Source organism: Rousettus aegyptiacus, unplaced genomic scaffold (assembly GCF_014176215.1).
Source record: "Rousettus aegyptiacus isolate mRouAeg1 unplaced genomic scaffold, mRouAeg1.p scaffold_m13_p_1, whole genome shotgun sequence".
Taxonomy (NCBI): Eukaryota; Metazoa; Chordata; class Mammalia; order Chiroptera; family Pteropodidae; genus Rousettus; species Rousettus aegyptiacus.
The window spans coordinates 109,447,282-110,583,885 of record NW_023416284.1 but is presented as its reverse complement, the minus strand read 5'-3'; the positions used below and the strand labels follow the sequence as shown (position 1 = coordinate 110,583,885).

General features: G+C 35.2%; 7 protein-coding genes and 10 pseudogenes across 36 annotated transcripts; 7 read left to right on the top strand and 10 right to left on the bottom strand.

Moving 5' to 3' along the window:
- Positions 1 to 17,195: 17,195 nt before the first annotated feature.
- On the top strand, positions 17,196 to 17,745 carry LOC118601624 (annotated as a pseudogene).
- A 43,345-nt stretch (positions 17,746 to 61,090) lies between these two features.
- Positions 61,091 to 86,293, top strand: RAB23 (RAB23, member RAS oncogene family). Its single transcript, XM_016145677.2, has 7 exons — positions 61,091 to 61,224; positions 67,595 to 67,810; positions 69,778 to 69,863; positions 79,830 to 79,986; positions 81,533 to 81,615; positions 82,422 to 82,514; positions 83,968 to 86,293. The coding sequence occupies exons 2-7, from the start codon at positions 67,656 to 67,658 to the stop codon at positions 84,105 to 84,107; spliced, it is 714 nt and encodes a 237-aa protein (XP_016001163.1). The 5' UTR covers positions 61,091 to 61,224; positions 67,595 to 67,655; the 3' UTR covers positions 84,108 to 86,293.
- Positions 86,294 to 90,221: 3,928 nt separating this feature from the next.
- On the bottom strand, positions 90,222 to 102,486 carry BAG2 (BAG cochaperone 2). Its single transcript, XM_016145680.2, has 3 exons — positions 101,673 to 102,486; positions 93,899 to 94,008; positions 90,222 to 91,640 (listed from the first exon to the last, which is right to left on the bottom strand). The coding sequence occupies exons 1-3, from the start codon at positions 101,783 to 101,785 to the stop codon at positions 91,228 to 91,230; spliced, it is 636 nt and encodes a 211-aa protein (XP_016001166.1). The 5' UTR covers positions 101,786 to 102,486; the 3' UTR covers positions 90,222 to 91,227.
- On the bottom strand, positions 102,487 to 175,253 carry ZNF451 (zinc finger protein 451). Of its 2 annotated transcripts, XM_016145672.2 has the most exons (15): positions 175,130 to 175,253; positions 174,525 to 174,608; positions 168,173 to 168,253; positions 146,957 to 147,082; positions 142,767 to 142,878; positions 138,817 to 138,967; positions 137,475 to 137,601; positions 133,472 to 133,625; positions 132,822 to 132,969; positions 127,984 to 129,581; positions 125,993 to 126,136; positions 124,847 to 124,977; positions 123,797 to 123,983; positions 116,799 to 116,867; positions 102,487 to 102,596 (listed from the first exon to the last, which is right to left on the bottom strand). In XM_016145672.2, exons 1-15 carry the CDS (start codon positions 175,148 to 175,150, stop codon positions 102,487 to 102,489), a joined length of 3,243 nt encoding a protein of 1,080 aa, XP_016001158.1. In that variant the 5' UTR covers positions 175,151 to 175,253. The 2 variants fall into 2 exon arrangements, with proteins under 2 accessions (XP_016001158.1, XP_016001162.2); XM_016145676.2 differs by lacking the exons at positions 102,487 to 102,596; positions 116,799 to 116,867; positions 123,797 to 123,983; ... (7 more) ...; positions 142,767 to 142,878; positions 146,957 to 147,082 and adding an exon at positions 156,678 to 166,793.
- Positions 105,366 to 108,791, top strand: LOC118601618 (annotated as a pseudogene).
- On the top strand, positions 145,022 to 145,140 carry LOC118604636 (annotated as a pseudogene).
- Positions 175,254 to 200,678: 25,425 nt separating the features above from the next.
- On the bottom strand, positions 200,679 to 208,228 carry KIAA1586 (KIAA1586 ortholog). Of its 2 annotated transcripts, none has more exons than XM_016145683.2 (4): positions 207,671 to 208,228; positions 207,444 to 207,527; positions 204,154 to 204,231; positions 200,679 to 203,250 (listed from the first exon to the last, which is right to left on the bottom strand). In XM_016145683.2, exons 2-4 carry the CDS (start codon positions 207,525 to 207,527, stop codon positions 201,070 to 201,072), a joined length of 2,343 nt encoding a protein of 780 aa, XP_016001169.2. In that variant the 5' UTR covers positions 207,671 to 208,228; the 3' UTR covers positions 200,679 to 201,069. The 2 variants fall into 2 exon arrangements, with proteins under 2 accessions (XP_016001169.2, XP_016001168.2); XM_016145682.2 differs by having other exon boundaries at positions 207,990 to 208,228.
- A 12,138-nt stretch (positions 208,229 to 220,366) lies between these two features.
- Positions 220,367 to 267,929, bottom strand: BEND6 (BEN domain containing 6). Its single transcript, XM_016145691.2, has 7 exons — positions 267,652 to 267,929; positions 249,294 to 249,510; positions 243,675 to 243,852; positions 229,411 to 229,631; positions 227,904 to 228,096; positions 226,895 to 227,031; positions 220,367 to 221,600 (listed from the first exon to the last, which is right to left on the bottom strand). The coding sequence occupies exons 2-6, from the start codon at positions 249,411 to 249,413 to the stop codon at positions 226,904 to 226,906; spliced, it is 840 nt and encodes a 279-aa protein (XP_016001177.1). The 5' UTR covers positions 249,414 to 249,510; positions 267,652 to 267,929; the 3' UTR covers positions 220,367 to 221,600; positions 226,895 to 226,903.
- On the bottom strand, positions 248,259 to 248,648 carry LOC118610894 (annotated as a pseudogene).
- A 354-nt stretch (positions 267,930 to 268,283) lies between the features above and the next one.
- DST (dystonin) lies at positions 268,284 to 667,114 on the top strand. 23 transcript variants are annotated; one of them, XM_036230186.1, is made up of 105 exons: positions 268,485 to 268,704; positions 269,302 to 269,363; positions 275,813 to 275,899; positions 313,542 to 313,742; positions 351,965 to 352,172; positions 437,278 to 437,339; positions 462,114 to 462,203; positions 462,751 to 462,849; positions 464,454 to 464,531; positions 466,263 to 466,355; positions 485,921 to 486,087; positions 500,263 to 500,375; positions 500,471 to 500,577; positions 502,737 to 502,856; positions 504,928 to 505,023; positions 505,142 to 505,269; positions 508,371 to 508,464; positions 508,777 to 508,931; positions 509,812 to 510,271; positions 510,355 to 510,483; positions 510,641 to 510,718; positions 510,793 to 510,954; positions 511,044 to 511,148; positions 513,454 to 513,549; positions 514,130 to 514,255; positions 514,882 to 515,034; positions 515,226 to 515,380; positions 515,589 to 515,715; positions 516,206 to 516,389; positions 517,319 to 517,476; positions 517,673 to 517,851; positions 518,366 to 518,504; positions 519,297 to 519,490; positions 520,644 to 520,806; positions 521,513 to 521,596; positions 522,303 to 522,410; positions 522,923 to 523,021; positions 532,772 to 532,900; positions 535,279 to 535,367; positions 536,335 to 536,470; positions 537,546 to 542,963; positions 543,090 to 543,239; positions 543,386 to 543,601; positions 543,781 to 543,930; positions 544,788 to 545,021; positions 546,266 to 546,418; positions 547,826 to 548,059; positions 548,531 to 548,797; positions 550,315 to 550,854; positions 551,917 to 552,093; positions 559,097 to 559,220; positions 562,202 to 562,410; positions 563,033 to 563,350; positions 563,830 to 563,996; positions 565,581 to 565,737; positions 566,642 to 566,768; positions 568,816 to 568,878; positions 569,941 to 570,182; positions 571,064 to 571,193; positions 573,763 to 573,962; positions 575,319 to 575,814; positions 577,226 to 578,697; positions 592,783 to 592,944; positions 594,383 to 594,553; positions 596,963 to 597,129; positions 598,425 to 598,584; positions 598,790 to 599,116; positions 599,635 to 599,719; positions 600,971 to 601,212; positions 602,152 to 602,358; positions 612,124 to 612,243; positions 612,413 to 612,520; positions 614,215 to 614,433; positions 618,086 to 618,289; positions 619,467 to 619,698; positions 620,584 to 620,810; positions 622,364 to 622,486; positions 622,614 to 622,715; positions 624,778 to 624,879; positions 626,895 to 627,068; positions 627,381 to 627,536; positions 630,278 to 630,475; positions 630,825 to 630,953; positions 633,325 to 633,495; positions 634,304 to 634,459; positions 634,664 to 634,870; positions 637,429 to 637,548; positions 639,985 to 640,154; positions 641,513 to 641,672; positions 644,120 to 644,314; positions 644,799 to 644,927; positions 648,176 to 648,319; positions 648,998 to 649,186; positions 650,676 to 650,805; positions 652,484 to 652,647; positions 653,441 to 653,603; positions 654,930 to 655,084; positions 655,251 to 655,325; positions 656,281 to 656,298; positions 659,005 to 659,122; positions 660,452 to 660,523; positions 661,462 to 661,661; positions 662,077 to 662,187; positions 664,846 to 664,969; positions 665,847 to 667,114. In XM_036230186.1, exons 1-105 carry the CDS (start codon positions 268,524 to 268,526, stop codon positions 666,107 to 666,109), a joined length of 23,487 nt encoding a protein of 7,828 aa, XP_036086079.1. In that variant the 5' UTR covers positions 268,485 to 268,523; the 3' UTR covers positions 666,110 to 667,114. The 23 variants fall into 23 exon arrangements, with proteins under 23 accessions (XP_036086350.1, XP_036086079.1, XP_036086082.1 ...); XM_036230189.1 differs by having other exon boundaries at positions 269,302 to 269,336; positions 665,847 to 666,109; XM_036230197.1 differs by lacking the exon at positions 275,813 to 275,899 and having other exon boundaries at positions 665,847 to 666,109.
- Positions 282,412 to 283,353, bottom strand: LOC107511372 (annotated as a pseudogene).
- On the bottom strand, positions 535,104 to 535,223 carry LOC118606554 (annotated as a pseudogene).
- Positions 667,115 to 667,237: 123 nt separating the features above from the next.
- On the top strand, positions 667,238 to 1,010,298 carry COL21A1 (collagen type XXI alpha 1 chain). 6 transcript variants are annotated; one of them, XM_036230969.1, is made up of 31 exons: positions 667,238 to 668,960; positions 850,373 to 850,593; positions 904,952 to 905,077; positions 908,467 to 909,018; positions 918,780 to 918,948; positions 919,042 to 919,258; positions 921,961 to 922,134; positions 923,214 to 923,291; positions 925,025 to 925,063; positions 925,324 to 925,407; positions 931,238 to 931,300; positions 945,099 to 945,152; positions 945,245 to 945,298; positions 953,704 to 953,757; positions 954,240 to 954,293; positions 954,864 to 954,917; positions 955,041 to 955,094; positions 969,551 to 969,604; positions 986,902 to 986,946; positions 988,957 to 989,010; positions 990,690 to 990,743; positions 993,614 to 993,667; positions 995,279 to 995,350; positions 996,986 to 997,021; positions 999,669 to 999,713; positions 1,002,707 to 1,002,739; positions 1,003,204 to 1,003,350; positions 1,003,441 to 1,003,495; positions 1,003,979 to 1,004,179; positions 1,004,966 to 1,005,043; positions 1,006,149 to 1,010,287. In XM_036230969.1, exons 3-31 carry the CDS (start codon positions 904,990 to 904,992, stop codon positions 1,006,334 to 1,006,336), a joined length of 2,904 nt encoding a protein of 967 aa, XP_036086862.1. In that variant the 5' UTR covers positions 667,238 to 668,960; positions 850,373 to 850,593; positions 904,952 to 904,989; the 3' UTR covers positions 1,006,337 to 1,010,287. The 6 variants fall into 6 exon arrangements, with proteins under 6 accessions (XP_036086862.1, XP_016001172.2, XP_016001174.2 ...); XM_016145688.2 differs by lacking the exons at positions 667,238 to 668,960; positions 850,373 to 850,593 and adding exons at positions 854,233 to 855,153; positions 870,184 to 870,316 and having other exon boundaries at positions 925,025 to 925,033; XM_016145686.2 differs by lacking the exon at positions 667,238 to 668,960 and having other exon boundaries at positions 850,251 to 850,593; positions 925,025 to 925,033; positions 1,006,149 to 1,010,286.
- On the bottom strand, positions 700,889 to 701,006 carry LOC118604984 (annotated as a pseudogene).
- On the bottom strand, positions 892,679 to 894,066 carry LOC107511371 (annotated as a pseudogene).
- On the bottom strand, positions 896,939 to 897,057 carry LOC118605523 (annotated as a pseudogene).
- Positions 911,518 to 911,636, top strand: LOC118606547 (annotated as a pseudogene).
- Positions 1,010,299 to 1,136,604: the final 126,306 nt, after the last annotated feature.

Here is a 1,136,604-nt window from a genome sequence, read left to right as displayed (position 1 = left end):
AAATCCAAAGTCGGAAATAAAATATATTCTTTTAAAGCCCAAGCAATGCTGAGTAGACTAAAAGGATTGTGCTTCAGCTCTCATAGTCTCAGTTCTTATACCTCAACAATCTCTGTTTACAAGAGGCTTCATTTTGTGTCTCTCAACTCTTCTGCAACATAGTTAAATGTAATTTCTCTCTCTACACTTTCTATGTCTGGATTTCATTTTTGTTTTCATTTCTAGCCTTTATTCATAACCTTTTAATCACTTTTGGTTCCCTAAACTATTATTGACACAAACAGCATATTCCAGTCTAATTAAAGAAAGATGCTAATAATGAATGCTTTAAACATGTCGACGTAAAAAGCATCCAACCTGTAGAGAACTTCTATACGAGGTTTTTTGAGCAGAATAGACAACATATGCCGGGGAGCAAGATCTCAAATGCTTCAGAGAATAAAAGTTTTGCAGTTTCTTTTATGCAATTGAAGTTAAGGTGGGGAACATAAGGAAGATTACAAGGAGGTAGAAAAATGGAAGGTGGACTTTGGATTACAGGATAGTTAAGATTATGTGCTTTCTTTTTTAAAATTTGTTATTATTTAAGTATATTTGATGTACAATCTTATATTAGTTATATTAGTTCCAAGTGTACAATACAGTGATCTGACATTTTCATACCTTACAATGTGATCACCCCAATAATTTTAATAATCATCTGTCACCATGTAAACATCCATTTCTTGAGGGTGGTTGTGGCTTATTTCAGAGGTGTGTTAGCCTGGATGCACAGAAACAATGAACAGAGCTTGCTTAAGGCAAAGACAAACTTTTTACTCCTAGAACCCTCCCTCCCTTTTTTTTTGTCCATGAACAATTAACAAAACAGTTTTTATTAGTATAAAATCAAAAGCAATTCAAAAACATTTAATGGCCTTTAAAATAAACAAGAATTCAATTTTTTAAAAAAGAAATAAACAGGTCTTAAAGTAAAGGAAGGAAATATTGAGGGTTTAGCATATGACACTTATTTCACAGCATTATGGAATCATTGACTGCAGAAAGCTTGTAAGCCATCTGGTTCTTTACCACGGTACAGAAACCCCTCCTAATTTTCAAGTAGATAACCAACTAATCTCTGCTTGAACACTCCCTGGGAGAGAAAATAATTTAGTCTGAAATGAAGAAAAGAGAATGGTCCCCAGCATCAAATAACTCAATTCCTAATCTTCATGCTTGCAAGTAACTAGTTTTGTGACCCTAGGTGATAATTATAAGCATTTAAATGAGAGAATGTGCTGCCCTTCACAAGCAGTCCATTTTACTTTGAGATAGCTCTGACAGAAATTTTTATTTCCCGCTCCCTGTGTTTATACCTACTGACACTGTTTTTACCAGAATTCCTCTTTCCCAGACAGTTTTCCAAGTATACAAAGACCTAAAGTCTCCAACTTCTGACCACACACCAGTGCTCTGACCACACTGCTTAACTCAAATTTTCCTTTCTCGGAGTTAGGTCTCTACATTTCTCTCAGCCATTCTTGACAGCAATGCTTCCCAAATGTTTCATGTGGTAACACTCATAGAAACTGATAAGATCTGTACAGTGCTGGGCTAAATGGATGAGGTTACCCAAAGCCAACAGGCTTAAGCAGTCTCAGAGGGACCCCAGAGGGACCAAGCCCACCTGTTCACACTATAGTAATGTGCTTATCAAGGTATCTTTAATGGTTTTCTTGTCAGTCTTACTTTCTCATTCCTGATCATGTTTGCGGGGATCGCCTCACAAATAAACTACTTGCATCCAAATTCTTATCACATCATACTAGATAATGAACACAAGAGAGGTAAAAATGGTAATAAAAATAATATCCAAGCAGTGATCCTTTGTGCATCAAGCTTTGCTCCTAAGCATTTATCAACCAATAAGGTAAACAAAGTCTTAACTAATTAATGAGGATAATTGTTAAAATTCTGTACTTCACTTTGCATGTGGAGGCACTGTATTCATTTTAAGAGCATTTTCAGACTTATATCAAGACATTGTTTTTCATAACTAAAAAACTAGGCTACCAAGATTTAATGACTTCCGAGTTCACAACTTTAATAAAAAAAATTAAAGATATTTAAGATTTATTGAGCGTTTACTCTACATGCCACACCCCGTGTTAAGTGCTTTGTACCATTCCACTAATCATTTCAACAATCTTACATGCTTTTAGAGGTGTTATTTTACCCACTCCACAAACACAGAAATTGAGGCTTAAACAGATGTTTTCAAATTGGCACCAATTAAAAATTAAACTGGCAAATGGAGAGAAGCTGCGGCAGGATAAACTATTTTGACCCTGCGAAATATTATTCTAATAAAGTAGATATATACACCCAAAGTGAAGTAGACAGTAGAGGTAGGTAATCAGATAGTCAACAGCAACAAATTATCTCTTTCCTCAGCAATATATGAAGAACATTTTTAGAGTAAATTATCTACATAGTGAATCAAATCTACACTATATATTATATGTTTTACTAACTTTGGACTTTATCTTAAACAAATAGTCACTTTGGTCAGTCCCATAAGCAACTGTCCCTGCAAAAATTATCAGGGCAATTATTTGATTAGGTAAAACAGAAAATTCTGATATGTTTAGAGCTGACATCATTGGCACTTCAGTAAAATTAGTTCTTTATTTATGGCTTTGAAGGCTTTCTGGGTTTGTTTTCTAAAGACAGAGATAGAATTTGCACCAAAACTCTAAATACATAGAAATAGTCTTGAGCATAGTTTTTGTGTTGAGATGCTTAAATACTTGTCTACCCACATGAAACTGCTGTTGTCTTCTATGAAGCCTTGGTTCCTTGGTTTATTTATACTGACTCACATTGTAGCTACTTGATATTTAAAGTGAAATGGAAATTCTGATGCTTTCTACTTAAAACCATGCAAATTGCAGCTTTTCCTTTCATTTCTGGGTGTCTCATTTATTCGTGTCTCATAATAGTCCTGAACCTAGAAATTAGTTAAGTTTCTGCCCTTTCTTTTTTTAATTCTCCTTTTCTTATAATTTAAAAATCAAATTATCTGACTTCATTCTACTTTGTAAGAATGGACAAGAAGCCCATTTCCTGTTAATGGTGAGCTGATCATATGCTGATATCACTTTAAAAAAGAGTTGGATGACATGCTGGCAAGAGAAAGTCAATTGGGGGAAAAAAGTGTACTCGTATTTGGAAAATGAGTCAGTGTCTAGAAACCAACTGTATTCAACACACAAAATTTGCTCCAAATGAGCAAATTGAAAATGCTTCAAGAGAAGCTGCATAATAATATATCTAGAGTCGTTAGGCAAGAAATTCTTTATAAATAATTGTTTAATTGAAATGACATCAATTCCTAGAGGAAATTGATAGATTAAAAAAAAAACTAACTAAAATATATGAATCAAATCACTAAGTGCATTCAGAACTTTTCCCTAGAATTGTCAAAGTCTGCTGCCTAAATGTGTTCTAGTAAGTGGCTGAGTACTTACATAAACTAAAGTACATGCAAAAAAAAAAAAACTGTGAAAAAGCAAAATTATAATATCACATGCCAATATGCAAAACAAGCAACAGATGCATCAGAGAGATTTTATATTAAAGAACTAATTTGAAAACGATATCCCCCCAAAATCAAGATTTTTTCTCTTCTTCAACCTGATAATTAAATATTATCCCTTTCCTCCTGAAAAGAAAAGATGAGAGTAGAATAGAAGAGGTTAACATGCAGACTCTAATGATCTTAAAAATGCTGCAGAATGGCCTGAGCATTTGTCTATGTGGTTTAGTAAAGAAGCCAGCTCAGGTCTTCACAAGAGATTAAGTTCCTTCCCATGGTCACCCAGGTCAAAGGCACCCAGGTCAAAGGCAGAGCCAAGACTGTTAAGATTCTAATTATTGTGATTCACAGTGACATTTGAAAGCATTTATAGCACTATATGGCTCATCAATTGCTTTCATATACATTAATCATGTGGCCTTCATAACAATCCTATCAAGTAGGTGGGACATACATTACTATTACTCTTTCCATTCTATAGAAGCAACCAGAGTCCAAGTATCCGGATAATCCAGGTTTCTCTCTTGTACCCATTACTCATTCTCAATTCTGAAACTGTACATCCTTAAAAGATTTCAAGTGCTTTAACAAGTCTATATCGCTCCCTACCATATCGACATCAGAGGGACTGCATTTGTTAACTGATTTATTCAATGACAAGGAGATGAAGCTAGCCCTGCCATCATATTCTGTGAAATAATGGTTGAGTATTTAAAAAGATGATGAGCACTTCGGAATTAATAAATAAGAAAAAAAACAGTATGATAAATCCTGGAACCAAAATAAACACATATCACTCCTCTGGTGACAACCATTACTAAACCATAAAACAAACAAATGGAACCCATAGCTTGGGCGTCACTGTAGAGCTGCACTAAAAAGGGCTCTAGGCATCATCCCACCCAGCACTGCTAGAAACTCGACAATACCTCCATAGCAACTGTAACTAAAGACATCATCAGGGTGCTAAAAATGAAAAAGAAGAAAAAATAGTCATAAATTGGGGACAAACAAGATTATTTCTCTGGTAGAGTGAAGTCTGTTGTTCAGTTTCAAGAATAGATTCTGCCCTTTGAGTGTTCAGTGTTGTATGGGGAGGTAAAAGATAAATTACTATCCCACATATAAGTGATATCATGTGATTTTCAACTTTTTCTGTCTGGCTTATTTTGCTTAGCATGATTATCTCAAGGTCCATGTATGTTGTCACAAATGGCAGTATTTCATCTCTTTTTATGGCTGAGTAATATTCCATTGTATATATGTACCACAGCTTCTTTAGCCAGTTGGCTATCTTAGGACACTTCAGTTGCTTCCATGTCCTGGCCATTGTGAATAATGCTGCTATGAACATTGGTGTGCAAATATATTTATGGATATGATTTTTTTAAGTCTTTGGGGTAAATACCCAGTAGAGGGATTGCTGAATCATACGGTAGATCAATTCTTAGTTTTTTGAGGAAACTTCTTACTGTTTTCCATAGTGGCTGTACCAATTTGCAGTCTCACCACCTAAAGGCAACAAAGGAACAGGACAAACAAAAAGAGACTCATGGACATGGACTATAGACTAGTGGTTACCACAGAGTAGGGGTAGGGGAGGAGGGAGGAGGTAGATGGGGTATAGGGGGTCAAATATAGGAGGGGGAAGAGGGAGGGTGAAGTGGGTAAAGGGGATCAAATATATGGTAGCTGAAGGAAACTGGACTTTGGGTAGTAAACACACAATAGAATATACAAACGTTAAATTATAATGTACACACCTTAAAATTATATAATTGTATTAACCAATGTTATGCCAATAAACTTATTTTTAAAAAGTTTATAAATATCAAAAAAAGATAAATTACTAAAAAAGAGAACCTGGAATGTGATAGATGTCAAAAGAGAAATAAGATTGTTGCTATTACTAGATGTAGATTATTGGAAGGTATTATGAATTATGTCCCATAAAAAAGACATTTTGAAGTCCTCACCCCTAGTATATCAAAATGTGACTGTATTTGGAAATAGGGTCTTTGTAAGCATAATCAGGTTAAAATTCGGTCATTAGTGTGATCCCTAATCTACTGTTACTGGTGTCCTTATAAAAGAGGAGAACACCACATGAAGATGGAGACAAATGGGGCGAAGACAGCCATGAGACAGCAGAGACACAGATTGGAGCGAGGAAGCTACAAACCAAGGAACACCAAAAACTGCAGAGAACCACGAGAAGCTAGGAAGAGGCAAAGACGCACTCTCCCTTAGAACAGACTGAGAGAAGATAGCTCTGATGACACATTGATTTCTAGCCTCCGAAACTGTAAGAGAATACGTATCTGTTGTTTTAAGCCACCCAGTGTTTGGTACTTTGTAACTGCAGCCCTAGGAAACTAATACGGAGGGAGAGATTACAGCCAGGCTTCTTGTGACCTCTAAATTGAACCTTGAAGAACTTGTAGCATCTGAATGATAGCAAGTGGGATTTCCTATTCCTATGATAATAATAGCATCTACCATTTATCGAGAATACACCATACGCCAAGTATTGTTCCAGGAATCATTTGTATGTTACTGGAGTGGCTCTGACTCATATATAGAGGATACCTAGACCTCACCTCCCTAATTGACCTTCCCCACTCCATCCCACAGTGGGGATGGATATAGAAGCTTCAGTTTATAAAATGGAAGAGGAAGGAGGCTGTGTGGCTTGTGGGACAGTTGTAGAGGGGAGGAAGAGAAAAAATGGAGCAGATGGCAAAGCATCTGTTCCCATTTTAAGCCCTGGCCATGATCTCCCTCTAGAAGAAAGGGTGGAAGCAAATTCCAGAACCTCTGTGAGTTGTTTTGTTTTCCTGCGAAACTCAGTGAGGAACTAGTCAGAATGACTCTGAGAGGCTCTGCATATTTGGGGCCTAGATGGCTTAGAGCCAGGGGAGGCCATTTTCCCCTCCTGTCCACAGAACCAAGCCACATGGAGGCATCTCAAGGATCAGGCTCTTTTGGGAGCATTAAAAGTCAACACCCTTGGCATGGTCTGTTTTCTCATGATGAACAGTGACCCTGGAAAAACTTCAGCCTTGGCAAAGCCTCAGCGCATGGCCTTGCAAGCAGATGCTAGACGTGTAGGAGCTGGACCAGAAAAAAATAACAGGACAGAAGCCCATGGAAACTGCAAAAGAAACAGGTTAGCAAGGGAATTTCTTTGGAAACTTCTAGAAATAACTGGAAATACTTTAAAGGGAGTTAATTTCCTAGAGCGAAGTGTGATGGAAATTCATGCCATAAAAATCGAATTATAAAAAGAATGTGAGACCTTGTTTTATGATATCAGGCTGATGATGAGACCTAGAACACAAGTTAGAAACAAAGTATTTCATTTAATCTAACCAAAATCCATCATTATCCCTACATTACAGGCAAGTAAACTGAGATTCAGGAGGTTAAATAACTTTTCTAGCCTGTTACTCAGTCAGTAAGTGCCTAAATCAGAAATAAAACGGAATTCGTCTACCACAAATGCCAGTGCTTTTTCTGCTATGCCACTCTGTTGATATAGGTAGAGGGGAAAGCATGGTGCTTGCAAGGAGTTTGGGAAAGAGTCTATTAGCCTGGATCCTGGCAGGAAACAGAATGCAACCCAAGCTGTTCAAATGAAGAGACTTCAATAAAGATACTACTGACATAGCTGTGGGCAGAATTAAGAGAATCAAAAGGGATTTTTTTTTTAATTTTATTTTATTAGTTTCAAGTGTACAGTACATTAGTTAGATATTTATATAGGTTATAAAACCATCCCCCTAATAGTTTTTTCTCTCCTCTGGCTCTCCACCTAGCCATTATATTAATGCTAACTGCATTCCCTATGCCGTGTTCCCCATCCCCATAAACATCTATCAACTACTAATTTGTATTTCTATAACCCTTCACTACATTCTCCTAACTCCACAGTCCCCCTCCCCTCTGGCCATCACCTAATTCTCCTTTATATTTGTGAGACCATTTTTGATTAGTTTGTTCTTTTTGTTCCTTAGATTCTGCACATAATTGAAACCATGTGGTATTTTTTTTGTATGACTTATTTCACTCAGCATAATAACCTCTAAGTCCACGCATGTTGTTGCAAATGGTAGGATTTCATTTTTTTAATGGCTGAGTAATATTCCATTGTATATATGAGCCAAACATCTGTTGATGGGCATTTAGGTTGCTTCCATAACTTGGCTACTGTAAATTGTGCTGCCATGAATATTAGGGTACATAAATCTTTACAAATTATTGTTTCAGTTTTCTTTGGATAGATACCCAGAAGTACAATTGCTGGGTTAAAAGGTATATCCATTTTTAATTTTTTGAGCAACCTTCAGACTGTTTTCCATAGTGGCTGCACCAATTTGAAACCCAACCAACAATGTAGGAGAGTTTCCTTTTCTCCACATCCTCAACTACACTTGTTGTTCTTTGATTTATTGATAATAGCCATTCTGACAGGTGTGAAGTGATATCTCATTGTGGTTTTAACTTGCATTTCTCTGATGATTAGTGACCTTGAGCTTCTTTTCATAGGTCTATTGGCCATCTATATTTCCTCTTTGGAGAAATATCTGTTCGAGTCTTCCGCCCATTTTTTTAATTGGATTGTTTGTTTTTGTTGTTGTTGTTGAGTTGTATGAGTTCTTTATAGATTTTGGATATTAACCTCTTATCGGATGTGTCGTAAGTGAATATCTTCTCCCATTTAGTCGTTTGTCTTTTTGTTTTTGATGGTTTCCTTTGCTGCACAAAAACTTGTTAGTTTGATGTAGATTTTAAGGCACCCAGGGATCAGAATAGAGGGAAGCCATTATACTCCTAGTGAGCCCTAGTGAGATCTGAAAGCATGAAGGAGAAGTCACAAGCGGGATCTGTAATCATGGAGGGACACTACCCCTGCCAGAGATGTGGCTCCAATGCAGGGACAGAGTGAGGAAGAACAATCTGATCTTTCCTCTTACCTCTCAGTCTCCTGCCAGTGCTACCTACTAGCTATGCCCAGCTGGAAACCAGCTGTCCAGGGAGGCTGGGAGATCACTAAAAGCCAAGTAAGCAATATTCTATTAGAACACGTGATTTTTTTGCTGACTAATCCTTATGCTGTAGCAGGCCTATCAATACCCATTCTGGAGTAGAGCAAAGTATCTACTTTTGTCTGTTCCTACTTGTTTACTAAAGAAACACCACTTGGTCCAAAATTTCTTCTCCTGGGATGTTCGTCTGCTCTGTTCGTTATTTCCATAGTGCCTGTTTCCAACAAACTTATACCTAGATCTTTGCAGAGTCCCTTGAAACTGCTAAGGTTCATATCAGTTTAAAATTAGTGCAATGGAAATTCACTAAAAACCAGAGCCCCCAAATAAATTTATGATAACATGCTATAATGTTATGGAATTATAAAAAACTGGAATGGTTTATAAAAATAAAATAAACTGCTGATATATAAAACCTGACATAGAAAAATCAATAAGTTATTTAAGTGATTACCCACAAAACAATTCACTTCGTTTTTCACTTTAGAATACCAAACTCCTTCTGCATACTTGGAATTTAATTCATTTTACAAAGTTTCCATTTACCCACAACTCTTCAGGACCATCCACCTTTGCAAACTGAATTCTATCTCAAATATGTTTTAAGGTCCAATATCAATGGTTTAAATACATATTAGGTCATTTCAGAAATTCAGTGTATTTTTCCAATACATGCTTTTTATTCTAAGCTGGAATGCAGTTTAGTCTAGTTATTAAATGCAAAGGTGTAGTAAATTGCATTATTAAGTGTGATTCTTTCCCATACTTGTCCATGCCCTTTGCCATGGTCTTTGGAATTCCTCCTATGTGGAAGGTTAGATATGCAAGTGGTAATTATTGAGGAATGCTCTTAGGAACAGCACTTTTAACAAAGTGAGGGAAGCAAGATTAGGCAGAGAGAAAAATGAGACTAACTTAGCTTCAACTGGGGCTTCAGCCAACCCAGTGGGAAGTCCTGGAGTTGGAACGGGCCTTCAAAGATGTTTTAAATTGGGGCAAGAGGTTGGGTCTTTATATTCTTACACCTGACCAGTTACTACATGTGGTTTGCCCATGGGGGCACTTTTGGGCAAAGCAGCATCCTTCAACCTAGGGCAGTTCCTAGTAGGCAGTGGGGATGGGAATCTGGTTTGAGAGTGGAAATGGGAAGATAAGAGTCAGATGTGGGGTGGAGGGGCCATCTGTGAGCCATCATCAGCAAATAATATTCTCCCAGCAGCTAAGGAAATAAGTGCTTTGGTTCTGAAAGAGATTCCAGAAGTGCAGCACAATAACCACTATATCCCACAGAGGTGAAGTCTATCTCTTTGCTTCTTGACATTGGCTCAGCCTTGTGACTTGTCTTGACCAGTGGAATGAGGCAGAAATGAGTGTCAGTTCCAAGCACAAGCCTTAAGAGACCTTGTGTATTTCCAATTTCCTTCTTAAACATGTTCAGGCTAACCTCCTGGTCTCAGGCAGAAGGTGAGAGGCACGTAGAACAGAGCTACCCCAGTCAGCCACCTAACCAAGCCCTGCTCAGATTAGCCAACCCTCAAGATGACTCATAGACACTATAGAAATAAATGTAGGATTTTGTATGATGTTTCTAGTTAGTCATTGATAGCAAGTTGATAATATAGACTCTGATGCAATGATTAGATTTGTTCCAATGTCCAGGACCTCCAACTTGTGCTGGTTAACTTTATGTGTCAACTTGACTGGTTTTGGGGTACCCAGATTAAACATTATTTCTGGATATGTCTGAGAGGGTGCTTCCAGATGATCAGTTTAAATCAGTGGATTCAGTAAATAGCTCTCTCCAGTGTGAGTGGACATCTTTCAATCCACTGAGATCCTAAATAGAACAAAAGGCAGAGAAGGAAGAAATTCATTCCTTCTTTGTCTTACTATTTGATCTGAGAAAACTCATTTCATCTTCCCCTGCCTCTGGACTGGGATTCACAGTGTCAGCTCCTCTTGTTCGCAGGCCTTTAAACTTAATCTAAATTACACTACTGGCTTTCCTGGGTCTCCAGCTTCCTGATGGCAAATACTATCTTCTTATGGAACTTCTCAGCCTCCATAAATGTGGGACCCAATTTGTCATAATAAATACATACATCTCCTACTGGTTCTGTTTCTCTGGAACACACCGACTAATACAGTGACCTACTTGTGATCTTGAATAATCTACTCAACCTTTTCTTTTAAGCCTCAAGTCCACCCTTGATATAGAAATAATAACGTATGCTTTATAATGTTGTTGTGAGTTTAGCATGGTACATGGCAATTTAGGGGCACTCAGTCACTATAAGTTTTGGTCAATATTCATATGTTTTTATTTCCAGTTACAAAAATGAGCCTAGAAGATATTTATTTCTAGTTGCAAAAAAATCACAAGCTTAGAAAATATTGGTGGTTGAAGGGAAATAGCAAAGGATGGGTCAGTTCTCACTGCTCTCCAATCCCTAGGCTGCTCTCGCCCTGCCCTCTGACCTCCAAATGTTTAGGCTCCGGCAGTGGAGGTAATGGCAGAGTTAGATCCAGCAATGTCAATGGTAAATGGAGTATCTGATTCCAGATACTCCACTGAGTCAAAGAATATCAGATGGAAGAGGCAAGAAAAAACAGGGCACAGGCAACCTCTAGTCCTACACTGGTCTTTTCCTGTGGCTTCCAGGCCCCCCACCTTTTTCACATAAAACAATGTTCCAATGCATCAGGAATAGCCTGTGGGATCCTCACTGTGCAGTCACTTCAAACATTCCTGTAGGTGGAAAAATCTTTGCTCACTCAAATTCCTCTGCCAAGTTTTGGCAGGATGACAGAGTGCCTTACTTTTTTTTTCTCTTCCTTTTAAAGCTGACAAGAAAAAACAAAGTGCAGAGATAATGTTAAACAAAGAGATACTATACTTTTTGTTAAACCTCCTTTGCGACAGAAAATTTATTCCCAAATGAGCCATAACTGAATACAACTACACGTATCCCAAGTCCTACAAGAGAAAGTTTTAATTACAGACTTCATATTTATGACCAGTGGGTCCAAGTTTTGGTTCCATGGGGAGTTGAGAGTTTGAAATTCTTCTCTACCTCTGAAATCCTAACTATAGCACATTAGTCCCAATTATTAGATTATTTCATGAATGAAATAGAGTCATTCCCCTTCACTTTCCAAGTTCCTAAAACAGCTATTCTTTGTTTTTAATGGTGAAGAGAGAGAGAGAAAGAGAGAGAGAGAGAGAGAGAGAGAGAGAGAGAGAGAGAGAGAAGAAAACAGTGCATTCCTGAAACATTACAAAAGACCAACAGAAGAGAGGCATGTGGAGCATATTGGTGAGAATCCTGGGAAAGGCTTCACAACAGAGGAGAACAAAATAATTGCTCCTGGAACATCTGGAAGTATAAATAAAAATGAAAAAAAGATAACATTAATGAGAGCTCACTATGTATCAGCCACAATTCTAACATTAAACATATACTTGCATTTATTTATGGTCATGATAACTCTATGAGGCAGATGATATTACTTCCATTTTATAAATGAAGAGAAACTGGGACACAAAGAGGTTAAGCAACTTGCTCAAGGACACACAGCTAGGAAAGAGTGGAGCAAGGATTCAAAATCTTGCTCCAAAGTCTATGGTTTCAACCTTAAGTTGCCATGAGTGGTTTGCCAGCAGCTCAAAATTTTATTAAAGCTTTACCTTAAAAAATGCAAATGGATAGCTCATTCTATTCCATAATATTTTTACATTTGCTTTAATACAAAAAAAATTTACTTTTTCAAAGCTTTCTATCTACATTTTTTAATATCCTACTTCCCCTTCAAATAAATCTTCAAGTAAAACCGATGCTTGAAGAAGAGAGACCAAACATTTGAGGTGGTATGCTCAGTTTAAGAAGCACTGGCCCAGGGCAGCTAACTTGCCCAAGAAAAATTAAAATACTTTTTTGTTTCAGTCAGAATAAATTTGTCCAATTCACCAAATATTTAAGAAGTAAGATTAGTTTCTTCCCAGTGTTAAGATAATCGATTCTAAAGGATTGAATGGAATTGAACAAAATAGATGAACTGAGTAATATAGCAGGAAAAAGGAGACTAACACATAAGAATTTAGACATGTTCACCATGACTAAACTCAAAATAAGCATAAGGCTTAACACAAGGCAGAGCGTATTATGAGCAGGATATTTTTAGTTTGTACTGAGATGTAAGAACATGTGAGAGCGAGAAGAAGAGACAGAGACAGACAGCAAGAAAGTGTGTGTGTGTGTGTGTGTGTGTGTGTGTGTGTGTGTGTGTGTGTAAAAGGGAAAAAGAAGGAAAATTGGGAGGAGAAAAAAGTCTGTTTTTCTAAGATAAGATAATGCAATTTAATGGGAGAAAAAAGGTACAGGATTTAGAGCCAATTCAATCATGACTGAGAACATTAAATGTACCACTTAATAATGTTAGATAGCTAGTCAGGCATGAGTGAGAGGGGGGACAAAGAATTAGGAGCTCTGCCTAGAGACCACCCAAAGAACACCTCAATAGTAGTAGAATTCTGGGTAAGCACATGGGCACTAGGCAAAGTTATATAGCAGCCAGGTGTCAAGGATAGCAAAGGACAATGAGCATTTTCCCTGGGGTGAAAGAGTGAGGATTTCTATCAGTTGTGCTCACAGTGTGGCTCCCAGACAAGCAGCATTAGCATCACTAAAGAACTTGTTAGAAATGTAATTTTAGGCTCAGTTCCACATCTACTGAATCGGAAACTGAAGGTAGGGCTCAGAAATTGGTGTTTTCAGAAACTCTCCAAGTAATGTCGATGCTTACTAAAGTTTGACAGCCACTTATGCATAAGTTGTGTTAGAAACAACTGAATGACAAGTCAGCACCCACCCATTTACCATCATAATCATTTTTTATTTCCTGTGAGATTTAGATTTCAATTAAAGCCAAGAACTGGAGGAATCATTATGGAGAAAGGCCTGGGGTAGGGGGTAGAAAAGATTGTTTACAATGGAACAAGGGTTCCAGAGACAGCAGTGAATTTTGACTCCCTTCCTATCTTAAGCCTTGTGTGGGCTCAGCCATTCTTGAAAGAAACTAGCAACAGGCATATACAAGGGGACTATCTGGATTGATAACTATAATATCAATATTTTACAATATTATTAAACTATTAATAACTACATATAATTAATATGTATTAATATAGGTTCAATTCTAAAACCAGCAGGAAGACAAACTCCATGGTTGCCCGGTGCTGACGGGTTTGCACAACTACAGTATCAGATGAAACAGTTATGGGCACGTGAACTAATAATTTTTTAGTTTATCCTTAGACTAACCAAATCTGTCCAGTGGCACATTAACAAACCCACAGTACCCAAGATGCACTTAAGTTCAGTTAGTATAAACGTTCTGATTTATACACCACATTTGTACTCATGATCTTCTCAGCTGTGATACAAACCACTCCCAAACCACCACCAACATCACTCTCTAAATGGAGCTAACTATTCCAGAGGTGTCTTCAGCCCTAATTACACAGGTTACTTCGTTCATAACTATTATTTACTTCATTTGCATGTTGTTTCCCTTAGGATATTGAGGCGAGGATCCTGAAACCCAGACAACTGGGAACAGTGCCTTCATAGTTCAGTTATACTTAGACCTTCTCCTCCTGGCTAAACTTCAGCTTTGTTCTTGGCTCTCTTCATTCTTGAGTCACAGAAATGTAAACACTGGGGAACTTGTCTCTTACTTTCAATGTCCTCCTAAATTTACTGACCTAATGTATTCTACTTCTAATAACTAAACCAGACTAAATTGTCTACTAAACCAAATAACTTTTTTCTTTAACAAAACAGATCTGCCTTTATGATCAACACAACTCATAGTGAAGAAGGCGAGAAGGTGGGATGAGGCATCCATAATAAAAAGGGTGAGGACTGAGAAGGTACCAACCTGCAATGGGAATGCCAGTTTAGCCAGTTTATGAATGTATGCCAGTACAAAGTTGTGGTTGAGGCAAGAGTTGGAAACTTAGACAGACTTGGGTTCCAGGATTAGATAAACTCGTTTATTAGTTGTGTGATCTTGGAAATAGTATTAGTAGGCTCATAGGCTTGTTGTGAAGATTAGATGAAAATGCACACAATATTGCATAGCGGTGTCCTAGCAAATGGTGAACCTCAATAAATAATAATTTGGAGTTTCCATTTCTTATTAATAAACTACACCGTCCCTTAGACCAATTAAAACACAAAGCACAATACAGAATCAAGAGATAACTGAGTTTTTATTGCCTTCTACAGACATAAAAATACTCCTGAGGAGGGAGATGTTATTACATCTTTCAATAGATTCAGGAGGGAATTAGTCAGCACTGTTGTGATGAATGAAAAGGGAGAAGAAGACCTGGTCTTCATCCTCAGTGGGGCAAGACAAGGAATAATTTTTAAGACTTTATTTTTTTAGAGGAATTTTAGGTTCCCTAAACAAAATTGAGCGGTAGGTATAGAGATTTCTCATATATTACCTGCTCCCGCATATGCATAGCCTCCTTTGTTTTGAATCACTCACCAGAACTGTCTGGTTTTTTGTTGTTGCTGTTGTCGTTTTACCAAGAATGAATCAATATTGACGTATAATCATTACCCAAAGTCTGTAGTTTACTTTACAATTCACTCTTGGTATTGTATATTCTATGGATTTAACCTAAAGAATAATGACATACATCTATCTCTAAAATATCATACAGAGTATTTTCACTGTCTCCAAAATTCTTTATGCTCTGGCTATTCATCTCTCTCCACTCTAGCCCCTGAAAACCATTAAATTTTTTTATTTTCTCTATAGTTGGAATGATAACATATGCAGCCTTTTCACATTCCAATGTGAAAGTCAATGTAGCCTTTTCACATTGACTTCTTTCACCCAGTACTGTGTATTTAAAGTTCCTTTATGTCTTTTCATGGCTTGATAGCTCATTTCTTTTTAGAGCCAATTAATATTTCCATTGTCTTGATATACCAGTTTATTTACCCATTTACTTGCTGAAGGACACCTAAGTTGCTTCCAAGCATCGGCAATTATAAGTAAAGCTTCTATATACTTGTGCTTGTTTTTGTGTGGACAAAAATTTTCTCCTTTTTGAGGGTAAATACCAAGGAATGCAATTGCTGGATTTATGGCAGGTGTACATTTAGTTTTATAAGATATCATCTAACCAGCTTCTGAAGTGGCTGTACTATTTTGCATTCTCACTAGCAACATATGAGAGTTCTTACTGCTCCACATCTTCACTAGCATTTGGTATCGTCAGTGTTTTGGATCTTGGCCATTCTAATAGATGTATAGTGGTATCTCATTGTTGCTTTAATTTGTATTTTCCGGATGATATATGATATAGAGCATCCGTTTATATGCTTATTTTTCATCTTTATCTCTTCTTTGGTGAGGTGTCCGTTAAAATCATTGGCCCATTTTTTTAATGGAATTATTTTCATATTGTCGAGTTTTAAGTTCTTTGTATATTTTGAAGAACAATCTTTTACCAGATGTGTCTTTTGTAAACATTTTCTCCCAGTCTGTGGCTTGTCTTCTAATTTTCTTGATGTTGTCTTCCACAGAGCAGATTTTTTTTTTTTTTTTAATTTTAATGAAGTTCAGTTTCTGGTTTTGCATCTAAAAAATGCATCACTACATATAAGGTCATCTAAATTTTCTCCAATATTATCATCTAGGAATTGTATAGTTTTGCATTTTACAATGAGATCTGTGGTCCAAACTGAGTTAATTTTTGTGAAGGGTATAAAGCAAGACATGGAATTTTTAAAGTGAAAGATTAATGTGATGCAACCGTGCAAGCAAGATTAAGGGTTGCTTGATTGAGTAGATTAAGCCATGTAAGAATTGAAAATTAGGGAGCGATGAGTAAGGAGTAGAGTTGATTAGGACCTCTTCACAAGTGATTAAAGTTTGAAGGTAGTTTATAATTGAAATTTTTGGAGGGAAGTTGATGAACTAGTATAAATAACCTGAATTGTGCAGGCTCTAGAAAGCAGACAATATTTACTCTAAGAAAAAAAATTAAGCTGGTGGGAAAGAAGAGGATGATTTTGTCCAAATATATAAAGATATATCATATGAAGTAAAAAAGGCTGCCTAAATAACATCTAGTTTGATGGTATCTGTCCAGCTCATTTTTCCTTCTGTGTAAATGGCACCAATCCACAAAAATGACCATTGCATCCATGTTTTAAGTACTTAAATGTCCCCTCCATGGCCTCGGTTGATCGGACAAAGAAAACAAGTTAGTCCAAGTTAGGCACACAGATTCTTTTTTCTGGAAATTTGAGATTGACCCAGCAAGAATTAAAATCTTTATTGTGTTACCCCACTTAGATTTGGGGATTGTCCCCTAAGATTTGGGGGTTGTCTGCAACAGAGATTCACTACCTCGACTAATACAGTAAGTTAGACTATGTCACCTCTAAATATTTCTTCAAATTCCTAGATTTTTAATGAAAATAAAAATTTTTAAATCTAGTCTTCCTCTTTCCATAAGCAGCCTGAGGTGACTTCTGAAAATGATTTGCTACTCACTTGACTTAGAAAACCCCACAAAATCATGCAAATTATGTTTCAAATCTTCATGTTCACTTTAAGAACACTCATGAAACTGCCCAGGACATCAAGAGTATGTATATCCAAAAAGCCACCAAGTATCTGAAGAATGTCACTTTACAGAAGTAATGTGTGCCATTCTATCATTACAATGGTGGAATTGGAAGGTGTGCCCAGGCTAAACAGTGGGGTTGGACAAAGGGTCGTGGCCTACAAAGAGGGCTGAATTTTTGCTGCATATGTTTAAAAATGCGGAGAGTAATGCGGAACTCAAGGGTTTAAATGTAGATTCTCTGGTCATTGAGCATATCCAGGTGAACAAAGCTCCCAAGGTGCAGTACAGAACTCACAAAGCTCATGGGCGGGTTAATCCAATCATGAGCTCTCCCTGCCACACTGAGATGATCCTTACTGAAAAAGAGCAGATTGTTCCTAAACCAGAGAGACAGTTGCTCAGAAGAAAAGATATCCCAAAGGAAACTGAAGAAACAAAAACTTATGGCCTGGGAGTAAATTTAGCATTAAATAAATGCTAATGAAAGTTTTTAAAAATTTTTTAAATCTAAATTATAGATGACTTGTGACATGAATCAAAGGCAAAGAGAAAAATGAAAACAGAGAAATTGATTTAAAAAAACTAACACAAAAATTTATCATCCACTTAATTAGGGGCCTAAGTTTGTGACTAGGACAGAAATAGAAAATAAGATACAACTGAGAGGAAGATTACCAAAAAGAAAGAAAGAAAAAAACTAATTGTAATAATTATGCCTTTTTATTTCCTGTATCTCTGATACTTTGACATTTGAAGTTTTACTGACCCTGGGAAGACTGGTCCTCCCAGGGCTAGCCAATTCCTGCAGATAGCAAAGACTTGCTTCTAGACTTGCTTTTCATGTTTAAACCAACCAATCCAGATCCCACATTCCAACTACCTTCTTTATAGGGTTCTCACAGAGCTCTCACACTCTGACCCATTATCTACTTGCCCTAATCATCAAAGGGCCAGGTACCAAACAACTAGAGAAAGCCCCTGTGCCCCAGAGCCCATTGAAATTATTCAAACTAGCAAATTCTAAGCCTGATCACTTTGTCTCACTTGTTCCTTTCCTTGAAAACCACAGTAAAGGCCCTTTCTCATATTTTCCCCTTGCTCCGTCTGCCTCCTGATCAACCCTGGTGCTCCCCTATATGGCTCTGCTTTGCATAGTACGTCCTGCCTCTTGTAACTGTGCGTAACCATCTGTCTTTTCAACAGCAGTTGTCTCCTGGTCTGTTAGCCTCACCATGCCTGAGTAATAATAAAACCTACATTTAAAAACACTAACTGAGTGTGATGAGCAAGAGTCAAATACTACTTCATCTTGTACCACTCTCCACCTGCCCACTATATTTCAGTTATCTTTCAGTACCTTGAACACACTGAGTTGTTTCCCACCTCAGCGTAATCACACTTGCTCTTCCTCCTGCCTAGAATTTTCTTATCCCTTCTCTTCATGTGGCTAGCTCTCTCCTGTCTATTCTCAGTTCTCTGTTTAAATGTTACTTCCATGAGAGGCTTTCCTTGACTCCTCAATCTAAATTGTTTTCCCCCCTCCTCATTATTATCTTCCATGTACTTTTGAATTTTTTCTTTCATAGTATTTACTACAAATTACTATTTAATTTGTAATTGCATATACATATAGGTATTTATTTAGAGTCAATCTATCCCCCTTGACTGTATCATAAGGATAGTGACCATGTCTCTTTCATTTCACTCTTTTATACCCAATGTCCAACATAGTACCTGATACTAGTAAATACCTAATAAATATTTGATGAATGAATGAACAAATGAGTGAATTCCCAGATTTTTAATATAAAACACAAGAAATGATGCACATTGTCTCAGTCAGTATTTACATATTGGAGAAATAGCAGTATTTGTATAATCAAATAATTAAAGACTTGGTCAGGAAATAAAAATAAATCGGTCAGGAAATATTAATTGTTTGGCACACCAGAGTAGATTAACAAACTTATCTCTTAGGATTTATACCCCAAATATAAACCATCTGCCAAAGTGGAACTTGCAGTAAAACAAAAAAGGTAGACGTTTAGATATTGGTCATCCCAATAACAAGAAAACCAAGAATGACTCCAGGCAGGATGTAATAACTTCAGGTGCAACAGGCCCATAATAGAGCCATATTCCATCTTAGAAATAACCAATATTCCATTTAAAGCCTTCCCATGCATCTAGGTTCTCAAACTCAGAGTGCCAGCTCTAGTCTCTGCCCAGCCTTTTGGCTCTGAGCCTTTAGCCAGCACATTAACCTGAGCATTCCTTATCGTTAGAGAACATACATCTCATCTTAGCAAAACTCTGACTAAGCAGACTTGTGCTATTCTTACTCCCAATCTTAAGATAGCCTAGCTTTTAAAAAGTCATCCAACTAGAAAAGGACTTCTTTCTTCCACAGATGACCTATTTTTCATAATAAAAAATTGCTCAGCAAATATGTGGAAGAAAATACTCTCTTTGCGGAAGCAGAGGAGAAAAAGAAAACTCTAGTTTAGATTTTCCTAGAACATTTCACTTTTTACAAAATATTCACCGAAACAGGCATATCACACCCAGGCTGCAAATGTTTTTAGAGGACAATTTTTTTTTAATTTGCGATATCATATTCTAGCCTTTCAGATTTATGTTTCATAACTGTCTTTTGATCATTGTTCAAAACTGAGTCTGTTTCCTCAGTATATTAATATGGTTTCAAAAAAGTCGGGGAGTGGTGTGGCAGTGATCAGTTCAACAGAGACCAACATGCAGAGCAAATTGACAAAAATGCTATTCAGTGAATTCTGCTATTTTGAAATAACAACTTCAAGATATTGACAGAAATCACTAACTTTCTGTAAAACACCTTTAGAAATACTGTATTTCATCTCAAATGGCTATTAAATGAAAGTTAAAGGAGTACAAGGCTGAACCTCATATTGCTCGCCAAGGGTAATTAGGTAACCTAATAGCTACAATTTATCTCTCTCTGTGGATAGCAAAATGAATTTGAAGATCACTTTGTAATCTGAAGAGTTCAGCTCAACTTCAAACGGCTCCCACCATCTGTTTCCAGCTTTAATTTGCTGAGTGACTGGAGACTACTCTTTCCTAACTAACTCTCTGCAGTTACAATTCAAAGCTGCATGTAAATACACTTGGTTACATTTGTTTATGCCATGTGATATATATATACACACACATACATACATACACATATATAATATACGATTTAGATATGCCACATGAGATGTATGTACAATTGATATAAGCAAGATTTTCTATATATTTCTTAATTTTCCACTTGGTCTCATTCTGACCACGGTCACCTGTAATGGATCCAATTCTTCTTTGATTGAATTCAAAATTCCTAAGCATAGATTGAATTATATGCTATGTTAACTAGTGTTATTGCACAGTGTCTTGCTTTTTCTTTAATGTCACTATTTGCTAAAGATATCAGAAATAATCTCATGTTAGCTTTAAATACCATATTAGACAAGATCAATTTAATAAAACTTTTTAGAACATATCATCCAAAAACCATGGATAGCACATTTTTCACAAGTACACATGGAACATTTTCCAGATAGACCACATATTAGGCCAAAAAAAAAAAAAAAGCCTCAATAAATTCAAGAAGATTGAAATCATATTAAGCAGATTTTCTGGCCACAGTGGCATGAAACTAGAAATCAATTACAGGAAGAAAACTAGGAAAAAAACACAAAAAAGTGGAGATTAAACAACATGCTAATAAACAACCAGTGGATCAGAGAGGAAATCAAACAGGAAATCAAAAACCACCTTGAAACAAATGAAAATAAAAACAAAACTTTATGAAAGTTATAGGATACAGCAAAAGCAGTTCTCAAGGAAAATGTATAGCTATACAAGCTTACCTCAAAAATTAGGAAATATTTCAAATAAACAATCTAACTTTATACTTAAAGGAACTAGAAAAAGAACAAAACCCAAAGTAAGTAGAGGAAAAGAAATAATAAAGATCAAATAAATTAATTAAATTTAGCAGAAATAAATTAAATTTAGACAAAAAAAAACAATGAAAATGATCAATGAAATTAAGAGCTGGTTCTTTGAAAAGATAAATAAAATTTATAAGCCTCCAGCAAGTCTCATCAAGAAAAGGAGTCTAAAATAAATAAAATCAAAAATGAAAGAGGAAAGATTACAACCAACATCATAGAAATACAAAAATAATTAAAGAATACCATTAACAATCATATACTAACAAATTGGACAATCTAGAAAAAAATGGATAAATTTCTAGAAACATACAGCCTTCCAAGACCAAACCGGGAAGAAACAAATAGTCTGAACACCTATTACTAGCAATAAAATTGTAGCAGTCACCAGAAAAACCTAACAAACAAAAGCTCAGGACCAGATGCCTTTACAAATAAATTCTACCAAACATTTAAAGAAGAATGAATACCTACTTTCAAACTATTCCAAAAAATTAAAGAGGAAAGAATTTCCCCAAACTCATTCTACAAGAACAGCATTACCCTGCTAGTAAAATCTAACAAAGACAATACCAAAAAAGAGAAATATAGGACAGTGTCCTTGATAGATGCAAAATTATAGATGCAAAAACTCTCAACAAAATACTAGCAAACCAAATTCAACAATACATTAAAAGGATTATGTGCTATGATTGAGTGGGATTTATACCAGTGATGCAAAAGTGGTCCAATATCTGCAAAACAATTAATGTCATCATCTCATGAACAAAACCAAAGGTAAAAATTATTTAATCATCTCAACAGATGCAGGAAAAGCATTTCACGTAATTCAACATTCATTTATTTAAAAAAAAAAAAAAACCTCTTAACAAAGTGGGTATAGAAGGAACTTACCTTAACATGATAAAAGGTGTATATGACAAGTTTACAGCTAATATAATCAATGGTGAAAAGTTGAAAGCTTTTCCTCTAAGATGAAGAACAAGACAAGGATCCCCACTCTCATAACTATTATTCAATATAGATTGGAAATCCTAGTCATAGCAATCAGACAGATAAAAGAAATAAAAGGCATCCAAATTAGAAAGAAAGGAATAAAACTGTCACTATTTGCAGATGACATGATGCTATATTATTTGCAGATAACATGATACTATATATAGAAAATCCTAAAGCATCCACCAAAATATTAATATTATTAATAAATTAATAAAATTAATAAATGAATTCAGTACACTAGCAAGACCTAAAATTAATATACAGAAATTTATCACATTCCTATACTCTAATAATGAACAATTAGAAGGAGAAGTTAAGAAAACAATCCCATCCAAGTACTAACCAGGATCAACCCTGTTTAGCTTCTGACATCAGACAAGATTGGGCATATACAGAGGGGTATGGCCACAGACATATGAAGAGATGCTCAAGGTCGCTAATCATCAGAGAAATGCAAATTAAAACCACAATGAGATATCATCTCACACCCGTCAGAATGGCTATCATCAATAAATCAAAGAACAACAAGTGTTGGCGAGGATGTGGAGAAAAGGAAACCCTCATACACTGTTGGTAGGATTTCAAATTGGAACAGCCACTATGGAAAAGTCTGGAGGTTTCTTAAAAAATTAAAAATGGATATGCCTTTTGATCCAGTAATTGCACTTCTGGGTATCTATTTAAAGAAAACCAAAACAATAATTCATAAGGATCTATGTACCCCTATGTTCATGGCAGCATGATTTATAATAGCCAAGACATGGAAGCAACTTAAATGCCCACCAACAGAAGTTATGGTCCGCATATACAATGGAGTATTATTCAGCCATTAAAAAAATGAAATCCTACCATTTGCCATGATATGAATAGACCTAGAGGTTATTATACCAAGTGAAATAAGTCAGACAGAGAAAGATAAATACCACATGGTTTCGATTATATGCAGAATCTAAAGGACAGAAAGAATAAACTAATCAAAAACAGTCTCACAAATATAAAAGACAATTAGGTGATGAACAGAAGCAAAGGGTTTGAGAGACTGGGAAAATGGGACGAAGGGTTATAGAAGTACAAATTAGTAGTTGATAAATGGTTAGTCAGGGGGATGGGGAGCACAGCATAGGGAATGCAGTTAGCATTAATGTAATAGTTAGGTGGAGAGTCAGAGGCAAGAAAGAGCAATTAGGGGATCATTTTACAAACCATACAAATGTCTAATCAATGTACTGTATACTTGAAACTAATAATGAAATTTTTTAAAAAAGAAATATTGAGTATGTATTACCTAGAAGACATAGAATCCAGTGGGAAATAAGACATCAGGTATCTTATTTTATGTTACATAGTATAAATCTTAATGAGCGTATATAAATTAAGCTGAGCAACTCAGTCATTAGCAAGAATTGTTTAATTAAGTAGTTCAGCAAAGTATATAATAAAAGTTTCATAAATATCCATCAGTCATACCTTATTTTGATAGTAATGATTAAGATGATAGAACAACAACAACAACAAAATCCCATTTACGATTACATTAAAAAGTATAAAATACCTAGTAATAAATTTAACAAAGGAGAGAAAAGACCTGTGCTCTGAAAACTATAAAATACTGATGAAAGAAATTGAGGAAGATACAAATAAATGGAAGAATATACTGTGTTTATTGATTACAAGGGTTAATATAATCATAATGACCATACTACCCAAAGCAATCTACAGATTCAACATACTTCCTATCAAAATACCAATGGATTTCTTCTCAGAACCAGAAAAAATAATCCTAAAATTTATATGAAATCACAAAAACCATGAATAGCCAAAGTAATCTTGATAAAGAAGAACAAAGTGGAGGTATCACCCTCTCTGATTTCAAACTATACTACAAGGCTGTAATAAGTAAAGCAGTATGGTACTGGCACAAAAACAGACACACAGTCAAGGGAACAGAATCAAGCTCAGAAGTAAACCCTAGCTAATATGGTCAATTAATCTACAACAAAGGAGGCAAGTATACACAATGGAGAAATGACAGTCTCTCTAACAAGTGTTGTTGGGTTGTTGGGAAAACTCGACAGATACATGCAAAAAAAAAAAAAAAAGAAAAAAAAAAAAGAACCTGGACCACTCTTCTATGAACTATACAAAAATAAACTCAAAATAGATTAAAGACTTAAATGTAAGACCCAAAACCATAAAAATCCTAGAAGAAAACATAGGTAGTAAACTATTTGACATTAGTCTTAGTAATATCTTTATGGATATGTCTCCTTGCACAAGAGAAACAAAAGCAAAAATAAATGGAACTTTATCAAACTAAAAAGCCTCTGCACAGCAAAGAAGGAGATCATTGACAAAACAAAAAAGATGACCTATTAAATGGAAAAATATATTTGTAAATGATACATCCAATGAAAGGATGATATCCAAAATATACGATGAACTCGATAATGCAAAAAATAAACAATCTGCTCAAAAACTGAGCAGAGGTCATGAAGAGACATTTCTCCAAAGAAGACATATAGATGGCCAATAAATGTTCAACATCACTAGTTATCAGGGAAATGCAAATCAAAACTACAATGGGATACTACCACACACCCATCGGAATGGCTCTTATCAAAAAGTCAACAAAAAACAAGTGTTGGCAAGAATGTATAAAAAAGGGAACCCTCATGCACTGCTAGTAGGGTTGCAAACCGGTGCAGTCACTATGGAAAACAGTATGCAGTTTCCTCAAAAAACTAAAAATAGATCTACCAAATCTCAATTCTGGGTATTTACCTGAAGAAATTCAAAATACCAATTTAAAAGATATATGCAGCCCAATGTTCATTGTGGCATTATTTATAATAGCCAAGATATGTGTGTGAAGCAACTTAGTTGTCCACTGATAGATGAATGAATAAAGAAGAGACAGTACATACATATAATGGAATATTACTCAATCATAAAAGAATGAAATCTTGCCATTTGCAACAGCATGTATGGATCTAAAGGGGATTATGGTAAGTATAATAAGTCAGACAGAGAAAGACAAATACAATATAGCTTCATTTACATGTGAAATCTAAAAACAAAACAAAACAATGAGCAAACAAAATAAAACAAAAGTAGACTCATAGAAAAGAAGATCAAACTGATGGTTGACAGAGGGGGAAGGGTGTGGAATTTGAGTGGAAAAGGTGAAGGAGATCATAGTCAATAATATTGTGATAAGTTTGCACAATGACAAATGATCGCTAGACTTAGTATGTTCATCTCATTGTAAGGTATATAAATATCAAATCATTATATTTATATTATATACCTGAAACTAATATAATATTGAAAACAAACTATACTTCAATAACAATTAAATAAAATTTTAAAAAGAAATAATCTCATGCTCACTCACTAGCTAGGGCTACAAATATATCCAGAGTGACAGAGTTTACCTTTTAAAAGCTCAAATAGAGACTTCCCTTCTAGGGGAAGTCCTTGGAATCATACAGAAATTAGTTGCCAAAGGTTTCTAGGTCATGTAAAAAGAAAACCACAAAATTCTTTAAACCACTACTTGAAAGTTTTTAGTATTTAAAATGACATCCTAAGATAGAATTTTGATAGTCCTGTGAAACACTTTCTCACGTAGACCATCCACGTAAAGAATATTTTCATTTTGTCTGCAGCAGCTATAAATGTGAATTAATGCTATTTCAGCAGTTTTTGTATTTCTCATTTGTTTCTTTGACATTTATCTGGTGCTCAAAATATACCAAAAATAATTTTATTCTGAATAAGACTCAATTATAACTCTGTCATTTATTTCATAATACTTTTTATCTTCTTTCAAAGCTTACTCATTCGTGAATAATTATTAAGCACTTTTCAAATTCCTAACAATATGCATGGTATGAAACAGAGCCTTGAAATTTGACAAACCCTAAAAACACATTACAATCTATCCAGGCCAGAGAAGTGATGAATAATTTACACAACTCAATCACTGTCACCTCTGAGTGTAATTGCAATGAAGTCTAGCCCAAAAGGGCTAAGGCTAACTTTTCAGCAAAGAGATCATGGGAAAGATGATGGATACCCTAAGTCTAGGCCATCAAGAAATCATGTTCAAGGGTGTCAACTGTACATAAAGTAGCATGTAAAGATTATAAGGGCAGATGCAGAAATGAGCAGGTGAGAGAATCGGCAGGAATGGTCATCTCAGCACACATCTGCCTAGCACTCCTTATAATGGTAAGTTGCCCCTCCCTGTTCGAGCCTGTTGGTTTTGGCAAAGACTAACTCTCCTCTCACCATTCCATTTCTACCTGGGAACAAGTATGGACTTATTAAGCAGACTGAGTAAATCACAGTACCAGTATATTAGGGGTAGCTGTGCTTTTTATTTCCAAGCTGGAGCAGCACTACCTTATCTTTAATTCCTGCTTCTCCCCCATCGCCAAAACAAAGTATCAGATGGATGAGAGAGATTGGAGAGGGGAAATTAGTGGTAAGAGCTGTGCCAGAAGAAACTGAGCTAGTTCTTTTTCTTTTTCAGGTGAAGCATTTCTCCAGCAATATCCAGCAATAGGAAACCCAGAAACCAGCTTAGATAGAACAGCATTATCTCTAGTTTCACAGACATTTTCTATTGACCTCTATTGACTTCCTATTGTTTTTCACTGAAGATGTAAGAATTTATTCAGGAACCAAAAGAGCTGATGCCTTTGAAACACAGACCAAGAAAACTTGTAACATCCTTTCACTCATTAATGGGCTATAGGGCAAATAAACTGTAACACAGTTTAACATTTAAATGAGTTACTAAATGAAATCTTAGAATAAGAGAAAATTAGAATATTATTTATAAAAAATATAAAATTTTTCAGTGTTGAGATATACAATAAATTGATAGATAAAGCTGTGATTCAATGAGTGGGAAACCACTAAAATAATAGGACTCTGACACAAAACCATGACTAGACTTGTATATTTTCTATGACTAGAGTGACATTCTAAATATTTAATCATCTCATTTCTCTCAATAATTTTTTTTATTATGGTGACATTGGTTAATGAAATCTAGTAAGTTTCGAGTGTACAATTCAACAGTAAGGCATATATATATTGCACTGTGCATTCACTGCCCATAATTAGATTTCTTTCTGTCACCGCATAGTTGACCCCTTATACCCTCCTCCCCACCATCCTCTGGTAACCATCAGTCCATAGTCCATGTCCATTAGTCTCTGTTTGTTTGTCCTGTTTGTTTGTTGCTTTTAGCTTTATACCCCACACATAAGTGATATCATGTGGTTTTCAGCTTTTTCTGCCTGGCTTATTTCACTTAGCATGATTATCCTGAGGTCCATCCATGTTGTCCCAAATGACAGTATTTCATCTTTTCTTATGTCTGAGTAATATTCCATTGTATATATGTACCACATCTTTAACCAATAATTTGAAAATTATAATTTTCAATTAAAAATTCAACATTCTGTTCCATTGCATTCTGTATTTTAGGAATATTCATGCCCTACCATTTATAATCAAGTGCTCCAGATGCACTCTCATTCTCCCCACCCCCACCATCTCTACCTCCACTCTCTGGCACCCAGAGCCATTACATCTGCAGGGACTCAGGATCTGATAATTATGTTCTTGCTGAGGTATTATCGTTTGATCCCTCTGAGCTCTGATATCCTAGCAGTTGTGCTGAACCAGGAACCTAGATTGGCCAGTCTCTCAGAGCTAGAGGAAGAGAACCTAGGTTAAAAACCTGCAACACTGAAATGGTGGTGGGAAGAAAGCAAGGCCTACGAGAAAGAAAAATGGAGCCTGTTGTAGTTTCCTGAGCTTACTTGGTTATTTGATTACCAGGGCCAAGGCAAAATCATCCCTGTGAGTTTACTGGCATACCCACAACGGCGAGAGATATAATTATTCTAAAAAGTATAATAAGAGGTAGGGAAGACTGGGCTTCATGGCTGTGTGACTTGGGTCAGTCTTTCAGAAAGAAAGACTTACACTTCAATTGTATCCTGATATTATTAATAATTTTATCTTTGAACTTATTCTGTAAATGAGGTATGATGGGAAAATGGAGCACACTCTCTAACATTAGAGAGGGTGGCACCATGCACCTCGAGGCTCAGGCCCACAAGCGAGGCCTGCAGCACATACCAGTGACCTGGCCATGCACCTGAATGCCTTGGGATAGTCCGGGGCACAGCAGGGCTCAGAAGTGATTCGAGATTGGCTGTAGCAAAGATAGTATCGGAAACAGCAGAGGAGAGAGAAAGGGCTCCAGGCGGGGTGGTGCTGGAGCCCTCAATGGAAAGGCAGCTACCAGTCCATCCCGAGAGCCCATCCATCCCTGGAGCAGATTCCTGGGGTGTCTGCACAAATGTTAACTCTTTGACCTTAGCGCTGGACTAGGAACTGCTGGCACTCAGGTGATAAACTTTGTAAACCTTATAATCATTACAAAATAAAAAAACACATATGGATATTGCAATAAAGCATTTTCAGGGAGTTATTACAGTTTTCAAGGAGTTTAGAATCTTTGGTTTTGAAAACTGTTGCAATGTTGCGGAGCAAATATCCTCAAGCTTAGAAATAATAATTAAGTGCAAAGATTGTCATATTTGATGGAAAAGAAGGCTATTTCATATGAAGCTTTGGATGAAATGATTATTAAAGGAGCCTATCGAATTATATGCCAATCATGAAGCCATTTTCAGGCTTTTGTATGGCCTCTACAAGTAAAAGAAAATGTCAGAAGAAACATTAAAATTCTATCGTATAAATTTCATTGAAATTTAAATTCACACTCAAACTTACACAGAATAGATTTGTATTAAGTTAAATGTTTGTAGAAAATTTGTTCTATGAGAATCATCAACTCATCATACACTAAAATTTATATTACAAAATATTTTCCACCGTCACATTAGGATATTAATGTCGCATTAATATTATTTAAAATAATGTGTAATCTCGCATTTTGCCAAGTGTGACTGACATTATTTTCAATTATATCAGTTGAAAATGAAGTTTCTAAAAATATAAATTTTGATGACCTAATAAATTAATTTGCAGAAATCTGAGCCAGACAATCTTATGATCAATTAAGGTATAACATTAACCAAGTATTATTATTTATTGTATTAAAATTGTAACATCAAAAATATTATTTTTTAATTTGTAATCTATGTTGTTACTCAGGTATCGCTACTATCTTGAATACCTTTCATAAGTAATAAAAGCATTTTTTAAAGAAAAATCTTTCTATTTTATTTCCTTTAATGGCACTTTCCTCTGTTTTTTGAAAAAGGGGCTCCACAGTTTTATTTTCACACTGAGCCTTACCAATTATGTAGCCATCCTAAAGGTAGGATTAAACCAAAGAATTGGACTTTTCATAATGTAATTGTAATTTTCCACATCATCTCAGAACTATGGGAGTAATTTTTCTTTTAAAAAGAGGTAGAGCAGAAAAGCCATCACAGTGTCTCAAAAGTTACATCATAACAGTGACTAGACACCTACTCTACTTATAAATAATTCTATTCCTGGTGACCTTATTCATATCTATAGTTTTAAAAAACAACAAATTAATAGTCAAAATATGGAAGAATAATTAATCAACATAATTATATTGTTTTTTGCCGACATTATCACGTTTAATTATATAATTCAACAAAGTATTTACTCAGTGTCACCACATCAAAGGGAATTGAAATATAAATGAAAAATACTTAAAAGGTCAGAGAGGTCAGGATTCAGCATGTCCTTGGCCTGGATATGAGGAACCAGGGAGCTTCCATTTAAGCTTTTTCCTAACTTTCAAGTACCAGCAAATAAACTAGGTAACAGGACCACCAGAGAAACAATTATTCAGTGTCAATTATTTCTTGCTACTATGAATTCGAATCTCATTATCTACCATAACATCAAAAAAGGGTAGATAATGGTTTTTGTCCTTTCTTATGCTGGATCCTAGATATCCATCACAGTAACCATATTAGTTTGATACATTTACAGCTTTTTCTGTTTTTAATATTTCCATTTTCATTTTAATGTTATTCATCTGTATGTGACATGAAGCTTTGATATATATAAAGGAACTAATTTCTTCATTACCTGATCACAGTGGTTGGATAAGGTTAGCCAAACTAGGCCAATCAAATCTTTATCATGAGTATGAAACCTGAGAAATTTTTAAAAATCTGAAGAGCAGAACTGGAATGAGGTATTGTTCCATGTGGTCATTTACAAAAACAAAGAGGGACGTACCATGTAAAATAATAATGGATTTTATTTACAAAGAATCTCTTTAAAAAAAAAAAGGTCACATGATTCTCTATATAGAAAACCCTAAAGACTCCACCAAAAACCTATTAGAAACAATAAAGAAATGCAGTTAAGTTGCAGGATACAAAATCAATGTACAAAAATCCATAACATTCCTATATACTAACAATGAATTTTCAGGAAAAAAAAAAGTGAAACAGAACGAAACAATTTCTTTTGTAATTACAGCAAAAAGAATAAAATACCTAGGAGTAAATCTAATGAAGAATGTGAGGCACCTATACACTGAAAACTAAAAGACATTATTAAAAGAAATTGAAAAAGACAGAAAGAAATGGAAAGATATTCCATGTTCATGGGATGGAAAAATCAACATAGTTAAAATGATTTTATTACCCAAAGCAATATACAGACTTTAATGCAATATACAGATTTTAAAAATCCCAATGGCTTTTTTTAAAGAAGTAGAACCAAAAATCATCAGATTTGTATGGAAACACAAAAGACCCAGACTAGCCAAAGCAACTAGAGCAAAAAGATCAAGGCTGGAGGTATCATTCTGCTTGACATCAAATTATTCTACAAAGCAACAATAATAGAAACAGCATGGTACTAGTAGAAAAACAGACACACAGACCAATGGAACAAAATTAAGAGTCCAGAAATAAACCCTTCTATATACAGGTAAATAATTTTTGACAAAGGAGCCAAAAACATACAATGGAGTAAGAAAACCTCTTCGATAAATGGTGCTGGGAAAATTGGAAAGCCACATGCAAAAGAATGAAACTAGACTGTTATCTGTCACCATACACCAAAATCAACTCAAAATGGATCAAAGATCTGCATATAAGACCTGAAACAATAAATTGCATAGAAGAAAATGTGAGTACCAAACTCATGGACCTTGAATTTAGAGAGGATTTTATGAATTTGACCTCAAAGGAAAGAGAAGTAAAAGCAAAAATAAATGAATGGGACTCTATCAAACTAAAAAGCTTCTGCACAACAAAAGAAACCATCAACGAGACAAAGAAGCAACCATCTGAATGAAAGGAGATATTTGCAAACAATACCTCCAATAAGGGCTTAATATCCAAAAGATTCAAAGAACTCATACAACTCAATAACAAAACAATATTGGAATTCTTGAGGGATATCTCTTTCAAATGTCTGAGCACTCCTCCATCTAGAAAAAAAACAGTGTATTGCTTGTTGCTTACATTTCTTCCCAAATCAAAAGGAGATTCATAGCACCAAGAGACCCTGTATTCACCCAAATGAAATGCAAAAAAGAATTAATATTCTGAAAAATTCTTTGTATTAACCATGTCTTTTTATTTTCTGTTTTTAAATGATTTATAATATGGGGCCTTGCTGACTCTGGAGGGATTGCTCCTCCTAGAGCTAACCAATTCCTAGAGAAGGTAAACAAGTTGCACGCCAATCAAATGCAAACCAACTGATCCAGAGCCCACACTCCCTACCACAGCCTCCACTGGCTCTCCTGCTCAGGGCAACTACTTCTCTGCCCCAACCACCCCAGGGCCAGCTACCCAACAACTAGGGACAGCCCTGTGCTCCAAAGCCCACTGAAATTATTCAAACTTGGCCAATCCTAAACCAGTTTACTCTGCCTTGTCTGTTTCTTTTTTGCAGAAACCACAATAAAGGCTCTGCAATACATCTGCTCCCTGCTCCCTCTGCCTCCTGACCTACCTGATGTGCCCTTTCCTCTCGCATGATCTTTGAGAATAACTCTTTTTCATGGCAGTCATCTCCATTATTTAGGCCTTTCCATACCTAAATAATAATAAAACCTGTATTTTAAAATATTCTGAAAACTTCAGCTATGACTTTTTCTTTACCTAATAAGAAGATATTAAAGTTGAAAGACATATAAATAATCTAGTTCAACCTATGCCAGCAATAAGTTTAATAATATGCTCCAGGGCCACCATTAGCAATTCGTCAGTCACGACATGCCTTCCTGCTAAATCCAAATGTGACCTCAGGACCCTCTGACTGGAGCACTCCAGACAGCTTTTATCAGTCAGAGAGATCGGACTTAAAGATGAAACCTATTTCCCGCCCAGGGATTAGCCCAGCTAGTAGAAAGTGCCCAGACTGGGTGCAGGTTTTCTGACCCCTTTATGGTGCTGTCAGTGCCATTATCTCCTTCCCCTCTCTCACAGAGAAGAGCGGGTGGTAGGGAAGAAAAAGCCAATGAAGAAAAATAGACTTTAACTGTTATTTCTCTTTAGATTCAATGATATGTGAGATTTAAAATTTTAATACCTAAATACATAATTATTTACAATGAGCATACACTACATTTAAAATTAGAAAAAAAAAACAAATAAAACAAAACAATCTATTTGTTACATAGTGTAAAGACTTAATAATTGCCTGGTCCTGTGTTCTAATTACTAAAAAGTATTAGATATAATACTTGAAAGTTTTTCTCAGTTCAACAGGAATTTATTAAATGTCTACAAAATACAAAGCACTTATACAAGTCTGTTAAGGGTCTTACCTAATACTCTCCAAATTTTATCACTTAGAGGAAATGTAATAGCCAACCAACAGGAATTCAACTTCCAAACATTTATGAAGCTTAGCTAATACAACTTAATTTGTGCTTTTTGTCTTTATTTCTGTATTCTGTACATTTTTTTCAAGACCTTGGCTTACTCTTTTTATTTACATTTTACCTAATCTGGAATTTTAAATTGTTTATATTTTAATCTTCATTTATTTCAGAACTACTTCTAATTCTTTGTGAGATCAGGCAGGAAATGACTAAATAAAAGAATAAAGCATTACAAAATTGAAAAGGAATCTTTATGTAAATTTACATTTCAATTTACATGTGTTACATATTAATTTTCCATTCTATTTCGATGCCCAGAGTATCTATACTACCCAGCCTTCTCAGGATGTTAATTCAAATGTAACTATTATTTCAAATAACTTCAGTGAAAATGCCTCTAGCCTGTAAAAGATTTATAAATTTTTGAAGCACTAACCAACACAAAAACTTTGAGAAACCCTCCTTGCCAGCTAAATGTGTGGGCCATTCATAGTGACAATAATGCTAAAAATATAGATGTTGACAGTTTATTAATTATTTATTAATATTTAATTATTAATATTAATTGGGATACATTCATTCTCTTTTGCTTTATTCTCTTCTTATTATAAATGTGGCCCTTTGGCCAATATATCAGTGGTTGTTGTCTATGAACTAAAACAAAACCAAAAGCTTCATTACCTTTTTAATTAAACAAGAAAAAAATCCATTTAAATAGTGTCATTTTTCCTCAGACTCCAGCCATGCTGTTCAAAGATCATTCCTCAGTACCACCTGCCTGGCTAGAAAAGCCCATTGTTAATTGAATGCTTTGTGTCATTGCAAATAGAATTTGACTTTGTGTTGCAAGATAAGGGGGAAAATATTGCATGAAACAGCATCATTTGCTGTGCTACTGAAAATTGCTCCGATTGATCAAGATGTTTCCCAGACATTCTACAGATGTTGGCCACATATGCTGTTGGCATCTGCAGGGGTACAGATAAGGCAGGGGCCACTGATGCCTTAGCTTTTGCTGCTGACTGAGTGATTCTTTGTTCTATTGGGGCAGTGACCCTATTCTAGGGAATAAATCCAGAGGGCAATTCTCTTTTCACCATACTTTGATAGTCAATCATTTTCTTCCTCTTGAAACTTCCTTTAAGTGGCCCCCAAGGTTCTTGAGATGTGAGTCCAGCACTCAGCAACTATATGCTCCTTCATAGACCTTTGCAATGTCCTTCTTTTGTCCCCAAGAACTGAACTCCATTGGGTTCTCTCCTTGGGTGATCTTGCCTGGTCCTATGAGTTTAGTTTAGCATCTACGCAATGATGACTCTCATATTTCCTACCTCCTTACCTCTCTCCTGAGCTCCAGACAAGCATAGCCAACTATCTGTTCAATAACTTCACTTGAATTTCCAATATGCGTCTCAATACCAACATGTCCACTGTACCTATTCTGCTGAGTTTCCTTCTGTGTTTCAGGAGTCCCCTTCCACCTATAGAGCAGAGGCACTTTCCACTATAGAAGTTAAAAATCCTGCTTTGCCAGTCTACTTTGATACTAGAGAACAAGCATATGACATAGGCTCTGCCCATCAGATCTACTTTTCCCAGACTTTGAATCAGCAGCTAATGATATCCAGAAGTAAGGTCCACATGGAGTTCATTCTAGTAGAAGATGTGGCAGCAGCAGTGGCCACAGCTGGTCACAACTCTAAAGCGAGCAATGGCAGCAGTACCAGAAGCAACAGCCAGTTCTGGGGTATGATAAGATGGGCAGTGGAAGTTGCAATGTCTACCTAGACCAGGAGGTGATATCTTCATTAAACCAATTTCTTAGCATAATTTAGGGTTTTGTTTCTGGCTTTATAGCCTCCAAACCTTGCTTCCTCATCCTCCTAAGAGCTGATTTTAAGAACTACCTAATATTTATTTAATAAATTGTTTTTCTTAAATCAGCCAGAGTAAGTATATGTTGCTTGCAGCTAAAAATTCTAACTTATAAAATGTCTAAAACAGGACTTGGGGAAACTTACCCCCAAATAACAACTTCCTTTCCACTAATATTTGTGAGAAATTTAAAAAAGTTTCAAGAAACAAGTCTAGTGACCAGTTGTAAAGTAATGTAGCATGTACTTAAGTGCTGATTGTCACGCTAATTCTATAATATAAAAAAATCTAAGCTTGGTAGTAAATTAGTATGATTATGATAAACTTTGAACAATGACTTCATTATAGGTTCCTATTAAATAAAAAACTCCTGTTATACTAAAATTATATGATTTAATAACATTTTATTTATAAGCAATTATTCACGAGTATGACTCTAGCCAGGAGCAAGGCACGCCTCTGCAGGTTCTGCAACAACATGGGTGAGAATAGGATCTTGGCTGGTTGTGGTGAGGATTCCAAATTGCCTTGTAGTAAATTCTTCTACAAAGATATTAAGGCATAGGTCAGATGGTCTAGGGCAGGTCGTATTTGCAAAACGCTTATTCCATAATTGCTTTTGTGTTGGCACAACCTTACTTCTCAGGATGTGAGATCTGAACTGAATATGATATTGGGAGCCTGAATTTTTAATAACTTCTATCTCAGAATTATACCGACTATGTCCCCAGTAAGGCAGGGCATTCTGGTGAGTCCTTTGTAGGGTTCCAGGGAGGACCTCCAGCTACAGGATTCCCAGATGAGTGAGGTATGAGGTCCAGCTCCAGTATATCATACCCCCACCCCCACCTCACCCCTATCTCTTGGCATTGAATGTACATCCCTCCAGCTTCTGCTTCAACAGTTTCCTTACTAACAAGCTGCCCTCTGGTGTTGAGGCAGGGGTGGTGCAGGGGGCAGGGTACCAGCAAGGTGGCTCCAGACCAGCCTTCTTCAGCAGCGACCACTTTATTTGTTATAAACCTCCGATCCTACAACACCAAATAATAGGAGTGCAGGCTGCCCCTCGTGTTTTGGGAGAGAGGGTAACAGCACCTCCTCTACCATATAAGAGGTGCTCTCGCACTGTGCACCTCACACTCTCACCAGGCTGCCACGCTGACCCCAAGGCTCTCTTCCTCCTCCCCAACCTCTGCTCATATGGGCTGGAGTGAAGTGTAGTCATTGGTTGTCTTTGTGTCAATGCCTAGGAAGCCCTGGTGGTGTATATATCACTTTCTAGTTTGGGAAACTCTCTTCAGGATATAAAGTAGCTAGCACCTTTCCTCTGTGGCAATGGGCCTAGTCCCATCTCTAGAGTAACAAAAAAGTCCCATTCATCAGCCTGTACACAATTATTTAACTAAAATGCACCACACACAAGTTCACCTCATTTTGCTCTGTGGCAAACATTCCTTTTGGCAAAGGAGTCCAAAGTCATCATGGGTGGTTTTCAGTGGTAGAATTTATTCTTCTCTTTTTTTTTTTTTTTTTTTAATTTTGTCCATGACAGTGACTTCTGTTGGGTTGAGGCAACTTTTCTAATTAAAATGTATTCTTGGTGATTCACTCAATAACTATTTGTGAATAATCTACTATGTGCTAGGCACATTGCCACACTGAGATATAGCTGTGAGCCAAAAAAAGACAACATGCTTCTCCTCAAAAAAGTTATGGTCTAGGAGGTGAGAAAATAAAATAAAAGAAGCACACAAATATAGGTAAAATTCAACTTCAAAAAACAATTGGAAGAAAAGAATATAATTGGAAGGATCAAGGAGGTCAGGAAGGGCCTTCTTAGGCAATTCAAGTATCTGTGTTTCCCCCATGATGTTAGCTAGAGTCGAATCCTATAGAAAGGAATAGATTGTTAGCCTAAACACTAAGTAAAGGATTCATTATGCACACTCAGTGTTAAAACAGAATTGAATCTCTTCGTGCTAATATTCCTACTAGCATACCTTCTTAATCACTATGTTAGGGGACCAGCACCATTCCTTTCCACGACCCTCTCCCCCCTCTCCCATGTGTACACAGCATCCCATTGTATACTTGGGTTCCTGGTAATCACCACCATCGCTTCCATACGCACACTCCTAATTCTTCTCATCTCCCCACTAAAGCTTCACTTTTCATAATTCCAGTAATTAAGGAGAAGATGTTACAAAATGAATGACCATCACCAATTGCATTTTTTCACCATTTGCATTTTAACAGGATATGTAATATTGACACTTAGAAAGTATGAAAATGTGAAATGATGAACTGTACACTGCAGATGAAAGCACACCGAACATTAAGAACCTTCTAAGAATTTCATAATTTACAAGTGGCTGGCTTTGGTAAGTAGCGTTGATAGTTGATACTAAATTAGGGAACATGGGTTTGGGAACAAATAATACCATGTTGTTTGAGAATATCTATGAAATTCACAGAATACATTTAAAACAAAATTTTTTAGGAAGTTCTTCTTTTCCATGCGAACTCATTCCTAAAACACAAAACTCAAGGCAAACATCATTGTGAAATTGTCCATGATTGTTTCAGACACAAATCCAGATAAGATTACATCATTGCTTAATTATATTATAAGAAACATGGGCTTTTCTGGGCTCTAAATAAAGTCTGAGTAGCAACTTGGTAAAACAAAAACAAAACAAAACAAAACAAAAAAAACAGTCACATGATATGTTACTAATCTTCCTCTGAGACTTAAGGACATACACACCCTAAGATGTCATACAGTAAGAACTTTAAAATTGTTTATACCACATTAGGAAAAAAACCTTATGTTATGATTAACTAGCATGTTTTTCCTTTTGATTTGGTAACCATCATATCGATTTGGGGAAACATGAAACAACTTAAATCAAATGAAGTTATTTGATTTCCATGTTTTAGCTACAGAACTATATTTTCTTTCACTCTTAAATTATTGTTCTTAAAAAGACATAATTTACATTATGATAATTCTCTCAAAGAACATTTGCTAGTAGATCAAAAAAATCAAAACATCTCACTTTTTCTATTTATTAACACAATATAGTATTAAATTTCAATGACAGATAAATTAATAATATAGTTTTTATCTGTTACTTTAAAATTTAAAAAGAAATTTTAATGTAATTTTATCCTTATCAATTTACGTATTTGTGGTGTAAAAAATTAATTTCACAAAGTTGATGAAAAACAGTAATCCAATAGCTTCATGCGTTTCCCTCCCAATTTTTATTTCCAAAGGACCAATTTTTAATCTATTTTTCTGTTTCTTTTAGTATTTATAGTCATATTTCTATTTTCATTAATACTGCTATTTTAAAATTGTTTCCAGTTTTATGTATCTATCAACTTCTTATTCTGGAAGGTGAGACTATGGTTCCAGTACACATATACTGGACACCCCCCACACACACTTATACCCTTACCTATCTCCCCTTTTCTCATAATGTATTATTGTCTCATCTTTTGATTAGATCAATAGTTAGTAAATACCTTCTTATGACCATGAAACATTTTTCATTGTTGAGCTGTGTAGTATAGCATGATTATATTTCTTTTCTTGTACAACTTTTGTTTTCCTGGTATTTGTTTCACCATTTGTTTCATTTTCTATGTATCTTATATTAACTTACTCTAAACTGTCTCCTAGAAATGTAAATCTTCTCTCAACATGATTTTCAAAGATGTTACGTATTCTACCAACTATATCTCCTTGGAGACAGCCATTCTGGAGCCTCTCTTTCCTCTACCAATCAGGACTTGCTTTTTCTGTCTCACACAGCTCCTGACTATGCTGGCTTCCCCATTTCTTAGAGCCTGTGTCGTATTCCTCTTTCTTTATTTATTCTTTTGTTTTAATAAAGTATCTTCTCCAGAAGCTTCCTAAGTAAGTGTATATGGAAGATAATTTTTTGAGAACTTGCAAATCTAAAAATGTTTCATTCTGACGCGTCTAGCTAGCTCAGTCAGTAGAGCATGAGACTCTTAAAAATGTTTGATTATACCCTCACATTTATTAGATAGTTCCACTAAGTGAGGAATTCTGGATCAGAAATCATTTATCTTCAGAAGTACGAAGAACCTGCTCCACTGTCGTCTGGCTTCCTGTGTTTCTGTTAAGAAGCCTGAGGCCATTCCCATTCCTGATCCTTTGTATGTGACAGTTTCTTTCTGAAAGCCTTTAAGATCTCTTTGCCTCAAGTGCTTTGAAGTTTCATTATGATACACTTTGATTTAGGTCTTTTCTCATAATTTGTGCTAGGAGCACAGTGGGACCCTCCATCTGTAATGTCAGGCCCTTTCATTCTGAAAATTTTTGAGTTTTTTTCTTTGGTGATTTCATCACCTCTAGTTTCTTACTCCAGTCTTTTTTGAACTCTTGTTTTATGGATGTTGAATTGAACCTCTAATTTTCTTATCTGTTCTCTCTCATTTTATATCTCTTTTCATTTTTATCCTACTTTCTGGGAGATTTCAACCTTTCTATTAAGATTTTTATTTTCTATGATCACATTTTAAGTTTCCAAAGAGTTCATGAAAATTTTTCTTTTTTTATTCATCTATTCTTGTTTCATGGATATATTTTTTTTTCCTATCTCTCTGTAGATTTTAATGAGCTGGGATTTTGCTTCTTTTTTTCTTTTAACTTTTTCTTCTTCTTAGTTTCTGTTTTCTCTAAGTTCTAGCGTATGCTGGGATTTTGTCTCCGTCCTTGATGTTAGAGGGTTTGCTCAAATGCATGGGAATCATGGACTCTTCACTCATATTTAAGAGGGGAACATTCTAACCCAACTCAAAGCTGCGTATGCATGGGCAGGAATTGTCAACTGGCAGGCTTTACTGTAGAGTGATCTGGCTGAGGTTATTCTTGGGGACACCTTCAATCATCAATATCTTTAGGCTTTTCTTTGGAGTGTTTTATATTTCCAAGGGGAAAAAAACACATGTCCAGTGTTCTACATGGAGGCCCTAAGCTTGCTTGCTGCTGATTTTGGAGCCAAGTGGCTATAGTTTCTTCCTTCAATATGTGGACTTGCACTTACTACTCTTATTTTCAGTGTGGTACCCTCACTCCCTCTGGTTCACTTTTATTCAGAAAGTCAACAAAGTCTTCTGCAGTCGTGGGAGAGAAACAATTGACCAAAATAGTGAAAGGTAAGATGGGGGTGAATAACAAAGGAGATATGGAGTATCTAACTGCTTCTTATATACACTTTCAAATAATCCTCCTGTTTTACCCTTATTTTTCAGAAATTCTTGGTGTTTTAAAATTTAAGTTTTATTATTATTCAGATCAGCAGACAACTTGCATGAAAAAAGAATTCGTTATTCACAGTTCCCGAAAGGAGGAGGCCTGCCACACCACACAGAGCTACAAGGAGAAGCACCATGGTGGTCAGAAGCAGAGGGAGCAGGGAGAAGTGTGAGCAAGAGCCTTTATAGTGGTTTCATAAGAAAAATGGGAGAGGCAAGGTAAGTAGCCTGGGGCTGACTATTTTAAATAATTTCAGCAGGCTCTAGGGCACAGGGTCTGTCCCTAAGGGACTGATACCTGGCCCTGGTATAATTAGGGGAGCAGAATATTGGCCCAGAATGTAAGAGCCTGATAGAAGGGGGGCAGGGATGGTGCTCTAGACTGGTTAGTTTGCATAGGAAATGTGCAATGAATGGGGAATCTTCACTATTACTAGGAATTGGCTAGCCCTGAGAGGTGTAGTGTTCCCCCCATCACTAAAGCCTCAGATGCCAAAACATCAGAACAAAAAGGTGTGCTTAATACAGTTGGTACTGCCAATTTCTGGGCCTCTGGGAGGTCTGTGGTGCAAGGTGGCTCACTTCTGGGGTTCCTTTACTGCCTGTTTATGGTTCTGCTTTCTTGGATACAACATGATTGTGACAAGTGAGGATTTATTATCCATTCATCTACTCTCCAGCTTCCAAAATCTTTTTCTGTTGTCCTCATCCTCATTTATTCTCTTTGAATATGAGACATTTATGTCTTTTTAAAAATCCTTTAAGGTCATTTTAGGGGAGTTGGAGAGGTAGCAAAGGTGAATGCTCGTGTTCAATCCACCATCTTTAACAGGTAGTCACAAAGTAAGTATAAATACTATTTCTTCTTACTTTAAGGGAATGGAAATATTTAACCAACCTACTATATCTCACTCCACACCTGCCTAAAACAGGATATACATAGGGCCATACAACCTATCTTAAAATAATTGAAAGGCTATTATATGGAAGAAAGGATAAAATTATCCTGAGCTCCTCCAGAGATCAAAGCTAAGAATAATGAGTAGAAATTTTAGAGAAAGATTTTTCAGCTTAATAAAAGAAAATATATTACAAAAGTCTAAAATTTTAATCTATTGCCTCATGAAATAAAGAGCTTTCCAACACGGACTGCATGTATTCATTCACAAACCCTTATTAAGTGCCCAATAGAACCAATATAGTTTCCTCCCTGATCTCAAGCTGCTCATGGTCTAATTAAATAGACACAAATGTCTGAGCCTAAAATTTCTGATCCCCAGGTCTTCCTATTACACTAACCATAGAATTTATACTTCTTTTTGCAGCACTTAAAATTACTAAATTACTTTCTTAATGTCTATCTTCTCTTCAGTGTCTGAGTACCATAGAGACAAGAACTGTGTCTTTATCGATCACCACTTTACCACTTAAATCTAATAGCATAATGTCTAATACATTGTAGGTGCTCTGAAGCAAACCAAAATTCGCACAGCAGATTAAAAAGTAGTATGATATAAATACAATCATGGCACTAGAAAAGAATTCTAAAAGAAATAGAATTCAGTGAAAACACTTAATTCAGCCTGGGATGATAATGGAGGACTTCCTGTGGGTGGTGACATTTAAATGCATTCCTAATGAACATAAAGGAATTAATAAGGCAAGGAAGGAGGGGGAAAGAATTCTAGGAAAGGAAACAGCATGATTAGAGTCTCAGAGACATAAAATAACATGATACAATCTGGGAACTACAACTTATTCAACATAGCAGGCTAACGGAACACATTGAGGGTTATATAGAGAGAAGACTAGAGGGCAAGACAAGGGCAAGGTCACACTAAAGAGTTTGACAATAATATGGCAATGAAGAGTTAGCAAAGGAGATCTAGAGTAACTGCTGCAAGGCTCTTCAGCAGAAGATCTTAAAATTTAACTTAGAAAGATTATATGGTAGCAACGTGTAGGATGAATGAGAGGTAATGACTATAGGAATGGAGATCAGTTGGGAATATGGAAGGTAGAATAAAACATTAGAACATTAACACAATTCAGCCAAGTTCTTTGCCACTTTATAACAAGGATTGCCTTTCCTCCAGTTTCCGATAATATGTTCCTTATTCCTATCTGAGACCTCGCCTGCACAGCCTGTACTGTACATGTTTCTACCAACATTCTTTGCTGAATTACTTAGATGTTCTTTAAGAAGATGGAGGCTTTCTCTAGAGCCCCCTTAACTTTCTGAGCTCTCACCAGAATCACCTTTAATGATCCATTCATGGCAATGTAGGCTTTTAATAGCATGTACCTCAAAACTCTTCTATACTCTACCTCTTACCCGTTTCCAAAGCCACTTCCCCATTTTTAGACATTTGTTACAGCAACACTCCAGTTCTCAGTGCTAATTTTCTGTCATAACCATTTGGGCTGCTATAACAAAGCACCATAGACTGGGTGGCTTATAAATGACAAAAACTTTATTTCTCACAGTTCTAGAGACTGGGAAGTCCAAGATCAAGGCACCAGCAGATATGACATCTGGTGAGAGCCCACTTCTTGGTTTATGGACGTCATTTTCTCTCAGTGTCCTCACATGACACAAAGAGCAAGTGAGCTCTCTGGGTCTCTTTTATAATCTCATTCAGGAGGGTTCTGCTCTCATGACACAATCACCTACAAAGAACCCACTTTCTATCACATTGGAGGTTAAGATTTTAATACATGAAATTACCAGGGGGACACAATATTCAATCTACAGTACCTGGCATCTATAATTGGTCAAAGACAGAATTCGCCATATCTCTTGTCATGCTGTTTCCAGTTATTATTTACAAAATTATTTTTCATTACAAAACTACAGACTTTTTCACTGTTATTGCCCTGACTTAACCCACCATTTTCTGATACTCTTTATGTCATCATCAACCTGTGCATTATGATCTGGTTCAGGATGATGATTTAGCCCACTTCCTTATGTGTGAACCCATGGCACTAACTTAGCTCATGGGTCAGTAGATGGACTCTGCGGATTACTTTGTCACAGTTTAAAATTCTATATTTTAAAACATTTAGACAAATAAAATATAGTTTTGAACAGAGAAAATAAATTTTCCCAAGATTATAAACATGATTAGTTTAAGAAACATTGTTACTACTTAGTGTTTAGTATATAGAAGGCACTCAATAACTATATGATAAATGAACAGACTTTTCATGTCAGAAAATCACATAAAAGCCCAAGATGGCAAACTGCGGGTATGTTCTAAAAATGGTAATAATCAAAAGACCAGATACATGGAAGCATGTAGTAAGAAGGTGAGCTGGAGTGAAACTTTAGGGAGTTCTGAATGCTAAGCTTAGACATTTGGATTTTATGGAAAGCCATTAAGTTTTGTTTATAATCAGATATTTGCTTAAAAAAGAAAATTCTGAAACTTCCCGTTTCAGGGGGGTGATTTTCATCCTTCCAAATGCCATTGAAATGACCAATGTAATTTAAAATTAGGAATGATTGTGTTTTAGAGATAGAAAAAAAGAAGGTATAGGCAAGAGCAATTTCTTCGAAATAAAGCGCAAAGAGGACGAGATAGGGAAGTGGTGGGGGTGTGATGGGATGAGCAGCCTGCATGCAACTCAATAAATGAAAAAGAAAAAAACCTGCTTGGGATATAATGGTGTTGAGTATAGAACCCAAATCTCCACCCTGTGAATGGATGAGGTAGAGCTGCAGGAGGCTCTGCCAGAAGAATAGCAGCTCATCGAGCCTGCCCTTGGAAAGTGGAACAGAAAGAAAATTGATGCAGGGGATTTCTAGAAAAAGAATTGGTACTTGTTGCTGGGGTGAGTATGGGAAGGTGGGGCTGGGGTGGTGCCAAAGAACAAACCTTGAGAAACAACCAATTACCACATCAGCGAATGTCTCTGAGATGCTTCCTCCCTACCTCAAACAAGATATCAATACTCTAAATCCTGCAACATCACCATAGAAAATATAACTTTTACCTCTCTTTCTTTGGGACCAAAAGATTTGCCCTAGGACCCAGATAATCTCCAATATAACTCATCTCAAATCCCAGTACTAGACTAATATAGATATTCTCTGTTAGGATGAACAAACAAAAAAGTTAACAAATTTCAAAAAGTTTACACGCGCGCGCGCGCGCGCACACACACACACACACACACACACACTTGAGTAAATAAAGTGGTACTACTGTGATGCTCCTTAACAGGAAGACTCAAAATGACAAAGATGACAATTTGCCCCAACATAATCTCTAACGTTTATGCAATCACAACAAAAATCCTAAAGGGATTGTATGAAGAATTTCACCAGAATTTCCTCTACTTGCTTTCCAAAGTCCAGGACCTTTTCCTCAGGAAAGGAGTTATAAGCCAGTCCTACTTATCTTCCTTTGATTGGGTTCCATATATACTATTGGAGAGAAGTTCCTCAAAATTCATGACATGACATTTTTCTTCATATCCCAATATTAATGCAAGTTGTTTTAACAATCAATTGCTATGTAACCAACATACAAGCCCAATATTTCATAATTTAAAATGATAATCATTTATTTGCTTGTGGTTTTGCAATGTGAGCAGCCCTCAATGGGGCAGCTCATCTCTGCTCCACATGACACTAGTGTGGTTTGTTTAACTGTGCCTGGAAAATTTGTTTCCAAGATGGCTCCAGGTTGGTGCTGGCTGTCAGTGTGAACTCAGTGTGGCCTGTTCGCTGGAGGCCTGTAATTTTTACTACATGAGTCTTTCCTTGGGATCCCTTAAGTTTCCTCACAGTGTAGCTAGTGGGTTTCAGAGGGAGGAAGCAAAAGGCTGGGCAGAGAAATCCCAAGAGGTAGCTTCTCTGCATTCAACTGGACAGAGAAGTTACAGGCTCAAATCAGATTCAGGAGGAGACATAAGTTTCCCCCTCCTGATGGAATGAGCTGCATGCATGTATAGGAAGGCGCAGAATTATTTAGGGGCCACCTTTGGAGAGTATTTACTTTTTCAGGTTGTTTCTCAATTTTACATTTCATTGGCCATTTTCGTGGGTTTTAATAAAGGACATATAAATGTCAATGCGAAAGTCATCGCCTGTCTTTCAAGTAGTCTCAAAGACTTGTTAATTATTATAACTCTTAGTATAAAAGTGGTGTTTCCCAGTAAAGAAACACATATTATTTCTCTAATTTTTTGTTGAGGTATAATTTACATACAGTGAAATATGCACATCTTAAGTTTATAATTCAATGATTTTTGACAAATGCACATACCCATCTCAAGACATAGAATAAGTCTTTCACCTAAGAACATCTCTTGTGCCTTTTCCCTGTCAGTAGCTCCCAAAGGCAACCACTGTTCTGACTTTTATCATCTTGAATTAGATTTGCCTACTAAGGAACTTACGTATAAATGAAATTATACAATACCCACTCTTTTGTGTTAGACTTCATTTATTCAGCATAAAGTTTTTGAGATACACTCATAATGTTGTATATTAATAATTTGTTCTTTTTAATTATGAGTAGAATTTCATTTTATGAATATACTACAATTTGTATAACTATTCATCTGCTGGTGAAAATTTTGATCATTTCCAGTTTGGTGTTAGTACAAATAAAGCTGCTATGAACATTCTTATACAACTCTTCTCATACACATAAGATTTTATTTCTCTTGGGTAAATATCTAGAAGTGAATTGCTGGGTCATAGAGATAATACTTCTTTAATTTTACAAAAAAAAAAAAAAAATTGTTTGAGTTTTCCAAAATAGTTGAACAAGAATTTCAGTTGCCTGCATCCATGCAAATATGTGGTGCTGTCAGTCATTAATTTTAGCCATGCTAGAGGTATATGATAGTATCTTATCGTTGTATTAATCTGCATTTCCCTGATGACTGATGTTGAGCATTTTTTCATGTTTATTGCCCATTCATATACATTTTTTTATGAAGTGTCCATTAAAGTATTTTGCCCATTTGGATGATTTGTTTTTTATAAATGAGTTTTAGGTATTCTTTATATATTATAAGTCCTTCGTCAGATGTGATTATTATATTTTTCTCCCAGTCTGTGTCCTATCTATTCATTTCCATAACCATGTCTTTTGATGAGTAGAAGTTTGAAGCTTTTATTATGCCCAATTTCCAATATTTTCTTTTAAATCAGTGCTTTTTGGACCCTAAGAAGTAATTCTTTACCTTAAGGTCATGAAGATATTCTCCTCTGTTTTCTTCTAGAAGCCTTAGAGTTTTAACTTTTGCATTTATATTAATAATCCATCACAGATTACTTTTTGAGTATAGTGTGATGTAAGTTCTGACATTTTTTTTTTATAACTTAGATATCCAGTTATTCTAGTACCTTTTTTCTTTTCTTCATTGAATTATTTTCTCCATTGAATTCTTTTTAAAAAATCAATATACAATATTTGCGTGGGCCTTTTTCTGGATTCTATTCTGTTTCAACGATCTATGTGTCTTGTTTATTTAGCTTTATTGAAAGTATTATAATCAGAGAATCTTGGTTCTTCAACTTTGTTCTTTTTCAAAACTGTTTTGACTATCTTAGATTCTTTGCATAACTTTTAGATCGGCTTGAAATTTTCAACAAAAAATGCCTGCTGAGATTTTGATTAGAATTGCATTGACTCTGTAGATCAATTTGGAGAGAACTGACCATAAAAGAATATTGAGTGTTCCAATCATGTAGCTAATATATCTCTCCATTTCTTTAAATCTTTTTAATGTTTATTAGCATAAAGTATCACAAATTTTCATTTAAAATGTTTGTTTATAATCTACTCTAATCAGTGTAATTTATAATCTGCGTAAGCACCATAACAGAAAATTTCAAAATAGTATGATGTTTTATTTCTCACAATCTAATAGAGGAGAAAAGTAACCTCATTACTCTTTTAGAAGTAGAAAATGTTGAATAACATTTTTTAATTAGAGGAGATGAGATGACATTTAATAATAGCAAAAGATAGAATATGATTAGTTATAGAGGAATTACACACAGTACAATAGAAAAACCAAGAAGAAAGCAAATTCAGCTTTTGGTGCCTCTTAACCAATTAAAAATAATGAAAACATATTTAAGTGAATCTGACATTTAAAAATATAAAAAATTGAATTCTAAGAAATTTAAGAAATTGGGAAAATAAAAAAATTTTATGACAATTTTGCATCCAAGTTGACATTCAGCATGAATAACAATCTAATTTTATTTAATATTTTTATTTACAGAGATTGCTCAATTTACTTCATTAGATGATTTTAGCATTTAATAATCAACATAACCAAGCTAAGTCTTTCAACTTTGATCTACTTTAATTAAAAATGGCTGGTAAGAAGTCTCTTTGAATAAACCTTTTACAATACACTGGAAGGTGGTTAATTTATTTCTTTTTTTTTTTACTAAATACATACCAACTCAAAGCTTTTCTTCAGATCTTTAACTTAATTTTTAAGATGAAATTATAAAACAAGAATACATGGAAAACATTATTGAATCAATAATGTTTGGGAATAATTGGGAATAATAAATCATTCCCAATAATTTTAGATGAGGAATTAGACTTTCAACTGAAAACAATAAATAATTATTCTTTATTATTTTAATTTAATTTTAAAACACATGCACCAAATCTGTAGGAAATCAATGATAATATTATGCTAGAACATTTACACACTGAAAATATTCACAGCAGTAGTAATTCCTCCATAAGATATAACTGCATATGTAAAACAGTATCAAATCCACTAATAAACACTGGATTGTAAAGTGTAATGGAAATTAACAGATCTTATGTCTAAGCTTTATGAACATATTAGCTCTAACAGGTGATAGAAAATGGCTTTACCACTAACTAGTATGTGACTTTGACAAATTTACTTTATCTCTCTAATTTTCATTTTCCTTCTTTATTAAAAAAAAGGAGGGAATAATAATACCTTGAATAAGCTGTAAAAATTAAATTACTATTTGCAAGGTATTTGATATAATTACTATAATTAGTAAGTGGCCACTAACTTTATTCTTACAACAATAATAACAATAGAAAGTCATTATTGTAGAAAACTATTAGTTTCTTATTGTTGCTGTAATAATAACAACAAATTTAATGTTTTAAAATAACCAAAATGTTATCCTACCATTCTGGAGGTCAGTAGTCCAAAATAAATCTCACTGGGCTAAAATCGAGATTTCAGCAGTGCTGGTTCTTTCTAGAGGGCTATACAAGAAGGAAAATATAACTTTACAACCCAATTTTTAAAATTTTTTTACCCTTTTACAAAATTTCAACATCTATCATTAAATTCTGTGAATTTAGATACATTAGAGACCTTACACCAGCCAGCCCCACTCCCCACCCTGGCCTAAGGAACCATTCATTTGCGTTTTAATAAAATTTAGGCTGTCCTTCAAGTTGAAGAGAATACCATTGTATGAGTGTGTATAGTATTTGACAGAGTATTATATACATATAATATATATATATATACACACACACACAAAACCCAGAAGAATACATAACACAGTTAACAGATGTTATCCCTAGGAGTGGGGCAGCAATCAGCAAGGGTGTATAAAGCTGATAGACATTTACTGTTTGTTTTATTCCATTTTGCAAAGAGTTGGAGTTTTTACCAGGTGCATGTTGTAGTATGAAATTACAATTATGGAAACTAGTCTAATGTTCAATATAGTACATAATCAAAATAAAACCCAAAGATTAAATATGTTCAAGTGGGTATAGTTTCTGAATTTATGTTATCTATATTAATGTGAGAATTATAAGGGGAGACTTGAACATAAATTCTGGTCTCAGATCTATCCCTGACTTTGGAAAAAAACAAACAAAACAGAAGATATCAAACTACTATACAGGGGCTGAGCACATGAAAGTCCCATAGAAAACACAGACACAGTAAACATGAGTTCACATTCTTAAATTACAAATCGTTGTAAACACACAATAGAATATACAGATGTCAAATATAATGTACATCTGAAAATTATATGATAATATTAACCAATGTTACCCCCAATAAACTTAATTTTTAAAATGTTTAGAAAAAATTACAAATCACACAAGGACCTATGATGAGAGTCCTAAAATGAAGCAAAGATAGAGAATTAGAAATAATGGAATGGCCAGTCTATGGCCATGCTACCCTGAACAAGCCTGATGTCTCATCTCGGAAGCTAAGCAGGGTTGGGCCTGGTTAGTACTTGGATGGGAGATTGCCTAGGAAGACAAAATGCTGTAGGCGTAAAAATTTAAAAAAATAAGGGATCGTAAACTGACATGGTCCTTGCAGTCTTTGAGGTCAACCAAGGGTTGCTCACCTAAAATAATAATAATGATAATAATGGAACAATCCAAAAGGAACCAAAATAATTCTGTTCAAAATATTATAACAATGCAAGAAAGATTTTAAAAGCATAAAGAATAAAATAATTTGAGTACTGCTTTTAACAAAACAGTAAACATCTGGAGAATTTTTTAAAAGGTAGTCACTGTAATGATAAGCTCAGTGAACAAATTTAAACTGTAGAATAAAAATATTTGGAGAGGAAATCAGTCAACTGGAAGATAAGTCATCATACATAGTGAAGCCATAAATATAAAGATATGAAAAATATAATAGAGGTAAAGGGTCAACTTCTCTTAAAGGAGTTCAGAAGAAGAAAACAGAAAGAACAAGTTAAAGACAATATTTGAAGAGATAATGACTGAGAATTTTTCAGAATTGAAGACAATTGAAGTAGCACACCAAATATGGTAAGTAAAATGAAAACAATCCATACTCAGACACTACAGAAGAGTGAAGATGAAGAAAAACTCTTAAAAACAACTATAGAAAAAAAGATCTATCATTGGCAATGCCACTGGCATTTCTGAAGATGTGTTCATTTTGGAATATTTCTACGCATTCCATTGCCATAGTGGCTTTCAAATACTAATACTACCACTATCCAGGACCCTCCTACACCACACAAAGTATCAGTATAACATTGTCCTGTGTTTCTTATCATAGATTCGATTTGCTGTATATTCCAACAACCCTCTTACCCTAACCCATTTCTTTTGATCCATAGCACATCAATTTTTAAAATGCTTCAAGCATGAAACCCCAATTACAGATTAACATAAAAAGGACTATACTTGAGAGGAAAAAAATTCTGTTGTGAGCATCAAATATTTGATTGTTAACATAAGTAGAACATTTCCTCATCACTGTGTGTGACTTAATAATGGCAAGTCTAGGGAATGGACAACCGAATGAGTTTAGACTCATAACTGGCCATCAAGAGAACTGGATTTTTGTACCTATCAACCTGCAGGGCATGTGACATTTATCTACTTAATTTGCATCTAAAAAATGAAATTAATCATATATTCTCCTACTTATTTTGTGACAGCACTGAGAAGAATTTAAATCAAAGAGTGGATCACAAAATGATGTGAATAAGTTTTTGAAAATGCATTAAGTGCTAGAACTTTGGAGTGATGGATAAACAAGTGTTCTAATAGATGCCCAAATAGTCCAGCCCTTTCAGAGAGATTTCTCAGTACAATACAGCTATTTCAACATAAGTATATGAGAAAGACTTGGGCAGTGAAGGAAAAAAAAAAATAGAATGGTCATTATGCTTTAAGAATTTCTTTATTGATAAATGCCCTTAATCCAGAGTGTATATGATGGTACTGACTAGCCCACGTGAAACGAGAACAATCTGTGACAACCCAAAAAGGAATCTAGAATGAATTGACTATTCCCTGACTTACACTGGCCAGGGGTTAGAATAGGTTTCATAGTGCCTATATCAGCAAAGGTGTGTGAAATTGTAATTTATGTTAAGAAATACATATTTTGTCTTTGTACCCTGTTCCTTTATGAAACAGGGCTCCAAAAATCCTTGGAACTTCCTAAGTGATGAAAGTTGTAATGATGTTTTTGTTATGTTGATGAGGTGACAATGGAAAGCCTCTAAATCACCTAAGGTTAGAAGTTGGTTGCCAAGGAACCAACCATGTAATTAAAGAGTTAGAAATTTCAGTCCTAGCCCCTGAACTGGGGAGAAGAGAAGGGGCTGAAAATTGAGTTCAATCACCAATGATTTAATCAATCATGCCAATGTAATGAAGCCTCCATAAAAACCCAAAAGTACTGGACAGGAGAGCTTCCTGGTTGGTGAACACGTGGAGGTTCTGGGAGAGTGTCCTGCCCTGAGAGGGCAGAGAAGGTCTGAGTCCGCTCCCCTTGCCCTCCCTATGCATCTCTTCCATTTGGTTGTTCCTGAGTTATATTCTTTTACTATAAACTTGTAACCTAGTAAGTAAAATGTTTCTCTGAGTTCTGTGAGCCACTTAGCAAATTAATCAAACCCAAGGATTGGGTCCTGGGAACCTCCCATCTATAGTCAGTGGTCTGTCAGAAACACAGGTGATTGATCATCTGGATTTGCAATTGGCATATGAATTGGAGAGTGAAGTGGGGCAGACCTGTGGGACTGAACCCTTAATCAGTAAACTCTGAGGCTCTTTCCAGGCAGATAGTGTTAGAGTTGAGTTGAATCGTAGGACATCCAGCTGGTGTCTGAAAATTGGTGGTATGAGAGGAAAAAAAAATCCACACATGAGTTTAGATACTAGAATCTCAGCTGCTTGTTCAAGAAGCTTGTGAGTCCTTGACATTCTCTCTTGTTTCTGCTCCATAGCCAAGTCTAATAGATTCTACTCCTGTGACCACCTCAGTTAAGACTTCATCATCTCTCCTAGACCAGCCTTCCACTGGTCTCCCATTTTCCTCTACTCTATACTTTACTTAGACGGCAACCAGAAGGATCTTTCAAGTGGATCTCCTTATCCTCACACTAAAAATCCTTCAAAATCCTTACATGACCTATGAGGTCTTCATAATCTCACCACCACCTCCCTCATTACTTCATTTTAATATCACTTTCCACCTCACTCCTACACACTAGCTCTCTTTCAGTTCTTCAAACCCACTGAATTATTTCCTGCCTCAGGCCATCATTCTTGTTGCTCCTGCTACTTAGAAAATTTCTGCCCATACTCTACCCAGCCAACTCATTTATCCTTCAGGTAACAGATTAAATGTCACTTTGTCAGAAAGACCTCTTTGGCTCTCCAATTTAAATTATACTTCTATTATTATGGTTATTTTAGTTTATATAATTATGAATATGTATACATACACATTTTTATGTACATATATATGTTCCTTACCAGACTATAAGCTTCAAGAGGGCACAAGTAATGTCATTTTTGTCCATCACTAAATATCCAGTGCCTAGGATAGTACTTGGCACATTTTTTTGAGTGACTCTGTAAGGTGGATAACTCCACAATTTACCTGAGAACACTAAGATCAAGGGTGAAACAACTTTGAAGAACTAAAAAAGTATTCTGATGTCTGACTAGAAAGTATTACAAATGTCATTTCATAGGAGAGAAAAAAAGTGGCGTAGATGATAGAGACTCTGTTCATCCTTCAAGGAGCAAACAGCAAGGAGAGTAGCCTGAGATATATAGGAACAGAGGCACTACAACTAGAGAAAGAAGTAATTAATCAACCTGTAACAGTAGAAGATAGAAAGGAGTGAAGATGTAAGGCTGCCTGGTCCAGAGTGGCTGAGTGGGACAGAGGCTGAGGCAATTGCAGACTCCTCTTAAAGGGGCCGTGTACATGAGCAGACTTTCCCGATGACTGACCCGTTCAGTCTGAGCACCAGCGATGAGCTGGCTGCTCTGGGAGCACCAGGGAATTACAGGAAGACACTGAGTTTTCTGAGTGAGAGCCAGAGGCAAGGCTTGCTCTGTATAGAAGTGCCAGAGGTATCCATTGTTCCTCCTCTATTGAGCCCTCCCCACTTTCAGTGTGCAGACTCAGCGCTGTCGTAGCTGAGACATCATCAAACTGGATAACAGAGGTTGCTCTGCCCAGAAGATTCCCTGAAACTCTGCCTCCCTCAGCTCATGGCCCCACCCAAACCACATCCAGGTGTATCCTCAGCGAGTCAGGTGCTCCTTGCTGAGCAGCACCTAGACTCACATGGGAGGCAGCTAGCCTTGGTTTCTGGCATGGCCTTTTGAGGCAACTATAAGCACAGCCTCTGTTGATTGCTTCCTGAACCTTAACAAGTGGCCCTGGAGGGGCACAGGCTGGGGCTAAACTTGGCCTGTAGCTGAACCCCTCTTAGGACTGGACACCTAATTCACAAAGCCGCACTAAGACCGGGAGACTTAAGAGTTTTGCTTAGTATGCAGAAACGGACACACAGAAAGGCAGCCAAAATGGAAAGACAAAGAAGTAGAAACCTTATGAGAGAACAGAACAGATATCTAGGGATAATGGAGTCAAGTAATTTAACAGATGCAGAATTCAAAACACTGGTTACAAAGGTGCTCAATAAACTTTTGGGAAGTAGAGATAAATTCAATGAGAACTTTGAAAAGAGAAAAAAAAAACATAAAAAATGGAAATGGAAATTATAAATGAGAACCAGTCTGAAATGAAGAACACATTATCTGAGATGAGAAGTATATTAAATGGAATAAACAAAGGAATAAACAAAGTGAATAAAGAAGAGAATCAAATGCCCTATGTTGAGGACAGGAAAGTCAAAGACACATAATAAGAATGGCAAGAAAAAAGAAGCCAAGACTATGATAATAATTTAAGGAGCCTATGGGACACTATTAAAGGTAACAATATCCATGTCATAGGGATACCTGAAGGAAAACAAGATGTTGAAGAGCTATTTGAAGAAATAATGATGGAAAAGTTCCCTAACCTGGTTAAGGAAATAGACATACAATCCCAGGAAGCTCAGAGAGTTCCAAGAAAAAGGAACCCAAAGAGGCCCATACCAAGACACGTCGTAATTAAAATGGCAAAAGTTAAATACAAAGAGAGAATCTAAAAAAGCAGCAAGAGAAAAACAATTAGTTACCTAACAAGGGAGCACCCATGAGGCTGGCAGCTGATTTCTCAAAAGAAACTATGCAGGACAGAAGGGCTTGGCACAAAATATTCAATGTGAAGAAAACACAGGAATGGTAATAACTACATGCCTACGAACAAAAACCTCAAATGGAAAGAATTAAGTGCTCCGACCAAAAAATAGAATGGCTGAATGGATTAGAAAACAAGACCCCTACATACACTGCCTACAAGAGACTCACTTCAAATTAAAATTTTTATTTTCCCCCCTGAGTTATCAGAGTTTCAAGTATTTTACTCAATTTCTCACTCCCCCTAGAGCAGCATTATACATTTATATTTTTGACATAGCCTAATAGTGGACAGAGTGTGTTTCTCCACCCTTTGACTATGGCCATGGCCATATGAATTCCTTTGGCCAATGTGAAGTTGTGAAATAAAGCAAGAAAAGGCATGAAATGTGCTTGAGTCCTCTTCTGCCTCTGCTATTTCCTTTAAAAGAATATGGCCTGAGTAGCCCTTTAGTTCAAGAAGGATAACAGACATGTGGATGCAACCTTCAGCTTTGGGTATGTTCAGCCACGCTCAGCCTAGATCAACCCAACTGCAGACACTTCATATATGAGATACATGAGCAAAAAATATGTGCTTATTGTTATATGCTACTGAAATTGTGGTGTTTATTGTGCTGTAATAGCTAACTAATACACGATTTTGAGCACCAATGCTACCAGGTTGGTGATCAATACAAATTTTCTGAATGGAAGAAAGAACTTAATTTATTTGTTATAGTTGTTTTGAAAAATGGATTCATCTGCATTTTTATAAATCATTAAATCCTCACTGAAAAAACAAACCAAGATTCTTGTGCAGAAAGAGTATATTTGGGCCCTTCATAAATGACATTTCATAGTCTATAAAAGGGGAATAAAATTAGCAACTAAAATCAGTTTATTGATCTTAACTTATGACAAATCCTGGCATGGCCACCCAACCTGAAGATAAGTGTACAAATCTGAATGCTGCCCAAACACTGATGATTTGTTTATATAGCAAGACCACTTCCTGAGGTGGGGGCGGGGGGGTGGGGCGAGGAAAACAGCACATTACCTATAAAATACCTAACCAATCAGCAAATCAGTAGTAGCCAGAGACTTTGAATTCCTATTATGTGATGGAGACTCTGGATTTTCAACACTAAAAAGAAAAAACAAAAACAAAACAAGCAAACAAACAAACAAACCAAAAAAATAAACACTTTCCAATTTCCCTTATAGGAGATATATCATTCAATGTGTTCTGAATTGCAATTCTTTGTTGTTCCCAACTAAACCCATTTTACTAGAGACATATCTGGCTGTCTATTTGTTAAAGGTCAGCAATACAGGAAATGGAGCCAGTCTCAGATCTCTACCTCAAAGCTTAAGTCTCATTTGCAAACAGTATGCCTTCTGTACTCTGCTCATTCCCACCTTATGATTCAACTAGAGCTCAGCTTACCACCAGCATGCTCTGCGCAGCTGAAAAGCCATCTTGAAAATCTCTGAAGGTCAGTGGGAAAGTGGTGGCCAGAATAGGCATAACAGTTAGCTATGTATTTGTTTCTATAAAATTCTTCCATGTATGTTTACTTTAGAGTAGCAGGAAGTTAAAGGACTCCTAAATCTACCTCCACTACAAACTATTCCAAGTACTAAGTAATTTTGGGTCCGTTCCAAGGGTCAGTGCCTTAAAGCTTGTTTATCTATCATGTATCTATCTATCTATCTATCTATCTATCTATCTATCTATCTATCTATCATCTATCTATCATCTTCAGAGCCTCCTAAAAACATCAAAGCCGGTCTTTGAAAAATGTATAATATTTCTAAAGCAATTTGTCATTGAAATTTCCACTTCTGTCTGTGGCTTTTTTCCATCCTCTCTCCTCCTCCCCAGGTCCTATTTCTTTGACACTGGTACCTCCCATTTAAGATGGTAATTGATTACCATCTTAAGATTTAAGCTTAAGCTGGCTATTTTTTAAACTGGCTATACAATAGGTTTTTTGCTAAAATGTGCCTTAAAATCCTATTACTTAAGAGCAAATGATTTTTTGAGGGAAACAAAAATACTGCTAGGGCAGAGGACCCAAGTTCATGGTAGTAAGAGTATTTTTTTGGTTAATTACATGTTAATACAGATTACTATCTCAAACAGATGCTGGGGCCACGATCTCTGTGGAGTTTTCACATCTCTCCATGTCTGTGAGGGTTTTCTCTGGGTACTCTGTGTTCTCCTACATCCTCAAAATGTGCACGTGATACGAGCTGGCATGTCTACATTTTCCCAGTCTGAGTGAGTCTGGGTGTGTGAGTGGCCCTGCTATGGAAGGGCATCGTGTCTTGGGTGGGGTCCCACCTGGCACCCTCAGCTGCTGGGATAGGCTCTGGCCACCCTCAACCCTGAACTGGTATAAGCATGTTGGAAAATAATTATTGTACTTGTTTTTACTGATCTTTTTTAAAAGTATATATAGTTCACATTTATTTCAATGTTTAATATTAGAAGTGTTTTGGGTCTTTACTTAAAAGTCTGGTAATGTTTTTGTGCCCAGAAATATACCATAGGAACTTAATTCTTTTGTATATAAATCAGCCTGTGGTGAAACTGGTTTCCTTAAACGTCATTTTTGTTTAAAGTTGCAGTTTCCCAAGAACCTATTGACAACATTAAGTGAGGACTTACTATACATACATGTCTATGATAATGTTTAGTTTATCAATTAGGCACAGTAAGAGATTAGTAACAATAACCAATAATAAAATAGAATAATTATAACAATATACTGTAATGAAAATTATGTGAATGTGATTTCTTTATCAAAATATCTTATTGAACTGTACTCACCTTTTCACTTCAAGGAAACACTTTACAGCTTCTTTTTGGAATGAGTAAACTGCCAGCATCACTTTTTACGCTTTGGGGCCATTATTAAGTAAAGTACGGGTTACTTAAACATCAGCACTGCAATTCCATGACTGTCAATCTGATAACCAAGATGGCCACTAAGTGATTAACAGGTGGACAACATGTAGAGTGTGTACACACTAGACAAAGGGATGATTCTTGTCACAGGTGGACAGAACCAGACAGAGCGAGATTTTGTCTCGCTACTGAGAATGGTTCGGAATTTAACCCATTTTTTCATTTAGAAAACACTCTTTGAGGCTGAAGCAAATCTGACTGATTTTCAATGGGAAAATAAAATATAAAAACCATTCTTGAAGTTATTTCTAAATAGAACTTGTCTCTACTGCTAATGTAACAGAAATGTAAATCAGATTCATCAAATGAATCTTCGGCTAACAATTGTTTGAAAACAATGTTAATATTACACATAGAAATGGTACATTTTCTAGGATTTGACATTTTCAGTGATTGAGAATTACTATATTTTGTAAATGGAAATATCACTACTAAAAATGGAATGCTATAAATAGAATGATATCATCTGTTTCCAAAGACTATCGATATAGTAGAGTGATGCAAAAATAATAATAAAAGCGAGATATTTCATGGCAAACTTTGGGGGCAAGGACTGTAACAGGCAAGTTATCTTGGGGTAAACACTGCAGCCTCAAGCCCCGCAGCCAAGTATTCTCAGGGCAAATGGGAAATGAAGTGTTTATTTCTGAAATTTTCAACTTAATATTTTTGAACCAAAGTTGACTGTAGGTAACTAACTGAAACCGCGGAAAGCAAACTCATAAATAAGGGGTTACTACTGTCATTATGGCTTCTACTAGGCTTTTCCTGATGCCCATGAATTCATCCACATATGTTTGTAGATTTGTAATCTAAGTGGTAAAATTTAAAATATGTTCTCATTTTTCTTTAATGTTTTTAATCATTCCACTCATTTACAATTCATGATCCTTGAAGAGTTCTTAGCTCATTAGAGTCAAATATAGTGAAACAAATAACAAAGGACAATAGATGTGTTTTTTTTTTTTTCTGGTTAGTGAAGGTACTAGATTCAATTATAATTGACTTAAAAATATAATTTTCAGAATGTTTTTCTTAAAATAATTTTGTGAAACTCATTCTAGTCACGAATTGCTTTCAAACCCTTCAGACTAATTCTATTGCCATTTTTGTTACTGGACAACTGCAGGATTTAAAAGGTCAGGGTTCCATGTAGGCTTTTGTTATCTCACTGAAGGGAGCATAAGAATTTCTGCTGTGTCCTTTGGGTACAGCCTTGAGTCAAATAAAAGGTGGACTTAATTGTACTGAGAATGTCCAACAATCCCCTGGAAATGGAAAGGTGGGGAAAGGAAGGATTTTGAGAGGATTCTTCAAGAAGTTTTTCTCAAGTTTGAATCCTCTGGTTTATTCTCTTAAACCTACTAGAATTTTCTATTTATTTCCCATTAAAAAAATTGTGATAAAATATACTTAACCTAAAATTTACCATTTTGACCATTTTTAATATACAGTTCAGGGGCATTAAAAACATTCACATTATTGTGCAACCATCACCATCATCCGTCCCCAGAACTCTGTTCATCTTGCAAGTCTGAAACTATACCCATTATACACTAAGTCTCCATTCTCCCCCGCACCCCCCACCGCTGGCAACCACAATCTACTTTGTGTCTCCATGAATTTAATTACTTTAATAAGTAGAACCATACAGTATTTGTCCTATTGTCACTGGCTTATTTTTCTCAGCATAATATCTTCGAGGTTTATCCATGGTGCAGCACAAGTCAGAATTTCCTTCCTTTAAAGGCATAATAATATTCCATTGAATGTATTTTTTGACATTTATCAGTTCATCTATTGTTGACACTTGGGTTGCTTCCACTTTTTGGATATTGTGAATAATGCTGGCTATGAATGTGGTTGTAAAATATGTTTGAGTCCTTGTTTTCAATTCTTTTGCGTATGTACCCAGAAGTGTAAAAACTGGATCATACGGTAATTCTATTTTTATTTTCTTTTTTTGAGGAACTGTCATACTGCTTCCCATAGTAGCCGCACCAGTTTACATTCTCACTAGCAGTGTTGCAAAGGTTACGGTTTCTCAACATTCTTGTCAACACTTGTTATTTTCTGGGTTTTTTGTTGATGTTGTTTTGTTTTGTTTATTTTATAATAGTCATCATAAGAGGTATAAAGTGATATCTCATTCTGGTTTGATTTGCATTTCCCTAATCATTAGTAGTATTGAGCCTGTTTTCATATACTTATTAACCATTTCTATATCATCTTTAGACAATTATCTATTCACATCGTGCTCATTTCTTTTTTTTTTTCCTTTTAAAGGGGGATCGAAGCATTATTTAAGAGACCTCACCAACCAAATCTGAGAGATAACTCCATTAACTACTTGACATTAAATTTCTTATGAATAAGCACTATGTTTACATCTACAAATTATATTGCAGTTATAGGGAAGTAATTTTTAATTTTTAAATTAAAAACTTTAGAAGATTATTACACGTGAACTGTAATTCGCATACAGAAAAAGGTGCATAATAGTGTAGTTTGGTGAAACTTCATAAATAGACACATGTGTAATCATTGCCAAGATCAACAGAGAATCTTACTAGCATCTTGGAAGCCCCTCTCCCAATTAATATCCCCTCTCTGCCAAGGTAACAATTATCCTAACTTCTAGAAGATTACTTTTCCTGTTTGTTTGTTTTTGCTTTATAGAAGTGAACTCAGTATGCATTTTTGTGTCTAACTTTTTATGCTCAACATCACTTTTCTGCAGTTCATCTATGTTGTTACCTGTAGTTGCGGATTGCTCTCACTGCTGTGTAGTATTCCATCGTATAGACACTGTGAACATTAATTTATTCTATTGTTGATGGTCTTTGGGTTATTTCCACTTGGGAGCTATTAAAACAAACACAGCTGTGAACATTCTGATACCTGTTTGTTAGTGCACCATAAGCACGTATTTCTCCTGGCTGTATGAGCTGATGTGGAACTGCTGGGTCACAGGGTATGCCGTTTAAGTAGACAGTGCCAGATTGTTTTTTTGAGTTGTTCCAGTTTACATTCCAGTAGCAGGGAAGATTTCATTTATTCCATATTCTTGCCAACACTGGTATTTTCTTTTCTTTTTTTCCTAATCTATCTTGGAATATAAAAACAACTGAAGCAAAGTTGAGATTGCCTTCAGAGGGAATCTTTTAATTTTTGGTCTGGTTCTCTGCATTATTAACCATCCAGACTTGTACTTTGTCCAGCCTCAAACGTGTGAACCGTAAGTACGTTTTCCCGTGAGTACATTTTTGACTTTGCTCGACATTTTTGCTAACTCCGCCACTTGGATTCCATCTGGTCAAGAAAATAAGGTGTGTGTCCTAGGCAGGGCAAGTCCTTTGAGTAGTCTGGAAGTCTGAGCAATGTGTAGGCAAAACTTATGCGCACCATCTCGGGACAATTGCTTTTTACTAGACCCCACGATCTAGGAACCTCCTGCTGGACTCCGATCTCCCCACTGCACACCCGGGTTCCCCCGAAGGCACGGGGAACGCAGAGCAATCGCCCTCTCCGCGACCAGCCAGAACAGGGGTGGAGCGGGGCGGGGGACCGGGTTCCCGCGGAGCATGCGCAGACCAGGCCTGGCGCATGCTCCGCAGGGCGGCGGGTCCACAGATGAGGGGAGTCGAGTCTCCCGCGCCCCACCGTCGCAAGCGGAGGTGTCGCTGAACCGCTTGTTCTGAGCCCTGACTGCCAACAAAGTTGGTTAAAAAATCATAGTCATTCTTAAAAGAGAGAAAGAGGGCGCGAGCCAGCCAGGGGGCCCCCAAGGGGAGCTGGCGCTCGGGGAGGAGGAGGTGACGGCGGCGGCGGCCGTTGCGCCGCGACCGAGAGGAGCCGGTCGCGCCGGGCGGCCGGTCCGTGGCCGGCGGGGAACGGTGAGTAGCGGCTCGCGCTCCGGGCCAGCGGCGCGGAACTCACTCGCCCTCTCCAGGCGCAGAGGAGTCCTCTGGCTCCGCTGGGGAAGGACCCGCCGCTCCCAGGGGTCCCGGGATGTGCCTCACTCCCGAGACTGGACAGGGGTGTAGGGGGCAGGGGCCTCCAGGCCCGGGCTCCCGTCCCCGGGTCCTGGCCGCGGAGCGTCCGCTCCCCCGCCCCTGAGCGCGGTGTCCCAAGTTCCTGCTGGAGGAGGTGGGCGGCTCGCTGCCCGGCGCCCCCTCCCCCTCTCCGCTGCCCGCGGCGGGTCTTCCTGGGTGTGGGTCCCGGGAACTGCCCCTTGGGCGGGAAGGCGCGAGGTGGAGCGGGGGCGAGGCTCCGCGCTTCCAGCCTGGCTGAGCGCCGGATGATTTGCCCTGCTCCAGCCCCCCAGGGGGGAAGGGGCGACCCAGGCCGGGAGAGACATAAGCTAGGGGCGTTAAGTGTTCGGGGTAGGTTTGATGGGGAAGAGGGTCCCAAGCTCTACCCTAGGTTTTAGACTCTTCTCCTTGTGGAGGGGCCCCCTCCTTAATCCGCGGCTCCACCCTTCCTTAGTTTCTGGCTCGGAGACTGATAGAATATGAATGAGCCAGACTGCACTATTTCATTGACATTGGCTGCCACAGAATTACTTTACTAGAACCGAGGAGCCATAGGCAGCTCCCAGGCATAGGAACCTGAGGGTGTGTGAAAGTAATAACTTCACTATCAAGTAGCAGTAGACTCTGAAAAGGGTCGGTTACTTCTCTAGGTTTTATATAACTCCTAACATCTAAGTAATTTCATTGGACCTAAGACGTTTTTCAGTATTTTTGTAAATATAATCATACCTGTACTTAAGTACAGGCTGTGATGAAAAAGCAACCCTTCCGATCAGTGAGTTAATTCATCCTTTCCTTTTCTAATTTATTAGATTGTATGGTTGGCAAAATCTTTAAAATTAAAGTTTGGGGAAAGACTATTTACATAAAACATTACTGTCAAGCTTTTTAATTATTGTACTCAGAATTATGCTTATTTCTTAAGAACATAATTGTTTTGATACAGCGCTTTAAGTCTATAATGTAGTAGTGGTTGATAATCACAAGTTACACTGCCTGTATTAACATCTGATTCCACCTTTTTAAAATTTTATTATTTTTTAAATCATATAGTAAAATGGACATTTTTGGAGGTGTACAGTTTTATGAATTTTATATTTATATAACCACCACGAGGATCAGGAACAGTTTTATCACTCACCCCCCAAAAAATGCTGTTCCTGTTTATCCATCCCTAACCCATCAATTATAGATGCTTTTCGACTTAGGGTGGGGTTAGGTCCCCATAAACACATTGTAAATCGAAAATGTCAGAAATCTAAATGCATTTAATACATACTACACTGTAGGGTATCAGTTTACCCTTGTGATTTCATGACTGATTGAGAGCTGCATCTCCCTGCTGCTTTGCCCAGCATCATGAGAAAGTGTCATACCGCCAGCCTGGGAAAAGGTCAAAATTCAAAATATTTAAAGTATGGTGTCTACCAAATTCCTGTTGCTTTCACACCGTTATAAAGTTGAATCATCCTAAGTCTGGGCCAGCCATACTGATCTTTTCTAGATTTATCATGTAAATAGAATCATATAGGTGAACTTTTGATGCTGGCTGCTTTCAACATAATGCCTTTCAGATTCCTCCAAGTTGTTGCATGTATCAACAATTTCTTTTTTATTGCTAAGTAGTATTCTGTTAGAGGGATGTACCAATTTAGATTGTTTCCAGTTTTTGGTGATTATGAATAGAGCTGCTATTATAAACTTTGATGTATAGGGTTTTTTTATGTGTGTGTGAACTTAAGTTTTCATTTCTCTAGGGTGTTACTAGGAAAGAAGATTGCAGGGTTATGTAAAGTATGTTTAACTTTAAAAGAAACTATCACACTGATTTCCAGAGTAGCTTTATCATTTTGCATTTTCACCAGCAATGTGCGAAAGTAGTAGTTGTTCCACGTCCTCCTTAGCACTTGGTATTGTCAGTATTTTTAAATTTAGCCATTCTAATAGGCGTGTAATGGTATCTTGCGGCTTTACCATGTCTTTAACTAATGGCTAAAGATGTTAAATATCTTTTCATGTGCTTATTTGGTGTATATAATCTTTGATGATTATCAGTCCAAGAGTTTTGCCCATTTTTTAAGTAGATTATTTGAAGTTTGAGGGTTCTGTATATGTTCTGAATACAAGTTATTTGTTAGATAGTTGTTTTACAAATATTTTCTCCCAGTCTGTAGTTCTTCTTTTCATTCTTTTAACAGTGTCTTTCACAGAGTGAATGTTTTTAATTTTGATGAAGTGTATCACAATTTTTCCTTCTGTGGATCTTTTGGTATCATGTCTAAGAACTCTGTCTAATCCGAGGTCAAGATTTTCACCTTCTAAAAGTTTTTTTCCTAAAAATTATAATTTTACATTTAGATCTATGATCCATTTTGGGAATTATTTGTACAAAGTATAAGGTTTAAGGGAAGGGTTACTTTTTTTGGATGTGGGTGTCCAATTGTTCCATCACCATTTATTGAAAAGGCTGTCTTTTCTCCATTGAATTGCTTTTGCACCTTTGTCAAAAATCAATTGGCTGTATTTTTGTGAGTCTATTTTTGGGCCCTCTATTCTATTCCATTGATTTAGGTATCTTTCTCTTTGCTAGCATCACACTTTCTTGATTAAGTTGCTTTATAGTGTCTTAAAATTGAGAAGTCTGACGTCCTGCAATTTTATTTTTTTTCAAAATTGTTTTTAGCTATTCTAGTTCCTTTGCCTTTCCATATAAAGTTTAGAGTCAGCTTATCTCTATCTACAAAATAGCCTGCTGGTACTTTGGAATTAAACCATAGTTTGATTTGGGGGAGAACTGCTGTTTTTGCTTGGTTGAAAATGTTGAACATATCTATGAACATGATATGTCTTTCCATTTATTTAGGTCTTTGTGTCATTAGCGTATTGTAGTTTTTAGCTTACAGATCCTGTCACATTTTATTAGATTTAAAACACAGTATTTAACAATTTTGGAACTCTTGTAAATGTCATTATAAGGTTTCGGTTTCAAATTGTACATTGTTAAGATACAGAAATACAGTTGAGTGTTGTGTGCTGCTTTTATATCCAGTGTCCTTACTAAATTTACTATTAGATCCAGGAATTTTTTTTTTTTTTGGGGGGGGGCGGGAATTCCTTGGAGTTTTTTACATAAACAATCATGTCATTTGTTAATAGAGATAGTTTTATTTCTTTTTTCCCTAATCCGTATTTTATTTACTTTTGTTGCCTATTGCACTGGCTGAGATTTTGTGTATGATAAATAGAAGTGAAAGTGGGCATTTCCCCAAAGGGGGAAAACAATCAGTCTTTCAGAATTAATTATGATGTTTAGATGTAGGGTTTTTTAATAGATGTCCTTTATCAGGTTGAGGAAGTCCTCTTCAGTTTCTAGTTTGCTGAGAGTTTTTCTCACAAATGGATGTTGAGTTTTGTCCAGCATTTCCTCTACATTAATTGATATGATACATGGTTTTTCTTCTTTACTCTGTTAATATGGTAGATTGTCTTAATTGATTTTTGAGTATTGGACCAACCTTGCATTCCCAGAATAAAGGCCACTGGTCCTTGTTATTCTTTTTATATATTGTTGGATTTGATTTACTGATATTTTGTTGAGGATTTTTACATCTGTGTTCATGTGTTCATGAGGGGATATTTGTCTAGGTTTTTTTTGTGTGTGTGTGTGTGTGCTTTGTGTGATATTAGTATCAAGATAATGCTGGCTTTATTAAATAAGTTGGGGAGTGTTTCCTCCACTTCTTTATTCTGGAAGAGATTGTGTATTGTTGGCCTTAATTATTGAAAAGTTTGGTAGAATTCTTCAATGAAAACATCTGAGAACGGAGATTTATTTTTGAGTTTTTAAGTTATAAATTCAGTTACCTTAATAGTTACACAGCTATTCAAATTACATATTTCATATTGGGTGAGTTGTGATAGTTGATATTTTTCAGGGAATTGGTCCATTTCATCTAAGTTGTCAAATTTATGTGTATAGAGTTGTTCGTTGTATTATCCTTTTGTAGTGATATCCCTATATCATTCCCGATATTGATAATTTGTATCTTCTATTTTTTCTGTCAACTTTATTGATTTTTTTCAAGAAAGCAGCTTTTATTTTATTATTTTTCTATTTCAATTTCATTGATTTCTGCTCTTTATTATTTCCATCCTTTGTTTACATTGGCTTTGTTTTGCTCTTTTTCTATTTTTTTGAGATGAGAGCTTAGATCATTGATTTGAGACTTCTTTTCCAAGGTAAGCATTCAGTGCTGTAAATTTTTCCTCTCAGCACTATATTGGCTATCTCCCACAAATTTTGACAAGTTGTCTCTCATTTCTTTCAATTCAGTTACTTTTTAAAATTTTCTCTTAGGTTTCTTCTTTGGCCCTTGGATTGTTAGAGGTCTGTGTTTTTAGTTTTCAAATGTTTGGAGATTTTCCTCTTTTCTGTCACTAATTTCTAATTTGGTTCCATTGTTCCATTATTTTAAGTTTGTTAAGGATTGTTTTATGACCTAGAATGCGTTCTATCTTGATATATGTTTGTTTAGTGGGTGTTTGAAAAGATGAATATTCTGCTGTTGCTATGTGGACAATTCCATAAATGTTGATCTGATTTTGAAAGTTTTGTTTTTAGAATTTCATTTTGTTTTATCTGTGGTGTTTTCGAGTATATCTCTTTGTGTAACTTTAGTAGTTACTCTGAGTATTACGTTATATATGTGTAATTTATCACAATCTATTGGTATCAACATTTAGCAGTTCAAGTGAAGTATAGAAACCTTACTTCCCTTAACACCCCTTTTTTCTCTCCCATTTGTGTTAATTGGCTTAAATATTTTCCTTACATATATTGAAAACCACATTGGATAGTGTTAAAATTTTTGTTTCAACTGTCTAACTTAATTTAGAACGCTCAAGAGAAATCTGGTGTATTTACCCATATTTTCGGACCTACCATGTTCTTTCTTTTGTTCTGATATTCTAAGTTTTTTTTTTTTTTTTAATCATTTAATTGTGTCTGAGGTGGAGACCTAGAACCTTTAATAAATGCTCCTAGATGATTCTTCTGATCATATGCTAGGGACAAGTACAGAAACTATTAGGGAAACAAAAAAAGTAATGTTCTTCACATTTCAGACTGTGTAGTGATTGTATAGATGGATTTTCAGTTAAGATAGTGGGAATATAATAGCTAAGTTGACAGGAACTTAACTTGTAATTTTCAGAAGAAATGTGAAGAAATTAACTTTCCGTTTTCTTTCAGTCTAAAATACAAACAGGGTGGCTCCATAGTGTCAGGGTGGCTCCATAGCAAAGTGGCTAGCATGTCTGCTTTACACGCAGAAGAAGGCCCTGGGTTCGCACCGCAGGTGGAGCCATGGACCATACCCTAGGTGCGGGTGTGCCAGGTCCCCTGAGTGCACCGGCGGGGCGGGGGGTAGGGAGATTAAAGAGGGGAAAAAGATAATTAAAAATAAAATGCAAACAGTACACATTCTATTACTTTCATTATATGAGTAACAACAGCTAGTCTGAAACTAAATTCTAAAGAAAGAATGCATAGTATAAGATTATTCCTCGAGGATTTATTGTAACTTGAACACTAAAACATTGTAACTAAGAGCCCAGTGCTGTCACACAGTCATACATTATTATATAAAATCTTTCTTTGGGGGTACTTTTATAGGTTATCAGTTATTACATTGAGGTTGAAAAGCAATTTCCTTAGATTTTGTATTTATTGCCCGGTTGGTGGTAACTGTGGAGGGTTTATTATGTTGTATAAAATTACCATTTTTTGAATGCTTAACTTATACTATATTAGGTGCTTTATAAGTATCTTTGGTCAACAATCCAATGATGTAAATAAATATCCCCCGGAAGCTGAAACTTAAAGAGGTTAAGGAATAACTTCATTAAGAGTACAGAACTAGTAAATAGCAACTTTAAATCAGGCCTCAACTCTAACATCCATAGTCTTAATATCTATCAAAGGTAAAACTGTATAATCTAGGCATTTATTGATACCTGGATGTCATATGTTGTGCTGTTGATAAGAATTCAAAAATGAATGATTTTATTGTCCCTCTTTTCAAAGAATTTATAGTATCGAAACAGAGTGGGGAGGGGGCCTCCATCATGGAAAGAAATTCTTGCAATGTAATGTAATTATTTCTTAAAACAATTATAGCTTATTTTATTTTGTATAATTTTTATGTCACGAAAAAATAATTTTAAACCACAGATTTGAGAAAGATCTGATCAGCTGGAATTAAAGTTGGTACAAAACCTTCTCAACTCCAAAAATGTTGGAGGAAGACATGGAAGTGGCTATCAAGATGGTGGTTGTCGGGAATGGAGCAGTTGGAAAATCAAGCATGATTCAGCGATATTGCAAAGGCATTTTTACAAAAGACTACAAGAAAACCATTGGAGTTGATTTTTTGGAGAGACAAATCCAGTACGTACATGGCCATTTTATCCCCTTGGTTTTGATTTGTGAACTGTGTTCAAGACTTTCATCAGAATAATAATTACAATACAGTCCAAGGGTAGGCATCTAGTAGCAGAGGCTCATGGGATAGTTGGTGGTGGTTTTCAGTTTTTTACTTGGTGTGTATCTTTATCCTTCTATCTTTTCCCCCACTTTCATCTCTTTTCCCTTTCTTCGTCATTTTTTCTTCTTTTTTTCCTTTTTCCCTCTCTGTGCTGTCATTTTTGCCCTGTGTCTGTTTTGTGCTTATTGGTGACACTTTGGGCAACTTCTTAAACACACCCCAGTGCTTGACTCCAATAAGACTTACAGCTGCTATTTTATTTGGAAGAAACGTCTCTCAGAATAGTTTTCATTTCTTCCATCATGGGACCCTTTTGTTTAGAATGCTTCTTCTATTTTTAAAACTGGAGAAGACTATAAGAAGTTTTAGAATTAATCATTTTTTATTTTAAAGAAATAAGAGAAAGTATATTTGGGAGGCTATCTTACTTGAGGAAATCCAATTTCTAAAACATAGCAAAGTAACACCTTGTCATTAGTCCTGGAGACTTTTAAGCATATTTTAAATTATAGGAGACAAAAAATGTATTACAGGAAAAAGTAACATGAAACAAATCTGACTTAACTAGTACAGACATTAACATCAAAGATAATTGTGTTCATTGTTTTAAAAATTGTTGAATTTCTTATTTATATCTGTTACTCTCTTTTTAAAATATTTTTGTGTTTGTTTCTTTCCTTACATATTTTAAGAGGATTCATTTTAAGTCTTGATGATTTGTTTTTTGTACTTGATATCTGAACCAAATTAGTATTTTAAGTATAGAATTGATCCTCATTATTCATAGGTTTCCTATGTATATTTTAAGTATACAGTTGGTGCTCATTATTTGTAGATTCTGCATTTGCAAATTCACCTACTTGCTAAAAATTTATTTATAACCCCAGAATTAGTACTCCCAGTGCTTTGGTAGTCATTCATGGACATGTACAGAGCAGCAAAAAATTTGAGTCACCCTTCACACACATTCCCAACTTTGGTGGAAAAAGGTGACCGATCTTCCTCTTCCTTCTTGTTTCATTTTTCATACTATAAACAAGTGTCCTTTAGTGTTTTTTTTTTTTTTTTTTAGTTTTGGTCTTGTTTTTGTGCCACATTTGTGTGCTTTTTGTTGGTGATTTCGTTGTTTAAAATGGCCCCCAAGCACAGTGCTAAAATACTGTCTGGTGTTCCTAAGTGCCAGAAACCTGCATCGTACAGAAAAAGTATGTGATAGATAAGCTTCATTCAGGCATGATATAGTCATAGGCTGTGAATTCAATATTAATGAATTAACGATAAATATTAAATAAGGTGTCTTTAAACAGAACAACACAAAAAACAAGGTTATATATTGATCAGTTGATAAAAATGTAACCATGGGCTCCGGTTCCGTATTTGCTAATACAGTGTTTCCCGTGACTTTACAGAACATAACTCCCATGAATAAGACATGGGACTATATGACGAAATAGAGTTAAAGGGAAACTAAGCAGGTAAACTGCTTCTTTCCTTTCTTAGTCTATCACTCGTGCAACAGAACCCGTTAGAATGGTGTAGTGAGAGGAGAGAGTAAGCACTGACCTGGGGAATTCCCCTTTCCCAGTACTGCTATGCTAGTCTTAGAGCTACCAATGTCTGTGACTGTTGTCAGAGGAAAAAACATGGCAGGTAAATCCAAATGATATAAGTAAAGTAATAGCTTTAGGGGAATGTCTTTTACCCTTACTTTCACTGTTGGTAGTGGTATCAACGTTTAGAGGTACTTCATCAGAGTGAAACCAACAATGTAGTTTTAGTACTTCTATATATGAATAATAAAAATATACACAAAGCTATATTACTAAAGACATTTCCTTTACATGTGAAATAAATTCATGTCTTGTTCCAGAGTTAATGATGAAGATGTCAGACTAATGTTATGGGATACAGCAGGTCAAGAGGAATTTGATGCAATAACAAAGGCCTACTATCGAGGTAAATTGTGGGTTTTTTTGTTTGTTTGGGTATGTTCTTTTTGGCTAAACAAAGAGCTTTGCTTTTTTTTTGTTTCCCATAGAAGGGTTTCCCTTTAAGAATACGTAAATTAATTTTAAAGTATTTTTTAATACCCAAGATCATCATTCCTCTAAAAATTGTGTTGAGTGGTAAGTAATACTTTGTACTATAGACAGTTTGTCTCTGCCTTTAGAATGACATAACTTATATAAGCTTTCCCAGATCTAATCAGTCAGAAAATGTTAAATGCCTACTTCTGACACCAAGGAAATGACTAGTCAGTTATTGGAAACCAGCATACAAAAAAGTAAAGCCCCTGCAAATGAGATGACATTTTGTTATGACACATGAAATTGCATGGGTAAAGCCTTTTCAATGCTATAGGAATTTAAAGAAGTATGTAAAAAGAAAGAACTAAAACTATAGGATTTAAGATTCTAAAATGTGGAGTTAAATTCCTCAAGAAAAGTTTAGATATCTAAGTTGCCATTAACATTTTCCTATAAGATTTTGTTTTATTCTTTTGGAATTTGGCATTTTTAGTGTATCTCCACCTCATTACCAATGGAGATTATATTGAGAGTAAACCAACTGAAAGCTTGATCTAGTATGTAGCATTATAGGATCTCGATGCTTTTGAATGTGTATCTTGTTTTTTCCACTTTTGAAAAGTGAGATTTATTATAATGGCAACTGGGGTCTAATAAAAACATAATTTCACTAACATGTAAGCAACCAAAGAATTTGCCTTTCTAAATTGATACCAAGGGAACTTGACTTCCACTGCCTACTCTAAGGAAACATTTTGGCTCCTTGAGAAATACCTCTTAGGTATCATCATATTAATGCCACATTCCTTACTGCTCACTCTGTTTACTATGTTCTTAAAGGCTTCCCATCTGCTGTAGCTTTGATTATTGCTCTCTTGCGGATGCCAGTTTGGGTGTTGAGCACCTGTATCATGGTATGAGGTGGAATTATGTTCTTACTACCCAAAGCTCTTCTTAGAATAGATGATATTCTTATCACATTATGAATTTCATGAGCATTGATGCTGTTGATTAACAGGCCTTAAAAGTACAGTTTATTCTTGGGTAAAGGTTGATTGTATTTTTTTTAGTGGAGTTACCACCACAACCCACCACCCCCACCCCACAAACACACACAGCACATAGGGAAAAATAAATATAGAACCTATGTGGAAACACTAAAAAGTGGTAGGATTGCATGAGTCATTGTTTTCTTTTTACCTATTTAGCTTTTTTCCTCTAAATTCTCAGCATGAAATCTATGTTCTATTGTGAGGAAAAAAATAGATTGGGTTATTTCTTTTTAAGTTTTTGACAATTTGATATGGTAATATTATTTTTTTAACAAGTATGGTTATTTTTGGAGAATGTATTTATCATTATGTATCTCTAATTTTAAAATGCAAAACTGAGTCTACAGTTATCCCCAATTAAAGTTTAACTTAAAAGCCAATCTGGTCAAATGTAAAAAAATGACGTGATTTATATATAAATAAAAAGCAGTCAATGTTGGACTCATACAGTTAAGTAGATCATTTGGGTCCACGATTAAAGAAAAAAGACCTGGTAGTTATAAAAATATTTTAATTTCTACTGTTCTTAAAGTATTAATGCTTTCTCTAGTTTTTGCCATGAGATCCTTAAACATTATTATCTTTTAATTTTAAAATTTGGCTCATCCAGTTTGTTCGGTACTTTTTAGGTATCTATAAATCATACCGTCTCTCTTTAATATGTCTACAAAAAATATTCTTTGCCAGATACTAAAAAAGAGAGCCCATGATTATTAGTTTTTACATCTTAATTGACTATGGGTGATGTTTAAATTTCTTTCCACTTTGTTTCATTTGGACTCAATGGTTTTGCATGGCTTTTCCCTGTATTGAACTTTTTTTAAAAAAAATTATTTATTTAAATTCATTTCAAGTATGGAATACATTGGTTAGACATCTATAATGTTCATAAAACGATCTCCCCAATTGCTCCCTCCCTCCCCTGGCCCTCCACCTAGCCATCATATTAGTGGTAACTGCATTCCTTCTGCCAGGCTCCCCATCCCTGTGACCAACTATCAACTACTAATTTGTACTTCTTTAACCCTTCACCCCGTTCTCCCAGCCCTTCTACCCCCCTCCCCTCTGTCACCAAATTGTCCACTATATTTGTGAGTCTGTTTTTGATTAGTTTGTTCTTTTTGCTTAGATTCCACATATAAGTGAAACCATATGGTATTTATCTTTGTCTCACTTATTTCACTCAGTATAATAACCTCTAGGTCCATCCATGTCATTGCAAATGGTAGGATTTCATTTTTTTAATAGCTGAGTAATATTCCATTATATATATAAACCATAATTTCTTTATCCAGTTGTCTGTTGATGGGGCATTTAGGTTGCTTCCATATCTTCACTATTGTAAATTATGCTGCCATAAATATTGGACTGCATAGATCTTTACAAGTTATTGTTTTGGTTTTCTTTGGATAAATACCCAGAAGTGCAATTGCTGGGCCAAAAGATAGATCCATTTTAAATTTTTTGAGAAACCTTCATACTGTTTCCCATAGCGGCTGTACCAATTTGCAATCCCACCAACAATGTATGAGGGTTCCCTTTTTCCCACATCCTCACCAACACTTGTTCTTTGATTTATTGATGATAGCCATTCTGACAGGTGAAGTGATATCTCATTGTGGTTTTAATTTGCATTTCTCTGATGGTTAGTGACCTTGAGGATCTTTTCTGTCTATTAGCCATCTGTTATTTCCTCTTTGGAGAAGTATCTGTTTAGATCTACTCATTTTTTAGTTGGATCATTTGTTTTTTGGTTGTTGAGTTGTATAAGTTCTTTATATATTTTGTATATTAACCCCTTATCAAATGTATCATTAGCGAGTATCTTCTCCCAAACAGTCGGTTGTCTTTGTTTTGTTGATGATTTCCTTTGTTGTACAAAAACTTTGTAGTTTGAGGTAGTCTCATTTGTTTTTTCTTTTGTTTCCCTTGCCTGAGGAGATATATCTGAAGGGAAATCCCCTTTAGTAATATCAGAGAGTTTACTGGCTATATTTTCTTGTAGAAGTTTTATGGTTTCGGGTCTTATATTTAAGTCTTTACTCCATTTTGTGTCTATTCTTGTATATGGTGTAAGAAAGTGGTCCAGCTTGTTTTCTTTTTTTTTTTCCGCATATGTCTGTCCAGTTTCTCAACACCATTTATTGAAGAGACTGTTTTTACCCCATTGTATATTCTTACCTCCTTTGTCATATATTAAGTGAGCATATAGGTATAGATTTATTTCTGGGCTCTCTATTCCATTCCATTGATCAGTGTGTCTGTTTTTATGCCAGTACTGCTTTTAACATTTTAATATAAAGTGATCTTAGGCATATAAATAGATGTCTGTTAAAAGCTTCTCTTGAAATATAACTTTTTTTTAGCCAACTATGTTAAAATAGCAGAAAGGGTCTTAAGTTTCAGCTTCTTGTTCTAAGTTTATCACATCCCGATTTGAATTAAGGAACAAAGAGTGGCAATTAATATGTACATTTGAGAAATAGCATACTGAACGTTCTTTATGCTTTCTTTTGGGGTTCCATCAGGATGCTTTGGTTGCTGCTGACAACAGAAAATCAATTTTGAATTGGCTTAAACTACAAAGTTTATTGACTTGTTTAAGTGAAAAGTAAAAGTAGCAGTTTGTTTTGACTGTAACCCCCTTTGATTCTCCTGGTTTGGCTCCCTCCCAATGTGGGGTTTCTTTTCATGCTGATTTTCCTCTTGGTTGAAAGATTGCTTCCATCAGCAACAGAAGGTACTTTTTATTTACATCCTTGGGGAGAGAGCATTCCCCACAACAATGGATCAAAAGTCCTGAGCTTTTATCTGATTAGACCACCCTTGACCAGATTACAGTAAGTAGTCAGAAGAATGTGATTACCCTAATTGGCTTGGTACCTGTAGGGCCTGCCTCCAGAGCAGAGGGTAGGTTTAGTCAGCCTAAACAGTGAGGCTAATCTACAGTGGGGAAGAGGTGTTCTCAGGAGGGGTGGGGAACTGAATGTCAGGCCACCAGGTAAAATCTGCTTCTAGTATAGATTCAGATAGCGATAAAGTTTAATAGAATTAGAGACTAAGAAGAGAAGGAAAGTGCTGGGATGAATGAGTTTTAAGATATGGTTTTACTGATAGAAATGCTATGTTTTATAAAAGTATGACTTACTGATTTATGTCCTAGAAATGTATTTGTCAAGTACATAAAAATTTTGTGAATTTCTTTTAAAAAATGTATTATAATTCATTTAAAGGACCTGTTATACCGAAGACCAGTGCTTAAAGGTACTATTATGTTCTTGGAATGCTATGCTGGCTTAATTGTGTAGTGAGACATGTTGAAACACTACCTTCTTGTAAATAGGTTAGAACAGAGCACAGATCACATTAGAAAACTCTTTGGGATCCCAAATTATTCCTCTTAAGCTCTTAAGAAAGTCCATATTAGGCAGTAGAAACCATATTTAGTATGGAAAGTTAGATACAACATAAAATATTAGATTTTCTTTATAGTTTTTTTTACTATGATTTGGTTCTACAAAAAGATGCTCTGACCAGCAATATGTGGAAGTGAGGTTATAGAAGTTGAGACTTATCTGAGATTATGCACATATATAGGAAACTTATTTTTTTTTTAAGAAAAAGTACTCTCACAAACATAAACGAGTATCAGTTGTTAGAATTAACTCTGGACACAAGAAGCTAGAATTAAGGAAGAACCAAATTAGTCTATGCAAGTCTCAGATTTATTTTGAAGTTCTAGGAACATGAAATCTGTGATAGATTGGTTCATTGAACAATTTGTGTGCTTTAGATTACAGAGTGTCAAAGAGTATGGGGGACAAGCGTTTTAAATCTAGAGTAATATCTATAAAAGTATATAAAGCCTTGTGTTTCTGTTTGATCTTTGCCGTAGTCAAATTTCATACTGTGTTCTTTAGAGCAGAGTTTAAATTTTAATGTGCAAATGAATACCCCAGGGAGCTTGTTAAAATGCAGACTCTCTAATTCAGTAGATCTGTGGGTGGCTCTGAGATTCCTCATTTCTACAACCTCCCAGGTGACACCGATGCTGCTGGTCCTCAGCTATACTCAGAACAAGTCTAGAGATCATCCTACAAGTAGGGTCTTTCAGTGATTTGAGGACAGAATTACTCTCTACAAATTATGTGTCTTGGGGGATATTTTTTGAATTGCATTCAGAAGTAGTAATATTTTTTGAATGATCTTATTAATTAGGAATAAGTATTTGCTATTGGTGATCTTTTAATTGACACCAAAAACTTATTCCTATCTCTGTATTCCTGATAAGTGGATAAGCGAGTAGCTTGTTAACTATTAGAGACCCTTTTGTGGGTAGTTTACTATTATCTGTGACATAGTACCTTTCCAACAGTGTGATTTTTAGGGTAGGTAGTATAGAAGAATTGAATAGTACAGAAATAAAGTTCTGTGAAATATATGGATAGAAAACACCTGCTGCTTTTAAATATCAAAGGTAAATATGTCCAAGTAACTACAACAGAAGAGTTAAAACCTTAACTGTCCTAAAGATCATGGGTACCAACACTGGACTGGAGGTCAAAGGAAGAAAACGAAAGTATAACAGTATAGGGTCATTTCTGAATTAAGAATATTTATAATAGTTGGTATGTTGAACAGGCACAACTCATGAAGTTACAAAATGCAACTTTTGTCTCTTGCCATCCCTTAGTTTATTTGATTAGGCAGTAGAAGTCCTTTCCTTGACTCTCAGGGAAAACTCCCTTCAGCTCGTGTCTTTTCTGGTCACTCCTAAGTAATTTTTTTCAACTGCCTCATAGTTATTTCTAGGCATGAACATAATCTCAATTTGGTAATTAGAATAACCAGTCCTGTGCATTAATCAAAACTCCAATATAATTTAGCATTAAATCTCTTAACCTTTTGGGGGTTTTAGCAGGCCAGTACCAATGGTCTGGGAAAGGAATGTTGATTGCTTTCCTCCTCCCACTTTCCTCCTGGCTTGCTAAAGAGGTTTCTTTTTTCTCCTGGGTCAGGCCTTGCAGGAAAAGAAATTGGGAGACAAGAACACTGTGGTAGGTGTTCTTGTTGTCTGATGGTGAGACCCTCTGGATGGCAGATGTTTGATGTTCAAAGATGATTCTCTAGGTAATCATCCTGGATTCCTCCAAGGTTCCCATTCTTGGGGATGTTCTTCTAGGCAAATGTATACTCGATTCTGGAAGTTGCTTTGCCCTTTTGTGGGAGTTAGCGTTCTATTTCCATCTTCTTCGTGCTAAGCTCTCATCACCCTATAAGTGACTCCGTTGGACTTGATTTAAAATGAGTCCATGCTGGCATGTCTCTTAGACATGGTTCACCTTTACGTGCACGAAATTCTCTTGCATTCTCTCTTGCTATCAATGGCAATGCAGTTGCTCCCAAATGCAGTTCTCTTTTTGTCTGTTGACCTGTCTTTTCACACTTGCTTTCACCTTTCTCAGGCTTGAAATAAGGCATGATGAGTCCAGAGTATCCCTCAATAGCTGGGAACACGTATCAAGCTCCTTAAGTGTACTTGCTGAAGTCCATTCCTTCTAGGTTGAGATGAAGGAGGTATTGATAGCACACTTTCCCACTCACCTCACTTTCGAGAGAGAAGGGCTGGGGTGGATAGTACTTTCTCTAAAGAAATCTGTTATAAATCTTCTTCCTTTCCCCTTCTTTTCAATTCTTGAAAAAAAAAAAAAATCTTGACATGCTTGAGGGAGTTCCAGAATTGTGTAGGATTTATAGCTATTTCCTTTGTAATTTCTGCAAATAACGATCTTCTCACACATATTTTGAATCTGGTATTGGCCTTCTCTTTTATTGATACCTCAGTAAAAAAGCCCTCTTTTAAATTCTTTTAATATATATTTGAAAGTTTTTTTTGGGGTGGGTGGGGGGGTTGCTTTATAGGATTTTCCTGAACATAAAAGAACCATATGCATCACAATTTGACAGTCTTTTATCTCTATGTATGAATGATAATTTCTCAGGGAAATTAAAACAAGTAGTTGTCCAGCATTTGTCAGAATTATTATGTAACTGCAAAAGTAGTCCAGGTTGTCTATTTTTTGTATTTTTGTTTCTTTCTGGTAATATAGTTAGGTTAAATAGGATGAGGTGGTTGTAGCATCTGATCTGAAGGATCAGGTAAACCATCCTGCTTCAGAGATTGTTATACCACTCTTTCTGGAGATTGTAATTACTCTGGTTATAAATTATTTCTGTCATCTAGTCCAGGTTTTATATGTGTGTGTGTGTACACATACATATATATGTGTGTGTGTGTATATATATATATATATATATATATATATATATATATATGTGTGTGTGTGTGTGTTTTTTTGTGTGTTTTGTTTTTTTTGTTTTTTTTTTTTTTTTTTTTTTTTTTTTGCTATTTTCTTTCCTCTTGTACATTGGGTAGGTCTACTTTTCTCCTGTGGATTAATAAGCACATTTTCTTTCTTTATTCTTATGGTGATTGCCCTTAACTTAAGACACTTGATGTCTTAGTTTGAGCCTCTTCTCCCAAACCCCGCCAAAATATACACAACTGAGTAGGAGTGCTGTATTTGGGAGGTGATCCTAGGAAACAGAAGTGAAAGACCAAGGAAATAGGGAGAAAAACTCATAAAGGATGTAGTGATGAGCAAATTATTTCTGTAGGCAATTGGGGATTAATTCTTCCGAAGAATCATGTAGACAGTTCTCAGGATGGTCCCACCAAGGTGAAGCTGCAGTACTTACCCCATATCCCATAAGTTGAAGTTTCCCCACCTGAGGCATTATTCCCCTTTGAGGACGTGTGATAAACCAAGGGTTCTTTCTGAAACGTCAGTGAAAGCCCTGAGGCAGAAAAGCAGGAGCCAAGTGCAGCATATGCTTGAGGTAGGGTACTAGAAACAGGCAGGAATTGTCCTCCACAGATGTAGTGAAACCAGAGGCTGAGGGGACAAGTGTAGGACCTCAGGTGTCTGCTGCTACACATGTTTATGTTTATTTATCTCCCTTGCTTACTTAAACATATCAATATTATATCTTCTTCCCCTGGGGTTGTTATGGACACTTTCTTTTATCCTTCGATCCTTGATGTTTTTCAAAATTGTGTTTTTATTAGACCATCATTCTTGCTGGCCATATCTCTGGTACTATCTGCATAGTTTGGATTTTTTTTTTTTAAATCCTCATAACCATTATTTTTTTAATATTTCAGTTTTGATGTGGTTTCTTCTTGATATCCTTAGTTGTGGGAGTTCTGTTCAGCTAGTCTTCAGATGGTTGTCTAGGGTAATTGTTCTATAATTAGTTATAATTTTGACATGGTTGTGGGAGGAGGCAAGCACAGCATTTACTTACTCTGCTATCTTGACCAGAGTCGCTTTTAAAATTATATACTTCCTCTAAGGGTTTTTTTGAAAAAAACTTCTTTAAGTGTCTAAGATCTTGTATTCCTGGAAATACCCTATTGGGCCTTTAAATTTAAATGACAATTGATATAAAATTCTAAGTTTAAATTGAACAAATAGTGGTATAATAAAACTTAGTTAAATAAAAGTTAATGATGAAATAATATTTGTAATTTAAGTAAATATTAGAGTAAATTCAAGTAAATATAAATTTATTTACTAATATACTAATATAATCTCATCCATTTTATTCCTCCTTAAATTCTGACAAGGTTTCAGGGTGTGTCTGTCTGTCTCTCTCTTATCCCCCTCCAAATTCTGTATAATTAAGTAAAACCTGTCTAGAGTAGGGAAGATTTTCCCAGATGAATCTTCTACTTTTACAGTAATGGTGAACTGCTAGTTTTCACTTTTCTTTATGCTCTTGTGCTTTCTACAGTATTCCCTCTGATGATAAGCTAAACTTTTTTGGCCTTAGGGTATCGTAGGTAGCCCAGGTATGTATGTCTTAAATCTTAGTCGGAAATTCTTGTATCTAAGGGATCTGGAAGAAAGGGGTAACAGCAGTAGGAAAACATGCCTTGATTCTAGGAAATCGTCTTGACCTTGGTATAATTTTCTCTTGTTGCCTACACACCTGCTTTTGTCAACATGCTGCCTGATTCAGCAGCGAATCATTTATAAAAGAGCTTTTTCCAGAAGGTTGCTTATATTTAATCTTAGATTTTTATCAACCTAATGTGATAATCAATAGATAAAATATTATCAATGAGTGTAGTATGAAAATTAAGCAGTTAAACAGGGTAAAAACTAAATTAAACTTTTTCTCTCTGTATTTTATGTATATGGTGGGTGTGTGTGTGTGTGTGTGTGTGTGTGTGCGTGCATGCGCGCGCGCATTTTCTTACCCCTGCCCCCGGCACTAGTTCTTAAATTATGTTAGCATCATTGGTATTCTGCTACTGAAATAAAATAATGTAGATTTAAAAAAAAAAAAAAATAGAATGAGAAAATTATGATTTTTTTCTCATAGACTTTTCTTAGATCTATGCTAAAAGAAATTAAGAAGCAAATGACATATTAACAGGAAGAACTTGGCAACAGCTTATCATTCATGCTTAGTTGACCATTTTCTCTAGCCCTTACAATGTATTTAAATATATCAGTATTTCATGGTGTTCCGTAAACAATGTATATAGTTTTGAGGTACTTTGATACTTACACAAGTTTGAGAACCACTGCTTTTGGTAAAACTGGTTCTTTGGATTAGGAAATAGTTTATATGTTAAAAAATAAGCAGAGTGCAACAAAGATGAGTTCAACATTTATTTACATAAAAATTGCTTTGATAGGTAAAAGTTGCCCTTACCCTACATAGGATTGTTTCATTAATGTAAATAACATTTTTATTTTATGACCTTACAGGAGCCCAGGCTTGTGTGCTTGTATTTTCTACCACAGACAGGGAATCTTTTGAAGCAATTTCCAGTTGGAGAGAGAAAGTAGTAGCTGAAGTTGGAGATATACCAACTGTACTTGTACAAAACAAGATTGATCTCTTGGATGATTCTTGTATAAAGAAGTAAGATGGCTTCTTTTGAGGGGGTGGTAATAATTCTATAAAGTTAAAACCTATTTTAACTTTTGCATAAACATTAGAAACCTAGGGAAGTTTTTATAAAGACTACCTTATACTTAAAGTTTCTGTGAGCTATTCTGAGTGATTGGTTTGGTTTTAAACATGTTCATACCAAATCAAAGGTAAAGAAAATTAAAGGAATAAATTTTGAATGCCCTTTTAGAATTCTAGTGTTACATCCTTGCACCACAAATCCAATTCTTCATGTTCAGTCAAATCTAAATATAATAAGAATGTTAAGAAAAACATCCCTAGATGTTTTAATGTCTAGAATAAGTAACTATCTTATGTTGCTGAGTTTAAATAGATAAGTGGTTCAGATGCATATTGTTTTGAATATTCAGAACTGTTATGGTCAAATTTGTGAATGAAGTTTAGCATCCAGATAATTTCATTCTATTAGTATTTGCTCTTTACATTATTAACGTCTTGCTAGCTTTGAAAATCTTTGCTTGGCTTTTACCTTATTGTTTTATATGTTCTTTTGTTAGTTATCTATTAATAAATTAGTTCAAAACTTAGTGACTTAAAACAACAAACATTATTTCAGTTTCTGTGGGTCAGGGATTTGGAGTGGCTTGGTGGTGGTTCTGGTTCAGAGTTTTTCATGAGGTTGTAGTCAGTGTGTCAGCGAGGCCTGCAGTCACATACAGGCTGCACCGGGGCTGGAAGATCTACTTCCAGGATGGTTTACTCACTTAGCTGTTGGCAGGGCGCCAGAGTTCCTTGCCCTGTGGACTTCTCCCTAATGCTGCTTGAGTTTCTCACAACATGGCAGCTGGCTTGCCCTAGCAGGTGATTCAAGAGAGAGCAAAGCAGAAGCCACAATGTCTCTTATGACCTAGTCTCAGAAGTCATATACTATCACTTGTGTGTTATTGATCACACGGACCAACCTTGGTTACAGTGTGGGAGGAGATGACACAAGGGTATGAAGACCAGAAGGAAGGGTGGGGGATAGAATCATTGGGAACCATTTTGGAGCATAGCTACTACTACAGTGTTCATAAAATCAGGTGTCCCCAGTCAGAAGTCAAAACTAAAATGAGGAGTCCACTCTTGTAGACACAGTCATTAATGTACTTACTGACATTGCCTTCGGCAGCAAAGTAGTTTCAAAGCCAGTAAGAGTAAAATAAGTAATGTCAGTGTATGCTTTTAGAGTTCAATTCAGATTTTAAAACTAGAAGAGAGGAAATAAAAGTATTATATTAAAAAAGTGATATTTAGCTATTTTAAGGTTAGAGTCGAGTGATTTTATAGAAAAGCGTCTGTTTACAGTTACAGTATAATAGTTGGCGTTTGTCCCCCGACAGTGATGGCAACTAAAAATCCTGTTCAAGCACTCAGAACATAGCTTTAACCAGTCTGGAAGGTCTGACATCCCTCTCCCCCAAGCTGTATTCACTAAATGTAATAAAAGTGATTTTTGAAAACAAGCTATCAGAGAGTACCTTTATAAGCATTTTTTTTTTAAATTGATATATAGTGAGGAAGCTGAAGCACTGGCAAAAAAGCTAAAGCTAAGATTCTACAGAACATCGGTGAAAGAAGATCTAAATGTGAATGAAGGTAAACTGCCTTTTAAAAAATTAACAGGAAGTTTGTTTTATTCTTCTTATGCTTTTTCTATTGTGTTGTTTAGAAAACATTTTTAATAAAAGAATTTTCTTGTTACTTATTAAGTAAAATTTAAAAGTATCTTCTTTGAGTTAGTCTTTATTTACTAATGTCTTAGAACACATTACAGCAAAAAAAAAAACTTGTTTTTTTTTTTCAGTCTTTAAAAATAAAACACTGTGTAACTAAGTATGCTTGTATGTGTTTTCATGCATAACTTAAAATTACCGAATTGTTTTAGAATTTCACAATAGTGGATATTCCATTAGGCAGTTACAATGATCTTAATTTATTTAATAAGACTTCCTAGTTCAATAAAGTGATATTAGAGAAAGATGATTGTTATTTTTTTCGTTCCACAGTTGCTACTTAATTTTATTAAATTCCAGCCTGGTTGTTGTTCAGATGTCTTCTGGATAGTTATTTTCACCTATAGAAAGGAGACATCTTTTTAAGACTGAGTCATTTGTGTTACTGGATATTACTGTTTACTATTACTTAAAACTAAAGAGCCAATGACTACAAATATTATTCATTTCTTTACTAATAAAATGCCACTATGTGCTTATTACCATTGTACTTAGGTATTGCTCAAACACATTTTTAAAGTTGAATTTTTTCAATTAGATCGTATACTTCTAATTCAATTTTAAATTTGTTTAGTAAGTATAAATATAGTTAAGTAATTGAAATAACAGATTTTATATATATAAATCATACTGACCTGGTTAGGGTTTTTGTTTTTGTTTTTATTCTAGTTTTTAAATATTTGGCTGAAAAATATCTTCAGAAACTCAAACAACAAATAGCCGAGGATCCAGAATCGATGCATTCAAGTAGTAACAAAATTGGTAAGTACCCAGGAAATTTTAGACCCATGTTTACCTGGTAAATTGATTTTCTATTCATTATTACCATAGTCACAATTTTTTATACAATATGCTTATTTTTTTAAGAAACGTAATTATAAAGTTTTAGGTCAGAGATTAGTAAATTTAGGAGTATCAGCTCTCTTACTAAAAGATATGTTGATTCTCACTGTAGGATATATTGAATACAGGCTCTCTTCATTACAACATCCAAAGACCCAGTTTGTCCATCTTTCCTCTGTGGCCTTGTGCCTCATTATTATATGTGTATCCCATTTACTGGTTCCACCAGAGTTCTTGCTCTTTCTTGAGCATGCCCAGTGCTATCTGTCTTCTTTACTTTTGCTCATTTTGTTTCTTCCATCAAAAATGACTTCCCTTCCCATCCTCTGCCAAACAACTATTCATTCCTCAGGGACTGTGTGGAAAGTTCTCTCAGCTATATATAGTTGGCCGAAGCTAGAACCTCATGCTTTTCCTCTAAACAAAGAGAGATCTAAGTCTAGAACATTGCCAGGTGTCTAGTTCTACCTTCTTCATGTAGTTCATCTTTTCTTATGAATTAGCTATAATTGGTCCTTCCTTTGAACTATAAGTGGGATCTGGTATGTCTTTTATGGCACCTAACATATAACATCTTAGAGCATTACTTGTTTGTATATACTAACTCACTGCACTTAAGAGAGCATAAACTTCTCATGGGCAGGATTTGGGCTTAGAGTTTTTGTATCATGGATGATAAATAGTTTATTAATTGGATTTTACATTTTAAGACCAGCAGAGTTCAAAATGGAAATTATAATAGTTAAAAGTCTTTGTTTAGTTCATCCCTTTTATCTACTCATAACTTTAATTACCTGTAGATTATTCTGTTATTCTAGCCTAGACAGGAAAATCATGTTACTACATCTGCAGTATTTTTAATTCATATAAAATTTCACAAATACTGTTAACTACAAATAAGGTATCCTTGAGGAAGTTAGATGATGTAAAGTTAATAAGTGAAATTATTAAAATTATTGTAATTACTGATACAGAATTTCAAAAACAGATTGGTAATGAAAAGACACAGAACAATGTGTAGAGTAAGTCATATTTGGGTAGCAAAGGGAGGAAAAGAAGAGTATATATGCATTTTTGTCTACATATATGTAAAATAACTCTGGAAGGATACGTACAGAAACAAACCATGCATGCCTTGTGGGAGGGAAACTGGTGCGAGTGGGTGGCTAAGGATGGAAGGGAGACTTCACTGTGACTCCTTTTGTATCCTTTGACTTTGAACCATCTGTATTGGCTATTAGAAAAGCAAAATTGTATTAAAATTGTAAATACTTGGAAATATTACTGATTTACTAAGAAGCTGGATGCACAGTCTGCTATAACCCTGAGGCATATCAGTGTCAATCTGTGTGTTTTCCCTCAATTTATACAGGTGTCTTTAATACATCTGGTGGAAGTCACTTGGGTCAGAATTCAAGTACCCTTAATGGTGGAGATGTCATCAATCTTAGACCCAACAAACAGAGGACCAAGAAAAACAGAAATCCTTTTAGCAGCTGTAGCATACCTTAAAATGTTTAGGGAAGAAAAAGATTGACTATATTGTGCAATTCAGTAAGACCTATATCCAGCTGTCATGATGTTACAAGTTTTTTAGCAGACTTTGCACCTAATGGCTCTCTGAAAGTTGACAGACTTAAATATTGGTTGCCAGTGCTTTTCAGAATGGAGTGAGATCGTTGGTGGAAAAGTTACTGCCCTGTGGACTTATTTTAATTTTTTACATTAGACGAAGCTTCTCCTGTTTTTGAAGGAATGCTATAAGAAATGTCAAAAACAGGTTTTGCTGAATTTTAAATGCTGGAAAACATAAATGAAATGCCTAAATATATTGGTACAGATTTTATTATTATGAGTAAAGGAAAGATAGCAAGCATTCTTTTTCTGAAATTGGTCATCTAGCTTTTCTAGAAAATAGTATTGAATCCAAATACTTAAAAATAATAATATTGAACGGTAAACCCTAAATCTTGTCAGACTGTATTGGTGTGTATTTTGGCAATGTTACTTGTGCAATATCTGTATAATGTGGAATGTGGAGGTATGCATGCAGATATCTGGTACTGAAGTAAACTGAAGGGTGTGCACAGTGTTTAAGGAAACAGAATCTAATTAATTCATTCATAGAACCATTTACACATTGTATGTAAGTTAAAAGTTTTTATAATCAAGTAAGAAATTCCAGACATATTTTGCAAAGGAGATGGGATTAAAAAGTGCTTTGTGCCAAAAGTACAGCACCGAATTTTTACAGTGCTTTACTATCAGAATTCATATTGTTTATAATATCTTTTAAAAGCAATTTTCCTCTGACAGAGTAGATAGAAGAAGAGTATAAATGGTTTAATGCTAGAGTATCTCTCAGGTGAGGCTTGTTGCAGATCTTTTTCGTATGTCCATCCATAAGCATGGTGAGGTTGTGCTGGCCAAGTCCTTAAGAAGATCCACAGCACATCTGCAGTTATTCCTTAGGACCTGTGAAGTGTGGTAGGGCATCTAACACTTTTGCTGCTGACTGAAGATGCAATTTTGAACTTCTAGGATTACGCTAACAATGTTTTTAAATGCACAGAGATGATCTTTGTCATAATCCACATTATGGATTTTATAATGCCCTACAACTGTAAAGCATCTTTTTGTTTACACATTTTTGTATGGTATTTTAAGATTATCACTTAAAAATTTCTATAACCTTTGGTTTGTATAGCACTTTCTCAAGACCTCTGTCAGGACCAGATACAAAATAATTTTTTTTAATATGTAATCATCATGTGGCAGGGTATAAATTTTGTGACTTGGGACAATAGCTTTCTAACTAAGATAATTGCATGAACTCTGTTAGAACCGATTACCTGGTTTTTACAGGATTTCAAAATATGTAAAAATAACTTTTCTTGGAAAATGTCAAAGTCCTTTTTCATTGTACTAAATGCATCATGTTTTATATATTCTTTTTGAATGTTTTTTTCTTTTTCTTTTTATTTTTTTGAAGTCTTCCGTCTATACCATTCTCATCTTTCTGTCCAGGTTAATGTTGAGAACCTAATAGAACCTAATTTTCTGGGGCATGTCTTTGTTAAGTGGTCAAGAGTAGATGTTTGCTTTTCATAACATTGCAATAATCTGGCATTATCTATTTCAAAGTAATACAAAATGTTTATTTTTGTGTCACCAGTTGTCACCACTCCCATTGTTGGCAGTGGGATAGGTGTTGGGGAAAAACTCAGTTCCTGGCAATGGGTACCTGCTAGTGATTCATCTTTCCTTTTCTCTCTCCTGAAACATAGTCTTTTTAATTTTTGCACAAAATTTATTTTGCGTCAAATAGTCTTTAGTAACAGAAAAATCACATTATGTACTATGGTTTAGTTCTATTTCATATTAATTAAATGTGTGGGTAAAAGTTTGTTACTTTTATATATAAAAAAATGTAATAATCTCTGATGATGGTTGCAATTCCTCTGATATTTGTAATATAATTTTATGTACTTAGTTTTGTCCTTTTTTCCCTTTATAAGAACTGAAGAGAGATCTTTGTTACACATTTAAATTTTTAATTTGTACTTCTGTATTTTAAATTTAACCTTAACATTTAAAATAATTAAGTGGGCTTGAAATCAGCCACAGGTGATATGTTAAATACTTTTACAACTTAATTATAAAACCTTCTAAATTGACATTAAATTTTTTCCCCTTGAGGCCCTTTCTTTTAAGATACTATTAATTTTTAATGAACTGTGGTTGCTAAAGAAAACTTGTCTAAGACTCCAGGATGTTGTGCATTTGTGCTCTAATGTACTTTTTTACCTTATGACTAATTTTTAGCACACAGATGTACAGCTGTGGAATAATTGCAATATTTCAAAGTTCCTAAGGTGTCCCTTTTCTTTCAGTCTGCCTACTGAATTAAATAGCATACAGAAAACCCCATATAAGGCAATATAGTTTAATAAAACCCGGCTAAATGGCTTCCTTTTCATCTGCCCAAAGTTGATAGCACATACATGTTATTTTTTTCAAAATAAAGTAAAACTGACACTAACAAAAAAAGGATGAACACCTTTCCTCATTGAGGAGGGAAGTGAGACTGTTGCTTCAGAAGTTGGCCATGCGGTGCTTAGAAAGAACTCTCAACACACTCCATTGTGCCTGTGCCTTTGAGGAGCTGGGATCTTTTCTGAAGATCCTACAATGGGAAACTGACCTCAAGACCGAATGTTCCAAGTTAAAGTGAACTGCTTTAATGTAAAATATGGTGGTTAATGTCCTTTTCAAAACCTTTGAAACAGTTACTGGTAACTTGCTGAAATGCTCCCCTTACTATATTATGTGGGTATCTGAAAACGAACTGTAAAAATCTGTCCCACACTGTAGTCAATGAACAGATTTATTCAATTTTAACTGTTAGTTATAAATACCATGTGTACATTTCTCTTTAGGTTTACACCCTAAAACATGTAAGCCTATAATACAGGTGAATTTATTTGCTAACAAATATTTAAAACCACAGTGGACTCTGAAATATCCAATCACCTAACTCCCAAGTAACCGGATGGTTTGGCTGTAATAACCTTTATTAAGTAGTGCTCCTTCTCTTTCTTGTATTATCTATAGCACGATGTTGGATTAAAAAGAAACCTGAACCCCTTCTGTATTTTTATTACTATTAAATAATGCTTTTGCAAATTTGAATGGAAAACCAATTGTACATATTACTACTGAGTTACAGTTAAGCCCTTGAGTTTAATTTAAAATATACTATGTAAAAATTTCATGAAGATGAATTCCAGTAACCAAAAACTAAATGCATTTCATAGCTAGAATTTTGTATGATAATGTATCACCAATGTGGAACCAAATAGTAAAAGGTATATAATATGACTTCTTTAAAAATCAAAATACCTTAAAAATATTTCATATTTCAGATACTCTGCCAATATTTAGCATCCTTGTTTTATTGATAGTGGATATTTCATGCAGCTTAGTAGCACTGTGGTTTAAGTATTTTGCCCTGGAAACTAAGTTTCTTTTCTAATTTTGTCAGTATCAGTCTGTTTTTTAAAAAAATTATGTTGTTTTGAGTCCCCCTCCCACCTCCACCTCTCCACCCCCACAAATTAATACATTTACTTTGTCCTGTGGTACAAAATGTAGTTCGGATTTATTTAACAAGTGCTTTCTATGTTAGCCATTATGCTAAGTGTATCTCAATTCACAGGAGCATTATCACCACCATTTTACAGCCGGGGAGGGCAAGGATGTGCCCTGAGCCCTCTGCTGGTAGGAGATGGGGCTGGAAGCTTGTGCCAGGTCTTCCTGCTGCGAAGCCTAACACACTGCCCTGTGTGGGTTGTTTTGTCACAGGCCTTGTATTATCTTTGGCCCTGAGGTCTGATGATTACAGTTGGAGATGAATTTGTAATACTCCCTGGATCCAAATGCTAGGTCAGTTTTCCAGTTCCGAGTTTTTTCGATCTTTTCTGACATACTTTGTCAATTCCTGCACAGTTGTGCCCCCCTTAACCTGTTTTGGTCACCCTTGAAATACGGCATATTAAAGCTGGGCTGTACACTATAATTGGCTCTTACCAAATGTGTGTGACTGCCACAGTGATTCGAATGCCCACTATATGCAAAGGAAGCATATTTGCTACAATATTTACTGGTTTGAGGTGAATGATTAAAAGATTTGTGTGGTCCAGTTCAAGTTGTTTACTCTTAGATCATTACTGAAAACTTAAGAACATGGTTATGTCCCTAAGCAGAAGGTCCATTTCATTTTGCTTGTTTGTTGTATGAGCAGACACAAAAAGTTCAACTTTACTGCTCTTCTTGTTGTCTTGCCTTTTCCAAAAATCTCAGCTTTTACTTAACATTTTTAAATAATTGTAAAACCCAGCTTTCAAAAATATTATGATCACATATATGCACTTCAAAAGTATTAGCTTTATCAAAATGAACGAACATTTGAAAGGGACAAATGCATAGGTGTTTCCTGTGTTACTTTCGCTGGTCAGCTCCTTACTCTGCTACTTTCAGAGGTGGTTCAGTTCTTTCATGCTTTCCAATTTTAAAATGTTGAAGCAAAGTTCTCTAGTTATCACCTCTTTAGGATGAATTCTGAGCATTCGGAATCAGGGTACTAGACAGCTCCAATACAAAAGACCATGCCTGCATTTATTGTATCCCTCTGCAAAATACCTCACTTGGCTAATGTTTTACTAAAGGGTGTACTCCATTCCTGAAGAATACAGTGTGAATGGGGTGCCCCCTAGAGGATGCAGTACTGGTACTGGGAGGGAAGCACAGTGGGAAGCCACCAGTTCCCGTTCATTACTATTCTCCTCATCCCTCCGAAAGCTTTAGGGATTTTTCTTCTTCAATGTCAGGAATTCCTACATTAGAATAACACCAGGAGGGACAACTCTACATTTGTCAAATTTTTAACAAGGCAGTAGTGTCAGTCTGTCCTCAGTTGATGAACATGGAGTGATCTTCTGTTAGCTCTTCTGCAGGTCCAGCTCGCTTTGCACTAGAAGAGCCAGGGTGGGGATGGGAACACTACTGGGTAGCTGTGCTCATGAGACATGGCAAAAGGGTTGCCCTAAAATTTTAACTACATTCTAGAAATGGTATGGAATCAGGATAGGATTGTTAGGGAATATACCAACATAGGCAAAACATACACTCTGAATTCCCTTATAGTCCCACTCTATTCCCCATATAAAAGACAGCTTAAATGAGGGTAAAAATGTGACACTTGGGAGTTCATCATTCTTAGAATCAACACATTGAGGCCGCTGCCCCTTGTATGTGGCCGCAGCTGGAAGTACAGAGGGCTGGAGGCTGGCAGACAGGGAGGGACTGAAGCAGCTTGGAGATTATAGATCACAGCTCTAGAAGTCTGACAGGGAATGGCCTCCAGTAAATTCCAACGAAAACATGGGACGGAAACAATGCAAAAGAATACAAAGGTTGAGGAGACAGAGTCAGAATAGCTTGTGGTAGGAAAAGTCCTGGGTTGATGCAGGGTAAATGGAAGGGGATAATATTTCCCTGAGTGGAAGGGATCTGCAGATACTCCTTGAGAACGTGAGGAAAACTTGGTTGTCTTTAATTTTCAAAAAGATGGCACAAAAAGTCCTTATCTGACAGTGAACCTAATGACAGCAAAGCAGAATCTGTTAACAAATCAAGAGCTTTTGCCACAGTTATGAGAATCAGTGTTTCCCATGAATGACTTGGGGCTGGTAGAGAAGCCATGAATGTCCTTAGATTGTAATTGCTTTTTATGACAGAGCAATTTGGCATTTTGTCCAGAAAACAAAGTTCAATACTGCATTGAGAAACATACATATAAATATATAAACCAACCTGGATCTTAAATTTTTTTTCCAGTGTAAAAGAATACATGCGGTCTAATAAAAATTGAGTTTGATATATTAATTTGCAGTAGTATTTGGAAAAATTGAGGGTTTTGTTTATCAATAACACTAATAATAAAAATATTTTATAGTTGCTTCATTTATCACAGATAAAAGAATCAATACACTAATCAACCTTAATAGTAAACAAAATGCAAACTAAAAGTGTTTCATATCTAATGTTAGAAAAAATAACACTCAATGCTGGAAAGCTTTCAGTGAAATAGCTACATTTTAATTATTGAAGACAACTCATACAAAAAAAATGTAAATATGTCAGGACATAAAAATGTATATACCCTTGACCCAGTAAATTTCACTGCTGGGAATTTATACAAAGAAAATCAAAAAAGAAAGAAAAAGCTCTATGTACATAAATGGTACATATGCAGTAATAGCAACAAATTGGAAACCTAAGTGTCCAGTAGGGGGAATGTGTAGGTAAGTCAGATGTTTTTAAGTTGACAATTAAACACACTTTATAGCAGCATTTAATTTTTTTTTTTAAAGGCATGTTACAACATATTTACATAATGATTAAAATTTTAGAGAAATGATGCATCTGGAAAAAGATGGATTTGAGTTGTTGACAGTGGTAAAATCAGATGTGAATTTTGTCATGTTTTCATGTATATCAAGAAATACAGTATGAGATACATAAATCTTTTAAGTTCAAATAATTTGATACAGATGTCTTAAAAAACTGTTGAATGAGAGGATGTAGAGGAAAGTTCTTATCGTATGATTCCTTTTATTCCTCTAAGCACACTGCTTGGCCAGCACTAGATGTGAAGTGTGTGTTTGCTGCTGCTTAAGGTGAAGAATTTCTGGTCAACCACATGCCCAACATGCCCATGTGTCTCCACACCACACAAAGCCCAGGAAAGAACAGTGATGCTTTTTTTCTCCTAGCTGAGCACTTACTTTCCCCTACATACAAAGTCTTCATCCATAGAATAATAAAAAACATATAGATTAGGTACTAGATCCTAGTACAAGACAAGAATTCAATCTAAAAATCTCTAGAAAGATAAAATATTTCTACTTTTGTTATACACAAAACCGATGACACTGGAATATTTTCATCATCTGAAACAATTTTCAGTATCAAATGAGTGGTTATGCCTACCATAAAGAACCAGTCATCACCTAAAATAGTATTTTATTATTATTATGCCATTATTTCTAAGTGCTCTCAGGTTTGAAAACTAATTAAATCTGCTTTCAGCATTTTGTTGCAGAGTTTTGCAACCAGCTCCTTTAGAATGCTCTAACAGCTTGATGGCCTTGTCAGAATTTTCAATATTTCTAAGCAGAGTCTCTAATCTTCTCTTAATTTTCTTCTGATCTTCCAAAGCACAGCCAATTACTATGGATTGAAACTTCTGATCAACTGGCCCAGGTGGCACCTCAGACGAGCACGCACTGTAGAGCGACATTAGATGACTCCTGGCATTTCCCACATCATCCAGAAACTTACTGACCACCTCATCAATAATCCTGGTGGCATGCTCTAGGGACTCTTGCTGCTGAGGGTTTCTAATAGTTTCTACTGACACTTCAACAGTGAGGGTTCGTCCCATCAAACGGTTTGCAGTTAGATTTAATTCTTCTCTTTCTCCTAAACATAAAAATTGTGACATATCAATCAATGATACATAAACTTATCTATGTTGAAGGGGTTCAGAACAGGCCTCTCCAAGATGTGCCACTTTGGCATGTGAATTATTTTGAGCTGCATGCGATTTAGAACTGTGGGCTCACAAAAACTTTTGTCTCTCCCTTAAAGAATTTAAATTGGGGGTCTTGCTTATAAAAAGAGTGGTTACCAGAGAACCGTTTTAAGACTTATCCATACAGCAGAGCAAACTCCTAATTACTGAACCTTCACTCTTATCCTAGAAATCTCCCTCCTCCCCTCTGAGGCCCTAGGCGCCTTACCTCATTCCTTAGCTCACATTGTCACATATACCTCATTTTCCTTTCTGTTTCTTTCATGTATGTGGGGTTCCCACATGTACTTGTGTAATTAAATTTGGTTATTTTCCTCATTAATCTGTCTCATGTCAATTTAATTATTAGACCAGCCGAAAGAATCTAGAAAGGTAGAGAAAATTTCTTCCTTCCCTAACAGTGTCAAGAACACTAAGGTATTTATTTGTGGCTAAGTCTGTTTTCTGTAATCACCCCTGCTATGAATTTTTTAAGGGTAAAAGTTAAAACTATAGCATATGAAATGAACTGATGAAATGTACCAGATTACAGAGAGGCTATAGAATACCTTTCCCTGAAAGTCTTTACACATGGGAGACCAGATGACTTCCTTAGTTGTAGGTTTGCAAAAGTTTGTGCAGGTATGCATTTATAATTAACACAAAGTGAACAGTGACCATAACCAGAGTTCTGTAGTTCCGTGCTGCTTAGATGTCCTGGATGTCTCATAAGAATGTGCATGTAGGGAGGAAAAATAATTTTCTCTCTATCTGAGTTCTTGTCTGAGAACCCTTGTAATAAGAGACAGATTAACAGGAAAAAAAAAAAACTACATTTATTAACATGTATTTCTCACATATACGTGAGAAACTGAGTAACTCCGAGATGGCTCAAACCACTGCCTTAAATACTATCTTCAGCTAAAGACAAAAGAAAGACGTTGGGGAGAGAGGGAAGCCAGTTACAGGAGGCTGCCAGGAAAAGCACAGTAAACAAGGGTAAGATCAAGTACAGTAGGTGCAGTCTCCATTACGAGTTTCTCGTGATTTACCATCCTCTTCCTGGTATAGAGAGGGAGACATGCAAATGGAACTTTATAAATGTAATACCCTTACAAAAAAGTAACTTCTGCTCTGTTTTCAGAGCTTCTCCTGTGTCTGCAGTTTCTCAAAAATAATCAGCTCAAAACGATCCTTATGCCAGAGAGGGATATTTTGGGGTGGCATATTCTGCATGTTTATCAGACTACAGTGCCCCAATTTTGGTTGAGAAAACATAGTCATGATATTGGAGAAAAACCTGGCCTCGAAAATTAGGCATTGACTTCACTCCCTCCAAACAAATTTAAGATGGCCAGTGCTCTAAGTCTTGACCAGCACTAAGAGGTAATGATGGGAAAAAGGGCTCTGTCCACATTTCATTATTTATTTACATGAACAATTCAGCAATCTATTCTGTTCTGCAACCTCCTTCCTAATTAATTTATATTTGGCCAGGATGGTGAAGAGACAGACTTGATCTTGACCCCATGTAACAGTTTTGGTGTGGAGTTATACTGCACACTTACCACCCCAGCTGCCTGGCCCACTAGTTTGTCCTGTAGTGCACCAAAGCAGCTAAATTAAAAAGTCCACTGCCAATGAAAGAAAATCACATGACCTGTTCCTCCACAGGCAGTCATGCTTTTCGCAGAAAAATGATAGCACATTTTTCCATTAATGGGGTTTTACTGGGTCTATAATTTATTTTCTCCCCTTCATCTAAGTTACACATCAATTCATCTCTTGTCTTTACTTCTCTGCTTCCAATCTCTCACCTTTTCCCTCTGCTTTTACATCTTCTACATTCCAGGAACTTCTAAAGAATGGAAGTTAGAATGTGAACCTGAGGTCAAATGCTTGGTCTTATTGCTTGGGTTCAGCTCTTCTGCCAAAGTAGCTTGAAGGCTTTTTTCTGTCACTTTGAGCCCCGGCCTCAGTATGGAGTACAATCTCCAGGTAAGTGGCTCTTGTAATAACCTGACAGCTGCAGCTTCTGCCTGCTGCTCACATAAATGGCCCAAACTTAGCGTACTCATACCACGAGTCAAGCAAAAATTGCTCCACATTTACAAACTCCTTAAAGGAGCATAAAAGGGAAGCCCCCATCTGCGGAAACAGCTCTCACCGTCGCTGATCTGCCTCATGTCCTGGCTATTTTGGATACTGTGAATCATTTCCAGGAGGATTTCTTTCTCTTGCTCGACAGCAGTTGCTGCTTCTCTCAAAGCTTCCACCCTATATAAATTGGGAAAACACGACAGTTACTATATGGAAAATTAGTGTTCCTCATCTTCCTATCATTCCATCCAACTCAGGTTTAAAGATCATTAGTAAAACTTTTCAAGAAGTCTTCATTCCTTTTTATTTTTTCTTTCATTTTTCTATTCTTTCTAATCTACCTAACCTGCTCCCATTTTCCTCCCTGCTCATAGGGCAATTATTCTATTTAGTGTTTGTCTGTCTGTTCTTACAAAGTATGTATTTGTGTATTCATCTATTTTCAATTTCTTTTATATCTCAATTTTTATATCTCACTTTGTTTCTTTTTTCACTTAGCATTATTTTATTAAGAACCATCCAGGTTCCTATGTGTGCATCTAATCAGTAGCTCCTAATTGGTGCCTAAGACTCGACATGTATACCCGCCTGAGCTGACCTCTACTATTCTCCCAGTGGAGACACTAACCTGGTCCCCCAGCTATTCATCACCACAGATAACACTTCAACGAACACATGTCCCCTTATGGACCTGAATGAGAATCTCCTTAGGATGTACCTCAGGGCAGAAGTACTATGACACAGAGTATGTAGACCCTCAATTTGACTCAGTACTAGGATCTCTCTCTAGAATGGCCACACCAGGCCATACTCCCGGAAGCAAAGCATAGGAGTCCCTGTGTCCCCACATTCCTACCAATACTCAGCATGTTCCAGTTTTCTAACAACTTGTTGCCAGTCTAATGAGTGTACAGTGATATGTCAGTACTTAATTTGCATTTATTTTATTAATTTGAACATCTCTGTATCCTTGTTAGTTTGTTCATAGCTTTTGCCTATGTTGTTTTTTCTTTTTAAACAGGAGTTACTGCCCTTTTGTTGATTTGCATACTCAAGGATACTAATCCCTTGTTGGTTACAGACAATGCAACCATCTTCTCTGGGATACCCTTCACTGAACAGAGATCCTCATTTCGAAGTGATTGAATTCATTCCTTGGTTTAGTTTGCTTTATGGCTTTATGCTTTATGACATTTTGTTTCAGGGTTTTACCCATAGGTCATATCTGCCTACGCGTCCTTCTCTTAACTCTATACTGTTTTGCCTTTCTCATATTTACATCTTAATCCATCTAGAATCCACCCTTGTATGTAGTTAGGTAAGGATTTTATTTTTCTCCAAATAGTGAAAATTTTCCCTAGCATTATCCACCAAAACTCTATCTTTCCCCCAATGATTTGTAGATTGCCTACCTCTGAAACCTCTATTCCTTCCATTTATTTGAATGTTTTTATGCCTTAATATTCAGTAGGAACAGCCCTCTAATCATCTTTAAAAATAACTTAGCTATTTAGACTTTTATTCTTCCATATAAACTCTACAGTAAGTTTTTTGGGTTTTCAAAAAACTGGAGTAAATCTGACATCTTTATAATACTGTCATTCCATGCAAGAGCATGATATGCCTCCATTTAATCAGATCCTCTTCTGTATTCTCTATCAGAGTTTTGAAGTATTCTTAATGGGTAGCCTAGTGCTCTAAATACTTCGTGGATATTGTTGCCATTTTGAACAATATATTTTAATGATATTTTCTAGTTGGATATTACTGGTTAGAGAAATGCTGTTTTTCTAGGTTTATCCTGTAACTAGCAACCATGATTTATACTTAAATGGTTCTGCCTTTTGAATTCTATTGGTTCTTCTAGATTGATGATCATAAACTGATAGTTTTTATCTTTTCTTTTTCAATGCTATTAGCTCCAATTTTTCTTTCTTTATAGGACTGACTGAAGTCCTCTGGTCCTATATCATACAGTAGTGGTAAGAGAGGGCACCTCTGTCTTTTCCCAAATTTAAAGGGAATGCCTCTGGAAGTTTTTGGTATAAAGCCCTGATCAAACTATGGAAGTCATACATTCCCCAACTCCCCCAAATCTACACACTCATGTACTTATTACACATACACATGAACATACCCCGTTACTAAAGAACTAGGCTGTGGAATCCTGAGAGCAGAAGAAAAAAAAAAAATCCTGCATATTTAAAGTGCTCTGTTTCCAAGGCACTCTCTTGCTATACATTACACCACAACTAAATACATTGACAGCTTTTCCAAAATAAATAGTTTTCAGATGGTCTTAGGAACACAACACCACAGAAGATCTAATCCTGATTGCTGCCTTAAGTGGGCACAAAAGGAACAACTTCACCAATGTGTTAGCACGTGTCCATTCCACATAAGGATCCTCCCTCCTCACCCCAACCACACATATATGCCTCTTCTCCAACAGTCACCCACCTGTTATACCCCAAAATAGCACTGATAGGCGGTAAAGTCACAGGGTCTCTTTATTCATCAAGATACTAAATATATGTTGCAACTACTCTGTGTTTATAAGAGCCAGTAAAAGCAAAGAGCTGGTAAGAATCTAACATGACAAATTTCGCTAGAAAACACAAGAAAAAATAATAATCTATATAATAATAATAATACAGTATCACGCCCTTTTCCAGGACCATTCATTATGTACTTAAACATTTTACATTAGGAAACTCTCCAACAGATAAACTAGGGCCCAGTATATACGAAAGAGATCGAGTTGGTACTAATAAGAATATTTATGCTAAAAAAACAAACAATGACTGTAGTATTTAAATGACACAGATGAACCATGTAACTGGTAAATGAGAAGATGCTGAAAGAAGAGATTAATTTTTCAACACTTGAGTTTGTATTCTAATATAAGATGATAAAGAACTGAATGTTATTCTAAAAAGAAAATCTTCCTTTACAACAATAAGTTACAACAGTAAGTTCATGGAGTTAACAACAACAACAACAAAAAAAAGGTTTAAAAGGACACTAGGAAAAATGTAACAGGTCATATGAAGAAGTATTTTGTCATTAAATGAGACCAAATACAGAGGAAACTAGATGAAACTTTTACATTTTTTTTTTCCCATGAGGCTAGAAATTGATAGGGCATTTTCCCTGTGAAAAACAGATTTCATCTTTTACAGAACTTCTTACATATGTTTTTAGTATACCTTTTTCATACCATAGCAAAAGTAAAATGTCATTCCTCAGAACCACAGTTTTGTTTTGTTTTGTTTTTTTGGCATCCTTGACCTTTCATTTGCTATTCCCACTTCTGCAACATTCTTTATCCCTGACTCTTGTCTACTAAGTGATCTTTTTTCAAAACCCAATCCTTCTGGCAGAAACTGTTTCCTTAACAACTTCCCCCTCCTCTCCCTTGAGGCAATCAATGTCTCCCTTGGCACTGTACACATGTCTAGTGTATGGACTACACCATATTTAAAAAAAAAATTTTGTTAAATCTGAACCTAGATCTCTCTTCAGCTTGTTTAAGTAGTGTTAGTACTGTTTACCAGCTATTGGTATTCTTAAATTCAATTCATATATAATCTTTTCATCTATAACCTTTCCATTAATTCTAGAACATTGTTAGCCATTTTATCTTCAAATATTCCCTGTCCTCCATTCCATTATTTTTTTCTGGAACTCTGGTTAGACAAGTATTGGAGCGTCTCACTTTATCCTTCACGTTTTTTAACACAATTTGACAACACTTCCCTTGGCGGAGAGGGGCAGTTCTGTTTTCACTAACAGATCCTGGAAGCAGTTACAAGTCCAAATTGGGAAAGAACTTATCCTCACATCAACGCTGGCCTGGGCTATGCTCCTGGAAAACTCTCTCCATGAAATCACAACCAGACTGGCTTTCACAAAAATAAATTGTAGTCAGAATCTTCGTATGAGGGCAACACTGAAGCACACTCATCCTCAGCAAGCCCTCAGGTCTTTGGCACCTCACAGATCTCTGCAGCCTAGCTCTCAAGAGACTGGGGAGAGACCCAACAGCAATTTCACCAGACTATGGATACTACTGCGTCAGTTAATATAGTGTACAGTGGAAACTGAAATGTCTTTTCAGTCAGGCTGTTCAAACTAGCGCCATCACTCATTAGCTGTATGACCTTAAACAGTTGCTTAAACTCCCCTCGCCTCAATGTTCCTTATCTGTGAAACAGGGATAATGAGATGGTGGCTGTGACTGAATGGAATAAAACGTGTAAAAAATTTAACACAGTGACTGACAACATCTGAAAAAAATTACCTATGCTAATATATGTATTGTGCCCAGAACTGGTACAGGCAAACATTAGCTTCACATATTTATTATGTATATACTATTATGAACTCAGACTTACAGATAACAAGAACCTGTGATTTCATAAAAAGGAGGGGAACTGGCAAATGCTCATATCATGGATTTATTTGAAAGAAATAATTTCTAAAACAGGTTCTTAAAGTCATACTCCTGTCTCTTATTCAGTACTCTTATATCAGAAGACTATAATGATCACCTGTATTTTATTTCAAAGTGTTTTCCTAATCATACCCAAAAGGTTAAATCATATTCACTACTGAGACACATCGATGTAAAAGTAGGCCTGATGTTTAGTTAGTATTGGCAGCTACTTATTAGTAGTATGGCCTTAGGCAAGCCACCTGGTCCCTTAGAACCTCAGTTCCCACATTTCTAAAAGAAATAATACCTGCCTTCCTCCTACCTCAAATGACAATGTTTATGAAAAGTGCTCTTTTAAATTATAGGCTGTTATACTATATTAATTATGACACCATCTTGTTTTATGACGCCTGGGACATTGGCACACCCTAAGAAACTAAGCAACAGGAAACTTTCAGCCAGACAAATGATCCATATCACCCACCTGTCTCAACTCTTCTTTTCCTGGCTGCTACATAAGCCATTGCGAATGGCTGATAAGAGTGGAAGGATCCACAATATGATCAGTTTGGGGAAATCTGTGAACAGTCGATCTCTCATGCTGTCATTTGCCCCTCTGCCATTCTCCACATCCCATATCTCCACAATTCACATTCATTACCATCCAGAGCCTTCTAGGAGCCATTCAATACCTGGCACAGAGCGGGTGTTCAATATTTATTGAATTAAACACCAATTTAAATGGAATTTTCACCTTTCAGTAAAATCATATATATGTCTATATACTAGTTCCACATTTTGAAATATGACACATTTAAGAAAATTCTGTAATAAAGTAGTAAGCTCTATAGCCAACCTTCCTGAGGTCTAGCTATGGGACCCTGAACAAGTCCTTTAACTTTCTAAGCCTCATCATCAGGAAAATGTAAGTAATAATAACTTCCAGAAGGGTATGGGGCTTGGCATATAGGCAGTTCATTAAATGAATAAATGTTAGCATGAATTATTTATAAATTACAATAACTTTAAAAAAAATAATAAGCAAGGTGTCTTAACCCACTGATGAATGCAAAAATCAGACACCATTTAGAATTGGTAATGAAAACCAGACGATAAAGAAATCACCTTTTTAGGAGGAATCAAAAAAAGAAAGGCTGGTGTTACGGTAAAATGTGAGAAACAAACGAATTTCTTGAACAGTTTGCAGAATGCTGTCAAACATCTTAAAGCATTTTAAACATCATGTACACCAGTTCGACCTCCGGGTCATAGAGCATTTAGCATAATACTGTTCTCAGTGTCTCACGGAAAAAGTTTCTTCCACAATTAACAAAATAAGAATTGGTGAGGAAGTGAAAATGCAAGCGTCTAAGTATAAACTCAACCTAATATACTGTTTTGTTAGTCATCCTTAATATGAAATTAAACTATTAGAGCAAAATTACATATGAATGTTTTCTTTTAAAAATTGCTCTTCTAGGCATTATTCTAGTTTTAAACAGTATAGTGCTCTGTGACCTTGGTCATGTGGTTGCAAATAAACTTAAATGGATGAACATCGCATTTTTCTTTACTTACCTTCTGAAACAGTTCCTTAGTTTCCAGTTAATATTACTTTTTTAAAAGAAAGCTTACAAAAGTCTAATATTACAAGAAAAGCCTTTAAAATGAACAATTGGACACTTATTAATCAGTCTTTCCTCCATAGCTCAATGGCTAAATTATAAATTTTATCACTTGTATATAGTAATCATAATTCATTTATATTAATCAATATTAGAATATAATACCCAAAACCAGAGGCTTTTAGTGATCAGTATTTGACTGCTTTTATATCCCCCTCCTCTGTGCCCCGCCTCCACACACAGGCATTAATTCAAGTTTAAGGACAATGACTCAGCTTGAAGATGGGCAACACCCTCATTCCTTTAAGGAAAAAATCCTTAAAATCATTTCTGTATAAGAGAGCGAAACCCCTGAAATGGTTGAGAATGTGCCCTCAAAGTTCTAAAAACATGGGGAGATGTGTGAGTTACTTGTTATGCTGCTATATAAAAAGAAATATTATTCTTCAGAGGGACATTAAATAGCTGAGGCCACTGATCTCTAGGGGTTGATGTAAAAATTTTAATGTTAAAAGTAATGAGGAATCATTACTTTCCTCTCCTTCTGCTTGTCTCATTTTGAACAGAACCCCAGAATGTGGTTTTGGCTCAGGTTTCTCTAACAGTTGCCATCCACGAAATCATTGTGGATGGAGTTCTCATATTCTGACTCGTTTCTTGGGTTAGTAATAATAATAAATGCCTCATTTGCTAAGATACACTGTGGTTATCAATTCACTTCGTTGGAAAAGAGACACTTCTTGTTTTGGTATATTTATTGAGGGAAGTAAAGATATAATGCAATGCTTCTTAAAATTTTTGGTTCACATACTCCTTTGCTCACCCAGAACCTGGTGAAAATTATGGGAAAAAATTCTGTGTAGTGTCAGGGAGTTGAGGGGGTGCCTTATTAAGATTTTTATTTAACTGCACCTGCACACAATTTACACGGTGGCACGAACGTTTACAGGAAGTACACAAAAGTTATCATACTGCTGCTAGAGGAAAAAAATATTTCCAAAATTTAATATAAATTTAGAAATTCTAGACAAGCCTACCACTATATTAATTACTTAATAAAATCGTAATCAGTTAAGATGGAAAAACTGTCACTATTCTTATGCTTTCAGGCCAGTGACTAGCACTTTCAGGGTATCAGCAGTGTCTTCTATAGAAGGAGTTGCACAAATATTGAGACTAAGGGAAGAGCAGAACGCAGGGTCAGGGATAAAATGGAAGCTGCGGTGTCTTTATTACAAAGTACCCATCTACCGCTCATTTGTCCTACTCCTCTCTAGTCCTTGCTCTCAGGATTCTTTGATTTTTACATTTCTTCCTCTGAAGTGTTTTGGAGCAAAGACTCTGTCCCTGAACACCTGGGACCGCTAAACTGCTGCTTCTCTTAAAAGTGCAGAGTAGGAGAAGACCAAGTTAAAAACATTTGGGAAGATCATATAGCCGCACGCGGTAGCTTCTCGAAGTTCTGTTAGACTGGGAGTGTCACAGTCCCTAACCTCAAATGACGTCACTTAACTTTTATTTTCTGATTTTTCTCCGCTCCCAAACGCTCAGGTCTGTTAATGTGCACGTGGCCGCCAAGAGCGCGCTCACAGGTTTTGCTTAAGTCGAATGTGTTTTCTCTCGGGCGAGGAGAGAGAAAACCACCAAACACCAAACTGCACCAGCTCCATCGGAAACAAGTCTCCAGCGAGCAGCTTTCCGTGCTGCAGCCGGTGCAGGGGCTGTGCCCCCGCCGCCCCGCCACGCGCGGCCCCGGCCCCGACCCCGCCACCGCTCACCTGAGCTCCAGCTGGTCCAGGCTCTCCAGCAGGCGGCTGGAGCGGTCGGCCATGGAGGACGACCGGCAGAAGCGCCCTTCGTTGGCTTTCGCATTGATCTTCGCCTGAGCCATCTGAGCCTCTGAGGCGGGGCGGCCAAGAGGTCACCGGCCTCTCCGGCGGTGGGGACTGGAGGGCTCCCGCGGCCGCAGGCGTCGCGGTCACCGCACGGGGCGCCCGCCTCCCTCTGACGCCCGCGGGGGGGGCGGCCCGGGGGGACGGCGGCACCGCTGCTGCCGCGTGGCCAAACAAGGACAGGCGCGCCGCCCGCGGGGCTCTGGGGCTGCGGGGCCCGGTGGGGACAGCTGCCGCGGCTGCAGGAGAGCGCTCGCTGGTCACAGGGGGGTCGAAGATAGGCCCTTACGGCCCGGAGGCCCGAGCGGCAATGTCAGGCGGCGTCTGAGACACCTGGGGGGACGCACGCAGAGCGGGAGGCCCTAACGCGAGCCGCGGATCCTTCCGCTCTGCGGATCCAGGAACCGAGACCCCTGCGGAGACTCACGGGACCCTTCTCCCCCCCCCCGCGAAGCCCCGAGTCTCCGTGCAGCCCCAAAGTAACCAACTCCCCACACGCGAAGAGATCGAAGGGTAGGCTGCGGGTGATGTATTACTACTATACGATGGCTTCGCCTTAGTTTCTCCCAGCCCCCATAATTCGCAGCAAAAACAACAACGTTTAAGTCTATGGATATGTGGAGAAAAGGTCCCTTTGTGAAACAGATGGGATTTAGGTATAGCTCCTAGGCAAAATATACTTACCCGACCAGCCCTGTTGTTACCACTTTCCTGAGATGAGAGTAATGATAACCTGGATAACACCACTGCAAGCTACCCTCTCTCTTTCCAGCTGCAGGAGGAGGAAAGGTGAATTTACTTCATTTCCACCTATTGTAATGAAGGAATTTTTAATGAGTTTTTTCCTATTAAAAAGTGATTCCTGTTGTAATTTCAGTGAAATAATTGGTATTAAGGCCATTTCACACCTAATTTATGTAATTCTGTTAAGAACGAAAAGATGCAGTAGGCCACTAGGTCAGATACTAATAAAGGTCAGTAAAAGTGTGGTAGGGCCGGGAATACAAAGATGTATCTACTTCAAACTTGTGATTTACCCCCATCTCATTATAGCTGTATGCTTCATTTTGCAAGGAAAAGCGTGTACAGGACACATAAAATGATAGAAAGTTTAAAGCTCAATCAACCTTTAATCTGAGATCAAAGCCATTTAAATACTTGAACCGAGAGAGGTAAGGCTCTTAAATCTAGATCCCAATTCCCTCTAAACTCAGTCTAAACACTGATGAACTACTGGTGTAGGGGATTACTGGACCTCATTAAATATATTTTTTCATATCATGACACATACTTGGAATTGAAGACATTTCATGAATGGTTTAAAAGTCTATCAAACAATTTAAAAATCACCCTGGACTTTTTTTCCCCCTTACATACTAGATCCATTCTGTAAGTAAATCCCGTCAGCTCTACCTTCAGAATTTATCCAAATTCGTTTCCCCAATTCGCTGCCACCACTCTGGTCCAAGCCACCATCAATTCTCACGGGGACTACACAACAACACCCTCCTGTCTGTCTCCTGCTTGCCTCTCGTGTATGTATACACTCTCGGAACAGTAACTATAGTAATCCTAAATAGGGCAGATCACACCACTTATTCTCAGAAACCTTCAACGGCTCAATTCAGAGTAAAAACCAAGGACCTTAGGCCTCAGCAGCTTCATGTATGACTCTTCTAGTCATATTAGCCTTTACCACGGATATATCAAGTTTCTAGGCCTTTTCACCCTCCATCTGGCATTCTTCCTCATATACATTTGCATGGCTCCCTGTCATCTTTTTCAGGTCTTTGCTCAAGTTCACTTGGTTAGGGTCTTTCCTGACCACCCTATTAAAAACAGCAAGCCTCCCCAACACTCCTCCCCTACTATTTTTCCCTTCCTTATTTTCCTTCATTACATTTATCACCATTGGATATACTTATTATCTAACACTATCCAACCCTCCTCTACCCCAATGTAAACTCTATAGAGAAGTAATGTGGGTTTTGTTTTGCTCACTGGTATATTTCAAGTGCTTAGAACAGTTGCTGGCACATAATAAGTACTCAATAAATATTTTGTGAGTGAGCTGAATAAATGATGTAATGAAAAGATGTTAGAAATGCTAAAAACATTAACTTTGGTAATTTAGTAATCCATATAACTTTCTGTAATGTCATCCATTGATTATATCTTCCCCCTTTTTATCTAAATTAAATTCAAATGAAGTAATTTAAAAAAATGATTTTTAATTGCTTAACAAGTAGAAATACAATCAGTGACAATTATTAATTAAAACATTAAACAACCCAATTACCTTTTTTAAGGGTCATGATGAAAAGCTTCAGTTCCTCTCTACCATACACACAAAAGCTTCTCAAGAGAGCATCAGTGTACATCACACTTGTATGTGGCACCTCTGGCAAAGGGGTATTGGTTCCTCTTCCCTATATCTGCTTAACCACACTTCTTTCTGGAATGTCCTTTTTGCTCCTCACTACTGAGCAAGCTCCTGCAGCTGTCTTTAAGGTCTGACTCAGTGAATATCTCCAAAAGCCTTGCTTGACCACTTTAACATACAAATTAAAAGCACGATGTGGTCATTTTGGAAAATGACTGGTAAATTCTCAAGCTACAATGTCTACTTAAAAAAAATACAAGCAGGTAGAATAGACCTGACATCGTAAGAAATAAAATGTCTTTCCAATGTGGATTGAAAAAACTATCCTGATTAAAAAAACAGTAATGCTGTACTAAAAAAAAAAAAAAAAAAAAAAAAGCAATGCTGTTTTACACTAAAATATGTAATTGCAGAGAAAGAACAAAATTCAAGTCATGATTCTTTTCTTACAAAATTATAGAATATTTTAAGTTTGGTAAGTAATTATTATTCAGAAATTTTAAGGATGACATTTTTGGTCAAATGACATGAAGCACATTCACAAAGATAGCATAACAAGCCCTTCTTAGTCTTCTAATTATATAATTTTTTATTCACAATGGGGCCTCAACATTTAAAAATTAAATATGTAACACTTCATGTAGGAACCTGATAATTTAATGACTAAAGTGAAGATACTTTCATATGAAATAAAAATTTTTAAAGTTAAAGAAAATTCTTCCTGAGTAGACCTTGAAGATTATTTTTTAAGATTATTTTTACACCAATATATAAAAAATGACTAATATTATTAAAAATAAGTTTAATTCTATGCAAGTATTTTGACACTATTCCCTTTAAACAGTAGGTAATCCAAGTCACATAAAAATCTAAGGAGGTAAAGGAATAGTAAAGGTTTCTTTATAATTACTTCAAAGAAATTAGGGTGTTTTCATTCCAGCAAACTGCTGCTCTAATTAAAGAGGGAAAATCATCTGAGTGAAACCCACAAAAAACATTGCTGGTAAAATTTTTAATGTTTCCATGATTAGTTTCCATTACTCTCTTCTAATAATCACAAACAAATATCTCAAAGGTATTATATATATTACTGCCACATGAGAAGTAGAATCTACAGAAAAACTAAACTATGACAGCTTTATTTATATTTTCACTCCTAAAAAAATTAAACTAGAATCATCTATACAGTACAAATAAAGAACTAATACTATTTGAGAAACATAAACAATAGTCAAGAGCTTTTTTATTTTTTAATTCTAACTATGTGAATTCAAAGTTAACTGGTAAATCGCGATATCTATATCGGAATATATGATTTATATTTACATTAACATGTATTCTATTCCTCTGTACATTTTGCAAAGTAGCACACACACAAAAGCAAATATCAAATTTTGAATATGAAAAAGCAAAAAAAGCATGTTTTCAAATACATCTGTACTAGTAGTTTTCTGGCCTCCTTTAGAAAACAAACTCAAGAATTCATTATCCTGAGTCTCTTCAAGGCTACTTGATGTTGTGTGGTAATATCTTTAATTACATTTCCTCAAGGCTTCTTCTAATAGCTTCTTCTAATTCCACATCTGCATCAAAAAACACAGTATTTTAATATTTAGGGCAGAAAACAAACATGTGCTTTATGTAAGTCTCATCAACTACATCCATCTTTTCAAGAAGAAAAATAAAAATGGAGAAAATTAGGATAACTTGGCAGTTTCTCCATCATAAAATATGAAGATTTTGGATATAAACTCAGACTGAATTATAGTATATATGAACTTAATGTGCTAAGAACTTATAAATTATTTCCATTTAGGGATGCAGACTGAACAAACTTCTAGAATCACTGATAGGTAATCACAAAATTCAACATTAAAAAAAAAAATCTATGCACTTATTTCCAAAAAGACTTAAGGTAATGCATATAAACAAAAAACAAAACAAAACAAAACAAAACAAAAAAACAGAAATAGAAAGAGGCAAAACCATGAAATGGCAAAATCTCAGACTATTAACATTTTAGTTTTAAGCTTTCTAGCATCTAAGGCAAAGTGAAACTCATGGCTATGTAATAATCTTCTGAGAAGCATACATACACATACATACTCATTTAACAAATATTTATTGAATGTCCACTGTGTATCAGGCACAGAAATACAACAGTGAACAAGACAGACTATTTTTGAGTTCACACATCTTTCTCTGTTTCCTCCCTAAGAATGATACAGAAGGAGGGTAGAATTAGGTGTCAATTCTTGGCCTTCACTAGCTTCTTACACCACATTCATTTCATCCCATTCAGTCTGCAGTCTCTCAGAGCCTACTTGGTTTATAGGACCAGTGATTCCTCTAAGATGCAACTGTACCTTCCTATGGACTGGGGCGCTGGTGTTGCCTGTAATTTAAAATAATTCAAGCTAGTACATACTATGTGTTTAAGTTAAAGCTAGATTCTAGGTCCATGATTTGCCCTAAGATGAATTCAAAGAGATGAAGAAATACAAAGAAAAGGCAAGATGCTCTTAGTAAAGAAGAATAAGCTGACAAGATTTGTAAAGATATGAAAACTTATTATAAAGTTACAGAAATTAAGTGTGGCACTAGTGCAAGAATAGATGAACAGATGAAAGGAACAGCATAGATATCTCAGAAACAGACCCATGCATATAAGGAAATCTGATTTTTGCCAAAGGTAGCACTGCAGCATGGGGAAGAAAGATGGTCTTTCTAATTTAACAAATGGTGGTGGGTCACAAACATACAAAAACATTATAGAAAAGGGAATTTGGAATGCATTAAAATTACTTGTATTCATCAAAAGACACCATTAAATGAGCAAAAAGGCAAGCCATGGAGTGGGAGAAAATATTCACAGTACATGGAATCCATACTCAGAACTGAAAGATTTTCAGCCCAGAAAAATCAATAAAAAGATAAATGTAAAAAATCTTGTCAAGAAATTTGAAAAGGCACTGACAAAAGATTGTCAAAATGGTCAATAAATCTCAATCATCAGAAAAATGTAAATTAAAACTACAAAAAAAATACTAGTTCATACTCATCACTAGCTAAAATGAAAAAATTTTTTTCAATGATTAGTAAAGATGTAGATCGATGGGAACTCATATACACTATTGGAATGAAAGAAATTGGAATAACCACTTTAGAAAAACAATTTGGTATTACTTACTAAAGATGAACAGAAGCAACTCCTAAGTATATATTCCCAGAAATGTGGACATATGTCCATCAACAAGAGACAGGAGAATGTTCATATAAAATCAGTTGTAGGAGCCACAAAGTAGAAACCAAATATCTATAAATAAATGGTGATATATACATAAAAATATAATATTATACAAGTATTGGAAATGAACAAATTAAAACCACATGCTAACTAACATCTGGCTGAATCTGTAGAATAAGGTTGCCTGGGCACTCTTTGCCACCGCCATCTTAGTCTACACCGCAACCATGCCACCGTCTACTTCCCTGTTCAAGGGCACTGTGAGGTTATGCGTATGCTGCTAGCTGACCAGGGCCAGAGTTGGAAGGAGGAAGTGGTGACTAAGAAGACTTGGCTGCAGGGCCCTCTCAAGGCCTGCTGTCTATACACGCAGGTCCCCAAGTTCCAGGATGGAGACCTCACCAGTCCAATGCCATCCTGCACACTCGGGCTGTATGGGAAGGACCAGCAAGAAGTAGCCCTGATGGATATGGTGAATGACAGCGTGGAAGACCTCCGCTGTAAATATGTCACCCTCATCTACACCAACTACAAGGCGGGCAAGGAGGACTATTAGAAGGAGCTGCCAGGTCACCTGAATTCTTTTGGGATCCTGCTGTCCCAGACCACGGGGGGGGGGGGGGCAGGCCTTCATCGTGGGCAATCAGATCTCCTTCCCCGACTACAACCTGCTGGACTTGCTGCTGAATCACCAGGTCCTGGCCCCCAGCTGCCTGGACTCTTTCCTTCTGCTCTTGCCTACGTGGCTCACCTCAGTGTCCCACCCAAGCTCAAGGCCTTCCTGATCTCCTCCAAGCACATGAACCTACCCATCCATGGCAGTGGGAAATAGTGAAAGCTTGTGGCACCCTTAGCAGGAGGCACCAACCAACCTTTCCCCAGGACCAATAAAATTCTCCCTCCCTCCCCCCCACTCCCTCTCTTCTTCTCTCAGGCAGGCAACCAGAAACAAAAGAATACCATGCCTGTGCTGTCCAATATCATGGACATTGACTATATGTGGCTATTAATTTAAATAAAATTTAAGATTAAGTTCCTTAGTCAAGCCGCATTTCAACTGCATAATAGCCAATTTAACTATTAGCTGCCATACTGCTACAGATATAGAACATTTTCATCATCACAGAAAATTCTAATGGGCAGTGATGGTTTATTATATTATCCTATTTAGATAAAGTTCAAAATAAATCACTACTAGACTAGTGTTTTAAAACTTAACAGTGGTTACTAACCTTTGGGAAGGAGTGCAGGGGAAGTAACTGTGTAACAAGATGGCAGAACTTCACCCTGAAAGCCAAATTCTACGTGGCTTGAGGAGTCAAAGACAAAATCTGACTCTGTCAGAGAAGCGGGAAAGTGGAGTGGAGTATGTGTATGTGTCAGGGGGGGGGGGGGGTACGGGAAAGAAAGGGATCTCAGCAGAAGTGAGAAAGCAACAGATGGGGAGCTTCCAAATCTATAAATCCTGGGCTGATTTCTGAACTGTACATATACAGGATAAGATCAAAGAATCTCAGTGAAGAGCAACAGTTGAAAAGCTAAAAGAAGTAAGCAATTTTAGCTGTTGCCTGCTAAAATTGAAGACGGCAGTTTGGAGTTTGAGTCTAGCATGTTATGTGCCTCCAAGGAAAAAAAAAAACAACCAACATTCCTCAGATGAAGGTAACAAAATCCAGAGAATCTGTAATATACATCCACAACATACAGTATACATCAAAAATCACTTGACTTGCAAGAAACAAGAAATGTGACCCATAGTCAGAGGAAAAGCAGTCAATAAGAACTAAACCCCAAGATAATCAAGCTGTTAGAATTAGCAGAAAAGGATTTTAGAAAAGTTACATTTTGAAGGACTTAAGAATGAATGGATATGAAACCTCAACAGAGAAATTAATATTATAAAAAAACAACTAAATAGAAATTCTACAACTGAAATACAGTATTTGAAATGGAAAACTCATTGAGTTTAACGATAAAGGTAGCAGAAAAAAGGGTCGATAAACTTGAAGGTTGAACAATAGAAATTATCCAATATGAAAAACAGAGAAAAAAGATCGAAAGAAAATGAACAAACATATGGATAAATTTAAGCTCCCTAAAACAAAAAAAAAAGGAAACAAAAAGTGAGGCAAAAAATTGTGAAGAAATAATGACTGGAAATTTCTAAAACTGGGGGATACAAGGAACTAAGAGAAGCACAAGGAGGATAAATACAAAGATAGCTACATCTAGGGACATTATCAAAACTGCTGAAATCCAAGGACGAAGAGGAAATGTGAAAACAGCATGAGGAAAAAATATGACACATTACACACAGGGGAACAATAATGCAAATTATGGTAACTTATCATGACAATAAAAGCCAGAAGACAATGGAATGACATCTTAAAAGTGCTTAAGGAAAAAATATTAGTCAACCAGAATCCTAAAGCCAGAGAAATTGTCCTTCAAAATTAAAGACAAAATAAAGATTTAAACAAAACAAGGATATTAATCATTAACAAAACTGCACTACATAAAACTGAAGGAAATTCTTTAGGCTGAAGAAAAATGAAACCAGATGGAAACTCTAATCTCTAGGAGAGAATGAAGGTCACTGGAAAAGTAACTATGTGGATATTCTATTAAAGTAGGTATAGCGGTATTCTCATTTTTAAAATGAGGACACTGGCACACAGTGAAGTACCCTGCCCCAAATTATGTAACTTGTAAGCAGGAGAGCTGAGGTTTTTTTGTTTTTCATATATAAACAAAGGACTTGCTGAGGGACTGAATGTGAGAAGTGAGGGAGAAAGAGGAATTAGGATGAGTGCCTCAAGTTTTGCTTGAGCAACTGGATGTAAAATGGTGCCAAATGCTGTTCTAAATAAATGTTCTTCTTTACTGTTTTTCCAGGAAATAATGTGTTACCATACGATGTGGGTTTTAATATAGGAGCTAATCTAAGAAGTTACAGAATCCAAAGACATTCCTTCCTACTTTAGGAAGCACCCTTATGAGTCCTAAAAATCCCTAAATATGCTTTTGTCATTCTTTCAATAGTTTTTAACATCATTTGACTTGACTTTATTTTTCTTTTATTTACTTAAAAGCAAAAGAACTTGTTGATTTAATCTAACAAACCAATATTGTGAAAAAATTAATTGAAGTATCTGTATTCACTGGATATTCAAAGTAGGTAATTTGATAATAATTCTGTAATCTATGAGTTATTATTTTAGACATGGATAGTGATATATAAACAGTTAAACAGACCAACACATTAAAACGACACTTCCCTTCATCACCCCAAACTGTTTTCTTTACCTGTTTGTCTTGTTATAGTGACAATCTGAGTGAACTCCTTAATTCAAAGTTCAGTTCAGCAAATCATTTAAGGGACTTTTAAACTTTATCATATATTCATTAACTGTTTTACTGGGTTACATATTTATAAAGAAATTACATATTGATAGCTCTGTTCTGAAGACTTCAGGAGTAAATCTCCTGCTGAAGTCTAGGGAGCTTATGACTCATTTGTAGGTTGTTTAAAGATATATTACTTACCAAGGAAAAGATTTCTTTCCTACAATTAACTGTTAGAGAAGAATTTGTACCTAAGATTGAAGTCCTGGATATTCAAATATTAGATCATAGCTATTTACTTGTGCAATCGTATGAAAAACAAAAGGAAGAAATAAAGGAAAGAAATGATTTCTAGCTAATAGTCTAGTTATGAATACTAGGTTACAGCACGTAGAAGCTTGCAACTATGAGAATAGATAATTACCCTCCTAGCCCTCCTCCCTTATTCAGAGTCTCACTGTCCCTTGGTTAAGTGCAAACATATATTTGATTTAATGGGTGGTGAACATAGGCAAACAAAGCTAAAAACAAATAAAACTATTCTTAATTCTGGTAAATGTTACTTTCCCTTTCAACAAAAAATATTGAACACTTACTAGTACTACCATTTTGGATCTCAAAGTCCAGGGAAGCTAGATCTTTAAAGTGGCTCTTACCTCCTATCATGATACTTTTGTGCAAGGAGGCCAATGAGTTCTTGTTTCTTATTCTACAAAAATAAACACAACTTCCCAACAGGGCCTGCATCCCTCCTAGACCTCACGCTTTGCTAAGAGGGCAAGGACGTGGCCAAGAAATTCTACAGCTGATCAACAAACAGAAGACCACATGGGAAAAAGGCATAGAATTATTTTTCCTCTCTCTGTGAGTGTCCCAGGAGGCAGAAATAGAGGCTGATTTTTTGTTTTGAGGTGAGACTGTAATGTTTTTCCCAAGTATACAGGAATTTTAATCTGGAGCTATGAATTGTAAAATAAAATCTAATAATTATCAAAGTTTTATAAACCATTTGGGGAGAATAAAGGTAGGTAGTAATACACAAATATTAAAATACCTTAGTCATTCTAAAAATAAAATCACAATATAAAAGTATTCGATTTTCAGAAAAACACAAAAACTGTAGAGAAAGTATTTTCTTTCAATTTTTTTTTTTCTGGCTTACTTCCTTTCTGACTGTGCTTCTTTGAATTAAGAGGCCTCATGGGCTATTACACCTGGGAAAGTCATCTCTTCTAGAGGCTGGCCCATGCTCTGCAGAGTCTAAAATTTCAAGATTCAACTCATATTCATTCAAAAACTAGTTCTGCACTAAAATCTGTCAGGTACTGTTTTACGCACCATTTTGGGCACAGACAGAAGGGAACAAAGCAGATAAGTATCTTTGCTCTTATGGAGTTTATGTGGGTGGCAGAGTACAGAAAACAACACTAAAATATGTAATTCATTAGATAGTGGTAAATGGTAAGGAGGAAATTAAAAGCAGGGGGGAAGAAAAGGAAGAGCAGGGGGCTGCAGTGGTCACAGAGCTATCAGGGAAGTTCTCACTCAGAAGATGCCACCTAAATAAAGACCTGAAGGCGAGAGAGGGTGAGCCACACAGAGACCTGGGCAGAAAGAACAGCTAGTATAGAGCCCTAAGCAGGTGTGGAATTGATGAACTCAAGGACCAGCAAGGTGTCAGGGGAGCTGGAAGGTTAAGGCCAGTAGGAAGAAATATCAGAGGGGTGGTAGAGGCAAATTTAAAAACTTGTTTTCCCTCAGTGAGATGGGAAGGCATGCATACAGAAGTGTCTTAGAACACCAGGTTAAGAATCAAATGAGGACTGGCAAGAGGAAACATCAGGAGAACATTTGGGAAGCTTCTGCTGTAATCTAGGTAAATAATGAGGTAGCTGAGGTGGGTGAAACAGTAGAGGTGGTGAGGAATAATTATACTCTGGATCTCTTTTGAAGAAAGAGCTGGAGGATCTGCTGATTGAATGGATGTAAGGAATGAGCAAAAGAGAGGCCTCAAGGATGACTCTTGAGTTTCAAGCCTGAGATGCTGAAAGGAAGACTAGGAGGGAGTTGGAGGGCGAGCAGGAGCTCAGTTTGGAGTTGGAGGGCGAGCAGGAGCTCAGTTTGGACTTGTAAAATCGAAGATGACCATTAAACAACAAGGCAGAGATGTCAAGTAGGCCACTGAGTATTAAGTCTGGAGTTTAGGGTAGAAAACTGGGCTAGAGAGAGAAATGAGGGAGTTGTCAGCTCACAGATGATACTGACAATCCTGAGACTGGATGAATCACTGAGACAGTGAGTATAGACAGAGAAGAGTTCCAAGACTGGGACCTAGATTGAGGAGAGGAGGAACCAGCAAAAGAGAATGAGAGAGAACAGCCAGTGAGGTAGGAGGAAAACCAGGAGAGTGGGGTGTTCTGGAAGCCAGATGAGGAACGTGTTTGAAGGAGTGTGATCAACTCTGGAACAATATGTATGTATGTTTATGGAAAGATCCAGGAGATAAGGGAAAAAATGACACCGCAAGAGCGAGAAGGGAGAACTGCTGGACTGATTTCCTTAAGTACACAAGATGAGATGGGATACAGAATGTAAGCAGAAGGGATGACCTAACCAGGAGGAGAAGAGTTCATCCACAGTAATAGGAAGAAGGGAGAGAAATGGGCCCCAATACAGGAAGTAAGGAGATGTGGTAGTGGGAGCCTCCCATGCTTTCTTTTCCTCAGTGAAATAGGAAGTGAAGGCGATGGCTGAGAAAAGGGATGGGTTGGGGTATGTTGAAGGTTTAGAGAGAAGATAAGGTGGGAAGAGTGGAAGAGTGAAAGGACTAGGGAAGCAGAATACCATCACCACTAAGGGCCCCTTCAGGTCAGTGTCATGAATTTAAAGTGAGATTCGTCAATATGGTTGTGTTTTGTTTCAGTCACATTTAGTTACATGGGTGCAAGTGTGGAGTAGGAGTTAAATTTAAACAGAATTAATGCTTCCCTCGGAAAGTAGACTTATAATATCCAAACTCATATGAGGTGCCAACATCTACCAGAGTTTGCTAATATAAAATAAGAAATGTAACTATCACTGTTTTTGATCTCTTCTCTCTCTTCCTCTATATCAGCACCACTAGACAGATGTTAATTTTCTAGTTTTTAATTTCTTCATGTGGATATCTACATGTCAACAATAAGTAAGGACAACCAACTTATATTCCAATTTATCTGTCCTCAAGAAACTGGACTTGCTCTCTAGTTGAGTGCTAAATCTGACCCACCAGCCTTGAGTGCAAGATTTGAAGTCATGTCTTTGAAAATTGCATTTGTTGGTGGAAAGTGCAGTTGGTAAATTCATAAACACCAGCATTCTCTCTGCTCTGGTCCATGTTTGTCATTTGCTTTCTTTAACCTGGGTTAAAGAGCTGAGTTTTAACCTAGGCAGTCCAAATCTAAAGTCTATACTCTTTACCACCACACCATGTGGGCTCTACTTCACATCTGGTATACAAAATAGATGATATTAGAACTTTATGATTGGCCTGGGTAGTTAGAGTCTGAGATTGGCCTATAGAGACTAAAGTAGACTTATAAAATCCAAACTCATATGAGGTGCCAACATCTACCAGGTGAGGGGGAGTAGGCAGGGCAGATAAAGGAATCTACCTTTTCCCAAGACAAAATGCCACGTGCAAATTTATCCTGACTTTTACTATTTGTCAGGCATTTACAGTGTCGTGTTGGGAAGGGAAGAGAAGGAAGGAAGAGAGACTTGAGAAGTTATTTCAATTTTTTGAGTTTTGCCATTAGGTCTGGAATAAAACATCACTTTGCTTTCATGGTGCAGGGTCAACAAAATCATCCAATATTCTCCCAGCCAAATGGTTTCTGTTTTAATTTCCCTTATCCAGTTATACAGAGATGAGTCTTGGTAGCTCTAACATGTTTTAAGTTTGTTATTAAAGCTTATTCATTCAATAAACAATTATTTAGTGCCAAACACTGTGCTACGTGCTGTTGAAATAAAGATAAAACATGATCCTTGTCCTTGAGTTGCTCACAGTCCAGTGAAAATGAGAGACATGGACAAATTTCATAATGCTACTTGGTATGATACAGAGGGAGCCTAGAGGCAGTGGTTAGGTCTCTTTTTAAAGATGAAAAATCTAGGAGAGACACTGACCATACAAAATTGCCTACAAGAATGGCAATATATATGATTCAACTAGGAGATGATATTTGAGCTAGATCTTGTTGGGTAAAAGGCGGGGGCGGGGGGTGGGGAGAAAGGGTTTTAAAGGAAGTGCAGAGACCAGATTCCTTAACTTATAAGGAATCCTGTGTGCTTCTCACTCTTATTTTATATCAAGCATCAGGAAATGAAAGAAAACACACACATAATACTCCTTTGATTTTTCTTAGAATTAAGGCATTAATTCTAATGCCTTATCTCATAAGATAACTAGTTAAAAGTCTAAACTCTTGAATCCTTTAACAGTAATCCTTTTTCCAAACTAAAGAATCACAAAAATATAAAACCTCTCCAAATTTCCAAACTATAAAATGTTATATAGATAATAAAATGGTAGGAATTCTGGTATATATTCAGTTATACACATCTCAGATTTCCTGGGTTAGCTAGGGAACCCATAAAATTGTGAAGGCTTCCCAAGTGTGGTTATTTAAAAGTTATAATTTTGTCTGGCATTTTCCATGGGATTAGTCATGGGTGGCAAATAAAGGTTGCAAAGTCTTAACTACTTAGATGCTCAATGTTGTTTATCTTTTGGTGGCCTTGATAGACAACTTAGCTGGCAGTGTTTAAAACTTACAAAAGTTCTTTCATTTGTTTAACTCATCATTATGTAGCTGCTAAGCATTGTGCTAAACCTTGAAAGCCCATGTTGGGGAAAACAAGTTTGTCAAAAAACTTGCTTCCAATTAGGCTGTAGGTTTACTGCCAACTTTGTTTAAACAGTAGATTCTGGCTATAAGAGAGAAAGATTAGAGTTTTCTACTTCTTTGAATAGATGAATCAATTCTACTGCCAGACTGAAATTCCCAAACTCCTAATAGCATAAAGCTCTAGTATGCTCTTGGTCAAACTAATTTCATTATATGAGAGGTCAAACAAATACGCAGAAAACAAATCAGCTTGGCCATTCTGTTTGTTTGTTTAGCCACATTTTTCTCCCCTCTAGTCTCCACATTCCCACTCTCAAATCTCTAACAACAAATACTATATTGGAATATATGTTATGACTCCTACTTTTGTCCTTTATGCCAAAGATGCCAATTTAATGGTTTTAACCTCTTCAGTAAAGCAGAAAGTATTTTCTAAAATCCATTGTTTCATTTTTTTCCCATGGTTATTAAAAAGAATGATCTTTTATGGAAAAACCAAAGGAAAAAAAATGAGCATATGACACAACAATATAGTGGTATAGCCAATTATTTGTTGTGAAGTAATACATAAAGTTCTTTAAAACTTATGGGAGAAGATATGTAATTTTCCTTTTCAAAGAGGGAAAAAATTTTGATTTACAGAAACCACCCATTAATATTTAGATATACGTGCTTGCTTTCATAGTTCCACTGTATAACTTTTAATCTTCTTAATACTCAAAATTAGGATAACAAAATCTTCTAGTCAAGGAGTTAGCTGACTTTTTTGGCAAAAAGTCAGAAAATAATTATTTTAGGCTTGGAGAGGTAGGAGAGTCTATATACTGTTGTGTCACAACTATTCACCCTTCTCTTGCAATGTGAAAGCAACAAGACAGTCAATACTTAAAACTTTATTTACAAAACCAGGTGGTGGACTGGATTTGGTCCAAGGGCCATAACTGGCTAATTTCTGATCTAGCTTCCTAAACTGGTATCATCTCTAAATCATCTTATATGCAAACTGTCCTTTGAAAGAGGATACAATTTTTTTTTTTTTTAAACTCAGGGGTAGGGAGAGTAGAAGGGATGAACAGGTGAGAGGGGAAATTTTTTTTAAATAAAGATATAGTCAAGTAGGGAAAAGATTAATTCCATTAGGTTACCTTCTGTGGATCTGAATTCTTCTTCTATTGGAGTACTTTTTATACCCAGGTTATCATCACTGTCACATTCTGTAAGGCAGAATCAATAAATGCAAATGTATTTCTGAAAAAAGTTATTGTGCCAATATTTTCAATGACTCAATTCTCATACTCAAGCTTACTAATTACAATTCATTAGTAAGTAGTACACCACTTTCCCTTCAGTTTTTTTTTTAAATGATTACCAAATTACTTAATTCGAGAAAAATAAAAACTAATGAAACAGACAATTCGATTTTAACTCTATATTCAAAAACATTATTTGAAAAAGTTATTTTAATATAACATTGAGGAAACAGAAAATTCTAGTATTTAAAAAAATTGAAAAATTTTAAAACCTAGTATGTTTATTTGGATCTAGCAAATAAACTCCAAAGTTTCATTTGCATAAAATCATCTTAAAATTTTAAAAAATGGTGACAGATAAAATTCTCCTGTATTTTGAAAATCATATGCATTAATCTCTATAGAAACCATAGGATTAAATTAACAATGCCTCTGCATGGCACAAACTCACTTACCTGATGTCTTACGTGCTTTCATAATGAGAGACCTAAGGCTTTGTAAAAATGACATGACTGACCAGGTATTACAAAAGTCATTTAAAATTTGAACCATGGTACTATCAGTGTATATATATTTTATATATACACACACACATACACACATACACACAGAGTGACTGAATCAGGATTTAAATAACTGAATATAAGTCAAATAGATATAATAGCATGGGTGAACTTTTATACTCAATCTTTAAGAAGACTTTTAAAATCTGTGTAATTGGTATGATTCTATATATAGATACCAACTATATTTAATGTCTCTCATTCATTCCAAAACAAAGACACAAACCAAAGAGATGCAACAAAGTCCTAGGCCCATAAACCAGACAGTTCAAGGAGAGTGTTCAGATTCAACAAAAATTATCTTGACACACAGTAAAATCTGTTGTCAATTTGGATTCACTAATATATAACAGTAAGTTCATCCTTGCATTACCTAAGAAAAAATATTCTAGGTAAGTTAATGCTTTATATAAAACTGCAAAGAGGATGTTTAATTTACTTAAGAACTATAAATAACTGAATATACAAAACTGTGTCTTTAAAAACAAAATCTTAGGTGGGGAGGGGAGGTAGATCAGGGTAAAGGCAGTCAAATAGATGGTGGTGAAAGGAATTTAACTCTGGGTGGTGAACACAATATACATGTGACGTATTGTTGACTTGTACATTTGAAACTTATGTAATTTTATTAACCAATGTCACCCCAAAACATTTAATAAAATTTTTCAAAATATTAAAGAAAAATGATTTAGCATTAGTACTCATGCTAATGGTATTAAACTATAAAATTTTAATATTTTGTATTTTAGTCACTTAAATCATTTAATAACAAAAGTACACATTTTTGCAATCTAGGATTTCATAAGGAAGAAATATTAATTTGACTCCCATCTATATCTCACCTTACATACTTCTAATATTTCTGAGGAGACATGAAATCATTTTGAACCTATTAAAATTGACATGCAAACAAATAAAAACCCCAAAAAGAAAATCTTATATTAATCGAGTTAATGTTCTTCAACTAAACTACAAGATATGGTCAAGTTCTATCACATAAACAGATCACTAAGAACCCACAGAATTGTTTATATAAGCTACAGCTGTCACCAATTAAGTAGTGGAAAATAGTAACTCAGAAATTCAGTTATCAAGGAATATGGCTAGGTAGATACAATAACCCAACACTCTGGAAAGTAAAAACAAACAAAAAGCCCTTAAAATGTATGGTCACTGTAGTAAAAACAAGAAGCATATTTATTTCCTCTTATGGAGAACGTATTACAAGGAGGATGCAATGTCACACAAGGTAAATGAAAAATGGTGCTTGCATGGTTCCTTTAACTCAGTTTGTGCTCACCATACTGAGACTGTAATTTTACAGTCAGAAAAAAATGGGGCTTGTTTAATTACACAAAAGATCCTAGGGATCTTACAAAGTTAATCACTTTCCTTGGCTATGTTTCACATATGATCAGCCTACTTTTTAAAGTACCATGACCCACAATCAAATCTTTTTATCTTCTGAAAATAAAATAAATCCAAAAAAAAACCAACAACAACCCTATCTTTCTGAATGCTATTTTTTTAAAACTCTCATATTTGGTATCTGTAACATGGATTCTGCAAATGTCATTAGACTGCAGCAGAATGGCTCTCATTATCTTCACTCTTCAAGGATATGATTAGAGACAATAATTCACACTGGATTCTATCTACGTCATAAAATCAGGTGTTTCTGTCAGTGATACTGAAAAAAAATAAAAAACACTTGTGTGGCTACAGGTAGCTTATTTTAACCTTTCTAGACCTCTGCTTCTCATCTATAAAATAGGGTAATGTAACACTTGCTACCTCAGTGTTGCAAAGAGAATTAAATAAAATGTGTAAGTTCTTTAAACATCTTTAAACACTAGGAATATAGAAAACAGCTAGCATGGTTGGCTGACACATAGTGAGACCTCAATAAGTCCTTTCTTTTCTTTAAAATGTTTAAGTAACAAGTTATATGTGCATCTTTGAAACATTAGGCTTGAGTTAGAATGCACATATATTTGTAAATAAAATGTAAAAGGTCTAAGAAAAAGAGTCTCTATCTGGCTTCTCTGATTAGGATTCCTAGAAAGGAACCATGTTTCTTGACAAGTTTTAAAAAGGTGAGGGTGAATACATTATAAAATAGAATTGATGAAAGATAAGGGGGCCAAGGGTGTCAATTAAGGCATTAATATTTTTAAATATCTCTATAAAGATATAAATATTTATATAACTTAGCTGTAATAAAAATGTTTGTGCTGGAACCCTGATGCTTAAGGGGAGAGAGATTTTATAGGGCAAAAACCATGACACATTTAAATCTCAAAATTAGTTTAAAGGCTCACCTCGCTGCAAAGAATAACCGATTTAGCCTAACTAACCAAGTCAGAAATCTAAAAAAGTACCAGTAGTAAAGCTACTTAACTACCTGTCTCCTTTCTACCAACCAAAAAGGTAATACCTATGGCCAAATGACAACACATCTGTATATGAAAACAGCAATTCCAAATACTCTGTTTCTACTGAGACAAGTACCTCCTGAAAAAACTTATAATTAACTGAAAAATCAGTAAAAGATTAAATTCTCAGAGTGTAAAATACCATATGATCATTGATTCCTATGACACTATTCAATAGATTCTTCTTGTTTATATAGGAAGCTCCTGTCCAAAAAAAAAAAAAAAAAAATTTTTTTTAGTCCTAATAATGAGAAATTTCTGAAAAGTCTGAGAAAAATAATAGGTTCAAGCTTGTATCATTTGGCTATATAACAGTGATTTTTAAAACTGGAAAAATCACCAGGTTTCTTTTAAAATAATAAATATGAGAGAACTTCTACTGTATGTTACTTATAGTATGAACTTTTGTACCAAAGAGAGTTTGAGATCACAAATTCCCTGAAACTGTAAGTGATATTGTATATACATGTTCATTTTTAGGGAAAGAGCCATAGAAAGCTTTTGCCAGATTCTTAAAAAGATCCACTGACTCCCTACCAAAAACCACAGTTCCTTAAGAAACTATCTAGTGGTCAAATCTGAAGCTAGGAACACTGAGCTAAGTGAGAGGAAAGGAGCTATCCTGGCATTCTTATGGTAACCAAAATTACCCTAAAGGCCCAATAAGATATAGTATTTATGGACATTGAGAGATTTTCTAAGTCTCAATACACTCCTTAAAAGAAACTATTACTCTACTATTCACAAAGCCATTTGTTAGGAAAGGTAATGGAATAAAGTTAACCGAGAAAGTGATTATTCTTGATTTTCTTACTACAGTAGTCCTACCCTTATCTGCAGTTTCACTTTTTGTGGTTTCAGTTACATGCCATAGTCCAAAAATATTAAATGGAAAATACTAGAAGTAAACAATTCATAAGTTTTAAATTGTGCACTGTTCTGAGTAGCATGATGAAATCTCATGTTGTCCGGTTCCATCCCACCCAGGACATGAATCATTCCTTTGTCCAGTGTATCCACGCTGTACACTTGATCCTTGGGCAACACAGGTTTAAATGGTGTGGGTCCACTTATTTTTTCAACTGAGCCACAGTTCAAACTCATGTTGTTGAAGGGTCTACTCCATGGTTGGGAATCTGTGTATTCAGAGGACCGACTGACTGTAGTAATACATAGATTTTCACCTGTGCGAGAGGTTAGCACTCTTAACCCCAAGTTGTGCAAGAATCAACTGTACATGCCATCTGCCCCTTACTCGAAAGCTGTCTCAGTTATCAGAATGACTATCACAGTAACCTATAATGCCTGTGTTGAAGTAACCCTTATTGTACTTAATAATGTCCCCAAAGCACAAGAGTAGCAATGTTGGCGATTTGGATATGCCAAAGAGAAGCCATAAAGCGCTTTCTTTAAGTGAAAATGTATGTAAAGGAAAAAAACATTATATCTATAGAATTTGATATTATCGCGGTTTCAGACACCTACTGGCAGTCTTAGAATGTATCACCTGCAGATAAGGGTGGACCACTATATAAAGTTTGCTACCAGGCAGTTTAATGTCTTTAAGTCTTCCTACCATGAAGAAAAAAAATTTGCCTTAAATCAGATAACTGAATATGAATATGAGCCAGAAAACTTTTTCTGTATTTTAGAATTGCAAAAGTGTCTTTAAATCTAAATAAAATACCATGATTTAAGAATTCTATATTTCTTTAGCCACTTAATAATTTCCATTATTTTTAAAATGCAATGGGCACAGCACATAAAAAGACGCTCAACATTGCTAATCATTAGGGAAATGCAAATCAATACTGAGATACCTATTAGCATGGCTACTAGAAACCACATATACAACCAGAAAATAACAAATGCTGGCAAGTATGTAGAGAAATTGAGACCCTGATGCACTGTTGGTGGGAGTGTAAGTAAAATGGTGCCATTCCTGTGGAAGTCACCATGGAAGTTTCTCAAAAACTTAAAGATAGAATTACCACATGATTCACAATTCCATTTCTGGGTATGTACTCAAAAGAATTGAAAGCAGGATCTCAAAAGAGATATTTATATACCTATCTTCATAGCAGTATTATTCACAGTAGCTAAAACATGGTTACAAGCCAAGTATCCATGGATGGATATATGGATGAGCAAAATGGGGTATATACACAGAATAGAATATTATTCAGCCTTAAAACTGAAGGAAATTCTTACATGTTATAATATAAATGAAACTTGAGGACATTATGCTAAGTGAAATAAGCCAGTCACAGAAAGACAAATGCTGTATTTCACTTATATGAGGTACTAAGCGTAGTTAAAAACAGAGACAGAAAGTAGAATGGTGGTTGTCAGAGCCTTGGGGGAAGAAGGAATGGGGAGTTATTATTTAATGGGTACCAAGTTTCAGTTTTGCAAGATGAGAATAATTCTGAGGATGGATGATCATGGCTACGCAACAACATAAATGTAGTTAATACCACTGAACTGTACACTTCAGAATAGTTAAGATGGTAAACTTATGTGTATTTTACCACGAAAAAAAAATTGGAAAGTAAAAAAAAAAAAATTACCTAGTGGCTAGGAACCATATTTACATTAGTAATAAAAAAAACAGCTGCTATTTACTGAGCACATACAGTGCTTTATATGCTGTGCTAGATACTTTATACATATTACTAATTCTTACAACCTTAAAGATATGAAAAGTGAGACTCAGAAAAAGTAACTTAACTAAAATTACAGCTAGGAAGCAGCAACGTCAGCATTTGAATCAAAGTCTATGCCCTTCTTTATGCACTGCATGATCTCCGCATTTCATAAAAATTCAGAATAAGGTACACATGTACCCCCAGAGAGCAGTAAGTTCAAAAGAGCACTGATTATGACTGATTTAACAATAACCTAGTCTCTCACCTCCAACCCTGATATACCCATGCAGATCTACTCATATGCAGCTCTCATTCCAAATAAAGTTGAAATAAAGGCAAATTCATACAGGTTTCACATTCTAAATTGCATAAGAAATGTTCCCAAAAGCATCAGCAAAAGAGAAGAAAAAGGGGGCTGGCCTATGGTGGAAAATGAAAAAAGTTAAGTATTTTAAAGAATATTGAATAAAAGTTAAAGACTGGGAAAAGGATGGCAAAAAAGTGAAAGAAAAAGAGATTCTAAAGAAAAAAAAGCCACAGAGAGAAAAAACAAGTGAATGAAAACAAAAATTACAGAATGGAAAGATAAAATTCAATACTAAAATAAATCTTTCTGAATCCCTAGAATGACATTCTTTCTTAAATACTGGTTAGTGAAATTGGGCATCAGTACTGTCTTTCTTTGAACAACCTCAGAAAGGTAGAGCAGGGTGTGTTAAGTCCCAGGAATAAGATAAGAAGTACCTACTCTTTCTAAGGAACTAAAGATTTTTCGAGGCTTCACTTTTGTCATTGTTAACCTCTTAAATGGTCTTATTTTGGGGGGAGGAGGGGTGGAGAGTGTGGTACTGCCATATTAGTATTTATTGCTTTCTGGTTTCACCTGTAAGACTTTCCTTTCTGAAAAATTAAAGATGAATTTGGAATTTCAGAAACAAAGTGAAGATCTGGATTCTGAGGTTTACAAAATTGTACTAACATTATTTCATACCATGAATATATGTTATATACATTAATATCGAGTTTGTCTCTTAGATCAAAAATATTCCAGAAAATTATAAATTCATCCTCTTTTAAAACACTAAAGAATGAAAGTGAGATAAGGAAAAATAAATAAGATAGAAGTATGAGAGCATGATGTTTAGTGAGCAGCCAACAGTACACTAGTGGACAGCAGTTTATTGGTTTCTCTCAGCAGTGAAGTCTCCTCCTCTTGGATGGTCTGCACTGTGACTGCAGCTGCATACCTTTGGTGGTATCAGATATGCTATTTAACAAGGCACACATCATATCTCCCTCTAAGTGGTGAGGGTTTAGTATATGTGCTGGCCTCTGAGTCTTCTTAAATTGATTTTCTAGCTCCAGAAAACCTTGATCTCCTGAGAGGATGGTGAAAGGAATTTGCTTGGGTAGTTGTTCATCTAGACGGCCAGCCTAAGTTGGAATAAACGGCATATGTTGATGAAAATTAGCATTTGAGTTTCAAATCAAGTTACATATATTTCAGAATGAACGCACACCTAGTAAGATATATTTAGCTTGTTCCCCAGCTCCCACCAAAGATCTTCGTAAATGAAATATACCATATTTAATCAAATATAAAATGTTATCAATTATTATAAGCTATCTTATGTGCCACTAAGAAAGAAAGAAAGACCAAAAGAAGTCCAATAGGAGGCCCCCTCATAAAGCTGAAGTTCTTTAAATCAATTATAGAGAAAAGGTAGGCAATGTAATTTGCACACTCAATCTTAGCACTATAGGTAGAAAAAGAAATCTCTTGTGGTTTAAAACATAAGCATCAGTCAACAAGTTTTCAGAGTAAATTCATGCTATAAATGTGATACATAAACCCATTAAGCAGAGACTTTCAACTGTGTCTCAGGTTGGTAACTTCTCTAGGTGACTGGCAGAGACAGAAGCAAATGTAAATCCCATCTAGCCAACAGTGATTGTTCAGGTGCCTCCCAATTTCAGAGACGTTGAAATGTGAAAGTGTCTCAGTATACCTCAAGTACAGTGTCATCTCTTTATCACTTATTCCATAAAAAGCTGAGAGTCTACTATGTGTAGCTTAGATTCTGCTAGGAGTTAGGGATAAAGCAGTAAATAATTATGCTATGGGCTCCTGTCCGCATAGTAGTCATAAGTAGAACATGATGCAGAAGGTTATACAAAAATACACCATTGAAGAATGACCTACACCGTCATTATGACTAAAGCAAAAAAAAAAAAAAAAAAAAAAAAATCCAAACGAGTCCTAGATTCACATTAGTTTGAATAAAACAAGAACTCACATGCATACATATGGCAAAATCAGCAGCATCTTTTCTTTTACTACAGCGCGGATGAAGGAAGAAGCATCCAATTCTATTCAGGTAATTATAGATCTTACAATTGAGTGGAGGCTTCCAATTGGTGTTTCCTCCTGTTATTTTTAGAAAAGGCATGATAATCAAATGGTAGAAAAAGTCACGATAGAAAAAGAAAAGAACACTAGATACAACTGAAAATTCTATCAAGGAAGAACACATACTAGAAAAAAAATTGCTAGAGAAAAAGTACCAGGTGAGAATGCAGAAGAACCCAGTTCTAATGCTGGTTATCATCATTTTGTTAATTTACAATCTTGGGAAAGTAGACCAACCTCCCTGAATGTACCTATTCTTCTGAAAACTCACAGCGATGTTAAGGAGAATCAAAAGTAATGTGTAAAAATTCTTTGAATGGTATCATTCTATATGAATGTAAGCATTAGTGGTTTTTTACAAATAAGTCAAGGCTGTTCAGTGGACAGTCATGAAATAGCAATCAGTAAAGTCAAACTTACTAAAAGCCTGTACTGGCTAATTTAACCAGATCGATATGCTTCTATCTTAAATTCCAATCTTTATGTGCTGTTTCCTATCAAACATAAAGTATATTAGATGCTTATTATACTAAACTATAAATCAAAGAAGTCTCTCTCCATGGTTTGGTCAATGGTTTGTAAAGAGATTTAGATGAAGTTGCACATTTATGAATAGTTAACATACTAACATAATTGCCACAAGGCCTAAGCTCAAAAGCTAACTGCTATTTATTAGTTTTAAACTTAGGAAAAAATAAAAACTTCTAAGCCTACTTCCTTATATAATAAAAGGCAGATAACTATAATAATTAGTAAGCATGTATTAGTACCAAATATAGTACCTGGCACAATGTAGGTATTGAATAAAGGCTTTTTCAATCTGTATCTAAAGATCCACAAAATAGAACTAACATTTACCACAGAGAAATGTAAAGAGAAAAATATTCTAGCAGAGTAACTATAATGCAAAGTGACAACATTCCAATTATGTTCCTGTGTTCTATTCAGGAAGGTTCAAGAGGAGTCCGTTAAAGTGAACCATATTCTAAGGGGAAAACAGAGAAATTGCCTCAAATGTTTTTATTAACCATACCTTGAAAGCCCCAAATAAATGTTCCTTGGTTAAGATGCCCTGGTAGATGACCAAAAAAGTTTGACCAGTTATCAAAATCTACAAAGACTATATGAGTCATGGTTCTCAAGTAATCCAAATCTGGAAGCTCAACAACTTCTTCATCTAAGAAAGAAACATGTACATGAATTTGGTAAGAATTAGCTAGAAACATTTTAATTTCTCAAGTTTAAAAGATACCAGAGAATATGCAAAATATTAATCTTATGTTATTCATTTCTAGCTAAACCTTTTCATAAAGTCCAAACTTGTACATGATGCAGTACATTTAAATCAAGTAAAAAATATTCTGAATATTTCAGAAATTTGATTATATATCCTTTCTAAAACCACAGTCTATTGATCCTAAGAATTTTTTTAGATGTCATTTATAAAAGTAATTAAAAAATATATATAGTGTACTAGAAGAACTAGAAGACAAAGTTTTAGGGCTAAATAACCAAAAAATTACATTATCATCAAAATAAAATTTCAAGGTTACCTGCTATAAACGTTCTCCCTATAAGAATTTCGTTATTTTCCTAACCTAGACTGATTTATTAGTACTCCTCTGCCTCTGTGGTTAAACACCTTATAGAGCAGAAATGAGGTAACCTACAACCCTGTTACCATAAGGTGGTACACAACAGGTACAGTGGCACTTCGGCACCATTCACCACAAACATCTTTCTTGGTTCTCTCAGGTTCTTTCATCTTCCACCATTCTTCAACTTTCATTCTCCTTTATTTTTCCTCCTTTCTACCTTGACAAGACCTTAAAGTTCCTAGTGGCAGCAATGCAAACCTTAAGATATTAAATTATTTTTAAAACAAACAGCTTCTCCTCTTATCCAACGGAGACGCTCTCAAATAGACACTACATCCCCTCCCATTTCCAAGCCACCCATCACCTTGTCTTTTCTTAAAATTCTCAGCCATTCTCAGATTTTGATACTAGAATCATGTTCTATCAAAGATCAACACGAATTCCCAAAAAGTAATCAGAAGAGCAAAAGAAAAGTACAAGAGAACAAAAACGGTATGACCACTATTTCACAGTTTGGAGTAAAGTTAAATGGATCTGTAGTATTTCATTTAATCATTTCTTACATAAAACATGCCATGACTAAAGGTGATGTTGATACATACATGCCCTATGGAGTGAGACTGTAAAAATTCAATGTTTCATAAAAAATATTTTATTAACCAAAATTTTCACATATTCTCATAGTCTCTGCTCTTAACTTACTAAGAGTTAATATTGAAAAGGATATAGACTTAAAATTATTCTAAACAAAATAAATTATACTCTAAACAAAATAAAAACATTGCACTCTTCTAGACCTATCTAACCGTATTATATGGAAGAAGGAAAGTCTAGACTAAGTACAAACAGGGGGATCTCTACCTCATATCTTTCCATAGTTTCTTGCTACCACTTGTAATTCTACTTCTAATTACTGTTTTAACTATAAGTAAAAGTTTTGCTTCCAAGATAATAACAAAAATATACGAATTCTAAAGTGAACTTCAAGATTTCTCACATTTACAGAATAAAGCCAAAATAGAAACAAAAGAATCCACTTGATTTATCATCTTTTGAATGAACCAAAATCTAATAATATGTCCAGGATAACTTTCAAATTCTACTTTCAGAAACACTGTTAATTTCCTTCATCTCTCAAAATTCCCAAGCCTTTTGTAAAAGAAAAGAAAATGTTATCTAAACTTCAAGTTATTTAAAGCTAACATACATTCTTTGTCCCCTTAAGTTTAGAGAATGGCTGGCTAAATGTAGTAGCTACATTCTGGCTAAAAAGCATATGCTATAGTAATTAATATATATCATCCTATTATGTTTCTTGCTTCCAAACTGAATTATTATTAACTTCCAAAAAATGATGGCTACATACATGTATATTTCTATATTAATAAGTGAAATTTGCACAGACATTAGAGTTGTAAAGCCATACCTATATTCTGATAGCTTAGGTCATTCTCGGCTCCTTTCTCCGTGTCTGAATTTTTTGGATAGCTTACTGCCTGTTTCAGTTTTCTCTCTGTACGTGAGGCACTAGCGGCAAACTTGCACGGGCTTGTTTTTTCAGATCCAAAATGAGCCACACTGGGTTTCTGTAAGAAGCAATGTTTTCTATGGAAGTGCTGCTGAGCACTCTCGGGATCATGAAATGCTTTGGTGCAGGTGCCACACTTGATCACATACTGTTGCTCCTCCTCCTCGCTCTTTAATTTGTGCACTTGACGGATATGAGTGTTCATGTCGACAATATTCTGTGCTGTTGCTGAACACAAACTGCAGCGAAACCACAGTTTGCCCTTATCCAGCATGATTTGGAGACATTTACTATAATCTTCCTTTCTGTTGACTTTGCAGATGTAACTCTCACGGCAACCACAGGTTAGCAGGTTACTAGTCTCTATTACTGAATAATCATTCTCAGTCTTAATTGAAGTTTCAGTTTTTTCTGACACAAACACATAATCTATGCCATGGTGCTCCTTGTAATGACTCAAAAATGCTTCTTCCACATTAAAGGTAAGATCACAAAGCCCACAGAAGTATTTAATATTTATTTCATTGTCATGCTCATCTTGGCAATGTCGATAGAGTGTTTCCATCTTGTGAAAAGTCTTTTTGCAATGAGCACAGCTGTATCTATGAAACTGGTGACTTGCTAAAGACATGCAGTGCTGTTTCACACATTCTTGGGAATCAAACATATCTTCACAGATTCGGCATTGCCATTTACCCCTTGGAGGACTGTTTGCTGGGGAATGGTCAATAATAGTAATCGTTGAAGATTTAGCAGCCAAATTACTCTCCAATGTTGTAGAGGATGATGGCAAAGTTTCACTTTCTACCTCATCCATCTCATAGAAATATCTGTGACCATTATGAAATTCAGTCACATGTGCCATAATAGTCTCTTTCCTTGTTAACTCCTTTTTGCATGTCCGACACCAGAAAAGAAAGTTATTTAAATGAGCGCCTCCATGAATCCGGCTCATATGTAAACGAATGACTCCTAAATCTTCACACACCTTTCCACATACCACACACTTATAACACATTGTATTTGCTGAAAAAACGTGCTTTTCTACTAAATCTTCACTTAGGAATCGTTCATGGCATTCACAAAACCAGGTTTTAATAACTGACTTTTCTTTCTGGGCACAAACCATACCTTCACGGTTTTTACCTTCTAAATTCATCTTTTTTTTTGGAATGGTGCTGTAGTCTTGTGAGCTAGATTCTTGAAGAGACATAGTTCTTTTAAGTGATGAAAACTTTGATTGATCTAGCAATAGATTCAAGTCAGAAGGAGGTTTGTTCCCTTCACTGCTGTGGCAATAAAGTAAGACTGATTCTTCCATTGAGTTAATGACTCGGACTTTGTGTCCTAAATTCTGCTTGTGATTTCGGGTACTGGTTTCATCCACAAAGACTTGGTTGCAATTTGGACAATAACCTCTTAATATGAATTTCTCTGCAACCTGGGCAATGCTTTTCTCAGCTACAGCTACAGGACCAGCATTTCGACAACGAACTCTAAAGTGGATAAGAAAAATAAACTCTTTCATAAGTATTTTCTAAATAGAGTATCTCTGCTTTTATTGCAGGAAATACAAAACAAACAATGTACACATAAGCACTAAAAGGTATTTTTTCAATAAAGATAAAATATTCTAGCATCTCAAAATACCTGTGTATTACCTACATTTTGTCTCTTTCTATCTTATACACAAAAGGGTAAAACTAGAGTCAAAATATCCAAAAAATTCAGACAAACTTCAGAGAGCTAAAAACAATATCAAATACACTGATAGAGGACCTATGATAATTACACTGTGTAGAGGAATGCAATGGTAAGATTCTCAATAATCTGATACCTACTCTTTAAGAATGGATTTACTTTATGTCATAAATATGCCATGCCCATAGCTGCTTTTATACTAAAGAATCAGGCTCAATTAAGACCACACACAATTCCAAATATTAACTAAAAATAAGTCAACTTCTCTAGGGGAACTGAAAAATGGAACTGTGCTTCAACTGTCTTCCTTTCACTACTAAACTCCAAATAAACCAGACCTGCTACTATTCCATGTATTTAATATATTTTAAAAGTGGGAAACTATATAAAGTATGGTCTTTAGTTATAGTGGAATTAAATTAGAAACAAAAAATGATAATAAAAATCCCTAAATATTTGGAAATTATATCCCTAACCCTTTAGAAGTTCGGCAACACATTTCTAATAAATCTATGGGGTCAAAGAAAAAAAATCAAAAAAGATAAGATAAAATATTTTTAACTTAACGAAAATGAAAACAACTTATCAAAATCTGAGGGATGCTGGTAAAGCAATGCTTAGAGAAGAATTTATAACTTTAAATGTGTATACAGAAAAAGAAAGTCCAAAGTTAATCTAAACTTCTACCTTAAGAAGCTAGAAAAAGATAAGCAAATTAAACCCCAAGTTTAAAGAACAGAAATTTACAAAGTAAAAAATGGACAAACAACAAAGAATCACCAGTGAAATCAAATGCTGGTTGTTTTAAAGATCAACAAAAATTTATTAAGATATAAACATAAGAGCTAAGAAAAGCTTTTTAAAAAGTTGATTTTTAAAAAAATAATGAAGTAAACAAAATATATTACTGAAGCAAAAAGAAGCAAAGGTTTCTCAGACAGGACAGAGAAAACAGAACCATATCAATTTTTTAAAAAATCAATAAATTACACTTCATGAGATAGCTTCTGCTCATTAAAAGCCACCATTAACAATATGAATATGTAACTAGAATAGGAGAGAATATATTCACAGTACATATATCTGACAAAAGATTTATATCTAAAGTATATAAAGAATCCCAACTCACTAAAGGCAAATAATCCATTTTTTTTTGAAATAGGCAAAAGACTTGCAGACACTCCACGAAGATAAATGAATGGTCCAAAAGTACATGAAAAAGTGTCCAATATCATTGTTCACCAGGGAAATGTAGATTAAAACCATAATGAGACACTCAAAAGAACAGCTAAAATGAAAGTAACTGGTAACATCAAACCATGGCAAGGATGTAAAATAACTAGAACTCTCATACCTTGCTGGTAGAAATGCATACTAGTACAAACACTTTGGAAAAATATTTAGTAGTTTCCTATGAAACAAAATACACAACTACTCTTTGACCCAACAGTTCCACTCCTAGATATTCGTCCAAGAGAAATGAAAATATATATCCATAAAAAGACCTGTACAAAATGTACATAGCAGCTTTATTTACAATGGCTAAAAACGGTAAAAAATCCAAATGTCCATCAACATGAGAAACAAATTGTGCTATTTTATACAATAAATTACTACTCACCAATAAAAAGTAACAACGTACTAATCAATACAGACAGATACTATGACAAACACAAGAGTACACACTATACTGTTCCATTTACATAAAGTTCAAGAAGAGAGAAACCAATGTAAGGTGAAAAAAATATCAGAACACAGATTGCCGGGGATTAGAGAGTGGAAAATGGGACGAGACATAATGGAACTTACCACAGAGAGGGAATATACTATGATAAAAAATATGAGTTAAACGGATGTATCCATTTGTCAAAACTGTGAATTTAAGATTTATACAGTTGAATGAATTTAAATTCTACCTCTAAAACAAACAAAAAAAAACTTTTAAAAGTGGAGTAGGGACCAATCAGATGTATAAAGAAAACAAGAATGGCAGTGTTGATTATTATTGAAGCTGGGTGATGGGTAAATGGAGGTTCAGTAAACTAGTCTACTGACTTCATATAAACATTTCCATAATAAAAAAATTAAGAATAAAAATAAAAGCAGAACCAGGATTTAAACTCATGAAATATAAGTCTGAACCAGGATTGCTAACCTCAGTAATTATACTGAGCATATAGAGAGTAATTATACTCCGCAGCCTTAGTTTTATCGAGACATATAAATACTTCGGTTTGTGAAAACAATTGTTCTATTTAAATAAATGCAATTGTAAATAAACTTTCAATACATTTTAAAGAAATAACAGGAAAAAAACTTCATGCGATAATCAGAGAAATTTTATAATTTGACTAGGTATTTGATATTAAAAAACTTAATTTTTAAGTTGGGATAACAATATTTTTTAGAGTCTTTATCATTTATATATACATATTAAAATAAAATCATGTCATTTTATCTATGACATGATTTGCTTCAAAATAATAAGTTGCAGGAGGTGAAAATATAAATGAAACATCACTGCCATGTGTTAATAACTACTGAAGGTGGATGAAAGGTATATAGGGGTTCATTATATTATTCTCCTTACTTTTGGTATTGCTCGATAATTTCCATCGAAAAAAAAAACATTAAAAAAATCATAATAAAATCTTCTTGATTATTTGATAAATTTGGTCTTTCACTAAAATTTAATCTTTTACATGTATATAATACTTTCCATTCTGGTTGACTTAAAGCCAAGGTTCTATTTTAAGCCTCTCCTCCCTACATACATACTTACAGAACACACAGGAAAATTATTCACAGATTTCAGAAATGTTAGCTTGTTTTACATTCACAGCAATATCAATATATCCACTTTTCTCACACTTCTAATTTCTCTCAATTTGCTAATTTTGTTGATTTCCAGGCAAATGTACATGTTCATTTTAAAAGGAGAGAAACATGGAATAGAAAAGTATTTGTTAAATCTTACTGGTGAAGAGCTCGTTGGGCAGAATTCCCTTACAGCCTAAGACTAGACCTGTACAAACCTGAAATGGGCAGTGAGCTCCATGTGGGAACGCAGTGTCTGGTGGCAGGCCACACATTTAACTTGAAATGGAACATCTTTGCACAGAGAGATCAAAAGTTTCTTTGCAAAAGATGGAAATGATATTGGATGTGCTATTCTCTTGCCATCTGAAAGATAAAATAAACTAATAAATTATAACTTGCAAAGATTTGAGCAGAGAGTGATCCAACCTCCCCGCCCCGTCTTTGTCTTTCTCAACATTAGCTGGAGTAAGTAAAATAAGATACTTTATGGAATAAAAATCTAAAGGAAATAATTTTCTAGCCTTAAGTTTAAAAGATGCTGAACTCATGCTCAAATTAAAATTAGAGTCCTAATACACACACAAAAAACAACTTTCCAGATAATGATGGATATACAAAAATGTTCTGAATAAATGTTCTATTCCTAAGTTTCTCTTCATTCTTCAAAGTAAATAAATCTTGCTCTTGGGTACAGATAAATACTGATAATCTTTTTTTGGAAAAAAAATATTAAAATAAAAATCTTTCACTTTCCTGGTTTTTAAACTAATGTGAGAATAAGTACCCTCAGGAATTATCTCAGAAGTCTGATAAATCAAGTAAAAATTAAATGTTTAATAATTTTCTGAAAAGAGTATGAACATACCACCCAGTTTAAAACGCTGATGGAAATGATTCTTTCCAGACATATGCTTCAAACACTCATCCTTGCTGCTAAAAAGAAGGAAGCAACTTGGACACGCAAAACACTGAATAACCTGAGGAAGAAGGTTGTTTTTATGTCCATCATCTGCAGCTTCCTAAAATATAAGGCAAAGCTGTATTATACATAACTAAAATAAATCGATATTTGGTTTCTTAAAATCATCTTTCAAAATGTTTATTATTTATTTAGAATATTACCTATCAGTTTTTAACATGAAAACTTTTCTGAGTGTGAACTATGAAACTTATAAATGAGGTCCTATATATGAAAATAAAATTTTTTCCTTGAAAACAAATTACAATCATCTTTCTGTGACAATAAATGTACAAGTACATTTGTTTTCTCTATATATGTACTTTTATAAATACACATCCATTTGGAATATTATATAAATGTATAAATGTTTTCAGATCACATATTTTTTTGTTTTGCTTTGTTCAACTCTACTCTGCAATATAACTTATGTTTAAAAATATGTATCCATAAGTCATTCCGTGCTTAATAATTTACAAGATATACATATATAAATAAATATACAAGAAGGATTGCATTGTTTCAGCAAATATTGTCAACTTAGAGACTCTTCTGCCTCTTAGTTTTCTTATTCCACGATATCTAATGGCAATCCCTAAAAATCAACTGGCATAGCTTTAATTCATTCTTCTTAGTGGTGGCAAACTACTTCATGGTTTGGACCTAGTCAAGTATTCATTTTTAGGCCTTTTTTTTTTTTTTTGCCACTATTAACAATGATGTTGTAAACATCCTTGAATATATATCTTTATTTATTGGTGCTTTTCTCTTCTCTGGAGAGGCCCCATTGAGTTAAAAGTTGTATTATTTTAATTGTGTGCTTGCTTTTCAAAATAGCTATACGAATTCACATATCTCCTAGCACTAAATAAGCCTGGCAGTAATAGCTATTATGAAACTTTTTTTCATTTTTGCAGTCTGACAGATGTTGTGATATTCACTGTTACTTTAATTTGCATTTCCTGTCTATTAATGAGTTTAAGCATTTATTTATACAATTCTCCGGATATTCTATATTCTGTGGATTGCTTATTCATATTCTTTAACTACATGTTTATTGGTCTTGTTTTCTCCCCATCTGGTCAACTTGTATCATTCTTCATTATTGAAACTCTATGTCTCATCCTCCATTTTGCAAATATTGTTCAAATATCTGTCAATTAATTTTGGATATGCTCACTTTAAAATTTTGACATAGTCAAACAGGTCTGTCTTTTCTAGGGTCTAAGTTTCCAAACTTGGTTAAGAGCCTCTTTTTTCCAAAACTGGAAGTATTTTTAAGTGTATACTTGTGTATGTTTATATGATATGTATGTGTGTGTGCTTGTGTATTAATATAGTTTAACTTCTTGTTAACGGTCTTTAGAATAATAGCCTTAAAAGGTGTACTGTGTCTTTTTACATTTACTATCTTAAATTTACATTAGGGATATCAAAATAGTTTGTGTAGTCTTATGATATGCAACAGGAGGAGGAATAACAAATTTATATTTATAATGAGTACATTTCATGCACCATATTAGGATTCAAAATGTGCTTTTCCATTTAATCCTTATAAAAACCCCATGAACTACTCTTTTCATTATTTACCAATAAGAAAACTGAAATTTAGGTAAGTCAACAAAATTACCAGTTCCCTCAACCAAGGTGTAACCTTAGAAGAGACAAAGCTACCATTCAAACATAGTTTCATATCTTCGGTTATAAATTCTATGCTCTTTCCACTATTCCCTATTGTGTTTTCATGCGGTGGGTGCCACACAGAAGATAACACCCAGGAAGATATCTTGCATTTCAATTAGAAAATTGAATTGAAAAATGGAACTGTGCTTGCCAAAGACATTTACTAACCACCAATTTATACAAATATTCCCTAATTCTAAACTGAGAAAAAATAATTTTTAGTTCAATTGTGTGTTACAAACAGATTTAATATAAAGCTTATTTAAATTATTTGCTCAAATAGAACAAAAATGTAATTCTACATAAAATTTTATTGGAAAATACCTATTATATATTTGCAAATACCATCTACAAACTGGGGGAGGAATGGGAAATGGAATGTCCAGTAAGTTAAAATACTCAATTTCTTTTTACCATGATAAATCTGGCTACATTAAAATAAAATATACCATAAAAATTTGTGTGTATATATATATATATATAAAGTAGAATAACAATAAGATACTACTTTATACCCACTAAAATGACTATTTTGAAAGACAGACAATAAGTATTGGCAATGATGTGGAAAAACTGGAACCCGTATTCATTGCTGCTGGGAAAGTAAAATAGTATATAGGGTGACAAATTAACAGTTTGGCAGTTATTCAAAAAATTAAGCATAATTACCATACGACCCAATAACTTAACTCATCAGAGAAGTGAAAACATATGTCCACACAAAGATCTGAACACCTGTTTAGAGCAGCATTATTTACAACAGCCAAAATGAGACCAACCCAAGTGCTCATCAACTGGATAAACTGATAAAACAAAATGCAGAATAAAGCCATACAATGAAACATCACTTGGCAACACAAAGCCATGAGGTACTGATACATACTACAACATAAATGAGCCTTGAAAATTATTATGGTGACAGAATATTGTCACAAAAGGCCGCATATTCTATGACTCCATTTATATGAAATGTCCATATAAATGGAGTCCTAGGGCTGGTTCCCTAGGACTGGGGAGGATAGGCCGGCAAGGGGAAAAAAATAACCTTTGATGATAGAATGGCCCTAGAAACAGATGAGAAGCAGTGGTAGTACCTACTGATCCACAAGTAACACTGAGGCACCCTGGAGCTTATAATATGTCTACCACCTCTACCACCTCTACCACCACCACCACCACCACCACCACCACCACCACCACCACTACCATCAAAAAGGGAGCAAAGCTGAGAAGCTATTTAGTGATATATCCATTAGATGACTTTATGTCAAAAAATACTAGACACTTCCTATTCGGTATGATCCAGGATCAGCAGCACTGACATCACCTAGAGGCTTGTTAGAAATGGCCCCATCTCAGATCTATGTCAGAAATCTGCATTTTAACAAGATTCCTCGGTGATTTGTTTGTACATTAAAGTTTGAGAAGCACTAGTCTAGTCAAAACAAATTGGAGATGAAAGGAAAAGAGGAGGCAAGCAAGGCAAACAATGAAAACTGGATAATTTCACTCTTTCCTTGAAGAATGCCATCTTCACAAAACAGAATTCACAGGTATACATACAATCTTCTAGTGACCTCTTCTGGCTGATTCAAGATAGACAATTATAATCTAAAGCATACTACTTTCCTCTAGAGTCCTTGTGACACACTCCAAAGAATAAGCAATAAGGAGAGCTTATCGAGAGCTATATCATATCAAATATGATAAACATTTATTATGGATGTCCATATTACATGATTTGCATATACCATGAATCAACTCATGTCCTTTGAAATATAACACTTAATGAGTTATATAACAGCCTTTTAAATGTTAGATCTATTTCTTAATATTAGCATTAATAAAATAATTGTTATTTACTTCATGGCTCCAATGTTTCAGCAGGCAGCAAAAGACAGTGGACTTAAGAATAAGGTTCTAGTTCTCATCATGTGACTAACTCACAGACCATCTTAAATACAGTAAATTAATTTCACAGAGCAACTCCATAAAAGGAAGGGTTTCTCTAATACTCTTTTGGATTTCTGGCTTTCAGCTATCAAATTTCCTGCCCACGATAATTTCATGTTCCAAATAATTTTATTCTCCATAGACAATCACAATTTTGATTCTGTAGTGTATCACTGGTGAATGCAAACCTTAGAGCAGCAAGAAAGCACCTACATTGAACTCCATGGTTCTCTAGAAAAAGTATACCTACTCTTAACTTAGGACATGCTCTTACCTTATCAAAAAGGTGATCCCTATATTGTTGCTGAGTAACGAAATTTTTATAACATACTACACAAGCAAAGGAATTGATGAAAGATCCATGGAGTGTGATTGTTGGATCACATGGGGAGTGATCGAACCTACTCGGCAAAAGAGAGGTAACATTAGACAAAAGCCCACATTCTAGGGGCAGAACTATTTAGCTTCATTTGTTAAGCTGAAAAAAAAACACACATACACATTCAGAACTTTACAATTCTCTACTGAAATATTAAATAACGTTTTTCATATTTAGGAAATATCAAGTGGCTCCCACATGAGATATAATCCCTTCAGACAGTGACAGTTTGTTCAAGATTTCATAAAAGTACTCAAGATCCAATAAAATGTATTTAGGTGTGTCTTGCCAAACCGGTAAACTTCCAGTTTGAAAATTAGAGACCCATCACCTTTTATTTTTGCCTTATTTACCACAAAAGTCACAATTTTAAATGAACGATTGGAATAATCTCATGTCAAGATTTCTGGCACACTTGTTTCCTAAAACTGGCTTTTAATCCTTTTAATGTTCATCTTAACGATATAAAAAATTTGTCATTGTAAACTCCCTCAAAGACTTTTTAAAATAGTTAAGATGCAGTATGCTACCCAGTTATTTGTTGAATGTTGAAGCTCCTTCTAGAGGCTTCTCTTGGTAAGGTAAAGTATAAGTAGGGTGAGACATCTAGAAAAGATAATGGCGTAAAGCCCCAAACCCTCAATTCCCATCTTTAAACTATTAGAAAGTGATTGTGAAGATAATAATGTTTAATGCCTAAAAAACTGCCTTCCTTGATATTTACTTTCTCAAGCTCTACTATTCCAAATTTAGTAAATTAATATGATGAGTTTCATAAATAGAATATTTATTGTTAATTTTGCAACATTTGGTTTGCCCTTAGCACTTTCATAATGCCATACTAGCTTTCTTTAGGCTAGATGGAATATCTGTAACTGCTTTATGTCTCTTAAAATTTGCATATATGGGCTGGATTTCTCCAAAACTGATGCAACTGCATATCAATGCAAAAAGTCTGTTTGGAATTTTATGAGACATATTAGTAACAAATACATATTTAAAGGCCTTTAAAGAGAGAACATTATTAGAAAAATCTGACTTCAACAAGCCTTCTGGGAAACCTAAGAAATATAAATTAAAAATAATGATATCATAATAGCACAAAACAATCGGAGTTGGAATATAAAGCTATAATCACAATGGCAGAGGTGTATCATATTTTTCTTTCATTTGATGAAATCACTTTGTAACTTATTTGATCTTCAACATCCACTACTCTGAATACCACCACACTTACCTTTTTAAATGTCCTAATAGAAGGTGTCCATTATCAAATTCTTTGTTACAATGCATTATGGGACATGAAATTGGTTTCCCAGACACCTGCATTTGGCCTCCTCTTCGAAATGAACTTTTTGTTCCCGAATTAATTGTGCCTGTTTTGAGTCCTGCATAATTGGAATATAAATTCTTAAGTTCCTATGTCAGATATCTGTCCTTTGGACTTACTAAAACAATGAAAATTATGATACAGCATCAACTAGGCGGTACTAATTGTAATTAAATGTTTATAAGTTTTCTTATAAAAGATATAATAACCTAAAAGTAAATAGTTATTTGGGACAAGGAAAGCAGTTAACATCTCCAAAGTAGCATTCTCATGAAGAAAAAAATGTTTCTAAATTCAACAGCCAAGAAATATCAAAGATCAAATATATAAAAAAATCAGTTGCTCTATAGAAGAACCCTTATAGAAACTTTCTTCCCATTTATGTAAGTTTGCAAAGATCTTTTTTAACTCTTATTTTCTCTTTTAACTATCTTAAACACATTATAAGGGTTCATTATATTATAGAGGATCTGAGTTCTACAAAAATTATGTTAAACAATGTAACAGGGAGAAGTGGAGAGTTAGGGAGGCAAGGAAAGAATAAGAGCAATACTTCTGAGGAATTCAGCCACTGATGAATCAGTTCCAACCCGGATATCAAGTAATGAAGGTATCAGTGATAACAAATTTATAGAACACAAAGCAGAGATTTATTTGTTGTTATCTCTCTCCTTTCTATTTATCCTATTTTGTCCTTTCTTTTTCTCCTTTCAAAGCCAATTAAAAAATTGTGTGTCCATCATTACCTTCTCTTAATTAAAACCCCCTTATACTGATCCATTCTTCATCCCTTTTCTTCCTTTATAATCTTAATTTTACAGTCACACACTCTTGTAATTAATACCCCCTAACCAAATTTTGTTCCCAGGGAACTCCCAATACGTGATATACAACTGAAAATTTAGAATTATGTTGTATAAATAAAGAATTGTCAGACTGCCTGGAGGATTCTAACATACAGATAGTTTGATTATTGTCTCTTATTATTTCTTGTGGACTGTTTTAATCAAATGTTATAACTATTTCATACAACAGAAAACTGGGTATTTATCTTTACGACATATTCTACAAAGTCCTTAAGCATTTACCTAGAGTAGAATATTATTCCTTTAACATCGTCTAGTTTTAAGATCTCTAAGTAATTATATATGCTTAAGGTTTCAACTGCCTTTCTGCTGTTTTAGTCCTTATAGAAAGAATGCCACTATTAAAAGCTGCCAAAATGCTTATACATGTGTTCTTCCAACAAACAATGAAAAGCATAGCATTAATCATATTTTAATATTAGAGGCATTCAATAACAATATGCTTTTTTATATTTCCTTTTTTAATGCAGTCAGAATTATAACAATTTTTATTTATTATCCATACATATTCCAGATGCCACCCATTAAAACCTTTATTTAGCCAAAGAGTGCTAGATAAAAATTAGAGAAAACAATCAAATGAAAGAAAATAAGCTTTACTCATAAAACAACAACATAGAGAGAGATTTAAATCGACTAGAGAATGCAGTTTCTAAGTTATTAAGAATTAAATGTATGCAAATTGGCCTAACTATAAAGGTATATAAAAGATGGATTTCCAAAGTTAGAGTAATTATAAAGGACTTAAACTACTTCTAATCTAAAAACTGAATTACAATAACTAGATACTTTGGAATAGGCTGAATGAGTCCCTTACTGAAAAGTAAGATCTCTCACTTTTTAAAATTAAAGAGTACAATGACTCATCTTTGTTTTTCCCAGCTACATCCTCTTCAAAGACCCCATTTCTCTCTGAAGCCCACTTATGGAAGATAAACACCCATACCAAATACAGACGAATGATAAAACAGCTATTCTAGCAATAGATTTCAAACTTCAGTTTTATAGTGTTGCATAGACCAAGCAAAAGATCAAACAATCACATAAGAATACAACTTTAAAGACCGTAACTACAGGCTCAAGCCTATTAGCCACCGATGAACCAGATGTGACCTAAAGATATATAAAATACCAAGTCTTGCCTAGAATCATAGACACAGCTAAATGACTTATTTGTTCCCACTTGGTCTGCTTGGGTAAATGCACAAACAGATGCTCATGAATTTAATTTATAATGCATTAATTATTCTGACGATCTGGAGGCCAGGAATTAGGACTAAAGAGGCACATTACTAGACCAAATAAATCATACTAGACAGGACTTGAAAGTGTTAAGACTCATATGAGATAAATGATTTTTAGAAGAGATCTTAGAGATGATAAAGTCTTGTAGTTCCAGCCCACTTTCCTATCAAGGTTACCTACAAATCCCCCCAAAACTACAGATAACCTAATTATCTCTGCAGGTGAGACCCAGGCCTGTATTTAAAAGTTCCCAGGCGATTGTGATGTAGCTAAGGTAAAACCAATGAACTAGACCTTAACAACTACTAAGAATTGAATGCATATCAAGAAGGATTTTTAAAAAATAACTATAGCCTTAAATGAACATTCCAAAAGTAAAATTATTTGCCATCATTTCTAAGTATCTTTTGCTAAAGTAGGTCTGGAATGCCAAACAATTCTTTTATTTAGGTGAATGAAGTCACATGTGGATCAGAAAGTTTAGGCTTGTTTTCTGTTTTCATGTACAAACGTTCATTATAACTTTCTTTGGTGTAATAGTCAACCAATATTTATCAAGCATCTCTATGCTGATAAATTCTTTTTAGGCACTGACACTAAATAGGATTGTCTTGGTCTTCATCCTCATAGAGCATGTAGTCTGGCAGAAGAGACAGACATGCAAAAATATTAATTCAACAGAACAGAGTAAAACCTATATTAGAGAAATGAATAAAGCACTGTGAGATCAAAGAAGGCTGAGCTACCAAACTTATGTGAAATAAATAAACCTAGCAAACTAGTGTTATTATCTGTGGAGCTAACCCTACAGGCAAGTTAGAAGAAAAAAGAAGAAAAGGTATTTAAAAGGAAGGATGGGGCCAGATGGGAATTTGTCAGGCACAAACAGCTTAGGAGATAAGAAGGAAATATAGTTTCAGGGAATGGCCAAATGTCAAAATAACTACAAATTACTAGAACTATTTTATAAGTGGCATTTTGACTCTACTCAAGAGAAAAAGAAAACCCTCTGAAAATTTACTTTAGAACAAGATATCTAGGCTCAACACTGAGTACTACATGCATAGATATTTCTAATGACTTTGCAATTAAACCTTATTCTTGATTAACTCCACAGCTAAGGTTTCTGTGGATATCCCAAGCCTTTAAGGGCTCAGTGGGTCTTCTACAAGACAGGCTAGAAGAGTTGCCATGGTGGGACAGTCCTACTAGCTCTTAACAATCCCATCAAATTATCTAGTAGGGGGAAAATGTTCCACAGTGACTCTTCCAGGAATCTCAGGTCTGCAAAGAGTTAATAATGAAGAAACTACCCAATGCTTTAGATGAGCCTCCCATGTGGACACTTACAAAGTATCTACATAGGCTGCACTGAGGAATAAATAAGTAAACACTAATCCTTTACATCTCAGCTTAAACTCCATTTCCTCGGAAAAGCCTTTCCTGACCTCAAATAACCTATTATACACCCACCCAGACACATGTAATATTTCATGTCATCGTAACTACATCATGAGCAAATAAATAGCAATATCTAATGAATAAATGACCTATATAACTTATACTCAAAATATACTTTAGCCAAAGTAGGAAGACAACTGGTAAGGTAGGCCATTATTAAGTATCACTGAAACTAAATTTCAATACTTTACATACTCGTTAGCAATCAAATAAATGGTCATAATATTATAAGGCTTTAGGGAAGGTAGGTAACCTTAGTGTTCCACTGTGATCTCTAAAGAATACCTGGCATTTTTAGCCACTGGTCCACACACAGTCTTGCTGCTTCTGTATCAGAATGTCCTCGAATAAATTCCAATTCTTGTAACCCATGAGCATGCTGAAAATCAATTTTTTCCTAAAGATATTAAGAAAAAAATCAATTAAACTGTGATTTCTAATCTGATTTCCTTGAGAAAAAGATTTTGATACATCAGTGATCAGAAAATACTGACTACCCTTTTGCCCTGGAACTCCACATCTGAAAAATCTATAGCCCCAAGAGATAAGTCAAAACAAAGGTTCATGCTCTGATACGTTGATCCCAGTGATTACCTATTTCGCACAAAGTTCACTACAACCTAGTCTCTAACAATAGGGCACTGTTTTAGTAAATTATGTATGGTAAGTACATTTCATTAAAGTCATTAGATAAACACTAACCAAACTTTTTCAATGAAGTAGGAATATACTTTTGCTATCAAGTAGGTCACCAAGTAGTATCAAACCAATGAGGCCAAATATAAAAAAATATTAACAAGGATTAATTTCAAGTTTATATGTAAGTGTATCTACAGAGGAGGAAAGGCCACAAATAAATATATGAAGTATCAATGGCTATCTCTGGAAGTGGAGATAGGAATGATGATTTTTCATTTTTAAACATTTATGCGTTTTTTATTTTCAAATTTTCCACACATAGTCTGAAGTGTACAGAAGCCTATTAAATATTTGTTGAGTGAATAGTATTAATAAGAGCAGACAATCATTAGTACTTAATATGTGCCAATATAAAGCATTTATTGGCACCTCGATCAAGGGTTGGCAAATGTTTTTCAAAAAGGGTCCGATAGTAAATATTTTAGGCTTTGCAGCCCATGTAGTCTCTACAGCAACTACGTAACTCTGACAATGTAGCATGAAAGCAGCCATAGATAATATGTAAACAAATGGGTGTGGCTATGTTCCAATAAAAATTTATTTATGAAAACAGGCAGCGGGCCGGCACCAACCACTAAATCAGATGCTTTAGACTGTTAAAGTCTCTAAATCTTTCTAGTTATATTATCTATAAATCTGTTTGCATACTCCCTAATCATACTGTATCTAACAATTAACAATATCCACTTACCACGTGACAGGCACTGTTCTAAAATTATTTTAATTTCACAATAACTGTATACAGTAAGTATTATTATTGTTCCCATTTTATGATGGGAGAACTTGAAGTACAGAAGGTTAAATAACAATGCCAGGATTTAAACTCTCGCAATCTGATTCTAGAATCCATGCACTTACACATATGCCATACTACATTTCAAAAAGGTTGTGTTCTTGAAATGAAATCACAAATTCACAAACACTAGATTTGCAAGATATAGGTCAGAATAATGAATGGCCTAGTTAGCAATGTAACAGGATCTCAGGAAAGGTAAATAGGGGGACAGGGAGATTCAAGACTGTAATCTGAAAAAATCTTCTATTCAAGTACGACCATAGAATACTAATTCTTGAATATGTTAATAAGCATTATAAATATTTTTTTAAATCTCCTGTGATCAACTTAAGTACATAAACACTAGTTTTAATACAAAGTTTAAAAGGTTCCTTTAGTGCAGGATTTTTTCAAAGCCTTAAAGTGCTAACGAGTATGTGATTTCCCACAGAATACTCGCAGTATCCCAACTTAATAAATCACAAAATACTTTTTCTTTCAAATTGTATCCTATAGGATCAGTGCTCTGAATAACATGCTATGGGAAACAAAGTTAGTTTATTCAAAGAAGGCAAGCTTCTGGTAGACTATAATGACTTTATTTATAAAATTAAACCATTTATCGAAGTTCCTTACAAAAATATATCACAACAAAAACTCTTAAAATAAATTAACGTATTAAGATTAAATATTACTAAATACCAACTAGTACTCTACTTATTTTAAATAATGGCCAATAATTAAAAATAAACAAGTTTTCTAAAATTTTCTAGCATTCTTCACAATAGAATTTGAACTCTGTGGCCATACATAGTCAATGCCCAAAAAAATATTTGCTGGCTGAAATCATCTCCAAATAAGCCATCCATGTCCTATGTCACAAAGCTACTTCCACAAATTTTAGGGTTATATTACTTCTTACAAGTCATTTTAACCCCTAAAATATCAATAATCAAAGCTGGTAGAGGGTCAACTAGTCAGCACAGCACATTACCTCTGAAAGTAATTTACCCAGCGAAGATTTTAATGAATTTTCTTTTATTATATTTAAAACATCTCCATCATAGTCTACGGCCATGCTACCCTGAACAAGCCCAATCCTGTCTGATCTGGGAAGCTAAGCAGGGTAGGGCCTGGTTAGTACTTGGATAGGAGACCACATAGGAAGGCCAGGTGCTATAGGTGTAAAAAAATAAAAAAAGAAAGAAAGAAAAAGAAAAAAAAGACTGTAAGTTGCAATCTGTGCGGTCAACCAAGGGTTGCCTCACCTAAAAAATAAAAATAAAAATAAAAACATCTCCATCATAAAAAACGAATAATCCACTTTAATAGTGAGACATCAACTATTCACAAAGGCCTAGAACAGTTAAATGACATTTTCTACTATTATCTCTTTTCAGTCAGAGCTACCTATTAGCCACTAAAATTCTTCGAGAATTTTTATTTCAGTTTCATTATCTTCCTTTCTGCATAGTTTGTATTGTTGTTTTCTGCCATCTAATTAAAAAAAAAAAAAACTAATCCATAAAGAAAACCAAATAAAAACAATGAAAAAAATCATGAGTGGATAGCAAGCAATGAGCTAAAGCATCTGTGTGAATCAGCTTCTACCTTAGAAAATAAGGAAATCTTGATAAATTTATTCTTTACAATTGCTTAAACAAGAATTTCAAAATTTAAAAAAACTTTCTTCAATGCTAAAGTAAAGTCAATACAATGTATGAACCTTTACATGGATGGAAGATAAAACTATCCTTGAGAAAAATCTTAGTTGTCATAGAGACTAAAAGATTCTGAACTCATCACAAAAGCTTTATCATTTATGTGGCCATTAACACTGCCTGAGAAAAGAAGCTAGCATCACTCAGGAATTCCACAGGAAGGGAGGACAGCTTGTAAACAGCTCTCCTTTCAAAGAGATTTTTCCCTGACCTGTAAACAATACACTTAACACAGTTTGGGAAAGAATCTTCTTTAAAATTGAATTGTGTTTCTGCCAGAAAAGAAAAAATCCTATTTTTTAAATATTTCTATGCCTTAAGCATTTTAAACATACAATTAGAATACTATGCTCTAACTTAATTGGTATTATACAGTAAAGTCCCCAAACAAATCTAATCTAAACCTAAAGATTAATTTATTCTGTATCAGATTAGGAGATACTAAAATAGGCTACAGAAATATATAAATTCCTTTATAATAACCAATGAATAAATACTCAAGGAATCAAAAACAGATGTTAAAATTATAAAATCATAGTGCTTATCCCAACCTGGGAGATCTTCTCCAATTCTGCTCCTTTACAGACTGAAGCCCAAAGTCACTAAAAAAAGTTAAGTGATCTGCTAAAATCCATTTTTTAAATCCTACTATGGAGATTTTTTTTTTTTAACAACTCGTCAACACTCTACTTCTAGCAGACATTTGTCAATACTGAGGAAGTTCTTTTAAGTAATTTCATTTGGGGCTTTATAGAGCAAGTTTAGGAAAAGACATATCATGTGAGAGTCTAAATTAGGCTTCATTTTTCCACATTGCAGCTCTTCTACAACCCTGATTCAAATTTCTTCCTTTTAGTATCAAATTAATATGAAAGGACAGGCCGAAGTTTGAGAAAGTAGTCTAGCTCTATTTAGTAGAAAACCTTTCAATAGTTTATGTCACAAACCTGATAAACTCTTTTCATTATTGTAAAGTAACCAGAAACCCTTAATAGTTCATTTGCTTTGAGAAAACCAATGATTTTTAATTCCCCAAAAAAAGTCCACTCAAGTAATTCTATTTTTTTCTTTTTTGCCTGCATATACGTATGTGAGGAATCTCACAAACTAAAAACAGAGATGTAAAAAGATACCATGATTTACTACTAAATTGATGAGCTATCTAGAGCCAATGCTTAACATGGATTCGATTATACATTTTTTATTACAAATTTCTCTTTAGAGTTTTATTATAAACAATTCTATAATTTAGTAAAATATCAATTAAAACAGCCACATACCCTGAATGCTCTGTTCTTCTCTTCTTTCTGCTGTTTCTCCACTTCAACATGCCGGGCTAGACGAGCCAGAGTTAATGCAACTTTATCCTTCTGATGGTCAATATGGTCTTTATGCTTAACCTTATCCTAAAATTGAAAAAAGCAATTTTCATTCCTTTTAACAAGCAAAATTAGCTTTGGGATAATATATACTCATTTACCAAAAAGTTATTGTATTAAAGAACCATTTACCTTTATCTTTATCAAATTTCTAAGAACCTGCCTAGCATATTTTACATTTTATGAGGTATTTTGTAGGTCAATCATCTACCAGCATCTTTGTTTTCAAAAAGCTAAACTAGCTGCTACAATATTTATCATCTTGATTTACTTTATAATCATCTGGATGTTGACAAGTTTGGCACTACTTTGCTCTGAGTCTATAAAGTAATGCCAACAAGCCATTAGTCTACCCTCCAAAAACGTCTAACAGAACAAACATTCTTGGCTCTGGTTTTTCAGCAATGCCAGGACAGTATTACTTAGGAAAAACTTTTGACTGAAAAAAATAGATCTAAATTTCAGTTCCTGGTCCAACATGTAAGAAGCTCAGAAGTTGCCGCTCCCTCCTAACAAGTAAAAAGGTGAACAAACGAAAAAGTCAACAACTCTTCTTAGATTCAACAAAGAAGTGAGGTCACAGTGTAAGCTGCTACCCCCAAAATGAGAGAGAAAGCGGGGCAGACACAAAGACTCACAACTCAGTAGAGCAGAAACCCACGAGTAGAAACCTAAGCAGAAACCAGTACTGGGTAGAAAAACCTGAACCGTAATTGATGAATTGCTAAAGGCTCAGTGTAGTAAATCTAAGAGTTAAAAACTCCAGAGAAACCCAGTCATGGGGTCCCTCATACTTTTGTGAGTTCTATAGGTTCTCACTGTGAAGACTGGAGAAAAATCCTTTCATCTTTCCAGCATGGATAGGAAAAGTAAGCATCTAAAAATATGCCAGAGCACTAACAGGGCCTGCCCTCAAGAGAAACTATTTTACTAGAAGCCTAACCCGAGAGAGGTTTATCAGAGCTTATCAGAGGTTTAGCAGACTCCGCAGAAGGGAAATACTCAATCCCAGGCCCCTCTAGCTAGCCTGTCCCACTTGAGTGAAGGAACTAAGAAACACTGCTGACGTCCAGGCACTACTTTGTATCACCAAGAAGAAGACCTAATCACAAGACAATAGAATGTCGCCACTTCTCCCAACATTACCACTACATTACTAAAGGCCTATTTACCAGTTTATTTTACCTAGTATATCATGTCCATCTTTCATCAAAAAATTTCAAGGTATACTAAAAGGCAAAAAACACAGTTTGAAGAGTCAGAACAAGCAAAGAATGGCAGACATGGCAGGGATGTTAGAACGATCAGACCAGGAATTTAAAACAATTATGACTAAGGGCTCTAATGAAAAAACTGGCAACTGAAAGAATAGATGTGTAATGTAAGTGAGATGGAAATCTTAAAAAAGGACCAAAGAGAAATGCTGGAGATCAAAAACGTGATAACAGAAATGAAAAATGCCTTAGGGGCTACTAGTAGACTGTACACTTCTGAGGAAAGAATCTCTGCTTGAGGATATGTCAACAGAAACTTTCAAAACTGAAAAACAAAGAGAAAAAAAAGATTGAAAAAAAAAAAAAACCCAGAATATCCAAGAACTGTTACAAAAGATATAACATATGCATAATAGGAATACCAGAAGAAAGACAGGAATAGAAGAAATATTTGATGCAACAGTGACAGAAATATTTGATGCAACAATGACAGAATTTCCCTAAATTGATGTCAGACACCAAACCACAAATCAAGGAAGAAAACCCTCTTTGTTCACAGACGGCATGATCTTCCTGAAAAAAAAGCAACATGCAAATAAAATAAACAGTAGTTAGGGGTAAAGTAACCTGTGTTAATTATGTATTTACAGCAACTTTATAAATAACTGCCCAAACTTGAAAAGAACCTAGATATCCTCTAGTAAATGAATGGATAAACTGTGGTACATTAGGTGATAAATGTTATTCAATGTTAAAGAGAAATAAAACTATCGAGCCATGAAAAGACATGGAGAAAATTTAAATACATATCACTAAATAAAAGGACCCAATCTGAAAAGGCCACATATGATTCTAACTATATGGAATTCTGGAAAACATCAAACTATGGTGACAGTAAAAGAGTGGTCGTTAGCGGATAGGGGAAGAGGAAAGGATAAATTGGCAGAGCACAAAGGATTTCTTGAGCAGTAAAACTATTCTATATAATGCTATAAAGGTGCTATAAAGGTGAATATTTGTCATTATACCTTTGTCCAAACAAAGGTATAATGACAAATTATAACACCAAGAGTGAACCCTAACGTAAACTATAAATTTGGGTGATAATGTGTCAATGTAGGTTCATTAATTACAGCAAATGACCACTAAGCTAAGGCATGTTGATAATGGGGGAAGCTATGCATGTTTGAGAACAGGCAGTATTTGGGAAATCTACCTTCCTCTGAATTTTGCTGTGAATGTAAAACTTCTCTAAAAAATAAAGTCTACTAAAAATTTTTTCTACTAGAAAGATTGGGTTACTATCTAAAATATTACTCTTTAAGCAAATCAGTCATATATATAATCCAAATTTTATCTAAGGTGGGATAGGAGAATTGTATCAACAAAGTTGAATAGCAGGTGTGATTTTGCAAGTATACAGAAATTACACTGGAGAAAGCATACATAAAAAGGCCAAATTCGTATTTTTAGTATGAGGCTACAACTTTACAATAAGGAATGATCACAAGATCACTCTAGTTGGAAGGAGTCTCAGCTAACTTTCTGATTATTTGGCAAGTCTATGTACCAGGTAGTAGGTGCCATTCTACTAACTTCAAAATGTCCTTTTATAAGTCATAAGATAATGCAGCTTATTAGAAATAACAGTCACAGAAAGTTATCTAAGCTCTGACCCTTTCGTAAAGGCAAATTTATCTCTCTTAAAAGTAATTTACTCCTTGAGAAGACAAAAAAGTATTATTTCTATTTAAAATGTAGGTATTATATCTTTAAAAAAATAATAATTTAAGGAAGTCAATAATGTTTAAACATGGGCATAGAATGTGTTAGTCTTCCTGACAGAGGTAACATTTTTTAGGTTTTTAAACACTAGCAAAAGTCATGCTTGGAAGGCAAAGTAAACCAAGGTCATATTAACACACAAGTGAGGTAGAGAAGGTATAAATTAGTGTTTACTCACAAAAAAATGTTGTGTCACAAGAAGAATATCCTGGGAACAGGAAGGAGGACATGTTTTGGATCAAGGTAACACTAATTTAGGAAGAGCTACCCTCACAGTGTTGGTTCCATTATCATTTTACTTTTCCCCAGGCCACAACAAAGTAACTACTCTGAATTACTTCTGAAGTTATACTAATTTAGGAAGACTTTACACATTTTTTCTTCTTAAAGTTCACTTTAAAGCACAATTAATGATTCTCTGAATCACATTATAAAATATAAATATACTCTGGACACAAAGCAAAATGAAAACTAAAGTCAGAAATACAATGATTATATATATCCAATGGGAAAAATTTTTAGTAATTGTCACAAAATGTATGTTTCTAAAAGTTTAACTCCCTGAGTCCTTCAATGAACGTTTAAACATTTGTTTAAATCTCTTCAGCTTCATTCTAAAATTAATCTCTATCCCTTTTGACGGTTAAATAAGTAAAACCTACTGGCATTATTGTTTTCTTATATTTAGCTGTCAGTAGCCTATGTTCTTTCATTTAACTATATGGTTATGTCAATAAAAAGATTACCTTTGTTATTTCCAACCAATTCTGATGACTTGTTTATTATCTTTCATAACTATGAAGGGCTCAAAAGACCTAACAGCCCTGATGCTGAAAATAAAAGACATTTAGAATTACTGGTGTCCTTCTCCTTCCTCTCTAAGGGAAAATTTTTATTTTCTTCTTTGAAAAACAAGAAAAAAGAAAAATTCTAGCTGCTAACTATATTGAAAGCAGATAAGTAGATTTGGGAGACAATCTGTTCAGGGTAAAGGAAAAGGAATAGTAGTTAGCGATAGGAAGAACTTCAACTTTGAAACCTTCGCCATTTAAAAAAATGAGAAAAATTAAAGTATTTAAAATAAAGATGTTTTCTCTTAAATTAGGGGGAAATTAAGTATAAGAAGCAGGGTATAATATTCATATGATTTTTCCCATCACAAAATTGGGGATGGGAAATCAAGGGCTTGGGGATCAAGGTTGCTGGTTAAAGGCAGGCATGAGCAATGGGTTATCTATGAACACTTACTCTCTCAAGAAAGTCAATTCCCTTAGATTTCAATTATTAGTGATCCAAGATGAAGGGTGGCCCCTAGATCTTACAGAATTACACTCTTCTGTGGTTCTGGGGCGGGTGGGGCAGAGGAGGGAAGCTGGTATTGACAAAACAGATGGATCATTAACCTTAAAATGCAAGTTGGGGATTTTACCCATTAGGTTGTGGAAGGCCTTATTTTGCATACAAGTATAAAACAGATAATTCAAAGAATTGGTACATTCAGAAACATAAATTTTAACTTATCAGAATGCAAGGGGAAAAAAACTTACTACAGGCCACCTTGTTACTGATCCAAATGCAGAATTAAAGCTGTGGTGTTATCTGTCAGGAACACAGCAGAAAGTGAGCTGATTCCAGGCTAGATGAATATATCTTACCAATATATATGTTCCCAATCAGGAAGCACTAAAATATATAAAGCAACTACTAACATAACTTAAGGGGGAAACTTACAAAAACAATTATAGTAGGGGATCTAAATACTCCACTGACAGCTATAGGTAGATCTAAACAGAAAATCGACCTTAGCACCAGATTGTATATTCTTTTCTAGTGCACATGGAACATTCTGAAGGACAGACCATATGCTGGGACACATGACTAGCCTCAACAAATTTAAGAAGACTGAAATCATACCAAGCATATTCTCTGACCACAATGCTTTGAAACTGGAGATCATCTGCAAAAAGCAAGCAGGAAAAACTACAAGTATGTAGGGATTAAACAACATGCTACTAAAGGACTGGGTCAAAGAAATAAAAGGAGAGATTAAAATATACCCAGAAACAAATGAGAATGAAAATACAACAAAATAAAACTTTTGGGATACGGCAACAGTGGTAATAAGAGGAAAGTTCACATCATTACAGGCCTATCTCAAGAAACAGGAAAAATCCTGAATAAACAACCTAACATTATATCGTAAAGAGCTAGAAAAGAACAATGTCTTTTTTTCCCTATCACTTGTTTTTAAGATGATTCTTTTTTTGTAAAAATATATAAGTAAAATCTAGAAAGCTGTAAATCAAAATGTAAATAGTAGTTACTTCTGTCTGGAGTTTTTTCCTTTATTTCTATTTTCTAATAGATCTAAAATTAGCATTTGTAATAAAATTGTCAATAAAATTTCAATTATTAATGAACAAAATGGTATAAAGACAAAAAGTGTTGAGAATCTCTCGTTTAGGAATGTAATGGATTTTTTTTATGTTTTATTTTTTAGTTTTTTATTTTATTTTTTACAGCTACAGCACTTGGTCTTCCTAGGTGGCCTCCCATCCAAGTACTAACCAGGCCCAACCCTGCTTATTAGCTTCCAAGATCAGATGGGATTGGGCTTGTTCAGGCCATAGACAATAATGGATTTGTTTTAATTCACTGACTTACGCCTCATAAAAATAAAAGTTTAACAACTACCCTTCACATAGACAAAAATTTTGTCTCTAGCCATACAATGACTGAATTACATTATTTCCCAAACCTAACAGAGACAGATACTAATCAAGAATTAAGGTATATTACTTTCAGTTCAACAGGTTTAACAGCTACTGGGAAATATTTTCACAGTTTTGATGTCAAACACCATTACCAGTTTAAAGCAAAAAGCATCTAGCTGAAGCATACTTATAAATTTGTATTTTTCTTTAATTATATAAATGCTTTTTTTAAAAATCCAATGCACATGCACTGATTTATATTTTAACGTATATTTAAAATCCTAATAGTACATGTAGTCAAATTAAAATTTGAAACCTAAAAATATTAGTCTATTCAGCTTAGACTTGACTTCCTCTTTTCTCGTTTGAATGTAAATATATAAAGAAAAATTCTTAGCTTTTTCAAACATAAAGGCAATTTCTTAATGTTTAATAGATTTATTCAAAGGAAGCTAATAATATCACAAAAAAATTTTTACTAGAACCTAAATATCTGTTCCTCTGACTAGTCTTGATGAACGTATACTGAAATGACTTCACAAGTGGACTTTAAAAAAATTTTCACCTACAAATGCCTATTACTTGCAACATTCACCCTCAATCCTGAAATGCATTATAGTTTACGTAGCTAACTAAGAGCCACACGCCTGCCAACCTCCACCTTGGTAGTTAAAAACTGATCTTGGTATTGAATGCAAAAAAAAAAAAAAAAGGAAAAAGAAAAAGATTTTAAAAACTGGCTATAAATTGTTTTATAAAACTTTTCTACGGTCTCACGAATAAATTTCATCAAATATTTTTATGCTATTTTTTTGAGGTAAAATTAGTATATAACATTGTATTAGTTTCAGATGTACAACGTAATAATTTGATCTTTGATAATATTACAAAGTAATCACCATAAGTCGTTATCATCTGTCACCATAGAATTGACATCCTTTGCCCATTTTTCCCATCTCCTAATCCCCTTCCCTTCTGATAACCACCAATCTGTTCTATCTATGCTGTTTTTTTTTTTTAGATTTCACATATAAGTAAAATTAAACAGTATTTGTGTCTTATTTCACTTAGCATAATACCCTCAAGATCTAACCATGTTGTTGCAAATAGTAACTTACTTTTTTATGACTTATTTATAGCTGAGTACTAATTCCATTCATCCATCAATAAGTTGATTCCATATATTGGCCACTGTAAATAATGCTGCAATTATCATAGGGGCATACATATCTTTTTTAATTAGTATTTTTGGGGTTTTTTTTTTTTTTTGGATAAACACCCAGAAGTGATAGAGCTGGTAGGTCTACTTTTAATTTTTTTGAGGAACTTCTATACTGTTTTCCATAGTGGCTGTATTACTTTACATTCCTACCAACAGTGTAAGAGGGTTCCCTTTTCTCCACATCTTCTCCAACACTTGTTATTTCCTGTCTTTTTGATTAAGTCATTCTAACAGATGTGAGTGACCTCTCATTGTGTTTAATTTGCATTTCTCTGATAATTACTGATGTTGAACATCTTCTTGTGTGCTCATTGGTCATCTGTCTTCTCTGGAAAAATTGCTACTTATCACCTCTGCCCACTTTTAATCTGATTTATTAAGTTCTTTATATATTTTTTGAATATTAATCCCTTATTGGATATATAACCTGCAAATATTTTCTCCTATTCAGTAGACTGCCTTTTCGTTAATGGTTTACTTTGCTCTGAAGCTTTTTAGTTCGATGTATTCTCACTTGTTTGTTTTTGCTTTTGTTGCCTTTGCTTTTGGAGTCAGATCCAAAGATTCAGTACCAAGACCAATATCAGGGGGTTTACTGCCTATGTTTCCCCTTAGGAGTTTTATGGTTTCAGGTCTTTAATACATTTTAATTTTTTAAGACAGTGGTCACTTTATTATATTAAATGTGGTCATCAGTTTTCCCAACACCATTTATTGAAAACACTGTCTTTTTATAAATGGTCCAAATAATGGCTATTGGGTTCCATTGATGGGTACGTTTTTATGCCAATACCATATTGTTTTACTATAGCTTTGTAATATAGTTTGAAATCAGAGTGTGATTATCTCCAAATTTGTTCTTTCTCAAGTTGAGATACATTATGGCTCTATACAAATTTTAGATTTGTCTAGTTCTGTGAAAAAACAAATCTTCCTTGACTTATGATGGAGTTACGTTCCAATAAACACACCTTAAGTTGATATTATTATAAGTCAAAAATGCATTTAATACACCTAACCTACCAAACATTAAAACTTAGCCTAGTTTCTACTGAATGCATATCACTTTCACCAAAGTCAAAAAATCATTAAGCTGACCTATCCTTAAGGGACCATCTGTAGAGTATCATCATGTCATCTGCAAATAGTGAGTTTTACTTCAATTTGGACGCCTTTTCTTTTTCTGCCCTAATTGTCCTGACTAGGACTTCCAAAACAATGCTTAATAAAAGTAGCGAGTGGAAATCCTTGCATTATTTCTTAGAGGAAAAGATTTCAACTTTTCACCAACAAGCATGTTACCTGTAGGTTTATCATACACGGCCTTTGTTATGTTGAGGCAAATTCCCTCTATATTCGTTTTGGTCAGGATTTTTAACATAAATGGATGCTGAATTTGTCAAATGCTTTTACTGCATCCACTGAGAGCAGCACATGATTCTTATCCTTCATTTTGTTAATGTGGTATACTATGTGAATTGATTTGCAGATGTTAAACTCTTCTTGCATCCCTGGAATCAATTACATTTTATCATGGTGCATGACTCTTTCAATCTGTTGAATTCAGTTTGGTCATGTTTTGAGGATTTCTACATCCAAATTTTCTTGAACATTAAATACTAGCAGATATTTCACTTCACTTTTCACTCATCTGCTCACCCAAAATTTGAGCCTCTAAGTCACTTCTTACTGTTACAACTAGCTAAACCAGTTTTCTAAAAATATTTGTCAAAATCAAGTCAAGGGAAATGTATAAAGTAGCAATTCTGCTTTGTGAAGCAACTTCTAGAAACACAGCCCTGAAAAGCAGAGCTTCACAGAAGAAATGATTTTACAAGTTTGTGCACTGTATCATTTTGCCTTTTTTATGAGCAAATAACTTATATTTTAAAATCATTATTACTAATCTCTAATAAGCGCATTAGTTCTTGGGTAACTAACAAAAATGATCAAATTCAGCATTTTCTACAGAATCACTTTCTTTAATCAACATGTGAATGAATAGTCACTGGACCTCTTTGTGAAACAGTTTCTGCTCAATGTACCACACTGGGTACATCTGTGAGAAAGCACTCTGTAAAAAATAGTTACTATCCAGAAAAGTGGTGATAACTCAGTTGTTGAGTTCTAACTCACTAAAGGCACTTTGTCTATAGAAAAGGTCAGTAATAAAAAAAGATGAACTTCTTGCAGGCAGTGGAGAGGGTGAGAAAAGGGAGAATGTAAATAGAATACAAGGCAGGGATTTATTTATTGGCTCTCTCTCTTTGAATGTCAGTCAGCCAGCATGATTGAAGGGGCACCAACTGGAGAATTATTCCCTCCATCACCTTCATCTTCTATGTAAGGGATCTCAAGTTCAGAGAAGCTCAAAGAAGCAACCATCTGAAAAACTGGAATGAATTAACTCTGCAAATCATATTATCCATCTGACTAGTGCACTTGGTTTGAACAGAATTCCTGCAACAACTGCATTAGTTCATACAAAGTCAAATTTCAAAGCCTGATTATTGTCCATCCTAAAGCTTTTGTCCAGTTTGGTGTGAAGTTTGCATTTTCAGAAGTGCTGTTTACCAGAAGCTTCTTCTGCTCAACTTGTAACTCAAACCACATCCCAAATAACATTTTGAAAAGCAACAGTTTTTCTCAAAAATTTTATATTCAGATACAGATAAGAGTAGAAGAGATGAACACAGCAAAGCAGTACAATGTTTATTTACCATCTCCAGCAGCAAAACTTTGGAACCAGAAAACAACCCTTTTGTACAATCTCCTTCCCACCTCCAACTGGTTATTGTTTACAAAGTACACAGAACATCTGATTTATATGAACAAATTTAAAACATACATACAGATATACCCCATTCTATAAAGTACTTTACTCAGTTAAGAAGGCAAGTACCACCAAACCTGTTAAATCAATCATTAATTCTGTGCTGTCTTTCAGGTAAACTGCCAATGTCTATATTTATAAAAACACCCTCTAGGAAGAATGACTTTGATTTTCCTTCAGTACAAGACAAAAATAAATAAATGTGACCCAAGAAGTTAAAGGAATTTTTAAATATCTCTGAATATAAAGCAAAGCAAAGGGAAGTTACAGCTTTTTAACCTTGTGTGCTACTGCTCTCTACCTCTGGCACAGAAGGAAAAAGGATGAATTATGGAGAGAAAAGGTGAAAGTGGCAACAGTAGCAAGAAAAGAGAAACGCAAACCTAAGAAAACGACAAGCGGAGTTAACAAAATGTGTTTTGGGTGCTGCTGGAGATACCACTGGCACAAAGTTCACGAGTCCTTCTTCAATACAATACCTCCAAACTCCAACAAAACAACATTTTTAGAAATATCTTCATTTTCCCCAAGTGTACCCTCAAGTTATCTCTAAGTCAACATAAAAGGAAATTGCCCATATTTAGCTACACTGAGTACACACTGCCCATAGGCAGTCCTATACACCCATAATGAGATGTCACATTCTACTTTAGTGACATTATCCTGTTCATCTTCAAAGTTGTTCTCTAGCAGTACCTCAGTTCTATTTCAAAGCTTGAACTGTCTTGTCTGTCCCTTCGGGCTAGAGGTGCATTGATTGGCTCAGTTCAGGGAAGAAAAATAATTGCTCTAAATGTCTATAGTGGACTATGGTACAAACCAACCTGTAGACAATTTCTATAACCTTACAAAGTAAAGGCTACAAAAAAAGTACACTTTGAATAGGTAGGAACCAATATATTTTCATAGGTATCCTTTTTTTCAGATTAATCTCCTCCAATTCTGATCTCATAAAGGTATCTGAAACCAGAAACATGATGTTCCTTATGCCCTTGTATGCATGCACTGATTCCTTCACCTGAATGCCTAGCTCTTATTTCTCCAGTAATCCACCTACCTCTTCTCTAATCATGTTCCAAACCTCAGCTCAAGAATTTGGTATGAAAAGCTTCCTTGACCCCTATAGATGGCCTTCTCTTTTGTCCCAACCTCATCACAGACATCCCTCTAAACAGGACAATTACACTCTACTGGTATTTCTTTCTCTTCTTAAGAGAATATACCACCTTTTATTAACTTCCAGTATCCCCAGACCTTCTTCAGTACTTGCCTGTACGTGGCAAGTATTGAAAAAGATGCTTGACAAATGAAGTTTCCAACATTGACACAAATGACAAAATACCATCAAAAATTGTATACACATACCTATTTATCCTAGCTCTTCATTCTATATTTTTTAATTGTTAACTATGAACATTTCTTAGCTTGCACTTGAGAAAAGGCTATTTTACTTTAAATGTCTTTCAATGACTTAGTCCACTGTTGGCTTATAATATAGTTTAATGATTCGGCCTTTAAAAAAACCTGCAAACAAGGGGAACATGATCTGATGACACAAAATGAACTATTACATGCTATTAAATACATCTTTAAAATGTATCTGTATTTATATCTAATATCATCCCACAGTTACAAATCTAGGAATATGGATAGAAACAGCTCAACGACTAAAGAAAGGAAATCTATGTTAGGCTTTTGAGTTTTCAAAGTACTTGTGGGCATTACTTCGTGAGAGTAGAAAAATGAACTCAGAGAATGAGTGACTTGTTAATACGCAGATCAAGGTGTTTGGAAGTCAAATACCATGTGCTTTGTATCATTCCACCTTCCTTTCATTAAGCCAAAACCCTCTAGCTACCAGTAAAAAAACTGAGTGTTTATCTCAAACAAAACAAGTGTAATAAACAAAAAGGTAAAAGGGAAAAAAAGCAACAAAAAAAAAAAACTAAAAATAATCAATGCCAAAAATAAGTAGAATGCAAATAAGCAATATATATAAGAGAAGCCAAAGACAATAATCTTAGTTTATCACAGTGAAACCTCAGTGGGAAAAGTAAGAGGTTAGGTTTTTGATCTAAGAAGGAAATAACCAGGAATTAGTTAATATAAGACACCAAGTACTAATGGATGAAAGTACAGCCATAAACACAAAGTTCAGGGAAGACAAAGATTAGAATGTCAAATTAGCTTATCAGAGAGGTAAGACTTAAGTTGAGCCTTGACAAACCCATGGATGCAGCCTTGTACAATGCTGAATTGAGACTGACAGAACAGAATCTATTTTCAAAGCTCCATTCCACCACCTGAGAAAGTAACTTACTGGTAAATTTTATTTCCTCATCTACAAAATAAGGGTGAATTTATGCCTCAAGAGTGCCTTGCAGCTAGCTCAGAGCCTAGTAAATATAAGCTCCATAAATGAAGGTTTTCATCGCTTCTTGGTCTTTTGGCTAGGATCAAGTGTAGTATAAATGAAGGTTCTCTACTTCCTTCCCAGGCAAGAGGATGACAATTAGATCCAAGGCTACCAAGGTGCTTCTAAGATCTGTCAAAATATATTTTTGCCAAAAGTAAATGAAAATAGGCATTGTTATAAGACATTGAACAAAGAACATCATCCATACAACTCTGCTAAGATTCTAAATGAGACTAATTACAGAATAACTATATTCTACCCAAGACAGAAATGGGCTACACAACAGCAGGAAGCTTAATGAAAATAAATATTTTTTAAAAAAGAAATGAAAATCTGAAACTGCTTAATGACTCGAAAAATGTTTTTCTTCATCATTCACATCATTTTTACCTCATTCATTAAAAGCGGTATAAAGGGGCCACAAACATGATAGTTATTTTAGCACACTACTATATTATATGTAAATCAAGGTAGTAGTGTGAAATAGCCATCACAGATAAAAATAGGAGTTAACAAGAGGTCTAACTATAGCCCTTAAAATTGAATGCTATGATAGATGGGTAATGGAAAAAAACAGGAAGCATATGATAGCTCCTAGGACAAAAACAGCATATAAAAGTTAGTCTTCTAAAGGGACTACAAACAGAACTCATAACACTTAAAGTATTTAAGGTCAAAGGAGAATGTTTAAATTATTACCAGACATAAAGCATTTACTTTCACCTCTACCAAAGAATATACTCAGGAACATTAGAAAATACAATACTAGTTGAGAGATCTTCAAAATTCTAAAAGTAAGTCCAGTAAACCTGAGAATTCTTGTTGAATTCTTAACAAGGCATCAGAAAATCTAATAGACCATTTGGGCATCAGAAAATCTAATAGACCACTTGAGATAGACAGTTACAACAAAACCAGTAAAGCCCTTAAGACTTAAAGGAAAACTGGCTAACATTAAGATACAGTATATGTCAGAGCTGTACTATAAATTCATGGTGAATATGCAATTGACCATAAACTATATGTAACAATACATTTGTGAGAATATATCAAAATGAGAAAATAATACTACCATTAAACAAAAAGGTATTAAAAATCTATGAAAGTTTAATAGCCAGGAAAAGAGTTTGAGAGACTGGACTGGCTACTTAAAAAAAAAAAAAAAAAAAAAGACATTCTAAGAGAAAATTAGAAAATCTCTTACAATAATGCTGAAGGCATTGTATTTAAATATACAAACACAAAGCCACATCAAAATCCCGGCTAGTATATATTGGTAGAATAAAAACTATAATCTACAACAAAGAGATAAAGGGAAGATCAGACATCTTTCTATAAAGAGTTTTTACATAAGGAGGAAGATCAAAACAATAAATGATAATAATAATGCCAAAAAGATACAGTTGGACCGTGACCACTTCCAGATATATCCAACTGGAAGCAAACATAATTTCCAGTAATGAGATACCTCACTGGTATCAAAACTACTATAAAAAAAGTCTTTATTACTATAAAGTCAAGCAAATGAAAAGACAAAGTGGTATAAAAATATCACCCACTAATCAATAAGAGAAAAAACGATTTAATAAAACAGTATTTTCATCATTCACCAAGGAAGGGAAATTCCAATAAAAGGATATTTTAATGGCTTACAAAACTCGTTTAGCTGAAAAAAATAACTAAAGATTTGCATTCAATACAGCGATTATCATAAATTTACCAAAAACATCTGTATATTTTCTTAAGTGAAAAATAAAGAATTGCTTGGTTTGTGTATCCACTAATGAAAAACTATATAGAAAGGATCTGGTCAACACAACATACAGAAGATGCATATATATAACAATTACTGGACTCACTGCTAACATTAAGTAAAGAATGATAAATTTTAAAAGGGAAATTAAATAGTGCAAGGCACAGGTAAAATATGCCTCACATCCAAAAAAATTCAATTATTGCAATCTTTAAAACTTTCTACAAAGATCTAATCCATAATTTCTAACCTTGATCAGAATCCCAGTCAATTATATCCTCAAGAATACTAAATGTGGCATTTAACTGTTCATCCATGTCATTTAACTGTGTATCCATTTTACAGCTAGAAGGGATTCTGGATTATGTCTATTCCAATCTCCTTGCATATAGTACCTGAGAGGTTATCTTAGATGTATTGGGACCTTAAGGACATTATCAATCATGCCACTTAGGCATCATTCAGTATATTAATTAGTATAGTACTAATGTAATATACTAAATAGTATCCAAGTACCCTAAAAGAGTTTATGCTCCTCTCAAAATGTCATTTTGAGGACTAATAATGGAATTATACTGATAAAGACACTGCTACAGAGTTAAAGTTTAAATGCAATTACACTGATAAGGAAACTGTCGCAGTTTTTTAAAAAAAAGATAGTGTCAGCAAATTTGCTAATTTTTACTAATGTCTTTGTTTCTTCTTACCAAGTAAGCACATCCACCTATCAAATATAAGTTGTTACCATCTCTAGAAACAAATGACTCAATCAGAAAGCCTAGAAGCTACAGATAGAAAACAAAGCTGCCTTAATACCCCAAAAACTTAGCTAATCATTAATAACTAAAATGAACTACAATGAAGCATTTAAATAAAAGAGGGACATAGTCTACAACCTTCTGAAATGGATCAACGGTGTTATAAAAACTAACATTTAGGAGAGTCTACATTTAGATAGTGCAATTGTACAAATTATGAATAAACTACAAGATTAAAAATCACTGTACAAAATTCACATATCACCAGCAACATATCCAAGACATCAAAATGTTAAGTTTTAAACAATAGTGTGAAATTTAAAAAGGCACTTCATATAAAAATTAATGGAAAAGGTATTTCTCTATATACAGTAACTACAAAAAATCATATTGTCACCACATACATCTTATGTCTAGTCAGGAAATAACATTTTGAAGAAAAAGGGTCATCAGACACCTCCCTTTTGATAACAGCAAATCATTAAACTTGCAATCATTCCAAGGCTTCCTAAAAAAAACCTAGACGTATTTAAACATAAGAGGTTGGCCTAATGGAGAATTTTGTCACAGGCTCTGCACGTGGCCAGCCCAATATGAAAAATTATCTGACTAATTATGAGTTCCATACACTATTGGGGTTGTCTCTCTAGACCAAGAGTCCCCATTTTCAGTTTTATAACACCATCATCATTCAAGTATGCCAGAGAAAGATTATAAAATAAAAAAGAGATTAAGGGTACTGTTTCTTCTGTAGTTGAGCCTAATCCATAATCCATAGCTAAAAACTGTTCCCACACTACAGCATTCTACCCCTGTTAAATCCCTTCAGAAATTACCTACTTGAATTCAATAATTTCCCAATACCTTCTTACTTTTAGAAAAATTCTCTGGAGACGCTTGGCCATACCAATTAGAAAGTGATAAAGCAATGCTATTCATCTCTATTAGGGAGCAACATAACACAAAAGAGAATAGCAATGCCGTTATCTAAATAAGGAGTAGCTACACAACAATGTAAATATAGTTAACACTACTGAACTGTACACTAAAAAATGGCTAAGATGGTAAATTGTATGTTGTATTTTTTAACAATAAAAAACAAAAATTAAAGAGGAGGAACATTTTAAGCAGAAGTGCCAAAGCAATTTCAGAGAATCATCATCTTCGACCATCATTTATTTGGTTTGGTTTCTGGGAAATGAGAGTACCTCAAAAATCATCAAGTTTGTAACCAGGTTTTAATTCAAGGAAGGAAAAGAGAGAAATGTAAAAGTGGGAACAGTCTGAAGTAGCCTTAGCTAATTGGGAATACCTATGTGCAGCCTACAGAACAGTTCCGAAGTCTCTCTCTCCAATGAGTTCCCCAGTGGCTAGTCCTTTCACAGAACTACAGTGCCATGTCAAGGCCACACGAGACTGCCTGACTGGTGTAGTACATATGAACTATAAAAATCTTTGTACAATTTCTTAGGCCCTTGTTTCTTTACAGGTAGTTAATCAATGCTCCTCTAGAGTTCAATTTGAAACACAGTTCCTAGAGCACTGGCATGGACCTAAAAAAGCAGAAGTAAAATTTTGTGGAAAATATAGAGAAATCAAGGTAAATGTTAACTCTAAATATAACTTGACCAAATATACAAGATGATCTCCTCAATCAAGACTGCAGTTTAGGCCTAGTCTACATATAGGACCAATACAGCACCCTGAAATTATGACAAAAAAAACTTCTTCCAAATAGCAGTATTTGCCTCTTCAACCTCTATAGTACAAATAGGAAAAGTAGATCAAAAGGGTGCTCAATATCGTTATGATGGGAGGATGAGTTTCCAATATATCGTTTAAAAGTGGGGCACCAGGGAAGCTGTCAATTATCACTATGCAAAAACTATGGCCAAAAAAAGAGACCACATAAACCCTTAAACAGTGTTATATTCTAACAGTAGACCCAATTACTTTGCTCAAGCAGATGAAAGAAATGTAGATGTGTACATATTGAAAAACAAGTTACAAAATTATGTCTGTTGATAAAAAAAATTTGTCTGCCAAGCAATAATACTAGGTGAGGTATTCAGACCTCTCAAACTTGACATTTTCTCCATTTCTGAAGTCATGCTGCGAAGACAAAGATCTAAGAGCTGGTATACTGCACAGCCACTGCCTTGAGATTAAAAAGATACTGTAGGACATGTAACTGAGGTATCTGCTGCCAGTTCCAGTATGGTGGAGAACTAGTAATTGAACTAATCAGGAGCAAAAAGGTAGGTTGTCTCTCACGGTAAGAGTCTGACTAGATTAAGGGACCAATAATCCAACAACATGTCACTGACGTCTTGATTTGACTTTCAAAAAATCGTTAATATCATTTGAACATAGATCCAGAAACAGAACTGTGTGAGATGTTCTCTTCACTACATCCACAGTTACACTCTAACTCTTTAGGATTTCTGAGTAACACTGATTGATGGCATCCCTTTTTATTACAATAAGAGGACTAGATTGTCAGGCATGTTTGAAATTCTTGCTCTTTTAAGAGTTCAGATTTGCATGCCTGGATGGTGTAACATCCTTTATTTCCAGGGCACTAATGTACATATCTTTTTTGTATTTAGAGTGTGATGAATTATCCAGCTCAAAAAAGTTAACTGTTTAGAAGGTAGGTTTAAGAAGATCATCTTGGTGAAAGGCCCAGATTTTACTGAGAGAACACCAGTGTTGGATCTCATAGCTTGAGAGCTTAAGAGGTCAAAAACATATGAGTGATGACAACAAAGAATCCTCTCACATGTAACTTTGAGTGATAACCATCAGTCTTGATGAAGACAGTTACTGTGAAAATTTCTACAGAGATGTTACAGGTTAGAAATGTCTTTTTTCCAGCTGGTGTCCACAGTACACCTGTACACAGTACATCTAGCCATCCCACTAGAAGTAAACTGGATTTGGCAAAATTTGATTTGAATTCCGTTCTTGATAAACTGCTTCATTGTTGGTTGTGAAGTCTCATAGAGCTTGAGAGTAGTATGGACTCATCCTGACATAAAAAAATTGTGACAGATTTGTCATTTTGTGAAGATCTGAAAAGCAGTTGCCTGAACAAGGAAGCACTGATTACTTAAAAACAAAGGATTTGCCTCTAGTATTAAACAGAGATCTAGTAGTAGGTTATATCCAGATCCAAAAATCTGCTAGTCCTCAGTTTACCAGCAAGATTTTCCTGAGGAACAAATCTTTGTATTTTTCTTTAATCATAAGAGGATTCAGATTCCTGAGTACCCTCTTCTGGACTTACTTTGGACCAGAAATAATGGGTAAATTTTTGTCCAACTCTACTATGACAGAAGTCTTTACTGCTCACTTGGCCAATAAGCATGATTCTCTTTATTACACACACTTCATTCCAAAAGACGAGAATTCAAATGTAAGCTGTGGCAATTCCAGACATGTGCTGTTTCTGAGGTGACCTCCAACCTGCAGATCCTGTTTACATCAGGAGGAACAAGTAAAATATGTAGGATGTTGGATGGCTATACTGCTGAACAAAATAGGCTATTAATTCTTGTACCCATGGCGTTCTGGAGAGTCTCCTTTTTTTCTGTATCTGTAGGGGTGGTTTCGGGGTTTGTACCAAACCCCTTTGGAGTATCCTCTATTGTGGTAATGTGCTTTCTGATCATGACCATAAAAATATCGATGTTGGTTATAGTATTTGTTGTGGTCTTTATAGTCATTTTCTTTTATACTGTTTTCTTCTGCAACAACAGCATTCACATCTTGTCCAAAGAGGGAAGTACCATCAAAGGGCAAGTGTGAGATCTTCTCCTGGGTTTTTTTAGTGAGAGATGTAAGTCGGAGCCAGGCTTGCCTTCTGTAGTCTACCGCCATTGCCATTACTCTGACTACAGAGTCCATTATGTCCCTAGTAGTACAAAGCTGCCACAGGCCTGCATCCATACCATCAGATATTATACATCTTGCTTTTCCACGATCAAACTCTGGGTCATGGACCAGATCTTCCATGTCTTCCCACAGTTTACGCTGATATTGAGTCATATAGGCCATGTAGCTAGCGGCTCGGGCTGCAATGGAAGCTGCGTGGTAGAATCTACAACCCATGATCTCCATTTCTTTTGAGGTAGAATCTAGAGGAGATGTTGTACTTCCTCTTTTGCTATGCTCTAATGCTTCTACAATGGGGCCCTCAGCTGGTGGATTTGGTTGAAAGGGAGAGGTATCCTTGGCCACAGGATATACCCTATGTCCCATGAAGGAAGAAGGATGGCAATCAGCAGGGTCTTTAAAAACTTCAGTGGTGGCAATTCTCAGAAGAGGATGCAATGGAGGAACCAAACGTTTCTTAGAGTTCACATAATCAGGTTTCCCGTCACATGATTCTGCTTCAGATTGTAATGTTACTCTCTTTATAACACCTCTTTGTTCCATTCTCTTCAAAAGACCTGTGAAACTAGACTGACTGGGATCAGTTGGCTGCCCTTTGTCATCAGTTGAGGGGGATTTGCATTCACCTTCTTCTTCAACTGTGGATAAATTTTCTTCCTTGGAAGTGGAGATGTCCCAAGGAACTGAGTTGTTCTCACCTGACCGAGAATGATGAAATCTGAAGCAGCTCCTGGACTGAAGATCACGTATCACTCGGGACATCTCAGCCACTTGTGTCTGGAGATAGAGGATGGCATCCTGTCCATGCTGTGAAGCTGAAGACTCTGGAAGTAAATCCTCCTTGACCTCTGAGGAGGCCAAAGATTCTTGGGCGACCGCAGGTGGAGATGAAGGCAGAGTCTGACAATTTTGTGATGGTTTAAGTGTCTCTGTCTCAGAGATCTTAGTGTCTGAATTGTTTTGATCATTTTTCTGGTTCTCCAATGGGTTCTCAACAGAAGGAGGTTGAGAAACTATCCTTTGTGGACTGCTGGTGCAACTCCCAGAGGAGGAGCTGCTGTCTCCAATGGGAAGAGGAACACTGCAGCTAGAGCACATTTCTGGGCGATGATTCTCAGAGGATGGCACCTTAGACTCAGGCATTCTCTGGGTTATCCACATGAACAAGAAAACCAAGGAAGAAAAAAAAATGCTTTTAATATGTTAACTTTCAAGTGCAGAGATGCATGTCCAGTAAGTAGAATTCAATTTTTAAAAGACTTATAATTAACAATGAAAGATGCAATCCACTACAGGTCAGCAAGGGGATTACAGAAATTAAATCCACACACTTCACTACCCCAAAGGCCCAAACTATTGACATTAATCTGGTACTCTAAGAAAAAGAGAGAGTAGAAATAAGCCCAGTTCAAGTGGTGCCATCCTAGCCTGTTGCTTGGTCCCATGCTAGGACAAGAAGAGGTGGTGAAACTGTTGGTGATAAAAATTAAAAAATATTTTTTTTTCCCGAAAAGTCCCCCATTGCAGAATCACTTTTAAGCCCCTTTAAAAATTCTGTTTACTCTCCACGAATAACAAAACTTTCCAGTTACTTAGTCCTTACTTTATGGTTTGTAGCTTTCAAGGAGCTTACATATATTTGTTTCCTCATTTCATCCCCACAACAACCCTGTGAGGTAGGTACTATTCTTATTTGTTAAAGAAACTAAGGTTAAACTAAAGTTACAGAACAAAGAGTAAAGCTGAGACTAAAACCTACGTATTTTGATTCCAAGTCTAACTCTCAATCCCCTGTACCACAGAGCCAGAAGCTTTCTGGCCACCTTGAACAAGAGTCAGGAGTTCTCTAATCCATCAAGAAAATGGTCCATTAAATAGCAATTCGGGCTAAGACAAATGAAAGACGAGACTGCTATAAAGCGATCAGCTAGTGTGGTCCTCAAAGTAAGGGAAGTATTAGTTTAATGGTCATACCCGCAACGAAAAAAATCACAAGTACGAAGAAAACTCCAAACATGGGGGACACAGGAGGTTAAAAGGAATGACGACTGAAGTAATTTACCACCTATAACCCTTCCCCACAATCCATTTCCTAAAGGATCTTCACATATCCTTTCTTCTAAGATAAAACAAATATCCTGTGGCCACATGGTTCTGGATGAAAAGGATCCAGTTCTATAGGGCACCTGAAGAGAGAGAGGAAAGGAGTACGGCACAAGGGGCCAAAAAGCTTGCAGTTTTTATTCCATTACCCTTTTATCAGATATCACCTCCAAGGCTTAGAAGTTTTCCTGTGTCATGATATCCTTTCACATCCTCACTGAAAGTAGAGGAACAAAACTGGAGGTAGGAGACATTCTGGGCAAAGGACTCCTTGAAGGACTACCTATTATGACCCATCCTAACAGAAGTGGGCCATTCTCTAAAGCACTAAACACTGCCATTATTGACTTGATAACTCTCTTTAAAGAATGCCTCTTAAACGACAGAAGTAAAGAAATGCAAATCAAACATAATGTACTTACATCACTATGAGAAGTGGTAGGTTCTTCATCATCACTGCTGACCAGATCAATGTATTCAAGAACGGGTCTTAAAGGTCCTTCCTATGAAAGAATTGAGCAAATTAACAAGTCGTGAACAGTTACTCAAACTAAACTAGCATTTAAAACAATCATGTTTTTGGTTAGGATTGAAAAGAATTCTGAAGAGGAAGCTTTACAGCTGGCTGAAAATAATCAGAAAAAACACAAGAGGAAAATACTCAGAGTATGTACGTGAATAAGAAATGATGATGAAACCTAATAGGAAGAGCCTAAACCCCAGTAGGAGTATTAGGACTCTATTAATTCTTTGGAGAAAGGGTTATTAATATAGAAATAGGCTACAAGGACACAGATATTATGATCTAGTTCTTTTCAAACAGGATGGATGTCAACGGTTTGCTAGATATCCGAGCTCAGAATCACGGACAGAGTTCTTTGATTAAAAGTCTCGCTTTATCTTCTACTCCTATAGAGTCAAAGATTACATCTGATTCTTCCCCATCCTTTCTTTCCATCCATACTGACTCCGTCACGGACTAGGCCTTGAATGCTAAGCTTAAAAGTCTGGATATTATTTTACAGGCAAAAGGAAACCAATAAATACTGAGATGGAATAACATTATGAGAGCTGTACTTTAAGATTAATCACATAAACAAGTATGGGCATGGGGAAAGCAGGATAATTAATCTGTCCAGGCACAAAATAATGCAGAGCTAAAATACTGGTGGAAGCAAGAAGAACATTGTTGTGGTGCATATGCAAGAAAACACATGGGTCTGATGGGGAAAGGAAGCAGGGCTGACTGGCTATAAAACAAAACCCTAACAATAACAACAAGTTGAAGTGGTCCCTAAGGTTTCATGCTTGGGGAACTAAAAGGATATTCATTAATACCATTAATATAAATTTGGAATACCAAAACAGCAAGCTGACATTCTTTAATAAGTTGATGTGCTAGTGGTACAGAGGTATTTGGCAGAGAGCTGGAAATGCAGGCCTCTAATCTGGATGTATGACCATAACTGAGAACAGAGATTTGGGAGTGGCTCCTCCAGGAAACTATCAACTCTAGGTTCAAACTGAAATTATGATGTTGCCAAGGAAGAAAGCTAAGAGGAGAAAGAAGAGATTCAAGGAGGCTCTTGAAGAAATGCTGGATTTTTAGGATTCAGGAAGAAGAGCTAAGTAGGTAATCAGAGATTGGAGAAGACCAGGAATGCATAAATTCAAAGAAGCTCAAGATAGAACAAACCTCAATGAAAGTTATCAGTGCTAAATGTGCTCCCACCCCCAAAAAATGCCACTGAATTTGGCAACAAGGAGATTTTAAAATGCCTTCGAGAGAACAACTCAAGAAAGTAGTGGGCATTGAAGCCATTCTCTAAAAAATTAAGTAGAAAATAAGGTAATAAAAGACATAAATAAAGATTATTCTTTAAAATAACCTAATATATTGAGAATGAGAAAAAAGAACACAGGAAAAGATGGCTGAAGGAAAGATTTTTTTTTTAGGATAGGAAAAAACTGACTGTTGGCAAGCCAAAGTAATTCAGTAGAAAAACTAACAGAAAGAGACCGTAGAGTCAGGAGACAGAAGCTAAGATCTAATTAAAGATCTCTTCCTGAAAGAAGCAACCAGTCTCAAAGATAGCTTGTTTCTCCCCCTAGGCTACAACTAGGGGAGAACCCAAGTAGAAAATTGCTATCTTGGCAGGTAGTGATCCAGCCACTGACATAAAACCAGAGAGCATGACTTCTGAGCAAAGATCATGGAATAAAGTAATTGGAATTTTTGTCAGAGGTATAAAAATAGAAATTTTAAAAAAGAGGAAAAGAGAGACAGATAATCCCCAATGTATGGTCAACAGAGATGTATCACCTACTTTAATCGCATAAACAAGTGACTAAAACCTACCACTAGTATTATCAAAATCACACGGTCAATCTAAGAAGGAAGTAGAGGAGATAAAAATAGCTTCTCCTGTTCATATAATTACCTAAGGTTGAGCTGTTCAAGAAATATGCATTAGGAAATGTTATTACATGCCCAAAACAATAGCACATCGAGAGAGTCCCCAGGTTACCAGAAATACACAGATGTAGGGGCACAGCTTCTAAGAACAGACAGTAGGTAAAGAAATCAGGAGAGTGACATAAGGTAACACGCCACAAGGCAAAAAAAATAGAATGAGTAGGAAAAAATGGAATAAGAAAAATGGTTACAAATAGGATTACAACGTAGAAGCAGAAATAGTAGAAGGGGCAGGTGTAAAAATAGTTAAGAGCAGACCATCAGAAATTTACTATAGGAATTAACCGTTAGACTGATATGCAATCACTTTTGAATTAAACAATGACAACTTCATGTTGTTCACACTAAGAATAAAAAGAATCAGGATATAAAATCCAAAAGTAAGAAAAATCGAGTCATTTACTCAACAACTGATTATGAAGTTGTGACAAAATGGCAGACGATGATGACAAGCATGTGAGACAACCGAAAAGGCAGAGGCCGAGTGAAAATAAAGAGAAGTATCACAAAAGAAAAGATTACTTATAAACAAATATTCCACACTTCAGCTAATTTCCACAGTGGTTAAGGAAAAACTTCTACCAAACTTCTAGCAAAACATTTTAGTATCCCATTTATTTTACCGCTAATTAAAAACATTTGTCACTGAGCCCTGCACAGGGATTGTGCTAAACTTTTCATGAACATGATTTCGTTTAATCCCAACAATAACTTTACAAGATGAGATACTGAATTACTACTATTATCGTATTTAACGAACAAGAAAACTAAGTGAAGTACTCCTGGTTCTCTAAACACATAATTGGTTATGTGGTCAATCCAACTCTGAGGTAGTTCAAAATACACATACTATTTTTAAATCAATGCTTACTACCTAAGTTTCGAAGATAATTTTCAATAAGAGAAAAAGACTACCTGCTATTATGCCCAACTCCAAATAATTCATAATACTGACCAAAAAAAACAAGTTAACACCTCAAAAGAAGTAATGTTTATAATACAAAGATCAAGAAGAAATAATTTCTTGTAATATTTACAATGACTGCTTGTAGCCTTAACAAGTATAAATACATGTGGTCCTCTATTTGCAAGGTATTTTGTTTGAATGTGCTCCATCCATCAACTAGAAAACCTCTGAAGCAAGTCTCACCTCCTCTGTACCCGTAACAAAAATCAGAGGATTGTACTTCCAAGGCCACACAATTTAGGGGCAGGAGCACAGGCACAAGCAAAACAGATTAGGAACACAGTTTAATTAATATTCTCATTAAAAAAAATTTTTTTTAATGAAACGAAAAGTTTTCATTCCTGTTACTAGAAAACTGATTCTTATATAAAACCAAAACACCAATTACTTACTAACTGAAAAGTGATGTTAATACACTAAGATATAGTATACCATACCCCACTATCCTCAAAAAAAGTTTACTCTAGCCTAAAACAAAGGATATGGCTTTGGCACAAATGCAAAAATATAATCTAAAACCCTAAATAATTCATGTCCCAACCACCACCACCCACCCCCGTAGAGAAGTTAGGGACATAGTTTACTTCTGCAGTCCTGCCCAGTTCAAAAATTTCAAATGGTTCACAATTGCCTACTTTAAGTTCAAATTCGGTCCACAATTCTAGATCTATACTATCTGGCCCATCCTTTCTCCTTTCACTTAAAAAATTTTTGTTGTCCAGAACTACACAAAATCCTGCTTTCCCAATTTTGATGCCTTTCCTTATTTCTTCTCAAAATGATTTTTTAAACATATACAAATACTAAATGCTACTTAACCAAAGTAATAGGCTGAAAATCTTGTTTTTTTTTTTTTTTGATAGCATCATGTACTTTTATAAAAGAACTTTCTACTAAAGCTATTTACACAGTTTTCATCTCCTATTTCATCTACCGCACTGATACTTATGGGTAGGGTGTATTTCCAATTAATCCACTTAATTCACGACTTGCTGAAAACTAAATCTCATATGCTGTTCTCAAGATTATGATAAATCGCCTCAGCAGTTTTTATACCTTTGTATCCAGAGTAGCACTGTGCAAAATCATGTTGTCAGCTCTTACCCAAAAGTTTTCTGGGAGTAAATTACAATATCTGCAGTTTCAAAGAAAGACATGAAGATGATGGCTGAATAAAGAGTCATGTCATTAAACTTAACAGAAAATGAGAGGAAAAGACCTAAATGAAAAGTTTTTGTTATGGTAACATTTTGTTTATTGATCTGATCATTGTTTACACAGGTGTAGTGGCTTTGCAAAAATCAAACAGTACACTTATGAACTGTTACATTTCAATAAAATTTAAATGAAAGAGGTCATTTTTGCACTTCTACATCTATACTATCCCTTTCCTGCAGCATATGTTTAGCTTCAGATTCTACATTTTGCAAACCAGAGACTGTGCTACCATGTGGATTAAAGATGAGAAAATTAAATTAATAACAGCGAACTAAGAAATTCAAACCAGAGTAAATCAAGAAATGACATCATAATGCTTTTTTTGGTTTCTGAAGAACTATTAACCAGAGAACTATTTATCATTATTGTATAAGTAATATCTGAAGGAGTCAAGTATAAGATTGAGTCAGAAAAGCAGAAAATTCTGTCTCTAAATGTCTTTTAAAATTGAATTAAGGTTATTACCACCATTTAAGTGTTGTCACTAAAAAGGCAGGGGGAAATGTTTTTAATAGATTTCTTCTAGTATTGTAATTGCACTTAATACATATAATTCATTTCCCTATTTGCAACTATCAAAACTTTGAACCTATATCTGGAAACAGGGATAAATATAAGATGTATCAAATTGAATACACAAAACATTGATTGTATATTTTTTTATTTCCGATGCAAAGATATAACATCTCTACATTTAAAATGGAACTTAAAATTATTTTTAAACTTCAATTTAATACAAGCTTACATTAATTAGTCACGAGCTACACTATAATTCTTCATTCCATTAAGTATCAAAAAAAAATGTTTTTCAGTAGTCTGTGACTTTTAAAGCAAGGCCCATAGCTCAGAAAAAAAGTGTGTCATTCTTTTATTGCAGAAAATATCAAAATAAATATTCTCTATTCATGAATATAATATTAAAGAAGAACCTGAAATACCTCTCCTAAAGAGACATGGAATCCTGTTACCATACTTCAGTCCACAGGGAATAAAGTGGCAGGATACAATTCTTCTACCCCTTCCTCCAATCCTTAAGTTTAAAATGAAAAGGACAAAATACTATATGCACTAGCATTGGGGAAAAAGCCATAGAAATGATCTTGTGAAAGACTCCTATTAACAAACTGATTAAAACACAACAATGGATCACCACAAAGGCCCTAATGCTGGAGCACTATTAGATATTGCTTAATAACCAGTTTTACAAAGTTGCTCTCAAATCAACAAGCAAATATACATCAGACACTATATTAAAAAAAATTATACACCCTTAATAGCAAATCTCAACTAACTACAGCATTCAAAATGAATAGTTTAGAGTAGAAATATTCTCTAGCTAAGATACTACTTTAAGCAGAGACTTTGTAATACTTTAACAGTTTTGGGTGAAAATCATCCCAAAATATGTCATACTATCCTTTTCCCTAAACCAATGCTTTGTAAAGTGTGGTTTGGATATTTGTCCGTCCTTGCATTGTTCCAAAATGAAGATTCCTAAGCCCACCTTCAAACTGGTTCAATAGGTCCAGAGTGTGGCCTAGGAACCTATACATACAAATGCTTGAAAACGACTATCTCAAAGGAAATAAAATCAGAAAATACATTAAGTTCCTGGTGATGCAGGGATCTTCATTATGAACATCAATTGTTGTACTATGTTGTAACACCATGACCTCAGAGATAAGTGACATCTTCAAGCTATCTGCCTTCACCTTATGAAGCTACATAATGCTCATGTTCTAAGCTTTTGCAATCCTTGTTTTCTACTTCCTCCTCCCTCACGTGTGTCATCTTTCAGAAGATATTCTTACCCCACTTCAAAACAGTCTTAAAAGACCAGAACTCTGCATAGATTACATATAAAATGGCTCTAAATGAAGACATGAGAAGTAATTAAGTGTACAACATGTACTTTGGCCACAGTCTCTGTGATCGCTACTGTGGTTGCTCAGAGACTTCTTTTGGTAAATTTCCTAATCCTATGCCATGCTCACACTGTCTAGCACCTATCAGACATGCATACATATTTGCTGAACACGTGAGGTAGTCACATAATGGCTTACCACGCACAGTCTCTGACTCTGGGAAAAACCCGAATGTCATTGCTACTTACACTAACAAACTGAATATCATCTTCGTTTTCATCCGCTGTGGACTCAGATGCCTCGGGCCCAGCTGGAGGGACAGATTCTACCATCTATAAAAAATAAGCCAAAACACGGTTATCTATGCAGCCACGTACTCGCAGCAACAGATCTTCTCGAAAGGAACGAAAAAGGAAGAGCTTCAAAAGAAATCTAACTGAGCGTAATTCCACGCAACGCGACTAAAAACACAACTCGATGGAGTCCGGTTATGCCTCTGCATACCTGGGCTGTAGAAACCGGACGACGAAAACAAGGTACCAGCCCCTTCGAATTCCCCAATCTGCTCAAGGAGGAGGGTTGCAAGCTCACTACCAAGAGCAAGCCTGTCTCAAAATGTCGCTCCCACCGGCAGAGCAGCGGCAAGACGGAATTCCGGAGCTGGTGCAGGGGGCCGGGGGCGGCCGGGCGGCCATTGTTGCCGCTGCTTCCTCGCTCAGACTCGCACCGGCTCCAAAAGCTGGGCTCGGCTCGAGACGCTGCGGACATCGCCCCGCGGCTGCTGCCGAGCACCAGGCCCCAGACCTTGGCGGTCCGCCTGGGAGAACCCACGGCCCGACGCGCCACTACTCACCTCGGACCCTGGGTCTCCCATTTCTCCGACGGCCTAACTGATAGCACTACCCTGCCTGCTGTCCCCACGGCCGCCGCCGCCGCCGCTGCTGTCCGTGCCGCAGCCGCCACGACCTCCCTTCCCGCCCAGCACCGCTTCGCGTCGCCGTGACCCGCCCCTACGTGAGCGCCGACGCCGCCGACGCAGCCGGCGGAAAGAGGTGCAAGACCGCTTTGGGAGGAGCAGGCAGCTTTAGCCCGCTAGCCTCCGGGGCCTCTTTTGCACAATCCCGGCTTTCCGTCCCCGCACCGCGCAGGATGCTGGGAACTGCAGTTCTCGGCCCACCCCCAGACCGCCCCGAGCGACGGTGAAAAAGATCGGAAAAGGACCCCAAGGCACAGCGCATGCGTTTCGCCAGGGTGTCGTTTTCTGCTGTTCCGCGGAGTGGTGGGCGTGCTAGGTTCTCTTTTATAGAGAGGGGCGGGGTCGAGGATGTGGAGGAGGGTTTCGAGTTGGATTTTGTATGGTTGTGGAAGCGAAGCGGGTGGTGGAGACTAATTTCTCGTTTTTCCTTTTTTTCCTCTTTTTTGTGGAGGACCAAGAATGTGGAGGTTTAGCTGAATTCTAAGACTGGGAAAGAAATCTAATGTGCCTTTACATTATTCACCCGTTCCACAGTTTCAGTCTTCAGCCGCAGCATGCATTATGAGGAAGAAAATTGAGGACCAGAGCTCCTGTCTCTAGGCTACTCTGGAGAACACTGGCAAAGCTAGAAAGCCCATGGCCCAGTCAGGCAGAAGGCCAAGGCCTACCTAACTTTATCAAACAAACATGTGATAAATATATTAAAATGTACTTTTAAATACTATCTTATTAAATAGAATATTTCCTTAATAAATAGAATCGTTTAACTATTCTCAATGTTCACACTCAAAAAGCAGTCTATAAAATGGTTCCCTCACATTCAACTGTTTTCATTTTTCTCAATACCTTACAAAAAGCCTTTTTTTTTAATGCACTAGCAACTGTCAATAAAGGTTTTGAAAATAATTCAAGTTGGAAAATTCTTTTAAATCTTAATTCCTGATTTTGTCTGTATACAAACCTAACAGCTGAACAAACTTACCTACGACTGTAGTAGCTATTACTTAATATTTGATATTTCCTGCATTTCCTCCAAGTGCCTTTTGACTTCTGTTGCTTTTCGACTTAGTAAGTTTGAGAAATTTAGAGGCAAATTGAGAATGAGAAATGCCTGTGGCGTTCCTCAAAAGCTATATGTAAATATCTCTAAAACTTAAATGTCTAGGCAAAACTTGTACTTAAGTTTCTTCTAATATGCTGGTGGAAGTTCAGTGGAACATTTACATTAACAGGTTTTAGGTAGGAGTGGGTAAAACTCTTAGAAAACAAGCATATGGCTAGAGCCCCAAAACACTCATACCCTTAATCTTCATAACTTAATCTGCAGGAAATGCTTTATACAAAATATTATTATTTATCACAGGTTTGTTTGTAATAGCAAAACTTGGAAAACATCTAAATGTCTAATAATTGGGGAATGGAATGGTTCAACTTTGGCATGCACTCTACCAACATAACACTATAGTGTTTTTACTGTCACTGAAATGTTTAGCAAAAATTTCTGCAAGCATGTTTTTTTAAAACTGTAAGATATATGTAATATGATCAGAATCATGTCAAACCACCAGGCACCATACCTAAAATAGGAAACCTACTTAATAGTAATTTTCTTTGTATCCTGGACTATGTGTTTATAAGAAACTCCTTTGAAACCCACTAACAGATTTATTAGAGACTACCTGTAGTTCCCACAAAGCCCAGTTTATCTAGCTTGGTGTGGCAAAGAAGAAAAAACCATAGGCAAAGCTTAGGAGTCTCTCAATCCTAGGACACTAAGAAGAGATTAGATTTTGTGATTTAAGGCCAGTCTGTGAAGTAGGGAATTATTTAGAATTGGAAAAAGTGGAGTCGTTTGCTGATTGGCTTGAGATTTAAAATGGAGACTTAATTATGGGGAAATTCTTTTTGTGTGACTGAGAGAATTTTATGTTTTACTTGGGCTGCAGATCTATTATTTTGCTTTATGAGTTAAGGTCTTGAAGGGAGCCCATCATCGGTTTTGACAACCACTTGGATTTAGTTCTTAGATTTGTCCTAAGCGACATCATAATAGATTTCCAGAGCTACATCAGTGACATTATGTTGAAATTCTTCCTTCAACTCATTATTTAACAAAGAAGTAAAGACTTCAACATTAGTTTTATTTTCATTGGTTTTTTGTTGATTACTTGCTGTTCTTATTGAATGATTATTTATAGAACGATCTGTCTGAATATTGGCTGCACAGCAGCATTCTGGAGACCTGGTTCTTGACTAAAGGAATGTTACCAAGAGGCGAATTAAATTCATCAATAAGGCTCAAACTCTTGTTAAGAATCTTTACCCAGTAATCATAAATCTCAAAAAAATAAAAAGTAAAAAAGGAAGTCTGGCCAGCATGAGCTTGTATTTATTGAAGGAAAATTCAACTTGGGTGAAAGAGTTCACGTATACACAATACCAAATCTTATTATGCTTTAGTAAAAGCACAAATATTTCCAATGCAATTATTAAGAACTATATTTGCTTTGGATTAAATACTCTTCTTTTAAAATCTTGCAATTGGAATGATCTCTTTAACAATTTCTAATAAAATAAGAAATAGATGTTAAGGCATTTATTCCAAAGCAGAATATTCTTCAGGGAAGAAGATGGCTTTTTTATACTATGGAACCAATTGTCGTCGTCATTTCCTGTGAGTTATGGGATCAGAACAAAGAGCATTTGGTTCTCACAGTGGTCTCCAACCTTTTTGGTACTCCTATGAAGTGGAGCTGAGGCCGTGATGCTAGGTCTTGGGTACAGCAGCAAATACAGATGAAGCTTTGCTTCCTTGCCTGCCACTCACCTCCTGCTCTGTGGCCCAGTTCCTAACAGGACACTAACCAGTACAGCCCGGCGACTAGGTCTGTAGTGCAACTTCTTTGTTCCTTTTAGGTCTGGAATTCTGTGTAAGTGTTGTGAATAAGAAAAATCAGCTTTTTGGAGCACAGGACAAAAGAGGGCGACTCATTTCTGGGGTTGGTTCATAAGTACAAGCCACTTTTCTCATTAGAGCAAGCTGTCTTAATTACTTCTTTGGACTATAGGCACTCTCCCGTTCGAGCAATAATGTATTTGTCCTTAGGAGTAAACTGAAAAGAGTAGTTTTTGGTGCTATTATTACACATTTTGAGTAATTTGCAAAACTACTCCCTTTCTAGAAATATTTGGAAGATCATTGTTCACTATTTGCATCATAGTAATACTAGTCACCCATGTAAGGCTACTGAACAAGACTTCTGATGTTTCAACTTCTAGTGGGTCACAAAGGTTTTGAAAATACCATGGACAACCAAAATATATTAGAAATGGTTTGTATTTATTAAAGGAATTGGTCCTTTGCACAGTGGAAATGTAGAGGTAATTCTTACAATCTTGCTGGCAGGTCATAAATATAAAGATCTATTTAACCTCTTTTATGATAATCTACATGTTAGGATAGGTGTCAAAATATGTTTACTGAAGAGCAACTGTGGAGGAATTTCAGGCAGGTATAACTAATATTTGTTTTTCCCCATAAGCTGAAGGAGGGTAAAAAATCCTAAGCAAATGACACCTCTGTATGATTTTACACTTACAGATAAATTGCAGGAATAACATTTATTATATTTTCTATCTCTACATGCATAGAGACATATATATTTTTCTGAATCATTAGAGATTAGGGTGCATGTATCATCCCTCCTTATCCCTTAATATTCATTGTGTATTTCCTAAGAATCAGGATTTTCTTTGACATAATCACAGTACTTGTTTAGTCTACCTGGACTGCTATAACAATTCATCATAGACTGGGAGCTTAAACAACAATTTATTTCTCACAGTCTGCCAGTCGGAAAGCCCAAAATCAAAGTGCCAGCAGAATCGATTCTTGGCAAGGTACTTGTCCTGGTTTGCAGACAGTCTTCTTGTATCTTTTCATGGAGGACAGCGGAGAAGCAAGCTCTCTTATATCCTTCTCATAAGGATATAATTCCATCATGAGGGCTCTTACCCTCAGGACCTGATTACCTCCCAAAGGTCCCATCTCCAAATACCAACCAAATACCACAGAGGATTAGGGTTTTAACATATGAATAGGAACGGAAGGGGGGAGGGGAAACTTACTTGGGGTCCATAACAGTATTATTATCAAAATCTGGAAATTTAACATTGATATACTTTTTTCCTAATCTATATAGTCCTTATTACATTTTATCATTTGTCCAGTCCAGGATCACATCATGCATGGAGTTGCGTATCTCTTTATTCTTTTTTAATTTGGAGTTTTTAAGTCTTTATCTTTCACAATATTGATGTTTTTGAAGTACCAAGGCCAATTATTTTATAAAATATTCCTCAATTTTGGTATGTCAGATCTTTTCTCATTAGATTCAAGTTATACAATACCAGACAAAATACTGTAAGTGACGTTGAAGCATTTTAGATAGACTATCACATCTAGAGGCATATGATGGCTATCTGGCCTCACTGAGAACATCAATATTAATTGTCAAACCAAGGTGTCGTCCAGTATCATCACTATGTATTTCCCCCCTTACAACTAATAAGCAATCTGTGATGATATACTATCACACCATGCAAACATCATGCTCCTCATGAAATATATTCCTTTATATACAGCATATTCTGATGATTTTTGCCTATAGCAAACTTTATTATAATGGTTACAAAATGGTAATATTCCAACTCTACTGTTCTCTCAACATTTTTTAATAAGCATTTTTTTTTGTAAGAAAGAGTCTTACCTTCTCTTTTTAAAATTTAGTTCCTTTTTTAATTCCTTTTTGAAAAAACCTTTCATTACATGATTTTTTTTTTGATATTTGCACAGAGAACAGATATTTAGAATCAAATCGAGAGCCTTCATTGCATGTTATCTGGTAATTACTTTGTAGATATTAGGGATTCCAAATATAAGAGATAATTGATGAACAATTTTTCCTATGGGTCTACTTTTTCTACCATGAAACTTATAACACTTGTCTTAGATGTGTTAGACATGCTATATATTTATGTTCTGATTAGTTTATTCTTTTGAGATAATTTTACATTCACATGCAGTTTAAAAAAAATAATACAGAGTACTTTTGGTATGGCACTGAAGAACTGTGCTGACCTGTTCTTAAGTAAAACTGATGAAAATTACATTAAAAATACTTAAAGCTGATGGAAGTGGTATTAAGGACAAACAGCAAATGAAGAAATATCTATTCAAGAAAATTATGAAAATTCTGCAACAAAGACAAGAGTCTATGGTATTTGAACCAAGACAATTCACTATCACCCCCTCTCCCACCCAGCTCAGTGAGACAGAGACCACTCCGGATTGCTGCAGAGAAGAACAAAGGGCTTTCTCTCCACTCCTTCACCCCTAAGTTCCAGTCAGAGAGCTCTTTTCCTAGAAGGAGCAACACATCAGCATTTCTCATCTTGTGTCCAGCTACCTGTTCCTAAGAGTAAGCCTTGGGTGAGTGTCGTTGAGAGGTAGAGGTTGTTTTCTGTGCAACTGACACTTAAGGAACAGAAGTTGTAGTTGAACACAGGGCACTGAGAATACTGGGGCCTTTATCACCCTTGTCCTACTTGGTAAGGTGATAGGTTCTGTGCCAGGAGAGACAAGACCAGAGGACATCAGGCTGATGCCCCAACTCCTCTACCAAGTCTTCAGCTAGAATGGGATATCACTAAAAGAGAAGGTTGCCATTGTTTCCACTCCTAGCTTCAGAGTCCTGGTTTAGCGATTTTGCCTGGGAGAGAAAGGCTGTAAAACAGATAGCTCCTAATCTCTTTCATGAAATTGTTGACTTCATTTGCAACAGATAGTGGAGAAGTTGAACCCTATAGATGCTCTCAGGAACAGTGGAAATTGTGGTGTAGGGCAACTGGGAGGACATTCAAGATATAAGATAAACTGTAAGGTACATAGTGTTCGTGAGAACCATGGAATGCGATAGCTAAAAGGCGTCCTCTTGGGGAAAAAAATATCAAACACTGATCTCAGAAACTGTTTCTTCAGAGATAGAATTTGACTGGATTACTTTTAGAGCAATCTATCCGCCACCCCAGCACAGCATTGTTGGAAACAATATAGCAACCAGCAAGAATTAGTGCATTTTAACTTTTGGATATGCTCAAGGAAAGAGCAGGAGAGACCTACCCAAACAAATGTCAACCCCTGGTGACTGTGGGAAGCAACATGAAAGCTTTACACTGGGGGAGAGGTACGAAGTAGACTCACAGAAATAATCTAGCCAGTCACTAAATAAATGAGCAAATAAGAATAATAAGTCCTGAAGGGAGGGGGACACCAGTACACAGAGCTGCTATAGTATGTTATCTAAAATGTCCAGTTTCTAACAAAATAAAAGGCAAGCAAAGAAACAGAAAAATATAACCCATATACAGGGGGAAAAGCAGGAAATAGAAACTGCATGTGAGAATGGGTTTGTAAAAAGGATTTCAAATTAGCCATTATACACACATTCACAGAACTGCAGGAAAACATGATTAAGAAGTAAAAAAGGCATAGTGACAATGTCACATCAAATAGAGAATATTAACAAAGAGATAGAAATTATAGGAAAAAAACATGAACGTTGTGGAGTTTGAAAGTAGAATTAATGTAGGGAGGAGGCATGAGAACTAAATGTTAAATCAAGCTGTATTCAGAGTCTGTAATGTGCTGATCAGCCCTAAAGCCAGACCAGGAGGAAACCTGCAGAACAAAGGAAGATTCCTGCTGGAATTACTAACCCACTATTTACCCACAATGTGAAGGGAAAACAGAGTCTTTAAGTCATCCCCTATACAAAATAAACCCAATCATTCATTCCTGGCCAAATCATAGTGAACCTATAAATCAAAGGTCAGGACTGCTAGGATACTTTTCATGATGCATACTCACACCATCAAAAGAGAATAGGTAAACAAAGTCTTCAAATTGTAATTCATAGAAACTAGGAATGATATATAAACTGAATTCCGGAACACTCATGGTTTCTGTCTCCCTCTCTGTTTCTCTGTCTCTCTGTCCCTCTCTGACTCTCTCAGTCTCATTCAGCTCTCTCATTCTCTGTCTCTGAGAAAAGACCACATTCTATGGAGCATTATTACTACTTCAGTAAAGTTTCCTTTTGACTCTTAACTCTGCGTGCACTTGAATTCTTTTCTGTGCACTGTCAAGAACCCTCAAGGACTTTCAGTGAAGGACTTGAGTCCCCACTTGGGAGGATTTGCCCTGTCTTGCATCTCAATAACTGAAAAATTTAAAAACTCACTAGAAAAGTTAGACTTAATCAAAATTAAAAACTTTTGTGCTTCAAAGGACAAACCACCAAGAAAATGAAAAGACAACCCAAGGAACTGGAGGAAAATGAATCATGTATATGATAAGAGACTTGTATCCAGAATATAAATATATACAAAGATATATAAAGACATACAATGACTAATAAGCACAGGAATCAAGCTTGAAATCATTAGTTATCAGGTAAGCACACATTAAAACCATGAGAAAATACCACTTCATGCCATTTCCACTTGGAAAGTAGTGTAGCAGTTCTTGAATGATTAAACATATTACCATATGACCCAGCAATTCCACTTTTAGATATATACTCAAGAAGCGAAAACATGTCAATACAAAAACTTGTCCAAGAATCTTTATAGCAGCATTATTCGTAATAGCCAAGAGGTAGAAATATCCCAAATATCCATCAACTGATAAATGGGTAAATAAAATGTAGTATATTTATATACACTGGATTGCAGTAGTCCCCTCTTTATCCATGGTTTTGCTTTCCACAGTTTCCGTTACCTGTGATCAACCATGGTCTGAAAATATTAAATGGAAAATTCCAGAAATAAATAATTCATTAGTTTTAAATTGCACATCACTCTGAGTAGCATGTTGAAATCTCAGGCTGTCCTGCTGCTCCATCCTGCCTTGGACGTCAATCACCCATTTATCTACTCCTCCATGCTATATATGCTACCCGCCTGGTAGTCACTTAGTAGCCATCTTGGTTATCAGACTGATTGTCATGGTATCACAGTGCTGGTGTTCAAGTAACCCTTATCTTACTTAAGGGTCCCAAAGTGCAAGAGTATTTATGATGCTGGCAATTTGGATATGTCAAAGAGAAGCTATACAGTGCTACCTTTAAGTGAAAAAGTATATATGTATAGGAAAAATCATAGTACACCTAAAATTCAGTACTATCTGCAGTTATAGGCACCCATTTGGGAGTCTTGGAATGTATCTTCCCACCCCCTCCAGGGAAAGGGGAGAATACTGTTTTATTCGCTTGTAAAAAGAATGAAGTACTGATACATACTACAACATGGATGAACCTTCAAAACATTGTGCTAAGTGAAAGAAAGCAGTCAGAAAATATTACACATTATATTATTTCATTTACATTAAATGTCCTTAACAGTAAAATCTACAGATATATAAAATAGATAAGTGGTTGCTTAAGCCTGGAGAGGGAGATGTATGAATAAAATTTTACAGTCTAAAATTAACTGTAGTGATAATTGTACATATCTATGATTATACGAAAAACCATTAAACTGTACACTTTAAATGGGTAACTTGTTTGACATGTAAATTACATCTCAATAAAGCTGTTTTAAAAGAAGAAAGATGACAGGTACCATGTGCCCTTTTCCCAGTTTCCCCCAATGGCAACATCTTGCAAAACTATATAGTGTCACAACCAGGATACTGACAGTGATACAGTCAAGATACAGACTATGTCTACTACCACAAGGACTCCTCCTGTTGTCCTTTTATAGCTATACCACACTCACTCCCAGACCCATGTACTCCTAAACCCTTGACAACCACTAATCTGTTCTCCATTTCTGTAACTGTCATTTCAAGAATGTTATATAAATGGAATCATATAGTATGTGACCTTCGGGATTGGCTTTATTTTTCACTCACAATAATTTTCTGGAGATTCTTCCAGGTTGTTTCATGTATCAATATTTTGTTGCTTTTTATTGCTAAATAGTATTCCATGTTATGGATTACCACAATTTAACCACTTACATGTTAAAGGACATTTGGATTGTTTCTAGCTTTTGCCTCTCACATTTCCATACAGGTTTTTATGTGAACATAATTTTTTGTTTTTCTGAGATACACGCCCAAGAGCACAATTCCTGAGTCACATGGCTTAGCATATTTACTTTTTAAAAAGAAATTGCCAAACTGTTTTCCAGAGTGTTGCTGTACCACTTACGTTCCCATCAACAATATATGAGGGATCAAGTTTCTTCAGTCTTGCCAGTATTTGGTGGTGTCGCTAATTTTTATTTTAGCCACTCTGATATGTAGCGACATCACACTGTAAGTTTAATTTTATTTTCCTAATGGTAAATGATATTGACCATCTTTTCTTATGCTTGCCATATGTTTGGCCTGTGTGTTGAAACTTCTGTTCATGTCTTTCACCCATTTTCTAACTGAATTTTTTTTTTTTTTACTATTTGAGGGTCTTTATATATTCTAGATACTAGTCACTCACATATTTGGTCTGTAAATATCTCCTAAGTCTGTAGCTTGTCTCTCATCTTCTTAGTGTACAGACCAAAAGTTTTAATTTTGATAGTCCAGTTTATCAATTTTTCCTCTTATGGACCATGCTTTTGGTGTTAACTATTTATGAGCTCTTTGTCTTGACTTAGATTTGAAAAATTTATCCTGTTTTCTAAAATAATTATAATTTCACATTTTTCATTTCTGCTCATAATCCATTTTAAGTTAATTTATTGATAAAGTATGAGTTTAGGTTAAGGTTCATTTTTGGAGAGGATTCTCACTTGGGCCAGTAGTAGTTGTTGAAAAGGCTCTTTCCTCCATTATTTTTTCACCTTAATCAAAATGCAGCTAGAGATACTTGTGTGGGTCTATTTCTGGGTTTTCTATTCTGTTCCATTGATCTGTGTCTGTCCTCCCACCAATACTACACAGTCTTGGTTATTGTAGCTACATAAGAGGTATTGAAAGTTAATAGACTGATTATTCCCACTTTTTCTTCTTTTTCAAAACTGTTTTACTTATTCTAGTTCCTTTGCCTTTCTATATAAATTTTAGATTAATCTTGTCTAGATCAACAAAAGTCTTGCTGGGATTTTGACTAGAATTACATTGTAGCTATATATCAATTTCATGAGAATAAACATTTTTACTATGTCTAATATTTCAATGATGAACACAGCACATTTCTCCATTTATTTAGATCTCCTGTAATTTTTTTCATCAGCATTGTGTAGTTTTCAGCATTTAATCCTGCACATGTTTTGCTAGGTTTATACTTAAGTATATTTTTAGAGTGACAGTAAATAGTACCATATTTTTAACTTTGTTGTCCCTATGATCATTGACAGATATAGATACAGATATAGAGTTGACCTGTCTATATAGATCTCATAGCTTGTGACCGTATCGAACTCACTTATTAGTCATAGCAGGGTTTGTTTATAGATTCCCGAGGTTACCTATGTAGCTAATAATCTGCAAACAGGGACAGTTTTTCTTTCTTCCTGCATGCCTTTTACTTTTCTTACCTAATGTACTGGTGAGAATGTCCAGTGCTGTGTTGAATAATAGAATGAATATCCTCATCTCGTTCCTGATCTTAGTGGGAAAGCATCTAATCTTGTACCATTAAATATGCTAACTATAAGTTTTTGTAGTTTTGTGTTGTTTTTATCACAAATGAGTGCTGAATTTTGTCAAGTGCTTTTTCTGTGTCAACTGATAGCCTAATTGCTATTCACGTGTTCAGTTTAATTCATAATATAATAAAATAATGCCAAATAGATTACTTTCAAAGCCATGAGGCATAGTGTTCATACACTGTTAGTATGATCATAAAATGGAATTGTGTAGGCAGCAAATGCCCCTGGAAGAGCTCCTCTCTTCCCCCTTCCCCTCTTTTTGTGCCTCTGGGTCCCACCACTCTCAATAAAATATAGTCCTTTTTTTTTTTTTTTTTTCTGAGGATATAGCTTATCTACTACAAAGGACTCAGATATTAGAATCCCAAATACTTGTTTTTCTTTAGTGAGTATATGTGTGAGGTGTGTGTGTGTGTGTGTGTGTGTGTGTGTGTGTACTTTCTTAACACAGCAAAATACAAATCATTGAGACACTTGTTAAAGAATGTCATATATCTAACCAAAACAAGTAATCAGGTAGGCACAACAACACTAAAAAGATTCCTATTCAAGTAAGGGTAAAATAAACATGTCTGTAACCACTACTCTTATCTTTGGAAATCATAAGCAATGCAATGAGATAAAAATAGCAAAGTTTCAAAAAGCATGAGAAAGAGGAGGTAAAATGACCATTATTTGAAGAAAATAGTTTTTTTTTCCTGTGCCTAGAAAACCAAATCAAGAGAATAGTGTGGAGACTTATAAGGAATGCATATAAATACCACTATTTTTCTACACCGCTATAATCCATTATAAAAGTAAAAACAAAGTTCCATTTACAGTAGCAACATATTGTTGTGGCGCATTCAAATTTAAGACCCAAGGAGCCAATTGAGATTAATTATGAGCTTTTATTAGCCGGCCGGTGACTGACTCTCCCCACTAGAGAGTCAGCCCCGAGCTTCTAGAGGAGGCAGCTTATAAAGCCTAAAACTACATCAAACAAGCAATCAGGTTTACAGAAGCAGAAGTTAGCCATTAGTACATCTTTGCCCAGGACATCTCCTAGAACTACACCCTAGTTATACATTAGGCAGATTATAGAAGCAGAAGTTGGCTGTTATCATCTGGTGCAAAAATGTTGTTTCTGGGGGACTCTTAAATCTTATAGCAAACAGGGCCTGGTAGACAGTTCTGTTATCTGCATCCTGGCGGTGATATTATTTTTTCTTTCTTAGGAGCTGGCGCTTGAAGATATCACTTCCTGTCCTATCTTTGTGACTAGCTTACTGGAGAATTTTTATACTTTTACAATACAAAATATGAAAATATATAATATATAAGAATTAAATTCATAAGTGTGTAGCACCATTATAAAAAAAAGGAAAAAGTATACTGAGGAAAAGAAAAACTATAATATAAACTGACTTTGTTTCTGAATTGGAAGAATGAATTTTGTAGAGATATGACTTCTTTCCAGATTTGAAAATTACCTAAGTGTAATTCCCATCAACATTTCAAGGGTTATTTTAGGGTAAAGGAGGATTGGGGAAGAACAATCAAAATGATGATAGAATTCATCTAAATTAATAAATGTATGAGTAATCAAAATATTCTTTAAAAAGAAAACTTATAATTATCATTTTATAATTTATAAATTTCTAGTAATTAAGACATTGAAATGGCAGAATTAAAGTGTGAATTTATTTCATTTCTCTCTTTTTTTTCCCCCTGAAACTAATACAAAGAAATTGATAAGTTCACAAAGACAGATTTGAGGTGACACCATTATTAGAGAATTAACATCACTAGGACTATTGGGGATTTTGAGAGGTTACATAAAATAAGTAACTACATTTATAGAATAATTATTACATGCCACATGCTGTTATGCATGTAACATACATACCTTCATTTGATCCATTCTTTATGAGGCATTATCTGGTATTATCTCATTAGACAATTGAGAAAACTTTGGGAGACAGAAAATAGATGGAGTAGTAACTGCTTTCACAGGACAGAGGAAGCAAATCAGTTTGCCTCAGGAAACCCAAGATGGGCAAAGAATTGACAGCAGGTACAACAGATAAAGGTTCTACATAACAAAGAGAGGTGAAAGACTGCACACAGAAACTGTAAATCCCTCCTTTTATACATTTCCGGGTAGCTATTCACAAGATACTCTCTGTACAAAGTTAAAAGGGATATCCAGAGCCCAGGACACCAAGTGTAGGTGTGGGCATGAATGAGAGGTGAAAAAAGAATTCATTGAAAGTCTGTTTTTTGGAATATGGTCACCTTCAGCCCCATATTCCTGTCCTGTGTGCAAACTATTATCAGTCAAGAGAACCAGGGGATCTTCTAAAGAACATAGCACCAACCGAAAGACTCAACATCAGACTGACATGCAGAATACTCACCCCACCAAAAAAAGAAACGGCTTTCTACCCAGTTACTTGCAAATGAAGCTCCCCAGGTAATAGATTAAATATGAAAGAACATTCAAGGATAAAACAGGCCCTGGAGAGGAAAAGAAAATTTAAGATGAGAAAAAGAACCTTGAGTGAAACAAATAATGCCCAGAAAATATTTTTTTTAATTTTTTTCCAGAGGAATAAAGGGCATCCAGAAATAAGCACAGTATTTTAATGAGAAGGAAAACAATCAGAGAACAAGAAACAGGTCATGGAAACTAGAATTTTGACAGTCAAAATTAAAAATTCAATAGATGGCTGGAAGTTATATAGCCAAGGAAATCTCTCAAAAACAGGGGGGGAAAAAAAAAGCCAAGAGGCTTTTTTAAAATGTAGAGACAAGATAGACAACTCAGTGCATGATCATTGAATTCCCAAGATAATTGGAATTCCAGGAGATAAAATGATGAGTGGGGAGGAGAATACTATATTGAAAGTATACAAAAAACAGTAAAATAAAATTTCCCAGAATTGAAGGATACAAGTATCCAGATTGAAAGAGTCCATGAAGTACCCAGCACAATGAATAAAAAAAGATAAACAACAGGCACATTTTTATCCAATTCTAGTATATCAGAGAAAAGATTAAAAGAGCCTCAAGGAGTATGAGGGGACAGGTTCTGAATAAACGAATGAGGATCCGAGTTGCATTAGACTTCTGAATAGCAACATTGGCTGTAACTCTGGTATGAACAAATTGGTTACCTCACTGTCCTTTTCCTTCTCAGAGAAAGCAAAAAGAGCAACAAGGAAAAAGTAGAAACAAGAAAACAAAGATTAAAAAAATATTGCTCCACTTTGTCAGCAAATAGGTGACAGATAAAATCAGTAGAACCCCAAAGAATTAAAATTTAACAGAAAATTTGGAGAACCTCAACAGGGCTCATAAGTGGCAGATCTCAGTACCAGTAAAATTACACCTCCTGAAAAGAAGAAACTCGTCCAGAAATGCAAAATCTATACCTTTAAATCTGACAACTGAGGGGTAAAGTCAGCCGAGCTTCAGCAGAAGACGGGAGATTGGGATGCAGAGACAAAAGGCACAGAGTATCTACCGAGGTCCTAGCAGATCTCAGAAAGGTCCAGCAAAATCATAACCCTTCAAGGTGAAGGGCTCATCTGGAAGTGTAATGGCTTGTTCCTCTGCTTGCTGCTGGTGGTGAAAGACCTAAGGATGCAAGGCTGGTGACAGAAATCCTTCCAGACACAGCTTAGGTCAGAGAAGCAGAAGCAGGGCTACACAAAAAATTTCTGAGGATCCATACGCACCAGAAGAGTGGTCTTTGTTGACAGTCAAGAGAAGGCCTTTGAAAAGTCTGAAGCCTGGAAAGGAACCCTGGCCCCTTCCACCATCCATGAATCCACATGCAAATAGCTGGACCGGGAAAAACCATGTCATTAAAAAATGTGTTCAAGAAAGACTATGGCACGGCATCCATACATTTTATTTTTTAAAAATGTGAAAGAAAGCTGCAAAATAGATGCATGAAAGACATTCACAGAAAAATGCTGTCACAGATGAAAATGAAACCACAGGGTAAAAATTTTAATGAATCTTCCACAGAGGAAGACCACAGAACAAATATTCAGAAACTCATAGTTTTTACTTTGACACTCTTGCTGAACTGCTTTTATATTGAGAATGTCCTTTCCCTTTATAGAATAAAAAGGTATTTATCAATGTTTTTCTTCTATGGCTTCAATTTTAACTCTTTTTTTTTTTTTTTTCTGGAACTTGGTTTGATGTAGGAATTAACTTAAAACTTTTCCATATACTAATTTTATTTTGGGATGGGGAAATGTGTATTTCCAAGCAACATAGTTCATGCTTATTTGGCTGCCAGAATTTCTCTAGTTTGATCCATTGCTTCTTTAGCAAGGTTGTTGCTCCATCAGGAGAGCCAGTGATGTTACAGATGTCTCTGTCACTGCACATCTCTTTGTGCTCACTGCCAGGGAGGCTGTTGATTCTCCAACAAAATCCACTGTTAGATTTAGAACCGAAGGTGCTTTGTTTCAGGTACCTGTAACACCTATAAAAAGCAAATTTTAAAAAATAGGGCAAATTTATGTCATCGTTTTATAATATTTTTAATAGTCGTGTGTTACTTTTGTATCTACAACAATCTTACTTAAAAATACAAATGGTTAATAACCATTATTCATGAAGTTAGTTAGATATTGCATAATTTATTCAGAGGAATTCCAGCACAGAAAACAAAATGTTTTATATTTAATTATTTTTTTTTGTCTCAACTGACTTCAAAAGAAATTTAGTAGAGAAGTTTTAAAATAGAAAGTAAAATGAACCCCCCTACACACATACTTAACAACTTATCTTTAAAAAATTATCAACCATTCTATCATTTTTCAGGTAACACACACTGATTACTTGTGAAATGTCTGGAAATTTCCCAAGCCTGCCATACCCCATTAAAACTCAAAAGAACACAATGAACTAGGTCAGCGTCAGAATATAACACTAATTAAGTTTACTTGTATGGACATCTTCCCAAAAAGGGGCCCTAGAAATATCTTTACATGTTTATATGTTTTTATGAAGTTTGCAAAAATTAGACATTTCAATCATAATCAGTTAAGATCATCCTCTTCTTATATTTCAACAGCCCCTCATTTATAATTTCCCCTCTTATTACAACCATGGGATGCCGGTGAGCATTTCTGAGATTTTGTTAAGGATTGACTAGGATATAATTTTGTGCTTTAAAAATCTCTTCTATGTATAATTACATTATCGCTGGCCATCTCGGTTTGGGATGTGTTCTAGAAATATTTTGAATGTGGTCGATTTGAAGAATATTGAAGAGCAGTCACTCCACAGAAAATGTGAAATGCCCTGAAATCTTATAGCTCAGATATCAAAGAAACTCAATAGGTTTCTTCAAATTTGACAATTATAAAAATTACATTTTATTTCTAATAAAAAGTTGAGAATTTGAAAGAAACCTCTGTAAAGTGTCAAAAAATAAGCAAATTTTCATCAACTATATTAGAAGATACTCTAAATTAGTTTTATCTTTCTTCTATAGAAAAGCATATTACAAAGTTATCAAATGAAGAGAGACACTCAAAAAATGTATGCTTTTATTGGTCTAAATAAATATTTCAAATTGTACCTAACAGTGTATTCATAATTTTGTGGGTTTTTTGTTTTTGTTTTTTTTTTAAATAGAGCTCACCAAATTTAATAAGCAACAGGCCTCACAAAACCTAGAACCATATAGGGGTTATTAATTAACCGTTGAAAGATGAGTAAATCAAAGTTCAAAGAGATCAATTCTCCAAGGTTATATAGATATTAAAAGGTGGAACATGATTTAAAATCACATTTTTGGTCCCTAAAATATTGGACATTAAATACAAAGAACCATATGATAGTGTTGGTTTTCTGTTCATGACAAACTACGTGACCATGGCAATTTATTTAACCTCCTGAAACTTCGGTGCACTGTGTACAAAAAAGAGGGATCCCACTAGATCATCTTTAAGTTGTCCCTTCAAAACTAGGCCAATGGCTGCTTCCTTGAACTCACTACAGGGTGTAGGGCACAGTCTATCACAGGGCAGTAGGACAAGGGTTGCTAGGCTTCTTGGATACATTAAAACTTAAATAAATTTGATGATATGCAGTATACAATGCTTTGCTAATAATGACTCTAGGAAAATCCCCTCACCCCCACAAAAGTATACATAGGGGTGAATATCTGTCATTACATGTAGGCTTCTGTTGTGTTAACCAACTTAGGAGAAGAGAAAAAAATATAGCACTATACTACTTACTGGGGGTAGTGCTGTATCTGACTAACTCATTAATTATGTTAAAATTTAAGTGTTTTAAATTTTTCTTTAAAATAGATTCACATCCATTACACGACATAATACAGAGAGATTCCACGTATCTTTTTCTCAGTTTCCCCTCAGCAAGTCTTGTAAAACTTTAGTACAATATCACAGCCAGAATACTGACAGTGATACGGCCAAGGTACAGAACAGTTCCATTGTGAGAACCCTAATGTTGCCCTTTTAGGGTCATACTCACTTCCCTTCCATCCTCACCACCTCCTTAAACCCTGGCATTCACTAATCTTCCATTTAAACATTTTTGTCATTTCAAGAATATTATACAAATGGAATTATACAATATGTAATTGTTTGAAATTGACTTTTTTCATGCAGGATAATTTCTTAGAGAGTCATCTAAGTTTTTTAAATATCAATAGTTTGTTCCTTTTTATTGCTGAGTAGTATTCTATGCTACAAATATACCACAATGTCTTTGTGCATGTGGATGTTCCGTTGTTCCAGCACCATTTGGTGAAAAGATGATCCTTTTCCATTGAGTTGCTTTTGCTTCTATGTAAAAGATCAGCTGATTGTGTTTGTGGGTCTATTTCTGGGCTCTCTATTTGGTTCCATTAATTTACTTGTTCATTCTTTTGCCAATACCAAACTGCCTTGATTACAGTCACTTTATAGTAAATCTTGCAGTCATGTAGTCATTTTTTTCCCATTCTTTTCTTCAGTTTTGTTTTCTTCATTAGTGTGTTGGCTATTCTGGGCCTTTTCCTTTCCATATGAACCTTAGAATCAGTCTGTTGATATCCACAAAGTAACTTGTTGGGATTTTGAATGGGGTTGCATTGACTCTATAAATCAAGTAAGAAGAACTGACATCTTTAACAATATTGAGTTTTATTATCCATGAAACTGGAATTTATTGAGAACTTTGATTTCTTTCATGAGTTCTCCTCATACAGATTTTGTACATATTTTATTAGTTCTATACCTAAGTATTTCTTATAGACAACATATAGTTGGATCTTGTTTGTATGTATACTTGACAATCTCTTTTAATTGGTATATTTAGACCACTCGCATTTAAAGTGATTATTGATATAGATGGATTTATGCAACATTTATAACCTTACTCTATGTGACCTTGTTCTTTCTTTTGTTTTGTCTTCCTCTCTTCTCCTATTCTGGTTTTAACTGATGTTTTCTATGACAATATTTTATCTCCTCTCAGCATATCAATTATATTTTGAAAAAATATTTTAGTTACTCTAGCATTTGAAACATACACACTACTAATCTAAGTCTACTTTCAAATAAGACTATTCTGTTTCATGTTTACTCTTATTTTTACTTACTGCATTTACTTCCTTCCTTATGTTTCAAGATTCCTCCTTTAATGGTTTGTTTATAGAACTTCCTTCAGCCATTCTTTTAGCATAGGTCTGTTGATGACAGATTTTCTTAGTTTTCTTTCATGTAAGAATGTTTCAATTTCTCCTTCAATCCTGAAGGATATTTTCCCTAGATTCAGTATTTTGTGTTGACAGTTCTTCTAGTACTTGAAAAATGTGCCACTTCTTTCTGGCCTCTTCTGTCATTCAAATTATTTTCCCCTATATGTGAGGTGTCTCTCTCTCTCAATGCTTTCAAGATTTTTCCTTGCCTTAAGTTTTCAGAAGTTCGGCTATGATATATATAGATGTAGATTTCTTTAGATTACTCTGTTTAAAGTTTATTCAGCTTCATAAATTGAGGTTTCTGTCTTTGCTCAGTGTGGGACACTTTCGGAGAATATTTCTTCAAATACTTTTTTAGCTCTGCCCTCTCTCCACTCCTCTGGCTCTAATAACATGAATATTAGATCCTTTTCATATTTCCACAGGTCTCTGTGGCTGAGTCCTCTTGCTATCAAGTTCACTGATTCCTCTGTCCCATCCATCGTTCTGTTAAGCCAATCCATTGAGTTTATTTAGTGAATGATTTAGGTTTATACATTTTTTAGTTCTAAAATTCTCATTTGGTTCTTCTTCATATCTCCTATTTCTTTGCTGTTTGACTATTTCTGTGCTGAGATATTTTATGTTCTCATTTGTTTTGTAAGCATGATCTTAATTGCTTGTTGAAGCATTTAATGACAGCTACTTAAAAATCTTTGTCATAACGCTAACATCTCTGTGAACTCAATGTTGGCATCTTTTTTTTTTTTTAGTCAAGATATTCCTGGTTTTTGGAATGACATGATTTTTAAAAATTGAAACCTAGATATATTTGCTGGAGACCAGCTCCAGCCAATTCCAGGGCTGAAGGATACATGGAGTCAGCAAAGGAAAAATGTCAGTCAGCAAGCCTCGATGCAAGGCTATTTTATTTTTTTCTCTCTCTGAAAATGTAGAGGTGCAGGGTTTTTAAGGCCAAAATCCCATTTTTCATTCTGTCTAAACACAAAGGTCTATTTTTCTTCTATTCACTATTTGTCAACTCACAAGTTAGTTGTGTAAGCAGGGTTACAGAAGCAGAAAGCTTGTCTAGAATGTTATGTTGCTATAATCAAAGGTCTACGTGCCCATGGCAATAGTCAAACATTAATTTCCAGTAAGAATCATTATTTCAGCTACAACGTTCTTCCCCCTGCCACCCTTTGTGGGCCTACTAGGGGCTTTCCACATAAGCACTGACATAATGGCCCACTCAGAAAGTAAATCTTGCTTTCTCCTTTGATCAAGTTGTTGGATTAATTCCTATTACTTATATTTCTTTGTGCCCTATTCTTGGAAAAGTTGCCCTCTCCCTAACACACCCCTCCTCTCCCAAGGACAGAACAGTAATCAAAAGCAATGCATAAATGTTCAATACAGACAATACAGAGGAAAGCAACAGGTACAGATGACTCTAGCATTGCTTGCTTTGCAAGCAACGCTTCCCTCCGGCTGTGACTGTGTCAAACAGCTTGAGGTCTGTGGCCTGCGGCATATATTGGTTGTTATAAGACTCCAGTTCTTAAACTTTCTGCTTTAGTTGGTTTCCTCAGACATCACTTTAGGAGCAGAAAGGGGACTGTTTCTACTCCCAGGTAATGAAGAAGTCCCAGCTCCCTAAATTAGCTTTTGTTAACACCAGAGGTCGGAGGAGGGGATCCTTAATGCTGGGCAAAGGTAAGTCATGACTCTCTATTAGACTCCCTCTGACACCAGCCCACTGCGGTGGGATTCGGGGTCAGGTGTACTTCATTATAAGGTGGCAAAGACGGATGTCTGGGCTCCCTACTTAGTCTTTGCAAGCTTGGGTGAGGGCGAAGCCCCATTTCATTCTGTGGCATTTGCTGAATTTACTATGTAAAATAATGTTTTCTGTCTCACTAGCCTACCCTTTCCTGATCCTTTGACTATAGAGGGCAGGCTTTTTGCAGAGCTTTTTTTTCTGCCTGCATTCATTGTCATTTCTGAGTTGCTAGCTTCTTCAGCTCCAATCCTGAGATATATGAGGCAAATAGAAAATTCAGGGATCTTGTCACTGTCATTCCGAGTTCCAGGGTCCCTAGCTTATTGGCGTTCCCTTCATCTTTCAGTCTTCTTTTTTATATATATATAATGTTCAGGCTTTTAGTTGTGAGGAAGAGGGCAAAGTACATTTCTCTATCCATTTACATTCAAATTGTGATTTTTATATCCAAAATCTATTTCTTGTAGACAGATATAGTTGGGTCTTGCTATTTACTCATTTTGGTAATCTCTGTCTTATTAATTTGTATGTTTAGATCATTAGTATTTAATGTAATTATTGCTATGGCTGTGTTTATAGCTACAATTGTATTGGTTTTGTTTGTCTTCTGTTTTTTTTTTCTTCTATACCTTCTCCGACTTAAAAAATTTAAACACTTAAAAAATTTTCATTTTATTTTTTTGTTATACCTCTTTGCATTCTTTTCAAAATTGTCCTAAAAATTATGACCCATTCTTAACTTTCTACCTAGTTAATGCTGCACCACTTAACCCACAGAAACATTGTAACCATATACTTCTATACTACCACCCCCACTTTTATGCTCTAGTCGTCATGTATCTAGTACAAATGACAAACCATGTTATAATTTTTGCTTTATTTTAAAGAAATTGACAAGAAAAATGGTCTTTTATATTTCTCTATTTACCATATCTCACGCTTTTCAGTCAAATTTGCACTACTTCTCAAAATTAATTGAACTCGAAGATTACCAAAGTGCAGCACTATTTTACCCTTATATGGACTAACACATATTTTTCATATTAAGACTGTTCTGACCTTCCTTATTTAAGTCATGAAAAGTAAATAAATATCATTTGGCACCAATGTGCTTGTAAAAACACAAATTTACACAATGAAACTGCTGACGCTATTGATTATAAAGTAAGTTGGTTATAAGGTGATGTTGGTGTTTTTCGTATTACCAAATACAACTTTAAAAAAACACTAAATATTAAAATTCTTGTTAAAAATTGTCAAAACCATGAAAATCTCTACAGTAAAAAATAAAACGGGAGATGTTTTCAACTCATTTTAAGGGTACCTCAATGTATCTTCAAAGTAAACATGAAATGTTAATTAAGGCATAATGATATACTTGAAATTTAAGAGCATCTTATTTCCCTTAGAAGTCCACTGGGAAGTATAAGTATCTGGAGATGTAAAAATTCATAAAAATGAACTGATATGTAGGAAACTTCGAATACTAAAAAAACATTTATTGAGCCTCTACTATGTGCTAGGAACTTCTAATAACCAGGGTTATAGACTCCTTTCAAGAAACTTGCTATCTACTAGGGGAGAAAGGCAAAAAATTGAACTCTCATTATAAGGGAACCAGAAAGGTTGAACTTCAGTATTTTGAAGGAAGTGGGGAACCAGTGAAGGATTTTCAAGAGGAAAAATATGGTAAACTTCACAGACTGGCTAATCTACCTCCATTCTCTCTCTCTCCTGTCTACCTTTACTATAGAAGTTATGAAAGGTAAAAGCTCCCATTCCAAGCTTCCCTTGCAGTGAGGGACAGCCATTTGGACATAGTTCTAGCTAGCGAAATGTAAATCTACCTGAAATACTTCTGGCAAAGCTTTTGATTTCCTGATGAATATCCAGGGCTTGTTCTATCCTTTAACTTGCCTTAAACCCAGTATGTCTAAAATTATGACAGTCATCTTGTAATGCTAAAGGCAAGACAAAAAGCATCCCAGATAATACAGCAATGACACCATTCAGCAACTCAAGCAAAGCTTGCAGCCATCTCCAGTGATTATAAGTCCATCTCGGTGATTTAAGTTGGGTTTTCTGTTATGAGTCTGAATGTCTTCCTGTCTTCCTAATAAAAGTTATAAGAATAAATATGTATTTTATAATGGCCATTCTGAGCACAGAGGGTGGATAAAGAAGGGCCAAGAATGAAGATAGGGAGACTTGTTAGGAAGTTATGATAGTAATCTAAGCAAGAAAAACAAGGGCCTGAAATAAGATAACCACGATGGGTATGGTGAGGAAAATACAGATTACAGAGATATTTAAAAGGTAGAAGAGACACAGAAGGAGGATCAAGAAATGGTTTCAAATGTCTTCCAAGTTTTTAGTTTGAGCACAAGGCTCAAAGATTGTGTCATTCTCCAAGACAAATATAGTGAGGGATTGATAAGTTCTGCTTTGGCCATGTTCAAGTTTGAGATGCCAGTGGGGCAACAATGTGAAAATTATAATAAGGCAGATGACTATGGATCTTGAAGACAAGAGTGAGGTCTGGATAGAAGAAACCTAGATTTGAGAGTTACCATGATAATGAGTAGTACTGTCCAATAGAACTAGAGTTGACCCTTGAACAAATGCAGGGGTTAGGGGTGCTGATCCCCTAGCACAGTTAAAAATCCACATGTAACTTCTGACCTCCCAGAAAACTTGACTATTAATAGCCTACTGCTGACCAGAAGCCTTACTGATAACAACCACTTAACACATATATTGTATATATATTACATACTGTATTCTCACAATAAAGCTAAAGAAAATCTTAAGGAAGAGAAAATACATTTACAGCATTTACTGAAAAAAATCTGTGCATAAGTGAACCATGCAGTTCAAACCTGTCGTTTAAGGGTCAACTGTATAATGTAAGCCACATATGTAATTCTAAAGTAAAAATAAATTTTATTATTTTATTTAACTCAGTATATCCAAAATATTATTTCAACATAGTATTATTAATAGTATTAATGTGATAACTTACATGCTAAGTCTTTAAAATTTGATGTGTATTTAACACTTAAAGCATCGCTTAATTCATCTGAATGCCTTCTTTACCACAAATACTTGATTTGTATATAAATTTCAAAAATTTACAGTTGAAAAGTAGATTCATATACCCAAATTGTTCCAAATAGTTGTTTTCCAATAACTAAAAGAAAATAATTTTCCTTTATTATTTACATCCACACTGAAAAAAATCCCATTCATAATTTTAAAAAGAATTGATGTGCATTCTGAGCAAAAGCATATCAATTTGAAAACTACATTTGTCCAAGTTAAGTCAATAAATCAGGAGTCAGCTCAGTATAGTTAACACTGAATTCAGTTATTAGTAAATTAAAAAGCAACTCTAAATTTATTAATAAAACATTTTTCAAATTTTCTTGTAGTTTTGTAGTACATTTGCATAACACTGTGAAATATAGTTCGAATCTTATACATACCAATTTATCTTAGAATAATGTGTAAAATTTTTATTTTCAAAAGTTTTGATTTCAAAATAAATTTTAGTGCTTGTCTAGGTAGGGTATAAGTTGGCTTTTTCTTCCTTGGAGCTTCAAATTTAGATCATTCATGTACCATGTGATATTGGGGAGAAAACAAACTACCATTTTCTCTTTGATGATTAAATATTTGGCTAGGATTTCTGCTGCTGCAAATTTTGAACTGGTATTAATAGTACAGGAGGTTTTGTAGAAAGAACCCTTCCACAATTCAACCAACTAATAGAGTATACGAGATCACTAAATTCATTGTCTCCTAATTCTTCAGTAAGCCTAAAAACTGATGTTGATTCATAGCATTGCACTCATATAACGGACACTTTACAACTATAACCATGACATCTGTCAGAAACCATTTCAGAAAACTAAGAACAAATATTCTTTAAACTGTATCATTTGGTGGAACAAAGAAGGGAAACATCAGGCTCATTTAAAAATTCCAATGAAATCTGACTTTTGACCTAACCTAGCTGCAACACCATTTATTGACAGAAAATAATTTATTCTCATCTTGCTCAAACTCTTCTGACAAATGTTAAAGATTAAATAATAGCTACACAAGTTTGATTTTTTAGGCCATGAACCAAAATGGTTTCCTCATAAATTTTTAAGTCCTATGACACAAAATGTACTTTAAGTATTACTTGGGTGGTATCTCTTACATAACTCATCTAAAACTAAAGAAAAATACTTGCAATTTTTTGGATTTTGAATCAATTAATCTATACTATTGTTAGGTCCTGTATTCTACAATATTTGATGACTTAACTAAAGACTTCACACTTTTTTTATATAAAACATGTTTAGGCTTTAACTCAATTTTCTAACAATTTCTGAATAAATTATAACTGAAATAATTTATCCTATTTATCTAAAACTAGTTTTTTTCATAAAAGAATCCAAGCTGTTCTCTATCTGGCCAAACTTATAAGCTTGATCCTTTTAAAAATTAAGTTTCTTTCAGACACTTAATTCTGATTTTAAGTGACTAAATTTCAATTTTTTTTTGACCTATGCATTTGCTAAAACTATCTCAATATTGTCCACTTTGATTTCTAATTTTTTATTAAATAGCAGCTTGTTTTTCTGTCACAGCAAACTGAAATTGTCATTTATCATGAAATCGCAACATACCTTCTTCTAGTCTTTTTGTTTACTGTTCCAGTTGTAGTACTAGTTTCTGCATCTCCAGTTGATTTTTTCAGTATGCCTTCATTTTAAATTTTAAAATTTGTTCATATTCATGTCTAAACTAGAAAAATAATTTAGTTAAAATAAGTACTTCAATTACCGATTACAATTTACATAAATTTCACTAATTCCTGTTGTCTGTATAAAATGTTTAGATAAACATGTTGTTATATTGATTTACGGAAAAAAATAATTTGCATTGAATCCATCTGTCAACACTAACTCAATCAGTAATGTTTTCATGTAACATTAGACATGGTACAGGAGTTTGACAGGCACACTACAACAATCACATTTTAAACAAGGTAACAAAGTTAAACATATTTCTTAAAAAAAAAAGTTGTTAAAATATTTTACACTGCTTTAGTTTTTATATTTAAATAAAAAACTTACTTAGTCCTACTGAACTCATTTCGAGTGCTTAAAAGTCACATGTAGCTAGTGGTTACTATATTAGAACAGATATGGAAATGAGAAAGACAGGAGTCAAAAGGCTTACAGTTTTTATTCCATTTCTTTTGATGTAATTTCCAGGGCTTAGAATTTATCTGGATTATGTTATTCTTTTGCCTCCTTACTAACACAAAGCAAAAGTGGAAATGGTTGGATTTTCTGTACAGGACACCTTGAAATATGTGTTATGGTCAACTCTAGCAGATATTGGCTAATCACTAAAAAATCTATACCTCCTAAAAAAAATCATCAGCTTTGTCTTTGGTGAATGCCTTTTAAATAGCAACAAACTGATAAAATTTTAACAGCTGGCTTTCAAAAAAATTTATATGTATATATATATATGTATACACACACACACACACACATATAAAAGATGTGTTAGCACCAACTTACAAATGATAAAAAGCATACATAATACTCTTTATTTTAAGTTCCATAGAGCCAACTGATTCTCATAAAAGGCTTTTGATGATTTTTGCCTAATTCTTGTATCTGTAGCCAACCTATGGTTGCAATTTGACCAGGATTTTACAAATGGAATTGCATCCCAATCTGCTAACTCTTTTCCCAATAAATTTATTGTCATTAAATCTGATATGTGATCTACTGTTAAACTATTTCTCACCCTTGTACAAATTATGTTCATTAAATTGAAACCTCTTTCAGCTTCAGCACTATTGATTGCAATAGTGCCAACTATCTTTTTAGCTTTTTGTATGGTTGTAGGAATTGAAACATTGTTTGATTTTATGTTATTACTTACAAATTCTCGAAAATCTTTTAAATCAATTTCATATTTTAACAGTTCACATAGATGAAGTAACTTTTTTTCACCAGCTACCCATGGTGAAGTTATTTCTTTATAAGGCCATGTAGAAGGTTCTAGCAAATCAAAATAATTAAAAATACTTTCCTCATACTGTCTGTCAGATAAAAGACGTAAGTTCATGTGTTGAATTATATTTTCTAGTAACAAATTCCTAGGAAGGGCATTAAATTTATTATTTTTATTAAATGGAATATCTTTAAACTTATCTGACTTAATCAGACCTTCGATTTGAGACTCATGTTTTCCAGTACCAATTTTTAAATTTTCCAATGCCTTTATGGTGCATTTGATTAATTTTTGTGCTTTTTGAATGTTAGTTGATCTTGACTGTAATGCAGTAGAAAGTAGTGAAAATTCTTCAAGAATGTCAATCATTAAAGCAAGGTCTTGCAAGAAATTAATGTTAGCTAATCTATTTGCCAAACCAGAATAATAATGAGAAAAATGCACATATAATACAGGATATGCGCACCATACTGCAGTGGCAGCTTGTAAACTACATGCTGCCCATCTTGGTCCCATCACCCGGCCAATTTTAACAATTTCAATTTCAAGATCTTTAGCTACAGGTTCTAAAAGCTTGTTTTTATTTTTATTAGACTGATGATAAATAGAATAAATTTTATCAATAAAGATTTTAAAATGATTAACTTGTTTTATTTCTGATATTGAATCATCAAGTGACAATTGCAATCGATGGTTTAAACAGTTCCAAATAATGATCTCAGGAAAATTTTCTAACATCTTTGTAGCTACTCCAGATTTTCTTCCCAGCATTGTATTAGCACCATCAGAACAAAATGCAATTAAATTTGCTTTTAAATATTCATTAGTAAAACCATAATCATTTAAAGTATTCAATAACGTACTGACAATACACTGTGCTGTAGTTGACACCAATTCTTTTAAAGCAACAAATAACATAACTGGTGCAGGTACTGACTGAACTGTGCACTGGAGATAAATCACTAGGGTGCTTTTCTTTGAAACTGTAGATGCCTCATCAATTAAGACACAGATTTTGGCATTTTCTTCTATAATATTCTTAAATATCTTCATCTTCATTTCTTTTGCAATATGTTCTGCTATTCTCGTTGCACTGTATCTTGTATTTAAACAATTTACCTCTCCATTTTTCTCTTGTAATTCTATTGCCCCCTCAATATCAGATAAAGGTCTATTATGTTTTACTAAACTGTAAACAACATTGAAAACTTTTACAGTAGCATCAATATTTTTATTATATTGTTTATCCCCTATATTGGAAATTGAGTCATTAGCTGATTCCTTTAACAAATCCTGAATTTTACCATGAGCTTTAGAAATATCATGTTCCCTAATTTTTTTTCGCAGAGAAGCTTGTCTAGTAGTTTTATTACTGCCATTAGGGGTTACTAAATATGCGATCCATTCCTTGGACACATGAACATGCTTTTCTGCTTTTGATCCCAAATGTCGAACTGTTGAACAATCCTTACATCCTAATTTACCTTCTTTTATTTCAAGCCATTTGTACTGTTCTGTGAACATAAATGCCTGTTTTTCATTCCAACAGTCTGGAAGCACAAGGTTATCTATTTCTTCCTTTGATGAACATGATGGCTTTTCTTCAATGACTGGTTTTTCAACATATTTGAAATGTGATTCCTTCAACTTAGGCAATCCGCAATGATTTTTGTTCCTATTATTACTTTCTGTGTCTGTTTTCAACTTCTTCACATTTAAAAAACGCAAAAAATCACCCTGTCGTTTTGGCATTTGGGGGAACAGAATCTGAAAAACAATTTTACACGTAAGTAAAATTCATGTTAACACTCTAAAGGCTAATGTAAGAAGTTTTATTAATGATTTCTTTGTATAATTTTTTTTTTTTGAAATTTACAAAAATTCTTACCTTGATTTTTAGTTTACACTTATAACTTAAATACAAATTGCTATTTCTTAAATAATCCACTATGAGTTTTTAAAATTCTATAGTCAATGTTGCAAAATCTGATATGTTTAAAATCCAATTCAACAAGGAAGTTGCTCATATGATTTACAAATGAATACAGTTCCAATGTGAAGAGTGGTTGATATCTTCATTTACATTAATAAATACAATGAAAGTGAAAATAATGACGATGTTTATCAGAATTCCACTCATTTATCAATGATAACATCAACATCTTTGTTGAATCAATGAAAGATTTTTAAATACTGAAAGAGATTTTCCTCAATTTTTTCTGTAGCAGATATCCTAGCAGTTAGAGATGTATCTCATTTTTAGGTTTAATCTGCATCAACATTTTATATTTACTTTTGTAAGTTTAGACAATCAACAATAAATCAAGCCCTGATTTCTAGTTTGCTGATTACCTTGGTATAAAGCCTGCCATCATGGTGAAGGGAGTAATATAGTATTTCTACCATACGGAAACAACAGATGTAAATAACCTCGAATGTATAGATATCAGGACATAATGAGTTTTGAGTATTTATTACCGTAAATGTAACAATAATTTATTTACTTTTAAGTTTATCTACTTCAATTGTTAATAATGGCTATGTTTAATAATCAGCTCATGAACTTTCTGGACATTTAACAACTGGTTCTAGCAAGCCAGTTCAATCCACCTCCAGCATACTATTGCACCTAATCACAGAAATGAGAAAACATAAATATAATATACTTACATCACTATGGTAAGTGCTAGGCTCTTCGTCCCCACAGACCAGATCAATATATTCAAGAACAGGTCTTGATGGTCCTTCCTAAAAAGGAAGAGAGCAAATGTACAAGTCATGAACAATTACTAAAACCAAATTTGCATTTACAATCAGTAGAGTTTTTTGTTGTTAGAATTAGGAAGAATTCTTCTGAGAAGGAAGCCTTACAGTGGCACAGAATAGTCAGAAATAAAAGTAGCATAGGAAAAGATTCAGAGTTGATGAATATGAGTATATAATGAAAACAAAACTCAAAAAGAGTCTAACTCTACAGAGGAATAAAGCCACTTGATTTTTTGGAAATGGAAAATAGTATAAGGATAGTGATAAAAAGACCCAGATATCATGGTACAGTGTTTTTTAACTGGGGTATTTATCAGTAATCTCTTAGATAGCTAAACTAAAAATCATGGAGCTCTTTGGTAGCTCTTTTTCTTCTTCTACACTCTTATACAATCAAACATCAAACTCTAAATTTCTCTATTCTCATACAATCAAACATCAAAACCTGAATCTTCTTGATCCCTTTATTTAAATCAATCCTTTCTTTACATACATACTACCTTCAACATAGACTAGGCCTTAAACAGTCAGAAACCTAGGTTTTATTCTATGGGCAAAAGAATCAATAAATAATGTTGAGATGGGAACATCAGAGCTCTTGCAAGAAGATTAGGAGACTATTAAGTGCAGAAAGACTAGTAACAAGATAATCCAGACAAATGATATATGTAGTACCAAAATAAAGAGCAAGGAGAACAATAAGGAAGTACACTCTTCTATATGCATACTTCAATAAAACTTACACCAAAGATAACTCTTCTCTTGTACTGCCAAATTTTTATTGTTTCTTTCTTTCAGTACATTGTATTTAGTTTGGGGTTAAGTATATGGCAGAATACAAAAAGGATGCTGTGCTATAATACAGATGAAGGCTGGAAAATTAGATTTACACAAAAAGACTGAGGAATCCAAACCAGAACACATTAAGTTGTAACATACTTCTTGACAAAAGATATAAAAAGGATGTAAAATTTTTTCTTTTTGTATATGGAGAACCTTCAGGCAGAAAACTGTCCTGGCAGTACTTTATCTCTATGGAAGATACTATAAAAATACAGAGAAATAGCATATCTTACTGGAGCCCAGCATAAGGTAAGGTTAAAAAGGAAATAAATTATGTCTCTAAATGCATTTCAGAGAAGAATTAAATTACCTTTTTTTAAAAAAAAAATGTGGCAGCATTTAAAGGCAATAGGAATATTTTTACTAGGTTCTTTTTGGTACTGCAATTACACGTAGAGTACTTAATTCACGTCTCCTTATGGAGCTGTCAAATCTTCGCTCCTCTCTCTATTTGCAAACGAAACTAAATACAAGAGGTTCTATCAAGCTGGATGTACAAAACTCCAGATGCATAATAGAAAGAATTCTCTATATTTAAAATAAAATTTAAATTAAGGGTATTAAACCTCAGCTAAACATAAGCTGATATATTAACTCAGTCAGAATGTACAACGTAATTATTTATTCTTCAGAGTAATTACCTATACCTATTTATTATTCCAAACTTAATTTTGTAGATTCCTTCTGTGTTTCTCAAATAAGGCATGCAAATCACAAACATGTGTTACTCCTGATTATGGTTACACAAAGTGCCATCAAGATTACGTTGTCTCATTCATTTCTGTCTTTATATCACGGTCAGGAGAAACCAAAGTAACTTTTCCTATAGACCTGTAGAATCCTCTTCCCAATTGTTCTTCAGTATAAAAGCAGACGCTGTGGCTCTTCAATTTTCACAGCTACATCATTTACTCCTCACCACAGAGGAGGCAGAGTCAGCATACAAACCCTCTTAGTACCCTCAAATATTTAAGTTCCAAGTGTCAAGAAAATGGTACCACATGCAATATTAATGGAAAAGAATGTCAAGGAAATAATCTTAAAAAGAATTTCTAGAGCCCTTACTAGAACAATAAACAATATTAACACCACAATGTTCAGGGAGGAAATAGTTTGATTTAAAATACAAGTGATTTATGAGGTTAAAGGTACAGCAACTAAAAAATATACACACATTAAACACTCATTTAAAAATATACACCTGTAATAGCAAATCTGAACTCCTCAGAAATTAGAGAGTGGTTTCAAGTAGGAGTTGTTCGGTTGCTCATGGGCGCCATTACGCCAGCGGGAAGGTGGCTCAATACCTAAGATGGCTGACGGCTCACGACCCAAGTTACAGCAGAGGCTTCCCCGGCGGCAGGATCGGCCACATAGAGAAGTCCCCGCCCTGTAACATCCTGGGCCAAAACCTTTAAAAACCACGCCTGTACCCCAGACACGTGTGACTTCTCTGGCTCCTTTCCTCGGGACCAGTGAACCTCGCCCGCAGACCCTAATAAAGCTGTTTTATACTTCGCTTTGGCTCAATCTCACCCTCATTCTCGTCTCCAGCCGATCAGGAGTGACTTTAGCTAGCAAAATTACCACTTTAAATAGAACCTTTTTAACAGTTTTGGGTGGAAATTATACCAAATGTATCATAACACCCCCTTTGGTTTTTGAAACCAATGCTTTATAAAGCGTGTTCAGAGATTCATATACACCTACATTTGTACCAAAAATCAGATTTCAAGTACCCACCTTCAAATTCTGATTCAATAAGCTTTGGGTGCAGTCTGGGAACCTGCACATTTACACTTAATATTGCTTGAAAACTACTGTCCCAAAGGGATTTTCATTACGAAAATCAATTGTTGAACTATGCTGTAACATCATGACAGCAGAGGTTCATGAGACCTTCAAGCTATCTGCCTTCATGTTATGAAGCTACAATAATGCTTAGGTTTTGAATTCTTGCAAACCTTGTTTTCTATCTCTTTCCTCATCTTTAGCTGTTCCTCCCATCTCTAAGATGTGTGTCATCTTTTAGAAGATATTCTTACCCCACTTCAAAACAGTCTTAAGAGCTTAGAACTTTGCATAGATTAATTATAAAATGGCTCTAAATGAAGGCATGAGAAGAGTGATTAACTGCACAACATGTACTTTAGGCCACAGTCCCAATGATGGCTAACTGTAATTGCTCAGAGACCCCTTTCGGTAAATTTCCTAATCCTATGCCATGCTCACACTGTCTAGCACCTATCAGACATGCATACATATTTGCTGAACACGTGAGACAGTCACATAATGGCTTACCACGCACAGTCTCTGATTCTGGGAAAAACCCGAATGTCATTGCTACTTACACTAACAAACTGAATATCATCTTCGTTTTCATCCGCTGTGGACTCAGATGCCTCGGGCCCAGCTGGAGGAACAGATTCTGCCATCTATAAAAAATAAGCCAAAACACGGTTATCTATGCAGCCACGTACTCGCAGCAACAGATCTTCTCGAAAGGAACGAAAAAAGAAAAGCTTTAAAGGAAACCTAATTGAGCCTAATTCCACGCAACACGACTAAGAACACATACCTCTGCATACCTGGGCTGTAGGGACCTGACAACGAAAACAAGGTACCGATGCAACTGCTCGAGGAGGAGGGATGCAAGCTACCAGCAAGAGCAAGCCTGTCTCAAAATGTCGCTCCCACCGGCAGAGCAGCGGCAACACGGAATTCCGGAGCTGGTGCAGGGGGCCTGGGGCGGCCGGGCGGGTATTGTCGCCGCTGCACCCTCGTTCTGACCCGCACCGAAAAGCTGGGCTCGGCTCGAGACGCGGTTGCTCCCGAGCACCACGCCTCAGACCTTGGCGGTCCTCCTGGGAGAACCCACGGCCCGACGCGCCACTAACCTCGGACCCTGGGTCTCCCATTTCCTCGACGCCCTGACAGCACCACCGCGCCGGCTGTCCCTGCAGCCGCCGCCACGACCTCCCTTCCCGCCCAGCAGCGCTTCGCGCCGCCGCGACCCGCCTCTAAGTGAGCGCCGACGCCGCCGACGCGGCCGGCAGAAAGGGATGCAAAGCTGCTTAAGGAGGAGCGGCCGGGCTTGGCCCGCTGGCCTCCGGGACCTCTTTGGCACAGTCCCGGCTTTCCGTCCCCGCACCTCTCAGGATGCTGGGAATTGTAGTTGTCGGCGCACCCCAGACCGCTCTGAGCGCATTTGAAGAGTGGAAAGAGACTGTGAGCTTCGGCGTATACGTTTTTACAGGCTGCTATTCCACTGAAAGAGAATAATAGAAGATCCTTCTCAATCTCTCCCTTATTTTTTTTCAGTCAAATGTTGGCCTAGATAATGGATCAATGGCGTTAAAATTCTTTTTTGTGGTTTGCTCAGATGTTGACGTACCAAATAGCGGCCAACTTTATTTGTTTCAGTATTTACACACAAACGATTGTGTGTAAATAAAATCGATGAAACAAAGATTAATTGAGAACAACATTCTTTTAAAGAGTTTCCTACTAGCCCTATCAGCTTTAGATCACCTCTAGTCTGACAAAGCTGTAGTCTCCCCAAATCACCTTTATGATTTTTACCTCTTATCTGTAGTGAGTGAAGTCATACAACAGAGGAGCTGTGAGGCATCTCACTACTCAAAGGAATGAATACTTTTATTGGAAGAGTTTAAGGAAAGTTAAATATAAATGAAATTTAAGTGAAATAGTATTTCGATAGGTTCAAAGCCAATTAGGGCTATATGCAAAGAATTCAAATCATGTCTGGACTGCAATGTCGACTAGGATCCTGTTAGCTTAGAAACTACCAAGTTAACATAGATACTAAATGTTGTCCCAGAAACCCCTTATCTGTGGCCCTGAACTGGGTTTGGAATATGAAGATGACTCTGTGTCGAAATGACTAGTTGAGAGAAAAACATTTCATTATTACTGATACATTTTCAAACAACAAAATGTCTGATATTCAATGATTTTAGAGAACAAATTTTCTCATCAAGCAGTAGTCACCAAAGTCACCTTGACGCGATAAGTGCAGTATTTCTTTGGGAGAAATATTATGTCATGTTAATTTTTCAGCTGACTTTATGTATATTTTTTGAGCCCAACAGATATTCATTTACTCAGAGACCTGTTTTTGCTAGTCTAATGAAAACATGGCATGTGATTATTTATGTTTTTAGCTAGTATGAGATAAATCCTTTATTTTATTTATTTATTTTGCAATTCCACAAAGTGCACTGTAACTGCAGTTGCATTTGTACCAACTAAATTTGGGACTTGTACTTACTGCCTGGAAAACAATCAGTAAGTATGTGTCTAGAGCACAAATATGCTCTTGCCCTCAATTCAGTAATCGTTGCAAGGATAGTCTTTTTCATTTTAGATATCCTAGTAGGTGTACAGTGATACCACATTGTAATTTTAATTCGCATTGCCCTGATGACAAATGTAGGTCTCCTTTAATTTCTCTCAGCAATGCTTTTTTTTCCTTCATCTAAGACAATATAAGAGGTAATGTACATGTTACATTCAGCCATAACTGAGAGCAGAACTAGTCCAGAATGTCACATTAATAGAGCAAAGGATGGTAAGGGACTGTTGTTTTTGTACAAGCAAGGTAGGTCTCTCAAAAGCTGATTGCAGCGATCAGATGGTGATTAATATTCTAGATCCACTGAGAAGTTCTAGCCAGCAGACATGCTGTCCAACAATTTGCACCAGCGTCCCTGGTCTCTGGCTTTCCTTATTTCTGCTGTGGCTTCCACAGGTGCACAAGCTAGTAGTTTACTTTGACCTCTTCTTCATGTTTCTTCTTTTGCACTTCAGCCTGTGCATTCACTTCTTCTTCTGCCTGGCTCTCATGGCATGGAGATTTCTAAGAAAATGACACTAAGGTCAAGAGCACTCTCAACAATGTTTTGTAGTTTTCAGTGTATGGAGGTTTTACATATCTTGTCAGATTAATCGCTAAGTATTTCATACTTTTGAATGCTATTGCAATTGGTATAGTTTTTCAAATTTTAATTTCTGATTGTTCATTGTTATTACAGAAATAAAACTAATTTTTCCCTAGCTTCATTGAGGTATGATTGGCAAATAAAAATTGCATATATTTAGGTGTATGACACTTTTTGATATTACACATTGTGAAACAATTACCACAATCAAGTTAATTAACATATCCATCACCTCACATAGTTACTATTTTGTATCTGTGGTGAGATCACTTAAAATTTACTCTCTTAGCAAATTTCAAGTGTACAGTATTTATCAACTATAGCTACTATGCTATATATTAGATCTCCAGAACTTATTCATATTGTAACTGAAAGTTTATACCATTGGGCCAACATCTTCCCATTTCCCCCACCCCTAAAAACCCCTGATAACAACCATTCTGCTTTCTATTTCTATGAATGCGACTTTTTAAGATTCTGCTTATGAGAACATGCAGTATTTGTTTTACTGTGTCTGGTTTATTTCACTTAGCATAGTGTCCTCTGGGTTCATTCATGTTGCTGTAAATGGCAGAATTTCCTTTTTTAAGGCAGAATGATATTTCACTGTATATATATTTATTGCATTGTCTTTATCCAGTCATCTGTCAATAGACACTTAGGATGTTTTCATGTCTTAATTATTATGAATAATGCTGCAATGAACATGGGAGCACAGATATTTCTTCAAGATACTGATTCATTTCCTTTACATATATATCCAGGAATGGTATTGCTGGATCATATGGTAGTTCTATTTTAATTTTTTGAGGAATTTGCATACTGTTTTTCATTATGGCTGTACCAATTTACATTCCCATATACAGTGTACAAAGGGTCCCTTTTCTACACATTCTGGCCAACATTTGTCCTCTTTTGAATTTTTGATAGTGGTCATCTTAACAGGTGTAAGGTGATATATCATTGTGGTTTTGAGTTGCAGATCTTTGATATTTAATGACATTGAGTAACTTTGCACATAACTATTGGCAATATGTATGTCTTTTTTAGCAAAATGTCTATTCAGGTCTTTTGTTCATTTTAAATTTGAGTTTTATTTTTACTATTGAGTTCTATGTGTTCTTTGTATATTTTAGATATTAACCTCTTATCAGATATGTGGTTTGCAAATATTTTCTCCCATTTTTAGGTTGCCTTTTCATTTTGTTGCTTATTTCCTTTGCTGTGCAGAAGCTTTTTTAGTTTGAAGTGGTCCACATGTTTTATTGTTGCTATTGTTGTCTGTGCTTTTGGTGTCATGTCTAAAAAAAAAAATGACTGCCAAGACCAATATCCAGGAGCTCTTTCCTTATGTTTTCTTTTATTAGTTTACAGTTTCAGTTCTTATAGTTAAGTCTTTAATCTGGTTTAAATTAATTTTTATGTATGGTATAAAATAAAGTTCTGATTTCATCTTTTTGCATGTGAATATCCAGTTTTCCCAACACCAACGATTGAAGAAAGCTCTCCCCATTTTGTGTTTTTGGTGGTTTTATTTCTGGGCTCTCAATTCTGTTTTATTTATCTGTAAGTCTGTTTTTATGCCAGTACTATACTGTTTGGATTACTCTAGCTTTGTAATATAATTTGAAACCAAGAATGTGATGCCTCCAGCTTTGTTCTTCTTTCTCTAGGATAGCTTTGGCTATTCAAGGCTTTGTGTGGTTCCATAAAAATTTTAGGATTGTTTGTTCTCTTTCTGTGAAAATGCCATTGGAATTTCGATAGAGATTGCAATTGAATCTGCAGATCACTTTGGGTAGTACAACATGTTGTGAAATGATTACCACAATCAAATTGTCACTTAATGTACAGGGCTGACTCCAACAGGAAGAGATGTGCCTTGCATCTCCAACAGGAAGTGATACTGTTATTACTTCCGCAGGAGGAGGAAAAGATTCTTCCCTGCCCAGTAATAGCTCAGACAATGGGAGACTGCCATAATTCAGCCAATGAAAATTAACTATACTTTGACCTTTCAGGTTCCTCCAATGGATTCTTCCTTTACAGCAGCCCTTCCTAAGCCCTTTAAAGAATATCCATCTCTTTTGTTCTTTGGACTTCAGTGCTTTGCCATTAGACTGCATGTCTCGAATTGCAATTCTTTATTGTTTCTGAATAAACCCATTTTATTGGAGACATATCTAGCTGTCTATTTGTTAAAGATCAACACTATAGGGAATGGAACCAGTCTTGGATCTCTACATCAGAGCTTAATTCTGATGGGGAAAATTTTCACCTCTAAGTCTCCTCATTTGCAGACAGTATGCCTTCAGTACTTTGCTCATTTCCACTTTATGATTCAACTAGAGCTCAAATTACCACTAGCATGCTCTGCACAGCTGAAAAGCCATCCTGAAAACCTCTAAAGGTCAGTGGGAAAGTGATGGCCAGAACAAGCATAACAGTTAGCTAAGAATTTGTATCTACCTCCACTGCAAACCATTCCAAATACTAAGTAATTTTGAGTCCATTCCAAGGGTCCGTACCCTAAAGCTTATCTATCTATCTATCTATCTATCTATCTATCTATCTATCTATCTACCTACCTACAGAACCTCCTAAAGACATCAAAGCTGGTCCTTGAAAAATGCATAAAATTTCTAAAGCAATTTGTCTATGAAATTTCCACTTCTGTCTGTGGCTTTTTTCCATCCTCTCTCCTCCTCCCCAGGTCTATTTCTTTAACACTGGTAACTCGCATTTAAGATGGTAACTGATTGGGGCTTAAGATTTGAGTCCTACCAAGGGTCTGAGTATTTTAGAAAGAAATTTTTAAAAATCACTGATGTTCCCTAAACTCCCTTCTTCATAGTTCTTACTCAGAAACCTGGGCAGGTTTAATTCTAGATCTCTACCCTATTGAACCTTTACCAATAGGTCTGGTGTGTATGGATTATTGTTATAAACCTAATTCTGTATATATATATATATTTTTTTTTACAGAATACTTCCTTTCTGAATAAGAAAACGAAGAATCATTTTTCTTATGTGATTTTAAGATAGAGACATTTGCCTATCTGGTAAATCACACATTACTTAGGTCTGTATATTATTGTAACCAAGTGGAACTTCCATTTTTAAGCTGGCCATTTAATAGGTTTTTGCTAAAATTTGCCTTTAAAACCTTTTACTTCAAGAGCAAATGATTCTTTGAAGGAAACAAAAAGAGTGCTATAGCACTGGACTCAAGTTTGTGGTAAAGAGCATTTTTGTTTAATTACACGCTAATACAGATTACTATCTCAAAAGGATGCCAGAGAGCTCAACAGGGACCCCAACCCTGGAGCTCCAGTGAACAGTTTCTTGTCTTATGTTGTGAGAAGAAATTCAAGGACATGACAAATAGCAAGAGCCATCTGAATTACGGGTTTTATGTTTTCTTGGGGGTGGTATTGTGGTGCAATCAAATTTAAGACCCACGGAGCCGATTGAGATGAATTGTGAGCCTTTATTAGCCGGCCAGTGACCCACTCTCCCCACTAGAGAATCAGCCCCAAGCTTTCAGAGGAGGTCGCTTATTAAGCCTACAATTACATTAAACAAGCAAGCAGGTTTATAGAAGCTGGAGTTAGCCATTACCATATCTTTGCACAGGATAACTGCACCCTTAACATTAGCATATCTTTGCACAGGATAACTACACCCTTTACATTAGCATATCTTTGCATAGAATATCTCTTAGAACTATACCCTGGTTAAACATTAAACAAGCAAGCAGAAGTCGGCCATTTGAAAATCCACCTCCCCTCCCCCTTCCTTAACAGTGGGAAGTGTACACAGCTATCCAGCCTGCCTCCGGGTCCTGGCTGGTTTCGCATGCCATCCGGAGGGGAGGATGTGGCCCAAGGCCATCTATCTCTTCTCCTGCATTTGGCTTGTTTCTCATGCTGGAGTCTCAAGCTTGAAATCAAAATAGGAAGAGGGCCGAGTAAGGGACTGAGGAAATATTCCAGAGCTGCATCCTGGAGGGTGGGGTGTCTTCCTTAGGCTAACTATCCTGCCTTGAAACCTGTAAGTATGGCAATGACCTCTTAATTAAAGAGAGATGTAAGAGTTTTGCCTAAGTGTTTAGTTTTTCAAGTCTGTGCTATTGGAATGACAAAATCTCTTCAAATCCTTTTTTATTTTATTTTTGGTGATGAGTTAGTTTACTGCAATGTGTGTGGCCTCATTTAGCTCTCAAATCTAATGCTGTAAATACAAAGCCCAAATACATGGCTATAGTGATTGCACTGGAGCATTTTTGCTCATTTTCAAAGGTTGAGAACTTAATCTGCACCTTTCTAGTGCAGGGTAGCCCTTTTTTGCTTTTTGAGTCAATTAGAACTTCTACATAGAGGTGAGGCTCTGTTAGGTATTATGTTTTGTTATTTTCAGTGATGTAGATTAGTGTATATGAATAGGGTGGAGTGTGATTTTGAAGGATAATAAATAAACTAGTTGACATTCATGAACAGTGTTTTTTGAACATAATATATTTTGGACTGTTAAATATAAAATGACTAAAATTACAGCACTGTCGTTACATATGGGTTATATGCTAACTCTGAACATACTCCAGAAAAACAGCTTAACTATCTTGATTGTGAAAGTATGGTATGTATTAAAAAATATATATATATATATATATGATTTTGCCAAATGCTTTTTATGCATCTATTACAGTGATCACATGGTTTTTCTCTTTTAGTCTTCTAGTACGATAAATTATATTGATTTAAAAATTTTTAACCAATCTTGCTTTCCAGAAATAAGCCTCACTTGGTAATTCGGTATTATATTTTTTACATATTGTTAGAGAAGATTTGCTAAAATTTTTTAAAGAATATTCACATCTGTGTTCATAAGAAGTATTGATCTGTAGCTTTGTTTTCTTGTAATATCTTTGGTTATGGTATCAGAGTAATGTTGGTCTCTTCAAATAAGTTTAGAAGTATTCCCTCCAGTTCAATTTTCTTGAAGAGGCTGTGCAAACTTGGTATTACTTTGTCCTTAAGTATTTGAAAGAATTCACTAGAGAGACTATTTTGATGTGAAGTTTTCTGTGTGAGAATTTTTTTTAACTATACTCCCATATCTATTAAAGAAACTGAATTTTCAGTTAACAGAAAACTTAAAAGTTAATTTTTCAGTTAAAAGAAAAGTTAAAAGAAAACTTTTCAGGTTGTCTATTTCTTCTTGAGTGAGCTTTGGTAATTTATACTTTTCAAGAAATGTGTCTATTTCATCTAAGTTGTTGAGTTTGTTGTCATAATACTGTTCATGGTATTCTCTTAATATTTGTAGAATCTGTAGTGATGTCACTTTTCCCATTCTTGATTTTGTTAATTTGTGTCGTCCCTCTTTTATTTCTGATGTGTCTGATTAGAAGTTTATTAACCTCATTTATCTTCTCAAAGAATCACTTTTTGATTTTATAGACTTTATTATTTACCTGTTTGGTATTTCATTGATTTTTGCTCTTATCTATTTTATTTCTTTCTTTTGCTTTTCCTTTTTTACTTTCTTAAGGGAAAGACTGAGATAAGCAGCTCGAGATTTTTTTTTTTCCTAATGTAGCATTTAATATTATACACTTTGCTTGAAGCACTGCTTTAGGTACATCCCACAAATTTTGATATGCTGTGTTTTAATTTTCCATCAGTTAAAAGTACTGTCTAATTTCTCTTTTGAGTTCTTCATCCCGTGAATGAGTAATCTATGTATCTATGTATCTATGTATCTATGTATCTATCTATCTATTTAAAATTTATTGGGGTAACATTATTTAATACAATTACATAATTTTCAGGTATACATTATAATTTGACATCTATATATTCTATTTTGTAATTACCACTCAGAGTCCAGTTTTCTTCAAGTACCATATATTTGATTCCCTTTACGCATTTCACCTTCCCCCTGCCTCCCTATATTTGACCCCATTTACCCTGTCTACCTCTTCCCTCTTCCCGACCCCTTACCCTCCATTGTCCATGTCCCTGAGTCTCTGTTCTGTTGCTTTTAGGTTTATATCTCACATATAAGTGTTGTCATGTAATTTTCACCTTTTTCAGTTTGGCTTATTTCACTTAGCATGGTTATCTTAAGGTCCATCCGGGTTGTTGCAAAGGGCAGTATTTCATCTCCATGAGTTTTTTAGAAGTATAAAATTTAATTTCAAATATTTGAGAACTTTCAGGGTATCTTTGCCATTGATTTCTAATTTAATTAATTAGGCTCTGAGAACATACTTCGTATGACTTGAATCCTTTCAAATTTATTGAGATTCGTTTTATGGTCTAGACTGTAGTCTATTATGGAAAACATTTTTGCATGTACCTAAAAAGTACATGTACTTTAGTGTCACTGTGTGGAATGTTCTATAAATCTCAATTAAGTCAAGTTGGTTGATAGTATTATCCAAGTCTTATATATTCTTTTTGATGTTCTGTCTACTTGATCTATAATTTTTGAGGAAAGGGTTTTGAAATCTCCAATTATAATTGCGGATTTGTCTATTTCTTTTTATCTGTTTCTATCAGTTTTTGCTTCATATATCTTTAAAGCTCTGTTATTTGGTACTTAAATCTTTAGGATTGTACTGTTGATGAATTGATCCTTTCACCATTATGAAAAAGCCCTCTATATATCCCAGGTAATGTTCTTTGCTTTGAAATCTACTTGAGATCTATCCTAAGCCTTAGGGCCCGAGTTCAGTCCCAATAATTTAAGTTGGTTCTAGGTTTCAGAAGGAATACCTGCATGTCCAGAGTACACTACTTTCCACACAGTGCCCTACATTTCACACAGGGTATTTTAAGTGAAAAATGGAAGTTGGGACCATTTGCTGTCTCATAGTCAAGCAAGAATGGCTCAGTAGCCAGTTTAATTTATAGGCCTTGCAGTAAGTTTGGGAGAAGCAGCTCCTGGACACTAACTTCTCCTGGGTTACCTTCCACATCTGTTAAAATGAGGAAATAGACTCCATGGTCCCTTCCAGCTCTTAACAACTCGATATTTTAAGTAAGTTAACAAAGAAAGATGGGAACAGACTATTTATAAGAGAAGTAATACGAATGCCTATTTAATCGTCGATAAGTAGAGAAATGCAAACTAAACTATAATGAGATAGATGCCATTCATCCCCTATTGTACTGACAGAGACCAAGTGAGGGATACAATGAACAAGCCTACTACCACTAATATTATTTAACATTATTTTGGGAATCGTAAGCAATTCAATGACATAAGGATGAGAAAATAGTGTTAAAAAGGAGGGGCAAAACTATCATTATTTGAAGAATTTCTTTTGGCCAGAAAAACAAGGAGAAAAAAAGAATAGAGTAAGGTAGATGCTTAAAAGTACAGTAGATTCAATGCATAAAAAAGAAAGACAAACAATTTTTTTATATAGCAGTGGTCAATTATGTAACAATAATAAAAATAAAGTAACCTATGCATTAAAATACCAAGACATGTGTAGGAACTACATTAAAAAATGAAAATGTTTACTGAGGAATAGAAGAGCTATAATTTAACTCTGACCTTATTCTTAGGAAGAATCAGTTTTTTAAAAATCAATTCTTTTCAGATTAGAAAATTACTTAAGTATAATTCCAAGAAAAATTTCAGCAGTATTTTTTTAGAGTAAAAAATTGACAAAAGGACTTAAAAGCTTATCTAGAAAAATAAATTTGTGACAATTATGCAACAGTCAGGAAATTTGTGAAAAAGAAAGAATATTGAGTGACAATTCATTCTTCCCTGATTCCTTACAGAAAGGAATATAAATTAGTGAATCCTAACAACAACGAAGTAAGGACGAATTTGGGTGGAGTGACATGTGCTATCTCCATCATCATCAATGGCATTGGTATGACCAGGATTGTCTGGGATTCTGAGCGTTTAGGTAATGTTATTTAATGTAATACAAATAACATATATAAAATAATATAATGATATATTCTTTATCACATGTATTTATGTGTATTATAGAAATATATGCTGTATATATATTTCACATATCTCCGAGAATTAAAATATTATAAAATATTATTTATAAAATAAGTACTATATATACATACTTATTCTATATACTTTATATATAATAGGGGTTATATATAAATATATACTTTATATCTACTATAATCATGTATTTTCTAGAATTAATGGCTACAAATATCCAGATTGAAAGGGTTTTATTGTGTACCCAGTACAATGATTGAAAAAGGATACGCGAAAAGGCATATTTTCCTCAAACTCTAGTATATAAGGGAAAGAAAGGATCAAAAGAACCTCAGTGAAGATTAGGAAACATTCTGAATAAAAGAATGAGAATTAGAATTACATTTGGTTCTTCATAAAAAGTGGTTGGCAGATTTAGCAAATAAAAATATAGGATATCCAGTTAAATTTAAACTTGAGATGAATGAGTAATTATTTAGTGTAAGTATATCTCAAAGATTGCAAAAGATAGATTTACACTAAAAAAATTGTTGTTTGATTAAAATTTAACTGGGTATTCTTTATTTCATCCAGCAATCCTACAGTAGCAACACTGGATGTAACTCTCCACTAAGAACATGCAAGTAGTTTTATTTACCTTTCCCATATCTAAGAAATCAAATAAAACAACCAGGAGAAATAAAACAACAATAACAAAACACCTTGCCCTGCTATTTTTAGCAACTATTTTGCTAAATAAAGCAACCAATAAAATCTGCAGAATCCAAAGACTTTTAAAAGTTTCTAAAAAGAAGTTAAATTGAGAAGAAAATGCAAGGAGAATGTCAAGGTGCCTCATGAGTGGCAGATCTCAGGAAGTAACAGCAAAAGTACACCTCCCAAAAAGGAGAAACTCATCTAAAATTGCAAAACCTATACCCTATAAATCTTAACAACCAAGGAGTAAAGCAGGTTGAGCTTCAGCGGAAGAGTGGAGGTTAGGATGCAAAGACGAAAGGCACAGAGAATATCTACAGGGTTCCTAGCAGCAGATCTCAGAAAGATCCAGCAAAATCATACCCCCTTCAAGGTTAAGGTCTCATCCAGAAGTGCAAGGGTTTGTCCCTGTCCTTGCTGCTGCTGGTGAAGGACCTGGGGATGCAGGGCTGGTGATAGAAATCCTTCCAGATTCAGCTTAGGTCAGAGAACCAGAAGAAGCAGGGCTACACAAAAAAATTTCTGAGGATTCATACCCACCAGATGAGTAGTCTCTGTGAAAGAAAAGAGAGGGCTGTTGAAAGGAACCCTGGCCCCTCCCACCATCCATGAATCCACATGCAGATAGCTGGACCAGGATAAACCATGTCATCAAAAAACATGTTCAAGAAAGACTATAGCACAGTAGTGGTAAAAGATTTTATACAAAAAGAAAAATGTCAAAGAACAGATGAAAATGCTGACCATGCATTCTGCCACGGGGTAAAAATGTTATTTAACAAACTATCATCTCTATGTAAGAAGTCCACAGAACATGTTGAAACTCAGACATTAGCAAATTTTTCTTCGGCACTTTGCTGCATGTTTGCAGACTTAGAAAGTCCTCCCCTTCAGAGAATATAAAAATATTCATTTTTAAAAATCTTAGTCCAATTTTTATTTGTTATTAATCTGAAATTATTTATGAAAAATGAGTTGAAGAATATAATGTAATTATTTTCATTCACCAATTGTCTGAGTATTATTTATTATTTATTGAATAAACTTTCCTTTCCCTACTTATTAAAGGTTCTACTTTAATTGTATTCTAAAGTCTTATTATATGTATGAATACATAATATATACATATACACATATATCTTCATTAGTTTTCTTAATTTGAAGCTCATTTAGATCCAATATCTGAAACTGATTTTAAAAAGTATATCTATTCTATAATCTATAAAAATTTCAACATCACAAAATACTTTAAGGAAGGACCATAGACATTCCAGTTGAATAATACGGTCATATTTTACAAAGGAAATTGTATTTACATTTAGTAGGCAAAACTTATATTACAAAGTATTTTTAAAAGGCAATAATATATATCTTAGAAGATTATCCTTTCAATAAAAATATTAAGCACTCTGAACATCATGCGTATTTTCTACATAGAATGGGCATTTACTATGGATGTTGTCTATATAGCCTACACAGCCTGGGTCTTTAGAAGACAAAAAGCTAGAGCCATATAGTCCAATTATAATGGAAACGCCCCAGTGTGTGGGTAAAGAAGCCATCAAACCCAGAAAAGGACTTTTTCCCTGAATTTTATAGATTTATAAGAAACAAGCAAATACTTTTTATGTTTCAATGGGATTTATTTATATTTAAATAAAAGTAGCAAATGTTAACACAAGTTATTTCCTTAAGAATATTTATTTTGTACAACCACACTGTTATCAACTAACATTTATGGAATGTTTCTTGGGTCCACAGTACTGAACTTTCTATTATATGCGTCCTCTTTTCCAAGTTTAAGTATAACCTTGTGCACTGAAGAAGTGTCGCTTGGGAATGCAGAGTTGTCTCATGTGACAAGCTGACATTAAGGAGAAGCCTCTTGATGAAGAATATTTTATCTTTCATTCATTTACAAAATGATATATTTCTTTTGTATGACTATCAACCCCATGTGATTTTTTTCTTATGATAGTATGAAAACAAACCAGTTAAAACTAAGCAGTGTAGCAGTATAACCAACCGAATACATAGGATATTACATCTTATACAGGATGTTTAGAAGATATTGATGTTTTATATTGCATATCTGTATTTATACTTTGGGCAATACAAAGTTAGATGCATGTAAAGAAATAAACATAAGTTTTTTCTGCAAATTGATGCATCATTTTAATAATCACAAAAATTGGAGTTTATTTCCTTTTTCGAGAGTACAGTGGAATAGTTGCATATTAAAATAAAAAGGTCTTGCTGCTCTCATTTTTTTAATTTTTATTTTATACATTTTTACGTAACAATTATCCTGTAATTTAATTGCTAAAACACTATTACTTGGTTAGATATGATTATTGTCAGATTTTAGGCTGACTTTGCTGCTTTTATGTTTGTGAACATTGATTATTTCACTGTACTTTTTCCAAACACGTGCTTATGCTAAAGATCCACAAACTAAAAGGGATATTGTTGATAATAATAAATGTATAGCAATTGATTAGGACAATGACAAATCTCAGGGGTTGAAGCCTTTGTTGTTATAAGAGTTCTGACTATCTTGTTAAGTTAGCTGTACAGAGAAGCATTTGGGGATGGAAAAAGGCATATTTCCAAGAAACCATAATGCATGCTTATTTGACTGCTAGAAATTCTCTAGTTTGATGCATCATGATTATTTAGGGTGGAATGTACATGCAGCTTCTTCAGCAAGCTTGTTGCACCATCAGGAGAGCCAGCGATGTTAAAGATATCTCACAGCCTGTCACTGCATATGTCTCTCTGTGCTCACTGCCAAGGAGGTTGCAGATTCTCCAACAAAATTCCATGTTAGATTTAGAACTGAAGGTGTTTTATTTCAGATACCTATATAAAAGCAAATTTAAAGAACAAAAAGAATTTATTTTAGAATTCTTACAGTATTTTTAACAGTGGTATGAGTTGTTCATTTTGTGTCTACTACAAAGTTTTGCTTAAAAACACAAATTGTTAATAATAACTATTACTATTGAGGTGACTTAGAGTTCTTTTTATGATCTATTCAGAGGAATTCCAGCATAGATAACAGATAAACATTTAATATATATATATATATATATATTTTTAATCTCAAATGACTTAAAAACCTTTTTGTTAGGTAAAATTACAAATACACAAAGTAAAATGAACCATCCTCACATACTCATCAGCCATCTTAAAAAATTATCAACAATTCTGTTTGTCATTCTTCAGTAACATTTATTGATTGCCTAAATATCAGGCAATTTTCCAAATCTGCTTTACCTTTTTCAAAACTCAAGAAAACCAAGTGAGCTAGATCAGTGAGCAGAATTATTATGAAGCTAATAAACCTTACTTGCTTGAGTACCTTCCAAAAAAAAGGGCTCTAGTAATATCTTCACATGTTTATATATTTTTGTTAATTACCAAAGTTAGATGTTTCAACCATAATTATTTAAGACCACCGTGTCTTTCCACTTTGACCAACACTCCATCATATTTTCTCCTCTGATTATAACCATGGAGTGGCAGTGGGCACTTCTGAGATTTTGTTAAGAATTGACTGGGATATAATTTTGTGTTTTGCAATCTCTTCTATGTACAATTGCATTATTACTGGCTATCTCAATTTGGGATGACTTCTAATAATACTTTGAATGTGGTCAATTCAAAGAATATTTAAGAGCACACACTCCATGGAAAATTTGAAATGCCCTGAAATCTGATTGCTCAGATATCAAAGAAACTCAATAGAAGTTTCCTCAAATTTATTAATAATCCTAAAAATTATATATCTAATAAAGAGTTGAGAATTTGAAAGAAACATCTGTAAACTGTCAAAAAGAAAAAAAAAACAATTTTCCATCAACCATGCTAGAGGATAGTCTAAATTATTTTCTATTCTTGCTATAGAAAAGGCTATTACAAAATTATTTAAAGAAGAGGCGACCAAAATGTATGCAACTCTATAAAAAAGTGGATAAAAGTATTATACAGATGTTAATAAAAATATGTAATTTCCTCTACATAATGTGATCTTTGAGAAATTTGTTAACTTTAAACATATAGTTTTTATGATTTATTTATACAAAGTTATAAATACAGAATTGGTTACAACTCTGTATCTTAATTTTGATTCTCTCTTTAAAGACAATTTTCCATTTCTATAAGCTTCAGGTTCCACAAATTCTGGATCCATCCCTGAAGTAGGTAGTATTATTATCTCTGTTTAAATTAAAATTCAGATAGGTCCAGAGAGTTTCCATAGGCTACACATATATTAAGAGGTAGAGCATGCTTCAAAGCCAGACTTTCTGACCCTAAAACACTTAATTTTATGGGTCAATGTGGCTAGGCTATGGTATCCAGTTTGGTCAAAAGTCAGTCTAGATGCAAAGGTATTTTTAAGGTAAGATTAAGATTTAAATCGGTACATTTTCAGTAAAGCAGTTTACCCTCCGTAATATGGGTGAGTCTCACCCAATCAGCTGAAGGCCTTACGAGAAAATACTGAGATCCTCTGAAGAAGGAGGAATTCTGTCTCCAGATTACCTTTGGACTCAAGACTGCAACATCAGCTTTCCCCTGGGTTGCCAGCCTGCTGGCCTGCCCTGCAGATTTTAGACTGTCCAGTTCCCACAACTGTGTGTGCCAATTTCTTAAAGTAAATTTCTTACGCATATATCTTATTAGTTCTGTTTCTGTGGGAAACCATGACTAATGCAATAAGAAATACAAAGAACTATATGCTAATGTGACTCTCTGATAGTTACTAATCATATGACCTTGTCAATTCACTTAACTTCTTTAGCCTTTAGTTTCATTACCTCTAAGGAAATCATTTTAGACCAGAATTTTTCAACTTTGACAGATTTGATATTTTTGGCTGGGTAATTCTTTGTTGTGGGGGGGCTGTCCTATACATTACAGGATGTTGAGCAACACCCCTGGCTTCTCTCCCCTAGTAGTACCACCTAGCTGTGACAACCAAAAATATCTCCAGACATTTTCAAATATTCCCCAGTTGATGGGCAGGGAACAAAATCTTTCCCATCCTATTTGAGCACTGCTGTATTAAATCATCTTTAAGTTATAATATATGCATATGTACTATTATGGTAGAGATTATATATACTGAGGCAGCTTTGGAAATTTTTGGAGAGGGCTGTTTGACCTCTTAGTGGGATATTACAGAGGTGACATTTTAACATTCTGTAATTCTTATAAATAAAATTTTCTTCGGGTCCTATAAGAAAGAAGCAAAAAATGAAGAAAGGCCAGAAAAACTGGCAACATCAAGATCTTAGCAAAGTTCAAGCTGCAGGCAACTTGAGGGCAGTGAAAAATAATATAAACCAAGCCACTTTAAAATGGAGTCAGAGCTGCCATCCCAGAGGATGTGAGTTTGCATGTCTTATCCCTCAAACTGTCAGAATGTTAAAACTGTACAAAATAACCTTCGGACTAGGCCTAAAGCGGCATTGTATTCCAAACAATTGTTTGCAAAAATAACAAGAAAGCAGGTATTATAACTACCAGACTGAAAATTAATAACATTTTTTAGAATTAGCATCACTATGTTAGCTTCTCTGCATGATAGTAATTCCTTCTTTCTATTCAGGTAATTATTCGCCTTCCCTTTCTCATAAATACCCCTTGCCTTTGCTTGTTAATTGGAATACTATTTGGGTTTCTGACTCAGTGCTTCCCAAATAGCTATTCTTTGAGATCTCAAATAAATGCTTGTTGTCTCTCTCTTGGGCTTTTTATTTTTAGATTAACAGAAGTCAAGAAGTGAGAGAAAATAGATGAAAAGGGGGAAGGATTGAATTTAGTATTAATCCTCCAAGAAACGAGTTCTAGCTGATTGTCCCTTCAAATCCAAGCCACCAATGGCAACCCTGAGCTCATTATGGGGCACATGGGTGGGGGTTGCTAGGCTTTTGGATGTGTAGGAAGTCGCATAAGTCTACATGATTTTGTGATACACATTGCCTTGCAAGGGCAAGGGAAGTTATTTTTCCAAAGAATACGTGTGTGTGTGTGTGTGTGTGTGTGTGTGTGTGTGTGTGTGTGTTTGGGGGTGAGGGGGGGCTAAGACGGGGATATGGTTTGCCTAAATAAGTGTAGTCACCTTGAGGTTCCTGTTAGTTAAATGACCAAGAAGAGAAAAAAGTCAGCAGCATTCTACTACATGGTGCTATATCTGACTAATTCGTCAAGCATTTTAAATTTAAGTTTTATGTGACTCTGTCCTTCCCAGTATTTTTTCTCAGTCCTTTTAAAATAATTTTGACTTAGCTATACTTCAAATGAAAGATACCTGTCAATTTAAAAACAAATTTTCGACTCAGAACATGTTTACTTCCAATACCTTGTTACTCTTTACTTCTGATTCAAAATATATGCAAGTCTATTCCAAGCAACTTAGTAACAAAGCAGGGCTGAGGCTCAGACTGCACAAGAACACCTTGTGTTCATAGCAAAGATTTGTTCCTTTTAAAATTTTTAATTAATGCCATAACCAGGTGATTTAATAACACTACTACTGGCACATACAAGCACAACCAATATAAAAGCTTTTGGGCTTTAATTTCTTCAACATATTGTTGACTGATATTATCAAAGATAAGTTTTGTGTTTACCCTTGGCAGTCTGAGATATTAAAAAGGCAGAAGTTGGTATATTAAAATGCTTCACAGAGCTCTGACATACAATAATGTGCTACAAAAGATAGCTTTATGAGTTGAGGGTATGGTTGCATGGCAGTTAGAAAGGGAACTTGGCCATTATACACCAGGATAAGAGGGTAGCTTCATGTCAGAACTCTAGAGAAGTTCTAAGGGCTCATTTAAGCAGTTTACCTCCTAAGTGGAAAGTTGTGAGCTTCACAATCTACTGAACATTTTAATTGCTTAGGAAGAAAAAGGATACAAATAGTCTTGTCTTTTATAAACCTTGAAGTCAGTTTACCAGTATATGTGAGTCAAGGGAAAGGGTCCCTCTGCAATTGGTACAAGTACTCCTGTTTGTTAGTGTGATTGTTCGTTTCTAAGGAAGAGAGACTATTGTTGACCCTCATTGGTAGCCTTACTTGTATAGCAAAATAGTAAGGGACCCTCAAGGAAAATGGGGGTGGTAGTCAGCAATGGGTGGAGGGTGGGTGGAGGGAATTACTGCACTACAGGCAGGTCTATATCCCACTTAAAACACAGAAGGAAAAGACAAGTATTATGGTCTCAGAGGTGGCTAGTTAGGTGGAGAATAGGCAAAGTGGAAGTTAAAGATAGAAGTGAAGAAAATGGATGAAAAACCTGCCCTCGTATGTTTACCATATACCTCTATTTATCAATTAAACTATTAATAACACAATAGTGCATATTTTCATGTATTTTCCATCAGAATAATGGAGAGGAAGGGTGAGCACAAGTGAAGCAGCCAGGATATTGGGTAGCCAAAGCAAACGCAAAATTCCACTTCACAGTTTTGCCAAGGGCAGGGCCTGACTTATAACATGTATTTCCCTCAGAACTCACAGAAAACAAATATTTCTTTTTCTCACTATAACGCGAATATCTTGGTAAAAATCCTTATTAAGTAAACAACCTGTGACAACCGCTTTAAAAACAATTAGAAGCAGAATGGAAGGTGGTGGGGGAGACCCCTCAATGCTTCCAGCCAGTAGCTTGTACATAGGTCAAACCGCTGTTTCACGGTTGTAAGTTCAGTTCCCTCATGCACCTCAAGGATTTCCTGAGGGTCTGAATTTCTCTGTTCTAGAGAAGCACTTCCTAAATTGTCACGTGTTCTTCCTTTGGCTCCTTTCTACCCCTACCCACAACTTAACACATGTTCTGTGAAAAAAAAAAAAGAAATTCTCAGTAAAACACATACTATATCCCCTTCTTAAAGATTTCCGGTGCACTTGGGCATATTAAAGGATACTGAAACATCTGAGAGGTTCTGGGAAAGGAAAGTCTGTGTAACTAAACTCATCATTTCTCAAATTTAAATCTCCTTCCCTGTCGCCACCTTCTCTCCCAGGAATACTGATTAGCATTTCATAGGCCACTAGTATTCTTTAGTAGAGTGTTCAGAAAATGCTATTCCAGGGATGAAAGTATTACATCTTCTCTGTATTACAAATTTAAAAGACTTACCAAAAGGATCTACTTAATATCCTGAGAGTTCATATTTTTGCTTAAATTTGGCTTCTTGGTACAGTTGTTTAGCTTTTGACCTATCATTCTCCTGATTGAAACATCATCTGAGTTGGGAAATAACTGTTTTGTGATTCCTGTAAATAACAACAATAACACACAAAAACACTTTTTTTGTGGCTTTGAATCTTAAAGTATGAACTGAGATAAAACATCAAGCAATCCACATTATAATTTTGTCTCCATTTTGCAAAAGCAGCCCCAACACCCATGAGATATTGAAATAGATGAATATATAGGCAGGTTTTACAAAACAAAGCAAGAGATAATGAAGGTCTGTATTATAAACTGAGAGCAAACTTATTTGTCTTCCTATGGTACCATTCAACTTTAACCTTGCTACTTGCTCTGAACTCTAAGTCTCTTTGCTCTAAAATATTAAGAATATAAATTTATCCATCCCAACATCATTTGAAACAACTAGAGTCTGACTCACCCTTTTCCAAGGAAGAAATTGTACACTATTAAAATATAGAGAGCTGGGATCCAGTGATTCCCTAAATTTATTGGATATTTGTTTAAAAAAAAAGTATTTGATGATTTAAATTACCATATTTAAGCAGATTCTTTAACTTAAAAACCATAAATAGATTAACCTCTAATTTTCTAGAATAAAAGATAAGGAATAGAACCAAGATAAGAGAAAATAAGATATAAACTGTTACTGAAATTTTATTTGAAAGGATTTTGAAAATTTACTTTTATAATGTTATGATTTTTATGAATCTGAACTTTTCAGTGATATAAAATTTAACTTTAGTTTAATAACCACTTTTAATGTAAAGTTTTTCTAGTAAATTTCCTGTATTTAATGAGGTTTAGACTATTTTGAGATTTTTCTTTAACAAAAAAATAAATTTGAAAAAGAAAGACCATGAATGAATAATTTAACCTTGAATGGTAAAATATTTCAAATTCATGTGACAATAAAATAAAATCCTCTTATTACCTATAATTTCTTGAACTTCATTCTGATTCATAGCTGGCTTTACAGCTTTGTCCCTCGAAGTAGAGGATTTTGCACCTGTCAGGCTGTGTGTAGCCATGTATTCATTTGTGTAAAGTACTTGCATTAAATCATTAATAAACTTCTGAGGCTTGCTCTTGTTACAACGGGCAATCTGCCATTTTTCAATTTTGAACTAAAAAATAAAAATAACAAATGAAATTAAATAAATAAGAAAGTAACATCTGGAGAAATATGTTATTAATTAAGACATACCAGAAAACAATGCCAAGAGTCTTTAAGGTAATGTATTATGCTTTTAATATATGTTTTACATTTCAGGAGTTAGAATTAAATGTTATCTTTGAGATAATTCCTAATATTTATGAGGTATTTGTTCCAGAGTATATATAAATTCTTGTCATGGAATTTGAATTTAGTGCTTTAAGGATTAGGTCCCTCCTCAACACCTCCTACTGAGTGTGGTAGGCTGACTAATGTCCCACTTAAGGTATTCACATTCTACTCCATGGGACCTGTGAATGTGTTACCTTATGCGGCAAAAACAACTTTATAGGTGCAATAAGAGTTAAGTGTCTTGAGATGGAGTATTCTAGATTATCTGGGTGAGCGCAGTCTAATCACAGGGGCCCTTAAATGCAGAAGTGGGGGCCAGAAGAATGGGTCGGAAAACGGACACAGACAAAGGAGGAGAGATTAGAAGAGTGAGAGAGACTACGCTTGTGTGGCCGGCTTGGAGGATGGTGGATCTGATAAATGTGGTTGTCTCAAGAAGCAGGAATGGCCTTCAGTTTACAGTCAGTAAGAAAATGGGGACCTTGGTTCTACAAGAAACTGGATTCTATAAACAACCCAAATAAGCAGGAAACATATTCTTCTGTAAGAGCCTCCAGGAAGAAGTATGCTTGCCAACAGTTTGATGTTACTACACTTATGACCTACAGAACTCTGAGATAATAAATTTGTATTATTATAAATCATTGATTTTGTGGTATAGCAAAAGGAAACTGATACATTAAGATTCAAATATTCTGAATATTAGGTTTTTAGTATTTAATTATTGCTCTTGAAGGCGTACTTAATTCCAGCAAAACTCCTGTCTTTTTAGCTTCTGTTTCTTGATTAATAGAAATTGGGAAATTAGAAAAAGAATAGTGTCCAGACGACATGCAGGAACTGAAGTTTATCTTCTTTCAATGATATAATTTTATAACACTTAATGCATAGTCATCCACCTGTCACTGATTTAAGAATTCTCTAACTTAATAAACTTCGTCATTGTCCACAATTTGACCTGAGTTTTCTAAACTAGATATTTGTTTCACAAATATCAGATTTATTGTGAAAAATTGTTTTATGCGGAATGTTATGGCTGTGACCTAAAGTTACCTGAAGTTACGTGATAAAACAATCGTCATTTTGTACCCTTATTTTAATGTTTGTTTTTAACTGTACCCCCAGGAAAGATAGGGCAGGTATTCCAACTGACCTGCTTCTCATCAGTATGATGCTCTTCTTCAGCTTTCAAGGAAACTGGTGAACTGGAATTAGAATTAGAATTGCTGCACATTGAGGCGAATGAATCTGGTGAGGAGTTGTTTGTTGCTCTCCAGAGAGTGGATGCAGATGTAGACATGGTTCCTCCACCCTTAAGCACGGCCTCTGCCATACCAACCAATTCTTCAAATTGGGTAACTGCCTGCGGTAACACTAAAATGACAAGAAAAAGTAACACATTACAAATACTTTCAATAGCAGGAACATATATATGTATTTTTTTATTGTGTGTATATGCATAGAAGTGTGTGGAAACAATTGTTAACATTTACTGACTTTGGAAAATAAACATGGTAGGAGGAGTGTTTGGAACATATTTTCTTTTTATTGTTAAATAATTTAATAACAGCTTAATAATAAAAAATCAACTTGATAACATTTGGTGATTGTATTTAAGTGTATATGCATTACATCATAACTAAAATGAATGTTTTAAAAAGGTGATTCTTTTCTCTAATTGCTAATATTAGAAATTAGGCCACATTAGGCCAACGTAAGTGAGAAGATAAAATAAACTGTTTCTCCCAGATTAAAATAAATCTTCTATGATCTGTGAGTATGGTTTGCTGGGGAGTCAAATTCTGACAAATTAATAAAAATTAATTGCCACAATTCAAACCTATATTTTCACATGTTAAAAGTGAATTTTGGTAATCAACTGAAAATTCTCTTTCTTCCTTTTTTTTAAGTGGAAACTTACACATTCAAAGGTTTCATGCCTCCATGTAAAATGGTCTTCTCTGTTGTTATATTTAGTTTGTTTCCTAAGGACAAATAACATTTTGTTGGAGTTGGAAGTCACCTTGAACCCTATCTCATTCAACTCCTTACTCTGTGTTGAGGGTACTTACTGCCTGCTGGAGAGGCAAAAAGACTCTGAAACTTTTTTTGTACTTTTTAAAAGCATATTATTGAGCTATAGCCTTTAGAATAATGCCTGATTTGAGAGCTAAAAGTCAGGCATATTGATGACATGTCCAAATCAACACATCTGGTATTATATTAATAGAAAAATAAGAACATCTACTAAAGAAGAAAATCTTATTTTATTTTTTTCAATTAATGTTTACTAAGAACCTCACGTGCCAGACACTTATTCAATCAGCAATTATTTATTGAGCATTTAATAATATTAAACATTTATCTAGCTTTGCTTCGTGCCAGGTATTATTTTGGGAACTTTACTTATGTTCATTCATTTAATCCTCATTGCAACTCTCTGAGACAGGCATTTTCATTATCCACAATTTATAGATAAAGACAATTAGGCAGTGAGAGGTTAAATAACCCATTCCGGCTCAACTCAATTAATGAAAATAAGCCAAGATTCAAATGCAGACACTGCCAATTTTATGCTATAAACTGCAGTTGACCCTTGAGCAACACTATTTTGAACTACATGAGTCTACTTATACGTGGATTTTTTTTTCAACAAATCTACTGGGAAATTTTTTAGAGGCTTGTGATGATTTGAAAAAACTTGCAGATGAACTGCATAGCCTAGAAAAAAATTTAAAAGGTCATGAATGCCTGCATTTAATACATGTAACATACAAAATATGTGTTAATCAACTATGTTATTGATAAGGCTTCCAATCAACAGTAGGCTATTAGTAATTAAGTTTTGGGGTAGTCAAAAGTTATATATCGATTTTTGACTGCAAACGGTGGCTGATCAGCACCCCCTCCCCAACACCTGCATTGTTCAAGGGTCACTGTACTATATTATGCAGACTCTCAACATTTGCCAACCACTATGTTAGGTACTTGGGAAGAAACTGAGAGAAAAACCAGAGGTGATTCTAACTTTTTGGAGCTGAGAGAAGGTGGAGAGCACTATTTACATAAGCATGCTGTGTAGTAAGAATTTGGCCTGCTCAAAGAGAGGTCTTCCCACATCCCAAGTTTCTGGGAAGTCATCTCCAGCCCTTGGAACTTCCCAAGGATGGAAGAGTGTCTTCCTTAGTCCCTCGGACCACACCCTATAGTTTATGTCAAGGAGTTTCTCAGGGTGGAAATAATCACACCCAACAGTTTTAAAGTAGAAGCCATGGCCAGAAAGCCAGAAAGATTTGGAGACTGAGTTCAGGTATATAGGCAATCAAATCAGTCATGTCTACTGTGGTGCCTGAAAAACGACTGCTAGAAATTTATTACTTGCACGAAATTACTGCTTAGCTATCGCCCATGGGAACATAGGCTATCTCCATAGGAACATAACATTCTAACAATAGCTTTCTGCTTCTATATCCCCGCTTGCACACCTGACCTGTGGGTCGACAGGTAATAAATAGAAGAATGGGATTTGGGGCTTAAAACCCCTATACCTTTACATTTTGGGGCTGCTTAATTTGGGGTCTGCGTACCCCTGGCAGACCCAGGTGGCTGAATAAAGAGTGTGTTTCCTATAACTCACTGAGTTCTGGTGGTCCATGTGTCTTTTGGGGGCTGGCGAAACACTACATGATAAATCCTCAAAAAAAATTTGGACACCAGAACTTAGATGGGCTGGCTCCTGGATGGACAATAATTTGTGCATTTTGTAACAAAAAAGGCTATGAGGATAATGAATCCTGAAGACAACAGAAGTTTCATATTTGGAACTGCCCAGACTCTTCCATGTGTATTTCACCTTTGGCTGATTCTAATTTGTAGTCTTTCCCTTTAATAAATGAAACCATGAGTATAATAGGTTTCAGTGAGTTGTGAGTCTCTAGCAAATTATTGAACCTGAAGGTAGTTTTGGAAAAACCTGAACTTGCAGTTGGCATCAAGTCTTAGGCCGTCTAGAGGACAGTGTCCTTAACCTTGCAGTTTAGTAACTCAAGGTACATGCAAAAAAAATGAAAAATTACAATTGTTAAGTATATTGCAAAATAATATAAATGGAGCCACTTTCAAAAGGAGCCGGAGCTGCCATTCCAGAGTAACTAACTGCCTTTGTCAGGTCTCTTATTCCTCATACCTTTGGAATGTTAAAACTAGACAAAATAACCTTTGGATTGGGCCTAAAGCAACATTGTATCTCAAACAACTATTTGCAAAGATAACAAGAAAGTAGGTATTATGACTTACCAGACTGAAACATTCTTTAGAATTAGCATCACTATGTTAGTTTATCTGCATTTACTGAAATTCCTTCTATTAGTGTAATTGTTCCCATTCCCTTTCTCATGAATCTCCCTTGTCTTTGCCTCCTAATTGAAACAGCATTTGGGTTTCTGCCTGAGTCAGTGCTTCCTGAAAAGTTATGCTTTTGGATCTCAAATAAATGATCATTGCCCGTCACATAGGCTTTTTCTTTTTCAGTTAACAAGTACCACGAAGGAGAGCATAATGGGTTTGACTTGCCCTGGGGAGGGGAAGGGAATAGAAGGCTTCTTTAGGTAGGTCAAGACTGATCTGAGAGCTGAGAGCTGAGCAGGAATTAAACAGCTGGAGAGAATGAGGTGATCAGCGGCACAGGAAACAAAAGTTCTGTGTCCGAGGAACTGCAAGAAGGTCAGAGCTAAAATTTAAAGATTTTAAAAAGGTAATTGGTATAAAGTGAAGTTTCAAGAATATTTACTGTGTTTTCTACTAATGAAATTTGTACCTGTTCATTGGAATATATCCTTCTTGCCATTTTTGTGTATGTCTCTCTATATTCATATATTCTTTTTAATACAATTGAGACTGTGGTGTATTCACAGCATTGTATTATGGTTCTGTTTTCCAATTAAGACAGTAAGGTGAATATTTTTCCTATTTTATAAAATCTCCCTGGAATTTACGATTTTTGAGGTCTAATATATATAGTTAAAGGCAAGATCTTAACATGAAGTCTGAGTAGAAATTAAGTAGATGAAGGGAGATGAATTTGATAAGAGGATATACCTGATTAATGCACGCCCACCAAAATATGGAACATTTCCATCCTCTCAGAAAGTTGCCTCATGTCCCTTTTAAGTCAATCTCTGGACTTGCCTGAGAGGCAACCACTGATTTGACATCTTTAGCCATAAATAACTTTTACCTGTTCTAGAATTCCATATAAATGAATTCAAACAGTATAAATTTCCTCTTGTCTGATTTTTTTTTTCTCTGCATAGTGCTTTGAGATTCAGTCACGCTGTTCAGTTTTTCATTTTGTTGTTGTTTCCAACTAATACTCAATTATATAGCTACTCCACAATTAATGTATCCATTGACCCGTTAATGGGTTATTTTCCACTTGAAAACAACTTTAATTGTTTTCTAATATTCCAAGGTATTGATATTCTATATTTTATTCAAATGATTCTTTTTTATCTTTTCGGAATTTCATTTGCTTCTAGATTTTTTTTTTTATTATTATTACAAACAGAGCTCTGAAGAACTGTTTAGCACATGTATCTTCATATGCATCTCTAATCATGACAATGCTATACATTCCTGAAAGTTAATAATAGGGTCAAAAGTGTAAATGTTTTCAAGACTCACTATTGCTGAACTGCTCTTCAGAAAGATTCTTCCAACTTAATGCTTCCACCAGCAATGTAAGAAGTTGGCCATTTCACTGCACCATCAACAACAGGTATCAATCACTAAAAACAATCTTAACTATTTTAAAATCTTAGTGCGATTTGACTGCAATTACGATTATTGCAAAGTTAAATACATATATTTATTTGTTTATGATTATTTGAACTTCTATGAATTATTTATCAGGCCATGAAATATTAGTACTTTTTCTATTTTATAAGAATTTAAAAGGTTTTTTCCAAAGTACCTAGTGCATTATAGGTACAATATGTCAACTGTTATTATTATCCCTTATATATTAAGCGTTTTAACCTTTTGTAAGTTGCAAGTATTTTTCTTGGTGTATTTGTCTCTTAACTTTAAGATTTTTTTGAAGCATGCCCACATGGATATTTAGTTTTTATTTTAATTAATTTAGCAGTTTTTTCTTTAATATATTATCCATTTATTTTATGTTTAAAAAGGTATTCATCATTCAGATCAGTGAAATATTTACTCACATAGTTTGTTTAGTTTAAACATCTTTTTACAAGTAAGCTTCTCCCTTCACCCAGATAAATTTTGAAAATTTGTAATGAAGAAATGTAAATACAAAAATAGTAAAGTCATATACCCATCCCGCACTTTCAATTCACGTCAACCTTGTTCCATCTATACTCCCACACACTTTCTCTCCAGCCTCGAGATTACCTGAAGCAAAGCACAGGCATTACCTCATTTTATCTATAAACATTTCTACATGTACTTCCAAAAGGCAAGAAAATTTAAAAGAATAACTATGACATCACTAGCAGAGCTGGAAATATTTAACAATAGCTCTTTAATATCATTTAAAAAACCTAGTAAATATTCAAATTTCTGATTGTCTTATTTTTTGTTTGTTTGTTTAAATCAGGACTCAAATTGTACATTACAATTGGTTGTTCTCTGTTTCATCTAAACTGTAAGTTTCCTCTCCCTCTCCTAGTTTTATCTTGCGATTTATTACTTGAAGAAACTAGGTTATTTATCTGGCAGAGTTTCCCATAGTCTAGGATTATACCTCTAATGTGGTTTAACATATTCTTCTGTTCCCTGTATTAGTTGTAAATTAGTAGTTAGGTCTAAGGCTTGATCAGATTTAGGTAGTGTTTTAACCTCCATCAAGTGGACTTTAATGTATGGTTAGCTTTTTTTGTGATATTAGCAGTCACCAATGATCACTACTTAGATTCATTATGCCATAAGGGGTTGCAAAATGGTGATATTCTCATTATTTTCTTCTTCATTTATTAGCTGGAATTCTACAAAAATAAATTTCCTCTTTTAAACTATTTGGTTACCTGGAGGTTTATTTCATATAGTAATCGCAGGATAAATGTCTAAATTTTTTTGGTTTTTATTTGCTAGTTTTCAAAATAATGAGTTGGTTCTTTCAGATGACAATTAAGTTTTTTCTTTTTTGCATACCAGTATGAATCATGCATTTAAACATATATGACATGTTTCTACCTATTGCAGTTATCATTCTTATTGGTGCTCAAATTTTCCCATCTTTGCCCAGAAGGAACCTCTTCTAGTTGACAAGTCCACATAGTCTTTCTAACTTCCTTGCTTTCTGGTATGACTAGATGTTCATGTAGAGTACTTTCTGTGCAAGCCTCCTGACAAGGCTCATTGTGTACATTTCCTGTGCAAGACCTGGAATCAGCCATTTCTGTAAAGAACCTTAGCTCCTTTTATTTTCCTATTCTTTACTCCAGTGCTACAGTGCTTCTAGGAGAGTTTGTCACACATAAGGTTCTGTTTGAGGGATATGCATTCTGTTCCATTAATCTGCTGACTTTTGGACTAGCAACTTGCTTCTAAATATTGGAACTTTATATGCTTTTATGTTGACAATTTATGCCCTCATATTCTTTTTTGGAATATTCTTAATTGATTTGGCCTATTTATTTTTTCAGGTTAACTTTAGAATAATTATTGTTAGATTACAAAAAAAAACAAAGAAAATAATCATTGGTATTTTGATTGGAATTTCATTCAAACTGTTAGTTATTTTGGGATGAACTGACATCTTCTTTTCTCATTTACAAATGTGACATGTCTCTCCAGTTACTTAGGTTTGCATACTTCTCCACTGAATTTTTAAACTTTCTTTATAATAATTATAAAAATTATCTTATTACAATAATTAGTAGATATTGTATAGTTGTTTGTAATTAATATGAGTAGATTCTTTTTTCTTTCTTAAAGAACATACTGGCAACTGGCAGTTGTTGATCTACATATAAGGCAATTATTGATATATTTTAATGGCAGCTACTAGATTTGGGTACCTATTATGTGCCAGACATTGATTATTTTTTAAATAAAATAAGGCTTACGATGAAAATCATCAGTCTTCTGTCCTATCACTAACCCCCTGAATACTGCTCCTAGAAGTCATCACTTCCAATCCATTTAACTGTTTCTTCTGATAGTTACCTTCATAGTCTTAAATAATAATATACACATACAACTATACATTGAATTTTTCAGATTCATATAATTGTTGACTTTCAACTATATAATACAACTATGTAGTTCCTTTCAACTCCTCCCCCAGCCACATAGAAATACATGCATATATTACTCACATGAAAACATATGTACGATCTCTTTTTCCATCATCTCGGTATAGTGGTAACACAATTGTTAGTTTAATAAATATTCCACTTACATTATTTTAGCAATGTAAATATTATTCGCAATTCCTTTCCTTTACAATATGATTCTACCGCACACCTGAGTTAGTTTGTTTAGTTTGCTTATATATATTTTTAACTGTTTCTCTCACTTAAAATCTCTAAACATCTTACTGGAGGTATAAAATCTCCTTTCAGTACTTTTGAATACATTATGCCATCTATTGATTTCATATTTTCTTGGAGATAGCTCTCTGGGAACCTTCACACCCTTCCACAATCTGGGCTAGCTTCTTCTCACCATCCTGGAGCTTCCCTTCACTATTATTCTATGGTTCCTCCTGTCTCCCTCCGGGATTGGACCACCTATTTTCTGCACTTGGTCTTAGCCAAAAGGCCAAGAAACAATCCCACTCGTTTTCTGGATACCATGTCTTTCTCTTTCTAGATTTACTCTCATTTTGGAGGAGCACATCCTCCAACAGCTTTTGAAAAAGACAGCATGGGAAGTACATTATTGAGATGTGTCAATTGTGAAAATATTATTATTCTACTCTCACATTTGGTTTATAATTTCACTGGGTATAGTAGTCAAGGTTTAAATCACTTCTCTTCAGAATTTTGAAGGCATTCATTATCTTGGAGCTTCCAGTGTTGCTGATGAAAAGTCCAACTCCATTCTAGCTTCCAGTTCTTAGCACGTGACATGCTTGTCCTCTCTGAAAGCTTTTCAATTCTCCCTTTACTTCTGGTATTCTAAAATTTCACAATGCTATGCCTTGGACAAATCTTTCTGCTTTTCATGGTGTCTTTTACTTTAGAAATTTGTGTCCTTCAGTTCTAGAAATGTATTGCATTATTATTTTTTTAAACTTACTTCTCCCTCTTCCCCTTTCTCTCTTTTAGGACCTCTTGTCTTTGTATGTTCCACCTCCTGGACTAATTCTCTATTTTTCCTAACCTTTTCTATTTTCCTTTTCTCTGCCTTCTTATTCTAATATCTACAAGATTTTCTTTACTTTAACTTCTAGACATTTGATTGAATTTCTATTTTCTCCTCATCCCTTTATTCTTTGAATATTCCTTTTTAACACTACCCTGTCCTTGTTTCATGGAGCTTATTTTTCTCTTTGTTCGTTTTGAACTCCACGTTTCATATTAGAGAATTTCCTCAAATAATCACTCCTCTTTCCTCAGTTGTGCTCGGTATTCTTGAGTTCTTAGCTCTGGTTCAAACTCTTCTGAGAAAAAAATCTCTGTCTTCTGCTATGGTGAGAGTGGGTAACTACAGGCTACATGGGAAGAAAGTGTGACTTTGTGGTCCAAAAAAGTCTTTATGTAGGTTTTTCAGTGACTCCTCCAGTTTTCACAATACCAGCACTACCATAATCCCTTTCACAGCTATGATTCCTAAATCTTTCTTGTTGTGTGATTTGGTTTGTTTGTGTTTTCTTTTTTTTTTTTCTTCCAGGTTTTAAAACTTTGTATTTGCTTATTTAAAAAATTGTGCATTCCAATGATTAAAATCATTTGAACGACAACAACAACAAAATGGCACTCTAATTAAACTGCATTTTACAGCCTGTAGAATACCTTGGACCAGCTTGGTTTTTACTCTAGATTACACTGTCATCCCACCCAGCTTCTGCCCTCAACAACATGCAAGTTTTTTCCCTTCCCTGCCAACCAGACAGGCAGGTCGGAGAGGCAGGTGCCCTCTTCATTGTCAGTAGTTCGTGGATGTGAAAAGGGGGGGGGGCAGCACAATCATTTAAACTCGATCCAACTTCTTTGCATCTTACAAAGTTAATGGCTAAAAGAAGTAAAATAAGAAGGCAGTGCTCATGGAATGCTACAGTGAATATTGGCAGAGTGTGCCTCATTACGATTCGCCTGCTTGCTTCTCCTGTTTAATCATTTCTTTTGATGGCAGTGGGTTTTTTTCTTGCATTCTGTCTTCTTCAATTTCAACTTATTGAATTTCTCAATCTCAGCTGTATCAGGTTTGTCAGACATGGTTGCAGAGGAAGCAAAGCCAGGCGGGGAGAACAAGTGAGTGTGATCTGCTCAGTGGTGGTCACAGAGTGCCCTGGCTTGTTTCTTTTTAATTTGTCTCCCTCTATCTTGTACCCGCCCCCATCACAGACACTGAGCTTTTAGATTTCTCTAGATTTAGTCAGTCACCATTCATCCATCTGCTTTTCATCTTCTAAAATTTTATTGGCATCTTTGATCTGCTGTGATCTTCTCTTGGTCCTTGGTGAGGTTTCAAAAAAGGAGGGAGGTTCACACATATTTAACTTAGGCTTTCTGAATGTTTTATTTTTGGTGAGGTTTCAAGAAAGGAGGGAGGTTCACACATATTTAACTTAGGCTTTCTGCATATTTAAATGACTTGAGCAAAATGTAATTGATTTTTGATTCTTTACTAAAATCTCATTAGTTACAAAAGTTAAGTTTTTAGTTGATGCTTTGTTTTCCCTAGATATACATTCATTCTCTATATAAATAATGACAATTAAATATTTTTCTATACAATAGATATATCACTATTTTCCTTTTACATCTTATTGTGCCAGTCAGTTGTGGGTCACAAAAAAATGTTTCAAATGCTTAACACATACATATATAGCACACACATATTTGTTATTCTGAATGTCTCAAATGGCATATATATTCTGCTATTTTTCTTAGCTAAGTAGGCTTTATAAACAGACAGCTCTAATCTTCAGTTCAAAGAGTTATTAGGAACATTACTGAGCAAAAGATAAATAACTACACCACACTCTTCTCTCAGACCCTTTTCTTATTTGGATTATCCATTAAATTTCAGCTTTCTCGTATCTTTCAAGTTCCCAACAAGGAAGCCTACTATGACTATGTTATTTAAAATTACAAAACACCCCTTCTCCCTCAAATCTCAATATTCCTTAATCTGCCTTATTATAGCATTTATCACCAGCTAACATGTTATATAATTTACTTAATTATTATTGTTCAGGTTTTTTGACTGTCTCACCCCACTAGAATGTTATCTCCATGAGAGCGAGGATCTTTGTTGTGTTCACTGGATTTTCCTAGGTACTTAGAACAGTTCCTGACATATATTAGGACTTTATAAATATTTACTGAACGAACAAACGTATGCATGAATACTGCAGTGGCAGTTTCCGACTTTTCCTGTTGCTGAAGTCCAGCTAATAGACACTTTTATTATTTGGTTTCTAGGGGTACATTTTAATGTGTGAGCATGGGGGTGGGGGCGGACAATATTAAATACTTAATAGATTACATACGGTTGTAAGTGCCAACTTACAACTAAGGGGAGGGGAGTAAAAAAAAAAAACATTGAAAGGAGAGAGTTTGAAATTTTATAAAGGGAGGAGGTCAGGAAAAGGATGAATTTAGAGTGAAGACCTGAAGTAAGTGAGGGTGTAAACCACGTTATCTGGGGGAAGAACATTCCAGGCTGAAGGAATGGCCAGTACAAAGACACTGAAGTAAGATCATGTCTGATGTCTTCGAAGATAAGCAAGTGGCCCAGTGTGGCTGGATCACAGAAAAGAAGGGAGAGAGTACTAGAACATAAGGCCAGAGAAGTAAGTGGCAGAGAGGTGGTCGGATCATGTAAGGACTCAAAGATCATAAAAATAACATTAGTTTTACCCTCAGTGAGGTGGAAATACACTGAAGGGAAGAGGGCCATGAACTGACTCATGTCTAACTGGACCACTTTTGCTGCTGTGTTGAGAACAGATTGCAGAGGAGCATGAGCAGAAGTAGTGACACCAGTTAAGAAGTCGTCATAACAATCTAGACAAGAGGTTATGGTAGCTTAGACCAGAGGGGCAGTAGTCAGTATGGTAAAAGAGATTGTATTCCAGAACCGTTTTGAACATAAAGTCAGTAGGACTTGCCAATAGACTTAGAATATAAAAGAAACGTAAAAATACAAAATAGTGTCATGGCTTTTGGCTTGAGAAACTGGAACAATATAGTTAGCATTAACCAAGATGAAAAATAATGAGAGAAACAGGTTGAAGGAAAAGGTCAGGAATGTGGTTTGGGACATGGTATTTTGAGATGCCTGTGAGCCATGTAAAGTACATAGTTGGACAATGAGTCTGGAGTCAAAGAGAGAAGTCCAGGTCAGAGATTTAAACCTCAGAATCATAGTTTATTGATGGATATTTTATTGATGGAAAGGATCAATGGTGGACTGAGCCTGGGGCATCATCAAATATTTGGAGTGTAAGATGATGAAATGAATCAGCTAAATAGACTGAGATGGAAAGATTAACAGTATAGGAAGAAAACTGGTGAATGTAGTGTCCTAGAAGACAAATAAAGAAACTTTTTCAAGGAAGGGTAGATGGTCAAATGTATCAAATGCTAGTAACAGGGCAGTAGGGATAACCATTGAGAAATGACTTTTGGGGTTGAACTGTGTCCCCCAAAAGGATATGTTGGAGTCCTAACCCCCAGGACCTCAGAATGGGACCTTTTTTGGAGATGGGGTCCTTACAGATATAATCAAGTTAAAATGAGGTCATTAAAGTAGGTCCTAATCCAATATGACTGGAGTCCTTATAAAAATGAGGAAATCTGGACACATAGAGAGACAAGCACACAGGAAAACACCATGCAAAGATTGGCCTTATGTTGCCTCAAGCCACAGAACAACCAAAAGCTGGGAGAGAGGCCTGAATAGATTCTTCCCTCACACCCTCAGAGGCAACACGGTCCCGCTGACACCTTGATTTTGGATCCTAGCTTCTAGAACTGTGAGACAATATATTTCTGTTTAAGCTACCCAGTTTGTGGTACTTTGTCACTGCAGCCCTAACAAACTAATACACGGAGGTATTGGTGATCACGAGAAGTACGATGAAATGATAAAGACCTAATCGAAGTGAGACCCAGAGAGAATAAAAGGGGGAAAAATGAATACAGTGTATGGAATCAACTAATTTGAGTTTTCTTATAAAAGGAAAGAGAGGGATAGAGTGGAAGGTGGAGAAGCAAATGGCCTGAAAGACTTTTTTTTTTTTTTTAAACAGGAGAAAGAATATATGTCTGATGCTAAAGGAAATGATTCATTAGAGAAAGAAAACTTGATCGTGCAGGAGAGAAGGGAGAGCATCCCTGGAGCTATGTCCTTGATTAGGTGAAAAAAGATGGGATCCGAGGCAGAGAGGGAGATTCTCTCCTCTCTTGTCCTTTGACTGGACAAAAGAATAGGTCATTTGTGAGTGACAGGGGAGAAAGTGGAACATACAAACACAGGTGCAGGGAGATGACTGCTTCTTCATATCTTCCAATTTCTCTGAAGTAGGAAGCAAAGTCATCACGGGAAAGTGAGGATAAGGGAGGAGGTGTGGGGAGCTGGCAGAAGAAGAGAAAATGAAAAGGCAATCTAAGAGTGTGAGAGAGGAGAAACTGGTCATCGCAAGTGATTCTTTTTACATACTACGGAAACTGATTTGCTGCTCTTTCATTTAGAATTTTCTCATCTATATTTATAACAAAAATTAGTCTATAACTTTGTGGTAGGCATATATATGTCAAGTTCTGGTGTCAATTAAAACAGAGACAGTAAAAATAACTACCATTACTGAGGACCTGTCATGTACCAGGCACTGGTAATATCTTCCAATTATCTCATTTAATCCTCATAACAACAAGGAAATGGTATATTGCTTTCATTTTATAAGTGAAAAAACTGAAGCTGGGGCTAAGGGCGTAATAAAGTGACATGGTCAAAGTTGTACAGCTAGTTAGCAGAGTTGGGATTTGAAGCAAGGTCTGTAACTCCAAAACCAATTCTTTTAACCAGCAATTTATGCTAACTTTATAAACCAGTTTTCATTTTACTCTAAGTTCTGGAACAGATTATGTAAAAATGAGAATATCTAGTTTTTTTCTTAAAAAAAAAAAAACCCACAAAAATCTCACCAGAGAAAGCCATCACTGATAAAAATGCAATATTTAAAGTTGAAAGAATAAAGAGATAATGATTTGTAATAAAAATCTTATTTCCCTTCCCATGTGGGGCCATTTCTACTTAAAACAATGAAGGCTTCAATTTAATAAATATTTTGAGATAAACATGTGAGCCAATACTCTGTCACCTTGCTCATCACCATGTTCTATGATTTCTGCCTCCAAAAATGTCGTAGAACTATTATGTTTATTTTCACTGCCATTGCCCTAGGCGAGGCTGCCATCATGTTAGTCTGGATGACTGCAGTACCTTTCACATTCTTCTCCATTTTCCTTCTCGTGTCACATGTCCGGAGAATTTATTTCAAATGTTTTGTGTATTTACTGCTTACGACATGATGCTGACCAACATAGGACATAATTGCCAAATATACAGCTCTATAAAATAGTGCATGGTGTTTAACTGCAAATGGAAAACATTATTTTGGAAAAATAAACACTTAAATACAATATAGGATCCTACAAAAAAAGGCATTCTGCCAAGTGGTTTTTAATTAGCTTAGGCCGACCTTCCTCCTTTCTAAATCCTCAGTAAAATGATTATTATCCCAAACCGTGCCTCTCAACCCCAAAACTAAAATTTAATATATGGACTCTTTAATTCTAGTGGTTCTATAATGGATTAGAACAGGACCCATTTTTCTAGAGCTTTTCATAGCAGAGGGTATTGAGATAAGTATATCAGGAATATCTTATTTGTTTACTAATTTTTTTCTCTCCAGAGCCTACCAGTGAATGATCTATATTAAATGCTCAATAAATGTCTGTTGAACATTATTAAATGGACACAATATTCAGTATTTTGTAGAAATAATCTAAAATTTTCTAAGCAATAAACTAGAAGCTTCAATAGATTGCTTCCATATTAAATTGTATAATCACAGATTTTCTTAAAATGTGATTTTTGATTTTTTCTCTAAGGTTCTGATTTACTTTTTCATTCTTAACAGCCTATTTGTAATACTTTTCACTCATCATGTATTTTCTCTTTCATCTAAAAAATGTCAATTTTCTCAAAGTTTACCTTGAAGCATGACCAAGGACTGTCGAAGTCGGCTGTTCTCTTTCCGGGTGTTTGTTAATTTTTGTTTCAGGCTTTTTATTTTTGTGCACAATTGCTCCTTCGACAATTCTTCTAAAGGCTCTTCATCCTCACTGGAGCTCTCACCAGGCAAAAAGGCATTCCCCGAATATGGGTCCCTCTAAAACACAAGGCAGGCACAACAAAAGAAGGTTCAAAGAGATTTTAATGGTTTATCCCATGTTCTGTACACTGAAGGGACATAAGCAGACCTACAAAATTTCTGTTTATCCAGGCAATTCCTGTCCAGGAGAGGAGTGGGGCCCTAACTAATGATCTAGCTTTTTCTTCCACTATTCAGGGGAACTCGAAATAAGGGAGAAACATCAAAGTTTCACACACATGTCTTTCGAAAAGCAGAAATCAAGATTCTGACCTTCTGCCAAACTTCATTGAGAAATACAAAGTAGAAAAACAGTAAAACAGAGTAGAATCAACAGGACCACCATTCACATCTTTGTAACTCATCCTCAACCACCATTTCTCCCCTATTCCTCATTCACAGCCTCTCTGTTGAGACTATGCCATAAGGCCAGTTTGGGGGTTTATTGCATTCGAGAAAGAAGAGATGATTCATGTAGAACAAAGCATTCGCATTTATCTTTTAGTTTCAAAAATAATTTTTTAGGTCAATAGCAAGACAATAGTTTGAAAACACATGCATTTGAGCTGTAAAACACACATTTTTTTTTAAAGAAAACAATTTTCTTAAATTACCAAGCTGACCTTCAGGGGTGTGTGTGTGTGTGTGTGTGTGTGTGTGTGTGTGTGTGTGTGCGTGTGTGTGTGTAAAATCTTCATCCATGGAAAGCAGAAGTACAGAGTGGAATGTATAAAGATTCAAACCCCAAAACCTTAGAATATAAAGTTTTGAACATAAGTTTTAGAGTGGAAGAGATAAGACATAAAGAAAGTTTCTGCAGCACAGGAAGGGAACAGACAGACTGATGCCGGGAGGAGAAGCCTGAGGGATCAAGAACTAGAATGGCAGGAAGCCAGATTCAAGTGCTTTTGATCTTCCTGCCCTCTCTCCTTGGGGGAAATGGAGAAGGATCACAGGGGTAGGTATGATAGAAACATCCAGATAAATAAGGGGCAATATCAGAGCAGTGCGCCTGGCTCCTTGCTTCTCAGTCCATCAAAAAGTCCCTAAAAAGGTCCATGTCTAGCATAACATCAGGGCAACATGGAGCCTCTCTGGGCCATAGATTAGAAATGACCAACAGTGGTGTCTGGACAAGTGAACCAGAGACAATGTTCAGTCTTCCCAGAGCTCATGCACAGCAGCTAGAGGTTTCAAACGGTCTCTGTGTCCTGGTCAGGAAATACAAAAGTGCTAGGGGAACTGGTAAAACAGAAATAGTTTAGTATCTTGACAGAGAGGCCACAGGGTTCCAGAACCTCATAGACGATGGCAATGGTTGCCAAGATGTCAAACTTCAGCAGCTGGTGCCAACAGAGCCTCCAAAGGGCCTGGCCATACCTCAACAGTAATACTCCTAGACACCCAGGAGCCAGGCAGGGAGGAAGACTAGCTATCTCTGCCCAGATGCTAGGATGAGATGGAAGACTCCTAAAGACTTGGATCACATCCCAGGAAAAAAAGTAGAATGTGGGGGAAGATAAGAATCTAGGCTCTGTTGAGGCTTAAGTCTTGAAGTGACTAAACTTATACTAATAGCTCAAAGGGATTTTTAAAAGCTAGAACATTCTATTATCCATTCTGAATGGGCAAGTTTAGGCTTTTTTTTTCTTCTTCTTATCAAGTAGGGATAGAGAATTGAAAGTCAGATGAGATCAGTTATAGGAAATACAATTACATTTTTGTATGACTTGTATTATATACATTTAATCTCACTCCTTATTTTATAAGTACATAAATATATGTATCTATGTATATATTCATTATTATATATATTTGTGTAGGTGAAATATATGTGTATAATGGTAATAAAACTTACTATTATCATATGTGCGTCAGTAGCTAATGTACTGACACTAGATATATAAATCCTAAAAAAAGAATAATGGATTTGATTAAATATAAATGAAGGATTAAAAAAAAAAAACTGAAGGATGCCTGTTGAGACCACAGTTCTTTGTAGAGTACAGTAAATCCTCACTTTGTCAATGGATTCTGCATCTTTAAGTGAAACAACATACATAATGAAACCAATTTTACCATAGGCTAATGGATAGAAATGAGTTAAGTTTTATGGCATCTCATCAATGTTATAGTGAAATGATGCTGAACAAAATGACATTGTTCAAGGCCCTGTTGTAATTTAAAAAAATTAGAATGTATAATCTAGTTTTTACCATTTTTAGCAAGTTCCTATAAGAAAGAAATGAAATCAGGCAAAAGCTAATCCATTGGTAGGCTTCAGTGGAAACCATAAAGTTAATAGACAGATCACAGATCGGAAGAAGACATTGTAAAGTCTAAAACCATAAGAGACTAATTTCTACAATGAGTAAGGTATTTGTGCAAATCAATAAGAATAGAACACGAAACCCACTGGAATAGACTTAAAAATCTAACAGAAAAGATAAGAACCAAATAGAAAAATGAACCATGGCAGAGACTGCTAGCTACGTCCAGGTATTTGTTCTCCCATTTTTCTACAGTATTAGATTTTTAGCTGAACAGGTAGCTGTCAGTTAAAGATTACACTTCCCAGACACCCGGGCAGCTCACTGCAGCTATGTGTCTAGTTTCCACAATGAAATATGACTAGAAGCAATGCGTAGGCCACTGCTTTGTGACCTTAAAAGGAATGTGCATGCCTTCCCCTGTCTGTATTCTCCTTTTTCTTTCTCTTGGTAGAGAGGAAGGCATAGTGCTGAGAGCTGGAGTAGTCACCTTAGACCCAGAGATAGAGGCCATGTGTTGAAGAAGGTAATCAACAAGATTAGAGGGGTCCTTAACATTTTGGCGCTGCCATAACAATCCTGGATCGCTCTTGCTTTTATGTGAAAGGGAATAAACTTCCATCTCCTTTGTGTCACTGTAACATTTGGGTCTTTGTAATAGCCTTTGCAACAACTGATCCAGATTTTCATACCTAGAAGCAGGACATGCCAAATCTTACTTATGTTAGAATTACTTAGAGGTCAGGTTGTGGGCAAAAAAAGCACAGGGATAACATGCTGGAAAGCTATTAACTCTTATTAAGACCTCAGTGACATATCTGGTAAAACTGTCACCTGGAATACCTTGGAAGGCAGACGATGTGCTTACTAAGTCAGGAAAAAGAAAGAATGTTGGTGTTTTCAATGAGTTCTTGCCGATGCTGGTGATGCTGGTCGGTTTGCAGAGATAGAAGGCTTCCTCCTTCCATTTGCACTTAAGAATGCAGCCTGCCAATTCCTTCTACATCTAAATAGCTGGAGGTAACACTGTGACCTCAAGGGTTTTTCAAGAGCTTCTCTTTAAGTGTTCTCTGATAGACATTGAAATCCACCCCAATGGGAAGCATCAGATTGAGGGTGCTTCCTGCAAGCTTTTTGTTTGGCCTTTAGGTAATTGCCGTTAAGTTGGAGAGAAAAGAGGCTGAGCACAGATGTCATGAAAAAAAAAAAAAGAGAGAACATTCTGAAGCTTGTTTTTGACCAAATAAGATCGATTGCCAGAAATATGAAATGTGGTTATAAATGCTAAGTATTGGTAGAGAAGTACAAGTATAGGAACCCCTCAGGCAGTGCTGCTGGGCGTTAAAGACTGATATGGGCATTTTGAAAAGTAATTTTATCGTATCTAGTCAAATGAACTAGAAATAAACATACAACTTAAGAAGCCATAAATCACCCTCTGATGTGTTTATTCCAGAGAAATTCTCAACTTGTTTCTTAATAGAACATGTATGAGTACATTTACTTTGTCATTGTTCATAGAAGTAAGATGCTGGAGGCAATCTAAGTGTTTATTATTGTAGGAAAGAACAAATAAAATATGATGCTATATAGTAGTTAGACACAGTGGGTCAGATTTTTAGTAGCAATACAGATAGATGTTAAAAACAGCGCTGATTGAAAAATGAGAAACAGATTGAGGTATATTTTGTAATACCAATGTAATCCTAAATGATGTGTCCATAAGGTTGTACAGTGCAGCATGATTTGTAGAAAGAAGATCAGAAACAAGCCATATCCATCATAGGGGACTGGTCAGATAAAGAATGGTACATACACACAGTGAAATAATACAGAGCAGTAAAAAACAAAAAGTTCTTTATATACTAGAGGAAAGATCTTCAAAATATTTTAAGTAAAAAAGCGAAGTACAAAGCAGCATGTCTGGTAAGTTACTTTTTGTACAAAAGACGGGGTAACAATATCTATATTCATAATTGCTTTATTCAAACAAAGAAACATCAGAAGGATAACAAGAAAACAATAAATGTGATTACCTGTAGTAGAGGGATAGGAGGTGGGAACAGGGTGGATGGGTGACAAGGACATGAGGGAGACTTTCCACTGTTTATCTTCACTACACACACACACACACACACACACACACACACACTTAATAAATATATCTTTTTTATTACTCAAAAAGCTTCATTTTTTTAGCTTTCTGATTCTGTGCTTTTGCCTTCAACATTTTCACAGTGATTTTCTGTTTCTCAATGAAAAAAGCACACTCGATCCTGTCATGGACACATTTTGCACACATAGAAGCACCATGGGCACTGCTGACATACTTTTTAATTTTAGACAATCTTATGAGAACTTTAGGTTTCACAATATTAATTCCATATAGTTGGCTTGGGCACATTTCACATGTGGATTTTGGTGCTTCTCAACCTTCTCGGTGTAAAGGTAAATAATTCCATTACCGGGGTTTCAGGACAGCTTAGTTTCATTAGAGGTTGTATTATAGGATAGCCTACAACGGTATGTCAAATGTTGGACCATTCTGAATTCCTATAGATACCATCCCTGAGGACTAAAACTACTTTAAATCATGAGAATGTATAGTATATATTTTAAAAATTAAAAAAGCAAACACACATGTAAAACACTGTATGTATCACAGAGACATACACAGATACATGTATTACAAAGACACAGAAATAAAAAGATATAGAATAAACACATTGATAGGTTATCCAAGGCATAGGAGAATGGAAGTGGGAAATTCATATCAAAAAGGAACCAATGAATAAATAAAAGTAGGAAAGAAACCCTGACGAAACCAGCGATGAAGATGGGTTGCAAAATGGAATTAAAAAAAAGGAAACAGTAAATGTTAAATGTTAAAGAAGAGGTATTTCAATTTCTCTAGTGTTTTTTGAGAAGAAAACATTTTCTGACAGTTGCTGATCTTCCCAAAATCTCAAAGAAAGTTTGAACAATGACATAATTGGCCATTCTTAAATAGAAGTGGGTAAAATGTCATTTGAGTATATTCTAATTCAACTTGTTCAGCATTAAAAAGAGAACATGCAATTTTATTCCCTTGGTTGAATGAAGAATTAAAGGGAAGAATAAATAGAACAGGAGAAAATACTAATAAATTATGGAGGCATTATTAAATTATCAGGGTAACAGAACACCAACCTGTCCTTTATCCATATCGTTATTTGCATTCTCTGAGTCCATTGTCTCCGTCCTTTTCCTCTTTCCTTTTCTAAGAGCTTCGGTATTGGTAACTTCATCTGTTTGCAAGATCGTCTGCATTTTATCGATTAATTACCAAAGGTTTTCTGAAATTGTAGGAGGGAATGCCCATATAGATGATGCTATTCTGGATGTAGCCCAGAAGTTAATGTTTCTCCTTAAAAAACAAAACAAACAAAAGGATACATAATATATTTACAATTATATGTTTCTTAATTGCACTAGCCACTCAGATAAACTACTTTTACTAATTACTTCTTATCATTCTTTCTTCCAGCAGCCAATTTAGTACACATTTTCATTTGATTCAAAAGTCTTTCAATTTCATCATCATCATCATCATCATGTCATGTTTCCATGATATGATATGCAGTGAGTTGTCAATTAAAAATTCAAATCAAGTAAAACTTTTCTATATTTACAAGTTTTTTTCTTGTCAATCAGTTATGGAGTCTAAAACCAAACTAGAAACATTATAAATTTATGCAAACCGTATTTCAGAGGACTGAAGTCATTTATATATATCTTTAGAAAAAGACATTAATCATAGCAGCTCTCATCAAGACCAAAATATTCCAAGGGAGATTAATAAGACTTACTCAGAAGTTTTGTTTTGTTTTGTTTTAATGAAAATTCTCAGGTTTTGAGATGGAGGTTTTCCTTCATATAAACTTAAGCATTGTACCATAAACAATGGGAGAAAATATCTCAAAGATAAAAATACATTTCATAAAAATTTTAAGGGATAATCATTTTTCAAAACCTGGTAAAGCAGATGATAGTTCTTAGGTCAAATAGGGTCGAAATGATCAAATTTAACTTTTGCTACAGATGAAGTACAGATGATGCAGCACATTTGGTGTTAGCATCCTTAGTACTTGCATATATTGGTTTGTTTTCATGAAAAGATATTTAATTATAAATAATAAAATGTAAACTACAGAAGGAAATAAGCTTAAAGGGACTTCAAGAAATATGTGAACTGTTGAGCAGAAGGTCACATATGCTTCTAACCAAATTACACCAAGTATTTCTTTTGGGAAATGTGCTTCTTTTACTTATTTTAAGAGAAATTCATTATTCTGTACTCCAAGCATAAAATAATATGAAATGATTTTGCCAAAATTGTTTGTTTTCATCTCTTTGAAAACTTACTTTAGGTTTTCAAATACATGAATAGTATCTGAGCTAATATATGGGACTGGACTGTCATTTCTCACTCACAAATATCATATATCTTATCTAGTACTGAACTTTATTAATAATTTCAAAGATACAGGTCATGAAGAGGTACAGGCAGAGTAGGGAGAGTTCTAGGATATCCTATTGGTTTTGTAGATCCTACCCTTCTCACAGCACATTGGTACTCTGTGATCTAGAATAATAGATGAGGCCTCTCTATGAGGTTTGAGAGTCACCTCACACAGTGGGGAGAGTTTAAGTTGTGACACATTTCCATTTTATACCTCAGAGTTGTATAGCTTGCATGATCTTCTCTAGGAACTTATAAATCCATAGATTTTAGATGTTTTCCATAAGCAATCCAAAATCAGGTATATAGTCATTAAGAGCATTCTATAAATAAAAACTTCACTTTTAGTAAATATCATTAGTCTATTTACCCAGAGCAAGGTCAACACACATTTTCTGTTACAAGTCAGATAGTAAATATTTTAGGCTTTGCAGGCCAAGAGGCAAAATCAAGAATATGATGTAGGTACTTATATAGCAAGAAAGAAAATAAATATTTTATCCATAAAGCTGAAAATATACTACTAATAATTGAGTATATTTTTGTAAGAGAGGTATACTAATGGGAATGTAATTTTAAAAATAACATTTTGTTTATTGGGGGTTCAAAGTATTTCCTACCATTAATAGCAAATGCTCATATGTTAATGCTGACTTGTAATGAGACTTTACATATTTCATCTTTGAAAATGTCTTTCACACTGATAGGTATTAATCCATGAGCTTATAATCTTATTGAGATAAAATTCACATAATTTAAAGTCACCAATTTAGCTATTTTAAGTGTATGTTCAGTGTTTTGTTGTTGTTGTTGTTTTTAGTATACCCACAATATTGTACAACCATCACCAGGAAAGTCTGTACTTCCCAGTACAAGCTTATAATTTTAATTGATCACATTCATCTCAGTAGGCTTTTATAGAATTCTATTAAATTCTTTCGACATTTTTTATTTAGTGTACCATTACATTACAGAACTTCCAATTAAAGGTTAGGTGGAAGTTCTTCAATTGCACAGTTAAATGCACAAGCATACCTCAACGATATTATGGGCTGAGTTCCAAACCACCTCAACATAGTGAATATAACAGTAAAGTGAGTCACACACATTTTTGGGTTTCCCTATACCATACTGTAATAGACTAGTGTAATAGACTATACTATATTATAGTCTTTAAGTGTAAGATAGCATTATATATAAAAAACAATGTACATACCTTGATTAAAAAATACTTTATTGCTGAAAAATGCTAACTAACCATCATCTCAGCCTTCAGGGAATTGTAATCTTTTTATTTGTGGAGGGTCTTGCCTCAATGTTGATGGCTGCTGACTGGTCAGGGCGGTGGTTGCTGAAGGCTGGGGTGGCTGTGGCAATTTCTTAAAATAAGACACCAAGGAATTTTGCCACATTGACTCTTCCTTTTACAAAAATTTCTCTGTAGCATGTGATGCAGTTTGATAACATTTTACCAACAGTAGAACTCGATGCAGGGTTGCCATAAACTTTCAATTTGTGAAAAACACAATATCTGTGAAGTGCAATAAAATGAGGTATGCTTGTATTTTGAAATATGAAAATTTCCTTTGAAGTCTAATAGACAATGCTGGAACTGTAATTTGAACTTGAAAAATATACCCAGTGCAAATCTGAGTGGGGATAAACTTCTTTCTTGTTTCAACTTCTGACAGAAGGAGTAGTGTATAAAGCAGCTTAACATTACTTATGAGTCACATATAACTTGGTATTGAAATCTTTATCTCAGTGTAAATTTTGCATGTCAGTATTTGCTTTGTCTTGTAATTTTGTCTTGTAATTTGTTAACGAATTCATTAAGATACATTATCAAGTCTGCAGCAAAAGCAAATTTCCAAAGCTATTCAACATTCTATAAGAGTAGTCGAGGGCAATTTTCATTCACAAAAACTTCAGTTTTGACCCCGAGATGAAACTTTTGCAGTAAAATTTCACCACTGCGAAGCTATAGAAATGCTGTGTAGAAAGGAGAGTTAGAATATTCTACTTCTATTTCTGGAAAAATTTCATGGAACTGATAATGGTCAAGTCCACAAAAATGAAATTCACAGTTGACACTACTGACTTAACAATACGCGACATTTTCAGAAGTTGCCAAGGTGATCTTAAAATTAATATGGAAATGCAAGAGATTTAGAATGGCCAAAACGATCTTTTTTTTTTTTTTTTTTTAAATAAGAGTTTATTTGCGCCAAACGCTCCTGGACAAAACAATCTTAAAAAAAGAAGAAACTTGGAGGACTCACACTTCTCAATTTCAAACCTTTTTACAAAGTTATAGTAATCAAAATAGTCTGAGACCGGCATAAGGATAGGTATAAAAATCATTGGAATAGAACCGAGAGTCCAGAAATAAGCCTTTATATCCATGATCAGTTGATTTTTGACCAGGAAGCCAAGACAACTAAAGGACGAAAGAAGAGTCTTAATAACAAATAGTGCTGGAACAACTTAAAAATTCAGTCATTTGCTTTGTTTTTAAAATTTATTATTATACTTTTCCCAATGTCCTCAATTCTTTGAGCAATTATTTTTGCTGAAAGGCCAATCGTCTTGAGTTTATTTTTTGGGGGGAGAGCATATGTCTTTAGCTACTGCAATCAAGCATGATTTAATTAACACACTATTTGTAGATAGTGTTCTTTGCTTGGCTAACAAACGAATCACTCAGAAAATTGGGTTGCAGACTCATTTTCATTTTTTATTTTTGTGAAGAAATTTTGCTGTGATAGGATATTTCATTTTAAATTTTCTAATTTTTCTGACCGTTGCTGTCCTGTAAGTTGGAAATATTATAATGAATGCTTAGTTTGGTAATGTTGACATACATCATGTTTTTGTTGTTGTTGTTGTTGTTTTAGCACAACTATAGTGTCATTGTATAATAAACACGATGCTTTGCCATCTAATTTGGTAACAAAATAATCCATACTTCACTCAGCTTCAAAGTCCTAAGTCCAATTTTCTCTTTTATCTTGTTTTGACATGATTGCCATGCACTGGTAATAAAAACATAAAATAAAATGCCGTGTTATGACAATATGTAAGACACTAAAACACTGCCAAGTTATTTTAACTGCATCATTATGGTTTGTGGTACACTGGGTAGCAGTGCATAGTGATGAGACTGTCCCATAGGGTCTCTGTCACAACTACTCAAATCTGCCCTCACAGCATGCAACAGCCATAGGAAATATATAAACACTTATGTATGAATGTGTTCCAATAAATCTTTATTTATGGACACAGAAACTTGAATTTTGTGTAATTTTCACATACCATGATATGGATTCTTATATCGATTTTTTCAACTATTTACAACTGTAGAAAACATTATTAGTTTACAGGCTATACAAAAACAGGTGGCAGGAAGATAACCAGTAGCTTGCTGAACCCTGACCTAAGAACTCAGTTATATTTAAAAGGAGTTTAAACTGTATCACTTGCTTTCTTTTCTTTCATTGTCATTTCTTCTCCTGGAGAGCAGGTCAGTTGCTTTAACTTTTTCCATCCCAGCACATTTTTACTAACAGATTAAGAACAATGCTTGAAAGACAAAATATATAGCCTGTAAGATCCTAAAGTAAATTATTTTTATTTGCTAAAACTGAATTTTGCCTGATTTAACTGATAGGGATCTGTTAGATATTATTTAGAGATGGTGACAGATGCCAGAGTCCTGATTCACTGGGGTCAAGGATAACCCCAGGGTCTGGGGCGAGGGAATGCGGAGTTATTGCCTAATGGGTACAGAGCTTCAGTTTTGCAAGAAGAGAAGATCTACCGTGGTGATTGCACAAAAATGTGACTGTATTTTATGTCTCTGGACTGTACACTTAAAAATGGTTAAGATGGTGCATTTTATGTTATGTGTTTTTACCACAATAAAAAAATTGGAAAAAATTGTCCATAATGTACAAAATTTTCTCCTGCTCATTTGATTTACTTAAAGGGCAAATCCTCAAGTTTCTTCACAAACACACAATTTGTTCAAGACCAGATAGAATGGACATATTAGACCTCTTTCAGAATGAATACTTCTGAGTAGATTTCAGGCCACTATTCTGTTGTAATACCCACAAACAGGTGATTTGATATTTTTATTACATGTCCATTAGCAAATTCAAAAAGGATGTTATGAATATGGTCATATATTAAAAACTACTAGTTCTTGATAGTAAAAAAATTCACCAGGTAGTAATCTGCCCCTATTTATTTATTTATTTATTGCCAATAAAAAACATTTCTAATTCCTTAGACAGTTATAGGGGTGAGATTAAACATAACCACAGCCATGAGAACGTCCAAGATATGTGGTTGGATGAATAACATAAGCCAATGGCTTTTAACCTTTTTTTTTGATTGCAGCTCATAGTAAAAAATACAGTTTACATTTTGATCCAATACACACACACATACATGCACACACAAAAACTTAAAACAAAATTTCATGAAACATACTTACTCTAAGTACATGTGATACACTCTCTCAGTTCCTATTCTAGCTACTGTGCTTTATTTCACTTTTAAAAGTGCTGGTCACAGCACATTAAATTGATTTCACAAGTCACTAATGGCTTATAACCCATAATTTGAAAACGATGCAATGAGCAACATCTAAATTATAAAAATCATAATAGCTAAGAAATATGACAGAGAAAGGGGAAGTTAGTAACTAAGGAAAGCAAATGAAGTTAATAAAAGTATAAATTCTTAACGCATGTAGATTGAATACATCTATGATACTCTTAAACAGGAACTCAAAAATGCAAAAGGCACCTCTCAAATTCTAAGAAACGAAAGTCACCAAACTTAAGGAAACCAAATGAATATCAAAATATAACCCAGGTGTCTTATCTGCCTTTGGACTTAAACATAAATTCTCTAGTATGAATTAAATAAAAATTGTGAAAGGCAAGTATGGTACTATAATAAAACTTAAATATCCTTTCATAATTTTTGAAAGTTTTAGTTTGCTTTCTATACATACTAGTTTTGGAATGTGTAGAAATGCAAGTTTTTTGCAGTATCTATGTCAGAATATGAACTGAGGACTCCCTTCTAAATAAGTTCCAAAATGCCAGGAAAATAATGTTAATGTAATTCTAAATATTCAGTGGCTGTTTTAATGTTTGTGAAATGGACTACTAGTTTCAGCCCTACTCTAGCAAGGTGGGACACGGGGGAGAAATGTATCCATATTATTTTTTTTTAAATGCACATATACTAGAGGAAGAGAAAGGTTAGAATGGTCCTGAGTGGTTGGGCGCCTCGTCCCGCAGTGCCCGCAGCACTCTCCTGAGCTTAGATAACTTTCTCATCAAAGTAATCTTGACTTCTGGATAGAAATTACTAGCTTTTACTAATGTCCATTAGGGAACATTTCAATTCACTCTTTTTTTACTCTCTCCATTCCAAATGTTCAATTTCCAAGTTGTTCCAGCAGGATTCTGATCGAAAAGACTATCAATATACTTCGGGATAGTTCAACAATGCTGCCAAACTATGATTGCATCACTCAGACTGGATCGGAGACGACGCATGAGCCTAAGAAATGTTAAGTATGTTTGAAGAAACATAAACATGAATTGTTTTCAATTTTCCATGACGGGAACAGAAAGAAAAACATTCTTATCTGGCAAGAGTTTGTAGATGGAATTTTTCTGGAGCTAATTTAACTAATAAGCAGTAGTATCATGCATTGTCATGTGTGTAACCATTATCTAGGAAAGAAATTCATTTAGTTCCCTACACTGCTCTATGTGACATCCTCAGGTTTTTCGAATCCTGTCCTCTTCACTTAATAAGAATAAAAATATAGTTAACGTCTACTGAGTGCTTACTATATATGAGGCACTGTTCTAAGCATTTAACCTGTACTAACTCATTTAACTCTCGCAGTTGCTCTCTGGGGCAGGTGCAATTATTATTCATATTTTACAGGTGAGGAAACTGGGGTCCCTAGTGGACCCTGGCAACCACTCCCAGTTGCTAATCCGTAAGCAGGCTAAAGGGCTCTGGAGCCGGAACTCAGAAACTAGTCATCAAGTCAACTTTCCAACAGATTCCGTCAATTCTAGTACATAGGTTTTTGCTTTCTTGACTAAGTCCCTTTCAGGACTCTCCCTGACTGTTTCTGCCTCATAGTCCCTTTCCCCCAGAGACTGCAGTCCTGACTTGCTCACCAATGGCTTCTTAGGACTGTTGTCCTGCTCAGACATGAGTTTGGGAGATCCTTTCTTTGGCCCTTCAGATCCCTTCCCCAGTCATTTCTATTTTGCCCCCTGAGCCTTCATAATGATCTTTTTGGGTTCCTTTGCCCTTTTTCCAGCTGGGTTCAGCCAGTGGAGTATCTAGGTAGGAGATCAGATGGAGGGAGGAGAGTGAGTTAGGATAATTTATTTTCCCGGTTCCTTTTTCCTTTTTCCTTTTTCCTTTGGGTCTAGGGCTTGTAACACTTCTACTATGACTAGCCCTGAAGTACGGCACTATTCCTATGGTTTCCCTATATCCAGCTACTGTGGTCTGAATGTGTTCCCCCATACCCTGATTCATATGTTGAAATCCTAATCCTAAAACATGATAGTATTTAGGTGATACGGTCTTTGGGAGGTGATTAGGTCATGGTGGGGGAGCCCTGATGAACAGAATTAGTACTCTCATAAAAAAGGCCACAAAGAGATCCTTAGCTGCTTCTATCACATGAGGATATGGCGGGAAGTTGGCAGTCTGCAGCCTAGAAGAGAACCTTCACCAGAACCTGACACTTTGATCTTGGATTTCCAAACTCCAAAACAGTGAGAAATAAATTTCTGTTGTTTATAAGTTATCCAGTCTCTGGTATTTTGTTACAGTTCCCTGAATAGACTAAGACACCAGCCACATGTGTTTGCTTCACCATCTGTACCAGGGTCTCTCTGTTGCTCCGGACCTGGCAAAAGTGTCAAGTACTAAATGACCTAGCCTCTGTCTTATCTGTAACTAGTGTGACTGGCTTACATTCAGTTTGATGTATTCAGGAAAAAGGCTTCTATGGCAGAGAGATGACAGCACAGAAATCAGAGGCTGGGAACAGTGGATGACAATCTTCACCTTCTCCACAAAGCCATCTATCCCCCTCGACTGTCTACGAAAAGCCTGCAGCCACATGTGGAACCACCTGAAAGTCTGCACACAAAAGTATATGCAAAACTAAAAGGGACTCCGGACACATATTCCTAAGATTTTAGAGCTTCCAAATTTTTTTCCAAGAAAGACCGGTTTTTGTGAATACAATCTCCTTGGCTATTCTTCTGTTACTACCTGTCCCCGCACCCCCTGATATCCACATGTCTTTTCCCCATTTATCAGACACACAGATGCAGAGTTATGCCTGAAGAAGAGTAAGAGTCAATTAAAAGTTTTATTTTAGGATAACTATAAGTCGTGTAAACCATTTTTCACTTCACACTTTTTGGGTTCATGTAGAACATTCTATTCACCCTGAAAGCTGAGAGCAAGATGAGATCATTATGCTTTTTGCTTTAAGTAATCATATCTAAAACATTAATGTTTTAGACCAATTTTCGAAATTCAGAAAATATAATAATTTTGATGCAAGAATCAATCCCTATGCATAAAAATTAGGATTGATTCAACTTTCAACTTTCAAGCTTTAATTTTTCTTACAATTATAACATAAAAGGACAAGCTAATTTCTCTTTGAAATATTTACTCCATTATACCTTATATTAATACCATATATTAATGAAATAATTGATTACCATTTACTGATGTCTCTATTAATTTTATACTTTCATAGTCTCAGAAGTTTAGGTCTAAACATAATTAATGTGCTGAGTTACATACTGTAGATAATTTACTCAATAAATCATCTTATGTGGTTCCCCCCTCACCTACTACCAATAATTTTTCTCTTGCTCTAATATTCTTTCATACCATGTTGAAGTGACATTAAAAAACAACAACAACAACAATTAGCTACATGTTACATTTTTATCATTTCTCTACCTCCTAGGTATGTCATTAGGAAAATACATTAGTATGTATTTATGAGTGACAGTGTTTTCTATCAATAAATTCACAGAATAATAAAATGGAAGGGAATATAAGAAGTCATCTTTTCTCTGTTACCCGTATTGCCAAACCTGGGTGTGGGTAGCTGTAGGGCAAGTAAGAACTAGGAAGGTAGTTAGGGTGGAGAATGCAAGTATTGATCAAAAAAGGAAGCCTAAGGAGATGGAATGGATCTATTTAATCCAGCTGGGACCCAAGAAGTTGTCATATGAAAGCAAGGCAGGATACTTTGAACTCACTGAATGGAAGCCAACCTCAAGATTCAGGAATGTTAAAGACTGAGAGGAACAGAGGATTCAGCAGTCGTGGCATTTTGGGATAATGTTGTGAGCCAGTGGTTCTATAGTTGAAAAGTTGCTCAAATGTCTAGGGGAAACAGAACCTCAGGCAAATGTACATCTTGTTCATAGGAAGAGAAGGCTAAACTTGGCCTTTCACCAAAGGATAGAAAGCTTAGTGAAATTCTCTCTCTCTCTCTCTCTTTCTCTCTCTCTCTCTCTTTTTGTAGAGGTAAAGTCTTGCTATACAGATAGTTTGAGACAGTCTTCCAGTCTGAATTTCTTCCAAATATGTTAGATGATGAATCAGGGTCATATAAATGATTACGAACAGGCTCTAGAATCAAACTGTCTGGATCCATAACCCTATAACCCAAACTTACTACCTATGGAACATTTCTGTGCCTGTTTCCCCATTTCTGAAATGGTGATCATAACAGCACCCTTTTATGAGTTAATGTTAGGTATGTTAATAGCATATTACCTTAGTAGTAGTATTTTATTATTAACTGAAAAAGACCTGATCCATATAAACATGCAAGGGTGGGAGGGGCGGTATCAAGAAACAGTTAATTAACCTGGGTGCCTATGATGTTAAACTAGGTGAACCTCTAGATTACTTAAAAATATAAAGAAAAAAAATATTAGAGCTATCCCTTTCATGAAAGACACCAGGTCATCTCAAAAGTGGGAATGTGCCTGGCTTCCCAAGCTTGTTTAGCTTCCTGGAGGTGCTGGGTCAAATTTACCCAAGTGATAGTGATGGGGATACGACGATGAAATGGTAAGACTCCTTTCAATAAAAGGAGCCTTGTTAGACTGAAGCATTAGAGGAGGTGGTCTAGGCAAATACCTCACAGGCTAGAGAAGAGGACAAGAGCTCATGTGCCAGGAGACAGCTAATATATTGCTGGAGAGTCAGGATGGCCCTCATTCAGCCTCATAAAGACAGCCTAAGGACAGTCAGAGTGGAGGAAGGGTAGTTGCCCAGGAAACTCCAACTGAGAAGAATTCCTTTAGGGGAGGAACTTCGGTGGGAGGGGAGGCAGTACAAGTGAAAATGTGCGACAGAAATTGCATAGGTTTTTGACTATGTGATCTTAAGGGAATCCCTTACATCTCGAAGCCCCAGGGTCTTTATTTATAAATTAGGGATAAAAGTAGTACCTACCCACAGTTGCTGTGAGGATTAAATGTGTAAGTGTCTATAAAGCATTTAGCACAAGCTTAGCCGAGAGCGGATGCTCAATAAGTGTTAGCTACTACTAAAAACAACTTGTCCACACAAAGGTAGCCATTCGGTAATGAGGATACCCAGGACGTGTTGTCCCACATCCTTTGAGCATGAGGAAGATGTGAATAATGATCGTACTAACCAATTCCCAAGGTGTTGCTGGTTCCCCCTAATGAAGGCACTAAGTCCAGGCTTCAACAGCTCCCCAGATAGCAGAGGGTGTGATACACTTTCAAGGTGAATTCCTGCCTCACTACAAACGACCACAAAATGAAATTGTGCAAAGAATAGCGTCTGATAGATCCAGAGGGGTCCGAATCACTTAGGAATTGGCGTTGGTTCAAAGTCTGTCTCTATGTGGAATGCATGAACATTGTGTCACTAAACCCTTAACAGCCTAGAAGGCCAGAACAGAACTTGATAAAAATGAAACAAGCCAGACTGAGAGATCAGGACACTCCTGGAAACTGGACCTGCCCCCTGGAGTGAGAAATTAACATGATGAAATAATCAGCCCCATGATGTGACAGAATGTAATCACAGAGATGGGACATTGAGATCTAGTGTCCTGAGAACACAGTAGTGGTGGGAGAGTCACTCACTGTTCACAAGAATGGCAAGCGTGGGAAGCCAGAGATAATGGGTATATGGAACTGAGCACTCAATATGAACAGGCGGCCTTCTATGCCAACTGCTGGATTACTTTGGCTGGAATAAGGGTCCCAGTTACCAGGTCTATGCAAAAGGCTGAACTCTGATAAGCCTATAGCTTGGGGCAAGATTTAGGGAAGGTAGGTGCTACGTCACCAGGTTGTCTAGGAGCAGTTTCTAGGAGCCAATACAAAGTCCTTCTACCTCTTGTAAGCCTTAAGACTATGGAGAGCCTTACAGACTCTGAGCTCAATACTAAATTTTAGGACCAGCATTTTTGCCTCAGAATGCACTTATCCATTAAAAATATAGATAAAAATTGGGATATAGATAAAAATTGCCCTGAAGGCAGCTTGGGAACCAAGTTAGCCTTTCCTCCTGTGACAAAAGTCTGTGGAAGTGGTCCTGGATAGCTAGCACAGTCTTCCCTTCTCAGCATTAGAATCAACATCCCAAAAAAAGTTACCTTAGGTAACTAACTCACTTGTCTCTCTCCCAATCTGTTTAAAGTTGCAAGGACAAGCTCACAGTACATGGTCTCTACTTAGTCTTAGGATGGGCAGCATTTGCCTGCATTTGGAAGAGGTACCTGAACTTTTACAGGTTAAGAGTTCAGTTTCCTCTGCTCATCCTAGAGTGATGATGATCAAGACATTTCTCTCTGTATCAGGGAAGGTATCTAGGTGATGCTAATATTGATGGGTTGAGAGAATGATTTGAAACTGCAGAAGCCTTGGTATCTGTGTGGATTTGCATGGTTCTGTCTCTGTCTCTCATAATATCTCCTTAAGAACCTGATGAAAACTACAGATTATTACCCTAAAAGAGACCCATGTATAAAATTTCAGGTCTCTAGAAGCCTGTCAATGAATTCCAGGTTAAGAACTCCCACAGTACAGATAGGACCAGCAAGAACAGGTTTTAGGTTTTTGGCTTTCTTCTTTACTACATTTAATATAGTGTGTTTGCTGATCGTTTCCCTGATTTACTTCAAAAAATATTTTGGAGCTATAAAGACTTTAAGATGTACTTTCTTTCTGTTTCAAGATCCACGGGATGTCATTACATTTGGATAATTTCAATAACCTCCGGAATTGTGTGTTATCGAAACACATTTTACTAAGCATCAGTTACTTGTCACAATTCTCTGCTCTCCTCGGTACACTTGCTATCTCTGCTCTCTTAGTGACATGATTCTTTCAGGCTATCAGCATACTGATGCATTAGCATACAAATCTAGTAGCACAGAATATTTAAAACCAAAGTCCTACAAAACTTATAAGAAATGGAGGAAATTTAGCTATTAAATGTTGCTGTCATTTTATTAAGACAATCTAGAATTTAATTCATAAAAGTCAAGATTTTTTTTCATCTCATAAAATAATTACTATGCCACTTCAACCCAGTACTTTACTTTTTTTCATTTTTTCACTTAAGTATGTAGAAACATTAGTAACTTATATGGCAACTTTTATTTTGGATCTAGAAGGCAATATCTTCAGGTTTCAAATTTGCTTTGTAACTTGCTCATTCTTAGAAATGGTGGAAATATTTTACACTATCTGAATAATAATGAACAATGCTGCTCAGTGATTTATAACTCTAAGAGCTTTATAATTTGATTTATGAACGGCTCTCAAATTTTCCATTGGCAGCTCATACAACTATGAGTAAATTTTCTGGCTAAATGACTCAGTGTTTTGCTGCATGACCAATCCCGCACTCAATGTGGAAACTATATAAATGAATTCTATTTGCTGGTAGATAATAAATGACTACTTTCTAAAAACTGTCTGCAAAGCATTATAGAGTATATGAATTCAATTATATTGATATTTTAAATTCTTAAACTCAGACGTTTTTGAGAAGTAAGTAATGCTCACAAAACCCCCCACCAAAAGACCACATAACATTCCCCCACACCATTATTATAGATTCTACAACTCATAGGACAAAAAATCCTAAACTAGGCTCTAAAATTTCTAAAAGGTTAAAAGAACAATTTGGAATGATTCCACTTAAAATATTTTCTTATAAAATATTTCTTATAGAAATAAAATATTTGTATTATGGAAAAATGAATATGAACTCCTTTCCCAGGGAATATTTGCTGAAAATAATATTTGATATTACTGCAAATAACAACTGTTTTTCCTTCAAAAAAATAAAAATTTAAAAACACAATAGTGATCCATCCACATGATGGCTCTCTTGATTCTGGTGGCTGGAAATTGCCTCCAAGATTACATTAGATGACACAGGTTCTTCTGTAGTTCCTTTACCTTTCAATGTCAGAACATGTATATTATTGACACAGGTCCTGGTCTCAAACTGTCATAGAAAACCACTTGGGAATCAACAGGCCATAGAACACATTTTCTCAGATTCTTCTTAATTCCTTTCATGCTATTTAATTCTGAGAATAAAAAAATGTTACCTACGAATAACTAGGTTACCAGTCCAAAATCAGTATGACTTATTTCTAATAATTTATTGCTAGAGCCATTTGTACCTAAACTTTCTGTTTGCATGGGTACCCTTGCAATTACATATTTCAATGTAATGTCTTTGCATGATTACCAGTTGGGTAATTTTCTCACTTCCATATAGGCTTGTAATAAAAGCTTATAGACAACCTGGGATATACTTCAAAATTTCCTTACCTTTTCCCCCAAATCATTCTTCTAATCTGAATATTAGTAACCAGGGCAAGTGGGGAGGAGACCATGGGCAGGGAGTCATCATAACTAGTCTGGGTCAATTTTAACTCTGAAAAGTCAAAAGCAGCCTGAGAGCAGAAAGCACCAGTCTGGGGGATGTTAAGATGAGTTAAAACAAATAGCTAAACCACAAATGCCCAGGAGAATGTGCTCTTCTCCCCTTTCTTCATGTCTTAATTTCTCTCCCACTGCTGGTTCCCTCTACCAAGTTCCACGGAACTTATTTGAATACTCCTATTCTGACAAAAGGACCTTTATTGGCCTCTATTCAGGCTTTAAATTGCATTTCTCCTCATCCCTTTTAAACTCCAAAGATTGTGGACAGCGGCTCTCCTCTTTTTCATCTACTTTACCCTCTTCAAACCATTAGTCTGGCTTTAGCTTCTTCCACTATAACAAATCAATTCTCTGGAATCTTTCCAAAGGTCTCCTAGTCGCCAGTATGCAGTCCTCACTCTCTTTAACCTCCTGTTTGTGCATTTGTTGTAGTAAGCCACTAAAGTGGAACACTGCTCACTAGGCTTCCATGGTCTTGCCTTCTGTTTTCCTTTTGGAAACTGTCTCCAAACTTATGATTCTAATTCTTTTTTAGTTTCTCTTCCTTAGTCATTTCATCCATTCCTATGACTTCAACTATAATTTATGTTGATGACTCCTGTCTCTGGTTCCGACCTCTCCACCCATATTTCCATGGGCTTGCTGGATAATTTCACATGGATGACCTGACACTTCCACCTCAGTGGGTCTAAAACTGTCATCTTCCCCTTCAAAACTGTTCCTCCTAGTTCAAAACTCAAGTCATCTGCAATCTCTCCCTTTCTTTCAATAGGTCATTACACAGCTTAGGGTGGAGCCTTTTCTTCTTTCTGATCCATAAATTAGGTATTTGTGCCACAACTTCCAACCTACCTCAAGGGAAGTCCTACAGATATTTTTCCATTTTATTAAAGCCCGTTACTCTTATCTTTGGGAGGTGGAATGACTTCATGATGAGGTAAACTGGGGAGAGCCCACCGGCCACTAATGGGCTGAAATATAAAAGGTCTCCTCTTAAACGTGGTCCTACCTCTTGCTCACTCATGCAGAATGCCTTGTGGATTGGACAATGTCAGGCTCTTAGCCTCTGGTCTCCAGGTAAGAGGGAAATAAGAAATGCAGGGTTCCTTCTTGCTCTGTCTGAGAAAGACTATAGAGTTGACCCTTAAACAACACAAGACTTCGGGCATCAACTCCCCAAACAGTTAAAAATCCACATATAACTTTTGAATCCCGCAAAACTTAAGCACTAATAGCCTACTATTATTAACTGGAAGCATTACTGATAACAAACAGTTGATTAACTCAAATTATGTATGTTAGATGTATTATATATTATATTCTTACTGTAAAGTAAGATAGAGTATTTAAAAATCATAAAATATATTCACAGCATTAAAAAAAAAAATCTGTGTGTAAGTGGACCCATGCAGTTCAAACCCATGTTTTTAAAAGGTCAACTGTAGTTCTTCAGCTATGACTGGACATGCTGAGTCAGGGGAAAAGGAATAAGATGCCCCATTTTGGCCTTGGGTCTAAGCCGTATTTTGCAATCTGACTTTACCTGAGTAAAGTTACTATTTTTAATTTCCTTTTGGTTCTTTGTGTGTGTTCTCAATTTAGTTGAGAATCCAAAGGAAAGAAGGGCTGCATGATGGATCATCTCCCTACATACCCGATACAAAACTCTCTTAACTATTCTGAACTCATTTGGGTTCTATTGGGTAACAGTGCTAACTCACTATGATAGAAAGTCAAAAAATTATATATACATTTCCATTCTGATTTTTCATTTCTTAGTGTGAAGAAATGCCTACCTCCTCCACTCCTAACCCCAAACTTAAAATTTTTGTGACTTTGATACAATGTCAATTATTCTTTTTAAATGAAAATCTACCAGGAAAATGATGTATGAATTCTACTAAATTAACTTCCAAAAGGATTGATTGGCTAATTTAATATTTATTGAATTCCACAATGCATTAGGCATCACAGAAATACACAGAAAGAAGCAATTAATAACATGCCATTATTTGGAAAAGGAAATGATAAATTATCAACAAACAAATTAGAAAATAATAATGGATCCTAAATACTAAATTCATTCAATGATCAGGTTTGCTTATTATTCATATCCTTGAGATAACCGATGCAAAGAACAGAAATGAATGCATCTAAATATAAATATCTATAATCCTGCTGCATGGCAGTTAAGCATTTGCTGGCCAAGAGAGATAAATGATGTTCTTGTGTGCACTTGAAACTTATAAATGGCTGCAGTAAGTAAGACTCAGGATGATAACAATTGTGCTAAAGTAATAGCTCAGAAACCCATAATTGCTATTTTGTTGCTTTTTGTTGTTAAAAATGCAGAGTTTGGGGTAAATCGGTTACTATGCTGTGTTTGTGGTCTTAGACATGTTTCAAGGATATTTAGACCATTTTGGCTCACTCACAAAGTTTAGTCAGTGAAAAATATAAAGTAAAGATGACCTTCCTAAATTCTGTTAGTTATTTCTCCCAATGTTTGGAGAAGGTTAATTCAGTGTTGTTCTTTTAAATTACTTCACTAGGCCACTGTGAGTAGATGCGGTAAAGAATTCTTCCTTTCCTGCTGTGCCACACATTGCAGGCTCTCAGGATTCTCACCAATAACCCCTGCACAGTAGACAGGAATACAGTCTCTCACTGCAGGGCCCTGTGGTATTGGGAAACCTTTAAGCAATGGGCAAATGATAAAGTGCTACTCACCAGTCCCTGAGAGCCAGAAACCTGTGAAGCCTCTCCTGACTTGCAGTGCAGCCTACACTCTGATATTCAACATTCCTACCTTATACAGCATCTGTAAGCAAGATCCTTCCATCTTCAACTCACAACTGAATGAGATGCAACATGTCAACAACTTGAATGTTTGCTTTGTTTTAGGAAACAAGCTGTATATTAGAAAACTTAATCCATTGTTTCCCATGTTTATGAACTTGGCATTTAAGAAATGCATTAGGCAATGCTTCTTGAGTTTCCTTTAATGCTTGCACATGGTAATATGTTAAAGGTTGTTAAGACCATCAGTGGTTAAGCTTTTATGCAGAGCTGTGCAGTTGATTTTGTATCGTTAAAAAACACCACTAATTTGAAGATCCTTCAAGTAAATAACAAAACTTAAGTAATGTCATGGATTCTTTGTTTTTCAGAATTTTACAAGTGACGTTTTCATGACACCATTTCTTCAGTCTCTTAAATATTTCAGAGTCTACCTTGATAGCTATTAGAAACTCCACAAATGCAGTAATGTGCTACCTTGCCATTATAATTCGTTTCCTTATGCCAGTGAATAAAACAAAACGAACAAAAACAGCCCCAGACAGCATTGCTTTGGGAACAGCATAACACAGTACCGCACCTGGCCCACGGGCCAAGGCCGCAAGATGCTGCAGACTGCTGCAGCAGCGGCTTCTTTGCCAGGTGGCAGTGGCCGTCCACAGAAAGGCGCACTGCAGCGCTCCCGCCATACCTTCTGCGTTGGCATTGCACCAGCGACCACTGTAAAATCTCCCGACCATCAACTACAATACACTTTTTGCTGATTATGAAGAAATGGGAGGGGGCAAGAGGGAGAGATGAGGGAGTGTGTGCATTTTAAGTGTGACAGATCATTATTTCCTCACACCCCCCAAAACATTTTCTCCTCAAAATATTTACCAGTCAATTCATTTGCCAGTTCTCTAAATCTGAAATTGCCTCTCCCTTTAAATGCGCTAATTGAGTAAGCTTTTACGGTAAACGCATGGATATAAGAGGACCTAAAGAGCCCATTTCTCGGCTGCGAAATAGCACCAAGTTTGGGGGTGGAACAGTTCACGTTTGCAGATCTGAGCGTTCTATTGGAGAGCGCTCCAGTTTAGAGGCGCTTGGATGAGTGGGCCTCCCATTCCTGGAGGACCCCCATTCCCAGGAAGGCCCTGCCCGGTGTTCACGCTTAAGCGTGCGAGGAACCCCCCTGCAAGCAATAGCTCACCCGGCTGCATCTTCCAAAGCCCCAACCTCGGGGCGGAGCGCGGGGAGGTGGGAGGTTGGGGGTAGCACCGCCTGGAGGCTCCCTCAGCGCCTTACGGTTTTCCCCCTGGCTCCTTGGCGCCCCCTGATGCCGGGCTCCCCAGAAATTCGGCCAAGGGAGGCTGGATAGGTGGAAGCACCAAGCGGCGGGGAGCTGAGAGGCACACGGTCCGTGCACCCGCGGAATGCACGGACTGGAGGACGGCCCCGCGGGAGGGCGCTGGGCGCTCAGGCCCGAGCGCAGCCCGCGGCCGCCGCCGCCGCAGCCGCCGCAGCCATGTCCGCGCGCCCGCGCTGCCGCAGCCCGGCCGTGATGTCATCAGCCGAGCCCCCGCCGCGGCGCCCCATTCCCGCCCCCCGTGGGCCGCCGCGGCTGCAGCCCCGGCGCCGAGTCCCCGCCCCGACCCACGTGCGCCCGTCTTCGGGATGCCGAGGTCAGCGGCGGCCGCAAGACGATGCACAGGGCCCGGGTGGCCGCGACGGCCGCGCTGCTCCTCCCCGCCCGCCGCGTCCCCGGCGGGACTGCGCCCGGGGGCTGCGCACGGACGGGGGCGGGGGTGCCAGGGGAGGGAAGGGAGAGGCTCCCTGCCGCCAAGTCCCAGCCTTGTCGCCGTCTGCTGAGTCATGGCAAGCGCTCCCCGCGCCCTGGATCACTCGCATAGAGCGGCTGGCGCGGGGTGCGCAGCCATTGGGCTGGGCGCAGGGCCGCGTGCGCCGGGCATGACGCGCTGAGCCGCGCTCGCCCGTGCCCGCCACTCCGGCGTGCGCCCCGCGCGGTGTCTGTGCCGCCGCCCTCCAGCCCCGCCGCGGAGCTGCCCCCGCCTCGCCCGCACCATGATCGCCGCGGCTTTTCTGGTCTTGCTGAGACCCTATAGCATCCAATGTGCCCTCTTCCTCTTGTTGCTTCTGCTGGGCACCATCGCCACCATCGTCTTCTTCTGTTGCTGGCATCGCAAGCTCCAGAAAGGGAGGCATCCGATGAAATCGGTCTTTTCGGGTCGTTCAAGGAGCCGAGGTAAGGCACGCTGCGACGTGTGTCTTCGGGCTAGGAGGGACATTTAAGCCGATTTGGAGAGTGAAGCGCCGCTCGCCCCCTTCTGCGCTACTGACACTATCTCCATCGTTGCCCACTCCCCAAGCCGAGTACGTTTATGTATTTAACGTCCCTCGCCTCTTTTGCGCTCACTCCCTTCCTCCAGTCTCCCGGGTTGAGATAAACACAGCGATGCAGAGAGCTGGGAGGAGAGGAGCGGACGCAAATTCTTAGAGTCAGTTTCCTAAGCCCTTGAGGGTAATTGGAGCAGAGTCCGGGGCTGCGACAGCCTTCCTTCACCCATCCACCGTTGGAGCTTAGGGGTAAGAAAGTAAGGCATGTAGAGTTCGGGGCTCCCCAACTCTCCCAGAACTTCCCCTGAAACTTCTCATGGAGAAATTACTTACAGACTGATGGCCTAGTAACCTCCTGCTCTATAGGATGTCCCCCACTGAATTCAAGGCATCTGGAATGTGCCTTCCCGACCTTTGCCCCGAACCCCTAGGTTAAGTCATCAGTAACTCTGCAGATGAAGAACGGGGAGTTAAATGAAGTCTCGGTTTTCTTTTCTCTCTCCAGATGCTGTTATGAGATCACACCACTTTCGTTCTGAGGTAATTTATTTAGCGCGCACGCTCAAGGTCAGAAGATGTTCTCTTAACTGAGTACCAATATTAATCATACGAGTGTTAAGAAAACAGTGGGGCATTGAATGGCGAGCATACTACCCACAACCGAACAACAGTTTTAGCAAATTTCTTGTGCTATAGAGCCGCTGTACAAGAGGGGGAAAGACAGCCTGTAAAGACACCATGGACCTTAGAAAACTTAGCCCCGGGGTGGATCTCAGCTTCATTTGCGGCTGGAAGCTTTCTGGGTACTGAATGGAGTTGTTCACTTGGATATCCAACGGCAGAGAAGAGCTTTTAGGAAGCTGATGTAAAGCAATTTGATTTATGTGCATTTTGTTTTAGACTTTCAAGTTTATATTTCTATTCACTCATGAAGCTCTGTATTTTATTGGAGCCATCTGATGATTTTTGCAAAGTGATGGTGGTGGTGATTCGGCTTTATTTGATTCTGTGTGCTAGCTTCTGTGCTCAAAATGTGGACCATCCTTCCATGAGCTGGTGAGGTGGTGCAGAGATTATGTGGAACTGCTGTAGGACTGGCCCCACTGAACATAGAATAAACCAAAACAAAAACATAACCTCTCCCTGACCCAGCATTTTTTCATGAGTTTCCAGGCCAACCCTACTTAGTGTGAGATAATTTTCCAACTTTTTGAGAGAGTTTCACACAGCCAGGCTTGGAGGTTACTGGTACCAATGTTTGTTGTGGTTTACCTATCTTAGCAGACTTCACAGTTAGACACCATCCATGTACTTGCCATTTACCTAAGAAGTTATTGCGCATTTCATTTCACTGATTAATCAGATGTTTTATTGCACTCTAAATGTTTTATTGGACTCTAGTTACTTGAAAGCTTTAACTGCATTATTATAACATCATTATAATGATGCACAATGAGTAATTCTGCATGTAGCCCTGGACGGTGAGAATTCTGGGCTTAATTTAAGATACGTAAGAGAATAAATTAACTAGTCAGTAGGAGATTCTTTAACTTCTCAGTACCTCAGTTTCCCCATCTGTGAAATAAGACCAATAGTACCTGTCAAGGCTGTGTGCGTGGGGGGGGGGGGAGGGGTTGATTTTGGGTTTATAAGTACATATGTAAAAAAAACCCACTTAATTCATAGTGGGTGTTCAGTACTAGGTACCTATCATTACATTTTGTAAAATTGAATTTAAAAATGTGTAAAAATAAAACATCTCTTTGCAAATTTTACTCTTATTAAATCAATTCAAATTTATGGGAAATGATATAAACCATGCCTGTTATGAAGCAACACTTTTTGAAAATCTAATAAATTTAATGGAATAAACCATATAGATGTGACAAAAAATAAATAATGGTGAGGGTGCAAATGTCAATATTTAGGATTTTGATTTTAAAAAGGGATTATTAGTTTCATACATATAAGTAATCGAATCAGAATAATAATCCTGTTATGTATTCTTTTATTTGCCATCAGGTGTTTTAGCTAAAGGATAAACAGGAAAAAAATGAGTGAGAGCTATGTCTTGTTTAGTTATCTCTCAGTTAAGAATTTGTCTTGAGTTTGCATTTGCTTAGGAAAGCTGGGAGCTGTTGTTTAATACCTTAACTTATTTCACAAAATTTCTGGTACGGTTTGGCATCCTGTTTGTACTTCACATTGCCTCACCTGCTAGACTGTGAGCTCCTTGAGGGCACGGACCACATTTCTCTTGTTTAGGGGGTGCATCCCACTGTGGTATGGTGGGTTCTTGAATGAATGAAAAATTCTTCGATGAGGGCCAGTCCCCGTAATTGGGTAAATAGGACTCAGAGTTGGGCAGAAAAGAAAAATGGACATTTTCAGAACATGGCTCATGATTCAACATTTTCTGAATCTTAACTCTTATCTTTCTAGGCTTTTAAAATTGCCTTGGGATTTGTATTAAAAATGTAAGTCACTGATTGTAACAAAATGGATTTGGTTAGATTTTTTTTTTTCCTCAGAAAATCAAATGCAAAATTAGCTTAATTTATTGATAGGCTACCCATGTTCCTTTTTGTAGCAAGTTCCTTTGATAAACCACTCAAAAGATGTTATTTCATAAGTGAAAATCCTGAGACTGTGTTGCATGAGAATGTCATATTTTATTACTGTTTTATGTTTACCACAAATAGAACATTTTCCTCTTAAGGATAACATAGGGGATGTTTTTCTTCTCCTTTTCTGTCAAAATGTTATTTCCTTCAGGACTTTCTCCTTGAGAAATACCTCTGAATTTTATGGATTCCAGCATATTTTAAAAATTAGAATTTGAGTAGTATAATGGATATTCTTGTTGCTGTTTTTTAGCAGTAGCTGCTGCAGAATAATTAATTATAAAAGGAAAGGTTTTTATTTTCTGACAAGTCCTAATCATACTGAACTAAGAAGTTTGTGTTTTCTCATACCTCATTTCAATCTCAGTAAGTAGATAATTCACCCTCAGCATTTCCATAGTGGTCAAATGAGGAAAATGAGTTTAGGATCTGCTGACTCATTTTGAAATGTGAAAGAGCTTTGGGAAAGCCCTTGAACACATGAAGAAGTTTGGTTAGCACTTTGCTGCTTTACTTGGCAGAGGGTATTGCTTCTGCTACCCACACGCCCAGCAAGGAGTCTAGTTGGACAGGAAATTTCAGGATGTTCATTCCCAGGTAGAGAAATACTTTTTGAGGGAGGAAAACCATGCCATTCCCAGTTTGCTTTGGGAAAGTTCTGCAGCAGGGAAGAAAGCCGCATTACTGTCATCCGAGGAACTCCAGCTTTTTTCTCCTCGCTATGGATATAATCGGCTCATTTATCCAACTCGGTTTCTTCTTGAAGCTAGAAATAAATAATATAGATGTTTATAAGATGTTTTGGAAATATAACCACCAACAACTCTTTTTATTTTCACTTATTTGTAAACTTGTCTCTACTAGCTTTTTAATAGTTCTCTAAGTTTTAATAATTAGCATATGAGAATGTGAATTATTAATTCATCCGTTAACAGTTGAACAGTATAACCCCAATTCGCTGACAGAGAAAAAGGCCCAATTAGATAAATAGAAATATGTGTCTTCTGTATGGAGATAAAGAACTGGGATGGTTTTTGTTTGTTTATTTTTTGGTTCTAAACAGCTAATGAAGAGAAATGATTTCATACTCTTGTAGGAAACAGTTTAGAAACCAAGTCTTCATTCTGAGTGTCTAAGAAGCGCACTTTTTTTGAGGATTTATATTTTGTTTTATGCTGTGATTTTATACAGTGGTTAACTGTTACCCTAGATTCTTGTGGTGAAAATCGGGCAGTGACAATCTTGATTTTAAGGAAATTTCAGAAAGTGATATGGGTAATTGAGGTACCATTAGATTACAAGAAAGTGTCCTGGGAGTACTTCAGGAGACTGCAGACAATTAGAATGCCCTTTGAGAATACCCGGAGTGAACAGTGGTAAGTGATCCCTATTCATCAGCTCAGTGGAATAAGGGAAACCTTGTTTGATAAAAGGAGGGGGAAGAGTATGTTTTATGTGTATCAGGATTTGAGTAAATACCTTCACTTCCCATTTCAGGTAAAGGAACTAAAAGAGTTAACTCAAGTTAAACAGTTCCTGAAGAGTCACATAGCAAGATAAAGACTGAGTAAGACAAGAACTCCCTAGCTACATTTTGTCTGCTCTGTGGTGTTCAAGTGTGTCACTCACAGCTCAGAGAATAATATGCCCCAAATTTTCAATGAAAGAGAGAAGCTAAGTTGGATGAATTTTTAGTAGATATTCCTTATAAGGCTGAGTAGGCAAATCCTTTAGGTTCTTACAGTGATTATCTAAGTTATCGTAGATGAGGATGGTCCCCATAAACCCTCTTGGCCTCGTTACTTTTCCAGTGTTACTGTACCAAACCATGGAAGAATGGTCAGTAAAATAACTGTATGTCACAGCTTGTCTTTAAATTTGCATCTTTCATTAAGAATTACTCAATTTAATGGATTAGAGAAAATCATAATTTATTATTTAGCTTTCTTTTTATAATTAAGTTATCTTTATAAATAAATTCTTTGCCTAGGGTTAAATTCCAGGTCTAAATTAATTTGTACTAATTAAATCAGTCTTAATTTGAACTCTACACATGATATAGTGTTCATTTAGTGTCACCCAATTATTTTCAAAATAAACACTTTCATTTTTAATTATGTATGAAGTACAATGTTAAATACTAGGGCTAGCAAAGGGTCTGAGGTATAGCCCCTGCCCTTGGTGATTAGTTCTAGGTCACTCCCAATATCAGTGCTGAAATTTTATAGGTACTGGTTTCTTCTGTTACAGTAACTGAACTGCTGTGCGGTTTCCAACTATGAGTCACAAATATGATGAGAGCATCAGAGGCCGAGGTGTACAAGTACAGCCAATATATTTGTAAAAAAATCACCCTAGTTACAGAGTCACCACTACCATATAATTTACCCTTACTTTAGCTACATGGCAACAAAATAAAATGCTGAAAGGAAAAAAAAGAAGGAAGGGAAAAAACTCACTTTTTTTTCATGCATCCAAGCTAATTAAATGCAATCTAGATGAAAATTGAAACAAAAGCTTTTCCAGAGAAGTTTGAATCTTTGGCTCACTGTTAGATTCAAGAATGACTCTTTTTGAGATTTGGATTACAAAATAGAACCAGGCTAACAACAGAGCATTGGTTTAATGAAAGGAATATGGGAATAAAAGTTTAAAATCCTTATTTTGGGTTCCAGCTCTGCTATTAGCTAACTGTGATTTTGGTCAAGTCTCTTAGTGTCTCTGAGACTTGCAGTTGGTGTGCTCACTGGTAACATGAAGATATTTGAAGCTCCTTCCAGAAGCAACAGGCCACATTTCTGCTATGTGCAAGCATTGTACTAAAAAGGCAATTTGGAAAACACAATTCCTGCTTTCTAGGAGCTTAAGGCAGGCAAAGATAAAAATATAATTAGCACAAATACCATGTAACAAATTATGTATAGAAAAGGAATGGTTGGAATAGTTCCAATGAAATGATTGTTTCTAGCTGGGGTAATCAAAGAAGACTTCCAAGAGGAGGTGATACTTATGCTGAAGCATGCAGTAGGTAGTACCTGGCTAGACAGAGAGTGAATGAGAGCAAACCCCCAGGCCAGTGGAATAGCATGAAAATAGGGAAAGATTTAGTAATGTATGTGCCTTTTTTCAGAGCTCAGAATACACCAATATGATTAGAATGAGGGGTTCTTGAGACCGCATAAAAGAATATGGAACTGGAAATATGACTGGGTACCAGCTACAATAAAAATAATTTTTGTATACTACTTCACAGTTGACACAAGCCTTTGACATAACGTTATTTTATTTGAACACCTTAGGAGGGCACCTGCTGTGAGTACTGTCAAGAGAAGCAAAAAATTGCTTTTCATTTCTTTTCTAGCAACTACAGCAAAACGGCCTGATCACTCTTCCCACCCCCGCCACCCCCACTCTGAAGGACAATGAAAAGTTGTGGCCTCTGCTCTAGAGGGCTTGGGAAAATGACTCACTGTGGGCCTTTCCAGTCACCCTGAAACTGCACTTTTTGCAGAGTGCCATGTTTTTGAGGTCCAATGCACAAACACCACTGAGTTACATTTTCATTGCGGACACCATATGTTCAGGGATTTGTGAGAACCTGTTCATCTGTTTGTGTGGTCATAACAAATCCTCATGTAAAGTATAATAAATTTGAAGGTATTTAATTATGTGCAAGGCCCTTTTTATCAGTTGCAAAATATATTACAGGTTTTTAAAGTATTTGGACTGTGCGTATGTGCATTTAAGCTTATTCCTTGAAAATTTCTCTTCCACCGTAATTACTCTAAATGTTTATGTCCTCCTAAAATCCCCACGATTACTCTTTCACCCTCAGCCAGTGACCTTAGTCTCTTAACTGACAGAGAACATCAGTGCCATGAAGTAATAGCACATTAAACTTCTTGCCCTTACAACTAAACAGCATCTTAAACTTCCCTCACAGTCCAATGGAAAATTCATCTGTCCTCCATACTAATATTTTATGCTTATGTTGTGAATTCCTTTTTTCCCCTTCTCTTGGGGGATGTTGTTCTATTAGTCTTCCCTTCTTTTATCTTCTATTGCATGCTCTCTGCTGGCTCCTCTCCCTTATATATAAATATCACATGTGCTTCCTTTTGAAATCAACAATACAAACCTCTCTATACCACCAGCTCTTTTTGGCAAGAGGAATTACCTGAAAAGTTTATTTGTCATTTCCTATTCCTCACCTCTCATTTATTCTTCAACTTACTATAATCTGGCTTTTGCTGCTACTACTTAAAATCACACACTAAGTGCACTAGTGATTTCCAGATTACTAAATTAGATACTTTAGTCTTTCACTTAATTGACCTTTCTTATATTTGACACTGTTGGCCACTGATTGCTTCTTGAAACTCTTTCTTCCAGGTTTTTGGACAACACCCCTTTTCTGGCCGTGAGTCCCTCTGTTCCGGCACTGGATCATCTTCCTATTTATATGTTGATATTCCCAAGGTACTGCCTTGGGCTTAATTTTTTTAACAGTTTGATTGAGATATAATTCACATACTATACAGTTTATCCATTTAAAGTGTACAATTTAGTGATTTCTAGTATATTCTCAAGGTTGTGCAACCATCACACAATTTAATTTTAGAACATTTAAATTAGCTCCAAAAGAAACCCCAGACTTGTTATCATTTGCTCCTCATTCTACTCCTTCTCCAAACCCTAGGCAACCACCAATCTTCTTTTTGTTTTAATAAATTTTCTGAGTCTTATTTTTGTTCACACTATTCAAACTTAATTGTAGGATCACATCATACTTCCCGTTTTAGGTTATCCCCATATAAGGGTTACTCTGAAATCTGTAGCTCAAATCCAGACTTCATCTTGACTTCTAAATACAGAGAGTCAACTGCTTTTTCATTATTTTCTCATTATGTACCATAGGTACCTCAAAATCAGTGCTGAACTCAATAATCACTCACTATATCTGCACCTGTTTTGGAGAAAGACTACCCTGTACTCCCTGCAGTTGCTCAAACTAGAAACCTAAAAGATATGACAGACAACTTTATACATCCTGACATTTTTTCTTTCTTAAATATCTCTGGGGTCTGCCTTCCTTAATATCCCCATTGCGGTTATCTTGGTTCAGGCCCCATAATAAAACTCCAGACAAGTCTCCTTGCTTCCCCATCCCCAATCCAGACATACTAATTTAATAAGGATCATTCTAAAATACAAATTAATTATTAAAACTTTTCTCCATCATAGAGACATTCAGATTCGAGTAATCTCAGCAAAAAGTCTAGAGATGCTACAGGCTTTGCTTGACTAGCTCTACTGTGTCATTGCCAGTGTATTAGATAATCCTGGCCTTTCTTTCAGTGATTGCAGGATGGCTGGCACAGCTCCAGAGAGCATGCCCAAGTTCAAGGAGGGAAGAAGGGCAAGGAGCAGAGCCAGCCAAAGACGGATATTCACTAGGAAATTGAAATCTTTGCTAGAAGCATTCCCAGTTAGAGTTCCTTTTACACCTGACAGGTCAAAACTGTGTCATAGGCCATCTCTTACACCAAGGGAAGTTTGGGATATGGGCTAATTTTTCCTAGCATTCTTTGGCCATTCACCCCAACCAAAACAATAAACAAAACTCCAAAAACCCAAAGCTTGGGCACAAAAGGCTAACTCCTGCTCATCCTTCAAAACCCAGTTCATAGGTCATCTTCTCCAGCAAACTATCTTAGTTCTCTCCTCGTAATCATAATTGAGTTTTTTGTTTGTCTTTCTTACTAGACTGTATCTTGAAAGTCATCCAAATCTCTAGTTTTTGCTTAGTGTATGGCATAGAGTGAAGCTCAGTAAATATTTGCTGAATGACTGAATGTTTGACATTTTCTATAAGTTAGTTTAATTCTCAATTCTCATGGATTCTGTAACTTTCCAGATATTCCCGTATCCTTTTCTTAAAGGGAAATAGATGGATGCTTTTCACTTTTTATTTCCAACATACTCACAGTTATGCCTTAATTAATATCCTGTGTTTACTTTGAAAATACACACTTTTAGAAATGAGTTGAAAATATTCTCTGACATTTTTATTCATTATTGAAGAGATATTTATACTTTGATGTGGGAGTTTTGAACAAAAGTTTTAATATTTAATGTTTTCATTTCAATTTATAATCTGAAAAAAATCAGTGTTAAGTATATTCTGAATTATCTTTTAACCAATTTACCTTATCGCTAGTATTGTGATCCAGTTCCAGTGCCTGGATTTCTGTTTTGTTTATAATCAGACTAGTGCTAAGTGATGTTGCTTTAACTGTCATGATCTTAAAAGAAAAAATTAAGGGCAATTTTAATGTGTAATCTATGTGTTCATGTCTGAGAGCCAAATGATGTGCTTTGGTAATCTTTGTTCAACTAGTTTTGAGAAATGTGTTGGTGAATTTGAATAAAGAGCCTCAGAAATGCCAAATATCAAGGTAAATATAGAATACTATTTTATTCTTCTTAATTTTTTTTCAAAAATATATAATTGTTTAAAGCACAAATTATAACATCGTCTTGTAGGGGTTATAAAACAGGTAGCTATTTGACAGCTATAGTGTACAGAAGTACAGGAGAATAAATGAACTTCCTATATGATTGCAAGGTTTCTCTATTTTACATGAAGTGGTGTATTAACTCTAAGTATAACGAAAAGTTAAGGATGCATATTTTAATTCCCAGAGAAACCAATGCAAAATAATACATAATAGATAAATCCAAATTAAATTCTAAAAAATATCCAAATGATTCAAAGAAGGAAGGAACAAGGGACCAAAAGAACAATGACAACAACAACAACAACAACAACAACAAGAGGCAGACTGAAAATAAATAAGATGGTAGACTTAAATCTAACCACATCAATAACTACATTAAATATATATGTATATATTTTATATATTCGCTTTGTAACAATTACACAATCAGAATGGCATCCAGAAAAAAAAAAAAAGCAATAAACATTTTCTTTCTCACTCCCTTGTAGGTCTCTGGCTGATCTAGGCTGAGCAAGGCTAAGATAGGCTTTGAATTGTTTGAAACAAGGTTTTCCTTACATTTTCTTTATCCTCTTTAAAGCAACTATTACATCAAGCCTTTTTTTCTCACCATGGAAGTCAGGATCCAAGACTATCCATTTCCAACAAGCACATTTCATGCCTTTGCCTGAATTAATAGAGATGATAAGTAAACGGGGTTATTCTTTGGTGAAAAAATTTGAATAAATATGAAAAGTTAGAAAACATTAGGAACAATGTTACATCTATGAAATATTAGTGTATTTTAAATAACATAAAATCTGAGAAAAAGTTTAATTTCATTTACTGTTTGGTGTTCGTGAAGTTTTTTTCATAAAATTATTTTCTGATGTATAATTACAAAGTAATAAGACTTTATTGGTATGCATGTCACCTTGCTCATGCCTGGTCACTTTCTTGTTGTGAACAATTTTATAGGGTAAAGATTCTAGAATTGCCACTATTCCAATATTATCTTCAAAGTCTTAAATATTAAAGTCTTTAAAACTAAGATGTATGTAAATGTCCTATATTCTAAGCATTTTACATATTAGTAGAGGGAACTATTATACTGTAGGTAAAATTCCTTTACTTAGCAGTCAGGAATTTTACATGGGATTTAGTTAGTTATTGACTGATTTTTTAAATATATTTTATGGAGCAACTACTTATTATATAAAATATACATGCTGCAGGGTATTAGTACTGAATAATACATACTAAGATTATAGACCGATTGAAAGCATTATCCTCTTAAATTCAAGTTTTATTTTTTATTTATGTTTACACTACATTAAAAAATAATAGACTAAACACTCCAGTTAATAGAGATTATCAGAATGAATAAATAGCAAGACCTGACTAGATATAAGAGATGCACTTAAAGACCCAGTTAGATTGAAAGTGAATGGGTGGAAAAACAAATGATGCAAACAATAAGCATAAGAAGATTGGTATGGCTATATTCATATCAGATAAAATAGATAGCAAGGTAAATAGTATCAACAGAGATAAAGAGGGATGTTGAATAATGGTTAAAGGGCTAATTGTTCAGGAAGACAATCGTTAATGTGTATGTACTTAAGTAATGGAGCTTCAAAATGCGTGGAATAAACATGGTCAAAATTGAAGGAGAAATAGACAGTTCTGTAATCACAGTTGATGATTTTAACATTCTTCTTGCAGCAATTGGTAGACTGTCCACACACAAAATCAGTAAAGATGTAGGTGATCTTAATAACCCTCAACTATCCTGATATCTGTAGAATATTATCATTACGTGATGCATTCACAGAGACAGACTATACTCTGGGCCATAAAAAAAGTCACAATAATTTTAAATTTAAGAGGATCGAAATATAGAATATATTCTTGATTATAACAGAATCAAATTAGGAATCAATATCTTTAGGAAAATCTAACTTATTTGGAAATTAAATAACATGATTCTAAATTATTCACGCATCAAAAAGAAGTCATAGAAAAATTAGAAATATTTTGAACCAAATGATAATAAAAGCACAATATCTCAAAATTGTATGATGCAGCCAAAGCAGTGCATAGAGGAAAACAGCTTTAACTGCTTATATTTGGGAAGAAGAAAGGTCAAAAAACTAATAAATTTTCAACTTTAAGAAGTTAGGGATAAAACGAGTAAAGCTAATAAAGATAAGAACAGATATTGATGACATGGAGAAAAGACATACTATAAAGAAAATTAACAAAGCCAAAGTTGGTTCTTTGGAAAGATCAACAAAGTTTATAAACATTAGGCTAGATTGATAAAGAAAAAAACCACAAATCACTGCTATGACACATAGAAGAGAGGCTATAACTATAGAACCCACAGACGTTAAAAGGATAAGAAAATATTCTGTACAACTTCATCAGAAAAATTTCGACAGCTTAGATGAAATGGACAAATATTGATCTATAGCTCTCCAATTATTCATTCATTCATCCATCCAACCTGTGCTTATTTCATCATATCTTAGAACTGCTCTAAGTCATAGATCTTGAATTCTAAAATAGCTCTCTTTGACCACATGCTTGCCTATCTGCACCTCCTCATGAACTTTTCGTGAGTTTCATCCTTACCTCATCAGGACTTCCAGTCCTAAATCTTCCTTAGGTTTCGGCCTGTCGACACTTTGACTTACCTTCACTTGCCTTTCTGTTCATTATGGACCCAAAACAACTATATAGAGAAATTTTCACTGTTATTCTCACTTTGCAGTTAGTTCCCCTGCACAATGACTTTGACAATTCCCAGACCTGAGTCAAAACTCGTTGACTGCTTTTTCATTCTCATGCCTAGGAAGCTTATTCTTAAAACTCAGATTTTTAGTATGTTGTGTTATCCATCAGTCATATTTATGTCTTTTCAGTGTATTGATCAGCTGAAGCTTTGTAACAAACCATTTAACTGTTTAGCTCACAATTCTGGGAATTGGCAGTTTGAGCTGTGCCCAGATGAGGGTTGTTCTGATCTGAGCCAGGCAGGCTTGGCTCATCATAGCTGGAACTACCTCATGTGTCTTTAGTCAGCTTCTGACTGACTCATTGTTTTCCTCTACTTGGTCTCTCCTCTTCCAGTAAGCCAACCCTGGTTGGTTCATATGTGGTTAGATTCAGATTCCAAAAGCAGTAAGAGTGGAGGAGCATGAAGCCTCTGGAAGTTTAGGCTCTGAACTCTTAGAGTACCTCTGCTCAAACATTGTTTTGGCCAAAGCAAGTCTCGGGGAGTGAGGGAAATAGATTCGTGATGGGAGGAGTTGCATAGTATTGTGGCCATTTTTGCAGTCCATTATAGACAATTTTTGTCTCTTGTTTGTTGCTGTCTACTGTCCCCAAAGAACTCACTTTAAGCTTTTTTCTACTTTTTTCCCTGGATGATCTTGGCCAATATCTTGGTTTTCATGTACATGGAAATTACTTCCACCTGAAATTTCTAGATCTAATTTAATTTTTCAACATTTTTTTGAGGTGTAATTTCCAGTTTTAGAATATTTTCCATTATCCCAGACAAATTTCTCATTCTTGTTTGCAGTCAATCCTGTTCCCACCCCTTACCCCTCAAAACCACTGATCTACTTTTAGTATCTATAGATTTGCCATTTCTGGACATCGCATGTAAGTGGAATCATATAATGTGTTGTCTTTTGCATCTGGCTTCTGTCATGTAGGTTAAGTTTTAAGTTTCGTCCATGGTGTAACATATATCATGCTGTAGCATATATCAGTATTTTGTTCATTTTTATTGCTGAATAGTGTTCCATTCTATGAGTATACCACTTTGTTTATCCATTCATTGATGGACGTTGGATTTCCTCCACAATTTTTAGCTGTTATAAATAATGCTAGTAGAATTACTAGCTTGTATTGTAAGTTTATATTTAATGTTTAAAGATATTGTCAAATTGTTTTCCAAAGTGACTGTACAATTACAACATTCTCACCAGCAATGTAGGAAGGTTCCAGTTTCTCCTTGTCCTTGGAAATACTTGTTATCTTTTGTGTTTTTTATTATAGCTATTCTATAATAGCTATTGTCTGAAGTGGTATTTCTATAGTTTTAAGTTGCATCTCCCTGACGACTAATGATTTTGAGCATTTTTCATGTGCTTTTTAGCAGTTCATAGATCTCGTTTGGTGAAATGTTCAAATCTTTGCCCATATTTAACTTAATTTTATATTTTTACTTTATTAAAATATTGAGTTCATTTTACATGCATGTATTTGTCTCCCCATCATTTTCATTTGTCTGATCACCATTGCTACTATGTCCTATTATAACATTCCTTACATATTTGAAACCAAGCAAAGGTTGGAGTCCCATCTTTAAAAGCTCAGCAGACATTTTAGACAATGGCGATGTAACCTAGATAACATTGATCAGATGCAGTAAGAAAAGTTCTCTGCATTATAAAAAGGACAGCCAAATATCAACTGTTATAGAAATGAAATAAGATGGAAAAATTTAAGTTTAAATTATTTTCTTGAAGAGACTTCCTCCACTACTGGAAATCTAGAGTTGCCTCCTGGTCAGTCACGTGGAGCTATTTTTCACATAATTAGTGACCTTAGCTTCCACTTTGGGGAAGCCACTTTTTCTATACTTGTTTGCATTTTTGCTTTAATGTCTTTTACTGAACTAGGTCCTTTCTGTGTTTTTCTGCCCTATTTCTGATATTGCTGTGTTTTTCTGTTTTTGAAAGATTCTTGACCTATCGATCTTAGTGTTGATGGTTTTGAGTTTTATTATTATTATTATTATTCTAGTTTGATTTTTTTTTTTTTTGGTGTAGTTTCGGCTGTAGTGTGTCGTGGAGATTTCTTTATTGGACCTTTCTCTTTAGTTTTCTCATCATCAGAGTCATCATTTTCTTCATCTTCATCATCTTCTTTACTAGCAGCAAGTTTCGCTTTTTCCTTTGGAAACTTGCTACGGTTTCCAGGGGCAGATCACTTTCCAGATATACTTAGGAGTTTCACATCCTCCTCCTCTTCATCTTCTGACTATGCATCTTTTTTCCATAGCTGCTAAGTGCTGTCCATTAATATGCACAGGCCCTGAACCACACACAACCATAAGATCATAGATGTTATTTCAAAGCCTGCAAGGGAAACCAAACTGTTGGCTTTACAGACATTTTCAGAATTGCCAGTGTTACTTTAATTGGGCTGCTTTCATAATTCATTGCCTCTGCTTCAACAATGTGCAATCTGTCCTTTGCGCCAACCCCTAAACGGACTATTCTTAAAGATAACTGATGCTCATTTTCATCTTTACCCCACCTCAAAGTGATCATTTTTGGCAGCCTTTAGTTCATAACCGACAAGATTGTTCTGGGGTTTCAGGAAACTCATGTCCATGTCCATTGACTCTTTCATGGGTGTTGGCACACTCTGAAGTGAGGGAGAAGGTGGACGGAGATAAACAAGTACTGTTCCAGAGAACAGCTGCACAGCAGAATCACACCAGGACTAATCTTTGCTCATTTGTAAATTGGGTACTCTGTCTTCTTACTGAGTTGCAAGTTTCTTTTATATATTCTGCATACTGTCCTTTACCAGATGAATGATTTACAAAGGTTTTCTTATAATCTGTGGTTTGTCTTTTCATTTACTTAATAGTATTTTATAACTGCAAAAGTTTTAAATTTTTATTAAGTCCAGTTTATCAATTATTTTCTTTTATAGATTGTGTTTTTTCATGTCATATCTAAGAAACCATTGCCTCACTCAAGGTTATGAATATTTTCTGCTATGTTTTTCTAGAAATTTTTCAGTTCTGGTTCTTATATTTAGTCTATGACCCATTTTGAGTTTTTTCTATTCTGTGGATTTGTGAATTATTGGTATTCTATTAAACATTTGATAGAATTCATCAGTGAAGTCATTTGAGGCTGTGCTTTCTTTATGGGACTATTTTAAGTTATCAACTTAAAGTTTAGTATTCAGTTTCTTTCTCGTTACATGCCTATTCAGATTTTCTATCTCTTCTTGAATCAGTTTGGTAATTAGTGTCTTTCTAGGAATTTGTTCGTTTCATCTAAATTGTCTAATTTGTTGGTTTAATAGTATTCCCATTTACTCCTTTTAATTTCTATGTGGTTGTTGGTACTTTATTCCTTTTTGTTTGACTAGCTAGAAAGTTGGGGGCTTTGTTATCCTGTTCTGCCACACACGTCTCTGACTATGGTTGCATTCAGGGCCAAGTGGTAGGAAGAGAGAGAGGTAAAGTGATGGGAATTTGCCCTATTCTCTTGGGATGAGAGAGGATGGTTTCTTTTCTAAGAACTTTGGTTCCCCTTCTGTTGGGAATTCTAATGTCATTGCCCGTGTTATTGCTTGAAGGCTAGAACTTAAGAGAACTCAGAGAAGAAAAAAATGGGGGATTTCTGTACTCTGCATCTTTAAGAATTCCTTTTTCTCTCTCCTCAAGACAGAGTAAGGGGGCTTCTCTTGGAACTTTTTCTGTCTGAGCCTCAGTACCGAGTTCTAGGTTTCGTGTTGTGCTACCATGTTACATTCAGTCTGGGGGATACTGGAGGTAAAAATGACAAACTCACCACTTGTTTGGTAGAACTTCAAATTCTGGCCTTTTGAAAACTTCAAGTCTATTGCTACTATTTACTTTTCAGAATCTTCTGTTCCTTGTATAGTTGTGTCCAGTGGGAGACATTTTACTTAATTGTAACTTCATTGTAACTAGAACCATGATCTGTTTTTAATTAGTCTATACCCCCTCTACCTTAAGCTCACTGCTTTTTTCTTGTTACTTATTTACTTTTCAGAAAATCTTGTAGCATTTTGCAATCTATGCTGATATACATGTGTGTTGTTGGTATACGTGTGTAATGCTACACATAACTCATGCAATACTGAAGAGTCCATTTATTTCATTATAATACAGAATTTTTAGAAATCTAACCTCAATACATTTTCATTTGTAAAACTTTTTTCTTTTTTTTGTCCAATCTCATTATTCTTCAGATTTTCTGGATTTCCCACCAATTTCTGAAAACCATATAGATTGATTATAGAACTACCTACGAGCTTTACAGAAAACAATGTATATTTAATCATATTTACTATGTTATTTACAGAGAGTAGAACCCTCACATTAATAAGTAGCCCATGAAATTTAAATAACTGACCAACTCTGGATAATCATTAACAAATCAAATGAGTAAATTCCTGCCACTACACTCTGCAGTGAGCTGCATGAAGGAGGCAGCAGGCATTTTCAAAAATTTTAGACAGATCTAGGAGGTAACTGCCTCTTGTTTTGAAGGCGCTGTAGTCATCCTAAAGGAACTGCAAATATATTTGGGAAGATTTGGTGAAATTGTCAAGCTTTTAAAAAGTAATGCCGTGTAATAGAAACTTGCAGTACAAATAAAAACTTAGTATCTTAAAAATTAAATAACAATGAGGCCTAATTTTTACTATTCTGAAATCTTTTTGCAAGATCTTAACTTTTGGGAGGCATTTTGAGAATCTGATGAAAGCTATAGTGTATATATTTCTAGAAAAATTAAGACATACCTAGGACATTCTTTTGCATGTACTTCCAGGTGCCTGCAGAGGCCCGCAGTGCTATCTGTGGATTCCTAGGATAGAGATAGACCCCTGTTAAGAACTCCTGCAGTAAGATGACCAGATATCCTATCTTGTTAGGACTGGCATCATTTTTGAAAATCTCTTCCAGATGGAAATTTGCCTTGGGTAATGTTTTTGGCATGGCAGGTGTTGTAGATGACGTTCTGTAAATTACCTGTGATAATTAGAGAAATATTCACAAAGTTGTCTCCAGTCCAGTCTACAACTTGAAATTCCAGCTCAAATTTTTTTCCTGCTGCATAGTGGTAGGAGGTATCCTTCAAGCTAATGTGCTCCAATTTCATTTGTTTAACAGTGAAGAAGTGCATATTCAGAAATATGTGTGTGTGTGGGGGGGGGGGCTATAGACACTCCCTGGGGAGATTCTTCTCAGCCTCCCTTCGCCATGTTGCAGTGATTGGGCCTTGTGAGAAGCCTGATGATATAGAGGATGGGATCCTGACCAAGTGGAATGGTATGGTAGACAGAATCCTGACTTACATGTTAAAGACCTAGAGGCCAGCCCTGTTCCTTAGCTTACCTTGGGTAAGAAACTTAATATTCCCAAGGTTCACTTTCTTTTTGGGCAAAGTAAAAATAGCAATACCTGTTATATCTTTTTATAGGTCATTGTGAGAATCAGTGAAAACAATATATATAATCTTTAAAAATATGTAAGCCTATTAAATTGAAAGATAAAGCGACACATAGCGTAATAGCTATGACAGAATGGAACCTTCATTCATTCAGCATGCATTTATTCTTTAGTAAATACCTATAGTCTAACATGCACAGGGCATCTTTAATCCCATGCTTGTAGCTGGAAATGTGGCCCTTCATTTCTCAAATGCTTTTTAGAATCTCTTCATCTTGTACAGAAAAGAGAATAAAAGGAAGTTTAGTGATACAGAATGAGAAAGTCAAATGATTTGTTTAATAGTTAAGTTGGAAAAATCAGTATAACTGAGTAGTTTATATTAGCTCTTATAAAATGATAGTCAAAGGAAGCAGGATGATTTTGGGTTCTTCTGAAACTAGTGAGATCTCATCCTGCCCCACATCTTGTCCTGGAGATGACCTAATTATGGAGAAATGATAATAGCTGCCATTTCTGAGAGCTTTCCTGTCTTTACATATGTCCTATCTCATTTAATCATCATTCGCCCCAAGGTCACATGGCTCCAGAGCTGAAATTTCAACCTTGGTCCTTTTACCTGCGCCGTCCATTCTCATAGCTGTGGAGAAGCAGGAAAGTGGGGCTGAATTACAACCAGCTGAACTGGCATTTACCTTTTCTAAAGTTCATAAGGATCAGTGTTAATTTACATTCATTAACCTTGAAAATGCAGAATAACCTTTGGGCTTGCTTTTTAGGACTTAGTGGTAATTGTCATCTGAAAGCGGGGTAGGGACTCACATGGGATCAAGTGTTAGCTTTAAGAAATAAGGTTTTCTGAACTCCACTTCTTAATCTTTGAAATCCTTAAAGAAATGAATTTCCAGTATTTAATCTATTTTCTAAGAGTTCCTTTTTCAAGCATATTGGAATGTACATTTCTGATTTATCAGAAAATATGAAACAATGTGATTATTGTAACATGTAAATACAGTGCATTTTCTGTATTATTAGAAAGGAAAATGCGCTGGTGTTTTCCATAGATGCAGTGTGTTTGTAAGGCTGAATTTCTTCTCGGTCTCCTGTCTTTTCTTAAGCTAGAGACTGCTGGTTACAATACCTACTGATGTGGCAGAACAGAAGAAACCAAAGGCTAAATTTTAAATAACATTCCTAGTTGTTTAGACTTTCTTAAAATATTTAGAATACTCAGCTACATGTCTTAATCATATGCTGTACTGGGTGGGAGGTAAAATTGGGAAATTTTGGCTGGCTACTACTCTGTGTAATCTCTCTAGAAATCTCAAGAAAATAATGGACTCAAGCATGCCTGGAGCTATTCTTTAAGAAACTATGGCAACGGGCCTTTTAATTAAAGCTGAAGTAGTGCGTGTAGCTTAGAAAAACAGATACTGCCAACTGATAGGGAGAGTGTATGGGAATAATCCAGAAAACTAGAAAAAAAAGAGACTTTTTTAGATGTATTTGGTAACTTTATTATCTATATCATTCAAAGAAATAGGAAACTCTCTTAATGGATATCAATATTTATCTTTGGAATATAATTTTTTTAAAAAAAGACAATATAGTTTCCTATATAGCATAGGGTATATAGTCAATATTATTGTAATGGTTGTGTATAGTGCCAGATAGGTGCTAGGGTAATCGGGGGGATTACTTTATGGATTGTATAAATGTTTAACTTTTTAAATTTTAAAATAAAGATAAAAATAAAACCAAAATACAATACAATAAGAAGAGTGCTTAATAAAAAAAAATCATTTCCTAATTAAGTTTTTTAAGGTTAATATTCAATTTAACTTATGTTTCCTGAGTACACACTACCTGACAATTGGGAAGGCCAGTAAAACTATCCTCGACGGCAGAGGACAGCCAACTTAAGATAGTCACAAAATGGATGATCTTTCCATTTTGATAATGGAGACTGTGTAAAATGCAGTGGTAGGCTGATAATCAACAAATAGTGAACTGTTCCCCTCTCGAGCTGAAATATTGATAGCCAACATGCTAAAATAAATGGAAAAGCAAGAGTTGCCATTTTTCATGGATCGAAATAAGTGTTATGCTAAACAACCCCAATGATGAAGAGATTTTTTTACCTCCTTTACCAGAGAGAATTTGAGTTTATGGCTATTGCTTTAGCATCCTGTTGGATTAGTGCCCTCATTCACTCTTAAAAATGTACCTGTTTGGAGGATAAATGGTAGGAGCAATAGCTGGAAAGATGAATGGAAACTAGTGAAATAAAATGTGATAGTTACAGATATAAAGCTCGTAAGTCAGAAACTGGCTCTTACAGTAGTCTCTTATCTGGTCTCCTTGGCTCTGGCTTCCAGTTCCCCTTTATTGTACTGTTGGCAGAGTTAGCTGTGTATAATCAGATCTGATCTTCCACTCCTTTTGCTTAATGGCTTCTGTTGCTTCCAGGATTAGTATACCCTTTCTCAGGCTCAGCTCCAACCTACCTTTTATGCATACATTACTCAAATAAGGCCAAGCTGTCTGTTCACTCTCCCGTCTGTGTTTTCATGTTATTGCCGGTGGTGGAATTCCTCTACCCAGTGTGTTTGTGTGTGTGTGTGTGTGTGTGTGTGAGAGAGAGAGAGAGAGAGAGAGGGAGAGAGAGAGAGAGAGAGAGAGAGAGAAATTCCTACCCATATTTCAAAATGAGGATCAAACATCACCTCTTTCTTCTCTTTATCTCACAATTCTCCCTTATTCCTCCCAAACATTCTCCACTCTGAGACTGGGCGAGGGCAACAGATAGGATTTATACATCTCTCTTTGGAAGGCAGGTACTACGTATTTTTTTATCTTGTCTCCATAGCCTTGTGTGGTATCCAGCATAGAAAGAATACTTACTCACTATTTGTTGAATATTTGATGTTTGGTAAATATTTGATGAATAGATGAATGGGATTAAGTGGGTAAGAGAATTGGAGTCACTAGGGCATACCTGAGAAAACACGAAGTAGTTGAAATTTGGTTCTGCTCTTTTCCTCCTCCCCCTTTCTCACTCTTCTGCTCTGCTGGGTACCTACTGCTCTCATGCCTGACTTTTGGTTTCCCAGAGCACCTTCTTCAGGGTCTTGCTTAGGCTTGCTCTACCCCTATGTGCCCCGCAGCTTCAAAAGTGCTGTTTGCCTGTCTTCCCCCAAACTTCTGCCTTCAACTCCAATCAGAATGCCATTTCCATATCGAAGATACAATTAGAGGATGATCACTTCAACCTAATTAATTCCAGATTATAAAAGACTCACAGGGAGGTAACAGGAAGTGTCTGAAATTTGAATTTCACAATATAAGGGGTTGCTTGTTGGTTCAAATTTCTGACTGTGTATATAACCTTCCCTTTCATATAGTATATTGATGTCACCTCTAAAAAGGTTTTTATGCCAGGATTTTGGATTATGTCATTCTATCATGACAAAGGAATACTTTGAGAGATGCTTTCCTGTAATCACTTTCAGCAAAATTACTGTTGTTGTTCAGCAGCATTTGTGCAATTATTTGAATATTTTATTGCTTTTTTGTATCTTTTTGATATATATGGATGAACATTGGAAAAATGACTATTAATTCTGATGATGAGGAAATAGCATCTCATACAGTTAATGCACTATAGACAGAGACAAAAAAAATCACCAGGTGAGGCAAGAGAGTCTGCTTTTAGCTTGAAACAGATACTCCATGAATTTAAGCCCATCTATAATGTTTTTATTATGTAGGGCAAAAAAAAAAAAAAAAAAAAAAGCAAAGAACATGTATGAAATTCTGGAACACTGTTCTTGAAGACTGTATACACAAAAGGACCTGTAACAGGATTTTTTTAATCTTATATTTTAATTTTTAGGCCTGACACCTAAATCTCTCATATGACTTCTGCACATTTTATTTCTTTTATGTTTTCACAAAAACATTTGATATGTGTGGGGAGTGCACCTATATAAAAGGTAAAGAGGATATACCTGGGTTTCCTTCAAGCTACCTTCCTCTTCAAAGTTATTAACTCTTGTTTTAAATTGTTCTAGCATCTGGAACCTACCTAATAATTCTGCTGCAACTATTTTTATAGATCCCAAGATTAGGGCCCTGAAAAACCAGGATAGGATAATGACCCTTAGGCTGTGTGCTGAGACCTACAAGATGATGCCAGAGGCTCTGCAAACCATTACCATTTTCTTTACCTGTTTTCCTTATCCATCCAGAGACCACTAGGGCCTGGAGGGCAACTTACGCTGGGCCATGAGTTCTGAAGGGCTCAGTCTCACCAAGAGTGAATCCATCTAATTGAGAGATGCTGTTTAGTCAGAAGCTGAAAAAGAATAAAGTCTAAATAGTCCTTTTTTCTCTTTTTATTTTATTATTTATTTATTTAAAATTTCATTTTATTATTAGTTGTAAGTATATAATACATTGGTTAGACATTTATATAGTTTATAAAATGATCCTCCTAATTGCTCTTTCTCTCTTCTGGCTCTCCACCTAGCCATTCTTGAAGTAAATTGTACTTTGTCATAGTAAAAACCAATAATAATAATAAAAAAATAAAGTCAAGTTGAATAAGACCATTGAAGAACTCTCTTTTTCTTTCTTTTAACTCACAGTGATATATGATTATAGAAAAAATTTGTCAGTCATTGAAGTTAATGAGAGTATTTCCTTTCTTCTCTTCTTTGTCTCTAAATGCATTTCCCTGAGAGCCTCTCTGTCTTGATTTTCTTCAAAGGGTAAATTGGGTTTGTTATTATTTGTTTGTTTGTTTTCTGGCTCTTTACCTAAGATTTCAGTAATGGGATTAGAGGAGTGGAGAAAGGTAACTGGAAAAACTTTTTGTGTGTTGGTATTTTTTTTTGCTATAGGGATTTAAGATGTAGTTTGGCAGCATTTTATGTTATTGCTTACTTGTTTTAATTTTAATTTAACTTTTACATAGGCAAAACATTCACACAATTAAAACATTATAAAAATATATCAGTGAGAATCTTTTATCTTGCTTGTTTCTGTTCCTCAGTTTTAAGGAAATCTAGATAATCACTTTTCTCAGTTTCTTGTGAATCCTTTCATTAATTATTTTTCTATGTACAAGGAAAGCAAAATATTTAATTTTTCTCCTTTTTTATATGGACGGTAACATACCATATAAACTTTTGCATCTTGTTTTATTTGTTTGATGTTTCTTGGAGAACTTACCATAGAGTATGTGCTACTTTTTAGAACTGCATAGTATTCCATTGGATATATGAATATAATTTAGTTAACCATCTCCCTATTAATGACATTTGTAAATTTTCTAATCTTTTATTGTTATTAGCAATGTTTAAGTGTAAAACCATAGTCATTTCACATGTGTGCAAATGTAATCTTTAGGATGAACTCCCAGAAGGAGAAGTATGGGGTCCAAAGTTTATATGTTTTAGTTTTGATAAATATTCTCGTATTGCTCTCCATAACAGTCCATTTGGATTATGTTGTAGCCCCCTCTTATTGATATGCTCTTTTGCTTGGCTGTTTTTTTCTTTCATATGAATATTGGAATTAAGGTCTCTAAGAAAAAATAGTATTTTTATTGAGACCACATTAAATGTGAAATTGAATATTTATGATTTTGAGTTCTAGGTAATAATTGGTATGCTTTTCTTAGTTCAACTCTTCTCTTGTGGAAGTTTTTTTCTAGTAGTTCTACCATGTTTCTTGTTAAGATTATTTCTAGTATTTTATCTTTTTGGTTGTGATTAAAAGTGATTCTTCCCCCCCCCCACTATGCCTTCTTTTAGTTTGTAGTTTTTATACATGAAAACTATTGATTTTATTATCTTAATTTTGTAATCTGCTAATTTACTTAATTATTTTACTGTTTCTAGTACTTTACTAATTCAGTGGAATCTCTTTGGTTTTTCAATTGAATATCATCTTCAAGAAGTGATTATTGTGTATCCTCCTTTCCAAATTTTGCATTTCTTATTTATTTTACTTGTATGTTTGTATTGACTAGGACATCTGGCAAAAAGTTAAATAGTACTAATAAGAGTAGATATTCTTTTTCCTGTTTCTGACTTAACTGGAATGTTTTTGGTGTTTCTCACTTAAGCAGAAGCTGGTTTTGCTTTGAAATAAATACATTTTACTATGTTTCGGAAGTATCCAGTTGTGCTGGTCATTTACTCTCAGTCTCTCAGCTTCACCTCGCCCTTCTGCTTACCCCTTTTGTGGTTAGAATACGTCCAATAAAGGAGTGTGAAAACTCTGTCCTGCTCTCATCTGGTGTTGGGGCTAGAACTCTGCAGACTACACTTTGCAGATGGCTTCGGCAGCCAGTTCATGTTGGGATCTGTCAGTAGGGGGCGCAAGAGGGAGCATGGGAGGTGAGAGGAGGGAGAAACACTTCCCGCCTCTTGCTGTTCCCGTCAGAGGTGCCCCACTGAAGTATCTCTCCTCAGCCTCCAGCCCCTTCGCTGGCATACCAGCAACAACCAACCAGTGCCCCGCCTCAGAGATATGAGCCCCCATTCAGAGGCATTTCCTTCCTCCCAGGTCCTGGTGACCTAACAGTACCTGAGCAGAGTGACCTTCTCACAGGTCTGACCCACAACTTGTGGGGCCTCTCCTTTCAGCTCCCACATTCTTGCAACCTAATATCTTCCCTTTTGTCACCCCAGTTCTGTGGGTGGTAGCTGCTTTCTGCATTTATTATCTCTAGGTTACCTCAGGGTCCTCTTTTTGCTGTTCCAGTCCTCCAGTACTTGTTTCACCAATTCTCTTTATTAAATCCCCTCTGTACAAAATACCCAATGATCTTTCTGCTTTCCTCAAAGGACTCAGACTGATGACTCATGTATTATTATTTTGTTGAACGTTTTCATCAAGGTTGTTTTCTGATTTTTTTCCTCCCAATGCTTTTCTCTGTGCCAGGGTTGATGATTGTGTGGTTTTTCTCTTTAGACTCATGTAATTTAATAATGGATTTTCTAATCCTGGACCCTTCTTGAATTTCTGTAATAAATCCCTGTTCATCATGTTGTATTCTTTTAATGGGCTGCTGATTCTACTTGCTGATATTTTCATTAGGATTTTGCATTAAATTTATACATGAGATTGGTCTGAAGTTTTCTCTTTTGGGGTAATCTATGTCAGGTTTTTATTTCAATGCTGTATTTACTATATATAAATGTTGTGTTTCCTCTGTTTTTTTTTTTTTTTTTTTCTAAGCTCTGGAATAGTTCAAACAGCATTTATTATTAATCTTTTCAGATTTCTGCTATTGTTTTATCTTCTTTTTGTTTCTTAAGTTTTGGTGGCATTCCTTTATGAGAGTCTCTGGGAGTGGTGCTGGTTTGGTATCATATAATGGGAGACCTGTTTCATTAAATGAATCCAGAATAGCTAACTCAGAAAATGGTGTTTGATGCTACATTAGCTGGGCTTGTCGAGAAAACCTTTTGTGGGTCCCAGGGCTGGTCCAAAATCATTTTGTGTGTGTGTGTGTGTGTGTGTGCAATAGGCAGTATGTCTCAGGTGCCCTTTTCATCTCGTAATTATTTTACTATGTTTCTAAGTAATTTTCCCTGTTGCTTGTTCCTCTTTTCTGTCCTATTCTGAAGCCAGTCCCTGCTGAGGTTACCTTATTATACTAGCGGATACAGTTTTTGAAATATGACCTTGCATGGAAATATTTACATTTTAATAGCAGAATCATGCATATATTCATAGCAGAATCTTGGGTCCTGGTACTTTATGTTTTGTGTCTCTGTCTTCTTTTTTAAGTTCTTTCAGTATACTTATGCCTGAGGCGAGACATAAGAGTACTACGGTGAGAAGAGTGTATCTTCCTCATTGATTCAGTTAAACAGATTTAATAAGCTTTCCACTCAGGAATCTTAGGGAGTCTCTAGTCTTCTTAAAAAAAAAAAAAACAAACAAAACATCAGGGTCACCACCTAACTACCTTGGAATGAGTAGAGGAAAAGACGAAATAGTACCTTGCTCAAGTGTCTAATCTCTCTAGTCTCCAAGCTCATCATTTATTTTCAGTGCCTTTCCTTGCTCTTGACCCTGTTAAATCCTCACTTGGTTTTGAAGCCGCGGCCCTCGCTTCTCTCACACAGTGATACTCCTGCTATCCTCCCTCATCCCATGAGCTGACCACCTCCTCAATTGCTTAGCAATATCTCCCGAGCATACTGCTTTGTGTTATCCTTATTGCATTACTCGCTTTTTAGCCTATGTTCCCCTCTGGACTGGTTGCTCCTGAGGGTATGTTCTGTATGTATTCATTTTCGTTTTCCATTCTTGGTACAGTGCTGTGCATATAGGAAGCCTCAAAAATATTAGTTGAATTATTGAATAAATGAAACCCAAGTAAAAGTGGAGAAAAGATGAATGGCAAATGGGTAAATGGACTCTGAAGGGACTTCAATACCATGCATCAGGTGCTAAAAGGTTGGTTTTAACAATCCACTTGCACTGTAGGAAAGTAAACAATGTTTTTATTCAGAATGAATTTAATTTCTATTTGATTTATATTTATATTGCTGAGGCTTTTCTGGCAACACTTTCTAAATCTGCTTACCCAGAAGATGTATATCGGAATAAGTTAGAAAGGCAGTTTCCAAGGCTGTGAAAGTCTAAAATCCTTTATAATAATTCACCTTTGTATCAGGAAATTTGTGTTTATCTTTCCTGTGTCAGGAAATTTTGTCCTGCTTCAGGAAATGATGATAGTAGAGATAAGGGAATCAAAGAGAGTAATAAAAGACGCTAAAAATAGATCCGTTGGGAGATGAGATGACCTGAAAGTAGAGGATTAAATTGAGGGGTTTGAGGGAAATAAAAGCTGTTCCCATGATGCCTCCACCTGGAAAGTATAAATATAAATGGAGCATGGGATTATGTTTAGCTTGAATTTTTTCCCATCTTGAGCTGCTGGAAAAATTTTAATTGGCAATCTGCGTTTGGATGATGAAGGGAGGATTTAAATTTCTTTGGATCCACTTTAGCCACTGAAATTATTCAGGAACATGTAAACATTGCTGTCCTTATTTTACTGCTCCACTGATGTTACCTGCCCGAAGTACATCTTAATGTACACTTTATTTTGTGCTCTCTTAGGTAGATATTTTGTGTGCTACTTTTCTCATCGATGTGTTAAAACTATTTTTAGTCATGCTGAATTGCATAGGGGAAGTTTTGGAAATTTACATACACGTCTATGCTTATTAATTTTAACTATGCTTAATAGTTAAAATTAATCTGTTTAAAGAGTTAAGTATTACCCCCAAATGAGGAAAAATTATTTGACAGTGACAGTATAAATTTGTTGATCTTATAACTTTACTTCAAGAATGTTATTCCTTTTGATAAGACTGTTTAGTTTTATCAATTGTGATATACGAAGGCTTTTACCTGTAAATCAACGTGAGTGCCTTCATTGCTATCCCGCAGAGCTCGTCTCTGTCTTCCTTTAGGGAGTGCGGAACGTGGATACAGGATAGAAACCAGGAGGAATTGATCTTTTTGTCTCTCCGGCTGGCATGTCCTTCCCAGGGAGATGCTCCTTTTCTCAGAAGGGTAAACAGTGTGGAGACCACTGCTGCCTCCTTTCCTTGAAATAAATGCACACTGGATTCCAGTAAGAGTTCTAGCAGCACAGGGTTTAGCTCAACGCTTCAAAACTCTGGGGGTGGCGAAGAAGGAGGGGCCAAGGCCCTGCCAAGGCCCAGGTCATAACCCAGGCCTTTATATCTCCCTTATTCTTTAACTCTTCTGTGCGCGTGTTTTTTTTTTTTCTTCTTGGCGTTTTCTCCTTTTCTTCCTCTGTCCTAAACTCTGTACCCTCTGGTCTTCCCATCTCCCATCATCAGGCACTGTGCGAAGGTCGTGCCTTTCTCCTTTTCTCATCTTCTGCCATCTATGAGAAGACGAGGGTGAATTCTGACTCGTGACTGCTGGCTTTACCAATCTCTGCAGAGTTTAATGGGAAAGTAACACTCTTTCTATTTCATGCTATTTTGACTATATATATATTTTTGTGACCTATTGGTCCAGCAGTACTATACTAAGAAAGCTTTTGAAATTAGCCAACTCTTAAGGTGCCCAAGTCAATTATTCTTAATTCCTGTGAAAAAAGCAGACATAAATAGAATGTAAACCAATTCAACCAAAGTTTGGCATGAAATAATATTAAATTATAGTTTTTTTTGTCGTTGTTAAAGGAAGCATTTGTACTTTAGATTTTTCTTTAAACTCTAATGGCTATATATAGAAATGATAGCCCCTTTGCATGTTTCATACAATGCTCATGGGAATGTAGTTTTCACACTCCTTTGTCATAAGTGTTCTAACCACACAAGGGGTAAGCAGAATCAAGTCCATTTCCATCCCACAATAACACAGCCTCTCATTTTAGCCTACCTTAAATTTTTTCTTTTTACTGTGAATAAGAAGTAATTTAGGAAATTTTGGGGTTAATAACATATGGTGAAATGAGAGACCATCCTGTACTGTGGATGTAGCCCATACTTCCGATGATCGAATTAAAATAAGCAACATATGTGTTTGAAAATGAGAAAATAGGACCTTGTACATTTTCAGTGCTGAAAAGTCTAGCTCTCTAGATAAGTTTAATTTATAGCCTTCATCAGATTTCTTCTACTACAAAAGAATATTAATAGAAACCTAAGATGACCAAAACTGAGAAGAAACAATATTGTGTCAACAAGACACTATCCTCTCAGATTTTGTTGTTTAAGCATGTTAAGAATGTCCTCATGCTATCCTTGAACACAGAAAAAAAAAATTGTGTGTGTATGTGTATACATTTATGTAAACATATAAACATAAATATAAAAAGTACAAAATCAATCTCCATCCAGTGACGATCTGGAACTGGCTCCCATCAGCTGGGGAGAGCCAGATAGCTGTATGCATCTCTTTCCAATTCTGTGCTTTGTGACATTATGGCCATGATGGAACTATTTATACCATGGAAGCTAACTGGCAAATGCTATGTCACAGCTTCCTCTCTCCATTTCCCCCATGGGCCTGTTTACCAGTGGCCCAGTGCCTCCATCTGATCTAGGAGAAAAAAATCAAAGATTCCTGAAAAAGCAGCTACTATTTACAAGACTGGTTATTGGAAAAGAGAACTGTAATAATAAGCCAGTTGTTAATATTTCAGTCAAGTGTATATATCAAGTGTGTATGTATAGATGAGTTTTGTATGTGTATTTGTATCTTTTTCTTACCAAATTCAGTTATTTCTGACAGTATTTTAATTGATTGCTTAGATTTTCTAGATACTCAGTCACATTCGTAAATGATAACTTTGACTTTTTCCCTAAATACTACTTATCTTTTCTGTCCCAGTCTATGTGTTATAACCTAGACTTTTAAAAATCATTGTGATAGTACCCTTGTCTTGAATTCACTTTATGGTAAAGCTTTTAATATTTTGCATTTATTATAATGTTTACTGTTAATTCCTGATAGGTAATCTTTTTAACATTTAGGAAATTTTCCTTCTATTTTTATTTTACTCAGTTTTTAAATCAACAATCATTCTTGCATTGAAATTTAACAACGTCTCCATGATTACTTTGGAATTACCACTTTGTATTTCTTAATCCCTTCACCTTTTTCACCTGGACCCACAACCGCCCCCTCTCCCTTCTCTGGCAACCATCAGTTGTTTCTCTGTTATCTACGAATCTGTTTCTGTTTTATTCATTTATTTTGTTCTTTAGAGCCAACATAGAATAAGTGAGCTCATATGTAGTATTTGTCTTTCTCAGTCTGACTTATTTCATTTAGCATAATCCTTTCTAGAGCCACTCATGTTGTCGCAAATGGTGAGATTTTGTTCTTTTTTATGGCCAAACAATATTCCATTGTATATATGCTCCACGTCATTTTTATCTCGTTGTTTATCCTTTTCCACCGAGGTTGCTTTTATGTCTTGGCTATTATAGATAGTGCTTCAGTGAACGTAAGGGTGCATGTATCTTTTTGCATTAGTGTTTTGGATGTATTTAGATAAATACCTAGAAGTAGAATTGCCAGGTCATAAGATAGTTCTATTTTCAATTGTTTAATGAACCTCTGAACTATTTTCCACGTGGCCGTAGCAATTTACATTTCCAGCAACTGTGCATGAGGGTTCCCTTTTCTCTGCATCCTAGCCAACACTTGTTGTTTGTTGATTTATAGATGATGGCCATTCTGACAGGTGTGAGATGATATCTCATTGTGCTTTTAATTTGCATTTGTCTCATTGGTGACCTTGAGCATCTTGTCATATGTCTGTCGGGCCATCTGTATGTCCTCTATGGAGAAATGTCTGTTCAGGTCCTCTTCCCCTTTCTAAACTTGTTTGTCTCTCTGCTGTTAAATGGTATGTGTTCTTTAAATATTTTAGGTATTAAGCCCTTATTAGATGTGTAATTTGTGACTATCTTCTCCCAGTCGGCAGGTTGTCTTTCATTTTGTTGATGGTTTCTTCACTGTGTAGAGCTTTGTAGTTTGATGGAGTCCCATTTGTTTCTTTTGTTTCTCTTGTTGCCTTTGCTCATAGAGACATATCCAGAAAGATGTTGCTAAGACTAATGCTAAAGAGTTTACGGCCTGTGTTTTATTCCAGGAGTTTTGTGGTTTTAGGTCTTAAACTTAAGTCTTTAATCCACTTCGAATTTATTTTTTGTATATACTGTAAGAAGTTGGTTTAATTTTGCTTTATTTTTTGCATGTGTCTGTAACATTTTCCCAGCATCTCTTATCAAAGAGGCTGTCTTTACCATCTGTTTACAATATACATTGTATATTCTTGTTTCCTTTGTCAGATTGATGGACCATATAGGTGTGGGTTTATTTCTGGGCTATTTTATCACATTGAGATATTCTGAACTACGTAGATATCTCAATGTGATAAAATAGCCCAAAAATGTATATATATCTGATTTTATGCCATTACCGTACTATTTTGATGATCATAGTTTTGTCATGTAGTTTGAAATTAGGAGTGTGATACCTCATTCTTTCTTTCTTGAGGTTTGCTTGGCTATTCAGGGCATTTCGTAGTTCCATATAAATTTTAGGAGTAGTCATTCTCGTTCTGAGAAGAAGCCTATTGCCCTTTTGTAGGAACTGTACTGAATCTGTATATTGCTTTGGGTGGTAAGGACTTTTTAACAATATTAATCCTTCCAATTGATTAGCATGGTATATACTTCCATTTATTTGTATGTCTTCAGTGTCTTACAATTTTCAGGGTTCAGGTCTTTCACTGGTTTAAATTTATTCCTAAGTATTTTAGGAATTTAGAAATTTTGGTGTACCTATTGATATTATTTTTTCTTAGCTTTTCTTAATTGTAATTTATAATTTATTTAACTTATAACTATAACTTTTCCCTATTGTTGATTCAGCTTCTAATTATTGGAACAGAATAGAGTGTTCAGATATATATACAAGTATATGTAGAGGTTTAGTAAATAATAAAAATAACATTTTAAAATAACATTTTGAATCCATAGAGATGGAATGATAGTTGTTGAAGCTAGGTGATGAGTACTTAGAGTTCTTTATACTCTTCTACTTTCTTTTTATATTTTGAAATTTTCTATAATAAAAAATAGACCTATTTAAAAAATAAAAAATGGATAAAATAAACTCTTTGGAGAAAGAAAGGATAATTCAATGGATGATGTTACCCACTTGGGAGAAGATAAAATTAGTCTATACCTCACACTGTAGTCTAAAATTAATTTCAGACAGATTAAAAATATACATGTAATTAATTCCAGATTATAAATGTACAATTAAAGGACTTAAGGAAAAGAAGAAGATATCGGAGAACATTTTATAATCTTGCATTTGGGAGAAACTCTAGAAAAAAGCAAAATTTATATAAATTATAAAGAAAAAGATTGGCAGTTTTGAATAAAAGAATTATAAACTTCTGTACAATAAGATTAAGTGAAAGTTTGCAACCTAGGCAAATATACTTACTGCATATATAGCAAATAATTGTATTTATATTACATAAAAAGCTTCCAAAAAATCAGTTTGACAAATACATTTAACTTATGGCAAAATGAGCAAAAGATGTGAACAGACAGTTCAAAGAGAAAAACAACAAAAAAAATGGCTTATAAAAATATGAAAAGATTTCCAACTTTGCTAATAAATATGCAAATTAAGATTAGTTTTTCACTCATCAGACTGGTAACAAATAAGATTGATACTATTCAGTGTTGATTGGGAATAGGATTAAACAGACACTTTCATAGTGTTGCTGGAAATGTAATTTGGTTCAGTATTTTTAGAGACAAATTTTGTAGTGTCTTTGCAGTATGATTTCTCTGTGGCCTGGCAACTCCATTTCTAAGTAAAGGTTTATATATAAATATCTATATGTCTTGTTTATTGCACTATTTATAATAGAAAAAATTGAAATATCCCAAATCATAATTGGGAGAATAGTTAAAGTATGGCATACCCATATACTAGAAAATTATTCACTCGTGAAAAAGAATGCGCCTCTGAAATGCTATTTATATTATTATTAAATAAAAAAGAAAAATTTAAAACAATATGTAAAATCTCATTTCTGTTAAAAACTTTTATTTATATATCTATAAATATCTGTATAAAGATAGGGAAAAAATCAGGATGATCATTTACTAATTTTACAGTTATTGCTATGGAGGAATGTATTTGGAGGTATAAAACAAAGGCACTCATTCATATAGTCTGATAAAAGTAAGTGTGGTATATACTCTTTTTGGTGGATTTGAGTTTCTGATTGTTTTTTTCTGAAATTTTTAGGCAAATAGATATTTAGAAAAGAAAAATCAAAACAAATGTAATGAGACTCTGCTTCGTAAAATATATTAATAGCAACAATGATGGCTAGGTGTAGAGCCAGAGAAGAGAAAGAACTATCAGGGGGATCGCTTATAAACCATATCAATGTCTAACTGATATGTTGTTATAATTGAAACTAATAATAAAATAAAAATTTAAAAATAGGAACAACGAAGGATACCAAGGATAAAGGAGCATGTCTCTGCCCGCATATCCACGAAAAAAATGTTAGATAAGCCAAATTGCGATAAATGCTGTAAAAAAAAAAAAAAAAAGCCACATTGTAATAAACACCACTTAAATCCATCTACTGGAAAAAGTCAACAGGATCATATGAGCTAGGTTAAAAAGTCCATAGCTCTCGCCCAAATAACTGCAAGAGACGGTAACAAAATCTTTAAAGCTTTTAGCTACTATTCGATAACATCTTAGGAACAGGAATGGACACAAGGTGACTTCAAACGCAGAGGTTTTGCTGAGGTCCATGTGATGTATGTGGAAGAGCAAAAATAAACAATTGAAAAATGTCAATGTGTACTAGCCACAACGTTTCACGCAAATCTCTGACTTAAACTGTGTTTGGCCCCTGGTCCTCTTAATTTTCTCTACTCCTTTTTCTCTCTCTCGGTTTAAATTATCAAAAGATTTTAGGTAGCGAAAACTTTATTTTTCTTCTTGCTGATGAGTATGTCTTCAGAGTAAGCAAATTTTGAGAGGGAGTGTGCAGCCAGGAAAAGCATTTAAGACTTGAACACAGACCAAATATATATTCAGTCAGTCTCTCTAGGGGCAAAGGTTCAGCCTCCAGGCTGTGGGCAGGAATGACCAGTCCTTCCTGCTCCGTGTGTCCTCAGTAGGGATCGTCGATGTTTCTGAGACATTTCTGATTAGAGCAGTGTGTGCTGGAAGCCTCTGTCCAGTGGTATGTTTAGACTTGCTTCATAGCCGTTGTGCCTGGGGCTTGATGGTGAGTTTGGCAAGCATTGGTCCCCACAATCCTGGCCTGGGGGCTCAATAAATGACTACCTTGCTTTCCTGTTTTAGGATTGTTGCCTACCTTTGCAACTTGAAATCCTGACCTGAACTTTATCTTAAAAGTCTGAGTAGCTTTAGTTTGCTGTAAACATTAGCAGGGATGATGTTCAAAATATTTAACAATCAGAACAGATGCCAAATGGAGGGCATATGCCTTTTCATTGCTCGATCCAGGGGGAGGTTCAGGAGTAGGGGAAAGATGAGCAATAGGGAGGGCACTCATGGGTCTTGGGACATCTACCCCATATGGGGCCGCCCAGGTCTTGTTCAGCCTGAATTAGTCATTTAGTGCACTAATGTTCCTCTGTCTGGCTTTGAGTAATTGATGCCTGGAGCCTCTGATGGCTCGCTGACTCATTTGCTCTTCCCTATGCTTACTCAAGACCCTTAGCAGCCCTGGCTTGCTACTTGCTCCCATTACCCGTCTGCCACCTGAAATAATGAGGCCCCATCTACCTTGCTTGAGTCATGGTAGTGTTGGACTCAGTTTAGGAATTTTTCATAGAAACTATATCTTACTGGGATTAAGTTGGACCTGAAGAGTAAGCTATTACTTGAGAAGAGCTTGTTGGAATGCCATTGAGATAGCCGTAGCTGTAAGGTTCCTTTAACCACCCATTCTTCCTTTATGTACAGGGTTAGCAGGTCAGTTTGCAAATGCATTCGACTTCTTGGTCTTAGTCCATTGTCCTCTTCTGTGTCTTAAGTTGTTTCTGATGTATCGTGTGATAAATTGACTATAGTCAAAGACTCTGATTTTATAATGGATATTGAAAGGCACTTAAGGATGTCCTTGAAAAAGACTTAGTGTCCACTTGTTATGACTTTGCTATGACTTGTTGCAAATTAGCATGCTATTGTTTTTAACCTTTCTTATTTACTTGTTTTCTATCCTTTTTTTCTTTTTCATCTCGCCCCCATCCCCGTATTTTCTGCTGCACAGTAGATCACACAGCCCTATCCATCTCCCTTGCCTTTCCTCCCTGTGCGCTTTCCGTGGCCCCTTTTCTCTCATCACCACCTCCTCTCCCCACCACGGTGCCTTCCTTCTTATGACTGGTCTCTGTGGCCTTTACTTAATGTGACCATTTACCACTTCAGAAATAGTGCTGTTCGGGTGCTATTGGCGCTCAGTGTTTGCAATTGGCAAGTTGTAAACACCTATAAAACATGTTTCCTTATTTTCTATTTTTTAGATTTCTTATCTCGGAAAAGATATCATCTCTGACATATTTATATTATAAACTGTGACTTTTTATCTGTAGACATGGTTGCAACTGATATTGCCTGTAAGTTTGGGTAGCTTGGTAGCATGCAAATAGATTGTGCTCACATATACACAATCATCCATAAGACCCCTCAGCCTGTAATTATGAAGGCTGGGTTATGATTTGCTCGTTGCTCTGCTATTTATAGAGCCTGTCGTTGCGCATGACTGTCTGTATCCCAGGCTGGGGCTGCGTTGCTGAGAGGCACTGAGCTCTGGCTGCTTGCTGTTCCTGTTTCCCAGGCAGCCTTCTTTACTCTCGCCCCTTAGCTTTGAGTGGAGCTTCGGCTTTCCTCTAGAACTGTCTACTCCCAACTTCTCCAGATGGCTGCTGCTTCTGTATCCTGTTGCTACCTGTTTTTGATGTCTATCCTGCCCAATTTTTTGCTGTACTGACATTGTGTGTTTGGCTTGTAAGTTATCGATGGCACTGTTCAGGAAATCAGACATCATGTTTGTTGCAGGTCACCTTCCAAAGGAAATAGACTTTGACATGAAGATTCTGTGCAGGATATTGATTGAGGAGTGCCTTCAGAATAAGACTTAAAGGGAGTGGAGGGATGCAGGATTGGGCAGAGGGAGAAGTTGAATTGTGATGCTTATACAGCAGAGGCCTCAAGCTGATCCCACAGGAAGTTCTGGAGCTGAGAAGCTCTGAAGAGTTGCTTCTAATAGAGGAAAACATTCCTTTTCTCATTGACCAGGATTGGCCCTAGGGGAGTGGCTGTGACCCTGGGCCAGGCAACTAGCTAGCTCTCAGGCTGAGGGTAATTCCCATGTAGGGATTCAGCTAAAAGCCAGGAGCTGCGACCAGTCCTAGCAGATGGAGAAATGAGCACTGGCCTCATGAAGCTGAGATTTGAGTGGTGCTCCACAGCATTCATTAAAATGTTTTCGGTATAGTTTTGTGTACAGTAGATCTCTATGCTACTTTAAACTTGATTTTAATATGAATGCAGTGGGGGTTCCATACTCTGAGAGTCTCTTAAAAGCCAAGCACATTTATTTTCTTTTTATGGTTCATTTAGATAAAAAACATGATGTCGATGAATTTCATCTAACACAAAATAGGTCAGTTTTAACAGATTAAGCCTTTATTGGACAGCCACTGCCCATAAAATTCACTGTCACTCTGTGCAGATGGCTTTATCTCTAAAAACAAAAACAAAGGTAGGTAGGGTGAAGGTGTGAACCTTGTTGTACTAAAAGTGGTAGAGCTGGTAAACTTGTGCAAATCTTTTGCGTGGTAACGACAGTCCGAATATAAAATATCATCAGGGAATAGGCATACTCATTTTTAGAAAAATAGTTCAAGGGCATCCTTTGGTAGTATCATCTATGTGTTTGACAAAACAACATAACAGATGTTGTTTAATCTGCCTGTGAAACCACAGACAGATGGAGTAGACACAGCTGCTAGAGCGAAATTAGGCTGACCTTATATTTCACAAACCAGGTTGTCGATAGAGAGTATAGATTAACAGACCAAAACGTCGAGTCAAAATTACTTTTCAGTCTGTGATAGAAGCAGAGTGCTCAAGGCCCTATGGGTTCCTGTAAAGCAGGGTTTGGCAAAGTTTTTCTGTAAAAGGCCAACAAAAATAGTGGGTTAGAGTTGGTCTGAAGGCCATAGATTGCTGACCCCTGATGGAGAGCATAAGTCAGGTTGCCTGAGTTTCCATCCTAGGGCAGACACTTAGTTAAGTCTTAGGCAAACTTCTAAGTGTCTATTTTTTAAATCTGTAAAATAGGCAGTTAAAATAGTATTTACCTCCTAGAAATATTACAAGATATAATGAGGCGATGCATACATACGCAGTGTTTGGCACATGGGGAGTGCTTGATAACTAAAAAATATTTATGCAAGTATAAAGAGTTAGAGTTGGTTGTAGTTAACCAGCTAACTAGTTAAACAGTGTTGAAAAGTGTTAGATAAATGGGGCTTAAATTATGTTTGGCTGTGTAAGAAGATGTGTAAATGGAACTCTTTTCCTGAAGCCCCAAGTACTGTAGTTGGTAAGGGTCTCATTGTCCGAGGGAAGAGTTAGACCCTTGTGTAGGACTCGCTGAGGAGATGGTTATAAAATTGGTTTTGCCTCTAACTCTGTGGCAGAGTGTGCTGTTGCTCACCAATATCTGTGTTCTTTTCTTCTGGGCACATGACCTCAACTACGTTTTTTTAGCTTCTCTTACAGTTAGGTGGTGGATGTGTGACTGAGCTCTACTTAATGAAATGTAAGAAGTGATATGTGCTGTTTGCAAGCCTGGTCCACTGAAACCATCCACATACAGTCCTGGCTCTTTTTGCATAAATCAGCAGAGTGGAGAGGACACTGAGGACCTAACCAGCCATAAGATGGAAGGTGCCTAGTGTCCTAACTGGCTGTTGGGGACAGAGTACCTGTTCTACTTGCTGCCCCATGTGCAACTATGCCATGAGTGAGACAAACTCTTATTGCATAGAGGTCCTGAGATTTTGTTACTGCTTGCTACAACAGGTAGCCTACACTGACATTTATAGCCATCCATCAACAATTTTAGACTATATGGATACAGGCTGAGGATTCAGTTAGGAGAAGTTAGAGCAATGCTGTTCAATAGAACTTTCTGTGATAATGGAAATGTTTCATTTGCATTGTTCAGTACGGTAACCACTAGTCATGTGTGACATTGAGCCCTTGGAATGTGGCAATAGGACTGAAGAACTGAGCTATCGAATAGCTCATGAGTTAGAGACTAGAAAATTTCTTAGCAATTTACTGTCTCACCCCAAGCCCTCTTAAGCTTAGTGAGAGCAACTTTTAGGAAACCACTAGGAAAACTTGACTTGTGTCCTCAGAATCTGTGTGCCAAGGCTGGGACCAGACCATGTGCGCGAATTCCAAAGGACCAGAGACAGTGTCTAGCTAGCTGTTCTAATGGTGGAGTGAGCAGAGGTGGCCGCATTGGGCAAAGGATGTATAGGGGCAAAGGACACACGAGTATTTCCTAGGGATCTCTTGGGAGAAAACCCTGGAGTCTCTTTAAACTCTGTCTAAGAGGATTCTAGGAGGAGTGATATGACCTCATTGGAATGGCACTGTTTTTGTGACTAGAAGTAGCTAGAGGAATTTTTAATTATCCGAAAATGACCAGAAGAAGTATAGACTCTTCCCAAGATTTTATGTAGGCGTGGGAGAAAACTAACCCCTTATCGTGGGTTTGAAGGACAGCCAGGAGAGAAAATATAGTTTTCTGAGTGTACCCTGTGATCCTTGCTTAGGTTAATCTAAGTCGTAATTAAAAAGCACTTCAAGCTCCTTAAAGGAAAAGATGCTATTTCTTACATGGTTTCAACCTCAAAGTTTCCATTTATTCTTTCTCTTATTCCTGCCGTGGAGGCCATATTTTGTGTCTTAGGCTCATTTGGGTGTTGAATCAGAGACCTACTGCATTTTAAGGCATGTTGTAAAGATATACGTGTAATTTAATGGGCTTTAAGAAAAAGACCTGTTATAGGGTCTGGCTTCGCAGAGATAAGAGTTGAGATTTGATTGTGGCTATAAGGTCTCCTCGCTGCAGTGCAATGCTAGAGATATGACTCAGATTTACTCCACTAGCTGCTGCTTTTTCTTTTGCTATCAACGAGTTTTCTCTCTCGACCATGGGTTCTAACTGTTACTCTCAATCTATATAAAGGCCAAACAGTTTCTATTAGGCCTTCTGCATCCTTGTTACCCAAAGTTTGCTCTGCAGACCAACGACCTTGGGATCCCCTGGGAGCTTGTTAGAAATTCAGACTCTGCATTTTAATAAGAATCCTAGGCTATGCATACACATATTAAGTCTGAGAAGCACTGGCTTTCCTGGGAGGTGGGGTTCTGGTGTAAAATAGATATGCCCACAGGCAGCAGGGACTGTGGGTGGAGGTACATATGTCCAAAAAGGGAATGATTGACATCAATAAGAGATCGAACAAGGTTTCTATTTACAAAACTGCATTTAAGTTGTAATTCATTTGCAATTTGAAAAAACATCAATGCTTATTGCCAGTCAGAGCTTCTGATCAACAAGAACTGATAACCAGTTGATATTATGTCAGTCAGTATAAAAGAAACACTTCATTACTAACCTGGAAAACCTTATCTAAAATAAATTATATAATTCCTTAGTCTTTGCAAAGATTAAAAATGGATTTTTTGCTGTCATCATTCCTCCAGAAACCAGTGATCTATACTAAAGAATGATTAATTTTTGGAAAACGAGACTTTAAAAAGGTAATATTTTGCTCCATTATTCTGTATTTGTCAGGGAATATGTTCTCTCTGAAAAGAGAAAGGTTGCTCTGGATACATTATTCTCTTATCCAGCTGATGTTGGTTTCAATGGCCATTTTTTAAATGTAGAATTATTAAAACCACAAAGGGCAAAGTTGCTTTAATCTTGAGGGTCTCATTGCACACAGCACAATGGAGAACAGTGTCATAATGACCAATGATTACTCACTAACCACAGAGTAGGGGGCAGGAGATGGCATGAGTTGGAGGGGGGATTCTCATATTGTAGTCATGGTGTAGCAGCATTAGCAGCACATGAGGACTCCTTAGAAACAAAAATTCTAAGCCTCAGCCCAGATTTACTCGGTTGAAAGTTCTGAGGGTGGGGCTAAGCAATATGTTTTAATTATACTTGCTTGTGGCTCTGATGCTTGATAATGTTTGAGAACCATTGGTGAGGGTAAAGCAGACTCCTCTAGCAGATATACACTTCCATGTTTAACAAAATGGAAATATACTTGTTGCTCATTTAAAAGTGCGGGACTGAGTCACATGACTCCATGTAGCTGCAAGGGAGGCTGAGAAATGTAGTCAAGCCTGTGCCCAAGAAAAAGAGTCAAATGTAGATTTTGGTGAGCAGCTAGCAGTTTTTGTCATAAACTCTTTATGGAAATTTATGAGATTTTCTCTATTCTGGACCTATTTTATGTCATAAACCCTTTTGACAATCTGGTGAAACCCACAGTCTTAGAATGTTTTTAAATGCATAAGTGTAGAATTACAAAGGAGGCCAATTATACTGAAATATAAGTATAAATTATTAAAAACTTTTTTGACAGCAGTATATGTACTTCTTTATTAATGCATTAAATAACAAGATATAGTGGCAGATTTATTAACTGCTGTGATTTTGAAGTAACCAAGTAATAAATGGTATTTCAAAATATCGCAGCCACTATAACTTAATATTTAAATATCTGTGATTTCTTCTAGTGGCAAAAATCATGGGTACTGATAATAATGCCAGATTTATGATCTATGTCCGTAATTCTTAATGCTAAATTAGAGGTTAGTGAAAATAAAGACATAATTTTTCCCCATCTAAGTTCCTCGAGTGCCCTCCTCATCTGCCTTGGCTTTTATTCATAGATCCAAGAACTTCTTCTATATAGTTGATTTCTAGCTCTGGATGAGGAGAATCATAGAGTTTTTACAGGGTATTGTGTGCTTTAGAAACTTCAGCTTATTAAACTCCATAATAGTTGTATATGATCATTTGTATCTTATATACTCTTAAGCCTTAGTTTTTCAGGTATGACAATAACAAAAAAGCAATTCTATATAAATGCTCAATGATTCAATACGTTGTTTTCTATTTGTTCAGATGCTTCGTCAGTAAACTGGATAGTAGTTTGATCTTATAAAACAATAGTTTTTACCTGAAAATATTAACTTTTTCAATTTCTGCCTCATTTATTTTTGTTTATAGACATTTTCTTGTTTTAGTCAGTCAGCATATATATTCCTGATCACCTCCTTAGTGCCCATATAGACTATATATAGAATATTAGCTCTGAATCCATTACTACTGCTTTCTAGCCTCTCTGTATAAGAGCAGAATGGTAAGGGCTCTGGCTTGGAGTTAGAAAGACCTGGGTTCCAATTAGGGCTTTTCTAATCGCAAGTTTTTGCCTTAGGTAGATTATTTAACTCTGATAAGCCTCCATTTGCTTGTCTATGAAATGGATATAATAGGCTTAGCATCTAGCTGGTGCTTAGTCCATGATTACTATTAACATTGCCTCCCTTTTTATACCAGTCTGCACAGCCTGGTTAAATCTGAGTACTCAGCCTTAGAGGAATACAGCTAACCATCTGGAAGCATAACAGCAGGAGTGTGCATCAGGGTTTTTTGTTTGTAGAGAACAGAACCTGACTTTGTCTGACTTAATCCAAAAGAGAATTTATTGCATATATACGGTAGAACTCACAATCAAGACTAAATATCTGTTTAGAACATACAAAACTAAAGCAACTTTAAAAGGTCTTTGGTACAACCACTAGAACTAATGAATTCCTTCTGATTTTTTTCAGTCTTTCTATCCCTCCTGTAATATTCAGTGTACAAGCAGAGAGACTTTGACTGGTTGAGCCTTGGCCATGTGCCTACCCATGAATTGTACCAGGTTAGTAAGAGGCAAGATCTAGAGTGGGCTGTGGAGCACTCTGGCTTAGCCATGTATTAAGACTGCACATCTTGAGAAGTTATTACCTAAAGATGCTGATAAAATAAGGCAGACTAAAAATAGCAGAAGTCTACTACTGAGAGACTTCCAAGCGTCCATCACCTATTGGTTAAAGAGTATCTAGGCAAGATCAAATAAATATAGAAAGAAATGGACTTTTACACTTGCACCATCAAATCTGGTGGCCTGTAAGAGCTTGTAGCACCACCTACTGTTTTAAAATAAAATTTCCTTTTGTAAAAGTTGTGGCTTATTTTTAACAGTATATAGGATAAGCAAGTGTAATAAACCAAGGACCTATTATTATTCTGTGCAGTGATTTAGGGAAATAAAAAGGGAGACTGCTGACTTCACTGATGACTTCATGTTTATAGCGTTTGCAAGCGTAGCTCTGAACTTCTGTATGTGAATTGCTGCCGCAACATCTAGGAAGTAAGTGAAGAAGTCGTAATAAGGGTGAAAATTTATGGACTACTTAATGTAGTCTATATACTGTTCTAAGTACCTATATGTGGATTATCTCATTCAAACACCATTATAACTCTGTGTGAGAGATGTTATTATCTGTATTTGACAGATGAAGAAACGGAGGCACAGAGAAATAACTTGGCCAATATCTTTGTACACCTAGTAAGTGACAGAGCCGGCATTCGAGCCCAGATTGTTTGACTCACTGGAGCATATATGTCAGGGACTCTCTGGAGCAAAGAACTCTCTCTCAAAGATCAGGGTTGGTTGGTACCTTGGCAGTACCTCACATGTGTCCGTGTCAGCAAGGCACCCCTACAGTGATTCATTTTCCTTTTTACAACTGATTAACAGACACTTCTGTCTTTAAGAATATCTTTTATTCACACAAGTAATATACATAATAATTATAGACGACACTTAGATATCATTATGTGCCAGATGCTCTTCTTAGTACTTTATATACATTAATTTATTCATTCTTCTCAACTTGAGGAAATGGTTAAGTAACCATCTAAGATCACACAGCAAGGAAGTGACAGAGGTGGTATTTGAACTCAGATCGTCGTGCTGCAGTCTGTGTACTTATTATAGTACCTAAAAAAGTTATTTAAAGATAGTACAAGTGTATTTGGATATAAGAGAAATTATAGAGGCTTACATGGTGGTGCTCAGATGTTGAAAAAAATGTGAAGGTGGAATGAAAATGACTGAAGTTTTGGGAAGAATAATTTAAACTTTCTAATTTTTATTATAACTAATGTTTGAATTTCTTCTTGGATGTACTTGGTGGATTTTCTGAAGAGTAAAGACGAGGATGTGGATTTACTGTGTTATTGCTCTACAGAATGATGGTACCAACATGTTTTAATTTTTTTTTAAGTTTATAGGAGTTTTATGTAGTTTTTTTCCTGTGTTTCTAGAAGTTACAGGCCTCAGTACTATCAGTAATAAGTTAAGCAAAATTTGGTTGCTTGTTACTCATAAGAGCATGAAAGAAGGAGAATCTGTATTCTTATCAAAGACAGTAGCTAGTATATTATCAAATACTTTAATTCTACCAGAGCACACAGTTCTGGACTAGAAAGAGTACAATGGCCGTGGAAGTTAGTGCCACCTAGTGGTTAGACTAATCCTAGAGGTTCTCGGTCTTCAAAGAGATAAAAATTACCAGAGGATTTTGTTCAAAAATCAAATTCTTGACCTCACTCTTACTGAGTCTGATTCAGAAGGACGGCAAGAGAAGAAAAGGAAAGAGGGGCAGAGAGAGAGAGATAGAGAGAGATAGAAAGAGAGAGAGAGAGACAGAGACAGAGACAGAGAGACAGAGAGTGTGTGTATGTGTGTGTGTGGTAGAGGGGGTGGAGTGTCCAGGAACCAGCATATTTGAAAAGCAGCCCTTGTGGTTGTTGGTTATGACACATTTGGTCCTAACTCTCCTGTGGAACACAGTTTAACTATCGGCCCACCCTCTCTTCTCTTTAATCTTCACTGGCAGCCACTGTAATAGTTCGTGGATTATGTGGGCGCTCTGGGGATCTTATGGGACTATTTTGGGTTGAAGAGCATCCAGTTGAACATGCACACAGAGGAAGGGTGTAAACAGGCTACGTGTTTGGGGATGAGAAGAAAGCGCCCAAACTGCGACTTAAGTTTTGCCAAATCAATTTGCATTTCCTCCTTATTTATTTCTGTTGACTTTGGTGCTGCTTTTGACTCTGTAGATCACCCCCTCATTTTGTCTCTTTCATCTGCTCAGCCTGGTATTCTGAGTCTTCATATTTGGACTCTAGACCTTCTCCCATGGTCCTTAGTGAGAATCCTTCGTATACATTAATGCTTCAGTATCCCACAGAATCACGCTCTGGCCTTTTTCCTCAGACTTCTTCTCCTCCTACAGTGCTTCCTCCATTCTTTGTGGCTTTACTGCAGTCTTAAAGTTTTTATACATCTTTTAAAATTCAGAAGACCTATGACCTCAGAGAAGCCTTCCTTGGAGCATTAACACCTAATCCCCTCTACCTTCTCACCATACTTCATCCATAGCTTGTACTCTCATTCTGACTCATCATCAAATAATGTTTCATACTGCTACCTACATATTCTCTTCATCCATCTATCTATCATTTTACTTATTCATTCATTGCTTATGTTGTTTTCCAGGTCTGGAATATAAATTCTATTTGTTTTTCAAATGCCACCCCTTCAACCAAGCCAAATGTAGACTATTCTCAGCTTCATTTATTGATTCCTTTTCCAAGATCTGCTAGCACCAAGAGCCTTCAACTGCCCACTTTAACCCTTAATTGCACATTCTAGTATGTTCATGAACTCTGTGTTAGACTTTTTCTGCTCTCTAGTAAATTATGGCTGCCCAGGACAGCTAAATATAATGCATGTCTGTATTTTATGTAATTCTTCGATATTTTCCAAAATTGTTTGCACATTCCCAAATGCATACTGTAGCTCACTTGAACTTGTTTCCATGATCTAGCAAGTTGTCCTTATACTCATCTTACTCTAAAAGGAAAATTAACATTTTATTGAGCACCTGCTATTTGCCAGATACTGTGCTTAGAATTTTATGTGTATTACCTTCTCTAAAACTTAAAACCCTGTGAGCAGAATGTTACCCACTTCTTAGATTAGACATGTTAGACTCATAAATGTTTACTAAATGTGTGGCTATAATTAACAGGTATTTGACCCTAAAACCCATACTCTATACTCTATCACCTCCATTAGTTTTAGAGCTTCACTTTATGGTATTTTATAGTGATGCTTTGCATTCCTGCTTTCCTTCCTTTTAAGAATCTGATCTCAGGAATGTAGAGTGGCACTTTACCTGGGATTAATATTCAGTCCTACTCCCTGTACCCTGCTTCATGCCTGAGTGTATTCTGATTTCTATATACGTAAGTAAAGCAATGTGCCCACCTACCCTTTCTTTTGGACTGACTTTATGAGATCAGAAACATTTTTTAATGTAGACTAACACTGGGCCTTGAACAGTGAGGTGCTTTTGAGAACATTGGTGCATAAATCTTGCTCTCATGTTGACACACCTTCTGTGTGCTCACTTTGAAAATGTAAGTGATCTCACTGAGCTTGGTGACTTTTGGAACTGTCTGTAAAACTAGCCCCAGAGAATTTTTAAACTAACTTAATACAAGTCTGGATTTGTTGACTTGTGTTTTCTGCCACAGGGATTCAGAGCAAGCCCCCGGCATATTAGAAGACGAGCTGCAGCGGCTGCGGCTGCCCGTCTGGAAGAAGCCAAGCCTCTGGTGGAAGTTCACCATCAGAGCGAGCAAGAAAGTTCAGCAAGAAAACGAAGAATCAAGAAGAATAGCCGAGTCCAGCCAGAATTTTATCACTCTGTTCAAGGTGCTTCGACCAGAAGGCCTGTAAGTAAAGAATGGTCTTTTATAAGCATATCAAATATGCTGTCAAATGATGTTGTCATTCTTTTAGTTTTTAAAAAAATCATTGGATTTTTAACTTTAAGTACTTAGGTTTTCCTGTTGTTAACCCCAACGAGTGGCAGTGTACTCATGTGAGTTCCAGCAAGGAATGTGGTTTCACAGGTTTCATGGAAAGCACTGGTGCAGAGAGTTGTCAAAGAGGCATTGATTTAAAAACTGGTGAATTCCGAGCCCTATCAGAGCCAGGGTCTAGGCTGAAGATAGAGGCCAACAAGCTGAGGTACGGAATGATGAAATCAGAGTTGGTGAGGGGGGGTTGACAACAAAGCCAGTATTAGGATGAGAGAGGCATGGAAGGAAAGGTGGCTTGGGCTTTTGGGCCAGTAAGGCCTGCACTGCCCTCTGCAGCCAGCCAGAGTGACTCTGCAAAGGTGCTGGGCCTCTAGGGTGTGGCCCTTATACTGACCTAAGGCCGTAGCCTTGTCCTTTTCTAACCAAGTACCATTTGTCAGTGCTGCCTTAGCTGAGAAATTTGAGGCTCAATCACGAGCTGGTCTCCACCTCTTGCTCATCTTTTGAGCACATTGTTCTTTGTGTTCTGATTATTTTTCTTGGTTGGGAGTTCTACACGTGAACTTTTTACCAAGGCCGTGACGGTTAAGGATGTGGGCTTAGGAAATGCCACTTTAAAGCTTTTAGGAAAGTATTTCATGACTGCAATAATTTTGCATTGCTTTAGCATTAAAAAAAAGGTTGCCAGTGGTTCGTTCTTGTACTGTAGGGAGCCTATTTTTGTTGTTCCTCATGACTTGATAATAACCCTTTGCAAATTATTAAAACAGAACTGCCCTTCTGTGGGAGTAAATGTGTGGCAGGCACATGTGAAGATTGCTAGAAAGCCAGGAGAATATCACATTCAGTGACTGGGCCAACAACAATGGCAAGAAGCTAAATTCCTTTATAGAAAAGGTCTTGTTTATCTTTAACTAATTGTAAAATAAGTACATATTTAGAGATGAGAGACTTTATGATTTAATAAAAGAAAGGCTAAGTAGAATTTGGTACCTATGTGGAGCAATATGAAATAGTAGGAAAATTTATTCATTCAATAAACATAAGCTTTTTAATATAGGAAATAAGAGATACACACATATATCTTAATAAGTAATAGTTATTCAGGGCTTACTGTATACAGGAGGTGTTCTATGTGACTCACTTAACGACCCTATGAGGTAGATGTTATTGTGTCCATTTAATTGATGATGAAACTGAGACCCAGAGAGGGTAAATAACTTGCTTAGGTTTACCTAGTTGTTTGGGTTCAGAGCCCAAGCGCTTACTTCTACATTCTGCTCCCTTCCTATAGTACCTGGTCTCAAGGAGCTCATAGTTGGATCAGTGGAAAGACATGTAAACAAGTAAATATAAAGCATGTCTGTGCTGTGAAATGCTGTTGTAGAATTATGTACAAGGGACTATGGAAGCATGTTGGAGGGCCAGAAATATTTACGGAGAAGCAGACACCTGCGATGAGTCCTGAAGACAAGGAGTTTATCAGGTGGAAAGTAGGGGTGTAGTTATCACTGATTAGAAGAACATGTACAGAAGCACAGAGGCATGAAAGGTTATGGCATACTCAAGGAACAGCTTGAGGTGGTGCTGGTAGATGAGACTGGATGGGTCAAGCAGGACAGGTCACTAATGGATTGTATATTATGCTGAATAGTTGGGTTTATCTTCTGTGATGGGGATCTGCTGAAGGTACGGAGTAGGTGCATTGGTTCTGGTGCTTAGGATCTAGCTAATTCTTCTAATCTTTCTGTGTGGATCAGGATGAAGAAGTGAGCGATTATCATCAAGGTTTAGTAACTCTTACCCACCGCTAGTCTCTCATGAGCACTGTACGTAACCACCTTAGGTAATAAGATGTATACTTTATGCCTATGTGACTTTGAACTTGCTGTCCACTTTGTCTTTGAATGCCTATCCTCACTGTTTGCATGTTGATTTTCAGTTTACCTCTTAAATGACTGTTCAGAAAACTATTTTCTGATCCTTTCTATCAGAGCGAGGTGCTTTTCTTTGTTGATCCTCAGGACTTTGTGCAGATCTCCAATACAGCAGCAGTTACTCTAGTGAAAAATGCAGACTCTGTAGAAAGATGGCCATGGGTTCGAATTCTTCTTTGCATATCTGGCAGGAAACAGTTGGCACATTAAGAGAGTTTAATAAAAAGGCTTTTTACAGAGGTGTGGGCAGGGCTAAGGTGCTTCACTAGCCTCCAAGGAGAACCTGCCTGCCTACCACACCTAACCCGCAGGGACAGCAGAAGGCAGTGGTCTTACTAGATCCTGGTAAGAACAGCAGGAGCCATGGAAGAACCCTTCCCTAGCAGTTGTGGCTGTGAAGTGCTTTTCATTCACCCAAACTAACTGGAAGCCAGAGAGCCAAGGAGCTCAGGTGATGCAGATTATTGAGATCAGCATCACAAAGACAGAGCAAGGCAGAGATGGGCAGAGAGTCCAAGAAAGTACAGGGACAGTGGAGAATAATAATAATAATGAAAAAACAGTCTTTGCCAAGTTGTTCAACAATTTGAGACCCAGCTTTCTTATTATAAAGTGGTAACAATAGCGACATCATTGAATTGTGAGGATGAACTGACACACGGAAATGGAAGGCACGGTGACCTGCTTAGAATAAGCGCTCAATAAATGGTAATTCCTTCCTTTCCTTCCCTCCCCTAGACTTTGACATCTTTGGGGTCCTTATCATCTGGTCTAGAGTATCTCCTGGCACATAGCATCTGGATGCATTTTATTAAGTAAACGAATGAATGATATTTATACATGACATATGTTTATGCACTATAAGAATTCAGAGAATGGAAGGTTTTGTTTTTTTTTTAAACCTCCCCAAATGGTATGGTCAGGGGATAACTACTTCACAGAAGCTGTGATTGAGTTGGGTTTTAAAATATAGGTAGGGATTGGATAGGTAGCAGATGTTAGGTCTGGGAAGTGAGGTTAGCAAGAGTACTGAGGACCGCTTGACTGAATGTGAAGATTTATATGAGAGAAGTACAAGACAGAGCTGGAAAAAGAGATTGGGGCCAGGATACATTCTAGACAATCACTGCATTTAACCTTCGTTTCCTGTGCTTCATGGAGACACTAGAAGAGGCGAGTAGCATGATCAAAGCACTATCTTAGGATGACTGAACGTGAACAGGGTGAGTCGGAGGGGAACAGGACGGGGGCCAGGTAGGTAGCTGCTGCAAGAATCTAAGTATGAGGTGATTAGGACCTGAACTTGGAACTAGCCTGTGACACTCTGCTGACATCTGGCGATCACTGCTGATGGGGAACCTGAGGATGGCCTTTGCCTTCTCTTCTATAGAAGGATCAAGTGGAAGAGAGAGAGACTAGAGGGCAGGAAATAGCAGGAGGGCTATTCTGTTGCTTGGGAACAGTAAAAACACTCTGGAGAGTGTTTCTGAGGGCAGGTAAAACTCACATCATCCAGTTATCTCCATCTTCTAGGGGTTGTCTTGGAGACTGGAAATTGTCAGAGTTGGTAGGCAGTGAGGAGGAGGCTGTTGGCTCTTTGTCTCATGTTGTTTCTGTTTAGCTTTCTAGAACTTTATGACCTCCACTGTCTTTCCTCTATTTTTATATGGACTTGAGCTGAGGTCTTGTGTCCTCTTCTGGATTTGGTTAGGCATAGTCAGTAGTGCTCACTAGAGTAACCCAATTAAACATGTGCTCGAACCCTGGGTCTTTTCTAGCATACATGTTTGGAAGAAATCATTGTTACCATTCGTTGCCATGCAGGCAACTCTGGCTGTGGCTTGTAGTGAAAATAAATTAGCCATGATGACTCAGGATTGTTCGAATGACTTTATATGAAGAACTCCAGGTATTTCTAGTGGCAATCTGAATAAGAAACAGGCCCATGAATGAGAAAGACTGAAACAGGATGTAGCTGTGAAGGAGATGAATCAGAAAATGTGACAGGGCAGTTTCAGTTGTTTTCAGTAAGACCGTCCTTTTGATGAAGTGAGCTGCATGCCATGTGGAGTGCATTATAGTTTAGCATCTTTGCTGCTCTAACCAATTTATCCTTTCTGAATTTATAATTTATACTCAAATGTGCCTATAAGAATTTGAAATGGAGGTTGCTAATATAAACTTAATAATATATATGTTTTTTATTTCACTCCTTTGGAATGTTTCTAAGGATGAGTTAGCTAAAAATTTATCCTGATTTTTTTCTTTGTAAATATGTCTTGGGACTTACACTATATATGAAGACACTGGATCACTTAAGAATTTTCTGCTACCTTAGAGCAGAAAAGTGAATTTGACCCAGATCTCCATTAGTTCTTCAGTATTTTGACATTATGAAGCTTTTTTTTTTTTTTTTGATGTCTAATTCTAGAGGTTTTTAAACATCATCAGTATCATTATATTAAGAGCGCTCACATTTACTGCATGCTTATTACATTGACAACCCATGGGCATTGTTCTCTGTGTGCTTGTTTTTTTGTTTTTTTGTTTTTTTCTTTTTCTCATTTAATCTTCCCAGTGATTCTCTAGGGTAGGTGCTCACTTTCCATAGGAGGAAACTTGTCAAGGTAATACAGCTAGTAGATGATGGAACTAAGATTTAAACTCAAGCATTCTGACTGGAGCAGTTTGAGAATGGAGAAATCCAAACCATAATTTCTGTGCTACATGTTTATTATAATCAACCCTTCTAAAGAATTTCAATCACTTTGAGTCTCCATTTTCCTGCCTGCATGGATGGTAGATATAGATGAGATCTGAGATTTTTTTTTTCAACTATTACATCAATCAAAACCTATTTTTAAATGGTATTGAAAATGATAGATAAACCCAAACCTTTTGCCATGCATTTTATTGATCCTCTTTTTTTGTAGCAGAGCAATTAGGAAGGAGCAAGTCTTTCTACCCTATTGCCCACTCATGCAAACCTGTTACTGTATAACAACTCTCAAGCCCAAGAAGTATTTCTGTGTTTGGTGTTGGGGCTAAGGGGAAATAAGAATTTTAGAGTACTTGAAAAATATTAGGCACACTGACTCTATTCCTGTTACATTTTACTGATTCCAATTTTTTTTTTTTTGCGCACTACAACAGCATTGTGTACATTTTCTCATGACTTAGACCCTCAGACTTTCTCAAGGAGATGAAAGAATATCTGATTGAAAATTGCTAGCATCTCCCTCCAACCCCCGCATTGCCTCCCAAATCATTGCCCAAGCTGTAGCTTGCTACCTCTGCTGGCAAAACTTTGGCCCATGAGCGTCTGTCTTCTCTCTCACTCTGGAGCTCCCACTGCAAGTAAGTGAATTGTTGAGCCTGATCATTTTGACACAGGAGTTGGAGGATGGACAGGCTTAGCACAGATGTTTGGTGGTCCTGCTCTCTGAAATGGTGAATGCTGAGGAAGAAGCAGGTTTGGGGGGTGGAAATCAATTTTCCAATTGGGATATGTTAAGTTTGAAATATCTTTTAGGTATTCTGGTGTCTGGATTTCATGGAAAGCATGAGCCTGGATTGGGAGTCATTAGTACATAGATATCAAATCCATGACACTAGATGGAATGACTTGAGGAGTAAATATTGATAGAGTAGAGAACAGAGTTGAGAACCGAGCCTGAGATACTCAGTGTCGAGAGGCTGGGGAGAGGAGTGAGCTTCTCTTACAAGTTCCAACTCTTCCCTCAGAAGTACAGATGCCTTAAGCAAAGATGGGCCCAGAGCTCTTGACCTTCATTTAAGGATATTCATCTTGGGCCAAGAAAAGGTAGCTCATGTAGAAACTAGAGAAAGTATCAGAAAAGGATTTCCCAGCCTACTAATTATTCCCTCCTTTTCCTGATCTTTCTCCTACTAAACCACTTTCTTGACCTCACCCTTCTTTTCCTTCTCCTTTTAGATTTTGTTTTCAAGTTTTTGGGGAAATTTTCTGTTTTTGCAATAGTAGCTTAGGTCTTGTAAGGCTGCAAAATATTTTGGAATATTGCATAGTTTTTATTTTTTTAAATTAATATTAACAGGACTTCAGGTCATCTTTGTAGTTGGCAGCTCACTTCTGCGTAGAAAAGACTATACATCCTGAATCTTGTTGAAAATATAGTAGGATGTTTCTCTTTTCCTTTCCTGCTTAGATTATTAAAAGGTTTTCCCTTTCCTTTTTCAAATATGTAGGACCAGGCAGCTTTATTTGCATAACTTGGGACACTTCCCTTTATGTATAAGGCTTAACTATACAGATCAGTACCTTGCTTTGGCTTAATTAATGGGCAAATACAAAGCTCCTAAAGAAAATGTTTGTTTCATTTTCTTCTTTGAAGTTCTAGAGAATGAATCGAATTAATAAAGTCAACTTACTTTTGCTAACTGCCTCAAAAGGATTTTATTGAATTATGTCCATTCAACTTACTGAATCTTTGCTACACATTTATATACCTCCCTTCCGGAATCATAAAATATTTCATTTATTATAAATTTGCTATCAATAAGTGTAAGAATAATTGGTGCGCAGGAGCATGCAAGGGAGATGGACTATGTTAAATTGAACAGAGCTAATACAGAGTTTAGTTTCTCAAACAGTTCATGAAACCACGATAACTCAGTGAAGAGATTCTTGCGCTCTGCTTAGATAAATATAAATACATCTTTCTAAATCCTGATCCTTTTCAAAAATGAACATTTTGACTTCTCGCCATTCATTTTGTCTTTCTTGTACTTAGGGGTCACCCATTGTCTTAAAAATCTTGAATTCTTTAAGCTTCCAGCAAAGAGAACTTAAGAAAACTTTTAGATAGCCATGTATACTTCATTGACAACTGTGGATCAAAGGATGGGGAAAAAAAGCTCCTTCAAAGACCATGTAGTTTATTACTTTACTTCTAACGAGAATAATCTTTAAATCATTCCAGGAAGGTGAGTATAAATTCTTTTATTTTAAAAGACACAATCATAGTTTCTCTTGGAATTCTGGTTGACATTTAACAACTGTTTTTGCCTCAGATGACTCACTGATCTTTGCCCTAAATCTCATGGGTTACAATTTAAGACCATTTTCTGTTGTACCATCAGTGAAGGTGTGAAGTTTAGCCTACCTGCTACTAAACTGTTACTGTCAGTCCTTATGAAATAAAAATGTTAAAGTTTGAGGGGATCTTAGAGTTTATCTGATTCAACATTCTCCTAATGCTAGACTCCCTTTTGCTCCAGTATTTTTAGTGATAAGATCTCCCATTGTTAGATAACTCTAATCAGTAGCAAGTTAATAATACCTGAGAATCAAAATGCTGCTCCTTTTCTAAGCTCAAGGTTCCACTATTTATGTTTAATTCTCACTTTTTCCAAATAACACCTTCATTGCATTCCTGTAAACCACCTCCTAGTGAGTGGCGAGGATCTATCTGATTTCTCTCAATAGTGCCTTGTTGTTGTTGTTGTTGTTGTGAGATGATGAGTGTTATTCAAGAAAATTGAACTATGGAAATTGAATGTGTCCAAACAGAGTTTAGTTTGTGCCTTGGGAGAGGAGAGGTCAGTTCTGGAATTGACAGTAATGTTTCAGGAAAATTACTTGTTCGAAGTAGCACTTTGTAGTTAAGTAGTACTTTACATTTTTTAAAAGCATGCTCATATTAATTGTCTCATTTAATATGCACAACCAACATATATTTTGGGTAGGGCATATATTATTAATCCAATTTGACAAAACTGAATTTTAGAGAGTAAGGGATTGACCCACGGTCTTAAGTCTAGATGGAGGCAGACATCCATCACCCTTGCAATCTGTTTGGGAGAGCTCTAACTCAGATAACACTTGGGAAATTAGGCAAGAAATTTCAGGGATGAGAATTTAGATTCCAGGAGGCTGGAGAAATTGTTTATTTTCTCAGCCTGATTCAATTTCAGCAAGTAGTTATAACATTTTTGAGAGCCTGTTCACAGTCTGCATTATCTATACTGGCCATCTAGAGTACCAAGGTATTGGCGAGCCCACTTTGGTCTGATACTACCATGTCCATGCTGCAGTCTCCATACATCCTACTCAAGTATCACGTGTAAAGTAGGTTATCAACTTGGATGCTGGGGAATGTCACTGACTTATCAGCATTAACCCTAACTACATGCAGATCAACATCAATAAGATGGATGAAGTTCTGATACCTAATTTAATCTGGAGTTAAAATTAGTTTTAAATACTCCTGTGCACTGTTGCTGGGAGTGTAAAATTATGCACTCCCAAACAGTATGGCAGTTCCTCAAAAAAATTAAAAATAGAACTACTGTAAGATCCAGCAGTCCCACTTCTGAATGTATATCCAAAACAATTGAAAGCAGGGTCTCGAAAAGATATTTGTGTGACCATGTTCATAGTAGCATTATTCACATTAACCAAAAGATAGAAGCAACCCAGTGTCCATTGACAGATGAAGAAACAAACAAAATGTGATATATACATACAATGGAATATTATTCAGTCTTGAAAAAGAAGGAAATTCTGAAGTATGCTATAACATAGATGAACCTTGAAGACATTATACTAAGTGAAATAAGCTGGTTACCTAGAGTAGCAAAGTCATAGAGACATAAAATAAAATGGTGATTGCTAGTACCTGATGGGAAGAGGAAATGGAGAGTTATTTAATGAGTATAGAATTTTAGTTATGCAAGGTGAAAAGAATTCTGGTTGCACAATGATGTGAATGTACTTAATACTACTGAACTACACACTTAAAAAGGTTAAGGAGGTAAATTTTTAGTAAGTTTAATGCATTTCACTACAATTAAAAATAAATTGAGTTTAAACTGCAAGCTAGGAGGCAGAAGAATAACAATTAATGTTCAAAAAATAAGGGTCCAAATGATAAGAACATCAGAGAAGATATACATTTAGCTTATTTTAAATAAAACTATCATAAAGTATGAGAGGCACAAGGTAAACAAGAGGAAATTAATTACAAGAAAAGCACAATTAATAATTGGAGAACATGTCCTTATATGCGGAGTGCGGGCATGATGGTAGATTGAATATCAGATGGCAAGACATGTGGTTTCATATAAATGAAATGACTGTTGGTATCATTATTCTTATAAAAGAGAAACTACTAAGAATGTAAACTCTTAGTTGAGGTTGTAAGGGCTATTGTATAGGTATATTGTATATTGCATTTGCATATGAGTTAAAACTTACTCTGGGATAAACGATATTGATCTAAAACAATGTAAACTTGCATATTAATTCAGAAGATTCTATTATTTCATGGTCAATTTATATTCTTGTGTCAAAAACTTCAGAAACTTTACTTAGCAAATAGATGGATATGTTGATATTGTTAGGAGCCAGGATTTTCAGCAGGAGATTTTATAGTAGGTATCAAAGCAGAAAAGTTAAGTAAATTCCTATAATCCTAAAATTAAATTGGAAATACCAGTTTGAACTCATGATGAATTTTTTCATTATATATTATTTCATTATATATTATCAAAATAATCTACCGGGGTAGAGGAGAAGTGTGAGTAGGAATATGGTCCAAACAACACTGACTGGGATTTGGTAAATTTTGAGGCTCGGTGATGTGTGACTGTTGGTAATGTAGGTTTAATGTTCTTTATACTTTTCTATTGTTGTGTAAGCTTGAAATTGTCCATAATGAAAGGTTTAAGACATGAAAAAAAAAATCTTTATTTGAAATTTACATTATCAATACTTTGCTTCAAGTCTCTCTTCTGGCTTCTGTTTTTCAAAGATTGAGCCTTATTTTTTGTTAATAATATTTCCAGATTTCAGATATTTACTATTAGAAGGTTTTTAGAATGGCAGAAGGGGGCAGTATTCCCATGGGTATCTTTTGATGCTTTTTATTTCTTTCGTCAACATTTTACTTAGAACATTTTATAATACCATGTTTGTGAATGGTGTAGAAACGTACTTATTATTTAAATTTTAACAAATAATGTAAAACACAAGGAATTATATAGACACAGTCTTCCATTTTAATATCTAAAATATGTTTTTTCTTTGAGATTGCTGTTTTTTGTTCTTTGTAGATTTATCGATATGAAAATATAATTATTATTGAAATAAAACTGACCTAGAAGGCATCATGCTATCATATTGCTTGATATTGTCTTGCTGAAACTCAATTGATACCTGATCTTATAGGTTTTTTTTTTTGTATTAAGTAGAATTCTTCTATTCCTATATTACTTTATTATAGCAAATTACACTTATGTCATCTCACAGAGCTCATGAAATTTTGATGATGGCTGAAATGCAAGCTGTTGAATAATTGCCTTAATCGATTTGAGTTAATCTTTAATATTGACGTCACATTCCATTATGTGACTCTATTCAGGAGATGGGTTTCCAGAGGTTGATTATTTGCTTTATTTTGTTGCTTATACTTCAACTTTTCTGTTGCTAAAATGGGAGGTAAGCTCTCTAGCTCTATTTAAATCTTAAGAAACCCTGAAATCATCATTATTTAGGATACTTTAAAATTATCTGTGAATTTTATTTATATATTAGTCCTCTTAGAAATGGGTCTTGATAATGGAGAATGAATTATAATTTTTTAAAATAATTTAAAAAATTTTAAATTATAGTTGGCATACAATATTATATTAGTTTCAGATGTATAGCATAGTGATTAGACATTTATATAACTTACAAAGTGATCACTCTGATAAATCTAGTACCCACCTTACACTATATATACATAGTTATTATAATAGTTACAGAATAGTCATGAGGATGTAAAGTATAGCATAAGGAGAATGAATAATAACTTTTAGCTGCTTTGCCAAATGTGAAAATAATTACTCCGTTTACCTTCACGAAAATTGGATAGCTAGGCATGGATCTTTAAGAAGCAATGGGGTCCTCACAGGACATGTGCTTTGATTTCATGCTATTAATTTTTTACAACTTGCAGCTACAGAAAAATAATTATTTTTAAATAGCCAACATAAGTGTTGAAAATGAGATCCTTTTTCTTAGCTGTCAGAGTAACCATTTCCTTTGAACTGTGATTATAATCAGTTGTGACATATCACTTTGAGCCTTTCTTCTCCTGCATTCCAAGAAGGTTAAACATTACTGAGCATAAGCCTCCTTCCAAGGAGTTTAGAACAGCAAAAATTATACATTCTACCTGAGCATACACTTTAAAGTGGAGTTCCATGTACTCATTCAGCTCTCTGGAGTTTTGAAGACATGTCAGAAAAGTCATTAGTCAGGATTCTTGGCACATTCTTCCATCCTTTTGTTTGTTGTTTCGTTGTTTTGTTTTGTTTTTGTTTTCGTGAAACAGAAGATTGGCCTCCCATTTAATAAAGTGTGAACTAGAGTTAGACTTGATTTCTTCCACTGATGACAAATTATAGAAATTTTTGATTTTCAACAATAAAGAAAAACCACTTGGATTAAATAGCTGATTATTGATCTGCTTTTGTATTGTTATTGTCTATTTTCAATAGTAAAAGTCTGAGTATGGTGGAAAGTTTTAGAATTCTGTGGCTTTCTCCTAAGAACTGGAATGGTTCTTTTTTAATATAAAAACAAACCGTTGGTCTGACGGTGGGAGGCGAAGTGGGAGGATGAGTCAGTGGATATCAGGCATTGTCTGCATCTTTTAGCAATTCCACTAGTCCTGTTTATTTTCCTAGGTATATATAACTGGGTAAGAGAGTATTTTATATTGCTAACCACTGTAGAAGTATTTTAGAGTTGTTATTTAAAAATATCTCTTTTATCGTGGGGCGGATAAGTTGAAAAACAAAAACGGCACCACTTTCTCAGAAGTACATGAAAACTGTTTTCCAACATCATTTCTTCAGTGCATTTCCATCTCTTGTTCTGACTTTAATGAGAGGAATTATGTCACCTTGGAAGAAAGAAAGAGACTACTTTATGCTCTAAACCTTAACCCTAGGGAATTGTGGGATTTCAATAAATTTTTAATAATGACTCTCTGGTCTGCTCCCCACCACCCCTTAAATTGTTATTGCTTAGCTGTCATGGAGTAAGAAAAAGTTGTATGGTGAGAAATCAGAGGAGAATCAGATGCTCAGTTATTGTGGCAAATTGACAAATTAGATTGTAATTTATATCTAGAAGTACTTTTCTTGATATTCTTTTGAAAGTTATCTATTCATCATGAGAACAGAAAGGAAAAGTTTTCTATTTCATAGGCTACAAGATCACCTAGATAATTAATGGACTCGGCCCAGTTTAATTTTGCTTGTGTTAGGATTTAAACCTTTCAGCAAACATAAACATTATAATGGGGTGGCTAAGATTTATATTCCAGAACCACCCAGCCTATACGAATATAAATTCAGTCTTTGGCATTTATGAGCTCAGTGCCTTTGGGTGCTGTGAGTTATTCAGCTTCATTGTGTCTCAGATCCCTCCATTAAAGAATGGGGGTTAATTTCATAATGTTATTGTGAAGACTCATTTTTTTACAGTGCTCAAAACAGTACATGTTGAGTGCTATATCTGTTTACTGTTATTACTTACCAACAACCTAGGTGTGGGATAGGGTCCTAGGTGTACTGGAGGTACAGAGCTGAGTAACGTAAGGTCTGGGATCTCAGGGATCTTATAGTCTTGAGGAAGTGGACAAACAGGTGGTTACAATGTAGTATGATAGAGGGTGGTGTTCTCAAAGGATATTAGAGAGTCACTTATCTCAAAATAGGAAGTTCAGAGAGGCTTCCTAGAGGAAGTGGTTGCTGAGCTGGGGAGCAGAATCTCCTAAAGGAACGACGTGAGAGAGAGCTCTGTTCTTTCTGAGGAACTAGAAAGAGTTCCTAATGAAGCTGGTATAGTGTATGAGGCTAGCGATTGCTAAGGTCACAAAGGGCCCTGTTTGCCATGTTTGGACTTTTATCTTTTGGCATTGGGCACCCCTGAAGGCCAGTCAGTAAAGGGAGGGTTGGGATGAGAATTCCAGTTTAGAAAGTGCCAACGTAGCCATTGGATTGGAAAGATACAAAGTTAGAGACAGGGAGACTAATGCTTTGGTCCAAGTAAGAAATTATTAGGGCCCGAATTAAGATATTAACAATGCAAGTGAAAAGAGAGGAATTAATTTGAGAGCTATAAAGGATTAGAATAAATATAACTTGGTACCAAACAATATGTAGGGTGAGGAGGAAGGAGAAATCATCTACATATTTTTAAAATTCATTTTCAATTTATTTTGTTTTTGGGGTTCTAGTCTAGCTAATGGGCAGATTCTAGAATCTTTCACTAACATGAGAATAAAGCAAGATAAGAACAAGGCGAGGTATAGGGGAGGGGGAAAATATGTTGGATTTTGTACATACAAAATGTACAAAATGATTTTGAAGTGCCTGTGAGACATCCAAGAAGTGATGTCTAGAAAGCAGTTGGATATTAGAATACAGAATTCGAAGGAAAAGACAAAGCTGGAAAGATAGATTTGGTGGTCATTAGCACATAGAACGTTGTTAAATCTATGAGAGTGAATGAAGTTCAACAAAAGAGCCTGAAGAGTGAGAAAGATGAGATCCCAGATAATATGCTGAGATTCCAGATGGTAATATCTGAAGGTTTAGTGATAGAAGAGAAAGCCATCAGGACAAAACAAACAGAAGAAGCGAGAGGAAACCAGGGGAGATTGGGGTCACAGAAGCAAGAGAAGAGTGAATTCCAAGAAAGGAGTGGTAAATATATCGCCAAGAAGTCAAGAAGGGTGAAGACTGAATTTGTGCTCTGAATTTTAAGCAACAAAGAGGACATTAATGTTTTGGGAAGAGGAAAGTTTAGGTGTATAATTTTGGGTGGAAAACAGGTTTTAGTGGGTTAAAGAGTACACAGGATTTTTGATTTCAAGATGGCAAGGAAAAACCTTTCGACTTCTGACTCTTCTTACAAAGTCACTCCAAAACTACAAGGAGAGCAAGAAACTGAAACGTGAAGTCAGTCTTTGATGAAACTGAGAGAATTTATAATCTCAAACCAAATATATGAAGATGAAAGCAAATGGAGATAGGTAAATGACTTAGCTAAGAAGAGGAATGTTTATAGAGAATCTAACCATTGCCGCCTTCCCAGCACCCCAGACATAGTCAAGACTAGGAATCACCACCAGGTTTTGTTGCAGGCAGAAATGAGGTGAGGACTGCAGATAGGAATTGTTTAAAAGTTTCCATAGGAGCAGGCACCTTCATCACTCAGTCAGACACCTTTGTCCTCATTGCCGCAGGGGACAAAAAGTTTAATTTCTGAAGAACTTGAATCAGAGAGACTGTGGACTTAGGAACAACAGGCATTGAGGAAGGCAGAAGTGAGGTATGGGACTGGTAAATCGGATAAGTCTTTTGCCTCTGTATACCCCCACCCTATTCCCACACCCCTGGTTCCAGAATGATAGCAGCCAGGCTTCCTCAGCAAGGAACTGACTCTTCTCAGAAGAAATCGAACCACCCCGAGGAAGATACAGATATTAATGGGCACACTAAAAAAAAGCCAGTTGCCACATAATCACCTGGTAGTGAATCTTACTAGTTGACAAAGTTGAAAAACATCATTCACTCATGCTTTGGTAAAGACCACTAGTTAGACAAGCCTGAATCATATTTCTAGTGAACTTTTTAGTATCTTAATCCTGAATGTGAATGGATGGCTAACCATCACCAGATATTGAAGAAAGCCGCCAACATAAAGGAGAGAACAAAAACCCCAGATTTACAAAGAGAAAAAGCAGTAGTGACCAAATATGGAGTTGAAGAAAATTCTTACTGCCCTCAAAAGGGTAAGAGAAGATACTGCATCTGTTAAAATGTAGATTTCAAAATAAAAAAAAAAAATTAAAAACTTGACCCTTAGGTAAATAGAAAATGAGCATGTGTTAAAGATTTTATTCAACTCATTAATTAATGGGAGACCCTGTCCGATAATAAGATCAATTTAAAGGAGAAACTAACTGAAGGACATATATATTTGGCTAGGAATGCAGAAATGAGTTTGCTAATAGATATAAAATGGTTAATATCCTATAGGGGAATAATATGCAACATTGAAGTTGTCAGTTTTGCTGGGTGGAAATTAAATCAGTTGGGTCACTGGGCAGAGTTCATTTGCATTGCTATAGACAAGAATCATTTGCTTCATTGCAAGTTAACTTTACCCTTGCAGTGTTGTAAAGTAGCCAAATCTTGTGGTCCTCAAGGTGTGTTTCCTAGTCCAGCAGAATCAGAATTGCCTGGGAACCTGTGCTTTGTTCTGATCTACTGAATCAGAAATCCTGGGCGTGGAGTCCAGCAATGTGTTTTTAGCAAGCCCTCTAGGTGATACTGATTGATATACATGATAAAGGGGATTGACCACTGATTTAGTAGAAAGTCAAAAGTGCTCATCCTGTAGAATTAGATAACTGCTAGAGAGTTTATTTACTAGACAGTACAGTACTCAACACTGGATTGAAAGAATACCTAATAGTCTCTCTTGCCCATTTCCAAGTCTTGGGCAGTTTTTCATGACACATCAGTGAAGCAAAAATAATATGGAATTTAAAAACAATTAGGAACAAAGAAAAAAAGAGAACTCTTGGAAATTAAAAATGATAGCAACCCTCTCCCTGACCCCAAAGTTTATGGTTGAGGAAATTTTTCAGAAAGTACAAAAAGAGAGAAAATTGGAGAGAAAAGATAAGAACATAAGACTGAGAGAGAGAGAGAGAGAGAGAGAGAGAGAGAGAGAGAGAGAAAGGAAAGTGGAGCAAAGGAAGGAGAAAGGGAAGAGGACAATAAAGATAAAGAATGACTTAAAATGGGCATTTTTATTTTATGTAAACGATCACTCAGTAGAGTTGATTTAGACAAAGATGCAAAAGAGAAAAAAGTCATTAGACTCTTAAGAACAATACTGGAAGTCTTAAAAAAAATGGAGCATTGCCTTTGAAATTCTGAGGGAAAATGATTTCTAACCCTGAAGAGCTAAGCTGTCAGTGAAGTATGAGGATAAATGCATCTTCATATTTGCAGGGATTCACAAAATTTATGTTAGGTGAACTCTTTATCACTTGATTAATAGATGATATGTTCTCTCAAATGATATAATAAAACAAGAAATAGAAAGACATGGGATCCAAGAAACTGTAGTTCTAATACAGGAAAAAGATGAAGAGAATCAAAAGATGGCCCCAACATCATGTGCAGCAGACCTAGGGAGCAGCCAGCTGAGATGGGAGCAGGAGGGTGGAGGGCTCCAGAAGAGATTGCTCCGAGAATAAAAATGGAACAGATTTGACCAAGTGGAAAATTCGCATTGGGTTTCACCAAGCTCTTGGTAGGTGTCAGAGAAAAAAAATAAAGAAAATAGAAAGTAATGAGGCAATTATTAACTCCCTAAGAAAAACAAAAAGTGTGAATAATCAAAAGTTGTAATTATGCTCCTTAATTAAGCAGTGAATCATATTAACATGGATTTAATCATAAAATTACTAAGTATGAAGTAAAGCAAAAATTATGCAAGAAAGGCATAATCTTTGTCTACCCTAATAGGAACTCAATCGATAGTATTTAAAATTAATGGATCTAGAGATACCGCTATGTGCACAGTATATAGAACTATGAAGACCGATGCTGTAAGAACCAATGAGTTGAAAGTGGTTGCATCTGGGAAGAGGGGGCTGAGAGATCGCTATTTCTGTGTATAATCTGTTTATTGATTAGGGTACAAAGAGAAATGCAATTTATTCTTACTCTCCAATCTCCATTTAAGTCACTTTCTCCTCCTATGGAAAAGTTCAGGACAGATTTCACAACTTTTCTGGTCACTCTTAGATAGTGGAAAGTCCTTGGGTCACTTTCAAGCATTAAAGATTTTAGCCCAGTCTAAAGATAACATAACTCCAGTCTGGTCTTGTGTATTTTCAAAACCACATATTCAAAGTTAATATTTCCTTTCTTCCCTCAGCTTGAGTCAGTTTCAGGCTAAAGTGCCAAAGGACATGGTTGGCTTCTCCTTTTCTTGCTCATTTTCTCCTTTACCCTCTAGTTGGTGCTTCTGACTGCTCTGTAATTGGCCCAAGGAGAAGAGGGTATTAAGGGACAAGGGCTTGGCTTTGCACAGCCCAGACAGTTGTGATGGCATGGTGCCCTCTGCATGTGTTACAGTTTCTTTCAGGTGGAGAAATTATTTCCTTTGTTTGTGTATTTCTGCCTTGCCCTCGAACTTCTGATGTTTCACCCCCTCTATTTATTCCCTTCTTCCATCCACAGGATCCCTTTGAAAAAGAAGTCTAAGTTAGCTTTCTCTCTCCTGAGGCTCCCTCTCTCAGGTCCCCCAAAAACCACGTGCCTTTGCCTTCCAGGGAAGGGCATCTCAATTCTGGTCAGCCCTTTTACTCCAGCCATAGTCTTCACCTTCAGACTATTTTAGTGAGAGTTATATTCCAGTCATACATTCCCTAACCTTAGGGGAGACATGTTTTGTCCTTTAAGAGGTCTCCTGAAACCCTATTTCTTAGTTTAAGGTACAGAGTAAGCACCCCAAACCCTCCTTTAAGAGGAAATGCTCAAGGCATCAGTAGCTTTCTTCAAAGCAATCTTTTTCTTGGTTTCTGGCTTCATCTACCTCTCTTAGAGTGGGCAGCGGTCTCTTGTCGCTCTAGTTGGTGTTATAGTCATTTAACATGGCTTTCAGGGATGCTCTCGCACAGTTCCTCTTGCACATATATGGGGAGGTTAAGATCTACACATGTTTCTTTATTGCATGACTGGTCTTCAGCTGACGTCGAGGGTGTCTCACTCACATGAGTTCAACAAGCACCTGAGATGGTCTGCTTTAGCAAGGCAAGTCTACTGACTGATTGTATTTTCAGGCCAATGTCAAATTATTCTAAAAGTTTCTAAGTACTCTTGATTTCTGTATTTATTTTGTAGCAAACTAGTAAAAACAGTTCTCAGACTGGCACCAGCCCATGGGTATATTTTGAATTGTACTGTTCTAGCACTTTCCTCCAGGATGAGAGGATAGTGGCACTTACTGTATTGTTCATGGCCTTTGGGGCATCAGCTAAAATAGACCAAAAAAGTTCTAGTTTAATATCCTATTATAATTATAATAGCTCTTCATTAACTCACATATATTTATTACATGTCTGCTCTGTCACACAGATCTTGTAAAAATAGAGCTCCCATTCAAAAAAGGGGGTAGAGATAATAAACAAATAACTTAATGTATGTTATGTTTAGAAATGATAAGTAATGTGAAGAAAAATGCTTGAGGTAAGGGAGAAGGGAAAGTTGGAAGTGGGATGATAGTCAGTAATTTTATTCTTCATGGTTGGGGAACATTCTTTGATAAGGTGACATTGGATCAGAGACCTGTATCAGTGATAGAACCATGTATTTGAGTGAGAGCCTTTTAGGCCAATAGCTTTTTAGCATTATTTGTTTCTTAACTTTATGGGCATGTCTTATTTTAATTAAAAAAAAAAAAAAGAAAAGTCAATTTAAAAATGAATGTGAAAGGACATGGAGAACATTTGTAGATTACTCTTTAAAGAAGTTTGTCTAAGAAAGGAATGAGAAATTTAGACAGTAAGCTAGGGAGGATGTAGGATTCAGAAAGATCTTTCTTAAGATAGGAGACATTTGAGATGTTTTGGTGAGAAGAAAGGGGGATCTTCTCTGGGCCTGGGGTGAATGAAGGTGAGAGTAAGAGCAGAAATAGACACATTTTGGGATCGATAGAAGTTACATAAGAGCAACGCTGAGTGCCCAGTTTGATATTAGCTACTTCTATATTGTTGAAGGATCAAATTGTATGGCTGAAGGATGTTTTCGAAGCAGGTTTCAGCAACTTAGGATCAGGAGTTAAGGTGAATGTTTTGGCTGATCCGAGATGCAGGGTGGAATTGATAGATCTAGAGAAGATGGCCTGGATATTGATGTCAAGAGAATTTTTGAAATGTTACATCATGGAACTGGGTGAGGAAGAACAGGAAATCACAGGGCAGTCCTGGCTTCAACCAGGAGCAAAGAGGATTGGAGGGCTGATTAGCTTGAAAAAGAGTTAGAGAATTGGAGAGCCAGAAATTTAAAGTTATATTGTTGGGTTAGCATGAGAGGTCTGAGTTGGTATTCAGTTCCAGGTGATGTCATTGTCCTAAGAGGAGCCCTGGGTCAGAAGAGGAGAGAAAGTGAAGATTATTTGAGTTCAGGGGGTGAAGAACCTTTCTGGCTGAAGTGTTAGATGCCTCATCCAACTTATGTGAAAATCTTCCCAGGTAACCATGACACACAAGGTGGAGAAAAAACAGTGAGTCAAACGCCGAAGTCCTCCGTGAATGAGGGGGAATGGCCAGAGGTCACACAGTTCGCAGAGGGGAAGGGAGTAAGTAGTGTTGGGTGATGACTCTGGACTTTAGAGAGGGCCAGGCTTTTGATGGGATACATGGGAGAACGAGCAGCCTCTGCTTGAGGAATACAGGGGTGCAGAGAACAAGCACTTAATAAATGATTAAGGTAAGACAAACAGTGAAGATGACATTTCGTACAGCTTGTTGACAGCGAAATGAAGGTTCCAAAGAACACGTAGGAGAAGTTGGCTAGGAGGGTGGTGGTGGAGGAGACGCTAATAGCAGGAGAGTGACAGTCTGAGAGGAGAGCTGTGGGGCTTGAATTTGGGGCAGTAGCCGAGTCTGGGAGGGATGAGCCATGTGGTGGGTGAATTCACCTGCACTGAGATCCCAGCAGCTCTAGGGATGAACCTCAGGGGAGCCAGAGGCAGTCCTCTGCCATCTGCACTGATAGTCTATAGTCTTTGATTCTGGCCAGGTTGTGTGTCAAATAGACACTCTACTCTGTGCTTAGAATATGAGCTCTTCAAAGGCCTTGGAATGACTGAGACCTAAATATATTATTGATTCCAAAGTAAGAACTTTGGGACTTGAACCTTAAAAATGAACTTTAATTAAATGACTATAAAATATATTATTATTTAAACTGGGCAGTTGCAGTTCAGCTTTTACTTAATTATGCGTAAATGAAATTTAAAATCATAAAAAATATTTTAACCAAATTTATTGAAGTAATAAAGCCCTTTAAAACATTTCATGGAAAAAATGTGTTACATATGTCCAGTCATATATGTGATGATATGGATAGAGCCTGTACAAGAGCGCCTAGGACCCTGTGAACATCTCAGAACATCTCTGGCCTGGGTTTCAAATAGAACCTCTGTGAGGAGTTGTTCAGAAGGTGTCTGTGTGCAATTGGAAATGCTGTGAGTAAAGATAACCAGGCCTCCACTATGACTCTCTTCAGGTGGTTGGGAAGGGAATCCACTAGTACTCTGAGAAATCTCCTCTCTCAAGGGCATCAGTTTTGACATTTGCATTTGGAGAGATGGAGGAATAATTTTGTAATTTCTTTGCAGTCTCTTAAATTGCACATGATTTGAAGTAGGTAGTGGGAAAGATTAGAAAAAATAGGTATTTTTCAGGATCACTAGGAAAGAATATAGAACTTGGAGTTTTAAGACTTAGATTTAACTGGAACAATCATAGTTTTCTTTGATATAGAATAAGATTAATAGCGATATATACTTCATAGGGATTACATAAGATATTTTGAGCTATAAAATTCTCCGCAAATGTAGTTTTATAATTGACAGGGGTTTTAGGTGATATGATGGTGATAAAGACAGGTGATTCATGGCACATTCTCATTGGCGGCTCTTGCAGGCCTGGTGTTATTAACTAATGAATTAATCTGATAAGCACCCACAACCCCCAATTCAAAACAAAAGCTAGGACTTTACCAGTATGCTCTTCCAGCCACTTGACTCTCCCTAATCTAGGTAACCATCATTCTGAAACATCTTTATCATTCTAGATTTCCTTTTCACAGTTTATTACATCTCTGTGTATTCCTATGAAGTTTATATTTTAAATTTTTAGTTTTAAATAAGACAGATTATCATGCTTTATGTAATTATTTGGAACTCATTTTTATCACTTACTATTACATTGCTAGTATTTAACCATAGTGTTGCATATCACTATAGTGTATTCATTTTGATGTTTGTGTGAATGTACTGTAGTTTGTTCATTCACTCTCTTGTAAATATGTGTTTGGTTCCAGGCTTTGCAAATCATTTGAGTGCTCCTCCAAGTTTTTTTGTACATGCCTCTTATTCTGCATGTGCAAATTTTTCTTGGGTATCTGCTTACTGGAAATATACGTGTATACATTTATATGTATACATGGAAGTATACAAATATACATTTCATAGGGTATATATGAAAGTTAAACTTTTGGAAACAATGGCAAACTTTTTCAAAGTTCTTGAATCACTTATACTTCTACCAGCTATGCATAAGCAAGCATTAAGAGCCATGTTCTTTTAGGCCCTTAGAAATATTAGATTTTAATTTTTTTTTTACCAGTTGAATACATGTAGTATGTTATCTCACTGTAGGTTTTACTCTGATTTCTAATGATGCCAAATATCTTTTCATATATTTATTAACCATACGTGTTTCTATTCCTACAAAATGTCTGTCCATTTCATTCACCCTTTTCCTCATTTGGTTGTGTGTGTCTTATTGATTTATAAGAGTTTTTATATATTTCTGTTCACTACATTTTAATTTAAATTATGATATTTTTCATTGATTGGCTATTTTTGATAATCTCTTATCCCTAACTCATACTTTTGATGCCCCTTTCCCTTTCTTTAAACATATAAAATATATTTATTTTATGTTTAATATCTGATAATTAATATACCTAAAATTTTCGTCTATGGGTTTGTGTATGTCTGTTGTTTCTGTAGCCCCATCTGTGTGGCCTTGTTTTGTTAGATGTTTTGCAACTTTAAAAAATGAGGTGTAATTAACATACAACATTATGTTAGCTTCAGGTATACAATATGATTTGATATTTATATATATTGCAAAATGATCACCACAATAAGTCTAGTTAACATTGTCACCATACATAGTTATAGAATTTTCTTGTGATGAGAACTTTTAAGATTTTCTCTTAGCAAATTTCAAATATGCAATAAAGTATTATCAACTATAGTCTCCATATTGTGTATTACGTTTCCATGACTTATTTATTTTATAACTGGACATTTATACCTTTTGACTCTCTTCACCCATTCACTAACCCTTTACCCTTGTTTTGCAATTTTTTATCATAATCTTTTGCTTGCTGGAACTTTGTGGTGAATTTTGAGGCGTGAGTTAAAGGTACAATTCTCCAGAAAGGGTCTTCTTTTATTTCTGCCAGGCTTTATTAACCATGGGGGAAAAAAACCCCCCAAAACTGTGAGTGTCAAAGCTTTTCATATGGCACAGATAGTATAATTGTGGCTGCAATTATACTTGTGGTTATGAAAATGTTTTTCTCACTCCATCCAGCTTCAGGCTTGAGACAAGCAAGCTGCTTTCTCAGGGTATTTTGTTTTGTTTTCCTAGTTCATACTTTTCCTGGATTTATTTGCAAATGTTCCCATCAGATTTGTCTGTGTCTTCTGTCTCTGCACAAATGCTTGGCCTTCAAGAGGGAAGTTTTAGATTATAGGGATCCATGTATGATCTGTATATTTGTGTTTTTGCTTTTTCATCTTTCTTGGTTTTTGAGGATCTTATTTATTTTCCTGCCAACTCGCTGATGTATGTATGTATGTATGTATATATTTAGCCAGCATTTTTAGGTATTGTGTGGTAGGAAACCTTGTTAGGATGTCAAGTCTGCAATATATCTGAGAAACCCTTGCTTGTTTTTGTACGATTAAAGAGGTTCCCCTAACTGGGTCCTCTTAGATCAGATCTATATGTACCACCAAGTTTTAGCTTGCATCCCTAGAACCACTGAGCATTAAAAAATCTGGATGTCATTGTCAAAGTATACTCCTGCCCTCCCCCACCCAGGAAACAAACACATGACTTTGAGTTCTTCTTTTTTTACAAGTGTAATTTCATTTGTACTTAAGGCTTTGCAGTACTTTGAGCCAATTGCTTCTCGTCTCTTAGTATTAAAGCAGATGATACAGCTCCTTCATTTCCCGTAGATAGTAGAATTCATGATTACACAGGGTGTTGAGAAATACTCTGGTGACTCACTTATTTTCAAGTCTCAAATTTTAGTACATATTTATTTTTCAGTTATGCCAAATCAACGTTGTAGTTGCACAATGTTTTGTTGTAACTTGGAGTTGAACATAAAATCTCAAATGGAGAAAATGTTAATGCAATATTTTCATGACAAAAAATCCTGATAAACTATAAAATAACAGTTATGGTTGTCAAGTTATTTCATTTATTAATTTTATTTATTGCCTTGGTAATCAACAACTTTCTAAAAAAAAATGCGTAGTCCAAAACAGACCTCCCTCTTTTATTTAGAGGGGAGGATGAGTTAGGGCATTATGAGAGGATATTTTCTATTTTCTTTCTTACGTGTGATACTCAGTATATTATATCTCTAATTTATTAGTTTTAAACTTAGTTTGGGATAAATATATTGTATAAACAGGCTTTGCATAAGATGTCAGTAAACATTAAAGATATTGGAATTTCAGCATCGGAAGAACTTTAGAGATGATGGACTCCTGGACAATTTAGGAATCTCAAAAGTCATCCAATCTGGTTCGTCACTTTGAGGAAACAAAGTGACCCAGAAAAGTGACCTGAGATGCCAAATGTCATATATCCTTTTACTTTCAGAGTCACAACTGGAAACTGGGCCTCCTAGTTGAGCACACTCTTTTCTGTGCCGTATTGTTTCCCTCTTTATATGCCATGTTTAGCAAAGCATTTAAAGATTATTTTTAGATCTATAAATTTAAAAAAGTGTATTTATTTATTTTGTTAAATTGACCGACCCTATGTTTAAAATTAATTTAGGAAACCCAGACATTTTATATATATATTTTAAAAGGTATATAATAATCTTTAGAATTTATGGGGGTATTAAGCAGACAACACAGATATCTTAGGTTTATTTCAATAATATGTGTAATAACTATGACTCTAGGCAAACTCATTTGTTTATCAGAACAAAAGAATCAGGAAGTCTGAGATCTAGACGTTTTGGGATTCTAGGGAAGTGAAAAACAGCTTCTTCTGAAACAAAAATGCTGCTTTTTATAAACAAATGACTATCATTATTTCCTGTTTTTTAATCCTATTAAACACTATTTTGAAATATCATCAGCCCTTGTAGCTCCAGATATAATCATAATTAAGTAAAACTGTACAAGAAAAGAAGTTAGGAAGCCATACAGATATTTCACATCAAAGGCATTTTTATTGTTGCTAACTAATGATAATAATGGCAATGTGGCATTTCTTAAGCACTCTGGTGAGCCGGGCACAGTGCTAGGCAATGGACATTAGTTAATTTAATCCTGACAGCAACCCTAGGAAATAGAGTTTCTTTATATATGAGAAAACCGAAGCTCAGAAAGGTTAAGTAGCTTGTCCACAATCAAGTAGCTAATGAGTAGTGAAGCTGGGCCAGGAAGCACCTAATCTGCCAGACTCCAGGGCCATGTCTAACCTCTAACCTCAGTTCTCTGTTATCTTGCCGATGAGCTTGTTGAGAACTGTTTCATTTCTGACAGTTAGGGAGTTTTTACTGTGGGTTATGAGACTATGTTATGCTTTAAACCTCTTTTTACAAGATAGGCTTCAGAGCGAGTGTAACAGACAATGATCGTGGGGAGAAGGAGAATAAGTAAGAAGAAATTATTACTTAATGAAATAAATTGATATTTACGTAGTACCTAATGTATGTTCGGCAGTATAGATGTTTTTGCAAAAATTCACTCACTATTCATGCATCTGTTCCACACATATTTACTGAGGGCCTCTTGTGTGTTTGTCACTAGTTGTGCTAGGAACTGGGGATACAACCGTGAACAAAACAAAGTTCCTGTACCCCCGGAGCTTATTATCCAGTGGGGACACAGACAACATGTTACATTTAACACGTAAATATATAACATGCCAGGTGGTGATAAGTGCTATGGGGAAACCGAAGCAGGTGAAGGGGTATAGAATAAGGGGGGTGGGGAGGGAGAACAATATTATATAAAGTTGCTCAGGAAGAACTTTCTCAAAAGATGACATTTGAGCAGAACTCTAAAGGCAGATCATGATGCTTTGTAGGCCATGGTACAGGCCTTGGATTTCACCCAGAGTGAAGGGAGAGGCTACTGGAGGGTTTTGAGCACAGGCATGATATACTTTGACTTGTACTTTTAAAGATTCCATCTAGCTTGTGTGGAGAAAAGACTGTTGAGGGATAAGGAGAGAATGTGACTTAGAATCAGAAGTCATTGTCATTTATTTAATGCATAGTGAGTACTGTATGTACATCACTTCTAATTATTTAAGTAATCCAATCGACCTAAGTTAGCCTGTGCAGCAGATGGTAGGACTAAAATGCTCTTAGTAGCTTAGAGATTTGACGAATGCCACACGGCTATGACTGTAGGAACTCTCTATCAAACTGACAATTTTGGTACAACTCTTTAAAATGACAGCTGTCATTTAGGGTGTCCTATGTATGCTAGATTTGGTCCTAAGTGCCTTGAATATGTTATCTCTGAGTAGTAGGTCTTATTCTCATTTGTAGCTGAGGAATTCGAGATTCACAGAAATTGTGACTTAATGACTTACAACAAGGCCTTAATAGCTTTTAAGTGGCAGAAATGAGAACCGAAGCCCTGATCTGTAGACCTCTTAACCATGGTAAGACAAAGAATTTACAAAATTGTGAACAATTTTACTCTACTTTTCTGTCTTTTCCCCCTTGGTTTTGACTGCTTTCAGGTGATCCACATCATCCTTTTTGGAGGAAATTGTCTGATAAGTTACTCATAGCTCAGGATGCCTTTGTATATTTTATTATCTTTCTTAGAAGTATGTGCATTTTTTAGGGAGAGGAACATTGAAGAGTGAATCTCTAATGGGAGAATTTCAGACCTTGTGGTACCAGTTTTTGGTAAGATTTTCTGACTCCATCAGATCACGTGAAAGATTGTGTTGTCCCAGGAGAATCAGGAAGGCAGGTGAAAAGATTAGGACATCTGTCTCCATGACTCAACAGAGGCGATGATGAGCCTGTCATCTGAACTAGAGAAGCGAGGAGTTGATGGTCACATTTAAATTCAAAGCATGTACCTTAGGCAGTATTTCTCTTGAATAGTATCATGAATTAGGGCCAAGCTGTGTTTCTGTTGGTACAGAGATTCATGTTACTGTGGGGCTGGCAAATCTAAAAGTTGTAGGACAGGTCACAGGCTAGAAATTCAAATAAGAGTTGATATTGCCCTCTTTAGTCTGAATTCCATGTGGCATTAGGCCGGAAACTCAGGTAGGATTTCTGTGTTGCAATCTTGAGGAAAATTCCTCTGTCTTCGAGAAACCTTAGTCTTTGTTTTAAGACCTTTAACTGCTTGGGTGAAGCCACCCACACTGTGAGGGTATTTCGCTTTATTTGAAATCACATCTAAAAAGAAAAAAAAAATACCTCTACAGCAACATCTAGTGTTTTTGCCAAAAACTGGGTGCCATGGCTTTGCCAAGTTGACACATAAAATTTATCATTGTACCAATAAACAATGATTTCATTGAATAGATTTTTGAAGGTCTCTGGGTTCTTCACCTGCTGACTTTCCAGCTGGTTCCTGTGCTGTGGATACAGATGTAGGACCAGTTCGGGAGGAAACGAAGCTGGGCACAAGGAAATTCATTCATCCTGTGGTGTTTCTGATAGAATTCATCATATTGTTTTGTGGACATGGATCCATATCTTTAAAATTCTTGGTTTTATGTTATTGTTGGAGGAAGCTATCAGACTGGCTGTGAAAGCACCAGTTGAGAAAGGGAGGAAAAAAAAAAAAAGCAATATTTCAGGGTCAAGAGTGCAACTGGGAAGGGGAGGAAGGTCGGGGGATTGAAATTCACACAAATAAGTGTACAATAGGACCAAGGAGGAGTAGGGTGGAGCTGCAGAGATGGAGCACAGGATTATAACTGATAAGAGATCCCTTTCATGGGCGCTGCGAAAGAATGAATGAATTTGCTTTATAAGCCCATTGGAGTTACCTGTTTTCTTCCTATAGACAATTAGAAGTCAAAAAAATATGAGTATTGCTATTTTTTTTGTTGTTTTTAAGGCTCATAAAATGTTACAGGAAACATGTGAATGACATGTCTGTTATATTTTCTGGTACGACTCCTCTGTGAAAGGAGATGATGAACAAGATGGCTTATGCACTCTTGTTCCCTGTGTGTATAAGACTTCTTGCTTTCTCTTTTTCTAGTCTCTAAATATTTCTCAGATCCAGAGATGATGAACAAGATGGCTTATGCACTCTTGTTCCCTGTGTGTATAAGGCTTCTTGCTTTCTCTTTTTCTAGTCTCTAAATATTTCTCGGATCCATCTTCTTCTTTCCATTCCTAATATCAGTGATTGAGTTTAGGCTGTCATCATTTGCCGAACTGTTATAATAACTGCCAACTAATCTCGTCTGAGGTTGACCTCTCTCTAGTCCATTCTCTCCGTGGTTGTCAGGGCAAACTACTTCTAACCCTTCAGCAAAAATTTGGCTCCTACAAGATCAAGTCTAAGCTCTAGCATTGCATGTAGGCCCTCTGTGATCTCTATCTACTGCCTGCTTCTCCAGCCTCATCTGGTATCACTTCTACCTCATGCTTTCTAAGCACCTTATGATTTTCCCACATCTCATTCTGGGGTTAGATAACTCATAGGTCATCAACATCCTTCTCCCCCTCCCTTCTATCTTCTTATTAGTTACCTTAATACCCATTTTGGAATAAGGTGGCAATAAATGAGCAAGCAAACAAATGCATTCCCTTCTTCTGGTTTTAGAGTAGTTCGAAGTAGCCTGAAAATGAAAAATGATGTTAAGGGAAGGAGGATGTGGAGGAGAAGGTATCTGCTGCTGTGGTGAGTGTGTGTGTGTGTGTGTGTGTGTGTGTGTGCGCGCGTGCGCGTGTGTGTTAAAGAGAGAGAAAATGGGGGGAGGAGAAAGACAGACAGGGAGAGAGAGACAGAGAAAGAGACAGACTCACGGACGGACAGATTCTACATTTTTAGCCCTATTTGGCAGAGCTTCCTCTCAGTCTACTTATATGGGATCCAGCCACTGAAGCCAAGCTGCCAAGCCAGTAGATTCATTCAACAGACAATCATTGGGGTTCACTCCCAAGAACTGGGATTCTAAGGTTGATGAACGGTCACACAGCAAGTTTGAAACTTAGTCTATAAACTCTGATGTAAAACATATCACTTTTTTTTTTGGTCATCTCAGCTTAGGTTCTGACTTCCGGTCTCCTGTTTTGCCAGGCCTGGTGCTTCTCACTTCATCTGCCTCAGAGTTGTGTAGGACTCTGGGGTCTGATAGGATGACAAAGTTTTAGCAAAAAGGAGAGAACTTCTATCCTTCCAGATTATGTTGACATACCCCATGCGACTGCTCCACAGGGCCCTTCGGGCTGCTTCTGGGTTACTGCCAGGACACAGTGATCTTTTGAAAGGTTAGCCATGTTGTCTACTGCCTTAGACACACCATGCACCCATCTCTCTCTGGGACTTCTTCTGAGATTCAAGAAGTCCTCTGCTCCTGGATCCACAGATACTTCCTCTATCTTAAGAGTGCCTCCTTTTATGCTGTGGGAAGTCTTTTTTCCAGAGCCCTCTGCCCTTTTCTACAATCATAGCCTCAACAGTTTTAGGTTTGTGGAAAATAAAAACTAGATGTGTTTGTAGGTTGTTCCTGTTTCCTTCTCTGACACAGATCTTCCCCTAGGGATAAAGCAAGGAAGGGAAAGGCCTAGATTACCTTCCGAAAGAGAAATCTATTATAAAGACAAAATGAAACCTGAGGTAGCCTTTAGTGTAGATACAGATCGAGGCTTTGGACCACATAGTTGTTCTGGATGATCTCAAGAACTCTTAAGACTGCGATGTATAGCAGATCTTAGGGAAAACCCAAATATTAGTTAAGTGCATTTGTTAATATACTTAGCATTTATTCTGCAGAGGGGAGGCTGCGATTGGACCGGGTTACCACCATCCAGTAGGAAGCATCCCAACTGGGTAGAATTTTCCCACAAGGTGACTCAGAGGCAGTGAATCTCCTTGTGTCCAGGAACTGCTTCCTGGCCCTAATCAGGGTGATTTACACACGTGGAACAAGCCCTATTTTACTCAGAAGGGGGCAGTGGAAGTACCAGGCACTTAAAGTTTCATGAAGTTAGCTTCAGTGCAATAATGAAAGCTTTAAAAAAAAAAAAAAAATGAAAAAGTAACTCTTCCAATTGATTGAAGTAGTAACTGAAGTGAGAAAATAAGTATGTAAAAGCTATTATCAAAAGCAGTTTTCTGAAGTCTCATTAACGAAGACAGATAATGAAAATGAAGGTATAAAGACACAACCCTGCTTATGTTTCAACAGGGAAGAATTAAATGTAATTGCTTTGTAAAGATAATATGTTTGTCTAGGTTTTGTTATTGTCTTCAACAATGGAGACAATGAATTTAAAAGTAAAAAACAATTGAGTTTAAAAGAAAATAAAGAGAAAGGTATGGAAAAGATGCAAAGTGTCCTGAAGAATTGAAGGTTCAATTAGTGAGCTTAGGGAGGATAGATATGGGGACCACACTGGCCTTATCTCCTGAGAGCCTCTGTTAGTATGACCTAGTTCCAGTAACTTCTAGTTTCCATGTCTCAGTTTGTTGTTTCAAATTTCCTAGAGGGACAACCATATAGGCTCAACTGGAGTTTGTCATCTACCACTGGATCACTCAAGTGTGAATAGGTAATGTCACTTAATGCTAAAATTTACTTATGCTCTCTACATATTGGTCATTGCTTGTAGTACTTTTCAAGGATTATTTATTCTACCACAATGTCCCTATGTATTAAGTAGTTATGCTTCCCATTACTCAGATGAGTTACTGAAGCCCAGACAGACCAAGCAGTTTTCCAAGGTTGTATAGCTTTGACCCAACATTCAATTTTTTGGCATGACCCACACATATTTTTAACTTTATAACTAGGCAGGATAGATGCTAGTTGGGGTTCGGTCTTATCCTGTTGTTATATGTTAGGTCACCACATGAGTGCTCATAGCTCCCATCTTCTTTCCAGCAGAAGTTAGAATCATATCCTGGCTGTCTGAGGTCCTTGGCATCAAAGCCTCCTCCATGACTTAGAAAACAGTAGGAGAAATGTGTGGGGAGCCGAGTTGACCATGGGTAAAGGCAGGAGCCAAAAAACGTGGGAATCAGAAGCAGTAGTGATGGGCGGATGGTCCAATTAGATACATGAAGATCATGAGCCAGCATTTATTGATTCATACAAATCGACTCCATTTCTTGGACATTTGAAATGTTAACCAGGGTTCTTGGGATAGGACAGAATGAGATCAGCACTTGGTCGTCTCTAGAAACATGGCGTCACCTATTTCTGTTTGACACTAATTGAACTGAGATCCTTGGGTAGCCCTCTTCTTTTTGTTTGTTTTGTTCTCTCTCCTCAAGTTTTCTTCTCCTTATTTTTCAAACTGTCATCTCTTTTTATTGATTACCATTACTCCTACTTCTCTCCCCTCTGTTGTTCCTTTACTCTCCTAATGCAGCAATGCCACTCATCCCTTACTTTATGCCAGAGGTCCCAAACTCATATGCCTACAGGGTCCAGCTATCATAAGTGAATAAAGTGGGCCAGCTAAGGATTGTGTCAGACTGGAAAGCGGCTAGCCCCAATGCTCAACATCTGAATTTTAATGTATAATTCCCAATTTTTAAATGCTTATCATTAATTAGATTTTCAAAATGGGAAGGTCATTCACAAAGCATTTATAGCAAGGGTCCCAAACCCCCCAGGTCACAGATCCAAACTGGTCCATGGCCTGTTAGGGACCGGGCTGCACAGCAGGAGGTGAGCAGCAAGTGAGTAGCAAAGCATCATCTGTATTTGCAGCTGTTCTCCAGCGCTAGCATCACCACCTCAGCTCCACCACAGATCATCAGGCATTAGACTCCCATAGGAGCACCTGTCACTGGTACCAAATATGTTGGAGACTGCTGATCTGTAGGATGACTCTCTCAGTAGGCAATAGTTTTGGAAGAGTGAAGAAGGTGGGGAACACCTGCATCTCCATCCTGGCTTCTGAGGGGACTATAGATGTTCCAGTCTATTTCTCCCTCACAACTGACTTTATACATATTTTTATGTATATTTATATTATTTCACTGGAAGACATTTTACAGCCTATGTAAAGATGATAATGTTTAATTATATGTTGACTATTTATCACCTTTGCTTAGATTTTAAGCTCCTCCAAGGCAAAAGCCTGTGAGTGCTTAAGATATATTTTTAAGTGATTGACATAATAAACATCCCTTTAAAATATAAGATTAAGTGTTCTCTAGTCAAAGGGATATTTTCAGTATTTGAGTTTGTCTTTCTAATGTGTTTCTGTTTTGTGAGGCTATTTTCAGAGTTATGTTTACTTTTCTTTTAGGCAAATTATTTAAAATTTATTTCTCAGTTTGGAAAGACCGTTTGCAGATGTTCAAATGCAAAATAGTTCTTGTTGTCTCTATTTGTATAATTTTAATGTTATTGAATTAGGATGAACTGCAAAAAAATAGATGTCTATGCTATTTTGAAAGATTTTTACGATTTTAGAAAAATTTAGTATTTTGATACTTGACATAGTTTTTCTTTTATTTGTAATCTATTTGAGGAGAGGATTCATGGAGATGTAGGAGCACATGGAACCAAAGAATTTTAGAGTTGGAAGAGACCAGGGAGCAAATTCAATATTCCCCTCAGTGAAGGCTTGGTTCCTTGGAGTAGGAAGGCGCTCACTATTACGCAGTGCAGTCCTTTCCACTTTTGAGGACTTGTGTATTTTTGGATGGTTTTTCTTGATTGTGAACTGACACCTCTCTGGTCATTTCCACATTTCTGTGCTTTAGGCCTAGTTCTGAGAATAGAACAAATCTGATCCTTTGGGGCTCCCCAAAAGCACGGTAAGATCTTTGAGGGCTATGATTACGTTGTATGTTCCTCCCAGTGCCTGGGACCACATTTTAGGGCACTTAATAACATGTGGTTGAGAGCACAGGCTTCGGAGTCAAAAAGACGCAGATGGAAATCTTTATTCCACCTTGTACTGACAGGATAACTGTGAACAAATTACCTAACCTCTACGAGCATGTGTTTCCTTTTTGGGTTATACCAAGTATTAAGTAAGATAGTGAAAATACTTAGTATAGTCCACAACTATAGTCACTCAATAAATGATGCATACAGTTAGAACATGCTGGTTAAATTGAAAGGAGGGAAGTCTTGCAGAATGTCTTAGTGCTAATCCAAGACTGCCTAGAATCTGAAGCCATGCTCCTCATGGAAATGACTCTTTGATACTTACCTTGTAGAGCTTCTTACATAGCTAGAGGAAAACGATGTTGAAATTTCCTCCCTCTGTGGCCCATCAGGGAGCTCAGTTTCTCCAGAAATATAATACCACTGAACACTCTAACCAATGTACGATCTTTACAGCCCAGAAGGAGTTCGTGTCCTGAATTCCAGTGATCTTTTTTCATTGGTAGATGCACTGGGCCTCTCCACCTAGGAAGGAACCTTTGACTTCTTTAACTCTTCGCCCAAAGCTTCCTCCCTTGAGTCAGATCCAAGAACCTTCCAGCTTCCTTTCTCTTTAACCTCCCTTTCCTCTCTAGCTCCACCCAGGTTCCTCTTCCTCTCTGAACTAAAGCCTCCCACAACTCTCCCCTAAAAGGAGACAGTGAGAGCCAGCCAAGGCCTCACCAACCCAGAGGCCCCTCTCCTTCCTATTATTTAAAGGTGGTTTCCAATTGGGAAGCTAATTTAGAGCTATTTATTTGATGAGAGAGTTTTTGAGTTATTCCACTAGTTTTGAAAAAATTTTAAACTAAAACAAATACTCGGTCCCCAAAGTTTACTATCACGCCTCTTGTCTTCTAGGGATTAAACATACTTTCCTACATTTTCCTCAACTGTTTTCTTTTATATTTATTTGTGATAGAGATTGTTTTCCTTGAGATCTCTAAGATCAGATAATATACCCTTTTTTGACTTATTTCCAAATAAAAAACCTACCATATAAGGATAGTCTTGAGCCATGCCATGCATTTTTATACTATATGTAAGGAGTTAGTGTTTGTATTTATTTAATCAAGGGAATTATAAACAAAATTGAATTCTCTTTTTTATAAATTTTGATGTCTTTTTTTGTTTATATAAAATATAAAAATCATATATTATTTAACCAATTGTATGTTCGCCAAATTGTATGTTAAGTGAATAACAGAGAAGCTTCTTTTATATCCCTTCCATCTAAACCTGCATTTAGGACTGAGGCAAGCAGATCTCCTCTTCCTGGTGTCTTGTTGACTTAAACTGCTGCTTTAGTGCTTCTCTAAGTGTATATGAAGAAATACTACAAGAAATTACTTAGATGGACACTATCGCTGTGTACTGGCAACCTCGGGATATTGATTTTATGAGAATGGGCCTAAACTAAGCACACTTAAAACAAAACAAAACAAAATAAAACAAAACAAAACAAAACAAAACAAAACAGCCTTCCTATGTGTTTCCTCTCAACTCTACATTTTGAAAATATTCAAATTTACAGCGCAGTTGAAAGAATAGTATAGTGAATCCTTATTGTTAACTCATTGCCATATTTACCGATCCTATTTTTTTGTTGAAACAATGGAAAGTAAGTGCAGACATCATGAGTTTCTTCAGCCTGCATCTTTTATGTTAAAAACATTTTTCTATGTAACCTCAATACCATTATCACATTTTAGAAAGTTAGCAGTAATTTCCCAACATTTATAGTAAATAATCCATGATCCATGTTTAGATTTTCCAAATTGTCCTTAACATGTCCTGTTAGCTTAAGAAACAAAACAAAACAACAACAAAATGGACCAGAATCCAATCAAGGTTCATGAATTTGTCGTTATGCTTCTTTTGCCTTTTTAAATTTAGAATAGTTCCTGCTCTTTGGGTATGTATGTTTTATGACATTGACCCTTTAGAAGAGTACAGGACAGTTAATTTGTAGAATTCCTCATAATCTGAATTTGCCTGATTATTTCCTCATGCGCTTCTTGTTTTTTAATTTTTGAAGGTAACTTTTTGGAAATATACTTACAGAAATGTACATAAGTCATAAGTATGCGGGTTTGTGAAAGTTAACCTTCCAGCCTCTGGGATTCTAAAAGTCTGGCTATTTTACAAACCCTTATCTCTGTACTTGTTTCTCTGTTGCATTTAGAGAATGCCTAGTGCAGAGACAATTTCCTGGCACTTCCCTACTGATCTGGGTGCTAAGGCTGGGCAACTTCCAATTTAGGCAGTTCCATGTACTTATCTCAGATCCCCCACAGGGGTTTCAATTAGAGAAGTTATTGTTTAGTTCCCCTTCTAAAAATGTTGCATTATGTAATTATCCTGGCTTAGGAGATTTGGCTTGTTTTTATACTATGTGAATGAATTGGCTATTAGGAAAGTCATTTTAAAGCTTTTGGTGATGTAATTCAATTGTTAAAATTGCTTTAATAACTAGGTCGTAATAAGACACAATACAGGCTCTTATTTTTTTTGGTTGTAGAGATCCAACATCATCAATCTAGAGGTGGCTCCTAGTCTTTTATTTAAAAAAAGACCAAATGTTAAAAATATTATAACCTGGGCCAACTTTGTCTTTACCATCTTAATTACCTTTTCCCTCTTTCCACAAACTTGGTTTTATGTCTCTCGTTCTCAACGCGCATGCCAAATGGTGATGACAGATGATAGTGTAAATTGAGGTCTTAACCTTGGGTCAGTGGGTTAATAGACTCCTTAAAATTACATGCAAAGTTTGTGTGCATTTGTTTATGTGCTTTGTTTTGGAGAGAGGTTTCCATAGATTTCATGAACTTTTCAAGGGTTTCTATGCACTGGCTTAGTTACTTCTTACAAGGGCCTTTGATATTTGCTCTGACCCTTGACCCTCTTTTTCTTTTTAGTAATCTTTTTGTGTATTTCTTTTAGATTGAGAAATTATAAGGAATAAAATAAAATCCATTCATAATGTTAGTCATCACCTGGAAAGGACCACTGTTTATACATTGATATATAGTTATCTGCCTACTAATTAATCTATCAATCATCTCTGACTACCCCCCCCACACGCATACATGCACAGTTCTTCCTACTCTGCTAGAAGTAGATTAATAATATTTTTGTTTAATGGCTGCAGAGTAGTCCATTGTATGAATATACTATAATTTATTTAACCAATCCCTTCTTGATGGACACGGACACAGATATTTTTATTTTAACGGTAATCAAACTTTAGACAACAAGAGTAGAAGAGATAGGAATTTGGGGCTTTTGCTGGTCACAAGAGCTGTCTTCCTTTGTCTTATCCTTCCAAGCCCCACATCAAAGATTCCGGACTTTGGGTTAGAGAATGTTTACTTTTTCCAAAAGAAAAGGGAACTGTACTCTTATATTCATCCCTCTAATTCCCAAGATAGTGACATGAATTGGCAAGTCATTTCAAATCAATAAAGAGTATAATAGTTTTAGAGGATCAATCGACTTCAAAACAGCTTTATTTAAAGCTATCCTCAATTTTAAGGGTTCATATGGGGCTAAATTTATATAGTTTACCTTGTATTTTTAAAAGTGTTTATGAAAATTATTGCAGAAAAAATCTAATATTTTAATTGTTAAAATGCTTGAATCATGTAGCCTAGGAGAGACTTCACCATATATAGATATATATGATTTCTCTCAGTTTCTACATATGTCTATGTTTTTCTGTGATATATTGCTGAAAGAGGTGTGGTCGATAGCCTTTTCTTTCTTTTCTTTCTTATCTGTTTACCAATGACACTACCAGATTAGAGACTGCACCAGTCAACACCCTTGGGTCCAGGGGTAGTAACTGTTCCCATCTGGCTACGTGTGATTAATGGTGTTTATGTCATAGCATAAATAACATTTTGCTCTTCAATCAGCTGAGACTCTGGCCATTAAAAAAATTTACTCTACAAAAATCAATGACCAGTGGTTTTTGGAAAGGAGCAGTTCTTTAATAGTCATTCCATAAGTCTGTTTGTAAAGATAAACAATCAAATTATTATGCTCATTGAAAATAGTGCAGGCAACAAGAAGAAATATAATCTCACAGATAAAGGATGACCTTAAGTAAGGACAGGTAGAAAGCCATTTTAAGGAAGACAGAAGGCAACCAAAGAAACCCAATATCCTTTTGAAAGTCTTTAAGAATGTCACCCTTTTTCACAGATCCAGCCAACAAACAGATCCAGCCAACATCACAACATCAGAGAGCTCAAGATGAATTTCCAGAAAAGCACGGAAAATAGATTAGGTTGATGATAGTATTTATTCTGTGACTGACTTAATGCCACTTGCAACTCTCTATGGACTCTTGCTGTAACACAGAAAATCAATTTTATTTATTTATTTGCCTCATCTGTGACTATTATATTATTACTACTAGGAAAACATACAAAATCTAAATAAATACATTATTAAATTAGCCAAGGTGTGAAATTTCATGGAAAATAAAATGAAAGACTATTTTTTTTGGGGAAAGAATACTGCTGAAAATAGACCTTAGATGCTTTACATTGCAGGAAGTATTATGTATACTTTTAAAATGATGGTGTTGGCCATGTGTACTAACATGCCTGAATAGACTGAAGTAAGGTCAGTAGTCCTGATTTACTTATAGTTTATTTCACATGCCTTGGACGAATACTTAGAGGTGTTGTTTTTGCTGTAGTTGCCGCTGCTTTTGTGAGAGCTCAGTGTTTTTGCTCAAATTGGAGCATACCTCACTGATTTCTTGCATGTTAGGAATCTGTGGCTGCAAGTTACATTTCAGGAATTTGAGTTATACCAGTTTTGTATCTCCACCATGAGACTCTCAGCAAAGTGGAATTCTGAATGGGAAAGTGGAGATTTCTCTTCAGTACTTTCATTTATAACCTTGTTCACAGCACAGATAGTTGGCATCCTTGTTTCTATTGTAAGCGAGTGGCTCGCTAAATAATCACAAACTTAAACCAATAAAGAAAGAAGAAATAGCATAGTGTGCCAGTTCTCTGACTGGAAGACCTAACCCTTTTATGCAAGGTATGACCTTGCAGATTTGCTCCTTCTCGATGAAGAGATGACTAACCTTCAGGCAAAGTGCTTTGAAAAAAGCATCATGTTTCTCATTTCACTGTGTAATGACCAGGAGCTGAGAAGAGCTGTTTCTTGTCACTGCACTGTATCATTCTCATTTACATTATTGGCAGCTGTTATACTTTGCTAGAAGTTTAAATTATCTCAAGAACTCTAAACTGAGTTCAGAAGTTTGTTTATTGGCTCTGCCTTAGGTTTCTGAAAACAGTCTTTTGTGTTCTCCCAGTCTTAAGAAAAGGCTCTTCTCACAATCGGCCCTTCCTCCCTCCTTGCTCTTTTCTGGGAATCTGCTTCACTCTTATGAAGAAAATTAAATAAGGAGGACAAGGGGCTCAAAACTGGTCAGAAAGAAGACTCCAGTGGTGAGGCGACTTGAAACGGAAAGGAATTGGGACTCAACATCCTGCATTTGTGCTTTGTTTTTCAAACTTCCAGTTAGTTGCATTAATGAATTAACCAGCAGTCTGTAACCAGCAGTAATGGAAAGTGTTTCTCCTGTCCTGGTGGGGGAGCCAAATACTATAGATTTGTAACAGGAAGGCTGTTGATTCTGCCTTCATTGTTGGGCCAGTCATTTGTGAGCTGGTGGCCGGACCGCAGGCCACACACTTCTGTGCAAATCTTCCATGTCCTGGAACTGCCCGGGTATTGTTTCTACTGTCGGAGACGTAACCAAGAAAAGATGGTGAGCCCTGGGTTTCATTTCTCGTTTGTGTGTGCCCTCAGCGCCGAGGACGGTGCAGGATGCCCGATTCAGTTTGGAGCAGGTAGGGGGGCTGTTGAAATCGATGAACGTGTTTGTTTTGCCGTTAATGCTTTTTTTCTGTGTCATCCTCTGTAGAGTTCCGGGAACGCGTCCTATCGCTGCTCTATGTCTTCCTCTGCGGATTTTTCCGATGAGGATGATTTCAGCCAGAAATCTGGCTCGGCATCTCCAGCTCCTGGAGACACCTTACCCTGGAATTTGCCTAAACATGAGAGATCGAAAAGGAAGATTCACGGGGGCTCGGTGCTGGACCCTGCTGAGAGGGCAGTGCTTAGGATAGCAGGTAAGAGCATCCGGGGAAGGGATGGAGCCCGGACGAGAGTTGCGGAAATTCACCCATCTGCTCAGCTGAGGGCGGGGGCAGGAATGGGGTGCATATCTGGGAGCCAATGCACTGGGCGCAGATTTGTGCTTAAGGTAGGGGAGGAAGATGACCATGTTTACTTTATGCCCCAATTTATCGATAGAACGATTTGCCCTGCCTGCTGGTGACTAAGCTGTTTGGCCCTGTCTTCTGCTCTGATGAATTGATACCTTTGAAATGCAAGGAGGTATTTACAGACCTCTGCATTCAACTTTCCTGTTTACGTGCAGTAAACACTGTGACAATCTGGAAGTACATTGTTAACTCCAGCGATTCCTGGTATATTTGCCAGAAACCGTGAGAGCCTTCATTTTCATCTTTGCCCAGGAGCACAGAGCTACGCAGATTTAACTGGGGTAGATTCCTTGTTTTCCGTACCCAAGATTGTGGAGGGTATTCCAGCAACTCGGATGCCATTTCTGATTTTTTAAATTTATTTTGCGTGCGTATGTGTGTGTAACATCTCTGTCAGGATTGTGTGCCTGTAGCCGCTTTCTGTCCTTAGCGCTTTTGAGGGTTTAGCCATCATGCATTCCTGATTAATTAATATATGGGAGGTGCCAATGTTTCTGTTCTGTTACCTGGTGTTCCCTTGCATTGGCTATAACATTCGAACCAGAAGTGATGGCTTGTTTTACCCAACTGAAAGTTAAGAACACCTTGGAAATCAATCCTCCAACCCCGCAGTGCCTGCGTGGTTCATGTGTATGTGTTCTGTGCTGAGAGTTGCCTCTTGGGGTAGTTGTGCCTCCATTCCTTCAATAATTTTTTTACCTTCGAAATAGTAATAGAGTAGGATGAAGTATATCTTTGGGGATCTCATGCAAAGGCCAAAGGCCAGGTCGGTTTCTGCAGACTCCTTTTCTCCCTCCTTCCCCTCTCTCAACTTTGGGGCCTGTCGTCCTTCAGTTTCTTTTGCCTTTGGCTATAATGCATAATTGATACTTTATCTTCCTCTGAGGGGGCTGTAGGGGACTAGCCCAGATCCCAGACACTGTGGCAGCTTGAGAGTCCCCCTAGAGTCCCCCCAATGGGATTTTCTGATTACGGGAAAAACAAACAGCGCCCAGCCAGCCATTCTCTGGTCTGGGTTTCTGGGGCAACAGCCTTGAGCTTCTTCAGGCTTCTGTTGTGAGATGCTGGCTAGTCTCACCCAGGCCTTTGAAGAGGCGGGGTAGAGCGGGGAAAGGGGAGAAGGAGGGGGGAGGGAGGAGGGAAGATGGAGGATGGAGAAACTGTCTGTGAGCCAAATGAGAGTGAGCAGTGTGGCTTGGGAGACCTGAGGCGGACTTGGCTCTTACCTGCACACCTGTACCAAAAAGTGTTTAGTCACTGAGCCTTGACTACTTGCCCTATTGAGAATCACCACCCCTCACCCCACCCCAGCAGGTCAGAGTTGCTGGGAGGGAGGAGACAAGGTTGGTATCAGATATTTGACTCAGCAGAAAGGAAAGATAGGAGGAAGGGAGGGTATGTGAGGGGAGTTGATGGGCCTTTGTGGAAAGCTTGGGGCATCAGGATAGGATGTCTGTATTATGTGCATTTTTATGGAAGGTAGAGGTGCTTCTTAGCTTGAGAGTTTTGGTAGTGGTCGCAAAGGTGGATATTTCCAGTAGGGAAGGAAGGGACAGATATTCATCAGGAGAAATGAGATTATATAAACTGAGGAAAACTACTAGGCAGAACGTCATGAGAAATTGGTGGAAAGAACCTTAAATGTACACCCAGGGTGGAAGAACTGGTAGACCTGGGTGCTAATAGGATGCAGTGGACAAGTAGATGCTGATATTAGTAGACTGTAGCCTCCATAAAGGCAGGGGCCATGTCTTATTATTTATTAAATGCTTGTTGAGTGATTTGTGGAGATAGCTACCACATTAGTGGTAGTCAATGCACTCGAGACCTCAAAGTTACATACTTCTAAGATTATGCTAATCAAAAACAGAACAAAATAAAATTAAACAACAAACAAAATAAGGAGCCCTAGTTTGGAAGTATACTGTTGTTTTAAAATAAATATTGGTAAATTGGCTGCTTGCTACACAAATCATAATCAATAATCAGACATGGAGCATAGACTTGGGGGACCAGTCCACAAATATCTCTTTAATTGTAATATAGCTAAAATATAAAATTCAGATATAGTATGTGTTAAATTTGCCACTGATCACCCAGTGTGAGGATAAGAGAATAGGGAATCTGAGTGAATTTGGTGCTGTGGATAGTTTGAAAGCATACTATTAAGATTTTGACTTCTCATTTTATTAGACATTTTTACACTCTGCCTAAAATTCATCCTATCTCTGAAATCCATCCCTAGTGAGAGATGGGGTGAGATTCAGAAATGGTATGAGAATGTCCACAGTGTTCATTACTTTGTAATAAAAGAATTGAAAGTTCAATATATATTTTTTTAAGATCACAAAAATAGAATCGAATATTAAAATTTTCTATAGCCAAAAAGACCATCTGGTCTACAGAATATCTTAATTCACTCACATTTAATAAGTATTTATAGAGCCCCTGAAATGAAAGGAAGTTCTGCTTTTAAAGAAGTCAGTCTAATATGATAAATAGATGTGTTATTATATAATTACAACATGGTGTGAGAGACTAGTTAGTTGTAAAGGCTGTAAGACATAATATTACAAGAACCCAGAGGAGAGTCTAATTAACTTGGACAGAGAGAGAGGAGGCATGGGGTGGGGGGTCCTGAAAGATTTCTGAGGGAAAGTGCCACTTGAGGTGAGATTTAAAGAGCTTGATGGAATTAGGGCAAAAGGGAAAGCCATTTCAGAGGCCAGGAAACTATAAGAACAAAGGTAGGGAGATGGGTTTAAGTGGAAACTTCAAGTAGAATGTGTAGCTAATGCATGGGATTTAGTAGGGAATAGCAGAAACTGTAAAGGTGTTTATGTGCAAGGAGATTAGACTATGCTGTAGGTGGTGGGGAAGAGCTGAAAGATTTTTAAACTGTGCAGTGACATAATCGGGTTTACATTTAAGAAAGTCATATTGGCGATGATGTCACATGTCTGATTCTTTATATTTTTAAAAGTGCTTTTGCATTTATTATGGTTTCTGCATTGTAAAATCTCAGACCATAATATACACAGTTCCTATATTTCAGAGGGGTCGGTGTGAGGATAACAGAATGTAAGGAAAGGGCCTTTGTAATACCCATTGTATAAATGCCTTTTCTATAAGAACAATACAGATCTGCTGTTCGTTAGCTACAGGATATTGTAAGTTGGGTTTTTCAGTCCTGAAGTGCCTGTAAAGGTACATGGTTTATTAGTGACAATGCTATATTAAAATATGGATTTTTTTACCATGTGAGTTCTTTGAAGTTGGAATTGAAGGATCTAAGTAGAGTAGGACTTTGGACTCAGGAAAACTTGAGTGTGCACTGATTATATTCATTAAAGTGGATCCTGCTGGGTGTCAGTCTCTGATGAAGACTCAGACTCAATAACCTTAGTCATTGTGAGGGAGACAAGACAGTTTTGAGAATCTATGTTTATTCATGTGTGGTCTGTAAATGGAATGACTCTTATGAATCTAATTGCTAACCCTTTGATTTTAAGAAGGTATCACATATGATATCTGTTACTTCATCAACTAATGTTTACATAAATACCTACCAAGTTGCAGGAAAACTAGCAATCCTAAAGGCGTAGTGGGATGTGGAATCAGAATAAGGTTAGAAGCCAGTGGACAGAATAGAAGAGAGAGATATGTGGTTTTGCTTTGTTTGGAATAGGCCAATTACTGAAAAGTAAAGCTTTCCAATTAAAACTTAAATTTTTTGAAGAGTAGACCAGTTTTTCAAGAGTACTCATCCCCACATAAGAGTTAAAGGAAGGAAAAGGGTCTAGATTCACAACACTGAAAAAGAAAAAAATGTATATCAAGGACAAAAAGGTCAATACACATGAAAGAAAGAAGTAGGGACGATGTGAGCAAGAGGTGAAGTCAAATGGTTAACAATGAGCCGATTTAGTTAATAATAATAGCTAACACTTATAAAGCTATTTACTATCCCAACTTTGTGAGGAAGGCACTGTTATCCCCATTTTACAGATGGAGAGAGGCTCAGAGAAGGTAACTTGCCTCCACCAGACAGCAGGGAGCCAGGATTTCATCTAAGGCAGCCTGACTTCAGTCAGTACTCTTAAACACATCCATTTACATGCCTGGGTGCCATCTGATTCCTCCAGTGGACCCTTAAATGAACCACATTAGGATATGATATGCCAAAGTTAAGGGAAATGTACCTATTTTACTCAAGTGCATTGGATACCAGTACTGTGGGGAATGAATGATGGTCGAGAGGAGGGAGGTGACAAAGTAAGCTGGGAGAGTTGTGAAGGGACTGGGCCTGTGGCCATCGCGCAGCTCAGTGGCAGATTCGCAGGCCGGCTCTGGGGGGCGAAAGGGAGGGACCGCGGGCAGGTCCTCCGGCCACCGCGGGGCGGCGGGGCGCGCAGGCGCACACGCGCCCGGGCTGTCAGGCCCTGATGCGCCGGGCCACCTGCAGAGGCCGCCCGCCCCGCCCGGGAGATGTGTCCTGGGCGCAGACCCCCGTGCCCTTTGCGTTCCGCATTGCCACAGGGTCGCCAGAGTCTTGTGCCATAAGCTGGGTCGAAAAATGTATTCCCACTCTCCTCCCCGCCACCCCTTCCACGGGGAGAGCCGCCGGCCCCTCCGCAGGGGGCCGCGCACGTCGGCGGCCGCGATGTGCGGCTTTGTTTCCCAGGCACCTGTTGTGGGTCCCAAATAGAAACCTCGTCCTTGGGGATCCGGGGCCAGCCGGCCAGTGTCCGGGGGTGGGCGTGCTTGGCGGTGCGGTCGACTGGGGTGGGCGGGCCGGGGAGGGGACCCGGGGCGCCGCGGCTCTGCTTAGAAGGGAGGGCCGTGCGGCGCCGGGGTCGGAGCGGAGCCAGCCGGGGTGCTGACCGCTGCGCTCGCCCCCTCCCTTCCGTCCTCCTCCCTCCTCCCTCCCTCCCTCCGGGGGCGCGGGCGAGTGTCTGCGGCGCGGCGGCCAGGAAATGCCGCAGATGCGCCGCGCAGCATCCCGGGCGGAGGCAGCGCGCGGGTCCTCCCGCACGGCCGCCGCGGTCTCGGCCTGGCCGGGAGCAGGCGCCTCGTGAAGGGCCAGGGAGGCGGCCTCATTGGCCTCCGAGGGTCCCGGCGCCTGCTGCCCCCCGCCCGTCCACGCCGTGCTCCTGGCTCCTCCGCCCGGCGTGGCGCTGCTGGTCGCCGACCCCGGGCTCGCCGAGATTTGCTGCTGCTGAAACCCGAGAGGGACTCTGGCTCCCCAGGAGCCTGGCGGCCCTGCACCCGCGGCCAGACAGGGGGCCTGGGCGTTTCCTCTGCTGGCTCAGGCGCCCGCCGCCCCCTCGCGCCCCGGCTCGGCGTCTCCGGCTTCTGCGCTCTCCCCCAGGCTGCCGCTCCTTCCGCTTTTCCGGTTATCGAGGCTGCGTCTTGCTGACTAGATACTGTCCAGGGTTCCCAGGGAGAGAGGGGAATTGGCCAGTCATCGCTTAGATAAACTTCGGCATGGCGGGGTACCTCTCCCCAGCCGCTTACCTGTACGTGGAGGAGCAGGAGTACCTCCAGGCCTACGAGGATGTCCTGGAGAGGTACAAAGGTATGTGGTCCCTGGCGTTCGGGGCTGCGGGGCTTGGCACGGACCAGCGGGGGAACTGTTATCTTTGCTTAACCAGAGCCACCACCGCCTGGGGCACAAGTAAACAGGTGTCTGGACCAGTCTTGGAATGAACCAGGTCTTTTGGGGTGGGATTCAGGACCTGCAATGCTGGGAGGGGAGCGGGGTGGGTAATGATCCGGAGACGCCCTTGGATGGATGGTAGAGTTGGGGGAAGGGGTTTGATTTCCAAGAAGCACATTGCTTTTTCTCTCCCTTGTAAAAGCTCTTAAGCACTACGCATAATCATAATTCTTCCTGGGAGGATGGATACCTATGAATTCTCCATGGGATTACAAAGGCATTGCTGCTCTTGCTTGACTTGGGGTGTTGGTTCACCCTCTTAAGAAGGTTCTTGGGTTCTTAAAATGTTGGACTGTTTCACCACTGAGAGCATCGCCAAATCGTTTTTCTTAAAATAATCTTATTTGGGAAATATTTATGAATTGGGACTAACAGTTCTTATGTATCATAAACATTATTTGCTAGTGTGATAGGTGTAAGACTTTAGTCAGTGAGTCTGTTGTAAATTTAAATTTATATTTTGGGATGATTTTCTGCCTGTCCTTTGTGTTGTAAGAAATCTATGCCAAAATGATAAATATTGCTGTTTTACTTTAGCTTTATGGTTAAATATAGTATTAGACAAAGTGTACCTTCTCATCTTAAAGGGTCTTTTTATCTCTGGAAATTATTTTTCAGTGTGTACACGTGATCTCCTTCTTGTGGCTCCTAAAACACTTCGTACCCAAGGTAGCTCACAGAGCCTTAATTTATTAATAGTGAATAGTGACCTATTTCATAGGTCAGATTCAAATGGTTTTGCACCTTGAATATTTGCTTTGGGTTTAAGAAATTCAGTTTCTGTAAATTTAATGGGGATTATATGATTAAAATGCATATGTTAATAGTTTTCTATTATTAGAAAGTAGAGATATAAAATCCTGAACCGAATAATTAAATCCCAAATCTCCAAAAAGCTCGGAATTCACTCACAAATGTTTTCTCTTTCTAGAAAATATTTTATTACTGATATGCTTTTAATTCATATAGAATTTTGTAAACAGCACAATCAGAATTTTTCTGTGCCAACACCCTTTTGTGTATAATACTGCCACTGAGCAAGTGCAGTGTTATTTTAGGCTAACACACGTTTGTAGCATTTGTGTGAATGTGTGCGTGCACGTGTAATATACTCATGTTTACATTATCTTTTCATTTTAAAATAAGGTTCTTAGTCAGCTGTTTCCAGAACTTTTCAAATGAGAAATACCAATTTGGACTTGTAAACCATGTTGAAGACATATGCCTGAGCTTTTTAAAGTCAGAAAGAAGAGTAAAAGTACTAAAGTGTATATATATATATATATATATATATATATATATTTCTAAAAATTATTGCTATATAAATTCATGTCCCATCATAAATTTACTTCAGTGACAGATGGGTGATTTTAGGTGACTTAGCAAACAAATAACTAGTGCTGATTTGACTTGTCTTGAGGAAGCAGACATTACTTAAACGCTTTTCTTTATTGGTTTTTGGAAATAAAAGGAAATTAAAGATGTGCAGGCTATTGCAGTTCTTAATACACTTCATTTTAATTATAGCCTATTGATCAATATAGCACTCAAACATATACTTTTTCAAAATATATAGTCCAAAATTTTGCTGAAAAAGTGAGGGTTCTTTCCTTCATTTTCTTTGTGGTTATAAAATGCTTAGGTCATCAGTTTGTACTCGGCTTTATAGATGTTCTATGTTTCATTTAGTCTTGGAAAGGGAAGCAAGAATATTGGCCGGTGTATTGACATGAAAAGCTGGAGACCTGGAAAACTCATTGTTTCCTGATGTGTTTTGAAGCCAGTTATGATTTCCCATCAGTATCCAATACGATGACTTCACTAGAGTGCTTATTATCCTGATGACTTGCTGTGGGGGCTGATCTAATCAGAAAAGAATTGTAGGCTTTGAATAGGGAGTGTCAGTTCTCTAAACTTTCAAAGTACAGTTGCTCATTTTCTGAAATCATGCATTGTTCAAAACATTTTACATTCTCATTTTAACTCAAGATAGATTATTTTGATTTTTATTTCTGACAAAGTTTCTTGGTTACAGAATGAGTTTGCATTCAGCTACAGTATTATCAGGTTGCCAAGTTATCATATGCCCCAGCTGTTGAATAGTGTAAGTGGTAGAGTCAGCTGGAACAAATTCAAAATCTGTCTGTCTTCAGAGTGTAGAATTGTAATAATCTATAATGTTAGCATTTAGGAATATTAGATTCAGAAGTTGAGAGTTTTGTTAGACTTAGTCCTCAGACAGCCTTGGAGGGACTTCAAACCTAACCCTCTGAAGAAAAACAAGAATAGTGGCAAGTGAGGCTTAATTATTTATGGTGTGGTCTATTCTTGTGTCTTGCTTTGGTCCTTTACTTCTGAGTGAAAATAGGCAACTGTTTGCTGAATTAGAATAACACAGCAAAGAGCTCTTTGCTACAGAAATGGATACACTGTTTTGCTTCATATTCTAGTTCTCTTATAAAATACCTTAGTAACAAAACTATTCAGGGAATCTGATTTAAAAACCATATTACTTCTGCTGATACCACAGTCAGGGTGAATGTAAGCATTTATTTATGAATTAAACATACTTATTATTGTTTATGCTAGAAATATCTAGGTTTAGTGGCTTTCTTTTATATCTATAGTAAATTACCCAATGTATTTTTCATGGAATACAAAACATTTTGTAGATCAGCATGAAAGATACAGAATGGCCACTCTTGTTTTTCTTGTCAGTATAAGGAAACTAACCTATATACTGTTATTATAATGAATTATTAGGTATTATATTATTAAAAATAATTAGCTGTCACAATGAAATTCTGCTATTTGAGTCATTAGAAAATTTTATATTCTCAGCACATTATTACTTTTTAAAATATGATGTTAAGTATCAAAATGAGATAATGTGAACTCAATCAATTTTATTCTGTATTATTAGACTTAATTTTAAAAAACGTCAAATTATTTTGGTCCAACAAATGGACATTTTTCCATTGACCTGGAAGTTGGTTGTCCCCAGACAACTGTAAAAAGTGTTTTATTATACTCTGTGAAAGTTAAATGGCAGATTTTATTACTTGTCTGTGATACCACTAAAAAACCCCCTTCGATTATTTAGAAAAAAAGTCCAAATTTTCTGTTTTTCATGAAAAGTTTTAGTAATCCTTTTAGTTCCTCCTCTCAGTAGGGCTATATAATTTTTGCTTACATGCATGGTGACAAAAGGAACTGAGAACTACTCCAACTGTGGTTTTCATTTTCAGTTTAGTTTTATGGCCTACTTAGATTTGTGATTGGTAAAAATCCTGTGTTTTTATGTGTAAACCAACTCTGGTGCCAGTTAAATTGAAAGTTGGAGTACAGTGGTCTCTCCTTATTCATGGGAGATATGTTCCAAGACTCCCAGTGGATGCCTAAAATCATTGATGGCACTGAACCCCTATACACACACACACGCATGCGCGCGCGCACACACACACACTATGGTTTTTCATATATATATACACTTTACGGCTTTTCTTTGGCATATCCAAATTGCCAGCATCACTACTCTTCTGCTTTGGGTCCATTAGTAAGTAAAATATGGGTTACTTGAACACAAGCACTGTGATACTTCGATAGACAATTTGATAACCAAGATAGCTACCAAGTGACAAACAGGCGGGTAGCAAATACAGCATGGACATGATGGAAAATGAGAATTCACATCTCAGGAAGGTCAGAGTAGGATGGGAGAGATTTCATCATACTACTTAGAATGGCATGCAATTTAAAAGTTATGAATTGTTTATTTCTAGAATTTTCCATTTAATATTTTCAGAAAATAGTTAATCGTAGGTGACTGAAACTGTGGAAAGAGAAACCATGGATAATGGGAGAATGCTGTATAAAGATCTCCAGGAATCACCCCCTGCCACACACACACACTTTGGTCATATGGTATATAGCCTTCGATGATCTTGCTCAGTGGTTTTCATTTGGTTTCCAGGATTCTGCAAAAACTTGATTTCAAATTTTACTTGCTCATGCTCCACTCATAGCTTTAACTGTGTTGCGTCATGACAATGTTATTTTGTAGCTAGTTAGTGAGTCTGGGCTTTTTCTTTAAAAAATGAAATACACTTATTAAGTAACGAGTGTTAAGATTGTGTTTGGTTGTAACAGAAAACATAATAGTACTTATCAAATTGATACTTTCTTTTTTCTCAGGTACTGAAAGGCACAAGGTAGACAAGCTAGGGCTGTGGGGTACCTCTATCTGCCAATACGACCCAGACTCCTATATTCTGCTTAGCTACTTGTAGTGTAGCATGTGATGGTTTTGTCATCACAAGATGGCTCTCCTCTTCCAGCCCTTTTATCTTAATTCCAGATGGGAAGAAAGGGAAGTGCAAGGACAAAGGACAAAGGATGCAAATTAGTTGATTCAGCCTCTTTTAAGGAGCTTTCTAGGACCCCATTTAGCAACTTTCAGTTGATCTCATTGTCTAGAACTGTTCCAGCGGACACTGCTATTCGTAAGGCAGACTAGGAGTATATGGGTTATTAAGCTGGTCCCATTTAGAACCCTGAACAAAATTGAAGTCTTTTTGTAAAGGATAAGGAAAAAAATGGATATCTGATTTGCAACCCGCAGTGTCTGGCAAAAGAGAGTAAAGTGTCAGTGTTGAAATTGGAAACTTAAAGTTTGTACACATTAACATCTATAACACAATGTATTCATTTTCCCTAAAGTTTGAGAGACTAAGAAGTCCATTGAAATTTCTGAGAAGTTTCAAAATGGCACAATGTTTTATAATGTTACAACGTGGATTTGAAAAGTAACTTTTGCTCAAAAACTAGGATTTAAATTGGCCAAAGAATGGTGTTTCACAATGTAAGAAACATATATTAGTTCAAGGAATGTAACCAGTTATTAGGTATTGTTAGTGAATTTAACTTTGAACCCAAAATATCATCCTGATGCTCCTTTAGTTTCTTTTGTTCCAACTTAGCCTTATACAGTTATCTCAATGTTTATTTAGTCATGGACTTTTAAAAAAGCTTTCTGCTTTTTAAAACTTTTTTGAGCAATTTGGAGAAACTTATTTTCTAGCTCAGTGATGATTTTAGGTGATAAATGACATATAAGAAGAGGTGGTGAGAACCAATTTCTTGTCCTACTGTTATTTTGTAGCCAGGCAAAGAAGCATTTGTGTTTCTGCCTTTGGGTCCTGTGTGCCCAGGAGCCTGGCTCTTTGGGGAGCTAGAATGTTTGTAAAAACATCTGAAGCTACAGAGGTGCCAAAAGAAAAAAAATGGAGTATCTAGGCCGACATGTTCCTTTCTGTTTTCGTTTCCCAACTGAGTATAAACGTGTAAAATGCACTAAGATGATCTGACCCTGTATGCCTAATGAATAAGTTGAGAAGATTTGTAGTTAAGAATGTTTAATATTTCATAGCAATTAAAAAGAAACTCAGTTGTTTCAGCTCCATGGAACTCTTTTCTCTATAATGTCTTTTGAAGAAAGACTTCTGTGTCCATTTCTCAGCTCTTAGTAATTTAGGGATCACATTCTACCCACTTTCAAAGAGGAATTTCAGGCAGCTGTCATTATTTCTATCAAATAAGGCTTTTACTTATTTGTTTTTGGTCTGTCCCTTTAATGCAAATTTATTTATTGTCGTTTTCTACCTACTTTCATCTCTCTTAGAAAAGATGAGTCTGGTGTTGAGGAAAGCTTTGTACTTAGGGTCAAATGACATTTTACCTTGTAGGAAGGTGAAAATACCAGTGAATTAAACTTCAAGAGGAGAGAGAGACTGGCATACTAGCATGATTCTTCCATTTCATTAGCATAACCACAGAATCCATTTTGAATGCTAGGATCAAGTGCATAGTAGGTTTTAGGGGTGGGGTTAGATAGGGGTTATTGGAAAATGGAAATGGGCAATATAGAGGGTTATGTTGGACCAGATTGAAAAGGGCCCGAATGCTAGGCCCGAGACCAAGTTTGGGCTTTATTCTGTAGGCAGGAAAAGGAAACTTGATGATTTCCAGCAGAATGTTACCAGTGAGATAGGTTTTAGAGAGATAACTCCAGTAATAGTGTGGAGGATTGAGTGGAAGACTCAGAAAACAGGGAGACAAGTATGTAAGATTCTAGTGTTTGGAATGGAAGGCTGGATTCAAAAGAGATTTCGGTAATTGACAGCATGGCTGACTGGTTGGTTGGAGTATTTTTTGTATAAAAAGTTCATTAGAAAGTATATTTTTGAAACAAATTTTTAATATTACTCAATTTTAGATCTTCTTTGGTTAAAATAGAGTGAATGCATTTTATTTGACCTTGGAAATACAGCAGATAGTGTGACCGAACAAAACTGAAATTTTCTGTTGAATGTGGCTATCCATAAGTAACACCTTATCAGTCTTGCTGGGAATCCTCTGAGTATGATTTACAGTGTATTACAGCAATGAATCTGTTTTCCATAAGCAAATTAAATTATTGGTTTCAGATCCATTTTAGAAGTAACTGTTAATGATTAAAACAAATTTTGTAATATATTTCAACAATTTCTTTTCATTTCTTAATATTTTTTTTCTACATAAACTTAACCAGATTTGTAGTCAGTTTTGCTTTGTTTGTAAGAGGTTCAATGGCCATATAATTTAGTATTAAGTTCTAAGCCATTTTTGAATTTTATCTGGTAAACCCTTAATTTGTAGCTTAAAATAGTAAAAAGAATAGCTACCATTTATCTGCATACCTACTTATGTGCTAAGCACAGTGCTGAGTATTGCAAATGAATTTTGTATGTAATTTTTAATTCTTGTATATCTTGGGTACAACTATGGCCATTTTATTAATATGGAAATCGAAGCTTAGAGAAGCTAATTTTCCTGAAATCATACAGCTCTAAGTGATAGCAGTGGCATTTGAACATCAGATGTATACTTGACATAAGCTATATATTTTGAATTTCATTACATTGACTGGAAAATTTTGCAGGAATAGTTTTTATGAGAATTTTTTATTAGGATTATGATCCTGATTAATACTAGAACTTTCTGAGATATGTTACATTGATGCATGAAATCAAAATTAATAGTTTAAAAATTCATAGAGATTTATATCAATTCAAATATTAAGTAGACTTGGGAGCTTGAACTGGTGTATCTTAGCTGGATTATAAATTCTAAAAATCAGCTACCCATGAAAGAAAGATAAAATTTTAATATGAGCATTTCCAGTGTGTATTTACGTTGAAGAGATTTTGAAAGGAATTAAGTTTTATAAATGTCACTAGTGAATGTGGCTGCTTTGATACATGCCTGAAATGTTTCCTGGAAAGAATCGTCAAAGGGAGTTGACAAAGTCTCGATTTTTCTCTAGTGGGTGAAAATATTTCCCAGTGAATCCTGGTATTAAAGACATTATACAAAGATTCTATTGTCTCAGTGAATTGAAAAATGCCCCTATATTCAGTGTTACCGTTCTCCATGATGGTCACACCAGTGTGACAATTTGTATTCTTGATTTTTGGCATGAAATAATACTGCTCGGTGGCTCCTTTTATCCTATCTTTTTTAAAGGCAGTTAGATGTGACAGGTCTGCTGCCTCACTAGGTACCTCACTGGGTTAAGATAAAAGGTAAGATAAAATAGGGCATGTGCAGTATTCTGAGCAGTAGGAATCACATAGACAGTCAGTGAATGGGATAGACCTAAGAACTCAAGTCCTCTGGCTCCTCCTAGGCCAGGAGCCTTAAAAAAAAAAACAACAAATATACTACTTTTTAGAACAGTTCTAGGTTTACAGAAAAATTGGACAGGAAGTACAGAGTTCCCATATAACTCCCTCCCTTCCGTCTCCTCCTTGTTTCCCTTTTTGATATCTTGCATTGAAATGATACATTTGTTATGATTTATGAATGAATATTGATAGATTATTGTTAACTGAGACTCATTGTTTGCATTAGGGTTCACTGTGTTGCATAGTTCTATGGGATTCAGTAAATGTATATCATGTGTTTACTATTACAGTATCATACACAGTAGTTTCAATGCCCCCTCATATCCTCTACCTATTCATTCCACCCCACCCCCTCAACCTCTGGCAAGCACTGATCTTTTTATTGTATCCATAGTTTTGCCTTTTCCAGAATGTCATAGTTGGAATCATAGCAGTAGCCTTTTCATACTGGCTTCTTTCACTTAGTAATATGCATTCAAGTTTTCCTCTATGTCTTTTCATGGCTTGATAGCTTATCTCTCTCTCTCTCTCTCTCTCTCTCTCTCTCTCTCTCTCTCTCTCTCTCTCTCTCTCTCTCTCTCTCTCTCTCTCTCTTTTTGCTGAATAATAATTTTATTGTCCGGATGAACCTCAGTTTGTTTATCCACTCATCTATTGAAGGGGATGTCTTGGTGCTTTCAGATTTTGTCAACTATGAATAAAGCTGCTCTAAATATTTGTGTGTAGGCTTTTGTGTAGACATGTTCTCACCTCTTTTGGGTAAATACCTAGGAGAATGACTGCTGGATCATATGGTAAGCTTGTGTTTACTTTGTAATTAACTGCTAAACTGTCTTCCAAGGAGGCTGTACCATTTTTCATTCCCACCAGGAACAAATGAGGGTTCCTATTGCTCCACATCCTTACTAGAATTTGGATTTAGCCATTCCAATAGGCATATAGTGATATTGAATTAATTTACAATTTCCTAATGGAGTATCTTTTCATGTGCTTATTTGTCATCTGTATATCTCCTTTGGTGAATTATCTGTTTAGATATTTTGCCTACTTCTTAATTGAGTTGTTTTCTAATTGTTGAGTTTTAAGATTTTTCGTATATTTTAGAGAACAGTACTTTATCAGATAAGTGTTCTATCCATGGTTAGTAGCCTTTACCACTACCTCCTTTTGACACTTTTAAACCATTACATATTGTAGATATTATTTAAATAAATAAGGGCCTGATTATTTCCTTTCATATGGTCATATTGTTCTTGAGTATTGCTTTGCTTTGGGTACACACATTGTGTATTATACCTACTTCATTGACACCAATTGCATGTGGTGTCTCAGTTCAGCAATCTGACAGTTAGTTTGCTTTAGTACATCTACATATGCTGCTGTAATCAAGTATCCAGTTGGTTGGCAGCTATGATGCTTTGTAATACAAGTCTAAAATTAGTTGAACTGTTCTATTTTAAGGATAGACTGAAATTAGTAGTCCATGTCCTGCAAAACATATGAAAGTTATACTCTCGGGATATTGAGTTACTACTTTTAAAATGTAATCAGAAGTAGGGTTAGGTAGAAAGTAGTTCGTTTCAATTTTTGGAAAGTTTTCGTTACGGGGATTTGATTATAGCCTGAGTGTAACGCTGCATATATGTAATACCTAAGGACACAAAGTTTTACTCTTGTCCCTTAGAGTTAAGATACTGCTTTTACATAAATGATCTTGTTTGAGCTTTAAAACCATATGCGTTTAGAGGTAGAGCAAAATTACCTGAATTTTCTTTTAGAACATTTTAGAAGAGTCACAGCTGCCTTTGCTAGGAAAAAAATTTTTTTGAATGATTAAAGGAGTATTTAGTTGTTCATTTTTGTGATTTTTGTCATAACTTTATCTACATAACAGAAACTAGAGAATATTGAAAATATTTAGTAGACAAAAAGGTGAGTGACTGAAATTCAAAGTTGAATTTTGCATGTAGTGTGAATTTTATAATCTCTTTAAGTGAGAGCTTATGGCTATGAAGGCATTTGTAGTGTTATTGAATGTGTCCTTCAAGCAATCTCAGAAGTTATAACAATTTAGCTACTACTAATTTGTGGTTTTTATACTTTTTCTTTGAAAAATTTTGGAGAGTCTATAGAAGGATTGAAGAATTCTAAGTTACAGAAAGCAAAATAACCAGGATAGTTTACTTTTATTGTGGAGAAACAGATCTACTTAATCTCCATGCTTTTGCATTTAGAAAACTATGTAGAAATTTAAATTTCTGCTTCAATAGAATTAAAGTGGTAAACAGAATGAAATACTTTTGTAATTAGCATTTCTTTGAAACATTCCAGCAGCATTGTTCTTCACTTCATATTTCTCATATTTTTAATCAGAAATTAATTGATTACATGCTTCAAGTGAACAAAGTTACCATGTAATATACACTCTTCCCAAGCTTCTATCACATTTTGTACTTAGTATTTCCCTAGAAAAACAAGGAAGAGATGAAACACTAGGGGCCAGGAGAAGTTGATCCTCACCAAATTGGAATATATGATTTAATTCTAAATAGTTATTGATCCTGTACTTTAAAAATATTCAGAGGAACTAAAGTCTAGGGAAGGAAGAAGAACACAAGGCTACAGGATGGTAGCCTCCTAAAGAGTATAGTTTGAGAAGGGTGGACCAGTTTCACTTATTGTAAGTGAGTGCCACAAAAGAGTAATCTGAACGTCGAAGAGTTTCATAAGCAGGGTTGGCATTTGAAGGAACACAGAATTTCAGTGGAGGGGAGGAAGGCTTTGAGTTGTGGGGGGTGGGTGGTGTGGGCAGAGGGTTTTCTTGACCTTACCATTTCATCTGGGCAATCTGACCTTGCATTTCACTTTTTGCTTGTAGGAAGAGTATTATCATAATGACTTAATCAATACTTTAATATAAATCAGATAAATTTTGTTTATAGGTAATCAGTGTTCATTTAAAAACTATTCCCCCTAGATAAATATGTTATCAAATCTCAAGATTTAGTAGTGAAAAATAACTATTAGGAATGGCTCAGCAAATGTAAAGTTTAAATGAGATTTAAGATAGTGTAGGAAACTCTGAATTAGATTGATAATAATGAGTAGCACCATACATACTTACATTTTTATGTATGTGATGTAATTTGATTTTTATGCCAACTCTGAGGCAAGTAACATAAGAGCCAGTGCTCTTATTTTATAGCTAAGGGAACAAGACTCTCGTGATGGCATTGACTCGGTAGCTGACTGGAAACTAGTATAGAGAATTGTGGCCCTTCTTCATATGCATGCAAAGTTATTATTAATAGTATAGCTTAATTAATGTATTTGGTAAGAGGTGAGTGATCTCAGTTTAAGTAAACAGCCTTTCAATATGTTCTGGACTGGTAGCAGTCTATATTTAGGAAGGAGAGAAGTATGGTTTACTATTTGTTTAATGTGGTTTTGGTCTATCCATAATCTACAAACTTCAGGGTAAATTATGTTGCTGGCTGTTGAGGATTTAGTTGCTTGAGGAAAACACCCCATTATCTTTTATCTCTGTTGTTAATTGAAACAGCTCTTGAAATTATTGGGTTTTACATTTAGGCAGGAAAATGATCTCATTGACTAACAATGTAATTTCTATATTACTTAGTGGAAAAGGAGGAACTAGCTAAGTACTTGGTGGAACGTGGGAAGAAAAATCTGTGACATAAACTTGCTACCATTTTTGGAAAATAAAGACATGTACAAAATATGAATTTCCCCATCTCCCCACCCCCTCTCAGTCATTAACAGAACTATAGTTCTGCATCTAACCCTGATCTAACCCTGATTCTGCTCTTCTACCTGCCCATCTTGGAGAATTGCCATTGCTTGTGGTTGATACAGGAAGGAGATAGAAACATTGAGTGTGCTAATTTTTCATTCTTGCATTTTATACTTGAGAAAACTGAAATCTGTTTAAATGAAGATTAGATAAACCCTGGAGAAGTGGGATCAGCGAAGGTAAAAATAAGATCTAAACTGAAGTCTCCTGATTTCTGGTTTTCTACATGCTCAGTCTACTTTTACTTGCTGGTAGATAGAAGAGATGCTTTCATTGTCTATATTTTAAGTCATTTAATAAGAGAGCCATGGTTTACTAAAGAATTAGTGAGGGAAATAAAATAGAAGAAATGAGTGGAAAAACCGAAGCAATAGAAGCTACAGTAGTGATGACAGTACTTTTCTAGACATGTGAGGAATGCTGAATTTTCAATGTTGCATTTGATGTTTATGGATTTTGTCAGTGATGATAAATTGCATGCAGCAAGCTCATCAGTGTTCTGAGGCTTTAAGGAATAGATTAGGCTTAATATAAACTAGAGTTATAACATGCATTAAAATATTCCTCCACCTTGAAAGGTTCAGTGACCATTCAACTGCAGCTTTTGGGTCAGCGTGTGGCTTTCTGGCTGTTTCCTAGTTAACTATAACATGGAGGCTCTAGGAGGTGGATCCTGGCTACTGACCATACTTTACCCCTTCCTTATGGCCTGGCCTCTGAGGATTTGTTGAAATCTGGAGCCTTCTCTTCTCCTGTGGATTGGTAATGAATAGAGGTTATGATGCTTTGTGTCCTCAATTCTAATACACTTAGAGAGTGGAAGTAACAGTGGAAGGGATGGAAAATTTGAATTTGCTCACACTTCAGATGGGCGTAAGGTATGTGTGTGTGATTGGGGGTGGGAAAGAGGAGAGAGAGTTTATATTCTGGTATTTCTGGGAAGTTGGGAGCTGGAGGTGAATGGTGGCCCAACTCCATTCCTTATCTTTTGGATCTCCATATAAACATTTTACCTCCCCTCACCTCCTTTCTTTCTTAGTTGTGTTTCTTTTGGCTGGCCCATCTTCTCAGTTCTCTCTTTGATAGTAGCAGGTAGGAATTGGTTGGGAAAGGTGTGATTTGGAAAGTGTTTTTCAAATAGGAACATGCCTGTTGTATGTATCTGTTTATGTATCTGTTAAGCTGTTTTTAAAATAGATTCGAAGTTCTATATTTTAATTATTATTCTAGATTGACTACAAAATGTTAGAGTATATTGTACATCAGTAATGTTGTTTTTACCATTTTTAAAACTAAAATATAGCCTTGCATTAGCCTAAATTATCTAACCTTTATTTAAACAGTATTTTAAAGAGAAAATGTGTTAGAAGTTTATTGTTTGGAACTTAACAAGTAAATTTCTATACCATGGCCCATGGATGAATTGAAGATAACTGGCAAATTTTTGATAGTGGGAAAATCTATAGAGAAATTTACAAGATTTTAGACATAGTATCCTTTAAATTTATTAATTACTTTTATTCTTATCATCTTCCAGAAGCATATTGTATAACATTTAGTACAGACAAGAATGTGGAGAAACAGCACTTCATGCATTGCTTGTGATATGTGGTTGGTTACCATCTTTGGGGAAAGGAGGTTGCTGCTGAAGGCGTATTTACTCTTTGACCCACCAGAATTTCAGACCCTTTCCTACAGGTAGAATTCAGGAATTTATTGTGACATTGTTTATAATTGCAAAACACCAGAAAACAACCTGAATGGTTATCAATAGGGGATAGTTGAATATATTTTGATACTTTTATACTGTGGAATGTTAAGCAATTAATAAAAAAAATGTGAGTTAAATCTCTAAGTATTGACCTGATTTATTTATTTATTTATTTATTTATTTATTTATTTATTTATTTATTATTATGTCCATATTGTTAAGGAAAATTAAAAGACAGAGGACTAATGTGTATCGCATTTATATATATATCAAAACACAGGGAGAGAATTGAAAGATAGACACCAAACTGTTAATAGTGGTTAACTCCAGGGGATGAGAATTATTTTTTTCAATTTCAGTATTTGACATTTTATAAAAGTATCTATTACTTTTGTAATGCATATAAATACTACCACGAATAGTTTAAAGGAAGAAAATTATTAAATATTTGAATGCACATGATGAAACAGTGCTGGTTTTGAGAAACTTCCTCCACGTGATTCTGATGGGTATAATTTATAAGCAAAATTGTGGGTATTAAGTGACATTAATTTAATAGAACACCTGGCACTTTCATAAACAATATACAGACTTATGATTGTGTGTTCGTTTATGGCTGAAGTGGTTCATTATGACCTCAGCTGTCATTTTCAGCATCTGATTTGATCATACGCTCACAGGTTGTCTTCTTAGGCAAGATACAGTGCGGCGAGAAGACAGTGCCTTGAATAGGGTCAGACAAATAAATGTAATTATGGTCTCTAAGGAGTGCTGTCCCTAGCCACAGTTTCCCTTTGTTTTGTTTCTTATCTGACTTCATTTTTTTCTTCATTTATTTAACATATTATGTAAAAATTTATTAGATGCCAGTGACATACACAAAGATGAAAAAGATGGTGTTACTAGGAGATCTCAGTCTGTTGGGGGAAGATCATCGAGATGAGTTAGTTATAGAACAATTAAGGTGGACATGCAGTATGATTAAAATATTCTGGGGAAAACGTTCTTACACCCTTTATGAGGTGAGGCTAGTGTTTCCTTTATTCCTTAGCTTGTTTCATAAAGTTTTATTTCTCTGACAAGTAGGAATAAAGAAATTAGAGCCCTATTAGAGTCCAACTTTATTTTTCGTGAATTGAAATATAATGTAACCTGCAGATATATAAATATAGTAGAGAGTCTGAGAAAAACAAATTGCATATCTGTTTATAGGATCATCAAATAAGGGGATATTGAATACTTTTGAAGTTTGCAAAACCAAGTTGAGAAACTATAGAAAATATCTTTTATTTAAGTCTTTAAAATATTTCCAGTACCTGTCACAGTACTTGGCATATCGTAGATGCTCGATAATGATTTTGTTTTTAAAATAATTAAATGAATGACTTTTTGCTGAGGGTTCAGGCTTTAAGATATTCTGAATTTATTTCCTTAACCAAGTTAAGTAGTTATTCTAAGGTTCACTAATAGATTTTATGCAGTATCTGATCTGCTGTTAATCCCATCTGGTATATTTTTCATCTCTAGAAGTTCAGTTTGGGTCCTTTTAAATTTCTTCTTTGTCTTCTCTGTTGCTCCTTAACATACTCATGCGTTCCTCTATCTTTTTGAACATATGGAGTGTATCAATAATAACTTTTAATATGCTAGTGTACTGCTTATATTATCTGTATCATTTCTAAGTCTGTTCCTTTGATTACTTTTGCTCCTTATAGGTCATATTTTTCAACTTTATTTTGCATGCCTGGTAATTTTTTATGTAGATGCCAGACATTGTTAATTTTATTTAGTTGGGTGTGGAATTTTTAAAATGTATTCTTTTAATTGTTTTTGAGTTTTGTTTTGCAATACAGTTAAATACTTAGAATAGATTGATCCTTTCAAGATTTGCTTTTTAAGTTTCTGTTGGCAGGACTAGATCAGGCTTTATTTAGCCTAGGGCTAATTTCCCTTACTACTGAGGTAATATTCTTTTGTGTTCTGCCTGCTCCTTTCTGATGGTTCTTTACTTGGCTTCTGGTAGTTTCCTTGCACATGTGTACAGAGTACTCAGATAAAGATGCAACCCCTGGCAGATCGCTAGAGTTTGGTTTTTGTTCAGCTCTTTTTGGTTCTCTGCCCTGTGCGTTCTAATTGTCTAGACCTCTTCAGATTAACTCTTGCTCCTCAACTGAGGGAGACTGCTGCTTCCTTCACCCCAACTCCTTGTCCTCAGTCCCCCCACCCCCACATTGTAGCCTGGAAACTCACTCTAGGCAGTAAACTGGAGTGATAATAAGGCTCTCTTGAAGTGTTTTCTTTTCACAGAGATCATTGGCATCTGTTCTGTCCATTGTCTAATGTCCAAAAACTGTGGTTTCATAAATTTTGCCTTTCTTTTACGGAAAAAAAAAAAAAAATTATTGTGTAAAGCTGAAGAGTAAATACAGTCCTTGTTACTCCATCATGCCCAGAGGTGGAAGGTCCTTCTTTTTAAATAAGGCTCATGTACATATAAATTTTGCATTAATTTTTTTGTTATAATTAGATAGACTATTAAAATGCAAGAGACTTAAAATCCTCAAATTCATTAATGTAAAGTTTATCCATATGTTTATTAAAGTTTTTCTGTTTGATAGACGCTCTGGACTCAGCTTGGTGAAAGTACGGAAAGGAAGTAATTATAGCCTTTATTCATATGTTTGCCATTGTGTTAGTGTAACTGTAAAAATGTAGAAGTTGTTGTGTAGCCAGAGAATTAAGACATGATATGTAATACTTTTGTATTTTTCACATTTATATGATATATGATGTTTAAAGTTGAGTTAGTTCAATAAAAAATGTTATTTTATGTAGTAGGGCAGGCAGAGAAGAAAGATTCTTTTAATAGTGACAACACATCTATTCTGAAAAATAGAATTATAGAGCTGGGATTGTGTAATTTAGCTCCTGCATTTTTATACAGTTACCTAATTCTGAGAAAGATTAGTTCAGAGACATTAAGCTCATAGAACTAGTCAGAATCAGAGCTGGAACTGGGGCCCAGATATTCGAATTCTAGTCTAATGCTTTTTCTGCATAATCATGGTGACCAACGAAAGTCCTTGTACGCCTTCAGCACCCAAATGCATGTCCCGTACTTCCTCTTCCTCCTGTTCCTGACCAAGTAGAGTAAGTCTTGAGGGCCCAGTCTCCTGTTTTATGGCAAGCTTCATTCTGTGCTGTGTAAACACTGCCACACTTTTGACATGCATTGAAACATTTCATTGGTCTCTTTGAACACATTATTTAGGTATGTATTGCATTAGTTCTTAACATAAGATATACAATGAGAAATTGGAAGGCTGTTGAGTACCTGACCATTATTTTGAAAGTTAATATTTGTGTTTCAGTTAGAGTGACTTTGGGCCTGTTTGATATTGACTTGCTAAGTAATGTCAGAGGGTCAGAACAATTTTAAGAGATGTGTGGACTGTATCTGATGACAGTTTGGCACTTAGCTTTTATCTCCTTGAGGTGGCCTCCGTATTGAACCATAGCAGATTAGCCTTGTTATTTTTAAAGAATACTGAATCTGTCTGCCTTTGGCAGTACAGAAAAGGCAAGGCCGCTGTCTATCATAGTTATAGACAAAGGTATCTGGTCCTTTAGGTACACAAGTTTTGAAAAGGAACCTGAGCTTGGCAGTCAGTTTTGTATGTACAGTACCACGTAAGGACAAGAAATAGACTAGAGGTAACTAACAGTTTGAATTGCTACCTTTAATTTTTTTCCTGTGAAAAGGAAAGAAATTAAGGGTAATTTATTATAATAATCGCTGTAATAACAGGCAGTGGTATGCTGATAAATATTTTACAACCAATTCTTCCAGGATAAAAGTCTCGATGTATATAGCGTTTGCTCTTTTCTGTGGTGTGAATACTCTCACCATGATGGGTTTCAAGATTCCAAACTGACATTGCTGAAAACAGAGTTGGAAAGAGATGCACAGCAGCACAGCATTCTTTGGTACTTACACCATATAGACTCAGTAGATGTAAATAAACTCAGGAGCATAGATAATAATAGTAAAATGTAGTAGCATAATTAATAAGTGATGAGTTTTGAATATTTATTATCATTGTTATGCAATATAATTATAACTTTATGTTTATAATATATGTTTATGAAATTAATATAATTTAGTTTTTAACGATGGCTGTATTTAACAACCAGCTAACAACATTCTGAAATTTCGACAATCAGCTCACTTAAGCTGTTCTGAGCATACCACTGAAACTAGATAACACTTACTGAGTACCTACTATCTGCCAGGCATAGTCTAAGTGTTTTGCATGAATTATATAATTCTCAAAGCAGTCCTATGAAGTAGGTGTTTCAATTAGCTCCATTTTGCATTGATAAGTTGAGGCATATAATGGTTAAATATCTTGCCCCGGGCACAGTTTGGAAGTGTCTGAGCTGGGGTTCAAAACCAGGCCGCCTGTCTGTGGAGCCTTGGTTTTTCACCACTAGCCCTTGAGCTTAAAGATATTCTCGAATGTGAGGCAGTAGTAACTATGATAAATTATAAGTAAATACTCATGCTTCAGAATTATTTTATGACCTGTTTCAGTAATTGTCTAGATTTTAATTTATTTGAATTTTTATCTATGACAAAGTGTAACTGTCCTTAATACATGAGATATTTATCTGAATCAGCAAGAAAAGTGGTATTCTCTTCAGTGGAAAAACAGTCCAGAGACTTCAATAAGCAGTTCATAAAAACTAACAATGGCCTATAAACATTGAAGACAATGTCTGTTTTGTTAATTATAATATTAAGCCAGCCCTTACAGAGTACCTAACACATAGTAGGGCTCCATAAATATTTTAGTACCTGTTAATTTTCTACATGTTAAGTGAAGCATATATAAAGATTTCTAGAACTTTTGCTTATTAAAACTATATTCTAAGGTTGCTTTAATTAAAGAATTGAAATTTTTCCAAAAGTGTTTCTGATTGTAGTGTTAGAGACATTTTATTATTAAAAAACCCTGAGTTCAAATAAAGATGAAGAGGCCTAATAAATTATTTTTAATTTTAATAATCAGTATGAGCTATTTTTTTATTATTTGGTGTGTAAAATTGATATTACTAAATTTAAAAGACCTAATACAATTATTAGAAGTTGCTGTGTAATTTCTAGAACCTTTAAGTTACCAGTAGTGATGTTTTAATGCATTGAGCTATTTACCTACAGTTCTTTTTGAGGGATGTGCAGTGTACTGTGGACCTTTTTAGAGACTGATGCTTCACTTGGAGTCGTTTCCTGGTTTTCCATTTCTTCCTTCTTTCTGGTAGATACTCTTTTAGCTACCTCAGAGCTCACATATAATTCTGAAGGATGTTATGAATTACTTTGAGAAATGATGATATATATCAGAATGTTTTTGATGTTGACACTGAATTTTGGAGATTAGGACTTAGAGATGTTTAAATTGGTTTGGAAACAGAGTTTTGGTTATGTTAAAAAAACTTGTTATTCCTTGGTATGGGTAGTCAGGAAGACTTGTAGTATTTCTTTCAGATGAATAAAGGCTATAAGGGAAGGGGAGAAGGGAAAAAGGGACAAACACTGATTGAACGATGATGACCTAGGGTCAGATCCAGTGCTAAGCATGTGCACGCCTTATGACTAAGGTGAAAGCTTTCCTATTCAGCAACTGGGGAAAAGAAGTTGGGGGAGGTGATAGGGAACTGGGGGTTCCTTTAGAAAATAAGCAATTCACTAACAGGTAATGGTAATGGCAGAACCAGTGCTACCCCTATCCTGTTTCTAATAAGACAGTGAGTTGCTTTTCAGAGAATAAAGACCGAATCCACAAGTCATACAGCCAAAGCATGTGCAGAGACAACTTTGACTTCCAGCTGTACCCCAACCAAAGTCTTGCCACCTCCCCTGCCCCCCGCCCCGCATGGAACCAAAGGACCGAGATGTGACCGGAACTTGAATGCCAGAACTTTTTCAGAAGCAAAGGTTCTATTGTCCAGGAAGATCTGGCACTGAAGCCCCTTACCATAAATGGCTAAGTTCCAAGGTCCTCCAGTTAAATCTTGCCCGCCAGTGCTTCCATATACCCGTTTCCTCTAACCCTTAACTCTCAATTTTTGCCTCTAAAATCTCTTGATTAAAAGCCATTGGGGAGTTAGGGTTTTAAGCAGTAGCTTCCCATTCTCCATGCGTGTCACCCTGCAAATAAATGACTTTAATTTCTCCATTGCCAACTTCGATATCAGTATTTGGCTTTGCCTAGTAAAATACTGGATAGCACAACATTTTCTGTATTAGTTGATCACAATGGAGATCAGAGATGGTGTCCACTAACCTTTAGAAAAATTGTCCTGATTTTCTTTAATGTATCACTGTGATTGAATAAAAAATAAAATATGACACGTTTGGCTAATTTGTATTATGCCATGTTGGGGATGGGGAAACTTTCCTTTAGTTCTTCTGGCTGGTAGAATTATTAAAATCACATGACAGAATAACAGGTGAAAATCAAGTTTTTATACATGTGCATGGGGAATTCACATAAGCATGAAAATCCTAAAGGCAGTAAGGCAAAATGTGATATATATGTCATTCTGGACTAAGAAGGGGAATGTAGGGGTTGGGCTTCAAGAGAAAGTAAAGCAAATGTACAAGGCCGTGAAAAGAGGTAATGTTTTGTAAACAAATGTTTCCTGGGCCATCTTGAAACTAAGGGCACAAGGAAGAATTTGGTCACATGGGCTTTGCTGGGTTTCTTTCTATCTAAACTATAGTTATCTGTGATGATATCACCCTTCCTGGAGCAAGTCCTCTATCTTAAATTCTTTTAGACAGTAAAGGGAGAGGCATATTATTTCGAGCTGATTGTTTTCAGCTCGAAATAACACACATGCTGGAGTGGCATATCTTGGGGCAACTCGTTCTGAACCCCTAAAGTTATTTTGAATCAAGATGGGGGAAAAATTCAAAGGAAATATGACTTAATAGTTTGCCATAGGAATTTTGTGGTAAAATACTAAGGCTATTGGGAAAAAAATAAAACATCCCATAATATCCTATCAAGTCTTATTTTCACAAATTGCTTTTCAAAGATTTGATCTGTTTATATAAAGAACATCTTTTGTGTTCATCTGAAAAAGAAGATAAAATGGTCCTTAGAGTCTCTTGGAAAGCCAATGCTATTTTCTCAGTTGGGTGTAAATTGTGAACTTTCCTTTAGAAATATTTAAATTCTTATTTATCAAAGAAAATGATTAGATCAGTCAGATTACCTGAAGAGAGTCTATCTTTAGAAAGGGAGATACCAGAGTGAAAAGTGGTAGTCCTCATGGCAGTTTTTTTGTAAGTGTTTTTTGGCCTCTCTCTTTTTTTCCTCATTTTTCCCCATATCTATTTAATTCCTTATACTTATTTTGTAAAAGTCTTAAAACAGCACTCATTTATTATCCTACAATTTCCATGGGTCAGGTGCTTGGACATTACTTGTTCGGTGAGTCTCTGCCCAGGATCTCACAAGGCTGCGTTTGTACTTGGTTTTTCGAACAGTGAGAAATTAAAATTGAGCACAAACTATATAGAATTAAGCACATATTATATTTTAAAAGGAAATGTGAACATTATTTAACAAGTTATACTTTATAAACTTTATATAGACCTGAAAAGTATGTAAAAAAATTGTCTATTTAAAACAGTTTCTTCTACTTAGAATATATTTCTGGATACATGAAATTTGAAATTAAGGGAGATAGTTTAATCAGTCTGGGAAAGAACTATGCGGCTTGATTGTTTCATGCTAACTACTGACACCTACTTGAGACTTGCATGTGAATATGGGATTCTTTTGGTACTATTTATTTCATAGATAAGGCCTGTTAGTAAACCAGAATGAGCGACCAAAGTGATTACAATGGACTGCTATTGTTATGTAGTCGAACCATAATATTACTTTTGGGACAACAATAAGTGTTCTTACACATGTCGTAGCTCTCAAGTGCTCCGCTAACCTCTCTACTTACTCGAATCTATTCAGTGGTTGCAGCCTCCTTTTCATGCAAAGCAGGATATATTTAAGGAGCTGTGGAAACAAGTCTCACAGTACTCCTGAAGGAGTATCGAGCAACTTTTGCATTAGTTTCGTGTTATGGGAAGCTAAAAAATATCAGGTAGGAAGTTTCCCAAGGTTCATAAATTTTCATAAGTTCATTAACACCTCCCTCCCTGTGACTTTGGGTTCACCACATGTTATGGAACTGAATTCATTAAATGGGGTATGAAACTGGAAATAAGTCAGCAGGCAGTTTCAGGGAGATTGGAGTGGGACTCTGACTCCAATAAAGAGTACTCCTCTAGAGGCATTTATTTTTCTACCCCAAGTAGTCCCTTTGATCAAAACCCAGGAATGCTCTGAATAGATATTTTATTTGTAGTACTGTAAGTTTTCATGGAAAGCAGAAGAAGAAAGAAATGCAAAATAAATTTCTCAATTCTATTTTTGATCAAAGTTGAGGCTTGAGGACATAAACTTTCATCATTTTATTATCGAATACCTAATCATATGGAATAATGCTTGTGTTCTAAGTGTCTTTCTATTTAGATACTAATATTTGTTAATAGATTAAAATACGTTTTATATTACTTCACGGTGCTTTTTATTTAAATACAATTCATAATATTGTTTGAGTCATCATTGGCTAAAATTTTTAAATTAGAAAGAATGGGAAATCAGATGTTTATCATAATTTACTTTAAGGGTTAGCTATTCCAGTTTAACCTCATTTGCACTTCTGCTGTCCTCTGAAATGGCCTCAAGCCCTAAATTTAGGAGAGGCAGAGGTGCTGAGATTTGGGCTTCAGAGGTATCTTCCATTTCCCTTTTGTGGGGATCATCTTTAAAGGGCATGTGCCCAGACCTTTCACCCAGTTCTAAAAGTGGAGCACTTCTACAGTGCTGTAAAATTGGCCTGAATCGGTCATACTCCTTTTTGGAAGGATGTGGCAAAGTTCATGTCAGCTAAATACAGTGCTTAATTAATTTGGCTAGTGTAGGCATCATACACTAAAGCTGTCTTGTCTTGTAAAAATAGAATGGGTATAAGCACCCAAAATTTAAAATTTGAATTTTTGATATGATGGGTAACAGATAAAATAAAAGCAAGTCATATATATATATATATATATATATATATATATATATATATATATATATATATATAAAATCTCACATTGTAGAGGGCTGTGTTCAATGGCTTTTTTTGTGGATCCCTTTTCTATTCCCATCCTATTCTCTTCCCCACCTTTCCCTCCTTGGCTAACATTCTATAAAATTTATTACTTGCCAGGCACTGTTTTAAATGCTTTACATATGTTAAGTTTACATATGTTAACAGCCCCTTGAGGTAAATGCCATCGTCCCATTTCACAGATGAGGAAATTGGTGCCGAAAGAGGATAAGTGACTTGCTTAAGATCACCTAAGTTCACACGGGTGTTGTAGTGAGTGGTAGAGCTGTGATTCCAGTGAAGGGTGTTGGGCCCTGCGGCCTGTGCTCCCTCATCTCCCACCTACACTGTGCTGTTTCTACCACAGTCCCACTTCTAATTTATAGTTATCTTGCTGTCGTTTTGTAAGTAACTTCAGATCATTTTTGGACATAATGATAGTACAATAAACAAATAGATGAAATTTGTCAGCAAACATTTTGCCTCTATTTTTGTTCAATAATATTTTGATTGAGCAATTCAACTTCAAAGATACCATGAGAAACCTCTGGAATCACCTTTGGAGTCCTCTCATATTCTGGCAAATGGCTTAAGAGTAAAGAATATGTTTTCCATTTTTCAGGGTTTGCTTTTGCTAATTCTGCTGTGTGGTGCAATTAAATTTTCTTTCCCTGAAAGCACAGTCGTAACTGTTGCTGTGACAAATGCTGTTGGAGGAAACCTCTGCATTGTGAGCAGGGGTGATATGCTTCAATTAAGTGTTTTCTTTGCTCAGTCGTAGACTTCATAGGAGGTTAAATCCTGCTCTGAAGGACTCTTCCTGGCAGGTGCTATTTCTGTTACCAGGATGGTCTCTGCTAACTTTTAATACAGTGACATTCCCAAATAAAAGCATTCTGTCATTCTTTCAGTCTTTTCATTGTGGAAGGATTTTGATCAAAGAGTCCTTATTTATTTGAGACATAGCATAATATTTCATAAGGAAATACTTGTGTAATGGTGAAAATTTAACCAAGTAGAAAAGCTCATTTTCTTTGCTCATTTTTCATATAAGTGAATTTTTACTTTAAAAATGAGTTATATGGAAGCACATCTTCCCTAAATAAACCTGTTTGTATAATAAATGTAATAATAGATAATAATGAGTAATTTAGTTTGTATGTTGGTACTATCACAATTATTATAGTCATATTCTTATTTTCTTTTTGGGAAGCAACTTATTTTGAGTTAATGATAAAAAAGCATATTTAGGCTCAGTAATTTCAAAAAAGGGATAATGAAAGATACTGATTTCGTTTATTTTTTTTGTAATCTATTAAACAGTGGCTGTTGGGAGATAAAGAGCTGGAGTATTTTTAGTATTTGTAGTTAATTTAGGCAAATATGTATTAAGTAGCATAAAATAGAAATATATTAAAATTGAATTAAAAAAATATTTGCCTCCTAAGTGAACAGCTCAAATGAAATGAGCATAGAGGCATCCGGGGTTGTTTAAATATATGTTATTCTGAGATTTGAAGATGCTCAAACGTGTTTGACTGTTCAAATCCAATATTTTATAGCAGAATTTGAGGTTTTTAATAATCATGTCGTACCTGTAAAACATTAGTCCATTTTATTTAGCATAAATATTTTAGAAGATTAAAACTTACTTTTTTTTTTTTTTTGGCAAATAGATGTTAGTTAAGATCTACCCTTTAAAAAATTTTGATCCTCATATCACTTACCTCAGGATATCATTTGCTTGTGGAATATAATTTATGTTTCAGGTTTACATTTTCTTCTATTTTTAGACTTTCTGAAAACATTTATTTTAGACTTATTAGTAAATTCTCATTTTAGTTAGAATTTGTTGTGATCTACTTTTTTTAAGCAGGAAGAAAAACCTTAGAGTTTCCTTCCATCACCATATATTTGACCCTCTCTACCCCTGGGCGGTGAACACAATACAGTATACATATGACGTATTGTTAGGTAGTCAGGCATGAGTGATGGGAACCAAGGAACGGAGGGAGACCCAGCCCAGAGACTGCCTAAAGAACACCCCATTGGTAGAACTCTGGGTAAGCACATGAGCACTAAACAAGGAGTTATATTAGCAGCCAAGTGTCAATCAAAATGACCTCACATGCCAGTCAACCTAGGAATGCCTTTTTAATCACCTGTCATGGTCCAAATATAAACAGACCTTCCTAATTCTGCATTGTTACAGCCCCCTTCACTGAGAACCTGCTCCTCCCTTGGAGTCTATCTACTCTTTTATCTTTTCACCTCCCAAATTATATTTTAGAAGGAGCTGGGCCACGCTACAGCCTTCCTTAGCATGGCCCAGCTCCTTCTAAAATATACTTTTAATAAATCTTACTTTTTCTAAATTTCGCTGACCTGTAATTCTTTGCTGCATCAGCAAGGAAGAACAGAGGAGAAATGCTAATTGTACTTCTGTGTTGTTACTCTACTCCCTCCCCACACCCCACCCATGCTGCTGGGGCGATGCTGGAGTTCAAATCGCCTCCAAATGATAACAGTATTATTAAATTGTACACTTGAAACCTATATGATTTTATTAAGCAATGTCACTCCAATAAAAAATGAAAAATGAAAAAAAAATTTGAGTTTATTTTTAAAAAAGTAATTTTAGTTTCAAACATGCATTAAAAAGAAAAGCCTAATTTAAAGTTAAGTAAATTTTTTAAAACAGGGATCCCCAGCCCCCAGGTTGCGCACTGGTGTGGGTCCGTGGTCTGGTAGGAACTGGGTCACACAGCAGGAGGTTGTGAGTCTGGCAGGTGAGCGAAGCTTCAAGCTTCCTTTGTATCTGCAGCTGCTCCCCAGCGCTAGCATCACCACCTCAGCGCCACCTCAGATCGTCAGGCATTAGATTCTCATAGGAGCACCAGTCCCTGGTACCAAAAGTATTGAGGATCGCTGGTTTTAATATCTCCCACATGGCATATCTGCTGAGAATTTTTATTAGACATATCAGTTACCATAATTATTAAGAAGTGTAGCATATTTGTTGTTTTCTTACCAAGGAATTCGTGTTCCTAATCATGTTATGTGTTACTAGAGAGTGTAGTCTCTTGTTTTCAACACAGCCTTGACATTGATGTATCAGATTCTAGCTTGCTGAAAATGAGGAAAACCTTTGACAGGTCACTGTATTTACCTTCCAAATGGGAAAATGATGTTGACATAGTTTCTTTAACAGCTTGCAGATCACATTCCCTCTTCCTGCCCCACATTTTAAAAGAACAGTCAGTATCTGATTACCAAATGGATTTGTTTAATAGATTTTTTTTTTTTTTTTAAATAGGCTTTCTGGACCTCATAGCTCTTTATTTTTATTTTTATTTTTTTAAATGTGTTTTGTTAGGAAGCCAAGGCTTCATATTGATGGTGCTACAACTTCCTGAGGTATCAATGGGAAAAGTATATCCCTTAGTTCCATTCAGAAATTCAAACACCTGGATGCATGACCCTTCTTTCACCTCAGCCCAGCTAACCCATTTCCTTCTGGTAGCCTGGGGAGAAGAGCTGGCTTTTCTCTGAATCCCTCCTTGTTGTCAACTGAGGCTCTTTTGGCTTCCTTTATACTCCCTCAGGGGCCCAGTGCTTCCTGATACCTCTCTCAGGTTGGGGCTGGGAATATGTAGTGATTACATTTCAGAACGGGGTTTACAGATGATTAGATTCATAAAAATAGGGAAAGCACTATATAACTATATATATATATTTAAATTATTATTTATTTATTTTTTTACATAGAACACAAAATTTTTCCCATGGTTGAACAAGAAACTTCTTAGAATTAAAATATTTAGAGGTGAATGTATTATTGATAACTGACATTATAATCTCAGTGTCTTACTAATGAAATGCCCCAACTAATGTTGGGGCTGATACCATGTTGTACAGAAATATATTAATATTACACCTAAAATATGCTCGTTAGCTGTTTACTGAAAGTACAGATTGTCATTCTTTTATCTTCTGTAACGTAACACATTCTTACTAATATAGGGAGGAAGCAAGAAAATTAAATGTTAAATCAAGCTATATTCAGAGACTTGCAATATGCTGATCAGCCCTGCAGACAGACCACGAGGAAACCTGCAGAACAAAGGAAGATTTTTGCTGGGATTGCTAACAAACCATTTCCTCACACCCTGAAGGGAAAACAGGAAAACAGAGTCCTTAAATGTGACCTACACAAAATAAAATCACTTATTTCCTACAGTTGAAACCATGGGAAACCTGTGGCTCAAAGGCCGGGAACTGCCAGCAGGCCTATTTCGCTACCTAGTCTTACCTTTTCTTGCTACATATTCTTATCTTTTCACACTGTAAGCCCATACCATCAAAGGAAAATGGGTAAACAAAATCTTTAAACTGTAATTCCTAGAAACGGAGAAATGATACATAAACTGAATTCCCCAACACCTGGGGTCTCTTAGTGTCTTTTTCCTGTCTCTGTCTTTCTGTCTGTCCCTTTGAGTCTCTCTCAGACTCTCCGGCTCTGTGCCTCTGTGATGAGACCGTGCTGTGTCTATGGAGTGTTACCTCTTCTCTAATAAACTTTCTTTTTGACTCTAGTTCTGGCGTGTGTTTGAATTCTTTGTTCTTTGCTAAGAACTCTCACCTTCGGTGCAGGGCTTGAACTCTCCTCACTGGGGAATTTGCCCTGTCCTGCATCACTACTGGGAGAAAAACATACAAGAAAGTGAAGTAAAACTGATAAAAATGCCATAATTAAAATTTCTAGAAGCTTACAAAATTGAAATGGTTCATGGAATTTTTTTTTTTTTTTTTATGTGAAGGTGAAGCAGAAAAAAGATTGAAAAAAGTTATACTCTTTGATTGAAAAATCTATCCAAAATATATTAGTCTCTCTTCTGGTCTTGGTGGTAGATGAATGGAAGTGTCAAGTATGTCACCACAGAGTGAGTCATCACTGGGAGCATTTACTATGATTTTACCAGCTGTTCCTGTGGAAAATAGGAGGTCAAGCTACGTGTGTGCTGACACCAACCAATAACCAAATTATGTTACTTTCTTTTTTTCTTTTAAGTAGAGCTATGAGGGATTGTATATTGGAGGCCCTATTTTGTTGGGTTTCTAATGTTTTACTTCATAATACATTAATTATAGGGTGGCAGTATTTTCAAACTTAATTTATGCTATTATCCAAATGCCTAGGTTGTGAAGTGAGGTTATTTAATATAGTATTGAAAGGTTTGTATACCACTTTTCAGATAGCACCCTGACACCCCAATGGGAAAAAATTCTAGGAGCCATTCAGAAGTTATGCCTCACTCAGGGAGGGACAGTTGAGGTTTGTCTCTGAGGCCAGCCCCATTCTTTGAATTCTTGTGACTGATAAAGCTGACTTGGAGCCGGGTGAGATTGAAGGAATTTGGGGTGGAGTGGTATAGACTTAAAGAAAAGCATAAAGGAGCAAATCATGAGGCAAACAGGGATTAGTGCCTTTTAAGACAGGGTGGGGAGACTTGGCAGGAGTGAGCCAGTAGCATAGGTAGTCCTCACACATCCTGCCTCCCAGCTGTTCTCTTCACCATCAGATGCTGAGTGACTTGACATTGCAGGCCGCAGAGGAGGGCGGAGGGGGCTGGGGAAAGCTATGTAGCACCATGGGATCCACATCACACTGTCTGGTACCTGCCATCATGTTAGGCCTCATGCAACAAGTTTGCCAACTAACCATTACTCACAAATTACTGAAATTCTTATCACTAACTAATAAACACAGACGGCCAGCAGGTGATAGAAAGTGTTCAGTTTCTATTATTAGATTGTACTCCATCTGCTAATTACAAAAATGTCAGTGGTTTATTTTTTTAACCTCTTAATTGAAGCTTACTAAGGCAAACATATCATGGAATATTTCTTACTGGTTATGCGCGATCGGTTTAATTTGAATAACAGGTAGTAAATAGAATGGTATTTCACGCTGATTTTAAGTAGCCATGTCCATAATTTTCCTTATTTACAATATGTTGGTTAGACTTAAATGTGCTTTAATCCATTATTTTAATTTAGAAAATGATCACAAGATATTAGGTAAATAGTAGATCATTTTTTTTTCTTTTTTGTCCATTATTTTTTCCTTTGTAATAAGGGAAAACATACATTTTAAGATTTCTTTTCCTCCACTGTATCAGATTTTGTTAATTCATGACTGTGGTTTCCTTTGTTTTCATTTTACAATCATTCTTTTTTTCTTTTTTTGCTCTTTTTGTTTTCAGACTTGCTGGAGCATTTAGTAGAAAATGTTAACTATTCCAATAGATTAAAGCAGTCTTTTTCTATCTTTGGAGAAAAAAATCAATGTCGGAAATTTCAATTGATCTTAAACAGATTATTGGTTTTCAAAAGTACTGTTTGGTAGAGTTAAAAAATAGGTAGAGGGAGAGAGATTTTACTAGTTTGAGTGGGTGGTCTAAGAGTCATTAGAGTGTTACCTTGGATGAAGTCATGATAGCCCAGAGTCTTTCTTTTAATTTTGTTGGTGTAGAAAGAGGCTCCTGTTAAGGCACCCCACTTACGAAGACTGACCTGTTCTAGGTAAATGAACTCTCAGGACACTGATATATAAACCAGAATGTCAGTTTATTAAAATACAGTGAAAAAATGCAGCTTCGCAGTGGATTGGACATTTGTGCTGGTTGAAAGACTAGTGCATTCTCCTCATTGGAAAAGCTATAGGAGAAGCCATGGTGTGTGTGGAAGTGGGAATTACACAGATCATTTTGAAGAAAAAGTTTTATTTTGATGAAGTTCGGTTTATCAGGTTTTTTTTTTTTGTGGTTCATGCTTTTGATGTCATATTTAAGAAGTTGCTTCACCCAAGATAATAAAGATTTTCACCTATATTTTCTTCTATAAGTTTTATAATTTTGTCACTTACATTTAGGACTATGGCCCAATTTGAATTAATTTTTGTATATATTGCTAGGTACATATGCTAGTTGCATCTGAATGTCTAGTTGTTCCAGCATCATTTGTTGAAAAGAATATCGTTTCCCCCATTGAATTACCGCAGCACCTTTGTTAAGATCATATTGACCATGTATTGCTGGATCTGTCTGGGCCCAATTCTGTTCCATTGATCCATGTGTCTTATCACACCACTACCATACCATCTTGATTATAGGTTTATGTGCTGAAATTAGGTAGTGCGAGTGCTACAATTTTGTTCTTGTACAAAATAGTTTTGGCTTTTCTGTTCCTTTCTATTTCCGTGTGAATTATTTGATGAGGTTATTCCTATAAAAATGTTTTTCTGTGATTTTGATTGTATTGAAACTATAGACCAGCTGGGGAAAATTGAATGTTAGCAATATTGAGTTTTCCAATCCATGAGCACTGTATTTATTTAGATCTCCTTTAATTTCTCTCAGCAATCTTTATAGGTAGATTATTGTAGTGATTAGTAGAACATAGACTGTGGACTCACATCTGGGTTCATGTCATGGTTCTGCCAATTACTGTGTAAGTGAACTTAGGCAAGTACTAAACTTCTGTGAGCCTCAGTTTCCTCATCTTTAAAATAGAGATAATGCCTCATTTGGTTTTGTGTAATGGTTAAATGAACCATTTAACCATTTTTGTGTAATGGTTAAATGAAGTGATGTATGTAAAGGACGTAACATTACGACTGGCAAAAAGTTAAGTGCACAATAAAAGCTAGGTGTTGTCATTATTATTTTCATTGTTGTGTTTGCTATCAAGCAGTGATTGCCTGGTACCGCCATCTCTGCCAAAGAGTTATTCTTGCCCAGCAACCAGAAGCTTTGTAGCAGCTGCTCAGGGCTCCCTTTTTTTGTCAGCCTGGCTAATGAACACTGCTAAGCTCTTGCTCTCTGAGCTTCTCTTTTTCCTATGCCACGCTGACACTCTCCATCTGTGGCTGTTACATATTCTTTCTTTGAATTATGTTAATATCATTAATTAGACCACAGCTTTCCTTTACATTTAGTCCAGTTTTTTTCTGATTTTCCAATCTCCCATTCTGCTTTTGCTTGGAAAATTTTGTCCTAAGTGTTCTTCAGTCCTAAGTGTGCTATTGAACTCTCCTATTATGTGTTCATTTAATGAGTTTATAACTTTTAGAGTTTAGGGGCTGCCTTACTCATAGACACTCCAGTTATTTTTTGAGTATTTTGTAGATTGTGCAGTAACTTAAGTTTATTAGGATAGCATATTTTAAATATTTACACAGGATCTGTGTTTGTAAATTTTGCCTCATTTTATGGGAAGTGGGGAAGAAGGTTGAGAACTTTATTTTTATTTTAAAATGTTTTAAAGATGTGCACTTTGTAGTAGAAAATAACTTGATATTGTTTAAATCAGTTTGTAGTTGTAATATTACTCCCAGTCTTATGAATTCAGAAGGCCCATTGTTTGGAAATCAAAACTGTGACTCTTAACCCTGTCCCCCTGAGATTTGCTGGTCAGCATGCTCCCTCCTAGGGATCATCGGGGAAATGGAAGCAGATTCTCAAAGGGGAGATTTGGGCTTTCTATTCTCTGTCTACATGGTGTCTACATTTTTGTACAGTCATGATATAGCTTTCGAAAGCGTATTTTATATTTGGCCCTAACTATTCTACTCTTTTCTGAATCATCAAGTATTATTATGTTTTATTCGTTATTTGTTTTAGAACAAAATATACTACTTCCTAACCATATATATATAACTCTGGGCCAGGAGTGTATTCTATTTGTATATTAGCTTCCTTCTCTTTAAAATGGGAATAAAATGAGAAATAGTACCTACCTAGTTTGAGGATTAAACTCTCAGAACGGTGTGAAACATGGTAGGTACTCAATAAATGTTAACAGCCTGTTTTATTCTAGCTCTTTGAAGAATGGCATCTTATGCTTAATTACTTTGTTCAATAAAAATCATTTAGCTAAACTGATGGTTTAACCATTTGTTTCATTCTTTAATTATCTTGCTTAAATAGATGGGCTTTTGACTCCACAGTGATATTATTTCAAATAATAGGTACATCGAGTTCAGTTTTACTTTTTTAAATAACATGGAAATTTTGTCTTCAAATATTGAATCTGATTTTCCACAGATCCCGTGTTTTACCTTGTTTCTATATAAACTGACTGAGTCAAAAGGAAAGAATTTGATTTGCTAATAGTCACATAGGAAATCAAACTCTTGACTCCTAGTTTGTTTCCCTAGTCCCAGATGATTCAGTTTCCTTAGAAACTGTATGATACACATGATTTATGAATTATATATCAACTTAGCTTAAAAGCTCTCTCAATTGCTTGAAATTTGTTTTAAATGCTTAAAAAATAATCTAATTTTAATGAATAAATGCTCACTGATGAATAAGTGCATATTTATTTAAAGATTTAAAATTAAAATTTAAAAATATGGAAATTACATAACAAAATCCTCCAAATTTTGTACCCCAAAGGATATTTGATGAAAAAGAATTCAAAGAGATCCATATCATTTTTACGCCATTATATAGTGAATTCAAAATCAGTCAACCAGTTTCATCCTGAAATGATAGTTTTGGCTTAACTTAAAGGTCTTAGAACAACCCCAAGAATGTTGGTTAGACATGTTGATAAGATGTTCATCAGGACTACAGCACTTAAAAAAATGTTAACAACAGAAAATAGTACTGGGAAATAGTACAAAGAAAAAGAGAAAAAGGAATATGGGGCAACTTAAGGCAGAAACCAAAATTCAGTTTTTACATGTAAAAAACTAACAAAAGTTGTTGATTTTACTTTTCTTGAGTCAGTCATGGGGAAAAAGTATTCTTATTTGTAAGGGATTACTGATAATAATTATCACCAGATGAAAAGGCTTGCTCTAACAAGATCTGTGAAGGATCAGAGTTTGTGCTCACCTCCTCTGTGAAAATGTATTTCATGGAGTTGCTTCAGTGTGGCCACTGGGAGGGACATTGTCTCTTTTTGTGTTATGGTCCTTGAGAAATGTATTGTTGCAACAGAATTTCAGGAATACCTGCATTTTACCTTTTCAAATTTTATTTGTCAAAAGAGACTGATATATATTTAAAAACTTTACAATATTAGGAATATTTTGGAGTAAGCAACATAATATTTTGCATTTCTTCCTTTTCTTTAAATTAGAATATTAATGAAAGATTTAAGTGGAGCCAAAACATTTACCTCTGTGTAACTAGGACTGTAATTACATTAAAGCTACCTTAAAGTTTTTTTTTTTAACATTTATTTTTATCTTATTTAATGACACCTTTTCCCAGAACTGATTTTCAAAGTAGCTGTAATAACCTGGTGTTCAGAATTTGGAAATTGTCTAAAACCTTCAGATAAATTGTCTAAATCCTTCAGATAGCAGAGTCATAGATGATCTGTCTGATTGCCATCCATTCAATCTTAAAGGTAAAAAGTAATTGTAGTTAGAGCCTTTGGCATATTTGCTACTTAATTATTCCATGTATACACATCAGTGTAGCGTGTATCTTGATAGCTTGATTTCATGAATGAAATCTATGATTTAATGATATGTTCAGGTTCATCCAGTAAAGAAAACAGCTACAATGTAATTTGGAACACTGAATTTGGTCACTATCTGGTATTTAAGACTAGGCCGGTCAGTGAAATGGGATCAATGCCCTTCACCTCTGTCCTTATTGCATTTGTGTGGTAGAATAATTGCCTTTGTTTTTAGCACCACGATTTCCACTTTAGGAGAGTGGGTCACAAAGAAATTGTATCTGTGATGTCCAGATTCACCATGATCCATACCAGTTCCTTTGGCACCGCATCTTAGAGAGTTGGTCTTAAAGCTTTAACGAGAAGACCCTGCCATCTTGGAATATACTAAAGGTCTGGGTCACCACACTGTTAAACAGTATTTGAGCCCTTGCTCTGTTAGGATGGGTGTTGATTTGCTGGCCAGTTTGGTCTGCTCGAAAGATTCATATTAGGGGCTGTGGGAGATAGAACAGCATATTCTTATAGCTTTCTCATGAAAGGGAGTTTTGCCTCTGGCCATCAGGAAAATGGTTGGTGAATGTTTGATAATTATATCAAAAGAAAAAGGCAATGGTGAATTTAAATAAAAGATGCTTGTGCTCAGATTGTTCAGTCCAAGGTTATGCTATACATAGTTTATTATTTTACAGTCTCCTGAATGCTTAAGAGACTGAAGTTGTTTTTAAGCAGTAGTGTCACTACTATAGAGATTGAATAAGGGGGAGGGGAAAGCCTCCCCTAGAAAACAAAGTATCAAATAAGATTGTAGCATAAATTTTAAAAATGATTTCTAAAGGAATAGGCTATTTCCAAATATTTAGTTAGTGTCGTTGTCCAAGTTCTAGAGTTCTTGGTGGATGTACCATAGTATTTTAAGAGTACAAAGAGGTGTATAGTCTTGGCTCTTCCAATTTACCTCTCTCAGTTTCACTTTCCTCACCACCAAAATAAGGATAATATCCACTGACAGGATTTTTGCGAGAATGAAATGGATGATATATGTAAAGCATTCAGTGCTTAGCACATAATACACACCCCAAAATGGCAGTTACCATTGCATAGATTTTCATGTCCCTTACAGTAGAATATTTTTTGATCATTTGTCAGTATTATACTATGTGATATTCTTTCTATGTACTGGGCCTTCTTAAGTACAATGAGTTTCCTCTTTTCCAATTGAATTGTGACCTTTCAAAAGTCTGGAATTCACTGAAGACAAGGAATTATCGTAACACTTCATGAATGGTGATGTTTATATTCGATTGGCTGGGAGCCAGATGGCAAACAGCATTCAAAAGCAGACATAAATTTTTCCCTTTACAAGAGACTCCTTTCCTGCATCAGGCTCCCATGGATATCAATGGGTGTTATGTGTATAGAGCAAGGGAAAGGTCTTGCTACTAAAAAGTAGGGCAATGTGCTATATGAGATCAATTAGTATGTTCCCATGAGCTCATGTTTGTCCTAAAAGATGTCTTTGTCTTGAGGCTCTGTTAGATTCTAGCTAGCAATAAAGGGTCAATATTTCGACTAATTCTCAGGGGTTGAATGCTTCTAGGATGTTCTGAGTTTGTCAGAAAACAATTGTATAAAGCTTAAACAAAAATATTTATTAAAATCTTACATTCTATACTTCGTTTAAAGTGATGTTTGCTAAGAAGTTTATTCTTGTTAACAAATATAAAAGATAGACTTAAATCTTTTACCCAAGATTTTTAAGATAAGTGGTACTTGAATCCATAAAGTTAAGAAGATTTTTGCTCATTGTCCATAGAGATCTGAAAATGTAATTCTAGTTATTTATAGAATTACATTATAACATTTAAGTATAGTTCTCATCATCTCATTCATAATTTATTCTACTCATAATATGCAACTTTCAAGCCTTTTTTTCTGATTATTTGATAAAAAGATTAATGAAAAACCAAATAATCAAGAGTAGATATGGGAGTAGATATATATAAATTATAAATCAGCTTTTTTTCTCCCTTAATATTTATTATGTGATACGTATCAGTAAAGTTAAAACATTTAGTAAGTTTTAAATTATCATTTCTTTGGATTTATTACTATGTTTTTTTCCCCTAGAGTTTCTCAAAAACTTTATTATATACAAGTCTTGTACATGTCAAGAACATGTCAAGAGTCTTTGGTTACTCCATTTAATTATAAAGATGAAGTTGTATATTCTGGATGAGGAGGATTTTAATTCTCTTCTGGACGTTTTATGAGAAGACAATTTTGATCCTTATCTAGACTGTGAATAATATATATTAAGCAAATACATACTCCCAGTATGGAAAACAAAGTTTATAGGGTTATTTCCTATCAATGTATTATTAGATATTTTCAAATAATGGCATTTTCTCATTTTACAGCAAAGGCACCTGAGATTCAGAGAGGTTAAAATGATTTGCTTAACTTTAACAATTGAGATTGCTTAAATAAGTTTTTCTTAAGTAAAAGTAAAAACCAGTTCTTGAGATTGGGGAGATGTGAAAACTAAATAAATGCATTGCTGTACACTGGATGAGATCAAGGAACAAAAAGAGGACATTAATATTAAAAAAAGGGTGAAATCCAAATAAAATCTACAGTTTAGTTTTTAAAAAATGTGTAAGAAGTTAAGCATTATTTGGGAAACATATGACAAAAAGTTTGAAAACAAATGAATATATGAAACCTTGTACATGTGTGAATGAGTTTTTTTTTTTTATCATACTGTTACTTTTAATAGAGAAATTTTGGAAATAATCCAAAATGACTATCAGTAGTATAATGGATAAATAAATAATTGTTTAATTGGACAGTAAGTCCTCACTTAACATTGCTGATAAGTTCTGCAACTTTAAGTGAAATAATGTCTAACAAAACCATTTTTACTATAGGCTAATTGATATAAATAAGAATTAAGTTCCTACAGCATCTTATCAGTGTTGTAATGAAACATTATTCAAGGACTTACTGTACTACATCAGTTAAAAAAATGAACTAGAATTATATCAAGAATTAACTTTAAAAATAAAGCAAATTATCGAAAAAAGTACATAGAAAACTAAGCAGAGAAGCAAGATAACTAAAAGACTTCTATGAATAATTTTATAAAATAAAAGCGCATGAATAACTTTTAAATAATTTAAAAATTATACCATATACACGTAGTTACAAACGTAAAACAGTGCAGGAGAATTTATAATGGTAAGTAGTAGTTTCAGCTCAACTTCTTCCTTTTTCCAACTATCCTTAAAAAGCTATTTGGAATCATGTTTTAGTTTTCTGGTGATTACTTCCATGTCTGCAAGTAAAATGTTTATATTGCTTTAAAAAAATATATACTAACTATAGACATTTTCTGTTAATTCCTGTTAGGATAGATGAAGATTTACCCCGCTAATAGAATGCTTTTTTTTTTTTTTTTTTGCAATTCACATTTTTATCAAAAGTGTTCATGGGCATAGTTTAAGTGTGAAATACTTCTACAAAGCTGAATACAAAAATCAGCAGTTCCTTCTATAACTACTCATCCCTCCCACCCACAACCATTGTTTGCACCCAGAGACAAGTACTTCAGACTTTTTGGTGTATTTTTTTGTTTGTTTATTTAATTGAGAAATAATTGACATACATTACTATATAAGTTTAAGGTGTACACCATGATGATCTGAGTTACATATGTTGTGAAACGATTACCACAATAGGTGTAGTTCACATCCAGCATCTCGTATAGATAATAGTAAATAATAAAATAAGATGAAAAAATTTCTTGTCATGAGAACTCTTAGATTCTACTCTCTTAACTTTTTAATATACCATACAGCAGTGTTACCTATAGTCATCATGATGTACATTACATCCCTAGTACTTTTTTTTGTACATTACATCCCCATGCCTTATTTATCTTGTAACCTCTTGATCCCCTTCACACATTTCGCTTACTCCCACCTTCCCCTTTGTCACCCACCAATCTGTCTCTATATCCGTGAGTTAGGTTTTATTTTGTCTGTTGTTTGCTTTGCTTTTTAAATTCCACATATAAGTGAAATCATATGGTATTTGTCTTTCTCTATTTGACTTACTGCATTTAGCGATACCCTTAAAGTTCATTCCATGTTGTCTCATGTGGCAGATTTTATTCTTTTTTTGTGGCTGAGTCATATTTAGTGTGTGTGTGTGTGTGTGTGTGTACACACTACATCTTTATCCATTCATTTTTCTATGGGCACTTAAGTCGTTTCCATATTTTTTCCAGAATTTAAATTGTAGCATTAAATGACAGTTTTAGGTTTACTTATTGATTTTCCGTTTTACGCATTGTCTATTGGATTCTTTCTCTGGAAGGCGAGGATTTTAGTCTACCCACCCCACTTCTACCATCAGACATATCACATTCCCCATCCGTTGTCCTCCCAGTGCAATTATGTCATTCATTGTCTAGATCAGTATTCTGTGTTCTCATTATTATGATTTAGAAAATGCTATTCACAGTTTACACATGGAATAAAATGTGATGACTTTTCCTTTCTTATATAGCTTTTTATGTTCTCTGGAGTTAGTAATCGTCTTATTTCTTTGCTTAGTTTTCTGTATGCTTATCATACTTCCATGCCCAGATTGTCCCCCAGTGAAAATTTTCTCTCAATATATGCAAACACATCAGGTATTTTATCTTTTCAGAGACTATTCCCATGGAACCTTTCAAGCTGTTCCATTCTGGATCGGTTGCCATCTGTCCCTGAGGCACCTTAGCTGTCCCTGTCTTTGTGTCAGATCCCTGTTTGCCGAATCCCATGCCTGCCTCTTCATTGGTGCTACCTCGTTTTGGTCGACTATCTTCTCAGGTAGTACCTTGAAGAAAGGTGCAGGGGAGATACATTTTGTGAGATCTCAGATAAATTTTCTGGAAATATTTTTTTTATTATGCATACTTAATGGATAATATCTAGGTTGAAAATAAGTTCCCCCCCCCCCAAAAAATTTTAAAAGTGATGATATGTTGTCTTTTGGACATTCATTATTGCTGTTAAGAAATCTCAAAGTCATTCTCTTTTCTCTCTCCCTCCCTCCCTCCCTTCCTCCCTCCCCTTCTCTCCCTTTTTCTCTCTCTCCCTCCCTCCTTTCCTCCCTTCCTCCTTCCCTCTTTTTCGATACTTTTAGTACAATATTTATAACACTTTAGAATCCTCTGGGGACTTCGCCCAAATCCTAGTACTAAAGACTTTGAAATAATTGATTTTGAGTGGAGCCCAAACATAGGTATTTCTGAACAGCTCCATAGGTAATTCTAATATACTTATTTCCCTCTTCTCCAGTTTCTGGTGACTACCACTCTACTTTCCGTTTGCATAAATTCAGGTTATTTTTAGATTTCACATATAAGTGGTACCGTACAGCATTGTCTTTCTGTGTCTGACTTATTTCACTTGGCATAATGCCCTCGAGGTTCATCCATGTTGTTACAGATGGCAGGATTTCCTTCTTTCTCATCGCTTAATAATATTTCACTGTATAAATACACAACACATTGTCTTTATATAGTCATCTATCCACAGACACCAAAGTTGGTTCCATGTCTTGGATTACTGTGATTAATGTTGCAGCGAACATTGGAGTGTAGATTTCTCTTAAAGGTACTGATTTCATTTCTTTCAGATATATAATCAGAAGTAGAATTGTTAGATCACATAGTAGTTCTATTTTTAATTTAAAAATTTTAAAATTATAAGTTAGAAACTTAAAAAATATTTTTTTCCCATAATGGCTGTACTAATTCACATTCTCTCCAGTAATGCACAAGGGTTATTTTTTTCCATAGCCCTGCTAACACTTACCTCTTTTCTTTTTGATAATAGCCATCCTGACAGGTGTGAGGTAATATCTCATTTTGGTTTTGGTCTGCATTTCCCTGATAGTTAATGACGTTGAGCACCTTTTCACGTACTTCTTGGCAGAGCCTCAAAAATAAATATTCTTTATTTTATGGATACATTATCTTCCCTCATCTCTAAGGATATGAATAATTTTTTGTTAAGTTTTTATCTCATTTCCCAGCTCTGATTCTTCTAAATTACTTTTAAAAAAAATCTATCTTTTGTTTAGTGTCTTCTTTTCATATTAGAAGCTTTCCTCAGAAATCTTCCTTGGCTGCCTACTTATTAATGTTTCGAAAAGCTGATGGTGGAAACTCTGTGTGATGGGCTTGTTAACTTTAGCCTTTACTGTGGGGCGATCTGACTGGGCCACTGCAGTAGGGGAACCCTTGCTATTGGTGCCTTTAGGTCTTTTCTCTTGGACTAGTCGGATTCCTGAGAGAATTCTGTACTCAGCTCCAGCTGAGAGGGCTGAGCAGGCAGAAGACGGTGGGAAAAGGTTCAGTTTTACTGTATGAATGAATGTACACCTAATAACCTTTCTCATCTGTGTAGCTTGTTTTGCAAATTAGAGACGCTGTCTCTGTTTCACTCTCTGGGGGATTTACCTTAAGCCTTTCCAGGGTTAGGCACTCATTTGAGGGAGACAGATCTTTGTTATTCTGTTTTAAGACCCAGCCCCACCCCAACTTCCAGAGCTACCTGGTACCATCAATTTCTGGTGGAGATTTTGGGGATTTCAGGGTGTGAATCAAGTTGATTTTCTCAACTTTTCTCACTGCTGGTTTAGGATTCAGCTCTGTCTGTTAGGTCAGGTACCACTTGTTCTTTTGATTCTCACCCGAAATGTTCCTAAGAACTCCTCCTTCATTCTCCCGTTTGTAAGGGAGCATCCTAAAAACACATCCCATTTCTGTCAATAAAATGTGTTTTGAGGAGAGAGCAGAGATAAGTTGTGATTTCAATCTGCTCTATTTAGTCAGATCCAAACAATATAATTGATATGTGAAATATAAAAAGAGATGGGAAAGTTCTCAGATTGTCATGATTCAATTTTGCACGTCAATCCCGAATTTTAGTCAAAGCACTTGGTCTGTATGGTGTCTGCAGATACTTGGCAATAGCTCATGCTCGGTATTCTTTGGTAATGGATCATGCTGCAATTAGTTGAACTGAAAGTTAAATTTGGAAAAGTTATTTAGATTCTTCTACTGCAATGCAGGTTGACAGCCGGTATTAAAATAAAATGTTTACTCTAGAAATCCTAAAAACTGACTGTGTCGATTTCAACCAAAAGACCTTGAATTTTTTCCTTAAATTCACCACTGACTGTATTAGCATTTAAAACTTTCTGTTTTCTCAATACCATGTATACCTCAACCAGATATCACAAAGAAAATTTAGAAATTGTCATTTCTATTTTTATTATATTTTAAAAATATAAATTCTATAATGTAATCTTTCATTTTAAGACCTTTTTCTTTATTTAGGGAATTAATAACCTAGAATCTTAAGGGACTCTTAATAAAAATGCTATTTTTTTGATAAGTTGATTGTTATTTCTTATATATCAGGGATCATATGTACATCCTTCACTGCATATGCACTTAAATTTAGAAAGCCAGTCTGAAATTAGGATACATTTGCTAAACTATGAGAAAGCCAGGTTTTTAATGTTTACACTAACCAGGAACTACCTGTTTTTTTTTTTTTGCTAAGTGTCTCCTTTTTAAAAACAGTGTTCTTGTCCATCTCAGAACCTCAGTGTTGTTAGAATTCTCTGTGGGTAGTTTGCTTTCTTCCATTGTTTAATTTTGAAAACATTGAAGTCTGTAGGAAAGTCGAAAGACTAGTTAAATAAACACTGAATACCCTTCACCAGGTTCACTGATTATTAACATTTTATGCTACATCTCTATATTTTAAATTTTTACTGAACCATTAAAAATTAAGTTTATACACCATAATACTATGTCCCCAAATCATTAAGTATGTATGTCTTCAGAATAAGAACATTCTCTTACATAATCATGTTATTACCATTTTCATCCCTAAGAAACAGTTCTGTAATATCATCTAATATGTAATACGTATTCTTTCCTGATTTTCCCCAGCTTTAGGCCCCTGCTCTCCAGCACTCCCTAGGACTCCAAGGTCCAAATAAAGATCATCATAGGTTGTGTTTGGGTGGTGTATATATTTAGTCTCATTTATTCCAGAAAAGCCCCCTCCTCACCAGTTGTCTTACAGGCTGTTCCACAATCTGGATTTTTAAAATTATTTTCTCATGATTGGATTTAGGTTAAACCATTTTTAGGCAAAAATGTTGCCGAGGTGATTTCCTATTGCATCACGTCAGGAGGCACATGTCAATGTATCCCATTAATGGTGTGTTAACTCTGATCACTTAAGGTGGTATCTGCTAGATCTCTCCTTTGTAAAAGTACGTTTTCAGGTACTTTTTCTTTTGTAGTTAATGTGTTCTCTGTGAGTAGTTTGCATATCCTGTTCCCCTATAGCCTTTTACCCATTGATCATTATTCCTTCATCTTTGCTTGATTCAATTACTTAATTGTATAAATGGTGATCATTTCTTTCTCATTTATTAGTGAGCATTCTTCTGCATAGAATAACTTTCCTTCATCACTCCCTTATTCTTTTTTAAGATATCACCTTTGGCTCATAGATTCTTTTTTTATCAGTATGTTAGAATCCATTTTCATAGTTATTTTTTTTGATTGTTTACATGTCCCAAGTTTCGCTAGTGGGAGCCACCTAAAGCTGGCTTCCATGTCTTTTTGCCATGTGCTTATTAATCTTTAAGCATTTCTTTGCCTTCTGGCACAACAGGATGTTTCAAGCTCACTTTGCACTTTTCCTGCCCCAGATCTGGAATCAGTTATTTCTCTAAGGAGTCCTCATTTATTTCATCGGGGATTCATATTCAGATCAAGATCTGGGCCTAGATGTGCTTATAGCTACTTGGTAATTAATCACTGCTTCTAGGCCCTTTTAATTGAAGTAGCTGGGAAATAGATATGGATTTTGTAAATCCTAAGTTTATTACTGATATTCCCTATTCAAATCTGATATCATGGGATTCTTCTTTATCTTCTCTTGTTCTATCTCTCCAAAACATTCATATATTTATCCAATTGTTCTTTCATTCAATAGATACAAAATAGTTTCTCAGTTACTACACTCATTTCCATACCAGTCTTATTTGGTTTCAAGGTTCACAGGTTCACGTAGGCTACTGAAGAAAGGTAAAAGAATAAAGGATTTAGAGTAAGGTTGTACAGAGGCCTGGACCTAAGGCACCTTTTGACATTGGCTATTTCTGTCCATCTGGTCTCTCTGGCCTTGATTGGCATGGTTTTCACTCCAGTGTTTCAATTCTCTCACCTTCAGCCTTCCCAAGTGTGGAGGAATTTATTAGGTTAAATATTTCCTTCTAATAAGCAGCATTCTTCTTGGGCAGCTCCTGATCAAAGTACCTTTGATACCGTTGGCCAAGGGCAGGGCAATGGGGACTTTTTTTTTGTTGAATGCATCTGGCTGCTTTCTTTTCTTTGATCACTGCTATCATTAGGGCACTTTTAGGTTTCATGGACTAGTACAACCTGGTTTTATTTATTTATTTTGGTATATTGTAGATTCCTCTACCCAGAAGTGTGGTTATGGTGTGTTTTAAGCTCATGAGTAATTTAGAAAATAAGGTCATAAAACGTGTTTAGTTTCTAGCTTGCCAACTAGGAAACTAGAGTCTCTTTTTGGACACGTGAAAGTCAATACACAGGGAAGGTGTATTTAGTTATTGATGACATTCTTAGAGTGAGCCCCAAAGGAGGAAAAAGATGTGTCTTCTTTATAGATTTTTGAGCAAGAAGGGAAAGTACAAGTGCCCAAAGTATGTTGACTTGATGTTCTGAGAATAGTGGTTTTTATCTTCTATAGGTGTTAGTGACTTAAAATTAATAAGAGAACTTGCAAAATGTAGTATAAAAGCGAAGAGAACATAATCTTTAAATCTTACAGTGAACTTAAGTTCTAAATTTGGCTTGGATCATTCAAACTGTGACATTGAGTAAATTACTAATGTTGCCCGAGCTTCAGTTTTCTGTTTTGTAAAATGGGCATCATAACACCTACTCTCTCTTATAGTAGTTAATAACTATAAATGAGAAATCTTAGAGAATTGGACAAAAAAATTTTTTTCTAACTTTTTTTCCTAACTAATAATGCTGGAATATTACTGAACCTTAATGGGAAGAAAATTCTGACACATGCTGCAACATGGATGGACCTTGAAGACCTTATGCTAAGTGAAATAAAGCAGTCAGAAAAAGACAAATACTGTATGATTCCACTTATATGTGGTATCTAGAGCAGTCAAATTTATAGAAACAAGAAGTGTAATGATGATTGCCAGGGAAAGGGTATGGGGGGTGGGCAGGAGAAGGAAGTGGGGGACAGGAAAGGAGAAGGAGTTTTTTAATGGTATAGAGTTTTAATTTTGCAGGTTTTAATTTTGCAAAGTTCTGGAAATTGGTTTCACAACCATATGAAGATACTTAATGCCAATGAACTGTATATATTTAAAAATAGTTAAGATGGTAAATTTTATGTTATATGTTTTTACCATATTAAAAACATTTTAAAAATAAGCACAGTATTTTAAAAGATACTGTTTGCATAATAGTGTGCATATGGTTATAAAATACAAATATTTACAAATTAGTATAGACACGTATTTCCTATTGTGCTATTTTTGCTGACCGAAAATGATACAGTGTTTCTGCAGGACAAATTATACATTCATGTTGACTGTGAAGTTTCACTTTTAAGAGTTTATTACAAAGAAAAGATACTATGCACAAAGGTTTAACAAGGGTATTGGTTACAGTACTATTTATAATAATAGTGAAAAGTTGGAAGCAATATTATTTCTCAGTGTTTGGGAATTTGTTGAATAAATTATGGTGCATCCACCATTTCATTGGAATTGAGTGTTGCAGAAATATATCTTGACATTAAAAAATACCTTGACTGGTAATGCTTGAAAAAATATAGGTTCCGAGTATAAATGACAAAACTCAACTTTCTTAACTGTACATATTATACTATAGCCACTGTAACAGGGTTTCTCTTGATTGTGCAAATTATCCTCGTCCAATTTTCAGAAGCAATATCGTACACAATTAAGTATAATAGAAGTTTAGTTTGTACAATTAAGTATTTCATAGGCTTTTGCTCCCTCAAATATTCAATAAGGAAGAACTTAATGGACCATTTTTTTTTTTATAATAGTCTTAACTAAATTTAAATACTTTTCAGAGTCTGATTTTTAAGAGAGTATATAGTTTATGAAAATTATATCCCAGTATTCATTTTATCAAGTTAACATTGCAGTACTCACTTTGACATACAAAATTATTAAATTATTCCACGTTAGAAGTTCTTAATAGCCATGTTTCTTTTTAAACACTACTTGGCATTTATTTGGTCATTAGGAATCCCCAAATGTGATGTTCAAGAAATATCTATGAGTAATTAGTGTGCTTCTCTATAAGATTTGATTTTAATTCTGAAGTGATGAAAACCCAGATGTTGTCTCTTGTAATGTATGTTGCAGTGTTTCATATTTTCCTTGCCCTGGTGAGAATTGGGGTCAGTCTTAGATAATAAAGTACTTCAGCTCATATCAGCTATTTTGTAACATTTTGTACAGTGTCTAGGAATGCAAAACATTTAGTCTAGTTTGTTTTAGAGATTCTGAACTTCCACATCAAGTCTCAGTTTAAATGGCCATGATTAAATCATTTTATCCCTCTCAGCATCAGTTTACTTATCTCAAAAAAAGCAGAGATGATAATAAGCAGATACTTAATTTTTGCGAATAGAATATTATTTAGGCTCATGTGCCTTAGTCAGTTTTCACTATTACATGCCCAGATGCGGAGTCTATTCTACCATTTCATGCTCTGATAGTTTGAACATCCTTATGCCTGAGAATAAATTTTCAACATTGAAGTTATGCAGCCAAGGAATATGCATATTTAAATTGATAGACTTTCTTTTATATTTAGGAATATTCTTTATAAAACCTATATTAAGCAACGAAATAAATGGTGGTTGTTTCGCTGCACCATTATGGGGGAAATGCTTCTTCCTTATCCCCAGTGTTCTGCTTCCCGTGGTGGGGATTCCATTAGTGTAGCACATACGCCTTCCCATCCCCTTTCAGGGGAGTAGAGGTCTTAATCTGATTCATGAGTATGAAATGAGAAAGTGGGCATATGTGGCCCACCACTTTTTCCTGTGTCTCCTACGAACAAGCTACCCGTAGCTTAGCCTCTTCTACCATGCTGTGAGTTCTACAGGGACAGGCCATCCCACCCCCAGGGCACCATATTGCCTGTGACTGAGAGGGTAAGTGTTCAATTATGGAAATCACTTCCTTGTCTGTAGTAAGTAATGTTTTCCAGTGTAGGTTTCTTTGGTAGTAAACATGACAGTTTGGGTTTCTGTTTGCCTTCTTATTTCTCTTCTATCTAAATTATTTCTCTTAACTTATCTCTCGTTTATTTCATCTCATTTCTCAATTGGGTCTGAGTTTGAGCAGGAAACAGGGCTTCCTAGTTGTTGGCTCTCCTTAAGACATAAATGCCTTGCACTTCTTTATGCCTTATATTTCTGAGTTCAATTACATGCCATTTATTATTTATGTAGAGAAACCAGGGTTAATTCAAGTAAAGTATTAGGAGCCATTGCCAAGTAAAGAACAATCAGCAATAAAGACAAACGTTTTCATCTTTAAATGAAAGTGAGCAGTATTCATTCTTAATTTCTAGTAAATTAATTTGTAAAGCATTATGGGCCCTGTCAGAGCACCCAAACAGTATCTCTATTTGTACTCCACTATGTTAAATGTTAAAATTTCAAATTAAGCTGTCACATGTCTGTCTCCTCAAAATTCACTTTTTCCCTAGTATGTAGAAGACTTTCAAGTTTTGATTTGACTGTTGTTTTTAAACAATTTGGTTTTGTAATGCTATTGAAAATAAAAACTCTAGATGTGATAAAGGCGGTTTAATGAGCAAGAATTTTTTTAAATATTTTAAAAATAAAAATGAGCAATTTAGGCATAGCATTTGTCTTTTTAAAAAAATTAAAAAAATATTTTTAGTATACAGCTTAAGTCTGGAGTTTTCTTTTTTACTCAGAAAATGTTTCAAAATATATAACCCCTTTGAAATTTTTAAAAAATTTAAATGAACTTTTTAATTTTTAGGATAGTTTTGAATTTGCAGAAAAGTTGCAGATAGTGCAGATAGTTCTTGAATATCCTATGACCAGTGTTCTCTATTGTTAATACTTTACATTAGTACGTACATTTGTCACAATTAATGGACCAACTTTGGTACAGTACCTTTAATTAAACTCCATATTTGACTTGGATTTTATTACTTTTTCCTTAACATCCATTTTCTATTTCACGATCTTATCTAGGATGCTACATTACATTTAGTTGTGATATGTCTTAAGTCTCCTCTGGACTATGACATTTTCTTAAAGTTTCCTTGTTTTCAATGACCTTGACAGTTTTGAGAAGTACTGGTTGGGTATTTTGTAGAATGTCTTTCAATTTGGGCTTGTCTGATTTTTTTTTTTATGGTTAGATTAGGATTCTTACTGGAGTATTAACAGTTTATGTGTAAGTCGCTATGCAAAAAGTATCTTACAGGTCAGAGCACAAGTTTAGTGATAAAATCTTGCAGTAGGTTTTTTTCCCCCCCAGGTTAGAAGTTTGTAAGCTGAGGTTAAAGATCATGTAGGTACTCCCTAAATTTGTAGGTAAAAGTTTGCATTCATGTACTATAAAATTGTACATGTACTATATACATTTTGAAGAAATCCGTCTGATTCTTGATAAGACCTATGATTCAAAAACTGCAGTGTTTGGTGCAATTTTGTAGCTGTGATTCACTTTGCTCTTCTGTATGTGCAGTTTGTGTTCATGGCAAACAGTGTTTTTTTGGATAGGAAAATGGAGTCTCAACATTTTGCCCATAAATACTTAGAAACAAAACATACACCTAAATACTTTGACCCAAGGTTTGTGCACTTATTTGATTTCTATTTATACATTTAGAATTGTTATAAGTGCTAATTTTATAGTTTAATGTTTTATAAACATTCGAATACTCTGCATTCAACACAGGAAATTATTATGTCTCCTTAAATGACACCACATTCTTTAACTATTACATTACAGACAGAGCCAGAACGTCAGTTGGACAACTGCTCTTTGCAGACAATTTTAGTCACATACCAGTGTGAGGATTAGCATTAGCCTAAGTCAGGGGCCCTATGTAAAAGAATTTATGAACTTCTAAAGTAATACCCAGTTTCCTTAGGTGATGTTTATCATTTTACATCCTTTTGAAGAGACTCCATTATCTAGCAGGAATGTAATTAAGATATCTCCTGATAATTTTATGGTCAGAGTTATTTTCAAGATAAGTTATTCTGGGATCTGGTAGTTCTAAGAATGTGTATATATTGTCCAGAAGAGATACTTTTATAAATATAGTTTTCCCTTTCTCTAACTCCTGCCTTACCCTTGATAATTTAGGTACCTGGTTGGTTTTTTCTTTGTTTACATTTTTAAAGACAGCAGATTTTACTGAGAGAGTCACATTTTAAGGGTATAGCACAGACTAATTTGGGAAAAATTCTAATTCATCTTTGGAAATGCTGTTACTTTGCAGGACCTGAAAAATCGAGCGTGGCACAGTTATGTTCTCTGAGTAGTGGACCAGAGCTCCCAGCTCTGAGCAGATGTATGGAATAAGATAGAGCATCTCACACTCTGGATTTTAATTTATTTACAGTGTTTAAAGTTAGGAGCAAGTATGACCTTTTTTGCTTAAGTTGATTTCCAGCCTAACCATGAAGTCATGTTTATTGAATCACTACCTTTGACAGCTTGCAGATAACATACAGTACAAAAAATAATATCATATTTTATGGTGTAACACCAAGACTGGGAGGCCTTGGAGTCAGACGGACTGGATGTTGAAATCCTGGCTATGTTATTTTTAAGGGGAGACATTTTGTTATTTAACTTCTCTGTACCTCAGTTCCCTTACCAATTTAAGGTTTCCTGGTTACTATTGTATCATTAAACTCCTTTATCTGCTTTTAAGGATTCTAATGTGTGGGACGCATATATCGATGACATTATCACACACATACCTGTAAAATTATAATTGGACTAGCTGCTATGAAGAGCAAGTTCATGGAGCAATGTGAGAATACACAGTCGTCTCTCCATATCTCCTGGGCACAGGTTCCAGGACCTATCTCTGATATTAAAATCCAAAGATGCTCAAATCCCTTTTCCAGTCCCTATTTGCACATAACCTATATACATCTCCCATATACTTTAAATAATATCTAGATTACTTAAAATACCTAATACAATCTAATTGCTATATAATAGTTGTTGTACTGTATGGTTTAGGGAATAATGGCAAGAAAAGTTTGTAAGTGTTCAGTATAGGCGTAACCATTGTAGGCTTAAAACTATATAACAGTTTTTTTTCTAAGTATTTTCCATTAGCTATGGAACCTGCAGATAAGGGCCTACTGTAATGAGACTAGACAGGAAGTCAGCAAAAGAACGTTGAAAATTAACTCTTTTAAGCTTACATTTTTGCTGTGGTTGTATCACTTTCTTTACACATAGTTTTTGATATGTTATTTCTACTTTTACTACTTTTTTTTTTCCTACATGTCATCTTAACTCCATTTTGGAGGAAGGTAAGATATGAGTGAAAAAGTAATACATGTATAACCGTTTTGAAGACAGGAATAATTTTTTTTTTCATTAAAAGACTTTTAGAGAAGTTTAAGATTTACAGCAAAATCGGGCAGAAAGTGAAGAATTCCCATATACCCCCAATTCCCTCACAGTTTTTCTTATTAACATTGTGGGTTAATATAGTACATTGAATATAATTGACAAACCAATATAGGCATTTTCTTAATAACTAAAATTCATAGTTTACATTAAGGTGTTATAGTTCTATGGTATGTAGAGTTCTTAGGGTATAATAGTTCTTTGACAAATGTATGTCTTATATCTACCATTACTGTATAATACAGATGAATTTTACTCTCCTAAAAATCCTCTGTGTTTTACCTGTTTATTTCTCTCATCTTCCCTCACCCCAAATCCAGGAAACCACTGATCTTTTGCTGTCTCTCTGGTTTTGCCTTTTCTAGGATGTCCTATAGTTGAATCATACCACACAGTATATAACTTTTTCAGAATGGCTTCTTTCACTTAGCAGTATACTATTAAAGTTCTTCTGTATCTTCTTGTGGCTTGATAGCTCATTTATTCTCATTGGTGAATTTCATAGTATGGATGTACCACAGTTTATCCATTCACCTATTGAAGGACTTCTTGGTTGCTTTCAATTTTTGTCAATTTGAATAAAGCTGCTATAAACATTCATGCCCAGATTGTCTTGACATAAGTTTGCAGTTCATTTGAGTAAATACCTGAGTGTGATTATTGAATTTTTGGGTAAGATTACATTTAGTTTTGTAAGAATGTTGTCAAGTGTTTTAGATTTTAGCCATTCGAATGGTGTATTTTATTGCTGTAGTGGTAGTTCATTGTTATTTTAATTTGCAATTTCCTAATTACATATGATGTGGAATGTCTTTTCATATGCTTATTTTCTATTTGTGTATCTCTTTTGGTGAAGTATCTGTTCAGATCTTTTGCCCACTTTTTTAATTGGGTTGTTTGTTTCCTTGTTCTGTTTTAAGAGTTCTTTCTATAGTTTTGACAATAGTCCTTTTTCAGATGTGTTTTGCAAATATTTTCTCTCAATCTGTGGCTTGCTTTTTTGTTCTCTTAAGAGTGGCTTTTGCAGAGCAGAAGTTTTTAATTTTAATGAAGTCCAGCTTATTACTTTTCTCTTTCATAGATTGTGTTTTGGTATTATATTTAAAAAATCATCATCAAATCCAGGGTCAACTTGAATTTCTCCTTTGTTATCTTACAGAAGTTTCATAGTTTTGGATTTTACATTTAGGTCTGTGATCCATTTTGAGTTAATTTTTTGTGTAAGATCTGTGCCTGGTTTTTTTTTTTTTTTTTTTTTTTTCATGTGAATGTCCAGTTGTTCTAGCACCATTTATTGAAAAGATTACCCTTTCTCTGTTGAATTGCTTTTGCTTTTTTTTTTTTTTTTGCCAAAGATCAGTTGTTTGTATTTGTGTCAGTCTATTTCTGGGCTCTCTGTTCTGTTCCACTGATCTATTTTTCTGTTCTTTCACCAATGCCACACTGTCTAGATTACTTAATTACTTGGTAATAAGCCTTGAAGTCAGGCAGTGTCAGTTATCTAACTTTGCTATTTTTCGGTATTGTGTTGGCTTTTTGGGGGTTGGATTAATTTTTCATACCTCAGGAATAAGCACTTGGTAATTATTTGTTTCGAATCTTTTTTCCAGTACAGCAGCCATAGTGATTATTTTAAAATGTAAGTCAGAGCTGTTATTTTTCTGTCCCAAATCATTTTGATGGCTTCCCATTTCAGTGAGATTCAAATTGAAGGTTTTTGAAATTTTTTGTGTTTCTTCAGTACCCAACTCTTCTCTTACTTCTCTAATCTCATCTCTTAATACTCTCTTCCTCAGTCTCTTCTACTCACAATGGCCTCCTTAATCTTGCTCGAACACACCAGGCATACCCTGTCTTAGGGCCTTAGCAATGGCTTTGCCTCGGCCTTGAATGTCTTTCTCCCAGATTTGTGCATGGTTAACTCCATTTCTTTCAAGTCTATTCAAATGCTACCTTCCCAATGAAGAGGACTCTCTAATCATTTTATTTGAAATTCCAGCTTGCCTCCCTCTTCCCTCTCAGCCTGCACACTCTTATTTTCTTATCATACTCTACATTTTTCATAGCCATCATCACTTAAAATCCTATATACTTATTTGTGTTTATTGTTCTTGTTTATCATCTTTCTCTTTCTGCTAGAATTTTAATTCCAAAACACAGGACTCTTTGTTTTGTTGACCAATGTGTCTTAAGCTTATAAAAAATAGTAGGTTTTCAGTAAATCTTAATTTTCAAAAGTGAATGAATGAATGAATGATTTGGTGACTTGATAAGGCATTAGTTGTATGAAAGGGTTCTGGGTGCCTATTCATTTGATCTTACCTGATCCGAAATTCAGAACCTTATAAGACGAAGTCAAAATTTAAACCTAACCAAGATTATGTTTTAGAAAACTCATTGATTTCTGACAATTGGTTGACATTCATTCTCTTTGTTGCTAGTTCTAGTTCCTACCTGACTTCTTCCTGCAGTGACTTCTTTCCATAGTTTTAGAATGGTGATTCGAAGATAACACCCATAAGTTCTAAGTTATTGCATTTCAGTGTCCCTCTCTATTGTGAAACAAAATGTATTTTGGAACATAAAATTAGGGGGAAAATGACATCTGCAGAGATGTAAAACAGTAAAGGAGGCGAGGTTTTGTTTTTGAAAATCTCACTGAAAATCGGTGTTTTCTGTTGGGACCTTTCCAAGCATGGTGAGTGTTTGTATAAGACAGTAAGATATTAGAATGTACAGGTTACGGAGTCTCAGAGGTCATGGACGGTAGTCCAGTAATTTTTCAGATGACAGAACTGGGCCCAAGGACTTAAGTGTCCTTGCTCATGTAGCTAGCTAGTGGCAGGCAGTCATAGACAAATTCGCTGAGTCTGAATTTAGTGTCTTTTGCTTCTGCCTACTGCCTTTCTAACATCCTTCCATCCTAATGCCCTTTCTAAATCCCTTTTCCTTTCATAATTTTCTTCCTTCTTTACACAAATTTTTTTGAAAAATGTCTCTTTTTTTTTTTCCTGCTAGGCAGTGTGCTTTTTGCTGAGAATGCAGAGATAAATGAAATAAGGTCATTGTGCTCAAATTGTATCACAAGTAATGAGAGAGCTGGGCTTGTAAACAGAGACTAGGCCCTGCAGTTAAGGCCAGTAGTGCAGAGGGAACGTAGAAGGCCACAAAACATGTGATGGGGCGCCACTAGTTATAGAATATTGACAATGACCAAAGGAGGTAAAGAAGATGCTGCTGGCCAAGCAGAGTAGCAAACATTATTTGCTTTTAAACAAATAACAGATCCGACTTGCATTTTTTAGGTTAGCCACTGGGAGGCGCAGGAAAGCTGAGCAGTGACGTTCACAGAGGCTACTGTCTAGGTAGAAGTGGTCAGACTAGGTCTGATGTTTCTTTTTAAGGGATCTGGGACTGTGTGTGTGTGTGTGTGTGTGTGTGTGTGTGTGTGTGTGGTTTTCTGGGACAAGGTTTTGATTTGAGGAAGGGTACTAGGACTTTGGCTAGAGAGGCTTCTTATTGGACTTTAACTACTGTTAATTTACATTATTATTTTAATCTGTATTTATAGTGATCAGTTACATTCGTGGGGAACTTCTGTACTAGATAACAGAAATATTTCCAAACTTTAGATAATTGTGTAGTTACTCTAAATACATCCTGAAATTGCAGAAAATGTAGGTGATACAGCACTAGAGTTCCCTGTGACATTGGACTAGTATTTATTGAGGTAAATGGTAGTTTACTAGGTGAAGCCTTTAGTTTTCTCTCTCTCCCCTAATTAATTCATCATTGCTAAAAGCTAGCATATGTTGACTTGATTCAGGCAGAGAGAAGAAGCACTTTAACATATTAGGTAAGTGATCAGGAAGATGTGGCATAAATTAATGCTTACATGGATATGTCCGAAATATGTAAGGAGAAAATTAGAATACGTGGCCACAGATGCCAAATCCCTAAGGACAAACAAGAAGGAACTAGTTTCTGTAAAGGTGTTATTCTCATAAATATGTTTTATTCATGGTTCAGCACATACTAAGTGTTGGTATAAGTACTTGCTGAATCAATACAATAAACTAATCAAGGAAAAAATAATCACTGGTTGTTTTTTTTTTTTGTTTATTTGTTTGTTTCTACCTGAAAATATTTATAGAGGTAAAAAAGTGGTAAGGGGAAATTCGCCGTGCAACTATTTTACAGTGTTTTGTTATGTAGACATTTATTGGGTGACTCTTAAATGAAATTGTGAATGACACTGAAAGAAGGAGAATACGAAGGACTTGGGCAGGATTCCTGTCGTTAAAGAAGTATAATCAAGAGAGGGAGACAGAAGTCAAATAGTATTAAGCAAGCTATGCAGTACTAATTGTGAGTGGAGGCACAATTCAAGCTTTGCTGACAGCAGCTCTGCTGCGGGAGTCTGGGGGAGCTGCTTTTAAAGCCCACCTCTGCTGTGTCAGTCTTTGCTGGGGTTCGGGGAAGGCAAGCAGGGCACATAAGATGGTTTCTGAAGCCCTTCGTGCTTTCAAGTTATGTGAGTCTTTTCAAATTTCCTCACTATTGCTTAAGGTTGATATCTGTGCCATAACTAGGCGGAAGACTAATTAATTAATAGAAATTGCTTTTGGGGTTTAGATGCTCAGCTGTGAAGGTGCATTAAATAATACTTAGTGAGTGTTGAAAGCAAAAGCTGTATTCAAGTTCTTCATAAGTCAAGTTTTTGATTTGAAGTGTCAGTGAGTAAAAGCCTGATTAATCATTTTCTGAGTGGTCAGAGGAAGTTTAAGCACAGTTATGAGAGTTCAACCTTATTTTTTTCACAGGTTTTTAATCTGGGGTTAAGTTGCCAGGACCCTACTCCAGGCCTATATGAATCTTCGAGGGTGAAGCCTATCATCTATATTTTTAAAAAGTTGTACAAATGATTTTTCTAGCTTTATTGAGATATAATTGACATTAAGTATAAGTTTAACGTATATAGTATGCTGATTTGATACACTTATATTTCGCATGCTTTGAGGCATTTGATGCCAGGGTGGTTATGAAAACAAGCAAGTATTATGTTTGCCTGCAGTCTGTAAGGCAGCAGTGAGATTTAATTCCCTAGGCTGCAGTACTCACTTCCAAGTTATCTGCTGATCAGTGTCTGATGCTATATTAGATCTACATGTGCATTTGGATTTCCCATTTAGTAATTAGCCAGAGAGAAGCCATAAAAAGAGTATATTACCATTAAAGACCATGTCAACTTATTAATCTCCCCCTGCCTCCAAGAAAGGTTGTGATTTATGGAAATGGAGTGTTTATTCTATTTAAAAAATTTTTTTTTTTGGCTTTTTTTTTTTTTTTGTCATTTTAGGTAAGAGGAGTGAGTTGCTAATATTATAGTGGAGAAAGATCTTAACATTTAGAGAATGTGGATGAAGGGGGTATATGGGAATTCTTTGCATTATTTTTGCGACTTTTTTTATAAGTCAAATTATTTTTAAAAAAAATTAAAAACAAAAATAGTAAATGAATTTATGAGTAGCTTTGTAATATACAGTGATTGTGCATTTTCATAAATTATGATGGATTTTACTTGAATTTAGGGAATGTTACTCTCCCTTGTATTTTAAAAATTAGTCTGTCACTTTTTCTATATAAGAAATTAAAACAGAGTTGGCTTTTCTATATGTGCTAACCTCATCAATTAAGTTCTTTTTTTGAAGCCTTATTTGGAAGTGTCATTTATCTATAGTTGAAATCTCATTTTATGCATTAATTATTCTACATCAATTTTTGTAAGGAACGTGTTTATAGAGAACTAACTACCTCCGGTTCTTATGTGTTTATTTATTTTTTGGTCATAGTTTTTTCAGATATGATTCGCATACCATACAATTCACCCATTTGAAGTGTATGAGTTTGTGGTTTTTAGAATATTCACAGAATTGTGAAATTATCCCTGTAATCAGATTTAGAATATTTTTATCACCCTTAAAAAGAAGTCCCATGCCCTTTAGCAGTCACTGGCTGTCCTCTCCTTCTGCCCCAGCCCTAGGCAACGGCTAATCTTTCTGTCTGTATAGATTTGCTTATTCTGGACATTTCTTGTAAATAAAATTCTATATTATGTGGCCGTGTGTAACTGACTTGTATCTTCATTTTTTTCTATTTTTATTTTCTATGCAAAAGGGCAGGTTGGTCCTCAGGCCCTTACTGTTATCTCTGTAGCTTCCAGAAGGATTGGTCCTTCTGGGCTGTTGCTATTATGAAAAGATCTGGATGCAGGAAGGGTGTAATTTACAGATAGCATCTGAGATAGTGCTTCCTTTAGGCAAGAGAACCATCGTTTGATTTCATTGGTCATCTTGGAATCATTACAATTATTTGATTCTTTTTTTCCTTAGAAAGATAGTTATAGTTTGTACTATCCTGACATTTATTTACCTGGTAGGAAGATGTCAGATAAATCTATATCTTAATTCTATTTCTGCAGGCTGTGTTTGCATTTAAAGTGTTCATTTGGTTCATTTTAATTTTAAATTTTCCTGATAAAGGTTCAGAATTAATATTCACTTTTTTTTTTTCTGTTAGAGTAAGGTTCCTTTTGAATTCATTCTCTCATAACTGAAAGGAATATCTCAAGGCTGCAGCCTTTAGCCATTTTCCACCTCTGGATACTGAGCCATGAGTGTGGCTAGGGGCTAATAAGTTCTCTCTTGTATCATGGCTTTTGGCTTCCTTTTGTCTTTTCCTTAACCTTCTCTAACTCCTTCAGTGATTCAAAGCTATTATGGAAGGAAATGAAGGTAGAGCAAGAGGAGGAAGGAAAACTTATACATTGATAAAGACTAAAAGGATATGTCAGTGAGCTATACTATATTAAACTCATTGGGATCCTGAATCAAACAAAGACAATGTAAAAAGAAATTAACAAATTATTGGGAAAATTTGAATACTTTATTTCATGATATTAAGGAAGTTTGTATTGTTTAAAAACATGGGCTGAAATATTCATGGATAAAATGACATGCTGAGATTTTCTTAAATAGTTCATGGTAGGAAAGAGTGAGTGGGGATATAGATGGAATAGGTTGTAAGTTGATAATTGTTGAAGCTGAATGATGGATATTTGGCAGTTCATTATACTCTTGTTAGAAATTTTCCATAATAATAAGTTCTTTAAAAAAAGTAACCTTCAGACTTTTCTTAGGGAGCTAAATATTTAGAATTCCATCTCACAGGCAAGGTCTCCTTTAAATTAGGTGATAAATTTATGTTTCCCAAAACACAAACACAACTTTCTCCCCCTGTTTATTGAGATATAATTGACATATAACATTGTATAAGTTTAATGTGTACAACATAATGATTTGATATATGTATATATTGTGAAGTGATTACCACAATAATTCTAGTTAACATCCTTTACCCCACAGTTATAATTTTTTCCCTTATATGAGAGCTTTTAAGAACTACTCTCTTAGCAACTTTTAAATATACAAAACAGCATTGTTAACTATAGTCATGTTGTGTATTACATCCCCAGAACTTACTTATCTTATAACTGGAAGTTCGTATTCACCCAGTCACAAACACAACTCTTAATCTCAGTTGCTAAATATAGGTGGAAACCTGTGAGAAAGATGAACCCCGAAGTCCTGTTGGAAAAAGCAGTGCTGGCATTACCTGACCACCATACTGTCATCGGTCAGCTTCAGAGAGGAAGCCCTGGCGTGGACCTTTCACGGATCATGCCAGCCTGCAGATGAAACAGCATTCCATTGGTACCGACTGTGATTGACGAAGACAGTGAAGAGAATAAAAATCTGTTAGCTTTGTCTTAGGGATATATTCTATGTGTCATCCAGCAGCAGCTCGTGAAATGGTCTAGTTATAAGCCAGTCTATCAAAGAGAATCTGTGGTTTTTTGGTTTATGTAAATATTGTCTATATTCTCTGTTTGTTACAACCCCAGCATGATTTTTTTGTACCTTTTGGATTTTTTGTGAACTGGAAAGAAAACTGTGAAGAGATTAAGTGGTATGCACAGTCTTTTAGTGAGTTAGTAGCCCCTGAATTGAAGAGGAACTAATGTACACTGAATATCTGCCCTGTGCCAGGTAGTGTATTTAATCCTTATGGCACTTCTTGGCAGTTGGTTCCATTTTATAGACTTGTGCTAATGAAGGCTCAGGGAGAGTAAGTGACTTCCCGCAGGTTATTAGGTTGGTAAGTTGTAGAACTCAAATTTTAACTCTAATTTGTTTCAAAAGCCCTTATTTTTCTGAAATCTAGATTTATAGATTTTACTATTAAAATATTCTCCTCTGGATACATATTTCGAGGTAAAATATATGATTTTAAATGTATTTTGACATGTTCAGACTTTCACAGTTTTCTATTAAAATAGTACGCTCTCAAAGTGTGTTTTCTATTTTGAGGGGACATGGAGAAACCAATGATTCTTTTACATGCTTCATTTTGAGTGTGTAAGAGGAGGTAGAAATCCCACTGTCCATTAATTTAAAAAATAAACAGATAATGATATATCCGGGACATTTCAATGATTAGACTATGAAATGGTCCTGAGAAACTAATAGATTCTTCAAGGATTCATTTTGCTTAGTTATAAATAGATGACAAGAAGGGCAGGTGGAATGAGAGTTTTACTTGGCCTAGAGTCGAGCCTTTGGGGGAGCAGCCATGATCTGAGCAGCTTTAGGGCTCAAGCACATGCACACAGTGCATCTGGAGCTGTTTGTTTTTCAAGCTGCACTTTCTTGACTGTGTCAGTAGCTTTATTGTCTGGGCTCAGGAACCTTTTAGTACACTAAACCAGGAAGGGAAATTGACAGCGTGCAAATGACAAAATGATTGAACTGTGTTAGGGGTTTCCAATATTCTGATATGAAATTCTGGTAATTTTGAATGAAGGCAATATGTCATCAGCTAATAATATAAAATAAATTATAACTACAAGGTTATTATAGTAGTTATAAAATTAGTTTCTTGAGATAGTCATTATTGCTACTTGTGTTTTTATTATTTAAAAGATATTGGAGTGCTTAAGTATTAAAAAAATTTTCTACAGAGACTCACCATAACAGTGGCTTAAAATGATCACTTTCATTTCCTCTCAGGTAGCAGTCCAGAGGTGGAGAGTCCAAGATGCATCTCAGTTGCATGAGTTTAGTCAGGGCTGGTATGATGCTCAGGGTCCCAGACTGTGGTGGTTTTAAAACATGTTGTGTAGTTTCTTTGCTGTTTTTCCAATTGAAAAGTCAGTCTTTGTTTTCTCCCCTTGAATCTGGTTGGGTTCCTGGCTTACTTGTAACCAGAAGCATATGTGGTTAGTAATGCTATGTGACTTCCAACATTAGGTTAGGAAAAATGATGCAGCTTCTGCCATGTTCACCGGGACCTTGCTTTTGGAACCCCAGATTGCTGCAGAAGAAGTTTGACTATCCTCAAATCACCATTCTGTCAGGCCACATGTAAAGGTCACCCGTGAGTGATCTGGCTGACTCTCCCAAACGAGGTCTCAGATAATAGCTAGCGTTAGTCACCAGGCATATGAGTGAAAGTGCCTTTAGATGATTCCAGCCTCCAGCTGTCAAGCCAAATGAGGCCCAGATGTCTTGGAATAAGCTGTCCCTTCCTTGTACTCAGTTTGAATTTCTGACCTGCAGAATTTATGAGCATAATAAAACGATGGTTTTACACAGTTAAGTTTTGGGGTGGGTTGTAGCACAGTAACTAGAACAAGGATGGAGGTTTCTTTTTGCCATATCACTTTGCCATTGTAGGTTGTTACCCTCACATGGTTCTTAGATGTTTGCCCCTTACCTCTGCATTCCAGCCATGTGGACTCGGGAAGTACAGAAAAAGGCACCGCCTTTCTCTTTAAGGACACTCCCCAGAAGTAGCACAGTCACTTCTGTTTGCATATCATTGGCTAGAACTTAGCCAGACCATGGCCATGTCTAGCTCAAGGAAGACTGCAAAATGAATATTTATTCCTGGTGACAATGCACATAGTTAAAAATTAAGAAATCTGTTTCTTTGAGAGAGAAGGATATGCAGATATGGGGAAAAGTCATAATTTCTGCTATAGTTGTATTGGCTTGATTATACTAAATTCTTTACTTCGTAGTTTGTAAATGGTATCTTTCTTTCCTAGGAAATTTTTCGTGTCAAAGAGCTCTATCAGGTTTGGTGGAAAAAACTGTATTATGGTTAGGATTTGAATCAATTAATAATAATCCTGTTCTGCAAATTAAAACAACAGTGACTTCAAGAGAATGAAGTTTACTTCTCTCTCATATAAAAGAAGTCCAGCAGGAGGCAGTCCCCGGCTGGCTAAGGCTGTACAAATACTGACTAACAGCATCATCAGCAGCAACCCAGGCTCTTTTTGTCTGGTTTCTGCAGCCTTAAGGTGCTGTCTTGTGGTCCAAGATGGCTTTATCCATCAGTTGAGCTTCCCAGCTAGTAGAAAAGGAAGAAAGAGGGAAGAAAGGATGAGAGCTGTTTTTCATAGAAAATTCCTAGAGGTTGCCATGTGACACTTCTGCCTTGGCTTCATTGACCAGAACTTTGTCATTTGGCCATACTTGCTGAAAGTAAGGCCAAGGAAGTGTGGGGTTAATTCCAGGCAACCATGTGACCCCATCAAGATCATGGTTTGTGTCACTAAGGAATATGGTGTGCATCATCATCGGGCTCTACTGTACACTGTCAAATTGAAAAGAACTATTTGGTTTGCTAGAACGTGGTCCGCATCATGTATTGTAATAGATGTAAAAATGGTTAGAAAATGCATAGTAAGTTTAGGAATGTTTTGATTTACATTTGTGTTCACGTAAGACTTTCAGCCGTTCCTTCCCCATTATTGTAAACACTTGAATTTGTAGGGACAGCTGATGTTTACTGGCAGACTACACATGGCCGTGCACAGGCTGTTACTGTTTTAGCCTCAGCTCTCAAAGCCTTTCCTGAAAAAGAACAATCCTATTTCTAGTATATACATAATAGGGCCATCTGTCATTGTTTCTCAGTAGTTCAAAGTTGCATTGTTTGAAGTTTTGCTTTTCTAAAAGTATACTATTTTTTTCTTCTTTGCTCCCTGGAATGATTTTTTCCCCCTCTTTGTTTTAGAATTGAAACAGTCTAAATGACTATTTAAGCCATTTCTGGTGCAACACTGAAGTAGTCGTGTGGCATTGATTCATCCCTGTACCACATACAGTTGCTATAGAGCTTTTGTCTTGTTCACACCTCTCTTGAGAAAATACTATGACTCTTTGTTGTGTTCCATATAAAGCAACTATTCTGCCCTATGTAGTAGAGTTGAAAGATTTAATTCAGGAAAATGTTTTCTTTCATTTTATAGCTTCCTTGGTTGTCTTCATGAATCCCACCTTCTAATAAGTAGAGAAAATGTGTTAAATCTGATGTGATAATTTGAACACTTTGTTGTTCTGACTCTCCTGGATAAAAGGGCTTGCTTCTGGTAGGTAACCTTCCACCCTCTGGGCATCTAAGGGAGAGATGTGCCTTCTGTGACCTTGCCTTTCTGGGGAAGCAAGGTGCTCCCACCTTCCAGTGTCTATTCTTCTTTTCAGTACCTTTGTCTCCTGGGCGATGCCCCTTTTCTGCTTGATGCCTGGTACTCTGTTGACCACTGAGTCCCAAGTCAGCAACCAGTGAACGTGGGGCCCATTCTTATGGTTCAGGCCATGACCTTTATTTTATTTGACTTCACCTTGCATCCTGCTGGTGCTACAAGCCCATGAGGTCTGGATGTGATTCTCGGTTGTCCCTGGCATACCTGCTCTGCTCCGCAGCCCTTGCTATAGAACCATTTCTTTCTGCCAGATGACCCCCTTGGTCAGTGCCAGCCTGAGTCACAGGTACTTCTGTGTCTAGCACATCACAAGTAGAACCAAAGATGGCGTCCTTCCCAGGGTCTTAAATAGGGAGTAGGGCCAAGAGCCCCCTTCTGCCTTCCATATCACTCCTCACTCACTGAATTCATCTCTCAGGACTAAAGTGTGAACAGGGGAAGTTGGTCTGGCCTCCCGACAATCTGTTTCCTCCTGCAATCTATCTGTTTCATATCCCACACATCTCTATATCATATGTTCCTTTTAGCTTGCCCTGTGACTCTGCTGTCATAGCTGGAAGAGGTGTCTTTACTACACTGGAGGAGAAATAATGAGCTACATTAGATCCCTGGATAAAAGGTGGTGGTGGGGGGAAGGAATAAAACAATTTGTAAAATTCTCTTTATACAATAGGACGACCAGCAAAGTTATAGTCTTATTGAATGATCTAGTTTTGTAAGTCAGAAGTGATTTTCCAACTTTTTTGTAGCATTTCTATAATCTCTTTTTTTTTAAGGCTGATGAACACTTTTTTGCTAAAAGGCAAGAGAGAACAAATGAGTAATTTTCAAAATATTATCTTGCTTTTAAGGTGTACAAAAATTTTAGTCTTCTTAAACTTTACATCATCTGAGTTAGTCTCTTTGCTGGTAGGGTTTAGCAAGAATATAGGACTCTGTAATCCAAGGACCTGTGTTCAAGTCCTGGTTACCAGCTAGGTGATGTTGGATAAATCGCTCTCATTTATTAATGCCTCAGTTGTTTTCATCTTCAAATGTGAATAAGGATCTATCTCGCAGAGTTATTTGTGACCAGGAAGTAGGACGATTATGTGAAAGCACTCTGCCAGCTCTGGAGTTCAGGGCCATTTTATTAATACAAGTTTCCTCACCTCGCATGCTCTTTGACATTTGTGTGCTTTTGCTGTTGTTCCTTCTGCCTAGAGCACACCACTGCTCCTGCCTGCCCACCAACTTGTCGTGAGTGCTCAGGGTTACACTGGCCGTGCTGCTCTCAGTTCCTCTTCTACATGTGGTCAATGGGCTTTCCATTTTGTGTCCGATATCTTATTTTTGGTTTTATATCCTTTGTTATATTTGAAATACTTTGATGGCAGAGGCTCTATTTTATGTGCCTATATCATATACCACAATATCCTTATATCATATACTCCTTTTAGCTAGTCCCCTTCATTTTTCATATATTTCACGCTTTTTGGGGTATTTTCTATAGTCCTGGGGCATACTTTAGAACGGAAAAAATGGGCATTAGTTAGTATTACTATAAGCCAGTGGAATAGAAAGGGTAATTGAATTATATTTACTTTATAATCCTATTTCTTATCTGATCCCTTTCTGATTCTGTAAAGTACCTAATCTCCAAATAACTTGTAAGTAGCTAAAATTATTCAGGACTTATGAGATAAAGAACATATGTTTCAATTTAATACTTTATACATATATAGTTTTGACTGTTAGAAAATACTTTCACGTTTTAGAAAATTTCTCAGAGCTATGAAGTCATTTCTTCCATTGCATTAAAATATTCATGGCTCAAAGGTATTTTTTATAGTTGGCTTGTTTGAATCCAGATCTAATTAAATATATGTGAGATTATGGCCATGTTTACAGATATAGCTCTTGGATCTTCTCTAGGGTTGTATCTTAAGTTATTGTAATTAAGCCATCTCAGATTTTGCATATATTTAGCTACCATATATTCATGATGCTTGCCAAGAGAGCAAAGCAAAACTAGTGATAAAGGAGATGGTCTATATTTAGAATCAATTGAGCACATTTACTTTGAAGGCTCTGTTGTAAATGACAATGCTAAAGTAAATTAAATTAAGTCTGGTTCTGTCAGTTAAGAGCACAGAATCTAAAAAGAATGAGCCATGCAGACCACATCTGCAAAAATAGAATTAAAAAAAAAACAAAAACAAAGTCAGATGAAAAATCTACCTTCATTTCGAATGTCAGTATATTTTGCTTATACTTTTTAAAACTTCAGCTGTATTTCTTCTGTTGAATTAGCTACAATTCCTTTAAAAAGTTTCACTTTTTTATAAAGTTATTGTGCTTCCACCAAAAGTCACTTGGAGTGGCATATGTCACTGTATAATACTTTAGTTTCTTTCTCATTCCTATTGTTAAAATAAAGAAAGTCTTCTTTCTTTTATAATTGAAAATTTCATTGAATAGTATTTAAATGGATTTCTGAAACGGTTCATGTAAAGAAAAAGTTCTGTTTTAAGAAAACATTTTTTTCCCCAATGCTGCATTTTGGAGCTGTAGACATGTAACTGGCTATGCTATTGCACTGTTACTGTAACTGGATAGTCAGACTTGTTTATTTAGGGTAGCAGTAACCTATAAGCAAGGATCTAGTTGAATGTGTAGCTATGATAAATGTCCTGTTGCTACTTCCAAACCTCATCTTGTTAACTTGTCCTTACTCTTTCCATATCTTCCTAAGAATCTTTTCCGAAGAAAGTTGGTCAAAAAATAGATCACTAGAGGTCCCACTGATAAATCCTGTTATGAAAGTAGTGTGAGAATAGCAGAAGCCATCAAGGATGCTCACCTAGATTCCAGGAAATGTTTTAGGTGGTGTTATTGAAGCCATCAAACAGCATTCAGAGGAGCTACCACTTTATGGTAAACATTCTCTTAGATGGGTAATAAGTCATGATTTCTTTTCAGTCTTTCTATGAATCTTTGAAATGGGTGGTATTTTCTCCATTTTACATATGAAGAAAATAAATCTTAAGGTGTTTCACTAACTTACTCCAGCCCACAGTGTTAGCAGCAGAGTGGGGATTTGAGGCCAGGTCGTTCTGCTTTCCAAGTTGGTATGTTCCAAACTGCTCCCTGAGGCTGTAAGGAAATTGCTTCTGTACAACTATTTGTAAGTTCTGTGTAGTGTTCTCTGTCACCTTTCTAATAGAGTCCCAATCCTTAGCATGACATATCCTTGTAGGCCTTTTATTCTGGCCTAACCATGCATGATTCATCTACGTGCATCACATACTTTATCCATGCCTAATCACCTTTAATTCTCTCATAATTTTGCACATTATGCTTAGAGAAAGAAGCTAGACTCAAATAGATCCTATTGATGTGAAATTTTAGAACAAGCAAAACTAACAGTGATAGAAATCAGATTGCTTATGGGAGGGGTGTGGGAGTGGACTACAAAGAGACGCAAGGGAGATGGAAATATTTTATATCTGGTTTCGAGTGCTGGATATAGGATGCAGTTGACAAAACCCTTTGAACTGAACACTCAGTATTTTATTTTATTTTATTAGGTAAACATTGATTAAAAAAAAAAAACAGGCAAAGCTCCTTTTGCTTAGTTCTGTCATAGCACATATCATATAGTTTTGCAAATTCTGGTTTCCAAGGCTTTTTCCTGCTGGATTGAGACAGGCTGTGTGATTCGTTCCTTTTTATATCTCCAGTGCTTAACACTCACCTGGCACTTAGTGGGTTCTCAAGAGATGCTTGTTAAATGAATGGAATGCTACCTTCCGAAAAGCCTGGCCCATTAAAAAAAGGGTTTGAAAATAGTGGGGGCCTCAGTAAAATGTTTAATATGATTTTTTAGGGCCATGTGAATCTAAACTTCATAGGAGGTCCAATTCAAGCCATTATTAATTTGATTAGTTATAGAGATTTGTATACAGAAGCATGGAGACTGAGTTTGTATATTTTTAGTGTTTTATTAGTGGTTTTTTAGTCACTAAGTGTCAGACGATGCCTGAAGTTTAACAACATTTCTCTCACCATCTCCTCACTTTTTCTTTTGGAATAGGTTTGGGCAGGAGCAGATCCTGAGTCATACCTCTGGACTTAGGGGCCTTGAAAGTACTTCACTATTGAAATAAATTTTAGTTTACAAATTTCATTTCAGTAGCAAGGCAGAGGTTTTTGGATACCCAGTTGATTTATAGCTAATGGACCACTTGGTGGTGCCCTGTTCTCTGAGGGAACCCAGTAGCTTGTCTCTTAGGAAAATTTCTCAGCGTTTTAAATGTCTGCCTGAGTCTGGTATTTCAGTGTTAGCTTTACATGTTCAAGGGGACACCAGTAGCAGCCAGTAAGGTAAGATCTAAGACATTTAAAAATATATATATTATATAAATTGAGAGGTTCTCAAAAGAAAAATCTTACTAGAATGCCTACTGTGTAGGCTTCCCTTCCAGTGGAAAAAATAATATATATTCCTTGACAAAAAACTGGAAGAAAATATTGATGTTATAATAGGCATTTTCCATGTCACTGAAACTTATCGGCATTTATTTAACGTGTGCATAATCATTTTTATGGCTATGCCATAACTGACTTGATCATTTTTCTATCCTTGGATATTTAGATTATTTCACATTTTTTCTATTTATAAGTAATTAATAATACCTTTATAAAAACTGAATATTATCAGACAAGAATTGTATTTAAGGTTAAAATGAATTTTAACATTTTCTTACATTAATCATAGTCTAACTTTTGGGTTTCCTTTAGACTCTGTTCCAGAGGCAATATAACATATGGGGTTAAGAGTATGGATTTTGGGTTTAACTGCCTTGGTTTGAATCCCAGATTCTCTGAGGGAACCCAGAAAAATTATTTGACTTCTCAATGTCTTAGTTTCTTCATCTATAAATTAAGAGTAATAACAGACTTCCACTGCGAAGATATAAAATGCTTAAGATAGGGCCTGGCACACAGTATATGCTGTATAAATGTCAAGCATTGTACTTACTATGTCAGAACACATAAATGTTATCAACATTTAAAACACTTTTTTATCAGTAACCGAATTCCCAAAAGGTTATACTGGTGGAGTTTCCCATCAGCACTACCTCAGGGTGCCTGTTTTTGCCACACAGAAGTAGCTATTAGCAAAACTTCCTCATATACGTCTGTTGTTATTGGCATATCATCATTTGTTTTCTCTTTGCTCTATGAGTGCTGATTTTTGTTATATAATTTATCTACTCATTAATAAAAGCATGGAAACAATAACAAAAATGCATTGACTGTTTTTTCTTTTATATACACATACATTTTTTTAGGGGCTGGAATATGACATGTTACTTCCTCATAAAGATAGGTAGTAGGAGGGGTCATGGAATTTGAAAGTTCGAGACCAGTATTCTAATAGTAGACAATAAAGATGCATAGAGTATTTTAAAAATGCCCGGAAGAATACCTGAGAAGATCCGCTTCTTCAAAATTTGCCTTTGGCTTTCAAGAACAAAAAGCCAAGTGGACAAGGCAAGGAGTTCCATAGAAAGTTGAGGTGAGGAAATGACCAACCCAAGGTATTTTCTAGCAGGTAGCCTAGAGAGAAGCTCTTTTCTCCTTTGACTCCAGTCAGAGCTATTTTATCTCCATGTGTTTTACCTACCATGTTCTGGGTAAGCTTTGGTTAGGAGAATGCATTCCTGGCTAAAACAAGTTTGAAGATCTTTTTTCCTCAAGATGAATTAAGCCTCAAGATGCGGTCCCCTGGCACCTGAGACACTTACTAGGATGTTTGCCTTTCCTTTTGCTCGGCAGTGCTCATGGGCACAGCTTTGGGGAGCGGTTGCAGTGGTAGTGTTGGTGGTGGCAGAGTCTTTCTGGGATGGGTTTGGGTCACCTGATGTGTGACTTCTGAAGTCCACTGGGACATGCATGGTGTTCCTCTAACTGAAGCGAGTTGCCCCATAAACTGTAAACTATATTTAAATTAAAAACCTTTCGGATGGGAGGTAATCTCATTATGAAATGAGCTCACATTGAATTTTTTTTCCAGCGATTCAGAGGAGTCGTGTTTGGTGTTCCCCACCCTTTTATCCCTGCTGCTGACTCACTCTGTGACTGGCCTCATTGTATTATAGGAGTGAAAAGTGTTGTGCTTGTGAATCACCCTATAATTTCCATTGACTTGAGAAGTAAAGCCTTAGAACCTGAAAAAATACTCTTAAACTCTTGGTCAAAATAAAACAGACCACAACTGTATGAAAGGAGTTACTGAAGATTCTAGATACCTCAATTAAAAAAAGAAAAAATAGGTCGCTTTGTTTCATGAAAATCAAATTTGTTAGATGAATGTTTGACTATGTATAGAGATATACTTGGCTTTTTTCCTTGAGCCACCATGACAAATTCGTGGTATCAGTCAATACTTATCAAGAAAGACTCTGATTATTTTCAAGGTAGAAGGAATAAGGACATCACATTGTAAAATAACCTACAGCGTCTAGTATCAGACAGAGACAGGAACTCCAGGTTCTTATTGTTTGTCCTTGTGTTGATTTACACTGTCACCTTGGCAGAATGAAGAATTTCTCTATACCTTTTTAAAATTTACAATGTAGAAGAATTTTATGCAGTTTATATAGCAAAGAGATTGTTTGTTTCCTCAATGACTGGGGACAATTTATTTTGGTTTTTCTTTTTCTGGAATTGAGAGGGTAAGAAATTAAAGCACCTATTTATTTTATGTCCCTTCCTAGGTTTCTTGATTTTAGAGAGTATGTCGGTTTAATTCACCCTTGTGTCTTGTTCCTGTGTAGTAAAAAGAACTTTAGGAAATCTGGATCAAACTGTAGCTTCACATCTTCCTTGCTTAGAGAAACCTTGGGCTAGATTAAATTCTTTGAAATTTATATATTTATCTTTAATCAGTAAAAAAAGGATGATATGTAAACACAGTTGTAGGATTTTGTTGTGAGATGCTGCGAAATTTGATAGTGCATAGCAACTTTGATGTGGCTTTGACCTTTGTTGTACATGCTTAGTACATATTTGCTAATCAAATTAAAGTGAATAGGAAGCCAAGAGTATTTACTGACGGCCTACTATAGCATATTTATACTATATTATCTTATTCAATGCTTATATGTGACAGTAATTTCTCTGAAGAGGGTAACTGTTTTACAGATGGCGATGCTTGATTTTCATGGAGTTGAAGTCATTTTCCCAGGCTGAAATTGGTAGCAAGTGTTGATGTCACGATTTGGACTCATATGTGCATAGGTTCCTAGTCCTGCTGATGACTCCTGGGCCTCTGCTGTATCCCTGTCACAGCTACCTCCCATACCCCACCAAACTGAGCACTTAGTGAACTATCTAGAAGGGGAATTCCTTTTATGTTTTAAGGTCTAGTGATACCTAATTGCTTAAAGAACTTATGTGGGCATGTATTATCTAAGTAGGGTGTTGGTTGGGACAGGAAATAACATTAAAGTGAGAAGAAATGTTTCAGAAACCAACAAGTTATACTATTTCAAAGAAATCTGAGAAATTATATACATTTTCTAGAATTTGTTTATATTTTCATCTACCCTACTAGAGGTGTTACTTTGATAATTTTTGAGAGAATCTCAGATTAATTTGAATTTTACAGTGAATGGTTCTGTTTTCCTTACATATAGTAGTGATCATTTTAAAAGAGTTCAAAACCAGTTTAAAACCCTGAATTATCTAAGGTATTCATAAGCATATTATAATTATCTCATGTATAAATAAAGTGGAAATGATATTTATTCAATTCGATTTTATCAATTTTATATGTGTCTGTATACTTTAGGATATATTCTTAACCAGATTTCTGAATCTGGAAAGAAAGGCTAATATTGAAAACTTTAAAAGAACTCTAATTTCTTTAAGTTGGTGTAAACCATAAAATAATTGTCAAAACTTTTTGTCCATAACAATGACTCAGAACATCAGGCAATTAGATCATATACAATACTTAAATATTCTAGCAGTATAACTATAATTGGAAGGTTCTTTATGTCTGTGTGTTATTAGATGCTCCAGTAGGAGAAAGTAGATTAGAAGCAGACTCTAGGAGTTTTATATTCAATTCTTGGCCAATTGTGAAAACAGATACCAGTAAATTCCTCTGCAGAGCAGAACCCAATACCTCTTTGTTCCCAGCCACCAATAGTGTTGACCCGATACTGGGTATCCACAGCCACTGCACTGACAGTAATGCACGGGATCTGATAATTGATTGGGGGTGGGGGTTGGTGGGGGTGGAGGGGGTGGCAGTAGGGGAGCAGATAGACAAAAAGGATTTCTGGGGAGAGATTTATGCTGTCTATTGTTCTACACCATTTATGCCTCAGCTTACTTAGCACATTCTGTCCTTGTCCTGTTTCTGAATTCCTGACAGATGAGGGTAAACCATACTCCATTTTGTTCCGTGGCAATTAAATCTCAGACAAAGATACCCTCCAAGCAGGGTGATTTCTGAATATATTCTGTTATCGATTCTGCTTTCGGAGATTTTCTACAGCCACTTCATTTTGTATCTCAGCCTGGGCAACCATCCTCTGAAGAGGAGTCACCAAGTTGCGCCTCTACCACTGCTCCCAACCTCTAGCTCCTCCTCTTTCTCCTCTTCTCTTCCTTCTCCTCCCCCTTCCCTCTCCCTACCCTTCTGTAGTTAGGTTTACTAAAAGTAAACTTAATCATACCTGAAGTTTTTAGTTTAATCTTCAGATCTGAGTGGGAGTACTCTGGCTTATGTTTTAGATTTTTTTTTTTTTAAATGTCATCTATACTGTACCAGGGTATTGAATACATAAAAGGACATAAAACCCTCTTATTCTTACAGTTGTTAGTAATAGTAATAACTCTGCAGGGGAGGAAGAAACTTTACTCTTCTAGGTTTTCCAGTTTGTCTAATAATCAAATAGATACAAGACAGATTAACAAGAGAAAATTACCAAATTAATTACATATATACATATAGGAATCCCACCTACATGAGAGGGTCAGAGACAAAAAGGGAGAATGAGATATATAGTCCATGCAGAGCTAAGGATGACTTTGGGTTTCAGAGGAGAGAACACCATTCTCAGGATGATAAGAGCAGCTGTTCAGTAATTAGAAGTTTTTTCTGCCCTATAGATAGGTCATAAAAAGTTATTTCTGAGAATAACTCTTATTATGGCAGGGCCTCTAATTTAAATCCTTTAAGGGAGAGAATTTAAATGGTGAGCCTGCAGAGCCTTGATTGCCTTCATCTCAAAATAATTCACATGCCCAACTGACACATCTTGAAGAGGCCTGCTCTGAACCCCTTCAACACAAATGCATCTTCTTTTTAAAACAGTCAAACAGTCTAAAAATATGCAGAATGAAATATAAGATATCACACTAATCTCTCCTTTTAGCTTCTAGTCTTTTCTGATTACAATGTTCTTTCTCAATATGATGTGCATCCTTTATATATATTTATGATTTTGCATTTTTTCACTTAATTATGTATCTTGGAATCTTTTTCATGTCACTTTGGGCAGGTTTTCTCTTACTAATATATTATGGGATAAGTGAACTAAAAATCATCCATCTAGTGTCTGACTGACTGACTGACATTTCAATAGTTTTAAATATTTTGCTACAGTAACCATCCTTGTATGCTAATCATATATCTGCAGGTTATTTCCTACAAATGGAATTGTTGGCTCAGAAAATATATGCCTTTTCTTTGTAATGGTACTGCCAAATTGCCTTCAGAAAAGCTTTTGTTGTTTTACACATCCGCCAGTATAGTTTAGGACTATTTGTTTCTTTGCATTAGTTGTTATCATTTGTATAAATTTATGCCACTATGTAATCATTTGCTTTGCTTGCAATTCCCGATTATAAGAGTGCTTGAGCATTTCCCCATATATTTAATTGCCATTTGCATTCCTTTTGAGAATTGTATGCTCACATTGTTTGTAATTGAGTGTGTGTGTGAGTGTAGGTGGGGGGCTGTCTTTTTTTCTTACTGATTAATAGGAGCTAGTCATCTATTTTCGATATTCTTGGTGTGTATTATATATGTAGCAGATATTTTCTTTCGGTCATTTTTTTAAACTTCACTTGTAGTATCTCCTGTTATATCAGTACTTCATCAAATTTGTCAGCCTTTATGTGTTCAGTTTCTTTTGGGTTTTGTGACTTGTTTTAAAACAGTCTTCCCAACTCTTTTAATACGTAGCTTTCTATTTTTCCTTCTAATGCTTTTATTTGTTTCTAAACATTTCTTTCTTATTTATAATATTGTATACTTCCCTCATGTGCTGCCGGGTAGTATACATCTGAAGATTTTATTGTAACTATATGTCTGAGATGCATTGTTAGTTCCATGCTTATCTTGAAATATCTCCTTTTTAAGTTACCTTCCTTTCATTAACAGAATGATTAAGAGGTTTTGAAATTGTAAAGAGTTTCTTTATGAAGATTATAATTCAGATGTGCCAATAACTCTTTTTTATATGAGGGGTTTAACCATATTTAGTATCTAGTACAGAAGCTGTAGATTGATTATGTTCTGGTCAAGGAGCGATTACAAAATAAATCAATGTAAATTTAATTTAGATTCAAATCACAACAAGTAATAGTTATACAAAAACAAAAGCTAAGAAAATCCTTGGGAATTTAGGTTGATAAAGCCAGTAAGAAGAACAGGACAACCCTAGAACCTTTTTGTGCTGTCAATTCTTATAGAAGCAGAATTCTGTTTAAGTCATAAGGAATTGATCCTTGAAAATGAAAAAAGAAAGCCTCTCTCAACCAAAGTTTTAAAGTATGTCTTTGCATTATTCAATAGCATGAGAATCTGCTGTTGCCAAAAGTAATTACAGCAGAGGCAAAACAATACTCACTGGGAGATCAGCTATTGGCTTTGCAGCAATGACTGAGCTAACTAACTACTGGACTATAATATTGGTATACTTTCACCCATGGAGTGCTAAAATGTTTTGCAAGCCTTTTTTTTTTTATGATGGATAATTTCATGGGATACTTTGGTGTAATTTTCCACATACACACACACACACACACACACACACACACACACACACACACAAGGGGAGAGGTCATGGTTAAGGCTCAGACATTGAGTACTTTTTTCTAGGTGTGTAGTCCTACAGAGGTGGGTCACACAGACCAAAGGGGGAAGTTGGATTAACTGGAAATGAACATCAGTTGTAGCTCTGAAATATACTTATAGAAATAAACCATAATGCTGTTTCTATGGAAATATCTGATAATAGTTTTTGTCCTCTCTTACCCATTTCGCCTACAACCTGTAGCCACAAATGATGTTGGCTGAGGCTCCTGTGGGTGAGGCTCATTTCAAGAGAGTGAGAGAGTTGTTACTAGGACGAGGGATAGAGCCCACAGGGGATGATTGGGTGAGGGCTGAGGTGGGATTGGGCAGAGAGGGACGGTGATGTGCAGCAGGTCTGATCCATTCTTACCTGGCTCCCTGGACACCTGCTGTGCATTGTCCATCAGTTTTAGGAACTGGTCTTTTATTAATCCCACCTGTTTCATCCAGCCAGTTTTCTTTATTTTACAATGACGGAAATCTTACAGTTTTTTTTTTTTTTTTTTTGACTATTTTTACCGTATTATACTATAGCGCTATTTCTGGGCAGTGGTGGAGAAAATGTGACTAGATTCTCTCCCTTTCTTCCCCCTCTCTTTTTTCCACACAACTCCAACACTTCATATTTTCTGTCTTTTTATTAAGATAGAGCCTTTTGCAAAGTAAAATTTATATCTTATACTTATTAATAATAACACAGAAATCTTATCTTTCCCCTAAATTCTGATGTGACCTCTTAGTAAAGGACTGTGGTTACTTTCTCTACTATTTCGATCTGTAGGAGGTAAATCCCATCATTTGTGTATCCTCATCACTGAAGGTGTGGCCAAGCTTCACTTTTTACATTTCGTTTTCTAACGTATTTTTAAAAAGTTAGCATTTTGTTTTCCAAGTGTGAAACTATAATGTTGAACATGCTTTTGCAAATTATGTACATCCTCTTTCTACTTTCTGACCTTGGTAGCTATGTGGGCAAGTTATTGAACCTCTAAGTGCCCCAGTTTTCTTTCGTAAATGGGCATAATCTCAGAGGGTTGTTGTGAGGATAGTATGAAGTATATGTATGTTACATGTATGTAACTGAGGATAATACCTGGCACATAGTAAGTGCTCCCTAAGTGAAATAGGTAGGTTAGGGGTTTTCTGTAGTGGAGGCAGGGGCTCTACAACAAATAAAGACAATTGGAAAGGAAGAGGAAGGAAGTGAAGGGGTACTCACTAAGCAGATACATACTTTAAACTTCTCAGCAGAAATTGTTAACAATTTTTCATTTATAGTGTATTTATTTACGATAGAGTTAGAAGTCATATATGAATACTTCAAAACATTTGCGATTATTGTGTAATTTCCTCACATACTGCTAGATAGTATAAATGTGAAGATTTTATTGTAAGTATATGTCTGAGATGCATTGTTAGTTCCATGCTTATCTTGAAATATCTCCTTTTTAAGCTACTTCTTTTCCTTGGCGGAAAAATTAAGCGGTTTTGAAATTGTAAAGAGTTTCTTTATGAAGATTATAATTTAGATATGCTAATAACTCCTTTTTATGTGTGGGGTTTAACCACACTTAGTATCAGTGACTTTTGCCTTGGCATGATCAAATTTGCTGGTTCCTTATTGCTGAGAATAAGTAATGATCATTTTTGTTTGTTGTTTGTTATTTTGGAGTTACTGTTTATACAGTCTCTGTTCATGTAGGTCTATTTTTATGATGATTTAGACAAACATAGAAGTGTTGAAGAGATGGTGTGTTGCTTCTTTAGAATAAGAGTTCTCATTTCTTAACATTTTTTCATTTCTTCATGCTCAAAAGTGAAGTTGTTATAAATGAGAGACTCCTTGTTTTTCCTGAATTATTTGATAGGGGTTCTATCTGATGACAGAGAAAAGAAGATGATTTCAGAATTAGATTTAAGATCCCACTTCAACTGTGGAATCTTAGGCTAGTTTCTTACTCTTTTGAAACCTTGTTTTTTACATCTTTAAGATTAAAGCGTGACATCCAACTGAGAATTGTTGCGATATTCTAGTGAAAATGTATTTGAAGTATATATAAAGGAATACTAGATAGTGATATTCCTCCTGAAGGATATGTGTTTAGCTTATAAAATCGAGTTTTCCAATCCACCTTCCTAGCAGGCATATTAGGATGAGTTAGACAAGTTAGACTGGGTGTTGTTTTCTCTTCCAGGGGATTTCTGCCTGGGGTGTTAGAGAGAATGCGATGAGCTAGTTCAGCAGTGAAATCAAACATCCTGTTGGTTTGCTTCATTGCCAAAAAAAATTAGAGAATCAAAATTCTCTTTTTAAGGGCTTTCCTGTGAACGGCATTAAGATTAAAAAGAGAAATAGATAATTTAGTTTCTTTTTAGTAATATCTGTATGTGTCCCCTACAAAGTAATGGAGGAGGCTGGTTTTGCTAATGTTCGTTTAAAAGGGGGAGTTGACAAGTTTTCAGCCTGCAAGTGGGAGTGTCTAGTCAGTGTTTTCCTTTCTACATAGAAAGTTAACAGTATTCTGACACATCGGAGTTTGTACGGAAAGAGTTTAGGGAACTGTTGGACAAATCTCCCACAGAATGATGGGGCAGCTCAGGAAAAGTGATCAAGACTGGAACGCAAAGCTGGTGGGGCTGATGTGTTGTATGGGTTAGTAGTATCACCTGTAATACTACCACTTTCATGCTTTCAGAACTGAGAAAAGAAAGTTAGTTGCACTATCAATGTCAGTTTGCGCAGCGGAGATTAGCAGACGGTGGGGCACCTTTCAGAAATCTAGGCAGGCTTGCATAATAATTGCGGAGGCTCTCTGGGGAGAAACTTCTGTCCTGTTGTGCAGAAGATATATGTTTAAACAATTTTAATATTTATTATGTGTGTGATGTGAGACTAAGTGGGTTTAGCTTTGACTGGATTTTACGAAAAACCAGTCTGTGTAGGTTATAATAATAATCAATACTCTTTTTACACATTTGTTTTTTCCAAATTCTGTTATTCTTTGCATTCTGTGTCATTACATATTTTTAGCCACATCGTACTAAATAAGGTGATCATTATTGTATATTTACATTTAAAATTTACTCCACAAATGAAATAATTATTTAATAGAGGAATGTTTTAAAACTTTGCTCAGAAAAATAACTGGATAGTTTATAAAGCCAATAGAATCGGTGTGAATCTCAGGAATGATTTTCCCTTTTGGTTGTCATAGCAGCATTCCCTAAATATAAATCTTAGTGTTAGACATCCCTCACTGAAGTGAAATAAAGAACCATTATGAGACAAGTCATTGGAAAATTAGATGATGCAATCTGGAATACTCCCTTTTGAAATTATGCATGTGGAAAGTGGTAAATCACAGTCTCCCCTTGATTGTAAGTTGCTTTTCTGAAGGAAGTTGAGTCCCTTTAAGTTCATGCTAACTCTTCTCATTGTTGTTGCATTGTGGGGAGCCTCATAGTGTTAAAGGATTTTCCTTGGCATACTTGAATGGGACTCATCAACGTTCATCGTGGTTTAAAAGAAAAGATTTGGATTATTATTGTTAGAAAACAGTATCAGAAGATATGAATTATGTGTGTTACTTAGTTAGCTTTAGTCTTTGTACCTTACTCATGTATTTAGTTGTAGATCATAATTCCCAGATATTACCTGACGAATATTTAGCACCCGCCTTACATTTTTAGCCATGCTTTTGAGCTTCTAGCAATAACCACCACAAACAAAACCTCAAGGATCAAAATAACCTTTTTATAGTTGTATTATTTAAGTGAATGTCTCATTGGTACTTGGAGGTAAATTTTTGATTAAATCGGCTTTCTTGACAATACCACGTGGGTAAGAAATTAACCAATAACTGATCGGCCTTTAGAACATGTTCTTCTTCATGTTCCTTAAAATATAGGACCAGTTTGTGTTAATTTAGAAAATAAGAAATAGATTTTATTAACTGCTATGTAGAAAGAGAGGATTTTATATAATACACTTAATATGTTAAATTTAATGGGAGAGTAAACTTGTTAGAGTTCATATTATTTTGTGATGATCTCGATACAGAAGCTGTCTATTCTTGAATTATTTCAAGGATTTAAAATAATAATACATTTTAATGTTTTTTTCTTGACAATTTTACATTAGGGTCCTAGGTTATTAAATAGATGGGACGATATGGTTATTGTCTAGGAAGTAATCATTTTTTTCCAATTCTGTTTTCTTTTTGCTGGAGACTTAGAAGAGCACTGCCGAAAATGTGAATGAGAAGTAGACTTTGACACACAAGTTCGATTGTTTGCATTTACTTGTCCAAAGTTCACATAGCACAGCAGAGCCACATTCCCAGCACTCTGTATGTGATTGAGATGTGTTCAGCACTTCCACTTGGAAGATGATAGTATTTTGGGGTAGTAGAAGCAACTCTGGAAGGAATCACGATGCTTGGGTTCTAACTATGGCACTTTCAATCTGAAATTATTAAATCAAGTTTTCTCTTTGATGGCGAAGGCTGCACATCGTCAGCTTCTGTCTCGCTCCTCTGCTTCTTTTCCTTTAAGCCCCACTCGATTGCCCTGGGCAGGGTGGGTCTTTCTCTCCTTTGCATTTGCTCACATGGTGAGTTGCACATCCTTAGTTCAGTCGACATGCTTATCCCACTGCCTTCTTGTCAGATGCCCTTTCTGGCTGATGAGCTCCAGAGAGGAAGGGCCGCTACTCTTTCTGTCCAGCCTGTTGGTCCCAGTACCACTGTGGCACTAGGCTCATCAAAGCACCTGGTAGATGCTGGAATGAATGAGTGAGTAAAATGAAAGAAATAAAGAATCTGCATTTTATCAGTAAGGAGGACTAGTAGATTGCTTCTCTTTCTTTGTTCTTGCCTTATGTACTAATTAGTAATTTAGGTTCATTCTGAACTCTTTTTGACTAGCAATGGTGAAAGACATGTAAGACACCATATATTACTTTAAGAGATAGAGTGGTTATATCCATGGTATGTAAGTATATAAATACTTATACATTGTTATTCGGAGTTGAATTATTCTTTTGGAAACAATTCACATCATGACATTTATTCGCTGAGTGCATGAAAGCATTATGGTGTCTACTATGGGGTCTACAAAGATGATTGAGGTATAGATGATTCCCCAAAGGGATCAACAGAGGAATTAAAAAATATTTTGTGGATGACAATTTTATCAATGATATTAATAACAACTATTAATATCATTTATGGCAGAATAGTTATAAGCAAGGTGTCTGGGGACTTTCCATTGGGAATCAGGCAAATTTAACCATTTTAGCACAAATTCTGAACATTTATTTATAATAATAAGCGAAGTGTCTGGGGACTTTACCTTGGGAATCAGGCAAATTTAACCATTTTAGCATTAAATTCTGAGATTCAGCAAGCCTCTATCTTCTTATCTTCTGTGTCTGCTTTCTGCAACCTCTTCTCCAGTTTTTTGATGCCCAATGTTAAGTCAAGAAGTAGACTAGAAGTTTGAGACACTAAAAAGAAATTTGTTATGGACAGACCAAATGATAGGCAATGTTTAGGTTTTGTTTGTTTGTTTGGTTCTCTCTGATGATGGTAGGAAATGGAAAGAGTTTCAAGAAAGTACTTTGGAGAAGAAATGCTTATGAAATACAAACTAGGTTATATGGTCCCTGCCCTGTGATGTTGACTTTAAAATCTAGGAGAGCTCGAAGTAATATGCCATCACTGAGTAGCTTCACAAAGAATTGAATCTGAAAAACTCATTGGATTGCTTTACTAAAATCTTTTTAACCATTTTCTTACCACTGAACACTTTTTTTTTTTTGCAAAACTTTTATTTTGCTATTGGAAACAGTGTAATTTATATTCTTATAGATATATTTTGTACACAACCATGATTTTAGCTTTAGAATAAGTTTTAGAAGTAGACTTGATGGGAAAGAGTGTATGTATTTTTAATATTGATATTTATTGATTGATATTTAATAAATATTTGCTATTTATTGGCAAATTGTTCTAGAGCAGTGCTGTCCAATAGAAATTTTGTGATGATGAGAACATTCTGTGTCTATACTGTCCAATATCTTAGCTATTAGCTACATTTCACTAGTGAACACTTGGATTATGACTAGTCTAATCAAGGAGATGAATTGTTGATTTTACTTAGTTTTGATTAATTTTAATTTAAACTTAAATAGCCATATGTCATTAGTGGCTACAGTATTAAATAGTACTGGTCTAGAGGATTTAAACCAAGTTACATTTCCACTAGTGATATATATGAGTGTTCTCTTTGTCCTTGTCAACATCAGCATTTTTTTTTTCATAAAATCTTGGCAATTTGATAGGTTAAAAAGGCTTGTTTTGTGTCATTTTATATTGGTATGATTTACTAGTGAGGTTGAGTAACTGTGGGCATTAATTTTTTTCGATGGTTCGACTGCATATATTAAGAATTTCATCTTTTTCTTAGTTCTTTTTTTTTGGTATTAATATTAGTACTCTGCTTCATTGATATTGTTCCCAACTGATTGTTTTAATATTTTTGTTTGTATTTAAATTATTGTAAAGTGCATAAGTACTTTTAATAAATAAGACAAGGATTTTCAAATAAATTTTAGTTCCATTAAAATAGTTTAAGAAGGTTCAGGGATAAAGAATGAGAAAGAAAAGAGAAGAGAGAAAGCCATGTCTTGCCTCCAAGAAAAGGACAGAAAATGTCTGAACTGTGCTGAGAGAGGATAAAAGATCACCAATGAAAAAGAAAGAGGTCTCCCCAGATGCAGAGAGGAAGAAGGAAGGAAGCCAGAAAGTAGGGAATCGCTGCCCAGAAGCAGGGAAGACAAAGGTAGTGTAGCTCTGAATGTTAGCTCTAGATGTTGGAAGATTATGATTCTCTTTTAAAATGACAACTTGATGAACGTTTCTATACTATTTCTCCTTAAACCATACGAAGCCTTCCCTTACCCTTCTCTGCACTGTGTCTGTAGTGACTACAGAGCAGTACCACTCTCAGTTGTAAGGATCTAGTGAGGCCGTTTCTTTTTTACCAGACAATTCAAAACAGGGAATCTAGGAGAGCAGCGGCACAATTAGTTATTAAGCCAGAGTTCACTTCAAACCAAAGCACCGGAATATGAGTCCTGCCTGTTATCACAACTTTAAATTATTTGTTAAGAAAAAAAAAGGAAAAATAAAACTTAAACTATTTACTGAATAATCGCTAACAAGTTTTTTAACCACTCTAAGTCTTGGTTTCCTTTTCTGTAAAATGATAGTGAAACTACCTATATCCCTTTCATGGCTGTGAAGGCCAAATGGGATGTAATATGTGGTGAAGTGCTTTGGGAAGTTGAGTTCAAGGGCTCACCCGAAGCTATAAAGTTTAGGTTAGGCATCTTCATGGTGGTAGCGGTGGTGATGGGGGTTATGCGACAGAATACACAAAGGACATTTGTTTAATGGAATAATCTTGGCAAATACAACAGTGGGAAGAGACCAGTCTAGACAGCTCTTTACCACTTTTTACAAATAACCTAAAGTTGCCAGAATTTAACAAGAAAATTCAAATGCACTAAACAGTATTCTTTGAATACTGTATTTACATTTATATGCATAATCACGATTAAAGTTTATTTATAGATTTTACCAACCTTTTTTATATCTTTTTTCTTCTTTCTAGATGAACGGGACAAAGTTCAAAAGAAAACATTTACAAAATGGATAAATCAGCATCTCATGAAGGTCAGTTTATATTTCTTTCACATGTTGGAATTGTTTTGCATACTTTAATTTAGTGTGCAGTAATTGATTATATAGCTCTTAAGCACCACTTTTCAATATCAACTTGAAGTTTAAATTCTAGAGCATTTCACTTGCATTTTGGCATGTATAATTGTTTGGCGTGTGGCCTATGGGTAAGGATAGAGATGTGAAGATAAGTACCCAGTGATTATAGTGCGTTCTGTGACAATAGTAAAATCTATTATTATCGGACTCTAAAAAATATCAACTGTTTAAGAAATATGTAACTATTTAGGGTATGGAAAAACTGCAATTCTCAGTAAGCTTTTTTTCTTTCAAAATTCAAGCCAAGTTCTGGAATCAAATTTATGGGGACGGAAGAGGGTTAGATAAGAATACAGATTATAGAGACAGAAATCTAGACTCATTTCACTTTTTGTACTTAGTATGACCCAGAAATTGGTACATATATACATTTTTTTTTGTGAAGCAGTTAATAGCTGTGGTTCTTAAAATAATATTTATTTGTGTGTCATGGGTCACTTTGAGAATCTGATGTAAGCTGTCCAGAAAAATACACATGTATATAAAATTTGCATACAGTTTCTTGGAGTTATTAGAACTCACTGAAGCCCTTCTGTGAATTTCAGCTAATTAATATGATGGCCTAGTGGAGGGCCAGGGGAGGGAGGGAGCAATTGAGGGGATCGTTTTATGAACTATATAGATGTCTAACCAATGTACTGTGTACTTGAAACCAATTTAAATAAATAAATTTTAAAAAAAGAACCTGTAGGACTTCACAATTAACAATTTTAGTCACTTCACTTTTTTTCTCCTTTTATGGACAGTTATAAATTAGTGATGTTTTAAGACTGATATTTGGGATTTGACAAAAGTTTTCTAACATAGAAACATTATTTAAAATGTGGTTATATTCTTAAGCTACCCTACAATTCCTATTTAAACCATCATGTAGCATTGGTCTGGTACCAGTAAGGTAGTAGCATCTAATAACTTTCTATAGAAGTGATTCTTATTTCAGGGGGCATATCAGAATTACCTGAAAGGCATTTCAGTTCCCTCTCTCTTACTACCCGTTAACAAAATCCTTTTCCCAAATTCTGATATGTCCTTCAGGGAGGCCATGTCACCCCATCCCTAAATGAAAACCACTTCTGTAGGGAGCTTCTGTTTACTATTGCAAGTTAAATCCTCTGGCATGTTGGCAAGAGATAAAAAGGTTGAAATCCTCCTCTGCTTTATGATCTCGTGAGGAAATATTTTGTGAATTCTAATGAAAGATACCAGCAGTTTACCTACTCTCTTCCAAGCTTTTGTCTCATCCTACATGTACCATGTACATAGGGTGAGTGGGACTCTTTGACACACTAGGGCAGAGATAGGCTGATGTGAGTATTGGGGTATGGACCTTTGGAGCCAAAGTCCTTGACAGAATTTTTATGTTAGTTAAATCCAAGGGAAGCAAGGTTTTTGATGAAGAGGTGTCCCTGTGGTGACAGAGTATCTGGGGGTGGGCCTATGGGGGAGCACAGAGAATTGCCCCATGTCTTCTGGAATTACTGTTGTGGTTCCAAGTAGGTAATTAAGTCACAACTGCTGGCAGTGGACACCGGAGAGAAGTAGAAGCAAAAAAGAGGGTGACCCCCATGAGAACCGTAGCACTGGCACTAGACATATTTATCGGGTGCCTGCTATGTGCCAGGCCTGTTGGACTAGGCCATTCATCCTATGAGTAGTTCATATATCGGATAACTGAGTATATGGAGACTGCCTTTACCAAAAATGTCAGAACACTAGTTGAGCTGTTTGAGGACAGAGCTGTATCGCTCACGGCTAAGGCCTTCACATTGCCTGGCACGAGTAGTCTTACTGTGTGTGATACACATTGCAAATATTTAGTCATTTCAACAACCCTTATGGTGGTTTAATTTAGTGGTCACATACACATAGCCTTCAGAGTCAGATAGCAAGGGTTGAAATCCTGATCTACCTGGAATGTGTAATCTTTTTATTTGATAAAATGACAGATCTCAGAGGTTTAAGTCAATAATGTTGCAGAAGAGTAAGAATTGGGAAAATAAATATTTTAGGCACAGCAGTCAATAGATAGATGTCAGTCTGACTGATTAGGGTTACAGTCCAATTAGCTTATTTGTTTCTTGAAGTCAGAATTTAAAATTAGCTCTTATTAAATGAAGAGCTGCTTTAGGGAGGGGGAAAGTTAAACAGTATAGTCTTGGCTAACTCCTACTGTTAGCTGCTTACATCCTTGTTGTATTTTGTTCTAGAATCAGCTCTAAGTAGCCTTTCCTTATGATCTTAAGAATTATGCCCTGAAATTAATGACACAAAAATCAAATTTGTAGGAACATAGTTTTTAAATCTTTCATTCTTTTTTTTGTGTAGTAGTTATAGCGTTAAATATCCCAAAACATTTTGAGGCATGAGGCTGTTAAAGTTTATGTTATTATTAGTTAATGAGACTACGTTCAGCCTTTATGTGATCATTTCCATGTTTCAGCTAAATGATGATAAAAGGAATGTTATACTATGTAGTCCAGCTCACTTTGTCTCAGTAAAATGAGTGTTGGACACTTTTGTTGTAGGTGGCTCTTTGGTCATAATCTAGTTGGTGGGAAATATAAAATAAGTATATGAGTTTTGGATAAAATAATCAATATTAGGAATATTTGTTCTATATTGATTTTTTAAATATTCTTGAAATATTAGACATTTCAGGAAGAAACAAGAACAGGAGAGAAGTGGGTTCAATATCTTTTGCTTTACCATATTCCTTTTTAATTATGAAAAGTATATTATTTGAAGTTTTTAATAAAGTGATATTCCCTGTTTTATCAGTTTTATTGTAGTCACGAGTAGTCCTTAAACCATGGAGAAGGGAGGGCGAAAAAGGAAGGTTAGAGGAGGAAAAAGAAAAGGGGTGAGAGAGGAGGTCGAAGGGGGACAAAGGGAGGAATGGCTGCCACGTGCGCCAGGCACCTCCCTCGCAGCCCCACAGTTGTGCATTGGGGTGGCCTGAAGGGGCCACGGTCTGGAGACTCTGCCCTTGGCTTAGCTGCCTGGGAATGCTAATTCAGGCTAGGGATGTGTATTCCCTGTCTTTTGAAATAATTCTTAAAAATGCTGCCCTTTCTAAATTATTATTTTAAAATTTATTTTAAGCATATGTCATTGTTTCTTTTCTTTTTGCTCTAATTAAGGCTCTAAGGGAAACTGTTCTAAGAAGTCTGCTTCTTTGGCCATGAGGTGGTTGAGAGGTTGGTCCCAGAAGAGACTTGCCTTTATTGGACTTTTATTTTATAATTGCGTATTCTGCAAACTTAGAGCAAATCGTCTTTAAAAGAAGACTGTCTCCAACAGGGTTATCAGACTGTGATATGTAAGCCAAAGATGGGAGGCAGCAAGAGGTCAGATAGGGAGTTGTGTCCAGGTTTTGCAATTTATCATGTGTGTGACCTTAACCTTCTTAGACCCTCTGTGAAATGGTGGTAATGATAGGTTACTATGAGGTTTGAAAAAAGATAATCTAAGCATAAAGCATGGCATTTTGTGTATGGTAAACACTCAGTAAATGAGAATTTATGGTAGACAGAGTGGATTGGCTTGGATGGCATCAGACAAAACAGTAAAGTGGGTGTAAGTTGCCTTTGGTGCACTTCTGCATCCCTTATCTAAATCCCTTTTCTACTTCAAATATTAATCCTTTTTAGTTCATGCATTTCAGAAACAGCTAGGATTTTGGGTTCAGAATCTATTGAGGAGGTCAACTGTCCTGTCGCAGTCTTGCCTTGGAGTCCTGCTGAGACACTGAAGAATTACTTGAGGTAGTCTTATTAGCGTACCCTTCCTACTCCCTGCACACACCTGCCTCGTCATTTATGGGTTGATCTCGGAGCCTCAAAGCCTTTTTTACTCTTCTTCCACACACTCTCCTCATGGGAAGGGAATCAGTGAAGACTCTGAGGATTCTGAAGGTTCTGAAAGGTTGGCAGCTTTTGGTCCTTAGTTGCAGTTTCATTTAGTTCCACAACCAGAGGACATCTTCCAAACCCTCTGGTTGGCTTCCCCCATTAATAGAAAGGGAAACTTGCCACAGCTACTCACTGGTAGAGCTGTGCAGGAAGTCATGAAACAAGGATATGAATTAGAATGACGGACTGTGTAGTGTTTCATTTCTCTGTGCACTGTGGTATGTTGCAGGTCTGCCAGCAGGTTCTTGCTGGCTTGAGATTGTGTTTACTTTTCTCTACCTCATAATTTCAACTATTTGCTAATTAATCCCCATGATTTCAGAAGTTATGAATTATGCAGCTGTAAAATAGTATATACCCAGTGCCTAGGGGATGATTCAGGCATGGTCAATTTTTAAAAGTTTATATGACTGAGAAAAGTAAATATTTTGGAATGATTTCTTAAGTTACTATGATGTTCATATGTGTAAACATTGGGTTCTTAAAATATTTGGTTAGGATTTTGTAATATAATTTTTTTCCAGAAAAAATTGATATAGCCTTATTTTATATTTGTCAGAGCTAAAATTACATTTGTTTAACACGAACAGATTGCTTAATTAAAACTTATATTCATCGGTGAGCAGATGTCTCTGGCTTTTCTCCAAATGTTTTTAAATCTAAGTGTTCTGGTATTTCAGTTATTTGACTAATCCTTTCCTTAAACTGATTTTTCTGGCAAGAATGTTTTCCCTTTGATTCATCATTCTTCAGAATATTTTTAAGAATAGTGTCCGGTTAACATATTCAAGTCTCCTGCCTCTACAAGTCTCTTCACGCACTGAGTAGATCAGTTGTTTACCTTGCAAATTGTGGTCGCTAGGTAAACCATTGGTGCCAATAACATTTATGTATTATTCTTCATAATTTTAATTATTGTATTAAAACGTGAGCTGCTTGTTTTTGGAAATGCCTGTGACTTCAGTCAGTTAAATTTTCCCTAGAGAATTGTTCTGAAATATAAAATTGATAACTTTATCATTTACAGTATTTATTTATGCTCTTCTACCTCATGCACTTTATAAACTAGAGGATCTTATATCATTCTTTATTTTTTGTCTTTACTGGTCCCATGCACTTCTGTTTTGCTGTCCAGAAATTTATAAGATAGTAGTATAAGAGATGACACCTAAGATTTAAGTCCTATGACTTAGTTTTTGTCTTGTTCTGAAGCACTTTAAAGATCAGAAGATTCCTTTTAAATTGTTTACTTAGACCCAGAATTAGAACATGAGCTATGACCTAGAGGATGTATTCAAAAAGAATAATTTAAGGTGATAAATGATTTTTATGAGTCTTAAGAAGTCTATACAATAATAATGTGCTTTCCTTGCCTTGCATCTGTCTAACTGGTAATTTATAGTGAAATTATATTCTTCAGCCCTGGTCAGCTATACTGTAAATTTATTCATTAACATTGTATAATAGGACATTTGGATTAAATTTTAACATAGTGATACATAAATGCATTTGGAGAGGAAGAGGCCCTGGATTCCAATATTGAACCACACCCTGGTTGTTAGTAACCTACTTGGTTACCACATAGGAGACACCTAATTGACTATCACATTTTTATCTGTGTTCCATCATGTCTTTGGAAAGCTTGATTTACTCATGGCAGAGATATCCTTTACCCACATTATAAAGTCAACAACTTCATGGCTCCACTGAATCAATCACACTATTCTTTATTTTCTGATTTGGTAACTGGAAGGAAATGTAAATCTCCAAGGTAAGAGCACAATGATAACTTTTGGCCAATAGAATAAAAGCTCTGTTTGCTCTGTATTCTTGACCATTGCATTCTTATTGATAGTTTTACACCTGTGGGCACAGATGAAATAAAAGAATTTTTGAAGCATTGTCTTTATTAAGGGCTAATGAATAATACCTCTTGTGAAAGTATAATGCAGTGTTTTGGTTCTTAAAATCTGCAAATAAGATATTTTTTTTAAGACCTTAGACTTAGACAGTAGCTCTTAAACTTCAGATTCACTTGGAGGGCTTTTTAAAATAGACTGCTGGGCTCCACCCTAAGAGCTTCTGATTCACTAGATCTGAGGTGGGGCCTGAAAATTTCCATTTCTAACAAGTTCCAAGAAATTGTGTTTCTAACAAAGTGCTGATGCTGCTAAGTTGGGGCCACATTTTGAGAACCCCTGTCATAGATAAATGGATAAATGTTACAATTAACCACCAATTCCAACAAATATTCTAATATGGTTTAGAAAAAAATAGCAGCTATCTTTTGTTAAATTGCCAATGTATGCTAGGCACTTTAGACCATTAATACCAATATTAATAATAATAAGAACTGCTAATATTATTTAACAGGTAACCATGTACCAAGATTTGTAACTTTTATGTCTCAAAGTACTTAATTCTCACAACAACCTTTATAGACAGGTCCTAACTAGTATAATTATCCCTATGTTACAGATGATGAAGCTAATGCACAGAGTGGTTCCATAATTTCCCAAGGTCATACAGCTAGTAATTCTCAGGACTTGTGTGGAAAATAAGGCTAAGAGAGATTACATAATTTTTTGTAGGTTGGACAACATTCTAAGGAGGAAGTGAAAACTACACCCTTATCTGCCTGACTCTAGATCTTTGGCTCTCTCTACAATACTAATTTCTTAAGAATGAATTTCAAGTTGAGTGATTAAAACTAAAGGAGGGGAACAGAGCTTTACTTTTGGACATTGGTCTGATTTCTTTACAACTTGACATTTAAGTTATTTCTTTCCTGTTATAAGAGATAACAGTGTATATAGTAGAGGAAGAGTTAAAAGCTTTTTGGGGGAAATGTCTTATCAGAGACCTAAAATGTAGAATTTAGAAGCAAATCTTGCAAATCACATTTTTATAAATGTGAAAAAATAGCTTCTTTGGTAATCTTGACAACTTTAAGATAGTATGAGATATATGGAAGAGTGTGAAGTTGTTCTATACATAAATAGTAGCTTGAGAATGAAAAATTCTGAATGTCTTCTCATCATGAAAAATAATGATTTCTTGGTGATTAATCTTCATTTAAAAAAATGTCCAGAATAACACTGTGCTTACTTTCAACAGGACTGCACTGAACTTCTAGTAAAATTGGGACTGTATTTGAAATACGGTTTAAGAAGTACTGTTTTCATGCAGCTTGCTCTTTTGTTAGAGATATTAAAAATACAAATGTGTAGAAATATTAAACAGTTATGCAGGGTAGCATAGGATAGTGTGCCAGAATGAATGGCAAATAATAAGGGTTTTAAGAGATTGAGGAGATTTGTGCCAGGCCAGGAAAATTGACCTTAGCTGGGTGCAGAGTTGACGATGAGGCAGTAAGTGGGTGGTGTGCACGGGAGTGTGATGTCCTGGACTACTAGGGTTTGCCAGAAGGAGATCAGGTTGGATAGAAAATGGCGAACCCAGGTAAGAAACATATGTGATTGGTTAGCCAAAGATATGGTTGGAAGTTTTGGAGGGCAACATACAACTGGCATTTTAGGAGGAAGCTTAAATTTTATACTTAGGCATTAAGAAACTAAATGTAACTATATTGTGCATTCTCTGACATGACTGACTGTGCGTCTTCATGTAATAGCTCTACGTTTACTAAATGAGTGAAACTACAGAGAGGTGACTACTGGTTTACCCCAGGGAACTCTCTTAATTTTTTCCGTTTCTTTGTAGTATGTACTTGGATGAAGTTGAAGAAGGCACGCTGATCTGTATCTGTAGAATACAGAAGGTCTGGTACAGCGCTAATATATGCGACGAGGACCCCAGGGGTGGGGGTTGGGGTTGTTGACTTCAGATTTACAACAGTGGTGCACCTGAATGCAGTCTCAGGTCATCTTAATAAAGCCGAGTCCATATCTCTTTGATACTGTTCACTAGGTAGACCACATCCAGAGTATCTTGTTTAGTTTAGACAAAGCATTTTAAGTGAAAGTGTCCAGAAGGAGGCAACCGTGATGGTGAGGGTCTGGAAACCATCTCTCAGATGAGGAATGGTGGGAACAAGTGGGGATATTGGTTTTAAGAAGAGAAGATTAAGGAGAAACATGATGGGTGTTTTCAGATATAGATAGGGCGGTCACATAAGAAAGAGTGCAATTTTGGACTTATTTGATCCAAAGAGAAGATTGCTGGATAATTTTCAGATTTGAGGATTTAAGCTCAGTATAAAAAATATCTCTAAACATCCTCAATGCCAATAGACAATAGTTTTAGTGTTTGCTGATAAAACAGAAAATACATTTTAAACTTAGAACACCAAAATTTTACTTGGTAATTTTATCAAATAGCTGTAGTTCCATCTTGTGGTCAGTTATAACTTTTCTCCTTTTTGACTTCTTTATTTATTATTATCATTATTGCTTCCTTCGCCATTGCTACCATTTATTGACTGCTTACTACGTACTAGATCCTGAACTAGATGTATAACATATGTGATCTGATTTAATCTTCTTTCTACCAGTGAGGAGATAGAGGTTCAGGGAGGATGAGTTAATCTGTCCAGCAGGAAGTAGCTAAAGTGCGGCAGGGCTTGATTCTGTAGTATGGTTCTCAGTCTTTGGTCCTTCTGGTTCTACAGAAAAACTATGTCTTACTACCTATCAGCTTATGCTACAATAGAAATACCAGAGTTAAGGAATGATCAAATAGAAACAAAGAGAAGTAGGAGGAAGCAAAGAATATGCCAAGATATATTGTCGCTTTACTCGACTTGGATTTATCTCAGCATTTTTCTACATACTTTAAGTATTTGCTGTTATGGCTCAGCCTCATTATATGGCCATAAATTTTTATTTGTATTCTTCTCTAATCAATATACTTTACAAGGATTTAGAGATGTAGATAAAGGTATATGAAGAAGCCAAGCACCATTCGCACCATTCGCGAAGGTCATTGTTTTAGCTAGAGAAAGGTACTGACTAAAGGCATTTTCAAAAAAGAAAAAAACTACAATTTGATCAGTGGTGCTGACATTCTAAACTATGTTATCTAGGCCTTCACATCAGAAGTGTCAAGAATTGTTTGTTATTTAATCCTAGACTCTAAGCTGCATGGGGATGGGGCTGTGTCTGTCTTTTTAAACAGTACTTCCCCAACACCTAGCATAATGTTTGATATGTTGCTGTCTTCCTCAGACTATACTAAGGAATCGTTGCTTAATGAATGACTGAATCCAAATGAAACTTTCTCTCCTAGTTTATGATCTAGAACTATAACCACTACAATGGGGAACTGAAAGGGTTGCTTTGGTAGGAGTTAGATAAAAGTCTGAAGGAAAAATCAGTTCATGTCGATTACTTTTAAAGCTGAACAGACCTATTTTATAATAGTGTAGACACTGAGGCCCCAAGTCAAACAGATCATGATCTGCAAGGGCAAATTTAGGATCCATTCCTCTGACCCCTTTCCATGTTTTTTTTTTTTTTTTTCATTGCATAATTCAATTTCTCCATTTGTAGTTAGGTAGTAGAAAGTTTGCTCATATTCATAGGTGAGATTAATTTATTTATCTAAGGCTACTAATTAGCTTTGCTATACTTATTCACGATTATTTTAATCAGTTCAGAAATTAGAAGAATATTGGCTACAGCTAGATTCTTCTCACTTGGAAATTCTCTAATAACATATTGATAAAATTAGTAGATTCTCTGCAGTCTTATTGCAGGTAGGGGATGGAAAAAATATTTTTCTTCTACACTTCTAAGTTCTTGGCTAATTCTGTAACATAAGACAGATTAGTAAGATAATAACATGTAAATGTATTTAATAAAATTTTTATGTGATGCAGGAACCTTGATAAGGAAATGAAGACTAAAAGAAATGATTAAACCTGAGTGTTTAAACTCTAAATTTGATGAAGAGTGGAAGCCATGGAAAAATGTGATAGGACAAAATGGAATGATCCAAGGGTAGTGAACTGGGGGAGACTCAGCAAGGCCTGTTTGTTCAGATTCTTTTCAACATCTGTTCACCTTCAGAGGAAAGGGTGCACCTTTCCTCCAGGTACAGGAGGAAAACCCTCATGAGGGTCTTACAACCTGCTTTAGGGAAGAAAGAGATAGGAGGTCAAAGAGTTTTTCGTACACTTCCTGTTTCTCAAATTCCTTCAGCTTATGATATTTAAGGTACCATATTTTGGGGTAGCGTGTCCTGAACCCTGTCATGAGGATGTAGTTAGGTTTCTTCGAAGATACTTTCTAAGATATTTTTTTTTTTTCCATAGAAGCAAATAGAAAACCCTGTTTCCAGGCCTTAGTCAGAGTTTGCTCTATTGTAAATCTGAGGGAAAATTCAGAAACGAATTTTAAAGGGGGCTGACAGAGGAAGATAAGTAGCAAAGAACGTTCAAGCCAGTAACTAGAGGGAAGAAAGACCATGCTCTCCGGGGAGAGAATTTGATAATGAAAGTGGCCAGGGAGTCAAAGGTAGCAGTGAGTGAAGTTAGACTCCCCTAGGAGTTTGGAAGCTGTTGCCCATATTAATAGTCATTTGATCGTAATATAATAGAGACGAAATTTCTTTGTTGTGAGTAAGAGAAAGGGGGTGACTCCAAAGAGAAGCTGTTGAAGCTGGGAAAACTTGCTGCATACTTCTACAAATACTGAGATAAATGGCTGATGGCACCGTATGATTTACATTGCTAACATATTCTGACACTGATGTTTGCCTGAAGAATTTCTTATGAAAATTGTTCAAGTACTCTTGTTTGTGATTTTTTTAAAGCTCTCATGGAAATATACTACCATTTTTTCAAATAAAATTTAAAGATTTCTTGGCATTATGTATAAGGTTGTTTTTTTGCTTTTACGTATGTACAGAGTCCTTAACATATATGAATGAAGACTTTTGTAAGTTGTTTTTAGAGGCCTGCATTTCCCTCTCCAGTTGAAATATGTTATAGTGCTGGTCTTGTTCTCAGTCTAGCCCACTACGTCTTATTTAATGCATATCCTATTTTACAGGTTTTAAGTCCTGAGATCAAGGAGCCATAATACCCTAGAGGAGAAAGAATGGTCCCTCTCCCCATCCCTAAGTAGGTTTTAAGTTTCAAACCTCATTCCATTTCTTTGTTCATTCCTAGACTCACCCTCTTTCCCCGCCCCAGGAGCCAGGGTATGTGTGTGTCCTCCTAAGACACGTTCTTTCCCGGAGCGTTCATATTCTATTTTGGACTCTCAGGGTGCTGGTCTCAAGTAGGGTCAGGAGGAAAGCTTATTGGGAAGCTTGGTTCTCTGCAGTCGGCTGCAAATGATAGAGCACTCTAGCCATCCTGTTGGAAAATAAATCTCTGGTGGAATTTTGGACAGATTTAATAAGTCGGTTTGTGGATAGAAAGGCCAGCAAGGAAGTAAGCTAATCATGCCTGGAGTCTGTCCTAGTGACTAGATTTTCTAAGCTGTTTCTACTTTTTGGAGCATCTTCCCTCATGGTACTTTGGAACCCAGTGCAGGTTAGGTATAGCATGGTGTCGAAGAACATAGGCTATGAACTCACATTTCCCCATGACTGTTTTCTAGGCATGTGACTTTGAATCTTTCTAGGCCTTTGTTTTCTCATCTGTAAAACAGTGGTAAGAATAATGCCCTCCTTATATCTATACATCTTTAAGATCATCCAAAAGCTTCAGAGTTGTCCTTTTATTTTCCGTAAGGGTGGCAGTTGTGGTCCCAGTATTTGCATTTTTATGAGTCATAATATTCGAGGCATAAATTGCCTATATAATGAAGAGACTGCCCATAATGCATAGCTAGAATGGTTTTATAACAACATTACAGTAACGGATGCCAGTTAAATAGTGAGCTCTAACTAAGAAACGTGTTTTTCGTAACCTGGCCTAGACCCCAACTAACGCCATAGTTTTTACTCCCATGGGTATGACAGTTTGAGGTGAGATTCTGTGAACATTTGGCAGCCAGCTGTTTGGATTATTTGTGAGCTATTGTATCACTGGGTGAATTTAGCCTGGATAAAATAATTCACAGAGCACATGCCCAGTGGAGCCACAACCATGACATAGCATTTCAACCTCCTACCTGAGGAGAGAATCTGACATGTTTCTATAATAACATCCTTCCAATATTTTTTTAAAAAATAAAAACAAAAAACCCAGATACTTTTAAGATCTCAAAAAAAAAAAAAATTAAAACCCCAATACTACTTACTGAATTTTTTGAAGAACGGTAAAAATTCCATTTCTTAGGTTTATGTATGGTTTATAGTGTAGATATCCTGACAAGCAGTAAAAGTAGAAAATTTTCCTGTGGATTTATTGTCCGAGTTAATGGGTTTTAATGTTATCCACAATTTGTTATTGTTCCCAAATGCTTTAAACATCTGGCTTTTATTTTACATAAACTTAAAAAATGTAAGAAACCGTATTTGCAGACACCTTGATTCTACTGCGCATTGTATGTAATAAAAAGCCATTTTAGTGTTTCTTCTGGGTTGTTAAGTTCTGAAGTTGTTTCTGGTAATTTTAATTTCTGATTAATAACTTCTTGCTGAATTTTAAAATTAATTTTTATAGTTGACAAGATCAAATAAAACCTTTTTTCTTCCTCCCTTTTTTTCTTTTTTCCCTCTTTCTTTTCTTTCCTTTCTTTCTTCTTCTTTTTCTTTTTGGTGAGAGGAGCAGCAGTTTTCAAATCAGGTTCCCAGGAACACCAGTGTTGTGAGATGCCCTTGAAAAAAAAAGGTTTCAATTGCCAAAAAAGTTTGGAAAGCAGCATTCTCTGGTTCAAGAGATTTACGGTACACATTAGCATGTCAAAGATTGAGAACCCTGTTTAATCCAGTGTTCCACAAATTCACTTAGTCATGCATTCCTTTATCAAAGAGTATCTACTAAAGTCTTTTTTGGGAAATCCTGCAGGAGAGTTTTAATGGGACTGCTTTTAAGCAAATTTAATTTATTTTGTGTTAATTTGAATTATAGATTTGGACAGAATCTAGTTAATTTGGTTGTCATTGCAGGACTGTGTTCTCACAGCCTTTTTTATGGGTCACTGATTTTCTTTTTATGGGCAACTTAATAATTTTGGTCTACTTAAATTGTAACTGAGCTATTTTTTTTTTTTAATGATCTAGAATTTGCTTATCATAACTCCCACCTACTTATCTTGGGACAGTCCACCAGAACAATATGACAAAAATAGCAGCTCTTAAATATCTGAAGAAACCATTTTGTCCCTTTCTTTAAACTTTTCTTGTCATTCAAATACTTCCCTTTCCTTCATTTCCATGTGATAGGATTTTTATATCATGCATTTGTTTTTCTAGCATGTTTTCTTTCAGTTTTGAAATTTGAAGTTTTTAAAATTATTGAGTTGAAGGTAGAAAATGAATTGAAAGAAAGTCTATCAGGTAATCAGAGGTATACAACAAGAGCATGGACAGTAGTTATCAATACTATGATCTCAACTCCGTTTTTAAAATTCACCTACCTTTCACCTCCTTACATTGGCATGTTTGTGCTATTTGCCTATTAACTGATCTTTTCAGTGGTTTTCTTTTTCCTGCGTTGTAAGATATTTCCTTTCATTTGAACTATTTTCCAGTTTTCCTACAGAGAACATGTATTATTTTTATTATCAGGAAAAATAAGATAATGCCATTTTGTAAAAACTTAAGTCTTTTCTAGTCTTAATTTGCTATAGCTAGGGAAAGCAGTTGGGGAATTTATCTCCTTTTTTGGAGAGAAGAACTGATATGACTCAACTGTTGCTATTCCTAAAGGTATTTGTATTTTGACCAAGAACTCTTGGGTGTTGGGGTGAGGGGTCTGCAACCCATCTATAGCTCGAGGGCCAAATCTTGCCACAGCCTGTCTTTCTGTACTTAAGCCCATGAGCTAAGATTAGTTTTTATATTTTTAAAGCATTAAATCAAAAGAAGAGTAATATTTTGAGACACATGAAAATTATATGAAATTCAAAATTCATTATCCATAAAGAAAATTTTATTGAGCCTAGCCAGTACCTTTCACTTATCAATTGTCCCACCATATGACCCCTAATGCCAAAAATGTTTATTATCTGGCTCTTTACAGTAGAAGTTTGCCTACCTTTGTCTCAGGGGAAGGTTTTGTATGTATTTAGGGTAAAGTTTAACGTATATTCACTTTACTGATGGGCAATGGCCTTTTGTGTTTCCCTGAATCCATTTTTGAAGTTGGCTTTCCTTTTCTGTGTGTAAGACCACATCTATAGTTCTAGGAATATAATTTTATACCATAGCTACTTTTCTGAATGAGCTTCCCTCTTCGATTTATTTAACAAAATATTTGAAAAGGCCAGTTCAGTATATTGCTTTATTACTTATGCAAAGTTTTATTTCTGTGATAATCCTCAAGTCAAGATGTGGTATGAAAGAGATACCCATTGTAAATGCGGCTTCAAGAGAGTTCATTAAGTAATTTTGATGTAAGGCTGAGGAAATATTTCTTCAGTCACATTAGATCTGTTTCTTAACCAGATCCTTTGGTAACCCTGTTAATATGACTATTCCATTTGCTTTTCATCCTCTTAATGTACCTCCATTTTGGTCTAGATTAAAAGTTTTATAGTGGTTAGCATTACCAGATTTTCCAGCTGTATTAGTATTATGATCAGTCCTTTTGTTCATTTTTTATGGTTTATTTTATTATTTATTGATTACCTTGAAACCATTTTTTAATAAATACAAGTCACACATCCTTTAAAATGTATTTCAGTTGCGTGTACTGACCCACATTAGAACAGTTTAACCTCCCATCCTATATTCTGGGTGCTATTATTAATTCTTGTTTAATTGTGGTGAGTATAAACATTTCCCATGTGCAAACATTGCTGCCACTCAATAGCTCAAGGGGAGTGTGATTAAAATATTGTTAAGAATAGCTTTATTGAGATAGGATTTTAACACTGTAAAATTCACTTGTTTTAAGTGTATAACTGAACAATTTTTAGTACATTTACAGAGTTGTGCAATCGTCATCATAGTCTAATTTTAGAATACGTCTGTCACTCCCAAAAGAACTCTTGTGCCAATTTGCTGTCTCTCCCACTCCCCCCAGCCCTAGGCAACCAGTGATACACTTTCTACCTCATTAGATTCGGCTTTTCTGGATATTTCATACAGAGTTATATAATGTGTTCTTTTGTGCCCGACTTCTTCTACTTAGCCTAGAGTTTTTGAGGTTCCTCCATGTGTAGCATGTATCTTCATTCCTTTTTATTGTCAAGTATATTTCATTCTATGGATATATCATATTTTGTTCATCCAGTTAATAGTTGATTGGCATTTGGGTTGTTTCCACATTTTTGCTGTTATGAATAATACTGCTAATAAACACAGTCTTTGTATGAACATATGCTTTCATTTTTTTGGATATTAATCTAGGAATAGAATTGCAGATCATATGATATATCCAGTTTAATATTTTAGGAAACTACCAAACTGTTTTTCAAAGTGGTTACAGCCTATTATATTTCCACTGCAATGTGTGAGGGTTGCAATTTCTTTAAATCCTTGCTGATACTTGTTATTGTCTGTCTTTTTAATTTAGCCAACCTAGTGGATATGAAATGATATCTTATTGTGATTTTGCTTTGTTTTTATCAAATGAGTAGTGAATTTTAGCCTCTTTTTATGTGCTTATTGGCCATTTGTGTATCTTCTTTGGTGAAATGTCTTATATCTTTGCCTTTTTAAAAATTGGGTTATATGCCCTTTTATTATTGGGTTTTCTTTGATCACTTAAGCTTTTGATGTCATGTGTAGAAATATTTGCCTAACCCAAGGTCACAGTTGTATACATCTAACAGTTGTATACTTTTAGCTGTTACATTAGGCATCTGATCCGTTTTGAGGATAAGATTCATATGAATCTTTATATGAATATTCAGTTTTTGAGGGAGTCCATTTGTTGAAAGGACTACCTTTTCTAACCACTTTCCTGTCAGTCATTTATCAAGTTAGTTTAGATGGATAAGGGGAAACATTTAGAGGGTTTGGCATGTGGAAATGGACATATAACCTATATGTGTTATAGTCATTCAGCAGCATTTTTTAAACTCCATCTCTGTCATAGGCACATTATGCTGGGTACTCATTCTCATAGATGCCATGATGAGCCCTTGGGGGCAAAGACAAACTCCTTGCTTGGAAGTGGCTCCATGGAATTCATGAATCTATTTCCTGAATTCCTCTTTTTCACCCCATAACTGGGCAGGCACTCAAGGACTCACAGCTGAGGGCCTGGCTAAGGTTACAGGCAAAGTGCAGATGCTAATCTTTTATTTATTGAACAAACCTTCTTTGAATATCTACTGTGTGAAAGCTACTTTGCAAAGCATGAAGCATGTACAATGAAAACTTAAGACAGGGCCCTGTCCTTTAAGGGGCTTATTATTTTTATTATGGACATGTAGGGGAGGGAAAATAATTTCCTCCTATGTTTTTAAGTTCTTCTGGCTGGATTAATAATCAAATTAACATGAGATAGGTTAATAGGAGAAAATGACCAAGTTTATTATGTATGTACATATAGGGGTTCTCTAAGAATATGAGACTGGAGGACCAATGAGCATTTAAGGCTTATATGCCATGTTGAGCTAAGGAGAAGGAGCAGAGAGGGTTGTGGTTTGAGACTTCAAAGGGCAAGAAGTCAATTCACATGGAGTTGGAAAAACTCATGTTTAGTAAATAAATGTTTGCTGAGCCGTCTTTAACAATGGGACACAGAGAGGACTTAGATCAAAGGGCCTTGCTAGGTTCTTCCCTGTCTGTCACACTTAGTTCATTCATATAGCTACAGTTATTTATGATAACAGCTGCCTTCCTGGAGCAGGTCCTCTGTCTAAATTCTTTTAGGCAGTTAGAAGGTCACAGGTTTTTCCTGAGTCTTTCGTATCTTAAAATTATCTAGCTTAAAAATAATAAGTAAGAAAAGGGATATTTTGGGGTGGCAAACTCTGCTTCCCCTAAGACATAAAACTATTCTGTAAGGAAAATGATGATTGATGCCCTGGTATAAACCAGGGAATATGGGAGTGCAGAAGAGAGAAGCCTTCATAGCCTGAGTGACCTTTGAGCCTGACCTTAAAAGTAAAGTAAGATTTCCATAGCTAGAAGAAGAGTTGAAACAGAATAGTTTTTCAGGTAGAAGAAATACTGTGAATGCAAGCAGAGAATATGACAGTGGTGTATGAGAATGTGTCCTCATCTGTTCAGTGACGTTCTTTTGAAATTCTTGGGCTTTGGGATTGGAAGTGAACTATACTGTTAAGATGCTGGGACCTACGTATCTTACAGTATAGGCACAGCTGTATCCTGTGGTTCACCTTTGGAAATGTGGCCTTTAATTTGCTAGTTGTTATCCTCACACCTACTTTTGGTGAAATGTCAATTTAAAAGGGAGGATGTTCAGAACAGGGCTGGAGACAAAATAACTTCTGCTTAGATTTTAGGCTTTAGGTTGAGATATAAATGTGACATCTTTGTGACTGATCATTTATAACTGGGAGGACTAGCTGTTGAGCACTGTGGTCCACAAATCTCTGTTGAGATGATTGGAATCTGGAACTTTGACATAATTGTAATGTCATTTAGAAGTTATCACTTTGAAAAGACTGACAGCGTCTTTGAAAATTTTAATCTTCCTGCAGAAGGTATAATTCTGTTGCAGAGATTTATTTTAACATGTCAACATTTTTTTATTAAATAATTAAATGGAATAAACCTTTATTTATAATTTTATCCAAATGTATCAGTTTTCCAGGTGGTTTATTTTGGAAAATGTAAACATGGTACTGGTGACTTAGAGTTTCATCTGAATTTAAGGAAACAAAAAATGTTAAAAAATAGCAGGGAAGAGGTGTTAAGCTCTAGCATGAATTCTAGCAGAGGCAGTAGAATATCATCATCTGGGGGTGTTTTTAAAAATAGTTTCAGTGTTCATTTCCCTGTGACAGTTGTTTTGATCGTAATCCTGGGTTATTGCAAAGGTTTAATGAAGAGGAGACAACCAGTTGTTTTCAGTTGTTTATTTGTGAGGACTTGAAGAAATGGGCTTATGTTTAAAGAAGAGTGAATTAGCTTGCATATCAAATATTAGAATATTGTAAAGGCCTTCAAACTATAAAGCATATAATTAAGAGACTCCATAGATTTTCCCTCATCCTTAGGACTTAAAAAGAGCTGAAGCAACTACTTGTGTCATCTCTACCCTTGGTAGTGTCTTTCTCTGGCAAATAATGTTCTGAAAGTGATACCAGGAAGTGCCCATGTTGGTGTGACCAGAAGATATCTGTATTGGCCAGCTCCACCTCGCCTGGCACCTTATCCACCGGTGGTTTTTATTACTTGCTTAGCACTCTCCCGCCTCTTTACGAGAACCTTGCTTCCTCCTCAGCCTAGAGCCTGACTCATTATAACCACCGCAGCTAGCGGCTCACTGTTCCGTTGAGGACTAGCAGAGCTGTGCCAGCCATTGTCCCTGAAGAAGATGAAGTTACTTTTAGAGGGCTCAGTTGGTTCTTTCGTTTTTTTGTCTGCATTGAGAATGTAGCAATTTCCTTTTTTCTATCAACAGCTGTGTTATAAAAGGTAGTTTAAATAATGCCAGAGGGAGAGAGGATAATTTTTATTTGGGGCAGGTATCCACTTAATTGTTGAATCACTGTGTAACAGGTCAGGCATTGACAACCCAAAGATGATTCAGCTCAGAGGTATTCAGTAAGCAGTTGCCATAGCCAGCACTTTAGTCAGAATTGCAAAGTAGCTGAAATTTTTATCACTTCCCTGTATCCCTTTCCTGGACTCTTCTTGCCCCGCTGCCCGTTGTCCTCCTCAGTGTCATGAGCTCTTACTCTGGAATCCCACCATGCTCTTACACTGCAGTGGCTCGTCAACGACCCTCCACCCCAAGTTATTCCATCTTATTGCCAACTATGATTATAAGGTTTCTTTGAAATTGGTAATAGGTAGGTGTTAAGAAAATTAGTCTGATATAGTGACCTGGCATTAAGGGGCAAATGACTGATAGGTTGCTCTTTCCCAGGAGCTGTCTTTATTTTCATATAGAAATTGAATGTACTTACCTGGATGCATCTTCAGTTTGTAATAATTAATCTGAACCTGACTTATGATGTTGGTATGGGTATGACCTAACTGGAGAGTCACTTGTGGGGATTTACTGAGGAAATAATATATATATATTTTTTACCTAGTTGTGAATTTTGGTCATGACTGTAAGTTAACATCAATTAAACGTTCTTTAATTTTATATGATTTTTATTGAAAAATAAAATGCACAATTCTGTTTTAAAACTTTTTTTTAAAAACTACAACTTGGAAATACAGTGGAATCTGTTTAAAATATTGATGATAACGACAGGACTTTGCTGTAGATATAGATTACCTGTGTCGAACAGACTTATTTTATGTTTAGTTGTATTTTTCAGGACTTGGCACAAATGAATTCATATATTTAAGCATGTAATACTTAACTATTATATTTAGTTGTCATTTATCTTGTTATATTGCTATAGTCACATATTTACATCTATATCAAAACACAAAATTTAGTTTCATTGATTAGATTATTAATTATTCCTTGGGAGTGTTAAGTGATTATAATCCCAGTTTTCCCAGCTTTTTCTATTGCCCAAATAGTGAGAAGGTGAGAGGAACGGGAAAGAGGTGAACATAAAAATGCTAGTTATTGGTTCCTTCTCTTTTCATTGTGCTATTATTGAAAACTGCTCTTGATAGAGTTGCACCGCGATCTTCTGAAGTGATGGATAGTTTAAAGATTTATATAAGTAATGAGCTAGGAGGGTGTTTGAAGAACTTTTAAAAGATGAGACCTATATCTTCCTGACAGTTGTTACTGGGTTTTACCCTCAGTGATAGAATACTGACAGAAGCATCCTTTAGTTTCACCTAAAATCTTTCTCACTCCCTAATTTTTAGAGACTACGTGGAATGGATAATGCTGATGCTGTCATAAACCAGTGGTCATTTGGTCGCTATTGTAGTAGGGAGGTTGTTCAGAACACATCTTTAACAGAAATTAACTTCAAAAAATCAGTGGGCAGATGAAGAAAAATAATATGCAAAGTAATTATTTTCTGAATTTATTTTTCTCTTTCAGTTACATTATTTATAAGTGCTCAGCACCCAGATCTATACAGCTCTGTAAGAGATAAAAGCTCTGCAAAAATAGATTTTTGTCTGTCTTCTTGTTGACAAAAGGGAAGAGCTGGAAGGAAAGGTATAAAACTCAAACTCAAACCAAAGCAGACCCAATCACTCCAAACCCCAGACAAATTATTACAGAAAAGAGTAACATGGTTAAAATTTTTTTTTTAAATTGAAATAGCCTTTTGAAAAGGTTCCTATGACAATGGTGATAGAAGAGAATATAAAAAACAACTAGGTGAAACAGTGACTAAAATGCCCCCCAAATAAAAAATAAAGTTTTATTAATATAAGTGCTTTTATTTTATTTAACTAGCTATAGTTCCACATTGTGGTAAAGACTAGAAAATACCTTTTTTTTTTTTTTTTTTTTTTTTTTTTAAATTGATTGTAGATTGTCAACCTGAAAATTTAAAAGGGCTGTCTTCTTTGCAAAAGAACTAACTGGGTCCATATGAAGTAGACAAATTATTTGTACTGCCTGGGGCTAACATTGATTTGTTTCAAGCTCTTTGTTATTTTATTCATTAATACCTTAAGATGTTAGGACGCATATATTTATAATTTAAAAAGCAGTAAAGGAAATGAATTATATATGGTTTTAGTGATGACATAATGTCTTGCCTAAGAAAAAGCATGACCACCTTTTCATTACACCCCGTAATTATGTTTCCTCATACTTACCTGCACCAGTATAGACTTTATGGTAATTTAGGTAGAATCTGAACTGTAGTTTTCTTCTTTCACAACTCTTAAAGAAATAGTCCTGAAATAAGTTTGTAATAAAATTGTTTGGATAAGGCAACTACCTAAGAGAATACATTGTTTTAAACCATTGATGTATATTTTAAAATCATCCATTTATTTATCAATAATTGACATGGTAATATATCGATAGATTATTTTTATTTCTTTTTTGAAGTAGAGCTTTTAAGGAGCATTTGCAGGAGAATTTGGTAGCTTATATTTTAATAAATATATTTGTTTGAAGTAAAAAAAATTGCATTGAAAATCATTTGAATTCATAGTTTTCACTGAAGCTGACTGTCCCTCTTCTTTACCCAATTTGTCTAAGGCTGTGAGTGAGGTGATCTCATTTGGGACAGGCCTTCTTTTATTATTTATGTTCCTTTCTAAAGATAGTCAGTTGTTTTCCAGAACACTGTATCTTTTAGATGTAGGACGTCTTTAAGAGAGGACTGTGAATCCTTCCTGATATTTTGCTCCTTGCCGCTGTGTTGGGATTGTGCATTATGTACAAGGTTCACTGATTGAGTTTTCTCTAGTTTGCTTTTTCTTGAGGAATCTTGGCTCCATTATTGCATACAGATTGGGCCATTAGTGACTTTATTGTTATGTGGGTTTGCTCAAGATAATAGTTTACAAAGAAGCTTTTATATTGGCCAGAGATGCCGTGTCCTCATTCTGCTTATAAAAGCCTTCAGTGGTTCTCTGCTTAGGAAAAATGCCTAAGCTTTTAAAGTGGTATGTAAAGCCGCCTTGTCTTCTGGCTCACCTTTCCTACTTCAACCTCCCACCTCCTATTTCACTGATTTCACAGACTGCTTTCCTTTTTAGGAACTCACCGTTCAGTTGAATGCATCCTTATCTTTTCTCTTTGTTCTTGCTTTTCCCTTCACCTGGAAAATTCCCATATCTCAGCTGGGAGGACTTAGACTCCAGATTTGGTTAAAGCACCTCAGTTTCCTGAGCATGTTTTCAGTATATTCACTTGATACTGAAATTTCCTCTCTAAATTTCTGCCACCTCAGACTGCAGGCCTTAAGAGGTGGCACTCTCTTATTGTTCATCTTTGTACCCTTAGAAATTAAATGATGCCCTGGCGTTTAGTGGATGCTCAATAAATATTTAATGACCTGAATTGAACTGCAGCTACGTGGTAGCAATGTGTTTAAATGTGGAAAGTAAAATTTTGTGGAATTTGTCTAGATTAATAACATCAATTACTGCAAAGTCAAATTTTTGAAAAAGGCAGTTTTAAACATTAAATATATAGGTAGATAATGATCTTTGAAGGGAAATTTGGTTTAGCCCACATAAAAACAGTTATGTTAACATAATACAATTTTATAGTAGTATTTTTCATCACATAAGCCATTTAGGTGCTATGGACCTGACATAATCTACTCAATTCTCTCTCAGAAAAAAATTTGAAATATCTGTTACTTAAGTCATCATTGCCAGCATCTTGTTTAGACTTTCTCTCCCCCCACGCCCCTACCATTGATTTATATTTAACTTTATTTTCCTTCTTTCAGATACTCTTTTTAAGCAGAAGATTAGTGCCCTCTAGGGGTAAACTGCAGGTACAATGCAGTACACACATTTTTAAAAGCACTGCAAAATTCTGGGAGAATTGTCTGAAATATAGAAAATGATGCTTCACCTTATTATGTAATTCATGTTATATAATTGAACCCCAGAGTATTTCAAAGTGCTTTTACTTTGCTCATCACTTCTTCTAGCACTATTTATTCAGACAGTTTTTTGTTCCACAGGGGAGAAACACCCAAAATGAGAAGAAAGACTGTTTTATTAAAAATTGAAAACGGAAGATTACGAGTATTGGCAGTTGCCATAGTCATTTGTGAAGGAAAGTTACCAGGCCAGATGTCCATGACTCAGACTAAGGACAACATAAAAAGCTCTTCTATGTTAGCTTAACTATTTAATTCCTTCTTTTCTTTTCCCCTAAATTGATCACTTAGTCAGATATTTCTCCAGAATCCCATTTTTTCCTTCAGTTCATCCACTACCATTCTTTCCCAAAAATGTTGATTTGTAATTTTTAGTTAACATTCTCTTTTATCTCATTCTTTTGTGGTGAGGAGAATGAGCCAAGATTTATAAAGGTCTTAGCACAGGATATTAACTTATAATTATTAGTTTATACTTATAAGTATTAACTTATCGTGTGTATATTTTTGTTTATTATTGTTGTTAATGGTGACATTTGTTTTTCCTAGAATGATAAAGGCAATAATATATTTAGGTAGCCTTTTTCATATACAGATTTTTTTTATGGACCCTCATAATAATCACCTGAGAGGAAAAATAGGCAGTATTTCATGACGACCAGTGCCTCGAGATTTTTTTCCTAGCATTATAGAAGTTAAATTAGTCTATTTATGCATTTTCTAAAGTTCTTAAGAAATTAGGCCACAAGACTTGAGAGCAGCTTTCCACTTTATATATTCTCTTTTAAGTTGACATATTAATTTTTTAAAAGATAACTCTATTTTCAGATTATGGAATCGGTGTTCTCTAGTTTTAACAGAGGCCTACTGTTTTCAAAATTTTTTATTTCTCAGATGAGAAAGCGAGGCCTAAAGAGAATAGGCAGCTGGTGCCAGTTTATGGGACCCGTGGCAGAAGCAAGACTAAAATGCAGTTCTAACTGTTTTATTTTTAACATAACGTGTTTTCTCTTTTTCCAGATTCACTTTGATGGCATAATATTATTATTTTCCTTTTATAAACACGCTTAATTTAATGTTTCTTTATTGTTGCATAAACACGGAGGAAAATGGCACCTGGTTTAGAAAGTTTCCCTGATGTAGTAGTTTTAGTTCAGTTTGGCAAAGCAAGTTATAAAATTGTCTTCCTATAAAATAAGTGCTCAGGATCACACCCCATCTTTAACTGTCCCGGAGTGAGAAAGACATGGGCAGTGAAATAAGGAGTAAAATGTGGCTCTGGCAGGACGTGGGTGTGTGTAGTGTGGGTACAGTAGGCCAGGCATTTACAGGAGATGCCCCTACTTGGCAGACTGAACAGAGGTTTTGGGAAATCTTTGGTTGTTTTGCCTCTAAAATCACAAGCTTAAATCAGGCCCATGGAATGGAGGAAGAAGCTATGATAGGTTGTGGGTTAACTTAGTGCTAGTGAAAACGTGGTCATAAAAACCCTCCACCACAAGAAGATTTATGTTGTGCAGAGGTTTGAACAGAGAAGTATTCTAACTTCACATAAGTGAATTTTTAGAAAACTTTTTATTTTGAAATAATAGATTTATAGAGATTAAACAAAAATAGTATGTAGAGTCTCATGTACCCTTTACTCAGCTTACATATGTGGGTTTTTAAAGTGTGGGGTATATGCTTCTGGCATCCTCGGTTTTCTGGCCCAGAGAGTGTGAAGATCAACTGGGGGTAAAAAAGTCACCCCTTTTGCTAAGGTGACTCTGGTTGCTGTATCAGGAATTGTGAAGAAGATCAGGGCATTGCTTGTATTTTAAAAATTGTAACTCCATGTAGTTGTCGGGCTTGTATTTACATAGTGTGTTAAAAATGTAATAATTCTACTTTATAAGTTATTAATCTGAAATTTACATTTTTAGGGGTTTTATATTTAAATTTAGTTTTTAAGTAGTGAGAGAATAAAGATTTCCAAAATCGCTATATGAATGAATGCTATATAAGGAATGTTTGCCCCCTTTCTTGTTCGAGTATTAAAGATAATCCCGCTTCTAGAACCAAAAGTTAAATTGCTTTTCTCTATGCAGGTTCGAAAACATGTGAATGATCTTTATGAAGACTTAAGGGATGGACACAACTTGATCTCTCTTTTAGAGGTTCTTTCAGGAGACACCTTGGTAAGTTTTAAATTTCTTAATTTATTTTCAAGAACATGTAATCCTCTCTGCATATGACTAGTATGTTTTCAGCACGGATTGTTTAGCTCTTTACAACATTCATGTGTGAGCTGCAAATTTTGCTTGGGGGGCAGAAAAATTTCTGGTTAGATTCCTGAGCATTTTCAGACTTCCAGTTATGTGAATTTGGGAGATTGAAGCGTTTTGCTTATGTAATTAGTTCCATAATTAAAATACTATTTTTGTTCTTGCTTCTTTTTCACCTTTGGGTTTTTATTTTTTGTTCGTTTGTTTGTTTTTTGCTTAGCACAAGTTGGATGCATACTGTAACCATATATTAAAAAACTCACAAATACCAAGGAAATAAACATTGCTTTCTGAAAAACGGTCTAACCCCCCTCCACAGGTGTCATTTCGTTTTTTTGTGAACATCACTTCCCCTTCTTGGTTACCTGTTCCCCTCCATTATGTTCTGTTCATGCTCTTCTTTTTATTTCTGCTGTCTTGTGTCTTTGCTGTCCTATCTTCTGTCTGTTATATTCATTAGCCAAGGGAGCGAGATTTTTTGAAGACCTTACGATTGGTGAGTGCAACAGAAGCATGCGAATATGAACAGCATGAGGATGTGGAGGATGAGGATAAGGGGGTAGGTGTCGGCCCCCATAACTCGACTAACTTAGCCGTTATAGTGCAGTGAGCGCTAACACGATAGAAAAGTAACCCAAGGGTTCGGGCTCCTTTTTAGAGAACTATATAGAAAGGACCAAAACCCATAGTGAGGTGGATGTGTGTGTACCAAGAAATTGGACAAAGGAAATATTTTCTCTTTAAATTTATTTATAGATTACTGTGCACTGTATGGTAATTGAACATAAGCACTTAAATGATGAGATGGCAATTTAGATAAAGAATTTTATATATATTTTATACATTTACAGACAGCTTGACAACTAGCCCACCAACTTTGATGCACATTCATTCTACTTCTGGAATTTATATTTCAAATTTGGCAACTATTTATTGCTTTATTTGAAAGAACTATGGAAATTTATTTAATATTTAAGTTTATGCCTATTGGCAATAGATATTTGGTGGACATTTTTGTACCTATCTTCTATGTCTCATTTTATTTACAAAGGGGAAAGGTTTTAAAGTCTAGAGTCCTGGCAGAACTCACAGGAATCATTTTATCTTCGTGACTCTTAGTTGGCGTCAGCCCACTTTTGCAAAGCAGATGTGCTTCTTTTGTCATCTACATCCCTGGTGCCCCCCGTTTCATTGGAAATGGTGCTTTTTTTTGGATTTAGGGGTGAATTCATCAACTTCATTTCTACCTGTTGTATAGAACCTATTTTTTCCATTCTGTAGTCTGCTGTCTGTTTTATTATGGTGCCTTTGGCTTCAGCAATTTATTCATATTGGGAAGCTAAGCCGTCACATATTCTCTCCCCCCACTTTTGAAAAGATTTTTATGTGGTAAATTTCTGCTCCATTCTTTGTATTTCAGTTAAGCATATTCTCAGCTGTTTCCTTGTGCTAACTTATAACTTTTCTAAAAGGAAACAGTATCAAAGAAAGTAATTATGATTTGTCAGTTTTCTTGAGACGGTAAATAATCATGTCCATCCCCAAACAGTGTAAAACTATTATAGAGTCCTACTGATGTTGTGCAAAAACTAAGATAAAATAAAGAGGAAATATATGGCTTTAATTGCTTTTCTCTCTTCCTCTATCATGGCTAAGTAAAACTCCATTGTCTTTCTCCTTCTTGGTGATTTTTATACTAACTGCATGATACCTTACCTCATTTTTATTTACATGCCACACATATATAATTATAAAACCCTCTTGATAGTAGTTAGAGTTTATTAAGAGGGAAAATGGAGAACGCTATTTAATTTTTTTTTGTGCTTCTATAGCTTAATAATTGTAGGCTAGAATTGTTGTAGTATAGTGAATATAAAAAGTCTATATGTTCTATGGTTATTTTCTCTTTTTCTTTGTTTAAATAAAACATTTGTAATAAATTGTGTTTAAATAAAACATATTCAGAAAAATCCATAGTAGTTTAAGTTCAATCCCAGACAATACAAAAAAATTATAACTACCTTTAAAAAATTTATTGAATTTACCCAAACAGTAAATACTATTTTGACATATTAAGATGAACATAAAGTATAGTATACTTAGCATGGTCAGTGATATCAGAAACTATAGTGTTTTTTATACTGTGCATTTTTCTATTCTTAGCCCAGAGAGAAAGGTCGGATGCGTTTTCACAGACTACAGAATGTACAAATTGCACTTGACTATTTGAAAAGACGCCAGGTATGATGTTTTTCAAAGACTATAATCCTATAATCATATGTGACTGAGTAAATCTACACAGAAACATGGCAGGGAATGAAAAGCTTAAATTCAGCTATGAGTTATAATCATTATACTTGTACTTTTGTGAGACAAATATTTTAAAATGTTTTTAAACATTCTCTCCAAAGAAAAGAAAGTTAATAGTAGGTAGGTGTAAGCTTAGAGGAATTATAAGTAGCTACATTTCCATCAGAATAAGAGCTACCGGTTTTCCTTCCTTCAGAAAAGGAATGGTTTTGCCTAGGAAGTTAATGACAGAATGTTAAGAATATCTATGAACAGTTCTTAGTAGTAGGGAGGTAATTATTTATTATGCTTGGTTTATAAACTTATTTTATAAAAATAGTTTATATAATACTTTAAAAAACAGTATAGGTATAAACTTAATATAAGTATTTTTGGTATTAGTAGTTAGTAATTTATAAGTGGTTAAAAAAAACCATTTCTGACTATAGTCTTCAATTTGCTTGAGGTTTTAGAAAAAATCATGGAAGAGAACACATACCATATTGGATATGATCTTGATTTTGGTAGCATTGTGTATTATAGTGATATAAACCAAATAATAATTTTTCAGTTGGTGAAAGAAAGAAGAAAAAGAAATTTAGGAGAATTTAAAGTTACTGAAAACAATGGGAACTCAGATGGGAACAATTTTGCTTTTTAATGGAGTTGGTAAAAAGGAAAGGAAGGAAAGGGGGAGAGGGAAATACTTTTTTATTAGTCCTTCATTTAGTTTATTATGAATATTAAAATGCTTTTAGTTTTTAAATTCTAGTAAATACCTGCTAAATTTTTTAAATGTTATTGGTATTTGTCATTATTTTTAATTATAGTGAAAATTTCCAGAAGGATTAATGGTTAGTTATACCTCTTGTTTGAAATGTTTTTGACAGTGTTTTGTACAGGGAATAAAATTCTAGATATTATTGTATTTAATTTTTGATATTTAATTTGTAATATTTAATTCTTTTGTCCATCTAAGAAGTAAACATTAAACATTATCATTACATTTATTTACCTGAATGTATAATATGACAAGTGATAAGCTTTAAGTCTGATTATATATATATATATTATATATATATTATATATATATAATATGACAAGTGATAAGCTTTAAGTCTGATTATATATATATATATTATATATATATTATATATATATAATATGACAAGTGATAAGCTTTAAGTCTGACAGTCTTGGAAATGTCCAGTGAATCATGTATTTACTTATCTTGGTAACAATTTATGATAAACAAATTGGAAGATAATACTAGGTTGTTTTTTTTTTATTGTTTGTGAAGGAAGTGTGAGAAAGTTGTTAAAATTATTTATGGTTCAGAACAGTTTTCTGCTTACTTGTAAAATAAAGCTTATTTTCAAAAGACAAACTTCAAGTATGTAGGACTTTATTCTTGAGTTGTATTTTTTGTTTTGACAAATGAGTTTTTTTATTACTTGATCTGGAATGCAATACTAAAATAATACCTGTTTTTTCTTTGTGGTTACTTTTTAATTTGCAATCTGAAAGGATTGAAGATAGGAGGTAAAACAGTGGAGGATTACTGGTGTTTAAATCATTCAGTTTTTTTCTTTGTATAATATAGAATCACTTTTATGTAGGTAAAGATAACTCATGTGATGGTTTGAAAAATAGTGTTTTATCTCTTCTTCATGTATGAAACAGGTGAAATTAGTGAATATTAGAAATGATGACATAACAGATGGAAATCCCAAATTGACTTTGGGATTAATATGGACAATAATTTTGCACTTTCAGGTAAGCTCAATTTTTCTTAATTGTCATTTCTTTTATCCTCTCATTGCTAGTTTTCAAGTGGTTGATATGAAGTGTGAATTGTACATTCATATTCCGTGGAAGAAAATAAATTTTAGGCATCTCAAACAATGTATTTGTATTATTCCTTACACATAACACGCTGCTTGTGAATCTGGTACCTCATTTCCTGTTTATTTTAGGACAAAGCTTGTAATCTCAGAGTTGGAAGATAAAGATATTTTTAAATTGAATGTAGAAACATTTTTTTTTTGTTTTTTGACACTATTACCTGATTTAAATACATGAAAATTTTAGAATGGTTCTTATTATTATAGTTCTCAATTATGCAAACTATTTTCTCCCATTGATAGACACTAGATGGCAGTATAATTCTCGTAAAGACATCTGAGTCAGTATTATGTTTTATGTAGAGCTGTACTTTTTCAAACTGCTTTTGAGGAGAGTAAATGCAAATTTATTAACTATGAATTATTATTTAATAAACCTATGCTAACTGAGGGCTGATTTTGGTTTTGATTTTATAAAATGATGCATTTTGAAAATTATCTTCATTTGATTGAAGGTGAGTCCTAATTTTGGAATTTGCTTTAGTTTATTAATTCGTTGCCTACCCACACAGTGTTCTGTGTGGCACAGAGCCTGACCTATAGTAGGCACACAGCGCATCTTGCTGATTGACTACTGTGCAGTTGGACCTTGAAGGAGGAAGAGATAACTTGCCAGCTTCAGAAAGAAGCTGGGAGTTTGAATCAGCTTTTGAGAGTAGTAAGATTTATTTTTTAAATATTTGGGCTGTAGGGTTTGTTGGAAAATGGTAGAAAATATTGTACTTGGGGCTCATTAAGGATCAGGATAAATCTGACAGGTTGGAGAGCTATAGGAACTGGGGTCAAAGAGGGTTCCAGGACCTGAACAGGCAGGTCAAGCCAAGTTCCAGCAGCTGGAAATCAGTTGAGCAGGCACAGGCACCAGGAGACCCAGGTACCAGGTGTCAGCCAGCTACACTGCAGGTCAGCTAATATAGGTGAATGTCTACTCAGCTGGGCATTGGTGTCAGGGAGATCTAGTAACAGAAACTGGAGGCAAGACTCTGAAGACCTGTGGGTTTCTATTTCTAGAAAACACCATATTCAGGGGATCCAGAGTACTGACACTAAACCAAGACTGGGATTTGGACACGGAGCCAGACCTTGGTACTGGGACTGGGTAGAGACTAAGCAGAACTGGCCAGACGCTGGTTTCACGTGGGGAGTTCCTCAGCAGCTTTCTTAGGGATCCTTTCATTAGCCCTAAGTGGATCAAGTACCAGAACTTTTAGTAGGGTTAAAGCTGCAGGAACCCCACAATGGGAAGGTCAGAGGCCTATTGGGCTGAGATGTCAATTACGTTATTACCAACAGAGCTGGTGAGACAGGCCGTTTCTGGGTTTTGAATGTCAAAGTAAGATTCACTGTGGGGCAGTGAGAAAATATTCTTTTTGGAAGGGAGACAGAGCTAAGTTTCATTGCTGGCTCTTTTATTTATGGCTGTGATGGCACTGAATATATCACTCAACCACTCTGAACCTGAAAAATAGTGTTTTAGGAAACTTAATTTATTGAGTCTATATACAATAAATTGAAACGAACAGAGTCCATAGTCAGGGAAGTAAGTTAAGAAGCTGAGGTGGTGACCTCTGAGAGGAATGATAAAGGCCAGGTCTCAGATGGGGATGAAAAATTGAATCCAAGAGATGACATTTTGAAGAAGAAAGAAAGGGACTTGGTGATAGTGAATAGAAAATGAAGGGGAGGGAATAAAGATGACTGTAAACTTTTAGCCTGGGAGATAAAAACCAACCAACCACCAACCAACCAACTAACCAACCAACTCACAAACAAACAAAACAGACTACTGAGAGAAATGGAGATGATGGTAAGGGGAAAACTAAGGACCTTCAGGGCAGGTTCAGTGGCATGGTGGGATATCCTGTACATCTGTCTGCTGAGCAATTGGAGATATGGTAGCAGAGCAGAGCGGAGAAGTCAAAGGTGCAGATAATAAACTTGGGATTTACCGGTATACATCTCCTTGAATCTATCAGAAAGTAGGGATCTTCAGAAAATCCAAGAGGAGCATTATGTGAAGAAGAGCCTAGAGCAAAGGACAGAAATCTGGGGAAGGCCCGTGCGTAGGAGTACAGAAGGACAAAGATCCACCTGGGGAAACAGAAAGGGAACATTCGATAAGACGGACGAGGCCACAAGAAAATGTAGTATTGATGAAATCATGGAAAGAGAATTTCAAGTGAAAAGGAATAGTGAGCAGTATGAAATGACACTAGAGAGCATGTGAAAATTAAAACTGTGTATAGGTTAATAGTTTTGTATAGAGGGAAGATATTGGAGATCTTGGAAAAAATACTCCCAAGCTATGGGAGCAGAAATCAGAAAATAACCAAACTGTGAGTAAATGATTGTGAATTAGGATCAATATGTTTAGACTCCAAATTTGAGGAAATTTAAGTGAAAGGTCATTCAAAAAAGAATTATATATTAAGAAAGCTCTTTGGGGCTCAGGTGTCTCTGGAGGAGAGAAGAGGACCAGCCGCGGAAGTACCAAAACTGATTTTGCTTCTAATATGTTCCTGTGGCCTATATAATGGAATCTAGTATATTTTAGGACCGAATTACAAGATAATGACTGTTAAAATATCATCAATATTTAAAAACTAGACCAAGATGTATTTAAAATGAAACATGTGACTATTTTGGTAAAACAAATGTTTCTTTATTTAGATGAAATGACTTTTTTTAGTACTATGGTAATTTAAGATTAGAATGATTTTACTGGTTATGCCAAGATATAAGGCTATTTATAGCAGTGGTAATCATCCTCACTCTAAGTGACTGGGCTTTTTTTGGTTTTCTCTCTATACTTTCCATAAATAAGGGAAGTAATTTCAGAAGACCAATTTATTTATTTTTTAAACTAATTGTTATGAGCATCACAAAGTGAATCTTTTCTAATCAGGCTGTTCTAAGGTAAGCATTATCAGCACAGTAATCCTATATCATTAGTTACTATATGCTGAATCCGGAGATACTAAGGTAATGAAGTAAGCCGTTCTGCCTATTGGGAGAATGCTCATAAAACTGACTATAATCGAGGGTGATGAATCTATTACAATATAAACAATAATAGGAATGTAGGATCAGAAAGGTGTTAGAGAATAAGGGAAATTTTCACTGATGTTAGATATAGGCTTTGCAAGATGGTTGCCAGCTCCCAGGGAGAGACTAGAGTCAGGTCATTTCTGGGAAAGGGAGTGCTGTGCAATGGCCTGAAGATGGGCAGTTGCTCAGTTTGGCAGGGTAAGAGGACAGGCAGGTGGTGTACAAAGCACTGTCGCGCCTCTATTGTGTCAGTACAGATACCAGCTATTATACTTTAAAATTCTCATGAGTAATGTAATGTTTTATTGCCATTGAAGACACTGAAAATCAAATTAACAAACAAACAAATCTGTGGCTTTCTTTTTGCCAGCTTGTGCTCTAAGATATTAAGTTTTTGCTGCTAGAAATTGTTTAGTTTTTTTCTTTAAATGATTAAGGAATATCTCACCATGTAGGCCTGTTATTGACAATTATCAGCAACGTTGCTAACTTGACCATTTAATTGAATATTCTTATTTAGAAAAATATAATGAGTTCCAGCTTTGGATCAATCTAAAGGTTACCTGGAAAAAGGCTATTATCAATTTATTTTTATTGGTCAGATGATTTGTACTTACGTATAAGTCCAGTCATGCCGTACTAATTTCCTTTTTACCATATCTGTGACTCAGTGTTAGAAATATGCATACCTTAGATAATCAGGTTCCATACTGATTATTATTTTTACAGCAAAGTCCTAGTAAAACTGCATAATGTTTAACTAGGGTACAATTATAAAAGTTATATATAAAGTTTAACCACCCTAATTCATGTAAAAGACATGCAGGTGGTTCTTTTGGCTAAACATTTCACTCTTTAAATCACAGAATTTATCAATTTTTATATGAAAATTCTAATGAGCATATAACAGAAATGGCTTGAAAATTTATGTCATAGGAAAAATATTTAAACAATTTTAAAAGATTGATTTTAGAAACAATTTTAATAGAATAGTTTAGGTATAGCATTTATTGTCTCTCTTTCAGCTATTGAATCATTCTTTTTTTGTTGTTGTTTTAAATAAGCCTTAATGTAGTTTACAGAGAATTTTGAGCCTTTTTTTTTCAAGTATCAAAATTAATTGGTGTTTCTTAAAAATAATTATATGGTAGAGACTCTCTGAAACTAAATTCGAAAGGCACTTTGAAACTAAGTTTGAAAGGCACTTTGCTCAATGTCTTCTGGCTGGTATTTGCTTTCTCTTTGCTCTCAGATTTGTTGAACCACCAATAGTTTCAAAGGTTAATGCAAACTTTGGTAGTATAACTGTATTTCAGAAAACTGAAAGTTAAAGTGAGGGTCAGAATCTTCTCGAATAATAAAGCTAAGGGTTCGCTTTGAAAGCTCATCAGCGTTGTAATTTGACAGTGAGCAGTAATGTTTGTCTAAGAGGATTGGTGTCCAGAAATAAGCCACACTGTCTAATGAGACACAGGGACCCAACTGGGCAAGATGCCATGGCATTTCTTGCGTGTGCCTTTCTCATAAGCAAAATGGCCTCATGCTGAAGAGGATGGTCACAAAGTCTGAGGAATTTGAGGTCGGAGTGGGATTTTTGGACTTAATGACACGATCTAAGTAAGCCCTGGATTTTGAAATGAGTGAATCTGTGGAACTGTGATTTTCTGCAAATCAAATGGGGAATGTCTGTGGATGTGTAAGAGCTGAGAAAGAAGAACAATATTTAGATCCTGCCAAAACTCCTTTGAGGCCCGAAAAATATTCTCCTAGAAGGAAATATTTCAGAAGAAAACCGATCAAGAAAATTATAGATGATACAGAGTCAGTGGAGCCAAACAATGAAAACGAAGGATGGAAGAGGAGCAGCAGCATTCAGCTCTCCACAGAACAGCCAGCTCTTTTATCCAGGGGACTGATACGGGAAAAGTCTGTTACCCCAAACCTCACCGGGGAAGATGGTATTCAGCAAGAGAAGACAGAAGTTGTAGTTGACCGTGTTAAACAGAAACTTCTGCCGAGTGCTGCAGGCAGTTGGTCTTATCATGTGAACGTTTCTCTTGCTGAAGACAGTGAAACAGGAGTAAGAGTTGGTGAACTGGATGAAAGGATTACAGAAAAAGACAACTCTCCATATTGTGCAAAGAGGAAGAAACATTTAGATGATGTCAACACAAGAGAAATAACATTCCAGAGAAAAACTGATGTTTTTTCTTTCCGAAAGGCAGCCAGCTTAAGTTCCATTCACTGTGGTACAGAGAGATCACTTGAAAAAAGTAGTTTTTCTGAAGACCCATCAAAAAATTATAGCAGTGGTCAAGAAAAGCAAAACACTGAGAGATTTTGCCCTCAGGCAGTACACCATTTTCAGTTTGAAAAAAAGAGATGTCATTCCCTCTGTACTAATGTGTTCTCTACTTCCAAGGCCACAAATGGAAATGAGGTAAGTGAAACGTGGAGCCTGAGTTTAAGGTGTAAATAAATATTCCAGGTGCTCACACCTGATTGAGGTTCTGTTAATTTGTCTTTTTTAAAAGTGTTTTCATATTAGTTTATGTGAAAGCTGTAGAGTTCTTTGTGTATTTTATTTGTAGCCTTAGGTTTGACTTTTACAATTTCATTTTATTTTAATCACACTTTAATTTCAAACCCCTATGCATTCTTATTTTTGTTGGACTGCCGCTTTAAGAGAATGCACACCTTATGAATTTCTGTAGTTCATGTTTCTGGACTTTTCCTGTGGAGTAGTCTTTGGAAACATAGCTATAGTGTAGATAAACGTTAAATCAGAAAGCAGTCATGACAAGACAATAGCTTCATGACAAACGTAGGGAGGATACAATTACCAGTTAATACATACTTGCTGATCAATAATTTTGAAAAGTCAAATTCTAGTTCTCTATCAGTTTTTATATACAGAAACATTCACATAATTGCTCTCAAGTCTGTGTGTGTGTTGGTGGCAAAGGGCATAGATGAAATTGCCCTAATCTATTCTGTATCTCTGTTGTGAGAATTTTTCCCCTGCCCCAGTCTAAAATCAGAATCATTTGGGCAGCATGTCATAGAAATTTAAATATGACACAGACTGTCAGGAAATTGAGATCTTTATTCCTAACCCTGATACTTAGCTTTAGAAAAGTTACTTCTCTGGGGTTTTTACTTTTCTTTAAAATTTAAGTGAGTATTTATTTACTTGCCTGAGAAGTAACATTACCCAAGCAACCTCCTCTAAATGTTCCTTGTTGGGGCTTGATGGCTTTTTCTTTAACCTATTCCTAACTTTGTCTTTGAATAAAAAACCTGGACATAAGTGGTGTACATTATGTTAAACATTCTTGGCAAGGTCATTATATCATGAGACAGAGATCATTTGCACCATGATAAAATGAGGTTTTATTAGGGTTAGTGTGCACGATCGTTACTGGCCTTAGCTGCTGGTTCTCCTGAGGTGTTCCTGTTTATATACACTACCACACCTTGCCAATGTTATGTCACTGATTCTATTTACATTTTCTAGTGGTTGCGTTTTCAAAAGAAAGAGTCCAGCCTATGTCATTATCTATGTAGGTCTAGCTTAAAGGTAACAGTGCAGAAGGAAATGGCTTGGCTGCCACATGTTTATGAATGGAACTACTTGCTTTGCTCACATATGTTTTCCAACTGTTTTTTTTTTTTTTTTTTTGCATAATTTGGCTTCAAGTAAGCCTTACATGTTTTCATTACTGGAAACTCTTAAAATCTGTTTCCCAATTGGTGCATAAGCCCTTTCCCCCCTTGTATTATCCTCATGCCAAAGTTTTTACCCTTTTTTTCTAAGTGTGTATCTAATGATTTTTAAGACTTCAGTGGAAAATTGTATGAAAACAAGTCATAAACCTGCCAATCAGATTTGTTGAGTAATTGTGATATGGAGGTCCCCTCCTTAACAAAGACTCTTTATCTTCTGAGTAAAAGCTGAATGGGATAGTCTTGATTTTATCTGAGGAGTTTGATGTCTTATTCCCTGTGGTCCAGATAAAGACTTTTGGGTGGCATACAGAGTCAGAACCAACTGCTTAGGTACTGCTCTTAGGACATTCTTCCTGTTACCTTGGAGGTGTGTGACTCTGTTTGCTTTGTTATCTTTGTTTAGAACTGGGCACAGAACTCTTTACCTTGCATTGGAGTTAACATGTTTCATTGGAGAATTAGATGCAAATGAGAGCTTTCAACCCTTCGATTAGTATTATATCCCAGAAATGGCCTGTAGCCAGGGTTCTTTTTATTTGTTCCTTCAGCACCTTTTCCTTAACCTCTTTATTTGATCCATTCTTACTCTGAGACATTTGTATGCAGGGTTGGGCTTGATAACTTTTGAGTTAACCTCCAAGTAGAGCAGTGTGCAATTCTTTGAACTTTTCTTAACCTTAGACTTAATTCAAGCCTCTGACTGTCCTGTGAAATTTATCATTCTTAGTATAGGTGACCAGCCTACCTGCTCTTTAAATCCTTACAATCATATGCCTACTTGGAGCAGCTCTCCTGGCTCGGGGAAGTGGCTTAGTCAGCTCCTCCTTGAGTGCCTACTGACTAGAAACATCACAGCATGTTATATCTTTACTAAGATAAGGAGGTATAATTTTATTTAAAGGAATATTGATTCGTACATTACTTTGAAATTGTAAAAATGCTTTCAGACACATGGTGTCTTTGGATCATCCCAATAACTGTATGAAAAAGGCTAAATAGTTCCTATTTCATACAATGAAGAAACAGAAACTCAGAGAGGTTAAATAATGTCCTTAAGGCAACACTGTAAATGGGAGGAGCTGAGTTAAATTGTGGCACTGTATCCGACTTTGATTAATTGTCATAGTTCTGAAAGAGATTGCTGTGAGGTCAGAGCAGGGGTTGACGTTCCTGTATGAAGGATAGATGTTATAGACAGGTGGCAAAGGCAGGCCATGTTTGGCCACAGGGAATAATAAGGTCGCTGTCTGTACCTTCTCCAGGTATTCCTTATTTGTCTAAGACTCACATGCTTCCTGTACCTTGTGACATGGGTTGGTCTCCTACCTTTGCCCTTGAGCTTTTCCTACGAAGCATTCTTTTTGCTTTAGTTTTACAAATCTCGCATCATCCTAGTTTTGTTACATTGATCTCAGCAAAGACTTTTTTTTTTCTCTATTTATAGGCTATTGGTTTTGTAATTGACCACATGTGTATCACCTGAGGAACATTAAAAAATATAGGTGCCTGGATATCACTCCAGTGATTATAATGTAATAGAGCAGATGGGACTCCCCAGGTGATTCTAATTGTCATGACTGTGGCTAGAGAGCTTGTTATACTTCTTATGCTACAGTGGGGCGTCTCAAAGTGTGACCCTAGGGCTCTTGCCATAGAATTTTGCCAGCTTGTTGAAAACAAATCTTATCCAAGATTTAACCTGACCAGTATCTTCTGCGGGGCATGAGAGAATATTGCATATGTTTTAGACACCCTCTCACATGTTTCTTAAAAATATACTAAATTTTGAGAACCAGCATCACCCTAGCTTAGCATTTGCCATGTTATTCTCTTCTCAACATAGGGTTTTGATAAGTAGTATGGATTATGAGTCTGGAAGGCAGGAAGCATGAGGTCTAGTCAAGTGTTGCTGCCAGAGAGCTGTGTGACTTGGACAGTCTTTTTCATTTCTCTAGGGCTCTGGTTTATTTTCTAGAAAAAGAGGATATTGGACCAGACCATGATACTACTCTTAATAATAATGGTATTTCCTACTATATGTCAGATGCTCTATCATTGTTATTTAATCTTCAGACCAGGCCAAGGAAGTGGTTCTGTTAGCAGCTTTATTTTACAGGGGAGGAAATAGAGCCTCAGGAAACTTTAACTTGTTCAAGTCACTCAGCCAGTAAGTGGAAGAGGTTAGATTTTACCCAAAATTATCTACCAAGCTGAACTCTTAACTATTGCCATGTTCTTACACACTCGTTTTCAGTTTTAAATTTCTGTGATGCCATGTATTTGTATTTATATGTCTACCTTTTAGTTTGTTCAGTGTTTTCACTTCCGTCTCTATCCCTCCCTTCTTTTATTTCTCTACCAAATATTTATTATTCATAAGTTATATATTAAACCAAAAATAGGCACTGCGAGAGAATAAAATATAGCCTTTTTCTGCATGCATTATAACCCATTGTTTGTTTGTTTGTTTTTTGTTATAACAAATGACAGGGACCATGACTGTAAATTTAGTCACCTGGAAGTTAGGCTTCTGAGATGATGATTATGAATAATTTTTACTTTCTACTATACTATGTAGCTGTATTAACTAATGAAAACAACTATTTTTATGCTACTTTTCATCTTTTGGTGAATTGCCAATGAATAGTGCAGTGACCCAATTAGGAAAGAAGCCAAGGAATGAAGGATGAGAAGAAGTGTGGATATTGTACAAATTATATTATCAGTATCTGAATAACAAAGAGTTTAATATTTTTATTAATTGACTTTTATATTATAAAAACTTAAAAAAATTAAGAACCATCTCAAAATGTTAGAATAAATGAATATTCAAGATCATTGAAATATAATATTTATTCTATATTTTTTTAACCAAGTCATTTATGAATCTTAGGTTACAGAATATTATAATTCAAGGACTAGGAAAAAAATCTAAATATTTCTCCTTTCATATGGTTGTTTTGCTCTACAAATCTTGAAAACAAAGGTCATTTGGTTTACAATTGACTAACTCATTTCTTTTTGAATCATTTCATCTTTTTAAATGAAAATGCATTTGTTGATCTTTTTTTTTACTATTTCTAGTTGTTATTTAGATTTCATAACCAGTTTGCAAAAATTTAGTTATAAATAGTCACTTAGATTTTGAGTCTCAATCTGCATTATAATGCCTCTATCTTTTAAGTTCAATGAAGGACATGCGAAAGTTTAAAATTCTTTGCTGTACAAAAAATATAGTTATATCTATGTTAGTTTTTCCTATATATGAATGAGAAATAACAAGTATTTGTTAAAGGTCACTATCAATAAGCACTTGAACCTTATCAAATTTTTGCTTTTATCCTCTATTTCACTCTTACTTTTAGAGAGGCAGCATTTAACCTGTTAGAATTTTCAAATATTTGTGGCATATTCACGGTTAAAAATATTTTGTGGAGCATTTTCACACATTTTTGAAATTTGGAAACACACACTAAAAATGTGTTGATTACATTTCTTCCTGCCAAAATAGTAAAACGTCTTTGAAGGGATTGTCTTGGCTTGAAAATTTTGCCTGTGTTTGCAGACTCAGTACGGAACTTGGTTTTGCCTGACTACAGGGTTAAGTAGTGTGAATAAGAGTTTAAGCAGTAATATTCACCCATGTACACAGGTACCGCCGCTCACTAGGTAGGGGGCAGGCACAGTTCTGAACCCTGTGGGCATGTCATCTTTACTTTCAATATTTTTAAGGAGATACTTTACATTAGAGGAAACTGAGGTCCAGAGAAGTCACAGGGTTAGTAAATGGTGGAGTCACGAATTGATTAAAGTCACCACCCTCCACAGTTCTGTGCCAGTCTCCTACTGTTAAAATTTTACTCCTGGAACAATTATGTTAAGAGTCTGGTGAGGTAGAAGAATCTTGAGCTTCATCTTTTCCAACCTGCTACTTTCATTCTCATTAATGCTTGAACTCTCTCAAATAGAGTATAAATTCTCTTTTTATTTTAATGAAAATAGATGAAGGAATTGAATTTTCTTTGATAATGTTCTTGTGTCTGACCCTCTGAACCAGTAGGGATTTTGTGTTCTGCAGGGTAGAACACTTGACTAGCTATAATTTCTGTATCCACTGTGTGTGCCCCTTAAATCAGTTTTTGCTTCCATAAAATGAGATGGTTCATCAATGGATAAAGCTCTGTCTGGAATGGTGTAGGGAGTCACAATAGATTTAGAATAGCAGAGAAGAGAACTTATGTGATGTTGAGTCAGAAAACTTAAAATTAACACAGGTCTTACTTTCAACATCTGTAAAAATAGGGTGGTTTTTTCCTTTTGAAAATTAAATGAGGTAATATATGTGACGAAAACTTAGAAGACTGTAAGCACTTTATAACTTATTATTATTATCTTCTGCTCCTGTGGAAGAGAAAACATTTTGTAACCATCCTCTGAGTAGAAGATCACTATAGGTTTTCAAAATTTTTGACCGAGCACTTTTTTCTCTCCTCTGGACAAAAAGCATTCTACATAAGCAAGTAGGCTGCCACCTTTCGTCCCTCCAACTCTAGTCATTCTGTCACTACTACTACAGCACATATTTGCAGAATACCTATTATGTGTCAGACAGTGTATTTCACTAATTTCATAATTAGCTTAAAATTTTGTCATCCTGTTGGAAAAGAAATAGCCCCTGGGAGGAACCCATTCTTAAAGCTAACCTTGGTTATTTATACCTTAGTACAGATATATTTAAAAGACATTATTGATAGTAGCTCTGGTATGAGAGAAGAGACCATAATTCCAAAGGTGAATCTGCTCTTCTCCTGGGGGAAAGGTGGTCAGTTAAGGCAGAGTCATTAGTCTAATGAGGCAAGTTACTATGAACCCTGACATTCAGTTCATATGAGAGATCCAAGGGTATGTAGTGTCCTGTGCATCAACTGCTTTGCCAATATAGAGCCTGAGAAGCTGAAGTGAAGAGTCCTGACTTTAGGGATTGAGGCAAAGCGAGGCAGAAAAAAAAAGAAAGCCCTTTCATGATCTATCTGTGTGCAGCCATTTTCCCAGCAGTGGGGGCATTGAAAGGAAGCACCCACTGTGGCTCCTGACACGGGGAAAAGTTAGTCTGAGTTGTAAGGATAGATCTCTCTTCTAAATATGAAGGAGAAATTTCACTCTTTTTGCAGATTCTGAAGTGGAATTTAGGAGGCCACAGTCCATACCCTAGGCCTCCTACTAGTGTGCTGGCTGTGAGACCCTAGGCACCTCACATCACCTCTTGTAGCCTAAACTTGTTCACCAGTGAAAAGAGGGAGTTCACCAAATGGTTTTGCATTCTTTTGGTTCCTTAAACCTTCACTATATTCATAGCCAGTTTTAAAGTAAATATTTTATTTCTCTTAACTTCAGAGATAGTGCCTTTCTTTTCCAATGCCGCACATAAATCATTTATTTATTTATTTATTTATTTATTTATATTTGTTTGTTTGTTTATTTGTTTATTAATTAAATTTATTGGGGGGATAACATTGGTTGATAAGTTTAAGGTGTACAAGTATAAGTTTCAGGTGTACAAGTCTATAACACATCATGTATAACAATACGTATATTGCATTGTATGCTTACCACGGAAAGTCTAATTTCCTTTCATCACTGTATATTTGACCCTCTTTATCCTCTTCATCCTCTCCCCAAAGCCCTTCCCTTCTGGAAATCACCTTCCTTTTGTTTATGTCTATGAGTTTGTTTGGGTTTTTTTGGTCATTTGTTGCTTTTTGTTTTGTATTCTACACATAGGTGAAATCATATGGCTCTTGTCCTTTTCTGTCTGACTTATTTCACTTAGTATGATATTCTATTAATAAATTTGATTAAACTTTTTTATCTTTCAATACATTATAATTTTTTTTTAAATTAAAAAAAAGTTTTATTATTTGCCTTAGAAAGAATAATGAAATACAGACAATTTTTTTTTAAAAAATGTTAATTATCTCTTAGGGAGTATCTGACTCAACTTTGGAAGTTGGCTGTTCTTGTGTACTCAGTGCATGCCAGAACCATGACAACATCTGTAAAAATAGGGTGTTTCTGTCGCCCAGTTGTCTGGTGGCATTGACTTTGCTCGGAGGACTTTCACATTTACAGCCTCAGCTGACCAACACAGTGAGGCTGTTAAATTCATTTGGCAGTAAGTGGGTCATCTAGCCAGTAAGCTGTGAATGAAATCATAGTGTGCTGTGAGATGGGATATGTCGGCTGGTTTTCTTTTATTGAAAAGACATTTTGAGGTTATATACTGTGTCAGATTTATGAAATTGCTTTGGAAAAATGATTCAGATGGAACTTAGATTCCCCGCTTAACACTGATTCTCATTAGTAGTCTCTGGGCTTGTGCTTGCTACTGGGCACCTTTGTGAAGGTAGTGGTCAGGGTATCTGTTATTATCGGAAAGTGAGGTTAATTGGAATTACTTTTCTAAGATGATAAGGTTTAGATGACAGGTTCAAACTCATTTATCCAAATGAAAACATGTTTATAGTGTTTTTATTTTCCCTCCCTCCCTTCCTCTTTCTCTATCTCCCGCCCTCCCTGTCTGTCCCTCCTCTCTGATTTAGCCGATAGTTATTGAGTACATAATCCATGCCATTGCATATAAGGAGAATGTTATGAACGGAAAAGTAGCTTGAACAGAGGACCCTAGGAGAGAGGGAGCATGTGTTTCACATGGTTTGATGTTCGTATGGTTTGACCATAAAATAGCAAGAAAAAGACTTGAATCTGGAGAAATTAGCCAACACTGAACTCCATTACTGTGACTGTGGAGTAAAGAACAACCTGAACTGAGAAGTAGGACAAGACTCAGTACAATGAGATTAGTGAGGAGACTATTACTAATCGAGACGTTGAGACTTAGTTCCAAAAGAAGGTGAAAGCTCTCTTGAGCCCAGTATCATTCTGGGCCTGTCATGACTGTGTCTTAAAAGATGTCCTTGATATTGACATCAGAGACTAGAGGTAATGGGCCAGACCAAAGATAATAGTTATTTTAACTCAATAGATGGTAGTCGGAAAAGAGAGGAAATGGAAATATAAGACCTTCTTCTGTCTTAAAAACAATCTGGGAAAAGTAATATATTTATTTTTTTAGGTGTTTGTATCTTTCTTAGGGATGTGGGAAACTAGCAAATAAGTGAGTCTTTGACAGATGAATCAACACACATGAGGAGGTTTCGGAAGAGTTGGAGTTACTCATCCTTTTACGTTTTGAGACTTCTAGCACTGGTTTCTTTGGCAGAACAGTCTGATTGTTGTGGGATATTTATTGTGTCCTTTAGCTCTTTGTCGAGACTTTGGTTCACATTTCCTTACCATGTTCTGAGTGCGAGGCACTTGGTAATACCTGCACAATGAAACAAAACTCAACCCTGACTAACCATGAGCAGGCATATGTATGGTTATGCCACAGTTAGAACTATGTAAACTGGGGTCAAGTTTTATTTCTTACATTTGAATTCTTGTATTCATTCCCCTCTACCCTGACCCAGAGCCCCTCCCATAGTTCCCTGTACCTTCTTTTGGTTCCAATTATTTGAGTTTCAGTTATAAGACATCGTTTCAGCTCTGCCAAGAGGGAAAAGGGAAAATATGTAGTAAAATCTCAGTGTTGTGAGTAAGAGTAAAGGCTATATGAGAAAAAGACAGATGAATATAGGAAAGAGTATGAGGGTTTTTTGTTGTTGGTAGCACTTTTTTTTAGGGCGATGTTAGCTTTCAGGTTTTTCTTTTTTTCCTCCCCTCTCAGTTTTGGTTCTTGCTTATATGGAGTGAAAAGATAAAATAATAATGGTGATTTTTTTTACTCTCAAGGCCCAGAATCCTGAACTATAAAAATGACTTCATATATTAGATATCTGAATCCATTTTTATCTTCTAGAGGGCTGAAAATAATTTTGCTAAAAATATAGCAACCAGCAAAATTTCCAGTTTAATGGTTTTGAGGGCCTCCTATCCAAATGGTTAAGTTTTCTGAGCATTCGTTTTGTTACTAGTAGGAACAATACTCATAAAACTCCCATTTGGAGAACCTGCTTTCTAACGTGACCAGACAGTTTTTGAGAATGCCTAATGCTGAGTAGTTTTATATCCCAGGGCTGTTCTCTGTAAACCAGCTTTTGTCAGGGCTCTGGAATACATTTGCACTTGACATAAAAATCTTGCAGAGTCTTTTCTCTAATTTAGCTTTGGACTCTCTCGGAAGAGGAATACACATAAGAAAAGGCAGATTACGTTTTCTTGCTGTAGCCATGTAGGGGCACCACCTCCTTCTGGGTTCTATCATGTGGGGAGGAAATAACATTTCCCCTGTAATTCAAGTGAGGTAAAGACTTGGCCTATTCATTTATGTATATACAGCAAAAAGTGTATGAAGACTGGGTGTTTTTATCTTATTTTGCTTTAACTAATTCATTACCCTTTTCATGTGGGACTTGAACTTATCGTATCTGATAATAAAAGTAGATTTAAGCAGAATCTATGATAAACTACTGAAATTTTGCATTTAAAGCAGATAAGCTAGCAAAAAGATCAGTGAACTTGCTTATTTAGTAGAAAAGTTAAATAAAATAAAGTAAAAGAATTATTTTGATTATAAGTAAAATAGAAGGCTCCTGAAACACAGACCAAGACATTGTAATTCATGTGAACCTTAGATTTCCAACAGTGAGACTCAGTTTTAGAAAGAGGTGGAAGCTTCCCTCTTCGTAAGCCTAGTATCATTTTAGACCTATCATAATTGTGTCTTAAAAGATACTATTGAGATTAACATTGGAGTTCATTTGGACTTCTGACATAAATACATAATTTTAAGCAGTTCACTTGGTAATATGGTTTTCTATAGTAGATTATTATAGCTTAACGCTTAAGGCAAGAGTAGAGAAAACATACAGCTGACTTGATCAGGTTTGAGATTTGGCTGGGTGGGTAGTTACAGGGTAAGGAGAGAAGTGTGAGGGAGTTGTGGATATCGATTGCAGTGAGATGTTAGCGAAGCCAGAAAATGGGTTTAGCTAGAGTTAGGGAAGGAAAGTGCTAGAAGAATGGGAAATTGCTCTCAGAAGTTAAATATTTGAAGTGGGCTTGTTCTGGTTCAAAGTGATGAGATCCAGGATGTAGCAGTGGGTACGTGAACAGCTAAAAGTGGGGAGAAGACAAAGGACTGTGAGGATAGGGGGTGGGGCGGCTAGGTGGAGAAAATATTCAGCTGGGTGCCAAATCTTTGGGGGAGGTGCAGATCATTTTTGAGGAGAGGAAAGAGGTAGTAGTGCAAGAGTGGTGGCCTACCATGTAAAACATAAAATGAGGTCTTAATACCTACAGCTAATGGTGTTAAAATTATTGGCTTTGCATCGTTGGGAGAGTTAGAATATATGCACCTTGCCTGTGGGCACAGTGGTGTCTGGGACTTGACTTAATACAGTGGGGGAGAACTAGAGTTCATTAAAAAGGTAGAAGCAGTGTTAAGGGTTGAAGGTGTAAGAGACTTTGTTTACCATGAAATAGATATTTCTGGGAAGTTTAGGAATGGTGGCAAGCTGGGTCAGGAGGGATGAAGCAGAGGTATAATATGGGCATGAGAGGCTCAGTGACAGGAAGAACTTGAATTTGGGTGGCAGTCAACAATGACCTGGATGTGAGGCATGAGGGCTTCAAGTTTCCAAAGGGAACTCTGGTATAAAGTATTTTGTTTGTTTTCGATGCTAGCTGACAGATTGTTGGTGAGAAACTTTAATCAGCAAATACTACTAATAGAATTGTAATGGGAGAAGCTAACATTTACAACTTTTTGCCAGGCACAGTGCTGAGCCTTTGATGTGGATTATTCCACCTAATCTTTAGAACCATTCAAGGAGCTAGAAATTGTGATACCATCATTTGAGTTTTTTAAGTGAGAAAATGTAAAATCCAGAGAGATTATATGAATGGCTCTGGGTTATAATCCTATTAATTAACTCTTGGAGTTGAGGTTTGAATACAGGAGCATGAATTGAAACCCTCTCTGACCGTCACTGTATTGCCTCCAGGACTTGAAGGGAGGAAGCTGGATTACTTCCTAGAATCCAGTCTGGCCTGTCATTGCTAGAGGATTGAGGCTGTCTTGTTGATTTTAAATCATGAATGACAACTGCAGATGTGTTAATAGTCTTTGATATGTTAAAAGTTTGGTTCATTACATGTTTAAATATGCATTTTAAAATTATAGCTTTTTAAATAGTGTATGCATGCATTAGAGTCTGAAATATTGTGTGCGTGTGTATAACAATCTGAAATTCATCTATGAGAGACTTACTTAATAAGAATATATGATTTTCTCTTGGTCGATATTTAGACCATTTTCAGACTTATAAATTCCTTTCCCTTTAATAGCTTTCCTTGGATAAAATGCTATTTAGCACTTGAACCTATTAAGCTAGTACCTTATAGTTGAAGTTTACTGACTTCCCTTGTTACTAGGTAATTACTTTTGTGACCTGGACTGGCATGGGATATCCTCGACTCAGGGGAAAATAGAACCTACCTCTACCCGCGGCTGTCTTCTTTTTTATATATATAGCTACAAATACCACCCACGTAGGACCTGCATTGTGAGAGTTCCCCAAAGCAGTTTATTTTATAATTTGTAAAGGCTAAAAGGGACCTATTGAGAAATTTTACCTAGTAGAGGTTAAGCTTTTTCATATACAGAGTTTCCTAGGTCAGTTTCTCTGAACTCTTGTTTTTATAGCTTTTGATTAGTTTGAGGCAGCAAATATAAAAGCTTTAACTTTTGCTTCTCTTTACAAGAAGAGACTTGGGAAAATAATAAACAAGTCTGTGCTTCTCCCTTTGTCAAGAAGGAAAATAGTAACAACAATAAAATAGTTGATGTATTGAGAGGCCACTTACTCCGTGCCAGGCATTATGCTGTGCTCACAATGTTTAATTCTCACAACACGGTATTATAATTATTACCGTCATTATTTTACAAATGAGGGAACAGTCTTAAAACAGTTAAGTCACTTGAACATATAAGTGGTGGAGATGGGATTTAAACTCACAGAATGTACCAGAAAGGCTCTGTAGCGTAATTTTGAACCAGATTATCAGTTGGGAGTTGGTGATTTTTCAGTTCTTTTTGTTTACATTAAAAAAGAGAGAGAAATCCCTTCTCTATATATACTATAGAATGTGTTCATGAACATATTTCTTTTCCATGCTGTGGATTTCTGGGAAAGATGATTAAATTTAGACATCGCGCTGCACTTTCAAATCCTGGCCATTTGCTGAGGAGCATGTGTGGGATTGTGGCTGAGAGTGGAGCCCCACAGGGCATAGCTGCCTCAGCTGAGTACTGGAGAAAGGGTGTGTGTGTGACCATCATCTCCAAATGGTGTTAAGGCCTGCCAGGCCTGGCGTGGCCTTTAACTGCTGCAGCGTTCCTGCCTCAGGTCCCTGGGTTGGCTCTGCCTCTGGCTCTTGTGGCAGCTGGGAGAAATAAAGGGTTTCCTGTTTGAGCTTGGCATTGCAACAGTGACTAGAGGCTTTCTTTTTCTTGCCTTTTTTTTTTTTTTTCTACTTACAGTTGCTTGTCGCTGCCCATTGTGACCTCTGACTTCTGTATTGTATTTAGAATCTCGAATAAGAATTTAGTTGAAAAGAGTTTTAAACATTATGTGCTTCTACCTCCTAGCTCCTCACTTTATAGATGAGGAAGTTGACTCACTGGCATGAAATGAATTATACAAAGCCATAGGACTAGTGGCCAGTACTAGAAGCCAGTCTCATGACTAGCGACTTTTTTCTCCTGTTACAAAATGACTTGTATCTCTCTGTGTCTTGCTTCCAGTCTCTTGTTTGCTCATCCTGATCCTGACTTATCACCTGTCTTCTTTATCCCTTGGCTTTGCATCCTGCACTGATCGAGGGAACAGTTGTTTGTTGGTGTTAATCCCATCTTTGGGATTACTGTATGACCCCTGGTAAAGTCATTTTGCGCCTTATATCATTATCAGCAGATTAGGGAGGACTTTATCAAAGAAGTTCTCGAGGAAATGAAAATCATGTGAACCGGTGACCTGTTTTATTATTACTTTTAGAAAATATAATGAAAACAAAGAATATAGAAAAAAAAGTCAGGTGATAAAGATGTCATGCTGAGTAGGCTTGAACAAGGACTCTTGAGGAAACCGAAGAGATGTAATGTAGTTAATTGGAAAGGGTACTATTGTCCTTTGTTCTTTATACCGAATACCTGTTGTATTGGATTCCGTTCTGTAGGTGGCAATGTAGATTAATTTGAAAGTTTTGCTTTTGATCCATTGGAACTTGTAAAAACATTTGCTTAACTTGTTTTAACAGACCTGATTAGTAAACAGGAATGTAGATTTTTAATGCTGTGACATTTGAGTGTAATAAAAAAAAAGATGCTTCGGTTTAATTTGACTTTTTCAGTCTTTTAAACTCTTGGAAGCTCAGTTTCCCTAGATGTAAAATGGGGAAAATATATTTAGTTTAAAAGTTAGAGTTATGTGGACTAAGTAAAATAGCACTTGTAAAGTGCTTGGTGCATAGTAGGTTCTTAAGCTAATCTGATTTAGCTTCCTTCCTTCCTAATGATTTAACATTTTCCATTATGTTTAGATATCAGATATCCATGTTACTGGAGAGTCAGAGGACATGTCTGCGAAAGAGAGATTGCTGCTGTGGACACAGCAGGCAACAGAGGGTTATGCTGGAATACGGTGTGAAAATTTCACTACCTGCTGGAGAGATGGAAAACTATTTAATGCCATCATTCATAAATACAGGTATGGAATTTGCGGGTTTCTTTCCTTAGACAAATATGAGAAGTGTTTCATTCCCAAATTTTAAAATAACTTTTATTATTGGAGAAGCAATACTCATGCATGGCAGAAAATTAGAAAATATTGACAAGTAAAATCATCACATTTCCATCATACAGAGATCCTCACTCTCATCTCGGTGCACCAAGGCAGGCTCACACACAGCTGCAATATGTCTTTGGCTGGTGTCAGTAATTTAGCAGATAGTAAGCTCTGATATTTAGACTCTTCTGGTAGGTAACCAAGTTTGTATAGATAGAGAACTGATGAGCAGTAAGTATATAGGTTTAGTTCAGACTTTGAGCTCACAAGTTTTGGAATCATAGTCTCCTAGTCTAGATACTCTGGTGAGTAGCAGGGTTTAACAGTGGCCAATTTCGGGTGGTAAAGTTTCCTGTGAAAATTATTAACAACTAAATCAAAGTTAAAACTTACGTAACACTAAGTGCCAGGCACTATCCCAAGCAGTTTGCATATATCAATTCATTTAATCCTCACCACATTCCTAAGGGAGCATCATCACTCCTAGTTAATAGACAGAAAATTGAGACACAGAGTAAGTATGTGCTTAAAGCCACAGAACCAGTAAGTGGCCTTGGGATTCAAACCCAGGCACTCTGGCTCTTGAGTCCGTGCTCTTACTGCCTTATAAGAAACTAACTCTCCAGAAAATATTTGTTGAAAGCTATATATTTCTTGATCTCAGTTATTTTTCTTCGTTTTTCAAAGATTGTATCATATCGTTGAAGAACTGAATAGCTTCTTAAATAGGGTAAACCTAAACTATAACTCATGAAACTGTCAAATGTATTTGATTAGAATAAAAATAATAATTACATAGAATAGTTAATATCTTGATAACTGTTGATATGTGAGGCATTCTTAAGTTATCTCATTCATATTTCCCAATAGTCCCATAAAGCAGGAACTGTTATTATCCCACTTTTGCAGATGAAAAACCTCAAGTTTAACAAGGTCACACTGCTAATAAGTTATAGAGCTATGATTCTAACCTTGATCTATTGGACTTGAAGCCCTATTCTCCCACTCCCCTCTCTTTTCCCTTTCTTCCATTCCTTTCGTTCCCCTACTCTCTCCCCTTCTTCTCTTTCCCCCTTTTGTTTTGGAAATTTTAACATCTGTAAAACTGTAACGACTCTCCTATGTATCCACACCCAAGAGCCCCTTTTAAAAACTGTAATAATCTGCTTCCTGTATGAAACAACATGTCAGTAGAGGTAGGTGTAGGTTGCTGAATTAAAAAGAAAAAACAGGATCAACTTGCCTGCACTTGTCCAAAATAAAGAACCAGATTTCCCTGAGTAACACAGTGTCAAGAGGGTTTAGTGGTTATAGACATTGTGATTATTACACTGTACTTCTCATATGACTTAAAAAATAAGGCAGCCAGAAGGCTGTGTAGCTGGGCACCTTCTGTACCCAGGATGATAAGATCTTCTGGGTCTTTGAATAAAAATATTTGGATTGTTATACTTAAAGGATTTATGTCATGATTCATCTTTGAGAGTGTGCTGTTTGAAGTTTTTTAGGTAGAAGCAAAAGCATTTGGAAGTCAGATGTTCTTCTAAAATAAAGGGCTTATGAAAACAATGGTCTCTAGGTATTGTCTCTATCACTTATGAAAGATTATAAGTACGAATAGGTATATATATGCCATGCATTTTTCTCCTAAGTACTTAAATAAATCGATGTGTATGTCAAAGATCCTAAAATTTCCTAGGGAAGTTTAATGTTATAGAACTTACATTGCTTTAGGAGAGAATTTGGATCTTTTAAATGTTATTTGTTTCGAACATTTATTTTGGCAGAGTGATCATTTTAGAAAATTATTTAGTTTTTAGTACTGCACTTTGATTTCCTAGTTTGTTTTGTTTTCCTTTGTTAGAATTCATGGTGAAAATACTGAATATTGGGTTTAAGTGCTTACGGGACTTCTTTGTTGCTTAAGTTTTAAGATATGTTGTGCCTCTTAAAATATTAGGTTTTTTTTTCCACTAGAAGAAATTTTTCACTTGTAGAACTGTCTTTTTAGTTAAAATCCTTAGGCCTTCCTTTTTATTTAAAAAACAATTGAGTACTTTTCTTCTAGCATGTATAAGAATTAAATGGATGAGATTGAACTACATACAAATAGTTTTCACTGTTGAATGCTTTGATTTACTCTAAAGACAAAAGAGAAAATTATAGACAATGGAAAAATCACTATTACAAGATTTTTCAACATTGGACAGTAGTATTCACATTTAAAGAGTATAACAGTTGTTTTTGTTTATAATTATTTTCATAACTTTTGTGATATATTTGAATTTGCTGTGAAAACATATCCACCTAATCAAACTGTTTTGGTATTTTTTTAGATAAAAAATTTTATTAATACAACTTTTATTTGACTTCTGGCACATGGGTTTGGTTTCTAGTCAATTACCAGGTCAGACCATATGGAATACTTTGTTGCGAAGATCTTAAGAGGGAGTGAGGGCTTAGCAGGAAAGAGCCTCGTGATTTCTGCAGTGAATACGAAGAGGGATATGATGCCCCCATCCCGCAAGTTTGCGTGCCCCAGATGGAATATGAAAGATTTCTCTGGAGATTAGAAAGAAAATAGATAATATTTGTCATTTAAAAGTAAACCAGCATTATTTGTAAAAAGTGATTTAGCATGATTTCTGTGTACGTAATATGTTCTAAAGATCTAGAAACGTTGATTAAAATGGAAACAGAATAGCATCTTCAGTTTTGTATTAACTAAATATTGTCAAAAGTTATTAATCAAGTACATTAATTTGTATTTCCTAGCATATTTTTATCGTTCCCACATAGAGAGTAAAAGTAGAATGTTAACCACAGTAAGTACTTTACTAATAATTAAGTTATTCTAAAATATTCCACAGAAAACTTAATTTTCTAATATATTTGTTTCTTGAAAGAACTATTATATGAAATAAAAATGAAGAGAAATTTATATTATAAGACTAATTTGTGGATGTTATGCAATAAAAATGATCCATGAAGGTAAAAAGAAAGTAACTGTCATGTAGTAGGCACCCAAGGGATATATAGAAAATGTTGACCATCTATCAGTTTCTGACTAGCTGGTTTTTATATTTCATCTGACTGGTAGCTTTTAAAATGATCACAGTCCTTTGAAATAGATGGCACTATTTTTATTTAACAACTTAACAAATAGCAAATTATTAAATTAATAAGCCAAGCCTCAAAAGGTAACTAACATGCTAAACATCACATACCTTTTAAACAGTGGAGGTGATTGCTTTGGATTCTCAAGTCCTTGTATACTTCTGTGTTAACACATAATTTCCTGTAGGCAAACTAGATATTAAAAAATGGAACTGTTTGCCAGAACAACTGTGAGAGTACAACCTGGAAGACCAATGACATTCAGCAAAGATATATTAAAATTCTTGATGAATTTAAGAAATGACTAAATCGATAGTACCATATATAACTGCCAGCTAAGGTCTTTGTCCCTTGTGAGATATTAATGAGGGACAACATTGATGGTTTAACTTGAGGTAGCCATCTATGAAAGTAACAGCAACAACTCATAATGTAGTGAGGAAAATTGTACATAAGAGAATATGAAAACCCTTAGCATAAGTAAGCAACATCACAAATGAACTATTCTATAGTTTTAGTATGTCATATTATCCTAAAGAGGATGAAGAGCCTGGATTATGAAGCAGGTAATAAGAATGATAAAGTAATATGATTTAGTGGAGGAGAGATTACAGGGGATAGTTTTATAGGTTCTATTTAAATGGGTCACTGATACATTATGTTGTTCTATTAATTCGGTTTTAGGAAATTCTATTCTGAATTCTTTCTAGGAATGCCTATTTGCTATGTTCAGTTTTTAATGTAAAGTGTTCGAATAATATAAATACCATATGTCTGTACTAATTTCTGCTTGTTTAATTTGTATAGTTTAAATTTTCATTAAAGCACATTAAAATCTTTTCACTGAAAACCACAACTGGTAAGAGATCTTAGGTAAATAAGCCTCACTGTTGCCCCTAGCCTTAACTTTTATTCAAAAGAATGACATGGAAGACTGGCTTTGATGGACTTAGATCAAAAGACAGTCACAAAAGCATTCGATGAGTAAGTAGCTTAAAAGCAAGAGGATGAAGTAGAATTTAACTGAGAACCAATAGCCAAGGGATTCTAGGAATATCTCCTAAACAGTAGTAGATTAATAGATCACCAGGAGTTAAGGTATAGCGATAGAGGAGTAAAATTCCTCAATAGTATGTGTTCTTCAGTGGTAGGTGTTACAAGTAGAGGGTTCGACTGATACATCTGTGTTCTTATTTAAGTGTGCTCTGGCATCACAGTAAAATTGACCTTTTTATTTCTGAGAGAAATAAAGCTCTGCTATCTAGCTTGAAGTTCAATTCCTGACTTGTCTTACTTTATCAATCTCTCTAAGTGGGTTTCTGCCATGGAACACGGATGAAAGCCAAGTTCCAAAACAGCAGCACCCAGCATCACTCAGTGTGAAAACATTTCTGCCCGAGCAGGCAGGAACGTGAATGTGGCCTACAGGCCAGAAAGAATAGTACAAAATATGCAGTAGGGCCAGATGAACCTAAGGTGGCGATATGGAAAGATACTAGGTATGTCAGGACTAAAATGCTAGGGGGTGTGTGTGTTTTGAAGAGAGATTATTTCTGCTTACTAGTTACTGCTTGTCCTATTCGTGTTTTTAATTTACCCCATTCATTTAATTAATTCTCCTTTTAAGGCCCCTGGCATTCTTTTCGTAAGCATGTTTTAAATATATTACCCAAGTAAGACTCCGTATTTTTGAAATAGGTTGTATCCAAGAGCATGCCATTTAAATATTTTCTAATTAGGCAGCCAGGAATTCTTCATTTGTCTGAATGTATAGTTGGGGAAGGTAGTAATTATTTTGTTCATTGTTTGCCTTTTGAATTAGAATTTAATGACACCATCATGTTTCATTATATTAAATGTTTAAAGATGCTGTAATTGGGAAGGTTAGCCTGTAAGGCTGTGGTCAGAGTCATCTTGTTTAATAATCTGACCTGCAGGCTTGTGATTCAGCCACATGCTGGGGTTCAGTCACACCTACAAGCTAAACTGGATTCGACTGGTTTAATATAGGGAGGAGGCCCTTGAGGGTTTGAAATGTTCCCATAGAAAGCTGGATTTGTGTAGACCAGGCAATTCTTTTCCCTCAGAACCTATTAGGCCCTCAGGCTGCAGAATCCGGAGGTACAGGGATGTGTATGTGTGTGTGCACACACATGAGTATGGGCTCTGGTTTGTGTGGCTAGGCACAGACAGAGCCCTGAAGGTGATGCATTTTTTTAAAAAGTCACATAATTTCAGTGTATGATCCAAAATCAAATTGTTTATGTGCCTTACCAAATAAACTCAAAACGGTTGAACTCAGCGTAAATAGTTGACTTATAACCGTTACCACAATTAAAAATTCTTAGAAAGCTCACATGCAATGCTTGTAAGGCCTCTGCATCCAGGTGAGTTCATGTCCACATCTAGTGAGCGTTTTTAGTGTATCTGTATATTTTTACATGCAGCTTTGGGGATATAATTTGTCATGTAAATATTTAGAGAAATATCTGCTTATATTATTACTTTCTTTCTATGTTTCTGGCTCTCCTGCCCACTTTAATGTATAGAAATTCTTTATAATACTATTCTACCATTATTGTATGAAGTAGTTCCTTTTATATATTAAGTAAGGCATAGTTGAAATTCTCTAGTTCTACTTTTTTAAATCAGAAAACTGAAATCATAGGAAGATGGCTCACCTGGCTGTTCTCACTTGGAAAACCTGGTGAATTCTGTAGCAGTTTCTATAGTAACCAACTGAAAATGCAATTCTTTAACATAATAAAGACTCAAATAGAATAAAAGGGTATATATATTGAAATATGATTTCTTTCCTCTTATTCCTGAAGCAATTGCTGTCAATTTTTTTTCAGATTCTTCCAGAAATTTTCTATGCATATATAAATATCAATTTTTTTCTTTTTCTGGGGAAAGGGTCAGTTTTACTGAGGTATAATTTACATAAGTATCTAATCTTAAACACATATATATTCTTTTCTAAAACAAAAATGCAAAAGCAGTATGTATACTATTTTGCATTATGATTATTTTTTCCCCTTTATTTTAGACATCTTTCTATATCAGCATAAATAAATTTCCTTTATTCTTTTAAGTGCTGCATAGTATTCTATTATATGGAGTGACATAGTTTAGTAGTACATTATTGCTGGACATTATGTTATTTGCTGTAAAAATGTTGCATCATATTTGGTATGTGTCTTTGTGCAGATGTATGAATGTGTTTGTAGGATAAGGTCCTAGAAGTAGAATTGGTAGAAGGATATTACATTTAAAATTTGAAGACATAAGTCTGAATTGTTTGCCAGAAGAGTTGTACTGATATATACCCCTTATGCACTGTTTACCCTCCATGATGTCTTTTAAGAAAGAAACAGTCACTTACTTTACTTATTAATTGCATTCTAGCAATTTTAATTTGCCCTTTTATTTATAAAATTATTTTCTTCAGCTTTTCAAGTATATGCCAGCGATGAAATTGCAGACAGTGTGGTATATAAACTATTAGTCTAAACTTGTATGGGTTAAGAGTTTGCGGGGGAGGGGATGACCAAAAAAATGGGCAAATCTGAGTGATCTAATCATTTAAAAAGGCTTTCAGCAGTGGGGGCTGTCTTGGGATACCATATGAGTGTGCCTGTCACAATGCCAGAGATTTAGGAAGTGTGTAATGAAGGTCAGTGGCCCTCCCTCCCTAGGGACACTCCTACTGCAGCTCCACTAATAATAGGGCACATGGCTGTGTACAGCTCAAGTGAAGATGGGCTTTGATTATAGACTTTCCTTAATTTGAAACCTGACATATCCTTTCTTCATATGTTTCCCATCAGCATTCTCTTACCTTTCAGTTACATTAAGATTTCTCTTACATTGCAGGAGCAGCCGGCACGTGAGCTTTCAATCTGCTTTCTTTGATAGGTGCATCTGTCTTGTTACAACACTTTTTTATTTTGACCCATTTCTAGATTCATACTCTTACATGTTCTGTGATATGAAGTAGTTAAAATATTTTTTTCTACCTGAGTTAAAAATAAGCTGAGCCATATCCTTTTTTTTGGCAGGTGGGTAGGAGAAGGTGGTATTTATCCCCTAGTCACTAAAGATTATTTATAACTTACTCATAAGTTCACTAAAATATAGGTACTGATGGAGTTACTTCTTTGTCAAAATCAATATTGTTTTCTGTATTAATGTCTAAGAGGTTGTCATGACATTGATTGATTGGAAAGTGAGAGTCATAGTTTATGATGTATTTTTTAATTTCTGAGATTGTTAGATTCCAATCTTGAAATACTAATAACGCTTGCTGTAAATTACAGTGTTTCTCATTCTTTGCTTGTACCCTTGTTAGTAGAGATGCGCTTTGTAGAGAAAAAAAAAAACAATTGGAAGAATATTTGAAATAATCTCAGGCATCTAGTTTTGAGAAAAGAGACTACTTTCAGAGCTTGTTGCCACCTTGGAGTTCTTTGCTGTGTTTCTTTTAACAATACGTGTCCAAATATGAGCATAAAGGGATGTCTACACCTAGTTACGCAACCGTGGGTGGCTCCCCTGCATGTTCATATTTATGCGCAGCGGGGGAAGAGGGGGGTCCATATTACAAGTCTTTTTTTTTTCTGGGGGTGGGGTCGGGGAGGGATACTTTTTTGCACCAATCAGAACAGTAAGAATATGCTAAGCCTGAACATGATTTAATACAAATATTCATCTTTAGAAATTTGTTATGGCAACTACTCTGCCATCATAGAATAAGTGAGGCATATTTAATGCTTATTCTTCTTGTGTGATTTATTGAAGAGCAGATATAAAGCAACATATGTGGCTTCATATATCTGTGTGTGAGTCGGTGAGTTGTGTTCTGGAGTACAGAGGTGGTTCTAAGACTGATCTCTAGGTAAAAGGAGTAGGTTTCTTTTTTCTTAAAAAAAAAAAAGGAAAAACTTCCACGGAATCCCTTTTCAGTTCCTTGCAAGCTGCTGAGCACTTACAAATTTCCCGGCAAAGCCTGGCCCCATTTGAGCCCAGCCATCTGCTTTTTCTGTGCGTGTACCCAAGCAGTGAAGCACACTGGAGAAGTCACCTCAGGGTAGATGAATTTCACTGCAACTTCACGATTACCAGCATTAGATGGTTCTGACCAGCAATCTTTTTCTATTTCTAATCTTTTTCTAATCTTTCTTTCCCTCACACCACCTTTCCTTTCCTCACTGTTAACTGATGATCTTAATTCATATCCTCAGAGAAAGTTGAAGCTAGCAAGTGGAAAGTCTTTTTTTTTTTTTTTTTTTTAACCAAAGTTACAAATCTCCCTTTATTTGTATCCATCCTAGCCATATTTGCTCCTGTCAACAGGAATTCTCTCTCTGCCTATCCAAGACCTGTGCCCCTCCTTCTGTGTCTGGATCCCATCTCAGTCATTGCCTTCTTTCTCATTTTATTAGACTTTTCTCTCTCAACAGATCTTTCTCATTGGATTTTAAACTCGCCGAATCCTCTTTGTTACTAAAACAAGAAACAGTAAAAAACCCCTCTCCCTTTGCCCCATGCCTTTTCCCATCCACTGTCGTATATCATTCCTTTCCTTAAACACCGCTCTTATAAAAAGAGTTGCCTGTACCCTCCATTATTACTTCTTTGCTTCATGCTCATTCCTCAACCCACTCTAAACTGGTTTCTGGCCCCACAGTCCACGAAAACACTTCTTCTAGGGTCATGAGTGCCCTGTGTGGCTAAATTCCATGGACACTTTTCAGGCCTCATTTCCTCAGTATTTGGTTCTCTTAACCATTCTTTGCTGCTTTGAAATAATCTTTTTTCCTTTGGCTTAATGGTACTGCACCTCTCTAGGTTTTCCTCCTGTTTCCTGGGCTGCTTCTCCTCGGTTCCTTTTGTACTCTTTGCCTCTTTCATAAGGTCAGTATGGAGTTTTTCAAGGTTGCCTGTTCAGCTTTCTCTTTTCTCTCTGTGTCGACGGTCATCCATGCCTACACCCCTCATTGCTATAACCGGTGTTGTAAACCTAAGTCCTGTGGCTTTGACCTTCTAAATATCGCCGGGCCTGCCCACCTCTCACCACTGCTACCACATTCTTTTGCCAGTCAACATGGTCTCCTACCTGGATTCTCGGGGAATGCTGAGTTCCGTCTGACCTCAGATCTGATCATTTAATCTCTTATGATCCTCCTCAATGCATTTTAATGGTTTTCTGTAGTTCTCGTAAAAGTGTTCAAAGTCCCTTAAGAAGTTCACGGTCCCGCATCATCTTGGCCCCTGGTGTCCACGTAGCCTCATCGTGGCTCCCCGTGCTGACTCCTCACTCGTGCACTGTTCTTGTACTCACACCCTCTCCAAGCACAAAGCATGTGCATGCCTTTTCACTCTACCTGGGTTTTCTACCACCAGGTTTTCTTCTTTATTCCTGAGCTCCCTTTGAAGTTCTGAGCTCTCTATGTATGCAGTGCCTGTATTCTAAGCACCTCATGGCCAGATACATGGTAGATGCTTATTCAATATTAAGTAAATGAATGAAGTTGCTAGTTTGTTGTCTGGGAAGAATTATTTATAATGAGCATACCAAAGCACCAAGTTATGCCTTCTCGGATCACATTTTCATTACACTGCTTCTATGCCAATAGATACTTCTTAAAAAACAATGTACATTGTTCTTTATACTTAGTTTCACAAGCACTTTCACATGAATCCTCTCTTGAGACCTGGGGCAAATCAGTTATGTTCTTCAAACCTTATGGCAGTAGCAGCCCAAAATGCCCTCCCCAACCCCAACACACATTTCCAGATTGCTCCCCTATGGGTAACTGGAATTCTAGGTGATTCTTGAAATTCCTGATTTTCTGTAATTCCATTTTCATTTTTTTTTTGTACAAGGGAACTGAGACAGGTTTCTGGATGACTGTTCCAAGATAAACAGAGATCAAGTTAGGACTTAATCACAGGACAGTTGAGTCACATCCTTGTAACTTTTTCTTTGTAACTTTTTCATTGTAGTCTTTTCTCTCCAATAAGTAAAAATTGTCTTAAAATTTTTTAATTGTGGTAAAATACACATAACAACATTTATTATCTTAACCATTTTTAAGTATAAAGGACATTAAGTACATTCACATTGTTGTGCAACTATCATCACCATTCATCTCCAGAACCCTTTTATCTTGCAAAACTGAGACCATAAATCCATTAAACAATAACTCTCCATTTCCACCCCCCTCCTCAGCCCCTAGCAACCACTATTCTACTTTCCATTTTGTCTTTTTTTTTTTAATTGAGGGAGAGAATTGTTGCCAGTGTCCTTTTGGATGATCAGATATCTCAAATCACAGTTTAAGTGCTTTTGATGTTGATGTTTAAAAAAATGTCACCAAATGCTTTCTTTTCCAGACTTCATTATTTTGCAGTGTATTCCTGAGTTGGGCCAATGGGAAATGTTCCCCACCCCACCCTAAATGTGTTCTTTCCCTCTAGATTTAAACAATAAAGCCAACACTAGAAAAGGGTTAAATGGGTCTCTGTCTCTTCCTGAGGGCATAAGACAGTAGGCAGATTTGTTTGTGTGTGCTCTGTGTTTTTTTTTATAACATAATTATCTGATATTTTCCTGTGATGAGAACTTTTAAGATCTGTCTTAGAAATTTTCAAATATGCAATACAGTATTATTCACTACAGTCATATTTTTTTTTCTCAGAACTGTATCTAATTCTCATATGAGCTAATATAGTCATAAAAAGTGTTTGAGGACTGGAAAGTTATTTTAGAGTATCTATACCAAAAAAAATTTCTTATGCAATTTTATGTTCTGTTGGTTTGGTTATCTGTCAGTGTGGGTGGTGATAGCTTTATATTACATATACACGTATCCACATACAAGTATATATCTACATAAACACATATATGGAAACGTGTGTATATACGTGTGTGTGCGTGCGCGCGCACGTGTTTGTACACGTCTGGGCATATATATCTATTTTGTTTAGGAAGAATACTTATTTAAGTTGTATGAAAGGTAAGTAACACTTTTATCCAAAATTATTTTGTATTATGGAACAGTGATTTTGTTTTTGTGCCTTTTTGTCATATTTTTGGAACAAATTAGAGGCACTAAGCATACATATAAGTGGTTTGTACTTTTTCGCCTCACTTTAAAATTCAGCTTATGACCTTACTTTGGTTTTATACTTCTAATTTAAAAATTATGTTATCTTTTTATATTTTCATTTTTTTGTAAGCTATTTTCAGTCATTTCTAGAAAAAGGGTGACATATAAATATGTGTTTTAAAAAATTGCTATCTATGATGATTGAGTCATACAGAAAAGATAACATTATTATAGAATAATAACACTAGTAAGATTTTGAATTTCCATAAAAAGACTAGTATATATTATTTAACGTGGCAGAGGATTATATTATATGATTTTGAAAGATTTCCAGAAATTAGGTAAATTAGAGAAGTTAATGCACAGCTCTGTAAACTAGAATGCAGGATCATGGTTGCTGCTTCTACATGCTTACAGTCTAGTGTAGTCTTTGGTTAGTCAGACCTCAGATGGGAATGAAACTTCCTGTTGATGTTACACAGAAAGGAAACATTACAGTGAAATGAGACCCTTAGAATGAAAATAAAGATCTTCTTTATGTGGAAAATAGCTGAAGTTTTTGAAGGTTCTATTTTCCCAGCAAGACTATGAAGTAAGAAGGAAGGTAAACAGGTCACAGCACATGCCTCTTCGGGATGCTCCAGACAAAAGGAAAAGCATAAAATTACTGAAAATGACCAAACAGTTTGGAGAGAGAGAATTTTGAAAACTTTCAGGCTATATTACTTTTTCATAGTGGTTTTATAATTTTTTTCTTTTTCACTTTTTGCTTAATTTTCTTTGTCTATTGCAACCTTTTAATGGAGGAAAACCATTTCAGTTTTCGTTTAATTAAAGTGTTAAATATCATGATAAAGAGTTGATGTATCTAAACTCATGCATTATACAGCTACTTTTGTGTTGAAATGACTATGTCATTCAGAAGGAAGTATTATGTTTTATTTTCTTACTCAAAAACTTTGTTCTTCAATGACTTTATTCATTCTGTCTGGATTACTCAACGTTCACTTTCTTTGCTAATACAAGAGTTCGAATAACAACATGCCCTTTCTTGTTGGGAAATTTGGCAAACTCAGAAAGACTGGTATTTAGTTCATCAAAACGTGTGAACTTTATGGAAGCAAAATAATATTTTGAACTTTAGATATTTGTTTTTGTCTAGACTATTATACACAACTATTTAGTAGTATTGAAGTTGGCAGGTTCTTCAAAATGTTTCTGTGGGAATAAAAAAATGTCATTTTTAGAGGTATGTTATTTACCTTTATTGTCAGTAGATTTATTGTTCATTTAATAAATGTAAGATCACTTTTCAGTGATCAAACTGGTGACATGTGAAAAACATGACAGAATTTCCTAATAATTTTCTGGGAAATAAATAGGTAGGTAACGAACACTTTAAAGAACTGTAAAACTATAAGTAGATTTCTTTGGAGATCTGCTTTCTTATCAGATAAATACAGGAGTATGAATTGCTGTTTACTTTCCTATGATTAATGTTATATTTTTTAGAATTTCATGTAAACAGCCTTCCAAGTAATATTCACAATAATTTACATTTCATTTCTCCCACACTGCCTATGAGCCCTCCCACTTTTTTCAGCAGTTCTGAGCAAAGCAGAATGCCTATGGAGGATGTAGAGCCTTCCCTTAGAAGTTGATAAACAGATTTTTATGGTGATTTTGGGAGTGGGTGCCATTTTTTTGAAGGTTTTACTGTTTTCACTTTTGTTTCTGAATTCTTTTACGGCTTTATTTTTGAAATGAAAATTTCTTGATTGGCTTCTGGACTTGAGTCAAGTTTATAGCTGCCATATTTTGCCACTTTCTATTTAAGGAGTATTTTAGAAATCTTTTCTTGTTTCAGATAGAGCTAGCCTCAAATTATCGATGTGATTTAGAGTATCTTGAAAGTCTCACAAATTAGAAAGAAATGAAGTCTGGGGTATGAGTGAGTGATTGAGTGAAAGAGAGCGAAGTAGGAGGGAAGGAAGGGAAGAGAGAGAGAAGAGAGAGAGAAAGAGAGAGAGAGAGAGAGAGAGAGAGAGAGAGAGAGAGAGAGAGATTGTGTGTATGTACATGTTTGTGAAGATATAAACTAGTGTTTAGTTATTTATAATTCAGATTACTAACTAAGCAACCTATTTACCTGTAGGTATTTATCTCAGCAGAAGGATAAAATGCAAATGTGTATTAATACATGGTTCTTGCTGTCTTAACGTTGACCAGTGGGAGAAACAAGATGAGTGAATTAATAGGGCAAGGAAGTATATGATTATTCTAAGTGCCAAACTGACTGGCACAGGACCAGGGAGTATAAGGAGTTCAGGGAACAGAGACAGAAAAATGCAAGCTGAGAAGATTAGTGAGGGCTTCACAGAAGAGATGGGGCCTGATCTCTGCTTGCAAGGATGAATAGGAAATTCGAAGATGATAGTGACAGGAAAGGGCATCCTGCGTGGGGGTGCCGTGGTCATGGCATTGAACTGAGTGTAAGCTTTTGTGTTTGGGGAGAAACACTGAGAGGATGCTAGTTGGTTTGGAAGCATGCTGTTGGAGTAGGGAGCTTAAATAGGTTGAATGGGACAGATATTCATATAGATTCTGATTATGAATCAGATTTGTAGACTTTGCTGAAAGTTATATATTTCAAATTTTAATATTTTCCTTGCTATGCTTGCCTTTGCCTCACAAAAGTTTCTGAGAGAAGTAAGCAGTGTTAAATGTTTGATGAAAATCTCTGTATTTCAACAAAGGCTGAGTATTAATATTTGCAAAAGTTGCTATATAAATAAATACACATGTAAATATAATGTTGAACTGGCACGTGAGAAAACATAATTAATACAATGAATTTTTTTCCTAGGCCGGACCTGATAGACATGAATACTGTTGCTGTTCAAAGCAACCTTGCAAATTTAGAGCACGCATTTTATGTAGCAGAAAAAATCGGTGTTATAAGACTTCTGGATCCTGAAGGTGAGTCGTTGTCTTGACCAGGTATACACTGGCATGAAAGTCTAATCAAGAGTAATCTATCAGCATTTTGAAATAATTTATATTGCCGCTTTTAGATGTTGATGTCTCCTCTCCTGATGAAAAATCAGTAATAACTTATGTGTCATCTCTCTATGATGCATTCCCCAAAGTCCCTGAAGGTGGTGAAGGCATCGGTGCAAATGTGAGTATTGATTTTGCCATACTAGAAACTACTGATTCAGTAATGCCCAGCTGACTGAATTCTTTAATAGTGCTTTTTATAGTTCTTAAATATCAAATATTTTTATAGAATTTGGGTGAATATGCTATTTAACAAACTGATATTGTATGCATTTTAATGGCATCATTCCACTGTTAAAATATAACTCGAAAAATTTGTTCTGTATCATAAAGTAAGCTATTCAGAGTTACATATTCTGTAAATATTAGCTATAAACCACTGAATTTTGGAGATTTTCATTTTTAATTTGCCCCTGTTTTACAACTGCTCTATTTGATGTATGTGTATAGAATATCTCACTTTTGAAGTCACTTTCAAGTTTATTAACTCATATGATCCCATGAGATAAGTTGGTTCAGTATTGTTTTTTTGATTTAACACTGAGACCCAGAGGAAGTCATTTATTTTGCCAGATCGACAGAGCTACTTTGTAAGCAGGGCAAGATCTCTGACACATAGCTTCGAACTCTTCATTAGTCCACTGTTTGCCAAAGTCTCATGTAATTCAGTTCAGTCACGCATTTCATAGTGATCATGCTAACACGTGCTCATGCATTTCTGGAAGAGACAGGAAACCCTTCCCATTTTGTGTTTGGGGATGATCCCCTCACCCTGGGCTTTTCCTCTCCTCCTTGCAGATATAGTTTTTAAAAAATTTACTCTGAAGATTTAGGCACTCATCTTGGTGAACTTTCTTTTCTCGCCTCTTCCTTCACCTCTGTATGCTGCCGTTTCTAGGCTTACTTCCATTCCCTCCCTCTTGTTCTCTCCTGCAAAGGTCCCGTCTACCCTTCTGATCCCTAAGGAGCCTGCTCCCACGCTCGTCCTCTCCCTCTGACTCAGTGCCATTCTCCAGTGACTCAGTGTTGAATGTCACTTGAGAATGTTTCCTGCGGCCATTCTTTCCTATCTCGTCTCACTACCTCCACCCCATTCCTGATTCCTCCCTTCACACTAGAAGCAGGATGATAGCTTTCTTACAGTTTTCCATCTCCCATTGTTTTTCTCTTCCCATCAACTCTGCACACCGTTGCTAAATCCGCTTGAAAACTTTTAGTGGTTACATATAACTTTGCAAGATTAAATCCAGTCTAAATATTCTGACATTCTAAATTCTGCACATGTTAATTCTGTGTGCCTCCATTTTCTGCTATGGCATCTCAGCAAGAACTGTTTGCTGGTAGCCAGGGCATTTCTGTTTCAGAGTCCTGACTCACTTGGGACTCCCCTGTCTTTTATCCACTCCTCTCTGCCTCTTATCAACAAATACTCACAGAGCTGCTCTGGGACCACTGGTCCCAAAAGCCTTTAGTGACTGTTTTAGGCACATTGATGCTTACCTGATTTTTATCTCAATTCCTAGCATGTGCCACCTGTTTAAGTTATTTCAACATTTAATTAAATACTGCTTTTCATTTTGCTCAACTGTTTATATTACGAATCTCTCTTCCCTCCCCATCTAGACAGTAACTCTTTGATAATAGGTATTATGTCTTCAAGCATTATATTTTTATTATAACACTTAGCACCGTGCTTTGAACATAATATGCACTCATCAAATACTTAATTGAATATAGCAGTTGACAACCTTCCATTTTGCTCCATTTTAAGAAAGTTTGCTAAATGGGTACTTGAATAATCACACCATATACATTTCCTGTAGTTTTTTTTCTTATCTAGTTTATTTTGTATTGTATAGCTCTTTTGAGTTTTATCATGAAGTGGATAATGAAGTTGGCAGAGTGGCAACTAACTTGGCTTATGCAAGCTATTATTGCCCTTTCTTGAGCACCTGGCAAGTTCATTGTGGAAGTTTTTCCTGCTGTATTTGGATGCTGCCTCAGAACCCTTTTCAACACAGTACTGCAGGCAGCTGCTGTCACTGGATCAGAATTGGCATTCATTAGGCTAGGCTTAGTGGTCAAATGTTGATAGCATACTTTTAAAGCTGTTTATGCGGAAAGGATTGGAACAGAGTGGAAAGTAAGATGACATTTAGCTGGTTTTCTGGGTCAGGCTTAAAAACATGCAAATTCACAGAATGACTTCTAACTAAATTGTGTTAGATATGAATATTGTTATTTACAGACATGGAACTCTCTTTCATTTTATTGTTCTAGGATGTTGAAGTCAAATGGATTGAATACCAGAATATGGTGAACTACCTCATCCAGTGGATTAGACACCATGTGACCACAATGTCTGAGAGAACATTTCCTAATAATCCTGTAGAACTAAAGGTCAGTGTCATTACAGAAGTAGGACTGACTTGATTAATAGACTTTTAAATAATGCTGTAATAGTTCCATTATTTTAGAAGTTGAAGAAAAATTACCCTCAGCAAACCACTAATATGTAGACATTTTAAAAAATGGACTCATTTCCTTATTATACAGAGAAAATAGAAGTAAACATCAGTAATTAAAACGTAATAGCAATAATATCTTAAAGAAATGTATAGTCCCTTAGCTTTGAATTGACTTTTAAGGTTTGACAGAGTTTCTGGAAGTGACCTTGTTTTTGGTGCGTGGGAAACGCTTGGAGCCCACCAGATGGCTGGGGTAGAAAGGACTCTGGGAAGCTTGCGCAAGTATGACAGTGGTTGGGAGTGTGCTGTGGTCGAATCCTGTTAAAAACTGCTCAGAGCCTTCTTTTGTATAGCAATAGGTACATTCCGTAGTTCAATATGAACTTGAAAATCCATACCTGACTTCTAGTATTAATGAATTCATGGCTTAGTAAAACATTTGCTACTACCTAGAAACAGATCTAACTCTTTGCAAGATTAGGCAAAGACGTTATAGGATTATATTTATTTTATATAAGACATAGATATATAAACTTAATTGATGAATAAGTTGTCTTATTTTGTATATTACTATTTATAATAGCAAAATAGGCCACTTTTTTTTTTTTCAAGATACTGATAATGTGATTATTAACAACAAAGTCTAATTCCTTGAATTATACACTTTGTTTCCATGATCAAACTGCAGTCACAAAAACTGGATAACCCGGGAGGGCCATGTTTTAGTTACTCATTGTGTTCATGAATCTGTACAGAACATCTTTGGAATCGCTCTTGATTCACATACCACAAGGAGTTTGTCCTTGGCACGAAGTTGCTTGACATGTGTTGATATGATGCTTTCTAAGTGTTCTATAGTTGTTTCTATGAAGTCTTTCTATGTGAACGTAAACCTTTACAGGGCAAGAAAGGACCCCCTTCTGTCACCATAGCTACCGCAACATTATTTAGCACATACTGGCGTTCTGTGCTTATTTACTGATGGACATTCAAAAAAACATTGTTTTGTGTTCAAAACAGTTTTCAGATTTCAAGTTCAAATTATTTTCAAATGGATTCAGAAAGTTAAATTTCTACTGGCTTTTGATTAATGCAAAATCTTAAAGTTTTGGAAGAAGGTTGAGTGAGACACCAGATTACTTGCTGGTGTCTACGTTAGGATTTAATATAGGAAAGAAAATATATGTAGGGAAATGCAAATAATTTTATTAGCCAACAAAACATTGAATTCTGAATCCTTCAGAAATGTGTCTGTCTGAAGATTTAAAGGAACTTAAAAAAAAGAAATCCAGAATGAATCAGAATGAAATAATTAGTAAACACTTATTAAATGTAGAGATGTTTTATCTATGTAATTTTTATGAAGGTCTTTTTAAATAAATATAAATAAATTATATGTAAGACATTTCAAATTAGTATCTGCAAACTAGATAATAATTTAATTATGTGGTTTAAACATCTATGATAATAGCAGCAACCAATAGCATCTATCTTTGTTTACTAAGATCTATTTAACTTGGCCAGTGGGACATTGAAACCAAATTTTAGCCCTATCTGATAAAAATACTATTTTCAAAGCTAGAGCCATGATATAGATAAGAACGGGGTCCCCCCACCCCCTTTAATGGGACTTGCATCAGATTATTTTTCCAAAAGCTAATTTGCCACAGTTGGAAAGTACATCTTTTAAAGGATATGTTTTCTTGTTTGTTTAATGAGAGATTTTTAATCAAACTGTAGTAAACACTACCATGCTTTATTATTATCCAATGTGGCACATGTTGAATCATGGCTAATATCAATAGTTACATCCTCATCAAATCTTATATAACCAGGTCACCAATTAAGCTGGTAATTGGTATAGTCCTTTACTGTCAGTTTTGTAAAGGAATTCCGCTGAATGCATATGACATAGTAAATAGCTTTCGAAGTAGCAACATTATGACAAAATGAAAACAGCTCTTTGAAGTTTGAGTCTTCATTTATTTTTTCTTTTATTTTAGGCACTTTATAATCAGTATTTACAGTTTAAAGAAACAGAAATTCCACCAAAGGAGACAGAAAAATCAAAAATTAAACGCCTATATAAATTATTAGAGGTAAGCAGAAATTTCCTTTGTATTGTCAAGTATAATCTTTGTTATTTATTTATTTATGTATTTATTTGTCTGTCTGTTTTTACATCTTTGCTTCACATTACATTTTTTCCCCCTCAAGATTTGGATAGAGTTTGGACGCATCAAACTCCTTCAGGGTTATCATCCAAATGACATAGAAAAAGAGTGGGGGAAACTCATTATTGCCATGCTTGAGAGAGAAAAGGCACTTCGTCCAGAAGTAGAAAGGTAAGCTGGACTTATTTCTGCCATTGGTATCAGGTGAGGAGGGGTGGTCTCTTTGTTTTCATGGAAAGAACTTAAATTTTAGACCTCGTATCAACATTTACCTTTTCTTTTGCCTTGGCTGCGTGACCTTGGATAAGTCACTTAGTCTTTGGATCCTCCGTTTTCTAATCTAAAAACTCTTCCAAGAGATCTGAGGAGTAAATCAGTGTAGGAATGTTTAAAAGGACCTGATAGGCCGAGATGGTGTATAAAGTCTCATCTCATAAGGTAGTTACAGTTTTAAAGCCTATCAAAATTACCCATGAGAATTTCTCAGATTGGCTTTTAAAGCACCAGAGCTTGAATCTGGAAGCTCATAGGTCAATAATTAACATACTTTGTTTTTTATATTTCGGTTATGGCTGTCTTTCCATAGGGCAATGGAAACAAGTGTCCTCACTGCTTCCATTTAAAGGGCAGTGAAGTGGCTTCTAGAAAACAGTACACGTCGGTTCAAATTCCCTTTTCGGGAATTTCTACAAATGCATTTATTCCATGAAATCATCATTGATTTTTTATCATCCTCTCTCTTCCACTACACCTGGTTGCCTGGGAAGGTGCCTCAGGAGACATTTGTTGGACGGATTTGTCTTCATTATAGTCCTTACCTCACAGCCTTAACCTGTGGTACATGGGAATTGTAATCTCTGTTCCTCATTAGCTCTGAGCTGCATACGGGCTGGGCCTTACAGTGTAAGGCCTTTCTGGTCAGGCATACCTCTCGGGCCTGTCTCACACTCTACCCTCCTTGCTATCTGTAGTGCAGTCACATTCTGTCTCTCAGGAGCTCTCATGTGCCAAGGTCCCACCCTCCACATTCGGGATCTTGGCAGCTATCTGTTCCTTTGGCAGGGAAGTCTGTTTTCTCCTCCCCGTCTCTCTTTACTCCTAATCATTCCAGAACTGGGCTCCAGTGTTACCTTCTTGAGAAATGTTCCCTGGTCTCCCAGGCTAGTTCAGATGTCTTGGTCAGAACTCTCCTATTTACGTGTATTGCGCCTTCATAACACTTATCTCGGTTGTAATTTTGTGTTTATTTCTGTAATCGTTTGATTGAGGGTTACCTGTTCCACAGTTATGAGCGCCAAGAATGTGGAGACACTCTTGTTTATGCCGTCCCTCGTGTTGTCAGTGCTTATAACACAGTGCCCAGCACACAAAGAGGCACTCAGTATGCTCATGTTCTCTGTACCCCAAATGTGACTTCAACACTGTCAAAATAGGAAATCATATATATGTTGATGAAATGAGAGTAAGTCTAACTTGTCAATCCTTTATTAAATTACTGATTATACTCTTGTTAAAGAATATTATATCCACATAACTGGATCATTGCAACCAAAATAAAGTTGAAGTACTTGGGATGGATCTTTAATGGGAGAAGCAATTTTAGGTGATTAAAATGAGATGCTAAACTAATTATCTGAAGTCATGGAAAAGTATGCTAGAGAAAGGATATGGAGTAGATTTTTAGACATTAGAATAGTAGCTGAATTTTAATATATGTTAATAAAAGGATGTAGTGTTAAGAGTTCAAGAGTCAGTCAATCCTGGATTAAATTATTAGCTCAGCTTGCTAATAAGTTTATTAGCAAGTTTATTAACCTCTTTAAGCCTCATTTTCTTCATTTGTAGAGAGGAGGTAATAGTATCTACCACATTTGGTGGTTATGAGTATGAAATGAGATAATATATATAAAACGATTAATTAATTTACTGGCACATAATTACTTAATAAATGTTAGGTGCTGCTGTTATTATTTTGAAATTTTCTGTTTGCTAACTGTGATTTGGCACTCTCAAGTGTCTCCTTTCCTGCCTTCTGAAAAGAAAATATCCACCTTCAAAGTGGAGAAGCAGCAGTTGGGCCTTGTAGTGTTAGGGGTAGGAAAATATTTAGGAGCTTGTTTGGATAAACGCCTTCAGTTTTCTTGATGTAACAAGTATTTTGTCACTAACTATTTATCACAAGCAATAGCTATGTGCATGAGAGTGTGTAAAAGACAAACGAGAAGTTCTTATGTCAGGTAATAACATAGAAAAAGCAAGCACAGGTAAATTTGCAAACATCGCATCGATCTTCTATTAAGCACATTGGCTTTTAAAAATGTAAAGTGGCTATATAGTAAGATTGGAAGTAGCATTCCTGAGAGCCATCCTATTAAGAAGAGTAAGTGGATTATTTTCTAATTAATTTAACCTAATAAACTAATAACATGGCAGTTAAAATGAGAGTATACTTTGTTTCTCATCAAACTCATTTGCTTATATGTGCTTATAAGTGCCAGCTTTTGGCCTTGTGTTAATCAGTGCAGACCTGGCCCTTTACAAAAGTCAGGCTATGGTTGACTATTTGTGTTTTTAGCTGATGACTGCTCCTGCAGAACAACTTTTACTAATTGTACTTGGGCTTCAGTGAGGCGTCTGAGTTGTTTTTTAAGTGGTTGCAATTGGATGACTCTTGGCGAAAATATTTGGGCAGTCTTTTTCAGTGACGCCCTGATCAGCTTGCCTTGTCTATACTTGTAGAATTTTAATGCAAGCTACAGAAGGCAAACCTCAGCCAGCAAACCCATGGCTTTAGGCAAGATTCTTTTGAATAGTTATCAGCATGTTATTTGCTGTGTTGAATATGCATGTTGAAACATATTTAAGGAGCCATTAAAGCTGTAACATTCAGCTGCCACTTTTCACCGTTAGAAGTACAGGTCTTTGCAGACTTTCTACTTTTTAGTCTACTTCTAATGGCCAAGAAAGAACAACTTTTCAGGAATAAAAATGCACAGTAGTAGTTATAGTTACCATAGCAGTGATTCTGTGTTTAGTAATACTACTAGCACTCGAACCAGTCTTGATTCAAACGAAAATTTTCTCTCTGTTAACTGTGGCCCAACACTGATCAACTCCTGCATTAGCTTCGGCAATGAATCCTTTGATGGATACAGGTATTGAATCATTGGTGTGGGATTTTGTTTTACTTTTGGTGGGCAGCATTTTTCAGTGATTGTGAACTCTGTGACTTCTGAGGAAGAGGCTTCATTTTATTTTGTTCCTTCTTTTAGGCTGGAAATGTTGCAGCAAATTGCCAGCCGAGTCCAGAGGGACAGTGTCATCTGTGAAGACAAACTGATACTTGCCCGAAATGCTCTTCAGTCTGTAAGTTAATTTTAGGAGCCATTGCAATTGTGGTAGAGGGCTCTGTGCTTTTGGGTGAACTAAAACTTTTGCATAACATTTGGTTAATTCTGGGTATTTTTGTCAACTGAAACTTAAAGTTTGTTGACAATTATGAGCACTATTTGCTCCGTTGAGGGACAGTGAGCAAAAGCAAAGCATGTTTTTGAACCACGAGGGAAAACAGAGAAAACCTAAGTAGCCTTCTGTTACAAAAATTGGAGTTTTACATTTGAGACTAGTTTTGAAATGTGGTTTCACAGAATTGATATTGACTTTTTTGTTTAAATACAGGATTCTAAAAGATTAGAATCAGGGGTTCAGTTTCAGAATGAAGCAGAAATTGCCGGGTATATACTTGAATGTGAGAACCTTTTACGCCAGCATGTAATTGATGTACAGATTCTTATTGATGGAAAATATTACCAGGCAGATCAGTTGGTACAGAGGTAAGAGTGCTATTTATTCATACTTTGTTCTTGCGTATAACTGTTTCGTGGGCATTCACAATAGGAATGTAGAATATGGCAATTTTAGGAATGTATAAGAAAAATATTTTTTCAATTTTCTCATCCTATTATGAAAATGTTTTATAACAAAATGTTGGAAAAAATATATGTGGATAAAAATATATCTTTGGGAAGTAGGTTTGGGGGTAGAGACAGAACCTTTTAGCTTGTATGCTATATATATATATATATATATATACATACACATACATATATATATATATGTACACATACATACATACATACATACATACATACATATGTGTGTGTGCGTGTGAAGCAAAAATGGTAAATGATGTCCTGATCCAGTTATTCCACCTTTAAGAAATCTATAGTGATTCTAAAAATAAAAAATATATAAGTAAATGTAGATGAAAAGGCTCTTTGTTCACATGTGAAATATTTTATAACAAAAATTTTGAAATACTCTAAATGTCAAATAATAGGAGAATGATCACAATATAGTGTAGTAATTATGTTTTTTATAAATGGTAGTTATAAAGTCTGTGATAATCAAAGTGCTTGTAGTATAGGTCAGTGAAAAAAAAAAGGGTGCAAACTTTATCAATGACTTTTTTAAAAATAGACTTTACTTAGTAGTTTAGGTTTAGCAGGAAATTGAGTGGAAAGTACAGAGAGTTCCCATATGCCCTCTTAATCTTCTTCCCCTATTAACATCTTGCATTCGTGTGATGCATTTGTTATAATTGACGAGCCAATACTGAAACATTATTGTTAACTAAAACCCATGGTTTACATTAGGGCTCACTCTTTATGAAAAACATCTGTTATAGTTTATCCCTCTTGATTTTCTTTTCAGAGTTGCAAAACTGCGCGATGAAATTATGGCCTTAAGGAATGAATGTTCCTCAGTGTACAGCAAAGGACGCATGCTGACGACAGAACAGACAAAGCTCATGATATCAGGAATTACTCAAAGTTTAAACTCAGGATTTGCACAGACCTTAAACCCCAGTCTGAACTCAGGGCTGACCCAGAGTTTAACGCCTTCCCTGACCCCTTCTAGTGTGACATCAGGCCTGTCATCAGGTCTGACTTCCCGCCTGACTCCATCTCTCACACCAGCCTATACACCTGGTTTCCCAGGACTAGTTCCAAATTTTAGTTCAGAAGTAGAGGCAAATTCGTTGCAAACCCTGAAATTGATGCAGATCCGAAAGCCCCTTCTAAAGTCATCTTTGTTGGATCAGAATTTAACAGAAGAGGAAATCAACATGAAATTTGTTCAGGATCTTTTGAATTGGGTTGATGAAATGCAGGTAAAAAGGGTTTACTTTACCTGAAAATTTCCGTCTTTATTGCTCTTGTTTTTAGTTTTAAACCTAGTATTTTCTGTTTAAAGGTGCAGCTGGACCGCACTGAATGGGGATCAGATTTACCAAGTGTTGAAAGCCATTTAGAAAATCATAAAAATGTTCACCGAGCTATTGAAGAATTTGAACCTAGTCTTAAAGAAGCTAAAATCAGTGAGGTATATTAATTTAAAATTTTATATATATATTTCATTTGAGTTTCCTGTTATTTTGCTCTTTATCTAAAGACCCTGTGACAAGATAATAGCTACACTGAGTATGAGTCATAATTATCTAAGATTCCTAAACTTGATGTCTTTTTATGCCATATTATAGATCCAAATGACGGCACCTCTTAAATTGACTTACACAGAAAAGTTGCACAGATTAGAGAGTCAGTATGCAAAACTCTTGGTAAGTTGTTTAAATTGTTTCTCTTATGTCTATTTGGCAAAGACAGGATTCTTATAGTGATTTTTCTTATAAAGAATACATCCAGGAATCAGGAACGGCACCTTGATACACTCCATAATTTTGTAACTCGTGCAACTAATGAACTTATTTGGTTGAATGAAAAAGAAGAAGAAGAAGTTGCTTATGACTGGAGTGAAAGAAATACCAACATAGCTCGGAAAAAAGATTACCATGCTGTAAGTACAACTTGTGTAATTGAATATGAAAGTTGTATTTCAGATTTAGATCTTTTTCTAAGACATTTCTGAATTCTTTCTTAAATTAGGAATTAATGAGAGAACTTGAGCAAAAGGAAGAAAATATTAAATCAGTTCAGGAGATAGCGGAGCAGCTACTTCTGGAAAATCACCCAGCCCGATTAACTATTGAGGTAAATCAGGAAGTATAATAGTCATGATTGAAAACTGACATTTGGTTATTTCCCTTCAGATTCTTTCATTGCTGATAAATTGAAAAATGCAAATTATCAAGTTTTTATTACAACTTGGCTCAAAAATAATGTTCCAGACAAATCATACTGATTTGTCTTCAGTTCTCTTGCTCTAAATGTGTTACCCACCCATCACTTAAAATAAATGTACCTTCGTCAACCCCTGTGACCAGAGATATATTGCAGTAAATATGAAAGACTTTGACTTTACAAGCTTCTGTGTTTTATTTTCTCCGTCATGATTGTGTGATATTGCACAAGTGACGTATCCTTGCCAAACCTCATTCACCTACCTAAAAAGGGGGAAATTGCTTCTAACCCATAGAGTATGGTGAGAATGAGAACAATAATGTACTCTTACTACCTAGTATAGGCCTTCGCACATAGTATGTACCAAGAAGTGTTAGTCACTATTCTTTCATTTAATAATTTTATCTATGATCTGGTTTTGTGAGGTGTATTAAACTTCCATGCTGGCAAGGAGTCATGGTATTGAGTGCACTTTTCAAATCCAGAAATGGAAAATTGATGTGGGATTTATCAGGTTGTCCATGCAGTGGAGGCGGCAACATTGTATTTAATTTTTAGGCCTGATATATGCTAATTAGAGTTAGTGACTTTCTAAATGTGAAGGTGAGGGGGAGGTGTTAAGTGAGGAGCATCGGATAGGGAAAGATGTGGTATATTGACAAAGGGAAAAAAAGTGAAGCTGTGCTTAAAATGTGATGTGCCTCACACTGTGACAGTTGAGGAAATGAATCTGATAGCCTGTTCACTGAAATCATCATGACACAAAAGATTAGGTCTCACTGGGAAGTTTTGGGAATGTTACATTTGACCTTCTTTTATATGAAAATAAGGTTTTGCATCCTCATGAAATGCCATAATTTTGTAGGAGTAGGAGGAGCAATAGAGAAAGGAAATTAGAATAAGGGAGAGTCTGAATATATTGATGTACAATAATAAACTAAAAATAGAATATTCCTTAAAGAGATGAAAGCAGTTAGGATTATGATTATATTATATGTTAGGATTATATGATTACAGGTTAAGAATTTTGATGGGAATAGAAAATGTAGATGAGAACCTGATTACTTTTATGTAAAAATGTTAATCTGATTAAAAGTTTCTTGAGGGATAACATTAAGCCTTAGTCATTTTTAGGGTATCATTGGCTTATTCAGTGTCTTGTGGGTGCGTAGATAATAGTATTTCATATTTATATGTAAAATAAACTAATCTAACAATTTATGGCATGTCTTTGTATAGCCAGTTTACTCAAAGTAGCTTGCTTTGAGGGAGCAGATAATAGGATCATGGTGTGTTGCCAGATTTCCAGTGCTGGCCCGTCAGAAAGCCTGCCTGAGCATAGCTCACTAGGAATGAATTTTTTCAAGATGAAGAATGACAGGGTTACTTATGATAATCATTAAAGTTTCTAGAGCTCCCTCTTCTGGAAGTCAGTGAATCGCACCTTAAATATAAAAGTGTTTCATGTTTCCCTAATGAAGTAGATGTCTTCTACAATATTTTTGCCCTCGTGAAAGATGCACTTTAATAAAGTCTTAAGTAAAAATTCAGGGAAAAAATACTTTAAATAAAAAGTCCTAGTATTATAATGATTATAATCCCAGAATTACATTGATATAGGTTTGCATTATCTCTTCTGCACCCTCCCCAAATATTTTCCTGGTAAAAACAAATAAATACCCCCTCTCCCCAAAGAGCTTCTGGCCTGGTTTTAGGAGCAAAAACAAAGAGAAAACTACAGAACCATATATTTTGTGCCAATGGTGTATTTTGTGATCCAATAATATAAAAATCCAGAGAAAAGAAAGATGAAGGGAAAGTATCATAAAGGAAAGCATATTTGAAGATTCCGTGAAGTTAGAGAAAGGGTTGGTGGGAAAGGTGTAAAAGGTTGGTTTGTATCCATTTCGAATGTTAAATGTTTTTTTTTAATGTTAAAATAGCCAGAGTTAGCATTTCCCATATATTTTAAGAAAAAAATCAAAAATTTAAAATTTAAAAGAAATGGACTGGACTAATTTAAAAATTTATATTTAAATTTTTAGGACAGGCTTTGGGCAAGTGATAACTCTTAGATTAGAGGGACATTTCACCACCCTGATTTTCAATAATCTCACCATCTATTTAAATAGAGTCTTTTAACCTTTAAAAGCACTGTTGTAGATGTATGTCATTACTGTCCAGGCAGTGACGATAGCTGTGTTTTATCTTTAAGGCCTACCGAGCGGCAATGCAGACGCAGTGGAGCTGGATCTTACAGCTCTGCCAGTGTGTGGAGCAGCACATAAAGGAGAACACTGCATATTTTGAGGTATGTGAATGGACTCACAACTTCAACAGATGGCATTGTGATTTTGGCTGACTTACAAAAATGTCCTTGCAATTTATTGTTGCGATACATGTATGTAACATGTAGGGGAAATAAACCGAAATATTGTTTGTAAGATATAAGGGATTTATGTCCTATAGGATACATTGGAACATTCTATCAAGGCGGAAATCTTTTAAAAGAACCCTTTAAGTGTGAGAAAATCTTTATTTTACAAATGTGTCTCTTATAAAGGAAATATTTTCATTACAGAGAGTCATGACAGAGAGTTCTTTTTTTTTCCCTATTCTTCAGAAGTTTTAAATTATTCTTCGGATTTCACCCCTGAAGAATTGTTTAGAATGTAATAAACTTTGGACACTTAGTATTCATTCACAGTTATCCAAACTCAAGAGCCGTTGTTTGGTTAAAAGGGGGAGATGGCTATAAAATTTTGTTGTTTTGATTTTATTTTGTTTTCACTTATGAGGAGTACACACAGGGCCCTGGTAATTGAGCTTCATAACTCTGTGCTTTACTGGCATTTAATATACTTTAATTACCAGTTTTTGTCTTCCCCTAGTTTTTCAATGATGCCAAAGAAGCTACTGATTATTTAAGGAATCTGAAAGATGCCATTCAGCGGAAGTATAGCTGTGATAGATCAAGCAGCATTCACAAGCTGGAAGACCTTGTACAGGAATCAATGGTACTTGTAGGAAACCCTATGAATCTCATTAGTAATGTAAAGTGGGGACTAGATTGGTTTTTATTAAATTTTTATAGGTGCAGAACTTTATATTTTATTGGTACTGTTGATCATTCTACCTCATTCAATCAAGCATTTAAACATTCAGTTTTACTATTTCATGGTAACAAATACAAAAAAAAGTATTTTTTATGTGATAGCCTTGATATTTCCAAATACTTTAACAATGTTCTGTCTGTGCACGTGTGTGCGTGTGTGTGTAGTCATTCATTCACAAATACTTGTTAAGTACTGTCTATATCCTAGGCACAGTTTTAGGTGCTAGAGATAGAATAGTGACCAAAACAGACAAGAATCTCTATTTGTGGTAGAGAGGGGAGTAGACATAAACATGATAAATAAGTAACATATATGTGTATGTTAGATAGTAGTAAAGGCTAAAGAGGAAAAAAACAATAAAAGAAAAACAATGGAAGAGAGATTCAAGGCAGGGTGGGGAGGGATTTGAAGTTTAGACAGTGTGGTCCAGGAATACTTTTTTGATGAAGTTTTATTTATGTAAAGCCCTACAACAACAGAGAATACAAATCTTTTACCATTTAAAACCCATCTTATTTACTACTTAGGAAGAGAAAGAAGAACTTTTGCAGTATAAAAGCACAGTGGCAAGCCTGATGGGGAGAGCAAAAACAATAATTCAGCTGAAGCCAAGGAATCCTGACTGTGTACTCAAAACTTCTATTCCAATCAAAGCCATCTGTGACTACAGACAAATTGAGGTACTTGTAATTCCCAGAAACAGACCAGATTCTGGCATTTTTTATATATTTTTAAAATGAGGTCATATTACTTACTAGTAAAGTTTTTCACCTCAAAAAAACAAAACCAAAAAAATCCTAGGGTTGGATATGTAAAAAAGATTAGTCAACAGTGGCCTCATTTGATTTTTCTGTTCTTCATTTAAAACCAGATAACCATTTACAAAGAGGATGAATGTGTTTTGGCAAACAATTCTCATCGTGCTAAATGGAAGGTCATTAGCCCTACTGGAAATGAGGCGATGGTCCCCTCTGTGTGCTTTACTGTTCCTCCACCAAACAAAGAAGCAGTTGACTTTGCAAACAGGTTTGTACACAATAGCCAAAAAACAGAGAGCTGGTTTTGGAAGCCCTCTGTAGGTTAAAGAAATAATTAATACTTTGTCAAGGCCCACAGGATCAGAAGGATTTCAAGCTAGTAAACATGGGATAGTTCACAAACAAAAAGAAAAATCATAACATATTTTCAGAGGGAGTGAAAAGGCTTAATCTATGTTTTCTTACATATATTTCAGAATTGAGCAACAGTATCAGAATGTCCTAACTCTTTGGCATGAGACTCACATAAACATGAAGAGTGTCGTATCCTGGCATTATCTCATCAATGAAATTGATAGAATTCGAGCAAGCAATGTGGCTTCAGTAAGTATAAATCTATATATCAACCTAATCTCTCCAAAAATGTGGGGCACCTTGTCATGAGGGGTGGAGTTTCTCTTTGCTATAGAATAGGATAGAGCCTTGAAGATCCATGCTAATAGGCACTCCTTCAATGACTATGCGTTATATACCTGCTGTATACCAGGTGCTTTCTAAGAATTGAGGAATCTGGAGATCACATATTTTATTCATTTCTTACATTTTGATAGGGAGATAAAATATAGTGTTTGGACTTCTATTGATGGGTACAGTTTAATTTCACTTATTAAATTTTACAGCCTTGTTTTTCTTTGTTTTTTTTTAAAACCTTAAATTGTTAATGAAGAAGAATTTAATTCCAAATGGTTCTCTATTAATGATTGTTAATGTGAAATGACAAAAACCTTAAGACCCTAGCTTTAGGCCTGTCCCATTTACATTTAACTCTTAGTGTGATAATCACTTGATTATGTGGATCATTGGTTTTCTTTAGATAAAGACAATGTTACCTGGTGAACATCAGCAAGTTCTGAGTAATCTACAGTCTCGTTTTGAAGATTTTCTGGAAGATAGCCAGGAATCCCAAATATTTTCAGGCTCAGATATAACACAACTGGAAAAGGAGGTTAATGTGTGTAAGCAGTATTATCAAGAACTTCTTAAATCTGCAGAAAGAGGTAAAGCATGGGAATCCTTGTCTCCCTATCCCATAATTGTTTAGTCCAGGCTACTTTCTGCTCTTAATGGGAATTTTAGCCTTAGGTATGTTATGTCATTCACCCTGTTACAGGTAGACAGAATTGCTGGAACGTTAAAGACATTTTAAGGTAGGAAGATGCAAGAAGGGATTCATTTATTTCTAAATGATAAATTTACAAAAAGATGCCAGCCAAATAGTATGATGAATGATGAATTCTTAATGCATCTACTTGTTAACATTTTCACTATTTTGCAATAATGTTCAGAATCTTTTAGTTTCAGAAAAGATTCTGTTATTTTTTCATGTACCAAACTTGAATTTTTTAAAAACGATCTTATTTTTCAGAGCAGTTTTAGAGTCACAGCAAAACTGAGAGGAAGGTGCAGAGATTTTCCAGAACCAAACTTGGATATTATACAAGGGTTAAAGGGAAAGAATTTGTCTAGTTAACTTTGATTAAATATAAATTTTATTCCAAACTTTTTAGATATTACTTAGACAAAAACTATTTTAGTAATATTCTGTTTACATTTTTTTTAAACATTGACACATTTTTATCTACCTTTCATTTTAAAGGATTTTAATTTATATTTTATAACTGATCTGCAACTAATATAATTTATTTTTGTGAACATAAAAGATCAATATATTACTTTCCTGAACACGATAAATTAGAAATTGGTATTTCAAATAGCATTAGGGAAATTTTATTAACTTTTTGTAAATTGTAAGGTCATTATTTTAAGATTTATAACCTTAGGGTTGGTTTGTGACGATGATAACTGGTATCATGAGTCTGACTTGCTATGTCCTAGTAGTAGTAAAACTGCCATATGAAAACATGAACAAGAGCATCCAAAAGATGGACAACAAGTTATTGTCTAAACATTGTATTTACTTTCACAGAGGAGCAAGAGGAATCAGTTTATAATCTCTACATCTCTGAAGTTAGAAACATTAGACTCCGATTAGAGAGCTGTGAAGATCGGTTGATTAGACAGATCCGAACTCCCCTGGAAAGAGACGATTTGCATGAAAGCGTGTTCAGAATCACAGAGCAGGAGGTGAGATTTATAAATGTGATGGGGCAAAAATTAACTTAGGATAAATTACTGTCTTAATGACTGTCAACTCCAGTGGCCACTTTGTGAGGTCTGGTCAGTGATCATAATGGTAAAATGCATGTTTTAAAACTGTTTTAAGAAAGATGCCCCATCTGAAGTAAAAACCTAATACCTATGTTTGTTCTCTGTTTTATAGAAACTAAAGAAAGAGCTGGAGCGTCTTAAAGATGACTTGGGAACGATCACAAATAAATGCGAAGAATTTTTTAGTCAAGCAGCAATCTCTCCGTCAGTTCCGACTTTGCGATCTGAGCTCAGTGTGATCATTCAGAACATGAACCAAGTCTATTCTATGTCTTCCACTTACATAGATAAGTATGTGACCACTGTCTTAATATGAATTTGCTTCATACAACTGCCATATTTTTGTATATATGCTGTTAATTTAAAATACTTATTTTTATGAATATGTTTTTTCTTAATAACAAATATACTAAAACATTTCTGTGGATTTATGATGCATCTTCATGTTAAAAGGGAATGTGCCTCAGAGATTAGAGCATAATGCATGATCATCCCACATTTGCCTATAGTTTTGGTAGCTCTGCTGTAAGGTTTTTCTTTTAAGCCCAGTGTAAACAAGATTTGAAAGAAGACCCTCTTTATCTTGGAATATCTTGCTAAAATATCACTTGCTGGTCAGGGAATGTGTTGGAGCACATGCTGGCTATTAAAATGTGAGTCAGCTGAATATTAACCTTACAGTAAATGTGTCAGTGTTCCATGACAAAGAACATGCTGCGTCATGCACTGTCATGGTGCTTCAGGACTGCATTATGGGAAAAAGACGTTTACCAATAGAAGGCTATTGTTTAATTCTCTTTATTAGGTTGAAAACTGTTAATTTGGTGTTAAAAAACACTCAAGCTGCAGAAGCCCTTGTAAAATTCTATGAAACTAAATTGTGTGAAGAAGAAGCAGTTATAGCAGACAAGAATAATATTGAGAATCTAATAAGTACTTTAAAGGTATGAATTTCGCTTTTGGCTACTTTTCAAGATCATACTCTAAAAGTATTTCTCTAGCATTTAGATCTTCAAACATCAACGATTAAATATCTTAATTTTATTATGTTTATATTCATTCCATTTCGTATCTCTGTCATACCATAGCTTACTGCAAATAAGTATGTTCAGGCATTTTTAGTTTGAGGCGAGTGCCTCTCTTTGAATCTTCTTAACAGTAGCTTTTTATAATCAATTCATGTTGGCAGCCAGAAGAGTTGAAGTTAAAGCTTAAATTATTTCTAATATATCCTCTTGCTGAAAGAGACAGTTATTTTAAGAAATCAAGGAGATAAGTAGAGGAATTAATCTAAGAAAGGAAAAAGAACTGGTAGTTGTACTCATCTGTGTCTGTATTTCTATATATAAAGCACTGAAAGCACTAAGTAAAACTATTGCAAAACAATCATGAAAAGTTATCTCCATAATCTTTAATGCATACACTCATTTTTAAACAATGAAATTAGTAGATATTTAAAAATAAGCAATGAGAAAGACTTACTTATAGAATATATTTTGTTTTATTGATATGCAAATTATATTAGGCTGAACTTTATAAAACTGTCAAGTTTTTTTGGATCAAAGTACAATCAAATATTGTCAGTTTCATAAGGTTCAGCCTAATATCTTATTTTTGGATATGAAAGATATTCTTTTCTTTATCTGATTTTATCAGTCATTTGTGACTAAATTGTAAAATTAGGTAAATAATGTGTTTTTCTATTTTTATAACTTTCACCAATTAATGCATTTTAGCAATGGAGATCTGAAGTAGATGAAAAGAGAGAGGTATTCCATGCATTGGAGGATGAGTTGCAGAAAGCTAAAGCCATCAGTGATGAAATGTTTAAAACATATAAAGAACGGGATCTTGATTTTGACTGGCACAAAGAAAAAGCAGATCAGTTAGTTGAAAGGTGGCAAAATGTTCATGTTCAGATTGACAACAGGTTAGTATCATTTTTTGGTTCAGTTTTAGCACAGATTTAATGTCTGTTCTTGTGTTTTAAGTAAAATATAAACTTAGGCATTTAAAAAAAACATTCATATATATTGTTCATTTCCACATGTAGTTAATTGTGCTAAATGCAAGAGCTCTGCCTATTTCTATTTCTTTCTTATATGTTGGATTTATGTAAGATATTTAGCTTCAAAATGAATATTTTCAATTCTTTGTTGTTAATACTATTGATACACTGGTATAGTTAATCTACTTGTTAATACTATTGATACTCTGACACTGGTATAGTTAATCTACTTACTTTTTTCTGAAGAGAAAAACAATATAGTTTTCTACTTATTATCAACTTAAAATATTCAAACATAATATTCAAATAGTTGAAAATTATTACCAACTAACAAGACTTAGTAAGAACGTGGATCATGCATTTGATAGGCTGTATGTAGCCATCTATACTAGACCTAAGAGGTGTAAAGAAAGCATAATGATCTGATGTTCATTTTTATTGAAGATACAAGAACTTTGAAATCATTCATCCAGTGAGTAAAATAAAAAAGTAAGAGAAAATGGGATGTTTTTAGGGCTCATCTTTAAAAAAAAAAATGAAGTAGTATATTTTCTCATTCATTTTCATGTTTATATTAATGCAAATATATATATATCTCACCTCAAACATAGATCTCATCTCTATAAAACATGTGATATATAGGCTTAATTTACTGATTATAAAATCATAGAAACTGAAGTGTTTAATCACAGCTCTCTGAGTCCATGTTTTTTTGAATTACCTTGTCATTTCAAAAGTGAATTGTTATTTGATACAAGCTTTGAGTATTCAAGACATGCTGATTAATAATTATTATGGTTAAGTTTTTAGTTTTCCTGTTCTTTAGCTTTAGTCTCTTGGACTTTTTCCTGGGATAATCAGTTATACGACCCCAGGAACAAAATATTTAGATTCAGCCTAAGCCAGTGTGGAATGTCCTTGGAGATGTACCTCAGGGTACTATAGCTTCGAATTTTTTACACATACCTTTATTATTGTGCTTAATTCATTGTAGTACGGTTATTCTTCACTACAGCTTTTACCTTCCTAATGGAGACTATTGGAAACCATGACTATTCCGTTATGATTTTCTTAGGTTACGGGACTTAGAAGGCATTGGCAAATCCCTGAAGTGCTATAGAGATACCTCGCATGCTTTAGATGATTGGATCCAACAAGTTGAAATTACTCAGAGAAAGATTCAGGAAAATCAGCCTGAAAATAGTAAAACCCTAGCCACACAGTTGAATCAACAGAAGGTATGTAAACATAATTCCTTGTACTAAGGTCATGTCTGCATTTGGTCAGTGATGACCCTTATCTTTCTTTCTCCATTCAAAGAAAAAGCCAGCAGCTATTTGGAAGGAGGTAGCGAGTTAATCATAAATATTAAAATCCTGTAGTCCAAATGTACATATATCACTTACTTTGATTTCTTGGAAGTCAGTTTTGAAAACATCAGGAATAAGATGTTGGGGCAGTTTTCAAATTCCTAGTGATAATTTAATCATAGTTATGGAAATGTCTTTGGTACTCTGCTCGTCACAATAGTTTTTGGGATCCTAAATAAATAAAAATGGTTCGTGGTAGAAAATTGAACAGCTACATTTGACAAAAAGTTCAGTGCTTTGAGATTTTTGTTCTGTCTTGGGGGCCAGTAATTTCCAGCTCTGTTTTGATCAGGAATGAATGGAGGCCAAGGGTTTTGAGTCTACTTCTGCATAATTTCTGTAGAGTTCAGTAATTTCTGCTTTGAAAGCCCCACTTATAAGTGGGCCACTTTATGGCTTAATCCGGAAGTTTGTGATTTACCCATAAGGCAAATTATATACTATGTGCTAAGGGCTAGGAGTTGTATTATTAAAACGTGTGGATATTTCTTAATTTCTGAGCATCTTAACTAGTTGAATAGCATAGATTAAAGTTCTTTGTCATTTTTTTTTTCTAAACTGTGTGTATTTATAGATGCTGGTGTCCGAAATAGAAATGAAACAGTGCAAAATGGATGAATGTCAAAAACATGCAGAACAGTACTCAGCTATAGTGAAGGTAAGATTCAGTTACTTACATTAGGTTTAATATTCAAGTATGTGGTTCTCCATTGTACCTTTTTAAAACCTTGGAAAGTCATTTCACTCCTTGTTAAAAAGTGGAAACAGAGAATCTTCATTTGAAACTTTTTATAGTTACCTATAATTTTTTGTGATATCTGAGTCACATGACAACCCCTGGTTCATTCATTTTCTTCATGTTACACAGCATATGGTCACATACCCCGCCCCCATACACACAAGAGATACAGAACTCTGAACTTCATTTCTTAAATCACTTTGTCTTCCCTCCCTCCCTGCCTTAAACAATGGTAGAGTATTTTGTGGAATAACTTCTTATCTTTCTGAGAACTCCTAGTTTTTGAAGTCATCGACAGTATCTCACCTTTAGCCATCTGGATCCACAGTTCCATTGCCTAGCTAGAGGAAAGGGAGACTGACTGTCAGTAGCATATTGTACTAATTGTTTCCATGAGTTTCTAAAGAGACTTAGGAACTTTCCTGAGCACCCCAAATGTTTCTGATTTTATTACCACCTTGGAAACATCCCAGGAATGGATAGATTCCTGAAAATGTTGTTTTGCAATATTTTCTTTAAAGTTATTCAGTGAAACTAAGTTCCATTTCTCTGTGTAGAATCCCTATGGAATGAAGCGTTAGTACTTTGCTTTAATTAATTCAATTTTGTTGATTCCTTTATCCAGGACTACGAATTACAAACAATGACCTACCGGGCCATGGTAGATTCACAACAAAAATCTCCAGTGAAACGAAGAAGAATGCAGAGCTCTGCAGATCTCATTATTCAAGAGGTAAGAAAAGTACAATAGAGAAAGGAGAGGGTGTAAAAGAGAGAAACAAGACTTTAAAAAATTTATTTGTATGGTAGAATATACATAATGGAAAGTTTGCCATTTTAACCATATTTAAGTGTACAATTCAGTGGCATTTAGAACATTTACAATGTCGTGACCACTGTTTGTTTCCAGAACTTTTTCATCATCCCTAAAAGAAACTCTTTACCTGTAATGTTACATTTTATTAAGGGTTTTTTAAAATAAGAAACCATTGAAAAATCTTTATAATTAATTATTAATTACAGAGAATAATAAATGTGCTTCCTGATTAAATTTAGAAGAGAGTTGTCACTTAGTATGGTTTCCACAACAGTAATAAGCTCATTCCTACCTAGTTACCATTATTGAGGAATTGTGTACTTTGCTGTCACAAAGCCTACTTAACATTGTAATCACTATTTAACATTTACCCAGCTCATTTAGGGCAACTGGAGGTTATGTTCTTGTTATTTTTCCCTTCCTTGCAGTTCATGGACCTACGGACTCGTTATACTGCTCTGGTCACCCTCATGACACAATATGTTAAATTTGCTGGCGATTCATTGAAGAGGCTGGAAGAGGAAGAGGTAATCATTAACTATGCACAGCTAAGTAAAAAGAAGTATGTTGTTGTCTGGGAAGACAAAAAAGGTTTCATGATAAATTTACATAGTCGATAGCTGATATGTAAGTACTAAGTTAATTATAAAATTATGCTGACAAAGTAGAGGCCTAGGATTTTTTGACTTGTTTTAAAGATTTTCTTAAATAGAAAAAACATTTTTTTCTTTTCACTTGAGGACTCTAATATGATAGTGTTAATGCCTTTTAAAAATGGTTGCATTTAAATTATGAAACGCTGACACTTTGGTAGAATTTCAGTTTCCCAGTTGAAGAATGTACTTCTTTGAAGTATAGTGACCACTGTTATGATGTCTGTAGAAATACTACATAAACACATTTCTTTTATGTATTTTAAATTAATTGATATCTTCAAGGATTTAAAACATAAAAGCCATTAATTTAGAAGTAGGAGGTATTTGTACAAAATGATAGTACTTTTTAAGAATTATGGAGTTTTTTTGTTTGTTTTCGTTTTTTTGCCAAAAGGATATGGTATATAGTATAAAGAATGTTTAAGTATCATTCTCATTTGGAGGACTTCTGTGGCTTGGATTCTGCATTTAAAAATATACTCTGAAGTAGAAAGAGTAAGGACTTATTTATGAAAATATATTGTCATAAAATGCTATTGTATATAATTTTGAAGGGATTATGCTGTATTCTATTATCTTGATATACTTTCTATTCCTGATCTCAGAACAGACAAAAATAGTAGACTGAATGATAAAATTAGTAAATTGTGGGGCATTAGCCATTTTAAATTATAGTTATTGAAATTCTGAAGATGATTATACTTAGTATAACTATTCATATAATGAGAGAACCAAAACAGTAGTAAATGTCTAATAGATGTTACTTTCAATTTCTAAAAATGTGACTGCTTTTGTAAACTATTTTAGTCTGTTCAGTGTTAACAGTTTTCTGCAACTAAATCACTAACATAGCTAATTGCAAGTCTTTATAACTAGCTTTGTGCTTAGAAAGGAGAAGCAGAATATTTGTTACCATCAAAATAATAGGCATACATCTCTCATCTATGAAAGAACGTCCATAATTTTAAAAATGTTTTTACTTTTTAAGAGATACAATTCCATGTTAAATGGTATGCAAGCCTTTTAAATTGTATATCTAATAGTTAAATGTAAAATAAAATAAGTCCTTTTCCTTTCTTGTATATCTGATTACATATATATGAGCCACTTTGCTCAGTTTATCTGATGAGGCAGAATACTAAAGTTGATAGAACCAAATGATAATTCACAAAGCCTGAATATATACAAATTATGTTAATCATCCTTTGAAATATAAAAGAATTATAGTTAATTGAAAGTCAAAACAATATGGTTTATGGAAGACTCTTGCAAAGACTATAATTTAAAATAGATTTTTAAAAATGCCTGAATAAAAATTTACCACTTAAGAATCATATTAATAGAATGTCTTGTAAAAGATACATAGCTCAGTTTCTAGACTCCAAAGAGTAGTGTTTCTGGAACCAAGTCTTTGAAGACCCACATGAAAAACCGTGGTCTGAGAGTGGCATTTTCCATAACAAACATAAAACCAAAGTGAAATGCAACTTAATTTCAGAAGATAATACCAAATTAGAAAAGTAAGTGGAATATCTGTAATGGATATTAAATGGATTAGATATTTCCTAGCTTATACTGAGAGCAAAATATATTAAATATTAATTGCTGAGATTAAAAGACAGTTTGTCTCCTTGAAGGAGTTGTTTTTGTATGAATAAGTTTGAGATCTACAAGAAAGCAAAGTTGCAATAGGACTGAATTCTTTCTGGTAATTTTTTTAGTATTTGCTAAAAAAAATCCAGTTATGTAGACAAAATGAGATTATTAACAGTCAGTAAAATGGCTTTACTTAAGATACTGAAAGTTCATCAACAGACTTTTTTTTTCTGAGAGAATTTTCAGGTTTTTAAACCTCAGAACATGCCTAAGGAAAAAAAGGCTCAAAACTTCTCAGCAACAACTGTTTTAAATGAGATTTAATAGAGAACTGAGAAAGACCCTGTTAGAAATCAACTACTAAAACATTTTTTAAAATTTAATGTTTAAGCCGATAAAATGCTTCCTTGTCACTAAGAGTTGACCCTGATAACAAAATAAAGAAAATAGAGCACTAAGTATTGCAGCTTGTGATGAGATTTGTTTTATATTAATTTTTATGATAAACCATATTTAGTTCAGCAAAAGAAACAACTGAAATTTTTGTCACAATTATTGGAGAAAGAAATGAGAGGAAGCAAAATAAGATATATAGTCTATAGGTAAATTTAATTATTGAAATTCACCCCAAGAAAAGTCTGTCTAGAATAATATCTCTACTCCTGTTTAAATTGTTTCTAATGGTGATGATTTTGAGTTGATGATATGAAGCTAACAACCTTATGGTATTAACAAAGAGAAATTAAATTGTAATTAAAAGCCAGCCCTGATCATATAGTTCTGTAATCAATGCAAAGTGTGCTCCTCCCAGCTGAGATTGATTCTATCATTAACAGAGTAAAACATCTTTTTAAATATTTTATTCTATACATCGGAGCTAAATCCCTAAGTATATTTTAAAAATATTTATATTTAACAAATATCTTTATATTTATGGAGTAGCTAAAGGTACTCGTCAAGGTGGATTCGTATGAGGCATATCATTAACAACAGCAACAAAAATCTGTGAGTATATGAAGCACATCTTTTTTAAAGCCAGCAGAGACAATAGCTGCCTTTGCATTAGCAATTCTGGTTATAATTGTCGTAATCTGGCAAGTATAAACAAGTAAGAAATTTGACTTTAGAAATAAGAAGTTTTTGTATAATTTTCTTCCTTCCCTGTGTTAAGTATTATTTCCTGATTTAGCTATCTGTTCCAAAGTTCTGAATTTTTTTTTAACCATACAACAGAGGAATGTAAACATTTTTTTTTTAAATTTTCATTGAGCTGGATGTTGAAAACTAAATTCTTTATTGTAATTTGATTGTTGTATGTTTGTTGTATGTTCTTCTAAGCTTGTAGGACTAAGTTTTGTGTGAGAGCAGAAAGAGCACTGTTGTGAAAGTTTTAGTTCCCACTTCATCATTTTTAACCTCTCTGTACCTCAGTTTCCTCATCTGTAAAAGGTTGGGATCATGCTATATGTCATCAGGTCCCTTCTTGATTTAGAATCCTGAGCTTGCTAATTTTTGAAACAAAATTAGTCTTGAGAGAAAAAAAAAAAAAAAAGAATCTTCAGTTTAGAAAACTTAGTTTTTGTCTTCTCCTATTGCTGACTTTCTGAAGCTGCCTCTATGAAGAAGCTGGTGATGGTGATGGTGGTGATGGTGGCGATGGTGGCGATGGTGGTGGTAGGTAGTAGCAGTAGCACTTATTCTGCATTTGGGTTCACTTGTTCTTGCAAGTTCTTTTATGAGCCTTGCTTCATATTTTTAGAGAAAAATTTGAATAGAACAGATTTGACACTTTAAATATCTCTTATAGATTAAAAGGTGTAAGGAGACTTCTGAACATGGGGCATATTCAGATCTGCTTCAGCGTCAGAAGGCAACAATGATTGAGAATAGCAAACTTACAGGAAAGATAGGTGAATTGGAGAGAATGGTAGCTGAACTAAAGAAACAAAAGTCCCAAGTAGAGGAAGAACTTCCAAAGGTCAAGGAGGCTGCAGAAAATGAATTGAGAAAGCAGCAGCGAAACGTAGAAGACATCGCTCTGCAGAAAATCAGGGCTGAAAGCGAGGCCAAGCAGTACCGCAGGGAACTTGAGACCATCGTGAGAGAGAAGGAAGCTGCGGAGCGGGAGTTGGAACGGGTGAGGCGGCTTACGGCAGACGCCGAGGCCAAAAGAGCGGCAGTGGAAGAAAACCTCCTGAATTTCCGGAATCAGTTAGAAGAAAACACCTTTACAAGGAGAACACTGGAAGATCATCTGAAAAGAAAAGATTCAAGTCTCAGTGACATGGAGCAACAAAAAAATAAGTTAATGGAAGAATTAAGAAGAAAGAGAGACAATGAGGAAGAACTCTTGAAGCTGATAAAGCAAATGGAAAAAGATCTAGCATCTCAAAAACAGATAGCAGAGAAGCAGTTGAAAGAAAAGCAGAAAATTGAATCGGAAGCAAGGAGAAAAATAACTGAAATTCAGTATTCATGTAGAGAAAATATGTTGCCAGCTTGTGCCATCACGTACAAGGAGCACGACAAACAGAAAGCAGAAGAACTCAAACAGCAGGTAGATGAGCTAATAGTCGCCAATAGGAAGGCTGAAAAAGACATGAGAGAGCTGAAGTATGAACTCAATACCCTCCAGCTTGAAAAAACTTCATCTGAGGAAAAGGCTCGCTTGCTAAAAGAAAAACTAGATGAAACCAATAATTCACTAAAGTGCCTTAAGTTAGAGTTGGAAAGGAAGGACCAGGTAGAGGAAGGGTATTCTCAGCAGCTCAGAGAACTGAGTCGGCAGTTGAACCAAACCACAGATAAAGCTGAAGAAGTCATGCAAGAAGCTAATGATCTTAAAAAAATAAAGCATAATTATGAAGTAGAATTAGAATCTCTTCAACAGGAAAAAGGGAAACTGCAAAGAGAAGTAGACAGGATCACTAGGGCACATGCTATAACTGAGAAGAGTATTCAGCATTTAAATTCACAAGTTAATTCTTTTCAGGGTGAGAAGGAATTCTCTAATGAAAGAATGCAGTTCTGTCAGAGAAAATCAGATCATCTAAGAGAACAATTTGAGAAAAGCCATGCACAGTTGCTTCAAAATATTAAAGCTGAAAAAGAAAATAATGATAAAATCCAAAAGCTTAATGAAGAATTGGAGAAAAGTAATAAGTGCGCAGAAATGCTAAAACAAAAAGTAGACGAGCTTACTAGGCAGAATAATGAAACCAAAGTAGTGATGCAGAGAATTCAAGCGCAATCGGCAAATGTGGTTTTAGAGAAACAAGCTATCCAGCAAAGATGCGAAGCGCTGAAAATTCAGGCAGATGGTTTTAAAGATCAGCTACGCAACACGAATGAGCACTTGCATAAACAGACGAAAACAGAACAGGATTTCCATAAAAAAATTAAGTGTCTAGAAGAAGACCTGGCCAAAAGTCAAAACTTAGTAAGTGAATTTAAGCAGAAGTGTGACAAGCAGAACATTATCATCCAGAATACTGAGAAAGAGGTTAGAAATCTGAATGCTGAGCTGAGTGCTTCCAAAGAGGAAAAACGACTGGGGGAGCAGAAAGCACAGCTACAGCAAGCTCAGGTGCAAGAGTTAAATAACAGGTTGAAAAAGGTACAAGATGAACTTCACTTAAAGACCATAGAGGAACAGATGACCCACAGAAAGATGGTTCTTTTTCAGGAAGAATCTGAAAAATTTAAACGTTCAGCAGAGGAGTTTCGGAAAAAGATGGAAAAATTGATGGACTCTAAAGTTATCACTGAAAATGATATTTCAGGCATCAAGCTTGACTTTGTATCTCTTCAGCGAGAAAACTGCAGAGCTCAAGAGAATGCTAAGCTCTATGAAACAAATATTAGAGAACTTGAAAGACAGCTTCAACAATATCGTGAGCAAATCCAACAAGGGCAGAATGTGGAAGTGAATCATTACCAGAAATGTCAGAAGCTTGAAAAGGAGCTGGTGGCCCAGAAACATGAAGTGGAAAACCTGAAGCAAAAAATGGATCAACAGATAAAGGAACATGAACATCAGTTAGTTTTGCTCCAGTGTGAAATCCAAAAAAAGAGCCCAGCCAAAGACTGTACCTTCAAACCAGATTTTGAGGTGGCAGTGAAGGAGTGTCAACACTCCGGAGACTTCTCTTCTAGGAGTACAGGACAGCTTCAGCCAACGGCCAGATCGCCTCTGCTGAGATGGGCCCAAGAACCAAAGCAGTCGGAAGAAAAATGGCAACATCGGGTTGAACCGATACCCAATGACGTCCAGCGCTGGCCATCAGGGCCTGCAATGGAGAGAGAGAAAAGCCAGCAGTGTTACTCTGAGTATTTTTCTCAAACAAGCACCGAATTACAGATAACTTTTGATGAGAAAAACCCTGTTTCAAGACTATCGGAAATAGAGAAGATAAGAGATCAAGCTCTGTACAATTCCAGACCACTTGTTAGATGTCAAGAAGACAAATGTGAAACGGACCTGGTGAAGCTTTTGGCACCCTTAGAGGTATAATCTGGATTCTGAGTCTTTATCAGCTACCTAATGTCAAGTGTCCTTTCATTTCCTTTCTCTGCTAGACCAAATTTTTTAACAATGTTAAGTGTGATTGTTGGCTCTTTGTTGTTCTGACAGAAAATAATGCTATAATTTTCTAGAGATTTATCTGAATCTTTACTAAAAATCATCAATCTTTAATTTTTAAATAATTCCAGTTAAACAGACAGATATAACAATTTTATTGTTATAACTATGGGATTATATTCTGAAAAATATGACCATAAAAAAAGCTAGAAAAACCAGGCAGTTATCTTTAATTTCTAACATGTTCTCTGTGCAAATTTTATTTCAGTCATTTTAAAACATACTGTTTTAATACCTTAATTGTCATCTGAAGTTACCATTAGACTCTCAGAATAGTATTGTTTGTTTCTGAACCTTCTTTGGTTTGAAAACTTTATCTTCTTTACTTGTCTCATCTTTGTCATTCTAGAAATTATATTTGGATTAAGAATGGGTGAAGTGATTTAATGTTCTTTAGGTGACTTTTAACATCTTATAAATTCCTGTTACAGATAGCTAAGAACAAGCAATATGATATGCATACAGAAGTCACAACATTAAAACAAGAAAAGAACTCAGTTTCCAGTGCTGAAGAATGGATGCTTGAAGGGTACAGAGCATCTGGTGGACTCAAGAGAGATTTTCTTAAGAAAGGCTTAGAACCAGAGACCTTCCAGAACTTCAGTGGTGATCACGCATGCTCGGTTAGGGATGATGAATTTAAATTCCAAGGACTCCGGCACACTGTGACTGCCAGACAGTTGGTTGAAGCTAAGCTTCTGGATATGAAAACAATTGAGCAGCTGCGACTTGGTCTTAAGACTGTCGAAGAAGTTCAGAAAACTCTTAGCAAGTTTTTGACAAAAGCCACCTCAATCGCAGGGCTTTATCTGGAATCCACGAAAGAAAAGATTTCATTTGCCTCAGCAGCCAAGGAAATCATCATAGACAAAATGATGGCTTTAGCCTTTTTAGAAGCTCAGGCTGCAACAGGTTTTATAATTGATCCCATCTCAGGTCAGACATATTCTGTTGAAGATGCCATCCTTAAAGGAATTGTTGACCCTGATTTTAAAATTAGGCTCCTTGAGGCAGAGAAGGCAGCCCTGGGATATTCTTGTTCTTCTAAGACATTGTCAGTGTTTCAAGCTATGGAAAATAGAATGCTTGACAGACAAAAAGGCAAACACATCCTGGAGGCCCAGATTGCCAGCGGGGGAATCATTGACCCTGTGAGAGGCATTCGTGTTCCTCCAGAAATTGCTCTGCAGCAAGGGTTGCTAAATAATGCCATCCTACAATTTTTGCATGAGCCATCAAGCAACACAAGAGTTTTTCCTAATCCCAATAACAAGCAAGCTCTGTATTACTCAGAATTACTACAAATGTGTGTATTCGACGTAGATTGCCAGTGCTTTCTGTTTCCTTTTGGGGAGAGGAACATTTCTAATCTCAATGTAGCGAAAACTCATAGAATTTCTGTAGTAGATATTAAGACAGGAGCAGAACTGACTGCATACGAGGCTTTCCAGAGAAACTTGATTGAAAAAAGTACGTATCTTGAACTCTCAGGGCAGCAGTATCAGTGGAGGGAAGCCACGTTTTTTGAATCCTATGGGCATCCTTCTCGTATGCTGACTGATACTAAAACAGGATTACAGTTCAATATCAATGAGGCCGTAGAGCAGGGAACAGTTGACAAAGCGTTGGTCCAAAAGTATCAGGAAGGCCTCATCACACTTACAGAACTTGCCGATTCCTTGCTGAGTCGATTAGTTCCCAAGAAGGATTTGCATAGTCCTATTGCAGGGTATTGGCTGACTACTAGTGGAGAAAGGATCTCTGTCCTAAAGGCCTCCCGCAGAAATTTGATCGATAGAGTTACTGCCCTCAGATGCCTGGAAGCCCAAGTCAGCACAGGGGGGATAATTGATCCTCTTACAGGCAAAAAGTACCGGGTGGCCGAAGCTTTGCACAGAGGCCTTGTTGATGAGGGGTTTGCCCAGCAGCTGCGACAGTGTGAATTAGTGATGACAGGGATCGCCCATCCCGTCACTAGCAAAGTGATGTCAGTGGTGGAAGCTGTGAATGCAAATATCATAAGTAAGGAAATGGGGATCAGATGTTTGGAATTTCAGTACTTGACAGGGGGGTTGATAGAGCCACAGGTTCACTCCAGGTTGTCAATAGAAGAGGCTCTCCAAGTAGGTATTATAGATGTCTTCCTTGCTACAAAACTCAAAGATCAGAAGTCATATGTCAGAAATATAATATGTCCCCAAACAAAAAGAAAGTTGACGTATAAAGAAGCCTTAGAAAAAGCAGATTTTGATTTTCGCACAGGGCTTAAGCTCTTAGAAGTATCTGAACCCTTGATGACAGGAATTTCTAGCCTCTACTATTCTTCATAATAGGATACGTTGAAATAATTTTGCACAGGGGTGATGCTCTCTCATTGGTGTGATCTGTCCAGAGCATGAAATCAGTTGAATACACAGTCTAGTAATTGTGTCACATACTCAAAGTGCTGTTTATTTCTGGAGGGATGAGAATAGTTGACTGTTCACAAGAAAGAATAATTTTGAAGTTGAAATTAAGAAAAGATTTACTGCTCTTAAAATGGTTCCATTTAGCTTTGAGATTCATAGTTTTTATCTTGCCCACACTAAAATAAAAGTACATTACCTCAGATATGGGGTAAGCCTGAACTCCAACAGAACTCTCCATCACTAGATAGATCCAGCCTAATGTTAGGATTCCCATTTATTAAATGATCCCTTACACTCACTGAAAAAGCACTTCAAAAAGCACTATGGACTCAAAGAGAGAGATATAAATTCTTTCCCACATCCTTCAGGGTAGAGTGTCTCAGATTGCCTTGAAAAATGAAAAAGTTTTTTATTTTCCTATGTATAATAACCTTTTTTACATATTAAATGTTAACCTTTACATATTAAATGTTTACCACAATCTCTAATTTCTAGTTAGACTTCACACTTAAAAGCAGCATTATGAGTGTATCGTGTATTGGAAGAGGAGGAGTTTTCTTCATTCCATGTATTTTTCACATATGTGTATATATTCTCTATTTCAGCTTTCCATTGTCTTATACTTTTCTGTTAAGACAATTGTGACTGTAATGCTAATGCAAAGGCAGCAATTCAAGGTTTGATCTTCTAGTGCTTCGTCAATAAAATTGAAGTATTTTATTTGTCGTCTTGATTTACCAGCTGGGAGGTTAGACAGCTCATTAAGGAATAATCATAACTTCCTTTGATACCATAAACATTTTGGAAGTACATCTGCTATGTGACATAATAAACATGGTTAAATGAATGAATAAAAGATCTCAGTAACCCGTGTGCGATGAAAACACATTTTTACATTCTTGTTTTCTGTGGAGAGGTCAATTTAATAGCGTGGTCATTGACTGGAATATGTTTTTTACTACTCACACCTGTCAGAAGTCACTGGAAGAAGAAAAGAAAGAGCATGTTGAAAAAGCCAAAGAATTACAGAAATGGGTATCAAATATCAGCAAGACATTGAGAGATGGAGAGAAGGCTGGAAAGTCTCCCTTCTCTAAGCAAAAGGTATTCACTGAGGTCCTGGTTAATAATAGTAGTGGGCGGAATTTACTGAGATGATACAGTCCACCTAAATGTTGAATTCTTTACCTTGTTCCTCCCCATTTTTCTAGGCAATTATAAATGAAGATCAAAGAGATTAAGTAACTTGCCCAACAAATCACAATATAGTCCAAAGCCTGAACTATATATACTGGTCTTGTTATTAGTAAACTAATACATCGTGCTGCTTTTCCTCATAGTTAGATCTGCTCCTTGATTACTATGATAATTGCCGAAGAGTAGAGTTATCCTGTTTTGTGCCCACAGTATATCCACACACTACATCATACATGTAAGCAGTCTTATTCTTATTAATGTAAACAAAAACTTTCAAGAATTACAAAAACACAAACCTAAGATGTTAACATTTTTGAAGACTGATCTTAGTTGTGCCTTTCTGGACCTAATTTATAAAAAAGTGTATTCCAGTCATTCACTGGAAATTCTAGATTTTTGCCCTTTCCTATATGCATTTTTTAGTTCTGTGGGCTATCTTCTGCCCCAACTATTTGGCGTTAGCTGGATAGCTCTGACTCCTGAAATGTCAGTGCTCCATGGTGTCTATTGGACTGCCTCTACTTGAAGCTCTAAGGGCATTGATTGTTAAGGTATAAATTTCAGTGTTACTGCTGCTGCTGCTACTAGTGATAGCGCATGAATTGCTGCTTTATTTTTTAAATTTTCTATTAAGAAGTTAAGCAGCATTTCTCTCAAAAACTTTTTCTGCACTGCCCTCCTTCCCCTGCCTGACCTTTGGAAATGATAGAGGTTATTATTAACTATCATTAGTTTCCCCTCCTAGCTCAGCATCAGTACTCACTTGTCATCATTTGACGGACATTATTGACATAATCAAATAGGGGAAAACTTCATTGTCTTGTCTAATTTTCCCTATGATATGAGGTACTTTATCTGGAGCTCCCCCTTGAAGAAGTTTTCAGTCCTGAGTATATACCCGAATTATTCAATTGAAATAAAGCCATATTAGCTCACAGTCCTGTGTGCTATATTTCACGTAGTAAGAAAGAAATGCGAAGTTGGAAAGCAATTACATTTGATGTTTTAAATGAAATCCTTCAATTATTCTATGTAAATATTTAGTTTAAAATATCCCCACCTGCCTTGTCAAATAGGAAAAGAACTAAAATAGGGATGTAAACATTAGCAAGGATTTCTTAGAACAAGTTTCTTTTGAGAACAGTGGATTATAAACCCTTGATATTTTTTCATTGTGTACTTTTTGTCTCCAAAATTTTACTAGATTTGTTTTAGACCTAGTAGATTTACAATTAGATACTTTTAAAATGCAGATTATGACCTAAATTATAAAAATCTCTAACACTTGATCTCTCAAAGGAATTGGAGACAATTTGATATGAATAATAAATGTTTTTCAAAATATTAATATGAATTTATTATTACCTATAGTCATGAAAAGTAGACTTTAAATTGACTCTAAAATACATCAGGGGAAACAGATACCTTTTCATTGGCCTATCATTTTCTCTCATTTCTGCTTCTTTAAAAGAATGACAATTTACTTCTGGTATTAGGCATTCAGAAATGATATACTAAGGAATTAGAAGAAAGTGTTAACAGCTTTCTTTAAAACAGTTTGGTTTTATTCCTCTGACCATCACAGGCAATTTTCACTAGTGACAGTCTTAGCAGTAAAAATAATAAATAATGGGTTATTTAGTCTTTGTCTGCAGACCTACAGATTAATACTGTCATCATAATTTTTTCAAAAGAAGCATTGTATCTGGAGCTTGGAGGAAGATACTCATTAGGAGTAGTGTTCCTCATTCACGAATATTTTTGTGTACCACGATGTACAAGGATGACATTAGGCCAGTGCTTAGCCTCTGGCCACCTGGGGTGTTAAGGCAACCTCCATTTATGGTTTGGTTGGGACAAATACAAAGACCATATAATGCTTTATTACTTCCTCATGAAAATGATGATATTATGGTTAGAGAGAAAGAGAGAGGTTTTCCTTAATCATGCATTCTAAATATAAAGTATTCTTATTACTCAGGCCTATAGGCTGATAATAAATAATGGGTTATTGAGTTGGGTCACCTAGAAAATAGACCTCATTTAGGTCTTAATGAGAACTTGATTAATTTTTTAAAGTTATTGTTGTCTAGTCTTTATTTATTTTTAATGCCTACAGTACCTGGTATTCCAAGGTGGTCTCCCATCCAAGTACTAACCAGGCCCTGACCCTGCTTAGCTTTTGAAATCAGATGAGATCAGGCATGTTCAGGGTGGCATGGCCATAAACTCATTGCCTAGTCTTTACGAGGGGAGAGTTTAAATGTGTTTTCCTTACCTTGCAGATTTCCAGTGAAGAAATACTAACCAAAAAGGAACAATTATCTGAGGCACTTCAAACCATGCAGCTGTTTTTGGCTAAACATGGAGACAAGTAAGTTAGTTTTCATTAGCTCTTTTATTTGAGGTAGGGAAGTGGTCTTAAAAATGTTCAGCAAAATGGAAGAGGGCAAGTTTTAGTTGAGATTTTTAAAATGGAACTCAATCACAAACTTACCAAGTGAAGTAATAACATAAGATTATAAAGTTAGCAATTTTATTGTCACTTTTAGTCACTTGTAGTCTTTACCAAAAGTCTGAAATGTACTATTATCCCCACATATTACTGATAAGAAAACAGGCTTAGAGAGGTTTAGGATCAGTAGCTGGTGAGTTGTGAGGACTCCAAACCAAGTCTCAATAGTAGGTGGTACTCTCTGAGATGTACCTATTAGAAAATGTGTGTGAATATGTTCTTTATTTTCTTAGCTGAGACCTGTGGCAACCTGATTTTCTCATATTTTGTTCCTACTTTATGTGATATGGCACTTTCTATATTTTAGCTAATAGCTCAGGCCTGGAAGGAATCTCTCCTTTTCTTGAAACTTTTTCGGCTGTCCTCCTTAGGATTATTCCGTAATGACTTTGTATTGTACCTTAGAGAATCAGGTTAATTTCCTTGTAAATTTTCTCTTTATTCATCCTTCGGCTTAAACAAGTTCCATCTTGAGTAATGGTACCTCACTATGCCTTTTTCATGTTGGGCTAACAACGGAAGCGTTCTCTTTTGTTAATTTAGAAACTCGTATAAGCTAGGGAGGTGCTATTATATTAGTTTACACCCTATCCTTCAGTCTCTTTTTTTGGCAAGAAAGGATTCCTAGATGTATTCAGGGCCATCTTTAATTTTCGTGTACTACCATTCTAAGACCTAAGCAATCTGTTTCTGAGGTTTTATTTTAGTCTACGACTGTATACTTATTTAGAAGAGTATTCTAGGTTATAAAATCATTGAGTCTAATATGTCATTTTGAGCACTTGAAGATTTGCATTCCTCTTTTCATTCTTTCTGGTTATTTTAGAATGACAGATGAAGAAAGAAATGAATTGGAAAGACAAGTGAAAACTCTTCAAGAAAGTTATAATTTATTCTTTAGTGATTCTCTGAAACAACTACAAGAATCACAAACCATAGAAGATATAAAGGTAGAGGAGAAGGTAATATTTTTTATTTAAAACATGAAGCTGTTTCAAGATTCTCAGTTTTATTGCATGATTGTAGGATTATATATCAGTAGTAAAGAAATGGCTTTGAATTGTGTCCATGGAAAAAACATGGATGGTTTATTTAAGTATTTGGAGATTTTAATGTTTATTAAACGCGATCTTACACTTGCTGTCATCTGTTTCTGTGACATCTTAATCTCTGCCTTGCATGGTAAAAGAAAAGAATCATTCATTTTTCTAACTCTCCTCTTTAAAAGCCATTCTTCTGCTGCTACATTAGGTGATTTGCAGATGTTGTAAAATAGCTGGAGTCATCTCTAAAGGTGACATTGGAGTGTTACGGGATTTGTTTGATTGTCAGAGATATCCATGAAATTTATTTGAGTAATACTGGGCCGTGTGTTATAGTGAGGATGCCCTAATATCTTGTTAAAGTATAACAGAATTCACTTAAAATTCGGCCTGTCCTTAAACTTTTATAACTTGATAGATAATACACATTCACAGTATTCAACACAGTTTTCAGTATTTAAAAAATTATCTCTATATCCATTTCCCTTACTCCTGGAATACTTTATACATTATTTGTCCTATTTTGGGGGTATGCAACAATTTTTCTGGTTCATTAGTTTTCAACTGTCTGAGGAAGTCTGTATGCTGTAAACATCAATAGCATGGGGTCTGATAATCTTTTTCATGTTAGTAGACTAATCTCATCCAATTGCAGAAAGCATGATGGCCTTCTAGGTATGTGTTCTGTTTTCTCACTATCATTTACTCTGTTGTGTCCTCACTAACCTTGTTAATGTACACAATATTAAGTTTTCAATTCACAGATGCATGTTGTTTTCAAAGCTTTTATCACATCCTGTGCTGTTGAATAGATCACTGACATAGATCACTTGTGCATTTGAGCTGCCTAACATTCACAGCATTGCCGCGCCTTGGTAAGTAGAGGATTTTTATGTTGAAGAGCATTTATTTTACAAAATGCAAACTAAGTTTCAAGAAACTCTGCCCACTCTTGAATCACAGACTGACCTGAGAATTTTGTATTTCTTTTCAGCTGGATAAAGTGATTGCAGGCACCATTGACCAGACAACTGGAGAAGTCCTTTCAGTCTTTCAGGCAGTTTTAAGAGGCCTCATTGACTATGACACAGGGATCAGGTTGCTTGAGACACAGCTAATGATTTCTGGCCTAATTTCACCAGAATTAAGAAAGTGCTTTGACCTCAAAGGTGCTGAAAGTCATGGCCTCATTGATGAACAAGTTCTGTGCCAACTCACAGAACTGAATCAAGCAAAGGAGGTTATTTCTGCTGTATCACCTAACACAATTCCAGTGCTGGATGCTCTGACTCAAGGTGTGATATCAGAATCCATGGCCATCAGAGTTCTTGAGATACTGCTTTGTACAGGCTTTCTAGTTATTCCAGCAACAGGAGAACAGTTGACCCTACAGCAAGCTTTCCAGCAGAACTTGATTTCCTCAGCATTATTTTCTAAAGTCCTGGAAAGGCAAAATATGTGCAGAGATCTTATTGATCCTTGTACCTCTGAGAGGGTGTCTTTAATAGATATCATACAAAGAAGTATTTTACAGGAAAACACTGGGATGCGGCTTCTACCTGTCAGATCACAAGAAGGGGGAAGAATAACATTAAAATGTGGAAGAAACATCAGCATTCTGAGAGCGGCTCATGAAGGTCTCATAGACCGTGAAACCATGTTTAGGTTATTAGGTGCACAGCTTCTTTCCGGAGGTCTGATCAATTGCAACTCTGGTCAAAGAATGACTGTTGAAGAAGCTATGGCGGAAGGGGTGATTGACAGAGACACTGCTAACAGTATTCTCACATATCAGGTTCAGACAGGTGGAATCATCCATTCAAACCCTGCTAAACGTTTAACTGTAGATGAAGCAGTCCAGTGTGATTTAATAACTTCGAGCAGTGCTCTTTTGGTACTAGAGACTCAGCGAAGCTATGTTGGACTCATTTGGCCTCACTCTGGTGAAATATTTCCCACGTCTTCTTCCTTGCAGCAAAAATTGATTACAAATGAATTAGCATACAAAATCTTGGATGGTAGGCAGAAAATAGCTGCTCTTTATATTCCAGAAACTTCTCAGGTCATTGGTTTGGATGTTGCTCAGCAACTAGGAATTATAGATAATGACACGGCATCGATCTTAAAAAACATAATACTTCCTGATAAAATGCCAGACTTGGGAGATTTAGAAGCTTGTAAAAATGCCAGAAGGTGGCTCTCTTTTTGTAAATTCCAACCATCTACAGTCCATGATTACAGGCAAGAAGAGGATGATTTTGATGGAGAAGAGCCAGTGGCAACGCAGAGCTCAGAACAAACTAAAAAATTATTCCTGTCTTATTTGATGATTAATAGCTATATGGATGCAAACACCGGGCAAAGACTTTTGCTGTATGATGGAGATTTGAATGAGGCTGTTGGTATGCTATTGGAAGGCTGTAGTGCAGAATTTGATGAGGACACACCCAGAAAAGAATGTATTGATGTCTTAAGACTGCCTGGTATATTTCTGAATAATACCCCAAGTAAAGAAAAGGATGAACGTATAACTTCACCAAGCAGTTTTGATAAATGTCATTGCAGAGAACCTAAACATAAAGAAATCCCTGAAAATACCTTAGATGAAGAGTTTAATGAAATGGAAAATAATGTTTTCAGTAGTGAATTTTATCAGTCAGAAAAGCTGGCAAATACAATAGCAACAGATCGTCCACAGCCTGGACTTGCAGACGTTAGCATGTTTAGACAAGACTCTGAAAACATACCTAGAAATGGTAAAAATCAAAGTCAAGTTGAAACAAAGGAACATGAACCTGTAGATGAATGTAGTCATTCTAAAAACATTCAAAATTTTGCAAGTGATTTGATAACAGATTCTATTGTGAAATCAAAAGGTAGTAGAAGCTGTGATTTTAATGAAACAGAGATTGAAGATAACATAAACAGGGATTCAAGTATCTTTGACTACTCCCCCAGGCTGAGTGCCCTGTTAAGTCAAGATAAATTAAGGAATGATCAGGGAAGTTTTAAAGATGTACACACCACAGAGAGCAATGGAAATAAATGTGAAGTCTCTACATTGCCATCCGATGACCAAACCATGTTATGGGGTCAAAGAATGGGAGAAAAATTTCATGACCAGTTTCTGGGAATTGCACCCATAAACATCAGTTTACAGGTAGAACAGAAATCTGGACAGAAATCTTTAAATATTGGTTATAGTGATCTTGAGGTACAATATCACAATGATAAATATGTTTCAGATACTTATGGTGAAGATGAAAAAATGCATGTTGCTTCTCAGCAGAAACCTGAAGACAAGCAAAATGAGTCCAAAGAGAACTCCTGTGCCACAGCTTCAAGGGGCGATATTGATAATGCCAGTGCATCTCAGGTGTGCACCACATCATTGCTTGAAGAAACTGTCAGTGCTGGTGACTATGAAACATCACTACTGGATGAGCACCAGAGTGGCACAGAGACAGACACTGATAGCGATGATGATTTTTATGATACTCCCTTGTTTGAAGATGATGACCATGATTCTCTACTTCTTAAAGATGATGATTGTGATTGTCTGCAACCTGAGGACTATGATATGCTGCAGAAGGAAAATGATGGGGCTGCTTCTCCTGGTGATGTTTTTTATGATGTTTCCAAAGAGAATGAAAATTCTGCGGTGATTCAGGGGCAACTAGTTGATAGCTTAAGTGTGAGGGGAAAAGCACAGTCTCTTCAGGATTTTGTCATAGGTACTGAGAAAGCTGAATTAGATCCTGGTGAAAGAATACATTCAAATTCAGTTGGCTCATACAAGGTCAATGAACAGTTGCCGGAAATCATATCAGAAAGGGAAAGTGCAAATAACCTTGTGGGTGCTGAGTCTGGCTCACTGACTGATTATGAAATTGTAAGAAGAAAAGAGAGCATCAGTGCTTCATTAAATTTTGACGACACTTGCTGTTGGAGAGGGAGAAAAGAGTATGTAACTGGACAAGAATTTACATCTGATACTAATCATTTAGATTCTATGCAAAATGAAGAAAGTTATGAGGATTATGTATATGACAGTAATCAAGATGATGAATATGATGATGATGATGATGATAAAGAAGAAGGAGTAGGAGATGAGAATGAAAAGCCCACATGCCGAGATGAGGCCCAAGGTATGGATATCCAGTTGTGTTCTACCATCACGAATGAGAAGGAGACCAGCCATCAATATCAAAGTGTTGATAAAATGGCTTTCATGGATAAAAAGGACGATTACAGTTCTTTAGAAAAACAGCAAAGTGTAGATGTTTTACAACTAGAATCAAGTAGTAAAAGTAGCTTAGTTACCGAAAGAAGCAATCTTCCAGAATATACAACTGATTTTATTAGTAAAAGCAAAGAAACTCTGTTGAATCATGAAATGGCCCTTAAGGATATATTGCTGCCTATCATTAAAGACACTGAATCAGAACACACCCTTGGCCCTGTAGGTATTTTACATAATAATATCACTTCAACTTCCGAATTAGGTGATGATGTAGTGAACAAAAAGGTTAAGTTGATTCAAGGGCCAGAATCTGCTGATTCTATGAAAGATAATCAATATTTTGAGAATGTGATGCATCAAGTTGACTCATCTTTTGATAAAATCATTTGTTCTGAGCCAGATTTAATAAGAAAACCTGCTGAGGAAAGCCATTCGTCATCCTCTGCCTCTGTACCTGTTAAAGATCGTCAAGGGAATGGAAGAGAGCTAATTAAAAAGGGAGATGACAAAAACAATACATTAATAGAAGATGAAACATCAATTCATAAAATTTGCTCAGGTAAAGGAGAAGGGCTTACAGAAGGCCTAGTAGATGATAACAAAAATCTCAAACTTTTGCCTAATGAAAGTACAAGTGAGTGTCATGATTTAGTTAATAGTCAGTTTCCATTTCTGCAAAGCACAGACAATGAAGAACATAATCAAAATGGAAGCCTTAAAAAAGCAACTGTAACTCTCAAAGATGAACCAAAAAGTCTACAAACAATGGTTAGTAAAAGTCCTGTCCAATTTGAGAATCTTGAAGAAATATTTGACTCATCGGTTTCCAAAATGATCAGTGACATTACTTCAGACATTATATTGTCTCAAGGGAATACAAGTACTGAGAAAGATTTATTAACTGACAAACCTGAGAAAGAGCCTGATCTCTTTACTTATTTAAAACATTGTGCAAAACATGTAAAAGCAAAAGACATACTGAAACCAAATGAAGATACCCCAAGCTATACTCTAATAGCTTCCCCTCCCATGAAAAAACACTTACAATTAGGAGTTGATAATGCAAAAGAGAAGGCCACCCTTACCCAAGAAGATTCACCTCTAAATGAGACGGTTCAACGGAATGATCTCTGTACTAAAGAAGGTCTCTCAGAAGGAGGGATGGATATTCCTCAGTTCACACCAGAAAGGAATGAAAGCACATTTTCAACTTTACCTCTTAGAAATGTGGAAGACCTTGGGGAAAATACTGACTTTGTATCATCGGGACTATGTGCAAATGAAATAAGTAATACTTTAAGCACTGACTACTCATTCTTAGAAATTAACAAAAAGACAGAAATAATTGATCAACAGCCACAAAAAGAAGAAGACTTCTCTCCGGGATTCCCAGAAAAGGAGGTTCGGGTTCCTGAATTATCTCAGGTGTTTGTTGAGGATGTAAAGAACATCTTAAAAAGTAGATTAAAAGAAGGTCATGTGAATCCTCAAGAGGTTGGAGAACATTCAGTCTGTGCAGACACTAAAATTTTAATTCAAAGCTTAATTAAAAGGTTTAGCGCATCACAGTTGGTGAGTGAAGCATCTAGTGTGCCCAGCGACTGTAAGATCAGTGACTCCGCTGGAATTTCTTCCACGAATAATTCACCAGAACCAAGAGCAGAGAGTAGAGACGACCCATTGTGTGTTGCAAATCTTAAGTCTGAGCTTCTCCTTGATATACTTAAGCAAAATCAGAATAGCCAGAACATTACAGGAGTGTTTGAATTGATGAAAGATTTAACTCAGATGGAGTATGATCTAGAGAAAAGAGGTGTTTCATCTAAAGTACTTCCACTGCAACTTGAAAATATTTTCTACAAACTGCTTGCTGATGGATATTCAGAGAAAGCAGAACGAATTGGAGACCTGAATCAAAAATCATCTACTACTTCTGAGATGGTGAATGAAAAGCAACAGATTCTTGATGAGCTTGAAAGCAAAGAAGGAAACCACGGTTCCCTTAATTTACAAAATATGAAAGAAATTGGACCAGAAAACTCTACTGTGTGTGCAGCAGTCTTGCCAAGAGATGGGAAGCTGGAGGAACAATTCAGTGATTTCCCAAACCGTTTGGAATGTATTTCAGGGTCAAAAGAAATGACTTCTGGAGATAGCTTAATTGAACAAGTAAGTTGACTTTACATTCTATATGGAAGTAGCTGCATGAAACATTTTGGGATAATCCTGTAATTTTATTTGCTTTAAAAACCTTCATAAAGACTAATGAAATAAAATATCCAAATTTGTGTTTAGTTTTCCAATGAGTTACATCAGTGTTTACAGCACACATCAAAAATGCACGAGTATCTGGCGTTGCTTCAAGATATGAAGCCTCCCTTAGACAACCAAGAATCTCTGGATAACAATCTAGAAGCTTTGAAGAACCAACTTAAACAGTTAGAGGTAAGAATTGTCTAATGCCTATTATGGATGGTAGTCAGCTGATGTTAATTTGGAAAAATAAGCATAGCATTTTACTATTATGTTTCAAATATTGGTTCCATTAGCGTTTCTCACTAAATAGTTGTGGAATATGTATTTTTTTGCAGACATTTGAATTGGGATTGGCACCAATTGCTGTTATTTTAAGAAAAGACATGAAGTCAGCAGAAGAATTTTTAAAGGCTCTTCCCAGTGGCTTCCCCAGAGGACACTTTGAAGAATTGAGGATAAGCCACCAAAGTTTACAGAATGCCTTTTCTTCCCTCAGCAATGTGTCTTCAGAAAGAATGAAACACATCATGCTCGCAATTGACTGTGAAATGGTAGGCAACAGAATGCTTCACATTGATCAAATTTGAGATTTGAAGAAAATTTGATTATTTAAAAATTTAGTCATAAGATGAAATACTTTATTTTTGGTGTTAACCCCTTAAAACAGAATCATCATTTGTAGGAATTTGAAATTTGTGGGCAGAAATAAATGAGCAATTTTGTTTTCTAGTCAAAACTAGCAGTTTCCCATGAAGAATTTCTGTGCAAACTTAAGTCATTCTCACATTGGATATCAGAGAAGAGCAAATCTGTGAAGGATATGGACACTGTGAATATTCGAGATACTGAACATGTAAAGAAAAGTTTGGAGTTTCTCAAGGCAAGTATCAAAATAAATAAGAAAAGGCACATTTAAAAAGCTCCGGATTTAATATAATAAATGTTTAGAAAAAAATCTGACTTGCTAAAGCTCTAAAGTATTATTATTATTATTATTTTTTTGGTCACTCGAGATATTTGTTCATAGTTGAGACAACTATAAAATAATCACAACTTTATGGATGTCATTCTGATGCTGTCCCAACTGCCTTATCAAACTCTTACTGCCACCGACATGTTGATATTTGTATTTATGCATTTATTTTTACATTAGTTAAATTCATAATAGTATAAATTATCCATATAAATACATCACAGTATAAGTGGTATTTATGTATTAGTCATTTTTATCAGGGCCCCTTTTTTTCCCAAGTTCTTAATTTGAACAGCATGCCTCACGAATGACAGGCTTCTGGCTTCTGAGTCAGAAAACTGAAATTGTGGCCCATTTAATTTATGTTTCAGATTCCCCGTGGTCTCGTTTATGTGCTACCACAATTTACATGGATACTATAAATACTAGCAAGCGATATTTTAATGTTGATGTTTTCCTTCATTGTGTTAATATTGGATCTTTACCTTTTGTCAGAGTTACATTTTAAGCGTGATGTGGCAAGCAAGGCTAAAATATTCTCAGAGGGTTTATCTTATATATTAATTACCACAGTATTTAAATAGTTTCATCATTACCATTTTTATTAGATGATGAATAGATTTTTGACTAAATGAAAAATGTAAGAATATCAGTAAAACCTTGAGTCCCTAATGTAAGAAGCATTTTAAAAATAAATATTATTAATGTAAACTGTATATTATGGCTTAACTCTCTGTTGGTAACTTGTACTGCTTTCTTCACAGAATGTGTTAAAAGACCTTGGACATACCAAAATGCAGCTGGAGACTACTGCCTTTGATGTGCAGTTCTTCATTTCTGAATATGCACAAGATCTGTCTCCCAACCAGAGCAAACAACTGCTTAGGCTCTTAAATACAACTCAGAAGTGTTTTCTTGATGTACAGGAATCAGTAACTACCCAGGTGGAACATTTAGAGACTCAATTACAGCTAGAACAAGATCTTGATGATCAGAAGGTTTGCTTTTCTTTGTGAAGTTGGAATTCTTTGTTTTTAGTTCTTCAGAGTGAAACCTATAATGCAGATATCCAGGGATTATGGCATGATAGGAAAGATTTTTCTGGAGAAGCAGTTAATGGACAGGGCATAGTATAGAGATTCTTCAATATGTAATAATATTGGTTTCCATATAATGCTATAAAATATTGATTTTAATTTTCATGACTCCCTGAAACTACTGTTTTCAGGTGAGAGTCTTCACTTTTTTTTTTCTAGGAGTAGGATATATGGATGTACTCAAATTTCAAGGGATAGATCAATGAACATATGAATAAAGAAGGTTATGGGTATAGTATTTGTCTGGGTGTTGGTATGGCACAGCAGTTCAGAACGTGGGCTCTGGAGCCAGACTGTTTGAGTTTACATCCCAGCTGCACCATTCACTCATTATGTAAATTTGGGCAAGTCACTTAACCATAGTTTTCTTATTAGTAAACTGGAAATGGTAGCAGCATTTACATGGTAGTATTGTGAGCATTGACTAAAAAAAATAAACATAAAACACTCAGTACCTTGCCCAGCATGTGTTAGGCTCCTAGTAAGCATGATCTCTGGATGTAAGGTTAATAACTAGTGTGTGTATATATTTAATAGGAAAATGAAAGACACAACAAATTTGACTTGTTAAATAAATCTATTAGATTTATTTAATCTCTTAGAATATATCACTCTAATTATATTCAATACAATCGGTAATGAAAAAAGAGGAGGGAATGGAATTAGACATAGTGATTAAGTAAAAATATTGCATGAAATATTCTTTTTATTATCTCTAGAAGCACCCAGGCATTGTCCCTAGCATGATAACCTATATACACATTCGAATATATTAACAGACAAATCACGACTAACTTCTGTTTTGATATCCTTTTACAGAATTAATTGTGTGTGTCGCAGGTTTCAAGAGCTTAAGAAAATGGAATGTTTCTTCCTGTCGGTCAGAAGTTCCATCTCTTACATATGTGCATGGCCAGTATTCTGTTGAGCAATTTCATCCAAACATGATCTCTTTCTATGTATATGAGACATGCTCTTACTTTCTGTGTCACCTTGCTCAATTTGTACCCCACTGCTATCATGTTTACAGCATACTTAGAAAAGCTTATTTAGAGGAATCTTGCAAAATGTGTTCTAATAAGGAACTTTCACAATATTGTGTTTATGACCATCACTTAAGGTGCTTTGGTTTTGTTCCGCCTTAGATTGTGGCAGAGCGTCAGCAGGAGTACAAAGAAAAACTTCAAGGGATATGTGATCTCCTTACCCAAACTGAAAATCGCTTGATTGGCCACCAAGAAGCCTTTGTGATTGGAGACGGCACAGTTGAATTAAAGAAGTACCAGTCCAAGCAAGAGGTAGAATTTGGTTTTGCATCAGTGGGTCTATGTTGATATTAATTTTGATTGCTATTATTTGGAAAGAAGTTAGAATTATTGAAAAGTAGCAATCATTTTAGTTTTTTCTGAGGCCAGGCATACTTAGATACCCCCTGGGCCTCCTGAGCTATAAACTTTATATAAGAGTTACATTTCCAACTTTACGGAAGCCAAGTCATTTTTCTTGACTGGTTTTTGGTGAGATGTTGAGTGCAGAAGATATAAAGGAGGTTTGACCGGAAAAATACCTTGGGTAATGAGTTAAAACTTGTATCCATTTAAGGCCCATCCACTCACTTGCAAATCAGGTGAAACAGGCAACACTTTGGGTTCTTTGTCTTTTTTTTTTTTTTTTTTAGCTCTTTCTTATTCCCTCATCTTACTCTGTAATTTGTTTCTTTTCATTGAAAGAACAAACAATAAGGACAGATGAAGATGCTTTATTTTGGTGTCAAAAGAAAGAACATTCTCATTGTAACTAGATAGCTCTTGGCCAAATTCCACACTCTATACATTGTTAGCTTTATAACTTAATATTTTTAGCCTCAGTTTCTTCATTGGTCATAATTTCATGGCTATGTTATTGTAAGAGTTAAGTAAATATGGTGTGTTAGTGACTAGCACAATTAATGTTACATAGTAGTGGTTCAATAAGTAGTATCTTTTTTAACTTAAATGCTTCTCAGAAAAATTCAGGGAAGCTTAAAATAAAGATATGGAAAATAATATGAAAGCTCAAACAGTACAATATAGAGAATGAAAATGCAAAGTAAAGGAGAAAGAGAAGAGGAAAAATTGCATAGACATATTTAGACAGAGGAAAGCTGTAACTGCTGAGGAGACTTCTTAATTTTGAGCTTCCTAGCAGCCAAGGCAAAGAAGCAAACATTACATATTATAGAGCTCTGGTGTTTAAAAGAAATTATCTTAGTATAGAAATTATTTTAGGAATGACATGGCTCTTAACTTAGAGAACTATTTGTTTTTTTCTTGAGAAATATATAATAAAAAATAAATGTTTAGAAACAGAATGAATAATATGACTACGTGTTTAAAAGCTTTTATAAATGCGCTCATATAATGTAAAAAATTGTGGCATGTGCCAATATGTATAGCCTATATACTAAATACTTTATTGTTTGCAATATTTTATAAACCACATCTCTTTGTTAAACATGAAAATCTCATACTTTAATGCTATTTGAGACTTCAATTTATACTAAATATTGTGATTTAAATAAACCACCTCAAATTAACATATTGAATATGCCTTTTCAGTCTATACATGCTACAATCTCCTTTTCTGCTCAGTGCCTCTTTTAGAATTACAACTCTGAAAAAATTAAATAAGTAGTAACAATAGATTTTTTCCTTTTGTGTTACAAGGAATTACAGAAAGATATGCAAGGAAGTGCACAGGCATTGGCAGAAATAGTGAAGAACACAGAGAACTTCTTAAAAGAGAATGGTGAAAAGCTGTCACAAGAAGATAAATCTTTGATTGAACAGAAACTTAATGAAGCTAAGATAAAGTGTGAACAGCTTAATTTAAAGGCGGAGCAGTCGAAAAAGGAGCTGGATAAAGTCGTGACAACAGCAATCAAGGAAGAAACTGAAAAGGTCCTTATTCAGATATGCGGTACACTGTTGCTTTGTTGAAAATGATTAGTGCCACAGCATCTTGATTTATTAAGTGATATTAGACAGTGGTAAGCAATAATTAACACCAGGGTCTGGAATTCTAGGTTTCCAGGTTTATAATTGATCAAATACTACAAAACGTTTGAAGAATCGGCTCTGCTTATCTTTTAAAAAAATTTTAAGTGGGATTGTGAAATGGTGAAATGTACAGGGACTCATTAATTATTGTTATGGTTGAAATTTTGGAAATGTACTTCTAGGAACAGTAGAAATTTCAAAATAACTTCCTATTCCTCTAAGGCTTAATTTCAGTGTATTCAGTTTTCAGTTTGTGTCAGTTTTTAGTACCCCCACTCTAATTTTAAATGATCTAAATATTTACTTCTAGGGTGTCTCAAACTAATGCCGCGGCTCGTATTCAGAATGCCCACTGTGAACTTTCTCCCCTAGGTTGCAGCCGTGAAGCAGCTGGAAGAGAGCAAAACCAAAATAGAAAACCTTTTGGACTGGTTGTCAGATGTTGACAAAGACTCAGGAAGGATGGGGATAAAACAGAAACAGGTAATTGAACAGAATGGGACTCATTTTCAAGAAGGTGATGGCAAGTCAGCGATTGGAGAAGAGGATGAAGTCAACGGTAACCTGTTGGAAACCGATGTTGATGGGCAGGTCGGAACCACTGAGGAAAATCTGAACCAGCAATACCAGAAAGTTAAGGTTTGTTATCTTAAACATAATGCTATTGTAAAATTCTATTTTCATAGCATATAGTTTTTATTATTTAGCCCCTGTGTGCCAACACTGTTCTAGGTACTTGGGGTTCCCCAGTGAGTGAAATATATTCCTTGCCCTGGTGCTTGCATACTAGAGTTTGAGGAAGATAGAACAGGCAATGAATAACTAAATTCCGTGGCATGTTAAAAGGTAACTTTTTGCTAAGAGAAAACTATTGAGTTGGATAGGGGTGGTTGAATGTGGGGTCGGGACCAATTTTTAGTTAAATAGGGTCATCAGAGTAGGCCACAATGAGAGGATGAGACCTGTGCAAAGCCTTAAAGGAGATGTGGGTCACCAAGCAGATATCTGGGGAAGAGCTGTTACCAGGCAAGAGAACAACTGGAGAAAAAGTTTCTAAAGTGCCTAATCGAAGTGAGGGTAAGGTAGGGTAGGAGAGGCCAGAGTGCTTGGAGTGGAATGGGAGAGGATTAGGCTATATAGAAAGAGCTCTGAGGTAATGGGATTAAGTCCTTTGGCTTCAAGTAAGCCAGTATAAGAAGTGTGGAAAATTGCCCATGAGGGTAATTATCTTTCTTTTTGGTCATATTCGCATAGCATATTGGGGTTAATGGAAAAAGCTTCTTATGGCTGGAGAGAAAGGGACTGTGGCCTCCCAAGTCCTTACCCACCTTTCCCCTCCATCCTCAGAGCTTCCCTAAAGGCCTAAGTAACCCCTAGCTATGTATACCTGTGACCTGCTTGCAGCATACCTGCCAGAAACTCTACTCTCTGCTTTCGGGTTGGATTTTAATCTCTGGCACGTGTCAGGCTCTTTGGGAAGTGTCAACATATGTGATTTCATGTACTCCTTTCAGCAAACCTGTGACATGTAGGGGTTATTGTCTTCGTTTTTCACGTGCAGGAAACGGGCTCAATGAATCTAGCGGCTGCAATGTTCTCTTTTATTGTATGTGTTCCTCTAACTTCAATGGGCTTCTCTGGATATATGATGTTTCTTGCTTAATTATTGTCATAGTGTTTCTATAGCTTTAAAATGACAGATTCTTTATTTTCTATTTAAATGTGTTTTCAGGGTATTCATAAAAAATATCACACCCATTTGCTCAATAATTAGGTAAATAGCAGTCTCTTTAGGGTGGTTGAGAGGAAGCAGTAAAATGAGATCTGATTGTAGCTGCTTGTTTGAGAAATCGAAGAGAAATTTGTTACATTTCTTCTAAACTTCTTAAAAACAGTGCTTGTCCTATGTGATTATTTATTCTAGAGAAGATTGGAAGTCTCTTTAAGATTAGACTGCTCAAAATGTAGCTTTCGCTATTCCGAAATTCACCAATGAAGAGAGGAAATACTGTGCATCTTGAAAAGGTTAACAGGAAGCCAATTGTCTGCTTATAGATCATTTAAGTCTCTGGGTTCTGAGGCAACAGAGAGCTCCCTACAGCTTCAGTGTGACCCCGTCAGTGCTTTAAAGTTGCCATCTATTTGTTTTCACGTAGGCCCAACATGAGAAGATCATCTCTCAGCACCAAGCTGTCCTCATGGCCACTCAGTCTGCACAAGCCTTGCTTGAGAAACAGGGTCACTATCTATCTCCTGAGGAAAAAGAGAAACTGCAAAAGAACATGAAGGAGCTGAAAGCGCATTATGAAACTGCACTGGCGGAGTCAGAAAAGAGAATGAAGTTAACACATTCCCTGCAGGAAGAGTTAGAGAAGTTCGATGCTGATTATAGTGAGTTTGAACACTGGCTGCAGCAGTCCGAACAAGAACTTGAAAACCTGGAGGCAGGTGCAGATGATTTCAATGGTTTAATGACCAAATTGAAGAGGCAGAAGAGTTTCTCGGAAGATGTTATTTCTCACAAAGGTGACTTGAGGTACATCACAATTTCTGGAAACAGAGTGCTAGAAGCAGCCAAATCTTGCAGCAAAAGAGATGGCAGTGGCAAGGATAATATCGACACTTCTTCAACTCACAGAGAGGTCCAGAGCAAACTGGATCATGCTACCAATCGGTTCAGGTCTCTTTACTCTAAGGTAATTTTATTTTTATGTTTTAAAGGGAAGATCAATCTTTGATTATAGTTTTCATTCTAGTCTCTTAACTTTTGTTTTGGGATTAGAAGCAAGAAACTTAAAATTTAAAGCAGAGAAAATAAGGTAGTTTCATCTTATTTCCTTCAGTATTATTTATCTCTTTTACTTCTGAAAAATATGTTTAAAGATTAAGACCCTAAAGTTATTCTTTTTTTCCTAAAGTTATTTTTTTTAGTTAGCTTTGAGTGTATTCTAGGCAGCCCTTAATTTTGAAACTCTCTAATACCCGTTTGACCACCAGGTGGCGTTTACGTTTTGTCTCCAAGCAAACAGTGACTTGATACTTTTTGGAGCCTCTCAAGCTTGAGAATTAAAGTTTCATCTCAGATCAATTCCCTTCACAAATACTGCAAGTTTTGCTTTACAGATATATTTTATCAGTGCATTATTTTAATACTTAATGGCTAGCTTTAGATTTTAAGTTTCAGTTTCCTCTTACTCCCATGGACAAGTAAAAGAGTTAAAACAAACAAACAAACAAAAAAACTCAAAACATTTCCCTGTTCACTCTACACTGAATAGACTGACCAAGTTGCACAAATGATTTAAAGAGAATCATTGATTCTTGGCCTTTGTTTCATTCTGACTAGATTATTTGCCCTCCTTATGTCAATCAGTCTTGTGCCACGTACAGAAATGATTTATTAAGCACCTTGAAAACCTTTTCATCAAATATGTATTTAGGCACAAATAAAACTTATTTGCGATGTGCCCTGATAGAGCAGGCTCCTTTGATGATTAATATCTAAATCCTTCATTCTGGATTAAGACTCAGCTCTTATAAAGGTGTTTTCAAATTGGCATAAATTTAGGACTAATCTCCTCAATTTTATGGTTCTTTTTTGATTTGTTAGAGGATGCTTCTTCATATAAAAGAGAAAATTCATTTTGGGTGAAGTCTGGTGTTTTCTAAATTATTTAACTTATAGGCCCCAAGATTCTTTAACACATATAAACAGTAGATTTTAATTCTCCACCCTTTTTCTCTTTTGATTTTTTTAGTGCAGTGTCCTTGGGAATAATCTTAAAGATCTGGTGGATAAGTACCAGCACTATGAAGATGCTTCGTGTGGACTTCTTTCTGAGCTGCAAGCCTGCGAGGTCACAGCGAGCAAACACTTATCTGAACCCATTGCTGTGGACCCTAAAAATCTACAGAGGCAATTAGAAGAGACCAAGGTAAAAAGAAACAGAGACAGAGAGAAAAGAAAAGAGATCCAACCCTTCAGTAGTCTTACTGAAAATCTTTCACTTTACCATACATTGCAATCATTTCACCAGGGAAGGGGACCAAAGGATAGGAAAAGGGTACTTCTTTCTCTAGGGGGAGTTTTGACTCATTCTTCACAGTCTATAAATGAGATTGTTTTTTACACTGTTGTTTAACTGGCTTGACATTGCTGTTATGGCTTGTTACTCACATCCCATTGCTCTCTCCTCCCCAAACAAAAACCAATGTTATCTGGGCCACTTGTTTATTTGTATACTTATTTATTTTGTTTATTGTCTTTCTGTGCCATTAGAATTAAGCTCAATGAGGGCAGATGTTTTTTATTTTATTCATTGCTGTATACCCAGCATCTAGAACAGTACCTAGTCCATAGTCAGTACTCAGTAAATATTCATTTAAGGATGGATGGGTAGAAGGGAAGAAGGGACGTCACTGTCACATTTGGGATCCGAGAGTCAGGACTGGTGTTCCTGTTGAGTATTCTCATGATTCACAGAGATACGAACTTCAGTTAATTACTTAGCACAGTTCTCAAAAAGTCTACCTGCTCTTTCAAAACTGCAGACTTGATGTGAGAATTGCATAATCGTGGAGGTCTCAGCCATACCCACAGTGGCAAAGAGAATCTGTATTTCTTAAATTTAAAGCATATTTTAACATCCTAATGTAAGGGGAGATAATTTTTGAAATGTCTTATTCTTATTCCACGTGACCAATAATTTGAATTTGAGAGTTTAATTGCATGAGTCTCTCCTCTGGTTCCTTTTAGTGGGTGAGTGCCAATAGCTTACTGCTGCTGTCGCTAGAAAGTAAATGCTGTATTGCAATTAAACAACTGCCTTTCATAATTTAGTTGCATCAGTTAATTATAGAATCAAAACTCATTGTTATGATGTTAACAAGGAAAACAGGTGTCCTACTGAGTGATCCTAACATTAGATATTGCCTGAGATTGGTGATTTCTGGCTGGAAGAACGCTAAGTCGTACGCTGGGGTGAAACATGGCCAGTTAGGACCAAGGCAGAGAGAAGGGGATGGAAGCTTGTGATGGAAGTTTAGGGTGAGAGGAGGGAGGAAGCAGGCGGGGAAGTGGAGATGGAAGCACTACTTCTTTCCTGGGCTGGAGAGTTTACCCACCCCAGCATTAAGCACCAGGGAGATTTCTTGGGCAGGTCAGCTTCCCTACATTGCTACAGCCTCCCAGGGGTTGCCTCTTCCTTTGGATGTGCATTTTTAGTACTGGGTTGTTTTGTTTTGTTTTGTTTTTCTCTCTTTCCCACAAGCACAAGAACATCTCTGACTTAATTAAGTTTCCGGTTCTTCTTTGATTACTTGTCCAAGGACAGTAGATGTGGGAGGGTCAGAGGAGATGCTGCTACATAAAAGCTTTTATTTTGGTAGGAAATGCTGGTAACTTAAGATAATTATTAAGATTGCCTATATTACATTTAATTATGTATCTAGGTATTTTTAGCGTACAAAAGTATATCAAATAGAAATAATATATTTTAAGTTAGAGCTATATTAGGAAACAAATTATATCCAGTATGAAAATAATTTTTATGTAACTAGAGCGAAAAAAAAAAAAAAAGAAATAGAAGGAAAGAAAACCCAAAAGGATGCTATGGCTTTTAAATTAAGTAGAAACATGAATTAATTGTAAAACAGAGGAAAACTTCCTTGATATGTGCTCCAGAAGAAGCCTTATCTTGTTTTAAGACAGCAAAAGAAATGTAAAAAGAAGGATGAATTCTTATTGAGCCACAGCATAATTTTAAAAATTAAATGTGCAATTAAAGTTGTTTCTGGCATATGTTCATATGTTCCTTACAGATGATCTTGACATGCAGAGAGGATAAATTTTTATGAGGATTAGGCAGTCTCCATTTCTTTCATTTTTATTAACATTTAAAAATTCTTTTTCTTGAACAGTGATATGAACACATGAGACTACTACACAAAAAATCAACCTTTTCTACATGTACAATACCAAGTTCTACTTAAATTTTGTTGTATAATAAATGTAATTTTGGAGGCACCCAGTTGTTTCATTTGAAGTATTTCTGTCTAATAGCATGTTGCTATTTGCAAAATTATTCAAAGAGCTATTGGCTGTGTTGTCAGCAATCTGATACCATGGGCTATAATGACACTCCTTTGGATCTACTTCCAGTGGAATCATTGGACAATACAAATTTTTTGCCCCATACAAGGCAAAAAAGGATTCTGGGACCAGTCTAGAAGCCTGGGTCTGGGACCAGGCATGGAGCTGGGTCATATTGATTGACAATGTCAACTTCTCAATCTTGCGCTGATCTTTGGGATGGCCATAAGTCAGGACACTTTTATGAGCTGGACAATTGCCCACAGGTTTATAAATCTCACCCTTTTCTAGTCCAGGTTGGAGACCAAAGTCATAATCTTGTGATATTCTCTGTTTTAATTTCACTGAAATCCATCAAAAAACAATATATGGTACCCATTTGAATACTTCATTTTGTAATATTTTTTTTCTAAAGTGTACTATAAACCACTAGCATAGCAAAATTATAACTTGATAACATGTTAGGAATTAAAAACTATTAACTCTCTTGAACATACTTATGGAAAGGAAAGGCACAGAATATTGTGAAGAGAAAAGGTGAAGGAGGAATGCTTCTTTCATAATCTAATTCTAGGCAGAACCATCTTTGGTATTGGATGTTTTTTATAGGACCATGATAACTTTTACATATATTTATTTGGGAGATATTTATGTACTAGGCCCTTTGTTAAGTTTTGTGAAGACACAAAATTGTTAAAACCCTACCTCTGCCCTGGGGGACTCGCATTCTAAAAAAGTTTATTGTTGGAGGTGCCCTTAACCTTTTTTCATGTTCTTAATAACCGTGCAATGAGAATAAGCTGTCCCTGCAGCGTAGACGTCAGTCTGGTTATAGGTAAAGTTCCTTGAGGAATTTCTCATGTAATACTTTTTGATAACTAAATCTCTAGAAGAATTTCCCAAACAGATCCACTCTGATACAGATCCTTTGGCCTCTTGAACAGCTGTAGGATCTGGTATTCTGATCTTACGTTGGTCACAGTTTGGTGGGCCTTCTGCTATATACACAGCTGCCTGTATATTATCACAATTTCTTGGAAAGGAAAATTACTTGAGGAAGTTTTTGCCATTGGCTTTATGCATTTATTTTTGTTGTTGTTTTAAAAGTTGAAATAGAAGAGGGTCTTTTAAATCTTATACCTTATATCTTTGTTTATTTACTTATTCATTTGCTCATTTATTCTAGAAACTTTAAAAAATAATCTTTATTATTTCTTTAAAAACTTTAAAAATTTTTAATTTCAGTTGATGTACAATATTATATTAGTTTTATGTGTACAACATAGTCATTAGACATTGATATAACTTATGAAGTGATCACCCCGATAAGTCTAGTACCACCTGACACCATACACAGTTATTACAATATTACTGACTATATTCCCTATGCTGTGCTTTACATTCCCATGACTGTTTTATATCTGTCAATTTATGCATCTTAATCCCTTCCCCTTTTTCGCGCATCCTCCACCCCCTTCCATCTGGCAACCATCAGCTTATTCTCCATATCTATGAATTTATTTCCATTTTGCTTGTTTATCTATCTATCTATCTATCTATCTATCTATCTATCTATCTATCTATCTATCTATTTTATATTCCACATATAAGTGAAATCAAATGGTATTTATCTTTCCCTGACTTATTTCACTTAGCATAATACCCTCCAGGTCCATCCATGTTGTCACAAATGGCAAGATTTCATTCTTTTTTTTATGGCTGAGTAATATTTTATTGTATATATGTACCACATCTTCATCTGTTTATTATTGAGGGACACTTAGGTTTCTTCCATATCTTGGCTATTGTAAATAATGCCTCGATGAACATTGGGGTGCATATCTTTTCATATTAGTGTTTTGGATTTCTTCGTATTCCAGAAACTTTTATCACGGCCTACTATGTGCCAAGCACAGCTAGGTAGTGATAATAGAAACCTGAATAAGATTTCTAGTTCTTGAGGAGGTTACAGTTCGAAAGAAGACACAAATCAATCCAGTGATATTCATAGGGTATTTATGGGAGCTCCTGGGGGGAGCACTTACAACTAGGGATAAAGAACATTAGGGAAGTCCTCCCTTTTGAATTTTCAAGGGTGAATAAGAGCCAAACTCAGGATGATGGGAGGTAGGTCACAGAGAGGCTAGGGCATTGGCTGTAGCATGAGCAAATAACTAAGAAATAGCCGTGTTGTCGGGCATTTCTGGAACAGGTAGTGGAGAAAGATGAGATTGAAGATATAGTAAAGGAATAGATTTCATAGACCTTTTATAGCATGTTCAAGTCTTCGCTTTTATTATGAAAGCAATAGGAAGTTACTGAAAAATTTTAAAGAGGGGAGTGATATCTGTAGTCAGATATGAGGGGGGGCTATAGAAGGGAAGACACTGGAGGCAAGAGCACAGTTAGGGTGCATTTTCCAATTTAGAGAGAGATTATTCTGCAGTGATCCTGAAATGCGTAGCAGAGGTCTAATTTCAAAAAAATATTAAGCAAGTAAAATCATTAGGGTACGATGGTTGATTTGCATGTGGAAAGGAGGGTTGAGAGTTTAGGAGGAGCCTCAGGTTTACTACCTGGGTAGAGATACAACCCCAGGATGAAGCATAGGTGTAGGGAATGAGATGATGGGTTCACATGTAGCTTTTTGAATTTGAGGTGACTGTTTACACCCAGATGGGAACATTCAAGAGGCAGTTGGAAACCTGGGCCCATGGCCAAGGATGAGTTCATCGACAGTCGGACATATGGTAATTTGAATTTGAAATCCAAATGTGAGATGAGGAGAGGAGCTTGAGTACCTCAAGTGAAAGTAAAACCAAACATAAGGCTCATGTGGCCAGGCAGCCCATTTGGTCAGAGCTGTTAGGAACGTAGGGCCAAACTTGCACAGGACTTATGTATGGTTCTCGCCTCTACCTCTTTCTCCTCATTCTTACTGTTGACATGCATCTGCTCACTCAGAGAACTCAAGGGACCTCTAATCAGCAAATTAAAGTTTACATTATCCTTTCAGAAGCAGTTGACAGATTACCTTTTCCACTTTCTCTCTTCTTTTAAACTTTGGGGACAGAATCATTCTGGGCTCATTTCTATCTCTCTGATCACAATTGTTCTCTCTCTCTTTCCTCTCCTCGTCTCTTAAGTATAAGTACTCTCCGTGATTCTTTATGGCCTCCTTCTCTGGTATTTCTGTGCTTTTTCCTTTAGCAGTCTCATCGTGGACCTTGACTCCTAGTGCTTTATGCCTAGTTATAGTCTTTGTTCAGAGTCCCCTCCATTTCTAGCTTTGCTGTTTCTTTCTGTATGAGTGTCCTGAAAGCACTTTTCAAAGTCTCAAATTCCCAAACAGACTCTCCTTTGCTCCTAAAGTTGATCCTACTTTTGCCTGTGAATTCCATTAATTACCGAGGCTTAAAGACTTTGGGTACTTCTCTCTTCAGGTCTCTTGTTCTTTGTTCCTGCCCTCTCAAGCAGTGATGTCCAGGAGAACATTCTGTGATAATGGAAGTTCTCTGTGATCTGCTCTGTTCAACATGGTAGCAACTACCAGTCACATCTGGGAACTTAGCACTTAAAGTGTGACTTGTACAACTGAGGAATTGAAATTTTAATTTTTTAAAATTTTAATCAATTTAAACTTAAAAGCCACATGTAGTCAATAGCTACCACATTGGACAGGACAGCTTTAGATAGTTAGTCTTCAAGCTTTGTGGACTCTTCCCAACTCCATAACCCATTCTATTTGCCCGTCCCAGAGAGGCCCTCGCTACTTTATACTGCAGAAATTGCCCCTAACTCGTGTTTCTGCTTCATTTTCCCCAATTTAATTTATCTCACACGGAGTTACAGATTTAGCCTTCCATAACACAGCTCTGAGCACATCAACCTTTTACTCAGAACTTTTGAATGACTCGCAATTGCTGCAAGATAAAATGTTAATCCCTTACCTTAGCCTGGAGTTTGGAGGCCTTCCAGTGCTGTTACTGTTTACTCCCCTAAACACATTCTCAAACTGGATGGGACCCTCCTTTCCCCCCTCTGATGTTTCTACCCTGACCTTTGTTCCTTTTGTTCATTCTGCAGGGAAATGTTCTCCTCCTCCACTTCTACATGCCCAAATCCACATTTTCTTCAGGACCCCACCTCATGGCCACTACCATCGGGGTGACCCTCATTTTCCTTCCCAGTTATCCCTCCTCTCGACTTCCCATAGTAGTTTTGTTTGTTTGTTTGTTTGTTTGTTTTGCTCAGCATTGTTACCTGTCACTTCTTGCCTTAGACTTAGGAGATCCCTATGAGTAAGGACTGTGTTTGATTTTTGTGTTTTCACAAAACATAGTAAGATTTTTTTGGATTTGTTAGATGTTAAATAAATTTTATTGAATTAAAGAAATATGTCAGTTTTGAGTCAAGATCTACTGGAATGGAAGGCCTTAATTATCTTTTTACCTGGAGTAGGAATGGTCCTGAAGGTTTTCTGTTGTTTATTTTTATTTGTTTTGTTTTCTGGTGGTCGCGGGGTGCTGTATAAAGCCGAGCAGTGGAGATTAAAGGTGAACTCAGGGTAAGGGCAGAGGGATACAAGATCAGGACCCAGGCCAGTTATTATGAGCATATGCTTGAGGGTTTATTTCAAGACGGAATTTATATTATCCTGACTGGCTGATGATTTTGCTAATGCCACTTTATAACTGACTTTATTCCAGAATCCCGGAGTAAGTTTATAATGATGAAAAGTTTACTCTGTCCAATTTAACTTTGTCTTACTGTAAGTCATTATTTTTTCATATTGGAGACCTATTATTTAGTTTTAATGAGTATAACTGAAGCCTTCAATCCTCCAGGCTCTGCAAGGACAGATATCAAGTCAGCAGGTTGCTGTAGAAAAACTGAAAAAGACGGCTGAAGTACTTTTAGATGCCAGGGGATCTTTACTTCCAGCCAAGAATGATATCCAGAAAACACTGGGTAAGTGTTTCCTCTCTCTCAGATAAATTCTAAATAAAGGTATTCTAATAGGCATGGAGAAAAGGTTTATTAGTATGTATTGTGTTACTTGTGTCTTTTTCCTGTAAAATGTTGCTTCTCAATCTGGGAGAAGCCATGCCTCTTTGGCAGAGACACATTAGAATCTTGGGAGTGAGGGCTGTGTGGTTTTAAAAGAGTATATTTAATGTTTAATTGTATCTTTAGACAATGTAATGGAAACTCTTTATGTAATATTCACTGCAGAAAGTAGAACTTACCAAGATACTCTTGGATGGTGGGGTTGGACAGAGCTAGACTCTCAGCCTGTGTGTGACAGGCCAAAATAGACTCTTGATGGGCTCTGTCTCTACCAAAAGCGGGAGTATGGGTTTCAAAGCTTGAGAGATGTGCTTTGAACAGTGTTCCCACTTCTTCATTTTTCAGAAGTCTCTGAGTGGTCTCACAGAGTTCCAGCTACCCTAGGTATCCTTTCAGTGACACTAGAAACTCATACCGAATTACAGTGTTTTTGTGTTCTCTCACATTTCTTGAGAGAAAAGATATTGCGTGTGATTCTTTGTATCTACTCACATTTTTGGTTTATACTAAACACACAGTGTATTATCAGTAAACGTCGTTTACTGTCTTATTATATTTTTTGTTTTGACTTTGCTGCTTTTCATAATATTTAACATGTGGTTTGAGGTTATTATATATTTCTATGTATGAAATAAAAACTACACAACAGATGATTGGGCATGTGTTTCACTCCAAAAGGAACATAAATTAAAATCTGAGTAGAAATTTTAGATAAAGAGAGGAATGAAACTCTGCTGTTCTAAAACCACTCTGTAGAAGAGAAACCTTTTTTTTCCTTTCTTACAGATATCCAAACACTTTTGATCATGTACCCTCATATAGGCACATGTTTATAAATTACATACACATATTATCTATCGTGTTATGTGTCTTATAATTATAAAACACAAAAATAAAAAATTTAAAGTATAAAATAAAAATATGAATGGAATCCTGACATTTTTTCCTGTATCCCAATGCACGGTCTTAATATCTCACATTGGCAACCCTGCTGTAAGGACTTGGGCATAGGGATTTGGAGGAGAAAGAAAGACTATGTTATATGTATTTCTGTTATTTTGAAGAAGTTTTTTCCCATTGTTAATCATGCACAATTTCACTTTTATTTGTTTACAATCCATGTATTACATTATTTTAAGACTTTAACACTTCTCTTTGGCATAATTTTCTAGGAATAAATGTAAGTATATTTAAGATACAGAGGAGTTTCTCTGAGATCTACCTGACTTCTAAAACAATCAGCTGCCTCCAAATAACATTCTTAATACATTTTGTTTTGTACTTTTTTCTAAAATAATTTTTAATTACTAAAATCAAGAATTTACTTGAGTGACAATATTTTGTCACCGAGAAGTTCAGCAAGACCAGTAACATTCAAAATGTGTTCATTTTATTAAAATAGCTTAGAACATCACTTGCCATGGTTAAACAGATAGTTAATGTGACTCTTGATGCACAGGTTGCCCATTTGAGAAGCAGCTCACTTGTCAATGGCGACCTGCAATTCGGAGCATCTGCTCTTGTGACTTTCAAATTATGGTTCACATTTGAACTGACTGCTTAATTTTTCTGCCGATAGCATCATGGTGTTTGTTAAATGCCATCCCCCTCTCCTATCAGCGTTGTCAGGGGATTCATTGAGTTTTAATGACAGAAGTATAATTGTCTCTTTCAGTCATCTGAACTGTAACATCTCACTTCAGTGAAAACTTGTCAAACTCTTTTCTCATGATACAGTATTAGAACAATCAAAAAGGAATATTGTTTGTTTATATAAATTATGTTCCCCGGGCCATAGACAAGCATGCAATATTTCATTTTTATAGAGATGTTTCAGGTCCAGACTTTCTTCTAGTGAAGCAGTATATTAGACTAAAACATTCAGAAATAATTATAATACTTTTCGAATTCTTGGAAAACAAGTGATAAATTAAAATTAAAAACCATTAAAAACAGATTTTGTGTGTGTGTGTGTGTGTGTGTGTGTGTGTGTGTATGAGAGAGAGAGAGTGAGGGAGGAGAGAGAGAGATATGTTAAAAGTCAGTTTTCTTGGAACTTCTCATTAGTCTGCAATACTGAATGTAGGATGTTAAAATATAGAGCTTTACAATCCAACTCGTTTAGCATCTTACGGGTTTAGAATCCAGAGTAGTTGATTTCGTGTGAGATAGGTTAACCTGTTAACCCTGTCTATTTTTCCCTTTCCTCTGCTATTAAACATAGATTCTGTTTGTGTGTTTTAAAACTATAATCTCAGCCTTTGTTATTTTAAGTGGATTTTCATTGTTGTATATTTTCTCAACACAGATGCATTTGTGTATTTTTGTGCATTTGAGTACTTTGTTTAGGATGTGAAGGATGACAAAAAGCTTAATTTATACCAGAGAGATAAAGAGAGAATTTTTATATGTAAGGATTAACTCTTGACAATTCTTTATGACTATGTTTTGTTTCCTAAGAATATCTGTGCATGACTGTCAACCTGTCCCCTTGCCCCCATACCATTGTCGATAAGTATGGCTAATTTAAAATGTCAGACTGGGAACTGGGATTTACTCCAAGGATTTGCTGTTTGAACTGCTTTCATCTCTCTTGGATAATTCAAATGTTTATGTATCCAAAAATCTGCTTTTAAATGCAGATGATATACGTATTAACTATTTTTAAACAAATATATATATTTTTCATTTTCCATTGTGGTCTTTTCTTTCTTTTTTAAGGGTTTAGATGATACTCTGAATATGCATTATGAATTTATCATTTACACTTTTTTCTTTTTCCAATTTTGGTGTAGAAATTCTAGGATTCACCTTAGTATGTGTTTGAAAAGTAATAGGGTAAAGATAACTTTGCTTAACATTTTCTGATGTTTTTGAACTAGATGATATTGTTGGGAGATACGATGATCTATCCAAGTCTGTTAATGAAAGAAATGAAAAACTCCAGATAACCCTGACCCGCTCACTGAGTGTGCAGGATGGCCTGGATGAAATGCTGGACTGGATGGGAAGTGTGGAAAGTTCTCTGAAAGAACAAGGTCAAGTGCCCTTAAACTCTGCTGCTCTTCAGGATATCATCAGTAAAAACATTGTAAGTGGCATATTAAATAGAAAAATAATCTCACTTCTAGATTTAAAAGGAAGAGTTTAATAAGCTCCAAGGATAGGTAGATTTAAAATAAATTTAAGAATATAGCAAAAGACGTTTTCTGAATACAACTGGAAAGTAGTGCTTGCACAAAGGCAAATGTATAAAAACAGTTTTTCTCTGATGAAGTATGGAAAGAGCTCTGTATATTTTTTCATGAATAGTATTCACTACAGAGGACTTACACATACATTAGTCCTATCTTGTTTATCCTTGCTTCAGCCAGCTGCACGAGGTTAATCTGATCAATCTTGTTGTTGTCTAGCCTTTTAAAAATTAGGACCATGGATAATCCCCAGGCTCCATTAGATCCCAGGAGTTGCTGGGTAGCAGCCACCTCCTGCTTCGCTCAGGCAACCGGCCAGCTGTTCTTCACTCTCCCTCGAAGAGATTTGGGATGGGATTCCTCAAGGGACAGATCAAACTTGTCAGTCAGTCTCAGCCATTAAGTTTCCTTAGTCACAGGTTGTTCAAGCTTGTTGTTATAAATAGTGATTCTTTAAAACTCTGGGGCATTATTTGTAAACATCATTATAAAACATTTGCAATATTTGGTTCATTTCAGATGTTGGAACAGGATATTGCAAGTCGTCAGAGCAGTATAAATGCCATGAATGAAAAAGTGAAGAAATTTATGGAAACAACAGACCCATCCACTGCATCCTCACTGCAAGCCAAAATGAAGGACTTGTCCATTCGGTTTTCAGAAGCAAGTCATAAACACAAACAAAAACTTGCCAAAATGGAGGAGCTAAAAACCAAAGTAGAACTGTTTGAGAACCTTTCAGAAAAGCTTCAGACATTTTTAGAGACAAAAACTCAGGCTCTTACTGAGGCAGATGTGCCAGGAAAAGATGTTACTGAATTGTCTCAGTATATGCAGGTATGTCTTCCTTAATAGTCACAAGTCTGATCAAGCGTATTATCAGTTAAGACGAACTCATACATTTACTGCCAACATTATAATTAGCTGTCATCATTTTAATTGCTGATGGATTAGTAAAGGTCTACACTTTCTTTTCTTCCTTTGAAAATTGCAAACCTCAACTTCTTGAAGCCTTTGCTCATTGATCAGAAATGGACACATCTCATATATATACTTTCAAAGACCACGGGCGATATAAGTATCTTAGGTACCAGAACCCCCAAAGAAACAGAATGTGAAGTGTGCATTTTTAAATTAAATGAAGTTTACTGTGTTCTTTCAAATAGCCTGCCTGCATGTTTATTTATATTTGGAGTAATGACCATAGGCAGGATTATTCTTATGTGAGATTCTGGCCACATACCTACCTCTTGATAAAATGCCATTTGAAAATCTAGCAACATCTTATATTGATTAAATATCTAAATGCTTTGTAGGAATCAACTTCTGAATTATTAGAACACAAGAAAGATCTTGAAGTTTTGCAGAGTCTCTTGAAGGAGATATCCAACCATGGCCTGCCAGGTGATAAGGCTCTGGTTTTTGAAAAAACAAATAATTTGTCAAAGAAATTCAAGGAAATGGAGGATACCATCAAAGAAAAGTAAGTACCACTTAAGAAATTGGATTTTATTCTACTTGCTACTAATTAGAATGAATAATGTTTATTTACATATGTAGATACCTAAAACAATTTTGAAAACTTGAGAATAAGCATAGGGTTACTTTATAAGTGCTTTTATATTGACACATTTTTTTTGTTACTAAAATTAAGTGTATTTTTGTTAAAATATTTAGGAGGGAACTTCAAGACTTCTTACATAAAAATAGAAAGCATAACGTCAAAAAAGTGGTGGTGGTAGTAGTCCATTACTGAAAATAACCTAAACTTAATATTGTGTCTGAAGCCTTTGGCAGATACGGCATTTTTATTTGCAAAGGCTGAAATAACTTTGAAAGATAGCTGTGGTTCATTGCTTTCTGGGCTTAATCAGAAGCTTTTTTTTTCTTCTTTGTAAAATAGTTATACTTTTTAAAATGTTATAGATAAGACATGACTCCATGAGTAAACAAGATAAGAAACGAGAGAATGAACCTATGTCGAGCTAAAAAGCTATACAGGGATAATAAGCCTTGTAACTGAACTTTTATATTTCTGATCTCATATTAGTTTAGAATATATAGTACATCTGGTTTTGCTAAAGTTTATATGGAAGACCCCCAAAAGATAGAAAATAGTTGCTTCTCTTTCAGCTGTTCTTTACTTCTTCATAATTTTCTACCTAAAACTTTTCTATACTATTCACAGAGCTATATTTTCCATCTTGTCATATAATATTTAATTTAAATATTGCACAGAAGCAATAGTCTTGATTTTCCTAGGTAAACTCTAGGTTTTTCTTCTTTTGAATGGATTCAATTTTAAAACCACATAGTCATCAGTAATTAATCCAGTGGACTCTTATGTGCCAGTATTCCACACACTCGCACATGTGCACATGTCATCCACATGTCATCCCGGTTCCAAATATAACTGTCTTCATAGCTGTTCATGTTCTGGGCATGTACCCTCCCTCCATGGTGCTGAGGTACAGAAAGATTCATATAGTTAACTGTAGAGCTTCCTGAGTATCTATATGGGAGGCACCCGTTAACCTTTTCGGTTACTAGGTCTCACCTCGTTTTTTGGGGACTGAAATCTGTTCTTTAAAACTCCTGGCATTATCCATCCAGCAGTGACTGTAGTACAGCATGGCTACCACGAGGTGGCGTAGTTTTCATGTCGATGATGTGCGACTTTCCCTTCTGGTTCTGTGCCTGCTGGCAATAAGCACCACATAAAGTGGACAGATCAAAGCTCACTGAATCTAAATAATGTTAAAACTGTTTATATAGGCTTAGAGTTGATGTAGTTTTATAGAGTGCCTTTACATATGGAATACAGATTTCTTTACTTCTTTCTTTATCTGCAGACCTTGCCTCTGGGGAATAAGTAAATAGTTTTTTAGCTGTTTTCACTTACCACCTATGAAACCTTTTCTCCTGTATCAAAGAGCTAGAATGTACATGGGGGAAATTTTTTTCCCTTAATATTAAGCCCGGTATGGGAATAATTATTTATTAGTAATTAGTCCTTTGGAGCATCTCCTTTCTGTGCCTTAAATCTGTCACTGATTTTATTATCTAGAAAAGAAGCTGTATCTTCTTGTCAAGAACAGATGGATGCTTTCCAAGTCCTTGTTAAATCATTAAAGTCATGGATAAATGAAACAATGGAAAGAGTTCCCATTGTGCAGCCTTCTTTTGGTGCAGAAGATTTAGGAAAATCCTTGGAAGAAACTAAGGTGAATCATTGTACCTGATTCTAATTTCTCCTTTGCCTGCATCAGTAATGAGAGGTTAAAAGTTTCCTTTTATTTAATATCACATAAGTTAGATCCTTATGTGTGTACAATATATTTTGGTGATATTTGAAAATCAGGATGTAGAATTAACTGATCCTTTTGAAGAAGGACACAAACTTTCAGTTAATTTTCTTTTTAAAAAAGAAATGTGTTAGTGAGCTGCTGGCTGTTCTAATACTCAAATTTCCTTTCCCACCTACTCTCTGCTTAAGTTATTTTTCTACCATTTTTCATAATATTAAGTAGACGATCCATCTCTTCAACTCAATGTTTTACTGTAGTTTTGATATATCACTATAACCAGTATTTGAAGATAGAAGTTAATGGAACATCTTCTACAAATAGTGTGTATGTCTTTTTGTCATCTGACATATGACCAGTTATGCCAGTTTTTCCACTCCAAATTTGTAGAGGTGTGTGTTTTTAAAAATTCATTGAAATTTTGATGTTTAAAACTCACTATTAAATGGAATTCTGAATTCCCATTTTTAAATTGTTTCTAGTACCTTTCTTCTTGTCACTTGACTGTCACCTAGTGCAGTTTTCCAGACTTACAGTTGACAGTTGCTTTGGAACCTATGGCAGCTGGGAATAGCCTGACTTCCACTGTGGCTAGGGGCAGAATACAGGATGGACCATACTTCACTTCTCACTGCTAACAGTGTTAACAGTCACCTGGGCTGTTGGAACAAATAGGAATGGTGCTGTTTTCTTTCACCCGCTACCCTACAAATCAGGACCCACAATCATCATTGTTTTGAGATATGTTTAAGAAATTGGACTATAATGTGTAACTTTGAAAATATGACAAAGGCTGATCAATAATGTGTTTTTGTACCTCAAGAAATTACAAGAAGAGTGGAGTTTAAAAACACCAGAGATTCAGAAAGTAAACAACAGTGGCATCTCACTATGTAACCTAATAAGTGCTGTGACTACCCCTGCAAAGGCAATAGCAGCAGTTAAATCAGGTATGTGCTTTATTTATGCTCATGGCACAAAGACCATAAGAATTGGGCCGTTGATGTTAATTTTATTTGTGAATGTTATTTTTTAAATTTTAAATTAATGCATTAAATAATCTCAGAAATACAAAGGGAAAGTGACAAGAAAGATGGCGTCTGTAAACACACTAAGAGTTGCCATGGAAACATATCGGTACTAGTCAAATTTCTAATCTCTCTTATGTTTTATTAAAGACTGCAATTAAAATGTAGCCAAATTGCTACGTAAGAATAAGGAGCATTATACTGAGGAGAGAGAAAGATCAGATTCTAATTTTTTTTTTTTACTTTAATTAATGGAGATGTTGAAATTGCATTTGAAATATTTGATAAAGAAATGGGTCTGGCCTCTGAGAAAGAAGTGAGGGTTGGAAATAGGTTATTTTCTGTAGAGTGGCCTCTCATTTTATTCCCATCTACTTTTATAACTTACACTATTCCCAAAGGAAACAATTATATAATATGTTAACCAGTATATCTAAATCACTATCCTAATCATGGTTGAACCACTTTTCTCAATAGAAAGGGAGAGTCACGTATAAAAAATGATTCTAAAATTAATTTAAATTGTGGGTATAGTTTTAAGTTTAAAACATATTTATATTGTCAATGTGAGGTGTTTTGTTTGTTTTGTTTTGTTTCAAGGATACACAGAAGGCAGATCTCATCTCTTTATTCTGAGAGTTTCTGAATATCCTCTGTAGTTTATCTGCTCTCCACAGCCCCGCCAGCCCCTTTTCCCCCAGCTGTCCCTATTGTGAGACTGATGTTCCAGCTGGGCCTCTCTCAACCCTTTATTCTGCTCTATTAATCCCATTTCAGGGAATACTCATATTATATGTGGTGTGATGACCTTTCCTTTCTCTCCTTTTTTAAGAAAAGGAATTCTGTTGTTTTTAATTCTTCATGTCCACTTTATATTTACAATAAGTAAAAATTATTTTTTTCTGTTCTTGAGAACTTCTAAACATGGTAGGAATTAATCTTGAGCATCTATAAGATATTTTTGTTTCTATCTGAAATGCCATTGTGTATGATTTTTGAAAAAGAGATGAAACTTAGATTAAGATATTTAAATGTTTTTATTTGTTTAGGCTTGTTTCCATGTGGTTAGTTTTGGGAAGTAACTTGGTGTTTTAGATAGGTAGCCAATGCGTACTCAAATAAGAAAATCTAATTATTAGTTTGATATTCTGTTTATGAAAAAGATACCAATGCTAGATGTTTATATAATTATAGAGAAATAAGAATTACTGCTCACTAAACAGTTCCTATTTTCTAGGCAATAGATGAACTGTTTTTAATTCCTACAATGGTCTCACAAGAAGGTATTATTCCCATCACTTTAGTCAAGTGGTAATTAATTTGCTCAATCACACAGCTAGTAATTAGGCTGGGATTTAAATTCAGGTGAGTCAGATGACAGAGCTTAGGCACTCCGAACCACTGTGCTTTCTTCTTTGTGTTCATATAATGCGAGTTTAGTAATAGGTTTTGTTTTTTTTTTTAATTTTTAACTTCTTTCATGTATTTTTAATCATTCTGTCTCCATTAAATCCATTATAACACTGTGTACCTATACCAGATGATTTTCATTTCCTTAAGTAAGGTAGAAATTTTTTTTATCTGTCAGTCATTTATGCTTAATGCAACACATATGAGTAACTTCTGAGCTTCAGAGACTTTATCACTAAAATAATTTTACCAATAAAGAAACTTTATCACAAAATAATTTAATAAATTTGTATTTAATGAGTAATGTATATACTCTAAATTTACTGAAACTTCTTTAACGAGATCGTGTTACTACTTTAAGAATAAATTTTATAAAGAAGAGAGGAGATAGCTTTATTTTTAAATTTTGGACCTTTGAAATTTAATTAATATTTTACATTTTCAAATTAATAATGTGTTTAAATGATTACTGCTTACAGGGGTTTAATTTAATGTCATCTACTAATGTATAGAAATACTGTGGAAATCTAAGATTACTTCGGTGTTAATATTTTTGCAGGTGGAGTAATATTAAATGGTGAAGGAACAGCCACAGATACTCAGGAAATTTTGGCAAATAAAGGTGATTATTAACTTTAAGTCTTTAATGATTACAATAATTTGGTATTCCTTTTTGAGAGAAAAAAATCTTATTTTTTTTTACTTTAAAGTTTATATATGTTTTTTAAAATTTAACAATGCATAACATTTATTCATATATTTTCCATTTCTATTGTAATCTCACTGTTGAGTAAAAAAAAAAAAAAAAAGACATATATCTGCCCTCATGGAACTTACAGTCTACTAGGAAAAGAGACAGTAATGATTTTCACTTATCTATAAGCCCAGAGACTAACATCTCAGCCACTGGTTCCAGTTTTCCTTCATAAATTATTAGAGGATGCACTTGTCTCTGCCAATTGCATTAAATAAGAAAGCTTCCTTAACTTTTTTTTTTGGTACTTTAAACTTTATTTTTTTATTTTAATTTTTTTCAATTACAGTTGATATTCAGTATTATTTTGTATTAGTTTCAGGTGTGCAGCACAGTGGTTAGATATTTATATAATTTATGAAGTGATCTCCCTGATAAATCTAATACCCACCGGCACCATACAATTGAAAGAGAAAATCTTTTTAGAGCTGAATAGTAGTTATAAGGAAATTTCAAACTAGAAATAAAGTGGTATTAACATAATAGTCTCATTCTCCATAGATATCATATTTATGTAACATTTCACGTAATTTTTTTCATCCGAAATTAGTGAAATCTTCAGGTTGTCATTTGCTTATGTTTCCTTCTTTTTGGCTAATTTGAGATATTTTGTCACTTGAGATATTATTTGAGCTATTTTCTTGAGTTTGATGCTTGAGGAATTAAGAAATATTTCATGATTTTGGTTTTTTGATCTAGTTAAAATATCTATTTTATTTTGCTTGTATTATGCAAAGTTCCTAAATTATTTGTCATTAAATAGCATTATAAGATGCTCTAACCTTTTATTTCTAAAAATCTTATGACTTAATCATAGTAGGCTCATATTGACAAAATAAAAGGAAATGTCATGTAAAACACTTCTATCTCTAGAGGACTACTCTAGACATCTTGAAAATGTGTCAGTATAATCATTTTCCTTACTCTTAGGATTAACATCTATTAAAAAGGATATGACCGACATAAGCCATGGTTATGAAGATCTTGGCCTGTTACTTAAGGACAAAATAGCTGAACTGAATACTAAACTCACCAAATTGCAAAAGGCTCAGGAGGAATCGAGTGCAATGATGCAGTGGTTACAGAAGATGAACAAAACTGCAGCAAAATGGCATCAAGCTCCTACACCTACAGACACTGAAGCTGTGAAGACTCAAGTTGAGCAGAATAAGGTATATTCTGTGGGTAGATTTACTGAAGACATGGAAGAGAACTGATTAGTGTTTAGAACTGAGTTCTGGTGGTCAGGAGACCTGTTCTGATTTCTTGCCCTATAATCTTCAGCAAATAATTTGCCAGTTTTGTTTAGTGTGCCTTTCGGTAGAGATTGGTGATAGTAGTCACTTGTTTTTGCACACAGACATTATGAAGATGAGTGAACTGTTGGGTATAAGCAGCTTTGCCACTTTTAAATCAATTTAAGTCTGGGATTTTAACCAGTCAACTATTGGAAATGATTTAGGAGCTAAGTGTATTAGGGATCTGTTCTGTCAAGTATAAAATATGGGAGCTCATGCTTTTCCTTTCTTTGATAGACAATATTTCTTTCTACAACTGTCAAAGTTGGGAAGATGGTTTTACATTGTGGCAATGATGACAAAAATGCCTGAAAATTGCTAACCTATAGTTGAACTCTATATTGTATCATCCAGAAAAGTCCTTATTCACTAGTTGATTCTCAAATCTGGCAGCCTTTATCAAGACTGATTTTCTTAGTAATTTCAATCTTACTGATGTCATCTTCCAATTTTCCAAAGGGATTTGTTTGAGAATAATATGAAACTCTTCCCAGGTAATAGGGATAAGAGTCATTATCTCCACAGCTATAGTGTTTCCCTTTTCAATTCCTTTATTAGATAGTCGAAGACTGCTAAGAAGAAGAAAAGAAAATAATTAACTGCTGATTCCAGGTCCTCACCCACTTCAGCATTTAACAGTGGATTTTCCCCTCTTTTGGTTATACTGGAGAAAAAAATTCTCTATCATAATTGTGTTTTTGTCTTATGATATTGACATACTTTAGTGTACTTACTCTATTTTTTTTCTTTGCTAGTCATTTGAGGCAGAACTGAAGCAAAATGTAAACAAAGTGCAGGAGTTGAAAGACAAATTGACGGAGCTGTTGGAGGAGAACCCGGATACTCCTGAGGCCCCCAAATGGAAACGGATGTTGACAGAAATAGGTATGTTATGTTACTTAAACCAGACACCATGAACAGAAGCTCATTTTTTTTTATCATCATCTTTATATAAAAAAATTTATCCAACAGCCTCACTTATTTTGGAATTTCTTTAATGTTTCAGAATTTTTGCATATCTAAAAGTGCCATTTCAAATTATATTGTACTGACTTGGTATATTTTGTGGGATTTTATTTATTTTTTTGCCAAACACAGTAACTAAATTCATTTTTATGAAGAAGTTAAGTACTAGTTAATAAAATACTGTACATTGAGTAATGTTTTCATTATTATTTATCCTGTATATTATTAAACATCCTTTTAATTTATTTGTCTGGTAAAAGTCAGCTCCCTTCTCCTTCATGAGATTCCATCTGCGAGTCCTCCAGCCCTTACTTTACGCTTTTCTCTTCCCCAATCAGCATTACAAGGTAGTTCCCCACAGAAGTCTGGTGGTATTGATTCTTTATCCAGAGTTATCCTCCCATATCGATTCTATCCCTATATAAATTATTCCTCATAGGTACAGAACTTTCTTCATGAGCCTTATTATCTTATCACCCCTTTTTCATTATCATAAGGAAAATGAGTGTAAGACAATGATACTAATTTTCTCTACTTCTTAGTTTTGTTTGGAGAAGTCAATGATTTAGTGTGTGTGTCCACTCAGATAAATAGTACCTGGCATGTAGTAAGGGTTATGTGTTTGATATGATGATAGTAAGAATTATTTTACTTTAAGTCATTTCATTGGATTTAGCTAAAGATTATCTTTCCTTTAGAGTCACATATACTGTGATAAATTTAGAAATCTATAAATATATTTTAGTTTCAAAAAGGTTATCCTACAGGATCTTAATATTCAAAGGTCTATTTAATCCAACTATAGGGACTCCTGTCACATTAGAATGAATTTGTCCCTACTTCAGTGGCTCTTACCTGGGATGTCAGAATTAATTAGGGAAGTATTATCAAGACATTTTAGAATAGGGGTGGGAGTGAGGAATGTGTATTTCGAAAAAGTTTCCTGATAAGATTTTGATATTTCTCACTCTCAGTGTGTTGTTTTAGTAGCATTATTTTGTCAGATTGTGTTTGACTAGAATGTGCCATATAGAATGATGCCATTAGATAAATTTTCATGGTTGGATTCTATTAAAATCAAACCATTAGCGTATTATGCTAGGTGAAAAAAATCCATCAGATCCACTAATTACACCTGTCAGTGAATGTTTATTGAGTGACTACTGTGTTCAAGTACTAGTTGGCTTTAGGAGCAGGCCATCTTAAGGGTAGGGAGAACAGGAAATGCTTCCTAGCAGAGGATAAAATCCAGAGGAATTGTGAAGGAAGGGTAGAGATAGGGTACATGGAGAGTAGATAGAGCATGTCAGGTGTGGCTCCTGTGTGAACAGAAGCTTGTTCGAGTGATAGTGGTAAGATCAACAGGGCTAGGTTAGAGGATTCATCTCTAAAGTGCAAACCCTTTAGGATTAGTAGACTAGGGCTAGTTTGTGGGAAGCTCTAAACAAGCAGAAGTCTGCAGATTTTATCATGTAGGTGGTGAGAGTTATTTATTGAAGGATTTAAGCATAGAAGTGACATGTTTAAAAGGATTTGTTTTTCTAAAGGAAAATTAGTTTAAAACTAAATGATTTGAAGCTAAAAAACACTAACAGCAAGGAAACCAGTTAGAAGACTGACAGTTTAGGTCTGTAGTTCTCACACATGCTCCTGGAAGCAGCAGCAGCAACAGCAGCATCTGGAAACTTGTTAGGAATGCAAAATCTCAAGCCCCACTTCAGACCTACTGAATCAGAAACTCAGGGGTGGGGTCTGGCAACCTGTGTCAACAATTCCTCCAGGCGATTAATGCAGCTCAAGTTTGAGAATCACTGGTCTGGGAAAACCAGGAGGGGGCCAAAATGGACTGAGGGCATTGGAAATGTAAGGATAGGTTTAGAATTTAGGAGAGTCATGAAAGAACATTCTGAATGATTGCATCTCAGTGACATGGCAGCAAGGATAACCTTTGAAAGAAATCTAAAAGTCAAAAAAATCCACCAGTTTTGATAGGAATATAATGTTGTTTTATGTTGAGTTTAAAGGGTTGGTGAGATTTTCTAGTGTAACTTTAAGGATGATTGGGCAAAGATATAAAAATTTGAGAGTCACTGGCCTTGAACTGATCATTGAAGATTTGATATTAAAGAAAATGATTAATGTTCATCATTCTGGCAGGTCAGTTATAGTTGAATTAACAGAGTCTATAGGGCTTCTAGAAGGATTGAGGGTGCTCAGGATCCTGTTTGCTTTAAGGAATATTTCATCCTCTACATTACCTTCTAAAATTAAATTCAAATTTACTTTTCTTTTACTTCAGTTGGCACACAACCATCAGAATCATAAAATCTGTATCAATAAATACAATTACTTATCTTAGGTTAGACTTTAACCAACTATGAAAGATGAGTGAAGACAGAGTGATAGCCACTACATATTATTTTGAGTCACATCCTACAGTCTTCATAGGTAACAAAGACCAGTTTTATCCTTTATCTTTTTCTTTCAGATTCCAAGTGGCAAGAACTCAATCAATTAACAGTTGACAGACAACAAAAACTCGAAGAATCCTCTAATAATCTAACTCAATTCCAGACCTTAGAGGCTCAGTTAAAACAGTGGCTTGTGGAAAAAGAACTGATGGTCAGTGTGCTTGGGCCCTTGTCAATTGACCCAAATATGCTAAATACACAAAGGCAGCAGGTGCAGGTGAGTATCACTCGACTTAACAAAAAAATATTTTCATTGTAAATATATTAGCTTTGGGCAGTATGTGCTTTAACTGCCTTGGAGTGTATTTGTAACGTTTCAGATGCTCATAAGATGCAGGTCCTGAGGTTAGTGGGAAACCTCAGAGAACCAAAGCTGTGAGGCATCCCATTGTAGTCTACTCAGCCCTTGGCCATTTCAGTCATTCTGTGGCTTGTGTAGACCTTGTTATAAAGGGCCTTCTTAGAAGTATTAATGTGATTGTATAAGTAATAACATTTTTATGAGAAGCTGGTATATGCTTTTTATTGTTTAGAAATTAGTCCTTTGAGGTTTTATTTATTTTGATTGTGATAGTAGGTAATGAAACTTATAAAACTCATGCAATATAGACCTGATGGGGGGTAAGGTGGGGGGAGAAACTAGATAAGAAGAGGAGCAAGAATCAGGGAAGCAGAAATGGAACCTTGAACCCTAGAGGGTTAGTGAGACTACTCTAATTATAATTGCATAAATCCACAAGGGGGAAAAAAATCCATAAAACTTAAGTCAGTCATAATACGAGAAGCATGGTTGTTTCTGTAAGATTTCTTTATATCTGAGTAGTGGTATTAGAGCAATGAGGCTGATTCTGCACTCATAAAATACAAAGGAGAAATAATTGCACCTAGTTCGGGTAGTCTCTCAGAGATAGATAAAATGTTGTATTACAAAAAGGAAATATTTGGATCATTCATTTCATAATGAGAGCCAATGCCGAGCCTGGACATTCTGAGCAGCATGATCTGTTGGCTAAAACCATTACACAATGAGGACTCTAAATGTCAATAACTCTTATGTTAAAAAAAATCTTTTGTAGATCAATATACCATGAACGAATATATTCTAACACTGTTATCACTATGCATTTCCTTTGGTGTAAAATGCTGTAGAATGTTTTTAAAAACCTACAAAGAGAAAAGTACAAGCAGGAAAAAAAATAAATTTGTTGTTAGTGTGATATGGACATGAACTTGTCCAATACCAGTATTTCCCTTTGTATATGAAAATTCGTACATAAATTTTTGTTCCTTTTTTCCAAACTACTGAAGATATTTGCTCCCTTCATTTTTCCCTTCGGGGGATATGATTTTAGGCAAAGTGTGATCTCTGTGGAGCACCATAGCTCTTTGATGTACTTTAGGATAATTGCACTGCCCTCAAAATAAAAACTAGGAAAGCGGTAACTAAAAATCAAAAATGAAAACTAGATAAATAAGTAGCATTTCTGTCTCTTTAAAAACTTAAAGCTATGTTTTCTCTAATTAATTATCTGATAATTTGTGTGTGTTTACCCTCATTACTTCTTTACCTTAGATTCTGCTGCAAGAATTTGACACTCGGAAACCTCAGTATGAGCAGCTCACAGCAGCTGGTCAGGGGATTCTGAGCCGACCTGGTGAACACCCTTCTTTCCATGGGATTGTGAAAGAGCAACTGGCAGCTGTGACCCAAAAATGGGATAGCCTAACGGGACAGTTGAGTGACAGATGTGACTGGATTGACCAAGCCATCGTTAAAAGCACACAGTATCAAAGCCTGCTGAGAAGGCTTTCCGATAAACTGAGTGATTTGGATAATAAACTCAGCAGCAGTGTGGCTTTGAGCACACACCCCGATGCTATGAACCAGCAGTTGGAAACAGCCCAAAAAATGAAGCAGGAAGTAGAGCAGGAAACGAAGCAGATACAAGTGGCCCAGGCCCTCTGTGAGGATTTGTCAGCACTGGTTAAAGAGGAGTACTTGAAAGCAGAACTCAGTAGGCAACTAGAAATCATCTTAAAATCATTTAAGGATCTTAAACAAAAAGCAGGTTTGTCTATCTTCTTTTAACACACGTATGTCCTGGAAACAGAGATCAGGCATTGCCTATTTCCAAGCCGTTGCCTGTGATCTGGGCCCCTGAAGAGAGTTTGCCCTCATTGAGAGCATAAGTGAAGAGGAGCTCACTCACACGAGCACAGAGAGCTGTTGTGTTCATACGCTCGCAGTGTTAGAGTAATTAATTCTACACAGATAATGGAGGGGCGCTGATGGGAAAATCCACTTAATTAAGACCATTAAAATTTCGGGCATTCCAGATTGGTTTTTAAAAGATATAAATATTTTTGCTGTGTGACAGTCGTCTTTCACCAGGAAAAAAAAAGCAACAGATGAATACAGTTATTAAAAGGATTGCATCATTTTTTTCATCTGCAGTTATGTTGTCTAACTCTGTCATGGCAAGCATTTCTAGAGGAATGTGTGAAAGAGAAGCGTTTGGCACTATTTTTCTCTCTCACCTACTGTGGCCACAATTCTGTGACAGATGCGCTAGTATTTGTCAGAGGCAGCAGTAGCGAGTTATTAAACTTCTGAAGAGCCCACCAAAGAAAAGCACATTTGACTGCTGCATTCGTTCTGTTTGAAAGTTAACACTAGGTGCCTTGTACCTAGTCCATGCGCAGTTTATGTTTTTTAATTGATTGAATTTGTTTATTGATCAAAGCAACCATTTAAGCTTACTCCCTTATTTTGAAATGATATTAATCATAAATATTAGCTATTAAGATTATGGTTATTATTACTGTTTTGGATAGTTTTATGTGACAGGTGTTAAGCTAAGAACTTTACACGCATATGTCTTGTCACTGAATGGCCACAGCGGCTTCTGTTGTTGCCAATTTACATTTGGGGAAGTGAGGCTTAGAGGTTTAATCATTGGTTCAGGGTCTTCCAGCTCCTGAGAGGTTGAGGTGGGATCCACAGCATGGGATCCATGCTATCCGTAAGTGCTCCATTATATTGCCTTCATGATTTATAAAATTATAAAATTGAAGCAGTCATATTTCATAAGAGGTGGACTACTTAGCAGCACACTTAGAACTTTGAACAGTTGCCACCTCCACATACCGGAATGGAGATGACCGTGGGCAGTGGGCAGTGTGTGTGACTGTCCTCTACCACCCTGCACCTTGGTGCAGTTTTACTTATCCCCATAGTCTGTTTTGGATCTCTCCTCTCCTCTTTGCCTCGATTGTCTCTCTTCCTGTCAGTGTGCCTGCCTCTTCTTACTCCTTTGCCCCCTTTTGTCAGCAACTTCAGCTTACTTGTAGTTCTTAGAGTCAGTGCTTACAGCCCTTGTTTTTAGACAGTCATGTACACTGGTGGTTTTACTTCTGGCTTCTCATAGGTTAAATCTGCATTGCGATATAAAGTAAACATGTCTGTAATTTCATTTTTAGAGAATCATGTTCAGCACCTCCAGTCAGCCTGTGCCAGCTCTCATCAATTTCAGCAAATGTCTAGAGACTTTCAGGCTTGGCTGGATACAAAGAAAGAAGAGCTGAACAAGGCTCACCCTATATCAGCCAAACTTGACGTGTTGGAGTCATTAATTAAATATCAGAAAGACTTTAGTAAAACCTTGATTGCTCAGTCTAGTATTTATGAAAAAACCATCGTGGAAGGTGAAAATCTGTTATTAAAAACACAAGGGTCTGAGAAGGCAGCCTTACAGTTACAACTTAATACAATTAAAACCAACTGGGATGAATTTAATAAGCTGGTAAAAGAGAGAGAAGACAAGGTCAAAGATTCATTGGAAAAAGCCCTCAAATATAAAGAACATGTAGAGACTCTTCGGCCATGGATTGACAAGTGTCAAAATAACCTGGAAGAAATAAAATTTTGCTTGGATCCTACTGAAACAGAGAATTCTATTGCCAAGTTAAAGTCTCTGCAGAAGGAAATGGACCAGCGCTTTGGGATGGTAGAATTGCTAAACAACGCAGCCAATAGCTTGCTCAGTGTCTGTGAGATAGATAAAGAGGTTGTTACAGATGAGAATAAATCACTGAACCAGAAGGTAGACATGGTCACTGAACAACTTCACAGTAAGAAATTCTCTCTGGAGAGCATGGCCCAGAAGTTTAAAGAATTTCAAGAAGTGTCCAAAGAAGCTAAAAGGCAGCTTCAGTGTGCAAAGGAACAGCTAGATGTTTATGATTCCCTAGGACCCCAGGCTTACAGTAATAAACACCTGACCATGTTGCAGACTCAGCAGAAATCACTTCAGACCTTGAAGCACCAGGTAGATTTGGCCAAAGGACTTGCGCAGGACCTTGTGGCAGAAGCCTCAGACTCAAAGGGAACCTCTGATGTTTTATTACAAGCAGAAACCTTAGCCCAAGAGCATAGTGCACTAAGTCAGCAGGTCGATGAAAAGTGTTCATTTCTAGAAACCAAGCTTCAAGGCATTGGGCATTTCCAGAATACCATCCGAGAAATGTTTTCTCAATTTGCAGAGTTTGATGATGAACTAGATAGCATGGCCCCAGTGGGGAGAGATGTAGAAACATTGCAACAGCAAAAGAAGGCTATTATAGCCTTTCTGCAGAAACTAGAAGCCCTCATAGCTAGCAACGACAATGCCAATAAAACCTGCAAGATGATGCTGGCCACAGAAGAAACCTCTCCTGATCTTGTTGGAATCAAAAGGGACTTGGAGGCTTTAAGCAAACAGTGCAACAAGTTGCTGGACCGTGCACAAGCCAGAGAAGAGCAGGTCGAAGGGACAATTGAGCGTCTTGGAGAATTCTATAGCAAACTGAAGGAATTTTCTACTCTACTTCAGAAGGCCGAAGAGCGTGAGGAGTCTCAAGGCCCCGTAGCAATGGAAACGGAGACAATCAACCAACAGCTTAATGCATTTAAGGTAGGGAACTCTTCATTTTTACTGAGCATTTTTATTACTAAAGGAAATTTCTTACTGGTGTAGAAAGGAGGTTGTCTGTTTCGTCAAACCTTCTAATAGGATCGTCACACAATGTTTGAGCTTAAATGAGCGTATATGGAGGTAATATCCAGGCACATGGGGCAGTTCCAAATGTATTGGGGATTTGGGAAGTGTACTTGAAAAGTGCCAGCACTTTTCCATGAAGCCTAAGACTGACATCATAGAGTTCGTTTCTGATATCACTCACGGCTGACATCTGGAGGGACCAGAGCCCTATTTTGAACTCTGTTGCAGGGGCCATTCCCTAACATGAAATACTTGTTCTCTTCATGTGTGTCTCCCAGCATTTTCTTTAATGGTGAATTGTAGTCTTTTCCTGCTCTTTCCTTTTTTATGGCTTTCTCATCCTTAATTGAATTTCTTTTGTAAACTTTTTTCTTCCCAAAGTTCATATTTTTAAAGGCAGAGTGGAGTTCCATGTTGTAATCCTGGTTTTACAAAACTCTTGGGCTCATGTCCCAGAGGACTAAGAGTAAATTATTTTTGATTGGACTACAAGCTCCCGAATGACAAGGAATGTCTGCCACTTGATAGCTAGCTCTCAGTGATGCTTAATGAGTGGAACATTAGGTAAAAACGGTGGCTCAGGTTTAGTGTTACTGGGGTTGGCCTAATTTATGATAGTAAGAGCAGAGGTTGTATCTCGGCAGCCAACAAAGATAGCTTCATGCCTGCACAGAGAGGGTCCTAAATATCAAGCATTTGCCACACGGGGCTGATATGAACCTTTGGAGTTAGCATAGATCCTCTTCTATTTATGAGGTGTGTTTTACTTTGCAATAAAGACCAGTGTGGTGATAAGTCCTATCATATATCCCTAAAGGATAAAATAAGAGCAAATAAAAGCAGAATTTATAAAACTACAAATTGATTCCCATGAGAAATTAATATAAATAAAATGGACTTCCAAATTCTGTGCTGTTATATTTGGCATGCTGTTTCCTTTGCTTATCGTTAATAACAGTATTTTGAAAAACAACTTCAAAATCACTTCATTTTTTTCTTCTTTTTCTTGCTATTGTGATATTTGTTGTTTGTAAAGTACCTTGGAAGCCTGGTACCTCCAGCACTTAAAAATCTGTGGTTCTGTATTTAGGTCTTGATTCTTGAAGGTAAAGGAAAAGAAACTACCAACTGTTGACTTTACTTCCTTCATTACTCTGTCAAACTTTCATATTTCTGGTTCGCGAAATAAAGATTTCATGTGTGAGAATTCTATGTTAGAAAAACAAAGTTCTGTGGGAGTTTCTGCTTCCAAGACTGGGGCAGAGATTGAGGAGTGAGTCTTTAAACAGAAAACGTTGGAATTTTCTGTAGAACTCTGATAAAAAAAAGAAAAATGGCAGTAACCACGTAGTCTTTTTACTTATGAAATTTAATCATGTTCATTGCTTTTGTGAAAAATTATTATTTCTCTAGGTTTTCTGTAAATTCGTATAGAGAAAAAGAGTCTCTTTATTTCTCTTCACTGCTTCAACTACTCATAAGAAAATGGGCAAAAGTAACGGTGCTACTGTCTGAATACAGTGAAAATTGTGGCTCTCTATGCAGAAAAATCTTTCGAAAGTAAGAGAAAATGAGATAGGAGGAGCCCTGTTGCACTGAAAGTGTTTTACAAACTGAAAAGTTCTAAATAAATATCATTACTATGAATGGTTACAGAGCTTGTTTTATTTGATTGATGAGAAAAATAAACGGGATGCTGCGTTTGTCTGTTTTCTGATTACTTTGGAGGGAGTTGATTGATTTTAATAACATTCAGTAATAAAGAATATCAATGCATAACATCAGTATCTTGAAACCCAGGGACTAAAATAATAGTTTCCAAGTGGACAGTTCATCTGTATTTAAGATATTCCAGTGCATAGGTAAAAAAGAACAAGAATATTATTTTGGTAAATAAGCATGGTAACTTTTACATGATCCCTAATTCCATTTATTTGTACGTGTGCATGTGTGCTCTGAAAAAGTAGCCATTACAACAATTGACATATACTGTAGGCTTCTTATGTGTCTAGCATTGTTCTAAACTCTCTGTTTTTAATTATGTTAACAGTCATGAGAGGTTGATGCTATTATTACTCCCATTTTACTGTAAGGAAACTGAGACCCAGGGAGGGTAAGTGACTTGCCCAAGGTCACACAGGTAGTAAGTGTCAAGACCAGAATGTTTTGGTGGAAATTAATGCAGCGTTTTGTGTCATCATGTTGCATGGCTGATATTTTCTCTGGGAAATTTTCAAATCATCTTTGCTGTAGCCTAATTTAAATGGCCTGAGTAACCAACCACTGTTCACTTTAATCCCAAACCCCAGTAACACTCACCTAGGGAAAGTATTCTATTAAACTGGCTGCTAGGAGAAACAGGAGATTAATTTGTGTGAAATTGTCTTAAAAGCGGATATGTGGATGCTGGTGATGATTACCACCACCACTCGCCACTGAGAAGAAGCCAAACACTTCACCGTCTTAGTGATTATATCTTAAGTGGTCAATTAGTTTACAGCTCAGATCTTAATTTAGTTTTTGTTGGGCATTAGGCTTTTGTAGAACATTAGTTTTAACATAATATTTTAGAAAGATTTTTTAAGTGGAATTATTTGTATTGAGTGAAAAACTAATAGTTTGTTAAAAATAACAAACTGCTAGTTATTCTAATTTCTAAAAATATAAAGAAAAGCAAAGAAGTCTTGGACTCCAAACATCTATTTTTATTATAAACTTTGAAATATAATCCAGCTTGATATTACTTTTCCCAGGAGATTTAAATTAACCTAATGTCACAGATAAAAATCATAGTTTTTCATAATACAGCCTTTAGAGTAGGATTAACACTCAACAATAGCTGTTACCCAGTTACTTGGTAGGAGGTTCCTGGTATTCTCTGGGACCCGAATGGATTATTTAAACTAGGTAAGACGAACTTCTCAGCTTCCATTTTTCCCCCAAAAAACTTAACCTAAGACATGAATTAATATCATTGACAGGACAAAATTCATGTTTAAGACACCGCCCCAAATAGAATGATTAAAAACAAATGTTCTTCTGAACCAAATGTCCTAATTCACTGTCAGTGAAAACTATTCCAAGTTTTTGAAAATAGAGTGGTATTACCTTTCGTGTTAAAGTTTTTAAATATTTTGATTGTGTAAGTTCTGCTTACCATACATTTTCTTACTTCTAAATGTTTGTTATTGGACTAAAATATCTGAAGAGTGAGGTGTTTTTTATTACTATTGATAACTCAAAGTACTATTTTTCTACTTATACTCCTCTATTATTACATTAAATTCTATGCATACTGTCATAAATTCCTAAATTCCTTGAGACTCCTAGCTCAAGATTATCTTTAAATCTGGACTGCATTATTAAGTAATATTAACGTTTCCACATTTTTATTTATCAAAGACACATGTAACCAACAATATACATGGAACCTGTCCTGGCAGTTCCTGCAATGTCATCAATATCCAGTCACATTTTCTGATCATCACGAAATTTGATTTCATCTTAATGAAGATCAAAGAAATTTGATGTTTTAATGAACATATACACCTACATTCTGGCTAAATACACACTCCTTCCTCACCTCTATCTAGACCATGGTGAAAAGTCTTAGAACCTGCTTATTGTTTGTTTCTGGCCACTCTGTTGCTGCCCTGATTGTAATTCATACGCTCCCCAACAAATGAGCACATCACTGGTACAAGTCTCTTTGAAACGAAGATATATATATTTTTTTATTTTCAAAAAGAAAAGATCACTATATAGAGCAGAGAATTTTCAGGCCAAGTTGAAACCACAGATAAAGACCAGACACATGCCTAATTTACACTGTAATAAATTTTCTCTGGTCCAGGTGAAGACATTGTTTAACCTCGGCACCATCATTTGAATTTTGAGTAAACCGAAGTGCCCAGTATCTGGAGAGAAGAGAAGCCAGGCAGTCTGAGCACTATTTGTAAATAGCATTGCTGAAATAAATTACTTTGCAAATATCTTATTAAGGTATTTATCAAATGATCCTAAAACAAACTCTGTGATGTCACCATTTTTAAAAAGACAAAATTAAACTGTCCAAAGAATGCTTTAATAGTGGTTTTTCAATGTGCCCATGTTGTTTTGCAGAGGTCAATGATGAATTGTTCTTCATTTTTGTTGAGACCAGGGCAAAATTAAACAAAGCCATTGCAGAAGAGGGCGAAATTCTTATTTGACTGGATTATTTTTAATGAGAGCATATTAGCAAGGATATTGTGTGATACTTTCCTCTGGTATTTTTAAAGGTGAAAATATTTTCACTGCAGAAGTTATAATTTGATGTATGGGCTTTATAGGAAGGTCACATTATTTAATCAGTCACATCAAAGTGGCATTTAAGATTTTTGGAAGAAAGAATGTCACATGATGGTCAAGAGAGAAGCCCCACAGAAGTAGAGACCATGCCAAGCTCCTAAGATTTGGAGTTGATATGCTGTGTAGTATTAGTAATACCTCCTCACCCATTTGTCACCTGTACAGATGAGGTATAACAGATGGGTGCCCTCTTTCCTACATGACATGGGCAATATACATACCATGCTGTTCTGAAAGGGCTGTCAAAAGGAAACTTGACAATGTGGGTTTTCTTTCTACTTTTGCTGCTAGCTAATAATGTTGTGACTTTGTTACATAGCCTCTGTTAACTTTTATTGCTTCATTTAAGATTGGGGAATGAAAATAGATTGGTCTGAGGGCAGTTCCAGCTTAAACTGAGCTTTTTATTATTTGTTTTGTTAATAGGATAATACTGTATTATCTTTTGAAAGCGATCCTCCAAAAAACACCAAACTGTAGCACCCGCTGTCATTATCATAGGCCTCTCTTAGATGAAAGGATAACTACATAATTTATTTAATGCAGAAAGTTGCTTGAAGGTGTGTATGTGTCTGTATGTAAGAGAGACAAGGAGAATTTGCTTTGTTGTTATGAAATTATACATGGGTTTTCTGATAAGAAAATTTGACTGGTAAGTTTTTTCAAATGTTTATCTAGATCTCTGCTCATTCATTAAATAATAGCCAAGAATAGGTAAAAGCTGTGATTGTAAATTAAGTGAAAAGCTTTTGGAGATGTTCGAGAACCAACCTACCCCTAGAACATGTCTGTGATTGCATCTTGTTCCTCTTGTATCTTTGTCTTAATTTCAAGATTACTTTATTTCTTTTGTCAGTGTTGTAATATGAGGCATGTTTTCAGGTTTTGCTTGGTTTTGGTTTTTGTTTCTCTGAAGGAAATTCAATGGCGTCGTTAACATGAGTATTTGTTTTACTTGCTGAATAGCTTTCTTTTTTAAAAAGTCAACTTTTAGAAGTTATGGATATATGTATAGATACACATGTGCATATATTTCAATTAATGTTTATGTATAGAATAATTTTCTATTACATAGAATATTTTTTACCCACTGTCACCTGAATACCGTATCAAAGATGGGGGGAAAACGTAGTTTTAGTATAGTAACACTTCACCACAAGAATAGCAAGTGCTTATTAAAGATATTTTCTATCAAGATCAGACAATGAATTTATCAAGTGTTTTGGTTTGTATGCTCTCGTGATGGGGTCTGAATAGCCTACTTTCTATTAAATATAAACTATTTTCCGCTGAAATAAGTAGCTATTGTATATTCATCTGATGAATATCCTCAAAAACCCTTTTGCCATTTATGTGAGAAGTTTATTGGTTTGAAAACTAAAAATATAGTGTGTTTTCAGTTTTCATTAGCTAGCAGCCTGTTTTAGAAAGAATAATAGAAATTTTTGCTTCTAAGGCCTATTTTTGTACTCACAGGAAAAAAAAAAAGCCAAACAACAACAACAACAAAAAAAAACAACAACAAAAAAACATATCTCTTGTTTGGTTTCTAATAAAGTATCCAAAAGGATATTTTTGTCAGTTTTCATGGATAATGTTCCATTTATTCACAGAGACATTTTCTACTTATTACATATTGAATTTCTTAACGTCTCCTATCTTTCAGCTCTAAAAACTACATGTTTCAGTTAATAAAATTAGACTTTTAACTTTTTGGTGAAGTGGATTGTTGCACTTAGTGATAAGATTTTTCAAGAATGTCCCTTTTTAAAGATTTAAAAATATAAAATGAGAAAGTGGAACTATTTTGCTTATAATTCAATTAGTATTTGTGCACTTTTGCAAAATCATCTGCCTTTGGAAGATACTTTAGCTGTCTTCTAGTTAAATGTTTTGAGAACATTTAACATTGTATGAAATAATAGTGTTGACAATTTTTCAGAAAAACTTTGCTCATTTTATTTTTTGTATATTTCTTTCATGAAAATGTGACAGATCTAGCTATCATGATTAATATTAACACAATTTAATATATCTTGATTTTATTAGCATTAGACACCATAACAATTAGAATAGCTGTATAAACCAAATTTGGGAGGAAAAGACAAATCAGTCAGTTCTGCTCCAAATATGAGTTCTTTTATGTTATTTTGATATACCTTTGGACCGTGAATTCAGGTGACAAGATATATGTATATATAAATTATTGTCATAAATAGCAATATAAATAGTACAAATTTTAACTTGAATCAGAATATATCATTTATAAATTAGCTGAAATCAGTTTAATAAAATAGGAATTTTATCAAATTCCTATTGGCAGACAGTGAGCACTATTTGATGAACAGTCAAATTTATGAATGAATTATCTTTGTAGTTTTAAAAATGTACCAACCATCTGAAATGTGAGGTTGCATGTTGCTCTTCTTGGCTTTAAATAAGGTTAGAATAATATCGTGCTAAAGATTCAAAGTTAGAGGTTATGGTGGACTGAATTAGGGCCATTCCTATGAAGAGTTCTATGAAGATCTCAATGTTTAGAGAAAGGCATCCACGTTTCATGGGAACTTTAATATTGCCATGAATAAGTAGCTTTCCAGGCTTACAAGTCAAGATAGTGGCAGTTGGAAGTAAAATCTTCAGTCTCCACTGATTCCTGGTCCAATCCACTTTTCAGCCATGGTAACTTGTGTACATGTTTTTCCTTCTCTTATTATTAGCATGGCCTGCGTGCTTGACCATCACAGGATCAAGTGCTTGCTGAAATATTTCACTTCTTGTCTGTGGACAATGGTCATTGATATTGTGTTGTTGCTGGGTGTGTGTGTGTGTGTGTGTGTGTGTGTGTGTACATATATATGTATTTTTTTTCTTTATAGATGCCTATGTATATATTTTTTCCAACTTCATGACCACATACTGAGTTCTAACTAATAATTGTTGAATAGATATATTACTTACAGAGTTCTGGTTATGGATAGATTTTTTGAATTTTTAGGTTTATAAAAATCATATTGGAATAATGTCTTCTTATTAAAAGTACAAAAGTTCTCTCCCACATCTTTTCTGTAAAAGTGCCAGAGAACATATAAAGTTGTTTTTACTAGAGGTGCCTTCTTCACTTTGGGTCAGTGCAGTTTTATCTATGTTCAAATGATTATTTTGCGAGATTGAGAAAAAATAATCTGCCCTCACTTGTAAATCTATCTGTTATTCTGGCAGTGTTGCTTATTTTATAAAATAAAGGATGGATAGACTTTCATTTATTTAAATAAAGTTATTAATTTTTTCCAAAAAGATTAAGGCTTGGCTGCCGGATTTATTTTCAAATAGTATTTTCAAAGAGTGTTCAATAGTTAAAAATCTGTGCATATGATTTCGTTTAGGAAATATCTGGAGTCACTTACTGCCCTTGATCTTTGTCTGGGCCTTGCCTTAACCTCAAGAGGACTGCATGGTTATTAGTAACTACTAATATTCATGTCAGCGGTGCTCAGGGCTCCCTGCCATAGGAATAATTTACTCTGGAAAACAGACTTGAACTTGGGCTTTGAAAAGGAATGACACAACACTACTTCAAAGCGATCCGCACTTCGCAGGGCAGATACTACTTAAACAGAGTCTGCAACTGCAGTGTAAGAGACTGTGGTTTCAACCGAAGGATAGGGACCTGTGTATCGCTTGTCCTCTCCATTTAGTATTCAAATGAGCGCGATCACTAGACGTTCACAGAATGATTTCTTCGCAGAGTTCCTGGTGTCAGATTCTGCCTCTGCAAGCCCTTCCTATCCCTTCCTATTTTGAACTAGGTGGTGAGCTTTCGGCGATCTCTGAACCCGAGCTGCCCCTCTCCCTAGTGTGTCTGATTTGCGCTGATGTCACCACCAAGCTGTTGCGCTGCAGCCTCTCGGCCTCTAGGTACCTCCCCCTGAAACAGCTCGCCGGCTCTGAGAAGAGGCAAGGAGTCAAAGAAAAGATGACTGCGAAGTTAAGTCACGGGAGGGCGTAGCAGCGAAGTGATAGAGAGCTGCGCGCCCGGAGCGCTCCGCGGGCGAAGGGACGGAGCAGATGTTGCCTAAAGAGAGAGGGCATTGCTGGAAGCGCCCTGGCTTGGGAGGATGCCTGCCCTGCTTGGGACTACTGCCTTGAGGAGCTGGGGACAGCGCAGGAGGTCCCTGCTGGAGTTCCTTTTCTGCCTCCTCTGCCGCCACCTCTGCGCCTGTCTCCAGCTGTAGCTAAAATGAAAACCCAACTGCGGCCACTGTTGGTCAATTTCAAAGGATAGAGTAGTCTCGGTTTTCAGCGGAATGTGAATGACGCTGCCTGTGCCTTAAAGGAAACCTGGAGCTCTTCTTTGCTGCAATTGCCTCAGGTGGAATAAGCCTTCTTAAGGAGGATCAGATAAGACTTTGGAAACGGCTTTTCTTTTCTTTTCTTTTTTTTTTTTTTTTGAAAGGAGAGTTTATAGAACACCATGCTTTCTATTTACTTTAAACAGTTGCTGGATTGTACTGGCCTGGCTGTCCAAAAGTCAAATTTTTTTTTCCTTTGGGTACTTCTGACTAGCCTCAAAGAAGCTTAATATGGGAAGAAAAACTGCCTTTTGAATCAAGATTATTTATAGCTACTCCCCAGAAAAGTAGAAGAAAATTTTAACTTTCTTACAGCATTACACTCATTTTTCTCTGAAGATTTGTTTTGTGCCTAGATCTGAACAATATATGGTCCAGGTGTTTGTCTTTTAAGTTTCTAAAGCATGGTTTATTTATAAAGGAGATGAAGTTTTGCAAGCCATCTTTAAGTGGATTACAGTTAACCAGAGCTCTGCCTAAATTAACATTGAGCCTGTTAAAATGCTTGCTCATTTGGAAATTTTAATCTGGAAATCTCAGATGCAAAATTAGACTAAAAAGGGAAATGGACTGACAATGGAATGTTCTGAGTGTTTGAGCCACTGTTAAGTGTGTGTTTGTTTTTTTCTCTGTTTTGGAGTATGTGAAAGGGAACTTTCGGGGCTGGGGAAGGGGGAGGAAGGAGATTTCTGTTCTGTGTTCTTGATGCACTTTATTTTTTAGAATCATTCTGAAAACTACCAGATAAAAGGATAGTTGCATTTAGGCTTATGCACTGATGATGACCTTAAAGACCTCATATATTACAGCGTACATTATTTGAGCTTGTGTCTTTATGCTAAAGACACTTTATAGTTCTGTTCAGAAGTATACTTTTTTGAAAGATGCTTTATCTTATTTCTTATTTTCTGTGTCAAGAGCTGCGATATTTGCTTTAACTGTCTACAAAATGGGGAAGCCCCTCAGCAGACCAGACTGTTTACGTCAGAATCCCCCATGTGTAGGGAAGGGTGAAGAAGAGGAGGACCTAAATATTGAAGACTGTTATGTCCCACAGCGGTCAATCTACGATACTGTTAGACTGAATGAACAGATAGACTCTGGTTCAAAAGGTAGCCTGTCTTCCAGGCATTTTACAGATCGGACTTTACCCTACAGTCACAGAACACTGGATGTTAGTTCTTTATGCTCCAACGGTGCCCTTGCTTCTTCCAGTGTATTTGAGCTAAGAGGTCGTGAAGCTAACAAACTAGATGAAAAAATGATCTTTGATGCGCTCAAACTAAATAGCGATATCATTCGAACCACAGCATTACCCAAAGCCAAATCTCATGCAGAAAAGAAAGAGCATAGACGGTCCTGGCGAATGTTTGTCCCAGCCAATTTTATGGATTATGCAAACAAAAGTGAAAGCTCTTTTGTTGAACCTACTGATATGTCAGATGCTGTTACCAAGGCCAGCAAGTGCAGATGGGGGACTAATTCTCTCACATCAGAGGAGGATGACTCTGGTTTATGTAGCCCTCCAGCAGAGAGGGAAGAAAAACAGGGCATTTTAACTGGAGACCAGTCACGAATTAGAAGCTTGTCTCCTACTGAAGATATTCATATAGCAGAACAATATAGACCATTTTTTTCTGTCAATTCCATTAGTGAACAGAAAATCCCATTGCTTTCGTGTAGAAGTGCCCACCCTGATGAAAACGTCAAAATGATTTTACATGATGTTTCTCCACTAGAAGAAATAAAACGTGTAAATGGTCCAAGGGAAATCCATGGTGAAAACTGCAGCCCACAGAATGATTTGAAAGAGAGCGCTGTTAAGTATGATCCATTAATTATGCCAAGAGATGGAGAAAATGAGTGTATTTCTAACCCTGAAGAAGAAGGGAAACCATATGGACCGGGAGAATTCCAAATCACAGCACAAAGTAGGGAATTTATGGAAGAGTCTCCTGAGGGTCTAGGTCTCTCGCATTCAGATCCAAGGGGAAACGATGTACATTGTGGTAGAACAAGTTTAGTAGAAAATGTGACATTGTTGACACAGTGCGATTCGGAAGAATCCAGCATAGCATCTAAAGAGGAGGTGGAGGCTCCCCTTTCTGCCCAGGAGATGGAGGTGATCCATATGAAGTGCTCCCCGAAATTCATACCAATAAGAAAGAAAGCATCTCCCAGAAAAACAAGGGTCCAGGCAGGAATATCGGACACAGTCTGTAATGGCTTTCAGTCAGTTCAGGTAACTATTGGAAATGTGAAACTCTATAATGCTGAAAGTTTGTGCTTCTGTTCAAAAGTGGTCACTAGTGTTTCTAGTGATGATCAAGGGCAGTCTTTTATTTTGACTAGTACTCTACAAGATGCCAAATATATTGATAAGTTGATCATTTTCATGAATTAATTAGGGACCGTTTTTGAGAATGATTATTCCCAGCTGTTTGGAGTCCTGTTATTGATTGTGCAGATGGAGACTGTTTCCCTTCATTTAGAATGCCTCCACTGTGAATTTATGTTAACGTTCGGCTTTTACACACATTGTGGTTTAAGACACTGCCATTTAAGGGCAGTTATAGTGGATTTATTAAGCTTGAGCAGGCTTAGTCATGAAGGTACTAACATAATATTATATTGTTGTGGTCTGTGAGGTACTCTACTCAAATTAAGGACGTTTTAAGATGTGCTGAAAATTTTCTCTCAGTAGCTCTGCATGTGGAAGTAGAGAAGTTATTGTGCTGTATTTTGCAGTCATGGTAGTTCCTAACTTTTTGTGAGTGGTGAATGAGGTAAGAAAGTAAAGGGTACAGCCTTGTAATAAGTAGAGGTTGTTTGTCAAGCCTGTAATTCTTTTCTTCCCGCTTAGATTGAAGTTCAGCTATTTTAGTACTTTCACTAAGCTCTTCTGGTAAACTTTGCCTTAGAGATAATTTTATTTTATTTTAAGCATTTCTGTGTTTGTGTGCTTATGGATTAAATTGAGGGAAAGTCTCTTTTGATAGGTATTTTGGTACCGCTGAGAGATAAGAAATTTGGATAATATCAGAAAAGTTCCCCTTTTCAGTCTATGCAATAATTGCTCTGATCAGCAATATACTTTCCTTGAGTGTGCATTAAATGGCATGTTAGTTTAAAAGCTTGGCAAAGTATGTTTCTTAGTGTAAAGGATTTTGCAGTTTATTTGTAAGAAGCAATTAACTTAAGCCTATATAGATTCTTTAGTAGTTATCTTTTTTACCCCTTAGTAATTTTTCTGTAGCACTTTAGAAAATTACCACAGACTCACCTAGACCTACTCTGATATTCAACTCTAAAATTAACTTCTTTAAAATTCAAGATCAGAAGTTAAGGCAATTTACTAGGACATTAGATTTGTGTGTGTGTGTCCGGCCGTGTGTCCTGAAAATTATCTGAGAGGGAGAATAGAACTTTTCCATGAATCCTTATATACCAGACAAGTTCTTGGAATTAAGAATGTAGCAGTTCCTCTCCCCTCAACACAGTCCTTTTTCTGTTAGTGAAACATATTCACAGCTGTTAGCTCCTGCAAGTAGTAACTTACAAAGTGGTATAGAAAAGAAATAGAACTATAATACAGCATCGAATTCTATTTTCACCCCCTTGCTGCAAATATATGTTGCCTTATTAAGTAAATTAATGCCTTTTTAAAAATCATGAAAACTTATGTTTTTCTTCCCTCAGTGATTTGGGGAATTCTTATAATTTCTTTGGTTGATGTGTGGTTGACTTTTTATATTTAGCATTGTTATATAGAAACAATTAGCCAGTGTGGAAGTTGTCTATATAGATTTTCTATAGAAGGGATTTAGACTTTTAGTTAGGAGGAGACTTTGAGAAGAAATGGTCATTTATTTGTTTGCTCTTCCTTAATTTACTCATTTATACAGTGACACAGGAGTATGCTGTTTGCTAGGCCTTAGGCCAAAATCTGGAGAGTTTGTCTCTTACAGCATCTGCATTTTCCAGAAATATTTTCCATCCTGTGCCTATAATTTTTTCTTAAGTTCTGTTTTGATATTTGTCTTTATTATGTTTTTATATATTCTGTTTAACTGTTTATTCACTTGGACTATTGATATATTTATGTAGTGCTCTATAGTACAAAGGCTCAGAACCTCAAACCTTGTCTTACCTTAACATCTAGCTGAAATTTTCCTTTCTCAGTTAAATTAATTTATTTTCTTTATGGCTTCCTTCAATTCCTACATTAAAAAACAAACAAACAAACATTTGTATCATCTGTGGCAGAGTCGATCAACCCCCATTATCTGTAGTGGGATTGATGTCATCTACCCCAAGATATAAATATGATTTTTCTATACTGATATTTATTTGGCAAATAATTATCAGGTACGTAAGACATGTTTGGTATTATGGTAGGCCTAGGGAATGGAACTACTATAAGGAAAACAGAAACTTCTGCTCTTATGGAACTTGCATTTTACTCTAATACATTAGATCCTTTGACAGTTACAGGTGATCGGGGACCATAAATTGGACGGGATGGAGAGTCAAGGAGGAAGTGCTGGAAAACTGCTGCCAGTGCAGGCAGTGACCAGAGAGTAACCAGAATTGCTGTGCTGGTGGCATGTATGATCATATTCAGTGGGTGAGGTCTCCATGCCTCTTGCAAGTCCATTGGCATCTTGATATTTAGGGGGCTACATATGTAGGGATCCAAACTATTACAGCGCGTGCCTATATAATTTTTCTTTTCTTTTTCTATTGCTGCATTTTGGCCCCTCTGGCAAGCCATAGATTGGCCTCTTGGCTAACCTCATCATCTTGTCAATGATTCTCATTTCCAGCTTGAGGCTCAAACTTCGATTGCTGGCTAATGGCAGCTATCCTTAGAAGAGCGTATAAGAATCCATGCCTAGTCGCAAGGCTCATCTTGGGTCCATCTTATCATTTTGTTCCTTGGCATTTTCCATACATTTTTTTTTTTTTTACTAGAGTTAAATCGAAAGGATAGGAAATTTCTAGTGCACAAGAAAAGAAGGAACACATGTACTGTTTTCTTGGTTTTATAGGTAATCTGATTAAATGTACTTAGAAAATCATTCTTTAATATTACTGAATGTTTTTGATAATAAATGTTACATATTTATGTTTAGTTTAATTTCTTACTATTATTAATAAGGCAGCTATGGCATATGAATAGGTGACAAAAATTATCTTCATCTCTAATAATAGATACTTGATAATTGAACAGATGTTTGTTTTTGGTGGTTGTTAGGTAATATAATTCATATTATTATTGACCTTCCAACTGCAGGTATTCCAAAAAGAGGAGATCGAACCCTTGCAGGTTAAACAGCAAGATGTAAACTGGTTAGGTCAAAGCCTTATACAGAGTGCTGCTAAAAGCACCAGCACCCAGGGTTTGGAGCATGACCTGGACGATGTCAACACAAGGTGGAAGACTCTTAATAAGAAGGTAATTTTCTCATCCCCTTCATTGTTATTTCTCTTCTTTATTATTTACTAGCATTTATGTGACCACTAATCATATTTACAGTAGCCAAACTTCCCTAAACATGCCTACTTTTCTATATTGCTGTAAACTGGATAGCCCAAACTTGGACACCCACAGAGCTCAGTAGGGAGCATAAATGAAAGAAACAAGCTGGGTGAAACATCACCTCTCCCTGTCATTATCTCCATTTTGATGGAAACACAATAGTGCAGGTGTGTTGGCAGGTGGCCCATGACATTGACCTGATTAAGACAGCACACACACCTCTAAAAAGGTACCATAGCTGCTTAGCTCCAACGAATCATTGCCATGTAGGGGGTCTAGGCTTACTATTGTCAAAAAGAATACTTGCCATAAAAAAATGGAAATCATACTTGTTATGTGGAATCTTTTAAATGTCAGCAACTAATTTCACACTGTATAATAAATAGGTCACATTGTGCAAGTGAAAGCAATCGTGTTTCTCTGACAGCCCTGGACTAACGGTTTGCCACCCTTATTATAAACCATTAACTCCAAATATATTACTTATAAGATGTAGATCTCACCTTTTAAAAAATATCCACGAGGGAAAACACTGGAAAATAATGCTCTGATAGCTTAAAGAGATAATGTTGACACACAATGGCAGATCTTCACGTGATGTAAATTATCAGAAAATTAGTATTGGATGGCTGTGCTTATCTGGTGGTGGTGGTGATCATTCTTGTACAAATTTCCATTGCATTGAAATCTTAAACATTTCCAGGTCTCAGACCTGCATTTATCATTCTTTAAAGTCTGATTCATGTTGTAGTGCTCTTCAAACACAATTAGAATGCAGGGTCAGGTGAAAGTATGTTCCATAGTGCTCAAAATGTCTTGCCAACTACTTTTTTAGTCTAAAAGGAAAAGATCTATGAGACGGGCAATAGGATATGTCTTTGTAGGACACAGAGACTCCATTTACTAGAAGACAAAGACTCTAGTCTGTTAAAAAAGGACTCAAAGCTTGGAGCTAGCATAATTTAATTGGATACTTTATAGGCATTTTACCTAGTGAAACATAACTCTGATTCTCTCTGTTATAATAGTTTTTTAAAATCTTAGTCTTTTTTTCTTTTATCATTATCCTTGATATTCATCATTAGGAAATAAAAATGAATTCCAGGGATAATGATAAAATGACTAATGTGTTGTTTCTTTTGATAACCTTATTATAAATGTATCAGATATTTCCAAAATCTCAAAGATTTTTGTCTTTTATATTGACTGTTTGGCTTACTTTAGCTAAAGTATGACTCTTTTCTACCCCTATCAAAGCTTTGGGAAATTTTTAAATGAAATGAAAATCGGTGACTAAATGGGAAGGTAAACGTGAAAAGCAAGTAAATAAGTTGGAACAACTGGAACTTTACAGGTGGCTCAGCGAGCAGCCCAGCTGCAGGAGGCCCTGCTGCATTGTGGGAGGTTCCAGGATGCTTTGGAATCCCTGCTCAGCTGGATGGTGGACACTGAGGAGCTCGTGGCCAATCAGAAACCACCGTCAGCTGAGTTCAAAGTGGTGAAGGCCCAGATACAAGAGCAAAAGGTGAGTTAGTGATGCTTTTGTATTGTGTTTGACGTTTAGTCTTAATAATGAGAATAAAAATTTACCTTATGACTCTCTTTATTTGTATCAATAGGAAATCCTAGTTAACTGGTTATTGATGCACTAGACATTATTTTGTTGTTCCTTCAACAAATATTTATGGAACATCTGCCAAAGATCAGGCATTGTTCCAGGTGCTGGAGATACATCACTGAATAAGAGATAAAAGTTCCTCACTGAGTTTAAGGTCTAGTGGGAAAGGAGGGATGGGGAGAGAGAAACAATAAACAAAGTAAATAAGTAAACTGTGATAAGTTAGCAAGTGATAAATAAAGCAGAGATGGGAGGTAGAAATTAGAAATTGATAGCAAGAATGGAGGGTGTGTGTGTGGGTGTGTGTGCGCGTGCAATTTTATATAGAGTAGTCAAGGAAGACCTCACTGTCTGAAAAGGTGACTTTGGACAGAAATATCATTGTCACCTTTTATATTAGGTTGATCCATTTGAAAGTGCCTTTTTCATAGATTAAATATGGGAAGTTTCTTAAGGTTCAACCTATACGCAAGAGGCAAATATATTTGATTCTCATGTGCTAAGGAATGTGATGGTGCGTCTTTTGACACTGTTAATACAGGACCAAGTTGAAAAGGCATACTCATTAGAGGGATGATAACTACTTGGGGCCACACATACAGTTTTGTACTCCTGGTGGTAGTGGTCAGTTAGGAAGCATTAAGTGATGTTTTCAGTACTAATATATCGGCCATGACTTGAAAAGAACTGTGGGAGAGGTCTGAGACCTTCCTAATATGCTGTGGGAACACAACATATTAGGAAGGTTTTTCTTGTGTGAAACTTTAAAAAGAAGAGAACGGATTAAGAGGGTTAATAAGTTAATTTTGATGTTCAGTACTATCTAAAAATTCTTTGAAGACTTCAGTATATTGGGAAATTAACCTATTAGAAATGGATTTAGAAGGAAGAATTAAAGAGACATCACAAGAAACACATTGCATTTGTGTGATTTTTGAAGAATATATATTACATACATTACATATGTGATATAATATATAACATATAGACTCTAATAATATTAAAGTGTTACATATTATTCATAGTACCGTATTATTATATATAATAATATAACTGCTGCCATTCACGATTTAATTTAAACCTTTGTAATTCTCCTGGAGTTAATGTTTATGCTTAGCAACAAAACCTATTTGCCGATTTTGCTTTCTTAATTGCTAGAAGTTTATTAAACATTATCAAAAGTAATCCACTTAATTAGTTTCCTTTACGACCTAAACCACTTGTTAGGCTTTGATTTCATAATGACTCTAACCTGTGTCAAGACAGTATGTGTTTCTTCTCCTTTTTGAACATGTTCCTCTGCCTCCTGCTTTGGTGGTCTTAATCTCAAAATGAAAGTAACATAAACACTCTTCTAGCTCGTTACTTCGGGTAACTGCCCATTTCTTTAATCCTTAATCTATCAGCCAGTATCAGACTGAGGAAACAGTGAAATAGTGTTTCATACACTTTGCCTTCCTCATTGCCATTAATGCAGTACCTGTGTGTAGCACTTGCTCATGAAATACTTTTTGTGATTATGTAAGGGCAAGGCAATCCTGACTTCTGGCTACTTCTATCAAACATTCCATTCCAGGCTTCTCGAAATGTTTACTTAGAATTAAGTAAATTTTTTTTCCTGCTGCTTAATCCTCAAATATTAGTCTCATTTAGCTAGCTTTGGAGATTTCCGATGTGTTCCACCCTCTATTCCTTTTGGAAATGATAATTAACGGTTCTCTTTTAGTTTTCATCCTCATGAAGGATTTTAGTAACTAGTCTCACCAGTAAAAAGAGCCAAGAGCCTCTAATTTTAGTCTTAGTAGTTTTTGAACTTGGTTTGAGTTTCACCTTTCCTTTCTACATTAGATCACTTAACATCAGAAATGGTTTTGAAAACAGTTATGATTTTTAGTAATCATTTTTGTCTTAGGGAACAGATCATTGCTGAATATTTGGGACATTCCTGTTTCATTACAATAATGGGGATTTGGCACTTTTGGTGTAGTAGAGTTATTTTGTATTTTAGTTACTATAAGCAGCACTTTCTAGCTCATTATTTTATATTAAAAATTAATAATGGTTTTAGTGGTCTTATCAATACTCGTTTTTCCTACTATTAAAAGCCCCTACCACAGTGCCCGATGCAACAACAGTAAGGAATCATTAAGCAAAATGCATTATTTTTAAAGTCCTATTTTTCAGATCCTTTTGTATGTGAATCCATATAAATATGTATTTTAGTCACATATCAGAAGTACTTAGAATATATTTTCCTTAGTATTGACACAATTATTCCTTTGAATTTTTTTTTTTTTTTTATCGTTTTGCCTCAAGCTTCTCCAAAGATTGTTGGATGACCGCAAATCCACTGTGGAGGTAATCAAACGGGAAGGAGAAAAAATTGCTGCCACAGCAGAACCGGCAGATAAAGTGAAGATTTTGAAACAACTAAGTCTGTTGGATAGTAGATGGGAGGCTTTGCTTAGTAAAGCTGAAACAAGGTAACTTAAATACTACTTCCAATCTTTTGAAAGAGTAGCAATGGCTGTAATACTGATATTTTGTATTTAGCAATACTTTTCTTGTTTTTTCCTATACTTATCATGTGTGTGAACATAGATAGCAAGAGCCGTGGTGCCTCTCTCCTTATTTTTCTAAGGGTAGTGTCTTGTAGTCACCAGATACACCCCAACTCTTTGTTTTGAGAAAAGAAAAAAAAAACATTTTTCTCGGGGGTAATTTATTTATTTGTTTATTACATAGTTATTGCCTGCCTACTGTGCATCAGGCATAGAACTAGGCTTTGAGTTACAGCTGAACAGATCATCAGTGTCCTCAAATAGAGTACCATCTAGTAGAGTTTTATAGCAATTGAAAAGTAATGACAAATGTGATATTTCAAAGCAAAAATACAGGGTTCTGTGGAAGCATTTCATAGGAAGGACCTAGTCAAGGGGCAGAATAGTGACAGCTAAGCTATGTTTTAAAGGAGAAGTAGGAGTTAGCTAGGAAACAAGGCAAGTGGAAAGTGCTATAACATACCTGAAGGCTAGGAAGCTGAGAGCTTGGCTCCACTGGACTTTTGCTCTCAACATTTCTCTCTTACATTTCCGCATTCTCTCCATTGGCACCATATTGACCAGTCTTGAGTAGCAGCTACATCGAAGTATAGCCACATAAACTTGTTTGATTGGAAATAGATGAACCACTGAACAGAGTATTTCCATAAATCCCTACCTCCTTTGGAGCTAAAATGGTAAAAAGAAGGATTTGACTAATCTTAAATGATAGAGTAGAATTAATTATAGTTCTAGGACCATAGAATAAGGTACTCCTAGGATGCTAAAAGTTTCATGTTAACCTTCAGTATGTGTCAGCAGATTATTCCTTCTCTGTGATGCCCCCAGGACATTGTGCCCTGCCTGCATGAGAGATACTCTCCACTTTTTAAAATATTTAAAATGTGTTGAATAAATATTACCTATTATTATCATTATTATCACTGCTATTATTATTACTATTGTTGTTTTTATTGTTATTGTTGTATTATAAGCAAGTTACTTAAGACTTTCATAAGATTGAGGCACCTGAGTTTGGTCTGTTGTTCAACTTTAGTTTTATTTAATAGGAGAACTATTTTAATGTGTCCTTTAAATGTGAGAGATTTAAATTTTAACCTCAGATGTTTTCTACAAAAGTTATTTAGAATAGAATGCAGGAGCATGAGTGAAGATTTTTGTTGAGTATTTCACACATTCTTCATCCCTAAATGACCTTTATCTTGGCACATTTTTAGGAATCGTCAGTTGGAAGGTATCTCGGTGGTAGCACAGCAATTTCATGAAACCTTAGAACCACTGAATGAGTGGCTTACAACCATAGAAAAGAGGCTGGCGAACTGTGAGCCCATAGGAACCCAAGCGTCTAAACTTGAGGAACAAATTGCACAGCACAAAGTAAGATACCTATCACATATTAGTAAGATTCGGTTTTCCATTTCCTTTGAGGTTTTATGACCTACATTTGAGTAATATATTATCGTTGCATTATGTGTTCATTGCAAATTAAATTCATTTCAAATGTCATCCTTTTGTTCTATTTATGTTTTCATTTTTATTTATCCATTCTGTTTGTTTCTCTTTTTTTTTAAACTTTATTTAGGCCTTAGAAGATGACATCATAAATCACAATAAACATTTGCACCAGGCTGTTAGCATTGGCCAGTCCTTAAAGGTTTTGAGTTCCAGGGAGGATAAAGATACTGTGCAGAATAAATTAGACTCCTCTCAAGTGTGGTACATTGAGATTCAAGAGAAAAGTCACAGCAGGTCTGAGCTGCTCCAGCAGGCCTTATGTAATGCTAAGATTTTTGGGGAAGATGAAGTTGAGCTGATGAATTGGCTGAATGAAGTACATGGCAAACTGAGCAAGCTCTCAGTCCAGGATTACAGCACTGAGGGGCTATGGGAGCAGCAATCTGAACTTCGGGTATTTTGATTTATTTTATTTATTTTTTATTTTGATTGTCGTTATTTTCTGAGTCTTCCTTGTTTCCATATTATCATTTTATGTTTGTTATGATTTAGGTGAGTCTCTATATACTGAAGAAAGACTACCTGTATGTACAGATAGATAACTTTTAATGAAGTTACTTTAAAAAAGAGATTGAATTTATCCAATAGCTGGATTTTTCACTTTTTATTTGTTATTTTGTCATTGTGTACAAAGACTCACAATTAACCAGTACTCCAGTATCTCCACATGGGGCTCTTAGTATTTTCTGAAAAGGAGAGTGTGCTGTGAGTTATGGTAGACAAACCTGGGACATGGGCCACAGTGGTGGAAAGAGGAGGGGAAACATGGGAACAGTAATGAATATGTGACAACGTGAGCTGTTTACTCAGATCTATCTCTATAAAAATCCAATGATGGTCCTCTAATATTGACTAATGCTAATGCTTATTCAATTTTTCTTCCCCACAAAAAAAATGCTACCTGCATTTTAGGTTCTGCAAGAAGACATACTGCTCAGAAAACAAAATGTAGATCAGGCATTACTAAATGGTTTAGAACTACTTAAACAGACAACAGGTGAGATATCTTTTAAAGTAAATAATCATGGAGTTAGCATTTTGCATTGCTTTTAAAATATTTTTGGATGGGAGAGAAACAAAAACTTTTATAATTTTGGGGCCACTCCAAGACTTCATTCTGGAGAATGCTTTGAAGACTGATCAAGGGGGGTGGGAATATGATCTCACTTTTTTTCTCATGATCTCACTTGGGTTCTTAGTGAAGTTGCCTGCATTACTCATAACACAAAGCACTGTGGCACAGGAGATGGTCAGAGAAGCTCACGGTGGAGTTTCATTAGTTTTCCACTTGTGGAAGGTAGTTGTTCTAGATGAGCACATAGGTTGTAGATGGTTCTCTCTCTCTTTTTTTTTTAATTTGAAAATAGATGGCATTCAGCGACATATACTGTGGCTATACCCAGGCTTTATGTCTTCATGCTCAAACTTACCAAGAAAACAGACACAAACTCACTTGGGTTTAGTATTCCCTTGGCCACAGGAAAGTTTCATTGAACTCTATCCAGTTCAGCATATGTGTGTGATGGAGGCAAGTACCATTCATTATGAGTTGGAGGAATTTAATGTAGTACTTAGAGCCGTGAACTAGAAGTGTGAAGCCTGGGACACAGTTTCTTTGCGTGTCTGAAAATGAGGTGAAGGAATAGTGCGGATGAATGTATTGATTTTAACGTTAATACATGTGTATGCGTGCATACACACATATATGCATGCTTCCACACATGCCAGGCGCTATTCTCAACACTTTGTAAATATAAACTCATTGAATTTTTATCACAACCTTATGAAGTAGGTTCTGTTCTTACTCTCATGTAATGATGAGTATACAGGGGCACAGAGAGGTTAAGTAACTTGTGTATGATGATAACAGGCCACAGAGTCAATATTTTTAGACCACGAAGTCAGTATTTGAACCCAGACAGTTTTTAACTTCTCTGCTTGAGAGCTAAAATCATCATGCAAGATAGATACAAAGGTGATACTTTCCACATAAGTGAAGGCACTATACTCCTTTCTGGTTTTTATATTTGCATTTTCAGACACGTTTAGATTGGCCAGTAACCCTGGGAAAGATTAAAACCTAGAAAAGGGCTCCTCTTGAGTCAGGACTTCTTTAAAATATGTGTCCTGTGCTCCCCTCCCCCACAGAAAATCTCATCAGTGTACAATAATACCTGAAGAAACCCTTCCCCCTCCCACACCCCTTTTCCCTCCTTTCATGAGATATAACATGCCTTTGAAATTTTAGGTGATGAGGTTTTAATAATTCAAGATAAGTTGGACGCCATTAAAGCAAGGTACAAAGACATTACTAGGCTGAGCACGGATGTCGCCAAGACGCTGGATCAGGCGCTGCAGCTTGCAAGGCGGCTGCACTCTACACACGACGAGCTCTGCACCTGGCTGGACAAAGTGGAGGTGGAGCTGCTTTCATATGAAACTCAGGTTCTGAAGGGAGAAGCCGCAAGCCAAGCACAAGCGCGACAAAAAGTATGCTACGATTTATAGATTTTGGATCAGCTTGTTATCTTTTAGGGAGTCTTAGTCACAAAGAATGAGATGATAGTTTTCTCGTGTCATTGCTAATATGCTGAAGGACGCCCTGGTGGGTGGGGACCTGTGAGAAATTGGCAGCAGATCAGCTGATTAAACTTTTAGAAACCTGGAGATGAAAACACAGTATTATGATTTGTTTTCGGTCTTATAATTGGGAGTACAATTTATTACACAAGAGACAGAATGATGAAAAAGTAAAATAAAGGAAAAGGGTCATTGTTTCCAGAGATACACATAATTTGGTTAGAATAAAAATACTCTTATACGACAGATGAGTAACATGAGGTGACCTTTTTAATTATATTGTAAATGTGGCATTCTATTTGCTAATTGTTTTTCTTTTCAGAGGTATCAGCCTGTTTTTATCACCCCGGAAATATGATCGTATGTGGGTGAGAGGGAGTTGGTGAAGTCAGGCTTGCTGAGCCTGTAATGATTCAACTGGGATAATTTAAAGCCAGTGTGTCCTCATTTTGAGGGTCACTTGATTCTGGCTTGGACTTTCCTCTTTTTTTCCCCCACTTTTCTGGTACCTGGTTACTTAGAGGTTACCAGAAAACACATAGCGATACATGTTAACTTGCTTGGCTTTGTACCCCAACTTTCAAACATTTATATTAAAGTTCAAAGATAAAATCTTGCCGTGTTGACAAATGAATTGTTGTTAGAAACTTTTCGGGAAACACTTTCCTTTTTGCACAATAGTTTTAAATAGCAAAGGTTGATAGAACTTAGCTGAAAGTAAGGGGGCCAGTGCATCACGTTGTTGACCTGTAAAGGACTTTAGCCCCAGAATACAGTTAGAGGAAAAAGCCTGTTCAAACACATAAGCGTTACCCACAGATTTATGTGTTTTCTTAATTCTGTTTTCAGGAGCTAAAAAAGGAAGCTAAGAATAGCAAAGCTTTATTGGATTCCCTTAATGAAGTGAGCAGTGCTTTACTGGAACTGGTGCCGTGGAGGGCGAGGGAAGGACTTGAAAAAATGGTGGCCGAAGACAACGAGCGCTACCGATTAGTGAGCGACACTATCACCCAGAAGGTGGAGGAGATCGATGCTGCCATTCTGAGATCACAGCAGGTAGGGGCCAGTGGTTTGTCGTCCAGGCAGTAAATTTTCTCCAGTCATTTCCAGAGCCTTTACCTGGACAGAGAATTCTATTAGCAGTGTTTCCATTTGTTTGTTGTGTTCAGAAATGAAAGGAAGGGTTTGAAAGGAATGCAAGTTACTTTGACATCTGAGTGCCATGGCAAGGCGTACCCGTACCCGTACGTTGTTAACAGCCATCTGCCTCACTGTTTCCCAGACTTGGCCTTATCAGGTCATTCACTGAGAAGGTCAACCCTGCTTTCCAAACAGAATGCTTTTTGTCTACGTACATGTGTATTGCTAATGTTAGTTTAATGTGTTGGCAATGTCTAATCTGTACGTGAGGAAGTATTTTGAATTATCATGTAAGTCAGTATTAATTGTTCATGTATACGCAGCTTTGGCAAAGAGAGGCTGTATTCGTTCTAAAAAGGAAACAATCATGTTGGTAGAGTTCTTTCCTGAAGATGATTGAAAAGAGAAAAATGACGGTTTCTGACCTGAAACTCATACAGAGTTATAGTTGCAAAGAGTTTTGTAGGCACCTAACCCTTTGCCACAGCTCCCTCAGAAAACTGTAGGATCCTGGAAAAAGAATTTTATAATACATGTTTTGATTAACTTTTATTGAAATCTCTGAATATTTACATAAAGTCATCAGACTCTAATTGCAAACTTTCTGTGACGGGATTAGTGAGGTGTTGCAGTGTACTTTAGAGCAGAGCTTGAGAAGGTATATGACTAAGCTTTTGTCAATACAAGCCAAAAGCAAGAAACACAAATCAAGCAGATTGCGTGGGAGCATCCAAAATTAATTTTCAAGGTTGCCATAAAAACGTAATTTATGTAGTTCTAAAGCATGGTGCTTCACTCCTCATTTCAGTATCGTGCTCTCGAATCACAAAAGCTGATGAAGCACAATGATAGCAAAAGTCCTGCCTAAGAAATTTTTGTGAGGGAGGGCATTCATGCCTGAGGAATGTATTTTCAATGCTGTTTTCAAAGTTTGGAGCAATTTGTATGCCTCATTATTATAAGAAAATAAATGTGTTTATTTGTGAAGTCTATTCAAACATTTGAAAATACCGAATTTTTTTCACCAAAATTTATTCCAGCATTTTAGAATTGGCACTGGAGACTTCTCTGAACAGCAAGACAAATATTCTGTACTCCTGGGAGCAAGATTTTCTCGAGAAACTGGTTGATTAGTTCAGTGAAGCAAGACAGTAATAAAGGCAAGGCGACAGGCTGAGCTTATATTGGTTAGTAAGCTCTGATACATGCCAAGGTCTTTAATTGTGTAGCCCAGTTCTATTCAAGGCTTTACAAATGTTTTCCAAAGTTAAAAAAAAAAAAAACATATTAACCAGGTCAGTATGTGTCTTCTAGAACCCAAAACATATATCTGTTAGGAAAATAACATTTTTTTCCTGCATTAAAAAAACTCGTTCCTTATAGAAAAATTTAAGATTCTCTGAAAGAAAAACTCATGGAAGAAAGAATTTATAAACAATATGGTCTCTATCCTTCCAGCCTTTTTTTTTTTTTTTTTTTGGTGAGAGAGTGAGTAAATAAAAGAATGGTGTAGTAAAAGTATCTAACTACCAGTAGGTCATACAGCTAATTTTAGTGCCATTAATAGCTTTTGGTTGTTCCTGGGCATTTATTCTGTATTTATATGTGCATTCCTTTGAAATGTCTGCCATTCTGTCCAATGAAGTACTTCCCATAATAAAGAAAACCAATAAAATGCACTTAAATCATCAAAAAAAAAAAAAAAAAGGAAAGAAAAGAAAGAAAGAAAACAAAGAAAAGGAAAGAAAAGAAAAAGAAAAAAGAAATACCTCTGGTAAGGCTAAACAGACACATGATTTAGAGCTAGGAAGAACATATTCGGTGTGTGAAGTGACTTCTGTGTTCTCACAGCTAGGATGTGCTGAAGTTGCGACCAGAACTTAATCCAGATCTCATTCTACTACAGTGGAGTGCCTCCTTATAAATTACTTAGAGAGGAAAAATCCTGAGGATGATTCATTTTTTTTCTAATCTTCTTTATGAATCTGAAGGAAGGCGCCATTATTACAGCAAAATGGAAGTATGTATTAGGATATTTCCAGTTTATAAGGACTCCGAGGCATGAGACTACCACACTGAAAGGATTACGAAATATCAATCATATTCTAGGCAAGTTTAAGAACAAATTGGTACCTGTCTTTTTTACTTGACAGAGACTTAGTTTTGCATTCAGAAGAATCATTTCTAAACTCATAATTTTCAGGTTTATAAAGGATCTAATATGTCACTGAAATAGTTTTATAACCTTGCCCACTGATAGATGTTTGGAATTAGGACCAGAGCACAGTTTGACACTAAAATATTTGTTTTCTGTTTACCCAAAGATAATACATCATAAAATATAATAGGAATGATGTAAAAAAAAAGCTCTTTTAGACCTCATGTTAGCCCCATATTTTGTACACTGTTTTTTTGTTGTATAAACAAATCATCTACCAGTCTGTCTCTTCTCTGTCAGAAACATGGATGTGATCTAACCACAGTGTATCTTTTTTTTAGACATCCCTTTAGATCCACATACTTTGTTTTATTAACACTACTCTGTCCCAGACCCCTGCCTCAACAGTGACAGGGTGAGGACGTGCGCCTTGAATATGAGTTGCTAATTTTTACATTTGTGGATTTAGTGCTTTGTCCCTGAATAACCTGGCTAAATCAAACTAGATTTTAAATAACTGAATGTTCTGTTTTCCAAGCAAATTTCTTTTAAGATGTGTCATCTTTTGCCCATACTAAGGTTGTTTATACTGTTATAACCTGCTTTTTGGAATTCAGCAAATACACAGGGACTTTGTGAACTGTCAGGCTACTGTCACAGAGTAGATTGGCAATTGCTAAATGTCAACATAAAAGATGTTCAGGAAAACAAGGAAAAGAACTAAAGTTTGAAGAGAGAAGGGAAGGGAGCATACAACTATATCCTGATTAGCATGTATTTTGTAACTGGCCTGTATAAGTTTAGTTTCTTCGAAAGTTCTGATTTGACATGGTTAGATTTTTTTCATGTTAACCCTACATCACAAGAACAGTTTTGAAAAGACATGCCATTAAATTTGAGTGGTTAGTTATTTGGGAAATAAATGAACAGTGTCAGTTATGAGCAAATGAGTGATGACTGTATGGATTTGGTGCTACGAGCCCCCATATCTTACACTACAGATTTGCAGGCATTGATATTCTGAAGAGGATATTCTTTTTAAAGAAGAACGGGGCTTATTCATTATTTTTAGGAAGAATAGACGTGGAACAAGGCAGCTTAGTAAATAGTGATGGTGAGCTTTATTAAAACAGCAACAACAACAAAATGGCTGCCTCCTCACAATGAATGCCATTGAGTTAAAAACTGTACATATTTTTGGATGTTATCAATATGAAGTAACATATCTTTGTTGCTTTTTTTCTCTAATTGCAAATTGAACCAAACAAGCCAAGTAGAAATGGGGAAAGGCACTTTTGTTTAAAAGATGTACAGACTTATAGCCTGAATTCTGACCACTGTGATTGTTTAAACCTCAGGTCAGTTCATTGTCCTTTACCTTTTGTAAATGTGCAATTGTCAGAGGTCGCTCAAATGTGTCCATTTCCCTGGGTCTGAAAATTCCAGGCACTCCGGCAGTTCTTATTGCCTGGTTTATTTTAGTGGGCCATCATAACCCCAATATAAAGGCACATGGGTTGATGATTTGGGTGCAAATAAGATAAACAGTTAATTGGGTCTTTAGGAGTCAGCCATGGAGAAACAATAACACCTATTTATTTCTTTTTAAGACCTATAAGGAAACCTCCCCCACGGAAGTGAGATTTGTTTAGACCCTCCAGGTGTTGGGGATGGGAAAATATGGGCTGTGTTATGAATAACATGAAGCAAAATGGAAGGAAGTGCTAATCAAAAGAAAGTGATAAGATCCTTACCAGGGGAAGGGAGTGAAAGGATGTCCTTGGTTAAGGTGCCTGATCTTACTCTGTGTTTCACAAACCCCTCTTTCCACTCGAGAGAAACTTTCTAGATGAGCATGAAAGCCCTTTGTCAGAGATCAGAGAAGTGTTTAAATAGTTATAACCTACCACTTATTAATTGTTGTGATATCTGATCCATTTTTGATGAAATCACATAAATATTTTGAGTTCATGAAGCCCAAACTGTATACAAGCACAAGAGTTAAAACATGGCAATTAAGACTCCAATATCTGGAATTCTGATCAGACCACCTTGATTCAAATCTCAGATCCAACATTTACTAGCTGGGTAATCTCTGGTAAATTAGTTAACTACTCTCTGCCTTGCTTTTCTCCGTTGTAGATGGAGTTAATGGTAACACCCACATTATACAGTTGTCAGGATCAAAGGAGATCTAGCATGTGAAGCACTTAGTGTATCCAGTAGAATGCTGACTCTTATTGTTTTGGAGAGAGTTTTCCAGGAATATTTAGAGATAACCAATTAAAATGTCTTTCCTTAGCTTGTAGGAAATTTCTGAAGTGCTAGTCAAGTAGAATAGGAGTTACAGTAGCTAACTAAGGCTGATGGTTAGATTTCACTGATGATACCATTAAAATATTTCCCAGAAAGCAGCTATAGATGCTTAGATTATCTATAATTTATTCGAAGTCAATTTTTCCTACTTATATGAGCAGTAAACAAATTTATTAAAATTTGTCTAGTAACCTTGTTTTCTATGTTGCTCACATGTGAAATAAGTAGTTTTTATGGTCCATTAGAAATATACACATCAAGTAGTCATTTGAAAGAATCATAGACCTAAATAAGATGCCTTGTTCTACTGTAAATTGCTTAATGTAGACCCTGTGGCTATTCTGTTGTTGCTAAACAATAAATATTTACCAGTTCAATAAATTTTTTTTCCCAAAGGACAAAAGAGAAATTTCTACTTGAAGTCTTGTTTTCTTTCAGCAGAGCAAATATTTGCCTTGGTTAAAGAACCAGTGTTTGAGTTTCAGCTTTGTATTTTGACAGCTTAGATGGTATAATCATACTGTTTTTCATTGGATACTTTAAAAAACAGAGAGAGAGACATAGTATTAAACTAGTATTAACACTAACAGCCTTACTTTATTAGGACTGTCATATAAATACTAAAAATAGGCTGAGCATAAACAAGAGAGGTAGTGCGGGGGTAATGTGTCCCTTTATTTTTTCAGGGACCAGCAGAAGAAAAAAATGGTTCCTGTTAAACTGTATTCAGATATCTTACAGCATTTGTACTCAGATAGAAAAGCCTGGACTGTTTTCCTCAGTTGTGTACTCCTTAAGAGAATCACATCATGAAGTGATACCTTGAAGTTTCATTGTATGTGGCTTAAAAGCGAATAATCCGTGTACAGAAGCACTTCCACTTTTTTTTATTAAGATTACTTTTTCCACATCTGAAGCTGCCGAATTAGTTGATGAGATTTTTTTTTTCTTTATCACTCTGAACTAATGAGTAGTTCCTTTTGAAACTAAGTAACGTCATACAAATTATTGAACCAGATTAAGATAATTTTTCAAATGGTTTATCAAGATTCTTTCTGGAGCCCACATTGTTCTGATTTGCCCCAGTAGCAGAAAAAGTAATGAATCAGTGAGTGCTGATTCACTCACTGTGTGCTAACCAGGTGTCTCTTTAGTAAGTTTTTTGGAAAAGGTGGCTTCACTAAAAATAATATATAATGCTATGAGAAATGTAGGAAAAATAAATATACATTAGAAGTTTTGCCCTTATATGAGAGCTCACCCATTCTGATGACCAGTTCTCTGAATTTCTGTCTGAAACAACTCTTTAGCTTGTTAGTGATCCTCTTAACCATGCGACACTCAAAGGAGAGCCCAGAGTGAGAAATGTGTTCTAATCGGCATATACAATAGTGTGACTGCTGCCCAGACACTATGGTAGCCTTGGAGCAGCTTGACTTTTGCACTATTTTTTGGTGTATATTGGTTTGAATTCAAATTTTGTTTGGGTGACGCTTCTAGAGATTTTTAGGTAAAGGCCTGTTAAGTCACATCTTCCCTTATCCTTATGCAGTTGAGTTTTTAAAGGTAAATGTAGGATTATTATTTTTATTCCTCTTATATTTCTGTTTTGGGCCCATTATTTTAGATGACTATCTAAATTTTTTTCTATCTCAACCGTTGATAAAAAGGCCTGCAAATAGCTTTCTATTTATTTACTCATTCATTATTTAGTAAGAGGTGAAAGCAAGTGCATGATTTATAAAAATGTTTTAATAATAACTTAATAATATGTATTTTCACTTCTATAACTTATTTTTCATTTGTGAGATTGAAACCATAACAATATTCTTAATCAGTGCTGTTAATGTTCGTGCCGGATGATATCCTTACAATTAAGGAAAGTCCGCCAATAAACTTTACAATGGTGTACGGCAAAACTCCACTTGTGGGAATGTAAATTAGTACGCCTTATCAGAAAGACAATTTGGCAGTGTATACTTAAAAGACAAAATGCAAACAGGAACTTACAGATGAGAGGTTACCCACACAGAGGTTTTGGTGTTATTTTTTAACTTGTTTTAAGATAATTGTAGATTCACATGCAATTGTAAGAAATAGTACAGAGAGATCTTATGGGACCCTTTATCCAGTTTTCCCCCAATGATAACATCTTACAAAATTATAGTACAATATCTCAAGCAGGATACTGACACTGATATAGTCAAGATACAGAACATTTCCATCACAAAAATAATCCCTTGTGTTGCCCTTTTATAGCTGTACCAATTCCCTTCCATCTCTACCCACCTCTTAACTTCTGGCAACCACAAATCTGGTCTCTGTGTCTATAGTTTTATAATTTTAAAAGTATTTGAGTACTTTTTCAGCCAGAACCTCTTTCTTCTCTCCTTCTGGGGATTCCAGTGACGTGAATATTAGATCTTTTATTATAATTCCGCAGGTCTTTGAGGCTCAGTCGATTTTTTTTTTCAGCCTGTTTTCTATTCAGATTAGGTACTTCTCTGTCTCCTACTTCCCTGATTCTTCTCTCTGTCCACTTCATTAATGTTATCCCTTGAGCTTTTTATTTGTTGTTATATTTTTAAGTTCTAAATTTTTCCTTTGGTTCTTCATATGTGCTGTTTCTTGGGTGAGACTTCCTGTTTTGTTGCTGAGGCCTTCTGATTTTTCATTCATTTCAACCATGTTTGAAATTATCCATTGAAGCATTTCGATCATGGCTGCTTTAAAATCTTTGTCAGATGCTTCTAACACCTCTCTCGTCTAGATATTGGCATCTATCGATTATCTTCTTTGGTTCAGTTTGAGGTTTTCTTGGTTCTTGATGTTATGTTCTGAGTCTTGGGTCTTAACCAAACATTCTGTTTTAACTAGATTTCTCTGACACCACGCTGGCAGAACAAGTGGGGAGTGTGTTATCAGGTACAAGTAGAGGTCCAGATTCCTCACTCAACCTCTCATGACTCCTGAGTAGGTGGGGGGGGGGGGAGTACTCCTCATTTCTGCTGGGTGGGGATGAGAATTCCAGTTCTCTGAGGGATATATACTGATAACCACAGTGAAGATGGCCATGGAACCACTGGGCAGTGGTGAAAATCCTGACTCTGCTGTACTTTCTCTGACACCATCCTGGAAGAGAGGAGTGGGGCAGCTCTTTATTTCTTGGTAGGGGTGGAAGTCCAGGTTCCCCACAGGGTCTCCACTGATATTGTGGCCAAGGGCCTTCTTACTGGCCATTAGGAATAAAAGTTCCAGCTCTCGACTTGGCTTTCTCTGATGTCACCCAGGCAGGGATGTTAGCACTTTGTTATAGGCTCATGAAAGTGGAAATGTAGGCCTCCCATTTGGTCTTTCTTGGTATGAATGTGGGTGGGACCACAGCATTTTTTTTTTTTTTTGGTCATATTTGGTTAGAATAGAGTGCTTATTGTCTTGCTAGGCTGCCCCTTTCCTGGTCCTTTGGCTAGAGAGAGCAGGTTTTTCTTGGGATTTTGTCTGTGCCTGTTGGTGTTTCTGGGTTTTCAGTTCTCTATTATCCAGTCTAGGGTTGTGAGGCATGAAGGAGACCCAGAAAACACACCACTGTGGTGTTCTGTGGGTTCCAAGGTCCATAGCAATTCTACTCTCTTCTCTCTACTTTCAGAGTCATCTTACAGATATTTTATATATGACACCCTGAGTTTTTAGATGTACTTATGAGGAACCGGGAAAAGTACACGAGGCTGTGTAATGTTGTATCATGTTTTAAAAGTGTGAATTATTTTCCAATCCAGCTTCTTATCTCTGCCCTTCTCACCTATCACGTGGTTACCACGCCCCCCCCCACCCCCACCCCAAATCACCCTAACCCCATCTGGATTTCCAGGTTCTCTTGAAAAATTAGAAGTTCTGGTAGTACTGGACTTGAATACTCACAATGTTCATTCCCTATTAAATCTTCCAACCAAAGCCATTGTTAGTTACCATTTGTGATTGGTGCTTGGGGTGTCCCTTGCCCACTTTACTCATTTATGATTACCACTTGGTCCTGGACAGTTTATCTGATGCAAGGTATTGAAAATGCTCATGTTCTTTCACTTGGTAGTCAACGTCTAGGAATCTACCCTAAGGAACTAATTAGAGATACCAATGGAGATTTATATACAAGGCTATTCATTACAGGGTTGTTTATATAATAGCAAAAAAATGCAGAGAGCCTAAATGAAAATATCCAGGTATGCTAGAATACAATGGTGTTATTTAAAAATCACACTTAAAAGAATATGACATGGAAAATGTTCTTAATAAAAGAAAAAGCAGGATATGAAACTGTTTATACAGTATTATGCCAGACCTTTATAAATCTTTTTCAACTCCTGGAAGAAATTTCAGTAAAATACCAACAGTATTAATTCCAGTTTTTAATTTTCTTTTGTATATTTTTCTTTACTTTATGAATTTCTACCATGAGTTACTGTTATGATCATGAAAATTAAATATCTTGAAATATTTAAGAATGCTCTTGAAAATGTTTTCTGATATTAATATTTTCCGAAATGTAAAAAATTATATGTGAGTCATTTGGGGATATACTCTGCATACACAGAGACATATTTTACACATACAGTTATACACACTTCATTCTTTTTGCTAGGAATCAAAGAAAATAAGAAAATAAAACTTTATTCTTTTTGCTAGGAATTGTGTACTTTGACAGCAGAATGCTACCTGCATATCATATGGGTTAAAGTGACAGAGGAAATGATTGAAAGGTGGTAACCAGCTATTGACTTTTAGAGTTTATAGCTGTTCAGTTTGGATAGTACTCCTAAGGAGAAAATTCTTAGGACTACCAAAAAGAAGGCAACAGTGTAAGCGGTCCTAAAATCGTTGATGCTGTGTTACGGATCCAACATGTTTTAAGAGCTTGTCTTTAATTACTACTCTTCGGAAAGTTCTCCTTTCTTTATAACTTTAGTCATTATAATGAATTATTTCAGGATGCTGTGAAGAGATAAGCTCAGATTTTCCACTTGCGTAAGAAGGATATTTAGAAGAAATATGGATAGGTGTTTTTTTGGCACCAGTTTCAGGAACTTGCTGACCTAATTATTTATCTTTTGTTTAGTTTAGTTTAATAAGGATATTTAGAAGAAATATAGATAGGTGTTTTTCTGGCACCAGTTTCAGGAACTTGCTGACCTAATTATTTATCTTTTGTTTAGTTTGACCAAGCGGCTGATGCTGAGTTATCTTGGATTACTGAAACAGAAAAGAAATTGATGTCTCTGGGTGACATCAGGCTTGAGCAAGACCAGACCTCTGCTCAGCTGCAGGTTCAAAAGGTGAATAAGTACATTTCCAATTGGCATCTAAATTATTTGCTAGTCTAAAAAATGTGCTTACACAATTTACTTTGCAAGATCCCACTAGTGCGACTTTCAACTACTTTACCTGATTTTCATTTTACTCATACATTCTCTGTTTTATAATCTTTATTTCTGTAAATCACAGACATTCACCATGGAGATTTTGAGACACAAGGATATTATTGATGAACTAGTTAAATCTGGACATAAAATCATGGCCACATGCAATGAAGAGGAAAAGCAGTCAATGAAGGTATGATCTTGCCTGTGTGACTGGTAGTGACAGTCTTGAATAAACGGCACAAATTGAGCTTTCAGTCCTAGAAAACACTTCTCCTCTATCCACAGCTGCCACATAAACAGCTAAATCATTAGTTTCAAAGGAGGCATTTTTCAAGCTTACAGAATAACAGTGAAAGGAATATTCCTTAAGGGAATCACCCTGGGGACAATCTTTTTTAATATACAGAAAAGCTATTAAGGTTTGAGTCCTTGAATAACTGGCGCACATTAAGCATTCAATTAATGTTAGCTGCATTATTGCCATTATTATCAGTATAAATTGTTATTATATATGTCAACTCTCGTTCACATGCCTCAGAAACATTTGGGCCTCGTTAGCTGAAACAAAAACCCAAACATGTAGTTCTCTCTAATCTGATATCCATTCTGTATAAAGTTACAGCAAGCTGTATAGGGAAGAAATTAGCTGAATGATTAAGGAAGCAACCAGTTCATGTAGTTTTAATGATTCTTTAGATTGATGGAAAACCAGCCTCAGTAAAAATGTTTAGTTCATTTCATATTCAGACATCTGAACAGCCTAAAGAAAAAATGCTTCTAGTAGGAAAATATCCCATGGCAAAAGCAAGATGATACCAATGCCTATGCCTAAGATTATATTTTAAACAGTATGCATTGCTTTTAAGGTATAACATAGACAAAGTAATTTAATGTACACTATGTGATGATACTTGATCTTATGTTTATACTCTACAATGGCAATTTACTCATCAATAATTTAATGTTTCCTTTATTTTTGTAAAGATTCTGACATGAAAACTATAGATCATGAAATAATTTCTATGTAATTCTGTGGTTTATTAGATTACTATCTTCTGCTATTAGTTTATGATGCAAATTTATACCATAATCTAGATCACTGTGAACAATCCCTAAAGTCAGTGGCTAGCATAATGTTCTACTTTGATTCTAATATACGTAATTAATTTTGCCGACTGGCAGGTCCCCTTACAATTTCATGGGTGAAAGGTAGTCCATATTTTTTTTTTGAGAAGGTGGTATAATCGTTACTAGACTCATGAGACTTGTTTTCTAACCTAGAAGACGTAAGAATGGCTGGAAATTTCTGCTTATTGTGTTTGGAGAGTTTAGTGTCTTACTCATAAAATCTTGAGGACTTGCTTATTTATTATTTATCATTTATTATTTATTTATTTATTTATATTCGTCACTTAATATTTTTTGAGATGTTTTCTGTCATTAAATTCCATGGTTTTTGATGGTTGAATAGAATTCTATTGTATGAATATATCACACTAAATCAGCTTGATCTCCAGTGATTGTACTCTTAAGATGTTCCACATTTTTGCTATTTTTACATATGTATATATACATTTTTTTATATTGTGGTAAGAACACTTAACATTAGCATACAGAGGAATATTATTCTGCCTTAAAAAAGAAGGAAATCTTGCTATATACAACAACATAGATAAACCTGGTAGGCCTTTCTTTAATTTAAAATGAACTGTTTTATACATAGAAACAGTTAAAACCTAAATAGCTTTTATTGATTTATTCATTTAACATACATTTATTGTCTACTCTGTACCAGGAGTATAGTACTGGACAAAGCAATCTTCAGTACATGTTCCACTTGGCCTGCTTGATCAGTTAAACACATTTTATCATCTTAATTTCTAGAAAAAACTGGACAAGGTATTGAAAAACTATGACACCATCTGCCAAATAAACTCCGAGAGGTATCTACAGCTAGAACGAGCTCAGTCCCTGGTTAACCAGTTCTGGGAAACCTATGAAGAACTTTGGCCATGGCTGACAGAAACACAAAGAATCATCTCTCAGCTTCCTGCCCCAGCCCTTGAGTATGAAACTCTAAGACAGCAACAAGAAGAACATCGGGTAAGCTTGGTGTCAAAAAGAACGTACTGTTCACCACTAAAAGAGAATCATGATTTTTATGGTGTTTTTAAAAATGCGGTTACACACCTTACATGACTAGGATGTTTTAGCAGTATTGTGTTCTTCTTGTCTGTATAGTTTGTTTATCTCATAGTTACTAACGTGTTACCCAGGTTTACAGTGAGAAGACATGTGGGTAAACCACACCGTGTATGCCATTATATCACAGCTTTTATAGACTAGTATGCAATATAAACTGTCTGGGTACAAAATCAAAATTTCCATTTATTATGTCAGAGAAATCAGCTTTTGAAGTACTTTTAATTTATGAATGTGAATTGCTTTCAATTTACACATGTTGACTAAGGTTTATAGTATATGTATAGTGGTGGGAGCACTTTAGAATGTAAGCAAAAAGTAGAAATGTGTGGAAGTGACATCACACAAACAAGGCCATGTATTGGAGAAAATGTACAATGTAACAAATATGTCAAGATAACAATATCATGAAAGCTAACTCTATGAAAAGGAAAAATGCTGTAGTGTGAAGACAGATTGTTTCCCTTTTTTTTCACCTTATGTACATGGAACTCTTTTGCGATTCTCCATTCCAATAAGCATGCATGAGTAAACTAGAGAGTATATTCATGGACAAACCTATCATGTGTTTTAAATATATGCATGTGTGTGTGTGTGTGTGTGTGTGTGTGTGTGTGTGTGTATATGTGTGTGTGTATAAAATGGCATTATAAAGCCCCCATTCTAGCAGTCATTTAAGTATTAGCATAACTTAAAATTTTGCAAGGGTTTGAGTGAGAGAGGATTCAAAACTGTCGGAAAAAGTCTGGAGTGCTTGCTGTTTATGGACTTGTGAACCTAGCTGCTCTCCCAGATCTGTACAAGATATACTCTGAGACTAATCATTATGTGTGTGTGCACACACACTTGCGTGTGTGTAAAGTTTAACTCAGAGTATATTACATCATTGTTTGAAGTATGTGACATAACCTATTAATCTTGTTTGCTTACTTTTTTAATGCATTGGCATTGAAGAATATCTCCAACTGAAGTATTTATTTAGAGGGGAGCTTTAGAGAACACTTTATTTAATACAAAATGGAAATTTTACGGAGTTATGTCTAAATCATTCAGCAGGAGAAAGGCTTACAAACTGTGTAAGCTTTACATAAGCTTACAAACTATGTAGAATTGAATTGAATTTTGGTATAAAGGTTTATTTGTGGCAGAAATCCTGATGCCTACGCACTGAATAATTTTTAATATAAAACGTTTCATAGATTTTTCTTCTGAGGTAAGATTTGAGTAGCTATGTTTCTAGCATAATATCAAATATTATTATCGAACTGAAAATTTCAGAATTGAGCTAATTTTTTTGCATAATTTTCCAGCTTTCAAAACAAATTTATGATTTTATATATAAAGGCAACCACAAAACTTAGTAGCCAAGTCTTCAAATTGTTCAGAATATTTGGCACCTCCTAGAATAGCCGTTCTTCTGAGCTTTACAATATCCTCTTCAGCTATTTTTGGAATATCTTCTAGCACATTCTAGCCAGAAGTAAAAAAAAAAAAATGGCTCCAAAAGCCATGTTAGCAAGTGGTAGATATCTTGAGGTTACACTAGGTATGTCCAGCATCACTGGACTTGTATGACAGTATGTTGCCAAGAATCATTTTGTTACATATGAGTCAACAGACTTCTTCTAAGGGGCCCTTTCTCCATGCACTCACATACACCCAGGTAAGCATCTAGTAGGTGTTCTCTTGTCTGTCACAAAATGGTCTTACAAAGGCTCAGCTGCTACTTTTCAGGCAAAGATGTCTCATAGTGGTGCAACACAGATGAGGTCTACTTAGACTCTAGGCAAGTCAGGAAATCCTAAACCTCTCATTTTATTTGGAATTCTCTTGATAACTTAAAGTGTGAGCTTATTTTACAAACATGCCTTATAGAATAACACATTCCTTTTCCATGAGCTTGTGTATTAGCTGACATTACCATCATCACCTCCATTCTGTAAAGCGGCACAAAGATATGATCTAATAATATGAAACAAAAATAATATCTCAGCCTGGACTACCCAGAAGCTAGATTGTAGACGTGACCCTCTCGCATTCTATGTGCAGCACATTAGATTAGACCCCTCTCCTTTTTAAAAAATTGACTTTGTATTTATTCACCTCTTTTCCAAAAAAGTTACGAGACCACCTTCAGAAAAATTTGAAAGATAGCGTATTACATTGGAAATTATTAATGGCGTAATGAACCAGTTTCCTCAATAATTTTCAAAATAAATTATATGATTTATTTCAGTGGCACTTTCAATAAAAATCCAGGTAGATGGCCATCCTGGCGATTCCTCTTGATGAATGATAGAAATTAAAATATTTGCAGGAAAAGTTTAGTAGCTTTTCTCTGGAATGTCTTTCCCAAATATAATTTTTCGCGGAGAAGCTTTTATTAGGGGCTAGATAGCAAACAGTTTGTAGAATATCTTCCAGTGAGGTTGAGGAACTGCTGCTAAGGGAACAAAATGAATAATGTATAAATGAGAGACTTCTCAGTGCTGCGTGGAGGCCAGCCTTGGAGAAACCTGCAGGCAAAGACAGATCTTCCCCGAGAGTGGTTTAGGACTTGGCCCTTGAAAAACTGCTCAGGTGGAGGGCCCGGGTTCCATGAAGTGCAGATATTCCAGATACATGTGGCTCTCTAGAAGGAATGGGGCTCCATTTGGATTTCACACCCACTCATTAGTATAAATGTCATTGTATCTCTTGAGTAGATGATAATATACAAAATATTCATGTCACATGTTTTTCCTTAAATATGCTTAATAATGTTCAGTATATAGCTAGGTATTGGATAGATTGAATACCCTAGCAGTCGTAAACATTTAAAAATAAATACAAATAGATTCATTCTTATGTATATGTGATGAATATGTATGTACATAGAACAATACATACATATATAATGTAATGCACATGTACATATTTTATACTGCTTTACATATGATTACAGTGTGTTGTGGGCTTACATCTCCCTTTATCTTTAGTTAGTTTTTTTTTTTTCCTTTAAGCATCGTGTCTGCCTTCTACTGAGGTTTCTTCCACTTCCTTCCTTTGTCTCTTCTTTTCTTCTTTCTGTCCGTCCTACCTTTCTTCCTTCCTTCTTCTTTCCTTCCTTTTTTCCTTCCTTCTTTCTTTTAAAGAATTTTTGTACATATCATGATTGTGTATAAGGGGACACCAAGGATTATGGCTTGGTCTCTGTAGGTTGGGGACATAGAGTAAGTTCAGAATCCTTTTATGCTGTATGACCCTTGGCTAATACTGTTGTCAAAATGTCTTATGGTATGAAATGCATAATGAACTGGGATTCATTATTTCACTCAACCAACATGTTCGTGTGTGCTTTTAAAGGGATTTTGACATGACCAGACTTGTTTAATTTTTGTGTCAGGAGCATTTTTTTCTGACATTGAGTTGTGTGAGCCATCATGTGTTAAATGCCTTGTGATGGGAGGGTGTTGTTTAGAGTTTCTTGCCAGCTGGATGCATCGGGGATGTAGACAGCTGTAATATGGAGGTGTGACCCTGAGATACTGAGAAGCTGTTTGGTTTGTTATAGCAACTGCGAGAGTTGATAGCTGAACACAAGCCTCATATAGATAAGATGAACAAAACAGGGCCGCAGTTATTGGAATTGAGCCCGGAGGAAGGCTTTTCCATCCAAGAGAAGTATGTGGCAGCTGACACCCTTTACAGCCAAATTAAAGAAGATGTCAAAAAGCGAGCAGTGGCCCTGGATGAAGCCATTTCTCAGTCTACTCAGGTACTCATTTACACCGGAAATATGACTGGGTTCTTCCAAACAGCAAACACTGGAGCACGTAAAGACATTTTCTGGGCTATCCTGATTAAATTTCAACTGAAGTGATTTCACTATGTTATCTCTGAGTACGGATGTCTTGGCCTCTCAGAGGGGACACTTGCTTGAGTCCAGTCCTTATATTTCTTGCCTGCTTATAAATACAGTAAGAAAATGTTTCAGTGATTTTAGAAACACGCAGTTGTCATTGTTGTCCAAATGTTTAAGTAAGTGTCCATCCAGAGTAGTATGCAATATTTGCCAAGATAAAAGAAAGCATATAATCATTATTAATAAAATACTTCCAGGAAGGCAATAAGAAGAATGAATGATAGACTGAATAAGAAAAAATATATATAAAGTCAGAAAAGGATTTTTTTTCTTTTTTGAAGATACCTTTTTTTTTTTTTTTTTTTTTTAGGAATTTGAATTTGTAATTACCTACAGATTTTCTATTTTCAAGGGTTGGTTTTTATTATTCAATATCTGACATGAGAGTGGTTCGTTTCCTATAATCCCGAGTGATGATTCTTTTAATGTTGAGGCTAGTGTAGAATCTGTGAGTGAACAAGTTTTTGTAACTTTGCTTCATTGTCTATGATAGCTTTGCAAACAAAAGTTGAAAATTCTTTCATGAATTTGATTATGTGTTTGACCATGAATTAAATACAAACTTCTATTACATCGTAGGAAAATATTTTGTTTCATTTAAATTTTTACATTTTTCAGTCTAGGAAACTCATAACTTAAGAAATCCCTTTTATCTAACCAAAACTGCCAATGAATTTTACATTTATTAGCATAACTTTTTTAGGATTGCAAAGTAATCAGTAAAAGTGAATAAAACAGTCTGACAGGCAAATATCTAGATTATTAACTGGATTTTTAAAATTAATTTGAATTAAGATAAAAGATAAAGCAGTCTACATTAAGTTGTGTGGTGCAGAGGGGTGCATATAAATCGTGATTTTGGGATGTCTTGCTACATCAGCCGGATATAGCCCTTTGGATAGGTCTGTTAACAAAAGGACTAAGATTTAGTTCTTGATGATGACATTAAATGGATTTTTTTTTTTAATTTAAATTTCACATTCGGTGTCACATCTTTTCCGTATAAATGATTCATTTGTTTTACCACCAGTTTCATGACAAGATCGACCAGATCCTGGAGAGCCTCGATCGTGTCGTGGAGCGCTTGAGGCAGCCGCCCTCCATCTCTGCTGAGGTGGAGAAGATTAAGGAGCAGATCAGTGAAAACAAGAACGTGTCAGTAGACATGGAGAAGCTACAGCCATTGTATGAAACTCTTAAACAGAGGGGAGAGGAAATGATTGCTCGATCTGGGGGCACCGATAAAGACATATCTGCCAAAGGTAATCATTTCAGGATAAGGAAACAATTGATCTTTACTTTTAAAACAATTCTGAATGTTCATACTGTTTACTGGCAATCCAGTTGCATATCAAGATGCCAGATTTTAGAAAAGGTATTACAAATATGACGTGTTTGGGGTGGAAAGACTGTATACGTAAATCTCTTGTGAATGTCTTCCTGTGTTTGTGAAATCAGTCAGTTAAATACAAAGTGTGCCATTATACAAAAACCATGCATTCTCTGGACCTTTTAAGCCAGTTGGTCAAAGCATAATGCTACTAAGACCAAACCTAGGGATTTTTTTTTTTTTTCTCATTAATGACTACACCGCCTTACATAATGGCTACTCTATCCCATAGTCACAGAAATGGCAACCATCTTAAAGATGAGAGCTGGGGGTTGAAAGGAAGAGCATGTGCATAAATCAGTGGAAATTCATGTTGAAGGTACTCTGGAAACAAGCCCAAAATACATATTTTATGTTGTTATATTCCTGGGACTGAACGGATGCCTTCGTTCTCAATTCAGAGAGCATAAAGGATACACTTAGATGGTCATTTCATTTTCTTTGGGAAGAAGGCCAACCTTGGTGAACTTGGAATACAGTGAACTTAGGTCTACTCTGAGCTCACCTGCCTTGGAACATCCACTTTTGTCAAGAAGAACCTTGGTTCAGGAGGTACAGGACACCCTCAGATCTTGCATTTGTCTGGAACAGGCTGTTGAGCCCAGTGATGCCCACTAGACAGGGTTTATCCAGAATTTGTTCCAATTTTAGATACTTATTAAATTGAATCACTGTTCCTGCATGAACCCAAACATTGTGTTTCATGGCTTAAATGAGGCCTACATACTGCCTTTTTGATATTGTTTTTGCTCCTTAGCTGTTCAGGATAAGCTCGACCAAATGGTTTTCATTTGGGAGAACATACACACACTGGTGGAAGAAAGGGAAGCCAAACTACTGGATGTAATGGAATTAGCAGAAAAGTTCTGGTGTGATCACATGTCATTGGTAGTTACCACTAAAGATACTCAAGATTTCATCCGGGATCTGGAGGATCCTGGAATCGATCCCTCAGTAGTGAAACAACAGCAAGAAGCAGCAGAGGTAAGCAGAATATTTCATTTAAAGTTAAGAAATAAGTTGTAGTACAATGTATACTGAATTCCTTTGGTAAATATTCAGAATTACTCTATTAAGATTTATATTTAGTTCTGAAAGTGGAATGCATAGTGATACAGTAGGAGATAGAATACACCCACAAATTTCACTTAGAATATATTTTAAAAGATTTTCTCAATTCTCACTGCTTCTGCCTTGTTTTGGGGCCTTATTTCTCTCTTTCTCTCTCTGTCCCTGTCTCTGTCTCTGTCTCTCTCTTCCCTCTCCCTCCATTCCTCCCCCTCTCCCCCTTCCCTCCTTCACTATCTCTCTCCCTCTCATTCTCCCCACCCCCTGTTTTGGGGGGAGGTTTCTAAAGTAGTCCAAAGTGATATCCTTGCCTGCAGAGTCTGTTTCCTTGCCAGCCCTCTAACCTTGCTTCCAGTCATCTCTAGATCTGTTCATACCCTATTGCTGCTTAAAACCCCTCAGAGGCATCATTGTCTACTCCCTAAAGTCTGAACTCCCTAGTATAGGTTATCGGTCATCTACATCCTAGCCTATCCTGTGCCTGTATTTCCAAAGCCATTTTTTTTTTCTACTGCTTCTTTACCATGCTTATTCTTTTCTGATACACGAAGTGGCTTTTGCCCAAACTCCCGGCTCTTTCTAACATCTGTTATCTTTGCAAATTTTATTTCTTCATTCTAGAATGCACCTCTTGTCACTCTTCTGGCAAATCCCACTTAAACTTAAGGTTCAGCTGGATTGTTACCATTCACGTAAAATATTTTCTCGTGTACTTAGCAGTGTTAGTCTGTGTTCCTGTAACACTTTCCTCATGCAAAAGGCACGTACTAATGACTTAGCATTGATTATACCTTGTCTTTCCTAATAGACCCAGAGCCCCTTGAGTGGAATAGTTATATATCTGTTTTTTTTTTCTTTGTATTCTTAATGCCTAGTTTATTGCTTATTTCATTCTTGGTAAAGGCTTCTTGAATTAAGAAATGTATTGAACCAAGAAGATGAAAGTAAAGGTAGAATACTGCTTTTCTGACACAGTTTTTTTTTTCTTTTTGGCAGCTTATATGTCCTAGGGTAAAAATACAAATCCAGAGCTAGATTATCCAAAATCTACTAAAGAAATATATTATTTTGTGTGAGGTCTTTGAACTTATGTTTTACAAAAATCTATTTTAAACGTGTATTGTCAAACTAGTCGGTTTGAAAAGCAAAATGTCTTTCTCTGCTTGTCAGTATTGTTGACATTTTTTTTTAAAACTCTGTTCCGATATTTTTTATGTAGAATTATTTTCTAAATATCGTCTGCATAATAAACATTTAATATTCATCACTCAAAGGGTACTGTTTTCTTTAACATATTCTTCTGTTTTCTTTTTGAAAAGATTTGTTGCAGAAACTTAGAAAACAGAAAGAAAATAAAAATTGACCATAATCTAAACCCCTAGAAATAACTATCATTAATATCTGTGTGCATCTTTTTAGTTTCAGTGCGGTTTTGCTTAAAACTCTAAGGTTGCTCTTTCTTATTCTAGTCCATAAGGGAAGAAATCGATGGGCTGCAGGAAGAGCTGGACATGGTTATTAACCTGGGTTCTGAGCTCATCTCTGCGTGTGGGGAACCCGATAAACCTATTGTCAAGAAGAGTATAGATGAGGTACGACTAGCATATTGTCTACTTTTATCAGAATTTTTTTTTGAAGATTTTATTAGCTAAGCATATTTGATAGAAGTAGTTGAAAATGAATGACAGTAAAAGAGTTCCTCTAATATTTATATTGTAGTTAAATTCAGCATGGGATTCTCTAAATAAAGCTTGGAAAGACAGAGTGGACAGACTTGAGGAGGCGATGCAAGCTGCTGTTCAGTATCAGGATGGACTGCAGGTAAGAGAATCGTAGTGAGTCTTCTGGAAGAAAGAATCATGCTAATTAATGTATACAAATTTATACATTGGCATCACCCCATTGGCTGCAATTGTGTGTAATTTCCTCGTCTACTTCAATTCATGTTTTGCCTTTTAGAAGGTATTTCTGACACTTGAAAAATGTATAGATTTATGTACACATCTAAACACATTTTTATATACACATTCAGTGACATTTACTTTGAAAAGAAGTATTTTAATTTTTTAAAGGGAAAGTAAATGTTCCCACATAGTATTTTTCACAAATGGCTCAGCACCAGACAGTGAAATGGAACTGAATCTGATTCTGTTCTAAAGTTGAGTGGAATAAGGTAAAAGGAGTAAACACTAGCTAAAAATATCACCAAGTTTAACTAAAGTCAGAAGGAAATTCGACTCAAAGCCACTGTTGCCCCATGAACCAAAATAGATTTCTATTTTATTAGGTCATAATCTGTGGTGTAAAAAGTGTTTTCCTCTTTTTTGTATATATAATTTCTTTTAATAGTTATTTTTCACATCCCTTCAAGGTTCTCATTCAGTTCGCTAACTATTACTTTCTAAGTTTTAATTTAAAAATTATCTCATCAGTTGAGGTCAATTCAGAGATATTTCATTTCCTACCTTCCTTAACCTTATTCCATTTCCCGACTTTAAGGCTGGCAAGAATTTGACCTTTCATCCCTCCTACCATATGGAAAAAAAAGCCTTTCTGAGTATTTCCATAGCACCAAGTGAATATTATTTTTAAAGCTCAGATGAGAACATCTTTTCCTTTTTATTATGCCACTTTATTTCTATATTTGCAAAAATAAATATCATAAGCCAGGCTCTTTGCCAGCTAAAAAGTGTTTCGAATTTTGGAAATAGATGAAAAATTCACTACAAATAAGACCTTGTTGTAACTTTACCCCATCCGTCCCTCCCTTTTCTTAACCAAAGTGATAACCTAGCGATCGGGTATCGGTGGCCAGTAACTTAATCAAGCTCCAGCCCTAGGTCTGTGAGGCCAAGTCATGATTTTCATACTTTGGTAAGTCGTTGATTTGTGCCCTCCTTCATGGCTAGAGATGGCACTGTCACCACTTGCAGTCATTTGACCGCAGGAGCCATTAACCACAGGAGGCCACAGGCTAGACACCGTGACTTATCACTGCTGAGAAAACAAGGCCTATCACAGCTAGAAGCATCACCTGTGGGCATGAAGGGCAACTTGCCTTATTAAATAGCTGTGGCTAGCTGTAGCTAGAGGTTAAAAGCTCCAGAAGTCCTAGAGGTTTCAAGGTTAATCGTAATATAAAATAAATTTTGTTTTCCACGTTTGCTTAAGTTCTTAGGGTTTATGAATGATAGCTTTAAAATTCTAGATATTTTCCTAGGATTTTTTTCCCCCTGAAATATGGTCTGACACCTTCATTAAAGTGCAAACTAATTTTGTGTATTGAGTACCTGAAAAAATGTCAGTTGAGCCTTTTTAGAATGTTTATATTACCTAAAAAGGGCAAGAGAAACAGATTTTGAAGTCTGTCTTGCAATTCAGAATAATGGTCTTAATCATTATATGTGCAGGATTTTAGTGCTAATCTAAATAATATGTAAGGGTTTAGTTGAGCCATATATTTTCCTCAAGTGCCAAACAGTAAACTACTTGATCGTTTGAATAAGCAGTTGGTTCGAATCTTTTTCTTTCGATATACTTACACGGTTTGGTTTTAGACAGACACGAGAGAGCATAGAGAATTTTATTTTATGTGACTGAATTTATAAAACTTTTTTAAAATGGGATTTTTAAAAAAGTTAAGATTCTAAGATTCTATTCAAGATAGAATTTTCTTTGCAAACTCGGATGCCGAATTGGAGGCTGCATCTATTGAGTATTTTGGACAACTGTTTCAGTATATTGTTGCTTTTACTTATTTAGATGGGCCAGATTATTTGTAAAATATGCTCATTGTGTAATATCTTCACAGATTTATGATTATACTTTAACACGAATTTCAAATGTACTGTTATAATAACAGGTGGACTAATGTGTTTTACAGGCAATATTTGACTGGGTGGATATTGCAGGTGGTAAATTAGCTTCAATGTCTCCAATTGGAACAGATCTTGAAACTGTAAAGCAGCAGATTGAAGAGCTAAAGGTATGGGTAGGGGCTAACTAAAAGATTTTGCATATTTAACTTTTTTGTTCACAGGATTCTGTACACAAATTTATTTTATGTAATTGAAGTATTACGTTTTGATCATGAAACTGGTTTAGTATAATGCCTGCCTGTACCTAATGAGCAGTATATAGGGAGCTCCTTAAATAAAGGATATAAAATATTAGTAGTATTCTTTTTATTAAATCAATACCCATTTATTATAGAAAAATCAGAAAATATAAAGAATCAAAAAGATGGCTTTTTAAAAATCACCCAAAATGTATGTACCCACAAGCAACCACTCTTAAGATATAACTTATATATAGCCTTTCAGATATTCTCATGCTGGGGCAGGATGAGGTATGGGGAGAGTGTGTGTGTGTGTGTGTGTGTGTGTGTGTGTGTGTGTGTGTGTGTATGTATTTTATACATATGTAGATTATACTTTAAGGATTTTTATAACTTTATTATTCAGTAGTATATTATTGTCATCAATATACATACAGCAACATTTTTATTTTCTTCACTGTATTCAGAAGTAATTCTTCATTTCTCACAGGCTAACGAAGCGTCCATAGGATAGTCGTGTTTCTCAAAATATTCGTTTTGTAAATGTTTGTTGTTTTCCATCTGCTTTTCTCTGTAATTTTTCCTTTCGTGGTTCTTGATCTCCAGCTGTGAAAATGGCTGGGCTGTTTCCTCTTTGAATTCTTCTACGGAATATTTATAAAAGAGTCAGCTATTTCCTTCCTAAGCATCCTTCCACAAGCATTATACCATTTTCCATGGACTCTACTAGATTTTTATATAAAATTATTATTTGGCTTGAGAATGGTAGCATTTTCAACTCCAAGTGTGATAGAAACTAGTTCATTTGGAAAAAGATGTAGGTTTTTTTTTTTTTTTTGGAGAATTTTACTTTTACCATCATTAGATTGAGATTTTTTTAAAAAAACTTTATCTGATTGTGTAGTAACACAAAATAGACTTTATATACACCTTCAGGTGTGGAGGAGAATTTATTTTGGATATTTGCATATATCGGTGGTTTTCTTAGAGCAGGCGGGTTAGGCGTGCTCGCTCTAAAATCAGGTTGTCTGAGATTACATCCCAGTTCGTCCACTTACTAACTAAATGACCTTGGGAAAGTTATCTAACTGCCCTGACCTCTGCGTCCTTAACTTAAATTGAGGATAAAAGTATTTTCTTTATATATTTGTTGAGAATAGGTAGAACATAGAAAGTATTCACTATGCCTTAGTTATTATCTTTTAATTATTATTTTCATATGTTTGAAAATATTAAGGTGCTGCTTAATCATTAATTACTTACTATTCCATTATTTACTATTATACGTTAACCTAAATATTTAATGAAAGAACAGTTTCCTATTACAAGCACTCATTTGTTAACCTGTGTTGGTTGGCAAAGCCAAGATGATTAAATATGTGTCAGTAAGCACCAGGAGAGTGAAGGATGTTGTTCTGTGGCAGCAGTGGGCGAGGCATAGGAATAACTAAATATTAATGAACCCAGCACAGCTACGGAAAACATCAGCTGTTCCGTGGATGCAAGATGTGGTATGTTTTTTGAGGAAGAAATACTAATTTGAGTTTCTTAGAGGTAATTATTTCTGGGTTTCATATATGTAGATATTTTTATTTTCTTCCCTATAATTTCAAAACTCATTTATTAAATATATGTACTTAGATATTGGAGTGAGTTCTCCTTGAAATTTGTTAATTTCTTGTAGACCACAAAAGTGAAATGTCAAAATTATAAAGAGAAACATCTTTCCATCAGAAAACATTGAATAAAGAGAAAAGATTTCCTTTATCTTTTTTTTTAATCTATAATCTTTTATTGGTAACCATGTGTTACATTTGTATCCCTTTTAACCCCCACCCCCATAAGAAGTATGAATTAGGATAGAGATCTAACCCATAGAATTTTTTTTGTTTAAAGTTACTGATTTGTATCAAATCTTCCCTGTATATCTCTTTAAAAAACAGCAATTTAAGTCAGAGGCCTATCAACAACAGATAGAAATGGAAAGACTGAACCATCAAGCAGAGCTTTTGCTGAAAAAAGTAACAGAAGAAAGTGACAAACACACTGTGCAAGACCCATTAATGGAACTGAAATTGATATGGGATAGTTTGGATGAAAGAATTATCAACAGACAGGTAAATACGAAGACTTTTGTTAATGTAAAATAATTATTACAAAGTAAAATTATATATTTAATTTTATGTACATAAACTTTTGAAGCCCCTTAATTCTCTTATTTTATTAGAATTCTTTCTGCTTCTCTCATGCTATTTTTTTTTTTCAACCATAAAGTGTTTCAAACCCTAAAATGTAGAAGTTTGTGATGATTGGGCTTCATTGTATATGCTGACAGATATAAGCAGCATGAAACAATTGTTTTATAAACGTTTATTACTCATAATGTCAGATTCATAAATGGATTTTTTTCCTCTCCATTTTTTCTGTAGCATAAGCTGGAGGGTGCTCTGTTAGCACTGGGGCAGTTCCAGCATGCTCTGGATGAGCTGTTGGCATGGCTGACACACACTGAGGGCTTGCTGAGTGAACAGAAACCTATTGGAGGAGACCCTAAGGCCATTGAAATTGAACTTGCCAAGCATCATGTGAGTAGCTGTTGCTGCATATTGTTTTTTCCCTATGCATTTCTACTGTCGTCACATTTTTTTTATGTTTCTTCTTTGTGGATTTTTCAAGTTTATAATTTGAACGCAAGTTCATATTTGACATTCATAACTAAAGGTTGAACTATTTCAAACATACTTCTTAAAAGATTATAATCAAAATATTTTTCTCATTGTTCAAGGCAGTTAATGTTAAAAACAGCAAGGATGGGAAATTTCTGGCTGAATTTTATTAGGGCTGCATGACAAACACTGCAGATTTAAATCTCTGATTATACCTGTCATTGGATTGATGTGGCATGATTTTAAATTAGGGCATACCCTAATAAGGTATAAATTCAAAATGTTCTACTGCAAGTCATGTGTATGTTTTTCTCCTGGTCATTCTTATCCTTGTGGGTCTTTCACTTGCTGCTTATTTGGCATGTCTAACATATTTCTATCTGTCTGTACATCTCTCATTATGTTGAGGTTTGTCTTCTGTTTCTTTGTCTCTTACTTTTCAGTGGCTTTTATGTTTTCATCCTTTTCTTTCTGAATATGTTTTTTTTTTAAAAATATATTATGTTCAAAAGGTTTAAAGGAGTTTTTATGTGCCCTGCCCTTGTTAATTGAAAAATTTTGTCTTGAGATATATGCAACACAATTTTATATTATTGTCATCTTTGTGACACTGGTTGATAATTCTTAGTAGAAAATTCCCTATCTCTTAAGTCATTGGGCTTAATGAATAAAACATTATGCTCAGTGGAGTTTATTCTGATAGTCAGCAGTTTTTAATAGAACTTCAACATTCACATTAACAGTAGTAGCTTTTTTAAGGTTAGGTCCTAGATCCTAACCTGATATAAGTTTTCTTTGATTATCAGATAGAAGTTTGAATTATTTTACATATTGAATATGAGCATTTTAAAGTGAAAGGTAGGTTTTTAATGCTTCAAGATCATGATATACAGATTTTGACTATTCTTGCTTTAGTTCTTCTTCTTTTGTACTTTTTCCCATAGTAATTGTTCCCTAATTTAATTTTTTTCTTCTCTTTTACTTCATTCTGTCTATATTTATAGTTACTCCCAAAACATATTTGATTAAGCAATTAGAACTTATTATACATCATTAATATTTTTGTTATTTAATACCTATGTTGTACCTTTGCTAGAAGCAATAATGACTAGTCAGATCGACTCTGCATATAAGCAGATATGTTTATTTTTATAGTGTGAATTTATAGCATTTACATTTTATAAACTTAGCAATTGTCCTTAAAGTCACATACATCAGTGACAGGAACTTTGTAGAATATAGATGAGGTGGGAATATGAGGCACCTTAATCCAGCTGTTTTGGTGGGGAATGAGTTAGGGACCTTTTATTTCTGTTTATCTATCTTTCTCCTTTCATTTCTCAAAGGTCAGTGTTAAAGGACTTACTTAGAGTTGCCAGCACAATTGCCGGAGGAAGGGAGGAGATATTTCCATCCCTCCCCTGCCTTTTTCTCTGGCTCCTGGGCTGCGGCTTGTATAATGGGACATGGGTCATTTAGAAGAATGAATTGTATAGAATTATTTTTTATATTTTGACCAGCAGAAAAATTTAAATCTTGCCTTTTAAAAGCGATTCCTACTTTTAACGTATCAAAAGGCAGTCAGAGAAACTGAGTGTAGGTGGCTAGTGCCACACCCTCGGCTGAGAATCCTCCTTGGGCTGGATCTCCCTCCAGACATGAGATGTCTTACCTAGGACAGGAGATGATGTTTCTTTTCTTTCCTGTTGATAACCCTGAGTGGGCGAGTGCAGGGAAGGATCATCATCGACTTTTACTAACATTATCTTCTGGTTTCTAAAAACATACCCACTGTCCTCTTGAAAGGAATCTATTACTAAGCTATAGTTGTTCTTTAAAGTGTAATTCTTTTCAGTATAAGAAATTGACCTTTTTAGCCTTGCAGTTGCTTTCTGTGCTTACCACTCTTGCCCCACCTTAGTGCATGTAAGTGTTATTAATATGTTCTTATATTTCTACTGTATAATAGAATAGAAAGGCATTATTTACTGGGATCCGTAGTTAGCATTTCATGTGCAGATTTTCTAGTAAAAGAACAGCTAACCTCTGGAATGCCGGGCTTGAGTATCCCTGATATATAGTGAAATAAACCTTTCTCCCATTAGTGTTAGTTAGGGCCTCCCAACTGTCAACTTAGCAGTTAATTCTAGCACCATTCCAATGAGAGAAGATAAAAGAATGTCCTATGATATTTTTTTTTTCCTTTTAGAGTGCTAATTGTAAAAATATGGCGCTGTGTATTTTAGAAATGTAATAATTTTATGTTTGCAAATGAATACATAGAAATAAATATTTTTTAAATTGCTTACTTAAGACATAAAAATTAAGTTCAATTAAAATGAACTTGAATCAGGTGAATACTTTTAGAGCGTCTTAATTATAATTTCTAGACACGTAATGTCATCAATTGCAAAGGTATTGTAATGCGAAGAACGTGCAGTGGTCTCGCGTAATCATTTTAGGGTATGTTGGTAGACAGGAAAGTTGTAAAGTTAAAGGAAAAAATGTCCATCATTTAAAAACTTCATTAGTGTTAAAATTCTGTGTATGTGATATTTTTGTTTCTGAATGTTTCATAACCAGGAAATAAAACAGTTGCATTAAAAATGATGTTAATGTGTTACAAACTAGCAACCATAGTGTTATCTTAATATTTTCAGGTACTCCAAAATGATGTATTAGCCCACCAGTCCACAGTGGAAGCTGTTAATAAAGCAGGAAATGATCTAATTGAATCAAGTGCAGGGGAAGAAGCAAGCAGCCTTCAGAACAAGCTAGAGGTTTTAAATCAACGCTGGCAAAATGTTTTGGAAAAAACAGAACAAAGGAAGCAGCAGCTGGATAGTGCCTTACGCCAGGTGAATAAGAGAATAAGTTCTGAAACTTTCTGTAGCCTTCAGGACCAAAATAGCATGGAATTCTTTCATTGGTTAACGTACCCTTGTTTCATTTCTATACCTCAAGGAGAAGAGTAAAAATAAGTGGGATAAAGAAGAGTGCTGATGAGAACGCAGCTCTCTAGTTCTTAGTGTAATAGTCTTATCTGCTAGCGCTCTCCTGAAGAAGAAAGGCAAGGCCAATCTAGTGGCACCTGGCCGTTTTTAAGAATGCCCAGAGAGGCTTAGCAGGCTGGATCGTTTCAACCTTGTTTTCTGCTTGAAAGTGACAATGTTTGTGGCCCAAGCTGAAAACTCTCTATCATTCTAGGCCAAAGGGTTCCATGGCGAAATTGAGGATTTGCAGCAGTGGCTGACTGACACGGAGCGCCATCTGTTAGCATCTAAACCTTTGGGAGGTTTACCAGAAACAGCCAGGGAGCAGCTTAATGCCCACATGGTAAGTATATTATTTCCTACAGCTCTAGCCTCAGATTAAGAAACTGACCATTTTGTGTGGACCCTGGTGATAAATAAATTGTGGGAGAAAGTTTAAAGGATATATAGTATTACAGCAGAAATCTCCATGTACAAGTGCTAGAAACATTATTTATTGATTAAATTTTTCAAGTGAGAACCTATTCTTTATTTCAAAGGTTAGTACGTCAGTATATGAAAAGAGGTTTTAGAAATCTAGACATTTTTAGAAATATACCTTCCTCCATAAAATCATAAACTTGTACACATAGTAATAAACATTGTGTAAATTAGAAATTGTTGTACCTTGAGTGAAAAGAAAAATCCCGTAAGTAATCAGAATTGACTTAAAAATTATTGCCGTAAGCATGGTATTCCCATCTTGTTTCATGGAAATCTAGAAAGTATGTTTTTGTTCTATTAAAGTTACTTGTTTGTTTCTTTTAATGGTGATGGGGCTGAATCTTCAATTTCACATCTATACAAGATATGGACAAAAGGAGGCTTCTGCTGAATTATCTGATATGGAGCATTGTGCCTGTGGGCTCTTCCCACTCAGATTCTGTGGCACTGCCAACTCTTAAGGATAAGGAGGAAAAACTAATGAAACTTGAGACTCTGGCTTTCTTTCATGAAAGTATGGACTGACAAATTTAATTTAGACTGCCTTTGATTTATTCACATTTCCTATTCATTTCCCATTATAATTCAGCTCTGAAAGTTTTTAAAGAAACAGTCTGTTTCAAATTTTGAAAACTAATCCTCTAATTTTTGCACTTTTGAATTTGCATCCAAAATAATATTTTTAAATATTTAAATGCCAATAATTAGTATCTTATGAAATAAAAGTAGAGCTACTGAAGGCTGTGACAAAGGAAATGGGCCATTGCACATTGAAGTCTGTATTCTTTAACAGATGTCTAAGGTTGTCCTAGGAGCTCGTTAAAACTCCACTTATTAGGCAATAAGTACCTGCAAAGCTGTTACAGTGTCCATAAAGTATAAGTTTAATGAATTCTTGAACAGACATGCCTGGGATTAATCTCTAATGACGAATATTTTTAAATGTTAATGTAGAAAGATATAAGTAAAAATATCGAAAAGCAGAGAGGTTATTCTTAGAATATTTTATCTTTAAAAGACTATCAGCTTATTTTTCTGGGAGGTATTTAAAATGAATTTGTTATAACCTTATATAATTTACCAGATTATAGAAATTCCATGATTTAAAGACTATAAAGAGATCGATATTTGTAATACACTTTTAGTATTGTTCTTTTGCTTTGGTTGTGTTAGATATGAAGGAAACCTGAAAACTGGAGTATCACAGTTTTGTGAGATTTAGCTATATTTAAAAACTTTGCTTTAGGATTAAAAGTTTTTAGTAGGTGATATCGTAAATATGTTTAGAAAGGGTTTTTTTTTTAAGGCTTTACAGATTATAAACTTTTGAGGCAATAAAATGTTCTAGAATTAGTAGTAATGGTTGCACATTCTTGTGAATATACTAATGAAACACTGAATTCTATACTCTAAAATGGGTGACTTTAATGAATTATATTTTAATTTTAAAAATTATAAAGTTGAAAATGTTAGACATAGGATATGTAATTTTTCAGTGAGAGCTGTGGTTTGAACCATATTATAATTGAGTCAATGGGCTAGAATGTAACTGTTGTTTCATTGATTTTAAATTCTGAATTTGTTTAAGCAGTGTTTTTTTTTAATTTTATTTTCTCTATAGAAGATACACACTGCATTTTAGTTGGAAGCTTTAAAAACGTTATAAATGAGAATAATATTCTCATAGTATCACAAGTTTGGCTTTTGTGATTCCAAAGTCTGAATAATCCACTTAAATGTCTCACTGTACTGGGTCTTAACTTTCTATTCACTGGATGTCTTCTGAGCCCAAAATTAAATTTTACAAAAAAGTATTACAGTCATTGTAATATTACAGTCCAAGGAGAGACTTAGAGAACTCACTTTATAGAGGAGGAAATTGAGGCTCAGGTAGGTTAACTTACTTGCCAAAGTCACAGAGCTAATTGATCACTCACTGTATAGTGAAGCCTTTCTTGAGTATCATTTAAAATAATGCTTCAAAAGCCTTATCATGTCAGGACGGATTGTTGATGACAGCAGCATTTCTGAGATTTCTTGGTAGACAGGGTATGGCTATAGGTTTAGGTGTTATCTCAATATAGTGAAAAGTTTGAATGTATTAGAGTTATTCTGTATGCTGGATAGAGATGAATATATGATAAGGGGCTTGGGATTGATGACTTGGGATAAGAACTCTTAGATTTTATTATCTTAAAAATGAGTTAACTTGGGGGGATATCTCAATTTAGGAAATCTGTGCTGCCTTTGATGTTAAAGAAAAAACTTATAAGAGTCTGATGCAGAAAGGCCAACAGATGCTTGCAAGATGCCCCAAATCTGCAGAGACAAATATTGACCAAGACATAAATAACTTGAAAGAAAAATGGGAATCAGTGGAAACCAAACTCAATGAAAGGAAAGTATGTGCCTTGATTAATATAATTCACTGTTTTAGTTATTTTTCTTTGTGAGTTTTTACTTTATCTCTCAGTAGCACGATCAGTGGAATTTTTAATGATCCTCGTTTACATTTTTTTTATATACATTAGGCGGTTTCATGGGTCAGTTGAAAATAGTATTCTCTCTTAACTCAGAAGAACTGAGTTAAAGGAATCTATTGAAACAGATAAAAGTATATCATGGATCAGTGTTACTAGGTATATTTTTAAATTTATGAACCACTCGAATTCTATCCAGTTAAATAATTCTATTTTAATCACACTGCATAAGAAAAAGACTGTGTATAGCGAGAGGGAGGGAGAAAAATCAAGAGAATGAGATAATTGTGTATATATAATAAGCACTTACATAACAAAAATCTATGGGAAGCATCTCACTGATAGAGTATAACTATATTTCATAGTATTTGGATCCCAGAAATTAATTGTATGAATGTCAAATTTTGTTTTGTTTTTGTTTTTGTTTTTGGCAGATTGTTTAGTGATCGTGTTCTATGGTTAATTGCCCCTAAACCAAAATTTTAGTGTATATTAAATTTTTTTAACTGCAGTGAGATGATTCTTACTATATTTTAAGAGGTTTGGTTTGCCAGTATTTTAATGGAGGCCCATTACATTTATAAACTATTTAAGTAGTATAGATTATGTATAAATAAAGAATAGGTGGGAAGGAAACCTGCCAGAGAGTGGTTAAACTGGAGCCGCGGCAGGGGTGGGGGCAAGGGGGAGAGGCTTATATCATCAAATACTAAATAATCTGTCCTCGCAGACTAAACTGGAAGAGGCCCTTAACTTGGCAATGGAGTTCCACAATTCTCTCCAAGACTTCATCAACTGGCTTACCCAGGCTGAACAGACTCTAAATGTAGCTTCTCGGCCAAGTCTTATCTTGGACACAGTCTTGTTTCAAATCGATGAACACAAGGTATGCTATAACTCAAATGGATGGCATTCTGATTTCAGACCTTTTTAGACAGCAGGCTGTTTTAGTAACAAAAGCATGAATTTGGTAGTTTGAAAACTTTCTTTTGTCCTTTGAAATAGCTTCAGCTTATGACACCAGAAGCATTTTCAAAATAAGTCAGTTTTTCATTTGTTTCTATTTATACCCCCTTTTTGGGGGGGATAGGTCTTTGCCAATGAAGTAAATTCTCACCGTGAGCAGATAATAGAGCTGGATAAAACTGGAACCCACCTGAAATATTTCAGTCAGAAACAAGATGTTGTCCTCATTAAGAATCTACTTATCAGTGTACAGAGTCGATGGGAAAAAGTAGTTCAACGGTTAGTGGAAAGAGGAAGATCTTTGGATGATGCAAGGAAGAGGGCGAAGCAGGTAAACCTTTATAAAAATGCTCTGAATTGGCAATAAATCGGTTCTAGCTGTTGAAATGGATGTTATTAATGTACTTCTGTTGCAGGCTATATTAGGGGTAACAATCATGGCATAGATCCAAGGTATTTATTTCCTAAAAGGGCTGCGGTCCAAGTTTGGATCATGGCATCACTTTGAAGTTGACCTATCAGCGACTTCAGTGCCTGGGGACTAATCTTGAAAAGACTGATTATAGCTTGACTTCAGAGATGGACCAGTTAAAAATCATCATTAACGCTAAAAAGGGGCTCAAAATTTTTGTTATTGCATTTGTTTGTTTTTTCTTTGTCCTTTCAACCTCCACTCCCATACTCAGAGTAAGACATCATACTTAATTATATTGCTACCTTTTGTTTCAGTTCCAAAGCCAAACTTTCTTCACAAACTATGAGAGCTGAGCCAGACCTTTATCCCTCTAGACAGCTTTCTGAGAGGGCGTATTCTGTGTCTGTGTTGGTTGGTGCTCCTCACGTCTCTGAGTCTGTACACTTGTTGGCAAGCCTTCATTTCTTTTCTCATATTTTGATACAGCTCCATCCCATTTTTAAATTGTCTGAAGCTTTTGGGGCTGCATTTTTTTTTTTAATCTAGAGACTCTCACAAGAAACTTACCTTACTTCTTTTACCTGTTATTAATATTCTGTTCTAGACTTAACACAGAGAAGAAGTAAGTTTATGTATCTCTGTCCTTCAGAGAAGAGAGAGATGCACCCTCCTTGCTTGGCATATATCTTTGTTTTTTACTAGTAAGCGGAAAGTGTAATATCGAGGCTAAATTTTATAATGACTCTTTTTGCCCCATTCTGTTGGATCTGTTCATCATTGGTCCTGTACTCCAATGCTTTGGGGAGCTAGGCTCAGTTGGGTGATATAAAAAATGTCATGGGTATGAAGTGTTTTAGTGTTTAAAGCTATCAATGTAAGTTTTTAAAGACTTTAGAAATGACAAGTTGCACTGTTACAGGATTACATGCCATGTGTCCCTTTTTGAGTGGGAGGTATGATGTGATCAATGCTAAAAGTGGGTCTCTGGAATGGAACCAGTCTCTAATGTTTTTTTTAAGACAGTATTAATGCTGAGACTGGTATTTTTATCTTCACATATGTAGCAGTGTCATCTGAATTATAAACATTTTTTTGAGTTATGAACACCTAATGTCTAAGAGTCTCTTGGATGCCAGGACCTAGTTGCCCACCCTCTTCTTCTCTTCCCCATTGAATCAATTTTATTTTCTCAATTTGTGTAACTAACCATAAAAGGGTTTTCTACTGTTTTCAGTGCAGAAGTAGAGTATATAGCATTTCTTTTATATTTATAACTTAAAAATAGTTTTGAAAGTGAGCCCAGCCTTAGGACCTATGTGTCTATAACATTAAACTTACCATCCAACTGTTGTAGCCTATGTTATTTGTTGTAAGACTACCTAACATAACGATTAACTGTATCTTTAATTTGTTTCTTATCATTTTAATAACTCAGTTTTTTTTTTCTCAAATGTTGATCATAGTTCTCTGACTTTAACAATGTATGTGCCTATTATGGCCTCCATGTTTTCATGTTTAATTTGATTACTGCTGTGGGAGGGATGTGTAGGGAGAGCAGGTTTGTGATGAGATGCTCTCCAGTGGGCCCCAGGAGCTGTGTGATTCCGTGCTCTTATTGTAAGAAGTGTCTTTTTGTTATTTCATTATTAATGTGCTTTGGCGTAAAGCACACTTTATGTTGATTAAGTTTTTGTTATGTATCTGTTATGAGAAATAATTTATAACCAGTTTCACAATTTGGAATCTAAAGATAGTACCCACTAGTTCTCAATGATAAACAGAAAACAGAATGTGGCTGAAATTAAATATAGATAGCATCAGACTATTTCAAGGTCATAGATGCCAGAGAAAGTTATATTTTGTTAGAACTCATGTATTGTAGGTGCTCTTGCATATTAAACCAATATGTGGTGTACAGGCATTAATTGGAGAGGTTTGATAGCAACAATAAAGATGTTAAACTACCTTTATATTAAATAGAAATGAAATTACCTCTCTTTGTTCTTGTTTCTTTTTAAAACCCATTTGCAAATTTTATCCTTTTCTTTCTCCCTTTTTGTTCCTTTTTCTTAGCATAGGAAATTAAATACCTTAGAAGTAAACCCAGATCTGTCAGGTGACAGCAGGGAGCAAATAAAATTCTCTGAGAGTCTATGTTAATTATTAAGCAAAAGAAATGGCAGTACATTCTGCCTGGTGCTCCCTAACATTTCTATTTTTGTTAAAGTTGATGTGTTTGAATGAATTATAACAAAGTGAGCATGGAACAGGACCACAGAAACAAAGTGTTAGTTAACAAGACAATTTATAATCTGCCAATGAAATTATTACTTTTTGCTTCTTCTGGGAGCATATTGATTTAATAATTTTCAACATTTCCATTAATATTAATTTCTATTTTAACTACCTATTAGATTTCAAATTTATTGAATATACCAGAAAATTTACTGGACAAAATGTGAATTTCTTTACAGTTCCACGAAGCTTGGAGTAAACTTATGGAGTGGCTAGAAGAGTCCGAAAGGTCTTTGGATTCTGAACTGGAAATTGCCAATGACCCAGACAAAATAAAAACACAACTTGCGCAGCATAAGGTGGGTGGGTCTACAATTAAGAAAAGCATATCATGTCACTATATATTGCAAGATCACTTTTAAATTCTTACTTGATTGCGTGTTTATTCATCACTGGAGAGAAAAAAAAAAAGTTGTCCAATGTGACCTGTGTTGAATTTAAAACCAATTGCCCTTCACATCGATCAAGTGGTGGTAGTGGTATCTTTACTCCCCAGTGACCATTCATTCCATTATGACCCTGGGTAAATTGATAAAAGAAAACATACAGAAGTAAAGCATTAAAAAGATTTGTAGGCATTCAAACATTGGCATTTTAATTTTTCACAAATGTCTTATCTTGTCTTTTCTTTCATAGACTATATAGCAAAAAGTAATATAGATTTTGTCCTATAGATTCTTTTAAACAGTACAGTAGGGAAAATTGCTATCTCCTACCTAAATTGGCATTTAATTGTATATGTGTGGGGTATATGAAATTCCATTCTTACCCTCAAAGACACATAGTCCATGGCTTCCTTGTGTAGACTAGAAGTTGTAGAAACATTGTGTTTTACATATTTTACCTTTTCTATTTGTACTACATGGCATTCAAAGACCATTTCTCCCATCCTCTTCAAATCTTTTGAACTTGGGTTTTGCTGTCATTTCGTTTGTAGAGTGATCAGCAGCCCTCAGGATGAGGATGTGGGTAAAAGGAGAGTGGTTCCTGAGAACAGTTTTACAATTTTAGGTATTGACATATAAATTATTGCTTGAAACATGATAATTTTTAAAAAGCCAGAGAAAATTGGGGCCATGTAAGTTCATCATCAGAAAATTCTAGCCATTGTCTTTACACAGGTTGATTACTTTGGTTGGTGATTCTGACTAACCCCAGGGGCTCATGCTCCTAGGGTAATGGAAGGAAACATTGCACCGTTGCACGTCTGTTCTTTGGCTTATGAATGGCTTGTTCTGCTGGCACCCTGTGCCCATGAGCTGCTGCATCTAGTACTGGCCACATGATGACAGTGGGCAGGACCTTCTTTCCTTCCCCTCTGATGGAAAAATGAGCACCCTCTTCTCAATATAGAATACCTTATTTGAACTTGAACATAGATGTTGTGCCATATAGTCTTATGCAAGTATATTGCATATTCAAGTTAGAGAATCCTAGAAATAAAAATATGCAAAGAACTCGTGTAGATTCTGTTTCCCCTTGTGGGACCTATTGTCAAAGTCACCATTTCTCTGAAATGAAGATACAAGGTATATTAAGCCAATTTTAAAAGAAATCTTTTCTATTCATTATTTGGATACTTTTTGCCTTTAAAAAAGTTTTAAGCTATCTTGTATTCAGCTATAACATTTATTATGTGTCTGTTGTGTGAAGAAAATCTCTCAATACCATGATTCTAAAGCTAATATTCTGTTTAGAATAATATATAGAAATAATATTTACAGAAAACAAACTGCAAAAACACAGTGATATTGCAATGGTGTTTATTGCTACGAAATTCCCAGATGTCGTTGCTTTCTAGTACAAGACAAAATAAATACCTTAGTCATATTAAGACACTTAAAAGTGTCTCACTTTTAAATGCTATCAAAACTTATTAGGTAATCGAATAGGTTATTTTGGAAAATTATACATTTGCATAGCATTTTATTATCTGGGACGATGCTAACATGCTGCCAGGATTAAGAATTACTACATTAGTGTTTCCGTGATATTTAATGAGTTTGTAAGCTGCCTATTAAGTTGATCTTTCTTTCTTCTCATCCCCGCAATTATGTATTCAATTGTAGTTGTCTCTCTCTTTCTATTACATAATCGTAAACACACATAGAATAAAACCTGATAATAACAGGCCTACAAAAACAATATCCCTGCTTGAGAAAAGCTTATAATTGAGTTGTGTAGAAAGAATGGAATTCACCCCTCCCACACATACACACAGACATATATAAACTTGAAGATTAGCAATATCCAAAATGTGTGACAATAAATCTGTTTGACCAAAAAAAAAAAAAAAAAAAAAGAATTGTAGTAAATTTATACACTGAGTCATTCTGTGTCCTTGCCAGACCTATAGTTCCTCATAGAGTGTTAACTACATTTTCCTTTTTAAACTATGGGATTTTCAATAGTTTATTAGCAATTCCATTTTATCATAACTAGCACACTGTTTGTGGTTTATAGCTACAAAAGATTCGGGATTTGTTTTGTTTTGAAATGATTTTCTTGATAATAGTAGATACTCTTGGAGACTCCTGGCTTCTGAGAAAAATCATTCTTTCAGTTAGAAAAGGTAGAGATTGTTTTCTACCTTGGTGTGTTCCTGACTTGATTATTTGCTGATGTCTTTCAGTGGTTAGACTCCACTTATGAGACATGCCTCTTTCAGTGTCTCTGTCCTGTTTGTTCATTGGCCCTAAGCAGAAATGCACTTCATTTTCTCATGAAATATATAGGAGTTTCAGAAATCACTTGGAGCCAAGCATTCTGTCTACGATACCACCAACAGAACTGGACGTTCTCTAAAAGAAAAAACCTCCCTGGCTGATGACAATCTAAAACTGGATGACATGTTGAGTGAGCTCAGAGACAAATGGGATACTATCTGTGGAAAATCCGTGGAAAGGTAATGTTCTTTAAGGCAGTGGTTACTTTGTAGACCCCTTTCAAACACACAATAGTGGTGCTTTGTGGGGAATTTTAGGAACCTTAAATGCCCCCTTTGCCTGGAGAACTGCTGGTTCTTAGTACCCCACAGTACTTGCACTGGGAAGTCTTTGCTGTTGGTTATCATTTATCTCTGAGTACTCAAGCCACTTGAAAGTGATAACATTCTCTAGGCTTCTGTCATCTCACGCCTGACCGCAGCAATTGCCTTCTGACTGTCTTATCAGGTCTGCTGTTGTCCTCCTTAATCCAATTTCTACATAACTACTAACTAGTCTTTTAAAAATGTAATTGGGATCTTGTCATCCCCCTGCTTCATACCCTTTAGGGGCTTATTATTGGGTGTGAATTAAAACATAGGCTTCTTAATGAGGTGTGCAGATTTCTACGACCTAACCCCTCCTATGTGCCCTTCCGATTTCTATCCACCCCTTTCTGATTTTCCTCTTCCTCATTACACTTCAATCACAAAGGCCCAAAACTTATTTCAAATTTTTTAAAGTATTTAATACCATACAGTACTACTAGAAGAGTTAGAATATCTTAGGGATGTTTTTAAATTTTTCATTCCTCCGTAGTCTAATTACTTTTGTTAGTATCAGGATTAAATCGAATATTATATTCAGTTCTAGGGAACTTTGCAAAAAGTTTGTGTGTGTGTGTGTGTGTGTGTGTGTGTGTGTGTGTGTTTTAAATTCCTTAAAATCATCTCCAGTCTCAAAAGGTTATGCGCTTTTTACGATGTCAAATAGTCATATAAATGATTTTATTTATATGACATTCTTGAAAAGGTAAAAAAATTAGTGATGGCAGACAGATCTGTAAATGCCAGGGGTTAGAGATGAAGGCACGCTGTGACATTAAAGAGACTTCATGAGGGAGATTTTTGGGATGATGGTACTGTTCTGTATCTTGATTATGATGGTAGTTCCATGAATCCATAAATATGTTAAAATTCACAGAGCTGTATACCCCAAAAAGTCAAGTTTACCGTACGATAATTTAAAACATTAATTTAATTTTTTTTGTTGTTTAAAAGGCATTTTTTTAATGAAGAAACTGAAGGGTTCAGTTTTTTCTAGAGGTAATGATGAGGGAATTTTCCTGGAATGGATGCCATGTATTTAAGGAATCGAAGAGAACATTTGAGAAAAGTGTTCTTATTTTCTAAAGACAGCCAAAAAACAGCAATAAATGCCAATATGTTGTTTTTCCTCAAGTACTGCTCAAGCTTCATAAAGGAATTTTAACTGTTTGAATGTATAGGGCAGCTTTTTTGTTGCTCAGATTGATTTTTCTACCTTTTTTTTCCCCCAGACAAAACAAATTGGAGGAAGCCCTGTTGTTTTCTGGACAATTCACAGACGCCCTCCAGGCCCTCATTGACTGGTTATATAGAGTTGAACCCCAGCTGGCAGAAGACCAGCCCGTCCATGGAGACATTGATTTAGTGATGAATCTGATCGATAATCACAAGGTATTATTATCTGGAACATTTTATTGACCTCATTAGATTATTCCGAGAATAGAGAAAACTAACCACTTAGCCTTTTAAAATCTAAAAAGTATATATCATATCATACTATGTAACAGTCTTTAATATTGAAATGTGTGTACGTTTGACCAGAATCAGGAAGTCAACTTTAAAAGTGATGTAGGAAAATTACTTTAGGATCAATGACATAATACTGTTTTTAATTTCCAGATCTAAAACCTTTTTAGAACTTTGAAAGCGATTTTATTCTCTGGTGCTTTAAAACATGTTTCAAGAATGTTTTACAATCTTTTTTTTATTCATTTAAATCATTCTGTAATATAACTTAAAATCATTTATTCAGTGACCTGGAACTTGGTCATTGCATAAGTTGAATAGATTTGTGACATGATCTGTGGAGGTCATGATCAATTTTCTGTTTTTAAAAACCATTTTAACCTTGCTGCTTGAACTACAGCAGTTTATGAGACAACAGAAAATGTTATGAGGGTTTTAATTATTACTGCAAGAAAACTGGTTTCCTTGGAACTTTCGGACACGTATGTTAAACTACTGGGCAAATCAAAGGTCATTTTCGAGATGTTCAGCTGATACTGAGTATAAGATTCTAGATTATGATCAAATGCTGTATTATAACTTAAAGAGCCTTGAAAACGACGTGAGGTACAATACCAGTATAGAATGGTTGTATCGGAGTTGATTTTATATATAGATACCTTGCAGCACTGTACTTGAATTTGTGTTATATTTCCCCTCTATAGTTTTTTAGTTCAAGAAAACTATTTCACTTTAAAATGTTCTCTTTATACTTCTCTGGTTATGCTATTTTGATATTACCCTTTTTTTTTTTTTTTAAGTGTTGGTCCTTTTGCATATTTATTTCCCCTTTCTGGTTCTATTATTTCATGCCCATAAAAAAGAGTTTGCTATTTTGAATATTAGAAAATAGAAGAGTAAATGAAGAACATTGATCAGACATGCAAAAATTAAAATTTTTAAAAATTACATTGCTTTGTCTATATTAAAACAAATGTTTTGTGCATGATTAATACAAACTTTTCCATTCCCTGGCATTTGTTCAATGAGTAATGAATAGTGTAATGTTACTTTTTACATAAATGCCATTTTTCTAAGCTCACTGTCTAAATATTTACTCCCCTAGGCACTTGCCAGTTTTTTTAATATATTAAAGGTCATCAAGAATGAATTAATCATTCAGCATTAGTAATACAATTGGAAGGCTCAAGAAGAGGTTTCAGTATAAGAAGTACATTAGAAAGTCTACTCAGAAATATTGGAATAGTCAGATCACGGATAGAATGTTTAGACACTACCTTCCATGCATGGGTTTATGCATTTGTGTGTGTGTCTATCCGCAAGAATATCTCATTATTTAACACTAATAGAGTGAAATCAGCAAAGAATTCATCAAAGTATTTTTTTATTGTTTTTGATGGGCTCTCTTTTGTGAGTGCTCTGAATATCAAAATAGAAACTCATGGATAGAGGCAAAGTTAAAAATGTGCTTGGTAGTAGTTATTTGTGATGATTTTTTAGATAAACAAGTTAATTCTATTCTATACATAAAGTTAGTTATTTGAAAGATGTAATTGTTGCATACAGGCTCTTGGATCAGAAATGAAGAACCTTGAGCTCATTTCTTAGATAAAGGCTATGGCCAAAAGAAACCAGTTTAACTGCTTTCATATCAAAGTTTGTCGAAATTAGATAGGAGAAAAATAAAACAAAGTTTTTGCTCCAAGATGACAAATAAGGATTCAGGCTTTTAAAATCTGATGTTATGAGTTAGTACTCAGGCTGCTGCCAAAGATGAAAGCATGTTATAGAGAAAAAAGGACTACATGCCAACTCTGTATGAGATTCCCTGCGTTTATCTCTAAGCACTGCTGTGAAGAACCCCAGGATTGCTTTGTTAGGCTTTGTTAGTCCCTTAGATATGCTTACTAATTGAGAGTAGTGTGGTGGGCAACACTTGCTTGGCACTTACTCCTTCTTTGAGAGGAATTGGGACACCATACTAAGGAATCTTAGAAAAAAAAGGAAATTTGATGCATTTGTGTGTGTGTGTGTGTGTGTGTGTGTGTGTGTGTGTGTGTGTGTAAGTGAAATGAAGAAGGGTGGCCACTATTATTTAGATCCAGTGTTATTTAGAAAATAAGGTGGTTCACTCAGGAGAACATGAGAAGATTGAGCAAATTTATACAAGACTGGCTGTAACTGCTCTGATTAGGAGCCGTGTGTCGGGTCTGATCTGAAGATGCTGTGAAAAATAGGGGTCATTCAACTGTAGGTCTTAGAGATCTATACATCTGTACCTGATATTATGTACACATATACATTTCAAGCAGTACGTTTGTAATTAAAAATTTTTGTAATTAAAAATTTTCATAAAAACATGGTTTTCGTAGGCCTTCCAAAAGGAATTGGGGAAGAGGACCAGCAGCGTGCAGGCCCTGAAGCGCTCAGCCCGAGAGCTCATAGAAGGCAGCCGAGACGACTCCTCCTGGGTCCAGGTCCAGATGCAGGAGTTAAGCACACGCTGGGAGACCGTGTGTGCACTTTCTGTATCAAAGCAATCGCGATTAGAAGCAGCTCTGCGTCAGGTAAAAATCATGTAAATTCCAGCTGGGCACAGTGAGAAGGTATTGAAGTCTCAACAAGAAATATACTCATGAAGAACTGTGAAGCTCCTCATTTCTTCACCAGGACAGTCATGGAAAAGAAAATTCTTATAGCATCATTGCCTTGATCCTTTCCCCGAATTCCTCTCCCAAGAATTTCAGTTACTACAGAGGGAGATTTTCTAATCTTCACATGAAAATGCTGCTTGAGTAATTTTTCAGCATAATGTATAATGGGCTGCCAGTCATCTAAAATCAGATTGTTAAAATGGTGAATTATTCTTCATTTAAGCCCTTCTGATATATTAAATGTTTCCTTACATTTGTAAAATGCAGCACCATATATCTTTATCTTTTTATGGGAATAATGAATTAATTTTATTTTCATTAAGAGGAAAAATCTACTACACTAACAAGCGTGTTTGGGAATCTTGTTTTGGGTGGGTGTGTCTCTGTGCACTATCAGGCGGAGGAATTTCACTCGGTGGTACATGCCCTCTTGGAGTGGCTGGCTGAGGCAGAGCAAACCCTTCGTTTCCATGGCATTCTCCCAGATGATGACGATGCTCTTCGGACTCTCATTGATCAGCATAAAGTGAGTTATTTAAACGCCAAGTAAAACTAAATGAGAATATCAAACAAAGTAGAGAAAATAGACTCATGATTGCAAATGTCAACTGCGTGAATATCTACCTTCCTGAGAGATAATTAAAGATCTGGTACATTTGAGAATTTACACATGTGCTCCTTGCTTACATAGGTATGTTTCTGTGCTCCTAGATACATAAGTATATATAGCTGTCTTTTCATGTTTACATATATAGAGATATATTTTTACATATATATATATATCTATATATATAGAAAATGATTATTCCTATCTTTAGGAAGCACATTGATTTTTCTAGGGGGTTATTTGCCTTCTGACCGAAATTGGTCAATTTTGTTACACTTTCATGTGCATTTTAGGGATGAAATTTCCTTAAATGAGCAGTTTGGAAGAATTATACCATTAGAATTGTAAATTAATCATTTTGACTTTTATAAGCAAAAAAGGAGATAATTTAATAACTGGTATTCAAATTGTATTTTTAAGCCTCTGCTAATTCCATTTTTTCATTAGGAGTCGCCTTAAATTCTTTTGAAAACTCTAATATAAATTATAAGTTAAAAAATCAATTATACAAGTAGATATGCTGTTGAATAAATTAAGTAAAAATCTGGCCATTGAGTTTCAGATCCACTTCTTTCCTGTGATAATGCATAAAACTAGCAAAACCCCTAAGAGAGCTCTTGACATGTTTTTTAACCTTTGACTCTAAAAATCAGGAATTTGCAATACTACCACTCAAAATGTATTGATGTTAGCATTTCCTATTAATTTCAAAGAATCCGTTTCACCACAGAGTAACCTTGTCCTTCAAGGTCAAGTTGGAAATTCTTCATTAATTCTAGTATAGCATGGATTACATCATCTACAGTGTCTTCTTATTTTAACTGCTAAGCTCTCCGAGTGATAGGTTGCGTAACCTATAGCAATGAAATATTGCCTCATCATTAATCAAAGTGATGTGAGCTTCTGTGACATTATCTGGAAGAATGAAATGCTACATACACCATTTAATGTTGAAGCTAGGATGTAAGTGTGGGAAAATTATATCAAATTTATTACAAATTTTAATTCAGTTCAATATCTTTGAAAGTCTGGTTTATATTATATTACGTAGGCTAGTCATCAGCCAGCATCGAGTTCCTCTAACATACTTAGTCTTGGGTCTCAGAGTAGTCCCTTGAAGCCCAGGGTTCATATCTAACATCCTACATAAAGGATCCCACTTGTGGTCTCACCACCCTCACAGCAGCACCAGGAAACCCCTAGAAACATCAGGAGGCAGATATCTGGAGCAGAGGTAGAGGTTTTTTCAAATACAGTAGATCTTCCAATAATGTCGTTTCATTATAACATTGATGAGGTGCTGTAGGAACTTAACTCTTGTTTATACTGATTAGCCTATGGTAAAAATGGTTTTGTTAAGTCGTTTCACTTGAAGTTGCAGTGTTAACCCATCGACAGTGTTAAGTGAGGACTTACTATATAATTGTCTTTACATATTTTTAAAATAGCACAAACCACTTAAATAACATGTAATGTTATAAAGGGCTTCTTAGTAATGGTATTTTGCAGTAATGTTACTCATACTTTTTCATTTCCTCTGCTTCCCTTCACGCATTCACCAATAGGAGAAAAACAGAATATTTAATTTAATTTCTCAGCCCTGGGATTGAGACATCTCAGCATAATTCAGTTTCTGAAAATAGCAAGCTTTCTCACGTGAGCACACACCAGTAAGGTAGCACTCAGATGAGATTGGAAGAGCACAGACAACTAGCAGAGAGGTGACATTCCAGGCAGGAAGGATTAGGCTCTTCTAGGTGTAGGAGTGTTTAAAAGTACATGGTCAGATCAGCTGCCCTCTGGGAAAAAGGACAGCTGTTATTAACCTCTGGATTTCTCTTCCTAGTAAAGTTTTTTACTTTTTCTTTTAAGAAAAAGAAAATTAAAATATTTTTAGAAGTAGGCCATGATGTTTAAAAAGTAGGTCATTTTAGTTAAGTGTATTGTTCATTGAACCTTGACTCCACAGCAGAAAAAAAATGTGTAAATAGAAGGTTAAAAAGCATTTATTTAATTACAGAGACACAAAATTGAATAAGACAGTCTTGATTTTGTGGAACTTAAGATCTAATAGATACGTATGTAAACAAATTATTTTAGTACAGCAAAATGCCCAAGTAGGAAGTATATGACAGAGCTGCCTCACAGAGATTAAAAACAAAAGGTCACTAGACTTTGTAGTAAACACCCATATTTTCAGATGATCACCCCAGTCACATGGCCTGAGTAGCATGAATGTCAGCTATGTTTGCAGCCTCTGGTACCCTTGTCACTGTGATCAAGGAACCCTTCTTAGCGTCGGGGTCCAGATAGATTAGAGTGTCTGTGGATCCTTTTAATTCTGTGTGAGGTTTTGGAAGCATGTCACCCATTTTAGGGCAAAGGTCCTCATTTTTTAACCACGCTTGCAGAGTTCTGTGATCCATGCATGTATCTGTGGATATAGTTTTGATGGTAGAAAGTAACAGTTATGTATGTGAGACATTTATTTAAAAAGTTCATTCAAAAGCCTTTCCTTGGACTTGTTGAGGCTTGCTTATCCTGCTGGGGCAGCTCTTACTGGTCTTTGAGGACAGTTCACACGCATGCTGGCCCACTGTCAGGCTCACTCACTCCGGTCTCCCCGTCACTCCTTCCTGCCTGGACGCTTGCGCCCTCTCTCCAACACTTCCAATCATTTATAACTTCTTGCCCAGCCTTCTCTCTTCCTTAGCACTTCTTTTTTTATTTTTTATTTTGGCCCATATTTATATCTTTCCTGACACAGTTAATACTATTTTAAATACCAACCTCCTTGTCTTATTTGTTAGGAGGTTTTTGTTTTCTTTTGTTTTGATCGCAATCGATATTAATTTTATTTCTGGTATTACTGTCTCTCCCAATCCTACTTTCCATTAGTAATGTAATTATAATATATACAAAATTAGGAAAGAGTTTTTATAATGTATTTTGTAAAGCATGAGGTATTACCCTATATTTAAAAATATGTATTAGAAAGTAATTTATTTCCTATTTTTGTCCCTTCTCCTTCCTTAATTCCCAATTATTGGAATATTTCCAGCTGTGAATATACCAGTTGATGTTCTCGTTTATTTGTTTAACTCTTGATAGTCAAATTGTTTTCAACCAGTGCCAACAGATAATTGAAGTCTTTGTTTCTGCTGTAGGAATTCATGAAGAAACTGGAAGAAAAGCGAGCTGCACTCAATAAAGCTACCAGTATGGGAGATGCTATTTTGGCCATCTGCCACCCGGACTCCATCACCACCATTAAGCACTGGATAACAATCATCCGGGCCAGGTTTGAGGAGGTCAGTGTGTCTCAGATCATCTTTAGAGCAGCAATAACTTTGAGAGTCGGGATATGGAAACCTCAACAGTTAAGGTGCACTAATGGCCATGGGAATATGAGGCTTCTGGAGAGAAAAAATGTTCTTTTAAAATAATCTTCCTGTGTGCATTTCCTGTGTCTGCAGTCCACTTTTCTTGAAAAAGTTAAAGGAATTTTGCATCCATGTCCCTGAAACATGAAAAGGCAAATGCTTGGTATATGTATAAATTTTGTCCCACTTCCACATTGCATCTATTAAATAACCAATCAAGCAGTTGAATAGTATTTCAGGGTAGTATATCTTGTGGAACGAATGGCATACACAGAGTAAATTAATTCTATATTTAAGATTTTAGCTATTTTTCTTTCCACTCTGTGCTACATGGAGTAAGCATACTTGATCCTTCAGAGAATGTGTATTTGAACTTTAGAGAGCAAAGGAAGCCTGGGTGATTGACATACATCTCTATACCTCTGAAGGGGATGAGCATCATAGAGGGCTCTCATGTCCTCTGCAGGCTGGGTCTAGAAAGACTAGAAGTGTTATGGGTCTAGCCCAGTACGATCCTAATTTACATTGAAATTTTGTATATTTTACATGAATTAAATTATTCATTAAGGTGGAAGAAATTCAGAGAAATTTCTATTTCTCCAATAGGTGCTGGCCTGGGCGAAGCAACATCAGCAGAGATTAGCAAGTGCTCTGGCTGGGCTCATCGCTAAACAGGAATTGTTGGAAGCTTTGCTGGCTTGGTTGCAGTGGGCTGAAACTACGCTTAGTGATAAGGATAAAGAAGTCATCCCCCAGGAAATTGAAGAGGTGAAAGCCCTCATTGCAGAACACCAGGTAAAATAAATGTCATCCCAAACCCTGCCTTCTCAGATGTTTTCTTTCTTTCACTGCTGTAATTCTCCTAAGATTGCTTTGTGCTTATTACCTTCACTTCTTCAAAAATACTCACCTCCTTCCAAATGGGTTTCAAATTCTACCTCTGCCTTAAAACTATTCTCTTCACAGTTATTGAATTTTGATGGTCTATCCTCTCATTCTGGTACCTTCCCAGCACTCTTTCCTTCTTGGCCTCTGTGAAAAGTTACATTCTCATGACACTGTCTCAGATTGGCTCCCACCCTTTTTCCTGCTTTCTAAATAGCAGCAATCCTTATGTCTGTCCTCAGCTCTCCACTCCTTTCATTCTGCTCTCTTTGGTAGTCTCGCCCTCCCTTGTTTTATTGCTCCACGTTTGCATTTTCTACTGTCTGCTGCTAAACATCTCCTAAGATGACTGTAAGTACTTCAAGTACATATCTATATTGTCTTGCTCAAAAAAAAAAAAAAAATTACTTCTCCTATTTATCCTACTTGTTTTAAACTCTGAAATGATGGGTATCACACTAATTCTGATTTATTTGTTTGCTTTTTAGTTTACTATGCATTTACAAGGGGAAACATTGTGTCAACATAGTTGGTTAAGCAGTTAGCATTGATATTATATTTTAATAAAAGTGTAAGATATTGATGTCCGTAATGGCCCTGCAGTGTCTCAGGCCATGCTGTCTGTGATCAGAGGTATTAAGGTGATCAGAGTTCTCCAGTGTGACTAATGTTCCGGAAATGCGTTACTTCACTTTTCACTTTTATTTGCCTCCTCCTTTCCTCATCACTTTCACCAGTCTCTGCTTTTGCCACATATTCCAGATATAGGGATACCCAGTCAACAATAATAAGCCTCAGGAGATGAGATTAAAAAAGGAAAGAGAGCCAAGTCTTTTAAATATAAACTTTAACATGAATTACTTTTACCTTCCTTGGCTTAGCATATTCATTGACAGAAATATTTAAGATATATCCACATTTAATGTCTATGTTCTTTGTCACTGTATATCAAAGCCACCTTAAATATTTCAAATACGTAGGTAAAATGTGTCACAGAAAAGTCCTAGGGACCACTCCAGTTAACTAGTCCCTTTGTAGACAAATGCTCATTTCAAGATCCTTCTGGAAGAGCTTGGACGCTCGATCCTGGTTGGTGCACAGAAAGGTTTTGTTGTTCAGACAGCTGCTCCCATGTGTACTCTTCAAAGTAAAACAAATTACTTTGGTGATGCTGTAATTACTTACCAGCTATAAAATTTTGTATTCTTTAGAAATGAGTAAACACTATGTTATGATATTTAGACATTTTTCCCTCTTAAAAATAAAACACAATGGTTTATTCTTTTTTAGAAACAATAGCATGGTCCTTTTATCCTTTGTTTTTAGTTCGTTTCTTATGGTGGTTTTCTCCGGTATACTTGTTTACTTGATTTAATTGATATCATTTCTTTCATTTTAGACCTTCATGGAGGAAATGACCAGGAAGCAACCTGATGTGGATAAAGTTACCAAGACCTATAAGAGGAGAACGGCTGATCCTTCCTCACTACAGTCCCATATTCCGGTCTTGGATAAAGGGCGAGCAGGAAGTAAGCAGTGGCCAGTTTCTTTAAAACAAAGATAGTTAAGCAAGGAAGTTTGTTTTTGTTTTTGTTTTTGTTTCTGCTTTTGTTTTTTTTATTTGTCATTTGAAATTTCAGAGCAATTGGTAATTCTACGTGAACTCTCCATCATAAAAGGTTTTCTCAAAAGAATACATGGGCTCAAGTTTTCTAGCAACTTATTTAAAAATAAAGAAAAGATACATCCAGTTCTCTGTATGGAACTTTATTGGCTTGAACTATATCTTTCAGATTTGCTGGAAGGAATTAAAAAATGTGCCACAAGAACAGAATTCATCACACACACACACACTCATATTTATTTGCTATATAAATAACCTTAAAGTGGAATGCAACAGAAATGATCATGACCTGGGTAAAGTTCTTGACCTAGCTGTTCATTAGTGACCAGTAATCTGATAGATTTTGCTCATGTTCTATTTACCTCTTCAGCGACCTTGATTCAGTGAAGTGATAATTAAAAACAATGATAGCTAGCTTGGAGAAGATGCAAAAGCAGCACAATTTATATCATACATTTTATATATTTCTGCATGATATCTTAAAAAAAAATGGTTTCAGACCTGTTGTAGTTAATACGCTGCACAATGAGCCAAGGTAACAAAGCGGTTAAGAACTCTGGAGGCAGACCCCTTGGCTGTCTCCATCACTTCCCAACTTGGAAATGACACCTTGGACAGGTTACTTAAACTCTCTCTCTCTCTCTGAGCCTCAGTTTCCACATCCATAAAAGGGGATAACTATAACCTCATTGGGCCGTGGCAAGGATTAAGTGAGCTAATGTGTATGACGTGCTTAGCATATTTGCTGGCATCTAGTTAAATTCCTAATAAATATTAGCTATTGATATTTTTATATATGTAAAGTCCTATGGGAGTTAGGAATTCTGGGTAAATCCTAGTTTGAACATCAACTTTACATAAGACCTTAGGCCAGTGATTTTTCTAGGCCACATTTAGCTAGTTTGGTGAGGAGAATGTGTTGAGATAATTGTTCTGTAAAATTATAGAAACTCTTGAAAAATAGAAAGAAGGATAAAACTTTAATAAGGCAGTAATTTGGGATATGAGTATGCACAGGAAGCACACAACCTCAGTGGAAAGTGGTCTTGGATGAAAGCTGGGATCCTGTACACATACCATATTTGGTTGGGATTATAAAGTATCCTGCTCTGACTCTAATGAATGCTCAGTGCCTCTTGCCCTCACCTGCCCTGCTTTCGGCCATATTTTCTAAGAAGGGCAGCTAGGTTTATGTAACAGATTCTAAGTCACATCTCACTGCCCTGGGAGATTTCTTTTATCATGCCTTAACAAAGAGGAGGAGCACATTGTACTTCATTGTCATGGATGTGGCATGGATTTTGAGCTAGAAACTGATTTAAGCGTAAATTTGTTGAGAGAGGTTTCCAGTATGTAAATGCCTGTCAAGATATATTTCTTCAATTTATATAGAGAGTATGTGACCCTTAATAAGTGAAACAGATTCATACCTTGACATTTTGCATCATCTAAATAGGATCCTTCTATTTGTAATACCTAGTAATTAAGTTGATTCAGTCTTAGCTAGGAACAGAAAGGGTCAAGCCTTACATTATTTCAGAACCATGGAAACTACTACCCTAACTAAAGTTATATTTTGACAGGAAAACGCTTTCCAGCATCAAGCTTATATCCTTCTGGATCACAGACACAAATCGAAACCAAGAATCCCAGGGTCAACTTATTAGTGAGCAAATGGCAGCAAGTCTGGCTCCTGGCATTGGAAAGAAGGAGGAAGCTTAATGACGCCTTGGACAGACTAGAAGAGGTTAGAAAATTCATATATTATGTGTATTTAACACCAAATTATCATTCACCATAACACATAAAAATCTTGATTTTTTTTTTCAACAAGAGTTAGATAAGCCAACTCTTGCTATTTGAGTGCATATTTACTTCTAAAATCAATACCACAAGTATGTACATTTTTATGGGAGGGAAAACCCTGATATATAGGACTTGAATTTAGGGGATCAATGAAGTAGAAAACTAATATGTTTTAACATAATTGGAAACCAACTTAAGAAAAGATGTAGCTTGACATATGTTTTGCTTGGTGGCATTAACTGGCAAATAGAACCATTTAGAATTCAGATGTTTCCATTATGTATATTCTATGATTCGAGATTTAGAGTTTCAGATTCTGAATTTGGGAAGTTTTTAGAAGTCTAAGGGAGTTAGAGTGGAAAATAGCAGAGAGAGCGAAGGGTTACGTAAGTACTGTTGAGCTGGGCCTGCTACCCTGTGGGAGAAGAACTTACCAGGGGTGCTACCTTGGGGCACACACACCACCTTTGTGACTTTGGCACTATCAGAAGTTTTCTGTTTGACATTTTGAGGAGTTTTATTTGTTTCCTCTGTTTGTAAAGAAAAGCAGTGACAGTAATGAAATGAACTTTCCAGTGAAAAGTCCCCTTTGCAAGACTGTACCTTTCTTTCCTTGAAGTGGGAAAGATATGTGTATTATCTAGAGGCTTGTTAAAAATAACACTATTCATATAGTATAAGATATAATTTGAGTGCAACATTAACTCAGCCAAAATGACTTTTGCCCTTTTCAGCTGAGGGAATTTGCTAATTTCGATTTTGATATCTGGCGCAAAAAATACATGCGATGGATGAATCACAAGAAATCTCGGGTGATGGACTTCTTCAGGAGAATCGATAAAGATCAGGATGGGAAAATAACCCGACAAGAATTTATTGATGGAATTCTTTCCTCAAGTAAGTCCCAAGAGAAGTGACTGAAACTGACGTATTTTTTTTTTTTTTTTTTAAAGCACAGTTTAAAATTGTGGGGCCAGTAAACTTGTGTGACCAATAAAACATGGCCTTTAAACTCGACTGTGAAGTCACCAGAAAAAAGTGCCTGTGGTAAAACTTATGGATTTGGAGTCAGGCACACTTAACTAATTGTGTAACCACAGATAGATTCCTTCACATTATTGAAGCTGTGCCCTCGTTAGTACAATAAAGTTAATAACACTTGATTCTTAGATTGTCTGTGTCACCTAGCATATAATGGGAAATAATAAATGCAAGTCAGTCTCTTTCTTATTCATTCTAATTCACATTCTGCTCTAATATTGTCATTAGTAGGTAATTGGAACTCTATAATATAAACTTCCGAAGGTATGTGCCATCTTATTTGATGGTTCAGTCATGTGTATGTGATATCTCTGGCACATGTTATTGGAAGTGATTCTTAAAATAAATCTTATATAAATTTTTTATGTAAAGTGATAGTTGAATCACATGAAATTTACTAATATTTAACAGTTTTCAACCTAGGAAAACAGCCATTTCAAATGATTAATCCCAGTAATAATGAAAGATAACTTTAGGTCATATATAGAGTGGTTTAATTTGTTTTGATGTAAATCAGTTTTTTAAAAAGGATTTTAATATATTTGATGACCTTGATAATTCAACCAGCCACATTAAGATTAAAATGAACAATAGAGAGATAATGTCTTGAGGCAGAATTAACAAGTTAGGATACTTTCCTTTTTTTAAAGACAAACCTTTTTGTAAAATTTTATCGTAAGTAGCAGGTCTTATTAACTTTCATTGGGAATATTTTATGGCTTATTCTGAGAATGTCTTAATTACCACATTTATGTGGAATCTAAAAAGTCATACTCACAGAAACAGAGTATAAAAGTGGTTACCAAGTCTGGGAGTGGGGGAAAAGGGGTTGGTAAAAGGGGTACAAACTTTCACCTTTATGATGAATTAGGTCAGAGGATCTAATGTGTAACTTTAGACTATAGCTGAATACACTCTATTGTATAATTGAAATGTGCTAAGAGAGTGGAACTTAAGTGTTCTTACCAAATACCAAATATATATGTGTGTGTGTGTGTGTGTGTATATATATATGTATGTATATTAGTATGTGAGGTGATTGATGTGTTAACTAGATAGGACGAATCTTTCCCCAGTATATGCATATATCAAATCTTTACAATGTGTACTATAAATATGTTACAATTTTATTTGTCAATTATGCCTCAGTAATGCTTCTTACTATTGTTTTGAAAATTTTAGAGTTTCCAACCAGTCGCCTGGAGATGAGCGCTGTTGCAGACATCTTTGACAGAGATGGTGATGGGTATATTGACTACTATGAATTTGTAGCCGCTCTTCACCCAAATAAAGATGCATATAAACCTATCACTGATGCTGACAAAATCGAAGATGAGGTACTCACTACCTTTCCATTGCTTACAACAGTAATAGTGTAATGTGTTCTGCACCATTCATGCAGCCATTTTATTTATTTCCATGTTCAGTAGTTGTGTCAAGATTTTAAGGATTCACTATGTAATGCTAATATTAAAGTGGATACTTCACCATTGTTTTTGGCAGGTGACAAGACAGGTAGCTAAGTGTAAATGTGCAAAACGATTTCAAGTTGAACAGATTGGAGATAACAAATACAGGGTAAGTTTTCAAAATAACCTTATAGTTCTTTTAAAGGATAAAAATTGAAATTTCTATATAACTTGATCTGCATCATATTCCAGGAATTATTTACTTTTACTTTATATCAAAATTTAATGGTATATAAATTTCTAATTCTTGTCATTTTAAGTTATATAGAAATAGCCTATATTTTGTATATAAGGACATATCTTTGTCATGTACAACATGTATATGACTTTTAAGGAAAAAATCATTCACAGAAAAATACCTCTCACATATGTAAATTTCTTCATATTGCTTTGGGCTATATTTTATTATGATTTAGAGGTAAGTTTTCATATTTTCAATAACAATGCTCTTCCAAGCCAGAACCATGAAGTTAAAAATGTTGACTCATTTTTATAAATATGAAAAAGAGGCCATGTTTTCCACTCGTGCAGTGATTTTTTTTTTCTCTTATTCAGAATCTTAATAACTCGGTTCACCTTCTTGAAAACAATTACTTGAAGACCAATGTGACTTTGTCACTCTTCCTCTTTTTTTTTTTTTTTCAGAAAATCTCTTATATGTAGTAGCTAGATAGGAAATGTGCTGAGTTTCCCTAATATACTATATTACTTACAAATGAAACAGTATTTATTCTTACTTTTTATACTTCAGTGCTGAAAAATATTTATCTAAGTATTTGAATTTTTAACTTAAATTTGAAACTCAAAGATTTTCAGAAAATTTGTATGGAAAATTTTGTGACTCTTAGATATGAGGTTGGGACAATTGGATACCTGCACATCTCTAAACTAGATACTATATCTGGGAGCCTGGAGTGAGAGAGAGAGAGAGAGAGAGAGAGAGAGAGAGAGAGAGAGAGAGAGAGAGAGAGAGAGAGAGTGTGTGTGTGTGTTCTAGAGCCATATGGAAAGTTTCCTGTTGAACTAATTATATCTTTCTTCCATTTTTTATTTTTTTTTATCAGTTCTTCCTGGGAAATCAGGTATAAATCAGTGGAATGTATTCTAAAGTTCCCGATGATTTTTTTTTAACTTTAATTCATAGTCATTAAAGCTTGCCATGGCCAATCTTTCCCATGCTGCCCCCCTAGCTACTATATTGTTGGTTGGCGTGGTGTTTCTGTAAACGCTATAAGGGTCCTTGGTCTAGGATTCCTTTTTGCCTTGTGTCTCAAATGAGGAGATTACTTTTAAGCAAACCAGATAATGAATTTTAGCTTGGCTGGTTACCATGTTACAAATGCAATTTTCAGTTCTCATTTTTGATAACACAAATTAGAATATATTTTATGAAAGTACTCATTGGAACCCACATTTCTACAAAGCCTCAAAAGAGTTTAACCATTGAGGATGTGTGGGATACGGTAGCTAGGGAAGGATCAGTATCAGGCAGTGACACAGAAAGGCAGGGTAGTCAGAGGTCTCAATGGCACTCAGCCGCAGTAGTGTGTTCTCTGCAAAGCAGCTATTGTCTGTCTGTTCTAAGTCATTGACTTAGGGCATGCATCCTCTCAATAGAAATTTTAACCCTGGTGGTTTTGAATGATTATTCCTTTTGATGAAATGTATCTCTTGTAACTTACACCTTGACATCACACTCTTCCGTTTTGACCTCACTTTTAAGTCAGTATAAACTCTTCAGTGGCACTGCACTATGATCAAACTTTTATACCAACAAGAGAAATCATATTTTGATTTAAACAAGAAGTTTTTTTTTTTTGCTATATACATTTGAAAAGAACTGTGCTATTTATAGTACCTGACCATATCATATTAGCTATTACTCTGCCACTCAGTTTTTAAGCCTGTATTACATGTTAAGCTTCAAATTATCTATGATCCTCATTTATTGCAAGTGATTTTTTTCAAATAGAAATTTCAATTACTTTGAATAGTTGTTCAAACTCTTTCATCAGTTATGATCCATAAAAATTTACTTTTCCATCCTTATTATTTTCTGAGTCAGCAATTGAGAAGGCATCTTTAATTTGTAGAGAGGATATAATACTCACTTCAGAAGGCCTTCTTCACTGCAAACAAAGAACAACATCAGTCTATTTTATTCTTGTCTCACAATTTGGCTCTTGGGAAAATTAGGGAAATTCTGAAGACAGCATTAGTTGTCTAGAGAATACCTTCTCAAAATAAAATTTTAAATCATTTTTGTTTATTAGAATTGAAATTTCATCTCTAGAAAGTAGTTAGTTTCTTAAAACTTTTGTTTTGAATGTAATCTTGGACAAAAAGTGTCTGTTCTAATTATCTGGTTCCTTAAGGGTAATTTTCTTTAAATCCCCCCTTTTCCCTTTGCTTATTAGCAGCACCAAATTTTTTCTAACAAAATAAAGATATATTTCGATTTTTACATTTTGATTACATTTCAGGAGCAGGTTCAGTTATAGGAAAGTTGAAGTCTCAAAGCCTAAAAAGGGACTTAGAAACAACAATGTAAAAATGTTTGATGTAAAATGCATGAGTTCCTGCTGGTGCACTTTACATGCTTTATAGGTCCTTCTGAATTTCAGGGTCTTGAATGGTTGTCTTTGTTTTAGGGTTTGTTTCCTGAAACTCAGTGGTAAAGCTTACTGAAAAGTAGCAGTTTTAAAGTTTTCTATTTATCTGCCATGAGCCCAGACAAATAGTCAAAGTCACAATTGTATTTTACCTGCCTTAAAAAAGAAGCCAGTTATGTTTAATTGACTGTTTATTTTGCTATGGTATCTGTTAGGTTGACAACCGTGAAATTCAGTATGGTGTTTTTTATAAGTTGGACATGAGCCTATTAGAAATGATTTAAAAGTATAAAATTGTTTCTCATGGGCTTTCAAAACAAATAAACCTTATCATCAGAAACTACCTGTAGTCTAGACATTTTTTTCAGGACCTGCAGAATTTATAGCATATCCAAGTGATTGGAGAGCCATTGAAAGGGCAAAAATAAGACAATTGCTTATTAGTGCCAGCAGTTATGGTACAAACAGCTTGAAGAGAAAGCCTTTTAGATTTGAAAGCTGCATCATTAATAATGTCAGTGAATGTTCTAATATTACAGTAATCTAAAATGGCACATTAATCCAGTCTTGAACTAGTTGGTTTACCAGATCATTAGTGATGCAAAAATTTTATTTGTGAAATTTTTATTGGTCATGTTTATTTATTACTTTATATTCCCTAAGTCGAAACTGCACTCAGAGAAAACAGAATGAGTTTATGAAGATTTCTCTCACAGATTCAGTGGCAAACAGTTTTAGCAGAAGAGGAATTTTTAATGAAGAAGAATCAGACTTTATTACATTTTCTTTAGAGTCATCATCTTATTTTGTATAAATCCTGGGCTAGTGGACCAGTGCTTATTTTCATGGCTGTGTTTAATTTCTAGAAACATTTTTTAATCACTACCTTACTAATGTTGTATCTGTCAAAAGAAGGAAAATCATCTTTAGAAAATATCTTTAATATTATACTCGATAACCTTTGTTATCCTTTTTCAAACTATTTCCTTTGGGCTCAATCAGCATGCAGCAGTCTAACGCAGATCATTACAAACCCCTTTTCCTGAGATTTTACTAATCGCTGTGAACTAAGCAAAAAGTCAAAGTCGGTTGCTTAAGCTACTACAGATTACACGTCATCCTTTAGTTTAGAATTATCATTGACAATTAGAGGTTCTTCTTTCTTCACCTTCACAGTTTGGAGACTCCCAGCAACTGCGACTTGTTCGAATCCTGCGAAGTACTGTGATGGTTCGCGTTGGAGGTGGATGGATGGCGCTCGACGAGTTCTTAGTGAAAAACGATCCTTGCAGGGGTAAGGAGGCACATATGTCAAGATAATAACACCATGAAAGTGTATCAATTTCACGTTATTTTCCAGCACCAAAAACATTCTTGGGTATGATTTTGGTCATTTATTATAGCAGTGAATGTTTCACATTGGTCTGTCAGCCTAAAGTTCCCAAAGAACTCGTGGCAGTCATGTAAACCATGCTATTCTCGTCATTTTTTTACTTCTTCTGGATAAACATGAGACCGGTGGGCAGGGAATACTGGAATAGATTTTCTTTTGAGATGCTCCTGTTTGCAGTTTTCACAATGAGCAATTACACCAACTGGGGAAAGGATTTCATCTGTCATTAAATAGCAAAGTAAAAGGAATGAAAATTGAGGTGTTAAAGACTGAGGATATACCGAATAGTAAAAGTTTAAAAGTGAAAGTTTTTTTAAAATTAGGGGGAGATGAGGAAAGCAATACTTCAAAATTTTTTTAAAAAGGATAACTGCTAACTTGGCTCTTGTTTTGAATTAGCAAATTAGAGCTTTAAAAACATAAATATATAATACTATGGCTCTCGACATATCTACCAGCTTAAGAGCCTCTAGGTTAGCTTTTAATTTTCTTTATTTTTTTCAGATCCTCTTGTCAATTTTTAAATTAATTGATTTACCTTACCAGTGGTCATTTGATTACAATTTCTAGCTAGCTCCCATTTACTCAGTAGACCCACTTTTCTTCAAAAACAAACAAACAAACAAATAAAAAACCAATAAGATTTGATTTTTATGATTTCCTCAGTCTTTTTAAACAAACAACCACAAATGCTTGTGCCAGCACTGTTAGACTACCAAGTGGGAGGTCGGGGTTCCTCCAGTGAGCCTCTTTGATGCAGAGCTGGCACCTGAACACATAGGTGTGTCTGACAGTTCCTATGCAATCAGTAGGCCTCTCTCTTGCTAAGGCCACCATGGTTGTTACATGACATGACTCAGGAGCTCCGCTCTTGGCAAGTCACAGATATTACTAAAACAGGAATAAAATAACGAAAGCTCTCTTTTTGTTTTATGTTTTGAAAATAATGCAGCTTAAGGTAATGTAGCTCTGTTATTGAAACAAAGAAGTTAGAACATGTAGTGTTCGTTGGGTCGCTTAGAAAAGTTAGCATGACTGTGGCAGTCTTCCAAATACATTTTTCTTATTGAGCCAAACCTATGAGTGTTTTTCCTGATGTAACTTTTCTTCTAAATTGTGTGCTAAAGGCCAGATCTGAGCACCCTTTGCATATTCAACTACTGTACTTTGTTTCTTCTCCTGCTAACAGTATTCTTTAATGTGATTGGTATCCTGTGTCATTTTTTCTAGTTCATCATCATGGGAGTAAAATGTTACGTTCGGAATCAAACTCTTCAATTACTACTACTCAGCCTACTATAGGTTGGCAACCCCTCTCTTTGCCTCTCCTCTCTTACCTTCTCTCTTTCCTACTTTTACATTCTTGCTTTAACTATTTGTTTTAAAATAACATGCTTCATCCATTGCGTATGGCTTAACTCATATCCAACTGAGCTGGTGCTTCCAAATTTAAAGTCTGAAAATTTCACACACTTGCGGTGTGTCATAAACATAGGTGTTATGGAAGTGATCAAACACATGCTAACACGTTGCCCATCGGGGTCCTGTGGAGTGTTCTCCGTGTGCACATGTGTTTGTATGAGTGTTGCATCACTGATTACCTCATGGATCCTTGGGTCTGGTGTTTGTTATTGCATGTTGGTAAAATAATTTTTCAAGGCATAAAATAAAAAAAATACTACCTGCCTCACTGACGTGAAAAACCTGAAAGTTTGTATGTTGTCATGATGATTAATAAGGTCATCTCTCGTTCCGTGTAATTGTATTGTTTAATTAATCCCAATGTTAAAATACTGGCATTCTCCCTACCTCAGTAGTAGTACATGCAAAAGACACAGTCCCTGCTTTACTGGCTTGTCTTCTCAATGTGGGAAAAGGGTACTGAACCCTTGTGGACATCAGTAGCTGGTGGATTAACAATATTTTAGCATGAGCTTTCCATTTTCATGCTGACTCTTTCTTTAATAGTGGTTATTCTGGCTGGTGTCTAGTGTTAGAATGAACACACTTTTTTTTCCTTTCCCGAACTTACTTGTATCCAAAAGGAATGCATTGTAAAGGAATGCATTTATTTACCTTTTTGTTATGCTGAGTTGGAGTTGGCATGGCAAAAAGATGTTCTTGAAATCCTCAGCGTAATCTGTGGTGCCAGGTGGTTATTCTTCACATAAATGATTGAGCACCCCTTTTTTTTCCTTCCTCTTTTGTTTGTGTGCATTGTTGTGTGTTATGCAATCCAGCTAAAGGAAGGACCAACATGGAACTTCGGGAGAAGTTCATTTTAGCAGATGGTGCCAGTCAGGGTATGGCTGCTTTCCGACCCCGGGGCCGAAGATCGCGGCCTTCGTCTCGAGGAGCTTCACCCAACCGATCAACTTCCTTGTCCAGTCAGGCCGGCCAGGCGGCCTCCCCACAGGTCCCTGTCACCAGCACACCCAAGGTAGGATGCGGGCATGAAACATTTTTGTGTTTCTATACAATCGGTGTCTTGAGAATACTTTGGAATGTTTTAGGACCCTAGCATTTGTAGGACCAGATTTCTCCGTTTATGTCCCTTCTTACAATAAGGCAAATGAAGGATTTTTTTTTTTTTTTTTTTTTCGGTATGTGCTTTTGCCTATGGCCCACATAGAGAATATTTATTTAGGTGCTCTGGTTACCTTACAGATTGGTTTTTCTTTTTAAAACTTCATTGTTGTTGGTGTGTACGATAGGCCATCAAATCTTCTCACTTATTTTTAATTGTTATCATTCTTACTGTGAAATGTGACTCTTTGCTATGAATATCTCTTTCTGTGGCTTTGTTTTTTTTTATCTGCTATCCTTTACATTTGATTTGCCATTGTTTCATACAGATTCTCCATCCTTTAACACGCAATTATGGTAAACCATGGTTGACAAACAGCAAAATGTCAACTCCTTGTAAACCAGCAGAGTGCTCAGACTTTTCCGTGCCATCTGCAGAGGTATCGTAAGGTCCAAGATTCTAGTCTAACAGTCTTCTTTAATTGAAACTATCACCTACTAACATTGCTTTACTTCTTCCTTAACATATTTTTTGATAACACTGTGTCTTTTTTATGGACTTCTGTAAAATAAGTTATCAACCCAGCAGTTCTTAGAAGACATAAGAGTAAGGGGTTCACCAGAAAAGGCAGTTTTAGTTTTAGCTTCTTGAACCAGTGTCGGCTTAACATAGTAATACCTGTAGGCGCTGTATCTACTTTGTTTTTGTTTTCTTTTTTTTGTTCCTCTCCTTGTACTTAATTTTACTTTTCTCTCTTGGGAGAGTGAAATGCAGAAGATTATATTCAGTCTTAAGTAAAGTTTCTTTTATAGCTGATTTATAGCTGACCTAAGGTCATGCTTAATTTAGGCAAGAAATGCAACCAATCTCCTTTAGATGAGAATGAGAGACAGTATCATTTGCAAGAGAATCACTTAACTAAAAGAATGTTTATTGGGTGTTCACTATAAAGGTCCTTCTGAATGTCTGTTACATTTATTTCTGCCCGAGAACACTGGAAGGGTGAGAATCAAGCCTTTTAGCCATCATCAGAGCAGAGTGTTGGGGGCTTAAGTATGCAAAAAGTTATCAGTCATTTTCGAAATTATTAGTCTTTAATGACTATTATTAGTCAAGCAAGCTCCAGCTTTTTAATATGAAATGGTATTTGGGAATAAGATATTTAAGGGATATAAAATTTGCCAAGATTAACACGTATATTGGATCATTTACATTCATTTAAAGTCAACCCCATAATTTTTAAAGGAACTTTTCTATAAAGTTCAACAAATAATAGGCAACAAATAATCACATATTTGATTAGAAAGAATCACAATAATTGGGGGAGAGGGGAGTGGGATTCCCAAATAACTTCTTTTGAATTGAAGGAGATATTTCATGTTAGAAGCCAGGATCCAAATATAAAAGTCATATAGTGCCTTTAGAAAGCCCTTTATGCTTTTCAAAAACACTTATCTATTATTTAATCCTCACATCAACAATAAGAGGTAAACAGAGAAAATTGTCTAAGATGGAAATGATGGAAATAACATTGATGATAGGCGTAGAATTGGGGCAGAAACAACTCACTCTTCAACTCTTCCTCATTCCCCCAGCCTCTCATTTCCACCCCTTCCCTCAGGTGGGAAATGCTAATATTATTTATATACTACACCTAGAGATATCTGTCACTTATGGTAGATCTGTTATAGCAAAAACTGAGATCCGTTTAAGGAACCTCAAACAACATGTTTGTTTTAAATGTTTAGGGCCATGCTACTATGTTAGTTCAGATTTTTTTAAAAAGTAGAGTGTCTCCAAAATTAAAGTCTAAGTATGCCATTTTGACTAATAGAAAGCTATGTTTCATTTCAAATAGCCTCATCAGACATAAACCAGCCAACCAAACACAGCAACAATATGCCTTTATAGAAGGTTCTTTAAGACTGTTAGGTAGGGTTCGTGACAATAAAATCAAAATAACCCAGGTGGTCTGAGAAGAACGATTTGGGTTTTTCATGGTAATGCATTCTGCCACCTTGAGTGATATATTTCATAATTGTGGGTTCTCACTCTCTCATGGATTGTTGAGATTCTTAGTTAGGAATTTGACTAGATCAGAGTTATCAGATCTTGGGCAAATAAATCTCTTCCCTCCCCAGCCCTCATTTTTCACATTTGTGAAAAAGTTGTGATTAGATAAGTGGGAGGATGGGACGATTAATTGCAGTTATATATGTGAAAGTAATTTGAAAACTTAAGTATTAACATGTATACAAATCATATGTGAATTTTATACTTAAATATATGATAGAATACATATGTAAATGAATTAGGAATATTAGGAATATTATTAAAATTTTGCAACCCTGATATATCAAAAGGTCTTATATATGCTTTATTAAACATTTAAAACTATTTAATAAAGGGACAATTAGTTTTTTAAATGTCTCTGTTCACTCCCGTAAGAATTTTAGAAGAATTATCCCAAAATATAGCCTAGGTATCTTGTATGTAAGGACCATAGAAGGTGATAGAGCCAAGAAATGAAGTGGTATTATACCAAGTTATAAAACATGACTTTTTTTTTTTTTTGCAGTTGTTTGTTTAAATGATGGCTGTCTAGGCTTCGCTTATTTATTTATTGTTCTGTTTCTGTTTATTTTTGTTTAGTTTCCTAAAAATATTGGCAGCAGAATATCCAAGCACAATTTTTCAGAGCCCTATCTTCTCTCTGTACCATGCAGACACCATCTTTATACCCTTATTCTCTTAACTCTGTGATATTCACTGACAGTCTGAAAGATACTAAAGTACTCACAGCTTAATTTGTCTTTTTTTGTTCTTGCCATTGTTTGGGGATATCCATTTCTGTGTTTTCTCATCAACGTGAATTAATTTTCTTTAAATGGTTCCCTTTGAATTCAAGGGGAGAATAGGAAATTAGTGGAGATAAACAAGTGAGAACCCCAGGCCTCATTTCATTGAAAAGTTTCTCCTCCCCCACCTTCTAGATAGGTTCTAGTAATAGGTTTCCGCCGATCTATAAAGTGGTGTCAGAGAAATATCTTGGGACAGGAGCAATATCTTAAAATGTCCTTTCACTGATTAAATACAGGGAACACCAATACAAGGAAGCAAGCTTCGACTTCCGGGATATTTATCAGGGAAGGGCTTCCACTCTGGGGAAGACAGCGGCTTGATAACAACTGCGGCCGCCAGAGTCCGAACACAGTTTGCTGGTGAGTGTGGTGCGTTTCTTTCTTTAATGGCGTTTGTAGCATGCTCTGAAGATTAAAGTCCCCTTTCTTCCTAATTGGGGAAGAAATTATGAATTGATGATACTGTATTCTTTCAGAATGACATGCGGCCCCAGTCCCCTAACAAACGTAGGGGATAAATGAGCCTAGAGTGTAAGTGACCAGAGAATCTCTTCTGGAAAGTACCAGGGAAAGTTGAGAGAATGAAGTAGAACAGAAGAAAAACTGCAACAGTATCTTACCCCTTCTACCTGGAAAGTCTGGATTCTTTCGTCTACTTGGAAATTATACTGGGCTCTATTTGGGGTGGTTGGAGAAACCCAGCCATTCTGGGCTTTATACTGGTGCTTCTCAGGTGTCTTCACAGAATAGTGAGCTAATCCCTGGGTTTCTTGGCTCAGCAAGCATGAAAATTCTTTACAGTTCTAAGCCTTTTAAATTCCTGTGTGCTTTGAATTATTATTTATCCTCGGGCCAAACTGGCACCTGAGAGTTTGCTCCATGTTTGCACTCTGTGCATCTGGGTATACATACTAAACTTTGGAAATCATAGTCTCAAATTATAAGTATATTTTGTGTATCTGTTTGTAGTAAATGGAATCCTGTTTTGATGTTGGGTAAGCCAAAACCTACCTTCTGTTTGCCAATCTAGCTTTTCGTATGTCGTATCTACTTAGAGTGAGGGTGCCTACGCTTGTGGAATGGAGAAAGGCCATGAATCCACAGTATTTTCTGAGTGTCAAAACACCTACTAGGTGTCAAGGAAAGTCATTGAGATTAAAGGCAGCATTAGGTTTCAAGGGTCTGTTGCAGATGGATCCAGTAACAAAGGTGAACCATCTCTGCCCTTTCTCCTTAGATCCCAAGAAGACTCCCAGCCGACCAGGAAGCCGAGCCGGAAGCAAGGCTGGCAGCAGGGCCAGCAGCCGCCGAGGCAGTGATGCATCAGACTTTGACATTTCAGAAATCCAGTCTGTGTGCTCAGACGTGGAGACTGTCCCTCAAACACACAGACCTACGCCCCGAGCAGGTTCTCGGCCATCCACAGCCAAGCCTTCCAAAATCCCCACACCCCAGAGGAAATCTCCTGCCAGCAAATTGGACAAATCCTCAAAGAGATAGTGCAATTGGTTCCAACAAGGCCCTTCCTTGAGCATTTATTATTTAAGTTTGAAAGATGTAAAATATGTAGAAATTATTGTGAAATATTGCAAGAAGTGAGTTTAAAATTCTGCAGATGGCCTTATTTGTGTATTTGTCTTTTTATTTTATCTGTATAATTTTTTGTCAGATATTCTGGGGTCGAAGTCACATCATATGTGAGGGAGAAGATAGACTTTAACATGCACTAACATTTCTGCACTGTAATGTGTGGAGCACACACTAAAATCAATTCCTGTATCTACAGGTAAGTCACATCCTCTCTGACAGCCACAGCACTACATCAGTAGCTAACGTTAAGGATACCTCATGACATTTTCTTGCTTTTGTGGAAACTCTGAAATGCCTATAGACATACACAAGGATATATAGTTCAAGATGATTTTAATGTAAACCGAAAGATGATGAAGGGCAGAAAGGCAAACACATCCACACATAGTTCTTTAAGCAGTATCAGACAGAGAACTCACAGGAAGTTACTTTAAGCACTTGCTAGTGCTACGATATTCAAAAACCTTGCAGCATTTCTGTGCCATTGCTTCACATGAGGCCAGAGATGTCCTGGACATTAGACCTATTATACTGTAAGAATATAATTATAAAGTGCATTCATATAAATGTGAGGCTTTCTTTTGCTTGAGTGGGCAGTAGCACCTGTATCATTGAACTCATTTTGTATCAAAGCAGTTTTGCTTGCAGAAAGCTATGAAATAAAACATGTCCCTTAACTACATTGCTATGGAATTAATTTTTTTCCCCAGGGAAAATCAGTGTATTTTTTTATGAGCAATATCAATTTGGAGTGACCAAAAGATACTTAAAAATGGGTTTATTTTGATTTCTCATCTGAAATAATCATGTTCTGGTATTATATCTATATTTAATAAATATATACATTTTAACTTATTATGTATACTCACTATAGAAAGATATTAGTATGCATTTAATAAAACATATTCACTTGAACATATGGAATACCTGATTATTTAAAGTGAACTTTTTCCGTTGTCGTCTGTTTAAAATAAAGGTTATATGTATGATGTATTTTTACTAATAGTGTAACAGGCTAAGTTTGGAGGACATCAAACAGGGATATAATATTATTATAAATATATAATAAAAACTACATAAATACTCTTTCTACAAATATTTTTAATTGCCAACCACATGCCAGCCAGTTGGTGTCCCTGAGACCACAGGGTCCCTGCCTTTCTCTATTCAAAGAAAAAACAGTTAATAAATCACTAAAAAACAGGAACTGAAACCAGGGGATGTGTGACAGACAGGGTGACCAATTTTATTATGATAATATAATGATATTCTTCTGGCCTGTGTACCTTTAAAAATCCAATGATAGAATATTCCTAAATATAAAAATGGCATCAAATAAAATTAGAAGGATGGTAGATTGTTGCTTTGGGCATGGCAGGCCACGACTTTCCCCATAACTTTGTAAATTTACTTCAGCACGCTTTAGTGGTGGTATTCAAGTTCAAGAGGATAGTATTATGTCTTCCCCGCTTGGCCTTGTTCACGGGGGTCAACACGGAAGAGCCTGGAATTTCCACTGACAGAAATTAGGTGCCACTTTTAAGTGATAGTGATTTTTTCTTTCTCAAAACATGATGGAAAGGGTAATCCTAACCTAAGAGATCACATTATAGTTCACGCCTTTGATTATACGCCTGTCATCTGAGAAGGAAATTGAAATGGTTGTTAGTCCTTTGGTGCTTTGCATATGATCACATTTCCACTTCAAAGGTAAACTTAACGGAATGATTTTATCTCGGCCTGTTTGAAAGCTACCCCTGTTAAAGAGCTTTTTTAGTAATAAGCGTTTGGAGAAAGATAAGTGGTTTAAAATATTTCAGAGGAGTCTTAAGGAACTGCTCCTAGTTAACAATTGCCTTGGAGGGCAGTGGGAGGGTGCTTTCCAAACTTTGATGCTTGACATTAGTTTCCTTTTGAACTAATCCTAGCGCCTCAGGCTGACTTCCGAAGAGTCCTGTAAGTTACAGTGAATGCAGCAGACACACCTCTCCCATACACATTCCTCCTCTTTTCATTTTCTTCTTTCTCCTTTCTTTCCTTCCTCCGTCCTGACTTTTTGTTTGTTTTTTAAAACAGTGGAATGAATGAATGAATGAATCTCAACTCAGTATCCTATTGTAAAGATTGGTTTTGTTAAACTGAGACGTTAAAATTTTTAAAGAGTTTATTTGAGTTAAAATTGATTGAAATCGGGCACCTCCCAACCAGTAGTGATTAGGAGTGTTCTACCAATAGGAGCTCAAAGAATAGACTTTTATAGACAAAGGGCAAAATAAAGCAAGGAAATAATAGGCTGGCTAGAGCTAAAAGCCTAATTGGTTGTTTGTGTTTGGTGTCCTTAGCATTTTGATTTTGTAACCTGGAGGAATTTATAGGCTTCAATTTTGGTTTGCTGTTGTGGATGGCTGTGGCTACCTCTATCTAATGGCCTCCTCGTTTAATTAACAATTCTAGGTCAAAAGTTCTTCACTGTAGCCTCTGTAATCAAGATTATCTTTGGTAAGGTTAACCTTGTTCAGGTTTAAAACAATTTTATTCACCTGAGATTTCACACTGGCCCCAGACCGGTTTCTAAGTCGGACTGGGTACAGGGACGGACCCAGTCCGACTACAGCTGGTTTCCGGACCCGGACCGGAAAAAGAAATGCTCAGATTAATTCTGAAAACACAGAACGCAAAAGCTGCGTACCTAGGATCTGAGAGGGACTTAATCACCTCCTCCAGAGGCAGTGAGAAAGCGGGAGCCCCAGCTGCTCAGCAAGTAAGTTTGTCTGGTTGCTTGTCGTTCTTGGGGGGCAGTCAAGGGTCTCCTTTGGTTCCCTTTCTGACACCAGAACTGTCAAAAGATAAACCTAAATATATTAAAAATTTTAAGAGTTTATATGAGCAAAATTCGATTTGAATTGGGTAGCGCCAAATCGGAAGTGGTTAGGAGCGTTCCACCAATGGGAGCTAGGCAAAGGTTTTTCCAAAGGAGGCTGAAGCCAAGGAAGGAAATAATCGATTGATTATAGCTTAAAGCCTAGTTGGCTGCTTGTGCTTGATTGTTCTTAACCTTTTAGATTTTATAACATTCTGGCATGTACAGGCTTAGATTTTGGTATGCTTTCCCAGACTGCCACAGCATTAGGGCCACCTCCGTCTAATGTCTCCTTGTTTGAATAATTTAACAGTTTTTAATCATTAGGGAAGCTGAATCTGGAGTAGACGTTTTTGTCTCACAAATCAAAACTACTCATGTACTGCTACCTCCTTTTGAAGCAATAGAGTATCCTCTTTTGATATCAGTGCAGAAGTAGATAGGCCCGGCTAGATCTCAGATCTGGTTCCTTTTTATGGCGAATATGGGCGGAAGGGCTCAGAAAGTGCCCTGTTGACCGCAGGAGATTGACCTGTAAAAATGAGAAGGAAGAGAGTCTGGGAAAGGGAGGTGATGGGGTCATTTTAAAACTTGGTATAAGTATTTGCAACAAGGGATGGAAGATATGATGAGGTGTAGTTATTTACTCCTCTTTGCCAAGATGCTTTGAAAAGCATGTGCTGGATTGTCAAATGAGAAGTCTGGTACCACACTTAACAGTACATTTGCAAGGGCCCAAACTATTGTGTGTGTCTGATGACATTGCTGCCTGGCTGTTGACTTTGGAGTCCCACAGAGGAGGCAAGGACACTTTAATTTTGTCTTTTAGTACTATAGTTACTAAATTCCCTTGAGTCATGTCAGAGATTGACTTGATGGTTATCAAAATCTATTTGAAAGTGAATAGAGTCATGAGTGAGATGTTTGTGCAAGAAATAGTTCACTTTTTTTTTCTTTTTACAATATTTTACAATATCTGTCTTAACCTACCAAATTGTACAACTTAGGTTGATTTTATAAAATTGTGGTGTCTGGGGAGATGATGATATCTCGTGAGGATGAAGAGCAACAAAAAATGAAATTTTTTTTTTCCTCGCTCTGCTTCCAGTGAGCTAAATTAAGAATATATGCAAAGCAAAATGTGTTCAAAGGAATTTATATTAGTTTACCCACACTTTTATTGTACTCTATTATTAGAAATTAAAGAGTATAGGAGATGAAAATTTAATAGAAATTAAGAATTTTTCAAAAGTTGTCCTGATAAACAAGACATTTTTTTAGAATGTTACTAATTCTAAGAGCAGCTACTTTTACTCCAGGGCAAAGACTAGGAAATTTAATTCTCACAGCCTTAGAATCTGCCTTCAATGCCAGTGATCTCCGGACATTTTTGGTGGCATATTTTCATCACAAAGTTTTTTGAGCAAACACTATCATTGAATGTATATTAATTTCTCTTGAGATATTATTTGTATGTATTTTGTCATTAGCTAATTTCTAAAAGTCAATACATTAGAGTGAGATGTATCTTTAACAACATTTAATGTTGGTGTACCTACATATTGCAAATAGTCTTGACAAGTGTTTTGGCCAAATTCTAGTCCGGTCTGCTGAGACCTGGTTTAAATCCCTGATCTACACTATTTTCTTCTTTCTACCTCTTCTTAACCATCTTTTCCGACAGGGTAGAAGTTTGCTATAAAGTTCCTTTCCTCTCTACACCTAGTTACTCAAGGATGTACACCTGTACTAGTGGTTCTACATGATTACAGGTGCACCTCATTGTATTGTGCTTCGCTTGATTGTGCTTCACAGGTGTTGCATTTTTTACAAACTGAAGGCAAGACCTTCCACCAGCAAAAAGGTTATGACTTGTTTTATTGTGATGTTCGCAATAAAACAAATGGTCTGGAACTGAACCCACAGTATCTCTGAGGTATGCTTGTACAGTCCTGGTTAGCTATTCTCCAAAAATTTGGGGTTATGGGGGTGATGGAACATATCAATATTCCCAAAGCCACAGTTTAGATCTGGCCCTTGTTACCTCTGTCTTGTGCTACTGTATCTCCTTACTTCCAAAAGTCTTCTCTTCCAGACATCAGGTTGGAGAAATTAACCTCAAGGGAAGGGATGTTCCTTTTGATGTGAAGGACTTGAAGAAAGGGTGATTAATATGGGACAAGAGAGGTTGAGGGAGTTACGCTGCACTGACTTACTCTGTCAGCACACTGGAAGATGTGTTCTGCTTGGAGTTAAGGAAACGGTTATAGGTTAAGGTATTTGAGTTGAACTGAGGAGGTTTGAAATAGCTGAGACCATGGGTTTTTAGCTACCCTGACCTACAGGGGATAGTCTGGTGTATGAACAGAGATAGGAAGTTCATTGATCTAAAGCTGGGGTTTTTCCAGTCAGGCTCTAAAGAGAGAGCAAAGGATTAGAGCAAGGGAAGATAGCAGAGGACGAAGGATAGGTTTTTACCTCAGAATCAGGTTTTAGGTGCCCAGAAGAAAGGATTTGAGATGAAGACACACTGTGGATTGGAATTTGGATCAAGCTTGTAGAAGGCTAAAGCAGCCTGGATGAGCACACAGAAGCAGATGTATGACCAAGAGTGACTTATGTTTGGGGCATTGTCTAAGCATTGCAAGAATGTGAATTTTGGTGGCCTCAGCAGTTCATTAAAAATTAGTCTCAGCTGTTCCAAGTCTTCATTGATTTTTGTTGTACTTCTAACAGAATCTGCATGGAGAAAGCAATAGTCACCTCCTAGAGTGGGGGAGAGGGTGGAACAGTCTGCCTTTCAGCTGGGATTGGTTATGCTTCAAAGCCTCAAATAGGCAGACATGTGCATATGTGTATGTATAGCTCTGGCTTTTCAAGAAGGCAGAAGTGTCAGGCTTCAGGAATATGATATGTTGATATATACTTGTTAGATCTGGCTGTGAGTGTGAGTTAAAAATGGATTATCACAAAGACTACATTTCTGAAAGGAGGACCAATCTGGTAGAAAAACATACATGGTGATGTTTTTCATTATTAGTGTAGGAAATTTGTTTCAAAAATGGCCAGTCAGTGGACATATATTCTAGTCAACAATTTAGTCACAATATACCTTCTTAAGAATTGACCAGTGAAATTAAGGGAGTAGAACAGATTTGAAGCAATATCTTCAGGTGTAAACCATAGACTTTACAATGCCATATCTGATCATGGATTATGTCGAGTTGTTACTCATGGGAAACCTTTGCTACTTTAGGTACTTAATTATGCCCATATTGATTTTTGTCTTACATTTGTGTAACAATTTTGGTGTATAAAGCTCTTAACACAAATATATATCTTATATGAGGTTCCCAGCCAGTCATTTAAATAGCAGATAAGTATTCTTAGAATTTTTTTAATAATTTAAAAAGAAGCTCTCAAGGTTGTTATTAGTTGAGGCTCACACAGCTTGAAAATGAATAAGTAGATAATCTTTTCACACTGAGACCAATAATCATTCTATTACACATCACCATTTTGCTAGAACCTATGCATTATTTTCTAAAGATGGTAACTTTATAAAGAAGACAAGATCATGAACTCGCTCAGGAAACCACATTACGTCTGGATTTTCCAGAGCAGCAAACTTCATTTTAAAATAGTTTTAGTCTCTTCTTTGGAGTGTTAGACCTGTCTGTGTTCCATAACTAGATTAATTTTCCATTGTTTCACATCTCATCAAATTATCTGGCTCTACAAAAGTAGTGACCTTTTAAAAATGATTTGCTGAGTAAGACAGTCTGATTCTAGACAGCTAATATTTAACATCTCCTTTCCTTCCAACCTTTAAAAGATACACAGTGAGTTCCTCTGTTAAGTTGCTTTCTCTCATAACTACTCGAGTCCTAATTCCTTACTCAAGTGAGACTTTTGAATATTCTATCTTAAGTTCATTGACAATGTATGTGGGTAAATGTTGAAACTCTTCGCTGCCTATGTATTTTTAAATCAAGTGGTTTTCAAAAATTTATTTCAGGTATAGACACACATGTGTATGTGATCTTATCAAAAGATCTAATACATATAGGAATGATGTGCACTCTAATTTTCCTGCCTTTTTTTTTTGTCAGTTTAATTACAATGCTTTATAAGGTGTTCCTAGGCATTTGTCTTGATTCTATCATTCAAATATATTTCAAATTAGGTAGTAGTTTCATGCATGTGTTCTTTTGCCCATTCTTAGTCTCACACATTTCTAAAATGTATCTTTTAAATATCAGTTTAATATATCAGTGTCAGACTCATTTCCTTTGTCAAATCATGTTTCAAAGGTAGTTAATTCAGCAAAGAACTTTTGTTTATGATATTGCTTTGATTTATATTGACTGCATTTTTGGAGTGGGATATTTTATACATTCAGTAATACATTTTCTTTTCAATTTCTGATTATAAAATTACACTGTTGATTTTAGAAAATTTAGTTAATACATAAAAGTACAAAGAGAAAAATAAAATCACTCATCACTCTATGACTCAGAATAAATCACTGATAAATTTTGGATGGTAATTGTTAATCTGCTTTACATTTTTGATGTCATACTGTACTTTCATTTGGTATTCCCAAATTGCGTCTTTAAACTAGAAAAGGACAAAGACACTGTAAGTTATTTATTCATAGTTATTTTAGTCTTTAAAACTGGAAATAGGATGATACTTGCATTACTTTCCATATTTATAACAATTGCCCTAAAATTGGTGATTTTAAACAACTTATCTCACAGTTTTTGTGACCAGGAATCGGGGCAAGCCATAGTTAACTTTGCTTTAGGGTCTCTTATGAGGCTGCAATCAAGGTGCCAGCTAGGGCCATAGTCTTCTGTGTCATAGTCCATTTGGGGCAGGATCTATTTTTAAGTTCACTTGTTGGTTGGGTAGTTGTCAAAATTCCATTCCTTCTGGGCCGTTGGACTAAGGGCCTCAGTTCCTTGCTAGCTATTGGGTGGAGACCACCCTTGCCACATGGCCCTTCCAACATGGCAGGTTGCTTTATCAAATTGTACAAGCCAAGAAAGACGAAAGAGTCCAACAAGACTAAGTCATAGTCTTCATAACCTAAACACAGAAATACGTCCTTTAACTTTTGTTATATTCTATTAGAAGCAAATTACTAGGTACAGCCCACACTCAAGGGCAGGCGATTACACGAGAACATAACTACCAAGAGGCAGAGATCTCTGAGGGCCAACTGTTCCATGGCTGCCTACCACAATACTTAATCAGAAAAACTTTTTTCTAATCCCTTCTTTACCTAATGAAGAGACTGATTTTAAAAAATCTCTTTATAAATCTCAAATTCCTTTTTGTCATACATGAAAAATATGACATTTAAAAATTCAATTACTGGTTCAACACAATCTAGATTGAAAGAGGAATGTATCTTCAAAATTTTACTTTACTAAAAAAGTTTTTTATGATATTGAAAAATGAGCAATACAAACATTTAAGCAAAGATTGTGTAGCTCAAGACACAAAAGAACTGTTGTCTGACATTTGAAATGAAAAAGAAAAAACAGGTTAGAGTGCAAATAGGCATCAGTAACTTCCTAATAGGGATGATGCAGAGGGCACAGGAAAGTGAGAGGAGAGAGGTTTGATGGGGTAAAGACTCTAGGCTGGGAACTCACCAGAACCTACTCACTCCATCCTGGTTAAATGTTACCTTGCCTCATTCTACTTCTCTTAACTGCCCTCCCTTTGTAACCTCGGAGACTCTAGGTTGCTGTTATATGGGGACAATTTTTTTAGATTCTCTCCACCAGGAAACACTTAATTCTCATGGCTGGTAATACGTGCTTGTTTTCATTGGCACCTGAGTGCTTCTCTGCTGCCTGGGAGCTCCAGGAATTAGCTAGCTGGTCAGGGTTAATATCTCATTCAAATTTTCTTCCAAGGGATCCCATGTTTGCAGCACATGCATTTTAAAAGACCCATACTCTTTTGTGAAGCAGGAGAAATAAGTTTGGCAACAGATAAAACATACTCCTATAGGCCCTTCCTCTATGTTTGCACATGCCAGTGTGGTTTTACATTTGGTTTGTGCCAGTGAAATCACTTTCATATTCCAAGGAACTGCTTCATAGTGTTCTCAAGAAAACTGAAGGGCACAAAATACCTCATGAGCAGCCACTGCTCTGTGGACTTTGAAATAAAGTTTATCTAAGAAATTTTATGTGTGATGAAGCTACACTATGTAGAGTTTTTTTTTGCAGCAGCCATGAGCCAGCTTGGCTATGAATTATTGTTAAACTATTTGTAAACAACTGAGATACTGCTTTTCATACCATATACATACAACACCTTTCAGGGAACAAAGCTGTCTTCCAGTTTTTATTCCTTCAAGAGAAAAGCCAAAAGAATGCTAGAGCCATTTTGGAATCGGGTCTCTTACAGGCCTCTCTGTGCTAGGAACCATGTTTTCTTAATTCTTATCCAAGCCTTTGAGATAGCAGTTATCCCAAATTGCTGGTAAGGAATTTGATAAAACTGAGGCTCTGAGAATTATATGCTCATGGTTGCCCAGTTAAGAAGTAGAGGAATTCATATTTACTAGCCCAGTTTTGGCTGAACCCAAAACCCATAATCTTTTTACTGCACCATGCTACTTGTGTTAGCATGTTATTTTCTTAGATTTATTTCTGGTGTCCTGGCCCACATCTAATTGCTCAGTTTCTTGCTTTATTTTTTCCTAATCTGAGTGCTTTAGCAACTTGCAAAACCTAAAAATTATATTTTTCTCATCTTGCTTCTCCCACCAACAAAAAAGGTGAAATAAAGCACATATTTTAAAAAATAGAATTCTCCTTGTTTATGCAAACATTACTTACCCGAGAGCTAAATGTGGGGAGAGATTAGAAAGAGAAAAGCGGAAGGTTTTAAAATGCTAATTGGGAAACAACAAGAAATGTGAGTCTTTGACATTATGGTATATATTCAAAATGCACAATTGATTTGGGCTCAACTGTGCAGGGAAATCCTGTTTAGGATTAGGCTGAACTGGGCTCTAACTGGGTGGAGGAGTTCATCTCCTGTGCCAAGAATCAGAGATCTCGGCTTATAGTTGCCTCATATCTCTTTGATATGTGGTGCTTAGGTCTCTTAAGATCAAGGATGGCCTTTAGAGTGAAGTGTCTTCTTCCTCACTGCCAGATAGAAAGGTGTTCCAAACCTATATATATATATATAGACTACAAATGTCAGAAGTACATTATGTGATGTACACTTACTCGTATGATTGTGGGAAGATATTAGGAAAGAATAAAACCTGATTCTAGTACACATTCTAGAACACATATTTGAAAATGCAAAATAAAGTTTATTGATTTTTCTGCTGAGCTTACTGCAAAGACCTGCCGTCATCTTTGTCAATTATCTTCCCTCCGTAACATCTTTGTGAAGTAGATACAATAGAGTGGTCATCCATCTGGACACTTATGGTGACTGTTAATTGACCTGAATGATGGTTACCAAGCACTTGCTGGTAAGAAAGTACTCCGCATTCTGCTATGATATGACACAGAGAGGGGTCTCTTTTAGTTTTAAAGCTAAACTTTCTCAGTTATCTTTCCTCAAAGTTTGAGTTTCTAAGTCAAGAAGTTTTTAAAAAACAAATAGGTAGTAGATGAAGATTTTGAAGAGTACAAAAATCTGGACATGCTATATTGACCACCTACAACTAAAAGCTAAAATTTAGCAAGTTTATAAATTTGGGAATGAGGAAACCAAATGCAGGATATAAGAAATCTATTGCATGTATAAGAAAAAAAAAAGTCGTAGTCGACAGCTCAATGGAAGTTGTTTGGAATGTGTTAAATAATCTTGAGCTGCATTAAAACCCAGAGCAAGGGAGGAGAAAGTTTTGTTCCAATTTGGCACCTCATTATAAGAGTGGACAATAGTCAGCTTCCATAGGCGAAAGACCAGGATGCAGCTCAGAACCATAATGGAAATGGATATTATAATGTGGAAAAATAAGATTTTGTATTATTTGTTAATATAAATACCTGTTTGCAAATTATTCCAAAGAAATCTACTTTTGCAAGAGAATCTTCACAGTTTATATACTGTACTGATTACTTTAATTATAACAGATCAATGAAATCACAGTTAACAGGTTACTTATTACAACTTTGATGAAAAAATTCACGCATCCCAGCGACTGGAGGTTGTCTCTTATGAGGGCCTTCCTGACACCATCTCTGTTGGGTCTTCACAGTAGCTGAGACTTAGGGAAGGGCTCAGGGCCATCGAGTTACTTACCCACAGCTACCAGACTGTGCAGGGCAGAGATTCAAATCCTGAGGAAATGCCTCTAAACCCAGCCCTGGCTAGCTCACCCAGACCTGTGGTGAGCTAAAAGGAGCTAGGAAGACAAGCTAGAAATGTCCATAAAGGGGAGGCTGAGAAGAGGGGAGGGGAGGAGAGAGCCTCCTACAAGACTGGATAAACGAAAACCCCTTCCTCTCAGGGTCCTGTTGGACATTCTTCCCCCTGAGGGTATGGGGACCCAGTCATATTCGATTTGTAGGAATGGAGCATGTGGGTGCCCAGAATTTCAGATGCCTCATGATAGCCCCAAATTCAGTTACCAAAAGAACCAAGCCCATAAAATCTTGAAGGGAAGGCCTGCTCCACCTTTGCCCAACCATCTGAGAGACGGTGGAAGAGGGAGCTCCATCTCTTTTAGAGGAAAGCCAAGAGCTGAGCCCAGTCTTGAGGATAGGAAGCAACAAATTGCATGGGCTATGGAAATCACCTTTGTCTTTTGGGAGTAAATCATTTAGACAAAGAAGCCAGATTATCCAGGTCTAAATGTTGCTTTAACACCTAAATTATTAAAGAAACTAGAAAGAAGGGGAAAGTGGAAGGAAGGAAGGAAGGAAGGAAGGAAGGAAGGAAGGAAGGAAGGAAGGAAGGAAGGAAGGAAAGAAAAAGAAAATATTCACTTTCAATAATAATTTTCAACAGCTAACATCTATTCTCTATAACAAACAAACATAGTCTCAAAGTTACCATTACTCTAGTTGAGAAATAACCATTACAGGCTCTGAATATTACAGGAATGCCATTTGGGCTTTTTAGACAACAACTTCATGATGACTAGGTACAGAATATGTTTAATCAGTGGGTAAACATTCTATAACCATTTCTCTGATATGCCTCCCAACCCCCAAGAAGGAGGGACCAGCAATCTTAGTAATTTTACCCTTGTACAAAACAGTCTTTTCTAGATTTCCAATAACGTTATTCAGAATTAGGCTGATTTGAACTACTACTTTAGGCTGAATCACATTATTTGGGGTTTATAAGTACTATAGTAATAATGATTTCTCTGTAAGGCAGGTAAAAATATCTTATTTTAGAGATGAGAAAATAGGTTAAATAAATTGCCCAAGGTCACAGAGTAACAGTACTGAACCCAAGTCTGTCTAACTTTAATGCTTCTCTAGCTTTCTTTAGAAACCTGAAGGACCACCAATGGGTAGAAGACAGATTTTATTTCATCATGAGAAAGAACTTTTTATTCATTACAGCTGTCCTAAGGTGACTGGCTGCCTTGGAAGTGGAGTTGCCAGATAAAATACAAGACACCAGCTAAATTTGAATTTCAGATAATGCAAGATTTTTTTAATATAAATAAGTCTCAAACATTGCATAGAACATTCTTATATTAAATATTGTTAATTGCTTATCTGAAATTCAATTTTAACAGAGCACCCTGTATTCTTATTTGCTTAATCTGGCTACCCTATTTGGGAAAGATTGTGTTTTCAGGTGTGGGAAATTAAAAACACTGATGATCACATGGAAATACAGTATCGAAGATCTGAAAGTCAAGAGTGCAATTGGAGTTGTATGGAGAGTGGGATCTGATTTCATCATCTTCCTAGGTGTCTCTGTTGAGACCTGAGCTGGCCTAGGTGTTGGAAAGGAATCAAATGATTCTATGGTCCATGGCTTTGAGGAACAGTGGCTTTGTAGGGTCTTTCTATTTTCTTCATTTCTTCTTCCTTTGGCAGCATCACCTCACTGCTCTCCAGCCCCAGTAGGTGCAGGGGACAGTGAAGAGTGCAAAAGAAAACAACATTTTGCTCCTTATTAATATTTCTTAAACTGTGTTGGAAATCCTTGGAAACACATCTATGTGAAGGATTATGTTCCTACCAGGAATTCTGGAATTGTCACCACCAAGACGCAGTATGTCCAGTATATTTTCTGCATTGTTCCCAAAAGAATAGGTATTAGAAGTGATGGGGATTAGGATAAATAACTTCTAGCAGACCCTCCAAATCCCATAAAATGATGTGTTAAAAATTGGCCTTATTTTGAAGTTGATGAAACCATTCTTGTGGAAGGGCTTCTTAACTTTTCTGATTAAAACACTTTAGAAGAATTCTTCCTTAATGTATGTCTTATAGCCCATGGAATTAATGACCTGTCACGTGAAATCCTTAAGTAGCTGCATGCTGATAATTGACAGATAATGAAAGTTCAACTGAGGCCCCTTTCAAAGTTGGTTCTCCCACGCAGTGTGATCTGTTTACTGGAGACTGTTGTTAAGACTATAAAAAACAAACCCTCTCTGGATGCCAGAGAAGAATGCAGGGCTGCCCAAGGCATGAAAAATCAGTCCTGCCTATGCTTGGTGGTAGCAACGTTTCTATAGATAGATTTTTAGGTTACGATGATGGGAAAATGCCCTCAGAGAACCATCATGTTTTGGGAACCAATATATAAGAAAAATACCCAGTTTTATGAAATGTTTTTATTATTTTAACTGGTTGGATACCTGCTTGTCATCAAAATAAGATTCTGTTGATATTCCTTACCCAGATCGAAACTGAAAAAGTTTGACAATACAAAAGAGAAAATTTCAAAATATAATTTTAGAATGCCTTTCTAAGCAAGGCACAAAATACAGGAACCACCAAAAAATTCCAGAGTCAAAAGACAAACTGGGGGAAATATTATGGTGGCAAAGAATAAAATTTTCTTAATAAATATATTCTTCTACTATGAAAACACAATTCATAGTAGAAGAATATAAATGGCTAATCTTCTCAAATTTAAGGGTTATGAGATCACATTCTCCCCTAGTAGTCTGGCAAATATAGAAAAGTCTGATTGTGCACAGTGTTGGTGAGAATATAGTGGAGACGCCCTATTAATGCACCATTATTGAGAGCAGAAATTAAAGTAGCCTCTATAGGAGATAACTTGGCAATGCCTACCAGGGCTTTATGTGCACATACCCTTTGATTTAGCAGTACTAGTTCTGGAAATGCATCCAACAAGAAAGTGTACTACCCTAGAATAATTTTCCAGGAAAAATAATATTCTCCTCACCAGACCCAGGTTGCTTTGCCAGCCAAAGTCCCCAGCGGTGAATTAGCATTGCCTGGTGGAAGAAGGAGAGGGAAACAGAGAGAGAGACCATATCCTTGGTTTTAGTCCTGCCGGAATGGTGGTTAAGCTAAGCTGCAGTCCAGAGTTAGTGTACAGTTTGTAAAGTGAGTCTCCATAGAGAGAACCGGTTCATCAAGGAGGTAGTTGAGGACCTTACATTTCCATATGGGGAGAGAGAACACCTAGGTTCATTAACTCTTCTTGCAAAGAGTGACCTATGAGGCACTCTGGTATTCTTCCTCTTTAAAGCTGATTTTTAAAGTTGTTTTCCTCTTTTCCTTGTGAGCCTTATATTCCCTGATCCTCCAGTGTGACATGGTCTTTACTCCCTACTGGGACCATGGTTCCCTTCATATATAACATGCACTTCTCCAAGTATATTTTTATTCCCTCAATCTTCTATATTCTTCCATCCTCAGCAAATACTGGGCTTCGTATAGTCCTGTGCAGGGTGGCACTCCACTGTCTCCTGCTCTGGAATTCTTAGGCCTTTGCAGCCTGTCTCCTAGGAGTGTTTCTCTTTAATCACACATTTGTCTCAGCCAAAGACAAATGGACACGGCAGACACTTGGAATGACGCCACCGTTCATGTGTCTGTGAAACTCTAGGCCCCCACAGGCCCAGGAGGAATCAACCCTTGCTCTACTACCTCTTCTCTGTCCTCGGTTTTGCCTATCCTTAGCTATTTTTTAAAAGATTTGAATTTTATTTTTAATAAGTGATACATTTCCTTGATTTAAAAATCAAAACTAAAAAAGACATATGCAAAAAGTCTCAGTCTCACTGCCCTCCATCTCATTTTATTAGTTTCCTATTCTTCTAATGATTCTTGATGTAAATGTGTGTATGTCTATGTGTGTATAAAAATACATACGTGCATACATAACTACACACACACACACAAATCAAGCAAAAGAGATGTTAACTGTTTTCTCCCTTTCTTAGCCCAAAATATTTGCATATGACAGAAATTGTACTATACTTTGCTTTTTGATCTGAAAGTATCTGTGTGTGTTTATACATTTTTATTTTTAATTGTGACAAAGTATAAACAACATAAAATTTACGATTTTAACCATTTTAAGTTTATAGTTCAGTAGTATTAAGTATATTCACATTATTGGTCACTCTATCTCTAGAACTCTTTTCATCTTACAAAATTGAAATTCTGTACTCATTAAGGAACAACTGCCCACTTCCCCCTCCCCCAACCTCTGTTAACCACCATTCTACTTTCCGCTTCTCTGAGTCTGACTACTCTATATATTTCGTATAAGTGGAAGCATACAATATTTGCCTTTTTGTGACTAGCTTATTTCACTTAGTTTAATGTTCTTAAGCCTCATCCATATTGTAGCTTGTGTCAGAATTTCCTTCCTTTTTATGGAATAATATTCTGCTGTATGTATATACCACATTTTGTTTATCCATTGATCAATGGTCATTTGGATTGCTTATACTTTTTGGTTACTGTGAATAATGCTGCTATGTACATGGGTATACAAATCTCTCTCCAAGACCCTGTTTTCAACTGTTTTGAGTATATATATCCAGAAGTGGAATTGCTAGATCTTATAGTGGTTTTACTTTTAATTTTTTTAGGAACCGCCATACTGTTTCTCATAGTGGCTGCAACTTTTACATTCCCGCCTGCAGCTCACAAGGGTTACAATTTCTCCATTCTCACCAACTTTCATTATTTTCTGGTTTTGATAGTAGCCATCCTAATGGATATGAGGTGATATCTTATTATGTTTTGATTTGTATTTCCCTAATGATTAGTGATCTTGAGCATCTTTTCATGTGCTTGTTGGCCATTTTGAATGAATACTTGAATATTCAGGCCTTGAATAATTTACTGGCTTCAGTGGCAACAAAAACCATCAGGTCGTTTCTTAGAGCCACATATTTCTTTGTGGTATTGGGATATCCCATAATGTTTCATTTCCCTGCTCTGTTCAACTGAACATTTAAAAGCCTTCATCTGATTCTAAGGTTAATTCTTCCTTTTCTCTACCAGCTGTAAAGACACTATTGAATCATGATGTTTTCATTACTTTTACACTTTACGTTATGTCTGACACATTCCTTCAGATTCTGCAGGATGCAGGCAGCACAGTGAGGAAGAGATGAAGTCAATAAGTTCTGGATCTGCTGAAAACTTCCATTTTTTAAACAAACCCTGTGAACTAAAGAGATTTCCGCATCTCATGCTGAGATGTATTGTTATCCTGGTGCTCCCTGTCTACCAGGTCTTACCTGTCCCTTGTAGGTGATTAATACTTCTACCCTCCCCAACTCTTGCACTCTGAAGCTCATCTCCTAATGCCTGAAATAACACGTGCTGATATTCTCAACCTTTCTTTCTCAAATATGCCTAAATTAGAGGTCCTCAATTTGGGCTGCACATTGGAACCAGCTAGGGAGGGTTTCTAAACTGTCTGGGTTCCACACCTAGAGGCTTTTCTTTAACTGGTCCAATTGCAGCCTGGCCTTAGGATTCCAATGTGCAGTCAGGATTGAGAACTACTGGCCTAAATATTATGAATAATGAATTAATCTTATTAATAAATGTTACTAATAACTAATTAATTTTCTGTCTCTCATTGGTATCCTAGAGTGGCTCTTCCTGGGGGAGTTACCATAGTTAGCTTTCTTAGGTTTTTTCCTTAGTTAATATATCCCAAGATATCTCTATGAACTAAGCACAAGTTCTCTTTCATAATTCTAATTGTAAAAGAAATGTGCCTCTTTTTATCTTTTATATTTCTCTAGTCTGTCAGGAACAGAGTAGAAGAAAATGTCTTCTCTATCCTACCCTCAAACTTTTTTTATAGGCAGGAATACACAGTAGCAAATATTATATTCAAGGCTTGTTGGAAAACCTTTGGAGCCTGATTTCTTTGATTCTGTAATTCTGCTAAAAGCTACCTCTTTCTAAGTACAGTCAGCTGGCATCTGCCATGTTAAAGACACATATGTAGTTGGAAAGGCAAGAAACTTCTAAGTCTTGTAGAAAAAAATGAGGAGAAATAATAAGGGAGGAAGACTGGCAATTCGAACACTTTGAAACTAAATCAATCTATCTCTCTTGGGAAATTTCAAAATATTTCGGTCCTTGATCAGGTCACATGATCACTCTCAGATGCACCACCTCTAGAATCTGTGATTAGTGGAACTCTCATTTCTTAAACCTGAGATGTTATTGAAAGTCATCTAATTCTACTATGAAGAGGTAAGCATATTACACATTTTGTCCTTGAATTAGGGTACCTGTTAATGATACTGATAAGAGCCAGGGGGAAGATCTTTTCTCCAATGGTTCCTTTTCTGCAGTCATAGGAGCTGCTTTGTGGAAATGGTTCTTGCTTTAGGTTCTAACAGCAGCACTGGCTCATGCTGTTTGAGCCATACAAAGACAGATGGTGTCATGATAGATAAGCCTATAGGTACGAAGTCCTTGGGCCAGACCTCTCCCAGGAGTCAGAGGTCAACATGGTTCAGCAAAAACCTGAAATTAATCAAGATGCAATTAATTTCTAATTAGAGCCCTTCAACTGCCTTCTCTTGGAAGGAGTAAAGGATTGTTTAGTTGACAGTCTCTACCATACCTTTGTGAGGCCCTTATTTAGTCTGCTTGGGCTGCTATGAAACATTACCATAGAATGTGTGGCGTAAACAACAGACACCTATTTCTCACAACTCAAAAGGCTGAGAAGTTCAAGATCAAGGTGCTGGCTGATTTATTGCTTGATGAGGTCCCATTTTCTGGTTTATAGACAGTCGTCTTCTCTTTATATCCTCCCAAAGCAGAGAGCAGAAAAGCAAGCTGTCCTGTATCTTATAAGGGCACTAATCACATTATGAGGGCTCTACTCTCAAGAACTAATTACCTACCAAAGATCCTATCTCCTGATACTATCACATTGGGAATTAGAGTTTGAACATATGATTTTGGGGAGGACAAAAATATGCAGTCTATAGTAGCCCTTCTCAGTACCCTAACCACTTCAGTGTTTGGGAATTTTATTGATATGTGTATCCACTGCTGTCCATCTTTTAGCCTTCTTGACTAATGGACACTCCCAACAATATAGGTTAAATATACTCAGCTGCTCACTATGTGCCCCAGACATCGAGTTTCTGCCTCTAGCTGAGCTTCTTCCCAGGTTACACTGTTGTTTATGGTTCCTTAGTACCCCCCTTATTTTAGCAAGCCAGTTTAGGCTCAGGTTCCAGCCTTATTCTGGCTTCATCCTGCTATAGATGCAGATACCTGTCCTTCATGGAGATGGAAAGTATCAATATAGGGCTAGGCTGTAGGATTCAAGTTCAAATTATGCTTAGCCATCTGTTATCTGTGAGCTCTTCTCAAACCTTATTTCCTCAGGTATAAAAATTGAGAAAGAATAGTAATTACTTCATTGGATTGTTATGAGGTTTAGATTAGACAAGCCCCAGAAAGCCTATGGTACATTATGAGTGCTCAATAAAATGCAATAAATGTTATTTGCATTGTTCAGTTGCATGAAACATAAACGACTCAATCTACCTCTAGAAACAATGGAGTTTGTTGAAAGGCTACAGAAGAATTTCATAGAATCTACTTTCTATTGCAGTAGGAACAGACGGGTGTCTGGGAACTGCAAAGTCACAGACAACCACTGATGGGCTGATTCTGTTTCTGTCTCCCTCTGTGTGTCATTTCTGCTTTTTGCTACATGCTGATTCCTTTCTAATTATTCTCTTTGAGAACTACCTTTCTCAACTTAAAGCCTGTTTCAGAGACTGTTAATTGTTTTCTAGTTTCCATTTGCCCCTTTTCCTTTTAACAACAGAGTTCTAGTATTTAGCTGAATACATGGCCTCCCAGCTAACGATGATATTTTCCGGACACTCTTGAAGCTAGTTGTGGCCACCTGATCAATTTCTGGTTTGATGTGAAAGTACTTTGTGCAACTCTATGATCATAGGGTAGAGGCATACTCCTTTCTCCATCCTCCTGTCCAGAACATGGATATGGTAGGTAGCTATTATGGACCATGCAGCCCTAAGGATGAATAGGCCACAAGATCAAAGGTGTCTGGGTCCCTAGCCATGAAAAATTGCTATATCAAGTATGGATGATTTCTGTTCAGATTATTAGCTGTGAGAGCAAATATCTGTTACCTGGAAGACAAAAACTAGATCTTTTGTCATGTTTAAACTAATTTATTTTTGTCTTTATTACAAATGGTTGAATCTGTGTCCCAATAATTGAATCATTTGCTCTCATTGGCTTGTGCACTGTGGCTTCCCTTGCCTCAAAATTACCTTTAAGTGCAGGCACTCGCCATTGTCCAACTGACTCAGATTTTTAGTTTACATTTCCAAATTCTGATAAGAAGGAATCTAATTGGCTAATCTTGGATCAGTTATCTAGACTTGTCCAATCACCTGTGGCTGTGGTTTTAGGGGAGCGGAGGGGAGTTGTGTGGTATAGAGAGTTGTCCTATCCAAAGACTGTCAGTGTTGCAAGTTCATTAATAACAGAATATGGATGTTGAGATAATTATTGGCATGCTGAAGCCCTAAGATGCAATGCCTATATCCAGAAAATAAGCTTTTGGTATTTAAAAAAAAAGCTTCTAAAATGTGTTAAAAATCAGGAAAGATTCTACTTGTGTAGGATGGTATAATAATCACTGAACAAAATAAATACTCTACACAAATAAAGAACACAGATCATCAAAACTTTCTTCAATTATGTTTATATATGGAATTGACAAAGCCTAAAAAGATACCTTTAGATTTTATAAATATTTTTAGCTGAAATTAATCTGAATTAACCAAAAAAAATCAATATAATCCGGTTCATACTTGGGTTACTCAAAGTTTTTCTATCTGCAAAGTTTTTTAGTTGTGACATTGGCAAAATGGTTTTTATAATAATGTCATTAAAGTGGGTACAATAGATATGTTTAGCTTTTATAATTTTGTATTTAACTGTCACACTTAGCCTGCAGGTCATCATCAAAGGACAATGTGAGATTACTTGGATCGGAATCCATAGATACTGACCATTTGGACCCATAGATATTCCAGGAAAAGAGGAGTTTCATTGTAAAATAAATCTAAAAAATATACTGCAAATTATAGTTCCGTCTTAGAGATTCATTTTATGCATAACTAATGCTCCATCACATCCTACTGAAATTAAATGTATGACATCTGTTGAACATCATTCAATGTCATGTTTCTCCAAAATTTCATATCATGGAAAAGGTATATATGTGTGTGTATTGGGATTGGGAAGGACAAGTGCAATAATGATGCCATGGATAGAATTGTAAGAAACAAAGGTCAAAGTAGCTTAATCAGAGATGACATTGCCTAAGAAAGACAAAATTTTCATGTTTTTAATCTGAGAAGGGCTATAGACATATTTAAATGCAAGCATACTTTGTTTTATTGCATTTCGTTTTATTCTTTGCAGATAATACATTTTTTACAAATAGAAAGTAAGCAAAATATTACATCAGATATTACAACTTGCTGAAGGTTCAGATGATGCTTAGCATTTTTTAGCAATAAAGTATTTTTTAATTAGAGTATGAAGAATTTTAAAAACAATGCTTTGGCACACTCAATAGATTACAGTATAGCATAAACATAACTTTTATATGCACTGGGTAACCAAAAAATTCGTGACTCTCTTTATTGCAATAGTCAGTCACTTTATTGCAGTGATCTGGAACTTCACCAGAGTATCTCTGAGGTACGCCTGTAGAGCAAAAGGTCTGAAGAGACACGTATATTAATTGTTACCACCAGAGTTATACTTATGCCTAAAAACATAGCCATTGGTATGCTTTTATCATTTACAAGGCAATTATATATGTATATAAACTTTTACTTAATTCTCGTATTAACCTCATAACATGAAGTATTATTCTACTTTGAAAATGAGAAAGCTGAATGTTAGAATGGATAGTTATTGGGCCTGAAACATGAGAACATATTTCAAGGAAAAGGTGAAGGTGAGATACTATGTGAAAACAAACAAATGATTTTAAAAGGTTATCTTTAAAAGGTTGTTGTGGAGAGGCACAATACACAATAGACCATTGAATGTTCTAAGAATAAAAAAAGCTCATTTACTTTAGAGTTCACCAGACGTTTGCTAAACATATTTGCCTGTAAGATATTTTTTTTGTTTGTTATTTTTTCCACATTAATTTTCCATCAACTTTCTGTGGAATATACTTTAAGAATGGCTGCTATTCTCATGAACATTGGTTTCTTTCTAGCCAAAACAAGAACCATCATGGTCACAGCCCTCACATAAATCATGGCTTGTCGGGCTATATTATGTAGAAGTATACAAGAATTTCTGGAACTGGATTAAAGTTTACATTTGTGGTTTACATAAAGAATGCCCTTGTTAAGTAATTAGTGTCAAATTGATTCCCTTTCCCACTGCAATTTCCCCAAATTATTTGAGTGTGACTTAGCTCATAAAGGTTTTTCTGTTGTAAGTCCTTTTCAAGAATTTAGCCAGGTTGATGTCTGCTACAGGTTGCTTAAAGTATTTGGAATCTTATGTATCTTCTGAAAAATAAATGAGAAGCATGGGCCAAGCTTTAAAAATAAATATTCCAGATGAAAACAAACTGATAACCACACACAGATGTTAATTCAGCGAATGCATCTTATGTGATGCCATTCGTAATGGCAAAGTCCAAGTTTTTGGGGAGCTAAAGTGGAGAAGATTTAAAGTCACTCTGTCTCCAGTTAAAAGCTACACACCCTTTGTTGGGGATGTCCTGCTTCTTTTTGTTGCCATAATTAGACCAGTCTTCAGATAGTTTATGAAAAGTTGTTATAAATACATTGAAGGATAATTCCAGGGAAGGTACCTACCAGCATAATGTGAAATCGCAAAGACAAAAAGGCATATATTTAAGCCACAAACTTTACCCTGAAAGCAATTTTGGGGGGTGGAGGGAGTTAATGCCATGTAATTTTTTCTCAATTTATTTAAAAGAATTAAACTTTTCAATAATTCATATTCATTCTAAGTGACTGACTGAACCGAAGAGCTATAATTTTGAAGGAATGTTTACATGTCCAATCTTTTAAATGTTTTTTTTCCGGGTTTATTGAGATACAGTTGACATATAACATTGTGTAAGTTTAAGGTGTACATGTTGATTTAGTACACTTAAATATTGTGAAATGATTAAGAAAGTAGAATTAGTTAACACTTCCATCACCTCACAAAATTACTATTTCTTTTTTGTGTTGAGAATATACTCTCTTAGCAACTTTCAATTTATAGTACAGTAATGTTAATGATGATCACCATGCTTTATATTAAGTCCTAAAAACTTATTCATTAACATATAGAATTGAGTAAATTTAAGGTTTACAATGTGATTATTTGATAGGTGTGTATATTGTAAAATGTTTTCCACAATAAGTTAACACATTCATCACCTCCCATAATTACCATTTTGTTGTCATTATGGTGAGGACATTAAAGCTCTACAATCATAGCAACTTTCAAGTACACAATTCAGTATTGTTAACTATAGTGACCATGCTGTACCTTAGAAACCTAGAACTTATACATCTTATAACTGAAAATGTAAACCCTTTGATCCACATTTTTGCATTCCTCCAAACTCTCAGCCCCTAGCAACCATGGTTTTACTCTTTTTCTATATGTTCAGTGTTTTTAGATTTCACATATAAAGGTGATTATATGGTATTTGTCTTTCTCTATATGACTTATTTCAGGATAACGTTCTCAAGGTTCATTCACGTTATCACAGATGGCAGGATTCCCTTCTTTCTCATGGCTAAGTACCATGCAATTTTATGTATATATATATACACCACATCTTTATCTATTCATCTGTTGATATGGTTGTTTCCATATCTTGGTTTTGTGAATAATGTGGCAATAAACATGGGAATGCACATTTCTCTTCGAGATAATATTTCATTTTTTTTTTTTTTTTTTTTTTGGACACACAGTTTATCTGCCCTTCTCCACTTGGGATAGGTTCCAAATCTCTCAGTTGATGTTTGAAACCACAAATAGTACCAAACCCTATATATACTGTATTTTTTCCTATACATACATACCTTTTCACTTGAAGCACTTTACAGCTTCTCTTTGGCATATGCAAATTGCCAGCATCACTACTCTTGATTTTTAGGGGCCATCATTAAATAAAATAAGGGTTACTTAAACACAGAACTGCAATGCCATGGCAGTAGGTGGATCTGATAACCTAGATGGCTACTAAGTGACTAATGGGCATATACACCATGGATATATTGGACTAAGGCATCATTCATGTCCTGAGGGAAATGAAACAAGATGGTGCAAGATTTCATCATGCTACTCATACCAGCATGCAAATTAAAATTTATGAATTGTTTATTTCTGGAATTTTCCATTTAGTATTTTCAGACCTTGGTCGACTGAGGGTAACTGACTCTATGGAAAATAAAACTGAAAAAAAGGGAGACTACCATATACCTAGAAGTAGGATTGCTAGATCATATGGTAGTTCTATTTTTAATTGTTCGAGGATCCTCCTTACTGTTTTCCATAGCGGCTGTACAAATTTACATTCCTACCAACAGTGCACCAGGGTTCCCTTTTCTCCAGACCCTCACCAACATTTATTATTTATTTATTTTTCACAGTAGCCATCTAACAGATGTGAGGTGATATCTGTCTCACTTACCATCCATTACATTGGAGGATATGTTCATAGAAAATTCTGATATCTCCATGCTCTAGTTACTAGAAATTCACTTGCTTCATTATGAATGCTCCTGAATTCCTCAACTGTCACCCACTTCCTCCATCTCCAACCTACCATCTCTGCGCCATCATCATCTGGCCAACTTCTGTGTATCTCACTTTTGCCAGCTTTACATCCTCTTCTTTTCTGATCATGGCACTTTCATGCTCTGCTGGCTCTGTCACCCTTCCCCTCAGGCTTTCTCACTAAATGCAAGCTACTTGACCATCATGATTTTGACTATCTCATTCACCATTCTGTCACAAACACCCAAGCACGAAATAAGCATACAACAAATATGTGTTGAATAAACAAGTAATTTATTCATTGCTACTCTTGATTTTTATAAAGTTTGACCCCAGACGAATGTTTCAAAATACAAAAATAGTCAGATCTCAGCTCTTCCCATTATTACAGAAGTTCCTGGGTGTGGGTTATCCAAAGATCTTGTATTGACTCAGAGATTAATGGTCACTTTTCCCGTTTCCCCACTCTTTTCTACTGGATATGGCAGAGCAATGGTTTGCTCCAGTGACAGCCTATCCATTTTATCCTTTCATTAAAGAACCAGAAGTTAGATAAAGCATTGAGCTTCAAAGCCTTGCCTCCAGTGTTGTAAAGTGATATAGAGGAAATCTAGACATCATTAAGTAATCACTTAGGTGAAGCATTTGTTGATTTTGTACATTTGTTAATAGACAAGAGGACTGAATGTGCTTTATTACAAAAAGTAGCTGAGCGTAAACTGTAAGACCAGTTTGTTTTAAAACACAATGTCTTCCTTTACTTTGTCAAGAAGAAATTTTACCTGTTTGTAAGTCTGGCTTTGCTGGTTGTTAAGGCAGGCTTTGAGAATGGGCGTCACCCTTATTTGCTTAAAATCACCTGTAAGCTCTTTTAATTTCTGTGTCTAATCAATCTCTATTCTTTAGAAATTGTATTATGAAGGCAGTTTATTTGAAAGCTAATTCCACAACGCATTCTGGCTTGGCTCATGTTTAATATTATAAATAACCTAAAAAGGATCTTACCTCTACTAATGTCTTATTTTCAGATGTTATTATTTGAACATATAATATGCAAGTAAAGTTTATCAAAACTACTAACGTGGTTAAGAAAATGTTTATGCAGTGGTAAAATTTAATTTAAGGTAGAGATCTGTGCAACAGTCTAAGTGGCACTGTGAACTTAGGAATAAGAATATGGTTCTTGCCAAGGAACAATGATCTCATTCCTTCACTCTTTGTTAAGTATCTACTTTGTGTTAGGCATTGCATTATACTCATAGTATTCAATTGATTCATTTATAAATTATTTCAGAAATTATGCATTGAATATATAGGTGCCAGGTGCAATTCTAGATGCTGTGAATGAACAAGTCGCATGTGGTTTCTGCTATCAAGAAGCTTATATGTGATGAAGGGAGATGTGATGGAGGGAGATGGAAAATATAGACACGTAAGAAGCATATATGCTTCAGATTAGATCTTCAAAGATCGACAGTAAGACAAACAGTTAACTTTTCAACAAAAATTATGGAAGTATAAGTTGATGAAATGATATTTTTAAAGTGCTGAAAGAAAATAAACCCTGCCAATGTAGAATCCTCTGTCCTAATGAATTTTTTTTTCTTCAAAAATTATGGCAAACTAAAGACATTTTCAGACAATTAAAACTTGAGTGAAGTTGTAACTAGCAGACCTTTAATACAAGAAATCCTGAAGGAAGTCCTTCAGGGTGAAAGAAATCTATCCCAATAAACTGCAGGAAGAAAAGATGGTCCCCAGAAAGGGTAAATGTGAAAAAATATTTGTGACTTAAAGCAACAACAATAGTAATGTCTTATAAGGTTTATAACATTTGTGAAAGTGAAATATTTAAAAGTAATAGGACAAAGGCAGGACAAGGGTAAATGGAGTTAGCTGTTTGCATTATCCAAGAAGTGGTGAAAGTACTAATTTAAGGTATAGATTGTGCTTAGTGAAGAATAAAATGCATATTATAATATTTAGAGTAACTACTAAAAGAATAATATAAAAATACTTAACTAAAGGCTAACAGAAAATATAAAATGGAATACTGAAAAATATTTGATTAATTAAACAGAGATTTAGAAAGCAAGAATAAAAGAACAACGACAACAAAAAAAACACAGTTAGATAGAAACAAAAAGCAATTAGACTTATACCCTAATATTACTATACCCTAATAGTAATTACATTAAACATTAGTGGACTAAATACTATGTTTGAGAGACCAACATTGCCAGACTAGATTTTAAGTATCCCAAATATTTCCTGTTTGTAATTTACACATTAAATATAAGAACACAGATAAAGTGAAAGTAAATGAATGATAAAGATATGCTATACTACTGCTAATCAAAAGAAAGCTGGCATAGCTACAGATATCAGACAATGTACACTTTAAGAGAAGACATAGGAACATAAAGAGGAACATTTCATAATGATACAAGGGTCAATTCAATAGGAAAACATAATTCTAAATATGTATGTATCTAATAACATATGCATAAAGTACATACAATAAAAATATTTTGTTAAGAGTTGCAAATGTGGAGCTATCCTTGCATCCCCGGAATAAATTCTGCTTGATCTTGGTATATGCTTTTAATGTATTGTATTGGATTTGCTAGTATTTTGTTGAGGATTGTTGCATCTATGTTCAGTAGATATATTGGCCTATAAGTTTCTTTTTTTTTTTTTCTCTCGTCTTCACTTGGTTTTGGTATCAGGGTAATGCTGGCCTTGTAAAATGAGTAAAACTTTTTGGAAGAGTTTGAGAAGAATGGGTGCTACATCTTGACCGTTTGGTAGAATTCACCAGTGAAGCCATCTGGTCCTGGACTTTTGCTTTGGGGGAGGTCTTTTTACTGTTTCAATTTCCTTACTAGTGATCCATTTATTCAGGTTTTCTAGTTCTTCATGTCTAGGAAGGTTATCTGGTTCTAAAATTTTGTCCATTTCTTTTAGGTTGCCCAAGGTGACATGTAACCTTTCATAATCATCTTGTATAATCCTTTGTGTTTCTATGGTATCTGTTGTGACTTCTCTTTCATTTCTGATTTTATTTGAGCCTTCTATTTTCCTTAGTGAGTCTAGCTAGGCCTTTTTCCATTTTGTTTATCTTTTCAAAGAACCAGCTCTTCATTTCAGTAATTTTGACTACTGCCTTTTTATATTCTGCTTCACTTATTTCCACTCTGAATTTTATTATTTCCTTCCTTCTAGTGACTTCAGGCTTTATTTGTTCATCTCTTCTAGTTCCTTAAGGTGTGGTGTTAGATCGTTTGTTTGAAATTTTTCTTTTCTTTTTTGTTAGGCCTGTATTGCTATAAACTTTCCTCAGCACTGCTTTTGCTGCATCCCTCAAATTTAGGTATGTGGTATTTTCATTTTAATTTGTCTCTGTGTATCTTTTGGTTTCTTCTTTTATTTCTTCTCTGACCAAATAGTTCTTCAGTGTCATGTAAAAGAATTATACAAATTAACAATTATAGATGTAGCTTGAAAAGCACTTCTCTCAGCAACTGGCAAAACAAGAAGGCAAAGAGTTTGTATTCCAAAACCATAGGATACATATTCTTTTAAAATACATATGGTGTAACAGTCACTGAAGTAGACCATATGCTGGAACAAAAAATAAGTTTTAACCAACTTCAGAGGATTGAAATAATATATAGTATGTTCTCTGACATGAGGGGAATTAAACAAGAAGCAAAAACAGAAAGATAATTTGAAAACATCTAACTGGTAATTAAGCAATGCATATCAGATTAACTCATGAGTCAGAAAAAAAAAAACACAATAAAAATTAGACTTTATTTTGAAGGGAATGATAATGAAAATATTACATATGCAGCTAAAACAGTACTTAAAGGAAAAATTATAGCTTTGAATATGTTAGGAAAGAAGAAATTTGAAAATTAAATATCTAACCTTCCATATCAAAATTTTTTTATATAGAATAGAAAACGAAACCCAAAGAAAGAACAAAATGAAAGACAAAAGTAGTATTAGTAAAATAGAAAGCAGTCGTAAACAGAGAAAATCAATATAATTAAAAGTTCTCTGAAAAGATGAATAAAATTTATAAAACCCTGATGCCTGACCAAGCAAGGAAAAAAGTGTAAAAGAGAAAGAAAACACAACTTACTAAAACTGCCTAACAAGAAATAGCCAATCTGAATAATCCTACATATATTAACATAACTGAATCTATAATTTAAAATATTCCCACAAAGAAAACTCTAGGCCTAGACAGCTTTGCTAATGAACTCTTCAAAATATTTAAAGAAGAAATAATATCAATCGTAAGAATAGTCTTTTAGAAAGCAGAAGAAGAGGGAACATTTCCCAACTTACTTTATGAGGATATTGTAACAATGATACCCAAAGTTGACAAAGGAAATAAAAGAAAGTTATAGACCACTATAAGTCAGAAACATAGAGAAAATATCCTAAACAGAATATTAGCAAATGGGACCTATGGTAATGCATCATGACCAAGTGGTGTTTATTTTAGAACAGAGAGGCTATTTTACTAATCAAAAATATGAATCAATGTAGTTAATTAGTGAACATTTGTTCCTCTCCCAAATATCTGTGGAGACATTTGGTGAATGCTAAAACATTCTTGAAATATCCATAAGCATAATTGATCCACGCCAAATTGTCTTTAATATTTGGTCCTGTCAAAAATGTCCACACTTTGAAAATGACCTTGGATTCAAGGGATATAATGAAAGAAAAGAAAATATATAAAAATAGAAAATAAAGAAGTAAAATTTACATTATTCACATATGACATGAATATTTACATAGAAAATTCAAAAGAATCTACATATTTAGATTTAATCAATAAATTTCATTTTATTGTATATAAAGCCAACGTACAAAAAACTGACTGCATTTCTATATAGTAAAAGCAAACTATTGGAAAATAAATTTTAAATAAAATATTTTTAACAATAGCAACAAAAAACATTAAATACTTAGGAATGAGCCTAATAAAAGATGTGCAAGATCTTTACACCAAAGACTAACATTGCTGAGAAAAATTTAAAAGTCTTATATAAATGGAGAGATATACCATGCTCAGACACTAAAGACTAAATATGGTTATTATGTCAGTTCTTTCCAACTGATATATAGATTCAACATAATCCTAATAAAAATCCTGACAGAAGTATTTTGTTTTAGAAATATACAAGTTAAATTTAAAAAGACCTAGAATCCGAAGACAATCTGAAAAACAGAATTGGTGGACTTGTGTACTACCAAATTTCAAAACTTATAACTATAAAATTACCAAAATTAATTCAATGTAATACTGACAAAGAATAACCAAGTTTACCAGGGAATAGATTAGACAGTATAGAAACAGACTCTCATGTAGAGGGTTAGCTGGTTTATAACAAAGGTAGCTCTGTAACTCAGTAGGGAAATGATAATCTTTTCCATAAACAGTAATGAAACAATTGAATATATTTATAGACCTGTATTAGCTTACTCAACACACAAAATGTATGTGAAACAAATCATAGATTTAATTATGAGAAGTGAAACAAACTCCTAGGAAAAAAATAGAAAAATATCTTTATTTTTATGTGGTTCAAGAACTTACAAAACTAATAGTAGCGGTAGAAGTTGGAGAGTGGTTACTTTATGGAGAATGTGGATTAGGAAGGGGCAGAGGTGCTAGAATTGTTTGTTCCGGATCATGGTCTGGTGGTTATAAGCATTTATGTATATATACAACTCAGGCTAATGAAGTAGATTATCACCCCTCATTTTATAGATGAGGCACTGAGAAGTAATTTATCCAAAATCACACAGCTAACAAATGATAGAACTGGGATTTGAACACAGCATGCTGGTACTGTATACTTACTTAGATTAGGGTACTTGATGCAATAGAAAAGTGGACATAGAAGTTCACAAATGCATCAAAAAAAAATATCAATGGAAATGAGAAAATATTTTGATGTTTATCCTCTTCCCACCTCCCATTTCCACACCCAACCTTTGTCCATTCCTTTTCTCCATACTGACTAAAACACTTTTGTAAAGCATTTAAATTGCTAAATCTAAATTTTTTTGAGAATTCTCCTTGATTTTAACTGTAAATAAACTTGAAGAAGTTACCAGATAATCTATCAAATTGGCAAAAACTCAAAATTATATCAACATTGATGCGAGAGCTTCTGAATGAAATATTGACAAACTGAAGCAAAATCGCTTGGGAATTTAATCACTGTAACACACTGTGGGAGTAACACAGACACTGTGCTAAGCCCAAAGAAGTCCATAAAACGAGAGACAGACTCTTCCTTCAATGAGCTCACACTCTGATAATAATAACAAAGCTTTATATAGCACTTCTTGTGTGCAAGGACTTATTTCTGAGCGCTTTACTTGTGTTAATTTATTTCATTCTCCCAAGAAATGAATGAGGTAGATTATCATTTTCTTTTTTACAGGTGACAAAACTGAGATACTGAGAAGTTAAATAATTTATCCAGGATCACACAGCTAACAAATGGTAGATTTGAACATAGCATTCTGGTGCTATGCCACGTTTTTTAGTCCTCTATGAGAGTGAGCACTTCTCCTTTAGGGTTGGATAGGAGTATTTGGTGAAAGTATTCTTCGGAGCTCCTTAAAAGCCCAAGAGCAGCCCATGCTGGGAGCCCTGTGCATCAGGAAAGAGGTTGCTATCTCACCCCCTCTCTGGAGGCCTGGTTTTTCAGGAAGTTGTCTCTAGAGGTCCATATTTAACCGTTAAAATAAAATGGGCATTCCTGGGCCAGACTTCCTGACCACCTCAGGTTTAGAAGTCATGTTTTGTCTCAGATGAAGCAGTTTCTCATTGTAGAATCTCAGTCCTTTAGCACACAGGATAGCTAACCGATTTTCCTCAGAGAATTTCTTGGGGAGGTTAGAAATTGAATCTTCCTTCTTCTAGCACACCAGCACCACTGACTATTTGCAAATTCTCAATAATTAGATAAATTTGCCAATGCTGTAGATTCAAGGAGTATTTTAAACTTGATTTTATTTTGCCGGTTATGCTTTATTTCTTTAGCAGTGCTATGGTTTAATTTATTTTTCTCAATTTTACACAGGCTTTTCCCCCAAGCAGTCTGAGAGGTACTCTCTAAATGAGGGTTTTTTGTTCATCTTTGATTTTAAAAAACTGAGTTATATATGACATACAACATTATATAAGTTTAAAGTGTACAACATATTGACTTGATACATTTATACTGCAACATTGCAGCAATGTGATTGCTATTATAGTATTATCTAACACCTCTATTATTCCACATAATTATTATTTCTTAGTGTTGGTAACAATTAAAATCTAATCTCTTAGCAAATCAATTTAGAATGTACCCTTGTTGTCTATAATCATTGTACTATATATCACATTCCAGGACTTATTTATCTGCTAGTTGCATCTTTGATTTTTGATATAGTTTTTTTCTTTATATTTTTGAAACAAAGTTTTTCAGCTTCAGCACAATTGATATTTTGTCACAGGGGTGTTCTGCCCTATGCACAACAGCAGCACCCCTGCATTCAACCGACCTGATGCCAGTACCACCCATACCCAAGTTGTGATATCAAAAATGTTTCCAGAATGTGACAGATGGGGAAGAATGAATCACCTTAGAATGAATCACCTTAGACTGAAGCACTGCTTTAGTTCATGGTTCACAAAAGGAAGAAAGCCAACTATAGTTAGTTATAAAATACTAGATATTAGCATTTCTACACAACCAACTCCAGTACAAATGGTAAGCACCTGCCCCTCTCACTGAATCGTTGTGAGTTAGCTCTCAAGAGCACACATTCATGTAGATTCTAGCCCTGGGCCTGACACATAGTCTGAAGAAAATTTTTGTTAGGCGAATAAAAAGTGTAAATAATGAAAAATAATCAATCTAATGTCATGAATTTGAGGTAACTGTATGTCAAATAAACCAAATACTGTGACTGGCTTGGTTAATTTTATACTGAATTGGTTGCCTTGCATAAATTCAGTTGTGTATTCATTCACTCTTTGGCTCAGCAACACTTATGAGATCTTGCTGTGTCATGTGTAGGCAGCCTGGCCCAACGTTTCAGGGCCTGGGCACTGCTGCTGGATTGTCTAGGTCAAATTCTGACTCACCTACTTGTTAGTTTTGTGACCCCAGGCAAGTTTACTGAGCTCTCTGTGCCATAGTATGTAGTATAAGGAGTTATTATACAGATTCAGTTACTTAAGATATGTCAATTGATTAGAGTAGTCCCTGACACTTCGTAAGTGCTATATGTGTTTGCTATTGTTATGCCTTTTGGGGAAGGTAAAGAATAAAGTAAAACATGTACATCAGAATTGTTCTAATTCGAGGCAGAATATAATGTGTGTTAAAGAGCTCAAACCAAATGTGAGAGAGAAGTAAGATCACATTCAGGTGAAAAGTGGAGAAAGCAAGATGGCCTTATGACAGAGGAGACATTTGGGTGGGCCTTCAATGAAGAGTGGGTAGAACAACAGTGTGTCTGTCATGTGAGAGAGAGCTTCAGGAGGAGGGGGTCCTGTTGAGCTGTAGTTTGGGGAGGTGGTGAAAATAAGTATGATAGCAGGGTAGAGCCTGACAGAAGGGCTTTGAATAAGATTCAGTTTCTCTTTCATGGCACGTCGATGAAAAGTCTGAAACTCAAGTAGGCCTGGGTTTTAGGTCCCACTTTCATTACTTATTAGCTATGTCCTAACCTCTCCAAGCCTCAGATTTTGTATGTTTAAATGGGAAGAATAATGCCTACCTCACAGAAGTGTTGTGAGAATTAGTATAAATATTGAATATAAAGAACTTTATATTCATTATTTGAATATACTGCCTGTAAGCAGCATTAATTTTTGTTATTCTAAAAGAGAACCTGAAGAAAAGAGAAAAACAGCCAAGGTGTTTGTTAGGAGGAGACAATGCTGATTGACTTACAATGGCTCCCTTATAACGCTTTGTCAGTGACCAACCTGGGTAATGATGGCTAGAAGAAGAGGCCAGGTAACATTTACTTGATAAAACAGAGTGTGCTGAATGACTGACTTATCCTAGACATGACTGTGTACAGGGATAAGATAAGTGGGTCCAGCCCTCAGAGCATCCATATTTCCGTAGGGGAGACAGACCCAGCAACTAAAAAATAACAGCAGTCTGATATTGCAGGTCATCCTGTCTCTTCCTCTCTGAGTTTCATAGTGGATATAAACACAAGAAGGCAGGGGCAAGGTTAGGAGAGGGGCTAGGGTGGGTGCAAAAATTAGGCATTCTTGAGCCAGCTTTTCAATGTAAATTGTATAATGCTCAGCTGTCATATCCAGCAGTCATGGGGGCAGAGTAGACATTTTTTTTTTTAAAGGATCAGCAACAATAATAAATAGTTAAAAGAAATTGAAATCTTTCCTACCATCTCTCCCAAAAAGACCAAGTTGTTATGGTTTCTGTTTTAAGAAGGTGAGTAGGAGAGAGAGGGTTGAGGGTGTGTGGTACTTGAATAAACACAAAATAACTTCTTTTTCCTCATCTTACATCCAAGTTCTCTACTACTGCAACTCTTCAAAGGCTTCACTTCCATGCTCCGAACTTATTTCCAAAATTGGCCTCTATGAATCCAATTGATGCAGACTCTCTTTTTCCTGCCTCTGTCTACCCCAGCTCAACTCTTTATTGTGTAAGTTGATTTCACCTTCCATGAGTCTTTCCTTTGTTATTGGTTCTCCCACTCCCTAGATTTTGTACAATCAGTGGCCCAGAGCTGATCAAGCTAGTCAGTACCTTTCCTACTTGGGAACATGGGCAGAGAGAGAAGAAGACTGGCCTGGAATTCTTCTTAGAGGTAGAGACAGGGAAAGAGGCTACATGCATTTAATGTAGGGAGGAGGCAAGAGAACTAAATGTTAAATCAAGCTATATTCAGAGACTGCAATATACTGATTGATTAGCCCTATGGCAAGACCATGAGGAAACCTATAGAACAAAGAAAGATTGTTAACAAACCATTTACCCAGCCTTCGATCCATAGGGAAAACAGGAAAACAGAGTCTTTAAATTACACCCTCCACAAAATAAACATGATCATTCTTTCTATAGTTAAAACCGAGGGGAACCTATGGATCAGAGGCTGTGAATTGCTAACAGGCTTTCTTGCCACACACCCCTTTCTTTCTTGCTACATATCCTCACTTTCACACTGTATACCCATACCATCAAAGGTAAATAGGTAGGTAAAGTCTTACAACTGTAATTCATAGAAACTAAGACTAATATATAAACTGAATTCCCTGATCACTTGGGGGTCCCTATCATTGTTCCTCCCTCCCTGCCCCCCCCCCCCACTTTCAGTGCAGGGCTTGATCTCCCCTCAACTCAGGGGAATTTGCCCTGTCCTGAATCACATTGACTAATTTTTTTGTTTGTTTTTTAGGCTAGGCAACCCTTGGTTGACCTCACAAATTACAAGGACCTTGTCAGCTTACAATCCCTTATTTGTAAATTTTATTTTTTACACCTATAGCACCTGGTTTTCCTAGGTGGTATCCCATCCAAGTATAACCAGGCCCGACTCTGCTTAGCTTCCGAGATCAGACGAGATCGGACTTGTTCAGGGTAGCATGGCCATAGACTGATGAATGATTTTTGATCATGTTTTAAAGAATGATTAGGAGTGAACCTTAAAAGAAATTTGACTGAATTTCCCACATTAACTGGTAATATGTGTGTACACAGCCTGCCTTAGTTTGAACTGTAAGATTGTACTAGTACTTTAGTCTATTATTACATTGACAATGCCCTCCGGTGACATACAACTAGGAATCCACCTGTAGTGGAAGAAAGTTTAGGTTTATCAATAAATTCCAGTGAGGGCAACTTGACTGAATGGGGAATTGTGGGGTGTCTCAGCAAGGCAATGTTAGAAAGGACTTATTAAAGGATTTGAGTTTATCCTTGATGATTTTGGAGAGGGTTCAAGAAGCAGGGTTTTATTGCAGATTCCATGCTGTCAGGAAGCAAAAGTAATTCTATGATTGGGTGTAATTCTCTAGAAGGCACAGAAACATACCCACACAGTGCCTTAGTCACGTACCCAGCAAGCCCCTTGCTGCCCAAAGCCATAGTTTAAAAATATCAAGGAAAAGAGTCTCTTTACTAATTTTTTTTTGGAAGTCTTTTTAGATAATCCTCATTTCACCTCTTTTCCTATAAATATAAAGTTAAATTGTGCTTTTTTCTTAGTCCAATGAGACTCGTCACACAATGCAGTATCTAGTCTTTCACTGAGTGTCTTTCTATTTTTAATTTTTGAAAGCCATTCCAAAAAGTAATGAATTGACTTCATGGGCCTGGATATAGTTTGTCTCCAGACACAATTTGATGGCTTATTGGTAAGTTTGTGGTCAGCTGGAAAGTAAATGAATTACTTGACCAGGGCCTCATCTTTCAGGGCTTGTCCATTTAAGACAGCTGTGTGACTTTTTTGTCACCTTGAAGACTTCGACACAACTAATGCTACATATAGTTCATTTTTATCTGTCATTTCAGCATCTCTCCACTTGAGTCAAATATTTGTTTGTGAAATTTTCCTTTTGCGCTTACTTTATTTGGTTATGATCTGGATCCTTTAAACACCAGACTGCCAACTTAATTCTCCTCGGCATATGGTTGTCCTTTAACGAAAATACACATTACGCTTTCCACAAATAGACTGTAATTGGGTGGTGTGCACTGTACAAATCTTGACCTCCTCCTGAACTCAACGGCCAGCATGACTTGCATGTCTTTGCCAAGGTTGCCTCACACAGTTCTGTTATTCTGTGACTTCTGGCTATTGGGGAAAACTGGTTCTTGAGGAGGTTTCAGTACATCTGTCACCTCATATCCCCAGAGGATTATTAGCTAGACACAGTCCTCTCAAGAGTTCAAAGCTTCCCTAGGCTCGTCGGTAGACTTAGAGAGAGGTCAACAGTCTCTTAAATTTTTGTATATGCTTTTGCCATTTAATAGATGCTAAGTACTTTGGCATCTTTTAAATAACAGACTAAGAAGATTTCATAATTCTCTTATCGTTAGCCTTTTTACCAATAAATCTATCCCCATGTGACACTAGATGATTCTTTCTGGACTCTTAGTGAGATTCCTTTCTAAAACTGTAAGGATATCATTTGCAACCAGGTCCTTGATAAATACTGGAGGCCAGAACTGCTTGGCACACATACTTGGCTTCCTTGAATCCTTTGGGTTTTGTAACTAAAACCAGAGTTTATCTAGCTTACAGCCTTCAGCGGAAATCAAAAAGAACCTACAGGCATCAGTCTTAGGACGGGCTAAAGCTTCTGAAATCTGAGGGTTCTAACTGCTCCTCCAGTGTGAAGATAAAATATTGAATATACCAAGGGACAGTGGTCAGACCACATATAAAGATAGATTGTTGACCCACAATCTGTAGTGACTATTCCAGAAAGACAGATGATGGCTCTAACAGGTCTTCCAGTGTGAAGAGATTTTCACACCCCCCAAGGAGGCAGCAGGACTCTGCTCAGTTTACTGTCATTTCTACCCGTAAACCCTAGGGCCAGCTATGGACAAGGAAGGATATTCTCTTATAGGTATTCTGGAGGGAATGGTTGTAACACAGAGGGCTTCTGCAGTGTAGACATGCTTTGTTCTTGGAGCATACCATGAGAATCCTGCTGCTGAGACTTGAAAGGGATGCCCTTAAACTAAAATCCATCCCCCCCCAAAAAAACAAAAAAAACCCTCCCCTATATTACCTAGCAGGATCAGTCTAATGAAGTAATGATGTTAACTAACCATGAATCTGTTAACTCTGGATAAATGTTTTAGTAATTAAAATGCACCTGGGAGAATGGAATTTGTACAGGATCAGCAATTTGTAAGAAAAAGTTTTGCATTCTGGAGACATATGAGGGATAAAAGGAGTGCTATAGTAAATATTTTTAGATTACTAATTTGTGTTGACCTAGATAAGGAGAGTTTTTTCTCTTGAAGAGAAGACTCTCATTTCTTTTCCTTTTTCCCTCTGCTTCAACTGTGCCCCCTTATCACAGACCTTTCCCCATACAGGTTTCACATACTTGTTGCACAAAGAGGGGACAGGTCCATCAGTAGTTATGTTGCTGCAGGTTTTCTCCTTGTTCTTGTCTCATACCCAGGAAATATGTCTGATAGGTTAAAGAAATGTGAAACTCTCAGGAAAATTACAAAACAAGCATGTTTGTCTTTAGTGATTCCCAGCCTCTGGTAAGCCTAGCCTTGCCCTGGCTCTCCAGGGGGAAAACTTTACCCTACCTACTCCTGTCTGTTGCTGTGACCATATCCCTTCCTCCATAAAAGGAGCATCCTATGCCCATTGTTTTCAGAACCCTACATTTCCATTTCTAAAATAACAAGTGGCTAGACTTATGACTAGTGGGTGCTAGATTACCCATTGAATTTTTGTTACCCAAGTTTAGTGTGTTTTAACATGATATGGAGAGAGCACTCCAGGGGCGGCTGTCTAATTTCATGATGTGCAGGATGAACTGGACATGACAAACTGCTAGAGGTGATCAGGCATGGGTCAGTCTGAAGAGGGAGATAATCACCAACCAAATAATTATACTAATATCTAAGAGTTAATGTAAGTATTCAAGTGAAAACAAATGTAATATGCCTTGCATGTAATAAATCTCTGTGTGATGAACGGGTATAGGAAGTACTGTCATGTTCATTGTTCTTCACTGGATTCATGATGAATGGAAAACCCACTCTCTTACTTGAGAAATACTTCAAAAGACCCTGATTTTTTTACTTCACAAATTGATAAACTTTCTCCATACTGTTAAACAGTAATCTATCTCGATTTATTAGTTTTTGGGTTTTGCTCCTTCAAATAATTGTATAGACCTCCTTCCACACTGCAGCACAGAAAAACTAAGCTATTTGCTTATTTGGACCATACCTAGATGGAAATATGTAAAACAGTTATACTGTGTTTATGGGGATGTGAGCACTCTGAGGACTGAAATTTTGTCCATTTCTTTTTCCCACAGCTGTATTCCCAGAGTTTAGAACAGCATCTGGCATGTAGCAGGCAATGAATTTTTACTGAATGAATGAATGAATGGGACCATAGACACAAATGAACACCCTTGTCTTTGTAGAATTACTCTAAGTAGAGCTGTAAGAAGCTTGTTAAGTTTGCTGTTCTTGATTAAGTGAGTTAATGCAAGTGAATGATTGAATGTTCTTTACCAAGTGAATGCCCATTAAAGAATTTTGAAAACTGTAAAGCACTACAGAAATAGAGGGTGTAACTTTTATTTCCTTTTGGGTAAGTGGTTGGAAAAAAAAAGTTCTATAGGAAACAATATCAGGCTTTTTAAGTTTGTTCTGAGTTTATTTAAAGAAAATTCATGTAAGCAATAACTAGAGCACTGTATTCTATTTGAAAATTGAATAGTTTCCAAGAAGTAAAATGTGAGGAAAATCTGACTTCTCTGATAGTTTGCTGAGTGTGTGGCAGATGTGTTTGTAATTCAGCATAATTGTTTTTCCACCAAAAGCCAAAACTAATCTTTTAACAGCTTCTTACCACATTAGCCTCAGTCTTTCACTATCAATTCCATCTGAAGAGTTAGTTCTGTCTGTTTAAGGAAAGCAGAATGACATTCACCTAGGTGTTCCAGGGAGATGCAGGCAGCTAGTTAGATCACTGTCCTCTATTCTTAACTTGATGCATTGAGTGTTATCCTAGCAACCAGCTAAAGTCCACAACAGCTTGAAACCACCTCTGACTGTTGAGCCTCTACTCCACATGTAGTTCGTTTTTAAAACCTTGTTATCGGTGTAAATTGAGGTCTTGCTTTCTGTAGATATCCCCACAATGTTCAGTAGCCTACTTGGAGAAGAAGGAATTGTACATTGTAATACTGATAATATACAATTGGTGATGGAGTTATTTATTGTGCTTATCCATCACTAATTATAAAATATGATTTATTTAGAAGTGAAACCTTTTAAGCAAACTATATTAAGTTCTCTCGTTTGGAGAGAACTATATCTTTGTGCTACATTTAAAAAAAAATATTATACCTTCCTTCTTTATCTTTATTTCTATGGCTTCTGGTTTTTTTTGTTGTTGTTGTTTATTTGTTTTTAGAACTAAGTATAACTTTTTCTTTAAACCCCTAACTGAATAAAAATAATTACTCAAATGGTTATTGACCACAAGCTTCCTTTGTAGGAATATGATTCTATATCATTAGTAATTATTAGAACTTAGTTTCCAAGCTTTTCCCAAAGATATATCTTGAGATTTTTTTCAGGGAATCTGACCTATTTCTGATGACATTAAGAGAAATTTAATGAATGTTCTAGCCTAGGAATGTTTTCCCCTTCGGATCATTTAACCACTTATTACACTTGGAGAGTGAGAATTGTGAGAATATTAGCAAAAAACAGAGTAGAGACCAAAGAAGATCTCCTGGACAAAGATCCTCCAGGTTTACCCTGTGAATATGTTAGGCTGCTGTCTGGTAAAAGGATAAGAGAAAACCTGGACCCATTGCCTTGAACAATAAGGAGGTTACATTCCAGGCATAATGTTTGGGCTCTGTCTTTGCTTCTCTCTGACCTCTTTGCTCTACCATCCATGAGGGTTAGCTTTATTCTTGGGCTGGTAATGACAGGCTGCAACAATCACCTCCAGACATGACTGTTCCCAGTGTGGGGCTCTTTTTTTAAGGGTGTGATCATCCCATGAAACCCCTTGTAAGCTGTCTTGGTGAGTGAGTAGCCAAAATTGCATAATAAGTCTACTCCCAAATCAGTCAATGGCAAGGAGGATGGAATTGCCATGGAAGGTTGATGAAGCCTTTGGCTTTTTGGAAGACACAGGTTATCCAAATAAAATCGGGGTTTAGTGTAGATGAATAAGAACTTTAGCTATGCCCTTGGGGTAATGTCAAGGGCAGTCTTTTGAAAGACGAGAACTATAAATCGGGTTCTTGACTTGTTCCAGGTGTATGTGTCCAAAAGACACAAAACAGTCTCTTAAATATTTATAGTAAAGGGGTATTGGGCAAGACACTGAAACATGGGGATTATAGAGATGAAGTAAATTTATAGTTTTGGTCATGCCATCCAGAAGAGAATTCTAATTCTGAAAAGTTTAACAGCTCCATCTGTCTTCCAGTTAGCAAACCAGTAAATAAGACAAGTAAAGGAAAAGCTCTTTGGTGGTTAGGGGTGTTAATCAAATTAGCGCCAATAGAGCTTCTGAGTTAGTGTAAAGTTTCATCTAATTTTCCAATCACCATCCCCCACTATTTGTTTAAAAAGTGTTGTTAAATACTTACCTGCAAATGATTCTGTTCTAAGTAATGAAGTAGATCAATTAAATGATAATTTAATTGAAAAAAAAATCCACTTCTAGTTTGCCTCCAATGAAGGGTAAAGTGGGCTGTTGAGGTGGGCTGGAGAGATGGCATGTCTGGGTACTGATTTGTAATTTTGCAAGTCATAAAGATTGCAAGTTACAGAGCTGCTTGAAGTCCTCTCCTCAAACTGCTGTTAGAGAAATCACCTCTTCAGTGGTAAACTACTCGATGTCTTTTATTGTATCCTTATGATTTGTTGCATGCAATTAATATATTATTTTTTCAGGTTTTATTCTTAATTTTTATTTTTAAATTCTATTGGGATTCTTTATTTTTATTTTGTGAGAAAACATATGAGGGAAGTGTTTTAACTGATAGTGAAAATTAATTTTATTAAATATTTCTGCTCATGAGAACCTTTTTTGGAAAAATGAAAGAAATTGAAAGGGCTTTTGGTGAAATTCAATTGAATACAGGTCCCCAGATAGAAAATTAGTACTTTCTGAGGTATCTTTTTATAATTTTTGAAAGAAAGGGACCGGGATGAGTGGGAGGGAAGAGCGTAGCTTTGCAATTGACCAGTTCTAAAAAGGCTGAAAAAGAAATGTTTTTCTTTCGTGTGAGTATCTGGCAAAATCTTACTTAATACCTTTCAGGTATAGAGAACTGTCAGCATGAAAAAAAAAAGAGTAACTTAAATTTTCTTCTTCATTTTGTAACTAATATAATATAGCTTCCTTTTAATTTGGCAGCAGGCTATATATAGATTATAGATTAGTGAAGAAAATGATTGGCGCAAAGTCTTACTCAACAGATAGTCATTGTACATCTGTGAAAACTCTGGTTCAAAGCCATTCCAAACTGGTATTTTTCCTAATGCTTCTTAATTTAGTTTTTATTTTCTTTCAGTGTATGTCTTCTATAAAATGTCTCAAAAACCCTAAAATGGACCCCTACAAATGACTCAAAATCTGGAAAATATGCTTTCCTGGCCAATTCTGGTTCGCCTCACTAGTGTTTTGAAGACTTTCTATGTTAAGTGTAAACATTCATATACCAAATTCCATGGGGCCTTCATCATTTTTAATGTGAAAAGAATCTGGTTTTGGTTTCTTTAGTCCTTTGTGGCCAAATTGGGTCCAGAAGATGAAACTGTGGACCTTCACTTTCTAACTAAACAAAGCATTGCAAATGGAGAGGAAATGTGTGGAGATCCTGTGCAATCAAATCTCCAAGGTATGCTTTCTTTGCAACAAAGAGATCTATTTAATACACGAGAGAAACACTGCCCTCTCATCTTAAAACACCAAGAGCAGGAAGTAATTTCAGAGGCTCAAAGTCTGGTTTTATTTGAGATCTGCTTAGAACAGTAGACCTGTATGAAAAGATGTAATGGCTCACCCCTTGCCGTGTGACTGTAATCACAGCCGGTTTTGTGAAAGCCACTCAGGTGAGTAAAAAAACCATTTTCATGTAGCCCATTTCAAGGCTTTGACATTATATCTGCATATTTATTACTTTTTCCAAGATAAGGGTTCTTAAATTGTGATATGTGGCTATCCAGAGTATCTATGAATGAGTTCAGGAAGCCCGTGGAACTCTCTGGAATTTTGAGTTCATTTTTCTCTGTAGGGAGATCTTAATTTGCACCAGATTCTGGAAAGAGTCAGTGATCATCCTCAAAAGTTAATTACCATTTCTTAAAGACTTAAATTCAAGACATTTTGAGCCTCTGTTTTAAGGTTTCTCTTTTTTTTTTTTAATAGAGTTGAGTACTGAATAATAGCTAGCATTAAGTGAATTCTGAATACACACACACACACACACACACACGTACATATAATATTTTTCTCCTAAAAAATTACATTTTAATTAAAGTTGTACATATTTTCATGGTCAGAGTTCTACAATGTTTGTTATAAATATACAATCTTTTCCTACCTTATTTCTTTTTTGCATAGGCAACCACTTTCAACTTTCTTAGCTCCTTCTTTTGGAATCTATCTCCATATTTCTAAGTAACGTGATTATAATTGAGAGTCTTAGTTTTTGTAGTATTAGCTATTGCCTATTGACTTTCCATTTACAGAAGAGGCTATAGCTCTCATAGCTCCCTTCTAAATAGGCCTAGGGTATTGCAGGTGTTTACACATGCAAGTATTCACACACACGCATCTACCCTTCCTATATTCTAATATATTTATATATTAATATTTCGTTCAATATTCATTGCTTATATTATTATTCTCACATAAATTTTATTCATAGCTAGATCACATAGTATACTATGATTATAGTTCTTATTTTATATAACTTTTTGTTTATTAATTTTTTAGTGTTCTAGAAAAATACCTCCAAAATAATTTTTTTTCTCATTTATTCCTAAACTCTCCTCTGGAGACATAGATATTTTTAAAATGTCCTTACCTATGAAGCTACCCATCACTATCATCATTTCTTGGAGAATAGCTCCTGGAGTCTTCTGTCATTGTCCTCCGGATCTGTTGCCCTTGGATTAGCTTTCATCATTAACTTGGACTCCTTTCATCTCTCTTCTGATTTCTTCACCTACTTGATGGATTTTTGGTTTCTTCTATCTTGGTTGGCTCCCTCATTTTATTAGAACATATTCTTTGATAACTTCCTAAGAAAAGTTGTGTGGATAAGAAGTTTTGAGAACTTAAATGTTTAAAAATGTTTTAATACTACCCTCACAATTGATTGCTAATTTGGCTTGTAGTGGAATTCCAGGTTGGAAAGCATTTTCCCTTAAAAGTTTTGGAAATATCTAAACATAGTATTTTATTGATAAAAAGTTAGTTTGGTGGATAGAAGATTATTGTGTAAAACAATGTTTCCCAAATACATTTTTTATAGATGGATATTAGTAACCTCTTGGTAAAATAACATATAAAATATCATTAGCAAAAGCATTTTTTGAATCTAGGCAGCAAAATAAAGTGATATGAAAAGTTTAGGTTCTTTCACTCCCATAAACATTAGTAAATATTAACTTCCACTGAGTAACAGTTTTGCTTAAACATCACAGGCTTGATTTATAGTGGTAATTGACAAATAGATGTTTTAAAAGTTTTCTCTAGTATAATTAACAAATGTCAAAGTAATTAAAATAACTGTCCTTCTATGTAATGTACTGAAATCATTTAATACTTTCTCTTGGTAAGAATGTGCATAATAACTCAAATGTAACATTATTAAAGTTCCTAAAGGTAAATGATAAAAACTTTTCTTAAAAACAAACCATATTACATTTGACCATTCATAATTATTTAATGGTAAAGTCATAGTATTGGTGAAAAACTGGAATATTTTTTTAAAGTAGTATCCCTTCAAAACTAGAATTTTTAACATTTGGGGGGGATCTGACCAAATATAAAGTAAAAACCACACCTCATCCTTAAATTAAACTTCCTTTCAATCTCTATATATCCCATTGATGAAAATGAAAATTAAAATAAACTAACATCCCCTGCTGTCTTTATTCCCATTAGTTCCCTTTGATATATCAATATTGGGGGACTAACTTCAAAGCATCAGTAGAAAGTTTGAAAAAAAAGCAAGCACTTTGAACATCAACTTCCATATTAATGTACTACAGTAAGATACATTAAAAAAAAGTGAAGATAAAGGCCACATTTTGCACACAGCGGGTGAAAATAAATAGCTTTGATCGTCAGCTTCAGCTGGCATTGATTTCAAATACATTTTATTCTTGTACAACACATGGAGAAATTTGTATTACTTAAAATGAAGGGAATGACAATGGGTAAGATGATGTAAACACAATAGAGCTATCATTGGTAATCACATTCCATCAGAAAATTATCCAAAAAGGGAATTGTGCAAGGTGAAAAGACCTGGTAGGTATTAGGGTTTCATTTGGCCAAAGCTACAAGGGAATCTCCGGTCTGGGATCTCGAAGACTTCATCCTCAAATGAACCTAATATCTGTTGCTAGGGCTGACCCTTCAAATAGTTTTTGAACAGGTTTATTAAGGCCTTTAAAACTGTCTTTAAAAAGAGAGAATATTATTTTCAAATTTAGTTAGCAAAAATAATCTTATGCTTTCACGTTATGGATAAGAATCTTAAAATCTTAAAATCCAATAATCTAATAACTGGAGCTTATAGGTTATTTTGATTATTCTCTGTACCACAGTATAATCAATATCAACTTTCTATGAATAAACATTTTAGGAGAAGACAATAAACTACAAATGGCTTGTAATGAGTTTGCTGTAATTGTGGTTTTAAAGTTATTTGGCGTCGGAATCCAGAGGACTTTAAAAAGATTTTTTTTTTTTTTAACAAACTACTTAACCATGACCATATATATCTCATTGTATGGGTTTCCACCGTTTTATTTGGTAAGAAGATAAATGCATAGTTGAATTATTTGTATTAAGTGGTAGCAGAGCAGTGTTAAGTGTTGTGCTCAAAGATATGCACCAAGAGCAAGGAAGTAGACTAAAAGTGGGTCTACATGCTAAGAAATAGCTTCATCATTGGCCCCAGCAGCTAGTTTTTCTGTATCAATAGGTAGATGTCCTACCACTCAATAGCATCTTAGATGAAAATAAATTTTTTCTTTGATATAAATCAATTGTCTTATTATTAGTAATTAGCTTGTTAGGGTGGTTGACTTCAAAGAAATTCATTGTTTAATGATATATGCTGAGCAGTCATTGAAAACCAATTCCAACATTTGTGGTTAAACAGGAAGGAAAATGAAAATAAATTTATAACATAAATAAAAACCATAGCAATGATAAATAATGTTAAAGTACTTTTTAGAAAAAGTTACAACACATCTAATGATAAAACCAAAATTAAATTCCACCAAAATTGTTAAAGGATTGGCATTCTTCCAACCATCCCATGAAAACCACAGCTAGATTCATTCCTGCTTTGGTATGTTTTCTTACACAGGTACTCTTGAACACGGCTATCGCCATCTCTGCCTTGAATTTGCATTTGCATCTATGCTTGCATTTGTGTGAATGTCTCTTGCATGTGACAAGCTTTTCCAGCAAGGTTTGGTTTTTATTCACATCTTCACTTTTCACTTTTCTGTTGTTTCCCTTAAACCGTTCAGAGTGAGACTTTTCAGAGTGAAAGTCCTGGGTAGTTACCCACTCAAGATCTGGAGATGGGCACTGAGTGCTCTCCTCAGTGTCTTCACTGGCATTGGAGAGAGATGACTTCTCACCTCCTGCCACTCATTCTATTGATCAGTTGGATTCTATCACAAAAATTGTAATACTATACTTGAAAGGGCCCAATCTGATCTTTAAATTCTTCACCTTCATCTCATTCTTCTTCAGGTAAGTGATAAACTTTGATTTTATGTTTCTCAATGTTATCAAGAATCTTCTACCTCTGTCATTTCTTCAGAGTGAAATTTGTCAGTTTCGCAATTACAGGTATAATAATACAGCTTAATGTATATTATCTTCATAAACTTATCTTCTAAGGATTTAAGTTCATGCTCAAAAGGTGAAATTGAGTAAAAGCAACAATGCATTGTGTTATCTGTGAAATGACCACTTGTTCAAACCATTTTTATCCTAGTAACCACAAATCATCTTTATGTTTACATGAATTGGCCTATTCTGGACATATGTATATGTCCATAATATGTACTTTGTGATTGGCTTTTTTTCACTTAGTATAATGTTTCCAAGCTTCATACATGTCATAATATTAGTATTTCTTCTAATGGCTAAATAATATTCCATTGCATGGATATAATAATGTTTATCCATTTATCAGTTAATTAATATTTAGATTGTTTCCTCTTTTTTGGTCTTATGAATAATGCTGCTATGAATAGTCAAACACACATTTTTTACCCGGAAATATGTTTTCCATTCTCTTGGGTATACACCTAAGAGGAGAATTGTGAGTTATACAGTAACTCTATGTTCAACAGTTTGAAACTCTCAAAGGGGCTGTATCATTTTACAATCCCACCAGTATGGTGAGATTGAAGATTTCACTTTCTTTATAGCTTTCTAAACACTTGTTATTGTCTTTTGTACTGTTACCATCCCAGTGGATGTGAAATGGTATCTTAGTGTTATTTTGATTTGTATCGCCTAATTACCAGGGATATAGGGCATCTTTTCATGTGATCATTGGCAATTTGTATATCTTCTTTACAGATATGTCTATTTAGATTCTTTGCTGATATTTTAATTGGGTCTTTTGTCTATTTATTGTTGAATTGTAGAAATTCTTTTTACATTTCGGATAGTCTCATCAGTTATATAATATTTTCAAGTAAGATAACTTTCAAATATTTTTTTTCCCATTATGTGGGGTATTCCCTCAGAATTTTGAAGGAGCTTTTTTATAGTCTTCTGGGGTCAAGTTTGCTATTGATGACTCCAGTGCCATTGTAATTTCTACTCCTTTTTAGGAGACCTATTCTCTCTCTGTCTGTCTGTCTGTCTGTCTGTCTCGCTCAGCTTTTAGGACTATCATTATCTCAGACATATACTAATTTTGGGATAATGTACATTAATGATGGTAATAAAAAATCCATTGTGTTTGGAAGTGCATTTTTTATGCAATTTTCAAATATATATAAAATTGAATAGAATAATGACATGAACACCTAGATGAAACAGTTATAAACATTTTTTTCCAACCTTGTTTCATCTATTCCTTTCTTTAAATTTTTTTTTCTGGAATATTTTAAATGTAATACAAGACATCTATTATTTCACCCCTAAGTCCTTCAACATGCATGTCTAAAAGATGAGTTTTCTCTTAGTATATTTATGATGTCATTATTACCTCTATAAAAATAAATAGTAGTGCCTTAATATTATCTAATTTTCCATTTATAGTCACATTTCTTCTATCACTCAAAATTTTATTTACAACTGGATAACATAGTTTATTCAATCATTCCCTATTGATAGACATCTGGATTGTTTTCAGTATTTTATTATTACAAGTAACTCTATAATAAATATCCATGTGCATATGTCATTTGGCATATTTGCAAGTATCTCTTTTGGATAGAATCTTAGAGTGTGATTGCTTGGTCTAATGGTAAATGCATGTATATTTTGTTAGATGTAGGCCAATAACCTTACATGAGTATTGAATAATTTTGTATCTCCTTGGCATGTACATTAATCTGGAAACATAGTCTTTACTTGCGGGAAATTTATTGAATTCTTTCTTTGATAATTTTTTCTCTTTCACCTCTCTTATCTCACTGTCTGGAATTCCTAGTATTTCATTATTTATTCTTCTATCTTGATCTTTTAATTTCGTCATCTTTTCTTTCCTATTTTCCATCTCTTTGCCTTTCCCTCTTATTTTCTGGGAGAATTTTTCTCCACTTTGTCTTCAAACCTGTCTATTAGATTTAATTCCAGCTGTCATATTTTTATTTTCAAGCACATTTGTTTTCTAAATGTTATTTTATAGCCTCCTGTTCTTAATTTTGGGACTCACTTTAATTTCAATCTATCATTCATTCAACCAATTATTAATTGAGCACCAATAATTATATCGCAGACATTATTCTAGACTCTGCAGAATTGGCAGTGAATAAACAGATAAAATCTTTTGTCTTCAAGGATCTCACAATAAAATGGCAGGGGGACATAAATATTCAGTATGTCAGTTAGGTAACGATAAGTCTATGAAGAAAAATAGCAGAGTAAAGGAAGGCTAGAGTGACTGAGAGAGGGGCTGCTGTGTTACTTGGGGGAGTCAGGAAAGGCTTCACTGACAAGATGATATTTGCAAACAGACTAGAAAAAAGTGGGGGAGTAAGAAGAGATATGAGGGGAGACCTTCTCGGGCGAAGAGCACTGAAAATACGAAAGCCATGAGGTAGGAATATGAGAACATTAAGAAAAATCAAGGAGTCCGATGTGGCTGGAAAAGAGTGAGCAAGGGAGAGAATGATCAGAGATAAAGTCAGAGAAGAAACAGGGGTGTGAGATCATGGAGAATTGTGAACAGAGGGAAGGCATATTATCTGACTTACACTTTTAAACTATCACTTTGGCGGCTCTCTGAATATAGGCAGTAGGAATGCAGTGGTATAAACAGAAGGAATAGTTGAGAGGTTGTTGCGATGGTACAGGTGAGAGGTAATGGTGACTCAGACCTGAGTAAGACAGTAAAAAGTAGCCAGATTCTGAATATATTTTAAAAGAAGAGCAGATAAGAGTTGTTCAAGAAATTGAGGGCTCAAGAATAAATTCTGAGCACAGGATGGGCATTGTCGCCATTTACTGTGACAAGGACAATATAGGAAGAACGAGTTTGGGAGGAGAATAAATGAAATTCAGTTTTAAACATGTTAAATTTGAGATAGGTATTAGACATCCAAGTTAATTTAACAAGAAAGCAGTAGGATATATAAATCTGGACTTTAAAGGAAAGATCTTGGCTAGAGGTATAAATTAGGAGTATCAATATTCCATGCCATTTAAAGAGAAGGAATGAAAGGGCTCTAAGGACAAAGTCCTGGGACACTCCAACATTCAGAGAGTAGAAAGATGAGGAGGAACCAGCAAAGGAGACTGATGAGGAGTGGTTGGCAAGATAGAAAGAAAACAGAGGAGAGTGTTATCTTTGAACCAAGAGAATAAAGATGTTTCTTGTGAGAGGGATATTAACTGTGTCAAATGCTGCTACTAGATTGAATAAAATGCATAGCTATTGCATTGACAACAGAAAAACTGTTTTAATTGAGTGACAAGGGCCAAAGTGTGACTGGAGTGGTTTCAAGTGGGGTGGGGGAAAGAGAGGAATTGGATATAGCCTGTATAGGTGTTTTTGTGTGTGTGTGGATTTTGCTGAAAGGGTGACAGAATGATGCAGCAATAGCTGGAGATGGATATGAGTTCAAGTGTATTGTTGCTCCTTCCTCCTTTTGTTTTTCTACCTCCTTCTCCTCCTTAATGGAAGTGCCAGTGAGAATGATTCACTTCAGAAAGACAATCAGTGGTGCAGTATAAGGAGTGGGTAACTGCAGCACATCTGTTCTTGAGTAAGCAGAGGTGGTGGTGAAATCCAGTAAATAATGAAAGAGCTGAATTTGTAGTGAAGCTAGGACTGGTCTTCCATTTTTGATGGGGGTACACACAGATTATAAGGGTACAGATGTAGGTAGACAAGGAGATTTTGTAATAGTAGCATGTGGGGACTCTTTTCTTACTATTTCTATTTACTTGATGAGATAAGAAGCAAGAACATAAACTGAGGGTAAGGATGAGAATGGAGTTGTTGCAGGTATGAGAAAAAGGAGAAAGTATGAAATATTAATCTACAAAAGTAGGAGTAGAAAAGAAAGAAGGGTTTTCATGCTGCACATCAGCATTAAAGGATCACATGGCGTTATTAATCACAAATTTAAAGTAAGGCCAGTTGGCATGATTGTCTGAATTTTTTTCCAGCTATGTTCAATTGCATAGGTACGTGTGTGAAGTGGTTGGACCTGGGATTTGGCTAAGAAAGTATGGCAAAATGAGAGAGCTGATCATGTATGCAAAATAGTAATAAACGACTCCAGGGGCAGGTGAACTGAGAAAAGGATCCTTGGAGAAGGACAGTTCAAGGAACAGAGTAGCCAGGTTATTAGATAGTTCATCTACATCTTGGCATTGCCAAATATTATAAATGGAATAGTCTTGGAGAATGTGACCACAAGCCAGACGCTAAAATCTTCATAGAATGAGGGGAAGTGACTCAAGGATGTACAGAAGTCTAGTAAACATGGTGGATAATAGAATGTGCATACTTGAACTTCAGAGGAACTGAGGGGTTTTAGGGAGGAAAGACAGATAATACTGCAAGTGATGATGAGGAGCAGAGGGCTGATCCTCCTTCCCTCCAGTTCTCTCCAGGCTCTCTGGTGTGTGAGGTGGGAAATAAAACAGTCACCATTTGCAAAGGGCATGTGGGAAGCTATAGCTTCAGGAGAAGGCTTGTCTCTCTGAGGACCAGGAAGTGAAGAGGACTTTTAGAAAAGAAGGTGAGGGTGTAAGAGTTGCTGGTGATTGAAGTTATATCTGTATTATATTCCAGAGTTTGCAATGAAGATTTAGTGCTAGGGAACAGAGTGCGGTTGGGCCAGTTTAAGGATATACAGAGCCATTGGGTTGAGATTCTGTTCTTATTCTTCTCAAAGGACACAGGCTCAGGCCTAAAAGTAGAGCAGTGTTAGGGAGGCAGTTTCTGCCATGAGCACACAGAGCCACGTGGGAACTTTCTCTAGTCCCACGTATGGTGGTATGGAAGCTGGTGTCAAATGGGAGCATGTGGAATTTTTTGAGACAAAGTTCTTACAGGGAGCACAAGTATTTCTGAGAGCCCTCTTTATATGAACTAATGGTGCTATGTCAGCAGGGGAGGGGCAAAGTCACTGGGAGGAGATGGAGCTCCTTTAGACTTCTTGGCAGTATCTCCTCCTATCTTTACGTAAGTGTGGCTTTTTGTAGTTGTTGTTTGTTTTTCTTTATACTCTACTCCTCAAGGTTTTTTTTTTTTTCCTGTTTGTTTTAAACTATTTGTAGGACCCAAGGCAAGAGTATAAATGGAGGCTCACATACTATATCTCTATAAACATAAAAATTATAAACGGAGCCAACAAATTATTAATAAAATGTGTTTTACTCTTCTACCTTGCCAACTATACTTTTATAATAACTTGGAAATCCAGGCTCAAATTTATCGTGATAATCATTGCATTATATAATGTAGCAAATCAACACATTGTATACTTTAAACTTACACAATGCCGTATGTCATTTATATCTCAATTTAAAAAATTAAAATTAGAATTCTTGGAAGGAAAGGACTGGGGACTCACCTTTCAGTATAGCCCTCTACTGAAGCCACGTGTTTTCAGAATTATATTCCTACACTCAGCCATGTGTGGTGTTCCCATATTCCTTCCATTTCTCCAGAGACAACTCCAGCAGTCTTCTACCTGAGTGCTGTAAGGCCACTCCCCAAGTTACTTTGAATTGGGAGGCAGATCTAGAAGTCTGTCTACTTCTCCACCTAACTTTTATCTGCTTCTTCTGCTTCCAGCCCCACTCAAACTCTGCTCAATGATCCTAAACTTCTCATTCATCCTGCTTTGATTTGATTTGCTTCTGGGTCCCACACTCTTTTTTTGTCTTTTGCAAGTCTCGTTCCAGCTTCCAAAATCTTTTTGCTGTCATCTCTTCTATGATTCTCTTTGTACTATGAAGATTGCGCTTAAATTTTTTTTTAACTGTTATTTCAGTGAACTTTTGGAAGATAGTTAAAATAAATATGTTACTTTAACTTTAACTGGAATTATTAACCCTTCTCTTTCATTGGTGCTTACCTTCTTACTGTGATGACTACAGCAAACTCGTGCATTGGTATGTATGATGACAATAGGCTATTTAAAAAGAGAAATATTTGGAGTCTTTATATTTCAATACAGTGCACGTTTTCAAGTGTTTTTCACTGACCTGATTTGCTGACTGGATCATTTGGTTTATTTCAACTCAGTAGTCATGTAAGAAGGCTAATAGTCAAATATGGTTTGGAGGGATACTGTTTCTCCAAATTTTCTAGGGAATGTAGTGGCTTTTTATTTGTGTATCTGCTCATAATGTGCCACCATTTTCTGGCAATTGGTTTTATTTTTCCACTGGGAACTACCCCTCTTCCAAACTCTGTCCAAGTGTTTAAATGGGCCTGAATCTGGGCGATACACATGATTCAGCTTGTTTAATGAGTAGGTCTTACCCATTGACCACAGTGGTGGGTTCAGGATGCGCACCTGATTCAAACTTGTCCAGTGTAACACAGCCTAGAACTTTTGTTGGACCTTTTCAGGAAGAAATAATATTTCTCACTGTGGTTACTAATGTAGGGGGATGTAAAGTCAAAGATGCTGGTGACCATCCTCTCCCCATGTAGGCAAATGCCTGTGCAAGAATGAAGGAAAGAACAGAGAGAGATTGGGATCGATGTATGATGTTGCATGTTGCTAGCACCTCTAGATCTGTCAATGCCTAAAAATCTGTCCTTGGACTTTCTGATTACATGAACCAATAAATTTTCACTTATTGAAACAAGTTTGTGTAGGGTTTCTGCTTTGTGCAACCAGAGGAATCATAACCCTTCTGGTAGAATATATACAGGTTTGTGTGTGTGTGTGTGTGTGTGTGTGTGTGTGTGTGTGAGAGAGAGAGAGAGAGAGAGAGAGAGAGAGAGAGAGAACGAGAGAGAGAGAGAGAGAATGAATTCCAAAGAAATCATTGATTCTTCTCACTTTCTTAAGTATAAATATGCCATTGTGCTTGTAGAATTAAGTAAAGCTAAATTGTACATGTGAATATGGACATTTTATGTGTGAATAAAATAAGAAAGCATGATGCTAGAGATATAACTCTTTGATAAAGTTCTTTTCATAGCCTTTGAGAATGATTTCATCTAATGCTAACAGCTCACAGGGGAATTTCAGAGGGTAAGAAAAAGTGAACATTACATGATTCCACCAGATGTGGGATAAGGGAATAATTTTAGAATTTAAATAACTAAAAAGTGCCTCTGGTGTGCTTCTAATGTTTTAGTATATGCAAATTAGATTTTATATAGTGCATCTCATAATACGGCCAACAATGGAGTGAAATTGAACTTTAATTGAAAGCAGAGCTAAAGGAAAGCTGGGATTGGGAAGCACAATTTCCAGTTCCAACAAAAGCTGTTTACACTGCATATTAAGAATAGGCCATAATTTTAAACAAAATCAGAAATAGATCAGTAAAAAGGAATTCATTCCAAAGAATGGAAGCAGATTGAGAGACACAGGATAAAATCCCATATACTTGGTATTTGCTCAAATGTAAGTAATAGTAATTATTATGCATAATTTAAAATTGTTCATAGCAAAGTATTTAATAGGGCAAGGAATAAAATAATGCTAGATCGAGAAGCACAATTGATAAGAAATACTATCGGAACTGCATTTTGACATGAATATATGCTCCTACATTATTTAAATAATATTTTCTGCAGTTTTTCTCATTAATATCAGCTTGGAATCATAATCCAAGCAAACAACACTGAGACCTAATTATAGGACTATAGAACATTTCCCCCAGATCTCACAACTATAGTAGTAAAGGCCTATTTACCACATCTCTATTTACCCAGTACATTGTACTAGGATATCAAGAAAAAAAATTACAAGACATACCAAAAGTCAAAAAAATGCAGTTTGAAGAGACAGAACAAATATCAGAACCAGACTTGGACATGGCAGAAGATGTTGGAATGGTCGCATTGGGAATTTAAAACAATTATGATTGATATAGTAAGAACTCTAATAGATGAAGTAGACAGCATGTAAGAACAGAAGGGCAAAGTAAGCAAAGAGATGGAAATTCTAAGAAAAAAGCAAAAAGAAATGATAGAGATTTAAAAAGCCCACCATAGCAGGAATGAAGAATGACTTAATTGGAATTATTAGCAAACTAGACACAGCTGAGGATAGAATCTCAGAAGTTGAGGATATATCAATAGTATGCTCTAAAACCAAAAAGCAAAGACTTAAAAGAACAATACCCAAGAACTGTGGAAAAACCACAGAAATTATTTATAATATGCATAACGGCTATACCAGAGGGAGAAGAGAGGTAAAAACATTAAGAAGAAATAATAAGAAGAAATATTTTAAACAATAATGACTAAAAATTTCTCCAAATGAACGTCAGACACCAAACCACAGATCCAAGAGGCTCAGAGAACACCAAACTGGAAAAACGGAAAACACAAACAAACAAACAAACAACAATAACAACAACAGCAAAGCTAGAACTAGGCATATAATTTTCAAAGAAAATCAAAAATTAAGAAAAAATTCTGAAAAAAACCACTTTACCTGTGTAACAACAAAGATAAGAATTATATCTCACTTCTCATCAGAAATTATACAACCATGAAAAGACTACAGTGAAATATTTAAATTATTGAGAGAAAAAATTTCCATCAACATAAAATTCTGTAAAATTTTACTTCAGAAGTGAAGGAGGAAATAAAGACTTTCTCAGACAAACAAAAATGGAGAAAATTTATTTCCAGTAGATTTGCTTTACAAGAAATTTTAAAAGTTCTTTATGGAGAGAGAAAATGATATATGTCAGGAACTTGGATCTACATAAAGTAAGGAAGAGAACAGCAGCAAAGAGGGAATAAGTGAAAGTAAACTAAAAACATATTATTTTTAAATAATTAAACAGGTAACAGGATTTTTTTCCCCCAAATAATAATGAAACCAAAAGCTGGTTCTTTGAAAAGGTCATTAAAATTGATAAGCCTCTAGCCCAGCTAACTAAGAAAAAAATCCACAAATTACTAATATTAGAAATGAAAGAGAAAACATTACTACAGGTCCTATGGACACTAAAAGGATAATAGAGAAATACTATGAATAGCTAGCTCTATGCTAACAATTTTCATGACCTAAATGGACCAATTCCTTGAATAACACAATCTGCCAAAACTCATACAAGATATAGACCAGCCAAGTAGGTCTATATCTATTAAAGAAATTGAATCAATAAGTATCTTCTAAAACAGAAAGCACCAGTTTCAGATGGATTAACTAGTGAATTCTACCAAACACTTAAGGAAAAAAATTATCTCAATTTTCTATAGTCTCTTTCAGAAGATAGAAGCAGAGGGCATACTTCTTCACTCACTCTATGAGGGCAACATTACTCTCATATCAAAATCACAAAAAAACATTACAATAAAAGAAAACTACAGACCAATATCTCTCATGAACATAGACGCAAATATTCTCAATAAAATATTGACAAATCAAATTCAACAATATATACAAAGAATTATATAACAAAAACTAAGTGAGATTTATCCCAGGTATTCAAGGCTGGTTCAAAATTAAAAAATCAATTAATATAATTCATCACATCAACAGGCTAAAGAAGAAAAGCCACACCATCATATCAATAGATTTAGAGAAAAATGACAAAATTTAACATACGTTCATCATAAAAACTCTCAGTAAACTAGGAGTAGAGGAGAACTTCCTCAACCTGGTAGAGAATATCTATAAAAAGCCTATAGCTAATGTTAGACTTAAAGGTGAAAATTCATAACTTTCTCACTCAAATCAGGAATAAGGCAAGGATGTTCTCTCTTACCACTGCTTTTCAACATCACACTGTAAGTGTTAGCTAATGCAGTAAGACCAGAAAAGGAAATAAAATGTATACAGATTATAAAGGAAGAAATGAAATTCTGTGTTTTCAGAAGATGTAATTATCTATAAAGAAAATCTGAAAGAATCAACAACAGCAACAAAAAATCTCCTGGAACTAATAAGTGATTTTGGCAAGTTTGTAGGATACAAGGTTAATAAACAAAAGTCAATTGCTTTCCTATATTCCAGCAACAAAGCAAGTTGAATTTGAAATTAAAAATAATATCTACATTAATGCCCCAAAATATAAAATGCTTAGTTATAAAGCTGAAAAAAAATATGTGCAAGATTTATATGAGGATAACTACAAAACTTTAATGAAAGAAATCAGAAGAACTAAATAAATGGAGATATATTCCATGTTCATAGGAAAACAATATTGTCAAGGTGTCAGCTCTTTTACAACTTGATTTGTAGAGTCAATGCATTCTCAATTAAAATACCATCAAATTATTATGTAGAGACCAATAAATTGATTCTAAAGTTTATATGAACAAGCAAAAGACAAAGACTCAGAATAGCTAATACAATATGAAGAGAAAAGAACAAAGTTGGAGGACTGACACCATCTGACTTCAAACTTAGTATAAAGCTATAGTAATTTAGAGTGTAGTATTGGTGAAAGAATAAAGAGGTCAATGAATAGAATAGAATGACCAGAAATAGACCCGCTTGAATATAGTCAACTGATCTTTGGCAAAGGAGCAGTACGATGAAGAAAAAATTCTCTGCAGCAAATGGAGCTGGAACAACTGGACATCACATGAATCTAGACACAGATCCACCCTTCAAATAAGTTATCTAAAAATGGATCATAGACCTAAATGTAAAATGCAAAACTATAAAACTTTTAGAAGATAACATAGAAAATCTGGATGACCTTGGGTTTGACAAAGACATTTTAGATACAACGCCAAAGTATGATCCATGAAAGAAATGATCAATAAGTTGGATTTTATTAAAATTAAAAATTTCTCCTTTATAACAGGCACTGTCAAGAGAATGAAAAGACAAGCCATAGACTGGGAGAAAATACTTGTAAAAGACATCTGATGAAGGACTATTACCCTAAATATACCAAAACAAACAAACAAACAAAACACACACACACGTGCACACACACACACACACACTCACTCACACTTAAAACTCAACAATAAAAAACAATGTGATTAAAAATGGTCCAAAGACCCCACCAAAGAAGATACACAGATGACATATAAGCATATGAAAAGATGTTTCACATCATATATCATCAGAGAAATGCAGATAAAACCAACAGAGATACCATAAGGCATCTATTAGAATGGCCAAAATCCATAACACTGACAACACCAAATGCTGGTGAGGATGTGGAGTAACAGGGACTCTATTCATTGCTGGTAGAAATGCAAAATGATACAGCCACTTCGGAAGACAGTTTTGTGGTTTCTTACAAAGCTAAACATAGGCTTATCATATGATCCAGCTATCAGGCTCCTTGGTGTCTAGCCAAGGAGAATTTATGTTCACACAAAAACCTGCACACAGATTTTTATAGTAGCTTTTTTCATAATTGCCAAAACTTGGAAGCAACTAAGATGTACTTCAGCAGGTGAATGGATAAATAAACTGTGGTACATCCAGTTAATGGAACATTATTCAGTGCTAAAAAGAAATGAGTTATGCCATGCAAAGACATGGAGGAAACTTTAATACATATTACTAAATGAAAGAAGACAACCTGAAAAGGCTACGTACTGTTTGATTCCAACTGACATTCTGGAAAAGGCAAACCTATGGAGACAGTGAAAATGTCAGTGGTTGCCATGATTTAGGGGGAAGGAAAGGGGAATAGGTGGAGAACAGGATTTTTAGGGCAGTGAAACTATTCTTTATGATACTTGAGTGAGTATATGTTATTCTACGTCATTATAATAGTATAATAATGATGGATATATGTCATACATTTGTCCAAACTCATAGAATGTAGAACACCAATAGTGAACCCTAATATAAACTATAGACTGATGTATCAATGTAGGTGCATCAATTGTAACAAATGTACCACTCTTTTTGGGGATGTTGATAGTGGAGAAGGCTATCAATGTGTGAGGACTGGAGGAATATGGGAGATCTCTCTATCTTGTGCTCAATTTTGTTGTGAACCTAAAACTTTTAAAATAAAAAAGATAATTTTTTCAATAACCATTCAAAATCTTAAAAATACATATTTCTTTCCCCCTGAAATTTCACGTTTATATATTTAACAAAAGAAAATAGAGACTTGTGTTCTAGGATGTTAATCATAGAGTTATCTATATGACAAAGTAAATAGTCTAAACATCTAATGAGTAAAGAAATTGGTTAAATTATGATATATCCACAATGATCCCCTTAAAATTGTGGTGTAAAAATATTTATTTACATGGGAAAATATTCATGAGTTGCTAAATTCATCCAGCCAACAAATGTTTATTGCCACAGAAGGTATGCATTTAACAGTTATGTTTCAAGCATGAGATGGGCTATAATGTCACACAATAGAAACAGATGATTAGTGTTAAAAGATTTTCACGACCTTTCTTGGAAGTGATTCATCCTTCCTTATTTATCTGTTCAACTATTCAGTTAGTTCCTAAGTTACCTGGGGTTTTAAAACATGTTCAGAAACTCTTTGACACTCCCTCCAAGGTGAATTTCAGTTTAACCTCTCAAGGAATGTGGGCTGGCTCTAATGACTCATTTCTCATGAATAGAATGTGGTGCAAATTATGTCGTATATGTCCAAGGATAAGTCATAAAAGATGTTACAGTATGCCTCTACTCCCAGCAGTATAAATGCCTTGGGAAACCTAAGGTGACATATAAGAAATCTAGCCCACCTGAAACTACCATGCTGGAGACACCATTAGGACAGAGCTTAGAGAAAACAAGAGATGCCTGAGGACACCTAGTTTTCCAGCCCCAGCTCTTAGTCTTCCAGCCTAAGCAACCAGGCAGGCAAGTGGAGGAGTCTTCAGATGCCAGCCCCAGCCTTTGAGCTTCCTGGTTGACACCGAGTGGAGCAAAGAGAAGCTGTCCCCATCTAACCCTGGCCAAATAGGAGATTTGGGAGCAAAATACATGGTGCTGTTTTTAAAGCTACTAAGTTTGAAGGTGATTTGTTATTCAGACTTAGATAACTGGAACAAACTTTTAACTAACAGGTAGGTTGCAATCATATGTACAAATCAAAGGTATGATCTCTCTCTCTCTCTCTCTCTCTCTCTCTCTCTCTCTCTCTCTCTCTCCCAAAAAGACATAAAACAAAATACATGAATACATAAAATACAGAAAGACATAAAACATGTTGGTAGGATTGTATTTGGGTGGTGGAATTATATAGCATTTTGGTCTATTCCTTTGTACTTTTTTTTGTGATATACAGATTATCTGCTATTGGTGATATATTAATTGCTTCTATCATTAGAGAGTAAATCAAATTAGTAGCTGAATAAACAGAGGAGGATGAATCACCTCTGAAAAGGCCATGATAATCTACACTAATCACCTGTTTATAGGGTGACATATCATAACCTATCTCATTTGTGAAATATACTTATCAAAGTGCACATCTTCTTTGACAGTCACAGTGCCCTGAGCTGTCTGGTTTCATAGATGCTACATTCTCAAAGTAGGAGAGACCTGGAAGGAGAGAGGCACAACTCCAGGTGCCTGTCTAGTAACTTGTATCTGTAGTGGCTGAAAAAATGACTCTTACTGGAAATTAATGTTTGACTATTGCTATGGGAACATAGGCCTTTGATTATAGGAACATAACATTCTAAATAAGCTTTCTACTTCTGTACCCCCGCTTGCACACCCAACCTGTGGGTCGACAGGTAATAAATAGAAGAAAAATAGACCTTTGTGTTTAGACAGAATGAAGAATGGGATTTTGGGCTTAAAAACCCTGTACCTCTACATTTCAGGGCTGCTTAATTTGGGGTTCTGTGTACCCCTGGCAGACCCAGCTGGCTGAATAAAGAGTGTGTTTCCTATAACTCACTGAATTCTGGTGGTCCATGTGTCTTTTGGGGGCTGGCGGCTACAACATGTCCACTAGAACTTCCATCAAAACATTTTCATCAATATTCATGTGTTTTGAAAAAAATAGCTGATGTCTCTGATTTCTGGGTATTTATCATCATGTTCTTTATCCTTCATATAATGAATCTTGGAAAAGTGAAGTTCACAAAGCTCAGATGGATGTCTACAGTGCTTTCCCCAATGTACAAATGCCAGGAGAAGATTGCTGGGAAGATAATTATTAGTCTGCTCTATATGCATTTCAGATGCTCCTTGCATAGAGGGGAAAATATGAAAATAGCCGTAGCTTCTTGGCTGTTGGGCTGTGATTGTGTAGAGTGTTTGGTTGGTGATGACATTTGCTTTCTTTTTCCACATCAAATAAGGCAGTCAAACATGTTGGGGAAGCTGCTTTTAGTGAAGAATAATTAACATTTTCATCCCCAGGGAAAGATGTCATGGACACAATAGGCCTGGATTTGGTCTAGAAACATCAGGCTGTTCTTGTAGTAACCTGTGAAAGTGTGTTGCATATTATTACTGTGTCAGGATGAGGGCCAAAAGAAGGCAAACAAGAGTATAAAATTTATCTTCGCTCTCAGAACCCTGGAATATGTCCATTTTAATAATGTTTGAGGTAAGGGAGAACTGGTTTCTCAGCCCAGCTATAAATAGCTTGTTTTTTTAATCCAAGTTCAAGCTGCAAAGGTCTTTGGGCATCCTGTGACCAGCTGTGCCCACCCTCCTAACAGCAGCAGGTTTTTTCCCCCCTTTCATTTCCTTATATTGTGAAAATGTTGGCTGTAGTGTGATATCAAATGCCCTGGGGAATGACGGTATTCAATTTCACTTATTTAGTGATTACTATGTGCTGACACTAAGTGTTTTGCACATATTAAATCCTTATTTAATTTTTCCTGACAGCCCTGTGAAGTAGAAAGCACTCTTATCCCCATTTTACAGATGAGAATACTAAAGCAATGAGAATACCCTGCTTAAGATCACCCAGCCAGATAGAAGTAATAAATGTGTTATCATATTTTCAGCACATATTTTATAGTAGGCTCTGTGCTAAAGACTTTATGTATATTAAAAAAATTATTCAAAGCTTGGAAATAAGGCAAAATGATGACTACATGTCTTTTTATATTGAAGCATTGTCTAACAGCACCACCAAAGCATTATCCAATTCTCTGGGAATGCATCTTTGTTTGACTCTCTACATGCTATTGATTCAGGCCCAGATGGAATTAGATGCGAATTTGTAGCAAACTGATAGATTTCAAATACTTTTTGGATGGTAGAGATGCAAATAATTTCTATAGAAAAGATAACTCCATATGTTAAATTTTATTACTTGATAGGATAGTAACCAGTATTATAAGCAATTTAATGATCTTATGCCAGCATTTTCTTTTATTTATTGTGTGTACCAGTCTTCTCTATACTTTCTTTTTTTTTAAAAAAAATTAAATGTATTGGGGTGACATTGGTTAATAAAATTATATAGGTTTCAAGTGTACAATTCAATAACACATCATATACATTGCATTACGTGTTCACCACCCAAAGTCAAACCTCCTGCCATCACCATATATTTTCCATACTGCTTTAAATTAGCTTTGTCATTCTACTGGTTATCTCATTAATGAGTTAAGTAATTCTTGTCTCATGTTCACTATAGGTCTGGAGAAACTAGTCTTTAACATCTTGAGAATTAACTATTTAACTCCCACAAAATCCGGTGAAGTAGAGTGTTATTTTCTCTGCTATACAAAGAACCTGAGTATTAAAGAGGTCAAATAACCAGTCTAAGTTTTCACATTAATAAAGAAAAGAGCTGAGACACAGACCTAGGGCTGCCTAATTCCACCGACCATGTTTGAATTAATGTGCTTAACTTCTGTTTGCTGAGTCATTGAGAGCAGGGCCTTGTTCTATTTATTTATATAAAAGAGCCTGCTTTAATAGACACTTGTTAAATTTTTATACCAAAATAAATTTTAGAAATAATCATAAACTTTATTGGAATAAGATGAAGTATAAAATTTTAAAAATAATAATAATAATTAGGAAAATTGTACAACTTCAGATGTGTTCTAAAGAGATAGCTTTGAAACTCTCTGCTAAAGGCTTAAAATGCTCTAAATGTCAGATTTTTCTTTAAAATTATTTGGAGTTGGGAAAGCTAATCACGTTCAGTATAATGTTCTAACTAAGGCAATGTTCTTACTTAGTTCTTACTAAGGATAAGAACTATCTGGCCACTGAGTCCTAGCCTGGAGTCCTTGCTCTTGACTCCAGACTGGTACCCAGATTCTTGTTAGAAAGTGAGGATGTTTTCTCTTCTTCTTTTCTCCATGTTTGGATTTGTCTGGCTAAGCTGTTGTTCTCTCCCAAGTGCTCTTAAACCAGTAACTGGTTGCCTATTTTATTACTGTTCTCAGATTTTTGATACTAGAATTATTTGAAGTGCAGTTAATAATTCAAATTCTTGGTTTGTCGCAGTTGATTTGAATTAGAATGACTAGAGCCAGGAATCTGAAGTTTTAAAAAATCCTGGGTGATGCTTTTACATACTCAGTTACTGGTTAGGTTAAAATTCTGAAGTCTTGGATTCCAGTCTTTCATTTGGTTGGATAAATTACTGCTCAATTCTAGGTTTAAAATGTCTCATTTATTTAAAACAGGAATGATAACATTTTCCTTATGAATAGTGTATGCAAAGATGCTCATCAAACTTCCGTGAAAGTTGGTAGAGACAAGGTCCAGAAATCTCTCAGGAGAAAGTAATTGGGGTCAGGCTTGGGTCGCCTCTGGAAAGTTGGAAATGAATTGCTGGGTTTAGAAAAGGGAATTAGCAGGAAGTGATGCCAAGAACTATTCTTATAGAAAGCCACATAATATTTTTGCTAGTAGGAGAAAAAAATCAGCAGACTTGAATCTAAATCAATAGAAATTATGCTATCTAAAGATACAACTAGGTTAAGAATGAAATGAAAGGGTGATGTGCATTTTTTTTTTTGACACCAAATACTGTCACTTTTCCACATCAATTATCTCAAACCAACTTAATATCCAATAATTCAATTCTGTGCTGACACTATCTAACTGGAGTTAGCATCATATACCATAAGTTAATGGGCTTATTTCCACAAGACTGCTTCTACTTCAAACACCAGCTGCAAGTGAGGTTCCCATGTAACCCACAGTTTGGCCCAGCTGACAATAAATTTGGGGATTCCAATGACCGTTTACCATCACCCCTGGTTTGATAATTCTCAAGAACAACTCACAGAACTCAAGAAGTGCTCTACTTACTATTACAGTTAATTATAAAGGATACAAATGAACTCTTAGATGAATAGGTACATAGATTGGGGTCTGGAAGGGTCCCAAGCATAAGAGCCTGTGTCCCCACGAAGTCCATGTGCACCACTCTCCTGGCACATGGATGTATTCGCCACTCAGAAGCTCTCTACACCATAAATTAGGGATTTTTATTGTATCATGTATTATTATTGATTAAATCATTGGCCATAGATGATTAAACTTAATCTCCAGCTCGTCTTCCCTCCCCAGAGGTGGGGGTTAGGGCTGAAAGTTCCAGCTCTCTAATCGTATGGTTGGTTTTTCTGGCAACCAGCTTTCATCCTGAAGCTATTTGCCCCACCCTTCCCCTAAACCTGAATCATCTCAACATACAAAAGACAGTAAATTACAAGAGTTTTAGGAGCTCTATCCCAGAGACCAGAGACAAAGACCAAATATTTATTTTTTATTATGCACAGATAGAAAAAGATATTCCATGCAAACAGCAACCATAAGAGAGACAGAGTGTTTGTACTAAGATGAGACAAAATGGACTTTAAGACAAAAAATATTGCTGAAGACAAAGAGGAACATTTTAAAATTCCTTAATATCCTATAAAGAGAAATTGGTGGGGGTTGGGGAGAGAAAGGGAAGATCAGAAGTTATGCTGCTTGCTTACCCCCATAGAATTGGTTCAGGAATTGTGGCAGGCCTTAATATGAGCAGGTAAAAAATGAAGGTAAAAATATTCCAGGTGTATGAGCTGGGGAGATATCAGAGGACAAGACCTTTCCTCTAATTCTTTTCCTTACAACCCTCACAGTTTATCATGGCCTCCCTATGAACCCTTGATCTCATGATCAGGTTGGGTCCTAGAAAAACGTGCATGTTATATCTTATTAGGAATGAGATTGAGAGGATATAAATTACTTGGGAGGATGGCAATTCAATTTAATGGTTTAATGGAATGTGTGCCTTGAAGACGACTAAGCTAAGCAAAGGAAATGATGAATAATTGTGAACAAATGAAAGAAAAGTACCTGAGAAAATGAAAGATGTTTTAATAAAGCTTATGAAGGGCAAAATCTTTGAATTCTTTTGATATCTTAATGACCTAGTGATAATAAAACCAAAGGATTCATCAGTCTTTCAAAAAGACAGTTTTATAGTGATTGGGCGGGTTTTAGTGTATAATCTCATGTGTCCACCATAGCAATACCAAATTATATTTATTTAGCATTAATGCACATAATAGAATTATCACTTTTAGCAGAATTGTTTAATACACAACCTGTCATTGACTCATTTGGAACTTTGAATAAGTATTCTTACTGAAACTGTTTTGTCTGTAATCAAGTAATGTAAATTTTGAAGAGTGCCATCTTTGTCATTTTTTTGTAAGAATGGAGAAATGAGAACCAAAATCAAGGAAATTGCACATTATAAAATCTGTTAATCTTAATGCAAACTTGGTCCTTCTTATTGGGAAATTATGTTATTTTTGAAATAAAATTTTTATGCCTTTAATTATTAGTATTGACTTATTTTCTTTGTGCAGACTTGAAAAAATGATTCCCATTAGAATTCATATTCTCGTTTTGATAGGACAATAGGCTTAATTAGGGTGACAGATCCATGACATATGACTTGTGAAATGGTATGTAGTACACATGATTGATATTTAGAGTCTATACTGGTTTAAATTAATTACTTAAATTAATTAACCACTAATTTTTAAGTAACTAAATCCAATCATTTCCATTTATTTATTTATTTATTTATTTTTGGTTTCAGTTGTTCCTGCAATGATAAGGGCTTATTCTTAGAAGCAGTTAAAGTTTGCGTGCAACATCAGTTTTAAGGAGGCCTGAGTAAATTTCACCACATAAATCTCTCTGATATTTGCAAGATAAGGTCACTCTGAGAAAGAGTGTTAGCTCTAGGAAGCATTCTGGGTCATCTGGTCCAACCCTTTTACTTTATAGATGAGGAGGGTGGGGGTGCTTTGACATCTCCCATTCCTTTAACTCTCCCATCAACTGGTCCCCAAATTCTGACAATTTTACTTTCTAAACATTTCTCTAATTTGTTTCTTTTTTTCTTTCCCTACTCCCATTGTATATTCATGGCTTCATCAGGTTTAATGTGGAAAACTGGTTTTCCCATCTTCTTTTCATTCTCTTTAAAATTCAAGTTTCACACAATCTCCAAAATCAGTTATTTAAAACGCAAATCTTAAGAAGTTATTCAGTATTATTAGTAATTAAGTAATTTCAAATAAAAAACCACAGGATACTATCTTATACCCACTATGCTACCTATAATACACACGCATGCACACACATATATATACCAACAAAAAAAGAAAATAACAAGTGTTGGCAAGGGTATGAAGAGGCTAGAATCCTCATACATTGTTGATGGAAATGTAAAATGGTGAAGCTGCTGGTGAAATGGTAAAACAGGTTGGTGATTTCTTAAGTTAAATGTAGAATTATCATATGACCCAGCAATTCTGCTCTTAAGTATATACTGAAAAGAGATGAAAACAGGCACTCAGAGCAAACATTTGTATGCAAATGTTCATAGCAACACTATTCACATTAGCTAAAAGTGGAAACAACTGTTCATCACAGGATAAATGGATAGACAAAAAGTGGAATATTCAGCCATAAAAATGTGAAGTACTGATAGAGGCTATAGCATGGATGAACCAGGGAAATAGCATGGTAAGTGAAAGAAGCCAAATACCAAAGGTCGAATATTTTATGATTCTATTTATATGAAATTTCTGGAATAGGTCAACTTATAGAGACAGAAAGTAGATGGTGGTTGTCAGGAACTAGGGCAAAGGCCAGTTAGAGACCGCTTGTTGGATACAGGGTTTTCTTGTAAGGTAATTAAATGTTTTGGAGCTCAATATAGATGGTGTTGTACAATATTACAAATGTACTAAATACCACTGGATTGTACCCTTTAAAACAATAATTTTTATGTTATATATTATATATATGTTACATATTTTTATGTTATATAAATTTCACCTCAATTGAAAAAAACCTTTAAAAAACTTAGATGAGGGAGGCAGAAAAGGAGGCCCTAGCGATGCATTCTGAGGACTCACCTTACCTTTGCCAGCTTGGCCAGTTTCTAGAGCTTGGAAAGACAAGGAAATGAATTCTCCTCTAGAGTTTCCAGAAAAAACCTCAGCCCTACCAACACCTTGGTTTTAGATCACTGTGACCTGTGTCAGATTTCTGACCTATAGAACTCTAAGATAACCTTGTGTTAAGCTACTGAAAAGAAAGAGAGAGAGAGAGAGAGAGAGAGAGAGAGAGAGAGAGAGAGAGAGAGAGAGAAGGAAGGAAGGAAGGAAGGAAGGAAGGAAGGAAGGAAGGAAGGAAGGAAGGAAGGAAGGAAGGAAGGAAGGAAGGAAGGAAGGGAAAGAAAGAAAAAGAGAAAGAAAGATGGAAATCTTAGCATATAACCCCTTCTCCCAAAGCAACTCCAAGATACTTTATTGCTATTAGGAGACAATAGAATCTCTTAACCATGGAAGGCAAGCACCACTGGGATTTGATTCCTACCAGCCTTTCCAGGAGCCTCGTGTATCACTCCTATTGCTGGTGCTGCCCCCTCAGTGCTGCCCTTCCAGTGCCCTTGGCCAGGGTATCATCTATTTCTATAAGACTCACCTAGGACTGCTCCCCTCCAAGCCATGTTAAGTTCCCTTCCTTGGTGTTCCCATAGCATCTTGGATGTGTTTCTATCCTTGTAATTGCATCCATTGACTTGCGTGCTGTTTCTGTGCAACTTGATGTCAAGGCATAGTTGTAAGCCCCAAACATATAGTACATGCTTCCCTAAATTCGTGCAGAGAATAGTGCTTATAAAAGTTTGTTGAATGCATAAACAGACAAAGCTTAGACCAGGGAGGTAAAGTGGCTTGTAGGGAATTGTAACAGAGCTGAGAGTGAGGCTTCTTCCCAGGCTGGTGCTATTATGAGCTGCCTAATAATATTCAGCAAAGAGAACTTGCCTGTAATTGTATCAGATATTTTATTTCAGTATCTGTTGTTTGGGGACCAGGATAATTTAGAAAAATGTTATTTTTTCTCTCTATTTTCCCTTTCCTATTTCCACAAGTGTAACCAAGACCACTGATGCTCTTTTGGCTTAGAGGAAGTTTTTGTTATTGGGCCGGAAGCAGAAGTTTTCAGTGAGATATTTCCCTTCCTGGCTTTTGTTTTTCTAAAGCCCCAACTTTGACAAGTTTATGCTAAGCTCTTTTAAGGACAATCAGAGGAGGAGAGATTTATTTCCTTAGATCAAATAAAAAGGTCAAAGAAGAAATGCGGGTGTGATAGTTGTACCTTAGGCATTGTACCCAGTCACTGTGCAGAAGCAAAGAGAGGCCTGTTCAGTGAAGCATGGTGGGCTCACCAGTGAGGATCTCAGGGGCACCAGAGAGAATCTGACCACTAAGGGCATCTTTCCTCCAATTTTCATGCACTCACTACCTTGCCTTTTGGGCTCTGGTGTGCCTGCATGCTGAGAAGAGGCTTTGGAGGGATGGATGCCCCTGAAATTAGCAGGAAAGGGGCTAGGAGTTATATTTTCTCTAAGATATCTTAAGATGGCTATTCTCGACTTTGAATTTGTGGACTAAGATTCATAGTCACTTAAATATGGATAAATAGAAAATAGCATCAAGTGATGGGGAGGTGGTCTAAAAGATCCTCTTTCCCTCTACTATCTCTTCTGACAACTTGCTTCCATGTCTGAAATTATCTCATCTTAGCTTTTTGAAAATTATTGTCATAAAGTCACTGAAGGAGGTAACTGGAAGGACGATTAAACAGGAAGCCAGAGAAGTGGTCCATTTCCCAAGAACATGTGGTCAGATCATGAAGGAGGTGGTTTGCCTTGGATGTTACCCGTAGGATGGTGCTTCTTAGACTCACTTCCTCTGCCCAGTCCCAGAATAAGCTCAGGGTTGTCAGGCTTGTTCTGCCCTTATCAAAATCTGTGGGAGGAACCTGGACAAGTTTCAGGAGACCCATTCTGCCTTTTGGTACCTGGGTTAGGAGAGGAGGGAGAAATGAATATGACATCAAGTCATTACCAGACGTTGACACTGTAGCATGGAGTAGTTTATCAGATTATCCAGTTACCTTAGAGAACAGGGATTCAAGGCAACAGTAGTCAGAAGGGAGAGGTTTGGACTAATTGAGAGGAAGAGGAAGTTGCTGCAAAGGTTAGAACTGTGGGTACTGTTGAGACAGGGCTGTAGGACAGTGTGGGGAAATGTGTGGGTGAATATAGGCTGTTCAAAACCAACACGGAAGCACCAGGACCCTTGAGTCAAGGAGAGGTAATGTCTTAGCTTGGGTTACCATAACAAAATAATACAGATTGGGTGACTTAAACAACGGACATTTATAGTCTCACAGTTCTAGAGGCTGGAAGTCTGAGATGAGTGCACCAGCAGGGTAAAGTTTTGGTGAGAGCACTACTCTCAGCCAGCAGATGGCCACCATCTTGATATATGATCACATGGCTTTTTCTTAGTGCATGCATGTGGAGAGAGAACAGGAGGGCAAGAGTGTGTGTGGGAGAGTGAGAGCAAGCCAGGTCTTTCTCTTATAAGTTAATGAGTCCTTTTGGAGTAGGGGCCCACATTTATGACAGTATTTAACTTGAATTACCTCCTAAAAGCTTTATTTTCACATTCAGTCCCATTGGGGGTTAGGGCTTCAATATATGAATTTGGGAGGGGGGTACACAATTCATTCTATTGCAGACAGAGGGAGAAAGATGGTGGTGGGGAGCAGAGAGCCTATTTCCCAACTTCACCTTTGGCAATACCTGCTTCTTCATAATGTTGTCTTCTTTAAGAATAACAGCCAAAAAATCCACTTGATTTTCCTATTGAATTGCGGGAATGGGGAGACTACTTTTGTTTCATATGAAAGATGAATATTTTGGAATAACCAATGATGAATTAGAAAGGAGTACTTGAGTATTTCAAATGCAATTTTAGGGTACTAAAATTTACAAATATGGGATTAATCACTAACATACTGAAAATTCAATGGAACTTTTGTGCACATCATAGATAATAAAGCTCACCAGCTCTGATAGATGCAGTCTGCTTACCACCCTAATGGTGGTAAACTTGACTGCTTGCCAAATCAGATGCCGTCGTTAGTGTCCTTTTTACAGTTCCATATCCATGGCATCAGGAATAATTTACATGTAGGTCACAGATTCATATCTGTCAAATTCCTGGCTCAGAGAACTATGGGAAAGGGAAACTTTCGCATGGTGTCATTGTAAAGGTGTTGCTATCAGAGTCTGAAAACCAGCCATCACCTGAGATTTGACAAGGCAAAGTGCTGGAAATGTGAGTTCCAATTTGGAGTCAGTTTGTCACTTTCAGCTTTCTTAAAATACAACTTGTGAACTCTCTTAGCTGACAATTGACAAAATACTCTTTACTTTGCTGGAAGGTAGTTCTTCATTTTTTTCAGGTTGATCTCAGTCAAAATTGATTAAAGGGAAAGTTTTATTATGATTGCCAAAGCAACTTCTGTAACATGTTGGGTGAAGGTTAATGTGACACCAAAAATATTACTATATTCCTACTGCAAATTTTGTAAAAATAGAAGTGAAAGTTTTCATGAATCTCTTTGTCACTGAGGCCATGGGCTGATGCTATCCCCAAATAAATATTTCAGTGATAAAGTGAAATAGTACTTCTGGCAATCTAATTGCTTTGTTTCGAAGTAATAGTCATATAATCTCTTTTTTTCTCTATTGTGTGGGCTTTAGTTGAGTAAATAGATAGATAGCTTGTTTCTTCTTGGGCAAAGGTCCACAAACTAGATAGCAGGTAATACATGGGTTCAAGTGTTTATTCCACTTGTTCAACTTTTCCCCTTTCTAACTAAATTACAATAGCTGGAGGTATACAGTAAATATAACTTCATAAACTTGATCGCATAAAAATGACAACCATATGTATTCTCACCAAAAATATAAGTGAAATTAAAAGACAAATGACAAGCTAGACACAATAATTGCAACTTATATTCCAAACAAAAGCTAATTTCCCAAATAATTGTTTTTATTTGCAGTAGTTAATGTTCTATGAAGTCACTACAAATCCCAAATTAGCAAATACTGAACCTTCGCTCCTAGGGAAAAGACAAGGTAGTTTCTTGCAAGACTTTAATCACAACATTTTTGTTGACCAGTTAATATGTAATCTCATCTTATGTGTGTTTCTGTTGAAAGACATCTTATCTGATATACTCACAGCCAGCAGTACCATCACTCATATCTTAACAAAGCTTAAATACACATATTTTCTCCATAAGGCACATCGCAGACTCCTTGTTTTTTGAAACACTAGATAGCACTTCAACGCTACACTTCAGGAGCCATTTTAAATAGTCAAATCATCAATGAAAAGCACAAGTGTGAAAATGCGGCACTAAGTAGACCATAAAAAGAACTCTTATTTACAGTGTAGGAGCTGAAACAAGAAGCAGAGCCTGGCCTTGTTTGATATCTTAGCTGGGAAAGTGTGTGTTGAGTGACTAACTTTTTTTCCTCTCTGTGCATATCTGTAAGGGACATGAAATCACTGTGAGTATTTATATAAGGATTACAGATACATTTTAGCAGGTAGAATTCATGAATTTAGCAAACATAGAATTCATGAATAAAGAGCATCTAATGTATACATAAAAGTTTATAACAATCAGTAAGATAAAGACCAACTGTCCAGTAGAAAAAAAAATAGGCAAAGGCAATGAATAGACAGATTTCAGAATAGGAAACACAAATGACTCCTAAATATATAAAAGATGTCCAATTTCCCTCATATTAAGACAAATGTAAATTAAATTAAAATTACTTTAAGATGTCATTTAAAAACCTATAAGTTTAGTGAAGATAGAAGATTTTATTAAAATGCCATTTTGGAGAGGTCATGAAGAAATAGGCACTCTTGTATTTTGCCTCTAGGACTATAAAATTAAATTCTAAATCACATGCCCTTTCACCTAGCTATTTCATTTTCAGAATTCATTCTATAGCTATATTTGCATCCATGCAAAATGACATACTTATGTTATTCACTGCAGCATCATTAATAAAGGCAAAAATCTTTATAACAATATAAATGTCTACAATAGTTAAAGGAATGATAATACGTCAAGAGTATAAAATATTCAGCTTTATAAAAAAATAAGAAAGCTTTCTGAGGCATATTTAATTTACCACTGTGCACGTTTATGGTCTAAATGGCATACAAAATTTAGCATTCTCCCAGCTTCCAGTTTATTCTAGTCAAGGTCATATACATGATCACATCTGTGTACTTGAGGGTACTGGAGCACTCTTTTACCTATTCCCTCCTCCTCTAAACTTGCAGTTTTAACTTTTATGAATATAAATTTCTAGGTAGAAGAGCAGTGAGAGGAGAAGGTGAGAGACTGATGAGTACACTTTATTTTGCCTTAGCCTACTTATTTATACATTATCTATATTCATCTATACCTTATTTATATTTAATTCCTTCTTTCTGCTAGCGAACACCATATACTCTTCCAATGGATTTTTAATTATAAAAAATTCAGGTCGTGCATCATCACCCTTGCAGACCAGTCTTAGAGTATTTCCAGATTCCCCTTCTTTTTTTCTTCTGTAACTATTCAAAATTTCTTAAGGCCCTTAACCTATTTCAATGCCTCACATCAAATGTTCATGCTTCTTAATTTATTGAGAAAATTGAGGTGATAAGATATAAATGTTTCTACGTGATATCCCTCTCTAAAAGATTTATCTGCATATCTACTCATCCTAACCTCTTCCCCTTGCACATGAGGGATGAGATCCTTTCTATTCAGTGCAACTTTCTGGAGCCCACCTCTCTTTGGCTTCTTACAGGTTGAAACTCTCCCTCTCTACTGATTTATTCCCTTCTGTATATAAAGATTCTCTCATTTCTCTAATTGAAAATATTCTCTCCACTTACCCTTCCCCCTTCTGCTTACTATCATATTTTGCCCTGCTTTCCATTCTCATCTAAGATGCAAGTTTCTACATCCTGCCTTCCACCTCCTCCCTTTCCTCTTCACTGTGGGGTACCCAGGCAGCTGGGGGCCACAGTCACACTCTTTGGAAATGCACTGACAAAGGTTATAAATGTCTCCTCAATTGTTACAGCCAATGGATGTTTCAATCATTATCTTAAGAGATCTCTTCTTAGATTTATAGTATTAACCAGTCAGTTCTTTCCTCTTAAAAACCCTACCCCCACTGCTTGGATGACATCACTCTGTTGGTTTTATTCCCTCTTTTGACTGCTCCGTGTAAGTCATCATTCTTCCTTCTACCCATTAAACACTCGTGTTCTGGTGAAAATGACAGCTGCCCACAGCAATTCTCGTGCTGTTTCCTTTTAAATCATCTTTGTTGATATATAAGTTGTGTATAATGAGTAGTATCCTCTTAAAGTGTACAATTCGAAGAATTTTGACAAATATGTATATTCACGAATCCACCACTATAGCCCAGATGCAGAATAATTCCATCATACCCAAAGTTTTCATTTCTATTTCTCCATCTGATCTCTGACTGCAGTAACAAATGAAATATGTGTTTCATCACTATAGATTAGTTTGCAATTTCTAAGATTTTATATAAATAGAATCATACACTATAGACTCTTGTTTCTGGCTACTTTCACTCATCATAATGTTTTGATTCACAATGTTGTTGAGTACATCAGTAGTTGATTTCTTTTTATTGTAGACTACTACATGGTATGGTTATATCACATTTTGTTTATCCATTCAGCTCTTGATGAATGTTTATGTTTTCTAAACATTATTTTGATGTTTTTTCACCAAATCTTGTTCTTAGTACCACCTGCTAATTGTTTCATGTCCTTTAACCTAAATTTGTCATTTACTATGTTACTTGGATATATTGCTTTTCGATACACTATAAGGAAACAAACAAACAAAAAGATTAAAAGTATACAAAGGACATTATAATTTATGTGGGATTACTCAGAAATTTTTTAAAATTTGACTTCTTAATTATTTCTCTCCCAAAGGAAATTGCTTCTAATTAAGAATGTATAATCTTTTCCTCCAGAGGTCAGTTTTATCTCTGGGCCATTTTGTCACCTCAGCAGCAATGATAAAGATTTATGTAGAAATGCATGCTGACATATACGTAGATCAGAAGTCTTCTGACAAAGCACTTCCTTGATTCAAAGAAACAGTGCATACCATTTATAGGTATTTCAGTTATAAAGTTGATAAATGAAATGAAGGGTTTTCTATGTTACCCATTTGAAAAACTTCAGTTCTTTGAGACTTTCAAAGTGACAATCATCTCTTCTCATCCTGTCGTTTCATGAACAGCCTCATAATTTTCCTAGTTTTATTAACTACATACATGTGAATAATTCTTAAGCCTTCATCTCCAAAAGTGACTCTTCCACCCCCATGCACATATTTGACATCTCTACTTGGATGCAATATAGAAACACATCTGAACTGAATGCCACACATCTACTCTCCTCATTCCCATTCTCCTTGCTTTCTTTCTGCCTTTGAATTTTTCCATTTGCTGCTCTTACCCACCCACCCCAAGCCACGTGATCAGTTGTTAAATCTTTCAAAGAATGTTTTGATTTTGTATCAGTCATGGTTTCGGTAGGAAACTGATGGCATGCTCAAATGATGTGACTTAGGGATGTAAAAATCACTGTATAAAGGGACTATTTACAAAGTGTCAGCATAGTTTAGGGAGCCAACAAGGGACGGAGCAGCACTGGGGCTAGACTAGCAGAGAGAACTCTCCACTCTAGTCCTGAAAGGGTACCAGGCAGGGGTCCTGAGCAGAACGTGAAGAGAATGGCTGTATGGAGAAGAATGTCTGATTGGAGCTGTGATCTTGTGGGGAGGGAAGCAAGAAGTAAAATCCCAGACCTCACTTTCCTCCTATTCTTTTGACTTCCACTGGTGCTTCCTACTGGCTGAACCCAACTGGAGACAAGGAGACAGACAGCCGATTCATGCAGTCCATACAGCTCAGACTTCTTGGTCAGTGAGCAAAATGGAGAAGCATGGAGAACAGATCTGGAGAGCTAAACCAAAGATATCCAGCAATGCTCCTTCTGCGGGGACTCAGCATACAGCTATTACTATTTATATTAGGGTTTTGCTGACCTTGATGTAATTTGTACATGTTCTCTTTCTCATTCTCTAACATTCTTTCTATCCTATTCCCGTTTGGCTCTAGGTATATCCCACTTTTCTCTGAACTGGCTTTTTGCCTCTGGTGAGCCATTACTTCCCAAGAGTTCTGGCAACATGTAAGATTTGGTGGGGTCCTGCTCTCTGGGGCACGGTGACACTATGTAATGGTTGAAGCTCTTTATTTCCCTCAGCAAAGATTAGTTTTTTGACAAACTTCCCTCAAGAGGAATCATCTTCCCACAAGACTGAGGAATCTCACAGTGTTCTAGGTGACCAGAAATGGGTAGATAATTAGAAGAGGGTGGGGCGGGTATTTTGCTTAGAAGCAGTGGTTTTTGAATAATGTCTAGACATTACTGAAAATGTTTTCTACAAACTTTCCAAAGTTTGGAGGCAAGAAAACATAATATTTCTTATTTTGAGAAATTCCACATACAAGATCCCTTCTTATCATATTTTTTGGTTTCTTCCATTTAAGCTATCATATCCTATTTTGTCCTGAGGAGGTAGAACTAGCAAACAAGATTTATTCTTTCAATTCTTTGCAGTTTGATATTGGTGAGTTTTAAATGACCAGTGAATAATTAGGGGAAATTCTGTTTAAAAGAAAATGTTTATCACAGACAGCTCTTTCCTTTGGAAATGTCTCCTCCTCAATTCTATGAAATTGTCTTTCATACGCTGTACTGTTCTTGGCCATAGAGATGAACATTTCACAAAGGTTGAGCCAATCATAAAGTCTCATGCCTCTAGCAACATGACTGGGTAGGAGTTGGCATATAACCACTCCCTCCACCCCCCATCCCCCCCCCACAAAGTTCAATAAGAATTTTTGCCAGGATTGACATATACTCTTAGAAGAGAAAAGTTCCTTTTTATCCGGGGTTGTTAAGCTGGGACACTATGACGTGGGAGCAGCTGTTTGCAGTCAATTTCTTATTTGCAAGTAATAGAAAATCATTCTGGCTGATTTAAGCAGAAAAGAAATTATGAAAAGTTTACTGGGTAGCAGAAGGAATCCCTGGGGTGGCCAGAGAATCAGGTACTATATTTAACAACTGGGAATATGGCCCCAAATTATGCCCCAGGACAGGGCCAGGAAGGACACCATTTCCACTATGGCTAGGCATGAAGCCCTCCAAGCGACAGAGCTGACACTGTGAGAACAAGAACCTGGACACCACCACAGTACTGCTGCTGTCAGCCCTAGCACAGGAACGTGAGCCTGTCATGGAGAGGGCCTCGACATTCCTGCCTTTTTTTCTCTTTTCTCTTTCTTTGCTTTATCTGTGTCTAGCTCCAAATTTAGGACGGCTGTGTTTGGTTGGTGTTGTCTGGGTTACATGCCTGAGCCCCAGCTGCATAGGAGTTTGGGAAATCGAGCATCTGACATTTCCCTCTTCTGCAATGGGACGGCACGTGCCCCACCAAGACTTATGAGGTGGGAAATTCCCAAACGGAGAGAGGAGTTCCAGATGGTATGGAACAAAAGAATGGCCAACACTGTTACAACAGCTACTTTCCCTAGTCGTGGGAGAACTGGTCTGCAGAATTAAGCCAAGGTAGAGAAGGAAGAAAAGCCAAGAAATGGAGAGACAGACAAAACCCAGATGATATTATTGAAGCCTCTGAATCTAGATGTGCCTGAGCCTTTTTTGAAAACTCTGGCCTCTTTATTTAAGCTGATAAATTCCCCTGTTGGCTTAAGTTACTGACTCCTTTTTGAGTTGAGCATCTGTCACTTGTAAACAAGAGACTCCTGCCTTATATGGTGCTACTTTCATTATTAGTGTTGAAATTATATTCTTGCTTCTTTATTGGGACATTTTTACTGAGTTTCCTCTGCCAGTACTTTCTGAATATTCTTGATGTGTTGGCAAGGACAAGCCTGAGTGAGGAGGGAGAGAACCACCATGCCTGTCAGCCAGCCTTATAGGCTGGGCCTTATCCTGTATACATGCTCCCTCAGATAAGATTCTCTAGCTTTTCTCTAATTTTTCTTGTCTCCTGTATTTTAAAGAATATTTTTCTCAGCTGAAGAGACTGTTAGAGCCAGCTTTATGTCCAATTGCAGGGTCAAGATGTCCTCTTTGCCTCTAAATTTGTAGATTTGTACAGGGATCTATTTGTAAGCACAGGATCAGGGCTTGACTCCTTCCCCTTCGGGAATTGGCATGTCTGGGGTCCCATGGATTTAGTTTTCTGGTGTGGGACACATCCTGAGGATTCATTCTACGGAGAAATCGATATCTTGGAGTTGTCCCCTCAATCCCCCAGGGCACAATACTTGTTGTCTTGTCCCCTTCACTCTCTGGCCTCCCTATTTCATGAGTTTACCCTGTTCACAAGTGAACTCACCCCAGCTCCACCAAGTAGGGAACTAGGGATGGGTGCTGAACACTCCTTCCTGTTGGTCTGATGTCTTCCCTTCTCTTATGACCCAGAGGACTGGGGCCTTCGGGGCTTTAGCCCAGGAGGATAAAGTAAGAGGTCAGGAATTTAAAGACTGAAGATGAGAATCTGTAATGTGTTCTTGGCATCCAAAAAGTTACTCATTTCTCCTGAATGGCTGAGACACTCCTGTGGGGTGTGTGGTTCTCTCACTTGATCTTACTGGGAGGCTGGACTGTAGATTCTGCACGCCTCTGGCACTTTTTGGGTTTGTGAGAAGTGCCCCAGGGACTATTCTTTCTTAGGAAATCGTGATAAATTCCAGACCGCAAAGAACTGGTAAACGGGGGATGAGGACAGGATAATCAGGGTGGGTGGGTAAACCTAGGTTGGAGCTGACTTCTCTTCACCTGGTAAACCCCAATGTGAGTGAGGCCCCTGACCCCTGGCCTGCCTGTGAACTGCATGAGCAGCATGCAGCAGATGGACTGTAATGCTTTGTCATTCAGCCGAGCTGAAGCCAAACAACCCTTAAGGCATCCCGTATCTTTCCCCATCTCAATGTACACATTTAGACTCTAAATCCTTTTTCTGCATTAGAATTTGCAATAAAGCTACTGAGTAAATAGCAGTTGTTAAAGGACTGAGTGGTGATATATTTTTAACTTTTCAAACACGGGTGGTATTTAACTTCTCTTCAAGATTCCAGACTCTGGAATATGTCACACCCGTTGGCTAGATTTCCTTTGAACCTGAAGGTTTTCAGCAGACATGAGTAACTGGTGAGCAGAGGTTGTGGTCAGCATGTGATGTAGATACTAGAAGAAGTGAAAGCAGGTTTTTAAAATGACCCTTCAATTCTTTAAGGCATTTCCTCTTCCCATAAAAAATTACATATTAAGCTGATTAGGAATATGTAAATAAGCCGCCTCCTTCCTCTTATTTTCATCTCTTGCTCTGTGAAATCTGTTCTTTCTCTGGAAATGGAAGGAACTGATGTAATTGTTCTGTGGGGAAGACAATGAAGAACTATGGGATCCTTGCCAATTGCATTTCCTGCCAGGGCTGCTCCTTCACTCAGTTTAATTATGAGCGATTGTTTGGGCTGTGATGTGAAGAAATATTAGAGAATGGAAAAAAAAAAAAAAAAAGAGGAACAGAGCTCAGAATATTCTGCTGCAACTGATTCATGTTTTGGCAAGAACTCTTAACTAGATTTTATGCTTTAGCCTTGTGATGGTATCATAGGGAGCAACCTTGCCATATAAGCACATAAAGCCCAATTCCACAGTTTATTTTGAAAAGGGCCAAGTGGAAGCATTTGAAAAATGCAGGAATAACATCAGCCATCGGGTACAGTTCTGTGTTAATCATGTGCAATGCCCTCATCAAGGGACTGAAGTTATTTTGAATTGGATGTTAGCACCCCCTATATTTAGCTGGTGTGTCAAATTTTACTGCTAGTTTTCATATATTGGACAAATCTCACATTTTACTGAAAGGCTCTGATCACTTTTTACTGTATGTGCTCAGGGAGGGACATAAAGGCAGAAGAAGTTGAACCCTGTGAGGAGGGCTGGGAACAGAGACTTTTTAAAAAGACTTGGGTCTGAATCAGGCAACCCTGGAGCAGAAGTGGCCTCAAGTGGCTGCTGCTGGGAGAGTGAATGGAGGCAAGAACGTCTGATAATCAGACTCTGCGAGGGGCATTTGTTTGTTTGTTTGTTTGTTTGTTTGTTTTCATAAGGTATAAGACAAATACAGAAAAACATAAAAAAATTTAAAATAGCCTTGTATCCCACCACCTGGAGATAACTTCTGTAAGCCTTCAAGTCTTCTTCTATGTATAAACTTACATATGAACACATATTTTTGAATAATTACAAATATCAACATAAACTGTGTTGTACTATTCTTTTTCAATTAAAATATATCACAAGCATTTCCCTTGCTTTTAATTAGGAGGAAACAAGTTTTAATGGCTGTGATTACATTGTGGTTGTTTTAATTTGTATTTATTTGAATATTATTGAGGTTGAATGAATTTTTTTTAATATTTATGGCCATTTATAAAATTCTTTGTTGGTGAATTGCCTATTCCTGTCCTTCGACTATACTTCTACTGGGTAGGGAACATTACATTCATCCTAATTGATTTAAAAGTTCTCTTTCTATTAAACTTATTGACTCCTTTTATTATTCATTGCAAAAAGATTTTACAGTTGTTTGCTTTCTATTTTGTTCAAGATTTTTTTTAATAGGAAGAGTTACATTTTTATAGAGTCATATACATTAGGTTTTTTTCTTTTGCTGTTTTATGCCGAGAAAAGTCTCTGGGCTCCAAGATCAGATACTTTTCACTCATGTTTTTTTTTTTTTCAGGTCTTTCATGGACACAATTTTACATTTAACTTCCTCTTACATCTGGCATTCCTTTTGCTGTGTGATTTGCAGGATGGTTTTTGATTGTCCATGGTTTTTTCAACTATTCTTTTCTGTTCTGAATTGATTTATGTCTATTCTCATACCATTACCACAGTGATTGAATTATTATAACTTTATAATATGCCTTCATATCTGAGAGTAAGACTCTCTCTCTTTTTTACTATTGCTGCAGAATTTGCTCAGCTATTTGTGCCAGTTTAGTTTTTTCATAAATTTTAGAATCATTTTGTCACATTGCCTGTGGGAAATTTTTCCCTTCAGGAACATGTTTCTCCATTTATGTAAATAGTCTTTTATATTCTTCCTTGATATTTTGTACTTTTACTCACATGAGACTTAACACCGATAGTCTGGGGAAAAAAGCTTAATTAAGTGTTTAAAAGAATGAGCACTTTGGATGAAAATTTTTTAAAAATTCTATCTTGCTGGGCACTATGCACTACTGAGATATTCTGAGCACTTATAGACTAGAGAAGAATTCTTTCTAATAGCTGAATAATACCAACAGGAATTTTAAAAGATTTTTCTTTTTATGAAATGTAGCAAACAAGATTAGATATTTAAAGCTCTCTATAATTTAATATATGTTCACCAGAAAGCTTCAATAAGCTTTCTTTCACCTTACAATTTTGCATATCCAATCAGAAAGTGAAAACAATTATTACATTAACACATTATTTCTTCTTTTAAGCTATCAATGATTAAAATTATTTTTTTACTTAATTGAATGTTTTAAGGAAAAGGTCTTTTGTCTTTAGTTAATAAAGATGGCGAAAACAATACTTTCTTGATATTCAGCTGATAGTAGATATTCTGGATTTAAGTCTTGTACTTATTTGCATTGACTTCTAAGCAATGTGTACTCAACCTAGTTCATTTCCAAAGGTGGAAGAAAATATTGTACTGCCCATTTTATAGAGTCCATCTCAGAAATTATGTTGACTTTTTGCCCACTAAAATAATCACAGTTAAATGAAGTGAATGATATACTAGGTCATATTTGAAGACTATAATAGAAGATTAAAAATTAGAGACCATTGGGAATTTCTCCTCCTCAGCACTATTGAGAATATGAACAGGAAATGCCCCAAGTGACACTCACTGACAGCGAATTAATGGTAGGAAGTGACCTTGAAGCTAGGCTCCCAAGAAATATAAACAAACTTTCCCTAGCAGCTGAAGGCAGATAATTCTGAAACAAAGGAAAGTAAGTGTAAATGAATTTTAATGGGAGTGAGAAAAAGATAATGTGAAGGGAAGACCTGGCTCCAACTTTGACCAAATGGAATTTTAATCAACTAACAAAGTCGTTACTGCCCTGCGTGTCTATTTCTTCACTTGACCAAGATTTCCCTTCATCTGCAGAAAAATAAACCATTTCATATTTAGTTTTTTCTACTTCAATAAGTCAAGTTGTTTATTTTATCATCCACCTAAAACTACTATAAAAAAGGCCATTTATGTCTTCTTGATTAATTCACATACCTAAAGAATGTAAGTTTAAAGTCTATAGATGCAGAGAGTTAAAATTTTATTTTTGTCTAGTTCATGAATCATAACTTATATAAATCAATAGGTGATGGAATAACTTAAAAGGGTAAGGTTCTTCTAGAATTATTTATCTTAATTTTTAGCATCATTTATAAAATATGAAATTATAAATACACTGCAAATACCACCCCAGCCCCACTTTGTTCAGTCAAAGGGGGAGATTATTGAGCAATTCATGATTAGAATGTTGAGATTAACACAAATTCAGAATACTTAATTTCATTGCATGTTTTTTTTTTTTTAACTAAAGCAATTGTACTCAAATGCTTATGGGTATTTATGATGTACCTTTAAGAATTATTTCACTTCCAAATAGAAGACTCGGGGTGAATAGGGTTAAATAATGAGAGTATTTATCGTTTCATATAACAAGTGGTAGATGCTCCAGAGCAGGCTAATTCATTGGCTTAATCATCTGGATTCTTTTTCTCTGCTCTGCCATTTTTAGGGTATTATAAACGATTGGTCATCTCCCCTCATTGTCTCAAAGCATTATTTCTAGACGCGAAATTATCCTGTAGAAGAATGTGACTGTTTCATTTATTCCTGTCTTTTTAGAGAGAGGATATTTTTTTCTAGAAAACCCCAGAAATCTTCCCCTCACATTTCATTGGCCAGATCTGAGTCATGTGCCCACTCCTAGATTAATCACTGGCACAGGAAATAAAATGACCACTGTGGGGTTAGACTAATCAGGCTCCATGATTCACATGGATAGTTATCATAAGCGAACAAAATTGGGATACTAGCAGCAAAAAAGAAAAAGTTTGTTGAATAGACGAACAGCATTAGAGGATAATTTCCCACACATCATATATGTAGAATAATCAATGAATAAGGACATTTTAATCAGTTCCAAATTTTTAAATATTGATTTTGAGTAAAAGAGAAAAGTTACTAAATTGATATGTTTCTGAAATGCCATTATTTGCATTTATTTGTAAGATCACGGACACTTTATAAATTTTTGAAATTTTAGACCTCTAGTCTAAATGTAACTTTGAAGAGATTACAGTTTTTGTTAAGTAAATTAAGGTAAAGTGTATACAGGTGTATTTTTAATAGTATAAAGAACATCCTAAAACTTTTTAAGTTACCATTAGTCTTTCATGGTTGACCAGTTCTCTCTCTAAACACAAATTAACCCAGTGGGAATAAACCCTCTTACAGTTATTGCTTCATCGGTTACTAAAATCACTGTGCTCTTTTTCTTGCCATGAAACAATTTTCCACTTGTGGTACTGTGGGAACACTCATCTGGAAGAAACCTGCATTTGTCCTTCTGAGAGATGTTGGCGTAGAGTTCAAACCAAGTCCCATCAACCTAATTTCTCCTGCCACATGGTCTCAGGAGTGAAGAATTCTCCCTTTGTTTGCAACCTGACAGAGGGCAGAGCTCCTCAAGATATATTGCTTGCAAGAGAGAAATATGACTTTACATGAAATCCTCCTCTTGGTTAGTTGCTTTCTTGGCACTGCTTGGTTATACATTTGGATGTTGCTGCATTTTTTTTGAAAAAACATATGTCTTTTCAAATGGGAACAGCCCATTCTCACTTCTGATACTTGGCTTCTGAGAATTGACATGTTCTCAGCCAGACACTCATCAGATTTTCCTGCTGTAAGAACTGACTGTCCAAGCTAAAAGCTTGCCCTCGTACGTGTCCAGTGGTCTCCACAATTTGCAGGGGGATGTGTCCTGGGAGGAATGCGAGCACTGCATGGGCTCGGCCTTTGCAAGGCTGTGCCGTAATTAAGGTTTTGTCTGTTAAGCCAGACTGTCTCACCTGTTAGTCCCTTTTGCACTCCCATGTTCCCTCCGGTTGCAGCTGTCTGCATCCTTTTTAAATCTCTTCTATCGAAATGTGATCTCAGAAAAGGAATCCAATAACCTCAGTAACATATAAGGGTAAATGCTATAAGGTTAGAGACCTTTCATTAATCCTTCGCTTGAGTTAATTTTCAGGTGAGACAAATCTTTAAGTCAAAGGCTACATTTCTAATTGTGATAATTTTAGTCTTCAGTAAAAAATAGTATGAAATGTTTTCTTTTCCTGTGTTCTTTATTAGGGGTTGGAATTCTTCGAGGGACTTTAAAATCCTCCCATACATTGCAGTGGCTTCCTACTATAAGTGTGGAGGCTGTGCTGAAATGAAAACAGACTTGGAGAAAAATGATTTGTTACAGATGATGTAAAGGTTCAGAGTCAAATCCATCAGATCAATGAAACTGCTCAACAACAAACCAGCTCCCCACCCTGCCCCTTTGTGAGGCTTTGACGAATGAGAGTTGTGAGAGCATTTTACCATCACATTGGAACTCATGGTCTTATAACCTTGAGTGGTCTTCTGGCCTTAGTGAACTAGACTATTGGGAGTAAATTTGACTAAAGTAGTTATTTGAATAAACTACACTGTTAGGAATATCTTAGAAAGTTCTAAACACCATATTTTTGTCCTATCTATAGCCAAAGAGGGAGGCATCTCCCGTTTAATATATTAAAACATTCCGGGCAATAAAATAACAAAATCATTAAACCACGAAGGGGAGGGGGAAACAGATTCGAGAACCAAGAAGTTAAAGGGTAAGAGTAGTTTTATACCAGAAAATCATTTATATGAAACTATTCTTTGAAGCTTAAAACTTAGCACTGCCCTTAGAATCAAAGGACAGTTGAGATCTTATTATCTTCTTTGTCCATCCATTTGGAGAGGAAAAAAAAAAACCCTAGCCCTCAACTCAGGAATGAATGTATTATGTAGCCGCTTACATGGGGGAACATTGACCAACACAGAAAATAAGATGATTTATTACTGGGAAGTTATTTTGGTCAAGTGAAGATAACTATTTAAAATTATTGGAGATTTGAGAATGTTGGGAAGAGGTTAGTGGTGAGCTGTAACTGGTTTTTCCTGATAAGTTTGACTCAACCATTTAGGAGATTAAACAATCTTAGATTTAATCCTGAGATTAAAAGAGGTAACTGAATCTATTTTAGGAACCTCAACAAGTATGTTTTCTGGAATCATTACCTATGATGCAAGGTTCTGGAGAGATAACATGAGCATCCCACATCCCCTCTTGTGGAAAGGATTTTACACAACTCCACAGGACTTTCAGAGCATTCAATGCACCAATGACTCAGAAACAAAAATGGCATCGAAATACTTTCTTGAAACCCTTGCAGTCCCTCTTGTACAAACCTGAAAAGGTGCCCAATAAATAATAGCTAGGGTAAACTATTGTGCCCTCTGCATGAGTGCAGATGACTTGAATTTCTGACCCTACCCCCCCCCCCCTTTAGAGAGAGAGATAACATCTAGCAAATTGGGGAGAATAAGATCAGAGCTACTTTTGCTGTGTAATCTTTACTCAGGGAAAAGCAAATTGTATCCCTAAAGCCATCCAAGAGAAAATGAAAGAAGCCGAATTCAGCTGTCTGAGAACCAGGCAAGGCTTTTGATGGGGAAAGCAGCACAGCACAAAGCCCCTTTTCACCAGCTGCTCCTGTGATTCAAATGGTTTGCTATGGATGGAGATAAGTTGAATTTATGGGAGCAGTCTCCCCAAAGGGTCTAGCACACAATCCCTCTCCTAGTCAAACAGGAAAGCTCATTCATCTGTTAACAACATCCAGGAGAAAATGGCCCTTGAAGACAGTATCTGTGAAAAAGCATTGTGTGCTGGTAAAAGAACCTACTTGTTTCCATGGAGGTGGAGGAGTCACTGAGGCTTCTAATTCTCGTCTGCCTCTTTTCTGAAAGGTCGCTGCCTAGATTTTCTCATTTACAGCACCTGACACTGCTACTTCTGCCAGGATCCATTAGCACTGTCTCAATAGCTCCCTTTGCCAATTAGAAAGAATTTTAACATTAATGAGGGTCTGGGACACTAAAAAGCTCATCATCACCAACTGAGGGACAACAGAGAGACACATGCTCCGTCAAAGAAGTAGATATTTGTTTTTTTTTTTTCCATTCTAATGACATTATGCAACACTCATTATGCTTGTAATGCATTTATCTTGGCAGCCAACCTATTGAATGCTTGTTGATTACATCAACCATCAAATCTGATGTCCGGTGCAAACTACGAGTTAGTCCAGGTCAGTCCAGTTCAAATTAACTGCCCTCTCCAGTAATTATCTTCCTATTGGTGTAATTATTACTGTGAGTTGTCAGCTATTAGCAATATAGGCACTGCTTTTAAATCAGAGGTTCTCAGATTCCTGCAATAGTTCTTGTCCTGGGAAGGCATAGAAGCCCCGGGGATGTCTGAAATGTGTGGGGGCATTTTGGATGCTCCCAATCAGAAGTTAGTAGGCAGGAATCGGGGATGCTAAATACTCAGAAACATACAGGACAGATCCTTCCCATGGAAGATTTCTCTACTCAAAATGTCCAAAATGAGTACAAACTGAGAAATATTGCCCAATATCTACCTCTCAGATGCAGGTTGGTTCCTTGTTAGGAATTCCACTTATCTCTGTCTGAAGCAAACCTCCTGAAACACACACCTAACTCATAATTCTGCAAGTGTTCAGCCTCAAAAAGGCTCCCAAAGTGAGCTGTGGTACAACAGAGACCACCTAGTATGCCAAAAGTCCTGTACTTAAGTCTCCCTCTAACATTTGCCATTGGTCTGACTTATGCTGACCATCTTAACTTCTGTAAGCCTCAGTTTTCATACCAGTAAAATGAAGGTATAAAAACTACCTCACGGCTATGAACATTGACATAGATGATGAATGTGTGATAACTTTGCAAATAAGGTCTATACCCATGATACCTATTATGTTTTGGCCTGACGCTTCTGCTCTCTGTGATACTTACTTAGGAAAGAAAGGCCTAAACCTGCTCCCCAGAAGTTCAAGGAAGTGAGTCTTTGGTCTTCCAAAGCACGTATTCATTTATTAGTTTAGGGATGACAATTTGTTTCTCCATTCAGGGTTGCATGTAATAGGTGTCAGCCATTCATATTTCATGAAAGGAAGAGCCCCAAAAGTTATAGAGCCAGTGCTAGTCTCCTCTGGCCTTTGGTCATGCCCGGCCCTGATAGAGATTCAGGGCTGAGAATCAAGAGTTGGGTGGGAAGCATGGCTGTGATAAGCCCTAAGGATGCTGGAGGCAATGTAGGGCAGGGACAGTTTCAAAGCTGTTCTGCCACATGGAAAATTATAAAGCCTCCCAATAGGCACTGGTCTGGGATCTTTGTCCAAACATCCAAAAGCCTAGGGACTTGCACAGCGATGAGGGAAGGCCGTTGTGTTCCTTCATGGAAGGGCTGGGAAGCTGGGGGCTTAGGGGGTGGGAGTGCAGAGGATGATCCTTGCTGACTGATTGTGTATAAAAGTCAGGAGGAAAGGGTTGGGGCTGGGGTGAGGGGTGGATGAGAAGGGTGAGGGGATCAAAAGATATAAATTTCCAGTTATAAGTCAGTCATGGGAATGTAATATATAGCATGGTGACTATAGTTAATGATATTGTTATAATTTGCATATTGGAAAGTTCCTAAGAGAATAGATCTTAAAAGTTCTAATCACAAGAAAAAAAATTGTAACTATATGTGGAGATGGATATAACTAGACTTATCATGGTGATCGTTTTGTTACTGGAGGGTGGGGTCCTCTCCCTGCACATTGTCCAGGTTCTTTATGTCTTGAACAAAGAATTGAGCAAGACACTGAGATATAGTAGAAAAGTTTTGTTAGAAGGGAAAGTACACTTCCAGATGTGGAAGCAGGCCTCAGCAAGAGAAGCGTGGCTCAAAAGGGCCTGGTAACAAAGACTTCAGGGTTTTAATCCCTTTTTTGCTGTGGGTAGTTACTTTTCTTAGAGGAGTGGGCTTCCTTGGTTGACAACTAAGATTGACAGGACTCAGTGATTCATCATTTTGCTTTCTGTGCATGTTTGTTCCCAGAATTCAGTCTATTATGATGATATTAATGAACTTCTGGGTATATGCATCATATTATAATGATGCTATAATGAAACTCAGGTGAGTTGAAGGTCATTGGGGTCTTCACTGCGCAGGTGTGAGTGACTGGTTTAAACTGTACCTAAATCTCTGCCTACTGGTTTCTCTGTGTGAGTTAAAAAAAAAAAAAAATGCCTTTTGGCTTGCTCCTGGGCTGATTAGGGTGGACCCCTTTTAAGACAGGATGACCTCAGTGTCTTTGCAGGCAGACCCGAAACCCCCTAACTAACTTTCCTGCCTACTTCTTTTCTAAGAGCCATGAACCCCCTTATTATTGGTATGGATGTTGAGGGACGGGAGGTCTATTCCTCTGTATCTGCTTCCTGCTGAGAATGGCCATAGTCCCTGCCTACAGGGGTTTCATGGAGCTCTTTCCCTTCCTGCCTCAGTCAGGATGGGGTGTTGGGTTTCCAGCTGAAGTGCCACATTCGTCCCTAGACAAGGAAAAGAAAATACGAACTCTTTATTTAAATCATAATCTATTAATTTCTACTATTGATTTGCCTGTTAAGTGAGTAAAGGGAAACAAGCTTGGTTAATGTTTCCTAAAGAGAAAAAAGAAAGACCTTTGGCTTAAAGTCCCCCTTCCCCCACTCAGACCCTAAGGGCCCTGCCTAGTTTAACACCATTTCTACTTAATAATGGGCTGATGACCCTTATCAATAGCCAGAGGATCTGAGTCACTAGGGCGATTACCAGAATTTGAGGGAGAGGGCTTTTTTCCAAAGAAAGGAGGGAAGAAAACTTAACTAGGTTTACTAAAAAGATTAACTCTGCAAGAGATGTCCCATTTCAGTTCCTGCTAAAAGATTAAGAATTTTACAAGTGATGTAGGTCTCAGTTTCACAATTTATACAAATATGGAATCACTATGTTGTATACCTGAAACTAATGTTACATGCCAATCATATCTCAATTTAAAAATATCAGCAGGAATGAGAGGGGCTGTGTCCCAAATGAAAAGTAGAGAAAAGTGTCTTGGTAAGAAGAGGAAAAATTAAGTTTCTTTAAGGAAAGGCCCCACATAGGATGCCAGTAGGGTGAAAGTCAAACCTGGTTGCCTTTAAAGCAAGAGTCACTTCTACTTTGAATAAATTTAATAAAAATCCCCGTAATTTTTGAACCATTACATCCTTTAGAGATCTGTTATCTATGTTGGCCTATTTATAAATATGGGATCTCAAATTAGTAGCTTACTTAAATTGACAAAAAAAGTAATTCATTTAAAAATTACAAAACAGTATTTATTATAGAAAATTATAAAACGGATAAGCAAAAATATGAAAATTTAAGGCACTTATAGTTCCACCACATAATGCTAATCATGATTAATACTTGGGTGAATTTCCTTCATGTGTTATTACTGTTATAAGCTTTTTAAATAAAATAACCGAGAAAAATCTTTATTTTCTTTTTTCTTTTTTTCATTTACTGTACTGGTCCTTTCTAGTTTGCCTGAATTTGCCACTTGTCAGTGTTTCATCATCTGGTAGAATTAGAGGGGGCCTCTGTGTGGTGTGTGAGGTCACACAAGGGTTTCCAGGGGCAAGTTCTCATTGTGTTCCATTAGCCTGGAGACCTGATTCATATCCTCTCAGTGACCAGGAAAGTGGTTGTTCTTGATGGGAGGCCAATTGGCCAGTGAGCCAAAGGAAAAGGTTACGTCTGCTTGAAAACAATGCTCAATATTCTTGTGGGTGAACCATGGCACTCTGAGCTTTGCTTCCTTGCTTGGGCTTCAGTAGAATTGGAGTCTTCAACAAGATAGCAGTTGTCTTTCTCCTGTTTGTTATAGAAAAGCACATCCACACACAAAAAAGACATAAAATCACAATCCCACAAATCGAAAACTGCTATTAAATTTTTGATTTTTGTTTTTTCACCTTTTGTTTTTCACTTAAAATGATCCTACCACTAGAGATGAATATCATTTAATATTTAGGTATCTTTTTTCTTTTTTTAAAAAAAACAAAAATGTGATCCTTTTTGCAGCTTCTTTTTTTCCCTGTAGCAAACTGGCATGAACATGTCCCCCAAGTCACAGGGTGATCTTGTACATCATTTCGAATGGATAGCTGGCAGTTTCTTGAATGAATTATAGTAATAAAAATTAATATCCTATCATCAAACATTTAGCTTATTTCCAACTTTAAACTTGTTTTCAAATAATGTTTATCAGATTAAAAATAAAGTTAGGTAAATGTGCAACCTACAAACAAAATCATGATTAATGAATGTCCTGGTTATTCATGTATGAGACTAAAGCATGGATTAGAAAAATCTTGGCAAATGGACATCCGGCTCCGCTTTTGAAGGATATAGTTTATTTAGTCTAACCCTCTTATTTTACACTATAGGAAATTGAGAGTCAGCAAAGCTCAGCTACCTGTCCAAATCACATTACAAACAAATAATAAAACCTATAGGCTTCTGACTTCCTGTCTTGTATCCTTTATCTGGTTAACATTTAAATTCAATATTCTTGATTTTAAATTAAATAAGTAAGAAAAAAAACGCGGAGGTTTCCTGCTAATAATTCCAGCTTTCTATCTACCTGAGGCTTATAGAAATGTCTTTGTTATTCAAATATATTTGTATTTATTTCTGAGGAATGATGCCCTAATAAGGTACCATGGGTATTTTCTTTCTTCGACTCAAACCATTTCTATTTTGAACCTTTTTAATGTCTTTTATATTTATGCCGCCAACTTTCTGCCCAGATGTTTTTACCTGTTGCTGTTGCATCGTCCCATCTCCTGCTGTTTTAGTTTCCATTTCTGTAAACTCTTCAGCCACATCAGCTCTATTACTTCTCAGGTTCAAAACACTTATTGCGGCAGGGATTTTTTATTCTCATTTTTGTATTTAATAAAAGGCCTTTTCATGCCTTTCATCAGGTTTGCAATAATCTCATGCACATCTCTGAGTCTACAGCATCAGTTCTCCTTGACGTTGCAATTTTGAATTCCACTATTGTACCCTTCAAATTGGTCCACGTCACCACGCCAGTGTGAAGGCAAAACAGATGCCATGGCACAATGCAACCGGCTTTATTCCCTCTTTGTGCATGTAACTGCATACCCTCGTATCTCTTCCTTGTTGCTTTTGTCTCTGCTGTCTGTTTTCTCATCACCATTGTGTCTATAAGGATTTCCAGTTCCAGGAGAATGATTTAAAATCCTATGAAAAAGAATCAATGCTACAATACCACTGTCTGTCATTCTTTTTGGGATAATCAATAGACGTTCTATTATTTACGTGATTATTTATTTATGGTCCAAATAAAATTATTATCGAGTGGTGTTCTGAGCACATTATATCTCTCTAGTGTATTGTTCCTCAGTTTGCAACGAATTTATACTGAAAGAGAATCACAAAGTAGTTTAAGGAATACATTTTATTTCCTTTGATGTAGGACTCAGATGGGACTTCACAGGCGCCGGCAATTCTCCTTTGTCTTGCTTTTCAGACTCACATAATAGAACATCAATCTTGCGAAGGATCCTGCTGCCAAAATCATCCAGTTTAATTTAATAGGCGACTTGGTTAGAACTGGAAGTCTTTATCTTCCATTCTACATTAATATGTCAATCCTAAGTGCCACCAAAAAAAAAAAATGGGAACATTACTCATAAAGAGAAATTTGGGGATGTGGTCAGACATATCTATTAGAAAAAAAATCAATGTCCTAATACCTCATATTTTCAGGTTTTAAAAATGTTGCTTTATTAATGAATATAATAAAACATTTACAAGACATAAACAGAAAAACACATCCTAATTCCATGATCCGACTTGGGGAACTACAACTGAAGTAAAGGTATTTTGAGGTGCTTTGCTGCCCTCTGGCGGTCATTCATCTTAACAACATGGATGTGACCTGGCTCGTTTTGTAGGGGCCTTCTTTATAGGAAAGAAAACCAGCACGTTGGGTCCTGTGACTGGAATAGACTGCAGGGAACCATAATCATGCAGTGGTATAATTTAAAGCAATTTCATTAGAATTACTGGATCTTTTTAAAGTTATACATATGTAAAAACATCCAGTAATCTTAAAAGATACATGTACACACACATATACATACATACATATAATGTATATGCATGTATACACACACACACAGCAGATCCTTGAATAATGCTGTTTTGTTCAATGTTGTTTTGTTACAACATTGATAAGATGTTAGAGGAACTTAACTCTCGTTTATATTAATTAGCTTCTGGTAAAATTGGTCTTGTAACACATTGTTTTGCTTTAAGTCACAGAACCTATCGATGATGTTAATTGAGGACTTACTATATATATATATATATTCATATTCATATATTTGAACTAGTTTTCAGAAAATAACTATTATCAAGAAAATTCTTCCACAGAGTAATTTTGATAGGGAATGAGCTGATATTCTGACTTTTTTTTTAATTTTTAATTTTTTCTTTTTTAAAAGATTTTTTATAAAATATAGTTAATATATAATATCATATTTGTTTTAGGTGTATGCCATAGTTATTCAATGTTTATATTTATGATTTATATTTATTATATTTACTATTAAAGAAGTGATCACCATAAGTCCAGAGCATCTGTCACCGTACAACACTATCACAATATTATTGACTCTTTTCCCCATGCTGTACTTTGCATCCTCATGACTATTTCATAACTACCAATTTGTACTTATTCCTTCATCTTTTTAACCCTGACTCCCAACCTTTCTGCAACTGGGAAACCATCAACGTGTCCCTGCATCTATGAGTCTGTGTCTGTTTTGTTTGTTTATTTTATTCTTTAGATTCCTTTCATAAGTGAGATCATATGGTATTTGACTTTCTCTGTCTGACTTATTTCACTTAGCGTAATACCTTCCAGGTTCATTCATGTTGTCTCAAATGGTAAGATTTTATTCTTTCTTATGGTCAACTAATATTCATTTGTATATGTGTATCATCTCTTCTTTATCTAGTTGTCTATTGATGTGGCACTTAGGTTGCTTCCATATCTTGCCTTTTGGAAATAATGATGCAATAAACATAGGAGTGCATATATCTTTTTGAATTAGTGTTTTGGATTTCTTCAGACAGATACCCAGAAGTATGTTGCTGGGTAATAAGGTAGTTCTATTTTTAATTATTTGAGGAAACTCCATACTGTTTTTCATTGTGGCTGCACCAATTTGCAATCCTGTAGACAGTGCAGGATTCCCTTTTCTCTACATCCTCGCCAACATTCGTTTGTTGATTTATTGATCATAGCCATTCTGATAGGTGTGAGGTGATATCTCTTTGTGGTTTTAATTTGCATTTCTCTGATGATTAGTGACATTGAACATCTTTTTATCTGTCGACCATCTACATATCCTCTTTGCAGAAATGTCTGTTCAGGTCCTCTGCCCATTTTTAAATTAGATTGTTAATTATTTTGGTGTTGAGTTGCATAAATTCTTTATAAATTTTGGCTATTAACCCCTAATTGGATATGTCATTGGTGAATATCTTCTCCAGTTCAGTGCGGTTTTTTGTTTGTTTGTTTCATTGATGGTTTCCTTTGCTGTGCAAAAACTTTTTAGTTTGATGTAGTCTCATTAATTTTTTTCTTTTGTTTCCCTTGCTTGAGGCAACATGCCAGAAAAAAGTATTACTAAGAGCAATGTCAGAGAGTTTACTCTGACAGAGAATTTACTGCCTATGTTTTCTTCTAGAAATTTTTTGGTTTGGGGTCATATATTTAAGACTTTAATCCATTTTGAGTTTATTCTTATATATGATGTAAGAAGGTGGTCTAATTTGATTTTTTTGCATGTATCTGTTCAGCTTTCCCAATAGATTGTTTTTGCCCCCATTATATATTCTTACCTCCTTTTTCATAGATTAATTGACTGTATTGGCACGGGTTTATTTCTGGACTCTATTCCATTTCATTGATTTATGTGTCTATTTTTATGCTAGTACTATGCTGTTCTGATTACTATTGCCTTGTAGTATAGTTTTATATCTGGTAAGGTGATACCTCCAAACTTGTTCTTATTTCTCAAGATTGCCGTTGCTATTTGGGGATCTTTTATTGTTTCATATAAATTTTAGGATTATTTGAGTTCTGCAAAAATGCCGTTGAAATTCTGATAGAGATTGCATTGAATCCACAGGTTGTTTTGGGTAGTATGGACATTTTAACAAAATTAATTTTTCCTATCCATGAGCATGGTATATGCTTCTATTTTTTGTATCTTCTTTAATTTTTTTATTCATTTTCTTATAATTTTCTAAATACAAGTCTTTTACTTCTTTGGATAAATTTATTCCTAGGTATTCTACTGTTTTTGATGCAATTGTAAATGGGACTGTTTTCTTAATTTTTCTATTATTCATTACTCATGTATAGAAATGAAACCAATCTGAATATTAATTTTGTATTCTGCTACTTTATTGAATTATATGTTTGCTCTATCCCCACTTTGCTCAGAGTTTTTTTTTTTTATCACAAATGGATGTTGAATTTTGTCAAATGCTTTATCTGCATCTATTGATATAATCATATGATTTTTATCCTACATTTTGTTTATGTGGTGTATCATGTTGATTTGCGGATTTTGATTCAACTTTGCATCCCAAGAATAAATCCCACTTGATCATGGTGTATGGTCTTTTTAATATATTGCTGAATTTGACTTGCTAATATTTTGTTGAGGATTTTTGTATCTATGTTCATCAAGGATATAGGCCTATAATTTTCTTTTTCTGTAATGTCTTTGTCTGGCTTTGGAACCAGGCTAGTGGTGGCCTTGTAAAATGAGATTGGGAGTCTTCCATCATTTTGAATTTTTTGGAATAGCTTGGGGAAGATAGGTATTAATTCTTCTTTGAATGTTGGAAAAATTTCCTGTGAATCCGTCTGGTCCAGGACTTTTGTTTTTTGGGAGTTTTTTGATTACTGATTCGATTTTGTTAGTAGTAATTGGTCTTTCATATTTTCTAATTCTTCTTGATTCAATCTTGGAAGATTGTATATTTCTAGGAATTTATCATTTATTCCAGGTTGTCCAGTTGTTGGCATATGATTTTTCATAGTGTTTTCTAATGATCTTTTGTAATTCTGTGATATCAGTTGTCACTTCTTTTTCACTTTTGATTTTCTTTATTTAGGTCCTCTCTCTTTTTTGCTTGATGAGTCTGGTTAAAGTTTTGTTGATTTTGTTAACCTTTTTAAAGAACCATCTCTTAGTTTCATTGATTTTTTTTTTCTACTGTGCTTTTAGACTATTTTATTTTTCCTCTGATCTTATTATTTCCTTTATTCTACTCACTTTGGGCTTTGTTTGCTGTTCTTTTTCTATCCCTTTAGGTGTTGGTTAGATTATTTATTTGAGATTTTTAAAATCTTGAGTTAGGCCTGTATTGATATGAATTTTTCCCTTAAGACTGTTTTTGCTATGTCACATAGATTTTGGGTCATTGTATTTTCATTTTGATTTGTCTATGACAACTTTCGACAGAAAGTAATGTTCTGGCATTGAACTAATAATCAAATAAAAATTCTTATTTAATTCTGTAAAATTTCTAAGACAATTTTTCAGTATGTTTTAGCTAGATCACTTAATATTGAAAGAATATAAAATGTGCTTTGTTTTAAGTAAACATCTGTCAAGTGGAAATTTTTTGCCATTCAGAAGGGAAATTACTCCACATTTTACTGTTTGTGTAAAACAAAGGTTCCACACACATTCCTATACCTCTGTTTATCCATTTGGTCGTAATAGGTATTTTCATGCAATTTAAAATATTCTTAATAAACATGACTTATTTTTTTTACAGAATACTTAGAGATTTTTAGATCTTTTCATCTTTAATTTATATTCTTTGAGTATATTCCTGACTTGGAGCCATGTTGGGAGAATTCCATACTCAGATGTAATTTTTTTCTTCCAAATTCCTTGAAATTCCAGTTAGATTTAATCAAAAGTACTGGAAGCTTAGCAACACACAGGATTGAGTTATGGGCATGTCAGCTAGTGGGTCAGAGTTGTTTTAATGTCTATTTTTATTGCTCTGCCTGCCTCGTTATGCTTTTGGACTCTCTATTACATCAACAAGGTAGCTGGAGAAAGAGGATAGGAAAGATATAATTCAAATTACACTTCACAATCATTATTTGTGTTTCATTTTACAAATGAAATCAGTAGCTTAGAGGAGACATTGATGTTCATAACATAGTTATAACATAGCATCATCTGGCTCATGCTCAAATTAGGGGATTTTACTTAATAAATTTTCAGATTATCCTCGAATATTGCCTCTTGATTCAACCAGATTTTGATGCAGGACGGGGCAAATTCCCCTGAGCGAGGGTAGACCGAACATTGCACTGAGAGAAGAAGGTCTTTGGCGGAGAGTGTAGAAAGAATTCAACAGACACACCAAAGTTAGAATCAAAAGAATAGTTATTGGAGAAGGGGTAACACTTCATAGACAGAGTGTGGTCTCCTCTCAGAGAGAGCCTGAGAGAGCCTAAGAGAGACTCAGAGGGACAGAGACCACAGAGATGAAGACAGTGAGAGAGACAGTAAAGGTATTAAGAGGGACAGAGAAAGGCACTAAGAGGGACAGAGAAAGACACTGAGAGGACCCTGAGTGTTCATGGAATTCAGTTTATATATCATTCTTTAGTTCCTGTGAAGTATAGTTTAAAGACTGTGTTTACCCATTTCCTTTGATATGGACATGCAGCGAGGAAAGGGAAGGGCAAGGGTATGTAACATAAAAGGCCTGCTGGCAGTTTTGAGCCTTTAATCCATAGGTTCCCTATAGTTTTTTGCCATAGGGAATGAATGATTTTATTTTGTGTAAGGCACCACTTAAGGACTCTGTTTTTCCTGTTTCTCCTTTGTAGGTATGGGAAATGAGCTGTTAGCAATTGCAGCAGAAATCTTCCTTTGTTGGCTGCAGAGCTAATCAGTATATTGCAGTTTCTAAATGTAGCTTAATTAAACACTTTAATTCTCTTGCCCCCTGCCTACATTAATTTGACAATTATAAAATCCTGACAACAACATCTATAGTTTGTTGAGAACTGACTAGGTGTGAGCCACTGTATTGGCCTTCTCTGTACTGTAGTCCCTCAAATCTAAAACAAATGTGAGATGCATCATCATTTTATGTATCACTAAGGAAGAAAACAATGTGTAATGAAAGTATTACTAAATGCATTATTATTGCATAGAATTTTTGTTGTATACATGTTGAAAAAGCTGTTTTAGACTTAGCTAAATGTTGAACTTTTGAAATCACATATTACTCTTGTGCATATATAGGAAGGAAAATGGAAGCACATTCAATTGGTTAAGAAATTCCTAAAAGAATTTTTTGTTTGTTTGTTTTCCTTTCTGTTTTTGTTTTTCTTGCATTCAGAGTCTATCTTTATTGAATCACTTTCAGACCAGAGTTGTCAAGGTTCTTGTTTCTCTACCCATTGTCTTCTGCACCTTCAAGAATGTAGGTGACACAGCATTTCTTAGAAGATGCTCCTTTATGACTATTGGGATTTCTTTTCACACTATTCTGCAAGTGCCTTCCTGAGGTATCAGCAGAAGGTTTTCAGACAACAACCAGAACCCACGGGACTTCCTCGAATGATTCCATTGACTGAAAGTCAGGACTTTCCAGTCATGCCCCCAGGTTTAACAAGTTTGTTCATTGTCAGGCAATGACAGCCAGATTGTGACTGTCCCTTGCTGATGGGGAATTAAGATGTCGTAGAGTATAAGATACATTCCCATTCTGGAGATGCTGGGTGGGATATGGGGGAATGCTTTTTCAAATCAGTGAAGTATGGCATGTTATTCTTTAATGTAATCTTTATTATAACCCTATGAGGTAGTTATTTTTTCTTTAACTTACAGATCATTCAGTGAAACCACAGAATAGAGAAAATAGACTTTACAAGAGGGATGGTTGCCTTCAATTAGTGCTTTCATAAGTAACTAGACGAAATGAAAAATAATTATACCCATTCACATTACCTGACATCAGATACCCTATTTACAAAGAATAAGTTTATTATGTATGGTATATTCAGAGGACCCAGACAAAATTTCACAGGGTGCTGCAGAATTTGCAAAAGCTCTGTTAACATGTAAGTGGCTTTGGTTGTGATTTCTGAAAAATAAAGAGGCATTCCATATTTTTCTGTACTGTATTCCAAACCAAAATCATCGAAGCTGCCATGATTGCTTCAGGATCATGAAGAATGGGCCGTTGGTGTTATTTTTGTAAATGGGCAGCAGGACTCCTTCATGGAGAAATTTTAATTATCTTCTGTAAAGACATAAAAGCCTTTTCAGAAGGAAGTGGTTCACAGCAGGAGTTGGTGGCGAAGGGATTCATCCTATTGAAACAAGAATGTGTCAACAAATTTCCCAAGGCATGCTCCAAGGCAATGCTTGAGGAATTTAAGTTGCTAGCAAGCCGTCAGCATCTGGCCACAAAAGCTACCTTTTATGAGGAAATCGCATTGTTGTTCCATAAAGCAGTCATTACTTTATGTTGGTCATGTTTTATGCAGCATATCCCTCTATTGTTTTCCGAAGAGAGAGTAGAAGTAATATCTTTGTGCCTGCCCCCTGGGAAAAATTGGCAGTGTCTGTGGACATTTTTGATTTGCAAGACTGATGATAATGCTGGTGGTGCTATGGGCATCTAGTGGGTAGAGGTCAGGGATGCTGCTAAATATCCTACAAGTCACAGGATAGCCCCCACAACAAAAAAATTAACTGGCCCCAAATGTCAATAGTGCTAAAGTTCAGATTCCCTGGTCTAGTCTCTAATAGGTTATTCAGCTTCCATAAATAGCATCTCTTCTGGAAAGCCTTTCTGGGATGCATAGCGAGCACCCTGTGTTCACTCCCTTCACTGAGCTTATCATTCTGTTCTGAAATTAACTAAATTTTCTTATCTATCTTCACATTATACTTTAAGCTCCTGAGGACAGAGTGCTTGGCGTGGTCACTATTATGTCCTCAGACATCGGCATTGTGCCCAAGTGCATTAAATTGTTCCAAATAAATGACAGAAATCCAATTAGAACTAACTTAGGCAAAATAAAGAATCCCAGAAAATGATGAACTACGCTAGACTAAGGATGTAGCTGGAGTTCAGGAACAACAGGAACAACGGCAGTTGGCAAATGTCTCTCCTTGTCTTTTGTCTCTGCTTCTCTCTATGTGTGACCTTTTGTCCTCTGCATGGTGGCATATGGCCGTGGGTGGTTCCTGAGTTTCTAGTCTTTTGGCTGACTCGCCTGAAGAGAATTAGGCCCATATTTTGGGGTCTTTAGTTCAAAAATTATGAGGAAAGGATAGGTTTTCCTCATTGGCTATCTTGGCTCAGTTGTCTACCCTGAACTAGTCACTTGTGGATAAAGGTAAAGGCAGGGGCAGTTTCTAGAAAAAGAGGAGTACCAGGCAGGCAAAACATAGGTGCCTACTGCAGTGGACCATGATAGACACTCCCTAATTGTCTGTTTAGTAACTGAATATTGGTAAGCCAAGAGGAACATAACATATGCTGAGCTACTTAAAATCACCTCCAGGGACCTCTAATTATGATGCCAAATGAAATTTCTGATAAAAGGTATGGTTCCTGGGGAAGCCCTTGTTTGACGGAAGGCTTCTATTAGTTGAGGCTTTTAGGCAAAAAATCACTAAAAACTCTACTTATATTAGCTTAACTAGACCAGGAACTTTTTGACTAATACAACTTTCAAGTCTGAGAATAGAACAAGCTGCAGGCATGATTAGATTAAGAATCTCAAACAATCTGTACTCTGTCTTTGCTTGACTTAATTCTATTTGTAGACTCTCCATATATTATGAAGGATGGCCACAGGAAGCCCTAGACTCGCATGTTCCCAGGTTAGTCATGAAAAAGAACTGTCTCATATGACAATATTTGAAGACTCTAATTGACTTTTCTTGGGTCTTTGACCCAACGTTGATCAATTGCTGTGGTTAGGAGTATAGGGACTTCTGACAGGTACATCTGCAGCCAATGACCATGCTTGTGCTATAGACTGAGTTTATACATATGACAGCTTACCAGTAGCTACATGGAGTTGAGGAGGAGTTCCTTGAAGGAACTAGAAGAAGGGAGATGAGAAAGAATGATAGAAAAATGAAAATATTATTCACTGCATTTCTCTACAGCTTATTACCCATGTGACTTTGCAGAAAGAAACTTAATAACTTTGAGACTATTATTTAGTAAGATAAAAAATAATGACCACTTATTAAATATAAACAGTAAACCTGTAGACTTTTTAGTGAGTAATGCTTAGTCTTACACACTTAATTGCCAACTAGCTTTGGATTTGACATAATTTTCTTTGAGAGTAATGCCTGTTGCTGACAAATCAGGAGAGAAGGGAGCCTGATGGTCTTGCAGAGCCCTCTGCACCCTCTCTCCCTCAGCTTCTGCACCATTATTCTTCCACTCTTTTGGGAGCTCAATTTGATGCCAAAGCCTCTGCTGATGGCTTGTAGGAGCTTCATCAGAGTTTTTTCCTCGATAACTGTAATACTTGAGATGAGAAAAGGCCTTCATATTATAATAGAAAATTACAACCAAGAATAGAGAGAGTGGCGTAATCGCCTCTTTGGACCCATCACGCTGTTCAACAACCATCAACTCTTGGCAGTCACTGCATCATTCACATCACCATCCTCTTTGCTCATCTTTACCAGTCTCCCTGAAGCAAATTTTATCTTAGTTTGTGTGTATCTCTGAAATATAAAGATACCTCAAAAAAATCTCAATGTCATTATCTTACCTAGAGAAATGAGCAATAATTCCTTAATAACTTCAAATAGGTTTTAATTTCTCTGATTGCCTCATTTGTTCATTTATTTATTTGTATTATTTGTTTGTTTGTTTATCTTTTATAATTTTTTTTTGGAGTTAGATTTCAAATAAGGACCATATACTACAATTGGGTGATATGTCTCTTGAGTCTCTTTTAATCTATAGGCTCCTACTTCATTTCTTTCTCTTTTTTTTTTTTTCACTTAATTTTTAAATTGAAAAACCAGTTTTATGTCCTTTAGAGTTTCCCACAGTTGGATCACATCCCTGTGGTGGTGTTTAATGAACTTTTCTGTCCCTTATGTTTCTGGAAATTGGCACTTACATTTAGAGGTTTGATCAGATTTGAGTTCAGTCCCCTCCGCAGAACTATTCCATAGCTGGTGGTGAGTGCTTCCATCATGAGGCACGGAACGACTGCTTGTCTCTCTTTTGGTGACCTAATAACCAATGATCCATTAATTTATTAGGATTGTAAAGTGATGGTATTTTGATTTTATCATTATTTCTTAATTTATTAGCTGGAGCATCATGCAAAGGGAAATCTCATCAACTCTTGAGTTCCTCTTATGTTTAATTTGTACAGGAATGGAAGAATAAAGGCCCGATTCTTCTTTCCCTTTATTTAAAATTATGAATTGGTTTCCCTACCATTGTCTTGGTGGCAAATGAGAACCGCTTTTTATTATCATGGACTGAAGTATATTGGATATGTTTTAGTTTATCATATTTATTATTCTTATTATCCTTAGTGTTCAAGTTAAGTCGTCCTATCTGTGGCTAGTTGGAATCTATTCAAGTTAGTTCCTAAATATTTAAAAAATATATTAGACAGCTATTTGATTTCACTTCTAAAATGGACACTATTATCATTCGTATTTACCTTGCAATATAAATGCATGGATTCATTTTCTCCCTTAATATTTTAAATACACTTTTTATTGAAGTATAACATATAGACAGAAAAATGTGCAATTTATGAATGTACAACTTAAATATTAATTTTAAGGTGAATATGCATGTGTTCGTAGTGCTCATATAAAGAAGTGGAAAATTATCAGTATGTCTTGACCCTTCCTGGTCACTACCACTTAAAAGATGACCACCACCTAAATTCTAGTCCCATAGATTAATTTAGCCTGTTTTTTAATTTATATAAATGAAATCATACAGTGTGTTCTCTTCTATGTCTGGTTTCTTTTATGTAAGCATTTGTTTGTGAATTTCATCCTTGTTCTTGTATGTAGCAGTAGTTTATTCATTCTCTATTATCAGATGTTGGACTTCTTGGATCAATTCTCTACCTCTTAAATTCTTTTTCTTTCATGTCTAAACATTTTTTGTTCTATTGTTTGTTAGATTTTTCTCAACTTTTTTTTTTTTTTTTTACTTTCCTGCATTGTCTCTGCTTAATTTCCTTTTTATCCTGATTGCTTTACTTAATAACTTTCTTGAGATGATTTGTATTCTGGTAATTTATATTTAAAAATAAGGACTAAAGAGCCATTTGGAAGCAGCTATTAGACGACTGGATAAAAATCCACATATTCATTTGGGAGAACTTCATATGTCAGGGTTCTGATTATCTGATTACCTTATAACAAACCACTCCAAACGTAATGGCATAAAACAGTAACACTCACTTATTATTATTGTCTCTCATGATTATGGGGATTGAATAGACTCAAATAGGTGGTTTTCATTCAGGGTCTTTCATGCACTTGCTGTTAGAGTGTGTAAGGCTTGGTCATCTGGAAGTTCTGTACTCATAGATCTGGCTCTTTGGCTAACAACATTCAGGAGGCTTTCCATCTCAATTAAGTTTCTTCAACATTGCATTTCAGAGTAGTCGGACATTTTACATGATGTCTGAGGGTTCCAAAGTTGTGTGTCTCCAGGTAGAGAGAGCGAGATGGAAGCTATAAAAAAAGTCTCTCCTAAACTAACCTGGGAAATCATTCAGCATCACTTTTAGAGCACTGTAGTCACTAAGAGTGAGCCACTAAGACCGGCCCATATTCAAAGGGAGGGAGTTGGACTGATCTTCTTGATGGGACCAGGGTGCAGAAAGAAAAGAGATTTTAGTTTGCCTATGGGAATGTACACGATTCAGGAGACAGATTTTTATTTAATCCCCGCTTCATCAACTGTATTTGTTTTTCCTGAGCTTTGTTCTCTGAATTCAAATTCCCTGGGAGCTCTAGTATCCTGCTGGGTCTAATTGCATTTTCAGATGTCTATCTTTTTGGTACTTGGTGCCTGCAAGTCTTGAGTCATTCTGTGTGTCTTGGGTATCTTTCATTTGCCTCTCTGGATTTACTTTCCATTTCTCTCTACCCTGCTCAGGGACCTGAGAGCCTGGTTATATGGATTACGTGTAGGGCTCCCTTACGTTCTGCTCCAGCATCAGCAACAGTGCTGTGCTGAGCCATATTAAAGCCTGAGAAAAGGAAAAAACAATACTGATCCTATATTTACTTAAAATTTTGATATTTTGTTCATCGCGGAATTTTTTGCATCATTTTTGACTTTTTATAATACCGTGTTAACAACCAAATTGGAGAAGATATTTGCAAACGATACTTCCAATAAGGGGTTAATATCCAAAATATATAAAGAACTTATATAAGATAACAGCAAGAAAACAATCCAATTAAAAAATTAGAAAAGGATCTGAATAGATATTTTTTTTTAAGGAAGACATACACATGGTCAACAGACATGAAAAGATGTTCAATATCACTAGTTATTAGGGAAATACAAATCAAAACACATGAGATATATCATCCCACACCTATTAGAATGGGTATTACCAAGAAGACAAGAAACAACAAGTGTTGGAGAAGGTGCAAAAAAAAAAAAGGGAACCTTCGTACACTGTTGGTGGGAATGTAAATTGGTTTAGCCACAAAGGAAAACAGTATGGAGATCTCTTTAAAAATTAAGAATAGAACTACCAAATGATGCAGCAATTCCCCTTCTGGCTATTTACTTGAAAAATATGAAGACTCTAATTAGAAAAAATATATGCACCCCTATGTTTATTGTGGTATTTTTTGCAATAGCCAAGACATGAATACAACTTAAGTGTTCACTGATAGATGAATGGATAAAAAAGGTGTAATGTATATAGTTTTTAGCAACATGGATGGATTTTGAGGGTATTATACTAAGTGAAATAAGTCAAATGGAAAAGGAAGAAAACCATATGTTTTCACTCATATGTAGAATATAAAAGAATAACAGCAAAAAACAAAGTAAGAAAACAAGCAAAAAACAAACTCATAGGTATAGACAACAGAATGGAGGTTACTGGAGGAGAGGGATCTGGGGGAGGGTGAAGTGTGTAAGGGGAGTCCATTATATGCTAACAGAGGAAATCCAGCCTTTGGGAGGTGAACATGCTATAGACTATGCAGATATTGAATTATAATGTTGTACACCTGAAATTTATATAATGTTATTAACCAATATTGCCTCCATAAATTTAAATAAAAATGATATTATGTTAAAATATTGTTTATCTTGATTACTAAGTTTTTTAAGTCCCCCCTTATTTAAATTTTTCATACAAAGTGAGTATTTAATTTACCTGTACTAGTCCTAGCCCTGACATTTCGAATATTATGTTGCAAGACTCCATATCCTGTGAAAAATCACCAGGAGAAAACTACTTTTTTTGCTTGTTTGTTTTATTTTATCAGGTAATCAGCTCAGTGAGGTCCAGTTTGCAAGCTCTGTCCTGTCTTCTCTCAGTAGTACTTCCAATGGCAGTGCAGACTTCAAGGGCTTTGTCATGCTTTGAGGTCTGCCCTGGTCACCCGGGGTTAGTCAATGACTAGGTGATGGTTTATGTCATAGTTCAGTTCTCAAGGTCTGTGCTTTGCTTCTTTGGGTGCATGAAATGCATGTGCAGCTTGAAGGTGATCCCAGGACTTGTGGTGGTTCATACACAGAACCCTTGCTGAGATTTTAGCTATACTCTCCAGCTTCCATATCCCTCCTTACTGGTTCCTCTATCCAGAAAGATGAAGTTTTCTCGAGTTTTGTCCTTTTGTGGGTTGTGATGTTACAAGCGACTAGGCCTGCCCTCAGGAAAGGCTGGAAGAGAGAAGAGAAAGGAAAAACTAATATGAATTCCACCCATTTGCTTTTCACATTAAGGACTGCTTTTTCTGTATTTTTCTTAACATCGGTCACTGCACTACAAAAATATTTATGTATATAGTTGTTTTTCTTTTCTTTCTCTTCCTTCCTTCCTTCCTTCCTTCCTTCCTTCCTTCCTTCCTTCCTTCCTTCCTTCCTTCCTCTCTCTTCTCTCCTCTCCTCTCCTCTCCTCTCCTCTCCTCTCCTCTCCTCTCCTCTCCTTTCCCCTCCCTTCCTCTCTCCCCTCCTCTCCCTTCCCCTCCTCTCCCCTCCGTTCCCCTCCCTCTCTCCTCTCCTCTCCTCTCCTCTCCTCTCCTCTCCTCTCCTCGCCTCGCCTCGCCTCTCCTCTCCTCTCCTCTCCTCTTTCTTTTCTTTTCTTTTCTTTTTTTTTTTTTCCTGCAGTGGTCTTCAGGGAATATAATAATGAATCCAAAGAGAATTTAGCAGAGCCGCCAAAGTGATATAGAGCACAGGCTCTTTACATTAAATTAGACATCTATTTATTTGTGTAGACTCTATAGTAACTGCTAGGTTGTAAGCTCCATGCCTGTGCTGTCAGGGCTATATCTCTAACACATGGAACACAGCTGGAAACAGAGGGAATATAAAGAAATATTTGTTAAATGTTCTAGTGACAGACTTCAGCACCATAACCATTTAAAGTCTGACTAAAAATATTATATTTCCAAAGTTTTAAAATTCATTAATGAGCTAATATTACATTTGGCAAATATCTCTGTTGTCAAAGACAGAAACTGGGAGCTCTGGTGGCTGAGTGACACAGGAGTGGGCTAACTGGAGGTGTGTCCTTGGGTATGAGGACTTAACAATAACACCTTTACCTGGCTTTGTGCTGTCCCTTTCCAGTCCAAAGCCTCAGGTAACTAACTTGTAGAAAGTAGACTCAACTAGTAGAAAGTCTTGGAATAGGATTATGGTACATGCCCAGCAATTTTATAGCCTCTTCCTCTAGATTACTACTTAAGTCATCTGGAGGAGAGCTGTTAGAACTTAAAGTCCTTTGATGTAGGTCCAGAAAACAAAACTAAGCTGAAAAATCACTAATATTCTTGTTGGATAATATTTCCTTGAAATATATTTTTTAACTTGCCTTTTGTTTATTTATTCAGTACATAATGCTTAATGCTTTTTTTGTGAGAGGCAACATATAATACCCTCTGAGGGATAAAAAGAAGTACTTGTTTGAAAAGCTATGGTCATTGCTTTACTCTCTCTTCTCATAGCAAGTGAGTATTCTTCTGGAGATCAAGACATCTAAGCCCTGGTTATATTGCAAGTGCTCTGAGAGTTACCAGTCCATCATCTTTTCCTTGCTCTTCACAATGCTCTTTCCACTTGCCCATGCTGTCATCTCAGGTAGTCTTATTCCTGCTGAGTTGCAGGCCATGTGACCACAGCACACCTTCCTCCACTGCCCAATTTGGAGTGGACTGGATATGCATACTTGATCCTAGTTGGCCAATTAGAGTCCTTCTTGTGATAATTTTGACTAGGCTTACATGCTGACATGGACTCACATGGAAAACTGCCATTTTGAACAGGTCTTTAGGGCAGAAATAAAGGGAGAAGAAAATGTAGAGAGAATCTGAGCAAGAGTCCATGTCGGCTCCCAAGAGAGATGGAAAGAGAATCTTATTTGGTTCCTAATGGTGTCCCTGGACCCCACCAGGCTGGTTATACTTCTTGCTTTTGATTCCAGAAGATGACCCGATTCCTTAAGATAAAAATTTCTTTTAATAGCAACTTAATGAATTTCTGGGTTGTTTGTTTTCTTTTAACAACAGAATGCTTCTTGATTAAAATGACAAAATAAAATAAAATACAAGCTAAATAGAAGTATAGGCAGTAATGTAAAAGAAGACAGCAAATACATCTTTTCTAAATTATTCCTATGCTCCTTCTTCTGACATTTCTAAGAATAAAAATTAAAAATTTGTGTTCTGAAATTTTAAATTATTTTATTTCTGATTGATGATTTTTAAACATTTAATCATGGGATATCCATCACCACTTTGGTGATAGCCCTTAACATCTCCAATTTCTTTGGTCAAAAACCACTTGCTGGCAAGAATGCAACTTGAGATGATTATGGCTTTTCATGCTGAGTTTGTTTTCTAAAGGTTATTTTGATTTATGATGACTCAACTCCACCATCTATGCGGTTAACTTGTTTTTGGGTGGGTCGTGGAGTGGTCTTCATGGATTACCACGCTGTCTTCAAGAAGCATGAAATTAAAGCAACTATAGTTCTCTTTCTTACTCTAATTCATTTTAGTCTTCCTGGGGTGTTTAGTATTAAGGTACCCAACAAGAAAGTGCTTTCTCACTAAATTGATAATTATCATGTAGTAAATTTTTCTCACGACCTGTTTTCTTACTGCTCTAGCCAAGGATTACAAGGAAAATTTTCTTAATTTCTCTTCTTCAGAATCTATTCTTTGTTCTTTTCTCTGCCTTGGGACATTTTATTTTCCCCTGAAGGAACATATTGTAAAGGGACAGCCTGTTTCTCCTTCCTCGCTCAGTGACTCTCTCTCTCTCTCTCTCTCTCTCTCTCTCTCTCACACACACACACACACACACACACACACAGCATCTTTATCTTCTGACTTAATCAGTTTAAAACTTTCAAGTTGAATTTTTATCCTCTCCTTTTCTTTATCTTCTGCAAATTAAATAAAAACACTGATCTCTTTTGCCTTTCTGAAGTTCATAGTTACACAATGTGAGAATTCTTATGGTAAGTTTTGGTTGAAATGAGAGTAGTCCACAAAAGAAGAAATTATAGGTTTTAAAAGACCACCCCCCATCTTCCCAAAGGAGGGAAATTTCTCTGTTATCTAATCCCAAAGTGTCCTCAGGGAGGCTGGCCCACCCTGGATTGTAAAGGAGACCACATTTGTTTTCTCCTTCCCTCACCTTTCTGCTTGTGATTTTTGGTTGTCCGTGATCACGATCAGCTCTCTCTGGCCTCCCAGTGAATTGCCTTTTCCCACCAGCCTATCCTGGAGCTACACTCTGCTAACCTCCCCATGCTACAAAATGATCTCTTCCGCTTTCTGCTCATTCTACCTAAATTCTTATGTTGGCTGGAAAAATTTCAGATGACTGAGGCAATGGCTTCCACACAGTAATTATGTGGAAAAGGCTCTAGGGGCAAGAGTGGGGGTATTGGGGAAAGTGAAATGAAGAGGAGGGAGAGGCAATGTGGAGTATGCGTCTGAGCTTGTCACCAATCTCATCTTAGAACTCTCACTGGGAATCCTTCCTCAACTCTGGCAGCTACCGTGATGGCCTTAGGTCCCTAGTTAAATATAATCTCTTTCCCCTCTAGGGTCTAATCTAAACTTCCTAAGGGAAGAGAGCAGGTTTCTCCACTCTGCCTTTTCTATGTGCTAAAGCTTATGACCCCAAGTAAGCAGTCAGCAAAAATTTGTTCAATAAATGAATAAATGAAGAGGACTTTCTCATTGCTCCAATCATAATAAGCAAGTGACTGATAATTGCTCCTCAATATAGTGTGGGTCCCAACCATTCTTTTATGGAATGATGCAGGCCATAGTAAATTAAAAAACAAAATTTAAAAAAAGAATGGAATAAGGAGGTGATATTTTGAAAATATTAAGGTGATATAAATTTTTTTTTAAATTCCTGTGACCTCTGATACTCCTCTCCTCCCAACACATGGGTTTTGTTATTTCAATGAAATAATAGATTCTTCTAGTCTAGAGCAGAGAAGTCATTTTTTGGTTTTGATTCTCAGAGCTGACATTCTTGAGTCTTTAGTAATATAATGTCTTATTATCAGAAAGAGATTTTATAAATCCCCAAAGTTTTCCTTTACCCATTAAAAGTCAAGCCTGGCTGACTCAAAATCAAAGAGTGATATTATAACCAGTGGGTTCTGACCCTTTTGCATATCAGAATCACTTGGGGAGCCTTAAAAAAGTACTAATGCTTAGGTCCTATTTCTAGATATTTCGATTCAATTATTTGGTTTAAGACCAAATTCGAGTACTACCATTAAAAAAAAAAAGTTTCCCAGATGATTCTAATATGAGAACACTTCCATAAATTGTTCTATAATAGTTGAAGACCAGACGATATGACTTATATAGCAAGATCCCATCACACAGGAGGGAGAAAAAGTAGGAGAGCAGGGCAAAGAGGTCAGACAGGAATGATGTGATTCTCTTCTGAGGATGGAACCTTGGCATGGGGGTGGCTAAGGAGCAAGAGCAACAACCAGAAAAGTTGGGGGATGCCTGGGGTGGGACTTAGTCATAGTTTCTCAGGTGTTTCAGGGAAGAATCTCAAGCCACATAGGGAGGTCTTGTACTCAACATGATGCTGAGCGTGGGGCTGCCCAGATGATGTTGTGGGAGTGTCCGAGGAATGTGACTAAGTAGGTAGGCAGGTAGGAAGCCCACAGAGGCCATCACCCTTCAGTTTGGTACAGACAAGGCTGCTGAGAGTTCCTGGGATGTAAGGGGAATGAAGAAGTAGCAACAGAACAGGTTGACTAGATAGACCTGAGGTTGAAATGGGGAGAGTTGTAATTACTATTCACTCCAAATCAATTTAGACCAATATACACTGTTTTAAGCCAGAATATATTGAGTTATTTTTAATTGTAATATCTACATTTTTATTATGTTACCAGTTACAGATAATAAAGTTATGTTTCTTATATGCCTGAGTTTTGGTATGTATAATTTTGAGATGACACAAATAATGTAAAGAATGAACTCAGATATTTAGATAACAAGTAGATTTAAATAATTTCTTAGTACTCTTTTATATAAAGTAGCTTTTACCACAGTGAAATAGTACTCAGTAATAAAAAACAAACTGTTGATACATGCAGCAACATGAATGAAATGAAAAAACAATGAACAAAAAAAATAAAAAGAAGCCAGACTCAGAAGAGTGCATGCTGTGTTACTCCATTAATATAAATTTGAGGAAAAGTCAAAATAATCAATGGTGAAAAAGTCAGAATAGTGGTAATTGCCAGGGTGGGGGTGGTTTTATTAACTGGAAAGACATTAATTCTGGGGGATGGGCATGTTCTATATTTTGATCTGGGTGTAGAACAAATAGTTGTAAAATGTCATTGTGTTGCCCACTTAAAAGTTGTGTATTTTATTGTATATAAATTATAATTCAGAAAGTACTAAAAATGGTAGATAGTAGAAGAGGAAAAAAGTCCTACTAATTTTTCACCTTGACTTGGGCTAAATTGTCAGAACATAAAGCCAAATGTTGAAAAGCAAATGATGCCAGATAAAAATATACGTGGTGTTTAAATGTGCCAGGGGTTGACTCAGTCAGCATCCTGGAATAGTAGAGAGAGAAGACAGAAGGTTTAGACATGAGCAATGAGGAAAATGTGTTTTCATCAAAAAGCCCCTAGGCCTCCTCTGACAACTTCTTTTTCTCTCTTGGAAATTTTTAGATGCCATTATGTTACCACAGTATTTTTCCAAAACTCCCCTCCTGGAATTGATTTGTCTAAAGACACACTGGCTCCTTTAAACTCAAAACTAAGCTGTCAACACATCCTAATGACATTTTTTTTGAGGGAATGTTGGTGACATAAGTGGCCCTGGAAGACCCAGGGATCGTGCATGTGTATATTCTGAGACCTTGGGAAAGTTACTTCTTTTCATTTTGGCGTAGTAGGAAGAATATTAGTTTTGACATCAGAAAGATGTAAGTTCAAAACCTGACTTTACCATTTCCTGTCTGGGTGATCTTGGGAAAGCTACTCGATTTCTCAGATATTTGTTTCTTCATCTATAAAAAAGGAAACAACTTTTACAGATGTTGCTATGAAGATTAAATTGATCATATATAAGAGCTTGGCATATGATAGACTCAACAAATGAATATTTGTTATTTTTATTATTATAGGCTCGCAAAAGGCTACTTGCCCCAAATCACCATCAGTCATGGACTTTGGTTCACACAGTGATATTATTTTGGAATTTGCTTCCTTTTTCTACTCCCAACTCAAATGCTATCTGCTTCAAATTATGTATTGCCCTTTGTTTCCCTTGTTACTTTTTATATACTATTAATATATTTGCAATGTTTTATACAAGTAGTCTCTATGAGTTTATCATATCAACTGCTTATTAACTACCAGAGAGCACTTCCTGACATTGGGAAGAACATATTCCAACAGATACTTTATGGGAGAATATGGTAATGCTTAGGGACTGATAAGATTTTGGCTGATACTAATCCTCCATATTAGTTATCTATTGCTGTGTAAAAATCTTCCTAAAACTCAGTGGCTTAACATAACAATAAATTATTTATTGTCTCTTACAAACAATGAGAGTCAAGAATTTGAGAGTGGTTCTGACTTGCAGTTCCTCATGAAATTATAGTTAGGTGTCAGATGGGGCTTCAGTCATCTGAAAGCTTGACTAAGGCTGGAGTTTCCACTTTCAAGGTGCTCACGGCTAGGGCTGGAGGTTCCACTTTCAAGGTGCTCACGGCTGTCAAGTTAGTCCTGGCTGTTGGTGGGAGACCTCAGTTCTGCATGTGGGGCCTCTCTACAGTGCTACTTGCCGTCCTCACAGCGTGGTGACTAACTTCCCACAGTGAGCAATCCAAGGAACCAGGCAGAAGCTACAAAGCTTTTATGACCTAGCCTTGGAAATCATGCAACATGACTTCTGCCACATTCTATTGGTCACATAAACCTGTCCTGATTCAGTGTGAAAGCAGATTACTCACAGGAATGAATATCATGAAGTGGGGAATCACTGGAGCCATTCTGAAGGAGAGTACCATATTCTGGTGCATATATTCTAGATGCTTTCTGCCTGATGATGGGATATACTACATTTGAGTTTACTTGCAGGACTGCTGGGTTGCACAACTGCAGAGGCTTTGTTGGCATCCAAGTATCTGTGCCCTCCTGAGTTGCGCAACAAAGCCGCGCACTGAAGGGCCCTTGAATGATCCACTTTGGAGGGATGTCCGAACTGAAATAAGGGGACTAGAAATTTAAAAAGCAAAGGACAATGTTAGAAAATACCCTCCTATGGAATATACATTCTGAGAGGATTTTTTTCTGTTTATTCACAGCTGTATCTCCAGAGTCAGAACAGTGCCTGGCATATGATAAATGCTTGAAAAATATATATAGGATAAAAGGATAAATATTGGATGAGTTTGAAATCTGCTTAATAATTGATCTTTAGTATAACTTATAAACAAACTATAGGAACCTTAGTCTAGTACCTAAATATACATATGACAACACATTGTTATTTATTAATGTTCAAAAAAGGCTGTTTTATAGTTAGATGAGTGTTACTTAAATTTTTACTTAACTATCTGAAAAATTTAGTCTTAGTTTTGGCATTTTCTTGTGTAATGTCTTTTTTTCTTAGGTGTATAGCATAGTCATGAAAGGAAAAAGGACAATTGTAATTCTATTGGAAACTAATTCTAGAAATAGTTCTTGGTATTTTGATCATAATAGTAAGTTTTAAGAGATTATTACTATTAAATGATGGCAGGCACAATGTAGGAAAATGTCCTTGGTGAAACACACAAGAAAGATAATAAATTCAGTTACTCCATGTTATTGATTATAGGAAAAATAATTTTTCTTTGATCTCTATGATATTGAATGATATATTTTATTTAAATAAATTTAGCCACAAAAATAGAATGCAGGAAAATTAAAGGCAAATTTGAAAAGAGTTGGTCTTCACAATGACAACTGGCTGATATTGACAGTCAAATACGATTATCTGCCACTCTCTCACCATTGGTTTATAATCAATTTTTATCGTGAAGGTGGCTTTGCTTTTAAAGCAGAGGGAGGCATCAGATACAGGCTTAAGTAGCCTCTACCTCTGTCCCAGCAAATGTGTAAAGAGCCGTGAACAAAGCAGATAAACAAGGCTCCCTCAAAACTGAAAAAAACCAACAACATGTGGTCAAAATAGAATTGTTTTAACATTTAAAGTGGGATGGGAGTTGACAGTTTATTGATTCCATATGTAAGAAAAATGCAAATTTTTAAAGCTTGGCATTAATTATTCTTGGGAGTTTTAGAGGCTATTATAGCGACAGGCAGGAAGGCAGGGGGATAACTTCTCAGGCAATAACTTCTAAGACTAGAGTGGCAAGTCTTAACTTGTACTGGTGAACTGCTACTCTAGGGCAGAAAGCTAATTATAATTTACAGAATTGCGGATGTTTTTAAAGACCAGATATGGACATCAAAATGATTAAGAAAAGACCTGCCTTGTCTTTCTGGGTGACCTGGATGGTGGTTGCTTTGAAAGAAAATTCTTTCTTGCAACTTTGGGGAAGTTCCACAGGGATGTTTATAGGAATGCAAACCTTGCTTGGGCTCTCCTGAGAAACAAACCGGGGTTCTGTCCTGTATAGGCAAGGGAGTCCCTCCTTTAGCAATCTCTACCTTAAAATTTATTCAGCAGTGGGTTCCACAATACTGAGCTTCAGGAAGGTGTCTTCCTGCTGAGAAACTGAGGTCCCAGGAAAGTTCTAATTGGAAATGTTTTGCAGGATTCCTGCCCACAAGTACTGAAAACTGAGAACTAGATGGGACTTTTTAATTTTAATACCTGCAAATGACCCCAAATCAATAGGATATCACCAAAACAAAGTTAAAGTTTGATGTACCAAACTATGAAAACAGCACATTGAGAAAAAGAAAAACATTTTATGTTTGTATTCAATTGAGTTTCGATACTATAAATACACTGGTTATGTACGCATTATCCCATTTTATCCTCACTGCAACTCTGTGATATTATCTCCATTTCACAGACATTAAAACTTAGGAGCCAAGAAAGGCCAGTAATTAATGTCAGGGTGTGGGAAGTGTGATTCCAGAGCTGGGGCTCTAACCAGAAACTCAAGTTGGTGGTTGAGAACAAGAATTAAGAATCACAAAGATCTTTGTGATTCTTAATTCTGGGCAGTGGTAGGTTCTAGAGTACTGAGCTTTTGCTACTGAGCATTTTGATACTCATAATTCTTAGTGTGGTATAACACTTTCACATAAGGTGAAAGGCTGTTTATAAGCAGGACATCTTGAAGAAATCATTTATTTTCTGAGGAATATATTGTATCCTCCAGCCTTGCAGAGTAGAAATTAGGGCTGGAAGATCTTAGAACATCTCAGGCCTTCAACAGTGGTAGTAGCTGTTGTTATTGTTTTTACTTTTATTAAGTAGTGGAGCTCTTGAGAAACCTATTCTAAATAACAAAGAGGTTCGTTGCCCAGGAAATTTTTAACACCAGGGATATCTAATATTGTTGTATCCATTCAGTGGTTGTTATATTGGTGAGTCAAGAAAAATATCCAGAAAAGTCAATTTGTAGAGCATGTTTGAAAGAGAAAAAGAAATGAGACACATCTTTTGAAAGAATAAGCTAAGGTCTGAGCTAAAAACAGTTCCATGTAAAGATTAAGGGTGGCAGAGGAGGATTCATAGAGATTTAAATATGGAGAAAGGGGTAGAAAGTACTTACTGAGTCAAAACAAAGCAACTGAGGCCATACTGGTTTTTCCAAAATAACTAAATGAAAAATGATACACCCATTGTTTTGGACTAGACAGTACCAAATAACTGGTTTGACTGATTTTTTTCTGCCCCTGCATTGACCAAAATTTTGGCATTGAGTAGACAACCTAAATCACAGGGCAGGGAGAGCTACTAAGAAGGATCATTTTACAGTTACTTTAATTGGTTCTTAGCTGACAATAATGGCAGTAACTTCAATTTGTGTAACTCCTTGAAAAGTATTTTCACACAGGTGAGGTCATTTGGTTGAGACTGACCTCAATTTGTGTTTTTCAATAATTCACTGTTACATAGCATTGAGGAAAAAATGGTTACTTACTCGGAAGAATAGTTAATCTTGAAAATTTATACAATCTCTAAGGCTGGCTTTCCTCAGGAGTTTTGGGGGGAAATCTTTAATATCAGAATTTTTTTTCTTATGTTTCTTTTTTTGCAACTTTCATTACTTAAAATCTCACAAGGTGAATGGTGTCCACATAGACTAATTTAATAAAGAAAATTGGAAACTTCATATCTTTTCTCATAACTAGAGAGGCAGTATAGAGAATCGGACTGCCCGGGTTTGAACCTAGCCTTTACAACTTTCTAAATGTGTGAATTTGGACAAGTTACCTAGCAGCCCTGTGCCTCATTGTTCTTATTTTTAAATGATATGGATCAAAGTGAATTCATAGGGTATTCCAGCAATTTTCAAACTTGCCTCAGAATCACCTGGAGGTTGAGTCCGTAGGTGGGGAGGAGTCAGAGAATTTGCATTCCTAACAAGCCCTCAGGTGAGGCTGATGTACTTTAAGAACTCTGGAGGTATTCAGTGAGTTAATTATGTAACTAAAGTGCTTATCAGAGAACCTGTTAGGGTGTGTATTTGGCTTTCTCTGGGTGGTCCCAAGTTGGAAGCTGTCAGTTCATAATCAAGTCCTGGCCTTTAGGTCTGATTCTTACAGAGGTTATTGTTTAGCTTTCTGGATTGTCATTAGAGATAGTAATCTGCCTTCCTGCAAGTCTGACTTATAGCAGGCTGGTTTCCTGAGTTGTTCATTGTAGATAAGGGATTAGTTTCCTGGGAAGATTGTATGGGTTGTGGGTCAAAGTTCAGTTTTTATATATGGTCTGGCTGTTATCCATTTTTATATTGAGTTTCTCAAGGTGCAGAGACAATCCATAGGGAGAGGAATTTCTGATGTTATTGACTAGTGACCATGTGGCACTTAAATCTTTATTACAACTCACTTTGGCTCACTTTTGCGTCAGTTACTTGTGAGCCTAATTAAAGTTAGCCTGTCTCAGGAAATGACCCACTCTTGGTGCACAGGTAAATTAAGACCAAGCCTACCAAAACCAAGGAACAGATTCTACAGGTTACTAAATTGTAAGCTAATGTCAAGCAACAAGTTTCTTACTGGCCATGAAGCCCTTCTTTCATGGACAATAACTCACCTTCATTGGATCTAGAAGTAATAATGACAATTATAACATTGTGTTTTTCTTGTTTACTAGGCTAACGTGTACAAATGCTTTCCATGTGTCATTTCACTTAATCTCTGCAGCAATGCTATAAGGTGATAAATAATCTGATCACACACTTTTAATGCATGTGTGTAGGTTCCCCACACCAACCTACTGGTGTCCCTAGAATATAACTCAATTCTGTCACTATCTTCCCAGAGACAGCATCATATCCCACAGGTTAAGGTGTCAGTCCTACAAGAATGCTTCCTCCTGTTCATTTCAGACACTAGTCACAAGCCCAGGTTGTTTCTTGTGCTTCTGACTAACTTGGCTATAAATCGGAAGTTTCCATGACCCCCTTTTTGGGTTCTACTAATTGTTAGAGCAGCTCACAAAACTCAGAGAAAAATTTGCTTACTAAATTACTTTATTATAAAAGGATGTAATTTAGGAACAGCAGGATAGAAGAGATATGTAGGGCAAAGTGTGAGGAAAGGGTGCAGAGCTTCCTTGCCCTCTCGAGGTGCACCATACTCCCAGCACCTTCATGTGCTGTTCATCAGCCTGGAAGCTCTCCAACCCTTGTCCTTTTGAGTTTTGATAGAGGCTACATTACATATGCATGACTGGTTAAATTATTGGCCATTGATGATTGATTCAACCTTCAGTTCATCTCCCTTCCCCGGAGGTCAGGTGGGTGAAACTGAACATTTCAACCCTCTAATCACATTGTTGGTTCTCCTGGTAACCAGTACCATCCTTAGATGCTTTCCAAAAGCCACCTCATTAATATAACAAAAGACATCTTTATCACTCTCAATACTTAAAAAATTCTAAAAATTTTAGGAGCTCTATGCTAAAAGTGGGCATGAAGACCAAATATATATTTCTTATTAGAAATCACAGTGTTGAAGGTAGGTAGAATCATCATCATACTAATGAGTTTCTGACTCAGCAGTTCTGGTTTGGGGTAGTCCAAGACCTAGTTTTCTAAGTTCGTAGATGATGCTGATGCTGCTGGTTTGGGGGGCCCACTTTGTTCTAGAAGAGCAAATGGACAAGTATGCATGTAATTAGCCATTGTGATAAATTCTGGAAACAACACCAAAATAGATTTGGCAGTCAGGAGAATGCTCCTCTGAATAAGAGACTTTCTATCTACTCCCTTTTTCTATAGTCCTTTGAGATCTGATAATTCTTTTCTGAAACTAGGTTCTCAAAATATAATGATGACTCCCTGGCACTTTTAAACACACTTATAAAAGGCTAACATGGGAATCATAACACAGGAATTTAGAACTGGATTCTACATTCTAATGTTTTCAAGACCCATACATCAAAGTTGTTTTTCTTTTCCAGTGTTGCCTTTACTTCCATCCTTTTAAACCTCTCTATAGTATTTGGCACTGTTGACCAACCAACCATCCTTCCTGTAACTCTCTCTACCCTTGGATTTCATGATGTTGCAGTAACTGTCTTTGACTTCTTTTATTTTTCCTATTACCTACCTAATAGTTGGTACCCACTAGGGTTTGCTCTAAATTCCCGATTCCATGTTACATTAACTGAACTATGTTTCCATTTGCATAATTTTAAATAAAGTCTTTCACCTCCATTTACAAATCTACATTTTACATCCCATCCATCTCACATTTCCAGATACAGGGTGTCTCTCCATCATTTTACATTTATCACATGGAATCCAAAAGGAGGGAAGAGGTTAAAGACCTAGGAGCCACAACACACAATTGGTAGAAGAAGATCCTTGAAATGAAAAGAGTTGAGATTTAAAAGGCAAGTGTAGAAATTATCATTGGACAGGAGGAAGTTGAACTTATTACCTAGATGAGGATGGAGGAAAGAAAGGCCAACGATAGTTGAAAATACGTTTGTCAGTGTTGTGAGGGGTTGAAGCTGCAAGATCTCATACCTGAAACCTACATTTTTTCAGTGAATTATAAATCAAAGTCTTCTGATACTAAGGAGGAAGATGGCAAGAAACAAAGCTTGAAAAAAGAGGGAGAATTAGAGAGTAATTGACAGGCAAAGTCTAGAAAATTTTCTGAGCCCAAAGTAGTTACCTACTTATTGATTTATTTATTCCATGACAATATATTTTTTACGGTAATCTTTTCAATTAATTTTTTTTAGGTTTTAAAACTACTTTATATTTCATTAAATTATATTTACATTATGAGCAGAAAAATAAGATACTTAGGGATAAAAACAACCTCTACAAAAGTTTTGCCAAATAATAAAACAACAATACAAGTAATAAAAAACCAATACATGAATTGCATATTTTCTTTGATTAAGTACACAATATATTCATCATTATTTCTTCATCTTATTTGGAACTCTGAGCTTCCTGGGCTTGTATGTTTATTTTCTTCACTAAGTTAAGGAAGTTTTCTATCATTATGTCTTCAAATAGGTTTTCAATTCCTTGCACTCTCTCTTCTTCTGGTACACCTATGATATGAATGTTGATATGCTTGATGTTCTCCCAGAGACCCCTTAAACTATTTTTATTTCTTTGGATTCTTTTTTCTTGTTGCTGTTCTGATTGGGTGTTTTCTGCTACTTTATCTTCTAAATCACTAATTTGAACTTCTGCTTCATCTAATATGTTGATTTCTCCTAATGAATTCTTAACTTTAGTTATTGTATTCTTTTTTTCTGACTGGTTCTTTTTTATGTGGGTTTTTTTTTTTTTATGTTTTATGTTAAAGTTCTCACTGAGTTCATTTACTCTTCTCCTAAGTTCATTTGAACTCTGCATCTGGTACATTGCTTGTCTCCATTTTGTTTAGTTTTTTTTCTAGAGCTTTGTTCTGTTCTTTTATTTTGGACATGTTTCTTTATCTCCCCATTTTGACTGCCTCCTTGCATTTGTTTCTATGTATCAGGTAGGGTAGCTATGTCTCCTGATCTTAGTAGAGTGGCTTATGTAGTAGGTATCCTCTGGGGCCCAGTGGAGCAGTCTCCCTGATCTCCTGAGCCAGACACCCAAGTGTGTCCCTTTTATGGGTTGTGTGTGTCCTCCTATTGTAGTTGAATCTTGATTACTGTTTGCATGTCAATGGGAGAGAGGACCCTTGGGTGATTGGTCGTGAGAACTGGTCATGACTAAAGAGGAGGACCTGTTGTTCAGGGGCTGACACTATGGTATAGGTTTTATTTTAGCAGGATTCTGTTGCCTGTCCAGTCTGCCCTTTGTGTGTATCATCCTCAAATGTGGACCTGGTGATGCTCCAGCTCAGACCGAAGCCAGTCACTGGCTATGCAGGCCTGGGTCTCCTGAGAGGTGTCCTGCCACAGGCTAAGTTCATTTGCAGCCTGTGCCCTATGTGGGGCCACTTGGCATGACAACCAAGCAATCCGCAAATGGCTGCCACCCATGCTGGGCCTGGATGTGCTTTGAGAGACCAAGTTGCAAATTGAGGCCAGCTGCTGCTAGTTACAGGCTTAGGAATGCTCAGCAAGAGGTATGGGGCACACTGAGGCCATATGCTTCTTGTTTAGGTTTTATGACCCTTTAAGAGATTTTAGGAAAATCTTGCAGCACTAGCCAAGACAGGCTATTTGTATGAAAAAGCCACTAGAAGTGGCTCGGGTAGGCCTGCAGGTTGGGGAGGGGTCTCAGGGAATCACCAAGGTGGGGAAAACTGTATTAGGCAGGTTGATAGAGACTAAGATATGGTGGCTGCCTGTGTCTGCATGCCAAGAGAGGAGAGAGCTCAACAAAGGAATGATGGCTTCTGCCACCACTTCTGTTTGGGAGAAAGTTGCCTCTCCAGCCCTTGTCCTAAGCCAGACAACTCAATACCTCCTCACAAATCCCTGGCACTTTTTGAGCTGCTGCCCTAGTGCTGGAGCTCAAATAGAGTGAATCCATCAGTGAGTAAGTCAGGATACAGGCCCCTAAAGAGACACCCCTTCATCTCACTCAGCCAAAATTGCCACTAGTTATCACAGCCAGAAGTTGTGAGGACTTCTCTTCCTGGCACTGGAACCCCAGGCTGGGGTGCCTGATGTGGGGCTGGGTCCCCTCACTCCTATGGGGGGATTTCCTCCTAATCCTCAACTGCCATGCACAGATGTGGGACCAGTTCGTTTCGTGTCTCTGCCCCTTCTACCAATCTCAAGGTGGCCTCTTCTGTGTGTCTCCAGTTATAGGACTTCTTTTTAGCTGGATTTCAGGTGATTCTCAATTATGGTTGTTTTGTAGGTTAGTTGTAATTTAGATGTGTTTGTGAGAGGAGGCAAACACACATTTACTTACTCCACCATCTTGACCAGAAGCCTCCTCATTGAAATTTAAGAGTTCAGATTAATGTTTCACTTATCACCCAAAGTTGCTCTAGAGAATAGTATTTGATTTAATGTTAGTAAGTTTTGTTTTTAAAAAGATTCCCTTTTGATTACAGGATACTGTTCAAGGTCTTTTATATGTTTATCTCAATTTATCTCTCTAACATTATTTTTAACTACTCCTCAGTTTGAGTCTTTTCTTTAGCAACTGGCTTATTCTTTTCTCTCCAAAGTGCCTTTTTGTCTACATATTTTTTCCCAGCATTTTCCTGGGTGGAATTTATTAATTCATGAGTTAATTTATTTACAAATTTCACTCATTCAGAAAACTGCAATTTAGTATCTTCTATTTACGAAACATTTGACAGATGAGAAGGCTGGAATTTATAATAGATGACCTCTGTCTCTGGGGAGTTCACTTCTTGGGGAGATGGCAATGAAACAAATAAGTAGCATTTAACAATAAATAAGCCAAAGCACAGTAAGGGAGAGAGTGAGATTTTATCTGTGCCTTAAAGAATGAGTAGGATGGGTTCACTAAGGAATTCTATAAAACTTTAAAGAAATAGTACTAATTTTACACAATCTCTTTATGAAAACAGAAGAGGAGTTAGTATATTCCAATTCGTCCATTCACCCAATTCATTCAGAATACCATGAAACCAAAACCAGTTGAAGATATTACAAGTAAACTACAAATTAATATTTGTCATAGACATAGATGTAAACAGTCTATACAAAATTTTAGAAAATTAAATCCAACTTATAAAAAAGATAATGCATCTTGACTAAGTAGTTTAACATTAGACAACCAATCAATGTAATTTTCCAAATTGATAAACTAAAAAAGAGAAAACATATTCTCATTCCAATAGATGCAGAAAAGGTGTTTGACAAAATTCAACATCCATTCCTGATAAAAATTCTCAAAAAAAAGAAAAAAGAAAAAAAGGAATGAAATGGAATTTCCTAAATCCAATCAAGTGCATTTATGGAATACATAGTTAACACACTATTAAGTAAAGGCTGAATGATTTACCCCTAAGATAAATAATAAATGAAAGATGTCCACTTTCATGACTTTACTCAAAATTGTATTGTTCTAGCTAGTGCAACAATGCTAGAAAAAAGAAACAAAATCTAGATTACAGCGTAAGAAGTAAAACTCTCATTATTTGCAAATAACATGATTGTTTATGTAGAAAGTTCAATGGAATATACAGAAAAGTTTGCTAGGAATAATAAGGGAGTTTAGTGAGATGTAGGATATAAGAACAATGTATAAAATTAATTATATTTTTGTATAGTAGCAATAAAATATCAGAAATTGAATTTGAATAAATAATACTATTTAAAATGGCATGAAAACATGAAATACTTAGGAATAAATTTGACAAAATATGTGAAAATTTTGCATACAACACATTGATGAAATTAAAGAAGACCAAAATACATGGAAGATATATTATGTACGTTCATAGATTAGAAGATTCAATATTAAGGTGTCAATTCCTCCCTTAATGATTCAAAGGTTCAGAGACAAATTCAGTGGAGAAACAATGTCTTTTCAACAAATGGTGCTAGAACAATTGGAAATCCATATGCAAAATACAAAAACAAAAACGAAGCCAAGGAATTTCTATACACTTTTTGCCCCGTGCATGAAAAACTAACTCAAAATGGAATATACTCTTAAAAGTGCAGCCTAAAACTACAAAACTTCTGGAAGAAAAATAGGAGAAAGTCTTTGTGACCTTAGGCAAGTATTTTTAGGTACAACGCTGAAAAAAGTACAACTCATCAAAGGACAAATTAATAAATAAAAAAATTTTATCTCTTCAAAAGACCTTGCTAAGAGAATAAAAAAATAAGCCACACACTGTTATATAATACTTGCAAAGCATATAAATCTATTTGATAAAAGATGTGTAAACAGAATACATAGAGAATTCTCAAAAAACAATAAAAAATTGGTAAAACTTTTGAATAAACTTGGCAACAAAGAAATTATACAAATGGAAAATAAGCACATGAAGAGATACTCAGCATCATTAGCCATCAGAGAAATGCAAATTAAATCCACAGTAAGATCCTACCATATACACATATCACAATGGCTTAAAGACTAACAATACCAAGTGATGGCAAGGATATGGAGGAAATGTAGCTCTTACACGCTGCTGGTGGGAAAGTAAAAAGTTACCACCACTTTGGAAAATAGGTTGATAGTTTCTTAAGAGATTAAATATACATAATCCAGCCATTCCATTTCTATGTATATTTTCGAGAGTAAAAAACCATACATCTATATAAATAGTTATATGTGAATGTTCATAGCAGCTGTATAGGTAATTACCCCAAACTAGAACAACCCAAATGTCCATTGACAGTGGATAAATGCATTGTGGTATATTCATATATCAGAATATGACTCAAAAAATAATAAGCAGTAAATGAACTATTGATATACACTACAATATGGATGACAAAATAATTATGCTGAATGAAAAAAGCCAGTTAAGAGTATATATTGTATGATTTCAATGTATAAACTTCTTATAAAATGCAAAATAATCTATCTTGACAGAAAGCAGATCAGCAGACACATCAAATAAATATGGGGGCAAAGAAGATTGAAAATGAAGGATTGGAAGGGGCACAACAAAACTTTTGGGGGTAATAGATATGTTCAATTATCTTGATATGGTTATGGTGTCACAGATGTTTAAATTTGTCAAAATTTATCAAATTGCATACTTTGAACATGTCTAGTTTATTGTATGTCAGTTATACCTCAATAAAATTGTTTCAACAAATTAAAAAATAAAACCATAAACAAATTGGGGAAAATATGGAAATTTCTGATTTCAGAGTGAGAAGAACTTGAGCATAAGTGTAAAAAAGTACCGTGAAAGAACGATAAGTTTAAATGACTTAACTTCATGAAAATTTAAACTTATTAAAGAAAAAACATTATAAATAATGTTAAAGGGCAAATGACAAACTGGTAAAATATTGACCAATATGTCCAGACATATGTCCTTAAATTTTTTAGAGTGTAAAGAATTTTTACAATATAATTAGTTAGATAACTGAGAACATACCAGTTGATTAATGAGTAAAGGCCATGAAAAGACAATTTGTAAAAGGAAAAATACAGATAGTTAAGAAACATATAGAAATTTTCTACTAATCAAATAAATGTAAATTAAAACCGAGCAGGGAGATGTCACTACATAGTAAATTAACATGGACTTTAACCCAATGTTGAAAACGGAGGTAGAACAATAGAAACCCTCCTATACTGCTCTGCTAATGGGAGAACAAACATACAACCCTTTTGGAGAGCAATTTGGTAGCATGTATTGAAACTCTAATCCTTTGAGCTAGAAATCCCACACCAGTAATGTATTCTAAGAAAATAAGTCCAATATAGGAAAAAATATTTTACCCAATTTATAACTAAGTTCAACCATACCTAAATGATTTTTCGAACATTCTTCTGAATATTCCACTGCATTAGTGATCCTCTGAGATAGTCCTTCTCAGCTAAGAATTTGTATTCTAAAGGAGCAATTACTATCCAAATATTATTTTATTGATGATTTACATAGTTAAAAAATATATGTACTACTAATGGACTGTTTTTAGTGTTTTAGAAATGTTATCACTGTATTCTCTCTGTGTCTGCTTGCAAATAGTTTTATTTCCATTTTTTTCCCCTAATGCAGCAGTTAATTTGGTTCATACTAAAAATCCAGTTTAATAAATTCCAAATTTATTTGGAATAATTTCAAAAAATTTAAAACTATTTCCAAATAATTTAAAATTTTAATATTTAAAATTTAAATTTAAATCAATGAATTATATTTTCTTAAACATGAATGATATATTTTGAAATCAGTACATGTATGTATTCAAAGAGAATTGGCTTGCTTTTTGCAATGCAGCAAACCAAATATCCTTCTAGACTTCCAATGATTTTAAGATATAATAGAAGGTTATATTGAATAAAAACTTTAAAAAAGACAAGTAGTAACTTTTGTTTTTTATGAGATTATTTTTGCTGTTTGGTGTTTGATGACCCAATGATCAACAGAGAAGCTTCATCAGTAAGATTCTTAAAAGGTTCTGTTCTTGGGGAAAATGAAATTTGTGGTTAAGATTACATTCTCTATGTGTCTATGCCATATCTTCTCCATGCAGACATTACAGTGGTTTAGACTATCCTAAGAATCACAGGCCAATATACGAAACCTTTATTAAACAGTTCAGAAATCTGGGAAAAGCTACATCAATGTTAGGAACAGAAGGAAACTATCTGAGTCTCTTCAGAGTTTTGTGCATTCTGAGTTTGTGACAGCATGACCTAAACCTGTGACTTAAGTTTGTGAAACTAGATAGGCATATTGCTACATAAACAGCTGTTGTTGGGTGTATGTTCTCAGCTGAATAAAAAGATCTTATTTCCTGACAAACAACTCTTTTCATTTCCTCTCACATCTGAACTTAAGTGTTGTATAGGAAGAAAAAAAAATTCAGCTGCCTTATATTATTCAGGCAGTAGTATTAAAATCAGGATAGGAAATGGTCCAATGTGTTTATACAGATTTGGCATTTCACTAGTTACTAATGTGAACTATAATTCCTGACTTCCTCCACCTCTGACTTCCTCCATCCCTCTTTATCCTCCCCGACAGGGCTGCAACTGGGACAAAGCTTAAAGAATCAGGGAACTGGTGAGGGCAGTGCTCAAAATTATCAAATGAGAGAAGGAGACAGAGAAAGAGAGAGAGAGAAAGAGAGAGGGAGAAGGAGGGAAGGAGAGAGGGAGAGAGGGAGAATGAATGAATATATGCACACACAAAATGTTTAATAAGGTAGTCCTTAAAGAACATTTAAACTTGAAATGGCAGTAGATATATGTCATATAATAATGGTAGTAATGACAGCTATCATTTTTGAGCCTGTGCTATGTGCCTCATGGTGTTATAAGCAACTTGTAAATAGATATTGCTTTTCTCATTTTAAAGATGAGAAATGTGATTGGAAATATGTCTTACAACTAATGGCAAATGAAGAGACAATTACACACTGACTTTGGTAGTGCAAAAGCAATTTTGTATTGCACATAGAGTTCACTGTGTATATTATCATATCAAATTGGAATTGGAATAGATTTAAATATCATTAAGAGTTATTAATTGAAAAGAATCTATAAAAATGTTGACCTTAAAAGTATTTGCAGCTATCACTGTGAAGACAAGTTTGTATACTTTGTTTATATAATGTTATGTTTATTTTGACTTATCTAATTAAAGATCCAAGAAATAATTCAAGAATTCTGGGGGTTAAATCATGAACTTCTTAAAATACAAATATTTAAAATGTTTATTCCTAAAGGCAAAAAGTGCGCAACACTTTTCTGCAGAACACTAAGTGTCTACAGCTATTCAATTAACTATTTTTCATATTTGATATTGAAAGTTGCTGGATAAGAGAGAAAAGGGGAGTTTCACATGTAGAAGATTAGAAAGATTACTTTGTAAAGTTTGATACAGCTGAGCCTAATCTATGTTGAGAAAGGCATGAAATTATCTCTCTAGATAAAACATTATTAAACTATAGCTCATGCTAAGGAGTTTGCAGAGAATTAAGGATCTGATGAGAAAATGTTTAGGTCTTTGATGGAGGAAGGCATTGTGACATTTGGAAAGCAATGAGACTACTTAATTTGACAAAGCAGGATTTAAAGAAATAATTTAAAGTTAGGGCTTTTAGAAAAGATGACTCATATTAATTCTTCAGTCACTTTCTAGAAACCATGTGATTATGTGTCATAATACGTGACTGATCAGATTGATGATGTGAGTAGAACCAGAAAGTACTGGTTGTATACTGTTAACAACCTCTAGGTTGAGTTTTAAGTCACTTTTGCTGCTTCTTGCTTCTGGGGAATATGTACATTTTATTTTCACATAGGTAGCAAATGAGCCCACTCCCAACTGTACGATAGATAGCCTAACCCCAGATTTCTGGGTTTGTGCTCTTTCTCATTTATATTCCACATGATAGCACTCTGGTTTCTGATTACCAACTTACCTCTTTTCAACGTGTCTAGTCAGCTCCAGCTGCTAGGTTAGTCCCAGTTTGAGATGGTCACATAGCCAGGCCTTATGCTAAGTGCATTATATGAATGATTATCTCGTCATTCCTCAGAACAATCCTAGGAAAGAAGTACTGTGAGCATCTCCATTTACATTTTGAAGAAAATGAAACTCTTAGGAGAGTAACTTGCCCAAGAGTAGCTAGTTATAAACTGGTAGGCCCAAGATTTGAGGTCAGGCCTGTTTGATCCTCTGAGTTTATATTCTCAACCACTATTCCTGCATGGGTACAAATTCTCTGAAGTTTTCTAAATGCCTCATTGACTTTAGGCCACCTCTGCCTTGGACTCCTCCACCTGGGACCTTCTAGCTGCTGAACTGTTACCTGATAATTTTTCTTATGTTTCATTTCCCCCTTCACATGTACTTCTGGAAAAATGCCCATTTCCTTGTTTCTAGATCCTTTGTTTTAGTCTCTTCTATTTCTTAGGCTGAACCATTTTATTTTATTATCTAAATTCACTATAAACCATGTGGCATGAAGCTCATGTTTTTATTTACTTTAATTTAATGGAACGAGATAATAATTGTTTATTTCTGCTCATATGTAAATCTAGAGCTTATCTAAAACCAAGTTGTTAGATTTTAAAAATATTTAAAAATCTTAGAGCATTTGAAGACAATGCATAATATTAAGAGAGGTTCACAAAAAAGATTAAATCAAAGTGAGGAAGCTTATATCTACTGCAGATTAGAATGTTAACTCATTCATATTGCTTTATACAAAAAAGGAAAAAATTTCATTCTAAAGATTCATATGTCTCCACAAACCATTTCCTAAATGTATAATTGGAATGAAAGGATTTCCCCTTTAAAGATTTCCCTCTTGCGGAGTCCTAGTGCCCAGTACAAGTAACTTTTGGAGACAGATGTAGGTGTCTATGTCTAGTCTCAATTAAAACTAAATTATTTCTGTGTTGCATACCATTTTCCTGATGGAGTTAATTTCTAAATGAATATGTGTTTTTAATTGAATAGATGAAATGAATTAATAGTTATTAAGATGCTTTCGGAATTTCTTTTCCAACTTAATAAAAATAGTTACATTGCTAGCAATAATGTTTTTTAAAAAGCCTAAGAATTGTTTTAACTAATCACCATGTAAAATTGTCAACCAGTAAGAAAAACAGGGATGCCTTTTTAATTTGTGATGCTGTTACATCATTGTGATAAAATGTCACTAAATTATAATTAGATTAGTTTTTAGAGTCTTCTGGCAAGATTTGCCTAATGAAATTAGGAAAAAGGTGGTTTTATGTGAGGAAAAATCATTGGTATGCTAGGGCCCATGTTGTAGCTACTTGCTGAAATGGGAAATTGTCATTATCCTGTTGCTTCTAACTCAATACATTTTTATAATTTCCTATGTTGTTTGAATTAATATATGTGAATTATAAACTATATTTTCAGCTTTTTGAAAATTAAATTTTATTGAAATGACATTGGTTAATGAAGTTATGTAGGTTTCCAGTGTACAATTCTATAATATATCATCTGTATATTGCATTGTGTGTTCAATACCCAAAGTCAAATCTCCTTCTGTCTCTCTATTTTTGATGCCCTTTTTAAAAAATCTACTTCGCCTCTCCCCTCTTTCCCTCAGGTAACTATAAATTATATTTTAATATTAAAAAATTAAGCTGACTAAAGAACCCAATTACTCAAAATTATTGCCATGCTTTACTTTTTAAAAAAATTAAGTTTCAAAACTTAATCTTTTCATTTTGTATATATGCAGTTAGTTAAAATGTGTGAACTTTGATAATAAAAGACAATGTATCTAATCAAATATAATAAAATAGAGCCATGTATTTTCCTGGATTGCTCCTGCTTTACATTAAAATTTTTAATCAGTTATCACAACTAATATGATTAAATATCTGTTGGAAGAAGGCCAATCATATAGAGTGTCTAAATTCCTATATTAATGTTATAGAAGTGGGTGAAGTGCAGTTCCATGCCTGTCCAGCTATGATGGGACATCTGTTTCTGTCACATTTTCTTCTAAATACTATGGGGTTGGGTCTTTCTTCCAGATACCTTCCTGTCCAGGTATCTAGAGGCCTCTTTTACCTCATGTCCAGGGTCAGTGAATAGAGAAGTTGCTCTCTAAGGTGATACTAAGCAATGTATTATCCTCAATCAGCTCCATTATAGGGACTGGTTTAAAGGAGAAAACCATAAGTTCATGATCATTTAATTTCTGAGCGTTTTCTCCTTTAACCAAAATAGTCAGTATTTAGTCCCCACTGCATTGAGGAAAGTGTGAGGCCGAAAAAAACAAACAAACAAACAAAACATGGCAACTTCTTGTAAGCATAATATGGTGGAAGGATTCAGATACAAACTTGTATAGGCAAGCTCTTTCTGCCCCTAGACTAGGTAAAAGAGATGACAGACTAGTAGGGTATATAAGGGAAGCTACCTAGAATGGACAAGAGATCTCCAGCTACCACAATCAGAAGTACCAAATCAATGTCCAGTTATCATTGTGACTGTAGTCCAGTGAGCTGTCTGTATGTTGCCTTGGATTGTCCAGCAAGAATGACACATAGTGTGCCTTAACACATTGCTTAAGATTTTCCTGGTGTCTTGGGTTAAATATAAACATAGGCAAAGGATGAAACTTTTCATCTATAGCCAACAATACAGATTATACAGAAAATCAAACAAGGGATAACTAAATGGAATATCTTTGGTAAATTTAGGGTTCTAAGAATCGGGCATATAAACTGCTAGAATTTACTTAGTACACTTAGGAACAGTAGCATAGTATGTGTCAAGAAATATTAAGAGTCTGAGATCTTATCTATTTGCAAGCTCACAAGTTAGCCTGCCACAATTTCGATGATGGTAGAAGACATGGCTCCTGGGTCAGAGACAAAGGACTTTATTACTCACGACATAATAAACAGCATGTTTGTGTTAGTTCCCTTTGCCAAAAGTTCCATGGGGGCAATGTGTTGAGTTTAGTTTGGTGTCTATACATGCGATAGATTCCCTTACAGAAGAGAAATCAATTTCTATTAGTTCTGTACTCCTAGTGGATAAGCCTATAAAACTTGGAGTCCTCATCTGTAAAATTTACTATTCTTTCAACTAATATATGTTGAATGCTCCATGTTTTCAGGCACTTTTCTAGGCACTTAGAATAAAGCAGACAAAATTTCCCACTCCTACAGAGTTAACATTTTATTGGGTGTGTATTGATAATTTAAAAAATTCAGAGGTATATAGTGTGTCAAAGATGTTAATGATCTATAAAAAAATAAGACAAAGCAAGGAAGAAGGAGAGAGTTCTAAGTGGAATGTTGGGGGAGAGTGGATTGCTATTTTAGGAAAGTTTGTTAGGCTTTTCTGATAAGATGACAATTGAATATAAGTCTGAAAGAGGTGAAGGTATAATCTATATAGTTATAAAAGGGAAGAGATTTTTAAGCAAATGAAAGAACAAAGGTGAGACCCTGAGACAGGTCCTAATTAGTGAGTCAGATAAATAGCAAGAGGGTCATATAGCTGATATGGAGGGATTGTGGGGAAGAGAAGTAGAAGATAAGATGAGAGAAGTGTGTGTGTGCATGTGCACATGTGTGTGTGTTAGTTTGACTTTGGGGATTATCATTGTAACTTTTATATTTACTCTGGGTGAGATAGGAAGTCATTGGAGGGTTTCGAGCTAAGAAATGCCATGATCTTATTTTAAAATAAGATCATGGGTTGAAAATACCCTGGTAAAATGCAAGAGAAGCAGGGAGCCCATTTAGGGAGCTATTTCACTACTTTAGGAGAGAGTTGATGGTGATTTGAAAGAAGGTAAAGAGAAGTGACTAATTTTCTGATACATTTTGAAGGTGGAATGAACAGGATTTGCTGAAAAATTATATAATGAAGTATGGGGGGAAGAAAAGAATCAAGAATAATCTTAGGGTTTGGGATTGTATTCTTGGAAGGAGGGAGTATCCATTTATTGCGATATGGAAGACTATGGGAAAAATAATTTTAGGAGGAAGGAAAGTTACCAGCTTTGAATATATCTTACTTTGAGAGGCTTATTAAATATTCAAGTGGATGTGTCAAGTTAGACATAGGAACCTGGAGTTGTAAATATCTGGATGGTATTTAAAACTATGAGGCTAGAGGAAGCCACTAGTGACTAGATAAAAAGGAGAAGAAATATAATAATTGATCCTGAGATACTCCAAAGTTTAAAGATAGGGACAAATTCAAGTGAGGAAACAATGTGAACCTGGTCTAATTAAGGTAGAATTGTTAAGGAACCCAACAGATATTATGTGAGACAACTTGTCAGGTATGCTCCATGACTAAACTCCCAAGATTTTTTTTTGAGAATCCACAAATAACTGAAGTTGGCTTTTAATCAGCTTATCCAAGGCTGGTCTCTTTACTAGCTGCCAGATAATCAGTTTACCCAAAACTGTGCGAAAATATCTACTGTTCCATACTGCCTACATTGCTTCAAATTCTTCTCTCTTCTCTTGACTCTGCCTACCAAACAGGTATGAAAACTTCTGCATTCAAAATAACTAAATAGAGTGTCAAATAACTATCTAAATGTGTATGAGTAATTCCTTGACAATAGAGAGATGAGAGTCACCCAAACTGTGGATGACAGTGTCCCAGAAATCAAGTAAAGAAGGAATTTTGAGAGGGAGGGTAGGATTAATCACGTGAAGAGCTACTGAAAAATCAAGGGAGATGATGACTGAGGATTGACTATTTGATTAAACATTGTAGCTAGTGGTGACTGACAAGAGCAGCTTTAAAAAGGGGGCAAAAGCTTTGGAGGCAAAAGCTTTAGTGAAGTGGGTTCAAAAGAGAATGTGTGAGCGTGGGTGGCAGTGGGGTGAGAAGAAGAGATTTAGACAACAGGTACAATAATTTCAAGGAGTTTTATTAAAAAATAGATCCCGAGATCTTTGAAAACATGGCAAATGAGAGACATCTCCAGATCTCTCCCCTTGAAATGACAATGAGCCGAACATCTAAAACTCAACAAAAAACACCCAAACTGCACACTAACATGTCTGAACATGGGATCTGCATATAAGAGCTACTACAGGTTAAAACATTGGGTGGTGGACCTGGGGAAATAAAGAAGCTGCCTCTCGCAGCATGCAGAGCTCCTTGCAGGAGGAGGAGAAGGGGAGAAGGAGTGGTGAGTTCCCTGAACAGCCCTGCCTGAGAAAGTTGTGAGCTCCCCTTGACCAGGTGGCTGCAGGGCAGAAAGCAGAGAAGCTACCAGCAGACAACAGTTAATTTTTACCCACTGCAGTTGCAAAACCAAGGCTGAGGTGCAGCCTCCAACCCCTAACTCTGTTGGCCTCTCCCCCCATACCCTCCGAGATGGAACACCATGGAGCTCCAGGAGAATCTGAACCAATGCTACCAAAACTGTTACTAACACTGACAGGGACTGAAACTGTGGGTAGCGAGCATGATTAAATGTCTATCAGAAAATAAAAAGGCATTTTTAAAGCTTTATATAAAGCAGGGATCCAAAAGGCTTAGATGCCACCTACTGGAAACCAAAAGAAAAGCATCTTCTTTGCAATAGGCTAAAGAGAGATCTTTATATAATAAATCTTCTTTTGGAAAACAAGCAGAATACATTTTCATTAATGTCCATGCAGAGAAATAGTCCATTAAACACCATGAACAACCAAGGTGACAAGGCATCTCAGAAAGAGAAAAATCTCCAGAAAATAAGCTCACAGACATAGAAATATGCAACTTAAATGACAGAGAATTCAGGATGGTATTTTTGAAAAAAACTCAGTAAGTTCTGAAATGAGTCATAGCAACAATTTCAGGAATTGAAAAAAACAACTAGATGAGCAGAGCAAGGAGACAGAAACACTCAAAAAGAACAGAATAGATCTTCTGGAGATTAAAAAAAAAAAAAAACATGCTGCAACAGTTGAAAAATGAAATAGCAAGTTTGGGAAATAGAGTCGACCAAATAGAGGAAAGGATCAGTGATAGTGAAGACAGAAATCTAGAAATGCATCAGAAGGAAGAAGAGAAAAACCAAAGAATGAAAAATAGTGAAAGAGAAAAACAAGAACTAGCTGATACCATCAGGAGAGGAAACATAAGAATAATGGGCATTATTGAAGGCTAGGAAATAGAGCAAGGACTAGAAAGCATTTTCAGACAAATATTGGATGAGAATTTCTCAAATCGAAGAAATGAGTTGGAGCATGGAATTCAAGAAGTCAACAGAACACTCAATCATCTCAACCCAAAAAGGCCAAGACACATTTTATTAAAATTATCAAAAATCAATGACAAAGACAGAATTCTCAAGGCAGCCAGGGAGAAAAAATAGTAACTTTAAGAGGTAAACCCATTAGATTACCCTTGGACTTCTCAGCGCAAACCTTACAAGTCAGAAAGGAATGGGATCATATATTTAAACTATTAAGTGAAAGAACCTACCAACCTAGAATAATATATCCAGCTAAGCTCTCCTTTAGATATGAAGGAGGAATTATTAAGACCTCTTCAGACATACAAAAATTGAGGGAATTCTCCACTATGAGGCCTGCACTACAGGAAATACTGAAAGGAATCAGTTCACCTAAAACAAAATGACAAGAAAACAAAACATAATTAGGAGTAAAGTGACTATCAGGCAAATAGAAGGAGAGGAGTGCAACCCTTACTAAGAACATGGCATTATTAGCTTAAATAGTAAAAAGAGAATTGTTATAATAAGATAGTAATGAACGTTCAGAATACATAGGGACAAATTGAAATAACAATGACTGAAAAGAGAGGGTTCAAAGATCCAAATTTGGAAAGGGGAATGGAGATAAGGCATGTGCAGAAGAAAATGGACGACCGTATATATATATAACTATTGTTTACATATTCATAATAGTAACCACACGCCAAAGATTCAGAACTGACATATATAACATAAAACAAGAAGGACCAGAGAGAAAACCCACAAAAGCCAACCAAAAAAAAAAAAAAAAACAACAACAGAAACACAAGGACAAAGAAGTAATGGAAACACTGAGCTACCAGGAAGCAAAAGATGTAATGGCTATAAGAAGATCTCATATTTCAATAATCATCCTAAATGTAAATGGACTGAACTCACCTATAAAAAGGCATAGAGTTGCAGAATGGATCAAAAAACAAAACCAAGCCTCCAGGAGACACAGCTGAGCTCCAAAGACAAATATAGACTCAAAGTGAAAGGGTGGAAAATGATATTTCAAGCAAATGGCATTCAGAAAAAAGCGGGAGTAGTGGTACTAATATCAGACGAAATAGACTTCAAAATAAAAAAGGTACAGAAAGCTACTGAGGTACAATGGTAAAGGGAATCATACACCAAGAAGACATAACACTTATTAATATCTAAGCTCCCAATTGGGGAGCCCCTAAATATGTAAAGCAATTACTAACAGAATTAAAGGGAGAAACAGACCAAAACACTATCGTAGTAGAGGACCTAAATACCCCACTGTTGGATCTGGACAGATCATTCAAACAGAAAATGAATAAAGAAATAACATCCTCACATTAGACCAACTGGACATAATTGACATTTACAGAGCCTTCCATCCCAAAACAGCTGCTTGTACATTCTTCTCTAGTGCATATGGAACATTCTCAAGAATCGACCACATACTAGGACACAGAGATAGCCTCAACAAATATAAGAGGGTTGAAATCATAGCAACCATATTTTCTGATCATAATGCTTTGAAACTAGAGATCAACTGCAAAACGAAAGCAAGAAGAACCACAAATACATGGAGATTAAACAACATGCTACTGAAGAATAACTGAATCAGAGAAGAAATAAAAAGAGAGATCAAGAGATACCTAGAAATGAATGAAAATGGTAGTACAACATCTCAAAACTTTTAGGACATAGCAAAAGTGGTCATAAGAGGAAAGTTCATATCATTATAGACTTATCTTCAAAAACAAGAACGATCCCAAATAAACAATTTCATGCTTCATCTTAAACTAGAAAAGAAAGAAAAAATGAAACCTAAAGTCAGCAGAAGGAAAGAAATCATCAAAATTAGAGTAGAAATAAATGAAATTGAAAACGAACAACCACAAAAATAATAGAAAAAATAAATACAACAAAGAGCTGGTTCTTTGAGGAGGTTAATAAAATTTACAAATCCCTGGCTAGACTCCTAAAGAAAAAAGAGAAAGGACATAAATAAACAAAATCAGGGATGAAAGAGGGGGAAATTATAACTGACATTGCAGATATACAAAGGATCATACAAGAATATGATGAAAAAGTATATAACACCAAATATAATAACCTAGAAGAAATGAACTAGTACTTAGAAAAATGCAATGTTCCTAGATTGAAACAAGAACCGGAAAATCTAAATAGACCGATCAGCAGTTTGGAAATTGAAATTATGATCAAAAACCTACCGAAAAGTAAAAGTCCAGGACCAGGTGGTTTCACCAGTGAATTCTACCAAGCATTCAAAGAAGATTTAATACCTATTCTCTTCAAACTCTTTCAAAAAATCGAAGAGGAGGCAATACTTCCCAAAACATTTTATGAGGCCATTATTACTCTGATACCAAAACCTGGTAAAGATAACACAATAAAAGAAAACTACAGACCAATATCTCTCTTGAACACAGATGCAAAAATCCTAAATAAGATACTAGTGAACCAAATACAGCAACATATCAAAAAGATTATACACCATGATCAAGTGCACCTCAACCCAGAGGCACAGGGATGGTTCAACATACTCAAATCAATTAACGTGATACATCTCATAAATAAATTGAAAAATAGGAATCATATGATCATATCAACAGATGCAGAAAAAGCCTTTGACAAGATATAGCATCCATTTATGATCAAAACACTTCACAAAATCGGTATAGAAGGAAAGTAACATAATAAAGGCCATATATGACAAACCCTCAGCCAACATTATACATAAGGGTGAAAAACTAAAAACCTTTCCTCTAAGACCAGGGACAAGACAAAGCTGTCCACTATCACCATTGTTATTCAATATAACATTAGAGGTCCTAGTGAGTGCAGTCAGACAAGAGAAAGATACAAAAGACATCCAAATAGGAAACAAAGAAGTCCAACAGTCACTATTTGTGATTGACATGATTCTCTATAAAAACCCTAAAGACTCCACAAGAACACTACTAGAAACAATAAGCAAATACAGTAAAATCTCTGGATACAAAGTCAATGTTCAGAAATCCATAGCATTTCTATAATAATGAAGCAACAGAAAAAAAAGTGGAAAAAATAATTCATTTTGCAATAGCAACAAAAAGAATAAAATACCTAAAATATATTTAATGAAACACATGAAGGACCTATATAATGAAAACTATAAGGCCCTATTAAAAGAAATCAAAGAAGATACAAAGAAATGGAAAGATATTCCATGTTCTTGAATTGGAAGAATCAACATAGTTAAAATGACCATATTACTTAAAGCATTATACAGATTTAATGCAATCCCCATCAAAATCTCATCAGCATTTTATAAAGAAACAGAACAAAAAATCATCAGATTTGTATGGAAGCACAAAAAACCCCGAATTGCCAAACCCATCCTGAGAAAAAAGAAGGAGGCTAGAGGCATCACTCTGCCCAACTTCAAATTATACTACAAAGTGACAGTAATCAAAATGACATGGTATTGGCAGCAAAACAGACACACTGACTAGTGAAACAGAATCGAGAGTCCAGAAATAAACCCTTATTTACACAGGTAAATCATTTTTGACAAAAAGCCAAAAACATACAGTGGAGAAAGGAAAGCCTCTTCAATAAATGGTGCTGGGAAAACTGGATAGCCTCCTGCAAAAGAATGAAACTAGACTGTTGTCTATCACCACACACCAAAATTAACTCAAAATGGATTAAAGACCTAAATATAAGACCTGAAACAATAAAATACATAGAAGAAAACATAGGAATGAAACTCAAGGACCTTAGAATTAAAGAGGATTTTATGAATTTGACCTTGAAAGCAAGAGAAGTAAAAGCTAAAATAAATGAATGGGACTACATCAAATTAAAAAGCTTCTGCTCAGCAAAGGAAATCGTCAACAGGGTAAAGAGACAGCCATCCGAATGGGAAAATATATTTGCAAGCAACACTTCTGATAAGGGCCTAACATCCAAAATATACAAAGAATTAATACTACTCAATAACAACAAAAAACCAAATGATTCAATCAAAAAATGAGCAGAGGACCTGGACAGACACTTCTCCCTAGAGGACATACAAATGACCAACAAATATATGAAAAGATGTTCAATATTGCTAGCTATTAGAGAAATGCAAATCAAAACCACAGTGAGCTACCATGTCATACCTGTTAGAATAACTGTAATCCACAGGACAAGTAATAACAAATGTTGGAGAGGATGCAGAGAAAAAGATACCCTCATACATTGCTGGTGGGACCACAAATTGGTACAGCCACTATGAAAAACTGTATGTAGGTTCCTCAAAAAACTAAGAATTTATCTACCATATTATTCAGCAATCCCACTACTGAGTATTTACCCCAAAGACTTGAAAACCTATATCCGAAAAGATATTTTCACACCAATGTTCATAGCAGCATTATTCACAGTGTCCAGGATATGGAAGCAACTGAAGTGTCCTATGATAGATGATTGGCTAAAGAAGCTGTGGTACATATATACAATGGAATATCACTCAGCCATAAGAAGAGATGAAATACTGCCATTTGCAGCAACATGGATGGACCTCGAGATAATCATGCTAAGTGAAATAAGCCATACAAAAAAAGCTGAAAATCACATGATATCACTTATATGTGGGATATAAACCTAAAAGCTACAAATGAGCAGGACAAACAGAGACCCATGGACATGGACTATAGACTAGTGGTTACTAGTAGGGCGGGGAAGGAGGGGGAGGTAGGCGGAGTAAAGGGGATCAAATATTGCAGGATAGGGGTAGGCTGCAGTGGGTTAAGGGGATCAAATATATGGTAGCTGAAGGAAACTGGATTTTGGGTGGTAAACACAAAATAGGATATACAGATGTCAAATGATAATGTACACCTGACAATTATATAATTGTATTAACCAATGTTACTCCAATAAACTTAATTCAAACAAAAAATAAAATAAAAATTGATCCAAGAAATGAAATAGTAGCTTGTGGGGTCAATACTAGATATATACATTTTTAAGATGGGAGAATTTATGGCATGTCTATATGTTAAAACTAATTTATTAGAGAAGGAAAAATCAGTGTCAGGAGAGATTTGGTTGAGAAGGTAAGAGGGAAGGATCCAGTGCACACATGGGAAAGTTGCCCTCAGTTAGATACAAGATTGATTGTAATAGGATAATGGCAGAGAATATGAGCACAGATGCAGGATAAATTGAGTAGAAGTAATTGTGAGAAAACATGGAAATTTTCTCTTGATAGTTTCTTTATTCACTGAAGTGGAAATTAGAAGTATGGCCATCAACTGAGGGTAAGGAGGTGGGTGAGGGTGTCGAAGGTTTGATGACAGAAAATTTATGAGGAAGAATTTAGGGGAATGGGAACTAGGAAGTATAGTTGGATTTCTAAGCATTAGTAGGGTTAGTAGACACATATTTAACTTCAGACCAGGCAGCATGGTTGAATATTTTTCTTTAGTTATGTTTAGCTTCATAGGTACATATTAGGATTAGGTAGAGTTGGATTTAACCAGAGTGGGAGTTATAGTAGGGTAAAATGAAAAAGGCAAGAGATGTGAGGCTGTATGCAAGGGCATAATTATAATGGACCATGGACATGGAAGGAAGGTGTGTGATGAAGATGGGAAGGGAGAGTGAAAAGTAGAATTAATGGATTGTCCATCTATTGTCATTGACATATTTTGGGGTCAGAAGAACTAGAGGGATTAAGCTAGGAAGATAGGAGATGGCCAGAAAGTGCAATGTTTGAAATTGGGATTATGGAGAGATTTACATTTGTAATTACAAATACGCCATTCATATGACCATGGGAGTAGAAAGCCAAGATAGTATGAAGAACATGGTCAACTGAGGAGAAAAGGAAGTCACCTACATGGATTTTGAAATTTCTAAAAGTTATGACAGTAGTAACTCGAATGAAGGAGCTGAAATCTTCACACGATAAATCAGAATCACCTAGGGCCTGTAACTGAGGCATCGTGGTGGTGTAGGGGGTTGCAGTGGAGAGCCATAATGTTATTGGAAAAATTAAAGACATGGAAGCTTCTACATGGTGCTAGGTACATAGTAAAGCTCAAGAAATTATTTTACATATAGTTTTAGTTTCAACATGTAAAGAGCTTAGAAGTCATCATTCCCATCCCTACAATAAGAAAAAGCTGAACAAACTGAAAACCAGTGACTTTTCTTGACCCATCAGAGAAGTGAAGTTATAGGGCCAACTGCTACCCTGAGATCTGGAGAAAGGTGAGTTCAGACAGGCACAGATGAATTCATACAGTCAAGGCTGAGATCCACTTAACTGGAGCAGGAGCCACTGGAACCACGGACTGGTAGCAATACTTAAATGATAATTTTGATGAATTGCTGGAGGTTAAGTGTAGACTAGCATGAAAATGGAAACTCCTGGGGGTTGCAGTCTTCAATCCTAAATGACACTTCTAGAGAAGTAATGTTTCACAGTTTGGATTTGAAATTGGACATAGATAACCCACTCTGCTGCTCAGAATTTTCAATGTCAAATCTCTGATTAATTTTATAAAACTATAATTCTTTTTTTAAAAAAATAAGAAAAATCTGCTTGAAAATACATTTTTTAATTGTAGTTTCATAATTTATATAAATTTATAATTTAACTTTATTGCAGTTCATGGATATGCTCATGCGATTGCAATATATGTAACATATTAAATACTGTGCAAAAAGAAAATTGGTTAGCAATGACATAGCAATTGCCATTGGAGTGCTTGGAAGCTCCTTTTTTTCTGGGAGAAGGAAAGAGTATTCAATTAGCTTAACTCAGGGGAAGATCCATGTGCAAGAATAGAGGTGGGGTCGGAGAGAGGGAAAGGTAGGAGGGATGAAGGAAGGGACAGAGGGAAGGAGAGAGAAATCTCAAAGGAAGCTATATGCACAGCCTTTAGAGAAGAAAAGGAACTGTAGTTTGGAAATGGAAGATTCAAGATTCAACCCAGATCTAAACATACACTTTTTTAATGGTCCTTCAGGAAATTCCTTCTCATATATATTTCTGCAGTCAACTGTCTGATTATCTCTATAATTCTCAATTTAAATTTCAGAATGAGAGAATCTTATTGGTGCAACCAGTCATCCTTGGGCACATTTGTCTCAAGCTTTAATATCAAGCCAACTTATGGTTGATTGGCCAGTCTATGGGTTGGTTATCTGTCCTCTAGCCAAGAGGCAAGAGGGTGGCCTAAGGAGAGGGGAGCGCTGTTGCAGGTGGAGGACACAGACAGCCTGCTCAGGGAGTAGCTTGGGGCCCGTTCCTGAGGCAATATCCCTTAAAAAGGATAGAATGTAGCTGTCCTATGTTGTGTAATCAGACATCTGGATAGAAAGTCAGTTATTTGAATTTACATTCATGCATTTACCTCATTTATAGGCAGTCAAAATGTCTACAACATTTATCATTCTGGCATTAAATAATTCCCAGTTGCATTTTTTTTCCAGTTATTTAGTCTGTGTTTGTTGTAACACCCCATAATACTGCCAGTGCTCAGAGATTCCAAAAATTACATCACGTCTACAGCTGATCCACCACTGTATGATGAAATATCAAGGTATTGTACTGCCCTCTTGTGATTTACTCTCAGGTTTACAGTTACTGTTCTGCCATATGTGGAAAACAACATTTTGGACTACTTCAAAGTTATAAGGGAAACTCTTTGTTTCTGTTCCATTTAGAGAATGGAATAACATCATAGTATCTAATTAATATGACTGAGTAATATCACTGTACTTATTTATTTATTACTATGAGAAATGACAAACAAGGCCCGTCAAATGCAAATAAAAACTCCTGAGTTGGAGACCGTGGAAGTTGAATGTTTGAACCGTAGAAGCTTTTCAGTGTTGTTAGAATTATATAACATTAGGAATGGAACGAAGTTTAAGACCATTGAATCCAACTCAGTCGTTTTATAGTTGATAAAAAAAACCTCCAAGATTTAAGTATCTTGGCCAAGTTTCTGCATATAATTTTCCATAGAACGGAGCCTAGAATTCAAGTTTCCTGCCTCCTAGGCAGGGAATCTTTCTCTCATACCACCCACATATTACAGTTACACTTATTCAATGGGAATAGGGCCCTAGGTTATAAAAAAAAAGGTGTGACATCTTAAAAAGGAAAATTAATCTATTAGTTGTTTCTCTTTCAGGAAAATAATACAATTAAAAATATTATTTTATTTAATGATTCTGGAGCATTATTTCTGGGCAAAGCAGGAGAGAAGGCAGAGGCAAGTGGGGGAGGGTCAATAGGAATGCCTCTATCCATGCTTCTAACCTCAGGTGCTCTTTCTTACCCAAAAAATAGGTGTAAGGAGGGTGATTTGGCTGGGGCAGTCTTTCTTTTTCTATGAAGGATCAGAATGGCTATGCTATAGACTAAATTGTGTACCTCCCCATTCATGTGTTAAAGCCCTAACCCTTAATATGACTCTATTTGAAGACAGAGCATATAAGTAGGTAATTAAGGTTAAATGAGGTCATAAGATAAGGGTGAGGTCCAAATATAATAAGAGAAAGAGCGAGAGATCTCTATTTCTTGACCATGTGAAAATAAAATGAGAAGGTGCCATCTGTAATCACAGAAGAATTCTCATCAGAACAGGACCATGATGGCACCTTGACTTTGGACTTCATGCCTCTAGAACTGTGAGAATATAAATTTCTGTTCTTTAAGCCACCCAGTCTGTGCTATTTTGTTATGGCAGCCTAAGCTGAATAACAGGCTATGTAGTGGTTATCTTCTTTAACTGTTCCAGCCTTATCCTTTCCAGGATATCACTTTCAACTGCCTCTGAGATGCATCCTCTTGCCTAGTCCCACCCTGATCGATCCTAAGAAATCAATGAAGATTTATCAAGCATGGTTTAGTAGTCATAATAGTTAAAGATATGTGTCATGTGTCTAATCTTTCTAGTATGAGAGACCATGAATTTCACTTTCTTACTGACTTCTCTGATAGTTTTGCCTTTGTGGACCATCTCCTTCTTGTAAAGCTCTCTTCCTTTGGTTTCTGTGATACCAATTTCCATTGGCTGTCTTTGTTTCTATCTAACTCTTCCTTCCTGGTCTCCTCATATGCGCCTCAGTAGCATTGATGTTCCCCAAACAGTTTCTGTCTCTTATTCTCACTCTAACTGCTTTTTCTTTGGGCAACCTCATGTCCTTGTATTATCATTATCATCATCATCATCATCATCATCATCATCATCATCATCATTTATTTATTTATTTGTTTATTTATTTATTTATTTTTAAAACAATACCCACATTCTTAGGCCTTCCAAGTAGCTTTCTCTTTCTTTTCTGTTCTGAAGTTTCTCCTGAGCTTCAGATTCATGTATCAAGTATATGCTAAATATTTCTCTCTGAATCTCTGACAGATATTTTTAAACAAATTATACATTTGAACTTAGAAGTTTTCATTCATTGAATGTTCTTACTCAAACTCATCATTCCCTAACCCAGAAATCTCAACAGCTTCCAGTTACGCAAGCAAGAAAGCTGGGAGTTAGTCTTAACTTTTAGTTCTATCAATTCTCTCTTATCCAAGCAATCATCATTTTCTATCTATTTTATCACCTAAATAATCACAGACTTCATCCTTTTTCTTTTTCCTATTACCATTACTCTGGCTCGCAATCTCTTCATTGTTTACATTCATTAACCTTCTAACTCATCCCTTTGCTTTCATTATTGATCCACTTAAATCTTTCATACTACAGCTAGATTGAGTACTCTAAAATGCAAACTTGACTCATTGCAAAGGAGAAACTTCATTCTCTAAAACAAGGTACATACAGCCCTCATTATCTAGTTGCTACCACCTTTTCTTCTAGCCTCATCTCTAGTCATCTTTATAGTATACATAATATTCCAGGTTAATTTTAGTCCAGTTCAATTTTTATAGTTCCTTGTTCACATAATTTTTTTGTCAGTTCATTATGTTCTTTCCTCTGTCCATAATTCACTGCTCCACCAAACTTTTAGCCCTCACTCTCACTCAGCAAGAATGATGTCTATAACTTATCATTTTTTTTAAAACACAGTTGAGGTCTCATACCCTTCAAGAAGCCTTCCTTATATTGCATTAGGCTAGGTGTTCATTCTTTTGCTAACATAGAATCCTAAGCATTCCTCTACCATTGAACCTACCACCTTGTAGTTATTCATCTGTCTTCCTTTGCTTCTCAAAGGCAGTGGACTCAGCCCCATGCTTAATGGGTCCTAACAAGTGTTTGTTAAACCAAAAGTTTTTTAAGAGCAGGATTGTACACATTAAAGCCTCCTATTTCAATATCTTGTGGGCAACTATTAATTTTTCAGATAAATATTATATGAATTATAAGTAAACTATATAGTTATATTAATATATGTACATATACACATATAATATGCATGTGTATTGTATGTATTTACACAGCTATAAGCACATTAAGTAACTGTTGTCTTCAAAAGTACAGTAAAACTCTGTTATAGATATCTAGAGCTATGCTACAGATCCATTTGAAGGAACATTGCTTTGTCTAGGTCCAACCCTCTCACAAATATATGGATTGTAATTTTTCTTTACCTCCTATTATAAAAGATTCCAACAGTATTTTTATTTTTCTTTCTCCTTTTGTTGTTTATCTGATAAGGAACTAGAGAAGGCATTAAAATAAGCAGGGTGGCCCTGCAGGGCCTAAGCAACTCCCTGCCAAGGGTCTCTGATCTGGACGGCTTTCATCATTATATCTATAACACATGTTTTCAAACAAATGTTCTAATGTAGCGACTCATATCCTGGAACTAGTTTCTGCTCTCTAATCCAAGACTTATATTCTCCGGTTTATTCTTTTTACTCACAATCTTTTGTGTATTCATCTTGGCCAGGAAAAGAGTCATTGTATTCTGTAGAACTAGCGTGTGATGGGCTGGCATTAGGAGTTTTGGAAGTTTTCTCCTTTATGAAAAAGGTGTTTTTAAAATGCATTGGCATTTTCTTGCTAAACCCATGTCATCTTTTTGAAACTGATAGCTCTTTATTATTCCTGGCTTTTGTGAATTAAGTCTCTCTTAATTTGCTACATCTGTGCCAAGGATTAAAACCCATGTTTTAAATGTCTACTCCTAAAAAATGCTTATGGGTCAGCCAAACAGTCAAATGGATTTCTGGTAAAAGGAAAAACATATTAGTGTATATACTAATATTAATATGTTGACATAGTATATTTTAAATATTATATAACTATTATAAATATTTGTAACATTAAACACATAAATATATTACCAAATACATATTTATTTATTTGTTCTATACATACCCCTTTGCATTGGATGGTAAGGCTTTTGCCATTAAGACTTACTTAACTAGTTAGACAAGTTATTCTGGCTATAATTTATGTATTTGCAAATGGCTTCCAAGTAACTTTTCTAAAAATAAAAAGAAAAATCTTTCCAATATTAGAACATATACATTTAAATAAAATTATTGGTCATTAATAATTATGGGGTGCAGTTTCAGCAGTAGTGAATTTATTGCTATTTTGAGATGCTCTCTACTTGTCAAGCATTCGTATGCCTTTAAGACAGTGGTTCTCAGTCTTGGATGGTTATGTCATCCAAGGAGTGTTAAAAATTCTGATTCATACTCAAACTCTTCTCCTAGAGATTCTAATTCAATTTATTTGCATGGGGGTTTGGGCATTAGTATTCGTACATATATACGATGGAATATTACTCAGCCATAAGAAAAGATAAAATGCTGCTATTCGTGATAACATGAATGAATCTTGAGATAATCATGCTTAGTGAAGGAAGTCAGTAAAAGTTGAGAACCATATAATTTCACTCATACATGGTATATAAAACTGAAAGCAACAATTGAACAAGACAAACAAATAACTCATAGAAACAAACAACAGTTTAGTAGTTGGGCCCTGGTCTGTTCATTTTAGCTAAATATATGTCTTGGCCTAATGCAAGCAATGAAGGCCAAAGCTTGTTTGCATGCTTCTCTAGGAATTAAGTCAAGAATAAAAAAAGTGGAATGACAACATCATTCCACAACATCACCAGAACATTTTAAGATTACACATTATTTGATGATAAAAGTATATGAAAATCTATATGATTACTTTATTAAGCATTTATGTCTAATGAGTGAATAATTTACTCTGGTGTTTTAAAAACATTTCATATGTCCAGTTTTATTATGTATAAATTAAGCATTTAATAACATCCTATTCTACAAAATTTAAACATATACAAAAATAGAAAGGATCATAAAACAGACCCCTTGTACCTATCACCCAGCTTCAACAACTATCATCCCAAGACCTGTCTTATTACAATCTGTACTCCATTCCCTACTTCTTAGCCCCATCTCTGCCCCAACCCGGATTATTACCAAGCAAATTCCAGAATTATATTATTTTGCCTATAAACTTAATCATTTATAAACACATTTGGGTAGATTTAATGATTTTCCTCATATTCATGTAGGCTTCCTGTACATTTTGCCAGCTTCATAATCTTTCTGACATTTACTGACTTTTTTTTTTTGCCTTATGTGGAATTTTGTACTAAAGGACAAAATGTAACAACTAAATATAGAAAATACTAAGCTGGCCAGCCTTGTTTAATTTTCCTATTACTTCAATTCAAATTTAGAAAGTAGCTTACAGAGTGGAAATATATGAGATCGTGAGTTAAAACAATATTTGCATTTTTATTTAGGGAGAGAGAGGGGAGCTCTTAACTACAGGGGAAATATGAGTGAAAAATCCAAGCTCTGTTTTCTCTTATTTTAGAAACATATTTAAAAAAGTTAAGGTAAAACATATATAATTCAGTTTAAGAAGGGACATAGAAGACTTCTAATATTGGCAAACATTCTGAAGGAAAATTTCTCATGGAAATAGTTAGGTGAAGTCAAAACTAGAACCAAGAAAGAAGATATTGATGAAGACGAAAGTCTGATCAGAAGATATGAAGCCATATAAAATATAGTTTTATAAAATACGAAATGTTTCTTTTGAGTACTACAATAATATCTTCTCATATATATCTGTATACAGTGATTGTAAATGACCTTCAATATATTAAATATGTATTACCAAAAGTATACATTATCAAGGGTGGCTAGGCTGAAGGATAATGACAATTTTACTATTGTAAATCATAATATCATTTACAATTGCTTCTGTCTTTCTGCCTTATCTGTCTTGTCTTCTTGTGTTCAACAATCAAGAACCAGAGCTAATTTATCCATTCAATGGACCTCAGTCATGGTACTTTATTCATAAAATACAAATTAAATATTTGGAGTAAGAAATAAAATCAATTTCTGATTTTTTAAATCCCAATTTAGGATTCTAAAATTCATCAAGGTAAAATTTTCTGTTATGTCACCATTCCAAAGCAGAAAGGTTTTAAATACCTGTTTTATTCATAGACTTATAAAAATTCTTAAATCATTCAATAGAATACATTAAAATGATCTAGTTCAGCTCCAAGTCTGGGCTCTGAGGTCTCTGGATTAAATGAATTGTTGAAAGTTATACAGTCAAAAAGTGCCAGTTCAGGGTCAAGAAATGAAATATTACAAAAGATGAGGTTTTTATTTCAAGTGACAAATGAAGTGAATTATTTCATTTTTTTAAATGATGGTATAGAAATCTGTACTTTAATAATATAATTTTATATACAAGTTGTTTCAAGGGATTACAGGTTTCCCCACTTCCTGAAAGTAAAAGCATTCCTATGAAACCTTTTATAAACTAAAATGGCATAAAGCAATTACCATTATTTAAATGGAAAAATTTTTGAATGTTTTCAGATTGTTAAAATAATTTATAAAATCATACCAAATAACACATAAAATCTAAAATAACTCCAACTAACATAAAGTAAAAGCAGAAATGACAGGATAAATACACAGACTGTATGTATAAAGTAGAAATAATGTATGTAGTATAGTTTCAGTTACCAGATTCTGGAAGACAGTGAGCACAGTGGAAGGCTGAGAGGCAGTGATGATGGTATATTAGGATGAGTCATGGAAGGTAGGAGTGGCGGAGGTACAGGAGGCTGGGTAGTAGGAGAGAGGAAGAGGATCATCTGTTAACACATCATCATCTGAATTCATCAAGGCAGGCAGGGCACTAACATCTACAGGTCCTGTGTCTGCTGCCTCGATGTTGAAGGTTAAGAGTTGTCATCTGCTGTGGCCGTGTGGGTGATATAGAAGGCTTGAAATACAATAGTCTGCTTGACTGCTTAGCCTCACTCATTTTTCTATTACACATTTTTTTGTTTGCACTCAAAACATCCTGCAAACCTGCCCGAAACCTACATGTCTTCCCAAAACTGAAAAGAAAAGAAAAGAAAAGAAAAAAAGCCATGCTTTTCTGCAATCATTGTAGCACTGTCCGTCACACTGAAAATCTCATGCAAGTGCTTCACATTCAGTTCCTGGATGACTTCACTTTGGGGCCATTTGCTATGGCGTTTGGTTTCCATTCGTATCTTTTGCTCTTGCAATTGCACCAGCTCTTCATCTGTCAGTTTTTGGTCATAAGATGCTAAAACCTCTTCAACATCATTTTCATCAATTTTCTCAGCCCCAGCCTCCTTAGTCAAAGTCACTTGCTTATATGAATAATCACCTTCTATAATTACATTCTTCAGTTCTTCTGGGAACTTTTCAGCAGTTTCAGAATCAGCAGAAGCACTCTCTTCAGTAACCCTTAAGTTATGAAGTTGTCCTTACCTCAATAACTGATCAAATCACCTAAGACTACCTTTAATTCCACTTTTGCAAAACTTTTATTGTTATAGTAGAGTGCTTTCTGTTTCGGTTTATTAAAAAGACTGATTTTTCCTTAAGTATAAGATTACTTAACAGAACGCCACACTGTATACACTCATCAATCCACTCAAACAATAGACTTCCCATTTTATCCATTACTGGATGGCAACCAAAAGAGACTGCTCTGTTATTAGCAGAACAAATCGCAACTTTGGCAGACTTCAAGATTCTTTCTCTCTGCACATAAACAATGTGAGTTGTGGACTCAGGCATGTTCAAGGCATACACAATGTCTTTATTTAATTCAATATGATAGAAACAGCTTAATTACATTCAATTTTACGCTAAGCATAATACTCTTACAAGCTCTCTTAGGCTTTTCTAATACCTTAGGACACATCTTGCTAAGGATGCGCAAAATAAATAGAGATAAAGCACGGATGCTCCCAGACACAGTTCAGATCTCTGGCAGCTTGGGGCTGAGATGCTGAGTGTAGTTTCTGGGGAAGGAGCTTGACAGGGTCACTCTCCTTCTTAAACAAAGTGTGTGCTTGCAAGAAGACAAACCTGAATGGTGTTTTCATTTCTTGCCTTTTTTCACAGTAGCAAAAATCTCCTCTTTGTATTTCTTTCAGTTAGCAAAAATAGATACTGATGTAGGTCTTGAAAAAGTAAAATGGCAATACAAACTTTTGAAAAGTCAGGGAATACTTATACATAACTTTTAAAGTCCCTTCAAGCTCTAAGATGATACATTTATAAGATGAGATCCTGGTTTTAATTTTTTAAAATTGAATACTTTGTTTTTGTAAAACCTAATGTAATAAAACTATGCCAAATCTTTCCAAAATATCAAATATAAATGGAAAAAAAGAGAGTTAGGAGTCTGCTTCTGGTCTCTGCCCTTGTTGACATAAGCGAAAGCGATGAGATATTTATAGTAGTGCTGAGCAAAAGAGCTCTAATAATAGAAATCTCCCTAAACTCTTAACTTTTTCCCTGAAGACTTCCTTCACCTCCTTGTCTTAATTAAAACTTTCTTCTACCTTGAATAAACCACTCATCCATCAATCCCCTAAACTCAGGGCTAAGAGAGTGGGGTGGTATTGTTCTCACTCTCCATTATTATTGTTTTCAGATCATTTCTCCTCCTTTCTCAGACTGGACACCCAGCTTCCAATTGCACATGCAGGTTTCGTACAGGCACAGCAAACTTAATTGCTTCTAACTCCCATCCCTCCACTATCCCACTGTCAAATCTCTCCATGTCCTGTGCTCACTGTCCCATGAAAAGACACCCTGAGTTTGCAATTGTTCGATACTGAAACCTGGGAATGATACTTGGCCCTTCCCTACCTGACCTGATTCAGTCAAAGCAAATTCTGTTGATTCTACCAGTTATATACATCTCCAATCTGTCTCCTTCTCTCCAACCCTGTTTACTTACATTAGTTCTAGTCACTAGTCTCTTTCATGAACTGTGGCCACAGCCTCCCTCACCATTAGACTTGGTCTCCAATCTATTTATCTACTTGGTTGCAACCACATACAAGGTGCTTTTTCTTATAGGATCCGTATCACTTTTTACAATGGAAATGAAACCTCAAGAAAACCAAAAGTTTCGCTCACACTAACACAACTCATGCATTAGAACCAGATATTCTGATTCATTACTGAGGTTTCAATAACTTCCAGATGTCTTCTGAAAGATAGTACAGAATTGAGGCCTAATCACAGGATAAAATTATAAAAGGCTCTCAACTTTTAAACCCAACTGTAAAAATGTTCAGCTGTTTGAAGGACAAATTCTGAGTCATAATAATGGCATTTAGATGCCATCAGTCTACAGTGTTGGGACCTTTTGAGAACTATAACTTCACTGTGTACAACTTGTTTCTACTTTTCAATGTCTCATTTTGTTATTGTTATAAATCATACTTGTTTTTAAAGACTTTAATTTTCGGATTGCTGTAAAACTAAGTTCCTCTTTGGTCAGAGTTAAAACAATCAGTTACCCATGAAACAAAACAAAAACAAACAAACAAACAAAAAAATTACAATCTATGAACGAACATAGTAAAAATCTTAACTATTCTTGACTACCCTTTTCTCAGCTTGGAATTATTTCACAATGTGACAGAACATTAAGCAAAATAAATATATTTGTTGGCTCATGTACAGGAACTTGCCTATCTTTATGTGGGCAGATGGCTACTGATCAAATTTTAAGGTCAGGGAAAAGTAATCTCAAGTTTCACTTGATTTAAGCTGAAGAGAATAAACAAAACAATGAACTAAGTAGAGGGAAATTCTGAGATATGCAGGTTTTGCGGGCAGGGAGGGGAGTTTACTGAGATGACTTTCAAGGGCAGAGAATAACATGAAATAGTTTTTACTTGTCCAAGGTTTTATCCTTTATGCATAATGCAAGCATTGTAACCTGTTCTGTTTTTAGTCATTTTTCTTTCAAAGTATGCTGTTATTTTAGCCCCCTTTCTTTAAAAATTAGAAAATATCAGGAGTCCATGTTGGATCTCTATTAAAGATTAATAGTTTAACACGGGAGTGGACAATATTAAAAAACTATAGCAAGAGTTCTGATAACTGAAAATCGAAGAAGTGAGTACATAGTCAAAGGGGCCTCAGATGTCTCATGGATGGTAATAGCCTAGGTTGAGCCTTCCTCAAGTTATGAGACATGTCAGTGACCAAGAGCCTATGAATAGTAAATCATTTCAGAAACCCATCCTTACTTTATAAAATGTGACGTATTTTTACATTTAGTGCCTGAGGTCAAGCACTTTTCAAGTATTCTGTGGATACTTGTAAATTCTTTTCTGAGGATCAAATGTAAAGGTAGTATTTTTTTTGTTTGTTTCAGAGAAACTCTTCTTGATAGTTTGTAATATGGGAAATTTGCACAAAATTTTCCAGTCTGACCATCCATGTGTTAATATATTCCTTTCTGGATGTTGGTTTACCATAATAAAGACAGAGGCTAAATATTGTCTCAAGGCCAAGCTTAGCATAATATACAGTCAACAATCTGTCAACAATCCAGAACCAATAAAACACATTACAAAATTGCCTTTGGATGTTTATTACACATGACACCCATGTATGTTTCAAGAGAAAACTATAATAGTTTTAAAATATCATTATATGTGTTGAAGTAATTGGAGAAATAGCTAAGTGTAATGGATAAAAAATTAAAATAGTACGTAAACACAATAGTTTAAAGAAGTAGTGATTTTGTCCAAGATGATCAAGGGTAGTTTCGCTTAAATATAGTTTTTGTTAAAGATTGAAAAATGCCATTGCTACTTAACTATACCATTGAAAATCATTTGGGTTGATCATTTCTTATGTTCATTTCAAAATATCATGTGTGTTTGATACTGTTACTTTAGAAGTTTTAGGTTAGACAAGAAAAGATGACATATTACCCACTGTGTTTTAAGGCAGATTTTATTTAGTTTAATGCTGAAACATACTAATATTTCCATTAAAATAAATTAAGATCTCAGCAAACTAGGGATAGAAGGGAATTTCTTTAATCTAATACAGAACATCTACAAAAAATCTATAGCTAACATACTTAATAGTGAGATTTTAGGTGCTTTCCCATTATGATTAGGAACAAGATAAGACTATATTTCTCACTACTTCTATTCAACATTGAACTGTATGGCTTAGCTAATCCAATGAGACAAGACAAGGAAATCAAAGGTATACTGATTAGGAAGGAAGAATAAAACTGGGTTTGTTCATAGATGACAAGATCGTCTATGTGGAAAATCAACAAAAGATTTTTTGGAACTAACAAGCAATTATAGCAAGATTGCAAGATACAAGTTAATACACAAATGGCAATTTGATTTCTTGTATACCAGCATGAACACTTGGAATTTGAAATTGAAAACATGATGCCATTTATATTAGCACCAAAAAAAAAAAAAAAAAGATATAAATCTAGCATAACCTGTCCAAGATCTATATGTGGAAAACAACAAAACTGTGATGAACAAAATCAAAGATTTAAATAAATGGAGAGATAATCCATGTACATGGATATTAAGACTCAATATTGTTAAGATGTCTGTTCTTCTTATGTTGATCTGTAGATTCAATACAACTCCAATAAAAATCCCAGCAAGTTATTTTATAGGTATCGACAAACTGATTCTAAAGTTTGTATAAAAAGACAAAAGGCCCTGAATTGTCAATAAGATGTCGAAGGAGAACAAAGAAGACTGACATAACTAAACTTTAAGATGCCCTATAAAGTTATAGTAATCAAGACAGTGGAGTCCTGATAAAAGAATAGATAAATAGGTAAGTGGAACAGAATAGGGAGCCCAGAAATTGATCCGCACAAGTATAATCAACTGATCTTGACAAAGGGAGAAAGGCAATTTAATGAAGAAAGGATAGTCTTTTCAACAAATGGTGCTGAAATAACTGGACATCCACATCCAAAAATTAAAAAAAAAAAAAGATTCTAGACACAGACTAATAAAAACTAAACTAAAATGGATCATAGAGGTAAATATAAAATGGAAAACTATAAAACCCCCAGAAGATAACGTAAGAGAAAATTTGGGCAACTATGGCTTTGACAGTGACTTTTTATATAAAATATCAAGGCATGATTTATGAAAGAAAAACATTGAGAAACTAGACTTAAGTAAAATTAAAATCTGCTTTGTGAAAGACATTTTCAAGAGAATAAAAACACAAGCCACTGACTAGGAGAATATCTTTGTAAAACATGTATTCAATAAAAGGCCGGTATCCAAAATACATAAAGAACACTTAAAAGTGAACAATAGGAAAACAAACAATCCAATTAAAATTTGAGTAAAAGATCTGTACAGATACCTCACCAAAGATTCTAAACAAATGAGATTCTCACCACCACTTATCATTTAGTAAATTAAAACAACAAGGAAGTACCACTATATACCGATCACAGTGGCCAAAATCCAAAGCACTGACAACACCAAATGTTGGCGACGATATGGAACAACAGGATCTCAAGTTCATTGGTGGTGGGAACGCAAAATAGTACAGCCACTTCGGAAGACAATTTGTTCGTTTTTTACGACACGAAATAGACTCTTACTATAGGCGTCAGCAATCATGCTCCTTGGTATTTATCCAAAAGAGATAAAAACTTCTGTTCATTCAAAAATCTGCACATAGACATTTATAGCAGCGTTATTCAAAATTGCCATAGCTTGGAAGCAAGCAATGTCTTTCAGTAGGTGAATAAATAAACAAATCGTGTACATCTGACAATAGAATATTATTCAGTGATTAAAAAATGAGCTATCAAGCCACAAAAGGACATAGAGGGACCTTAAACGCATATCGCTGAGTGAAAAAGTCAGTTTGAAAAGGCTATATACTGTATTATTTCAACTATATGTCATTCTGGAAAAGAAAAAAACTGTGATGACAGTAAAAGGATCAGTAATTTCTAGGGACTTAAGGGGAGGGAAGGAGGGAGGGATAAATAGATGGAGTACAGAGGATTTTTAGGGTGGTAAAATTCAATAGTGCATCTGTTGTAACAAATGAAACACACTAATGCAAGATGTTAACAATAGAGAAAACTGTATATGGTGGGGGTGAGTTGGTCGGTGGAAACTACTTTCTGCTCAATTTTCTGTAAACCTAAAAAGCAAGAGTGTGAAATTACTTTCTGTTTGAAGATGCATTATATAATTTCTGAGTGTTATGTATTGTATCTTAAAAAAAACAACTTTATTGATATGTAATGATATACAAAGAACTAGACATATTTAAAGTATACAATTTTATGAGTTTAGACACATGGAGACACAATGATATGATCATCACCATAGAGATCATTGACATATCCAACACCTCCCAGAGTTTCCTGTGTCCCTTCTCCCCCTTTTTTGGCAAGAAAATTTGTTATGAGATCTACCCTTTGAAACTTTAAGGGCGCATACTCTATCGTTAACTATTAGAGGCACTTTTTATACTGCAGGTCTCTAGAACTTACTCATCTAGCATAACTGAAACTTTATACCCATTGAACAAATTTAATATAAAAAAATATAGGAAATTCCTATAACTCCATAGCAATCATAATAATAATAACAACAACAACAACAACCACCTTCAAAGGCAACCAACCTAGGAATGGGAGAAAATATTTGCATACCATATATTTGATATGGATTGTTTCTTAAACCTTTAAAAGTTTGTGCTCTGTGGAATTAATTTGTTCATTTTTAATTTTAATTTTGACTGAAAATTATGCCCTCACACATTGCAGTAAACTCCCAAAGATAGCAGAGACTTGCTACTTAATCCAATCTTGCCTTCCTGGTTGATTTGATTCAACAGATAATAATGATGATAGCCTTATTTAGTTTAGCAAAGTAGAGATAGGGGTTTGAAATATTTATGATCGGTAGGGTAACAAACCAATTTGGGTCCAGTTCTGGTTCAACTAAATTGCCATTTCAAATCAGTTTTCTGGTTTTATTTTAATTGAGTTTGACTCACCACATGCAGTTTTCACCATATGTACTTTGCAATGAACCAGGATAAATTCCAAGAGGAGCCAGTACAGCTCAGCTGTTATAGTTCAAGTTCAGTTGAAACATAACACAACAAAAATTTTCCCCCCTTTCATAAAAGTTTCTCATGCTTCAATGCGTTTTGCATAATTAGCCAACTGTTTTGAAATTGTCATATAGTTTTCCTTTATTTAGATGAAGTTTAAAAATCCAAATAATCAACTTTTATGTCTTCTCTATCTTCTTGAATTTTTCTTAATCACTCAGATTTCTATGATAGTTTTATTTTTTAAATCAAGAGTAGAATTTCTATAATATATTTGTTATCTAGGTTAGAGCTGCCTAAGATAATGAAACTTTCAAGAGTTTTATCTGAATCTTATGTTTTATTTCATTAAGTATCAAAAATTAATAATAAATTTATAACATGGCTTAACTGAATTTTTTTCTTTTAATATAGGAGACCTAGTCTTCTAGTCTCTGCATCATAATTGTATGATTATTGTAAGTTACACTTTTTTATTGTTCTCTGAAGAACATCGTATAATCTTTTTTATCAGCATACTTACTCATCAACTTAAATGTCTACACTCAAATAAAAGTATCCCTAAATGTTATATGTCATGAATAATTTTAAAGACCTTGAAAATCTCAGAATTCATGACTGATAAAACTTGTAAGGACAATCACCCCATACACAAGCAAATCAATCTTATAAAAATCAAATTGTTTTGGCTAGCCTGTAACACAAAGTGAACCTTTGATTCAAAATCATTGACACTTTTTATATTATTTAATTTTTTTATTTCATGTAAAATTTCAAAGAGAATTTATAATGTTTAGAACTAAAAAGCAAACCTGTACACTCACATATATGGAACTGTGATTCTCTCAGTGTATCCTTAAACTATGAAGAATCTCCCCACATTTGAAAAGAGGTCATTTTTTTATTCACACTTTCATATGAATTGTGTTCTTATCATAAAAGCACTCTATACATTTCCATTCTTATAAAATTGAATATGGATACACTTATAGTATATATTAACCCACATGTGTGAATATGTTCCATTTTAAATGATTTTTTAATACATTTAATAAAAGGATCAGCAGTTTTCAGGAACAATTATACTTAAACTTTGAATAATTCAGAATGCTAGACTTTTTTACTAAAATCTAAGCTCAAGAGTTAGGGACATCCACTGGGTGGCAGAAGTGTATCAGAGAAGTTCACAAATATGCCCTGTCCTGGGAATGTGCTGGTTATGCCAAGGTGATGCTACCAAGGAGGACATTTGCTGACCAGTTTTTTTTTTTTTTTTCTCTCTTCAGCTGTGTCCATGTGTGGGCACTGAGCCTGAAATCCCTTGTGGCTAGCAAGTCACATTTGCCAGATGCCTGGTAGAGTGAAACACTCCAGTCCCTGTCTGGCTAACAGGGCTTTCTCTCAGAGAAGCTGAGATGTCTGTGGGAAAGAAATACTGAGTTCTCAGACTTACTAGTCCCCTGGTGAGTTAAAAGACCCAGAGTCTCCTTGAGGCAGTCAGTGTTTGGTTAGTATGAACTGTGTAGTTGGTGTTTTTAATTTTACTCAGCCCTTTAAGGAAGGACAAAGGAACAAACGACTGACAATTTGCTTTTGTTTGTAATACTTTAAAATAGAAGAGGAAGAGACACAAGGAAATATTTAGCTTTTATGAGAACACAGAGACTGAATTCATTTCTTTTCCCCATTGAAAACACTCTTTACATGTAAGATGATAAACCACAGTAAAGTAGTGGTTTGTATCCTTGGCATTACGGAATGATTTGTGATTATTTTAAAGTAGGAGTTGCTGCCAAGCTACTGACTAACGTGAGGTAACTTGTTTACAAGTCAGCATAGAGAGAAGTGATAGCCTCTAAAGCAGGATTTCTTACATTTTAACATGCGTGGGAATCCCCTGGGGTCTTGCTGAAATGAAGATTCTGAATCACTAGCTATTATCTCCCTACTCTAAACCTGCCCTTCCAAGCTTTGGGTTGCTGGGGCTGGACTCTGCAACCGTTGGTGCTTTGCCAGCTAACTTTATGCTAGGCTTTTCCGTTAGGGGGCGCTAGAGGGAGCCAGCAAAGCCAGAGGAGAGAGAAGGGACCCATCTACTTGTTACTGTTGTGAGCGTCACCCAGGCCTTGCTTTTCATTCAGCCTGGCAGCTGCAGTACCTTTCTGTTGCAGCAACTTCCAGTTTGCAAATTTCAACATTCTCAGGATGAACTTCGTTATGCCCTTCAGAGATCCAAGCACTGGCCAATTACCTGTCTGTCAGGGATTCTAACCTCTTTTTTTTTTTTATCCCCTCTGAGTAGTAGCTACTTCCTGCAGTTGCTATCGCCCTAATATATTAGAACTTTAATTTGACTCTTGCAATTACCAAGTTAATAACTTTATACCTAGTTAACAATTCTATATATGAAATTCTCACCATTCAAATAATTGGCGTGGTTTCTGTCTCCTGCCTGGACTCTGACTCAGTAGTTCTGGGATGGGGCCTGAAATTCTGCATTTCGGACAACCTTCAAGATGATGCCAATTGCAGGCCCATGGACTACAGTTTTAATAGCAAGTAACTAGAGAACTGATTTTCAGCTTTTGGTTATATAGTCAAGTCACCTGGGAGCTTAGGAAAATACCAGCGACTAGATGCCACCCCAAGTGAGTCGGATTTAGTTGGTTGAGGTGTGGCCTAAGCATTGTTTTTTAAAAAAGTCTTTTTAAGTAATTCAGATATGAAGCCAGAGTTCAGGACCTCTGTTCTACACCAGTAGTTCTCAAGCAATGGGCAATTTTACCTTCCTCCCCCTTCAGGGACATTCGGCAATGCCTGGAGACATTTTTGATTATCACAATTTAAGGGGCCGCTATTGGCATCTAGTGAGGGGAGACCAGGGATGCTATTAAGTATCGTATAATGCACAGAAAGTCCCATACAACAGAGGACTATTTCACCCAAAATATCAATAGTGTTGAGGTTAAGAAACTCTTACCTAGCAGATGTGGCAAGGTTAATCCAGTTTATCTCTTTGTTGCCTTGTTCATTTATTCATTCAAATATGTTTATTGGACATCGACTATGGGGTTTTTTAGATGTTGAAAACTACAGAAATATTTGAGAGCTAGGTATCATCAGCAACCTTAGAGGAGAGAAGGTAGTCCCACGATGTACTCGTTGGGTAAAAATGCATGCTTTGTCACTTATTCTAAGTCTTAGAAGTTAACTGCAGTGTAAAGTTTGATGATGTATGTATGAGCTTCCAGAATTCTTCTAGAACTTTGTACATACTATGGACTTTGTCCCATTGCATATCATTGGTGGGAACTGTGGTGTTACTATCAAAAATGACAGTCCAAAAGTGGAGAGAAAGCTGACATATTTCTCTGAGCCTCCATTTAACTGCCAGCATGGTAATCGATGCATATCCTCAAGAATTAAGTGATTGGTTAACTTCAGTAACAATGAATAGTGAACCCACTAATGAATAATAATTTCCACTGACTGGGTCTGTACTATGCGCCAGGTGCTTTGTTAGGCACTTTACGTTTATCGTTTGAGGGGAATTTGTTAACTACATTATAAAGTCACGGAACCAAAACTCAGAGTATAACTTGCCGCTTTGACATAGCTTACAAGGATCAGAGTTTGTATCACTTCAAAAATTGATACCCCTAGATACACTCTATTAAGAATACTAAGGATTTTTATCCCAACAATGAATTTGTGTAATTTTTGATGGTGATATAAATGTCAGAGCTATAAAATGATTGCCAAAGAGGACTGATAATGCTCTTTCACCCTTGTACTGCATCATTATCTCCAGATTATTAGTACAGAGTTCTATGTTTCAGGGTCTGAGAGGCCTGGATGGTGGCTCATCATTAAGATACTAGCTGGTTCCCAGATAGCTTGTCCCCAGGCTTACTTAGCCCTGGACTTATACATTACAATGAACCTCAAAACAGAGAATGAGTGACTGTGATGGCCATCTGCCTCTTCAGCTGTTCTCTTGGCTGTTTCATTGGCTCTTGTCTTTTGCTGGCTCTTGGCAAGCAAATATGGTGTGCAAACAGGTAGTGTGTCTTCAAAGGCAGTGAACACTGTCATTTTAAAATTTATGTGTCTCTCGAGCATGGTTGCAACAACCATTCTGAAGATTTCACTAAGATCATAACTGATTTCCTCTTTTAGCAGAGCAATCCTTACCTATAGACCCCTATGACATTGTTTTCCAAACCAGGGTTCTGTGAAACCTGTTAGTGAACCATGCGGTCAGGCGCCTAGCATTTCTTTTTGTTTGTTTGTTTTAATGAATAAAATTAAATAATGAAAATCATAAGAGAGCATTTCATGCAGTGTTATTTCATGTAACTTTTGCTTTATAAATATGTTCACATGTGGGGCTTGTATTAATTTCCTATTGCTGCTAAAGCAAATTGCCAAAAAATTCATGGTTTAAAACACACATTTATTACCTTTCGGTTCTGTAGGTTAGAACTCCAACATAGATCTCACTGGACTAAAATCAAGGCATCTTCCAACTGTGTTATTTTTGAGGCCCCAGAAGAGAATCCATGTCTCTGACATCTAATTTCTAGAGGCTGACCTCATTCCTTGGCTTGTTGCCCCTTACTCCATCTTCAAAGCAGCAATGGTCAGTTGACTGCTTCTCAAAGAACATCACTCCGACCTCTTCTTCTGTCTCCCTCTTCTACTATTTAGGACATTGTGAATCCATTGGGCCCACAAGGATAATCCAGGATAGTCTCCCTCTCTCAAGTCAGCTGATTAGAACCTTATTTCCCCTTTGACATTTCCTTTTTGACACTTAACCTAACATGTTTAAGGTTCTGAATAATAGGATGTAGTAGGCATTTTATGTGTGTGTCGTGTGTGTGTGTGTGTGTCGGGGGGGGGGTCACTTTTCTTCCCAGCATGGGGCTGTAATGTAAAAGAGTTTGAAAAATACAGCTTTATACTAAAGTATTCTGCTAAAAATATATCACACAGCCTTGGACTGCTTATATGTAGTGGTAGGCCAGGTTCGAGTCATGTTCCACGTGCTTTGAGCCTCAATTTGAGGATTGTTTTTAGTTTCCCTTAACACGGAGGTTCATTCACAGACCTAACTGCCAGCAGGTATCCTGTCACTTTCTATTTATTCTTTCCCTAAGAACAGTTAGTATGAGAATGTAGCATGGAACATTAAAGTCAATTCATCATTATCTTTAAACAAGATAAAAGCTGAGGAGGAAACAAAATAAGGCTACTTTTTATAGAAAAAAAAATCCAAACTCTTTGCTCCTGAGACCCTTCCAACTCTCCCTGTAAACATTCTTCCATCACTAGCCTTGTTTCATATAGAATGTTATGGGATTACAGATTCTTCTCATACCTGCGTACCCCTTTGCAGTGCATGTGCTCAAGGATCATCAGTTTTGAGCATCGCTGTAACTATCAGAGATGAGTAAGGGTTATAATCGATAGTTTTTACTTGAGAAAAACAAAATATTAAGTTATTTAAATATAGTCGAATGGTTATTAAATGTAGACACATACCAATGTTGAGAACTGTACAAATATTGAGTTAACTCGTATTTGTTGGGCTTGTATTTGTTATGTAATATGGGCTCAGTCCAGTCCTAGGTGCTATAGGAAGATACAAGTAGATGATATGGTACCAGCCTATGGAAATTAGAATTATTTGGGAGGTAAGATGTGAGTGTGTGTACATGTACGTGTGTGCGAATGTGTACATGGGCATGTGGGAATGTATGTATATATTTATGTGTGTGTGGATGGATGTGCATGTTGTATGTATTTGCAAGTATGTTTAAGTATGTGTGGGAGTGTGTATACACAGGTGTGTGCAGTTATGTGTATGTGTGCCTCCATGTGAGGGACAGAGGTATGTATATGTGCATGTGTATGTGTATGTGCATGTTAGTGTGTGTTCTGCATATGCACAACTGAACGTCAGAGGTAGCAGAATACTCAAGTGCATAAAGTTTTGAGTCTCACTGACCTTAATTCATATTTTATGGATGTCCACTTCTCTAACTTGCTTCGAATATGCCATTTAAACTTTGCATAAAATCATACCACAGCCTAGTCAGTAGGCTCAACACTAGGATAATTTCTGATTGGTCAGTTAATTAAAACTTATCAAGGAAAACTTTAAGTCCTTTGTTCTTTTTGACTTCTCTGTTTCCTGAAACAGAATGAGCTCATGAAATCCACATTTAATTAATTGCTAGTATAAAGGCCTTAGGGAAAGGCAAAAAAACAATCAGCAGTAATGTTCCCTTTCATGGGAGAGTCAAAGGGAATAATGTGTACTGGCAGGAAGAAAAGAGTAAGCAAACTGTGTTTGGGAGATTAAGAAGCTTTATTGCAGAGTGGCTTCAAGATAGAGAAAAGATGGTCTGAGGAGAGAGGGTGAAGTGGGGAGAGAATGACTGTAGAGGGCGGGTTTAAAGGGTGGGAAGAACACTTGTAATTTGCTCCATAGAGAACTGGGGGCCGCAGGAGGGTAGCATCTGAGAACATTTTCATTTAAATACTATTACATCACATGAGTACTTGAGAAAGTGTTACACTAATTTAAATGATGTCGCTTTTTAGCCATATGTTTCCTTCTTGTTGTTCTAACCAAAAAGAAATGAGAAGACTTCACTTCCCCTTTAAATATATATATATATTAAAAAAAATACATATATATATATATACACACATATTTATTCTTCTGTGAAGGAAGTTTTGTACTTAACATCTATGAAGATTAAAACCACTTGGAAACTAAATATTTTAAAATTTGTGAATTCTTTGTGTTATATAAGGTAGACTCTTAAGAGTAAACTCTACTGTCAGAGTTCTACCCTAAGGACAATTGGATTTTAAGATTTGTTCCAGATTTAAAATATACAAAGTAAGTATAATTAAAAGAAGCAAAACTCTGATGCTTTTTAAGAAGCTATTTAAGACTATGATTAAACGCTGGAAACCACTAGTCATGATTTCAGCAAAACTGAATATACTTTTATCGAGTTCTTATTCTGTGCTAGGCTTTATGCTAGGCACTGGGTGGATAGGAAGAAGGAGAAGAGGGAGATCAGATATGAAGATGAATAATGCCTGACCCATAATAAATACGCCTTGGATGAATGAATGAGTGAATGAATGAATGAACAAGTCCCTGCTATTGATTGATTCAGTTTGTTGGGAGGGAGAGAGGGAGTGCTCGGGAGGCAGACACAAAAAGAAATAGAGATGAATAGAGACTGGATTAGTAGTTCTCAGCATTTGGCTGCATATTGGAATCACCTAGGATATTAAAAAATATTAATGATAGATGCCACCCTAAGTAAGTCTGACTTAGTTGGTTTGAAGGCAAAGAAAAGGCAGAAGGAAAAACTGTGCCAATGGACCCAGGAAGTTAGAAAAGCAAGGCATATATGGAGAGGGATAAGTGATTTGTAATAGGTAAGGTGTTGGGTGAACTGATCCAGATGCTGGAACTTCTGAACAGATGGTGGACAGGATGGTGGAGTTCAGCTCCTGAAAGGCCTGGTTGCCACAGTAATGAGATGGATTTTATTCTGTAGCCATTCAAGAGCCAAGGAAGAATTGTAAGAAAAGGGCATAATAAGATTTTTACTTTGGAATGATGATTTTGGAATGAGTGGGGCTCATTAATGGGGAGGTATAAACACCATTGCTACGAGGCTATTGCACTAGTCCAGGTGAATGAAGTCATTGGCATGGGATGGAGATGAAAAACCATATTCACAGAAATTTTTGGGATGGACTTACACAGTCTTGCTAACTAGTTGGCTGAAAGTGATGAGAAAGAAGAAATTCCGAGATAATGCTAAATTTTCTAGATTATGCTTTCAAGTGTAAAGATCATTTTTAAACATCAACTAAAAACCTACAGATATCTACATACTAATATTTACAGTTTTAGCATCTGTTGATTGAGAAAATCAAAATAATTGACAAGCTCGCTTCCTGTAAGCCACTTTTGTTCTGTTTACTATTTGATCTCTCCCTCTCTTTTCACCTTGGGAGAGGTGTGTGATTGTGTGTGTGTGAGAGAGAGAGAAAGAGAGAGAGAGAGAGAGAGAGAGAGAGAGAGAGAGAGAGAGAGAGAGAGAATGTGTGTGTGTGTGTGTGTGTGTGTGTTTGTATGGTCCCTGCTCCGCTTTCTGGAGATTGAATCTTTTTTATTGAAATGTTTGAGTTATGGTATACTTTTTAACAAGGTTTATTTAAAACATTGGCTTCTCCCATGGATAGTTATTCACATTTGTGTGTGGTTTTCATTAATTTCTTGGAGAGCAGCCTTATTTCATTGTTTGTGGGCCTCTCACTTATTACCAACCATCACGCCTATTTTTTTTCTGTCACTAGGCACCATCGACAGAAATGATTTGCCACAAAAATAAAGTACATGTTTATTATATATACTTATAAAATGTAGGAAAGTTGAAGAAGAAAATAAGAATTATTCATAATAGAGCTCTCTCACAATGTTCGCATCTTGGTATATTTCAAGGATGCCTTTGGTTTATGCCTATACTTATTTGTGAAGTTAGGAGATAGCTTTCCAATAAACTTTTGTTCTCCCTCTTTATTTTTTCTCCTAATTTTAGATTATGAGAATTTCTCCACCTGATTAAATATTTGTTAAAAATTTAACATTTAATGACATTATATTATTCCAATAGATGAATTCATAGTAATTTTTTTACTATGCTCCTTTGTCGAACTTTGTTTTTTCACTTTCATAAATAATGCTATGCTGAGAACTTTACACATAAATCTTTGTGCCAGTTCTGATTCCCTTAGGGTAGGTGCTTAAAAGGGGATTACTAGGTTACGGTGTATTTATCTTTGAAGATCATTTAAACAGATTGCTGAATTACTTTCAAAAATGTTGAGCACATTTACCGAATGTTAGAATGATTACCTTGAACATGTGCCATAATTGTAATAGAAGTTTTTCTGATCTATGCTGAGCATCATTTAAATGAGAAGGATTAGTTCAAAAAACTACATTAACGCTGTGAAAGCCATGGGAAGAAAGTTAACATGAATAGACTATTATATAGCTAGGTAAGTAGATGCAGTATATTCTTATTTTTCATAATAATGAAGGGGATTGTTGATACAAATAATTTTTAAGAACAAAGTTTATTAGCTCAGTGGTCCTACAATAGATTGGCAACCTGGTTTTCAGTGGCAAGGAATCTTACTAAGGAATGATCATTTTATTTAGAAGAACATTATCTACCATCCAGATAACTTGTGCACAGATAATATCCTTCTTTGCAAGATAATAAAAATAAACCTGTATATTTCTTGGAAAATCTTTCCATATTCAAAATTGTGTATGGCTAACAAGGGTCTGGATCTGGTTTATTTAATCCAACACACAAGCAATGCATCTGGAAGAAGTCTTCACACTGTAAAATGTTCTGCATGCTGGTTTGACCACAGAGGCGTTTTCCCATCATAAGCTTGTGCTGAACAAACTTTGAACCATTTATATCATGTATCTGGCCTCCAGAGCTCTTCTCCTTGATTGCACATGTTTCGTAATAATAGAACAATAGAAATATTGCTCTAGTCTTTGTACCTTTGTTTGTAATTTTTTTCTCCAGGAATATTTGCTCCAAAATTATTTTCTCTTTTATGGTAAGATCATGTATATAAAAGAAGAGGACATTTTATTTTTAAATAAAATTTACCACTATCCCCCAACAGAAACAAATATCTTGTTTACCCTTTTCAGCTTAAAATTTTCCAATTTTTTTTTTCCAGCCTTCAGGGTTCCATGAACATCCTCACTGATACCTATAATTGTAATACAGTTTTGATATTAACCAGTACTAAGGCTTTCTGAGGTGTTTGGTGAATCTGGGAACACAGACTTTTTGTGTGTGACCCCAATCAACAGTTGCTTATTTGGCATTCCTAGAACTGTAATTTGAAGGCACCAGAGCTTTTAGAATTCCTCCAAAAATACTTACAATGGAAATTTACCACTTAGAAAACAGCAATCCTAAAAACCCACGCTTGACACGTCATCTCCCAAAACAACAGCGAAGTTACTCAGTATTGAAAGACATTTTCTAAGAGTTTCTAGAATTCAATATTTCTTATTTTTGAACTCTCAGACTATTTGTTACCTTATCTTTCTTACGACACTTAACTATTTCTTTGGGTATTACAGTTATTTAATTATAGGCCTTATCTCCAGAATCTAGGCATTATTTGATTCATACCTGTGCTCAGCCTCCCATGTAGCATAAACTCAGTTGATACAAGAATTGAACACCTATATTATTTCTTAAATTTTCTATTTGAGATCTGGAGGCAACCATTCAACTCACAGGTTCTGGAGGTGCCACTCCAGATTAGCAGCATGGGATAAAGAAGGAAATGGATAAATTAATACAGCAATAGTAAAATAATCACTCAGTTCATAATAAAGAAAGATAGCAGAATTGGAGACTTTATTTTTATAAAGTTCTGAAAGTATTCTTGAATCCTAGATCTCACATAACATGAATGCTTGTTAGGGTTGACGATGATGTCATTGGTGGTAGTTAGGGATGAAATTTCTTCCTTGCTTTTTCTCATTACCATACTATTTACAAAAATATAAAATCTTTCTTAGCGCCCTCCCATAGTCTTTATCATGTGTGCATTAAATGTGAAACTTTTTCATAAACTATAACTTGATAATTGTTTTTTGATATTATCATCATTCATGAAAAGATAACTATCTTCAAAGACATGTACAAGCTCCCACTTTATTTCCTTTTGTCAGGCCTAACAGTCTAGGCTATTGTCCTATTTCTAAGTCTTCTGAACTGGGAACACTTGGATACAAAAGTGGCAGGAAATACAGAGGGCAGGGGTATTGAGTTATGAGGACTGAAGGAGAGAAAATCTGGTGCAGTGGAAAGAAAATTTCCCCTGGAGTCAGACAGACTTTGGTAAGTTATTTCCTACACCTCCCCCACCCAAGCCTCAATTTCCTCATCTGTAGAATGGTGATAATAAAATCTCTTTCATATACAAGATCAGGAGTGTGAAGTTGCTGGCCTGGTCACAGAATGTACAAATGCAGGTGTTTCCATCCTTCTGTCTTACATGCCCCTAGCCTTTGATGGAGCTTCCCTGATAGCATTTCGCTTAGTTTATTATCACCACCTCCTAGACTGCTGAGTCCTTCAAGGTCAGGGATTATCTCCTGTTCACTTTTCATCTTTAGTAACCAGTTCAGTTCCTGGTAAATACTGGAGTCTCCATGAGTGGCAGTTATACTGAGCTGCATTCAGTAGTGCAAAAGAATTCACAGTGATATCAGAAATTTGGAGAAGAGTTGAGAAACTTGGAAAGAAACAGAATAGAGCAATAAAAGATTGGTCCTGTGCTACCTCTTCACTTATCTTGTAATAGTTCAGGGCTTAGTCAATACCTGTTGAATGGTTGATATTGATAAGAACATTTTTATATGATCACCACAGGAAAGGTATGTGGAATCAAGATTAATTGACCTAGCTGAGCACTTGGTATTTACAGGACACTGAATAAACATTCACCGAATCAATGAAAAAGTAAGTAAGTAAATAGAAGATACAGTAAACTCATACATAGTAGTTGGGCAAAACATTATTTGGAAGGTAATATATGTGATGGAAGGTGGTAACCATTTGTCACCTATGTTGTGTGTGTATGTGATTGTGTGTGTGTGTGTGTGTGTGTGTGTGAGAGAGAGAGAGAGAGAGAGAGAGAGAGAGAGAGAGAGAGAGAGAGAGAGAGAGAGAGAGAAAGGAGAGAGAGAGAGGAAGGGGAGGGGAGAAAAAGGTAGGGAAGGGAAAGGAATGAGTGTTCAAATGAACCACTGAGGGAACTGAGTAATTTATCAGGCTTAGTGTCCTGTCATTGCTATTAAAAATTAATTTAGATTACTGAGGAAGGTTGGTGATCTTAGAGGCAAAGGGAAAACTCTGAGATAACTAACTCATGTAGCTGAGATATAAAGCTGTCTGATCCTGCAGGACAGAGGAAGAGGTAGCACCTGTTATTGCTAATACCTTTTGCTAGTTCACTTGCTCACAGACAATATTGTTCACCAGGATAAACCAAGACTCATTAAAGAAACTTCATTTGACATTTCAAGCAATTAAATGAACACAGCTTTTGTTTTCCACCTGAGGTTTGTGAGTCACCCTTCAGTATTTCCAGTACTTTTCCTGTACAACACTGGAATTATCAAATCTGGCAATAGGAGCTGAATGGTTCTCATGAGGATTGCATAAAAAAGGAGTAGCCGCGAGGAGAAAAAAAAAAGTGATGTAGATGACAGAGGCTCTGTTTATCCCTCTGGCGACCAAATCAAAGTTATGACGGAAACAAGGAGCAGCAGCAAACAAAAATTGCCGGGGATCTAGATGGATGAGCCATACAACAAGAGAGAAATACAAGAAAGCACTTGGGCGAGGATGCTGGGGGACCCCGTCCAGAGTGGCTGAGTGAGACGGAGGCTGTGGCAGCGGCAGTGGCAGTGGCAGTGGCAGATGCCTCTTAAAGGGGCCGTATCCATGAGTGGATTCTCGCTGTGACGGACCTGCTCGCTCTGAGCACCAGTGCTCTTTGGGCTGCGCGCAGGGGGCACGAAGGACTTACAGGGAAATATTGTTGGTGTGAGGGTCTAGGGGAGACTTGCTCAGTACAGAAGTACCGGTGAAATCCACTGTTCCCTATTGAGTCCTCCCCCTCACCCCCCACAGTGTTTGGGCACAGTGCCGCCATAGCTGTGAAACCATCAAACTGGATAACAGAGGTCACTCTGCCCAGAGGATTCCCTGAAACCCTGCCTACCCCAATCCAGGCCCCACCCAAGCCACATCCATGTATATCCTCAGCGACTCAGATGCGCCTTGCTGAGCAGCACCTAGACTCACACTGGAGGCAGCTGGCCTCAGTTTCTGGTGTGGCTTTTTGAGGCAGCTGTAAGCACACCATCTGTGGGTTGCTTGCTGAATCTTGACATGTGGCCCCGGAGGGTTAGAGGCTCTGACTAAATTTGGCCTGCAGCTGAACCCCTCTCAGGACTGTGCCACTGGCCATCTACTTCACAAATCTACACTAATAAGACCGAGAGACTTAGGAGCTTTGCTTAGTACATAGAAACAGACATGGAAAGGCAGCCAAAATGGGAAGACAAAGGAATAGAAACCATATGACAGAACAGAACAGAGATCCAGACATAATGGAGTCAAGTAATCTAACAAGTGCAGAGTTCAAAACGCTGGTTATAAAGATGCTCAGTGAACTTTTGAGAAATGTAGAGAACTCCAACAAAGAGATAAAAATGGAGAGGGAGTTTGAAATGGAGAATACATTATCTGAGATGAGAAGTGTATTAAATGGAATAAACAAAGGAATAAATGAAATGAATAAAGAAGAAGATCAAATACCCTATCTAGAGGACAGAAAAGCTAGTCAGGACACTCAATCAGAATGGTAAGAAAAAAGAGGCCAAGATTGTAAGATGATTTAAGTAGGACATGGGACACTATGAAGGCTACAAATATATGTCTGATCTGCATAAGTGAAGAAAATAAAGATGTCGAATAGCTGTTTAAAGAAATAATGATGGAAAACTTCCCTAACCTGGTGATGGAAATGGACATAAAACCCCAGGAAGCTCAGAGGATTCTAAAAATCAGGGATCCAAAGAGGCCCACACCAAAACACATCATAATTAAAATGTCAAAGATTAAATACAAAGAAAAAAATTTTAAAGCAGCAAGAGAAAAACAAATAATTACATATAAGGGAACACCCATTAGACTGGCAGCTGATTTCTCAAGAGAGACTATGCAGGACAGAAGGGCTTGGTAAAAAATATTTGAAAGAATGAAGACCCAAGATATAAAACCAAGGACAATTTGTCCACCAAAGCTATCATTTAGAGTTGAAGGACAGATAAAGAAATTCCCAGACAAAAATAAACTAAAGGAATATATCACTACCAAGCCAGAATTACCTGAAATGTTGGAGGGACTTCTTTAAGAAGAAAAACTATGTATCAAAAACAGGAATAAAGAATGGTAACAACTACATTCCTATCGATAAGTACCTCAAGTGGAAAAGAATTAAGTGCTCCAACCAAGGGATGAAGTGGCTGAAAGGATAAGAAAACAAGACCCCTCCATGTGAAAAGGAAAGGAATGGAAAAGATATTGCTTTGATGGACCTAGAAGGTATTTAAGTCAGACAGAGAAAGATAAGACTAAATGATTTTACTTATATGTGGAATTTAAGGAATAAAAAGAACAAACTAAAAAAAAAAAAAAAGGAGTAGCCACTGCTTCCTTGTCAGGAGGAAGACACTCCTGGCCCCTGCTGTTGCTATCAGTGAATCTGGGAACTGTGGTGACCTAGGCAAAGATGTCAGCAGCTAACACTGCTAGAAAAAAGCCATTGAAACCACTTCAGCCTCATTCTACCACTGGCTAATTCCTAGCCCAGTGCTAAGCAACATCATTCTCATACATGAACATAATTTAGCTGAGGTCTAGGAGATGAGAATATTTTATTACTATTTTAAGAGCAAAGGCATTTAGGGAGGTCAGTGGAGGTTCTAGCACAGGTTTGCCAGGTATTGGTGTGATGTGGGGGAGTCACTGCCATTCCTGAGCCTCAGTTTCTTCATTTGTATTGTTGCCATTCTTCTTTTCAGCCACAGGCTGTTCTTGAGGTCAGTGAGAACAGATGTTCATGGGCTTTGTAAAATGTACCACACTGCATGTATGTACAGATATGTTTATTTAGTATTGTGCATATCCAGAGGGAGAGGAAAAAATGGAATGGGGAGAGGGAAGCTTCTCTGGTTATTATCAGGAATTTAGTTCATTAGTGGGAAGAGTGGAGGTTCCATGTTTATAGACTTCCCTATAAGCAACCTAAAATAAGTGAGAGGACAAAGAAGGATGTACTTGTAAGGATGAGCTTCTTTTTTTCTCCCTCTTCAACCTCCTGCTGTCAAACCTCCTGCTCTCTTTTGGCTTCCACACAGGGATGTGTCAGCTAGAATGACTTTTGAGATCATTAAATGTTAACTCCAGGCAATTATTTCATAGTTTTTAAAATATCGCACGATTTATGTTAGTCTATTCACATAAACTGAATAAGGGAGACCTAATGCTCAAGGGAGAAGATACTGGTGGTAGGAATTCTTATGAGAAGAGAAAAATGAAAGTGGCACAAAATATTTAAAATTGTTTGATAATTAAGTCCAGATTCGAAAGACATAATTTGCTACTTCGAACAATATTATTATTTTATGCTCCAACAAAACATGCTCTAGAGGTCTTTAATTTTGACCAGAATTATATAAAAACTAATGGGCATTAACAAATAACAAGTTAGGTAGAATTTCTGTTGCCTTTGTATAATTAGTGCAGATATCATTCCCTTATCAGAAGATAATTATCAGTCTTGCCTTATTATCCACCTTTGCATCTTATCAGAATTCACAAATCATTGTTGGCATTGTTATGTTTATGTGCTTATCTTCAACTTATTTAGTATTTTTAATATTCTCTAGTTTTAACAAAGATATTTAATATCTGAAATGACTTACCCAAAAGGTGATAAAAAAAAATAGAATGTGGATTTCTAAGCTCAAGGAGTTTCAGAACATTTTAAAACTCTTGTATATAGTTGTAAAATATCTATATGAGTTGGCGTATTCTCATAAATTACCATGCTGATCCTAATAGAAATGACTAGGATATATGGCAAACATTACATATGCATAGGAGTCACAATAAAAATACCTCCTGAATAAATGACAATACCTGTTAGAGTTGTGCTAGCTGTGGTAACAAACAAGTCTCCAAAGGTATAATGGGTCAAGTATTATAGAAGTCAATTTCTCACTCATACAAAGTCTCAAATAGGGAATCTTAACAGAGGGGGCTCTCCTTCAAACTGTGATTGGGGACTCCGGTTTCCTCCATTTTGGGGGGTTCTCCCCTATTCAACAGTGGTTTCCCAGGAATCTGGGCTCATCTCTATCAAATCATTGAACAGGAAAAGAAGATGAAGGATCACATACAAGAGGTATTTATGGGCCAGGAACAATTCACTGGCTAGAACTCAGGCTGTGTCTCTAGGGAAAGGAGGAAGCAGGTTTGATGAAGAGCTGGACAGTCTCTGTCCCACTGTTAACTCTTGCACGTTGTTAACTCTCAGTGAACACTGGTAATTATTATCGTTGTTATGATAGTGAATATCAACTTACACCTTTGTGTTTTAGGTGATATGAAGAATAAAACAGGTTTTTGCAAGTTTGTGTCATATTGAGAACCAAGATTAGTAGTCTAGATCCCAGTTTGGGAGAGGAGGTGAAGAAGATGCTCATAATCTGTTCCTTAGACTGAAGGTCAAGCTTAAGGTACCTAGATTTTATAGTAACTATTTTAAATTCAGACCTGAACTGTATGTAGTGGAAAAAATATATAGACATGACTGAGTCACTATGAGCTATTATTAGTAAACTGCACAAAGGAGAAGAATGGCGAAATTATTTCCTTTTCTTGAATGTAGTGTGATATAATCTTCATCAAATACATTCTTTAAAGAATGAAAATGATTCTTAAAATGAGGCTAGTAAAGCACATGTAAAGTCCTTTTTTTATTTCCTTTAGATTCTCTGAATGAAAATGTTAAATTATTACCTGTGTGTAGAACTGTTGCCATTTTAGTGTGAAAGCAGTTGTGGACTATAGGTAAACAAGCCAGTGGGGCTGTGTTGAATAAAACATTTACAAACACTGGCAGCAGCCCGGATTTGGTCCATGAGCTGTAGTTTACTGACTCCTGGTCTAGAATGTTCAGTACTTTCTAAAAAGTTTACATTTTCTAATTTTACATTAGATGTTTATGACATTTATGAAGCTGATTTCTCTATACAAAGTTTGGAATTTTACTTTCTCCTTGATTTTTGGTGGGAAGACCTAAGATAACATTGACTAATTCACCATGTCTTTTCTCAACAGCATTATGAAGCTACAAATCATAGTTGTGTTGGCATGTTTTATTTGATCACAGGCCTCTAAAGGCTGTTGGTGACCCAGAGTAGAACTTCCTCATTAAAAGCACTGGGAGAAAGTCTTTAGAGACTGCTACGGTAGGGTTTGTAAGCCTTTTTTAAATTAAATTTAGTCTTTAATGAAACTTTAATTTGTGTGTATTTGCTTTGTATTTGACTACCATCTCATAGGTAGATGGAATTTAATTTTCTGCTTCAAAAGATTTGCACTGCAAGACTCCAGGTAGCATCAATCATTCTATTTAATGTTTTCAAACTGTCAAGGGGGAGATTGTTTTCTAAAATGTTGCCATCAGCAAGTAGAGTGAAAAAATGAAAAACAACCCTCCGCACCTGGCAGAAGTACATAAAGAGACCTAATTAAATGATACAGATGGAACAGGCCTACTCTCCACCGAATTAAGATTACATCACACAGGTAAACCATAGACATAGAGTCTTCTTTAAGTAAAGTGATTTAGAATTATGATACCTCCAGCATTTGTTTATTATCAATGTTTTTGAACTAGACTTTGGGCTTATCTTGCAATGAGGGTGTGGAGTGTCTTTGTCTTCCTTTTGATTAGGCCCCTCTAGTAGGCAGTTGAGAGGAAGGAAGGGAAAGGAAAGTGTCTTCTCCTTAGCTGGCTCTGTTGTAGTCCTTGAGATTCTGGTTACTGCTTTCCTTTGAACTAACACTGACTAACCTCTGGTGACTCATGTGTGAAAAGCCTCTTAACTTCTAACTCCCCACTTAGCATCTGCTCTGCACAGTCTGCTCCTGAGCCTCTTGTGCCTGTGGTCCCTATCAAGAGTCTTAGGACATCCATTTGATCCATGCAAAACTCACATGTTCTTGATTTTTTTCAAGTAGCTTTTAGACTGTTTCATTGTTAGCCCTGTCTTAGCTCTGCTGCTTCATTCCACATGTCTTCTCCTCTTGCTCAAACAAGCACAGTGGGCAAATCCACAGACCTCTGTGTAAGCAGACATCCACTGTGGAATGAGATGCCAGTCTCCCGTTCATTTAGGCATCTCCAGTCTCTCAGTGATTATTTTACAGTCTCTCCCTCACTGGATTGTGAGAGGTGCCTTTTCTTTCCTGTGGGTAGAGAAGGGAAAAAGCTTTATCAAAAAATATTGATGACTCCTGGGCAAGAAGAAAGTCTCACTCAACATTCTGTTTCAGTATCTCAGGATAGATTAATGGTGGTGATAAAAGATATAAGTGGATGGATTAGAAATATTTAGGAGATAATATTTATAGGAGTTGGTGAGTACATTATTAGGTTAGATTAGGTATAAGGAATAAAGAAAAAAAGGCTGAGAGAGAAGAACACCAGAGTAGAATCAGTTTACATGTTATCGTATCACTGATTCAGTTTTTGATATGCTGAGTTCTACAAGACGGTGCAGGCATTGAGATGGAAATGTCACGTGGGAAATTAGTTATGTGTACATTAGAGGTCAGATTAAAGCAGATTAAAATTTGTGAGCCATATGAATAAAATCTTCTAGGGAGACAGTATAGGATGAAAACAAGAGGGTATCTAGGATTGATCTTTGAGGAATTCTAACATTCAATGGTCGAGAGGATAGGAATAAGCATTCCAAAGGAAAATGAGAAGCAGCAGCCATAGAGGTAAAAGGAAAACCAGGAGGTGGTTTCCAGAGTGGACAAGATGCTTAAGTCAGAAAAAAGTGGTGGGATAAGAAGTAAGTGGCAGAAGGGTGACTTGTGGTTATCTATTTATATTATTCCTATTGCTGCATGAGGGTAATAACTAAATGTAAATGTAAATGTAAATGGAAGCATTATGAAACTCTCGTGAATTTATTTGAAATTTTCATGTTAAATAGAAATTAATTTCAGCAATTTGCTTCCCATATGTGTTATAATCAGTTCCAGAGAGATTTCATTTATCATAAAGACAATGCTTTACATATCACAAGGAAAACATAAACCAAAGAATTATCCCATAAAGGAATATAATTTCATTCTTTATAGATTAAAAAAAAAATCTGTGTGTGTGTGTGTGTGTGTGTGTGTGTGTGATTTTCTATCTAAAGCCAATAATAGCATATGTTCTTTTAAGATTTCTTATATATCACTTATGCTTTGTGCTGGGTTAATGATCAAATATCAGGAAAATATTTAAATAACGGCCTAAATTGTATGAAGCTTATTATAAAAAGAATGATCGGCAGCTGTTTTCTATTTCGTCTAATAAAAATAACATAGCTTCATCTTAAGCCATAGAAACTTGGTAATGACAAAATAGAACTGTTTTCTAGAACAGAATGAACAATAGTGGGTTCCTGGATTACAGAATAAATCATGGCTTAAATGAACTGTGATTTGGGGATATTCTGGAGCATATTCTTGGCTTCCCTAGCTGTGGACATTGGTATAAATGAGTTTTTTTCGAATGCACACAGTTCTTATTTTTTCTCTGACTTAAGTAAGCATCTTGTCTACCTTGAAGATGGGAAAGCATCTACAATTTCATACCAATGTGTTTTTTAGGGCTTATTTCCCATCTCTCCCTCATTGCAACTTTCTATTTTAGTAAAACTGCAATCTCCAAATATGGCCTTTGTGCCACTGGGTCAGACTTTTCTCTGAATCTTTGGAAGATCCGGTTCAGATGTCACTTCTGCCATGGAACATTCCAGGACACCCCAATTAAATCTAATCTCTTTTTCTTATTTCTTTAGCCTTTTTTGAAATAACACTATTTAAAACTTATTCATTTATTCAATAAATATTTATTGAATATCTACTGTGTCGGACTTTAGGTGTTTGGGACAAGGTAGTTCTTGATTTATGAAATTTGTATTTTTGTGGCAGTGTAGTGGTCAAGACCACACGTTTTGGGACCAGTTTTCCTTGGTTTTCATCATGGCTATGTTACTTCCTGGCTGGGTCACTTTGTACAAATTTTTATGATTCTGTGCATTAATGTCTTCTTCCAAAAACTGGGAAGAAATCATAACTACCCACAAGAAATGACCTTGGTTTCAGTGTTTGCCATCCCAGATCCATGTCTTTACCTTACTTTTTAGCTGGGGCAGTAGCTAGAACAGCTTGTCCTCTTCCTGTAAGCATGGAGCCAAGCTGCTGCCACTGCTACAGACCCCGGGCCTACAAAGTGGCTACTTCTGGTCTAATTAAAGATGGGATGACTTCTCAGAGACATGGTGCTTAGTACTGTTTTGTGTGTGTGCGCCTCGGAATCTCTCTTGATTTCCCCTGAGCACCCAGCTTGTTGCAAAACTATGGCCAAATCTGTATTTCAGTCCTTTGTATATGTTCTCCTTCTTCCCTGCCCCCTTGCCCTCTTCTCACCCTCCTGCTTCCCTGGGATCGCCCACCTAATATAAAACTAGCATATACGTTTTTGGTTCAGACTCTGTTTTCTAGGGAGCTTAGATTAAGACACCACTTCATTGACTTATTGTGAAGATTCAGTGGAAAGTTCTCAGAACATTACGTGACACAGAGTAGGTAATAAGTGCTAGCAGTTATTGTGGGAAGAGTAAATAAGAGCACAGAGGAGGGTCTAGGTTGAGCAAAGGAGGGTTATTTAAGGATTCACAGAAGAAATGCTGCTTAAGCCAAGACTTGAAGGTTGAGTAGCCAAGTGTAGAATTTGAGAGTGTGGTGCATTTGTGAATACCCTGAACAGAAGGAACATTACATTTGAATGTGTGGAGATAAGAAAAAGCCTAGGATTGAGGAATTGGATGTATTATTAATAATTAAAATTTGTATATATTACATTCAGCCGTAGTTATATGCATTTAGCTGAGACAGTAAATTTTATCAAATATTTCACTTTCTTTCCTATATTTCCCAGTCCTCTTGCAGTTCTGGATAATGAAATGTAAAGGAAGTGACACGTGTCACTTCTGGGCTGAGGCATGGTAAAATCTATGTTCTTCCTCTACTACAATAATCAGAGACCATATGTTCCAGGTGGATGGGATACGACATGGTAAAGCTGCCATCATCCAATCTCCTAAGTAACTAGGTAGAGTAGAGGCTCCACATAACCCACCTGTAGTGAGTGCAAGAATTAATCCTTTGTTAAGTTAAGCCCAGCAGAATGTTGGAATTGGTTTGTTATTGCAGTATAACCTAGCTCATTCTTACTAATACAATGATTGATCTTCCTGACTACAGGGCCATGCTTAGGGTTAGGCAAGCCGCTGGGGAGCTAGGGGGCAGAATTGAAGGAGGTACTCACTTTTAGGTTTGTGCAAGTGAGTGATACGACCAATGCAGAGTGAGTGGGAAAAAGAGTGGTGGGAGATGGTATCTAAGAGGTTGGGGCTTCAAAGACAATTGAAAGGTATTTAGATTTATAATAGAATTATATTAACTCCTTATTTTCTATAAAAAGTGAAGGCGAGGAAATTTCAAGAAAACCAAAAGCCAGAAGAATTCAGTTAGACATTGAAAACTTGCTTTTATTACTTAAAGCAAAATTATACTTCTAAAAGGGTCTTCTTGGAAGAAAAAATTGTCTTCCACTTTCACTTTCTCAAAAATCCTCACTGGAGGTTTCTTGTTGTCTGTAATAATATAATAACGGTACCTCACAACTTTCATTGAATTATTTCCACCTATGGCCTTCTTGTGAGTTAAGTCCATGGTTACAGAAGAACCACTCAGTCTGGGTTAGAGTAATTTCTTGAGGGAGGATAAAAAATAATTTAGCTTAAGCCTAGATTTCTGAATAATATTCTTTTGTTAATGCAGACTTGTTACTTGGTTCCCACTCTCTTTTTCACTGTTGTTGAATTTGAAACATGCTGTATGTGTGTGGTGGGGTGGTAGTGGATCATGCCTATAATCTGGGTTTGAATCCAAATGTTAATTAAGGTGAGAAAGTGTGTCATGGTTTTGCTCCATTATAAAGACAGTTATCTGAAAATGCCCAGAACAAATCCAGGATGTACTGTGGCTTGGAAACTGACAGATGCTGAACTGGCCATGTGTTTCTTTAAACTCTAGTTATGAAGGGCACATATTTGCAGTCTGAAGTAATTGGTTTTGTGAAAGCTATCTTAAGCAGCAACAATATTCTATTCTATGTCATTTGTAACCTGTCTAGAAATTAGCTTTCGGGAAACGCACATGTTTTTCTAAGAAGCTATTAATTGAATTAAAGGTTAATGCCTAACTGTCCCAGGTGGTTGGATAGTTGAAAGATATTGATTGCCAAAATAGAAACAATGAGATGCATTCAGGGAAGAGTATATATTGGATGTGTTCAGTTCTTAGAAAAATAAATGTGGGACCATGAAATCTTACCACAGTTGGATACATATGTTTTTAGAGATACGATGTAATTTTAAAAAAATCTCAGCTGTGTGTGTTCCATAAATAATGAAAACATGTTAATTTTTGGCAGCAATCAAGGGAAACTATGGTGCTTTTAATGTAAATTTAAATACACAGCTGGTGAACGAACATTCAACAATGATGGGAATGTACTAGAGTGATAACGTACGTGGCATAGAGTCAGAGAGATGGATACAAGGAAAAGCAGCAAATGGACAAGAAGGCAGTTGAAAGCACTCAATTTTCTAAGTAGAAATGCAAGTAGAACAGTGATGAAGCAGCTGGAAAAATGTAGTGGAGCCCAGGCCAGCATAGGCCTGATCCCGAGTCTGAGACCATGAGAGTGCCATGCAGAATGATTTGAGGGATGCTAGAGCATATTATTCCACCCATCCCTTTACAAATCAGCTCTTTTATTGGCCAGGTCAAGGTATTCCCTACAAATATTCCTCGGGAACACTGCATCTGCTAGAAGTTAAAGTATTCCTATAAAGCAAATCAGGGCAGGGCGGAGGGAGGGAGGGTGGGTTAAGAAGGAAAGGGAGGCTGAAAGTAACTTTGGAATACAATGAATTGAACAAAATTAAATGGGTATCTTACTTTCGGACTTTGCACAGCCTTTATATTCTAATATGAATTGTGAGTCTCAAACATATTATATGTATTTTTGTCTATGGGTATATTATACAATATTGTATGCAGTGTCTCTCAAAATATGAACACAGATCATTTTTTTTTTTTCCTTATAATATCTCATGGGACAAGTGTTTGTGAAATATGCTTGGGAAATGCTAGCTTGGATGGTTTGGATGCCTGAAATTTACCCATCAGTTAATTTTTCAATGGAGTTAAGATATTAAGATTCCAAACCTCCCGTTAAAATAAACATAAAGACATTTCTGGAAGTTTTACCGAGTTATCTGTTATCACCACAGCACTGACACAGCTAGTGACAGGTTGCTTGTTAACTGACTGGGAGCCAATATCAGGGGAGCTAGAGATGAGGGAATAAGGCTTCGAATGGCCAGCTGAGGTTAGAGGGTGCATCTGAGACGCTCAGTTGGATGGAAGTAAGGCAAGATAGTTACCATGCCGGCTTGGGGGAGCTGGCGCAGCCCTTATGTGCCAAGTAGCTAGGGAGACACGAAGGGTGCACACAGCTGGGAGCGAAATGAAAAAGTAAGGGAGACAGACTGATTTGGGGGCTAAGATTTAAGTTTTTAATTAAACAATATGCATGCCCCCGAAAGAAAGTGAATTGTCTTATGTTTTTAAAAAATGCTGTTGTTTAAAAGTTATTGCTAAAAATCAGTGTGGGCTTTGTCAAGAATGTCAAAAAGTCCAGAGTTTCTGAGTAATGTCTAAAGAATGAGAAAGAAATGAATCTTTTTAGCCAAAAAAGTTCTCAAAGTATCATTTTAGTCATAAAATAAAATACACTTATTGTGGAAAAATCCAAAAATATAAAAAAATAAATAATAAAAAATCCATATCATCCATAGTTTCTCAACCTAAAAATAACTACTATAAATCTTTTGGCATCTTATCTTCCAATATCCCCTCCTCTTCCCTCTCCTTCCTTCCTTTCTCCTTTGTACCCCTCCCTCCAACCTCTCAAGTCATGTAATGTAGACTCAAATAATGAACGTAAAATTTTAATAATGATATTTGAATTTAATCCAAGATTGTTAAACATGGCCTGCTACCTGTTTTTGTAAAACCCATGAGCTAAGAATGGTTTTTATATTTTTAATTGTTTTAAAGAATCAAGAGAATAATATTTTACAGTATTTGAAAATTATATGGGTTCAGATTTCAGTATCCGTTCATAAAGTATTTTTGGAAACCAGCCACGCTCACTTATGTGCTATTGTCTCTGCTGCTTTCACACCACAACAACAGAGTAGTAGTTGTGACAGAGGCGGCATGGACTGCAAAGTCTAAAATATTAGTTGTTTGAGGCTTTACAGAAAATGTTTGCTGACTCAATCAACCAATCTATAATTTTGGGGCTTCTTTTGTTTTTATTATTTTGACCAATTCATAAATGATGTATAATTATCATCTTTGCACAGAAAAGTTGGCTTACTTTTCTGATTATTCTATTTGGATGTTTTCCTAAAAACAGAATTACTATGTCAAAGAATATGAATATTTTAAGGCTGCTGATGCATGAGGCCAAATTTCTTTTCAGAAAGTTTGAACTAAGTTCTATTCCCATCAGAAGCATATGGGAACTATAAAGATTTTTTTTTTTTTTTGGTGGGTGGCAATATAATCTCGATACTACCCTACATCAAACTAGTTTAAGTTTAATCATAAAAGTGTTAATCAAGTCTAATCTTGCTAGTGACGAGAATTTGCTAGAGTAAATTTCACAGGCTTTATAATTTTTCTCTCTCATTTCAATACAGCCCTGAATCTATGCAGCTTCTGCTCTTCACATTCTGTCGTTAGACCCCATAGAATGTGCTTAACCCTGTCATTATAATTTAATGGAGAAATATCTTTCTATATTGTGGGAATAGAAGACTCATCAGAGTCTGCACCTGAATCTGTGTAAATCTGAGATTAGGGATCCTTTGGCTGTCTACATGAATTTCGAATGATTGATGCTAGACTCAGCATTACAACTTTAAACTGAACCTGCCCACCTTCATTTCTCCTTCGATGTATGAATATATTTGCCTTCTGAACAGTGAGGTATTGTTAGTTTCGCTTCCACATGGGACTTAAAAGGATATGGCTGTGCCTGGGAGAAGGACATAGTAACCCTTATTTTAATGTTATTTGGTTGGAAGTGTGGGAGGATAGATATTTAGGCTTTAAAATATTAAGTCTTGATTTTATTCCTCCTTAATAGGAAACTAATTTATATTATAGAGGATAGAATTTTGAATTTCTTCCTGTTTGAAGCTTTACTTTTGACATAACAAAAGTTATGCCTTGGTCCCGATTCTGAATGTTTACTTGTCAGGTTTTCAAAGATCTAATTTTATACTAAATTAAACATTTTCGTTTTTTTCCATTTGTAAGAAAAATATTTTTTAAGTGAGAAACTTTTATTTTTTTGACATAAAACAGATTTTTACCTAGAATGAAAATGAAGGAATACTTTCTATTAAGATTTGAAGGGAAAATACAATGTTTATGAGATGAGGACTTCCCACCTCTGTCTATATCCCTCTATCCACCAGAAGAAGCTGGATCTGAAGCCATATTAGATCTTCCTCAGATTAAATTTTCTAGACAACTAAAGAAGAGCAGGGTCAGAGTAACTGGGGCTGAAAAGTATTATGAGATCAGTGAATTGCCTTTAGTTTTGACCTGGTCTTAAGCTAGGTGTCATCTAGAGAACCTCATTCCTTTTATTTAGCTACTATTTAATGGGTTAAAGTCTCTGTTAAAACTATTCCAGAGCTCCTTAACTTTTCTTTAGGGGACCCCCACCCCCACCCCAGAAATATTCGTAGAGAGACTGCAAAAGTATCCTTTTACATCCATCTTTCATAGGTTTAATCACTGCACAGAACCTTGGGTGAGAAACTTTCCCTCAGATGAGCCAAACAGACCTCCAAGAATTGTCTCAGTTCACACTTGGAGGAAACCTAGAGCTGTCCTCCTGTGCAGTCCATTCCTCTCAGAGACCAGTTGTGGTGAGAGGTTTGGCTAGGACTCTTTTTAAACCTTTTTTTTTTTTTTTTAAATCAGGCACCTTGTGGTTTTCTTGATTTCAAGCTTGAAAGCTTTATCAAAGTCAAGCTTTTGGAAAGGCTGAGGGGGAAGCCACATCTCTCTTATACACGGATTCTAGCAGATGACTCTGGGAGAGCAGAGGGACTGCTCTGTTTGAATAACTTGGCAACTATGGAGTCTGCATGCAGTCAGCCAAGGCGTTCATCCTCGCCCGCCTGTCGCTGCTCCAGGAGGCTTTCCAAGTATGTTTTTAAACAAGAAAAAACCCTGGCAGAGTGGGAGGGAGAGATTTTTCTCGCTGTTCCTTACAGTAGGACCTCATGCCGGCAGGTGGCCAAATTTATGAAGGCAAGTTCTAGAGATAGCATCTGATAAAAGACACATATATCATTAAGAAAAGATTAGCTTCACAGGGCTCTGTGCAGATAGATTAGGGCAAAATACTTACAAATTCACACTCCCTTTAAAGAACAATGATAAATCTGAGAGAAAAGAAAAATTTTATACTCAAAATTGAAAAAGAAAGTGATGGATCTAGAATACAATTTATTCAATTAAGTACAATTTATGGAACATGAGAACTAAAAAAGAAACAGGCGAGTTATAATATATGATAATAACTATGACTTGATTGACCTCACAGAGCTGGAAAGGAACCATAGACATTTCATCCATCATCTTAATTTTTCATATGACATGTAATGAAATATCTCTTAAATCTGGTCAAAGTGACCTTTATTAAAAAAGTGTTTTGAATTAAACTGAATTAAAATGTAAGAGAATGAGTGTTGAATGATTTGCTTGAGGGGAAATGCAGGATAGATCATAAATGACCTATTATGATGGAAAAAATCTATTGATTGTTATCATGAATTGTGAAGCCAAAGAGTGTAAGATTTTTTTTTTTTTTTTTTTTTTAGGAAAGTAGCATTTTGTGTAATGTCTTCTTTAAGTAGTCATTACTGATAATTTCCTGTGTGACTTATTATTCAGTCAGGGACCTATGCAGCACTTGAAGAAATCTCAGAAGAGTGCTAAGAAAATGATTGGAGGAATGAAAACATGACTTTTATGGCACATTAAAAGAACTAGGATTGTTACAGTTTTAGAAAAAGTAACTTCAATATCTTCAAATACTTCTCATTTCACACACATACACACCCCTATTGGAACTTGAAACAATTAATTTGTTCTATATTAATATTTTAACTTCAAAGTTAATGGATTGGGCGCGCGCTCTCTCTCTCTCTCTCTCTCTCTCTCTCTCTCTCTCTCTCTCTTTATCTATTCTGGCCTGGTTTTAATCATTTCTATAAAGAATTCAGGCTCTTCTAGAGTCCTTGTTGATAGGACACTATTTCCAACTTTTAACTGTAAATCAAAGAAAAACCAAACCAGTACTGAATATGTGCTTTCACTTTAGATATAGCATTTCAATCATAAATGAATTAGCCAACAAAGAATATATTTTCCTTCTACTTTTAAAGATAGCTGTATATAAATGACTTTGACACAGAGGCCTATCACCTCTTGCCTTCCCTCTTCACTGGACTAACCATAATGTAGCATCTCTTGAACAGTTCCTATAGGAAGAGGACTAACAAGAAATTATTGCTACAGCTAGTTAGAAATAGGGCAATTTCTCATTTTTATGTTATAGTTTAACTGTAAGGAAAATCGAATTTACCTAAAATAAAAATATAAGAAATATGACCCACATCCTGGGGAATATTAATTCAGTGTTCTATCGGCCATAAGAACTTGGGACTCTGAAATTGAAGAAAGAGGCTATTAAATGGAAGATTTACTTCCAAACTCTTTGAATGCACTTTTGGGTGTATTTGTAAATTTTTTTTCATCTTTGCCTGTCAATTTGGGGTTCTTACATTTGGACTTAGGAATATTCCCTCAGAAATAAAACCTAAAGATCACTCAACCATATTAGAATATGAGGCAAATTATCTTGGGCTTTGGACTTTTAAAGGGACTTATGAAAATATTCATTACTTACCAACCTCTGGTATTAAGTATCAATATTTACCATTTAAAGCTATAAATTTAAGAAGAATTTAAGACACAAAAGGATTTTATGTTGACATTCTGTTTTCATAAGAGTTTTTCAGCTTTGGAATTGCTTTTGGGTATTCAGTTTGGGTGCTCAATTTATTCACTGAGAGCAACAGAAACCCAATTGAAATCAGCTTAAACAACAAAAAGATATATTGACTCACATAAGAGAAAAATCCAGAAATAGGCTTAGTTTCAGTAATAACTGGATGTAGATACTCAACAAATATCAGTAGATTATTCTTTTTCTGTAGTTTTGCTTTTACTGTAGTGGCTAAATTGTCAGTCAGGCTGTCTCCTAGGAAGATTTGAGCTTACACAGCCTTTGGAGTTCAAAATCTAACAAAAAACATACAAACAGACAAGACAACAAAAAAACCTCTTTCTCTCCCTTCTAAAATCCTACAGAGACCTCTAACTGGCTCAGTTTGGGTCCTGTGTCATCCCTAAACCAGTCCATGCAGACAATGCCATCTGCAGTTTGAGAGGTCCAATGATATCATTATGGGGAACCAAAACCAAGGATCACTAGACTCACTCCTGAAAAATCATGGGCCTTTGGGCTGTGGTATTTCTAAACACATCAGCTCAAGGTCTATCACTCAGCAGTGAGCATCTGAGTATTTCCCAATTATTGTCAGAGATGGGCTATTATATGCCCTATCTTCTTAGATTACAATTCTTGTACACCGGGCCTTTTGCATTTATCTATAAAACTGGAGGTCTCTGTACAATCCAAGGATGTAGAAGTTGGAAGGAGCTGAAGGTGGCCCCTATAGTTTGTTCTAAAAACATTCTAAAGAAATAGTACTCTCCTCTCTCTGAAATGACTGTTTTACTTTGCTCACCCAGCACACATTCCTTCTTTTTATAGTACCAGCATCCTGATTTCCTTTGAGGATTTCTTCCCACTGTGAGCAGTTTTGGCATGCTGGTACAATTCGATGCCTTATTCTCTCCCAATCTAAGGGATTCATAGGTGAACCAAGCTAGGCCAATGAAACTCACTATTCTTATAAATTGAGTAGATTAATGTATGGATAGGAAAAAATGTAGCTTATTTCTACAATTTGTGGTATTCTTTTAAGAATGCTAAGTAATTCTTGCTCCCTTTGCAGCTTTACCCGGTTCTTCTTTTCTTAAATGTGGTTTTCTAGCCCTTTTGTGAGCTACTCAGAGGATTCATTTTCTGTGTAAATTAGAAACAGTTTCAGTGCTTGCAAACAAGGAGCCCTCCTTGATATAGAAATGAGTGCCAGAAGTAGGATACTACATGTCACAGAGCCTAACATGCAAATCTAGGCGAGAATGGCTGGAGGGCAGAAAATAAGCATCTATCCAGGGCTGGGAAGCTGACCATCATTATTATGCAATAAGGGAAAAGCTTGTTAAGATGTAGCTTGTAGTAACTTGGGACTCAGACCATTTGAATCCTTCAGAGACACAGAAAAAAAAAGTGAAGGTATCAATATTTTTTTGCTACATCTTGCAGTCTTAGTAGGTCCCTGGAAGTTGGTATACTTAAGTACTTAAGATGAAGCTCATTTTGGAAACAGGTAAAGTTAAAAGAAAAAAAAAAAAGGCCTTTCTAGAGACACTGCTGCCTACTAGCCTGGTACTAAGGAGTTTTGAGCCTTGATAGTTGGAAAAGCCTAGCGATAGTTAGTGAAAATTAGTGTGATCAAAAGTAGGAAGGTGGGAACTGAAGAAGGAAATAAGATTGCCTTTGGGAGAAGCCAAAGCCCCAGTACCTTTGTATGCAGCTCTTGTTTTGCAGCATCTGATTATCAAAAGAGATAATAGCAGTTACTGCAAAGATGCAGTTGGGCTATAGTTTGGAATCAAAGGTCAGACTGGACAAGACTCTCCACCCCATACCCCTGCTCATAATTGCTCTAGGCAGAGGCTAGGGATATGGGCAGAACACTGAAACTGCTGCCAGAAAACCAGAATTCTTAAGACGTCTAGATTCTGGAATTAACCAGAAGCCTCCTAAAGAGTAAAGGTCTTCTCAGATAGACATCAACCTTGGCAAAAAAAAAAAAAAAAGTCCTGTGATCAGTGGTCAAATGATGTCCTCCTGGAGTACAGAATTAGGGGTTACCCATGAGCTGACGAGGATACTCACTTCTCTTTCAGAGGATAGTGTTGGCTATTTCTGTTTAGTAGGACAATGGTGGTGGGATTGTGTGCATTTTTCTCCACTTGTTCAAACAGGTGGGTCTTTCTTGTAGTTACTTGTTCTTTCTCTAGTATTGATATTAGTTAGTTTGATCATTTAGCCATGGGTTGCTGGACCATCTAAACCTGACTAAGAAAAAAGGACGTCTTGGATTTGGAGCTGTGTGTAGTAATCTGATGAGGTTTGGGCTGTCTTTATTTGGGAAAAAATTATAGTTGGAAGCTGGACAGCAAAAGGTATAGACTGTGGTGAACATTTTTTGCTTTTTTATATTTCCATATCTTAGGTCTGTTTCCTTTTTTTTTTTTTTTTTTTTTAACAGAGCCCTGATTCTATCTGAAAAACCACTGTCTCCCTCTTCCATACAGTCTGGGTGCGCTCAGCGTAGGGCACCACTTGTAGCTCTAAGGATGGAGCATGTGACCCAAGCCTCTTCAATCAGCCTTCTGCATATTCCTCTTGTGGGAACATCAAGGTTGGCCACCTAGTTGAGCAATTTCCTCACTACTTGGGAACTACTTAAGTCTGCTTTGTATTTGAAGTAGTGCTCTTGGGCAGGGCTGATTTTATGGTCAGGTTGGTCAAATAATACCTAGTTTCAGATTGTCACCTGGTATCCTATGGACAGACATTTCCCAGCCACCAACTTTGAGACTATCACACCTGTCCTCCCCTACCTAGGGCAGTGGGCATGTAATTAAGGCTAACTGGACATTTTCTTTGGACTTTGAACTTCAGGTGGAGTGCTGCAATGGAAAAAACAAACAAGCAAACAAACAAATAAAACCCCAGACTGTTGAGCAGTATCTACTGCAAAGACTCTGGTCCAGCCCAGTCTGGACCAGACCTGGTTCTCCAGCCTTCCTATGGATCTGTGGCCACTATCATTCCAATACATTCCTTCACTGCTGAACTCATCAAGAGTTGGTTTCTGTGGTTTGCAGCTTCAAGACTACAAGGTAATTTGCTCATTCCCTTTCCGGGTAACTTCTCACTCCCTTCACATATGCTCTTGATTTAAGTTTTAGTTATATTTCATATATGTAGCATTACTGGAGGAAGGGGTGAGAGCATAATGAAATTTGCTTAGGATGACCCCACCCTCAATTTTAGAGAGGGCATTTGAGAACAACCTGCCTTTGTGAATGGTACATTATTTTAGGGTTATCTTAGCTATTTATGAGGGAGGGCAGGGGCTTGTTTTGTTCAGAGCTGTGTCCCAAAAGTCTAGCCCTGGTGCCTGGAATAACATCAGTACATTCAGTATATATACATTGATGTTATTCTCCCTTGGCCTTGTCACAGTAGATTTATTCATTCATTTAATAAAGGTTTGTTTATTGTTCTCATGGGAATGTAATGTGAGCAATACACATATGGCACTTGCTGTCAATGGAACTGACTCTTGGTTATAGTCGTGCAGCTCAGTTGTGGTTTATTGATTAAATATATTTAGTTGTTGAGAATTTGAGACTTAAAATGCAATAAAATTGGAACAATATAAAATTGCTCTTCTGGAGAAGAGGAAAAATTATTACCCTAAATAGAACAAGTGAGCCCTGAAAAGCCAGAGCAGAAGGCATTTCTAATGGAGCAATGTATTGATTACAGGCAATCGTTTTGTAACAGCTTCTTCTGTATCAGTAGAGTAGGTTTGAATGGTGCTGAGATGAAACAAAGAAGACCGCAAAGGAAATGAAGGATTCTTTTGATCTCTTTTGTTCTTATTTTAGGGTCTATCATTTAGATCTCTTATTGAGGAGGAAGAGGCAATGTTGTCGATTTGGATACAATTATGTTCTAAAACAAAAATTGAGAAATTTTACTTGCCAAACATATCCACCCTTAATTTTAAATTTTAAATGTTTACATGCAAGTCTTACTTAAATAAATATAATATTTAATATACATTAAATTTACAAAGTAATTAAATAATTAATAATCAAAGAAAATTGAATAATAAAATATTTACTGAGGTGTATAATTAAATATTAATTGCATATTAAAAAGATATTACATTTATTAAAATGAATAGCTCAAGAGATTTAGACCTTGCTAGAACTGGGCTTATGGTCACTCTATTTTCTACTGTTGTGTAACAAAGGACACACATTTTGCAGCTTTATCACAGTTTCTAGAGGTTGGAAATCCGGGCATGGAGGGTCTGAGGAGCAGAAGCTTGTTATAGATGGTGTTTAGAGGGTAAGGGAGTGAGGAGGTAGGGAGAAAGTGGCAAGTCCTGAGGGTGGAGAGGTAAGCAAGATCAATCGTGGTGACTGACATGTTGAAGAGTTCAGAGATTATTGTAAGAGCATTAGAAAATCATGCTAGTGTTTTAATCTGGAGAGGGTCAGACTTTAGAGTGGAGACTGTGGCAAAGTCCTATCTTGAGCAATTGGTTGAATAGTAATGCCTTTGGGAAAGACAGGGACCACAGAGAGGAAGAGAAGGTTGTTTTGAAGAGGGACGGAAAGATAATAACTCTAGTTCAACCATATTTTATTTGAAGTGACTATCATTCATACAAGTGAAGATGTCCAGTGGACAGTTGGGCTACTGGTCGAAAGCTGGGGAAAGAGACTTGGGTTGGAGATGTCGACATGGGAGTAGATTAAGGGCTCTTAATGCTTTTGTGGGTGGAATAGGGGTTAGAGGGCATGCTTTGATAATCTAAAAGAATCTTTAAAAAACGTCTCCAGAAAAATTAACATATGTACCTGTCAGGAGCCATTAAGAGACACTGAAGAAGTCACATAGCTGATAGCCATGAAGCAGCTGCTGAGACTGCTTAACAATGGTTCAAGGAAGCGAGATGTTAACTTAAACATTACTGACCCTGGTGGGGAGACTTGCATCATAAAGAAACCCTTTTAAGACAGTGGAATGTTTTACAGCCCAGAAAAGGATGGTGTACCCTGAGGGAAGGATGTATAGGAACTTATGTAAATGTCAGCATTCCTATGGTAATGTACTTTGTGCTTTGCCATTGTACTCTGTACCTTACTATTGTTCCCTGTACTTTACTATATTGTACCCTGTGCTTTGCTGTTAGATCCAAAAACTTATATAAAGGCTGTGCTAAATAAACTCGGGGCTGCAGCAGTGACTATATGCTCACCCAAAGTGCTTTCCTATCTTGTTTTTTCTTAGCCTTCACTCCCCTCTTTTAGGTGCTGTTCGATCTCTGCTGGCGGGCTCTGGCATGTGCCAGAATGGAAATTCTAGGGATTAGCAGATTTCCTGAGGGCTAAACATGGATCCCAGGTTAAGAACCCCAATTATCAATGAAGCTATAGAAATGGATAACATGGCTTAAGGAGAATTCACTGGGAGAAGAGAAGGTTTAGGAATGGGCACCTATAATTAGAAGAAGAGGCGCCTATAGCAAAGACATAAGTAGGTGAAAAGTTAATGAGGACCGTGGAAGAAAGTATTTGAAGGGTAGGATAGGGGCCAACTAGAGCAAAAAATACTGAGAGATTAAGAAAGGAAAGAACTGATGGGTAGCCTTTTCAACAGTTCTTAACAAAAAGTGTGTACTGTAATAATGTAGGGGGTTATTCAGTACCTGTCGGTATTTGCTACAGGCCCTTCTTCCTCTGAGTATCTCTAGGTACACATCGTAAGCCTTCTTTTTGGCAAACTGCAGATTGCTAGTCCCCATCACCAGCATCCTGAACCAGAATCTGATAAAGTACCCAAATCCACTGAATATTGGAGATTGTTAGTACACTTGGCTGGAGCAGTTTCACTAAGTAGTAAGAACACCGAAATGTAATGAGTTGGGATTGGAGAGCCTAGAGTCAGTTCAAATAAGCTTCATAAGAGGAAGAGACTAAAGTACAAGAGGAGATGGAACCATCATTGGGGTGGTACCTAAGAAGAAAGAAAGAGGTAGAACACAGAGGATAAGTGGGGAGCCCCCCTTTTCTATTTTAACAGATACAAAGCAAAACAAGTGGGTGTAGACTTGGTTTGGGCAGGCATCAATTTCCTCTGCAAATTAGAAGAAGCCATTTTCAGAGAGTTTGTAATGTATTCTCTTTGTTAATAAAAATATTATTAAGAAATTGTTATCCATGTCTTCATATCGAAAAATTATTATATTTTCATTGATTGGAACCATGAAGAAACATATGCATAACCCTGGATTATAATATAAATGTATGAATGACTAAAGAAATGTAGAAAATGATGACCATCCCAATGTGTTTGTATCTGACCCTGAATTCAGTAGGACTGAGTTACTGAAAGAAGGCACTTCTTTGTCAGGTTTCTCCCCTGGGAAGATATTAATTCACATGTACATTCAGTGGATATTTATTGAGCACCTACTAGGTTCCAGGTATTGCTGCAGGTGTAGAGGACAAAGCTGGGAACCAGATCAATTCTCTGTCCTCATAGGCCTTGCCTTGAATGGAAGCAAAACAAAAGAACAACAAACAATAAATTCGAAATAGTGATGTTAGCTATTGAAAAATAAAGTGGGGTTAAGGGATGGGAATGGTTTTGGGGAGTTCCATTTGGATGGGACGTGCAGGAAGGACTCTCTGGAAGTGATGTTTGAGACTTGAATGCGGAAAGCAGGCAGGTAGGATAAGGTCTGGAACAGAGCTTTGGAGGTAGAAGAAATAGCAAGTGAAAGAACACACTGGTGTATGTAAGAAAGGGCGGCTGAACAGGCCCTATTGAGGGGAATGCAGAGTAAGAAGTGGGGAGAGCGACAGGTGAGAGCCAGCTGGGGGACCAGAGCATGTTTGTGTTCTAAGCACATGAATGTTAAAGAACTTTCTTGCTGCTCTATGAAGAATAGACTAAAAGGGCAGAACGCAGAGTATCCCTTTACCGTCATAAGGCAGTCGCCTTATTCCGCATCTCCTAAATCCTCAAAGTTAATTGCCTATCTGACAGAAAATGAACTCCCCTCAGGTTTTCCAGCAGCGAATACTTGGTGAAGTTGGGCGGATCAGGATGACTGACCCTGACGCCCTGAGGGGCTGATCTCACAGGCCGAGGGAGGAAGGCCCCCTTTCATCAGTGCAGGCCACGCTCCCCCAGGTCCTTGCCTCCCTTCATGCTTGCCCTTTCATCCTCTGAATTGCCTTTATCTCTCTTGCTTGCGCGCGTAGTCCCTCATTCCGCCTTCCCCCAGGGATGCATGTTCTGATCCCAGGAGGATTTGAACTGAGCATGTTTCTGCCAGGGTTACCCTTGGCAGTTCGCACTTCGAGATCCAGATCCAAAACCCACCCTCTGGCCTTCGCCCCGGAAAGGGGGCGGGTGGGGAGCGCGAACCTTATCTCCCAGGCTCCGCCTCCAGGGGGCTGAGAGTGTTTCTGATCCGCGGCGCTCTGCGCTGGACGCTGCAGGGAGACGGGACTCCGGGCGGAGGGCAGCAAACCCTCCTCGGTTCAGTTTTCGTCCAGGTTGGGGCTGGTCACCTCCTGGGACGCCCCTATACCCCTGGGGAAGTAAGCAGCTGGCTGCGACTGCATCCCCGACCCTGGACGCCGCGCCAGGTAAGGTAACATCGCTTTCTCCCCTCTCCCTGCCAGGATTGCCAAATAGGGGGCTTCAAGGCTTAAGAGTTTTCGCTGGGGGCTGATTCTTGACTTGGAGTGAGTGTTTGGCCTCCGAGAATGAATAACATGGGAGGGGGGATTTACTTCCCTAAGCTCATCCTCCTCTGCCTCTATCTATCTCCTTGGAAAGGGCTGCATGTCTACACGTGGCGCGCCCAGGAGTCGAACGAGGGGGAGCACAGGGCTGTGTAGGGTGGACCAGAGATTCTGTACGCATGCTGCACAGTAGGCTTACTCTTGGAGCTTTACAAAAAAATCTAGTGCTTGAATAGCACTTTATACCAATGAAATCTGTATCTCTGGGAGGGGTACTTCAGGCATCGACATTAAAAACAAAAAACTTTTGAGATCATTCCCACGTAGAGTAGTTTGGGAACCAGTGAATTAGAGCAGTAGTTCTCAAAGTGTGGTCTTTAGTCTGCAGCATCAGCACCTGGGAACTTTTAGAACTACAAAATTGAGGTGTGTGGGGGGGTGGGGGGACTCTGAGAGCAGGGCCCAGCTGTCAGTGTTTTAATGAGCCCACCAGGTGATGCTAGTGCATGCTCACTTTTGGGAGCTTGGATTGGATCTCAGTTAAGGCAAGGGCAAACACCTGCAAATGCTCCTCCACAGAGGCAAGAGGAAACAGACCACTTTTCAGAAAATCTAAGGTATTCATCAATAAAGTTTTACCCATATTGAAAATATATATACTGTGGACTTTGAAGGATTCTATAAAAGACAGAGGCTTAGCTATCAGCTTGAGCCATTTTTGCGTGGTAGAATTTGCATATTTGCTTTAGGAGAGATTAGGAATGTTGTTTTTTTTTTTTTTTCAGGGTTGAAATGAAGTCAAAGAAGAAATATACATAAGGGTTTTCTAGCTGTAGTAATATGGATCTTTGGCCCCTGATGACATGATCCCAGGTCATCCCTGTCATCAGTGCTCATTACAGGACTTATATGCAGTATTTTTTTTTTTTTTTAAAGCAATTGGAGGTTTAAGGAATTCATGCTGATTCTCCAGCGTGAGTGAAAATTCAGCATTCAGCAACCCAGAGGACTTGTCTGGAGTGGCTCTTTTTTTCCTTTTAATAGAGATCTGAGATTTCAAATTTTTGGCTAAAACAATTCCAGCTGTTTCAAAGTCATTAGTACAGAAATAGAATGACTTTGCAAATAGGCTTAAATGGATTAGAGAATCTAACATTGGATAAGAAACTAGGATAGGCATGACTCCACTACCAGCAGACGTGTGCTGTGGTGAACACAGTGCTAACTGTACCAAGACTTTCTGTACAGAAATGTTTATTTTCCAAGTTGCTCTTTCCTGTGCCAATTTGTGATTGAGATATAAACTTGTTAAGGGACAGGTACTAAACTTGTGTTTAGAGAAATGAGGGAAATATGGATCGTGGTTAGGAACAAGAGCCATGGTCTGAGGCTCAAGCCTCAGGTTCAAGACCTGCTCTTCTGCTTCTCCATGCTTCACATCTCACTTTCCCCATCTGTAAAATGGGGACCATAGTAGTACAATACATACTTCATATTTGTTAGATTAAAATGTGCACATACCACACACAAACTGAACACAAAACGAAAACCTAATTCCCAAACACCTTGAAATGAAAAATTACAATGTATTGATAACGTGGTCAGATTTTGTATCTTCATGCCAACCTCACCCTTAGAATTTACAGTTTTTGCTTTTTATCTGAATGTGAACATAGAGACATCATCAAATTGTCTTGATAATTTTATTGCATGTTTTATATGGAACATTCTAGAAATCTTTTTAAGTGGTGTTTATAATCTATTACAATTCACATTTAAATAGCCTTAAAATCTAGCTCTCCAGGATATAATTCCTTATAAAATAAAATTCATGTGTTAAGAGGGGATCTAAAAGTGACATGCTGTACCCTACAAGAGAACTAGTTGAGAAGCACTATCCAGTGTTTCGTAGGTTCCTGAGAGAGAATAAAATGAAACTTTAATCAGTTACATCAAGATTTGTTCAAGACAATATAAGAGGTTATATCCTGCTTTTTACCAATCTTATGTAACTTCTAGAAGGCTAAACATAATCCAAGTTCCAGCATATAAGCATTTTAGTAACTCCTCCATTCAGAAAATCAGGTCTTTATTAGGATACTTTTGAAATTACAATTTAATGTTATTAAGTTAAATGTCATTACAATTTAATGTAAGGGTTTCTATGTGGCTCAGTATGTATGAGATTTGTAGCTGTGGGGATGAAAAGGAAAGATCAGAGGCATATTTCTTGATGGAAGAAATGAAGGCACATAGAAGCAAATTCAGACTCGGTAATCAAATTATGTGTTCTGGATAATTTAGCTGATGAGCTAAGAGGGCCTGTGATGTTGCAGTTCCAATTAGGAATGATCAATATTGCAATGCCCTACAGTAATTTTATAATTCTCCACTTATAGACATAAGGCCTGCAGCAGAGATGATCATAAAGAAGTTAGCCTAATTGCACTTGATTTGCTTACCTGTCTCAGAGTGGTTTTGATGAGAGTTACCTGGCATTCATTTAGATTCATTTTGAGGGCCCTATTTGTTTCAAAGTGGATGGTTTACTATTAAAGCCTATCTTGAAAGTCTTACGCTTAAAACACATTTCAGAAAATGGATATGTTTTTATTTTTTTTGTATTTATTATCTTTGGATTATACTACTTAGCATGCAATAGTAATTTTTTTAGCTTGATTCATTTTCATTCTTGTGAAAATAAAGTTGAAATGCTTACTTCGGGCGGATGGTCCAAGTCTCACTCAAAGAGAATTAGCAGTGGAGACTGAGTTCCTCAACTTTCTCTACCTCTAGGTTAAGGACACACACTCTTCAGTCAGATTGCCTAGCATTGAATCCTGACTCTGTGACTTACATGGTCGTTTGAACTTGGACAAGCTACATAACCTTTTTTTGCTCTGTTTCCTAATTAGTAAAAATGGGGTCATAGTACCTACTTCAATGAGATTGGTGTGAGTAAATGAATTGATGTGTATAAAGTTCTTTTAACACTGCTTGCCTCATAGTAAATGCTTAATAAGAATTGCTGTTTGTTTGTTTGTTTAACTTTGGGCATCAATTAAGTGTTTAAGCTGAAGCTCTCTTCTGTTTTCACCTCTGAAAATTAGATCCTAAAAAAGAAGTAGTAATTTAAGTTATTTTCGTTTGATGTTTTTTCTGTTTTACCTAGTGGGGGAATTTGTTTCAGAATATGTAGTGTACTTTGAGTTCCTCAGAAAAAAATACAAAATTTTGAACATTTTAAAAATTTCCCAGATACTGCTGCTGGCCAGAGACCACACTTTGAGAATCACTGCTTTAACCTACTGGTTCCCAAACATGACTGCACATTGAAATTGTCTGAGAATATATTTTTTAGAATATTGATGCCCAACATTAATCAATTTGGTTAATTTATTGTGAAAAGGAATAAAAAGTAATTATTATTATTATGTATAGATGCCCATTAACTATATCCATGAGATTCCTTGGTACTTACAGAATTTTTAGAACCGTTAGGGATATTAGAATTTGTCTAATATAAATGAGGAAACAGGCTTGGAGACATCATTCTAGGCTATGGGCTCATGAAAAGTTAGTGGTGGTACTGAATAACAACTAAGGTTTCCTGTGTTCTACTGTACATTTTTCATTCATCTGCCTTGACTTCTGAAAAAGCAAATAAAATGACAGAGGCACATAATTCAAGATAACGTTTTTGGAATACTATAGATCTTTCTGTCCCACTTAACCCAGTTTGATTTCAGGATTATTTATTCAAAAAATTTCCTTAATGAAAAACTAATGAAAACAATCAATCTGGAATGCCAAGAAAATTAATCTGTAGGAATCAGTTGTGAAAAGGATAATCTTTTCTACTAGGTTTGTCTTTTCTAAGGATTTAATTTAGTTCTTTTTTCTCCTTATTGTTTCTTTGACATTTCAGTTTTCACTAACGAAAAACTCAGAAGATATCTTTGAAAATTTCAGGAAACATTGACAGTTTGCTCAAGTCCAAGTTTGGTGGTGACCTTCTGGGAGTCCTGCCAGTTGCTTGTGTTTGATTCATTGTTTAGTTTTGTTTTACTTGTCTTGTTTTGATCCAGGTCAATTTAGCCATGATTGCAGCATTATGTTACCTCTTAACTATTTGTTTTTATAGTTATTGGTGTCAAGAAGAAAAGATTAAGGATCAAGAAAATTTTCTCTTTAAAGTAAAAGGACATTCTAGGGAAGTTTGAACTTTGCAGAAAGTTTGTTCTTCTAAAAATATTCTTTGGGAATTTAGTTATAATTTTTTTATTATTATTATTATGTAACGGGTAAATAGAAACAAACTAAGAACATATATATTATATTTTTATGGTAACTTTCAAATCCACAGGTGATTCAGTGATTAAGACAATTTACTGAAATACGTGTGTGTGTGTGTGTGTATGTATGTGTGTGTGTGTATACTTTAAAAAATTCTAAACCTTGTACATAAATTTTGCTGCTTTATTAGGAAGAGAGTATGGCACACCTCATGGGGTGTGTGTAGGTGTGTATTTTCCAGTAGTACCCAGAATTAGATAAAGTATTAAAGATAAGATAGGAAGGAACATTCTTTGTAAGTGTTCAGCCGTTCATCTGTGATTACGTGAGTACCAAATGCTTGGCTGTCACCTAGAAGATTCAGAGAAGTTGTGAATTCAGTTTAGTAAGTCTATTAATAGCCAATTGGCAGTTTTCCTTTTTTATATGGAGAACTTCCTTCAATTTATTATATAAAAATAACATTTTATAAATATCTTTAAGTAAAAAAAAAAGGATAAGGCAAATATAGTTCTGATTTAAATTTGACATTACACCATTTAGCAATCTCTAGAAGGGTCTTAATGTGATTTGAAGGTATATCTTGGCAAGAAGTAGAGTTGTTATCCCAGAGAGGATAACTGGAGATGGTTAACTTCTAAGGTCCTGAGAATGTAGGCAACTCCACTACTTTCTTGCAGAAACTCACCATTCCCCTTCTGCATTCTGCCTTTTCATCATTTTACAGTGCCCTTACTTTTCCCTTCCTGATTAAATCACTTGTTACCTGGCACCCCTGAACTAAGGTTTGAAATGAGAGAGAAATAAAAACTGTGGAGAGTGAGGGTACATGGTAACCGTCTTAACTAGCTGGAATCAGTAGTTTTTACTTAGGTACCTTTGGAATGAGGAGGGAGCAGGGATGAAGAGAATTGGTGACATTTTAGAGCTCTTGATGGCAAGTAGAGACACATGGAACCTAATCTGAACTGTATATTTTTAGTGAAAGCAAGCATGTCAATATGTAATGTGAGTAAGTAGGTACTTATAGCCTCTTACATGTCATTTCTATACTACCGCTTAAATAACAGTAATAATAATATTTATATGTCTAGTGCTAAATAAATAGATGCTCTCATTATTTCTAAGAAGGCTCTGGACCAGGAAATGGGAAACTTGATTTCCTATCCCAGCCTGCCACCAACTTACTGAAAAGTTGGTAGGTTAAAAAATCCTGCAGTTAGCTAGAGCTGGGCAGGTGTGATTGTAAAGTCTTTTTTCATTTTGTTTGCATATTTTTCTTTTTCTTGGTTAAAAGCACCATTTGAAGCCATCATGAAACATGTAAAAAAATGCAGCTTTGAGCATCTGTACGTAGAGTTTAAGTCATTGTGGAATAGCATCCTTTGTGAAATTAGTCTGCTGAGGAATGTAGAACGCACTTCTAAAATTCCTATTAATATGCTTCTTGAATGTTCACTGAAGAGAGATATTACTGTGAATGAGGAATAATGAAATAACAGACCTTTTTAATTCAAAAAGATTTAAAATCCCTTTTTATAATGCCTAAACAATTTTTTTCTTGGCCTCCAAGTGGGAATTTTATAAATAATATTCATTAGTTTTTTCAACAGTTGAAAAAAATTTTTTTTTCTGATTTTGAATTATGGGTTTTGTGAGGGAAATCATGTTTATATGAGTAATCAAATTATATTTTTAAGTTCTAAATTACATGTTTCTCCAAATGTTAACAGTTGTGTTTGGGTGGCAGAATGATAGATATTTTCTTTCCTGCTTTTCTTTATGTTTTTAATATACATGTATTGCTTTTATAATGAAAAATGAATGCATAACTATATGCTTTGTAGATAGGAGCATTTGAAATTATAATTTTGAATTCCCATACAAATGAGATAATTATGTTAAGTGTGATTAATTTATTTTCCTATAATTCACAAAGTACATGTTATGCCAGATGTATTTTAAATATTAGACACACTGAGTACAGATAGTAAAATCTGGCTAGAATGACACAATAACTTTTTTTTTAAGTAGAAAGATCAGTTCATTGCTCCTTATGAATGCCAAAAGAATAATATGTACTTTAATACATTGAGTTCATATAAGATAATAGCTAAAATCATGGGTGTTATGTAGTCATGACACTTAGCACCTATGAGACCCTGTGCAAGGTATTTAACCTTTTAAAGCTATCTTTGGGATCTTAGGACCTACTTCATAGTGTAGTCAGGAAAGTTAATTGGGATAATGCAAATGAACACTTTAGTATAGTGCCTGGCAGATAAAAAGTACTCAAATTAGCTCAAAATTTGTTATAAATATAATTTTCTATTTCTGAGCTTTTCACTATTATGATTCGGCTATCTTTTGAAAAGCATGTTACTTTTTTGGATGAGAGTATCCTCCATGTAACCTGGGTCATGGAGATGAAATGAAGCAAATTCAGATTTTTGCCATTATCCACACTGTGCTGGGGGAAAACAAAGTGCTGATGCAGGGGAGGGTTGTCTCCTGAAGCTGGCAAGGCTCTAGCAGCAGTAGCAGAGGCTTTTGAGAACAACTCCTTGTGACCATAAATGTTGATTCTGGAGTCTGAGAGAGAGGCTGTCATCCTTCGCCATACCAGTTCACCGTGGATGTTGGGTGGGTTTAGGGTATCCTCAAGTCTTGTTTGCAGCTGGAGGTGGCTTGTCATGAACTCCTGGATTTAGCAATGGCAGAGATCTCTCTGGTCACGGCTATAGATAGCTTGTATCTTGACTGAAAATTAGAAGATAACTTTTTCTCAGAGCAGATACAGCCCTGGGTTTCAGTATCCATTTCCCAGGTGGCTTTGTGCTGCTGCAGCCTGGACCTTGGTGCATCTATATAGCATATGCATTAATTTATCCACTCAGCAAATATTTTTCAGCTCTTTCTATAGGTTAAACAAGTTCCTAAGGATACAGCAATAAATAGATGTGATCCCTGTCCTCGAGGACTAATGATCCCTTAGCAAATTCCCCCATGGATGCTCCGGATGTCAGGGTTAGTTGTCATACCACAAAATTCCTAACTCTATTCCATTGCTTCTTAGGGTAGAACATCTACCCTAAGTCATTGTGGTTGTTCATGTCAATTGCCCCACACCCACTAGTCTGAAGATTTTTTAGAAGCTGTAGTTGGATCTATATTCTCCTCAAAACTGTGATGAGTTCTGTATATATAATGCACATCTGTAAGTTTCTATAAAGTATTTAGACTACACATGTCATCTATTAAGTCAAAAACTAAACCAAACACAAAACCATGATGAAATCAATTGAATTATGAAGACTGACAGAAGGAAGTTATGGAGGCTTTGGGAAAATCAGAATCAATTATTTTTAGACTACACATATGACAACCCTGGAAAAAAGTGTTAATAATTTTGATCTCTCACTCATTCTAAATGAGTTAATTAAATAAATGTCTGGATAGTTACTGATAGAGGATAGTTAAAGCCATTTGTGCATCTGTGTTTTCTTAACTGTTGCTCTAAATATTCTTAATTTTTAGATGGATAGTGTAATTTCAGGTTGGACATTTTTTGGCCAGACCTGTTATTAAATGCTAAGCTTAAGTAATGCAGTGAGTTTGCGCATTTGAAATGTTTCTTCATCATCTTGGATATGGCTGCCAAGTTGAATTCCAAATTTCCCTTCTAGTAACCTGCCCTGTTTTTGAGCTTTGGGCCTAAAGGAGCCTACGTAAGTTTAGAGAAGCAATTATAATTTCACTTTTTCAAACTTGATTTGAATACTGATGATTTAAATTTAAAAATAAATGTGTGTTTGCATTCCACTTTATCCCCTCTTCCATTTTATTCCCAAAGATAAGCAGTTATAAAGTTAGTTGCAGAAGAAATTTTTCCCTTTTCCTTTCTTTCATCCTTTCAGTATTGCCAATCCTCAGGCAAGGGCAATCTGTGTAACTCAAGACTGTCCTCAAGGAATCCACTTACACGGAGCTGTGACCCTTCCAAACTGCAGAGAAGAGGAGATGTAGCCTCACTTCCTTAGAGTGCAAGAGTTTGCTACAATTTATTATCCTAAACTCCAGACAGTTTCACATTTTGACTTTTAGTCCTTCAAATGTTATTCTTCTCCTTCAAAAGTCCTTTTCCTGGAATTTGTTTTCTCAAGGCTGTCTACTGATATGTTTTAAGGTAAAAGGGGAAAGGAAGAAGGCATATTTTATTATCTGCAAAAGTTATAAGAATGGGTTTCAGTTTCTGCAACTATTATTCTTGTTAGGTAGAAAGATACAGGAATTTTGATATATCAGGGGGAGTAAGGGAGACATAGGAACTTCCAAGGAAGCCATTACAATGTGTTACATCACTTTGACAGCAAAGAGATATTGGGAATTGTAAAAACATTGAATATGTACTATATGAAAACAAAAAACAAGAGAAATGATGAGCCACCATGTTTAATTTCAGTGGCTACCAGGGTGCCTAGTAGTTTGAGATTGGCCGTGATACAATTTGATATTGGCTTATGATACAATTGGGAGATGGGCTATTTCTAATATAATTTTTAGGAAGCAAAATAAACTCTGTAATTGAGCTCTAAATGATCTAATACTGGAGGTAGACACTGTGGAAGATTTGGTATGTTTTTGTCATGATTTGCTTCCTAGAGGATGTGGCCTCGAACCTGCTTCTTGAAGCACAGTTCAGTTTGGACATATGGTTCAGTTTAGACACATACTCTAGTCAGCATAAATCATAGGCCTGGAAATTATCTCATAAATAATTGTTGTTTACAGTACAAATATGTTTACACCAACAACATTTGATGCCCCTCTCTTTAGCACACATAATGCACAAACTGTTCAATGCCAGACACCTCCAATGATGGGCTACTTTCAGTCTTAGGGTCATCTCCATTTATTAAAAACATTTTCCTTAAACTGAAAACTTCCTCCCTGGAATTTCCAGGCATTGGTCTTAATTCTGTACACTGGGAGTGACAGGGATAAGTTGATTTCTTTCACATGGCAGTTTCATCAGTATTTGAAGACAAGTGAAACATTATATTCTAAAACTGCTTTTCTTTTGCAATAATTTAGAGTTACGTCTCCAGTCTGGTCAGCTTTCCCTGGACACAATGAGTTTTGATTCTGACCATTGGTTGCTAAATAGAAAGAGTGTATGGTTCTGTTTTTTTTCTCCCTTGTAGACCAAGAGAAAACTAATTGTTGGCAACCAATTAACACTAATGAGTGTAGTTTACCATTAGCTAAAATCTCTCAGTCTACTCAGACCTCCCACTCTTACTTCATTGCTTCCTACTGAGTGTTCTACAATTCAGATTTTAGATCTCAAGATATTCTTATGTTTCTTTTAAATTTTGTCTTGTTGCAGTGGGTCCATTACTTATCCAGGTAAAATCTTTTTCAATCCAAAGTCTTTTTCAATCAGTTAGAAATCTTTCTTTGCTTTGTCTCGAAATTTGATTTGCAGGTATTATTGCCTTCACCATAATTACAAATAACTAACTAACTAACTGGACAGGACAAATGGCATCAAGTGTTACTCTCTCTTGCAGAGCCATTTAGTTTTATATTAAGCTTACATTCATCTGTTTTCATTTTCGATGTATAGCATGAACACGGTATGCTGATGTCAGCCTAGTACTCCCGTTGAAGAGTACATGTCAGTTTGATGTTATTTATTCTTGGCACTTAACAAGTGTTTTAGGTGGGTTTCTTGTTCTAAGTAGAATACAGCTGGACTTAAAAAACACACACACACAATCTGAAGATTCTGAATTCTAAATAGCAAGTTGTACCTATTAAACTTTATTACGATTGCTAATATACTTGGACTCTTTTTCTTCTGCATTTGATTTTCTATTTTTTCATGTTTTTTTTTTATTTTTCATTATAATTATTACTGTTAGGTTTTCTGTTTTTAGAATTAAGTTTACTTCATTTTCTTCTACTACTTATCTCTAGAAATTACATTTCTATTTACATAGCAATGGTTACCATTATATTTCTATGTATTGAAGTTTATATTTTCCTAATAACTAGTTGATAACCATCCATCCACCTCTGAAATAATTTACTTATTCTATTTACATGATTTGCATCACTTATACGGTCTTCCATTCCCAACTCCCCACCCAGCTCTCAATTTGAGGGCTTGTATTTTATTTCTAGAATGTTATTAACTTTTTTCCAGTAATACTTTTAGATAGAAGTTTATTTTGGATAAATGGTTAGAAGAGGGTGGAAAATTTTGTTCATATAAAGTTTTCTATCCCACAAATAGCTTAGTTTTGTTTTCTAGTCATTTTAGGGGTGAGAGTAGATAGTAAACATTTGAATTCTTTAATGTTCAAATGATCAAAATGTTCATAAATGAATGTTTCTTTGGTTAGGTTCATATTTTCCTACAGAATTTTGAAGATTTTGATCCATTGTTTTTTAGGTTCACTTCTGTGATAATCTCTACACAATCTGAATTGTATTCCTTTTTGAGTATTCTCTCTATCCCCACTCCCTCCTTATCCCCACAGAAACTCTTAGGATTTTTTTTTTTTTTTTTTTACCCTTTGAATTATGCATTTTCACCAACACATGTCTAAAAGAGATCTCTCCCCCCCCCCACATTTAAGCAATTTGGTACTTGTGAGACCCATTCAATCTGACGATTCAAATTTTTATTTAGCTCTGAAAGCTTTTCATTATTTTTTCATGTCTCTTTTTATTAATTTTCCTTCTGAACATTTTTTAAAAAATATTTTGTAAAATCTGTGTCCTTTGCATTGTAATCTGGTAGAATTCTTCAATTTGATTTTCTATCTAGCTACTTCCCTCTTCAACTATTCTCACATATATCTCTGAATATGTTAATTAAATTTAAGTTAGTTGTCTTTTTACTGTTATTAACTCTATTTCTATGGGTGTTAGTTACTATATTTGCTGATTTGTGGACTTCCTCTATGATGCTGGTTTTTACTGAATATTTGTCCAATTCTTTTTGTTTGCAATTTCATGTCTACTACTATGTGGACTTTTTTTTCTGTTTGCTACAACTTTCTCCTAATGATTCTGTTTACTACAGCTTGCTCCTAATGTAAAGTTGGGCAATGTGCTAGTTAGTGTGCTGTCTTCTGGACATAGATGCTTTCCATTCCTCTTGGGTTTTGCTAGTGGGAAACCTATCTGAGCTCTGCATTGTCAGTCCAGTCTAAGAGCCCAAACTCATATCTTCCCATGAATACAAATAGGAAAGAGTTGCATAAGGCCCAAGAGGCAGCTGTTCACACAAACCACTCCTGCTCGACCTGAGAGGCACCTACTTCTGTCAGGATACTTTTCCTCCTCCTCTTCTGAGAATCCTTTTTCTTTCATCTTGGAGTGATATTGTTCCTCTGACCTTCCTAGCAATGTAGGCCATGGAGTTGTGAATGGATCACATTCAGTGTTAATGTGACAATATTCTAAAGCACCTGAAATTGTAGAAAGGAACGATAGTCATTTTAGTACCTGCTTTATTCCTTCTATGAAGTGAACATTTAGACCAAGTATTACATAGACAGTCTTAGCTGCTTCTTTAGGCTGTTGGGTGATAATGGCTTTAAGGATCTTGTTTGCAATTTCTTCTGAACAACATTTTGATGATGTAGAAAAATAAGAGCATCTCCTTTTGAATAAAGTTTGGCGGACTGTAATTCTGAGAGACTCTTGGCACTTGCTAGAGAAAGGTCAGTTTTCTAGCATGAACAAAATCCAGTGCAGCTGTTTCTGCTTTAGACCATTAAATTTGAAAATCAATGTAGGAGAATGTAACCAACTTTGGATTGAGCAATGAGGCATGAGAGTTTTTCACCTCACGAGTTTCTTACATTGTAGATGTATTTAATACTAACAATACTATCTTGAGTTTGTGTATCTTGATCCATTTTAGATATCTTTTCTGCAAGAATTCCTGTAAATATTTAATAATAATGTCACTTTCTTATAATTCAGTCTCTTTATCACATTAGTCTCACGGGATTTAAAAATACGTTTTGAAACATTGAACACTGTTTTCATTTACCAAGGTGTGAACTAAAATATTTGCAGACTAAAATGCTTTTTAGTTCTCTTGGGTTGTACAGCATTATCAATCTTCAGAATGCCAGGCATAGTTTTATTTAAATGTAAGAATAAAACACATTCCGATGCCCAATTATACATCCCGCCCCTCTCTACCATTTCAGGATATTTGTGCTAGTTTGCTCTTGCCATCTCAGTTGACAGGTAATCAAACTTTGACTGTGGTATATATTTTCTTTCTCTCTCTCCCCCTCTCTCCCCGCCCCCCTCCCCTGTGTGTGTGTGTGTGTGTGTGTTGGAAAGAACAATGTAAAGAGCTTAAGAAATCCCACATGTTAGGATTCAAAACCATACTGCAAGCATTCAGTTGGATTTGTGTCGTGCTTGTCATTTGTTTAAAAGGAGAAGTATTTTCAAGGAATTATTTTTTTGTCCGATAGCTTAGCAAAAAAAAAAAAAAAAAAACTATATTGAAAAGAGAACAATCAGAATGGAACTGTGCATGTCTTTGGAGCTCTTTGAATGTAATAGAAATGTTATACGCACAATCATTTTGGTTACAAAATATTAATTTAGGGAAAATTTATAATATGTTAGATCTAGTAGATCCAGTTCGGAATAATAGAAAGAAATGACCACTTTGGAGGTTTAAAGGGGCTTATTATTCACCCTGTATTTAATGGAATAATTAGGTAAATTATTTAAGAGACTAGAACTTCAGCTAATTTGAAATGGAAGAGCTCCTCCAACTCACTCATCTCCTCACCCCCTGGTTTTATAGAAGAGATGCAGAAGTCCAGCCAGGCTTGTCTTTTTGCCCAGATTCCTGCAGTGTTCTAGTGGCCTTGCTGGGTCTGGAACAGAGATAGTCCAGCTTCTGGTACAATCCTCTTTGCCCCACACCTAGGTGAATAAGGCCAGGAGAATATTTATTCTGTATCAAAGAATTAGATACAATAGGTATTTTGCAGTTTTGAAATATGCATTCTTCCTTTAAACAGGAAGGATCTAAATATCGTGACTCATCACTTTTAAACAAGTTACTGTTGCTGCACTGAATATAGTGCTTCCTTAATTAACAAATGCAGGATGTTCATTTTTCCATACCAGAGCTTCCTTTAGGATGGTAAAAACTTGCACATTCGTTTATTTTTGAGGATGGTCTTTTTATTTTCCATTCTTTTAAACACAATCATGTTTTATTTGGTTCTCTTGAATGTCAGGATGGTAGATTGTTTTAGTTCACACTGACTCTTCTTTTCCTCAGGAAACCTCCCTGGCATACCTAGTATATGGCAGTGGAGCCATCTGGGAAATAAAAAGATTGTACCATATGAAACATTTTGTTTTTCTTGGATGTTTAGCAAGCATTTTCCCTGTAGCGATAAAAGGCTGGTTTTTGAATGGACAGTGCTCTGAACGGTAGGTAGGAAAGAACATGGCAATGTATTTGGGAGAAAAGTAGAACACATTAAAATTGGTTGAAACTCTTACATTTAACTATGCATTTATAAACATTTTACATGTATGATAGAAAGTAAGGATGAATTTGTTTTGGAAATTTGGAACTAAATTGATAAATATTACACTTTTTCCATAAACAACCATAGAATGTGCATATTTCAAATTTGTGTTTTCTTGGTTGAAGATAAGAATGAGAAAATTAGAAACTGAGAATATTCTGTATCAAAGAATTACATAAAATAGGTATTTTGCAGTTTTGAAATATGCATTTTTTCTTTAAACATCAAAGCATAAGTAAGCAAGATAATCATCCATGACTGTTTTATAAGTTAACAGCAATATAAAGTAAAAAAATTACTATTATTTATCTTGGTCAAGGATGCTATTTAAATTAATATAACAATTGTATATATTCCTATCAAACCAATTAAATGAGGCTCTGTAGAATTAGGGAAAAGCTTTTGAAACTTAAATTTTTTTATTTTAGGAGAAATAAAAAAGGGATTTCAAAACTTGGAAGGTGTTGAAATATGAGTCACTTCATGATATTTCTTAATTTATTATTAAGAGAGTATTACAGAAAGACTAAAATTGGACTAATTCCTTTGAGATTGATCTAATGGAGGAAGACCATATTTTCCCCAATCTTTCATAGTAGTCATAGAACATTGGATTAGAAGAGCTAGTATAGGAATTATGCTTCTATGTATGTGGCTTAGTTGGGGCTCTCATAGAACAATGACTTTCAATTTTTTTTTTTTTTTACAGGAACCACAGGAAGATATTTCACATTGTGACACATCTGTCTTTACTTGATAGATGTATATCATGATATTGTTTCATGAGAAATATCTACCTTTCCTGTATTATGCTCTGACATTTTCCCTTCCGTTTCATTCTTTTAAAAAGTACTTGTTATTGAACAAAAAAAAGCCACTTGTCATGATCTACCAAACTGATTTTGTAATCATGATGGGCCATGATTTGCTGTTTGAATAGTAATACCGTGAAAGTCCCTCCACAATTCTTTTTGGGGGGGGCGATGAATTTGTAGTCATTTGTGATCATTATTAGCTTTGTTTGCCGAATGCATTTCAGTTACATATTGGGTTTACATCTCCTGATCCACATTGATTCTGGCCATTGAGTTCAGTGGAAATTGACATATGTTTCTGGACTGAAGCATTTGGTTTCCGGTTTGAGACCCTCCAGAGCGCTTTTCCTCTGCATGGTAAGTGGCCATGCTTCTCAGAATGGGTCCCAAATAGAGGAATGTGGAGCAGAGCCCTTAGCCAGTCCATAGTGAACATATAGTATAAGTAAAAAATAAAACTTTGTTCTTATAAGACACTACAATTTTTTGGTGTATTTGCTACTCAGCATAGCCTAATTTCTCTTGACTGGTGGAGGGTAATTCAATTATGTGCTCGGCTGGTGGTGGGAGAGAGCCTTCTTTTGAAAAATTGTTTGCCTCGAAACATATAAAAGTTTTAAAATAAGGTTATTATTTCTGACTATAAAACCAGATGTGTTTTTATAGGAAAATTTGGAAAACATGGGAAAGCAAAATGAAAAAATTGTATATTCTTAATACTATCTGGAGGTAATTTTTGACATGTCTATGAAAAAATATTTTTCTCAGTTTACTATATAGTTTTGTGTTTTACTTTTTTCTTACTGTTTTTAATGTTATTAAATATTCTTGAAACACATGAATTCCATGCTTCTGTGGTGCTCCATCATATAGATGAACCAGCATTCTTTAGTTTTTCTTGTATTGTTAGACATTTAAGTTTTGTTTAACACAAGGACTTTTAATGGTCTAAAATCTCAGCTCTTGGCACTTACTAGCAAAAAATAAGCCAGGGTAACATCCACATCCACTCTGCTCGCTCTGCTCAGCATCTGTTGCATCTATCTCCCCATTAGCCCATTTCTGGCACAGAGTGGGTCCATATATTCTGCTGCTGAGTAAACGGTTCCATATGTCCTTATTCCTCATTTAGGCTTATATTCAATTTTCTAAAATCTGTAACAATTTTTATTTTCTCTCCTCCATCCCCCAGCAAACACATTTGGTTTTCCTTCTGAGTTCTTGCTGTTAGGAAAGGACATTACCACCTACTAGGTGTTTAAGCCAGAGACTGAGGTCATTCTCAGTTTTCCCCTCCACATAAATATAATCAATCAAACTTGGCTTGTTTTAACTCCTGGGTCTCTCAACTCTATTCCCACTCCCTCTGTCCTACCTCAGGCCCTCACTGCCTCTTAGTGGCTTTTCTGTTTTCCTGTGCATGGTTCTCCCTTTTGCTGCTATAGTGAGCTTTCTAAAATAAGAACCAGAATGTCATTCCTTGCTTAAAATTCCTATGAGGAGTCTAGAGTGAGCTTTAAAGACAAAGTTCATTCCTCCTCACTCGATTTAATAGGCCCTTCATGATTTGCTTCCTAAATACTCTCCCTGTCATTGTCATTCATTTCCCTCACTGCCTGCTGTGGACTGAATTGTGTCTCCTCCAGATTCATATGTTAAAGCCCTAACTTGTATTTGGAGCAAGGTCTATGAGGAGATATTGAAGGTTAAATAAGGTCATAAGGAGAATGGGGCTCTGATAACATAGGGTGATAGGATTTGTGTTCTTATGAGACACCAGGGAGTTCTCACTTCAGCCCCCAACTCATGCACCTGTCCACACACATGTGAGGCCTAGTGAGGACACAGCCAGCAAGATGGTGGCCAGTCTACAGAGAGGTCTTACCAGAACATACCATGCTGGCACTTTGATCTTGGACTTCCAGCCTCCAGAACTGTGAGGAAATAAATGTTCACATTGTTTAAGCCGCTCAGTCTATGGTATATTGTTAGGGTAGCCCAAGCTAAGACACTGCGCCCTACTCCCCACGGATACTTCACTCTAGAAATTGTTACTTCAGAAATGCTGTTTCACTGAGAACATTTTGCTCTTTAGTGTTTCCAGGCATAATTAGGCACTATCTTCCTATCCTCGGGTTACCTACAAATCCCTGGTTTTCCTTCAAGTCACAAGTTAAACTTTACCTATGCTTGGAAAACTTTTCCCATCTCCTCTCTGCCAGGCAGATTTTGGTATTCATTTATCTGAATCCTCTTGTGCCGTGGACACATCTTCATTAACATCTATACTCTTCTATGGTAACTTCGTATTTGGTGGCTTTCCACTGAACCCTACATTTCTTGAGGCCATTAACTATGCTTTTTCATCTCGTATCTCCAATATTTAGCACCCTGAAAAATAATAGGTGGTCATAAATATTGTTGAATGAATAGACAAATAATAGTGGTAGTTATTCATGTGTTAACTTTTATCTCTTGAAGATTTTTTCCACTCTTTTACAATCCAAACACCCAAGCTTCATATATTCTTCTTATGAAATCCAGCTGTTAATACAGGATTTGAAATTCATTTACACTGATGTATAAATAGCTGATAACCATTTATATCTCCCAAGGGCATTTCGGTTTTAACAGGGATAGAATTCTTTATCTAAAGAAAGAACTCTTTCTTGGTATCATTTCAGGCCTAACAAGCGTATGGGATTGGTTTTAATCGAGGGTAGTGGTAGGGCTTACGAAGTTTTCTTTGCTCCAGATTCGTACTCCATAAGCTCCACCTAAACACGAGACCAGGCCTATTACCTGCTGGTTCATTCACAGAATGAACTGGCATGTCAGATTACACAGCACATTTATTTTTGTTTCTATTACACTGCATAGATCATATGAACTTCACATCTGGTAAACATTTATACATAAAATGTGCATCTGCCAAGAATTGCGGTTTTCTGTGACATCCCAGTAACTCTGAGTCAAGGTTACAAAACTAGCATTGCAGAGATTTGGTAATTTGGAACTTCATTCTGCTTCTAGTTATTGAGAAAGTTGCTCTCTTAGTTCCTTTGAGGACCTTGTAAGTCACCATTATAGGCTTGGAAAAGCCCATTGAACTGTTTGTGGGCTCCTTCTGCAGAAGTCATCTCGTAGAGATCAGAATCTTGTCATTCAAAAAAAAAATTCCCACAGAAAGTATTTCTCAACTTTTCTTAATGACCCATTTTCATGTCTGATAGTCTCATCAAGTTTCATTTTCATATTAACTTAAATTCTGCCTAATTTGGTTTTGTCACTTAGTACTGTTTTCCATAGACGTGAAGAATAGCATATTTTTATATAAACTGCAGTACTAAAGATACCAAGCAGCGCATTGTCTCATAAGAGGAAAGCAAACCAAATAACAACATCACAAATACAATTCAAGTTAAGTTAGCAAAATGAGGTTTTCTCAATACAATGTGACTCAAAGCTGACCTGCTAGTTAGACTGGAGGTTTGAAATTTGGTGTGTCGCTTATAGTCTCAATATCTCCAGTGAATTCTGTCCTGAAAAGCCTGAAAACATTAATATAATTGAGGAACTTGTTGATTTTACATTAATTCAGAAAGCAGTTCAAACATTTTATGGTAATTATCTTTTCCTTTCAGGAAGGAGAGGGACAAATACTTAATGTCTTGAAAAGTGGAATTATGTAGAAGATGAATCTATGTAAACTAAATGATAGAGAAACATGTGGTGAAAAGGTACCTTTCTCTAGTTTCTAGAAAGGAATAATACAATATTCCTACCATTGTATGGGAGGAAATGAAGGTGACTTATCTTGGTATACACTTGACTGTAAAAGTTGGGGATTCAGCTGTGCTTGATAGTTTCAGTATTTTTCTACTGGCAAATGAGTTAACCATTGGTAACATTTCTAATGTTGGATTTAAAAAGTAAATTTCGAGACATACAGATTCTTTGAACAATTCTTTAGTGTTTGTGGATTCTTCAAAAGAGTATTTGAAATAAAGCAAAACAAGATCACAAAAAAGCAGACATAATACTGATTGTAACTTCTATAAATATCTGCAGCTTAAAAAAGATAAGATGCTCTGTTAAATGATTAACATATTTAAAAATTAAAGGTCATGAATATATTTTAAAATTTCAGAATTTTGCCCGAGTTCATATTAATGATTCGTCTTTGCCATTTTTGAAGTTCTTTTCTTTTAAATGAGATTTTTGTGCCCAAACCCTCCAGATTCTTTTATGATATTGATTATTTTCCTTTCATTGAACACTTGAAAATAGCAACCTCTTTGGCCAGGAACAAGCTGAAAATTCACCTAAGTGGCAACCTTTAGGTAGCCAGATGCTGGGTCTCTGCTGTCAGAATAGGTTTTGGTTGCCATCCTTCTATCGGGTACTTAGCTACTTAAAGCTTTTGGATACCCTTACTGATGAGGCAGTAGAGACCACTAAAAGTGAAATTCTGTGAAGTGTTTCAGAAATTTTGAGTCATTGACTAACTCAGCAGCAGGTGTTCTGAATCAATGATGATTAGTTGATCTAGTCATTAGAGTTTGTTGGTAGGGTCTCAAAATGGTTTAATGAAAAGGACATTTAGTATAGAGGAAGTTGTTTGCTTTAAAAGGAGCCTTATTATAACTTGTAAATGTTAAAGGAAAATGGAATGCTTTAAGGGTTTTGTGGGAGGAAAATTTAACTTGTGGCTTTGAAGGAGTCAGTGGTGTTTAAACTAAATTAGTGGTTAGAGTGATCATTTTCAGAATTTTGAGAAAAGGGAAATCACTTTCTGATTTTTTTTTCCTGGAGGTTTAGGATTTTTTCTTTTTTTCTCTATTTGTTGACTTACATACTTGTTTGTTACAATTTACATTTCATGGTGTTGTATTCAAGAGTCTAGCCATTCTCCATTATCATCAGTTTCAAGTGACTTAGAAAAAGTGGTTGGTGTGATTTGGTTCACAAATTACGATATTTAAAACAGTACTTTTTGTTAAAAAATTTAAATAATAGAGTTACATAGAATGGGATACTGTCCAACTCTAATATTTCAGCATAGTTGTCCAAATCAAATCAATATGTCACTATGTTCATCAAGTGGCTCATATTGATGTGTTTTTTCCAATAGGGGACTTGGTAAAATTGAGCAGTGTGAGGGAAACAACAGCCCATAATGTCACTGTTTTTATGTTTTGATTCAGTCAAATATGCTGATTCTTTGATACACATCTTTTTTTTTTTTTTTTTTGGCATTGCATATATATATATATATATATATATATATTGGTTTATGTCTATCATGTTCTGAAGAGATTGAGACTTATTAAGTAGCAGTCACATTGGAATAAGGCAGGAAGATATCAGAATGGAAAATATGAAAATAATATTTTTGTTTTAATTACGTCTAACACAAACTACAGACTGTAAATTATACGTTTGCCAAAGACGATTATAAATCTACATAATAGGTAATGGAGTTCATTATACATAGTGTCTTGGTGTCTTCATTTTAACATACTGAAATTATTGTGTATTTACTATGTTTATGTCAAGAACTGTGAAGGGTCTGCAGTTTTACCCTACTTGGAATCTAATAAGTTAGTCTGCCACAGTTTTAGGCTAGCAGAAAGGAGACTCTTGGGTTGGAGAAAAAAGGACTTTCTTACTCACAACACAGCACTCAGTATCAGATTCCTATTTTCATTGATTCCTTTTGTCCCCCAAGTCCCATGAGGTTGATGTGGAGCGACCCAGGTTGATGCTGCATACAAAGTGGTTTATGTCACAGCTGAGGAACTCTGAGCTTAAGAAATCCTTTTTTTATAAAAAGGATACTAGCAAACTTGTCCAATTTTGTACCGGAGGAAGAAATCATCTCTATTATACTAGGCAGGAAACAAATCTGCCCTCATCTCAGGAGTGAGAAACTATCTGTCTCCTATGATTGTTAGGGATATCTCCCAGCATCCTTGGAACAAAGCTGATTCAAGGGGCACAGAAACATGATGCAGAATTGTCTGCCAACACCTTATAGTTGAAAAATCAATAAAAATGCAGAATTTTAATATATACTGCATATCATTTAATTTTTATCAGGTGGAAACGTTTTTGGCAATTGTCAGGAAGAACCATGGTGTATTTTGTTACTCTGGAAATAGCTAATAATGCATTCCTGAGCATTTTTGATTTAAAGGTAGTTTACCATGAATGCATTATGCAAATATAGTTTTACACCTATTAAATTTTTATAGTTTTTGAAATTAGAATTATTCCTTCACCTGTGAAAAACTAATCTAATAACTATACTTATTATCAAAAATCATTTATTGATGGCTCCAGAAAATTTTAATGCACGGCTTGCCAGCATATATAGAAAATGACATAAACTTAGTACTTAGAAAAATTTCATGTATTTTTTATTTTTTTAATGTAATGATAGTTAATTGGAAAAGCAAGTAAATTGATATTTCTGCAAGGCATGCTATATAATGAAGAATATTATTATGTCTTCCAAATGAAACAGAAATAAAAATATGAAATAAGAAAAATACTGGTCTTTTTCTTCATATTATCTTCTCGGAGGATACTTTTACTCTTCCATGGAAAGGGAAAGATAAAATCCAGACAATAATTAAAGAAGCAAAGAATATAGGAAAATACATTACTGTTCTCCCTTCTACTGATATTACTGTCAGTCACTATCAGCCTCTCTTCAAATGAACACAACTAATACATAGACTGGTTTTCATGGAAAGTAATATTGGTAGAACTACTGTTTATCCCAGGAGTCACAGGACCAATCATAATTTAGCCGGGGATTGCAAAAGTTTCTTGTTTTGCTTTTTTTTCTGAACAGACCAAGGATACCTCTTACCTCAATATGCACGTTCTGAAAAACATTTAATAAAAATAAATATATGAGCTACTTACATGAGATCTCTTTGGCGTGAGAGCAAAAATGTAAAGGATGGGGAAAGTAATTGACATAGGATTAGTCCACTTACCTACCATTGCCAAAGTCATTGTGTAGGCTTAATTTTTTGGAATCTGGGAGTTCAAATCTGTGTGATTCACCTTGAAATTCTCTAACACCTCCTTGGAAATCCCTTTTGTTTTGAAGAATAAGAGCTTAAACTAAATAAAAATATTCCTGATTGACAATCACATGAAAATTTTCTAGGGTGAGAGCCAAAGAATCTTTTTGTATGTTATTTTTTTCTGAACCTTAAATAGACCCAGATGAATTTTCTTTTAGTACTTTTCAAATAATTTAAATGAATGATTTGTCTTCTAATAGGAAGTCTGCATTTTATCATAGAGGTGGATTATATGCCTTAAACTTTACACCCTAAAGAAGCAGTATCTCTTTTCTATTATATCCATTGGATATACTAACAACTTAGTTCATTATAGGCATGAGATCTTAGAGCTTTGCAGATCTCTGGATTGAGAGACTTGACAAATCCAACCACACTATCATTTGAGGTAGTGGAGTATAATAAAAATTCTCATAGACAACATTATTATGTTTTACCATTAGTTGTCTGTGAAACTAGAATAAAATGGAATGAAAACATTTTCAATTTAGGAAGGACTCTGTTGTTCATGGCCAAAGAATAAAAAGCAAATACAAGCCGTCACGAAATTGAGTGTGGTAGGTTTCTTCCTTTGCTTTTAAATTATTTTTTGTAACGACTTGATCTACTATTTCAAGAATATTTGGTTATGAAATAGAAGCACAATCTTAGAAATATTGATAATAAAAAAGTACAGTTTATGTCAAGTCTGAAACAGAAAGGCTAACAAGTTCACGTCTTTTTAAGAGTTTAAACAAACTAATGCATTTTACCTTATTGCATTCTTTTTTGAACAAAAAACTATGAACGTGGTGGTGGATTTCTAGTATGAAATCTAAGACTCACAAAGTTCAAATACAGTTTCATTTGTTAAAATCTCTTAATTGCCAATCCTTGAGGTAAACCTCTATTGATTAAATCGGTAATTTTCAGCGGGGTTGATTTGGTCCCCTGTCTATGTTAAAGAACATTTTTGGTTGTCACAACTGGAAAAGAGTACTACTGGCATCTAGTGGGTAGAGACCAGGGGTGCCACAAACTGTAAAGTGCACAGGACAGACTCCACGATAAAAACTTATCTGGTCCCAAATGTCAATAGTTAAGAAAACTTGGGCTAAATATACAGTAGTGCATTTAATCCATAAAGAACTACAGAATATCAGCAAGAAACAGATTTTTGCTTCAAGAGAAGCATTGAATTATATAGTAGAAAGCAAGAGTCATAGGACCTCAAAGGGCCTTAGCTAAAGTTGTTGCCTCTGCCTTAGTGTGACCAACTTCTTTTAAATGTCTCTGAGTCTCATTGAGTATTGTACAATAGAACTGATAGTATAGCTCTTACTTCGAGGGCTTGCAAGACTAAATGAAATAAGGTATGTAATTGTTTAACCCATTACCTGGTTCACATAGGATCTCAATAATAGCTATTATTTGGGGGTAATATCAGAAAGTAGCAATTAAAATTGTCTAAAGATTGATGGTGTTTTAAGGAGACATTAAGTTTTCTGTTCTTGGATAAGTTCAAGCAGAGTGTGGACAACAGTTTGTATTCCTTCCAAATCTATGTGTTCGAATGGTGTTCCCTCTTTTGTAGTTAAACAAAACCATTCTTAAATAAAACATCATATAGCTGATAGTTTTCCTTGAGTCTTTAGTAACTAAGAAATTTTAGGTAAGGTTGACATCAAGGAAGCATAGATAGTAATATTGTTCAGTAAGATTAAACTTGCTTTGTATTTTGACACTAAGACATTGACTCTAACTTTTTTGCAAACATCTTCCCTTAGTTCCTATGCTAACCTGTGTTATTTGCTTGGATTTCCCCTAGACTATCTTCTGTGTGTCTGCAGCATCAGATTTCTTTGTATATTCATTGCCTAATCAAGTCATGGCTGGCTAGCTATTTACTCTCCATCTAACATGACATTTATTGAGCACCCCCTGTATGCCAGATGTCATGCAATGTGTTGTACAAGTATTATGTCGTTTGGCAGGCAGACAGTAAATGTTCCTTGAATGAATAAATGAACAAATATATCAACCATAAAGCAATGTTAATTGGATTTCTGCTACGTGTCATGGAGTAATACTGTTATTATTAAAAATAAAAAAAATATATAAAATACATCTTCACATTATTCCCCTAAAAGCTCTTAGTTTTGTTGGAGAAACAGAATATGTTTATAATAAACTTTCTCTACTTAGTTAAGTACTTTAATTAAAATGGATTATCCATCTTTATAATACCTTATTGCTTGTCAGGTACTCAATAAATATAAGGTATTCAGCAATCACACATTCAGTAAATGTTCAAAAAATATTGAACAAAATACTATTCAGTGAATAGATTATCAAAATTTTATTGCAACAAAAGTCAACTGCTTGACAAAATGCTATCTTAACTGTGCAATAAAATGGAATTTATGCCAATGATATCACAAAGGATAGATATGCTTCATTAAAGTAATAGATGTTTTATTGCAAGTTTTACTAATTCAATTTTTGTAAATTAAATCAGTGTTTTTTAAACTTTAAAATTATTTTACTTTGTAACAGCTTGTACTGCTTTGGCTTTGCATTACGCTGCCCAAGTTGGTCTTTTAATACAAAATTATAAGGGTTGGGGGAAACTCCTTTCTCTAGAATAAATTTTTTTTTCAATAATAAAATGCCAGTTTTATGAGCCTGGTACTAACGTAATCATGGATTTAGCCAGTCACTTGGAATAATTACATACAAACTTAAAGTAGTTTAATTTTTTTCTTCTTGCTTTATGTGAACAGATAGAAATATTAAAATATGTTTGAGATAGATAGCACAGGGAGGGAAATACCTTTAGTTTTCCTTCTGAAAATAATACAATTCCACAATTTAAAAATAAATGTGATATAGTAAATTCCATTTCAAAAACCTCAAACAGATGTGTTCAATATTTTAGAATATATTCAACATTAAGAGGAGAAACATAATACTCCAAGAATTAAAAGACATTTTAAGAAGTTATGTAACAACTCTCATTTCACAAGAGGGAAATAGAAATTATTTAAAAATTGTACTCATGTGATAGGAACTATAGAGTATTATATGTTGGGTGTTTTCTCTGTGATCGACATGAATGAGAGATGCATTTTATTTACATGTAAGAATGAACAGTTGCCTTGCGGATCTGTAGCAATGACAACACATGTGATTTTATTGTAAAGTTAAGGAAAAGTTTTTTATTTTAAGAAGTGTTGGGAAATGTGCTAAAAACAAAATAATAATATGATTAACAACTTTCATGAAGTTATTCTGATGTTTTTCTCATAATTTCTTTTTTACAAAGTGAACTACTTTTATGCCTGGAAATAATGTTACCAAACAGTTAGGAGTATAAGACTACTGAATATTCATCAAGTACGTTTTCTCTATATTTTAAAAGCAGGGTACCTCAGAAACGTTTGGGTACCTTCCTAATATTTTGTACCAAACTAGTGTTCTTTAAATATTTTTAATGCATTTCTGTTTTTAAAAAAGTCCTAAATTGTATTCAGATAGTTTTATAGTACAGATCAAGGGATGAGTGTCTTCTCATTTGAGGATACAGGATTTTTCATATTTTGTATAGCATGTCACAGTATATGAAACTCTTGAGCTGTCATTATCACATTTGGTACTCATGACAGTGAAATGGAGTAGAATTAGCCTCTCATCTCTGTATACATATTTGGCCTCCAGCTCTGAAAGAGGCCCAGTGACTGGGGTGGGAGGGATCACATATCTGATGCTTTATAGAGCTGAGACTAGGGTGGTATTGTTCTGCTCAGTGTTGAGTAGGTGGAATTTTTTTGAAGTTCTTACAATACTGCATGTGAATAGAAACCTTCTTGTGTAAGCCATAGGCTGACTCCTACAGGTCACTGACATCAAACCTTTTCCCAATTAAGAGAGACATTACAGATTGGGAAGAACACTATTTGGGGGGAACCATTGGACCTAGGTTTTGATATTGGCTCTGTTGCTGTATTTAACATTGGTTAGAATATTCAACCTCATTGAGCCCCAGCTTCTAATGTTAAACAATGAAATTGGATGGGAAGGACTTTGTGATAACTTTCAGTCATTTGATTCATTTTTCCTAGGGAGCACCTTTGCTCCTCTCTTCATAGGGAGTTTCTTGTTTGTTAAATGTATTTAATGCCTTCTCTTATGAGTCACTGAGAAAAGTTAGTCCTTGGTTATCACTGCTGTGGAGCCCACAGTTGAATTGGATTTTCGTTCTAACCTGGTGTTGAGTTAACTGAGCTAATGTCTTGACTTAATAAATTATTTGATTTCAAATGACCCAATAATGGGATCCCACTAAATGGAATTATCTTCATACACTGGCCCAATTGTCCAGAAAGAGGACATCATTCCATGAAACTCATATAGTGTTCATTCATAGAAATCTTATTTTAATGAATGCTAACATACTTCCATCACATATGACAGTATTACTCTCCAACAGTATTTCTTATTTTGAAATATAACATATTTTATAATTGGGACTCAAACTCTACCTTAAAATGTTTCTTAAAAATATGTACTGGCCATATTTTTATAAGAACTCATATATTTGAAGTTTATATATACCACTAAATATGAATTCTTTCCTTAATAAAGGAAATACTTGTAAGTTGCTTTGGAGTATGTAATTAAGACCCACCTTCTAAATATATAAAATAATTTTCTCATATACTTAATTTTCAAAAAGAAATATTTTGAAAATATGTTCAGGCAAAATATCTCATAAATTTTTTCATTGTTTAAAAACAGAAACAGGTGTGGAAAAATCCAGCTTAGCCCTCATGTGTTAAGATTTTTGGCCTGCGTAAGAAGACACATGCCAAAAAAATGTAGCTCAAGACTCTACAGATGGTTAAGGATGAGAATTGGGATAGAATCTTCTTGTAGTCAGAGACAGTGAATTATGCTGACTTAGCAATGGCTCCATACAGCTATCAAGACTCACATCTGTGTGAGGTTGACTCTAATCAGGGGGCTGTGTTTGACAATTCCAATGGGAATTATTTGGCTAACAGAGAACAGTGTAGAAGAAGAGAGAATGGGATTCTCAGTACATCTTTTAGACATCTTAGTGTGGACTGAACTTTAAAAGACATCCTTGGCCAAAAAGGAAATGTATATGTGTATGAGCGGGGTATAGATATCTTTTTGCTGGTTTTATATTTGGTTGTACCACCTTTTGGCACATAATTTCCAAGCTAAAATATGATATTTCTAAAAATAAACTCTTCTCCAAAAATAATAGTGTTGGTCTCCTATGTGGAGTTGGATGGTATCTGGGCTGGCTTGGCCACTAGTGCAGCAATAGGTCTCATGTGCCAGTTGACTTTACAGCATTCCACAACCGCATTCTGTACACTTTGTCCTAGCCAATCATTTCGCTGATGTGTAACCCCAAAAGAAGTCATCTTAGAAAGTGCAGATGGATTAGCATAAATCTGTCACCACTGTGAAAAAATAAAGCTAAACATTTTACCAATGGTAAGTGTGCCATCAAAATATTTAACCGATTGCCTATAACAGGTAAAGCATAGTGTGCTGTATGGAATTAATGGTTTTAAACCCTGCCTCTAGGAACTCACAACTAGTCAGGTAAGTAGGAGATACACAGATACACATGAAGGTATATTACCTTACAGGGAAGTGATAGATGTCTGCTTTGTTCAAATTCACAAATAATGCACTATGGGTATTTAGGAAAGGATGATTCTTTCCAACTATATCAATCAGTTGTTTTTCCACTCATAATTTTGCAAATCCTAGTGTTAAGGAGAAGGGAAGAAAAGTATTTATTGAATCCTTACAATGAATGAGAGACTTTATAAGGTGCTTTTATGTCATTTCATTTAGCATTCGCAACAATCTTTTATAGTAGATAGGGTAGATTTATTCCTGATTTAGAGAGGAGGAAAGTAAGATTCAGAGAGATTAAGAAACTTGTTTTAAGTCACACAGTACGTGGTAGATTAAGAATTTAAATCTCTTTAAATCTTTTAACTGAAAGCTTATTCTCTTTCAGCTATATTGTGGTTTCTGGGATTATGTGGAGGAATATACAAAAGTGCCTAGATTTGGGCAAATCCAAAAATATTTTCATTTTGGTCTATAGGTAATTGCACTACTAGGAGAATCCGGTGGACCCTTCTGCAGATAGAGGGTGTGGATAGGGAGTTGGGAGCTCGAAGAGGGTACAGGTACAGTGTAAGTTGTAACATCAGTCTTTGAAAACTAGAAACTGGGATACATGAACATGTAGAGAGATAGAGGCCACCAAAGCACTCAGAGTACCCCAGGGTTGAATATATGTCTATACCCAAGAATTTACCAGTAAGGAACCTCTCTCCAAGAACTTAAAGCTGATGAGAAACAAGACTGACATTCAGCAATAGATATCTGTGTATATATCCATCCATCTCCCATTTATTGAATTTCTCATATATGAAAGCTCTAAGAAGCACACAACGAGTGAGAGAAAATTCAGATTCTATCCCTGTCCTCAAGAAACTCACATTTCGGTGGGGGAAGATGGACATATATACAAGTAATTACATCAGAGGTCCTCCAAAGTTTCAGTGTGAGACAATCCTAATTCTTGCTCAGAGTGAGAAAGATGTCACCATGGAAAGTACAAGGATCATGATGTCTAGCAGGAGTGGACACTGATGATTTTTAAATGGAAAGTGGGGACTACATCATGAAAGGGCTTATCTGAGAAGCTAGAACTGTGTCTTGAAGGCTATAGAAAGCCATTAAAGGACTTAAATAAAAAAAATTAATTGCAGAATATTGTAAACACATAGAAAAACAACACAAAACATCAATGAACCCATCATTCACATTTAATTGCTTCAGATAGTTCTGTCTTTTTAAAAGTAATAAAGTTGCAGATAAACAGCTAAAGATCTACCCTCATGCCTTTTTCCATTTCTTCAAACCCAGAAATCATCACCATCTGAAGGTTGCTGTATATTATTCCAATGTATACATTTGTACTTTTATTATATATGTATGTATCCCCAAACAACATGTTGTTATTTTATCACTTTTAAAATTTATAACCATGGCATCATACTGTTTATTTCTTTTTGGAACTACTATTTTCCTTAACATTATATTGGTGTACACAGCTTTAGAACATCTTTTTTTTTTTGTCTTGAAATAGCCAGGATTCATTAGGGAAACAATTAGCTGTTACTTTTTTTTCCAGTTAGACATAGTGCTGCAGTGATACATATATCTCCTTGTGTACACAGATATGTTTTTCAGAGTATTCCACTTGAAATAGAATCAAGAAATTATGGCATGTGCTTTTTTCAACTTTACTAAGCATTATAAATTTCTCTTCAAAGTGGCTATACCAGTGTAGTTGCTTTCAGATCACGAATTACTATTTTCCTATATTCTCTTTAACTTTTGTTGTTAACATATTTTTGAGAGTGTGAATAGTATTTTGCTTTAGTTTGTATTTTCCTGTTGTCAAGATTGCTAACATTCTCATATTAGATGTCCAGGATTCCTCTTATTTGAATTTCTTCATAATCTTTACCCTCTGTCCTATAGGATTATTTATATTTTTCTTATTGAATTTAGGCTTTCTTTCTATATCCAAGGCACTAAACTTTAGTTAGAAATGTATGTAGCAAATATTTTATTCTAGGTTAGTTTTGTCTTCTAACTTTATGATGTTCTTTGTTAGAAAAATATAAATTTCTTTTTTTCCCAACATTAAAAACGATATTCTATATTTTTATAAGAGTTTTAAATTTTTACTTTACATATTTGAGTCTTTAATCCATTTTTTTTGTATATGATGTGAATAAGGGTACAATTATATCTGTATTTCTCCTCCTTGATATGATTACCAATTATTACAGCACATTTATTCAATAGTCCATCTCTTTGCTACTCATTTATAATGCCTCTTTGCTCTTATAACAATTTCCCATAATAGGTGGGTTTTGTTTGTAGGATCTTGATTCAGATCCAGTATTTGTTTATAGAATCTTGATTCAGGTCTGGTGTTCTAGTCTAAACTCTTGTCAATACTAAATCTTAAAATTACTATAGTTTTTAAATAAAATATGATATCTGGTAGTATAAATCTATTTTTCTTAATTTTTCTTCTTCAAAATTGTCTCGACTAATTTTAGCCTGTTTTTCTTCCATTTGAATATTTTAATCAGCTTATCAATTTCTGCACCTACACTGAAACAGAAAACACCTGAATTTTAATAAGAATTGTATTGAGTGTATAGATTAATTTGAGGGGAAGTCTTTCACTTTTATGATATTGTCTTGCCATATTAACACATTTATTTTTCATTTATTTAGAACTTTTTTGTACTCCAATTGTTTTAGTCACCCTAGACGTGACATTATTTTGATTGCCATTGGGGATATCCTCAAAAATACATTTTTAAATTTCTTGCTGCTAAAATAAGGGAATGACTTTTTATTTTTAAAAGCTTAGTTTTGTATTCAACTTTGCTGAATATGTTATTTTTTATGTAGAATTTAAAATTTAGATAATTGCCCCTAATAATTGATAATTTTATTCCTTTCTTAGTCTTATACCTTATTTTTGTCTTATTTTCTTACAGTGCCCATTACAGTAGTAAATAGAACTGGTGATTGCAGGCATCATTGTATTATTTATGGCTTTATTGAAAGAGAATTCTAACATTTCACCACAATTTATATTTTCTAGAGGTTTTTGGTTTTTATTATTAAAGAAACTTTTTATTTTGAAATAATAAATGAATGTTGCATATTTCAAAATAATGAATGAGTGTTTAAATTTTCAACTGTTTCCTCTTCATCTATTTCAGTAGTATGTGTAGGTATGAGATAATAAAGACCCAGCCTATGACAGTGGCATTGGATATAGAGCAAATAGAGTCTTGAGGATTTTGTTTTTAGTTATGAGAGAGGATGAATAGAAAATAGCTTTTGAAAGACATGGTTCTGATTTAGGATGACTGTGTGAATTATTTAATTAGAGAATAGAAAGAGAATAGTGATATTTTAGGGATAGATTTTGAGCTCATTTTAATATTTGTCGAAACTGATTATTGGTTGGCTATTGAAAATTGATCAGCAGACTTTTGGATATAATTATTTAAAAATGGACTCTTGAAATTAAAGAGTTAAGCATGACTTGGAGATAAAAAAAAAAATTGTGATTTGGTAACATCAAAATGGTAGATAAAGCTGCAGGGGAGGAGAAAATTTCCTAGTGAGGGTTTGCAGAATGAGAAAAGTGGAGGCTATTACTAAATCCGAGAAACTTAAATACATAAAGGACAGTAGGAAGGACTCTCAGAGGAGCCTGAAAATAAGTTACTCCCAGGGAGAGGGGTATCAAGGAATACTTAGGGAGAAAGTTTCAACAATAATAGTAAAAAAAAAAGCCATCGATATGAGTCAAATGCAGGGAAGTTAAGGAAGATGGCCAGAAAGAGTTGACTTACTTCAGGAATTAGGAAATCGCTGGTGCCTTGGAGCAGCAGTTTCAGCAGAGTGCGTAAGTTGGACATTCGATTGTAGTGGGATGAAATTTTAGCAGGAGGTGAGGAGATGGAGAAAAACAAATGAAGACCTGCCTTTCATAAAGAGAAGGAGAGAAAGGTACCTGCAAGTATAAGTCAAGGGAAGAATGATCATTTAAGAATTTATTGTTAAGTTTCCCAGTTTGAGAACTGTCATAGTGACAGGAAGTTAAACTTCAGTTAAATGTGATTGTGAGATAGTCGGTTACTGGATGTGGTGAAAAGATGATCAAGGTATGACTGGATAGTTTTAATTCAGAGTTGATTGCTCAGCTATATGTTTGCTTGCCCCTTGGTTCTTCTTGTGTCTAAAATCACGAAGCCACACAAAAGGATTTTATATAAAGCAAATCAGAGGCTAGAGTCAATCCCTGTATAACAATGAAGTCCTTAAATAAAGGTAAAATCTTTGAAAAATGTAAAACATAGGACAAAAATATTTTTTATATCGTAGTAATAAGTCATAAACATTTTTGTGTCTTATTTGTGGCCTAACAACCATATGCAAATGATCAAATGAATCTCTAATATGGGGAAAAAAAAATTCTAAATGTTGAAAAAAAAAGTAGCCTTGCCTAATTTGGGATAGAATGGTGAGTCTATTTTAGTTATTGTGATACAGTAAAGCTATTAAACCCACAGACTCTGCTAGTCTGTAACAGAGAAAGTCCTGTCCCTGTTCTTGCTTCAGCATTAGAATCAGAGGACAACCATATTCTAGATTCTATTTATTCTGGCACAGCTTAGTTCATTGGATTTGTTTCCAATTTAAATGATATCTTTGCCAGGTGAAGTTAGTAATGATTAAATAAATTTAAAAATATGTCTTTACTTCAGTAAGATATTTTCCATGTATTTAGATATCATTTGAAAATTACATTCATGATAGAATGGGTGAATTTTTTAAGTTGCAAAATTTATTTTTATAGTTGAATTAGCCAAAATTTGCCAACTTAAGTTGGGCTGCAACAAGCTAGCTCACGGTTTCCATGGAAACATGATTTCATCCTGTCTTTGAAAACCCATTTTGTTTTTTCTCCTTTATCATGGAACTTGAATCTCTGCAATGTTTTTCCTGTGATTTTTGTTCCAAGAAAAAGAAAACAGGTTTCCAATTAGAGTAATACATTATGCCCATTAAACTTTAACTTCATGTGATATTTTCATTTAGGGAGATAAACAGTTCCCATATTCTAAAATCTTTCCTATTTAGGTACTAATCTGCATTTTTGTTATTTTTGCCTTGTATTTTTAAATACTTTTGGCCAACCTTCAGTCACAATTATTCCAAGTATGTTAAAATTACTTCATACTTCTAATATCCTTATCATATGCTGTCTAGCTGATTTAGAAATCTTTCATGAAAGAGCTGTCACAGTCATCTTCATTTTTATTTCCTTCTCATACTTCCCAAGCCAGACACAGTTCATTCTCAATAAATGTTTATTGAGTGAATGATGCAATAAATATTTCAGTACCTACTGTACGCTTAGCATGATTAAGGATTCTGTGGAATGCAAAAGATCTCTATAATATACTTTCCTATTTATGGATCTGGGGAGGGTAAAGAATGAAATGTAAATGCTTGCCATTATTTTACCTAACATAAACCAGAGCTTTACTATCTCATTTACTCTTTATAACAGTCCTGGGAGAACTGTGGTATTATACTGATTTTTCAGATCAAGAACTCGTGGCTAAGTAAGGTTTGAGAACCTGCCCAGGTTAGTGAACTTGCCCAGGCTAGTGATTTGTGGACCAGAGTTTGAAAACCAGTCTTTCACTGACAACAAGTATACTTATTAGCTGGAGAGACAATTCTTTTATACAGAAAACAAGTAGTAAAGTGGTAAATGTTATTGGTTGTGAGGAATTCAGACAAGGGAAAGGTTATATGCATAGGAGTAATCATGGGTAATATAAATAAAAGCACTATTTAGTACATCATGAACTCTGTATAGTATATCTAATCAGCCCTATATATTTGCATTTCATCCACTGGAATAAAATATCTTGCCCCTTACGCTAGTTTCTTAAATGTCTACATTTTTTTTTTTTTTAAAAAGCAGGCTGCACAATGGTATAATTGTACTTTCATGTAAAAAAAAAAAAAAAGGAAAACGTCAATTGATTTTGCTGATTATCATAGATTCACAGAATGTCAGACTGGTCAATTCTTCTATTTTTATAGAAAGGAAAGCTGAGTGTCAGAGAGCAGTCCCAGATGGGTAACCCCTCCCACCCCCCACCTTTCCTCTCTTGCTTAAATTCATCTGATAGCAGAATCAGACTAAATACAGTCTTCCAATACCCAGTCTAATATTCTTTAAGCCACATATGTTTTCACTCATTGATTTATAGCAGGTAGGGACACCTCATTAATGGATAAAAATAATTCTAATAACTTTTGAGTATATATAATTTGTTTTCTCATGCTTCAATAAGCTATTATAGAAATATCTTATAAATATCTTACTGTAGGAGACACATTTTATATCCTTGTATAAAATATTTTTAGAGATCACTGAAAACTTTAAGTACATTATTAAATTAAGTGATAATAAAGCTTTGCATTTATGCTTTGCCTATTTTTTTTGTGTCTTTTCCTTGGTGATATTTTGTTTCTTTGTCAATGGCTTCAATTTTTATTTGTCCCCTAGGTCTTGTCTTGGGTTCCATGTAAGTGCAATACATTTTCATTTCCTGTGATTGGTTGTTTTCCTTGAGAGGGAAAGGTGATAATTTTAGAAAGATAATTACAATCATTATTCTAGTTAAATGCCAAATCTTTGTCATTAGTCTAACAAATCTAGAATTTCTCTTGTGAATTAGAATACCATAGAATATAAACTATTGTATTTGTAGCAAAGCTATAAAATTATCACTTATTAAGTGGTTTATAGTCACTGTAGGAATATTATTATTTTGGGAGGGGCTCTGTTCCTGACTAGCAATTAACATTAAATAATATATCAATGGTTATCTCTCAACAGCAGTCAAAAAACCATGATAATTCAAAATAGAAAATGATCAAAACCTTTAAAAATAAACTTTAGTACACAGAACATATCAATTACACAAGGCCCCAAGGTACCATAAAGCATTTCCAGGAAACCTCTCTAGAGTATCATAGCTGCAGTTTGAATATAAGAAATGTTAATGAAATGCTTAGCACTAATTTTATTGGTCCTCTTAGAATTAAGAATGATTTAGGAGTAAGTTACTCAGGATAAACCAAGTTTATTAAGCTCTTTAGGAAATTTAAATTGGTGCTATCTTTTCCTCCATTGCCCACTTGACAATTCACAGTCTTTGAAATTCATCAAACTTGCTTAGAAAAATCAGAAAAATAGCTACTCACATAACATCATGATTAGTTAGAATTGCTGATGTTTACTGAGTTTTGATTTAAGTCATATAGATTGTGGTATTTTATCTATTAGACACCTTTAAATTAATTTGAAAGTAGAAACTGTTAGAGGGAGACAATTTAATGAACACAAGAAGTTTTAAGAGAATGGCCCAGTGAAATGATATGTTTTTTAAAAAAAAAAAAGTGGGGAGGAGTATGTCACACATACATGTAAGCTACATTTGATTCATTAGTCTAGACTAGAAATACTGAAAATCCTATGAGCTTTTTTTTAATGGAGGTAAATAATTTCATGTAGTGCTTTCTTCCTTGTAATGGCTATGTGTTTATATTACCATCGTGCATGCTCTGTGAGTGTATTGTTGCTATGAGCCACCCCTAGTGATTTTATTTGTGACATACTTTTTAGAAAATCCTAATTTAAAGTAAGAAAAAGATAAACAAAATAAACTGAATTTAATATTCATCTTAGAAAAACATTAGAATAAAAAACTTGTGTTCTGGATACAAATTCTTTGTTGATTATATGTGTTACAAATATTTCTCCCACTATGTGGCTTATACTTTTATTATTTTTATATATTTTTTCTTTGAATACTGAAGAAGCTAAAGTAAACACAACCACCATACCACTATCGCACCCAATGAATTTTTAAAAATAGTGAATAACATCTAATGTCAGTCTATGTTCAGTTTTTTCTGATTGCCTAAAAAATATCTATGTACAGTTTTGTTTAATTAGGGATCCCAACAAAATTCATAACTGTATTTAATTGATATATCGAGTCCCCTTTTGTTTTCAAGTCACTTATTTATTGTATAGTTTTTCACTTTCTAGATTTTGCTGATATTATCCTCTTGGTGTCATTTAATATATTTCTGAATTTCTTATAATTGAGTAGGTATAGAAACTCGAATAGAAACTGGTTTTACCTTTATTGGCCAAAAATAATTCACAGGTGGAAATGTGCTCCTTTATTATGTCAGGAGAAACATGTCTTATTCTACTTTAATGAAGTTAAGGTAGATAACTGGGTTCAGGTATAGTTAAGCATAATGCATGTGTCCTAATTTTCTCTCTAACCTTTCACTTAATAATATTAACAGCACTGGTGATCCTGGCCCAGATCCATTACTTCAGGGGTTGCAAAAAATGATTTTCTAATTCTATTATTCTTCTGGCACTTACCAACTATTGCCTCATCAACTATTTTATTATCCTGAAATATCATCCATGTAGAAAAAGTAGGATAAATGCTTAATCTCTTTCTTGTCACTCTAGCAACCCCCGAAGGTGACACATGGTGTTTTTTATATTTATCATTCTGAACTCACAGATTTAATAAATTGTTATAGTTGAATCCATTGCAGTTATTATTTTTTATGATCAGACAGTTTCATCTTTAGCCAATAGGAGTCCCTCAACTTAGCTCTTTGGTCCTTTTGATCTAGTCTCAGGAGGAGCTTTTGAGACTTTCATTGTTTTCAGAATGAGAAGATTTCTGTCTCATACATCAAGTACCCCAGATCTGAAATCTTTTTTTTTGGAAAAGCTATTTTCCCCAAAAGCCCTGGTTTCTTTTAATGGGAAATGGTATTTAGAAACCACAGTTGGGGTACTAGAGTTGCTTATTGATGATTTTATTCATAACACTTGAGCATAAATTGCTCATTTCCACCCTTTTTTTCACCCTACCTCCTCTTTTATCTATGCCATTTATGTTTTTTATATTATCTTATATTGCTATTTAGCTTTGCATATGGCTACATTTTATTTTCTAAGTAGGCAAACAAGGCACAATTAGGACTAGAATTAATATCTCATGACCAGTTATTCAGTGTATTATGGGTGAATTGGAAGATTAGGTGATTAAAGAAAATTTGGCCTTAGATGTTTAAAATTTTATTAGCTTCCCCTTTGGGAATTGATGTCTTTACTTTTCCGATAATTTATCTTCAAAATTAGAGCTGAGTTGAGAAAAACTAGGCTAATACATATTAATATTGGAGGCATTTAAGGATTAGAAAAAGGACTTCCTTCCTTCCTTCCTTCCTTCCTTCCTTCCTTCCTTCCTTCCTTCCTTCCTTCCTTCCTTCCTTCCTTCCTAATTCTTTAATGTCCCCACATATTTAGCCCCTTTTACCCCATCTTCCTCCGCCTCCCCGCCCCCCCTCTGGTAACCAATAGTCTATTGTCCATGTCTATGAGTCTCTGTTCTGTTTATTAGTTGAAAAGGGCTCCTTTTTAAACATAGCTTAAAACTACAAACAGAGTCCCATGGCCTGATTTCAGTGGATTTGCTGCCACAGGCAAATAAAATACACTGTGCTCCATGTTCCTTGGCTATCTTTTTTTTTTTTTTTTTTCCTTTTTTTTCCTCATTAAACTTTGTTTTAATGGAATCCCAAAATGTTGTGACAGATTTTTGGTAAAGTTGTTTCCATTAAAAAGTACTGATTTTAAAAACTAATAACTTAAAAACTGCCACACACAAAAAACCAAATGGTCCACAAAGAATTCACCTTTTCTTCTGAAGGTTTTACGATACATTGTGATCATCAACCAGTCTTTTACTATTAAACTTAAATGGCTAATTGAGACACATAGTTCTGAGACAGTTCTTCCACCACTGATTAAGACTGGGGTGGCAGGTATTGGAGATAATATTCATTTAGTCTTCTGAGGTTCCTGGGCAGACTTGGTGACCTTCCCAGCTCCAACTACCTTCTTATCCACTGCTTTGATGACACCCACAGCAACTGTCTATCTCATGTCACGAACGGCAAACTGCCCTAGACGAGGATAGTCAGAGAAGCTCTCAACACACATGGGCTTACCAGGAACCATATCAACAATGGCAGTGTTACCAGGTTTCAAGAACTTTGAGTCATCTTCTAGCTTTTTCCCAGAATTATGATCAATCTCCTTCAGCTCAGCAAATTTGCAAGCTATGTGAGCTGGGTGACAATCCAGCACAGGTGCATATCCAGCACTGATTTAGTCTGGGTGGTTCAGGATAATCTCCTGAGCCATGAAGCCAGCTGCTTCCATTGATAGGTCATTTTTGCTGTTGCCAGCCACATTGCCACAATGAACGTCTTTGACAGATACATCCTTGACATTGAAGCCCACATTGTCCCCAGGAAGAGCTTTACTCAAAGCTTCATGGTGCATTTCAACAGACTTTACTTCAGTTGTTACATTGACTGGAGTAAAGATGACCACCATGCCATATTTGAGAACACCAGACTCCATTTTGCCTACAGGGACAGTTCCAACACCACCAGTTTTGTAGACCTCCTGGAGTAGCAGGCGCAAAGGCTTGTCAGATGGATGAATTGTTGGAAGGATACAATTCAGAGCTTAAAGCAGAGTGGTTCCACTTGCACTGCCATCTTTACAGGGACTTTCCATCCCTTGAACCAAGGCATATTAGTATTTGGCTCCAGCATGTTGTCACCATTCCAACCAGAAATTGGCACAAATGCTACTATGTCAGGGTTGTAGCCAATTTTCTTAATGTAGGTGCTGACTTCCTTAACGATTTCCTCGTATCTCTTCTGGCTGTAGGGCGGCTCAGTGGAATCCATCTTGTTAACTAACACCAACTATTAGTTGTTTCACACCCAGTGTGTAAGCCAGAAGGGCATGCTCATGGGTTTGCCCATTCTTGGAGATAGCTGCTTCAAATTCACCAACACCAGTAGCAACAATCAGCACAGCACAGTCAACCATGATGTGCCTGTAATCATGTTTTTGATAAAGTCTCTGTGTCCTCAGGCATCAATGATGGTCACATAATACTTGCTGATCTCGAATTTCCACAGGGAGATATCAATGGTGATACTACGCTCATGTTCAGCTTTTAATTTATCCAATACCTAGACATACTTGAAAGAGCTCTTCCCCATCTCAGCAGCCTCCTTTTCAAATTGTTAGATGATTCTTTTGTCAATCCCACCATACTTATAAATCAGATGACCAGTTGTGGTAGACTTGCCAGAATCTATGTGTCCAATGACAATGATGTTGATGTGAGTCTTTTCCTTTCCCATTTGGCTTAGATATAGCGTTGGTTTTCATGACACTTGTGTCCTGGCAGCAAACCTGTTGCAAAAAGCCTTGGCTATCAGGTGTCTTATTTTGCTGCTTGAATATTAAGAAGCTGCTGTGCCTGGATGGGATTTTAAATTACTCCACCAAACTACAGACAACCAAGTTACTTCAGTCACTTTGTGTTGCGTACCTTTAATGACAGCTAGGTAATGTACTCTACAAAGGAATCAAGAAAGCAGTCAGTCACTCTGCAATATAAAAACAAACTCTGCAATGTGTAAAATAATAGCTTCTTTGACTCTGTTAGCTTATCTGTAAAATGGGGATTTATAATTACTGGTCTGTCCACCTTACTAGAGTATGTTTAGAGAAATATGATAACAAATGTCAATTGTTTAGTTAACTATCAGTTGTCATAAAACAAGGTGATATTGATTAATTACATGTTTGGGGAGGCATGATTTTACCTATGAAATTCCAAAAGCTACAATTATAGTTGTGTTATTTTAATGACTCAAACCAAACTCACATACATATATACATGAATTAATTTTTAATTTGTTTACCAGTTTGCCGGTATTTTGCCCTTCTAAATTCTACCTGGCCCAACTGGTGCTTCTTTCTACTACCTTAATATCAGAAATAGAAAACACAATAGGCGTGTGTATGTGTGTGTGTGAATGTGAGAGAGTGTGTTCATGTGCGCGTGTGCGCTTAAAAGGGAAGATCAGAATTTCAGTTTCCCACCCTTTTCCTGTTTTACAATTTAGTTGAAAGATGCAGCCTATAAAAAAGTTAGTGTTTCATGAGGGGACTATTTTTAGTCTTTAATTTTATTCGAAGGTTTTACAGCCAAGTACAGCAATCAGATTTCGAAATAGCATCTTTCCTGAGTCCCTTGTTTTGAAAGCTTTTATTACATTCCTGGTGGCTCCTCATGCTAATTCCCATGAGGACCCACTGAAGAATACATTAATTGGAAGGAGATAAGGAATTTACTTTTATTTGTATCCATTGTATCCACTATTCTCAGAAATTACTCATGAGTACTTATTTTGATTTTTAAAAATATTAGAAATAATGACAGTAGAATATGATAAACACCTAAGGTATGGAGATAGATGAAAGAGATATGAAAATAAAAGAGAATAACAGTCCGTCAATTTATCTCCTGCTTTCTCTGAGAATCAAATAATTCTCAGAGCTCTTTGATTTTGAAAGTGGGATGATCCACTTGAGGTAAAAACTTAACCACGATGCACCATGCTGAAAACCTTCCAAAGAATTCACTTTGTAATTAGGGAAAACAATTCTAAATTTAACATGGTAAATGTGGTCCTTGCGGTACTTTAGCTCCTGCTATTCTTGTTTTTGATCCCATACTATACTTCACTGACCTTCCTTCTGTTCCTTGAATAAGCCAGACTTACTCCATCTGCAGAAGGGAAAGTTTGTCTTCAGTTCTGGACAAGGATGGCTCCTTCGTGTTACTCAGTTGTCAGTTCAAATGGCACCTTTTCAAAAATCTTGTCTAAACCTCTGGCCCCAAGTTTTCATTTCCTCATACCACTTACCACTATCTGAAATTATCTCATTCAATTATTTAGTCTCTGGAACATAAACTATGTGAAAGCAGATTCCTTATCTAGTTTGGTCACTTCTCCCAGCACCTAAAAGAGTGTCTGTCACATAATAGGCACTTGGTAAATATTTATTGTTAAATGAATATAGTGGAGAGAGTTCCAGAGGGAAAGAAACTGAATTTGTTTTGAGTCTGTTGCTGGTTAGAGGGCATGTGACGGGCAAGCAGTACTACCTAAATAAGTCTTATTTTCCTCAATATTTCCCAAGATTAAAAGAAAGAAATTTATAAATTTTCATTATCTCAGTAATCCAGCGAGGTCAGGGAATATGGATCATTATTTCTGTGGTTGAAGGAAGATTACAGATGACTAATTTCATCTCCTTTTCTTTTTTGAACATTAGAGCACTATAAGAAAGATATTAAGTTATAGTTAGTAGCAGCATTAAATCTATAACCTGGATTGTCTGGACTGTATTTAGCTTAGCATGGATTCCACATTAACAAGTGAGCTCAGTTTAAATTTCTACATTCTACATTCTGTTAAAAGTAATTTCATCTTTTCCATTATCTATTAAGAACTATTTATATAGTATTAAAAGGTCAATTTTTTTCTAAACATAATTTTCCATATTTAAAAGTAGCATATAAAATTCTATATCCCTTAGAGGCCCCTTCACTAGAAGTGGGGCAAGTGGCTGTTGACTTTATGCTGCGTTAATACCACCTGGAAGCTTGATAGAAATGAAAAATCTTAGGCTGTAAACCAAACCTACTGAATCAGAATCTGCAGCTTAACAAAATGTCTAAATGATTGGTATGCAAGTTAACATTTGAGAAATGGGGATACTGAAGGTCCCTGAGCACTCTGAGTAGCAAATCTTTAGGAATGTTTGCTTGTAGAGATTCTCTGAGTTGTGGTTTCCTGTTTTGGGGTTGTTAACTTCTCTACCAGGGGAATAAAAAGTATAGGCTTTTTGTTTTTCTTATTTATTATTTTTAGATTTCCTTATACAGGAATTTCTAGAACTTAGGTGTACATAAGCATACAGGAAACTTTCTTTTCTTTTTTTTTAAAGCTTTGGTCCCTTGTTCTGAAGCTGTTCAGTGGGGCTAGGGCATCCATAAGTTTAGAAAGCTCTTCAGATGATTAAAATAAAATGTTAAAACTTGATGTACTTCATTTTATTTATTTTCATTTTATTTTTTTAGGCGAGGCAACCCTTGGTTGACCTCACAAATTACAAGGACCTTGTCATCTTATAATTCCTTATTTTTTTTATATTTTACACCTACGGCATCTGGTCTTCCTGGGTGGTCTCCCATCCAAGTACTAACCAGGCCTGACCCTGCTTAGCTTCTGAGATCAGACAGGATGGGGCTTGTTCAGGGTAACATGGCCCTAAACAATGTGCTTCATTTTATATGCATTGTACATAAGTATACATTTAATGAAATAGCTATAAAACATAACTGTGAAACATATCAGTTATGTTTTAATGGGTAAATAATATGAGAGTGCATGTATTTAATGCCCTTATCATTTAATGTCCATATCCTTACTTTAATGCTTGTTAATCTAGAATCTAATAAAATTAGAGAATTGAGTTTAGCCCAAGGATTTTGAAGGAACTAGATACTACATAGAAATAATGAGGATGTTTTCAGTATAGGAGCAGAATAAATTAATTTTTGAGGCCTTTGAGGAAAAATTTAGTCAATATTTATTAGTGCACATCGTTGCCATAAAACAATACATCTTGTCTTGACTCACCCAAAATACCTCTCACTGACATTTTTTGACCTTTAGAGCTTTGACCAGAGGGGCTAGTCTAATTTGAAAGATGACAGTGATGATATTGGACTGTTTTTCATTAAAGTATAATTTATATACAACAAATTATACAGTTCTCAAGCCTCAGTTTAATGGCTTTAGACAAATTTATATACCCAAATATTATTACTGAAAATGTAGGATATTTTTATCAACCAGCAAGTTAATTTGTGCCTTTCAAGTTGACTTCTCCCATCAAAGACAAATGTTTCCTGATTTCTAATATCATAAATTAGTTTTATGTTTTGGGTCTTCATATAACTGCAGTCATGCTCTAAGTGTTCTTTTGTGTTTGGCTTCTTTCATTAACAAGAATATATTTTAAATTTATTCATGTTGTCGACTGTAACAGTAGTTCATTTTTCTCTTACTAGATATTATTCCTTTATGAGTATATACCACACATAACTTGTTTACCCATTCTACTGATGATAGCATTCGAGTTATTTATAGTTTGGGACTATTATGAATAGAGCCACAATAAATATCATTAAAATCTTTTTCTGGGCACATGTTTTTATTTTTCTAGATTATATACCTAGCAGAAAAATTAATAGTCAGAAACTGAACCTAATAGTTCTCTAAAGTAGTTACATCATTTTTCACTTTTACCAATAATGTATGAGTTCCAATTTCTTCATATAGCCTCATAAACATTTAATATTGTAAGTCTTAATTTTAGCCATGTTAGTGGGTGTGAAATGATATCATATTATGGTTTTAATATACATTTTTCTGATGACTAATGATGAGTACCATTTAATATGTTCTGTGGTCTGGTCAGGATTTATGAATTTAAAAAAATAGGATGGTTTTCTTTTTTATTAATTTGTAGAAGTTTTTAAAAATATCTATATATTTGAATCTTTTTTTTTGTAAGTATTTTATTCTAAATATTGGTTTGTACTCCTAATGTTTTTTTTTTTTTTAATGAGGAACAGGAATGTTTAATTTTGGTGAAATTTAAGAATGTATCCATTTAAAAATTATTTTAATTAGTTTCAAGTATACAGTACATTGGTTAGACATTTTTATAGTTTATAAAATAATCCCCTTAATTGTTCCTTCTCTCTGGTTTTCTACCAGCCAATATTAATGCTAACTACATTCCCTTTAGTTATATTCATCTACTAATTTGTACTTCTTTAACCCTTCACCCCATTCTCCCAGACCCTCAAACCCTCTCCCCTCTGTCTGTCACCAAATTGTCCGCTATATTTGTGAGTCCATTTTTGATAAGTTTGTTCTTTTTGTTCCTTAGATTCTGCATATAAGTGAAATCATATGGTATTTATCTTTCTCTGTCTGACTTATTTCACTCAGCATAATAACCTCTAGGTCCATCCATGTTGTTGCAATTGGTAGAATTTCATTTTTTTTAATGGCTGAGTAATATTCCATTGTATATATGAACCATAACATCTGTTGATGGGCATTTATGTTGCTTCCATTATCTTGGCTATTATAAATTGTGCTGCCATGAATATTGGGGTGCATAGATCTTTATGAATTGTTTTGTTTTTCTTTGGATACTTAGGAGTGAAATTTCTGGGTCAAAAGGTATAACCATTTTTAATTTTTTGAGAAACCTCCATACTGTTTTCCATAGCAGCTATACCAATTTGTAATCCCACCAACAATGTATCAGGGTTCCCTTTTCTCCACATCCTCACCAACACTTGTTCTTTGATTTATTGATGATAGCCATTCTGACGTGTCAGATGATATCTCATTTTGGTTTTAATTTGCATTTCCCTGATAATTGAGCATCTTTTCATATGTCTATTGTCCATCTGTATTTCCTCTTTGAAGAAGTATCTGTTCAGGTCTTCTGACCATTTTTTAATTGGAGTGTTTGTTTTTTGTTGTTGTTGAATTGAATGCGTTCCTTATATATTTTGGATAGTAACCTCTTATCAGATGCATCATTAGGGAATATCTTCTAATCAGTTGGTTGTCTTTTTGTTTTGTTGATGGTAAAAGTATCCATTTTTAAAGTTGCTAGAGATTTTTGTGTCCTAAAACATTGCCTAACCACAAGGTTGCAAAGATATTCTCTTATGTTGTCTTTTAGAAGTTTTATAGTTTTAACTTTTACATTTAGATCTGAGCTTCAACCAAATTTTGTATATGGAATGAGATGGGGTCAAGGTTCATTTTATTCTATTTATCCAGTTAATCCAGCACCAATTATTAAAGACTTTCCTATTCAATTACCTGGAAACTTTTATTGAAAATTAATTAACCGCATGAGTAAGTGTGGGTTTATTTCTGTACTCTATTATGTTCCGTTTAATATGTTTATCCTTACACCAATAGCACACTTTCTTGATTACTGTAGGTTGATAGTAAGTCGAAATCAATATAAATTATCTAATCTAGTTTTTTGTTTTTTATTTATGCTACTCGCTTCTAGGTGGGCCATAGATTTAATCCATAATAAAGAGGCCTGGAATTTCTTTTTATTGCATTGTATGAGATAGTGTGAAAATTTTTACATAGTAAGAGAGTAGTTCTCAACTTAGTTCTTAATCAAGATGGTTTTTCATTGAAGGTTGTTCTTAATTTAAGATTATTCTAATTCAAAATCATTTGCATTTTACATAAATTTTAGAATAAGTTTTTCAATTTCTTTTAAATCTGGGAATTTTTTTGTGATTACGTTAAATCTGTACATCAGTTTGAGGAGGGCGGACATGTAACCAATACTGAGTCTTTTAATCCATGAATATAGATTCTTCATTTTTTTTGTTTTCTTTAATGTCAGCAGTGTGTTATATATTATAGAATAGAGGTCTTTCACATTTTCATTAGCTTTATTGCTAGGCTATGATGCTTTCAGTACTACTGAATATGATAATTTAAGTTTCCCCCAATTTTGTTGCTAGTGTATAGATACACTTAAAAAACAACAACAGCAACAACAACCTGGTGTCTTGCCACCTTGCTAAATTCACTTATTAAGTCTACTAGTGTTTTGGTAGATTTCAAAGATTTTTCTATGTAGATAGTTGTAAGTAATTAGTTTTCCTTCCTTCCTTTATTTTTTTAAATTTTCATTTTGTATATGGCACTGGCTGGGCTTCCTGCACATTTTAAATAGTGATATGAGAGTATACCCTTAATTTCTTACTGGTTTGGGAGTGAAAGCATTTACTTTTTCATCATTCAATATGATGTTACCTGTAGATTTTTCATAGATGGCATTCATCAAGTCGAAGAAGTTTCCTTTTATTTCATAGTTTTATGAGAATTTTATCATGAATAGGTGTTAAATTTTGTTAAATGGCTTTGCTGCATAAATTGAGATGTTCATATTTTCTTTTTTGGTTCCTTATTATAATAAGTTATCTCAATTGAGTTTTAAATGTTAAATCAATCTTGTATTTCTGGGAAAACCTCTCTTGGTCATGATCTTTTTATATATTTCTAGATTTGATTTGCTAATATTTTATTATGCATTTTTACATCCTGACTCATGAAAAATAATGGATAATAGTTTTATCTTGTGAAATTTTTGTCTAGTTTTCTATTAAGGTTATTTTTGCCTCATACTAAAAGTTGGGGAGTTCACTCCTCTATTTTCATTAATTTTATTTCATGAAAGAATTTTATTAGTATTCTTTTTTCTTAAATGTTTGGTAGAAATTACTGGGGAAACTCTGTGTCTCTGGAGTTTCCTTTATGAGAAAAGTTTTGGTTAAAAATTGAATTTCTTTAATAGAAAACTTCAATTTAGAACTGTGTCAATAAGTAGAGTATTCTACTTTTTATCAGCTGTATTATTTGCAAATATTTTCTCCCATTCAATAGGTTGTTCTTTTGTTTTAATGATGGTTTCCTTTGCTGTGCAAAAGCTTTTTAGTTTCATGTAGTCCCATTTGTTTAGTTTTGTTTTTGTTGCCTTTGCCCAGGGAAACATATCCAGAAAAATATTGCTTAGGTGTAGACATATAGCTCAGGGGTAGAGCATTTGACTGCAGAAAAATATTGCTAAGAACAATGTCAAAGAGTTTGCTTCCTATGGTTTTTTTTTTCCCCCTCAGTTTTATGGGTTTCGACCTACATTTAAGTCTTTAATCTATTTTGAACATATTTTTGTATGTGGTGTAAAAACATGGTCTAGATTCATTTTGGTTTTCTCCACACCATTTATTAAAAAAGAGACTGTCATTTCTTCATTGTATGTTCTTGTATCTATTATTGTAGATTACTTGACCATATAAGCAAGGGTTTATTTCTCTATTCTGTTCTACTTATCTATGTGTTTGTTTTTGTGCCAGTGACATACTGTTTCGAATTCAGTAAAATTGCACAATACAAATTTAATATATAAAAATCTGTTGCATTTCTGTACACTAATAACAGAAATTGAGAAAATTCCATTTATAATTGCATCCAAAAGGATAAAATACCAAGGAGGTGAAAGACCTGTATTCTACAAATTTTAAGACATCGATGAAAAAAATTGGAGACAACGCAAATAAACAGAAGGACATACCTTATCATGGATCGTTAGGACTAATATCCTTAAAATGTCCATGGTATCCAAAGCAATCTACAGATTCAATGCAATCCCTAGCAAAATACCAATGGCGTTCTTTTCATAGAACTAGAACTAATAATGCTAAAATTGGTATGGAACCATAAAAGACATCAAATATCCAAAGCAATAGTGAAAAAAATCAAAGCTGGAGGTATCATGCTCCCTGATTTCAAACTATACTACAAAGCTACAGTAATTTCTCTCTCTCTCTCTTTTTTTTTAAATTTTTTAAACTCATGGATTATTTAGAAGTATATTACCAAATTTTGAAGTATTTTGGGATTTTATTTTCTAACTTAATACTGTTTGGATCAAAGAACATCATCTATGTAATCTCATTCTTTGGAATTTGAGGCTCGTTTTTTTCTCCAGCATACAATCTATTTTGGTGACTATTTTATATGCATTACAAAAGAATGTATATTCTCCTGTTAGTGCTCCATAAATGTCAACTAGGTGAAGTTAGTTGATAATGTTTTTTAAACCTTCTGTACCATTACTAATTTTTCATCTAATTCAATAATTACTGGAAAGTGATGTTAAAATCTCAATTATGACTTGAATTTGTCTCTTTTTAGCTTTTAACAAATTTTTTGCTTCATGTATTATGAAGCTTTATTATTAGATGTTTATATATATATGTGATTTTTAATATCTTTCTGATGTGTTGCCCATTTTATTACTATGAAATTTCCATCTAAAATTTTTTATTGTTGTCCTATATTTAATGTGTCTTTTTTTTCTGGCTAATTTTAAGAACTTTTTCTTTGATTTTCAACTGATTATGATGTACCTACGTGTAACTTTATATCTTGTTGGGATTTGTTGAACTTCTTTAATCTGATTGTTTATAACTTTTGTCAGTTTGGAAAATTCTTCGCCATTGTGGTTTCAAATATCTCTTCATTCACTTTATCCTTTCCATCTGAAAAGCTAATTACTTGCATGCTAAATCAAGATTATTCGATATTTTCCCATAGAGTTCAGATGCTCTGTTCCTTTTATCACTGTCCCTCCCTCTGGGTTTCATTTAGGATAATTTCTATTGACTTATCTTCAAGTTTACTGATTTTTTCCTTTGATATATGCAGGTAAGCCCATTGTATGAATTCTTTTTTGATACATTTTTCATAACCAGAATTTCCGTTTGTATCTTTTTTTTATAGTTTCCATCTATATTCTGAAAATTTTCATATTTTTTTCACATTGTTATCTGTCATTTTCATTAAATCTTTTAACACACTTATCCAAGTCTTTTTATAAACCCTTATTTTATATTTCTGGAATTTAGATCATCTCTAGATCTAGTTATAATGAATGTTTTTGATCTGATCAGAAATGAAATTTTCTTGTTTCTTCTCATATCTTGGGAGAACTTTTGGAGATTTCTTTCATTTTTTTTGGTACAGTTTATAGCTTTTCATATTTCTGGGTTCTATTATTCACTGCCCTTCCTTTGGCTTTCTACTTTTTGAGATATCTTTCTCCACTGTAGTGAAGAACTAGAGCTCCTTGGAGGGACTTCTCTCAATTCTGTTGCTTTTCTCCCAGCCTTCATTCAGCATGCTAAGGATTTGTATTTGAGGTTTTCCCTGGGTACCTGAACAGGAAGTGGCTCTCTCTAGGCTGTTCAGACTGTTCTCATCTTTCTCTGTATTACTTGTCTACTCCGTGCACTCAATTAAATCTCACGGAGAGGAATTGCAGGGTGGAGGCATATTTGTTCTGTTGTTGTGGCCACCAGCCCCTGAAAGACACACAGACCACCAGAACTTAGTGAGTTATAGGAAACACTCTTTATTCAGCCAGCTGGGTCTGCCAGGGGTACACAGACCCCAAATTAAGCAGCCTCGAAATGTAGAGGTACAGGGTTTTTAAGCCCCAAATCCCATTCTTTATTCTGTCTAAACACAAAGGTCTATCCTTCTTCTATTCATTACCTGTCAACTCACAGGTCAGGTGCATAAGTGGGGTTACAGAAGCAGAAAGCTTGTTTAGAATGTTATGTTCCTATAATCAAAGGCCTATGTTCCCATAGTGATAGTCAAACAGTAATTTCCATTCCAGTAAGAGTCAATTTTTCAGCCACCACACTGTGAGTGGAGCCACTCAAGATTCTAATGTCATACTAGCCTTGACTGGTTTCTTTCATGTTGTGGCAAATTCCTTTTCTTGAGGAGGACTCCCTTTCTTCTAGGAACAAAAGCAGCCCTGAATCTCTTCTATCTTATAAAGAATTAATAACTTTTGAAATTTTGTTCATTTAGGTTTCTTTAAATGCCATCTTTGTTGCTACATTTAAAATACTATGGTTTTATAATTAAACTAATGTGTTCTCATTGCTGGGGGTGAAAGTCTCTTCTAACTTTTTATATTCTACTCAGAAGTGAAGTCCTTGAACTAACTTAGAAGCTATATTAAAGTCATATAACTGAGTGTTTATAAATCAAATAAAACAGATCTTAAGGTATAGAATTACACCCCATTTAAAAAAAATTATATTGCTCAGCATTATATAAATATTTTATCAGATATCCTTTGAGCACTTCTTAAATACAAATTCATATTTAAAAGAATAATTGCTACCATTGAGCTAATAAAAGGAATGTGATAAGATTCTACATGATATTCTAAAAGGTTGTCTAGAAAATATCTTGAGCAAAGCCCAAAGTTTTAGAAAAATTTGCGCTTTTCCAGGATAATTATGAATTAAAAGACTTATCATGATCTTTCTCAGCTCCTTCTCATTGTTCTCTTGTATAATATATTAAAATGTGACCATTTTAGACACAAATTAATTCTAAGGATAGTAAGATTTAACTACTCCAACTGGGTATTGCAATTTAAAAATTAAACTTATAATGGCTATGTATTTGTCTTTATTTTTATAATATATTTAACTTTTCTTTTTTTTCTTTTTAGGAATCTTAAAACCAAAATATTAGAACAAAAACAGGAACATGGCACACCATGTTTTAATTCTTTGGATAGTTCCCGTCCTGCTTCTTCAGAATTCTGTATTAGCTGAAGATGAGGAAATAAGATCAAGTAAGAACTATCAGCATTGTTTTTGTTATCAACAAATTGATTGCAGAAATCAAATAAGAGAAGTCAAGTAATGGTTTTAAGGACCTTATTGTCTTTGATGCTATAATTTCCTAAAATGATCAAATTGCTATGTTACACATTGACAGAGGGAAAGCTTTATCAGGGGTAATTTTGAGAAAATCTATCCTAATTGTTTATTCCATTAACTCATCAGGCTTTGGAATAAATACTATGGTATTGAGTTCCTGTTCATCCCTTTAGGAGCATCCTAATATGGAGATAAAAGAAAATACCTACTTCATAAAATGGTTATCAGGACCATCCATGAGGTTATCTCATAAATATAATGAGATAATCTATGTAAATGAGATGATGCATATAAAAGGTTAAGCACAGTGACATCTTGGTAATGATGACTATTATTCTGATTCCCTGTAGTAAAGCTTACATTAGAGAAGGAGGGCTATATTAATGTAGTTCCCCAGCCACCATTTACAGATAACATATTTCTTTTTGAAAACTTATTTTTGTATTATAAAACTTATAAACTACTATGAATTAATTATGATTTCTATAACAGTTAAATCAGATGGTTTGAGAACTTGATGCAACTTGACTAAAAATTGATTAAAACAATAATATTTAATGTTTGTATAACACTTTCATAGTTTAATTGACCCAAACTCTCTACAAGGTAGACAGTTTTTTGTTTTTTGTTTGTTTGTTTGTTTGTTTTTTGAGTGGGAAAAGAGGTTCACAAAATTTAAGAGGCTTACCTAGTGTCATACAGCTTGTTAGAACTGTGACTAGTATTTGAACTATGCTTTTGATCTTTAGTCCATTCCTTTTCTATGACACCAATGACTTATCTCTCTGGAGAAGAGGTTTCTTGGAGTGGTATTTTGTCTGGAGTTTATAAATGGCAATATTTGCTTTGTACCCATGCTCTTGGCTAACCTCGCAGGTATGAAATACCTGCTTCATGACTCTGGAAGGGATAGGAAGGGCCAAGAATAACCCTGTAAGAGTTTAAGATCACTGAATCAAGTGACACACAAACCCTAACAAGTCCAGACAATAATAAATCTCATAGTATTTATGAAGGGCAACATTGAAAAGCTTTGCAAACACAGCTTTCCTGTCCTTTTTGTCTCTCCCACAAAACCTCAATAAAAGCACAACCCCAGACCAGTTTCCAGCAATAACAGAGGAACTGCATTCCCTTGGGTTAGAAAATCTTCCTCTGGGCCAAAGTTCATTTTACTTTCCCTGCCCTGAACTCTAGCAGGGGTCACCATGGCAGAGGTTGTTGGAATACTGTCCCTTGTATCCTACCGTACTTTACTACCACCTGCCACAGAGCACGTTAGGAGTAATATCATGATCATACTTATATTTTTTAGACAAATCCATGTTTTAGCAAATTTTTTTTGGTAACTTCTCGACTGTTATACATGTTTACCTGAGAGTACTGTTTATTTTTGCTGGTTATGGTAATGGGTGAGTTGCGGTAACTGTAAAATCAAGGCCTCTTCATGTGAGCCTAGTCATCATCCCAGATATATAAGTAGACAAAGGTAAGTAAAAGAATGGAAATGAAAGGAGAGAAATGGAGGAAGTGAGGACGGGAAAGAGAGGGAGAGATCGATTGATTTATATGTTGATTTACTCCTAAGGAGATACAAAAATACTAATTGTCGCTAAACAATTTTTCCAGTACCATGCTTTGCAATTATGATATCATATTTACAATAAAAATAAATCACCCTTTTTATAACTTTAAATTGGGCATCTGATCACAACTTACTATTAAGGGAGACCATCAATATGAGTAAAAGCACAATACTTACAATGGACTATCATCTTTCCTTGGCTCATTTTATTCTATTTCAACTCCTCAAATCCAGGGACATATGATTCTTATCAGATGAGCCATAAAGAATATATTTTTGCTGCTTTGAGGGCAGAAGTTATAGAAAGAGAAGACAAGCACAGCAGTTCATTCCTGTGCACTCTGTTGACTATTTTAAATACTGGAATTACTCAAACCAGTTTGTGCTTTAGGCTCTGCATGTCTCTCAGCTCTAGACCTTTGCATTTGTTCTTTCCTCTATGAGAATGTCTTCCTCTACACCTGGCTAAAGCTCTTCTTTCAGATTTCAACTTACCTGTAGGCTTTTCCATGCAACCTTCCTTGACTTTTCACATATAGGTTTCTACCTTCTTCTAAATGCTCTCATAATACTTTGTATTTTACCCAACGAGCCAATTCTCTGTCTTACTAGACTACAAGCTTTTTGAAATAGCTTCTGTATCTTATAAGCCAGTCCATAGCATGATGTCAGGCACAGAGTAGGTATTTCAATATACATATACCAAAATAATAATATAGGGTTAGAGGCATGTCATGTACTATGGAAAAGAGAGATAAGATTTTTGTTTTGTTTTTCTGCAGTGTTTAGAAGTTGTTTAGGTGTACTTTGCACCAGAGTTAGTCTTTTTTTCCCAGTTGATCCATAAAATGTATTGATCACACATGTTTCCTGGTGTCTTAAAACAAGGATCTTTATCTATATGGAGAAATATTCTTGAATATAGATTCACTTAGCACAAGCTAATGTTTTGACTACTATTAGCTGAGGATGAGAGATCACACCTTTAAAAACTTGTCTTGCATGTAGGGCAAGAGAGACTGCTTTGTGACCTTGGTTCATTTAACTTTCATCAATAAAATTAAAAAATAAGGATCTTTAGTAGCTAGTCGAGTCCTGAAGGTGGCAGAAAAATTTTTAAAATTTCTTTCCACCTATTTATTGGTTTACATTTATATTTTTAAATATTTCAGATAATATTAAATAAAACATATTTCAGTGATAAAACAATGATGTTGGTATATAGCTGAAAATCATTTTTTGATTTATTTATGTTTCAATTTATTCAGTGGGGAAATAGAATAAAATGCTGCTTTATGGTAATACCTGCCGTTACAAAGAGATATTTAAATATACTCATAATACAGCATGCATTTTCTGCTACTTTTGACGGTGAATTATTCATTTAAAAAATAAGAGAATTAAAAAATATCAACAAAAATAATAGCCCTCATTTAGAAACAATTTTCATGAATTAGGCAGTTTATCTGATTTAATCTTCACAAAGCTCCTATAACTTACTATTGTCTTTTTTCTTTTTAAAAATATTAGCTTTATTGGGGTATAATTGACAGTAAAATTGTAAGCTATTTAAAGTATACATTGTGATTTGATATATATATATATACATTGTGAAAGGATTCTATCCATCTAGTTACTTAAAAAATCATGCATTCAAACCTTTCCACTTTTTGCTTTTTATACAAGTATGCTCTGATGATTTTCTTTTTCACTTAGGTTGTCGTACTGCTCCAACAGATTTGGTGTTCATCTTAGATGGTTCTTACAGTGTTGGTCCAGAAAACTTTGAAATAGTGAAAAAGTGGCTTGTTAATATCACAAAAAACTTTGACATAGGACCGAAGTTTATTCAGGTTGGCGTGGTCCAGTATAGTGACTACCCTGTCCTGGAAATTCCCCTTGGAAGCCATGATTCAGGAGAGAATTTGATGGCAGCAATGGAATCTATACATTACTTAGGAGGAAACACAAGGACTGGAAAGGCCATTCAGTTTGCACTTGATTACCTTTTTGCCAAATCCTCACGTTTTTTGACTAAGATAGCAGTGGTACTTACGGATGGTAAATCCCAAGATGAAGTCAAAGATGCAGCAGAAGCAGCAAGAGACAGTAAAATAACATTATTTGCCATTGGCGTTGGTTCAGAAACAGAAGATGCAGAACTTAGAGCTATTGCCAACAAGCCTTCATCTACTTATGTGTTTTATGTGGAAGACTATATTGCAATATCCAAAATAAGGGAAGTGATGAAGCAGAAACTCTGTGAAGGTAAGTCTTCATATAATTTGGAAACAATTAATAATTGTACTTTCTTCTATTTTGATACAACTTGTTCATTAATGCTGGTTTAGATAATTATAGTTAATGTTCAATAATTTATTATCTTAGAATTGAGGTGAACACAAATTTTCATTTTGTATTTATTCTGGATAAATTTTGTTTTTAGCAATGATTACTTATAAAATCTATTGTTGGAAAATATAATATTTTGTTACATTAGCTGTTTTTTTCTTTCAATTAAATATATCTATTGTGGAGATAATAGAAAATAAAGATAGATATAGAATAAAAATTTATGTAAACTACACACGATCCTATGACTCTTGTTAATGAGTTTTACTGCCTTTTTTTTATTTCAGCCTTTTTCTTTATTTCTGAGCGTTTATGCATGTGCCTAAATAAGGATATTGTATCTATATAATTTAATATTAAATTTTTATATTGTGTAATCTATTATTGTGTGTATAGTTTTCAAACTCTAAATGAGATAGTAGACAATCTCTTATTAAGATTATTTAAGAATTTCTCTATTTTTGTGTGTTTAGTTCATTTCTGTTTTTCTGTTATAAAAACAGTTAATATTCATTAACAATTCTGAATGAGAATTTCTCATTATTTCTTTAGAAAACAAAGATCAAATTACTACCATTTTGAAGCTCTGGAAAAATGTTAGAAATTGTACTTGAGTGAGACTTGAACTCCCACTAGCAGTGAGAAAACGTTTGAAAATATACGTACTTATTAATCTATTAATTATGTTTGTCATTACACAAAATCTAACTTCATGTTTTTGATAACTCCAAGGTATGGGAAAATTCCAATTTTTGCTAAACATTAATCCTGTTAAGGTATAGACATACTTATGTTCAGATTGTTTGGGGAAGAGTAATTTGTTCAAATCCTTTCTTTTTAATATTATGGGCATTTAATATGCCATGTACCTAAAAAGTAGTATTCATGTAAAATGGAAAAGCTTTTCCCTCAACTTACCAGCATAAAATCCAAAAATAGATTGATTCACATTTGATAGGAATATTTCTAAATCATTGTGGCTTAGACAAAAATTAATTCCTCTTTTGTTTTCATATTTATTTGAGAGCTATGGTAGATAAAAACATTAATTTTTAGATTATTTAAGAAATTAAGCCTTTTCTTTAATCAAACTTTACAAAAGTACTAGAACAAGTACAAATAGTCATCACAGTTATTTTTTTTATAAGTCCCTAACAGTGAGATTGTGTTGACTTTTGTCATCTTGTACAGGCCAAAGGGGTTGAAATTTTTAATATGTTGTCAAAACAATTAGAATATTTGGTTTCGAAGTTAGATATGTTTCATTATTAAAGTAGACTTTTCATGGTGAAATTTTACTTATTCATTTTTATCTTAAAATATAAATTCAGTTACATATATTTGCATCAGAGATGTTTTTGTAGATATGTAATTTGGTAAATGCATTCTATTTTAAAAATTCTAATTACACATCAAAGAGTAGTGATTCTTAAAAGGGGTTAAAAAAAACCTTAGCTAAAATGTACAATCTGTAAAAAAAAAAAAAAAATCAAATTTGAGATCTTACCAAATATTTCTTTATCCATACTCAAAAAAGAATGTAAATAGTGTCCGTGTCTATTTGGTTTACATAGATACTATACAATAGCCATTGTTTAAATATGGGTTTTGAAAACATACTTAAGGAATATATGGACTTTTTTGTACCCGACTTTATACTTCCTTAGATTATGATTAATGGACTAAACAAATACATTGCTATATTGCAATAGCCTCAAATTGTTTAATTTATATTTGAATCATTTGACAATTTCACTTTATTTTGACAGTTAACTTCTACTTCGAGGTTCTCAGCATATAGAATTACCAATTTCCTAACACTGTTTGCTTTTATACTCTGCTGTAGTCTATCTGCAATCAACAAAAAAATATTATTTATATTATTGTTTCCACAGAGATTATTTCATCTTCATGGACCTACCATTTATTTCCCTGGCAGTGTATTCTGCACTATATTCCTTATTTCAAGTTTACTTTTTTGTTGATGACCAATGGTTTCTTTAATCTGTCTGAGAGCCTAATTTTTCTTTTGTTTTCTATTTTCTTATTGTGGTAAAAAACACATGTGAGATCTACCCTCTTGATAAATTTTAAGTATGTAAGACAGTATTATTAACTATATGTACAGTGTTATAGCTAGAACTTTTTTATGTTGCATGACTGAAACTCTGCACCCACTGGACAGCAACTCCCCCAATTCCCTCTTCCCCCTAACCTACAACCACCATTCTAGTTTCCGTTTCTATGAGTTGGACTACTTGAGATAGTTCATAAGGATGGAATTGTGCAGCACTCGTCTTTCTGTGACTGGCCATTGGGATTTTGGTAGGGATTACATTGAATCTGTAGATCATTTTGTGTGATATGGACATTTTACAATATTGTTTTTCAATCCATGAATATAAGATGTCTTTCCACTATGGCCATGTCACTCTGAACATGCCTGATCCCATCTGATCTCAGAAGCTAAGCAGGGTCGGGCCTGGTTGGTCCTTAGATGGGAGACCACCTAGGAAGACCAGGTGCTGTAGGTGTAAAAACAATCAAACAAAGATGTCTTTCCATTTGTTTTTAACTTCTTTCAGCAATATTTTGTTGTTTTCAACATGAAGTCTTTTGCCTCCTTGGTTAATTATATTTCTTAGTATTTTATTCTTTTTGATGCTCTGGCTAGTATTTCTAATACTATATTGAAATAGAGGAAAAGCTTTCAGTTTCTCACCATTGAGTATGATGTTAGTTGTGGCTTTTCTTATATGGCCTTTATTATGCTGAGGTAAATTTTTCTATGCTTATTTTGGTGAGGTTTTTTTTTTTAACATCATGCAAAGATGTTGAATTTTGTCAAATGGTTTTTTTCTGCATCTGTCGAGGTAATCATGTGATTTTCGTGCTTTATTCTGTTAGTGTGATGTATCACATTAATTGATTTTGTAGCTTGAATCATCTTTGCATCCCAAGCGTAAGTCCTACTTGGTCATGGTGTATGATACTTTTTGATCCTTTTGATATGCTGTTAAATTTAATTTGCTATTATTTTGTGGAAGATTTTTGCATTCCTATTAATCAGGAATATTGGCCTGTAGTATTTTTTTTTTTTTTGTGGTGTCTTTTTCTGCTTTCGTATCTGGGTGATGTTGGCCTCATAAAAAGTGTTTGGGAATATTCCTTCCTCTTAAGATTTTTGGAAAAGTTTGAGAGGATTGGCATTAATTCTCCTTTAAATGTTTGGTAGAATTGCCCAGTAAAAACATCTGGTCCTGGGCTTTGTGGGAAGGTTTTTGATTACCGATTTCATCTCCCCACTAGTTACAAGTCTGTTCAGATTTTCTATTTTTTATTATTTAGTTTTGGTAGGTTGTATATTTTAGGAATTTATCCATTTCTTCTAGCTTATCAAATTCGTTGGTATATAATTATTTTAGTCTCTTATGATCCTTTGTGTTTCTGTGATATGAGTTGTAATCTCTTTCATTTCTCCTTTTATTTATTTATCTCTTCTCTTTCTCTTAGTTAATCTAGCTAAAGGTTTGTCAGTTTTTTTGACCTTTTCCAAAAACAAATTCTTAATTTGTTGAGTTTTCTATAATTTTACTATTCTCTATATTATTTCTGATCTAATTTTAATTATTTTCATACCCCTGGTAATTTTGGGTTTAGTTTGTTCCTTTTCTAGTTTCTTGATGTGTAAAGTATTTTATAATGTACATTTTTTTATAGCTGTAAACTTTCTCTTAGTACTGCTTTTGCTGTATCCCATAAACTTTAATGTGTAGTGTTTTAGTTTTTGTTTGGCTCAAGACATTTTCTAATTTCTCTTTTGACTTCTTTTTTGACTCAGTGGTTGTTCAAGAGTGTGTTAATTTCCACATGTGTGTATTTTCCAGTTTTCCTCCTGTCGTTAATTTCTAGTTTTGTTTCACCGTGGTTGAAAAATATACCTGGTATGATTTTAATCTTCTTAAATTTCTTGACTTGTTTTGTGACCTAACATGTTTATCTTGGAGAATGTTTTTATTTTTTTGTGCTTGAAAAGAATGTACATTCTGCTGCTGTGTGGTTGAATGTTATGTACATGTCTGTTAGATTTTATGGTCTATACTGTTGTTCAAATTATTTTTTTTCCTCTTTGATCTTCTGTCTGGATGTTCTAGCCATTACTGAAAGTAGAATATTGAAATCCCTTACTATTATTGTGTACTATTATTTCTCTCTTCAGTTCTGTAGGTGTTTGCTTCATATATTTGAGTGCTATTATGTTGTGTGCATATTTATATATAATTATTATGTCTTGCTGGTGAGTTGACCCCTTTATTATTATATAATGAATTTTTTTTTTGTCTTTTTTGGCAGTTTTTGGCTTAAAGTCTATTTTGTCTGTTATAAATATTACCACCATTGCTCTCTTTTGGTTACTGTAGTTATGTAGTACCTTTTTCATCCCTTTACTTTTAGCACATATGTGTCCTTAAAATTCAAAGGTCCATCTCTTATGGACAGTATATAGATGGATTTTTTTAAATCCATGTATTCGCTTTATGTCTTATCATTGGAAAGTTTAGCCCATTTACATCTGAGGTAATTACTGATAGGGAAAGATTTAATATTGCCATTTTATTGTTTTCTGTCTTATAGCTTTTTTTTTTTTTGTCTTTTTCTCTCATGTTCTTCTTCCTTTGTGTTCCATTGATTTTTTTTTTTTTTTTGCACTGACATGCTTTGATTCCTTTCTTATTTTCTTTGTGTATCTTCTATAGATATTTTGTTTGTGGTTGCCATGAAGGTTATATAAAACATATAGTTATGAAAATCTATTTTCAGCTGATAACCATTTAATTTCAAATACATACGGATATTCTACATTTTTGCTTCTCCATGCCCCACTCACACTTTGTAATGTTTTTTTATTTTTAAATTACAGTTGATATTTAATTAATTTCAGGTATACAGCCTAGTGGTTAGACATTTATATAATTTATGAAGTGATCCTTCTGATTATACTTTGTTATTGATGTCACAAACTACATCATGTATTGTATATTTAACATATCTTTACAGTTATAGTTATCATTTATATTTTTGTCTTTTAACTTCTGTATCAGAGTTAGAAGTTATTTATATACCACTACTATAGTATTTTGGTATTCTGAATTTGTTTGCATATTTTCTTTTACCAGAGGCTTTTATACTTTCCAAATATTTCATGTTGCTGTTAAACATCCTTTCATTTCACCTTGAATGAATTCCTCAGTATTTCTTGTAAGGCAGTGGTGATGAATTCCCTCAGCTTTTTTTTTTTTTTTCCAACTTGGCAAAGTGTTTATTTCTTACTCATTTTTGAAAGACACTTTTTCCAGATATGGTATTTTTGGTGGGCAGTTTATTTTAATTTTTTTTATTTTAGCACTTTGAATATATTATCCTATTCCCTTGTAGCTTGCGTTTCTACCAAAAAATCCACTGAAAGTCTTTTGAGATACCCTTGTACATAATGAGTTACTTTTGCTGCTTTCAAAATTCTCTGTCTATGGATATCTATTTCTTATTCTAGACTTAAATAGTTTTTTTGAATAAGCTCTGCCTCTTTCTCTCTTTTTCTGGAACTCTCCTGTGTATTTTTGTCTACTTGATTGTGTCTCGTAAAGTAATTTAGGCTTCTTTCGATCTTTCTCATTCTTTTAAATTTTTGTTCTTCTACCTGGATCATTTCAAATGATCTGTCTTTAAGTTTGCTGATTTTTCTTCTGCGTGATCAAGTTTGATTTCAAACGCTGGTAGTTAATTTTTTAATATAGTTATTGTATTCTTCAGCTCTAGAATGTTCATTTGGTTCTTCTTTAATATTTTCTGTCTCTTTGTTGATATTTTCCTTTTGTTCATACAATATTTTTTTTACTTGTAGAGCATCTTTAAGATGCTTATTTTGAATCCCTTGTTAGATAATATACCTCCTTTACTTTAGGGTTGATAAGTGAAGAGTTATTTTGTTCCTTCAGGTAATGTTTCTCTGTTTCTTCATGTATCTCACACATTTGTTTTTGGAACCATACATTTGAAAAATTAGTCATCTCTCTCAGTCTTTACCAGTTGGCTTTGTACAGGGGAGTCCCTCACCAATCTGTCTGGTTTAGATTCCAGGGGCCTCTGAAAACTTTTATGCAAGGGATGAGACTTCTCTGGGTCTGTATAATCTCTTCATTAGAGAGGCTTGCTTATTTCCTTTTAGGCACTCATAATATTTTACCTCCTTTGGTGTCTGTCTGCAATACTTCAAATTCCTTAGTTCTGTAGCCACAAAATTTCCCACTTTCCATTGTTGTCTGTGAACACCAGGCAGCCAAAATTCTTCCTGAGGGAGAAGACTCAATTTGAACGTCTTCTCCTGATCATGCTGAGCCATGCCAACTACAACAAGCCACCTTCAGTGCTTTCTATCATGGTACACTTTAGCTTGGAATAATGTTTAAGACTTTTCCCAAATTTTTTTTCCTCTCATCAAAAGTTACTCATACTTCGTACTGCTCTTTGCTTGGAAATTGCTGGATAATTTGATTATCTAATTTAAGCCCTTTAATACTTTGTAATAATGGCCTAGTATATTACCATACCCTTGCATTTAAATGGAAATCACAAAGGGTAAGGGTGTACACATTAGGAGCCATGGCCAAGACAAGATGTTTTAGGAGGTGGCCAGTGTTAAGTGTTTTAGCTTCCATGATTTCATAACATATAGTTGGTTAATTTCTATGCCCTCACATGAAACGGATTTTCTTCCATTCTGCCTCTCCACCGTTGTTATACATATGTATGAATTTTCAACCACGAAGTGGGGTGGGGAGAAATGAAAGACGAGTTTGGCGGATGAGATAGGATTAAGCATAATATTTTTTAAAACTTCATTAAATGTTTAGGAGAATTGCTTTATTTTCCATCTGTCGATTAAAAGGATTTGAAACTGATATGAATTAAAGGCAACTTACATCATCAGGAGCTTGTAGTATATCCAAAAACATGAATTTTTCCATTCAATTAATTAGAAAGGCTAGAGCTATATTTCAAAAACAGAAACACAATAAGTTTATATTTTATGTGAAAAGCAGTGTTTGGGTATTTGAAACCATGGAATGACTATGGCATGATTCATAAAATATACAAATTATAGCATATATAGACCTTGCTGTCAGTGTTTATGATTGGAATTCAAAACAGCTATATAAGTTAATTATTTTTAGGAAAGGACTAAACAATAAAACATTTAGAATAATTTTCATTAGGAATGTTTAAATGTTCTTTGACTAGCCCATTCTTCACTCTCTTTTCTCTAAAATATTATATATAATATCACCTAATTATATATATATTCTCATCACACCTACATCCTTTGTGAGTGGCAATAGGCATACTAGTAGGAGTAAAAACTGGTACAATGACTTTGGGAAAGTTTTTGGCATTATCCACTAAGGCAAAGCATATACCTACCCTATGACGCAGAAATTCAACTAATAGTATTTAACTGAGAAATAAGTTCATATGTTCACCAAAATACGTATTCTCGAATATTCATAGCCATTTTATAAAAGGGTCAAAAACTGGAAAAACTCAAATGATTGCCCACAGGAAAATGGATATTAAAGTAACATCTTCTATATGGAAACATTTCGTTTTCTGTTTCTTATTGATAGATATATATAAATATAAAAACTGTACTTGAGCAATTTAACTACATTTTTCTTTTCCATTCCCATGTATAAGGATATTTTATTATTCTCCTTATAAGTGAAAAAAATGGAAAGAAAATTATATTTTCAAGAATATTAATTATTGAAATACATTTTCCCTAATCAGATGTGCCAAGTAGTTATGAAAACATAGGTATATTATGACTATTAATTTACATTTCTGATTTCACAAACTGTGTCAGAGTGTCTCCTATAAAATTTGGAGGATTGGAATAAAGTGTAAAGGATTTTATTATAAAAATAAGATGAAACGATGCTTGATTGATACCTATACTTGCATGTGATTTTGGACATATAAAGCACTTCCACATACATCATCATATTTGATCCTCAGAAAGACTCTGTGAAGATTATTCTCACTTCACAGATGAGAATCCAGATGTATGAGAGAGGCTTGGGCCTAAACCTAAAGTTCTTGTTTTAAGTCTGAGCTCTTATTCAGCATCTTATAACTTCTCTTTTGCAAAGCAAATTAAAAGAGCAGTTGAAATATGAATATTCTTATGATGTAATGTTTAACACATTTTCTTTTCAGCTAAACATTCTTTTGCAGTTTTAAATCAAATGCATTTGAAATGAGGCTTCAAATTAGATTGTCCTGTATACCCTCTACACACTCCATCCCCCCAAAATACTGTCTCATAATGACAGGAAAGATTTAACTTTATTCATTGATTTATGAATTAAACTGTAATGGAAAAATTTATACCGCTTTTCATATTTTCATAACAGAGGAAGAAAGGTGTAGTTAATTGGGTTCCTTCAAAACGCAACATCTGAAGATCTGAAAATAAGAATACCTCTCCCTTCCCAGAATACATATAATTTTATTTATATCAAACCTTTATTTTATTTCCAATATTCTATGGTACAAGTTATGATTGTACCTGTTGGACTAATAAAATTCATTTCAGTACTTTTTATTGTATTATAAATATACCTTTTCCTTTTCTTAATATTATGTAAGAGAGTGATTATCTTAAAGTATGTTTAGTGGAGTTTGTTCTTGTCTTGTTCTGTTAGCTGCCATAAAAAATATAAGCAGTCATGCTCAATGTGTATATTATATGAGAGCTTTCAAGGATCTAAAAATATTGCAACATTTCTACAGTATAACAGCTTAATAGCATTTGAACCATATAAAAATTTCCACATAATTTCAGGCACAAGTTTCCCAGAGAAGTAAAAGTTGTAGCATATTTTTATAATTTTTATAGATGATTGTATAATGCAAACCTTAATTATTATTAAGGAAATAGTCTTATTTATAAATATGATTAATATAATATGTAGTGTAATTAATCATAGATGAGATGATAGGCCCATTTTTAGAGTTTCCATGAACAGAAAACACCCACAGTTAACTTTTTTCCAGAGTAATAGAACCAATGATATTTGAACTGTAGAATTATAAACTGCTAGAATTGGAAAGAACATCAAAACAACACATTTTTTTTTTAACCCTCAAATGCTAGAAATGAAAGAAAGGAATCTTAGGATTCATCTAGATCCAAGAAATTTAAGAGAGTTAACTTAGGTCATGTGACAAATTAATAGCTCCTCCTAGAAGAGAATCATGAATCCTGTTCTGATATTCTCCTACCCCTCCTCCCCAGGTTGCCTCATATTCAAAATGCATAGTGAATTGTAACCTGCAACATAGTATTACCCTTAAAACAATCCATTAACAAATATTTTTCTATATTTCTGTTCTATGTTTATCCCCTTTTAGGGAGAGAAAAACAATTGAGACTACTCTTAAATGCCCCAAGAAACTCCTGCATGTTTTCTCAGAAAATATATTTACATACATTCATATGTATTTGTGTGCATATATAAATTTTATAATTCTTATATTCTCTAATATCCCTACCTTAATTTTCTTTTCTCATTGGATTAACTCACAATTAATCAACTTTCACTGATTTTGCTTTATAGAATCTGTCTGTCCAACACGAATTCCAGTGGCAGCTCGAGATGAGAAGGGGTTTGATATTCTTTTAGGCTTGGGTGTAAAGAAAAAGGTTAAGAAAAGAATCCAGCTTTCACCAACAAAGATAAAAGGATATGAAGTAACATCAAAAGTTGATTTATCAGAATTCACAAGGTAAATGTTATGTATTGATAGATACATTTTTTTCAATATGTCTGTATGTGTGTTGAGAATTCTTTAAGCTTACTTATGTTCTTCTTTTTCCAGCAATGTTTTCCCAGAAGGTCTTCCTCCATCATATGTATTTGTCTCCACTCAGAGATTTAAGATCAAGAAAATGTGGGATTTATGGAGAATTTTAACCATTGATGGAAGGCCACAAATAGCAGTTACTTTAAATGGTGTGGATAAAACATTACTGTTTACAACGACCAGTATGATTAATGGCTCACAAGTGGTCACCTTTGCTGGCCCTCAGGTTAAGGTAAAGAAGCCAGAGTGTGATTATGGTACTCATGAGGAGACACCATTGGGTTTCTGTGTTGGGGGAAGAGAGTTATAATTTTAACGTGATTTGAAAGATACTGTCTTCATGTTTTAATGTTTCTTTACTGAAAGAAAGAAAGAAACAAAGAAGGAAAATTGTTTCTCGATACATTTGGAATTAAGGAATGGGGAAAACTAACATTTTTTGAATGCCTACTATGGGTGCCAGGTAATTTTAATTATAATAACCACACAGTGAAAAAACCATTGCTCTCATTTTACAGATGGAGCTCTCATTTTACAGATGGAGAAACAATGATTGGGAGATATTAAGTTCCTACTCAAAGTAATACAGTAAATGGTAACATCAGAAATGGAATTTAGGTCTGATCAATTTCAAAGTCCACATTAGTCTGTTCTGCACTGCCGTGTCCTATGGAATATTGCAATAAAGAAATTTGGTAGAACATCAAATATAGACAGATAATGGATGCAGAATTTACATTAATTAGGAAGACATTTTATTTTCCATAAAGGGATATATATTTAATAAAATTAATAAACTAAAAAAGTGTGCTTTCAGCATCATGTGTTCTAAATACAGATGCAATAATAAAAGCAATTAAGTTTTAATTAATCTAATTATCACAGTCTAATGATATATAATTTAGGAAATGTACAAGGTTGTATATGAATTTGTACATTTATATAATTTCTTCATTTGGTAAACAGATTAAATTTTTTAAAAATTGTCTTTCATTTTAAGTAAAAGCAATGTGCTAAGTTTTATAAGAAGTGATAAATGAAAAAGACATGTTTTTTACCTTCATGGAGCTTATTTATAATGGGAGATTCAAGGCTTCTGATATCTAATAGAAGTATACTGTATTAGTGGAGTGTGGAGGGACAAGTGGATACTAATACAAAATATTAGGAAGTCTACATAAAAGAGATGGTTTTGGACTGATCTTAAAGGATGTAAAACATTTTGATGGAGAGATATAAGGACATATCAAGTCAGTTGAATAGTTATGTGTAGTAAAATTCAGGGTTTTATTTAGCAAATGAAAACTTGTATCCCCTGTGTTTTTAGTATAAGGTACATGAAAGAAAAAGCTAGCAAAGATGAGCTCAAGGATGGGGACCTATAAAGCCACACTAAAGGGTGTAGACTTCATTTGTGGATGATAGGATTTCATCAAAAGGTCTTGATCATAGGTGTGTTGTAGTTAAAGCACCTTTCTTCTCTCTTTTTTCTTTTTATTTCATAAACAGTATTTTCAATACTATCTTGGTATATGTTAGGTCCTGGGAATACAGAAATTAAGATGAGGAGTATTCTCTGACAAAACTATAGTGAGATATTGAGATTATCATGCAAAGCAAAATAAATCAGAAAGAAAAAGTTGAGACCCATATGATTTTAGTCATATGAAGAATATAAAATTGAAAGCAAAAACAAGTTGCTTTCAAGACAAAAAAAATCAAAAACTCACAGACACAGACAACAGTTTTAGTGGTTACCCAAAGGAAGTCAGGGAGGTAGATAGGTAAAGGGAGTGAAATATATGGCGATGGAAGGAAATTTAACTTTGAGTGGTGAACATACAATGCTATATGTATAGAACATATTATTGAATTGTACACTTGAAAACTATATAATTTTATTAATGTTATTCCAATAAATAAATGAGTAAATAAGTAAAAAACAAAAATGAAACATGAACAACAAAACTCTAGTGAGAAAGATTAGTGGTGGTATGAAGGGCAGCTTGATGAAGGAAGGATTAAAGATAGAGCTATGTTTGAAAACTATTCAAATAAAGCAGGATACTCATGAACCTAAATTATGACGGTGAGATTTGACATGGAAAAGTGAATTTCAGTCATGTTTTGGAGACATGTTTGGTAGAACTTTACATCTCGTTGTTGCCTCTCAGGGAAAGGAAGGAGGTAAAGAAACTTGTTTTGGTGTAGAATCTGAGGATACTATTATCCAAGAAAAATAGAGGAAGAAATTTTGGGGGATAGTTCAAGTTTTTTTTTTACCTGCTGTGTCAGGCTGATTGTGAGATGTCCTGGCAACATTATTCCAGCCAGTATTAGAATTATAGGTATCACATGTAAGAGAGAGGTCCAGGCTGCTGATGTAGATATGGGAATTATTCCATTGAAATAATAACTGACCTATAGGAATGGATGAGATAATCAAAGGGGAGAATGAAAAAGGTCAAGGACAGACCTCTGGGGAATGCCTCATTAAAGGTCAGGTTGAGGAAGAGGATTCTTCAAAGAGATGGAATATGAGCGATGGGAGAAGAAATGAAGATGATCAAAATGGTTTGAACCATAGAAGTTGAATGAGAATTTCAAAGAGGAGGGGCTAGTTATGGAGTACGAAGTTGAAATGAAGTAAAAAGAATGAGAAATGAGAGAAATCATTTGTATTAGGAGATTAGGAACTCATTTGTTACCTTGAGGGAGTTGTTTGACATAACTTCTCTGGGATATGTAATAGAAAGTCAACTAGGGATTAATAAAATAATTGGTGGATGGCATTTAAGGCCCAGCTTGGGTGAGTTTGTACTTAATACAGGTGATTTGTGTGGTGGGGATTTATGGATGGTACAAAGGAATGAGGACAAAGAAAAAGATTGTTAGGAATTTTACTTATTAATCTTCCGTACTTTCTTCCTATAGACATTATTTGATGAAGACTGGCATCAGATTCGTCTCTTAGTAACAGAACAAGATGTAACTCTATATATTGATGATCAACAAATTGAAAGCAAGCCCTTACATCCAGTTTTAGGGATCTTCATCAGTGGGCAGACCCAAATTGGAAAATACTCTGGGAAAGAAGAAAATGTTCAGGTGGATAAATAATGATTTGATTTTTGCTTTGTATAAAATGCAGCTTCTTTTACTGTCCTTTATGATAGTATTTATCACATTTAACTTTGCCACGGAATTGTGAATTCCTTTAAGGTATTTGATCAAACTATGGTCAGTTCTTAGTGAAACCATGTGTTCTTATTAAGTATGAAAATGCAAAATTAGACTTTATTTTGTAGGAATACTTAGAAAAATGTTTCCCTGTTCAGGCTAGAATGTTCAGGATAGAATTCTACATTCTTATGAAACATTAATTTCATATTTCCCAGGAGAGGCATAGATTAATAATGAATTAGGAAAAGGGAATATGGTTAGAGTTATAAGTGATACAATTAGATACAATTAGAGTTATAAGCAATACAATGCATGTCAGGGTTCTTCAGGAACAAAACTATAACTTTTCTGATATCACTTTAAACTGGGATGTCTATGTGTGGGTCAGGATGCATGTATATAAAAGCCATTTCTTGGGAATTTCTTTATTTGAAAGATATCTCTTTCCCACTGTGTTATCATTAAGAGAAAATTCTGACATTCACATGTATAATTACACACATGGTCTCTATATATTAACATTACATGTCAAATTGTAGTAAGTATTTAAACAGTAACAGCTGCTAGGCCTACTCGTCACACAACATTCCATGCCACCACTTAAATCTCTGAAACTAAAGATGGATTCTTGAGCCACCCTGTGCAATCAAGAATGTTGTAGAGATTTAGGATAAACACCGTAGCCTGGGAAAGCTTTTTGAGTGTCCTAGGATGTGCTCTTTATAGTAGTTTTTAATTCAGGGATACTAAAAAGCTCCATTGAATTCCTGAAGAAAAATAGATTTGTTTTTGGAGCTAGAGTTTTCCTTAGGAGTTATGTTGCATTACATCTTTAATATGTATGTTAGGTATTCAAATTTTGTATTAATATTGTTTTAGATAAGTGCTGTGGTTTAAACCTTACATGACTGCCGACTACAATGGCTGTTTCTGTGTATCTGAGTTGCTCTTATAAAACTGTTATCTCATCCTCAACTTTGACTTGATTGAGTTTATATTTCTAGTTTGATGTCCAAAAGTTAAGAATCTACTGTGATCCAGAACAGAACAATCGGGAGACAGCATGTGAAATTCCTGGATTTGTAAGTAGGGCGGATTATTTTTCCCCAAGTGTTGCTTCAGTATTTTCAAAGCAGTAAATAAAAAGCAGATAATATATGAGCCTTAATTTAATATATAGAGTTAATTTGATTTTTTGAATTATCAGTACAGATAAAGTTATGTTGATTAAAACCTTGGAGTCATAATTGAAATAAAATTATTCTGTTTCACTGTGCGGTGCGAATGAATGAAACACCACAAGAAACTTTTTCCCACATTATTTTTGGATGTGATTGTTCTAGTAGTCAAGTGAAACAGTACTGGACTTACTCTAGAAAAATGTAACATTCTTTGTCCGAATATCTGATGTGTAAAATACATTTCTATAATTAATTAAATATATAATTAACTATATTACACAGCCCAATTCCGAAGAATAGGAAATGATGTATTTTCTTTTTCACTAGCATGTTTTTTCAAACTGCAATGAATGTAGTTTTTTGTTGTTGTTATTATCTAAGTAAGATTTTCTTGTATTTCTAGGATATGAGGAACATTTCTATGAGGAACATTAGCTATTTTCATTAATGTGTTAAGAAGGAGAAGATTATAAGCTAAAATGTTACAGAGTCTGATTAAATATGTGTGTGCACATGTATACAATTTCTTTTCTGCAGACACAAAATGATATACATACAGTATTGTGGGTAATGCAATTAAGGTAGACTATTTTAAACTTTTTGACAGTGTGAATTCCCAGAGATATTTGGGCCTTACAGGGTTCTTTTAGTTTGTATAGTCATGCCGTCATAATCTCCTTTTTTCCTATCAAACTGAATAACTTATGAATGTACATGTTCCAAATAGACTTGAGGACATAGAGCAACACATTTAAAGGCTCTATGATAAACTCAGAGATGGAAATTCTTAAAATGATTCATTTTGGGTATTCTGGTAGGTAATTGTTTAAACAGTATACATCTTATTTTAGATATTTATACCTTGGAATATAAATCTCTTGAAAGTATTAATAAGTTATTACATTTTAAGAATCCATTGTACATATTTTATTTATTGATATTTGCCTTGGCATTATAATTATTAACAATACCTTTTCATATAGGAAAGGCAAAGCATTACATGGCAGATTTTGAATTCTCACATCTGCTTTTTTGTTTGTGTCTTATTCCTTACTGTCATCTGTGACTACGTGTGGCTTGTTTGCCTTTTGTACCTTCATTCCCACCTCTCATTTTCTGATCTCATTTATTGTTTGGAAAAATAATTAACTTATCTAAAATTGTGTGTTATTCAGTAAGAAATAGATGGTTTAGGAAGAAGCTCTTCTTAAGTACATGATATTTAGTGTATGTATTTTATGACTTGGTTAGATATATTTTGGCATTTTTCTTTGCTTATTAAATGATTTCCAGAAAGTTCAAGAGAGCATATAAATCCCACCTTGAGGTATTTTTTTTTTTTCTACAAGGCCAGTATATCAGCAGCTTTGGTGTTTAAATTTTCTTCTTCTACTCTTCTTCAATGTTAATTTTCTTCCTTTATCCTACTATAAATGTAGTAATGATATGTTATTTATACGTAAGTTTTTCAGCTAGTTGCAAGCAAATGTTTTATCTCTTGCTGGTTTTGGTACTTCAGGTATCTCTAACGTGGACAATGAAATATCTGTAACTTAGATAATTTAGACATTTAATTAAAAATATGTTTTAAGACACATTTTTTTGTTTGTTTGTTTTTTGTTTTTTTCTTGCAGAATGGTGAGGTAGGCCTGGATACTCTTATTTCCCTTAAGGTAATGCTTGCATTGTGGAACTCTTTAGCTTCCTTCCATCTACTGTAAGTATATTAGTTGAATATAACCCATTTTTACATAGTTTGAGTCTATGTAGTATATATGGCTTTTTGTGATGAGAATTAGGCTAAATAAAATTGAAAAATAAATATGAATTATCTTTATCATATCACACAGCCAAAAAGACATGTACATAAGTACACATATGTATATATACATCTTTGCATGTTTGTTATTTATTTCCATTTTTGTTTTTTTAGTGCCTCAATGGTCCCAGCGATATAGGTGCAACTCCAGCTCCCTGTGTTTGTCCTCCAGGAAAACCGGGACTACAAGGCCCCAAAGTAAGTGATACCTAACATGCTACCTTTGTTAAAACACACAAATAAGAGCTGAGCAAACACACCAAATTTCTAATCATATTTGACCCTGTTTTGAAATTTCTATCTAATACCTTAGAACAGTTTAAAATTTGAGTGTTGACAAAAAATCAATCAATCAATCAATCAACCAACCAACCAACTGTATTCTAATCTGTATTTCCCTTAAACCTAAAACTGATACCCCTAGCCCACAGTTAGGTGAGGGAGCATTATTAGTTTTTTTTGTTTGTCTGTCTGTTTTCCACCTCAAACACTGGTGTTGGATCCCAAGAATGATCCTTATAGCTGGGTTAAAAATGAAGAAAGGGTACTTATAAGATATGTTTTAATTCTTAAATGTCTAAATCAATTTATCAAAACAATTTTCAGATAGAAAAATGAAGTAAAATTTTAAAAATTAATTTTAATGTGTTGGATATCTAATTCTAAAAATAGAGATATATTTATTTACTTCATTTAATTATGCAATAATTACTTTGGGGGACTGATTGGAGCCATGATGTGGATACTATTTTATAACCAGTTTTTTTAATAACAATATTTCAAATATGTTCCTATGCTATTAAATATAAATAAGTTTTTAAGTAAGTTGATACTTATTGTGGAATCACTATTGAAAAGTTAGTTTGTTCACTCTAGATAAAACTTATTCATTTAATATTATTTTTAAAATCATCTAATAAAAATCATGTCTAACCTGAAAGCAAGTATGACTCCTGAGCCAAAAAAAAAGTGTTTTGCATATTGATGATCTATTACTTGATGTTATCATAATAATTTTTGTTAAATCTGAATTATAATTTTTATTTAATTGTAATTTTCTTGGTGTTTCAATCACCATGATTGAAAAATTTTAGCTTTTGAACTGCAAATCTAATTTAATTCTTCCTATCTTTTGTACATGTGTTTCCTATCCAATTTCATGTAATAGTTCATGACATCCTTCAAACCTAGCTGTTAAAATATAGAAAGAAATGAAATTTAAGTAATAAAAGCATACATTCATTATTTCATTCAAAGTAAGTCTATTTGGCTTGGAATTTGACTTCATTACATTATAATTAATTTACTGTTTGTTGTAAACTGTTTTTAGATTGCATTTAGGAATGTTAATCTAAGTGTTCTTTAATTAAAGTAACTGCATGTTATTTAGGGTACCTCGACATAAATGAGAAATACCTATAAGATAGATGCTCCAGGGAAAATATACCTTATAAAACAGCTTTGTGTGACCTATCAGCAGATTTCTTTTTCTAAAGCATATTTATATAGCTTATAATATTGGAACATTATACATAAAAATGATTTGATCTGAAAGAGATGTAATGTGGAAATCAGAGTTCCTTGATGCTTGACTCCTCAAAGTCAAGTGCTTTTCTGTCAATGAGGTTCAGGCCACCCCCAGGGTTTCTAACGGCCTGTCTAGTTTTGAGGAAGCATCAGATGCTTCTGATGTTTTCTGATTCTTCATTAGTGGTCTATTAGGCATATTGCAGTGGTACCAATTTTTATTCACATGTTTCCACAACAAATTTTTCAGCACATGCTTTATCTTATCTGATTTCCAATATTTCCAAGTTTCATGTGTTCTTCATTTTCATTCTCTTTTCTTAGTCATAATGTAACCCCATTGCCACCCACTACTTTAAATGAAAATGCAGTTTTCCACCAATCTTCAACTTGGCGTGCCTTCTTGATCTGCTTTCCATTTTCTTCAGAAAATCTGGCAGGAGGAAAAGAACACACACACTCTTCCATCCTCTTAGGGCTCTTTCCCCTGGAGGTGGTGCCTTACCCACATCAGGGACCTGTATGTGGAAAACAGAATCCCTAGCAACATTCCGAGTTGCACTTCCTTGGCTTGGAAAGTTGATGGGGTTTTAATTATGTCAGCAGAACTGGAACTATAGCAGATGAAGCAATTTTACTATAGATCCAAGTGAGACTTATTGGCCATTTTGTTAGATGCTCTCTGGGAAGTTTTACAGATGTCCATCAAACAGATTGACTTGTGCAAACAAATCTATCCTTTTTATTAGCAAGAAATAGAGTTCTAGGAGTTGAGAGTCGAGTCATGAAACTGAAACAGTGGAGAATTTCTTGTATAGATAGGTAGGTAAGTGCTTAGTCTAACATAAACTCACCTATTAAAAGTTCTCTAACTATGACAACCCCGAATACAACAACCTTATTGAAAAACTGGGTCAAATTAACGATAGTGTCACACACTTAGACTTATCACAGCATTATACTCTTCAATAAGCAAAGAAAAACATACATTGCTGGATTGTGAGCGCTTTGAAGAATAGATTATTCATTTTGTATCCCTAAAGCCCAACATAGGAAGTGACTAAATGAATCAGTCTACTGGAATACTTTTTATATGCAGGCACTTTACAATGAAGGTTAATACAAACTAAATTCTTTTTGGAATTCTAGTGTCCAGCACAGTGATTAATGGCAATAATTGTCTTTTTTTTTTAACGAATTATGAAATCATTATGAAATCCCCCTCCCTATTAACCTATAAGAATGCCTTTGTTCTATATGAAAGATGCAAGCAATCTCCAATTTATAAGCAACTTTCTTTTTAAATTAAATTGATTGAGGTGGCATTGGTTAATAAAATTATATAGGTTTCAAGTATACTATGGCATAATACATCATCTATATATTATATTATGTGTTCACCACTCAAAGTCAAATTTTCTTTTGTCACCATGTATTTGACCCTCTTTTCCTTACCTACTTCTCTGCCTCCCCCACTTTCCCTTTGGTAAACACTAAACTTGTCTGTGTCTGTGAGTCTCTGTCTTGTTCATTTGTTGCTTGCAGTTTTATAAAGACATACAAATGAGAGCTTCTTCCCCCACTTTAGTAGCCACAGGAACATTTGTGGGGGGAAATTCCCGATATTTGATTTAAATTTAAATGTTAGATCTATTACTTCAGAAGTAAAAAGAAAGCATTTCTTTTATTTTTAGGAAGGAACAACTCCTTACTAAATTCTGTGCTCTGAAATACCATTCTCTCTACAGTTATTTCCCTGTTGATGCCCTTTGTTTCACCCTAATAATCTACCACTTAGAGATTCATTTGGACTCTCAAAGTCTCCCCCATCTAAATTACAAAAAGCCTTTGGAAAAATTTGGGGGCTACTCGGCATTTACATTTTTATGTTAATTTCACCAGACCAAGTAGGTTCTTTCTAGACTAAAAGAGTGGCTGTTTGAGTTTTGAGGGAGGAAAGAGGTTACTTTTGGGGACTACAATAAGTCAGATACTCCTGTGGAGGCCTTGAGTAGCATGAAGGCACAAGGATTTTGAGGAGAGGGCTTGATAAAATGGTATTTAGTCTTGCATGAAGAGTTCCAAACACACTTTTATAGTCAACCAACTTTAAATATTAGATTGCTTTTGCAAGCACAGCTGTATTTTACATTAATTATTCATATTTACACTACTTGAGAAGCCATATTCAGAGATATTTTAACTTAGTCCATGACATTTCCATTCCTGTCAACAGCTCAAAAATCCTGTGGCACAAATTCAATTCAACATAAGTTAAGTATTGCTTTTCAGCTGAATAGATATTTTTTAAAATTTAAAATGTACAAATATTTCAACTAAATTAGAAGAAAGTGGATTGGGAATTTAGTCACAGCTGTACAATAATAAGTGGTATGTCTAATTTAATGTATTTGGAATTTTTTTCCATGTTAAATATGCTAGCAGGCCCCAGGTCTGGTTCTGATTAGTGTATGCATTTTAATGAGCAGGGGTAACAGTGTTTAGGAACATGGACTCTGGAGCTGAACTGGCTGAGTACTAGTCCCGTCTTCACTACTGCTGTGCAACCTTGAGCAAGTTACCTAACCTTCATGGGGCTTATTTTTTCTACATATATAATGAGACTAATAAAATTACCTGCTTTGTGGGATTATTACGAAGATTAAATAATATGTCATATGTAAATCCCCTAAAGCGGTGTCTAGCATATAATAAACAAGAAAAGTTGAGTCAGCTTTTATTACAGTAATAAAATTGAATTTTTATCCTAATTGGCCTACTCTCCAAATCAGTTAGGGTTTTACTCTGTTATTACAATTTTATGGAAACAATACCAAACCTACCTTAGTTTTGAAAACAAATCAGTAGTGTAGTAGTCAAAATAACCACTAAAATGTACCAGCAATAGTAAAACCCACAAAAAAGTTAATTTTCCCTCATGGGGCTGTTGACCAGTGTTGTGGTCCTCATGAAGTCACCTTGGATTTATCTTGTGGGTGACTTTTTTTTCCCCTTGGATCTTGATTTTGATTAATTTAAAATGTTATTGTTAATTATGTTTTGTATGTTTATACAACATAAAAACACAAATCCTGTTTCTTGTGCTGAAGTTTTATTTTGGCTTTATCATACTAGAGGTTATACCCTCTCAGATCCTTTTGATGTCCTAGATTTTGCTTATAATTAATATTCTGCAGGTGAAGGGGTCGTTAACAGGAGATTTCATTGATTTGAAATACGTCAATCAGCAAATAGTTATTGAATCTCATCGATATACAGCATTGTTAAAGAAGTAGAAAATATACACCATGTTTTCGAATGACAAGTGAAGACTCATCAAGGGAAAACTTGAAGAAAACTCTAGTTTTGATTAAGTGATCAGTGATATAGGAGTTGCCATAGCATTTCAATAGAAAAAGACATCAAGAGAAGATGGAGTAATGAGGGAGGTGCAGTGATATAAAATTTTGTCATATGGCTCTTACATGGAAAAGGAAGAAAATCTTCCCAGAAGAAAAAGAAAGGTGAAATTTGTTTAAAAGCAATCTGAACATGGAAAAGGAAGGATGGCAAGGAGGCTAGAGATTAAGATGGATTCTCTATTAAGGAGCCAATGAATTATAAATTATCTCTCTTTGTTAAATGTTTCAGTGTTATTTTTCTTCCTTTTCTCAGCTCTTCCTTATGTTAAGCCTCTTGGGCATCTCCTAAGTGAAAAGCCTCTCCTTTCTTCATTGGCTCCTTAATAGAGTTCACCTAGTTCTTTCCATTTTTCCTGGTAAGTTTCAGGAACAAATCTTCCTAGTCAGTAGCTCAAAGAATATTTCGGACCAGAAAATTTGACTCTGTGAAAGTAACCTTAGCATTGGTATTTAGGTAACATATAAATGACTGGAGTTCTCTGCGAATGATTTCTTGACGAAAATAGTGAAGAATTTCTGAGTTGAGATTGGTTGCCATACGATGGGAATAATGTTTAGAGTAAAAAACAAAAAAATGTGATGTAAGCCACCCGAGTAATATGGAGACAGATGTGTCTGCTTTTCTCCTAAGAATTTGATTTATGTATATTCAAGCACAAAATTGAGAAGCAAAAAGGAAAAAAAAAAGGTTGACTAGAATTAAGTCTGTAGACTTATGAGTGAAATATTGCTATCATTGAAACTTTAGTTACTATGACACTTCACGGTTTTTCCAGAACTCTAAAAATGTATCCTGCTATAATCTTGACATTTTACATCAGCAAAATGGACTTTACCTATTATACATAGCGTGCTCACAGAAATAAATCATTGAAAATTTTACATAATAAAATGACATTATTTTTTAAAGTGGACATTTAAAGTATGGCATCATTTTTCTAACCCTACTTTAGGACTTCTGTTTGTTTGTTTTTTAATATAAAAAAGCTGCAAATAATGCAATTGGTTTTGAACCTTGATGGGTTCTGACTACACCAATGTGGTTGGTTTTGTACTGAAAAGTGGTTTTTTCTCTCTAGGGTGACCCTGGACAGCCTGGGAACCCAGGCTACCCTGGACAGCCTGGTCAAGATGGTAAGCCTGTGAGTACTGAAAGCTTAGTCATCTCCAGTACTGGGACTATAGTGTCAAAGTTAAAATCACACTGGGAAAAGTTAAACAGGCAAGGAAGACTTTATTCAAGACTATTGCAATAGGGGAGAGAGACTGAATTTTACTCAGCTGAAACAAAGGGAGGAAGGTTTTTAAGTGCTGGCCTGAGCTAGTGGGAAAGTACTGGAGGACTTTAGGAGGGAGGTTGATCAACGGGATGGAGCAAATTGAATTATTCTGAGTCTGGCAAATGTTTTCCTCTGTGATTAGGCCATTTGTGTTTTTGATTGACACCCATCAAAGTTAGGGTACTACCCTACCATGGAGACTGGGAGATCTGTGTGCTTAACTTCCTTGATCACCACATTTCAAAAGGATGGTTTCCAGGTCCTTGAGAAAGACATGCCTTCCTAGTTGTAAAGTTAGAAGCTTTTTTTTTTTTTTTTTTTTTTTTAAGTTTACAACTCAAAAGGGCAGAGAAAGAATTTACAAATTTTCTAAAGTAAAGGATCTAAGGAAAGGGAGGTCAGGGTCCTATAGTCAGGAAGAAGCCTGTCTAAAGTTTAGTCAAGCTGAGAGGAACATTAAGCATGCCTTTGTCAATAGAGTCAGCATCCTAGTCACCTTTTAGGTATTTTACTTCAAAATTGCATACATCTTTGCTACATTTAAAAACTTGTCTAATGAATTCTTAGTATCAATGAAGAGCTATTTTAGATATCCTTTTATATTTTTCCCTTCACACCTGTGGAAGTTTTCAGGTGTTGACCTAACAAAGAGATAAACTTTGTCAAGCTTAAAACTGTCAAAAAGATGAGTTTATTTGGGAATAGCAGAGAAATTGCATTTCAGAACATGCAAAATGTACCAAGTTATAGATGAGCCCATTGAGGGTTTAGTGTCAGTTGTATTTGTAGAGAAGGAATGTAGAGAGGAGAAAGTTCAGTTGGAGTCTGTTTTTTTGTTTTTGTTTTTTTTTTCCCGAGGGTGACAGTTTTGAGTCAGCTTTGAGAATTCCCCAGAGCAGACAACACCAGTCTAGTTATACAAACAAAGCTCAGTTCAGTCCATTTCTTGTTCATGTCTCTGGAAACCATAAGCAAAACTTACCAAGGTTGATGTGAGGCAACCCCCGACCAATTTCTTATCATTTCAGAAAGTTCCACCATTATCAGTTTTCTGTCAATTAGTTGTTTATGGGAACTTAGTTTCTCAATCCTTTAAGTTTTTTTTTTTTTCTTTTCTGAGAGCATGTGCATGAGATTTTCCATTTTATATCCTTTGGTTCCATTTAGATTAAAATTCTTTCACACAACTTAAAAACCTTTTGAAAGAGATATTATTTTTCCTAAGAATATATGCACTGTTGTACTTATAATCTTCCAAAAATATCCTCTAAGATTCAAGAGAACTTTAAGAACATTTATGTATTAAAGAAATGTAAAGCAAATCTACTTTAAAGTATTTTAGGCAAATATTTATAGGTAAGTTACTCTCAGAATGTTTAGTATAGTAAATAAACATTAGGAATTAGCTATTGAACATTAAATAGTTGTCACTACTAAAAGTATCTCCTAAGAGAGTTTCTTTATCATGAGACAGTAACTCTTGCTATAAAGGATAGGAAGATTTGTATTATGAGCCAATAATGTTTAAGCAATTAAAGAACTACAGGTCTAATGTTAAACCATCAATACCCCATTAGGATAGAAGAGGAGCTTATTGTGTCCCTAAGAGAGGTTTGCTGACAAATTTAATACAAAAAGAAAAAGCCAATTTTTGAAGAGTAGTGATGTTATGGGGTTATTTATACCAGTTGTGGTTAGGAAGGAGATTAATTATATGGGTGATGCTCTCTAGAGAGAGATTTTTAAGGGATTCCGAAGAGGTAACAAAATGGTGGCCAACAGGGCTGCAGAGAGCTAGGGAGCTGCTAGGTGACTGGGGCAGTGATGCTCAAATGACCTAGCGGGATTCATTCTAAATGTGATGGCAATCTCCTTGGAAATTTTGAAAAGGAAAGTGACTGGATCTGCCTTACTTTTTAGAAAGATAATTATGAGTATTATGTGGAGAGTAGATTATATGGGATGAAAGTGGAATCTGGAGACCAAATAGTAGGTTATTTCAAGATTCTAAGTGAGAAGTAAGAATGGCTTGGACTAGAGCGATGTGATAGAAGGGAAGAGAAGTGATCAGATTCTGGATTATTTTTTAATGTAAAGCTGACCAGTACTTCTGTTAAATTCGATGTGAGGCATGAAAAAAAGAGTCCAGGAAGACTTAGAGGATCTTAGTTTGAACAACTGGGTGAATTGTGGTGCTGTTCACTAAGCTGGGTGACCCTGGGGGAGATGTTGGATTTATGGAGGAAATTGAGAATGCATTTTTGGATATGCCGAAGGTGTCTCCTAGAATATTAGAGAAAAGAATCTTGAGTTCAGGGATATGTTTAAGAATGAAAATATACAGTTGGGACTCTTTAGCATGTATATGTATCTAAAACCACCAAGAAGGTTAATTATGTGGGTGACACTCTTTATTAATTATATGAGATCTTTTAGGGAGTAAGTACAAATGGCTGGAGAAGAGAAAGTGGCAGTGCACTGAACTTAAGCCTCTCTTACAGAGAAGAAAGGGAAAGATACAGCTGAGGAAACTCAGAAAGAATTGGTGAAGTAGGAGGAAAACCAGGAAAGTGTGGCATCCCAGAAGCCAAGTGCCAAAGCATTTTAAGAAGCATGATCAGTTGTGTCATTATTGCTAAGAGGTTGAGAAAAATGAGATCTGTGCCTAGACCAATGGATTTACTATGTGGAAGTAATTGAGCACCTTGATAAATAGGGTTTCAGGAAAGTTGGGTACAAAAGCTAGATTGAAATGGGTTCAAGAGAAGAGTAGAAGTTAAAATGGTGACAGTGAATATAAATGCTTCTAAGGGATATAATAAGGAGCAGAAAAATGGAGTGATAGAGAAAGATGAGGCCTAAAAGGGTTTTAAAAAGATGGGAGATGTTATAGCATTTTCTATAATGTTATAATGGATAAGTATAGGATAATTAGGATAATTAATTAATGTCCTAATCTTAAAAGACCTGAATGTATTTTACCTTACATGGCAAAAGTAACTTTGATTAAATTAAGGATTTCGAGATGCAGGAATTATCCTGGCTTGTGCGATTAGCCCAGTGTAATCACAAGAATCCTGATGAATAAAATAAGACAGAAAGGGTAAAATTGATTATTTGGAAATTTGGGGATATTTGCAGGAAGAATATTCTTAAGTAGGTGGGAGACCATTGGTTCCACAAGCAAGAGGAGCATTTAGCCTGGATAAGAGTATGGGCAGTTAAACCTTTATATGGGATAGAGGGCCAAACCTTTAAGTATAGAAATAGCTGGTAGTGTATTTACAGTAAATAGGATGAGAACTTTACCATCAGACTGCTTCTATTTGAATTGAATGAAATGAATAGATTCCAAACCTAACATCTCCTTTTTTGTCTTTGTCTTTAACTCCTGTCACCTGCCAAGATTTGCTTTTTAGTTTCTCTTATAACTTATCTCTTTCTTACTTAAAGTGTCATGTGAACTTGTCGCATTCCCCCTCTGCAACTCCTAATCCCACCTAAGATACTGCCTCAGGTCCGGTGCGAGTTGTGAGCTGATCACAACTGGGTAAGATGAGTTTTATAAATGTGAGCCCCTTTTGCCTGGGGACCTCTTCCCTGGGACGTATTCTTTCTGTTATTCTCAGCTGCGCTGCTGTCTCAACTCCAAAGCAGATACACTTCACAAGCTGAAGTTCATCTGCTGGCACCTCATGATAACACAGAACCCCCCTAACAACACTGCTAAATGATGCAGGCTTTTGTTTCTTTCAGTGGCAAAACTGAGCAATTTGGAGGTTATCAGCTCTAGTTTGCTTCATTTTTTCCCTTTCTTAATATCTTGCCATGAATAGAAACTTGTTGCAATTAGCCTGATACAATAATCTTATTTAAGCTATAATAGACTTATTGTTTCATCTCATTCAGTACATGTAAATATGTGTTTTTGTGTATGTGCAAATGATTTTATATGTAGATAGAGCCATGTAGCATTTGATACTAAATGTTAGATAATAGATGTTAGTTGATATTAGATGATGTCTGATGTTAAAGAACAAACCAACTGTAGCAGACAGGATAATGTTAACATCCTAATCTTAAAAGACCTGAGTATATGTTACCTTACATGGTGAAAGGGACTTTGCACATATGATTAAATTAAGGATCTTGAGATGCAGGAATTATCCTGGCTTATGTGAGTGGCCCAGTGTAATCACAAGGGTTCTTATAAGTGGGAAGTAGGAGTATCAGAAAAGGAGATGTGGTAATGGAAGCAGCAATCAGCATGAGGTAGCTTCTAGAAGCTGGAAAAGGGAAGGAACGGATTCTCTCCTAGAATCTCTAGAAGGAATGCAGCCCCCCAGGCCTCTGCCCTGCCCTCCCCCCGCCTGCCCCGGCACCATGAGTTTAGCTCCCTAAGATGCATTTTGGATTTCTGTCCTACAGAAATGTAAGTCTGTGTTGTTTAAAGCTACTGTTTTGGGGGTAATTTGGTACAATAGCAATAGAAAACTGATACTTAATCCAAATTCTATTTATTCAAAGGTATGACTTTTTTCTTAAAAACCTTTCCTACTGTTTCTTTCTCTCTGCAGGAGATATGAGATTGGGTGGCCAGGCAGGAAGAGAAAGTGAGCCTGGGAGCCAGAACAGCTGAGGGTCATTAAAGTGTGTCCAGGGCCAGCATACAGCAGGGGTGGGAAGGTGTGGGTGGAGCCTCTGGCTGGCGATTGAAGCCATCTGGACCAAGGAAACTTGGATGGAACAATTTGAAGGGAATCCTGCTTTGTTTGGATTTAGTTCTGTTTAACACCCCCTCCCCCCCATAAGCAATTTGAGCCTCTTTCTCATTATAACCAGGCCAAGTCAACCGAAGCTTTAAATAGGAAATTATTCTACTCCGGAGAAATACTAATTTTCATAAGGAAAATGCCTTCAACCAAAATTAGAGAGCTATTTTCAGATCCTTCCACTGCTTTCTCATTTCTCCATCAGTTAAATAACTTCTATCAGAACAGTGTCTGAGCATTTTACTATTTTATCATTATAAAAAGAGAGGCAGGGAAAATATTTATATGTCTGGCTAGGTAATTCAGAGTAGTAAACTATTAAAGCCATTGTACCGATATGAAATTGACTTTTAAAAGAAGGTCATATGTGAGAACATACTAGAACTATTTTATGATTTTGTGGAAGTTTAGATTTTTATAGTACTCATCTCTGTCCATTTTCTATTGTTATTAATTACTATTCATAAAGTAAGGTACTTACCGAAACCCAAGCTTTAGATAGGTTATTGGACAAATCTGGGGCTGTTTCGCCTTCTGCTTTTCTCTTAAAAGTTTCTTTGCTTCCAAGGCCCTTAGTTTCTTAATCTGGAAAATGAGAAAATGATGCCAGATGAGGCCCAAGTTCTCTCCAATACTGATTTTCTAAGATTCCATGAAGGCCATCAGCTTTTATGCAAAACAGAGCTAGACTAAGCTATAGAATTCCGGAGATGATTTTTCATATCATTGCCCTTAAGCAGTGACTCAGGAAGATTGACAGCATTCAACTACTGTCAGACTTAAAAGTGTATTGATCAGAGAGTCCCACTAAGGGATGCAGCGCCTTCCTTTGTCTCCACCCCCTGCAGCGTATCTTGGAATGGTCTGGAAATTTCAGATAGGAGCCAGCCCACTATGGAGGATTAAACCTTAAAGAACTGGTAGTCAGCATAGATGGAGAATTTCAGAGTTGCATGAGTTTATCAAACCACAAATAAAGAAAGGAGTAGGAGCAAATTAGTAGGAGATGCACTGGTTTAGGTAGGAGAGAAAAAGGAGAAGAGATGAAGTCGAGTTCTTTAGGCCATTTTGATGGTTTTGGCTTTTAGTTGGAATAAATTCAGGAGCCACTAGAGGGTCTGATGTGATGTAAGTTATTTTTTAAAAAAAATAACTCTGACTTCTGTGTTGAGAATAGATTTTAAGGTGAGGCAAGATCGTGGCGACTAGCATCAAGATGGCAGTAGTGAGGTGATATGTTGAAGTTAAAGCTGACAGGATTTGCTGATGTATTGGATGTAAACTTAAGGGAGAGAAGCCAAAGATGACTCCAATGAGATGTAGAAGGACGGGATAGAGAAAATTGGGCAAGGAAAATCAGGAGTTTGATTTTGGATATATTAACTTTTTGTGTTAGACATTCTAATAGAAATTTTAAGTGGGTAGTTGAATATAGAAGTTTGACATACAGGGTGATTTCTTGTGTGAAGTGTCCTTTCTTGTCCTTTACTCATTTTCTGTAGTGGTGATGGCATGTTGCATGTCAATTAATAAGAGTTTCTGATACACAAAGAGAATTCATTCTCTGAGATACATATTATAGATATTTTATTTATTTGGTTTATAATTTTATTTTTAATTTTCATAAAAATAAATTTTCCCATGATTAAGTATTTCCTCTTGTTATTTCTTCTAGTGGGGTTTTTTTTTTTTTTGAGCATTAGATACTTTATATATATTTACTTTATTATAATTTTTGAGAACTTACAATTTTTTATATTATTTTTGGAATTTATTTTGGTGTTTGGGGTGACATGAAAATCCTCAAAGATTTGAGAAACTTGGAAAATGGCTATTCTTACATAGTAAAATTTAACTGGAATGAACATATGACTCATATGTCTGGGAGATGTTATTTAAATTTAACTTTGGTGAAAAGGGATCAACATATGTGATGAAGCTGTGCAAAAGGCTGTTGCAATTTTTGGCATTGTTAGTAAATAAATAATGTCTATATTAAGAAAGATGACAGTCCTGGTTTTGGATTTGGTAGAGTATACTACACTATAGGAATATATAGGATCTGGATTTCACTTAGAAGAGAGTAACTGGGAGAGCAAGAACTCCAAAGACAGCCTGGGCGGGGGGGTGGGGGGAAGGATTTACTGAACTTCAGGTTTACTCCAAACAAAAGATACTGTTTTAAAATACTCAAGCATGATGGTAGACAATAAGAGGAAAGAGAATGGGGGAAACTAGCACTGAGGCTTGCAGAGTAAACTTTGCAGGGGATAAATAATCAGTAGTAGAACAATAGGACCTGTGCATGACACAGGCTTTTTTTTAATGCTTTCCTCTTTTCAGACTTTTAGTTGAATATGGTGCCAACTGTGTACTTAACAGTGTAAGAGCTGTGAGAAATTTAGAGCTGAGTGCCATGAAGATTACAGACTTTAAAAATGGAATATATTAGAATAAAAGCCAAAGAAATAACTATTCTTTGGCTTGGAAAAGAGAATTAAAGGGGGCAGCTTAATTATGAAGTGGATAAAACATCCTTCTAGAGAGAATATTTTCTACCTGAACCCTCACTTCACCTCAGTTTGAGTTTCTTCACAAAAGGATTTATTGTCTCACTGTCTCCCACTTCCAAAACATACACACACCCTCATGAGAGTCTCACTGATAAACTAAAACATGAACCATTTGCCTCAAGTGAACTATTTATTTTACTTTTCTATAATAAATTATTATTTAAAAATTATCTGTTCCATAAAGCGTCCTAGACAAAGCTAAGTTGATTAGCTAAATCATTTTTCTCTAACACGTCTGTCATGTAAATCTCATATATGAATCTTTCCAAGTTTATCTCATGTCTCTTAAATAGATTACTTATACTTTATGTATTATAGATAGTATATACAATAGCGATGTGTATAGACATATATATGCTAATGTTATTTGTATATTTATTAAATTCTTCAAGGAATTGTTCGGTTTCACATCTAGCATTTGGGATTTTTAAAATAAACTTATGCTTATATTGTATTTTCGTTCAAGTGTAATCTCTGTGAATACAGAGCCATTTCTACGATTATTTCTAGAGCCCTCCATGATACCGACTGGTTGGTCTCAATAACTATTTATATGTTTGTTCGTTTATTTATTCATTCTTTCATTCATCCACTCATGTACTCAATATTGGTTGGGTGTTTACTGTTTTCCTGGCATTCTTCTAGGCTAAGGATATATAGCTAAGAACAAAATAGAGGAAAACTGCTATTTTTAAGCTCACATTCCACTGGGGAGAAACGTATAATCAATCCATAGTAATAATTTAAAAATAAGTAAATAATATCAGATAATAGTAAGTAGTATGGAAAGAATATTTCAGGACAGCAAGAGAGGAAACGGGGTTTGCTATTAGTCATTTCCCTTTGAATATAAAGCAAAATTACTAGAGATTTCTGCTGGGAAATAAGAATTATTAAAATGGTATGTTACCTTAAAAAGTTGTTTATTCTCCTTTGGAACTAAGCTTAGTATAACTTTAAGTGTCACCTTACTTGGGGAATGAAGCAATTTACTTAAGTTTAATTAAATTCTGTGAACCAAGCTATATTTGCAGAGATTATTTGTCAAAGATAGGCAATGTTTTTCTTTCACATATTTAGCTCAAGGCAAATTATTGTAGGAAAACAGATGATGTTGCTTTGTATACATCACTCATCTACCTTTACCTAACAGAGGGAGAATTAGAGTTAGATCAAATTTTATTTATAGTAAATGTAGTTTGATTTAATTTGAAGAAGCAATTCTGTTTTTTTTTCCCCAAAAGAAGCCTATAGCTTCTCGTCAAATATAAATCGTTTATCTTACTCCATTAAACTATTGAAAAAATTTTGTGCTACTTTACATTTTGCTTTCAAATGAACCATATTTTCCTCCAGAGTCCCTCCCTCAGTCAGTGATATCATCAGCCATCCTTTTGTACAAGCCAGCATCTTGGGCATCATTCCACAACTCCAAATTCCTCCCCTTCTGTAACCCATCGTCAGGTTAGACTAACTATACCTTGAATGGACTCAGGTTCTACCTACCATTATCTCTTCCCTGCAGAAACCTCTCACCTGATCTTCATGCTTTTCCTTTCTCCCTTCAATCTATTCTCTACACTGTTGCAAGTGAACTCTTCAAAGCTCAAGACTGCTTGTGTGACCTCCTGGTTTAGGAGTTCACTGGTTTAGTGGCTTGGATAAAGATAAAAGTCTTTTATAAAACCCACAAACTGTTCACAGAGCATGCAGTCTACCATTTTACTCTTGAATACATACATACATCTCTTCTATCATCTCCAGAGATATGACTTATCCTATAATGATGCATGGCACAATGAATGGGATTCTTTTATGCACTGTGCTTTTTTAAGTGTTCCTTTGAGCTTATGTGCTAGGGGAAAGACTTCTCTCACTGCCTACTCTTCATCTCTCATAGCATTACACTTATTTCTCAGAACTTAGCTTAGGTGTAATGTTACATTAATGTGATCTGTTAGTCAAGTAATTTGATCAGTTGAAGCTTATAAACTACTTGACTTATAGTTGGGTTACGTGGAAAACAAAATACTTCCAATATTAATTATGTACATGGAAAGATAGAGATTCATGAATATTCTTGGAATTTAGTTGTATAGAGCTATGAAGTCTGCCAATGACTGGAAGAATTCACAGTGGACATACATTTGATTTTGGTTGCCTAGTTACCTTGGCTATATCACACTAAGCATCTGTTGGGATTTTGGAAACTTTGAAGGCAATTATGTAGCAGAATAAACTTTATATCACATTCTTGCATTAAAAATAAGAGTGATATCCCAAATAATTTCTCTGGATCTTATTCTCATTCAGTTTAGAGCATTTAAAGGAAACTAATTACTTTCCCCTCCTCATTTTTTTTTTTAAAACATGTATTTAGATTGGCAGACAATTTTATGGTATGATTAGAATTTGGCTCAGAAGAGATTGTGACCCTCACACATTTGATGATTTTATTTCCAATTTCCATTTCAAAGCTATACATCTTTCCTGGAGCATTGTAACTATGAATCATGGAAGAAAAGTAAATTGATTCTGTGTACTTCAACCCTACAATTTGGCAGCAAGAATATTTTTTTCCTATAAAATGACTCATTTACAAAGAAACTTTTTCTGAACATGGAAAAGACTTAAGTACTGTCAGAAATCTTGCAGATGGGGGTGGTGTGGATATTTGGACCTGCTAATAATAGCAAAATGGTAAAATTAATGGTGAATAATATTAAGCAGTAAAAGATGGTGTGTAAGTCACACAGAAATATATATTTATAAAAATAAAAACTCAGTAATGTATATGAAAAGCTTATCATTTTTCCTATTTCAGGGCATTTTTCTTGTTTTAGTGTGCCCTGCTATGAGTCAACCAATGTTTTATTTCTTGCTCCTCTTGGAAATTGTTCTCTGCTGTAATATTCCTCCCTGTTAACCTTTATTTTCCTGATTTTTAGTCCAAAATTTGTTTTTCTGAATTTTATCCAATTTCTCCTGGTGATTTGCCCTGATAGCCCCCAGATTGGATGTAGTGTTGGTTTTGTTTTATTTTGTTACTAATCATGCTTCCTCTCAATTCTATAATAATTTTTAATTTTTTTATACAACTAAGATTTCAAGACTGCATCTCATTGTAAGTTAAGAAAAAAAGACCAACAATAGCTTGTTTCTCGTATTGTGGGAAGCATTTATTCTTCCTACACTGTAGTCCTTTCAAAAACAAAACCAAAAGAAGAGCCATATGAAATATGCTGAGTCCTTGTTCACATGTTCCGGATTACGTTGGTATGAATGTTGAAAAAGGGTAAAATCATAGTGATAATGACTGGACCTGCCATTTCTTCTACACTAACAGTGGCTGTTAAGGCTACGGAGTAATGTTCTGCAGAAGTGTTCTCATGGTTTTGTGTAACAGGCACTCAGTCTAAAGAAAAGAAAAGAAACTTGCATTTATTGAGTTCCTAATGTCTGCCAGACACTTTCACCTGTGACACTATTCGTTTCTTTTCATAAGTGAAGCAGGCATTATCCTGTTTCATGGTAAACAAACAAACAAACAAACAAATAAACAAACCCTGAGGCTTAACTAGGCATAGTGACTTAGCCAAAATCCCATAGAAAGGAAGGAGCAAAAATTAGGCCCAAAGTCTTTTCCAATTTCAAAATTCCTTGTCTTTCCACTTCACTGTGTTGCCTCCTAGGATTTGGGGATTTGATGACTCTGCCTGAGGTCACATTATGAGTCAGAGGTGAGCTGGGAACACAGTCTGGGACATCTCCGCATTGCTTAAATCCCCTAAAATGTGATGTATCTTTCTTTAAAAATTCATTACATTAACTTCTTTGAAGGAGACAGACAGCATGGCAACTTTTGATCTTCTATAAGAGATTAACTTTCTGAAAAAAGTAATAAAGCAGATATGGCATTTGGCTTAACTTTTGAAAAAATGTGAAAGAAAAATAATTCGTTAAATGTGAACTTTGCAGATGACCAATCATTCTGATAAATAGCTAATCCCCATGGTAACTTTCTTTTGAGGGATTTTATGAAAATTCCCTTCCTCTGAGTACCTAGAACCTTAAACAATTTAAAAGTAATCTGGTGTAATGGGCTTCATTGCATAATTATTAATCATTCTAGAATCATAAGATCTGATCTTCCATGAAGCATTTTCTGATAGATGGTATCACAACTGGTTCTATCAACTTATTATCTATGTAACTTTGTAGAAGCAACTTAACTTTCTATGCCTTGGTTTCCTCATTTTAAAATGAGGATAACATAGAGCCTACATTTAAGACTGGTTGTGAGAATTAAATGAAGTATTTAGTCTGGAACATGACAAAGAGTATATAAATCATTGCTATTATTATTTTTCCCAATTACAACAACCTGTTATAAATCATGTCAGACTATCCAGAGAGTGCATAGAAGGTTCGAAGAATCTGAAGGACATCCCAAGTAGTGACATTCATAAGTAACTTAGCTCTGTTCGGGCATGTGCTAGCAGTGCTGGAGTTGAAATTCAGTTCCATGCCTATTGATTCTGAAGATGTTGATGAAGAGATTCAGTGAAAACTACAGTGGTACAGATATAAGGCTGAGCAAACTCTATAGACTAACTTCTTTCATCTGACCAATCTTGAGAACATGAACCACATGGTATTACTAAAAGTTTCAATATGCTGGTTCCTTGGGGAAAGATTTTTTTCATACTTGTATGGAGTATGGCAGTAACTTCCTTGTTTGTTTAAATAACAAAAAATTTGCCAAACAATCTGTTCAATGCTGAAAATATAGAAATGAATTAGACCTGGTTGCTCATCTCAAAGGGGCACATCATTCAGCGATAGAGAGACAGTGCTAGCCCAGACAGCATACGGTAGGGTTGAAAAATTGAAGGTTGTTTTGTATGGAGTATAGAAAAGGATGATTATGAAACTTGTTCACTGGTGAAGTAAAATGTTCAAGGATTGGGCAAAGTGACTCAAGAGAGAAATTTGAGTTTGAGAAATCCTGGAGAAAGCATAATGATACACTCTGTGAAGAATTGAATGGGGTATCAAGGAAAGGGTGATAGTTGGTGATAGAAATTATAAAGTTATCACTCTAGGAGTAACAGAGCATTTTACAAAATAAGAAATACAAGTGCTTGTAAAAGGAGAAAAACGATAACACTGATCTTTTGAAACAACCACTATTATTGTTGTTGTCGTTGTTGTTGTTGTTGTTGTTAGAGCTAGCAAAGAATAGTAAAAAGAATATTTAAAAATGTAACTGGAAAAGCAGGGACTTATTATGTCTCTAAACTTGCAGCTAAAAATATACTGACGATTGAGTGAATAAAAGATCAGTACAGATACCCATGAGTACCCACATGAAAATGAAGCTTTTACATTTAAGGATGAAGATGTAATTGGAAACATTAATGGGATCTGTGTTAATACTTTTGACAATGGAAAAATGTACACAAACAGTGAGATCTGAGAAAGATGGACAGGAACAGAGAATGGGAAAAAGACGGGATCTGAATAAGAGTGGTAAATGTGTTCACAGGTACTGGGTGGTCCAAGTCTACCTGACACTGACTCTGGGAAGCCTAGATAAATGTTCAGAGCCTGCAAGTTTGTTTTGGACTTTTGTTGCCATGTGCTGAGTGAAGAATGAATAATTTTCCCCTGTCTAAAAAAGTACTATTTTACCAAGTGTCCAGTTTCTGAAGGGATGTATAAGGAACAATAGAGATGAAAGTGCTCATCTCAGCAGACAGCTCAGCCCTGGGAGGTGGGGGTTGGAGGGACATGTCACAGCCACATTCTTGGGGTTAACATCAGAGGCTTTTTAAAATGAACAATCCAAAGGCTGTTGTTATAAGGCTTGCTCTGAAGAATAACATTCAAGGTTTAATTTATTTTAGGGATTAACTCAGATGGCCATTAATCAGGTAGTTTAAAAATGTATTCCATTTGTTTAATCCTCCAATCTTAAATGTTTTTCTCCAAAATATGTTAAATACATCATGTGCAGAACACTTCTTTAAGACCTGCGAACACTGGCTTTATATTTCCATCAAAGAAGCCTCTTTTAATCAAAGCATTTCTAGTTTTTTAAAAAAATTAACCTAGAGATATTTAAGACCTTTTTTATAAAGACCAAAAAATATGAATTCCTTATTAAACATTGGGTACTTTGTTATTTTGGTTTCTTAAGCTAAATGAAGTCTCAGGTGTAAGAAACTCGAGACAGGCATGAGTCCTGAAATGGTGGGCTGCTCTTTGTGAATATGATGAAATGTTAATATTTTTTGCTTTTTTTTCTTTTAGGGATATCAGGGAATTGCAGGATCACCGGGTGTTCCAGGATCCCCAGGGATACAAGTACGTGATCTATTTATACACAGTTTAGAGATCCCATTTCTAGTGAATCAGAAAAACATAATTAACAGAATTTTATTTTGTGGTTAATTTAGGGAGCACGAGGACTACCAGGTTACAAAGGAGAAACAGGCAGAGATGGTGAAAAGGTAAACACACACACAAAAACGTTTAGTCACTCAAAGAAGACAAAAATGTGTCCAGTTTATTTAGTCACTTGAAGAAGAGAAAGTTACCTATGATGACTCCCATTCACCAGTGTTCACCTTGGTAAATTCCAAGATTTATGGGCTCAAAAATTTGTCAGTGGCCATTGACTAATAAAGGTTTTATCACTAGTTTGAAGTAGTTATCATCAATGACCACTGTCAGATGAAACCAGTACTGACATTGTCTTGATGCCATGTTCTCTCCTTGTGGTTAAGGTCTAGGGGGAGCTATCTTCTGAGAGGAGAGAGAATTATATAGATGGAATGTGTCCCCTATTAGCCACAGATAACCCAATACCCACATATCTACCATCTGGCAGGTGGCCTGTTGACCTAGCCTTACTGGACTTCTCACTTAGAACTTCAGTGGGTACAAACAACATTTGAACTACTGACTTTCCTTTTTTACTGCTTTAGGATTTGCCAATCTTTCTATTAAAGTACATGTTCTTTAAACATGCTCAATATATTAATACCTGCCCATCTATTCAGTCAGGGCCCACTGTCCCTGATAGCTGGTCCACATCCAAAATGACCATTTGTATTTGCTCAGCTCTCCGTGTTGATTTGTTAGCTAAATTTGTAAAGCAAATCTTCTAAGTTTTTTGAAGGCATTTTACCATTTGCTTTTGATAAAAACCTGTACCAATTTTCTAACTACAATCCTTACAAAATTATTACCTTTTTAAAATGTGTACAGCATTCATATGTGAGAAACACTGATGTAAACCATATTCATTTTGTGTTTTTATGGTCGTTCATGGTGGCTGCAGAAATTATAGCTGCTGAAGTATGTTTGGATGGCTCTCTGGCAGATCTCATTATGGATCTGCCACTTTCAAGTATTGGATCTTGGGCATGTTACTTAATGTCTTTGAATTTTATTTTCTTTATTGAGACAATAGAGATTTATTTATAGGATTTTGTGAGGATTAAATGAGATAACGCAAGAGAAATATTTAGCATGGTTCCTGGTACAGTGTTTTTCTTAACTAAATGATTGTTCTTTTTTCTTGTTCTCCTTTATTCATCAAGTAGTGTAGTTGCTATTGGGTTGCAGCATAGGGCGGGCTGGAATGTGTCATGAGCAGGGCATGGCAAACAGGAGGGTTAGTGCTTGGAAAAGAAACAGAAATGATAATATAGATTGAGGCAGCTTTATAATGTGGGGAGACTTAAAGGAAGTGGAGCAATAGCAGTAGGTGACATTATTCCCGAAGAAATAGTATAAAATCCTCTCATCTACAGAGTAGTCCTGGGCCTTTACGAATGTTTTTAGTCACTTAGTAATCTTTGCCTATTTTAAATGATGGAGGTGCATCTTAAGAGATGAAAGCGAGCAGGCCAGGCCCACAGGAATGGGAGATGCCTTATATAATTTCACATTCTGGGGATATCCTGAGAAACAACTTAACCTCCTTCCCCTGGGTGAATGGGGAATTCCACTAGGAAGCTGAAGAGGAGACCTATTTTGAGGAGATCTACATTCTAGTCTACAGGATCACCGCTGGTTTTTTTTTGTTTGTTCATTTATTTATTTTTTTTGACATTCTTAAAAAATAACCTGATTTTGGCATTGGGGGATACATAAACATATGCATATATGAGAGATTGCATCTATGAATAGATAAATTAATAAATTTATTTTTCCATTTACTGAGGTTTTAGAGACAAGGTATGAAAGGATATTTTTATACATCTTAAAAGAATTGGAGTGAGTTTCCTTGGGACTAGATATGCCTTTTTTAAAAATAAAGGAATGACATAAATTCTATTAGTCATATCTCAAGCCAACTGCTCTATTGTTTTGGGGTATTATGCTGTCTTTAATGTTGATTATGATTTTTTAAATTACCTATGATTTTTACCTTTATCAAAATAGATAAATAAGATGTATGTTTATGCAAAAATGTCTGTTTTTAGCCCAGTAATGATTTCACTTAAAATTGATTTTTTTAGGAAATTTATTGTTTGGGCATAAATCTGATTTGACACAGTCATTGGGGGCCTAAAATTACCACATGCTATCATCTAAGTTCCACCTAACATTCTCCGTGGCTTCAGAGCTTTTTATCTAGAGTTGAAGTAATTTAATAAGTTAGTTAAAGACTTTTCCTTGGTTGTTCCTCTATAACCTGGTTCTTTGATTTTCAGAAAAGGAAATGTTAAAAAGTATACCCCTGAGATGGCCTTGACTGTGGCAGTGCAGGGTATTTTTTCCAGGCATCACAAAGTGGCATTTAGGAGATTGTTCCACACAATACTGTTCTCTATTAGGATATTTTTCCAGAACAATTTCTATTTTGTGGATCTCCTCCAAAAACTTCCATAGTAGGAATTTCCACTTAAGATAATTAAAATTAGATACACTTCCTTGCTTACTTTAACATTTGTTCACATAGCGGACAAATCAAATGTGCATAGATTTTGCAGGATTTTTTTCTCTGAATTTAAAATCGAAAGGAACGGCTATCTACCAAGAAGTCTTCAGTTGGTAACCAACTTTATAACATGCTTTAAAGCTATTCTTTGGAATCTACAAAATACTTTAAGTACTTCAAAATACTTTTTTAATATTAAGAAAACCTAATGTACTTAAATCACATGGAGAAATATATTTTGTTAAAACATTTGGTTATATTGGTTAACCGATATGCATTTATGGGTTTTGAATAGTGTATGAAACTTTTTCATGACAAATTCAATTCTGGAGGCACAAAGTGTTAAAAATTTGTTTTTTAACCTATCCAGACTTTGTAGAAACTCATGACCTTTTTTCTGGGTTTTAGAAATAAAATGTACTAATTATATCTAAGCTATCATTATAGAACAAATTATACACTTCATTTTATTTCTTTGTTACAGAACTTGACATTTAAATGGTTCCTTCAAGATCTCATTTTCCCATTGTCCTCACCATCCATACCAGAATATTTTGTGAAGAATAACACTTTCCTGCTTAACTAAGTCCTTTACTTTCATTATCTGAGCTTTCAAAGTCCAAAGATTACATGGTGTTAGTTATTTCTATTATAAAGTCAATCGTAATTAAATAATTCAAATAAATATATACACATATACATATTTATGTATATGCACACACACATGTTGAGAGCAGTGACAAAAGACCAAGCTAAAAGAGTTGTTAGGGAATAATAAGTTAAAACTTAGTGCATTAGTGGTTTTACTTCTTCCAGTGTTCCTGAAGCCTCCCCACAACCCCCCAAAAAATAGTTTAAAAAATTAAACCAAAGTCACTAGTGACATAGGAGGAAGAAAGAGTTGCCTTTTTTTCCTGCTTTCTCAAAAAGAGAATAATCTACCTGTGTAGCTTTCTGAAAGCACTGTAGCCCAGACACTGGTGCGTGCGTGTGTGCATGCATGTGTGTGGGGTAGGAATGGGGCGTGAGAGGGCAGAGAGGCCTATGAGAGTGCCAAATCCTAACCACTAGACCACCAAGTAAGGTGAGAGAGGCTTCAAATAGTTACAGGCTGGGCTACTCCCGTAGTGCCCCTCCCCAATCCCATCCCCCAGTCATGCTCCTTAATCTCTTTAAACCTGGTTTTCGAAATCTGGAAAGTGGGTGCCATGGTGTTACTTCATAGCCTTGTTTTGAAGATTAAGCATTATAAATTAGTGATGAAAATGATGATGGTGATGATTTGTTCATTGGGACCACCATTCTGCAGTTTACCTAAGGTAAAAGTTTTGGAAATACCTTTTTTAACATTTCTTTAAATGTTGAAGTGCTCCATGTGATGCAATCACACAGGAATTCCCTAAACTTACGCCCACTACATCTACCCTCTTACCTGTGTATATACCTACATTCTGCCTTCTATACTGTTAATATGGATGAAATATTCACATAATACCCAATCTTCCCCTTGTGCTCAGGATCCCATCCTTCTTCATTACCTTGTATTTTAATTAGCTCTTCTCACCTGTGTCATTAGTTTTTTCTTAGCTAAAATTTCACAAGAGCGCAAAAGATGACCCATCTGAAATCAACCACATAGCTTCTTTGAGCTAACACCACATTTCTTTGTTTCGCATCACAGTATAAGTATGCCTTTACTCACTCTGCAGTTTCTCACTTCCTCTCCTCCTTTAACAGAGTCTATTATTGTAACATTATTAAATATAAACTCACGGGAATATAAATTTGTGTAGCAAATATATAAATATACATATTGTTGGTAAGTATAGTAATGATTAACATATTGATATAATTTTTTTTGTAATTAACATAATAAATAATAAAATATTAAATAAACACATATACACACACTATTTTCTAATAAAATAATTTGCTTCATTTGATCCAGAGAATCTGTGGAATTATCGTAACCTGGGATTTTGAGAAAAGCTTTCTCTCCCTTTTATGGAAGGCTGGTACCACAGTTTTCTTCTTATGTATGTTCTTTTCTCAGAGGCTCTGCTTCCAAAACAGCACTAGCTATGCCCTTTCTAAATATTCTTCGAAGTCAGGTTGTGTTGAGTCTCCCTCCTATATATATGGTGCTTGCTGACCTGTGGGTGCTCAGGTTTTCACTACTTCTCTGGATACTTTTGCAAAGCCTTGATTGTTTCCTGATCTTTTGACCTCTTTTCTTTTAACTATCTATAAAGGATTTAGCATCTCAGTTTATTATGAAGAACCATTCATTCCATATCCTACCTCATGTGTTGGCTGCTATGCCTCTTTCTGTCCTCTTTTTTCTCTATTGGCATCACTGGGAAACTTTTATTAAATTTTTACAGAGTGTGTCATATTTGCTTGGTTCTAAACTCTTTCTCATCTTCACTTAGGATGTACTCTGTTCTATGATTAGTGATAAGCTATGGCAGTGACTCCATAATAGGAATTTAGGAATCAGCTTCTTTTCTAGGCCTGAGTAGTCCAATGACGCACTCTGTACAAAACCGTGTTAAATACAGCCAATACCAATCAATTCATGATACCAACACTCAGTTTTCTCATTTCTTTACCTCTAGCTGTAAGTTCATTTAATGCGTTATTTGCCTTTGCAAGTTTTTACAAGAAAAGTTTTTATCAAATATTCACCACTGTATTACATGTATCATCATTTTTCTAACCTTCAGTAATTATTTTAACTGCTCACTAGCCCCAAAGCCAGTGCCGTATATATTTTTCACTATTGTTTTGGCAGCCCCCTCTTTCTAGTATACCAATTTTTATATTATTTGTTAGGCTAAGGTATACTGCAGTAACAGATGATCCAATGGCTTAGTGGCCAACACAAAAGCATTTATTTGTTTGTCACATTATATGTCCATTGTGGATAAACTTTGGGTTAACTTTACCACTTCTTTGCTACCAATTTCTTTTAAACCCTGACCATAACTTGGCTAAGTATAATGTGTTTAAGTCACACTTTCTTGTGTTCTGTATTTTGTAGATACTGTCTCAATATTCCCCAACCATTTTGCTCGCTAAGTGTCTCTGCTCCCAGCTTCTCTGCAGAGTCCCTTTTAACTGCTGTATGTTAACATGGACCATGCCTTTTTTCGTTAAAAGTCTTGCTTATGCACATGAGGGTAGCTCTGCCCAGATTTTTTATGTTTTTTTTTTTTTTTGTCTGAGTATGGGTGAATGTGCTCCTGGTTTTCTCACTTCGTCTGAGATTTGTTTGTCATCTCCTGTAAATTACAGTTTGAAAGTTATATTGTTAAGGGTGTGGTTCTAGGCAAAGATATCCTAAAGGCCAACTTCTGCTTCTGTAATCTGCTTGCTTGTCTGATGTTAACCAGGGTGTGGTTAATCTGCTTGCTTGTTTGATGTTAACCAGAGTGTGGTTCTAGGCTTTATAAACCACCTCTTTTGGGGCCTCAGGGCTGATTCTCTGACCCTGCGTGGTGGAGAGTCAGTCTCAGGCTGGCTAATAAAGGCTCATAATTCATCTCAATTGGCTCCATGGGTCTTAGATTTGAATGCACCACAACAATGTCTTCTACAACTCTTAGCCAGAGAATGGAAACTGGGGCCTTGTTTAACTTTATAAGCCTGGTTTGCCCCTTTCTTCTGTAGTTTTATCAAGTATTGTTGCCCAGCTAAATTCCATCTTATCAAGAGTGTATCTTCTAGCTGGCTTTCAACTGGTTATCTCATTTCAGTCTTCTAAAGAGTTAGCTCAGATTGTTCTCTTTAATCTCTTTTCTTTCTCTAAGTACTTTGTTACTAGTCTTCTGCTCTAGCAAAAGGGAAAAAAATATATTCAAAAGGAGGCTTTGGTTCTTCTATTAGTAGTCTACATGGTAGGGGAAAGAAAATCATTCAGTTTTTTTTATGTATCTTGGTCTCCCCCTAAATCCTATTTAATTTTTTCTTTTATCCTTTGCTTGGCTAAATTGTCGAGTTTGGGGGATGTAAGTTTGTGAATGAAAAAGGGCCTCTGTAATAAATATGCCTGAAAGTAATCTCACAGGGTGTTCTGATCATAAATTCTTAATTGGCAGGAATGGTGGGTAGTCATGCCTCAGGCATATAACTTTTTTAGTGCAGGGTTTATCTTTGCCTTAAACAAGCCCTATCCATTGTTCTTATACATCTAGATTAACACATCTTTGAAATGTCAGAGTAATCCTCTTTTATAGATTCCTCAGAAGTATAACCATCTTCAAAGTAGCACATAATCTTGTTATTTATCCTGTACTTCTCCCATCTTCCTGTAATATTTGTTGCTATCTGCTCTTAATTCCAAATGTATAAAAGAAACATCAAAACTGTCATCCACTGGTGCATTTGAGATCGCGCTTCCTGGCATATCATCAATTCAGAATGTTTCCTGAGTCAACAAGTTTGAGAATGCATGAGCTCTTAGTGGAGGTGTGTCTGTCTGTCTGTCTGTCTCTCTGTCTCTCTGTCTCTCTCTGTCTCTCTCTGTCCCTCTCTCTCTCTGTCTCTCTCTACACACACACACACACACACACGGACAATGAAAGTAGTAAAAGGTAAGCTGTTACTCTTGAAGGACATCCATTACAAGCTATAAAAATACTACCTATGTTTAGACTAAAAACAAATTGATCTCGAAATGCAGTGGTGAATGAGAAAGGTGTTTATTTTTCTCATGTAATCTAAGAACTCATTCATGGACTCAGAGTATTCTTCTCTACATAGCGAAGGCTGTATCACTCACTAGTCACTGTCTTATCTGCATTCCATTAAGATGGGAAGAATGAAAGAGAAGTCATAACAATAACTTTTAATCAGTGATGTAGAAGTTGTACACCTTAGTCTTATATACAATTTGCTAGTAAGAACTTAATCACATAGCCATGCCTAACTGCAAAGGAAACTGGGAAATAGTCTTTAGTTGGGCAGCTATGTGTCCAGATAAAAATCTTTTTTTTTTTTTTGTGGCGGTGGTAAAAGGCAAATAATTTTGGGTATAATACAGATAGATGTAAAATATGGTTCACTTTTTGTTTCTATGAAATTGTTGTGAGTTTTCTTCATCTCCCCTCTTTTGGAGATAACTTAAAACCTTTCATTTTCATAGACATATCTGAGTAGATAACTACTATGAACAATTAGTAAGATCAGCAATTAAAAAAAAATTCCACAGAGTCCTAACGTGTTTTGAAACTTTCAGTTCAGGGTCTTTTTTGAACTAGTTGTGTGGTGGCTGAAAAATTGACTCCTACTTGAAATTACTGTTTGACTATCGCTATGGACACGTAGGCCTTTGAGTATAGGAACATAACATTCTAAACAAAGTTTCTGCTTCTGTAACCCGGCTTACCACCTGACCTCTGAGTTGACAGGTAGTGAATAGAAGATAGCCCTTTGTGTTCAGACAGAATGAAGAATGGAGTTTTGGGCTTAAAAACCCTGCACCTCTACATTTCGAGGCTGCTTAATTTGGGGTCTGCATACCCCTGGAAGATCGAGCTGGCTGAACAAAGAGTGTGTTTCCTGTAACTCACTGAGTCCTGGTGGTCCATGTGTCTTTCAGGGGCTGGCAGCTATAACAGTTGGGACCTCAGAAGATGATTCCACAGTGTTAGAACTAAATCATTTCAATTAACTCATATGTCTTGAGTTAAATATTTTTGGAATAGGTGGTTGCTCTCTAAGGGTGTGGTCAGGATTGTTGATGAGATTCCCCTGGGTTCCCAGGTACTTAGCTTCTCTGAACATAAACCCTGATAAATGAGGATTAATTTTTCATATAAATGTGGTTTTAATGTAAATGTGCATTCAACTGTTTGCAGATTTCTTTTCAATGGATTTTGGCAAGGGTAAGGTTGAAGGCTATATGATGATTATTTCTTAAGGTGAAATGTTTTCTTTAATTAATTTCAGTTTTATTTTCAGGGTGACCGTGGACTTCCAGGTTTTCCTGGGCTTCATGGAATGCCAGGATCAAAGGTTGAAGAAATTTTGTCTTTCAAAATTCTGCAATGCCATATTTTACTTCAAATCAAAAGTGTTCTATGTGACAAATATGTTATAAACATGTTATAAATAAATGCTCACATATAAATTAAATTGTATTAAAGTAAATGATTAAGTTAAGATTAATATCATAATTCACATAAAGCTTTTCCAAATTCCCTTTAAAATTTCCAGTTGTAAATCTTAAAATATTTAAAAATTTACTATTTACTATTTGTAAATTTTCTTATCATGCGCCCTATATTATAGACTCTGTTATAATATCAACTGTCCTTATTTTTCCATGTTTTTATTTATAAAGCCTGGAAAATAGGACTTTTGTATATAAAATTTATTTTGTTTCTGTTTTATTTTGATGTTGGAATTCTAAACTGTTGTTTATAATTGGTATTGTTTTTTTTTTAATATAGGGGAAATATTCATAGCTCTCTAAATTCAATATTTATGTTTTTTAGGGTGAAATGGGCCCCAGAGGAGATAAAGGATTACCTGGATTTTATGGCAAAAAGGGAAGTATGGATCACAAAACTAAGTGTCTATATTGGTCTTTCAATATAATGGGAATAGATCATTTGAATTTCAGTCCTATGCCCCATTATAGCAATTCGTTTTATTCATCCTTCTCAGGGATTTATTCAGAACAATGAAAGAATGGAAAAATAGCTGGTGACTGTTCTGCCTGGTGGTCTATAAGAATACATTATGTTACTGATCATTCCGAACTTTTAACAGCATATCCGTTGAGAATTGATGCTATGGCCCTTTCTATTTCTTCACATTGAAGGAAGATTATATTATTCTCTGTGTATTTAAAATGTGCTTTGCCTTTTAATTTTTCCAGGATGTGGTTTCTGTGTTTAGATGCTTATAATAATTCCACATTCAGTAATATTTTCAATGTTTTAGGTTTTGTCCACTGCCCTGCTAAAATAATGCTCTGCCAGTAGTTGCAGGGCTAGTAAAAGCTATAGTTCCATGAATTCTGTTCCTACATAATAAAGTTAACTTTCCTTTAAGTATGAGTTGGAATTTTAAAACATTGTAGAGGTTGTTTTTTTAACTGTTCTTTTTTAATACAGGGCGCGAAAGGTGAAAAGGGGAATGATGGTTTTCCTGGCCTTCCTGGACGTGCTGTGAGTTTGATTAAAAAATAGTTCTTGCATGTTTTACTTTAAATAAAAATATCTTATAGCATTTTTCTTTAAAAAGAAAAATTAATGCAAAAATATATTAAAATACAGGTATTTATTTTTTAGGGAGAACCAGGAAGACATGGAAAGGATGGATTAATGGGTAGTCCTGGTTACAAGGTATTTACAAAAAGAACAGAAACAATTTCTGTAATTTATGAGTGAACATTAGAAAAAGTACCAATATTTAACTTCTTTACATATGACATTGATATAAAATTAATGAGCTAAAAGTTGTTTTACTGCAATTTAAAAATGATACTAGAAAAGAAAATAAATAAATAAAAATGATACTAAATTTCTTTTGAGCCTTTGTGAATTTGTATGTGTTAGAAATAAAATCCCAGGATATTATAAGGTTGAACTTCATTGAAAATCCATTCGGATCAGTTTATTTGGTGGGTTAGAGGCACACATTTTTAGCTTCATCTCCTAAGGGGAATTGTGTAGGGAAATTGCACCCTTAACTGTGGCAACTTGGTTTATCAGTTAAGTGTCATAAGTATAGGAGAATTAGACCAAGAATAACTGCAAAGTGGCAATCATTCACCACCTCCAAAAAATACTCCAAAGCACATGCTCTTATTATGGTGTGTTAGCACCATCATATTTTTACGTAACTTTTTTGGGGGGTCAATTATCAAATAAAAATTGGCTCTCTGTGGTGTGACTCATTAAATGGACATTAGACACATATCTGTATATTCGAGTCAGTGCATCTGGAATGTGTAAATAGTCCACATCATTGTCCTATTTTAAGCTATTTTGGATACCTAGGGAGAGGATTTGTGTAACGCATCAGCCAATGAGGCTGCTTGGTCAAGCATTAGGTTTAGGGATATCACCATGATTCCTAATGGTCAGTACTTTGAAGCCCAAACTTTCTCAGAAATTCAGTTTAAATTTTTCTTGGTCTGTAGTTGTCTCTTCCTTTGGGAAAATTGTCCATTTCTCCTTGATTCCTCAAAAATTATAGACAGTGCTTCCTGAATGTAAAATAGTAGAGCCCATTTTCAAGAGTTTAGGAATATGTTCTTAATTATGTCACTGGTTATGCATTCTATTTCTCATTTGTTTATTAAATACTTATTAAGTGCTAAACATACAGAGGAGAACAAAACCATAGACATACAGAAGAGAACAAAATCACGACCCCCTACTCTAACAGTTTATAATCTAGTCTCTGTAACAGAGAAAACAATCTAATTTTAAGACATCTTCATTACCTATAAAAGAAACCCTATAACCACTAGCAGTCACTCCCTATTTCCACCCAAGCCATTATTCTCTCACTTCTAACCCTATGCAGACTCTAAGATACCTTCTGTATCTATGCATTTGCCTATTCTGGACATTACTATAAATGGAATCATACAATACGTGGTCTTTTGTGCCTAATCTCTTTCACTTACCATAATGTTTTCCAGGTTGATTTACCTTTTGGCTTGTCTCAGTACTTTATTTTTATTGCTGATAATGTTTCATTGTAAGAATCTGTCATATTTTATTTATTCATTCATCAATTGATGAACATTGGGCTATTCGGCTTTTATACATAGTGCTTTTATGAATATTTGTGTGCAAGTTTTTGTGAGGATGTGTGTTTTCATTTCTGTTGGGTTAACTCCTAGTAGTGGAATTGCTAGAGCACATACTATGTTTAACATTTTGAGGTCACTTTACTCTTGATATTTGCTTTCCTGATAGGTTCATGCCACTCTTCATATTTAACCTTGGTGTATCTTCAATCTTCTAACTAGTATAGATCTCCTAAAAACAATAAAGCTGATTTTTTTCTTATCTGTGTGTAATTTTTACTGGAATTATTTTTGATTTTTTTTTAAAAAGGGTGTTTACTTAATGTTTATTTTTTAGAGTAGTATCCAAATTATCTCCCTCCACCCCACCTCGCTGCAGCTTCCCCCGTTATCAACTTCTCACCTTCTCACACCAGGGTGTAATATTTATTACTCTGATATATTATTATCGCTCAAAATCCATATTTCCATTAAGGGTTCACTTTGGGTGTTCTATAATATCATATATAATAGATTCACTGTCATGAAAATCTTTTGTGCTCTGATTATTCATCCTTCCCTCCCTTCAACTCTTGGCAATCCCTGATCTATTTACTATCTCTATACCTTTTCCAGAATGTCATATAGTTGGAATTATATAGTGTGTAGCCTTTTTAGATTGGCTTCTTTCACTTAGTAATATGCATTTAAGCTTCTTCCATGTCTTCTCATAGCTTGATAGCTCATTTCATTTATCACTGAGTAATAAAATTTTGTCTGACTATTCTACAGTTTATATTTCTTTTTTGAAATCTTTGAATAGTAGTATCTAATTTTTCTCTGACCTTTTAAAAACCTATTTCCTCCATCATTCCCCCTCACCATTATTATTATTATTATTATTATTTTGGAAAATTTCCTACAGAAAATTGAACTACACAAATATATGAATATTTCTATAATATATTTTTTACCACTGAGATGTAAATTATAGTTACTGTGCATTTCTCTCCTAAATACTTAAGCCTGTATCTCTCAAGAATTCTTTAATTTTCATTCTGACACCCAAATGATTTAACATCAATACAATAATATTTTCTGACGTTGAGCCTATATTTGAATTTTTCTAGTTATCCCCCAACCGTCCTAAATAACTATTTTCTTTTTACCTGGATACAATCAAGATCCATAAATATCTATTAGGGTCTTTTAGAGAAATGAACCAATGGGGTCTGCGTGTGTGTGTCCATCTATGGAGGGAGAGAGGGGAGAGGGAAACAGAGAGACAGACCTTGAGGTCGATTGATTCATTTTAAGAAAGTGGCTCACACAAGTTGTGGGGGCCGGCAGGTCTAAAATACGCAGGGAAGACTGGCAGACTGGAACCCAGGGAAGAATTAGTTACAACTCAAGTTTAAAGGCAGGCTAGAGACAGAATTCTTTCATCCTCGGGGGGCTTCAGTCATTTTCTCCTAAGGCCTTCATGGAGTTGGAGAAGCCCCATCCACATTAGGATGATAATCTATTTTACTCAAAGTCTACTGTTTTAAATGTTAATTATATCTTAAAAAACACTGTCAAAGCACTATCTAGACTGGGATTTGACCAAATATCTGTGACTAAATGTCTCCTTTTTTCTCCCTTCTGGTCTTTCATGACATGATATAATATTTTCCTGTAGGTCACATAATTTCGATTATTAATTAATATTATTGTATCAGTATTAAAAAAATTTTCTGATTGTTTCTTTATGCTTGCATTCAGGATAAACATTTTGGCAAGAATACAATATACCCGATGTTTTATGCTTTCTATTACATACCACAAGGCACATAATATCTGTCCTATTATTGGTAATACTAAATTTGATCATAGTTATATATGTTTTTGTGTGTGTTTATTTTTTTGTGGTATGTCTCTCATTTAGGTCCTCTTTAAATGTTTATCAAAAAAGTTTACTAATTTTCTTCATAAAAGTGCAGTATATCTTTTGTTAGTTTTTTTCCCCAAGCATTTAATAGTTTCATTTTTACAGCTTTATTGAAGTACAATTTATATATAATAACACTTACACATTTTGTGCAACTACTACCAAATTCAAGTTTTACAATTTTTGTAACCCCAAAGAGTTCTCTTGTTCTCTTTAGCGGTTAATTCTTAATCCTACCCTTTGACACTAGGCAACTACTGCTTTACTTTCTGTCACTATTTATATCTCTCTTTTAATTTTAATTAAATGTAATAATGCAGTATTTAGCCATATGGATATATGACAGCTGTCATTTTCATTCATCAGTTGAACATTTGACTTGTTTCTTATATTTGACATTCATGAAGAATGTCGATATGAATATTCTTATAGCTATCTTAGTTGGATATGTTGTAATTTCTCTTGAGTTGATACCTAGTAGAATTGCTGAGTTGTATGATGGATGTACATTTTACTTCTTAAGAAACTCTCAAACTGTTTTCCTAAGTGGTTGCATACTTTTCTCTTTCCAATTCTAGTTTTACCAAATTCTGCCAACATTTAGTATTATAACCCTTTTAATGTTTTAGCTACTTTAGTTGGTATCAAATGATATCTCATTGTGGTTTTATTTTGCATTTTCCTGATGACCGATAGTGTTGGCATCTTTTTATGAGCTTGTTGGCCATTGCTATATCTTCTTTTGTGAAATGTCTATTCAAACATTTGATGACTTAAATTTGGGGATGGGGAGGGTTGTTCATCTTATTAATGCGTTGTAAGAGTTCTTTATATATTTTGGATATAAGTTCTTTATCAGATATATGTTTGCAAATTAATTCTCCCGATCTTTGGATTGCCTTTTCATTTTCTAGATGTTACCTTTTGGTGGGAAAAAGTTTTTTATCTGCATGAATTTCAATATCTTAGATTTTTAAAATTATTTATGCCTTTTGAGTACTATTTAAGAATCTTTACCTAACTTAAGATCACAAAATTTTTTCCTATCTTCTTTCTAAAAGAAAAAAATGTTTCTAGACACATATCTAGAACATCATATTTTCTGAATATTTTATAAATTATTATTATCTTAGGTTTAGGTCCATGATCCCCTTAGAATTAATTTCTATGTATGTATGATGTGAGGTAAAAGTAAAGGTTAATTTTTTTTCCATTTGAAGATCCAATTATTCCTGCACCATTTATTGAAAAGACTGTCATTTTCCATTGAATTACTTGAGCATTTTTTCCAAATATCAATTCATCAATGTCGGTGTGGAACTACTTTTGGACTCTTCAGTCTGTTTTAATAATCTATACCTCAATCTTCTTCAATAACACACTGTCTCAATTACCATAGCTAAAAATTAGTCTTGAAATTAGGTAGTATAAGTACTCTGTTTTAGATTTTAGATTTGTGTAAATACGTATAAGCTATAGTATCAGCTTGAAGGTTTTTACAAAAAAAAATCTTCTGAGGTTTGTTAAACTTTTTAGTTTGGAATAATTTTAGATTTACAGAAAAGTTGCAGATATAGTACAGAGAGTTTCCTTGAATGGTTTACCCAGCACTTCCTGATGCTAACATCTTATATTACTATGGCACGTTTGTCAAGACTAGAAATCAGTATTGGCAAATATCTGTAAATCGAACTCAATATTTTATAAGAATTTCATTAGTTTTTCACCACTGTTCTTTGTTCCAGGTTTCAATTCAGGGTACGCCACATTGGATTTATTTGTCATGCCTTCTTAGTTTCCTCTGATCTGTGATAATGTATCAGTCTTTTCTTTTTTTTCATGACTTTGATAACTTTGAAGGGCTCTGATTGGGTATTTTGTAGACTGTCAAAACAATTTGAGTTTGTCTGATGTTTTTCTCATGATTAGATTAGGATTATGGTTTTTTGGGAGGAAGGATAACATTGAGGTGAGTGCCCTTCTTATCATATCAGAGAATATAAGCTTTCTATATGAGTAATCATTGGTTTTATTAACTTTGATCACTTGATATGGTAGTATCTGTAAGGTTTTGTACCAAAAAGTCACTTTTTTCTTTCCATATTCTCTTTGAAAGTGAGTCACCAAGTCCAGCCCCTACTAAAGAAGGGGGTGGGAGTGAAATTAAGCTCCAACTCTTTGAGAGTAGAGTATCTATATATCTTTACATTTATTTGGGGGGAGTTGCTGTGGTAATGATATTGAGGCTGCTACCTTAGAACATGGTATACTGTTCCATTTGTGTAAGTTTTCTTTAATTTATCTTAGCAATGTTTTATAGTTTTCAGTGTGCAGATGTTATATGTCTTTTGTTAATCATACCCAACTATTTTATTTTTTCATACTTTTGAATAGATTTTTAATAAATTTATTTTTTTTGCTAGTTTATGAAAATATACTACAATTAATTTTGGTACATAGATTATATATTATATATCCTGAAGTATTGCTGGGCTTAATTGGTTCTCGTAACTTTGCAAATACCTTAGGATTTTCTTCATAGGTGATCATATTGCTTGCAAATAAAGACAATTTTCTACACTAATTTGTGTGACTTTTATTTACTTTAATAGTTTTATTTCACTGATAAGGCCCTCTCACATAATATTGAATAAAACTGGTGACAGCAAACATTCTTGCCTTGTTTCTGAGCTTGTATAAGGCCTTCAGTTTTTCACTAGTTAAGAGTAGTTATTGGCTTCATCGGGTTGAGGAAATTTTTTGTTGTTGTTGTTCCTAGTTTTTTCAGAGGTTTTTCTTTTTAATTATAATTAGATGTTGAATTTAGTCAGATTTTTTTTTCCTGCATTTATTGAGTTATATGGTTATCCTCCCTTATTTAAAATGATTTACAACATTGATTTTTTGTGTTATTGGGATAAACCCCAATTGGTTATATTATGTTCTTATATATTTCTGGATTTAACTTGAAAATATTTTAAGGACTTTTATATAAACTGTGGTTATGAGGGATATTGGTTCCTGTGATATTTTTGAATAGCGTTGGTATTCAGGTAATGCTAGGTTCTGAAAGCATTTTATAGGGTTGGTATCATTTCTTCCTTGTTAGTTTGGTAGAATTCACTAGTGAAGCCATGTGAACCTGGTCTTTGTAGATGTGAGGAAGAGTTTAGTTACTAATTAAATTCCTTTGCTAAATATAGGACTATTTAGCTTTTTTCTTTCTTCTTGACTATGTTTTGGTAATTTATGATTCAGGGAATTAGTCCATTGCATTTAACTTTCAAATTTATTGGCATATTTTGTTTATAATGTTACATTATTCTTGTTTTTAATGTAGAATTCATAATGACATTTCATATTTTATTTCTGAAATTACATTTTTTAATAATGTTTTTTTATTGATTTTTTGCAATTGAAATCAATTACCTGAGTGTTTTTCCTTCTGCCATTTGTTCCTGAAGCTTTTTATATTGAGTAATTCTTATATAATTTTCTCTTCTTATGTGAAAATTGTTCTTCAGCATTCTATCCTCAAAGGGTGGATAATAGTAAACTTCATTTTCTTAGGAAATTAGCCATTTCAGATAGATTTTTCAAGTGATTTATATAATGTGCAAATTGCTGTCATAATTTTTAAGAAGGTATCTATGTTCAATGATTGTTTTCCCTTTGTCATTATTTACTCTGAATGTGGTTTTATTTTTACTTTTTTTCTTGATCGTATGAACTTCTATATTCTCTGTTATGCTGCCTATTATTCAAAGATCCTTTTTTTTTTCTTTTATACTACTTCTTTCTTTTTTCCCCTACATTTTTTTTTCTGGCTTTTACAGTTGAGATTTGACTTTATTTCTTTTTTTCTTTTTTTTTTCTTTTGTTACTATGTTTTTGCTCTAGGTAAATTATAAATGTTTTTCTGATTATTGTTTCAGTTACATTTCCTTTATTTTAATGTACAATTACTTCATTAAAGTTATTTCTGGAAATTCTGCACTTTTGATTTTATTTTCCTTTTTTAAGGGTTGTTTAAAAGTTTAACAACTTTTTTTTTAGGTTGAAAGATCTTTAATTTTGATTCTATTTTTAAATTTTTGTTTTATTGCACTGTATCAGAGAATGTTATTTGTATAATTTCTATATGGGATTTATTGAATTTTTTTCTTTGACTTATTATATGTTCAATTTTCAGGAATGTTCCCTGTGCATATGAGAAGGTAAATCTCTATTTTGAGAATGTGAAACTCAATATACATTTGTAAGATTTATTTTCTCAAATATCTTTTTTAGATCTTCTATATACTTAATTTTGGTTTCTTTGACCTATCTTGGACAGAGTGGTGTGTTACTATTAGTGACGTATTAGTGCATTTCATCTGTTTCTTCTCCTACCTTCTGTTTCATGAAGGTGGTTTTTATGTTATTTGTTGTATAAATATTTATAACTGTTACATCTTCATTTTTAATTGTGGCTTTAGCATTACAAAATGCCATTTTTTGTCTTCCTTTGATAATTGTTAGCTTGAATTCTACATTGTCTTATATCAGGATTACATTCCTTTCTGATTATTTGCTTGCTAAACCTTTGCCTATTCTTCTATTGATTAGCTTTAGCTTTTGAATCACTTTGTTTAACTGTTTCTCCTATATCAGGCATTGAGTTGGCTTTGCTTTTTAAAGCAATTTGAATTTTTTTTCTTTTAAGGGATTGAGTATTTTTATACATGAACTGATAAGTTTGAACTTTGTCATGATACTTACGTTATAGTTTTATTATATTTACTATACGCGTTATACTATATTTGCTATGCTTCTTTCTCCATCTGGTCTGTTATTTTCTGTTTTACTTTTGTTTTATTTGGAATTTAGGAAGACGTATATTTCTTACTATTTGTCTTTTTTCCAGTTCGACTGAGATAAGTGACATAAACATGTGTAAGCTTAAGGTATATAGCATAATGATTTGACTTACATATACTGTAAAATGATTATCATAGTAAGTTTAGTTAACATCCATCATTTCACAGATACAAGATAAAAAAAAATTATTGTCTTGTGATAAAAACTCTTAGGATTGATTGTCTTAAGTTTCAAATATACCATATAGCAGTTAACGACTGAAGGTCTTTACACTAATACCTTTAATAGTCTATAAATAAATATTTCAGAATTCACTTAGTCCTCCTTTGCCTCCTTAGGCATATAATCTTCTTTTTTTTTTTTTTTTATTAACTTTAAATGGTACCCTATTATCTGTGTCAAAATTAATGAATTAATTCTATTTTTCTTTTTATTTTCCTTTTTATTTAATCTTATTACTTCTCTTTTAGATTATACAATATTTATAAACAATTTTTTTTTACTCTGCACCTTTACTTCAGATCTGCAACTAAATATATTCAAGTGTTCATCATCAGCCCTCTGACCAATATTCCATTGTCATAATTATGGTTAATGAAGCTTCTACCCTAGTATATTCCTTAGGTAGGGCTTATGAATAGAGTATTCCCTGAATTTTTATATTTTAACATATTTTTCTATCTTCTTGTTGCTTGAATGGCAACTTGACTATAAAACCCTTACCTCACTGTTTTCACTCTTTTTCTCTGAATTTCTTTGATATGTTGCTCCATTGCCATCATGTATATCATCAACCTAATTGTCTTTCCTTTGTGAGTGACTTTGTCTTTTCCTGTGGAAGCCCAGAGGTTTGATTGTTTGTTTGTTTGTTTTGTTTAACTTTATGTTTAAAGTTTAATAGCATAATTTATGTCTCAGAATTAAGAATATTAGTTACCTCCAAATCCTTTCAGTAAATAGATTCAGAGCTTCTTTTAATTCTGGAATGTTTTCTTGCATTTTAGTTTTAAATAAAATTTGGTTTACATTGTTTTGGTTTATATCTAAGGACTCCAGTTAAGGATATGTTCAGACTTTTTTGACTATCTTCTACCTCTGTCATTTTCTGATTTTTTTTTTTATCTCTTCTACAATTTTTGTTGGCTTTATTTAGTTTCTTCCTCGACGTCTTTTTAAATTTTAAATCTATTCCCTTGTTTCTAGTAATGTAATTATAATTGAACATGATTCTGTCTTTTCAATTTATTTCTTGAATTAATTTAATTCTTATATATTTCTTTTTTACATCTGAAAATACTTGTAAAATGTTAATCCAGGTGACATGATTTTGTTGCAGTTCTCTTATGCTTTGTGTTTATTTTTGTGTGAGAGAAATTTGCTGAAATGTTTTGATTCTCATTTTCTATTTTTTCTTTTAATTATGTTTGGATAGTGTCTGCCAATTCTTTTTCAGTTTGAAATGTCTTACATATATTTTTAGACTTGCAATAATAGGCAGGAGTGACTTACTAGGCTTCTTAGAGTGTCTCCTCATTTAATTATAGTGAAGGCAGAAGTTTCTTTAATCAATGGAATTAGTTTTGGGGAAAGGTTTAATATGTCTTCTGTGAAGAGGTCGAGAAATGAGAAGTATAATATGTTCATTTAAGATTCTCATGGCACATATAAGAGTAGATGTCCAACAAGTAGTTAGATCTATATAAGGAGCTCCAGCTCATTTGGAAAGGGGAATGAAAAGACTTGGTAATGATTTTTTCAGATTGTATGAGGAACAGCTATTTCACTGTAAATAAAAAGGAGGAATGAATATATATAAATGCAGGTAAGTTTTAGTTTGGTGATAGGGTGTTTGGCTTTTGTTTTCTCTAAGGATGTGAGAATTGTCACCTGTTGAGAGAGGAGACAAAAAGCAATTATTTTTTGACTGGATAAATTTTATATAGCTGTGGGGAAAATATGGCAAAGAGGAGATTAAGGATATATAGAAGCTGCACTGAAGTCTAGTTAAACTGGAAATTATAATTTGTGTGACTACCATACTTTTTTTTCCCTCCCATAGCTATACTTAGAAGCCCAAGTCTGAAGAGGCTTTCAGTTTGATTTATTAATATTAGGATTTGCATAAGCAAGTGAAGCAGATAAATAGTGAGGTAATGGAATAAGAATTTTAGTTAGAGAACAATTGAAATACTGAAACATAGTGTTTAAACTGGATATGAAAAGAAGGGAACACAGAAGAGGACAGATGATGACAAAAAAAACAGAATTTATTGGATATTTACTGCACACATGGGTCTTTCTCCAGCACTTCATATGCATTTTTCCATTGCGACTATAAATCATTATGAGTTATAAGTGAAAAAAAATTTTCTTTTACAGATGAGGAAACTAAGGAATGAAGAGACAAAATAATTTGTCCAAGATTATATAGCCATAATTAAATAACCAATGAAAATTTCTCTCACTAAATTGTTGAAAAACCATGTTATACCCAAATAATCTTTTCCAAATATAGAAAATGATGATTAAACTTTTGACTCTACTGTTTTATGACATTTTCACTAGATTAACATATTCACCTTATTTTTTTAAAAAAAACTCATTTTGTCTAAATTATATTGCCAAACCACAGCAGTGCAAATATAAAAAATAATATTTAAATGCTAAAACAAATCATAAAGGTAAACGATTGTTAAAATTGCAACTTTTTTTGGTGGCAGTGGAGTAACTACCTTTTATGGATGTTCTCTTTTGTGCTTAGAGCAATGCAAGGCACTTTCACAAAAGCTCTTATTTTTTTTATTTAAAAAAGACTTGTGACATTGGACATTAAGAACAGATTAAGAGAGGTCAAAGAATTTACTCAAGTAAAAGTGCAGTCACTTACATGGCAGAGCTGGAATTCCAAGCCTAGTTTGTGTGATCCTGTCTATATACACGATGCCTTCCAAACTTTATGTCTGTTTATTTGGTCAGCCAGGGGAAGCTTCCCAGCCTTACATCTTCAGTATAACCCCTGGCATGCTAGAGATTTGTTTACATACTAAATAAACCATTCAGTAAGATTAAAGTAAAAATAAAATGTTTGGTAACAAAGTAAGTTTCTTCCTCAAAATTAAATTATATTGAAATGGTCACACATCTCCCACCTGATTTTGAGGGTTGCTATGGCTGCAAACTATTTTCCATCCTTTTATTTTTTTGTGGGTAAGTACCAAAGACCACAGCATGAAAGGAGATGCACATGCAATGCAACTTTCATATGTCTGTTTTTGGTTAAGTTTCCTCTTTAAAAATAACTGGTTTGTTGCGGAATAAATCATCTTTGACATTAACTGTAGAAATTTGATTGAAGAATAATGTTTAACATGACATTTTTTCAACTACTTTTTAAGTCAAGAAAGAAATTAACATTAAAATAGCAAAATGATAAATTGGAGGCATGCTACATGCCATTTTCCACCAGCCAAACAAATTGAAATGGACTAGGTTCTCTAGGTCGTGAAAGCAATCAAGTGATCGGGTTAAGTTCTAGTTACATTACTGAGGCTCACAGGTTAGTTGTATACTGCATTTGATTATGTTCTGGAAAATGGCCGAGCTGAAATTATCCTTTCATCTCCCAGTGAAACTTTAAAAGAATAAAGAGAACACTGCTAGGTAAAGATTATTGGCCATTATCTTATAACAACTAGTCTGCATAATCTACCAAGAGCAAGTGCTGTAGCCCTATCTACAAATGTTTTTTTTTTTTTTCCATTTTCTTTATCCCCTTGGAATTGACCATTTAAGAATAAATAGCCCACTTCCACTTCCTTGTTATGCTTCAATATTTGTAAAGAAGGGGACATATAGCCTTAGATATAGTCTTGAATTCTGTTCAGCACTATTCTAATGTTCTAGGTGATTAAAAAAAAAAAAACTCATGCAAGATATGTTTTTTTCCTTTAAAGAATGTGCAAGTCAGGAAAACAACTACATAAATGAGATGCTTGCTGAACAACCTGGCCATTGTAAAATTCAGTGCCAAGTATAAAGCTGCTATACAATATTATACTTCACAGAGAGAGATTGGTAAGAGCAGAAGGGGTGTATGAGTTTATGTCTTGAGGTGTGGGTTAGAGCAATGTTTCTCAAAGTGCAGTTCCAAGGCCAGCAGTAATAATATCTCCTGGGAACTTGTTGGAATTACAAATTTTGGGAATCTACCCCAGACCTATAAAATCAGTAACTCTAGGGTAAGGTCCACAGTCTGCAGTCTGACAAACCCTCTAGGTGAATTTGATGCAACTAAAGTTTGAGAATCATTGCTGTAGATTATAAAGAATAGGTGATACTTTGTATATTCTTCATCATTCATTCTGATTATCTATTCTAACAAGAAATAGGGAAAATAAGGATAAACTAAATTGTCAAATAATTGCGGGATTTTATATTGATAAACTTTGCTGATAGTTTTTTTAAAAAATAATAAGATTAGGGCAATGGTCAGAGAAGTAAAAAGAGAGAATTTTTACCAACAAAGTAGTTACGTAATCCAAAATTACTTGTTTCTACTATTTAGCAATTGCTCTCACCCCTTTACTTTGTAAACAGAAATATCCAAGCTACACATTTGCTTACACAAGTCATATACCTGGAAGTAGGGGAAGTTAAGTGGCCTAATGACTTGAGCTGTGCCATGGTTCCCAAATCATTGGAAAGAGCTGAGGATCTGTTAAAACAGATTTCTGGGCTCCACCATTCAGAGCTTCTGATTCAGTAGGTCTGCAGTACGGCTTGAAATTTTTGCAGTTTGGAAAAGTTGTCACATGAAGTGAAAGTGATGTGGCTGGTGTGGGGCCATATTTGAGAACCACTGACTTGGATGAATCTTCCTGATGAATAAACATGTGTCGAGTTCACGTATAGTTACCGCTTTATTTCCCTATTTTAGGACCTGACGTATCCCTTTAATTTTGGGGGCTTTAACTCTGTAGCTTTTAATTAGGTAAATCCAACATATACATTTGTTTCTTTTTGATATTTTCATAAGCTTTTCTGTAGAATCACTGGATTAGCAGGAACTCCTCTCCTTTTCCCTCCCTCACATAATTTGCTTAATTTAGAGGCAAATATTCTTTACTTTATTCTCAACTATCAGCTCATGTTTATAAATAAAATTGGAACAGACGAAATATTTGGCTTAACTGGTATTTCACTGTGTTCATGAAATGCAAGAATTTTTAAAAGTGGGAGAATCAGTGTTCAGGTAATGTGATATGGTTGAATTTCTTTTCAAAGTACTGATTATATTAGCTAGGTTTTATTGAATCTTCTCTGTGGTTCATTTTCTACAATTTGGGGAAATTCATTAGAATGTGAAACTATGGAAAACGGCGTTGGCATATGTTTCATTATACGTATTCTGAGACTCTTCTCCCTTAAACGTATTTCAACTCAGGCATTTGAGGTATTTACCAAAAAAAAAAAAAAAAAAAAAAGATGCCTTTGTTTTACTTTTTCTCTTGCTCTCATATCGGATGAAATGTTCTTTCTGGTATGAAGCAAATGTGTTATATAATTTTTTTGTAGAGAACTTCACTTGTTATGACATAACACTTCACTGAATAGAAAAAAATCAGGCTCTTAATGACTATTAGTTTTCAAAAAAGCCTAAATTTGGGGAAAACTTTTAGGATACTAAAAGGTAGATATAAAATAAGATTCTTAAGTAATTTGATCATAGGAATTTAAAGGAATTTCAAAATTATAATTTTGAAAGCTACCTAAAAATATTCATGTCAATGTTTATTTTAAAAAGTAGATACCAAAATGCCAAAAATTTTATACAATAGTCTATAAATAACTCCATTTTTAATGAAAGCTTTATTTTTGCTTTAAAATGCAACTCTTGGTAGGCATAGTCAAGTTAGGTTGAATAGGATGACAAAGTTCAAAGTAAAAGTAAAAAAAAAGTGTTAACAGGATTGATATAATCTTTGGTAACATTTACTCTTAAGGTAACAATAATATCCTATTCTCATGAGTATGCAGTACCACAGTTATTTTATAACTTAACTGTCTGTTGTCATGCATAGTGATATTTACATAGTCACTATAAATTTCAGAATAAGTTATTTGATGTCAGGAAAAGTTAATATCAATAATCTAGAAGTAATTTTTTTAGTTCGTATCTAATATACATTGATATGTAACATTAAAATATATATGTTATCTAATAAGCCTCCCTGAAAATGGAATTCTCTGTTTATTTTCATCCTTAAAAGGGAGAAGCGGGACCTCCAGGTGCTCCAGGGCAGGACGGATCACGGGGAGAGCCTGTGAGTACTTTCTCAGTTCAGTTCTAAAGAAGGAAGCTCTTTTTCTGTCATGAAATCTTTTGACTATTCGAATTCTCCTCCCAGGTACCCTATTCTCATTTAGCGACTTCTAGATTTGAAAGTTCTAAAAGCTCTTTTTGGAGCACTTTACAAGTATAGAAATACTTAATTTTCGTTTACAAACTAGGAAGAATTTTGCTACCAGAAAATGTATGCGCAGTATGAATCTCCAGCACTCATTCCTACACAAATGAGTGTTTAACAGAACAACATGATCTATTGCTGAGCCATAGTTAATGTCACTATGTCACTTACTCATCGTTCTGTAGTTATGTTCTCTGGGATCATGTGTTTAATAAGAATTGAGGTAAGGAAACACATCATTGAGAAGGTACTGAATCTGAATCCTGTATGTATGTGTGCCAGATGACTAAACTTCAGATGAGTTTGGCAATGTAGTTATTTTTACAACTCATGGCCAACATTTAAATACCAGCAGATCTCATTTCATTTTTCAAAGTTGCCTGTCTTCAGGGAATTTGCAGTTTGTTTTGGGGGGAACTAGGTTAAGAAATTGATAATAGCCATGATATACTGCAGTTGATCACAAAGTGTTCATTTGAGTCTAAATATTAGAGTCTCAATATCTAAATATTCTTCATAATAGGGAGAGAGGAATCACAGAGGCTTCTTAAATGTGATGGAGTGATTATTTTAGAATCATTCATCCAAATATTCACTGAATTCTCATTTTGCATGTTTTAATGTACTGGGGCAAGTTCTCATAGCTACTGCCTTCATGGAGCTCATAATCTAGTTTGGAAGACAGAACAAAAATAATTCAAATAACTACCAGCCTGGGACAGTCTCTAGTAAATGCCAAATATGGAGTTAATATGGAGTCAGAAAGCCAGGGTTTGAAGATATTCTCTGCCACATTCCAGCTGTGTGAGCTTGGACAAGTCACTTCACATCTCTAAAAACCTTACTTCTCATTTAAAAAGTATACCTATGTATAATGCCTACTTCATAGGGTTGTTGTGAGGCTTACATAGCAAAGGCTTACATGTGAAAAAAATTTTGAAAACATTGCACAAATGCATGCAGTTATTCCAAAAGCTGGAGTCTAGGCAGAGAATCTTATATCATGAGGTAATTGAGACATTTTTACTAAGAATTTGGGGCTAGATTTGGTCATGAAACGACTGGGAATGAAAGGAAGATGTGAGGGATAACTAATGTGAGTTAAGATGTACAAGCGGAATGGTTAAGAGTGTGCTTATGAAATAATGAAATGGTTCTAATGAGGTCCTGTGAATGGTCCTTGTTGGGTGGGTAGAGAATTAAGTTGGGGAAGTGGTTAGGATCATGATATGGGGATCCTTGACTATGAATTTGGAAAGCAAACGTTCTTCACTTGCCTCGGGAATTTTGTGAGAAATAAAGAATGCTGTGATGGAAAGCAGTGCTGTAGAGGATGTAATGAGCTACTTCTCCTTTGATATATATGTAAAATGTATCAAAGGAAAGAGACTGGAATCAGGATACTAATTAGTGGGCTCTTTTGACAGACCATGACATAAGTGAATAAGTCCTCAACTAGGATGTTAATGAAATGGGGAGAATTAAATAGGGATAGTGTGAGCTCAATATATCTGACCCATAGTCATTATTAAGGAATAATTCTAGGACTTAGTAACTGCATATAAAACTAAATATGTTTATATTTTTGTTTTAGAAAAATATAGAGTATGAGTTTGTATGTGTGTTCACGCTTGTGTGTGTGAATAACAGAAACAAAATCATGGCTCTTAATGAATGACTAGTAGGTTTCAAAAAAGCCTAAATTTGGAAGAACTCTCAGGATGTTAAAAGATGGATATAAAATAAGATATATGTATAATGATAGGGGGAGAGAAGACAGACAGATGAAAGAGAATTGGAAAATGAGAGCCAATGGCCATGAGAGCCAGGTTATAAATTTGAGTCAATTGTTTACTAAATGTTTCTGTCAGTTATTTGTAAGCATTTGTAAAGTGACTCCTTTACCCACAGAAGCAGTGTAATAAAGGGCAGACTGACCAGCAGGTCTATGTTAACCATAGTGCAATGTGAACACCATGTATTTACTCTGAAAATAATACTATTGTGATCTTGTTAATAAAACCAAACAGAAAATGTTATGCACATCTTCTACAACTTCTGCCCTCTCTGCTCCTATTTTATTCAAGACAGCCCTGTCTAGAGCTTTTGCACTTGCATAGATTTCCATCCCAGGCAGTATGATCCTTCAGATTTCAATTGAACATTTAATGCATTCACAGAAAGCGTTAGTGAGGAGAGAGACACAGGGACTGTCTCGTGGAAGCTTACAACCTCTTTGTGGAGATAGACAGTAAAAGGGTAAAGAAACAAAAACTAAAGTACAAAGTTCTAAAAGAAGACAAGTAAGGAGTTAATGGCGGTGGGATAGTGGAGGTTATTTAGATGTAATCTCTTGTCCTACACCAACCAGAAAAAAAAAAAAAAAACTGGGAGTTGTCAAGTGAGGCTCTTCAGTTCCTCTCCCACCCCACCAGATAAGAGAAGACAAGGAAGGATCCTTTATCTCTTGTCTCCCACTCTCCTCTCTTTCCTGCTACATGGTAGAGAGGAAGTCAGGTCAGAGTATGCCAGGAGACCTACTCTGTTAGGAAAACAATTAATAGATTAAGACTAAAATTTGTCCATATTATCTGAATATAATTCTTCTGGTCTCTATTCTCTTCCAGTTAAGAACACACAACATTACAAACTATTCTGTTATTCTGATAAATAAAAACATGGTTGTTGGAAGTATTATCCTGTGAAGATTAATCTCTACCATTTGTGGAGAAGCTTTGAAATAGGGAAAAAAGTGCAAATTTATATATTTGGTGATGCCAAGGAATGAGGACTCTTCCGTTGCATGTGGATGCTGGTTTTGAGTATTTATAAAGAATGATTTGGCCCCACTAAAAAGGATCTGTTCATTTTATTTTTCTATAATGTGGTATCCAAGAAAATTAATGGAACTTAAGTTGGACGGACAGAAGCTCTTAGAAAAAATGCTTTAAAACTAATTAAACACAGCTTATAGCAGCCCCGTGATGATTCATACATGTAAGCAGATTGAGAAATATGAATACTAACTCCTGGAATTCAACTTAAGGACAATGGCTGTATTTCATTGGGAAATGATTATACCGCTTTAAAGTAAAATTACATTCCCATGCCTAACCTTTGAATTTTAAAGGCTAGTATTGGTTAGTCCTGATAGTAATTCAGTCCTAATGGTAACTTACTTTCTAAGGGGCAAATTACACCCACTTAACTTTAATCTAGTTGACTGTAAATTCAGTTCTAACACTTGCTGGATTTATTATAGTTAGTTCAACCAAGTATCACTGTGTTTAAGGATTACAATATTTCAGTTATGCATCCAGTAAGCATTTATGGAATGTCTACTTTGTGCCAGATATCATACTAGTCGAGGACAATATGAAGATTAATTTGTCATGCCCCTTACCTCAAGCAGTCAGATGAGCCAATAGGTCACAACATAGTATAAATGCTATAGCACAGGAGATCTTGCAAAGTTTAGATGTTCATAGCATTTTATGAATTTGGGTACATTACTGAAAGGGATCCTTTTTTTTTTTTTTTTTTTAATAACATTGTTGTGATATAGCTCACATACTACACAGTTCACTTACTTAAATAGGGATACATTCTTAAACAAAATACTCTCTTAGCCAAATTCTGGAAGATAAACAGGAGTTGGCTAGTTCTTTGGCCTGGCAAGGCAAGAATCTACAGTATATTCCAAAACATAGAAATGAAAAAAAAAAACCAAGATACTTTGGAAAAAATTGTCAGTAGTTTAGGCTGCTAAGGATCCATAGATGAGATAGGATAGAAATACAAGATGAGGTGGTAGGGGCAGGTAGAGACCAACCCAAGAAGGGCCTTATGTATCTGCGCTATTTAGGCTTAATCTGAGAGTAGTGGGAGCCATTCAAAGATTTTAAGTAGGGAAGTGAGTTCATTGGATTTAGAAAGTTTTAGAAAGATCACTCAGACAGCAGAATCCAGAATGTATACATGCTGTTGAGGTAGAGGACGAATCTTGGAATAAAGGATCTTTGCAGATGTGATTAAAGATCTTATGATGGAAAAATAATCCTGAATTATCTGGGTGGGCCTGATCCAATCAATTGAAAGGACTTAAAAGCAGAACCAAAGTTTCTCAGAGAATGTAAAGAGAGCATGATGGCTGAGTTTGGAGCGATGAAGCCACAAGTCAAGAAATGCTGGTAGCTACCAAAGAAGGAAGATTCAAGGAATGGATTCTCCTCTAGAACCCCTGAGGGGAGTAAAACCCCATCTAGACTTTGACTTCAGACTTCTGGCCTCTGGAATTGCTAGAGAATAAAATTCTGTTGTTTTATGCTACTGTTTGTGAAAATATAGCAGCCAAAGGAAACCAATACACTGGGCTCTTTAGCTAGTCTAATTCTTAACAATTATTAATCTAATGAACCTATTTAAAAAGGCATGTAAGTACATGCTGATACATATCACAGAATCTTGGTAGCACATGCATTCATTAAAAACATTTGTACTTAAAGCAAGTAGATAAACAGGTTTAAATGGCAATTTGGTTAAAAGTGGGACTCCTCAGTCACCAGTATTTTCTGTGTCATCAATTTTAATAAAGTCTTATGTGTTTTTAAAAATATTTCTATCACTTCTCATTTTATATTTTCGCGTTCTTCTATTTAGTAACTTTTAGCCCATGTCTTCTGTGTACTGTTGATCATATTGCAAAGTTGGAACAATTGAAATGTCTGATATGCAATGTATAATATATATGAACCAGAGTTTAGGAATATAGTACTATATGAATATATATGCATACAAAAGGATCTGCATGGTAAACATGTGGTTCAATCATGTTTTAGTTACTTTGCTTATTTTTTCTCTCAGGTTGGTTTTATGTTATATTCTGTTTCTGCTTGTCTGTCTTTTATTTTCCCTTATGGACGTATCTTTGTAGTATATTACAAAAAAAAGTAAGGCCTGCATTTTGCGTGTCTTACAGTGTTTCTGTCTTATTAAAAGATATTTAGTTTGTCAGATTACATTTTCATTTTTGTGCCAGGGATGAAGAACAGTCAGATCATTTCAAGGAATTCTCAATTGCTGAAAATTTATTTTCCTAAGTGTTTACAAAATCACTCCAGTTTATTTGGGCTGTTAGGTGGATGGGGGATGGGACATTATGGGAGCAGCAACACACTAAATTTACCAGTAGTCGAAAAGCCGTCACTGGAAACATTCATTTCGACCTAATTAGATTTCAGACCAAATTATCATGTTGACCAGCTTTCTTCTGCATTGGCTAGTTGTTGCTGACCAAATTACCTGCAATAGCAGTGTTTCCACTGCTTCTTTGTTGTAGCTATTCTTGTCCTGGTGCTCAACCCCAATGACATCTTGTATTCAGTGTAACATTTTTCCTCAGGTAGTCTGAGTCATTCGCTTTCTAGTTCTCTGTTCACCAGCCAGCAGCATGATGCACAGGGAGCCCTACAGCTCATGAAGATTTGTAGGCAGAGCTAGGGATCCGCTCTTTGAGCTGAGAACCCTGGAGCTACATGAGGATGAGAAAGGATGCCACACTGTCTGGATCTATGGAGGTGAGCACATGTTTCTTGGTTAGGGATGTCTTAAGCCTTTTTATTTTGGAAATGTTTGCCGTATCATTTTTCCAGGAACAAAGACTTGGGGATCACTGTGCAATAGTTGAGGACATTGGCTCATAGAGGCTTTTGTTGTTTCCATTCCTCATGCCTTTCGAATTCTTGCTAAACCACATGTCATGCTTGTCTTTATGGTGTAATGTTAACTGCTGAGTCCTTCCAAGTCATCATTTACTTAAGAGACAAGTAGGTCTTTTGTTTGATCACCTTTTCTGTGGTGCGAGTACTTGATACTTCATTTTTATGCATATAGACCAAAGACATGCATAAAATTCTTGGAGAATGTTAATAGTGAACTGCTATGGTGGTTTTCCATGTGGAATAATCCATTTTATTATGCTAGTAACGTGGAGGCGTCTTTATTTGCCCACTTGACTATTTTTTATTTAGATTGAGAAGAAAGGTAAGAGGGGAAAACCCCACTAGTTCTTTCCTTGTTCTTATTTGATTTGCAATTGTATGGCAAGCTTTTAACAGTCTTTTGTTCAGATTTGTAACACTTCTTCCCACTCTTTTTGCAGGCACCAGGAGTAGTACATCCTTGAAATGTGTTGAGGGGAACAACCTTAATCTGATATCAGCTGTTAAGAATTTCATATAACACTTTTAGTGTGAAGACAACCCATATTTAACAAATTTAGATAATTCAATCACATTTATTATTGTAATAATCCCCTGCTAGTTCCAGGGATCGGTTTTAAAACTTGATTGAGAATAACTCTAAGAATTCATTTTGAAGTAGGTTTTATTTAAATTAAATAATGTAAATGTCCAATTATCTACAGAAGTAACTAAGCAGTGTCTGCACTTCTTTAGTTTCCCAAAATATGGCATTTGACATTGTAATAACTCTGGAAATATTATATCTTTTCTGTAACCTTACAAAGCAAATGTTGGCTGATTATCTGTATAAACTAGTTAATAAAGTTTCTGTGGTGTAATCATAGGTCTGTTTGATTCATTTCTATCATAAATGATTTCATTGATATAGTAAAACCAGACCGTCATCAGACAATTTTATAAGCAACTCTGTGGATTTTAAATTTGGAAGCTCTGTGTCTATGGGATGGATCATTTTTGTTAGTGTTGTTCTGAAGAAATCTCTTTAAATATGGTCACTTAAGACCATTGATAAATATTAAAATTTACTTATTTGAGTCTTCCCCTTCTTTGTTCATTTCTTCTTCTTAGTGTAATTTGATAGAAACTTTATTGAACCCTGAAATGACAAAAGGAATAAATACAGTTGAACGTATAAAATGATGCATGATTAATTCTTATAATGGGTAATAGATCCTCTAAGTCAGTGGTCCCCAACCTTTATGGAACCAAGGACCAGTACTCCTATGAGACTCTAATGACTGATGATCTGAGGTGGAGCTGAGGTGGTGATGCTAGTGCTGGAAAGTGGCTGCAAGTACAGATGAAGCTTTGCTGGCTGGCCCACCACTCACCTCCTGCTGTGCAGCCCAGTTCCTAACAGGCCACTAACCAGTACTGGTTGGGGACCCTTGGTCTAAGTAAAGATGATTTCATTGTTGCATTTGTAGACTCGATATTTTCACTGGCATAAGGATTGATTACATCCATCTCCATTTTGAAGAGAATGAGTGAGATGAAACTTATATCATCATCTATATAGCATCTATATATTGAGTCTAGACTTCAAGGTTTTGAAGCCTTTGACTTTCAAATTATGTTCTCTAGTCATAAGGAGGCCGGGGGGCAGTTTTGCATACTTTTCATCAAAAACTTTTGATATCTGAGAGGTACTCATATAATATTCTTGAATTAATCCAAATACATTCTCCATTTTCAAAGCATGAAAAATACAAGAATTAACAAAACAGTGTTGCGTAAGACAAGGCATATTTATGTTAATACCTGGTTCATGATCCATATAAACTGTTATTTGAACATCTGAAATGAGAATGTGTTGTATTTGTTCTACTTTCAATGAATGTGGAAAAAACTGCATTTTTTTTTTAATGCGATCCATAGTGCACACTTTGGTAACTAGATTATTTCATTCTAAAGATCTCTTTTCTATTTTTTATGTTTTAATAAATATTTTCAAATGCTTGAGTGTGGTTACTGCTTGAACAACCTGTCACATGTATGATGCCAATTAAGACCATAAAATCATTGATGTTCTGTATATTTTTAAGGGATGTTAAAATAGATGGGAGACTATCTGAGAAATAGCATTTGAGAATATTTATTTTATTTATATCAATATGCATTTTTATTTTTTTGATAATGAAGTAAACACCTAATAATTAGGCAATTGATTGCAAATAGTTCCAGGTACTTAAATGGTTTATAAAAATGATTTTATAATTTTGAATACTGAACAGAAGTGTTTCATTGTTTGAAACATATATGCCTATTTAAGTCACAGTTAGCTGTTTATGCTCTGTTTTAATTTTTGTTCTTTATAAGATGGTGGCTTTGAAACGCTTTTGGCACAGATACGTGCTTTAGAGGTTGTATAAAAAGAAAAAAAAGCAAGGTGTGTTTTAACTAAAGATCAAATTAATCATGAGACTAGTATTTATAAACACATTCCAAAGTCGGGTACTACTCTTAAGAATTCATACAGCATTAAATCTGATAAAAAAAAATAACACAGGACATTAGACTGTAAATTTATTTTAATTTTATTAGAACATAGGAACTAGGCTTTTTAAGTGAAAATCTTTCTTGAAAGCAAAGTGTAAAGAATAATTTAATAAACTAATATTAAAATTAAATCTTGGCAAAGGAATTTTATGAATCTTATGGTTCTAAAAACTGAATAATATCTTTGTTGTGATAGAATTTTTTGGTGTCTACCTAAGAAAGAAAGTACTTAATTGATGGATTAGGTAAAACATGAATAACTTCTGAACAATATATTTTAAAAAATGGAATGACTAATCATAGAAAATGGAAAACCTCCACTAGAGAGCCTTAGAATTATTGCAGATTCTTAACTGAGATGTATAGCCAGGTGCTAATATTTGCTGAGCAATTATAGAATGCGCAACCTTGCACCAAGTGGTTTCTGATGAAATATTTGTTCTCCCTCTTCTAGAGAAATAGAAAATTAACTCAAGAAACATACTCTGCAAAAGTGCATATAAAAATCTTGTGGCAGGTTAAGACTCTTAAAAGCTACTAAAGAAACATGGAATTAATTATAAAAAGTGAAGTGTTAAGCATTTTGATCAAGGGTTAAAGATTGATGGGGAATAATCTACATGTAGTAGTTTTTAAGCAGAGAAGCATAAAATGTATTATATGAAAACTTAGTTGATAGATAATCATAAATCAAACTCCTTCATGACTCTCTTAGGATAACACCCCAAATACAGACAATTAAACAATTTTTTTTTTCTACATAGAGCACTGTTTCTCCAACTGTGATCAGCAGAGTTCCTTAATCAGAATAACCAGAGCTGCCAGTTAAAATTCAGTTTTCAAGGCCTATCCCAGTCCTAATGAATCAGAATCAGGGGCTGAAGCCCAGAAATCTGTATTTTTAATCACTGTCAAGTTAGTCTGATGTAAAGTTTGATAACTAGTGACATAGAGAGTTGATCAAAATAGTAATATGAAAGTAGAAAGAAGTTACCCAGCTGAGGAGGAGAATTAATTTTAATGACATTGGTAAAGGACAATGGAATTATGACCTTATTATCCTTTTAGACTGTATGCGCTCTATCTTCCTCTGCCTAAATAAGCTTCAATATTTCCATGAATGATAATATAAAATTATATTTCTGAATGGGTTCAGTTCCCTTGTGTATTTAAAATGCTTTATAAATTTTTGACACAATCTCAAAAACCAATCTATCTTATAAAACCAAGATACATTTATATGTAATTGAATAAAACTAAATTCGTTTATGTGAAAGATAGATAAATCCTCACAAAGGTAGGAATTTAGTCATTTAAATTTATTATATCTTCAATTTTACACTTTTAGGTTATTAATTTTTCTAGAAATTTAATTTATATTGCATTTAAAAATAAAACAAATTTTAATTCTAGATCTGATGCATTACCATTTTTATTTTAGAAAAGTTAGTTTCTGTTACTGTGGAAAATGAGAAGTTGCTTGTTAATTAGGCTAATCTTGTCAAATGTCAAATTCCTAGCTCTTTTATCAAAGAAATTGCTTCTTAAACACAGCACTGTCCTTCCCTAAGAAATATTGGTGTCTTTGTCTAACAGTGTATCATTAGCAACAAGTGAAAAATTATTGCAGGAATGACCTACCATGTTGTGAAAAGTAAGTAAATAGGTTATTCTCTGAGGGCACAGCAGTGTCGTGTTAAGATCCTTCCAATGCTGATCTTTGAATCTGCAGTGTATTTTTTTCTTTTTTAGCTTTTAAAAAAAAAAGAATGATAGCTGCGACAGTTAATGTCTTTACCATTTTATTATGAAAGACCGATATTGAACAGGAGTTTCTTGGATGACTTAAATGTGAAGAAAAAGAATCTTACATTTTTTTCTGATAATTTTTTTAAAATATAAAAACTGCAATGAGCCACATTTTTATTGTACATTTTAATTTTATTTATATTTGGTTATTTATATGATTTATAACATAAATAATATGTATAGATGTATAGAAGTTGTGTTGTAAATTCAAAAGTCTGTCTTCACTTACCCAAATCCCATTCTCATCTCCAAAAATAATAGCTGTTGTTCATTCAATGAGATTCTGTTCAAACTTTTTCTTTCCATATTCAAATACATAAACAAAACATACATATTTTAAGAAAGTTGTGTCCACTGAAACTTTACAATATTATTGATATTTTACCATATCAGGTTATAAGAGAGAATATAAAATCTGTCTCTATTTATAGCATAGATCTATTTCATTTAACCTCTCCTATTGATGTTACATATATTCCTACACACTTATGCAATAGTTTTCAGAAAGGATGTTTTCTTGTAAGTGAAATTACTACTTTAAACACAGCCTATGCTTTATTTTTAAAAGCAGAAATGTCTAGTGTTTCACTAAGTCTGATACTTATAAATGTTTTCTGATTGATTCAGATTTAGGGTTCCCAAGTTCTAGTCCTGGGTTATTAAGAGTTTTTAACAAAGGACGTGTGATAAATTTTATAAAATTTAGTATCTTTTGAGAGGATTTTGTGTTATTCCTTCTCTAAATTATTAATATAGTAATTTACAGGAACATAACACATGGGTGTTTCTTAATGTTGAACACCCACTGATTATATTTTTAAACAAGTCCGACTTAACCATGCTCTACTTTTGTTCTAATGTACCACTGTATTTGATCTCCTAACATAATACTAAAGCAATTTGCATTTGTAATAGCATATGAAACTAGTTTATAGATTTTTTTTTAAGGTATTCTTGACTGGTTTTGTTATTAGGATTATGATGGCTTCATAATTTGAATTTAGACAATCTTCATCTTTTTAATGTCCTGGAGAAGTTTAAGTTAATATGGAAACTATCTGGTCCTTGGATTTTAGATAATATTGTTGTGGTAGACAACATAATGACACTCCCCTTCCCAAGAAAGATAGCTACATCCTAATGCCCAGAACCTGTTAATTTACGTGGCATAAAGATTTTACAGATGTGATTGAGGTTAATGGCCTTGAGTTGGGGCACTTATCTTGGATTATGTGGATGAGTTCAACTTAATCATAAATAATTAAAACTGGAAAATGGTGGATGAGGAAAATAATTCGACTGGAGAAGAACCCGACTGGCCATTGCTGACATTGAAGATGAAAAAACGGGTCCATGAGCCAAAGAATATGATGGCTTCAAGAAACTGGGAATGGCCCTTATTTTACAGCCAGCATGAAAATGGAGACCTTGGTCTTACAATTGCAAGGAGTTTATTTCTGCCAATAATCTGCATGAGTAGGAAATGGATTCTTTCCTAGAGGCTCCAGAAAGAACTATAGCCTTGCCAATTCCTTAAATTTAGCACAGTGAGACCCATGCTGGACCTTCAGAACTGTAGGATAATAAATCGTGTTGTTTTAAGTCACCAAGTGTGTGGTAATTTCTCATGAGTCAATAGAAAACTAATATAATTCCCTTAAAATTGTGTTCTTTAGTGAATACCTATTAGTCTTTTTATTATTTTTTAATAGAAAAAAATAGAATATAAACATAACAATTCACAATGAGCTGAGTTACACAATAATACAATGATTTAGGGGTAGCAGTATTTACATATTTCAAAAATATGAGGTTGTAAATAAAAAATACGTGTCTAATACAAATTAGATATAATTTTCAAGTAATTGATTTTTTACTTTTTATCATGTAAATTAAGGGTAAAAATTCATTATTTTTTCATCACACTAGCTTCATCTTTGATTTGGTGTTTTAAAATATTTTTAAAATATTTGGTGTTTTAAAATATGTTTAAAATATTTTTATATCATGACTTATGTACTATTTTTTGAAATTTCATGTAATATTAAGATTTCTCTGAAAAATGGTATGCAACTTATACTCAGCAACTGAGTCAGTATAAAGATCTTTGAAATATCCATGTTTAATTTTCTTCATGAGAAATTCACTACAATTTGTTTTGAGTTATACATTGACATTCCATGTACCTAAAAAAGTATAATCTGCATATGTTAGGTTTCCAGAGGATTAGAGCTCCTTTTAAGAATAACTCTGGCATTACTTTAGAAATTTTCTTTCAAATGGAATTGGTTTTCAGTTATGTGTATGTGTGTGTGTATAAACTATATATATTCAATGTGATGCCTACACATGATTTCATTTTACTAATGTAAAGAGGTGGGTTATTTTTCTGAATTTGGGTTCAGGGTGGTTATATGACTTTCCCATGATGTGTGTGGATAGTGCAGAGACTGTCTCTGGGTCTCTTACTCTTGTCCTCCACCTCCTCTGAGTTTTCAGGTATGTGATTTTAAGTTGCTAAATATTTGTCATTTTGTCTCCCTGGAAAAGGATACATTTGCAAAGCATGTGGAATAACTTCTTGGCCTTTAAAAATGTATAAATGCCCTCAGGTTAGGGAGAGAAACGCTAGTAACATGAAGCAACTTTGAAAAGGGTTCCCAGAGAGCCAATCCTTCCTGTGCTTTCCCTTATCTCTTTCTGTAGCTTATTATGTCAAACTGGTGACATTTCCTGTTGTAAATATGAGTAGCCCAAAAATATTTACCAAAGCACTTTCTATTGAAATTATTTATCTTTAGGTAATTTGAGTCCAGTCCCATTTGAGGCCTGGTTCGTAGGCTAAGGAGAATAAATTCATTCAATGTTACTTGGATCTCTTAAGGATTCAGGGAATAGGAATTAGCAGTTTTACTACCCCCTTAATACAGTTTTCCCCTTAAAGGTTAAAGGAAGTAGGAAAATTATATTAAGAGGATAGTAAAACTGCTAATTTCCTTATTAAGGGTTTATTACAAGTACCTGTATATTGATTTCTTTTATGATTGTGACTTTTCTTTAGAATTATCTTAACACAGAGTAATCTTTTGTATATCATTCATAATTATTTGTCAGTGTGGAATTTTAAAAAATTGAATCGAAAAATATTGTGAGATACCACTAAAAATATATTTAAAACTTCTGATAATTTTCTGGAAAAAAAGTGATAAAATGTATTTAAAATGTTTATGAAGCAATAGTTATTGTAATATTTTTCTATAATCAAAGTCTGCCAAAAAGTGAAAAGGCAAAGGTAAAGGAGGGGCAATGACAACATGCTTGCGCCCCCTAGTGGGAAGCCATAGATTGCCAGAGTCATCTTGCATGTAATGGAAATTTGGAAAATTAGGGTAAAAAAGGCAAAGAGGAAAGACCAAAAAAAAAAAAAAAAAAACATGAAATGGAGAAGAAGAACAAATTTGAGATATGAAAGAGAATTGACTTCATCTATTTTGCAACGTTCAAAGGTCAGGGAGGTGCTGTGAAAAGATGGTCACAAAAATCTATTCTTTACAGTGCTAGCACTGAACTAAGCGCTTGTAAGAGTTAGTTGAGTTTCTATTTTTTCTCCATGTATAAAGATACCGAGATTTCACAGTTTTAATAACTGGCCTGGAACCAATTAGCCCCTGCATAACAGACTGGCTGACTCCAGAGTCTAAACATCCAACTGCTTTGTTCTACTACTATGGTTTTTTTTTTTTAATTATTATTAATAATAATTGTAATTTTTGTAGCTATTAAGAATAATACTTTTAACATGAGTTTTTCTTTCATTGAATCTTTTGGAATGAACAAATAAATTCTTGATATAATAGAAGAAAACAGAATATGCTTCTAATATTTTGATAACTGTATAATATTATCTCTACCACCACAAAAAGGTTGAAATCTTTGATTTTGAAATGCCATTAATGACATTTAGTTTTTAGTACACTGAAAATATTGCATTACTTAAAAGATTTGATTGAAGACACCCCAATTTCAGGGATAAGATAAATGCATTCATTGTATGATCTAGGAAAGTATAAAATGATGTTTTGTCTTTTCTAAGTAATGTATCATGGACACATTTCCTTCATTACAAACTGGTGTCTAGGAACTAGGAACTAAGAACTTTATTCTAAATTATGTATGTCTATTTTTAATGAATTTTTTGTTACACAGCGATGGTTTAATGGTTTCAGAGAAGTTTCTAGAACATTTTTTTTTTAATGGAAACATTTTCCATCACAACATTATGCAGGGTTTTCCAGTTGACTTTCTGCTCTTCCTCAAACCCAAACTGAAATTGCAGAAGTGTAGGAAATATGTTCTTTTACTCTTACTAAATAGAATACTTCTTTCTGTATTTACTTACACATTTCACAGTTGCTTGAATAAAAAACAGCATGGGCTGAAAGTGAAGTATAAAAGAGTTTGCTTGGAAGAACATTTAATCTATGAAGTAATTGTTACTAAATGCTTTTGGATCAACAAACTGGTAACTTTCAAATGTTTTCGAATGATGTTTCTGCTAATGTAAAATTGGCAAAGTTTAGTCAATTTCAATAACTGTATTGGGAGCCCAGGAAAATATTATCTAGGAGAATTTTATTATTTAATATAGCTCTGAATGATTTCAGTTCTTCTGGTTAATCTCTCTCTCTCAACAGTTTTTTATTCCACATATGCTCTTGATACTATATTAGTTTGCCAAGAATTCCTTTTATAAGTTAGTTTTATATTTTGTTTTTAATATAATATAGTTTTATATATTCTTTGCTTGTTATTTATAAAATACATACTTAATAATTCTTGGTGTAAGTGGACATAGAAAATATTATAACTTTTCAAATCTGTGAAATGTATTTTAATGTTTACTAATTTAAGAAGAAAGATGATAAGAAAAATAACCTTTTTTTTTACCCTAATCTGAAATCCACACTCCCCCCCACCCCCAATACTCTCAATATCTGATATGTTGAAATAATGTAAGATTTGTGGCTATGTCCTAATACAGACCAAGCTCAGAATTCACAGCTAGAAAGGTGTCAAATCAGACCCAGAGAGTGCGTGTGGGGCTTTCAAACATTCCTGAGAAGCAGGTGCCAGGGTGGTGCTCAGGGACACCTGGGGATAACTGTTTTTTCCCCCTAGAATGAAGATATAGTTTTGCTGACTCTGAGATTGGTTTTAGAAATAGGAGTAGAGTCAGGATACCAGTAACTGATTTCTACTAAGATTATAGATTGTGTAAGGGCATAGAGACTTGAATAGTGATGAAACACTAAGTAATAAAGGTCTCGACTTTTCAGGTCTACACTATCATGAGCAATTGCATGAGCCCATTAGGGATATCCAGGGCCAGGGGATGCTACACCCACACAGGTGTTATCAGTGACATCATAGAACAGTATATGGCCATCTTAATAAGATTTTACAGAATGATTTTATTTAAATTTGGAACTTGATCTAAATAAGTTTGTGTGTATATATTTGAATAGGATCTGGTTATGGGTGGTTTTATACTAAATCATAAATAATGGTCTGTTGAAATGGGGCCTATGTTCTGAACAATATCAACTGTAAATGATTGCATTGAGAATATGCATTTTTCTGCCTATAAGCATAGACATATCATTCTATTTACTTTATACTCAAAACTCAATTAATTTACTTTTGTGTTTTAGAGTGCTTATAGGCAGTCCTGTGCTCATATTTTATAATGTTACTTTAACAATTTATATCATTTTATATTATTATCTATTTAGTATGGTTATGAAGTCTCATATTTTCAACTAAACTGCAAGCCCTTGTTGATAATCATCACTCACCTGCAACTTTTGTTCTCTGTAAAGGGTGTTGAGTCCTGGCAAACATAACTGAGCCGAACAAAATCGAATTGAATTGCAATTTATGATTCAAGTGGATTTTAAAACTAGAACTGTGTGCTCATGTCTTGCACTATAATTGTGGTAACACATTGAACAGTGTTGTATTAATGAAGGCAAGACGTGAAAGTCAAAACACTGGCAGGCTTTCCCTGTAATACAAGATTTTTGATGTCATTGACAGTGACATACATCTCTACTACCCACCCTGATTTACTGAGGAGAGTACTGCTATTCTCTGAAAGCCCTGAGGATGGAGAGAGCTTCCAAAGAAGTACAATGGGGCCCGATTTCCTCTTTTCAAATTCCTTTCTTTGCTAGCTCTTGAACACACACGCACATGCACACACAAATGCTAATTATTTTATCTGAAGTGTCTTTCAAGAAAGGAACTAAGAAGGATAAATAAATGAAAAATTGAATAGTGCCATCACTGTTTGTTTTGGGTGAAAAAGATCATTTTGGGAAACGTATTGAATGGCCGACAATAAATGTGCTAAGGTTATTCTCAAATTATGCAATTCACATTAATTTCCTCTGAATCTTGCTAGAAAACTTGTACATTTGGGTTGAGCCATGTTAAAGAGTTTTCTGTTTTTTTGTTGTGTTGTGTTGTCTCTCCACAAACTGTGGTCTGCATATTCTTTACTATTTTATTAGTAAGGGAATCATTAGGAGAAAAATTACCATATTTTACACAAGTAGTTAGGTGTTTCAAGGCTCAGTTTGGAGGAAATTATTTAATTTCGTTAGTTTTTAATTACTGTGATGATACCATGAGGGCATTTGGAACTGTTGTACTGAATCTGAACTCTGATTTGAGAGTTTTTATTTGCATTATTAATGATAAGTAATGTAGGAGTATGTTCAAATGAAATATCCTTATTTTATCACATATGTTAATCAGAAGGAAGAACCAAGGTTAATATTTTCATAGGTTCTCATTTTGAAAATCTTTATTTAAAATTTTAAATATCAGTAGATGTTCATATAATACTGACTCATAAATTTTCTCATTTCCAAATTGAATTATTATAAGGGGCAGTGTAATACCGTAAATAGATTGTATATTTTAATATGCATTATTTACAGGTTAAAAATCCAATTATGACCTATTCTCTAATATTCTCAACAAATATTTTACTTAAAAAAATCTTATTTTTTTTTTTAGGGAGTCCCAGGATTTCCTGGAAACCCAGGATTAATGGGGCAAAAGGTGAGTATTAATGAAAGCCAAAAGATTTGGACTTGATATGCTTATTAAAAGGACAAAGTGGTGATACGTCTTCACATAGAATACCTTTTTACCACCTTCATGGTCACGGTTAATTATTCAAATACGTTATAATTTCAGAAGCTGTGATTTGTACCTTACACATTAGTTTTTGCTGCTGTTTTATCCAGATGATAATTTGGATTTACAGACATGCTTTCTCTTTTTCTTGGTTACTGTGCTCGCTTTGGCAGCATGTATATTTTACTTGGTTACTTTTCTATCTTGTGTTCTTAGATCCTCCTTTTGGGGTAGTTTTACTGCTTCCTGAACTATATCTTGAGACATTCTTTTAGTATAGACATCTTGGTAATAAACTTTCAGTTTTTATTTAATTATAAATATCTTTATTTTACTCTTTTTTTTGGAGAGATAATTGTATATTTTATACAACTCAAGGCTGACAATTATTTCTCTGAACACACTGAGAATTTTCTTCGATTGTCTCCTTGCTTCTGTTATTGACTGAAAAATCTGCTCTGATTCTCATTACCATTCTTTTGTAAGTAGTCTCACCCTTTGGGATTCTTTTAAGGTATTCTATTTGTTTTTAGTGTTTTTAAAACTCACTAGGATGTATCTAGATACTTTCTCTGTTCATCCTGGTGGGAATTCAGTTTGCTTCCTGGCTCTGCGAAATTATTTCCATTAACTCTAGAAGACATCAGTCATTATCTCCATATTGCTACTATTTTATTCTCTCTGTTGCCTCTTTCTGGAATTCTAGGTAGATATATTTTATTCCTTCTAATTTTGTTCTCTGTATCTCTAAATAGCTTTATATTTTCTTATCCTTGATTCTGTCTTGCATTCTGGTTTAAATTTTTTTTAGTGTATTTTCTAACGTGCTCTTTTATTTGGTTTGTCTAATATACTATTTAAACCATCGATTGATTTCAAAAATAAATCATATCTTTTATTTATAGTTATGATTTTTAATAACATCTTTTTATTCTTAATAGTTTCTTGTTCTGTTTTCAGTCCTAATAGTCTTCCTGATTCCATTTTTTAATTTGTAAAGATTTCACATGTAGTTGTAAATTCTGTTTCTGAAAATGCAATTTCTGCAGTTTTTTGAAATTCCTGTGTGACTGTCATTCTGTGGTTTGCTGCTACCTTCTTTCTTTTTTTGTTGATTGTTAGCTCATTGCTTCATCTCAGGTGGTAGAAATCCTATCAGCCTAATTGGGGCTCTTGCTGGTAGCCATGATTTCAGCCCCTTTGAAAGTCTTGACTCTTCCCATGGCTGGCGCAACAGGTAGTTTCCCAAGTTGAGCACACACCCTCAGGCAGCCTCAACATTCTGACTACTGAATCTTTCCTTCTGGCCAGGTTTCTGGATAGTTCCAAATCCTCATAATTATAGCCTAACCCAGAGTACATTTTATTAAAATGAAGGGTCTTTAAAGACCTCCCCTACTTCTTATAAGACTAGCACTCTCTCACAGAAGATGTTCTTTCTAGGGTTTTTTATTCTGGATTCAGAGAATCCCTTGGAATACCTAGTCAGCCACAATCCCAGAAGCTGAAGTCTAAATGCTGTACCCTAATTTAAAAAATTACTTTGTGTTTGCTATCATAGCTCTTAAAACTATGACAAATAAGAAAACTTTCTCTTGATTTGTTTTTCCTTTTGTCTTACCAATTCTTTGTGAACTGCTGGGTCTTCCTTTGAAAGAATGGCAAATGTCACAGCTGACTTGACTTAGTAAATTTGAATACTTATTTGAACATTTGACTTAGTAATTCCATAGATCCTAGGTCCAAGTCTTTAAGGTATTAGATTCCTAAGTTTTCAGCCTTGCCTTGTTTCTTTCTTACAGGAGAGGAAGGGAAGGTAGACAAATTAGGCTGATTGATACTGAATTTTCATTCTATAATGCTTTGGTAGGAAATTCCTAGAAATAAATTGATAACTTTCAATTTTAAATTTGATCTGTATTTGATTTTCAGGGAGAAATTGGGCCTCCAGGACCACTAGGAAAAAAAGGATCTCCAGGGATACCTGTATGTTAATGTCATTATTATGAGAGTGTTTGAAGTATTGTTACTGTGTACCAGGAGTTCTTATTCTGGACTTTACAAAACTGGATGAGATCCAGCAATGAGATTTTGGAGATCCACAAATTCCATCTATTTATATGAAAAGGATTATGTTTATGTCCATTTTTCTAAGACAATGTATATTTCTTCAGGTTCTCAAAAACCTGACCACCCAAATAAAGATCAGAGCCCTTACTATAGATAAATCAGAAAATAAACATTCTAGCTATTCATTAAAAAAACTAAGTACCATGAAAAAGTCTAAAGTTCTTTTTCCACTTTTTAAGAAATTTTCTTTTTCCACTTTTTAAGAAATTTATAAATTTATTGCATTAATGTTGGAAAATACATTCAGGAGAGGGCGTATAGGAAGATCCTAAATTAGTGAACAAATGATTTTGGAAGTTTTGGGAGTAGAAGGGACATGAGTTTGATACTAAAAATTATGAAAATTTTATTGTGTGTGCAAGATTACATAAAAATTAGTTCAGTTTATTGTTAGAAGTGATTAAAAAAAATCTATGAACCAAACTGCCTATAATAGCTTTATCTTTAAGTAAAATAAATTACTTTCATGTTTCAGAGTTTATGACTACATTTAATTATGTAAGTTAAACAGCGTATATTTTACTCAATGCTTAGTGCAAGATTTGGTGAACTTTGCATATCAGTGTCAATAGGAAAAATACTGTTTATTTCGATAAATTCTACTTTCAGAGAGATTTAAAAGCAGATTCTTCCCTTTAAAATGGAATACTCTCTACTTCCACCATCAGTACCAAGTTATTTGATCATTGAAATAATAAATTAAACTTAGTTATTTACCAGTATCTAAGTTAGCCTCCAGAAAAATAAAGGTATTGAGTAGAATTTTATTGAGCTTCAAGAATATCTAAATTTAACTTTTCTAATATTTTTATACTATGCTATGAACTAGTACATATATTTTTTTATAATTGCAATGCCATCCTAAATTGACACCAAGTAGTGATAATGATATTTTCAGTCTGGCCATATACAAGATTATGTTTTCTGATGGTATTAATTGAATTTTTTTCACTCATCAATTTCCTTTGCAATTTTTAAGAGAAAGGAAGTGATTTTTGGTATATATAATAATATTTAGAGTAGAATATAACATAAATCAGGTCCTCGTTGCTAGAGTAGTTACCATTGTCTTATTTTGAATTATATAGTTAGTAATGACCATTTTATAACTTGAAGAGACGTTATTATATTTAGAGATTTATTAGATTGTAACTCTTTCAAAATATTGTTCAAGAAAATAGAAATTGTAAGTAATGTTGATCAAGATAACATCTATGAAGAAACCTAATTCATGACAAAAGAAAAAAAGTATAGGAAAAAAAAACTTTTCTTTACATTTGTCTTTTAGTAGCTCTTCGGTAATTTATGCTATTTGTAGGTTCCTTGAGCAACAGAATTATAAGGGCTCTGCTAGCCTTCATTCTATTTTACTTGGGTTGATTCTTTAGTATTCTTTATTTGGTTGTATATGATAAGATTTCCCAAATATACTTTAGTGGATTAATTATTATGAGACCATGTAACTTGAAAATGAATTTAATATTTTAATATATTTTTCTCTATATTATTCTTGAAATTCCCACTTAATAATATAGGGTTTGACGGGAAGGGATGGCTCACCAGGTCAGCTTGGAACACCAGGATTGAAGGTAAATATAAGGAAATTAATAAGATTGAGAACTTTGTGCAAAATGACCAATTATATGTTTAGTAAAAGATTTAGCTACATTGATTTTATTTGAATATGGTTTTAATTCTATGAACAACCACTTGTAAGAATGAGATTTTAGGTGAAAACTAAGCCTATGAGATGGACTAAAGTAAAGCAGGTATGTTTTAAGTTGGGAAGGGTATAGAATCTGTCACTAATCACCTCCCTCCTTCCTTGCTGGCATCTCAGAGGGCATTGAGGAATATAGAGTTCTATGAAGTTAGGTGTCAAACCTGTAATCTAGAGCACTAGTAGATATGATTGAGTATTAATAGTTTACCAATTTCCCAGTCCTCTTCTTGGTATTTATATTTAGTGGAATGTATATGGAATTTTTATTTGTAAAATGTCTTGTAGTGAGTTTTATTAGACATTTCTTCTCTCAGGACTGTGGGTAAGATAGCGTATTATCTTCACTGTCAGATTTTTAAAAAGTATTTAAGATGCCAGTTTAGGTAAAACTGAAATTATTTGAATACCCCGGTATGACCATTTTCTAGGTGTATAGAATCCTGTGCTAAGAGAACTATTCCATTACTTTTTTTTTTTTTAGAGGATCATTATGTACATTTTTGCTAGACTTAGGAAACTGTTCTCAACTATTTAATGAGTTTATAGAACAACCTTCCAAAAGGAAGCAATAAAATTGTTCTGGGAGCATTCAACTAGGCATTGTCTCAGAGGAATTGACCCTAATGTATTCTACTTTCGATTTCTAAAGTATTGAAGTACAGACAGGATAAAATGTCATGGGAGCCCAAAGATTAGAGAAAAGTAGCTTCCCTTTCACCAGTGATGGATCCTTGTGGATCCCTGGAGTATTATGGGTCTTAGCAGCAATAGGTGTGCAGAGTTGGTATAAAAACAAAACAAAACAAAACAAAAAAACACCTTGAGTGACTGGGCTTTAACAAGCAGAGGTTGTCCATAATTTTGCACGGTCATTTTAAAGACTAGCTAAAGTAGTTGTATTCTCCTTAAGTATACAAAGTACAAGGGACTCTCCCATGGTGTTCGGGGTGCTCTAATTCTTGAGAATACAGCCTAAGATTTCATCAGCTTTTTAAAATTAGCCACTTCACTTTGTTGGCTCACACTGAACTGGAGTTCAATTAAATCTGCTGGATTTTCCATAAAAGATTTTTAGAACAATGCATTTGTGGCATTTGTAGATTCTGCTGATTTGGCTGGGGAGGCAAGTGGCTGTTTCCAATATCACGGTTTATTTTTAGATGAATCACTATAAAGTTCAGTTTCCTTCATCTTGTGCAATTATTTTGTTAAAAATAGATTCAAGATGTTAAAATTATACCTACTAATGTAATCTTTTCAGTGAAAACTTTCAACTTCTTTTCATGCAGTATATTAGCTTAAGCGTTGGGAACTTCTGCAAAGGGCCAGATAGTAAATATGTTAGTCTTTGAGAGACATTATAGTCTCTGTTGCAACTACTCAGCTCTTCTATTTTAATGCAGAAACAGCTGCAGATGAACATAAACTGTGTGGGATGTACTTGTGTTCTCCTAAAGCTTTACCTACAAAAACATGCACTGGGCTGAATTTAACCCATGGGTCAACATTTACTGACCTCTATATTAGCTTATCTCTGTCAGTTTTGTCAAGTATATGTTTGTGGACTGTGCCTTCTGTATCATCACTAGAAGTTGTAGGGTGGGACAGAAAGCTGTATTAGACAGGGAAGGGATGAGGCTGAAACTTTTTGGTAGATCTTTAGAAAATGTCTAATTTAGATTATAATACCTCTTTTTAGAATATCTATTGAACTTTACCATACTACATTCTAGTTTTTAAAAATATTATTTAAATGATATTAGGAGATATTAAGATAATCAAATCATGTAACTTTTGGCAAATTTCATCTCTGTGAATTTCAGCTTAATCACTCGTAAAATTAGAAATGTTAAGGGAAAATCGTTCCATGGTTCAATAATGCTGTTTTGTGCTAAATGCGTTAATTAAATCCATGTATTAGGTTCACATGTTTTTCAACATGAGCAGCCTAGAAAACTTTTTAAAAGCTGAATGTGAAGTTGGTTCCTTTATGAGTAAACACAACTTGGCTTTGAGTTATCATTGCCAAGCCTTAATTAGAGCTTTTTCCAGACCTTGACTAGCTTGTGATTTCAGGTATCAACATATATCTTAAAACCAGAACTACTTTTGACAGTTTTCCTTTATTAGTCAGCAGACATGTTCTTTTTTTTTTTATATCCAATCCTCTTTTTCTAATATTCTTTGCTCTGTCAACTTGGTCTTACTCTCCAAGTTTCTGTTAGAAAAGACTGCACTGGAATCCTGAAAAACCACAAACTATGTTTTCTGATTCATACTTCTTCAAAGAAGCCACTGTACATTCAAAATTTTCTTTTCTTTGGTTACATTCTGCATGTGAGCCATAGTGAGAAAGTGAAATAGGGCAAAGATGAAGATTCTCAATCCAGAGGATACTGTTAAGCTACATGACTTTGATCTGTACAGTGTGGAGACCTAGCTAATTAGCACTGGTGCCTAAAGACTTGAATCTCTCCCCTTACACTGAAGCTGCCAATGTAAAAATCCAGCAAAAGCATTTAACACTTACTTTTAGAGAGCTTTATAAATGTGTGCATTTACTTCTCTGCATTAAAGAATTTTTCTTAGGAAGTAGGCTTAATGTATGGAGTTTCAAACAATTGGAAAGTTAAAAATGTAAAAATTATTTTATTTCCTAAGCATCTATATCAGATAAATTATGCCTGTTTTTATTTGTTTGTTTGTCTTAATTCAAATGGTTTGATGCATTGACAGGGAAATAAAGGCGAACCTGGACTTCAAGGGATGCCTGGGGCTTCTGGGCTCAAGGTAATTGTGATTTGATGCATTCGAAATATTTTCAAAGAATTATAAGTTCTTCTTCATTATTTGATGAGATTTAACATTTTGTATCCCTTAAAAAAATTACCTGAAATTAGGATTACCTATATCACAATAATAAGGTACATGAAAGGAAATGGCCAATGTTTTTTTGTTTGTTTGTTTGTTTGTTTTTGAGGGGGATACTTTATCATATTTTGGGTAATAAAGGCATGAAATGTACTTTGACTGCTTTGACTTGATTTTTCTAGAAATGGTGAAAATTGTATACTAATATGAACATACTCTCTGACCCAGACCCAGACAATATTTCTCTCTTATATAGTCAAAAACAAGAGTGTGGTTCCTGTAAGTGATTCTATTCCTTTGCTTGCTTTATTTTCAGTGTGAGGACCCATGACTGCCTTTACAAGTTCCCTTCAAACCAATTGGTTTATGTTTGTTTCAATAAGATTTTCAATTCTTTTCCAGTCTTTAAATATTTAGACTACTATTCAACAGCTTAAGAGTGGGCACAGTAAGCCAAGAGAACAAAACTTAGTTTCCACAAAAGGTAGTAGTCTTTAGTTAATGTGACAGAGTTTTGGACTAATGGTTAATACAAAACAAAACAAAAACAGCATGTTTAGGATTACATCCCACCTTTTATAATTTTAACCTAAATATTATTGATACATCATCACTATATACTTTCTGAGAACTTCCTTAAGATTTTTAAAAAGGAAATAACCGCTATGAAATAACCCCTATGAAATAATGGAGAGTAGAAAATTTGAGTTAAGACAACTCATGGATATTCTTTGTACTGAAAACAGTTCAATGATTTACTTTTAAGAAAATAATATTCTATATGTATAAAGAAAAAATATAACTGTGCATATGATTTAACTATAAGGTTGTTCATCCCAATATTGTTTATAAAAATAAAAATTGTGAAAACTAATGTTTAACAGTAGGAATATTTAAAATAAAATATAGTAAACCAGTACAGTCGAATACTATTCTATAATTAAAAATTATGTTTTAAAAAACATATAATAAAGAACTTTACAATATTAATATATTTTGAAGTAAAAGGCAAAAAAATTATGCAATAGTACATATTGGTAACTAAGTTGTGTATATGTGTGAGAGGTAGAACAATATATAATAAAATAAAAATAGTAGGTAATGAGATTTTTAATAATTTTTATTTTATTTACCAGTTTTGTAACTATAAAATAAGTTCTTAAAAGTATCAATATGAGGAAAAATAGTTTCAAGGAGAACGAGAAAATGGTTAGTAAATAAAAAAGGATACTTGTGGTTCTTTTCGCTTTATTTTTTACTTTGTTCTTGAAATTATAAAATATAATAAAATACCAAATATTTATAAAATTTTAAAATATGGTATGCTATCAGAACTTCTTAATTATAGGGAAAAAAAATGTTTAATTGAGACTCCAGTAAACTTTTCACTCTTTACTATTTCTTTAGTACTATAAAATGTCGGCAAAATTTTTAACCATCAATTTTAAATTTGAGATGTATCAGAGATAAAAGCTGGTGTTATTCATCAGCAGCAGGTCTTGATTTTTATGTAATTTCTGTGTGACCTAGGGAGAACAAGGAGCAGTGGGTCCACCCGGAGAACCAGGATACCTGGGCTTACCTGGAATTCAAGGAAAAAAGGTATTCATTGTTTGGGAGATGTAATTCACTTTTAATCAGCTGGTAACACGTAGATTTTCCTTTTGTGAAAGTAGCATAGTAGAACTGATTATATTTTTAATGATAAGCTGACCTACAGATTCATCATACTATGTGGAATATGTGTAACCGCATACTAATAGCTGTGGTATCTTTTAAGTCCTTGTGTGGGTATTGTCTCCTAGAGGAGGATTTTGGAAGACACATGCAGATCAGAAAATATAAACATATAATTAAGTAATATCCTGTAACATTAGATTGTTTTGCAGTCAATCCAAGTGAATCAAGAATATTTAGGAAAAGTATTCAACATCACTCTTACTGAAACTGGGATAAAAAGTGAAAGGATAAAAGTTACAACCAGAATGTTTGACCACAAAGTACCTGTCTATGAAACAATTATATAAAAGTTTATCTAAAATTAAATTAAGGAGTTTAAAATACAAATCATATATACCCGTATAAAATGTTTTGGTGAGATAAGACAGCAGCACTTTAGATATGGTCTTACTTCTGCTCTTTCTCTCTCATTAAAGAACCCTGAGCTGTTTCTGTATAAAGATTATTTGTTTGGAGGTTTTAAGCAACAACTGACTGCCCATTTGTCAAAAAAGTCCATGCCTCTGTAAATATATACCTTTCGGGTGAAAAGTGAATATACTGGCTTTTATTAGGAAACGAATACAAACTTCATATCCCTTTCTCTTTTAGTTATTCTGCCACTTCATTTTTCTGTCCCACATCTATTGTCTACTTGGCCACTAAATTATTATGCCCAGTATGATCTTTAACATTTTTGTTCTTATGAGAAGTAGGCAGCACTTGCTGACAGTGGAATTAACCTCTTAGCAGCAATTAAGTGTTAGACCTTTAGTGAATATTAAGTAAATCTACTGTGAATATATGTTTAGATTTAGAGAGTTTCCTTTTTCAAAAACTTGCTATTTAAAGAAAATCTGTATTTTGTTTGCAATAAACACAAAACTTTCCTCTGTATGTTTGGATAGCATGGTATGTTTGAAATTTAAAGACAATGTCCAAGTTCAACTTTGGGCTAGTGCTTACCTTTCCTGTGGGATCATTATCTCTAAGAATGAGGACATTGAACTAGCTGATCTCTAATGCCACGTCTAGCTGAGAAACTCTAGGAAACTTATGAAGTATAAATTTTTCCCCAAAAGTTCATTTTTGAAGTGTATATTTTCTAAAATATCATTTTACCATTATGTTTTGTTTTGATGTTTCTTATAAATTTATGGCTACCGTGAACCTGATGAAAGATTTTCAGTTTGTCAAAATAAGTCCTCTCTTGCTTGTTTGTTTAGCCTCAGATTGTAATCAGTATAGAAAAAGTTTTCTTTTTCCTGGTAAGATAAGGATATTAGTAAATTTTCTTTTGAATGTAAAAACATAAGAAAGTGTTCAGTTAGAACAGCATATCAACAAAATATGGTTTATTCTCTTCCCAAGTATTGTGTTGGAGTCAGCTTCTGTATATAAGGCATTTGTGGAATTTGCATGAGATCATATATTTTTTCTTTGCTGAAGAAAAACATGTTTATTTGAAAGGAAGCAGAATATACTAGAATATTATACATTTAAACTCCCTTTTTTTAGGGGGACAAAGGGAATCAAGGTGAAAAAGGCATCCAGGTATGTTGCTGGCTTTTTTTTTTTTTTCTATTTAGCAATAAAATCAGAGCTTTGTTCTTTTTAATTCTCAAATTGCTTTTCCAGCTCCTTTCACCATCAATATCTACCTGTAAAATCCCAGCTTTCTACCTTTGCTACTAAATTTCTCAGACCACATCAAATCCAACCTTAAGATTCTTCACTGTTGTAGAAAACTTGGTAACTAAGTGATTCAACAAAATAAAGATATAGATTTTATTACATACTTCTAATATATGTTTATTTCTATATTTATAATATATACGTTTCAAAAAAGTGATTTGAAATTGCATATGGCACAAATAGATTTGATAAATCATTGATATCGAATGTAAAACATTCAAACTAATAAATAGAATGAGAATTATAGAGAAAATTATATTAAGCTAAGAAAATCTAGGGTGCTTTAGAAGGACATTTGGTTTGGGGTATCTTAGTAACAAAGGCAAAGAGGAGAACCATGCAGCTACTATAAGAGACAAGGACAGTCTCACCTCAAAATAAGTGGCTGTGGAATGTTTTGTCATTAACCGAATACTGACCCATGAACAGGATGCCTCTAGCAGAATCAGTGATATACTTATCTGGAATAAATGATATCTATTGGTCTTTCAATCTTTTTAGTTTTAGAACCAGGGGATGTTTTCAACAATAAATTACAAATCCAGTGTCCAAACAGTACTTTAACAAAGTTTTTAAAGTTACAAAGCTCAGTTGTAGTGGCTGAGTTTTGCTATGCAGAGTAAATGTAGCATAAAAAGAAAAATATTTTCAAAATTTCACAGATAGAATTTTGAAAGCTCTAGAATTTCTAGAGTAATAACCTCTTTCATATCAGGTAGGAGGAAAGATTCAGTAATTACACTGGTTGTGGAGATAGGTGGATAGGAAATTTCAAATTGAAGTCATAATAGAGTCAAAATCTTCTAAGATCACAGTCTAACAATTGTTTTTTCAGACTTTTTTTGAACTAAAGATATTCAAGGGTTATTAGATCTCTCTAAGTTAATTTTGAAATTAGGAATGAGGTAAATTTTAAGTCAATGCCTGTGAGCTACAGACCCATATATTTCATTTTCTTTCTTCAAATTGCTTTTGGATGTCTCACGTGCACTACAACATGTCCAAATCCAAACTTGTCATCTTTCCCCATGAATCATCTCATACTTGTAGATTCTTTGTCATGGTAATTTGTTTCATCACATAGTCACCCAAGGAAAAAAAGTCTTGGAAGTCATCTTACAACTCAATCTCTTTCTTCACATTCATTCAATTTTATGCATGTCTCTTGAACTTGGCCTCTTTTCCCTGTCACTGCTATCCTAATTATTTCTTGTCAGCAGTCCTGGATTACTGTGATATCCTCCTAACTATTTGCTCTACTTGAGTCCAGTCTACTCTCCTCCCATCTCACCCCACACACACTTTTGCCAGCATGCAATGTCTAAATTACATATCTGCTTAGGAATCTCACAATAATACTTTACACATTTCAAGATAAAGTCTGGCCCATAAAGTGCCTCCTGTTTTGATTGAATCTGCAGTTTTATTCTTGCCACTCTGCCCACCATTATCTACTCTTGTCCACTGTTTTATCCAAAAGGAGTTACTTGCCTTTGTCCTGTGTCTGTCTCCCTGGTACACCCTTCTATCTTTTCTCCCTAAAGGCTATACTCAGGATTGAGTCATTTTCCCTGCCCTCTCTGTCAGATGTTTCTTCCTATGTTTCAATAATATTCAGCCCAGATGTCGAATTATACATCATACACTAATCAGACAGTATTTTCATCACTCTAATTTAAAAAAAAATTTGTCATTCTTGATTTAATTGCTTATCTTTCCTACCACTCGGTAAGCAATTTGAAGGCAAAAATGATACCTTTGGTTCAGTGGCTTTAAAGGCCAGCAAATAGGTGCTTCCCAATAAATATTGGGAAGCACCTATTGCTTTACTATCACCACAGTGATAGTAAATCACTATGCAAGAATGATTTAAAATTTTAGTCACTAGGTCTTGAATTGATTATATTAATCTAGGCATATGTTTCCCTAGAAACTGCTAATGATCTCATTCAACACATGGATAAAGTAATGCTTCAGGGTCTAGCACAATGTTTTATATAGGGTGGATATCCAAAGATATTTATTAAATAGACAAGTGTTTTTATATCTTTATTAATTTTTCTCTCATGTGTCTTGATTTAAAGATCTTCATTCAAAATGTTTTTTACAGTTTAATTTTTAAAAATTTCTCTAAAGAGGTCTTCTTGTCCTCATGTGTATTGTCAGCACTGAACATAATCATGCCATTGAAATTAAAATGTGCACAGCAATTGGATTTTTAAAATATTTTTATGCTGTTAATGTGGACTCAGCAGAAAATTCTCAATTACTTAAAATTATTTACATGTTCTCCAAAAGTTTGTCTCTATTCATTTAACTATAAAATTAGATTGACTTTCCTCTCACTTTTTCTCTGAGAGACTAACTTCCCAATATCTAACATCATTTTACATATTTCATTACTGCTTTTGTGACATTTGTTTAGACTACAGGATAATAGATGGTTTGTGTTGTACATTTGATCGCATCATGTATACCAACTAATAACATTTGTTAAATTTTAAAGGGGCAAAGGGGAGAATATGGAAGACAAGGGATTCCAGGGCAACAGGTATTTTTTTTTATTTGATGGAAAATAAAATAATAAATTATGTAACTAGACAATGCTGAGAGTTACTTACAAATAAAAATGGGTGGGGAGGAGGGTAGGTATAATGTGCTTTCTAAGTATACAAGGTTGAAAATGCTAGGTGGTAATGGTTTAATGATTTGCTCTAATTATTTGTATTATATTTTTATTTTCCAATACTGATACTATTGATGGCTGTAAAACGTGCTTTTCAAAGCTTTTTCTGGCCAAGTAAGTGATTAAAAGTAGGTAATTCACCCATTTCTGGGAGTATTTATACACAAAAGGCTTCTATATAATGGCAGTATGTCCAAACCTGCTGTTTAGTCTTGATTTTCTTCTCAAAATATGAGCAGTTGAGACCATATGTAGTGAAGAAATGTATTTGTTTTTCTCCAGTTTGTTCAGAGAAATAAATCACTATTCCATTATCTTGAGGGACTGTTATAGAACACATACATAATAAGGTTGTTTTGCTTCTTCCCTGACTAAACTCTTCTCATTAAGTAGTGTTTCAGTGATATTACCATGTGGCACAAGTTTAGTCAAAGCCAAATTCAACAACAACAACAACAACAACAAATTCATTAAAGTGATCAATACTTATGTAGCATGTTCTCTGCTGCACTTCCTATGGTCCCAAGCTCAGTTCCAACTTAGTCCACACTGAAAGGGCAAGCTGTACGTATGAGTCCTCCCACGGGCTGGGCCTTTTTCACTTTGGGTGGAAAAAGATTCAGTAATTACACCAGTTCTGGAGAAATATATATAAAGCTGTATAGTAATGTCTCTAAGGACTGGGCTGTCTGTGTTCCTCACTTGGAGAAATCTGAAAGTCCATAGGGAAGTGTGTTTTAAAGTATGTGGAGGCAAGATTGTCTATAATATGAGACAGAAGCTGACTGCGAGGTAATTGACAAGAGTTGAGAATTTAGAAACTAAACAAACACAAAAATATCTAAGAGGAGAAATGTATTGAGTTCCCCGAGTACAGTTATGTTCAATGAAAAAAAAAAGTCTTTTAATATTAGTGTTCCTCCACTTAACTCAAATCCACTTGATGACACTAACTCTGACTCTATGCCCCTCCCTGGCAACACAGACTGACCCTCTCAGTTCCCCTAGGTTAATTACACAACATCTGTCAACAGCTGTTCTCAGAGGATGACCTTCACCCCTTTATCCATTTAACCTCCCAGCCCAAGCTTTTCACCAAAAATTGTTACTCAAAATAACACTCTAAAAAAGAAAAAAATATTTCCTTTGGAATTTGGGCTCACTACTTAGCAAGCTCACTGGCTTGCAGATGACATTATCTTCCAGTTTCTCTTGGCTTGTTTTTTTTCTTACTTCTTAAGGAAAAGAGAAAGTCTGCTCCCCTAAGGCAGGATTTGGGTTTCCTACAAAGCTTCTGCCCTAGATTTATTAAAAGCCCACACTTCCCACCATCAGGAACTGGACCTATGTGTAGTAATCTGGGGTCAGAACAGTTGCTGCTTTTCAGCAGCTGAACAGACTACCCCAAATCTTTAAGTTACAAAAGTCTTAGTTACCTATCATCCTACTAAGTGCTGTACTGTGAGTGTGTAATTTTTGGCTTTCCTTTTGTGAATGGAGTTCAAATGGATGCTTCTCTCATGAAATCATCTTAGTGGAGTCTCAGATGGCAGCTGTTTTCAGTTTCAGCTCTAATCCAATTCTAATATTGAGAATTACTATTTTATCTTTCCTCTTACTTTGGCTTCAGTTGTAGGATTATGCCTGGTAGGGAATACTGCATTTCTTCAGAATCTTCACTATTTAAAGAATGTCCTTACAGAGATTGTTTTACTGACTAATAGTTTTTCCTATGGAGACTAAGTTAGTGTTTTATGCTCACATTTTAATTTGAGAATGTACTTTTCTCTGTGCCATACACTGAATTTACTTAATTTTTCTTTCTTGTTTAATTTGAATATCCACGCTTAGGAACCTAGAAATAAATCACAATAAATACTCAAGCCCAAAATTCTTTGTGTGCAGTGTTATACACTATATTTTATATTGAATTGCAGAACACCAATTTTTAATTTTAGAGTTGAGTAGTAAAATCCTACCTGTGTAGGTGAAAACCATATCCTTTTCCTGAACTGATATTGGGTGATTTTTGAGCCTGAATGTACAATGAATTTTAAAAATAAAAAGATGTAATGTCTGTCCTGAAAGTTCTTATTATGTATAACACATCATTGGAATGAATGTGTGAAAGAAATGAGTAGAAGATAATTTAATAGAGTCATCCATATATATCCAGTGATTGTAATGATGAGTAAATTTTGTGTTTACATTCCCCGTGTTTTTATCATTGGGGAATAAGATACCATATTGTACATCATACCACTTTTCTAACTTCTGAATTACCAGCAGCGAGTGGTTTAGGCATAGGAAAAATAAATATTTTCTTTCCTATTAATCACTTATAATGGTGCCTCTGCTTTAACTTATCTTTTATCATTGTACTCAATCAAAATTTGACTTTTAGAACATAAACTTGGGAAAACAAAATACTCCTCTTAATCACAAAATAAAATAAATAAACCTTCTCTTACCTGATTTTAATTTTAATTTTAAAATAGTAAGATATTTTAAATTCTGCATAGAATTTAAATAGAATTCGTATAGAATTCCATTCTAACCTACATATTTGACCTGCAGCATATTAAAATATTCATATCTAAGAATAAAACAATTATATGAATAACATTTTTATGTTATTCAGTTAGCATATTGCCTAGTCTTTAGTATCATTTAAAAAGGCAAAAAACGGTCTCTTATATGTATATTCTGCCACTAATTCTATCAATATTTTCCAAACTGAATATTTAAGTTTGATTAAATATGTGATAAAAGATGCTTGCCATATTTTCCTGTTAATTTTTCTGTTAATTTTCAAGGGGAATTCCTGTTAAATTTTTTTTTCCTGTTAATTTTCTAAGGGAATTCAAGGTCATCATGGTGCAAAAGGAGAGGTATGTTTCTCATGTATTATGCTCTCTCTGTTGAGTTGTCATTGCTTGGATTTTTAATACACATTAAATCTAGCAACTGAAACCACAAACAGAAAATGTCTTTCCTGTTCTTGCATAGTTCCTAAATATTGACATTCAGGATGTGTAGTCATTTAATTAGATATGAAATGTTATGTATTTGCCAACATTATTGGTTCATTATTGTATCTCTGGCACTATGCATTTTGCCTATACAATATACTCAATAAATAGTAGATACTTGTAGGGTTGGATGGATGAGTGGATGGATGGATAAATGACAGTTTAAGATGATATGAAATTTCCGTCCTGATGAGTAACAGACTTTCACAACTGTTTCCAATATAACTCGTATATTCATATTCATATCCTTGAGGGCATTTAAGATGTAATTAGACTTCTTAAAATATCTAAATAGAATGTTTGAAGATTTCTTTTGCTTTTAGAAAGGTGAAAAGGGAGAACCTGGTGTCAGAGGTGCCATTGGACCGAAAGGAGAATCTGGGATGGATGGCCTGATGGGGCCTGTGGGTCCCCGGGGGCAACCTGGAGAAACAGGTCCTCAGGGACCTCCAGGGTTCGATGGGAAACCTGTATGTATTCTGCTTTCTTTCATAATTTTCATATTTTCATTACTTTTTACTTGGTATGTACACGTTATAACCCCTAATAATTTGATGCAGGGAAGAGAGTTTTCAGAACAGTTTATTCGAGAAATTTGCACTGATGTATTAAGAGGTAAGTCTCAGAGTTTTAAATGACTTTGTTAAAAGTAATAATTTTTTGATAGAAATTAGAAAAGATATAAGATAATGAAAAATATAAAGAACATTTATAAACCCTTGTCTTTTTTTTTTTCTGGGTAGGTATATTTATAAAGATGAAATAATACTTTTGTAATAATTTAAATAAAGTAATTTATTATTATTTCACAATTAAATAAATTTTCTGATGCAATTATAATTTAGCTCTTGAATTTGGATGTCTGTAATTCATCATTTTTTGCATGTGTGTGTGTGGAGAGCACATTCACTTTGTCCTCCAATTTAAAGCAAATGATAAAATTGCACAGAGAAATGGATATTTACATAGTTAATTTTTTTAGAAGTGAAATTATTGGCCAAAAGATATGCATCTGTAAATTTAAAAAAAATTATTAGAGTTAGTGTTACCTGCCACTTATGTTATTTAAACATAAGTGGGGGGTTCTTTGTTTTTAAGTCCAGCTACCAGTCTTACTTCAGAGTGGAAGAACCCACAATTGTGATCATTGCCAGTCCCAACATGGTTCCCCTGGTATTCCTGGGCCACCTGGTCCTACAGGCCCAGAAGGTCCCCGAGGATTTCCTGGTTTGCCGGGAAGAGATGGTGTTCCTGGATTAATGGGTGCTCCTGGACGCCCAGGTGCTAGAGGATTAAAAGGTACTTAGTTTGTGTACATAAGCAAATGAACAACAAAAAAGTATTTTTTGTATCCACACCTTAAATTCCTTTAATAGGAAAGAGTTCATCTTTGTTTTCATGATGACAAAAAAACATTTGTAAATCCCTTAGTCTTTAAATAACTTATCAGCTGAGTTAAAGAACACTAATTCTATTTTCTTGAAGCAATGTTTTCAAGCAAGAAGAGACAGGTCAAAGTTATGAAACATATAAAGTTACAAATTAGAAAATGTTGACAACACACTTAGAAATTTTACTTGAATCTAATAAGGTCTTTAAATAGAAAATCAGAGATGCTGTTTTGACTTTGGTAACTTTCTGTTACCAAAAATTATTCAATTTTTTTATTATAAAGTTGTTTTGCAGCCAAACTTTCTATTAGCCCATAACTTACTTCTCTTTGCCCTTGAGTATTTATGTAGAATGTTGGTTGATAATTCTTCTTTTTTAATATTATATTAACAATTTAGATGTTTCATCAAAGTAATAAAAAACAACTGTGATTAACAGAAAGGGCTAGTAATCCCAGACCATTTTCCTTTTTTAATATTTAACCCCCATTAAATACTTCTAAACCACCAATAATTATATAAATTTTTGCTTAAAATATTTTGTTTTCCATTAGTAATAGTAGCTAGATGGCAAGCTATTTTAAAAAGATTTATTTTTTCTTTCAATGTGTATATTAACAGCTTTGAAAGGAACAATCTAGGATGCAGTGATTTTACAGGATAAATGAGTTTACTTCCATTTTTAACACTGCAGGCCTACCAGGAAAAAATGGGGCAAAGGGGAACCAAGGGTTTGGGTACCCTGGACAGCAAGGTCCACCTGGTCCACCAGGTAAGATTTGGTATATACTCATAAGAGATGTGGCACATTTTGCTTTAAGAAAATCATCATAAATCTTTGTCAAGTAATTTGAAACTAAGACTCTTAAATCACCCTCTGCTAGCTGTATTATTTAAGTTTGCCACGCTTCAGTTCCCTCATTTGTAAAATTGTGATATATCTACATTATGACATTATTGGAAGATTAAATGACTTAATGCATGCAATGCTTTCATAACAGTACTTGACAATCGTAGTTATGTTTTCAATAAATATGTACTGTTATTATTATTTTAGATGATGCTATCACCTCATTAGGATTTTTAGTGAATCAAATAATTTAATACTGTTTATGTAATGGTATTAAATTAGAACAATATCTACACTTAAAACAATATCTACAACTGTAGTTAAGTGGTAAATAAATGTTTATTAGTAGTACCAGCAGCAGGAAGTAGTAGTAGTATAGAAAGTGCCCCAAACTGCTCTGCTCTATGCCCTAACCTGAATATTTTGCTTTTATTTTGAGATATCAACTTTAAAAGGCGATCCTAAATTAACTCTCCTTTCTTTGCACATGGTCATTGAACTAATTAGTCTATCATTCACAAATTACTGCTATAATACCTATGTGTATTGATCATTATTATACTACAGTAATGATAATGTATTTAGATGTGCAAACTAAAAAATATGTATACTGGAAATAGTAATTTTTATTGAAAATATGGCATAAAAGTGACTTTGCTATAGCTGTAGCTTGTGTATATATCACCTGCTAATTTATAATAATGTTGACAAAAAAAATATGCTGAAAGGAAAAAATGAGTTTGGACAAATTGAAATAGAATGTTAGCTCAGTCTCTTAATCAGTAGCACAATTGCTATATCAATATAGCTTAGCTTAGTTTTACAAAAATTACTGATTACTTTTGGATGATCCTTTTTAAAGTGGGAGATATGTAGAATTAGCAAGGGAATACCTCCTCTTTTCACAGTAGTGCAAATCTGTACATTTTTCAAGAATTTTTTTTAGTTTAAATATCTTACAGAATCAGTTATATCACCATCAAAAACCAAACTCCTTTGTTCATATGTTGTTAATGTCTCATCTTAGGTCCAGAGGGCCCACCTGGGATAAGCAAAGAAGGTCCTCCAGGAGACCCAGGTCTCCCTGGCAAAGATGGAGATCACGGAAAACCTGGTATCCAAGGGCAACCAGGTCCCCCTGGCATCTGCGATCCATCACTATGTTTTAGTGTAATTGTCGGAAGAGATCCATTTAGAAAAGGACCAAACTATTAGTGTTTGATGCCTCATCCAGCAACCTAGGCATGGTGCTTTTCTTTTGTGGTCTTTTGCATCTCAGGAAGTAACCAACAGGAATCCCTTGAAAAGAAACTAAAGTACCTCGGTGTTTTTTATTATTCTTTTCCTTAAAGGAAAAATATATGCAAGGTCACACATGCTGATTTTAAAGGGCCCTCAGTAATTTGGAGCCTTTAGATTAGTAGCCTTAACTAAGTCTTAAGGGTTTCTTGTAAGTCCATTTGTTTTAATCCAAGTTGAATATAAAACACCTCCATTGCCTGTTAGCCAGTCCACTTCAGTCACTGTGAAATCTTTCACATTCCGCTTCCATGCAGCAGAGTATTTGAGTTCAGTTTCATGTCTGTGTAAATTTCATGTTTCATATTTTATAACTCATGCTTCTTCTACATTAGCAAAAATTGTACCTGGTCATTGGAAATAAGGTCAAGGCTGATATTCAGCTGGGACAGACCTTATTGCCATACCAGTCATTTACTCCAGTGTCTGTGCTTATTGGTTAGGGGCAATGGACTGATGTTGTTCAATGTTTTGAATGTTACCTCTGAATAAGATTAATATGTTTCCTATTTCATTTGCAAAGTATCAAATTCGATTAATGACTAAGGTAAGAAAGTATTGATTACACAAGGAATGATCAAAATAATGTAACATTGAAAGCATTTTAGAAAATGTTTCATTGTACCTGGTCATTACATTAAAAAAAAATAACAGAAGTTCAGAAATACTAAAATGACTTTCTTCTTTATACTTGCTGAGTAATTGGAATGTTCATTGTATGCCTTCATTTTCCATTTCATTTATAACATGTATATGTTCATATATGTTAACTTTCATTGTAGAAAAGCTAATGGGAATGAATGCTGTAGTTGAAAGGAAACTCCACAGCTTCTAGTATGTCTTGATATTTTAGTAGAGTTTAAAATATTATGAAGTCTTTGTGTACTGTACTTAATACTTTTAAAGGAACGTAATTGGAGCTGTGTCATTCTTATCATGCTCTAAATTTTGTTCATGCTTGTTATTCAAAATACAATAAAGTTTTCTACAGGCTTGATTGCAGTGTCTCTTTTTATACTTAATTTAACTGGTTGTTGAGTATATTATCCACACCAAATGGTCATTTATCCAATGGATATGTTTATTAAATTCTTTACCCTATTCTTAAATAACTGGTTCACCTGAAATAAGAACTTATAAATTCAGTTGATATGTGACTCACCTAAATAAGCACAGCAGCTTCTTCTTGGCCCAGAAATGACTGTTGATTGAAGCTGAGCTTTATAACATGCTATTCTACCACTCTGGTGAGGACCTTGAAGGAAAGTGAAGTCCATGACATTCAGTAGCTGAATTGGCATAAGGTTTATTTTGATTTCTGTCTCCAACAAAGCACCAGGTATCTGCTTAGGCCTAAGAATCCTACTGTTCCTGCTAATTATGGAATTTGCTGTTAAGACCTGGTAAAGAAGAATAGCTAGTTGGTATCATTTCCTCGTTCATTCAAGCAACATTCACCACATCGCCATTAAGTACCAGTCACTGTGCGAGGGATACATTGGTAGTACAGTTACAGAGTCTGGCCTGAGGGAACTCATGTCTAATGAGGCCCAGGTAAGTAAACAGGTAATAAATTCAGTCTAAGCAAGGAGAAAGTACTATAGAAATGTATAGGCTGATGCTGGGGACTGAACTGTATCCTTCCCAAGTTCATTTGTTGAATTCATAATCTCAATGAGACCATATTTGGAGATAGGGCTTTTAGGAGGTAATTAAAGTTAAATGAGTTCATAAAAGTAGGGTCCAAATTTAATAGGATTGAGGCCTTCTAAGAGGGAGATCTCTTTCTCTCTCTCTCCACACACATGCGTGCACACACATGCAAACATGCTCACACATATGATAAGCCATGTGAGCACACACTGATAAGCCAAAGCTTGAGATGAAGCTGGAAATCATTTTTTGATCCCCAGTAGAGGGCGCAAAATACATATATATACACATACACCAACACACACATACACACACAGAAATAAGGTATGATGACCTTTTTATATAAACTATCACTATATATATTTAGCTTGAACATTTTTTTAGTTTTATAAGTATGCTTAGATTCATATCCTTAAAATTTAATTATTCCAAAGAAGAAAAAAAAATTTGGTTTTCATAAGTTAAAACTACAGCTAATGAAGCCGTTTATATTAATGTCTTGACTATCTGCTTTACCTTTACATGGTTCATTTAATCTAATTCAACCATTCTGTCTAGGAGCTTCGATTAATTCTTCAGATTGACAGCTTCATTGTCACAAGAAAGGCTGGAATCTCACTCCTGGTATTCCTCAGTTACAGATCTGGCCCACAGGTTGGTATTTTAGCTGTGTTGTGCCTGGGAAGAGGCAGAAAGTTGTTCTTATCATTTTCTAGAGATTACAATGAGTAGTCAAGCCACACATCCTATAATCCTGGTACAGTACATTGTATAAAATGTCAACGCAAGAAATTAGCAGCTCTGTGGCTAAAAAAATTGAAAGCCTAAATTTTGAAGTCTGTGAGGTATGATGGGAGCACAGATTAAGAGTCTGTCTGTAGTTTTAAGGGAAAAGACTATAAATAAACACATACTTTAATTAAGATGAGCTGCAAAGATTTCTTTAGAATGTTTTAACAAAATTTTATCTTGAAAGCTATATAGAAATTTTATTATGTCCCAAAGAACGTATTTGAAATAAGGAACATTGCCATTTCTACTCACTAAATTACTTTTAAGTTCTGCTTTCCCAAAAGTAGGTCTTCACGGAGGAATTTTTCATAAATAGACTTCAAAACTCCCAAATCGATATCTTAAATGAAAATGGTAACTTGAAATTACTGACTGGAATATCATTCTGAATTAAGGAAGAACTGAGAAGCCAACAGTGCATTTCCATTGTGCCCCCAGTTCAACTGCCATTTAGAAATATAAAATTTGAAAAATGTCAATTGCTCTTATGGAATGAAATTCAAAGTGAAATTTTGAAAGAAATCATTTTGATAAAAAAGGTAAAGAGGTCTGTGACATGTGACCTCGGATGAATCATAAGTTTCCCTGAATTTATTTATTCTTTATCTCTAAAACAAAGGGCTTAAAATTACTATGTTTCTCAACAGGAAAGTGAGGATTTGCGTGAGACTTGGATTTAGAGGTAAATAAATTTGAAACTGTTTTTTCTATCTGTGACCTCTCCTAGGGATTTTCTAGTAACGAAATTGATTCTGTAAACTTTAACAATACCTTTAGTAATTTTGGAATTAACCGTATGATGTATATAAATTTTATGCATTTTACATATTACCTAGGAATATGGGAGAGTAAGGATTCAAACCTACGTCCTTTCATCTCCAAACACTAGACCATGTTCCATCATGTTGTCCCTTCCTATGAGAGCTAGAAACCAAGTTGTTGTAAGTATTTTACTCCCCTGTTTATTTTAAGCGATTTTCTCTATTTCTCCTCAGCTAAGAAATTCTTAGCTCTGAACTTTCCTTAAGAATTATTAAAAAGGAGAGGAGCTTGGCAACAGTGTCTAACTCACATGCTAGTTATTTGTGATATTAAAAGGTAAACTGAGGCATAGTAGAAACTTAAGAGTTTACTTGAGAAAAAAAAATAGATTGTTATTGGGGCAGCAACAAACCAGAAGTGCTTCAACAGGATCTGGGAAAAGATTTTTATAGAAGAGGTGGAAGCTAAGCAAGCAAATTATTTGATTGGCTATAGCTTAAGAAGTTGTCTTATTTGGGAAAACCTAGTTGACTGTTTATGATGGTTGTTCTTAGGTTTCGTTTTCTTAATCTTGAGGCATTTCAGGCTTAGGTTTGGTTTACTTATATAGGGTACAAAGGCATTGAAGCTACCTGAGTCTACTGACCTTGTTTAATTAACATTGGTCACCTCGCAAAGGCTCCTAGTGAAAACTTCCTTTTCTGTCAATATAATAAAACAAGTATTTCCAGATCTAGATATTAAGAAATGTATTTAATAACTCATTCTAAATGAGAAGTGAAGAAGTAATAGAAACTAAGAAAATTAATGTATTATGTGTAATATCAGAAATAGTAAGAAATATATTTTCTCAGGAGTCATAAAATTTTTGCAGTAGAAATAATTCATTGGACAATGAGTCTGAGGATTGATTGCCTAGTACTTTCGAGGGGAAAAGGAATTGATTGGCTCTTTCACAACTGAGGGGCAAAAGAGAAAGGGAGAAGCTTGCTTGGTGGGAAGTGACTCAGTAGGAAGAACACATCCTCAAGGTTAACTTGGGTGATGTTTAACTGTAGTCAGGAAATGTACTTCAAATATTATGCAGAAAGGAACCAATGAAAACACAAATGGTAGTGATTGAGGCTGGGATGGTCTTGCCATGAAGAATATATTTTTATCATAGCAATGGACTTACATAATTTAAAGGATGAAACTCCTTATGCCCACAAATGAAAAGATCGAAATGTCATTAATATCCTCCCATGTCTTGCTTCTGTATTTGTGTGTCCAGGGAAACAAAGGGTCTAGTTTTTAAAAATGGGATAACAGAGAAGAGTAAAGAGCAGAGTGTAATGTTGGAGGATTACTTTTATAATAGATCTTATGAATTAACTTACTATTTTTATATGCAAAATGTTCTGGTTAGCGTGTTATTTATGCAAATGTGCTCATTTGCATAATGCAGAAGAAAAAGTCTATGGTTGAAGATGGTATTTGTTGAGGATAAAAGGAAAGTATGTTAGGAACCAAGCAGACATTTTCTGATAAAATTTCTGAAACATCTAAGGTTCTTTATGTCTAATCTACCTGCCTGGAGATCCCTTCATTGATAATACATTTGCCTCCATTTAAGAAAACTTACTTTTCTTTATTAGCTTTTCTAAATGTGTCAGTAGATATTCTGGCTTTATTTAACTAACAAACACTTCTTCATGCCTTATCAAGAAATCAGAAGTAGGGCAAGATCTTTTTAAGCCTTCATAGGAATAAGTGGCACGCAGGTGGAAAAAGGGGGAACAAAAGAAAGTTGGGTCTGATTAGTTTTATGCCACATCATACCATGATTTTGTGACTTATTTTAAAACAATCTAGTTAAAATTTAAGAGGCATTATCTCACATAAGAAATGATCGCTGTCCCCTATAACACCTAGAGAATAAGATACGAATGCTATTGCCTATCCCCATGAAATGTTAATGGTAGGCAGATTTTAGAAAAAAAAAGTAACAGAGAACTGCTAAGCTCTTGAATTCTGTCATGGAGGACAGTTACATTAAGAAATCAGAAGGGAGCCATTACTAATAGCAGCTCCTATTGATTAAAAAACCTTCCTTCTTTAGTATTCACAGTTTCCTTAGGGCTAGGTAATATTCTTTTCATTTTATAAATAAAAATACTGAGCTTCATATGATTAGACAGTGATAAATCCAAGATCGAAACCCAGATCTGCCAGATCTCAAAACTGATGTGTTCAGTCTGAATATAACTAAAATTTGCTCTCTCTATAGCCCATACTACAATATAATGTTTAGCTGGTCTCTGAAGGCCATTGAATATATCTCTGTCTGTGTTCATCCGGCATAATTTTTCCCTGCTTTACAATTTATCTAGTTCAGTTGGAAAACATTGCACTACTTTTTTTTCCTGTCCTTTCTTTCAGAGTGAATATCCCATGTCAGTTTGGGGACCTCTCCTTAATGTTCTACTAACGTCCTATGCATTCCACCCATGATGGCATTTCTGTTTTTAACCCTGTTTTGAAATTGTTCTTTGTTGCTCTTTCTCATGAGTATGTGAGCTTGTTAAGGGCCAGCTTCATGTGGTGTTTGAAAATAGATTTTCAAGTATATCTCTTGCCAAGGCTTGATTTGAAATTCTTTTTGAACCTTACTTATTAATATAATAATAAATAATAATAAAATCATTATTAATATAATAATCAGATAAAGGAGCGTAATGGGGATGCCCATAAGCTGAGAATGTTGGTAAGTTGGGTAAGATTCTTGGTAGGATACCTGAAACACAGTAAGTACTCAACTATTAGCTGTCATTATTACAACTTCCTGATGATTGGCTTATTCTATGAAACTTTTCCAGTGATGAGAACAACACAGGGAAGCAAGGAAGGTCTTTAGCAGCACAGGTTTTGGACAGAACTGGCACTTCCTAACTGTGTGGCCTTGAATTTAGTGTGATAAGTACCAGTAGTCTCATTTCTGAAAAAAGAGTGGCAATAATACTCCCAGAAGATTATTTTTGAATGTGATAATTAATTTTAAAATACAGAACAAGTACCCAACACATAGTAGACACTCATTAAACGTGAGCTGTTATGATTACCAATGGAGCTAGTGATCTCAGGCTAGCCACCACCTTGTTTGTGGCTAGTTGCCAAAGTATTAGGACAAGTTTGACCTATGCAGACAATGATCAGATATCATCTCAAACTTTGATCCTCTTTCTCTAACCTGCTATATAACAGAATTAATGAAGCTCATAGGAATACTCTACCATCACTTAATTGTGAATGTATAAACCAGAATTTGGTATGTTCGCCCTTCTACTTAGATAACATTATCTCCATTGGTAGCATCATCGTTACCTCGGATCAGCTAGGCAGTTGCTCTCTTTTTACACTAACTAAACAGGCTTCCTGAATATAGATTGTAGCTTCAGTGGTCACAATTACCTGTGCCCATAGGGAGTGTTGCACAATTCCTCTGCTTCCTGACATATATGATATGGGAAAAATCAATATGTGAAAAAATTCGTTTGACTTGCATGGAATCACTAAGATTGTGTGGAATCAAGCATTCTTGCTGAGAATTGCACTAGTTGTGATTTTTTAGTACTTTTGGGAGTATAGTTATTAAGTAACCCTTTGAAAGTAAGTGAAAGTATTTATTCTGTGATTCTCACAAAAATGATTTTTGTTTGAATGAAACTTACTGTATCTACATAACAAATAATGTATTAAAGAATATTTGTTTTCCATTTCAAAATTTGTGAAAACAGAAAGCATATGATGTCTTTGTTAAAATCCTCAAATTACACATTGTTTTATAATAAATAGGAAAATAAGGCTTTGAAGAATTTTATGCATTTGTTAATTTAATATTTTGAAAATATTGAACAGCAGATACAATATTAATTTGCAGAAAAAGCAGGGGGATAGGGAAAATACATATGCTATTAGGAATAATCATAATTCACAATTTTATTTTTTCTGATATTCCACTAATTTAATATTGGTGCTTTCTAAGGACATGATCATGTTATCTAATTGTCAGTGGAATAATGTGGTTTTCTGGTGCCAGATTCTGCATTCCACAAGACTAACTGTTGATAAAATTAGAAGAGTTTGTTAAATATTAGAGAGTCTGGTCTTTTGGCATGGAAATTAAAGAAAAGTACTCAACCACATAACGTTTTATGCCTGGTATTATCTAATTTCCGCATTGGAAATTGGCAAGGAAACATTCTTTCCCAAATATGTATTTACATGAAAATCTGTCTAAATGCCTATGAAATGAAATTTGTACATAATGTTACTCAAGGGAAGGAAAATTCTGAGGGCAAAAATAATTGCAATGGTTTTGTATTTAAGACACAAAGTTACTTCAAATGAAAGTATAAAAACATATCCAAATAAATCACATAGCTATTTCCCCTCTCTCCTCATTTCATAATTTCAAAATAGCCTGAAATTGGTCTGCATTATATTTTTCTATCTTCTGCATTTCTCTTATCTCTTTTTGTCTTTTTGCTTATGTAAAGTCCAAAATACAAAGTAAAACTTGATTTTGTTTACTGTATATATTTAACAAATATAATTAACTAACTTTAAAAGACCCTCAACTTTATTAAGGCATTATTTACATAAATAAAATGTATCCATTTAAGTGTATATTTTGATAGGTTTTGACAAATGTATGTGGCTATGAAACAGCCACCACAATTAAGATATAGAATATTTTCAGGACCCTTCCCCACCAAAAGTTTTCTTGAGCCTTTCCCCAGATAAGTTTTCCCTCTTCCAGCTCCAGGCACCCACTGATCTACTTTCTGTCGCTATAGGTTAGAATTTTCTATTCTAGAGTTCCATATAAATGGAATCATATGTTATGTAATCTTTTTGTCTTTTTTCATTCAGGATAATGTTTTCAAGATATATCTATGATGTTGTGTTTATCGACAGTTTATAACTTTTTGTTGTTGTCGTTGCTGCTGAATAGTATTCCTTTGTATGACTGACTATATTTCAATCTGATTATTCATTTACCTGTTTATGGAAAGTTGGGTTATTTCCAGTATGGAACATTTTTGAATAACACTTCTATGAACACTTCTGAATAATACTTCTCATTTATAAGTCTATGTAGAGATATCAGGAGTGAAGTTACTGGATTGTATTGTAAATATATTTGTAACTTTGTAAGCAACAGTATATTCTGGATAGAGATTTTTGCTACATATTGAAATATTTACTTTAAGTCTGTGCTTGAATTTATATTTTCTTGATATATTTTTTAAAGAATAGAAGTTTAAAATTTTTACAAAGTACTATTTTATGTATTTTCTCTTTTAGATTTTGTAAATTTTGTGTTCCATCTAAAAAATCTTTGCCTATCCTGGAATCATGAAGATTGGATTCCCTTTCTTTCCTCTTAGTATAGCACTGTCTAATAGAAATTTCTGCAATGATGGAAAACTTCTATATCTGCAATGTAGCGACTACCCACACATGGCTACTGGATATTTGAAATGTGTCTAGTGTAGCTGAAAAACTAAACTTTAAATTTAATTTGAATTTAAGTTGTTTAGCCATATATGTCTAGTGACTACTATATTGGACAACATAGGTCTGAAGTATTTATAATTTTGACTTTTATGTTCAGTCAGGCCTGTGTTTGACTTTAAAATTTATTTTATTGTACTTTTATTTAAAAAAAATTTAAAAAATTAAATTACAAATGATATACAATATTGTATTATTTTCAGGTGTACAACATAGAGATTAGAAGCTTATGTAACTTATGAAGTGATCATCCAGATAAATCTAGTACCCATCTGATACCATACATAGTTATTACAATATTATTGACTATATACTTTACATCCCCATAACAATTTTGTAACTGCCAATTTGTACCTCTTAATTCCTTCCTCTACTTCACTCATCCCTTTAACTCTCTTTCCATCTAGCAACCATCAAAATGCTCTCTATATCTATGAGTTTGTTTGTTCATTTTTTGTTTTTTAGATTCCATATGTAAGTAAAATTATATGGTATTTGTCTTCCTCCATCTGATTTATTTAACTTAGCATAATACCCTCTAGATCCATCCATGTTGTAGAAAATGGCAAGATTTTATTTTTTTTTAACTACTAAATGATATTCTGTTTTACGTGTTTGTGTGTACCACATTTTCTTTATCCATTCATTATTGATTGACAGCAAGGTTGCTTCCATATCTTGGCTATTGTGCATAATGCTACAATGAGTATAGTGGTGTATATTTCTTTTCAAATAGTGTTTTGAGTCTCTTTGGATAAATACCGAGAAGTGTAATTGCTGGGTCTTTCTGTGTCTCTTGTTACAGCCTTCATTTTAAAGTCTATTTTGTCTGATATAAATATCGCTACCCCAGCTTTTTTTTATTTCCATTTTCATGAAATATCTCTTTCTATTCCTTTACGTCCAGTCTGTATGTGTCTCGGAAGCAGTATATATATGGATCTTGTTTTCCAATCCATTCTGTCGCCCTATGTCTTTTGATTGGAGCGTTCAATCCATTTACATTTTAAGTAATTATTGATAGGTGTGTAGTTATTGCCATTTCATTATACATATTTTTTTATCTTTTCTTCCTTTCTTCTTCCTTCTCCTCCTCTTTCTCCACTTCCTCTTCCTCCTCCTCTACCTCCTTCTCCTCCTTCTTCCTTCTTTCTTCTTTTTTCTTCTTCTTAAAGAAGTTCCTTTAGCATTTCTTGTAATACTGATTTGATGTTGATAAACTCCTCTAGTTTTTTCTCATCTGGAAAGCTCTTTATGTGTTCTTTGCTTCTAAATGATAACCTTGCTGAATAGAGAAATCTTAGTTATAAGTCCTCGTTTTTAATCACCTTGAATATTTTGTGCCAATCCCTTCTGGCCTAAAAAATTTCTGTTGAAAATCAGATGACAGTCTTATTGGAGTTCCCTTGTAAGTAACAACCTGCTTTTTTCTTGTTGCTTTTAAGATTCTCTCTTTGTCTTTAACCTTTGACATTTTCATTACAGTGTGTCTTGGTGTGGGGCTCTTTGGGTTCATCTTGTTTGGAACTCTGTGTTTTGGGCGTTTGTATGTCTATTTCCTTTGCCAGGTTTTCAATTATGTGCTCTCTCTCTCCTCCTTTTGGTACCCCTATGATGTGAATGTTGGTACAATCGATACTGTCCCAGAAGTCCCTTAAAACTGTTCTATTTTTTTTTAATTCTTTTTTCGTTTTGCTGGACTTATTGGGTGTTTTCCACTACTTTGTATTCCAAGTCATTGCTTTGCTTTGATCTTTTGACTTATCTAATTTACTGTTGAGTCCCTCTAATGTATTTTTCATTTCAGTTATTGTATTCTGACTATTTATTTTTTATGTTATCCATTTCCATTTTTATGTTTCCTATCTTGTTATTAAAGTTCTCACTTAGCTCATCTACTCTTCTCTTAAGTTCATTGAGCAACCTTATAATCAGTGTTTTGAACTCTGCATCTGGTAGATTGCTTGTCTCCATTTTTTTTTTTTTTTAGTGCTTTTTCTGGAGTTTTGTCCTATACTTTCATTTGGGACATGTTCCTTTGTTTCTTCATTTTGGCTGACTTGCTATGTTTATTTCTATGCATTAGGTAGATCCACTATGTCTTCCAGTCTTGGTAGAGTGACCTTATGTAGTAAGTGTCCTGTGGGGCCCAGGTGCAATCTCCCTGGTCAGCTGGGCCAGGTGTTTCAGGAGATTCTCTTGTTGGGTTGTGTGTGCTTGCTATTGTAGTTGAGCCTTGATTGCTGTTGGCACATCAGTGCCAGGATAGGGGTCGCTTAGCCAGAGGCACAGGGCATACCAATTGCTCGTTTGTGGTTTGTGGACCTCTAAGAGATTTTAGAAAAGTCCACACTGGGAACAGAGACAGGCCATTTATATGAAAAAACCACTGGAAGCGGCTTGGGTGAGTCAGGGTTTTAGGAAATCACTAGGGCAAGGTGAATGGTATTCACAGGTTGATGGAGACTCAGACTTGACATATAGCCTGCGCCCGCACCTGCAGGCTGTATGTGGGTAGGGTTCAGCAAAGGAACAATGGTGCCTGCATGCTATCTCTGTATGGGAGGACTCAAGAATGGAATAGTAGTGCCAGCCACCTGCCCTCCCCTCCCCGCCACCCTTACCTAAAGCCAAACAATTCAGTTCCTCTCCATATGTCCCTGGTGCTTTTTGAGCTCCTCCCCCAGCACTAGAGCTCAGAGCTAATAAGTTCATGCATAGGACTTTTAAGAGGAGTGCCTGGGACTTCAGGAGTCCTCTTTCTCACTCAGCCACAATTCCTGCTGGTTTTCACAGCCCAAGGTTATGGGGACTTCTCTTCCTGGAACTGTTACCACAGACTCATAGGGTCCATTTGCCTGCATGCATGTAAGCTAAACAAGACATAAATAGGAGATTTCAGTAAATAAAGTAAAAATTTATTTAAGGAACTGGTGCCAAACCCTCAGACAAAAGTGAGCTAGTGTTCTCACTAACTTGGCTTCCTGGTGGCCTCTAGAGGCTAGGTTGTAAAAGAAAAAAATCATTAATCATGGTTACTATGAAAGTTGAGGTCATGAAACTTACTGATTGGTTGGGGCTAAGGCAGGGGACAATTGATTATGGCATTAGGTCCTAATGTCAGTCATGGCATTGCTTTGTCTGGTTTTCAAGGAATGTGGTCCCTGGAGGCCATTTTGCTTTCCTAGGTCAAGTGCTAAAACATAACTGAGTCCAAGGCGTTATCTTTGACTAAAACCTTATTCTAGTTTGAGGTTTGGTTATCATCTCTCAGTCATGGTTGATAGACCTAAAGCTTATTCTTAAGGTTTATGCTGACCAGAACCTAATATCTTAATGCCTTAATGATTAAAAGGAGTAGACATGCAGTATGTGTACAGGTAGGAAAATCTGATAGAAAGAATGCAAGTGAGTCATAGTTCTATCAGAATAAACAATGCTAGCTTGGATTAAAGCAAAATGTATGCTAAAGAAATGAAATTCTTATGCAGTTATAGTACTGGAATCCTGGGCTGAGGAGCCTGGTATAGGTCTGGGACCCCTTGCTCCTCTGAGGAGAATTCTGCACCAGGATATCCCTCCTGATTCTTAACCACTGCAGGTGGATACGGGGCCAACCCCTTTCTTGTCTTTGTCCCACCCTACCAGTCTTGATGTGGCTTCTTATTTACATCCTTAGTTGTAGGATTTCTGGTCAGCTAGTCTTCAGGGAGCTTTCAATAATGGTTTTTCTGCAATTTAGTTGTAATTATGATGGAGTTGTAGGAAGACGTGAGCACAATGTTTACCTACTATACCATCTTAGTCAGAAGTCCTGTGACTGATTTTGAGTTAAGTTTTATGTAAAGTGTGAGTGAAGGTTAAGATACACATTTCTTCAAAAGGTCTATAAAATACTGTTTGTTTAAAAAAAAAACTGTCATTTTCTTATTGAATCATTTTTGTTCAAAATTTATTAACCATACATATAGATTTTTTGTTTCATTGATGTATATGTTTGTCCTTCTGCCAATATCATATCATCTTGATTACTTTAGAGGAAAACTTGAAATCAGGTAATATGTCTTCCTACATTTTCTTTTACAAAGTTGTTTTGAATATTTTAAGTCTTTTGCATTTCTATAAAATTTTAGAAACCACTTGTCGGTTTCTACAGAAAAGCCTCCTGGGACTTCGATTGGAATTGTAATGGATCTACTCGTACTTTGGGGGAAATTGACATATAAAAAATATTTATTCTTTTTTTCTCTGAGCACAGTATATTTTTCCATTTATTTTGTTTCTTCCAAAAATGTTTTGTAGTTTTCATTGTTCAAGTCTCCTACACATTATTTAACAAAAATTATTCTTAAATAATTCATGTTATAAATGCAATATTTTAAGCTTTAATTTTTACTGTTTCTTGTTAATATAGTTTATAGAAATACTGTTTTTTCATTGTTGTCATTGTTTTGTTTTTGCATACTGACCTTCTATTCTGGGGCCTTGCTAAATGTGCTTGCTATTTTTAGTTCAAGTAGATTTTTTGTAAATTTGTTAAAATTTTAAAGAACCAGATGTAGGTTACATAAATTTCCTGTACTTTTTTTCCCATTTTCTATTTCATTTACTTCTGCTCCTATCTTTAGTACTTCCTTCTCTAACTTACTTTGAGTTTAATTTGCTTTTTGTTTTCTAGATTTTAAGGTAAATACTGTTTAATCGACTTTAGACCTTTTTTATTTTCTAATACAAGTATTTAAACTTATCAATTTCCTTCTGATCATTGTTTACCTGAAATTTTTATATGCTGTACTTTATTTTTATTATGTGCAAAATGTTTTCTAACTCCTCTTCTGATTCCTATTTTCGTAGATGCGTTATTTAAAACTGTGATATTTAATTTCCGCATACTTAATATTTTTCTTGTTGATTTCTAATTTATTTTCTTTATCAGAGAACAAACTCTCTCGATTCTTTTAAATTTAATGAGATTTACTTTATAAAGCAACATGTGGTCTATTTTGGAAATATACTATTTATACCTGAAAAGAATGCATTCTATTGTCATCAGACCATTCTATAAATTAAGTCATATTAGTTAAAAGCATTGTTTAAGTTTTCTCTATTCTAATGATTTTTCTAATGGCCTTTTCAATTGCTGAAAGAGGAGTATAGAAATCTCTAATCACAATTATGGATTTGTCTTTCCTTTTACTTCTGTCAGTTTTGCTTCTAATTCTCTTACAAAGTGCGTACACATTCTTCTTGAGGAATGAATCCTTTCTTTGTTATAAATACTCCTCTTTAATCACAATAATAGTCCTCATTCTGAAATATACTTTGTCTGAAGATAATACAGACACCCAGCATTCTTTTGAAAATAATTTGCACAATAATACAAACATACCTCACTTTATTGCACTTCACAGATTGTTGCGTTTTTTAAAAATCAAAGTCAAGATCCTCCACCAGCCAAAAGAGTATGACTTTCTTCATTTTGATACTTGCTTTACATGGTGGTCTGGAATCAACCTGCAGAATCTCTGAGGTATGTCTGTACCTTTTTCATCTTTTGATTTTTATCTTTATCTTTACATCAAAAGTATAAAGATTGCTTATAGACAATATATTGTTGAATCTTGCTTTTAATCCAGTCTGGGAATTTCTGTTTTTAATTGGAGTATTTAGACCAGAAGTCAGCAAACTTTTTCTGTAAAGAGCTAGATAGTAAATATTTTCAGTTTGAAAACCATGCAGTATCTCCTTGCATCTACTCAACTTTATCATTGTAGTATCAAAGTATACATAGACAATATATAAAAAATGAGGATATCTGTGTTCCAGTAAAACTTTATTTACAAAACACAGGTGGCAGACTAGATTTGGCCCATAGAACACAGTTTGCAAACACCCGGTTTTAACTATTTAAAGTAATTATTAATCTGGTTGGGTGTATATTTATCATTTTTCTATTTATTTATGATTTCTCTTTATTCTTGCTTTCTAATGGATTTAATATATTTTAGTATTCCACTTTATTTTCATTATTGAGTTATAGCTATACTTATGCATTTTTTAATGCTAGTGCCTTTAGGATTTATAACATGCACTTATCTGAATTTTTCTTTTATTAAGCCAAAGAAAAGCCTATTTTCTATACTGTGTTTACTTCATAAAGAATGTATCTATTCTGTATATATACTACCTTATAAAAAATGAATGGTATTCTTTCATTTCTATAAAATAATAATAATTTAAAAAGCCCAAACAATTTATTTTATAGATATTTGACTTCAGAAAAATTAGAAAGTAGATGTTAGGGGAAAAAAAAAACCTACCAGCAGCAAGCTTACAGTTTGAAAATATATTACTGAATATTTCCTAAACATAGTTGATCTCAAATAAGTGCTTATACGTAGCAAAGCAACAATGAAAAAATATCGTTCAAGTGACTAACAAATTATATTTATAAGAATAAGAGAAACCCACAAAGTATAAGGCTATTGCAATCCTAAGTCAAAGAAACAGAAAAATCTAAGAGATTCTACAAGGATCATGAAAATTTTCCGTGTTTACATCAAAATGTGAACTCTGATAGCAAACCCAGTAAGGCTCTCTGATGATCATGTTTGTAAAACGGGCAGACATAAATAAAAAGAAAATGGCAGAGAAATGATTGATTCTTTGTGTCTGACTTCTTGAACAATGTGAAAGAAAGCTCTCAGAGTTTTTTCTGAAATGATCTCTGAATTTGTTGTGTAAGCAGGTCACACCAAATTAACTAGCCTTGGCAGCTAAATTTTCAAATGCCCACCTTCCCTTGAATCCATATTCTCTTCCAGCCCAGCTTCTGGTTCAGCCTCCCCAGGTCACAACTTGGCTAAATTCTCATAGTCTCTGTGCCTACTTCCAGCAAAACTCATCTCCTCATGTTGAGATGATTTTAAGCTGAATCAAAGCAAATATAGTACCATATTGTACAGCAGGTTATAAATCTACAAAAGCCATTATCCCAAAATGATGGTGCATAATTCAAATAAAACTTTAAAAAAAAGATTGAAGGTTGAATCGTAAAGATACACTGGAATAGTTACGTGCAATCATCTCCTTCCACGGTGTCCTTCAGGCCCGCTTCTGAGAGCACGGTAAAAGAGCCAGTTGTTTGTTTCGCTATAGCTCTTTTTGAAAAGAGAAAGATAAAAGATAAGAGAGAAGATTAATTGTGAAAGAAAAAATGGAGAGAGTAACATTTATATGGTAATACTTTCAAAAGTCAAGTACCATCCTATTTGGGGACTTCGGTAAAGAGAACAGGAGTTGGCTGAACTTTGAAATAAGGACAATGGGTGTCTCCAAAGTTGCTGCAGGCACCACAATACTGTATTTCAATCAGTGTGTGGAGAGAGTGGTGAAATACACTTGGATGTGGCTGTGACTGGAAAGAATGACTTTAGTCCATTGTAGAAGGCCATGGCTCCCTCAATGTTTATAGCCACTGAACTCATATACTGAAAAGTCAGGCTTATGAGCTTTAGAACACAATTGCTTTATTTTAAATTCAAAATAAGATGTGTATACCTATAGTTTCTGGAAAGGAAATGACAGGAGTAAGTTATAAAACACATATTTGTTGAAAACAGCCTGTTGAAAAGACAGTTTGTCTGGAAAGAAAATGTTATTGGTATCTTTAGAGAAGTCTCACTTTACAAAGAAAGCTCACAACCCTATCAACTCAATAGGACAATTTTTTTAAAAATCTCATTTTATAGAAGGATGCTGAAGCAAAGAATTGTTGACTTTCCTAATATAAAGAATCTGGTTAAAAATAAAGAATATACCAGAACTTTTAATTCCCAGTGTAATATATTTTCTTCTCAACCCTGCTGACTTACTCTGCCCAAGTCAAAATACCCTTAAACAATCCTGCTTAAATTTATGTGGGCATTGGAGTCTAAGGTAATAGCAATAAACATTTTAGTTTTAAGAGCCTTTGAATACCTGCAGCACATATTGTAGACACTGTATTTTTTTTTTTTTTTTTTTACGCCTACAGCGCCTGGTGCTGCTAGATGATCTCCCATCCAAGTACTAACCAGGCCTGATCCTGCTTAGTTTTGAGATCAGATGGGATTGGGTTTGTTCAGGGTGGCATGACCATAGTCGACACTGTATTTAATAAGAAGAATTTAATACATTTCTTCTAATGGCGTGGTAGGTAAGTTAGTTTCTTGAAATAATCATGTTTCCCAATTGTGAACTTTATTATAGACATTTTCTTAATAAATATGAGAATTAGAGAATATTCGATCGTTTTTTATTGATGTATTTTTGACAATATAGCACATTTGTATAAACTTTGAAGGTATCTACTCTGGGGATTGCAAACATTTTTTTTTTACTTAGATTTTTAAAATATGAGAATTTTGGCACATCTTCCGTAGTTCTACATTCCAACAAATAGTCTGAATCATGATATTGAAGGAAGATCATATTTGGAACTAATTTTATTTCAGCTTCTGCTTTTACAGATCATGCATTCACAGTTTCTCTGAAATACATATAATTCCTCAGGTTTTTAAAACAAAATTAAAAGATACTATGAATAAAGCTTGAAAACCAGAATAAAATGTAAAAATGTAATTATTACTTTTTAAATCTTGTTTGAATCTTTATACAAATATATAAACTGAACCAAGATATCTTTTTGAGACAACTTGGAAATTTGAATATCGACTGGTATATAATACTATTAGAACTGTAAATACCATTAATTAAATTTGATAATGATGTGATGTCTGTGTTTTTAAAAATGTAATTTTTAAATGATATAGACTAAAGTATTTATGGACAAAACAAAAAGGAATTATATCAATGTTTGTAATTATTAATGCTGGGTACTAGATATATGACACAGGTCTTTATACCTTTCTTTCTAAGTTTCTATGTTTGAAAATTTCCATAATACAAAGATTAAAAAAATAAAAAGCTGTAGGTGGAGGTGATGGATAGGACATGTGATATGTGTTCTAAGACCAAATAGAGAGGTCGGGCAGTCCTCACTAAAAATGTGACATTAGAGCACATATTTGAAGGAGAGAGCTATGTGAATCTCTGGAGATTTCTAGGTCTTTTGCCCATTTTTCTGTTGATTCCTACCTTTTTCTTATTGGGTTTGTGTTCTCTATATATTTTAGATATGAATATTTTGTTAGATAGGATCTTGCATGCATTTTCTCTTCTTCCTAACCATTCTGTTAACTCTCCGACACCACCTACTATTGTTTTACCAATTTCTTATTCCTTTCCAGCTGTTAGGCTTCTTATTCCTTGACTACAACAGGTACACACTCACCTAGGGCTTTGCACTGGCTCTTACTTCACCCTAGACTGTTTTTACACAGAGCTCTCTCCTGACTCCAAGCCCGGCAGGAAAGTAAGTGTACCATGCATGCTACAGTGCCTCTCAGGCAGCCCTGTCTGCTGAGGACAGCACCTATATTCACAGCTACTGGTTTCTCAAGGAAATTGCTGAGAGTAATATCACCGAGAGAAATTCACCAAGCACAGCCTGACTGGGAAACAGGTAGCTGTGAAGATCATTGACAAGACTCAACAGAACTCAGCCTCTAGAAACCATCTCATGAAGTAAGAATTATGAAGGCTCTGAACCATTCCAACATAGTGAAATTAATTGAAGTGATAGAGACTGAGGAAACACTCTATCTTGTCTTGGAGTATGATAATGAAGGAGCGGTGTTTGAGAACCAGTGGCTTGTGACTATAGGAAAGAAAAAAAGGCCTGAGCCAAATTCCACTGTATAGTCTACTGTGCTGTATTGTCCTGAGCAGTTTTTTGTCATAGAGACGTAAAGGCAGAATATCTGTTCTTGGGTGCTGACATACACATCAAGACTGAAGATTTTGTCTTCAACAAGAAATTCACCTTTGGCAACAAGTTGAAGGCCTGTGGCAGTCTTCTTTATTCTTCCCCAGATCTCTTCCAAGGCCAAATGTAGGGTGCTCCCCTGGTATATGTGCGAACCTTGGGAGTCATTCTATACACACTGCTCAGCAGATCCCTACGTTTTGATGGACAGAGTTTCAAGAAGCTATAGGAGCCAGTATGGAACAGAAAATGTCATATTCCATTTTACATATTCATGGAGTATGAAAACCTGTTCAAGAAATTTCTCATTCTCAATTGTAGCAAGAGAAATATTTTAGAGAAAATCATGAGAGATTCAGGGATGAATGTGGGCCATAAAAATGAGGAGCGAAAGCTTTACATGGAGTCACTCCCTGAGCAATCGGTTAGACCTAGTTGATGGTGTCCATGGGTTTATACAGAGGAAAATATCCAGCAATTGCTAATTAGCCAAAAGTTCAAGGAGCTGATAGCCATTTATCTACTCCCGGGCTAGAGGAGACCTGAGCTGGAGGACTACACCATCATCCTGAAGCCTACCCTTTAGTTGATTTCACCATACCAATCATCTTTTCTACAGCTTAGCATCTCTGCCAACCCCAAGCAGTGGGATTTCAGCCAGCCTGCCATTTACACTTCTATTTCGTACTCTTTGAATACTCACAGTAGTAAGACAGAAAATGGGGGGTCTAAGGAGTACCAGGAGTCAGGGGAGAAGGCAGGAATTCTCGGCTATTGGAGAGGGCCAGCCTCAACCAGGCCTCCAGCCAGAAAGGCAAATGCAGCCTAATTGTATCATCATCCGAAGCCTTCCTCTGCATTGACCCAGGCCCAGCCAGCCTCTCTGAGGAATCCTAGCCAATCTCTGCAGCCTAGCTAGGTCTCTCCGCTGTGGACTGCTGCAGAGAGTAACTGTGAGGTGTTGCAGGCTTCATTCCCTCCCAGGCGTCACTCTGGCCTCCTCTTCCACTCACAACATCAGCAGCAGTGATAGAACCCTTGACTGAACCAACTTCCAAGTGGAGATGTCTAAAGGAAACTGTCCACGTTTGGTAGTTGGGACAGGTGCAGAACCAACAAGATTTTCCCTATGGTGTGGCCTCAGCCTCTTCCTCTGGCAAGGGAACCAGGGCTGGCAGGGGACCATTTGGAGATTCTTCAACAAGTTCAGCTTCAAAGTTAAATGCAGAAATCTGTGTTTCATGTTTACCATGAAAACTGAATAAACCCAAAAGCAAAGACTGAGTGAAGATACTCCAACCTCATGTGGTGGGCAGTACAGATAAAAAAGGAGGAGGGGGAGGGGGAGGAGGGGGGAGGAGGAGGAGGAGGAGGAGGAGGAGGAGGAAGAGGAAGAAGAAGAAGAAGAAGAGGAGGAGGAGGAGGAGGAGGAGAGAAGAAGAAGAAGAGAAGAACAAGAATCTCCAGAGCCTAGCCGTGCTCATTATGCTTTACATGGAATATGAAGATCATAAACTCATGTGGGAGACAGGCTGGTGCTGCAAGCAGACAGCTGTAGTGCAGCTGAACCAAAAATACACACAGCTGTACATGCACTTTTCTCAAGGCCAAGAGAATCTTGAGCAGTGCAACACGGAGGTGTGCAAACTCCTGAGGAGATCTATTAAGCTGGTTCAATTTAAGTGAGTATTGGTAGGTATCTCTCTGTCCTTCAAAAGCATTGCTTCCAAAATAACAAAGAACTTAAGCTTTATAAAGGCCACCAGGAGTCACCTGCTTGTGAGAAAAAAGGAGGTGCTGGCTGGCCCTAGGTGCCCTCTGGCTACTGGGCCCCCACCTAGGTGAAATCACAAGACTAAATTGGTGTGTTTCCCCTGGGGCACTTCTCCCCTTTCCCTTCTCTCCCCTCCACACCCACTGACCTTCTCTCTCTTTTTCTTCTGTGTTTATCCAGGAGAGGAAATGGTTCTTCACTTCAGAATGATTCATCTAATAATTCACTTCAAAATAATTCATCTAATGGGAAAGGCTCTCCCGTTTCCTCTGAAGAAATGCACAGGAATATAGGAATAAAAAACATCTTGATAATGCCACACCAGCTCAGCTTCTACCACTTTGCCATCTGTTCTTTGCTGAAGAATTTTTTGGCTTAAAAGTATGGGATGAAGATCATGTCAGTCCCCTGAAGATAAATTCTGAACTTACATTTTAATTTAAAATGTCGAACCACAACATGCAAGGAGTTTGAGTAGCCATCTGTGTATCTAAAGATTTGCTTTGCTCATGACAAAATCATCCACTTTTCTCTCCTAAAATGCCTTTTGGACCACAAAATCTCTTCAGTTTATTTCTATGTCATATATAAGAAACCAATAACTCTTAGGAGCTGGGGGCATGAAATTCTCCCTTTTATCTCATGCTAGATGGGTTTTGTGCTTAGATAAAGCCCTTTGTGTTCCTGAACAATTTTTTCACCCCACTTACAACTTTTTGATAATTACTACTAGAGGAAAAATTGTTGTAAAAGAAGAAATCGTTTCCATAAAATGGAGTGATGAGTAGCTACAGAAAAAGAAATTCTGTTTTTGTTCCTAGTTATGTTCTCTTCTGCCAAGAGAGTTAAGGGCTACCAAAATGCAACAAGTGAGATGTCACATAAAACAGTTCCTCCACTGGAAAAGAGTTTGTCCTGGCTTGCATAGCAGTTTGCCATTTCTTTCTCTCTTCTCTTTTTAAAAGTGTTGAATGAGCTATTTGGAAATATGAACTCATTTCTTTATCTAAAGGCATCTAAGATGATAGAACTCTGTTTCCAGGATGATTTGCTTTTGACTGTGTTTCTAACATCAACTTTCCTACTCAGAGCCGTGAATGTTCCGTTTCTCATCTGCCAACTTGTCTTGCGTGAGTGTTTGACTCTTGATGTTTGCTTAAGTTCTCTGTTCTCATAAAATATACAAGTGTAACAAACTGCTGTTATTCAATTTTTTAAAAATATATTTAAAATCCATTATCCTTTTTATAAACTGTCATCTCTGTCCCACATGAACTCCTGAACTATACCATGCTTTCCATAAATGACTTCTCTTTCTGTACTATGGTTCTTTCTATCTTATGATATACTTGCTGATAATTTGTTGTTGTCATTGTTAAATGTCTCCCCAGCAACTGAAATAATGCTGGTTAAGTGGAAACTTATTTTGCATTGAGGAGGGAATGCTTTGGGGGCAATGTTTTCAGTGGGGAGCTTGCTAAAGTACCTTGTATGCTACAGGGCTCATGGTGGATAGAAACCCCCAGAGAGAGACTGAAAAGGCACATTTGCAGTTGGCAACATCAAGTCACCATCCGGTCATGAAATTTAGAGATGCTCATTCTCATGTGTGAAATTTAGTTGCAAAAATCTTCAGACTTAACATTATTTATAGATTGGGTGTTCTATTTTTTATTATTTTTCTTCTCCTTTTATTATTCTTCTCAATGGAAGTGTTTAAAGACATCAAAAATGGTGTTCTGCCTAAAGCACTTGTTGGAAAAAAAACATAATTTTGTTTGGCTTTCCTAGTACTTAAGACCATATCATATTACATGTATAGGTCCCTTCTGCCCTAGGCTCATAAATCATCTCATTGGCACTAATATATCAGAGAATAAAAAGAGAAAAAAACAAGAAATTAGGAAAGTTGAGCTCTGGTCCTAGTTTTACAATTTTGCGACTTCTGACAAATCAATTGTAAAGTAAGCTTAATGTGAATTGTGAAGATTAAAATAATAAAACTCTATATCAAGAGCTTAGTATAGTAACTAAGTAGCTGCTTAATAAATGGAATCAGTCTTAGCGTTAACTATATTCCAAGCTGTTCTTGCAGCTCTGTGATAATGTTCTGCCCAATGGGATGTGGTCAGAAGTGATATGGGCTGTTTATAGTTGTGCTTATAAAGGAAGAGACTCTTCCCTTTTTTGTCTCCTTCCTCTATCCTGCTTCTTGGACATGGTAACAAATCCTCTGAGAGCATATAGATCAGGACAATAAGCTAGGAATAGCAGATCAAAAAGATGATTTGGTGGAACATATTTTCCATACCAGCCCTGACCATTCATGGTGAGACCATTACAAGGCAGAGAAATGTTTATTAGGATTGGAGATTTGTTTCAGCTGAGTTTATATTATACCACTTTTTAATAGTATAACTCTTTTCGGATGCATATATAGGCTTAGTAGCTTACCAATTTCTCAACCCAGAGTTAGTTCACAAATCCAGAGCTTCTTGACTGAAAAAAGATCAGATATCCTTAGAAGAGTATACTGCAGTACCATCACAAGAGGAAACCAGAGAGAGATGCATTAGAAAGAAAGCCAGAGAGTGAAAGCATGAGAAGGAGTTGAGTAGCTATTTTTGGTGTTGAAGATAAAAGGGGTCATGGGCCAGAGACTACAGGTAGCCTCTAGAAGCTGAGAATGACCATGGATGAAAGCCAAGAAGAAAATGGGGACCTCAGTCCAACAAATGCATTGAACTAAATTTTGCCAACCAGATTAATCCTGAAAGCAGCACCTTGATTTTGTCTAGCTAAACTGTGAGATACTAAATGGGTCTTGTTTTAAGCTTCTAAATATATGGCAATTTGTTATATCAGCAAAAGAAAACTTATACTAATACCCAGAATGTATTTGTGGTTCACCAGTCATAATGGGCTTAAGGAGAGTTGAGGGCAGGTGATAAATGGAATTTTGGCTCAAGACCATGTCACATTGGGCCTATCAATTGTGAAAACACAGCTTTACATTCTTCACTTTATTTTCTAAGTATATTATTGGATTAGACATACGTAGCAAATTTCTAAAATGGAATAAATACACACATACATATATATGTATACACACACACACACACACACATATATAAAGATTGGGCTAGAAGGGTAGCATTTGAGCTCCCAGAAAGTTCAACATAGGTTTCAATCAGTTTAGAACTTACTTAGATAAGTAAACATTATTTTATTTTCCATGTCCTGTCTATACGTGCTCCCATCATCAGTCTGAAATAACTATTAATATTTGCTAATGTGGTGGTTTTATAGCTAAACATGGATGCCCCTTCATAAAAGCTGACCAGGCTACTGCCAGTGCTAAGAGCCTAAGTTTCCAGCAGAAGCACCCAACCCTGACATCCCTGCCCCTCCACCTCTGCCCTGTCCTGCCAAAATGCAGTTGCATACCATGGTGAACTGGCATGCGACTGATTGAATATAATAAGTATAATGGATACCTTCTATCATGGACAAGGAAGTAGTTTGTTAGTCCTTATTGAAGTATACACTTAGATTTTGATATGCCTTTTCTGACCACCATACTTCTGAAAGTTTCCTTGGATCAGACACATCCATGAAGGCCTTAGATTCAGAAGTGAACAATGTATAGTGGTGGTTACATTTGGAGGAAGTGTTTTGGTGTCAGGTGCCATGGTGTACTGACCAGATCCCCCTTCAAGACTAAGGTGTTCATCTTGAGGTTGCCAGGATATTGCTGCTGATAGCTCTCAGCTATCTGCCTCTAAGAATTACCCTTGGAGAGCTGCCAAAGAAAACCCCCTCCCCAGAGAGGGCTTGTATCCAATGACTGGTCAATTATAGGGTTTTAAACTTTTGGTCTAAATCTAGGACGACTCTAAATCTCCAGAGCCTTCTAGGGGATTGACTGAAGCCTCTGATACAATTTCATCGCAGTTCAGCTTCTTCCTCTACCCAATGTTACTTCCTTTGCTCTCTTCTAGGTGTCGTTCCTGAGAGTAATTCCCATTTAACATACTGCACAGAAATCTCTACCTCAGAGGCTGTTTCCCCAGTAACCTGACCTCCGGCACCTAGTGAGTACAGTATTTTGAGAGAAGTAGTGTTGAAATTTCTAGCATCTAGTCTCAGGCACTTGTTGAGATTTTAATATTCATCTTTATTAATTTTATTCTAAATGTGTTCACATGGTGCTCTGGATCAGAGATAGATTTTGTCTGTGTCACCTTACAATTAACAAGTGTGTGGTTTTCCCCTTGCCTCAGTCTTTACCCCTGAAGTGATGTGAGGAAAGCCAGATGGAAAAGCTCCTACATAAGTAGCTGGGCACTCCATTGATGAGGGACCGAGAGAAAAGGATTCTCTCCTTGTACAAAGAAGAAAGACAGCTACCTTCCCTCCCTATTCCTGAGAAAAATCTTCACTCTGTGGAAAAGGGATGGAAAGGATCCTGGGCTGTCATTAAACTTTCGAAATGTATATACATCTCCTCAGAGGCTACAGTCTCGCGGATCTCTCTGGCTTTTCATGACCTATAAATGTCTTCAGGGTCCAGGGCCTCACTTTCTCTTGAAATATAAATACATACCTTCAGAATTAGGTGAATGCCTCTGGAATTCTCTTACCATCTTATCCCAGGAAGCCAAGTTTTCAGTAAAATTTATTCAGAAAACCCAAATGGTGCAGAAACATAAAAATATTTTCTCTACATCCCACAGCATCACAGCTGCTGCTTAGACTTGGTATTTTCATTAAAGAAGCTTTCATGATATGGTTGGACTGTGCAATTTCAGCCTCTGCCTTTTTGAGAATCCTGGAGATTCCATGATTAACTTAATATTCTATAATAAACGCCTTTTATGTTTAAACTAACTAAAATAGATTCTTTTACACTTGCAACTAAGATTCCCAGCTGATAAAGATACCATTTAGATAACATTATAAAACATACAAATGAAGATATACATATACTGTTTAAGAAATGTACATATTTAGACATATTTAGTAAAGCTATAAAAACATATTTGGGAAGAATACATAACAAATTCAAGATTACCTGATATTTACTGCAGAGGTTGGGGAAAAGAAGAATTTTGATTGGTAAAGAGTACACAGTAACTATAACTATATTGATAATGTCTTATTTATTATGAGGAAAAAGTATAGAGATAGTCACTGTTATATTATATACCTATGTATATATATATGGTGATGCATAATAAATATAAAACTATCAACAGAAAATTTTATGGTACAAAATTTAAGCTGCTCCATAAAGAGCTTCCCAAATACATGATTTAAAGGAAAAATTTAATTTATTCCTCTCTCATGGAAGAATCCTTAGAAAAACAGTGCAGGTTGTTGGTGTTTTTCTGCTCCACATGATCATTCAGGGACCCCCATCTCTTCCTTCCTTATTATTCTACTTCCTTCGGAGCATTATCCTCATCTGCATAGTAAAACCTGGGTCACAGGTATAAAAGCCAGCTCACAAGAAGGTAGAAAAGATCATGAATGTCCATGGTTAAAGCAAGACAGAAACCAGGAAGTGGCTCACATAACCTCTGCTCACTTTGCAGTATTGAGAACTGATGCCTACTATCCAGGCCAGGCGGCAAGAGTGGCTGGCGAGTGTCTTTACAACCAGGTGATGTGCCTGGCTACAACTTTCTTGCTGAGAAAAAAAAGAATGCATTTTCATGAAAACTAGTAGTCTTTTTTTCAAAGGGACTTTATGAAAACTGCATACAAAGAATAATTTAATAAGACAAAAACCTATATGTACTTTTCCTCCTGCTTACAAATCTATAAATATTTTGGATTTTCTTTCTGAATATTAAAGCCATTACGAATAGAACAGTTTTGGGGTGGAAAAATGTGGTTATTTCCACATACTCATTTCAGATATCAAAGAACCAGAAAAAAGTAGATCGAAGTAATGGAGACCCCCTCTTCCCACCACAACATTTTAGTAAGGTTTCAATATATTGAGACTGAAGTTGGAGTCATCATAGATTTGGTTTAACCAAGACTAATAGATACCAAGAATTTAGGTTTAATTTTAAACACTTCATGTAGTGCCATGATCACTACACGAAATGTTTCTTCTTTTTAAGGTTGGACAGAAAACACTGATGAATTTGTTCTTTAAACATCATCTGTCATTAATAGCGCCTTCCAAATTATGATAGGTGATATTTAAGCCTTAATAGTTGAGGGAGTAGGTAGACTTGCCTTAGGCAGATCTCTAAACTGTGCTTAGTGTTTCGTGTTGTTAATGCCATGAGACTTTGTGCCATTATTCTAGATACCAGTGATTTCTTCTTGAAACACTTCAACGTTTTGTTTTAGTAAATCCGTGGTATATAATTGTAATATTACCCCCTTACCCCATAAGCACAGCTCCTAACAGTTTCTTGCATCAGATTTTATAATAATTGTGAATTATGTCTTTTCACTTAATTGTTCTACAAAAAAGTCATTATATTTTTATAATGTTTTCATGTTATCAACAATCTTAAGAGTTCATTCCTAAAATGCATGAATATAATTTTCACAGATTTAATATAATTAGATATAATATAGTCCAACTCTGTTGTTTTAAAAATAATGAAGGATTTTTAAAAAGAACTTAGGGAAAATCACATAGCTAATTAGCTGTAGGCAATATTGCTCAGGACAGGGATGCCATGAATTCACCACTCCCTCTCCCTAATCCTAAGCACACTTCTTTTCATACCTATCTATGGTTCAAATTGTTAATTAGTATTTTTCCTGCTGAAGCAACCATATCATTTTATACTTAACTATGGTTCGTAACTCAGTCTCGAAGAAGTGTTCCATGTGGGTCCTTTTATTTGGAATGATACTTGAACTAATCTATTTTCCATTCCTAGTCTAATTCTTTGTCTCTTGAACTTTGGTTCATTATCTAGTATCTTTACTACACTATACTTTTCAATGTTGTACAAATGAAATATAGGTATTTCATTTTACCATGGACTCTAAACTTTTTATATAAATCACACTTTTGTTGTGTCTATATAGCCAACTGTTTACACTTTTCTAAAGCACAATTATTTTATTGACAAAAATTTTACTATTTTCCTAAGTAGTCATGAAGTTGAGAACTTGGCCTCACGATTTTTATATTTAAATTATATTACACCTGAGTTAGTTTGTTCTCAAATTATTTTTCTTTTCTTGAGTTATTTTAACAATGGAGCCCTTAAATAAGCGGACATCCTAAAACTTTTACCTACAGGTCAAATGTATTTAAATAAATATGAGATATTGATGATTAAAATTCACGTCTATACACTATAGAATAACGTTCCTAAACTGAATAAAATCTTAATATCTCCTATTTTCAAAATTCTTTGCATAATTTTAGTCTTTTTCAGAATATGCGAACAGATACACTAACAAATGACTGTTGAGTCAATGGTTATTGAACCAAAAAAATGTGATAAACAAAACTGGGTCTACCTAAGACAGAATATTGGCCAAATTCTACCATAAACCCACACGTGCGGCTTTCTGTAAGGCATCCTCTCCACAATGAAAGGCACAATTTAGATTTTAGCGGTTATGTCTGTGGATAGCCTGAGGGTGAACAAAAATGGGGTTGAAGTAATTTGGAGTTCTACTATTGTTCTTTGCTATGTTTTTGGTAGACTTTGTAAATTAAATTAGAGTTCAGGAAGAGAGAGCACACAGAAAAACAATCTGTGTCTTATTTAAACTTTACAAGTCAGTTTCTCCATCTCTTGTGATAGTGCATGCATTTTTAAGACAAGGAAAGCGGCTATTCAAATTTCCATGCTCTCACCATCCAGCAAGGAATGCCATGCTAATCTCAAATCAGAGTGACTGCTGCCTCCTGGTGCCTTGAATTAATATTGAAGTTTTGAGTATCCTTTTGTGCCTAACTATGAACCAAAAATACTGCTTCTTTTAGAAAGGAAACATATTAAGCCCCATTAGATTGTTGGTGACTTTTGTATATTAGTAATTGTGTTGATGGATAATGCACAATTAATCATAGTAAATAATAATTCAAGCTTATACCTTTGTGTTATGCCAAAAAATATTTCTAAATGTTTTATCTGAGTTTTTCTTGAATCCAAGCATCTCTTTCTTTTCACTTGATTTATTTATAATATTCAACTTAACTGGTTTTCCAAGAATTTAAAAGGCCTACTGAATTGTCTTCCATCCTCTTTCTTAGTGCTGTCCTCTTTCTGGAGGAAGATGGAATGGCAGTATGATAATAGATAATGGAGGTTCTCTCACTTTTTTCTTTTCTTTTTTTTCCTTATAGTAAATTCCTTGCAGGTCATAAAAAGTTATAACTTTAAGGGAGGTTGGGAATACATTCTGTTTAATCTAATTATTTTACACATGGAAAAGCAGCTTTTTAAAAATCAGATTTTATCCTTTTATTTTTATTTCCTGAAAGGAAGTACCTCTGTACTTTTCATATTATTCTCTCAAAATTACAAGTAATTTTAATCATCTTCCACTTCCAACTTAAACTCCTATAAGTTATTTTTTTAAAATCATAGTTCTAGGATTAGGTATGTACATCCTGTATTACAATATTACAAAATTTCATTGTCTACAATGAAAATTGTTGACAAATTTTTAAAAAATTATTGTTCTCAAATTTAAGTCAACTCTTCCCTCAATATAAAATAAAGGGCTTTGGTTATGGGACTATAAATTTCTGAAATTGTTATTTCAAACCTGAATTATTATTTAAAAGGTTATATAGGGAAATTCTAGGTTTTTTTTTTTTCATCTAAATCTATGGGAGAGTCTTTGAAATTCAACCATTTTGCCATTGCCATTAACAGAAATATGGTTCACTGAACTGTATCCTCAGCAATAGTGGTATCTTATTTCAACCTGTTTTCTACAGTGGCACTAGTAACATGATTTACCTCTACCCAATATCTCTACTTTCCAACTGTTAAATTGTTGGGAGACAGATTCTGAAGGACTCAGTCTAGGTCAGAATACTACCTATGAATTAATTAATAGTGTGGCCAGAGTGCCTGGTCTTTTAGCCTAAATATGGCTCCTGAACACGCAGACCTGTATGTAAAAGATATCCTCCGAGCAGAATGAATTACTGTTGAGCTAAGTGCCCCCTCCTCATAATACTATTTATCTATTGTTATATAATAAATTGCTACAAATATAATGGCTTAAAAAGATGTTTATTTATATTGAACAGTTTCTGAGAGTCAAGAATCTGGACATGGCTTTGCTGGGTTAGGACCCTGCTTCGTGGTCTCTCATGAGGCTGCAATTAAGAAGCCGGCCAGGGCTGGGGTCTCTTTCGAAGAACTGACTAAAAAAGAAGCTGCTTCCAGGTGGAGAAACTGATGGAATTCAGTTTCTTACGGACTATTTGGATTGAAGGTCTCAGTTCCTGCCTTGTTGTTGGCTATACCTTGCCAGGTAAAGATCTCTCCAAAATGGTTTCTTGCTTCATTAACTTGTATAAGCCAAGAATGCACCATAGAGAATCTTCTAGTGAGAGGAAAGTCATAATCTTATCTAACTTAATCATGGAAGTAATATTCTGTCACATTTGACATATTTCATTGGTTAGAAACAAGTCATAGGTGCTGTCTACACTCAAATGAGAGGATCATACAAGGGCGTGAATACCAGGAGGCAGAGAACTTTGAGAGGTGGTGCCTATCACGTGTCCCATAAGTACTAAGAATCAACCATAAAGGCATTTTAATTAGTTTAGCAAGTATATCCAACATGAGGCACTATGTTAGATAGTTGAGGATTTTTTAAAAAGACAAAATTTCCATCATTGTCCTTATAAAATTTGTAGTCTAGCATATGAGTGAACAGACTTTTGAAACAATATAGAAATAATAGTTCAGTCTATATTGTCCTCTACTTAAAACTTTTTTATTGCTTCATGTTGCTTTGAAACTAAAATACAATTTCATTATCATAGCTCAGCAGGGACTGTGTTATCTAGTTCTTTTCTACTTTGACAATTTTATCATTTCCCTCACTTTTTCACTATACTCTTAATATCTAACAAATCCTAGGACATGTGTATATTTGAAAATATTTTGAAAAAATTTAAAAAAATGATGTCATGAAACTCCCACCATTAAAACCTCAATCATCCAAATTATATTGTCTAGCTTTAAACAATATAATTTCATATTGTGACCACTAAGATAAACTAGTTGTCAAAGTATACCTTTTGATAATGAACTGCATTGAATTGCTTTATAGGACCGTGAGCTGTATGCTGGTTGATTGTCAAAGGAGCCTTCCAAAGATGAATGTTTTTGATTTACAGAAGTTACACAACTGGACCTCAGAGCTCTTAGAACACTGGAGAAGTTGGAAGAACTCTTTTAGGTCATATATATCAACCTCATTTATTTATTGTTTAGTGTTTTTTTCTTCATCACATCATGTCTTCTTACAGGACAACCACAGAAAGAATTATTTATTTCTCAGAGAAGCTTGTCAGTAATTGTTTTTCGCTCATCTTATGGCCGCTTAATTGTGTAACTAATCAGAATTCTTTTTTTTTTTTTCCTTTGTCAAAAGATACATTTGAAGTCATAGCTACAACTCAAGCCTACATTCTGACTCCAAAGCTCATGGTCTTTTATGTGGAGGTCACATCTTTTTCCCTAAATCTCTCTGTCTTTACCTTAAAGTTCACCACGTCAGTAAGATATTCCTGTATTACAAATGCTTCTTTTCCTTTCTACTTTAGAATCCATTAAACTATGATTGTTATCTATTTAAGGTTCTAGAAGAGTTGGCATGCCACATATATCTCCTTCACATTTTCTCCATTTCTTTTTGTTACTTTGATGTGAAGAATCCGATTCAAGAATTATGAATGGATAAGTAGAAAATTGTCTCTCTCTCTCTTTCTGTACCCCCATTTCCTCCTTCCCTCCTTCTCTTTCTCCTTCTTCCCTTTCTCTATCCCTTACTCTCTTCCTTTGCCCTCCTCCCTTATCCTTGATTTCTTCCTCGACCATCTATGATATATGTGATATTTTCATTATAACTGTGTAAAATGCATACATTTGGACTGAAAAGATCCTCAGATTTCATCAGAAAGTCTATAAAGTAGTTGAGAAATTATATATATACTTGTAGCCCTCATTCCTTTTTCATAAAACTGTTTATGTCATTTGGGAATGATTTATTGATGTCTGATGGTATAGAAGAAGAAAAGAGAGAAGGAAAAGGGAAGGACAGAGAAGAATGACTTCATAATTAGCCTGAGGATATAGGATTTCTGAGTGTGAATTACATATAGGGAGCAGCATTTCAGTCAAGTGAAAACTGACTTGGAAATGTATTTAGCCAAAGATTTTTGGTTTCTAAGGGACTTTGATTTTTCACTTGTGCTATTTAAAGACAATCCCTCTCTGGGCAAGCCAAATGGAGGCCAAAAGAACAAGGCTCCCCTGCCTCTCCTGAAAGCATTGAGATTTATTTCTCTGGGGTGGCCTGAGTGCTGATTGATTCCAACAAATCATCCTGTTTTCATTTAGAGATTAATATGTTAAAACATAACACCCAAAGAAAACTGGAGGAATTAATAATGATATATTTCGAGAACCATCTTACCATAAAATAAATTGAAAACATGGGGCCTATCGTATGTTTAGGTATGCAGAGAATTGTATGAGATTACCTAAAGGAATAATTTTGAAACCTAGGCCAGGGTGTTACAGAATTAAAGTATCTCGATTTCACATAGATTTATGAGAAACCACCAGAGGAGTTACGTTTAGGATTAACAATCAGTGTTGTATAGATTTCCATTTTTCCCATTGGGATTTATATACATCAATCCCTTCTCATTTTAACATGATTCGTTCTCTTATTCAATTAACTCAGCAAATATTTATTGTGTGCTCAATACGTACCAGGTGCTTACGATAGAAAGATTTTTCAGTGTGGCATCTCGCTGCAGCAAAGTTATGGATCGTTGAGACTAAGTTGCTGAGGAAGCTTGTTCCTCCTCTTTGCCCCTCCCCCTCCCCTATGGGAGGAATAGAAGAAAATGATGATGAAACAAGATTTAATGCTAGTTTGGAAGTAAAAAGTATATCTGGAGTATAATTCACTCATAGATCATATTATTTAGTTTTCTCAAAATCATTCACTTCTGCGTTTGTACATTTGAGCCAGATTCCTCCCATTGGCCCCTCCAGATCCCCTCCCAGCTTTAAGTGGTTTCCTTGATTTCTGCCTTCTTCAACCTCGATTTTACTAATGGGAGGCCCGGCATATCAGAAGGAGGCAGGAGAATAAGGTCAGGGTTTTGATTTCTTCCTCTTGGGTGATCATCCTGCGATGACATCCTTGTGTCTTTCCACCAAAGATCACTGCTATTTTCTCTTGGCAGATTTTTTTACAAGATGGATTATGAGTTCCATTAACTGCTCTCACTGTTGTCTTTGAGCTTCTGCATAGTAAATGTTCTGCTGTTTCATTTATTTTTTTATTATTTATTTTTATTAATTTTTTAGCCTACACCACCCGATATTCCTAGGCGCTCTCCCATCCAAGTACTAACCAGATCCGACCCTGCTTAGCTTCCAAGATCAGGCGAGATCAGGCACGTTCAGGGTAGTATGGCCTTAGTCCGCTGTTTCTAAGTGCTGTAGTATTCCTGTGGTTCCCCTATCTGCTACCTATGCTTTCAGAAATAGTTCCTTTTAGATAAGTGTTCCTAGAATTTTTCTGTTTTGAATGGTGAGACTCTAATTATTATGGTGTTCATTCAGTCATCTTATTGTCTTAATTGCTTTTTCAAAAAAAAATTTATGTGGTACATTTTTATTGTTTTTAAAATCAAAATTATAATTTTTAAACTATCTGAATCTAAATAAATATTACAAATGTAAAAGTAATATTTTCTTAAACTAACAGATTTTTTTCACCTATTTTCATATACAGTATAATGATTATTAGTATGAACAACAAAAAATAGAAACATCTCATACAAAATGGGATGGATAAAATTGTCCCCTAAAGAGAAATAATTCACTCTATGGCCATTTTTTGCTATTTCTTGTTCTTGATTTACTTTCTTTTTCATTCTTCAAAACAAAAATGAAACAATACTACTTTTGTTTCTTATTTCAATATTATTATGGTCTTCTCTGACTTTTAATGAAGCGTGTATAGTTTCAGTCTGACAAACCTGGCAGGATTTCTTAAAAGAAACAGAAGTAACGCTGACCAGCAGGTGTTTTGTTATTCTCAGAGGACCAATCAAATGACTGAGTTAAAAGTTCAAATGAAGTTTAGAAAACTTGCTTCAGTCTAAATAATATTTTTGTTAAGATGGCTCAACTAATATAAAAATGAAACATAAGTCATGATAAATTAAATGGCTTTCTAATTCTCATGAGTTACAAATGTTTAATAAATTCATCACATTTTCTCTATGGAATATTTTGATATTGTTACATCATATTAGGGTTTATAGTCAACAGAATTATTTTCTGGCTTTCTGAAAATATGACCTATTAATTCTATAAAATTTAGAATTTCTCCTGGTTCTGAAGTTATAAAAATGAAAGCTATATGATCAGGGGTTTCTTAACCTAGAGTCTATGGTCTCCAGTCCTTGGGTAGCCTACAGGAGTTTTACAAGACTTAGAATTTTATATGAAAAATATTTATCCTTGTTACATATTTGTGTTTTTCTGGTAAAACTTCATAAGAATTCAAAAGAAGTTATGAACCACTAGTTTAATATTTATTGAGCATGGTAGATTTTATTTACATTGAAAATATGAAAGAAACTTCCATATAGGACTACCTTTTATAGGGCCCTATATCCAGATAGGATAAGCATGTGAGTAGTTCTGATCAATAAAATATAGCTGAATGTCATGTGTGTCATTTCCGAGCAGAAGCTACAGGACATTTTACAGTTTCAGCACTTTTTCATTTACCTCTGCCATCGGACTAAGTATGTCTTAGATGAATGGTGCTCTATCATTCTGGGTCCTATGATAAAGCAGTAGTGAACTTTTGAGGGGTTTCTTTATTTCTGCAGCAAAAATTACCCTAAGCTGTCTGGTAAATAAGATAGTCAATTTCCACATCCTTTATAGAGGAAACTAAATCAATTTCCCTGTGTTTGGGCTAAACAATAAATCGGTTAAATTTCCAATCATTATTTTCCTCACTGTTCTGCAACGTCTGGTATGTCTTCATCTGCAACGACCTCAACACAAGGCTTTCTCTCTTCCAAAAACCTTCTCGTGAACGCTTCCTCGTTAAGATCAGTTCAGTACTTTGCTTCCAGCCTAGAAAGAGTAACAAGAACCATATTTGCTTCTCCCCTGAAGCAGCAAAAAGAATGAAGACAAAATATATGAAAAGGTTTTCAAGATACTGGACATCAGGCAACGAAAAACTGTTCTCTGAGACAGGAAACAAATGAGGTGAGTTCTACTTGATGAAATCTTTTAATTGATTCATTAAGCTTCTAATATTTGAAGCTGCAAATTTGTTTAGCCCATTAAATAGAATGTTTAAACCTAGAATCTTTTTTTCTTGAATATTGAATATATTTTTATTGCTTGGCTAACCTCATCAACAAAAAATAGGAAGTGATGTGAACATATGTTGATTTAATACTAAAGTAGCTGAAATCATCTATTCTGTGGCCAAGCAATTTGCAGTTAGTTGAACTGTAGAAAAAATTACAATCAGATGACAATTAAACAGCTTCTTAGTGTGAGTGATCTTTGGATTCTAACTTGAAACTCTCTCATTTAAAGGAACCTTCACATGAGTTGGCTAGCAAAATCCAACTTGTTTCTTGTTGCTATGAACATTGCATTTAGAAACTCACATTTCATCCTAATATTAAATTCTGACATTTCTGCAATAAAAAGTGTAAGAACAGTGGAAACTCTCATTGAAATGAAACATTTTATGATTCTAGGATTCTATTAGGGAATAATACTCAGTTTTCTACAAGTATACACTTAGGGGAATTTTTAACAATAACATTGCATTTTATTAATTGTGCCTCTATGTTACACAAGGCATTGGGACTTATTAATTTTAAAACTCTATGAATTGTTTCTACTTCCATTCACCCAATACATACACAGTTTGGAGATGAAGAAACTGAATCTCAGAAGAGTTAAGCAACTTGCCCAGGATCTTACAGCTGTGAAGCAGGGATTAGCTTTTGAAGTTATGACAATGGTTCTGATGTGGTGTTACCATTTTGCATTTAGGTTAGATCCAAGGCTGCCTTTCTTTGTGGCTAAGAGATACAATTCTAAACAAAAAGTTCCTTTGTTCTGGAGCTGCTTTCTTTCTTCCTTCCTTCCTCCCTCCCTTCCTCCCTTCTCTCTCTTTCTTTTTCTTTTCCTTTCCTTTCCTTTCTCTCTCTCTCTTTTCTCTCTCTTTCTTTTTTCTCTTTCTTTCTTTTTCTTTCTTTCAGAATTATTAGTTGGTATTTTTACTTAGAAAATCACAAAAGTACAAAAGATACAAGACATTTTGAATATGTAAAGTTGCTCTGCAATATGAAACTTATGTGTATATAAGTTTCAAAAAGCAGAATGTAAAATTATTTTAAAAGTTTTGAGATTTATTTTAGAATAGGAAAATCTCTATAATGGAATATAAAGCAAGAGAGAAATAGGGAAGCAAGATTCTAGTGTCTATTCCCAGATTTGCCATTGGCTCTCATTAAGACTTGGAGCGAGGCAATTAATTTAGCTATGACTGTATTTCTGCATTCTTAAAATGATGATATTTGAAATATCTCCCAATTAGAAAATTCTCTAATGTTATGAAACAATCTAAGATAGCTTTGCAAAAAATTAAAACACAACTGTAAACAATGTCAAAATGTTGCATAGCTTTCGAACGATCACCATGTCATAGTGCTATGTGAGAAAAACAAAATGAGAAGTTTGTAGATTTCATTTTGAATTCAAACTCTTCCTTATCCATGAGTAGATTTTTTTTCCAGAGCTAATCAGTTGTGCATATTGTAATATATGAAAATGCTATGAAAGATGAATTCAGTTTTAAACATTTTGCTTTTTTGTTAAAAATACTCACATATATATATATATATACACACACACACACATATATATACATATATATACATTCACAAACAATAAACATTAGTTAGAAACTTTAATCAGATTTAGAGTTTACATGTAATCAGACAGCATTTATGTTCATTCTCTAAAGAATATAAGAAGAGGTATCCACGTACACACATTTCCTGGCTGGCCTAAAATCCAGTTGGGGGCTGGGACAAGGTAAGGGTTCACTTCTTTGCTTTCTCTGGTATTGACTCGAGATTTCCAGCATTTCATTCAGGTTCCAAGAAGCCATTTATTTATTTTTTTAATCTATAAACAATTTTAAGGGGTTGCTACTGCACAAATAAATGTACAGATATCAGAAATATTTTAATCAATATTTTGATATCTTACTTGGAATAAATCAGATAATTAAAAATTGATCAACTTGCAGTAAGATACACAAATGCATTTTATGGGTTAATCATGAACATATTTTGACTCTGGTGAGTTCACTTTTTTTGATGTACCATATATTTGGCCATTCAAACTTAAAACTATATGCTTCAAATAACTCCAATGGGAATATATTAGTTTGAATAATTAATACCAGCAACCTTCCAAATTCAGTAACTTAACACAATAAAAGTTAATTCCTTGTTGACATCACAGTCTCAAAGGATCAGGCAGCTCTTTTGTTGATTTCCTTCAGTCAGTAACTCAGGGGTTTGAGCTTCTTCTGTTGGGTAGCTCTAATATCTAAAAAAAGAGGAGAGAAAGTATGTGAAATAAGTCACTGGGGGGTTTAGGGCCAGGCAGGAAAGTGTAGTACTCCTCCTCCTACCACATTCCACTGACCGGAAACTATTCAGATGGTCTCAGTCTAATAAAAGAATGGCTGGGAAATGTTATTTATTTGTGATTGTCCAGGAAGAAGGAACGGAATCGGAGAGTATCTAGTCAGTCTCTCTGCCACCAGGAACAATCTTAACATTTTTAAATCAATATTTTTTCATTCTTCCTTTCCCAAGTTCGTGTTCCCTTTCAGCCATTCTGCCCTTCCCCAGAAGTAGAGAAAAACAAATGTCAAGGTCTGAGAAAGGGTAATGGAGTTCTGAGGGGTGTCCTGAATGAATAAGAAGAGGAAGAAGTAGCACCTCTCTACTGGGATCCAGTGGGTAGAGGAAAGGAGAATAAAGGGATATTGAAGTAGGGTGTTTTCCCTAAGTTTCTAACTAGAAAACCTGAAACTCCTCCTGATAAGACACTTAGAAATGCTAGAGATACAACATTTTTTTTTTTTCTCAAATGGGTAGAGGAGCTCACAAGAAAGTTAGGAAAATACACAGGAGCCAGAAACAAAGACAGAGCTGACAACAGGAGCTTCGATGGTCCATATGTGATGCCGTGTGTGCTTTGGGCATGGGTGGCAGTGTGTTGGTCTTAATATTCCTGGGCCTCAAGTCGAATAACTATGTGGGGACAGAAGACTGGGTTCCTGCAAAGTATGAAGTTGAAACTAAAAATACAAAACCAAGTCTCTTGGAAGGCCAGGAGAAATTTATCTGCTGGGGAAGGAAGTTGATAAAGATGTTTGACTATATTAGCATGGATTCTACGTGATCTGTTTTTTTTTTTTTAATTAAAACTTTCTTTTTAATGTCAGAATACTTTCTACTAATTTCATCACTTATTGTTATTACTTTCTTATTCCAGAAGGCAAGAAGCTCTATGAAAGGAGAGGGTGAACAGGAAAGGGGAAGGGGAATGTTAGTAAGGAAAGAAGTGGTGTTCAGATTCTGTTTCATCTTGGACTATCTGTTTGATCTTGGGCAAGGCAAGGTACTCAATTTCCTCTTTTGTAAATGGGATAATATTACCTCATAGGTTTACTTTGAGAATTAATATATGTAAAATGCTTAACACAATGCCTAGTATAATGTAAATGTTAGCTACAAATAACACACTGTGTGCTTGATAAATATATAACATAAGATATTAAGATAATATACTAAAATATGCTCAAATTTACTAATATCACAGAACATTTTTTGTTCTTACAAGTAGAGTTTTATCTTCTTCTGCATTTTTGCTTTTAAATCTTCGGCTTGTTTTGAAGAATGTCTTCTTATTAGCATTAGTTAATATCTTAAGGCATAATATACCATCAAGACAAGTATATAAACCCATATTTTATTATTCTTCTTGTGTAGCAAAAATAATTTATGATAGCTTCTTGACACATATCATTAAATTATCATTATTTTACCTTTTAATGTGGCTGACTATAAGTTCCTAGAAGGAACTGAACTGTAAGCTTTCCTATTTCTTGTTCTTCTGGGTTGACATTATTAAAATTATGTTTTGAAGTCTTTTTGCAGGAACAGTTTAAAACATGGCCATTTTATTAGATTAGACTATTCATGAATTCATCTGAAATCCACTCATCAGATCACAGAGCAACTGAAAATTTTTTGTTTCTCTTTCATTGCCTTCATTATTTCCAGTGCCAGATGTCATAGGACATTTTTGTGTAAGTACCTTTGTGGCTTACTTACAACTTTGTGCCTTGATGCTGGGTGAGTTGGGGCAGTAGGATATTTCCTGGACACCATTTGTACTGAGATGGTTAACAAGTATTTAACAATATGTGAGAGTGACTGCAAACTACGTGAATATATCCTACTGTTCAAAATTAAAGGAATCCCCAACTGCAAATCTCTTAGCAAGATCCCCAAAATTCTCATGGCCACTTTGACACCACCTAGTGGAAGGAGAAGTAGGATGGAGAACAGGTTCATGTGGAAAGAAACAAGGGTCTTAATTGTTTGCAGTTAAATAATTAAAAACATCGCCATGTAAAACAATGCTAGGTTTCCTACAAGGGCCTAGAAAGAAGCCCAAGCACATAAAGGATCTTAAAGTTCAAGCTTTACTAGTATTAGAGTAAACATATTTTGAGGTAGAAGACTTTATAAATAACAGAATTTGATAATTCCAGGTGCAAAATCCGATTTAACTTGAACTGTTCCAGAGTGTAAATTCCTGACTATCAAGGTGAGGATACTTTAATTTGCTTTTCACAGTGCTAGGAATGCTACTAATTCTAGTGGATACTTAGCAGTTAGTTATTAGCTTAATTAGTTTATCCTACTTTTGATCTTAAAGGATTTATTTTGATAAAGCCAAATAGTTGTAAATTTTATTGTCAATTAGCATATTCTGTAATAGCAATAAAAGAAGAGTTTGATTTTTGACTGCTAGAGTAGATACTTTTTTAAGTTTAATTCCCATTCGTGTACTAAAATTTGTATTAAGTATTAGATCTTTGCAATCTTCTGTTGAATTGATTTTTTAACATTGAACCATGAATATCCATTGTGTATTTCTATGTTTAACTGTTAAATTAAGCAGTTGAGCAGTATTGTTAGGGCATTTTGCAAAAGTATTTAAAAACTGCATGAAAGATTTCTAACTGCTATTGTCTTATAGACCTCGATTTTGGAAAGTGTTTAAGAGTCTTTTAAAAATAATAGCATTTATATTTATTATTCAAATCTTATTTGAGATTACAATTTGTTAAAAGTTTCAAATCTTTGAGAAATTCATAAAAGATAATAAGACTTAAAAACAATATGCAATATAGTTAGGTATATTTAAATCTGTTTATATCTAATATTTATAATTATTTTTTTTACAGAAAAAAAATCTGGCCTGTCATTGGCTTCTGTCATCTGATAATTCCTCACTCTAAAAAAAGTTAAATCTCACGTGGAAAATCTAGGCTGCTTTGATTTGTTTTAAATGAATCTTCCAATTCTCTGGACATGATGGGTTTAGTCCATGTATTTTGGGCAGTCACACATACTAAATAGTTATGGATCTGTTATATAGTAGAAATCTGTTGTTCTCCAAGATCTGAAGAGACATTTAGAAATGAGAGGTATCTGATTCTTGTATAACTTAATTGGGGGTCCTATTCATGAAAACAGTTGACACACCAATATTTATTTTGATGAATCAAGATTCTTAAGTGGTATTCAAACTATATTGAAAGATCTAGTAGGCAAATCATTCTCTCTCTCTCTCTCTCTCTCTCTCTCTCTCTCTCTCTCTCTCTCTCTCTCTCTCTTTTTGGTAGGATAAATAATAGGCCAGTTTTGCAACAGAATCTTCTGGGAATTTGGAGGGAGTCATTAACCCTTCAGGCTAGGATGTCAGCATGTTTAGAGAACAACTCATGTGCATGAGACCTCTTTAAACCTCCCTGATTATAAAGAGATTTTAGAGATTTTTATTCAATATATGAGTAAATAGTAGCTTAATGATGGCACTCCTGAGAATCAATTTGAATTCACTCAACAAATTCTAAGGAAACTTTATAGTCTTGTTTGACAAACTATTCAACCCTAAAAGATCAAAAGCTATCACACTCAGTTTAATACATCATATAAATTGTGTATAGGAAGTAATTCCACAGAGCAAGCTTTTTGAAAATACTTATCATTAGCCCATATATGCCAAGAATTTTCTTAACACTGATGGCATGGTAGTGAATAGTGAAAATAGAAAAGCTGGCTATTTGAGTGGACATTTTATTTTTCATATCACCAAAAGTCATATGTTTTGTTTTCTCATGGGAAAATTGCTTTAAAAACATCTCTACTCTGGGAATGGCTTTGGAATTCACACACCAAAGTTAAAATGTCTCAGATAGTATTGGAGTTATTTTTAATGTATGACAGAAGTCATGGTGTGGGAATTCTGAAATGTGAAATAGTAATTATCTCTGCAGTCATTTCTTAGATAATAAAAATAGGTAAAGTCAATCCCTTGCATTAAATCTTGGTTTTTTACAAATCTAAAAATACAATCTTGTCGGGAATTGTAAATTCATCATAAACATTTACTAAAATAACTAAGATTTGATGTAAGAAGTGTTTGCTTTGAGGAAATCAAATGGAATTATATCTCGATGTAGAAAAATAAGTTCAATATCCTCCTTTTCCTTCTTTTCTTTATACCCAATCTCCAGCTACATAAGAGTGAAAGAAATAAACATTTAAAAGAGGTTCTGCAAATGCCAAGATATGAACAGAAGCCAATATCCACTCTTTAAAGATAGCAAATTTGTTATTTTCTGGTTTGAAAGGAAGTATATTTATAGTAGACAATTTTGTAAATAGAGCAAAAAACAAAGAAGGAAAAAATATATTTTATTCAAACCACCAAGCAGAGAAAACTACTATTAACATATTAATGTACAACTTTGCAGACACTTGTATATGCAGGCATATGAAAATATTGGTTCTTTATAGACATTAGTATGTGCATGCATCTGAGAATGTCAGTGTTTAAAAAAAATCGATTCACAGTCTTTTCGTAATATTTTTTCATTTAATTCTAGGAAATCAGGCATCTTTTTCTGCTTTGTTCACATTTTCCAGTGCCTGGCACATGGTGGGCTATTAACAATTATTTGCTGAACTTACCAATATAGTAAGACTTTTATTCATGTATCACTAAATATTCTTTGAAAACATGATATTTAGTGGTTGCATGATTGTCCACTGAGCAGTGTATTATAATTCATGTAAGAAACATACTATTGCTGGGAATTAAGATTATTTCAACCTTTTTATGCATAAAATTGCCGAAACATCTCTTGTGCACAATTCCTTTTTTTGTACAACTTGGATTACTTGAAATAAATTAAAAAGCTAGAATTGTTTGAAATTCCATGTTCTAAAAATGCTTTCATGAAAGTTAAATTAGTTTATATTCCTTCTTTAGAGAAACAGTATTCTCCATTTCCTGTGATAGACCTTCTCTCTGATATTCTCGTCCAGACGGTGTCGGAGAGATTGGCACCATTTGTGAAATCATTTTCTAGGACAGAGTGAATGTTTCAAGGATGAACCCATAACTCAGGCCATTGAGGTAAAATTTACTTTTTAGAACTAGTGAGAAAATCGTTCTCTTGACTTCTTGTTGGAAAGGAGGAAGACTACAGTTAAGGGAAGTGCTGTCAGTCTCATAGTATATAGGGAATCAACTTTAAGATAAAGTGGACGCCAGAGAAAGCAGAGGGAAGAGACAGAAAGAACTTGGATTTTTATACACTCAGACCAGGACTCACTTGACCTTATCTTGAACTTTGCAAATATCTGAGCCAAAAATTTCTTCTTTTCCCGGTGTGAGGTAAGTTTTCTATTAGCTGTAATATAGCTATCCTGATACGTTGAATGTCTCTCACAGTGTATAAAGGGGTTATTTTGGCAAATCTACTCAAGATTGGTTATTATTATAAATTGGCTGATTTCATAGGAAGCACATTATATCTCATTTGTATTTCCTCAATTGCTAATGTAGTCAAACATTTTGTATATGATCATTAGTACAATTTAATCCTTTTATGGTTCTATTTTCTTGTGAGTCATTTCACTTGAGTTCCATAAGATATATCAGTATCCTTTGTTTTTATATAAACTTCTATTTTGGAATAATTTTAGATTTACACATAAGTTGCAAAGACATTTCTGAGTTCCTATGTGCCCTTTACTCTTCATTCCCTAACATCAACATCCCACATAACCATGATATATTTGTCAGTACTATTAACTAAACTATAGACTCTATTTGGGTTTCAACAGTTTTTCCATAAATATCCTTTTTTTGTTGTTGTTCCAGGATTCAATCGAAGTTATATTTAGAACAGTAATCCTTGTTAGTGAATTTCTCCCTGAAGATATTCAAATTCTTGCAACCCATTTTCATTAGCCCAAAATCCATTATAACATACAAAATACTAGACTTAACATCAAGCAAATTTTAGAAAATACTTTGTATGGTAATACCCACATTATTTTTGTTTTGGCTGTCTATAATACTGCTAAGTATCCAGAATGATACAGGGAAAATTGACTCAGTAGTTGGTCAAGAAGGCTAAATCTGTGTGCGGGTACAAGATAAATAAGATAATTTTTGAAGACTCCTCCAAACTTTGAAATGAGAAAGATTGAACTTCAAATACTAAAACATGTAATAGCTGGGTAAGTTACCTAAAAATTGTCTTTGGGTTCCTTCTTTGTAAATTGTCATTCCATTAGGCATTCTAAACTGCCATGATCAATTAGAAACACTTGTCTCCTTCCTTTCTCCAGCCCGTACTCCAAATTGTCCCCACCTCTCTTAGTGAACATGTTGTATCATCCTCTATTGTACTGGAAGCCCAGTCCAAAGCATAAGTGCCATTCCTCATTCCTTTCTTTTTTCCATCCTGTCATATTTGATAAAATCAAAAGATGCTCTCAGGTGACTTTTCAAGTAATACCTCAAATTTATCAATTTCTCTTTATCTACTATTGTAATCCTAGATCAGGTGATCATCACTTCTTACTTGATTTACCACAGTAGCTCCCTAATTATCCTTTCTTATTCTACTTTTATCCTTAAAACACTTTTACCATACTGTACTGGAAAAATATATTTTAAATATAAGTCATATCTTAGTTCCCTTTTTTGATTAAAAATTTCTAATGGCTTCTCACTTAGAATAAAATCTAATCTCCTGCAAAACAAGACATAATAGGAGTTCTGACTACCACTAATTTTATCTCATGTTCATTAAACATGATCTCTTTGATGCAGGCTTAGAGCCTTACGTCCTTGCTATTGTCTATTCCTGAAATAGATTTGCCTTAAATTGTTTCTAGGCTGGACTTTTCTTCTTAATTAAAATCACCTCCAGCTAAAAGGGACCTTTCCAATTTAAAATTTTAGTAGTGTGTATTTGCATATTTATTTTCTCTTTCTCCTTCTTCTGCCTCTAGAGTATAAGATCCATGAGAGGAGAAAATGGGACTATATTCATTTGTATCTTTGGTGTTGGTATAGGGAGCAGGACCCAACAGATATTCAATGAATGTTTGCTTACTGACTGAAGAATAAAGGATAAAATGATGTCAGCTTAGGTATTTGAGAACTATTCTGGTAAAGAGGAGAGGAGAAAGGGAGAGATAATAGAACTTAAATTTTTTTTTTATATTATATATGTGTATACACATATATATGCATGTGTGTGTGTGTGTGGGGGGGGGAGAGAGAGAGAGAGAGAGAGAGAGATGGAGACGGACAGACGGACAGATAGACAGACTTGCCTACTAGATTTTATATAACAGATCTGAAATTACCTAAATTGCTACCACATGGATAATTAACGGGTTTCCCTTCTGTGGGGAGACTCACATTTTCCAAGATTGTATCAGTTATGGACAAACAAGCAAATTGCAAACCACTCTTTGTTAATCTGGGATTAGGGAGGTGTGTATGTGAAAGGAAAAAATTGCATACTTTTGATGTTGTGGGGTTTTGGTCAGCTCAGACATCTGGGATTAAGTCCAATGTTCCAAAAATATAATTAGAGTAATGCAGTCATTACAGTAGCTTTTATTTATTCTAGGTAGCAGTCATAATGGAATATATAGTTACAGTGTTTTATCTAAAATATATTTTGGATGCTATTTTTTTTCTAGATTCTGCTGTTTATGTTCTATTACTTGTTAAAATTTTAATGTATAAAACTGAATCTCATTCTATACTATTTAATTCTTTACTTATATCTTTCAAGTTTTTAAAAGAAGTTTAATGCTGGTTCCTGCTGCTATAATATGCCTCAAAGGTACTTCCCTGCCCCCACAAACACACAAATGTGTATGTGTGTATATGAAATTTTATGATTTCTAGTAGAAAGTCAGTTTGACAGTTATTGGTTACAGACAGAGTTGAGAGTTATATCTAATGGCTTCTGATAATCTGAATATGTTATTATAACAGTGGATATTTTTAATATTTTTTTTTCTCTAAGAATCCTATGTTTGAGGTATCTTAAGATAATGAGAGAATGTTGAATGTTGGTCTGAAGTCCTCTCTCATACGGTGGGATAGCATATGCTAATACAAAAAACATTTCTAATTACTATAGGTACTATCACCTCATACTGTAGTTCATAGGGTGGTGATTCGGCTTCTATAAAGCATTCCCTCTTTACTTTTGACTGCTTTTTACTACGTTTACAGAAAACTGAAGTTCTAATGCTACAAACCTAAATATCCTAGAAAGTAAATTAACTAAGTCAAAGGATCAATTGGTATTTGCCCTAGTCTTCCTGTCTCTCTTCCTTCCTTTAACTGCTATGTAGTGGAGGTCCACTGGCTATAAGGCCTTGTGCAAGGCACTGACAATATTGGGTGAGAAAAAGTAGAAATAATTTCTGTCCTCATGTAACTTACAAATAATAGGAGAGAGTTGGCGTTAATCACAAAATCACACGAGTACCTGATCATAATTGGAGATAGAAGCTATTAAAGAATAGTTCAAGCTGCTCTAAGGATAAAAAAGATGTGGCTTTTTCTAAGAGGAAGGGTGTGGCCGGGGGTGGCAGATGATCTTCCTGAGGAGGTTGACATTTTCAGGAGATGGGACGTGTGAATGGGATGGATTAGGAAAATGAGATGTTGAATGGGGTAGAATAGGCATCAAGAGCTACGGGAACTGTTGTGTAGAAATTTCCAGGCAGAGAATAGCATAAAACACATAACCTCAGTCTAATCATGAGAAAAACATCAGACAAGGCTAAGGGGACAAAACAAGTAAGTGTCATATGGTATGCTGGATGGGATCCTGGAACAAAAAAAGGACATTAGGTAACAACTAAGAAAATCTAAATAATGTGTGGACTTTTGTTAATAATAATGTAGCAATATTAGCTTATTAATTATAACAAATGTATGGTACTGAGGTGAAGATGTTAATAACAATAGGGAAAACTAGGTGTGAGATTTATGGGATCTCTCTGTGCTGTCTTACATTTTTTTTCTGTAAATGTAAAATGATTCTAAAATTAAAAAGTTTGTTTAAAAATCCTTATATCTCAGAAAATGTATTTTGAGGGTTTCTGAGTGTTAGCAACCTAATTCCCAAATTTTACATGTAAAGTTTATGAACTTACCAAACCAGATACAAATAATTGTAGTCAAAATTCCACCACTGACTTTTCCCTTGGAACAAATTAACATCTCTGCTCCACATTCCAAGTTTGTTAATGTGAAATTGCTTACTTTAAGCTATGTGTCCGAGTCATAGTAAACCATTTTTGCTTTTCTCACTGTGCTGGTCCATCTCAGGCTTTTATTCTCCTCGGCTCATCCCTCCACCAGAACACACTTCTACCTTTTCTGGACCACAACAACTCTTATTCCTCCCTCTAGGCTCAGCTTTTGTGATATTTCCTCCAGAAGCTACCTGTGATTTTCTGACTAAAGTGAGTTCCTTTTTCCCTCTTCAGCTCTTGTACCTCATTCTCTCGCAACACTAGTCACACTACATGGGGCTAATGCTTTACTATCACACTATTTGGGGATAATGATTTGCTGTTCTTAAGGTCCTAAAGGCAGGAAATTATATCTTATTCATCGTTTTTTTCCTACTGTCAATCATAATGACCACAGTGACAGCAAGACATTCTAGTTTTGTTGAATGAGTAACTCAACAAATGTTAATGATTTCTTTAGGATGCCTTGAATCATAAACACTACAGAAATAAACAGGAATAATTTCTAATAACCTATCCCTTTTTCCATCAGATGCAGTAAGATCTTGAATACAGGAGAAACATGCCTCAGTGAGCTATCAAATAGGTCCTGGAGTTGGTATCACAGTGGATTTTGTTTTTTTCCTCCAAAATAAAATAAGCCAAAGTAACTGGAGAATAAACCACCTCCTTCCCTTTCTTCATATAGAAATTTAGAAAGAGGATATTTGGCAAAGAAATTTATTGGGAACTTGGTAGGGCAATTATCTCCAGACTTCTTTTTCTCTAAGTGATCCATTTTTGAGAAGTACAGTTACTGCTCAGTTTAATAATGTGATGCACTGTGCCAGAGGAGGCAGAGCTGCCTCTCAAATTACAAAGCAGCGAGGAGGCAGTCAGGAAACTATATGGTACTTCTCTATGGGTTCAAGCTATCTAAACAAAACTGGCTGACAATTTGCCTTTGTCCTGGAGAGGTATGTTTTTTGGCCAAAATGTTGACCTGCAGCTTGGCACCCAAACAAAAAATCCTAAAGGCCTTGTCCCCAACTGACACATAGGGCCATGTTTAGGAAAAGAGGCCTATGTTTCTCACCAACTATAATGCTGAAGCCCCTCTGCCCTTCCTTGATTGTTATGTGCATGAAATGAATAAGGTTTAGGACCCTGTACTAGTAGGATGGTAGTGTGGAGGGAGAGTGGTAGGCTATAATGAGTAGGAAGTTAGATGTTTCAAAAAATAGAATGGAGAATCTCACAGGAGCTTTAAGAAGTTATTCTGGAGTGTGCACACAAACCATACCAAACAAACAAATAAACAAACAAACAAATGAACAAAAAACCCAAGGAGGAGACAGGGTCTAATTTCTTAGGGTTCTCCCCTTGGACTCTAAGAAGTATATAACAGGTCCTTGAACAATGTCATTACTTTCAATATTGTTTGTTATAATGTTGGGAGAAGAAAAAATGATTCCTAGGTTAGGTCACTGCCTGTGTGGATTTAATCTTGTTTTTATTAACCTTTCTTAAATGTACATATAGCTCACATCTATTTCAATGTTTAATATTAGAAGTATTTTGGGTATTTATCTGGAAGTTTGGTGTTTTTCTGTGACCAGAAATATGCCATTGGAATTTTATAGTTGTTTATATCAATTAGCCTATGGTCAAACTGGTTTTGTTATTCATTGTTTCCAAGGACCTAACAACAATGGTAAGTGAGATTTACTGTACCTAGTTTATCACCTTGTTTCCTCTGGAGCCCACATAAAGACAGCAGCACCAACTCAGGGCACCGCACATAGGAATGGACGGATTTGAACTTCTCAAACAACAATGGCTCATGGTTGGAACTGGGTATGAGGGAAAAGAGAACAATGAGGAGTAGGGGCAGGGGCAGTTGGGTTATATGCTGGAGAAAGGTGATTCTCAAAAGAGGTGGAAAGTGATGTTTGAATTAGACCAATAATGAATTCATTAAAATCCAAGTAAATCAATGCTAAGCCTTCATTCCTTACAAATTTAATCATAAGAAGAGAAATTAAAGCAAAGAAGAGCATGACAAAGGAAAGTAAAAAAAGCTTGGGTGGCCTACATTTCTTTTGACTTCTTTAAGGATTCTTCCACTAGCTTCTGACTCTATATTACCAAATGAGCATGTCGATTTCTCACTTACTGCTTAGAGCCCTATGTTGTCTAGTCAATAATTCAAGACTTTATTTACTGAATTGACATTCCAAAAAATAATCAGTGATGATGAATAAAAGCTGTACTTTAACATTAATATTCACAAAAGAGAATCTACACCGACAGGCAAGAAGTAGTTCATTTGTTTGACTTTTAATTGGCATCACTTAAAGACAGATCCTGATGGTTAGGAGTCAAGAAAGAACAGGAGAAGACCAGAGCTAGAGGTCACGTTTGAGTTTCCAATGGGAGCAGTCTTCCAGATGACGTTTGTTTGAATTTTCTTATTATTAACCTATATTTTCTCCTGGAAGCAACCTCTCCCATTAAGCCCAGAAGTAACTACACTCTTTTTCTCTTTATATTCTCCAGGGAAAACGTCTCAAAATTGTAGACTCCATCACTCACCCTACTTCTCAACCTCCCACCTACTGTTCAGCCTGCAGCCCCCTGACCACTGCCTGACAGGACCTCCTGGAGATCAAATCCCAATAGCACTTGTGAGAATGTATTACACAGGATTTTTCTGCTCCATTTGTCAATCAGGAATTCATTTGCTTATTAAAACTTTTCCTTAGTTTCTACTCTCCTGATTCTCTTGCCTGTCTCATCATTCTTTCTCAGTCACCTTTCCTCTTATGCTAACATGCTGTTGTTTCCCAAGCTACTAACTTGGACTTTATTCTCTGCACTTTCTGTACTTTTCCTTGATAACCTCTTTGCTTATCTTGTTAGTTTTACACAGATGCCTTTCAAATGTATGATCTAGCCCAACACTTTTCCCTGAAACCTCCACTAGAATTCTAATTGCTTTTTAGATATTTGCACAGGAATACAGGTTTCTTCCCACTATCCGAAATTAGAATATTCCTATTAAAACTTTCTGAGCTCAAATGGTGTAAAGCAAAGAAGCAATTATCATTCATTTATATGGAAAACTTTTTGAATGTTCCCAGACCCTAAAAATAATCTACTGAATCATACCAAACAACACATAAAACTTAAAATAACATTAACATATAGTAAAAACAGTAATGCAGAAAATAAACCAGATAAAGCACAGATGCTCATCGACATGGGTCAGAGCTCTGGCAGCTTGAGGCTGAGTTGCTGAGTGTAGTTCCCAGGGAAGGAGCTTGGTGGGGCCACTCTTGCTGCTTAGGACGTGTGCTACCTCTGCAATGACTCAGTTCCTTGCAAAATAAATACTGAACACTATTTTTGCTTTTTACTGCCCCCCCCCCCCCGCATTTTCTTTTACGTTGCAAAAGTGAAAATCCCCTTCAGATGTCACACATACACATACGCAATTAATACACAATTATTATTTAAAAATTAGGCAATCCAGAAATATAGAAATAAAGAGATAAAATACTTCTTCAATCTCTCTTGTCCATAAATCCCAGCCTCCACAAGGGGACTCTATCTATATTCCAAAGAAATACCTTCCCATCAGCAAGCCTTTAGGTCGAGGGCTTTCCGTATCTCCAGTATGACCTGCTCTGGGGGAGACAAGCTCAGAGAAGTAGACTACTTACACACTGAACATAGACTCTACTGGGTTTTGTGTCTGAGATAACCAAAGCATGATGTAAAAGAGTGATCATAGGATTCAGGTGGCATGTTGCGTTTCCCACGAGAAAGAGGGAGGGTAGTCCTAGCCTAGTGGAGAGGTAGTGCAGATAGAGGAGGGCAAGATAGAGCCTTCTGAAGGTCAGGGACCACAGCAGGAATCCTGCTTGCCTAAGGGTAGTGCCAGGTTTCATTTGAATAAATTCAGAAATTGAGTAGAGCTGAGATTATAGATCATTTAATTTTTTTCTTTATCAACTATTTAAGTTGTTGGTATCAATTGGATCCTATGCATGCACTGAAGAAACACCTGGTGAACAAGTCCCAGTTCCTGTCTTTAAGTTCTCATTGATACAGAGTATCCTCTAATTTCATGTAGGTCTTAAGCAACGTGGCTGTGCAAGAAACAATTGACTTATTAATATGGATAATTTAGCGGTGACTATATTTCTATAAATTTTCTAAATAAATGTATTGCTAACATCAAAATAAAATTTTGTAATTATTGTAGGGTTTAAAGTAAATCTATAATCTATTATTATTCTCACATAATTTGATTTTCAGGTTAACCACAACTGGACTTCCTTTTAAGATTGCTGAGGTCCATTATTTAGATTTCACTGCCCTCTGGTGGTTAAAAGACAATGTTTTTTGTGTGTGTGGGTTTTTTTTGTTTTGTTTTTTTCTTAGTTTATCTCAAGGCTCCTAGAGATTTATGAGTCTTTGTTGATAAAATTTTTGGCATTCTGAATTTTTTCATTAGTATTCGTTCTTCCACTTATTATGGTTATCTTGAAAAAAAGTATAATTACCTTCGAAGTTATCTTAAAATCATACAAAAGAACTACCTTGTGTAGGGTTTTTAACAATATTCGGAGAATCCCAGAACCAATTCCAATAAGAATTGGGAAAAAAAACCTGATTTAAAAATTTTCTAAAAATTTATCAGAAAAAGTAAATATGAAAGAATGGCCCAGAAGCAGGAATGTTCAATCTGAAGAAAGAGAGCCTCTCAATGAAACATGAATGTAAAGGTATTATAAAGCAAAAGGTATTATAAGGATACTGTAATTTTTAAAAGTTGGTACTACGATTGAAATAGATAAAAAAAATAAGTGACACAGGACCAAAAAAAAAAAAATCTAGAGACAGTCGTAATAATTTTTTTAAAGTATTATAATGTAGCATTTCAAGGCTTTGATCTCTGTCAAATAATATAGAAAAATTAGTTGATCGTAAAAACATATTTAAATTTAAACCCCATAGATTAAAACACTTTCTTAATGTATTGAAATTTAACCAAAAAAGAAAAAAAATGAACAAGGTAAAGTACAGATAAATATGTGATTGCAGATTTGTAGTGGCCTTCTGCATGATGAATATAATGAATAACAGAGTTGGGACATTAAAAAGCAAACAAAAATAGAACAAATAACAATATGCAATAGATAAATATACTATATAACATGCTATATAAAGATCTTACACATTCACAGAAAGTTGGAGAAGGAAATAGTTAATTCATAAAGTACTATTAAAGGTGAATGAACAAAAAAATTCTCCTTCCATTTTGTAAACAAGAAATACAAATGAAAATAACAATGCCAAATTATTTGTCATTTTTCATATTGATCAAGAAGGAAGAATTGACAAAATGCTGAGGCATGTTTAGGTAATGGGATTCTCATATACTAATGAGGAAGTGTAAAGCAACATAAACTTCATGGAAAGTAGTAAATCATTATGTATTATATTGTAAAATGTGAACATACCTTAAACATAGTAAGTCCAATTACAGTAATTTTCTAAGAAAGGAGTCACAAAACTGAGCAAAAATATAAACTTTTAGAGTATTTATTAAACTGGCTTAATTGTATGTTTTTTTTTTGTTTTTATGTTTTAGCACATTAATCAGAATTCTCTTTATTATTTCAATTTATTTTTATTGAATGTCTACTAAAACTCAAGCATTGTATTAAGTCCTAGGCCTACAATGAACAAGACAGGTTCAGTTCCTGGCTTCGGAGAATTTTCTTTATTACTCTAAAAATCAAAATAAAGCAATGTTATTACTTAAACTTACTTGGCAAATAGCTTTAAATGATTAATTACAGTTTTATGTTGTTTGTAGAATATTAATCAGCATTGTTTTACCCAGAGTTTTCATATAAAAACTGCTTAGTAGACAAATGCTTTGGGGGTGAAATAAAAACTGGAAAAAAAATTTTCTAATTAAGAACAAAGAAATCTTGACCAATTCAGATGTTGCTCTTGTGTTAACTTCAAATAACTATCAACTAGAAATCCTGTACCCTGGATTCTGCTGTCAATTAATTTTTTTCTCTCTAAAAATCAATAAACCTTAATCTTGAGACTAAGTTTATAATTTTAGGTCTGAAATGGCCTTCATTTCCAAATTCTGTTGGTCATCTTACATGGGATCATGTTTTCAGTCAACCTCTTGCTTCTGAGAACATATTGGTTAGGTAGAAAAATCTTAGTCTTTGCTAATATACTTACAGAATAGTTTTTGTTAAGTCATTTCTTAAAGATATTATTTCCATTCTGTCTTCTCTGCACAATGCTGGTTGGCAGTTTTACAATCTGAAGAGAATAAAGCTATGATACTCCAAGGTATGGACATTTGGGCTGTAGTTCTTTGTCCTTTTATTCATAGTCAATGGGCCCTGTATTCAGAAGCAATGGGAAAAGTACTTTAAAAAATCTCTGTAAGTTAAGGTGTAATTTAACAAGGATCTCCTGGTGGGAGTGGGGGGATTTACCACAATCGAACTTCCTTGGAATATGATTACAATAGTTTATACTCTGGCCACAGCAAGATGGTTCTTGCTTAACCATTTCATGCCAAATTTGCATATATGTGTGTATTACAAATTATATATGTGTGTGTGTTTGTGTGTGTGTACATATATATGAATACATTACACAATGTGTATATATATGTGTATATGTACGTGTGTGTGTATATATACACACATAAAAATCAGTGCATAGGTATATATAAATTTTAGGAATCACTTATTTGGGGAAGTACTCAAGTGTATAGCTATATCCATTCTGTATGTGTTTTTGCATTCCAGACATGTGCTTTCTATTTTGAGACCTATTGAACCACATTCTTCTGGGAATTAGTAAGTAAAAATGTCAGAAAGCTTCACAGCAAGTATGTTGATTGATTGAACTACAGTTAATCCTCTTAGTTTCTTTCTGTTATTTCTGGTTAAAATTATCTGGGAAAGGAAGATACCTTCCCCAGGAGTTCTGCTGTATATCTATCTATACTTAGCACCAAGTTAATTTGACTATCACAGGAGGAGTCTTGCTGCCTTATTGGAGAGGAATTCTTTCTACCCAAGTTAAAGGGCTATTAATAGAAACTGTTAGTTAGTTGTTTTGCTGTTCACCCTTCATAAGTAAGTCTTTTCCTTTGATGATGAAAAAATTGTACCCTTTGAGGGACTATTTTGTAATATTTGTGAAAATTATATATATGTGTATGTGTGTGTGTGTGTGTGTGTGTGTGTACATATATATGTAGTCACCAGTCAGTTCTGTTTTTAGGATTCTGATCTATAAAAATATGAACATGTATGAGTAGTTAGAGATATGATCAATAATTTTTATTTCAATATTTTTAATAGCAAAACAGAAATCAGTATAAATGCCTATCGATAGATGAATAAGTATATTTTGTTATGTCATAATGTGGAATATCATGAGACTCTTAAAATGGTCTGATGACTCTTAAAAAAAGTGTATATGAGCTGACTTGAAAAGCTATTCATATTCATAAGATGAAAAATGGGATTTTAAAAATTATAACTACTAAAATAGACCTAATAAGCAAGTTTAGCAAGACTGCGGGATACAAGATCAATATACAAAAATCAACTGTATTTCTAGACGGTATCAACAAATAATTAGAAAATATAAGTAAGAAAACAATTCCATTACAATAGAATCAAAAAGAATAAAATTACTGAAGAATACATTTTTCAAAAGACATTCAAGATGTACACTGAAGATACAAAATATAGTTCAAAAATTTTAAAGAAGATAGCATCCCATGTTTATGGACTGGAAGACTTAATATTCTTAAAATAGAAATATTTCTCAATTGATCTACAGATTCAATACAATTTTTATCAAAATGCCAGTTGACTTTTTTTGTTTGTAGAAATTGGTAAACCGATCCTAAAATTCACATAGAATATAAGAAACTCATAAGAGACAAAAAATCTTGAAAAGGAAAGTTGAGAACTCATATGTTTTGATTTTGAAACTTACTAATGAGCTGCAGTAATTAGGACATATAGATCAATAGAACATAATTGAGAGCCCAGAAATAAACCCTTATAGTAATAGTGAATTGATTTTCAACAAGGTACCAAGACAATTCAATAGAGGAAAATACTCTTTTCCACAAATGATACTGGGGCAACTATATATCCACACTCAGCTTATGAATGGTTAAAAAATATATATTAAATCCATACAATGGAATACTATTTAACAATAAAAGGAATGAAGTACTGATAGATGTAACAACATGGATAAACTTGCGAAACTTAATTCTTTTTACAAATTAAATTAAAATTTTTTTACTTAAATATAGTTGTTATACAATATGATATTAGTTACATTAGTTTCAGGTGTACAATGCAATGATTCAACATTTTTATACCTTACAATGTGATCACCCCACTAATTCTAGGAATCATCTGTCACTGCGTAAACTTATCACAGTATTGACTATGTTCCCTTTCACCTTTTCACCCATCCTCCTACCTGCTCTGTTCTGCTGACCATCTTTTGGTCTCTGTTTTTTTGAGTTTATTTTTGTTTTGTTTTGTTTTCTTTTGTTTGTTCATTTATTTTGTTTTTTGGATTCCAAATATAAGTAAAATCAGACAGTATTTGAAATTTTCTGCTTGACTTATTTTATGTAACATGATACCCTCTAGATCCATTTTGCAAATGGCAAGATTTCTTTTTTTTTTTGCTGTTTAATATTCCATTATATATAATTTATATGTAATATATGTATATAATAATATACATATATATACAACATCTTTAACTATTCATCTTTTGATAGACACCTAGATTGTGTCTTGGCTGTTGTAAATAATGCTACAATGAACATAGGGGTGCATATATCTTTTTGAATTAGTGTTCTGGATTTTTTTTGGATAAATATTCAGAAATGGAATTGCCGAATCATATTTATTTTTATTATTTTTGAGGGGAAACAAAGATTCTTCTAAGTGAAAGAAGTCAGACGCAAAGACCACATATTGTATGATTCTATTTATATGAAGTGTCTGGAATAGGCAAATCTGTACAGACAAAATAAATTAGTGGTTGCCTAGGACTTATAGTGAGGGTAGGGGGAAGTGATGCTAATGAGCATAAAGTTTCTTTTTCAGAAGCTGAAATGTTCTAAAATTAGCATGTGATGATGGTTACATAAAACTGTAAAATCGCTAAAAACCAATTGTTTTTAAAATGGATAAATATTTCGTATGTATATTATCTCTCAATAAAATTGTTAAAAACATCATGTATAGTAATTCTATTTTTGTTTAACAGTATATTTATATATATCTTTCTGTTTAAATATCCATGTCTATTTCAATTAAATATATGTATATGTATTTAAATAGGCATAGAAAAATATGGGACCACACATATTCGGCAAACTGTTAATGAGTTTCTTCTGGGGAAGGAGGAAGAAAGATTGGGAGGGAAGTAGTCAAATCCTATTTTATTTAGTTCTGATTCATTAAAATAGGTTGTAACACTAATTGATTTAGTGCTATTTTGTAATAAAAAATGAATCCATTATAAATAAATAATGGATCACTGTAATGCATCGTGATTGCAGCTCTTTATCGTGATATGATCTGTTCATTCGTTAATTAAATGACCAATATACTACATCCTGGAGACAAATAATATAATCCATGATTTTAAAGATCTACATATAGTTAATATAGAACTGTAAAAACAAAGACATATTTATAATCTGAACACTGTTCCACTCTTAAAAATATCACTACTTCCGATCATTTAATGTTATTCGGTAGCAAGTTGGAAAGTAGTATTATCTTTTTGCATATCACTATTTAAAATAGTTGTTCTTGCTGGTACTAAATATAATAAACCTTAAATCTGTTTTCTCTTTTATATAAGATTAGCAACCACAGTGGTTTCTTGGATGCATGGTGGTTATACCAAAACAAAACAAAAACAAAAACGAAACAAAACAAAAAAATCTCAGCATATTGAATTTACCTCAAGATTCCTTTACTATAAGTATTTCTTATTCCTTTAACATTTCCTCTGCACCAACATTTTAGGATGACTTATGAGTTATTTATCCGTATAGCAGTTATTTGGATATTTATACAACCTATAGTTGGTTGTCAATAGCAACAGCAACAGCAAAAGTTCTGAAGTAATAGAAATGAATGAACTTTATTTAACTAAGTTTAATTTTCAGTACACTGAAGAATATTTAGGCATTATTCACAACTTTTTTCAGTAGTTTTGGAAAATAATTAAATTAAAGTTTGTAATTCTACTTGGGTCCACTTTGGGCAGATGAATTGGGCATAATGCACCATTTTCTCTCTCTGCTTAGTGGTTTTCTATGTGATCACAAGCTGTTACATTTCAAAAAGTAATAGTATTTTACAAAGTTAAAAATATTTAAAATAAATAAAAATATAAAGTTTTCTGGAATTGAAATTTGACATATGAAGCATGAGACCCAAAATATTTTTAATATACTTTTATATTTTAAAATATATTTCCATTAGTATAGGCATTTTTCATGGGTTCATTCATTCATGATATATTTATTGAGTTATTGCTAAGTTCCAGTCACTCTACTAGGTGATGTGTGAGGGAAAATGAGTAGAATGTAGTCTCTGCCTTCATGATCTAAATAAAAAGATAATCTTATAAATAAATAATTATGGGAGAAAGTATATTCAGTTGAGGTACAGAAAAAGAGAAAATACTAAGTCATTTTATTAACCCATTAATAAAAATCAATTTTTTATTGCAGAAAGGACCTCGGAATCATTGATAAAAAATTATGAAATTGTAAATTACTTCAACTTGGATCTTGAAAAACTAACCCATTTTAAAAAGGAGATATATTTAAAAAATACACAAATTTAAATTATATTTTTAAAATCTAATGCTGTTGCCTCATAAAGAAAAAATAATACTTTCTATTTTCCCTTTTATTCCACCAGGTTTTAAAACAATTATCTTAGAGTGAATGAACATTGAAGTTGACTTTAAAGAAAAATATTAGACTCATTTTCACAGTTTTTAGAGGTGGCTCATTAAAAGACCTCTTGTTCCACAACTGTATTTGATTGATCTCTAATCTGCTTACTAGATTACTCAAAATAGAGAGGTATGTGAACACCTTTTTGTCAGGGTCCTTGGTTCATATCTCCCTGGAAGCTCTTTAAGCATTTTGAGTTATAATTATTTGTATCCCATTATAGCTCTTAGCACAGATCGTAAAATTCTTAATGACAGGGACTCTCCTTAATTATAATTGCATCTGCCACAGAGTTCAGGGTAGCAACTTATACCAACAGGTGCTCAGCATTTATGGCTTGCATAAATGATCTGCTACCGATCCAGGGAAAAAAAACTACTGAAATTTACACCCTCACCTTCCACCCCGCCCCCATCCCCTTACTAACTTTTACTTAGAGAATGTTTCTCTGAAGTCCCTGGGAAAAGTTAATCAGAATCTAAATCTACCATGTCACTTCCTTTATACAGTCCAGTGCAACTATTCTTCCGGGTCCATAAAAGTGTCTGGGACATTTGCCAGAATATATTACTTTAAAACTTAGTTTCAGCACTTTAGAAATTGTTTTCCCTTTTAATACTTTCCCAATAATTAGGATTTCCTGCTATCAGGTAGCACCAACAAATATAGCACTTTTTTTTAAGTGTTTTTGAGATCCAGACTCTAGTTTTCAATATAACTTAAAATGACCAACTAAAACTAAATAATTCTAAAAATATACATAATGAAAGATATTTTAAAAGACAATGGAATACTTTGGGATTTGTTCACTTTCTACATTTCATCAACTTTAAGATATCTTTGATTTTAACTGGCCCATTCATTTATGTAGCATTAAGAAGAAAAAGACATTGCCAATTAAACAATAATATTATGCCTTCTTATCATTTATTTTTTTTCAGTTTTTTCAAAGTAGACTTGACAAATTAAATTGCAAGATATTTAAAATGTACAATATGATATTTTATTTACATATACATGGTGAAAGTTTCCCCCGATCTAGTTAATTATCACATCCATTACCTCTCATATTTATCTTTTTTTGAAATCTAATGTATGTTGGTGATTATAGTTGATAATACTGTATTATATAATTGAAATTTGCTGAGAGTAGAAATTAAATGTTCTCTCAGAAATTTTGTTTTTAATTTTATAATTATTGAAAAAATTCTTTGTAATTATTAGACACAGATATTTATATTATATTACACTACTCTATTTCCATACATTTGTGGGTATACGGTAACTTTTATTCAATGCTAAATTATAACACAATCTTTTTGAAGACACTTTGTGGCAATTAAATTAAACATGAGTACTCAAAATCCTCAAAATTATGACAAAATAGATAGCTACTACCAAGTTTGTCCATGCATAGGCTTAACACTTACATTGAGAATGACATCAGAATAACAGCAATTTTAAGATGACTAAGATGCTAATTTCAGAGATCATGTACCATTTTGTTGTGAAAGAATTTGAACTTAGGATCAATGAAGTACAGTATTTTTAACTTTTCGTGTGTTATCTGACTTGAATTTTTAGTTGATAATCAAAAGCTCTTCTCTGAACTTTGGGTTCCTTTTCCCTCCACAATGTGTATTTTTACAGACCTTTAAAGATCCCTTATTTCCAACCTAATCAAAAAGGTATTTAATTTTCTCTCTCAGTACTGCTGAGAAATTAGAAAAAAAAATACATTACAGCCTCTGGACTAAATATTTCTTTCAGCTCATGAGACTAAAGAAGAGATAAAGAGATAAGTCCACAGAACATTGAGCTTAAAAGTTCAATGACTAGATTCTTTCCAATCACTGGAAGTAATTTCCAATTTTATTCTTTAAAAGAGTAAAACATGGACCCAAACCCCCAAATTATCCTTAGTTGTAATTACATTTTACTTCCATGTCTTAGCAGCCTTCTAAAAAGAACTTGACATTTGGGATATTTCTTCTTTCGCCTGCAAGAGACCATGGTCACCGTCTTTCTCATTTGATTGAAGGCTTAGTAGAATCTCAAAATAATGCCCATAGGACATTCCATTTTCCCTAATCCTAGATCAAATTATTCCAGTTTAGCACCAACATTAAGATTGGAGAAAGGTTGTATATTTTTAAAAGCTCTTTCTGGGAAAGGAATGTAAAACTCAATGGAATATCCCAAGTTAAGTATCCTAAACTGAAATAACTACTTTTATTCTAATCTCTTGAAGTACTCTCTTTTAGAGTTTGACAGCAATTTACTATTTAGTTGTCCAAGCCAGAAACCAGAAACATTCAAAGACTTGTGCCGTCAAAGTCTTTATCCTGATGGGATTATTTGCTTCTCTCTCTCTCTCTCTCTCCCTCCCTCCCTCCCTCCCTCCCTCTCTCTCTCTCTCTCTCTCTCTCTCTCTCTCTCTCTCTCTCTTTCTTATGAACTGAATGTTCCTTTAGGAGGAAATGAAGTCAAAAACAAAACAGACTTCAGAAAGCTTTCTTCTCCTGTCCTCCATGTGAAAATAGAATGAGAAAATGGCCATCTGAAACCTGAGGAGAGCTCTCGCCAGACCTAACCATGCCAGTACTCTGATAGAGGGATATCTGCCCTCTAGAAATGTAAGGAATAAATTTCTGTTGTTTATAAACTATTCAGCCTATGGTATTCTGTTATAGCAGCTTGAATGGACTAAGATGCTTACTCTAGATTTCTACTCTGATATGATAGAGATTATGATTATTCTGTTTATCCTTGCAACCCCAGTTCCTGGTGCACAGTGTCTATATTAAAAATGCAAATGAGAATCAACTTTGTGTCTTGAAAAAGTGAACCCACTAATTTATTAGTAGTTAAGGACAGAATGGAGGGAAAATTGGAGTTTAAATGCCTCAATTTTAATAAGGTTTTATTTTGTGCTTTTTTGTACCTTTAATAGGGCAAACCCATGAGGATACCTAGCAAGTACTTAAATATACAGAATTTTAGAATTATGAGGGAACTTAGACATTAGTTCAGTCTCAAAACCAGCCCCTAAGAAACCATTTATTATCTGAAATTTTAAAAAGAAGGAACACTGAGACAATTGGTCAGGCACCAGAGCTCACCTAGGTTTCCTTTGTGTCTCCCCAGTTGGTGGGAAAAAGTCAAGTGTTGCTAACAGAACATCTTTATAAATAAATCAAAAATTGTTGGACAGAACTTGCTCTCTGATAGAAAGCTAACAATAAATTTTTGGCTCAAACTTTGGCAAAGTTAATACATTATGGACATTTGACAGTGAAATTCAAAGACAATCTAAATCCAGGTTTCTTTGGTGTATAAAAAGCACTTTTGAGGATATTGAAAGATATAATAGATGAAGTGGGAGGAAAAAGTTATGGAAAGTTAAGTCTTTCATTTGTTACATTTGACAAGCTAAACCCAAGAAATAAGAGGCAAGGTACTATTCTAATAAAGCATGCCTCTCTGCTTATAATTGAGTTAATCTGCTCTCATCTCCAGCACATCAAGCTGCCAAGAATTTTAATAATCACAGTGCACAGGAGGATTAGGGAAGCTATATGCTGTTAAGTTGGCTAATGAAGTAAAGTGTTACGAGATATGTTTTCTCGGAAGGGGAAAAAAAAAACTTGGCAGAACTGACTGGTTGGATATGGTATCCATTTGCTTTTTATTTTAAAATAAATCATCTAGGAAGTATATTTGTAATTCTCTAGACCTTCCTTCCTTTATTTATTTATTTATTTTTGTCTTTGCTGGCATCAATAGTTCACTGAAAATGCCCTTATTGGTAAAATATTTTGGAGGGAAAGGGAATGAGGAGTATTCTAAAATTTATGGAATCCTTTGTGTCAGCTGCATTAAGTACTTAGACTTTACAACAATTCTGCTGGATAAGTATTATTATTTCCATTTCAGAGATGAGGAATGTGAGGCTCACAGATGTTAGTATCTTGCCCAAAGTCAATTAGAAACCAGCATACTAGGTCGAAGAGCCTGGATTCAATCACAGGTCTGTCTCAACTCCAAGTTGACTTTCTTTCTCTTCTCTTTTTGTCACTTCTTACTCAGCCTCATAAACAACTTTGTGTTCTAACTCAGATTTTGGTTTGGTGCATGGAAAATTGTATCTACAGGACACAATAATATAAAATGAGTCTTTCTTGCTATTACAAAGAACATTTTCCATCACAACAGTGAATTTGAAACAACATCGATCACATGAAAATCATTCCTACTAGTTGTAATTAAGTTTAACTGTATCCAAAATTAATAGACATAATTTAAAAAGTGGTTAGCATGAAAAAAACAATGACACACTATATTTTTTAAGGTTAAATCCAAAGGAACATATCAATAACTATGAGCAATCGAGAGTCCTAAAGGAATATCATTTAGATATTAACATATTTCCTCATGTGCTTGTCCTCTACTATTACCCTATTTTGCAAGAAAATTAAAAAACAAAGGTTGTCTACTCTATTTCTTTCTCACCCCTCATTCTTTTCTATTCCACTGGAACAGTCATTCCACCAGCAAAACTTTCTCTGTGTTTTTGGTGCATCAATCACTTTCATAGTTAGAGACCAAATGATGTATTTTATGTATCCATTTCATGTTTAAAGAGCTAGCTATTACTTGGTCAGAGTTGAATTTGTTCTTCCTCTTTGGGGGCAGTAAATGGTTAAAATACCATTATAATTTAAATCAAGAGAAAATTAATAAAAATGTCATCAGAAAACTGAAAATAAAGGCCTATACACTTAATGGTAAATTCAAAATCATTTAAGATTGAGAAGTATTTGATAGCATATGCTAAGTCATATGTGTACACTTTATTCAAAGTAAATACTTAGATATGGAGGCTATCCATTCGATAATTTTCTGTTTTTAAAGTAAGATTTAACGAACTTACATCCAAAGTAGTAACTAGTTTAGCAATTTATACAATTTGGATATTATTCAGAAAACTCCTTTTAAATTAAACTGGCATATTTTAGCTTGGATTTCTCTGGGTCAAAATTTTTATTTAAATTGTAGAAAAACCTAAGTTAAGGCTACAAAAATAAATCAACCATAATGATGGTTTATGCTTAAGTAATACTCACATGACTTTACATGAATGTACCATAAATATTTATTTTCTCAAGGCAATTGTTAACATATGTTTAGTTAATTTTTTATTTAGTAAAATAAGTTAGAAAATACCATTAGAGACTCTAGTATAGTTTTTATAATTTGATTAAAGATAGCTCTTTATCATTTTTAGTATTCATTCACACAATCTAAACCTCTTCACGCCCATGTCTTCAGACCTATAACCAATTTTAGAAAATAATAATGATAAACTCAAGTATTATAAAACCTTAGGGATCGATGCTTAAATTATCTTGTAGATTCCATATGAAAATTATTGTTTTGATTAATTCTGTTTATTAAGCTTTGTCACTAAGAAAGAGGCTTTATATACCTACAAAATAATAACATAAAACTTAAAAAATAGCTGTGCTTCAATATAGGTGTTATGATTTATCCTTAAAGGTTTAAGAATTGCCAAATGTTAAACTGAATAAAGCTACAGCTATATCTCCTTATAGAACTAGCTTAAATTCTAGCATTATAGAATTCTCTCATGAAGTTTGTTCCTAATTCCCTAATTTTTATGTGGCACATAGTAATCTAAGAGAAAAATAGTTTGGAAAAGTTTCCAGATCATTAGCTGTATGGAAAATAAGATTTCTGCTTTGAGCATAATCATATCCTTTTAATCAGTAGTGTGAGGTTTAGAAAGGGTTAACAGTGACCATATCGTCAACTCCAAAATGGGAACCAATTAAAAGATAGGCACAAGAGTCAGAAGGAGGCTTAAATATGAGCTTTATAGGAGATTAAAACTCAATGGAAAGATGTGGTATAGGTGTGCAGCCATGCTGGACTTTCTAATCTTGACTTCTGAATTAAATAGGCTTGCCTGCCCAGGTGATGGCACCATTGGGCCACCACTCTTCCCCAGAACAGGGGCAGGGTGCTTTCCCTGGGGGTGGGGAGGGCTGTTTAAACAGAAGATATGTTGCTTTACTAGAAAGAGAAACCAAAAAACTGACCAAAGCATCATAACCTTTTTTTCTTAAATTTCTCAGACCATAAAAGAAGAATGAAAGAGTGAGCAAAGAATATATCTACTGGGCAGTAAAAACTTCTTCCCCACTAAAACAAAGGGAGAAATGAATAAGGAGATGTGTGTTCTCTCTCCACTGTAAAAAAAAAAAAAAAAAAAAAAAAAAGAAGGCTTGTTGCAACAGAGTGAATGGCTGGAAACCCTGGCAGAGGTGTAGTGTGGAAATGAGACTGGGGAAGAGGGTTAGGGGAGGTGCCCAGGGTTCTTTATTCTACAACTATATTTCATAGTAAAAGTTAACATAGGACTGTTGCATCCTACACTGATTTTCTCAGAAATAAAGATTTCAGTCTTAGATTACCTGACTGGAAGAAATGCCTAATCAGTGGAGGTGCTGGCCGAAGGTAAGGGAAATAGGAAATCAACGATGAAGGAGGGAATATCAGTTATACTTTACAATAAGTTACTGAAATTGAGAACTGTAGTCTCTATATTTCCCTTTCCTTTCTGTTTTTATTGCATGTAGGGCTTGTTTACTATTTTGTTCAAAGTTTGCCGAATATTGAGAAGGTATAGGCAAGGAATATTGGGGAATGGATGTTTCCTAGAGATTCAGGATTCAGGGAACGGAATTCCACTGAACGTTCTTCTATCAATGGTCCTTACTTTGTGAAAAAGTTATTTAAAAATTCTACTAAATATAATCTCTATGTTGCTAAGCATAGAAATTAATACAAGATAGACAAAACACATAAAGAGGTTCTGCATGTTGAAATAAATAATGGGACCTAGAGAATTGAGATTGGTCTCAAGGATGATTTTCATCTTGTTAATGCATTGTAGTAGAAAGCTATCAAAATCAGATACAATCAGAGATATGATTTCTTCAGGAAAAAGCAATGGTTAATAGAGTTTGCTTTATGAAGTTCTGTTGTATATGTAAAAATTCCTAAACATTATTTAAAAATCACATTTAAAATTTCAGAATAATCTCTATGTACAACACCAAAAGAGATTGATTATATAAAGTGTGTAAAATACATTTTCATCTTAATTAGAATGCTCTCTAAATTGGGGGATGCTCCTCTTTTCATCTTCTCTTGAGGTGTAATTAAATATTCATTTCTAGCATTAAAATAAATAAATAAATAGTACCATCACCACTGAAAAAAAGAAAAGATAAATTTAAAATGTACCCTCCTGATGAGTTCAGATATTTTAATCTGGTGTTTTGCCTCAAATGAATCCAGTAGATTGTACATGAAGATTTTTCTCCTCTATAGAATATATCTTAAAATATACAATTTTCCTTTTTCTCTCTGCATACATAGTTACTTATATCATTTCTTTTTCTTAAGAAAAATAATTATTCACTTGAGACAACAAAAGAAAACATTGTCTGGAACATTGTCTCTGTTATCTTAAACTTTGTTAATATATTTCCAGAGATATGGGAGAAAGAAATAAAGGAAGGAAGGGAGAAGGAAGCAAAGGAAAATGGAAGGAAGGGACAAAGAAAGGTTGACAAGAAAAAAGTGCTACTATTAATCTTCAAAGAATGTAGAACGCCCCTAATGAAAATATATGGGACATTATTATTTTGGTGAAGAAAAGAATATGTCTGGCTTGCTATTCAGGGCAGTACTTCATGGGTTGACCGGCTATTAATGAATTCCCATTGGGTCTATTTCATAACCTGAGCGGCTTAAAATATACATTTAAGTTTTACTAAAGTATTATCAGTTTGCTAGTGAACTTAATTAAAATATTAACTGAAGAACATGTCTGCTGTTGAGCCATCTAGTTGTGAAAAATACAAAACACAAGGTAATTTGAAAAAGTTTTAGAACCTAATTAAAATAGATCAAGTACCTACTATGTCTCAAGCACTGTGCTAATTATAGTTGGAGAAAGATATCTGAGTAAGATATTTCAAAAGGAGATATAAATGTTAAATATAACCAATTAATTATTATGTAATATTATTCTGGAAAAGTCTTTAGAAAGATGAGTGTATATAAAATATATATTCTTATTAGTATCTTGCTACAAAAATGATACTTTCAATTCTTTTTCCTAGAAAGTTGGATTTAATTTGGCCTATAATTGCATGTTTTTAATTATTAATTTTCTTACCATTAGCAAATTTTATTAAATTTGTTTGCATTAGTCATGATTGTTATTAAGGTTCATGGTCTTTAAGAAAAACTTGAAAATATTAAAAAAGTAAATCATAGATTTTAAAGTATGCAAGGCATCCTAAATATGAAGATTCAGTTATTTTTTATCAATCTCGCAATTTTAATAAGAAGTTGAAACTAATACTGTGTGTTAACATATATTTCAGCTTTTTCTACAAAAGATATTTGGAAGTCTCTAAGAAGGTATATTATAAAACCTATAAAAATATAAATTCTAATAGAGAGGATAAAATCAATTATTTCACTTTTATAAATTTGTGTGTATGTTTTTGTTTTTTTTTCTACTTATCTCCCATTAAATATGACTCCAAAGATCTAAAACTTGATGACTTGACACCTAGTATCTAATTAATTATTATGTTACACAGATAGCAAGGAGAGTCACTTAACTTCTTTGGCCTTTTATTTTTTTAGAGTGAAAGATAAAACCCTTCCAGTGACTGGTGAGTGGAATCCTTGGATGAAATGTGCTTTGATGTAAAATTGTTTCTCTGTTTACTAAATTTGACACTACTCAGTCTTACAATAGGATTGTCAACTTCTGCTTATTAAAAAAGACTTTGTGAAATGACGACTATCTCTTCCCAGAGATGCAATCCTTGTGTATGCTTAGAGCCATGCTTACTGAGCATAGGACCTTGTTTAAAGAGGCACTTAATTAGACTTATATTTACCCCTTATCTGTGATTTTTGCAAAAGAAGGTCGTCATTTGTAGTGGGAGTTTTCTGCCTTAAACCTCTATCTTTTCCTAATCTAAATGATTTGAAGAATCTGTGAAACTGAAATCAATGATAATTATTAATGCGACTTCTCCAAATTCTTGGCTTCTAATAGTTGTGCTTTTGTTTCGTTGTCACTGGTAAAACTTCGAGACCTATTTCTTTTGGGTGCAGATCAGGTGTGATTAATGTGTTTGGTAACATTCATTTAATAAATCTGTAAATCAAGTCATTTTGTTAAAAAGATATATATATATATATCCATCATTTACATGGATCAAGCAGTGGTTTCCCTTGCAATCTACCTGTAGAAATAATGCAGTTATTTCAGAGCTCTGCTCCCTCCCTGTGAAGGAAGTAGAGTTGAGTCTTCCTTGACACAGTGAAACTTTGAGAAATTAGGAGGGTTAGTAGTGGTTGCTATATGGTAGTTTTGATTTAGAGCTAGAGGATGACCAACAAATGTGCCCTGCTCTGCATCTGGCATAGAATAGTTCATAATTTTTCAAACTGCACCCTTATTTTGGCAAGACTCTTAATAACTTCAAAGGAGAAAAACCATTTGAAATTCTTGATAAAATTCAGCAATCTTAACAACACAGTAGATAGTCACTTTACACATGATAGTGAAGTGGGTGTTTCACATGAACGTCAGTGTTATTCCCTTCAGCGTCATATAAATGGTGTGGAGCTGCCATTATCAACACTGTTAGGGCTATTCCAGAGTATTCGCTCATGTAATTAAACATGTGTACAAAATAAGTGGCAGGAATGCAAATCTTCAGGCTTTGCAGATGTTATTATCATTGCATACCTGGAAAACATGAGAACATAATTTCTGAACTAAAAAGTATTAAAAATGATTAGAGAATTGAGCAAATTATTTAGAAAACAAAAACTATATATAATGAAAAAGAAAATTGCCATACTAGAAAAATATTTACTTACAAATAAATTTAACAGTAATTGTGTACTGCCAATTTAAAGATAACTGTAAAACTCTAATGCAGAGAAAGGAAGAGACTCAAATAAAAGCCAGGACAAAGACATACTACATTGCTCTTGGACAGAATATTCAGTAGTATAAAGTTATTAACACTCTCTTAATTTATATTCTTTTAATAAATCTTCATAATGCAATAATAGTAAAAGGTTTTTTGAAAAGATAAATGATACTAAAATTTATATGAAAATAAATTTACCAATATAAAAAATACACTGGGCAATTTCTAAGAAAGTGATAAATAAAAGTATGTTAATCTCCACCAAGTATTAACATATTTTATGTGTCAGAAGCTAAAACTCTTTTTCTGGAATATGAATAAACAGTTGGACCAAGGGAAATGAGCACAGTTCAGAAATACTCATGATGTTTGTTTCCAGATAAGAGTGGTTTAATGAAAAGAATCAGAACAGATTCCAGCAATCACTTGATATTGCTTACTGTCCTCATTGCAGCAGAATGAGGTGCTTCCAGGTTGGCCAAAAAAAAAGGGGAGGGCTGAGAGTAAAACTGACTCAAGGAGAGCCAGCTTCTATCACCTGAAAGCATGACATGGTCTCAGTATAGTTATGCTTAGAAAAATATTGGTAGAAAAGATGCCAAAATGCAAAAAAAAAAAAAAAGCAGTTCCCTAGTATAATAGGGATGCAAATGATTTAAACATTTCCATGGTACCTTGTTTATCATTTTATTTTTTTCAATTTTGTAAGAAATTTTCCAAGATTCTGTTCAAGTAGAGATCTGTGTTCCATTGGGTCCATTGGTGGGAGGGAAGGTCTGGTAGTCTCATTGTGCTTCAAGTTCTTTAGATTTGGTGATAAAAGGAACAGCTACTACCTTATCTTCTCTCATTTTTTTGCATAGATATTTTCTTCCTTTCACTCTTTCACTCTCTTCCTTCTTATTTGAGGCTTTTCTCTCATTGTCATCATCTTTATCTTCTTTTGAGCATCGAAATCATTTATGCCTCTTGTTTTGAGGACCAAATATTTATTTTCAAATATATCAAATTTATCCACAGGGTGTCTCTCTAAATCAGTGTTCTTAGTAACAGCCTAATAACATTAGGTGAAAAACTTATGGGGATAGTGCTTTTCTTTGTATTTTCAAGGCATTGAAAAGCATTACATTTTCATGGCACTTGGTTTTACATTGTCAATTAATCAAATTATGTAAAGTGGAATGAAAACATATTTCCTCTGCTACACATTTCAAGACCTTTGAGAAGCAGTGAGCCATTGGCAAAAATTGTACACAGAGGACAAGCAATATGGCTTCAGTAGGATCTTTCCATTTTCTGCTAGTTGCCCTCTATTTCTTAAATTTTCTCTTTTTAAAAGCTTGCTTTACTCTGTATCTTAGAGCCTTCCTCTCTTCTCTTCCAGAATATGCTATTTTGATTCATTTTAGTTCACAGTATCATGTCTATTTGTTCATGGATTTCTTTAAGGATTTTTGCTTTCTGTGTGGCACGGTTTTGCATTTTATTTATTTTTTGTTAAGTTTTGGTCAACTTCTGGGGAAAAGTGTCACTTACCAAATTATCTGTTTTTCAGTTCATCCTTGGATGACATCTCATCCTTTAGTCTGGGTGTTAACTGCCTCTATCTTCTGGAGTTTTTGTATCATTATTTTCAACTTTCTCACAGCAGTAGTCCACTTGTTGGCTGAGCTTATTCCATCCTCCATTAACTTTCTCTCTCATTAGATATGTACTTAGATTTAGAATCAATAGCAAGCTTTGTCATCAGTAAAATGCAGTTATTTAGACCTTAATTTTATTCATTATTTTAAGCTAGAAGTTGGATATCTGAGACTTCTGATTTAATTTGGTTTGCCCACTGAACTCAGTATGTTGCTCAGTCCAGCTGTCCTCTTTCTGTTCTATGTTCTTAAGCCTGTCATTTTCTTCTCAAGCGTAAGGAGTTTGCATTTGATTGTCTCTTCATTTAATTTGCCTTTGTTAGGGAAACTCCCTACCTTTGGAAATTTTACTCATTTACTTACAATAATAGATGAACAGAAATAGTAAATATGTTAATACAATATAACATAACACAACATAATATAATACTGGTTCTATTATTTCCTAGTTAGAATACATTTAAAAGATCTTCAAAATATTCTAGCTTGATAAAAATGCCATGTGTGTCCAAGAATTCACTTTTCAACTCTCACCTGTAATTAATATCAAATGTATTAGTCATTACCATGTGATCATTTAAGGTTTTTAGTTCTTTTTCTTTAAATTTCAAACACTTATTAATGTATGAATGAGGTTCTTAAAAGATAACTTACAGGTTAGTCTGTTATTTATTTATACTTTATATTAGTGGTTCTCAAATTTCAGAGTTTATCAGAATCACCTGGCGGGCTTGTTCCACCACAGACTGCCTGCCCCTGCCATAAATTTCTAATTCACTAAGTCTGGAGTGGGGTATAATTTGCATTTGTAATAGGCTCCCAGATGATGCTGATGTTTTGGCTTAGGGATCATACTGGTCTGTGCTAATGAAAGGCTTTTGTAAAAAATTTTGTTTGTATTTTTATTTCATTTAATTTAAAATTTTTAATCAACATTCTCCATTTCTTAAGTCATAAAATCTAAAGTTTTATATGTAAAGCTATGTATAAAAGCTCACTACAACACACGCATACACAAAGACATGTTCCTGACTTTCCTTATATAATTCCTTCTTCCAGAAGCAAGCATTTTTAGCTCTGAGTACTCATCACAAAAATCAAATCAGGCTGTTGTTGACCAGTCACAGTAGCAATGGTGTCTGAAATAACTACACTATTGAAGGTTCAAAGACTTGGTGGATCTTTTTTTGTATCCATTACTCTGAACCTATATTGGTATCTTTGTTTGTACATATACTATGGTCAAACCTTTCCCAATACGGAGTTTCTGGGTGCCTTCCTAGGTTTCTAGAATGGAAAATAACTTATTGTCTCTGATTTCACTAAGTTAAAATGACCATCATCTTCAAACATGTCATTATCCTCTTAAGGCATTTTCATTTTAACACTTCTGTATTTACCCTCTTTTGGCCTCTTTTAATTCTGTAGTGGGAAACTATTCTCACTTTTTTATGCTACTGGTTTGATTTTCTGATATCCTTTGGCGTTTGTCTTATAGCTTTAAGTGAGTTTCACACAGTGGTCTTCTACAGGCTCAGCTGTGGCTAATGAGATATCTCCCTCCACTGGTGAATTATGGGAATTAACACAATGGGTCAGGGTTTACAACATCCAAAGAGGAGCCTCTCTAGCCGACTCACAGGTGAGTAACTGAATTCTCAGGTTTTGATTCCCGGCCACTCTGCCATCTATCATTTTCACCATTAAATCCACAATATGTGACTCGAAAGAGAAAAAGACCCTGTCTGGGCTCAACTACTGAATTAGCATCAAGTTTGATTCTACGGCATGCATGTGGATGCCTTCTATCTGGAGAACACTTGGATACTAGAAGTACTCTTTATACTGTCTTACAAGCTTGTTTTCATCCAGGAAGCCTTAAGGCTACAGTTTGACGGTTTCATTTCTTCTGGACTCTGAATTGCCAGGTATACTTTAGTGTCCTTAGAACCTATTGATTCTTTAAATTCATGAATTTCTCCATGATCTCGTGGTCCTCTTGGGAGACTTCTTTTATCCCAGGTTATTCTGAAAGGGAAAGCTCTTTTTAATGTGTCTGCTCTGACATATCACTCATTATCAAGGTATAAATCTTTTTAAAAACTATTTTTAATTATTTTTATATAATTATTTAATTTTTTTAAAGCTCTGAGTTTTCTTACTTTACTATTATATGCTGACTAGTACTGTTTGCAACTTTTCAAGCTTTTTCTATTGAAGATCATAACAGAAAGAGCATATTTCAAAGATTATGTATCTTATAATTATGAAAATAAAAGCCAGGTCATTAGAGAAAATTAAAAAGAAGAAAGCATAATTAATAATGTATGTTGTCATCTGAGGGGGCTATTAATAAATTACATTATTATTATTATTATTATTATTTTTTACCTCCTGAGTTTAGAATTAATTAGGAACAAGTGTCCAGCAAATGCCTATCAGTGTATCAGCTTACTATGGATAAAATTTAATAGGAACTGTGGCTGAGCTCTGGGGTCAAATGGGTTTTTCTAATATTTAATTCAAAAATTAAATTACTATTCATAGCCAGAGTTGGATGACTACAGCTCCATGTCCCACCTACCCCAGCTTTAGTGACAGAATATGCCCTTATAAACTCACAGCTTGATGGAGTAGAAAATGTGTGTTTTTTTGAGAAAAATACATTATGAAAGAGAAAAAGGCCCCAGAAGGTGAAAAGCAGATTATGCTTAATTCTTTCTTCTGAGCACCTGCCAAGATAAGCCAAATGGACTCTATCTGAATAGGAAGATTACTTCTATTATCTTTTTTCTTTTCTTTCTTTCTTTTTTTTTTTTTTTTTTTTTTTGAGGCACATAGCTTGTCCATGAGACAGTAGGTTGGGAAATGTGGAAAATAGAGGTCAGACATAAATTTTAAGATAGAAAAATTTTCTTAAGAGAAATAATACTTCTTTATTTTAAGCATCCCTAAGCTTTACTACCATAAGATAGATGGGGATTATGGTCTGTGTAATACACAAATGTAATTAATGATCCAAATAAAACACTCAGGTTGGTTTTTAAAAGCAGAAGTGCTCAGACTAAGAGAAAAATGAAAACAGCTGGCCAAAGGAAGAGAATTTGGTAATAGCACTTAAAAAAAAAAAAAAGAACAAAGTTGATGGGGCCCTTATTTTAACTCTTTAGAATTAGCTTGGATATAGTAAAATCAGGGGTCATACTTGCAGATGTATTAAGAGTTCTTGCAATCAATGTACTTAATATCAATTATTACTCTTATTCTATGATTTTTGAGGTTTCTTCTATAATCATTATCCACAAGGCAATGAAATACTCTCCTGGGAACGATTTCAGTTGACAATCTGAAATAGCTCAGGTTTATGTATTCTGCTGGCATGTAATCATGCAGAATAAAGATATCCATAAGGCATGCTCGCTTTGAGAGCATTTTAACCTTCAAGTTCAACAGATGGACCACAGAAATTTGCCAAGGGAAAGAAGTTGACAAGCCTGGGAATATTGCCATTACCCATAAGAACAAATTTCAAGGGAGGATTTTTCCTTACCTATTTCCAATAATTTTAATGAACATACATCTATATTTTAGAGTCCTGTGGGTACTTAGGCAATATGTTCGGTTTTGTCTAGGTTTAATGAAAGAAGCTGAGTGCAATGATGGCTTATTTTAAATTATATATTAATTTGAATTAAAATCTAATGAAATTTCAAAACTTTGCCATTAATTTAATTTGGTTATTTCAAATAATTTAGTCATTAAACTTATTGAAAACCAATAGGTACTATACATTATGAGAGTACAGGAAATATAAAACTCAACATGACATTGTCTCTTAAATCAAGAAATTCAATCAAGGCCCTTTGGGAATACAGGCTTGCAGACAAATAATTAAAATATGTATATGTATGAAGTATAATAAGTAATACCATGCATTAGCAACACAAATTTGTTAGTTGTACAAAACAAGTAGTCAACTCAAGAGAAATTAACAAAGTTTTTATAGAAATATAGGAAAAGCAAATCTTTATAATACACTTCCATAACATTCAAATACAATCTCTAATGTTTAATGTAGAATAATTTTTTAGATGTTTTGATAATGTTATTAAGCCTACCTTATTAAATGAACAAAGATTATTTTCTTAAAGGTATTTTTATTTCAGAGAAGAAAATTGCTGATGAGCAAAGGTTTTGTTTCTGTGTTTTCGTTCTTGTTTTTAATGATGGAAAGAGATGACATAATGTAAAGGAAACTCAAAATAATTTGCCCAATGTCTTCGATGACATGAATTTTCTAGATGAGCCCAAGGTTAAATTTTGGGATTAAACTGATAGCTTCGTTGCTTTCATTCTTTCCTCTATGTTTAAGAATTTAATAATCATTAGATCAGATTATCCCCAAAATATGAGGCACTTTCAGGTTATTTTCTATGTTGTGGAAACTTTAAAAAGAAACATGATGAGAAGCTATAACATCAGGTTTCTTTTGTCTGAAGGATAAAATTTATAGGCCAAGTCGCACAAATAATTGTTATTCACTAGATGGCAGAATACTAAAAGGATATTTTGGAGTAGTAATCTGGTTTCATAAATGTGCTGGGTAATTTGACTTAAGGGTCTTCATGTTGCTGCAAAATTCAATGAGTTATTATTAAATGACATTAAATATATATGAATATTTTGAAACAGCCCCTGCTACAGATGAAGGTAGTTTCTATTAATAAATAAATAATAGAATCTTAGAATTCTAAGGGACTTTTTATCATTCCTATTTTCTCTAGCATGTCCCCAAATTTTTGCTTTCTTCTGTGTTTCCTAAGATGAAACTCATAAACCCAGGAGATATTCTTAAATCATTTTTTCTTCTCTAACACAATATGACTTATCATAAACAAATGTCTGTTGAACTGCTTCAACAGCTGGCCTTTCTGATATGGCCTCTCCTCTTATTTGTTCTTCCTAATACTTGAAGGCACTGCTCTAACTAAACCGTCCTCATTTCTTATATGGTCTGTCATAATTGTCTTCTGCCTGTCCATTCTGCCTTGATTCTTGATGTGACTAGGCTAACCTCCATAACTGCCTCAGCAGTGTCTTTTCAAAACACACATTTCCATTATATTGGGCTATTTAAAAAATACTCTAGGGATTATTTTTTACTTATCAGATGAACAAAAACTTTTAAAACAAAATCTGATGAAAGCTCAACATTGGCAGGAATGTGGGGTAATAAGTACTCTTTCTATACTGCGGGTAGGACTATCGAACATCTCTATGACAGGCAATTGTGCAATATTTTTAATATTAAATATTTCTTTAAACAATTCCTCTGCTATTAATTTTCTTACAGAATTATTTATAAGAATCAAACCCATAATAAGCCTTACTATTAATATAGAAATGTTTAAGTATAGTTTGGAATGTTTACATAATGAAATACTGTGCAGTTCTTAAGAATAAAATCGATCAAAATATGTTCATAAGAAACTATCTTCAAGATATATCACTAATTGAAAGAACAAGATGCATAGTAAATTGTGGATGAGTCATTTGTGTTAGAGTATTTATGTCTTATTTTTTGCACACATCTATACAAATACGTGTAAATATAGGAGTTATTGTAGTATATTGGTTAATTGCATAGATTATGAAGCCATACTTGTTGAGTTCGAAATCTTACTTTTCCACTTAATACACTTAATATTTTTATGACCTTGGGCAAGTTGGTTAGTCTTTTCAAGTCTCAAGTTACTCTTTGTTAAATGGAAGTAATAATAGTAACCAATAGAGCTGTCGTGAGGATTAAATGAGTTAATAAATGTAACTTTAAATTGCATCTGACATATAAGATTTATATTAGTGTTTGCTATGAATTCTTTCATTAGTCATCTTTCTGGAAACAATATGTAAGAAACATTTCTGGAAGGTTGATCTGGAGTCTGAGAGATTTTTTTTTATATATATACATACTGCACAAGTAATATTAAAAAAGAAATATCTTCCAAAAATCCTTCATTGATTCTCCATTGCTTTAGGGTGAATTTAAAATTAATTAGTGTGTCATTCAAGATCTTTCATGCTTGTTGTCTCCCTTTTGGCTTCAATTCGAGTCCCTTTTCTATCCTCTGATGTAGGATTTATTCAAGATTCATTGAATCTATTATGCTTTTTCAGATATTCTTCCTTCTGACGGGATGTTCTTCTCTCCTTAAGACTTCTATGCGACCTGCAGTGCTCTCATGTCACACCTCCAGAAAGCCCTCTTGCACCTTTGTGCCTCTTCACATGCACTCATAGCGCCATGAGTGTTCCTTCATTACAGAGCTTATCTACTTGGTGATTGCTAGTTTAAATATTTACCTCGCCTAATTTATTATGAACATTTAAAAGCAGGAACTATGTCTTTTTCATCTTTATTTATTCTTCATCATGGTGACCAATTATTTGCTTAATAAATATTAAATTAATGAATAAATGAACTGTAAACAAAATTCCCCTCTCTCGACCCTTCCAAAACAGTCTACCAGATGCTGGAAAGTAGGAACCATAACGGGTATTTCAAAATGAGTTAATTAGAAATTGGTTACACAGGTGTAGGAATGCTTAAAGAATAAAGAGGGGATACTGAGGTTTCTAAGTTTAATAACTTCAAGAAATTAGAGCAACAACAGGATGGAGGTGGGTTTTAGAACCTGGGAGTTTGATGGAAGGGCTTAGTGGGGCTGATTCAGTAGGGCTAAATTTGGAGGGAAGCTCTACACAATTTGTACAGGCATTCTGAAGAGGAGGCATAATCTGGTGGGTGTCAAACCTCTCAAGTTGTGTGGCCTGATGTGCACTCAGCTGAGGTGGAGGTGACGGGTAGGTGCTTGAATGGTCCTGGACTAAAGCCCAGTTAGTAGGACATAGCTTGGCTGGATCTTGGACTACCAAGGGCATGCTGCTGGCAACTGTGGTGCCTTCAGGGAGCTTGGAGAAGCTGACGCTGGGAGTACTGACAGAAGCTGGGTGTGGGACAGCAGTCTATAGCTACAGGGGCAATGCTGAGAGGAAGTAGAGAACAGGAAGGCATTCCTCTTTCTCTTCCTCACACTTTCAATCTTCCTACACTGTAGATCTTACTCCATTTTTCCTCCACTGCAATTTTCCTTTATTGGCTGATCTTAATAGAAAGCCAGTTGGCAAGGGATTCTGGGAAAGGTAGTTTTCAGAGTTCCAGCTCTAGCGTCCTAGATGAGCATACAGAGGTTGGACTTGCTGAAAGAAAGTAACTAGCTCCAAAATGTGATGGATTAAAGATTTTCTACCCTTCCCAAAGCTGGATTTGTAGACCTGCAATACAGTTGTTAATATCTATGTACCCTTTAAGCTCTTGCCTCAGAATTTCTACAAAAATACATTTATGTAACACTTTAGAATTTTTTCATTTGAGCTTCACATATATTTATCTCTTTTTACATGTTGCCTAGATGTTAGCTTAGGTCATCTGTACTTAGAGTTATTGTTATTATTATTTTGTTTTCAATTTTTATTTTAAAATATTTTTAGATTTTCCAGAAAATTTGTAAAAATAGTACATAGATGTATTACCACCAACAATGTAGGCTTGTGCCTGTTTATCCCACAGCCTTGACAACAGGATGTGTTCTCATACTTTCGAAACTTTTCCATTCTAAAATGATATCTCAGTGTTTTTTAATTTTACATTTCTCTAATTATGAGTGAGTGTGAACATTTTTTTTTCATTTATAAAGGGTTATTTTTACACCTTTCTTCTAAATTATCTATATCTTTTTCTCATTTTTTTCTGACAGGTGTTTAGAACTTTGTTCTTCAGTTTTTAAAACTTATTTATATATTGGAGATTTTAGCTTTTTGTGATATATATTGCAAATATGTTCTATCAGTTTTTCACTTTTTTGAGTTTATGGTATCCTTTACCATGAAAAGGTGCATTTTCTTTTAAAATTTTTTATGTAGTCAGATTTATCAGTCTTTTATTGTCTCTGATTAGTAGTCACAATCAGAAAACCTTTCCCTACCCTATAGTTAAAGAGACATTCTTCCATACTTCTAGTACTGGTAAAGTTTAAAGTTTTATATTTATATCCCTAATCTGCCTGAAGTTTATTCTTATGTGTAGTACAAGATATGAATATAATTTTCTTTTCTTAAATTACTACCAAGTTGTTCCAGGACAATTTATTAAAATATTAATCTTTGCTGTTTTAGATGCCACATTTACCACATACTAAACTTCCATGTTTACATTTGGGTCTATTTCTGTGTTTTCTATTTATTTCACTGGTATATTTGTCTTCATAAGCCAGAACCAAGCTGTCATAATTATGCACACTGTATATTATGTTTTAATAATGTGTCCCCCATTGCCCAGCTTTTCTTTCTCAGTGTTTTCTTGAGTATTTCTGTACATTTGTTTTTCCATATGAATTTTAGTATCAAGTTAATTCCTAAGTATTTAATCTTTTCTATTGCTATTATAAATAAGAGTTTCTTTATCATATATCTCTATTTGGTAAGTGTTTGTGTATTCGAAGGCCATTAATTTTTTAATGCCAATTTTATATTCTCCTACCTTACTGAATTATTTTTGTTTTAATTAGTTTTATGATTCTTAGATTTCCTAAGTATATTATCATATCATCTGTAAGTATAGTTTTACTTTTCTAACCATTCTTAAACCTTTAGTTAATTTATTTTGTCTATTTGTATTAGCTAATATCTTTAGTAGACTGTAGAATAGTAGTAGAGATAATGGCATACTTGTTTTATTCCTGATCTTAGGAAAATGTCTCCAGTGTTTCTTCACTAAATCAGAAACTAGCTATAAGACTAAAATATACATATTTTACAATGTTAGAAAGTATCCCTCAATTCATATTGTTGAGTAATTTTTTTCATAAGTGGGTGTTGAATTTTATCAAAGTCTTTCTCTGCATCCATGGCACCAATCATATGATTTTTCCCCTTAGATTTGCGGTATATGATATTAATGAATTTCTTAATACTGAACTACCTTGTATTATTAGAATAGATTTACTTACTCATTGTATATTATCTTCTCATGTGTATTGGATTCTGTTTGCTAGTATTTTGCTTAGTGCTTTTTGCCTGTATATAAGAATATCTATAATTGTAATTAAGTATCAATGTAATATTTGTTTCATAAAAGAAATTTAGAATTTTCCTTCTTCTGTGGAATAATTTATAGAGCATTGGGTTTATCTGATCTTTGAAATTTTGGTAGAATCCATCTCTGAAACGATTTGAGGGTTGGTAATTTTTGGGGAGTAGCTCCTGTAGTTTGAATCATGGCTCCCAAGTGATATATTCAAGTCTTAATTCCAAATAAGGGTGACCTTATTTGGAAAGAGAACCTTTGGGTTTTTGCAGATATAATTAAGGTAAGGTTTTTGAAATGAGACCATCATGGATTAGAGTGGGCTCTAAATCCAATGGCAGGTGTCCTTACAAGAGACAGAAAAGGAGAGAACACACAGACACGGGAGGAGGCCGTGTGAAGACAGAAGTAGGCATTGACGTTAAACTGCCACAAGCCAGGGAGTGACAAGAGCCATCAGAAGCTGGGCTAGGCAAGGAAAGGTTCTTCCCTAGAAGCTTTAGAGGGAGTGTGACCCTGCTAACACTGATTTCAAATTTCTGGACTTCAGAACTGTGAGAAAATATCATTTGTTTTAAACCCCCAAGTTTGTGGTAATTTGCTACAGGAAGCTAGAAAACTAATACAGTTTCTTAATAACTTTATTACTTATATGAAGATTGGCCTTTTAAAGTATTCTAATTCCAATAGGGTCAGATTTGGAAGTTGTATTTCTCCAGGAAATTTTCCATGTTATCTAAATTTTTAAATTTATTTGCACAGATGTTGGTAAACAATTTTCTATTTCTTCTGTTTCAATGTGTATTTTCTCATTGACATTTCTTTGTGTTTATACTTGTTTTTTTGTTTGTTAACTCAGCTAGTTGTAGCTATATTTTTGCTTCCAAAAACCAGAATTTTCATTTACAAATTAAACGTACTGTTTTTCTATATATACTCTGTCTTGTCATCTTAAATTTTTTTTCTTTATTATTTCCTTTTGTGTTTGTGTTTTGAGTTACTTTGTTCTGTTTGTTCTTTTCCTAGTTTTTAAAATAGACAAGTTCATTTATTTCTGTTATTTTACTTTTAATGATAAAAGTGTTTAGTGGTATAAATTTTACTCTGACCTTTCAATATATCCTATGAACTCTGATATGTAGTGTTTTTATTGTCATTGTCATTATTTTCACCTTAGTATTGTTTAATAGAAGTTTGTTGGTTTGTTTTTTTCAACTTAGGTGTGAAAAGACCTATACTTGGAAATGTAAACAAAATTGGCCAAGGCCCCAGCCCTCATCCAATCAAATGTATAATGATTTTCCTGTGACTTCTGAGGAGTCTCGTGGTCCCAGAAAAGGCTTATACGAGGTAGGTCAACTACATCCAATCTAAAAAGTGACACAAATATTTGGGGATTTCTTCTCTTGTGTCCAGAAGTAAAATGTTAGGAGATGAGACAACTGGTCTTATTTTCTTTCTTTCTTTTTTTTTTTTTTTTACTTTCAACTGCATTCAAATAAATGTGTTTTCCTCATACCTTTATTTCCATAGTTCTCTGTGATAAGATTTATTAGCTTAAAATGTAAATGGACTGTGGAAAACTGAAATAGGTTAGATTTAAATTACAAAAACTACCTCAGAAGCCAATATTGCAACAAATGTTTATTAAAATGATAAAGGTATTATTTTAACATTTAGAAATGAATTTAAAAGAATCTACAGAGTTGAAAAAAGTAGGAATTTCGAAAACACTTATATAAAATTGTGTGTATTAAATTTCCTCATTAAGTAAATTTTATGCCTTTATACTTTAGGGAGCTTTGTAAACTAGTGAGTTTAGCTTTAATTTTAATATTTAGATGAAATCTAAAACTAATAATAGATATCCAAAGGGTATGGTAGTTATCCTAGAAAATTTTAATTCGAACCTAAATTCAAAAGGTTTAAATCATTTAAATATATTATCTGCCTTTACTTTTGTTATAATGATAAGATATAGTACTAGTCTCCTTAAATAATGCCTTCCTGAGTCCTAATATATGATACGAATGATTGAATGTTAGCCTGATTTATTTGAGTTTAGTTCTAAATGAAGTAAAAAATCAGAAGCTTGAAATATTAAGGTACTTATATTGTCAAATAAATCAACATGTAATGAGTTCTTATGTTTACGTAGAAAGACGAAGCAAGTAAAGACAGTATCCTAGGCTTATTAAATTATCAGTATAATATTGTATGTATACTAAGTGGACATGGTGAGTCAAATGAAAATAGATTAAAACACACCTTGAAGAAGAATAAGTCAGCAGCATACTAAGAGAACACAAGACTAAAATGAGTATTTAGTAATGTCTGTTAGAAGTTCAGGGTTTCAGCTGAGTATTAATAGTAACTTTATCTTTGATTGTATAATGGAAATTTAACATTGTAGAAGCTTTCTCAGTAATATTGACAATGTAATTCAAACATAAAGCCCATTAAAAATGTTGAATATATGCCCTATTTTATAAGGAAAATTAGCTCTTGGATAAATATGCCAGGTTTATAATTGAGAACACATAGTTGGGCATTAATTGGGTATAACATAACACATTAGCTTTCATGTATTTTAAATAAATACTCTAAAAGAGAACATTTAAACAAATCATCTAAAATTTATTTGGATAGTTCGTGAGAACTCAAATTTATTATATAGAATCTTTAAACCTAATTCCTACTTTGAATTGTGTTGGTAAGTTTTAGTCAGTAAAGTTTAGTAAGAGAAGGGTGCTTTAACTTCCACTTTTCCGAAAGAACTAGAAAAATGAAATGAAGTGTAATCTATCTCTATATAAACAAATAAGGCCTTTTATTAATAACACTTGTTATATAGGATAAACTAGTAGGATTTGTAATGCTTCAATCCTATTGTTCAGTAAAAACAACAAAAATGCAAATCACAATCTATGATCTTACATGGATAAATAAAAGATTATTTGGTTAAAGGAACCATGATATGGAAGATGAGGAGGAGAAATGGAAATCTAAATAAGAACTCCAAAAGGAAGGGAGGTTAAGATATATTATCACCTTATCACATTCAATTCTTGGAATACACAAGAAAAAGGGGGGAATGAAGACCAAGCAATGATATTTCTCTTGTCAACCTTGTAGACATCTTACCTATATTTCATTAGAATGAATTAGCATGTTGGTCTTTGGAAGTTTTCCAGTGGTTATTTTATTAGTATATATAATATACATATTATGTAACACATTTTATACTATACGTAACCTCCTAGAAACTCCTGGAAATTGTCAGGTTATTGGAGATTCTAAAGAACTGAACTGTTTTCTGAATTTGTATGATAAGTTAGTCTGCTAACACAACTCTGTTTTGAACATTTGCCAATTCTAGGTGATGCACAGAAACATTAGGAAATCACTCAGTTGCTTTAGAATCATTCAGGCCTAAAAGATCTCAAGCCTGTGAAATAAATGCTTTCCTGAACACTTAATTTGATCTAAAGGGCAGACCAAATTTCTACCACATAACCATTTAGAATTTTAATATAAAATTTCCTGACTTCTGAATTCATATAAATTCTTTTTTCTACTCTTTACGATTCACTAGTCATCCTCTTTTTAATTTTTTCCTACTCTAAAAATTATTGGAAAACCTTGCTGTTTGCCCCCAGAGAATTGAGAAAGTGAGCAGAGGAGACTCATGTCTTCAACACATATTTACTGAGAATTTACAATGAAACAAGCTACAGAACAATGGGGAAATGTTTTTTAAATCTTCAGAAAACCTCTAGAAGACATACCTCGAAGATCTGTGACACAGAGAGGAATCCTATACAAAAATCATTAAATCTAAACCCAATTTGGCTAATTCTGCTTGGGAGAGAAACAGTAAACAATGATTCTGAAACTAAAGTCAATTTACCAGCTGTCCAAGAAAGGATTTTTGCTCTGTTTTCCAATATTCCAATGTTGTACTCTAACTAGTCTACATTTTAAATAAATTCTGTCAGCTGTTTTTGGAAAGAAAAAGAATGTTCACACTTTAAAATTTTTTATGAAATTTAACGTCACCATAAAATAGTTGTTTATGAATAGGATTTTAGTTTATCTAATATTTCAGGCATTTTCCATTGCTGACAACTTTCCCACTACATTGATAATATATCACTTGCCAAATTAATTGAATATATTAACTCTTCACAGCCTTCTCACATAGAGAATCCATATGGTAACATAAATTGATACTTTTGTATGCTGTTATATTCCCAGGCTATTTTAATATTCTTGTGCCAGATAACTATTCATCTGTTCATTCACTCATTCATTCATTCATTCATTCTTCCTTTTTTTTACAGAACAGATTTCAAAGAGAATGTCTGTTCTTCATTGTTTTCTTCTAAGACTTGAGTCCCCTTCTACTTAAAGTCCACTAGAGAATCTGGACTGGGGACCAATCCAAGCAGGCTTTCAACATATAATGAAAAACTGCAACATTTAAAATTTTGTTTCCGCTTATATCCCTGTATTCTTTTGTATGGACTATAGAAATGAACAGAGAAGGAAGAAATAAAAGAGAGGGACCAAGAAAAGAGATGAACAGAGTCCTGACTGCATTCACATCTTAGGTTTCAGTTGTATCTGAGACCCAAATCTATTCCTATTCTTGGAATTGTGAGAGGTTCCCACATCCTTTCTCTGAATTCTCTTGTACTTAACCAAGCCTCAATGGAGAGCTTCTTACTTATAAACAAATTCACTCCTAGCCAGTACAATTCAATATTACAAAATAAATATTGGACTGCTAATAGTTACTGGACTCTATTGTAGGCACTGAGAAACAAAGATAAGACATGGCCACAGATCTCAAGCACCCTTGCTCTACACCAACACTCATACAGGAGAATGCTGAGAAAGCAGTATCTAAAGTAGTGATGGATTTGTCAGAATACCTGAAAAGGTCAATATGGTCTCTCATGATTCACTTTTCACAATGATTTCGCAAGTACTTTTTATGGACCTGCATACTTTATCATACTTTCTTTTCATGATCTTGATAATAGGTTTTACTAAGCAATTGTGTATGAGTAAATGAGATGGACTTTAAGTGCTAAAACAACTTTTACGATCCCCTTCAATTTGAAAATATATGCTCAGTAATTTAAGAGTTGAAGTTTCTATTTCAAATACTGAATTATCATTAGAACAATTGTCTTAATTGTTACTAATGGAATTGCAGTATACTTACTCATGGGGTTCTAGAAAGCGCTATAAGACGTAGACTCTCCCACACAAAGTACTTATATATTTATGAAGACTAAAAGACAAACAATCTGTAATAGAAAACATATATGAAAATGAAAAACATTGCCTGTATTCCCACTGATAATATTTTCACTGGAAATAGAATGAATTCTTTTCCTTTTTTTTTATTTCTCTTTCGTATGGATTTTATCTTAGCATTTGAGCTTCAAAAATATTTTGCTGATTCCTTCTTATTCATCTAGTCTTTGTTTGAAGCTTCATGTATGGTGAGGGTTCAAGGCCATCTTAGCTATATTGTCCTCTACAGATGATTAGCTGGGAGGGTGATTAAAGAAAATTAGCTAACGAGACTGTACATGTGATGTGCCCTGGGAGAGTGATCTGGTGAAGCAGGCCTATACCTATATTAGCCTGCTCAGGCTATCATAGCCAAGTACAGAAGATTGGGTGGCTTACATAACCAAATTTTATTTTCTCACAGTTTTGGAGGCTAAGTCTGAGTTCAAGGAATTGACAGAGTTGGTTTCTTCTGAGGCGTATAGATGGCCATCTTCTCCCTGTGTCTTCACATTGTTGTCCCTCTGTGTGTGTCTGATGCCTGTATTCTAATATCTTCTTCAAAGGACACCAGTCATGTTGAATTAGGGCCCACCCATATGACCTCATTTTATCTTAATTACTTCTGAATCCAGTTACATTCCAAGATACTGGAGATTAGAACTTCAACATAAGGATTTGGGGTGGGAGACACAAACCAGTCCAACAGGCACTTAACTATATTACCATCTACAAATGATAAGCAGGTAGGCTATTAAAGAAAACAGGTTAATGAAACCGGTCATGTGATGTACCCAGGGGTAGGAATCCTGTAAACCAGACCTGTCCTGCTGCCATGTAAAAGAGAGAGTTGGACAACTAGACCTGTGATTACCCAGGCCTGAGTTGAGGCTGTCAAGCAATTTGGAAATGTTGATTTTTCTAAGCTTTTGCCCTGTTTTAACTCATGTTTAAAATTTATTTCTTAATCTTTCCATGTGTAAAAAAGTTTTATTGAGAAACTTAATGTCATGGATTAATGTGTGTGTTTCCTCTTATTCAGCTCCTGTTGTTTGAAGTTGTGTGTGTATATGGCTTCTCAACTCAGTATTTTTGGGTGTTTATAAATAAGTGCTCTTCAGACTTTAGCTAATAGGGAGTTTGCTCTTAAAAAGCAGGTAGGTAGCTATTATGTTTCTCTTTAAGCATGGTTCCTTGGAGAATCATATTCTCTGTTAAACACCAAAAACAGCCCTCTTGGTAGAGGGACTGCTAACCATCAGCTATTAAGTGGTACTGCCTCTAAAAAACGAAAAACAAAAGAGGGCCATCTGGGATATAAGAAAAAAATTTTATGGGTCTCTGCAGGATCCTTACAAGAGTGAATATAATGAGAGAAGTCCAAATCTTTGGGAAACCAAAGGATAATTTATAATAAAGAAAATATTTTCTGAAAAGAAGGCTGACACAATCATTTAATACTTCCTATTTGATGAACATTTTAGTTAACATCAATTTTGTTAATCTATTTGTGTATTTAATGTTTATTTAAGAATGTAAGTATTTTATAAGATTTATTTTTGGCTTTTTAATGCTTTCTAAAAATTATTCTATGCAATATGCTTTGTATGTTACTATTAAAATTGTTAATGAGTCAGGCAGTGGTGGAGTTTATACTGAACCACTAGGCTGTGTAAGGTGAACCTGACCCTGGGAGGTCATATAAAGTGCTTTATAATTTTCAAAATCTTTAGTATTTTTGCCTTAAAAAACTAATACATCAAGAAGCATTTCAGGAATATAGTATTTTTTCATTAACCATAGAAAGACAATTTAAAGGCAAATTATTAATGCAATCCTTATTTTATAAACCTGCTGTAAAAAAATGGAGCATCTTCCAGTTAATCAACCATTAAATGTGGGTCTGGAAGAACTTGAGTGAGACTTCTTATAAAAGAGGGAAAAATTGGTCACATGCCAACTCTTAATCATTTGTAGCAGCATAGAAAGAGACTTGAATTTAAGAAAAATTAGTGTAGAATCTTAGAAGTAGGACTAGCTCTTTTGCCTTAGCTCATAAGCAGGGAAGAACGAGGATTAATTAAGCATTCATTTGAGCACAGCTCTTAGATCCTCTAAATAATAATATGTATATATTTAGTATATTTACAGGTAGGAAAGTAAGAGACAGATCCAATTGAATACTTCATTCTTACTTTAATTCTGTCCTACTCTAAGTATGAAATATGTGTTCCCACCATTCTAATTTTAAACTGTTTCTCAATTTTATGTGTGTAGGTGCGTGTTTTTTTTTGTTGTTGTTTGTTTGTTTGGTTCATCTTATAAAACAAATATTAAATAACAATTTCCACAAAGAGTTGCGAAAATCTGCAATGGATAATGACTCTACATGAATTAATGTAATTAAAAGACATATAGGCAATGCTACATTGTGGTTAGTAGCATGGGCTGCAAAGTCAGACTACTGAGGTTCAAACTTTTCCCCTGCCAGTGCTATTTTGAGGAGGTTACGTCATTTCTTCTTGGTTCAGTTTTCTTCTATGTAAAATGAGTATAATAACAGTGTGGCTTTTCTGTATGATTGTCAGAATTAATACATATAAGAACTTTGAGTAATTTAGAAATTATTAACATATAGTTGGCATATAACAGATTAGTTTCAGGTGTGCGGTGTAATGATTCAACATTCACACACATTTATACACATAGTGATCACCACACTAAGCCTAACTTTTTTGTCACCATGTAATATTACAATATTATTACAATATTATTGACTATATTCACTGTGCTGTATACTATGTCTCCTAGGCTTATTTATTTTATAACTGGCAATTTGCATCTCTTATTCTCCTTGATCCTTTTCACTTGCCTCCCCATTCCCTCCTTTGGCAACCATCTGTTAGTTCTCTGTTTCTATGAGCCTGTTTCTGTTTTGTTTTTCCATTTTGTTTTTATTTTTGTTTTTGTTTTTTTTTAGATTCTACATTTAGGTGAAATCATATAATATTGGTCTTTCTCTGTCTTATTTCACTCAGCATAATACCTTCTAGATCTACCTATGCTGTAGTAAATGGCAAGATTTCATTCTTTTTTATGGCTAATATTCCATTGTGTGTGTATGTGAATGACATCTTAATGCATTAATCGATTGATTGACATCTAGGTAGCTTCCATATCTTGGCTATTGTAAATAATGCTGCAGTGAGAAAAGGGTAGCAGATATCTTTTCAAATTTGTGTTTTCATTTTCTTTAAACACCCAGAAGAGAAACTGCTGAAACTTGGAGTAATATTTACCATTGTGAGCCTGATAAAAGTGATAGCTAGCATTGTTTGCCAAATACAGTACTTCTAATTAGTTTCCCTAGCAGACTTTTCTTTTATATCCTAAATATTCATGATGTTCCGAATTTTTTCTGATGACTTCAATCAGGGCCTTTGCAGATTTGACATGTTTGCAGGGACCTCTGGGGAATACTTGCAGACTTTAGTTGCTCCAGAGCCAGCCACCTATGCTCCCTCCTTTCCTTCTGTTAGTTTGCAACCTCTTTGGGAGCTTCCTGGGTGTAATCTGAAACTGACTTCCATACAGAGAGCTGGTAGGTGGAAGGTTTAATAAGCAAAGAAACTTATCAGTTTCGTCCTGGACAATCACAAGACTAGTAGTTTTTCACATCTACCTACTAGAATCTTCAGGTTCATATAGAGCCCTTAATTGGGGTCCATTGTGCATACAGGGAGCCTTACCTGGTTTTAGTCACATATCCAGTCCAAATAGTCTCAACTCCACATTATTATCTCAAGGCTGTATCCTTGGGCAGATTCTAATGTGAGGGAAGTAAGCGGAGCATGCACTCCAAGGACAGGGGAGGGTTTTAGGAGCTTCTGATCGCTCAGGTCCAGCTTGTAGGTCAAACAAGGAGTCATGTCTTCTTAATGACCTTCTTCAACACCTTTCGGCCTCCATCCCTCCTCCTTCCCTTTTGTTTCTCTTCTTCCCTTCATCAGATGTTTATGTACCAAATTTTAGGCATTAGATTAAGGTTGCAGAGATGACCGAAAGAGACTTGACTTCAAAGAACTGGCAGTTTAGGTTGAAGGAAGAAGAGAGTTTGTGGCACAGATAAGTAAACAGACAATTTCAAAATACCCTGGTTACTACAGTACTAAAATTAAGCACAGAATTCTAGGAGAGCTGCTATGAAAGGCATCTAACTCTGAGTGGGGTAGTGGCCTAGATAGAAAGGAGAGAGCCTTGGGGGAAAAGCTTCCTGAAAGGTAGAATCTTTAGCCTGGGTGCTGAAAAATAAATAGAAATTAGCCAGATTCGGATAGAAGAGACAGACTGTTAGATGATAGAAAGACATGGTACAGTGAGATAAGTTTTAGCATGCTGACAGATCTGAAGGCAAGAAGGTGTTTGGTATGTTTGGACAATGTAAGTGGATCAATGAAATGCTGGAGTTTAATGAGATATAAAGGGGGCCAACTGGTAAAAGCTTTTTTAGTCCATGTTAAGGAGTTTGGAATTTTCTAAAAAACTTTGAAGAGCCATTAGAGATTACAGACAGAAAAATGGCAGAAACTAACATATTTTAAATTCTCCCTAGCACTGATGGGAATAGATGTAAAAAGGAGCTAAGATTAAAAGTAAAGAAGCTAGTTGTAAAAATATTATAGTAATATATGTAAGAAACAAAAGCCTGAACTAAGGGAGTGTCAGTAGATTGAGTGAAGTGGATAGAATCAAGAAATACAGTTCTCAGAACATGGTGGCTGCTCAGATTCGAAAAGTGAAAAAGAGGGAATGTGACAAGATGTCATTCACTGGCAGGATTTGGGCAGCTGAGTGGTGGTGAAGCCAATCACTGAGATATGTAACTAAAGGTATGGGGTTGGCATACATTTATTTCTTAACCTTTGAATGTGAGCTGCCCGTAGAATGTTTGAATGGAAATATCAATACCTATAGGATATGGAGTTCAAAAATATATGGAATAAAGAAGTAGAGTGAAGAGCCATGAGCACATAAATTATATTTGGAGACCTAGGGTTATATGCTAGTATGCAGGCCAAAGGTATGGAGCAAGAGGATAATAAGCTAAAGGCAACGAATTTAGGAGCGTCAACATTTAGAGTATTCAAACTTTGCACTTGGCAGAAGGTAGAGTACTACTGTAAATATGTTGTCAAAAAAAATAACAAGTGAATATGGGGATATCCTAGTCAATTGACCAGGATAGCAGGCATGAATGTTAAAGGACAGAGACTTTGTACATAAACATGGAAGGGCAAAGGACTAATTTATGGAATAGAAGTCACCACCCAGGAAGTCTGTGACAGTTACTATGTCTGAGAGTCGGGTTTTACTTAAAGAATGCAGGTGCAGGAGCAGGCAAGGAAAGGTTGACGATGATGTCTGATTTAAACAGAATGAAGTTCTCCAGTAAACAAATAGCTGACTGTGAAGGGAAGAGTGGGAAAATGAATTTTGAAAAGGAGCATGGCAGTGTAGAAATGACGGTATGGAAAGAAATAAGATGGTTAGATGAGTGTTTGGCAGTAACCGAGGATGTCAATGTCAGTACTGCAGGTCCTCGAATAACGTCATTTCCTTCCATGTCATTTTGTTATAACACTGATGAGAAAAAAAAATTGTTTTCCAGCTGGGGCCACTCTGTGCGGAGTTTGTATATTCTCCCCATGTCAGTGTGGTTTTTCTCTGGGTACTTCAGTTGCCTCTCACATCCCAAAGATGTGCATGTGAGGTGAACTGGTGTGTCTACGTTGTCCCAGTCTGAGTGAGTGTGGGTGTGGATGTTAGTGGCTCATGGAAGTGTGTGTGTCCTTGAGCTGCCAGGAGAGGCTCAAACCACCTGCTACCCTGAACTGGAATAAGCAGGTTGGAAAATCATTCTTACTTGTTTTTATTAATATTTCTTAATGTATGTATAGTTCACATTTATTTGAATGTTTAATATTAGAAATATTTTGGGGTATTTAGAAGTTTGGTAATGTTTTTGTGACAGAAATATGCTGTAGAAACTTAACCGTTGTTTATATAAATTAGCCTATGGTAAAATCGGTATCGTTATATATATTGTTTTGCTTATAGTCACAGTTTCCAAGAACTTACAGATGATGGTAAGTGAGGACTTACTGTATAGATCTGATATAATGCTGTTCCTAGCCAGGCCCAGGCTGAGGTAAAGTCGAGTGTGTTTTAACATTAGCAAAATGTCTTGGTATTGCAGACTTCCCTGCTGGCATTACAGGCTTGGTTTAATCAAATGTTCCCATGACTCTATTGATCTAGACCTTTTCCCCTGATTCACAGTTAAGAAGTTTAGCACAGCATAATTCTGAAGAAATCCGCTTTGCCTCTGGCTGCTCTCCACATGTTTAGGGATGAGAGTTTTTAATATATGGTGCACTTGAAAGGAGGAAATACCTTTTTGAATACTCACTATATTTTTGTCACTTTGAATCTCGTATTATCTCAGCTATTTTACAAATAGGAAACAGATTCATTATATTTAAGTGACACTCAGAGCCATAGGGCTATGAGGTCACAGCAGGAATGTCAAATCTTGACCTTTATTCATTCTTATTTATTCTCAATTGCATTCTGGGCAAACAGCATTCAAGTGCCATCCGAGTTTCCTGGGTGTCTTGAGAACCATTCAAAAGCATCTTAGAACACAAGTGTATAGAACTAGAGACTGAGTTACTAAAATTTAACTTCTAGATGGTCAGAATTCTGGACCAAACTGAGAGTCATCCTGATACTCTCAGGAATTGTCTTTATTAATAAAGAGCCAAATGGCTCATGAACAGCCCATCTTTTATCCAATCATTAATTCACTGAATATTCAGGTGCCTATTTTGTTCAGGAACTATCTTAGGTACTCTAAATGTGAACATAATTACAATAATAACAATATACATTACATTTAGCATTTACTGAAAAACTGTTCAAAATTAAACACTAATAAAAGTGTTTTACATGCTTTGACTCACTGAATCCTCTTGGCTACCATATGAAGTAGGTGCCAGGATAATTCCTATTTTAGAGATGAGGACACTCATTTTTTGTGTTTTATTGCTACTTGATATTTTTGTATTTGTATTTTCTTCAATAAGCATATGCTAACCTCACAAAAAGAAAAAATAAGCCAAAGTTAAATCAATCATTCAGTAAATAATATCAGATCGTGATACATGAGATCAAGGTTTGTCTGTCTACTGAAGGAGGGATGGAGAAGTGGTGAGGATGCTTTTCCACCAGGTGCATTTCACATAATTGGCACTTTGCTAATCCCATTAAATACCTCGTGGATTGGTCTAAAAGTTCCTAACTAGGATACCAGGTACTTGTTATAAAAATAACGCTTGGACAAAATATTCTTTTTTTTTTTTTTTTTTTTTTTTTAGATTACGGGCATAGATTATTTGTCTACAAGATTGTGCTATGCATCTTACCTCTTTGTATGAGTAAGCCTGTATATCTAAGAAGTAAGAATTGACTTCTTGGCTTTATGGGCTTGAATTTGAAGCCATGAATGATACTATAATGAGTTGTATAACTGTTAGTTAAGTATTCTCGGAGAAGGCCAGTGTGTTCAAAAGATAAGAAAACTGGAGAAGGAAAAATATTTACCTAAATGTAAAATAAGAAGTGTTAAGATGATCTGAAGCTGCAGAAAATTACAGAAAAGTTATTCAAGCTTAGGGGTTGCTTTCACCCTGGGAGTCACATATGAAGTAGAGTAAGGTATTACGTCACTCTAACATATTGTCATATCTGACATTTTAATCTATTCTTTTTTCAGTACATTATAGGTTATTATCATTGTTAATACTTCAAGCATTCCTTTGTCATTAATTATAAAGATAGCTCTTTCTTCTTTTAAATATATGATCTAAAAAGTTTCCTATGTTCTGCAATATGGCTTAATAAAATTTAGAGATCATAATAACTAGTAGAATATATATAGTTTGCCTTTATATATGAGACATATTTTTAAGGAAGTAATTGGAGAATATATAATCCAGGAAATAATTTAGAAATCTATTTGACATATTGAGAAACAGAAAAAACTGGAAGAAAATGTTAATGAAGGTTATATTCTAATAAGTAAAGAAAAAAGATAGGTAACTCAATAAGTACAGAAAGATAACCTGGATTATTCATGGACCCCCAAATCTGCTTGTATTGTATATCATTATTAGCTGTTAATTATCTTGACAACTCACTTTTACCATGTAATTTTAACCCAAATAACATTATATTTAATACAATATCCTCCACTAATAAAAATCTTTATCATTTTAAGATAATTTCATTTTTATCACATTATTTGATCCTCACAAAAACACTTTTGAAGACTGGGAAGATACTGTTAGTCTCGAGTTATAATATGCACATAATTATCATTATTAATGATTCTAAACATTAGTTTAAAAAATAACCTACTTATAATCTTAACACATTACAACTATTCCCATATATATTTTAATCCTCTCCAAATATTTGATCTTATGTATATGAAATATGTAGTATTTACAGGAAGCTTTAGTCTAGTTCATGTATTCAGCACGTATTTTTTGTGTGCTAGTAATACAGAAGAACAAAATAGATCACATTTCTACTTTCATGGAGCTTACATTCTAGTAGCTAAAACAGTATGCAGATATATACATATTAATTATGTTTGATAATGATTGGTGCTTTGAAGAAAAATAAAGGAGGCAAGAGAGTACAGATTGAAGGGAGGTTCATTCCATTTTATAAAGAGTGGTCAGGAAATGGTTCTCTGATGGGCTAACATTAGGACAGAAACCTGAGTGAAGGGACATGTGAACTCTGATATGGTGGGGTGAAAGGCATTTCAGGAAGAGGGAACAGTGTGCAAAGACCCTGAGACAGGGGTCTTCAAGAAAAAACAAAAAAGCTCACAATTGTTGGAGAGGACTGTAAATTAAGGCACCATTACCAAGCAGGACTATCTACCTGAGTTTGCTGCTACCGACCACAAGAATCTTAAATTGTCACATATATCTACCCAATTCAAGTATTTACCTATAAAAATATCAAAAGGAAGATTTACTTAAGATTTTCAAAGACTTCTGAATGACTGAACCCATACCCTATATTTTTATAAATTTTATTAAACCCTCCAAAATTATAAAAGGGTATATAGTATATTCTTTTTCTTCACAAAGGATTGATTATCCTTAAATATCATAAGAAAATTTCTGTGACAATTTAGTCAGGTGTTTATTCCATTCTCCCACTTCGATTTGTCTGAGTGTTATGGTAACTGCATTTGACCCTTTTCACTAAGTCTTTGCTTATGAGTTTGCTCAGGATAACAGTTTGGAAAATCTCAGTATGGGAACATTTCAGTTTGTTCACTCTGCCTATATGAAGGTGGGAAAGTAGATATCTATTTTCCTTGGAAAGATACTACAAGTGTTTTTACAATTCAGTGTGTAGCCATGGAGATGCCACTTCCCACAGTGAGAGTAACCCCATATTTCATCTACAGTGCCTCAAGCTATTTGCTATTCTGAGACTAAATTTCACTTCATTTTCATTTAAGAAGAATATATCATCAGAGAAATTTTTATTCCTACAGGCATGGAAATGGAAATCCCTTCTCATACCAGGAGGTGGAGCTGGAGAGAAAGATAGGATGAATCAGGGGTTGAGTCAGGGATAAAAACTGAGGGCCCTGCTTCCTTCTCTGGGGGAAGAGACAAAGTTCAGGAGAATCTTGGAAAAGCAAGTTTGCTGCTCTTCTCGGAAGATACTGTGGGAAATTCTGAGCATTATACCCCATATGGTTTGAGAATGAGAAGGCAGGGCAGTAAATTAGAATTGGTTGAGGCAAATGTCTAGGTGGACAGGACTGAGACAGTAGTCTCACATCCCCACAGCCCGAGTATAGTGTCTAGGCAACCCAGTAGTTCTCTGTGCCCTGCTGGCTGACACAGAAGTGTTTCGAAAGAACTAGATTGTATGAGGGAGGTGCAGAGAAGTGTGTTTTGGAACTATGAAGTGGCATTGTACTTCAGCATCTGATTCTAGCCCAGAGACCAAATGAACCAGGGAGGTCCAAGCCCATATCAGCAAATATGGGCAAAGAATTTGCAGGGTCTAAGTGGGTTAAATTTGACTGTAGGAGAAAGTAGCTTAACTCCTTGAGGTCATATGTTCCCTTGGGAGGAAAGCAGGAAGAATGAGGAAGGGAATAATTAAAAATTCAATTAGTTTATGTAATGAAAAATGTGAGTTACTAATACCCCAGAGGAACTCTTGACCTTAAAAGGATCAAGCTCCCTTGAAAGCATTTGAAAGATTTTTTAATCTACTGAGTAGAAATGGAAACTATAGACAGATGACATCATCTTTGAATTATGAAAGTGCATTATTTTTGTATATCCAAGTTATAGTGTACCAATTTCAACACTCACTGCCATAGTATACTTGGCATACTGCATAGTACAAGGCTTATTATAAGGCATGCAAGCTTCCATAAACCAAAAACTGATAAATTTGTAGTTTTTCAACCACAAAAAATCCTCAAGAGTAGAGACTCACAAAATTTCCACAACTCTTTTTATGTTCCTGAAGACTTCCACTTTCACCATTGTGTGGTCAAATTATGGTTCATATTAGGGATGCCAGGGGCACCCCTAATGCATCTTTGTAAATCCTTAAGTTTCCAGAATTTAGCAGCATCTACCTTGGTGCCTTGCTTCTCTAGTGTATGCCACAGCTCATCAGTCCTGAATCTTGAGGTGGCCTCGTATGTATATTGAGCCTGTCCCAATTAGTATCAATATAACATCCATGGACCTGCCTTTCCTTTCAAAGCATGATCTAAATTAAAAAAAAAATAATAATGTCCATGTCTGAAGGCATGCGCTCATATTCCATGGTCAGTTTGGGACATCCACTCTCATGTTATATATGGCTATCCCCTACGTTCCTCAGCTGGTTTCTGAAGACCGATAAATGATTTTCCTTAAACAGTTCTCTGGTCCTATAAGAGAATGTTCTATGTCTACTACTGCTTTTGTTGTATTCTCTTTTGCCCCCTCCCCAAATGTTCTTCTAAAAGTTTAGTGTCTATGGTATATCATACTTGGTTCAGTTATAGGTTGTGACTTGGTTTGGGAGAAGCTGTCATCTAGTTTGCATTATTCAGAGTAAATAACATTAGCTACTATAACAAATCTTAGTGGTTTATTATCATTGCAGTCCGAAGCAGGTGGACTGACTCTTGAAAGCAGTTGCTCAAGAATTCTACCTCCTTCCATCATTGTGACTATGCCATCTTAGATCCTTTGATCCTAGCCATGTAGATAAAGGAAAGTGTGTTCAAGAGACATATTGGCTGTTAAGTCTAAATGCAGCATACATTGGTTCCACCCACATGTGCATGTATCTACCTTCTCTTTTAGGAGGTGATATAACTTTAATGCAAGTCCATGTCTAAAGAGAGTCTGGGAAATATGTAGCACACATGCATATTAGTTTAGCACTTTCCTGCCATTGTGTGCCCTCTGGACACCAAAGATCAAGTGGCTTTCAACTCCGTGCAAATAGAGCACACTAATCCTATCCTCAAGGGAAGTGGTGTGAAATCCAGGCAGTCACCGCATCCAGCATTTAGCATATGAGACACAGCTAAGGAAAGAATTAATGGATTTGCAACTTTACCAATAAAGGATGATGCTAGCGCAGAATATCATCACTATTAAAATATTTACCATAGTAGACAAATACTATTAATAAGCAATTTAGAAAAAAAACACACAAGACCATCAAAGAATGTTTTTTTTTCCTTAAATTACAATCTCACTTGTATTTAGATAAATGCAAATTAAGTAGTAACAGCATATATTGTTTATTAGCTTGGCAAGGATTAAAGGGTGATGCCAAGTGTTGGCATGGCTGTAGGAAAATAAAAACTACACATGCTGCTCATAGGAGAAAAAATTGACACAATCTTTCTTGACACTTGTTTCAAAGGGTTTAATAGGTAAAGTCTTTGACTCAAAAATTTCACTTGAAAATTTTTCCTTAGAAAAATAATTATACAGATGCACCAAGATATTATGTAGAAATATGTTCCTTGAGGAAATTTTTTATAATTGCAATAAAATGTAATAATTATAAATAATTAAAATATGCATAAATCATTTTATTAAATATATTTTTTATTTGGGATGGTAAATAGCGATTAATAATTGTGTGAATGTTTATCAACATGAAAAGATGTTCATGGTATATTAAGTGAAAAAAGAAATTTTAGAAAAATATATGTGATACTTCTATGAATTTCTAAATCTGAGCACAAACTTATACAGGTGTGTGCACAGGGAAAAATCTAAAAGCAGATATAGTGAAATTTAAATAGTGAATATCTGTATGTTTGAATTTCAAGTGATTTTACATTGCTTTTTTCTTTAGAACATTTTTATTTTTAATCTTTTTCTTTTTATTAGAGGAACATGTTATTACTCATGTCATGATTTTGATAGACCACAACTTGCCATTTGAAAACCATAAATAGTGACACTGTTGACTTATATTAGTTAATTCCTGACACTTTTGAAAAATTTTCCCCAGTATTTTGTTTCTTTTCTTTCTTTTAGTGATTTTATGCTCACAGGTTTACAAATTTATTATTTCAGGTTTCTTTTCTTTCTTGTAGGCTTTAAAGGTCTTCATATGTTTAAATTAATAAACTTGGTTTCTCATTACAATTGCATTTAAATTAAATCATATGACCATACTTACATATACGGTGTTACGGACCTACATTTGTGCAAGACTTCACAATGTAGAAACTGCTTTCATATACTTATCTCAAACAGCCCATTGCCCCCAACAGCTACTCCACCATCACAGCTTTATTCAAGTCAGACTGTGTCATTTCCTCTCCTCACACTCAGCAGATAATCTGACTACTTCATAGATTGAAACTTTCAAATTCCTTCCTGTCTCACTCTTCCACCCTTCCCACTCACAGTCACATAGACATTTATCTGCATCTACAGATATTCTTATCTCCATTGAACCCTCCCTTCAGTAGAAAGAATTGTCCTTCCACTTGGATCCTGGATCCCATCCTCTGTCACCTCCTTGGTGATCTTTAGTCTAACAGTAATCTCCCATTTTCATCTGTATGTTTTTCCTTGTTGCATCATTTTCCTCTGTATATATACAAGTAAATTTAAATCTGCCTAAAATAAAAACAAAACACCCCGCCCCCCCACCGTCACTGACAACCCCAAACCCTTCCTTGAGCTTTTCTTAGTACAGTTAGTGACCTAGAGGGCTATGCTGATGTTGTGCTCTAAGCATTTATTGAACACTCAGAAAGAGTCATGCCTATAATAGTTTCTGGAGCTGCATAGATGAATAAGTCACACACCTTTGAGGCGTTTACTGTTTGCCTCTTTTGTACTCATAATTTCTGAGGTGTGATTGACACAACTGTATACAATAGAGCTTCTTTCACGTAGGGGCAGCTTCTATGAATTCTATTGGGAAATTTTTGAATAAAGGAAATGACTAATAATGACTAATTAATTAAGTGAAGGTTCCAAGTCCTCTTTCAATATTCAGAAGAGAACTATGGATGTCAGTTGGCTAGCATATGCCATCTCTGCTCTTTCCTCCTCAAAAGAATAGTGTGTAATTGTCACATCTACTATGATCAGGCTTCTACTCTCTTTATTGAACTAAAATGACAAGAGACAATTTTCTGTTTTTCCTTTCTTGACTTTTCCAAGATATTTGATCCTTGACCACCTCTCTTCTTCCTGAAACCCTTTTCTCCCTCCACTTCAGTGTTACTTCTCTCATCTCTCTGACTACTTTCCCCCAGAGATCATTTATGATCATTTGTTTGTCCTCTGCTCTGTTCTTTCTTCATTTTTTTTCTGGCCTATTTTGTCTTCATCTACAACTTCTACTCCCGCATGTATTTTAAAAGTATTGAAAAAGGAATAGATTATAAATTGATTTAATCTACGGACAAATCTTAAGGAAGGTGAGGAAAGGAAAACTTAAGTATCTGTTCTAAGATCTTGTGTCCAATAAAAGCTTGAAAGATTTTGAACTCACTTGAGTTTCCTAACTCTAAATCCCATCTAAGTGTTCCTGTGTAATCCTTCTGAAAATAGTTTTGAAACTGTTTCACCCCACCATATCCTGGGATATCAAAAATATTTAAGTGGGTACTTTCATCCTCTTCCAATAGCGCTCGCTCTCTCCATCCCCCTCGGTTTAATGTAATCTGTAGGAATAAAATTTCCCATGGATGCCATAATGATTCAAAGATAAAAGTTTTAATACAGTGAGAAGCCACAAAACAAGTCTGAATAAATTTAAGAGGATTGCCATCATATCAAACACCTCTTTTCAACCACAATGGTATGAAACTAGTAATTAATCACACAAAGAAAACTGAAATATTCACAAACTTGGTAATTAAACAACATGCTACTGAAAAACCAATGGATCAAAGAAGGAATTAAAAGAGAAATAAAAAAATGTACCTCAAGGCAAAGAAAAATGGAGGCATAACATACCAAAATTTGTGGGATTAGCAAAAGCAGTTCTAAGAGAAAAGTTCATGGTGATATATGCCTACCTCAAGAAGTCTCAAACAAACTAACTTTACACTTCAAGGAACTAGAAAAAGATCAAAGCCCAAAGTCAGTAGAAGGAAGGAAATAACAAAGACTACAGCAGAATAAGTGAAATGGAGACCAGAAAAGATAATAAAGAAGATTAGTGAAACTAAGAGCTGATTCTTTGAGAAGATAAACAAAATCAATAAACCTTTAGCTAGACTCACCAAAGAAGAAAGAGAGAAGGCTCAAATGAAAAAATTAGAAATGAAAGAAGAGATGTTATACCTGATATCACAGAAATACAAAGGATCATAAGAGACTACTATGGATAAGTATAAATCAACAAACTGGACAACCTAGAAGAAATGAATACATTCTTGGAAACATATAACCTACCAAGACTGAGTCATGATGAAATAGAAAATAAAAATAGACTGATTACTAGTAAGGTAATAAAATCAATAGTGAAAAACTTCCCAGCATATTAAAGTCCAGGACTAGGTGACTTCATTGGTGAATTCTAAAAACATTTAAAGAAGAATTAATACCAATTCTTCTCAAACTCTTCCAAAAAATAGAAGAGGAGGAGCTCTTCCAAATTCATTTAATGAGGCCAGCATTACCCCAATACCAAAACCAGACATGGGTGACTCAAGAAAAAAATATAAGCCAATATCCCATATGAACATAGATAAAATAATTCTCAACAAAATTCTATAATATATTTAAAGAATTATACACCACAATCAAGTAAGATTTATTCCAGGAATGCAAAGTGGTTCAACATCTGCAAATTAGTCAATCCAAAACACTACAAAATGAAGGATAAAAATTACATGGCAATCTCAATAGATGCAGAAAAAATTTTTTTGACAAAATTCAACATTCTTTCATGATAAAAACTCAATAACGTGGATGTACAGCGAACATATTGCAACATAGTAGAGGTCATAAATGACAAGTTCACAGCTAACATTCTACTCAACGGTAAAAAACTGAAAGCCTTTTTTTCAAAGATCAGGAACAAGATTGGGTGCCCACTCTCACCACTTCTATTCAACATGGTATGGAAGCATAAACCAGAATATTTAGGCAAGAAAAGAAATGAAAGGCATGCAAATTGGAAAGAGAGAAGTAAAACTGTCAGTATTCACAGATAGCATAATTTTAAAAATAGAAAATTCTAAAGAGTCCATTAAATAACTATTAGAACTAATGCATTCAGTTAATGAAGAACAAGAAATCAATACACAAAAATCCATTGTGTTTCTATAATAATGAAGCATCATAAAGAAAAATAAGGAAAACAGTTCTATTTACAACTACATCAAAGAGAAAATACCTGGGAATAAATTTAACCAAGGAGGTAAAAGACCCATATATTAAAAACTACAAGACATTAATGAAAGAAATTGAAAAAGGCACAAATAAATAAAAAGATATATCATACTCATGGATTAAGAGAATCAGTTTTTAAAATGTCCATAAAACCCAAAACAACCTACAGATTCAATGTAATTCCTACCAAAATTTTGATGTTATGTTTCAAAGAAATAAAACAATTCTAAAATTTGTATGGGACTATGTAAAAACCCAAACAGCCAAAGAAATCTCAAGAATGAAACACAAAGCTGGAGGTATCATGCTCCCTGATTTCAAATTATATTACAAAGCTATAGTAATTAAAACAGTGTGGTATTGGCATAAAAACAGACACATAGCTCAAAGGAAGAGAACGAAGAACATATATATATATATGTTAATTTATGACAAGAATCCAAGAACATGCAATGGAGAAAGGACAGTTTCTCCAATAAATGGTGCTGCAAAAACTAGACAGCCATATGAAAAATAAATAAATAAAACTGGACTACTATCTCATATCATTCATAGAAATCAACTCAAATTAAGGACTTCAGCATAAGGCCTCAATGTAAAACTTCTAGAATAAAACATAGGTCACAAGCTCCTTGACGCAGGTCTTAGTGATTTTTTTTTTAAATCAGACACCCCAAAAGGCAACAGAAGTAAAAACAAATAAGTAGGACTACATCACTAAAAAGCTTATGTACAGCAAAGGAAATCATCAACAAATGAAAAGGTGACCTATTGAATGGAGGAAAATATTTGCAAACCATATATCTGATAAGGCGTTAATATCCAAAATATATAAATAACTCATAAAGCAAAAAAGCAAATAATCCAATTAAATGGGTAGAGGACATAAATGGATATTTTCCCAAAGAAGACAAACAAATGACCACAAACATGAAATGATGCTGGACATTTTTAATCATCAGAGAAATGCAAATCAAAACCATACCGAGATATCACCTCACATCTGTTAGAATGGTTATTTTCAAAAAGATGAGAAATAATAAGCAATGAGAATGTGGAGAAAAGGGAACCCTTATATACTACTAGTGGGAATGTAAATTGATGCAGCCATTGTGGAAAACAGTATGGGGGATTTTCAAAAAATTGAAAACAGAACTACCATATGATCCAGCAATTCTACTTTTGGGTACTTATCTGAAGAGAACAAAAACATTAAGGCAACAAGATATCTGCACCCCTATGTTCATTGCAGCATTATTTACCATAGCCAAGATATAATGGACAAATAGGTGAAGTGTGTGTGTGTATGTTGTAACACACACACGTATTTATATGTATGTATGTATGTTATTCAGCTGCAAAAAGAATGAAACCTTGCCATTGGTGACAGCATGGATGAACCTTGAAGGAATTATGCTAATAAGCTATAGAGTGACAAATACTCTTATATGTGGAATCTATAAACAAGCTCATAGAACAGATTGGTGGTTGCAAGAGTTGGGGGGTGAGAAATGGGTGAAGGGCACATAAATGTGTTTTTTTTAAAAAAGAATCTTTGTTAGATGTATAACATCACTGAAGAGAGTGGGAGAAAAATTTTCCTAAGTACCTTAAGAAATGAATAGACTATAAACTAAGTACTAAAGTAACTATACATAAGCACTGTAGTTAATAAAGTAGTTAATAAGGTTGTTTCTCATTAAAGTACAGGTTAAGAATTCTGATACCATTATACATATCATATATATATATGATTGAGCAAATAAACAAATAGATGATGGATAGTGGTAGAGAAGAAATAAAAATTTTTAAAAATAGAACAATGTCTACCTTAAGCCCCTCCTTTGTGAAAAATCATAGTAACTTAAAACAATGCAATGCGCAACATGAGAAAACAAATATTTAAAAAAATAAGCTCACATAGCCCAATGTTACAATCAAACGTGCATGTATATACATATATATACGGATATGCATGTATACACATATATATGCATATAGATGTGCATGTATAAAATGTGTATATCAATATACAAACATATGGCATTTCTATACCTTACACATGTATATGATTAATTTACATGTACAGTTTTGTACAGAATTGAGCTTTTGACAAATGCTTTTGAGGTCTTACATGATACGGCACCAGGAAAGGGCAGGTTTCCACCGCCTTGACAGTGAGTTTCCCCTGGTCTGGCGTCCTGCTGGTCCCATGCCTCAGAGAAAAACCCTTTACCTAGCCTGCTAGGCTGCCTTGCTCTTCTGATGCTCTTGTCCAGTTTGCTGAGGAATGTAAATTCTCTATGAAGCCCATGACTCTTAGGCCCCTTGACAATCTGAAAAGATGACTCGAGCTTTGCTCCTATTGTACTTCCTGCATGTGACTATAGGGTGGCAAGGTGGCAGGGTGTGGAAAGCGGGATGTGAGTAAGCTGAGTGGCAGATAGCACTGGGTTTTTTGTGTGTACAGGTAGTCAGATTGGGACCCTCATGTAGGTGCACAAGGCTGGCTGAGACGCATTAGGTTAGAAGGTGTGCAAGAGAAGAATAGCCTCTTCTTTCCACTGACCATCCAAGGCTCTTGGTTTATTTAGGCAGAAGGGGCTGAAGGGCTTCTGCTGCTGTTCTCTGAAGAAGAGTTTGAGGGGGTTCGAAGGCTTGCTCTGGTCAAGAGGGCATGGCCAGTCGGGCCCCAGCAGGGTCTTCCTTTTGGAGGTCTCTGTATACCTGGAGATTCTCATCTGCTGGACAGGTAAGCTGGGGCCCATTTGGACTGTAACAAATAGACTTTGTCATGTGTTCATGTTGAGCACATGTGCATGTACGAAATTGATTCTTCGAGAATATAACCTGATTTATTTGCATGTAATATGTAAAAATTTGAATATTTTTTTGCCTCTGACTTTTAAATACATTTCTAGGATGCAGAACATATAAATAGAGGACTTCCTGGATATACAAGCAAACAGACGAATGAGCAACTATAACAAAAACAACTGTGAAAGGATGAATAGTAGAAATGTAAGTTTTTGAGCATTATAAATGCTTATTATTTTCTTTATTTTACTATTTCTTGTTTTCCAAATTTAAAAAAATAATTGTCAATTGTTATTTTTATAATCAAGAAACGTCACAAATATGAAACCAGTCTGTGCTAGGATCGGTGGCTCCTAGTCTACAATACTTAGTAATTGGTTTTGCAGTATCAATTATTAGAAGGATTAGATATTTAACCATTTATATATTTAACCATTACTAAAATTTGTTTTGCTGATCTTTAGTCATTTTGCTGAATTTTTGCAGAATTTGTTTTTAAAATAAAATAAAAATTTTATAGGCAAATATTTTGGGTATTGCTCAATCAGAACACTTTATTCCATCAAATACTCAAGTTGTTAACCAAAGAATGAAATCATGATGAGATCATTTAAAAAGGCAGTTTGGCTCTTTAGAAACCATTCCACACACTGTTTAAAAGATTCATCGATGCCAGTGAAATCACAATGACTAGTAGTATTAACATGGATTATTATGCTGAATTAATGTTCCTACCTAATTATAGTATGTTAACTGAATTCTCTTGTTAGATAATTCAGTCTTCATTTACTAGAATAAGAAAAATAAAGAATGGCAATTAAATCGTTTACCTAAGGACACACATCATCATTTTAAATATCTGAAAATGCAACTCTTTCCCTAATATCAAATTAGGTGCTCTACTTGTTAGAGCATGTTTTCCATCAACTATGCCATTTTCAGTAAATAATCCTTATAAAATCAACTTATTTAAAAATATATTCTGTGGACAGTGATTGTAATTTGGCTTTTATATATACTTTAGTTTAAATTTTGAAAATTACCCCAATTTTTTTTGGGGGGGTGAGAGGTCATGAGAATTAAAATCCAGAATGTAGAGAGATATCATATAATATTAAGAAAAAAATATGAAAATGTTTGGAATAAAAATTCCATTATAAAATTTTTTTTCCCATATTTTAATTCCATCTAAATCAGGTTTCTCAAATTTTCTAGCGAGTGAGACAGATACAGAGGAACTTCCTCCTAGGCCTTTAACATTCGCTTCGGATTTGAGTTGCCAGTGTTGCAAACTTTCTTCCTCACAATATTTTTGTTCCATTTTGTTTTAGTCCTCTTGAAACCATGAGGGAAGTAAAAGTTGAATATTTTAATATTTTAAAATCTGTGGATAAAGTTTGGGATATGTGGAGGTCTCATATTTGGTTTGAGTTACTTTGTTCACTTTTAGTTTTAATAAAATGTGAAACAAGACAAAACCCTCTAGTGTATAAGCCTGTTTATTTTATTGTGCTCTGTTTAGTTATTCAAGAAAAAAATTACAGAAGTGTAATCGTTGCCATCTGTTGTATTTGAAGTAGAATTTAGCCCAAAAGTCAAAAAAGTCATAGCAACAACTTATAAAAACAACTGCAATAATATCAACTCACTATGGTAACTGGTGAAACTTTATTTTTCTCCCAAATGAAGTAAGTTTCCTTAGAGGATTATTTTAACATTTGATTTATATCATTATTAAATTTGCCTCCAAAATCATCAAAGTCTCTAATAACACTGTTATTTAACTCTCTGCCTGATAGGAGATTAGTAGATTTTTCTGTCACTCTATTTCAAGCCTCATCAGTATTCCCTCTTCAGTGAATATTATTTTGAAAAACTTCTTAGGATATTATTTTAAGGAGAAATGTATGTATATACGTATATACATTTTCCATAGTACTAAATGGCTACTATTACAGGCAAAAATAAAAAGCATGCAAATTTGATCATGTATAGAATTTCCATTTTTGCTTAAGATATTTGTTCGTATAATGTTACTACCTTAGGTCTTTTTCTTTTTCTTTTTTTTCTTTTTTATACATTGTGGTTGTAAAACGTTAGGTGGTCTTTGATGTAGATATGTCTTATATGTGCAAGACTGCTCTCCTTTGAGAGAATAAAGGTATATAATGGCACCAACTGGCTTCTTTAGAAATCAGCAGAGCTAATATTTAAAGACACTCATTGGAATTGCCAATGTACTTTCTTTCTTTTTTTATTTATTTACCAAAAGAGAACTCTAATTACTTTACCACAGGAAAAAAGACCCTCGGCTACATCCATATATACATCTTTTAAAATCAGATTTAACCCCTCTAAATATTTTTCAAAGGAAGCATAATCAAAATTATTGTGGACATTCAAGAATATAGCATGTTTTAGAGAAATTACCATAAAATTTTCTGTCGTTATTTAATATTTTACTTCTATTTCAGGATTGAAACAACTATTATATAAATTTAAAAAATAATTAAAATTACCGATACTAAATTTTCATTGTAATATAAAATTAACAATGATTACTTTTACTACCTAAGAAAAGGATTGTGATTTATAAATAAGAAAATAAGTTAGAAAGTGCTTTGGGTTTTTTTCAGGACAAAATTTTATGAAACCCTATTGTTATAATTTCTATGTAAGTAAATTTGCATTAACATGATTTATTGTGTTGGTAGGGTTTGTATATGCATGTGAGTGCTTGGTAGAGAAGAAATGTATAGATGAAAAAGGCATTCACTCAACACGTACTTGCTCACCTATCACGTATGAGGCACTGTGCTAGGTATCATTTGGGATTCATAATTGAGGTTTAAGGAGTTTAAGGGTAGAGTCAAAGGGGGAAATCATACATTCATCTCTCTACATACCACCCATTACTTATATAATCTTAATGCCAGGCCACATGAGCCTAGAAATTAGTGTAGGATTATATTTTTAATAACAAACATTATTCCTTTAGCTATATTTCCCATTACTGAAACTATTTTTGCTAGCTCTTTCTAGGATTCTTTTTATGGTACTCATATGTGTTTAGAGTAGGGTATTTTGGCTGCAGTACCCACCTGCCATTTTTTTCTTTTTCTATTTTTTCCTGAAATGACCTGGTTATAGGTGCTCAAAAAGCTGGTAGGTGACTTACCTGAGGTACTATGTGTCATCTAAAGCTCGACTTTTGTGGCTCTCTGTGTGTTTGTGTACATCCTATTGTCTATTTTCATTTTCAAAGACACCAGACTCATTTTCTGCACTCTACTAAAGAGTTTTCCTCGTCCTTCAGTCTTATCGTTTAACTATCTACTGAAATTTTAGTGCCAAAGCGATGTTACAGCTGAAGCTGCTCTGTGAGCTGTGTGAAAACGCTTCATGTGCTGAGAGAGTTGATGGTCCTCAGGCTCTATAGCCATTTACCAATATCTCCCTCTCTCCCTGAGATTAAGACTAATTTGCAGGGAGAGGAAAGGAAGGCTGTTCCCAAATTATCCAATCCTCTAAAAATGAGGTTGTTGCCAATCTTGTGTGCCTGCTCTTATTTCCTTTAAAGTCTTTCCCACAGTTTATTTTCTTCATGCAAATAGATTACTCGTTCCTACTTCATCTGTCCTGAACTTGTTTAAGTCCTAAAACAAGAATAATTTACATACAACTGGGATTCCTGCAATTAAAAAAAGAACAGACAAGGAGTTCTAGATCTTCAGAAAAGAGAAAGAAAACCTTTGTCTAAGAAGATTTTGTAAATTAATATTTGAGCTAATATTTGGAGAAGTGAGGAGAGGATATGGCCAGTTATGTAGAGTTAAGAAATTTCAAGTTGTAAATGGAAACCAAGAAAAAAAAAATCAATTACCTGAACACTAACTTTTAGTTTCCCCTCTTACATTGCAATTTTTCCTAGTTGCCAGCATTAATTCTGAGATTCTCTATTTTGTCCATATGGTGACTACAGGTAGTTGATTATGTGAAGTCTCTGCTTTAAAAAAAATTTTCACTCCCCACTCCTGACAAACTAAACATTCTTTCTTGGAGCTCAAGATCAACGACATTTTGGCCCCCCCTCACTCTCCTGGCTTTCCTTTCATCTACACTCAAATGTGCCCAGCAATTTAGCAACACAAAGTTCCTAGGGGAGCGAAATGAATTCTCATCTTCCGCTCTTCTGCATGTGCTGAATGGGAACTCCTTCCCATGCCTTCTTGACCTCCTTAAATTCTTATTGATAATATTTGGTAGGCAGAAAAAACTAGTCTTCAAAATCTGTTGTGGCAATTCATTAATCTAAGGGCTGAAGAGATTTCTTGGTTCTCCTCCCTGTCCCAATTCTAGCTCAAGCACAAGGTCGAAATGAGTGACTTTTTCAGCTAAAGAAAGACCATTCTGTACTAAAGAATAAGTTCTTCCTTGGGGACTCAGATCAAATATCACCATGTCTGAAATTGTCTCCTTCCACCCTTTGGCCCCATGCACACTTCTGTCCTTACTCGTGTATTTTCCTCCCACTTGTGTCAATGTTAATGTAATAAGTGACATAATTTGATTGTACTGCTCGCAAATTCCATCCCTATGCTTTGGTCTGATGAAGATTCCTTCTGTGCATTTCAGTGACAATTAAAATAAGGGAAATAATTTTTGAAATGTAATTAATGAGGAAAAAATAGACTCAAGTTCCTGGAGGAGACGGAGACAAAGATTTTAAGTAAGGAAATACGTAGGATCGTACCTCTCTTTTTACCCTTCTGGTTATTGGACACCAGGAAAATTAATAATGATATATTTGCATTCCAACAATGATTGGTATGGTATTAGCCTCATATTTAACACATAAATACAACACCACTCAGTGTTCTCCAAATTCCATCTCCCCTAAAAAGAACAGAACAATACAATTTAGAGCATCTAGAGAAGAGTTTAAATGTACTCACTTCCTCATATTGGCCATTATCTTGCAGGCTTGGGTTGCACTTAGGGTCATCACCCTTCATTAGTCCATGGAGATTAATTTAGCTTTTGCTGGGTAGTTTTTAAGTGAGAAAAAAAAGCGAATAGGTGTTTTACTTTTATAAGATGCTTAAATTTTTTAAAATAAATTGTTTCTAAGTCTTTGGGAAATAATTCAAATTTCTTTTGGTTCAAGATTAACTAAGAGATCTTCTTCTTTGGGTTCTTTAAGAAATTACTTTTTTTTTTTTTTTTACTTTAATAAATTACTTTCAAAAACTAACACTCTTTAGATACTTTGTTACATAATATTTCCTTACTGGGAAGTGCTTTTAGCAGTAATAATTTTTCTCTGGGTAAATGTTTCTATTTATCATGATTCCTTTTGAATTAGGCATTTACGTAGCTTTTCCAGAAGTCAGAGGTGTGGATATCATCCCTTCTTTATTATATTTATTTTCTGCCTCTTATTTCCTTGTTCTTTGCTGATAGACACTTTGAGAGTAGCTTCAATATATCTTTGCTTTTGTCTTTCAGTTTTCCTTTTTTTTTTGAAACAACAACAACAAAAAACACCACCTAATAAAACCATGAGGATTTTTATCTTAAATATTGTTTATTTTGGTTTGTGTACTTTTAAAAGCTTAATCTTAATATCTTTTGACAGAACATTGAATATTCAAGATTGACATCTATCTAATTAGGAAATGAGACTGTATCATTCTTTTCTGTCATGGGCTTCCTGACTAGGTCTGAATTATTACTTGGTTTTAAGCTTTCTCTGCCATCAACATCTCTATCTGGCTTTTCTGATCTTATAGAAAGTTGCTTCCATGTCACTTTAAAAACCTGACCCAACCCGAGTCCCTTCTCCAACTACCCTCTCCTCAAGGGTACTTCTTTCCCATTATTTGGAACTTGACCTTTTTCTCTGAACGAATGAGTCACGCTCATCTAAACCTTACCTTTCGACTTTTTATTTTGCTTATATTTGGGGCCTCTGGAAATCTGAGACTGGGGAAAAGAAAAACAAATACTCTGAACTTTCCTGCTTCAGAATGCCTTGGCTCTTACTCTTTCTGTGTCTAGCAGAAGGATCCATCTCACATAGATCCTTCTCCCTAGAGCTCTTTTATTTCAAAGTAAAGTGAAGAATTTATAGTCATCTGGTGAATTCTAACATAGTAATCAATTTTTTAAATAGAAATTTTACTGCTTAATATTTCGGCTAGGCTTATCTTATTAATCAATAGCATAAATTATATTAGTAATAATGACCAATATCAACAGGTTGGTTTTTATGTGCCTAGTGCTGCGTTAAGTTTGCAAACATAATTATATAAAAAGTCTAGATTTATCAAATAACAATCACCTCTTCATTAGAGTCAATATTGTTTTTTATGAACCATGATGCAGACAGTCAATAAAACATGTTTAGGATTGTGGTCCTTGGATCAGAGATCTGGGTTCAATTTTGTGTCTGCCAAGTAGTTCATGTATGTCCTTGTATAAGTCATTAAACATTGTTTTATCCAACAAATATTTTTGAAAATATATGTTAATTATTTAAAAGTTAATTTTAAAATTTAAAATTATTTGTTGAATGTATAAACTTCAGAACCAAAGCCATATTAATGTAAGAAAGGATATCTAACTCACAGAGTTATTGTAAGGAATAAATAGGTTATATATGCAAAAAACTTAGTGTTTGGCACGTTCCTGTAGTCAATAAACTGTAACTCTCTCTCCCTACTCTAGCAGTTATCAAGCTGCTAACTTCCTGGGGCCAGGAATCTGTCATAATTTCATTCTTTATGTATCACAATATTTTATAACAATTTCTAGGATTAAACTGGCTAGGGTAGAAATAATGTAAAGTCATAATAAAATTAAAAATTATAATTTAGATATAGAGTCAATTTTAAAATAACTCCTACTAAATTTTTATACCTTACCACTTTATTGTCCAGATAAGATCATTATTTTCTTGGATAAAATTGTTATTTTTCCCTATAAAATAAGGGCTTAATCATGGGCCTGATTCTTTCCTTTCACATAAAATTTAAAGGGCACAGGCACTCAGGATGGGATATAACTATTGGCTAATCCCACTGCTTACACTCTTAGAACACAATAGAAGGATGTTATAAGCTTAGAAAATTGAAAGAAAAGTAACCTGGAAGAGTACAATATATATTGATTCATAATGATATTAGGCAGCCCTAATTTGTCCAAAAACAAAGATAAGGAAGCAGTTCTGTTCTTTTTATCAAGGTCAGGTCTGAACACCTAGGCTCTGAATTCAAATTTCAGCCCGCTTTACATATTTTTTCTATATTTTCCCATGCAGCACACCCAGGCTGGACCATTTACTCTTCTATGAATATATTATACAAGTTGAAGCTTTTGAAACTTTGCTCTGGTGACACACTGTGTTAGGATTTACCCACCTCGTCCTCCAGCCCAGTTCTCCTCTCTCAACATTCCACTCATCTTTCAAATTTTAGGTCAGGGCCTGAAACTTCTTCTTTTCCATTTCTCCTCAGAAATTTTGATTTTTGTATTTTCATAGCAGTTAAATCTGCATCTCTAGCTGGCATTTAGTTGCATCTGTCTTTTTAAATGATATTTTTAAATAGAAAAATCTGAGTAGTGTATAACTTTTAAAGGCATTAATTCATTGGTCTGTTTTTTTTTTTTTTTTTTTTTTTACAAAGAAAACAACTGCACCTTGTTGAGTGTCTTTTCTACCTTGGATTTCTGTGGATATCAAACGGCTAGAACTATAATGTGCAATATGGTAGCTACCTCGCACTTAAAATGTGGCTAGTCTGCATTGAAATGCACTGTAATCATAAAATACAACACTGTATTTCAAAGACGTATAAAAATGTAAAACATCTTAATTTTTTAATGACATATTGCAATGCTACTATGTTGGATATATTGAATTAAATATTATTAAAATTAATTTTACTAGTTTCATTGTATCTTTCTAAATTGTGGCTACTAGAAAATTTAAAATTGCATATGTGGCTCACTGAGTTGTGTAATATTTCTAGCAGCCAGTTCTAGTCAAGACTAAATTTGAGTCGAAGGGTGTTAATACAAAATGGCAGAGGTGGAAATAATATGAAAGTTGACAGGATGGAGGCAGCGGGGCTCTAGTGCACTAGATCACAGCCACCATGCCTGAGAGGCCCCAGTTCTATAGGGTGAAAAGCCAGAGCTGAATGCTAAAGACACAGGAGTTGTCCAATGGGAGATTTCTGGTACCTGTCTGTGGAGGCTTTCGTACTGCCACCTCAGCTGCCTCAGATGGCAGCCAGATGAAACTGTATCTAGGGCCATGACAGTGATCCCTGTGACTGCCATGAACATCTTAAGTTTTGTGCTGGGCCTTTGAGGCTGGAGCAGTAATCTCACGCTGTTAGCAATTATCTGTCTCTCTCATTAGACTATAAGATTATTGAGGAGGTCCTGTATCTTACCATCTTCTATGTCATACTATGTTAAAGTGTTTTAGACATAAAAAACACTTCAAACTCTTTGTTGAATCAAACTGGAATTATTTCTTAGTTCAGAAATTTCCATGAGACCATATTCTTAGTTTATACATCATTACTACACTTTTCAGTATAATAAGCAAGCAGGACCCTTACTTTTGCTTGCAAACACTTCCCATACAATCCTTTGACAGTGCACAGTTCCATGATATGTTTAACGTATGTTGATGACTCTACATACGTTAGTATCATCATTAGCTGCGTATACTGAATTCATTTTTAAACTGATTTTCACAATCAAGAAGCGTTTGTACATATTATGATCTGTAAAATTCCATAATAATAGTAATAATAATATTTAAATGTCTCAATTTTTTTAAATTTTGTCTTAGTCTTTTCAACTTGCTCTTTTTCTTGACTCTTCTTTCACTAACATTGCTGAATTCTCATATTTACTGGCGTTATTGAACATCTACTATATAAGGCTCTGTGAGGGCTCAGAGATACTTGAGAATATTCTCTATCTTCAGTCTATTTACTATCTACTAGGGGAGTTCAGCATACTACTTTAGCACACACAGTGTGTAAAAAGTGTGATAAGAGGTGTCAGAATTCAAGACTGTCAGATTCTCCTGGAAAAAGTGATCTCTTCTATCTGAAGAGATGAAAGCAGATATCATCATTGAAATGACATCTGAACTGAGTCTGAGATGGTGTATAGAATTTAGATAAGCGAAGGAAGTGGAGAGGATATTTGTAGGAGGAGAGAATGACATGAAAAATGCAATAGTTTGGAAAAATGGAGTTTAAATGAGCTGAGCAATAATTTCGAGATTTTTTTTTCTCTTTGTAAATGAAAGTAGTGTTTCCTTATTTAATGGGTGATAGAAAAGTACTGGAAATGTTGTGAAGGTGTGTGATATGATCAAAGCAATGTTTTCGTAAGATAACATAAAATTGTTGTATAAGGTAACTTAAGGAAGATTAAGAAGATATATTTCAGGGGAGTGGTGATAGAAGAACGAAATAAACAATTGGGGCAAATGTGAACACTGCTACTCAGAAAGAATTCATAGCATTTAGCAATAATTTTGATATTAGTGATGCAGAGATTGCATAGACCATTATAATAAGAGATCTTAGATGAGCGAACTAACTAGTGAAAAAAAAATTCTGTTTTTCAATTTTAAATGCAAGCAACTATCAAATATTTTTAACCCTTTTTCACCTTTAGTAGAAGCCTTTCTCTCCTCTTCCTTTTACTTTTCAGGGTTTTTTTTTTTTTTTTGTACAATAGTTATTTTTATTTATTATTTCCATCATTTCACTATTTTTTACACTTCAAAATTCGATTTCCATCAAGACCACCCCACCAAAATTCTTTAGGCAAAGATCTTTGATGATGTCTCTGTGGCTTAATATGACAGACAATTTCTATTTCTTATCTCCCTTGACCTCGCTGAACTACTGAGAATGGTAGTTAATCCACCCTTTTGAACTCTCTGCTATCTTGGTTTCTGTGACACCACTATCTCTTTCTTTCCCTACACATCTGGCACTTTAAAGAACAATGCTATCTTAACTTGTTTCATCCATATTCAAGTTTCCTAACCTCCTATTTTCAGCCATTATGTATTATTATTATTCTACAGTTATATTCCCATGGTTTCAACCACCATTTCTAATGTATTTTTTGAACAAGTATTTATTGAGCAGCTATCTTTGTCAGGCATTGTGTTGATGCCCCATATCACCATGTCAGCTTAGCTCTTTCTCCTGAGCTCCAAATCCCAGATGCTCATCTGCTTGCTCGAGTTAATCTCCTGATTGTCTCACAGACCCTGCAAAGATAGCATCCTCCATTCTGACTCCTGCTCTTATTCCTCTTTTTTCTTAGTGAATGGTAATATCATTTACCCAGTTGATACAGAATCTAAGGAGCCCTGTTTGACTCTGCATTTAGATAACAGCATGGACAGATACCAATGTCCACAGACCAAGTGCCTTCCTTTTATGACATAGAATTAAATGATCCCTGAAGAGAAAGAGAAGTGGAAAAAGGGGAAATCTTAAGTAGAAAGCATTTAAATAATCCTTTTTCCATAGAATTGATTAAAGTGCAGTAAGGCAATTAAAAAATTGAGATTGAAGAAATTACAGAAAAAGAATGTTAAATTTTTGCCTATCTGAGTTTATGACTTAGAGTTATGACTTAAAATTGTTCAATTACAATTAAACTTCTAACCATTTTTCAGAGGTTTCTCATAACCTTTTGGATAAGGTCCAAAAACTGTGTTGCAGGGGATCCAAGACCCTTTATAATCTGGATTACGCTTACCTCTCCAGCTTTATCCCCGGATACAACCAACTTCACATCTTGCCCTTGAATATACATACTTTTCCTGACCTCTAGGACTCTATATTTCCTCTTACATTTGCCTAGAATATTCCTTAGCCAGTATTCATTTTGTTAATTCCCAATAATTAATTAGTTCATTTATTAATTATAAACAAGTTACAGAATATCTAACTATGTGCCTAGCATAATGTAGCATTGAAGTCCCAAAGATGAAAAAGCAAGAATCTCTGCTTTCAAGGAGCTCATTATCTTTTGAGGTACAGTCTAAGAAATAAGTGTATTGATAGAGCAGACATTGATAGAGATATATAACAAGTGATATTCTCAGGATCGAGGGGAAAGTCTTGGGAGATTTATCTTAAAAGGTGAACACATGAGAATAGCTCTGATATTTTACCAAGGTTTAATGACCAGGAAGTGTTTATCTATATACAGATAGAGAAGGAGAATAAGTACTCTATAATTCAAGAGAAGAAAAATTTTCACAGTAAAATAATGGGTCAACATTGTTAAATATTGTAATTGCATTTTAAATGCTGTTGGAATAGATCAGAAAAAGTCAGGAATGGAGAAAAGTCTTTTTCGAGATTAATTAGGATATCAGAGTTAACACGTAAGAAAACAGTTTCAGCTAAATGGTGAAGACAAAATATTAATACAGTTGATAAATGCATAGTGATAAAATGGTGGAAATTTGGATAGGAAAGAGATTGAATAATAATGATAATTTGCCAATCTGATTGGCAGTTGAAACAGTTTGTATTATTTTGAGATCAATGTATATTTAGAATGAATGAATATTTGTCAGATGACTGACAATGGCAGGTGGTAAAAAATCATTAAAAAGGGGTGAGTAGTGGAGGATGATCTTGAGCGAGGTAGGATGGTACGAAATCACTGCAAGTATAAGAGACTGGAGAGATTCAAGGCACCTTTTCACATGGCTTAGAAGAGAAAAGAAAATTGGTGGGGATACCGAATCATTTTGAGGTAGAAAGGGAATTAATTTAAAATTTGTTAAAATCTTAATAAATTATGGCATTAGTGAAGATGGGTAAAGTGAGTACAGAATTGGGGTAGAAGATAAAATGACTGGGCTAGCTTGGAGAAGTCACCATGAAGATTAAATACGGAGTCAATGATGTAGCAGTAGTAATAAATAACTTGTGTAGTGAGGAGGGCCCAGCTGATACAGCATGAATCTGTGAACAGCAGCAGAGAATGCAATCAAAGGACATAACCTAAGGTAATAGATTGATTAGATAGGAACCAATAAACATTTAAGGAGATGTGAAATAAATTCAGAGGCTTTATGAAGGAAGGCACTGAGTTAAGTGATCTTTTGGACTAGGATAAGTAAGTCAACAGTGAGTGAATTTATTGAGAAATATGATATAGGGATCAAAGGTAAATAAAAGAATAAAAACAAATCTAGTAGATGTGAGGGTAAAAGTAAAAAACACAGAGAAACAGACAATTGTTAGTACAAAGAGTCCTTTTGTTATTTAGTGAATATGTTTTTTTTTTTTTAACATTTTTGCTCCTTAATTGGCCCATCTAAAAGTCCTATCATTAAATTGTCTGTGCTTCTCAGACTTTAAGATTATACAAGCCAATAAAATTTCAAATTTTACTGACATAAAGTTGTTTATTTAAAATTTTTTTATCTGTGTTTGACAATTAAGGAAAATTAAAAACACTGCCACGTGCTAGTACTATAATAAGCTAACATAAAATGTGTTTTAATATAAAAAGGCAGAAAAAGCAAAATATCAGTATAAAAAATCAGTCTTCCCCCCAAAAGCATAATGTGCAATTACATTCATGCCTGAGCTTAAATTTATATACATATACATATGCATTCATCTATCCATCTATCAATTTGTTTTTATTGTTGTATCATTATTACTATAAATTATTTTTTGCTGATTTTGTCATAAAAATCTTTGCCATGGACTGGTATAAGACTAATAACTAGCATTTGGGTCCTGAGGAAGTTAAGATTTCATCTGAACTATGAAGAGATAGGCATAACTTTAAGGTGTAGGTGTAGTCCAGTCAATGAGAGGGAAAAACTGACCCTTTTCTTTTCGTGGACACTTTTCTTTTGTAAAGTACTCATGTAGAGTATTCCAGGCAGGAAGAACAGCAGTGTAAAAGCCTAATAGCAAGGGCAAGTGTGACAAGTTTGAGGAAGGTGAATGTGACCAAAAGGTGGAGATTGGCGTAAGATGAAGATGCAGAATCAAGGCAGAAAGGGTTTGGGAGGAGTCTGAAGCTGAAGGTGAGACGGTCATTTTGTCCCTCTCATTGACTGCTTATCTTCTTGATCACTAGCTACATTTACTGATCACTCTGGGAATTTGAAGGGTGAGGAGGTAAGGGAGTGTACTTGGTTGAATAGTTTCTTCAAAAATTAATGTCAACTAGAACCTCAGAATGCCTCTTTATTTGGAAATAGGGTCCTTGCACATGTAATCAGTTAAGGTGAGGTCATACCGAATAAGGGTGGTCTCTAAATGCAGTAAGACTGGCTTCCTTATTAGAAGAGGAGATACAGACAGAAATGCAGGGAAAAAGGCTCTGAGAAGAGAGAGGCAGATATTTTAGAGTAAAACATTTATAGCCAAGGAAGACCAAGGATTGCTAGCAGACACTGAAAAAAAAAAAAATGGTAGAGACAAAGAAGGATCCTGCCCCTAGAGCCTTCAGAGAGGGCATGGCCCTGCTGACAGCTTAATTTCAGACCTCTAGCACTGTGTTGTGTGTATTGTTACAAACCACCCAGTTTGTGGTAATTTGTTATGGCAGCCTTAGGGGACTAATACAGGAAGATAAAAGCAGAGATTATTTTTTATTTGCACAGTTTCGTGTGTTTGCTTCACATTCTCTGGGCCTACAGATGTTCAACGTGGACACTTTTCTTTTGTAAAGTACTCACGTAGATTACTCAGAATTGTTTCTGTCCTCCATCACCAGAGACCTCTCATCTACTCTTTTGATGTAGGTGATGCCTTCACTTGTAGTTCATTGCTTTTGTTGGCTCCAAGAATCCAGATCCAGGGTATGTGTATGTGTGTGTGGGAGGGAGGCTTTTAACTTCTTTCTGCTGAAGTAGTTCAGTCCTTAGGTAGCCTTCGTAGGCTAGGCCCTAATACAACTCAATACACTGACTTTCCCCCATCTGTGGCCCAAACCTTGTCTATGGAATATTCTCAAGTATCTTTGTTGTACTGAATTCTGGAAAAACAGGCCTATCTCAACTCAGCTTCCTCCCTTTCCCCACCATCACAGCCATTAGCCCAAGGCTTCTTGCCTTTAACATTTTCTCGGTGAGAGTAAAATACCATTCATTTCACTTCCCAACTTTAAGTTGCACGTGTCAAGTTCTCTGAGGGGACTCATTGTTAGAGGCAGACACCCTCCCCAGACTCTTTCCTCTGGAAACAAGGAGGGACTTGCAATGCATCAACAGTATTCTCTAGTTTTGACCTCTTTCTACTCTTCAGGTAAAGGACTTACAGGTTATTTAACTGGTTTTTAAAAATCTCCTTTGAAAATTTTTATGTTTGTCTAACACTTCTCTTTGATGTCTGATATCTTTCAATTTAGGGTTTAGGTTAAAGCTCTCCCCTTATCATTTTTTTTTTTTTTTTTTTTTTACTAAGGATTAGTTGTTTAATATTTGCTACTTCCTTAGATGGTTATGTCTATGAGAATAGACACACCTTTTCTCTAACGAATATATTCCAGGACCAATTTAAATGCCTAATTCACAGTAAGGCGATAAATAAAATATTTATTGAATGAATGAAAAAAATTACAGAAGAAACACGTTTCCTTAGTACTACATTTTAAAATAAAATATCATGTGATGCTTTGAAAAGGATATATTTAGAGATGGATAGTATTCTCAACATCAATATTATTGAAGTTCTAAGCTAATATAGCTTATTTTACACCTTATCCTTAGATCAAATATTCTCAGAGCATATAAATGACGTGTTCATTAGATAATCTTTTCTGCATAACTAATTTCTCAGTCATGTTTTTAAAAAATAGAAACAGATTTTAATATTTATGTCCTTTAATGACTACCAAATATCAATATATGTGAAGTCGATGGCAGATCCAAATTCTTTGGGAACTAGACCATCTGGTGATATTCTTTAACGTTCCATTACGAATGTTGAGATACTGATACCAATAATTATCCTAGATTAAAGGATGTCTTACTCATCTAAGAAACTGTCCTTTGATGCATAAGAAATAACTTCCAAACTTAGAAGCTTAAAACAACAAACATTTATTATTTCATGTTCTCTGTGGGTCAAGAATCTTGCCCCAGCATAAATAAATACTGTGGCTCAAGATCTCTCATGAAACTGCAGTCAGACTGTTGGTTGTGGCTCTGGTATCATCTGACGATATGATAAGGGTGGATAGGGGGAGAGATTAGCTTCTAAGTTCACTCACGTTACTGTTGACAGGCCTCCGAAGATCTTCTAAGTTCACTTACGTGGTTGCCAGTAGGCCTCAGGTTCTCACCTCGTGGGCCTCTCCATAGGCTGTCCGAATGTCTACACAACAGGACAGCTGGTTATTCAAAAGAGAGAGCCAGAGAGTTAAAGAGAGAGAACATCTGAGAAGAAAGCTAATCTTTTCATTACCTAAATTGGAATTAATATCCCATTACTTCTGTATTTTCCCAATGTTGAAATACTGTGGACCCTAAGTTGTTGAAGTGCTGCTATCTATATTAACTTAATTGGTTTATGATTAGTTTTTCATTTCTAGGCTTGGAGATTCTACTCCTGTCGTGAAAGATAGTATAGTACCATGCAGACTTTTGTTTTAATTTTTAAAAGAGAATTTTATGTTTTCCTCTTGGATTTTCAGGCCACATCAGATATCCTTGTTACTGCCCCGGACTTTACCAGGTATAGTGATTCTATCCCTCTCTCTCACTCAGGAGTCAATTTATTTTTTCCAACTTTCTACAGGGATCTCACATTTTATCTATAACTTCATATATGTCCAAAATCATGTTTATGTTACAAATGGACATTTAATCTGCAACCGCTAGAAATGAAACGCTACCTGAGTCTGATAACTCCCTGAACATCTACTGAGTCACTTAACAAATATCTGATTTTATATTTCTTCTTTGTTGCTGGCACCTAGCAATATTTCTTTATGTTCATCTATATATATTTTTCTTATTATTTAATTTTGAGTACATATTGTTTACTATTTCTCTACTTTTATAGCTAGAGGGGCTCTTTCTTAGTAAAGTTGGCTAGGTTGCAGGAAATGGACTGAAAAAATATATATATATATAATTTGCTGTTCAACCAGTTTCTTTATTTACCTTATTTATGAATGTTTATCTACTTTGCCAGTCTTGCTTTCCCTAACTGTGTCCCTCTGCTTAGACAACCTCATAATTTCAGATCCTGTCTTAAATGAAATCTGTCTATATTTAGCCCTTCAGTTATCCTCACATACTAATTAGTCCCTATATGTGCCTAGGCACCTACTGTATCATTTCTTTTGCCCTATAATTTAAAACTGTATACATAAAACACTTATGGGGTGAGAAGGTATAAATCCTTCTAGCTGAAAGAAATACTATTAGTGCTTTGGGGAATTTGAGTGTGTCATTTCAAAATCCTGTTTTGTAGGGTAGCTGTGTGGTTTGATATAAAGAGATGTAATAGAAATGTTCATGACAGATCCCTAGGATATAAAAGTCCCTTTGTGTTTTTCATTAGTAGGTCATTACTTGCCATTCTTTACAAAATAAACAGGAAGAATTGTTTCCAGGTTCTTAAGTTCAAGAGTTTGGGGACAAACTTGCAAAATGGAAACTGAAATACTTAAAGGACTACAACTGAGAAAATTTGGAGATGGATATTTTCACACCAACAGAGATAAGATTGTTATTTCTAAAAGCCAAAAGTAGGTCTAAAAAGGCTACAGTAAACTTCTGCAACTTTATAATTTATGTAACCAAAAGGTGGCAGTATTCCATTTGGTTTTCTTTGGAATCTCATTTTCTAGAAGTATGTTTTCAAATGTATACTGCCTCTAATTTACTTTTAAAACAAATATTAAGCAATATTACTATTATCACATACTCCAAAAGATAATTATGATTGAAAAGAAAAAATTTTGGCAATAAGAGCTTTAAAGGGTTTTTTTGTATAGAATCCTTTGATCCGAACAGCCAAAAAATACGCATTTTCAGAATCAACATATGACTATTTCACATCTGAGTTGTTTTATCTATTATTAGATGATCCCTTTAGTGTTTTACTCTGTCTTCAATATTAATTGAGTCATTTTATAACACTGTGCAAACAGTGATTTATTTTCAAGTCTAACTAGTTAAATGAGGAAAACAATTTGGCTTTTATGTTCATAGCAGACAATATATTTTCATCAGCATGATTAAAAGTTTTCTTCAAGAAGCAAATAATAAATATTTGTCCATTGTAAGTAGGTTGAAAATATGTACAAATATAATATGCTATTAGTATTATAATGAAATCAACTAAAATAAATAATTGGAAAGGATTTCAGCCCCAAATTCTAAATCTGTTCCAAAATCTTAAATGAAAGCTTACTTGAGGCAAAAATTCACTTTTACAAGTATATTCTGGCAAGAATTGACCTAACAGCCAATTATTATAAACAAAGTCCAGGTTTCTTAATTAAAATACAAGATATTGGCTCTCATACTTCGCTTGAAATAAGTTATGTCTTAAGAGACTGCAATTATGGTGGCGCCTTCTAATGCCACTGATGGTCAGAGCCTGTCAGTGTTTGTATAAAACCCCATTTTTAAAATTTATTTTTTATTTTTTATTTTTTTAGAACTTTGCAACAGTACTGTGGATTGTTACTTTGTTAGCTAAGGCTTGGCATCAAAATTCTGAAACAGAAGTTTAGAATTTTGTTTTGAGTTTGGTCTGAACACCAAAAGACTTTCATTTTTATTCTCATAAATGTGAGAAAAAGTAAACTCTTCCATGTATTACGGCTACATATTTGGACTTGGGAATTTTATCTCTGTCCATCTACCATGTATAAATGTTATGATTGGCTATATTTGGCAAATAATACCAAATCCAAATTAATGAACCATTCATTCATAGCACTTTTAAAACAACTTCTAAAGAAAGCTTTTATGTATTTGAATGATAGTTATTTTTAGTTGGTAAGCCAAAATTAGTTTTTAGAACTGATTTTATCAAAAGGAATAAAAATTTATTTTTTGGTTATCTGTTAACGGCAAAGTCTTTTTAAATCCCTTTCCTCATTTTTGTAAAGCTCTTTTACCGCCTAAGAAAAATTTCTAGGACAGGGCCAGTTTGACTAGTTTTAATTTCATCTTTCCTCTACTTCCTTGTTTCCTAGTTGAAAGAATGCAAGTGACAGTGAAATTGTCTACAATTGGTCAATAACAGGAAGAGAAAAAGCAAAAGTCGTGAACTAATTTTTGTACCTTGGATTCATACTATGATTGTTTATTTCCATGTAGTATTTTTCAAGGTATTTATGTAATTTAAAAAAGTGAAACTGTATCTTTTCAGTTTAAGAAAACTGTTTAAGCATATATTTCTAGATTCCTATTATAGTTCATCTGGCACCTTTGGCTAGGTTCTAAGTCACATTGGCATAAGAAATTGTCCTTTAGGAGATAAGCATTTTGACCTTTTGATATTAAATTGTAGAATGCATTTTGTTAAGCTGCATTATCAATGTAATAGCAGTTTGCATGGACCAGTCACAATCATGACCTACATTTCTTAGACTTGGATGCTTTATTAGTAAAGTAATAAGATGTATAAATACTTATTAATATTTGTTTAATAAATGCTATTGTTTAGCTACAGGTAGATGCTTAGTAGATATTTTTAAATAAATGAATGAACATTCATTCATCTGGGCATCTGTGTGCCAAACTCTGTGCTAGGCATGAGGGTATAGTGATACATGAGAAGAAAGTCCTATCCTCTGGGAATTGGTCATCAAGCAGTACACTCTAATTGTACCTGACAATTATTATGTATTATGTGCCAGGCCCGGTGCTAAGTCTTTTTACCTTTATTAGCTCCTTTAATCCTCATAAAATCATATGTGATAGGAACTGTTATTATCCCCCTTTTACCTATCAGGAAACTGAGGCAGAGTATGGTTATACCACTATGAAAAAGTGAATCAAGGATACGGAGTCATTCTGGTTCCTGAACATAGACTCTTAATCACTGTTTCATCTTGTCTCTCCAATTATAACAAGACAGATTAGAAAGATTATTCTTTCCCAAAATGTGCTGGTTGAAGACTAGTCCTAGGATGTGTTTTGCAAAGAAGCAGTCAGCTTTAAATGACTTTGTGGTAAAATTTTGGAAAGTACTGCATACTATAATTCCCCTTCATCATCATAACCATTAAAATATATTTGTTTATTCTAAATATATATTGATATGTTAAATGTTTGGGCAATCTCTCTATAAAGGTATGAAAATTGTTCAGTGCACCTATCAATGAAACTGTTCTTAATAATAAATGTAACCAATGCTGTCATAATGATTGCTTTACACTTATGAAAGAATGTTCACATACTTTATCATTTAAGAATTATAACAATCCTTTGAAGTAAATATTAATATTCCATTTTTTTAGATAAACTGAGACAAAGGTATTAAGTAATTACCTTTCTCATGTGTAACAAAGTAGGCAGTACCAGAACCACTACTCATATTAATTCTTTTAATGCAAAAATCAATGCTATAAATTGTGTCAATGGCTCTGTTTTGGTACATTACATCTTTGCAGGTATATTTTTATGTTTTGGACAATTCTTACTCTTAGCCGTTGGTCATATGTTGCTTACTTGAGTCAAAGCTGAGCAAACCTTTTTCTTCTCTTTTCACTCACCAGGGTCTGAAGCAGACTACTTCCTTAATACTAGTGGAAAACCTTGGGATAGTTGTGCATTTTTACAATTTCTTCCTTGTGCAGTAGAAGAGCAGTTCCTTAATCAAACCTTTTTTTTTTTTTTTTTTTTGCCACAGCACTGGGATAAAATAGGAACAGATTTGAGAAGGGCTGATAAAACAAGGGGGCTATCTAAGAAGGAGAGAGATGCTTTATGTCCTTCAAGATATTAGGAGATCGTGCATAAAGATAACAGCATAAAATCCCTGGCTTGGTCTGTATGTAGACCTAACAACCTTCCTTTGGGGAACAATCTTTTCATAGTAGTTCTTAAGTGTTTTTCTCTCCACCAAATGTTTAAAACAGGAATACAAATATTGAGTTGTTTATCAGTGTGCGTCAAGCAATGGAAAAGCTTATAGGAATCTAAATTCTACTGGGCCACATGCCCATGACAATAAATTATGAAACACATTGACTATTATGAAGCATTTTCTCATTCATTCTCTTTTTAATGGGTTCAACAACCCATGGTGAGGTATTCTTCCCCCCCGCCCCCATTTCATAAGTGAAGAAACTTAGATTCAGAAGAGTGACTCCTTCCTGTTACTCTCTAGTAGTATTACTCCGAAGTGACTTTCCAAGGTCATTCAGATAGTAAGTGGCAAAAGCCAGATAATAAATCCAGCTTCCTGGCCAACAGTTTTCGAATACAGATTAAGTGATAAGAAGCAGTGAGTGCCTATTAGAAGATTTAAGCATCCAGATGACATCTGGATACTTGCAAAGAAAATAGTATACATATTATAGGGAAATGAGTTTTAAGCTCATGCCCTGTAGTTATTAATTTTATTCTTCTAAATAATCCTTATTCCAGTGCAAATGGATGATTCATTATTTTAGTTTGGTAGAGGAATCATGCCAGCACATTCTTAGGCTTATAACTGTAGAATGTGCACCCATTTGAGCATCAGTAGATTTAGAACAGAAAAAGCTCAGAATAATTGAACTGCTTCAGAGTTCCATGGAAATAACTTTTGCCATCTAGCGAGTGCTTGAAAGCTTGATCAGTTGTGAATGTTAGCATTTAAACCACTTTGTTTAAGAGACATTATCAGATTGTCTTTGCTTAATGGTAGTAGATGAGTTTTTCTTATGGATTTAAGAAGCACGTTAGAAATTGTAGACATTTTGGCTTAATTTTATTCCTTAAAAATGATTGAAAGTTTCTATTCAATTGATAAGCATCATATCTAGAGAATTTTCTGTAAAAAATGTCTTAAAAGACACTTAGAAGATAGGATTAAGTAATATTGCATATTGGACTAGAGCCTCCTGTTAAGAGAAATGTTTCTGATGTCAGCATATAAAATAATTTAGAGTAAGAAGTTAATGCTTTGGACCCCAAAATAATTATTTATTCTAGGTATGGACTGACATCAAGATTTAATTTCAGTAGCTATTTAGGTTATTTTCTTGTATTTTCACTATAAGGCTATATATCATTAAAATTCAGAATTGTTGTTATTTAAAAAGTCGTGAGTATTTTGAAAAGATTTCTATCTGCACCTGAAAACACTGGTCCAGTGTTGGGCTGATAGGCTACAATATTTGCATTCCTTTCAACAGAAGCAGCTTAAAAATAAAATGCAGTTATCACCGGCAAGAATATTATACTGCAATTTGATGTTATCACTGCCTTCCTAATGAACATGCAGTTATAAAAAATACAACACTTTTAGAAGGAAGAAGGAAGAACTAGAGATTAGGAGGGAAGAGGGTAGGATTACCCTGCAGGAAGAGCTGGGTGATGATAGGTGAGAGATAAAGAAAACAGTTACACACTTGAAAGAGAGTTTTAGATAAGAAAACTAGAAGGGATAAGGCTTTTAAAAATGGAGACACCTAGATAAAGGGTTTATTGTAAAATGGAGGGATAGGAGATATCAAGAGACTGCAAGGTTTAAGAAGAGAAAATCGATAGCTTTTAAATATAGAAAGTAACTGAGAAATGAAGATGGACGGGAGGCCCAGTGAGAGAGGGAACTTCAGAAATACACATACACATTGAGGAACGAGTGAGTGTGCGCGTGCACACGCATATCTAAAAACCAGGAAGGTAGGAAAATTTCAGAACCGAACATGTCTGGTATAGGCATAAAGGGCACCTGTTATGTGAGTTTAGATGGCTATTTTTTAAATGAAATTTTAAAGATTTATGTAACGAAGCAAGCCTTGCAATTCACATTGTATTATAATCCAAGAAAGAACTGCAAAAGAGAGCAAAGAGTTCTGCTTGATAAACAGATGACATTTCGAGTAATAAATTCTTATTCATTCTGTGATACAACCACATTCTGTTTATTAAAAACTGCATTTTAAAGTCAGCTTTCAAATATTAATATCTGAGAGAACTGATGTAGAACAACTGACTTCTATATCTGAGAAGAGCAGGAATTGTCTGTTTTATTTATTGCTATAGTAGGTGCTGAATAAGCAGTGGTTAGTGTACAAATGAGTGCAAAAGGTTTTCTGGATTCCAGCACTGTGTATTTGTTTAAACAGTTCATTACATACTGAAAATCTTGGCATAATCAAGGAAAAATCAAAGATCTTATTCTAATTTGGAAACTCTATTATAATACTGAAACATACTCTTATGATGTGTGTGTATGTGGTTTAAATGTTGTCAAGACTATTTGTTAAGGGTTCTCAACTTTGGCTACATATTAGTCAGTATTTAAAAAATACTGATTTCTGGGCTGCTTCTCAAGAATTATAATTTGATCTGTCTTGAGTGAGGCCCAGCCATTAGTATTTCTTAAAAGTTTTTCCTGTTCCTCATCCATGATTGCAATGTGCAACCTGGTTTGAGAACCTTTGTGTTAGTGAGATATTACATGCTTATAGTTTAAATATTTATAATTATTGCCCATTGTCTTTATTAGTTATATGTCCTCGGTGTCATATATCTTAGGAAGTAGAGTTCATATCATCTCATGTAGTAGGATATTAATGAGTCTTGGGTGACAAAGATGCATTTTTTTCTGTTGCTAATGGACAAGTTTTGTGATCTAGTTGAAACTCATGTATTAGGTGTTAAATTTATCCTAGAGATTTTGATGATGAAATATTGTCTGTTCCCTAGAAAAAAAGATGCTAGAAATAGTATAGCCATTTTATTAAAGCATTACAGATAATAGTATGCAATCAGGGCAATTTGAATTAGGTAAAGTAATGTTTAAATTTTCTTCGAATTATCTCATTATGAACATATCATAATTAGTATTATTTAAAGATTTTATTTTCCACTGAGGATTAACTTGCTGTTCATAGAATTTGGGATAAATTAGCAGTTATAACTTGCACTGAACTGTAACACTCCTACAGATTTTGAATTGGTCAACACGTTGGTAAGATACTTGTAGAGTCTTCTATCTGCAAAAGTGCGAAGTATGAAAAATCTGGGTTTAAAGAGTTTTACTTTGGTACTCTCCAGCTTGCTTTATCAAGTGCCTTTTCCCACACTCCAGGCATTTTCAGACCTCACCTCGCCCCAGTATCTACTGTGTATCTCAACTCTGTATACAGTAGTTCCTTCTTATCTGTGGTTTCACTTTTAGCATTTTCAGTTACCCACGGTCAACTGAGGTTGGAAAATATTAAATGGAAAATTCCATAAATAAACAATTCATAAGTTTTAAATTATGCACTTTTCTGATTAGCATGATAAAAATCTCATGTTTTTCCATTCCATCCTGCTGGGAACATGAATCATTCTTTTGTCCAGAGTATCCACACTGTATGTGCTACCTGCCTGTTAGTGACTTAGTAGCTATCTCTGTTATCAGATTGACTGATGTGGTATCACAGTGCTTGTGTTCAAATAACCCTTATTTTAATAATTCCCCCAAAGCACGAGTAGTGATACTGGCAATTGAAATATGCCAAAGAGAAGCTGGAAGTATTTCTTTAAGTGAAGAGTTGAGTATAGATATTTTGAGAGATCACATTCATATAACTTTTATTACAGTATATTATAGTTGTTCTATTTTATTATGTTATTATCTTACTGTGCCAAATTTATAAATTAAACTCAATCATATGTATGTAAAGGAAAAATATAGTAAATATGGGCTTTGGTGTTATTTGTGGTTTCAGGCACCCACTGGGAGTCTTGAAACCTATATCTGCAGAAAAGGGGTGACTACTGTATATCTGTTTGAGCCTTAGCAGGTGTGGTATTAATTGCTAATTTTTGTTAATTTTCAGGGCTAATATTTGTTAATTTTCAGGGCTTCTTATATTGTAACATGGGCCATAAAAACAACAGCTAAATGACAAAACAAAACAAATAAGCCATTACAACTTAAAGAAATGAGGTATTAATTGACAGGAACAGAAGTTGCTCTTTTGGGTCGAAGGCCACTTTAATTCAATAGGCAATCACCTATTCAACTCTCCCTCTAATGACAGAATACGGTATTTTGCAAGTGCTCATATGATACATGATACTTTTCCTTCTGGGTCATTATGATTGTCTAGTATTGACCAAAGTTAGCACTTAGACTCATAACTGTGAGTTGAGGTATGCAATAGGTAAGCTTATGTGTGAAGGTAGGTAGAGAGAGCCAGCCTGTTAAGAGATACAGCAATTTGTTAACTGGTGTGCTTAATGAATCCTTATAGCTATGCTTCTAGAGAGTATTGCTCTTAAAAAATATGTATACAAGATTGTTCATCTTCATTAGAAAAAAAGATTGTTCAATAAATATTAAATTGCTAATATGTACTATTTGACACGTGTGAACAAAATAAACTCAGCCTTCACTTTTATGCAGCCTGCATTCTTGCTAATCTCTCAAGAAAAAAAGTAAAAATACCTCAATTATAACCAAATTTAAATAATTGCCCTTAAATCAATTGAAATGATAATATCATATGATTGTAAACTCTGTAACATCAGGAACCTTGTTTGACTTTTGTTGTTGTTGTATGTAAAGCATATAGAACATAGTAGTCACATAGTTGGCATCCAGTAAATATTTGTTAAATGAATAAATGCAATTGTTGGATTGTTTTGATGAGTTTTAAAATTATAAAGTGCTCTGTAAATGAAGATTTTTTTCATGGTTAACTGTATAATGGTTTAATGGTCAATCTACCTATTTAAAATATTTTATCACTTTGGATGATGGATAAAACATTTGCTCTAATAATTTGACTGACCAAATATTCTGGGGTCAGTTAATTGGAGTCTATTTATCAAATACAATTCTTAGGTTGCTATTTTATTAACAGTGTTTGTATTTTAATGATTAAATGTTGATTTATTTCCCCTTAAGTATTATCAAAATATCTACTCTGTTGAAATAATATAAAACAATCTTATGAACATTGCAGCAATACAAAACATATTAAAAATTCTGTTTACCTAAAATATTCAATAATGTTATCATCCATTAAAAATAATACCGAGTATTTTAGATGCTCTTAGTGACTATATTTTGTTTTTCATTTCCAAGTTTTCCTTAACAACTATTAATCACATAGACAAAAAGTATAGACTGCTCATGATTACAATCCTTTTCAGGTTACGGCAGGCAAATCTAAGTCAGATGGTGGTGTTGTAGCACCACTCTGCTTTTCTTTGGACCACTATTATGCACATCATATTCTCTGTTTATATATGCTCTGTTTTTGGCTCAAAAAAAAAAAAAAGAGTGAACTGAAGGCAGTTTAATATCACAAATGCTGCTCTGTTCTGGACTTGTAAGTGTACTTACTAAAAAGGTTCTGACAGGGGACGTCTTCTCTGAATTTTCCTTTTGCTGCCAGGCTCCTCGATATCCTGAGTGGTCTCCTTCCCAATTTTTCCCTTAATACCTCCAACAAAATCTAAGATTGCTTTTGCTTAAAATTTTATGATATATTCAAATGATTTTGGATTGTCTCCCAAACTTGAAAGGTAATATAGAAATGCAGATACCATTTATATTGAATATCTGTCTTTAGCTATCTTTCGATCAGAAGTTTTTGTTTCATGGTGAAACCAACATGACAAAAGCAACAACAGCAACAAAACCAACCCAAAACTCAGAAGTGAAATAGGAAGACACTTTCAGGACAAAACAGATTTATAAATGCTGCAACTTACTGTTGAGCAAGTTTCAAAAGAAACTTTTATAGCCTTTAAAGTCTGGGAAAAATGAAATCTGTCTATTGGTCATAGCTGGTTTACATATACATGGACTAGTGTGTCAGATTTTAGTGAGGAAAAGACAAAACGAACAAAAAATGACAGTGGAGAAATACTTATGTGAATTCAATCGTCTCTGTTCCCCACCAGAAGGTCACTTATGTTAATGTATACCCCAAGTAAATTGTTTTGAGAGGTGAGTTTTTATAAAGCCTCCTCTTCTTAAAATGTTTTTCTATTTAGATACAATTTTTGTGATGCCCTGGATATTTCTCCTGTCCCCACTTCTTCTTTCTCAGAATGTATTTATTCAATATATTCAATGACTTATATAGCTTTTAAATACATGCTCTGAAATTTGGAAGGTTTATACCATGCAGTTGCAAAATACTTTTCTTTTAAATTGCTCTCATAGACTCAGATATAGATCTACCTGAGCATCCAAATGAGGTGGTAAAACACATTTACTTTTAACTGAAAATGAATCTGACTCTTTGGTGGTTAGCATTTCCTCTTTATTCCTGGCATGTTTTTGCCTTCTTTGTTTTCTTTCTCTAGTTGCACATGTCGATCCTCTTGAAAAATGAATGTTTGCCAAATCTAGTCTGAATTGGAAGGGAAGGTAGGGGGCGGGTGGATACTAAAAATTCTGACCAAAAATATTTGCAACTAATTTCTAATATAGAGGTACACTATGTGCCTGGTTAAGGAATTAAATTACAATTACACTGATTGATATTATAAACTATGCTTTAGAAAAATATGTTTTTGAAACTCACAACACCTGGGCTAATTTTTATTTTTCTTCCTGTATCTTAAGGAAAAAAATCAGCACATGTGGAAGATAATAAGAGTTGTTTCTTCCTCTAGTGTGTCCAGTTTTTACTTGTAGCTCTAGATGTAAAGCAAATTTATAACCTTGATAATTTATTTTAAAATGTAGAGGAAAAGTGTCATATATTTTATCTGAGATATGTTTTATACATGCAGAGGAGAAGTTTTGTCTCAAAGTGCTTGATTTGAATTCACACCAATGACCAAAAAATTATTTATTTGGTTTGGGTATGAAATAAACAATTTCAATAATTTTAATGGTTCAAACCATTTCTTACAGAAATGATATTTTTTCACTTACTTCCAAACGTCACTACTGCTATTCAAGTGATATCGGTTTTATAGGCATAATCCATGTATGTCAATATTTGAGTCTGCTCCTGTGGCATCCTACATGACTATCAAAAAAGAACTTTCAGTAAGGCAAATACTAAACAACATCATTGAATTTTAGTGTAGTGAGTTTGTGTGAGAAAAAAAAAATAATGCATACAATAAAATTCTGCAAGCTCTTTCAGTATCTTCTCTTCATTAATAAACTGAAAACTTGTGAGAAATATGGCTTTGCTTTAGACACTCAGAAGAAATATTTTAAAAGAAATTAAACAAGAAACCGGGCACTTCTAGGCAGAGTAAAGGAAAACATTAAAAATTTCATAATAGTTCTAGAATTCGCTTGATAAACCTACACT

Bases quoted from the DNA above. Each gene is read 5' to 3' on its own strand.
- RAB23 (XM_016145677.2), top strand. From the start codon at position 67,656: ATGTTGGAGGAAGACATGGAAGTGGCTATCAAGATGGTGGTTGTCGGG. The intron at 69,864-79,829 runs GTAAATTGTGGG...ATGACCTTACAG, and splicing joins AACAAAGGCCTACTATCGAG to GAGCCCAGGCTTGTGTGCTT. The intron at 79,987-81,532 runs GTAAGATGGCTT...ATTGATATATAG, and splicing joins GATGATTCTTGTATAAAGAA to TGAGGAAGCTGAAGCACTGG.
- BAG2 (XM_016145680.2), bottom strand. From the start codon at position 101,785: ATGGCTCAGGCGAAGATCAATGCGAAAGCCAACGAAGGGCGCTTCTGC. The intron at 94,009-101,672 runs GTGAGCGGTGGC...CAATTTATATAG, and splicing joins CTGGACCAGCTGGAGCTCAG to GGTGGAAGCTTTGAGAGAAG. The intron at 91,641-93,898 runs GTGAGAGCTGTT...TTTTATGTTTAG, and splicing joins CATGAGGCAGATCAGCGACG to GAGAAAGAGAAGAATTAAAT.
- ZNF451 (XM_016145672.2), bottom strand. From the start codon at position 175,150: ATGGGAGACCCAGGGTCCGAG. The intron at 142,879-146,956 runs GTATGTGGCTGT...TAATATCTTTAG, and splicing joins AGAAGAACAGAGCATTCAGG to GAAAAAATTGATTTTCAGCA. The intron at 123,984-124,846 runs GTGAGTTCTTGT...ATTCCAACTTAG, and splicing joins ATTTTGCCATATGTATGCAT to GCTGGCCGTCTAGATGAACA.
- KIAA1586 (XM_016145682.2), bottom strand. From the start codon at position 208,010: ATGGGAGACCCAGGGTCCGAG. The intron at 204,232-207,443 runs GTAAGTAGCAAT...CTTCCTTTTTAG, and splicing joins ATGATATTCAGTTTGTTAGT to GAAGGACCATCAAGACCTGT. The intron at 203,251-204,153 runs GTAAGTATATTA...ATTGTTTTTCAG, and splicing joins CTAGCACTTACCATAGTGAT to ATTCTGTTCCCCCAAATGCC.
- BEND6 (XM_016145691.2), bottom strand. From the start codon at position 249,413: ATGCAGACGATCTTGCAAACAGATGAAGTTACCAATACCGAAGCTCTT. The intron at 243,853-249,293 runs GTTGGTGTTCTG...CTTGTGTTTTAG, and splicing joins ACGATATGGATAAAGGACAG to AGGGACCCATATTCGGGGAA. The intron at 228,097-229,410 runs GTCAGTTGGAAT...TTTATTTTTTAG, and splicing joins ATCATACTGATGAGAAGCAG to TTCAAAATTGAAAAATGGCA.
- DST (XM_036230186.1), top strand. From the start codon at position 268,524: ATGATCGCCGCGGCTTTTCTGGTCTTGCTGAGACCCTATAGCATCCAA. The intron at 510,719-510,792 runs GTAAGTTGTTTA...TTTCTTATAAAG, and splicing joins GTCAGTATGCAAAACTCTTG to AATACATCCAGGAATCAGGA. The intron at 559,221-562,201 runs GTAAGTGTTTCC...TTTTTGAACTAG, and splicing joins TGATATCCAGAAAACACTGG to ATGATATTGTTGGGAGATAC.
- COL21A1 (XM_036230969.1), top strand. From the start codon at position 904,990: ATGGCACACCATGTTTTAATTCTTTGGATAGTTCCCGTCCTGCTTCTT. The intron at 954,918-955,040 runs GTGAGTTTGATT...TTTATTTTTTAG, and splicing joins CTGGCCTTCCTGGACGTGCT to GGAGAACCAGGAAGACATGG. The intron at 989,011-990,689 runs GTATGTTAATGT...TTAATAATATAG, and splicing joins AAGGATCTCCAGGGATACCT to GGTTTGACGGGAAGGGATGG.